This window comes from Callithrix jacchus, chromosome 15 (assembly GCF_049354715.1).
Source record: "Callithrix jacchus isolate 240 chromosome 15, calJac240_pri, whole genome shotgun sequence".
Taxonomy (NCBI): Eukaryota; Metazoa; Chordata; class Mammalia; order Primates; family Cebidae; genus Callithrix; species Callithrix jacchus.
The window spans coordinates 95841640-96995072 of NC_133516.1; the positions used below are offsets into that span (position 1 = coordinate 95841640).

The window sequence follows — 1153433 nt, forward strand, 5'->3', positions numbered from 1 at the left end:
TGTTTTCTATCATCTTTCTGCTTTCGCTTCTACTGTCCTGCTGAGTAATCAAACAAATCTCTACACACTGTGGTCTTGCTTCTCATCTCAGTAAAGGAAAAAAACAAATAACAGCTGCTGAAATTGTGAACCTTCCTTCCTGGCTGTCAAATTTAGTAAAAACAGATGCTTCAAGAAGTCGTTTGTAATTCAAGTGGGCACAGAGGAGAAAAAAGAAACCCCTTATTTGCTGAAACTAGAGAAGTTTTGCTGGGTCAACTTAACTTCCATCTTACACACTGGCTGAAAGAAACATTGCAACCTTATTGTCTTGCAAGTGCCCAGAACCGCCTTTCCAAAATACAGTCATCGCTTACATTACAATGCCAAAAAATGTGTCCATGAAAATCATGTTATAGGAGAAAAATGACTATAACTAAGTGAACTAAATGTTTTAAAATGTTAAATATTCCTCCAGAAAGGTAACGTATTTCTACTTCTACACATCTTGGCAAGAACCAGAATACATAAAGCGTAGGAAAGAATATTAAACCAGCTATTGAGAGATGTCAGGTCTGGCTAAGATTTCACAAGTCATTTTTACCCATGACCCTTATATTTTTTAATGGTGAAATGGGTGGCATTGAATCTGATGACATCTAAACTTTTTTACAATACGAAGTTTCCATAATTCAGTAAATTGAATGCCACTTTTCATACTTTACCAGTAAATGATTGCCAGCATAGCATAGTCATTCTACTGAGGCCAAAATTTGATGTGTGGTAATAGAAAATGTTGAATTTACCAAAATGTTGCCTGTGCCCAGTTTTTTTAGTAACAAATCTTTAGCGTAAAGTCTATTACCACTGTAGCTAATCTTGTAGCTAACCAGCTAATGAGTGTGTCACTCATTAGTACAAGTGGGGGAAAAACCTGAAAACAACAAGAACCTAAGATATCCACTGCCTTGTTGGTCTTGTAGCAAGAAAAATACAAATTCTAAGTGTGTTTGTGGCTTTATACAATTAGAGAATTCCAAATGAACCTTAGCATTCAGGGATGTGGAGGAACAGAAGATGATTATGAGTCTGTTAGGATTTCAGGAGAACCAAAATATAGAAATGTAAAACTGTCTGGACTCTGGGAATAAAACAGATTGCGAGAGAGCATTAAAATGATGAAAAGTCAGGGGATAATGAGTAAGAAAAGAATGAAGCTTCCTCTGAACTGTAGATAATCACTGTTCATAGAGTCTTCTCAATTAATATTTATTTGTTGATCAGAGGAAAGTTAGTCACATCTAGATTTTTCTGTAGTCATCCTCAACTACATCCTCCATTATAAGTTTCAAGAAATAATAAAATTGATATGGATGGTCATAAGCAAGAGGTATTTACTGGGTTCTGTTGCTTTGCATTGAAGCATAAGTGCAATTCAGCTAAAACCTTATGCTTCCATTGAGATGTACTCTGATAGTTTTTCCTGGGATCCAGCTTCTTCAAAATTCTTGACTTTTTGGTCAACATTTTAGAAGTTCTAACTCCTTAGTGGATTGATGCAACTAGATGGAGTCTGAAGTCTCATTTCTTCTAAAAGAAGCTTTCTTCTAACCTTCTTCTCATAATAAACTAATAAAAATTGATATCAATCAAGGAAAGCATCAGGATAAACAACTTACATAGACATCTATGCCCTAGACAGAAACTCAATTTTTCTGTCACTTTCCTTTGCATGTTTTTCTTAGTGTCACTTACTTCTCCACTCTATATTAAGCCAAGTACAAAATAGAAACACTGGGTGCCTTTACTTACATTTTCATAACAATTTATCTAGCACCGGCAAGTTGTTTGCTTATTTCTCTAAGGATCATCTCTAGATCACTAAGCAATTTCACTGGAGATGGAGATAACAAACAAACAAAACCAAAACAAAATCCTTATAGTAATAAATACATTTTATTTTTCCTTATGTATCCCATTTCAAAGTTCCTTCCAGAACCTGCAGTTGTAATAGAGAGCTATTTGAAGGCTGTGTTCAAGGATCCTGAGTGACAGCCCAATGCCATCCCTTCGTAACTAATTTTTTAAAAAGAAAAATAAATAAATAAATAAATATCACTCACTGTAGCCCTACCCTTAATTTATTCAGAATTTATCCGAATCTCAAAAGATAGGAAGGAAGACTCAACTTTAAAAATTGCAGCTCCAGTACAATCCAATTTGACCTCTGTTGAAACTGCGGTTGTGGAGATCAGTGACCATTATTTACTAAATCTGCTAATCTAGTCTCAGTTCTCTTCTTACACATCCTATCAATAATATTTGACACGGTTAATCACTCTCTACTCTTGCAAACTCATTTTTCAATTGGATTCCAAAACGGCATACGAGTTTTGTTTTCCCTTTACCGTTACCTCTTGCCGATACCCTTCCTGTCCTGTTTCTTGGCTCTTACTTTGCTCCCTAATTTCTTACTATTGAAGTCCTCAGAGCTTAGTTACAGCATTTCTTCTCTACTGACACACACTACTTTCTTCACATTATTTAAAGGTTTTGATGCCCAGTTTTATCTCCATCCTAGACCACCACTATTCTCAACTTCTGACTTGTATATTCAACTTCCAATTCAATGTCTCCATTGGGTATTTAAAATAAGTCTCAAATTTTGTCTCAAATTTTCTAACTGAATTCCTGATCTTAATTCCCAACCCCGTTTTACCTGTAGCTTTTCACATCTCACTTAAAATCAATTCTGTCCTTCTAGTTGCTAAGGTTAGAAAGTCAAAGACTCATCATTGATCCATCTCATTCTCTCACACACCACATCCAGTCTGTCAAGAAATTCTGTGGGTTTTATATTCAGTATGTGTTCATATTCTGATTCCGTGTCTGCACCTCACTGCCATCACTGTGGTCAAACCACAGCATCTCTTCTCTGGATTATTGTAATGCCTCTTAAGTGGTCTCCCTGCTTCTATCCTTTCCCCCATCTGGAAACTGTTCTCAACATAGCAGCAAAAGTAATCTTTTTAAAACATTTATCATATTATGCTCTCCTCTGCTCAAGTTCTTCCATGTTTTCTTTTCTCACTCAAAATGAATGACAGAATTCTTACAATAGACTACAAAGACCTACATTATTCAACCCCCTTATATTTTTTTGACCTTATCTCATTCTACTGATTCTCTTAATCTGTTTTCCTGAAATCTTCCTGTATATATCTGCATGACTCACTTCTTCATCTATTTTAAAACTTTACTTACTTTCTCAATGAGGACAACCTTGCCTGATTTACCAATGCAATCGTTTTGGTACACGTTTAGTTTATTCTTCTCCAAACACCTGATTGCCTTCCAACACTATTTAAATACCTATTAGCTTTATTGCCTGACAGCCACTGTAAGAACAGAGATTATTTTCTACTTCATTTAAGTCTACCCTGCCGAACAGAGGTACTTACTCAAACAATAGGTATAGAATTAATGCATAAAGAAAAACAATGAAGAGTTTATAAGGGTCTGACCAAATACCTAATAGAGCAACACGGACGGCAGGAGGAAACACATATACAACTTCAAATGTAGTGGCCCATAAAAATTCTAATTTGCACCATTAAATTCTGCAAGTAGTAGGATTAGCGTAGAAATATTCTTTGCTATTTATGATGTTTCACTGCATGCAGTCTACTTTCCATTATTCACACGAGTTTTATCATTTATTTTCTTTCTTGGTACTAATGTTGCCTAGCATCCATTTCCTCTGTGTTCCAGTTTATCTTTAACTCCTACTTTAATATTTTACTTAGTTCAGTTCCCGAAATGTAAACTTATTTTGTGCAGCCTGCCTCAGTCTCTGCTTGGTGTTTTGTCCCTTACTTACTGTTTACTTCTGATAACTTCTAGGATGAAAAAGCCCTTCCTGCCGGGCACGGTGGCTCACGCCTATAATCCCAGCACTTTGGAAGGCCGAGGCATGTGGATCACGAGGTCAAGAGATCGAGATCATCCTGGTCAACATGGTGAAACCCCGTCTCTACTAAAAATACAAAAATCAGCTGGGCATGGTGGTGTGTGCTTGTAATCCCAGCTACTCAGGAGGCTGAGGCAGGAGAATTGCCTGAACCCAGGAGGTGGAGGTTGCGGCGAGCCGAGATTGCGCCATTGCACTCCAGCCTGGGTAACAAGAGCTAAACTCCATCTCAAAAAAAAAAGAAAGAAAGAAAGAAAGAAAGAAAGAAAGAAAGAAAGAAAGAAAGAAAGAAAGAAAGAAAGAAAGAGGCCTTCCTTAACTTTGTATACCTCTATTTAGTATCTCTACACATTAAAACCTGTGCAATATACTGAAAAAATTGTGGAACTGAGAAAAAGTGCAATAATAAAAATAATAAGGATCCATTTATTTTTTGGGGGGACTGTCTCACTTTGTCACCCATGCTGGAGTGCAATGACCCCATCTTGGCTCACTGCAATATCCACCTCTCAGATTCAAGTGATTCTCCGGCCCCAGCATCCCAAGTAGCTGGGATTACAAGGGCTCAGCACTATGTCCCGCTAATTTTTGTAATTTTGTTAGAGACCAGGTTTCACCATGTTGGTTAGGCTGGTCTCCAACTCCTGAACTCAGGTAACCCACCCACCTTGGCCTCTCAAAGTGCTGGGATTACAGGCATCCATTACTGAAACCACTGCACCCAGCCCAGCACCCATTTAAAAGTTATATGTACCCTATGGGTTGGATAATAATGTCACCATTTTCCAGCTGAATGAAATGAGATACAGTTTTTAATTGACTTTCCTGGCTGCACTTAGCTTGTATATGATGTATCTAGCTTTCAATGTGTGTGTGCCTTCAAAATTGAAGTTCATTGTACAGTGTTACATTGCCTCTTTAATCCATATATCCAAACTCATACTCTAGTGCTTTTTACATGACATATGCATTCTTCCCTCATGTTTTAGGAATATACTATTTGCTGTCTCTTCACCCTCAGGCATTTAATAATCATTTATTCCTCACACTTCACTTCAAAATCTATTTTATATACAATGCATTCATTATGCATGCTAAAATTGCAGCCAAAGTAGGAAAACATCCAAATAGCTGTCAATAAAAATATATGAATATTTGCTAGTGTTAGAAATAGTCACGATTCCAGAGATGACATTTTTTTAAGTAAGGGTTACTAGCCAGTGTGAACATGATCTCACCTGCAGCTTTAATTTTTTTTAAATATTTTTGTAATTGTCTTTTCATGAGTTAAATTAACAATCCAGTTAGCAGTAAATATAATACTGACATTCACATCACTATAATATTTATTTCCTCTAAATTTAGATTATTTCCCAGTAAAGAAACTTGTTTTTTTCTCCCTTTGACCTTCAAAGGAAAAGACAAAGCCTCGAAGCTCAGAATACTCATACTGTTCTTATTGATAGTGTAATAATATCTGAATGTGAGCCAAAGCCACATTTTTCTTTTTATCTAGAATAGGGAAAAGAAGCTTTCTGGATGTCTTCTAATCCTGTCTCTGGGAAGAGAGCAGCTGTTTGTCACTTTTACAATTCTGAATCTGATTCTGTGAGGTGAAATGGAGAAGGGATAAAAACTTGAGGCATTATACATATCCTCCCACTCAACTGCTGCATGATTAATAGAAAACTAAAATGATTTACTCATAATGAAGCTGTTATCTAGGTCCTGCTTCTTGCCATACAGAAAGCAGATCACTGAGACAGGGGTACTGCTAAGGAAGAAGCTTTACGTTGGGTGCTACAGCCGAGGAGATGAGAGATCAGTCTCAAATCTGTCTCTCTGACTAAAATTACAGGTTTATATAGTAAGAAACATCACCATGTGTGGGAAAACAAGAATTAAGGAGAAGTAGGCAACAGAAGTTGGTCAACCGGAAGCAGGTGGTCAGTTAGGCAACCATGACAGGTGAGGGGCCTGATTTCTCATTGTCCAGATCCGGTGATCTGGTCGGTTTCAGCTCCCTGATACTATCTGGGAAGGCTGATGGTTGGTTTCCTGAAAAGGAACCAGGTAAGACTTGAGAAGGTAACTTAACTTCTCAAGTTTTAGAACTAGGAGAATTCATTTCCATGTATATTCAAATAAACTATAAACATCAGCTCTATGGAACAATTGAGTGGGTTTCATAGCTAATCAAATCCAGAACTTACAAGAGTCTTAAAAATTCTATGATTTCCCTAACCGTTTCCTCTAAAGTCCAACCCCAACTGCAATTTTTGATTTTTAAATTAGAAATTATATTTTGATTGTCCACATGGCAGCTCAACTAATTTAGCATGCTGACTTTTAAGAAAACGAATCAATCAATATATGTTGTCTAATCATGTGTTTAGCATTCTACTTGACTCTGGAGAAACCAAAATATATGAAGTCTACTTGCAAAGAAGAGCAATCGATATAGCTTACAGGGACAGAACAGTTAGAAATCATTCTATTAAATAAACAAAAATCATTAGATAATTGGGAAATATATATATTAGGAAGGAAAAAAAGCAAAAGACAACTGGCAGCAAGAATGAGCATAGATAAGTTTCACTGTTTTCATCAAACACGTAATATGAAAGTGGTACTTGAGATAGTTGAAATTAATAATCTGATCCAGAGGGAGAACAAAATTTGCCGAATGGGAAAAATTGCTTCTGAGTAAGAAATTAAAGTTTGGATTTATAGCAGAGAAATGAGATTTTATTTGAAGGAAAAAGACCTATAGAATATGAAAAAGAGCTTGATGAGAAATATGAAAAATAAATATGAGTCAGTGAGAATTTAAGATAAACTTTTACACAAGACAGACCATGGGTCCAAACCTAGGAAAGGAGTTCATGAGTTTGGAATAAGAAAACTACTGGTGTAAGACAGTCAATGGAGCTACAAAGATGATCTAGAAGGTGGCACCCAGAGTCAACACAGAGCACAGAGCAGGATGCACCATAAGACCAGAACATCAGTCAAAAGGGATTCAGGCTTCGGACTGACATCACTTTTTCTGATACTTGAGTATAATTCTTATTTTAAAGCATTCTGTTGTGGCTAAAAATGAACATTTATCCTATGCCTCAATACTTAGAAAATAATAGGGAGAAAAGTAGAACTCAGAAAATAATAAAAAAGGAAAAATTAATAAAATATTAAATAAATATAGTAATTAAAAAATCAAAGTTAGTTTTATATCCGTTTAAGATAAAAAGGAGTAAGTCACTGAAAACAAGAACAAAGAATGTGGAATTTCTATAGATTTTAAAGCACTGCATTGGTAACATAATATTATAAACATCTTGATGATAATAAATTATTTTAAAAATATAGGATAAAAATTTTCTGGAAATAAACACATGCCTGCTAAAATTGAACAAAGAATAGAAAATCTAAATAATTATGTATCTATTATAGAAATTATATTTGTTTAAAAATGCATTGGTTAACTCTGAAAACAGTAAAAGAAATATCAGTAATCTTCTGCAAAATATTCTAGTGATAAAAAAAGAGGAAACAGTTTGCGACCCATTATATGAAACCAGTATATAATTGATGGCAAAACTTTACAAGTTATAAAAAGAGATATATATTATCATGTTCATGAGATTCAAAAAAATTTTAAATAACATGTTAACTAAATTCATCAAATTACCAACAGGATAACGTGTCTCAAATGAGGTGTTTCTCTTTTAGAAATGACAATTTGGTTTAATAGAAAAAAAAATCTATGTAATACTCCACATAAATTTTTTAAAAACCAGAAAACATAATATGATTATCTCATTAGACAAATAATAAGAACTTGAGAAATTTAAGGCAGACTTCTAAAATGATTCTTACTCTTCTATAATCTCTTCCTCTGGAATGTGGACTGAACTTGTGAATATAATGTGATAGCACTACCATGATTTAGTTACTTTACATGGCAAAGGGATTTACAAATATAATTAATATCACAAATTAATTGACACTAAAATACAGAGATTAACTGGGTGGGGGCCTTACCAAATCACATGAACCTTTTAAATCTGGGTTTAGAGGTCAGATACTGGAGAAGTGAGAGATTCAAAATACAAGGATTTGACATGTCAGCTTGAAGACAGAAGAAACGACATGGCAAGGAACACAAGAGCTTCTAGGAGCTAAGACTTGACCCCAGCTGCCAGCTATCAAGAAATGGTATTCTGACAAGGACGAGAATAAGTTTCAAAGCACATATATGTGTGTGTATATGTACATATACACACACACGATATAAAAAAACCACTTTTCTAGTTTTTTCTCTGACAATTTTAAGCCAGCAATGGACCACCCAAGTTTTTAATACAACATTTGAGAAAGAAATACTGAAGTTTTCCTGGGCTAAGATTAAAACTTTGACTGTGATATTTCAAATACTTATCATAAAAACAATCCTTAGTTAAGAAGTCTTTCTAATTATATTTTAACTGTTTTAAATTAATAATTATCAGCTGGGTGTGGTGGCTCAAACACCTGTAATCCCAGCACTTTGGGAGGCCACGGCAGGCAGATCACGAGGTCAGGAGTTCAGGACCAACCTGACCAACATGATGAAACATAATATTTGTTTATTTTATCATTAACCATCAGTTTCTCTGTTGAATTTAGTATTTGAAGTCTCAGTACTAAATAGTGATGTGTCTAATTTTTAAGAGAAGAAAAAAATAAATCTAAAAAGAAAATATGCTCTGACACAGTTATGCTTAGTGAATAAAAGAAGCAACCCAATACAAGCATAGGGACTTAATAAATATCTACTGAATGTGTCATTTTTCCATGTTTTATGAAAAAAAAATTGCTAAATCTAAAAATGTACAAGTAAAGACATACATTTAATAGGTTAGTGATATTTCTTAATATCTCAACATCTATAAAAGAAGAGTTCAGGGTCTGGAGCGGACCTCAACAGTCGTACAGCGAAGGGGCTAGACTGGTAGAAGGAAAACCAAGCAACAGAAATACTTCATCATCAACTTTCTGGGTGTCCACTCAGAGACCCAAACGAAAAGTCAGCAACTACGCAGACGACCAGCGGACAAATCCACAAAGATGGGAAGAAACCAGCGCAAAAAGGAGGAAAACACCCGAAAGCAGAACACATCGCCTCCTAGAAAGGACCAACAAGACTCCTCACCAGCAAGGGAACAAAGCCGGACGGAGAATGACTGTGACGAAATGACGGAATTAGACTTCAGAAGATGGATAATGAGAAACTTTTGTGAGCTAAAAGATCATGTATTAAATCAATGCAAAGAAACTAAGAACCTTGAAAAAAGATTTGAAAAAAGATTCGAGGAAATGATAACAAGAATGGATACCTTAGAGAGGAATATGAATGAATTAAAGGAGCTGAAAAACACAATACGAGAACTTCGCGAAGCAAACGCAAGTTTCAATAGCCGAATTGACCAAGCAGAAGAAAGAATATCTGAAGTCGAAGACCAACTCAATGAAATAAAACGAGAAACCAAGATCAGAGAAAAAAGCGCAAAAAGGAATGAACAAAGTCTCCAAGAAATGTGGGACTATGTGAAAAGACCTAACCTACGTTTGATAGGTGTACCAGAAGGGGACGAAGAGAATGAATCCAAGCTGGAAAATACTCTTCAGGACATCATCCAGGAAAATTTCCCCCACCTAGCAAGACAAGCCAACACTCAATTGCAGGAAATACAGAGAACACCACAAAGATATTCCGCAAGAAGAGCAACCCCAAGGCACATAATCGTCAGATTCAACAGGGTTGAAATAAAGGAGAGAATACTAAGGGCAGCCAGAGAGAAAGGTCGGGTCACCCACAAAGGGAAGCCCATCAGACTCACAGCAGATCTCTCGGCAGAAACACTACAAGCCAGAAGAGAGTGGGGGCCAATATTCAACATTCTTAAAGAAAAGAACTTTCAACCCAGAATTTCATATCCAGCCAAACTGAGCTTCAGAAGTGAAGGAAGAATAAAATCCTTTGCGAACAAGCAAGTACTCAGAGATTTTGTCACCACCAGGCCTGCTTTACAAGAGCTCCTAAAAGAGGCACTACACATAGAAAGGAACAAGCAGTACCAGCCATTCCAAAATCACACAGAATGCTAAAGAGCTTCAACATAATGAAGAATCTACAACAACTAACAGGCAAAACAGCCACTTAGAATCAAAATGGCAGTATCAAATTCACACATAACAATATTAACCCTAAATGTAAATGGACTAAATGCACCAATCAAAAGACACAGACTGGCAAATTGGATAAAAATCCAAAACCCATCAGTGTGCTGTATCCAGGAAACCCATCTCACATGCAAGGATACACAAAGGCTCAAAATAAAGGGATGGAGGAAGATTTACCAAGCTAATGGAAAGCAAAAAAAAGCAGGAGTTGCAATTCTCATCTCTGATAAAATAGACTTTAAAGCAACAAAGATCAAAAGAGACAAAGAAGGCCATTACATAATGGTAAAAGGATCGATACAACAAGAAGAGCTAACGATCCTAAACATATATGGACCCAACACAGGAGCACCCAGATACATAAGGCAAGTTCTTAATGACTTACAGAAGGACTTAGACTCCCACACAATAATAGTGGGAGACTTTAACACTCCACTGTCAATACTAGACAGATCAACCAGACAGAAAATCAACAAGGATACCCAGGGCTTGAACTCAGACCTGGAGCAAGCAAACCTGGTGGACATTTACAGAACTCTCCACCCCAAATCCACAGAATACACATTCTTCTCAGCACCACATCACACCTACTCTAAAATTGACCACATAATTGGAAGTAAAGCACTGCTCAACAAATGCAAAACAACTGAAATCATAACAAACAGCCTCTCAGACCATAGTGCAATCAAGTTAGAACTCAGAATTCAGAAACCGACCCAGAACCGCACAGCTTCATGGAAACTGAACAGCTGGCTCTTGAATGTTGACTGGGTAAACAACGAAATGAAGGCAGAAATAAAGAAGTTCTTCGAAACCAATGAGAACGAAGACACAACGTGCCAGAACCTCTGGGACACATTTAAAGCAGTCTCTAGAGGAAAGTATATAGCAATAAGTGCCCATATGAGGAGAATGGAGAGATCCAAAATTGACACCCTATCGTCAAAATTGAAAGAGCTAGAGGAGCAAGATCAAAAAAACTCAAAACCCAGCAGAAGACAAGAAATTACTAAGATCAGAGCTGAGCTGAAGGAGATTGAGACACGAAAAACCCTTCAAAAAATCAATAAATCCAAGAGCTGGTTTTTTGAAAAGATCAACAAAATAGACAGACCACTAGCCAGATTGATTAAAAATAAAAGAGAGAACAACAAAATAGATGCAATAAAAAATGATAAAGGGGAAATCACCACAGATTCCACAGAAATTCAAACCATCATCAGAGAATATTACAAACAACTCTATGCACATAAACTAGTAAACCTGGAAGAAATGGATAAATTCCTGGACTCCTGTGTCCTCCCAAGCCTAAACCAGGAGGAAGCTGAAACTATGAATAGACCAATAACAAGGTCTGAAGTTGAGGCAGCAATTAAGAGCCTACCTCACAAAAAAAGCCCAGGTCCAGATGGGTTCACAGCCGAATTCTACCAGACACACAAGGAGGAGCTGGTACCATTCCTTCTAAAACTATTTCAAACAATCCAAAAAGAGGGAATCCTTCCCAAATCATTTTATGAGACCAACATCATCCTGATACCAAAACCCGGCAGAGACCCAACGAGAAAAGAAAACTTCAGGCCAATATCCATGATGAACATAGATGCAAAAATCTTCAATAAAATATTGGCAAGCCGATTGCAACAGCAAATCAAAAAACTTATTCATCATGATCAAGTAGGATTCATCCCGGGGATGCAAGGCTGGTTCAACATACGCAAGTCTATCAACGTAATTCACCACATAAACAGAACCAAAAACAAAAACCACATGATTATCTCAATTGACGCAGAGAAGGCATTTGACAAAATTCAACAGCCCTTTATGCTAAAAACCCTCAATAAACTCGGTATCGATGGAACGTATCTCAAAGTAATAAAAGCTATTTATGACAAACCAACAGCCAATATCATACTGAATGGGAAAAAACTGGAAGCATTCCCTTTGAAATCTGGTACTAGACAAGGATGCCCTCTCTCACCACTCCTATTCAATATAGTACTGGAAGTTCTAGCCAGAGCAATCAGGCAAGAAAAAGAAATAAAGGGTATTCAAATAGGAAAGGTGGAAGCCAAATTGTCTCTATTTGCAGACGACATGATAGTATACCTAGAAGACCCCATCGCCTCAGCCCAAAAACTCCTGAAACTGATAAACAACTTCAGCAAAGTCTCAGGATATAAAATCAATGTGCAAAAATCACAAGCATTTGTCTACACCAATAACAGACTTAAAGAAAGCCAAATCAAGAGCGAACTGCCATTCGCAATTGCTACAAAAAGAATAAAATACCTTGGAATACAACTCACAAGGAACGTAAGGGACCTCTTCAAGGAGAACTACAAACCACTGCTCAACGAAATCAGAGAGGACACAAACAGATGGAGAAACATTCCATGTTCATGGTTAGGAAGAATTAATATCGTGAAAATGGCTATACTGCCCAAAGTAATTTACAGAATCAACGCTATCCCCATCAAGCTACCATTGACTTTCTTCACAGAACTGGAAAAAACCACCATGAACTTCATATGGAACCAAAAGAGAGCCCGCATAGCCAAGTCAATTCTAAGCAAAAAGAACACAGCGGGGGGCATCACACTACCGGATTTCAAACTATACTACAAGGCTACAGTAATCAAAACAGCATGGTACTGGTACCAAAACAGAGATATAGACCAATGGAACAAAACAGAGGCACCGGAGGCAACACAACATACATACAACTATACAATCTTTGATAAACCTGACAAAAACAAGCAATGGGGCAAGGATTCCATGTTTGACAAATGGTGTTGGGAAAACTGGCTAGCCATGTGCAGAAAGCAGAAACTGGACCCCTTCCTGACACCTTACACTAAAATTAACTCCAGATGGATTAAAGACTTAAACATAAGACCTGGCACCATAAAAACCCTAGAAGGAAATCTAGGCAAAACTATCCAGGACATAGGAGTAGGCAAGGACTTCATGAACAAAACACCAAGAGCATTGGCAACAAAAGCCAAAATAGACAAATGGGACCTAATGAAACTCCACAGCTTCTGCACAGCAAAAGAAACAGTCACTAGAGTGGATCGGCAACCAACAGAATGGGAAAAAATTTTCGCAGTCTACCCATCTGACAAAGGGCTGATATCCAGAATTTACAAACAACTCAAGCAGATTTACAGGAAAAAAACAAACAAGCCCATTCAAAAGTGGGCAAAGGATATGAACAGACACTTTACGAAAGAAGACATATATGAGGCCAACAATCATATGAAAAAATGCTCATCGTCACTGGTCATCAGAGGGATGCAAATCAAAACCACATTGAGATACCATCTCACGCCAGTTCGAATGGCGATCATTAAAAAATCTGGAGACAACAGATGCTGGAGAGGATGTGGAGAAAAAGGAACACTTTTACACTGTTGGTGGGAGTGTAAATTAGTTCAACCATTGTGGAAGACAGTGTGGCGATTCCTCAAGGCCTTAGAAATAGAAATCCCATTTGACCCAGCAATCCCATTACTGGGTATATATCCAAGAGACTATAAATCATTCTACTCTAAGGACACATGTACACGAATGTTCATTGCAGCACTGTTTACAATAGCAAAGACCTGGAATCAACCCAAATGCCCATTGATAATAGACTGGATTGGAAAAATGTGGCACATATACACCATGGAATATTATGCAGCAATCAGAAATGATGAGTTCGTGTCATTTGTAGGGACATGGATGAATCTGGAAAACATCATCCTCAGCAAACTGACACAAGAACAGAAAATGAAACACCGCATATTCTCACTCATAGGTGGGTGATGAAAAATGAGAACACATGGACACAGAAAGGGGAGTACTAAACACTGGGGTCTATTGGGGGGAAAAGGGGAGGGCCAGTGGGAGGGGGAGGTGGGGAGGGATAGCCTGGGGAGAAATGCCAAATGTGGGTGAAGGGGAGAAGAAAAGCAAAGCACACTGCCATGTGTGTACCTACGCAACTGTCTTGCATGCTCTGCTCATGTACCCCAAAACCTATAATCCAATAAAAAATTTAAAAAATAAAATAAAATTAAAAAAAAAAAAAAAAAAAAAGAAGAGCATCTTCACATGAAGAAAGCAGATTAATTTCTACTTCAAGTCACTTGGACTTCCCTAAAGTTTTTTCAGATTATTAATATAGCCTATAGAAATGTCTGATTAGAGAAATTATTTATGTTATTTTTTCCCTCTTTTTTTAAGAAAAAAACAAATCAAGTAGTTAGTTTTGTGGAAACCTCTGTCTTTAGGGTTTATTTAACAACAAATAATATTTAATAAAAGTCTCTGGGAAACTTGTGCATCCTATAGGAAATGATTACAATTATCTTATTAATGGGGAAAGGTAGTGAAATTGCAATAATGTAAATAAAGCAAGGAGAATGGATAATTTATTATATTTCTTAACCAAATGCATTAAAAACAATGAGGAATATGTATTTTTTAATGCTCAAGATATAGAATTAGGCAAAAAAAAGATAAAGAAAAATCGAGTCAGAACAATGTTCACAATTTGTTATCAATAGATCTAAAATTATTCAATATGTTTGTATATATGCATTCCAAGGCATGGAACAAATCTAGGAAAAAATATTCCAAACACTGAACAAAGTATACTGAAAGAAATAGTATTTGATGGCAGGGATGTGAGAATATTGTTTAAATATGTATTTTCTGGGTTTTTTTGGTAAGTATATGTATATAAGTATTTGCATGTGTGGGGTGTGTGTGTGTGTGTGTGTGTGTGCATGTGTGTGTCTGCATTATAAAACTGCATAGAACTTTCAAGTTATTTAGAGTTACAGAAAATGAGGAGGCAAAGAAAATTGATAATGGGTACACTGAATTATGGAGACTTGCTGACGTCCAGCTTCCTTCTTGCTCTGCAGAGTTGCAAACCTATGTCAAGTAACATTTTTAGACGAAAAATGGTCATTATTACATAGCCACAGTACCAATCACCACACCAACATTGCCTTCTTCCTAACATGTTTGAAAAAGTTCCTATATTATTTCTTGCCAAGAAATGGAATCTCCTACTATATTTAGAATTGTTTTAAAATAAGAATTAAAAAAAGGAACAAGGTGTCAGCTTGGCAGTGTTTCTTCTACAGCTAAGAAAAGAAAAAAGCTCACTACTCTGGAACTAAAGGGAATCCTGCTCTTGCTTCTTTCCCAGGCTCAGCTCCCTCTGGGAAAATGGCCCTTTGGGAGAAACCCTAAGTGGCAGCCACCCAAGCTCACTCTCTGTAGACTAAAGGAATGGGCAAACTGCCCCAGTAGAGAGAGAAAAAAAGTGGGTTATAGAAGAAGTTTTCCCTCCCCCATTCAGCAAAAGCACCAGCCTTCAGGGAAATATTCCTTATGGGCCAAATGCCAGGACAGAACTAGAAAACCCTGCTTAAGATTCAACTAAAAGTAAGGTTCTATTCAAAGACGTTGGAATAAAAAAAAAAAAAAAGAAAAACAGTTTATTGGAATGTGAAGGAAAGGGGGAAACCATTGAGGCAGGCAGATACATAGAAATGACAGACCACATCTGTTAAGATAGAGTTTATAAAAACTTTCTGCAGTAACTGAGGAAGTATTGCATGGAACTACGGCTAATGAGAGAATTGTGATTCTTTACAGAAAGAAAAAGGATTCTTATTTTATGTTGCTGTTGGTATTTCCTAGATGTCTGCAACATTTTTTTCTTCTTTAGAGTTTTCCTTTAAAGTTAGCTATATTTAGAAACAAATTATACTTTGATACCTGATTTACTTATGTGATAGGACCTTGAGACACTCCGTATTTTCACAGATAGATTTGAATCATCTGGAAAAATCTAGAGGGAAATAATTGGAAGAATTAAATAAATGACCTATGTATGTCACTCCTTCCTGCTCCCACAGCATCCCCAGTGGCCAAGTCACAGCCATTTAAAAGAAAAGAGGAATTCTGTTAGAAAAACATAAAATGTGTAGTCGTTTACTGATAGAAAATTTAATTAGGTGAAGTTCTTTAGTAATGAATCTTTGAGAAGGCAAAATGTTTATTGTAGTACCCTTTCAGATCTAATGATGCCCAGTTTGCTTTCAGTGGTTATAGCTCTATTGCAAAGCATCCTTTCAGCAAAGAAAGGCTAGGAAGGGAGACGAAGATGCAGTGAATGTCTAATTGCCAATGGGAACTTATATCATCGAGAAAATCTGCCTGGTTTCTTCACTTGAAAGTGTGTATTGCATTTGAACTCTCCAGTCAGGTACTAGGTTACATCTTCTGACTTCAAAGAATTAGCTCATTCCTTTTATCTGACCACACACAAAGTCTCTGAGCCAGATAAGAAATCTTTCTGGGGAAAAGGGAGTTTCCCAAGGTGTTTACAGCATAAAGCATATAAGAATAAGGTATACAATCATGGGAAAATTAAGAGACTTGGAACTTACTATTTATTATTCTTCTCAGAATCTCAAATAATTTCCCTATCCTTAATAAGAATGTGATGCTAAACCCACTCAAAGAGAACAGAAAAAGAAAAATCGATAGCCTCAGATAAATAACAAATTGATTGCAAAGGCAATATATGATTCAGGAAGTGTTAGGTACCATGTCATTGCACAAATTCAGAACTGACCTTTTATGATTATTCTCTAATGATTTCATACAGAAATGCTTATGGTAGAATGGAAAGTTCTGCTGCAACACTGAAGGCATTATCTATTTGTTTTTAATTACCTTATGCAATATTATAGCAGGTTTGTGCTCTGATGCCTTCCACTCAAATAAGAATTTTTTTTTTTTTTTTTTTTAGCAGATTCCCCTTGGGAATTACAGCAACAGTGAGAAACGGTATGAAGATAACAATACTCAGAGTGATAAGACTTTAAAGTACAGGAATTATAATTAGCAATGAGATAATGACATTTGAAAAAAAAGATTAACAAAATCAAGAGGATCACGTGAGCATGAATTTATCGAGTGTGTTGAGCCCAAATATTCTTCCAATAATCACTATAAAACTATAGCTCTGGAACTCTGCTTCTGAGATTCAAATTATTTACAATTATGCAAAACTAACTCACTGGAAAAACACATGTGCAGGGCAGACAGAAAGAGGTATTTGCAGAAGCATCATGCTAACCAAAAGCTGAAAGGTCCATATAAAGAGTCCTAACGCCCTCAAAACCTTGTGTTACCAGTGGCTATTGTTCATCAACTACTGTAATTTTTATTTCAGCTTTAAAACATAAATACCATGTAAACAGTCATAGTTTCAGAATTTCTTCACAGGAGAGGCTTAAGAGATGCAAATTGCCTGGAAAGAGGATATGCATATGGATGAAAGATTTGGAAGTCCACTGTCTTCTCTTGATTTGTATGATATAAACATACAAATTTAATTTTAGTATAGTGTTAGTAGGAAGCCTAAAAAAGTATTTTAAAATACTATAAAAATATTTTATACTTAATTTATTAACTGTGAAATAAAACAAGGATACAATTAGCAAATTATATTTACTTCAATGTGACAATTAAGATTTCTAGAATCAGAATATAATTTTTCTTTCAAATGCCTAATTATTTTAGTGACAAATTAAATAGTTTCTTCTCTGTCCACTTGAAGTTGTGAAATCAATTAGTCTAAGGACTTTACACCAAAACTTTGCAGTTTTTATGTCAATTATTATGATCAGTATTTATGTTATTTTCCTTTTATTTTATGTGAGCTGCCATACACAAATATACCTCCTAGCTATAAATGATGTTAATATTAATTATCAACAAAATAAATTAGAGCATTCAAGAGGAAATGCACAGAAGTTCCACTTTGGAACTGAGTATACTTATAAAATAGGTTGCTATTCTGGTGGCCTCAGACATGCAAATTATCACCTCAACTGACAGAAATGACTCTCTTTCTGTTGTGCTGGAATCTTTCAAGAAATCCAGTCTTGAAAGGTAGAATCTACAAGTAATCACTAAAAGAAGAGTCAGAAAGGAGACCTTAGATATTGGGGAAAAGTGGTAAGCTCCAATCTTAAGATTAAAGATGATGGCTTCAGTCTACATCATTTGTCAGCTTAGAAGAAGGACAGAAGGAAAGAAAGGAGTCCATTACCATAATAATTTTATAAGTATATGATATTCTAATATCTTATTGTTAACCATTTCTCTGCTGAATTTAGTATTTGAAGTCTCAGTACTAGTGATGTGTCTACTTTTAAGGAAGAAAAAATTAAATATAAGAAGAAAATATGTTCTGACACGGTTATGCTTAGTGAATAAAAGAAGAAACCCAACACAAGCATAGGGAGGAGTAGCCATGAAAAATTAGAAATTAGACCTGGGATCATTCCTTGATGATGTTAAGTATGATTTGAGCATTACTATTGGGGACTATAATTTATTCTACCCAGCCCCTTTTAAATTGGTATACCTTGAAAGAAAATCCAAATAAAAGTTAGCTATTCTTTTTCTCGTCTTCCTTTGGAAGTCTGCTTTTCTTAGATGTCTTGGCACTTAAAATGATGTATTTGTTGAGCTTTAGCCACTGTACATAGCTAGGTGGTGATAATTTCATATTTCAATCTATCTCAGAGAAACATGGAAAAGTCAGAATTGTTGCATTTACAGATTAAAAAAAAATTGGAAAAGTAGAACTGAGATATATCCAAGATTATACAATGTGATGAAACTTGAATTTACTTGTGTGGTTGCTGATTTTTTTTTTAAGATGGAGTCTCACTCTGTCACCCAGGCTGGAGTGCAATGGCACAATCTTGGCTCACTGCAACCTCTGCCTCCAGGGTTCGCGTGATTCTCCGGCCTCAGTCTCCTGAGTAGCTGGGATTATAGGCACACAACACCACACCAGGCTAACTTTTTGAATTTTTAGTAGAGACACAGTTTCATTATGTTGGCCAGACTGAGCCATCACACCCAACCTGTGGTTGCTAGTTTTTTAAGTCCATGGTATCCCATTAGATCATCTTAAATTAAAGGTAAGAGTCTTGGGGAAATTATTAAATTCAAGAAATACAAGAGGTGGCTGGGCATGGTGGCTCACACCTGTAATCCCAGGACTTTGGGAGGCCAAGGTGGGTGGATTACCTGAGGTCAGGAGTACGAGACCAGTCTGGCCATCATAGTCAAACCCCGTCTCTACTAAAAATACAAAAATTGACTGGGCGTGGTGGCGCATGCCCATAGTCCCAGCTGCTACGAAGGCTGAGGCAGGAGAATCGCTTGAACCCAGAAGGCAGAGGTTGCAGTGAGCTGAGATCATAAAACTACACTCCAGCCTGAGTAACAGTGTGAAACTCTGCCTCAGATAAAGGGAAAAAAAGATATGAGATCTGTTTTATTATTTAATTATCTGTTTGCTTATTCAAAGAAATATTCATTGATTAATTTTTTTGTTCATTCATTTCACAATATGTATTGTAGTATACCAGACATATAGTTGACATATAGAAAAATAAAATCTATATGTCTGAGATATAGAAAAATAAATATATGAACAGAAAAAATATTTTAATTATGTGCTTTCTGAAAACATTTTAGTATAGGTTTCCATGCACAGACAGTGAGAGATGAACACTCATTAGAATTATCAGCCTGTCAGAACTCTCAGCAATCAGTATGACCCAGTAAGGGTTGGCAAAGAAAATATTGTTCCAATCTAAAAATTTTGTAGGTTCATGTAAGCACTATCTTAAATAAAGCAAAGAAAAATCATCAAGACATGCACACATTTATACAGACACACATTTTTAACACGTGTATGCCAGAGACATTCTTACTGCATACTGAATCTTCTAAGAATTTCTATTTCTTATCTTACCAACTACAATATACTGTGGCTTTATCAAGACAAGTTATTTAATTTGTGAAATGTTGTACAATGGGAGAAGAAGGAATAAATTTTAAAATCATGAAGATTCTTTAGTCTGTGTCTTCCTTTGAAGGCACATTATTCTTCAACAGGGTAAAAAATATCTCTCAGAGTTTATATTTTTGAAATCTCATGAGCCTACGTTTATGCCAACTCAGAGCCTATAAAAATTCTCTGAGCTAAAACATCTGGAAATTGACGATGTCATTCATATGATGAAATATGGCTTTATTTCTTTTAAAGTTGCTGGAAGACTGTTTTTCATACTTCCACACACTAAAAATACCTGACAAAAGTTTCTGTGGCCTTTGCAATATGTGCAAGTTGATTATAGTACTTTGCTGACAGACTGCTGGTTTCAAAGTCAGAATGACTAGCACATTGATTTTTTTGTGAGTGATTAAGTCACCCCACCTAGCAGCATCTCAGCCAAATGATGCACCTAACAAGGCCTGACACTTGCACTCACCATAGATAAATATTAGAAACTACTTGCAGGAATTTTGGTATTACCATTTCAAAAAAAAATGCCCATGATTACTGTCAGACACCCTGTCATCTCCTAGAGCCGGCTATTTTTTTTTTTTTTTCTGGATTTTGGAGGGCGTTCTACTGCTTGAAATTTGATAGATTCTGTTGCTCAGGATACCACCATAACAAAGTAAAAGTGGTCATTTATAAAATGAGGTAACAAGTTCAACATGATCAAGTGGCTTATGTATAGTCACTACTGATGAAGACTCTCAGGACAGTCAGGTGGGATAGCGTACTCAAGCAATGAATCTGGGATGCTGACCTTCCCGAGGAGCATGTGGAGGCAACCTGATGTACAAGAAAACATCTCAGCAGAATTTCCAGAACTGCAGAGAGGTGCCAAGGGAGGACGAAAAATAAAACCTTTAAGGATGCCAAAAAGATTCTTTTAAAGGAAACTGAGCAAAACTGTGAAGCCTTTTTACCAACAGTTAGAGCTCTTATGGAGAACTTAAGTCCAGAGAACCATGACCAGTTCATAAAAATGGATGATAAATTATGAACCTAATCATTATTCTCTTCCAAAACAAAAGCTGAGTGTATATTAGAGATTTAGAAAACACAGAGGCAAGAGAAATCACAGTACAGGATCAAAGTTGAAATTTGGGTCTTCTTATCTGGCCTCTTTTTTTTTCCACAAATGAGGAAAATAGGGTATAAGACTTAAATAGATAGCAAACTTGATAAAGCAGGTTAATGGTGAAACTTATACTGAAAGCCTGATTCTTCATCCTAATCCAGTGCTCTTCTGACCACAGAGCTCAGCTCTAAATTTCTGCTACGTATAGGAAGGCAGTTACAGCTTCTAGAAATTCCTCCCATATTTTGGTTCTAGAATTTTTTGCATTAGATATACTACAGGGTGGTCTTTTCTTTCTGTCTCTCTCAGGATTGTAGTGCTTTGGACTGGATTTTTTAATGAAAACACAAGAAAGTCTTGCATTGAAGTGCAAAACAGTCATTATTCACACATTTGTGAGACAATATCAGACTTAGATCTCTGTTTTATTTATGGCTTAGATCAAAAGAATAAAGTTCTTACAAAGCCTCTTCAGAAGAGGTAGTACTTGTCAAAAAAATTATCTCTTTTGCTCACTGACTAATCAGGTAGAGCATCTTTGAATATGTGCTTCAAAGAAGGTGCATTTTCATTGTGTCCTGGCAAAAATACAGTGTATGTGCAGCCACATGGAATTTCAGGGATTTTCCCAGTACCAAAATAAATACTAGCTTTCATGGTTTAAAAAAAAAGAGGAATGACAAGTATCTTTGTAATTTTCCCTCTAATTTATTTAATACTTTTCATGAAAAGATCTAAAAGAAAAACTGAGGTTCCACAGAAATTGCTATTGGTAATCGTTTAAGTACGTGTGCTTTGGTAACACAGAAATGCATAAACATTATAGAAACTGTATTTTTAAATGTTTTGTGTTCTTCCAGAGAGAAGAAATTTGGCAATTTAACTTTAATTGATGCCCTGAGAACATAGCTGGAATGTAAAATTAAAGACAAGAACTTCCTTCCAACAAATCAACTCAGAAATGTATCTTATATGAAGACCCCCTTGAAATCAGAACTAAAAAAAAACTAGATACAAAGAGGTAATTGTTTTTTAAGATGGAGTCTTTCTCTGTCACCCAGGCTAGAGTGCAGTGGTGTGATATCTGCTCACTGCCTCCGTATCCCAGGTTCAAGTGATTCTCCTGCCTCAGTCTTCCAAGTAGCTGGAATTACAGTCCCATGTGCCACCATGCCAGGTAATTTTTGTGTTTTTAGTAGAGATGATATTTCACCATGTTGGCCAAGCTGGTCTTGAAATCCTGACCTCAAGTGATCCACCCAACTCAGCCTCCCAAAGTGCTGGGATTACAGGCATGAGGTACCCTGCAACAGGCCTAAAGAGTTATTCTTAACTTAGGGCTTGGTGTTAGCCACTTGGTGGTTGTTAAATGACTATTTGATGATGAAGCAAAAAGAATTCACTACAACATTGAGAATATATGTAGATAGATAAATATGTAAATAGATTCACACATTTGTAACATTTGTTGGGTGGCTATTCGGTGTCAGATTTTGCATGAAATGTTTTAAATGCACTATCCAAAGTTTTCTTAAGTAGCCAGTGTTAAAACTGAAAAGCAAATTCAGGGCTGCTAATTTTGAAGACTAAAAATTAAACAACTAAATTGTAGTGACATCCTTTTATTATCAAATCTACCATAAACAATTTTCAATCAATTCTTTTTCCTTAGAAACATCAAAGGAAATAATTTTTGCTATTTCTATTTTAATAACATATGCAAAAATGTGTCCTTTGCTTTCACAGCTTTTCTTTCAGGGATACCACATTCAAATTCACTAGGGATAAGGGTTGAAAAAATTTGCAAGAGAGAAAGCCTTGCACAGTCAAATCAGTCTACAGTTTCACAAATACATAAAACAGTACAATTCATTATGTCTGACTATTCCATTATTAGACATATTAAAAAGATGGATAGTGTCAGCTCCAGGGTATGTTATCTCTTGTTCAGTCTCAAGCTAGCATGTCTATAGTGCACCAAATGATTCATAATATAGACCTTTAGGGAAGCTGAATGTAACTAAAACATAAAATAGGTTTGGCATATTAAACTAATCTGCTTTGGTAAGTGACCTTTCTGCAGCAGGCAAGCAACCATTCCGTGGGTGGTGTCGTGATGTTTTCAATCTGATAGTCTTCCATCACACAGTTTTATCTCGTTTCCTCAGCCCCCTTCCATTGATCATTTCTCTCTTGGGAGAATGTGCTCAACACTTTGATTTACATAAATCAAAGTGAAATACCCTTAGTTAACTACTTTTTTCTGTTATGTTTCCTGGATTTAAACATCATTGCTCCTTTAGTTCATTATTCCACGTTGATGAAACTTAAAGTGAAAATGTAAAACAAAAAACAGTGTCTAGCATAGATACAAATATTAGTACATAAGAAAATATGTAAGTTTCTTTGGTCTTGAGAAATTTCTGGAAATATCTGTTAAATTCCTGATCAACTTCATCCAGAATTATTGATTTCCAAGTACGTGGAAAGTGCTAAGCTGGACTCTAGAATTGTCTTGTTCTACTACCCCTCTGTGTTTTCTTTTTCCTCTTTTCACTTAGATATCAGAATTAAAGTAAATTCATTATTATAAAGTTGAAAAACATACAAACATCCAGGAAAATAATTTTAAAATCAGGCATTATCTTATAGTTCAATAATAGTAAGTTATCATTTTATTGATGTTCTCCCAGACATTTTTAGTGCATGCGTTTGTGTACATCTGTGTGTTGTTTTTATACCTAAACTGGAATGATAAATTACCTTGTTATTACTTGGAGCACATTTTTCTCACTCATCTATATAGCAGGTTCATTTTGCATGTTTATTAGTTTTCTATGCCTACATATAAAATTTCCCTAGAACATAGCAGCTTAAAGATAACTCATTTTATTGCCTTATGGTTTACTGGGTCAGAAATCTAGGTATGAAAACCTGGATTCTCTAGATCAAGGTGCCACACAAGACTAAGACCATGGTGTCAGTCAGGGCCACAGTCATGTCAAGGTTCAGCTGGAGCATGATTCAATTAATTCTAAGCCTTCTTAGCGGTTCCTTGTGGGTTGCTGGATTGAGGGCTTCAGTTCCTCACTGTCTGTTGGCTGGTAGCTACCAATGAGATAAAAATTAAACCTGAGACCCTATATTTTTTCAAAATATTAAAGTAATTAATATAATAATAATATCCTTAGTGAGGGTTTGAGGCAGTGGGTCTTTCTCTCATGTATTACTAATGGGATTGGATATTCGCAATATAATTCTGCGTTGAGATTGGGAAGAATGTTTGGAAGAATGTAGCTATCTTCAGTTTCTTGAAACATGGGGCTCCTTATCCTCAAACTCAGAACATGGCAACTTGCTTCATCTGAGCCAAATAGTGAGAAGAGCCAGATAAAAAATTTTAGCAAGATGGAAGTCACAATTTTTTCAGAAGTCAAAACAAACCACTACTATCATTGCATTCCATTATTAGAAGCAAGTCCCTATGTCCAGGCACACTTAAGTGGAAGGGATACGTACAGGGCATAACAGAAAGTTGGGTTTATAGGATTCCTGTTAATTGTTGAACATAATCAACTTTCTTTTACATATTTTTAGGCATTCATTATTATTTTCTTAAGATGTTTTCTGACTGGAGAATCATTTGCTGAAGATGAGCACTAATTTTAAGACTTCTGAAATGTTCTTGCAAATCTCAATCCAAAATTATGTTGCTAATATACAATCCCATTAGCAACATATAAGACAAAATTCCACTTTCTTAAACCCTCACTAAAGGTATTATTGTAATTTCAGTCACTTTAATATTATGGTAAAAGAAATAGGGGCTCACATTTAATTTTCGTCTATTTGGTAACTCATGAAGTTGAATGCTTTTGTTTTCCTTGTGCTTATGAGACATTTGGGTATTTTTCATTATAAATTTTTCATATCCTTTTCAGTTTTCTTATTGAGTCATTATGTATTGATTTATCAGTGAACTGTATATTAAGAATATTATGTATTTGTCTACTTTATATAGAGTTAACATTGATTCCAAATTTCTCATCTGCCTTTCCAGCAAATAAGTCTTTATATATTAACATATCGTCTTCATTGAAATCTAATATAACAATTTCCCATTTGTGTTCCAATGATGTTTTTTGCAACAACAGTAACACATAAAAACAAATAAAAAACGTATCTGAAATTGGAAAATGCAGTGATTTGCAAGATCCCACGGAAGCAGGGAGGTTCAGAAACTGAGGTTTTTGAAAGACTACAGAAAAATTACTATGCAGCTAGAAGCTGCCTAACCTAAAAATGAAGAATTTATGGAAGGAGAGAGAAGAGTATTTTATACTACAGGCCAGTTTTGTATGTGGCTTTGGATCAACCCAGTCCTTCCCTGTTTTCTGCTTGTAGTTCTAGGGAATAACTGTAGAATGTGCTGGAAATGCAAAATCCTGAGATAATGAGGGACTGACCAGAACAGCCTGACTGTGTTCCAGTCCCCCACAGAAATAGGATATTCTTCAGTGCCTCAGCCCAGCACTTTATGTAACTCCTGGTGTATAAAACCGAGGGCAGGTTACTTTCTAGGGTTCCTTAGCTGTGGATCAAGTGGAGTAAGTGCAGACAAGACTTCACCTACCCTAGGCAGCTTTCCCAAGTCTTAGGAAACCAGTTTCTGTTGCCCCTCTTGCCTGCCTATAAGTAATAAATCCATTTCATGTAACGTGTATGTTGGTCTTCTGTCTCACTGGACTCAGACAAGTTGGTAATCAGTGCACAAAGAACCTTTTTTATACAAACAACTGCCATGTGATGTTAAGCTTTGAAAGAGAGAGAAAAAAGGAACAGGAGTTTTATTTTATTATCGTCACTGTAAGTAAAACTTATGCCAAAAATGTACATTATTCAGCAAAAATTTTAGTGTAAAATCTGTGTATCTTTATGCAGTGACATTGAATGAAGAATGGCCACAAGTGGTCTAAAGCTTTTGACAGTTAATACTGTGTGTCAACTTGATTGGATTGAAGGATGCAAAGTACTGATCCTGGGTGTGTCTGTTAGGGTGTTGTCAAAGAAGATTAACACTTGAGTCAGTGGGCTGGGAAAGGCAGACACACACTTAATCTGCATGGGCACAATCTAATCAGCTGCCAGTGCAGTTTGAATGTAAGCGGGCAGAAAAAGGTGAAAAGAGAGACAGACTACATCTTTCTCCCACACTTGATACTTCTTGCCCTCGAACAAGGGACTTCAAGGTCTTCAGTTTTGGAACTCGGACTGACTCTCCTTGCTCTTCAGCCTGCAGAAGGCCTATTGTGGGACCTTGTGATTGTGCGAGTCAATATTTAATAAACTCCCCTTTATATCTCTCTCTCTTCCATTAGTACTGTCCCTCTAGAGAACCCTGACTAATAAATACGCCAGTTTGTCTACCATATAAGTTAAACTCAGTGACATAATTATAAGGCAATGTTGGAGAATGCTATCTATTTTTAGAATTAAAGTTCTACTTAGCCCATTTGATTCATGAATTGAATTTTATTAACAGAGTATATTAGTAGTTAACCAATTTGATCAACACCTTTTTCTTTAAGCACTGTAAACATATTAGTAAATATGTGTAATTCTTCTCATTATTTCCCATTTTTAGGGAAAGCTCTGCTCCTTTTGCACAGTAGTCAAGGCATAATTTAACTATCATCATATTGCTACATGATCTCTATTCTTATCTTCCTAGATGACAGTCTCTGAATTAACACATTCTTTTTTTCACCATTTAATTCAGGTTATGTTTCCTGTCATTTTTAATTGTTTTATTGCTGTTTAAAATGATTATTTTTATAAATGAAAATATATTTTCAAACATATTTCATATAACTGAGAGTTACTACAGAGCTGCAACATAAGCCTAACCCAATGTGACACCTTCAGATACAAATGGCATATAGAACACATGTTTTCATCTTTACTTCCTTCCAAAGTGTTTAAGTGAATTGTGATAGAGCCCCAGAATGGAGATCTAAACACTGGTCAAAAAGAAGAAGGCAGCTAGGAGCAGTCACTCACCCCTGTAACCCAGCACTTTGGGAAGCTGAGGCCAGAGGATTGCTTGAGGACATGAGTTTGAGACCCGTCTGGTTAACATAGAGAGACCGAGTCTTTACAAAAAATATATTTTTAAAAAATTAGCCAGATGTGGTGTCATGTACCAGTAGTCTCTGTTATTCCACAGGCTGAAGCAGGAGGATCACTTAAGCCCAGAGTTCAAGGTTACAGTGAGCTATGCTAGAACTACTACACCCCAGTCTAGGTGACAGAGGGAGACCCTGTCTCAAAAAAAAAAAAAAAAGGAGACTATTTTAACATACTGCTATGAGCAATTTTTAGTATATATTTAGTGAAAAAAGTAAGGAAAAAGGTGTGAATAATATATCATATTACTTAAGATAAGAAATGTAAGTACCTACATATTTAATATTTAAAATAAAAAAGTAAAGCAAAACTAACAAGCAGAAATGACTAGCAAAGAGAATGAGAAAACAGAATAAACACAGGATCTAAAATCTTTAATATACCATATTTGGGTATTTGACTTTGGAACCATATTTTAATTTTAAGGTTTTTAAAAATTTAATGATTTTTATGTTTTAATGTTTTACAAAAAACCTTTATTAAAAAAAATAAACTGAATAGCAAATTGGTGGCCTACTAAAATGGAGATTTCAGTTCAGTAACTTTCAAAATGGTAATTTTACGCAATGTATCTTGTAGGATATATTCGAAAATAAAATAAAGTCTTAAAATGCTTTAATATTTATATTGTTATAAGTAATATTGTATTCTAGAACAAACACAAACACACATATGTGACAGAATATGTTTGTATATTCATAAAAATATATACTCTTGAATATATATACATATACACAAACACATCTGTATACATATATAATTGGGTTGTTTCATACATGTACATATGAAACATATACACATATACATATATGAAATAACCCAACTGTCCAATATTAGGAGAACTATTGAAAACAATAACATCAAGAGCAATAACCAAACCATGATATGTCTGCATTCAGGTATACCTATGATTAAAGCAGTTCACAAAACGACTTAAGTTTGTCAATGTGGCAGAGAACAAGAATTTCAGCTCCAGAGAAAAGGTATACAGTGAAAAGCACTGTTAAATAAAAACAACAATTTAAATCTGAATTGGAAATGTTAATAGAAATTCAAGGCGTACCACCTGGTTCCCTATACAGCTAAGAATATTTACATTAGAACTCTCAACAACAACAATACTTAGCTGGCTAACAACTCACAAGCATCTATTTTACCTGTTCAGGTATAAAAAAAAAAAGTTTCAGGATTATTTATAACGGTATTATTTGTACTGAAAAATAAGTTAGGAAACACCACCAATGTCCAGTAATAGGAGAACTGTTGAAAAGAACAGTAACAACAATAACAAAACGTGGCTGGACACTGTGGCTCATACCTGTAATCCCAACACTTTGAGAGGCCAAGGTGGGTGGATCACCTGAGTCCAAGAATTCCAGACCAGCCTGAGCGACATGGAGAAACCCCGTCTCTACAAAACAAATAAATGAAGTTAGCCAGATATGGTGGCGTGGGCCTGTAGTCCCAGTTACACAAGAGGCTGAGGTGGGAGAATCACCTGGGCCCAGGAAATAGAGGCTGCAGTGAGCCAAGATCACCTTCACTCCAGCCTAAGTGATGGGAATGAGACCCTTTCTCAAAAATAAAACAATAAATAATAAATAAATAAATAACAAAACTGTGTCTTATCTATACCAATGGCACTCAATGTGAGATGATTTTGCTCCTTACAAGATGATTGGCAGTATTTGAAGAGATTTTTGATTGTCACAATTTAAGGAAAGCATTCTACTGGCCTCTAGTCAGTACAGGCTGGTAACTTTTCCACAATGTACCTGCAAACTCCTCATGATAAATAATATTTGGTACAAAATATAGTCAGCCTTTCATATCAGCAGTATTCACATTCTCAGATTCAACCAAGTACAAATTGAAATAATTAAAATTAAAAAATAACAATACAGCAATAAAAATAGTACCAATAAAAAAGCCTCATAACAACAATGTATATAGCATTTAATTGTACTAGTTATTACCAGCAATCTAGAGGTGATTGGAAATATGTGGAAGGATTTGCATAGGTTATATTCAAATAATGTGCCATTTTCTGTAAGGGATTTGATCATTCAGGGATTTTGGTATCTGCCGGGGGTCTTGGAACAAATATTGCCTCCCTCTTTTTTAAATACCAAAGAATGACTGTGGCAATACTACTGAGATTGAGAAACCTTGATGTAAACTATGAATTAACTATTCAAAAAACATCAAGGCTCTTAAGAACAGTCCTAGCGACTAAGGCATTGAAGCAGTATCTCCACAGTTCTGAGGTCCAATGGATGTTAGCAGAAGTGGGGTATGCTAATTCTGGATCTGATCTTCAATGATCCCTTGGTTTTCTCCATACTCTTTCTCTTTATTTGGCTGCCAGGCACATGTAGAAAATTTTGTTCAGGAATCTAGATGTCAGCAGATCCTCACAGTGCAGTCAGTCTCAGCTTTTCGAGCTGAGCCCTCACTCTGACCTGAGTTAGACATGAAGTGGGTGTGAAATCATCTTTTATTGATTAAAGCTACGAAAATCATTGAGTAGTTTGTTTCAGCAGTTAGCATACCCTGACTGATACACACAGGATTTTGATAAGACGATCCTACACAGTGGAAAGGTAATGGGAAGTCCAAGATCAAAAGCAGTTAAACAGGACTAAAAGCAACCAACCCAATTGAACAATCCAGGAGAGGAGGTTTCTGGGTGAGAAATGGTTAACTGATCGATTTACATGGAAATTTACTTTGAAGGGCTGTTGGAGAGTATAGGAAGAAAATTCAGAATTATATTTCTTCTAAAGAGGAAATATTAACTCCAGGAAAAAACCAAAGAAAAGAAAAGATAATCATGGTACACTGCTTGGATCAGCAATGAGTGACATGCATGTAGCCAAAATTTGTGATGAAGAAGAGAAAGACTATAGGTGATTTTAAGCTAGATGTATAAAAGTAACACATACATATTAATTGAAAACATGTACGTAAATATCAAAATAGGCAGATAAGATTATTGAAAGTGGCTGACACTCTAGAAAGTGTCAGGCTAGTGTGATGGGGAGAGAAGATGCACCCCACTTCTCTGTTGTTTCTTTTCATAAAATATTGTGTCTCATTTAGCATCCAGCACATTTTTAGGCACAAATTTCATTTTTTAAATTAGAAATCAAATGGACTTAAATGAACTAGAATCAAATATAAATGGCTCTAAGAAATCTGAACAGCTCTTTCTTCCTGTTAGCCTGGGATACATTGGAGAAGCTGATAGAGCTTTTTTCTTATATTTAAAAACCTGTGATACTTTCCTATTTACTGTTTCCAGAGGTCAAAAATTTTAGAAAATTTCAAAGGAAAAGAGTCAAAATGGGTTCTTTAAATGAGGTAACGTTTCAAGGAGAACATATTTTTATCTTTGACAGAAATCTCCAACAAGCAAACAACTACAAACACAATGTTTTCCTACTTTTCATTTATATTTGGATTTTCTACTTCCCAACATGTCAGCTCTCCCCAAGTCACCCTAGATTGTGGTTTCTGTCAACAGTGCAAACTGTACCCAGCTCTTAAGGCCAAACAACATTTTCTCTCATTAAAGTTTATGGTCTTTGGTTTGACTAATTTCAAACAAACTTAGATCTCTAAAATTAGTGCCACAAGACAGGCACTTTACCCATTATCAGTAGGAGAAAAAATAGGCTGTCACCATCAATTTCAGTTTGAAAAAGAAGTTTCGTCCGTATTTAAATACAGATGTTGAGGCCTCCAACACACAAATACTTTCTCTTAGCTAAGGCTTTGTTTTCCTAAGAAGGACAACTGTGTTAGCAGCTTGTTTATATATTTAAAAAATTCAATATAGAAACACACAGCGGCATGTGGCCTGAATGTGACAGCATAAGTGCTACATAAAGGGACAATTAAAAATTTTAATAGATGTTGCCACGTCTTTCATAAGAATGAATTCATTTCCCAGGGTTGTTTCAGTTATAGCAGCCTTAATGCTATCACCACAGGTACGGGGAGATTGTAGGTATCTTATTGTTGCAGTAAACCTACTGGAAAAAGATCAAAGCATGATGTGTTTTGTGTTTTACAGAGTTAGGAAAGTGATTTAGTATGACATTCCTGTCACTCACAAGGAGTGAGCAGAAAAATTTTAAAATGCTTTTATTTAATGATCACAGGCTTAAAAAAAAATAGAAGTATGAGTTTTATGTCTTTACCCTGAGGTTGAACTCAGCCTGGTATGCTAATTGGAAATTATTGCATCATTAAGAACCCAAAATTATAAAATCAAGATGAGGTCAGAATTGGTCACAGGGGTGCAGACGCATCCTCATTGATTACCTGTGATGTATCCTGCTCTATGCTTAGTTCTCTATATAAGTCATGGCTGCCTAGTGATTAATTTACAACCAATTTCAAATGTCAACAAAGCCAAAAACATTGAAAGAAGGAGACCAGTAATCTTTGCTCTGTAACCAGAAGGGAGTATCCTAAAGGAGAGGAATTATGCCACTAAATCTGTAACCATGCAAACAAGAGAGAGAGAGAGTGAGGCCTGTTAAAGGAGAAATTCTAATAAATTACAAGACAAAATGTAGCTGTATGTGGAAATGCAGGGTTATTTCTAATACAAATGTCCTTGAAGTGTCACTAATCACTTTCTTTCCATTTCGGGGATTTGAAGCTTGTTTAGACTATTTTCCCAAGTACAAGTACAGTGCAAGACTTTCCCTATTACTACTTTGCTAGATTTCTAGTTTTGTTGTCTATCTAAGGAGAATTATCCACACAGACAGACATAAAAACACCATTTTTACAAGGGTGTCTGTTATTCCTGCTGTTCAGTGAACAGGAGCAGAAGTAGGGAAGTCTTCCCATACATCCAACTGAGTAACCACTGAGCAAGACATGGTACAGGGATGAGAGGTGCATGCTTGAATGAAGCTGAGTGGTCTGGGATGCTAAATCTCCCTGAGCCTCTAGGACTTTCAAATGAGGTCTCTCATAGGGATCCTTCTCTAGGTCAAAGCACCCAACTGACATAAAATCAAGTTTCCAGCCTCCCAAATGTACTTTGTTTGCTCCTTTTTTCTCTGTTCCTTCCTACAATTTCCCTTATAAAATGTTGTTAGTCCTTCAAAGTTCACTCTTTTCTTTCTTAAATGCCCAACGAATACCCCAAGCCTTATTTTTCTTAAATGTTATTTCTCTTTTTCATTTCAGGATTAAACAAGAGAGCCCATTAAAACATGAGCAGAGAGGAGATTAATCTTCAAATATCCCCAGAAGATAAAATGAAATATTGATGTTTCACAGCATAAAAAAATACAACTAAATGGTTGCTTCCCTATTAAAACAGGTTGTCCTATTTTAATGTGTCATAATAATAGCATGATAATCTCTAGGTTATTGGATTATTATCAGGATTATCTTTTATCCTGAAAATAATGGCGAAACTGCACAGTAGATATTATTAGATACAGCTCAGAGATCAGAAAACTAAGGCTCAATGAAATTACAGGTCCAAGTCTCAGAGAAAATTAAGCAACCAGCTTTACACAATATGTAAGACTCTAAATCTTTTTTCACTAAAATTTAGCCGAATTAGCATAAAGGACAAGAAAGGAATAGGAAGGAAACCAAGCTGAATGGTCTCAAAATGCACAGATTTTTAATGATAGAAATAGAGGCAGTTCTAAAAGCAAGAGTAGAAAGTGGTTCTTTTGAAATAATAGTAGCAAAGTCTTGTATGATTCCGAATACTGAGAAAATGTAATACAGCACAAAATGCCTCCACGAAACCAATGAGAACTGTGAAAACCCAACTCAATTCAAGACTCATTAGAGCTGAAGAGATTCCAATAGCTTCTCACAGTGATTGGTAGTTCATAGAGACACATGTTTACATATGTGAATATAGTTTTATAAAGCTGTGATGATTTACTCACATAGTTGCTTTCAATGTTAAGTCATCTCGAACAGATTTTATACTTTTTCTCAAGTTCCCCCTCACCTCCCACTGGCTCATGGCATCTTATTCTGTTGACCAGGCTAGAGTGCAGTGGCGTGATCTCAGCTCATGGTAGCTTTGGCATCCAGGGGCTCAGGTGATCCTCCTACCTCAGCCTCTTGAGTAGCTGGGACTACAGACTTGTGCCACCATGCCTCGCTAATTTATTTTTTCTTTCTTTCTTTCTTTTTTTTTTTTTTTGTATTTTTTGTAGAGACAGGATTCCACCAAGTTTCCCAGTTTGGTTTCAAACTCCTGGACTCAAGCAATCCACACCCACTTTGGCCTCCCAAAGTGCTGGGATTAGAGACTTAGCCACCGGGCTGAGGCTCAAGTTTTAAATCAAAGATTTTAGTAGATGTTGTAGCTCAAATGTGATGTAACCATAACACTGTTAATCAATTTAGCCTTACACGATCATCATAGTCAAGATACTGTTAACACTATGGTACATAAGTAAAGACCAATGATTATTCAAGGGGCATTAGATTCATTTCTCTAGAAAAAAATCTAGACCAGAATGATAATGCCTGAAACAAGTTGTCCTTAAACAGAGACAGCCCCTGATTTTAGAGAATCAGTAGAATAATAAATATTTAATATTTAAATGGAATACTCAAGTCCACTTCTCACCTCTTTGTTACTCCTTAAAACAAACATTCTGTTGGACACCATTTCCCTGATTTAATTGGTCATTTTCAGAAGAAAGAGAAAAATCTTTATCAAATAAGAATATGATGCCAGATGAGATTATCTCCTCTGTGACCTGAAGATCATTTCCTAAATTAGTGATTAAAATTAACATGTCCATCATTCCAAAAATACAAGATAATTATTGCTTGAAGCAATAACTTCATATGTTAAAGCAGTAATTTGATAAATAATTTGAATACCAACACACTGTTCTCACTGACATTTATTATTTCATTGAAAATGTTGGATAAAAAGCCAAAATAACATTTCTGAGGCGTTCACACATATTCTCAAATTTTCTCAACAGATTTTTGTAAAAGCGGGAGATGGACAAAGATAGAATTATTATTTATTCACATAGCAAACCGTCATCTGAACATCTCCTTATGCTTCTGAAATATGTGAAAATGAAATGACTCAGAATATAGTAGCCACTTACCTATTACCCCTATATTTAGCTAACTTATTTTTCTTTTTTTAACTCAGATGGCTCTCATGCCACTGGTACACTGAAACATATGTCTTCCAGCAAAATACAATTTGGTAGCATTCTAGAATTGTGGGGTTCTATTGATCTAGTAACCAGGAAAAATAACCAGCACCATTAATAATACTGCATACGGAAAGGTGCTAAATAAAAAGAATGCAATAATTACACTTAATTAGGTCTAATTGCTGCATATACATACATATCACATGCATATACACGCACACATGTGGAAAGACAGTACTTATTCTTGGATTTAGAGACCATGATTGTGATCCAGGAGGATTCCATCGACATCCTTAATTTAATTACATTCAAATAGATGCTTTTTCTGATACAGTAACTTTCACTAGTTCCAGCGTTTTGATGTAGATATCTAGGGGACCATATTTCTCCCTATGACTCCAACATACTCATTATCGATCACAGGTGTTTTCCCCTTATTTATATGAAGAAGAAGAGTAATGCACGTTATTTCCAGGACCAAAAGTTCAGTTTACTACCAATATTGTTGCTTGTTATAATTTAGAGCTGAGACATATACAAGAGAGAAAACAAGAGAGAATGAAATATTACAATAAATAAAGCCAAAAGCAGATCTCAAAATTATTGCTCTTAATTAATACCATATTGCTTCTGAGAGTTATTAAACTTAGGGGTGTGTGTGTGTGTGTGTGTGTGTCTGTGTGTATGTGAGTGCATGTATATGTGTATACACAGATTTTTATAAAATTTGAAACAGCATCAGGAGATGTGTTGTTAGCAACATATGAATATATAATATCCACACAATACATATGCCCCTTTATTTGAGGACATATTTGAGGCTCCCAAATACATCTGACATTCTTTCCTTATTGGAGACAGCTCTGGCATATGTGTATGTTTTGTCTTTGTTTCTCCTTAGCTAGGCATTACATATCACTAAGAATTCAGATATACCAAGTCAAAAACTATTTCCGATTTCAGAGCAGAAGTTGAATTTTGTTATATAATTCCTAATTTATTTAAATCAAGTGCACCGACATATTTAGCAGACTTCACTGATAGGCCAGTTCCCTAGGCACTGACCCTGGGTTTGTCTCTCTACTTCTGAGGTTTATAGCAACCTCTCCATGAAAATATGGAAGTTTAGCAGGCTCTATTTTTAAGGTGAAAACAGTTTTAATTTACTATTTTTGTTTATATAAATGGAAGGACAACACTTATGATTAATAATAATTACGTTGGAGTGGTAGGCAGAAATATGGCCTTCTAAATGATTTCTGTACCAAAACCCCACAATTAGTGAAAGTTACCTTATTAGGAAAAAAACATGTATTCAAATGTAACTAAATTAAGGATGTTGATGAGGTCATCCTGGATTACCATGGTGGGCCCTAAATCCAAGAATAAGTGTCTTTATAAAAGACATCCAGGCTGGGCGTGGTGGCTGACGCCTGTAATCCCAGCACTTTGAGAGGCCGAGGTGGGCGGATCACGAGGTCAAGAAATAGAGAACATCCTGGACAACATAGGGAAATCTTATCTCTATAAATAAATAAACAAACAAATTCTTTTTAAAAAAAGACATCCAGGAAAGATTTTACTGGCACAGGAGGCAAAGGCAATTAAGTCATGGAAGCAGAGACTGGTGTGATGAGACCATCAGCAACCAGATGCTGGAAGAAGCAGAAACTGGAATCCCCACTAGAGCCTCTGAGGAAAGCAGCGCTCTGCTGACATGTTGAGTTCAAACCTCTGGCTTCAGAACAGGCAGAGATTACATTTCTGTTGTTTTAAGTCACCCAGTTCATAGTTGTTTGTTACATCATCCTCAGGAAACTAAAACAGGTGGCTACAAGTGACATATTAAATGATGATTAATAAAAGTACTAAGAGTTGTGGGGACAAGAGAACAAGGAAAAATGTAAAATTTAATGTATAATATGTGAGGAAAAAAAGGTATATTCAATTTCTATACTATGCTGTGAAGTAAGGAAATTTATGCAAGATGACTCAGGAGGGGGGTGTGTGTGTGTGTGTGTGTGTTAGAGAGAGAGAGAGAGAGAGAGACAGATAGAGAGAGAGAGGCATTGCATAAAAACACTCTACTTAGGAAAACCACCAAAGCAGTGAAGCAAGCTGTGTGGTGGGGGGAGGTGGGTGCGAGTGGTTTAAGGGATAATGTCACTGTAATTCAGTCAGAAACTGATTGCCATGAAATAATTGAGTATACCAAAAACATTAGATCTATGAACTTCTCTCTGGAGTACAGATACTGGTGTTCGAAAATTGTGAGTTATCATATTAATCTATTCATGAATTTTATCTGTGTATTACTTTTCTAAAATACTCATAGACCACAGACAAATATTTCAATGATATCAGAAGCTTTTCTAACCAAAATAAAATTTTACTTTCTATTGACAAATTAACATTTTCAGTGGTGGCCAGTATATAACATAAACAGGCGAAATCATTCTTCGTTATCCTTTAATGTACGTCTTTCCAATCAATTATAAGGTGGACTATACCCTGTTGTACATAGGTGGAAGTAGGGGGCATAATTTAGTTTGGCCTCTACCATTAGCTTTCAGATTTCAAGACCAAGTAGTAGACTAGAAAATCAGGGCTTTGCCCAATCTATCATTGATGGTCATTTAGGTTAATTCCATGTCTTTGCTATTTTAAACAGTACTGAGATGAACATACATGTCCATTTTAAAAAAGAATGAGACCATGTCCTTTGCAAGAACATAGATGTAGCTGGACGCCATTAGCCTCAGCAAACTAACACAGGAACAGAAACCCAAACACCACATGTTCTCACTTATAAGTGCAAGGTAAATGATGAGAACACATGGACACATAGAGGGGAACAACACACACTGGAGCCTATTAGAGAGTGGAGGGTGGGAGGAGGGAGAGAATCAGAAAAAATAACTAATGGATACTAAGGTGATGAAATAATCTGTACAGCAGACCCCCATGACACAAGTTCACCTAGGTAACAAACCTGCGTATGTACCTCGGAACTTTAAAGTTAAACAAAACACAACAAAACTACCACAACAAAGAAAATCAGGGCTATGGACTGTAGCATAAATGCAACAAGCACCTTTTTCTAAGCATTATTTTCTCACTTGTGAAATAGTGACAGAGAAGTGTCAACATTAAAACAAACAAACTGAAAAAATATCATAGTAGATGATTCTGAATGATCAATCTCAGCACTAGAAATACATACAATATGCTTAAAATGATTCCAAATTTATTTCCACTGTGAAATGAGTAGTGTCTAGGAGTCCCAGATTCAAATAAACTAAGGATTCCTACACAGGCACTCTCTTCTCAGATGCCCAGTTCACACAGGGACAATGCCAGATATTGTCTCTCCTACTAGCCAGGATATAAGAGCAACTTTTGTGTCTGCACTGGTTGAAGGAAGAGGAAACTGAGAGCAAATGCTAAAAGGTTATATGATTAAAGATTGTTTTATGCAAGGTTATGGAGGGAAGATTTGTTCTCGTGACACAGAAGCTGGTTGACATAAAAAATTGACAATAATGCCTTGTTGAATCCCTGCAGATGAATTCAACCCCATGTGACAGCATATATATACTGGAGACCAACTCATGCATATTAATACTTTGTACCCATGACATGGAAAAAGACAAAAGTCACATCACAGGCTTGGGATTGGTATTAGTATTTAATTATGCTGTAGACATTAACACATTAAAAAAAAGCCAACTTTCGAAACAAAAATATACCCCAAAATATTCTCCTCATTTTTATTGGATAGTTTAAGTTTATTTTAATATACTAAATAAAGAGATAGCTTACAATATTTTTAGTTATTTAGGTGTCCAAATACTTTTAATCAGATGAATTATAAGAGATCTATAATTTAAACACATTTCTTTACATTTCATTAGAAATAGAAATGTTCATTTATAATGAAAACCTTCTGGATAAAAAGCTTTTATAACATACAGTGAATTAAAAACTCAAAATGTATTAAATCTTCTTTGGTGGCCAGATAAACAGAGATTTATGTTTTACTTGGGATGTGACACATATTCTAAGGTACATTTGTACAGTGTGATAATTTATTGTGGTAATGTATTATAATGCTGTTCAGCAAATTTAAACACTCCACAGTAAAAAATTGCATGTGAGTGGACAGGGGTATGGAGAAACAGAAATGAAATATACTTCCAGAACTCTGCTGAAAAAACAGAATGGTTTATAAAACATTTTTCATAAACATAAAATATCATTTAGGAATCTTAAGACATGTACTGAGGCATTTTGATATTTCAGATGATTTGCTTTGAAATCAAATTCTTATTTGTTAAAATACTAAAACTCAGCAAACTTGTATATGAATGAGAGTACACTTAGCCTAAAGAATAATTTTAGGACTTCCTGTGAACATTTCAGATACATGTATTAATTTGCCAACTCAGTAAGAATAATCAATCCTCTGACGTTTTTCTGTGTGCTTTCAGCAAAATAAGACTTCAATTACTTGAAAATGTATAGTGACATGTAAGTACATATAATCTACATCTATTAACATCCCCTTAAATCTCGTGAGCAAAATTGAGATTTATTGCTTATCACTACACCAACATATCAGCATATTCCATTGGAATACAGATTGTATGAAAAGAAGGAAGAAAGGAAGGAAGAAAGGAATGAACAAGGGAGAGAGGGAGGGAAAGACACAAAGAAAGAAAAAGAAAAAGAAAGAGAGAAAGAAAGTAAAAGAAAAAGAAAGAAAGAAAAAGAAAAGGAAAGGAGAAAGAAAATGAAGTATACTTGAAAGCAATTTCCTTCTAAGGATTGAAAATTATATCTGACAGGGCAAATTTTTGAAAAGAGGGTGTTGTGAGTCAAAGGTGATCATTGTTTTAGGTTCAGAAACAGATACATTTGATTCCATTCAGACTCAGCGTTTCCGCCAAACCCTTCCCCAATCCACAGATACCCTAAACACTTGGAGAAAAATGGGACATTTGGAGTGCACCAGGAGGAAGTAATGAGGATTGCAATAAAAAACAACAGTGTCTAGGGATGACTGAGGTAACTGATAAGTCAGAGCCACTGTCTGTGTCGCGTTAGGGGGACCTCAAATAGCAGCAATAGCTGTAAGAATTAATACAGCAGCAAACACTGGAGGTACAGATGCTGATGGGTTCAAAAGAAACAGTACCACAGAGAAATGTAGAAGTGTAGACATTTGCTAAAAGATGAGAAGCAAGGGCTAGGATATGTCCCTTTGGCATGTAGGATTTTTAGATGGAGAAACTAATGTCATTTTTCCTGGAACGTAGAACATGGTGAGGTCAAAAGGCATTTATGTTGTGCGCACTCTAAATTTAAGTCATATGTCTCACTGGTTATTATCCCTTTAGCTGCAAATAATCTACCTTATTTCTTGAAATTAGGTTGAAACAAATTCAATGAATACCAAAATGAGAATAATCTGAATGTATAGAGCAAGTAGGCAATTCATTAATCTACTCATAAAATACATATTTCATCAATTATATATAAGGAATAATTCTAGGTGCTATGGGAAATTCAAAGATAGCAAATAAACACGTTGATTAGACATCCGTAATGATTCACTGTTTGCTAGCTTGCTAGGTGCTTCAAGAAGATCATCAGTGTTTTCTTTTTTCTTTTCTTTTTATGTGGTGGAGGTAGGATATATGAGTCAGTGAAGAAATGGACAGATGGAGATGGAGCAAGGTAAATCAAAGAAAGCACTTAAGCTTAGAGTGCAGGTGCCTAATTCTTTACTCTAATAGCACACTAAGCTATCTCAGACCACATGCTGTATACATATCTATGCATATCAAAATATATCATAAAGCTATTTTATAAAGAAAATTGTATTCTAATCTATGAAAATAGGATTAAATACACACTAACTGATTTTCTTAAATTATTTTTCTAATCTTCTATTAAAAACTAAATATATTCATGGTAAGAAAATATGCCACAACTGTAAGGTGGGTGGGAATAGACATATATAAACTCTGTACTTAGATCACAGACAACGAGTTGAAAGAAGGAACTGGGATCTGTTAGACTCAATCATAAATGCAGAACCTCAGTTTATTTAAACAATGCAATTGCCCACTTTTACTATCCTCTTTTTTTATATGTACACATATATACATGTGTGTGTGTGTGTGTGTGTATATACATATATATATATGGTAAAATATGCAATTACTTTTGCACCAACCTTAGATCTATGTGTATATGAAGACATACACACATATATAAACTAATGCATTAAAATTACTCATGATGAAAAATCTTTTAACCATATTTTCATTTTCTATTGCTATGTAGCAAATCAACACAAATTTAGCAGTTTTAAACAACACACATTTGTTATCTCACTGATCTGTAGGTCATTTTAAGTGGGTTCAGCTGAATTCTCTGCTCAAGGCCAAAATCAAAATGTCAGCCATTCAGAGCTCTTATGTAGATGCACCGTAAAAAAATCTGCTTCTAAGTTCACCCAAGTCTTTGACAGAATCATGTTCTTTGAAATGAGAGGATTGAGAGCTGTTTCCTTCCTTGATTTTGGTGGCTACACTCCTTAAGGAGTGGCTACTCTCCTTTTTCCTCACTTGGCTTTCCCCACCTTCTAACAAGGGATGTTGTGTTGGGTCCTTCTCATGCTTCCTCTTTCTCTGACATTTCCTCTGCCACCACCCACAAGAAATCACTATTTTTAAGGGCTTGTGTGATTACACTGAGCCTACACAGATAATCTAGCATAATCTCCCCATTTTAATGTCAACTATGTCATAAAACAATTAGAGCTGCACATTTTTAGAAAGGCATTTAAGAGATTCTGCTTACAACACATATAAAATTGCATTGCAAGAAGTGCAAAGCACTGTGACCACACAATACCGACAGATTCTCTTATCTTATCCTTCCCTACTTATATAAAAAAAAAAAAAAGAACTGCAATCAGCAGTAGAGTACAGGGGCCATCCATCTAGCTGTAGCTTTCTGCAGAAATGAAGAATGAAGACATAATCGCCATTGTCTGGCACTGGAACATCTATGGCTGCCTCTCTGGGAGCATTATCTAGATCAATGACTCTTTCCCTCGTGTCTTCCACATTCAGGTTCATAATCCTTCTAAATTACCAGGATTTCTAATATCTTGCTTTGGTACATGGATTGAAACTTCCATATTTAATGGGCTTAAGAGATCAATATAGGGATGTTTTGTGATCATAAAGGGTTCTTTTTAACCTGTAATTACTGCTCTTTACTGAAACTTAGAGACAGGCAGAAGCCTTTTGAAAGTGAGCTCATAAAACCTCAGCCCAATCCCTTTGCCCATATGTTTTAAAATGTGGTTTTATATCCCTAGCAAAAAACTTTTAAAAGAGGAAGAAATAGGACTTTATGATCTTATGTTTTTAATAGAAAGTTATGCTGGATGGACTCTTCAAAAGCATCTTTTCTATATATTCTTCAAGTGTTTTTATCTACCACTTAGAAAAATGTCTTAGAGGGGAGAGAATCGTAAAACATAAAAGCTGTCTTCTCTTCTATTTTATATGTCATTAACTTAACATTATGCTCAAGGAACACCACAAACTTCTAGTATTCAACATTTTCGATTGTTTAATTAAAACCCAGTGTATTTATCACATAGCACACAGAGACACAAAATTGTCAACAAATATATGCAAATTTGTTTATATTTACATATATATTTATGTGTATATATTCTAATAATCATCACATACACTAACTCACATTTATACATTTGCATAATTATCTGAAAAAGCATCCATTCAAATGTTTAGACAACCAATGATAGGTTCCCAAAAGATATTTAAATTTTCAGACTGTGTATTTTTAAAATTAACTTTGTTTGTAAACACATGCCAGTAGATATGATAAATTACATTTGACTATTTCAAGCAGGTCCTTAATCAAAATGAGATATTACATGTTCTTAATTTAATTATATAACATGAAAAATAATTTTCTAAAAAATAAAATTATTACCTGTAACTTCATTTACTTTTGATCTTTATAATCCATGTTTACTTGCATATATGTTTCCTAGCATATATGTTTTCTATATTTCTTGTTTTTTCAAATATTACTCAAATAACATTTTTCCAGAGACACTGCCTATGTATGTGACACAATTATGTTTGACTTTCATTAGTTCACTACCACACATTTTTCATTAAGCATTTTAAGTGATTTCCAGTTTGGGTGCACTTTTTCACATTTTTCTGGTCCTTCTCAATTACTAAATCATTACAGATTTTAAATAATTTTCTGTGGTAGCTTTGCAAAGTACCTGCTTGAAATTAATACTTTTCTATGTATCTTACGTTTTATCTTTTTGGTTCCTCTTCTGCTTCTCTCTACTGAATTGCTGGCCTAACTGATTCCAGCGAAGATTACCCACTTCCAGAATACAGAAGTACATCCAGGGGTTTTGACAGTGTTTCTCCATGTGCAGTTCATGCACGTTTGGCTCAAAATACTCAGGTGCTCTCTGGAATAAAAGAAACCCTGGCCCCATCCCATTTTTATTTAATCAGAATCCAAAGAGTGAGGGTAGAGGTTATCATTCCTGAAATCTTGAAGAGTTTTATTTGTTTCTTTGTTTTTGAGGTGGAGTCTTGTTCTGTTACCAGGCTGGAGTGCAGTGGCATGATCTGGGCTCATTGCAAACTCCGCCTCCTGAGTTCAAGTGATTCTCATGCCTCAGCCTCCAGAGTAGCTGGGATTACAGGCACGCACCACCACACCCAGCTAAGTTTTGTATTTTTAGTAGAGACGTGGTTTTACTATGTGTACTTATATGGTCTCAATCTCCTGACCTCATGATATGTTCACCTTGGCCTCCCAAAGTTCTGGAATTACAGACGTGAGCCACTGCTCCCAGCCTTAAGATATTTTTTTTAAGATTCCCTCCCTTTAAGTGTTATGAAAGCATTTTTATTTCTTCATTTTGTTTATTCAATCTATTCTAATTTATTGATACAGTTTCTTTTTAGTTTTTAAAAGCAAACTAGTAAAAAATGGTTATCTATTGGTCACTGTGGAGCACATTTTCTAAAATGATCTTTTGCAAAATCAACATCTATATTCAGAGCTATTATTTATAAATGCCTTACAGTAAAGCCAGTCTACATTTTCTTTCTAAAGCTGAGTTTGCTTAATAATTTTCTTTCTTTTTAAGTGCAGAACTGATTCTCAAGGGGACTTTTCTTGGTGTTCTAACATCTGCTGTAGCTGAAACTGATCTAGCACTTATGATTTATTTAATATTTCTTAACTAATGCTGCATTCCACAATAACACCTACAGTCCAGCTTTTTGGGGGTTTATTTCAAAAACTCTTTTTTTCGTATATTTTATTGCACTTTAGGTTCTGGGGTACATGTGCAGAACATGCAATATTGTTGCATAGGTACATATATGGCAATGTGGTTTGCTACCTCCATCCCTGTCACCTATATCTGGCATTTTTTCACGTTATTCCTTCCTAACTCCCTACGCCCCGCTGTCCCTCCCCTTGTCCCACCTGACGGACCCCAGTGTGTGATGCTCCCCTCCTTGTGTCCATGTGTTCTCATTGTTCAACACCCACCTATAAGTGAGAACATCCAGTGTTTGATTTTCTGTTCTTGTGTCAGTGTGCTGAGAATGATGGTTTCCAGATTCATCCATGTCCCTACAAAGGACATGAACTCATCATTTTTTATGGCTGCATATTATTACATGGTGTATATTGCCCACATTTTCCTTGTCCAGTCTATCATCGGTGGACATTTGGGTTGGTTCCAGGTCTTTGCTATTGTAAACAGTGACATAATGAACAAACATGTGCATGTGTCTTTATAATAGAATGAGTTATAATCCTTTGGATATATACCCAGTAATTGGATTGCTGAGTCAAATGGAATTTCCGTTTCTAGGTCCTTGAGGAACCGCCACACTGTCTTCCACAATGGTTAAACTAATTTACATTCCCACCAACAGCGTAAAAGTGTTCATATTTCTCTACATCCTCTCCAGTATCTGTTGTCTCCAGATTTTTTAATGATCACCATTCTAATTGGTGTGAGATGGTATCTCAACATGGTTTTGATTTGCATTTCTCTAATGACCAGTGGTGATGAGCGTTTTTTCGTGTGTTTCTTGGCCTCATATCTGTCTCCTTTTGAAATGTGTCTGTCCATGTCCTTTGCCCACTTTTGAATGAGTTTGTTTGTTTTCTTGTAAATCTGTTTTATTTACTGTATTTTTTTAAAAAAAAATATCTAAAAAGAAGCCATCCAGATTTCCCTCAAGATTAGAACTGCTGGGGCTAAAGTGGTACAGAGTGGTTCAGGAGGCTTCCACAGTCTCACTCAAGAATACAAGTTTACTTCTTAATCTTTCAATCATCACAATTATAACAACACAATTATAACAACTTTAAAGAGAGCCAACACTGATGTTTGCCTATCACTTTTCTACTCATCAAATATTTACTCATAAGTGTCCAAATGACATTGTGATAAATACTATTAACGTCATCATTTCTACTATACAGATGATCATAGTGAAACATAAGTTGAGTTGCCCAAGGTCTCATTATTAAGGATCATAGCCAGGATTTGATCTCTTGAATAAAGTTCTAGTCAATGTCTTAACCATTAAGCCATGCAACACACCCGGAGCCAACGAGTTGTGTTGATGACTACAATCTTTGCTTTAACCAACAATAATTTTTCCTAAATATGATGTAGATTTTTCAAAAATACCATAAATTCTCGATTATTTGCTTCACTTTACTCCAAAAGGAAGTTGAATTCTGAAATTCAAATGAATAGCAAACAATAGTTGTTCAATTTCACTACTTCTGTCACTTGCAGTCAGTACTTAAAAAGAGATATATAATTTATTTTTGTTGATTTGCATTTTGCATGTAATTGTAAGATCCTGGAGAATAAAGACAATATGTGTTATACCATTTTACTCTCTCACACAGTGTGTAGGTCTAGGCTTTGTGCATAGAAAGTGTTAAAAAAATAATGTGACTCGTGATAGTTATTAGTTTTATTGAAATTTAGAAGTTTAGGTAAATTCATGATAAAATGTACAGTTTACATTTTGTGAATCTGGTCAAATTACCTAAAAATCATATTTTTCCTATGAATAATTTTCATTTCACCTAATTATGAAAAAAATAACATATGCATAATTAAACATTTACCAGAAATAAAACATTTGTACTATTGTTATCATAGTTAAAAACTTTCTACATAAATTGAATTATAATTTTGTGGAAAGTATCTTCATTATATAAAAAAGTCTATGTTTATAATAGGAAAATATACAAAACATGAAATATAAACAAATAAAGAAATAATTATCTTAAAAACAGCTATTAAAAATTTAGAAGGATTATCTAAAATAAAAATAATTTAGAATTCTCTAAGAGACAACTATAAATATTCTGATGTATTTAAGACTCATATTCTAGAATCCTACTTTTTTATACTTCTACGGCTAGTCTCAAGTTTAGCTTTATTTTTCTAAAGGAATGAGGCTTGTAAAATATTTCAGAATTCTCAAGGTTTTTATATTTTATCTTTCTTGTCATAGTATATCAATTATTCTTGGGTTTATAGACTACATATGCCCTCTTAAGAGCAACAAAACAAAATATATATGTGCTATTTATTAATTCATGTTGCTTTCTGTAAATTACTTGAAAATGATAAGAAATAAACTATTGTATTTAACAACAACCAAATATAGAGTACTTGTGCCTACATCTAACAAGAATAAATAAAACAAAACATAACATATGTTATAAATATATTTATAGTATATATGTTTGCTATATATAGTTAGCCTATAACTTACTTATAGTAAATATATATAATAGTTAACTATACTTACTTATACTAAATATATATCTACTGAGAGGTTATATCTACTGAGATATTAACCTATAACTTACTTGTAGTAAACATATGTATTTAATATGTTAAACTATAACTTACTTATAGTAAATATGAGCAGACCTATAACTTACTTATAGTAGATATATGTAATATCTACTGAGATAGATTAAATTTTTATTAATTCAGAAGGCTAAATAATTTCATTTGTCTTCAAAGTAATTTATGCTTTATTTTTTTTAATTTTAATTTGACAGTAATTCCAAGGTATGTGGGAATATATAAGGAGGTGATAGTTGCAAAGAAAATTCTGAAAAGAAAAAACATAAGTGTGAGTGGGAAATAAAATTTGTTAAAAGGTATAATAAACTGTGATATTGTAATAATAATAGAAAATATATAAAAGGAACAAAATGTAACTTCAATAGATTCTACTATATATGTGAATTCCATTAGTAAAAATGATACTATTTTATTTTCATGCCACAATTTCTGAAATATATGTGGCAATAATTTTCTATTTTATTTTTTCAACCTCTAATTACGTTATCACACTTTTTTTTTCTAGATCTTATTTGTATTTTCTCTGTGTGTAATATATAATTATTTTTGTATTAGCATCATTGGTCCCAGAACCGGACTATGTTATCTTCAAGGTAGAGCAGCAAAATATAACAATTAAATAAATTCTTTTAGTTATTTAACAACCTTTCTTCTTTCATTATAATTTTGAAATTATAGTTTAGTTCAATACAGATAGTTTTATTATCTATTACAATGAAGATATCTTTATTAAAGTCACACAGGCATACTTGTATATTTTATTCTCACGCTGTTCAGCACAAAGTGATTCACAGCATTTATATCTTTAGTCTGAACTGTGTACTGTAGCAATCTAAATTTCTTAATCCTTCATAGGTTGATTTTAATTTTTCTTGTCTATTCATTTTTCATGGGAACATAGGGCTTATGTGACCTTGTATAATTTTTGGTCACAAGCATTCAGGAGAGTATGTAATAAGACTCCACATATCATTTGACTAAATTCTCTCAATTTTGTACAAAAGTAGCAGATGTGTTCTCTACACCCACATACACATTTAGCTTCTCTCTGTCTCTCATACGGTAGGACAGCCTGACAGAGAGCAAGGAGAGCTTGTCATGTTTTCTTTACTCACCGCAAGTTTATATAGTTTGTCAATGATTTCTGATGGTCATTTTATTTTAGCTCTTCCTGTTTATACATTTTTGCTAGAAACTTGAAGAGTGTTTCTGGCGGGCAGGAAATATGTTTTGAATGTTAACTGAGTAGGAATTTAGTTGTGACTTTTGTTTTCAGTTGAGTTGATGCTGTGTTGGAGTAAAGACATGAATTCTGACCTACTCATAGAGTTCATTTCACCCTGTCTACTGAAGCTATTAATTAAATGTGACATTATAGTGAATATATTTGATCTCTTATTTGCCATGTGGTCCTGTGATGCCTGCTTATTTCTTCCTTGTTGTTTAATTTGTTTATTATGATTCTACCTGGTGTTATACCTTCTCTATAAGTTTCATCTGGGATGTATAGGCAGCCAGCCACTATGGGTTGTTCATTCCATATTACCTCTGAAAAGTATTTAGTTCTAAGTATTCAGAGTTAAAGTAGTCAGAGTTAAAGACATGACTCAAATACAACTAGTTTGGTTAAGCATGTTTTCAGCAACCAAGTTCCATTATGAGACAGTACCTGTCTAAGAAAGCGAACTGGGTGCAGCTACTTCTGCAGAAGACAGAACTTCAAATATAATGTATCAGCTTCTCATCCTTCCCCCACCATCGAACTATTTACTTGAAATATTTTTTTTAAAGAGTGGTGGGCAGATTATTAAATATTCCACTTCAGGCAATGTGTAATTCTAATATTCTTCTACAAGGTAGTAAATGAGCAATGAGAAGTGGGGCAGTTTGGTATTTAGAACATTTAAAAGTCCAATCGTGAAAATGACAGAACAGGTCCCAGATAGCTCATCTTCTTCTACCAATTATTTTGGTCAAACATGGAGACGAATAGCCACGGGGGGATTAATTCCCCAAGGTAAACCAAGAATTAGCAAGAGATTTCTTTAAGAAGCAATTTGTCAAATTCAACAAATTGAAAGTTAACACCTTAAGAGTTGTAGCTACTGACCAGAAATATGGACAGACTTCTGAGACTTGGAGGAGGTATGCCTGGACTGGGCCAGGGGCCACCTACAGAGGCTCCTGCAGTGGACACAGCAGAACAAGTCTATATCTCTTCCCTGGCACTGTTAAAAATGTTAAAACATGGTCGTGCTGGAGTTCCAATGGAAGTTATGGGTTTGATGCTTGGAGAATTTGTTGATGATTATACCGTCAGAGTGATTGATGTGTTTGCTATTCCACAATCAGGAACAGGTGTCAGTGTAGAGGCACTTGATCCAGTGTTCCAAGCCAAAATGTTGGATATGTTGAAGCAGACAGGAAGGCCGGAGATGGTTGTTGGTTGGTATCACAGTCACCCTGGCTTTGGTTGTTGGCTTTCTGGTGTGGATATCAACACTCAGCAGAGCTTTGAAGCTTTGTTGGAGAGAGCTGTGGCAGTGGTTGTGGATCCCATTCAGAGTGTAAAAGGAAAGGTTGTTATTGATGCCTTCAGATTGATCAATGCTAATATGATGGTCTTAGGACATGAACCAAGACAAACAACTTCAAATCTGGGTCACTTAAACAAGCCATCTGCCCAGGCATTAATTCATGGACTAAACAGACATTATTACTCCATTACCATTAACTATCGGGAAAATGAACTGGAACAGAAGATGCTGCTAAATTTGCATAAGAGGAGTTGGATGGAAAGTTTGACACTTCAGGACTACAGTGAACATTGTAAACATAATGAATCAGTGGTAAAAGAGATGTTGGAATTAGCCAAGAATTACAATAAGGCTGTAGAAGAAGATAAGATGACACCTGAACAGCTGGCAATAAAGAATGTTGGCAAGCAGGACCCCAAACGTCATTTGGAGGAACATGTGGATGTACTTATGACTTCAAATATTGTCCAGTGTTTAGCAGCTATGTTGGATACTGTTGTATTTAAATAAAGCAACGAAAAACGCTGTTAGTGATGCTGTCAGTGTATATTCTTCTGTTGTTCCTAATGCTCAAAATCAAGGGACCTCTGAAGGTGTACTTGGTTAAACATAAGACATCTGGCATCATTTGCAGCACTGAGTTGTGCAATTACTTCTGTTTCTTTAGTCAGGGTCTTGGTAGATTCTAAAGTTATACATGAATACATCAAAGTAGACAATTTTTGTTAACGTCTCATTTAATATTTGAAAAAATCAGTAGCACAAATATATTTTGATTGTTGCTTACAAAATAAAATACGTTTACAATCTAAAAAAAAAAAATCCCAATTGCTGTAAGACTATGTTTTTGACTTGATAAATTGCAGCAATGCAAAACTAAAATTGTTTACTATCATGTTAGCCTAAGGGACCTCTAAGAGTTATAGCTTAACTTCTGATTTCAAATTTCAGTGATTCAAATAACTTCTGAAGGCTGAAGTAAAAACTTCAGTGAAAAATTATGGTTAAAGTATTTGCCAAGTTTTATTTTCAATGGTTTAACTTTTTATAAATGTATTGGATCAGTTTATTTGCAATCTACAATATGCAAAATCAATTTATGAAACAGAAATGCACCTATTCTTGATAGGGTAGTTGGCTTTGTATCATCGTCTGCCTTATTGTCAGACATAGCAATCAATACTACATAGTATGATTTGAGCTGAGTAGAGAAAGCTCTCTATGAAAGTACTTTTTTTCTTAACCTGGTGTCAAAGTGACTGAAAGTCTACTACTCAAGACTAATTTTGTTTGACGGTCAGTGCCCACTGTAGTTGAACTGCCTTAAATGAAAATATCCCTCACTGGCAAACACTTCAAGTCACTGACACTGTAGTGTTACATATTTTTCTCTTCTTTTCTCATGTTGGTGGCAGGGAATCAAGCCTCATCAGAATCCTGAGCATGGACTAAAGAAAGGAAAGTCAGAAGACCCTGAGAATTAAGTGATACAAATGCAGTACGAGGAAGTTGCAAGGAAATTCATTCTTTTTAAAAATATATTTAAACATAGATCCTCCAAGTCTGTCAGTGGTATTGATATCACTAAATCTCATTTGCCCAAGAGTGAGTCACAACTCTGACTAGAGTTTCCCATAGCCCAATTCATAGTAAGCTGTAATGTTTTGCCAAAAATTTACTAAAAGCTCTCACTTTATAGAAGAAAGTTAAACATAGAAGCTAACCTAATAAACCCGATGACCAGATATGTCATATTCTCACTAGTCCCTTGGATGCCTTCCATCTTCCTGAATCTTAAAATCTTGAATGTGTTTACATTCCAGAAGTTATAAACGTTCCACCTTCTTTTTCTTCTGTATGTATGTTACTGACTACATGGAAAATGAGCAGAAAAATCTCATCTGTTAAGAAGCAGTTTCAAGTTGGTGCTTTGTATCTAAAATATATACATAGCAAAGTTAAAACAAAAAATTAAAGATACTTAGTTATCACTAACACAAACACAGGAATGTACCTAGAGTAGAGGCAAGTGATACAGAAACAGAAACAGAGATCAGCATAAATAACAGAAATATTCTGGAAAAGTGCATACCTCTTATTATTGAGAGTGTGGTTTTATACCTCATTAATGTGATGATAATTTTTATCCACATAGAACATAGTTCTTTGGAGATCTGGGTACTGAGGAAACTCAGCTATTGTGGTATCAAAAACACACAGGTTCAGGGTGCCTTCTACTTTCCAACTTGGTCTCGACTTTTTTACGTGACAAAATAAAACAAGTGAATCAATATATAATGAAAGTTTCCCTTGCCTTGATTTTGCTTTTATTAAACTTTTGAAGCCATTGCCTTTCTTTGTTTTCCACTTAGCACCTGATGACATTATATTTTAGACATTCCTAATGAGGAGAAAGATGTGTTTTTAAAGAATGAAGCCTTCATTGGGACACTTAAAATACCTTAGGACTTTTCTTTTTTCTTCAGTGCTTGATTAAAGCTATAGGCTAAAGCGAGAAAAAAATGAGTGAGCTCAACTCATTCTTTCTAGATTTAGGTGCTTAACAGTGCCTGCTGCATTCTGCTGGTAAGGATCAGTTTGACCTCATTCACGGATAAAGGGGTTAAGGACTATTGAAGGCATAGAAAAGTCCTTGTTGCTCATTTAGCCAAAGTGATAAACTAGCCACTCTTTTTTTTCTTTGTAAGTTAACTTCTTCTCTCCCTTCTCTCCTTATTACGATACCTAGTGCTGACAAGTAGTCTGATCCTTTGTCTCAGAGCTACATCAAGGCCCCAAAGTAATGCCTGCATATATAGAATCTTTAGTATTGTTTTGCCCCTTCCTTTACTGCAGTAACTGCACATTTGTCCTCACAGTTTACATAGGAAGACAAGTACAACCACATGTACATGGCCTCCATTATCATGAATGCTTCAGTATGAGGCTACCATTGATTATGTATCCCAGGCAAGAGATACTAGCATTAGCCTAAGTACTAGGATTGGGTGAGTAAACTTGCTATACTGGGATCAAACTCTATGCATAGATAATTTATATTTTTCATTTGGGTAACATATTACTATTATTACTATTATTTTGGTCCTCAAAATAATAGGACATCTCCCCTAGTCCTACTGAACTCATTTTGAATAGGATATTAATTATAAAATACTTAGCATTTTTAATGTATAAAATAGATATGCGAGGCACTACAGTTCCTATTTTTACCTTTTTTTTTTTTTTTTTTTTTTTAAGGAAGGGGAAACTAGAAGCCTGGCATGTTGGCAAAAGGGAGAGGATTTCTTACCAGGCAGGCTTCTAGCCTCTCTCTGTGCAGACTGGTTGAATGAATGGCAAAAATCACTGTTTATGTCCTCTATAAATTTTGGATTAAAGCAAACAAATATTCTAAGGCTATTCTTAAGCTGTAGTGAATCTGGTGGCTCTGTGTGTCTTTCTGTATGGTTCTGTCACAAAGAGAATAACCTTAGGCTAGAATATGGGATTCGGACCCCATAAGCCTGATGTTCAAGCTAGCCCAGTAAACTGGTCAGTTACAAACTTTGCTGCAGGTTTCTGTAGGGGGGGAAAAAAAAACAACAAAAACTGGATGAGGTCTTCATATTGTTTTACGTCTTTGGGAGTCTGACCTTTTAGCCACATGGTGATATTTTCTTTTTTTTTCTTCTTTTTTTTTTTGAAAGAAAGAAAGAAAAAAAGGAGTGAAGGAGAGGAAGAAAGAGGGAGAGAAAACAGGAATGTAACTTTATTCTAAAAATGCATATTAATAATGGCTGATCAATATTTTGTGTATTTAACATGAAGAATGTATATTTTGCATATTTAAAATTGAGAGCTCTGTATTTATTGAGTTTACCTGTTCTGGATCTGAGTTCAAGTCCTGGATATCCTTATTAATTTTCTGTCTCATTGAGTCTAAATCTCTTTATGAGTCTTATGTATCTGGGTGTTAGGATCGTTAGCTCTTATTGTGGCATTGATCCTTTTACCACTATATCTTTGTTCCTTTGAAATCTATTTTATCAGATGCGAGAATTGCAACTCCTGCTTTTAATTAATTTATTTATTTTTGCTCTTCATTTGGTTGGTAAATCTTTCTCCATCCCTTTGTTTTAAGTCTTTGTGTATCTTTGGATGTGAAATGGGTCTGGATGTAGCATATCATTAGGTTTTGGCTGTATCTTTTGATTGGGGGATTTAGTCAACTTAAATTTAGGGTTACTGCCATTTGATGTTAACTGGCTATTTTATCCATTTGTTGATGTAAATTCTTCTTTATGTTGATGCTCTTTACTTTTTGGTATATTTTTAGAAAGGCTAATACTGGTTGTTCCTTTCTATGTATAATGCTTCTTTCAGAAGCTCTTGTAAAGCTGGCCTGGTGGTAATAAAATCTCTGAGTACTGGCTTGTTCATAAAAGATTTTATTTTTCCTTCAATTGTGAAGCTTAGTTTGGCAGGATATGAAATTCTGGGCTTAAAAAGTTCTGTTCTTTAAGAATGTTGAATATTGGCCCCCACTCTCTTCTGGCTTGTGGGGTTTCTGCTGAGAGATCTGCTGTAAGTCTAATAGGCTTCCCTTTGTGGGTAACCTGACCTTTCTCTCTGGCTGCCCGTCGTATTTTCTCCTTCATTTCAACCCTGGTGAATCTAATGATTATGTGCCTTGGGGTTGCTCTTCTTGAGGAATATCTTTGTGGTGTTCTCTGTATTGCCTGGGGTTGAATATTGTGCTGCTTTGCTAGATTCAGAAAGTTTTCCTGAATAATAACCTAAAGAGTATTTTCCAGCTTGGATTCATTCTCTTCGTCGTATTCAGGTACACCTATCAAACATAAATTAGGTCTTTTTTACAGGTATACGAAAGTTCCAAATGGAAAATGAGTCACAGAAAGTTTACTAATGCATAATATAAGTATTAGGTATAAGAAATTTTAAAAAAGGGAAGGAAGGAAGGAAAGAAGCCATGTCATATTGTTGACTCCCAGAAAACTTAATTGCAAGACAGAAGCAAATTTTTTTCTAATAAAATGTAATCAAGATTACCTCAGTCTTCGCTAAAAAAGAAAATTTAAATAGAATTTGCTAAAAAAGTTTATTGCAATTCTGGAAGAAACTATTACTTCCTTCAACATTTTTTCTCATGTTTAACTTAGAATTATCAGTAATGATAGCTTTTGCTCCAATGTACAAGTGACCATGTTAAAGTTTGACAAACAGAAGAAGAGACGGGGTGGGGCTGGGGAGAATGGAAATGAAGAATAGGCAATGGAAAGTATCTAGGAGGTCATGAAAATGAGAAAATAATAATTTAGAGGCAAAGTATCAGTATGCAAGTCTCAACAGCCTTTGTTACTGGCTGTGAGGTCATCAAAAAGGTGTTTTTCTTTGATAAAAGCCAAATGTTTTTCTGTAAATTTAGTATAATTATAATAAGACATGTCTATTCTTCCATAAATATTTTTGAACACTTACACTGTGGTAGGCATATGTCTATCTCCTGGGATACAATGATGGGCAAAAATGGTTACTTGCTCAGCACTCAAGTAATTTACAATAAAGGAGAAATCCTATAATTAAATGATCACAGCAATATTCCAGCATTATGACTGAGATATATGCTATTAATGAAGAGTACATGATATTACAATTTTAAATAGGGGCAATCGCTTAGGGAAATAGGGGGTAGTTCTGGAGTTGAGGGAGTTTTGAAAGAAGAGTAGAAACTAACTGGGTTTGTCTGGTTTGAGAAGGCAAGTATTTCCACCAGCAGATATAGTTTAAAGATCCTATTATAAGAAGGAGCATACTTGTTCCAGAAATGGAAAATTATAAGCATGTTGTAAAACGAAGATTGAAAAGAAAGAAAGATGAAAGCCAGATTGTCAACAGCCATTTACTTCATGTGCATCATGGCTCCAGTACCTGAGGAAATCCTTGTTTAGTATTTGGCAAACATACAGTTCTACATAAGCATTTGATCTTTTTGCAATGTTCATCCAGAAACATTAGTTCTATTCCAGCAAGTGTAATAAGACTGAAATGTAGAAACACAGAACTTAATTTTAATTTGAGTAATCTATGAGAATCTAGACTGGAATGTTATATATTGTGACATCTCTCTTCAGTAGATCCAAAAACAAGTTTCACAATCACATTGAAAAAAATTGCCTTTTGACCACCGAGGTACTGCACAGGTGATTCCCAGACCTGACTTGGCACATTATGTTTAATAGGCATGAGAAAAAAAGCCACAAGCTATAAAAAAACAAGTGCAATAATGGTGATGGATACACAATTACACTATCTTTGACTTATAAAGGATACTTACTAATCATTCAGAAAAAAAGTGGACTTTCTAATAAAAAACTGTTAGAAGAATGTGTGCTTGTAATTATTCCAAGAGGAAATCTGAATGGCCATTAAATGCAGATTCTACACAGGAATGTTACATTTGCTTTAACTCATAAATAATGCTCGTTTCAACTTCTTAAAATAAGTCACTGAACACTTTTTTTTTTTTTTGGCTTTTTGGTCAAATTTCCTTATTTGTTTTAATAAATACGTCTAGGGTTATACCATGTGATGGAATGAAACCAGTCAATGCTTTCTGTGCCACAAGTTGTTACCACAAGGCTTAGGATCAAAAGGTCATCTATTCTGAACCATCACTGAAAATTTTCCTGGTCTATTTTTGGTTTGAAGGGCATGTTTATAATTCATTCATCCCTTGCAGTTTCAGAGAGAGCCAAAGCCCTTGGTGGAAAGAGCTTTAAAATCATCAGAGGAATAATAATGAATTTAAAACATTTTCACATTAATATTGTTATAAAAATATTTAACGGATATATTTAGTTTTATTAAAGACAACTGGAAAACAGAATAAAAATAATTAATCGATTTCAAGTGTCAGAATGATCCATGGAAAAAAATTTTAAATAGAGCTATGCCTTTTTTAGAGTTCTTCTGTGAGGACAAAAATCTAATTTAAAGAGAAATCTAGTTTAGTAGCAAAGACTGAGGAAGATATGTAACCAAAGAAAATATTGAATATGGACATTAGAGATAAAGGAAAGTATATAGATATTCTTATAACAGCTGATGAATTAAAAACAGAGAGTTCAAAAATAATGTGGCACTCCTTTTGTAAGGAAGGCATAGGGCTTGGGCACCTTGGTCTTGGCTCTGCCTAACACCTTTCTGCCTGTCATGCAGCCAGATATGAAACACACATCATTCTGGCATCTTAGTCTATCTTTATTTTTCATTTTAGCATTGCAGTCCACTCTCATGCATGACAATGGTAACATTGGTGCAATTGTTCTGGCAGCCCCCAGCCTCAATTTGCAATTGATCCTAGGCATGTCAATATGATCACCTAATCAGAATAAAATTTTTCCCAAGTGGTGTTCTCTGCTCAAAAGCCTTCAATGGCTGACCTTTCCATGCAGGATAAGTTCAAGCTATTTAATAATATCCAAAGTCCTTCTCAGTTGAAATATTGTCTTCCTTTTATATGCCAAAGAGGTAAAATTTACACTAACTTTGAAGAGAAGAGTGAGTTCAAGAAAATATGAAACTATTGGGACATGATTGCCTCATTGCCTTGTGATTAGTATACATTTGATAAACGTTTGCTGATTAAACTTAATTGTTCATTCTTTCTTATTTCTTCCTGCCATAATATTCTTTATCACAAACATTTCAGGGTACTTTTCTTCCCCATAACCTCTGCTGTGAAACAATTGTATTCTGTAAAATGTTACTCTTCCCCAACCCCACCCACTATTCCAACTGTGGAACTCTCTGTGGAAATTTCATCCAGAGTGGCCTCTCTGTATATTTTTCTCAGAAGCCCAGTCACTAATCCTCTACAAACAAAGATGTCAACTCAGCCTAATCTTATAATGATTGAGAAGGGTAGGAGAAACGGAGATACGTGATGCGTGAATTAGTTCACTTAAAGGAGGAAAAAGAAGAAACAGGAGGTACTTTAAGACTAGCTATTCTTCTAGGATCTTAAAAAATGAGTCCAAACACATCTATTACTAAGATGAATTAATTTATTTCTAAACAACCAATTATCTGACTCAATATAAAAATATTTTATTCTCTGATTCATATAACTTTTATTCTAGTTCTTAACAGCTACTGTTGTTACACTAATAAAATATGTGTTCCGGAATAAAATATGTGTTCTAGTTCTTAGTTAATATTCTCTCTGTCTGAACACACACACACACACACACACACACACACACACACAGAGCTACAGAAATTCTGAACTGACTTGATCATGCAAATAGTTATGCCTGTATTGTTCAATAAGAAACTATGGTATGGATGGGAGCTTCAGTTAACCCCACACAAATATGCACAATATTCTATGAGGTAGGAACTAATTTAGTCCATAGTGAGAGAAAAGGACATCAAATAAAGAGCAGAATAACCTTGTTAAAATGCAGACCTCCCACTCACAGAAAAGAGGATACCTCATGTCTACACAGCCCTTGAAAGAAAGCAAGTATTTTGGGTACTGAAGCCTTCCGAATTCCAGTTTTCTTATAGCTCTTATAATCTTATAAATCCATATATACAGATATAGACACATACATATTTTCAATTGATTTTTGTTCCTTGTAGCCATGGACATCTAACAAAGGTTATCCCATCATTATTCCCTAAATATCAAATATTCAATATGCATTTTGTTAAGAGATGGGTCTCACTGTCTTACCCAGGCTGGACTCCAACTCCTGGGTTCAATAGCAGCTAGTAAATATGCACTTCATCTCCATTTATTTGTTAATTTCTTTTTTCTTCCAAAGTTTCTTTTCCCTTCTGTTCAGCTATTACTTCAAAGATGAAATAAAATCTCTTTCTTCCAGGCAGCTTTCCCCAACATCTGCAACTTTAAGTGATCAATTTCCCACTGCACTGTGACACTGTTATATGTACTATTCATTTAGCACTTAATTTTCACTCCTTCATTTGACAGTTTTGTCTGTGAATATCTATCCTCCCACATCTGATTCTAATCCCTCAATGTTAGTTACCAGGTTTTAAGCATGTTTCAATACTGAATGCAAACTACAGTGCTCTGAAACGTCTTGATGCTTCACAAAGCTTAGATGACTATGGAGATGATAAGAGGACTAAGAAAAAGTTGGTAGGAATTTCAAATGACCTGGGGGCAGTGTTTCTCAAAATGTGATTCGGAGAGGGCCTATGCTTCTAATTTGAAAAACTGATTATCTGACATCTGCATTTTTAACAGGTACTTCACTTGATTAATAGGCATCCTCTACTTCATGAACTGTCCAGCTAGCCATGAAATTCTACAACTGGCAAGAGTCATAAAGGTTTATTACTAATTTCTCACTAAAAGCAAGATAAAAATAGTGAATATATATGTATTATATTAGCGAGGTACAGGAACGCTAAGTTTTGGTCATTGGTACTGGAATTCCAGATATCTCATATCACAGTGTATAGTACATTATTCTACCTGTATTACAAAGCTGAATCTGTAGATACAAAAAATTGATGCCACAACCTGTGATGGAAAAAATATTATTTTCAAGCAATTTTCCTGATGGTGTTGCAGAAGTACTTTGAGAAAGAGAAATATATTGATTTCCAATGTGACTGTGCTTTGCTTACAAAGGAGTTTTCAGAATTATTTCAAATATTGGAAACACATAAGTGAATATCATGTTTAGTGGGTAAAAGTCTTTAAAAATACAAAAAGAAATTTATGAATAGGCTCTTTACCAAACAGAGCTGACAAAAGCATGCTTTCACCTGAGACATTCCACCTCAATGATTTTACCTATTGTTACGTCAAATTCTCCATCACCAGCTATAGATGAATCAATTTCTGCAATTGATGGTGCTGTACATCAACTGACAAGGGAAAAAAAGGGTAAAAACAAACCCACTGGCTAGAGACAGTGGCAGGTGATGGGTACACAATGAAGCTGTTATACCTGGCTGTTAATTTGGACACTTAACCTGCACTGCTTACATTTTCCGTTTTCACATGAACCCAAGTAAACATGCACTGATCTCTCTGTCTGAATTGCCAAGGCAGATATTGGTATAAAGCTGGCTTGACAGGTATAAAAATATGCTGAATTATCCATCAACTAATTGCAGCAGTTGGCGGGAGCAGAGGTCAGCTCTGAGTGGCCAGCCAGACAGCCAGACACAGAGTCTATCATTTTAAAGAATACAAAGGATGACGTCGATTGGTTTAAAGGAAAAGTCTACTGTGGTACACATGAAAACTAAATGAATTATAAAACATGGATAATTTGCTACACTGACAGCAGCAAAATTAAGGGATTTAGTTTCCCACACTCATTTAATTCACTAATGTCCCTACTGAAACCATTAGCAGGGTGGCATTTGCTGTCATTGGAATACTTTTCCCCCTACATGTGCTTAATTTGCGGGAAGTTTAGCATCTGTGAAGCTGCTCATCTGATGGCCCCAGAGATTAAAGTCTGTTTATTGGCATAGGGGAGAGGGCGAGGCAGCCTAAAATCTAGGTTAATATTGTCACCTTTGCCATGCATGTTCTTCGTCAATCTGGAGACTGGTGAGATGGGAGAAAGGGGCCTGTGAGACCCATTAGACTGACTAATCTCATCTGCAAACGTGTGCTTTTTGAGCTGGGTCTGATGAGATTAAAGAAATCAATTCCGGGTTTATTCCAAGACAAAACGTTTTCTCCCAGAACATCGTTTAAAAGACATGATAGCTAGAATCCATGAGTTTGACAATTATTGGAAAGTGTTGAATTACAGTTCTGGGCTACTAGAAAAACATTTTATGATTTTCTGTCCAAAGCCTACTTTTGCTAGAGAGACAATGAAATGTGTACTGGGTAAAGCCTGAGCTCTGTCATCAGTTCTCAGGGTGAACCCTGCTTCCAACTTTGAGCATGGTTTTGCCAAATTCTTTCATCTTCTATGACTTTCTTTCTCTTTAAAGTATACAATAATAACTGGTACGTACTTTACAAAATTTCATGAGGATTAAGTGAATTAATACATAGACAGTACTTAACGTTTGACATAAAAAAGACAAAGTACTATTAACTATTATTGCTAGTCTCACGCAACAATATCAATAGCCTCCCTAATACCATGCCTTGGAGTGAGACTTTTCTTTCCTCAATGATATGCATAGGTAATTTCTCCATGCATGTCTTCAAAAAGTACATCCATTCTTGTGCTCTCTCAATCTCTCTCCTTCTGTGTCTCTCCCCTATTCTCCCTCTTGCTTTTTTTTCTGTTTCTCATTTACATCTCAATTAAAAAGTTAACCTGGATTTTTCAAGTTTTGTTCCCTTTTGTTCAATTTCCTTTCTCGCTCTCTCTAGGTGTACATAAAGAAAAAGCAACATGTGTGATGTGTGATACTCCTTATAACACTTTGTGGGACTTGGACACTTCTTATACATCATTTATGGAATGAGGTGATCATATGTGACTAAAGATGGCCCCATGCAGTTATTACAGACTTTTAAAAATTATGTTTCACATCCAAGAGAGCTGTGTAGATCTTTCAGTTCTTGCTGCTGATTATGTCAGTGCCTTGAAAGCATTGATTCTTTAATCTTCTCTTGATTCTTCCCTAAAAAGTGTCTTTGAATAATTAATTTTGTACAGGACCAACTACATAATTAATGGGGCCAGTGAAAAATGAGAATGTGAGCCCCTTGTTAAAAATTACTGAGAATTTCAATACAGTGGCAGTCAAGTGTTAAACCAAGTACTGGTTCTTCTGAGTGCTAGAACTTGTGTGGCTGCCCAGGTCAGGTGGCCATGAAACAGGTCCTAATTTTGAGTGTTTAGCCCTTTGATATGGAATCTAAACTTAATCATAGTCATCTATAACATTTGTATTAGTGATCCTTACCAGCAAAACTTATTTTGTCTGGCATGTGGACATAGGCTCTTATTTATAGGACTTTTTCACAGGCTGAAAATTGCTAAGTAACTACCCATCTTTTTTAAAAGCTGTAAATTTTCCTGACTTTTCAAGAGCTTCCTTGAATATTTTAGAAAAATATAATATAAAAAAGAACACAACTTTCATACTTAAATATAAGCCTTTTATGTCAGCTCTAAAAGAAAACTATCAGTTGACTGGTCAAGGGAAGGAAAATTCAGCATAAAGAAAATGAAGCAGCAGCAGAAGAAATGAGAAAAGAAAAAGTGATATACGTGAGGATCTCCTCTCATTTAGCCTGTGTTTATATCACATTAATATTTTTGTTGATTGATCTATTGCTTTATTACCTAACCTTCTTCATGAATGGAAGCCTTAATGTTTTTCATTCTCATGACTGAAAAAATGAAAATATTTCTAGTAACATTTTCTTAAATGTATCTGCTATTTTTTACAACTTTTATTTTTATTTTGAAAACTCTTCATGAAAATAGAATTTTTAAAATATAATATTATTGACTGTCGTTTCATGTTTCACTGCTCAACGTTCAACATTATTATTATTTCTAGGAAAATCATCTGAGGCCGGGCGCGGTGGCTCAAGCCTGTAATCTCAGCACTTTGGGAGGCTGAGGCTGTTGGATCATGAGGTCAAGAGATCAAGACCATCCTGGTCAACATGGTGAAACCCTGTCTCTACTAAAAATACAAAAAATTAGCTGGACATGGTGGTGCGTGCCTGTAATCCCAGCTACTCGGGAGGCTGAGGCAGGAGAATTGCCTGAACCCAGGAGGTGGAGGCTGCGGTGAGCCAAGATGACGCCATTGCACTCCAGCCTGGGTAACAAGAATGAAACTCAGTCTCAAAAAAAAAAAAAGAAAGAAAAAAAAGAAAATCATCTGAAATGCTATAAAGCAGAATATAATGATGTAAAGTAAGAAAACTGTAGAAAATTCTAGCAATAACCAAAAGTTAACACTAATGGCCTCAGATCTCTACATATCAATACACAGAGCATTAGTAACTAAAGGAGTATAGTGATGGTTCTATCACAGAGATAGAAATGAAATCTCTCCAGTATCACTGCTCTGTGATTCACATTACATGGATGTATTAACTTAAACTTTATCGAAAGACCATGTGCACATTTTAATATACATAGTCAAAAAAGCCCAGTGAGGACATCAATATTACGCCCAATTTTATAGAAAATGAAGCTCAGACAAGTTAAGTGATATTTTCCAAGGTTATACAGCTAACAGCAAAACATCCTTGGAGAACTTGTGGGAAAGGGTGTTAGAATCGAAGAGCAGAAGTGACATCATTGTAGTTGTTTACAATAAGTTATTTGGGGAAACGGAAGGAAGGAATGATTGCTCGTGAAGCATAAAAGAGAACTGCCACAAGTCTATTTACTGATTAATTTATGTTTGCACCCATTTTTACATTTATTCAAATATTCTTTCCTTTAATAAATGCACACTGCTGAAAACTGCAAAGAATGCAGATGGTTGTCTTATTCAACTAAACGTGGTTAGTTGAATACATTCTTGACTTTTTGTGTTGACAGTTTCATCACTGTGAGGCTAGGAAATGAGAAAACTTCTGCCATGCATAGAATTATGCCAAGGAGGAAGAATATTTGCTGAAGTGGAAGTGGTGAGAATCTCATGAAGAAGGCAAACAGGCATACCAGGCATTACAAAAGACAGATCTGAAAATATTTAAAATTATTTTTCTTCAGATTTGGCTGCAAATTAAAATCATCTAGGGAGTTTCTTTTTTTTTTAAAAAAAAAAAAGTAGTCATAGAACCCTTCCCCAGATATATTGATTTAATTAAGTGAAGTCCAGGTGTGTGTGTGTGTGTGTGTGTGTAGATGATGTGTGTAATTTTGGTGTGTGTGTTTGCATGCTCTATTAGGTTTCAGAAAGAACTTCAGGAAGGATAAACCAGAAATGGCAAAATGGTACCTAAATGGGAGAGTGGAAGTAAAGGAAAGAGACTAAACCTCGGAATTAAGCTGCTCTAAGAAAGCATTTTGAGCACTGATTTTAAAACGTATAAATGTTATATAAATTTTGAAAATAAAATTAATTAAAAAGGAAGGAACAAAAGAGTAAATGCTAAAATTAAAAGTAAACATAAACCAGTGAGCAAGAAGTCTAATTGCACACTTAGTAGGCTATAGTGTAAAAACAAAAATGCTACAAATACACTTGTAATTTTCATAATAGATGTACTTAATATGTGTATTTTTTTCATGATCTTGGTATAGTAATTTATAATTTTTTTGTTAATGTAGGATGCAACAAAATAAATACAATTCTATTTCTAATAGCCAGGGTTGCCACCATGGGTGAAAGGATATACAAATATGGAATGAAAGAGAATGCACAGGAACCCAATGGTGTTAGATTTCAACTGAACTTATCAATATGGAATTTTGCTTAGATCTATTCCTCACTGTAGATCTGCTTGCTGAAAAGACATAGCAACAATGAAACCTTAGTAGTCACAAGCACACATAGTAAGTAATACTCGGATTGGGTTTCCAATCACTGCTAAAAGGAACTAGGACTCATTTGAAAGCAAAGTCAGGAATAACTTCTTTAGCCAGAAAGCAAGGAAGATCTCAAAGAAAGATGAGGATGTCTTCATTCAGTTTGGAGGGAATCCCAGTAGCCATATCTGTGACAATCTGAGCATAAAAATAATGACAATGATAGATTATAATAAATTGAATAAAACAAAAGTTCATTAATCTTCTGTAATATTCAAAATAAGGGATAAGAAACAGAGAGGACACTGTCTGTTTTTAAAACAGTGTCTTCTAATAAATGTAGAGGAAAAAATAGAGTTAAAAGGTCGCCATTTCTTTTTAACAACAGTGTAATAATCGGTAAGAGCTGTCATTAATTAATAAAACTATTCAGATATTTTACCGTCACATATCAGGCATCATGGATGACTTGTTTGTTACATAAGGTGAAAGACACCTTTAGAAAGGAGGGCTCTGGTGGAAAATGTTTTGAGTTTAGGATTCAAATTTAACATCACCAGAATTGAGACAGACTACATCATGCATGTATTGATATGATGCAGTGGGAGGAACATACTAAGACTTGTTGAACATAATGTCCTAACTGTTTGACTTGAAGCTAATTGTGAGGAAATAATCCAACATATGATTTACTTTATCAGGCAACTGCCTTAGACTTACAAAATGTCAGTGTTATAGAAAAAAAAAATTCAACAAATCAGAAAAGAAAGAAAAAAAGGAAAGGAGATAAGACCCAGGTACTGTTATAGAATGAAAGCAACTAGAGATATTATAACCCAACATGATATATGTCTTTTGTTTACCTCCCATGTAAATTTAAATAAAATAAAATAAAATAAATTTGGGGGATAGGGGATGCAACTGGAAAATAAACTATATTTTAAATTATATTATCAGTATTAAATTATTGGATATGAGAATGGCCATGTTATGTAAATAAATGTTTTTGTTCTTAAATGTATGTTAAAATTTTGGAGTTAAAAAGTATTGAAAGTTAAAGTGTCTCTGTGCATGTAGAGAGAGATTATGGGGTGGGAGACAAAAAAATGTGGCTTGTTTGGAGGTTCTAGAGAGGGAGCACAGCTACTCTAATACTGTTGAACAAAGAATGCTCTTCCTCCATTGAAGAAAGTCATCCTCCTCCACTGAGCACACAGCTTGGGAGGGACACACATGGAGCAGTAGGGGAGGAAGGTAGCACCTTCCTGCCTAGCCAGTCTCATCAACTGAATCAACCTTGGAAATCAATGGAGTAATAGAGGTCATTATGTTAACTGAAGTAAGCCAAGCACTCAAAGACAAATATTGCATGCTCTCATTTGCATGTAGGAACTAAAAACAGTGAACAAGTATACCCACTATTGCCACTTTTATTCAACATAGTACTAGTAACCCTAACCAGAGCAATTAGGCAAGAAAAAATAAATAAAAGTCATCCAAACATAAAGGGAAAAAGTAATATTGTCTCTGTTTGAAGATGATGTAATTTTATATAGGAAACTGTAGAAGACATCACCAAAAAACTGTTAGAACTGGTAAACAAATCTGTAGACTTGCAGGATACAAAGTCAGCATACAAAAATCAATAGCATTTCTATACATGATCCACAAAACTATCCAAAAATGGAAATAAGAAAATGAAAACAATCAACAGAATGCAGAGACAACCTTTAGAATGGGAAAAAATATTTGCAATCTATAGATCTGATCAGAGGTTAATAGCAAAAATATATAAGGAACTCAAACAACAGAACCCCCAAAACACAAACAGGCCAATTAAAAAAATGATGGAAGTCTGGAATAGACATTTATCAAAAGAAGGCATACAAATGGTCAAAAGTTTTGTTAAAAATGTTCTCCATCACTTATAATCAAGGAAATGCAAATTGAAATTACAATGAGATATCAGATACCCCTAGTTAGAATTGGCCTTTAACAAAAGACAAAATATAACAAGCGTGGGAGAGGATATGGAGCAAAGGGAATCCTTCTCACTGTTGCTGGAAATGTAAATTACTATAGCCATTATGAAAAACAGTGCTAAGGTTTCTCAAAAATTGTATAAAGAGAAATAACTTATGATCCAGCAATCCCACTCCTAGGTGCACATACAAAGGAATTAAAATTAGAATAGTGAAGAGACAGCTTCAGTTCCATGTTTATCAAGGCACTTTTCACAATAGCCACGTTGTAGAATCAATCTAAGTGTCCACCAGTGTATTAATGAATAAAGAAAATGTGGCATAAGGACACAGTGGAATACTATTCAGCCATGAAATGAATGGAATCCTGCCATTTGCAACAACACAAGTGAATCACATAGAAGTGCAGAGTAGCATGGTGGTTACCAGATATTGGAGAGATGGTGGTCAAAGGGTAAAAACATTCACTCAAACAGGAGAAATCATTTTTGAGATCTACTGCTCAGCATGTTGACTATAGTTAATAATAATGTTGTGTATATTTTTAAATTGCTGAAAAAGAATTTAAATGCTTATAATACAAAACAATGGTAAGTATGTGAGGTAATGGGCATGTTAATTATTTTGATTTAATCATGATTCCATAATATATATGTATATCAGCAGATTACATTGTAGTTGATAAATATATACAATTATTGTTAATTAAAACATAATGATCAATACAACAAATAAAAAGGAGTATAATTTATCAATTAATATAAAAAACTTTAACTTCACTGATTTTTTTTTAAAACACAGAAATTAATGCCCTTATAATACTCATTATGAAAGAGGTTCAGTAAAATTAAACTTGTAAAATGTCCCTGGAAAACAGCTTTGCAAATATTTACCTAAAGCCTTAATAATACAATTTTGTTTTTACTTTAACTGAAACCTGGAAATTTTATTTCAAGAATTAGGAAGTTCTAGTCATAGCAATTGGGCAAGAGAAAGAAATAAAAGGACTCTAAATAGGGAAAAGAAAAAAAAAAAGAAAGATGTCAAACTACCTCTCCTTGCCAATATGATTTTATACTTAGAAAACACCAAAGACTGTCAAATGTCTCCTGAAACAAATAAATGACTTTACTGAGGTTTCAGGATGCAAAATTAATTTACAAAAATCAGTAACATTTCTGTCCACCAATGACATTCGAGCTGAGAGCCAAATCCAGAGCACAATCCCATTTAAAAGGCCAAAAAATAAAAACTAAAATACCTAAGAATACATCTAAACAAGAGATAAAAGATTTCTGTGAGGAGAACTTCGAAACGTTGCTGAAATAAATCATAGGTCACACAAATAAAAAAGCATTCCATGCTTATGGATAGGAAGAATCAATGTCATCAAAATGGCCATACAGTTCAAAGCAATCTGTGGATTCAATGCTATTCCTGTAAAACTACCAATGCTATTTTCCATTCTGAAAACACTATTATAAAAATTATGTGAAACCAGAAAAGAGTCCTAATATTCAAAGCATAAGCTAGCCAAATGCAGAAGAATAAAACTGGATTTCTACCTTTCACTACACACAAAAATTAACCGAAGATGGATTAAATATTTAAATATAAGACCTCAAAGTATAAGAATTCTAGAATAAAACCTAGGAAACATCATTCTGGACACCGGCCTTGGAGAAAAATTTATGACTAACTCCTTAAAAGCAATTGGAACAAAAACAAAAATTGACGAGTGGGACCTCATTAAATTAAAGAGCTTTTGCATGGCAAAAGAAACTGTCAACAGAGTAAACAGACAACCTAGAGAATGGGAGAAAATATCCACAAACTATTCATTCAACAAAGTTCGAATTCCAGAATCTATAAGGAAATTAAAAAATTGAACAAGCAAAGAACAAATAATCCTATTTAAATTTGGACAAAAGACATGAACAGACACTTATCAAAACACAAACAAACAAACAAAAAACATAACCTGGGTAAGGTGGCTCATATCTGTAACACCACCATTTTGGGAGGCTGATGTGGGAAAATCACTTGATCCCATGAGTTTAAGAGCAACCTGGGCAACATAGGCAGACCCTGTCTCTAAAAGTTAATGATAATAAAAATAAATAATAAATTAAAAAGCAGACATATAAGTGGCCAAAAACCATGAAAAGTATTCAACATCACTAATCATCAGAGAAATGCAAATCAAAACCACAGTGAGATATCATGTCACACCAGTCAGAATGGTTATTACTAAAAAGTCAAAAACGAAAAAATGCTGGCAAGACTGTGGGAAAATTCTACTGTTGGTGGGAATGTTAACTAGTTTAGTCACCGTGAAAAGCAGTTCAGAGATTTCTCAGAGAACTTAAACCAGAGCTACCATTTGACCCATCAATCCCATACTGGGTATATATCCAAAAGAAAATCAATTGCTCTGCCAAAAAGACGCCTGCCCTGTATGTTAATTTCAGCACCATTCACAATACAATGACATGGACTCAATCTAGGTGACTATCAGCAATGGACTGGAAAAAGAAAATGTGGAACATATACATTGTGAATACTACACAGGCATAAAAAGTAATAAAATCATGCCCTTTGCAGCAACACGAATGCAGCTGGAGGCCATTATTCTAAGCAAATTAATGTAGGAACATAAAACCAAATAACACATGTTCTCACTTATAAGTGGGAGCTAAATATTCACTATCATAGAAATAAATATGGCAATAATATACACTGGGGACAACTAGAGGGAGAAGGAGAGAGGAAGGGAAGCAGGGGTTGAAAACTCTTGTGAACTATGCTCAGTACCTTGTTGACAGGATCAATGATACCCCAAGCCTCAGCATCATGTAATATACCCATGTGACCAACCTGCACATGTGCCCCTCAATCTTAAATAAAACTTGTATATATGTGTATATATGTAAGTATATATATGTATATACGTATATATGTGTATATATATGTGTGTATATATATGTATATATATGTGTGTATATATATGTGTGTATATATATGTATGTATATATGTGTGTGTATATATATGTATGTATATATATATAAAATGCAATTTTATATATATATATACATATATACATACATATATATACATGTGCAGATCATGCGGGATTGTTGCCTAGGTACATACATGGCAATGTGGTTTGCTGCCTCCATCCCCATCACCTATATCTGGCATTTCTCCCCATGTTATCCACCGCATGTTCTCACTCATAGGCAGGTGTTGAATAATGAGAACACATGGACACAATGAGGACACATGGACACAGGAAATTTTTTTAAAAAAAGAATTAATCATTCAGAATTAAGGATGCAGTTAAGATTTAAGTACAAAGATATTCATCATAGCATTGTTTGTAATTGTGACAAATTAGAAATAGCCTAAGTAGTAAAAGACTTGGTTATATAAATTACTGCACATGTATACAATGGAATATCTTGTGGCTATTAAAAATATATATATATATATAACAATTATAATTATTAACGTGAACATGTCAGCATATAGAAAAAGTAATAAAAGGTTATAAACTAGTACAAATCCTTTTTATTTACAAAATACAATAAATTTGTATAGTATATAGAAACAAATAAAAGGAGGTTCAGGCCTGGCGCGATGGCTCATGTCTGTAATCTCAGCACTTTGGGAGGCCAAGGAGGGCAGATCACTTGAGGTCAGGAGTTCGAGAAGAGCCTGGCCAAAATGGTGAAACCTTATCTCTGCTAAAAATACAAAAATTAGCCAACTGTGGTGGTGCACACCTGTAGTCCCAGCTACTCTGGAGTCTGAGGCAGGAGAATCACTTGAACCCAGGAGGTAGAGGTTGCAGTGAGCTGAGATCATATCATTGCACTTCAGCCTGGGCAACAGAGTAAGACTCCATCTCAAAAAAAAAGGGAAGTTCCGTAATGTTTTATGTTTAGACATTTCTGGTGAGATGAAAGGTATTTTTTTCTTATTATGTATTTTTATATTCTAGCATTTAAAAACATTAATGCATATGACTGAAAATATTATCAAAAAAGAATATGCATATAAAAAAGATCATAAGAGCTACTAAGAAAACTCTAAAAATCACTCCGATTTTGAAGACTTTATTTAAATGAAACACAGGAGCATTTCCAACACTATCCTTATGTAGTATGAAGACAGTATCAGGAGAGTTGAGGTTAGAACTTAGAATAATACAAAATAAGATGAAAGGTAATGATTTTTTGCTTTTGTTTTTCAGAGCAGGAAGAGAAAAAAGAGTACGGCTGAAGAAAAGACGAAGAAGAAGGGCAATAATGAAAAAAAAAAAAAGACAGAAAATAAGAGCCCTTTACCACATTTTTCAGCCAAGAAAGTGATGTTCAGATTTTTTTAAGGCAGAACCAAGTTTACTAACAAAGAAAAATGCCCCTAATATGCAAAAAAAGACTGCAAGGAAGCACTTACATATTAGGGGCTCTGATACATGGCAAAGGTAGTGCCGGCAGGAAAAGGGGCAAGGAAACCAGGAAAAGTCACAGTAAATAGTTATGCAAAAATGTAAAAGATGGGATGAGTTGTAGGGAAAGTCTGATATTTGAAAGAAAATGGAAATTCCAGGAGTACAAGACCCTTGAAAACTGACATTAAATACAGCTGCTCTGCAAGAAGGCTGCCTTAAAACTGCTCTGGCAAAAGAGGTGTAGAGCCCTCTCAGCCCAACTAAAGCTTCAAAAATCTCTCTATAATTCATCAAACTCATCATCCAGCCAACTGATTTGTTTGTAATATGACCTGCTTCCTCTCAAATCACTACTGGAGGATTATTTATTAAAATAAAAATAATCTTTGAATAAACCATACCTCTCATTCTTTTTTTTAAAATTTTTTATTGCATTTTAGGTTTTGGGGTACATGTGCAGAACATGCAAGACAGTTGCATAGGTACACACATGGCAGTGTGTTTTGCTTCCTTTCTCCCCTTCACCCACATTTGGCATTTCTCCCCAGGCTATCCCTTCCCACCTCCCCCTCCCTCTGGCCCCCCCTTTTCCCCCCAATAGACCCCAGTGTTTAGTACTCCCCTCCCTGTGTCCATGTGTTCTCATTGTTCATCACCCGCCTATGAGTGAGAATATGCGGTATTTCATTTTCTGTTCTTGTGTCAGTTTGCTGAGAATGATGTTCTCCAGATTCATCCATGTCCCTACAAATGACATAAACTCATCATTTCTGATTGCTGCATAATATTCCATGGTGTATATGTGCTATACCTCTCATTCTTAATGCCATTACAAATATACTATGAATGATAAGATATTATATTAATAGTGTTAATTGATATTAGTTAATAAATAGTGTGTAATATCTTGTGATTATTAATGCTGAGCATTTATCAAATGCTAATTTGATCGCAATCTTGATATATGCTTTTATTTACATTACAACATTAAATGATTACGTCTACACTGTGAAGTAATTTCAGTTATGTTTTCCAGCTTACATATAAGAAAATCATCTGTAAAATGCAAACATTTAAATGACTACTAAAACATTGTACTTTTCACCTTCCTTTCTGGATGTCTTAGCATTCAAGGCTTCTTAGTGCACAATATAAGAGAATTTCATCTGTCCTAGTAGTTGGCAAGTATTTTATTCCTAATTGATTCCTTTTTTTAATTATTCTTTAATTTTTTGTCAGTTACTTATGCTTCATTTTGTAATACAATTCGATGTTCTATGCTATGTCTTTTAGGCTACAAAAAGAAATGTAAGGTGATATTGTGAAATAAAAACATTTTAAGTAAAGATCCCTGGTATGAAAAGCAAGTTGGCGTTAGACCGCGGGGTATCAGTCTATTTGTAGCTCTCTGCAAATGACTTTCTCTAGTACATCTGGTTCAAACTGACAACACTTTTTTGACCCTCTACGTGCATATGGATCTTCTGTAGAAAACATTTCCTATCATTACATAGCACTGCTGCAGGAATCAAATCGATTATAAACTAGTAAACAGGCTGGTAAACAGGCTGGTATGTAGACTACATGATTAATTTTTAACTGTTGTAGTTATTTTCATAAGACAGCCTGTCAGAAGAGTTTAAGTTAATGGAAATAATTAGGTCTCTTATTTCTAATAAAAATATTCCATGTACAATTGCTTTGTCTTGACTATTAAGTGGATAGATGGAAAAGAAAATATGTCTTTCTGCAAGTGTGTTGTGACCTATTAGCATAAAAGCTACACCATCTATTTTCACTGTACATGCTTGTTAATATTAGAAAACAACACATGTGAACATTTTCTACCACGTCTCATCTCAAATGATGTTTTTAATCTCAGCAGCTGACTTGAAGGAAGTGAGTTCTGTTTGAATTGTTTGTTGTTGTTTTTTTGAATACTAGATCTTCTTACCTTTTGTATTAGTGTATGTTTATTAGAAATTAGTGCTTTCTTGTTCTGAGGTAGATAAAAGTGAATATTGTCATGCAACTGTGCTGGGTGTATGTAGAATGAGAGGCATTAGCACATGCCCCAATGTACTACTCCAGCAGAAATGAAAGTGTGGAGAAATATACCCTTCCTCAGACCTTCCTAACATAAAACATTTTGTTGGGAGTTAGTGGGCATCCTTGGTGGACTCTCCAAACTCCAAGGGTACAGCTCTTACTAATGTGGTGTTTCACAAATGGGTTGATTCTAAGGGAAGTTTGCAATAGTATCTGAAAATAATATAAGAGTAATGACTAATTTGGACAAAATAATGCATCTCCAAAAATACTGAATAATGGATGCCGTGAATGACTTCCAGTTTAAGCTACCTCCCACCCATTGTCAGAATGATTCCTTTCCTTGTGGTATCTAAACTGCACATAAGAAACTATCCATTTACTGGTAGTATTACATCCTCTTTCCTACACACTATAAGAGATCCATTTCTCAACTTGCCCACTTTTATCCTACCCACCAACTATGCGATTAGAAATAGTAAAAAATGTGGGGCCAAAATATTGCTGAACTATTCTATCAAACACTATGTCAAGGTCTAGGTCTTTACTGCCTTTTAAGAAAATTTACTACTTTTCTTGTGTGTGCGGATAATCTATGGTTCATACAGATGGCAGTTATACCACTCTCATTGCCCTCCATTCACCACTACCTTACGAGACACACTGATATTTATGAACACATAAAATCACACGTGACCTATTTATCCAACCTATATGTTCCGTTATAACATCAACTCAATTCTCAGCTATGAATCTTTTTCTGAAAAGTTGTCAAAATTTAAGTATTCTTTTACAAATTGCCAGAGGTAGGTAAGAAGTTAAAAATGCCGAAATATACACAGATTTCACATGAAAATAATAATGTATTAAACTGAAAATTAAACTGTGATTAGAATGTTGGAAAAGTGTTCCTTTACTGGGAGGTAATAGAAAATAAAAACTTAAATTAGTTATTTATCATTATTTTATAGTTTTTATATTATATTTTGATTCAGAAAAAATATGATTTATATGCAAGTATGTGTGCATTTACCAATGTGCTTTTTTCCAAAATTTTTGTATGCACAAACTATGCTTATAACTATTCAAAACAGTTTTTTATAGAAATTTTCACTTCAAGAAAATAGACTTTGATATAACAGTAATTGTAATAATAATCATAGCTAACATTATTGAAGGATTATTTAGGAACCAAGTACAGTTCTAAGGGGCTTTCTGTATTAGCTAATTAATTACAACATTCCTATGAGGTAAGTACTCAGGAACCACATTTTACAGATGAATAAGTTGTAATGTTGAAAAGATGTTTTAAACATTAGATAAAAGTAATTCCTCAAATTGAACGATTCCTTATGTTTAAAGCAAACATTTTAGTAACTGCATTATTATGTCCTCCAAAACATTAGGCTACCTTAGTAAGTTACAGCTCAGGGTAGTAAACAGTTCAGATGATTTCAGCTCATAAACAAAGCATAATTCTTGAATATGTCTTAAATAGATCGTCCTAAAACTGAACCCTGACTTGACTTGCAGTTTGGTTCTGAAGTGGTGTAGTGATCAAATGACAGACACATTTGGCAAAAATTAAAATATAAGTTTTTATTGGGCAGTTTTTAATAAATGTATCAGAAGAAATCAAGGGCTATTGACTTAAAAATATTTCTTAAATTTATTAACTGTATTTGGAGAGCTACAGGAATAAAAAGTCCCTCATGTAACAGATAAAATAAACTGTTGGAAAGAAATATTAAGTTTCAAGCAAAAATAGAAAGCTCTAGGGATTACTACACTGTCCCACATGGTAGTTTCTGTCCACATGTAGCTGTCAGGCACTTGAATAAGTGGCTAGACCAAATTTCCATATGGTGTAAGTTCAAGTAAGTACGAGACCCTTAATATCACAGAGTAGTATTGAACAAAGGTAGATTATCTCATTAATAATTATTTATACTGATTACATGTTGAAAATATATTTATGATGTATTGTATTATTGGATTAGATAAACCATGCTATGAATCAATTATGACTTTTGTTTTACTCTTTTAATGTGGCTATCAAAACATTTTAAATTATTTACAAGCCTCTCATGCTCTAAAACATGTGGATGGTACCAGAATTCTCACTCTTGCTTTATGGATACTATAGTATGTTAGTCTATATAGACAAGAGTGTTATAAGAAATTATATTTAAAAGTCTTGAAATAGAAAGCCTTTAGAAAATCATATGCATAATATACTACTACTGTCATGTGCTGATTATTGACAGTTTAGTCAATGACTAACTGCATATATGAGGTTAATCCCATAAGATTACAATGAGACTCACTTCCTGTATTTCTACTGTACCTTTTCTATGTTTAGGTAGGTTTGAGTATACAAATACTTACCATTGCATAAGAGTTGCCTGCGATATTCGGTTCCCGTAACATGCTGTACAGATTGGTGTCTATCAGCAATAGGCTATGCTGTATGACCTGCATTTCTAATAGGCTATGCCATCTAGGTTTGTGTCAATACATTGTATACAACACTGACTAATAACACATTTCTCAGAGTATATCTCTAATGTTAAGTGACACATGACTGTATATTGGTCACTTTAAAAATTGAAATTAAAAGCTAAAAATGTAAACTAATGTGTATTTTTTTTTCAAACATCATTACATGATAGGTTTTTTGTGAAGAAATGAAATGTGTTTACTCAAAGCAAATGCAAAAAAACCCAGAAACTATGACACATGCTCATCAGAACATATACACACACGAAGAGTTGTCATTATATGAGAGAAATATAAGGTGCTTAAGAGGATCCAGTGGCTTAAAAGGCCTTTCATGGAACAAAAAAGGATGCAAATTATAACAACAAATACTAAGGCTGAGCTTAATAGTGGTTAGAGGCATCGTTTCTGCCCCATGCTTGCTTGATTCCAGATCTGCCACAGAAATGGTGTGTCCTTAGACTGGCTGCTTAGTATTATATTCTTGGTTCTAGCTATGTAGAACCTGAAAGAAAGGCTTGTATGCAAGTGCTTTGCTTAATTGTCTGACCCAAGAAAGAAGGCATGCAGCACAACTAGAGTGGAAGAAAAGGAAGGACAGTTCAAGAATGTCTTAGCAAGTTGGATACTAAATTTAGGACCTTCTGAGTAATTTAATCAAATGTCAGAACTGTCTGCATCGGGGAAAGTGGGGAGGGTACATTTCCTATTGTCCCCTGATACCCATGGGTTAAGAATAAAGGAACAGTCCTTCAGACTTTATTGGTTCATGTTCTGGTTATACGGCCCTGAGTTGTGGTTGTACAATTGTAGAGCTGTGGTTGTTTCATATCGTGGTGCAGAAAAGCGCTAAGAGCAAGATGTGAGAGGTATGCTTAGCCAAGGCGTGGTGTGGTTTCACCTTTGTCAAGCCCGTCAACATTTTTTTGAAACTGGTCACTGCAGCAGTGGCTGAAAGAAGAGATAAAGAAATTTTGAAATGATGTACAAGACATGAAAATAGTAAATGCTCCCTCTGCGTGCAGACATCCATGTAAGATGAAACTTGCTCCTCTTTGCCTTTTGCTATGATTGTGAGGCCTCTCCAGCCGTATGGAACTGTAAGTCCAATTACACCTCTTTCTTTTGCAAATTATGCAATCTCAAGTATGTCTTTATCAGCAGCATGAAAACAGTCTAATATAGTAAATTGGTACCAGCAGTGGGGTGTTGCTGAAAAGATACCCAAAAATGTAGACATGACTTTGGAACTAGGTAACAGGCAGAGGTTGGAACAGTTTTGAAGGCCTGAAAGAAAATGTGGGAATGTTTGGAATTCCCTAGAGACTTGTTGAATGGCTTTGCTCAAACTACTGATAGAGATATGAACAATAAGGTTCTGGCTGAAGTGGTCTCAGATGATGATGAGAAACTTGTTGAGCATTGGAGCAAAGTGACCCCATTATGTTTTGGCAGAGAGACTGACAGTGCTGTTCCCCTGCCCTAGAGATTTCTGGAACTTTGAACTTGAGAGATATGATTTAGGGTACCTGGTGGAAGAAATTTCTAAGCAGCAAAACATTCAAGAGGTAACTTATGGTGTCAAAAGCACTCCGTTCTAAAAGAGAAAAAGAGCATAAAAATCTGAAGTTTGCAGCCTGGCAATGTGGAGAAAGAAAGAAAAATGAAGAAGGAAAGAAAGAAAGGAAGGAAGGAAGGAAGGAAGGAAGGAAGGAAGGAAGGAAGGAAGGAAGAGAAGGGAAGGAAGGAAAGAAGGAAGGAAGAGAAAGAAAGAGAGAGGGGGAAAGGAGGGAAGGAAGGAAGGAAGGAAGGAAGGAAGGAAGGAAGGAAGGAAGGAAGGAAGGAAGGACGGAAGGAAGGAAGGAAGACCCATTTTCTGAGGAGAAATTCAAGCTGGCTGCAGAAATTTGCAATAAGGAATGAGGAGGCAAAGGTCAAACCCCAAAACAATGGGGAAAATGTCTCCAGGGCATGTCATGTCTTCACCACAGCCTCCCCATCATAGGCTCAGAGGCCTAGAAGGAAAAAGTGGTTTCCTGGGTTGGGCCCATGGTCCCCAACCTGTGTGCAGCCTAGGAACTTGGTGCCTTGTGTCCCAATCACCCTTCAGCCATGGCTGAAAGGGGTCAACATAGAACTCAGACCATGGTTTGAAATGGTTCAAGCCCCAGGCCTTGGTAGCCCATGTGGTGTTGAGCTTGTGGGTAGAAAAACTCAATAATTGGGGTTTGGGAAGCTATGCATAGATTTCAGAAGATACATGGAAACGCCTGGATGCAGTTTGGTGTAGGGGTGGGGCTCTTATGGAGGACCTCTGCTAGCAGTGCAGAAGGGAAATGTGGGGGTCAGAGCCCTCACACAGGATCCCTACTGGGGCACTGCCTAGTGGAGCTGTGAGAAGAGGGCCAGCGCCTTCCAGAACCCAGAATGGTAGATGCGCCTACAGCTTGCCCTGTGTGCCTAGAAAAGCTGCAGCCACTCAAAGCCAGCCCATAAAAGCAGCTGGGAGGGAGGCTGCACCCTGCAAAGCCACAGGGGCAGAGCTGCCCAAGACCATGGGAACCTGCCCCTTGTATCACTATGACCTGGATGTGAGACACGGAGTCAAAGGAGATCATTTTGGAGCTTTAAGATTTGACATCCCCACCGAATTTCATACTTGCATGGGCCCTGCAGCACTTTCATCTTGGTCAATTTCTCCCTTTTGGAATGGTTATATTTACCCAGTATCTGTACCCCTATTGCATCTAGGAAGTGACTAACTTGCTTTTGATTTTACAGGCTCATAAGCAAAAGGGACTTGCCTTGTCTCTGATGAGATTTGGACCATGGACTTTTGTGTTAATGCCAAAATGAGTTAAGACTTTGGGAGACTGTTGGGAAGGCATGATTGGTTGGGAAACGTGAGGATGTGAAATTTGGCAGGGGCCAAGGGTGAAATGATATGGTTTGACTCTGTGCCCCCAACCAATTATTATCTTGAATTGTACTCCCATAATTCCCACATGTTGTGGGAGGGACCTGGTGGGAGATAACTGAATCATGGGGTGCAGTTTCCTGCATACCATTCTCGTTATAGTTAGTAAGTCTCATGAGATCTGATGGTTTAATTGGGGTTTCTGCTTTTGCGTCTTCCTCATTCTCTCTTTGCCTGCTGCCATCTATGTAAGAAGGGACTTGCTTCTCCTTGCCTTCACCCATGATTGTAGGCCTCATCAACCATGTGGAAGTATGAGTCCAATTAAATCTCTTTGTTTTGTAAATGGCCCAGTCTCTGGTATGTCTTTATCAGCAGCATGTAAAAGACTAATACAAACACCTATAAATCCAACTTTTTGCACTTGGAAAGGGCCTGTGGATATTGTCTTTCATATGCTGTTACTATGAGGATAAATTGAGATACTGACTATAAAGCATTTAACACAATGTCTGGTACAAGCTCCTGCCTGATAAATCTTTTTTTTTTTAATTTTTATTATTAGACACAGTCTCATTCTGTCACCAGGTTGGAGTGCAGTGGTGTGATCATAGCTAACTGTAGCCTTGACCTCTTGGGCTCAAGCAATCCTCCCAACTCAGCCTCCCAAGTACCTGGGAATATAGGCATGCACCACCACACCCAGCTAATTTTTAAGTTTTTGGGAGAGACAAGATCTTACCATGTTGCCCAAGCTGGTCTCAACCTCCCAGCCTCAAGTGATCCACCTGCCTTGGCCTTTTAGCATGCCTGTAATGCCGGGATTATAAGCATGAGCCATCACACCTGGACTAAATCTTAGCTTTTTTTTTTTATTGCTATTCAGATCAGCTATATCTGATCAGGATAACATATGATCCACCAATTAGTGGCTTAAAATAGAAAGTTGTTTCTGTTGTATTGTTTGTCCACTGTGTGTTGGCAGGAGAAATCTCACTACGGTAATCACCCAGGAATCAAGACTGATGAAGGCATCACCATGTGACAATAAGATTGATGAAGAAGAATAAAGATGAAGGAAATAGAAAATAAATTCCAACTTGTATTTGATGATTTTATCTATGCAAGAAGCAGCTCAGAGAAGGAAAGGACATCTGTTCTCCCACTACCTTCTCCATATATGTGTCCGAAGGACTCTGAGTCTGAGTCTCTGTGTGGCCAAGGACACTGAAGATTATATATCCATCATATCATATTAAATATAATTGTGTTTTAACCAAGATTTGCTATACAGAAGGAGAGGAAAAAATTATATATTCCACAAATAGGACTTTGCGGTAATTTATAAACACTACAGGGGTCAAACTGATGAAAGGTCAGAAAAAAAGGGAAGAGGTTGCATGGGAAAGAACAGCAGTGCAGAGTTAGAGGGAGGACACAGCTGGGCCCTTTCTCAGTTATTCAAAAGAGATACTAGCAAGCCCCATGGCTTCTGCTGGCATCTTGTTTTCCAGAGCCCCCACCTGCTGTGCTAATGAGGTGAAAAGTGACCTGCTTGCTCATTTTCTGGCTCTTTACTTAGTAATGGTATGACATGCTGAAAAGCTGAGTGCTTGTGCTTGCATTAGAGATTAGATCATGCAATTCCTAACAGATGCTCTTAAGGTTTTTGAAATAGCAAATCTGAAATTTCAAAACTGCATGTGTTTTTCATCTAAAATGCTGAAGGTATAACAACACTCCCGTTAATTTCACACACTTTCACATATGGTTCTTCAACACAATGTGTCACAAGCTACTGGCCTACAAATTATACCGTTTGCTATTCCAATCAATAATTCTAAGCTATGAAGAGCCCTCAAGTGTCCAATTTCATTTGATGACATATTTTGCACTCTGATCTTTCTGTCATAAGCAAGTGTTTTTCTTTTGATGGCATTAATATCACCTTTTAAGATCAGTCTTGCAAACTCAGCCCTCAAGGGGCTTTTTATATCTTTTGTTCAAGATGAAGGACATCTCCTTGTTTATGACCTTGAGGTGAGTACAGACAGAATACATGCATCTGTATGCACCTGTGTTTGCATGTGAGGAAGTCAAAAAGAGGGGAGATAAGTTTACCTAGAATTGAGAATAACATCATTTTTCATGAATTTTGATTTAAAAAGAATACCATAAAATAGCTAGGGTTAGTATAAAACGAACAAAACTTTAGGCATCAGAAAGGCAAAGGCTTAACTAGACTATTAGAAAAATGTGGCATAAATTCTGGGTGATTTAGTCATAAAAACAAAGGAAATATTATCTTTATTGTAACAGGAGTAGTAACAAGAGAAGGACCAATAAGATTCCTGCTTCAAGTAATAGAACTTTATAAGCAAGACTGAACAGAGCAGAGGCTCAAAAAATTATATACAGCTTACTAGTAGGGGATCAGAGTTGCATGCTAGCTTTTAAATAAAAGAAAATTTTTAAAGAGTGCCCAAATTTAAATTTAGAGAGAAAGAGACCTGGTCTCTGAGAATAGAAGAATGCTTATCTTCAAATTCTTTTGAGTGGTATTTCTTTTCCTTCTCACCATTTTCAATGTTAGAAGTATTTGACGTTTAGCTCTCTTGGTCATCTAGGGAAGAGATATGAAATTTCTAGTGATAAAACTATTGGATTTTTTAGAGGAAAAAGATGTTTACTGTGTCTCTGGTCACACAATCCAAACTTTACCACAAAATAGCAATGGATCTCATGAGGGTCCTTGCTGATGTGCTTTGGAACCAAAAGGGAGCTGAGTCCATGCCCAAAAGCTAGCTAACCTCTTGAGCACCAGCTACTTTTGGAACACAGACTAGCTGCATTTGATCAGCAGCCTGATTCTTTTATTTATTTATGTATTTATTTTTTTATTATATTTTAAGTTATGGGGTACATGTGCAAATCGTGCAGGTTTGCTACATGGGTATACACGTGCCATAGTAGTGGTTTGCTGCATCCATCACCCCATCATCTACGTTAGGTATTTCTTCTAATGCTATCCCTCCCCAATCCCCCCACCCACTGCTATTCCTCCTCTAGCTCCCCACCTCCCAGGCCCTGGTGTGTGATTTCTCTCCCAGTGTCTATGTGTTCTCATTGTTCAACACTCATTTATGAGTGAGAACATGTGGTGATGGTTTTCTGTTCTTGTGTCAGTTTGCTGAGAATGATGGTTTCCAGCTTCATCCATGTCACTGCAAAGGACACAAACTCATCTTTATTTATGTCTGCAAAGTATTCCATGGTATATATGTGCCACAGTTTCTTTAACCAGTCTATCATTGACAGGCATTTGGGTTGGTTCCAAGTCTTTGCTATTGTGAACAGTGCTGCAATAAACATACGTGTGCATGTGTCTTTATAATAGAATGATTTATAATCTTTTGGATATATACCCAATAATGGGATTGCTGGGTCAGATGGTATTTCTATTTCTAGATCCTTGAGGAGATTCCACACTGTCATCCACAATGGTTGAACTAATTTACACTCCCACCAATAGTGTAAAAGTGTTCCTATTTCTTCACATCCTCTCCAGCATCTGTTGTCTCCTGATTTTTTAATGATCACCAATCTAACTGGTGTGAGATGGTATCTCAATGTGGTTTTGATTTGCATTTCTCTAATGACCAGTGATGATGAGCTTTTGTTTACATGTTTTTTGGCTGCATAAATGTCTTTTTTTGAAGTGTCTCTTCATATACTTTGCCCACTTTTTAATGGGGTTGTTTGTTATTTTCTTGTCAATTTGTTTAAGTTCTTCATAGATTCTGGTTGTTAGCCTTTTGTCTGATAAGTAGATTGCAAAAATATTTCCCATTCTGTTGGTTGCTGGTTCACTCTAATAATAGTTTCTGTTGCTGTGCAGAAGCTCTTAAGTTTAATTAGATCTGACTTGTCTATTTTGACTTTTGTTGCCATTGCTTTTGTTGTTTTAGTCATGAGGTCCTTGCCCATGCCTATGTTCTGAATGGTATTGCCCAGGTTTTATTCTAGAGTTTTTATGGTGTTAGGGCTCATGTTTAAGTCTTTAATCTATCTGGAGTTAATTTTTGTATAAGGTATAAGGAAGAGATCCAGTTTCAGATCCAATTTCAGCTTTCTGTATGTGGCTAGCCAGTTTTCCCAATGCCATTTATTAAATAGGTAATCCTTTCCCCATTGCTTGTTTTTATCAGGTTTGTCAAAGATCAGATGATTGTAGTTGTGTGTTATTCCTTCTGAGACCTCTATTCTGTTCCATTGGTCTATAGGTCTGTTTTGGTACCAGGACCATGCTGTTTTGATTACTGTAGCCTTGCAATATAGGTTGAAGTCAGGTGGCGTGATGCCTCCAGCTTTTTTTTTTTTCCTTAGGATTGTCTTAGCTATGTGGGCTCTTTTTTGGCTCCAAATGAAGTTGAACGTGTTTTTTTTCCCAGTTCTGTGAAGAAAGTCATTGGTGGCTTCATGGGGATAGCATTGAATCTATAAATTATTTTGGGCAGTATGGCCATTTTCATGATACTGATTCTTCCTAACTGTGAGCATGCAATGTCTTTCCATTTGTGTCTCCTCTTATTTCCTTGAGCAGTGGTTTGTATTTCTTCTTAAAAATGTCATTCACATCTCTTTTTAATTGTATTCCTAGGTATTTTAATCTCTTTGTAGCAATTGTGAATGGGAGTTCATTAACATGATTTGGCTCTCTATTATTGGTGTATAGGAATTTTTGCAATTTTTCACATTGATTTTTTTATCCTGAGACTTTGCTGAAGTTGCTCATAAGCTTAAAGAGATTATGGCAAGAGCTATTTATGACAAACCCAGAGCCAATATCATACTGAATGGGCAAAAGCTGGAAGCATTCCATTTGAAAACTGGCACAAGACAAGGATGCCCTCTCTCACCACTCCTATTCAACAGAATATTGGGAGTTCTGGCTAGAGCCATCAGACAAGAGAAAGAAATAAAAGGAATAGGAAGAGAGGACGTCAAATTGTCCCTGTTTGCAGATGACATGATTGTATATTTAGAAAACCCAATTGTCTCAGCAGCCTGATTCCTTTAATTCGTTGTCTTGCAAGACACATACCTGAGTGGTTAGCTCTTTTCTGACTTACTCCATTTAGATGTACCCCTTCATGATACTTTCAGGAAACCCATATACCCAAGGGAAAGAGAAAATTCTTCTACCTGTACTTGAGAATGAGGAGGAAACTAATATATCTTAAGGTCCCCAGAGCTGGTAATGTGGTTGGTTAATAAAACTCTTTTTCATAAACATAAAAAAACCTAGTGTTACTAGGAAAATAAAAATTAATTTATTCAGCACATGTGATACTCAAGGAATCTGAGGTAAGTAGGATGTCAAATAAAGGATGGACATTGGCTAGAACATCAAACCTGCAAAGATGAAACCTTCCGGGAAAAATCTGCTTGCTACAGATAGGTAAAGATTAGCAGATAACCAGGCAGTTATACTTAAGAATGCAAATATGATTTGACAAAAGGAAATATAAGTTGCTCATATATTGTTTTATGGAATTTGGGGTGTTTGGGCAGTGAGGACATGTAAACATTTATATAATTTACTGAATGCAGGTGAGGAGTTTTGTATTTATTCAAGCCTGATATTATACAACCCACAAAATGAATTGTGAAACCAATAATGATGACTGGTTGAAAAGAAAAAGAAAATTTTAAAGCAACAATGCTTACACAAAAACCAAGATGGCTTTTTCTGAAAATATAAGAACTAGTATAAATACCTAACGACGGCATTATATAGCCAACTCAATTTGAATTTCTATCCATAAAAATGTTTCAAAAATATTCCACAAAGTAATCTAATGATACTACTATATCACTATACACAGATGATATACACACACCCAGACATACACACCCACATATAGAGTTCCTACTATCAAAAGCTAAAATCTCATCTGTTTCCTGTCTTAGGCTCATTATATACAACTTATCTAATGCAATCTTCTTCAATATCATAAGCCTTTAATCATAAAATTTAAAAAAGAGGAGTATTGGAAAACCAAAGTTCTTGTTATTGCAATTATTGAACTCACCCATACAATATCTTTGAGGAGGGATTTGATCTTGACACAGAAACTTATCAATTGTGTTTCCATAGAAATGATCATTTTAGGACCTTTGATCCTGAGGAATGTCTTCATTTCTGTCTCAGTGATCATGTCCTCATCTCAGGTGCATTAGTCCACCATCAAATTTGGTAAATTGATACATAGGTTTTTTTTATTGTTGTTATAAAGGAAACTTTTCTTTGATAAATATGACTTCCATGGAGAAGATGAGATGAAAGAAATGTATTGGAAAATGGTGCGCAGTAGTCATCACTAGTCTATGTGAAGCTAAAGGCTAAAGTTTCTTACAGATCTAATATTCTGATTTTTAAAAATTTATTTTGTTAACAAGTTAACAACTTATTAAACACATTCTATCTTCTCTTTAAAGTGGGCATTCCCATCCTTTGGGAGAAGATTTTTAACTACAGGTCATGTTCTTCAGTTAACAATATCAAATAGCATGACTTAGTTTTCAACTAGTCTCAAGTTCAGTCCCACCTTACATAAGGCACTGGTGCAATGTATTAATTAAACAATTCGTGAAAGAAATTTGGGAAGATTCACAAAATCTAAAATTGATTGACAACATTTAACAAGTTGAGAGACGGAAGTTAACTATGTACAGAAAGATTTGGTTCAAATCATTCAATGAGACATGATACTTGAAATATTTTTTACTCATTCACACCTAAATTGAACTCACAATGTGTGTTTCCTCAATATATAAATTCCTTTATGTAAATGGATGCTCTATATACAAAATACTGGCAGAAAAATCTATTTAGGCAAAAAAAAAATCCTAATTTTTGTGATTAGGAAGCTGTTGTAAACTTACACATGGAACCTAAAGTTTGAGCACCTGAAAGTGGTTTAAAAATGGGAAAAAGTTCAGCTACTAACTAACTGGTAGGAAAAACGTGCAATGATTTTCTGTTCATATTCTAAGATAGGTTTAGATTGATCTTGTATTGTTTCAAATTATAAAGTAATAACCATAAGTCACTCATGAATTTATTTAATTCCCCACCTAAATAGATTCACATGTATACCTAGCCTGATGCTAGGGAGGAGAGGCTTTCCAGTCTACACTAGTCTGTTTTCATCCTTTTACATAACTACAGATAATATCCCTACTTTTTCCTTTGGCTCATCTGTAAAGCATATGAGGTATTATTGTTTGAAAATTTAAAACCATAATGGAACATACTATTAAGTTTTCCTTATTTTGAGTCATACTCTATTTGATTTTGACCACTGAAGTAATCTTTTCCAATGATTTTCATTATTTATTTTGTTAACTGCCACATCATCAATAATTTCAAGTACAGCAACCTATTGCAGGTACAATATAATCTTTCTTATTCAGAGCTTTTCTTCTTAAAATAACACCCTTTATTCTAATAATAACATTGTATTTTGCAAATGTCTCAAATGTTGGGAAAAAAATTTCCTGAAAGGGAATGAGTTCTGTTTTTCATTGCATTCTTATAAGTGCATGGCCTGCATGCTGCCTGACAAACTTATTAGGTGCTCAATGAATATCTAATATTTTACAGGTTTCACTGGTTTTGTAAAAATCAAATAAAAGATATCCTGCAAAACTTGAGCGAAAATACATAGGTTTTACTGCTTTTGAAGTCACATTCCCTTTCTAAGCTACATTATTATTTGTGCCTTTCACTCAGCTTTAATTAAAGTTAAAACCAAAATACCTTTACACCTATACAAAAGTTATCCTGGACTGTACTGTCAAAAGAAAGAATCAAAAATCAAAGAGAGAAAGTATAAAAATTATAAGAGAAGGAAAATGGAACATAAAAGAGGTTTTATTTTATTTTCATTTTCTATCAAGAATTTCCAGACTTTTCTGTGGTGATAGGATGAGAAAGAGTAAAAGAGATATGCAGCTAATTATGAGGACACAGAATAAATCTGCATATAAAATATGTAGATATAAAACCTTTAACAAGCAATTTTGTAGTAAGATAAAATACTCGTAATGTTTCCTGTAAACACTGTGTAACATTGAAAGCATATTTTATTTGAAGACTATTTCTGAAAGAATCACCAAGAAATATTCTGTTGCTATCAGAAGTAACTTTGACAAAAATTTAAATAAATAATTTAATAAATGACTTATAATTTATTACCCCTGAATGCATATAATTATTATTCTTATATTTAAATTAATATTCTAAAGGAATCTGTAATAATAGTGGTATTTTTGTATAACAACTAATGATTGATGATCAAATGGAAAGCAAACTAGCAATTGATCTCAGCAAATTATACACTATACACACATTTCGAGGCATCACAACTTAGTTGCTGTAACTCAAAGGAATATCTTTTGACAAGCTTTCAGTTGTGTTTCCTTAATTAGAGGATGCCTCACACCACACAGGTTATCACTTCTAGTCTAGATGCTGGTAGATCTATCCTGGGATTTGCCACTGGCAAATGAGACTACACGCTTTCTTCATTAGCATGCAGCCTGGTAGAAGAAACTAAAAAAGCCTGTGCATGAAGAGGTAGAGGGACTCCTAGTACCACATACTGATGGCTAAGTGTGTGGGCCTAAACATTTCCAGGGAGCAGATCAGAAAGACTCGACAATTCTGAAGCACGCTGTTTATCATCGAGTGACATATTTAATTTCCAGTGGAAACACTGACAATTTTTCCAACTTGTGATTTGCTGAATGGTTTACAACAGGTTTTCCCATCTGAAGGAATCCGTAACACAATATTTATTTACTTTTTTGGACTAATTTACTTTTTATTTATTTATTTATTTTTAGAAACAGCACCTTACATTGTTACCCAGGCTGGACAACAGCAGCACCATCATAGCTCACTGCAGCCTCAAACTCATGGGCACAAGCAATTCTCCTGCCTCAGCTTCCTGATTAGCTGGGACTACAGGCACACACCACTCACTACACCTAGCTAATAGTTTTCATTTTTTATAGAGATGGGGTCTTGCTACGTTGCCTAAGCTGGTCTCAAACTCCTAACCTCAAGCGATCCTCCTGCCTTGGCCTCCGTAAGTGCTGTAATTATAAGTGTGAGCCACCTTGCCCAACCAACATAATGTTGATTTATATTAAAGCGTTTCGTGTGATGACAAAGATAATAGATGAGTGGGAGAAGTGAACTTACAGATGTATCTTTAGACACAAAGGGTAACCTAAGAAGCATTTGATTGTACTTGTCCTAAAATACAAACAGCTTTTCAGCTGAGTAAGTACTTTTAAGCTTTCCGCATGTTTCTCTGTACACTTAGTCAACAAACTGACATAATCTTAATCCTTTCCCTCTACGGCTGACTCACTAAGCATCCCCTCTTATAAAAGGCAAATCCAGCTAGAAGCATTTAAATGAAACTGCCTATAGAAGCATCAAATTCTTATTAGACAGAAAAATGAACAACATGAAGAAGTTAGGTTAGAGGTTTTTTTTACAATGAGAAATTTTTTTGAAGATCTTTTTTTAAAAGGCCTTACAAAAGTGCATCCTGTAAGCAGATTTCCAAAACTTTCACTCAAATAGTAGTCACATTTTCCTTACACTGCTCAACTTTGAAGAAATCCAAAAATAGCTCAGCTCTAAACACAGAGGATCTGCCAAATTCCAAATCTGCATCCCCAACAACACTCAAAGATAAGTTATTTTAAATATTTTACACACAACTAGCATGGTTACCCGCTGCTTCTGGAGCAATTTGTAAAGCTTAATAGAAGTTGATCTTGGATGAAGTTTTGCTTTAACAAAGTTGAGCATTTCTGCTTCTTAAGAAAAGTGGTGTTCAGGGAAGGATGACATTATGCGCTGAAATTAAACTTGAGAAGGAATTGGTTTTATTTTTGGTTAATACAATTCACTACATTCTGTGACATTTTCATCCATCAGAGAGTAAGAAAGATAAAGAGTAAATCAACATTTGCTTTACTTTTTATTCGACTTCTAGTTATCCCAAAATGAATACCAGTACCCTGTTCTTCTGGCCTTTAAACAATTTTACTTCTCATTAAAGTGGTGATATTTGGAAGACACACCTCATTTTCATCAACAAATGTCTTCTAAGTGGTCTTTGTGTAACTGCTAAGTAATTCCTACAAAGTCTTGTAGAAATTCCACATTCCATGAAAATAAATAAAATGCTTGGAAATATGCTGAAAACGGAGTTAAGCGGTAGGGAATAGAGTGAAGGTGGAGGTAACCAGAAGCCACTCTTGACGACTAGTGTTCTTTTTTAAAATTATTTTAACTCTTACTTTAGATTCGTGGGTACACATGCAAATTTGTTACATGGATAAATTATCTGATACTTAGGTTTGGAGAAAGACTGATTCTGTCGCCCATGTACATAGGAAAAACTGCTCAACCTCACTAATCATTAGATAAATGCGAATCAAAACCACAATGAGATAGTATCTCAGTCCAGACAGAGTGGCCGTTATTAAAAGATCAAGAAATAACAGACATTGTTAAGATTGCAGAGAAAAGAGAATGCCTAACCTACCAGACATCCATAACTTAGTGTGCTTAGCACACTTACATTAACCTATAATTGGGTAAAATTATCTAACACAAAGCCTATGTTATGACAGAGTGTTGAATATCTCATGTAATTCATTGAGCACTCTACTGAAAGTGAAAAACAAAGTGATTGTATAAATACCTGCAGTACAGTTTCTACCAAATACACATCACTTTCGCACCATTGTAAAGTCAAAAAAATTGTAAAGCAAGTCACCGTTGGTCAGAAACTGTCTTTACTCTGTTAAATTCAAAGACTATCTTCTTCTTCTCCTTCACTTTGTTCTTCTCTTTATTCCTCAAACTTTCCTTCTCTGTGGTACTCAAACTGTCTGGTCTGAGATAGTAACAACCCCCTTCATACCTATTACATATGAGGTTGATCTGCCTTCTCCTTGATGTTTTCTTACCTAAATTTATCATCCTTCCTCTTTCACTAATTGATTTGCTCAAAAAACTCTACTGCAAGTAGGCCAAACTGAGAGGTTTAGGGCGCTGTCCTCTGGATAGATAAGCTTTCCAAAGATTTATGATCCCAGCTGCGAGAACAGGGATTTCCCAAAAGCACTCTCAAGTTTGACAATTCACTAGAGAGACTCACAGAACTCATTGGAAGCGATTAAACTCACAATCATGCTTAATACAGAGAAAGATTACAAATTAGAATCAGCCAAAGGAAGAGACATGAAGGGCAGAGTCTGGGAGGGTTCCGAAGGCAAAGCTTCTATTGTTTGCCAGCATCCATATGCCAACCAGATAACCAGTACTGCCAACCAGAGAACCTCGGCTGGGCTGAGCTGAGCTGTCCAGAGAGTTTGTTGAGGCTTCATATGTAGGCATCGTTAATTAACTGCCTACATATTTGAACTCAATCTCCAGCTTCCACCAACTTTTAGATTAAGATGATATAATATTGTCCATAGCTGCCATTCTAAACTATATAGTTGGTCAGTAAGATGATTCATGGTCACAGTCCTCACCAGGAATCATCTTACTAGCATAAAATGACAGGTATAGTTTCAGGGGTCCACCTTGGATAATTAAGACATTTATATAACTCTGAAAATTCTAAGTGTTTAGAGGTTACAATTTAGCAGCTGAGCACAAATGCCAGACTTCTCTTTGGGTGAGGCCAAATTCTTCACTACACACATTCTCTTGAGGCGCTCTTATCATCATCCATCACTATCTATTTTTATTTCTATTGTGTCAACTGATGCTAATAAATGATTAATAAATGACTAATAAATTATTCTCAAATCTGTATCCCAGAGTCTTCCCCTGTGCTTTATTTTTAAGAATCTGTTGGGTATTTTTACCTATGTGACTCACTGACAACCTTAGATCTGTACTTCTTTCAAAGTCAAACTCATTATCTTTCTACTAAATCTTTTCTCTCATGGGTTTTTCTCTCTCTATTAATGAAAACATCCTCATCAAAGTTGGAACCTGAAGTCATTTTTTTCTCTCCTTTTGGTTTTATTTTTAATCAGTTGCTTACATTCGATACAATCTGTCTCTACCCTGCATGTAGCTGTGTTTTAAATCTCATCTTTCATTTGAACCACTATAATAGACTTGTTTATTCCCCTGTTATCTTCCTCTAACTTTGACCAATAAATGGACAGAGTTACAGGGAGATAACTTGGATTTCTAAAATAAGGTTATGATTATACTCTTTAGCATCTCAAAATTCTTCTGGAGCCCGCTGGTGCATTGAGAATTAAGAATTAATTAATCCTTTACAGTTGCACAAGAATGTTTTGCAATTTACAAATACCTCATAACCATTATCATTGTTTTACCACAGAAATAAACTTTGAAAATATTTGATTTTGCTCTGAATGAGGAAACTGAGATGCACAAAGATGATATTCTGGACTTTTTTGGTAACTGACAGAGATTTATGTCTTATCTATTATATTCAAATCCAGTCTTTTCTGAGACAGAGGAATATTCCTCATGTAGTCATCCAGTGTCTTCTATTGCTTATCCTTGATCTTAATGCCATCACCAACACCTGCTAACTCTACGTTTTAGTTAAATTCTACCAATCAAATATCCTTATCTGTTTTCTTTTCTTTTTTTTTTAATTGTACTATTGGTTCTGGGATGTATGTGCAGATCTTGCAGAATTGTTGCATAAGTACATACATGGCAAGGTGGTTTGTTGCCTCCATTCCCCCATCACCTATATCTGGCATTTCTCCCCCATGTTATCCATCTGCAACCTCCCCACCCCCTGCTGTCCCTCCTTTAGCACCCACAGAACCTAGTGTGTGACGCTCCCCTCTCCATGCTCATGTGTTCTCATTGTTTAACACCTGCCTATAAGTGAGGACATGTGGTATCAAACATCTGTTTTCAATCACTGTAATTTTATTTTTTGTGTGAAATCTATTCTACCTCTCCCTTTGGTTATCCTATACATTCTTCCAATTTTTCATAAAATGTTTATTGATACTGATCTCTTCCTGTGATTTTTAGTATTTTTCTGTGTTATTTTCTTATGTCCACATGCATGAAGGTATATGTATTCCCAAATGATGAGTACACACAAGACCTCTCACAGATATTCCACTCAGGAGCCAAATATTGAACTGACATATTTTATTTCTTTCCATACTATGTTTAAAAGAGTATAAGGGTTCCTATGATGGGTTTGACCTAGCATTCTATATTTGGCAGAATTAAAAAAAAACAGATGTATGTTAAAGAATAAAAAATATTCTGAGGCTTGTTCAAGCGGTAAGAAAAATTTTATTTAGGACTATTGTAGTAGATGTCAAGACTATTGGCCAGGTGTGGTGGCTCACGCCTGTAATCCCAGCACTTTGGGAGGCCAAGGCCGGCAAATCACTTGAGGCTAGAATTTGAGATCAGCCTAACCAATGTGGTGAAACTGCCTCTCTATTAAAAAAAGAGAGAGAGAGAGAAACTAAAAGAAAGAGGAGAGAGAAAGAAAGAGAGGAAGGAAGGAAGGAAGGAAGGAAGGAAGGAAGGAAGGAAGGAAGGAAGGAAGGAAGGAAGGAAGGAAGGAAGGAAAGAAGGAAGGGAGGAAGGAAGCAGTGAAGTGTGGGATCATGTGTCTGCACTTTCAGCTACTCTGGAGGCTGAGGCACGAGATTTGCTTGAACCTGGGAGACAGGGTTGCAGTGAGCCAGGATCAGGCCACTGCACTCCAGCCTAGGCAACAGAGGGAAACTCTGTCTCAAAAAAAAGAAAGAAAAAATGTCAAGACAATTGCAATTGAGTAGAGAGATCAACTCAACTCTAAATACAATAAAAACAACTGGAGATTTATAGCTGTAGGAGAGAAAAGGTTTTTTGTTTTTTATTTAACCTATCATAAGATTTATTGTTGAGGCCCCTATAACAAAGGGCAGATTAACAAGAGAAAAACATACAAATTTATTTAATGTAAGTTTTATATGACAAAATAGCTTTTATAAATAAAAGGGCAAAGAGACAGGTAAACGTGTGTATTTTTATGCTTATGTCCGATGAAAAGTGGATAGTCATAGAGAAATATGATTGGAGGACAAAAGGATATGACCTAATGGTAATAAACTGGGGGAAATTTAGCAAAGCCTGTTTGTTCATATTTTCCTCTGGGTCTTTTTGTATTCACAGAGATTATTTCTTTTCTCCTGGGATAAGGAGGGCAATTCTTCAATGAGAAGTTTATGACCTGCTTTAGGGGAGAAGGGCAAATGGAAAGGTGAGAGGGAATTTCTGCTTCTGCTTTTTTCTTACAATGCCACGTCAATATTTTGGGGTAGCATCCTGAACCCTATCATAGCCAAGAAAAAGTAGGAGGGTGTCAGTGGATGGGAAATTACTAAGAGGTTTGTCAGGGTCGGGTGTTCTGGCTAATCAATTTGACAGAATTCTTGCTGAAGGAGGTGAGGGGCATCAGATATCAAGGGTAGGGTATACTTGTTAACCTGACTTAGCAGAATTCTTGCTATTACTGAACTAAGGAGGGCAACGAGCTCAAGGATAAGGCTTAGTTGCAAAGAAGGTTTAAAGGAGTCTGTCTAAAGTTTGACCAAGTAGATTGTCTTTGTCACATGGTACACAGGACAGGAGAGAATAATGGTTTTCTTACCCTGAACAGCTGTACTTACCTTAGTTTCCCATTTGGATTAATGACTAATGAATTTTGCCTAATTTATTTTAGTCCATTTGTAGTTTTATCTCATTTATCTTCAGGAGATATTATCAGTTTTATGAGAAGCAGCTTAACCTCTCATGGCTATCAAGGGATGCCCGACTGAACACTAAACCAAGCTTGGATATCTGCCCTATGTACAGTGTCCATATGTTTCCTCCTATTAATCACACTTCTTCTCTCTGAGTTTGCTTTTCACAGCCGAAGACGTCTCACACAATCTCTCTCCCTATTCTCTTTTTCTGCGTTGTTTTTACAACCTTCCTTTGGACTTCTTCTAGCTATCTCACACTGTGACAATTAAAGCTGTAAACAGTTTTCCAGATGGCAAAGCACCAAAATAGTTTTAAGGTTTGAGATAATATCTTATATGTTCTTTTTCATATGACACATGCCAGTGATTGATGATTTAGTTGTATTCTCAATCAAGCCAAATTCTAAACTTTTATCTTTTAGACTGAGGTCTTAAGTGATAGCTTGGAGTTAATAATTATATGCAGATTAGCTTTTCATGTTTATTAAATTGTACTTCCCCCATATAAAAATAATCTATTTGTATAACACTCAAAATTTTATGAGGATTATTATCTACTATACTGCACTAAATTAATACAAATTTTATTTACCTATTTACCAGGTCATATTTCCTGATGCTTTAGTTATATGAAAGATTTTCCTTTTTAAAATTTTAAGTTGATATTATTAAAGAATTACCTTCTCTTTGCCATTTACTAACATTTATGGTTTAAATTGATTTATAATTCATAAATTCAAATATATATAAACGTACAGCGAACAATGTTCATGATATTTATCCATCAATAATTTTTTAAAGTTTTGTCGTATTACCATTACTTTTATTGAGAAAGAAGACAGTATGGAATCAGGTTACATCTCTTTGTTTTCCTCCTAAAACCTATCCCCTCATTGCTTTCCCTGATACAATCACTGGTTAAAATTATTTTTCATGGAGTATAAAAAGACAATCTTGTGACGTTAACACTATCCAGTTTTCTGGCCCAATCATCTCTCTAGACAAGCCTGCTGTATTCCTATCCCTACCAAAATTCCCATGGTTTTCCAGAAAGACAAGTGAACCTTTTGAAATTATGGGCATATAATAGTGTTTGATTTTCATGTGTCCCATGATTTCATCCCCTGCTGCAGCTTTCACATTATAATTAACCAGTCATCTCCAGGGAATGCATATTTAAGAAAATGAAATGTCATTCTAGTTCAGCCTGTGTGACAGCAGAAAACTTACCTCTAAATTACAATCAAGAGCAGGTCACATGCTGAGAGAATAACAAGGGGGCAAAGTCTGTGAGCATATCAGATTGTCACAAAGTTTATCTTTTTCAAGCTAAATTAGCTTCAGCAGTAATCATTTAAGATATCAAAAATATCTTTATAAAATGTGTTTTCAATAACTGCTCTGACCCCTGTTAAGAGTTACATGCATAGTAATAATGATTCATGTTAGAAAAATATATTTGAAATTTAAAAAGTTAATCAATGTTGATTACTTATATTTTCTATACATATTTTCCGTAAGAGTAAACACTGAAAATAAGACATGCCACAGGAAGGTGAGAGTCAGCAATTACCTCTATTTAGTCACAAATTTCTGCAATATCAGAGCCTAGCTTATCATCTACTGCAACTATTCAGGGAACCACTATAATGTGGGAAGTAATAAACAGAGGTCAGAAAAACAAATTTGTATATTCTAGGAGTTTACTCATTGTGATCTAATAATAATTGTTAACCATAATATCATTATTACACAGAGGCTTGGAAACATGGGTCCATCAAAGCTCGTCCAGAGTTACCCCACAATTACATCAACAAAAACAAATGAAGAAACAGAAAATGAAATACCACATGTTCTCACTTACAAGTGGGAGCTAATATGATGAGAACACATGGGCACACCGAGGGGAACAACAGACACTGGGACCTACTGGAGGGTGGAGGGTGGGGGAAGGAGAGGATCAGAAAAAATAACTAATGAGCATAAGGCTTAATACCTGGGTGATGAAATAATCTATACAACAAAGCCCCATGACACAAGTTTACCTATGTAACAAGCCTGCACTTGTACAACTGAACTTAAAAGTTTAAAAAATTAAAGGGAAATTAAGGGCAAAAACAAATGCAATGTGTAAAATGAAACGTAAATGCGACACTGACCAACCTATATTGAATTCCGGTTTTTGAAGATCACTTTGTTTTATAAACAAATTTTAATGTCATAAGCCCCCTGGACAGTAAAACCACAGTTTTTAAATTGTCAAGATGACTCCTACACTACATTAACGAATTGACAATTTAAAAAATCATTCCGACTTGTGTGTAAAATCTTCCCTGTACAATCTATCTATTGGCTTTATCTAGGTGATTTGTAGACCCAAAATAGAAGCTACCTCAGTAAACTTTTGGGGTGACAAACCAGAACTTAATCTGAACATTTTTTAACGTACAAACCACTGAGCTATGTGCAAAGGACCCAGGAATGAATAATAGACATGTGGCTTAAAAGTTAAGAGGAAAAAAGGGTATTTAAAAAGATCAATAAAATCCCAATATGACAAAGAGTTTTAGCAGTGGAATATGCTAAGTGGAGTGAAAATGAATCCTGGTGATGTTGTGGAAAATTCTGCCACACTTTCATCTCATTTAACATATGTGTGGACTTTGAGAGTACAAAAAAAGGATTTTCAAATCTAAGCAGTAACAAAGCTGAATAATCTTTATATATTAAACAAATGTCATTCATTTTAAGAGAACTCTGCTTTTGATTACATAATCTGTCTGGAATCTTCTCAATACCTCGATTAAAGAGTGACACATATCAGATCACTTTGTTGCAACCACCCACCTGTACTCTGAAAGCGAATCTTTTATTTAATCTATCCAAGATTCCACAAATCTTTAGTTCTACTTCCTTTATATTTAGTATTAAATTTCAATCTACAAACTATCAGAATAAAGTGAACTAATTTCAAACAGACTGGTAAGTCACTTTTGTACATTTACTTTTCTAAGTGGAGAAAAGCATTTTTAGTTTATTTACTGTTCATAAACTTTCAAAAGTATTTTATATAGAAATCCCTTGGCAACAGTAGATGTTAACATAATATACTTCCCAAGCCGTCAAATGTAGAACTGAGCATGACTGAGTGCTTTTCATAAGTTTTAATGTGAGATCAAGAAAGTAGAGGAATTAAATATAGAGAATGCTTTATTACCTTTAGTATTTGTATCTACAATTCTATGAATGTACATATATTCCATAGACCTAAATATGTGTGTATATGTTTGTGTGTGTTTATATAGACATATATATGTATTCTTTGAATTCACAGGTTACTTTCCATACATCATTGATGCAAGTTTTGTTTTTCAAAGTTGAAATGCAACATTACACGTTTGCATTTGAGCAATATTGGTCTGTTGCTTATTTTAGTTTTCACGTTTGATCTGTTGCTTACATATTCAACAGGAAGTAAGAAACATAAAAGTACTCAATAGAGAAAAAGGAAAACACCAAATTTTTTTAAATTGGAGGAAAAAGAACCAGGAGCAGCATGTAGGTAGAAGGAAGGAGAGATGGGGAAGTATCAGCAAGCAAATAGAACAAAAACCTTATTTATTAAACTAAAGGGAGGATTATAATTGGAAAACTTATGGTCACTTTTTAAAGTCTGTGTGTTAAACTCTGAATCATATTTTTCAGAGGATGTATTCTTTGGATATAATGGGGCAAATGAATAAATATATATGAAAAGGATATTCACAATAAGTTGCTTTTATTACTGAAGTATGCAATCTAAATATTTAAGCGTAGAATGTAATTTTTTTTTTTTTTTTTTTTTAAGATGGAATCTCACTCCATCGCCAGGCTGGAGTGCAGTGGCGCGATCTCAGTTTACTGCAACCTCCACCTCCTGGGTTCAGGTGATTCTTCTGCCTCAGCCTCCCGAGTAGCTGGGACTACAGGCCCATGCCACCATGCCCAGCTAATTTTTGTATTTTTAGTAGAGACGGGGTTTTGCCATGTTGGCCAGGATGTTGCCGATCTCTTGACCTCGTGATCCGCCCGCCTCAGCCTCCCACAGTGCTGGGATTACAGGTGTGAGCCACCACGCTCGGCAGTTTTTAAAATTTTATTTATTTATTTAGAGATGAATTCTCACTCTGTCACCAGGCTGGAGTTCAGTGGTGTGATCTCGGCTCAGTACAACCTCTGCCTCCTGGGTTAAGCAATTCTCCTGCTTCAGCCTCCTGAGTAGCTGGGACTACAGGCGCATGCCACCATACTCAGCTAATTTTTGTATTTTTAGTAGAGATGAGGTTTCGCCATGATGGCCAGGCTGGTCTCAAACTCCTGACCTCGTGATTCACCCACCTTGACCTTCCAAAGTGCTGGGATCACCTGCATAAGCCATCACACCCGGCTGATTTTTTTTTTTTTTTTTTAATTTTGAGATAGGGCCTCACTCTTTCACCTGGGCTGGAGTGCAGCAGCATAATCCGGGCACCTTGCAGTCTCGCCCTCCTGGGCTCAAAGCATCCTCCCATTTTAGCCTCCCAAGTAGCTGCGACTACAGGTGTGTACCATCATGCCGGGCAGATTTTTAAATTTTTTTATAGAGAAAAATTTTTAATTTTTCTCATTATGTTACCCGGGCTCCTGGGCTCAAGTGATCCTCCTCCTGCCTTGGCCTTCCAAAATGTTGAGATTACAGATGTGAGCCACCATGCCCAGCCAGGATGTGATTTTTTTAAAGTATGCTTCAATCATATTGAAGGAATAAAGGCAATGTTGAAAAGGAACTGCAACTTATTAACCTGAAGGAATATTCATCACAAATTCTGCAGGGAGAAAAACAAATTACAAAACAGTAGGTCCTTCATTTCACAAAGATAAGGTATATATATTTGTATTGCATAAGTCTAGAAAAACAAAAATCAAAAATTTAATGATGTTGTCTGGTTATATAACATTTTTCTGTTTCTTTTAAATAAGTTTTTCAATTTAATTTTTATAACAAACGAGTTAATTACTTAAAAATAAAGTTTTAAACATGTTCTTGATAGCACAGCCGCTGGAATAAAAATGCAAATGTGATAACAAATTATCTAAGATTTCAATTCCATTACAGATATAAAAAATGTAATGCATTAACTGAGTGTGTGTCTATTAGATACACATGAAGTAAAGCTTATCTGAACTCTAGAAATCAGATAGAGGCCAATATGGAAAATCTTGATTTCTTTAAATATTGAAATAAAGGAAACAATCCACTGTTTCAAGCTATGAACACTAGGATCCTGCAGATATTGACTATGAGGTAGACTCCATGAAACAGTAGACAGTAATAAGTAGGTGCCAGGAAGGATAAAAACTGAGCGTACAGTAATAAGCAGGTTCTTGCTGTCACTCTTTAACAGCCAAAAGTGACTTTCCAACCTGTACATCTATGATATCTTTTGATATTCAGGGCACATTTTAAAAGAAATGCCACCTAGTTAGGTGAGAAAATATGGATCCCAATTACCTGTTTATTCAGTGGTAGTACCCAACAAGTTTTACTAGGTCTCAGATCATGAAATGTATAAAAGGCAGTGCAGTGCCTTTGCCAGCAGACAGGCATGTCCCCTTGGAAATGTGCCAGTGCTTGTCAGACTTTTGCAGAGGAAAGATCAAAATGCATCATATTTTTTTTGTTCCTTCTCTAAAGGTTCTACTTCACAAATTGTTGCCAGAGAATCTTACCTGCAATCTTAACTACAATCTGTCTCTACTTAGACAGGGATGTAATAAATGACTGTCCTAAGGGACAGAAGGGAAGTATAATCTGATCTATTCTAATGAATTCTGACAACTTTATGTTTAAATTAGATGAAAACAAGCAGCACCTTTTTCATTAACCTAGAGTAGTTTTTCATTTTTAAAACATAAAATTAATAAATAATCAGTGTGTAAAATTATGAAATATACATAAAAAGTAAAAACGTCATTATTCTTAACACTTATACCCAAAGAAGGTGATGATGATGACAAAAACAATAGTGATGGTGATAATAATGACGTAGCAGCTAATTTATATTATGCATTTCCATTTTTCTGGTGCTATGCTCAGACTTTTATAAGCATGTTCTTATTGATAATGTTTAAAAAAATCCTGATACAGCTAAAGCAGTAAGGAAAACGGTATCCCAGACTACTATAAATGGTGGTAAGACTATCACAACAGTGGACAAGCCTAGCCTCAACTCCAAATACGGCAAAGACAGGTAGGGACTTATAGCCAATGAGTAGAATGAGGGATTCAGTGGATGAAAAGTTACTAAGAGAAGACATCAAGGCTAGAGGAATTCTTGCTACAATGACTTAACATGATTTTTCCTGAAGGTAGACCAAAAATTTTACAGCAAAATTGAGGATGAGGCATTTGATCAGATATTGAGGTTGCCAAGGGGAGGAGAATAAGGGCAGAAAGGTGCTCATCATAAAGGTCACACTGACACTTCTGTGACAAAAGACAGGTTCACAAGAAAAAAAAGAAAATATTTGTTTATTTAAAGTTCTATGTGACATAGAGAGCTTCAGAATGAAGACCCAAAGAGGACGGTCCATTTTTTTTGCTTAGACTAGATGAAGAAGATCGGCATGTGTGATTGGACAAAATTGGGAAGATCTAACAGTAATAGACTTAATGTGGAAACCCAGCAGTACCTAACTGTTCAGATTCTTCTTTGCCTCTGTGCTGTAGCATGTATTCCTCTTGGGTATGGCCAGGAACTCTCTGGAATGAGACCTACTCTCAAACAGGAACAGGTCCGATAATTTCTTTATGGCCAGCTCCTAGGCCAAAAAGTGGGTGACAGTTAGGGTAATATTCCTAAACTTATGGCTTGCTTTGGGGAAAAGGGATTCTAGTTTCTATGACATGACTTGGGAATGGCATGTTCTGATTTGTATTACTTACTTCGGGAGAAGATGAGAGTTGAGGGCAGGAGAAGGTCAGAGAGATCTTGTTTCTGAGGATGTTTCTGAGACCTTTCAATGTTCTTCAGTTTGAAATTCAGCATGCCAAAACACCATGCTTTGAGGTAGCATTTTCTGCGCCTCAACAGGAGGTTGATTGCTCGACTGACTTTAAAAGACTCTCACTATAACTAGACTAGGCAGGCCGAAGACAGAACGTAAAAATGAGGCCTAGCGAAAGAGGGCTCAAAAGAACCTGAACAAAGTTTGGTCAAGGAAAGTCTTTGTGAAAATATAGCTATTGCTTTCCCATTTTATAAGCAAGAGGCCTTAAGCCTAGAAAGTTGATTTTTAATCAGAAGAGGGTAGAAGCTTTGAGTAGAGTAATGGATATGTCCTGGTGCAATACTTTCAAAGATGAAAGCACAAAAAAATTTAAGTGCTTTTTTTTTTCTTTGACAGAGTCTCACTCTGTTACCCAGGCTGAAGTGCAGTGTCATGATCACAGCTCACTGCAACCTTGACCACCTGGGCTCAAGCAATTCTCCTGCCTCAGCCTCCCTAGTTCCTGGAACCAAAGGTATGCACACCCATATGGAGCTAATTTTTTAAATTTCCTATAGAGACAGGATTCTACCATGTTGCCCAAGCTAGTCTCAAACTCCTGGACTCAAGTGATCCACCCACTTTGTCCTCCTAAATTGTTGGGATTACAGGCATTAGCCACTGTGCCAAATTTAAAAGTTTGCCGAAGGTTGAGCCAGTAGTTAGTCGTAGAGGTGAAATTACAGTTTTACTTCCTAACACTTAATCATGAGCTTGTAGAATAACAGGGATTCTCTCCTCATCAATTGCAAGATTCATGGTAAAAACATATAACAAAGCACAGATAACAATAGAAAAGCATAAAAATGTATCTAATAAAAGTTTTACATGATACAGAAGGCTTCAGAAATGAATACTCAAAGAAATAAGGAAATCCTTGTTTTTATGCTTAGGTTTGATGGAAAGTGGCAGCGGTGAGGAAGTATTACACAAAAGGGGATATGACCTAATGATAATAAACTTGAGGAAACTTAAGAACTTAGCAAGGCCTATGTGTTCGGATTCTCCTTGGCATCTTGGTTTCTTTGGTTCCTTTCTAAAGGGAGAGACTTTCTGGAATGAGAATCTTATGACCTAGATTAGAAGAAGGTCAGATAATTATATTATAGCCTGCTTCATGGAAGAGTGGTGGGAGAATTTCAGAGAGACCTTTCTGTTATGCTATTCTCCCAAATGCTAAGGTATTGTATTTTGGGGTATCATCCTCTGAACCCCTTCAGCCCCATCAAGAAGGAAAGGGAACCCCTATTTCCACTACCAGTGTGTATTCATACATCTGTTCACACAGGCACACACAGATATATATAATATATATAATGTTTTAAAAGAAGTATGTACTCTCAATTTTACTGCAAACTCCAAATTATTTTATTATTGGTAATTTCAAAATCAGTAAGAATCTACATGAAGCTATTTATAGTTTGCTAAGATATCGAAGTTTATTTTCAAGATTGCTGTCATTCTATTTGGAATCTATTCTCCCCACACATGCCTCCATCCTCCTCAAAAGAAACTTATTTAAAATACATAAATAATAAAATATCTGGGCTTTATAAAATTTAGCCAACTCTTTTTCACAAACTTTTACACAATTTATTCAAGTGATATCACATCATTTGTAATAACATTCAAGAAGATAAAAAGTAATAGATGTTCAAAAAGTGCTGGTTATAATGACCTTGTTCTCAAAATGTTAGAGTTTAAGGTACAGCTCCAGTCATTTCCAGGTTCAAGTTAATAAATTCTTTTGTATTTTTCAATGCATCAGGCCCTGTACTTAGATCATTCCACTGCGCCCTCTTGTCCTGACACCCACACCTATACTGAACCATTTTGTTTAAGTGAATAGAGTATGTTTAACTTTATACTACAAAACACAGATGAATCATTGACACTTCAATCAGCCTTTATTATACTGAAATCACAGTAGGATATCCCTTTAACTCAGAATGTATTGACACTAAAGTAGAATTGATTTCAATCTAAAAATGAAAGGCAAAACACATCAATATGTGCGTGTATCTGCGTTAACAATCCGGTGTAATTTCATTATAACTGTGCTCACGGCATAGAGAACTCCAAGTTAGACCTGTATCTGACTCATCTATTTCTATTTTTTGAAATTAAAAAATTAAAAAGAAGTTGACAACTTTATTTATGGAACAGTTTAGTAATTCATACAGGGAGGTGAATGTCTTAAATTTGTAAAGCACTTTGTTCCCCCTTACCCAGAGAGCTGTTAACTGTTACAAATATTCAAAAGTTTGCTGAAGGTTATTTTGATTGTCAGATAGGGACAGACCCTTTTATCAACAGCACAGTAGGAATAGTTCATCAGATACAGGATTCTCAGGTTCTCTGAGTTAGAAGTTAAAACAAGATTTCAACACTAGATTTCTCCTTTGCCAATAAAATGTGTGTAGATAAAAAATTAGACATATAATTAATATGTAGATCATGGCAATGTGGCCGAATTAAGATTTATGATTCAGTGTGGTTAAACAAAGAAAATTATAAATTAGTTAATGTGGCTGATTAATTTTATTGTCCTTTGTCTGAAGTCCACATCCTATTCTCTAAGGGAAATGGAATGTGAGGAATATGAGAAACTTCCCAACAAGTTTAAGTCCTGCATTTTAGATTACTATCTGAAACAGCAAGATTTGATGTTTCTAAACAACTTCAAAGCTCTGTTTGCTTAAAATGAATGCTGCATAAAATGCCATGCAAGTCTATGAGTTGGTGAGGGACGCATTGGCTTTTGTCCACTAATAAAGTTGAAACAAATCATGTTGTTGCCTCAAATGTTTCCTGGCCATATGAAAACAGGGACTCCTACATAATGCATATGTTCCAATAACTGCAGAAAAAGAAATTAAAAAAATTCTGTAGTTTGAGAGAGCACAGTGCTCATAGCATAAAAATGCCAGCATGAGCAAGAAAAATAAAAAGAGACTTACAAATGAGTACATTTACATGCAGAAAAAGAAGAGAATTTAAATAACCAAAGCAGGTGAGCTGGTTTCACAAAAAGAACAGTGTGTTATTTACCAGAAGGCATTACTAATTCTACAGTTAAATAGGTGGTGCACGGTGAAGGGAGATAAAAGAAGCAACCTGCAATTGTCTGTAACAGAAAGCACTCCCTACACAGTCCTTCAAGGGTCTGAACCCTGCATCCACAACTTAGATGACCACAGGAAGTCTTATTTTGAGGATGTGAATCTTGAAAAATCAAAGAAAAATTCTTCCAATGTTTCTGAAATTAGCTTGAATTTGCTAATTCAAACGCACAAGAGGAGGGAAGACGGTTGGATTGATTCAAAATTATTGCAAAGGCTCCCCTTTATTTATAAAAAAAAAAGCAGAAGATGAACCAGTGGTATCTATGTATGTAACATAATTTAGCGTGTAGTTTTGGCACTTGGCAGTAACTGATCAGATAGTCACATAAAGTCATGTTATTAAACATGATAGAATCTGACTATTGATGATATATAACAAAAATATATTTTCTTCAATAGAATAATTTTGAAATGAATATATATTATTCAAAAACTGTGGGCTTTGGTATGCTAATGGAAAAGCCTTGACTCCCTAGCTATTAACATGGCTTTCAGCTCTCCAAAACCATGACCTAGTCAAATTAATGTTGGCCTCAACTTAAAAGTCATCTGTATAAATAAATAATTTACATAGTCTGCATACTTATTGCTTTAGCAGTTTCAGTGCAGACGTCTGCTGGAATTCTGAGAAGCTTCCAAAGAGATTAAGAACAGAATTAAAATACATTTTAGAAGATAGTCTAGATTAGAGCTCAAAATTTGAAGACTTTTATTAAACACAATTTTCTTTTTTTTTTTTTTTTGAGACGGAATTTCGCTCTTATTACCCAGGCTGGAGTGCAATGGCGCGATCTCGGCTCACCGCAACCTCCGCCTCCTGGGTTCAGGCAATTCTCCTGCCTCAGCCTCCTGAGTAGCTGGGATTACAGGCATGCGCCACCATGCCCAGCTAATTTTTTGTATTTTTAGTAGAGACGGGGTTTCACCATGTTGACCAGGATGGTCTCAATCTCTTGACCTCGTGATCCACCCGCCTTGGCCTCCCAAAGTGCTGGGATTACAGGCGTGAGCCACCACGCCCAGCCCTAAACAGAACTTTCATTTTTATTAGTCTGAAAATAATAACATTTAAACATTTCCAATAATTATAATAGGTAGGAAGTCGCAGGAGATTTGTAGACTTACCTAATTTATGTTAAGAAAATCAAGACTATGAATAAAAATCAACTTCCACAATATTCCAGTAAAATAGTAAAGTAACTCTTTTTTTAAAGGGTAACTGGCAGAATGGGGTAGAAGTTGCTATAGGTTTTCCATATCTCCTAACTTTTACTGAAAATATAGTTAGTCTTTATAGATTTAGGTTATCCCTTTATCCTCTGACTTTAAACTTGTGCCCGTTGATTGACCTGTCTGTGTGCCCAAACAGAATTTGGTAACCTGTGGTGGCTCATTGGGGATTTGATTTGGGCCACTGTGTGCTATGGATGAAGATTGAAATTAATGCTATTAGAAAGGCCGGTTGTTTAATAATTACTAGTTCCTACATCCCCTTGAGTCATATGATCAAATTCAAGATCTGTTAGGTATTGTTTGAAAAAGTGTAGGCTGTGCATCATTGCACAGTTTCTTGAAAAGAAAATTGAAAATGACACTTGGTTTTTCCTTCAAAAATTCACAGGTGGAAAAAGAAGAGAGTCATTATTAATATCTAAAGATACAACTTTAGTATTTTAAAAACTTAAAATGTAGCAGTAAGTAAAATAACGGTATGACGGCTGCTCAACTCAGCCAAATCTTATTCTGGCTATGTCTAAGAGCGTGCTTCTCAATGAGATTAACTTTGGAATCAATAGACTGAATACAATTCCCTTCGCAAATTTGGAAGGGCCTTATCTAATCAACATCTAATCCACTGAAGTCCTGGATGGAATAAAAAGGTGGAGTAAAGGAAACTCTTTCTGCCTGACTGAATAAATTGGAACATTGTTCTTTCCCAAGCTTCAGACTCCGTTAATCTTGTCTCAAGCCTGGTAGGTTTCAGACTGGAATTGTTACCACGCGCTTTCCTCCTTCTCAGGCCTGTGGACTTGGACTAGAACAACACATTGGCTCTCCTAGGTCTCCAGCTTGTAGACTGCAGAAGTTGGCACTTTTCAGTCTCCTCAGCTGCAACAATTCCATATAATCAATCTCTCTCTCTCCTCTCTCTCTCTCTCTCTCTCTCTCTCTCTCTATCTATCTCTCTTTCTCTCGTGTGTGTGTGTATGTGTCAGTGTAAATATATGTAAGAACCCTGACTGATACAGAAGGTTAACAACTAGGGATTGTACAGGAAAATGAAACACTTTTCCTAGAATAACTAAGGTTATTTCAAAATTTATTTTCATGATTTCCCTTCCTTCCACCTTTCTACCTCTTCCCTCTACCCTTTTCAGGATCAGGAAATTATTCATTGCCTGGCAGCTTTATATTATATCTGTTATATTAAAATGTTGCAGCTGGACATGATGGCTCATGACTGTAATCCCAGCACTTTGGGAGACAGAGGCAGGTGAATCACCTGAGGTCAGGAGTTCGAGACCAGCCTGACCAACATGGAGAAACCCTGTCTCTACTAAAAGTATAAAATTAGCTGAGTGTGGTGACGTATATCTGTAATTCCAGCTCCTTGGGAGGCTGAGGCAGGAGAATCCCTTGAATCCAGGAGGCGGAGGTTGCAGTGAGCTGAGATTGCACCATTGCACTACAGCCTGGGCAACAAGAACAAAACTCCATCTCAAACAAACAAACAAACAAAGGTTACTAATTTCTGTTTTGCAGATGAGGAAACAGAGGCACAAACAAACCTCACAGAAATAATTAATTACTGGTAAAGCCAGGATTCAAGCAAAAAGTGAAGAGTAACAAAATTCAGGAAAGAAATCATAGACATTAAAAAGATTTGGATGAGCTATGAGGCTTGAAATAGAAGAGTAATTGTAGAAATGAAAAAAAAAAGGATGAAATGAAAGAATTTTATGGTTAAAATATACAGGACTTGTCAGTAAAATGGGTATAAAAACAACAAACTATGAAGATTCAAAATGTGTCAGGAAAAATTGTTACACCATTAGACAAAGTGGAAAAACCATAAAATAGGAAAGAGAAGGTGGCAAATTTCATTTTGGACATTTGTACTGAAAACAAGACACAATCTTTCTGTATATCAAAAGACAAAATAAAATTTACACTGTGACTGAGATTATTACCGTGAACCAAATATCCCCACGTTTCTCTAAATGGCCCGGTGGCATGCATCCCGGTTGAGTTACATGACTCACTTCCCGAAAGGATGTCAGCAAAATTGAGTTAATAGCAGGTGATTCTTCCCCCTGCTTTCATTCACATAAATGGAAACAAAATAAACCTAGAGGATTAGAAGATGCTGATGCAGGATGGAGGTAGACTGGCTCCCTGATTCAAATTTAGGAACAGAGTCCTGATGAGTGGCACCTTACAATGTTGTCTGATGTGAGTGAGAAATGAAACTTTTATATGTTAAGAGGTGTATTGTGATTCTGAATGTTTATTGTGATTTGGAGATTTTAGATGTTAAAAGGTTTATTGCAGCAAAGCCTAACAACTTGACCAATACAACAAAAATGTGTAGGTTTGGATTTTAACTCTAATATTAATTGCGAGTTTTTTGATATCTTTGAATTTTTTCTTGAAGAAATGGCATAAAATACTACTAATGTTAAAATCTAGTGAGTTAATAAATATGAATGTGCTTTGTAAACCAAAACATCTATTTAGATAAAAATTATTTATATTCTTTTTATTGAATACCAATTAAAGATATTATTGTAAGCAAAAAACATATTATGACTATCAGAATAAAAAGGAATTTATGAAAAGTAAAAACATTCATTACAACCTGTGAAAACTGCCTTGAAAATGAGTAGAATCCTGACTATCTCCAGAGATGCACAGCTAACATGGCAGCCAATAGACACCTGTGGCTATTGAACACTTAATATATGGATAGTTTAATTGAAATATGCTGTAAGTGCAAAATCCACAACAGATTTTGAAGAATTGGTATAAAATTGTAAAATAACTCTGATAACTTTTATATTGATTACCTGTTGCAATGAAGACATTTTATGCATATTGCATTAAATTAGATTATTAAAATTAATGTCACCTGTTTATTTTTACTTTTTAAACTATGACTACTAGGAAATTTAAAATTACGTAAGTAATGCATATTTATGGCTTCCATTACCTTTCCCTTGTAGAGTACTGATCTATGTCTGCATGAGCTGGGGGACATCTCACACCAGAGGAGAAAATAAATGAAGGATTCTATTTGAACATCTTCTAACTGAAAACCATCCATGAGTGGTAAGGAAATATAAAAAAAGAGAGAAAATTGTTATCTCTTTTCTTAAATTTATTAATCACTTTTTTAAAAGGGTAAAATTCTGGCTCACATACAAATATAGAGTGAGCACATGTCAAATATTCTATCTAACTCATCCATTACTGTGAGAATCAGTAAGATTTTACAACCAATTCAAAGGAAAATTTTAAGAATCATACGAAGAGAATAAAGAATTCTGAATTGAATATACAAATAGATGCAAAATGGGTCTATCCACAGGGCAATAATCACTAGCATTACCCTGGAAACAACTAATTTGCATTTGTATATACAAGAATAATTTGCAATATGATCAGTATTCAATAATTTACAGGCTCAAAGTCAATGATAGGCAGAGATACCTGTATAAGTTAACCAGTCAGAATGTCGATAGTTTTTTTCCCCATTTCAAAGTCTTTCAAAGTTTTCTTGGCAGGATGAAAAAATTAAAACACAAAAGAGTTTTAAATTATTTTTCAGTATGATAAGGCCAATTTATAGGAATTCTATATTCAAAATTATTATCTTTATAATTATGCAATCTGTGCCATACAATAGGAAATAACTCAATGTAGATTTGTAGGAAAAACAACAGCAGGGTCCAAGATTGTCCAGGTTACAAACTGGATGCCAGGCAAGTGTGACTTCTGGCATTTTTTAAAAAAATATGAATATACTACAGTCTTAAATTGGCCTAACTGTTGAACACAAGATCTCTGGTAATATGATGCCTAAAGATTGGGTCATCCAAACAGAAATTAGACCTTTTCAGAACCTGCAAGAAATTGAAATGAGATTAGTCTCTAATTCTCTTGTTTTTACATAATCTGTGCCAAAAAATGTGTTGATGGAATGGTCAGTTAGATTCTTTTTATTCAGGTAATACTCATTCTTATTGTTTATACAGCATTTTTAATTTATAATTTTATAACAAAAGATAATCATAAATTTAGTTCTAAATAACCAAATTCACACTGAGAAATAAGCAGTTTTTAATAAACACTGACCACAATCCTAAATATGTACAAAACATTTAAAATATCTGCATCCTGCAGTGTGATTATGCTAGCCACAAATCACTCTTTTCTGGGCTTTCATGGAAACCATTAGTCTTGAATGTCCAAGGAAAATCTGTGTCCTTACCTTCCAAAGAAGTTCTTCCTTTAAGTATTATTCTCTTTCTTCTGCTTTTATACACATTTGGTTCATGCTAAACAACACCATAGTGCTTGCTTCCTTTATTCAAAGCCAGTATACTAATTAAAGAAAATTATCTTTCTCTGTGAAACTGCTTAAAACAGTCTCTGAAACATCATTCCTAGCTGATTAAAAAGATTTCATTAATCGTTTCTCTTCTGGCTATCACTATAACAATTTATATTTCTTACACCTGTGAAATGACAACGATAGAGAAAGAAAATCTGCTAATGTCTTTTTAGAAGCAGTTTTTAATGGAATCTGTCTACAAAGTGCTCTCGAAGATTAATTCAGCTGTGGTAGGAATGGTTTTATTCATATGCATGCTTGGTGGGAAAATGACACCTCAGATATTAAATGCTACTTGTAACCACCACCTGTATTTCTCATCCTTCCTTCCCTTTATGGTTGTTTTTTTTCCTTTAGTTACTAGCAAACCATGCTGGGGCTTTACCTTATCTGCTTACTGTCTTCCAGGAGCTTATTGTTTAATTGTTTAATGCTTACTAGCATGCAGATTACACATTTATCCTTTCTCTCCTAGACAAGCCATAACATAGGCTCCACAATTGGCATCTAATAAAAGCATGAGGTAAAAAATTCAGGGAAGAATATCTTCCAGGGATTTGTAGGAAGTAAAATACCCTTTAAACCTGCCAATCTGGTTCTCTTAGCAATATCTCAGCAATGACTGTAGAAACACTAATTATAGGGTTCTTTTAATGTAAAGGAAAAAAAAAAGATTCTACATCGTGAAGTTCTTCACTTTACTTCCTAAATCTCATGAAGAAGAGATTCTCCTTTGGCTGCCGTCATCTCCTGCGGATTAAGATTTGCCACATTGCAGAAGTACATTGTGGCTCCTTGAAAGGCTGAGCTTTCCCATGCTGTTTTGTGAATCGTTTCTCAACTATCAACCTTGTGTGAGTCTGATGATGTCACACCATGCACTACTGAAAATGTGTTACAATTCACATCCTCAGGGAAACTGTGCAATGTGTTCACAGAAAGCCTTATGGAAGAATACTATCAGCCTTTAAATCAAAGAAAAGAAAGGCTATGGAGATTTTCTTTGATACAATGCTAACTCTGTGTAAAACTAACAGACAACAGTGCTCTATAAAATTTAGGGTACTGTGTTGAAAAGCTTTGCTAGTGCCACTGGAAACTACCACACTTGTGATGGCTTTTTAATAAGAATTTAAAATCATGAAAATCTAGCATTGTCCATCTTATATGTTCTCACAATCTCAATCAACACAACCAGCCACTTATTCCTGATACTTATTCCTATCTAACTGAAATGTATTGAAGCAGGAAAACAGCTGCAAATAAACCTCTTTTTTTTTTTTAAATTTTTTATTGGATTTTAGGTTTTGGGGTACATGAGCAGAGCATGCAAGACAGCTGCGTAGGTACACACATGGCAGTGTGCTTTGCTTTCCTTTTCCCCTTCACCCACATTTGGCATTTCTCCCCAGGCTATCCCTCCCCACCTCCCCTTCCCACTGGCCCTCCCCTTTTCCCCCCAGTAGACCCCAGTGTTTAGTACTCCCCTTTCTGTGTCCATGTGTTCTCATTTTGCAAATAAACCTCTTGAACACCAAATGGGGAAGGAGGTGATTTATTCGGCCAGGAGCAAGAGCAGGTGAAAATAACAGCCGAGCTCCTCGACCAACACAATCCTTGCCCTTTTAAAGGCTTACAATCTTAGAAATTACATGTGAAAAGGTCTCGACCCATGAAGTAGGCATGGGATACATGATTTTGGTGGGGGTCTGACTGTGTTTAAGCAAAAACGATGCCTTCTGGAAAGACTCCTCCTTACCATGCCTGCTATCTATAGGAGTGTGATTAAGGGTGGGGCCAGTCTGCTAGGTTTTACCTTTCCTATTGAAATGCAATGCAGAAGGCTAGGGGGAAATGGTCTTAGATGCTTAAGAGGATTAAGGGTGATTTAGGGTCATCTTCCTCAATATTACGTATATTAATTCACTACAGTTGAAGTATTCCTTGGTAGAGGCATAATATTTGTTCTAGAAGCACTAAATCTACTGGTACCAGAAAAAAGATCTCAATTTTTTTTACTTATAATGAATATGGTAAATAATATGCGGATTAAACCTTATTTAGCAGATCATGTCTCAGTAATCTTTTCAACCCTTTCCATCAACTACATGAAATGCCCATGTCAAATGGAATGTGTTTTCTATAGATCTTTGAAAGAACCGATAGAAGTACAAGATTTAAAAGTATAACTATATAAAAGTGTACGTCAATTTATGCATTCTCTATAAAAGACAGTTTTTTCTGAATGTTACTTTGGAGAGTGGGATAACCGTTTATATAGGCAAACTATCTTTAAAGAAAATGCTGTGAGTCTCAAGTGACAGCCCTTCTCACAACTGGTATCCTGAGAAAAACCACAAAAATAAAGGGTGATAAAAAGAGTAATGTGGGACAGAAGTGGAAGGTAGGCAATCAAATCATGACATAGGCATAAACCATGATAAATACCTAGTAGAAAGAAAGCTTCTGCGAAAACATCAGGAGTATCCAATGATAGACAAGAAATGTGAATCCAAGATTTATCTGCTTAATTAAATGAAGGATGGGGAAAGATCACTAATTATCTATCTTAAAAAAATCAAAATAATGGAGAATGAAAGAAGATAGACAGGCAGACTGCAAAGAAAGTAATATTATAATAAGAAAAAGGGAGATGAAAGAAGACTTCTTATTTGTCAGTATTCCTTCTTATTCACAGAGAATGAGATTTCCAAAGACAACCAGAAGAAAATAAACAATGGAATACTGTATGAGTAGGGGGAAGAGCTGAAAGATTCCCGTACAGAGAGAAGTTATCAGAGTAATTTTTACAGATCTTGGCATGACTTCCCAGAAAGTTATAATATATTGGTGTTAAATATGTGGTCCATTTTGAAGAAACCAAAGTTGCCAATAAAATAATAATGTTCCTCAAAAGTTTAATGAAAGAATCAAATTAAGAAACAAGAATAAAGTCAAACATTTTATCAAAAAAGATTAGTTCAATATTTATGAGACTCAATTTATTAGGTCAAATAAAAATATGTTTCTTTTTTATAATGAGATAGAAGATGCAGGAGAGATTGTGATCTAATTAAGGCAAATTGGGAGAAATTAACAATTATGGTTAAAGTAGCATGTAGTTGAGGACTTGACCTAAGTGAGATTAGAAAATAGAGCTTTGGTAAGTAAAGGGTAAGTTAGTTATCTTATAGCTAACTTTGCACTGAATGAAGGCAGGGGATTATTTCAAATTATATCCAAATATTGTTCAATATGAGAGCTTAATGTGATCTGTAATCAGAGTCTGTGAGACATCACAATTACATATCAAAAATAGTAATTATAATTAGAGCATTTATTTATTGTGTTAATGTGCCAGGAATTTCGTGTTTTAAAAATACCAGGTAATGCCCACATGCATGCACACATTATAAGTTATATGTACTACAAGTTGAGCTTCTTTAATCTGAGATTCTTAGGACCAGAAGCATTTCAGATTTTGGATTTTTTCAGATTTTGGGATATTTGCATATACATATGAAATATCTTGGGTATGAAACTCAAGTATAAACATATAATTGATGCTTCAAATACACTTTAAATACATGGCCTGAAAATGTATACAATATTTAAAATAATTTGGGGCATGAATAAAGATTTTTTTGTTTTGAGATGGGGTCTCACTCTGTCACCCAGGCTGGAGTGCAATGGTGCGATCTCGGCTCACTACAACCTCCGCCTCTCTGGTTCAAGCAATTCTCCTACTTCAGCCTCCTGAGTAGTTGGGATTACAGGCGTGTGTCTGGGTAGTTGGGATTACAGCCTCTCTGGTTCAAGCAATTCTCCTGCTTCAGCCTCCTGAGTAGTTGGGATTACAGGCGTGTGTCAACATGCCCGGCTAGTTTTTGTATTTTTAGTAAAGACTGGGTTTCACCATCTTGGACACGCTGGTCTCGAATCCCTGACCTCATGATCCACCCACCTCAGCCTCTCAAAGTGCTGGGATTAGAGGCATGAGCCACTGCACCCAGCTGAAAAAAGATGTAGGTACATTGAAGCATCAGAAAGCAAAGGGATCATTAGCTCATCCACTCACGTGGACAATCTGCATTTGTTTGCCAGCATCATCATTCCTGACTCCAAATTTATATGCTATCATAAGTAATCATTTTCTTATACTTATTCATTCATAAGTACCAAACAGTAAATAATATGACATACCATAAATGCAGTGAAAAAATAATGAGATCAGAGTAACTATGCAGCACAGCAACATCACCAGAATACTGGTATCAGTTATTAAAAAATAGTGACAACAAACAATGGCAGGATTTTAGCCTTCACCTATGATGCCGAGTTTTGATTTAAAGGTTACTGAAATCAATTGTGGTGGCTCACACCTGTAATCCCAGCTCTTTGAAGGCCAAAGTTGGAGTATCGCTTGAACTCAGGAGATTGGGACCAACCTGGGTAACAGACTGAGATTTCCTCTTTGCAAAAACTAACTTAAAAAGATTGGCTGTGCATATTGTCGTACGCCTGCATTCACAGCTGTTTGGGAAGCAGAGGCAGGAGGATCACTTGAGCCTGGGACATTGAGGCTACAAGTGAGCTGTGATCATGCCACTGCACTTGAGCCTCGGCAACAATGAGACTGTGTCTCAAAAAGCATAAAAAACAAACAAAAGGTTACTGTGTACAATAATTCCCTTGGGAACGCGGAATAAGCTATGTGTTATGCACGTACAGTTTGACTGTAACCCATCACATAAGGTCAGGTGTGGAATTTTCCACTTGTGATATCATGTTGGTGCTAAAAATATTTTAGATTTTGGAGAATTTTGGATTTCAGATTTTTGGATTAGAGACGTCCAACCTGTAGTATTATTATAAATGAAAAAAATGCAAACTGAGAAAGGATAATGAATTTCTCCAAGAATCAAAACCTGTAAGTGGTAGAATTAGGAAATAAATGAGATTTGAGTCCAAAGTCCGTGTTCTTCATACTTATTAAACTACCTCTTAGCTCTTCCTCTAAAATTGGAAATGGGTACAACCATTATGATTGAAAGAATATAGCTGTTCAAACTTCCTCGCATGTCTTCATATAGCTGAGCAGGAAAAGTATAGCCAGTTTTATGAGCTTAAGGAGAAGAGATAAGATACCTTTCTTGGTTCATACCATCTTCAGGGAAGACTTCTGGGGCTCTAAAACACGAGAGAAACAAGAGATGTTTTAAGAATTGATGCAAAAAATATAGAAGATAGATTCTGTGTTGTGATGAGAAAAGATGAGAGACGCCATGGAAAGTAACTGGAGATAAACGAGGTACAGAAAGAAAACAGCAGGAGGAAGACAGCTCTTACAGAGTAAATGACATAGAACATGTTTATTTTGAGCACAGAGATTCGCGTGAAGGCTAAATATGAGAAAAGAAAAGGGGAATGTGGAAGAAACACCTTAATACAAACAAAAGCAGAGTAACTCAAAAGAAAATAAGGTGGAAGTCACCTAGAGATGGAAGCCAAGTTTTTAACAGAAGATAAGAAGCATAACTTAGAAATCAGGTAACAGAAAACAGCCACATTTGGAGAGCTGGAGGTGAAAAACAAAAGTGCAAATAAGATACTGCAGAAAGTAATACTGTTATGGGTCAAGCAGTTCTTGAAGTAGGGGAACATGAAGCCCAAGCAGAATAACCGGAGACAATAGACACAGAAATGTAATTTAAGTTTCTCTAAGGAAAGAAAAAGCAAAATGTCAGTACAAAGAAAATTCATATGAAAAAGAAAACACTCTGAAAGAGCAAACTAGATTTTGAGCTCTCTGCAGTTGTTAAGAAAGAGAAACATAAGCATACTAAAGGAAAAATGGTATTTTCACAATTTCTTCACTTAAGCTGACCCTGCAATGCGAACCTAATAGAATGAGTATGATCCTAACATGCAGTCAGTATACTTCCTCAATCTATATCTTTCCTCCAGTAAATGTTAAAGTGGAAAATGGTAAGAGTAGCTAATTTTTGTGCAACCTTTTAAGTTATATGAGTTGGGAGGCTATTTAAAATCCTAGTTTAAAAAAAAAAACGATGACAGGACTAAAATGGCCTACAGAGAAAAATATTTGAAATCAAATTTAATAAATAAATAGTTTATATGCTTGTCAATTGATTTATTTCAATTTCAGAAGCAATCCTTATTCATTGCTCAAATCTTAGAAAATACTTCCCACAGCAGCAATATAAAACCTGCAGTTATGACATGGTATTCCACAAACCATCATAGTCTATGCAAGTCAGTCTATATATCCCTGCATCATACTACCCCCAGAGTTTGAGAATGCCCTCCCTGGATCATCATTTTGGAGTACTTGTGCCTAGATCAAGTTTCAGAAAAGCCATTCATCAATTGCCATCCATTGTAAGGCCAATTTGATGCATGGCCAATTTGACAAATTAACTCCCCGAAACTATGCATCTACTAACTAGTTATGAAGTTCATAGAAATTCCTATGTTGCTAAGGCCACTTAGTTTTTAGTATCAGTTGAAATATTTCATTTTTTAAAGAAACCTTGAATTTTAGGTATGCAATACTGCATTTGTGTCAATGAATAGTAACACTAAACAGGGTGAGTATCTTACAAAACATTTTGAATTAAGTTTATTGAATTTTATAATTTGGGAATATAGATGCTTTGACTGGGGAATTGTACATCTGCATATTATATTCAGATAGTCATGAGAACTTAAAATCGCTTATATGTTATACAAACAGAATTAAAATCATAGTTTTAATTTACTAGTTCAATTTAATAGTTTACTACCATCAGATGTTCAGACTCTTTGTGACACAGGAAATTAATAATATATATGTACTGTTATTTCTACGAGAACTGTCTGCTTTATGTGCATTTGCCAAAAAAGAGAACAACTGAGCTATATCAACTAGCAGCTATTTTAGTTGACTACAGAGAGGAAAGATAGAACTGTACATTTCAAATTCTTAAGTACTCCTCAAATGCTTAGTATTTTATGTACAGATGGGGTAGATTTTTCCCTTAATTACATTTCAGACTGACATATATGTGTGAAAATAAACACCCAGGTGTACCTTCCACTTGGTGGTCTAAAAAACAAACTGGTCTCTATGCACATCTTTATCAATGTGGACCCAGTCAAGTGTGCCAAAATGAGGAATGGTTTTACTTCATGATTCAGTGGTAAATAACACTTACAAGTTACCATCATAAACTGGATTCATTAGCTTACACAATTAGGCTCTATTTATTAAAAAATATGAACAATTTCTGTAGAAAAATTAAGTGTAAATGCTAAAAACCTTGAAAATGTAAAAATATCTATCAAAATTGTAGAAGCAGAAATGAAAGAAATAATAACATAATTTTTCCACTGTTCATAGCTTTGTTGACTTAGTCAATGCTTTCTATTTTTTTAATCATAAATATAAGTACTCACAAAACCAAAAATTAAAATATAGTAAGTCCAGAATTTGTGGGAGAGTAAATGTGCCCTAAATTAAATTCTCCAAATTCATACTATGAAGTAGAATATGTCTACATGATGTAAGCAGAGAAGCAGAAATTTAAGGTTGTTTTTATGATAATCTATAGATTAAGCTGAGAGATTTATTCTAACTAGAAGGTGTGGAGGGAGTAAAAGAGGAAAAATATAGTGTAAATAAATTAATTGACTCGTTATATATTTTTAGTCAGTGCCTAAAGTTGATAAATCAAACAAAGCAGGTTTAAAATTTTTATAGTTAAAAATTGGTAATTAGGAATTCTAGCTTATTTCTTTATTAAAAGAGAATATTTTTAGGATGTAGCCAACTGGAGAGAGTGCTGCTCCCTTTCCCTTAACTAGAAAAACCATGACAAGTTACAAAAACCATGTATTTTCTTGAATCTGTCAGATAGCTGAGGTCACAGGGCAACCAACTAGGCTGAAATCTAAAGAAAAGCAGAAACTGTCAAGGAGAAATGTGGAAACATGCACTAAGTTACCTGGAACAGAGCAGGAGACAAATACATGACTTTCATAAAAGTGGATTCAATTTCAGCACATTGTATTAACAGATTTCAAGTTTGGTGTCAGGTACCACCAATAGTAAAGAACCTGTCTGGGAGCTGCAGACACTCACATACAGCTCAGATATTGGGACTGTAAGCCAGAGCATAGAAAATTATGGTCATTAATATGTTAAAGGCTCTACTATAGAAGGAAGACAAATGTATGAACCAATGGAGTATTTCAGCAGGAATAACAGTATTTCAGCAGAATATAAATAAATCAAATGGAGGCCAGGAGCGATGGCTCATCCCTGTAATCCCAGCACTTTGGGAAGTCAAGGCTGGCAGACCACAAGGTCAGGAGTTCGAGACCAGCCTGGCTAATATGGTTAAAACCCCTGTCTACTAATAATACAAAAATTAACTGGGCGTGGTGGTACATGCCTGTAGTCCCAGCTACTTGGAAGGCTGAGGCAGAAGAATCGTTTGAACCCGGGAGCAGAGGTTGCAGTAAGCCAAGATCGCACCACTGCTCTCCAGCCTGGAGGACAAAGCAAGATTCTGTCTCAAAAAAAAAAAAAAAAAAAAAAAAAAAATCAAATGGAACTGCAAGAAAGAGATAGAAAAAGACAGAGAGGACTCATTTTAATAGGCTCATTAATAGACTCAATACAGTTAAAAAAAAGAATAAGTGAAGTTTAAGATAGAGTAATAGAAATTACTCAAACTTAAGCACAAAGAAAAAATGAGTTAAAACAAAGAACTGAATATTCAAGATATATGGGACAGTATCAAATGAGCTCCCGTAAGAAGAAAAGAGAGAATGGCGCAGAATAAATATTTATAGAGAAAACAGACAAAAATTTTCCAAAAATAACAAAAAAGTATCAAACTACAAATCTAAGAAGCTGAGAGAAGCTTAAGGTCAATAAATACTTGGCCCCCAAAAAAGGCACCTAAACACGTCCTATGCAAATACTTGGAAACCAAATGTAAAGAAGGATACCATGGAAAAAACGATAAAATGCTGGCTAGAGCAAACAAGAGAAGGAGGAACAACACAAATAACCAACATCAATCATGGAAGAGGGGATACAAACACAAATCTAATTTTTTCTGATAAGGGGATTTTATGAAATTTAAAAAGGAATATTACCAAAAAGTTATGCTTATAAATGTGACAACATAGATGAAATAAATTCTATGTATTGGTATATGTGTATGACCTCAATAACTCTATATATTTAAAGATATCAAATTTATCATTGAAAATTGTCAAGAACAACATCAAAATTCTCAGTCAACTTACGTGGCAAAGTCTGATACACATTTAAAGACAAAGTAAAACGAATTTTATACAAACTCTTTTATAAAATTAAAGAAGGAACACATTCCTACTCCTGTAATGAGGGAAAAATTAACAATGTCAAAACAAAACAGAAAAAAAAGAGGTCACCAGAAAAAAACTTTATAGTCCAAAATATGTATTGAAAAACTTGCAGAAGTCCTCAGTAAAATAATAGCATATCTAATTCAGCAGCGTATTTTAAAACATGAAAAATGTCATGATCAAATGGAGATAATTTCAGAAATGCAACACTGGTGTGACATTGTAAACTCAATGTATTTCCCTCATTTGAAAAGATGAAATCATATATATATTTCAAAAGATGCAGAAAAACATTTAGTCTTCAGTTATGTGTGTTTCATTGTTCAACTTGCCCACATTATAATAAGTTTAAAAAAATGATGTCCAAGAAACACACACGCACACATGCATACTAATAGATTAAATGTGTGTGTATATTTGAATAAACACAGAAAATGTCTTACATAGCAGTGTTCCATCTTGGGGTTAGAATCACATTTGGGAAGCTACAGGAAAAATCAGGAATTGCATACTTTTTAAGAATACCTCTCTGGAGCTTGAGTTGTTTTTTTGTTTGTTTGTTTGTTTACAGCAGACTTATTACCTATACAGTTAGTTTTAATATAAAAACTATAATTGTCATAAACATATACCAATATCAAACAATACCAAAAATGCACTTAAACATATCCTATGCAACCACCTGAAAAACCAAATGTAAAGACGGATACCATGGAAAAACCGATAAAACTCTAGCTAAGACAACCAAGAAAAAAAGATACAACACAAATTACCAACATCAGTCATGAAAGGGGGGACATAAACACAAATCTAATTTAATTAGAATTAGATTTGTTTATAAGCAGTTATAAGTATGACTGCTTTTTAAGTGACATATTCTAAATGAAGCTGTGTATTAATTAGGGAGAAAAAGGGAAAATTTCTAAATAAATATCTTGGAATTAGCCAAAACATGATGCCAACCAATTTTTTTCCCCAACTATTACAGGTGCATTAATTGGGACATGGAATAGATGATTAACTCCCTCTTGTGAATACTTTACCCTGTGAAGAGAGTTATGGCTGAGAATTATAGCACCTTGTGGTATAGGTGAGGATGGAGCTGGCATATTAATCAGTGACTTCATTTTCCAAGGAAAATTCTTCTTTCTTATTTATACACAATTGCATCTCATTTTTCCATAGTAGATGGTTTTTTATAAAACCATATAAATGAGGTATTTGTAAACAGAGTGACACTGTTAATAACCTGGTGTGAGAACTTCACGAAGAACTGAGGGATCTTTAAGGTTGAAAAAGACATTTGAGGGAACAGTTGTTTCAAAAGAGGCCAACAATCCTTTCAGGTACTTCCCAGGTGAGAATCTGGGTGGGAGGTGGTCAAAGGAATGGCCAAGTAGATTCAACTGGGACATCTCATCACCCTCATTTTTAAAATTGCTTTTATTCTTTTATCTTTGGAGTTCTCCGTAAAATCATATTTACTGAAAGTGTTCCACAGCATTAGAATCTTTATAAAAACTTATCTCATCTGGTAGATTCATTTTAAATTAAAAAATCAAGTCCTGGGTGCTGCCTTTATTTCATTACGCTGTCTTTTATTTGTAACCTAACTTGTTTCCAATATTTGCTTTTAGCAGAAATGATTGAAGAGGTTATTAAGTTTATTTATATATCACATTTATATTAAACATAGTTATACAATTACAGTTAATTTTTAAACTCTAAAAAATCACGTTACAGTTTTTAATTCATGTATTTCTAATTTTAAAAGGACTGCATATTCATGTTAATAATGAAAATTCAAAATATAAAAAATAACATGGTATAAAAATGTGATTATCTTTCTCTCCAAAGTTCCTTGACCCGTTTCCAAGATGTGATTACTTTTAACACACTTCTGAAGTTATCTCTAGAAGTTTTATATACAAATGTAAGTTTGTATATATATATAAGTATAGATATTAATTAGTATAAATAGCTTTTTATAAGCTTAAATGTTTGTATTCAACTTTCTTTAACTTGCCTTTTTATTTTATTAAAAAAAAAATAGAGACGGGTTTTGTCATGTTGCCCAGGCTGCTGTGAAACCCTTGAGCTCAAGTAATATTCCTGCTTCAGTCCCCAAAGTGCCTAGATTACAGGCATGCGCCACCGTGCCAGGCTTACCCTTGCCATTTTCCAAATATACACATTAGAAGTTGTTTGATAACTGATAGTTATGGTTAAAATAAAGAGATGTTTAAAACGTGATTTCAGTTCACATTATGTATTGTCTTGCAGTTTGTTTGTCTTTTCCTTTGGCTCACAATGCTTAAATGCGGAGGATAAAGAAAACAAATCTTATAGGGAATATACTCTGCAGACGAAGTACATTAACTATGTAGTGAGTTCCACAATTACTAAAGTCTAGTTGCTCACTTAGGATGGAAGCAGACCTCTGTGGAAAGTATAGTCTAATTAAAGTTTGAGGTGTGCCTTTTACCAGGGGTTCTCAGGAGAGATCATCTGACCCCACACAGCAGAGGTTCCTAGATGCTGGAGGGTGGTTCTGGTGTTCATGGGTGAAGCTTTGAGGTTAGTTCAAAGGCAAATAAGGTTTGGCCCTGAGAGCATGAGCTGTCTGTCTTTGAGAGACCACTAACAGTGCAGCCCTGCTAGGCCCTAAGCTCTCAAACTGTCTGTGAAACTTAAAATTATATGTATTTTGGATTCCAGTAGTTGAGGTCAATAGCTCAGATATGGAGCCTGGTAAGGTGTGGCCTAACATTCTTGAGGGGAGCGGGTTTATTGCAGCAAAACAGGTCACTCATGTAGCAAATCATGTAAGTGCTTGGAATAACATAACAATAACATAACATGAATTTCTTTAAGTGTGTGGAATATATCATTGTTAGATGCACCATAATTTGATCATAATTTAAGCTGATCAAGTAACGTTTTCTTAAATTTAGTTGGTCAAATGAAAGCTATTTCAGAAACAAAGCTAGTGAAGTGGAGGTTATATTGGTTAGATTTAGTAATTTCCTATTACAAAATATATTATCTGCTTAAGATATCAGTTGCTTCAGTAATCCTGCATAACAAACCACCTGAAACTCAAAGGCTTAAAACAACGAACATTTAATATTGCTCATGAAAATACCGTTTAGGTAGGTCATGCTTATGGTCCTGGCTAAACTCATCTGTGTGCAATCAATTGTAAATTGAAGAGGCTCCTTTGTTTATCTTGTCTGAGTTATCTGACATGTTTATGCATGCTTGAGGGTTGAATGGATTTTGTCTAACCTAAAATGATCCTTAACTAAAACAGCTGGGATGACTGAAAACAAGGAAACCTCACTCTCCTCCATATCTCTCACAGCCTTTTATGTATTACCCATGTTTAGTTTCTTTGGAACGTTTCTGAGGATACTAATTAGAATTTGTTTTTATGTTTAGAGCTATATTATCTTTTTCCTTAGAGCCAGTCTCTTTGGTCTTCTTGGAACTTCTCTAATGTGCTAACGATTTTTACTCAAGAGAATTGTGTTCCTGCTTGTCCGGTTGTGTTTATGAATGAAAGATTACATTAGAATTGGTTACTGGCGAAAGATATTAGCACATGTTACAGGAATGCTTTCCAAACAATCTCTCTCTTGAACAGGAGTGTGAATTATCCGTTTATAACTGGAGCTGACATTTCAACAGGTAGGGTGCACTAGAGGAAATCTGGGAACAAAGCAGGCAGTGTGAGTGTGGATTCCAAGTGCCAAATCAATGGAATTTTACTCAAAAAGGTGAAGCAATTTTATTTTATTTCTCTGCCTATTTGTCCCTGTCCCTCCCCAACCATTTCACCATATATATTTTTTTCTCTTTCTCTGTTAAAGAGATTCGGTTGAAACTTCAATCTATTTGCTACTCTATGAGGACAGACACCCTATCTAATGTCTTCTGAATTTATATCTTTCAATTCATTTGAGCAAATTTCTTGAGATTTGCGCTGTGGGCAAGAGTTACCATTCTATTTGTAGAGAGTAAAGTGAAAGTGTCAGAACAGTCCAGTTAGTTATTTTAATACCATTTTTAAATAAATTAATCTGAAGCTTCCTGTCCCAACCACTCTCCATATCCTGTTCTGTTGACACTTTACTTACTTCGTTGAAGTTTCCTTAAGTAGAGCCTTACTTAGGTCTAGTGACTTGAGTCATGACATCCTTTGCTCTGATTTTTACCCCATTCATATTCTATGTTCTGTCAGTATTCCTAAAACTACTCAGTACTTCCGAGGGCAACCTTTCTTGTACACCAACATTACTGTTGTTGAAACAATTTTATAATTATTAAAGAGCAACATTTATATGTAATTTCTGTAATGTCTTAAACAAAGTTAAAGAAAGGTATTCTGGTTTCACCATCAAGAACTAGAAATGTTATTTCAATATGTAATGAAATTATTTTAAACGAAAGGTTACTACTATAAGAAAACTTACTGATTCGCTGAAAAATACCTCAGAATGGGCATTTAACATAGGAAATACTTTGGCCTCAAAACCTATTTAATCAATAATCTGATTCTGAACAATAATTTTGTATTGGTATATTTCCTGATGGTTAATCCACTTTCTATCCTCCCATTTGTCAACAGCAAATGAGATCTGCTATTATCTATAATTTTCCATTAGAGAGCAAATAGATTGTAACTCTGCCAAACAACATTTTTAGGTAGAATTAGAAATGTAAAATCTGATATTAATTATTTCAGATTTCTAAACTTGACAAAAATATGGCCTAATTATAGGACTAGACTTATCAAAGCCATAGTATAGAAATATTTTCTTCTATCTCAATGCTTATATGTAAAAGATATCCCTATATCTAAAAATGCAACTTTCCATAAAATGACTGCAAATCTGGGTCAGCTAAGAGAATCCAGCACTTAACTGTTCATCATTCAGAGCCTGACAAAATTAAGTATTGTTACCAGTATCTTTGGAAATGACCATTAAGATAGATCATGCTTCTCTTTAATAAACTTGTAACAGATAAAATATTGCTTGTGGGAATTCTTCCCAGAATACCATTTCTAAACTGGACAGCTGGTAAGAAAACTGGTCTATGTCATCTCAGAATAGATCATTTATTTTCTAACCTTCTCAAGAGATTACCCCTTTGGCAACCCAACAGTTATTGCCATCTGCAGCAGGTAAACAAAAAATACATATGCTAATTCTGATGAATTTCAGTGGTCAAAATAAATATTTGTAGTTTTCAGTGAAAATTGTACATATCTTTACAAATTGCCCCCCTCCCCATGATCTCTTTCAGCTTGCCATCTCTATTTCAAGTATGTTACCATTTTCCTTCTCAGAGATGTCTAAGATAGTGTCAGGAATTAGCCATTTAATGCAATCATAATCATCCCAAGACATATTAAATAACCGTATTTCAAACTGTGAGCTGTGGTTTAAGTTTCATCATTTTATTATTCCAATTTAGTCAACATCCAAAAGATACAATCATGTATCAAATTTCATGAATTTCCCCTCTGCCTTCTTCTTCTCTTCTTTTGTTCAGCAATAAAGCCCATGTTATCATTGTACACTATACATAGGGGCTAGCAATGACCAAAATTACCATACTTACTTTGGATAATAAGACAGTTTTGGATTTTCTACTTTCTAAGACCATCTATACTTTAATACTTCATTCACTGCTTTTCATGACTATGTAGTAACGATTAGAAAAATGCTTAGAATCTTGAATAACTGCTTACAGCATAGCCTCTTCCTCATTAGTAAATGTGTGTGGAAAGATTCACTTGAGAGAGAAAGAAACGTATTTTGTTAACTCACTGAGATTTCAGAGTTTATCAGTCACAAAAACCAGTGTTATTCTCTCTAAAACAGATAAAGTTATCAGAAGTGGTAGAAGAAACTTAAAATGTATTTTATTGTTTTCCTAATTGAGAAGCGGGTGGTGATGAATTTCCTAATGAAGACTAAAAAGATGGGAAACCATGAAATGTTTGGAAAAACATTTGGAGGTAGGTGACCTATGAATTTGGAAGGCAGACCATGTATTTTCTGAAGCTGATACTCAGAAGTCCCAGTGGTTGCAAAGAGTCAGTATAATGGTATACATTGACTTCTGATTTTGATGAGTCATTACATGGTAGATATGATCTTAAATAAGAATGTTTTTTATTTTGCTGGCCAAAATAAATGGAAATAGATTAAAAAAGAAAAACACCGTGTGACAGAGAAGAATCAAAAATTTTGAATTTCTGTAGACCTTAAACAGTAAGATATAAGACTAAAGGAGACCTTAACAATCAACCTGTAAGATTCAACTCAAAAATAAAAGTCAGATTATTCACTCTCTATTACTGCATAACAAATTACTCTATGTAACAGTCTGAATTATGGTCTCCAAAGACATTAGGTCCTAATCTCTGGATCCTCTTAAGTGTTACCGTATATGGTAAGGTAACGTTTCTCTATATCTGATTAACTTAAGGGTTTTGAAATTAGATTTATCTTGGACTCTCCATGCGATCGTTACATTTTTACCACAAATGTCTTTACAACAGAAAGGCAGAAGCAAATTAGACACAGAGAAGGCAAAGTGAAAATGGAGGCTGCAATTTGAGTACTGAATGCCAGAAGCCACCAGAAACTAAAAGAAGCAAACAACAGATTCTCTCTAAAGTTTCCAGAGGAAGTGTGGCCCCACTAGTACCTTGACTTTGAGCCCCTGGAGAAACTGATTTCAGGTTTCTAGACTCCAAAATAGTGGGAGGATAAATTTCTGTTGTTTTAAACTACTGAGTTGTGGCATCACATAGGAAACAAATGTACCTTAAGATTTGGCAACTAAAAATAATAAATATTTGTTTTTTTACCATTTCTTTGAATCAGGAATTTGACAGTGTCCCAACTAAATTTGGGCTAATGGTCTCTTACGAGTCCATAATTAAGATGTCTGTGTTAAATTCGAGGTTCAACTGGGGAAGGATCTCCTTCCAGGCTCACTGACAAGGCTACTGGCAGGTCTCAGAAAATCAGCACCTAAGGTCACTCATGCAGTGCTTTCCAGAGATGTACGATACATGGCAGCTGTCTTCCTCAGAGTGAGCAATCAGAAAGAACACAAGAGATCACTAAGATGGAAGCCACATTATTTTTCTAACTACATCTCCAAAGTGAAATCTCTGTATACACGCATTAGTTAGAAGTGAATCAATAAGTCCATCTTACATTAAAGGAGAGCAGATTGTACAGGGTGTAAATACCAGGAAGTAGGAATCACAGGGGGCCATGTTTGAGGCTGTCTACCACACAAGCATAGGTTTTATGTGAAAATACTTAGAAACACTGAATAAAATATGTTTCATTTTAGCCCAGGAGTGGGTGAGGATAAGAAGACCGGGTGTTGCTGTAGGGCCAGATAATGGGTTGCATGTTAAAATCCAGGGTACAATTCCAAATATTCCAAAATAGGTAAGGCTATACAAACAAAACATATGATTGAGGCTGGGGATAATAGACAACTGACTATAATGTAGTACTTTTAGGGTAATGAAATATTCTGTATCTTAGTTGTGATTTTAGCTACCACAACTGTATACACTTATCTAAAGAAATCAAATTGTACTCTAAAATGGGTACAATTCAGAGTACATAAATCATAAACAAAAAATATTACCTTATTACTGACCAGATCAATATTCAAAGTAGAAGTTAATTTATATGCAAAATATTCTGGTGAAAGATAAAAATATTCCAAATTATTGTATAATGTTAGAATGACCTGAGCCTCACAGTCAGAAAAAAGATGAAACAAAAAATTGGAAAATTAAATGCTTATCTCTTTGATAACATGGATGCATAAGCTCTAAACAAAATACTAGCAAGACACACACTTTAAAATATAAAAGGGGTAAGATATCACAACAGTTAAATTCATGCCCAGAATGTAAAATTGGTTTCTCACTTAAAAAAAAAATCTATTAAAGTGATTTATCAAGATAATCTAAGTAGATAAAGAAAAGGAATTTGATAAATTTCAATATTTACCTTTTGTTAAAGAAGTACCTCTCAACAAATTAGGAATAGAAAAGAATTTTCTTTCATTGACTTTAAAACATTGTGGTTTCTATTGCCTACCAGAGAGTGTGTTGCAAACGATAGCCATGATGGATTTAAAAAGAAAACAAACAAACAAAAAAACCCAGTTTTTTCCAAGCTCAGATAATAGAGTATTACAATGAATGAATGAATTTCATTTGTCAGATCATTTTGGTTGTGTACCTGTCATCATTTATTTCTTGTTAATAAAGTACAATTTTGTTCAGAGTGGCATTCATGTCTTTCTACAGATCACAAAGCAAAACCAGTTTGAGCTGTCAATACAATCCTGTATTCCTTTGTCAGATGTAGGACTTATCAGCTTCCCTTTGTGACCAGTTATGGCCAAATGACCCTACTATGTCAAATGGAACATAGGGCATGGACACTATTCAACTGAAGTTGCTTCTAGGAAAATTTTCTATTGAAAAGAAGCATACAGATGGCAGCACCTTTTCTAGCTTGAATGTGCATGTAGTGTCCAAAAGTGAGGCAGTCAACCTGCACTCATGATATAGAGAGTAACTAGCTGAGGATGATATATAGAATAATGACAACAGTGTAGTTACTTGAACACATTGTTAAGCCATTATACAGTACTCAGCTATCTGTCTCTAGACTTCTTATCATGAGGCATTAGTAATGCCTTTATTGCTTTAAGCATGTTTAAGTAGAAAATTTTGCATTGCAAGCTGAAAGTGCTCTAACTGATAGGACTACTAATCATACCGAGCTATCTTCTAATTAAACGATCCTTATTTCCAACTAATGAGAATGGAGACAGGGGTAGCTTGGTCCTTTTTCCTTGCAGTAAAAATTATTCAATTCAAAAATTGTATACTTGAAATTAATGTATATTTTCAAAGAAAATATGTTTTAGTCATGGATTCCCATATAATACACTCATCCTAAATTAAGTGGCTTAAACAACAATGATTCATTATTTATCAACATGTCTTATTTTGTGACTTAGCTGACTTATCTAGATACTATTTCTGTGGCACAGGAAGTTGGCTGAGGATATAAGGGTGTATTTATTTAGCTGCTTTCACCTGGGTGGGTGACTGGCACAGCCCATCAGGGTGGCTTCATTCACACTCATGGCACCTCTGCTGTGGTATCTGAATGCCTGTGGGCTGGCTGGGTCTTTTCCTGTCTCATCACTCACTTATCTGGCCAGAGATTCTTTATTTTGTGAATGGTTTTCAAGAGAGTGAAAATGGAAGCTGCCAAGTTTCTTAAGGGCCAAGCCCCGGGACTCACATACCATCACTTCTGCCTCATTCTCTTCATCAAAATAAGTTATAAGGCTAGCAGCAACTCAAGAAAGGGGAAAAAATTTTATATCCTGATGGGAGTGATGAAATTTTTGGTGGCCAACTGCTAACTAGATAATTCATAACAAATGAGTTCCATTAAGTCACGTGTAATAACATTTTTTCCTACCTTCGTAATACTTTCTTTCATAACAATATGTGTAATCTTATTGTAGTGTTTAAAGTCAAAGTGTTTTCCATGAAATGAAGAATTGCTAAAAACAAAGGGGGAAGATATGATATAGATTCAAATATACATTATTTATCCTTGACAAATTCAAGATAAATTTGACTTCATTTCAGAAGAGAGATATACAATATAAAATTATTTACATTGCTATTTTATGATGAAAATTTTTCTTCATTCAGATAGAAAACTTATTTCTGAATTATTCAGAATATGAAGGTAATTGAAGAAAATTTCTCTATTACCCAAAAGAGTACTTGGAGAAGTACTACAAGTAACAAGAGAGTTCAATAATGTCAAGTATGCTTATATATGCATGATTGCATTATTAAATTACAATATATGTCTTTTACTTTGTTTTAAAAAACTGTATGTGTCTTAGAACCCTAAGGGTAACTTACTATTTTCTTTTTTAAAGAAAGTTCCTGGAGGATCAACATGAGAGAATTGTCTAAAGTACCATAACCTATCAATTCAAACATCTTTTTAAGGGCATAATAAGCAGCTTTTCTATTCTATACAATTCATTTTATCCAATCCAGGAAACGTTCATCATTCATTGTGCCAACTTGGTTAAAAGATGAATAACTTTAAAAATCCAAATTACCAAAAATTAATAACATTTAGGTAATACTGTATTACATTTTATTTTTCTGCACTATATTCTATAAACCCCAAGTCTCTTCTACACACAGGCACATGCTAATATACATACATATATGCCATAAATAAATGTGTGTATATATACACAAACACATGCACACACATATGATCCATATAAAGAAAACTGAAAAATAGACCAGACTTGGAGAATTATTGTCACTACATCCATCAGAGAGTACAGCTGAGCTGGTAATTAAACTGTCACACTCCCACAGACAGTCCTGCAGCTATGCAGCACTCATCCCAAGAATATGACTGGATCTAGATTCATATTAAAAACCAGAATTAAATAGGCTTACTTCAGACAGATTCAATCTCTCCTCTCCTCATACAGTGCAAACTATGAAATTTTGGCCAAGAGAAGTAACAAAATATCCAATCACTATCAAACAGCATGTGCAAGCATAAAAGCTAAAAGGATATTGTGTATTTTAAAGCATTCACCCTTCAGATTATGTGTTAAGACTTTATAAAAATTGACTTATAGCATTGGAGTATATAGAAGAAAACTATAATAAGATGTATAATCTCATAATAATAATGTCTACTGGTGCCTATTAATAATGTTCTGGCTTTATTTTTGACCCAAGAAAAGTTAAGTCAGAATCAATCCCCTCAGCCACTCCTAGAAAAATAAAATTGAACTAAAATTCGAAATGACCAACAATATTACATAGCACGTAGGTTGCTATTACCAATAAAAACTTCAGTCCTCATAATCTCACTGAAGTCTATATAGTTCCCCAAAATAGCAATTACATCAGAGCTAATAAAATGTAGATTTGCATAGTTATTATGTGTCCATAGAGCTTACTTCCTTGTACAGATGTTGTTCTATCCTACATCATTCTTTTGTGGCAATAAGAAAAAGTAGCATTCATACTTTGGATGGAAATTTAGGCAAAAGAATAGCATTTTATACATTGCCTAACATAAAAGAAATTAGAGCTGTGAAACATATGTCTCTTTAAACTCCCTGGCCAATGCCTTCCACCTGAAGTACATCATCACCAACCCCCTTTTTATGGAACATTCCCAAAAGTTTTCTGTATGGTTTGCTGCCCCTCTTTGTTTCCCAATAAAATAGGGAGCTACAAACCCACAGACCCAGTGGAAACTTAGTACAGCCAAATAAGATACCAGAAGATGCATTAGTAGAGTATCTCTGTTTTCAGCCAGTTGGCTGCTGACATGGCCTCCAAGCAAGAACTTTGTTCCACTGATTTTAGAATTCCATGGAGAGTTTTTCTTGGGTGTCTGACCTAAGAGGGTAAATAAGGGCCACACTAGACAGAATTAGGGCTGTAACTTATTATTCCCTATTGATCTCACTGCTGTGCATTACATGTTAGGTAATTGCAGATTTTTTTGCCTCCATAATCTTCAATGGAATAATAAATTTATTCTTTTTAAAAATCATTATCCTGATTTTTGTCCACTGCCTTCCTCTGACTTATGACACTATAAATCAGGATTCGTAGCCTATGTGTAGATCCCAGCATCATTTTGACAGTAAGCTGTTGGAAACTCCTCAGGTTTGGCCACAGTTTCGGAATTTCTTGTCTGACTTTTCATTGACCCTTCTGTTTTTAGCCTTCAGCAATCTGTATTTTACCAGTGATCCTTTGACACTACCAAGAACAGTCAGCACCTGGACCCTTCCTTTTTCATCTCCACCGTTTGTGTAACATGTTTACTATAACCTTCTTCATAGTGTAGGTCAAGTCAGTTCAAATGTTCCAATAAGGCACCCTCCTCAAAACATGTTCCTATCCATTGCCTAATAAAGGTAAAATTCTCCATAGAGTGTATTGTCTACAAAACGGACACAAAGCTATATTTAATACTCAGATATATTTTGTTTAGTTAGCACATTGACATTGACAGAAAAATACAATTTGAATGCCTTTTGCCACTACCACTCACTACTGCCGTTTGCTTAGCTCATTCAGAAAACTACATTATTCTTTGAGTTTGCAATCTCTACGTTAATGCTGAGGGTAAGAAAGAATATCATACTTTACATAACTTTCCCCACCTTCTTAAATGCAAGCTTATGTCAACTGTGTCATAGAAATCCAGACCTAGAGTTGAATTGTCTCCCACACCGTGATAATGTTTAATTTTCTCCCAGTGGGTTAGGGTCAAATGACATGTAGCTTATGCATGGGGATTCATCTCACTGCCAAGGAGCCCTCAACTAAATGCTCCCTTTTTATGGCTGTAGGGAGATTGAGAGAGGGATACAGGAAAAGTCTAGGAGTGGAAAAGAACTGATTCAGAGTGAGAAAATGTGCCTCAGCCAAGGTCTCCCAATAAAAGGAGGCCTCCAAATGAAAGTGCCTGGAGTAGGAGTGCAGATAGGCATATGAGTATAGCTGACCCAGGGGAAGAGATGTTGAATTCCTGACTGCAACTCCCTCAGACACCTGCAATTCATTGGATGTGCACCAAGTCTGGTGTGACGAGGGCAGCCACCTTTCCTACTCATCCATAGGCCTGTCAGCCAAAGCCTTGCAATTTTCTATGGCTAGGCTAAGATCGCACTTAGGATTTTGGCCAGGAGCTGCACTTCTCAACAACTTGTAATTTTTTTGTTGAAAGCCAGACCTGCCGTTTTCAGTAACAGACATTGAACTAAACAGGCCTTCATTCAGTGTGAGATTTTTATGTGAATCTGACTAACAGGCTGTGTTTAATGCTTTTTCTACCAGTAGGTACCAAAGTATTCAAATTCCTCTAAGACACTAGTGTTTTTTCTCTCCTTTTTACTTTAGGTTTCCCTAAGTATGTCCCTGGAGGGTTCTCTGTGATATAGTTTGAATATTTGTCCCCACCAAATCTCATGTTGAAATTTGACCCCCCGTGTTGGAAATAAGGCCTGATGAGAGGTGTTTTGGTCAAGGGGGCAGATCCCTCATGAATGGCTTTGTGCTTTCTTTGCGGTAATGAGTGAGTTTTTGCTCCATGAGCTTTTGAAAGAACTGATTCCTAAAGAAAGCCTGGAGTCTCTTCACCTCTCTCTTGTTCCCTTGCTTCATCTCTCATGACCTGCTTCCCCTTCACTTACCAGCAGGAGTGGAAGCAGCCTGAGTTTCCCACCAGAAACAGATGCTGGTGCCATGCTTCTTGTGCAGCCTACAGAACTGTGAGTCAAATAAACCTCTTTTCTTTATAAATTACCCAGCCTCAGATATAAACCTCTTTTCTTTATAAATTACCCAGCCTCAGATATTTCTCTGTAGCAATGCAAAATAGAGTAATACAATCTGCCTTGCAGCTCTTTCAACTGTAAGATACTATTATTATGCTGGAGCTCTTTTAGTCTTTTATTTGGCCTATGTTTCTGGCCTGTGAATATCACATGTATTTTTCCAGTGGACAACTGGAAATCAACCTGATTTATCAAGTTGAGAAATAAACATTCCTGATTTCTCCCTTAGATGAGACAGAAAGTTTAAAGGAGACAAGATTGGGAGCAGTGTCCTTTCCTAGCTGAAATAGGGTCTGGTAAACTCTTTTCCCATAGAGGACAGGCTCTTGTTACTGAGAATACCTGGCATATTTCAGACTGGTTACTCTTTTCTTTCTCCTGTCAAAGACACAAAGGAATCTTTCTTGAATATTCACTGTGTGAACCTGTCTGGTTCCCTGGATGTCAAGCCCTTGAAAGTATGGAAGATTCCCCCAAACTTCCTCACTCTCATGCTAATCCACAGCCTCTAGCAATTCATCAAAATTACCATTTATGTATGTGTATCTGGTCATAGCTTCAGTGTCTTTTGCTCCAGGGAAAAGAAATCTGGGCTGTGGATCTTTTCCCTTGCCTCTCCAGGCACCAGAATGACATTTGCCTTGCAACGTTTGTTCTATGATGTGTCCAAGAAAAGTCATTGATTTTAAGTGTGTTAAAGCTTTTTCTTGTTGTATTATCATGGCTAACACTGGAAGCCTTCAGCATCTTTTTTTCTTCCCTTTCCAATAGCTTGAAATATGAATATGATGCAATTTAGATGAGGAAATGGAAGCTACATTTTGAAACTTGGCAGCACGCTGAGAAAGAAGGAGATTGGGTCTCTGATGACGTACATTATGGAGCAGCCACTCAACCAGCTCTGTACTCATGATAATTCAAAACATTCACACTAAAAAGAAGTTGAATTTTATCTTGTTTAGATCATGGCATTCGAGGATTCCTTTTTGTTTTTATAAAAGAAGCCTAAATAAACCCTGACTAATAAAATGGTATTTACATTATTACTTTGGCTGTACTATTATTAATCTGGTTTTCTTTTCCTTTTTCCTGAATACTATTTTTACAAACAGGAACCATTTATTTTTTCATAACTTTATAGCTTAGAAACATTCACTTTAGTTTTATTGAGAATCCTTAATAACTCTCCTTCAAACATTTCTACTCTGGGATTTTAGTCACGAAATATATTAAATTCTTAAGATTCTATAATTATGTCACAGCAAAGCAAGTACACTGCAGTCTGAAATGCTTTAAAATTTCCTTTCAACAAATATGAGACAAACAAAATTTCCTCTAGAGAAGTATTTTCCATAAACCAGATTTTTCTGTGTGTTCCAAAAAGTTCGAGTTTCCAGAGTTGTTTAGAAGTGTTTCCCAAAAAAGAAAAAAAAACACACACACAAAACAGATATGTTTATGCAAAAAACTACATTTAGGGTTGGGTGTGGTGGCTCACCCATGTAATCCCAGCACTTTAGGAGGCTGAGGCAGGCAGATCACCTGAGGTCAGGAGTTTGAGACCAGCCTGGCTTACATGGTGAAACCCTGTCTCTACTAAAAATAAATATAAAAGTAAAAATTAGCCAGATGGGGTGGCACATGCCCGTAATGTAATGCCAGCTACTCGAGGAGATGAGGCTAGAGAATCTCTTAAACCTAAGAAGAGGAGGTTACAGTGAGCCAAGAATGTGACATTACACTCCAGCTAGGTGGCTGATTGAGACTTTGTCTCAAAAAAAAAAAAAAAAAGGAAACACTTAGGCAGTACTGCAAACTGTATTCTCTTCCTAAGACTTACACTGCTCTTTAGTACATGCTTTAAGATTTGAGTTAGTTTTTACCCAATTTATTGGGGATTTTCTATTTATTGGAGTATAGCCAAGATCTATTCCTAAATTTTCCAATAAGTATCCCCAATACCCTGTGCCAATTCCCCTTTTTAATTGGGTAGAAATTGCACTGCAAAATGTATGATTCAACTTGATAGCTCTATGTTCAGTTTACATAATAAAGAATAATCTTAGTCTAAATAGTCCTGTTCACTTCAAAATTTCAATTTCAAACTCAATTGAAACTTTTCTCTTTCCCTTCTGCAAGCCTAGGCTAAAGTATGGTTCTAGCACTTTGGTTAGAGGAAGGAAACACTTAGTGTAGCCCTTAGATGTCTTTTGCTTTTCCTCTTTTAACTTTGTCAAGCTTCTTCAGTATTGAAATGAAAAGAAGGGAAATGTAACATTGCAAAAAAATATCTTTCTTGATTGGGTGAGCTAATAAACATCTTTCTTTTGAGAGATGACTAATACTGACATAGTGCTATTTAGGTCACAAAATGAATGTCAGTTTTTGGAAGTAGCAGGGAACTTCAGAACATCTACATGAAAGAAAAATGGTCATTTGTGGCAGCCACCCAAATCCTAGCTCTGTGCTTGACCACGTGTGGATTCTTCAGAGAGTATGAAAAGAAGCATTCCTACTCTGCTTTCCTGATGGGAAGAAATTTCACTCCACTATTTTATTTATTTTTGAGACAGAGTCTCACTTTGCTGAACAGGCTGGAGTGCAGTGGCGCCATCTCGGCTCACTGCAACCTTCGCCTCCTAGGTTCAAGTGATTCTCCTGCCTCAGCCTCCCGAGTACCTGGGACTACAGGCAAGGGCCACCACGTCCAGCTATTTTTTTCCGTTTTTAGTAGAGATGGGGTTTCAACCATGTTAGCCAGGATGGTCTTGATCTCCTGATCTTGCGATCTGGCTGCCTCAGCCTCCCAAAGTGCTGGGATTACAGGCCTGTGCCACAGAGCCCAGCCTCCACCCATTTTTTTTTTAACTGAGGTCCCTTTAGTCAGGGAATGTCCTTCTTGGATGGAAAATTGATAAGACAAAGCCTGGCTATCTTCCATGCTGTTTGGTTAATTCAGGAAAACTCACTATCTATCCAGTTGGTGAGCATGAGACATGTAAGCAAGCTCCTTTCCTCCTGACCTCACCGTTGTTTTGCTAGTTATTTTCTTCTGAGTAAGTAACAGAGCAGGTCAGCAAGTTGGCTGCTTGCATGAAGATGTCTCCTCAGCTCTTTTTTGCTCAATCACCCTGAATTCTTCATACCTCAAAGGCTGCAGGCTCTTGGCTTTCCAGTTTGACTTTCATCTTGATGTGGGATTGGGGGTATGTTGAAGGTGTAAGGTCATTTCTAGTATCTCTAAAGATCCAAACGAAATGGATAAGTGTTTGGCTCAAACTGCTAAAAAGACTCGAAACTTAGAGTATTGGAATATTTGGTGCTCAGTGCCTTTGGTGTTCAACTTTGGTACTTATTTTTAATTCATAAAGAAACAAAAATATAGTCTTATTATAATTTTAAAAGAAAAGCATTACTGGTAGTTGTTATTTTCCATTTTTAAAAAATTATGATTCCTTAGAAATACATAAAAAAGGGCTTTCTTTAAAACAAATTTCTGTGCAATAGGATTCCTCTTTGAAACTCAGAGAATCTGTAATTTAATCCGCCCTTTTTCATTGATAACATTTAACTTTTTCTTACTAATATTCAAAATTTGAGCATCCATATATTTTTAAGGATCTGAAAACATTCAGCCTAATTTTAAAGACACATTTTCAAGATTCTCTGAAGTCTCAAAAGCCTTTCAGCAGTAATTATTCACTGGCAGAACAACATTCTGCAATCATCTTATTCAGTGCATGGGATGCAAATCTACACTGGAGTGGATGAAAAAATACTTGGTAATTTATGAACTGTAAAGAAAAAAACCATAGACATTCTGTCCATCAGTGGTCTGGTGAAGAGACTGGCCTAATGAGCCACACACAAGACCCAGAATTTCATCTTCTTTAATCAGTATAATGAAATTGTAATCTTTATGTCCATTTTCTCTATATCCATTATATCAAATAGCCAAATTTTTCTATATTAAAAAAACTACCCAGATAACAATAAAAATCATTTTAGTTAAACAAAATATTAAGAATGTTAAAATTACAACTAAAAATCAGGGTAAAACACACATATATTTTTAAAAACTGTGGAAAGGGCTATAAATCTTACCCTTAAACATTTTGTGTGTTTATCAAAAGTGTAATGCCATTATTTAAATATTAATCATTCAATTATATTTAAAATGACTGTATTTTTCAACAGTGCTTTGTATATAAGGAAGGTTCATTTATATATAATGTCTAAATCATAGAGAAAATTCGATACTTCGAGGATCACTTTACAGAATCTTGGCTTTTTCTTACAGTAAATGAAGTTCCATTTGTCCATTTAAAATGTTGAATTTTTAATATGTCCCTCTGCTCTTTCTCTGTCTCCTCTTCCCTTCAGCTTCGAGAGTCCAGTTCTCACATCTAAAAATCCATTAGCTCCACAGCATGTCACAGAATAATAGTGGTTTAGAGAAAAAAAATTAAAAAGGTGAGCTGTTTGCCCTTCTATCAACCTTTGTGTTGAATGCAAAGATAATCTCTCCTAATCTTATCTTTTCTCATCATGTACATTTTACATGACAGAAGTTCACTAGTATGTTACTTTTACATTTTCAAAATAAAGATTTAAATTTGACATGTACTTTCTGCCATTGAGGCAACCTTTCTTTCAACAACAATTTAGGGCAATTTAGGACAAGTCTCCACCAAGTAAAAGCTGGTGCGATGTTTAATTCAAACATAATAGTGTTTTTAAAAATAAATGTGAAGCAATTTCTTTACAGATTTTTAAAGTTAGTTATATAAAACTATTCAATTTGTAATGTGTACTTTGAAGCCCACATTCTTTCCCATATTAAATCCTACAAAGATTTCTGCAAAAATGCATGTGAACTTTTATTTAAAGAGTAATTTCAAAGAGAGTAATAAAGTAAGAGTAATAATAGCTATTATGTGATTAGTACTTACAACATGACAGCTACTTCTAACACCTTACATATCTTATATGACATGCAAATCTGACAATAACAGAATATGGCAGTTACCACTGTCCCCATTTCTAGATATTAAAATGAAAACTTGAAGAACCTAAGTGACTTGGTAAAAAAATAGCTAAGCCAAGAATCCAACCTAGTTATCCTTAACTCCAGAGTCTGATCTCCTAACCATTCCCCTAATATGCTTGTGAATAAATGTAATTTGCAAACAAATTTCAGGAGAACAAATCTTTCATGAAAAGAGTTTTTGTTAAAATGCTTCTTTTATAGATCTAACACTTAAATTAGGTAATGCAAAATAAAACCATTTTTCTAACAAAATTTTGATTATATACTGTATCATTATTGCAAAATTCATTACTTCCTCTTCAAACAGCAGTCTATAGTATCATTGATAATAGTAAGATAAACAAATTTGAAAAAAAATCTTGAAATCTTTCAACTCCTTGGTCTTTTTTTTTTTTTCATTTTGGCCACATTAATGAGTTTACTGTGTAAGTATATGCAGTCAAAATAGGGCACAATGTAGGTATGCATTAGTGAAGACCTCAAAAATACTCTGGTTTAATTTTCATTTCATTGCAGAATTCTGCACACATCACGGAAGAGAATGATGAACCTCTCTGAATCACTATGTAAAACAACTTAATATTAAGTATGTTTTGTCTTCCCCAATCTCTATAGCAAGAAATAGGTATCCAAAAGACAAACTTTTTCAGATAGTATTATAAGGCTTACAATTGAATGTCTTCTCTCCAATAGATGGGAAACCACTCTTGTTTTCCTTAATTATTGTTTCACAAGAAATGAATTTTTGTTTGTGTATAAGAACATCTTTTTTTAAATAACTGAAATTACTTGGTGATCATCTTAACATGCCCAAGTGTAAGAAATAAGAAAAAAGTCACCTGCCAGATTCCAGGAATAGTCTGGATTTTGTACTAAATGACACATTAATCTGTTTGCATATTCCAAAATTGATAATAATATATAGAATATGTCTGGGAATGAGGACAGAGAATTCCATTTGGGCACTTTGAGTAGGGGCTAGATATATTTTTCCACGGATTTAATTGAAAAAGAACCCTCAATTCTACCCCAAGTAGTACTTCATGACACTATGGGTAAGGAATTAGATAAAAATTTTTCATCAGAAGACTCTCAGAAAGAAGTAACATCAAAGGTAAATAACAGTGTATTGAACATATTTGATTTGTGACATAATACAAACAAATTACTTTTGCTTTTCATTGGTCCTTTAAAATATATTAGTAGAGGTACTCATCCTCTGCTTCTGCATTAAACATAGAAAGTCCTACGATTTTTCTTTATTCTCTTAGAAAATAAAATGTACTCAGTTTAGGCCGGGCATGGTGGCTCACGCCTGTAATCCCAGCACTTTGGGAGGCCGAGGCGAGTGGATCATGAGGTCAAGAGATTGAGACCATCCTGGTCAACATGGTGAAACCCCGTCTCTACTAAAAATACAAAAAGTTAGCTGGGCATGGTGGCGCGTGCCTGTAATCCCAGCTACTCAGGAGGCTGAGGCAGGAGAATTGCCTGAACCCAGGAGGTGGAGGTTGCTATGAGCCAAGATCGCGCCATTGCACTCCAGCCTGGGTAACAAGAGTGAAACTCCGTCTCAAAAAATAAAAAAGTACTCAGTTTATAGGACCTAAGACTTATACAGTTTGTAGTGACATCACCTTTTTTGTTTTTTGGTACTTATATTACTTCATTATCTTATATAGTTAGTGTACAACGTGATATATATATATATATATATATATATATATATATATATATATATATCATTTTGTTGAAGTGAAAACGTTTAAGATCTGATCTCTTAGCAATTTTTAAGTGTAAAATACATTAACTATAGTCACCATGCTATGCAATAGATCTCCAGAACCTAGTCATCCTGTCTAATCGAATGTTTTTACCCTTTGACCAACATCTCAACATGTATCTCCCACCAACACTGCCACGAGCTCCATTCCTGGCAACTACCATTCTACCCTCTACTTCTACAAGTCCAACTTTCTACAATTCCACATAGAAGTGAGATCATGCAGTGTTTGTCTTTCTGTACTTTCACTTAGTAATAATGTCCCCAAGCTTCATCCATGTTGTTGCAAATGTCAGGAGTTCCATCTTCTTTTAAGGTTGACTAGTATTTCATTGCGTATGTGTGTTTGTGTGTACCTATCTACATATACCTATTTACATACATACCTATCCATATTTATTTTATACATGTACATATATATACTTATATATTCATCCTTGATTGACACATATTGAATTTATATCTTGAGTATCATGAATAGTACTGCAATAAACATGGAAATGAATATCTCTTCAATATATTAATTTCTTTTTTTTTTTGTATATATCCAGAGGTAGAATTGTTGGGTCATATGAGAGGGACTTTCTTTACTTCTTTAAGAAAATAAGCACAGAAATACAAATTACATTCAAAATAAATATTTACTTAATCATAACAAAATGCAATTTTTTGAACTTTCAAATACCACAAACCACAAAAAACCCCTCCATATTTGTCTCAACTAGCTGCCTGAAACACCTATGTGATATCTTTTTTCTTACATTTTTTTGACAATATGCTTTTGAATACTTGCACATGCCAAAACTTTGTAACTCTTTTTTTATAGAAATACACATAGTTTTTCCCATGATTTAGCAAAAAAATTTATTTCAGAACGTTTATTGAGTTTCACACCTTTTTAATTTTTAAGATCATTTAAAATTTGGGGAAACTTTTACAAGGTTTTTTTATGTATGAACCATCAGATGTGGAAGAATTTTCCACAGAGAAACTTCTGAGTCTTCATTACAAATGTTACTGCTTCCTTCACTACCCATACTTTTATGCCAACCACAGCACAGAAACACTGAAGTTACATTATGACATGTGACTTTGTACCTTTCTGTGATGGGGCTAGATGAATCTATGCCCTGGATGGCAGGGCTATTGTAAGAAGCCATTTTTTACCCTTGGATAAATAGCAATAGGTTCATCATGCATGGAAGCCAGTGAAAACAGAAATATATTTCACAGAAGCTAAATGAAAGCTTCCCGACCTCAACTTCTCATCTGAATCCTAAAGCCACTTCCAAGGCACCTGACCAGAATGCAAATGTGGTGGTGGGAGGTGAGAGTGGAAAGAAACAACAGTGCTAATTGACTGTGGTTAAAACATAATTTATGAAATGCATGCAAATCAGTGACCATGTGACCCCACTGCTAAAGCCAATTCCAGGTTTGTGGCATTAGGAGCCCTGAAGCTTGACTTCATGTCTCAGTAAATCTGCATCAGTTCCTGGTTTCAACAGTCCTATGGCATGTGCTGGGGCCAGCTCATAGACTGGAAAGACTGGACTGTGCTTATCTTTTTCCAGCTCTGTGTTCAATGACTTGATGTTGGTATTTAGAAACTGGTCATGTTGGGAGAATTTATACCACAGAAGAGGGTAAATGCTATAAATCAAACCTGTTCTTTGGAGGAGCAACAGTCAGTTTTTACCAGACAACACTTGTCTTATTGTCACTTCAACCAATAAACTTAAAAAGTGGAATGACCAGTTCAAGACAATAGTCAATATTCAAAACTGGAATTAACATTAAATATTCTACTCCCCTTAAACTCCAGCCTCTTTTAGACTAGAAATGTATCATGGGAATGGAGTTAGAGCCTGGGTGCCTTTTCTTATTCCCAGTTACTCTTTTTCAGTTACCAACAGCTTCAGACTCTGGGAATAAGGATATGAAAGATAGCAAAACCGTTTCCTGTATTCTGGTAGTTTTTCATCATTTGAGCTTAGAGTTTAAACTGCCTCTTTTTCTTATGAGTATTTTTTGTTTTGTTTCATTTGCTTATTTTTATTGCTGATGATTTATCTTCCGCAGTTTCGATGAGATGGGCTGATAAATGTAGTAGCTATTTCTGGATGGCATTTTCAACTTTTCCCACAACCCCTAGAAATCTCAGACTTCACCTCCAGCTTTCTGCTACCAGGGTCCTTCTACCTTATAGGTGTTCTCTTCAACAGGACCCCAAATAACCTCTGCTTTTTAGCCCTTGTCTAGCCAATCTCTCCTTTTTAGCCTATGCCTACCCAATAGGAAACATGCATACCTCTCTTACCAATATAAACTTTGAAAATTGAGATTGATCTTCATGTAGCCACTTTTGTTTTACTTGTACATGTTACACAGTTTTCAGATAATGAGTCAGGTATGAGCCCTGCATTAGTCTTCCAACTTCAGAGAACACATTTCAAACACTTCAATCAGCTTTCTGGAACTCTCTCTCACTTTTTTGAAGGGAAAGAAGGTTGCATTCTCAAATCTCCTCGACTGGGGATATATTATGGACTGAATTGTGTCACTCCAAAATTCATATGTCGAAACCCTAACCTCCACTACCTCTGAATGTGACCTGTCACCTCTTTCTCACCTCTTTAAAATGTATTCGAAGATACGTTCTTGAAAGAGGTGATTAAGTTAAAATAAGGCCATTAGAGTGGGTCTTACTCCAATATGACGGGTAATCTCATAAGAAGAGGAAATTTTGACACAGAGAGATACCATAGTTCCTCTCATGGGTGCACCATAGGAAATATTTGTGAGAACACAGAAAAAAAGGCAAACATCTGCAAGCCAGGGAGAAGGGCCTCAGGAGGAATCCAACCTGCTGACACCTAAATCTTGAACTTCTAGCTTCCAGAGCAGAAATAAAATGAATTCCTGTTGTTTAAGCCACCCAGAATGTGTATTTCATTATGGCAGCCCTAGCAAAGCAGTATAGGGTGAAAGGAGGAGATCTCAAGTCCCTTTTTTCTCTGAGTTTTTTTTTTTTTTTTTTTTTTTCATATTTCTAGAGTATGACTAAAACTGGTCTTCAAACACTCCCCTAACAATTTCAGGGATCTGGCTTTGGAATGCCAAGTTTCTGTCATCTTGTCACACATGTACCATGAGTTCAGAGCCCATAGCAGGAGGATGGTGGATGGACACTAGGGAGGTAACAAGACCAGTTTTTTCCAGGAGGATGTAGCAATATGGTTACCCACTTCCTTATTCCTAATTCTTGTGCTAAAGGCAACTACTATGGTTTGGAGAAACCAAGCTTTCATTTTTCTTCATTTACTCACCCATCATATCCAGAGTACTGTGTGTATTAAGCAGCAAAAGAATGAATCAGTGGTAGCTTGCTAACATGATATGTCACCTTTTAAAAAAATTTTGAACAATGTAATTTCACATATAATTTGTTTATACTCACACTGGGAAATATATATTACCTTTTTAGAAAATCCATTTCCCATTGATTATCAGTTTGATAAAAAATATGAGTAATATGTCGATAAAGTGGAAATTTTATTCAGCTTGCTAAATTCTAAGAAATCTGGACTTTCAGTTCAGTTTTATTTTTATCTCTGTGACTTTTTAAATTTTTTGAAAAAGTTTTGAGGCACAATCTGCAGGAAGATAATAAAAAGAGCCTCCTTGTTTTCTTAAACTCGGTTTCTGCTGGTTGGCAGAGACTTATACATTGTCAATTTGGGGCTACCCTCTGTCTCCATGAAATTTGACTGTGTCTCAGAGCATGGCCTGTGTCTCTGTCCTTGGATTCCTCTAACCCATGGTATTTTTCCATTTCTCTTCTTCATGTCAGCTAAGAAGTGGGGCAGAAATCGCCCAGGATTTGGGAAGCTTCAATCATTCCCTATCCTTTATCTTTGAATGCTGTTACCTTTCCACCTCTTTGCCCCCTTGTTCTTATGTCACATTTACCTGCAAGCACCTAACCTTAAAATAATGTAAAAAATGTCATTTTTTATAGCAGTGCCTTGAGTAGAAACCCAATAAATGAATTTCTGAAGAAAAAAAATACTTTTATCTAAGGCTGAGAGTAAAATACAGGGTTTCTAAATTTAACTACACTCCCTGATTATTGACATTTTCTTTGCCCCTATCAAGTCCTCTGTCACTCACCACAGCCTCTAACGTAAATTTTCCCAGTGCTTCTAAATCTACATTCATTTTCCTACTTTAGCTTTTATTAAATAGCCTCATGCTTCACTTCATGGAGAAAATTAATGTCTCTCATTCATGTTCTTAAACTTCTCACTCCTGTATCTTCAGGTCCAACTGTTTCTTTCTATCTGCCATCCTTTTCTGTACTTTCAAAGGAAAAACTTCCAGAAACTCCTGTTCAAGGTTCACGTCTGCTCAGGATCCAACTTCACAACATTCCCTTCACTGCTTCTACGTAGTATTCCCCCATTAGGTTTCATGTTCATCCTTTCCCTCTCAACTAGATAATTGTTATTGTATATTATCATCTATGATATACAGGTTATATTGGTGTCTAATGACATACCAAATTACCTCAAACTTAGTGGTTTAAAACAACATAAGTTTATTATGTTATGATTTTGGAGGTGAGAAACCCAAAATGGTCTTATCGTGCTAAACTTCAGCGTTGTATTTCTTCTGACAATGTATTTTTCTTGCCACCTCTATCTTCCAGAAGCCACCTGTATTCTTCAGCTCATGGCCCCCTTCCTCCATCTTCAAAGCCAGCAACATTGCATCTTTGAATGTCTCTCACTCTGATCCTAAACCTCGGGTTTCCTTCTTATAAGAACACTTGTGGCCCCATTGGGTTCACCAAGTAATAATACAGGATGACAGTGACATCCCCAAATTCTTACTTTTGTTTACAAAACCCCTTTTGGTTAACATATTCAGATTCTGGAGATTAGAGCATGAAAATCTTTAGCAGGGAAGAGTTATTATTATTCTACCTACCACATAGTCAATCAATATGCCCAATAATGTCACAGTTAGGAGCTTGGATTTTCTATTCCAAAACTGGCCTTTGTTTTAATTCCAGTTCTGTAAAAAATAAAAATATAAAATCTCCGTAACTTGGGTAGGCTACTTAATTTTTCTGAGTCCAATGCCTACCAGGCAGGTTGATTGTTAGAATAAGAAAATGTCTATAAGATTATTTACACAGTGTCTGGCACGTAATAAATGCTCAAAAATTTTAAGCTATTATAACATTTGTTGCCAATAACTGAAAAACTAGATATACCTCCTATCTTCAGAGATTCTTCAGTCTGAGTTCATATGCTCTTTGATCCTCATTTGTTCCTGAGCACTAGCGTGTTGTACTTCATTGTTTCCTTGAAGCAGTAACATGAGTTTCCAACATCCTTGGAATTTCTGATTAGCCATATCTGATATGCTGTACAGTAGTGTGTATCTTCTAATTTATTTGGATTATAAATATTTCCTCAGAATTCATTATAAAATGTCAACCATAAGAGACAATAACATAAATTTCCCATGCATTTCTCATCTTCTCAGCTAGATAACCTTTCTAAGCAAATATCTTCAAAAACAATTCTGGTTAAGCATTCTTTTAACCTTCTTTAAGATTAAGACAACTTAGTAGACTTTAGTCCATCTGATTTCTAACATCTCATTTATAACCCTCTTCACATTTTTCTTGTTTCTCATTAATGAACTCATTTAAATGCTGCGCTCCCTCAAACATACATGCGCACTGCCGTGGTGCCATTAACCACTCCAGTAAAAGCGGTAACACCTATACTACCCAGGAATACAATGTTGGAAAATAAAATAAAGCAATGAATGTAATGGTGTTTTGAAAACCATTGAGAGTTCTACAAATGTAGGACGTGAGACTGTTTATCACTTATAATTTTTATTAATAGAAGTTTAATATGTTGAAGTGGCTAAGTATTACTTTATCTCACCACATGCATACACACCTATTCCAAAACTTTGCTAGCTATACTTATTAATAATTTTATAACAAAAAGGGGTGTCCTCATATTACCATTTATTTTTTCTTAGAACTATCTTAAGCCTTGTCAGAATACAAAACAGATGTCCATGTTCACATAAAGCATTCATATCAGTATAAAGGTAATAGTTTGAGAAAAGAGCAGGCATGTGGATTTTAGATACACATATATGTATATTCATATATATATATATATATATATATATATATATACATATATAGTGATAAATACGGTAAAGAAGAATGGAGTGGAATAAGAAGCTACAGATCCCAGGGTATATTACAGAAGCCTTCGGAATCATGATGGTATTTAAGGATAGGCTTGAGGGAAGGTTGGAAGGAGCCAGGTGACTAACTGGGGTAGTATATGCTAAAGATAATGCAAGAGGTAAACACCCTCAAGTGGGCAGGTATCCTTGGTTTATATGAGGAATAGCAAAGAGGCAAGTATAAGTAAATAAGGGAGAGAATAGTTGAACATGAACAAGTAGTCAAGGTTCAAATTATTTGCAATCTCAAAGGTTATAATAAGAACTTGGGGTCTATTATGAATGCAGTTAAATTCTGACTACAGCAGAATGACATAATCATACCTCAATTTTTAAAGGATCACTAAAATTGTTTTGTGTAAACAGTGGTTGGCAGCGGGAACAGGAATTGAATTAGGAAACCCAGATAGAATTTTATTGCAGAAATTCGAGTAAGAGATGATGGCAGCTTGATGTGATTTTAGCAAGTGAAGTGATAAGAAGTGGTCAGATCTGAATTTATTTTAAACATAGATCCAGGAGTATCGGCCCTCATATGAGATAAGTGACATAAGTGAATGTAATAAGTCAAGGATAACTCCAAGATTTCTCATCTATATAACTAAAAAGATGAAGTCTTCCTGCACTGTGATAGGAAGTCCATGAAAGAAAACAAATTGTTTTCTTGGTTAAAATAAAGAATTCATGAAAATGGGTAGACGCATTACCTGAGATAGTCTGGGGTTACAATCGGCCAAGATGGGGAAGAATTAAGAGCATTCAGGTAGGTCATCTCTGGATTCGAAAAAGTTGAAATTCTAATAAATGTCTATTTGGAGGTGACAGTATAAGTTAAAAATATATAATTAGATTTTATGAAGAAACTTCTGTATTGGCATTATACATTTGACAACTGTCAATGCAAATAGGATATTTAAAGCTAGCTGAATGGATGAGATCATCTAGAACACAAACGTACACAAAGAAGAGCAAATGTTCAAGAATTGAGCCAATTTATTTTGATGAGTATATTGAAGCCCATACTAATTAAGAGATTTCTACTAGTTCAGCTAATGATCTCTAGGGCCAGGATTAGAAATGCAATCTCCTTAATATCCAGCCAGTATTCTTTCCAGTAAAATTACCGCTGCCTTGAATTAAAATGTAAATATGCTTCCTACATGGACACATATTAACACATAAAAAATAAATCTTGAGATATCCATATATGTTCAAGTAGATAGATTCCCAAAGGTGTCCTTCACCTCTGAGTACTATGCAACCAACAGACATTGTTCAGAGCAGATTAACATAGCCTCAGAAAATATACCTTCATCGTATTGTAACTGCTGCCAAAAAAAAGACATCTACTATAGCTCTTAAATAAAAGCTCTAAACAGAAGTGTACAAGTTTTATTGCATAAAGGAAACAAAATAATCTTACTTGCATTTCTTTTAATGAATTAATCACTTTCCTCTTGTATCACAGTGAAATTAATTTTATGCCTCATTAATATGGTTTGGATGTTTCTTCCTTCCAAATCTCATGTTGAAATGTGATTCCCAATGTTAGAGGTGGGACTTGGTGGGAGGTGATAGGATCATAGGGTTGGATCCCTTGTGAATGACTTAATGCCATTCTCTGGGTGATGAGTGAGTTTATGCAAGATCTGGTTGCTTAAAAGTGTGTGCCACCTCCCTCTTCTCTCTCTCTCACACCCGCTCGTCCTGTGATGCTCCTGCTCCCACTTCACCTTCTCCCATGATTGTAAACTACCTAAGGCCCTTGCCAGAGCCAAGCAGATGCTGGTGCCATGCTCCTACAGCCTGCAGAGCTATGAGCCAATTAAAATGTTGTCTTTGTAAGTTACCAAGGGTCAGGTATTGCTTTATAGCAACAGGAGAACAACCTAACCACACAAATCTAGTAGAGAGCAAATTCTTGAATAACAAAGATCCTTTGTTATGGATCTTTTGTACCCTCCTGATTTTAGAGCTTGCTAACTGTTCGGTTTTCAACAAATAGTTTCTGAGGAGACAGATGAAAGAGTAAAGGAAGAAAAAAAGATTTAAAAATGGTGCTATCAATGTTAGGAAGCCTCATATTTAGTTCGGGCTCTTATACCAGCTAGGTGGCTTCTTATAATAGAAATTTACTTTTCACAGTTCTGAAGGTTGAAAATCCAAGATCAGGGTGTCAACATACTCATGTTCTGGTGAGGCCCATCTTATAGGCAGCAAAATACTGACTTCTCATTGTATCCTCACATGACGGAAACAGGGTGAGGGAATTCTGTGGGACCTCTTTTATAAGGAAATGAATACTCATTATAAAGGCCCTACTTCCATGACCTAATTACTTCCCAAAGCTGCCATTTCCTAACGTCCTCACATTAGGAGTTCAAAATATGGAATTTGGGAGGTACACAAATATTCAGTCCATTGCAAGAAGTTTGGGCATCAAAATATTTTGTTAATTGACTCTCATTAGTTAGTTCTGAGAAAGTAGTTTTAATCAGGCAGGGGAGAAGGAAAAGATGGCCACTCTACGAAACAGAAGAAAAAAAAGAGGTGTACTTAGGAGAAATAAAACAGAATAATTTCAGGATAAAAAGAATTTGGAACCTTGTGAATTAACGTAAAGAATTCAGTCAAGCTGGGAGAGCATGAAGATGTAAACAAGTACCATGGATTTCTTAAGAATGGAAAGAAGTCAAAAAGGAGAGGTTTAAAAGGTTTGGGGCATGAAGTAGTTAGACTTGAAAGAATAGAGAAAAAAATATGAAACAAGAGGAAAGTAAACAAATAAAAAAAATTTTGTGATAGAAAACAATTCAAGGAGAAAGGTGAACCTAATCTTAGTAAAGTGGGAAGTCAAGTCATGCTTTGAGAGTGAAGAAGATGGTGGTGTCATTGGATATGAGAAGTCTCAGAAAGTATTAGAACAACCTCTGTTAGAACTATGGTACGAAGTCCACAGGAAACAGATAAATCGTGGTCTAAGTTGCAGTAAAGGATGAGAGCACTATGAATTGGAAGTGGATATAATATAGTTTCAATCAGGTTTAATGAAAAGGCTTTACCAGCACTAACTATAGAAAAATACTGTACAAGTACAATTAAAAATAGTCTCCAATCTGTGATCAGATAATTTAAAGAGATTTCAGGCCGGGTGCGGTGGCTCACGCCTGTAATCCCAGCACTTTGGGAGGCAGAGGCAGGTGGATCACGAGGTCAAGAGATCGAGACCATCCTGGTCAACATGGTGAAACCCCGTCTCTACTAAAAATACAAAAAATTAGCTGGGCATGGTGGTGCGTGCCTGTAATCCCAGCTACTCAGGAGGCTGAGGCAGGAGAATTGCCTGAGCCCAGGAGGCGGAGATTGCGGTGAGCCGAGATCGTGCCATTGCACTCCAGCCTGGGTAACAAGAGTGAAACTCCGTCTCAAAAAAAAAAAAAAAAAAAGAGATTCAATGCAAATACATCACAGATAGGTCACTTCTTGAGCAGTTTACTGTATAATAGTTCCTAATCTAAACACATCTCATCAATTAACTCACTTAATATCTTTAAGAATTCAATGAGACAGAATCTATTATCATCTCTATTTTAGATATAAGTGACTGATTCATAGAAATGTTAAGCTATTTAATTATGGCAAACTACTAAGCCAAGTTTTGAACTAGAAGTAGAACTGAGTTCAGATGTCATGACATGATACATAGAGTAATGAGTGAGTGACTAAATATAAATATGTATAATGTGTATGTGTGTGTGTGAGACACCATCTTTTTTTCAAGGAAATGATAGCAAGAAACATTAAAAAGATAAATTGAAAGCAGATCAAGGCTGAAAGATGATAAAACAAATGGTACTACATTACAGATCAATATTTTGAGAAGTAAAAAATTCCAAGTAAAAAAATAGCACACATAATGACTTAGGAGATAAAAAACTCATGTATAGGTCATGTCAACATATTTTATCTCAGCAAAGCAACAATACTTTGGCAAAAGGTACTCTTTAATAGTATCAAGTTCTCCTGTCCCAAGAGGAATAATGGCCCCATGTGGAGATGGAACCCTGTAATAATGCATCAATCTGTTTTGACTTTACTGGGACTTACGGATTATATTTATTGTAAAAAGATGCATTTGAAAATAGAACAATATGTGCTTTCATTCATGAACTTGGAAGCAATATTTGCTGTTATAGAGAAAGTTTTCAAGCAGGCAGATACAAAATTATAAAATTAATGCCTAAAATATTTGGTGCTAAAATATTATCTGAGAATGGCTATGCATGCATGGAAGATATTTCACAAGTATGCTGGTAGAAATTGCCATGGTGATTATAAGAGTCATAATTATAGAAGGACTTTTGCCTTCCATATGAGCAGATTCATAGGCCTTTATTTCAGATAATTACTTACTTGAGATGATTGAGTTTTTACATTCTTATATAGGTCAATTTTAATTTAATAACTTAAGAATACCAAATATGATTTTATTATATTAAATGTATTGGCAAAAATACGAACATGTACTTTCTGAAATATCTGGAAATCATCCAAGCTGCCACCTTGGTTCTTATTCATGATTTGAAATGATATAAAGGGATAAATGGAAAGAAAATCGAATTCACATTGAAAAGGAAGATGAGAAACTCAAAGACAACTACAATAGATTTGTCACAAAATATTCAGTAAATGAAGAAATAAAAAATGTATATAAAGAACTAGAATATATGGCAGCTTGCTTAAAATGTTTATATATAGTATTTTTATATTTAATATTTACACATTTATTATTTGATGTTGAAATAACTTAAAAGAATAGGCCAGGTGTGGTGGCTCATGCTGGTAACCTCAGCACTTTGGGAGGTTGAGGTGGGTGGATCACTTGAGGTCAGGAGTTCAAGACCAGCGTGGCGAACATGGTGAAACCCCATCTCTACTAATAATGCAAGAATTAGGCAGCCATGGTGTCAGGCACCTGTAATCCCAGCTACTCGAGAGGCTGAGGCAGGAGAATCACTTGAAGCCAGGAGGCAGAGTTTGCAGTGAGCCAAGATTGCTCCATTGCACTCCAGCCTGGGCAACAGAGCAAGAATTCGTCTCAAAAAAAAAAAAAAAAAAAGAATAGCTTGGAGGAATAAAAAGGTACCAATAAATACAAATAAAGGAAGAGATATAAGACAATGCAAGTGCATAGCAAGTGGCATAGAGTTAACTCTAAAAGCACCAACAAGGTGAATTTCACTCATTTTAAGACTACCATGAAGAACATTAGGACTTTGGCTTTATTCACTCCTACATCAGCTGCCAAAGTATAAAAGATCTGAATTTGTTTCACTTTTTTTTCAAAAGCTTTTTTATCTTCCTGTAATTTACTGTCTTCCTAAATAAGTCTTCTGTATCCTAAAAGCAAGCTACCTTGATTTCAGTTTGCTGTTAATGCATTTCTGTGAAGCTTAGTATATCCTCTAGGAGAGTTGCAACTGGATAAAATCTTATATTACACAAAGTTTTGTCTGTATCCTCTGTTATTAAGACACTACAATAAAAAAGAATTTTGAAAATAAGATCAAGTAGATAATAATCTTCACACAATAGACCAATGGTTGTTTTTGTAATTTGTGGTACCCATTAGTCTTTGACCATAAACATACATAATGTTTATATAATTTTGAACTTTGTTTTCTTTTTCTTGTTTTAGATTAAGTTGTAAGATTTTGACTTATTGAGTTATTTTCCACTATTTTAGTAATTTTTTGAAAACACCAAATCATAGCAAATAAAACACTAGAGGTGAAAGTTTTGTTTTGCTTTTTTATTTTGAACTGATTCGAAACGGGTTTTAGAAATCTACGTGTAGAAACGGTTTTTAAAGTCTTCAGAATTACTGTGACACTGCTTTTCAAAAGCTTTACACCAATTTACAATACTATTAGTTAATGTACAAACACACTAGTTTTACTCAACATCATTAGCACCAAGTATTATGCTTGTTAATTTAATGGGTTTTATACGTACCTTTTTATTGTTTCAATTTACAGGTCTTTTGATTAGTAAAGAGTGTGTTAGCAGATGCATATTTTCCACCTGGATTTGTTTTTTTAATGAATTGTCTACTCTTGTTATAGGTAACTTGCCTGCTGTTATCTTAACACTATAATAACTTTGAATATGTATTTTATATTAAAGACAATATCTATTTTTAATGTTTGATGCATTTTATCTACTTCTCATTTTCTATATCGTTTAAATTTGTTTGTATAAACTAGATAAGATTTTCGGTGGCTTTTTAAAATTTTTTTTTTTTGAGCATGACAGTGCAGGCACTGAGTGATATTTTAAAGGCAGCTGAATCTTCCTGGCACTGTTCAAACGATACCGAACAGGGAGCAACCTGATATGCTTCTTCAGCATCAATAACATCATAGATTTCAGTAATGGGTTCTTCTATGCAGGTTTATGGACACGCTGACTCCTGAAAATAAAATGCATTCAAATAAAAATGCATATTTAAATTAATAAAGGCACTGAGATAATGTATTGAAAACGGCTAATGTAAAAATTGAGAAGGAGGCTGGATGTGGTGGCTCACGCCTGTAATCCCAGCATCTTGGAAGGCCGAGGCAGGCAGATCACGAGGTCAGGAGTTCAAGACAAGACTGGCCAACATGGTAAAACCCTGTCTCTACTAAAAAATACAAAAATTATCTGGGCATCGTGGCTTGTGCCTCTAATCCCAGCTACTTGGAAGACTGAGGTAGGAGAATTGCTTGAACCGGGACCCGGAAGGCAGATGTTGCAGTGAGCCAAGATGGCGCCACTGTACTCCAGCCTGGGCTACAGAGCAAGACTCCATCTCCAAAAAAAAAAAAAGATTGAGAAGGAAAGTCATGGTAACGTTTTAAATTGTGTAGTTTCTCTAACTGGGATAAAATCAGGAAAAAAAACAAGTAATATTTTGATATTTGGAGAATGTGATCAAAATATAAAGGAATATAACTACAAGTAATCAGATGACCTGAAGAAAAATTAAGACAAATATCAAGCATTTTATAACCAGCTCATATTCATTACGTATACAGAGAGCAGCTATTATTGACATTTTGTTTAAGTGATTTTGTAAACTTTTTGAATGGATAGAGAGGAAAGCAGAGATCTAGTAACTCAAAGTTCACAGAGCAAGTTAGTGACAAAGTCAACATTTAGCACATAAATATAGTATTTTTGTTTGCTTTAACTTCAGTTCAAAGTCTTGTCTCAAATTATCCAAAATATTTCAGAAGGCGTAATGGAAGCTAAAGAAAGTATATGGACAGATGCAAAGAACATAGGAGAAATAACAAGCAAATAAAAAGAAACAGTAAACAGTGAGAAACATTCTTGCAGTAGTTTCAAGGTTTGGCTAATTATAGAATTAAATTCAGTGAAACCTGTTTCAGTGCACCTGGTGAATCCCACACACAATCTCAAATCCTACAACCAGAAAAGTCATCTTAATTTTACTTCTTTATTCTCCTTATCTGAAGGTAGGGTTCATCTCGGCTAATACTTTCACTAAGTATTAATTGGTGAAACTGTACTAACTTCATTGGTGTTTTGCGGTTACATGTTTTCATTTTTTCCCTCTGAGATGATTATATATAAAGTTTTATATAATAAATACACTATTTGCAAGTTCTCCTGGAAGACTTAATGGGACATCTGACTAACCTAGAGTTAGTAGAATTCCAGGCTTAAACTGAGTTAATTTCTTACTTACTTGCTAATGACTCTATGATATTAATAAACATTTTTTTTCATCCACTAAATTATTCCTTCTGTTTTTCAGTATTCTTTCACTCTACTTTTTTTCTTCTCAGGAACTCTAAGTTTTCTGGTTGAATTTGTATTTAATCCCTGAAAATATTCCCAGCATTCTGGAAGATACTTTTCCCAAAACAATATTTTTCTGTATTTTATTTCTACTTCAACCACCCTGAAGGTGATTCTACTTTCAGATACCTGGAGTTAGATGGAGCCAAAAGTCAGAGAACTAGGATAGAACCGAAAAGATCGAAAAAGGAAAAAAGTAAAGTGGGTGCAAAAGGGAAACCACCCTGGGTAATCTTTTAAAGTCGGCAGAGAGAGAGAGAGAGAGAGAGAGAGAGAGAGAGAGAGAAACTTTCTAATTGTTAGAACTTGTTTATCCCCAAATGCAAATACCATAAAGATATTTTAGTTCCACCTTTATATTTGCTCCTAATTTTTCAATAAATTCAATAACTTGAAGAGTATTTCTTTAAACCTAAAGTAATTATGTGGCTGTTTTCATGATAAAATCATTACCTATTTCAGCTTGTGAGAAAATTTGGCAACTCCAAAGGTCAGATAATAGATTCAAATTAGATCCTGATGTTGAAAGTCTAGATCTTAGATCCTAGAAAATATGATATCAAGAAATGTTAGGTAACAATTCCAAAATAAATGTGAATACATAAGAAAAAAAGAAACGTATCTGTCACATCAAATAACCCAAAGTAGAAAAACAAAGATAAAAGAGCAGAAATAATACAAAAATCGACAAAGGCACAAAAAGAAGCAATGTAATTTTAAGTAGCTGAACACTACATTCCAAGAAACTTTAAGAGAATATTGGGGTGAAAAGAAATATTTAATATACTAAAGTGTTTGCTGTTTCATGAACTAGAGAAATAAATTAACTACAACTCAGCCCTCATTTGTTCTCTTTCCTTTGAAAGTAACTAACAGCTTTCACTTTTGCCTGGGGCTCTAAAACTCCAGATTGTTCTTAGAGTAGGTATCAGTGACTGTCTTTAGTTGCTTGGTCAGGTCAAAAAGGTGAAAGAGAATAGTTAATGGACAGCTCAGACGTTTGCCAGTTCAGGGCCAAGATTAGCTTTTATTTTAGCATCTCTCAATTAGATGCTGAAAATTTGGTATGAAACAGATTTGATATGTAGAAAGTAATTAGCACTTTCAAGCAAACATGGATTAGGAGGCAACCTTGATGTTGGCATGAGGAAATTGGGCCCTAGTAAAAAGTACATGGAAGGAACTGTACTGACGCAAAGCCCCAGTGTATTTACAACAGTCTTGACATGCTACTGTTTATCATCCAAGCCAGGAGTTATTAAACTCAAACCTACTGGCTACTTTGGATTAAGGCAGGATCTTCCTGGCTGACATGGAAAAATAAAAGAAATAAAAAGAAGAAACAGAACCTAGCACAGTCTTGAAATGAATTTGTAGCAATTAGTCTATTCCATGAGATAAACTAGAGTAATAACAATCCCGCTTCTAAGAAAATTAAATCCTAGTTTTCGTTTTTGTTTTCAACTGCTATCTCAGTCTATAGCACTCTCCGGCATTCAATCAAATCCATAGGAACCTCATTTTTCTCATTTAAAATGGACATGGTGAAGATCAAAATTCCATGGTTTTCAGTGACTCTGAGATTCTCTACCCTTTAATTCTTTCTATAGGGATAACTTACCTCATAAAATTTCTAAACTATGAAAATTTAATACTCAGATCAAATTAAAGGTCATCAGTCTATTCCATGACACTCATGAATAAGAATTATAAATGATAAATCATACTATATACCCATCTAAGCATACAGTTGAATTATTTATTTTCCATTTTCTTCATGTGTAAATAAACTTGCTTAACAACTAACGTGCATAGCCTGTGAAATATTATACAGCCATAAAAAAACAAAATCATGTCCTTTGCAGCTGGAGACTATTATCCTAAGTGAATTTATAGAGGAACAGAAAACCAAATACAGCATGTTCTCATTTATAATTAGGGAGCTAAACTTTGGGTATTCATGTGCATAAAGATGGCAATAATCAACACTGGATATTACAAGAGTTGGGAAATGAGGAGGACAAAGATAAAAAAGTTAACTATTGAGCATTAAGCTTACTACCTGGGTGATGGAATCATCTGTTTCCCAAACCTCGGCTTCAGGCCAATATACCCTTGTAACATACTTTCACATGTACTCCTTGAATATAAAATAAAAGTGGGAATTCTTTAAAAAAAAATGCAAGTAAACAAACAGAAAAACAAGTGTGGTTCATAGAGACTTCTTAAGATTTTTTTAAAATGTAGTAAAACATACCTATAATATGGTATCAGGAAAGCAAATTAAAATCACCTTACTATGTACTTTTCTTAACTGGTTCTTTTATTTTTCAGGTGTGATCATTATTGTAGCATACCAACTGGGCACAACAATAGCCATGCAATGACTTGTTATACTTTTGTATAAACTTATTCATTCATTCATTCATTCCATTTATTTAGTGAGCACTTAATAGGTGCTACTAACTATGCAAGTCATAACTGAGGATGAAAGAGGCTTAACTACAAATAAGGTAATAATTGACTTTAAGGATATTAGTATTTAATTAATTTTTCTATGTAAAATATCACTCTCCCAGATAAAAACTCAATTATTTTAGCTATTTTATTGGGTAATGAATATATTTCTTTATTTAAAAGCAATAGAAGTGATAAGGCTCCTTCTACATAGACAATATTCTTTTATATTACTTTCACCATTCATTTTTCTCAGCAATCTTGCAGACCAATTTTGTCACCAAAACTCATATATCAACAAGCTTAATGTTATTTTGACTAAAGAGAAACCACATGTATATCACCCTTCATCGATCATTTGGTAGGAGGGGAAATGCTTTTAAGATGCACATAATAAAAATAATAAATAACACATTTTAACCCATGAGCCAAAGACATTTAGATGGACATGCAAAATATGTATAAATTAACGAGATGATAGCATGCCTATGAGCAACAGAAAATTAGGGAACAAAATATAAGGGGCAATTGCAAAGCAAGAGAAATACTTAAAAATAATGATAATGTAACACAGGTCTCACTTCTATAGGAAAGACGACAGAAAACTACTCTAGTACCTATCGGTAACAACATATGAAGCAACATTCATCAAGTTCAGCAGAGAAAGCCCTTTTCCAGTCAGCTAATTCACATATTCTGGGTGAGCCCATGTTTCACAGATCACAGTTGGGTTTGATGTTGGAGTCCTCAGGTGAACAAGCATCATCCCTGTGTTAGCAGGTAGACAGGCCAGCCTGAGTCTGCTGAAGTGGACCTGCAGCATGGGTTTATGTGGAGAGGCCTGGTGCTTGTGTCTGCAGTGGTGGGCCTACATTTTAGGTACACAGGGGCTAGCCTCATGCTGGGGTCCACTGGGGAAAGCCTGCGAAATGTGTCTCTGTGGGCAGGTCTGGAACCTATGTTCACCAGGAGGGTACTTGCAGCTGTATCCATAGAGGTCAGCCTGAAGCCTGGGTACACAGAGTCCCACCAGTGCCGGGGTGGCCTTTGAGCCCTAGTCCAAAGGGGTTGGCTTACCGTTCATTCAGACCTGGTAGTTAGGTCTATGAGGATGGGCTTGGTTGTGTGTTTGCAAGAGCTGGTGTGGAGCTTGGATCTGTAGGACTTTTGGGTCAGTACTGGACATTGGGTCCATGGGAGTCAGCCAGGTACTGGAGTCTAAGGAATAACTGAACCCCTAGTTCAGCTATGGCAGGCCTGACCTTGTGTCTGTTAAAGCTTGGAGCCATAGGGGCTGGTCTGGAGCCTGAAGCTGTAGGGGCCAGCCTGGTGCCTGGGCTGTGGGTGCTGGCCTGGCACTGGCGGGTGGGCCTGGAGCCTGAGTCTGTGGGAATTGTCCTAGGGCCTGGGGCCGTAGGAACTGGCCTGGGCATAGGGGCTTACTGGGGTTTGTCCAGTTTACTGGGGCTGGCCTGGTGTTGGGGGCTGCAGGGAAATCAGGGGCTTACTTTACTCACCTTCCTCCACATGAAGGGCATTATCTCCATGCTCTGCTTCCCTGGCCTGGGAGCAGAGTGACATGGGTAACATACCGTTGTTCTTCCTACCCTTTTTAACACGTCTTCACATTTCTGTGCTCTACCAAAGTGCTGTAATCTCTCATCTGAATTCCCTCATTCTTAAGAAGGTATTTTCACATGTGAATGGTTGTTCAACTTGATATTTCTTTGAGGGAGTAAACAATGGACTATCCTATCCCGTCATTGCTGATGTTACTCTCCAGAAAGTTATCATTTTAAATAGTCTTTCACATTTCTATATTAACGTGAACTCAAAATGGTAAATATGGACAATTCTGATTCTGTATTAATCATAGAATGGGAAGAGATCTTAGGCATTATGTATTTCAATTTTCTACTTTCTTCTTTAATATCTCTATAAGATGAACATCAAGCTGATATTAACTTTTAATATGGACAGTATAAAGTAATGGTTATAATGTAGGCTATAGTTTTGTGGTGATTCCTACCTTTGCTAACTTGTTCAACCTTATACAACTTATTAATTAATTAATTTATTTATTTATTTTCAGATGGAGTTTTGTTCTTGTTGCCCAGGCTGGAGTGCAATGGTGTGATCTTGATTCACTGCAACCTCCACCTCCCGGGTTCAAGCAGTTCTCCTGCCTCAGCCTCCCGAGTAGCTGGGATTACAGGCACCCACCACCATGCCCAGCTAATATTTTGTATTTTTAATAGAGATGGGGTTTCATTATGCTGGCCAGGTTAGTCTCGAACGCCTGACCTCGGGCAATCCGCCTGCCTTGGCCTGCCAAAGTGCTGGGATTACAGGTGTGAGTCACTGCACCTGGCCTACTTTTGAAATGTTAGACAAATAACTTATTTAATGTATTTTCACCACCATTTCCTTATTTATAAAATGGAGCTTATAATAGTACCTACCTCATTGGGTCAGCAAGACAGTAAGTAAGTAAAGCACTTAAAACTGTGTCTGACTTATAGTTAATTCTCCAAAATCTTTAGCCATTATTAAAAGTGAACCTTGTAAATTCATAAGATAATCCAGTATTTTCTTGAATATGTTTTCATATGGGAAACTATTCTATATGTTGAATCAAGCCTGCCTGACTAGTACTCTAGACCCATTTATATTTTCAAAGGAAGAAATCTAGTGTGTTTTGCGACCTAATCATTCATAAGTAGAAAGCAGTACTCATGTCCACTCTTTCGTGTGTGTAGGGTGAAACAACTCTAGTTCTTCATGTATTTTCCAAAATTCTTTAGCATTCTGTCTGCCTTCCTCTGTTTAAGTCCAACTCATTAATATTCTTTAAACATAACATTTAGAAAATAATATGGAAATATATACACATTTATTAGCATTTTATATTAGAAACCCTGTCTACCTTGATCTACATCTGCTTAAGATTGCATTGGTGGTTTAAATATACATCATATTTTTAAAATTTTTGTTTACTCATAAAATCATAGAAAAATAGAATATCAGAATTAGAAAAGGCTTTAGACAGCAAATTATTCAAATCCCTTTTTTGAGAAAGCAAATTATTCAAATTGCCCACTCACCTGTTTTTTTTTCTCTTATTCTGTCTCCAGGCTGGAGTGCAGGGGTACAATCTCAGCTCACTGCAACCTCTGCCTTGCAGGTTCAAGCAATTCTCCTGCCTCAGCCTCCAAAGTAGCTTGAGACTACAGGTTTGTGCCCCGATACCCAGCTAATTTTGTATCAAATCCCGTTTTTACCAATGAAGACATAATAACAAGACTAAAGAAGGGAAATCATTTTAGTTCAGTTATTGAGCTAATTTTTCTATTCTTGGTGGAGCCAGGATCAGATCTCCAGGTCCAAAATCTACAGATCAGTATCTTTACTCCATTGCCAAATTCAATCAAGTACTAGTCTTCCTGTTGAGAGGCTTTGAAATTTTACACAGGCTCAACAGGGAAGAGTACTATGATTATCAGAAATGTCTAACATGGGCAAAGCAATGGGAAGTGGTGACTTTCTTACCATGTATGTATTATTTTTAATCTGAATTCTTCTTAATCCAGCTCATTCCAATACTGAAATTAAGCAATTGATCTTTCTGAATCCAATTGAGGAATTTCACATTATATTTACTAAGTTATAAATTACTAACTCTAGTCCATCATTCTAGTCTGTTGATCTTAACTCACATCTCAATTCTGACATCAAATGTATTTGTTATTCTTTATATTTATAGGGCATTCACAAATTTGATAAGCATAAACTCTACATTTTTATCCAAAGCATTCACTGAAATGTAGAATGAAGATATTTTAATGCTTTACTAATATCTATTTAATATTTTTCCTAAACCAGAACTGAGAGCACATATTGCTCCACATACCTAGGTTATATCTAATGGCAATAAAAGAGCAGGCCAAGGCAAGGATATGCTCAGCCACTACAGATTTCTTTTAAATGTGATTTCATAAGAATACAAATATGAAGCTAATATTACATATACTTGCCTTAGAAAAGTATCATTATTTATTTAGTATAAATAGGTAGAAGAAAAGACGTGTAAGCAGTTCCAAGGAGGGAGTATATAGGGAAAAAAAGCTCAAGAAAGATGAAGGCAGTAGGAAAAGAATATAGACTATGTAGACTATTAAAAAACGTAAAAAAATCATCAAAAAATATGAGTTAGACCAAAGAACTAAATGGCAACCCTGAATAGGACTTTACATTTCTCTTCAATATTAGGTAGGACAAAACCCGAAACCCTTCAGGCAGCTTCCTAGCTCCAAAGTGGGGCAGGTCACAGCAAGCCCCCAAGTGCTTACTGGCCAGTGCAAAATATTTCACTCCTGGGACCAATGAAGGAGTAAGCTGTGAATATGGAAGCACTAAACAGCACGACACCTGCTGCCCAGGAAACGTTTGATCTGCTATGCCTAAAAGGCAGCTTGCTTATGGGTCTTTAAAAATCTCTACTGGTTTCTCACTGCTCTTAGAAGGAAACTAATAAGCAAACAAAACTCAATTTTAGATTCTCCAGTTACCACAGAGGCAAATACTGGGACTCTTTCTTAGTTATCTTTTCTATAATTTGGGTCCTGACTTTTCATCAGTGTGCTTGTCCCAAAACTAAAAGAAAAAAAATTTGAAAAAGACAAAAATATATATAAATCCAAAATACACTTCATGCTATGGGAAGAATTATTATGGCAACCAGCACCTGGATGTATATACACCAGAGGACATTGCAGTTGTGCGTATTTCTACTGCTCAGTCAAGGCAAACAGCAACCAGCTGGCTATGACTAGCTCAGACTAATAAGCATAAAATCAACATAGGCTGATCCAGGCTGAATATCAGCATCTGTTATGCCATTGTCTCTGCTAATATGTCTGACTGAGCAGAAGGAAGAGCCAAATAGACAGCCTGCTATGAGGCAGAACACAACATGAGGAGCCTCTAACCAGCTGCCAGGTTTTTGGTGAAGGAGCAATGGTGAGGAGAGCCAGTCAAATCCACAGAGGAGGTGCCTCATATGACCCTATCAACTCTATGCTTTCTTTTCCAGTCAGGTTTTCCCTTACGCATTGCGTTGGGAGACTTTTAAACAAAGGACAATAAAAAAGAGCCATTGATGAGTTAGAAATTAGATTAAAGATCAAGAATCATAGTATCATTTTATGTTTCATTTCACTCACCAGAGAGAGCCAGATGAGCAAATATAGCAGACCATGTGCTACTGCAACAAATGATGAGGCAACCCTCTGACGTGAGCCAGTAATATTAAAAACATCAGTTATGGGAAAAACTTACCTCTCACCAGTTCCTTCCTCAAGCACTCTGGTTCTGCTCCTCAACTTGGCTGTGTCCCTTGGGCATATGCGCCACTTCCTGTCACCTCAGAAGCACTCAGAGCATTAACAGCATGCCCAGGCTCCTCTGATGCTTGATTACTCAAAGATAAACTACTCATCTCTTGAGAGGAGGGCCTCTTGAATCATAATTTGAATGGGCAAGTCTGAGAGCTGGTGAAGAGAAAAACAACTTTTTTTTGCCAGTCTTTCTTCTCTAATATGCCAGATTAGGGTTTTGAAAATGCTATTTTCTCTTATTATTCTTCCAATGAAATAACTGAAAATCACCTGACATATTGTAATAGGATAATACATGCTGCGTTCTACAAAGTATTTTACAAAAAAGGAGTATGAATGTGGAAGTTTAGTGGTTTTTAAAATGGTATTTCAGGCCAAGAGTGTTGGCTCATGTGTGTAATCCCAATACTTTGGGAGGCTGAGGCAGGAGGATTGCTTGAACCCAGGAGTTCGAGAACAGCCTGGGCAACATGGTGAAACCCCATTTCTACAAAAAAAATACAAAAATTAGCCAGGCATGGTGGTAGGCACCTGTCGTGCCAGCTACTTGGGAGGATGAGATGGGAGGATCACCTAAGCCCAGGAGGTCAAGGCTGAAGTGAGCTATGATTGAGTCACTGCATTCTAGCCTAGGTGACACAACAAGAACCTGTCTCGAAAAGGAAAAAAAAATGGTGTTTCAAAAGTGTTACCCAGAGGTGTGTATGTGATTGACATGTGAACATTCAAACATTTCTGTAGTAAAGAAAATAAGCCACGAGGACTTTTTCTTTTTTTAAGAAAAGACAAAAAGTTCAACAGAATAATGAGTAGAAGCAGGGGAGATCAGAAATTTAGAATTTGTACTATTTCATATAAATGGGGAGAAAAAAAGTCATTTTAAACAAAATGTGAGGATTAAAAAACTGAATAACTGAGAAAAAAGACTGATGTTGAAAATTGGCTTAGCAATTTTATGTTTCCTAATTTTTTCAAGGAGCCCACGCAGAGTATATTTATAAAACAGATCAGCACCTTATAATTTAATGCTTTTCAGTTTATTCCGTGCATCAGAATTATCTGGCTAAATTTTTTTTCAAATGTCCAAATTTACGTTACCACCTCCCCCTCATTCTATAGTTTGTTTCACTTACAGGGATGGAACCCAGATAATAGAAACTTTTTAAAGCACTCCAGAGGATTTTATTCCTGCCATTGCTAAGAACCACTACAGCTGCAAAGGGAGAAATCCCCTAAAAAAAACTAGGGGTCTGTGAGGAAAACAGATTTTTGGTATCTCACCATCCCCCCTTTACATGATTTGTAAAAGCATTTGTGTGTGGTTTTAGAAAGTTTCCACTAAATGATGACACTGTTAGGAAAGACCTTCACTCTCTTTAGATATTTGAACTAGATAAACCAAGCTTTCATAAGAGAAAATTGAAAGTAAAGCTAAACCAATTCAGTTGTCATGTTTAAGAATCAAGAGTTTTTCTTTTGGTGTGGGCATTATAAACGGGATTATGTTTTTGATTTGGCTCTCAGCTTGAATCTTGTTATTGGCGAATAGAAATACTGATGTTTACACATTGATTTTTTATTCTGAAACATTATTGAAGTGGTTTATCAGTTCCCAGATCCTTTTGGCAGAGTGTTTAGGGCTTTCTAGATAGAGAATTGTGTCTTCTGCACGGAGAGATAGTTGGACTTCATTTCCTATTTGCATGCCTTCTATTTCTTTCTCTTGCTTGATTACTCTGGCCATAACTTCCACTACCATGTTGAATAGGAGTGGTGAGAATGGGCATCTTTGTTGTATTCTGGTTCTCAAGGGGAATGCTTCCAGTTCTTTCTTATTCAGTATGATGTTGACTATGGGTTTGATGGTTCTTATTATTTTGGGCTAAGTTTTTTCAATGCCTAGTTTCTTGAGGCTTTTATCATGAAGGGATGTTGGATTTTTATCAAAATCTTTTTTCATATATATTGAGATGACCATATAATTTTTTTAAATTTCTGTTTATGTGGTGAATCACATTTACTGATTTGTGCACATTGAACAAAATTTGCATCCAAGGAATGAAGCCTACTTGATCATGGTGAATTCACTTTTTGATGTGCTGTTGAATTCAGTTTGCTAGTATTTTGTTGAGAACTTTTGTGTCTATGTTCATCAGGGATATTGGCCTACTGCTTTATTTTTATTTGTTGTGCCCTTGGCAAATTTGGGTATCAGGGTGATGCTGGCTTCACCTAATTAAACTAAAGAGCTTCTGCACAGCAAAACATGCTATCACACTATCTGCACAGCAAAAGACACAGAGTAAAAAGACAACCAACACAGAATTAGAGAAAATATTCACGAACTATGCATCCAAAAATGTCTAATATCCAGAATCTATAAGAAAATTAAACAACTTAACTAGCAAAAAGCAAATAATCCCATTGAAAAATGGGCTAAAGACATGAACAGACACTTCTCAAGGAAGATATAGAAGCGGCCAACAAACATGAAAAAATGTGAATGTCGCTAATCATCAGAGAAATGCAATGAAAACCACAATGAGACACCATGTCACAGCAGTCAGAATGGCTATAATTAGAAAGTCAAAAAACAACACATATTGGCAAGGCTGTGGAGAAAAGGGAATGCTTACACACTGTTGATGAGAATGTAAATTAGTTCAGCTTCTGTGAAAAGCGGTTTGGAGATTGTTCAAAGAACTTAGAACTACCATTTGACCAATCAATTCCATTACTGGGCATATACTCAAACGAAAACAAATTATTCTACCAAAAGACTCATACACTCACATGTTCATTGCAGCACTACTTACAGTAGCAAAGACATGCCATCAACCTAGATGCTCACCAACAGTGGATTGGTTAAACAACCACATACACTATGGAATTGTTTATGTTGTTATGGCTGGTTATGAGGCCATATAAAAGAATAAAATTATGTCCTTTGCAGCAACACGGATGCAGCTAGAGGTCATTACCTTAAATGAGTTAACACAGGAAAATAAAATACTGCATTTTTCACCTACAATTGGGAGCTAGACATGGGCTATACATGAACATAAAAATGGCAACAATAAACACTGTGGACAATAGATGGGGAAGAAAGGGAGGGGCCCAAGAGTTGAAAAACTAACTCTTGGGTATTATGGTCAGTACCGGTGTGACAGGATCAGTCATAGCGCTCTGGGTACATTGCATCACGTGCGTACATCCCCTGAATTTGCACATATAACCCCTGAATCTAAAATAAAAGTTGAAAGAAAAAGAATCAGGAAAGTTTTGTTTATTTGTTTTGAGATGGAGTTTCACTCTTGTGGCCCAGGGTGGAGTGCAGTGGCACAATCTCTGCTCACTGTAACCTCTGCCTTCCAGGTTCAAGGGAGTCTCCTGCCTCAGCCTCCTGAGCGTCTGGTATTACAGGCATGCACCACCAAGCCAGGCTAAGTTTTTATATTTTTAGTAGAAACAATGTTTCACCATGTTAGCCAGGCTGGTCTTGAACTCCTGACCTCAGAGGATCCGCCCACCTCGGCCTCCAAAAGTGCTGGGATTACAGGCGTGAGACTCTATGCCTGGCCAAGAAAATTATTCTTACAGAGATGCAGTGACCTTACTTATTACATATGATGAATTGTATTTAGGACTGGATGTCTGCTATATTCTCTTCAGGGCATATAGCTCTTTGTCGATGGCTGAAATAAGAAACTGATCAGTTTTAGAAATGTCATTATAAGTCTAAGAACTTATTTTATTAATTTCTTTGTTTGTTTGTTTATTTATTTATTATTTATTTATTTTTGAGACAGAACGTCTCTCCGCTGCGCAGGCTGGAGTGCAGTGGCGCCACCTCCCCTCACTGTAACCTCTGCTTCCCTATCTTGAAGTGTGGGTCTCAGTACCATGTTCCCCTGGTCAATTTGGAGAGGCTGAAAAGTTAGAGGGAAGAAGAAAACATGGGCCACTTAAAAGAAGTTTAATGAATTTAGAGCGGAAGTGTTCATTTAGTTCAGAAAGTTGGGTGAGACAACAATGTCTCTAAATTTAAGAAAAGAAATTAGATCTTTATCTCATTGCAAATACAAAACATGAATTCCATTTGTGGAAAACACCCAAAAGTAAAAAGATAAATTTTGAAATGTTAGAGTAAAATACAGCCCTTATTTTAAGGCTCAGTGCAAAAATATATTGCTTAACATAAATACAAAGGCACAGATCACAAATAAAAGGAAAATTTGACTACAGTACATGTATAATTCTGTACCATAATAAGACATAATTTAAAAAACAAATTTCAAGACACGGGTTGGAAGAAAATACTTCAAAAACATATAACAGGGAAAGAGTTGGTATCCAGAATATATAAAAATACAATAAATTTTAAGAAAATAACTAAATGAAAGAAAACAAAGGCAAATTCACAATTCACAGAAGACAAAAATCTAATGACAAATCAACAGATGAAACCATACCCCGTCTTTAAGCATTGTAGAATCAAATAACCAGAAAATGCTCTTTAGCACTCAGCAAATTAGAAAGATAACTATATGTGATAATTTCAGATACCAACAAAGAATAAAAAGTACAAATTCTCTGCATCCCTAGTTGGAGTAAAAATTGCTCTAACTCCATTATAAAATGATGTAGAAATAACTGACAGGTGTACATGTATAAGACCAGAAATACCACATGTAGGTATATATCCTTGTGAAAATCTCACACAGCATACATGTGCAGATTATTCACTGAAGCATTAATTTCCATTAGAAAAACAAAATGTGAATGACCTAAATATCCAACAGGAGACTCTGAAAGTAAACTATGGTATGCCCTATATTGGAATCCTATAGACCTGGTATATAAATGAACGAAGTTATATGCATCCATAAAAGTTGAATGAAATTAGACAAGGGCAGTAGAAAAGAAGGTGAAAAAATGAAACTTGGTTTCCTTTGGCCAAAAAACTTCCAGAGTTAGTGGAAAAACACTAAAGATGGTACTGTAGTAAACTGGTTTAGTATTCTGGCCTTTGCAGTCAAGTAAAAGTGGGTTCAAAACCTTTATCTGACATTCATTTCCAATGTGACATTAGACAATTCCTCAATTTCTGTAAGCCCATTATGTTCATCTCTAAAACAAAAATAATAAAGTCTAACTTATGGAATTGTTTCAGGCATTAAATTAGACAAGGGAAAATTAAGTTTTTCTGGCATAAGAAAATTGTTCAATTAAAAAGTTGATTACGGTAATCTCTTTTCTCATCTCCTTTTTTTCATCTTTATACATGTTGAGCTAAACGCTATTCATAGTATGTTGCCTAGTAAGAATATGGTCCCTACTCCTGCAGAACCTATGATCCTCTTAGACTTTTGGTGTGTGCGGTGGCTCACGCTTGTAATCCCAGCACTTTGGGAGGCTGAGGCAGGCAGATCACAAGATTAGGGGTTTGAGACCAGCCTGACCAACAGGGTGAAACCTCCTCTCTACTAAAAATACAAAAATTAGCCGGGCTCGGTGGTTCGTGCCTGTAATCCCAGATACTGAGGAGGCTGAGGCAGGAGATTGCTTGAACCCACAAGGCAGAGGTTGCAGTGAGCCAAGATTGCACCACTGCACTCCAGCCTGGGCAACAGAGTGAGACTCTGTCTAAAAATAAAAAGAAAAGAAAAGAAAAAAGAATTAGACCTAAAGACAAGTTTACATCAGCCACCTAAGCATCTCACAGTGTGAAACCTCTGACCTCTATATGCTTTCATTCAACATAGCATGTGCTTGCTCAGGCTATTAACCAGCCTAACAATCAAAGAACCAAAACGATCCCTCGAACCAGAAAATTCATAATCTTCAAGCACATATCATTCTTTTGAAGTAGATGCTGCCATTATGAAAAGGTCAACTTTTTATTCAGGTCTTAGATGGTTGATATTTGAAGAAGGCTGAACATATTAGATTAATAACTGACATTTGATTACCAAACTAGGTACATAGTAAATACTCTATAGATTACCTAAATGAAAGTAATGTGTCCCATTTTTGACTTGTCTAAACTCACTAGTATTTTGCAGACAAACCATTTCAGAACAGTAGGTTCATAAATAAGTGAACAGATTCTCTATTAGCATCAAACTAATGAAGTTGAGATTTGAGTTTCTCACCATGTAATCAATAATATGAAGAAACAATATGGAGGCTGAGCAAAAAGATTAGTGTATATATCACTGTTATCTTCAAGCCCCCCCCCCCTTATTTCAGTCTCTCTCCATCTCTCACTAAAGACTTCATTGACAGCGTTTTACAACAACCAAACAAAAAGAATAAGTTTCAGGACAATATTGTTAAACGGAATAGATTGCTTTACACATAAGGGTCATGGTTAAATTTCAACAGTATCGCATGTTAATTGCAAAATAAAAATAAATGTATCTTTTAAAAGATCGAGAACTATGTTAGCTGTGACTAATGACAACAACAACAGCAAAAAGAAAAACACGCCCTCATCTCTATGCAATAAAGGTTAATAAAGCCTAGTTCTAGAACATGTTAGTTTCAGAAATTATCCGAAGGAGAGCAGATCTCCCTGTAGTAACATAGTTTAAAGTGTTTGATAGACTGTTTGAATTGAGCAAGTCCTTTACTGATACACTTATGCTTAAAAAATAAAAATAGGAAATGCTATGTTAGATTAAGTTGCATTTAAATGAGTAGAGAATATTTACTTCAAGAGAATTTGTTCATATTACTTAGATCAAGTTACATACATGTAACTTGAACATTTCCTTAGAAGTAGTAAAACTGATTTTCAGTGAAACAAAAATATTTGAAGTTCTTAGGATGTATGCATTAAATAAATATTTATAGACCACATTCTTCAGATACCAAGATTAAATAAACCAACAACAGAGCCATAACCCACAAAAAAACCTACACTTTATTATATAAAGGATATTAGTAGACATCTTTGCAGGTGTCTTTTTTAAGCAGAATTTTGAAGTATGACTGTAAGAGGATTAGTTAAAAAGGATAGTAAGTGTGTCTTATCCTAGAAACAGGAAAAAAGCATAATTGTAAAAGGTTGTATATCATTGTGGTATGTCCTTGAGTAAAATTGAGTGGCTGGATGCAAATAAAGTAGTAGTATGTAGTCTCTTAATGTCATTGATACTAGTGTTTCAGCAGCAGTCTGATTTCTCAATCTTACCATCCACTTAGAGTGAAAGGCCATTCTCTTCTCTAACAACATCTCTTATCCTGGATCAATGTACATACACATCGTGAAATATGGCCACTTTGGCTCCATGCTCTGATCTCCCAGAGAAAGGATAATGCTTCAACTTAATGGGTAAAGTGAAGACAACCCAGAAAATTTCAAACCATTTCAAGGAGCCCATGGGAGAAAGGACTCACTTTGTAATTGCATTCTTGCTCTGTCCCTCTGTGTCTTGTCCCACTCATCTACATAATCTCAGCTCCATATGGCCTAACATCAAACCATGCCCTTACACTTCATGTGACCCAATGACAGTGACTTAAACTAGATTTTCTAATTTACATCTCAAGAGCAGTTTACCCATATCATTTTATAGTTTCCCAAATGAACTATTAAAATTATTATAATATCATTAGTGTTGACTTTATATGGTATTCTCACAAACCATGATGAATAGGGAAACATTTCATAACTCCAGAATATTTAACTTTTGTTCCAAATTCTTATCCATGTTTCATAGTTTGAGAAGTCTTGTTATGTGCCCCTCTTCACAGTACTAGATTTCTGAGTATCACAAAGAGAGACTGTCTTCTCTCTGCTTTAGTATCCTAAATCTGTTTAATGGGTGAATGAGGTGAATCTTGCCAATTAGGCAAAACATGAATAGAATATTGTGTTAAGTTTTGGGTTTACTAAGAACTACTAGATTTTCTTAACCTTTACAAGAAAAGCAAGAAGGCAGCACAGTTATACAAGAATAACAGCATGATTTATTTTCCATTAGTTCTGTGAATTTAATGGAGAGCAAGATCATAGGGGATAATTTTAAATCAATGAAGTAAAGTGAAGTAAAGGAAAGAGAGTTGTTAAGTGCATTTAGGAGCCCCATTTTAGGTAGTTTGGAGTAGCAATAAGTTTTCACTTTTCAGTTTTCCCCTGACTCTGAAGTAGAGGTAACTTTCTAGCAAACTTTAGAATGGGAGCCACTCATATACCAGTGAACAATATTTGGGTTATAAAGCAGTAGCAATTATGTTTAGGGAGAAATGCATCTAATCCTTGCTATTTAAGAAAAAAAATTTGGATAGTATATTATTTCTAAACCTATCATTCCACAAGACATTCATGCTTCTGGACTTAAAGTTTTTTTATTTTCAAGATTATTGTGCAAATTTTAGCTAACTGAAACTTTAGGTTCATTAAATCCTTTTCACAATTAATTGGCACCACAGTTTGAGTAAGATTGATGGAAATAAGTCTCATATAGTTTTTGAGTTAGGAAAAGAATAAGAGAGAAAGGAGATTTGAGGTAGTTAATACAGTTTCAACATAGAAGACATCCAGTGTTTAAGCAGGAAAAGCCCAAGACAGTCTGACGTACATTATCTAGGAGAAAATTAGAAAATATCCTTAAATCCATAAATGATTTCAGCCCATTAGACAGCCTTCCTCAATCCAAAATATTACTTCTGATTGACGAAACCAGAAATAGATTTAGCGTACCTGCCCTGACAGAGCAGATCAGATGGCATTTGGTAACCAATCATTTCCATAATGAGTGACAATACTTTGGCATCACTAGTGAGTTAAATTCCTGAGTTTTAAAGTTAGACCATTAATACTCCAATTTTTGCTCTATTGCTCCTAAACGATGTAGCTTTGGCTATATTATATAATCTCTCGTATTGCCAATTTTCTCATATGTAAACTGAGAATTTTGCTTAGAAGTCAGAAAGAAAACCACAGTAATCCACAGCAAATATGATGATTGCTTTGATGAGAGCAAGAATGGTAGCCTAGATGAAGTGACTACTGTGCCTGTGTGAGTTAGAGATGGCTTCCCAAAAGAGGTAAAATAAGTTAAAATCTACATGTGAAGGTTTGCTATGTGTATGAATTTCAGCTGTGGGGCTGGGCGCGGTGGCTCAAGCCTGTAATCCTAGCCCTTTGGGAGGCCGAGGCCGGTGGATCACGAGGTCAAGAGATCGAGACCATCCTGGTCAACATGGTGAAACCCCGTCTCTACTACAAATACAAAAAATTAGCTGGGCATGGTGGCGCGTGCCTGTAATCCCAGCTACTCGGGAGGCTGAGGCAGGAGAATTGTCTGAACCCAGGAGGCGGAGGTTGCAGTGAGCCGAGATCGTGCCATTGCACTTCAGCCTGGGTAACAAGAGCGAAACTCTGTCTCAAAAAAAAATTTTTTTTCAGCTGTTAATTTTATGTGATTAAAACCTCATGCAAAGCCAAGAGGTATGAGAGTGTATGTTAAACTGTCATTTAGGATGTTTGGTGTCTAAAGGGCAAGAAGGACCTAATATAAACAAAGCAATAGGGAACCACGAATTATTTAGAGCAGAGGTAATATATGCATAGCCTTCAAAATCCATGTTGAAGCTTAATCCCCTTTGTGGAGGTATTAGGAAGTGGGGCCCTTTGGTAAGTATAATAATGTTTCAGTAAAACTTGCATGGTTATCATTCTGTAGTATCAGCTAATATATTCCTAACAGAGTATTGTTTTCTTTTTTCCAAAAAAAAGGTACACTGAACTTTTTGAACAAATTGAAGACAATTCAATATGTGTCTGGGAGATAGACACGTTTTTCTTCTCATTTTTTTTTTTTTTTTTTTTGAGATGCAGTTTTGCTCTTGTTGCCTAGGCTGGAGGCAATGGTGTGATCTTGGCTCACTGCAACCTCTGCCTTCCGGGTTCAAGTGATTATCTTGCCTCAGCCTCCCGAGTAGCTGGGATTACAGGAATGTGTCCCCACATCTGGCTAATTTTGTATTTTTTTAGAGATGAGGTTTCTCCATGTTGGTCAGTCTTGTCTCAAACTCCCAACTTCAAGTGATCTGCCCACCTTGGCCTCCGTAAGTGCTGGGATTACAGTTGTGAGCCACTGTGTCCGGCCAACAGACACATTTTTCTAAGCCTAAAACCAGTCCACTATCTTCCCTCAACAATTTTAAAAGCTATTCCCAAACATGGTAATTCCTTGGTAGGCTGAGGTGGAGGTGGAAAGTTGCCAAGGATTACGTTTTTTGGTCCCAATACCTTACCTAGGAATAGTCCTCTTTGAATATAAGACTGTGGTGGTTTTCTACAAATCTTTGGAAATCTCCTGAAAAAAGTCCAGTATTAGTCTAACAGATCATGCAGTGACCAGGATCATTTTAAATCACAGGATGGTCAAATGGAAAGCATGGCTTGATGGAACAAATCACTCTGTTAGCTGCAGGGCTTTAGGATTTCATGTTTAGGATTTAGGAGAGGGCCCTTAACAGCTCTGTGCCTGTATTAGTCCATTCTCATGATGCTATAAGGACATACTCAAGACTGGGTAATTTATTAAAAAAAAAAAAAGAGGTTTAATTGACTCATAGTTCTGCAGTGCTGGGTAAGCCTCATGAAACTTACAATCAGGGCAGTAAAAGGGGAAGCAAACATGTCCTTCACAAGGCAGCAGGAGAGAGAAGAATGAGAATCAAGTGAAGGGGAAAGCCTCTTAAAAAAACCATCAGACCTTCTGGGAACTTACTCACTATTGGAGACTAGCACAGGAGAACTGCCCTCATAATTCAATCACCCAAGTTGTCCCTTCCACAACACATGGGGATTACAATTACAATTACAATTTAAGATGGGATTTGGGTGGGGACACAGAGCCAGATCATAGCAGTGCCTCTATGTCTTCCACTACAATGCTGTATATAACAAATGTCCAACTGCCTTCTGTGAGGAAGTAGAGAGAAATGTGTCACAGAAACAGATGTAGTGTCATTCCTAATCTGGAATTAATGTAGCAGTGATGGTCCAACTGAAGAAGGCCAGTATAATTTACCTTTAACCTGGAAATATGATCATAGGGGACATTCCTATTAGGTCTGATTTTTGAACTATTGTCAAAGGATATTAAACAAAGCTAGTAGTAGGCAAGATAAATTGCTTTTACTTTCTGCTTATCATTTTGCTTTATGTTCTTGTACAAGGAACACATTTAATAGGATACAGACATAAATATGGTGAAATTTAATTTTTCTTATTTCACACAATTTTGAGTCACTATTCGGTCTGATATAGAATGCTTAATTTAGTTGCTTATAGAAAACTTTATCAAGTTGATATTTTATCTCATTCACCTTTAAAACGCAGCCCCTTTCTGAAGTGTTCCCCTTCTTCTCTTTTCTAGGGCTGATTCTGAGCACCCTACATTATCCAGTGGATCACTTGATCTTCAAACCATTAGATCTCTCCCTGTCAATGACTATATTCCATTCTAAGAAGCATGAGAATTTCAAGATGCTTTCTCATACCCCAATAAAGTACTGGAAATGTTAAAGGGTTTGGGAGGATCTTTCATGCTTAGACAAACCCCAGGGGCCCTCTATAAGGCTTGTCATTGACTTGGATGACTTCCAGAAATCAAATATAGCTATTCTAGATGGACAGCACTACAGGCTACCCCTTCTTCTTAAGCCACGGGTGAAATGGCTTAGAGTGAGCTGATAATGATTGAGTATGATCATGTCTTTAATATACAAACACAGCTTTTACTCATTCCTCCCTGTTGTCTCCAGCTCTTTCCATAAATTTCAGGCATTTGGCTTAGTAGGGTTAAAAAAATGAGCACATTCCTAAGTATCTCTACCTTCGAGATTTAAAAACAATAATTGTATATTTTTTGTTTTTTGATTTACTGTACCTGAGCCTAAAGAAAAGACTGAATATAGTAATTTGTGTGAAAGATTCTCAATGGAGGCTTCACGTAGGGTTCATTGAGTGCTTCTGCCAAGGGTATATTCTTACCAAAACAATGGACTTTGCAAACATTTCTAGTGTGCAAATGGGAAGGATAAATGAACAATTATCAGAGAGCTCAATCTCAAATTCATTTTTATTTAGCTGTTATTAAAATTGGCGTTGGAAATAAATAGTTTTCGAACAAGTAAGTTTCAAGATCATGCTATACTACCATTGTTCCAGCCCAGTGCTTTTCAAACCTGTTAGAATCACCTTTTCAAACCTGTTACAAGTTAGAAAGCTTGTAAAACTTACCAATGCTGTGCTTCATTTCATACCAATTATATCAGAATCTCAAAGAGTGGCGCCTAGGCATTAACTTTTATTTTTTTTTGAAATGGGGACTCGCTCTGTCACCCAGGCTGGAGTGCAATGGTGCAATCTCTGCTCACTGCAACCTCCACCTCCCAGGTTCATGCAATTCTCCTGCTTCAGCCTTCGGAGTAGCTGGGACTACATGTGTGTACCACCACACCCGGCTAATTTTTGTATTTTCAGTAGAGACAGGGTTCACCATGTTGGCCAGGATGGTCTCCATCTCTTGACCTTGTGATCCACCCACCTTGGTCTCCCAAAGTGCTGGGATTAAAGGTGAGAGCCACCACTGCCAGCCTAGGCATTAACTTTTTAAAATAAGTTCCTGCTTTGGGAGGCCGAGGCACGTGGATCACGACAAGAGATCGAGACCATCCTGGTCAACATGGTGAAACCCCGTCCTACTAAAAATACAAAACAATTAGCTGGGCATGGTGGCGCATGCCTGTAGTCCCAGCTACTCAGGAGGCTGAGGCAGGAGAATTGCTTGAACCTGGCAGGCAGAGGTTGCGGTGAGCCGAGATCGCGTCATTGCACTCCAGCCTGGGTAACAAGAGCGAAACTCCGTCTCAAAAAAAAAAAAAATAATAATAGTAAGTTCCTGAAGCTTTAATGTTTTGGATGTTTTGATGTTTTAAGACATTTAAATATTTTAATGGCTTTAATGTGCAGCCAGGGTTGAGAATCACTGATCTAAGCTATCAATAATCATTGCTTTTTTTTTTGGTTTATTACTATTGGGCATAAAAACAGTGATAGGAAAAACTGTTTCTAACTTCTTCAACCTTTCCACTGTGTTGCTCAATCACCATTTTATATGATTTGGCTGTGTGTTCCCACCCAAATCTCAGCTAGAATTGTGTTCCCGAAATTCCCACATGTTGTTGTAGGAAACGTGTGGGAGATAATTGAATCATGGGGAGGTTTTCTCATACTGTTCCCACGGTAGTGAATAAGTCTCACAAGAGCTGATGGTTTTATTGGGGTTTCCACTTTTGCATCCTCCTAATTCTCTGCCTGCTGCCATACATGTAAGATGGCACTTGCTCCTCCTTCCCTTCCACCACGATTGTGAGGCTTCCCCAGCCATGTGGAACAGTAAGTCCAATTAAAACTCTTTCTTTTGTAAATTGCCCAGCCTTGAGTATATCTTTATCAGCAGTGTAAAAACAGACTAATACAGCATTATAAAGAGAATAACATGTTAAATATCTATTATTTTGATGTCATTAAAATTTCTATTTTGGTCTCATTGAAACACAGACATGCTCCTCAGGGAGCATATCCTCATATTCCTTTGAGACCAAAGGAATGCTTGCAACCTATTTGGTCTTATTTGTGCTTTAGTTTCCAGAAAGTCTGGGGCTGAAATGATTGCCCTTTTGCCTAATTATTTCATTGTTAAATCACTAATTAATATCACCCCTTTATTTAATATCACCCCCTTACAGTGAATTCAGTATTATTTTTATTCTAAATCATTCTGAAAGTTAATGTCAGAATAGGCATTCAATTTGTTGGTCACCTATTTGAGATCTGGTTGTTAGTATAAAATTTTAGCAACAGTATTATACCTGCTAGTTTAATTCCTGGTTGCCGTACCTGAATACATTTCCTGGTTTTTAGCTTGCATTAATATGAAAGTTTCTATTACTTATCTATATCTATTGGGAAGACAGTCTTGCCATTATACAAATGTGTTTTACTTCATAAAATGATATGTTTCAGAAACTTCAGGTATCAACCAGCCTTTTAAGACTCAATTATATTTTAAATACATGAGTTCTATCTTTTTAATGCATTAAGCAGAAAGTATTTTTTTCTGTATGTGAGTTGAATCATCATTTTGTAAGATACCTTACCTTACTCATTTATAAAGGAATTCAAGAATTTTCAATTATACCTTTACTTTCAATTTATGTAAGGTTATTATTATTACTATCTTTGCTGCATTTCTTTCAAACCTAACATGTTCGTGATCCCAATTGTTTCATTCTAAGAAACTCTAAATAGATGGCCTGTGCCTCATGATTATCTCTAGAAGTTTAGGACAAACCTGAGAAGTTTGAATGAAGGTTGACCTAAAGTATTAGCATCCATTTTTGCTGGAACAAGCAATTTGGGACTTCTTAGGTGATTTTAGAAAAAAATTAGAGAAAAAGAATTTGTTCTTTTTTTGAGAGTGAGAATGTAGTTTTGGAGTTTAAAAAGTGATTGGAAAATTAGGAATGTAAAGATATTGTGCCATAGGCAGTGTAGGTTGGCATCAATCTCCACACCTTAAAAAAAATGGTGACTATTCAGAAAGCACCCTTTTAAATGGCTCCATGAACATATCAGAGTCATAATATTATTGGCTATTAAAGTTGGAAAGGATTTTTGAGAATATTTAATGTAACACTTCAATATTTTAGATTAGGAAATGATATCCAAAGATATAAAATGCTTTCCCAGGGATAAGTGTAACAGGGTTTGAATAAGAACCTCACTTAGCTTATTTGTCTAAACATGAAGAATCTCTCTGTTAAGCTCAAAACAGAATGAATTGCTCCAAATCCTCCTATTTAACACCCACAGTTATATGATATCCTTCTTTGCCTCTTTTAACTATTGTTGCTTTAAAGTTTGTTTTGTTTGCAATAAGAATAACTACCCCTGTTAGAGGCAGTAAATCACCAAGTAGGCAGAATTATTCTGCCCAGTGATATCATGGAGTTTGGGTGATGACCTAATCCATAGTCAACCACATGTGTGGATAACTGATAAAGACAAACTGGCAGAAATGATTATGCATGGGCACAACAGTGTGGGCTCCCCACAACAGTGCCAATCTGGTTATTGCTACTATCAGTTGTCTGGCAAGTCAGCAACAGAAACCAACAATAAGCGTCTGATACGGCACTCATACTAAAGAATACCCAACGGTGAGTTGATGTCAAGTTGATTATATTGGACTCTTTCCATCCTGGAAGGGGCAGCACTTCATCTTGATTGGAATTGTTCTATATTTCAGGTATGCAGGCTTTCCTGCTGACAAAGTCTTAACCAATGTCACTGTGAAGTGTTTCTGAGTGTTGGGATCTACGGACATAAAATCTTACACAACACAGCATCAGATCAGAAACTCCGTTTTAGAGCAAAGAAAGTGCACAGATGACCTACCACATGGGTTCCACTGCTTCTATCACATAGTTCACCACTCAGAATTTACCAGAAAAAATAAAGCAACCCTTTGAGAGAACAACGAGGCACATTCTTATAGATGATACCCTGTAAGAATTGAGCACTATGATTCAGGGAGTAACAGACCCCCTAAATCATATCAGTAACTATTATGTAGTGCAGTGCTGCTTCCAACAGGGAGAATACATGGTTTCAGGAAACAAAAGGTGTTTGTAGAAATAGCTCTGCTTATGACTGGTGATTATATAGCGTATATGTGATTCCTGTCAGCAAAACTCTGGGTTCTGCCAGTTAAGAGAACCGAGTTGGCAAATGTAGTAGCAAAGACGCTTTTGACAGGTCATAAGGCAAGAATTTCATCAAACTTTCAGCTACAGCTGTTTGTTATGACCTGCTCCTTAGGTCATAAGACCAGTAGTCAAGAAAAGAATGGTGTCACAGTCCTTCAACAGTAATTAGTAGGTCTGTGTAGACATGTCCGTGTAATTACTGTTAAATGAAGGGGGCAGAAAGAAAATGTTTGCAACTTTCTGGCCTGGTCAGATCTGTTTTGGTATTTGATTTCCTAATTTTGAAGATAAGCAGAGGAATGAAAAGGGCATGCTGCACCACCCCCAACCCCAGGAAAACAAGCATGGTTATCTAGCATTCAGATCATGCAGGCATAAGGGTCTGGATCAGTGGTATGTACACTATAGCCAAGCCAGATAGGCTTTCAAGCTGAGAACCATTTCTGTGCATCTCTTACAGACTCCCATGCAGTAATACCTCACTGGTAGCTTGAAATTAGTGATGATGGGAGTATTTACTATAGACATTGGCAAGTGCTAGTAATCAGGATACTTCTGTTCATTTATTTATGGAAAATCAGTTTGTCAACACATCATGACTCTGGATCAGCTACCAGATCAGCAGAATTAATCAACCTAGTCTGGGTGGTAGAGAGGGAAAAAGATAAGAATCACTTGCAACCTCTGAACCAGTTGCAGCAATGGGGCTGCAATTCCTACCACTAATTTGTAATTTCTGTTTCTATAAAATACAACCAGAATTCTGGAGAAGTTCTTCCCAAAACTTATAAGAAGCAAATGGATCCAACCAGCACAAGGTGGTGGGTGCTCTAATGTAAATACTCTTATCATAGCCAATTTCAGGCTATCGGTGAAATTCTACTGAATGTGGAGTGGTGACAAGATGTATAAAAATGAGGCTGAACACAGTGGCTCACACCTGTAATCCTAAGAATTTGGGAAGTGGAAGTGGGAGGATCACCTGTGGTCAGGAGTTTGAGACCAGCCTGGCCAACATGGCAAAACCCTGTGTCTACTATAAACACAAAAATTAGTTGGGTATGGTGGTGCATGCCTGTGATCCCAGCTACTAGGGAGGCTGAGGCAGGAGAATCACTTATACCTGGGAGACAGAGGTTGCAGTGAGCCAAGATTACACTACTGCACTCCAGCCTGGGCTACAAAGCAAGACTGTCTCACCAAAAAATAAAAACCCAAAAAACAAAAAACTTGAAGACCAGTTGAGTTTGTAGGCTTCGCTCTTCAGAGCTACAGTGCTCTAGTACTGTAGCAGGCAGTACATTTATTAGGGAGTAATTTTATGATCAGTACTCGTGGAAGGGGAAAGAGCAAGTAGAATTGGGCAAACAAAGAAGTCAAGCTGCTGGGATGCGGCCTGGTCAGTCTGAGTCAGATCCATGGTGAGCTCTAGAGCTGATGTGTCCCATTAGAGTTCTCAGGTGCTGGGCCAAAATGGATATGCCCTTTACTCTACCTCAATCAGTCTTTGGAAGGGCCCCCCACAGACATTGTAAATTTGACCAAGGCAGCTCATTTCAGCTGATAGAATCCCTGAAAATTCTGATAGATACTAGCTGTCTACTAACCAGTAGTGGGACTGCAAGTGCCTTCCTACAAAGGAGCTTGGGCGGTGCATCTCCACATCCGCCACAGTGCACATTCCCTCTTCAGGACTGTGGCACTCATGACTCCATCTTCTAGAATTTTCTCAGCCAAAAAAAAAAAAAAAAACGCTCCTTTGCAAAAATGAGTGGTCACTCTCTAGAAAAAGTCCAGATCCAAAGATTGGTTCTGCTGGTAGGGATGGATATAATATCCCAGTGTTCTTACCTCAAGGACATCTCATGGGAAGCACTATCCCAACAGCAGGACTCTCTTGAGTTCATCTAAGGCCTTTGTGTGACTATGTCATAAATCATGTTTTCCCTCTTCCCATTTCCTCTTCCTTTAGTTTCCCACAGGTGTTGATCTGGAGGGTACATTCCGAGAAACTTCCTCCCAGCAAATCTCTATCTCAGTGTTTGTTTCCTAGGCAACATGATCTAAGACCTGATGAACATCAAACTAGCAACTATATACCTGTGTAATAAAAATATAGCATAAGTAAGCAACGGTGCCACTGAAGCACAGGAGGAGCATTCAACCTAGACTCAATAGGTTGTGAAGATGTAAAGTGGAGGGGTCAGGACAGCCTCAACAGGTAAGATGGTAGCATCTGTCTCCAGATGGCCCAACTAGAATGAAGCTCTTAATGTCTCCAAATTTGAGGACCCAATAGTTAAGCTTTTTATGCAGATATAGGTAACTGAAACTTAAGTATGTTAGCTTTAAAAATGTTTTCTTCTCATATGTCAATAAATTCTTAAATAGATATCCAGAGTTGATATGGTAGGTCCATCATGTCACTAGTGACACAGACTTTTTTCTCTATCTCAGCTCTGCCATTCTTACTTTGTGACTGTTTTCCTGAGGCTCACAGCATAATTGCTGAATGTATAGACAATAGTTTTCTTCCACAGGAAGAATGGGAAAAATCAAAGAGCAAATTGCAACTTGCAGAAGTCAAATGACTTGTCTCATCTCTCCCAAGAAACTTCTGATTCTATCTTATTGGCCAGAGCCAGTTCCTACAGCACATGTGACTCCAGAGAACAGAGGGAGCAGATAGTCACCTTGCTCCCTCAACCAAATTCAGATTCTGTTAGAAAACCAGAAACAAAACAAAAGAAAACAGATATTGGGTAGGCAACTAGTACTATCTACAATAGAAGATATAAAAGCAAAATCTAAATAAACAAAAAAGTTATTTTTAGTATGGATTACATATGGCTTAGTTATTTTGAGACCTTAAAATTCTCACCAGGTTTTTCCTATTCTAGCAAATAAAATGTTATTTTGACTATGTAATACAAAAGCAGCCCTGGTTACCAAATAACATAAAATGTATCTCTTCCAGTTTAAGAGAACTCACTAAAATAGGGTGGGGCATGGTAACATGTTTTATGCAGAATCAATTACATATGCAAAATACAGTAACTTAAGTTGGTCATGTGGAAGCAGTTTTTTCTTTTCTGTATCATATTGGTTTAAACTGCAAAAAGTAAGTATCAGGAAATAATCCATCTCACTGCAAATGCTGTTTAAGCAAACTTTCTATTGAACTCACAGACCAAATTCAAGGACTACATTAGTCACACTATGTCTTACATACACAGAATCCCAAAATGATTTATAAAGTTAAATAATGGCCTGGTGGGGTGGCTCATGCCTGCAATCCCAGCACTTGGGGAGGCTGAGGCAGGCGGATCATGAGGTCAAGAGATCGAGACCATCTTGACCAACATGGTGAAACCTCGTCTCTACTAAAAAATACAAAAAATTAGCCAGGCATGGTGGCTCATGCCTGTAGTCTCAGCTACTCGGGAGGCTGAGGTGGAAGAATCACTTAAACCAGGAGGTGGAGGTTGCAGTGAGCTGAGCTTGCACCACTGCACTCCAGCCTGGTGTCAGAGCGAGACTCCATCTCAAAAAAAAAAAGTTAAATAATACAATTACACAGTTAAATAACCACAAAGGGATAAGAAAATTAAGACAGCTTTAGGCAAGAGAAGAGACTTTCAAGAACTATATGAAAAGAAGAGATAGCATCAATGAGGCAGAGAAATGTAAGAAGTTACAGAAAGGGGAGTACTAAACACTGGGGTCTATTGGGGGGAAAAGGGGAGGGCCAGTGGGAGGGGGAGGTGGGGAGGGATAGCCTGGGGAGAAATGCCAAATGTGGGTGAAGGGGAGAAGGAAAGAAAAGCACACTGCCATGTGTGTTCCTACGCAACTGTCTTGCATGCTCTGCTCATGTACCCCAAAACCTAAAATCCAATAAAAAATTAAAAAATAAATAAATAAATAAAAATTAAAATTAAAATTAAAAAAAAAAAAAGAAGTTTCTTCCAGATGCCAAGAGCCATAAAGAAAAAGGCTTTTGATCCTATCTCACAGAAAAGCACCATGGAAGAAAGAAACAATTAGGGTCAGAGAACTGAAGGAATGAGACAGAATAGAGACAGATATTTCTTGAAATACATTTCCCAGCTACAAGCAGACATAACATTTGAAAGGGAGTTGGGTATAAAAGAATCTCTAGATTTTAAAAAAATGGAATGATAAAATATGAACATTGTTCCAAAATCCCTGTGGAATTATACACAGTCCTTAAAGCAGAAAATCTAAAAACATACCTGTTTCAGATACATAACTGAGCCAGCAGCAATAGGGTTGTAAGTGAGCTCTTTCCCGCCACCTGTCTGTCCTTACATCACAATATTTGATGTATTAGAAACAATAGGTTTTACAAACCATCTTTTTTATGTTAAAGGTAATACACACGTTGGAAACCATCCCTACTCCAGTGAGAAATTCAATATCTGCGGTTTTTACCTTTGGTCCAGCTTTTTATTCAATAGCCCTACCTCCCATATCAATTCTAATCCAGGCATACTTCTTCACTTGGGCAGTTCAGTCAGAGCCTATAATTATGGCTTATATCCCAATTATGCCCCTTTCAGTGAGGTGCTGAGATAGAATAAACACGGCACTAGATTTGGAGACAAAAGGAAGGATTTAGTAACTTTGCTCCATTATTCTAGTGTGTATTCACCAATGTGCCCCTTAACTTTTATAAGCCTCATTGTCCCCATCTATGAAAGAGGATAACAGTTAAAGGGCCACTGGGCCATCAAGTTCATTAGAAACAAATCAAATGAACTGATGACAGAAAGAGAAGAACAAGACATTTTTAAACAGAAGGAAAGACGTAGTCAGCTAAGACAAGAAATAGCAGACACTTATTCCAATAGAATCAACAGAAAATGTAAAACATATACGAGTGCTTTGTGAATTTTAAATACGTGCATCTAAACTAGAAAGCTCAGGAAAGTCAGTTCTAGAGATAGGAGAATAAATTGTGAAGACTATCTTTGTGGTTGGAAAGTCACTGGCTATCTCTTCAACACTGAGTATACAATCCTATTTTGTTCCTAGAATGCTCTTCAATATAGATGCTTTCTGGAAATGTAATATTACATTATCCTGTCGCACGTAAGCAATTATATGTCTTCATAACCCTTCCTCCTTAGTGGCTATGTTGAAGGCGCAATCATCCTTTATTGATCTTTATACTGGGTGATATAGTCTGGCTGTATCCCCACCCAAATCTCATCTTGAATCCCCACATGTTGTGGAAGGAATGAGGTGGGAGGTCATTTAATCATAAGGGGCCTTTTCCATGATGTTCTCGTGATGGTGAGTGAGTCTCAAGAGATCTGATAGTTCTGTGAGGGGCAGTTTCCCTGTGCAGACTCTCTCTTTGCCTGCTGTCATCCACGTAGGATGTGGCTTGCTCCTCATTGTCTTCCACTGTGACTGTGAGGCTTCCCCAGCCATGTGAAGCTGTGAGTCCAATTAAATCTCTTTCTTTTGTAGATTGCCCAGTCTCCAGTATGTCTTTATCAACAGCATGAAGACAGACTAATACACTGGGCTATCTAACTAGTGTAAAACTCTAGAATGAAAGACAAAGTTATATGTATTTGACACTAAAATAATGGTATTTGGATCTTTGAAATGCTGCCCTATGTGCTCCATTTGCAGTGGAAGGTGGACTCCATTAGCAGGTGTTTTGTCCTGTATTGCACTATTTGATGAAAAGAGTCTTATAAAGAGAGAGGCTAAGTTAAATTGCATGGCAAGTATATACAAAAATGGAATAGAACCCACAGCAGAAGCTGGAAGGGGGAAAACACCGGGTAAAGGGGATCCACAGACACTTTAGAAGCAGCTTTAGTGAAGTTTTAGAAAGTCATAGATGGGATCGAAACTAGAACATTTTGCTAGGTGTCATGCAAGGCATTTCCCTAATTCTCCTGTTTTGTGTAAGATATCCCTTTCCTTTTGAGACTTTGTGTTTTCAATGTTTAATTTATGTTTTCTCTTGTACATGACACTCTGCTAAGACTAGCCAAGCAGCAATGCGAGGTAAGCATATATGTATATAAAGAAATTACTATTTATTTTAATATTTATACATATAAATTCATGTACATAGCTTGGCAGTGGTGAAAGGTTATAACTCTGAGGAAAGAAAAACCGACTCGCACTTGAAACAACAACTCTCAGGGTACTACATATGTTAATTCCACTAAGATGTGTCACAATCTCCCATCAGCGTTCAGCACTTACAGTCTGGGGCTGCACACAGTACTATCTTAGTGAAAAGGAATAGTTAAATGGAACAAATAATGCCTAGAGCAAAATAAATATAGCAAATCATTTTTAAAAATAAGCTCCTATGACAATATCATAAAACTTGCCTTTAATCTTATTATTTTTTCTTTCTTCTTTTTTTTGAAAGAGGGGAGTATTCATATGGGAAATTTTCCCTTTTACATCTCTCTGGCTACCAATCTGACTCTTCATGTGAAAACTCCTAAGGTCCCAAATGTATCATTTTCAATAAATTATACTCCAGTGCTCTCATAATTCAAGTCACTTTAGAATTATCTCTTTCACCTGGGTTTGTGGTTTGCCTTGGCTTCCACATGATATTTTTCCAAAGTCATCCTTGAACAATCTGTTTATTAAAAATATTCCAGTGAGAACTAGATAGTGATGGATATAAACAGCCAGAAGGAGTCACTATCACTGAAAATTGCTTTAATCAGTTCGGTTAAGTGAAAACATATGTTGATAAGAGCCATATTTCTCAGCAAAGCATATTCTTGTGCCTTAATTTGTTCTACGAGTCCAACCTCTTTCTCCCATTGTTTCTGTCTAAACACAATATTACTTTCTCTATTTGTCTTAAGAGCAGCCCTGTAAATAAATGCAAAAGCTTAATTGTACTTTTTTGTGAGCTATCTGTTTTAGGGTGGTTCTAAATGATTACCTTTTTTAATTATTTTTGTGAAGCTGCTGCTCATAAAAATAAAAGCCAGTGACTGAAGCAGAGAAGAAGTGAAGGGTACATAAGAAAAACATAGGATTGCACTGTAAGAGAAATGGAAAGAACTTTAGATACCAGCTCATCTTCCCCACCAAATCATCACCCTAATCAAAGGCTGAGAGCTAGGTAACTGACTTGCCAAAACCTTCGTTAATTGGAAGATCTCTGAATATCAGAGTTTTGGATGCTGTGTTATAGTGCCCAAATCTGCCTTCCATGACTGAAATATTCATTCCTCCACTTGCTGGGAGTGTTGATAGAGGAAAGGTCACAACCGAGATCTCTCTAGTCATTGCCCTTAAAGTAAGAGTGTTGACTCGGTTAGAATTGCACTCCTTCTCTGGAGCATTTTGCATCCAATGCCTGAAATATGTGATACTTGAACATCTTATCTCAATTTCAAATGTCTCTAAATGTTCCCTCAAGTTCTAGAACTCCACAAGATATTGGCCTTTTTTTGTAATTACATCACAGTTCGACTTTTGTCTCTACAAAATCCTACTTCTTCTCTCATTCCCCTAGGAAATTGTTTCTAAGAGCACTTTCAAATAAATATTCTGTATACAAATTTCCACTTTAGAGGTTTTTTCCCAGAGAATCAATTCTAAAGCTCACAGTTGGGTCAACCTAAAAGTTGTCTAATTGTCAACTTTAGAAACTTATGGATATTCTAGTGTCCGAATTTTTAATCAAGTTTTAAAGATCAGGAGATTAATATAATGATAATATGAGGAATCTGCATCCTAGACACTTATTTCTCAGTAGTAAATTAAAAATGATAGGGTTTTGATTGTTAAAAGTAAGACAAAGATTAATTACCAAATCTAATCACTTAAGGAAATGTTTTTTGTATCTATATTAAATCCCTCCCCCATTAATGCAAAATGCAAGAATGTCAAGCCAAATATGGCACAGGGTTTGCATTCAACAAACAGTGTTGAATTAACTATTTGCAATAAAGTGTAGAAATAAAGCAATAGAAGTATGTATCAGATTTAGGTGGGGCGGAGTGGCTCACAGCTGTAATCCCAGCGCTTTGGGAGGCTGAGGTGGGTGGATAATGAGGTCAGGAGATAGAGCCCATCCTGATCAACAAGGGAAATCCCGTCTCTACTAAAAATACAAAAAAAAAAAAATTATCTGGGCGTCATGGCGCGTGCCTGTAATCCAGGCCAGTGTGGGGCTGATGTAGGAGAATGGCTTGAACCAGGGAGTTGAAGGTTGCAGTGAGCCAGACACTGCACTCCAGCCTGGCGACAGAGGTAGACACCATCAAAAAAAAAAAAAAAAAAAAATAGTATGTTTCAGATTTAAAAAGTGGGTGGGAGAAAAGCATGATTTCATTTTTAGAATAATCCCAGGAATCCTCATATAGGAGAATATTGCTTTAGATAGGATTGCAAAAATTATAATGAGTTCATGAAGAAGAAAAGGAGAAGGTGGGAAGAGAAATTCAGGTACTATAGTATAATGGGCAAAGTTACAGTTAAAGTAGTCAGGATATTCCAATTGAGGAAACTCAAGTCATTCACAATGGTCAGCATGAAGGACGTGTTGCAAAAGAGTGGCTGGACTCTAAGTATTCTCTGCAATACAAAGAAAGGCATGTAATTTCTGTAATAATACATTATCGGGGTTTCAGAAATGGTAAGGAGGCAGTATTGAAGAGAAGGGAGACTGGAAACAGGATAACAAGTTAGGAGACTCTAGTATAATGTAAATGAAAAATTAGGACACTAGTAACAGTCCTTATAGAGAAGCATGTACAAAAATAAAAGAACAACAGGACACAGTGACCAAGTTCCCTTTAAAGCAAGTCCCTGTTTGTTGGTATGCATAATAAAACCTCCTCAGGCTTCCAGAGCCCAGATGCAGCCAAATATTACCTCTAGGTGTATCCCAAGTTAACATCCTGTGTTAAAACCTATTATTCTACAGTCATGCCTTCAGGGATCTACTAGATTTTCTGATAAATTAATTCCTTATAGAGTTTAATCATTCCACATTTAATATCTCATATAGGTATTTATCCTTTGGTCTTAATGAGTTTATATCCCTGGGGAATAAACCACTTATGATGAAATTGTAGATTGTCATTGAGTCTGCTTAAACCTGATCCCCCTTTCTATATACATGTCTTTTTTTTCAATTAAAGAAAATTGGAGTGTAAGTTAGAGCATGAAAATCCTAATTATAAGCAAACTACATTTTCCAATATGGAAGTTAGTGTTTTTAAATTCCTTTGTTGGAGTAATTATGCTTGTTTTATCAGCACCACATATAGAAGCAATGATAAAGAAATTGAACATCACTATGTTGCAAATCATAGATAAAGGACATGGCTTACAATTGGAAACAAACGAAATTCTAAAATATCCAAATTTATATTTAAATTTTTTAAAATTGATATTCTTATATTCCAACTTTTGAACTATATGGAAAAGTGAACAGATTCTATAAGAGATAAAATAACATCCTCAAAATAAATAATTTGCTCAGGTGAGGGGAAAATCAAAGATAGTATTTTAGGTCACATAGGACATTCAGTATTTCAATTTAGTATTTTTTCCAGTATTAATGCATAAGAAACCTTCTACAATTCTACATTTCAGCAAGTCAGAACACACACTGTTAACTTGATCGGTAACACAATAGACAGTTTTAGTTAGTTTTTTATTCCATTTTAATAGAATTTTAAAGGAATTCTCCACTAACTCATTCAATTCCAGCTTTATAAAATCAAACTATGTATTTCAACTTTTATAGATTTGTCCCTAAATTGTGTCTCTTGTCAAAATCATTCCTTCCGAGTAGCCTGAACAGAGCTCTCAGTAGCTCTTCTCTGACCACAGAGATATTTGGTCCTGAAATTCTGAGAATTAGTTCTTCAGAGAGAAGCCATTTGGAGGGCTGATTTCAAATCCTTTTTGGTAAAAGTAGGGTATAAATAGATCTGATTCAATATTGCTGAGTTTTGTAGGCTTCTTGCTTCTTATCTCCAACAATTCTGGTTACTTAGAGACACTGCGACCAAATGTTCAAAAGCTCTCAAGTTGCAGACTCTCAAAAGCCAAGTGGAGGAGGCAGGTGGATGCAGGCCAGCTGTGAGCTCTGTCCTTAGACCTCACACTGAAAAGGGCAGCCGGAAATGAAAGGAGATGATAATATGTGCTCAAATCCACTCTTCAGAATTCATGTGTTAAAAACTAAATGCTGGCATCATAAATTCACTGTAACAAATATATAAAGTATTGGAGAAATTTGCATAGCAAGAAAAAAATGAGGTATTAGCAATGATGGAGTAGAGTGATACTGAAGAGCTACTAATCCTTCTATTTTAAAGATTCAAGATTGATAATATTTGCCAGAGTTTATTGCAGAACTTAAGTACAAAGAAAACTCTGTAATAGAATTTACAGCAGTATTTCCTGATTGATCAACAATTTTGGAATTGTAATGCTTGACTAACATATAAAATGCATCATTGCCTTAAATAATAGAGTCAGGTTCAGAAATTCATTGAAGGAGAGTTATGAGTTATTCTCTCTTTTATGAATAAAGTGATATATCTATGCTAAGTGAATTACCCCATATCTCAGAGCAAGCAGAAAATCTCAAGGACTCTATTAAAAAATTTTATAACTCATAAAACTGTTACAAATAATTAAATCTGTAAAAATATTAACAGACATTATATATTCAATATTGGACATACTTTAATTATAACATTTAAGCATTTATAATGACAGCTTAAATGTAAAATAATAATTTATGCTGGGCGTGATGGCTCATGTCTGTAATGCCAGCACTTTGAGAGACCGAGGCAGGTGGATCACTTGAGGTCAGGAATTCAACACCAGCCTGGCCAACATGGCAAAGTCTTGTCTCTACTAAAATACAAAAATTAGCTTGCTGTGGTGGTGCACACCTCTAATCCCAGCCACTCGGGAGGCTGAAGCAGGAGAATTGCTTGAAGCTTGGAGGTGGAGGTTGTGGTGAGCTGAGATCACACCACTGAACTCCAGCCTGGGTGACAGAGTGAGACTTTGTCAAAAAAAGAAAGAAGAGAATTTAAGTTTTATGGAGTCCTGATTGAAAACTACTCTTAGTGACTTAATGAGATGTGTGAGGTCAATGTTTTACCTCAAAAGTTAGAATATAAGAATACCAATTTTAAAAAATATGTTTAAATACAGGAAAGTATGTTTACATATCTGATTTGTTTCATTACTACATCAGAATATCTACTAATGATGTTTGTGTTTGCTTATTTTTTTTCTTCTTCATTAAACCACTCTTAAAACATGATTTGAAATAAAAGACTACATTAAACAGGCATGAAAAGCATATTTTTCTTACCAATAAAATTTTCATGAAAATAAGAATATCTTTAAAATATTATTAAAAACATAAATGTGTTATCAAAATCCTAGAAAAGCAAGTCTATGAAGAGACTTGAAAGGAATTTATGTTTGGAGAAGGAGGAAACTATGATCAAACCCAGGAGCATTTTTAGATTATCTATTTTGAAGTAAGTAATTTTTGGTTTTGAATTGGAGGTACACAGTCTCAATAAAGGTTTGCATAGTGGCTTTTGGGGTCTTCAAAGTCAATTAGGAAGTTGATGCTTTCATACTGTTTTCAATAATAATACTATGTTTACTGATGGTGCGAAAACAATGATGGGTAAAAGAGTTGACAGTTTGTCACATACAAGAAAGTGGCAACAGACTGTACCAGCAGTCATTATGTTTTTCATTGCCATGCACTCATGAAAAACAAAAAGTTGATATCATTAATAATGACCTATATAAACTGGGGAAATTATTACTTGTGTTGAATCCAAACCACTGGGTAATGTTTTAACATTCTGTGTGACAAAATGGTTAGTAGACACAAGGCCTATCTGCTGCATTTCTAAGTGGAACATTTGTTTTGAGTCACAAGTTAAACTAGTTGCTTTTTCTCAGGGACTACAATTTTTACCTGAAAGAAGGACTATGAAACGAAACAGTAATTTCACGGACATGACCACAAAAGGAATGAAGTAACTTTACCACGATAGCAAGTATTTGAAGCTAATGATTAAAGTGTAACTTTGAAGATACTATTAGCATTTTGTAGAACTTGTGTTGACCAGACAGATTCTCAAAACTTAAAGAATTTCAGGTAAGATCAGTAGTGACATTAATAAAGATTATTGACATTAAATCATGAAGTGTGTCAACTTTTGTAAGATCTACATGATTCTATGGACTAATATTTCCCAAGTGACTACTTCATGAACCCACAAAACCAAAACCCTGCTTAGGTAAAAGAAATATTCAGAATATGCAGTAGACTTAGGACAAGCTTTATGAGACTCTATTTTGTACAGTGACTGTAATGTTGAATTTTAAAAGTACAATTTTTTAAAGTATAGTAAAATTTTGCAGTGCCCATTATCAACTTATTTTCTCTAAGTTCCAAACTCACCCTTCAATACATGCTCTGTCATCACAGACAGAATTCCTTTAAGCATCTCTTTTCAATTTTGATCATAATATTAAGCTTTCTTAGTGGAGGGGGCTAGGACCACATTGCAGGAAGAAGGGACCCTCCTCCTCTTTCCAGTTGCTGCAGAGCGGGTCAATGGTGGGGGGATGCAAAAACAATGATGGGCCCTGCCCCAGTCAGTCCCCAGAACCCTAAGCAACCTTACGGCAGCTGACCTAGCAATGACATACCTAGGCCTTCCAGACACAGAAACCTCTGGCTAAAGCCATTCTGCCTATATCAGTACTTTGATTATTTTACAGGGCCCCTATTAGCTGACCTTCACAGGGCTGAGATTTCTATCACTGCTCCTTTACTGCCTCTGTAGGCCCTACCACTCACCTTCACCTGAGAACCCCTACCTTCTTTTATTTATACACCATCAGTTGGTGCTTGCCTTGCCCTGTCCTCCAAAAAACTTTGATCTGCTTGCCCAGGTACTATAGACCAGCAGCCTGGAAAAACCCCAAACTCTACTACTCAATGGGTTAAACAGCACTTTTTCCAACTTTGTCTAGAACCCAGCCTTGGGAAGGAGCCCCCTTCTCTGGCTGTCTTCCTTGGGAACTCTTGTACAGCCCCAGGGTATAGAACAGAGCTTTTATTTTCCATCCTGTAGTTACTCTTTTATCATAGCTTAATCATTAATAGTTCTTCTGTTTAAATCTAAATAACCATATGGTTTCTATTCTGATTAGATGCAGATGAATACATATAATTGTGTCTTTGGCATATGGGCATATAAGCACATGTCTGCATGACACTGTAAAAGAAAAGCAGAGTGACCGCAATCATGCAACCTAAATGTCCACAGGTTCTGTCACGTGCTTATAGGGAGAAATTTTAAGTTCTTGTTAATTCTTAGAATATACATAAAGGCAGCAATGGGCCTCATTGAAATTACGGACCACAAAACAAATTCGGAGACTCTAAATAGTGTGATCAGTATGACATAGGAATTGATCTGGCTGTAGGGATGTGCCCCAAAGTGCTTAGAACTGAGCCTGGTACATATGATAAAGGAGGGAAGAAAGGGAGGGAGGGAGGCCATCACATAAATGGAAAAGGGTCTAAAGTGACAGAGTGAGTTTTAATTAAGCAGAGTTCCGAGTTGATCACCAGTTGTTGCTGTCTTCAAAATCCCAGCTCTATTATTTACTGAACGTATGAATGTGGACCTTGTTTTTTAAGTTCAGGGCTACATGTGCAGATTTCTTATATAGGAAAGCTCCTGTCACTGGTGTTTGTTGGACAGATTGTTTAGTCACCCAGATAGTAGGCTTAGTAACCATTAATTATTTTTCCTGATTTTCTCCCTCTTCCCACCCTCCACCCTCCATGAGGCGCCAGTGTGTGTCATTCCCCTCTATGCGTTCATGTGTTCTCATCCTGTAGCTCCCACTTATAAGTGAGAACATGAGGCATTGGTGTACTGTTCCTGCTTTACTTTGATAAAAATAATGGCTTCCAGTTCCATCCATGTTCCCTTAAAAGACATAATCTCATTCTTTTTTATGGCTGCATCGTATTTTATGGTGTATATGTACCACATTTTCTTTATCAAGTCTAGCTTTGATAGGCATTTAGGTTAATTCCATATTATTGCTATAGTGAATAGTACTTCAGTAAACATATGCATGCCTGTGTCTTTATGATAGAATGATTTATGTTCCCTTGAGTATATACACAGTAAGGGGTTTGGTGGCTTGAATAGTATTTCTGTTTTTAGTTCTTTGAGAAGTCACAATACTCTTTCTACAATGCTTGAAATAAGTGTTCACAACCTCTGCAATATATATGTATTCCTTCTCTCTGCAACCTCACCAGCATCTGTTATTTTTTGATTTTTTTTTTTTGAGACGGAGTTTCGCTCTTGTTACCCAGGCTGGAGTGCAGTGGTGTGATCTCGGCTCACCGCAACCTCCGCCTCCTGGGTTCAGGCAATTCTCCTGCCTCAGCCTCCTAAGTAGCTGGGATTACAGGCACGTGCCACCATGCCCAGCTAATTGTTTGTATTTTTAGTAGAGATGGGGTTTCACCAAGTTGACCAGGGTGGTCTCGATCTCCTGACCTCGTGATCCACTCGCCTCGGCCTCCCAAAGTGCTGGGATTACAGGCTTGATATTTTTTTATTTTTAGTAATAGCCATTCTGACTGGTGTGAGATGGTATGTCACTGTGGTTTTGATTTGCATTTCTCTAATGATGAGTAATGTTGAGGATTTTTTTCAAATAATTGTTGGCAGGATGTTTGTCTTCTTTTGAAAAGTATTTGTTCATATCCTATGCCCATTCTTTTTTTGAGATGGAGTCTCACTCTTTACCCAGGTTGGAGTGCAATGGCACAATCTCGGCTCACTGCAACCTCAGCCTCCCGGGCTCAAATGATTCTCCTGCCTCTGCCTCCCAAGTAGCTGGGATTACAAGTACGCACCACCACACCCAGCGAATTTTTATATTTTAGTAGAGACGGGGTTTCACCATGTTGCCCAGGCTGGACTTGAACTCCTAACCTCAGGTGATCCACCTTCCTTGGCCTCCCAAAGTGCTGGGATTACAGGCATGAGTCACCACACCTGGCCCTCTGCCCACTTTTTAGTGGAGTATTTTTTTTTCCTTGTAAATTTGTGAAGATCTTTATAGATGTTGGATAGTAGATCTTTATAGATGCTAGATAGTAGACCTTTGTCAGATGCATAGTTTGCAAACATTTTCTCCCATTCTGTAGGTTATTTACTCTGTTGATAGATTTTTGCTGTAAAAAGCTCTTTAGTTTAATTAAACTCGTCAGTATTTGCTTTTCTTGTAATTGCTTTTGGCATCTTCATCATGAAATCTTTGCCCATTCCTATGTCAGAACAGTATTGCCTAGGTTATCTTCCAGAGTTTTTATAGTTTTGGGTTTTAAGTTTAAGTCTGTAATCCATCTTGAGTTGATTTTTTGTATATAGTGTAAGAAAGGGGTTCAGTTTCAATCTTCCACTTATGACTAGTCAGATATGCCCACACCATTTCTTGAATAGTGAGTCCTTTCCTCATTGTTTGTTTTTATCAGCTTTGTTAAACATGAGATGGCTGTTAGGTGTGCAGCCTAATTTCTGGGCTCTGAATTTTCTGTTTCATTGGTCTACATGTCTGTTTTTAAACGAGTACCATGCTGCTTTGGTTACTGTAGCCATGTAGTATGTTTTGAAATTGGGTAATATTAACACTCCAGCTTTGTTCTTTTGGTTTAAGATTGCTTTGTCTATTCAAACTCTTTTTTGGTTCCATTTGAATTAAAATTTTTTTTTTTTACTAGTTTTATAAAGAATATCATTGGTAGTTTGGTAGGCATTACACTGAATATAAATTGCTTTAGGCAGTATGGCCATTTTAACAATATTAATTCTTTCTATCCATGAGCATGAAATATTTTTCAACTTGTTTTTGTCATCTCTGATTTCTTTGAGCAGTGCTTTGTATTTCTCATTGCAGAGAACTTTCACTTCCCTGGGTAGCTGTATTCCTGCATATTTGTTTCTTGCTGTGGCAATTGTGAATGAGACTGTGTTTCTGATTTGGCTCTCAGCCTTACTGTTGTTGGTTTATAGGAATGCTAGTGGTTTTCATATGTTGAATTTGGATCTTGGGAGTTTGCTAAAGTTGTTTATCAGCTAGAAGAACTTTTGGACAGAGACTATGAGGTTTTCTAGATACAGCATTATATTATCTTCAAGCATGAATAGTTGACTTTGTCTCTTCCTATTTGGATGACTGTTGTTTCTTTCTCTTGCCTGATTTTTTTGACCAGGATTTCCAATACTATGTGGAATAGGAGTGGTGAGAGAGGGCATTCTTGTCTTTCACCTGTCTTCAAGGGAAATGCTTACAGCTTTTGCCCATTCTGTATGATGTTGGCTGTGGGTTTGTTAGAGACAGCTCTTATTCTTTTGAGCCATATTCCTTCAACATCTAGTTTATTGAGAGTTTTTAGCATGAAGTGGTGTGAATTTTCCCAAAGGCCTTTTCTGCATCTATTGAAATAATTAGGTGGGTTTTGTCTTCAGTTCTGTTTATGTAATGAATTACATTTATTGATTTGTGTATGTTTAACCAACCTTGCATCCCAGGGATAAAGCCTACTTGATCAATATGGATATGTTTTTTGATGTGCTGCTGGATTCCATTATAATTCAGGCAAAGGCTACACAAAGTGGAATGGTAAAAATGATATACTCTGTTCTTTTAATGTCCTACTACAAGGTCAAATATCACTTCCCTTGAAAATAAATGCACTGATTTTCACAAGGTTTCCATTTCCCCACACCACTGAAAGAACTGGATGTTACTAGGAAGGTCACATTTATATGTGTGAGAGATGGATGGAGAGACATATAACTTAATGATTATGTCACTGAAAGCTGATTATGCACAAACTACGTGGGCACTTATTAAGATGTCATATAGGTCATATAGAGACCAGATGTGAAGACAGTACAAGGGAAAACAAAAAGGAATCCAAAAGTTTCTTTTAGGTTTGTAAACATTTGTCAGAGGGTTTTAGAAATAAGGTATACCAAATATCAAAGCAAAAAGGGGGTACCTAATTTTTGTAATATAACAAAATCTTTGCATGACAGAATAGGAATAATGATAAACCATCTCAAAGAGAGATAAGGAAAAGGGATCCCATTGCTTCGAATTAGCTTAGGTTCTTTTAATTTGGTTCAGAATCTATGCTTCCAAGGAGCACTACATATCCAGATATATCTATTACTTGAAGGTGGAAATGTCCTCAAGTGTGGTACAATTGAAATAATACATAGAAGCAGTCTTTACATAGTAAGACAGAAAATTACTTAGTATTCAAAATGTGTTCCAATTGAAGTTTAAAAGGAAGTTTCAAGACAGCCCAAGAGAGCAACTAAAGCATCTCATGAAGGAAAGAAAGAAGAATATGAGGAGAAGGAAGAGAAGGAATAAGATGATAGTAAATAAAGTCACTTAAAACAAAATTAGCACCAATCTCTTTTTATATGAATACCTTACAATAAGAGAAACACAGAGACAAAGTGCTTTAATTCTGAGATACTTTCTATTGGCCTTATTAAAGGTAACTTCAAAATTGAATTATGATGCATTATATTTCAGATCATATTAGTAGAGAATGTAATACAGCTATGCTTTCTGAACATTTTTCATAGTGTTCTAAACATTAAAAAAAAATCAAAAGGTGTTCTCTTTTCATTCTGTAATAGTCCTTTTTCACGCTGCTAATAAAGACATACTTGAGACTGGGCAATTTATAAAGGAAAGAGGTTTAATTGAAACACAGTTCAGCATTGCTAGGGAGGCCTCAGGAAACTTACAAGCATGGGAGAAGGGGAAGCAGACACATCCTTCTTCACATGGTGGCAAAAAGAAGTGCCCAGCAAGAGGGGAAAGCCCCTTATAAAAATATTAGCATGGGCTGGGCGCAGTGGCTCATGTCTGTAATCGCAGCACTTTGGAAGGCCTAGGCAGGCGAGGTTAGGAGTTCGAGATCAGCCTGGCCAACATGGTGAAACCCTGTCTCTACTAAAGATTCAAAATATTAGCCAGGCATGGTGGTGGGCACCCGTAATCCCAGCTACTCAGGAGGCTGAGGCAGGAGAATCGGTTGCACCTGGGAGGTGGAGGTTGCAGTGAGCCAAGATTGTGCCCTTGCACTCCAGTCAGGGCGACAGGGCGAGACCCTGTCTCCAAAAAAAACAAAACCATCAGATTTCACAAGAACTCATTCACTCACTCACTCACTCACTCACTATCATGAGAACAGCAGCATGGGGGTAATAGCCCCCATGATTCAATTATCTCCAAGTGGTTTCTCCCATGATACTTGGGGATTGTTGGAGCTACGAGTCAAGATGAAATTTGAGTGGGGACACAGCCAAACCATATCACATTCTGTTCACTTTCTTCCTGCATAACACAAAATTTAAAATGTTTTCCATTTTAAAGTTCCTTAGAAATCCCAGACAGTAAATTCTCTCACACGATTTTTAACAGCTAAAAAAATTCTTGGAAACATATTTAGAATTTCAATAAATTAAAAAGGGAAAATTACCTTGATGTTTATAGCTTTCATAGAGTAACATTGCCCTTTGAACAAATTATGTGTAATTATGCCACAGTGAGCATTCATTAAGTTTAGAGTCATTATTCTGTATACAGAAAATTTCAATTTTATTTTCATTCTTAGTTTTAAAAAGGGGTTCATCGAACACAATAATTTACTTGATTTACTTAGTTAAGTGAGGTAATTTTTAAATTAAAATGATAGCTCTACTTTAGAAAATGAAGAGCCAATTTAGCCATTAGAATTCCAATGAAAATTTGTATTTAAAACATTACCTAGTCCAGGCATAGTGGCTAACACCTGTAATTCCAGCACTTTTGGAGGCCAAGGCAGGCAGATCGCCTGAGGTCAGGAGTTCGACACCAGCCTGGCCAACATGGTGAAACCTCATCTCTATTAAAAACACAAAACACAAACAGGTGTGGTGGCACACACCTGTAATCCCAGCTTCTTGGGAGGCTGAGGCAAAAGAATTGCTTGAACCCAGGAGGCAGAGGTGGCAGTGAGCCACGTTGTCACCAGTGAGCTCCAGCCTGGGTGCAGAGCAAGACTCAGTCTCAATAAATAAATAAATAAATAAAACAATACCAGTAATATTAATTTTTGTACAAGAAGAATGCTGAAATAGAGTTGTGTTGAAATATCAATGTGGTTTTATGCCTAAATAAGAGCCTAAAAGATAAGATAAAGAAGGGGATAAATGAATGGTTGAAATCCTTAAGATATAAAAGGTAAATGTCTATTAAAATTGTTTGGTTAGTGGAAGCTTCTTTTTCTAAGCCTCTCATTATAATAAAATGTTTTTGAAAGTAAAGAAAACACATTTTTTTTAAAAAAACAGTATGTTGTTTACTCTTTATAAGTAGCTCCAGGCTTAATAAATAAAGGGTAATTTAGACTACAAGTGTAATAATAGCCAGAATACTTTAGGAAATTCAAGCAGCAGGTTAGTGGTTGGATGACATTATCTTTGTGATGGATTTTGCTCAGAAAATATGATTTTTTGTTTAGTATTCAAGAAACAAAGTAATGTTCTTTCCCTTTTCCAGCATATGTATATCCTGTTCTCTTTTCTCTAAAGTATCATTATAAAACATGTGATCTTTGACACTACAGCTTAAAATACCTTTTCTTTGTGTTTCTGAAAGATAGTGAAGGAGGTCATTCCAAACCACCACCCACAATGTAGTGTTGAGAGTAGTTCCCTATGTACCAAATAAACCCAGCAGGAAAGAAACAGGATCCTGTACTCAATGTGTATTTTTGAACATTTCTGACAAGTAGAAGGAAACTCAAATACCAGCAGAATATTTCCATAAACTAGCTACATGCAAACATTTCTGCTCAAGAACAAAGCTACAACCCCTTCTAAAGGTATAACTTGTGCCAGTGACTTTGCTCAACCTCAGTTTGTCATAAAGAAAATATTACCCCTGTAATTCTATCTAGTTATTGGATTCCTAAATGCTTTGTCTTCTAGGAGTCAATTGTTAAAATTATCAGTCTTTCCAGAATATTATTTTGTAACCATTTCATGGGATGGAGAACCAAACAAACAAACTACTTATTTTATTTGTACCATTTATTTCTCACTGCCTCTCAGTAGTGGTCACAACAGTGTAGCCTGTTGGTCCCTCCATGCCATCAGTTTAATCATTGAGTCTTACTTGTAGAGTGCAAACATCTATATTTCACATGTCCCTTCTACATAAGTTATAATAATACCCATAGGGGAGCTGCATAGTTTCAATTATTAATAATAATGTTCTGAGGGAGAAGGAATTTATTTTTGAAGTTAGATTATTTATGTTCTCAGTTTGGGAGGTTGGGTTTTGGAGGCATGTTCCCCCTTACCCTTGGAATAAAAACTTTATTTGTGGAAGTAAGATCGTCCAGAACATAGAGCTCAGCAGTTTCAGAAGTCATATTTAACACTCATAATTTAAAGATGAAAAAACATGTATCTCCCCACAAAACAATGCAATCTTCTTACCAACGCATATTTCATCAGATATAAATGTGTTTATGATACAGTAATCCTTATCAAAACCACACTGACTTAATTATCAGTTACTATTCTGTTCACCTCTGCTTTCCTCCTCTCTTATGATTAGCACTTTCTTGAAAGAGTGCATAGGTTATAACTGATGTTCTCCATTTGCTATGCACTTTTAAACTAACAAAACAAACAGTTCCTGGAACAGGTCCTGTCACCACTACTGACCTCAAGCCAAGCCCGGGGAATGTTCCCCTCAGTGAGGAAGCAGCCACTCCTTCCCCTGGAAAACACCAAGTCAAGGGTATGAATAAACTAAGGGAACTGCAGTCGGCTGAGACAACACATACTAGGGAATCATTTATTTGGTGGCTGGTTCTTTCTCACCTCCCACTCTCTCTTCCTCAGAAAATAAAAAAGCCATTGTGGTTTCACAGCTCTAAATCTTCAGTAACAAAGATAGACATTATGACCAAGGATACTTGATCCAAAAGTAGCTATGGAGAGTCAGATGACTTGTCAGGTAGCGCAAGAATGTGGTAGTTGGTGCACGAGATCCATGAGTTGATATCGCTTTTGAACTCTAGACACAAAATACATCCTTCACCAAGATGTTGGAACCTGAAAAAGACTCAAGCCATGTCCGTCCAGCAAGAAATGGTGTTCTTTTAGCATAAACGTCAACTTGGACATGGCTTGCACAGACAAAGGAGAGGTACTGAATTACGTGAGATGAGAGAAAGAAAGGCAAGACAGAGCACAGCATTACCAGAAAAATGTGCAAAAAGTAATAAAGAGAAGGACCAAACACATGAACAGAGAATAGGATCTGTTATGGTCAAATCAATTATTTACAGTATATTACAGAATTCCAATTAATTGGTTAACCCTTTCATATTTTAAAAACAAATATCATGTACACTTTTTACAATAGCTGTAAAGAGAAAGTAAAAATATATCCCTTGACAAAACCTATAAGGTCTTACATTGTCTCCTTTCATTCTATTTTCTTGAAATCTCACTATACCAAGTTATAATTATATTGAATAAATGGTCAATCTCTAAATAAATTATTCATCTCAAAATACGTTTTCTTCTGTCTAGAATGCCTTGGTCACTCACCCTTAACACCTATATTTATTTTAATATATTATTTAAATATATTTAAATAAATATATTTATTTCCATGACTGTACCTGCAGAACAAGGCTACCTCATAGGCAGAGAGTAACAGCTCAGAGAAATTTTGCAGTCGTATTTAAACCCACTTCTAATTACATGTAGTTTTAGGGGCTATTTATGCAGAAATATCTAGAGAAAGGATAGTAGCTTTTGGGTCATTAGGTTGGGTCTTTGCTCTAAAAAGTGGTGGTGACTCCTCGGTGTTGCCAAGGCAATGGTAAACCGACATGGCACACTAGTGGGCATGTCTTATGGAAAGCTGCTTCTGCCCTAGCCCTGTTTTAGCTAGTCCTCAATTTGGTCTGGTGTCCAAGCACCACCTCGGAGTCAAGTCCTGCCTCCTATATCAGATGTGTGACACTATGTTTTAATCAAAACCCACAGAAGTGTAAAGCACACAGTGAAATTTACTGCATGCAAATTATGAAAATTATTTGGAAAATTGAGATACTTCAGAGGATGAAATACACAATGTGACAAAAGAATCAAATTGTACTATACATGTATAAAACAACTTCATAAAAGAGGATGGGGAAAATGCATTGTCCTAAGTAACTTGAGAAATGAGTAGAATCTAAGATTAAATGCAAAAGGAACTATATGTAAGTACTATATTCTATTAGATAAAGTTGTGTCCCTGAGGAGTGCAGTTTGACAATTTGAGACAAGTATATGTGCATACTGGAATTGAAAAATTAAGTAAATAAATGCCCAACGGTAGGAGGTTTTTTACTGTTGGAATACGAGGTTACAAATAAGCAAGAGAAAAGGCTAGAATGACCCATGCGGTAATGAAGAAAGTGGGCCTGGAAGCAGTGGCTTACACCTGTAATCCCAACACTTTGAGAGGCCAAGGTGGGCAGATCACCTGAGGTCAGGAGTTCGAGACCAGCTTGGCCAACATGATTAAACCTCATCTTTACTAAAAACACAAAGATTAACCAGGTGTGGTGGCACACACCTGTAATCACAGCTACTTGGGAGGCTGAGGCAGGAGAATTGCTTGACCCTGGGAGGCAGAAGCTACAGTGAGTCAGGATCACACCATTGCACTTCAGCTGTGGTGACAGCACAAGATTCCATCTCAAAAAAAAATTTAAAAAAGAAATTGGGAAACATCAGTATGAACTCAGATTTCACTAAAAATAGATATAGATTGTTAGTTATATACAGAAATATTTTAAACATACATGCTGTATTTGTAAATATCAAACTAGTAAAATATAATCATTGAAATATGATATTTCAAAAGTATGTAATAAACTTTTCATGCATTGCCATTTTTTAAATGTATTTTCATGATCAAAGTTTCTGAAAATGTGACATCTGTTTCCCTGGGTGAAATAAAATCATTATAGAATTCCAAACATACTTAAGTATTGAAGATCAGTACTGCCTTTTTCTAATTATCCTGGCAAGGTCATCAAACGTACGTAGGTTCTATTGGAGAGGCACTGATAAATTAAACATTCCTGACTATACCTTTTTCCTGTCATGACTTCTTTGAAACCTACAATCATTACTCTTCAGCTACTGAGTATCTTGGGATACTCTTTATTTCTTCTAACTCTTGACAGAACACTTGGTCATAACATCAGATGAAAAAGTTAACTGACGCTCTATTCTTATATTCTTTGAGGAATGTGGCTTTTGAGAAAGAAAGGCTGGGGGAAAAGGAAGATAGTTTTAGTCAAATTATACTTGACATTCAGTGGAAAATAAATCCAGAGGAGATAGATAGGAGGACAGACACGTATTTGGAAGTCACAGGCATAGCGGAGACTGAATGAGAGGTCTTTCTACTTCAGAATATGCAAAGAGACTGTCATTTGGGATAAATAACATGGGGCTGTTTTTCACTATTGGGGATACACACTGTTATGCCTATCATCACACAAAGTATGTGTCCTAATAGAAATTTTTTAATTTCTTCTAGCAGAATCAAAGAACCAGTCTCCTCAGAACTCTTTCAAATGGAAATAAGCCAATGAAAGACAGTTTATTTGTCTAACTTGTACATTGAATTTCAACGTGTAAGATTCAATTAAACCTGGGAAGGTCTTCAGAGGTAAGTCAGTTCTCTTGAAGAGGCACTGATCAACATTCCCACCTGACTATACCTTTCTCATGTCATGACTTCATCGAAACCTAAAATCATTACTCTTGAGAGCCTGAAGGATAGTAACCTCTCACAAATGTTTTTATATATTCTAGTTTTAGAACATATAGTTCCAAATTCCATACTTCACAGCACTCCCATTGCCATGTGTCTAACTTCCTGTAATTGTTTTATTTGAGACATAAATCTTTTTTGGAGGCCGGTAGACATCAAGGAGGTCGATGTTAAATATCTCAAACAAAAACAGGGTAAATTTTTTACTCTGTTTTGATATACTATAATATTTGATATAGAAAAGCAAACAACAGGACCTCCTGTCAAAAGTACCTTTCTTTATGTCTACTTTTCAAACTCCTCCACAAATTCTTTATTTTCTCATTATAAATACAAAAAATAACTGTGAAATTATGCTTAGGCAAATGCTCACTTTAGGGACTGCATCTAATTACTTTCCTTTAAACTTTTGACCTGGTGTAGGAAGTAGGGCCTTTTTCCAAAAGGATAGTTTACTTTTTTGCATTCTTAGATGGGGGAGCTTTGAGAACAGGAATAAAAGCAGGCTTCGTCTCATTTGTCTCTCTCCATGGGCACAAGGCCAGAAAGTCAGCATGCTCCAAGTTAAAAAGAGCTGAGAGTGTTATAAAACATGTTTCCACTTTCTGCCCTTTTTGGGTTGAAAACGGAGAGGATTGTCTGCCTTGGCAACTCTCAAAGTCAGTCACAAAAAGATACAGCAAGGCTCAGAAAAACATTACCATCTAGAAGAGCATTCTTAGGTACAGGAATTTGAAAACTACACTGTAGTTTTTTTTTTTGAAGACAAGTTTTAGTAGCCTAAAACCTCGAAGCTTCATGGAAATATCATTTCTTAGAAATGTAAATGGACCAAATTGTTCTTTGCAGATTTTAAGCATACTAAAGAGTAGACAATAAGCTCTTTACACTCTTCCTCCACAGTGCTGGTTTTCTAAAGTGAACTTTTTCACCATTTTTAATAGCAGATTCAGTGGAGTGTATCACTCAATTAAACAGAATTCCATTTGCCTGGTTTTGTTTCACCAAAAGGCAAATCGACCTCTGCACTTGTAAGAAAACTGCAAGGGCATTTAGTCTACAGGAATTCATCAATACCTAACAGGAAAACCAGATTCCTTGTGTAGCAACTTAATATAAAATGAAACCCATTTTCTGCCTGCAAATTTCATAGTCATTCCAGTCTGTGTAGAATTAATTTTTTTATGTTGCAGTATAATAAAAAAGTGGCATTAAATTATGGCTTCAAATTCGAAAGCAGGAAATAGAGTTAAGATTTCCAAATCAAAATTACTCTCTTAGAGGCCATACTAAGCATATGCCAAAATATACAGGGAACATAAGATAGAGATATGTGTATGATAAAAATGAATTTTAAACCAGAAATAAAGGAGAATAAAATCTCCTAAAATGAGTCAGTGGTTCAAAATGTAATGCACTAAATGTTCTAATCTCATCTCATCTACAAGTGCTATATATTAAAAAATTTAGTGTCATAATCACTGGCTCCTATATATTCTAGTTCTTATTTTGGGCTGTAAATTATTCTTCCAATAACTTAATCTATCCTTCTTTCTCGGATGTGTTAAGCTCTTCAGTGTTCTTTCATGTTGTGTATCTTTCGGACCTCAGTCGTTTTCTAACCTTGTTTAGGCCTGCAAACAGACCTGAAATTAGCTCACCATTGTCTCATCTTAGATTAGGTAAATTGAACTTGGTGGGCAAGGCTCACCAATGGCCCTGAGCATGAGCAAAAACTTCCTTTGGGAAAAATAGCAGAAAATATGCAAGTTAAACTTATCAAATAGTATAATGTGGGATAAAAATGTTTCTTCATTTAAATACAATTTCAGAAATATAATATTCTTTTTTATTAATGGTCAAAGCTTAAAACAGTGGTGTGAAAATAAAAGCTTTCAGAAATTTGCTTATGAAGGGTCTTTGACCAACGTTATCAGTTTCCTGGGATCAGAAAGTTGTTTCAGGAATGCAGGACTTTGCCAGAAAGTTTCGGGCAAATGAGAAGTTGGTTTGTGTTTCTCTGCGTGTGGATGTGTGTGTGCCATTGTGTGTGTGTGTGCGTGTACATGCCCAGTGAGGGGGGACGGCTGAGGTAATTTGGGTGGGCATTGAAGATACATCACTTGAAGTAGCTCATGGAAAGTGAGAAATTTCTTAAAAGAGAAAATATTTTAGGCCCAAGGAAAGCTTTAAAAGCCTTGAAATCTTGCATTCTGTACTATATCTGTAATCATTTTAATATAAAACCATGGATTATCTTTAGTGATGAAATTTCTCCATTTCCCTTTCTAAACTTCAAGTAAAAGTGATGCCTCCCCTTTATCATGCATCTTCAAATACTTTTTTGGCACAATGTCACATGCCTGTAAGAAATAACCACTTGTATTTTCCAACTCTAATAAAATATACACTTCCAAATTGTTGGAATATATATATATATATTTATTTATTTATCTCGCTCCCACTCTCTCTCTATATATATTAATATGTATATTGAATTATATAGTTCATGTATATATATAATGTATTATGTATTACATGTATTAGCTTATTTTATTGTGAAACATAACACATACAAAGAGAGCACAAAATAAACATTCACAGCCCAAGGAATTATCTAAGTTGTATGATTGCTACCCTAGCCAAGAACTGAAACACCAGGTGTACTTAAGAGAGTTTACCTTATGTGCCCTCAGAAACCCTAACCCTTTCCTCCAAAGTAAATCACAATCCTGATTTTAACAATAATCACTTTTGTGTTTTAGACTTGTCTTTAACCACTAGTGATATATTTCTAAACATCCCAAGCCCAACTGCTCCATTTTATGTCTTTTGAGTTTTATATATGGAATAAAACATGTATTTTTGTGTGTATCTGGCATATTTTGTTCAGTTTTATGTTTGTGAGCCAAATCAATGATGCTGTGTGTAGTGGTTCATTCATTTCCACTGCTGCATAGAATTCCATTCCATAATTATAATGGAATTTATGTAACCATTTCAATTATAATTAACATTTGAATTGTTCCAGTTAGCAACTGACCACAAAAACTTCTATTATGAAAATTCTTGCATGTGTCTCTGGTTACCCAATGTTTCCATTGCACTAATTGTATTATTATATATAAGAAAACTGCTGGATTATAAATATGAATAATCTGCACTTCTAAGATATGATACTAAACCATTTCCCAAACCTATTCCAAAAATTTACTTTTCTACCAGCGGTGTATGAGAGTTGCTATAGTTCACCATTGTCCCCCAATCTCGGTATTGTGAATATTCTTGATATTGATTATTGAGTGAGGGACCTACTAGTACCATATTGTGGTTCCAATTTCCACTTGCCTGATTAGTTATCATGTTGGATTCTTTTTCTTATATTCTATTTGAAAATTATCATTTGCAAACTGCCTGTTCGAGTCTCTTGTTTACTTCTTTATTAGGTTGTCTCATAATTTTTCTTATAATTTGTAGAAATTCTTTATATATTATTGATGTGAATCTTTTATTAGCTGTACATGTTTCAAATATCATCTCCCACACCGCAGCATTTTACAAAAATAAGTTTGAACAGAGATAACTTTGTTGATCATTTTCATTACTATTGGTTCTGTTTTGCCACCTTTTGAAGAAATATTACCTTACCCTGAAATCATGAAAACATTCTCCATCACTATCTTATAGAAGTTTTCAAACCTTCAATTTACTTGAAATTTATTTTGGGTATGAGATGGGGTAGATGTTTCATTTCACATTTTAAAATATGAATATCCTAATTTTCCCCAGATTATCTGTTGAAAAGACTATCCTTTCCCTCTCATATATCAAGTGTCTAAATATTTATGGGTCTGTTTATGAAGTCAATATTGTCTTGTATTCCACTATTAGTCTATTCTTGAACCATTCTCAAACCACACTATCTAAATTATTGCATCCTCAAAATAAGTCTTGAAATCTAAAGGAGGAAGTTCTTCTTTTTGGTTGTTTTCCTTTAGGATGTTTTTCTTATTCTTGGAATTTTTACGTAAATTTTGACACTAGCTTATGTAGTTCTACAGACATACACACAAATGAAAGTGCCCATTTTCATACACACCATACATAGGGTTGCTTATCTAGTTAAGAATAATTGGCCTCTTTATAGGATTGATTATTCAACTATGTATAGTATATCTCTCTGTTTCATTAAATTTTCATGTAATTACTCTCTATAGTGTTGTAGCAACATATTAAGTTTTCATATAGAATCTGGAAGATTTTTAGTTAGAATTATACATTTGTCATATTTTAAGCTGTTGAGTAACATCTTTACATTTCATTTTGTTTGCTGCTCTTACAGAAATATACTTGAGTTTTATACATTGCCTTTGTACTCAACAGATTTTTTAAATTGCTATTAATTACAAGAATATTTCCCAACATCTCTTTAATTTCTTACATATACAATCATATAGTCTAAGTATTCACAGTTTTTTTTAACCTTTCTAATACTTAAAATTTTTATCTCACTTATATACTCTGACATGTAATTACTGATATATTTGGGTTAAAATCTATCATATTGCAAATTCATTTCAATTTGTCCAACCCATTCTGTGTTTCTGTTCCTTTGTTTTCTTGCAGTTACAGGTATCTTTTGTTTCCTAGTAAAGAAAACTTTTCCTGACTCAATAGTACAAATATTCTTTCTGTGTTTTCTCTAGGAAGTTTATTTTAAGCCGTCTCTTTGGACTATGACCTAATATTCTTGTATCATGTGAGGTAAAGATTGAAGTTCATTAGTTTGCCTATGAATATAAAATTGTCTAGCACCATTTATCAAGAAGACCACCCTTTCTCTATTAATTTAATATAATACTTTCATCTAAAATCAATGGACCATGTAAGTCATGTTTAATTGGGCTCACTGTTCTGTTTAATTAATCTATATTTCTGTCTAGTCTTGATTAATGATTTATAGTAAATCATAAAATTAGGTAGTGAAATTTCCTCCAAATATGTTTGTCTTTTTCAAAACTTTTATTTTCTACTTTATATATATTTTAATTAGCTTTAATTGTGTCCTATGTGATTTTTTTCTAATTAGTATGCCTTTTATTTCCTTTCTTTACACTGGATAAGAACTCCAGAACAATGTTAAAATGTTAGGAGTAAATATTCTTGTATTCTTCCTTAGATAGAAAGATTTAGTCTTTTGCAATTGAAGTTAACTATAAGTTTTTTTATAGATGCCCCTAACCTTGTGAAAAATTCCATTTTTATTTCTAGAGTTCTGTTTGTTTTATAAAGTGTATTGAATTCTTCATGTATTGCATCTTTTGAAATAATCATGATTTTCTCTTTTATTTCATTAATATAATGAATAATGTTGATTTTCACATACTAAAGCAAATATGGCATTTCTAGAATAAATTCCACTTAGTGATGATTACTTTTCTCTTTTAATATTGTATTCAATTTGTACATATTTTTCTAAGGGATTTTGCATGTATGCTTTGAAAAAACATTGGCTTGTAGTTACTTTTTATTGCATTGTCTTTGTCTAATTTTGTTTTCTTTTTTAAAATTTCTATTATTTTATTTTCCTGGAGGTACACAGTAAGTACATATATATATATATATATATATATATATATATATATATATATATATATACAAAGTACATGAGATGTTGTGATACAGGCATGCAATGCATAATAATCACATTATGTAATGCTCTTATTCATTTTTTCTATTTTTGGTATCCATTAACCACCCCTACTCCCCTCCCTTCATTACTGTTTCCAGTTTTTGGTAACCATCCTTCTACTGTCTATCTCTGTGAGTTCATTTGTTTTGATTTTTAGATTCTAAAAATAAGTGAGAACATGTGATGTTTGTCCTTCTGTGCCTGGCTTATTTCATTTAACATAATGATCTCCAGTTCTATCCATGTTGTTGCAAATGATAGGAACTCATTCTTTTTTATGGCCTAATAGTACTCCATTATGTATAAGTACCACGTTTTCTTTATCCATTCATCTGTTGATAGAGAATGAGTTTGTTTCCTTTGTGAACAGTGCTGCAACAAACATGGAACTGTAGATAAGTGTTCAATATACTGATCTGCTTTCTTTTGGATATGCAGCCAGCAGTAGGATTATTGAATTCTATGGTAGCTCTATTTTTAGTTTTTGGAGGAACCTCCAAATGGTACTCTAGAGTGGTTGCACAAATTTACATTCCAACCAAGAATGTATAAGAGGTCCCTCTTCTCCAGATCCTCATCAGCATTTATTATTGCCTTTCTTTTAGATGTAAGCTATTTTAACTGAAGTGAGATTATACTTAGTTGTAGTTTTGGTTTGCATTTCTTTGATGCTCAATGATGTTGAGGACCTTTATATATGCCTCTTTGACATTTATATGTCTTTTTTTGAGAAATGTATATTTAAGTATTTTGTCCATTTTAAAATGCGATTATTATATTTTCCCTGTAGAGTTGTTTGAGATCCTTATACGTTCTGGTTATTAATACCTTGTGAGGTGGGTAATTTGCAAATATTTTCTCCCATTCTATGGGTTGTCTCTTTACTTTGTTGATTGTTTCTGATGCTGTGCAGAAGCTTTTTAACTTGATGTCAGCCTATTTGCCCATATTGCTTTGCTTGCCTGTTCTTGTGGGGTATTACTCAAGAAAATTTTGCCCAGACCAATGTCCTAGAGAGTTTTCCTGATGTTTTCTTACAGTAGTTTCATATACTGAGGTTTAAATTTAAGTTTTTAATACACTTTAATTTTATGTTCGTATATGGTGAGAGACAGGAGTCTAGTTTCATTATTCTGCATATGGATAGACAGTTTTCCCAGCACCATTTATTGAAGAGGCTGTCTTTTCCCCAGCCTCTTCCTGGGACCTTTGTCAAAAATGAGTCTAGAGTACATGTGTGGATTTGTTTCTTGGTTCTCTACTCTGTTCCATTGGTCTATACATCTGTTTTTATGCCAGTACTATGCTGTTTTGGTTACTATAGCTTTGCAGTATAATTTGAAGTCAAGTAATGTGATTTCTCCGGTTTTGTTCTTTTTGCTTAGGATAGCTTTGGCTATTCTGGGTCTTTTGTGATTCCACATAAATTTTAGAATTGCTTTTTCAATTTCCGTGAAGTATGTCATTGGTATTTTGACAGGGATTGCATTGATTGTATATATTGCTTTGGGTACTATGGACACTATAACACTACTGAGTCTTCCAGTTAATAAACATGGAATATCCTTCCATTTTTGTGATGTTGTCTTCAATTTCTTTCATCAGTGTTGTATACTTATAGAGATTACAGAGATATTTCATTTTTTGTTACTTTCTAGGTATTTAACTTTATTTGTAACTATTGTAAATGGGAGTACTTTCTTGATTTCTTTTTCAGATTGCTCACTGTTGGCATATAAAAATGCTACTAATTTTTGTATGTTGATTTTGTATCCTGCAAATTTACTGAATTTGTTACCAGTTCCAGAAGATTTTTGATGGAGTCTTTAGGATTTTCAAAATATAAGATCATATCATCTGTAAATAAGGATAATTTGACTTCTTCTTTTCCAAATTGGATACTCATTATTTTTTACTAATCTGATTGCTTTAACTAGGACTTTCATTACTATGTTGAATAACAGTAGTAAAATGAACCTCCTTGTGGTTTTCTAGGTCTTAGAGGAAAAGCTTTCAGTTTTTCCCATTCAGTATGGTACTAACTGTGGATGTGTCATATATGACTTTTATTATGTTGAGGTATGTTTCTTCTATACCCATTTTTCAGGGTTTTTGGTCATAAGGGATGCTAATTTTATCAAATGATTTTTCAGCATCAATTTAACAATCATATAGTTTTTGTCCTTCATTGTGCAGTATGATATATCACATTGATTGATTTGCATATGTTGAAACAGCCTTGCATCCTAGGGATAAATCCCACTTGGTCATGATGAATGATCTTTCTAATGTATTATTGAATTCAGTTTGCAAGTATTTTGTTGAGAATTTTTGTATCATATTAACCAGAGATATTGGCCTATAGTTTTCTTTTTCTTTTTTTTTTTTTTTTGATGTGTCTTTTTCTAATTTTGGTTTTGTATAATACTGGCCTTGAAGAAAGAGTTCAGAAGTATTCTCTCCTCTATTTTTCAGACTCATATGAGTAGGATTGGTAATAGTTCTTCTCTAAATGTTTGGTAGAATTCAGCAGTAAGTAAGATCATCATATCCTGGGCTTTCTTTTACTGGGTGACTTTTTACTACAGCTTCAATCTCGTTACTTGTTATAGGTCTGTTCAGGTTACAGGGTTCTTCATGGTTCAAACTTGGTAGATTGTATGCATCTAGGAATTTGTCCATTTCTTCTACATTTCCAATGTATGGGCATATAATTGTTCACCATAGCAACTAATGATCTTTGAATTTCTGTGATATCAGTTGTAATGTCTCCTTCTTCATTTTTGATTTTATTTATTTGAGGCTTTTCTCTTCTATTCTTAGTCTAGCTAAAGGCTGGTCAGTTTTGTTCAACTTTTCAATAAAACCCAACCGTTTTTTTCTTTGATCTTTTATATTTTTTCTTCATTTCAGTTTCATTTATTTCTACTCTAATCTTTAATATTTATTTTTTTACACATTTGGGGTTTGGTTTGTTCTTTCTTTTCCACTTTTTAAGATGCCTTGTTAGGTTATTTAAGTTTTTTTTTTTTTTAATGTAGGCACTTATGGCTATAAACTTCCCCCTAAGTACTGCTTTTGCTGTTTCCCATAGATTATGCTACATTGTGTTTCCATTAGTATTTGTTTCAATACATTTTTCAATTTATTTCTTAATTTCTTCATTGACTCACTAGTCATTCAGGAATATGTTGTTTAATTCCATGAATATGTATAGTTTTCAAAATTCCTCTTATTATTTCTAGCATTATTCCACTGTGGTCAGAGAAGATGCTTTATATTACTTCAATTTTCGGAACTTCTATTTTTTTGTTTGTTTGTTTTTGAGACAGAGTTTCACTCTTTTGCCAGGCTGGAGTGCAGTGGTATGATCTCAGCTCACTGTAACCTCTGCCTCCTGGGTTCAAGCAATTCTCTGCATCAGCCTCTCGAGTAGGTAGGACTACAGGCATGTACCACCACGCCCAGCTAATTTTTTGTATTTTTAGTAGAGATGGGGTTTTGCCATGTTTGCCAGGATGGTCTCAATCTCCTGATCTCATGATCTGCCCACCTCTGCCTCCCAAACAGCTTTGAACGTTTTAAGCCTTGTTTTGTGACCTGATGTATGACCTATCCTTGAGAATGTTCTATGTGCTGAGGAAAAGAATGTGTACTCTGCAGATGTTAGACACAATGTTCTATAAATATCTATTAGATCTATTTGGTCTATAGTGTAGACTAAGTCTGGTGTTTCCTTGTTGATTTTCTGTCTAGAAGATCTGTCCAATGCTGAAAGGGGTGCGTTGAAGTATCCAGCTATTATTGTATTTGATTCCCTCCTTCTCTCTTTAGCTCTAATAAGATTAAAATAAGATGCAAATTAAAGCCACAATAAGACATCACCTCACCATAGTTAAAATGGCTTTTATGGCTGTCAGTGGGAATGTAAATTATTACAGCCACTATGAAAAAGGATGTTTCCTCACAAAAACCAAAAAGAGAACTACAAAATGATCAGCAATTCCAAAAGAATATATCGAAAAGAAAGGAAATCAATACATCAAAAGAAAGACAAAAACTACTTCTCTCTTTTATTCAATCAATTTGGCTACAGCTTTACCAATTTTCTTTTTGTTTTTAAAGAACTATATTTTGTTTATATTGATTTTTCCCTGTTTTCTGTTTTCTATTTCATGGTTTTCTGCTTTTTTCTTTATTTATTTCCATTCATCAGTTTTTTTTGAGTTTCATTTACTCTTTTGTTTTCTGTTTTTTTTTTTTTTTTTTTACACTTTTTGAATTGAGGTAAAGTAAGCATGTAAAAAATTTATGGTCTTTATTAAGTGTAAGATTCACTGGTAATAAATACATTTACATTCATTTTATTCCTTCATCCCTCTCTTTCCCCAGCCTCTAATAACCATCATGCTACTCTCTATCTTCATGAGATCCACTTTTTTAGCTCCCACATATGAGTAAGAACATGTAGTATTTGTCTCTCTGTGCTTGGCTTATTTCCCTTAACATAATGGCCTCCAGTTCCATCCATGTAGCTGCAAATAACGGGATTCAATTTAAGGGTTGAGTAATTTTCTTTAGGTGTATGTATACCACATTTTTTAATCCATTCATTCATTGATGGGCACTTAAATTGATTCCATATTTTAGCTACTGTGAACAGTGTTGCAAAAAACATGGGAGTACTGACAACACTTTGGTGTACTGATTTCCTTTCTTTTGGATATATATTTCCTTTCTTTTGATGTATTGATTTCTTTTGGATATATTCTTTTGGAATTGTTGATCATTTGGTAGTTCTCTTTTTGGTTTTTGTGAGGAAACTTCCTTTTTTGTAGTGGCTGTAATAATTTACATTCCCATTGACAGTGTTCACAAGGATTCTCCTTTCTCCACATCCTTACCAGCATCTGTTATTGCCTGTCCTTTTGATAAAACCCATTTTAACTGGGGTGAGGTGATATCTTATTGTGGTTTTAATTTGCATCTCTCTGATGATCAGTGATGTGAAATAATTTTTCCTACACTTGTTAGCCATTAAATCATTGATTTGAGATTGCTGTTCTTTTTAACTATGGCATTTTAAAACATTAATCTCTGTTAGAGAACTGCTCTATCGGTATCCCACAAATTTTGATACACTGCACTTTAATTATTGTCCATTTTACTACATTCTAATTTCTTGTTTCTAATTCTATTCTTTCTAAATCTAAATTATTTCTACATTAACCCATAATTACTTAGAAGTATATTGCTAGTTTCTGAATTTTAGAAGTATTTGAATTATAATATTATTATTGTTTCTCATTAAATTCCATTGCGCAAACATTCTATGTCTGGTTTCAAGCTTTGAATTTTATTGCAACTAGTTGAGGGATGTTTTTCTCTCCCAGGTAACATATAATGTGCACTTCGGGGAAGGTGAACTCCATGGCTGCAAGGTACACTAATACACTAATACACACATACATATATATGTTTATTGTACATATACATAATAAATCAATGTGGTTGATAGCATTGTTTAGACCTTCTTGTCTTTCCTAATTTTTGTGTAGTTCTTTCAACTGCGACTGTGGAGTTTTTTTCTTTCTTCCTGTATATTCTGTCTAAATTTGTTCTGTGTATTTTGGAGACTTGTACTTCAACACATTTATACTGTTAAATGTAATTTCTTACCGTAATTGGCAATAATATAAACTATCACCTTAATTTTTTGATACGAGACATTGTAAAGACTAATGCGAAATTACTTGAAGCCAGTTTTACAATGTTTCTTCTTCAATTTTTTGTTCCAGTAAAACTGAAATATTTTATATTTAGTTCTATAAGTTCAATCTTTAAAAAGCAAAGACAAATTACTATATATATTCCCTTCACAGAGGTAATTTTCAAAATTACCACTCAATATATTTAATTACCTAAAATTCCTCTGAAATTGTTCTTCAAAAATAAAATGTGTTATTTTAATAGGAAATCATACTTCAAATTTGAGAAAGAAAATTGCATTCAGAAATGTCTATCATTTATATTTGATTTATTTGAGTACTAAACTATTCACCCAAATTATGCATTACATATCATAAAAATTGAGGTATAATCTAATTCTATTCAATTGTTTTGGATGATTATCATGAAAGCCCGTGGTATTTTTTGCAGTCTCAGATAAAAATGCATCATTTTAACGGTGAACAAAGAAACATGGCAAGGCCATTTTGATGCAGATTTATTGATACTTTAAAAAAAATTAACATCAAACAAGTGGGATTTTAAAAAGTTTTTAATTATTAAAATGTATACACATCAAACTTCCATGATCCATATCCCATTAGTGATGACTCCCTAACCTTAACCCTTAAGGTTAAGACTTAAGTATTGACTTAAAGTTGTGTTCAATGTTGAACAGAGGGTCAGGAATGGAATATGGATGTTACTTATTCATATTACTTGCTATTAAGAATGCCAAAAAATCTAGTAGCCCAACCACATCCATTAACTCACCTTGGAGGTTCTACTTTAAAACTTATCTCAGAGAAGACAACTTTTCTTCACCTTTACTCTTCATTCGTGGTCTTTCTTTTCTGAACTACTGTAAAAAAGTCTTAACTTATTGTCTTGCTTCAATCATATCTGCTGCAGCAGGTCAACATAGAGGATTATTTAAACACATAAATTAATTCCAGCACCTTTAATACTCAAAATAGTCCACTGACTTCCCACAAACTTGAAAAGAAATCCAAACTTGAACTTGCTGTCAAGGCCACACGGATGATGAGATACGGTCACTGGCTATACCTCTAACCTCACCATCTATGGCTCTTTTTCTTCTTTATTCTAACTCAGCTTCCTGAGTAGCTAGGACTACAGGTGCACACTACCATGCCTGGCTGATTTCCTAATTTTTTTGTAAATATAAGGCTTCACTATATTGCTCAGGCTAATCTTGAACTCCTAGGCTCGAGTGATCCTCCCACTTTGGCCTCCCAATGTGCTGGGATTACAGGCATCAGCCATCATACCTGGCCCATCCATTTTAGTTGTACATTTGTTTTAGTAAAGTCATACTATTCTCCAATATCAACTCTGTCTAGTCTTAGAACACTTCCTTTATTTCAAAGAGGTTATCTTGTGCTCATTTTCAGTTAATTCTCCTATTGACGTTCCAAGTGACTACTGGTTTGCTTTTAACATCTCTAGTTTTGCATTTTGTGGTAATTGAATATAAGAATCACACAATACAAATAAGCTTTTTGTGTCTGGCTTCTTTCATTTAGCATAAAGTTATAAGGCCTGTCTATGCTTTAGCGTGTATGTCATTCATTCAATTTTATAGGCCTAGTACATTTGTGTGTCCATTCAAAATTTTATTGATCTTTAAATTTTCTCTTGTTATTGGTTATTTTGAACAATGCGCCTATGAACATTAATATCCAAGTCTTAGTATGAACATATATTTACACTATTCCTTGGTAGATTTTATTTCATGTTCAATAAAATTCCTCATTAAATAGTTGTGTGACATGTGTATCTAACTTTTTAAGAAACTGCCAAACTGTTTTTCAAAGCAGCTATACCATTTCACATTCCCACCAGCAATATATGAAGGCCCAGTTTCTCCACATTCATGTATTGTTCAGTTGTTCTTATTATAGTTACTCTAGTGAATGTATATGGTATTTCATTGTAGTTTAGTTTATTAGTACTAATTACTTAGGTTTAAAATATTTTTATGTATTCTGTTACCATTGGCATATCCTCTTTGCTGAAGTGTCTTAAATATTTCACTCGATTTTCGAAAACTCGGTTGTTTGTCCTCTTGTTATTAACACATAAGTCATGTCCTCTTGGTATATTTTGAACACGTTTTTAAGCACATAAAATTTTGCAATTATTTTCTATTCATCTGTAGCATCTCTTCATGTTCTTACATTTTATTAATTGCTTTTTTTTTTTTTTTTTTACTTTGTGGAAGTCTTCACTATTTATTGAACAAACTAAATGCACCTAAACTTCCTTACTCTTCGTTTTGCTGGAAATGCTCTGTCTCTGGCCCTCACTAGCTCATTTTCTTCAAGTCTCAGCTTAAATGTCACTTTCTCAGATAGGTCTTTCTCTGATATGCTTTATTTGGTGGTCATTAGTGCTATCTAACAAACCTATTTAGGTTTCCCCGCTTCCTGGTTACCCTGTGGTTCCATAGAGCCTGTGACTGGTTCTGGGCAATTACTTACAAGTAAAATGAGATGGGGGAGTGTGCCACATTTCCTGATTCTAGTCCTTCCAGAATTTTCTTTTCCCTTAAACACAATGACAACATTCAAGATGGTGACTGTTCCTTCATCCTGGGTCCATGAGTAACTTCAATAAGCAGAGCCTGGTGTTAACATACAATGTACATACGGTATAAACGGAAAAAAAAAAAACACCTTTGTTTATAAAGACACTAAATTTTAGAGGTGTATTTGTTACAACAGCATATTATGATTGATATGCCTGCCTGAAGAACTTTCCTATGGAAACTCTCTATCCACTTACCCTGACTATAGAACTTGACCTATGTCTGCCTTGCCTTCCAGCACAGAAATTCTATTAAGGTAGGGATATCATTTGATTCACGACTAAACCTGTGCACCTAAAACAGCCTTGCACATAATAAATACTTGTGAAATATATGTCAAATAAAAATATGCCCTAACATCAAGAAAGGTGTGTTAAATTGGACATATCAAAACAAAGCATATCCTTTAACACAGCATCCAAGAATGTTGCCAGATTTTATTTTCTTCTGGTTATTTGTTCAAAGCAGCAAAGTGTGAACGTATCTATAATTGGACTTCTAATGCTAAAAGTTTTTTCGTTTGATAAAACTTATACACGAAACACTAAATCAATGGAAAATTATTTAATTCCTCTAAGACTGCTACTCTAGGCATTCTATAATGCTTGCTAAGTCGAGAACTTGGGCCAGTGCTTCCAAATGTAAATATCTATTTGTCTTTCATTATGTTTTAAGCAACTCTCACTAAGGAATTATATTCTTAGCTAGACATGGCAAGGCATTATTTTACCCCGATGTGTCAGCATTTTTATTTATTTTTTCATGGTCTGCTGATCCCCTCTGTGTCTCATATTAATTTATAATAGATTGAACATATCAGTTACTGTTTTTCCTCTTCCATTACAAATGAGTGTCTTGACTAGACCAGAGAAGGAACACAGAAGTTGCTTTTCTATAGAATTAAGACCTCAACCCTATGTCTATACTGACCATAGTCACATAGGACTTTCTCACCTCAGGACTGCACACTTAAGGCACAATCTTCCTGCACTGATTCCCTCCCAGGAACCTTGGCTCACTTCCTCAGTTTCATCACATATTGGCTCAAATTTGTCCATCATCACAGGATAGCCTTACTCACTCAATGTCAAATTTAAAACCATCCTCATTCTTGACACAACTTAATATCACCTCCTTTTTTATTTTTCTTTTTAGCACCCCTTTTAAAATTTTTCTCTTTACTATCTGGCATGTTATTTCTTAAAAATTTATTTATTTCATAATCACTGTGGAGAGAAAGATATCCAAATTTACGAATATTTGTGTCTTTCTCTTTTGAACTTTATGCTATGTCATTGCCTGGTGCACTGTGAAAAATGAATATATATTTGTTTAAAAAATGATCCAACTTACTCTAATAAGGACTAGAAATCTCCCTGAAGGAGTGGACAGAGAAGATAGAGACAAAAGGCTTTTTACAATGGCATCCAGACCTATACAAATATTTATAATAGACGGGTACTGTAACAGAGGAAAAATTGAAGTTTATATTGAGTGAAAACTCAGTATAAGGAAAGATACTATGACAGGGACTAAGAACATGATTCAGTGACAAAGACTGAGGTTAGCCATCAGTGGTCATGCTTGAGCATAAAACCCACCTTTGGGTGACAGTAGTAGCCCACGGATATTCAAATAGTTGCACCACACTTGTATCTGTAACGCTTCGAGCACTTATGAAGCTGAAGCCACCCCCTCACTTCATTAGAGCAACTATGAGCAAGCCAGGCCTCCATATCTGTAAGTGGCATTTAATGTCAGTGAAGGTGACTGATTTTAAGCTCCACCAGCACCAGCTCTGTAGGGATGCAACAGCTCTCTATTCCACCACTACTTGGGTTTTGCTTCATAAAGGAAGAAAAAATGTTATAGCTTGTGTAAAAGTGATATCGCAGAGTGCACACTTGACTGTGAGAGTGACAGAAAAAAATCACCATTGACTATTGGCATTTTGAAGCTCAAGTAGTCTTACTGTGCAAACTCCCACGGAAGAGTAATGAAAAAGGCAAATTCTCTTTACCACTTCTTATCAGTGACGACATAAATATACATGGCTGAAGCACAACAGTTGGTATCTGGTTCCACTGGTACTGGGAATGGTTTCTTTCAAGATGCACCCATATGTACAGATGGAAATATGGGCGGCAACTGGTAGTCTTGATGATGGAAACAACATTCTAGCTGAGGGAGCACTTCTGTGGAATGTTAGAGACTCTTAGTATGATTATCCACACTCAGCATCAATGAACAACAATCAAAACAAAACTGCACCCATTTAGGATTCTTGAAGTTACTGGAGGAAAACAAAACTCTTGACTAAAAATCAGTATCCCTTCAATCACGGAGAAAATGGCAAAAACTTTTTATATTTAGAAGTCAAAAATGTAGCACCAAATGGCAAAATACAATAGAAATCACAAATTCTCAAGGATCTATGCTTGAAATCTCTCTCTGTGTGTGTATCTATATATATACATACATACACACACATACATACATATATTTGTATGTATATGCATACTTTTAGAGATGGGTCTTGCTCTATCACTTAGGCTGGTCTTGAACTCCTGGCCTCAGGTGATCCTCCCACCTTGGCCTCCCAAAAGGGATTATAGTCATGAACCATCACAACTGACCTATAGTTTATATTTTAAGCATAGAGGTTTTGTTAACTAAATTTTTATAACCTGGTTGCTGTCAATGCTAACTGTCCACTGTACACATGCAGGCAATATAAAATTTTAAGAATGCATGCTCTTCAGTCTTGTACTGGAAAATATATTTGTACTTAATATCTGTTTTCTTCAGAAATGCTTGCAAAATCTTGTCAGCTGTGGCATAAGGGGTAGTGGTAGGGGGCTTGAAACATATCCTGAGGTTTTGGATTGAAAAATTAAGACTTCCAGGCAGTACCATTATGTAGTCATCCTCACGGGACAAAAATTATTACTGCAATGGCTTGTATGCCACAGGCTATTAAATAATGTCACTAAGTGTTCCAGTCATCAATTTGTTTTCTGGTTTATCATTTCATTCTATGTTTGTTAATCTGGCATAGAAGAAGAGAAAGTAACATTATTACTTACCTCTTCTCTCAATTTGGATTTATCCCCATGCTGAAATCTACATCACCACGATTAATGATTGTACCTATACAGAGCTAAGTATGGTCAACTCAGAGTTTCCCTTGTATGGGTACACTACCTTGAAGATAATCTAGAGTAAACTTTAACCATTCAACCAACCTGTTTATTTCTAGGGATACAGAGTTCATTTCCTATTTTTCCCTCCCTATTCTTGTATGTGTAAACTCTAGCCCCTTGAAAATGGAATCAGGAGTTAAACTTACCTAACATTGTTAACGGGATTCAAATGTAGACTACAGAACACCTCAAACTCAAACGACTGAGTAAATCCAAAGGGGATGACAAAATCTCTGGAGTCTAAAATGTCAGAGGAACATTTATGCAGCCACCTTATTTGACTCACCTACATAACAGGAAAAAAAGGATTTCATAAAATTTTTCTTGAAATGCAAATAAAGTGTGGACATACTTTTAAAAAAATGTGTTATGAGCTGTCTCTTCAATGTGATTTTATTAAGAGACTGAACTACTGGTGTGTATAGGGATGATAATTATATTAAAAAAATCCAAAAAGAAAGAAATATGATTTTGGAACTTTAAAAAGATCACAGAAAATATTTCAACATTTTGTGTTATATAAGCCTTTTCTACAATGAAGTCAATAATCCATAACTGGTGTTTTAAACCTGTCCTACACTACTATACTTTCACAAAAGAAATGTTTCTATCAGTTTGTGATTAGACAATATAAAATTCCCATTTACAGACTCTGTAATACATTTTAATAGAAAGATATAAATTTAACTAACAAAAAGAAAGCCTATGTTTTTTTTAAAAAAATTATGTTGCTTTTACAAACCTTTCAACAAAAATTATTTGAAATGGAGAAATTTTAAACTATTTAAAATGTGTGGGTGTCCTCAGGTTTCAAAATGCATGTACATAATTTTTTTTCTATTAAGTAACCAATTATTCTGCTTTAAAGGAAGAGTCAGTGAAGAGACTCAAATAATAGCTCAGTTCACTTCACATAATTAAAAATAACCATATTTTAGAACTTATATATACTTAGTTTAAATTTCAAGTATTACCTAAAACCTTATTCCCAGCTCATAGCAAATTGAACTCTGTTTACTCCTACAAATATTCACCTTGTTGATAATGAGAAGAGAAGGAGACATTACAAATGTAAATATTAGGTGCTGCAGTTTACACTACCCTTTAAAATATAAACATGGGGGTGCAGCCAACATTAGAAGTCACCAAATGCCATCACTCATGAGTACTTAAGTAGGCACTTTCATGTGACATTAGCCCTTCTCTATGGTTTAAATTCCGTAGGATGATTACAGGAGAAGGGAGCCTCTCAGCAAGCCAGATTGCTGCTTTCATCCCAGTTAGATTGCTGCTTTTATCCCTCATTTCATAATAATCCACTATAATGAATTCACAGTAAAGATTCATAATAGATGCATAGCAGCTGCCTTTTCAAACTTAAAAGCTCTACTTTTAAAAATTCTGCCCTATTAGAGATGACAGAATTATGTCTTTATAAGATATCACAAAACTGATTGTATAGTTTGTATTAGCAAAATAACCAATTTCTTGTCAAATATTTCTACTCCTAAGATTTCAACTAAAATATGTATTTTTAAAAGGAGGGGAAAAGCCCTGAATCTGTGATTCAGATTCATTAAACATCAACTGATTTAAATGTGAAATTATAAGACACATTTGTTGGTCATGAGATCTTCTGTTGTCTCCATATTTCATATGATCATGATTATTTATTTTTGTCCATACAAAGCTAATTATAATTTCATGCCAACAACCACAGAAAATACTTTTAACATTTAAAAAAGTCTGAATTTTGATAATTTACACTGTGATCAATTTCTACAAGGAAATGTGTTATGTCTGAAGCTTTTGAAACATTATGATTTATAGAAATCATTGTTTTTCTCAGTAATTTTTCTCTGAAAATCATATAGATGATTGAATAGAATCATTGGAGGTAAAAGATAAGTTCCCAATATTAAATCATTGATTGTATTAATATCTTCTTCAAAAAGATTCAAAAATAATATTTCAAATGAACATACTGTGTCACCATTGTCATATTCATAAAGGTGACAACATGGCTTAGTCATATTCTTGGTTGCCATGGTTATGTAGAAAAAACTGTAGATACACACCAACATGTTGATAGAGACTGTTTCTGGATTGTTAATCTTTGCTTTCTATATTGTCTCGTTTGTTTGTTTCTAAACTGAAAAGTGTAACAAAAAATAAATAAATATTTTAAGCTCATCTAGTCATCTACATGTTAAAATAGCCTAAAAATACTAGTTTAGAGATTTTGATATACCCTTTAATGAACACGAAACAAGTAAATATATAGCAAGACCCTTCAGACTTTCTGCTGTGAACTCTTAGCCTGGGAGATGAATCACACATAAAATGTGACTGGGCACTGTGGTTCATGGCTGTAATCCCAGCACTTTGGGAGATCAAGGTGGGCAGATCACCAGGTAAGGAGATCAAGATCATCCTGGTCAACATGGTGAAATTTTGTCTTTACTAAAAATACAAAAATTATCTGGGTGTGGTGGCATGCACCTGTAGTCCCAGCTACTTGGGAGATTGAGACAGGAGAATCACTTGAACCCAGCAGGCTGAGGTTGCGGTGAGCCAAGATCATGCCATTGCACTCCAGCCTGGCGACAGAGCAAGACTCCATCTCAAAACAAAAAGCCTAAAATGCTATGAATTCAATTGAAAATGAAAAACTAAGACACAGAAAATGATTGTATCAAAAAGTGACTCATAAAGGATGAGGAATATGTTTAGTTTTCATACTATCCAAGCTTTCCTGTGCTAGACCTTGCACCTCTGTTTTTTGCACAAAGAATTCAGAATTTTGTGCTGGTAGACAAACATTTCAGGATTTAGATTTTTCTGATTTTTAGATTTAGCTGTAATATTTTTTAAGTAAATTTAAAACATCAAAAGAAAAGAATATGTTGTCCTAGTGATAAAAGGTATGTCACATAAACTTCATATAATTGAGATAATGATTGCAGTCATCAGGTATGTCAAATGTGAAAATCATTAGATGTGAAAAAACTTCAGTTGTAAGACTTAAGCTTGTCAATATGGATTTAAATGTGAATTAAAAGAACAAAATTAAAGCACAGGAATGAAAGCCTGGCTATATCATCAAATATCCTAAGAGGTGAGGTATAATTAAGTAAATTACAATATTTTTAGTCTTCTCAGTAAAGAATGTTCTTTGTATAACATATAAATACATTTTCTGATATATTTAAACTTCCATTACATTTGCAAGTGGGCTCAAGGAAATACTGCTATAATGACTGTGTTGAGAATGAAATTATTCCACTACTGCCTTGCAAGTTATGTATTAGTCAATTTTATAAGAGAAAGAATCTAAGCAGACTTGTTAAGATGCATAGAGATGGCCAGAATTACAGATCAAGTCCTTGTCTTTTTGATTCCAAAAGTCAGGTTGTTCCCATTATACCATTCTTTATTCAAAACAAACAAATAAAAAAATAGTTTAAGATACAAATTTTCAATATCTAGCCGATTTCAGGAAGAACCAGTGAAATTACTGGCACACATGGAATATCAAATCTGAAGGAATCTTGAAAGTTATCTAATCCATATATCCTCATTTAGTGACTAAAGTATTGAAAGAGTTATCTGAAAGATCAAAGGAGATAAAGAAGGAGGTAATATCATTTTACTATCAGTCTGGTCTCTCAGTAGTAACTGCTTGAGTTTTCTCCAACACAAAGGTGTAATTGGAATGCAGTGTACTTTCAAGACTTCACTTCCTTCTCTTTTACTTGTTTCTGTCTTTTGCTTCAAGGGAATGAAGCATCTGTTGCCAATTAGGCTCATCAGCACTCTACCATGGAGTCCCTGCTGATCCACTCACTCTTGTTAGTGGATCAGCAGGGGCATATGGCTGCTTGGGATGGGATTTTAACCTCCACCCTGCCAGGGTCCATGCAGGATCCATTCATCCCACCGCAGTGATCTGTGAGACTAAGTACATATGCATATCAAGGTTCTGATGCCATGGTAACCAGTGGGTAAGGGTCATTAAGAACACAGAGTAGTACTTGGAACTTCTGCACATTTTCATGGCTGCCAGCTGAGAGTGGCAAATACTGTTTTCTAAACACCATCTACAGCTACTAGGAGTCAACAGGATATAGTATTTCATCAGGTTGTAGTATTTCAGATCAAGACAGAAAACAATGTTTAGTTTGCAGTTTTATAAATACTTGAGAAGAAATCCTTTGTTACATGTCCTCTATACAACATTTAAACATTTTCATATATTAATATTTAGGTTTGCATGTTACAGGATAAATCTCTTTCCAACTTGTCAATACTCTGTGGTTCATATATCATATGATAAACAGTATACATTTGGAAATATTTTTTTAAAGTCCACATAACTTTTGTCAATTCAATTCTTGATTATTTAACTGGTTTATGAACATTTGAATATATGGTGGGGTTTCTTTTTGAAATTGACATAAAAGGGAGTATAAAATTGACTAAATCTTAACCAGTCACATTGTGACAACACTATAATTACTATCAGAATTTTCATTGTAATAAATTTTTTAAATTATCTTTTTCTGTATATTTCTCTTTGATATTCAAAGTGAGGTACAACCTTGATCTGGATTATAACATGGTATGTGCTTACAATCATCATGCAAATGAATACTAAGTATCTATCTGTTTGCATAGATACGTGCATTTGTACATGTGCATATATATCATTTAAACTGTTACTTAGGTTGAATACAGTCATATATAAAAACTGATTTAATATAATGTCTTAATTAACAAAATACAAGCATTTTTTGAAATGCAAATATTGAGATATATTTTTTCATGCCAATGGCCTTCTGAAGTCTTCTGTTCTCCCACCACCTTTTAATAGAATATCTGAAGAACCTTCTGTAAACTCTCTCATATCTTTTTGGAATGAGGCAGATAATAAATATGCATATACATATAACAGTTGACATGGTTATTAGATTAATTGGATACATATCTGATTCTGAGAGGAAAAATCAAAGGATTGAATTTTATTTATGCTGAGAAACGTTTATCATTAAAGGCAAATGTAGCCCTGATAAACTAATCACTGTCAGAAAAAAATTGCTAAGAGTATATTACCTTTTAAAATATTTGTCATTGTCCAAATGAGTAAAAAATCACCAGAAGTATACTGACTAGACAACCAATATTTTGTTCTGGGAAAAGTAAATATCTGATAGACTTATAATAATGAATTTGCATTAAGACAGCATAGTGAATTCATAAATTTAGTGAATGTAAATTCTAATATCTGTACTAAGTGTTTAAGTATTTGAAATAAAACATTCATTTTTGAGAAAACTTTGGTTCTGAATTGGGTTCATCTATTACCCACATGTAGGCAGATTTTGGACACTTTATTTGTCATTACAGAAACCACTGTTGTCATGTTAGTATGCAGCTTTTAGAATAAATGAATAAATGGTATGCCTTTAACCAATTTTATTGCAGGCCAGGACAGAAGAATTCAACAGTGCAATGATTGACATTCACCACATGCTCTCTCTGATATTTGAGAGAACCCAACTAAAAGATATGTTAAACTTCCATTTCTCAAAGCCTAAGCTAGATTCCTATATTACTACATCTGGTGTGTATTATCTTGCTTCCCCTAGAGTTATGCTTTTGCAGTTAAGACATAAAGTTATGTCTTCAGCTTTTCTTTCGTTCTTTTTCACTAGAACATCAACTTAAAGAGTTCATTTCTTTTACAATCCTGCTGTCAAAGATATTTGGATATTAAATAATGTTATATGTCAAATAGAAGCAGCCATATGATTGATTTCTCTTTAAATTTAGTACTAGGAAAAAGTCTATCTCTGCAAATAAAATTGTACTTCTTTATTCTATAAGAATTATGCATAGCTTTTTTGTGTGCTTTTTTGTTTTACTTTGACTTCCAGGATTTGGAGAGCTAAATTCAATACTCAGTGAATGTAACTATCTTTTCTGGGTTGCTGGCATAATGATCTTTCTTCTATTTATGAAATAAGGTCCCTAACATTTCTGGGCCTACTACTCCTTTGAGGACACGATCAAAGTTATGAAGCCACTGCCAAGATTAATGACACAGACACAAAACACTGAACATAAACTAACAGGAGTTTCAACGATCCTGACCACATACACTAGGTTAAGTGCTCTTTTAAAAGGATCTCTGATCCACCTTTTTATTTTAGCATCATAGGGCTACTGTTTCATCTCCTAAGGTGATTTTAGAACTCCCTTAGCAAAAAACATGTTCTAAATTATAAATTCAAACAACTGTTATATAAATTAAATGAATAGAAATACTTTAGTAATAATATCAATAATAATAAAATATATCAGTAACTTCTTAAGGAGTCATTAATCTCAAACCAAATTAATAAGTTTACCTCTCATTTATACAATATTTTCTTTTGTTTCTTCTGCTAAAAGTAGATAATGAAAAGGCAAGACTATGAACAAACACCCAAGGTTTATAAAGTATATATCTTCACATCCCCTTCACCACAATCCTATTTCAAGCTACCAAACCCTAGTTATGCCACACAATAGGTCTTAGATTTCTTGATTGTTCACTGAGAACCTTGATATATATATAGAATCCTAGAATCATTCTGAATCTTTACCTGACATCAGGCATCAGGGCTCATTCTGTGCTTTGTTATTCCATACAATACACTGAAATATTGAAAAGTCACAAATACCTATGGGCACCCTATATTTCTCAATTGGAAATGTTGTGGTAAATTGATTTTCTTTGTGTGTGTGTGTGTGTGTGTGTATGTATGACAGAGTCTTGTTCTGTTGCCAGGTGCAAGGCTAGAGTGCAGTGGCTCAATCTTGGCTCACTGCAGCCTCTGCCTCAAGCAATTCTCCTGCCTCAGTCTCCCAAGTAGCTGGGACTACGGGCGTGTGCCACCACACCCAGCTACTTTTTGTATTTTTTAGTAGAGAGCGGGTTTCACCATGTTGGCCAGGATGGCTTCGATGTCTTGACCTCGTGATCCACCTGCCTCGGCCTCCCAAAGTGCTGGGATTAGAGGGGTGAGCCACCGTGCCCTGCTAGTAAATTGATTTTCTAAAGGCAGATCCTTGATATAAAGATTTTTTTTTTACAGAGTACAATTCACATTCTTAGGGATCATTTGAAAAATTATAATCTCTGTGTATAAGTGTGTGTGTGTGTAAGATGTCTGACTAGGGATGTCAGATACCAACTGAAGGAAAGAAGATCAAAGTTACAGGTGAATGGTCATGTTCCAAATGAAGAACTGAGAGAGCCAGGACCTGTCAGAGAGCCCATGGAAAAAAGCTGCGGCGTAGAAAAGCAGCCAGGATCTGGCAGAGATTGACTCCCAAGGAACTCAGAACCCCATGAAAAGGATAATAGCAGGGGCTTCTCTACTCCCCTTACCCCTACAATAATCTGATGACCTCCAAAATGTTGGGGAACGCCTCTACCCTAGTGTCCCCAGGCAATGATGTTGGTGGCTATTTGGGAAGCTCCCAGGGACAGAGATCCAGGTGGCCAGCTCACGTAGGTGCAGCTGCACTCCCCACAGGCCCAAGAGAGATACTCGGTACCATGCTGGATGCACACCCACTGTGGGCCCCTGCCCTGCCTGGGGAGCCTCATCCCTTAAGTTGCCGCATCAACAGATCCCCCACAAAGATAATCCGCTATGACTTTGACAACTAAAGGGGACTGGTGGGTCCCTAGGGGAGCTAGCTGTGTTTCCCTGGAAATCAAATTCTCAGCACTGGCCAACTCTAGAGCACATCCCAGCAAAGCCACCCTTGGGGAAAAGAAAATGTGGGCATACCTCTGACCACCGAAGGGGGCAGCACCAGCAACCACGAACAGATGTGGTGAGGTGGTTAACTCCCATTTCCCCTGCCCACTGTTGCAGTTGTAGCTTAAGCTCTAATCATGGTGGCCCAGCACATGTGCACTTGTAGACAGCTTTTCCAATGCTTTTCACCCTGGCTATACCCCTGTTAAAAGTGAGGTGGTATTTCATGGGCTTCCAGGGAAGGTGGTGCCAGTTGCCCCCTCCTTACACATAGAAGCCATGTCCCAGCAACAGAGGGCAGACAAGCCACAGAGCTGTCTGCTCTGGACTGAGGGAAGAGGTTCTGCTCATCACCAAGCCCATTATTGGTGGCAGCCACCAGAAGAACATGATCCCCAGCTGGGGCCAGGAGCCAAAAGGCATTGTCTATAAGCACTGAAGGTCGTAAGCCTTATGATAGGGACATGATAGGAAATCAGACTGCATTCCTGTTTGCTCAGGATGAGGAGCTGGTGCCGCCCCCTGCCACCCTTGTCCCCAAAACCTGAGTGCACCACAACATAACCTCCCTGGCCTCCTCTGTCAAGACCGGAGCCTTCACTCACTATGAAGCTACCAAAGAGCAAGCCAGTACTTACTCTTAATCTCCACCTACTGGACAGAAGGCTGAACTGCACCACCGAATAAAAAGCTTGCTCTTCAGGAAGGTGGTAGTGTATGAGATAGGTTTCGTGAAATCTCCACACTCTCAGCCCTATAGGAGATAATGTGTTGGCCCATCTGTCCAATACATCACTACAAGTGGTATTTGAGAAAGCCATCACAAAGAAGCTATCCACAACCAAAGAGCCCATAAAGAGTCTTGGTCCCCCAAGGACCGAAAAACAAAGCCAAAAGATGATACACAGCATACACCATAGTCATACCTTCAAGGGAAAAAAGAATTAAAAAAAAAGTCCCATTCAAACGATAGCAAATTAAAATATAAGAAGTGACATATTCTTCAGATGAAAAGAAAGTAGCACGAAAAGTTCAGCAGTACAAGAAGACAGAATGTTTTGACACTAAAATGGACCGGACTAGCTCCCTAGCAATAGATGGTAACCAATATGAAAAATTCTAAAATGATAGGCAAATTCAAAATATGAATTGTAAGGGAATTCAATGAGATCCAAAAGAAAATTGGAAACCAACATAGAGAAACAAGAAAAACAATTCAGTATATGAAAGATAAACTAGTATGTTTTTTAAATAAGAATTTTTGGCCTTGAAAAGCTAACCTAAGAAATTTCAAAATACAACTGAAAGCTTCAACAATAGATTAGACCAAGCAGAAGAAAGAACTTTGGAGACCGAAGATTTGTTTTTCAAATTAACCCAGTTAGACAAAAAATATATTGTTAATGAACAAAGCATTGGAGAAATATGGGATCATATTAAGTAACTAGATGTATGACTTTTAAGCATTCTTGAGGGGGAAGAATAAAATACAAGTAACTTGGAAAACATATTTGAGAGAATAGTTCAGGAAATTTCCCCTAATCTATACCCAGATAAAAGACATTTAGAGAACATCTGCAAGACACCATACAAGATAAACATCACCAAAGCATATAGACTATCCAAGTTCAACACTAAAGGGTCAAATCATCTGTAAAAATAAACCCATCAGACAGACTAACACTTGACTTCTCAGCAGAAAACTTATAAGCCAGAAGAGACTGGGAATGTATTTTTAGCTTTCTTAAAGAAAAAAAAAACTGTCTAAGAATTTTATATCCTACCCAACTAACCTTCATAAACAAAGGAGAAATAAAGTCATTCCCAGACAATAAAATACTAAGAGAATTCATGACCATTTGACTGGTTATACAAGAAATGCTCAAAGTAGTTCTAACATGGAAATGAAATCGATATATATATATACATTTCTTATATATATATATCGATTTCATTTCCATGTTTTTATATATATATAAAATGTATATATATATAATATATATCTTATATATATAATCTTATATATATCTTATATATAAAATGTATATATATCTAATATAGATATCTTATATGTAATCTTATATATATCTTAATATAAGATATATATATCTGATATATATATTATATATAAGATATGTATATATATCTAATATATATATATTTAAAATGTGAAGAGACAGTAAGAGAGCACAAAATAGCTTTCTCTCTTGTTAATCTCTGCACATCCAATAGAGAGAAAGTAAACACTTTTTATGTTTATTTTGTTTCGGCACAATTATTGTATCATCATATTTGATAGAGTCAGTGTTCATATGCTTGAATATTCCCTTAAACATCTGAGGTAAATCCAAAGTAGAGACTGATCATCCAGTGGAGCTGCACTTGGCTCTTACCCACTGGGTTAGTTTCCCATGGCTGCTGTAACAAATGACTGTAGACTCAAAGGTTTAGCACGACAGAAAGTAATTCTCTCACAGTTCTGGAGAATAGAAGTCCAAAATCAAGGAGGAGTCAGCAGGGTTGGTTCTATTGGGAGGCTCTGAGGGAGAATGTGTCCCCAGCCCCTCTCCTACCTTCTGGTGGGTGACAGCAACCCTTCGTATCCCTTGACTTGGGGACGAATAACCAGTCTCTGCCTCTACCTTCACCAGACCTTATCTCTCTGTCTTCATGTGTCTCAAATCTACCCGTCCTTTTTTAATAAAGACACTATTGACTAAATTTAGGGTCCACTCAAAATCAGGATGATCTTATCTTTGAGTCCTCACCTTAATTACATCTATAAACACTCTTCTTTCAAATAAAGGCACATTCTTAGGCTCTGGGTAAACATGGATTTTGGGAAGACACCACTCAGTCTTCCACACTTGCTTCTAAAATAGTTCTGGTACCACCAGTTCTTTTCCTTTGTAATGTTGCTGCTGCTTCCATCAAACACTACTGTAATCATGTCTTTAAAAACAGCCTTTGTGTTTTTACTTTTACATGCTTTAAAATATTATTTTTTAAAGAAAGAAACATTCTTTCTTTTTCTTTTCATCAAAGCAAGCAACAGTCATGGTAGAAACTTGAAAAACATGGAAAACCACAAGAAAGGAAGGAAAAACTACCTGTAATCTCCTGCTCAGAGCTAAAAATTTTTAATATAGTCATGTAAATGTTTTTACGGTTTATTCAAATAGCTATATATATTTTTACAAGTTAAAAATCATACTGGATATATTTCCTGCACATTTTACTCTATCTTAAATATTAAATTCCATTTTATAACAAGAATATGTAGTTTTCTCATGTCAGAATTAGAGACCATAAACTTTAACAGACTAAAAGCAATCTTGCAACAACCCCTCTTCAAGAGGCTGAGTGCTGAGACAGGAGAACCCCAGAAGAAAAAGTTTCTCCAGGGCACATCATCTGAATGCAGAAGCTGAGAGATGTTAGAGGAATCCAGTCACAAAATCTAACACTCATGCTAAAGATTCATTATGAGAGTCATAAATGAGAGGGCTCTCAGAAGAGCCAACAAAAATATCTCAGAAGATATATGCTGTGTGAACAACTGCCACACAAAGCAAACCTACTGAAAACTTCCAATAGCACCAGTATTCCCCTCATGCCTCAATACCCTTTAATCCAAGCCAATCCTGGATGAATTAGAACCAGTCTAGCAAGTGGACAAAAATAGAACAGAAAGAAACCCTTTTACCATACTCAGTAGTAGGAGTGGGAGAAGCGTAGGTTGAATTGATAAGAAAGGTAAAAAGTTTACTTACATAAAACTAAATTTTTTATTACGTATGAATAAGATGGTTGTACCACTGCAATTGTTCACAAAGTGCACGCAAGAAATTAGCCAAAAAATGGAAAAGAAAGGAACAACAGAAGCTAAAATAACCATGAGGAAAGGAGATTTTTTTAACTTTTAGACTTCTCATTTTAGCTTGTTCAAGGACTAGTCAAAAGAAACATTGTTCTCTTGCTTATGCCCTTTCACACTTCCAGATGAATTCTAAAACGAATATGCCTAGTTTCAAAAGTTCTAGTGTGATTTTCAAAATTTTTCTTTACTTTTGGAGATTTTGCTTTAAAACTGCTATATAAAGAATTAAATCATCTAAAGTATGTTAACAGTTACCATAAAATAGTTATGCCTTGTACTTTACCTCCAACTTAACTTTTAAATATTCTATGTGCATCCCAGCTTTAGGACAGTATCATTGCTATAAATATTCCATCACCAAAGTTATATGGTCTATTCTTCCTGGTTGTTGGTTGGTAAAATATTGCTATTTTTAAATAATTTGATGTAATGTATGGAAATATTTTTCCAAATAGAGGGTATGCAGTGTTGCAACTTAAATTTATTTTGTGCTTATTCTGCAAGACTCATTGTGCAATCAGATTTTAATGGTCTTAGATGAATAAAATCCTATCCTTAAAAGGTCATAATCAAACAAGAAAATAAAATACATAGGCAGATACATATAATAGAAAGAGAATAATTGAATGCAATGGACATGAAAACAGGTTCCACGAGGGAGAAGAAAAGAAAGCAAATGATTTTGATGAAGGCAGTCTAGGTGTTTCCAGGAAACAAGACTGGTATGTTCAGAAACCATTTAAATTGATTTTCTGAGGCTAACTAGATAGGCAACCTACAACTTAACAAGTGCAATAATTCTTACATTCTCGCTGCTACTGTGATTAAGAGGCATTCTAAAATTATACTTATTTAATTTTGAATTTATATATAGGCCCTAACATGTGGCATATTTCCTTAAGAAGCATTCCTTTTGCATTATCTGCTCATTCTCTGTTAGGTTAAACCTTCATGTTCCATGATGCACCACTGCTTTTGATATTTAGCTTGAGCCCAGATTAGTAGCTAGAATAAATATTTCCTCCAATATAACTTGGCAAAATAAATAATTTTTACATAGTTTCATCTGGCAAAATAAAGCACAGTGTACATTATTCCCAAAGCAGTGAAAATAAAACCTCTGTGTAACTCTGCGTTCTCAGAGGGTATTAAGGATGCCAAAACTACTTTTAAGGACGTGTATAACTAAAGCCTTTGAATACACACAGCTCAGAAACTCTGAAAATTTTGGTGTACTAAGAAAAACTGTTCTCAGACACAAAAAATGGTAAACTTCCTGAAAGAAGATATTTTTTATTAATGAGGAGTGTTAACATATTAAAAACATCAATTCAATATACTGTCATTGTTCACCTTTGAAATCACCCCACTGTAAAAGGTCAAAATTTTGGGGCATATATAGAATCAGCATTTACAAAACACATAAATTGGGAGGTGATCATTTACACTACAAATGATTCGCCGCAGGTTTCCTTTAAGACTCTACCAGTGATTATAAGTAATTGTTCACAGTTCATTAACTACTTCATAGAAGGATTATAGGGAGCAGACAACCTTAATTCCAAAGATCAACAAGAAATAAACAATAAAATATTTGGGAAATAGACATCTGAAGTCTTAGGTATGAAACATTCTATATTTTTTAAGATAAGGAACCAGGAAAAAAAAATACAAGTGGCCCTATATTATCCAGCTAGTTACCTGCATGAACAAAGCAAAAACTCAGCTTTTTGGAACCCCTGTCTGAAAGTCCATCCATTACACAAAAACCAGCCAAATATGGCTTAGTTTGCAAAAATGTGATCACCAAAAGACTGTTCAGTAAGATATCAATTGCAGAGTGAAGACTAGTGTTTATAACTATAAATAAAAATCATTGATTTTGTCACATGCTTTAGCAGACTGAAAGCTGGGCAGAAAGAATACAGAAATATTGCTTGACAGTTTGGAATTAAAGCACGTCTTCTAAAAAAAAAATTAAAATTATTTGAGAAACTAAAGGATAGCCCAGAAAATGCAATAGACAATTTTCTAAGAGACTCCTTATGTTGCAAGTTGGGTTCACCAGAAAAAAAAAAAAAAAAAAAAAAAACCTCACACTGACTTTACTGTCTAGGATGCTTTAGGGAGTTCCCTTCAGATTAACCTGTAGAAAAATGGAAGTGGAAGTAAGATCAGGTTGAAAAAGAGATGAAGTTACGATACAGGCAAGCCAAGATCCTCAACCAAACTTAGGTGAAACTGTGGAATTAAAACAGCCCATCAGAGTTATCTTGCCTTAGGCTAAAGTGTTGGAAACACCTTTACTCCCATCAGTCATGAGATGTGGGCCAGGCTGGGAAGGGAATGGCCTTGATGAGAGGGGCTCAGAGCCACTGATGAATTCCTGCAGATGCTGTAGTTGGAGGCTGACCATTACCAGCAGCTGGGGCAACATACCTTTCCTCAAAGAGGAATCCATTCAGTGCATCTCCATGTCTACTATATCCTGGAATTCAGGATTACCTGTATAATCTTTGAAGATAGCTAGGTACAATATCAGCTTTCTACATACTAACAATATCAGTTTGGACAATTGATCTAAGAAAATTGGGTCTGAGTTTCCTCATCTTTAAACCAGAGAAAATAATGCTCATCTTAATAGAGTTATCTAAGTTCCGTGCATAGCCCAATCATGGTGGTTAACCCACAGCAGACATTATACTGAATGAACAAAAGCTGGAAGCATTCCCCTAAAAACAGGAATAAGACAAGGAAGCTCACTCTCACCACTCCTTCTAAACATAGTGCTGGAAGTCTTATCCAGAGTAATCATGCAAGAGAAAGAAAGAAAAAGCATCAAATAGGAAATAAGTCAAATTATCTCTCTTCACTGATGATGTGATTCTGTACATAGACAACCCTAAAGACTCCACCAGAAGGCTTCTCCAACTGATAAACAACTTTAGTAAAGCTCCAGGATAAAGAGTCAATGTACAAAAATCAGTCGCATTTCTGTACACCAATAACATCCAAGCTGAGAGCCATATCAAGAATACAATCTCATTTACAACAGCCACAAACAAAATACCTAATAATACATCTGGAAGCAAAGGGTGTCTACAAGGAGAACTAAGAAATACTGATGAAAGAAATCAGACAGCACAAACAATAAAAAAACATTATAGGGCCGGGCGCGGTGGCTCAAGCCTGTAATCCCAGCACTTTGGGAGGCCGAGGCGGGTGGATCACGAGGTCAACAGATCCAGACCATCCTGGTCAACATGGTGAAACCCCGTCTCTACTAAAAATAGAAAAAAAAAAAAAAAAAAAAAGCTGGGCATGGTGGCACGTGCCTGTAATCCCAGCTACTCAGGAGGCTGAGGCAGGAGAATTGCCTGAACCCAGGAGGCAGAGGTTGCGGTGAGCCGAGATCGCGCCATTGCACTCCAGCCTGGGTAACAAGAGTGAAACTCCGTCTCAAAAACAAAAACAAAAACAAAAACACACAAAAAAAACATTATATGCTCAAGGATAGGAAGAATCAATGTTGTGAAAATGGCCATATTGCACAAAGCAATCTATAGATTCAGTGCTCTTCTATTAAACTATCAATGTCATTTTCCACAGAATTAAATGAATCTATTCTGAAATTCAATAGGAGCAGAAAAAAGAGCCCAAATAGTCAAACCAATCCTAAGCAAAAAGAACAAAGCTTGGAGACATTACATTACCCAACTTCAAACTATTTTGTAAGGCTATGGTGCCAAAACAGCATGGTATTTGTATTAAAGTAGATAAATTGATGAATGGAATAGAATAGAGAAGCCAGAAATAAAAGGACACAACTACAGCCATCTGATCCTTGGGAAAGTTGAGAAAAACAAGCAATGAACGAAAGGACTTCCTTTCCAATAAATAGTGCCGGGATAACTGGCTATCCATTTGCAAGGCAATGAAATGGAACCCCTACCTTTCAGCATATACAATAATTAACTCAAGAGGGATTAAAAATGTAAATGTAACAACCCAAAGTATAGGGATCCTAGAAGAAAATCTAGGATATACCATTCTGGACGTTGGCCTTGGGAGATAACTTAGGACCAAGTCCTCAAAAGAAATTGCAACAAAAATAAAACTTTACAAGTGGGACCTAATTGAACTGAAGGGTTTGCACACAGCAAAAGAAACTATCAACAGAATAAATAGATACCCTACAGAATGGAAGAAAATATTCACAAACCATGCATCTGACAAAGGTCTAATATACAAAATACGTAAGAAACTTAAATCAACAAGATAAAAACAAATTGCCCCATTAAAACATGGGACAAAGGACATGAACAAGGCATACAAATAGCCAACAAACATGAAACGATGCTCAATACTCACTAATCATTAGGGAAATACAAATCATGATGTGATACCATTTCATGACAGTCAGTATGGCTAATATTAAACAGTATAAAAATAACAGATGTCGGTGAGGCTGTGGAGAAAAGGGAATGCTTATACACTGTTGGTGGGAATGTAAATAAGTTCGGCCACTGTGGAATGCAGTTTCTAGATTTCACAAAAGACTTAAAAACAGAACTACTATTTGACCCAGCCATTCCATTAGTGGGTATACACTCAAAGGAAGATAAATTGGTCTACCAAAAAGACACATGTACTCATATGTTCACTACAGCATTACTCAGAGTAACAAAGACATAGAATTGTGAAAGGAAAATATGTTGGGGTTCCCAAAATCACTAAGGTAAAGGGAAAATTCAAGCTGAGGACTGCTTAGGGCAAATCTGCCTCCCATTCTATTCAAAGTTATCCCTTCGCTCACAGAAATAAATGCATATCTGATGGCCTCCTTTGGAAAGACTAAGCAGAAACCCAAAAGAATGCAACCATTTGTCTGTTACCTGAAAGCCCCCTCCCCACTTTGAGTTGCCCTGCTTTTGCTTCAAATTGTCCTCCCTTTCTGGACTGAACCAATGTTCATTTTACATATGTTGATTGATGTCTCTTATCTCGCTATAATGTATAAAATAAGCTATGTTCTGACCACTTTGGGCACATGTCATCAGGACCTCCTGAGGCTCTGTCATGGGCATATGTCCTCGACCTTGGCAAAATACACTTTCTAAATTAACTGAGACCCATCTCAAATTTTGGAGGTTCACAGAATCAATCTAGGTGATCATCAGGGATAAACTGGTTAAATAAAATGTGGTATATAAACCCTATGTAATACTATGCAGCCATAAAAAAGAAAGAAATCATATCCTCTGCAGCAACACAGATTCAGCTGGAGGCCATTATCCTAAGTGAATTAATACAAAATCAGAAAACCAAATATTGCATGTTCTTATTTATAAGTAGGAGCAAAACACTGGGACATAAACACATGAATAATAAACGCTGAGGACTGCTGGGGAGAGGGAAGGGTTGAAAACAGGAGAGAGTGTCCTCTGCCCTGTTTCCTTCACCTGAGACAGTGATTCAGAACAGTAGCTGTCGAATAGGCATCCCCAGGATGACAGGACTGAGGCCCCTGGGACTGGAAGGTTGTCCCCCTGGGGCCAGAAGGGTGTCCTCCACCCAGTGCTGGGACTTTCAGACAGAAAACAGATGGTCAAGGAACCTGGATGGAGGCAAACCTCTATCCAACCTTACCGGCTGGGAAGTAATTTGGATGGAGATAACCACAGTTGGAAATGGAAGTCTTGGGTTTCCCTCCTGGGTCTGTAAAGGGGTTTGGGACAGAGAAGCTAGCTGCAGGAGCAGGAAAAGAGAGAGTGAGAGAAAGAGCAGCCAGCACCCACTCCTGTCCCAGGTTTTGGCACCAAAAATGTAAGGTGGACCAAAAGGATGGAGAGGCAGACCCAGGGTCAGGTTTAGCAAGTTTATTTCAATCTGTCAGGCTGGCTGCCTCCCCATTTTTAGTGGAGACAGCTACCTGGCTTATAAACTATGGAGATTATATAGGGGGTTTGCAGGTGGCTGGGTGCTATTCTAAGAAAAACCGCCTCTTGGTTCTTAAGTGCTAACATCCTGCTTAATTGGGTCACCATCCTGGGTTCAAGAGCTGGGTGAAACCACATCCTGGAACCTAGGTGCCTGTTTGCAAGGTGTGAGGCTATTTTTGCTATAAGCTCAGCTTAGCAGGGGAGAACGAGGAGGGGCGTCTATGGGATTGCCTTGCTATGACCGTACCAAAGAATATATATAAACATACAAATATATGTGTATGTATATACATTTTTTTTTTTTGAGACGGAGTCTTACTCTGTCACCAGGCTGGAGTGCAGTGGCGCAGTCTCAGCTCACTGCAACTGTCGCCTGGGTTCAAGCGATTCTTCTCCCTCAGCCTCCCGAGTAGCTGGGACCATAGGCACGCGCCACCATGCCCGGCTAATTTTTGTATTTTTAGTATAGACGGGGTTTCACCATGGCCAGGATGGTCTAGATCTCTTGATCTCGTGATCCGCCCGCCTCGGCCTCCCAAAGTGCTGGGATTACAGGTGTGAGCCACCTCGCCCGGCCGTATATAAATATTTATTTGTATATATTCACAAATATGTACTTTTATATATTATATATATAAATTATATATAAATATATATAATTTATATATAAAAATTTTATTATATATAAAATTACATACAATATATATTATATATATTAATAAATACACAAAGTTCTCATCCTTACTAACTGCATATGGTAATTACCTTTATTTATTTCATAGGTGAGAATACCACAAATTTAGTTACATTAAGTGATTTGCCCATATCAGTTTGAGTCTAAAGTTCCAAATCTAATACAATATACTTCTTTGTCAAGACTGGAGAACTTGGACAATCTCTAAATGTGTATTTAAAAAATTATAGCATTAAACATTTAAAAGCCAATTGCATCATTTAAAGAATATACTCTACTTTTTGTTTTATACCAGTTGGGTTTCTTCTTTTCTAAGTTTAAGGTGTAATTAAGTTGAAAATCACATATAATTAAAATTGTCATAGGAGATAATCAAAATCTCAGCTGTAATGTGCACCTGTCCTAGGACTCCATTCTATTATATTTTTGTTGACTGTGTGTGTGTGTGTGTGTGTATATATTTGTGTTCATATATTGCATTTCTTAACTATACATCTGTATTGATATTCAAAAATTTCACTTCCTAAGAACCAGTTAGACTCTTCCTATAGACATTATATCCATTAGACATAATGCTACGGGCTTTGCCTACTTTCTTTACCACTGTCTTATATGCTTGGGATTGCATTAATCAATATTTGCACACACTTCCATATGCATCCATATCTCCGCAACTAGATTTTCAGTTCCCTAAACGCAATGATCATATTGCTCTGGCACCGAGGATGATGTCTTAAATATAATAAACGTTCAATAATACTTATTTTATGATTGAAAGCTCTAAGGAGCTTGTTATAATACCTTTAAATACCAAGAATATCTATTCAAATACAACCTTTCATAAGAGACCATTATTCATTAAAATTCTAAATGATCTGTAAATATATGTCTCTCTATATGCATCAGGGGAGCTAATCAGAAATATTAGATACAGGTTTTAGTTAGAGTTCCTCAATAATTGATACAAAACAGTATGAAAACACTATATTTCGAAATACTACAATTCACATAAAATAAAAGTACAAAGTTAAATGTAAGTCAATTAAATGTTTAACTTTCCTTATTTTTGAGTTTATTCTGGTTCCAATTTTCAAATATGTATTAGTTTTGTTTTTAGCGTACATATAATTGAATCCTTTCTTTTCTTTATAGTGTCCTTTAGATAGACTTCTTCTTCTTACTGTATTTATTTGGGGAGGCTGAGTTAGCTAATAAAAATATGTATCTTTTATTCTTAAGAAGGTAAATGATATATTATCATACAGAAGTTGAGTGAAGAATAAAAACATAGGAAACTACAGAGAGAAATAGGAGATCTCTACTATTTTTAAATGTAAATGCTGTTTTATAAAAGAAAGTCTTGGTAAAAGAGAATCGAGAAAGTTAATAAATAAGAAGGAGGACCAGGCACAGTGGCTTATGCCGATAATCCCAGCACTATGGCAGACCGAAGCCAGTGGATCACAAGGTCAAGAGATTGAGATAAGCTTGGCCAACACAGTGAAACCTCATCTCTACTAAAACTACAAAAACTAGCTGGGCATGTTGGCATGTGCCTGTAGTTCCAGCTACTAAGGAGGCTGAGGCAGCAGAATCACTTGAATCCAGGAGGTGGAGGTTGCACTCCAGCCTGGTGACAGAGTGAGACTCCATCTCAAAAAAAAAAGAAGCTTCATGATAGCCCTGTTTTTTCCAGAAATGTTACATAGTTTCTGATATAGTGGTAGATAGAGAATGAAATTATAAGGAGTTTAAAAATATAATGTTTCCTCAATAAGTAAATAAAAATATTAGGGCCTGTAACCCATTATAAAATAGGACTTTATACATATGCACCTATTTAGTAATTATTTATTTAAAATAAACTAAACAATTAAGCAAAATAATGAAATAAACCAAATGAAAGAAAATAGGAATTGTAGCCATATTTTAGAGTGATGAGTAATGAGGCAATTTTAATATTTATTATGTTTCAATAAGGTAAACGTTGGCAAACTTAAACTTCAAAAACTGTTGAAAGAAAGAAGTGCTGGCCAGCCATGAGTGAGGCATAGAGGAGCCATCAAAATAGGCATGGAATTAGGAAATGAAAGCAATGCTCAGCAAATATTCCAGAAAGGTGTAAAAGAATTTGTATATAAGAGGCTGGGGACAGTGGCTCATGCCTGTAACCCCAGCACTTTGGGAGGCTGAGGCGGGCAGATCATGAGGTCAGAAGATCGAGACCATCCTCACCAACATGGTGGAACTTGGTCTCTACTAAAATACAAAAAAATTAGCCAGGCATGGTGGTGCGCACCTGTAGTCCCAGCTACTCGGGAAGCTGAGGCAGGAAATCATTAGAACTAGGGAGGCAGAGGTTGCAGTAAGCCAAGATCACCCCACTGCACTCCAGCCTGGCAACAGAGCAAGACTCCATTTCAAAAAAAAAAAAAAAGAATTTGTATATAAGAAATAAAAGAGAAAAAAATAATTGAGGGATATTAAGATCATGATTTTGTTTTGCAATGTTGAATTGCAGCAACACCTAAAAGCTATTCTTGAAAGGAATTTACCACCACATTCTGATACTATATAGAGCAATATTGGGGGAAAATGCATATAGTGTAAGAGTGGAAAATAAGATATCATTTACTGAGTTTTGTCTTATGTCATTGTCACCATAACCCTATGACTACCAATTTATAGATAAAGAACAGGAGTGGCACAGTAATTAACAAAATTCCCATGGTCTGAGAACAGAAGAGTCAGAATTTTTACTAGGTATAACAACAAGACCAACAACTAGAGGACTTCGTATTTCAGACCAAGGAGTTTAAACTTAATTCTTTAAGAATCAAGGAGTCATTGCAGGTTTTTATTCAAGTTCTCCCTAGAACTTGAATAAACAAGTTCTTAACAGTAACTGTGCTTCATTACAATTGGGTAGCTTAATTATTGTATCATCAAAATATCTGCTCACTGCTGTTGAGAGTTTTCACACAAAGAGGGAAGCCCAGGCATCTGGTGGTCTCTCGGAGCTGAAGAGGCAGGTGAGAGTGCTGGTAAGCCAATGAACCATCTGCCTACAAAGGCAAAACCCCACAGAACACCCCCATCAGGGTTGGGCATTGAAGTTTACTGCCTCAGAATCTCCACTGAGGTTACAAATACTATCTCTAGAATTTGTGTCACTTTCAGGAAACAATGTTGCAACTTCCATAGGTGAACAACACCATTATTTTTCCCTTCTTTCCATCAATAGAGGCCAGATAATTGGCCTCTATTGTTTGTTTTGCATCTATATTAAGAGCTCCCCCATATAAGAAGAAAATGTAAGTGCTGGGCAACCTAAATGGCAAGTGTGCCCTACAAGCATGGAATAAATATATCAAGCTCTATTGAAAGCTTCCTCTGTAGAAGAGCTACCAGCTTCCTGTTGACGATTTCATTAAATCCTTACACTAGCACCATGAGATAGGTATGGTTATTATATTAAATTTCACAGAGTAGGAACAAAAGATGTAGAGAAGTCAACTAATTTTTGTCTGTATAATAAGTGACGATGTCAGGATTTGAAAACATGTAATTCCTTAAATTGGACTATTATCCAGCGCATATGCCATCTCTCAAATAAGGCAGCATTTGCTTCATAGTTGACTAAGAGAAGGTGTGTGACTATACCAATTACAATACATCTCCATCTCTAGAAAAAACATTTCAAAAATAAGTGAAAGACAGTTTTTCTACTAATATTTTTTAATTCTTATAGCACTTGACCCAATACTTTACATATATTGCATACTCAGAAATTGTTATGCAAATATTTTTAATTAAGAATGTATGATTATATGAGAAAGAAACAAGACAGAATAATTTCTTATTTTTCAAAGAATCCTCTCTTTCAACTATTATTTAAGGAAGCGTTCTGGTCTTTACACTAAACCCTGATAAAACGTTAGGAACAAGTTTAGATTTATGAAATCACCTACCCTTTCTTCTCAAGACCAATGAAATTTCCACTTAAGTGAAAAGACACAATTCCAAATAACTTTGAAATGTGATTTTCAACACTTAAGCCTCTTAAGTCAATGCCGAATATTACTAGCTCTACAGAGAAAGAAAAATATGCAGCTGGTAGATTCACAATACTAGGACTTGATGATAAAGAAGCTTCCTTGCAGATGAGTAGCAAGGGCCACCTAGTCCCAGTGTGATAATCAATGGACATATTGTGGTGTGGCAGAAGCCCCTGCAGGTTAATAAGAGGGACAGAAAAACCTGAGGGGAAAAGGTGTCAGAACGCACAAAAAGGTTCAATGATAAAATGTAGGGAAATACTGAGAGGGCAGCCTATCTCTCTAGGAGGCCACAAAAAAATGACTAGTAGACACTTGATCAAGGTCTTTAACTCAAGTTAAAAACATAAATGAAGTAAGGGAGTTATTCACAATCTCTGAATATAGTAGGGAAAAGATCAGTGCCCTAGAACTGAAGAAAAGGTACTTTGAACGTATAGTTTAGGGGCCAAAGGTTTTTTAATTCTTTGAACAATTGGACGATAGGCTTAACACCCAAGGGAAGCCCGTGAATGGATCCTAACTACAGACGCTATGAAAGGACAGAGATGAAATCAGCCAGACCCAGGGACTAAGTGGCTGTCACAGTGGCAGGAATTAAGATTGTCCCTTTGCAAATAACAAAGCTTCCATCACTTAAAAAAAAATTCGAAATATTTTGTTTGTTTAATCAAACATAGTAACTCCTTTGGTGCCTTTGGAAGATTACTGTCACAATGCAAGCTCAACTTTAAATGAGTGTGAATAATAAAGGGATTATACATTGGGTACTAAACATATAGCTAGAGGATGTTACATCATGAATCGTGCTTACTGAAGGCTCACTCACTATAGATTCTGGGAGCATGTGGTTTATCATAGCTCCTTTGAGTAGATTCTAATCAGCCACATCAATGTCATAACATGACCAGGTGCTTGCTACTTCTTACTCTTGCTTACTACCCATTATCGACTCTCTCGAAATGTACTTAACTGGGTTAGGAAAAACAAACAAAAGCTCTGCTGAATGCTACTTACTTACTGACACATTCACTGGCACTTTTACTCAAATTCTATACGGGCAGTGGATTGCAAAATATTTTAACTAGAAATACATGACACTGACAGTGTTTTCATCTGGGACTTTCCAGCCTGTGGAACACTGAGAAATAATTTTCTGTTCTTTATAAATGACCGAGTCTCAAGTAGTCTATTACAGCAGCCCAAACAGACTAATAATGTCACTAAGGATGTGAAATAGGAAATTTGGTTTTTTCTATTCTATTAGAGGTAAAACTTTACTTTCTTGCAGTTATGACTTACCTTGTTCTTTTAGAAAGTTTCAGGCTCCGTTTTCACTGCCTCCCTTTTTCTAACTTTGACCTGATTTTTTACGTATGGCCACAAGGTTACATAATAGAATAAAGGTTTGAAGTGTAAAAATTATGATTTTGAATTATAATTCCTCAGTAATTTGTGAAACTGGACAGGTTTCTAAACTGTGTTGAGTAAAAACCTCCTAATATGAAAAAAAATGAAGGCGTAGATTTAGGTGTTATTGTGATATTTGGCCCCAAAGTGGTACAAATAGTAGGCACTCAATAATGTCATAGGTGATAATCTTATTACCAAAAAAATCCTAATTATAACCAGTTATGAGCCATATATAATTTAATAGTAAACTTTATGAAATATACATTAGTACATGATACTACCATGGACCAAGTCAATTCTGGATTTTACTGGGGTTCGATACTAGTCTAGCAACAATAGAAGATATTAAGTCTCTGCTCTCAAGCAGCTCCAAGTGTAGCGGGAAACACAGAAAATGAAGAAAATAATTATACGAGAATGTGCTACAATAATGGTATGAGCAGAGTGTTACGGGAACACAGAGAAAAGAACAATTAACTGCCAGGGTCAGAGTAACCTCAGATAAGATAATTTAGGAACAATTAACAAAAACCCATAATTTTCCAAAGAACAGGTAATTCTGTTGTGAGCTCATTAAACAAAGACAATGCTAAAAGCCCAGAATTTCCCGTACGCTAGAATGTAACTAGCTTTCACTGTAGCATAAAGACACAGAACCATGAAAGCACTTCCTTTAGCATTAATTCAGTGTGAATTTTATGATGTAATACATAGGCAAACAAGTGAACTTAAAAGACGAAACACCAACACTGCTGACTTAAAGAGCATTAAACTCCTTATTGGAAGACAATGACTGACTACACACTCCGACAACAGATTAGTGAGTCTTAATTTTATGAAATGTCTCAAATCTTGGCTTGGTGCCATCACTAATTTTTATATGAAGTCACATGTAAAAAAAAAAAAGGAAAATAAATAAATGTAAATATCATCAAAGAAAGAAAGGCAGGAATATCTCCATGAACAAGAGGCCAAATTTCAAACATCATAGTAGCAGAAACAAGTGGTATGAGAACGTCACTAGAGTTTAGTGTATTTACACAGATTTACCACCACATTTATCGCATATATCTTCTGTGGGTTTAAACAGAATTGCATACAATTAAATCATTGTCTAAAAGGTATTAAGGAAAATTATAATTTTCTTCAAAATTTCAAATTATGGAAAGATAATAGGAAAAAAAATAAGTCTTTGAAACCCACAGAATGTACAGCACCAAGTGGGAACCCTATGTAAACTGTGGACTTCTGTGATGATGAGGTGCCAAAGTAGATGCATCAGTTGTAACCAATATACCACTTTGTTTGGATGTTGAGAATGAAGGGGTTGTGTATGTAAAGGAACAGGGGCATATGGGAAATCTCTGTACCTTCCTCTTAATTTTGAGGTAAGCCTACCACTGCTCTGAAAACATAAAGTCTTAAAAACTAAAATAAAAATATCCTCATAGCCATCATTTTCCATCTCTGTGCCTGTTTTCTTAACTCTGAAATAAGGTGGTTATATCAGCATTCTAATTCTACAATTTATTCCTATTTCTAGAAAACTAAGACTTTCAGCATCACTAGCCACATTGTCTGGTTTTAAAGATCCATAGAAGCATCACCCAAATTACAGATTAAGCGAGCCATGAGAGTGGAATAATTTTTTTAATTGCAGCGATTCAAGCTTTTCCAAAAATTGCAAGATATTTTTATTTCTGTTGAGTTGAGGTAGATAATTTGTTTTAAAATGCAATGATGCAATTGATATATAAGTTGAAAGAGTTACTAAGGCTACTTACAAGCTTGTTATTTTTACAAGTTCTAGTTATTAAATGCCCATTATGTGCTATGCATTGTTATCCTCTTTAGATATTTCGTGTCATTTCATCCCCACAGCCATCTTACTAGGTAGGTATTATAACTGTTTCTATTACAAGATGAAGGTAAGATTCAGGAAGTGGAGGTGACTTGTCAAGAACATAGAACTAATTCATATCCCACGCAGAATTTTGAGCTGAGTGTTTTTGATTTTACACCACCAATCCCTCCTCTTAATCATGACCTTCAGATGTAGCATTAGTAGAAGAGTTTATTTATGATTCTGTATTATCTGGATGTTGCCCTAAGAGCTTATTATGTTCATGGACAGTAAAATAATAGATATTCCTAATTGTAAGCCATTTATATTTGTGATACGATATGTATAATAACTCCATGAAGTCAGACACACAGTCTGGCTCTACTATTGATAGTGTTCACCATCAGTTAAAAATACTTGGCCCACAGGAAGCCTGCAATAGGCATGTAATGTACACATTTGCCAAATCACTGAATTTTGCTAGACTAACAACAACATCAAAAAGGAAAGTTTAATTAACGCAACAAAAATACAATTTACTCATCCTGTATTCAAGGATACTCATGCAAGTCTAAAGACAGGCCTGGATTAATAAGCACAACCCAAATTACCTTAATAACACAGCAATAAATCCAATCACAATTCCCTACAGAGGTTGTGCACTCCAATGACTAGTGACTATAACTGTCCTTGCATTCAAGCACATTCATTGTATACTCGGCACCTAATAGAGACTCAGAAGTCTGTGTTTCCCTAAATGGATGGTATTATTTTAAAAATTAAACAATGAAAAAAGTAATTCTTACGTAGAATAAGTGAGTAACAATGGCAGCAGTAGACTCAACGTGGTCGGTGATTAATATTAACCTAGTACTCCTTCATCCATCATACTCAACTGTGGCTATGTAGAACCTATTGGCAGTCTGAATATAACTTTTCTTTTCTTTCTTTTTTTTTTTTTTTGAACCGGAATCTCCCTCTGTAGCCAGGCTGGAGTTCAGAGGCCCCATCTCGGCTCACTACAACCTGCGACTCCCAGGTTCAAGCGATTCTCCTGCCTCAGCCTCCTGAGAAGCTGGGATCACAGGCTAGCGCCACCCCGCCCAGCTAATTTTTGTATTTTTAGTAGAGACAGAATTTCACCTTGTTGGCCACGTGGTCTTGATGTCCTGACATGGTGATACACGCGCCTCGGTCTCCCAAAGTCCTGGGATTACAGGCGTGAACCACCACTGCCGTCCGAATATAACCTTTAAAAACAATTCCTTTTTTTTTTTTTTTTTTTTTTTTGAGACGGAGTTTCGCTCTTGTTACCCAGGCTGGAGTGCAATGGCGCGATCTCGGCTCACCGCAACCTCCGCCTCCTGGGTTCAGGCAATTCTCCTGCCTCAGCCTCCCGAGTAGCTGGGATTACAGGCACGCGCCACCATGCCCAGCTAATTTTTTGTATCTTTAGTAGAGACGGGGTAAAAACCATTTCTTCTTAAGCAATTAAAATAAAGAGAAGACTTCTCACCACAAAATGCTCATGCATGCGAACCTTATTTGGTTTTCATAACCAATAGAAAATGTTAGTCAAAAAATGTTGGCTTTGATCTCAGATGTCCACAAATCTGTTTACTCCCTCCACCAAAGCCCATATTTCCAAACTGTCTGTGTTACAAATTAGACCTAGACAATGTTCCTTATGAAGTGTTATCTAATAGGAATCCTAGACCTTCAGTTCTGTGAGACACTTCTTTCCTCCCAGTTTTAAGAGAGGGGGTGGCATTTCTATGATGCCTCCAGACTTGCTGGGGGTTGAACTGGCTTATCAAAAATTCCTGGCCGGTGGCTGTGGTCCATGCCTGCAATCTCAGCACTGTGGGAGGCCACGGCGGGCAGATCACGAGGTCAGGAGATCGAGACAATCCTGGCTAACATGGCGAAACCCCATCTCTACTAAAAACACAAAAAATTAGCTGGGCATGGTGGTGCATGCCTGTAGCCCCAGCTACTCAGGAGGCTGTGAAGCAGGAGAATCGATTGAACCAGGGAGGTAGAGGCTGCAGTGAGCTGAGATCCCGCCACTGCACTCCAGCCTAGGCGAGAGAGCAAGACTCCGTCTCAAAAAAGAAAAAGAAAAAAAAAAAAAAATCCTGGCCAGGCATGGTGGCTCACACCTGTAATTCCAGCACTCTGCGAGGCCAAGGTGGGTGGATCACCTGAGGCCAGGAGTTCGAGAGGAGCCTGGCCAACATGGCGAAACCTCAACTCTTCTAAAATACAGAAATTAGCCTGGCATGGTGGCGCGTGCCTGTAATCTCAGCTACTAGAGGGGTCTGAGGGAGGAGGATCACTTGAATTGAGAAGGCGGAGGTTTCAGTGAGCCGAGATAACGCCACTGCACTCCAGCCTGTGCAGCAGAGTGAGACTCCGTCTCAAAAAGAAAAAAAAAAAATTCCTCACTGACTTGTATTAATATAAATTAGTAGGCAGAGAACACAATCCAGCACAAAGTACAAATTTTTATTCAAATACTTCTATTAGCATAATTATCTTTTTTGAGGAAATTAAATGTACATTATTATACTTGATATGCCACAAATTATAAAAGCAAAAAATTTCACTTGTAAGGTTCTGCAGTTCTTCAGTAATTAGCCATATTGCGCTCTGGAAACTAAAATTAAATACATAAATTAAACCAGTGGGGGAGATAATAACATTGTAAAGGGGGTCCAGATTTAGTACAGCATATTGTACCTGAGGCTCAGCCTTAGAAGAGCAACTACAGGCTCGGTCACACAAGAATGAAACCAGGTTTCCCATAGATCTGAGCTAGTGACTGAAATAATCACTTGGCATGGCACCCCACTAAAGGAAAATTCTATCTCTGATCAAATCGTATTTATGCAAATAGGTCTCTTCTGCCTACTTTCTGAACGTTGTTCAGTCCCTTAATCTTGTGATACTCAGGGTATGAATTCAGCAGCAAGGTATTACATAAATTCAGCACTACGGTTAATATCCTTTCCAATTTCAACAAATGAAACTTGCAGCTCTTAGATTTCTAAAGTCACATACATAGAGACATAACAAGGATGTTCACTGGAAGTAGCTTTTTGTTGAATTTATAATATTTTTATTAGCTACATTTAGTGATAATTGCTCCCCAGATGACAAGCCTAGGGACTACTCTGTCTACTAGCTAATGATACTTAGTCGGATGGAAAGATCAGTCTGATACTAAGCTTAAAAGCAAAAAGAATAAAAAGAAACGTGAAGCTCCCATAACATTTTTATTCCCCTCTGCATAGTCATTCTTTCTGATAAGATGGGAGATAAGTAACAAAATAACAGTATTTATTAGACTTTTTTCTTTGTGAGCCCCAAGCACAGAGTGAAACCCAATTTAAACACAAATTCTCTGACTCCAAAAGACAAAATGAGTAGAAGCAGGGCTGTCTCCCTAGTAACACTGGTACTACAACTTCATCCAGTATTCCCCATATATACCTGAACACCCAGTCCATAGATGTTCATTTTAACCACATGTTTTTGCAAATAAATTCCGCATTCCTAGAGTAGGAAAGATTTTATGGCATAAGCTCTTTATCACCAGGAAGATAATTTAAAAAATTGAAAATCAGCACCAAATGTGACAATCTTTTAACCTCATTTCAATGCTCTCCAGAGAAATCGTTCATTAAAGAGGCAGAAACAACTAGTGCTAGCACAGTGGATGCATGGTGGCAGGTATGGGAGCTACAAATGGGTCCAACATCATGGGCATATACTCATCAAGTCAGGAGAGACTGCTATTGTCTAATGCCCAGCCTGCCAGCAACAGAGACCAATGCCGAATCCTTGATAGACACTAATACCTCAAAGTGATCAACCAGCCTATTGATGGTATTTTGAAATCCAGTTCTGGAGGGGTCAGAGATTTATTTTGACTGGATTCAATATATATTCTGCATATGGATTTACTTGCCTTTTCTGCCCACAGAGCCATTATTGAGAGCTTTCAGAGTATTTGATCCAACAACATGGGATCCTAATAACATTATATCAATAAAAGACCCACACGTTACAGCAAAGGTTTGTGGGCTTGTGACCATAACATCCATGTGGTCCTATTACATACTGTACCACTCAAAGCTGTTGGCTTAATAAAGTTAGAGAATAGAATTTGCTGGCACAACTGAGGTACCAGCTTCAAGATGATATTCTGAAAGGGTGAGAAATATCCTCCAAGATATAGTATGTACTCCTATCAGTGAACCTTACATGATAGCGAAGGTTATGATCAGCGAACCTTATATAGTATGATGTCTCCAATAGCTAGAGTGCTGCTATGGTATAAATGTTTGTGTGCCCCCTCCACAAATTTAGGTAATGAAACCTAATCACCAATATGAAGCTGTTGGAGGGGGGCTTTAAGGGAGGCAATTAGATCCTAAAGGCAGAGCTATCAAGTATTGAGTTAGTGCCCTTATAAATGAGTTCCCAGGCTAGGCGCCATGGCTCATTCCTATAATTCCAGCACTTTAGGAGGTCGAGGTGGGTGGATCACTAGGTCAAGAGATCGAGACCATCCTAGTCAACATGGTGGAACCCCGTCTCTACTAAAAATACAAAAAATTAGCTGGGCATGGTGGCGCACACCTGTAGTCCCAGCTACTCGGGAGGCTGAGGCAGAAGAATTGCTTGAACCCAGGAGGCGGAGGTTGCAGTGAGCCAAGATCATGCCATTGCACTCCAGCCTGGGTAACAAGAGCAAAACTCCGTCTCAGAAAATAATAAATTAAAATAAAATAAAAGAGTCCCCCAAAAGCTGCTTTGCCCTTTTATACCATGTGAGGACACAGTGAGAGAATGCCATCTATGAACCAGAAAATGGATCCTTAGTGGACACTGAATCTTCCTGTGCCTTGATCTTGGACAGTCTAGCTTCCAGAACTAGGAGAAATAAATTTCTGTTGTTTGTTCAGACACATAGTCTACAGTATTTTGTTACAGCAGCCTGACTAAGACAAATTTGGTCCACGCTTTGATATTAAGAAGTGGGGGTGCTGGTATATAACAGGGCTAAAAATGTAAAAGCAGCTTTGAAACTGAGTAATGAGTAGAGGCTGGGGAAAAGCTTACATTGTGATGAATGGGCTGTTACAGATGATTCTCATGAGGGCTCAGAAGCAAAGCAGGAGATATGTAGAGAAAGTCTCCATCTTCTTTGAGACTTCATGAGCATGAACAGGATTGTTGGTAGAAATATAAGCAATAAGGTCTATTCTAATGAGGACTTAGACTGAAATGAAGAACATATTAGTGGAAAGTAAAGGAAAAAGCAATCCTTGTTGGTAGTAACAACAAACTTGGCCGAATTGTTTGTATCTTAGGGTTTTGTAGAAGGTAGAAGATGTAAGGTATGAAATAGAATATAAGGCTGAAGAAATGTGTAAGCAAAATGTAGAAGAAGGTGTAGCTCGGCTTCTGTTGGAAACACGGTAAAATGTGAGAAGAGATAAATGATGTAAAGGCACAGGGATTTCATCAAAAAAGAAGGAGAATTTTAAAATGTGAAATACCCATATTGAAAGGAATCAGAAAGTGTGTTTGAAGGAAACCCCAGTGGTGTGTCCAAATGTCATCTAACCAGAAGCCAGAACCTATTGTTTAAGATAATGCAAGAGTAACTCTGAAGGCATTTTTCAGATTCTCAGGGCTGTCCTTCCAATCACAGGACCAAAAGTCCACACCTGGCTATTTTTTTGTATTTCAGTAGAGACGAGGTTTCACCATGTTGGTCAGGCTAGTCTTGAATTCCTGACCTCAGGTGATCTGCCTGCCTTGGGCTCCCAAAGTGATTGGATTACAGGTGTGAGCCACCATACCCGACCCAGAAATGATACTTTACCAGATGTCTGGTCGTACCTTACCAGAGGCAAGTTGAGAGATAAAATTAACTTACAGGTTTTGTTATTATGCAAGACAGCATACAACAGGTATAACTGGTGTACAACTGGCAAACAGATGAATGAGAGAAAATAGAAGTCATGGAAATAGATTCACACAGACACCAGCTAGGAAAATAAAAGGCTTTCTCACCAAAAATAACTTAAGTAACTTTATAAATTATTATATAAAATTAATCTGAACCTCTACCTCATACCATAAACAAAAATTAATTCAACAGCAATCACAGACCCAAACCGATATGAACAAAAACTATTAAGATAATCATCAATTTAGTTTCATCAACATTAAAATCTTTCCTCTTCAAAATTTATCATTTTAAAAAATGAAAATTAAGTCAGAAATTGGGAAAGCTATATGTTCCATACATATACCAAGAATGAAATTGTATCCAAAATGTGTAAAGAACTTTTATAAATCAACAACAATATAAAGATGCAAAAATAATGTGCAAAAGATTTAAACAGAGGCTTCAAAAAAGAAGATTCAGAACTTAATTTTAAAAATTATATTAAAATGTCCCCAATGGTCAGGGAAATAAAAATCGTGTGGGATAAAACAAATGAAAATTAAACACAAAGATTCACTGACTAACACGGAAAAACTTAAGATGGACAAATAGTACTGATACATTGTGGTACCATCATTGTGAAATGTTGTTTGGTATTTTCTTATACTTAAACTCATCATACAGAATTCCACTTACTTACCAAAGAGAAATTTAAAATATGTGTGCAAAAATATTAGTACTGAAATCTTTCTAGCAGCTCTGTTCATAATCTACAATAATCAAGACAGTGTGAAACTGGACAGGTGACAAAGTGTTCAAAGAATGGTTGCTTATCTAAATGAAAGAAAGTCCATGTCATAGGGAAAATATTTTCAACAAATGGTGCTGGAACAATTTTACAAATTTTACATTTGCAAAGATTCTGTGTTTTAAGCAAAAGAAGAAAGTAAAAAAGTTGCTTTATACAGGGGAATTCTACTCACTGTTTAACAAAAGGAATAAATTTTTGTTATATGTGAAAACATGAATGACTCTCAAAAGCAGTACTATAAGTAAAAGAAATCAGGAGCAAAAGAGAATATACTGTATAACATCATTTACATGAAGCACAAAAGTAAAGTCCAATCCATGAATGTCAGAAATTAGCCAAATGTTGGCCTACAAGTGGCTAGGGGTTGAGATTGACAAGAAAGGCTCAGAAGGGAAATTCCTAGGCTCATGGAGTTATCTATATCTCAAGTAGGATGTTGGTTACATGGATACATGTTTGTCAAAACTTTGAATTGTTCAGTTAAGATCTTTGCATCTGCCATATATATTTTTTCTTCCCAATGAAATAAAAGAAAATGTGCAAAAAGTATTCTAACTTTGGAATGTGAACTTAACAATAAAAAATTGTATACTATACCAAAGTAACCATTAAGTGAAAGATGGAAATTTCAAAAAGAAAGAATAAATAGATTTGAGGATTTTTGCAAGTATTCTAAATAATTTAAAAATGCAAACTATTGAACATATTTGAATTTCTTGCTGATTTGACCGGAAAACTTGTATCAATGAAGGTAATATAATATGCCACAATAAGAACACTGATGACACTAAGATCAGAATGGTTTGTGATTTAAGGAGTATTTAAGATTAGCCATTGCACAAAAGAAACTCCTAATTCTCTGTTCATATTTGAAAGATAATTCCAAGAGCTTTTCTTATATTTGACAACAATTCTGAAATATTACCTTACATTATCAGTAATAAATTATGAAGTAGAAATAAACGTCTCTAAACTATCAATAATAAGGAACAATTTCAGATCAACCTTGCTAGAGGAAAGACTTAATTATCTTTCTATTTTCAACAGAAAATGATAGTACAATAATATTTATCATATAAAAAAGCCATCAAAGAGTATGTTGCCAAAAATGCAGGAAAAATTATTATAGAGGTCTGTTAGGTCTTTAATTAATAAATATATTAGGTTTCTGGATTTTGTGATTCAGTGTATTTTAGCATTTTGTGATTTGCAACTTGTTATGATTTCACATTTTAAATAAATATTCACTTTCCTACTCAATTTTGCAATCACAATTTTGTCATATTTTTTCTTAATACGGGCACACAAAATGGCATCATATTTAATCTCCCTGAAGCCTAGATCTGTCCCTGCTACAACTCTGGACTACCACTTCTGTCAAGGGCCAGTCTCACAGGTGATAATAACCATCATAACATTCCCAGGGTGCTGCATCACTGCTTGGTAAGTGTTCTTCCCACTCCTACTCCAACCTCCCACCAGTTACTCCTCTCCATAGCTTCTCTATTGCATTAATAGATTAATTCCACTTGAAACACTTGAACCTAAAGTTCAAGAACAGTGTTAGGATTTTCTTACCAACTCATCTCCCTCTAAACACACAACCCACACTATGCTTCTGAGACAGCAGGTGGGACTTGACTCTGGAGGTGGGGCTTGGAAATCAGACCAAACTGAGTTCTGGCTACAACAGGTCTGGGGCAGGAGCACTTTCTCCATAAGACACACCCACCAGTGTGCCATGTCAGTTTGCCATTGCCATGGCAACATCTAGATGTTACCACCCCTTTCTGTGGCAATGATCTAACATGAAGTTACCACCCTCATTCTAGAAACTTTTGCATAAGCCACCCCTTAATTTGCATATAATTAAAAGTATTACATGCAAATAAATATTAATGCGGAACTGCCTCAGATCTGCTACTCTTGGGCACATTTCCCATAGGGTAGCCCCGGTCCACATGGAGCAGTACCTCTGCTGCTGCTTCTGAGCACTACTGCTTCAGTAAAAAGTCCTGTTGAAGACCTCTGGCTTGCCCTTGAATTCTTTCCTGGGTAAAGCCAAGAAACCTACCAAGCTAAGCCTCAATATGGGGGCTTGCCTGTCCTGTATCACTTTGTTACAATTTCTCAGTCAACTCTGTTGTTGTTTGTAGTGTCTCCAAACCTCTATAAATAGGAGTTCTATTTATAGGGAAAGGGATAAAATTACAATATTTAATCAACATCAACTACTAACCCATAAATTATTTAATAGCCTTATGGCTCTATAAATACTGCAATATAAATAATGACAAGAAGATTTTAAAATACAACACTGAACTTCAAATAGAAAAGGAGGGAAAGTAGAGATATCTTATAAATTTTTTCCCTCCTTTATCTTCTGGATCTCACAACATTTACAATGAACAGCAAATGTTAAGATCTGCAAAATGGTATTTCTGGCCAATGAGTAAATAGAAGATTTAATCATTGTGGCCTTGGCAAGGTTGACAGAAAAGCTTAAAAATGAATAATTAGATTATTATGCAGTTATTTAAATATGTATTTACATAAAAATTATGAGAGAAAAATTTTCAAATCTATTACCTTTAAAGTTTAGTTACAAAATTGTTTGTACAATATGACACCAGTGTTTATTTTTTAAACATTTATACATATAAAGCATAATATAATATATACACAAAAATCTAGAGGGAAACAGATGGAAATGTTAACAGTGAAGGATATCTCTGGATGGTGAGACAGCTGAATTTATTCCATTACACTTGTCCATAATTACCATGCTTCAGCAATTAACATGTCATATCCTGTAGTAAAGAAGTTTTAAAAATAAACTTATAAAGGTTAAATGACATGGGAATTATTCACAATATAATACATAAAAAATTGGACAAAGAAATACACACACTATGATCCCAAGTATGCAAACGTGTGTATGCATGTATAAGTACATGCATATGCAAATGTATTTTATTTAAATATATTCATATATATATATATATATATATATATATATACAAACTGGCCTTCACACACAGAAGATCAGAAGGCAATTTAGCAGAAAGTTAACAGGTTCTTTCTAGGAGTTAAGCATGTGAATGACTTTGATTTTCTCACTTATATTTTGTGTATTTAATTTCTTCTGTAATTATATATTTATTTTTAAATTAAGGAACTAAAACAAACAAAAGAAAGGGGAAACAGTATCTGTTTTATAATACTGCTCTGTAGCAATACTGCCCAAAGCCAGATGTTTACTACTTCAGTGATGGGATTTTTCCAAATTTTAAATAAATCTCTCTTTGTTCAGAAAGTGGGAAAGGACAAACTTCAGGATTTAAGTCCTAATATGGATATAAGCAACTGAAGAAAAATTAGATGAGTATGGAGAAGTGAAAAACAGCAACATGAGAAGAAATAAAATGACAAACTAGACATGCAAAGATACATGTAAAGATTTGCAAATAGGTCAGCAAGCTTAGGACTGACTGCAGTTTGAATTTAGTTGTAGAAGGTATCTGAGGAACCCTAATACATACATATCCTGGACAATGACATTGTTAAAAAAAACATCGACTCAGTCAATAGAATCAACAGACTCACACACACATGCACGTGCGCACACACACACAGACACACACAGCACCACCACCACCATGAATTATGAATATGGACTCTGAACCATAGATAGGCTGGAACACGGATCTGGCAAATGATTAACACCTACTTAAAGGGGTAAAAGGGCAAAGGAAAGGGAGTTATTGGGTGTTTCTGGGAAAATTCAACCCATGCAGAGCACGTTTAGCAATAATGGTGTCCACCTTTAAATGAAAAATGTTGGATTTCATATTAGAAATTTGAAGTTTATTTAACACTGTGTTTACTGAGTGTTTCCCAGTTATCTTTGTTCAAATTTGACAAATCCAAGTAGGTATGGTTTATCAGAGAATTACTTGACCCTGGTAGATTTTGAGAACCATCACTAACACACCAGTGCTCAAGTGAGAATCAATTCTCCCTGATTAAACTGCAACACCTGCCTTGTGGGGAGAGAAATTTGGGTAAGCATGGGTATAGTTTTGCCACGGTAAATTGAAGGCCATAGCATCCTAAAAGCAAAAGTTGAGGTGTGCCTATGTGTCAATCTTCTCAGAATTCTATTTCTTCAGAGGTATTAATTTCTGTGTCCTCTGTGTGTGATTGGCATGAAGTATTTACTTTATCTAACTGAATTGAACTGAGGTCATAAATGATCAAGAGTTCCAGTTTTCATCAGCACTTCACCCCTGAGTTAAGAGGAACTTTTTTTTTTTTTGAGACGGAGTCTTGCTCTGTCACCAAGCTGGAGTGCAATGGTGTGATCTTGGCTCACTGCAATCTCCACTAGCTGAGTGCAAGTGATTCCCCTGCCTCAGCCTCCCAAGTAGCTGTGACTACAGCACTTATTACCACGCCCAGTTAATTTTTTGTATTTTAGTAGAGACGGGAGTTTCACCCTGTTGGCCAGGCTTGTCTCAAACTCTTGACCTCAGGTGATCTGCCCACAACCTCCCAAAGTGCTGGGATTGCAGGTGTGAGCCACTGCACACAGCCAGGAGTAATTTTTATTATGATACCCCAGAAACCGTTTAAGGAATCTTTCAGAGAAGGCTCCCATCAGCAGTGCTAAATTAAGTCTTAATTGTTGAGGCTGGACACTAGCACAGGGGAAACTACAAACTGAACCCAAATCACCACTGAACTTTTAGAGGGTAATAACTTTTGTTTATTTCTAACTTATCCTATGTTTGAACCAGTGATTCACTTGTAAAAAGCAATTTTTAAAAAGCATATTAACCATTTACTCTTTAGGTAACCTAAACCTAATCTCTTTTAAATCTGACGTTTACACTAATATATATGATTCTTTCAAGTAAGTATGGAAGATCTAATTCTAGGGTGGAAAATTATACACACATGGGTAGAGTCCAAAAGCTTTTTGTTTTTTTCAAAACAGATTACCTCATGCAACATAATCTCCAATTGAAAATTGAGGAGATAGCAAAAGTGGGATTAGAAAAAGGCATGTAATAAGCATGTCAGATAATGTTAGTTACTGCAAGTGTTACTGAAACACCAGAGGTTCCATCTAGGTCCTGCTGCTTGCCACACAGAAAGCCAGTGACTGAGAGGACAAGTACTGCAAGGGAAGAAGGCTTTAATGAGGTGCTGGAGCTGAGGAGCTAAGAGCTCAAGTTCATATCCATCTTCTGGACTAACTAAAATTAGGGATTTATATAGCAGGGAAGAAATGTTACTACGAATGGGAAAACAGGAGTTCCATAGGGGCAAAGAAGCAATCAAGTTGAATGAGGGGTCAATCAAGTTGAATGAGGGCCAAGGTGTCTGACTGTCTGGATGTGGTGATGTGGTGAATTTCGGCTCTTTGATACATTTTGAAAGGCTTGGGGATCCTTTCCTGAGGAAGGTAAAGATAAAAAAAAAGATAAAGTTTCAAGCTTTAAAACCAGAAGGATCAATTCGTGTTTATCAAAAGAAAACAAAACCGAACAAAAACAAGTCTCTGGAACTATTGGGTTGGTTTTTCAGGAATACAGTCAAAGGGGTACATGGGTGGTAAAATGAGCCAGTGCGTAGAGTAGCTCCATATTTGAACACTTCTGCAATTTTTACAAGAAGCAATACCATCTTAATTCTATTTTCAATGGAATCAAAATGAAAGTGTGTGTGGTGAGATGTAGACTACCCCTGTAATTAAAAATTCTAATTTCAAGTTTTGAAACATAAGAGTCTGATACAGAAAAAAAGAGATTATCCTCCTGGAAGAAATTTAGATATGCAAATAGTTGGTCATTAATAATTTATAGGAACGATTGTTACTGGTGGTGAATCCATACAGGTCTGCAGCAACCTCATTCCTTGCCTCCCCTGAAGAAAGAATTTGACTGAGTGGCATGAGGCACAAGGAGAGACTAAGACAAGTTTTAGACTGAGAGTGAGAGTTTAATAAAAAGTAGTGGAGCAGGAATGACAGGAAGTAAAGTGCACTGGAATAGGGCAAAGAAGGTGACTTTAGAGTTTCAGGTGAACAGTTTGTCCTTTGATTGAGCTTTTAATACCCTAGCATTCTTCCAGAGTCTTCATCTGTTCTTGCCTGATTCTTCCCTTGAGGTGGGCTGCCCATATGCACAGTGGCCTGTCAACACTAAGGACGGGCCACATGCACACTGTGTTTACTGAGGTTGTACACATGCTCACTTGAGGCGTTTTTCCCTTACCGGTCTAGTGTTTCTCATACACCAGTTAAACATTGCCATTTTGTCTTCTGTGCATGCTTGAGCCCACTTGCCCAACACATAAGATCTTATTGGGAGGCTGCTAATCACCAGTTTCAAGTGTTTCTCTCCATTGGGAGACTGCTCTCCTTAGTGCGAGCTGCACCCAATTATGATTTTAGAGAGACAGCTTAAAAATAGGCTGGGCGCAGTGGCTAATGCATATAACCCCAGCACTTTGGGAGGTCCAGGTGGGTGGATCACCTGAGGTTGGGAGTTCCAGACCACCCTGACCAATATGGTGAAACCCTGTCTCTACTAAAAATACAAAAATTAGCTGGGTGGTGGTGGCGTGTGCCTATAATCCCGGCTACTCAGGAGGCTGAGATGGGAGAATCACTTGAACCTGGGAGGTGGAGGTTGAAGTGAGCAGAGATCATGCCACTGCACTCTAGCCTGAGCGACAGAGGGAGACCCTGTTTCAGAAAAACAAAACAGAAAAACAAAGCTTACCATCACCTGATGGCCACCCGACATTCCTGGTTGAGGGTTAGCGGGGCATCTCCTTCCCTGCTCAGGTCTGCCTGACTACCTCCCCCAACACTACCATTGTTTTTTGGTACGTATTTTCAAGTCCAGGAAAAAGGATAAAAAATAAGTCTTACTATTTAATTTGTTTGTGAAACTTTTGCAACAAAGAGAAAAAGGTAAGGCATAACCTTGCTCTGTCAGCTTCTAAAATATCTGCTACTCCAAAAATCTCCTCCTCTTTACCCTTGCTTTTGGTGTCTGTCATCAATAGACTATTTGGTAGTTTTCTTTATGTAATTGAATGGTCCTCTAGAGACCATTAAAATTTACATAGAGGAAATATTTTAATACAATGGAATCTCCAAAATGTAAAAGAGCAGATGAAAATGTGAGTGCTCTAGTGTTTCTTGCCTCTTCAGAGTTGATATCCACCCCCATTTTACCAGAAGTAGGATACAGCTACATGACACCCTACTTCATAAAGCTGTTCATCTCTGATACAGATATTATACTAATTTTACCCTCTAGATAAGGATGTGTACAGGGTCAAAAATAATAGATGCATAAAGTCAGGATGAATTTTAATCCTGGTCCTCAAGAATTCCATTAAGCTATATGATTTCCCACAACCATGATTCTACCAATCAATTACACTCATAGTCTAAAGGAAACACTCAAACCACAACGTTAAAGGAACAAGTAAGTGTTTCTGTTCAAGGGAATGAAATGAGCAACTTTCAAAACAGAGGCTGTTAGATGTGAATGCATGCGTTTTACAGAGTTTACTGTGGCATTTTCCAAATATGCCAATACTAAAATTTATTCTCAAATTATAACATGTTAGGAATGTAATACGCTTATAATAGGGAAGAAATGGATAAATGGGTAGATGAATAATATATGCATTGATTTAAAATCTATTGATTACTATATTCCAACTGCTTTTAGATAACAGCCAGTGCTCTAAGGTATTTGTCCCCAAGAAAATGAGCTTCGTAGTCTGTGAAAGGAACCAGAAGTTCAGTGTGCCTGGAACATGCTAGGGAAAATAACACAAGGTGAACTTGGAAATGTAGGCAGGTGCCAAGCAACGTGTGATGTCACAAGCCGTGGTACTCATGGTACTTGAACACTAACATAATCTATCTTTTAAAAAGTCATTCAGATCATTACCAACAAAGCTGGTACCCCACAAAGGATGAAGTCTTTCTCTGTTTGATGTCACAAAACCAATATATGAGATCGAAAGTGTCAAGCAGTGGAGGCTTTACTCCATGACCATGGAATTGAGAAGCAAAGCATGGCTCACAAATCAATTTCTTCACCAGTAAGGAGTGAGAGGGTTAAAATACAGGGTTTCTCTAATGAAGGGATTGGACATTAAAAACAAAAGGAGGGATATTTGTGTCTTTTCTGGAAATGGGCAGCAAACCTACCGGAACCAGAGTACTGGCTTCGTTTTTGTCTTCTTCTGACTTCTTTAAGTCATTGTTATGGCAATTGTCAACTGTCATGGTGCTGGTGGGAGTGTCATTTAGCATGAAAATGAGATTAGAATGAAGTCTGAAGTCTTTTTGAAATCACTTGGTCTACTGTCTTGGTTCTAAGCAGTCTCAGCCGGTCTGGTTACAAAGGGAGCTTTTTATCACTGGTATCCTCTTTCTTAATGACAAGCAGAGTTACAGCAAAGTAGAAATTCAGCTATTTACATAGGAATTACACCAAGTTACAAGATCATTGTCAGTTTTGCAGAGGGACAAGTGTGTAAATAGACTAGACAAGAGTCTGTTGCCAACAGGAGGTATTGGTAGCTTAGACTGAGATAGTGTCTGAGAAGACAGAAAAGAGAACAGATTCCACCTAGATCTGTAGGTTTGACAGATAGTACTAACTGATGGCCAGCAAGGGAAAGGTACAGAGAAGATAAAACAAGGGGTTGAAAAATTTATTAGATGACAATATTATTTATTGAACTTGAAAAGACAAAGCACAGGGTACTGAAGGACAATCAAGAGTTACATTGTGATCATCTTAGTACTGAAATGCCAGTTAGACATCTGAGATAATGCAGGTAGATATATACTCAGGATTATATATAGTCTAAGGGTTGAAGTACCCTACGGAAGGCTAAAAAAAATTAGAAAGATAAGTAATAGGTTTAAATCATTCTATTATAAGGACACATGCACACAAATGTTCATTGCAGCACTGTTTACAATAGTAAAGACCTGGCACCAGCCCAAATGCCCATCAATGATAGACTGGACAGGGAAAAATGTGGCACCTATACACCATGGTATACTATGCAGTCATAAGAAACGATAAGTTCGTGTCCTTTGTAGGGACATGGATGAACCTGGAAACCATCATTCTCAGCAAACTGACACAAGAACATAAAATCAAACACCGCATGTTCTCACTCATAGGCGGGTGTTGAACAATGAGAACACATGGACACAGGGAGGGGAGCATCACACACTGGGGTCTGTTGGGGGCAACTAGGGGAGGGGTGGGGAGTTGGGGAGGGATAACATGGGGCAAAATGCCAGATATAGGTGATGGGGAGGAAGGCAGCAAACCACATTGCCATGTATGTGCCTATGCAACAGTATTACATGTTCTTCACATGTACCCCAAAACCTAAAATGCAAAAATATATATATATGTATATATATATATACATATGAAAGAAAGATAAGTACTAGGTTTTGGATCCATTCTAACATTCAAGGTTTTAACAGAGGAGAAGTAGTAAATGAAACTAATAAATAGCCAACAAAGTGGATGAATAGTGAGGAGAGTGAGAAGTCACCACCACCAAGAATTTTAATAAGAAAGGAATTGTCAATTATGTTGAAAGCTGCTGAGAAGTCAAGTGGGATGGGGCACTAAGTGAGCATTGACTTTGGCATTCAAGAGATTGTTTGGTAATTTAATAAGCAATTTCAGTGGAGGTGTATGGGCAATATCTGGAGCGAAGTGGGAAGATGAGTGGATTTGAGGTGAAGATAGAGTGGATAGTGCAGTGTGACTCTTGAGAATTCTTTTTCTGTGAAAGACAATGGGGAAGTGAGAAGGCAGCTACAGCTGGGTTGAAAGATCAAGAGGTTTCCTTGTTGTGTATGATTGTTGTTGTTTGTATAATGTTAAAATTTTAAAAAGCACAATACTGCAGCACATTTGTATATAAATAGGAATCATGTGGAAGAGATGAAAATAAGGAAGCTACGATGATTCAGGATAGTGAGAGAATAATTGCAAGAGAGGTTCCTAATAAGTCCAAGAGTACTGTGTGCAGAATACAAGGTGGGAGGCTGGCACGGGATAAAAGCAGGAACTCTTTTTCCATTGTAAAGAATAGAAAGAACAGAGCATGATTTGGATACAGAATATGGATATTTTCTCTAATAGTTTCCAAATTCAGTGGATTCTGAAGTGAAGGGCATAGGGTGAGGTGAAGCAGAAATATCTGGAGTGAGCAAAGTAGCAGCATAAATTGCAGAGGTCAAGTGCAAAATGGAAAGGCAGGATCCCTTGTTGAAAATGCAGGGGAAAAGTATGTAAAACACTAAGTGTAATATTTTTTCTGTTGTCTCTCAACTAAGTATGTAAAACACTAAGTGTAATATTTTTTCTGATGTCTCTCAACTTTCTATCTTGTGTTTTGTTATTTAATATTGCTCTAAGCAAAGGGAAATTAAAATATTAAATTCTTAGCATAAATTTAAGCACTCATTACAATGCCTTTTAAACTAGGAATATAAAAGCAGTAATTATTTAAAGAAAATCAAAATTACACAATTTGTATTCCACAGTTAGTACTCAGAAGGTGCTTCATACTAGCTAGAAGAATTGATGCTGCCAGGCATGTAGCCAGCAGGAGGAGTGCTCCTTTGGAAACTAGGACACTCACAGGCAAGTCCAGACTCTCATATGTGCCTGGGGTCTACATCCTGTGTCTCACAGCATGCTGGGGTCCCATTCCTGCCAGCTGCTAGACTAACATAGGCCTTTGTGGATGAAGTGGCTCTAGGGAAGTCAAGTCAGTTATCTCTCCTTCCCACAGGCCTGCTGCTCCAGCCATGGTGAATGGGCCATACCCACGGTCCTTAAACTCCAATATGTGCCATGATGTACTCAGTACCTGGATCAGAGGTGGGTTACGGGCTTTCTCCCACCCATATGTGATCTTTTTCTGGCCTATATGCATGTGCAACTGCCACTTCAGAGTAAAACCAGTGCCACCACATCCTACCCAAGAATAGAAGGTCGACCGTGAATGGGGTGCTTCCCCCAACTCACACAGTCCAGTCCCTGCTCCAGAAAAAGAGTGATGGACTTCCTGGGATGGAACACAGAAAGGGAGGCTGGGCAGGGCGAGGTGTCAAGGGTAGCAGGTGGCCTAGAACCCTAGAAGGCAAGGAGGTGTCAAGAGGCAGGACCACACATATTCCAAGACTCCAAGTGCATGAAATGTGAGTTCTAAGATAACATTGAGAATTTGAAGAAAGAAACCACAGATAACCACAGACCATTAAGCTACAATGTGGGGTGGAGGTGAGGAGGTTCTGAGCATAGAACTTTGTATGTTTGCAGAAGACCATAAACATGGTCCTGTGTTTAAGTGTTTGAAAGAGATCATTCAGCTAGTTGTAAGGTATGATGGCTTATCCTTTGTAAAACCACATCATTATTACAGTTTAAGTGGGAGATATTTCTCTATGAATCCCATGTTACTGCATATCTTGTCATCTTGCCAGAGAGGCACTGACTGCCTTTAATTTCAGACTCTTTTCAATGATATTTGTATAGTGAACTGCCATGGAAGCTTGAGATAAGGCCTTTATCCGAAGCAAAGGGGAAGCATGCTTCTTGCCTATTAGAAGAGATTCTGGATTTTTAAGCCCACACCTTCCTTCCTATAAGCAATTCATGATTTGTGCAGGTTTCATTAGCCCTCTTCCCATCCCTCTGTGGGAACTGGGGCTTAGGAAACCGGTCAAAACAGAAATGCTGATACTCTGGCTACCACTTAAACTGACCCGTTTATCTCTGACCTATGGATTTCATAATTTCTATCAGTATCTATTAAGGTGTGGCAGGGTAACTTGCAAGTAAGGTAAAAATCCAAGTTATTCATACTTTTGCTTTAATTTTGTACTCTCTGATCAAGAGTTTCCAAGAATAACTGAATTTTCAAAGTACACTCTAAATAAAGTCATTATCATTCCCCTTGAGCAGATCCAGGAAATGCAGGCACAAGGTCTGGAAAATAAGCATCTAGCTTCTAAAACATTGCTTTGCAAAGTGTTTCACTGGATCATAATTGATGATACATACATCCACAGAAATTGCCCACAGTGATGTAAGTTCAAAGTAATATTGCTTTACTGCAAAAATTTTAAGATCTTTTAATGAAGAATTCTGAAAAGATTTCCTTCATACACTCCATCAATAACAATTTTGAGCACAAATCTTGAATACATAGGCATGCATTTATACATAAATTATTGAAGTATAGTATTAATGTTATACATATATTTTTTAAAATACAAAAATAAAACAATTTAAAAGGTTATGAAAATAAATTTACAAGAAAACTTTCTCATGATTCCTTCCTTCCTTCTACTGAAACATCTGTGTACCCTATGATATGAACACACCCCATTTGGAGAACACTGTTTCAGTGAGTTGATGTACATAACAGATCTGCAAAGGGGAGATACATGTGCAGTTTCTCCAACACAAATGACTACGGAACTTATTTTCCTTTAGGGGGAACTCTCTAAGATGAGTGTTTCTTAGAATGTATCTGCAACAGACCAAATGTTTATGTTCCCTCAAAATTCATATGTTGAAACCTAATTCCCAAGGTGATGGTATATGGAGGTGAGGTCCTTGAGAGGTGATCAGGTTTTGAAGGTGGAGCCCTTATGAATAGGTTAGTACCCTTATTGTAAAGAGACCCCAGAAAGCTGCCCCTTCTGCCATGTAAGGGCATAGCAAGAAGACAGTTGTTTACAAACCATAAAATGACACTGAATCTGCCAGTGACATATCTTGGGCTTCTTATCCTCCATAACTGTGAGAAATAAATTTCTGCTGTTTACAAACCATCTAGTCCATGGTATTCTGTTACAGTAGCCTGAAAAGATGGCTGGGCACAGTGGCTCACATCTGTAATCCCAGAACTTTTAGAGGCCAAGGTGGGTGGATCACGAGGTCGAGAGATGAGACCATCCTGGCCAACATGGTGAAACCCCATTCCTACTAAAACAACAAAAATTAGCCAGGCATGGTGGCGGGCACCTGTAGTCCCAGCTACTCTGGAGGCTGAGTCAGAAGAATAGCTTGAACCTGGGAGGCAGAGGTTGCAGTGAGCCAAGATTGCAACACTGCACTCCAGTCTGGTGATGGAGAGAGACTCCATCTCAAAAAGAAAGAAAAAAAAGACTAAAAAATACTGCTCTAATCTCCAGAGGCTTCAAATTGGTGATCTGGAGCAGTCTCATTTATTATAGCTGAGTTTGCATGACTTTACTCAGCAATGTAGTTAGTCTCTGATTTACCTAATCTTCAGGAATTTCTGAGTTACTAATCTTCTTTATTATTTATTTATCTAGCATATAAAATTATTTTCATGTTTTGTCTTCACTTGGATTGGTTTGAATACCACACAAAGTTTAATGAGAAGGTTCATAGCCTTAGGGGAGGATAATTTCTTCAGAATGGACACAGATATTTTTGCCCAGGGTTAAGTAGGTGATAGCTTGCTTGAATTGGACCTACATCAAATGACATGCAAGGTAAGTTAATCTTTAATGCATAGCCCCACTATTGTTTTAGGATTTTTTGTGCCAAAACACATTATTCCTAGATTACTTATGCTTTTTTGCATTTAAGAGGGTTACAAACCTATGGCCAAGTCTGGAAGAGACAACTTATAGGTTGATGCAATAATAAAAGAGTAAGAGGTATAAATTTGTCATCTCTTTCTATGCCATGCCATTAGCTAGAGATCAACTTTTTCACACAGTTAAAAAAATGTTACATTTACTTTGGAGTTATTCTGCTGGACTGTAAATTAGAAAACAATAATTAAAATGTTTCTGAAATTCTTATCATGAAGGTAAATTAAATATTTCAAAGTACATAACAGAATTACATGAATTCTGCATAATTTGCATTGCTTCTGTGACCCAGTGAAATAAATGGAAGAAGAGAGAAAGAAATATATAAACAGTGAGTGCCTTCTCTTATTTGAAACATTTTCAAATGTTATCCAGGAAGGGGAGGCATTTTGCAAGGTTTTATGCCAACTGGAATTGTACTGCCATTCATTCTACTCCCGTAGGGAGAGAGTGAATGAGACAGTAATTGATTTCTTCCAAGAGGAACCATCACCCGTGACTGTTCTTATACATCATTAGTCAGACAATAGAAAGTTTCCTAATGGGATTTTAGAGTCTCTTGAACCTAAAAAAATGTATTTTTGCATGTTTTAATTATTAAATTTCAATATTGTATGATGCATCATGTTTTTGCTATTCTCCGTTAACCGATAGAGATTACAATGGTGGGACATAATTTTGGAACCAAAATTAAGGGTCTAGTGAATAAGGAACCTAGAATGAGGTTTTTTTCAAAGGTATAACACAGTTGTGGAGTGCTCATGGTAATTTAACTTAATTACCCTGAAGAGGGGAATATATTGGAGACATAAAAACTACAATATTTAAATGTTTGAGCAACAAACGGTAAAATAAACATAAAAATTGTCCACGTTGAGTGTCTTTAGTCCACATCCACCTTTTTATCTCGGCCCCATAAGAGTCAAGACGGCCTGTTTGACACTCCATAATTTATCCTAGAATTTGAACTAGAAAACTGGAATGAACGACTCTAAGGAAACAGAACCAGAAAGGATGAATAACAAGCATTCAGTCTCATGTTCAAATAAATGAATAGATTTGCATTAGGTTTTAAGTGGTTTCTGTCACACCCGGTAGAATGTCAGCAAACAGATTATGGAATCCTACCATCTTGACATTTTCTTCTTCCTCTCTCTTTCTTTCTATATGTATAGAATATATATAGAAATATTATGTATATATAATTCCCTATATAGTAAATTTCTACATATAGAAATACATGTATATATCTACATATATAAATCATATATATATATATATTTTTTTTTTAAATCATTTTTTTTCTTTAAGTCAGAGGAAAGAAGCAAGCTATAAGTTGAGCAGTGGTGCTTTTTCTATCCCTGGGTATTGATAATATAACTAAACCTTAAAGGATTAAAAATCTATTTTTCAAAATATAGAACACAGGGATTGTCTTTCTCCCTGTCTCTCTAATTTTTCTTCATGCTGCTAAAGTGGCAACTAAATTAATAGTTTGTTGGCCACGTATGAAGTTTTTTCGTTTTATTTTTAAGGTTAACTTAATTCATTATTTTATATACTTTAAGTTCTGGGGTACATGTGCAGAATGTGCAGATTTGTTACATACGTATACACATGCCATGGTGGTTTGCTGCATCCATCACCTCCTTATCTACATTCGGTATTTCTCCTAATACTACCCCACCCCTAGCCCCCCAGTCCCTGACAGGCCCCAGTGTGTGATGTTCCCCTCCCTGTGTCCATGTGTTGTCATTGTTCAACTCCCACTCATGAGTGAGAATATGTTGTGTTTGGTTTTCTGTTCTTGCGTTAGTTTGCTGACAATGCTGTTTTCCAGCTTCATCCATGTCCCTGCCAAGGACATGAAGTTTCTTAATAGCATAGGAGAGGCAAATAAACAGAAAGAGATTACAGAAGAGTGTTGATGATAGCACTAAATATTAAGGCTCCCTCCTCTGCACAATTAAGCTCAGTGCTGAACATTTGGAAAGAGAAGAAACTCATAACAAATTGCCTCAGCTTCCCCAAAGTCAGAAGCTTCCAGAGCTATATGAATACTGTGGAAGTGATGAGGGCAGAACTCAGGACAATGGGCTCATGATTAAGCTGACAGGGAGACTCACCCGGTGAAATAATGAAGTTCCCAAAAGCAGCATTAATAGCTCTGACTGGGCATCTAAGAATTTACTCTGCTGATGCAAATAGTAAACAGCCTGATTTCAGTTTCCAACTTTGTTTCTCAGAGAAAAACCAAACCCAATTTTACCATAGTTGATTTCCCTCCTTTCTCTACCCTATAACCACAAAACATAAGTTCCTTCCATAATATCAGAATATATGTTCACAACTATAAATCCTGACATTAGTTGGCAACATTAGTTGTTTCCTTATTTGAAAGAGCATTTGAGGAACCCAAATTCTGATCACTATTAACAATGAGTTGCCATGTTAAACCTAGGCAGTCCCAACTTTATTTCATCTCAGTGTTAACTACCTTTTTGCTGATGAATTAAACAGCAAAATGTTGTTTCAGGTTGGGTTTTAAGGTTGTACCCTAGAGAGAAATTCCAGAATCAGCTTACTCGACAGAGCTGCATTTCCTACCTTACATTTGATTGAATGTGATCTGTCCACAAAGTGCTTTGGAGTGAAGATGGTAGGTGACACATAATAACTAAATGGACAGAATCTTATTATGGCACTTAGGGAGGGAAACATAAGAAACATTACGGCCAGTCACTGACATTGCAATCAAGCTGTTCTAAAGGAACCTCATATGAAATATGTTGTCAATAAGAGCAGTTTCAATTACTTATTCTTATTAATATAAGCAAAAAAGATGTAGTAAGATCATTATAAAATATTTATTTGATCATCAAGTTTTGCATCAGAAGTGCTCTTGTTCATTACCTGTTTGTTAAGTAGCAACATAGATCTTAAAACATCTAACATAGAAAATAATAAAATAAAATAAATATAACTATGATAAAATAAAATAAACATTTTGAAATTTCTGAAATTTGAAAATTTGAAATTTCTGAAATTTTGATACCAAAATTGATTTCAACATTGGTTTCTACATTGATACCAAAGTGTGACCACATATCTGGAAATTCCATTATCTGAAATTTATCTGATGGAAAGACAAATAAAAATATGGACTAATACATACTAATATACAAATATACTGTTGATTGTACATAAACAGTAAAATAAAAAAACCCATTAATAAGAAAATGATTATAGGATTTACAAAAATATTTTATATTAGGCAGAAGCTTAAAATGTGAATTGAATAAGTGCTTGTTAATATGGATTAAATGGGGGAAACAAAGGTATGTTATAAAACAGTATATGGAATAAGGCAAGTACTTGATACTATCTGTAAAATAGGTATATTTGCCTTTTCTCAAACACACATATAAAATTTTAAGAAAGAAACACAAGAAAACATTAAAGCTATGAAAGTAATTATCTTTGGGGAGCGAGACAGGAAAAGAGAAGGAAGAGAGAAATTTTCTAATTATATTATGTATTTCTATTTGTCTTTAATTGTTACATGCATGAGATTTTTATGTATATACATATGTGTGTGTGTGTGTGTGTGTGTGTGTGTATATTATCCATCTTTAAGTATCAATCTTAGCACCTTCCCATGTTTTTAGTCCTTTTCCTCACATTCCCCTGTCATTATTTTAGCAAGGAGGCCAGGGCATCTCCTAATGCCTCTCTTTTAATAAAATTTAATAAACATTTGTCAACTGTCTAATAAAAGAGAGGCATTATAAATGTGTATAGTTTTAAAACTACAATATCACTTCCAGGAATAACGTCTGGGCACTGTTTTAGAAACTATGGTTTTATTAATTTGTGCATAGGGAAATCAATGTATTAGTAAGAAATCAACATTTTATATGAGCTATATTCAATAAACTAGCATTGGGATGAAACAAAAGAAAGCACATAGAAATGGTGAGTGTTGTGCTGGTTAGCTTCTGATGTATATGTGAAAGAGTGTGAAGATATTTTGCCATAGGTTGTAAGCATTGACTGAATAGATTAGATTATCTATGTCCTATTTCTTGTACATATTTCAATGCTATATTACTTAATGCTGAGTAAGCACCTAGAACTCTAACAATGAGAAAAAGCTGAATAGCTTACAAAATCATAATTTCGGGGTCCTTTTAGATAGTAGAAGACACAAAGAAACTGGATAAACTGTATTCTCAAAGGAAACAAGCACATCAGAGAAAAGGTAGAACATAATTTAATTTTGTGCCAAGCAAGACAGCAAGAGAGTAAGAGTCAGCCTCCATAAAAGCAGGTGAGAAGAACACAACTGAATTTTAATGAATTATTTAAGGCTCAAAGTGGGGTACCGTTGACTTTTAGAATACTTGGGAACCCAAGATACAAGGAGATTTTTCGTCTACTCATCAGGCCGTTTTCAGAGATCTTCCTGAGATTCTCGTAGAAAACTGGGGGCAAAGCAGCCGACATGCGAACATTATCTGAGTGTGTGGACTTTGAGAGCTGGCCTATGTCTAGGGGTGGGACAGCAGTCTCTGGAGGCACCATTCATGTTTTTTCATGACCTGCATGAATATAAGCAGGTGATCGATCGGCTGCCACTGCAGGACAGGCCTCAAATCTGCCCACATTGTGGAACCTTTTCTGATAACGTAGCAAAATCCATCTTCTGCTAGAGAAGAAGTGGGAATCCTCTTACTTTCCAGTACTTGCCGTGACTCCAGGCAAGTTCAATTGCCAGTAGATTAGATTTGTATTAACAAGGGCAAAGCCTCTGTCACTAGCAGAGAGGCAGGATGCTGGAACATTCTCACAATTCTGCACTGATACAGGCACAGTTCATTGCCACAGAGGAGCAGAGAAGGGGCTCAGAGAGAATATTTGCTTTAGAGGAATGGGTTGTTTGTTATTATAGAAGGATTAGGAATCCTAAGAAAGTCTCACCATTACTTTAAATGTTATATTAATATTTGAAAGTACACTCGTAATGTTAAGATCTAGATTTTAAAACTAAAAGCAGAATTTCTCAACCTTGGTGCCATGAACATGGTTAGCCAGATACGTATGTCTTGCGGAGGCCACTGTTTGAATTATAAGATACTCCACCTCTACCTTACAGATGCCAGTAACATCACCCAGTTGTAACAACCCAAAAGGTCTCCAGATATAAATATTGCCAGATGTCACCTGGGGGCACAAAATCACCACAGGCTGAGAACCACTGGCCTGATTAATGATAGATAGATAGTTATGTAGATAGATACATAGGTAGATAGGTAGAGAGACAGCTCATAAGCTAATAGATTAAATGATAAAAAGTAATCACATTTTAAAGAGACCAGAAAGAGGAAAAAAGGAACAAGGAATACACCGGTCAAATGGAAAATGAGCCATTCAAGTATCGCAAATAAAAAAGTAAACTAAGGACTGTCTTCCATTTAGTCTGAAAGCATCTCTCAGATTTCGTATTTGGCATTTGGGTATCTCAGACATTAGTGAAAGTGTAGTGATATTTTACCTCCATCCCTAAACTCCCTGTTTTCCCTTTTATAGGTCTTCACCCACAGTAACTACCTGCAGTCATCCTACTTGTTTTTCAGGTAGATTGCAGTATTCTTCACCAAAAATTCAGGGCTTAATCTTATGTTTCAAAAAGAGTCATGTTTCCTGTTTTGCTAATACGTGTTTTATTTGCTCTGAGCTTCTTCATTAAGATGGACTTCGACATTTTGTCACAAGCTTTCCACACAGGCTCCAAATATAAACTTATAGAGCAGGGATCTTCATCTATTTTGTTCAAAAATGATGTTCAAATTGTTAGAACAGTGCCTGGGACAGTATTTGGAACCTAGAACTCTAGGAAAAATATTTCCTGAATGAATTAATGAAAGAACGAGAAAATAATTGAAATGATGCAGTAAGTAAGTGTTTATTTTCGTCTTGAAATTTACCTGCTCCATATTCTTATAAGGAAAAAAAATCATCTCTTAATTTACAGTTTTTACTAACATTTTTATTTTCAATACATATGAAAGAAGGATTAATTAAAATACGTTTTGGAGTCGAAATTAATGCTCAAAGAGAAAATACAATTGTTGAAGAAAGAATATGATTTTAGACAAGATTCCTTCTTTTCAAGAGACTAAGACTTGTTTGTGGAATATAGGAAAGCTGAATGCATCTAGAATACAGATACAAATCAATTCATCAGTCAGTAGAGAACAATCTACTGTAAAAATGAAAGACGTGATATGAGTGGTATAGGGAATGAATCCAGAGAGAATTCCTAGAAAAAGTTATTTTTTGAATAAAATATTGAATAAAGTGTTGGAACACAGATTGTCAGCTCAGACAAGGAAGGACGTTCCCCTAAGATTAAAATGCTGACACTAAACATAAAAAGCTTCAAGTAGGTTTTGTTGGAATGAAGTTAAATATGGGGAATGGAAGAAAAAAGAGAAAATGTGGAAGCCTTATAAACATAATAGAAGCTGAATGCTAATGTGAAAATAAGGGAATTTACCAATAAATGTAAATATGTGGAATTAGAATTTAGAACTGAATTAGCAGTTCTCCTAAACTGTGCTTAGTAAATGTCACTAAAATTCTTTTAAAATATATATAGCTTTAGGATAGAGTAAGTCAGTTCACTGATATACCCTTATACTCCAAGCAAAGAGCAGTGATAAAGTAAAACATAAAAAGCAAAATCCCAAAAGGGAAGCATGGCTCAAAACTATGATAATTGTCTTTTGCAAACAAGAACTATAACAACATGACACACTGCTAAGAGGAGGTAAACTGTACATAGGCATGCTGGGTTCAGTCTCAGACAAGCGGTAGCAGATGGGAAATCCGCACCAGCTAGGTAACAGAAGCTGAAGTCCTGCATACAGGACAGAAAGCCTGTGCCAGGGTTTAACAACTCAGCTCAATAAAACATGCTTGTGTTCAAACCACCGCTCCAGCATTAGCTACCTGTGATGAGCATTTTACCTGTGATTAGCTACCTGAGCTAAGCATTTTACCTGTGGTAAAATGGTGCTAGTAATAACTACCTCATAGGACTGCATGAGGATAAATTGAACTGGAACATGTAGGGCACTCAGAAGAGTGCTAGATGGTCAATAAGTGTATTAGAGTCCATCCCTTTTCATCTATTTAAAGCTTAAGCTACAACGTTGCTTCATTTTCTTTATGTCAAGTTTGTGCCTCCCACTGGATCATTCATAACAGCATACAAACATGTTGACCTCACTGCCCCTGCTGGCTCTTACTCCATTTCTTGCTCTCTTTGGTAGCAAAATACCTTGAAAAAGTTGCAATATTTTCTCCAGTTCACCTCCTGTTATCTTTTAAACGCACTTCACCTATTTTTTTCACCCCCAGGGTTCAATGAAACTGCTCTTGTCAAGGTCACTAATGTCTTTTGTTGCTTCTCAGTCCCAATCTTATCTAACCAATCTGCAGCATTAGACATAGTTGATTTTCCTAATCCTTGATAAAACGTTTTTCCCCCTTGACTTCCAGGACTCTAACCTCTTTTACTTCTCCCCTTCTACTTTGTTGGTTACTCCTTTACTGTATCCTTTCTTGGACCTTCCTCCTCTCTACCAGACTACTCCATGTTTTAGGGATGCAGACCTCCATTTTCGGGATACAGAGCTCCATTCTAGGTCTTTTGTCTTCCCTATCATGCTCACTCATTGGGTTATCTCATCTTATCTGTGGCTGTAAATACCACCTAAATACTGAATTCTCCCTAATGTATGTATCTTGGCCAGATTTCCATCCCCACTCTAATTCTGAAATCCAATTGCCTACTAGACACCTCACTTGAATGTCTAAAAGACATCCCAGACTCGACAGATCAAAAATTGAACTCATACTTTTCCCTCCATCCCACCCTATAAACTTGCTCTATTGCAGCCTTTATCATGATATGAATAGTTGATGTCAAATCCGAAGTTTTAATTTGCTCAAGGAAAAAAGAAAGAGAGAAGGGAGAAGTTGGAAGGAAGGCAGAAAGAAGGCAGAAGAAAGGCAGGAAGGCAGGAACTAAGGGAGGGAGGGAGGGAAGGAAGAAAACATTAGTGTTATTCTTCTCCAACATAACACGTAAAATCTATCAGAAAATTCTGTCAGTTATACCTTCAAAATGGATATTATATCTTAAATATAGTTGAAATTTGTTTACTTCCAACTACAGTCACTGCTACCAATCCCGTATGAGCCATCCTGACAGGATACTGTAATGGTATCCTGTGCTTCTGCTTTTATACGTTTACAGTCTATTTTTTAGCAGCAAGGGTTATCCTTTTAAAACTTAGGGCACATTATCTAGCTTATCACCACACATCCCTCTGCAAGTTCTCCACCTTACTTACAGAAAACCTTATGTTCTTACAGTGGCCTACAATGTCATGATCTACCACACTCATCTTTATGGCCACATCTCTTACTGCCCTTCTCCCAGCCAAATTAGCCATTTTGCTAATTCTCAACGTGTGCCGGGCACACTCCTGCCCTAGAGTCTGTGTTTGAGCAGTTCCCTGAACATGCTTCCCCCAGGAGTTCACTGGACTTATTAGCTCATCTGCTTCAAGTATTTGCTCAAATTTCCAATTCTTAAAGAGGGTTGGCTATTTTACCACTTTATTCAATACCGCAACTTGCTTCCCATACTCTCAGCCTCCCTTTCTCTATAATAATTTATACATTTAAAAATGTATGTATTATCTTCCACCACATCCCATCATGTATTGATTTATTAAATTTGTCATTTATTATCTGGTTTCTCCACTTGAATGTAAACTTCAGAAAGACAGAAATCTCTCTATATTTTGTTCACAATGTACCTAAATACAGACAACATGGCCAGATTCAATTGTTACTGCCCAAAACTTTTGGAAGCCCTTCTTAATTGAAATTAATAAATTGGTCAAGAATGCCCACTGTGAAAGCTTAAGTCAAACTGAAAAAACAATAAGATTGAAAACAAAGTTACATGATATTTTGGGAAAAAGTTCACATATTTGTAATTTATGCAGAAAACCCAACTACAAACTTTGTAACAAGAGAATTTATCAATATTGCTATATGTAAAGTTAACCTGAAAATAGTGTTCTCAGGCACTAGCAAAAAAAAATGTAATAAAAAGACAACCACACTTACAATCACAAAACAAATAAGAAATCTATAAATTACTTCAGGTCAAGAATGGTAGAAGTGCATGAAGAAAATAACCATATCACTGAAAGACCTTTTCAACCATGTACAGTGGCTGATGCCTGTAACATATAGCACTCTGGGAGGCCAACATGGGAGAATTTGCTTGATCTCGGGAGTTCGAAACCAGCCTAGACAACATAATGAAATCCAGTCTCTTAAAAAAAAAAAAAAAGCCAAGTGTTGTGGCATGTGCCTGTAGTCCTAGCCAAGTAGTCCTAAAGCCAAGTAGCCTGTAGTCCTAGCTACTTGGGGGGCTGAGGAAGGAGGACAGCTTAAAATTGGAAGGTTGAGTCTGCAGTGAGCTGAGGTCGCACCACTGCACTCCAGCCTGGGCAACAAAGTAAGAAACTAACTCAAAAAAGAAAAAGAAAAAAAAAATTGAAAGACATTTTAAAATACCAAGTAAAATAAGATTAACATCATGTTCATCAATAGAAAGTTTCAATATTGTATACCTGTTCATTAACCTCTACTGAATATATACACTCACATCCGCAAAAATATTTCAATTTATTATTTGTTTGAAATCAAGTATAAATATGTATGAAAGAAAAAAGTGCTAAATAGCCAAGATTATTAAAATCAGCTTGTCTAACAAGGATTTAAGGCCAAGAATTGACAAACATACCAATGCAAAAGAACAGAGAACAAAGACACAGATCCTAACAACAACCCACACATAAACAGAATTTTTATGGAAATTTTATGGAAAAGCCATTAAAAATCAGTGGTAAAGGCTAAAATACACAATAAATGGTGTCAGGGTGTATGTTAGCTGCATGGAAAACAATAAAAATTAGCTTTCTCATGCCATACCCCAAATAAAGTCTGATTAAATTAAGGAGTTAGAAATGAGAAAAAGTTACTTCGAAGATTTTTTAAAGCGTTTATGGAAATCTGTCTTCAAAAATTCATAATAGGGAAGAATTGATTAGAAACAAAAAGCTAAGAACACCTAGGACAAATAAAGGATATGTTGACAAGTTGCATTCCATTAAAATGAAAATTTCTGGCCAGGAGCGGTGGCTCAAGCCTGTAATCCCAGCGCTTTGGGAGGCCGAGGCGGGTGGATCACGAGGTCAAGAGATAGAGCCCATCCTGGTCAACATGGTGAAACCCCGTCTCTACTAAAAATACAAAAAATTAGCAGGGCACGGTGGCGCATGCCTGTAATCTCAGCTACTCAGGAGGCTGAGGCAGGAGAATTGCCTGAACCAAGGAGGCGGAGGTTGCAGTGAGCCGAGATCGCGCCATTGCACTCCAGCCTGGGTAACAAGAGTGAAACTCCGTCTCAAAAAAAAAAAAAAAAAAAAAAGAAAAAGAAAATTTCTATAAACTAATACTATGATAAAAACTGAAAAAATAATTTAGTATGGAACATTATATTTGCAATACCCCAACACCACCAAACATATAGCAAGAAAACAAAGTATTTTAAATGCCCATAATTAAATAATAAAATGATATACACCCTATTCCAACAAGGAAAAAGACGTTAACATACACAGCAAAGCCAAAATACTATCAATCTCAATAGTACTTGTAGAATTGGAAATCAAAATAAAGCATAATGAGATAATACGAAGACAATGTTCCACACAATAAATTGTTTTTCTTTTGAATGTTATTATTTTCCCTTTTTTTTTTAAGAGATTAGTTCTTGCTCTTTTGCCCAGGCTGGAGTGTAGCAGCATGATCACAGCTCAAGGCAGCCTCAGACTCCTGAGCTTAAGCAGTCCTCCTGCCTCTGCCTCCTGAGTAGTTAGGACTACAGGCATACACCACCATACCAGGCTAGCATTTTTAAAAAATTTTTTGTAGAGACGGGGGTGTCATTATGTGGCCCGGGATTATCTGGAACTCGTGGCCTCAAGTAATCCTTTCACTTTGACCTTTCAAAGCACTGTGATTACAGGCATGAGCCACCACATCTGGCAATGACTTGTTTTTACATATGTAAACTAAACTTTCTACTTGGCAGAAAGTATACTGAGTGTTCAATTCTTACTAACTCTTTTAATCCTCATGACAACTCTTGGAGAAAGGTGTCATTATTATTCTCTTTTGAAGATGATGGGTCTAATGTAAAAAGAATTTGTTGACTGTGGCCACAAAGCTAGTAAGTGACAGAGCTGGATTTGATTGCAATTCCAGCTCCAGGATGCGTCTTTTATTTCTATACTTTGCTACCCCGCTGAAGTACCTGATGATTATAAGTCTTGGTGAGACTGTTGAATAGAAACTCTAATTCACTGCTAGTGGAAGTGTCATTGGTATAAACAAACATTTTAGAGAAGTAATGTGTTTTATCTAACAAAGCTGAAGATTTGCAAATATTCAGAAACACTCTTTCTAGGAATATATCCTAAGAGATATTTCACCCATTAGCACAAAAGGCATATATAGAAGTTTTCATTGAAGTGTCATTTACAAAGGTGAAAAATCATAAACATGGTAGTTATGCATCAACAGAAGAATACATGTTTTTAAATGTAATATTCCAACAATAAAAAACTTCCTGGCAATTAAACTGAATGGAATTGGTAAGTGTTTGTGATGGTGAATTTTATATGTCAACTTTAATAGGCAATGAGGTACTCAGCCATTTTGTCAAACATTATTCTGGGTATGTCTCTAAGAATGTTTCTGGATAAGATTAATGTTCAATCAGTAGACTGAGTTAAGCTAACTGCCCTCCTTAGTGTGGGCAGGCCCCATTCAATCAGCTGAACGCCTGAGTGGAACAAAAAGGCTGACTCTCTTAAAAGGAAGAGTGTTCTCTTTCTGCCTGATGGCTTGAGCAGCAACTTAGGTCTTTTCTTACCTTCAGAATGGAACTGAAACCAGCTCTTCTTAAACCTTCATTCTTCCAGCTTTCAGAAATGCAATTTATGCCACCAGCTTTCTTGGTTCTCAGGCATTTGGATTTGGATTGGAATGACACAATTAGCTCTCCTTGGGTCCAGTTTGCCAATGAAAGATCTTGGAATTTCTCAGTCTCACAATTGCATGAGCCAATTTCTTATTTTTAAAAACTGTTTTTCTTTATATACGAACATGATACTGTGTTTCTCTAGAGAACTCTGATTAATATGGTACTGATATAGATAAACCTCACCAACAAAAATTAGAAGGTTGAAAATCATACAAAGTAGAGGATTCTATTCACATAATTTTGGAACAGGCAATGCTATAGTCTATGTTGTTCAAATTAATCGACATAATAATTAAATATAAAACAGTGTATGATATGATAAGCAAAATAGAGATTAAGAAAAAGAGGAGGACCAGGAGAATTAAATATTGTTGATTAATTATAAAATGTTCTAAAATGATTATAGCAAAGATTAAGATTATTTAGACTAAGTAGCAGACATGTACAACATTATTCGCTATACTTATCTAAAAATGTGAAATAGTTTACAATGAGAAATAGGCATACAATAGTATAATTTGGAATGTGTAAATAAGACCACCTAATATAATGTACATATAAACTGAACCTTATTAAATATTAAAACAATTTTAAATTTCCTAATTTATTTTGTAGTTATACTCACAAATTTCTCATAAAAATGCACATTGATAAAAGTAAATTTGATAGCAAGGACTCTCCAAATTCTTAAACATTCTAAATTAACCAGCTACTGAATATGTCCATTTGTTAACTTTCAGATTTTATGATAGTAATAACTGACATACATGTTGGAATGGCATGATATATGCTTGATATGGTTTGACTGTACGTCCCCACTCAAACCTCATGTCAAATTTTAATTCCCAGTGTTGGAGGAGGGACCTAGTGTAAGCTGATTGGGTCACAGGGGTAGTTTCTAATGGCGTAACACCATCCCCCAGTTCTGCTGCGTGTTTGTGTGTGGCACCTCTGCCTCCCTAGCTTCCACCTCTCCAGTCATGTAGTACATGCCAGCTTTCCCTTCACCTTTCGCCATAACTTTAAGTTTCCTGAGGCCTCCTCAGCCATGTTTCCTGTATAGCCGGCAAAACCATGAGCCAGTTAAACCTTTTTTCTTTATAAATTACTCAGTCTTAGATATGTCTTTATGACCGTATGAGGAGCTAATTGAATGCTCAATATGAGCATGGGCTAATCGAATGCTCAATACAATCTCTGAAAATGTAAATTATACTAATTAAAAATACATAAATATTTTTACACAGATAAAACTTGTTCTTCATATTGATACAACTTAGCCAACTACAATGGCAGATATAATATTTAAAACATCTAGGTAAATGAACATGTTAAATGCCATTCAGTATTCAAATGTGAGTTTTTTATGCAGTTACATATGTATTTTGAGACAAGGTTTTAGGAATATTTTTACATTTCTACATGACAGGCTTTCAGAGAACATTGAATAGGTTAAAGTCATGTCAATCATGCCTTACAAGCTAATGACTGTGTATTGCTCCAGAGATTTAGAGACTTCTCTCTCTAGAGTCTTTGATTACATTCCAGGTTAGGTACCTTTTTCTACATTCCTCAGAGAAAACTTGAATACATTCCAGGGTGTAGGTTCCTCTGTCATTTTCTCTAGAGTAGAAGAAAGATATATATGCCAGTTGACCTATATGAGCTCTAAGTCTCATTAATTGTGTAATTCCTCTCCTGTGGTAACACGCATGGCACACTCAGGTACAGCTGGCTATCACCTTTTCACCGTGGGTATTAAAGCTTAAAGAAAGAGTGTAAGATGCATCTCTGACCACTGTTTAAGCTTTAACTGGTAAAGAACATATTCTTTGATTCAGAAATCTCATGTTTTATGTCACAATATGTATCAATGTAACCTTTCAATATGCAGTATACATTTGATTAGATGTGTGTAATTTCTATACAGTCAAATATATTTTATTTGTTTATATAAATACATAGTCTATAAAATGGGACTAAAAATGAATCTGTAAAATATGAACAAATAGTATCTTATATTAACATATAAGTGGTTTGTTTCATATTTCTATTTGTTTATGACAAATAAATTATAAATAAAATACATTTATTACAGGTCAGTGTATTAAATGAGGCTGATAACCAGCAAGCCAAACCCATTTTCTTTATAATGTGGTGAAAGAGGGGGAAGTAAAGCTTCATAATATATCTTTTTAACTGGGTCACATAGGAATGTATCATAAGTCTAGCAGAAAATAAGCCATTGAAGGTTTATATTCAGATAGTGGTGAAACCAGAAGAATAAATTAGAAAGACTAATCCATTATTACAAAGGATGCATTAAGACAGGGGATGATGAGATATAAGTGAAGTAGATGAATAGTTCTTAGAAAATCATGGTAAGATACTGGATTAGTGTGGAGACAGTGAAGTAGCTGTAACAGCAGAAATATCAGAAACAGATATTTGGAGGAGTAGATATGGCAATTGAATAGATGTTAGGTGGTCAGAGTCTTAAAATACAGAGGGTAAAATTTTGAGTATATATAAAATGGAAATAATCATTAGCTATTTATTCAACCTAGACAGCTAACAATTGATCCAAATTGGGTGATTTTACTACATGTGTATATTTATATGTCAGAATAATTTTGGCAGTGGTCCACGATATTCACTACTTGACATGCTCAAACATTTTATTTCCTCAATCAACTCCAGAGACATTTTTTACATATTCTTCCAAGCTTCTTTTTCCTAGTTTTCTGTGCTAGATTTTCTCTTCCCAGTAATTCAAGTATTAAAGTACCTCAAAGATTTCTCTTAGAAACTATTGTCTAACGACTGTATGCATTCTCCCATAGCAAGCTCATTTAACATGCTAATAATCTGTATCTGAAATCAGTATCTGAAGTCTACTCCAGAACCACATATACAAACTCATATTATCTCCACCTTCACATCTCAAGTGCCATTAAATTCAACATGATTAGAACTAAATTTATCACATCAGAAAGTAAAAAAATAATTTTTTAATCTCACAACTACCCTTTTCCCATACTTGCCATCTAATCAATAACCTATCAATTCCACCTGAGAATTATTTCTCAGAATGTTGCATTTCTCACCTTTCCCATTCCCCTATATTAGTCCAACTCACTTTCATTTCTCCTAATAAGTCTATAATTATTCTCCTATTCTCTCCCAATCTTTTTTATACATTTCAGAAAGATAATTTTGAAACATAAATTAGAAAACATAAGTTACCTTTTAAAAATATTTTAATGGCTTTCTATTAAGTAAATAAAAGAAATATCAAAATCTTATCTAGAAGACTCTGAATTTCTAAATTCTTTTTATCTTGCCAAAATTCCTCTATATTTTTACCAGAGGACCTAAATGAACTCTTGTACTAGATTCACGTTATCCCATCTTATATTTCCATAACATAAAGTATATGTTATATGAAGTATATGTTAACATATATTTCAATTTTTTAGACACTAAACTGTCTTTACTAAACTGTAAGCACAATCATGATTTGTTCATGGTTACACCATCCGGGTTCAACACAGTGCTTGGAAAATAGTAGATCTAAAAACTTATTTAATATTGTGTGCTGTTGTTAAACCTAATAATTAGTTTAGATGCAGTATGTTTCTACAAATCTGGAAATGCTAATGAGTAATAAGAACATGAGCCCTAAAGTTTCTTTGGATTTGTTTTTATTTTGATAAGGTTTTATTAATTGATATAAGAAAAATGGTAAATTTATACCTAATTACTACTTGGTATAGATACAGATGAAATCAGTATTTCAAAGGGGTATCTGTACTCTCATGTTTATTGCAGCACTATATACAATAGCCAAGACATAAAAGAAATGTAAATATCCATTAACACATGAATTGATTTTAAAAACATGTATATATACACATAATGGAATACTATTCAGCCGTAAAAAGGAATGAAATTCTGTTGTTCATGCCAGCATGAATGAGCCTAGAGGACATTATATCAAGTGAAGTAAGACAGGCACAGAAAGACAAACAGCGTAGCATAGCATTTGAAATGAAAGATTAGTGGGGGTGTGGTGAATCATTGAATTGCTCTAGCCCTCTAAATGGCACAAACATATGATAGAATTATTAGTGGTGCCTGAAAAATGTTCATCAGCTTCCCTGTTTAGGAACACTGGGGACTGCAATGACTTGATATGTATTATTCATACCTTTCTTTAATTATCCTAACTCACATCCTATTATCAGTCAGAGACTGACTTATGAAATGTATACTCTAAAAAGCTGATCTCATAGATAAATGGTTACCAAAAAGCGTCAAGTGTAAGTGGGGAGAGGAGATTAGGAAGAAGTTAGTTAATGGATACAAAGTTACAGTTAAATAGGAGGAACAAATTCTAGTGTTCCATTGCATACTATGGTAACTATAGTTAATAATATATGGGATATTTTTAAATAGAAGAGAGGAATTTACATATTTTCACCACAGATAAAATGTTTGAGGTGATGAATATGCTAATTACCTAATTTGAGCATTACCATTCACATACATACATCAGAACATTACACTGTACCCATAAATAGGTACCATTGATATGTGTACACTGTTTCATTACTTCTTACACTAGGATAAATTGGTGTTTATACTACTTTGAGCCAAGGAAAACTGAGTTAAAAGAGGTTGCTTGGCCAGTAAGTTTCCTAGGTCAGACTCTGGCAGGTAATAGGATGTGAGTCAGGATAAGTAAAGAAAGGTTTGAATAATACATATCAAGGCATTGTAGTCCCCATTGTCTCTAAGCAGAGAAGCTGATGAACTTTTTCCAGGCACCGTTAATAATTCTATCATATGCTTGTGCCATTTAGAGGGCTAGAGCAATTCAATGATTCACCACACCCACCACTAATCTTTCATTTCAAATGCTATTTACTCTGAGGAGAATATTAATTAAATCAGCTATATAGAGATACAGTCTCATCAAGTGCAAAAGCAAACACTTGAACTACTCTCATCAAGACTGATATTAATATTAGGTTCATCTACAAAATCCCTTGAGAGCCTGAAAAACACATACTTTAGATTTTGAAAAATATTTGGTTCCAACATTTTAATTTATTCAAGTATTTTGTTTCATTTCCATAATCTGTTTTTGTGCACTGCTTTTTCATTTTAAAAAATGGGAGTGAGTTGAAATTAATTGCTTGGTTGCATGAGCCTTAATAATTACAAAATTCTCACATGGTTTATAAAGCACACTCCATTTTAAGAGATGCTTCTGAGTAAGAAAAACTGACTTAAAATGTGGTTTTATGTATGAATGCCCCTTTGGAGAAAAAAAATAGTCTACTGAACTTTTATATATAATTATAAGAAAGTTTTCTATTTTTCAATTACAATATCCTAGATATTGTTTACTTTCAATTTTCCTTTAATGCTCCAACAATCATAGAGGGCATATTGCATAGTCTCCGGGAGGTATATCCTTCTACACCTTTCTCCATGCCACATAATTTCTAAGAACCTTGAAAAGATGTATCTATGCACCTCAAATCTCTCATTGTCACTTCTACAGCTTGGTCTCTTTTGGTCCCTAAACCTCCAGCTTACCTCTTGCCACTAGTAACAGGTTTCTGGAAATTCCTGTTACTCACACAATATAAGCATTGATAACGTGTCCTGTTTTTCATTCCTCAAAGCTTTTCTTACATTAAGCCATTATATTGTTAGACTATTTTTACTGAGAGGACAGGAAAAATACAGTAGAGAGAATGGCTCACGTCCCTGTCCAGCTGTCAGTGCACTCAAAGGAGGAAAGTCATCTCAGTTTCCACCAATGTTATCTCCCACTTTAGCGTCACACCAGAACTCGAGTTCCACCTTAGAGGGAAATAAGTAAATTCCTTCTGCTCCAACCCAACACTTCACCATTTCTTATTCCATAATATAACTTCTCAGGATACATGCTTTTAAAACACTTTCTGGAAAAATTCCCATCTCTACCTAAAAAAGAGTATCTGGGAATCAAGACAATCAAACTACTTGACACTCTTTTCTGTACTTGACTTTTAAAACATTAAATGGCACTGCACATAGCACACCAATGAAGCAGCACCAGTTGCCGCATGATGGCCTCAATCCAGACTGACAAGCATTCTTCTAAAATAGGATGAAGGCACTATCAGTCTTATACATTCTTCTTGAGTTGAGTTGTTCTTCCAACAAATGAAAGTAAATGTATGAATGTAAAGAACGACATCTCTCAAGACCAAATAATTGTTTTCACTCATGGGATAACATAAACCCAAATTCAAGAAAAAAATTAGTTTTTCTATCTCAGTAGGGATGCATATTTGCATAAGATAAACCTAACTTCTATCATTAAACAGAAGACATCTTGCTTGGAAGCAGCTGCATTTTAATTACCTCTCTTTTTCAGGGTTATTCTATAAAGGGAGGGTAGATATTTGCTTTATACATGCGTGACAGAAAGTGCAAATCAGCAGTCAGCTTCCCAGCCAATGTAAACAAACACCAAGTCCAATTTCTACCCCTAATCACAAGAACTCGAAGCAAACCTCAAAATAGCAGTTTTCAAGATTTTGCCTTTAAAAACTAAATCTTCCTTACACCCCCACCACACACAAACACACACACACACACACACACACACACACACACACACCCCATACTTCCAAAAACCCAATAGTCAGTGACTCCCTTTGCTTATTCCCTGAGGAATGCTGACATACTATAAACTTACTGTAACTTCTATTACTTTCCTTCCTGGCCACCTCTAATTAACCTCCTTCTTCTTAAACCTTATAAATCATTAAGCAATTCATCATGCGCTGCTTTGGAAAATCTTTTCTATTGTTTTTTTCAGTGCTGCTTTTGATCACATATTTTTGTCTTATCTTTCCACCTGAATTTTATGCTTGGAGGGTACAATTGTGGAGAGGAGAGGCAGATTTGTTTGTTTCTCAAATATGTTTTCACTGTTTGCCTGTACCCAAAAGGTGACCATTAAATATATGTTAAACCTATTCTAAGAACATGTCCAGAATAATGTGGTCTCTATTGTCTTTTATTAACCGATCATACCATCTATAAATTAATGTTATTTTGGTACCACTGAAGGTTAAATCTGCCGTTTCAGGCAATACTCTCATCCTACCTCCTAAATTAGAAATGACCCCAAATTTTAATAGTTCCCACTTTATTATTGCTAGGCTAATTATTCAATAGTTCTTCTAAAACTTTATCTGAGGAAAATCTGGGAAACGATACCTCTTTCTTCAATTCCTTCAATTCTCCTTTAGCTTAGAACTCGCCTGGAACATTCTAAGGGTGAATAATTGTCCATCTTCTTTCCAATGAACATGACTGCTAACCCCAGTATTTCTACTATCCTCATAAATATATTGCTGCACAAAAAATTGATTTTGCCACCCTCTTGATTAAAGTATTGTAACATTATTTGTATTATAGCTTAGCTTATCATCAAAGATCTTTTCATCTAATTTCATTTTTCCTCTGCATTCTCATACCCAATAAATTATATTATACACACTATATCCTTGCATACTGAAATTTTTGCTTCCCCTTGGATATACCACTTACCATGTATATGTATACATTTTGACACAAACAAAAACAGGTCAGCACATTCTATTTCTGCAAAGCTCATTTGTCCTTCAAAATACAAGTCAAATATTACCTCTACTACAAATCTGTTCACATCTGTTCCAGGTAAAATTATTAACAGCTCTCTAATTTATATTTTTACAGCACTTTGTTTATATCTGTCATAATATTTTTGGTGTACTGTTTGTGATTTGTTTTTATGTATGGCTTTTTCTCCTTGTTCTTCAATGGAAATAACTACTTATTTATACCCCAAATATAGAATGGCAGAAAATAAAGCACAAACATACAAGTTATAAAGATATAAGTTAAAATTCTAAATGTGTCATCATATTTGATCTGAAAGTTAACATTGATCAGCTGTAGGAAAATAATTGCATCTCTCCTGCAATGCAATCATAACACAGGGCTTATAACATTTATCTAATTAAGTGGTCATTATTATCAATGGATTTTCTATCTGTTTATGGAAGGCTCTCTTTAAATGAAAATTTTTATTATATCATCTTAGAAAATAGTTGAGCAAATGAATTCTATAACTTTAGTATTTTCATAAATTTTCTATGTGATTAAGCTTTGGTCAATGAATCTGCATTCACTAACAACAAGTCAAGAAAAATAAATATAAAACTCGATTTGCTTGGATATGAAAAGCTGTATAGAGTATTGCTCCCATCCCAACAATAAAAACAGAGTAGAAAAAACACAAAAACACAATTTTTTTACTTCTATGAGAGAGCCTATAGGTATAAAAAGAGAACCAAAGTAACTAAGTAAATGCCAAAAAAAAAGACAAACTTCTCCATGGAGAGACAAGATGTACAAACACCTTGAAGATAAGAAAAAATAGCTAAAATTTTATTAAACTTCCAAAGTTCAAGTGTAGACAAGTTTCTTTGAATTAACTGATTGCTAGCTATAAAGGTAGTCTCCACACATTTGCAAAATCTTTCTCATAAGTGTGCTGTTTGATATAGGAAAGATTGGAAGCAGGACATGAGTGTAGAGTCATACATTTGGGAGCTGATATTTGAAATCTGGAAAGAAACAGTAATTAAATGTTACACATGTCTCTGGACCTTTACCTCCTATGAAACGAAAGCCTAAGTCTGCTAATATAACAGCAGCAAAGTCTGTCATACCCAGTACACAGGAGGAGATCCTGTGGTGAAGGAAATAATAGAAGAACAAATTCTGCTTCAAGAAGGGAACCACCTTGGACCTAAGATCCTCTACTGACCTCAAAGGGTAGTCTCTCTTTGATAGCTGAGGGAAAGGAAACTTCCAGTAAAACAAACAATCAAGAGAAGAGGAGCTAGAATGCTGACAAATCCAGAAATTCAACTCAAACTCTGTAAACAACTCAAAAGCAACACAAAGAAACCTGAAGCAAGTGAAAATAGTAATAGTAATAATAAAACCCACATTCAACTCAACTCCCAAACAGATGGACTCAAATCTATAACTAACACTAACAACTTGAAGAAGAGGGACAACTTTTTAAGGCATAAAAAGCATTGACAGCCTTTTAGTATTTTTTTTTTATTTTATTTATTTATTTATTTATTTATTTTTTTGAGATGGAGTTTCGCTCTTGTTACCCAGGCTGGAGTGCAATGGCGCGATCTAGGCTCACCGCAACCCCCGCCTCCTGGGTTCAAGCAGTTCTCCCGCCTCAGCCTCCTGAGTAGCTGGGATTACAGGCACGAGCCACCATGCCCAGCTAATTTTTTTTTTAATTTTTTATTGCATTTTAGGTTTTGGGGTACATGAGCAGAACATGCAAGACAGTTGCGTAGGTACACACATGGCAGTGTGTTTTGCTTCCTTTCTCCCCTTCACCCACATTTGGCATTTCTCCCCAGGCTATCCCTCCCCACCTCCCCCTCCCACTGGCCCTCCCCTTTTCCCCCCAATAGACCCCAGTGTTTAGTACTCCCCTCCCTGTGTCCATGTGTTCTCATTTTTCATCACCCGCCTATGAGTGAGAATATGTGGTGTTTCATTTTCTGTTTTTGTGTCAGTTTGCTGAGGATGATGTTCTCCAGATTCATCCATGTCCCTACAAATGACACGAACTCATCATTTCTGATTGCTGCATAATATTCCATGGTGTATATGTGCCACATTTTCCCAATCCAGTCTATCATCAATGGGCATTTGGGTTGATTCCAGGTCTTTGCTATTGTAAACAGTGCTGCAATGAACATTCGTGTGCATGTGTCCTTATAGTAGAACGATTTATAGTCCTTTGGATATATACCCAGTAATGGGATTGCTGGGTCAAATGGAATTTCTATTTCTAAGACCTTGAGGAATCGCCACACTGTCTTCCACAATGGTTGAACTAATTTCCACTCCCACCAACAGTGTAAAAGTGTTCCTTTTTCTCCACATCCTCTCCAGCATCTGTTGTCTCCAGATTTTTTAATGATCACCATTCTAACTGGCGTGAGATGGTATCTCAATATGGTTTTGATTTGCATCTCTCTGATGACCAGTGATGATGAGCATTTTTTCATATGATTGTTGGCCTCATATATGTCTTCTTTCGTAAAGTGCCCAGCTAATTTTTTGTATTTTTAGTAGAGACGGTGTCTCACCATGTTGACCAGGATGGTCTCGATCTCTTGACCTCGTGATCCACCCGCCTCGGCCTCCCAAAGTGCTGGGATTATAGGCTTGAGCCACCGCGCGTGGCCCGCCTTTTAGTCTTTGACTCTTCTGAAATAATATCTTGGCAGGGTGGAGCAAGACGGCAGAACAGAAGCCTATGCTGCTTGTCTCAAAACCTGGAAAAGCAAATTTTAACAATTTTCACACAGAAAGGCACCATCACAAGAAACAAAAATCAGATGAGCAATCATAGTACCTGGTTTTAACTTCATGTGGCGGAAAGAAGCATTGAGGAGGGCAGGAGAGAATCTTGAATTGCAGAAGTCACCCCCCCCGTCCCCCAGCAGCATCTGTGCAGGGTGCAGAGAAAGAATCTGTGCATTTTGCAGAGGGGGAGAGCACAGCAACTTGACTTTACATGGAACTTAGTACTGCCCTGTCACAGCAGAGAATAAAGCTGTTCTGGGAGAAGACAACACCAATGAACTGAGAGAGTATTTTGAGCAGCCCTAGACAGAGGAAAATTGCCCATCCCAGTAGTTGAAACTTGAATTTCTTTGCAGGCCACAGGCTGAAGTGCTCTGGAGTCCTAGGCGAACCTGAAGGGAGTCTAGGAAAAAGGATTGCAATTCCTAAGCAACTCCTAGTGCTAGGTTGGGCTTACAGTCAGTGAACTAGGATGGCACATGACCTAGGGAGATACCAACTGGCATAGCAAAGGGAGGGCTTATGAGATCCCTAACCCAACCTCAGGCAGTACAGCTCCTGGCTACACAAGTGAGTCCTTCCTTCTGCTCAGAGAGGAGAGCAAAGAGTAAAGAAGATTTTTTTCTTGCATCATGGGTACAGTTCAGCCACAGTAGGATAAGGCACTGGGCAGTTACAAGGCTCCCACTCCACGCAGTAGCTCCTGGCAATATTTCTAGACACATTGTGGGCAGAAAAGGAACCTGCTGCCTTAAGGAGAAAACCTCAGTTCTAGCAGGATTAATCACCTGCTAACTAAAGAGCCCTTTATCCCTAAAAACCACCAGTGATACCCAGGAGGTACTCTGTGGCTGTGGGCTGAGATGTATAGCTTCAGAGTACGCCCAGCACATTCTCAGCTGTGGTGCCTATCGTGATAGACTCCTCATGTTTAAGAGCAGCAGAAGTAAAAGAGAAGGGTAATTTGTCTTGCACCCTATATAACAGATTGGCCACAGGTGGGTAAAGCAACAAGCAGGATTTTGGGGTCCCTATGTCCAGACCTAGGCTCTTGGACAGCATTTCAGGACCTGGTCTGAGCTAGAGGGGAGCCCAGAGCCTTGAAGGGTGAGTCCCAGGCCTGGCAACATTCACCACAAGCTGATAGAGGAGCCCTTGTACTCTAAGTGATCAGTGGCAGTCACCTGTCAGAATCCTGTGGACTGGTGGTGGAGATATCCACAGGGACGAGCTCCTCTGCCTGTGGAAAGAGGAAGGAAGAGTGGAAAGGACTTAGTATTTTGTTTGAATGCCAGCTTAGCCGTGATAGAATAGAACATCAGGTAAAATGCTAAGATTTTTTTACTCCAATTCCTGGTTCCTAGAGATCATCTTTGTATATGTCCAGGTCCTGGGGGAAACTCAGCACCGTGAAGCAAAGAACCTTGGGCAGGGACCAGTGATGCGCTGGCTTCAGATTTGATCCAGCATTGCCCTAGTGGTGGTGGCCACAGGAGTGCTTGCATTACCACCCTCTCAGTTTCAGGTGGCTCGGCACGAAGAGACTCTGTATGATTGGGAGAAAGTCGGGGAGAAGAACAAGAGTCTCTGCCTGGTAATCCAGACAGTTCCTCAAGATCTCATCCAAAACCACCAAGATGGTAGCTCTTAGGTTGCAAAACCACAGCAGTTTGGACTTGGAATCCAAGTCCCTTTAAATACCTGGAAATCCTTCCCAAGAAAGACAAGCACAAACAAGCCCATACCGTGAAAACTGCAATAATCACCTAAATCTTCAATGCCCAGACACTGAAGAACACCTACAACCATTAACAGCATCCCAAAAACATGTCCTCACAAAACAAACTGAGTAAGGCACTAGGGATCAATCCTGGATAAATGAGGATATATGACCTTTCAGACACAAAATTCAAAATAGCTGGTTTGGGGAAACTCAAATAAATTCAAAGATAACACAGAGAAGGAATCCAGAATTATGTCAGACATATTTAACAAAAAAATTGAAATAATTTAGAAGAATCAAGCAACATTATAAAGATAAAAGAAGACGTTACATTAGATACTGCAGGAATCAAAAGAATCATTAGTGGCTACTATGAGAAACTACATGTTAATAAACTGGAAAATCTAGAGGAAATGGATACATTTCTAAACAAACACAATCTACCAAGATTGAACCACAAAGATCTCCAAAATCTGAACAGAACAATAACAAGTAACAAGATCAAATTCATAATAAGGTCTTCTAGTAAAGAAACACCTGAGACCTGACAGCTTCACTGCTGAATTCTGTGAAACATTTGAAGAATTAATACCAATGCTACTCAAACTGTTCTGAAAAGTAGATAAAGGGTGAATATTTCCAAACTTATTCTACAAAGCTAGTATTACCCTCATACCAAAACTAGATAAAGACACAACAAAAAAGAAAACTACAGACCAATATCTCTAATGAGCATTGATGCAAAAATCCTCAACAAAATACTAACAAACCAAATTCAACAATACATTAAAGAAGATCATTCATCATGACCAAGTGGGATTTCTCCCAAGGATGCAAGGATGGTTCAACATATGCAAATCAATCAGTGTGATCCATCATATCAACAGAATGAAAGGCAAAAACCACATGATCATTTTAATTGATGCTGAAAAGGTAATTAATAAAGTTTAACAGCCCTTCATAATAAAAACCTTCAAAAAACTGGGTATAGAAGGAACTTACCTCAACATAATAGAAGCCATATATAACAGACCCACAGCTAGTATCACAGTGAATGGGAGAAAATTAAAACTCTTTCCTTTTAGATCTTGAATGCAACAAGGATACCCACTTTCCCTACTGTTACTCAACATAGTAATGGAAATCTTAGCTAGAACAAAATAGGAGAAAGAAATAAAGGGCATCCAGCTTGGAAAGTAAGAAGTCAAATTATTCTTATTTGCAGAGGACACAATCTTATATTTGGAAGAACCTAAAGACTTTATCAAAACACAATTAGAACTGATAAACAAATTCAGTAAAGTCAAAGGATATAAAATCAACATACAAAAATCAGTAGAAATGAAAATAACCTCTTTAAAGACAAAATGTTATGCCAAGCTGCATCAAGACGTAATAGAAATTGTGGGCCAGGCGCGGTGGCTCAAGCCTGTAATCCCAGCACTTTGGGAGGCCGAGGTGGGTGGATCACGAGGTCAAGAGATCCAGACCATCCTGGTCAACATGGTGAAACTCCATCTCTACTAAAAATACAAAAAAATAGCTGGGCATGGTGGCGCATGCCTGTAATCCCAGCTACTCAGGAGGCTGAGGCAGGAGAATTGCCTGAACCCAGGAGGTGGAGGTTGCTGTGAGCCGAGATAGTGCCATTGCACTCCAGCCTGGATAACAAGAGTGAAACTCCGTCTCAAAAAAAAAAAAAGAAAAAAAGAAATTGCGAATAATCTTATACCAATTAAAACAATTAAATTTGTATTGAAAAGCCTTCCCAGGATTAAAACTCCAGGCCCAAACACTTAAAGTAGAAATACTGTCATGTTTCCCATAGGACTGGGGACACTCGCTATCTCATTGCAAATTCTAGCCAGAACAACAAGGTAAGAAAAATAAATAAAATTCACAGAGATTGCAAAAAAAGCAAAAATAAGCTTGGTGGCTCATACCTATAATCCCAGCACTTTGGGAGGCCGAGGTGGGATCACAGGATCCAGAGATGTCTCTACTAAAAGTACAAAAAATTAGCTGGGTATGGAGGCACACACCTGTAGTCCCAGCTGTTTGGGTGGCTAAGGCAGGAGAATCACTTGCACCCAGGAGGCCAAGGTTGCACTGAGCTGAGATCACACCACTGCACTCCAGCCTGGTGACAGAGCGGGACTCTGTCTTAGAAAAAAAAAAAGAAAAGAAAAATAAGATTGTCTACAAAGAATATTGCAAAGATTCTATGAAGAATATTACTAGAACTAATAAATGAGTGTAGCAAAGTTATAGGATAGAAAACTTCTCAATGAAAGTCAATTGTATTTTTAAACTAGCAATGAACAAATAAAAATTAAACTAATTCTATGAAGTACCATTTAAAATAACACAAGCAAAACTATGAAATGTTTAGAAATAGAGCTACCCAATTATTTGCAAGATTTTTATGCCGAAATATAAAAAAGTTGATGAGATCAATCAAAAACATTTAAATAAATGAAGAGATATACCATGTAAATAGATATAACTCAATATTGTTAACATGCCATTTGTTCCAAAATGGATTTAGAAAGTGAATATAATTCCAGTAGAAACCAAAGCAAGCTTCTTTTACTTTCTTTCATTTAATTAACAAGCAGATTCTCAAATTTATATGGAAATGCAAAGAGTGTACCATAAACAAAACAATTTTGAAAACTTTAACTTAAAGGTCTGTACTTTCTGACTCAAAACACATTGTGAAGTTAAAGTAATCAAGGCCAGAGGCTGATGCAGAGGACCACCTGAGGCCAGGAGTTTGAGATCTACCTAAGCAATATAGCCTGACTTCATCTTTAAACAAAATTTAAAATTTAATTTAAATTTTTGATTTAAATTACATGCCGGTAGTCCTGGCTACTCAGGAAGCTGAGGCTGGAGAATTGCTTGAGCCCAGGAGCTTGAGACTACAATGACTATGATCATACCACCTGCATTCTGGCCTGGAAAATGGGGTGAAATCTTGTGTCAGGAAAAAAAAAAAAAAGTAACCAGAGAAGAAGCCAAGTAACCATTAAGTGTGGTATTGACAAATGGATAGATATGAAGGTCACTGAAACAAAATAGAGATTCAGAAAATACAGCCACATGTACAGGAAAATTTATTTCAATAAAGGGGTAAAGGTAGTTCAATTAAATAAAAGATAATTTGGGCAAAAGTGCCAGAAATTATGGACCTCCACAAGCAAATAAGCTAACCTTTGTTTTCTATCCTGCAACATATATGAAATACACAAGTATATCATTGATCTAAATGTGAAATTCAACATTAATAATTTCTCCAAAAACATAGAATAATAAAGATTTTTAGGTATGGCCCTAAAATAAAATCAACATAAGAAAGATTTGAAACGCTGAACTTCATCAGAATTAAAACCAATGATGTTTAAATTTTTACTTTTATCCTTAATTAATTAATTGGGATTAGGTCTCAATCTGTCACCCAGACTGGAGGGCAGTCTCAGTTTCCCTGGCTTAAGTGATCCTCCCATCTCAGCCAGGCCCAGCTAATTTTGTTTATTTTTTTGTAGGGATGGGGTCCCACTATGTTGCCCCGGCTGATCTCAAAATCTTGGACTCAAGCGATCTTTCCACCTAGACCCCCCTGCCACCTGCAAAGTGGTGGTATTACAGGCATGAGCCACAGTGCTAGCCAAAAAACAGTTGTTTCTTAAAAGACACTATTAGGCATTAAAAAAAACTGAAGCCACAGATCATGAGAAAATATTTGCTAAATGTATATTTGATAAAGTACCAGTGTTTAGGATATAAAAATTGTACAAAAATTTACATATTTGACCAAAGCACATACACAAATTATCACCAAAAGATTTTCAACATAACTACTTATCAGGGAAATTCAAATAAATTGTAACCACCATAAGATATCAGGAATGAATAAAACCTGAAACCTGAGAATATAAAGTATTGATGAAAATATGCAGTAATTTGGACTCTCATACATTGCTGGAATGTAAAATTGTATAATCCCTTTGGAAAACTATTTGGCAATTTCTTATAAAGCTAAACATATATTTACAAGGCAACCCAGCAACTCACTACCAGATGCTTATCCAAAAGAAAATGAAGATGTATATGTACAGAGAAACCTGTACACAAAAATTTATAGCAATTGTATTAGGCAGTTCAGACTGTCATAGAAAATACCATAAGCAATGTAGATTAAACTATGGACATATATTTTCTCACAGTTTTGGAGGCTAGAAATTTAATGTCAATCTTCTGGCACAGTCAGTTTCTGGTAAGGGCTCTTTTCCTGGCTTGCAAAGAGCCACTGTCTGACTATGTCCTTACATGGCCTTTCTTTAGTGTATGCAAATCAAGGTGAGGGAAGTTACCCAATATCTCTTCTCCTAAGGAAACAAATGCTATTGTATCAGGAATACTCTCTGATGATCTTAGTGAACCTTAATTACTACTTCATAGGACTCATCTGCAAAGACAGTCACACTGAGAGTTAGATATTCAACGGATGTTTTGGGATGACATAAACATTCAGTGCATAACATTCTGTCTCTGCTTTTACTCCATTCTGACAGCAACAGGAGTCTTAATTCATTCCAGCATTGGCTCCAAAGTCTCATGTCCAGTCTTATCTAGACATCATTTAAATTAGATATGGGTGAGACTTAAAGACATAACTCATCCAGAGGTAAAATTTCTCCCCAGCTATAAACCTGTGAAACCAGACAAGTATGTGCTTCCAAAATATTATTTAGGCCCTTTTGGTAGTAGTGTTATATCCATAAATCTGCCTGGGGGCTCCAGCCCTTCAGCTCAGAGTGGTAGCCCAGGCCCAGTGTTTCCCTAGACAGCCCCAACCACATGGCCCTCTTTATTGGTTACTCAGCCTGCTGAAAATGAGGAGGACGATCCAGGGAAACAGAGAAGAAAGAAGGCTTATATCCAGAGTTTATAGTGGGAGTGGTACCCCTGATGATCTCTGAATCACTTTCAGGATTATTCATTAATTATTTTGGAAAGATAAAGCATGTGTGCAGTCCATTAACTCTATTTTCTCCCCCTGTAGAATACAAGAAGTAAGATAGGTTTTTTTTTTTCTTATATTCTCTGTGCCCTTTAGTTCAAACTGGTAGTGTTTCTGATTATGTAATCTCATCTCTATTCCTGGCTTTTCCTGAGATGGATGATTAAACTAATAAGTCACTCTCATGATCTCATTATAGAATTACTGCTCAGTCACACTTTTAGTGTTTTCATTGGAATACGCTTCCTCATTTTTTGCAATACAGATAGGCTGAGAATTTTTCCAAATCTTTGAATTCTGTTTCCATTTTGCTTAATGATTTATCTTTTCTCCTTCAATTTACTTTGCTCCTCTTACATTTTACTATCTGAAGTAAGGAGAAACCATGCTGCTCTTTCAACCCTTTGCTTGGAAATCTCTTCAGTTAAAAACTCAGTTACAGTGTTCACGACTTGTACTTTCCAAAACACACTAGAACACAATTCAATCAAGATCTTTGACAGTTTTTTAACAAGAATCGCCTTTCCTCCAGTTGCCAGTAGTATGTTCCTCATTTCCCTCTAAGACCTCACCAAAATGACTTTGATGTCCATATTTTTGTCAATATTTTGTTCATAAAAATCCATGTATTTTCTAAGACAGTAGAGGTTTTCACTATAGATCTCCTGTTTTTTTTCTGAGCCTGTACCAGAATTATCTTTAATATACATACTTTTATTCAAAGTTCCTTCAAGACAAACTAGGCTTTTCTGGCATGCAACTCTGTATTAGTTCATTTTCACCCTGCTATAAAGAACTACCTAAGGCTGAGTAATTTATACAGAAGAGGTTCAATTTACTTACAGTTCTGCATGGCTGTGTAATCCTCAGGAAACATACAATTGAAGGTGAAGGGGAATCAGGGCACATCTTACATGGTGGTAGGAGAGAAAGAGAGCAAAGCAGAAAGTGCTACACAGTTTGAAACAACCAAATTTCATGAGAACTAACTTACTTTCATGAGATAATAACCACCACCATTATTTAATCACCTCCCACCAGGCCTGTTCCTTGACATGTGGGGAGTATAATCCAAGGTGAGATTTGCATGGGGACAAAGAGTAAGACCATACTATTCAAATTCTGGACACTCCCAAATCTCATGTACTACTCACATTTCAAAACCAATAATGCCTTCCTAACAGTCTCATAAAGCTTAACTCATTCCAGCATTAACTCAAAAGTCCAAGTCCAAGTCTCATCTGAGATGGCAAATTCTTTCCACCTATAATGCTGTAAAATTTTTTTAAAATTGCTTACTTCCACCTGTAATCCCTGAACTTTGGGAGGCCAAGGCGGGTGGATCACGAGGTCAAGAGATCAAGACCATCCTGGTCAAAATGGTGAAACCCCGTCTCTACTAAAGATACAAAAGATTAGCTGAGCATGGTGGCACATGCCTGTAATCCCAGCTACTCAGGAGGCTGAGGCAGGAGAATTGCCTGAACCCAGGAGGCGGAGGTTGCAGTGAGCCGAGATCACGCCATTGCACTCCAGCCTGGGTAACAAGATTAAAACTCCGTCTCAAAAAAAAAAAAATAGTTACTTCCAAGATATAATGAGGGTACAGGCATTGGGTAAATGCTCCCATTCCAAAAGAAAGAAATTGGCCAAAATCAAGAGGCTACAGGCCTCCATTCAAGTCCAAAACCTAGCAGGGCAGTCATTAAATCTTAAAGCTCCAAAATACTCTTCTTTGACTCCATGTCTTATATCCAGGGCATGCCATTGCAAGAAGTGGAATCCCAAGGCCTTGGGCAGCTCAGCTCCTGTGGCTCTGCAGGGTACAGCCCCTGCAGCTGCTATCACAGGTTGGTGTTGAATGCCTATGGCTTTTCCAGGTGCACAGTGCAAGCTGTCAGTGCATCTACCATTCTGGAATCTGGAGGATGATGGCCCTCTTCTCACAGCTCCACTAGGCAGTGCGCCAGTGGGGACTCTGTGGGGGGGTTCCAACCCCATATTTCTCCTCCGTACTGCCATAGTAGAGGTTCTCCATGAGGGCTCCACCCCTGAGGCAGAATTCTGCCTGGATGTTCAGGCATTTCCACACATACTTTAAAATCTAGGTGGAAGTTCCCAAACCTCAAGTCTTGTCTTCTGTGCACCCACAGGCCCAACACCACATGGAAGCTGCCAAGGCTTGGTGGGGGCTTGTACCCTTTAAAGCAATGGCGCAAGCTGTACCTTGGTCCCTTTTAGCTGGAGCTAAATGGCTAGAGCTGAAGTGTCTGGGACACAGGGAACCATCACCCAAGGCTGCATAGGGAAGTGGGGCCTTGGGCCTGCCCTATGAAACCATTTTTCCATCCTAGGCTTCCAGACCTGTGATAGTGGGGGAGATGTCAGGACGGTCTCTGATGTGCCCTGGAGACATTTTCCTAATTGTCTTGGCTATTAACATTTGGCTTCTCTTTACTTATGCAACTTTCTGTAGCCGGCTTGAACTTCTCCCCAGAAAATGTATTTTTTTCTTCTACCATATGGTCAGGCTGCAAATTTTCTAAACTTTTATGCTCTGCTTCCCTTTCTAATTTCAGGCCCTCTCTTTGAGAAATGCATATTGCTGTACCCTTTAGGGGTACCCAGGCCACATTTTGAGTGCTTTGCTACTCAGAAGTTTCTTCCTCGGAGTACTGTAAATCATCTCTCTCAAGATCAAAATTATCTTGAAACATCTATTGATAGTGTATTAGTCTGTTCTCACACTGCTAATAAAGACTTACCTGATAGCCAGGTGTGTAATCCACCTGTGATCCCAGCTACTTGGGAGGCTGAGGCAGGAGAATCACTTGAACCTGGGAGGCGTAGATTGCAGTGAACCAAGATCACACCATTGCACTCTTGCCTGGGCTACAGAGCGATATTCCATCTCTAAAAAAAAAAAAAAAGACATACCTGAAACTGGATAATTTATAGAGGAAAGAGGTTCAATTGACTCACAGTTCCACATGGCTGGGGAGGCCTCACAATCATGATGGAAGATGAGGGAAGACCAAAGGAATGACTTACATGATGACAGATAAGAAGACAAGAAAGCTTGTGCAGGGGAACTCCAATTTATAAAACCACCAGACCTTCTAAGACATATTCATTACCACGAGAAGAGTATCATGGAAACTGCCCCTCATGATTCAATGATCTGCACCTGGCCCCGCCCCTGACATGCAGGGATTATTACAATTCAAGGTGAGATTTGGGTGGGAACACAGCCAAATAGTATCAAATAGGAATTACAAGAGAGCCTCACTGCTTAAATTGAACATTAATGGACTCAAGTCTTCTGAAATTTAAAGCTAGAGCAACCCATAGTTTAGATATGGTATAACTGAATTCTTTAAATGCATTAGGATGTACAATATGAAAATTAAAATATTACGTCAAATCCAATATTGAAATCTATGAAATACAGTTAAACACCTGTGTAATACACTGTGGGTTCATCTGCAAATTGCCTACATATTTGCAATAATCTTATTGTACACGAAAAAGTCAAAACCATACAGGTGCTGATCTTAACTACTAAGATTTGGTTATGAAAACATGACAGCAATACGACCATAAAATACATAATATTTAATGAAAATGTAAAACCTTCTCCAAGATAACCTGCATTTCTTTAATGTTACTCTTTCAGCTGATGCCTGTGTAAAATTAGTTCTATCTGCCAAAAAACGGGAATTTTTCTGGGTGTTAAATAGCCCCATGCAGGGGAGGTCACATAACACTTGAAGGGCAATCAATGCCAGTACTGGAATTTTTGACATGATAGAAACCAGATAGAACTGTAGTGAATTATAAGTTAATATATTAATAGTAAGATCTTACCAGTTTAGAACATGGATACAATTCAAATAAAAACTGGGTTTTCTCTGCTTTAAATGAAAAACTGTATCTTCCCTTATAGTTTGTGTCTTTATATCTTACCATCTTTTCTCTTTGGCCATCACTGTTAGAATGTACAGTTTCTGAAATTTCTTTATCTTTTAACTGCACAGAATTTCTCACAGTGCAGTGAGCTAGAATGGAAAGTCATAACTAATTTATTACACTAACATTTATTAACCTCCTGTTAATTGCTGTTCCCTTAAGGAGCTCAGAGTCTAGCACAGAATATAAACAAATAAGTACAAAACAGAGTGGTAACTGCAACAGCAGAAGTCTATTCAGAATACAGATATGGTGTCAGTGCATACCTAATTTTTCTGGACTACAGCAGGCTTGTTGAACACATCCAGATGGATGATTCTTGGGCATTAATTTAAGTTTGCCAGGAGGATATGTGGTGAATAGGGCATTTCTAGCAAAGGGAATAGCATGTGCAAAGACAGAATGCTAACAGCAGCATAGTGCTTCATTATCTGACATGTTAAGTATGAATAGGGGAGTAGCAAGAGATATGAAAGGGGTCAGACCAAAAAGAGACTCATTTTATACCTAGCAGTTTGGATTTCTAAATGTAAGAAATTGGGAAAAAAACGAATTTCTTTAAGTGGAAGAGAATCATGATCATATAAATGTTTTTAAAAGATCACTTTACCAGTAATATTGGGGTTGGCTAGAATACAAGAAATTTAAAAACAAAAATACTGTTTAGGTAGCAATTTAGTAACCTCATCATGAGGTGATGAAGTCCAGACAAGTGATAATAAAAGTGGCAAGGGGTGGAGAGCAAGAAATAGTTTTGAGACTAAATTAGGAAGATTGTTGTTTGATGACTATTTAGAGATAGATACTGAGTTTGGACTTCTGGAATGGCTCCTAGGTTTTAACATAACATGCTAGACGATCTGTGAGTTATCATCCAACACAGGTTATATAGAAGGAACACATCTGGGTGGAAGATAAGTTCAAATCTGGAATTCTGAATTTAGGGTAACCATAGGAAATACAGATAGAAGTGAGAAATGGCAGAGAGCAATTGGGATTCCCTATAATATACGTGAGCCCTACCTAATTAATAATACACTCCGGTAATATTCTCTAGTAGGGCATGCTCTTTATGAGCATCTGCTTAAAATATCACTGGCTAAGAGCACAGACCCTGACTCAAAACTGCCAGAATTCCTATTCTTGCTTAGATATGAAGCAATTACTTAACATTTCTATGCCTCAGTTTCTTTTTTTTTTGGACAAAGTGATCTCAGCTCATGGCAACCTCCACCTTGCAGGTTCAAGCGATTCCCCTGCCTCAGCCTCCCAAGTAGCTGGGACTACATGCTCATGTCACCATGCCGGCTAATTTTTTGTATTTTAGTAGAAATGGGGTTTCAGCATGTTGGCCAGGATAGTCTCGATCTCCTGACTTCATGGTCTGCCTGCCTCAGCCTCCCAAAGTGCTGGGATTACAGGCGTGAGCCATTGCACCCGGCAGCCTCAGTTTCTTAAGCTGTAAAATGTAAATAACAAGGTATCTATTTTATGGTGATATTAGAATTTAATGAGTTAGATTAACAAGGCACTGAGAACAATGCAGAAGACAATGTGTTTACCCAATAAGACAAATAAGGACTGAAAAGAGAAAACATTCATCTCAACATGAGACTTTTTTCTGATAGTATAGAAACATAAAGCAGAGACTACATTTTATTTTGATTGTATACAATGAGGGTAGACAGGGTTTTTTTTTTGTTTTGTTTTATAAAAGTTGATAAACCACTTAGTTGCTTCCAAAAAATCAAAGTAGAAGCCTTTATTTACATTTTTACATTTTTTGTCGTTGATTGCAATGTGTTGAACAAGACATACAATTTTATGGCTGTTCTGATTTGAAATTTAGAAATTAGGTGGTTTATAATTTTTCATAGGAAACCCACAAATGTGAATAATAATTTTTCTTATAATTTAAACTTATTCTCACATTTGACATTATCAAATGGGCCAATAACATTGGGAAGACTACAATAATGGGAATATAATTGATGGAAAGACTATAATTTTTAACTCTGGAATTGTATAAGGAATTTTTCTAGAAAAATGAAGATTTTGTGGCCTTATTCTTTTGTATAACCCAAAAGAATGGTCCATGAACCTTTCTGTCAAGACGCCATTTCCTTATTTTGTTAAAGTTCAGTGATTCCTCTCAGAATCCCACTGAACGCTCATCCTTTTCACTTCTTGGCACCTCATTAATTGTTAACTTCTGCTTCTCGTCCATCAGTCTGTGCTTTCTCCGTTTCACCTTCTAACTCACATCTGCATCGGAAGTTCAACCTCTAACTCTCCTGGACCTATGACCTGAACTTGGAAAACTATGAAAATAAAGTTACTTTTGAATTAACTTCATTGTAATACTGAAATTACAGAGAGCCGTCTGAACATGTGGCCTAATATCAAAACTAAAACTGATTCTATCTGAATTAGTGAAACTTTTTGGAAATAATAATCTTGTAATTGGTAGCCTTTTACCTCAATTCACAGCTAGAATATCACCTGACTTTAGCTAGAAGTGATTAAGTCCAAAGAAACATCCCCTTGGTTCTTGAAGTAAAGAGAAGCAGAGATGAGCAAATAAAGACAAAAATTATTCAGTCTTCTGAATACAGTATCAATTGTTTGGTAGTCTTACCATTACATAAAATTTACTTTCTAAATAAGTTCTTATTTTATTACAGAATAAGATAGTAATTTGGCACCCCATTCCTGACTAATTCTTCATACAATATAAAACAATAGATAAGATAAATATAATGTTATTTTGAAAACCATCCTATCATAGAATTACACCTATGTCAACTTTGCCAAATACTGACTACAAAAATAGCCCCATTGTTAAAGCACAGAGTGATTAAAAGCCTCTACTGTCCCATGTTATAAATTTAAAATAGAATTAATGTTACTTATATTATGGAATAAATTTGCTTCCATTATACAAATTTATCAGGCTTTGGGGGAATAATTTTCTTGGCCCAGGTCTCTTTTTAAAAGCTGTCCAAAGGAGCATGAAATCATACCATCTTTTTATAAATTTCCCTGTAGCAAGCAGAAGCATTCAAAATCACTTCATTTGTTCAAATGGTGAGGACTCTCTAAAGGGACTTAGACCTTTACTGCAATCACCAGCACCTGCAAAATTTATTCTGGAGCTCAGCACACACCTGTGAGCCCTCATCCATCCACATCAGAAAAGCTGTTTAACTCTAGGACAGAAGGATTATAAGCCTCATCATGGGATTTGCTGTCATGTTTCCAAGGCACACATGAGTGAGGTATCCACCCACACATTCAAGGGTTCTGATCATCTAGTTCCAATATATTCTCTGCCTCTTCCTTGATACCTTAAGTTCTGAATTCTGTCCTTAAACACTGTTGCAGCTTAAACTGTCCTACCTGAGACTTCCTGACACGAATCTCGGCTTTCACTCACGACATGATGGATTCTCTCCTTGAATGTTTAGTTTGAAAATATGGCAAGTATGTTTCTTTTAAAAGGAAAAATTATTTGCCTTAGAAGGCATACTTGGTGATAGTAATTTGTAAAGCTTACTTGTATATATTGTTTAATTTGATCATCCTAGCCATCAGTTGAGGTGGGCAGTTAGCCTGTGTTACAGCCCCTGCATTTATCTTCTTCTCCTGACTTCCAGGACTGAATGCATGGGCCACAGTTGAAGACCAAGGCTGAATTGAGTTTCCAAGCCAGTCAACAGTGGTAGGACGCATAAATATTTTGCTATGGGGAATTTAGTCCAGTTGATTAGGTTCAGTGATTCAGTCATGATATCTGGGTTTCCTGGTGTTCCAAGATGCATTTGTACAAAGAGTATTTAGTCTGAGGAAAACCCAAGATAATTTTGTCCCTACAAGGGTGTAGCCAAGAGTTAGTCCCTTTTATAAATGTGTGTGTGTGGTTGGATTCCCTCTATTACTTCTGCCTATTTCTTGGCTCTGTACTTCCTGGCCCCAAAATTAGAGTCCTGCCTTATACTCAAGACACTAATACATCAGCTACCTCCTGTCATACCACCCTTCAAGAGGTGGCTGTTTTTCAATCCGTGTATACTTGATAAGTTTCCCACCTAGACCCTTGCAGAATATAGATTGGTATCTTGAAACCAATGCATCCTCCCTAAATTCCCAATTGCAGCTATAACCAAAATTCCTTGCTAACTTCACCCTAGCTCTGCCAACAGAATGCATCTGGATATATGGTAATAGTAGTAATAAGAAGAACAATAAATTTTTTTTGAAGTGTTTTCTATTTTCCAGGTGCAGTTCTAAGCTGTTTACTTAGAGTAATTGTTTAATTTTCAAAATGATAACTTTATGAGATAAAACACGTTATTTTCTTCATCTTACTTATGAGGCAATTGAAGCATAGAATAACTTAATCAATTAGTCAATTGGTTGGGAAATAGCAAGCTAGATTTTATCTCCAAAGTTGTTTTGCTTCTGGAGTCCATGCTCGTATTCACAAAAATCTCATTAATCCCTGTTTGAAGACAGATTTTGAATACTGCAACGTGAACCACTGGCTTTCATCACAGGATAGGCCCAATCCCAAACTTTGCACCTTTCCTCTTTAGTAAATTGTCTTCCAATATGGCCATCACAACATCTTCCATCTTGCATACCTTCTGCAGAGACATTGCCACTCTTTTCAACAAGTTGTTAGACTGATTTATTCTCCCCTTGAATAACGGCTGGCCTTGTGACTTGTTTTGCCCAGTAAAACATGGCAAAAGAAACACTGCAGGACTTTCAACATTAGGTTTTAAGAACTTGGTAGCTAAAGGCAACATGATTGATCCAGGTTAGACAAGTAGAAAGCTCACTTGTTGACCCACACAGTCAAGAGAAATAAATGTGTGATGTAAGACAAAGGTTGTCATGGTTGCTATGTAGTGAGAAATAGCTGAAACACATTCCCAGTACCAAGGTGCCTGGATTCTGTCATATCTCATACTTTAACTGCCCTAAGTAGCACAGGTATAAATTTTAGAAAATATGAAAAAGAAGCTGAGAGAGCTTTAGTGAATTGTTCTAAGTTATATTAGTGAGATACAGAACGTAGACTCCAACTGTAGACTTCTAAAGTTTAAGTGCCATAGACTCCTTTTTTTTAAGAGAAAGAAGAAAGAAAAAGAGAGACAAAGAAAGAAAAAAAAAAAAGAATAAAAGAGAGAAAGAAAGAGGAGGAGAAAGAGGGAGAGAGAACGGGAATCTTGCTCTATTGCCCAGGCTAGAATGCAGTCTAAAAATGGGTATTAAAAACCTCTTTTATGCCAATAAATGTGCTTAACCATGAAGACAGGAAGGAATAAGGGAGGAAGATAACAAACAAAGAGCCAACCAATATTTCCTTTAAACCTGTGAAATGCTATGCAATTGCTGAGGAGTGATTTACTTCCAATTTTGTGGTCTAAGTGCCATAGACTCTTAAATCCACAGTTATAGTTTAGATGTCCCCTCCAAATTTCCCATTGAAATGTAATCTCCAGTGTTGGAGGCAGGGCCTGATGGGAGGTGTTGGATCATGGGAGCAGATCCCTCATAAATTGCTTGGCACTAGCCCCTAAGTGATGAGTGAGTTCATGGGAGATGGGATTGTTTATAAGTGTGTGGCACTTCTCCCTGCCACTTGCCCATGCTCTTGCCATGTGACATGCCTGCTCCTGTTTCACCTTCTGGCATGAGTAAAAGTTCCCTGAAGCCTCCCCAGAAGCTCAGCAGATGCCAGCACCATGCTAGTACAGCCTGCAAAACCATGAGCCAATTAAAACTCTTTTCTTTATAAATTACCCAGCCTCAGGTATTTCTTTATAGCAAAACAAGAATGACCTAACACATCCCCTGTCTTCCCAAACCAATATGCCATATTATATCATTCAGTATTTTAAAAAAAAGAACAAACAAGAGAACAAAGCAGTCTAGTAGTTATGATCTCCAACCAGCTTATTATTAGACCATATTATTTTACCAGAGATGTTTTCCCAAAACAGCCTCTCCTGGAATTCCTAGTGCAGTGTCTGTCACCATTAATCTTACAATAGTCCTCTAAAAACTAAAGTGAATGCTTTTTGATGAAAAACAGGGGCATACTTTTCCCACTGACAGCCACTTTTAAAATAAGGAATTTATTCAACACTTTTTACTCTCACATTCTCCTAAGTCTTCATTTATTCAAAGGAACAGGTGAGCATATTTAGCACCAGTTCATGAAAATTTAAGGTCAACTAATTGATTATTTTTGTCCCTGCCCCCATCCTATTTTACCACTTGTTCACAACTATTAGCATCCTTTAAATGTCTTTGAAAGACAATGGAGAAGCAACAGTTTAGTCTTTAAAGTAGAATTTTAAAATAAACTTTTGAGGAGAATTGTGTGTTCTGGCCATTCAAGAGTCTTTGGTTTGTAATACCGGAAATCCTGTGAAGGACGAATGCTTATTAAAACAGCATCATCAGATAAATAACATTAGCAAAACTAGGAGACTTACTGTATAATGCTGCAAATGGAAAGGGATAACTAAATTTCCTTGAACGTTAAACAAGTTTGGATTCTGTGCTATAAGATTACATTTTAAAATGTTTTTATTTTCTAAGAAAACAATATAGAAGAAAAAGTCATATTATATTGTTCTCATTATTTTTCTTTATTAACTTCCCCATTCTGTCATAATTCATAAACTTTACTGCAATCAACAACAATAAAAAAACCAGCAGTCATTTATCCTAAATATTCTTGAACAATCCCAATGTAATTTATCTCTGTATAAATGAGATTCATTAAATATGAAGCTAAACATGATATAGCTTTTCTATTTTTGCAACAAGTTCCATATTTTTAAGTAGTAATAATGAATAAGACCTACTATTTGATAGCAAGACAGGGTGACTATAATCAGTAATAACTGCTCATTTAAAATAACTTAAAGTCTAATTAGACTATTTGTAACTCAGAGGATAAATGCTTAAGGGAATGGATAACTCTTTCTCCATGATGTGCTTATTTCACATTGCATGCCTGTATCAAAACATCTCAGGCACCCCATAAATATATAGCTGCTATTTACCCACACAAATTTTATATAAATGAAAAATTAAAAAAAAACAATAAAAATACTGTAGAGCTGATTACATAATAATGTTTTCATTTGAAAATCATTAGTTAGAGTGATGAACATATCATTCTGTCCTCATACTCCAACAAAAAAAAAATAGAAAAACAGATCTACCCCATAATCTGAAGATTTAAGGTAAGATTAAGATTATTTGTCTGTTCAGGAATATACCCTTGGAAGTAACAATTCGACAGAACCATGAAGTGTATACCACCAAAGAGAAATTTTATACATGTTATTTCCTTTTTTGAACAATAAAATTGGCATGCTTTCATTTTTTTTATTGACTTACATTAAATAGAAAAGCCACTCTGACGGATCACATTAAATATTAGAAATTGTAAAAAACCTCATACTCACAAATAGACAAAGTGGCCATAAATGATTCATACATTTTAAGCCATGTAGCCTAATCAAGACAAAATGCACATTTGGCATGGACATCTTTAATGCAACTTTAGACGTGTCTTCTATCTGTTTGTAACCCAGACCCTGAGCCTAGGTACACTGTTTCTTAAAAGTAATACGTGCTCATGTGTACATAAGTGTGTACAACATCAATGATTTTTCTGTAGTCGTTAATGAAAGCAACATGTTATACAGGCTAATAATAAAGACTAAATACAATTTTATTGTGAAAGGGCTACGTACATTGTAGAGAGCTCTCAGAACACTTTACTAATTTGTTTAACTCATTTAGAACCCAATAATAATAGCATCGTTCAGATACCGCTGTTGGTCAGTTCTGTGCAGCTCATCATCCTCTCTGACCGAAGTACCACAGTTAAGAGAGGGGAGTCATCTTAACAAATCACAAAGCAGATTTTTGTTCTTCTGTACTTTCAACTTTCAGCACAGCTCCAGTCGTCATCATTCTGGCACCTATCTCATGTCCCATTTGCATGGATTGAACGCCATTCAGCTGCTCAGATATTGCTAATATTTTTGAAGATAACTTGAAATTTAACAGCTGCACTTTTGAAGTCTTAAAATCATTCACACCAAAGGAGTGAATCTGTAACGGCAAAATGATAAGCTGTTGGGATTTAGTTTAGGACAATGAGTCCCACTTTAGATTCCGTTAACTCCTAAAATGTAGATACTGTCCCATTCTGCTTTCTCTTGCAGTAACCTCTGACAAGACTTCATTCATGTCTCTTCCCACTTTAAGACATTTCACATAAGAAGTGTTTCTCCTTTTTTTGTTAACTAGGAGGAGAGGCAAGTAAGTATTTGTGTAAACTTACACCCAATGTTAAAATTGTACCCATTTTTTAATGTGGTTGTTTGTCTTTTCTTATAAATTTGCTTAAGTTCCTTATAGATGCTGGATGTTAGGCCCTTATCAGATGCATAGTTTTCGAAAATTTTCTCCCATTGTGTAGGTTGTCTGTTTACTCTCTTGATAGTTTCTTTTGCTGTGCAGAAGCTTTTTAGTTTAATGAGATCCCATTTGTCAATTTTTGCTTTTGTTGCAATTGCTTTTGGTATCTTCACCATGAAATCTTTGCCTGTGCTTATGTCCTGAATGGTATTACCTAGGTTGTCTTCCAGGGTTTTTATAGTTTTGGGTTTTACATTCAAGTCTCTAATCCATCTTGAGTTAATTTTTGTATTTGGTGTAAGGAAGGGGTCCAGTTTCAATTTTCTGCATATGGCTAGCTAGTTATCCCAGAACTGTTTATTGAATAGGGAATCCTTTTCCTATAGCTTGCATCAGGTCTGTTGAAGGTCAGATAGTTGTAGGTGTGCAGTCTAATTTCTGGGTTCTCTATTCTGTTCCATTGCTCTATGTGTCTGCTCTTGTCACATTACCATGCTGTTTTGGTTACTGTAGCCTTGGACTATAGTTTGAAGTTGGGTAGCATGATGCCTCTAGCTTTGTTCCTTTGCTTAGGATTGCCTTGGCTATTCAGGCTCTTTTGTTGACTTCATATGAATTTTAAAATAGTTTTTCTAGTTCTGTGAAGAATGTCAGTGGTGGTGTAATGGGAATAACACTGAATCTATAAATTGCTGTGGGCAGTATGGCCATCTTCATGATATTGATTATTCCTATCCATTAGCAAAGCACATGAACAGATGTATCTCAAAAGAAGACACTCATGTGGTCAAAAAGAATATGAAAAATGAAGCTTAACATCACTGATCATTAGAAAAATGCAAACCAAAACCACTATGAGATGTCACAACAGTCAGCATGGCTATTATTAAAAAGTTAAGAAATAACAGATGCTAGTAATATTGTAGAGAAAAATGAACAAATACTGTCGGCAGGAATACAAATTAGTTCAACCATTGTGGGAGACAGTGTGATGACTCCTCAGAGACCTAAAGTCAGAAATACCATTTGACCTAGCAATCCCATTACTGGTTATATACCTAAAGGAATAGATATTGTTCCATTATAAAGACACGGGAACACATATGTTCACTGCAGCACTGTTTACAATGGTAAAGATATGGAATCAACCCAAATGCTCATCAGTGACAGACTGGATAAAGAAAATGTGGCACATATACACCATGGAATACTATGCATCCATTAAAAAAATGAGATTATGTCCTTTCCAAGGACATGGATAGAGCTGGAGGTCATTCTCCTTAACAAACTAACCCAGAAACAGAAAACCAGTACCACATGTTCTCAATAAGCTCAAGTGGGAGCTAAGTGATGAGAACACATAGACACAGAGAGGGGAAGAGCATACACTAGAGCCTATCATAGGGTGGAGAGTTGAAGGAGGGAGAGAATCATAGAAAATAAATGATGGATACTAGGCTTCGTATGTAGGTGATGAAATAATTGGTACGGCAAATCCCCATGACACATGTTTACCTATATAACAAACCATCCTACACGTGTATCCCTGAACTTAAAATAAAAGTTAAAAATAAATAAAGAAAAACAAATTTTAAAAGCATGCTAAGTAATGAAAAGCTGGGAAACTGTCAAAGTCTTATGGCCCTGAAGAAATGTGAACTTAACATGAAGCTTTTTAATCTTAGTATGTGTTTCATACCTACAACATATCAATTACTTCCCTACTAAATAAAACTTGTGTGGGCAGAAGGCAAAATGTGATGACTCTGTGTGAAAGTTAATGATTTGGGACTCAAATAAAGCTTAGCTTTAAAAAGGTCTCTGAGGTTCACATCTGATCGCATCCACTACAAGCAAGAGCAGATGGCATGTCAGTAGTTGACAGGGCATGAGTGCTGTGGGATTAGCCTGGCATCTCTGTAAGTGTTCAGGGACAGGGATTAAAAACTTCCAGGTTGGCAGCTACTTTCCCTACTCCTGCACTTTAAATGTCATATAACTTCATCCAGGCTAAACATGACAGGTGATGTTTCTATTCCCACTGGATTTTCTTTGCAGTATCATTGCAAGAAATGTGGAAACAATCAAGACATCCTACATTTCAACATCAACTTGATACAGGGTAAGAGAAATATAAAAACAACTTGGAGCCAAAATATCGAAAAAGAGAAACTTGACGACCCTCTTTGTGGTTACTCTTTAGAAGCTACTCTTTATATACTCTCTCGATGCATCTCCTAGCCATGAAAATAAACCCTGGGATGCTTGCTTAGAAATGAGAAAGAATCTACAAAGGTCAAATGGAAACCAGACAGAGCAGAATGAAAACCAAGCTATAATGAAACTCTGTCTTTCTGTTCTCTTTTGGCTTCACTTTCATGGTCTCTTTATATGATGTGTATCAGTGCATTTAGGGCTGCCAGAAGTTTGTTGTATTGGTAAATCTGGGGGATAGTAAGAGAGAATAAAAGTGTCCAAGAACCAGGGGAGAATCTGCAATCAATGTTGGACAGTCAAGTGTAAACATTGGTGGTCAAGGTAGAAACTAACCACACACATTGCTTTACAAAATGGTTTCCAAACTTGGCAGAAAGCCCAACGTGACAAGAAATATCTGAGCTACTATTCCACTTCATTTCCCCAAGAATAAAATCATCAATGTTGTGATCAGTGGCATTTCACTTGAAAGAAAAAAACTTCATAGCACTGAGAGGTCTCTCAGAAACACAGAGATATTTAAAAGAAAAGTTGGTACAGTAATTTTCTTTGAAATAAAATATTGCATAATTATCTGATGTTGTCAATAATTTCCAGGCTATGCTCAAAATTTTTATGGCAAAGGAAAAAAAAAGGAGGCATATTAAGGACATGGAACAGGCTGTGAAAGGGGGCTACTTTCAGTAATGAGAACCGAGCACGAAGAGGCCAGTCCCACCACTGTTATTTGAACAGGAAGTCACAATATTAGGTTACACACATTCTTTGTAACCTGTGTTCATAGGTCTCAATGATGATCTTCAGGTGATAAAAGAAGCTCCTGAAATAGAATGGTGAATGCATGTGTAACTTTTGGGGAAAGATGGCCCATTGTCTTTTATCAGAATTCAAAGGGATCTATAATTCCAGTAAAACTAAGAGCTATTAAAAAAGAGAATCTTTGAAGTTTTCTCTAGTTCTGTGCTTCTGAATTTTATACTCTTTATGCCAAGATAAAACTAATGGATCTTTTGTAAAAAGGATGATTCGAGATTATAATAATAGTGATATAAATAGGACATTGTTTTTGAGTATTTACAATATGCCAGGAGTTTTTCTTTATAAACCTTATCTTATTTAGTGCACCAAACAACCTTATAAAGTAGGTATTTTTATCATCGGGTACCTCAGGACTCAGTGAAGATAGATGATTTTTCCAATGAGCAAACAACTGGGAGGTGGCAGAATCTGTAATAAAAGCTACATAGGCTAACTCCAAAGTTGAGGTTTTCATGACTGTACTTTACAAGATTTTTATAATGACATGATTATGTAAGCTTTTCCAAACACAAGAGAAAAATAAATATTTTCTTTGAAGGTTCAGGACCACACATGGGATACAGTATAAGAAAAGGGAAAAAAACGTATTTTGCCTGCCAGCATTTTGAGTGTTTTCACTAAAAAAGTATCAACTTGCAAAATGAAGAAGAAAGCACAGAACAGTGTGCTATACAGACAGCCAAAGCCAACATAAGCGTCTCGGGTATCTCTGGTACAAGCTCGCTCAAAGGCAGTATCAATGTCTCAAGTTCCAAGCTTCCTTGGATCTCATCTTCCATCTAAAGTGCAGTGAAGCTACAAGTCATTCAGTCACTCAGATTTATGTTGCCCTATGGATAACTCCACTACTGATGTTTGGGAGATTTCAAGGGGGAAGAGGGATTATCTATTCAGGGCCAGCTATATGGTGTGCAACTTGTGTGGTCACCCAGGACCCCATACCCCATGCAGAACGGTCCTGCAATTGTTTTACTGCTCTGTTGCTGCCATTTTGAAAATTTTAACACATTTTGGAAAAGGGCCTCCACATATTCAATTTAAACTGTGCCCTGAAAATTAGGTAGCTGGTCCTGGTCTTGATTTGAAGGTTATGATATTACATATTTTCTGTTGTAATTGAATCATCAAGCTTTATTCACATTAAGAGCTACATCTCAGAGATAGGGATGGGATAGACAGTAAGAAGGGTGACTCTTAGCTGTCTGCAAAGTACCATCGACTATCCAGCCATCCATACCGTGTACTTCATCCCATTTCATCCCTTTAATCCATTGTATGCCAAAGGGGGAAAAATGCCTTAATCTTCATCAAACTGATACTTTCATTTTTACAGTTAATCGATTCAGTTCAGTGAGGCTGATTCAAGCAATGAAAAAGGATTCAATTAAGCTGCTTCCCCTCTTGTCCAGAAGATTGCTCATCTGTCATGCACAGAAACACAGTCTGATGAGTCTTCATGCTTGATAGGATATCTTCTGGAGGTGACGGAGGGCTACTAGTGGGTGTCTGAACATGACAAAGCTGCTTAATCCACTACTTGTGTTTCATGTCCATATAGTACTGAAATACGGCACTATATGCCCAATTAAACATCTATTTCCTGGATAGTTTTCATTTAAAGGGTATTGTAAACTTTATTTGGACTCAGTTGTTCTTAAGCTTCCCAATACAAGAAGCACTTCAACAGAACAAAAGATGTGTTCTTTCTTCTTACCAACACTGCCTAACTAGCCACAGGACATTTACTCCCACAGGCATTTGTAATTTAATTTAAACTACAGATTAAAATAATTTATACTATTTTTATAGAAAATATACATCAAATTTTTTAAAATGTATTTGTATTTTATAATTATCCTCTGAAAATCTTAAGCAATTTTAGAAAAATCCACAGAACTCTCTTAAAGAATCACTAATCAAATATCTTTCATGTGTAAAATCAGGATCAAGAGAATGTATGTAAAAGTGACTTCTAAGCTGTAAAAACCAATCAGACATTGATTACTCTCTTAAGAGGGTTAAAGGGTGGGTGCAATAATGAAACAAAGTTTGCGTTAGTTGGATTTAGAGTATGAGGCTCTTTCTAAGAGTTGATATGAAGAAAGAGGGTTCTCAAGCATCTGGAGAATAACAGAAGGCCCCTGAATGCCGGAGAGAGACAGAGAGATATAATACCAAGGTGTGTGTCAAGGCAGGCAGACAGGAGCAGATGAGAAGTCTGTCATTTTCCCTTCTTCATATGTTTTTTTCTGAGCCACTGCAGACTAAAATCTTTAACTGGTCATAAGAAACAAGTTTGACAGCTGTCAAAATAGCATGGTGTACCCTTTGGTTGCTCTGAATCAAATCTCTAAAATGAAGCAAGGTCAAAAGATCAGTTACTGCCTCAGTGAAGCCTTTTTCCACTAAACATGTCAGTAGCATACAGTAATAGATGTACATAACATGCACCTAAAACTTTCTATTATCTAATTTAGTCTGAAAAGTATAGATAGGTATTACCCTCTATTGCAGACACACCCAAAGGTGACCTTCAATGAATCATGCCTTTGCATAAGACCCCTACCTGACTCCAAATGAAATCTTTGACTTGATTCTAACTAATAAAATACATCAAAAGTGATGGATTATTATTACTAACCTCGATTAGGCTACATCAAATGCCACTCCTGTGATTATGATATGTTACACAAAATTTAGGCTTTGCAGAATAAAACTAAAGGCTCTCCTTGTTGACTTTTTCAGAAAAGAAGCAACGTTGAAGAAGTGCATGTGACAAGAACTCATGGGTGACTTTGAGGAACTACAAGACCTGAGGACAGTCAACAGCCAACAACCAGCAAATAACCACGACCCTCAGTCATACAACTTAAGGGTATTAGTTCTGCCAACTCCCTTGGTGAGCTAGGAAGCGTATGTGTTCCATCATGCCTCACATGAGAATGCAGTCCAGCCAACACACAGTTGCTGCCTGCATGACCGTGCCCAGAGGACCTAGTTATAGACTTCCAGCTTCTAGAAACTGCAGAATGATTAATGAATGTTGTAAGCTACTAAGTTGTGATAATTGGTTAGCCATCAATAAAATGATAATATATGGTTTGGTAATATTATCTTGAATTGTGACTCTCACAATTCCCACACATTGTGAAAGGAACCTGTAGGAGTTGATTAAATTACGGGAGCAGGTCTTTCTTGCACCGTTCTCATCATAGTCAATGAGTCGCAAAAGATCTGATGATTTTAAAAATGGGAGTTTCCCTGCACAAACTCTCTCTTTGCTTGCACCATTCACAAAAGATGTAACTTGCTCCTCCCTGACTTCCACTATGATTGTGAGCCTCCCCAGCCATGTGGAACTGTAAGTCCATTAAACCTCTTTCTTTTGTAAATTGCCCAGTCTCGGGCAGCATGGAAACAGACTAATACAATGTACCATTCTGTTTTGTAATGGGATTTAAATGTCAGATAGGTTAAGTATCTTCAGCCATTTGATGTCATAGCAGACATCAAATATGCATCTGTAGAGCCTCCTACTCTGCATTTCTTCAATTTTCATTCACACGATCAGCTAATGAACTCTTGCTCTTTTTACTGAAATTCCAATTTCTGAGTTTCCTACATTTATCTTGCTTTTCTTGTCCAGCTTCTTAAGCTTCAACTGTTCTTTACAAGACATTGTCCTTCATTGCTACCTTCCGTGACTGTCTTTGAACCCACATCTAGAAACCAAGCTGTGGGTGCTGACATACATTCTTTGGTTTGGTTAAAATCTGGAAGTATTCTGCTGTTGTTGTGGTTGTTTCCCCTTAGAGAAACCAGAAAATGAAAATTAGAAAGATTCCAAATTCAAGTTTGCTTTCAAGGTGCCAAAGTTTACCAACACTATTTACGAAGTTTCTCCTCTCCTAAAAAAGAAGGAATTTAAAATGCCAAGATACTTTCCTGTTTTCTTATATGTACTGATATAAATGATGCTTTTTTACTGTTAATAGTCTTACAATTTTATGGAGGGAACGAAATGTATTGTACACCATTATGGACAGAATTTTTGTGTTTTCTCCAAAATTTATATGTGGAAGCCACAACCTCTGGCTGTATTTGGAGATGGGGGTCCCTAGGAATGTAATTAAGATTAAAAGAGGTCATAAGGGTGGTTCCTTGATCCAGGAAGATGAGCATCCTTAGAAGAAAAAACACTAGAGAGTACTCTCCTCACCCTACCCCAGCTCTCTCTCTCCTTTCTCTCTCTCTCAACACACAAAGAACAGGTCATGTCAGCACACAGCCAGAAGGTGACCATCAGCAAACCACGAAGAAAACCCTCATCCCAAATCAAACCCTTCTGGAATCTTGATCTCGGATTTTCCAGCCTCCAGAATTGTGAGAAAATAAATGGCTGTTGCTTTAGTCCACCCAGTCTGTTCTATTTTATTATGGTAGCCCTAACAGACCAGTACATCTACCTTACATTTAAAAAAAGAACCTCTCAGAATTAGTGGACAAAAAAATTATTTCTCCTTTAATATTAAGGCACAAATAGTCAAAACATCACATCAAATTAGTTGAAAATTTTCCATAAAATACAGTTCCCAGAGTATGACTGCATTCAGATTCTGATTTAATTAATCTTGAGAGAGACTCTGGAATCTGTTTATAAGAAGCAGCAAGGTGTGCTGGGTGATTCACTCTGTGGCTGAAATGCTTGGACCACACCTGGAGAAGTACTGCTCTAACTATTCTTATCTATGTGTCCCGACTGGATTGAGGTGATGGGGTAGGGAATGATTCTTAGTAAGTCAAATACGTATGTATTATTCAAGAATAGAGAAGATATTTAGGGCCTAGGACTTTCAGAATGTATATAGGCTTCTATATTCAAATATAATAATTGAGATTCTTTTATAATTAAACAATAAAGAAGATGTCATTTTAATTTTTCTACTTTATTTTCCATGTTCATTTATGCTTCCAAATAAAATGCACATGGGAATACTCCTTTTCATGCTTACTTTACAAAGTTAATATACATTTAGCATTAAGGTAAGGAAACCTGGGTCTAGGAAATTGAATAAGAAACAGATGTTGGGAAATTAGTGCAATCTAAAATGCAGTCTACCTTCATTTCTATTATAAAGAGGCCCACATCAGAACCCCTGTTGTGGTTATATTCTCTCAACAGAAGTTTCATTTAGTTTTTTTTCTTTTGTTTTTTGTTGTTTTTTTAAGTAATGAATCTCAAATCAGGAAGTTTTCAAGCTGCTGATACTCCTACAAAGGCTATGGATTCTTTTAGGCAAGTGTTATTTTGAAAATACCTGCCCCATTCAAAAGACTGCTGCAGGGCACCAAAGCAATAGAAAATTTTCAAGCCCTGCTGCCCATATCTTCCTCCTTCTGATGCCCAGCATGACACCCCACAGCAAATACCTGAGCTACATGCTAAAGAAGAAGTGCTCTTTAAAAGAAATTATTATTTGCTAAAGCCTGTAGTGTCTCAGAACATTCCCTATATGTGCCTTTCAAATCTCCTCTTTGTAGATTCTTAGCTGAGAGAACAACTCCAGAGATGTGAAGGAAGCCTTACTTTACAGTATTGAATTGATCCTTGTTCTGAAAAAGATAACTGCTAAGTCAAGGTTATTATTTTTATGTATTAATTTTTAATTGAGTTTGAGAACTGAAACTATTTTGGTGTCCTGATTTTCCCAAAGAAACTGCTTGCCTAAGTTGATTAATGAGATAACAACTCAGGAGCCCAAACAACCCAGCAAGACTAAGGCATACAGCGGATATATCAAACACTAACGATTAATTTCTCTCAATTCAGAACAAAAATTTAGTTTTTAAAAAAATGTTTTCAAAATACTGGCTTAGACAAATGAAGTTGTGAATTAAAACCATATTCTCTTTGTTTTTTATATTTTTCAAATATAAGCTCCGACATTGTTCAACTTTTTATTTCTTAAACGCTTTTTCCTTTTTCTTTTAACATCATGATACTTTTCCCGGTTGCAGAAAGTTAAGATTTAAGCCCAACCTTGGCTTTGTTTCTTTCCCTTTGTCTCAATTTGAACACCTCCTTTAACCTCTGGTCAAACTTCCTATACACATCCAAAGCTCCCCTACACATTGTTCTACTATTCTACATCGACTCCAATGATGATTTCATAGATCAGTTAACAAAAGGCACCTTCCAGAAAAATAATTTCCTCTCAAATCTGCATGATGATTATTTTGTCCAAAATAATTCACCTTGCATCAATTACATAGTGAAAATATAATTTTTTACCTACCAACTTATAAATTTGCAGACATTACTTCCTACAGAACAAACTAGGCCTAACAAGGAGGCACAGATTCACAGGTCTATGTTTTGGAATGTTGTGGTTAATGTTTCTATGTAGCTGTATGTCTTCTGCCTGGAACTACATCCCCACATCATTTTCCCCAAAGACTTGTCTGACAAAACAGTATTTTCACTATATGTTAATTAGTCTTGAGGAAAGAAATGCTACACAATCAAGTAAATGTGAGAAACACTGTTGCAGTAAAACCAAGTTCATTAGATTGATAAATTTTAAAATTGATCTTGAAATAGGTAAAATATACAAAAAACGAAGTGTTTCAAAATTATGTGTTGTCTTCATATAAGAACTATGGCTCAAGCCTGTAATCCCAGCACTTTGGGAGGCCGAGGCGGGTGGATCACGAGGTAAGAGATCGAGACCATCCTGGTCAACATGGTGAAACCCCGTCTCTACTAAAAATACAAAAAAAATAAGCTGGGCGTGGTGACGCGTGCCTGTAATCCCAGCTACTCAGGAGGCTGAGGCAGGAGAATTGCCTGAACCCAGGAGGCGGAGGTTGTGGTGAGCCGAGATCGCGCCATTGCACTCCAGCCTGGGTAACAAGAGCGAAATTCCGTCTCAAAAAAACAAACAAACAAAAAAAACAAAGAACTATGATATTATTTTGTGTTTCTTTGCAATTTTTGATATCTGTCCTAAGTGAACAAGCGGGACTGATATACTTTTTGTATTGCAAGGCATGTTGGATGATTGAACATACTGATACATTGCATGAATTTTCCATGGGAGGAAAAGAATATAACATTAACCAAACATATTTGACAATAAAGTCCTCCCATTCTCCCACCTGCTACACTCACTGTCTCCCCCTGGAACACGTTCCTGGAATAATACTCTATAGTGCACAATTGAGAAAGTCTGTTCAAGCCTACACCTTTGGAGTATGACACCCCAAAGAAGACAGCCGTAAGAACAGCACAGCACAGCACAGTGGAAAGAGCTTTGGAAGAAAAAACTAAACTGATTTTAAATTCATTTCTTAATTATGCAACTTACTTGCTGAATTACCTGAGTATTTCTTTAAGTCTCTCAGTGATGCAGTTTCCTTATCTATGAGATGGAGAAGACAATAATGTGCCTCTCTTTGAGCTGTGATTCATAATGACATGACTGCATAAAAGTCCCTATGCATAATGATAGTTTGTATTCATGGAGAAACTACTAAATGCTGTACTTAGCTCAGGGTACATTACTAAGTATAACAGTAAGTCAGAAAACATCAGATTACAGGTTGCTTGTTGCAAAATTTTGTTGGGTTTTAGCAAATGCTCTTCTTTTTATAATAAAATTTGTGATGAATTATAATAAAGGTGTTTTTTTTCCTGAGTTTTAAGCTACTTTAAACCAGAGTTTCATGTCTCATTTATCTTTCCATGTATGTACTTGAACATTAATAATTATTATTATTAATAAATTTTGGTAAATTTAGTTGAAAAAAAGACGTGACAATGTTGGTGGACAATATTTTCCAACAATTCATACCTAACACAACAAATTGATCTATTATTAAATTATAAATAATTAAAATTAATGATTTATTGTATTTTGTTCATTCATTTATATATTCAATTACAATTTAAGCTCTAATTGTCATGAAATGCAATACTATTAAATCCTCTTCATCAATTTCTTTAGAGATTTTCATGCAGGTAGAGTCATACAGTGGAAGTAGATTATGTCAAAAGTATAATCCTTTGATATAGGACCATATAACTCCTATAACCAGTTGTGTTTATTGTCAAGTTTTAAATAAGTGATTGTTTAATGGTGTCATCCAGTAGAAATTTAAAAATTAACTCTGAAAAGATACATTCACCAAATTCTCAGACATAAAAAATTGTCACAAACAGCCACTAAACAGCCACTTCTTGAAAATGACATTGCTTATAATCAACAAGCATGACTTTCACATGATTAATGAGGTTTGCACATTCATTTCCTACCAACCACACCCAAGTTAACTTTTGCAAAGAGGGTAAAATGATGCTCATTAGGCAGTGAGAAGGAAAATTACATGCTTTATTGAGAGAAATTTGAAGAATATAGTCAAATATTCCAACTTTAAGTCTGAGGTCTGGAAATTTTCCAAGTCTTTGGATCAATGTTCAAAGATTTCAGTACACTGGGACATACAATTACACAGAGATAACATAAATTTTATATGTAGAGATAGTCAGCAACAAAGCATGTAACTGCATAGTCATAGACCCTTGAGTCTTGCATTTGGTTTACTCTTCTGCTCTTGGTGTCTTGTCATTTGTGACAATTTTAACTTGAAACTTCGTGTTTTGTAAGTGAAGTTGATTGAGACAGTGGAGCATGCATAAGCGGAAGAGACAAGCTAAGTGTACCCAAAGGCTCAGGTGGGCAGCATGCATCCAAGAGGCTGACCTAGCTGCAGAGTGTGCAAGTCAGGGGAAGTCCAAGGCACTGCGAGGTCCCTGAGGTTGTAGCTGGGACTGGAACCTGGACCTAGATTGGTGGCAGTGAGAAAAGAGTGGCTGCAGCAGCAGCAGCAAGAGTAATGGGATGCCAGCTTGCTTGTCACTTCCCAGAGCCTATCTCTACACATCTGTTCTAATATTCACTCTCCTTGTCAGTAAATTACTACAAAATAAAAATATACAGATGAACATTACAATAAAGCATATTAGGGAAGAATTGCAAAGCAAATATCCACAGGAAGAAAAATAAAAATTGAATGTAAAGATTGTTACTTATAGAGGAAAAGAACACTATTTTCATAGGAAGCTTCAAATGAACTAATGATTAATGAAAAATATACTTGAATTTATTTTTTTGTAATTAGAAGACAAGTATAGAGACAATTAAAAGACATTTTTAGTTATTAAAAACCTATGAAGTCTTTTTTTATAACTTCCATGGGTTATAGGTAATGCCACAAGGAAATATTAGAATGCCATTGTACAAAATTTTGATTTAAAATTAAATTTAGACTTAGAACTGATTCATATAAAAAGTTTATTATATTTAACAAAAATTTTCCTCGGAAATTACAGGCTCTATATATACTAAAATGTATATTTCTAAATAATGTATTAGAAAGTTATTCCAGCTCTAGTAATGGTTACAGAAACAGAAAAATCTTTCTCAAAATGAAAAGGTATCAGGAATCATTTAGTTTTTGTAACTAATGTTGCTTTCATTTATGCAGATTAACATAAAGTTGTTAAAAGTATAAATTTGATGACAATAAACAACGTTTTAGAAAGCAGGTCACAAAAAAGATATCACATTAATAAATGATTATGATGATTTTTCATAGATGACAAAGTATATTAAAACATGTCATTATTGGATAAGTTATGAGGTCAAACTATTATTTTTCCTAACACTTTTAAGTTTATGTTTTAACTCATGTCTCACTACTGTCACTACTATGTTTTATAAGCAAAAAGATATTTTTAATAAAACATATTTATGTTTTACTATTTTATTTTTTTTGAGATGGAGTCTCACTCTGTCGGCAGGCTGGAGTGCAGTGGCACAATCTCGGCTCACTCTGCCCCCTGGGTTCAAGTGATTCTCTGGTCTTGTCTTCTGGGGCAGCTGGGACTACAGGTGTGCGCCACCATACCTGGCTAATTTTTGTATTTTTAGTAGAAATGGGGTTTCACCATGTTGGCCAGGATGATCTCTATCTTTTGATCTTGTGATCCACCCACCTCAGCCTCCCAATGTGCTGGGATTACAGGCGTGAGCCATCGTACCTGGCCATGCTTTGGTATTTTTAACGGCACTTCTTCCTTAAAGCTGTCGGAATCAGGAGCTCTAAATTTCATATTGTACTGGATCCCACAAATTGTATACTCAGCCCTGTATGGAGATACCTTATTGCTTTCCACCTATTCTTGCTATATTATTTGTTATTTCACTGACAGTTAATTCTAAATTCTCCTTATCAAAAATTTTTAAGTGTTTAACCTGGTGGGAAAGAAAGTAAATCAGTGGAATGAAACTTGGACTAGATCCTCTGGAATTCAAATTACATCTCTGTCATTAACCATATGTGGAACTTCAGGCAATGTACCTAATATTTTCCGTTTCTTCACATATAAAAGTAGGATACCAGTTGTATATTGTAATGTCTAGTTTTCTACCAAATGCAGGCAGCATGAATGGCAAAATACATTCTATCTCTTGTAAAATACACTAAATGTGTTTTCTTGGCAGTTGTTTTGCATATTAGCCTTTTAAAAGTAGAATTCATATTTAACCCAAGATTCTACACAGGTATCTGTGGAATTTTTTTCACACAATACTATCAATTTTCAATGTATCTGGAATTCTCCTGGACATTCGTTGAAAAACACACAAGCACAATATTCCCTTCAGGTTTTAATTTTAGATTTTTAAAAAGTAAAAATGGCCTTAACATGTAAGCTCCTTTTTTTTGAGACAGAGTCTCACTCTGTCACCCAGGCTGGAGTACAATGGCTGAATTTGGGCTCACTCCAACTGCTGCCTCCCATGTTCAGGCAATTCTCCTGCCTCAGCCTCCTGAGTAGCTGGGACTAGAAGCACATGCCACCATACCTGGCTAATTTTTGTATTTTTAGTAGAGACAGGGTTTCGCCATGTTGGCCAGGCTGATCTCGAACTCCTGACCTCAGGTGACCCTCCTGCCTTGGCCTCCCAAAGTGCTGGGATTACAGGTGTGTGCCACCACACCTGGCCAGAATGTAAGCTAATTTTTATACTGCTCAGGTAGGGTAGGTATTGGATTTTGGTAGCTTCTAATAAACAAAACCTGAAAGATGTTGATGCATATATCAATTTTGAATCACTAAACTATACCAATAGAAGACATTTTCCTTTCATGAGCAGTCCAAGGTATCACAGGGCTCCCAGATGGGTCGCTGGGACTGGGACCTGGACTTCAATTCTCCGGGAAGATACACGGGGTTAATACACTGCCTGCCACTCCTTTGTTTGTTTGTTTGTTTGTTTTTTAAATAGAGCACATACCAAAACACAATCTTTTAACCAAAGGTCAGGATATGCTAATTGTTCACCTGCTAGCAATCTTTTGTTCCATAGATAACTCATGTGATTATATAAATGTGTATTATATACTGTATCTTTTCAAAAGCTTATGAAAAACTTCAAAGATCATAGCATTACACAATTTTTAAAAGACAATCATTAAACTATATTTATTTTTCTTTCGAATAGTATTCCAAAGTTTACCTTTTACCAGTAGTTTTTCTGAGCCAGTGCCTCATTATCAATGTGAAAATGGCAGGGATAATATAACTTAGGAATTAAGAAAACCAGCATTGGAGTCATGTTTGTGGTTTTAATACATCAGGTTCTTGCCAAGTGACATGTTGTAATTTATTTTAAGTTATTTTATTCATATAGAATGTGAAACCTAATACAGTTCCTATCCCCTCAAATTGATTTGAAAATTAAATCAAGTTAAAACATAAAAATATAAAAGAGAACACAACGAAGATAGCAAAATAGAAGGAATTGAAGCAACAAAAACCCCAGAGGAAACCTAATAAAATCAGTATCTTCAAAGAGATAAGAAAATTATGATATCCTTAAAATATGTATGGGATATTGTTTTTAAATATATAATAAACACATTTTAAAATTACAGAAATTTTAAAAATGAAAGCAGTAATTAAGAAAAAATCAGAAGATGAATTATAGTATAATATGATGACACCACTGCCAAAATAGAGGAAAAAAAGAAAAAGCAATACTTTTATTAAGTATTTAAGAATAACTAAAATCAAGGAACAATCTAGGATTCAACATCCAGGTATCTGATGTAATTCAACATAGAGATAATAAGATTTTCTGAAATAATAAACAGAGAAAATGGAGGAAAATAATGACAAACATAATACTAAGAAAATTTTCCAGAATTAAGAAAAGCAGATGTTACGGAATTAAAGTGCCTATGAGAACAATAAATGAGAAGAAACCCACACTGAGGAATGTTATCATGATGCTTCAAAACATGATGGGTTAAGAAAAAGCCTAAACTGTCTAAAAAGGAAAAAGGGTCATTTAAACAGGATATGAGACCAACCACAGCAATACAGCATAAGGGAAGCAAACGATAGTTTCACACTTGCAAGCTTTCACAAATGTACCATACTGCTTGAAACTACCAGATACATCCATCCGAAAGCTACAGGATGCTTCAAGCTAAAGTTAGCTAGAAAATCAAGAATCCACAGAAAGAAAGAGGTACACAGAATCAACAGGAGGATGATGAATGACACTTCTAGGAAAACATTTGATGATCAGGACAAGACAGCAGAGAGTCCAGATCAAAATAAGAAGACAGAAGTCTGCAGGAGAAATGGCATTAACAGAGAATAAATAGGACTGATAGAAATTTGATATATTAGACTAGAAAGGGGAATTTTTCAGTTCTTTTTAATAATTTGGGATAAATTAGTAAAAATAAAAAGAAATAATGAAAAGAACTGAATTATTGTCCCCATGAAAAAGAAGATACACAATGTTATATAGCAATAGGATATTCATAAATAAGAAAGAATACTCATAATTTAAAAATTTTGAATGCTAACTAAAATTATGATACACTGTTTTAAAAGTATTGGATTTGCAGGAGTGCCTCAGAAAAGTGATAATAGAAAGTTATAATATCAGTGTCAATTTTAAGAAGTCAAAAGATAATATTAAGGTTTGAAAAAGCCAGATATGGCTGAAATATATATATATATGTAATATATATAATTTTAAAAAATATATATGTAATATATGTAATTTATATATAATTTATAATTTATATATATAAATAAATATATATAATTTACAAAGAAAATATAATTTAAAGTGATAGCCTCCGAAAAGCAGATATTAGGACCTAGGAAGAATGGGGTAAGGAATCATTTTTTCCTTATACAACTAGTAGCACTATTGGACATTGTTTAAACTGTGGAGGTTTGTGTATGTTTATATATATATATGTATTACATCTAAAATATGTATCATGCATAATGTATTTAGGTTGGTGAAAACATAATTGTGGTTTTTATCATCGAAACGAATGACCAAAACTGCAATTACTTTTGCACCAACATACTATTATCTTGATAAAATTAAAAAATAAATTTGAAAACAAAATACTAATGTCATGCAAAACATTTAAAATAGATATGCCCAACTGAGGTTTGGTTTAAAAAAAATTTCTATGCTAAACATTAGTCTGTGGGAAATTATTAAACACAGGGTATATTTTTAATGCTATTCATAACATTAATGGGACACTTTCCCTTTCATCCACCAGAGTTTTATCAAGGAATATAGATTAATTTAACTCAAACTAAAGAACATTTTTATACATTGCAGAATCAATAAGATGAGTAATATCTTGTCTTTTACATTATCTACATGAGTGCTTCTTAAATTTAATATGCATATAAATCACCTGGGAAACTTGTTAAAATGCAGATTCTGATTCAGGAGGTCTAACAGCCTGAGGTTCTGCATTACAAACTCTCTGGTGCTATTTAATTGTCATGGACCAAGGACTATCCTTGGAAATAGATGTTGTACTGTTGGAAATAGATGCTTGGTGCTGCAAAGAAAAATTAACACTGAGACAAAGTCTCTTTCTTTTATATATATATATACAAACACACATATATATGTATATACACACACACACACATATATTATTGCACTTTGAGGTTCTAGGGTACATGTGTAGAACATGCAGGATCGTTGCATAGTATATACATGGCAATGTGGTTTGCTGCCTCCATCCCCCCGTCACCTATATCTGGCATTTCTTCCCATGTTATCCCTCCCCAACCTCCCTACCCCCCACTATCCCTCCCCTATCCCCCCAAACAGACCCCGGTGTGTGATGCTCCCCTTCCTGTACCCATATGTTCTCATTGTTCAACACCTGCCTATGAGTGAGAACATGCAGTGTTTGATTTTATGTTCTTGTGTCAGTTTGCTGAGAATGATGGTTTTCAGATTCATCCAGGTCCCTACAAAGGACATGAACTCATCTTTTTTTATGGCTGCATAGTATCAGAAACCCAATCTTTACTTCCTGGACTGCAGGAAGGGTACCTTTGCTAGCCATCATGCCATGAGAGTATGATGAACAAAGAAAAACAAAGGTTTCCCTTAAGCATTTGGGGTCATCCTTAGTGCTGTGTCTAATCTCTGTTGGCTGGAGCCAGCCCTCACAATCTAAACTAAAACCTGATTGGCTAACAACTTAAAACTTTTCTAAACAGACGAAAGCAGGTATGGCTATCTTTTTGGGGATGCCTGTGAGCACAACCAGCACAGATATCTTGATTAAAGTACAAGGACATAGAATGTACTATGTGCCTATAAGTATGGCATGTTTTACCACTACATAGGATAGGGCTTAATGAAGTTATTAGCACACTTATTCTTTAACAATAAAGGAAACTTTAAAAAGGAATTTTCTACTTCCCACAAGTACCAATGCAGCTCCACACCATTTTTACCCTGCATCATTGAAAATTAAATATAATGACTCCCTTCCAAAAGGTAGCAGTAATCACATGTATTTTGGAAATTTTAGGTTAAACAACATAAGCTGCAAAACTTAGGGTGTTCAAAATGCTAAAGTAGATTGTCTCCAAGATGGGGATGAAACACAATGCAGTTTCTCAATTTTCTTAGTCATAAAAATATTTTCTCATTTTTTATTTTTGGAAAACAATAATGTGTTAGCACTTGACATCATATCAATGCTTGGCAAATTTAAAGAATGTCAAATATTTTTGTACTTTGCTTGGAGAATATATAAATAAGGGAAACTTTTTCTAATACTTAACAATTAGCAGTTTTTTTTACATAGACACAAAATTATAAAAGATTAACTCTTTCTGCAGTATAAACATTCAATTACCAAATACTAATTGAATAATTCCTACTTTTCTGGTGAGTTTTATCGTAAGGTTACAGAAACAAAGCAGTCCTACAAAGCATAATCTTAAATAGTTTTTGAAAAAACTTGGAATCTGAGCAGGCTCTATTATTCGATTTTAATTTTCACTATAGCAAGAAATTCTAAAAGGATTTCCTGCCTTTGGCAGGCTTTGTCTCAGTTTCAGGGAACTGTTTTCCTAGGTGACTTGTGCCTGCTGCTTCTTTTTTTCATTTACTTGCAAGCTCTTTGACCATAACATACTTATGCATCTGAACCACTGGAAGGAGACTTGATAAAATATATATTTCTGGGCCCCAATTTACTTTAGAATCACTAGAAGCAGGTCCTATTTACATTTTTAGAATGCATTCTATGTAATGCTGAAGTAGCCAGCCTGGGAATGCTACTTCAGCCAGCATCTGGTTATCAGTAATTACACTTCCAGAATATTTAGGGATGTAGCATTACAATGTCTGAAACTGACTCTCAGAAGGTTTAAAAGTGTGTGTGTGCATGCACATGTATGTTGGAGGGAAAAGAGAGAGTGCTAGGTGGAGAGAAATATTTAACAATTGGTGACTCTAAGAAAAGAATACATATACTTTTCATGCAACTATTTTTGTTGGTTTACAGCTTTCAAAATAAAAACTGAAAAAACTTTCGACTGCCTCTTTCCACCATCACTACCACCACCAGCAGCTCAGATATGCTGAATCAGTCTACTTTTCTCTGTTCTAGTTTTTTCCACTGCATTTATCACTTCCTGGTAGGTGATATTACTAAATTATTTATTGCCTATTGTCTGTCTTTCCCAATAGAAGATAGCCTCTATGAAAGCAAATATTTTCTTCTCTTTTGCTTACTTTCCAAAAGTCTAGATTAGAGCTGGGCATATTGAGGTCATTAAGAATCAACTTTTTAATTTCTAAAATAAAAATTCTTATTGTGAAGATGTGTTACTCTGGTCTCATGCTGCTAATAAAGACATAGCAGACACTGGGTAATTTACAAATGAAAGAGGTTTAATTGACTCACAATTCCACATGGATGGAGAGGCCTTACAGTCATAGTTGAAGGTGAATGAAGAGCAGAGTCATGTCTTACATGGCGGCAGGCAAGAAAGCGTTTGTGTAGAGGAATTCCCCTTTATAAAACGATCAGATCTCATGAGACTTATTCATCATCATGAGAACAGCATGGGAAAGACCTGACCAGATGATTCAATTATCTCCCACTGGGTCTCTTCCAGAACACTTGGGTGCTACAATTCAAGATGAGATTTGTGTGGGGACACAGCCAAACCTTATTAGTCTGCCACTGGCCCCTTTCAAATCTCATGTCCTCACATTTCAAAACCAATCATGCCTTCCCAACATTCCCTGAAGTTTCAACTCATTTCAGCATTAACTCAAAAGTCCACAGTCCAAAGTCTTATCTGAGAAAAGGCAAGTCACTTCCATCTATGAGGCTGTAAAATAAAAATAAAGTTAGTTATTTCCAGATACAATGGGGGTACAATTAGTGTACGACAATTTAAAATATATTTGTTATACACGGAGAGATACTTTCCAAAGTGCTATGGAACAGCCAAAATCTCAATAGATTTCACATAGAAAAAATTATGCCACATCTATCCAAAATAATGAAATAATTTAATCAAATAATTAGCTTTCCACTCAGAAATGTAATAATCCTTCTAGATAACTCCGGAGGAAAATGAGTAATTAAAACAAAAATGGAAATTATAAATCATATGTAAATCAAAATTAATAATAGTTTTATATATAAAATCCTGTAGGATAAGACCAACAATTTATTTGTAACCAATAACATAGCTATATGTACTAATTATACACACATTTATATATTAAGGTGAAAAATAAAAAGTTGTATGTACATTAGCTATTCTTTCAAAACTCACTAAACTAGATGAAAAAGAATTTTTTAATTTTCACATTCTTGTACATTCTGAAAAGTTAGCTATAGATATCTTCCACAAACCTCTCTCTTCCACTTTTCAGTCTTTGTCCTTCTGTGTCACAAGCCTATTGTAACATCATTATGCAAAACTCATGAATAGGGTAGCACCTGTGTCACTAATGAATGATCACTGAGATGCAATCCTGAGTGAAGCTCCTAATTACCAAATCAAGGTGAATAAGCCAACTTTGTATGGTTACCTCACCAGTATTTGTTCAATAGACTAAGGATAAAAGTAGTTAATTGAGTACCATTTCTTCTGAAACTACTCCAAACAATTGAAAAGGAAGGACTCCTCTTTAACTCATTTTATAAGGCCAGTATCATCCTGATACTAAAACCTGGCAGAGATACACAAAAAAATGAAAACTTTAGGACAATACTCCTGATGAATATCAATGCAAAAATCCTCAATAAAATACTGAAAACCTGAATCTAGCAGCACATCAAAAGGCGTATTCACCATGAGCAAATTGGCTTCATCCTTGGGATGCAAGACTGGTTCAACATACACAAATCAATAAATGTAATTTATCACATAAATGGAACTAAAGACAAAAACACATGATTATCTCAATAGATGCAGAAAAGGCCTTCAATAAAATTTAACATCCCTTCATGTTTAAAACTCTCAATAAACTAGGTATTGAAGGAATATACTTTACAATAATAATAGCCACCTATGACAAACCCACAGCCAATATCATTCTAAATGGGAAAAAGCTGGAAGCATTCTCCTTGAAAAGTGGCACAAGACAAGGATGCCCTCTCTCACTACTCCTATTCAATATAGTATTGGAAGTTCTGGCCAGGGAAGTCAAGCAAGAGAAATAGAAAAATGGTATTCAAATATGAAGAGAGAAAGTCAAACTATCTTTGTTTGCAGATGACATGATCATATATCTAGAAATCCCCATTGTCTCAGCCCCTTTTTAAGAAAAGCTTCTTAAGCTGATAAGCAACTTTAGCAAAGACTCAAGATACAAAATTAATGTACAAAAATCAGTAGCATTTCTATACATCAACAATAGGCAAGCGGAAAGCCAAACTGTGAATGAACTCCCATTCACAATTGCTACAAGGAGAATAAAATACCTAGAACTACAGCTAACAAGATGTACTAAACAAGGTTCTCTGGAGAGACAGAACTAATAGGATACATGTATATTTGAAGGGGAGTGTATTAAGGAGTATTGACTCACACAATCACAAGCTGAAGTCTCACAGGAGGCTCTCTGCAAGCTGAGGAGCAAGGAAACCAGACTGAGTCCCAAAACCTCAAAAGTAGAGAAGGCAACAGTGCAGCCTTCAGTCTGTGTCCAAAGGCCCGAGAGTCCCTGGAAAACCACTGGTTTAACTCAAAGTGTGTAAAACCTGAAGAACTTAGCGTCTGATGTTCAAGGGCAGGAAGAATCCAACACAAGAGAAAGAGGAAAGCCAGAAGACTCAGCAAGTCAGCTCCTTTAACTTCTTCTGCCTGATGTATTCTAGCCATGCTTGTGGTTGACTGGTTCTCACCCTTGAGGGTGGGTCTGCTTCTCCCAGTTTAATGACTCAAATATTAATCTCCTTTAGCAACACTCTCACAGACACATCTAGGAACAATACTTTGCATCTTCAGTCAAATCAATTTGACCCTTAATATTAACCACCACACAAAGGAAGTGATGGACCTCTTCAATGAGAGCTACAAACCTCTGCTCAGCGAAATAAGAGAAGACACAAACAAATGGAAAAAAAACTAATGCTCATGAATAGGAAGAATCAATATCATAAGAATGGCCATGCTGTTGAAAGTAATTTGTAGATTCAATGCTATTCCCATTAACCTACCTTTGGCATTCTTCACAGAATTAGAAAAATATATTTTAAAATTCATATTGAACCAAAAAAGAGCCCATATGGCCATAGCAAGCCTAAGTAAAAAGAACAAAGCTGAAGGCATCATACTTTCTGACTTCAAACTATTCTACAAGGCTACCATAACCGAAACAGCATGGTACTGGTACAAAAACAGACATATAGACAAAGGAAACAGAATAGAGACCTCAGAAACAAGACCACAAACCTAGAACCAACTGATCCTTGGCATACCTGACAGAAACAAGGAATGGGGAAAGGGGTCCCTATTTAATAAATGGTGCTGGGAGAACTGGCTAGCTATATGCAGAAAATTGAAACTGGACCCCTTTCTTACAGTTTACACAAAAATTAACTCAAGATGGATTAAAACTTAAATGTAAAACCCAAAACTATAAAAACTCTGTAAGAAAATCTAGGTAATACCATTCAGGACATAGACACAGGCAAAAATTTTATGATGAAAACACCAAAAGTAATTGCAACAAAAGCAAATTTTGGCCAGGTGCAGTGGCTAACACCTGTAATCCCAGCACTTTGGGAGGTTGAGGTGGGTGGATCATGAGGTCAGGAGATCAAGACCATCCTGGCTAACACAGTGAAGCCCTGTCCCTACTGAAATACAAAAAAAAAAAAAAAATAGCTGGGCGAGGTGGCACACACCTGTAGTCCCAGCTACTCAGAAGGCTGAGGCAGGGGAATCACTTGAACCCATGAGGCGGAGGTTGCAGTGAGATAAGATTGTACCACTGCACTCCAGCCTGGTGATAGAGCAAGACTCTGTCTCAAAAAAAAAAAAAAAGCAAATTTTGACAAATGAGATCTAACTAAACTAAAGAGCTTCTGCACAGCAAAAGAAACTATCATCAGAGTTAACAGACAACTTACAGAATGGGAGAAAATTGCTGCAATCTATCCATCTGACAAAGATCTAATATCCAGAATCTACAAAGAACTTAAACAAATTTACTAGAAAAAAATAACACAATTAAAAGGTGGGCAAAAGACATGAACAGCCACTTCTCAAAACAAGACATTTGTGTGGCCAAAAAACATAAGAAGAAAAGCTCACAATCACTTATCATTAGAGAAATACAAATCAAAACCACAGTGAGATACCATCTCACACCAGTCAGAATGGCGATTATTAAAAAGTCAAAAAACCAGACGCTGGTGAAGTTGTGTAGAAAAAGGAACATTTTTCACTGCAAGTGGGAATGTAAATTAGTTCAACTATTGTAGAAGACAATGTGGCAATTCCTCAAAGATCAAGAAGCAGAAATACCATTTGGCCCAGAAATCCCATGACTGGGTATCTACCCAGAGGAATATAAATCATTCTATTATAAAGGTACATGCAAACGTATGTTCATTGCAGCACTATTCTCAATAGCAAAGACATGGATTCAACTCAAATGCCCAGCAATGATAGACTAAATAAAGAAAATGTGGTACATATGCACCATGGAAAACCATGCAGTTATAAAACGGAATGAGATTATGTCCTTTGCAGGGACATGAATGTAGGTGGAAGCCATCACCTTCAGCAAAGTAACAGAAACAGAAATCCAAACAACACATGTTCTTACTTATAAGTGGGAGCTGAAAAATGAAACTACATGGACACATGGCAGGGAATCAACACACACTGGGGCCTGTCATGAGGTGGGGTGGGAGGAGGGAGAGCATCAGGGAGAATAGCTAATGGATGCAGGGCTTAATACCTAGGTGATGCGTTGATCTCTGCAGCAAACCACCATGGCACGTATTTACCTGTGTAACAAACTTGTACGTCCTGCACAAGTAGCCCCAGAACTTAAAAGTTCAACAAAAAACAAAAACATAAATAAAAAAAGAATTTCAAGTGAAGATAATTAAATAAACAGTTAATATAGGAACAGCAGTATAAAATATGAAAAAATAGGCAAATATTGATGATTATTCATGGACTTCAGTTGGTAATAGGCATAATATCATGTATTAATTGTGTGAAATATTTGATATGAAAATAAAAGGAAAACACAAACTACTAACTTGCCAGCAACAAAAATGTGTAGTATTAATTGTAAATAATTGCAAAAGCTCACATGTGATAGCTACCCAGCTAACTCCTAACTAAATGGAGTAATATATGTCACACTGCAAGACTGGCCTGGAGACATATGCTTTGAAGATGTTGCCTTCCACATCCTAGAGCTTATTACCATAGAGATCACAGTCTTACTATGTCTCAGGTACTTCTTGCCAATATATTAAACATATTTAGATGTTTTATTAATATTTAGTATATAATAAACCAAAGAAGTAGTTTACTAAGTGTTTCTATAGGTGCAATTAATTTTTCCAACATTTGTTGGTGACTGTCACTAATTAAAGACTCAAAAATAGACTAAACATTTTTCAAAAATTGCTCCTTAACCTTACTGCAAAGTCTTAATATAATGGAAAAGGTATTCCTGAAGGGATAAAAGATCAGTATTCTAAGTAAACTCACCACAAATAAATTTTAATCTGTATTTCATTTAAAAAAAAATCACATTCTTGGTCATTCTGCAAAGTTAACTATTGATACCTTCTTTAAACCTCCCTCTCCTCCACCTTTCAGTCTTTCTCCTTCTGTGCCTCAAACCTCCTGTAATATCATTATTCACAACTCATGAATAGGGTGGCTCCTTGTCCCCAATTAATGATTGCTAAGATACAATTACAATGAGTGAAGCTCCTAATAACCAAATCAACAAGGTGAATAAGCCAAATATGTCTGCTAACTGCACCAGTATTTGCTCAATAGGCTAAGGTTAAAATAGCCCTATTGTCAAGAAAGGCATGTGTATTAACCTAAAATAGAGAATTGCCCTTACTAAGGATGACCAGGCTATAACCACCAAATAGTTTGGCATTAGCAATCAACCTCAACATTCTAATTCAGTGCCAAATGTTAGAGATGGGTAATCAGAGAGAGTTGATTGGACAGGGTGGCATAATGAACATCTTCTCTATGAGCAAGAATGAATTGAACTCCCTGAACCACATAATGTTTTGAAAAGTCATGGCCAAAGAGAATTTTTACAGGAATTCAAGGGTGTTTCATTGTTTATGGATCTATTAATATAATAGCTGCAATATGTAGATCAAAGACAAATTCTTATTTTTGAGTGCATGCCCCAAATTTATCTAATAAATTTGTCAGACTTTCTTATTAAATGTACTAGGTGAAAATGTAATAAGAGAAACCCATCTAATGTAAAATATTATTTCTCCCAAATTTCTCTTATGATTTTTAAAATGAGACAGGAGTCCACAATATCCGAACCCTTACTTAACATAATTCCGTGTTAGCCCATGTCATTTAAAACAATAAAATAAAATGGAATGTATAATTATGTGGATTATTTATAGATAAGAAAGACATACATGAAAAAAAGCAGAAAATTTACTTAAAAATAGAATGAGTAGAGAGATCAGCTTGGAAGCATATGAAAAATTTAACACAGAAAAATGTCCCAGGAACTTAGTTATTTCCAGTTCAAAAATGTGATAAATAAATATATTACATTTAAAACAATAAAAAATAATATTCAAGTTACAATAATATGTCTAAAGCTATATTATTCTGTTTGAAAATATACAAAGATATAAAAATGAAATCCTTCATAAATATATAGATATGACATTGCTGGATGAGAATAAAAAGAAAAATCAGCATAAGATCTGGGGACTAAAACAAAAGGAAAATAAGGATGACAGAGTAATGCACACAATGTATATGCTCCAAAAAATTATAAAAATAACATTACTAACAAGAAACTGGATGAAAAAAAGGAGGAAACAGTGAAAACTAGACTCTGCTTGCTGACTTCCTTCTAAGTATTAACTAAAAAGGAAATCCTTTTTAGTTTTGGCCAGGAGTGGTAGCTCATGCCTGTAATTCCAGCACTTTGGGCAAACAAGGCAGGTGGATCACTTGAAGTCAGGAGTTTGAGACCAGCCTGGGTAACATGGTGAAACCCTATCTCCACTAAAAGTACAAAAACTAGCTGGCTGTGGTGGCACATGCCTGTAGTCCCAACAACTTGGGAGGCTAAGGCAGAAGTTCCAACTATTTGGGAGGCTGAGGCAGAAGAATCACTTGAACTAGGGAGGGGGAGGTTTCAGCGAGCCAATATAGTGCTACTGCACTCCAGCCTTGGTAACAGAGCAAGACCGTCTCAAGAAAAAAAAAAAAAGGAAATCCTTTGAAGTTGATACATCATCTACTGGATACTTAAGTGGAACCACTTTGTAGCAAACCTCGTTCTTGATTCAGTGCAAACTGCACCTCCATTATCCATAAATGAGTTTTGTAAACAGAGTGTCCCATTTTTGATAGTGACCATTCTGGAAACTGCAGTTGTCAACGTGACGGGTGGAGTCTGATAGCTATCAATAGCAATATCTAAAGAAAATTTATCTACAAACTTTATGGCAACACTTGAACCCTCATTATGGATACAGTTTTCAAAATCGTGATTAAAACCAAACTCTTAGTCATAAAGTGTTGTTTATCATTAGCATTACTGATTTCTAATTCTTCCTGACTGGGAATTATTGAAAACCCTCTAGAACATTAACTAAGCTCCCACGTCTGGTCCAGCCTGACTTCCTCTTCTTAGAGACCTTCTCTTCGGCTGTATTTCTCATAAAGTGTTCCATGGTATTCTTTCTGGAATGGTTTCAAGCTTATATCAAAACTTTTATTACCAATCACAGAAAGCTGTAAGTTGCTGTTTAGATCCTTGCTCTTGTCGGTGTTAGAACATTTGCTGTGCTTGAAGGCTCCCCGAAGAAATGACTGCCATGTGTCACGTATGACCTTGAGAATGGTCTCCCACAGAATGGAGCCTGCGTTATCCTTGCGATGGTCTGTGTGCTGTTCTCTCACCACTGTGTCTATGTTCTCCACCAGACTTTAGCAATGAGGGGGATGTCTAAATTCATCACCTTTTGTTAGGAAGAATAACAAGTACTTTCTGGGGAGGAAAATGAGCTCCATGATTTACTGTGATCAACACTTAGCCCTCCCATTTTTAATGTCTCCTGAAGTATAAGAGGCTAAAGATTTTATTTTTAAGCATTCTCATGTCTAGTTTTATGTAAGCTTGAGGATAATTGGTGACATTCACTCAATGTTATATATTTTGATGTAAATACGTAAATTCCTTGTAAGTAAAGGTGTTTTCATTTCCTCCTATTTTAGGATCACAAATCATATGCTGATTTTAATAGAAAAAAACTTTCATCAATTGCATCAATGGAAATTAATTTATACTCACAGGCACATTATTAAAATTAGTGCTTTTCAAACTTTAAAGTGCTTAAGAATCACTTAGGAATCTTGGCAAAATTCAGATTTTGATTCAGTAGGTCTGAGAAGGTGTCAAGTACTCTGCATTTCTAACAATTTTCTTACTGATGCCAATGCTACCTAATTAATGGCCACACTTTTATTTGCAAGTATTTAAGTTCTAGAGAATTATGCAAGCTTAAACAAACACATACAGACACCCACACAAACACATACATATAGTCATCCACCACCTAAAGACATTGCAGTCAATGATTACCACATGGAGGAGAGTGGTCCTATAAGATTATAACAACATTGCAAAATTCCTGTTGCATAGAGACATTGCAGTCGTCATAATGTTGTGGCACAGCACATTACTCAGGTATTCATGATGATGCCAGTATCAACAATCCTACTGTGCTGTCAGCTGTATAAAAGTGTAACACATACAATTATTTATAGTCCCTCATACTTGATAATGAAAATAAATGACTACATTACTTGTTTATGTATTTACTATACTATACATTTTATCATTATTTTGTAGTATACTACTAATTATTATTAAAAAATCATAAAACAGCCTCAGGCAAGTTCTTCAGGAGGTATTTTAGAAGTCATTGTTATAGGAGATGATAACTCCATGTGTGTTAGTTCTCTTGATAACTTTTGTGGGACAGGATGTGGAGGCTGAAGACAATGATATTGATTATCTTGACCCTGAGTAGACCTAGGCTAATGTGTGTATTCGTGTCTTAGTTTTTAGAGAAAAATAGTTTAAAAAGTTAAATAAAATATTTTAAATAATTTAAAAGCATAAAATAGAATAGAATTCTATAATAGAATAAGAATAAATGTTTCGTAGAGCTATACAAGATTTATGTGTCTTAAGCTTTAAGTATTATTTTTAAAAGTCACAGAGTTAAAATATCAGTTTATAAAGTAGAAACATTATAGTAAACTATTGCTAATATATTATTAAATAAAAATATTTTTATACATTTAGTGTAGTCTAAGTGTACAATATTTTTAGAGTCCACAGTACTGTATAACATCTTAGGTCTTCACACACACTCATCAATCACTCTCTGACTCACCCAATTCTGCAAGTTCCATTCATGGTAAATGTCCTATAAAGGTGTTTCATTTTTCATCTTTTATACTACACTTTTACTGTACTCCTTGCATGTTTACATATACAAATATTTATTGTGTTACAATTCCCTAAAGCATTCTGTTAAATAACATGACGTACACGTTTGTAGCCTAGGGGCGATAGGCCATATCATATTTGTAGCCTATAGGATACAGGCTACTAAACTGTAGGATATACCAGATAGTGCAGTAGCTATACCATCTAGGTTTGGGTAGGTGGACTCCATGATGTTCTCATAATGACAAAAATCACTGAACAAGACATTTCTCAGAATATATCCTCATCATTACTTGATTCATAACTGTACGTGCAAACACTCAAAAAAACACTTTTAAAATAAGCTTCTGTATGACAAAGTTATGGTACTTCTTATGAATTACTTTCTGATACTTAAAAGAAGTATTATTTTGCTTTCAGTAGAGAAAAGAAAAATCTTTATAAAACACCATCACACCAGGAGCTGAAGATTCTCTCTTGTAACTCCTAATGGACTTTCTCAGACTTCATAGCAATTCTTGGAAAATCGAAGTCATTTGACACCATAAGTAGAATGAGGTAATGTTCAATTTTAACTGAAAACTACAACAACAATAAGAGTATGCACAGGACACGATTCGCAGGAATTCAAGCCAGGCTCTGTCACAAGAAAGGTTTGGTATACATGCATGAGACAGTTTAATTCAGCCACGGAGAATCTGCCCAAGTGAGAAACATGCTTCCAGAGATCATGTGCTGATTAACTGAAAATATTTTCCACCAGTTCTATAATATTTATGAGAGATATGTATCTTTTAATATAATAGGTGCACTTATAACCATTCCAACCACAGTTTAAATGAAGTGAGGGGTGATTTAATATTTAAACATTTCTTTCATAAATCTTCATTGTTAAACAAAAGTTACTTTAGAATAGTGATATAATAATGATGCCATCATTTATTAAGAACCTAGTAAGTACCGCCACACACTATGCAAAGCACTTCACATGAATTGGCTTATTGAATACTCAAAATCTCCCTTTGAGACAGGTATTATTATTATTAGTCCCACCTCACAGATGAAGATTCAGAGTCTCAAGGAAATTATATAAAATTTCCAAAGTCACACAGATAATTAATAGCATAACTGAGATTCCAGCATAACTCTCTGTGATTCGAAACAATGAGTTCTTTAAATATGTTGCATCATTTCCAAGCATTTTTCTACATCACCGTTTCCCAAAGTTTGTTCGGAAACATTAGCATCACCTGGGAACTTGTTAGAAATGCGAATACTTGGTGCCCATTTCTGACATCTCAAAACAGAAACTCTAGAAGTAGAACCGAGTAATCTGTGCTTCAACAACCCTCCAGGTAATGTTAATGCATATTAAAAAGTAGGAATCAGTGATATGTATTAACATTAATATCACACATTAGAAATTTGATTTTTCTTAGATTAGGTATAATCAGAAATGTGAATTTAGACAAAGCAAAATAATGAACAAATAGAATGCTATTAAAGACGCTAAAAAGGTGTACCTACACAAAAGAATTTCTCCTTCACATGTTGGCGTCTGGTTAAATTTCTTTAACAGGAAACCAATGATTTTTTATGATTAAGGATAAGGGACAAATTGTATGCCCTTAATCACATTACTTAGAATCCACATTTTCACGTTGCTACTTATGATAAATACTTCCATGTTTCTTAGTTTTTAAGACAAGCCCCCTAAAGTTTTATTTGATCGAATAAACTTACTGTAATATGAACTGTCAGTAAAAGTATTCTCTCTGTCAAGAATCAAGTAAAATCAAGAATCTGATTTTACACTACATTCGGGCTAATAAGTGAGCCTGCCACAATGTGGTAAACTGTTAGAAGTCAGAAGACTCCTAGGTCAGAGACAAAGGATTTTATTCATCATGGCAACAGCAGTAACCAGAGCATCAGCTTTTTCTTATACAGATTCTCCAAGCCCCAGTTACTACAGACGGACCTGATGCAAAGAGGGCCAGGTGATACTTGCACGCACAGTGAATTGTATTACCTGAGAGGAACACTGACCCGAGTGAGCGGCACCTTTTTTAATGTACAGTAGCTATGCTTGACCTTTACTCCAGAAGGATCCACTATTATATTTCAAAGCTATAAGCAAACTTGCTTTTGCTCTGAGGGGAGACACGCTCGCTACTTCCAACATTGTTGTTATACAAGCATCCTTGAAAAGATAGCCTAGAGAAAATGCTGTTAGTGCCCCTGTTTGGAAGACATGCAGAAACACAAGAGACCCATGGAGTATTGTTTCCCAACATCTTCATATCCTAAATGTTTGACAAGAGTAGCCCTTTTCTTGAAAATGCCAAATGGATATAGCCAATAGTTGCACAGTTATAACACATTAGATTCATCTGGAATGCAATTGCTTATTAAATTTTTAAAAGATGATATATGCTGTATAGTTTAAGGTCATTTTTAACTTGAAAAAAGCACATTCTGAGCAGGAAACTTTCTAGATTATCTGAAATAAGTTCTACTTCACATAATTCAATATAATATGGACATACATGCCATTTAATATTAAATTACAAATCAAGAATACATTTTGCAATCTGCCACTAAAATTTCAGATTTCAGTTTTTCTCACTGTGTGGTGTTGGTTAGCGATAAGCCTAGCAACACATTACTTCTAAAGAGGAGCCAAAGTATCAAATTGGGGCAGCCCAAAAAGATTCACTTAGAAAAACAATAATTATTCACAATGCAAGATATTGATGCCTGATACAATTAGGAGCATCTCTTATTTCCCACTTTGAAATCAATTCTCTGATTTAAGTGTTTACAACTTCTGCCTGAATCAAGAGAAAAGAAAAGAAGGGTGAGAGTTGCTTTTTGAGGAAGCATGTGTGAATTAATGTGGTTTCATTTATATTTCTTTCTTTGCAAATAATATATCTTTAATTCATTAGTATAACCTACGAACAGCTACTGTGGATGTGTTTTCAATTTTGCTATCACGTGATAATTGTTGTTTCTGGTCCACATTTCTTTTCTAAATTAATTAACTTCACATGATAAGTTGTTTGTTAAGGAGACATTTGTTTTCTAATGGTAAGATTAATTGCAATATCCTACTACTCTTTAAATACCTTTTGGAACAAAGAGTAAATAAACAGAAATGAAAAAAGAAAGTAAAAAAGGAAGGTGGTAGAGAAGGGAGGAGGGAAGGAATCATGAAAATAGAACAGAGTTGAAAATAACTTAAAATATATAATTATTTAATGATTATGGAAAACATTGATGGAGAATTATTAAAAGATAATTTTTTGAGTTAAAAGTAGGCCCTCTTCTCAAAGGACATTTATTTGGATTTTGACAAAAATTTACTCTAGAAACAACAATTCAAACATCAATGAATACATCTAATTCTTCAGCACAATAGTGCTGAAAGCTCAATGACAGAAACGTAATGTTGAAGTTTGTAAGTTCTCATTTTCTTGACACTGTTTATTACACAGAATTGCATTAGGACATTAGGCTTTACTTTATCTGTTCTCATGTCAAAACTGATCTTTCAGAATTCTTCCTCTGATATTCATTTGCCTTATTTCCTCGTGATAGTCCATCTTTGACAAATATGTTCATGTAAATTTGCAGAATAAAACATAAATCATCCCATAGATTCTTAAGAAAGTGCCCTTAATCTGTAGTATTACATTAATATATTAATGTATAAGATCAAAACTCTTCTGGTGATTTTCTTTTGTAATGCCCAAGAAAGTAAGAGGTGTATAATCACACACCATATGCAGAAAGTGTTCAATATCTATTGTTACTTAATGCCTTAGCATGACAGTAATTTAAAATAAAAATCAAGGTAGGATTGTTGCCTAGGGACCACAGAAATGATATTCAACACATTAAATGCTAAGAATGTGTTTCAATCATTATGCTATGTAACAAAGCACCAATTTAGTGGCTTAGAACAATGGACATTTCGTTTCATTACAATTCTGCAATTTGGGTTAGGTGAACATCTGGGCAATTCTTCTGCTGGTCTTTTCTAGAAGCATTCATGTGGGTGAAGTCATATGGTAGCTCAAATGGGGCTAAAAAATGTTAGATGGTCCCAAACACATTTCTGATAGTTGCTGTTCACTGGTGGGTCTTATACACCTCACCTACCACAGACAGCTCTTCTCTGCCTCACATTGCCTTTAATTCTGCACTGGCTACACAGAGCTTCTTCACGGGACGGTAGAAGTGTTCCAAGACAGCAAAGATAGAAACTGCCAAGCCTATTGAGGCCAAGCCTCTTTTGCAATACTCGTGTCACTGTTGCCATATTCATCTGGTGAAAGGAAGTTACAAATGAGCCCAAATTCCAGAGGTGGAGAAACAGACTTTATCTTTTGATTGGAAGGATGGCGAAAGCATTTTGCAAAAGGGCATGAACACAGGGATAAGGAGAATTATTGAGGTCATCATTACAAGTAATATAACACAACATTGAGTCAAAGTTTGTCCTAAGATTTATAAGTAAAGGATGCTTAAAAATCATACTGCCCTGGAATTTCTGCCTTCACTTGTGAAGTTGGATTATTCAAGAGAGTACTGAGATTATAAAATATGCTTGCAAATATTTGTATAATAAAGTCTTGACCAGTTTTCTAACTTACATCTACCACTCAGAGGAACTTTTCACTATTTCCCTTGCCAACTGTCAATAAGTGAAGCCTTCAGTCAAAACCAATACATTGTTTTCAGTGAATTTACAACACAGACTTCTCTCTAAAAAGAGAAACTCTAAAACTCAATTTGGAAAGCATTCTTCTTTCTATGTTATGTTTTATAATTTTTTAAACTTCATAGCCCCTTAAAAGTCTAAAGTTAAAACTTATCCCCTTAAGAATGTTCACTCTGGAGAGCCCTTGACATACACAAGATTATTTAAAATAATTTACTAAAATAAGTCTTCTTTTATTTATCTTCTTTTTTATTTTTATTTTTCTTAGACAGGATCTTCCTCTGTCTCAAAATTCTGGGTTCAGGTGATCCTCCCACCTCAGCCTTTTGGATAACTGCGACTGTAGACTTAAGTAACCAGGCTTGGCTAATTTTTGGTCATTTTTTTTAAGAGATGGGATCTCTCCATGTTGCCCAGGCTGGTTTCAAATACTGGCTTCAAGTGATCTTCCCACCTCAGCCCCTTGAGTATCTAGGTTTATAAGCATGAGCCACTGAGCCCAGCTAGGTCTTCCTTTATTGCTATCTAATGAGGCAGTTTGAGCTTGAACATTGCTTTTCACCCTCATCATCTTAGCATCTCTCTTTTTTGTAAATCCAGAAATAATCATCGTTTTTATGAAATGTAGCCTACTGAAATGGAAAAATCTAAATTCCAAATTTCGTATTAATTTCCTAAAACTCCTTTTTTTCTAGAGAGGAAATATGGAACACAGACCTCACCTAGTCCCAAACATTAGGGTAGAAAAGTGAAATTTTCAGGAATAACCTTAAAAGGAGGGAAAATTAAAGGAAAATAAGTCTTGATATCTCTAGCCACACATAGTGACTCCAGTCCAGTAATATCATCTGTTAAATACTAACATGTTCTTTGATGCCATTTAAGACATGAGAGAAGTCAGTCCTTGACCCAGTGCGTATGTTTGAAAAACTACACGAATGCATCACAGGGCATGAAAATTTGAATGCAAGCTACTCTGTTAGACTATATATTTTCTATTGCTAATATCTTTGGTAAAATAAAACAGTTTTTTGAATCCGCAAGTCAAGAAGTAAGATAAAAATAGGTGTTTTTTAGTTCAAAAATTTATAGGGTTTCTTCATGACTAAAAACATTGACTTGAAAAAAATACAGTTTGACGGTTGGGCTCGGTGGGTCACGCTTGTTATCCCAGCACTTTGGGAGGCCAAGGAGGGTAGATCATGAGATCAAGAGACTGAGACCATCTGGCCAACATGGTGAAATCCTTTTTCTACTAAAAATACAAAAATTAGCTGGGCGTGGTGGTGCATGCCTATAGTCCCAGCTACTCAGGAGACTGAGACAGGAGAATCGCCTGATCCCAATGGAGGAGGTTGCAATGAGCCAAGATAGTGCCACTGCACTACAGCCTGGCCACAGAGTGAGACTCCGTCTCAAAACAAAAACAAAAACAAAAAAAAAAAGAAGAAATAAAGCTTGAAATTTTACATTCAGTAATAAAATATAAGACCCCAAGAAAGTGAGGAAAAATTCAAAAGCTTTAATGAAAGTTCTAAAGTCATCATAAAAAGAATGTTTAAAGAGTTGTGAAATTATCATAAATTCTATCTGTAAGAGTTCCCTTTGTTCTATGGACTTTTCTTGCTTTCCCTTTCATCAAGACTTCAGTCATGCTTCCATTTAGAAGAGAAACCAGAGCAGGTCTCTACATTATGTTCTGCAGGTGAAGTTCTAACATGTTCAAGACACTCTTGCTGCACAGCTCAAGAAGGAGATAGAGTCAGAAGGAACCTTAGAGAACATGAACTTTTTTTTTTTAATAATTTCAACTTTTATTTTAGATTCAGGGATCCATGTGCAGGTTTGTTACATGGGTATATTGCATGATGCTGACGTTTAAGATAAGAATGATTCTGTCACCCAGATAGTGAGAATTCAACAGTTTTTCAACACTTGCTTCCCTACCTCTCTCTCCCTTCTATTAGTCCTCATTGTCTACTGTTGTCATTTTTATGTCTATGAGTACCCAATATTTAGCTCTGACTTGTTAGTGAAAACATGTAATATTTTATGTTCCTTTTTAAATTTACTTAGGATCATGGCCTCCAGCTCCATCCATGTCACTGCAAAGGTCATAATTTCTTTCTTTTCTTTCTTTTTTTTTTTTTTTTTGAGATGGAGTTTCACTCGTTACCCAGGCTGGAGTGTAATGGCGTGATCTCGGCTCACTGCAACCTCCGCCTCCTGGGTTCAGGCAATTCTCCTGCCTCAGCCTCCCAAGTAGCTGGGATTACAGGCATGCACCCCCATGACCAGCTGATTTTTTGTATTTTTAGTAGAGACGGGGTTTCACCATGTTGACCAGGATGGTCTCGATCTCTTGACCTCGTGATCCACCTGCCTTGGCCTCCCAAAGTGTTGGGATTACAGGCCTTTTCTTTCTTTTTAATGGCTGTGTAGTATTTCATACTGTATATGTACCACATTTTTTATCCAATCCACTGCTGATGAGCATCTAGGTTGATTCTATTTCTTTGCTATTGTGAACAGTCTGGCAATTCACAATAACAACATAAAATTCTATGTGTTTTTGGTAGAATGATTTATTTTCTTTTGAATATATACCCAGTAATGACATTGATGGGTTAAATGGTAGTTCTCTTTTAAGTGTGCTTTGAGAAATCTCCAAATTGCTTCCCACAGTGGCTGAGCTAATTTACATTTCCACCAACAATGTATGTGTTCTCTTTTCTCTGCAGCTGGTAAGCATCTTTTTTTTTTTTTTTTTTTTTTGACAGAAAAGGCATTCTGAGTCATGTGAATTAGTATCTCATTATGGTTTTGATTTGCATTTCTCTGATGGTTAGTGATGATGAACATTTTTCATAGTTGTTGGCTGCTGGTATGTCATCTTTTGAGAAATGTACATTCATGTTGTTTTTCACTTTTTATTGGGGTTATTTGTTTCTTTGTGTACTAAATTAAGTTCCTTATAGATTCTGGATACTGGACCTTTGTTGCATGCCTAGATTGCAAATATTTTCTCCTGTTCTCTAGTTTGTCTATTTACTCTGTTCATAGTTTATTTTGCAGTGCAGAAACTCTTTGGTTCAATTAGGTCCCATGTGGCAATACTTTTTTTCTTTGTGATTGCTTTTGAAGACTTAGTCATAAATTATTTTCCAAGGCCAGTGTCCAGAATGGTATTTTCTGGGTTTCTTCTAGGATTCTTATAGTTTGAGGTTTATATTTAACTCTTAATCCATCTTGAGTTAATTTTTGTATATGATGAATGGTGGGAATCAGGTTTCATTATTCCTCATATAGCTAGGCCACTATCCCAACTCCATTTAGTGAATAGGGAGTTCTTTCCCCAGTGGTGAATTTTGTCAACTTTCTCAAAGAACAGATGGGTGACTTTATTTCTGGGTTCTGTATTCTATTCCATTGATTTATGTTTCTGTTTTTGTACCAGTACAGTGGTGTTTTTATTAACGTAGTCTTATAGAATAATTTGCTGTTAGATAATATGATGCCAACAGCTTTGTTCTTTTTTGCTTAGGAATATTCAGGCTCTTATTTGGTTCCATATAAATTTTAGAATAACTTTTTTCTAATTATGTGAAAAATGACATAGTTTAATAGGAATAATGCTCAATATGTAGATTTATTTGAGCAAAATGGCCATTTTTTAAAATGATACTGATTCTTCCAATCCATGAGCATGAATGATTTTTCATTTGTTTGTGTCATCTACGATTTCTTTCATCAATGTTTTGTAGTTCTCCTCGTAGATATATTTTACCCCATTGGTTAGATATATTCCTAGGTATTTTGGGTTTTTTTGTGGCTATTGTAAATAGGATTTCCTTCTTTCTTTCACTTTCAGCTTGAATATTATTGGTGAATAGAATTACTACTGATTTTTTTTACAGTACCTCAAATTAAGAAGCTACTGATTTTTGTACCCTAATTTTGTATCCTGAAATTTTACTGAGGTTGTTTATCAAACCCAGTAACCTTTTGGCAGAGCCCTGGATTTTCTAGGTATAAAATTATATTGTCAGTGAAGAGAAATAGTTTGACTTCTTCTTTTTCTACTTGGATGCCTTTTATTTCTTCCTCTTGCCTAATGGCTCTGGCAAGGACTTCTAGTACTATGTTAAATAAGAGTAGTGAGAGTGAGCACCCTTGTCTTGTTCCTGTTCTCAAGGGGAATACTTTCAGCTTTTGTCTGTTCAATGTGATGTTGGCTTGACATTGTCATAGAAGACTCATTATTTTTAGGTATGCTTTTGCAATGCCCAGTTTTTTGAGGGTTTTTATTATGAAGGCATACTTGATTTTATTGAAGGCTGTATCTTTTGAGATGACCATGTGGTTTTTGTTTTTAATTTTGTTCATGTTGTAAATCACATTTACTGATTTGAATATGTTAAACCAACTTTGTATCCCAGGAATAAAGCCTACTTGATCATGGTGAATTAACTTTTTCATGTGCTACTGGATTCTGTTTGCTAGTATTTCATTGAGAATTTTTGCATTTATATTCATTAGGGATATTGACCTGTAATTTTACTTTTGTAATGGGTCTTTGCAAGGTTTTGGCATCAGGGTGATGCTGGCTTCATAAAGTTAGTTAGGGAGAAGTCCCCCCTCAATTTTTTGAAATAGCTTCAGTAGAATTGGTACCAGCTCTTCTTTGTACAACTGGTAGAATTCAACTGCAAACCCATCTAGTACTGGGCTTTTTTCTTGTTAGTAGGCTTTGTTCTTTACTTATTCAGTTTTGGGACTCAATGTTGTCCTGTTAAGGGTTTCAGTTTCTTCTTGATGCAATATTGGAAGATTGTGTGTTTCTAGGAATTTATTTATTTCCTGTAGATTTTCTAATAATGTCCATATAGGTGTTAATAATAGTCTGATGATCTTTTGTGTTTCTATGGGGTCTGTGGTAATATCACATTTGTAGTTTCTAATTGTGCTTATTTGTATCTTCTCTCTTGTTTCTTTGTTAATCTAGCTAGCAGTTTACTGATCTTGTTTATTCTTTCAAGAACTGGCTTTTGGTGTTCATTGATATTTTGTATATATTTTCAGGTCTTAATTTTGTTCAGTTCCAATCTGATATAGCTATTTTTCCTGCTAGCTTTGGAGTTAACTTGTCCATATTTTTTTAGTTCCGTTAGGAGTAATGTTAAATCATTATTTTGAGATCTTTCTAAATTTTTTAGGGAGGTGTTTGCACTATGAACTTGTTTTATGGCTGAGCCTGTGGCCAATCTTGGAGTATCTTTTGTGTCCAAATGAGAAGAATTATATTCCGTGGCTAATGAATGGTGTGTGCTATACATGTCAATTAGGTTCAACTGGTAAGTGTTAAATTCAAGTCCAGAATTTCTTTGTTAATTTTATGCCTCAGTGATCTATCTAATACTGTCAGTGGGCTGTTGAAGTCCTCCACCACTATTGTGTGATGGTCTAAGTCTCTTTTAGGTCTATAAGTAGTTGTTTTATGAATCTGAGTGCTTCAATGTTGGATGAGTATATACTTATGATAGTTAAGTCTTCTTGTTCAACTGAACCCTTTAACATTATGTAATACCCTCTTTGCTTTTTTTTAACCATTGTTGGTTTAAAATGTTTTCTAATATAACATTATGTAATACCCTGCCCTTTATGTTTTCCCTTTCTGTCCTAGCTCTTTCTCCAACTCTTTCCTTTGAGTACAAGTGTCACTACTTATGAGATGGGTCTCTTAAAGATAGCAGATAGGCAGCAAACCACATTGCCATGTAGGTACCTATGCAACAATCCTGCATGTTCCACACATGTACCCCAGAACCTAAAGTGCAGTAAAATATATATATGCATATATATACCTATATATATGTATATACCTATATATATATGCATATATATACATATATACATCTATATACCTACATATATATGCATATATATATCATATATATATATGATAGCAGATAGATGGGTCTTTTTTAACAATTCAATTTGCAACTCTGGACCTTTTACATTAGGCATTTAAACTATTTACATTCAAAGCTAATATTGATGCGTGAGGTTTTGATCCCACTGTGAAGTCAGTAGCTAATTGCTTTGTTGTCTTTATTATGTGTTTGCTTTACAGGGTCTGTGGAATAGCAAGTATCATTCTTTCATTTCCATGTTTACAAATCCCCTAAAGGTCTCTTAGAAGTCTGGTCTAGTAGTAATAAATTCCCTTAGTGCTTGCTTGTCTGGAAAATATTTTATTTCTTCCTCACTTATGAACCTTAGTTTGGCAAGATTTGAAATTCTTGATTAGAATTTCTTTTCTTTAAGATGGTGAAAATAGGCCCCAATCTCTCCTGGTTTGTAGAGTTTCTGCAGAGAAGCCTGCTTTAGCATGATGGCATTCCCTTTGTAGAATTATTTGTAATAAGCATTCAGATGATGGAAGAGAAGAGGTCATGTGGTAGGAAGTATGAAGACTATAAACTGAGACACTTCTGCCTTTTTATGACCTCAAGATAATTCACTAAAAAAGCCTTACAAATTTTCTAAATAAAGTAAGAAATATTCAAAAGAATTGGAGTTTGGACAACAGTTATTTGAAATAGCATGTGCTATTCTAATATTTCTATATAGAAAATAGTCACCCCTATTTTCCACATCACTTGATTTAAAACTACAATAACACAAATGTTATATATTTTTATAATACGAACATATTTTTAAACCAATTTCTAATGATTTTTCCCATAGACACCTGTAAAGAGTAATCAATAGGCTGATAGTAAAGGTTTGTATTGAGTCCATATTATTTGGAAAGGTAATCAAGGATCAGATTTTTTCAGGCAATAAATTATAAAAAATGCTGGATGGCACAAGGGTGATGAGAAACGTCTGGAGAATCCATTAGATTTAATATCTCTTGCTAGTAATAAGAAGCTCTTTTTTTTTCTTTGTAACATATAAACATGCCAACATAATTTTTTATCATTGGCACAATCTACATGCAATTCATCAATCAACAATTATATCATTAGATACACTGAAACTACATACTATTTGTGAGGTCTTTTTCTTTTAACCATCAAATGCCTACTACACTTTACTAAGTAATTTACACACTTTATCTCAAAAAACCCTCACAACACTGTTAAAAAGTATTGGCTGGGTGAGGTGGCTCACGCTTGTAATTCCATCACTTTGGGAGGCTGAGGCGGGTGGATCATGAGGTCAACAGATCAAGACAATCCTGGCCAACATAGTGAAACCTTGTCTCTACTAAAATACAAAAATTAGCTGGGTGTGGTGATGTGCACCTGTAGTCCCAGAGACTCGGGAGGCTGAGGCAGGAGAATTGCTTGAACCCAGGAGGCAGAGGTTGCAGTAAGCTGAGATTGTGCCACTGCACTCCAGCCTGGTGCCTGGCAACAGAGTAAGACTCTGTCTCAAAAAAAAAAAAAAAAAGTATCATTAACCCCATATCAAAAACAAGGGATCCAAAGTTTATGATGATTAATTTTCTTGACCAAGATATCCCAGGCCATAACTGATGGAACTATTTATTATCAAACTTACGAACATCTAATACCAAAACCTATCACACCAGGCCCTTCCATGCATCCTCACTTTCTCTTCCACTATTCTGTCCTATATTATCTTCTGATTTCTTTCTTAAAGTAGTCCCTGACTAAAGCTTTGGAACCAGAGAACCTTAAAATAATACAGAGCTATATACAGCTTTAGAACTTTAGAACTCTCATTGAAGTTCTAAAGCTCAATTTTATAACAATTTATATTCAGTTTTCTTATGCAAAGTGAGAAAAAATATGGAGAGTCATTATAAAGATTAGAGGGAGATATACAGATACAGAGATATATATAACAATATATCTATTGAATGGGCTTATATTATCTAGCTATCTATTTATCTGTATCAGTCATTATGTCTATATGTGTCTGTATAAAATGCTTAGTATATAACATCACCTGTTTACCTCTAATCTATATTCTTTCAAATCAGCAGGCTCACCTACTTGTCATGCTCTTCACAAATGCAAAGTGGGTCTGCGATTTACTATCAAAAGTCCTTATCTTACTAAATTCCATGATTTTAAGTGAAAAAAATGTATATTTTAGACTGAGTGCTGACTGGAAGACCATTCATTTGTTTAACAAAAATATGGTTAATGAGAGTCTCTAGAAATTAAAGATTACTGCCCAACCCATAGCTGCAGAATATCATATTATTATTAATACTCCTATATTTAGGTAATTGCTGCCCTTTATAAAGCATCTACTACTGACAAACAGAATGTGCTGCACTCAACAAATATTATCTTGCTTAATTTTTTTTTTCTTTTTTGGAGACGGAGTCTCTGCTGTGTCACCCAGGCTGGAGTTCAGTGGTGTGATCTTGGCTCACTGCAACCTCCGCTTCCTGGGTTCAAGCAATTCTCCTGCCTCCACCTCTCAAGTACCTGGGATTCCACATGCATGCTGACACAACCAGCTAATTTTTTTGTATTTTTAGTAGTGATGGGGTTTCACCGTGTTGCCAAGGCTAGTCTCAAACTCCTGAGCTCAGGCAATCCACCCACCTCAGCCTCCCAAAGTGGTAGGATTACAGACATGAGCCACCATGCCCAGCCTATCTTGCTTAATTTATCTAGGCAACTTATTGACTCATGAAGATTTTGCTTCACAATCACTTAATGCCCACTTATGCTTGAGTTATAGTAGGAAATTGAAGAGAAGGGGCATGAAATAGTGAATGCTTTAAATCTTGTTAAAGACTAATGAACGGCTTTAAGGAAAGAACTTCTGCTTCTGCCCTTTGGTGAACAAGAGTCTCCAAGAGACTTTTCAATTTTGAAATACAAAATCTCAGCTACTGTACAATAAACACAATGTGAGTATGATTCCTGAAAAAGCACCCACCTGTGGCTCATGAAACTATGCTCTGACAGCTGCCCTGAGAGCAGTCCACAACTGATGCTCACAATTGTATCCTATACTTGGTACTGGTTTTATTTATTTTATTTTTGGCCCATTAATATTCAAAAGAAGGAACTTGGGTTTGATTTCCTCTTACCACCTTGCCATCATGTCTTTGATCACACTACCCTTCTCTGAAGTGACAATTCTGCTAATGTGTCATCATGAGGCGTTTTGTGCCTTTTTAGAAGCTGTCCATTTTAAAAATTGTTAAAACTTCTATTAAATGCATTTCTCAAATCAGAGTATTCCTTTCCACAAGAGTATGCGATTAACTTAGTATTCTTAATAGATCTATGTTAATTCAAGCTAAACGTTTTTTTCTTACTTGATTTTGAAAAAAATAAACTGTAAATCCTTAAACAGGAAGATTAACACCATAGTCTTCAGTGAAGAGATAGCCCCAGATTTTAAGAGAAAATCATTTCCTAAAAGCGTGACACATTAACTAGTTAGTTTTTCCTACGAGCTTGATTTGCTAATAAGATTAAGCAGGGCTTTGTTGAGGGGCAGGAGAGGAGAATAAGGAAGAGAATGCTACAGAGCATGGTACACTTTCAAGGAAAGACAGAAATGGGAGCTAAAATGTCAAACCCTTGATGTAATAGATTGCCAATGTCAAAATAAAGGAAATCACTAATACCAGATTCACAGTAATCATTTCAAATGTTTTGTATAAGTCTAATTCTGAATATCAAGACAGGTCTCAGGAAGGTTGTCAACAGTGTAGAATGTACACCTAATTTTATCTCATGAAAGTAAGTAAGAAGTAGAGTGCCGAGCTGTATTTGAGGGGTATTTTATTTTTCTGGCATTATTGAAAGTATCAAACAAAGGCAAAGTATTTCTGCCAACTTCTTTCCAAACATGTCTTTGCTTTCTCTTTAGGAGTCTTGGAAATTTCAAGCTTTATCACTGTGATACTCATGCAATTTAAAGCAGAAGAAACCAAAGGGATGAGTAACCTAAAAACTGGAACAATATGCTAGTTCTGGGCAATTATCCTGCAAATTCTGTCAGGTAATGAAAGTGAGTAGGGTGCCCATAACCCAGGGTTTTCTTTGTTTGTGAAATACAACTAAGGAACTTCATAAACCCCCAATGGGAAATTCTATATTTTAGCAAGTAAAATTTTAGGTGTAAATTATCTACTACACCGCACTTGAGGGAATAGCTATACTCATTCTACTATTGGCAATAGGGTTATACACAGCAGCACCTTCTAACTGAAATGTTGAACAGAGAGTTTATGTCTTATATTAATATTTGAACCCTGTAGACTCAATAATGTAAGTCAAATAGTTTCCTCTCGCCTAGAAGCAATCAAACTCCATATGGTGCTGCAAAGTGAACCAAGCATAGACACGCCATTTTTCCAAGGACTCTTAGATCAACCCTAGAAGGAGCCCTACTGCTGTTCCCCATTCAATGCCCCTTTTCAGCAGGAAGTAGCCAGAAAGAATCGTCACCTAAAACCACCTAACAGCAGTTGGGGTGACACCTCCATAGTGCGGAATGTTATAGGAGTTATTAAGAAACTATTTTAGGCAGATAGAGAAGAAAAGGGGTCATTGAGAAGTTTTTGTTTCTTTTAAAGCAGTTCTTAGTGCCCCAGCAAGCTTCTGTATACAAATATAGGCCATTAGAAACTGGGTCCACACAAACATGGCAATCCCTGCCCTCTTCTTCCTTGCCACCACATGTGTCTGGCAGCACTGCCCTCACATATCCCCATGTGTGTAGAACATTATGGCACCCTGCATTTGCATATTAAAAGGCTAGGGTGGGAGGGCCAGTTTTTTTCCAGGCTACATGAATGACATGCCTGGTCAAACCAATCCCCTAACACCCCTATGCAAATCAAACACCACCTCCTCCAGTCTCCTCATATAAGCAGCCACTTTTCTGCCACACACAGGGTTTTCTCTCTGTTCCAATTCCCCCTCCTTCTGTCTCTGTACAGGGGAGCTGTTTTCTTCTTCCTTCCTTCTCTCTTGCCTATTAAACTCTCCACTCCTTAAAACAAATATATATATATATACACATATATATACGTATATTTACCTCTGCTTTATTATATATATATTATATATATATATATATATATAATAAAGCAGAGGTAAATGAACTATGTATGAGTTGTCCAAGGTAGTACATTAATAGAACTAGAAAAAAAAGGAAAAGGAAATAATCCATCTTTCAAAGGTAAAGAGGATGAAATTTTTAAGTTCTATTTTTCACAAGATGACAATGTGTCTTTGGTTATGCAAGCTGTTGTTGCTTTCAAATCCATACATGGAGAGAGTACAGGATGGTACATTTCAAGACCGGAGGAGTGTTAGGCGATCTTTTGCCTCCTCTGGATTTGCACTAACCCCAAATTGGATATCAAAACATTCTGTTACATTAGTTTAAATCTTTGCTTAATTTTACTTTGCTAAGGGGCTACAGGTAAATCAGTGAAAGAAAACAAAAAAGTCAAGCTTACTGATTCCCTGCTGATTTGGACACAAACTCCAAATTATAAAAATTGTCATAAGCCATGATAGAAATCATATCACTTTTACATTTGGTCATGTAAGAAGCTGTTTTTATTTCCTAAACCAAAAGCACTGGTGGAAACTACCTGACTTATAAATTTAAGAATTTTCTTATTCAGCAATTAAATATTGAGTTATTGCCATGTACTGGAACTCTTATAAGTTCTGGGGATACAGAATGAACAAGAAAATGGTTAGGGCTATGTTTCCATGTTTATAGAGGTGATAGAATCTTATGGAATGTAAATAAATAGAAAAGCAGATAGGAAAAGGTCCTAAATTGAGAAAAGTACTGAGGAAAGAATGAATCACTGCTTAAGATGTGATTGACATAGAAATTTTAGTTGATATTTGAGACCAAGTGGCAAAATAAATCAATGATATAAAGATTAAGGGGAGCAGCTGGCACTTAGGCTTCTGTGTGCTAATGAGGGAAGGATGCCCAGTGTGCGTTTATGGAGGTGGGTGAAAGAAAGAGTACTACAAGAAATGCCATGGGTTAGCCAGGGAGTAAATCATATAAGACTTTACAGGCAAAGTAAGGAATCTGGATTCATTCTAAGTGTGATGGGAAGTCATGCAGGGTTTTAAGTAAGGGCTTAATATGGACTGATTTATAATTTTAAAACGCTATCTTGGTTTCTGCACTAATTGTTAGCTAAAGTACCTCAAAAAACGTAAGATAAGAAAAAATGAGTAGTTATTTCTCCAAAGTGTTGATTCTTTTTTGTTTAGTCTGAAATACATGAGTGCCAATTCTGAGATAAGCACTGCCAGTTACAGTGTGAGCTAACTCAAACAGAGGTCCTCACTCCATAGAGGTTACTACTGTCTGGGAAGGGAAACAAATGCTACTTTAATAATCATGCTAAGGATACATAATGACCTTTTCTGCAAAAGTACCCAAAGGAAGAGAGAAAGGTTATATCTGAGCATATAATAATGAATCCAAATCTGACTGGGAAGTCACTGAAGGCTTTACTTGGGCTTCAGTAAAAGAGTGAGTACCAGTGGACTGATGATATTACCTCAAGTGCAATGTAGGTTTTAAACAGGGATGGAGGAGTGAGGGAGTGACATGATTCAACGTGAGTTTTTAAATTTATTTTTTAATTGGCAAATAAAAATTGTACATATTTACGGTGTACACCGTGACTTTTGAAATATGTATATGTTGAGGAATGACTAAATCGAGGAATTAACTAATGAATAATCGAAGAATTAATGCATTACCTCACATATTTATCATTTTTTTGTGATGAGAACACTTAAAATCTACTCTCGGCAATTTTCAAATATACAACACATTGTTGTTAACTCTAGTCACTGTACCGTCCACTGGATCTCTTGAACTTATTCCTCCTAATCGAACAACATGAGTTTTAAAGTGATCATTCATTCTGCCTTCAGTTAAAGAATGGACAGAAGCAAGAGTAGCATGAAAGTAGACGAAATTGCTAGGAGGTCCACTAGAGAGATAAGAGTAGCTAAGGACAGAGTGAAGGTAACAATAAAAATCAAAAGTGATTCCGTGGATATTGAGACGATAAAGGTAATTAATTGGGCTTGGTGATGGATTAGATAGAAAGAGTTAGGAATACAGTAGGAGAGTACCTGAGCAAATGAATACATGATGATTCTGTTTATTATGAGAAGGAATAGTAAGGGAGCACATGAATAGAAGAGGAAGACCACAAATGTGGTCATATATGTCACAAATTAATGATATTTTGAAAATATCCAAGAAATAGGTCAAGTCAGTAGTTGAATCAACTGATATACTGGAGAAGAGCTCTAGCCTAGAGAAATAAATCTGACCACCATCATGGTAACTAAAACTGTGGATGTATTTAAATCTCTCAGTGAGAGACTATAATAGAAAAACTTGTTTTAAAGCTTCAGACATCTACAGGATTTGGTGACCCAGTAGAAAAAGAACTGCTTGCAAAAGAAACCAAAAAGGCATGGTCAGAGAGGTGACAGTTCAAAAATGTCAAATAATATCAAATAATTACCAGGAACTACAAAGGTTCTGTGAATTTTTAACAGTAGTTCAGAGGGCAACATGATGCTTGTGTGTGTTCCCCATGTCCTCCAGGTTCCATGGAATAACACAGAGTGCCCATGATGAATGACTGCACATGCAGTGGATTGCATTACAGAAGAGAAACTCTAAGTTTGGAAGATTCACCACTTATACGGTAAAGAGGAAGCAAGTATGTGGTTCATCTATTGGAAAATGTTACCTTATTTCTCAGGGTTGCTTGCTGGAAGTACAACCCTGAGAAATGGGCCAAGTAAAGAATTGCAAGGGCTTTGCTATCACAACATACCCAGGAAGAACATTCAGGGATGTGTAAGGCCCCTTGAAGATTGCCTCTTTGCACAAGGATCCTGAGGAAACAAGAAAATTGAGGACAGGAAAAATCTTGAACTTAGCAAAATGGAGATCATTGTTAACCTTATTAGGAGCTATTTTATCAGAGTGATGCAATGTAAAAACATATTCTAGTGGGTTGAAAAGTGAAGGTGGGGCTGGGCACAGTGGCTCATGTGTGCAATTCCAGCACTTTGGGAGGCTGAGCTGGGCGGATCACAAGGTCAGGAGATTGAGATTATTCTGGTCAACATGGTGAAACCCCGTCTGTACTAAAAATATAAAAATTAGCTGGGCATGGTGGCATGTGCCGGTAGTCCCAGCTACTCGGGAGGCTGAGACAGGAGAATCCTCTGAACTCAGGAGGCAGAGGTTGAGTGAACTGAGATCATAGCACTGCACTTTAGCCTGGTAACAGAACGAGACTCCCTCTCAGAAAAAAAAAAAAAAAAAAAAGGAAAGAAAGGAAAAGTAAATGTGGAATATGGGAATAGAGACCACAAATATAGAATAGTTTTTTTTTAAGAAGTACAAGTGTAAGGTGCTAAAAATAGAAATGATATCTTAAGGTGGGATATTGAAATGAGAGAAGGCATTTTTATTAGTCATTGGTTATGTTTAAATACTAATGGTAATAATCAAATGAAATGCTCTACAAATATCAGAATATAAATTGCTGTTATATGTTCATTAATCCTGGATAGGACATTGTTATGGATTGATTTGTGTTCTCTTAAAAAAAAATGGTTAAGTCCTAACCCCCAAAGTCCTATGAATGTGACCTTATTTGGAAGTAGGGTCTTTGCAGATAATCAAGTTAAAATAAAGTCGTTAGAGTTGGCCCTCATGTAATGTGATTATATCCTAATAAAATGGGAAACTTTGGACGACAGAGACATACAGAGAAGATGCTGTGAAGACACCAGAAGCTTAAGAACCTCTGAGGCTACCAGAAGCTTGGAGAGAGTAATGAAACTGATTCTTACAGCCCTCTGAAGGAACCAATGTGGTCGACATCTTGATTTTAGACTTTTAGCTTCCAGAAATGTGTGAGGATAAACTTCCGTAGTTTAAGCCACCCAGTGTGTGATACTGCATTATAGCAACCCTAAGAAACCTAAACTACAGGCATCGTTTCCAGAAAGACCAACTACTGATAACAAGAAATAAAGTAGCAAGGCTTAAAATCTTTTGAGTGGGCTTTATTTCCTGCATTTCAGCAGGACAATGGTCATAATTTTTTTTCTTTTTTGAGACAGTCTGGCTCTGTTACCTAGGCTGGAGTGTAGTAGTGCAATCTCGGCTCACTGCAACCTCTGCCTTCCAGGTTCAAAGGATTCTCCTGCCTCAGCCTCCTGAGTAGCTGGGATTACAGATGTACACCACCACTCCTGGCTAATTTTTTGTATTTTTAATATAGATGGGGTTTCACCATGTTGGCCTGGCTGGTTTTGAACTCCTGACCTCCAGTGATCCATCTGCCTTGGCCTCCCAAAGTGCTAGGATTACAGGTGTGAAGCTCCGGGACCGGCTGAAAATGTCTTTTTTTCAGTAATACATTATGTTGAGATCATTACTTAAATGTTAATTCTTAGAAAAACCTGAAAAAGGGAAGTAAAACAAGAGAGAATAAAAAAACTCCTAAGAAAATATTCTCTTGGTAAAATGAGAATTCAATATGTTTGCTTAATTAATAGATATTCCATTATCAAACACTTCGCATTGTTAATACAATACTTCAAAAGAAAATGGGAAACACAATTTCTTTTAAGTATATAGGAAAATGATTAGAATGGTAGTGTGGCTTTGTGAAATGGTCTAAGCTGATATGCAGAACAGGAAGCTTAAGCAATGATTTCTCCAGACTTAAAAAAAAATTGCCTAACCACTATGGTTTTACATCTTCTCATCTGCACAGAAAGAGTTAGATTACTTCCCAGAATGATTATGGGAATTACTTTAAAAACATATGTTTCTAGTGTAAGTTGTCTGTTCTTGTGTAAATTGAATGTAACACCTAACTGAGGTATTCTCGATGTTGAAATTATTTGTTTACTTACTAGTAACGTTTGTTCTTATAATTATATATAATTCATATTCTTTTAACACATATTCCAAACTTTTTCATAATTTTTTAAATTGCAGTTTCCCTGAGAATGTATTTTGGGGTTTACCTTGGATGCCATCTTTAATTGTTTCAGAGGGAATGTTCATGTATACACATGGGTCCCGCTTTATAGCTCACTAAAGGAAGTACACATCTGTACCTACAGCCTAACAAAGACTTTCTAGTGGCCCAACTAGAGTGAATCTTCCAGAAGTTTAATGTAGATCAGGTTTTACAGTCTCTGGCTCCAAAACATTTTCTCTATTTTATAATAATACTAATAAATATTATTATTAGTTTGAGGAAGTGAAATTATCTCATACTTCTGCTGGCTAAAGAGTCTGCGAAATATTTCCACTGAGCTCTCTCAGTTCCTGAAGATATTAATGAGCTTCTACTTGTAACAAAATTGAGACATAAATTAAAGACTGACCACGTGATTAGAGAAATGTTCCAGCAAAATCAAAAGTAAACAGAACACTCACAAACAAGCCAAAGGGACACAAAATTATTTGAGCAAATGGAGGACAATTGGTTCAAGTTGTTGAAGTCATTTCAGATTACTGCCAAGAATTCTCAGAATATCCTCAGAATGTACACTTCTGTGCTGAAAACAAAACCACATGCTCATAGGAAATTTCACAATTAGGAATCTTGTTTACCTAGCTGTTTAAAAAATATGCCAGGGTAGGCAGAGAAGCCTACATCCTCACTGTGCAGGTCAGTGCTTATCAAATCAAAATGGTTCAGTCACCTACAAAACAAATCATACAAAGGATGAAATAGCCGGCATACCAGCCTAGCTTTGGATGCTGGCTATGTACATGCCGTACCTCCAAAAACAGCCCGTGGTCATAATAGTTCTGGAAATATGTTGTGGCTTTTTTGAAGACAAATAAAACATGAAAAGTCAATTTGTTTATAAAAATAAACCCATCTTAACTTTTCATTTATACAAGCATGCTGTTATATGATGGCTTGCCCTTCAAAAAAATTGGAGCTTACCATGAAGATCTCTGTAATATCAAGGTCTTAAGTTCCTAAGAGTAAGTTTTATCTTTGTTATTATTATCATTTAAAAACTATTCAGTGTATTAGCAACTAGAGATGTAATTATATACGTACACACACTTTCAGTCTAAGTTTTATAGTCTCTAGTAAATTGTTTTAATTATATGCATTTGAGTACAAATAAAAACATAGAAACTTATCTAAATATTTTTCTCCTGTAGCAGCAGGTAGGCTTTCAGGTCAGGGAGAGAAAAGAGTAATATTCTATATGAAAAATAATCAAGATATTAAAAACAACTTTTGTCATTTCAGTACCCTAGACTTACGTTTAATGTTGTTTCTTAAATTTAACTCTCCATGAAATTGAGTGATTAAAGTACTATGTCTAGTATCAAGTTGTTTTCTAATAGCCCAGGATATTCTCAAGAGAAAAACATACTATTAAAATTATATAGGACTTTTATAATATTTATTAAGAAATGGTCACTTAATGCTCTTGTAAATGCATGAATTTTAATACTTAAATGTGCTTATTTTTACTATAAATTTACAGTATTAGTTTGTTCTCACACTGTTGATAAAGACATGCATGAGACAGGATAATTTATAAAGCAAAGAGGTTTAATTGACTGACAGTTTAGCATGGCTGAGGAGGCCTCGAAAAATACAATCACGGCAGAAGGGGAAGCAAACATGTCCTTCACATGGTGGCAGCCAGAACTGCCAGGCAAAAGGGGAAAGCTCATCGAATGTGATAAAACATCAGATCTCACAAGAACTCACTATCATGAGAACAGCATGAGGATAACCGCCCCTATGATTCAATCACCTCCCACTGGGTCTCTCCCGTGACACGTGGGGATTATGAGAACAATTCAAGATAAGACTTAGGTGGGGACACAGCCAAACTAAGTTGTATACTCTACTCTGTTTAAAGTATACTAAAATAATGTTTACAATATAATTATAAATATTTTGAAATATAGCTGAGGACTATATTAGAACTCCTTTGATATAATAAAAGCAATATATTGTCCTGGTTATATTTTTCAGGATTGTGATCTGCCTCTCACATTTCCTTTCATTGATAATTACATTAAAGGCAAGTGGAAGGAGCCAGTAAAATCCATTATATATTTTCCTAAGCTTCGCCTATGAAAAGGAATCAGAGATGATTCCCCTCATATGGCATCAAGAAAATTCAGCAATTATTTAAAAAGGAAAAACTCTAATTTGGGGGAGAAAAACACAGCTGGAGTAGATTTGAATGCCATGTAAATAATAGTGAAATTGAAACTGGAAAAGAAAGAAAAATATAATGGCAGACATCAGAATAGAGAAATATTGGGCCCATATCCAAAGCATGGGAAATGTCACCTACTAAGTCAGTTAGATTACATATCAGAAAATGTGTGAAGCTTGGGATATTTCAGTTACATGTCTAGGGATTAGGCTTCCTTGACAAGTTACAGTGCAATGAACCTGGGAGTGAGGATAAGAAAATTGTCATTTTTCCTTTTTACAAAAATACAGACTTGACATCGATTTTAAGTTTTTACCCATAAATGCTACATTGGGATTTTTAAAGCAATGCTTTGTAACTAACTATACATGAACTAAAATTAATACGATGATATGGTTTTTTAACAAATAAGAATTGTGTGTTCCAGCTCTGCAGTGCCCCTTCAACATAACTGTATTGGTAGAAGCCACACACGTTCCAGCCATTGTGCTAGGGTTCAAAGTACTCTGAAAATTTCTTCCAAGCTTGCAACCTTTTCTTTTGAATACCTTGAGTGGTGAAAAACTTCCTTTTGAAGATGTGCTTGATCTTTTAACAACCATATAAACACATTTTATAGCTTTAAACAACTGTATAAAAAATAACTTAAAATATTGAGTTTTCATCATTCCTTCTTCATTCACTTTCTTGTCTTTACCTTCCTCATGCAAATAGCGAACTAAACATTCTCAAACCTGGCTGCACCAGAGTGCTTTTAAAAAATAATCTTGCCTACAGTGTACCTTGGGGGTAGGGCCAACACTCTGATATTTTTCAGAAAAATCTTGAGTCTCTGCCTCTGTGCTTAGAAAGTCTGTATCCTTGAGGGAAAGTTTGATGGTTTAAAGAGGGTTTCCCTGCCTCTGCCCTGGAAAAAGACAGGAGAAAGATGAAGGGATATCAGGAAGAGAGAGCCAGGATGAAGGAACACAAGGGAAATATCTTACAGCCAAAGGAAAATGTAAGGAGTATTGATCCAGCATTATTAGGCAGCTGGATCACTCCCTAATGGTCACTTAACTCAGCCCCAGTAGAGAATCCCAGCTCCACATAAGTGAATTCATTGCCCCACCAGGGATGATGCTAGCTGTTTTGTCTTAGTAGGTCCGTCCATTGGCAGCTCTCCTTTTGTGGCTCACCACACCTCTCCTGGATGCTACTAGCTGGGATGTGGCCAGATCAAAGTTTGGGTCTACCAGTAAACCCAAGAGAATTGAATGTGTTCATCTTTTCCTTCAGAATTACTGAGGTCAAACCTTCAAAAGGAGGCAACAGGAAAAAAAATGCAATCTGGGGGACATATTACGAAGATTTTTCTTTGTTTCTTTAAACTGTATAGCCAATAAAGTGCTTTGTATTTATTCAGTCTTTATATTACAATAGATTACCTAGAATCATCCTTAGTAGCACAACAAAACAAACCCTGAACCAATTTTTTAGCCTATGAAATCTCTCCCATTTGGGAACTGAATTTTATGCCGGTTGGCTCCCAAACCAGAGCTTGCAATGTCAGGCAGTACTTTGGGAAAACTGCTGCATACAGATCACTCTGAAACCCTCATAAAAATATATGGTACCATCACTTTTTTCTTTTTAAAAATGTTTTATGAGATCCCCCATAGTACCTTTTGCTAGTCTTGCTGTAAAAATAATGTTTATGGTGATTGAATATACTTTCAGTAAATAGCTTCTGTGGCTATCAAATGACTGTTTTTCTTTTGCATTTAATCACCTGGGAGGAAAGAAATGATAGCAAACAGATTTCACTGCCTTAAACAATATTTGTTAAGAAAAGACTTTTGCCCTCAAGCATCTTACTCAGAAAGTAATTTCCTGGTCACTGCTTTGGAGCTATTGCCTTATTATTTAAGATTTTCCTTTTTTTTTTTTAGCACGAATCAGCTTTTTTTTTCTTCTTCCTTGTCTGGCCTCTATCTACACAGTCCTGAAATGACATCATACTCTCTTAACATAACAGTGAGTGAACAACATTTTCAATTTCTATTTGAGGCTTACAGCCTCAAATATTCCTGTGCTGGTGCTGTTTTGAATATCTTATTTTATATTAATAAGAGTCCAGAGAATTTTGGGTAAAATGTAGATTCATGTGAGTCTATGTGGATCAACTTCACTATGTGAATTTTTAAATAAAATTTCTCGGCCAAACCAAAATTGAGAGGCTGACCAAAGGGGTCAATTGTTAAATTAAGTTTTGCCCAAAGCAACTTCCTTACATATTTTAAGTTCAATCTGAAGGTTTCTCCACATATAGTGAACTGTAACCTGACTGGAGGTGAAAATGGACTGGAACCTACACTTGTGCCAATCATCCAGTTTTGGCCTATCACAACTGGCCAACTGATCAAATGTGTTCAACACCCAGTTGTAACCAATCAGGCTGTTTCTGTACCTCACTTGTGTTTTCGTATGTCACTTTCATTTTCCTGTCAATAAATCATCTCTGACTATGAAAAAAATAAAATAAAGTAAAATAAAATTTCTCCTGAGCAATCTTAGAAATTTGTTACCCAGAATTAAAATGTGATATATCTGTGAAATTAACTTTTCAGTAAATTGACACTAAAAGTTAAATAATCAATTTTTGTAGCTTTAATATGTAAAGCTGTGATATTTCAATATAATAAGAAATTTGTATTTGGCCTCTGCCTTGACTTCTAACCCAGAGCTGGTAAAACCCTTATAGATAAGGGTGCTAGGAGAATCTTTTGTTCAATATTTGATCTTCCACCCAGTTCTTAATACAGAACTCCCAATAGTTTTGTAGTTTCCTGAGTGATCGAAGTATCTGACACAGAACTCCTAAATCCCTTGGAATTTGCTGCGTGATAAGAACATCTTTGTTCTAATGAGGTAACTCTTGGGGCTGGCTCCTGGAGAGCTTCAGGATGGGAGCTGGTTGCTAGGGAAACCAACCTTGTGATTAGAGGATTGAAACTCTCAGCCCCGTTCCCCCACCACCAGTAGCTGAAGATTGAGTTGATCCTCTATGGCCAGTGATGTAATCAGAAGCTTTATGCCCCTTGCCTTCCAGACCTTGGCCTATATATCTTTTCTTCGGGCTTCTGTGTATATCCTTTCAAATATCCTTTATAATAAATGGGTAAATGTAAGTAAAGTGTTACTCTAAGTTCTGTGAGCTACTCTAGCAAATTAATTGAATCCAAGGAGGGGTTTGTGGGAACCCTGATTTGGAGCCAGTTATTCAGAAATCCAAGTTACAACCTGGGGCTTGCAATTGGCATCTGATGTGATTGCAGTCTTGTGGAACTGAACCCTCATTCTGTGGAATCTGATGCTATCTCCAGGTAGATAGTGTCAGATTCACGTTAAATTATAAGACACTCGATTGGTGTCCACTGAACTGTTTAACATGCATCTGTGGTCAAAAGTGTTACATTTTGAGGAATTTGAGAATAGAAAAAAAATGCCCTGGTTTTTCTTATCTCTTACAAAGGTTTTATTAAGATTTCATATTTTTTTATAAGTTCCAGTAATAAGTTCCAATGACAATAATATAACTGCAACAAGAATTTTTTTATTTTATGCAAAGTAGATTAAATGCTATCATCGAGTGGCAAAAATTGAATTATAAAGAAATATTTCTAAGAGGAAATCAAGCATAGCAAAGTGAAATATAAAAAAATTTATAATTTCCTGAGAACTAATTTGGCATTATAAAGAATGCTGTTAATATATAATAATATTTAAATAAAAAATCAGTAATAAATTTAATATTTGTAATTCTAATCTTTTGAATATTTGGTTGTTTTTACTACTTTTTTTGTTCCAGATGTTTTGCAAATACATTCTCAGGATAAGTTAAAATTCTACCTGGAAAAGAATATCATGAGAAAAATATTTTACTGATTTTTTAGAAATATTTGTGTACACCAGGGTAATTACATAGAATAACTTATTCTGATCCTGGCTCCTCCTCTCTGTTATTCTGCTACAAAAATTAGGTCCTCATTTTATTACTTTTAAGAATACGTGTAACAATACACCAATATACAGTATTACATACAGTCAGAGTTGAATCCAGGGTAATTGTGACCTCTGAAAATGGAATTATCTTACCCAGAACCTCATTCTTTTTGCCATTTCTGCAACATTTAAGTTTTGACATTCTGTCTTAAGGGAACAGCAAAGAGCTGGCACTCTGTAGTAGTGACCCTAGCAGCTCTTACTAGTTGTATGGCTTCTGCAAATGAACAAGGCTGTACTAAATAGAGTCCCTTGTCACATTTCATTGGTGTAGTGTATTTGCTCCTCTAATCTCTAGCTAGCAAGGAAAGGTGTTAAGGCCATCAGTGCACCAGTCTCCAGGGAGTAAGGAAAGCCAAAGATTAGCAACTGCCATTTAAAATATTGATTGGGTCGCAAATGGACCTGGAAAGCAAGGAGTTAGAAGTGACAGGAACCAGAGAGGTTAGAGAAAATAGATCCCTAGTTGAATTACTCTGATAATATAAAGAATAGAACCTGAGAACCAAATTCATTTTTCAGATTCATTATAGCTTTCTTTTTCTTTTTCTACATCATAGTATTTTATAATGACAAGTGTGTTTGTGTGTTTTTATGACAAATAAGTGTGTTTGTGTGTGTGTGTGTTGTGTTTCAAATACAGATGCTTGACTGATTATTATACTGATCAACTATGACCACTTTTTTAAAAACATATTAATCAAGTTACTGACAAACTTCTTTTTTTTTTTTTTTTTTTTTTTGATACAGCCCTGCTCTGTTGCCCAGGCTAGAGTGCAGTATCAAGATCTTGGCTCACTGCTACCTCTGCCTCCTGGGTTCAAGCTGTTCTTCTGCCTCAGCCTCCCGAGTAGCTGGGACTACAGGCACCCATCACCACACCCAGATAATTTTTATATTTTTAGTAGAGATGGGGTTTCACTATCTTGGCCAGGTTGGTCTCAAACTCCTGACCTTGTGATCCACTGACCTCGGTCTCCCAAAATGCTGGCAGTACATGCATGAGCCACTGCCCCCAGCCAGAGACAAATATTTTAATACAAACTGAAACTCAGACTTTAGGAGCATGCTGTGTTTATACAGCACAATTTAATTAGTCCATTTTTATGCTGCTGAAAAACATACCTGAGACTATGCAGAAAAAGGGGCTTAAAAAGAACCTACAGTTCCTCATGGCTGGAAAGGCCTCAGAATCATGGCGGGAGGCAAAAGGCACTTCTTACATGGTGGCAGCATGAGAAAAATAAGGAAGAAGCAAAAGTGGAAATGCCTGATAAACTTTAGGAGCCTTCTGTGTTTATACAATGTAATTGTATTAGTCCATTTGCACACAGCTGATAAAGACATACCTGAGACTGGAAAGAAAAGGAGGTTTAATTGGACTTATAGTTTCACATAGCTGGGAGGCTTCCGAATCACGGCGGGAGGTGAAAGGCACTTTTCACATGGCTGCAGAAAGAGAAAATGAGGAAGAAGCAAAAGCAGAAACCCCTGAAAAACCCATCAGATCTCAGTCTCATGAGAATTGCAAGGAAAAGACCAGCCCCCCATGATTCAATTACCTCCTCCTTGGTCTCTCCTTCCAATAATATGTGGGAATCTGGGAGATACAAGTCAAATTAAGATATGGTGGGGATACAGCCAAACCATATCTTTCCACCCTGACCCCTGCAAATCTCGTGTCCTCAAATTTCAAAGCCAAGCATGTCTTCCTAATAGTCCCCCAAAGTGTTATCTCATTTCAGCATTAACCCAAAAGTTCACAGGACAAAGTCTCGTCTGAGACAAGCCAAGTCCTTTCCACTTACAATCCTTTAAAATCAAAAGCAAGCTAATTACTTCCTAGATACAATGAGGATACATGTATTGGGCAAATACAGTCATTCCAAATAAGAGAAATTGGCCAAAAAGAGGGGTTACAGGGCTCATACAAGTCCAAAATCCAGTGGGGCAGTCAAACCTTAAAGCTCCAAAATGATCTCCTGTGACTCCAGGTCTCACATCCAGGTTATGCTGATGCAAGAGATGGGTTCCATGGTCTTGGGTGCCTCTGACCCTGTGGTTTCTGCAGGGTACAGACTGCTTTCACCAGCTGGAATTGAGTACCTGTAGGGAACTCTGTGCTGGGGCTCTGACCCCACATTTCCCTTCCACACTGCCCTAGCAGAGGTTCTCCATGAAGGCCCCCCCCCGAAGCAAGCTTTTGCCCAAGCATTCAGGCATTTCCATACATCATCTGAAACCTAGACAGAGGTTTCCAAACCTTAATTCTTCACTTCTGTGCACCTGCAGACCCAATACCTTGTAGAAGAAGCCAAGGGTGGGGCTTCTACCCTCTGAAGTCACAGCCCAAGTTATATTTTAGCCCCTTTCAGCCATGGCTGTGATACAAGTCACCATGTTCCTAGGTGCACACAGCATGGGGACTCTGGGCCTGGCCCACTAAATCACCTGGGTCTCTGGGCATGTGGTCAGAAGTGTGTTGTGAAGTTCTCTGACATGGCCTGGAGACATTTTCCTTATGGTCTTGGAGATTAACATTAGATTTCCTGTTACTTATGCAAATTTCTGCAGCTAGCCTGAATTTCTCCCGAGAAAAATGGGACTTTCTTTCCTACTAAAACATCAGGCTGCAAATTTTTCAAACTTTATGCTCTGTTTCCCTTTTAAAACTGAATGCCTTTAATACTACCCAAGTCACATCTTGAATGCTTTGCTGCTTAGAAATTTATTTGGCCAGACCCCCTAAATCATCTCTCTCAACTTCAAGGCTCCACAGATCTCTAGGCCAGGGGCAAAATACCACCAGTCTCTTTGCTAAAACATAACAAAAGTCACCTTTGCTCCAGTTCAACAAGTTCCTCATCTCCATTTGAGACCACCTCAGCCTGGATTTTACTGTCCATATTGCTGTCAGCATTTTGAGCAAAGCCATTCAACCAGTCTCCAGGAAGTTCGAACTTTCCCACATGTTCCTGTCTTCTTCTGAGCCCTTCAGACTGTTCCAATCTCTGCCTGTTACCCAGTTCCAAAGTTAATTCCTCCTTTTCAGGTATCTTTCAGCAATGCCCCACTCTACTGGTACCAATTTACTGCATTAGTAATTATTGCATTTTCATGCAACTGATAAAGACATTAACAGAGACTGGGAAGAAAAAGAGGTTTAATTGGACTTACAGTTTCACATGGCTAGGGAGGCCCTAGAATCATGGTGGGAAGTGAAAGGCACTTCTTACATGGTAGCAGCAACAGAAGATGAGGGAGAAGAAAAGGCAGAAACCCCTGATAAACCCATCAGATCTTATGAGACTTATTCACTATCATGAGACTAGCATGGGAAAGGCCCGTCCCCATGATTCAATTACCTCCCCCTGGGTCCCTCCAACTACAACACGTGGGAATTCTGGGAGATACAACTCAAGTTAAGATTTGGTGGGGATGCAGCTTAACCATCCCCACCAAATCTTAACAATCAACATTGTCGTACTTAGTTACAAAATAATTATTTGTAAAGGCAACACAATGCCAATTATTAACCTGTTTCCAAGTCATTATGTTTCAGTATCCAAAGTATACTTTGGGGAAGAGTGAGTTTTTTCATAGGAATGTGTTTTCAAACTCTACTTCAGAATAATGACTGTGTTATGGTTTTTTACCCTTCAAGATTAAACAATATCTACTAAAAATAGAGGTGTGAATAAATGCTAGTTGTTAAAAGAATATACAGCTCAGGGTTGAAAGCAGTCTGGGGTTGATAAACTGACATTTTAATATCACCAATATGGATAGCAGCAAGTATACTATGAACACACAAATGCGCTATATTTTCCATTTCAACTCTAACATATAACTTCTTATATAAGTTATATCCTCTAAGGCCATTAAAAAATGATACATAGCTGGTAAAGACTTCCCACTAAGATCAGTATTCATAAAATGAAAACATTTTTCTCTAGTTAAAAAAAGGAAACATAGGTATCAAAAGCAAACTCTAGTGTTGTTAACACTAATACTCAGCTAAGCAAAACTGGCTCCTATAAACTTGCATTTTTCTTTAATCCACTATGTTTAGCAAGGATCACAAACAATGATGTTTCAAATTACCATCAATAAGTGTTGCTAGAGAGCCCACTGCTTATGCAACCAACAACACTGGTTGATGATAATTTGGAGATACCATCATTTGTGATCTTTGCAAACACAGAAGATGGTTCTGAGGTGGATAGATTGAGGTTTAAGTTCATATAGCAAATGGCATTTCTTAGTCAGAGATCAGGTAATAAAGGATATTCTAGTCACATTAAGTGTAGCAGATATGTTATAAAAGATTACTTAAATGTGTAAACTTTTATATGTTCCAATGTTATACTTTATCCTCACTAAATACTTAAGGAAATGAAGCACCTAATGCACAGGTGAACAAATGGAAGCTCAGAGGCATTTCATGATTTGCTTAAGGTCCCTAGATTTTTCAGTGTTGTAGTCACAATTTGAACCCAGGTCATAATGCAACAAACTTACACAAATATAACAGGATGACAGTCATTACTCTGTGTGTGTGTGTGTGGGTGTGTGCGCGCGCGCGCGCATGCGTGCATGTGTGTGTGTGTTCTTGAGAATAAGAGAGAATAATAGCAAAAAAAACAAAACAAAAACAAAAACAAAAAAAACAAAAACAAAACTTTGGATATTTTCTCTGAGCCCCTGTTTACCCCTTCTTATAAATAGTGGAAAAAACTAACTTCCTCAGTGAGATTAAGATAAAGGACACTCCTCATGTCTGGCCAAGAATGTTGACTGTTGGTCTCTCCCTGGAATTCACCAGCCTGTAAGGGGCACACACTTCTTCCTATTCTTGTCCTCTCTGCTCAAACGACAATAGAGCATGTTATTTTTCAACTCTTTCTCTCTGTATCCCAACTCAATTAATTTTGAATCATGAGGTTCTCCATGTAACTGGTTAAAGATCTCTTTCGTCCACATCTCTCCATGGGCAAGTCTCTTGCGTTACATTTAAAGGGAGAACTAATAAGAAGTAATATGTTAAATTCAAATAATAACTGTACTCTGCAATCCCATTTTTTGCCAATAAAGGCAACATTTTGATATATATATATTTAGTGTCACAGTCTTTAACATGACTCTGGAAAGCCACTACCTATTAATTAGAATTCTCACTCCAGTTGAAATCTATTTGTCAATTCTTCTCCAGGGCATTCATACTTTTCCTGTGAGGACCATCTTATTTTTACCTGCTTTAATGAGACATTCCACAAAGTACTTCAGTTTATTTTAACTTTTCACTACTAAATTCAGGTGACTTTCATTGGCTCTACCACCTGTTTTGTACTTAGCACATGCTAGCTCATGATGTGAGCTATATTTTCCAATTTATCTTTTCATTTCCTAGATAAATCCTAAGCCTATTCAGGGGAAGTCTAACCCTCTTGCTCTCTATAGCAATTTCTTTATAGCTCCAGAGACTGACATTCAAATCTCAAATACTACTCCCTAATATTAATGAGGGGATTCTTAAAAATCAACATGACATGATGTGAATATGTTAATTATGTGTTGAATCATGCTTTATCCATTTATACACACACACAAACACATTATATTTATATGCTAATCTATACAGTAAGTCACTACATACCTGGGTCAAGTCAGTCTACTTAAAGTTGGTTTTCTTTCCTAACTGTAAGATGAAAATATTAATGACTCACATTTTCCAGATTTCATGAGAATGGTACAGAGATTAGGGATTTTCTGAAATATTTTGTGTTCTGCAAAATGAGGCTGTTTAAATAATCACAAATCTTTGTCATTTATTAAACTATTAGGAGGCTAATGCTACCTATGAAGGACTAATATGTAAGCTAATTCATCAATGAATTTAACATAAGAGCTAATTGGTCAATGAATTTAATATGTTTTAGAAATCTAAAAATTTAGTCAACATAAGGTTTATCATTGCAATAACTCCTTCCTCAGTGGTTGTCTTTGTAAATAGACCTATTACATTTATTTGAACTCTTTTATAGAGTTTCTATGGAATGGAGAATTTATTCTTTAATTTGCATTAGAACAGAATGAAAGGAATTTGTGCCATAAAGGCATAATGGGGTGCATTTTTATGTGTTGACAGAATCAGCTTCGGCATCTAGAATCTAGATAATATTTAATATGCAAAGTTAACAGCAAATAGAAGAAACAAAAATAGTTAATATCACCCTTGTTATATTTAACTTGTATATTTACCCTCCTCCTCGTGACATAAATTCTTCTAGTGCAAACATTGAAGAAATGCTGGCCAAAGTTAACTCTATAGCTGGCAACCCAGCAGAGTAATCTCCCATAATTGTTTTAATCCAAAACTAAGCAAATTTATAATGTAATATCAAAAAGAAAAAAAAAAGAATTTTAAAGCACAGCTGAAAAATTACAGAAGCTTCCCACTAGGTCCATGAAACTTAAATGTTTTTGGAGCATGACCATATGGACACATAGAAAAACACTGGCAAACTCAAGAGAACCTCAATAAACCCTTACAAGTTGGGTTAGAGAAGTTGGGGTAAAGGTAATATCTTTTGTCATATGAAGAAAATTTTTTAGCAAGACCTAAATCACTTACTTATTCATAAATGTATGATCTGCTTATTTCTGGGTCTAATATTCACCTGCCTCTGAGGTGTTACCTTGCGCCTCTTTGCCTTCTTTTTAGCAGCTTTTAAATTATTTTCTCACCTTAATTGTCCAAACCAGCCCTCACCCTTCTGAATATGAAAAAAGTGTGCTAAGTGTAATCAAAGTCATTCTGTTGTTAAAATGTTCTCAGTCTATCCTTCCTCCATTTCTTCCCTCCATTTCAATGCAATTACCTTTTATAGCTACAGTTAGCTTCCATGGAGTACCTACCATGTGGCAAGCATTCTGAGTACTTTACACAGACTCACATCTTCACATGCATATAAGTAAGTATATTACATACACATGCACCTACTCTAATAAACATATGTGTATAATCACATACACAATTATAATCACATACATTGACTCAATCACATACTGATAAACATGGCATGCAAACGTATACATGCTCAAAGAAATATATATGCATTCAGATGGTCACATACACAATAACATGAACAGACACAATCACACACACATATACAATCATACGTACACACAAAATCACACATTTATGTGGAATCATTTACTTATACATGGTCACATACACAATCACATGCAATAAACATTACATCCTCCTATAAATCCTGTAAGTTTGGGTCCCATTATTATCACCTTCATTTTTTCAAATGAGGTACAAAAAGTTGTACAAAATTACACTGTTTGTAAATTATAAAGCCTATATTTGAAATGTGAGGAGTCTGACTCCAGAGTCCATGTTCTTAATGAAAATATTATATCTTTTGGCACCAAAACATTTTCTTTAGTGTTTAATACTAATAACTGATTTCCCTGTCCACTACTCTGTTTTAAGCCTATAATAATTCATAATCTGCATTATCTTTCTAACCATGTTGTTCTGTTCCAAATTATGACTTCAAGAGATGATTCCATGGGTCTAAATATAATTTCCTGTATATATTTCCCTGCATTGGTAAAGAAAGTATATTTTCTCCATTATTACAAATTCATATAAATTAATATGAAGGTTAAATTTTTATTGATTTATTTATTTTGAGACAGAGTTTTCTTCTTGTCAACCAGGCTGGAATGCAATGGCACAATCTCAGCTCACTGCAACCTCCGCCTCCCAGGTTCAAGCAGTTCTCCTGCCTCAGCCTCCCAAGTAACTGGGATTACAGAAGCCCACCACCATGTCCAGCAAATTTTCTGTACTTTTGGTAGAGATGGGGTTTTACCATGTTGGCCAGGCTGGCCTCGAACCCCTGACCTCACATGATCCACCCGCCTCAGCCTCCCAAAGTGTTGGGATTATAGGCGTGAGCCACCATGCCTGGTCCAAATATTTTTAAGTTAATATTTTACAAATTTCTAAATATTAAATGTAATTATGTGTCCCCATGTTATTGCTTCTTTCATTATATTCTAGCTTCATCTTTTTCCTTTTCTCATTTCATTCTATCATTTGTGGTACTCTCCCTCACTTTTTGCATCCCATTTCTCAGAGTCTCTCCTCTTTCTTTTACTCAAGCACAGGAACATAGAACAAATGATATTGTCTCAAAGGGATCATGTCCATCCTGAATGTTTGGATTCTGTATCTGGACTGACTGATCAACAGTGACAAGAAAAACCAGACCAACCAGTCCCTGGAACATGTAGTCTGGTTATTAGACTAAACATTTTTAACACGCACCTTTAACATTTTTTAATTATTTTTCAATTTTATTTTTTGATTGACATATAATGGTACTATTCATGGGATACAGAGTGATGCTTTGATACACATAATATAAAGTGATGTGATTAAGAGTAATTGTATGTTCATCACTGAAACACATCATTTCTTTGTGTTGGGAATTTTTAAAGATCCTGCTTATTCATTAACTTGTTAATTTACTTGTTTGTTTCAATTTTACTTATGTATAAATTTACCAAATGTTAGAATATTGTATAGGCAATGCTTTAGAATATGTTTTCTAGCAATAACAAATTATATAAATTTTTAAAACCCTGTTCATTGAGGAAGGAAAACACGTATTTTGTGAGAGCAAGAAGCTATCATATGACCGATTTGTAAACTTAGAGAAATACGAAAAAGCACAAGTCCATGCTCAGTTTCAGCTGTTTCTCAGAAATGTACAATCCTGTAAAAATAGACAATAAGCTCAAGCAATATTATTCAGTTCATCTTCCAGTCCTCCTCTCAAGATCCCATTTTATAGACTAAGAAATCAACATGCTGATGACCATATACCCCGTTAATTTTTTTTAATTTAAAAAAAATCTCAAATATTCATTTCATTATAGACTAAATTTCTTCCATGAAACTTACAAAGAGAATCCTGCCTTAAAATAATTGCCAAGATCCACTTTCTCTAAGAAAAAAATCTACCTGTATTTAACTGAAAAGAAATATATATTTACATAAAATTAATATTATATTCTAACTATTAAATCTGTAAATATAGATGCCCTGGTACTTACAGAAACATCAACAAAGCCCCACAATAAATCTTAAAATAAATAACTAACTAATATTTACCTGCAACAAATGTACCATACAAAGGACAAATTACACTGAAAAATTTTAACTGCTGCATTTATTGGTATGCTTTTTCTTAGACAATAAATGCATATAACTCCAGAAATATAAGATTTTCTTCTATTCATGTGAAAATGATATTCCCTACTATTGATTACACAGTGGTGTTTTGGGTTCTTTTCCTTGACTCACTTCTCTTGACAATTGGTTAAAAAATATTTTCTTGGCAAGCATCTGCCTACTTTAGGAAATTTCATTTCCTCTGTAGTTGAAGTCATAAATGTAAAGATCTTTCATAAAGGAAAACCCACTCTCCGGGGCATGTATGTATAAACCCAAAAATGTTGGTGCCACTGAGCATCAAAATAGTAGTTAATTCTGTGTTATACTAACTGATGTTTTGATACTATTTCTAAGAACTCTAATGTTGTTTGAAATGTATGTTTATTACCCAGATGCATTTACCAGAGAATTAAAGTCATATATGTATTTTTTTTCCAAGTATAAACCAAAAATAAAATCCTAAGCCCCTCAACTGACTAAACAGACCAACTCTTGGCCAAGGAGACCCTAGAGAAACCTTACAAACTGAATTCCTGGCCATGATGGGAAGAGAGGTCAGCCTGTATCCTTACATCCCATTCCTTTTGGAGTTTGGCCACAACTAATGAGCATTAAGGTTGAAAGAGACATCTTAAGACTGACAAAACAGACTCTTTGTGGCAATAAGATACCAAATTATCAACAAAACCTAAGACCATGCAAGGCAAAGTTTAAGTCACACTCTACAAAGGACAAAATCTTAATTTTTAAAAAAATTAATTCTATATAATGTGGCTTACTTTTTGAACTTGCTGTAGTATAGCATCACATGACACCAGGGCCTGAAGGAAATCAAACCTCTTATCCCTAAATTTATTTATTTGACATATTTTAAAATGGTTCTGCAAAGCCATCTTTTGTGAGGGAAATTTCCATCTGTGCATCTGTGGAGAACCTCCATGAAAGCAGCCATGCCTTCCCTTTCTAGGCCTTTTTTTTGGATTTAGGAGAGATCAGAATTCTCCTCTCGGAATCTCTAGTTGAGATTCTGACACATTTATGGTCTGAAAAGGGACATTCACCATCTATTCTCTCTGAGGGCTGCTACCTATGAGACTTCATCTAGGTAATAAGGTCCTTGTCCACCCCCTACCCCCAGTCCCCTTATTTAACTCAAGCATTCCTTTATATTGACTTCAAGTCTTTATACAATAGCTTACCTCTCTCAACCAATTGTCAACTAAAGAATGCCTTTTAAGGCCATTCTTCCAGATGATCCACATTTTTTTGGCTGAACCAACTTATACTTTCCATGTATTGATTTATGTCCTTGTTTGTATCTCTTGTTGTTATAGGAAAGGGGTCCCTATCCAGACCCCAAGAGAGGGTTCTTGGATCTCGTGCAACAAAGAATTCAGGGCTAGCCATAGAGTAAAGGGAAAGCAAGTCTATTAGGAAAGTAAAGGAATAAAAGAATGGCTACTCCATGGATAAAACAGCCATGAAGGCTGCTGTTTGCCCATTTTTATGGTTATTTCTTGACTGTATGCTAAACAAGGGGTGGATTATTCATGCCTCTTCTTTTATACCATATAAGGTAACTTCCTGATGTTGTCATGGCATTTGTAAACTGTCATGGTGCTGGTGGGAGTGTAGCAGTGAGGACCACCTGAGGTCCCTCTCATGGCCATCTTGGTTTTGGTGGGTTTTGGTGGGTTTCTTTATTGCAACTTGTTTTATCAGCAAGGTCTTTGTGATTTGTATCTTGTGCCAACCTCAAATCTCATCCTGTGACGTAGAATGCCTAACCATCTGGGAATACAGCCCAGTAGGTTTTAGCCTTATTTTACCTAGGTCTTATTCAAGGTGGAGTTGCTCTGGTTTATGTAACTGGACTGTGGGACAGAACAGAGATCAGCTACCTCTCCTGATGGGATGTGCCTGAGGTTCTTGGGCTCTCACTCACCCAAGAATGGGGTAAGGGCCCTGGTGGGGCAGTGAACTCGTTCAAGAAAATATCAGACACAAATAGTTTGCAGAGAGCAACTTATTAGGCAGAGAGAGAAGTAGAGAGCGCTCCCTTGCTGTTGTGGGAGGGGATCCCAAAGAGGGAAATCTGCACAGAGAGAGAGAGAGAGAGAGAGAGAGAGAGAGAGAGAGAGAGAGAGAGAGAGAGAGAGAGAGAGAGAGAGAGAGAGAGAGAGAGAGAGAGAGAGAGAGAGACAGCTGCCACGCTGACATGGGAGGGGATCCAGAGAAGGAGTCTGCACAGGTAAGGTGCAGTGGAGTTTTAACTTTGCAGTTATTCCCGCCCCATTCATGTTCTTGTCTAGTGAGAGGAGTTTTTTAAAACTTCCTCTGGAGTGATTGATCTTTGACTCTGATGCTGGATTGGCTGTCTGGACTACAACAGAGCCCTTCCTTCCAGGGCTTTTGGCTGTCTATTTAAACAACGGAGCATACCTGAAATTTTACCTAGCTCATGTTGGGGAAAGTCAGACAAAGAATCTAGGTTTCCAGATGGGGAGGTGAATGGAGGCATGGTGATGGGAAGTTCTTGCCTTTGAAACCATGCCCCTGTGGACCCAGGAAGAGAAGTTAACATAGTCCCTCAGTTTAGACACCTCTGATACCATCACCATAAAATGTATAAAAACAAAACTATAACCTGATTGACTGGGGACCCCTTATTCAAGGTTTCTTGGGTTTATGTTTTCTCTGGGCTGTGGTAATGAGTACTGGCTCAGAAAAATCTCTTTAAATATTTTACAGAGTTTCTTTCCAATTAGCACAAGACTTATTTTAAATTTTTAAACATTTATTTTCATAAAATTAATACAATTCTCTTTGTTTAAAATTTGAAAGTACTAAAAAACAAAGGTAATATAATAAAATCATCCACTTTCCCATACTAAAGAAGTTAGTGTTATCATTTAAATGGATTTACTTCTGAATATATATTATGACACAATGTATCTCCTAAAAATAGAAAAGGCAACACAAAAGCTAGGGAATTGTCAAAAAGTCCAAAAGCAAATACAAAAAAACTATGCAATAGTTTCCACATATATGTTATTTGTTTCCACATAAGTTTCCACATATATGTTATTTGAGCACTCAGAACATGACCTTGACAAAATATCTCTTTTTAGTCACTAATTTCAACTTTCTTCCTCTTCAAACTTTTGTAAGACTTTCTGAAGAAAAACTAGTAGAAATTAGAAAAAGATTTGTAAGTCAAAAAAAGAAATTGAAGAAATCGGCATGAATGAAGCCAAGAGAGTTCACAGACTAAATAATCTATCTCTAGATTAAAAAACAAAAAATTTGCATCATTTATCCTGAAGTAATTATTCTGAGTTACTTAAGCAGACAACTCCTTACCGTTTACATCTTGCATCCAATTTTCTCTTAATGCTGATAATTTCTTAAAGGTTCATTGCCTAAAAGCTCAAGGTAAAATCTAGACTGAAATTTAATCATATTAATATTTCCAGGTGCTATAATATTCGAGTTGTGTGTGACTATTCAACAAGAGGCTGCCTACTTTATAATCATTTTGAAATCCCTTCAACTATTTTTAACAAGAGAGGCATTTAGCTACTGCTGGCATGGCAGCTTCATGGCTGTATACTAAGCAATGGAGCACCATGGCCCACAGTAGGCAATAGAGCTGACTATGTACAATATGTCAAAGGTATGGCCCACAGTGACCGGCACACAGTAAGTGCTTAGTAAATTCAGTTCCTATTTCCTTCTTTCACAAAATAGATTTGACTTTTATTAGCAAAGCCTGATTTTCCTATCTGATGCTTTATTCTTTTCATCTAGTGCAATGCCTGTCACAAAGTAAGATATCAATATACAAACATAATTGGTCAATAAAAGAACAGAAAATCAAACACTGCATGTTCTCACTTATAGGCGGGTGTCCAACAACGGGAACACATGGTCACACAGAGGGGAGCATCACATACTGGGGTCTCTTGCCGGGGGGCTGGGGAGGTTAGGGAGGCATGGGGAGAAATGCCATGGGGAGAAATGCCAGATATAGGAGGGAGACAACATTGTTGCATAGGTATCAAATTGCCATGTATGTACCTATGCAACAATCCTGCATTATCTGCATATGTACCCCAGAACCTAAAGCACACAAAAAAATAGGCATCTAGGAATTTAACTTTAGAAATCTTTACTTTTTAAAGTCTCTTCCATGTATCTTCAAAAGCATTAGAATTTGCATTTTGCTACTTAATAAAATTATTTGTTATTTTGAACAGAAATGTATTTAAATCTACTGCCATGAAATAAATTGATTGTATAGGAAGATGTACCATGTTTGCACTAAGCGTTCAGGTCCTCTCAGAACTCCATCACATATACCTGTGGCATGTGCCCCTGAGTTGAAGATATCTGACAGATTTTTAATGAAATTAATAAAAATATTACTTGCTAACTTTAAAAAAATCAAAATAATCTCAAATTTTCAAAAAAACTATCTTTGTCAACAGAGCAAGAAATGATTAAAGATTTACCTATTGACCAACCCAAATGAATGCAAGGCCTTTAATGATGAAAATAGATATCTTTTTTTAAAAGCCTATCCTCACTCTGACAGTGGTCTACATCAGAACATTGGACAGGGTGCCCCAAATCCACAGTGGGAATCTAAATTGCACTTTTATAAATTTGAAGGCTTATAGCAATTTGTTCTCAGGCAATCTTTGACACCGCTGCATTCACCTAATAATTTCACAGCAGAAAACACCAGCCTGGTAACAACATATTTCAATGAGTTTTGATTGAATAACTCTCCTTCTTGGAGCAAGCTGTAATAGCTTCTACATTAGGTAGCAAATGGCTTTTGATGCTAAGCCAAAGAAAGTGTTATCAAGGAATAGAGGTAATGCATATTTTGGGAAAATCCATCTACCACATTAGAGTAATCTTCTAAATCTCAGTTCTAGTCATGTCATATTCATGTTTAAAAACTTCAGTGACTCCTCTTCATCTAACAAATAAGTCCAAAAATAAAGTATGTGTTAGGATAGTTCAGGAGCACATAAAACTGATACCTGACTATTAAGGATTAATAAAACAGTGATTTTTTTTCACATATCATGAAGTCAGAAGTTAGTAAAAGAAAGGTAGTTTGGCTCCAAAACATGAAGGAGATTAAAGGTTTTTTCTATTCATTCATATGAAACTTGTTTTCATGTTTGTTTTGCTATGATTGCAAGGTTGCTATTGTCTTCATCACTGCATTTACAATTCATGCAAGAAAAAATGGAAGAGACCTGCATGCTGCCCAGGAATCTTTCCTGCTGCATTCATTTCTCCACCACCCAAGGACTGCTGCATATGGCATGTATTTAAGCCTCCATGCCACAGCTGATGACCTTGCTTCGTATTTCATTGAGACACCCGAAGCAAGTAATAGAAAATGTCAATGAGCTTCCATCATTACATTTATTCCTACCAGCTTCAACACTGTATTTTGCCAAAATGTTTTCTTGTTTACAAGATCTCACTTCATCCCATTCATGAGGATGTTCTCTATCTCTGATTATTTCCAATCAGAAAGCAAACATGCTGTCATTTCTCTACCTTGGTTTTTTTTAAAAAAACAAGCAACAAAAAAAAACTCAAGTCCATAGCTCTTTTTATTTATAGCACATTTCTTCAAAGAATGGCTTGTATATTATAACTGCTTTCAACATTTTGTACTCATTTTCTCTTGACAACAATTAAACCAGGTTTCAAGTTTCACCACACCAACAAAATGCTTCTTGCCAAGCTCATCAGTGATCTCCACATTGCCAAATCCAGTAGACATTTTCAATTGTCTTTTCACTTGTGTTGTAAGTAAACATTTGAAATAGTTATTCTATCTGCATTGAAACTTTCTTCACTTGACATCCAGAATTCCCACTCTCTTCATTCTCCTCTTATGTCTCTTGCAGATCCTTCTAAATCTCCTTTGCTAATAAATACCCTCTCTCCAACTTGAACTCTTGACTTGGGAAAGTTGCAGGACTTAGCTTAATCTCTTGACTCTCTCTCCCTCTCCCTCCCCCTCTCCATCTCCCTCTTCTTTTCCCTCTCCCTCTCCCTCTCCCCTTTTCTCTCTCACTTCCCATCTCCCTTTCCCTCTCCCTCCCACTCCCCTCCCCCTTTCACCTCTCCTCCCCCTCCTCCTTTCCTTTCTCCCCTCTCCCTCTTCTCTCTTCATCTTCACCAAATCCTGTGATTATCTTGTGCAGTTTCAACGCTTTAAATCATCTTGTGTAGTCTCAGTGTCTTTATGCTAACAGTACCAAATACCTATCTCCAATAAAGATTTTTCTCCTGTCTAAACCCAAATGCTACTTTGACACCTCTACATGAATGTCTAATAACTCTCAAATTTTCAAGTCACAAACCAAATTTCTGACTTCTATACCCATTAGGAAAACAACAAAACAGAAAACCCATTTTCTCCCACTTTTTCATCTTGGCTTCTCAATTAATATAGTCATAATATTTTATCATTAGCTTAGGATAAACTCTAGGCATTTTCAAGTCCTAGGTTTTTGTGACATTTTAACAGGTAATCTTCCAGCAAACCTGTCTTCAAAATACAGCATACCCAGACCCTGACCACTTCTCCCACCTTCCTATTACTACCTTGTGTTGAGCCACTATCATGTCTCACCTGAGGACTCTAACACCTTTTAACTTGCTTCCCTGGCATCAACCTTGACCCTTAACAGTCCACTATCAATGCAACAGCTAGAGAAATCCTGTTAAAAGCCATGTCAAAGCTTGTCATTTCTAGGCTTAAAATTTCTAATGGCTTTCACTCTCACAGAGTAAAATGCCTACAAGATTCTAGAACATCTACCTCTTGTTAATTCTTCTCTGCCTTCTTTTCCTACTCTGCTTACAATTCCTTGAATACAGTAAGCATATTCTTGATTCACTTTTAGTACCTCCTCTCCCTCATGCCCTGAATTCCCTCTCCCCAGAAATCAACAGGGTGCACTTTCTTAACTTTAAGTCTTTGATCAAATGTTCTTTCAATGAGGTCCACTCTTACTGTTCATCCTATTTAAAGTAAACATTTTTTCTGTTTGATATTATTTCCAGGTTACTTATATTTATTATATATTTTGTATGGTTCTTTTTCCGATGTATTGAATGTCATCTCTTTACTCCATTAGAAAATTAAGTTTATCCACATCAGAGATTGTGTCTGGTTTTTTTTTTTTTTTTGAGTTGGAGTCTCATTCTGTCACGCAGGCTGGAATGCAGTGGCACGATCTCGGCTCACTGGATCCTCTACCTCCCTGGTTCAAGCAATTCTGCCTCAGCCTCCTAAGTAGCTGGAATCACAGGCATGCACCACCATGCCCAGCTAATCATTTTGTATTTTTAGTAGAGACAGGGTTTCACCATATTGGCCAGGCTGGTCCCAAACTCATGACTTTGTGATCCACCTGCCTCAGCCTCCCAAAGTGCTGGGATTACAGGCTGAGCCACCATGCCAAGCCGTGTCTATTCTTTTCATTTTGTTTTATTACAGCATCTCCAGTGCCTGACTTAAGAAAAATAGTAAGAAATGCTTGTTCAAATACACAAAAAAATGTAAAATATTGTGTAACATCACTACCCCCAGAAGCCTTGAAAAATGTACATTTTTCTTGGGTACATAATTTCAGTGAACAGAAATGGGGTTCCATTTATCAGAAAAACAATTAAAATGGATATTGGGTACATTGCCAATGGAACCTTCCACACACAGTATTCAAACAAATAGCCCAAGCCTATACCTGTTAGCCTCTTTTCCCGTCACTTACACAACAGAACTATTTCACAGCACAATAAATAATTTTTTTATCTTTCTTAGTATTTGCTCAGGTTCTTTTCTGAAATTCATTCTCTGGGCACCTACCTAAAGAAATAGTCTATCTTACATGGCATTCTACATTATTTCTTCCACGGAACTCGTGGACCCATGTCAAGTTTCACCTTTTCCAGAAAGCCTGCCCATTCCCTCCATGGGCTTTTGTTTTTTTTGTTTTTTTTGGTTTTTTTTTGAGACAGAGTCTCACTCTGTCTCCAGGATGGAATACAGTGGCGCCATCTTGGCTCACTGCAATCTCCACCTCTCGGGTTCACAAGATTCTCCTGTCTCAGCCTCCCTCCTCAGTAGCTGAGACTACAGTGGCATGCCACCACACCCAGCTAATTTTTGTATTTTTAGTGGAGACGGAGTTTCACCATATTGGCCAGATGGTCTTGACCTCTGGACCTTGTGATCTGCCATGGGCCTTTAAATGAAATCATTTACCTGTTTCTATTATTGTACCCACAGTTCTATATTTGTTATTTCTGATTATTCAATTGTTAGTTGGAAAGTTCCATACATGCAGAATCTCCTTTTTATTAATTTCTTAATTTTATTTTTTTAAATAATTTTTCTATTTGTGCCTTCATTTTTCTCCGAAATTAATTAATGCACACTGCGAAACAGTACATTTTTCAAAAATATCACTCGGGGTTATTCCTAAGTCTCACAGAGTTTGAATATAAATTTCACCTTTCAGGGTGGTTTAAAGGCTTTAAAGTAACAGAGAAACCATTGTTTTATTTGCCTTAGTCACATCTTAAAACCAGCTCAGAGATTTCACTCTCCCCAAATTCCCATTGCTTTTCCTCATTGATTATTATTGTCGCTTTCACCTCTACTTCTGCACTACTTCATCTTAGGCTCAAAGGCATGGCCTTAAAAAAAATCTGAGTTCACTGGACTAAGCTAGACAGAACTAGATTAGGCCAGGCAAGGTTGAACTAGGTATAATTTTTAAAAGAGCCTTGGGTTAGTTGGGTATGGAGCTAGTTATCCCAATACCATTTAACTAGCTTAGTCCCTAGTACATAATAATATCCAATAATTTTTATTAGATGAGTGACTGAATGAATAATTGAATGAAATTATATAGAACAAGAAACAGAGCCAAGTATACAGGGAAATTTAGGATATGCCAATAGTGACATTTCAAGGCCATAGTCATGAAATTGATGAAATTACAAATAAATATTAAAGCCATTCTTATGTCAAAATTCATTTATAATCATTTAAAATGAATTAAAGGACCGATGTGGTGCCTCACACCCATAATCCTAGTGCTTTGGGAGGTCAAGGCAGGGGGATCACTTGAGGTCCAGAGATTGATGGTGCATGCCTATAGTCCTACATGCTCAGGAGGTAGAGACAGCAGGATTGCTTGGTCCCAGTAGTTTGAAGCTGCAGTGAGCTATGATCCAGTTACTGCATACCAGCCTCCATGAAAATAACACAGAACATCATTCTCAGCAAACTGACACAAGAACAGAAAATGAAACACCACATATTCTCACTCATAGGCGGGTGATGAAAAATGAGAACACATGGACACAGGGAAGGGAGTACTAAACACTGGGGTATATTGGGGGGAAAAGGGGAGGGCTAGCCGGAGGGGGAGGTGGGGAGGGATAGCCTGGGGAGAAATGCCAAATGTGGGTGAGGGGAGAAAGGAAATAAAACACACTGCCATGTGTGTACCTATGCAATTGTCTTGCATGTTCTGCACATGTACCCCGAAACCTAAAATGCAATAAAAAATTAAATAAAAAAAAAAGAAAGTAACACAGTAAGACCCTGTCTCAAAAAAAAAAAATTAAAGAATTAAGGTAAAAAATAAAATTCTAAAATTAGAAGGAAAATATAAATGCATTTATATTACCTTAATACACAACCCAGTATCTGAAAGGAAAAAATTGAAAATTTTAATTATGTAAACATAAAATTTTTGATTAACCAAAATAAACAAAAAAAAACAAAAATACCAAAAATGTTTTCAAAAAATGTGCTTAAAGATTAAAAGACAAATGGAAAATGTTAGGGTGAAGGATGCAATATAGATTATGAAGATTTAATATATTCAGAGATCTTATAAAGATAAACACTAGTTCAAAAATTTTAAAAAGACATGAACAATTAACGAAATAAGAAATACAACTGTGCAATAAGAATGCAAACAACATCAGTTTTACTTGTAATGAAAAAATAGATAAAACAGTATCAGTTTATTAAACATTGACAAGATTGACCCTATCCAATTTGGGTATGTATACATAAATAAAGAGCAAAAAATCTATGTGCTGTTTGTGAGAATATAAATTTTTATGAAGTTTTTGGAAACTAAGCTGACAATAATGATTAAAGGATTTAGAAATGTTTTTCAACTTTAACCCAAATATTTCATTTCTAAGCATACATATGTGAAATATGCATGCGTGTCAATTACATATATGGGATAAATATGTAGTAGAATATTGCATAGCTACTAAAATGATATAGATCTACATTTTTATGTGTAAAAATACTCATAATGTTATGTTAAAAGTTTATAAAACTATACTCAGTAGTCAAATACTTTTTCATTATGTACAGCACTGTGCTAGGTGTCAGAGATACTGCAATAAGCTAACACACAAAAATCCTTGCCCTCATGAAGCTTATAGTCTAAAGGAGAGAAAGAAAAAAAATAAACAAAAGTATGAAGTATTTTATTAGAAAGTGTTAAGTACTACAAATAAAAATAAAAGAGAAAACAGAAATTGAAATTATTAGATTATCCCTAGAAGAACAATAAAATATGTTTAAAATGGCTATATATATGTTAGGGTCCTTTCTCCTTTATAACTTTTATATTATTTAATGTTTATAATTTGTTATATATATAGGAACCTTTCATTTCCTTATTTCATAAGGAGAAATGTGAATATAAAATACAAAAAAGTAAAATTTTCAAATGCGCTGTCACAGTTTTCCACAGAATTCAGGTTATATCAAAAGCAGCTGATTTTCTAAAAATAAGAGAAGTTTCAATAATTTTATGGGACTTAGGAAATAAATCTGGCAAAGAGTGACAGAACAGCAAATATTCCCAAACCATCCATTTTACCATGCTATTTTCTAACTGAAATTACTAATATCAATATTTCTAGTTTCTATTTATTGCAAATATCAACAATTGGTTCTATGGGAGTGGGAGGCTGGGGCAGGGAGAAGAGCCTTAATTTATATTATTTCCTGATTTCCATAGTATAAACAGTCTCATCATCCCCAGTTCCATGAAGATAGGAAGAGCTGTGCACAATAGAGTCCTGTGAACCAATTCAAACCAGCTCCATGATCCTATTGATCCATCCCCTTCATATTCTGTCCACTTCACATGTCTACTACATTTTCACAGTTTTTTTTGCCTACTCTACTCCTGCACTATTCCTATTCTACTTCACATTCTACTATGGCTCACGGGAATGCTCTGCCCAAGCTAGGTCAGAACACTCCTTACGTGCCGACCTTACGCCCTGTGTTCATGCTGTTTTCCTCATTGGGATTACCAGCCAACCTCCTGTCTATTTATATAATACCTACAGTTCCACATATTACTATAGTTCTAAGCTCCATTGAAACTAACCTTACACCACATAATACAGTTTTTTGGGACTCTCCATTTCTCAGTAATGTATCTTTTTTCAGAACTCCTTCAACTTATATTTTGGAAGCATTTATGTCAGGCACTGGGTTCAGAGTCTACATACAACAAACCAAACAACCACAGACCACGCTCTCATAAAACATACTTTTGAGACATTAATTAAGTAATCATGAAAATGTATGAGAAACAGACAAATGTTAAAAAGAATGCTAAGAGAACACAAGAGATGACTTGATTTCTTCTGTGAAACCATATCTTCTGCCACTGTGTGGTCTTTACCTTATTTCTGACAGTGCATTATGTTCCTCAATTTCACAGTACCCATAAGTGACATCTACAATAACTTTGCCTTGACTCAGCATTACCTCTACATTTAGTATGTTCTCAGACACAATGTTGGTGCTTAAAAAGAACATCTTGATTAAATTACACCTGTCAGAGCAACTGACAACACTATTAGGATGACAACAGAGACCAAGGATCTAAGACGATGTCCAGAGAAGAAAGCAGGCAAAAACAGGCTGACCAAGGGTTCTGGCCAGACCACGGACTAGGACTGAAGCAGAGAAGACTGTGTAGAGCTTCCCGTAGAGCCAGCAAGAAGAGGTTAATCAAAGACTGAAGGACACTGAGAGCAGCTGATAGAAGATCAAATTAAAGAAGGTCTCTACTTTCATACAACTTGCTTTCCAAATTCAGGAGCCTAAAGCAATCACTTTGATTTTCTTTCACAAAACAAGCATCCCCTCAAAATGGAATATTAACAAACTCACTTCACTCCATTAATGATAATGAAACAAAGGATTAGGAGCAATAGCAGGGTTTTAAACAATCAATAGGTGACTTCATATGCAGAAGTGTCTTTTCTGGAAATATCTATTGATTGGCCAAAGCAAGCCTTCTGACCTCTCCGACTCTCAGTCTCATCCTTAATGTCTGTTATGGTTTGATTTGGGAGAAATGAATGGTAGAAGTATTTGAAAAAAAAATTGTTAGTAAAACAACAAGAATAAAAAACTCTTGATATCTTAGTTACAAAAGAGAACCCCCAAAATCAGTGTGAAACATTGAGCTTCTCTTCTTACGCCATGTTTTTAGAAATACATAACATTAAAGTTGAGCTCATATGTAATATTTTCTTCCTACCTTGCAAATATCACTAAGACATTTTTATGTTTGGCAGTCCATGGGCGGCTGGAGTCCGGGAGTACAGTGAACGGGCTGTAGTCTAGCATAAAGGCGGAACCCAGAAGAAGGGGCGTGGCGTGGTAGAAGCCTCCCCGCCTGCCCCCGCAATGCGGCACCCACTAGTCCTGCCGCTGCTCCTCTCTGCCCTGGTGACCCCCTCCGCTGCAGCACCTATCCACGATGCTGATGCCCAAGAGAGCTCCTTTGGTCTTACAGGCCTCCGAAGCCTGCTCCAAGTCTTTAGCTGACTTTTCCTGAAACAGCAGGATGATCTGCTTTGGGGCATGGACAGCTTCTTCTCTGCCCTCATGGACTTCTGGGGCCTCCCTAGGAACTACCACCAAGAGGGGAACCAGGAGCACCAGCTGGGAAACAACACCATCTCCAGCCACCTCCAGATCGACAAGGTGACAGACAACAAGACAGGAGAGGTGCTGATCTCTGAGAAGGTGGTGGCATCCATCCAACTAGCAGAGGGGAGCTTCAAGGGTGACAGGAAGGTACCCAGGATGGAGGAGAAGGAGGCCCTGGTGCCAATCTGAAAGGCCATGAACAGCTTCCACACAGAACTCTGTCCCCAGGTGGCCTTCTGGATCATGAAGCTGCCATGGCAGAGGTCCCACCAGGATGTCCCAGAGGGTGGCCACTGGCTCAGCGAGAAGTGACACCGCCTGCAGGCCATCCGAGATGGGCTCCATGAGGGGACCCGTGAGGACGTCTTAGAAGAGAGGACCCAGGGCTTCTCCCACTCCAGGCTGTTCCCCCAAAAGACCCACTTACCCTACATCTTTAGGCCCTCCCAGCAGCTGTAGGGGTGGGGACCAGGGAGCACCTCCCTGTAGCCCCCATTAGATCCCACTGCAAGCACCATATGGAAATAAAAGTTCTTACTTACATCTAAAAAAAAAAAGACATTCCTAAAGAAAAATTATGTTAGTCTTAAGATAATCTAAGGCCACTATTCTTTATGGGTACACCACATTGAGGAACATGAGGTATTTAATGTCAGACTTTCAGATTATTCTGACTAACTCACCACTTTGCCCTTCATCTCTTCAAAACAACTATTTTGAGAACCTCTGATCCACAGCCAACAACATTCAAACGAAACTGTGGCTACATTGTCTAAATATCATCCTTCCACAATGCTCATATCAGCAAGCTACTTTAAACTACCACAACAATACAAATAATTTTGTACATTTTATGGTAAAAGTACAAAAGTTATAGTACCTTTTTTTAGTAACTCATCTTCTCTGGGGGAAGAAAAGCAATTTCTGCTACCAAAGAAAAAATTTGCTACCTGTATAAAGTATATAAAGCATTAATAACTTTGTAATGAAGTAAATATCTTCGATGTCTTTGATCTTTTTAATCTCACAGAAAACGAAACCAAATTTCAAGATCTATCATCATTTTCATACCAAATCAAACTTTTATTTATTAAAAAAATTGCTGAACATGAGTAGTGCCCTCAAGTGATTACAGTATTTTAACATGTGCCCTATACCCTTTCTTATCTTTTATTTATACACAGAAGAAATGTTTGGATTTCTGATACCAACATCTCAGCAGCAAACATCCTTCCCTTAATGAGCTCTTTCTGCTTTTTTTCAATATTTTAATCCTTAGTTATCAAAACTGTCAAATTTCCTGAGTTCTTTTAACACTTTTTGTGATACATTCAAGTTAAGATAAAAACCCACCCGCACTTAACACAAAATCTCTTGTCTCTCTGAATGAACGTCAATACATATATATATCCAATACAGCACAAATTTCATTGCTGAGTCTGAAAGGTTTAACTTCTATGAATCTATCTTAATTTGTTTCTGTTTTAGTTTATAGCAGTGGCTCTCAAATATTAATATATATATAAAATTACCTGTAAACCTTGTTAAAACACAGATAAGTGGGCCTCAACCTTAGAGTTTCTTATTGAGCACACATAGAGTAAAGCCCAAGATTTGCTTTCTAACAAGTTTCCAGATGATGCTGATGTTTCAGCTTGGGGCATCATGTTTTGGATCATAAAACTTACTAAGTCTTACAAACTTAGATAAGTACAGAATTCCATTCTAGGGTTACCTCTAATAGCTGCATTTGGTCAAATGACTCTTAGGATAAGTTCACAATAATAATCAAAATTCCAATCTGAGGATTAATTTTCATCTATTTTTTTCAGTCTTATTTGTACAGCCTGCAGGAATATTAAAAAATATTCAGCCCTATCATAAACACAGACACATCAAAGAACTTAATATTTCAATAAAAGAGGAATCATTGTGTGCACAGTTTGTTGGTCAAAGGTTAACAGCCAGAAGGCAGCATTATCACCTTTTTGCAGTAAAGAAATATAGGTGCTAATAGCTTAAGGGACTTACCTGATGTCATTTAAAAATTTTCAAGTGGTATTTAGAAGAGGATCTGATCAGCATTTTTAGTTCCTTATTTGTGGTAATAATCAAAAGGTAATGCTGTCTGTTTCTGGATGACAGAAGCAAAAATTTTATTTCTTATTTTCATACTTAAAAGGTGCTGTTTTAGAAATACTCTGTAAATTCTGAATGTTGATAATTTTATCTAACCCAGAAAGGGAAAATATTTATGCTTGCCACAGATATCATCCCCAATGGATAACAAAACGCGGTTGTGATAAAGTACTTGCTTGTACGAAACCTACAAATACACAAGGGCTTTCGATACATAAAATAAAGGGAACAAATGAATCTTCAAAGAGTGTTAGCCAAGCACCAACCTGGGGACCTAAATGCCTCATCTCTCACTCCCAACTTTTCTTCTGATGAGCTTTTAAGGAAGTCAGACCATCTCCCTGGACATAAGAACACTCATCTGTAAAAGAAGAAATATTGGAATAGAAGAGCTCTAAATTCACTTAAGCGATAAAGATGATCATATAGCAGTCAAGCAAAAATTTATCTCTTTTGCTTTTTATCAATTTTCTCATTTAGCTGAAGATAGCAATTAATCGCAGCTAAAGAGTAAATTTTTAAACGTATATTAATCTGGCCAGATAAGGATACTTAAAAACAGAGATTCACTTCTGCAGCAAAATGACTGATCCCGAAGTGAATCTTACAGTTAAAAATAAACAAGTAAATAAATGCATGCTGTTGAAATTACTGCACACTATAAGAATGATAGAGAACAAATGTATAATAAATGTTAAAACCCTACATGAGTTGCTATTATCATTGTTTGTTAACATTCATGGGCAAGTTTTTTTTCTCTAATAAACCATTAGGCTCTATTTTTAAATATTGCCTTACCTTTCATAGCTATCTCTCTCTTGCTCTTTCTCCCATACACATGCACAGAGCTTTCTATTTTTTTTTCATTAAGTCAGTTTCAAAATAAATGAAAAAAAGGTTTAAACTAAAATTACAGTCAGGGTCTGATTGCACCCCTGGAAAAAAATCAAAACGGGAAATTTAGGTCTCTGGGTAAACTTCGATAAAAGATACTCAGTAGGAGCCAAATAGCTCAAATATTTCTTAAGAATATAACATTGCCATTATATAAATAGATAATATTATCTCAGAAAAAATGTATTTCAAATAATGTTTCATAAAAACATTACATTGCTCTATCATTTGAATAGATAAATTAACATTCCATTTAATTTTTACTTTCGAAGTAGCATATCTATTTTGAACTCTAAGGCCAGAAATAATCACTAATGTTTCTCATTTTAAAAAGGTTTTTCAAATCTAAATATTAGTCAAAGACCTTGTTATTATGCAGTATGAAAATATGCAAAATAAATGTCTTTAAAATACTCATCAACCTCCACTGATTTCTACCACTCAGATGCCTGTTGGCCAACATCATTATACGAACAGAAGCAGTAAACCTGGATTAGAGAATTCTGCCTACTATTATGACTAGAGAAAAATTCAACTCACCATCCTAGAAAATTCCTCTCTACTTAACATTCTATTTGCTATTGTAAACATTTTTACTCTAAAAAGGAGTTTAGATTTTATGAAAACCTAAAACATTCTTGAGAGCAGTTAACTGTTCATCTTGATTGGACATTTAAAACAAACCAGACATGTTGACAACCTGAAGGTCACTTTTGTGGTTATCACCCATTTTAAAAATTGGGGGGAGGGATAAATAAAGAAGAGCATTGATGAGAAAGGGCCTGATTCTTAGTGCATTAAGATCAAAATACAATACCGATTTCCTTTTATAGGTGAATGACAGATATTCCATAAATTATTTATGTAATCATATATTTTCACCATTCCTTTTATAGATTACATATTTAGCAATTATCATGTTGTGGGGGGCAAAACAAATTTCTGCCTTTTTTTCCCCCATTTTTTCTAAATGAACGAAGCTACTGCCACAGGTTTATCTCTTTCTCGGGCCAATCATTATGCTGAGGAGTGTGCTCTCGCCAGTAGAGGACGTCATTGGTGGCGGCTCTACTTGTTACCTTCCCTAGAGAACACAAAACATGCCCCAGTGTTCCCACAGTTCATTATGGAACTACCTATGTCTTTCATAAACTGTGCAGTCACTTGAGAATCTATTTATGCTGGCAACTAATCACAAGTAAAAGGTGATGAAATATGACACTATTAAAATTCAGCTGTTTGAAGATGATTCACTGATGAAAAAATACCAAAAATTAATATAAAAACTTTATGCTGACTTTTTGTAAAGTATAATCCCAATTATATCCCCAAAATACCTAGAATAGAAGGAAATATATTAAAATGCTGTATGCAGCTTCCTTTATTTATTGATTATTATAGATTTTAAGATTTTTCTTTCACTTTGCTTCTAATACTTTTTAATTAAAAAAAAACACCATATACAGTAAGTGTGTTTTAAACATTATTATTAAAGAAAAAGAGAGAGCTCTGAATGGACCAGAGAAAGCAAAGAACCAAATACAGAATTTGTACCTGGCATGACCTTTTAAAAATCAGCAGAAATTCTGAACACTCAAGGAGTAAGTGTGTTTCAGAGGAAATGAGTTTACAAACTGAGAATCATCAAGAAATGGACACAAGTATAAGGCAGAGGAAGAAGATGAAGCAGACAAGTTGATACTTCCAAAAATATTCACGATGTTTTAGATATTTAAATTTATGCTAACAATTTAAGTATTAATGTGAATTTAAATATAATCATACTAGACACAAAGTGAATAGTTAATATTAAGATTTTATGTTAAGCTACTACTTGAAAGAAGAGACTATCAAAACCGCTATTTAATAATAGTATTTTTAAAAACTTTTCGAGCCTAACAGCTTTTACTTTCCTTTGCTTTTCAATTTCTCCCAAAGTTACAAAATTATATTAAAAGCCTCTTAATTACTGATCTCCTTTAGTCTGCATATCTGCTAATGAATGGTATAGAAGACAAAAAAACCTTTTTATCAGGCAAATAATCATCTGTGTAGAGTATATTTATTCATTGTTAGTAATTCCGGCCTTTTAAAGGTAGAATTCACTAAAGTTTTGTGAAATGTTCTGATATGCAGTTCTCCCTAGTGACTAGAGAAAGATATTTATATGAAATATAAGCTACCACAACCACTTATGAAGATGGCAAACCTATATTCCTAGCTCTATGCAAAGAATTTAAAAGAAAAAATCCATTTGATTAAAATTCATCTTAAGTTTGTCTGAAATTCATGGATTCAAGTATATTCTAACATCTCTTCCAAAGGGGGAGGAATAGTGAACATTAACAAAATAAATGGTGTAGGTTATTACGAACAACAATTTCAAAAAGATATATCCATGAAGATATTCTAAAGACAGATATCTATGAGGTTTTTAAAGAATATTAGAATTCATAAATCAATTCAGCCAAGTTTTATTATTAAAATTTTATAAACTAAATATTCAAAGTACTTCACAATCAGACCTCACTAGTTTATAGCTTTATTTCCTGTCACCTATCATTCTAGAAAGTGGAGTAAGAAAGTTTCTACAAAATTAAAATCTAAAGACTTTAGGATTCTTGCATAATGACCCCATAAATGGAAAAGTAAAACTATGAACAATCATATTCGTGCTTAGGAAACTGAGCTTTTAGAAGTAACAGTAACAACAGTGGTGTTCCGGAAGAAGGCTGTAATGCTATACCAGTGTTACACTTACTTAAGTTTAAACATGTGCCCATGATATTTCTCAAAAAAGCCTTAGACACAAGTGCAAAGACTCCACAAAGAAAACAAAATTTCCAGTTTCAAATCAGAATTCATATAATAATAAGAGCATAGGTGTAACTAAATTTGTAATTCTGATTCCAAATTTGCTACTTGCCTGAAAACTTCTTGAGGGTAAAAACTATATCTGTCTCAATTATCATTCCACTGTAGCTATAAGCACAGCACTCGATAACTATGCCCTAAGTAAATCCATTCAATTTAAGTGAATTCACATTGACAAAATATCTACTCTGTGATAAGCAATGGTGATACAAAAATAAAAAATATGTGTCTGAGCCCACTTGTAGTTGTTTTGGCCTTGGTTTCAACATCTTTAAAAAAAATACTGGACCAAATAATTTCTCAAGTTCTTTCCTACCCAATATTCTAAAATTTTATTACCTTAAATATTAATTATACTTCTTTTAAAAATATTCAGAGCAAGATTATCAGTTCTAAGTTGTCTGTGAAATGGTAAGGCACAGTGGTTGTAAAGGTTAGTGGTCAGAAAGCATGGAAATTGAGGTCAGTCTTTTTTTTTTTTTTTTTGAGATAGTGTCACTCTTGTTGCCCAGGCGGGAGTGCAATGGTGTGATCTCAGCTCACTGCAATCTCCACCTCCTGGGCTCATGCAATTCTCCTGCCTTAGCCTCCTGAGTAGCTAGGATTACAGGCACCTGCCAGCATGCCCGGCTAATTTTTGTATTTTCAGTAGAGACAGGGTTTCACCATGTTGGCCACGCTGGTCTCAAACTCCTGACCTCAGGTTATCTACCTGCCGTGGCCTCCCAAAATGCTGGGATTCAGTCATGGGCCAGCAGGCCTGGCCGGTCAGTGTTGAATCTAATAAATAGAGAGAAACCACAGTAATTTGAACACAGGTAGTTTAGTATAACAAATGTTTGCCTATAGCAAGGGATCAGAATAAGGACAGATTGACTAGTAAGAAGTAAATATAAAAACTATATCAATAGCAAATATAAGAAGCAGTCACTACCTCTAGGGCTTGGATCCAGGCCTTATAGGAGAGGGTGTAGCCATACTTGTTGAATGATGGACAATTTGCTGAGGTGCCTAACTTGCAGAACTTGCAGGGATCTTGCTATAGAGTTCTGTGGAAGCTGTTCACTAAGGGGTGCCTCTCACTACAAAACAACCCTGGTGTAAGTTTCTGGCCACTGGGTGTGGTTGCCTCACATACACTGAAGGTACTAGATGCTGGGGAAGCTGCCCCCCATGCAGGAGCCAAGCAATGAAGAAACTATTCATGCTGTGAGAGAACCTACTGAACAAGCACTGCAAAATCAGAAAGCAAAGTTTTTTCCTCCCACATTGCCTCTCCACCACTCAGTACTGACAAAGTTTAACATTATACCAGTTGGCAAAGGGCCAAGATCTGTTTTCACAGAGCAGGTAAAAAGGATGAATTTGGGACTGAGAAGCAATAAACAGATAAGGAGTACTACCTACTCCTTTGATTCAGTTTCCATATGCTCCCTGCTACTCACACTCTGACTCCCATACAACAACAGAACAACTTTATTTGCTACTAACACTGTACAGTGATCCTTCTTAAAAGAGAAGGTTTTATTCTTCTCTCAACATGAGGAACAGCTCAACATGGTCATTCTATCCATCCCAGGCTGCATTAATTGCTTCTCAAATTCAGTAGCAGTACCACTGATTACTCTGACCTAAAGACTAAATTGTAAATTGTACTACCAATATCATCTATATAATATGCAAAAGTGAGAAATGAAAAGCAATAGTTAAGAAACATGTGTTTAAATGAACAGAGATATCTAACACATATGTACAGATAAATATATATATGTATTCAAATAAAAATATGCAAATCTTCTATAGTTCTCATTTCTGTATTTGGTCATAGGGTTTTAATTAATATATTTGGCCTCTTCTGTCATTAGAGACCAAATACCTTTGGGTATTACCTCTACCATCTGCCAAAACCTTAGCCAGGTGAGGTTTGAGTGACCTAACCCTTCACTGACAAAGAATCGGAGTCCTCAATTGTTCCAGTTTTCACGTTTGGTAAGTTGGTTGAACCCTCTAAATTGTTACAACCTCAGTTATAAAATAGCAAAAAAAGGTAGTTACTTTTTACCTGTACTCTTTGTGATAAATATTAAAGGAGTTAAAGCATGATGAACTCCTAGTACCTAGTAGATATTTTTAAGCTTGTCTGTATGTTATCTACATCAATGCTTCCTCTCCTAATAAAGGTAGCAGAGATAGGTTAGAAGACTTACGTATTAAGTAATATTTTTCTTTTGACTTCCAAAATAATTTTCAAAGTAAGCTGTTCGAGACGCCCATATTATAGTCCCTATGTTTGGATCTTATTTGAAAGACTGGAGAATACATTCTACATGTCTTAAAGTTGGAATCTTTCTTCTTTCTTTGTACATTTCTGTAGTGTTTACTACTATCAGTATGCACGAATTTGCCCTAGTCCCACGTCTGTAAATTTCTAGTTTATTACCTAGAACAAATCACTTTACCTTTCTGTAGCTCTTTTCTCATTTACAAAATAAAGAAATTTTCTTTCAATTATAGTATGATGTTATTCCTCTTTCCAGGTAGACTTTGCATATGGTAAGCAACTACATCTTTTGTTTAGGTAAAGAACGCAATATTCAGACAAAAGCAATAGCAATTCGAAGGCCATCATTTGCCAAATACATTACTTTGTGTGAGTTACTTAACGTTGGGGCGTCAGTTTCCTCATCTGTAAAGTGGAAAAAAATAAGACTTTATGAACATTAATAAGCAACAGGAACTCGACAAATTCTAGCTGTATTATTTCAATCAAATACATGTCTGCATTAATCCTAAGTCATAGCATGACTTTGTTATAATCCAGAAAGAAACAGAGAGAAAGAAAAGGAAGGAAGAGGGAGAGGAAGGAAGGAAGAAGAGTTTTCAATTAAATCATGGTCTGTCATCATTGCAGATGCTTTCCAATTTCAAAGGTGGTGGTATGTAAGAAGAAAAGGTATTTCTAAATCAGTGAAATAAGATATTACCATTATTGTTATTCTATGAATGTATACCACCACTCCAGCTGATAAGACACAGCAACCATTTTTCATCTCAATTCCAGTAAATAAAATATTAAATCTATATTACAAAATGTGGAAATGAAAGAGCAGGGACCATGCGTCCTTTATGGAAGGGCAGGGTCAAGATATTTTTAAATAAATTAATTATAGAGTGCCTACTGTGTGAGAGATAGGATGTTAGACATTGGAGATATAAAAGTGACTAAAAGAACCAAAATCCATATTCATATTAGAGTACACAGCCCAGAAGAGAAGATAAACATTAATATAATTTGGTAAGGATAATAAGTAAAGAGAAGTATTTGACAAATGAACAAACGGGAATATTATATTTTGTTGTTTTCTTAAAATATAACATGGAAAAGAACATTTTAAAGTACCTACGCTACATCATTTTACATGTATGGAATGCAAACAAAGCACTTTAAGAAGAATCAATGTGAAGCAAATGATTCAGTGATCAGAGGCAAGGGGCCTCTAGGATTAGAGTAAGAAACCCAGATCATTTTAAGGAAAGAAAGAGTGAAAATATCCTTCTCCTAAGCCTGGTTAATTTATGAAGCTTCTGTCTTCAAGAATCTAAAGTTTTGATTCCTTAATTAGATTAAAAAATGCATAAAGAAAAAAATAGATTTGCTAGTCCAAAACAAAAAAGAGCAGAAGGTGAAGTTGTGGAACAAGTTGCCAACATGGAAACAAAAATGACACACTTCAAGATTTTACTGTCATCTCACTCAGGAACAAGCAGATATCCTCTAACTTTCGGGGAGAAAAATATCTTTTTCTCACCTGTCCTAGGTTCATGGCTGAGGTTTCTCTAACAAAAAACAAATTAACAGAAGAAAAGCATAAATATGTATTTAATGTGAGTTTTACACGACACAAGAGCCATTATAAAGAAATGAGGACCCAAAGAAATGTGTAAATCTGTGTATTTTTTATGCTAAGTTTGATGAATTACAGAGTCACAGAGAAGGATGACTGGATATAAAAATAGGATCTAATGGTAATAGATTGGAGAAAACATAGCAAGATCTCTTTGTTCAGATTCTCATGTGTCCCTGTGTCATCAGGGATAAGGATGTTCTTTTCCTCCAGGTATAGGGAGGTCACCTCTAGAATGACCTCCTTCAGGGGAAGGTCAGAAAATCTTGCCTAGGTTGTACAACCTGCTTCTGGGGAGAAGGGCAGAGGGAAAGTGAGAATGATGCTCCTGCTTCTGCTGTTTTCTGCAATGCCAAGGTATCATATTTTGGGGTACTGTGTCCTGAACTCCAACACCAGATAACAGTGGTTATGGTAATACTGGCCTAGCAAAAGGGCCAGAGGCAATTAGCAATCAATTATTTACTTAAAACCATACTTTATACATGTTTATGAGGGGAAAATTATGTATATTTTTTCTTCTACCTTTAGAAATTATTTCCCTTTAGTTTCAAATGTATTATAAATAGGCATTTTGCTTGGTGTTTTTAACAAGAAAGCAAGTACTAAAAAAAATTAATGACAAATATACAAAAGAGACTTTTATGCATAATTTTGCCAAATCTTTTTCTCTTCAGAAGCATCATAGGTACTGTATCATAGTGTAAAACTGTACCGACTACTACAAAAATAAATTCTCCTTCCAATGAATCCATCTGATATTTCTACATGTCTCCAAATGCTTTCCATATGTTTCAAATTATATGAATATTAGAAATCAAATACATAATATATTCTGCCTTCTGGACCCATTTACATGAACTTCTTAAAGAGGCACTGAGTTAGCTATGAAGTTCTGGATTTCGCCTCTGACCCTGTGACAACATGTCATCTTACCGTGGAAAGAGAGTTACAAGTAAGGCATGGGAGAAAAGATAATAACAACAAATTTCTAATACTAAGTGAAAAACAAGAAGAAAAGCAAAAAGATACAATTCTAGAATAAGCCAGTCCTAATAAAGGTCAATCTATGAAGAGGAGACATATGAACAAAAGACCTAGGGAGAGTTTACAGAACTCAGAATTTCCATTTCTACTATAGGCTTTAAGATCAAACCTGTCCCCAGAGGATTCTTTAGCACCTTATTTTTACTTATGAAAGATATGGACTTAGAATTCTCTGGTTAAGCATTATGAATTTAACTCATGTATTTATGTTTGCTCCATCCTAAACACCAAAAATTGTGGCAATGAAAATAAAAGACTAGACTCACAAAGTTGAAGAAAGCTAGAGCAATGCAGAGTAGAGACATTAACTACATTTCAGAAACTGGAAGGCAAGCAAGCAGTTATTATTGTTTTAGGAGACCTGTATAGAGAAAGGGTACATGTGAGAAGAAGGAGGGGTTCACAATGAATCCAGCAGAATCACACCACAGGAGCCTGAGGAATTGGAAGGATCAGTTACTTCAATGACGATGCAAGGAAAAGCAGAAAGCAAACTAAGTGGCTGAGAGTCTTTACAAAAGCTACTATATCCTCTTCCCACATCCCAATCAGCCAAGCAACTATCTCTCTTCCTGCTTGTGCTAAAGGCCGAAGACTTCGTCTCTGGAAAGCTTGAACAATAAAGAAACTCATCTAAAACTATAAAGCACAGAGAAGAGTTATGTAAGGTACTAAAAATGGGGTTTAAATAAAAACATTTACTGAATACTGAACCCACCAGCATTTCCCATCTTGGTGCTTAGACTACTAGCATCAAGGTCTGTATTCCCCAAGCAAAGATTGAAGAAAAAATCAGATTTTAAAAAATCCTGGCCAGGCGCAGTGGCTCACACACCTGTAAAATCCCAGCACAGTGGGAGGCTGAAGCAGGAGTTCCATACTAGCCTCAGCAACATAGTGAAACCCTGTCTCTACTAAAAACACAGTAAATTGGCCAAGTGTGGAGCCGCACACCTGTGATCCCAGCTACTCAATAAGCCAAGGTAGGAGGATGGCTTGAGCCTGGAAGTCGAGGATGCAGTGAGCCCTGATTGTGCCACAGCACTCCAGCCTAAATGACAGAGTGAGACCCTGGCTGAAAAAACAGAAACAAACAACAAACAGAAATCCTACTGATACTGACAATAGGGGATCATCTCAAACACAACAAAAAGCTGGAGTTCTCCCATGGGTAAAACTCAGCATGAAACCTGCCCCACCCCAGGACACAACAGCTTCAGTAAGCTCTCTTCAGTGCCTCTCTCTTAATATAAATGGGGGCCAATAATCACTAGAGTGTTGTGGAAAATCTATAATATAAAATGTGCAATTAAAATGGGGGAAAAAGGCAATTTTAAGAGCAAAAAATTTTTTTAAACTTATTTTGTGGTCTTAAAGAAATGAGAGAAACATTCATTATACCTGTGGCTACAAATCAGAATGCTATTTTTTATAAAAGTATTATTTCAAATAACAACAACAACAACACACACACAATCTTAGAAAATTAAAATAAAATAGCAAACACTAAAGCTAATAGACATATTGAAAAATAAAATTCTGGGATATCTTTCAGAAAATAAAACTAAAACAAAACAAAAAAATAGGACAGAAAATATATGAAAGAAAAGAAATGTATTGATTTGGAGAGTTCAACATTTACATAATATGAACTCCAGATATAAAGAAAGCAGAAAAAAAATGGGAAGGGAAGCATTATCAAGAATAAAATATAAGAAATTCCCCAGATTTAACTGAAGGACATGGATTTCCACATTGAATCAGAGTATAAGTCATCCAATAGAAATGAGTGGAGAAACAAAATAAAACAAAACAAAACCCAGACCAACGTTCACCACTGCAAAATTTTATCAACTGAATGATAAAAAATGACCCTGAAAATTTTCAAAGGAAGAGAGAAAAAAAAACTTCATGCAAGAACTTAGGTAGCACTGGCCTTTTCAACAGCAATACAGAGTGCAATGAAACAAATGTAGAAATGTTTTAAGTTTTGAGGCATGATTTGCTACCAACTTTGTGTCTAAACTACTTACCAACATTGAGAGAAGAAATAGAAATTTCTGACATGAATGCTGTCAAATTTTCTCTCTCCATATACTTACAGGAAACTGCTGGGAGTAAGTAAGGAAAGTGAAATACAATCTTTCAGCTCTCTATCAATCAGTTGCCAGTTTCAAGCAACAAAAGGGGATTCATATTATATGATTATCTAAATGGAGTTATCTGGAAGATAATTTATAGAATAGTTGGAAGCGTTAGAAAAGCCATACCACAGCACTGTCACCAAAGAGATGTGATATTTTACACCCCATCCATTTCTACGAAAGGAACCCCACCTTAAAAATACTGCTATTTCTGCTACTACCAAAGAGCATCCCCATCCGTTCCTTTGAGCAGCCTGAGCTGAGTCAAAGTCCACCATGAGCACATTTGACTGAGCCATCCTGGCTGACACATTTGTATTTTGGACGAAAAGAAGCCTGGGAAAATGAACTGTGCTGTGTTGTTCTTTGCCTTCCTGAAGTATCCCTAAAAGTAGAGATTTCCATAATCATAGAAAAGGCTTTCAGATGCTGGGTATACAAACAAATAACAAATATCCTTTTAAAAATCATATCCACGAAGCAGCATATCCAGCCTAGGAGAGAGATGAAGATAAACTCCTGGAGAACAGCAAGAGAATTGTGAAAACGATGCACGTGCAACAAGCTTGTAGAACAACTGGGCAAGACTGAAGCAGGAGATTTAAAAATTGAGTTTCTAGGAAGAATTTTCCAAGGGAAAAAAAATAGCACTCATAGATTCTTGGACAACTTTGATTTAGTGGAAAATGGACTGCCAAGTTTTGGGAAGTGTGAGAATATTAAGCCATAGCTTATAACAAACAACAGCAAAAACAACAATGCTAATGGGCATATATAACTCCACAAAGTATAAACAGGAAAGGAAATTTAATTATAGTGCTCGACTTGGTTCTGAATTAAACAATATACACACAGCCACAATAATTTAAAACTCTGAATAATGGCTCAAGTAAAATGTTAATAAACGAGGGTGGTTTGATGGGAAGAGTAGAAATATATATTGGTGAGAAGGACATGAAAGTGTGATGGAGATTAAGAGAGCTGAATCCTCAGTTTTAATGTAGTAAGTCAATACATAGTGTATAAAAGTTAGGAAGATATTAAAAATAAGTTATTTGGAACCTAGACCTAAACACAATAGAAAATGGCTAAAAGACTTGAAAGTAGATGCATTAGGGGAGTAGAGAACTGTTATAAAGGCAATGGACAGATTGTAGTTTTTTACCTTATATTGTTACCTTTAGTTTTTAAACCATTTCCAAAACGGTTATTAAAAGTGACACACCTCAATCTGCAAAAAATAAAAATCTGGAACTAGGAAGAGTACAGTACTTACTGCTGGTAGAATTACAAGTAACAGCCAAGCATGGTGGCTCACACCTGTAATCCCAGAACTTTGGGAGGCCGAGGTAGGTGAATCTCCTAAGGTCAAGAGTTTGAGACCAATCTGACCAACATGGAGAAATCCCGTCTCTACTAAAAATCAAAATCAAAATAATAATAATAATAAAATTAGCCAGGCGTGGTGACGCATGCCTGTAATCCCAGCTACTCGGGAGACTGAGGCATGAGAATCACTTACATCCTGGAACCAGAGGTTGCAGTGAGCCAAGATCACCCCATTGCACTCCAGCCTGGGCAACAAGAGCAAAACTCTGCCTCAAAAGAAAAAAAGAGAATTACAAATTCTATTACTTGGAAAGGATGTATGTTAAAATAGAGCAAGAACTATAAAGATTTTTACATGTTGAAACTCAGTAACTCCATTGATGACAATTTATCCTAAGTAAACAATTCAATAAAGCAAATGCTGTTAATTATAAAATTATGGTAGCAAGTACCACAAAATAATGTCCAACAAGAAAAGAAAGGACTAATAAATTATGGTAAACTTAAAGACATAATAAGATAAATTTTCCAAAAAGAACATAAAGATCGTGGGTTTAGTGGATATGCTGTGGGTGGGAATGCATACTAGATCAGCCACCGTGGAAAGCAGTTTGGAGACTTCTCAAAGAACTAAAAATAGAACTATTATTTGACCTAGCAACCCCATTACTGGGTATATATCCAAGGGAGAATAAATTATTCTACCAAAAGACACATGCACACTTATGTTCATTGCAGCACTATTTGCAGCAGCAAAAACATGGAATCAACCCAGGTAGGTGCCATTTAGTGGCAGATTGGATTTTTAAAATGTGGTATATATACACCACAGGATACTACACAGCCACAAAAAAGAACAAAATTATGTCTTTTGCAGCAACATGAATGCAGCTGGAGGCCATTATCCAAAGTGAACTAATGCAGAAACAGAAAACCAATTATCATATGTTCTCATTTCTAAGTGGGAGCAAAATCTGGGGTACACTCAGGCATAAAGATGGGAACAATAAACACTAGAATTCCAAAAGGTGGGAGAGTAGGAGAGGGGAAAGGGCTGAAAAACTTCCTATTGGGTACTATGTTCACTATCTGGGTGATGGAATAAATAGAAGCCCAAACCTCAGCATCACACGAGACACCTTTGCAACAATCCTGCACAACTACCCCCGAATCTTCAATAAAAATAAAAATAAATAAATAAAATCATAGTTTCAATGTAATTGCTACCATTTAAGCCATGTTTGCATATGGAAGCAAAAAACAGCAGGAAGAAGTAAAAGCAAAAATAAAAAGCAAATTTAAAATAAAAATAGACAAAGAAAAAAAATCAGCCTGTACAACCATTAATAAAGATAATGTACAAACTGAAGAAAACGATTGCAACCATTAATGACAAAATAACCGATGATGTGTGAACTTTTGCTGCATAACAAAGCACCCTAAAATTTAAAGGTTTAAAACAAAAATAATTTATTTACCTATGGTTCTGGGATTAGAATTTTGGATTGGGTATATGGTTCTTCTGGTTTCTGCCAGGCTCTCTCATGTTGCCCTGTCTAGATTGGCCTTAGTAATGATGGCTCATCTCTGCTCCATGTAAAATCTCATCCTCTAGCAGGCTAGTCAGGGCTAGCTCACATGGTAGCTAGGCAGAGCTCCACGAAACTGAGAGAAGCATGCAAGGTCTCTAGATGCCTAAGCAGGGAACTGGAACAAGGTCATCTCTGCTACATTCTATTGGCCAAAACAAATCCCAAGTTTATCCTTGGTTCAAATTGAGGAAAAACTTGCATAAAAAGAGCTGCAAAGTAACATTGTCAACGGAATGAGTACAGGAAGGAATGAAGGAGTGTGGTCATTTTTGTAACTAGCCATAAGTTCTAATACATAAAAGTTATTTTATGAGAAAAAACAAAATGTCAACAATGATATATAAAAACAGCCTAAAGGTGTGATCATATAACTTACCATGAACAAACACAAAAACCTATTAAACATTTTTTAAAGCACCTCTTAAGATATATGCAAATTCAACTACACTGGTTTCCTTTTTTTTACTTATCAGTACAATACAAATACAAAAGTCTGATAATGCACTCTGTTGGTAGAAGCCATGGGAAAACAAGTCTTTTCATACATTGCAGTGAGAATATAAAATGGTGGTAAAAAGTTTGACAATCTATGGCAAAATAGCATATACATTTATTCTTTGACCCAGAAATTTCACTTCTAAGGATCTGTTCTAAAAAGTACTGTGGCAAAAATACTGGTGAAAATATGCGCAATAATTTATTATGTGTAATGTTCATTAAAGTTACAAGTTGCCTAACTATTATAATTCTAAGGAAACCCATGGTCATCAATAAGAAACCAGCTGAATTAACTATAGTAAACTCAAATAATAGAATATATGCAACCGTTAAAAGGAAGAAGAAATAGCTGCATAAACATCTGTGGTCCCCAAAATTTAATGTTAAGTGAAAAAAAGAAAGTGATGCTACCATTTATCTAACAAGTCGTATGACTATATATATGTATTTTTAGTCTCAAATGAGAATGAGAGGTTAAACCATAAAATTAGTAAAATGCTTGTTTATAAGAATGAGAGGAACAGTATTGAGGGACCAATGGCAGAACTTAGACATCTCTAAATATACTTGCTTTATAGAAATGTTTTGAACCATGTAAATATTTTATAATGATAAGATAAAATTATATCAGAATAAAAAACTGCAAACCTTCAAATTCAGAAACAAAATAACACTTCTCACATACTTAGTTGCTAGTTCAGTCAACAAAGAAAAATAATTTCAAGTGACTAAAAATAGTGATTTTTACTTTTCTATCCTGTATGGAATTTAGCTTAAAGACAAAAAGAGATGAAAAAAATACTATATATAATCAGCTAAAATAGCATTATAAAGTATTAAATATACATAAGAGCAATTAATTATGAAATTATATAGTTAATTAAAACCCACAATAATAAATTAGAATTAGAAATGTTATCTTAAACTTGTGGTTTATTTTATACTAAAATAAGTCCTAGCTCTCAATTTTAATCTCAACATACCATTTCTCTCTAAAAAGAACCAGAAATCACTGAGGCAATGACTAATGCCAGATTTCGAAAAAGAAAGGTTGAAGATGAGCCTGATGGCAAAGTCCATCAAAAACTACTGTGGTCATAGCTAGAGGATGAAAAAGACAACTTGAAAAGTCTCTTCATGTTGAAGATGGACAAATGGACTATTAGTTAAAACAAAAACCGCAATAAATTGATGACAATCAAATATCTAAAATCTCAAAAATGAGATTTGGAAAATATATTAATCACTTTGGATGATGGCATATAAATAATTCATTACTTATGATAAATACAAAGAAAAAAGCAAGCATTGGATATGTTTTTCCCATATAAAACACTCAAGATAACAAAATACTTGACTGTATCCTCAAAAGAGAGAGACAACCTGTTACTATGTCTCTTTGCAGAAAATACAGCACTACATATAAAGTGTTTTTGCCCAGCCTGAATCAGATGAAGACACACAAATAATCTGGTTTTCAACAAATGAATCACAAAAAAATAATAGGAGGGATAATTTACACATTTTAAAATATGCAAAAATAAATACGTGGTTTTGACTTTATTTGGATACTGCTTTAAACAAACCGACTATAAATAAACAGTATGACCATGGACTTGATATTTTACAAAATTAATAAATAATTTCTAATTCTGTTTCAGAAATTGTAATTAAAATAATCCTTTTCTGAGTTGACAGAGTAGGAGGAGATTGAGATGAAACAAGATCACAGTCAAGATCAATATCAAGTGACTATGTTATCTTTAAGATACATGGTTATTACCCACTCTCAAAAGGAACAAATACCAGTCATATTTTGCAAATTTTCTTCTTGAAATATTTTCTATGTTAAAATGATTGAAATCAAATGTAAAATGTGCCTGCTATTTTTTTCCCTTTTTCAATTTTTATTTTAGAATTGGGGGTACACGTGCAGGATTGCTACAGAGTATACTGTATGATGCTGAGGTTTGGAGTATGACTGGTATTGAGCATAATAACTAATAGTTTTTTGGGCCTTGCTCCCCTCCCTCTTTCCCACCTCTGGTATCCCCAGCATCTATTGTTCCCATCTTTATATTTAAGTGTACCTAATACTTAGCTCCCACATAAATGAAAACGTGGTATTTGTTTTTCTGTTTTGCATTAGTTCACTTGGGACAATGACCTCCTGCTGCATCCATGTTGCTGTAAAGCACATTAGTTTGTTCTTTATTATGGCTGCGTAGTATTCCCTTGTGTATATGTACCATGTTTTCTTTATTCAATTCACCATTGATAGGCACCTATGTTGATTCCATATCTTTGCTATTGCAAATATAACTGTGATGAACATATGAATGCATGTGTCCTTTTGGGTAGTCCATACTCAGTAATGAGCTTGTTGGGTCAAATGGTAGTTCAACATTCAGTTCTTTGAGAAATCTCCAAAGTACGTTCCAGAGAGTCTGAACTAATTTATATTCCCACCAATCATATATAAGTGTCCCTTTTTCCCTGCAGCTTCACCAGAATCTGTTATTATCTGACTTAAAAAAAAAAGTTCTGACTGGTGTAAGATGGTATTTCATTATGGATTTGATTTGCATTCCTCTGTGATTACTGATGATGAGCATTTTTTAAAGTTTGTTGGTCATGGGTAACTCTTCTTTTGAGAAGTTTCTTTTCATGTCCTTTGCACTTTTTAATGGAGCTATTTGTTTTTCGTTGTTGATTCATGTAAGTTGTGATTTGTGTAAGTTTCTTATATATTCCAGTTATTAGATATTTGCTAGATGCATAGTTTGCAAAAATTTTCTCTCATTCTGTAGGTTTTCTTTGTCCTTCCTTGATAGTTTTTCTTGCCATGCAGAAGTTCTTCAGTTTAAGTCCCACTTTTCAATTTTTGTTTTTGTTGCAATTGCTTTTGGGGACTCAACTATAAATTCTTTACCATAAATTCTTTGTTATAAAGGCTGATATTGAAAAGGGTATTACGTAAGTTCTCTGCTATGACTTATAAATTGAGATTTTACTTGTAAGTCGTTAATCCATCTTGAGTTAATTTTTGTATGTGGTGGTAGGTAGAAGTCCAGTTTCATTCTTCTGCATATGGATAGCCAGTTATTCTAGCAGCATTTATTGAATAGGGAGTCTTTCTCCCCATTGCTTATCTTTGTCAAGTTTTTCAAAAATCAGATGGTTTAAATGTGGGTTTTATTTCTGGTTTCTCTCTTCTGTTTCTCATTGGTCTATGTGTCTGTTTTTGTACTGGTACCATGTTATTTTGGTTACCTTAGACTTGTAGTATACTCTGAAATCAGGTAATGTGATGTCTTCTGCCTTGTTCTTTTTGCTTAAGATTGTTTTGTTTGTCTGCCATTTCTAAAATTAAAAATCAGTTGTGTAAACCAAAGAGCATTTCATATATTTTATTAAATATCATTCAGTTAGGCTGGTGCAGTGGCTCATGCCTGTAATCCTATCACTTTGGCAGGCTGAGGCAGGTGGATCACAAAGTCAAGAGATCGAGACCATCCTGGCCAACAAGGTGAAACCCGGTCTCTACTAAAAATACAAAAAATTAGCTGGTCATGGTAGTGCATACCTATAACCCCAGCTAGCTGGGAGGCTGAGGCCAGAGAATTGCTTGAACCTGGGAGGCAGAGGTTGCAGTGAGCCGAGTTCACGCCATTGCACTCTAGCCTGGGCAACAAGAGAGAAACTCCATCTCAAAATAAAAAAAACATCATTCAATTAACAATTCAAACTAAGTGATATATCTGTCTCATTCCTCCTTCCTTCTCATTCCTGTCTGTTTTTCACTTATTCTCTATTGATTAAATTTTGTCTTCTTTTTCATATGATTTACTTATTTTTGTCCCACATTTATTTTTTTAGTCAATAAATTCATCTTTAAGGTAACTCTATGTGGAAGTGCATTATGAATGTCCAAAGTAAGTATCCAACTTTGGAAAGTAGAATCTGTCAGTACCAAAGTGAACTGCAACAGTTACTCTGCAGTATAGTTTTGTAACAGTTATCTACTGGTATATGTATAAAGATTCAGTTACAGCAGTTCTCACATGGTCCAACTGTTAACTAACTCAGCATCATAAATTTAGCTGTTTGCATATGAACCACCGATGCACAAAAATAATTTCCTGCTGATCAGTAATAATGACTATATACTCAGTGAGTCACCGTTACTCTTTAAGAAGAAGACTGTGCTAATGCATGAATAATTATTGACCTGATTAAATGTCCAATCTTGCTCTTGGTAAAAAAAAAAAAGTGCACATCATTTAAAAATTTAGCTGTGTATTGTCTGTGTGATAAAAGCAAGAGGTAATTTGGATAACTAATGTATGAGCTAAATTCCGTTAGGCAATTCCCAAAAGTAGATGATTTCCATCTCCCTTAAACATTTCAGGAACCTACATTTTTCTCTGCCTTGGGTCCTTAATGTGATGCCAACTATTTTCTCTTTTTTTCCTCCAGAGGCAAGGGGCAAAAAGAGAATTAGAGAAAATGAAGAAGATGATATGGTTTTATGTGTCTCTCATTTAAGAGGGCTTGCAGTTCAGAGAAAAGCTATCACAAGTTAAAACCACAGAACATTCCTCTACGAGGCCATGTTTCCATGCTATTAAAAAGGTAAGCCTTCTTGGAAACAAAAAGATTCACAGGATTCTATTCCAGATATTTAACAAAGACCAAGTTGGAGTATGATGAAAAGCATGGAGCTATTCTCAGGTTACAGTTGTCTCTGATCAAACTGTTACTTCTCTTTATTTCCCTAAAATTATCTCCCATTAAGTACAAAGAGAAGAGTTTTGCTCTCAATAAATGTCATTACACTGTAAATCAGATCAGAGATATGAAAAAGTCTGTAATCTGGAAAGGACAGCAACATTCCATTTATTAGTAAGTCTGGTGAGATTATGAATGCTATGTTGATAGCTGAATAAATACACTGGGTCACAAATATTTTTTTAAATTTAAAATGTACCCTGAAAAAACCATATAAAGACTGCAGCAAGTCAGTTGGGATAGCATCATAACAAGTCTCACTGAATACCGTAATTCAAAATGTGAAGTTCAATCGGGAGAAGGATAATCAACCCACAATCAGTCAAAGGACATGACAGCAAACAAAGTTTTTCCTTTCAAAGTGGGTGTTTGTTACCCACTATGATACTATATGTTCATCAGTTAAACTATATCAGAGCTAAATCACAATAGAAAGTATCCCTGTAACTGACATTAAACCAAAATAACTTTAATGACTCTGATGGGTGAGGTAAAGGGCTTCTAGAGTAACTGAAATCCTTTACTGTAACTCTGGAAAGGACATAACATTTTCACTGAATGCTGCATTTAGACATAGTCAAAAATGGAAACCAATGGGCAAACAAGAGCCATCTTCCTTGTGGCATGCTGTTCTTATATCAGTTCTGCCCATTTCAACTATTCACTTTAATTTTAAGGAGAAATGTGAAGTTAGTTCAGAGGCATTTTGAAAGAGCAGAGTAATATTGAATTTGGGCCTCATGAGGCAAATATTTCTAAAAGTTGTTTTCACCTCAATATTAACTCTAGGCTTTAAATACTTAACCTTTCAACTTCTCTCTTATTGAATGGCATTCTCTCACATCAATGCCACAAAAATACTGAGTTCCCCATTGTATCACACTAATGATTCTCTAAGAATGTTTTGCTCACTTCAGACTGTAAATAATATCTCTGTGTCATAGCACCAAATAATAATTATCACTTATTTTGATGATTCTTGGTTATTAATAAAATGAGTATATAATATTATTATGCTATGTTGAGAAAGGTAAATCAGTATGTAATACCTTTTAGATGACTTCCATATCGGGGAATCAAAATTTAAAGCTGTGGTGAATAAAGGACAATTTGGTTTATCAAGAAAATTTACTAGCCTGAAATTATTTAATCTCAACTATGTTGTATAAATTAGGCACTTGTACATCAGCATAATAATGCTTATCAAAATGTTTATTCCAATATAGATTATTCTCACCCTAAAGAGACTTAAGATGGCACTTCTTCCTCTGAGATATATTCTTGACTACATTTAGATCAAGCAGAAGGGATTCTGAATGGTGCAAACAACATATTAAATTAAGATAAATGTTTCTGCACACAGAGATGAAATTTACGTTTTTCTTGGACTGATTCAGTACAGCAGGATTTGTGTTGCTCGTGGTTGTCAGGACTTCATTAGTCTGCCCCATCTTAATTCTGAACACCCCTCTTCAGGGCTTGCTTATCAGGAGAACTGAAGTAAATATTCCATCCAACTGCCCAGTTAAGCTTCTGAACTCAGGTAGTTCAGAATTTTGCTCAGGATTGTCTTGACTATATAAGCTCTTTTTTTGGTTGCATACAAAATTTAAAGTAGTTTTGTCTAGTTCTGTGAAGAAAGTCAGTGGTAGCTTGGATTTTTCTGCTTGATCTAAATCTAGTCAAGAGTATATCCCAGAGGAAGAAATGCCATATTGAGTACATTTAGGGTGAGAAAAATCTATATTGGAATAAAAATTTTGATAAGCATTATTATGCTGATGTAGTAGTGCCCAATTTATACAACATAGTTGAGAATAAATGGTTAAAGGCTAGTAAATATTCTTGATTACACCAAAATTCTGAACGACCTGAATTCAAAAGCTTCACTGGGCAGTTGGGTAGAATATTTACTTCAGTTCTCCTGAGAAGCAAGCCCTGAAGAGAGATGTTCAGAAAATGCATATTCTGTATCTTATTGCTGAAATAAAAATATTACCTTACTGGCAATGCACAAACATTCTCAATTCTCCCTTTCAGTTGAAATTACTGACTTGGTGAGAATTGCTTTTGTAGTGCTGCAGGGAAATATGAGGTCACTTCTGGCTTCAGCTTCCTTTCCAGGGGAGTGAACTGGGTGTCTGCCAAAACAGCTGCCCAGTTTTGTGACTGAAACCCAGAGCACTGGTAATGTAGGCACCCGAGAGAATCTCCTTGTCTGTGGGTAGCAAAAACCATGGGAAAATCGTAGTATCTGGACCAAATGGCACAGTTTCTCATGGCAGTCCCTCAAGGCTTTCCTTGGCTATTGGAGGGAGTTCCCCAGCCTGTTGTGCTTCCCTGGTGAGGCAATGCCACACCCTGCTTCTGCTTGCCCCTCCATGGGCTGTACCCACTGTCTAACCAGTCCTAATGAGAAAAACCAGGTATCTCAGTTGGAAATGCAGAAATCACTTGCTTCTGCATTAGTCTCACTGAGAGCTGCTGACCAGAACTGTTCCTATTTTACCATCTTGCCAGATTCTCATCAAGCTACCACTGACTTTCTTCAAAGAACTAGAAAAAAATACTTTCAATGTCATATGGAACCAAAAAGAGCCTGTATAGCCACAATCCTAAGCTAAAAGAACGAAGCTGGAGGCATTATGCTATGTAACTTCAAACCATACTACAAGGCTATAGTAATCAAAACAGCATGGTACTGGTACCAAAACAGATATATAGATCAATGGAACAGAACAGAGGCCTCAGAAATAGCGCCACACATGTACAACCATCTGATCTTTGACAAATTTAACAAAAACAAGAAATGGGAAAAGGATTCCCTATTTAATAAATGGTACTGGAAAACTGGCTAGCCATATGCAGAAAACTGAAACTGGACCCCTTCCTTATGCCTTATACAAAAATTAACTCAAGATAGATTAAAGACTTAAACATAAAACCTAACACCAGAAAAACCCTAGAAGAAAACCCAGGCATTACCATTCAGGACATAGGCATGGGCAAAGACTTAATGACTAAACATCAAAAGCAATGGCAACAAAAGTCAAAATTTACAAATGGGATCTAACTAAACTAAAGAACTTCTGCACAGCAAAAGAAACTATTATCAGAGTGAACAGGCAACCCACAAAATGGGACAAAATTTTTGCAATCTGTCCATCTGGCAAAGTTCTAATATCCAGAATCTTTAAGGAACTTGAACAAATTTACAAGAGAAAAACAAACAATCCCATCAAAAAGTGAGTGAAAGATATGAACAGACATTTCTCAAATGAAGATGCTTATGCAGCCAACAAACATGAAAAAAAGCTCATCATCACTGGTCATTAGAGAAATGTAAATCAAAACCACAGCTCATGCCAGTTAGGATGGTGATCATTAGACAGTAAGGAAACAACAGATGCTGGAGAGGATGTGAAGAAATAGGAACACATTTACACTATTGGCAGGAGTGTAAATTAGTCCAACCATTGTGGAAGACAGTGCAGCTAGATCCCCAATTACATATGGTATTCCTGGTTCTAGATCCTCAAGGATTTAGAACCAGAAATACCATATGACCCAGCAATCCCATTACATGGTATATATCCAAAGGATTATAAATCAGTTCACTATAAAGATACATGCACACATCTGTTTATTGCAGCACTATTCATAATAGTAAAGACTTGGAACCAACCCAGATGCCCATCAATGATAGACTGGATAAAGAAAATGTGGCACATATACACCATGAAATATTACACAGCCATAAAAAGGTTGAGTTTATGTCCTTTGCAGAGACATGGATGAAGCTGAAAACCATCATTCTCAGCAAATTGACACAGGAACGGAAAACCAAACACCGCATGTTCTCACTCCCATAAGTGGGAATTGAACAATGAGAACACATGGACCCAGGAAGTGGAACATCACATACTGGGGCCTGTTGCAGGGTGGGGAGCTAGGGAAGGGATAACATTAGGAGAAATACCTAATGTAGATGACAGGTTGATGGGTACAGCAAATCACCATGGCACGTGTATACCTATGTAACGAACCTGCACATTCAGCACATGTATCCCTGAACTTAAAGTATAATAAAAAACATATATATATATATGATGTCACTTCTTCCCAAGTCTAGAGTAATCAAGAGACCCCACTGCAATGACATATTCTCAAGGTATAGCAAATTTAGTGCATAGTCTAGAGAAGGAGAGAAAGCATGTTGGTGAAAGAAATCCTTCATTATATTTTGAATATCAAGTGGAAAATTTACTTGTGATCATAGGCCAAATTCTTTAAAAATATTACTTTTTGCCATCTTTTCCTAAAACAGTTTTTGAAGATGAAATTTAGAAAAATAGTGTATTCAACAATATGTTTTTTAGAAATAACTCACCAGGAAAAATAAATTGGGTAAATGAGAAGTGAAGAAATAAAAATATTATGGTTAAAAAAAAAATCAGCTCAGGAAAAGCCCTATAGTATTATGAAAACTTTCTGTCTACCAAGAGAAAGAAAGAAAAAGCCAACATTTGCTTTGTTCTCATTATCTACATATAGAAAGCTGATTGTTACAAGAAACAAAGATTTCCTACACACAAGATCTCAAAGGAACCAACAGTGGACAAATTCAATTTCCGGATCAACACATGTTTGTTTGAGAGCCCAGAGCAGTGACAGAAGCTAACACAAGTGGGCAGATTTCTCAAATATACACTATGAACTAGGATAGAGATATCATTAAGTCTTTCTAATCTCTTTGACCCTATTTCTATAATATGAGATATTGCCAAATACCTCTTAGGCTTCTGCTGTGTCTTGTGGATGCTGTGTATATTTCTGAAGAAGAGCAAACTGCACAGAGATTTGCAATGGTTAATATTACCTGTCAACTTGAGTGGGCCATAGAGTGCCCAGAGGAAACATTGTTTCTAAGTATGTCATAAGGGTGTTTCCTGATGAAATTAGCATTTGAATGGGTGTGTTTAGTAAAGTATATTGTCCTCCCCAGTGTGGGTGGGCATCCTCTAATCTGTTGAGAGCCCCAGTAGAACCAAAGGCAAAGAAGAGAGGAATTCTCCTATTTTCCTTTTCCATTGTATGAGCTGGGATAGCTCTCCTTATCTTCTCCAGTCCTCAAACTGGGATTTACTTTATCGGTTTCCCTGGTTCTCAGTCTTTCAAAATCAAAATAAATAATTATGCCACCTGCTTTGCTGGTGAAAAGCTGGGAATGCAGGTTGCAGATAGCAGATCATGACTTTTCAGCCTCCATAACTGAGGGAGCCAATACCTCATAATAAATCTCATATATTTATCTATTCTGTCTGTCGATCTTTTGATCAATTGACCTATTTCCTATTAGCTCTATGTCTCTGCAGATCCCGAGCACAAGATTCAGACTAATGGGAATCATTTCAATTACAAAATATCTAAAATTTTGCTGTCTTCACATCTTAGGCTGTTGTTCTATAATCACTGTTATTGACATCTCCAGTTTTATAGGAAGAAAAAAAGAGACAAAAGTTTAGTTTTATAACTTCTTTGAAGCTCTCTTCAAATACTTGGTGAGCCAAAACATTAGAAACATTAACCCAATGGAACTTTAGAAGACACTATAGACTTCGACTTTCTCTCCATGCCCTCTTGTAATTCACTTTAATTTAGTATTTATTGAACACCCACATGTGAAAGTGCTAGGACACTTCTCAGACAGGGTTCAGACAGTGCTAGGAGCTATAATGATTGAAAAAGAAATAAATTGAATGATTTCTTTCTTAGAGAATCTTTACTCTTATTAGAGAGAAAATACACATAGATTATTTAAAAGTAGAAAACTCTAATGCAGCAAATGATTAAGGACACAGGCAAAAAAAAAAAACAGCAAAATAATACTAGAAAAGAACAACTCACAGAAGATATAGGACTGGGCAAACCTTGAAATAAAATTGATAGTCTAGTCGGGAAAAGTAGCATCAATCAACACATGGAGAAAAGGATAAGTAGTAGACTACTGGAGATTAAGAATTGTATAAACATGGAGAGTAATAATTAATGGTAAATAAAAGAAAAATGATGTACAGTGGTCAGAGAAGAGGTTGCCCTAATCAATATATGTAATTTATATATTAAATGCCATCACGTAAGTTCATATACCATAAACTAAGACAGTATTTTGTTTCCACATGAATGTGAGTCTGTAGAAATTGCAGAGTTAAATTTTATTTCCTTTCTACTCTGACTGGCACAGTGAGTCAGAAATTCTGGCAAGCTCTGAGGGCAAGACATGTTTTACTTTTGCTTAAAAACATTAGCAGCTATTAAAATAATTCTCTTCATTTCATCTGTTATACAATAGGCAGGAAACGCATGGAAGAAAAACACATATACCCAGGATCCATTAGTCCTTTCACAGCTGGGTAGAAATGAAACCCTGCTTTATCAATGTAATTGGGTTATTATGAGACTAACTTCATTCTAGACCCCTTTTCTCTCTGTGGAGAATTCATAAGCGCCCAGCTTTTCATATTTTCACCTCACTACACCCCCTTTTGAGAATATTTACTTTATACCTCAATAGGAAATGCATATATTTTGTTGCTCAAACTACAGTTTATTATTCATTCAATAATTATGTGAGTGCCCACTCTATGTCAGGTACTCTTAAAGTATTAGAAATAGAGTGATAAACACAGACACTAAAGTCCCAGCCATTGTAGAATTACACGCCAGTGAAGAAAACCAGCAACAAACAAGGAAGCAGGAGGTAGATGTTATTACTTCAGCCTGTGTTTTGTGCTATAAAGGAAATAAGCAGGGTGATATGACAGAACGTAATGGGAAGGGGTCAAGATCCTCCTTTGAAAAGAGTGGTGAAGGAAGTGATTCCTGAGACTATACCCTGGAGTTTAGCCCAAACCATGTAACGAAGCAACAGATACAGCTGAAGTCAGACAGAGAACATTCCAGGCAAACAGAACAGCAAATGCATTAGTCTTTAGCTGCAAACAGCCTGGTGTGCTCAATGAAAAGAAAAGGGGGCAATGTGGCTTGGCTACAGGAAGTTAGAAGAAGAGTGAATCACATGAGCTCAGAAGTTGGAAAGGCACTTCATTATGGAGAGTTCTTTAGGATTTGCTTAGAGAAGAAGAATTGGGGAGAAAAGAGTAGATAGGGAAAAAGTTGAAAACTGTAGGAGAAAAAAGAAAAACGATCCTCGTACAAGGTTAAAAGAAATCTTCTAAAACCTCTCTGTCTTGACAAAATTGTCAAAATTGAATTTTGACTCTTCAGTTTGCCAGGTTCTTAAGTAGGGAATTTTATTTTTAATTAACTATTTTATGCTGTGAAAGGTTATAGGACAAAACGAATTAAAATTTCATTTTCTTTTTGTCCTGGACTGCTTCCAAGAATGTATATACAAAGGAATCTAGATGAAAAACTTTCAAATCATTACTTACCTAAATTATACAGATCTTCATTAATCACTTACTGTATACTTTACTATTACAGGCACTAAAAATTTACAAAAGAAGACAGAGGCATGATTCCTATCCTCAGTGAACGTACAATCTATTTGAGAAAACCTCCATATATGCAAAAATCAGAGACCAGTACTGTGACAAACATCTGAATCAGCAGAATGAATCAGAGCAAAAATTGCATGCTTAATATTTTGTAGAATGATTTAAAAATTACTGTGGAGTGAACTTATCTGAAAATACTGTGTGGAATAGCTGAGGCAAAGCCAAGTTGTAAAAAAAAATGTGTAGGGGGGATTCGATTTTTTAAAATTAGATAACATTCACAAAGTTGAAATTTGTATTGGGTTTCTAAGGGAGGATAGGGACTCTGACTGAAGGTTAACCCTAAAGAATTCAGAGCATTGAAAATAATTAATCAAAGAAAGATGAGTTGATTTAATAGAAGGTCTGCACAACTAGACTAAGGAATTTGTATCCAGAAATTGATACAAATCTACCAGACTTTTAAACATTAAACATAAAAGTGCATTTTATTTTCTGATAACAGATTTAAAAAATAGCAAACACATATACTGCTCTCCATACGATAGATACTTTAAATAGTCTTCTTGAAATCCTTATAGTAACTCTCTGAGTTAGATCTGAGGTAGATCATTAACCCAGGTAATAGTAAAGAAGAAAGGGCACCAAGGCTTATATAACTTGCTCACTGTCACTGTATAATCTTTCATAAAACCAGACAAAGTAACCCACAGAGTATCTCTTGCTGATCAGGATTTTGACTTTATCAAATAATAGGCATTGCACCTATTTTATAAGCAAATATGTTAAGGGAAAGGAGTCCAGAGACAAAGACCAGGTCGAAGGGTCTGGTCCCCGTGAGCTGGGGGTCTACACTTCAATGCTAACTGTGTGAATGGGGAGGAAAGTACAAATATAAGGGGTCTTATAAAGAATGATGGTTCAATCTTGGGAAATATGCATACACCAAATGAAAGGGAAGAAAGAATAACAAATATGTTCATTTAGGAAGCCCAGAGGATAATAACGTAGTTGGCACAAATGCAGAAATCATTAACAAGAGTTACTTGTGGTAAAAACAATGAAGCTGTGGACCTAGGGTTTAAGAAAATTTAAGAACTTTCCTAGGAAGCTATTCATAGCTATCTATAAAGCAGGTAAAGAACCAATTTAGAGCTTCATATAAAGTAGACTTAAGTCAAAGTAACTTTTCTAGTATTTTTCTTTAGCTTTAAATCTGCAAATGTTACAATCAAGAACAGATCTTGATTTAGCTTCAGATAAACTACAGGAACTGTGTCTAAGACTAGCCATTCTGGCAGGTGAAGGGGTCAAGCTGTATAGTAAATGTGACATTTTGTTCAAACTGAGCAGCCCATCTGCTCTCCTAGGCTAATAGTGCCGCAGTTCACAAAAAGAGCATATCCTGGTTCACCTATGACTACATTTGGGAAGCAGACAAAAAATGATGGATGGTTTTACCTCTGCAGAATGCAGAGTAGATATGGGGCAGAACAAAAATGAGAGTGAGCAAGTTTACAAAACAGTGGAGAGATCAGCTTTCCATTAATAAATGCTTTGGCTCTTTAATCTTTCATCCCTCTTATCTTGGGAATTAACCCCATTGAAACCCCCTTTCACTTGGCTTTAATGCTGTTATACCATAGTAATGATGCATAAGGTGATCGCATGCTAAAATCTCCTCTTCATCTATCCCAGAAGACCCATAACAATGGATGCTAACTGGTTGGGAGACAGCCTGCCCTAATATCAAAGAGATGATCATTTATTTTTCAAAATGACCAATTTGCTTACTATCCTCTTCTTACCATATGTTCTTTCATTCTCATAGGAAAACAAAACAGCAAAAGAAGGTTATTAAAAAGACTTAATTTAACACTAGTCTTGAGGAAGAATCAGTTTAAATTTCTTTGACCCGGCAAAGATCTCAAAGAAAATATTGGGAGTGAGATAAAGGATCCTTCCCACTCAAGCCACAGCAATGCCATATGTTCCACAGTTCATGAAGAAAACTCAATAGATAAATATTGACCAACCATCCTAGTTTCATTTCAGCAAGTTATCAATCTACAAAGAATCATCTGAATAAAAACTCATGGCACAAACCTAAGGTTTCATTTTATTTATTTAGTAACTGCATTAATGCAGATACTTCGGGGCCAACATCTAATGTCTTACCAGATTTTGTTCAAGATGTATATTTACGTAATAGTAAAAGAAGAATTTTGCCCTACATGTGATATATGTAGCAATTTACTTGATGGCCTAATAATACTATATCACTTTTGTGTATTGCAAATGAAAGCTATAAAAATATGGACTCACAGGTAGTCTTTTAAACCCTTTAGCCAGAAGGAAAATAGCTAACTACTATCTGCAATTCTCATATCACCTCCTTTTTATTTCTTTTATTCTGTCTCTCTCTTTTATCTTTTTTCTCTTTCCTTTTTTGTCATACACTAGGAGAATGTTAGAAACCTTTGATTTCACAAAACATTATTTAATTTTCTACTAGCTCCATAGATAGCCAGTAATCAAAATAAAATTGTACAAAAATAGGCTATTATTTTAAACCTGAAGAGCCTACTAACCATACAGATTTGTGAAAGATATTCAAAAGACAAGCATTTTCTTTTGTACTGACTTGTGATAAATTTGGCATTTCCTTTATGAAACAGCTCTCAGGTTTTTCAAAATGGTTGCAATTTTAAGTCACAAATGGTTTATTTACATCTTTATAAACTGTTTACCAAGACCCAGTCATCAAACTCTGTGCTATTCACAGAGGCAGAACACATTATTTCTAAAATATAATATTCTTTAATCTCTGGTGTCAGCAGTCATTTGTCTGACAAATTCATGCACTTAGTACCTGGCTTAAACAAAATAATACAATAATAACACCACCAGAATCCTCTTCACCTTTAGGACACTAAACGCAACTTCGGGATGCCTGACGGTTTAAAGCCATGCATACGGCATTTGGTATACAGTCATTTTATTATTTGGTCCTGTTGTGTTATCTTCAAAGTCCACGTGAAAGTAACTCACATTCAGGTTAGGTAAGCCTTTTTATACAGAAGACTTACTTTTCTACAGTACAGTATGCGGATGTGGAGGAGATGCTAATGATGGTAGCTGCTGCATAATTTACACCGCTTGATGCTGTTTTTGCTGTCAAATGATGCCAACAGACTCACTCAAACACATTCACTTTCCTAATTGGCTTCCACACTTGGTGGGAACAACATTAGAAAAGCTTACTTTCCATCAAAAGGTTAGCATTTTGTTTTCATGTTAATAAACATAAAAATGGTCAGATGTATTTATTAACTTTTTTTTTTTTTTTTTGAGACGGAGTTTTGCTCTCCTTACCCAGGCTGGAGTGCAATGGCGCAATCTCGGCTCACCGCTACCTCCGCCTCCTGGGGTCAGGCAATTCTCCTGCCTCAGCCTCCCAAGTAGCTGGGATTACAGGCACGCACCACCGTGCCCAGCTAATTTTTTGTATTTTTAGTAGAGACGGGGTTTCACCATGTTGACCAGGATGGTCCCGATCTGCTGACCTCGTGATCCACCCGCCTCGGCCTCCCAAAGTGCTGGGATTACAGGCTTGAGCCTTAACTTATTCTTTTAAAGGAAGTAGCCACTGATCTGCATCGTAGCATGCACTCCTCATACATAAGAAGATAGAAAGTCATATGGTTCTATCCCAGATCATATATTGAGATAAATACCTGCTGGTGATATGTAATGCTGTTTTAAGTATAAAATTTAAGAAGATTTAAATAAATTTAGAAGAGTTGATTAAAATGCTTTATTTCTTTTTTACTCTTTTCTTCAAATTTTAAACTCAGGGGAAAGTGGCCCTGTCTCCAACTGCAGGGTTAAATCTTAAATGGACTAAGACCATTATAAAACCCCCAAGTCACGTTTCAAGTGACTGGTTTAAATAAGGGTATTGGACGCAATTTTGGCCAATAAAGCATGAGAGGAGTTCTACTAGGAACTCCTGAGGGAAGTTCCTTACTGATATAAAGAAAGACATTTATACTGACATTGGCATATGGGCATCTAAGGCCTGGAACCACATCCACTTCACAAAGGGGACCAGGTAAGGAAAACCATGACTAAGTACAGTGGTTCATGCCATGCCTGTAACCCTAGCGCTTTGAGAGGCAAAAGCAGACATATAGCTTGAGCTCAGGAGTTCAAGACCAGCCTGGGCAACATGGCAAACCCTGTCTCTACCAAAAAAAAAAAAAAAGAATAAATTTATGCTTGATTCATAGAATAAGTTTGCTTGATATGTCAATCCCAGCTGAAAACTGATGCAATTGTACTGTAACTGCAATGAAGGGTAACCCTGAAAAACAGGCTGATTTCAACTTGCATAATATTCTAAAATTTCTTCTGACATATACTACAATATGCATAACTTTTAAAGCTAGTTAATATTCCATTGTATAAATTTTCTTCTGACATATACTAATATACACATAACTTTTAAAGCTGATTAATATTCCATTGTATTGATATAACTTTGCTTATCCATTCATCTTTCAGTGGCTCTATAAAACAAATTACTGTCTAGTGTCCTTTAATTTCAACCTGCAGGACACTTTTGAGCATTTCTTATAGCACAGGTCTAAAGGCAACAAATTGTCTCAGCTTTTGTTTATCTAGGAATGACATAATTTTCCCCTCATTTTTGAAGGACAGTTTTGCTAAATATAGGATTCTTGGTTGGCTGGGTTTCTTTTTTGTTTGTTTTTCTGTTCTAGCACTTTGAATATACTAGCCCACTGCCTTCTGGCCTCCAATGTATCTGATAAGAAATATCTATTAATTCTACTGAAGATCACTTAAATGTGAGGTATTTAATCTTTCTTGCTGCTTTCAAGAAAGTTTGATTATAATGTGTTTCAATGTAGGTCCCTTTAAGTTCACCTTATTTAGAGTTTGTCACAATTCTTGGATATATATATTCATGTATTTCTTCAAACGTGGAAAGTCGTAGCCATTACTTCTTCGAATATTCTCTCCTTTTTCTCTTTCTCTTCTCTTTTAAGAACTTCCACAATGAATATATTTGTCCACTTGAGTGTCCAAAAGATTCTTTATGCTCTGTTCACCTTTTTTCAATTAATTATTTTTCTATTTCTCAAGCTCTATTATTTACATTCTTCTAGCTTCAAATTCAGCAGTTCTCTTTTCTGCCTTCTTAAATATGCCTTGGAATACCTGCAGTGAACTTGTCATTTCAGTTATTGTACTTTTCAACTCCAGTATTATTCTTGTTGTTTCCTTTTAGATCTTCTATCTCTTTATTGATATTTTCCTTGGGTTCATCCATCCTTTTATTAACATTCTCTGTATCTTCTTTTACTTCTTTTAACTTCTTTAAGATCGTTGCTCTAATGTCTTTGTGTAATAGATCTGCCATAGATCTTTATCAACATCAGTTTCTGTTGATTTATTTATTTTTTTCTTTGAATGGACCATAATTTTCTGAATTTTTTGTAGGCCTTATTAATTTGTGTTGAAAACTGGACATTTGAAAAACAGAAGTTATGTATAATTATATATTACATAATTTTATAATCTGGAAATCAGATTCCTCCCTTCCCCAGGGTTTGCTGGGTTTTGTTAATATTTGTGTTTATTATTTTTTAAATTGTTGTAAGCTATCTTTGAGTCAAAGATCAGTCTGCAATATAAACTTTGTTCTCCTGTATTTTTTTAGCCTGTCACTTTTGCTAGGTATGTGCAGTAACTTCCTAATTTTCCCTGATGTGTAGTTGCTTTTGAATCCTATCCTTTAATATCTGTGTACCAAAAAGATCAAAAGATAAATATGAAAGTATGGAGTGCCTATAATCCCAGCACTTTGGGAGACCGAGGCAGGTGGATCACGAGGTCAACAGATCGAGACCATCCTGGTCAACATGGTTAAACCCCATCTCTACTAAAAATACAAAAAATTAGCTGGGCATGGTGGCACCTGCCTGTAATCCCAGCTACTCAGGAGGCTGAAGCAGGAGAATTGCCTGAACCCAGGAGGCGGAGGTTGCAGTGAGCTGAGATTTGCACTCCAGCCTGGGTAACAAGAGCGAAACTCCGTCTCAAAAAAAAAAAAAAGGAAGTATGGAGAACACTAGACCTTTAAGTCCTCTGAACATCATTTAAGCTAAAGGGGGAGTGGGATGCACAATGGGGTAAGTTGCAAAAGCAATGTTCCCCTGCTCTTTGTCTGCAACTCTGTGATTAAAAGCAGCAGGCAGTGATCGGTGCAGATCTCCAGCATTTGGAGGACGAAGTCCTTTTTGCACCCAATGGATCCTACTAGCTGTGTGGAAGATGCTCCAGTTGTGTGCACAGCTGCCTGAGATAGAGTATGGGGTGGGGTATGGGTAGCTGCTACTGTGCTAAGAGCTGAAATTAACTTCAATTTACTGTCCAAGGTTTCCCCTAAAAATTGCAAGCCTTCAATAGATTCCTCAGTTCCAAAACAGTTACATTATACAGATTCTGCCTATGCAATTGTTATCTAATTGGAGAACTGGATTCCTGGTGCTTTCTACTGCATCATTTTCCCAGAATCCTCCTCTCAGCTACATTTTGTGAAGAGAAAATTGATCCATGATAAGAACTCATATGAATTTATGGGCAGTGTCTCATTACTTGACTAACTGGCCAGGGACCTGAAGAAGAAAGATTGAATAATTGGAAATAAGCAGTTGAGAAAAATAAGCATTTGGAGGGACTGCATACAAAATACCAAACAATTCATTAGCGGTTGGCCAGAAAGAATAATTAAATTAACCCAGAATTGTGAGACATCATCTTGGAAATTACACCCTGCAATGATAGAGCAATATCCTTCAGAATGCATAACCCAGTGGCCACTGTATGGTACTGTATTTCCATTAGAGAAAATGCATGAGTCCATGAACCAAGCAAAGTGACTCCTCTGCCTCCTCTATTCCAGCAACCCACTTGGAATTTCTGCTTTGTTTCCTATCATATCTGGACTCTTTAAAGCTTTTAGTCTTCAATCTCAGAAGAATGATACTTCCATCAGAGGACACAATAGAGGCAGCCATGACTACTATCAGATTGAGACTCTTATTCCAATACATCATAAGTCAAAGAAAAAAATTATCATACTGGCAGAAGCATTTGACCCTTGCCATAATTTGACCCTTTCTACCTAGTGTAGGCTAGGAAGAATGTTAGACACTCAGGTCATACACTGAGGTAGTTATGTATACTAAGTAGAACAGCTTTGTGAATTAAGAATGAATAAAACTGTGTCAAAGATTGGTCCAGTGAGAGCAGAACTTCTACCACATTAGTATGTGCAGCGAAGATCACAGTGACAATTAAGATGCACATGAAATTAGAAGTATTTTTTCATTTCTTTTTGTTGGACTAGGTAATTCACCCAGAACTCTTGAATGATTCTGGAAAAGAAACAGTAACTACCAATAAGCATGACTGAGATTCTGTTTCCTGGATACTACAAAAAAATATAGGGGTTCAAGCCAGATTCTTACAATTTGGTTATAAATAAAAATAAGTTATTTTTATTCATTCTATTTATTTTCATGTTAATAGAACAAGTTCCTACTCAGTATCTGTCCAAATACTATATATAGTTTTATTTCACTTGGTAATAATGATACTAAACCAGGAGATCTACTACACAAGGATCTGCCTCTAAATTACTAAAATCCATGTAAAATACTAAAATGCTTTTTTTGGATATTTCTTTAAGGATGTATTTCATTTACACAAGAGGTCTTCAAAAAGTTCATGGAAAGTGCACATTAGGAAAAAACTACATATGGATTTCAAAACATGCTTTTCACCACAATAAATGTATACTAACTTGTCATGACATGTCTGAACAGGATTTAGTTTCAAGTACAGAAAAGGATCAGTTTGAAAAGAACACCTCTCAGAGCAACATGAATTCTGCTAAAATAGAAGCATGAACAACATAAAGTTTATGGTGAATGTTGTATAGAAGAATGGCAAAGTTATTAATGCTTTACAAAAAGTATATGTAGACAATGCTTCCAAGAAATAATTAGTTTACAAATGGATAACTCATTTTAGAAAGAATTAGATGATGGTGAAGATGAAGCTGGCTGTGGCAGAGCATCCACATCAATTTGCAAGAAAAAAATTCGTCTTTTTCATGAGTTAGTTGAAAAGAATGAGCAGTTAACACAGAAACATTAACCAACACCACAGACATCTCAAGGGGTTCAACTTACACAATTTTGGCTAAACAATTAAAGTTGAGTACATTTTACACTTGATGGGTGCCAGAAACGTGGCACCCAAATCAGCTGTAGACAAAACTAGAGCTTTTCAATGGAAATTTTAAACAAGCAATATCAAGATCCTGGAGTTCTTTGAAAAATAAGAATAAGAGATGAACTATGGCTTTGCCAGTATGATCCTCAAGACAAAGCACAACTGTGACAATGGCTACCAAGAAGTGAAAGTGGTCCAGCCAAAGCAAAAGAGCAAAGATCATGGCAACAAGTTTTTGGGATGCTGAAGGAATTTTTCTTGCTGACTTTCTGGAGGATTATCAAACAACAATATCTGCTTATTAAGAGAGTGTTTTGAGAAAGTCAGTAATAAGTTTAGCAGAAAAATGCTTAGAAAAGTTTCACCAGAGTCCTCTTCCATCATGACAATGTTCCTGCTTACTCCTTTCTTCACTCAAGAGCGATTTTGTGAGAGTTTCAATGGGAAATAATTAGGAATTCCACCTGATGGTTCTGATTTGCCTCCTTCTGACTTATTTTTGTTTCCTAATATAAAAAATCTTTAAAGGACACCTATTATTCTTTAGTTAATATGTAAATAAGTTTGTATTGGTATGGTTAAACTCCAAGAAACCTCAGTTATTTAGGGATGGACTAAATGGCTGATATTATCACTTACAAAAGTGTCTTGAAATTGATGGAGCTTATGTTGAGAAATAAGGTTTATATTTTTTATTTTTATATTTTAATACATTTTCTCCATGAAGTTTTTGAAGTGCCTTTATGTGTATATATGAGATGTATGTATATGTGTACGTATATGTATAAATAAAAAAAGTATATACATGTTTATATATTTATATATATCTTTTTATAACCAGATACTCAAGATCCAATTATTTGGATTTTTTAGTATTTTCTTTTAATATTTTCTTGAGAGCTTGTTTGGAGGTTCTAGCAGGAAGTGCAGCTACTCGTATACCCTTGAAGACCGGTCCTCCTCTATTGGGGTTGGTCATCCTCTTCAACCTAGCATGCAGCTTCAGAAGGAATGCACATGGAGCAGTGAGAGAGGAAGGCGACACCTCCCTAGCCAGCCAGATCAGCTGAATCAACCCTGGCGATCGATGGGGTGACAGATGTCCCAACCAGATCGCCCTCACATCTTTCTTTTAATATTTTCTAAAATTTTAAAAGTATTTTTCCTTTTTAGTCATGTTTTTATATTTTTTCAATTGCAGAAGATGCTTGGAAAGAGATGGGCCTATGTTTAAAGGCTAGTTTAGCAGTGATTTTTCTAGCTATGTAACCTTGGGCAAGTTATTAAATTCTTTATCACTTAGTTTATCAGTGTTATTAATATTAAAATTATTCTTTATCAATCATAATTCCTATCCTATAGGGTTCTTGTGAGTATTAGATGAAACAATTTATGCAAAATATCTAGCATATAACTGGCACGAGGTGGATTTTATTGTTTCGAAAACGAATAATTACTCTACAAATCCTATAATAGGTGTTTTTTAAAAATTTCAGTATTGGATCCTGGAGTTATGACATATATAGGGCCCACAGAGTTTATAGTGTTTCTTTGTTACTCATTGGTTATAAACATCTATTGTGAGGCTACCCAGGTCAATCCTCATAGATGTACCATGTAGTCCTTTTTTGAAGGCCTAGAAAGAGTGCAGGTTCCTCCTGCTGTTCTCAATTCATACTTCCCATTCGTAGACAATAGCTCTATAGTTTGTGCGAAAAGTTCCTAATCTCCCTGCTTGTTTCCAAGTGCTTTTCCTCACCCATCCCCACCACACCTCTATACCCATGTATTAATTAGGAATAGGCTAAACCGTGAATAACAGGAACCCAAAATGACAGTGGATAAATAAAAGCACAATTCTCTCTTATGCAGATGTCGGCAGTGGTTTTTCCTGAAATGATAGAATGTATCTGTTACAATAAATATACATCTTCCTATTGCATTGTTCTGGTATTCTTGACCACCATTACCAAGGCAAACTCATGACCCAAGATGGCCACACTGACTTCAGTTATTATGCCTACACTCAGGAAGACAGATGAGGCAAAGAAGTAAATAGAGGCAAGTGTAGATGCAAATTGACTTTGAGGAAAAGTATCCAAATCTGAAGCAAAATACATTACCCTAAATGAAATTTATTCACCTGTCCAAACCTAATTTGCAAAGGGTAGGAAATAATGTTATTTTTTTTCTGGGCAGAAATGTCTAGAACTAAAAGTGTGACTATTCCTATTGAAGAAGGGGAAAAGAGATATTGGAGAAAATTAACAGTATCTGGCATGATCCACCACAAACTGCCTGACTTAGCCTGAAAATTATCTAAATCTTCCTCAAGGCTTTGACTTATGGAACATAAAAATCAGTAAGGTGTGTAGACTATTTCCACCGTCTGCCCTTCTTCATATCTCCTCTGAGGCACTAAACAGGAGCAGGCCTCCTTCATAAATAGATAAAGAAAATTCAAGGGGAAATGAAGCTTAAATTCACATCTGAAAAATTATAGAATTATATATGTCAAGTGGCTGACTTAACAAGCACTCAACAAGTACTCAATAAGAAATAGTCGTTATAAATTATCCTGATTAATCCAGGGTATTATACAAAGCACAGGATTTTTTTTTTTTTAATTCATATAGCGGTACACTATTACCCACAGATTCTTCCTGGTATACTGTTACATTTACTTTATATATAACTTTAAAGGGGGAAAAACAAATGAATAAATATATAACCCCTACTTACAACTCATGAAATTTTCCTTTATAGGCACATGTACCATCAGAACACAGCATTTTTGTTTTTGCTTATTTTGTTTAGATGTTGATATAATCTACACACGTATTAGTGATAATGACAATGTATTATAGTGGAAAGAAACCTTGAGCTAGAAATCACAAATAAATTACTGAAAAAATGGTAATATAATTTTTAGTTATTTCTTTGACTTTGGTCAAGTAAATAATATTTAAAGTTTTTAATACAAAATTTTCAGCAATTAATCAACTTATATTCTTGTTTTAGTGTTTGTTTCTATTCCAAGTTACCTTATTTATTCTACAGATGAATCATTAACATCGAATACAACCAAGAGCACCACAACTCATGTGTGAAGAAAGTGTCTCTAACACGTATGTTTTCTCCATAAAGTACATCATACCCTTCTTGTGCTTAGGAACACTGGATGGCACTTCTCACAGTGTTTCAGGAACATTTTAAACAGCAAATCATCAAAAAATATCACAAAAAGTATAAAAAATATGGCATTGATAGACTACAAAAGAACACAATTTACAACATGAGACTTAATACAAGAAGGCAGAACTACTACTAACTCTTTCAGTCTGAGCTAGGAACATGTACATTGGCAATTGAAATATTTTACCACTGCACATGTGCATGTCCACAAATGACTGTGAATGTGCTTAAAGTATTAATCTGTGATTATAAATAAATTTTATCGAGTAGGTGAATCTGCAAATAATGAGAATTAACTCCACACACAAACATCCTCTCCCCAATACAAATATACATACTTCTATAAAAGTAAGTCATATATTTTTGCCCCACCTCCCCTGCCCAAAAGTAAGTCATATTTTAATAACAGTATAATATTCCACAGTATGAGTGTACTACATTTATATAAGCATCATTGAATGCATGCTTAGTCTGTCAATATTCCCTTTTGAATATTTGTGTTGATGCCAATATTTTCTCTCTATCAGGAATGCTGCAGTAAATATCCATGCACATTTACCCTCAAAACATTTATATTTATAGAAATTTATGAAAAATGACATTGCTGCAAAAGACTACTGTTTTGTGTAAAATAAAAGACTATTATTTTTATTTTAATATATTGTTCTTTAAAAATATTTTTTTCAATGTAGCAATTGACACTCTAATTGGAAATATATAGAAGCACCAATTTAAGGGAAAGTTACTTAACCTAGTTTTCCATACTTCATTTGTAAGAGTAACAACACATCAATTTCACATAATTGTAATAAATCTATGAAATAATATATATGGAAATATTTTACATGTTTAAGTGTTACCTATCTACTTACTTGAAGTTGCCCGGTTATGAGTATTCCATTGAAACAATGAATCAATATTTAACCATTTTCCTTATGGGCCTTCTTCAGGATATTTACATTTATTATTATTTTATCCTTCTTTATCTTTTCTCTGAGAGGAGGTAAATAACATTTTCTTTATGTATTTTGTTGAATAATTCTATTTTTTGTTTAAAATTATAAACGAATAAACTTTTCTAGAAACAATTCTAATGGCCAAATAATGATCAAACATGTATATGAATATATCAGTATATTTATATTGCCCTATATAAGACATTCAGATCTTTTCTCAAACATTATATCCAATTAACCTTATTGCTGTATAATATTGTACAATAAACTAAACTCATTTAAATTGTGCAATTCAATGAATTTTGATAGTTACATACATTTTAAAGCCTGCAATCAAGATACAGAAGGTTTTCTCTCCCCAAAAGAATTTTCTCATGCCCTTATATAATCAGTTTCTTCTTCCACCCTATAACCCTCAAATGGAATGATCTACTTTCTGTCACTGTAGATTTGTCTGCATTTTATAGAAGTTCATGTAAATGGAACTATAGTTGTGTGAACTTTTTTCTGTCTGGCATCTTTCAATGAGGATACCATTTTTGATTCTCATACATGTTGTGTGTATGCCTGGTGCATTTTTATTGCCAAGTGGTGTGCCATTTCTTGAGTATACTATCATTTTGATAATCCATTTACACAGTGATAGAAATCTGAGTGTTTTCCACTTTGTACCAATTTAAAATAAAGCTGCTATGAACATTGAGGTATAAATCTTTGAGTGTTCAGATGCTTTTACTGTGAAAATACAAGATACTGTGGTGATTACATATTTAACTTTACAAGGAAACTAACAAATAGTTATCTAAAAGTGCTTGTGTCACTTCCCATTTTTACCAGAAGTATATGAGGAGGGTTCCAGTTTCTCCATATTCTCACCAATGTTACTCTTAAGATTTTTAATTACAGCTATGTTAATGTGTATATAATGATATTTCATTGTGGTTTTAATTTGCATTGTCCCAACGACTAATGATGCTGAATATTTTTCATTTTCTTTCTAGCCATTTATATATCTTTTTTGTGAAATTATCATTTAAATATTTTGTCTACTTTTTATTAGATTGCTATGTTTAAACCTTTAAATATTTTAAGAATTTTAAGAATGCTTTACATATTCTTGAAACATGTTCTTTGACAGATAAATGCGTCATAAATAGTTTCTCTCCTTTCATGGTTTGTCTTTTTACTTTATAATGGTATACTTTAAAAACAAACTTTTTACTTTTATAAAAGTTTAATTTATCATTATGTATGTTCCTTTTCAGTTAATTTTTCTAAATAATATGAGGTAAGGACTGAGTTCATTTTTTAAATATTACTATCTGGATGTTCCAGCACTATTTTTTTAAGAATGCCCTTTCCTCATTGTATTCATTTCTCAAAAATCAATTTACCATATACATGTTTATTTATTTCTAGATTCTATATTTTTAAATGAATCTATATTAATCTTTTCACAAATAACACACATATCTTGTTTATGGTAGCATTAGTAAAAATATTGAAATCCAGTATTATGACTCCTTCAACTTTGTTCATTTTCAATTGGTTTTCTATTTCATTTGCATTCTCATTTAAATTTTAAAATCAACCTGTCAAAACTGGCTTTTTCAATTATATGTCTTTTACTTATTTTTGGCTTACTGAAATTACTAAGACTGCCAACAGATATCTTGACATTTTTGTCTTGGCCCCATTCTTAAAGAAAAAAACTGTTTTTCTCCATTAAGTATATTACCTATAAAATTTCCATTAATTCTTTAATCAGAATAGGGAAATTTCTTCTAATTTACAGTTAGCCAAAAATTTGTAACTTCACTGGATATTGATTTGGTCAAGTGCTTTTCTTTTGATGCATCATCATCTTTATATTCCTGAAGTTAATATGTAAATGTTTTGTTAAAGGTGTTTTATGTATGTTCATGAAAGATACTAATATATATTTTTTCCTTGAAATATCTTTGTCTGGTTTGGGTATCAGAGTATTAGAGGTATCATAAAATAAAATAAGTCTGGATGTATTCACTCCTTATCTGTTTTCTGAAATAATTTTAGTCTTTTCTGAAATAATTTATATAAGATTGGCATCCTTTCTTTCTACAATTTTTTTTTGAGAATTCACCAGTGAAAGTCTCTGAGTCTGAGATTTATTAGCAGGAAAGATTAAATTTTGAATAAAATACATTTTGTTAATTAGAGGTGTTCAGAATTTCTATTGATTATATTGTCAGTTTTGTAATTTGTATTTTCAATAAATTTTTCTAGTTCAAATAAGTTGTCAAACATATTAGTATAAAGTTTTAAATACTATTTACTATTGTTTTAAAGACTATAAAGTCTGTATTAGCATATTCCCTTTCATTCATGATATTTATAATATTGCTTTCTTTTAAAATACTGTAATCAATCTTTCTAACAGGGGATGGTAAACCACAGTTCATGGGCAAATCTATCTTGCTACTTGTTTTAGTATCACCCCAAACTGAGAATGACTCTTATAATTTTAAATATTTGAAAAAATACCAGAAGTAGAAAAGCATTTTGTAATAAACCAAGATTACATAAAATTCAAATTTCAATGTCAATAAACAAAGTTTTATTGGAACACACCTGTGTACATTTATTTACAAATGATCTATGCTTGCTTTTATGCTACATCAAAGGAGTTGAGTATTTGTAACAAAGATCTCATGGCAGTAAGTCTTAAGAAGTATATCATTTATCCCTTTTCTGAAAATGCTTACTAATATGAGTTTAGAATTTTATCAATTTTGTTGATACTTCAAAAAAAAACCCCATCATTTACTTTTATTGATTTTTCTCCATTGGACATCTATTTTCTGTCTTGCCAGTTTCTGCTAGGGCCAGAGTACCATCTTGGAAGTAGAGGTCAGCCCTTCCCAGACAACTAAATAGCTAGCACTTTGGTCTTCAACTTGTCAGCTTTCAGAACTGTGAGAAATACATTTCTTTTTTTATTATTATTATTTTATTTTTAAAAATAAAGATGGGCTTTCACCATGATAACCAGGCTGGTTCTGAACTCCCGACCTCAGGAGAAATACATTCTATCATTTATAAATTACCTAGTCTGAAGTATTTTGTTCTAACAGCACAAACAAACTGAAACAATTAAATTATTAGGTGTTTATTCATTGGTAATTGCTGTATTCCTAATATTTTAATTCTTTTCTTATTAGAATTGTCTTTTCTCTATCAACAAGGCATCAATAAGATGCCTCGTCTTGAACAAATGCTGCCTGAAATTAATATTGCCACTCCAATATTTTCATGCTTAGTATTGGTATGGTGTGTAATTTTCCATCCTTCAACTATCTGTGTCTTTTTATTTAAATGCATCTCTTCAAGATAAAATATTATTGGTTCTTGCCTTTATACTTGGTCAATATCTGAATTTTGACTGAAGCTTTTAATCCATTTGTACATAAATTACAGATATGAGTTTATTTATGTCTCAATTTACTATTCATTTTCTATGAAATAGAAAGACATTTTTCTTTGTTCCTCATCTCCTACCTTCCTTAGTTTTAATATCTACTTAAATTTCTTTATTTTTGCCTATCCGCAACTTTTTGAATTATTTTTAATGATTTAGTTAAGTATTAAAATAATCCCATTTAAATTCCTCATCTATATAGAGTTAGTAGTGAAACACATCAAATAAAATACAGAAAACTTATGACAGTATATAATCATCTTTGCTCCACCAATCCTTAGTAATATTATTGACATATGTAGCTGATCTACCTACCTACCTATCATCTATCTATCTAGATAAAATATAAATTCATAAATGGTGTTATGATTTTTGCTTTAAATTATCATATGTATTTTTAAAAATTATCACATATATAAACACATATACTCTGTTTATGTATACTGTTAATATATGGTGTCATTTATATCCACTACATGTTTAGCATTTCCAGTGCTCTTCACTTCTTTGCATAGGTTCAAGTTGCTATATAATATCATTTCTCTTTCATCTAAAGTCTTGTGTTAAACATTTTACAGAGCAGGCCCATCAGCAACAAATATTCCTGTTATTTTTTGTAGGATAGTTTTACTATAATTCTCAATTGGTATTTTTTTTTTTTTAGCACTTTGACTACATCAATCCAATATCTTCTAGCCACCACAGTCTCAAGTTAGAAGTGAGTCATTAATTATATAATTAATTCCCTTTATGCAAATTTTCACTCCTCTGGATGCTTTCAAGATTTTCTCTTAATATTTGGCTTTCTGAAGTATGGCTATAATATGTCTTGGAGTATGTGTGAATATTTATCTTGTTTGGGGTATATCAAGTTTCTTCATTATGCAAGTAAATGCTTCACATGAGATTTTGGTGGATTTTGGTCATTAATTGTTTTGACATTTCTTCTTCTTCATTGTTTTATCTTAAAAATGTTTTCTTTGTGGCCATTTATATGTCTTTTTGGGAGAAATTTCCACTCAGTTCCTTTGTTTACTTTTTAATCAAGGTTATTTGAGGTTTTCTTGCTGTTGAGTAACGAGTTATAAGGGTTCCTTATATATTTTGGATATTAACGCTATCAGATATATGGTATATAAATATTTTCTCCCATTCTGTTGGTTGCCCTTCAGTTTGGTGATTGTCTTCTTTTTTGTGCAAAAACTTCTAGTTTGATGTAACCCTACTTACCTTTTGTTGCCCATGCTTTTAAATTCATAGGCAAGAAATCATTACTGAAGTCAATGTCTAGAAACTTTTTCCTGGTTTTTTTGTTTGTTTTTTCTTTTCTAGAAGTTTAATGGTTTCTGGTTTATTTAAGTCTTTAACCTATTTTGAGTTGATTGTTGTATATGGTATAAGATCAGGGTCCAGTTTCACTGTTTTCCATGTATAGAAGTTTTCCCAACATCATTTATTAATGAGACTATTTTTTCCTCATTGTCTATTCTTGGTACCCTTGTCAAAAATCAGTTGACCATATATGTATCTGCTCCATTAGTCTATACATCTGTTCCATTTGTCTATACATCTGATTTCATGGCAGTATCAGGCTTCGTTTCTCTTGCTCAAAATTGCTCTGGCTATTTGGGTTCCATATAAATTGTAAGCTTGTTTTTTTTCTACTGGAAAAAGTGCCACTGAGATTTTGTAGGAATTACATTGAATCTATAGACTGCTTTGGGTACTGTGAACATTTTAACAATATGAATTTTTTTTTTTCAGACGGAGTCTTGCTCTGTCGCCAGGCTGGAGTGCAGTGGCTGGAGTGCAGTGGCTGGAGTGAGTGCAGTGGCTGGAGTGAGTGCAGTGGCTGGAGTGAGTGCAGTGGCTGGAGTGTAGTGGCTGGAGTGAGTGCAGTGGCTGGAGTGCAGTGGCTGGAGTGCAGTGGCTGGAGTGAGTGCAGTGGCTGGAGTGCAGTGACTGGAGTGCAGTGGCTGGAGTGCAGAGGCTGGAGTGCAGTGGTTGGAGTGAGTGCAGTGGCTGGAGTGCAGTGGCTGGAGTGAGTGCAGTGGCTGGAGTGCAGTGGCTGGAGTGCAGTGGCTGGAGTGAGTGCAGTGGCTGGAGTGCAGTGGCTGGAGTGAGTGCAGTGGCTGGAGTGCAGTGGCTGGAGTGCAGTGGCTGGAGTGAGTGCAGTGGCTGGAGTGCAGTGGCTGGAGTAGTGCAGTGGCTGGAGTGCAGTGGATGGAGGAGTGCAGTGGCTGGAGTGCAGTGGCTGGAGTGAGTGCAGTGGCTGGAGTGCAGTGGCTGGAGTGCAGTGGCTGGAGTGCAGTGGCGCAATCTTGACTCACTGCAACACCACCCTCCTGGGTTCAAGCAATTCTTCCGCTCAGCCTCCCAAGTAGCGGGGACCACAGGTGCACCAGCTAATTTTTGTATTTTTAGTAGAGACAGGGTTTCACCATAGCAGGATTGTCTCCATCTCTTGACCGCGTGATCTGCCCACGTTGGCCTCCCAAACAACATTAAATTCTTATAATCCATAAGTATGGATGGCTTTTCACTCATTTGTATTTTCTTTTTTAAAAAAATCAGTGTTTTATAGTCTTCAGTGTACAATCTTATACCTCTTTGGTTAAATTCATTCTTAGTTACAAAAAGTAAAAATAGAATTACCATGTGATCAAGTAGCCCCATTTCTGGATGCATATTTTAAGGAATTAAAGTACAGATTTTGAAGAAATATTTATATTTCCATGTTCATTATAGCATTATTCACAATAAGATGGAAACAACTGAAATACCCATAAATGGATTAAAAATGTAATATCTATATATACAATGGAATGTTTGTATTCAGCATTAAAAAGGAGAAGAGAATTGTGCCATTTTCAACAACATGGATGAACTTGGACATTATGTTGAGTAAAATAAGCCAGACACAGAAAGACAAATACTGCACGTTATCACTTATATGATTCATCTAAAATAATCAAATTCACAGAAGCAGAGAGTGGAATGGTAGTTGCCAAAGGAGGAAACAAGGAGATATTAGTCAAAGAGTACAAAAAGTTCCTGTTATATGAGCTTTATAAGTCCCAGAGAACTACTGTACAGCACAGTGCTTACAGCTAACAATATTGTCTCATACACTTAAGAATTTGTTTAGAGTCCATCTTATTTTAAGTGTTTTCATCACAAGAAAGTAACAATGACAATAAATAAGAGGGCAGGAGTGAGATTTTGGAGGCAATAGATAGTCTTACAGCATAGATTGTCGTAATGCTTTCCATAGTGTATACTTACATCCAAACTTTTTAAGTTGCACAGATTAATTATGTATTCCTTCTTCTTTGTCTAAAAAGATGATGATTTTGTAAAAATTTCTAAAGAAACTGTTAGTTAACTCAAGGCAAAATAATATTTGAAAATGTCACCATATGACTAGGTGAAAATTTTTCTGAGAATAAAAGTTGGTCCAATACAAAAAAAAAAAATCTACCAATATAATTCTCCAAATTAACAGAAAAAAAAAACCCAAAACTATTGTAAGGGTTAATTTCATGTCTACTTGACTAGCAAAGGGATTCCCAGATAGCTGTTAAACACTATTTCTGACTGTATCTATAAGGTGTTTCTGTAAGAGGTTAGCATTTAAATAAGTAACCTGAGTAAAAAAAATCCACTGCCACCAGTTTGAGTGGGCACATTTAATGCCTTGAAGGACTGAATAACACAGGAAGGGAGAACTCATTCTCTCTCATCTTGAGCTGGGACATCCACCTTCTCCTAACCTCTAACAGAATAGCTCCTGGTTCTTGGAATTTTGGACTAGGGAACTTACACCAGAACTCACCCTCCACCCCTGTGAAACACACACATTCCATTCCACCTTTACCCCTCCCCAATTTTCTAGGCCTTTTGACTCAAATTGAATTATACCACTGGCTTTTCTAATTCTCCAGCTTATATATGGCATGTTGCAGAACTTTTGGCCTGCATAATAGCATAAGCCAATTCCCATAATATATATCCTGTGTCCTGTATCTATACCTTCATAAGCTACCAGTTCTGTTCCTTCAGAGAATTCTGAGTAATACAATCATTTCAAGAAACAATTATTAATAATTTTAAAAGTCTACACAAATTAAATAGATAAAAACTTCATGACTTGGTAAAAACTGTATATTAAAAATAAACAGTAAATATATAACAATTAATAAAGGCACTTTATTTTTATTAAGGTCAGAGAGAATCCTTACACTATAAATTCTGCTCTTTTTAATTGTATTAGATGTTCTGTCCAATGTTATAATAAAACATACAAACTATCTTTTCATAGATATTCACAAGAATAATTTCTACTCACAAGTCTCTGCAATGTGATCTTATTACTTCCCTATCAAGAGACAGAGTTCATTTTTCCACTTTCTTCAATCGTCAAAGTCTCTGTGATTTCACTGACAAATAGAATATGGTATTCTCTTCCAACTTGACCTACTATAAAATTTATCTTTGAGATACTTACTCTTAGAATGCACCTGCTATGTTGTGAGACATTTAAGCCACCTGAAGAAGCTACATATAGGAGCTATAGCAGACAGACACCAGCTGAAATCCCAACTGGAAGCCAACATCAGCTGTCAGTTATATGAATGAACCACCTTGAATAGCTATCCTGGTGAAGCTTCAGATGCCTACAACTCTGGCCAACATTCTAATTTAAAAAAAAAGGACTAAAATAAAACCACACAAAAGACAAAAGACAAAACCCAACCAAATAAGCCAAGTCAACCCAGAGAAATGTAAGAAATATTTTTTTTTCTTTAAAACTTAAGTTTTGGAGAGTTTGGTACATAGCAATTAGTAGCAAAAACAGGAAGAAAACAGCCAACAGGGTATAAATATTGAAAGGGAAAACAGAATCAACAGGTTGAGAAATAATTCATTATTATCTTAGTCTGACAGCCAACAGACAACCATTATAAGAGAGGTCAGTGAGCTTTCAGGATAAAAAATTAACAACCAAAAGCAATAGCATTTCTAGGTTTAAGTTATTGTTGTTTTAGTTAGAACGGTTTATTTCTACTTCTTTTTCAATAGGTTTTTGGGAAACAGGTGGCGTTTGGTTACATGAATAAGTTCTTTAGTGGTGATTTCTGAGATTTCAGTGCACCCATCATCCGAGCAGTGTACACTGTACCCAATGTGTAATTGTTTATCCCTCGCCCACTCCCACCTTTTCCCGAGTCCCCAAAGTCCATTTTACCACTCCTATGCCTTTGCTTCCTCATAGCTTAGCTCCCACTTATGAGTGAGAACATAACATGTTTGGTTTTCTATTCCTGAGTTACTTCACTTAGAATAATGTTCTGTAATTCAATCTAGGTTGCTGTCAATGCCATTATTTTGTTCCTTTCTATGGTTAAGCAGTATTCCATGGTACAGATGATAGATAGATAGATAGATAGATAGATAGATAGATAGATAGATAGATATGTACACACACACATTTTCTTTCTTTCTTTCTTTTTTTCTTTCTTCCTATCTTTCTCTCTCTCTCTCTCTCTCTCTCTCTCTTTCTTTCTTTCTTTTTTCTCTTTTCTGAGATAGAGTTTTGCTCTTGTTGCCCAGGCTGGAGTGCAATGACATGATCTTAGCTCACTGCAACCTCTGCCTTCCAGGTTCAAGCAATTCTCCTGCCTCAGCCTTCTGAGTAGCTGGGATTACAGACATGTACCACCATGCCAGGCTAATTTAGTATTTCTAATGGAGTTGGGATTTCACCATGTTTGTCAGGTCTGGTGTCAAACTCCTAACATCAGGTGATCCACCCGCCTTGAACTCCCAAAGTGCTGGGATTACAGATGTGAGCCCCGCACCAGTCACATTTTTTTATCCACTCGTTGATTGACGGGCATTTGGGCTGGCTCTATATTTTTGCAATTCTTGTGCTGCTACAAATGTGTGTGCAGATATCTTTTTTGGGTAATGACTTTTTTCCTATGGGTATATACCTAGGAGTGGGATTGCTGGATCAAATGGTAGATCTACATTTAGATCTTTCAGGAATCTCCATATGGTTTTCCATAGTAGTTGTACTTGCATTTCTTTATAACCAACTATAAAATATAACAAAATGTATAAATTTTCTAGGAATGAACTTACTAAAGAATATACAAGGTTTCTTTGAATAAAACTTTAAGATTCCAATAAAGGAAAAGGATCATGATTTGAATAAGTGAAAAGACATTTCATACTCTTGAATGAGATTATAGTGAAATAAAGTTATAAATTCTGCATATTTGTCAATAAACGATGCAAATTCAATCAAATTCTAACTATATTTCAAAAATTCAGTGAACTTACCATAAAAAGTATGAAGAAGAAAATTAACAAATACCAAAGTTGACTTTAAAATAAAAAGGTGAAGCAGGGGGAAACACTCTATTACATATGAGCTACAGCAAGTCTATAGCAATAAATGAGTGGAATTAATGATTCAATGATAAGGTTACATACAATTCAATAGAAAAAAGACCATAAATGTATTACATGGTGTCTTAAGAGATTCCTGCTACATAACAAATTGGCCTAACATTAGCAACTAAAAGCAATAACTACTTATTACTCACAGTTTCTAAGTGTCAAGAGTTCAGTACAGCTTAGGTGAATCCTTTCATCAGGGTTTCTCATAGTGCTGCAAATAAGGTGAAGGTCAGGCCTACAGTCATTTTAATCTACTTTCAAATTCACTTACATGGCTGCTAACAAGCCTCAGCTCCTCAATAGCTGTTGGTTGCATGAGTTTCTTGCCCTGTGGCCCTCTTCACAGGACAGCTTACAACATGGCAGCTTGTTTCCCCAGAAGAAAAAGAGAAAAGAGAGCCAATAAGACAGAAGTCCCAGTCTTTTTAGAACCTAACCTGAGAAGTAACATCACAAAACTTTTACGATATTTTGTTGGTTGGAAGCAAATTACTAGGCACAGTCCATTCTTAGTGGGAGGGGATTAAACAAAGGAGGGAATACCACAAAGAGTGGATTATTGGAGCCTGTTATAGAGGCTGACTACCACAGATGGTTTTGATAGACTAGTTCACCCTACAGAGAGGAGTGAAACTAGACCTCTACCCGATGCCACATAAAAAGATAAAATTCCAGTGAATTAACAATCTACATGTGAAAGATATGTTAATAAATTTAGCATGAAATATAAAATTAGGAATTAAAAAGAATTTTTAAACAAAACTCCCAAAACAAAAACCACAAAGGAAAAAAACATGGATTCTTTGATTCTATCAAAAATAAAGACTTCTGTAAGATAAAAGACATGAAGAAAAGCATTAATTACTAGATGATCAAATGTGGGAAACTATTTTTAAATCCTAAATTTACAAGGGATTTGTATCAAAATAACACTACAAACTTCTCAATTTCAACAAAAAAACTTATCACAGAAGCCCTCCAAAAAAAAAAAAAATAAGCAAAGGTTATGAAGATATAGCTCAAAAGGAAGAAACCCAGAGGCTGACAATGTAGAAAAAGATGTTCAAATTCATTACTAATCCATGGAATACAAAATAAAAGCAAAATGAAATAATATTTCAAGTCTCTTAGACTTGTAAAACCAAAAAAAAAACCCTGAATAATACAAAAAGTAGAAAGGAAGAACGGGTTATAAGAACCTCCTTAGTGATAGGGTGGGCAATCTGCCAGTATTTAGCCATATTGTATATATTTACACCCTATTATTCAGCCATTCAATTTCTAGTTCTTTGCATCCCAAAGAAAGCCTCATAAAATTCTTTAAGGGACATTTGCAAAAGGCCATTTATTGTAGAATTATGTGACTTGGCTGATAGTTGGAGAGATCTAGTCACTCCTTACTGATAGAGAAAATAGGCATAATATGAAATACAGAATCTATTATGCAAGGGTGATATAAAAGAGAGTAGATACTCTACATAGCCACACTGAGGAACCTTAAGAATATAGTACTAACTTAAAAAAAATAGAATGAAATACTGAACATAATACTTTTTAATATATTAAAAAATGATGTACACAAGAAGGCATATCTTTTACAAAAACATGTACAAACACAAATTAAATTAGAATCATTGCCAAAGGGAGGGAGGACAAAAGAAAATGTAAAATGATATATGGTAATGACCCTACAAGCACTAATTGTATATCCAACCTTAAGATCGTAAGTACTGGAGAAAATGGGCAGCCTATATGAGGTTGGTGGTGGTTGCTTCAAAAATAAAAATAACAATTTCATATGAAAAGTATCTGTTGATATAGATAAGCTTATTTATAATACAATGACAAATTAAAAGGGCACCGTGAGGAAGTTTGGGAGGATAGAGAGAGGTGGGAAGTTGGGGTAGGAGAAAGGCATCACTGAACATTTGAAAAATACAGTACATGTGAGAATCAGTTTGATGCATGCAAGAAATCACATTTTTGGTGATGATCAAAGAAAAGAAGATGTTAGGCATGATGAGTTGGATCTTAACAGTTTATTGAAGATAGGAAACAACCCAAATTCGTCAAATTCAGTTCTAGACTAGAATAAAAGATGATTCTAATGTGATGTCAGACATTTCTCTTTGCCTGTAGTGAGAGATTCAGTAAAATCAGAGAAGCTAGAAAACCAAAGCTTTTACTTTTTATTTTTTATTTCTTTACATTTATTTATACTTTAAGTTTTGGAGTGCATGTGCAGATGGTGCAGGATTGTTACATAGGTGTACACATGCCATGGTGGTTTGCTGCATTCATCACTCCTCATCTACTTTAGAAATTTCTCCTAATGCAATCCCTCCACAACACCCCCACACCCTGCTATCCCCTCCATAGCCTCCTACCCCCCAATAGGACCCAGTCTGTGATGTTCCCCTCCCTGTGTCCATGTGTTCTCATTGTTCAACACCCACTTATGAGTGAGAATATGCAGTGTTTGGTTTTCTCTTGTGTCAGTTTGCTGAGAATGATGGTTTCCAGCTTCATTCATGTCCCTGCAAAGAACATAAACTCATCCTTTTTAATGGCTGCATAGTATTTCATGGTGTATTTGTGCCACATTTTATTTATCCAGTCTATCACTGATAGGCATTTGGGTTGGTTCCAAGTCTCTGCCATTGTGAACAATGCTGCAATAAATGTACGTGTGCATGTGCCTTAATAACAGAATAATTTATAATCATTTGGGTATATATCCAGTAATGGGATTGCTGGATCAAATGGTATTTCTATTTCTAGATCCTTCAGGAATTGCCACACTGTCTTCCACAATGATTGAACTAATTTACACTCCCACGAACAGTGTAAAAATGCTTCATGACTAAAACATCAAAAGCAATGGCAACAAAAGCCAAAATAGATAAATGGGATCTAATTAAACTTAAGAGTCTCTGCACAGCAAAGGAAACTATCATTAAAGTGAATTGGCAACCAACAGAATGGGAAAAAACTTTTGCAGTCTACCCATTTGAGAAAGGGCTAATATCTAGAATCTACAAAGAAAAATAAACTTACAAAAAAAAAAAAGAAACATCAAAAAGTGGGCGAGGGATATGAACAGACACTTTACCAAAAAAGACATACATGAGGCCAACAAACATATGAAAAAATGCTCATCATCACTGGTCATTAGAGAAATGCAGATCAAAACCACATTGAGATACTATCTCATGTGAGTTAGAATGGTGATCGTTAAAAAGTGAGGAGACAATAGATGCTGGAGAGGATGTGGAAAGCCTAAGCTCTGTGGTCCACAGGTAGAGCTGGGAGATGGTGGCAGCATTCCCTCTGGAAGGTAGCATACTGCAGCAAAATGGGATGTGGTTCCTGTGTGGGCATGCCTCATCAAGTTGGAGCCAAATAGCACAGGCGAACAACACAACTATCTAAAATATAAACCTTGCAGTGAAAGGCACAACTTCTGCTGTGTTCATTACTCTGTTCAAAAAACCTAGGAGAATTAATAGAATAAGTATTTACTGGATGAATGAATTAGATAATAAAGAAAAACTGGAAACATCTTAACCACAAAAGCAGATTAGTCTAATACATTATGGTACATATTTACCATGGAATTTGATTAAGTAAAGGAAAATTGTAATTTGTAAGTATGAGTAATATTGGTAATATTTATATAATAAAATATCAAGACAGATTATAAACATTATAATTTTATGAGCCTATTTTGGAAAGTAAATAAGTATGCATTAAAAAGTTGGAAAGAATGTACATGAAAATAATAACTATAGTTATTACTGGATGTTAATAGCAATGTTTCCTTTTTGCTAATACATGTTTCTGAATTTTTCAACAGCTAATGTGGATTATGGTGAAATTTTAAAACTACAAAAATTTAAATAGATTTTGAGAATTGATACCTGAAATATGAATAAATCAGTTAAAATTAAGTCTCATCTATACAAAGGATTTATATTTAATTTTTATTTTAATTTTAATTTAACTAGAATCGTTAAATAGGTATAAATATTTTTATAGTCCTCTCCTAATTTGCATGTCTTGACCATGTTTACTTGGTTAACAGCTGCAACCACCTTGAAGGCAATCATAATATTTTTCTAGTATCCTGAGTGGTTAGTTGTTCAATAAATGTCTGTTGAGCCAAGTAACTCTTTTATAACATCCTCTAATTAATTGCTATGTTGTCCAGAATTGTATCAAAATGCCAATCAAACACTTTATATAATACTGATTTAAAATGTTTCCATTTTTTCTGAAAGCTTTCAATTTATTTGCAATTATCTACAGTTTTTAATTTAGGTTGCAATTTTTTTTAATAGAAGCTAAAAACTAGTATAATCTGTGGTTCTTTTTCCATTAGGGTATTTCCTATCACCTCTCTGCTTACAAAGTAACCACTATAAATTTCTAGTCAACAGTCATTTTTTGTTTCTATAAAATAAAACTATATTTAAAAACTCAGTATATCTGACATTTATTTATTTTGTTTTATTTTCATGAAAAGGAAGCTTTGGTTTTATTATCATCATTTTACTCTAGACACAGACATTTAATAATTCTCAATTCTCTATTTCAGAAAACTCTTTGATATTCTGACCTATTTACGCTCCTAGATGCATTCTTAGAATTATCTCTTATAATGTCATGTTTATGCTTTCATTGAGACTGTACCAAAGCTATAATGAAAGTTGAGAACATCTGACATCTTTAGAATATGACAGTCTTTATATTCAGAAATACAGTTTGCCTCTCTGCTTATTTCAATATTCTCCCAATAAACTTTGGCAGTTTTTTACATCATTTGTAGGTTTGTAATTTATTCCTAAATATTTGCTAAACTTTTACTTTACTGTAAATTGGATTCCTTTTGCATTGTTTTTCCCCGTATAGTTTCCATTTTATTCTTTCCTTTGGCATGTTGTTTTGCTATTTTCCTGAATATTTTAGGTAGAGGCTTAGTTCATTCTTTTTATTATTATTCTTTACTTCCATACAAATTGTGGAATCTTGAGTGATAAATTTTTTACTAAGTGCTATTTTGGCAGCATTTCATACTTTTTAAACATATTGTATATATATTTTCATTGCATTTTCTTGTTCTGGATTCCTTCCCTGACCTAGGCACTTTTTAAAAACACTTTTAAAAAAAGATTTTATGCATTTGGTTCATTTTAATTCCATTCTTATTATTTGTTTCTATTTTTAATGTATTGTAGCCTAAAATGTAACCTGTAGGGTATCAGCTTTTAAAAAATTGCTTGAATACATTTTCATTCCAGCATGTGATCCTTTTGAAAAGGGTTCTAGTACACTTGAAAAGCAAGTGCATTTCCATATCCTGCTCCTATGCTCTCTACAGAAAATGGTTAATTCTATTTTACTAGTCATGTTATTCAATTAGAATTCTGAGAAATAATTCTCTGTCTCCTAATTATCAATCTAATTAGGAGAATCTTAGTATGGCAGTTTCACTTATTTTTGGCTCTCTTTGATCCATTATTGAAGAACTGAGAGCCAGTCCTTTACTGTCTAACCAGTACCATATGAAACAGAGGATATGACTTCTCATACAAACTGGGAAAATTTTGGCAATGAAAAGAGAGGCTGCTATTAATTATGCCAGATCAACAGTTGTAAACCAGGACTCTGAGCCAATCTAGGATAACTTCACCGTATTTGAGAGTAATTTGGCATGAGACATCCATTCACTAGGGATGTTCTACACTAGCAAATGGAGTTTGGGTAGTCAATCAGGTCATATCTTGAAGAGTTTAAACATAAACCACTCAGAAAAAAAGATAACAGAAGGATGAAGAAAAAAAGATATACATTTTGAGAAAAGACACTAGTCAGATATCTTGAGGCAAAAGAAGTTACACTCAAAGCAATACCTGTAACACCAGAAGGATGTGAAAATGCTCACAAGAAATTGTGCACTTGCAGCATAAGGACCAGCAATGTCAGAGGAGATGTTACCTAGAATTAATATTAAATAACGAGTTGTCTTTATTTTCTAAACTATGTTCCAGTTTCCAGGGCAAGCTATATAGCTACTGAGACATTTTCTGTTTCCTTATCTTTCTCTGCACATTCAATAGCTCATTGGTTGAATTAGCCTGAGTACATATCTGTGACTGGAAAGTTGAAAACATTTCACAAACTTCTATATCTGTAAAAATGTAACATAAAGAGATGTCCAGTAAATGTCAGTTGCGTGTGTTAATATGTATTTCACAGCTATCAATGGTGACAACACTGTTTGCTCTTGGATGGAAGAGTTGTGGGTGATTTTTGCTTTCTTCTTTTGCTTATCTTTATTTTCTAAATTCATAATAATTACTAATGAAAGAAAAAAAAAGTTATCAAAATCATTAGGGGATTTGGTAAGTTTGGATATTTGGAGAATTTCTCAAATTTAATAGACAAAGGAATTTTAGCAAAAGGAAGGAATCCAGAAAGTCAATTTATCAAAAGGCAAGCCATGAGAACCAGTCTACCATATCATTTACTAGAGGTGCAACCATTAGACCTACCTTCGCTTACTTCCTGCTTTGGTACAATGAAGATGACAGAAATATTTTCCCTATAAAATTGCTATGAGTATTAAATGACATAACGTTAAGTGAAGCACTCAGACCAGTGCCAGGCATGAAATAAATGCTCAAGCTGCTGGCTATAAACTAGGGGCTAAGAGAGCTGTAGAGGAAACAGCAGCATCAACGACAACAACAAAATAAAGAAGTGGTGTAAATATAGAACAGCAATTCTCAAACTGGGATTGCCTTCCTTCTCTCCATTAAATCTTGGTCCGCAGCAGGATTGTGACTGCTCTGAAAACCCACAGGACATGTTTCAGTTCACAGAGAGGCTTTCCTTCTTAAGTGCCTCACCTCCCTCTTCCAGACTGCCCAGACTGCAGAGATCCTGCATTTCCCTGCTCTGCTCATGGTGCCAGCCAGATGCTTGGTTCCTTGAGATTTATCATTTGCCACATACAAAGTAGAAAAGTTTACAGATTTATAACATTTCATCAGAACAACACAGAAAGGCTCCCCATGTTGTATGTATCGTTTTCTTTCTTTTTAGCAACAAAACAAATCAAAAAATATAATAAAAAATGCAAGAAAAGAATTTTTAAAAGAATAAAAGTATCTTGTGTATGTGAATATAGAGTTTGGGAGAAAGGGATGTAGTAATAACAGGGGAAATTAGTTTATTATTAACATCAATCTTTGTTATTTTTATTTATATTTCTTTTACAAGTTTTATGCTGTTAATGCTAGCACTTTAGATGCTATCACTTAAAGCATGACTGTAAATAGATAAAATCTGTTGTCCTTAAATTCCCTAGAGTGAAGACATTTCTTTGGTGACAAAAGAAAAGGTATAATAGGAGAAGAGAAGGCTGTGAAGATGCTCACAAGAAATTGTGGACTTATAGCTTAGGGAGCAGCAATGTCAAAGGTTGAATTAGCCTGAGTGCACATCTGTGACTTGAAAGTTGAAAAAGTTTCACAAAGTTCTATATCTGTAAAAATTTAATATAAAAGAGATGTCCAGTGAAAAAAGATATCCTCAAAGATACAGCCCATACATCTCAATATTTCCTTGCATATAGTGGGTGCTCAATACATGACAGTTAATCAAACATAGGAGAAAATAAACACATACTATAGAATAGAATCTATACCAATCTACAAAATATTATATAAGCTATAAAGGAATCAAAAATCTTTAAGATGCTTCAGGGAACTACAGAGCTGTAATATATCTGAGCCTACAATAAAAGCTGACTGCATAAGGTAAGTATTTAGTAAACTGAGTTTATTGGTGTTGTCAGTGCCTCTAAATTCCTTGCTCTTAAATCTAATATGTCACTCTAAAGCTCCTGACAGGGACCTTTCATTTTCTTACCTGTTTCATTAGTTCCGAATTCCCAAACCAGATGTTGGAGGCAAAACATTAACAACTTCAAAACAAAACAACACAAAAATATCCTCACCTGAAATTTTATTTAGGGTATTAGGCTCAAATTAATTCTGCTATCTCATAAACCTTACATGTATCAGTTCCCATTAATAACTAATTTGAGTCAGTATCTATCATTTAACCAAAATTACAAAGAACTTACTTTATGCCAAGAACCATCTTAGGCATTTTAGATTTAAAGCTAATTCAGCCAGGTTCTTACATTTCTGGTTTTTCTTTGCACTGTTGGAGCTTAACTGCTTGGTTCAGGACTGCTGCTTCAGATAATCTGGCTCTTGTTGTTGGAGTAATGCTAGCTCCTATAATCAAGGAACTACATATTGTTGGTTGCTTAATCCAGTAGAAATTTCTTTCTTTTTCACACGATGTTTTTGATCAGTAGGTGACTCTCTCCTGTCATGTGCCAACGTTCCCTTCATCTCAGGCTCTACTATATTCAACTTGGATATTAAAAAGTTACCCTTGAAGTCATCTCCATTCTTTTCATGCTTTAGTGGAAAACACATGGAGGACTGTGCATGGGAGATTTTGGTGCTTGCCTGAATGTGGTTCACATAACTACTATTTACATTACTCTTGGTAGAAATCAGTCACATGTCCACAATCAGCTTCAAAGAATGATCTAAGCTGTGTGCCCAGGAATAAGAGTCAACGAGTTGGCTATATAGCTATCCATGCTTGGACATATCTCTCAACTCTGTATACTGCAATTAGACAAGAGACACCACATTGCTATGACCCACCCAGACATCCACAATACAACCTGTCACATGGGCTCATGGAGCTTCTACCTCCCCCTGCCTTCATGTATTCCTGGGCCAAGATAACTTTCCTTCAGTATTCTCCAGTATTTCATTATACAAACTATGCTTGAGTGTTAGGCACCCCTTAAGATGGCTCATAGTGATTCCTACCTTTTGCTGTACATTCCCTATGCAATCCTTTCCCCTTGAATATGTGCTAGACTTAGTGATGAACTTCTACCATTAAAAAAAAAGGTAGAGGTGATGTTATGTCACTTTCAGAAATAAGTTATAAAAAGACTGACTTTCTTGATCCCCTCTTCACTCTCATGTTCTGAAGGAAGTCAGCTGCCACAGCATGTGCTGCCACAAGGGTAAATACACATGTCAAGGAACTAAGGAAGTCCCTGGCCAACAGTCAGTGAGAAACTGAGGATCTCAACAGTCAGTGAGGAAATGAATTTTGCCAATAACCACGTGTCCAAACTTGGAAGCAGATCCTTCACCAACTGAGCCATCAGATCAGACCACAGCCCTAACTCTGATACCTATACTGAAACCACACTCATAAGAAACCTTCAACTGGAGCATGAACCCAGATTCCTTATTCACAGAAACTGGGAAATGATTTTTGTTGCTTTAAGCCACTAAGTTTTAGGGTACTTCGTTGCACAATAATTAATAAATGTGTGACTTATTCCCAGTAGGGCTTCCTTCTTTCCTTACCTGTTCTTGCAAAATACCCTTATTCAGATGGCTTCAAGATTGTGTTTCTTTACAGTATCCTGACACATGGTCTTAAAATGCCACATATACATATTTTACACATATATATTCATAGTAAATTATATACAAATACATGTATATAATTTCAAAAAGTCCCATTTTTATGCAACTTTGTTTTCTTTATATTCTTTTTAAGACAGCAAAATTTTTACTGTACAAATTTTCTCTGCCTTTTTAAAACTCAAAATCTTCAGTTACCTTTTGTCTAATATTTGGTTGTTAAAAATATAATCACATTATGACACATTAATCATAGCATATATATGAGAAATATATTGCCTAATTTAGATTTAGATGAAAAGAAGATGTAAACAATACATAGCCAAATTATTGAGAATAATAATCTTAATGTATTAATTATTGTATTGTCTATAACTACTAGCATAGAGTGTAGCACATATTCTTTTTGGAGCAAATAATAAAAGTTTAAGGTGGATTTTCTCACAGATTCTAACAAATTCTTGATGTGAAAAGAACAAAAATTTTAGAGCCATGCTTTTTCATCTGTAAAATATAGAAGTCAGTGTTTATTCTTTTATCACTGAAAAGGTGCTATGAAAAATAATATGATAAAATGTTGAGAACAAAACTTTGTAGCAATATCTTCAGGACTTTTTTTCATTTAAAACTTCTGGAGAGTATGGAAGTAGATATTTCCTAAAAGGCAGCTTTACACAGTTTATAGAACCTGGGCTTTGAAATCAGAATATGCCATTCCCCACTATGGCATTTATCTATGATCTGTAAACAGTAGTTTAACTTCTTTGAACTGGTTTATCCATCTGTAAAACGGAGATTGCAATGTACCAAAATAGCTCATAGTGATGTTGTGAAACTCTAAAATATATATATATATGCAATTTTTTTATAAACTGTAAAACATTATATAAATGTTAGTTATAATTGTTATGATTAAACACAAGCGTTTCTGTATGGGCAGATACATAAGCTCATATTTTCACATTATCTCATTTTTGCAATTAATAATAGTAATGAATATTCGTGCATGATGCACATACCTGTAGTCCTAGCTACTTGGGAATCTGAGGCAGAAGTTCTAGTTCAGCCTGGACAACACAGCAAGATCCTATCTCTAGAAAAGAAATAAATTAATACTAAAATAATAATAATCAACAAGAACATTTTCTAAGGGCTATATGCTATCCTAAAATCTTTATATGTATTAACTTTACAATTTAAAAATCTGAGGAAGAGAGAGGTCAAACAACTTCCCAAAGCTACACAGCTAAAAATTATTGACAGAGCCTGGAACTGAACTCTAGAAATCAGTCTCTAGAGCCTGCCCTTAATGATGGCACAAAATCACATTCCAAATAAATTTTATTACATTTGCAGAGATGTATCCACACATACTTATAAACATATACTTCACAATATTTGTTTAAACTAAAGTCCATACTATATTCAGATGATCTTATATTTTGCTCCTTTTTTTCTCTCTTCTAGGAAACTATATTACACTGAGTAGTCATGTTTCCCTTGGCTCTTTTGCCTGTGACAGTCTCTCAGACTTTCTGTATTTTTCCTGACCATGACAGTTTTGAGGATTACTGGTCAGGTGTCTTGTAGATATCCCTTAATTGGGGTTTGTCCTATTTTTTTTCTCATTATTAGGCAGGGATAATGTGTTTTGGGGAGGAAGACCACAGAGGTAAATAGCTATTCTCATCACATAATATCAAGGGCATATACTATTAATATGACCTACAATTGTTGATGTTAACCTTGATTATCTGGCTTGAGACACAATTTTTCAAGTTTCTCCATAGTAAAGCTGATTTTTTTGTCCAGTCTCAATACTGAATTCTTTGGAAGTAAGCCACTATATTTCTTGGGAAAATAGCCTCCATCTTCTAAAGAGTTGAGTACCTACATGAATTCTTTGGAAATCATAGGAGATTTGCCTAGTCTCCCTAATTTAATTATTTGTCTAGTCATTTATTTAGTCAGCATAAGACTTACAGATCTTTATTTTGTACTTCAGACAATAATTCAATACCACATTAATTTTGTTGCCCAAACTGTTTTAGTGTTGACCATTGGGAGCTCTTTTGGTGGTTTCTGAGTCCCTTTGACATATAGCCATCATTGGGGAGGTTGTTTGATTAACTTGGTTTGAATACATTTTTACTTTCTGGCGCGATATGTTTTAGAATTCTATTAAGATAATAATATCTCCTTAAAGCTTTTATTTTTAATTCTGGCATATGCCAGAAAGGAAGTAAGAAAGCATGAGGCTGACTACTTCAGCTCCCATCCAGCTTTATTTACAAGTTTCCCTCAGGACCTCATAGACTTTCTTATAGTTCCCTTTTTAGGGCAATTGTTTGGCGTCATAAGTTCCTTTGAGAATCTGATTTTTTAAGAATACACACAAAAAAACATTTCTGTGATCCCCAGAAAATGCCTATAAGCACTTCTCCATTAGATTTGCATGAGCACTTTTCTTTTCACAAACCAACTGAGGCTTGTCCATGCACCCTGTATTAGGGCTGGCACCTCTAATCTCAGAGGAAATAAGAAAGCAAGCAACTACTCTGGAGAAACCCTTATCAACCTCAGAAGTAGGAGAAATAATGTTTCCTATATAAACATTTTCCATTTATAATCTTAGAATTTTAGGGCTAAGAACCATGAAGGATCATGGCGGGACATTTCTATAGATAAAAAAGTGAGTCTTGTAAATAAGATGACTTGTGCCTAATACATTCTGTACCCACATGCCCAGACTTGGCCTCTCTTCTGACCCCAAGACCATAGCTAGTTCCATCCACTGTGTTATTGAAGAAGGATTTAACATTTCTTGTGGGAATTTAGGGTAGCATAGCATTTAATCTTTTTGCTTTTTGACAAATTGCTGAATGAAAGATTTCTTCAGATTAATACTATTATTTACCAACATCTTTCTCCCAAATCACTTCAAATGGGAAATTACGGGACAAAAGAAACCACCATCCTTAGAAAGGCAGAAAATGCTCTTCTAAGGATCTGCTGCTCTCCCTGGTATTTGCATTCCCTTGCTTCCCTAGGTTTACTCTCCCCTGTCATTATATAGTTTCCTCTCTCTCAGAAGTTCAAAGAGTTGGAATAGCTCAGAAGGAAATGAGGGTCTGAACATAGGTTCTCTGGGGAAGCACTTAAGAAAATAAGCCTCATATTCCTTTTTAAGTCATCCCCACTTCGTTTCCATGGTGAAGATAAACTCCAGTCTGGGATTTGGAAATTCATATTGTTGTGCCTGGGGCTAGAAGTAGAGAAGCCAGGCTGCTTGCCCTAGAATTGAGGGAGAAAGAGCACCTAATGGATTTATCTTCAACTACTTCCTTGAAGTGTCCTGCCATTTCAAATCTAAAACCTCCTTAGAATAACATAATCAGGGCCGGGCGTGGTGGCTCAAGCCTGTAATCCCAGCACTTTGGGAGGCCGAGGCGGGTGGATCACGAGGTCAACAGATCGAGACCATCCTAGTCAACATGTTGAAACCCCGTCTCTACTCAAAATACAAAAAAAAAAAAAAAAATTAGCTGGGCATGGTGGCGCGTGCCTGTAATCCCAGCTACTCAGGAGGCTGAGGCAGGAGAATTGCCTGAACCCAGGAGGCGGAGGTTGCGGTGAGCCGAGATCGCGCCATTGCACTCCAGCCTGGGTAACAAGAGCGAAACTCCGTCTCAAAAAAAAAAAAAAAAAAGAATAACATAATTAAATAACAAGATTATATTGAAAGAAAAGCTATTCAAAGAGCAGTCCCAACGCCCTCCGACTCCCCCCTCAAAAAAGCATTACAGAGATGTTGCCATATGCACCCCTCAACTAACTGATAAAACAGTAAATGTCCATGTACCTGAATACATAGAGCTATTTTGGCCTATTCTAATATGCTCTTCGGTTAGGTTTACCTGCATATCAGCAATAGAGAAATGGGGATAATAACATGAATATGTTGTGCATTCAGTATCAATAATTTTATCAGAAATAAGAATCTGGAATTCTCCAGCTCCCTGTTACGGAATTCAATTCAGCGTGTCTATGGGCATAAGTCAAGAGAAGCTCTCAGGATTGCTCTCATCTGTTCTTTCCAGTTCAATCAACTAGGGCTTCCAAGGTTCAAAGCTGTCCCCAGTAACTGAAGGAAATATATGATACCTTACCAGCTTACAATGAAACTAGCAAGTAGGGAACCATAGCACGAATGTAGATTTAACACAACTAATCCTCAACTGTCACTTTATTTCAAATTAAAACATTCAAGAAAAACAGCTTGCCTTCATGAAGTAGAAAAATGAAGTTACAGCTAACATTAAAGAAGTCATGTGGAAATTATGTGCCTTTAAGGTAAGAGTAAATAATAGAAAAGACAGGATGGTCCAAAAAGCTTAACACTTTATTCAATAAGGATCACTGCAAAAAATTACTTAAACTCAGAAAAAAAATCACCTAAACCCAGAAAATAAATCATTTATCCCTAAAAAAAACCAGTTCATTTGAGTAAAAATTAGAGAATACGAACATTTTAAGAAGTTTTTTTTAAAAAAGAATACACATTGAGCTGCCTTTCTCGATTATTAACAAATTGAAATTGAACCACAAAGAAAAAGGGAGGCGCTATTCAAGAGTTTTTGGTAACATAATCAACGAACCAAAAAAAAAAAAAACAACTAAAAAATTAAAATTCTAACACCTTCCAGTAAGTGGGTGAAGTTCAAGGTCTTTAACAGAAGCTGGACCACTAACATGTTAAAATCATGTTCCTTTCAGCGTACTCTGAGAGTCTTCATAGACACTTGCATCAGAATGACATGGGGAGTGAGGAATTGATGGGGTGGGGAGGGCTGCATATAATACAGATTCCTGAATCCACCTGCAAATCAATTGAATCTGAATCTCCAGATGATTCTGCTATACCTTAAAGGAGAAAATCTCTGCCTTAGAAACAATGGAATGTAGGAGAAAATGCCTTTTCAACTGGTAGTGTATATTCTTAGACAAAATTGGTTTTGAATTTATAATATGATCTAGTTCAATTTGATCAGCCACTACACATCATAAATTTTTAAAACAAGATGATTTTCCTTAAGACAAGCAAGCTTTGTGATAGTTGAGCAGTTTTATATCTGGAGACTTCAGAATATTCTTATAAAATAGGATGTCAGACTCTTGGCAAAATGTTCAGTTAAGGGTTTTTCTTTTGTTTTTAATTTCATAAGTATACATTTACCTAAAATATAGGAAAGTTTTAGAGTAGGGTACACAACTTATTCCTTAATTCGCTTTCTATTTTCCTTTCCAGAAAATATCCTTAAGTGCATATTGGCTTAGAGTTGAGTTTTATTGATTTCCCAAACTTGAATGTGATTAGAAATTGTTTCACAAGTTGCTGTTTTAAGTTTTCCAATTTCCAAAAGTTGTGATGATTATCAACACATATTGCATGCATCCTAGACATACTGATCTTTTCAAATTTCTCTTTGCCATTTTTGATCCAGGCAATAAGTAAAATCTTTATCAGGCAATGAATGAAAATTTAAAAACCTGTGAAAGCATAAACAAATCTTGTTATAATTATCACTAGGTTCAGAATCATTAAAACATATCTGTTGAACCAAAATATTATGTGTTCCAAATCCCACTGCTCACAGATCAACAGCATGCCTTAGGAACAGTGCCAAGAGCCATGGGCCCAATCTGAGCATGCACTCTGCTTCAAGATGCAGAAACCAAGGTGAGAAACTATATCTGTTCTTTGCATCATAATCAGGCAAAAGAAATATATTTTATGGGCTTTCACACTTTATTTGAAGATTATCATAAACTGAGAATTTCATATTGTAAAGCCTCTAAACAGTAAACCTTTAATATGGCCTGTCATGCATTGCACAGCCTTCCATGAAATGGTGTTGTCTGACTTTCTCCCACAGGGTTCAAAACATTAGACTTAAAGTTAGAATCCCACATTTTGGAATTAAGAATTATTTTGCAGTGAGCAAAGCCCCCGTAGAAAAAAATTTATTTACATTGATCCTGTCAACACATTTTCCTTGTGTTTTTAAAGTATTGATTTTAATAACTATCATTTTAAATACACTATTAGTAAATTTCAAGGTAGATTTGATTTACTGCAGCTTTGGGGCAAACTTTGCTTATCAAGTGTAATAGTGAGTCATCAGTATAACCCAAGACATGCGCTGTTACATGTATTGTGCTAGCATTTCACGGATCTATGGAAACAATACAATGGGTTTGGTGGTAGCCCGAGGGCTTACTAGAGAGACCTTCCAGGGAGGTACCCTACCTAAAAGGGAGTGTCATATGCCTTACATTTATTACCTAGAGTCATTTTTTAGCTGCTGCTTAGGAGACTATACTTCTAATTAGCTTAATTGCTACTGAACAAGACAGCTGAAAAGTGCACAAGGAGGGTTTTAAAAAATTCCTGATAATGCCTGGAGTAAATTAATCCCCTTATGAACAAATAAATCAAAATTTTAAAGATACTGAATGTAGACAAAGCTAATCCAAAGAGAAATTTCTTTGTGAGAAATGTGATGAAGTAAACAAGAACAGTAGTGTTTTCTCCGCACAAAGCAGCTCCACATCGGGTAGATAAAATGATGGGATAACAGGGGTTTGTAGGAGCTCAGCCCTCATGAAGTTATCTAATGGGATAAAACCCTTAACAAAGAATTAAAACAAAGATGGCAGACTTTAATTGAAAACTTGATCAATTAGCACAGAAGCCATAAAGAGGCAGCAGAGCATAAAATTTGATTAAACAGAACCATACATCCTGCTTCATTTCCAGCAATGTGGTGAAACAGATGACCTTGGCAAAAAAAGATATTTGTTGAGGATGAAATAGCCCAGAACACTGGTTAAAACAAAGTGCTTATGAGAAGTTTTATGTATAAGAATGCCTTAAATTAAAATTCACATTTTTATTCAGTGGAGAAAACACAGAGAAGTAAGTTTGGATAATTGACATATAATCCAAATTTATGATACTGTATCAGGACAGATCAGGCAGAAAATAATTTTATTTCATAAAGGTAAAGAACTGAGCATATTATGGTTTGCTGACTATTCAAATTTTCTCACTCATTTTGGCCCTATTTCCACTCATTCTGTAATGACAGAATGAAACAGGTCCAAATTACAGACTTGAGCCCAGTTAGAAGAAAAGCAAGTGATAAACCTCTCCTGAGAAACTACTCTGTCGTGGTGCTCAGCTTATTCTTCCAGAAGAAGGTGATGGGGAAGAAGAACTAGAGGAAAGCTGGAATATTCTTCCATACCTACTACAGTTTAGAATAAATTGTGTTCTATGTTCTGTTCGTTGGCTATCAGGAATAACAGCAAACATAGACATGCAAACTTTTATATTCAGATATAAAATAGTTAATATTGAGATCATGTAACAATTTTTCCATCATTTTTCCTCAGCTAGTTATGGCTGAGGATTCCTTCCCCTTTTCATTACTTATCACTTCTCCTTATTTCATTTCTAATTTCATCTTGCTTTTTTTACTTTCACGTAATGTCCTCCCACCACCTCCCCCAGTGCTTCTATACTTGAAGACCAGAGTTAGGTTTTGCCGCTGGCTCCAAGTAAATGGAGTAGTAAATTACTAGGAAATACGTGACACGATAAGAGACTCCAGGAAAAAAAAAGGAAAGAAAACCGTTAAGTCTACAGAAAAGGACAATATTTGAGGAGAAAGCAGAAACTCTTTACTCAAAAACTGCAAAAAAAAAAAAAGTGCTGCAAAAAAATCTGCTTTTTGCAAAGTGAAAGACGTTCAATGTAAATGGAGAGTAAAAAGACTTGCCATTCTGGTCTACAGAGAAGACAGAGACTAAATGAAAAATCGGTGGCATTCGTTACTCCATAAAAGCACCCCTCTTCACCTCTGCACTCACACTCACAAGAGGCTATGGAAGTGGCAGAGACCCATGGAAGCTGTCACTAAGCGAGACAGCAATTCTGCCAGTCAGTATTAAAATGCACCTGCAGGCTCAGATAAACGTACTCTGCTCTTAAGTCCACTATTGTTTCCAAAAAAAAAAAAAAGAATGCATCTTCTTTCTCCTCTCGTTTCCACTGCCTTCAATTCAGTCTTTTCTTCTGTGATTCCATACATAGCCCATTCTTTCCTCATGACTTTTCCTGTATAAAAATGTTAAAGAGGACAGACAACCTACACCACCCAGCCTATACCCCATCTCTTAATATTACCCTAAGTACTAAATTAGAATATTCAGTGAGCAACCTCAAATTTTAGCAGATCATGCTTCTGTGTAATGAGGATACACACCAAATTCTACAAGTCTCACAAGTGAATTTACTTATACATTGGGATCTCCAAAAAACACCTGCTTAGCCTTTATGCCAGAGATAAATGTGGCCTCTTGAATTGAATAATACATCTGAAGGTGGATTTTGTAGTTTCTTCTGAAGTGATTCTCAAACTTAAGGTGCAGGTGCATCACCTGAGGATGTTGTTAAAAGGCTGAATTTGTGACAGAGCAAGACTCTGCCTCCAAAAAAAAAAAAAAAGGCTGAATTTGAAGCAGCAAGTCAGGAGGAGTCAGGCCTGAGATTCTGCATTTCTATCAAGCTGCCTGCTGTGTACTGAATGTCTGTGTTCTCATATTTATATGTCGAAATTCTAACATCCAACATGATGGTTTTAGAAGGCAGAACTTTTAGGAGGTGATTAACACACGAATGTAGAGCCCTTATAAATGAAACTAGTGTCCTTGTAAAAAAGACCCCAGAGAGTTCTTTGTCACTCTTTCTGCCATGTAAAGACACAATGAGAAGTTGACAATCTATAACCCAGAAGTGGGTCTTCACCAGAACCCCACCATGCTGACAACCTGATCTGGAAATGCCAGCTTCCAGAAGTAAGAATGTGGTTTCTAAGCTACCCAGGCTATGGTACTTTATCATAGCAGCCTGAACTAAGGCACTTCCAGATGAGGCTGATAGTGCTGGTCTGGGCAGCAAGGACCAAGTTAGCACACCTATATTAAGCATAGGATAAAAGCTGGTTACTGATATATTTCTATTGTAAACCTAAATAATAAACAGAGCGAGGCTCTTTAAAAGAAAATGCTATTTATTTGGGAATAGGGCATTGCAATGGAACTACACATGCCATAGTAAACTATGTGCATATTTAGGAGATAAAGGAAGACTAAGGTTTCTAAAGGAAACATGAGAAGGATTACATAATTGCTTTGACATAATTAACCTTGGCTACAAATCAATAACAAGAATGACACCAGTATGAGGTTGGACAGGCAATTAATTGCTGGGCAGACGTCCTTGCAGCAGTATTTTTTTGTGTAAGATTACAATGGTCTTCATGCAAGGTTGCGGTTTTCGCTGTCTTTTGTGGTAATTTTGTTATCAGGAATATAAGCATGAGAACCCTCTCTTCACAGCCTTCTCTGGCTTTATTTGTCAGGATTTTTGTTAGTTTGTTTGTTTTGTTTTTGAACACAAATGACTCCATTTCGATTCTGATATCTTTCACAATATTGATATTTTTACAGCTTCTACTCTAAAGTTTTCTCTAAAACAGCTCATGTGAGCTCCTAGGATCAATTCCTACTACCTATGTCTTGATTCCTAGCATTAATCACATCATTTCTCACTAGAGATTGGCCCAAAGAATGTTAAAAGATTGCCAACCCAATGAACAGGGTTAATTAGAATAAAAGCTGCAAGCCTCACTGGCTACAGGCAGCTCTTTCTTGCATAGTAAAAGCTGCCTTCCTTCTGATGCTGCAAACAGATAGCACATATTCTCAATCCCAAGTGGTATCACTGACAATTTCCATTCAACAACACCTAGCTGGAAGTCCGTTTTTACTTCCTGGAAGTCTTGTACTATTCTGTATCTCCTCCTTACATTTAAAGAGAAAAATTAAAGTAAGAGACAGCTAATGATTTTTTTCACTTTTTTCCTTCAAAATTTTGCTCACCCTTTGATTCTGTGTGGTAAACATCCAGCCTACCTGAGAGCTTCTTTGTTTTCTCTCAGGGATTTGTGGTTGCCGACACCTCTTTTTGTATTAAAATGTCTATCTGCTATGCACTAACATTGCTTGAAATATGTCACACCAAGTGAAGCCTGCAAGTGAGCATTACCTTCCAGGACCGAATGGAAGCCCATTGTTGCAGAAACCCAATAATAAAATAATCCATGTGGTGGGATCAGTTGTACATTATTTTGTGAGCACTATTAGTTTAAATAATCAGTTTAAAATCAGTGTCTTGGAAAAAAATAAAACAAAATAAGCAAAAGATGGTGATAATTTTTATGCATATTAAATTGCAGGGCTCATGAGATGGGAAACTTTCTAATGTGTGTGGGGTTTTTTAGAACCACTTATAAGCTAACCAAATTAAAAGATTCAGTGTGTGAGCAGCGACTTTGTGAAGGGTACCAATCTAATTACAGTACAGCAAGTCCCTAGAGGCTCACTGGGAGCTGCATCATCACTTATGTATGTCACCTTAAACCAGTTAAGTGACGTTCTCCATTATTTTTAAGGGAAAATAATATTGCTTTAAAATTCTTCCTTATTTAGTGATACTTACATTTTATCGTTTATAGGATCACTTTTCTTCCTTCTGTTTTCAAATAAATTGTAACAAAATACAATGGAAAACCTGAAGTTTCTGCAATGTGGAATGTAATTTTCCTTTTTCTCACGGTCCTTACTTCTCCAGCATTCACCTTTATCTTTAACCTAGATATTTTCAAAGTCATTCCCCTCCTCACAATTTTGTTCACTCTTCACAGTTTCTCCCACAATCACTTTCACTTTTATGTACCAATCTCTCACTTGAAAATTCAAAATATTCCCAGTAAAAACTGTCTTTTGTCTTTGGGCTGATCAGATGTGATGCCTTTTGTATCTGTCTGTGGATATGCTGGATTTCCTGCCTTCAATTTGCCTTTGAATTTGAATTTGAATTTCATGCCTGTTGCTTTGGCATTAAGACTCTATCTTGGTACTATGGCATTTTGATAAATTCTCAGAGCAAACCACAGAACAATCATATGCTAGTCCAACAACAAATCTATGTAATCACAGGCATAAACATCTTCAAGTGTATAGAGTGCAATGGAAATACCCAATTAAAAATTCTGTTTGTTCTAAAAGTTGATTTTTAAATCTGTTTTTTCAAAAACATTTTATTTTGTGGGGAATTGGATTTCAACTAGTAACCGTAAGAACAAATATACTCTTTCAAGTCATGGTTCTAAAGGAAGTTGTATTGATATAGATTAGAAACCCAATTTTTCTCAATTTATTACAACACAACAATAATGAAAACAAAAATTTCATGCTAAACAACTCTTCACAAAAGCAATACAAAATTTTCCAGGATACTTCAATAGGCTTCAAAATATTTTCTTATTTTTAGGAGTACCAATTTGGCAGAAAATAATCAGATAAAATAAAACAATGAGCGGCAAAAGGAAAGAAAATCGGGAAAGAATATGTGATCAGAGGATCAAAAGTTGGAGCAAAATGACAGACAAATAGGAGAAAGAAAGGATAAAGATGAGGCAGAATTAAATGCAATGTAATATCCTGGGTTGGGTCTTAGAAGAGAAAAAGGGGGTAGTGGAGAAAACTGGCAGGATTCAAATACAGCCTCTACTTTAGTTACAATAATGTAGCAATGCTAATTTCTTATTAGCATTGATTTAACAAAAATAATAGGATTTGACAAGAGTAACATGCTTTCCTAAGATACTAGCTAAGAGGAAAGTGCATGAAAAGTATAAGAACTCACTATCTTTGCAAGTTTCCTTTGTATCTAAAAGTATCACAAAATTAAAAGCTTATGTTTAAAAATGAAGAAGAATTAGACAAAGAAAATAAAATATAGCCAACTCACTTTTTTGTTTGATTTTTAGGGAAGGCAATAGAATACAGTGATAAGAAGACAGATTTGATTTGGTTCTGGTACCTATAGATCATAGTGACTTGACAAAGATTTGCAAATCTCAGACCTTCCACCTGTAAATTATGAATAAAACATTGATCCTTGAATAACATGGGCTTGAGCTGTGTGGTCCCACTTATATGTGCGTAATTTTCAATAAATATTTTTCAAAATGTTTTGGAGATTTGTCACAATTTGAGAAAGCTTGAAGACTAATTGCATAGCCTAGAAATATCCAAATAATTAAGAAAAAGTTAGGTATGTCATGAATGTATAAAATGTATGTAGACACTAGTCTATTCATGTGTTAATTGGCTTTATGTTACATGTTTTCAATAAGCCTTCCAGTCAACAGTAGGCTATTAGTAGTTAAATTTGAAGGGAGTTAAAAGTTATGCAAGGGTTTTCAACTGTGCAGAGATTGACGGCTCTAACTCTCATATTGTTAGGGGTCAACTATATATGAAATATAAAGTATAAAAGGGCTTAAAGCACTGCCAACTCTCAGTCTTGTATTTATGTATAGTGTTACAATTTGTCTTTGAAATAAAATTGACCTGCCAGTACATTTTCTCTTCAAGTTTAATCTAGTAAGATTTCTTGTTTTATTTTCAACTTTAAGCGCTATCTTAATAGCAATTCTTTTTCCTTTCCTTCCTATCTTAAGATATAAATGAGATAATTTACTTCTATGACTATCCTCTTATAAACAGAAATGATATTTAATATATTTGAAAACAGTTTTAATGAATTACAACAGATGCCACAGCCAATCAGAATAGACACCAGCCACAACCAATAAGTCAAACCAATAAGGTACATACTCATGACAATCAGCTTTAATTGTAAGAGTCGCAGATCACAGCGCCTGCCAGTTCATAACCATCACCTCAAGGAAGAAGACTGTATCATCCACCACCTCTCCATCTTTGTTCTAAGAAGGGTTTTGAATTGGAACACTGCCATTATCTTTGACATAGTGATAGGTCTAAAGGACATCATCTGGTCTGAGTGGAGCCAATAGTTATACCTCATTGCCAGAGCAACAGTGATTACTCAGAGTGGTGGACAGATGACTTAACATGGCACTGAGAAGATTCCACATCCTCACTCATCGTGGGATAAGTCCGAGGTTGTTTGTTCCAGGGAACAGCATATAAATCAAGTTGAGAACTTTTATATATATGCATATATAAAACAGAGAGCTTTTATATATATGCATATATAATTTTCCCAAACATAGCCTTTCTTCTCAGGATGAGACTGCGCAAGGATATGAGTGTAAGAGCAGCTGAAAAATCACAGTTTGTTATACATTTTATAGAGTTAGTTTCCAAAACTAAAATTGACACATAGAAACAAAGATACAAAAATCATGGTTTATTATATTTTTTATAGTGTTAGTTTCAAAAGCTAAAATTGACATATAGAAACAAAAATAAAGAGAGAGAAAGAAGGAGAAGAGCAGTTTGGATCAATAAAGTTTTCCTCTTTTTGGTCATGACTAGTTCAAATCGGGTTTCAGTCACTTGTAACCAGGGTTCTGTCTGATACACTCTCCATATGTGTTCCTAAATCCTATCCACTGCCAGTTCCTTTGGGATCGTCCATATACACTCAATTATCCTTTTTTCTCACCAAAATATTTCATCATTCTTACTTCAGTGACTTCTTTTGTCTGCCTTGAAATATGCACTTGTCTGGATCCCTCATCTTGAAATAAATCCTCATATGACTCATAAGTTCCTCAAGTTACCCTCATATTTCTTACTGGCTGTTTACAACGAAACTTCCTGAATATGGTTTTATATTCTCAACTCTCATTCTTTGACGTCCTATAATGTGAGCTATTTTCAGTACTCATAAGTATACTTCCAAGATTTCAAAGCCTTCAGAATTCTGTTTTTCTTTTTTTCTTATTCATCATTACAAATCTCCATCAGAGTCCATATTCTGTTGGAGTCCATATTCTGTAATTATAATACATTAACTATAGCACTTCTTCTGGATAGTAATTAAAACAACAGGTTTAGTCTTGAACATATTTGTAAGTTCTAGAGTCTCATTAACTACCTACCATATGTTTACATTTAGATACCCCACAATTACTTTAAAGTCATAATGTCTATAAATGAACCTATCTTTATAAACCAAACTTACTTCCCCTGACCTTTTTATGTTAAACCATTATGAAAAGAGTCCAGCGACTTTTTCTGAACAAGGCCTGATAGTAAATACTACAGGATTTGCAGACTATATAAACATGGTCTGTGATCCAACTATTCGACTCTTCTGTTGTAACGTGAAAATGGTCATAGAAAACGGTCATTGGATTCTGATTTGATGCATATATAATGCTATCCATGTGAAAGTTGTTCATGTAAGAAACCTTCTGTGCAGAATTATAGGCTATGATCTCCTTAAAAGAAAGAATTATCATTTATTCCCTTTGTATGTCACAGTACATTATGCCATGACTTGCACAGAATGGAAGGATAATTAGCAAGGATTTCCTAGAGTATTCTGTCACCATGTTCACTCCACAGTTTTGTTTTCATTGATTCCAGGGCTTACACAGAGTGAATATCATACAATTAAAAAATCAGTATAAGATCTAGAAGTTATATGAAAATAGTAACTTCCTAACTGCTATGTTTTGCTTGAAGAGTGGAGAAAACAATCTCTTAACTGCTAATGTTGGCTTGGAGGGAGGAGTCATGTGAAAAGTTCTTGACAAATAAAAATTTAGTTTGTAAAGAAGATATGGGGAACATCAGGAATACAAACTCTTTTCTACAGATTTTAGAATCATCCACAATCTTAATTGCACTGATTCTTCCTGATAATGTTATCTAATTTTTCATATCTAGTTGGTACACCCATTAAGAATATAACCAATAGCCATATGGTGAAGAGTTTAAGTGCTATTTGTCCTTTAATGAGGGGTCATCATGACTTCTTATATCTATCAAAGACTATAAAATAACCCCTCTAATCCTCAAAGTCTTGACTTCTATAATTGCTTACAAATTCATTTCACTCTGGGTAAACCATAGCTACATAAAACAAGAAAGATAAATTGTAATCAATCTAAACAAGAATGTAATGTAGTGGAAATGAAAAGAAACCATTGTATTTTAATGACTTCCTAAATCAAACCAATCTGAATGAACACACTACAAACCACACAGTTTTGTTTCTCAATGAGTATTAGTTTTGGATTTCTTGTACTTTTTGGCAGATATATGTAAAGCTCAGCCATTATTTCTAAGTATGTTATCTATAGCATTTTCCAAGTATAATAGCACAATAAGACATATAAATAACAAACTAAAAGCAAAAAAGAAAGAGCTTAAGCCTCTATATTAGTGGAAATCCTCTGTTTTATACTAATCAGTTATCACTGAATAAGTTTTAAAATGTAATTTACTGTCACCAAATGGCCTACAATTTAATATTTCTCTGAAAACTGGTCAGAGGTTACAACTCTTTAAAATATTAAATCAGCTACAGGGCATCTGCTGACCTTGTTGCACTGACAATAAGATTCTTTAGATCTCTAAGTTGTTCAAAAGCATTTATGTTTTGATAAACTAGAAATGCAATGTCTGGTATTTTCCAGTCAGTTAATTAACCTCTGACTCAAAACATGTCCCCATATTTTTCACTCAATATAATCCACATACCAATCTTTCATATAGATACTAACATTATAATTCTAAAATTTCAAACATTATAAAATATTAATTGATATATTTATGAGATTATATGTACAAACAAAAAGAAATTTATAATGTAGTATTGTGCAAAATATCCTATCTTTTTCCAAACACTCAGGAATGAAGTAAGATTCTACAAAGCCTAAGCTTAATTGAGCAAGATGAAACTGATCAGGACAAGACATCACCTTGTATTATGTTTAGATATGAACAATAGGAAAGATGAGTACAGTCACAACACTGGAAGAGCAATCCAGACTAAGATTATGTCATATGCAACTGGCTCATGACAAAACATTTATAATACAGTGACAAATCAGGAAGAAACATTTCCCTAATTCATCTATGACCAAGAAGCTTCAAAATGGAGTCATAAGTCATACTATTAGGGGAAGTAAAAAATCTTGATTGTGGATTCAATGATGAAGATCTGTTTAAAGCCATTAATAAATACAAGAAAGCAAAAGGGAAAAGTCAAGGTAAAAACATCATTCCTCCAAAATTTGAGATAAGTAAGAGAGAGATATTGAAAACCTTAACAGACTCAAAAATATATTTCCTGGCCTGGAAAGGGAACTCAGGAAAGGTCATTAAAGGAGATTATTTCAGAGAGCTAACAGAACTTTTATAAGTTAAAAAAAAAAAAAATGACCACTGTCCTAAGGTGAGTATAGAGGATCTATTTAAATCGATCTGATCAGGATTACTATGAGGATGAAATTAGGTTAATGGCTTAATATGTTGTTGGAATTCACTGCTGGAGAAAAAGTGAACAAAAGGTTACCATCTCTGTGGAAAATAACTTTGTCACTGCTCACATTAAGTTAAAATATTATTTAAAGAGTATTTCTCTAACACATGGTGCTTCTCAAGTAGGGAATCAGTCGACACACAGACAGCAAATGGGATTCCTAACCTCATATGCTGCCTTATTCCAAATTGATTAAATTATGTGAGAGATATTTATTTATTTATTTATTTTTGAAATGGAGTTTTGCTCTTGTTATCCAGGTTGGAGTGCAATGGCGCGATCTCGGCTCACTGCAACCTCCGCCTCCTGGGTTCAGGCAATTCTCCTGCCCCAGCCTCCTGAGTGGCTGGGATTACAGGCACGCGCCACTATGCCCAGCTAATTTCTTGTATTTTTAGTAGAGACGGAGTTTCACCATGTTGACCAGGATGGTCTCGATCTCTTGACCTTGTGATCCACCCGCCTCGGCCTCCCAAAGTGCTGGGATTACAGACTTGAGCCACAGAGCCTGGCCAGAGAGATGTTTCAAGTGAAGACAGCCAGATAAAAAATATATTTACTTTCTATGTTGTACTGGAAACCATGAGGAGTTTTTTTCAAATCATATGGATGAGAAAGAAGCTGTAATTTAGCAATTTCTAAAGAGCTATAGTTCTGCCTGAGCCTGAGTTTATGCTTTAATAAGTTTCTTTAAAAATGCATTTCCAGCGATACACATTTATAATGAATAATTTATTTTTATATATGTAATTTATGTGAAAGATGAGCACGTGAAAAAACTAGCATCATTCTAATCTCAGAAGCTCTTGTTCCTTTTATCGATAGATTTGTGTGGTCCTCTAAAAATCACTGCAAGTACCACAGCTGTAGACTCATGTCCTTAGGAGTACACGTAATATGCACACTTTGATGCTCTTATTGCTTAAGAAGAATATTTTCCAGCTGTGCTTCTGCATTAAAGAAAATGACTCTGTTAATATAAAGCTCTCTGCCATCAAACCCCTTGAGAATCCTGTGGCATATGGTGCATCTCAGTGGAATGTAGAATGGTGGGTGTGGCCCCATGGTTACTTCTCTGGGGAGCTGCAGCTTCACTTTCACTCCAGGAGCCACAGTAAAAAGTATAAATTTGCATCACACAATAAGAACATAAATGCCTCTGCCAGGCTTTTGGCAATATCTTTACTTCAAGCTGGCAAACAAAATTCAGCAGATGCTTCCCCAGATGATTCCACACTTATGAGCATTATATATGCAATCTATCTCATATGATTGTACAACACAGATCACCATAAACATTCCATGTTTCACAGTCTGCCTGCCAACTGATCTATGATTCTTGAGGCTTCCTGGGCATAAAATCACTGTGCATTTGGTGATCTGCCCACTAATCCGGGCAGGAGAAATAAAATTTGTGACGACAAGCCTTGGCTTCCCTGATTTATTAGTATAGGTGTATGTGAAAAGGATGAGTTTGAGCAAGCTTTCTTATAGTGGATAGCACAGATGCAAGAAATGTCAAGATGAACTCAGATGTCTTGGCCAGAAAATATTTAAAGTTCAGGTAATAGCATCTTCCTTTGCTTTATGGCAATTAACAAAGCCCTGTGCATCCATTTTAGAAATACACTGACCCATTGTTGGATTGGCATTCATCTGTCCTCCAGTCTGCTGTTCCTTCCAATCTAAACAATGCCGCATGATCTCAGAAAAAAGTAGCTTGTTGTTGGAACCCAAGTGGCCTGGTATTCCAATCTCTTATCTGCTATCTATTAGTTATATGACTTTTGATGTACTAATTAACTTGGAACGTATAATAATGATTATTATTTTTTGTGAGGCATATTATAATCTCTATGAAAAAGGCACTATGAAGACCCTGAGTTATCACTTAAACTTTACCATAATATGAAATATGATCTAATATTATTTCTATTTAAAAATGAAACAATAAAACTTAGAGCACTTAAATTACCTAAGTCATACAAATGTAAGACAAATTTGTAAGACACTTATTTGTGTAAATAAGTAAGACCCAAATCTTTCCCACACTTATTTTTTCTTACACATCAAGGCTACAATTGCCTAAAATCAGGCTGCGTATATCTCCTGCCTAAATAACAGCAAGAGTCTCTTGGGGATGAAGAAAACAAAAGAATCAAGAATTAACTTGTGGGTTTCTAGAAAAGTAGATTATTTATAGTACTTTTAAACAAGATATGGTAAATAGAAAGAATAAATATATACATATATATATACACACACACACACATAAAGGTATATATATATATATATATGCTATTCTATATGTGCTTGTGTGTGTATGTGTGTGTGTGTGTGTGTGTGTGTAGACCCATGTCCTTAGGATTACATGAAATATGCACTTTATATGCATATTATATGTAGCAGTGAGATAGACAGATAAATATCTATCTATCTATCTACCTACCTACCTACCTATGTAGCAGTGAGATAGAAGGAGATAATGAGTGTTCAGGTTGGGAAAATTTTAACGTTCTGTGTAATGCACAAGTAGGCAATGCTCATGAGCAAGCAGGTTTAGGGGATATCTGGATTCTGGACAGAGCATGGCAATATACCATGAAAGTACATTGCATTAAAAAGAAAAGGAGGGCTGGGCACGGTGGCTCACGCCTGTAATCTCAGCACTTTGGGAGGCCAAGGCAGGCAGTTCACAAGGTCAGGAGATGGAGACCATCCTGGCCAACATGGTGAAACCCCATCTCTACTAAAAATACAAAAAAAAAATTAGCTGGGCTTGGTGGTGCACACCTGTAGTCCAAGCTACTCAGGAGGCTGAGGCCTAAGAACCACTTGAACTCAGGAGGCGGGGATTGCAGGGAGCTGATATGGCACCACTGCATGACTACAGAGAGTGCCAGACTCCATATCAAAAATAAAAAATAAAAAGGAAAGGAAAAATGTATCAATCAAGATGAACGTAAACTAGAAAAAAGTCAATCTTATGAAAAGAAGAAATTTCCTTATAATTACTCCATGTCATACAAAAACAATAAATCCATTGATTCAGTAAAACAAATACTCAAAGACTGGATAATAAAAGAGTAAGATAAAAAGGACTCACTTAAGACGCAACAAAGGAAGTTGAAGACTAAAATCATCTTCTGTGTCTAAATATTTGTGCCCCCCTGCAAAATTTATATGTTGAAACCTAGTCACCAGTGTGATAGTATCAGTAGGAAGGGCCTTTGGGAAGTGACCAGGTCAAAACAGTGGAGCCCTCAAGAAAGGAATTAGTACCTTTACCAAAACAGGACCCAAAGAGCTGCCTGTCTCCTTATACCATAGGAGGACATGGAAAAAAGATGTATGTCCAGGAACTATTAAGCAGGCCCCCATAAGAATTGACATCTTGATCTTAGACTTCTAAGCCTCCAGAACTGCACATTTTCTGTTGTTTACAAGCTATCCAGTTTATAATCTTTTGTTAAAGTGACTTGAAAGGGTTGATCTGTGCAGCAAATCACCACGGCATACATTTACCTATGTAACAAACCTACACATCCTGCACATGGACCCCAGAACTTATAATAAAAGTTTCAGAAAAAAAAATTAGAATTAAAAAAAAAATGTAAGTGACTTGAAAAGATTGACACCATATCTATGTAACTGACAAGTAAGTTAGATTAGCACAAAGCAAGCAGTAGAATAAAGGCATTTAGAATTTTAAAAATTGAGATAGAAAATATTATCATCAAACTAAATGTAGATTAAAAATAGTTTCAAGAAACTAGACAGAAGCAAATGATATTTAAAAATCAGGCAAAATGTTTCATTATAATGATAATTGCTATCTGTCTTAGTCTGTTTTCTGTTGCTAATAACAGACTATGATACAGCTTGAATATCTGTCTGCCAAATCTCATGTTGAATTGTAATCCCCATACTGAAGGTAGGGCCTGGTAGGAGACACTTGAGTCACAGAGGCGGATCCTTCATAGCCTGGTGCTGTCCTTGGAACAGTGAGTGGTTCTCATGAGATCTAGCCATTTAAAAGTGTGTGGTACCACCCTCCTCTCTCTTTTGCTTCTGCTTTTTCCATGTGATGTGGCTGCTCCTGCTTCACCTTCTGCAGCTGTGAGTAAAAGTTCCCTGAGGCCTCTTCAGAAGATGAGCAGATGCTGGCACCATGCTTCTTGTACAGCCTGCAGAACTGCCAATTAAATCTCTTTTCTTTGTAAATTACCCAGTCTTATAGCAATGCAAGAACAGCCTAATCCAGACTACTTGACATTGGATAATTTATAAAGGAATGCAAATCAAAACCACATTGAGATATCGTCTCACACCAGTTAGAATGGCAATCATTAAACAATCAGGAGACAACATATGCTGGATAGGATGTGGAGAAATAGGAATGCTTTTACACTGTTGGTGGGAGTGTATATTAGTTCAACCATTGTGGAAGACAGTGTGACAATTCTCAAGGATCTAGAAATAGAAATACCATTGGACCCAGCAATCCCATTACTGGGTATATACCCAAAGGATTATAAATTGTTCTATTATAAAGACATATGCACACCTATGTTCATTGTGACACTGTTTACAACAACAAAGACTTGCAATCAACCCAAATGCCATCATTGATAGACTGGATAAAGAAAATGTGGCATATATACACCATGGAATATTATGCAGCCATAAAAAAGGATGAATTCATGTCCTTTGTTGGGGAGGTTGGGGAGGAATTGCAGGAGGTGGGGGGATTGGGGAGGGATAACATTAGGAGAAATACCTAATGTAGGTGACAGGGAGATGGAAACAGCAAACCACCATGACATGTGTACACCTATGTAATGATCCTACACCACCTGCACATGTACCCCAGAACTTAAAGTATAATAATAATTTTAAAAATCTACAACACCTCCCCCACAAAAAAGATATTTATTTAGCTCATGGTTGGCCAGGCTGAAAAGTTCAAGGGCATGGCCCTGGCTTTCAGAGAAGGCTTTCATGCTATGTTACAACATAGCAGAGAAGTTCAAAGGGGAAGCACACATGTGCAAAGAGGGGAAACCTTGAGGAGCTTCAGGCTTTATAACAGTCTACTCTGACATAAAACAATCTATTCCTAGAGAACTAATTCAGTCTCCAGAGATCAAGGATTCACTCACTTTGGTGAAAACACCACCAATCCATCCATAAAAGATCTATAATAACACCACAACCCAAATACCTCCCACTAGTCTCCCCCTCCCAAAATGGCCGCCACATTGGGGATCAAGTTTTGGTAAAGACAAATAAACTATTACTATATCCAACCTATCCATAAAAGAAATAAATAACAGACTTCATTCAATGACGTAGTTCAAACAACATTTCCTTTGAAAAAAAAGAAAACTGCAGATTAAAAGAGATCATACAAGAAAATTTAACATAGAATCTTTATACCAAGACATATTGTATTGAAGAACTGAACTTCGGTGATAAAATAATTATTTAAATATAAAGACAGGCTTCTGTTTTCTGCTAGGAAGAATAAGGGAGGTTAGGGAAAGATAACCCAGAATTGCAAAGAGACAGGAAAATTCAAAATCAATTGTACAAGTGATAAGAACCAGAATATAAGGATAGGAAAGCTGTAAAGATGTGTCAGAAGAGCTTAATTCTCCTCTTTCATGGCATGGCTTCAATTGTTTACAATTATAAACATGTTCTTTCAAAAAATATAACTCAATAATTTTAACTATTTTCATAATTTTTTTCTTAAGAAGAATTTCTTTAAATCTTTTCATGTAAATTGATTTGAGATTCAATGATTCTTTTAATTTCATTTCAGTCTCTTTTTCTTGTTGGTTACAAGTAAAAGTAAAATGAATCTTATTTTAGTTTTCAAAGTTTCTATAGTATCATTCAATAATTCTAAAATTATTTTTCTATTATTCATCTGGATGATGTCTGATATAATGTTTGCCTAGAGAAATGAGGTTTATTTTCAAATAGTGGAATTTGCTTTTTTTTCTTAATTTTCTTTTGTACATTTCTGTACTGTTTAAATTCTCTACAATGAGCATAAATTATTTTTATAAATAGCAATATAACTCTTTTTCTCAAAAGGTAAGTTATTACTGGGTGTTAAGAATAGGAATGTTGGTAATTTTCTTCTTTGTCTTTTTATTTAATATACAAAAATAAAAGGATTTAAATAAAGTAACAGTGTAAAATACTAAGTAACATTAAATGTGACAATATTTTAAAAAATGGAGTAACAGGCAGTCTGGTAGATAAATAAGCTTCTGGAAGACAGAGGCGTACCCACCAGGAACTACTGTGAAGGATCAGTTAAGGGCATTCTCCCCATCCCGTTCCAACACTGAATTAGGTCAGAGTCAGAGATCTTTGAGAAATACTTTTGTTCATTGAGGAATGGTGATGAACAGAAAATCCACGTGAGGAACAAAGGTTGCTGGATCTCTCTGGCTTGCTCCAAGGGGTACATGGTGCAGTATCAGCCACTGTCACCTAAATGGTCTGTATTGCCTCTGTTTTGGTAATAGGATCCTAAATCTGAATTGGTGAACCATACTAATACCCAAGCTGCTTTTCTTTAATCCCTGAAAAGGGAAGCAAACCATTTCCTTTAAAATATTATTTAATATGCCTAATCTATACTGACTAGGAATTTCTGTTCATTTCTTGCTGAGATAAGTTAATGGCTACATGGTACCCTTTCCAGGAAATAGTTAAACGAAAACAGGGAATGAGTCCAGGTTCCCTTTCAGTGTTTTTGTCAACCAATAGCACAAATCCTCTTGAAACCTGCAGCTCATCCCCTCATTATCTGAAGTGGAACAATAACTGCAGTTAAGAGGGTGGAGAGATGAGACACTTTCAAATGTGGAACATTTAGTTCAGGCTGAGGAAGTGTCTGAAGTAAAGTTTCTTAAAAGAATCAAATTAAAAAATAGATTGCATATTTTCATAAAGTAAATTGGCTGGGTAAGATATAAGTTTAAAAGAGAACAGTTCTTGTTACCTTCGCAATGTGCCTGGTGTTCTGAATATACCTGCTGTCATATTCTGTCTATTCATGAATAGCAACTCTTCAAATTCTATGGCCATAAGAAGATTTCTTTTAAAACAATAGAGAAAGTCATCAATTAGCAGCAAAAAAAGAAAGAAAATCGAGAAAGTGATTTCTCATTCAGCAGGGATGCCTTTTAATGCTTTCTTGTCACTATGGCTCCATGCACTCTGTCAGTTACTTTAGGTCTCAGACATGGAACGTTTCTTTCAAAAGGTCATCCCTATATGGCATTTTCCCCCATTTACTTTAAGAAGTTCTAACCCCAGTAAGTTTAACCACCTAGCAGCCTGAGAGCGACAACGTATTTCAGTGCTGCTGAAACTGGAGTTGGATGAAATACAGACCTTCGTGGAAGTTTTCCATGTGACATTTTTGTAGTTGCAAGAGCCAACTAAAAAATCATTGGGTTTCAAGGTGCTGAGATTTGCAAGGCATCAAAAAAACTGAAGAGCACAACATTATTTGATTTTTAAACTATGGTCAAAGTATAACCTATTGTAAACATAATGAATTTTCAACCAGTAAAAGGTCAACAATATCTCTTGAGGCATGAGCACATATATAACCCCAGAGCACTACACGGTATGATCTGGACAACATGCAGAGTAACTGCAGTCTGGGAGAAGCATACCTGCTAGAAAGTCACCTTTCAAGTCACTGTTTGCCTTTTCCTTTATGAGAAGGCGAAATATACTTCAAAGCTTTAAACACATTCTCAGAATGTAGGTACTTGCAACCACTTAGAAACTGTTTGAGGACAATGAAGGTTGAAAGGGTCTTCAGCCTGTAAAGTCCCTCAGGATTTGAGATCAAAGCAGAGGCCAGTTCACAAAATCTGTGGCCAGTGGTAGCTCAATACATAGGAGAAATAATAAGCTAGTCTTTGTTATAATTTGAGGCTGAAAAAAGATTTCCTACCCATGAGTGATTCTATCATTAAGTCTAAATAGGTCCTAACGACACCATTATTAGTGCACCCTTTTAGTATCTTAGCATGCTTGCATGTGCGGTGCAGGCATGTATGTTAAAATTAAGAGGTAAAACTTGGTGATGAGGTGAAAATCAGTACACTAATAACTATATGTAATTAAATTCATTAAGTGTTTCTAAGGTAAAACCTATGCATCCTATGCAGGGGCCCATGTTTCATTGCTTCATACTGGAGGCAGTGAAGTATAGTGATGTTTATGATAGATTTTTAAATATCTTATAATTTAAAGAAATATAAATTGATTTTTTCTTTTAGAAAGAATATAAATTGAGAGCTGAAATTTGTATTCAATAAGCTTAAACAAATACTGTGTTATGTGTTATCTCTATTAGTATGTGAAAGAAAGAAAACTGAAGAAAAATAAGGACAGAAGGATTCAGAAAGAATGAAAAAAGGAAGGAGAACATTGAGAAAAGATACACATGGGGAGAGGTTAACACACAAGAGAACATGTAAGAAGGAAGGAGTACTGTATGAGAAAATCAGAAGAAAAGAGAAATGGAAAAGACAAAAGAGGCAAAAAATTATAAAGGGGAAAAACTCAAAATGATGGGGAAGACAGAGGTAAAATTTTTTTAAGTACTGTAAAAGAGAAGAAAAGTGAGACTGAAATATAGCTACTGACTGAGGTAGAAGGAATACAGAAAAGTATCACAGATTCTGAAGCATTAGGTAGAGATAAACTATTTAAGTCCTATTCTGCAGCTCTCTTCTCTGGTAAATTTAGACAACAGGATTAATCCTCTTTGAAGTCCTGAGTGAGCATTGGTCATAGCCCAGAAGATCCACTCTGATCATACAGCCACATAAGCAAAGTAAAAAGAAACATTTTCTCAGACTTGCCAAGGTATGACTGGTGAGATTATACTCTAGAGAATATTCCACCAAAGGAAAAAAAATTAAAAATCTAGATTTGGCTGAGAGATTTCCAAGTGATAATTCAAGCAAGATTTTCAGAAGACTTCCTGAATATGCAAATCTCCAAATCATATTTCTCAACTGTGGCACTGTTGACATTTCAAACCGGATAATTCTTTCTGTGGCAAAGTTGTCTGTGTATTGTAGGATTTTAGCAGGATCCCTGACCTCCATGTACTAGATGCCAGTAACACCTGCCTGTAGTTGCAATCAAAACCAGACATTGCCAAATGTCCCCTGGGGAGTCTGGGTGGAGTGTAAAATCATGCTGTGGAGCACCACTGCTCTAATGCATTAACATTAATGAGTTTGCACAATTAGATAGTGAAGAGTAGGAAATAGATATTTCCTGGGTAAGGTATGATGCTGCACAGAAATGAAACATACCGAGTCCGAAGTCTTAACCACACCACCCTCACAGTCACAGAAATTAACCATATCTAAATTATAATTGCTCACCCACCTTCACAAACCTACAATGTTAGCTTAGTTCTATACACCCCTTCTAGAGATCTGAGACAACTGGTCTAACTAGAGTTTGGAGAGAGTCCCCAGAGCACCAACTACAGTCAGGACAGTCAGCTGGGTGCTTCCTACTAACTCTGGATTGTGGGCAATGGCCACAGCATCAAATGGGCCAACATGAATACTGAATGACAAATGCTTTAGAGTCAGATTAACTATAGGACAGGAGGGGGGCATGATTTTCTGGCACAGAATCCTCCACTAGAGTGCCATTTTTCTCTCTCAGGCTTTTTATTTGAAAACCCTCAGAGAATATTAAAAACTTCGTGTTTATCAGGTGCCTGGCTTTGCCTGACTTCAATTATGTTGCACAGTTTCTAAATTACCCCCCCTCCGCCAGATATTAGCTATAGGCTATTGAGACACAAGCCAGGCAGGATGGAGGCCAGGTTCTAAGGATTCTAGCCGACTCCAAAGAAGAATTTCAACTCCTAAAATGACACTGGAATTTTGCCATGAGCAGGTCTTTGAGTTCAGCTATTTTATTTAAATAGCACTATGATGAGGCATAGCCATTGGGACATTGCTACCGTATCTTTCATATGTAATTATCTTGCTTATGATGCCAGCTTTCAGTCAACCTCTACTCCGTGAGTTTTGTTTGTTTGGTTTTATTTTTGCTTTTTTGTATACAGATCTGTCTTTTCAACTTTTTTATTATGTAGAAAATAAACTTAAGTACGCAGATAACTCTGTTTATATTTCTTAGCAGAAAACAAAGTCAGAAATAATGCATATTAGATGAGAAGGATAGAAACTATACACAAAAGATAGAAAATGAAAAGTGAAAACTCATCACTCCTGATATTCCCTCATTCTTTTCCTCAAGTGAAATCATTTTCTGCAGTTTCTAGTGACCCTGGGCATGGAGAATCGCCATAGCTGAATGCACACATATATTCAATTATGATTTTACATAGAAAGATTTTATATTAAGCATTCTGTTCTCTATTTTTATGAAAATCTGTTTTACAGATTATCCCGTCTGTTTTTATAGTGACCTAGATCAGTCTTTTGAGGATTGTTCTCCATGAAATTGTGTGGATATATAACTGTAATCTGTATCCAACTGAAAGCAACTGTAGGTTTTTGTTGTTGATGATGATTTTGATACTACACAAAAAGATACAAAGAATACTCTTGTACATAAAGCTTAGTAAACTTTTCCAAATATATCCATAGGAAACATTTTCTAATAATTTTAGAAGTGTATTATCTCTAGACTTGCTTGTGGAATCATTCATTCTGAGAAAAGTTTCAAAATTGTTTCTCATCCAGTCAAAAAGTACATATTTGAATAAGACACAGAATACTACACACATATCACATGTTTCCATTGGTATGAAACATCCAGAATAGGGAAATCTATACAGAAAGAAAGTAGATTAGTGGTTTGCCAAGGCCCCATGAGGAAAGGAAAATGGGGAGAGATTAAAATGGAAATAACCTTCTTTTGCGGGTGATACAAATGTTCTGGTATTAGATAGTAGTGATAATCACACAACTGCAAATGTATTATATTAAGCCACTTCATCATTCACTTTAAAAGGGCAAAATTCATGGTATGCAAATCATGCCTTAATGAAGCTATAATTAAAAAACTATGTATATGTATGTGTAATTTCTACATACACAAGCAACTATTTTTGTATATGAATGTAAATAAGAACTTGGAAATCTCTACCCAATTGGGCCTGAACTGACCCAGAGAAAAAAGTGGTATTAACCTTGGGTACAGAAGAGGCCAGACTACATTCTCGGACCCAGATATTTTTTCGTTATTTGAAGGGTATCTTTAGCTACATATGGATGCTAATTATATTTTCTGAACCAATACTCAGAGATTTTAGGTAACCAGTACAAGTTCACTTGTAATCAGGCTTACAGCCAGATAGAACGCTTGAGAGCATGTCTGTTCTGGGAAGCTGAGAAGTGAAGTTTCAACACATGCATAGAGATATTTCTGAAAGCTAGTATTATCCTGAAAGGTGGAAATAAGAAACAGCAGTTCAAACAAATACTAAATTACTTCCTATTATATATTCATTTGGAAATTATCTATTTCACTTACAAGGGTCAATTGAAATGCAGAAGTGTTAAAATAAAAGCTGCCCAAGTCACAGAAGGCAACTGCAAAGAGGAGGTTAAACATCAGTATATATATATATATATATACATATATATATATACACACACACACACACACACACACACTAGAAAGAATAGTAAAGATTTTTTTTAACTACTACCATGAGAATCTTTGTTCGACAGTCATTTGATTTACATAAAATCAAATCTGGAGCCTGAAAAGAAAGAGATAATTATATGCAAGTTTCCATGGAAGGTGGTTCCTAATACTAAATGGATTTACGTTTCTTTTTTCTTACCCAATTATCACCACCTGAAAAGAAAAAGAAAAGTCCCTTACATTAACATTCTTGTGTAATCACATTTATTTTTTGCGGATAAAGGAAGCATCCTCTTTTAAATTTCACTCTCAGCTAATGATGAGGCTTTGGATAGACAGTACATTGTTAGAAGTAAAAATTAATTCATTTACTCCTCCATGTTTATGTGCTGATTTGGATCAGACTGTGTTCTTTTCAAACCAAATACTTAATTCTAAAAGTTTTGTGCTCTCTGACTACAGAATAGCAGAAGCATCAATGGGTTCTTGCCTTACTCTCCAACAGTCTGACATTTTTTCCAGACCTGAAAAAATTATGTAAATCAGAGAAAAAGAAAAAGTTTACTATGTGCTTTGTGGAAATTTGAAGCACAAAAGAAGCAACAATGAGAATAACCTAAGAAAGGTGAGTTGGCTGTTATTACCACTTTAAAAGGAAAGTTTTAAACACATTAGAATTCAATGTGCATATCTATATACCTAATAATCTGACATAGATCAGTCTATAAATTACATATATATATACATATATGTATAATTTTAGGGGTTTTCTTCTTGCTCATTGGATTTGGATTAAATATAAAATGTAACTATATATTATTAGTTACATACAATCACCTATATATAATGTATAGTTACTATATGTATATAATATAGTTACATAAAATTATATATATGCATATATATTCCTTAAAACACCAGCCTTATAAATAAGGTGTACATATAAGATAAAATAAAGTGTATATATAAGACACACACACACACGTATGTGTGCAGAGACAGAGCATTTGTGTGAGAACAAGAATGCTAAGTTGACTTTATTCACAAGATAGAAAAGATGTGGGGGAAGTGTAGAATTCTAGAATATGTTATTAAAAGGTAACTCACATATTATATACCATAATTTATATAAAAATTAAAATTATACCTGTCACCTACATTTCAATGGTTTAAGAAATCTGCTCTGTACTTTTTGGATAGTTAAACATTATACTTACAAGGAATTACCTGAATTCAAATATCCACTATTACCTGTTAAGTTTTTATTCCTACCAAAATTGTGTTTTTTTAAATATGAAGAGTAAACAGAAAGTCTATAACAAAGGCAAGAGAGTAGCATTAATTTAAAACAACTTAATCTGCTCATAGAAAAATTCATTAATTATGAAACTACCTTTGCAAAGAATATGACAGCAAGAGAAATCTAGCATGGCTGACTCCATCTTGCTTTAGACTCATAGGCTGGCTGTCTTCACTCATTCCTGGGTGTAGACCAAGTTAAACCTGGGAGGAATTTAGTTCATTGCTTAACTTTGAAACAAGGATGATAATAGTCCCTCCCTAAAACTAATCCCCTCCTTGCTCAGGGATGACAAAACTATCTTTATAAAGCAAATGAAAGCCCAGGAGATTAAGATTGTAGGAGGGGGTCTGAATTCTGCTAAAATGTAGGCATAGTTTCTATAGTCCCTTACTGCTCAAGAGTCCTGTGCCCAGAGGTCACAAGATTTGTGATTTTCTCAATTGCTCCTATAGATAACACCACCACTATAGAACCTAAGATTGCTCTTTGAGATGATTTTCAGATTTTTGCACTCTTGCAACAGACTGATTCCACTTGGACCGTGACTCATGACACATCCAGTCCCATGGCCCCCACCCAAAAGTGAACTCAGCACATGAGGACCATCTTCCACACCCCTATGATTTCATCCCCAGCCAAGCAGCAGTGACCGTTTTCTAGCCCCCTGCCCACCAAATTATCCATAAAAACCTTAGCCTGTGAGTTCTCGGGGAGGCTAAGATGAATAATAATCATCTTACACATGGCAAGCTTTGCATTAATTAATTAATTTATTTATTGCAATACTACTGGCTCACTGAATTGCTTTTGTCCATGCAGGGAGCAGAAAAACCCATCAGATGATTATATTTACAATTTTTAAAAAATTGATTGAATAAAATGCAGATTTTCCTATTCATGAAGAAGCAATGAGAAAGATAAGTTTATATATATATTTAAAGCTTTTTCTCATGAGCAGGACCAGAAAAACCAGAGAAATGGTTTTGAACATTGTGCTTTTCTGTGGATGAGCTAATTCTCAAAGACATCCCTTGCCAGATTCAAAACTTCTGAATTTACAGTAAATATAATAGAGTCATCTTGAACTCAGGCAAAAGACGTTTATTTTTCTTCTTATCAGGTAGAAAGTACATTTGTACATTTTAATTTGATATATTTTAATGATGCCACATTTTGCATACACTTGCAAGGAGAGAGAAGATAGAGAATTTGGAGTCATCCAAAAGCTGAGGAAAAGTCTACACTGTAATTTCAATTTATCTATTAAGTTCATTTATTCAGAATCATTAGTTTCATTTTTCTATAGGACCATTTCCCTGAGGTGAAGCCCCAGCGTGTCAGACCCTCTTAACAACAGAAAACAATGAATAATAAATGAGAGTAGTGAAGCACTTTAACTGAGTGCTATGTAAGTAATATTATCTTAAGAGGAAGAAAAATATTCATGTGGGAATTGAATCTGATTTCTTTTCAGCACCATGTGGAGATCCCCATGTTAGTGAAAAGAATGGCTTGATCTTTTTTTTAATGGATTTAGATTTTGGTTGCGGTCAAGACAGGCTCACACTGCAGTGAAAGCTCTAGAATATCACAACACACACAACACGGCAAAATAAAACTAAATTTCTGAAAAATCTACATTCAAATCCACAAGATCAAAAATAAAAACACTGATAACATTAGGATAGAAATGTAGCAAGGCATCAAGAAGCAGCTTCTCTGCTCCTTCTGGAATCTCCGCCTGGTTCAGTCTGCCTGCCTCCACTTCTGCCTTCACCATGTCCATCAGGGTGACCCAGAAGTCCTACGAAGTGTCCACCTCTGGCCTCCGGGCTTTCAGCAGCCGCTCCTACATGACTGGGCCTGGTGCCCGTATCAGCTCCTCGAACTTCTCCTGAGTGGGCTGTAGCAGCTTCCAGGATGGCCTGGGCGTAGGCTACGGTGGGGCCAGCAGCATGGGCATGAGAGGCATCAACACCATCACAGTCAACCAGAGCCTGCTGAGGCCCCTTAACCTGCAGGTGGACCCTGACATCCAGGCTGTGGCATACCCAGGAGAAAGAGCAGATGAAGACCCTCAACAAAAACGTTTGCCTCCTTCGACGACAAGGTGGGGTTCTTGGAGCAGCAGAACAAAATGCTGGAGACCAAGTTGAGCGTCCTACAGCAGCAGAAGACGGCTCGGAGCAATATGGACAATATGTTCCAGAGCTACATCAACAACCTTAGGCGGCAGCTAGAGACTCTGGCCAGGAGAAGCTGAAGCTGAAGGCAGAGCTTGGCAACATGCAGGGGCTGGTGGAGGACTTCAAGAACAAATGTGAGAATGAGATCAATAAGTGTAGAGAGATGGAGAATGAATTTGTCCTCAGGAAGAAGGATGTGGATGAAGCTTACATGAACAAGGTAGAGCTAGAGTCTTGATCAACTTCCTCAGGCAGCTGTATGAAATGGAGACCAGGGAGCTGCAGTCTCCGATCTCGGACACGTCTGTAGTGCTGTCCATGGACAACAGCCGCTCCCTGGACAAAGGCAGCATCATCGCTGAGGTCAAGGCACAGGATGAGGAGATCGCCAACCACAGCCGGGCTAAGGCAGAGAACTTGCACTAGATCATGTAGGAAGAGCTGCAGACGTAGGCTGGAAAGCATGGGGATGACCTGCTGCATATGAAGACTGACATCTCTGAGATGAACCGGAACATCAGCCATCTCCAGGCTGAGATGGAGGGCCTCAACCACCAGAGGGCTTCCCTGGAGGCCGCCAGCACAGATGCCGAGCAGCGTGGGGAGCTGGCCGTTTAAGGATGCCAACGCCAAGCTGTCCGAGTTGGAGGCTGCCCTGGCATGGCTCGGCAGCTGCATGAGTACCAGGAGCTGATGAACGTCCAGCTGGCTCTCGACATTGAGGTCGCCACCTACAGGCAGCTGCCGGAGGGCGAGGAGAGCCGACTGGAGTCTGGGATGCAGAACATGAGTATCCATAGGAAGACGAACAGCGGCTAGGCAGGTGGTCTGAGCTCGGCTTATGGGGGCCTCAAAAGCCCTGGCCTCACCTACGGCCTGGGCGCCAGCTCCTTCAGCCGCATTTGCACCATCAAGGCCACCACCAAGACCGTGGCCGTGAAGAAGATTGAGACCCGCGATGGGAGGCTGGTGTCTGAGCCCTCTGACGTCCTGCCCAAGTGAACAGCTGCGGCAGCCCCTCCCAGTCTGCCCCTCCTGAGGTGGCCCGAGAGCCCAGGAGGGATGCCCCAGTGCAGGGGAGCACGAGGGAACAGGAGACCCACCTGAGGGTCAGCCTTATCCCTCAGCCCACCTGCAGAGGAGTTACTGCCTGGGGACACCCCCTGCCCATGCCTCCAGCGGCAAAACAATTCAATTGCTCTTTTTTTTCCAAAATAAAACTTCAGCTAGCTCTGCCCAAAAAAAAAAAAAAAAAGGTAGCAAGCATATCTTCAAGGTAATGAAATTGCCTTCTTTACGATATAAAAGAGAAACCATCATTCACACGATATATACTGAGAAAATTTTGGCTGGAAAGGAGGAAAGTAATAAGTATTATCAATACATAAAGTCTTAAACCAAAAAAATTAGATTAAGAAGCTGATATCTTAAAATAAACATTTTAAAAAACCAAAAAAAAAAAAAGAAGAAGCTGATATCTTAGTGTGCTTATTTCAAGGCACCTTCTAGTTAACCAATATAGGACTGATTTAAAACATCAAACTTTAGGAATAATCACTTTTTAAGGATACTGTAACCCTTTAGAGGTCAAGGGCCATTTAAGAATTTGTGAATTAATTATTAACATACATAATTTTTGTTAAATTCTGTGCAATATTTCAAGGAATTTATAGCACCTAGTAAAATCTATTGGAGAGCCCTTCGGAAATTGACATATATTTTCTAATGCTTGTATACTATTTTCCAACCTTCCTCCTCAGAAAAAAATAGTGAAGAATGTCTAAAAAAGAGTCTAGAGGATAGAGGCAATGCAAGGGTAGAAAACTAAATAAGGTATACAGTGTTACCAGCAAATGTAAACTTGGAATATTAAATACTTAATAGTAGTGTTCCAAAACGCCATTGCCTGGGAGATGTTTGATGGTGTTACACAAAAAGTACCAAGGTACTGCATAAGTGAAGAACCTGCTTTCATGTGAGACTAATTGCTACTAAAGGACTTTTAACCTTTTTTCTTTAAATACACACAGATACACACCAATCAGTTGCCAGCAGAAACTTTTTTTTTTTATTCTGGAAAGTGAATGAAGATCCACACCACCCCACTACCAAAGCACATAGATGTAGTGGGCTTAGGTTTCAGTAACAGAGCTATACTGTTGCACAGCTATTGCTGAAGTTAGCAATTATACTAAAAAAAAAACTTGTAGCAGTTATAAAGATCCTAAAGCTGGAAAAAGACATATTACCATAGCCAAGGTGTCATGAGAAAAGAATAAGCCATAGGAGAATGGACAAGATCAACACAGTTACTGCTCTGCCAACCACACTACTGAAGAAATACTCCTACTGTACTGTCACTGAGATAATATATTAGAGACTGATACCATAATCTGCTATATAGCCTTCAGAACACATTGAATATTATATTTTATGTTATTTGTTTTAGAGGCTTAGAACATGTTGTATAGTTTTATTTAAAAAGCAGATACAGTAATTTTCAGAAAATTATTTCTTCATCATCATTTACATCCACCTAAAGAATCTCAGATTATTGGTATAGATTTATTTCTTTAAGTGATCCATCTAACCTATATATCCCACATTTTCCTTAATAATTTATTCATTAAAGTACATTTATTTAGGTCATTCTCTATATGTAAGACTTTACTTTTAAATCTTTTACAATATAAGCCTATGATGTCATAGCTTTATAGCACAAATATAGAATATCTAACAATTAACTAGAAAAAAATGAGAAGCAACATAAAAGGATAATTTACAAACCACATATTATTCACCTCTACTTTAAAAAGCCTATTTTACAATTCCTATTGAACGATTCTTTCCAGATGAAATAGCACAAAGAACACTGTTAGAGAAGGGGGAAAAAAAGTGAGAAAAATGGAAATAGGAGATAAATTGAGGAAAATATGGAAAAGTAAAATAGCATAAAGCACCATTCTAGCTAATGCTTTTACTTTACATTTTATCAAATACACTAATCTGTTGTTTCACTATTCATGAATTTTTGTAAAAGTAGCATCATTATTTGAATCTGATCCATTTGAAACATCAAGAGAGTCTATGCACATGTTTTTTTAGAATTGTTGAATTCTTTCTAAATCTTCTACAAGTAAAATAAAGCACTTGTAATTTCTAACAGAATGTAATAGGTCAGGCTAAAAATTTAAAGGTAAGCTACATTCATTGTAATTTAGTGCTAGAATATCATTGTTTTTGTTTTTACTTTTACACAACTATTTTAATGGAGAGTGGTCGTTTTCTTCCAGTCTAACATCACGTTTTACTACTTAAATAATAGGATGTTATTAGATTCTCTCTTAGGGAAATGTATTTTGAAATAAAAAGGTAATCTTCATTCACCTACCCATATCTCACACATGCTAAAGTTGTGAACGTATTTGGCCACCCACAATATTTCATATTCCGTGATAAGTTAGTTCATGGTTTGGTTCATGAACTCAATAAGAGTCACCTCAGGACATTTTGACCAGAGCTTTTAGTGAGATGCTCTTTTGAATAAGCTACTTGGGTTTAGTTTCTATTGCTTACAACCCAAAGGCTTTAATAATACATTAGTGTAATGTTCCCTCTATGTAAAATTAATATTTTTTCAGTGGTAAACAGCAAATTGATGACAAGTTAAGAGACTGTTTTTAATCATGCATAAATTCTAATATAGTGTAATTTTATTTCCCCAAGAGTTGGCATATATTAGCAATACAGATTATTTGGAATTAGAGCATGGTCTATGTTTACAGAATTTGTGTCTTATATCATGAGATTCAGCATTTGAGTCATAACCAAGAAATAAAAAGAATACAAAATCCTTACCTGCATGTGAGTGAAACTGAGACATAAAATGACTGGTGATGGATAGCTGACACTGTGTTTGAAGCTGAGAAGATGAATAATCATAACTACCTGCAAGTTCTATATACAAGTTCTAAGATGATTAATGTAAATCTATAAAATTGATCATGTTTGTTATATTTTTGAATAATAATGAAGGTCTAAAAACTCAAATTAGGTTAAAATACATGTAGAATAATTACAACTCATAACAAAACAATAGAAATGAACAAAATATACTACTCTAAATTCTACAAATTAATAAGGGTAAAGCAATTTGTGAATATACACTATCAAGAATGACCAAAAAAAGAGAAATTTTTCAACTCTCAGGTAATTAACAATATAAACTATACATTGGCTTGGGTTTCTAACCAAAATACAGTTCATACTTTATCGACAGATTCAAAGGAATTTTTCATTTTTTATTTTGTAAGGAGCAGTCAAATGCTGACAGCCTGAGCAACTGAATGAATGAGATTCCTCAGGAAGAAATTATGGAAAACTGCCAAATTTTCAAAATTGATGCTTTAGAAATCAATGAGCATAAGTCAATTTGATGAAAACATTCTTTCTGAACATGAGATCTTCCGCTGTGACTCTATGATATTTTTAAACACATAGTAGACTTTTACAGATTAAAGGAGAAGAAACACTGCTGCAATTTCTAGAACATGGCAATAGATTTTGGAATTTCTCCATTTTACTAAAACCAGATAAATAGTTAATGACAAACATAATAAGGATAGTACTATCAAAAAAAAATACCTTCAAAAAGTATAGTACCGTTAATACTTGTAATCTCATTCAGTCTAATATGCTTGTGAGGAAGCTTCAAAGTAAGTGTGAATGCTATTTTACCCCAATGAAAAAAGAAATCTTACAATGCCTTTTGCATTAACCCCTTTAGAAAATAACAAATTACTCTGATGCTCTGTCCTAGGTGAAGATTGGACAAAAATGACTGCATATAACCAGAAGGAAATTTTCTGCTCAGAACTCAATCAAAATACAACAGTTCCACCTTAAAATTTGGCTTTAAAAAGTATTACCCAAGCACATAAACTAGTAAACCTGGAAGAAATGGATAAATTCCTGGACTCCTGTGTCCTCCCAAGCCTAAACCAGGAGGAAGCTGAAACTATGAATAGACCAATAACAAGGGCAGAAGTCGAGGCAGCAATTAACAGCCTACCACACAAAAAAAGCCCAGGTCCAGACGGGTTCACAGCCAAATTCTACCAGACACACAAAGAGGAGCTGGTACCATTCCTTCTGAAACTATTCCAAATAATCCAAAAAGAAGGAATCCTTCCCAAATCATTCTATGAGACCAATATCATCCTGATACAAAAACCCGGCAGAGACCCAACAAGAAAAGAAAACTTCAGGCCAATATCCATGATGAACATAGATGCAAAATTCTTTAATAAAATATTGGCAAGCCGATTGCAACAGCAAATCAAAAAACTTATCCATCATGATCAAGTAGGATTCATCCCGGGGATGCAAGGCTGGTTCAACATACGCAAGTCTATAAACGTAATTCACCACATAAACAGAACCAAAAACAAAAACCACATGATTATCTCAGTTGACACAGAGAAGGCATTTGACAAAATTCAACAGCCCTTTATGCTAAAAACCCTCAATAAACTCGGGATCGATGGAACGTATCTCAAAGTAATAAAAGCTATTTATGACAAACCAACAGCCAATATCATACTGAATGGGCAAAAACTGGAAGCATTCCCTTTGAAATCTGGCACTAGACAAGGATGCCCTCTTTCACCACTCCTATTCAATATAGTACTGGAAATTCTAGCCACAGCAATCAGGCAAGAAAAAGAAATAAAGGGTATTCAAATAGGAAAGGTGGAAGCCAAATTGTATCTATTTGCAGACGACATGATAGTATACCTAGAAGACCCCATCGCCTCAGCCCCAAAACTCCTGAAACTGATAAGCAACTTCAGCAAAGTCTCAGGATATAAAATCAATGTGCAAAAATCACAAGCCTTCCTATACACCAATAACAGAATAAAAGAAAGCCAAATCAAGAACGAACTGCCATTCACAATTGCTACAAAAAGAATAAAATACCTTGGAATACAACTCACAAGGAACGTAAGGGACCTCTTCAAGGAAAACTACAAAGCACTGCTCAACACGAACAGATGGAGAAACATTCCATGTTCATGGTTATAAAGAATTAATATCGTGAAAATGGCTATACTGCCCAAAGTAATTTACAGAATCAATGCTATACCCATCAAGCTACCATTGGCTTTCTTCACAGAACTGGAAAAAACCACCATGAACTTCATATGGAACCAAAAGAGAGCCTGCATAGCCAAGTCAATTCTAAGCAAAAAGAACACAGCAGGGGGCATCACACTACCGGATTTCAAACTATACTATAAGGCTACAGTAATGAAAACAGCATGGTACTGGTACCAAAACAGAGATATAGACCAATGGAACAGAACAGAGGCATCAGAGGCAACACAACATATCTACAACCATACAATCTTTGATAAACCTGACAAAAACAAGCAATGGGGAAAGGATTCCATGTTTAACAAATGGTGTTGGGAAAACTGGCTAGCCATGTGCAGAAAGCAGAAACTGGACCCCTTCCTGACACCTTACACCAAAATTAACTCCAGATGGATTAAAGACTTAAACATAAGACCTGGCACAATAAAAACCCTAGAGGAAAATCTAGGCAAAACCATCCAAGACATAGAAGTAGGCAAGGACTTCATGAACAAAACACCAAAAGCATTGGCAACAAAGGTCAAAATAGACAAATGGGACCTAATGAAACTCCACAGCTTCTGCATGGCAAAAGAAACAGTCACTAGAGTGAATCGGCAACCAACAGAATGGGAAAAAACGTTTGCAGTTTACCCATCTGACAAAGGGCTGATATCCAGAATTTACAAAGAACTCAAACAGATTTACAGGAAAAAAACAAACAAACCCATTCAAAAGTGGGCAAAGTATATGAACAGACACTTTACGAAAGAAGACATATATGAGGCCAACAATCATATGAAAAAATGCTCATTGTCACAGGTCATCAGAGAGATGCAAATCAAAACCACATTGAGATACCATCTCACGCCAGTTAGAATGGCGATCATTAAAAACTCTGGAGACAACAGATGCTGGAGAGGATGTGGAGAAAAAGGAACAATTTTACACTGTTGGTGGGAGTGTAAATTAGTTCAACCATTGTGGAAGACAGTGTGGCGATTTCTCAAGGCCTTAGAAATAGAAATTCCATTTGACCCAGCAATCCCATTACTGGGTATATATCCAAAGAACTATAAATTGTTCTACTATAAGGACACATGCACACGAATGTTCATTGCAGCACTGTTTACAATAGCAAAGACCTGGAATCAACCCAAATGCCCATCGATGATAGACTGGATTGGGAAAATGTGGCACATATACAGTATGGAATATTATGCAGCAATCAGAAATGATGAGTTTGTGTCGTTTGTGGGGACATGGATGAATCTGGAGAACATCATTCTCAGCAAACTGACACAAGAACAGAAAATGAAACACCGCATATTCTCACTCATAGGCGGGTTATGAAGAATGAGAACACATGGACACAGGGAGGGGAGTATTAAACACTGGGGTCTATTGGGGGGAAAAGGGGAGGGCCAGCGGGAGGGGAGGTGGGGAGGGATAGCCTGGGAAGAAATGCCAAATGTGGGTGAAGGGGAGAAAGGAAGCAAACCACACTGCCATGTGTGTACCTATGCAACTGTCTTGCATGTTCTGCACATGTAGCCCCAAACCTAAAATGCAATAAAAAATTTTAAAAAAAAAGAAGTATTACCCAGAGATGGGTTCAATGGAAGCCCAAACCCCAGCATTATGCAATCTACCCATGTAAAAAACATATGCATGTACCCCCTCAATCTAAAATAGTGTAAACAAATAAATAACAGAAGAAATTAACAGAGAAAAACTGAAGTGTTATCCAGGAAAGACTGGCTTCTAAAACAAAATAAAATAATTTACATAAAGAAATGTAAAGGGAGTAGATACTTTTAAGTCTTTTCTGTTCTGAAAGTATTCAGGCCAGGTGCAGTGGCTCATGTCTGTAATCCCAGCACTTTGGGAGGCTGAGACAAGCAGATTACTTGATGTCAGGAGTTTAGGACCAACCTGGCCAACATGGTGAAACGTCTTCTCTACTAAAAATATAAAAATCAGTCAGGTATGGTGGCATATGCCTGTAGTCCTAGGTACCTGGGAGGCTGAGGCAGAAAAATTGCGCAAAATCAGGAGGCAGAGGTTGCAGTGAGCCAAGATCCTGCCACTACACTCCAGCCTGTGCAGCAGAGTTAAGACTCTGTCTCAAACAAAAAAATAAAATAAATAATATAATATAATTAAACAGGATCATTAAATTTCGGAATCCCAAAGGCCTAAACCAGTTGTTCTCAACCCCAGCTGCATGTTAGAATCACCTAGAGAACTTTTTATAGGATTGTGGATTCCTTAGGCCTACCACCACAGACATCCTGAGATTCTACTACAGTTGGTGTAGTCTGGGATTCAGGCATCTGTAATTTTTTTTAAAGTTCCCAGGTAATTTTAATGTGTAGCCATGACTAAGAAACACTGGTCAAGACAGATATATAGTAACTAGTTATTTGTTGCATAAATGAACAAGTGAATAAATCAATCAAAATAGAGCTGTAATTTACCTTTGCTCAGAACTGTTCTCTTTCTAGCTCCTTTGCTCCTAAAGATATGTCAATGCACACAACTCAACTTAAATTTGAACCTATTGCTTCCTAATAGTCCACGATTATGCAGCATCTTTTAATCTTGCAAGGTAGTATGTTTTTAAATCATTCTTCCACCCATCTGGATTTGGACCATCTTATGTGTGCCAATGTGAGACACTTGAAACACTAATACTATGAATATATCTCTACTTTGCAACAGACAAAGTATTGAAACTCCTATCCTCTACATGCTTGAAAAATAATGACTTTTCTCTAAAGATATTATAATTACGCAACTTCAATTTAAGAAATGTTAAGTCTATTTTGTGGGGAAGAGGTGTTCTAAAAGAAAGAAAATTATCACTGTTTTAAAATCATTAAATCCTTGAATACAGTGACTGCAATTTATATGTACATAGCAGATATTTGACAAATATTTGCTGAAGTTAGGAATAAAGGAACCAAGTCTTTCAAAAGGAAAATTGCCACATTTAATACAGATTTTAAAAAAGTATAGGAATTAAAATATGCAAAAGTTTTTTTACACTCAAAAATATACTATGTATATGCATTAATATACTAATTTACAAATATTTCAGAAGAAAAAATGATGTTAAATAGAACTGAAAAAAGCAAGAAATTCATTATTGTGCTACAATATTGTCTTGGTGCTTTTTTTCTCTCTCTTTCAGATGGATAACAAGTCACCAATATGATCTCATAGTTTATGTTGTCTTGTATATTGCAAGTCACCAAAATATGCCCTGATCAGCTACCTCCATCCATCTTACCTTTGCACTGAAAATGTGGAATAATTTTTTTGTCTTTCCTGTCAACTGAAAGTACAATAGCTGCCCAATGTTATGAAACATGTTCACCCTCTTAGAAACACAGTCATTTCAAAAATGTTAAAAGATCACACAATATATCTGGTTTCAAATCAGAGCCACGTTAATCTATTACTATAGTAACTAAATCCCCAAAATAAATACATGTAAGTGCATAGACTCTGTGTGTGTGTGCGTGCATGTGCACATGTGTGTGTGTGTGCATGCATGCACGTGTCTGAATGTGTATAGAATACTGATATGGTTTGTCTATGTCCCCACCCAAATCTCATCTTCAGTGTAATCCCTATAATCCCCACATATCTCGGGAGAGACATGGTGGGAGGTGATTGGATCATGGGGGCAGTTTCCCCATGCTATCCTTGTGAGAATGAGTGAATTTTCATGAGATCTAATGGTTTTATAAATGCCTCTTATCCTTTCGATACTCACTCTCTCTCTCACGTGCTACCATGTAAGATGTGCCTTTGTCACTCTTTCTCCTTCCACCAGGATTAAAAGTTTCCTGAGGCCTCAACAGCCATTTGGAACTGTGAGTCAATTGAACATCATCTTTTCTTTATAAATTACCAAGGCATGGAAAGTTCTTTTTTTTTTTTTTTTTTGGAGATGGAGTTTCGCTTTTGTTACCCAGGCTGGAGTGCAATGGCATGATCTCGGCTCACTGCAACCTCCGCCTTCTGGGTTCAGGCAGTTCTCCTGCCTCAGCCTCCCGCGTAGCGGGGATTACAGGCACGAGCCACCATGCCCAGCTAATTTTTTGTATCTTTAGTAGAGACAGGGTCTCACCATTTCGACCAGGATGGTCTCGATCTCTTGACCTCGTGATCCACCCGCCTCGGCCTCCCAAAGTGCTGGGGTTACAGGCGAGAGCCACTGCGCCCGGCCGAGAAGTTCTTTTATAGAAGTGGTAAAACTGACTAATATTATACAAATACCTTACATTTTGTTTTAAATTTTTGAGAAACAGAAGAATTATATAAAGTAGAACAATGGTTCTTAGTAATGAAGTGAAATACAGACTATAGATGCAACTATATGATGCACTTGCGGGCTTATTTACTTACCTTCATTTGTAAACCCTCTACATTTATGAAGGAAGTTCTTCAGATATAACAAGGAAAAAAGGAAATATTTAAATTTCAAAAGTAAAACATTAAGTCTCCCTACGAATCTCAAATAATAAACATGTCTTCAATGATACCTCAATGAGCAAATACCTAGAGTACATTCCTTTTTTATAGATATGATGTTAGCTCTATTTAAAAACAAACCATTCATGTTAATAAAAAATCAGGTCTTTTCTATGTTAAATTATTTGAAGATGTATGTGTACATGCATGTGCACATGTGTATATTCAAAGGTTTGTTATCTGTGGCGGTTAATATTAGGTGTCAACTTGATCGTACTGAGGGATGCCTAAATGACTGGAAAAGTTTTGTTTCTGGGTGTATCTGTGAGGGTGTTGGCAGAAGAGAATAACATTTGAGTTGGTGAACAGGGAGAGAAAGATCCATCTTCAATGTGGGTGAGTACTGTCCAATTTGCTACCACTGTGCCTAGGACAAAGCAGGCAAAGAAGGTGGAATAAGTTTGCTTGCTGAGTCTTCTGGCTCCGTTTTCTTCCTCCTGTGCTGGAAGCTTGCTTTTGCTCCTCCTGCCTTTGGACATCAGACTCCAGATTCTCTAACCTTTGGATTCTGGGGTTTGCACCAGCAGCTGCCCAGGGGCTCTTTGCATAGTAGTATCTCACTGTGGTTTTAATTTGCATTTCCCTAATGACTAATGTTCTTGAATATCTTTCATGAACTTATTTGACTCCTCTTTGGTAGAGTCTCTCCAAATCTTTTGCCCATTTTTAGTTTCTTTTTTTTTATTATTTAGTTTTAAAGTGCTTTTTATATATGTATTTAGGTACTAACCCTTTATCAGATACTATGTGATTTGAAAATATGTTCTCCAGTCTTCTTGATCTTCTCAATCTCTTTTTCTTTTGCAGAGAAAAAGTTTTCATTTTGATACAGAGAAATTTATCCACTTTTTTCCTCATAAGTATCTTGCCTTGGGAATATCTAAAAACACATCGACTAATCCAATGTCATAAAAATGTTCTCTTATGTTTTATCTACATGTTTTACAATTTTACATTTAGGCATATCATCCATTTAAACTAATTCTATATAAGGCATGAGATATATGTTGAGATTTATATTTTTGTATATATATTTCTAGATGCACTGGCATCATTTTTTGAAACCATTTTTTTATTGTCTTTCCAGTCAGTATCATTTGTATAGAACTATTTTGGTACTCTATGCTCTTCCATTTATTTATTTGTCCATTCTTCTGCCAATACCACTGTTTTGAGTGCTGTAAATTTAGTGTAAGTCTTAAAATTAGACAGAACAGATTCCCAAACTTCGTGATTTTTCAAAAGAATTTTATCTCAACTAGTTCCTTTCCCTGTCCAAATAAAATGTTTTATCAGCTTTTTAACATCTAATTCTTGCTATCATTTTGATTGGAATTGCTTTCAACATAGATCAACTTGGGAGAACAATACATCTGAACAACACTGAGTCTTTCAGTCCAAAAATAGGATGTACATCTTTATTTGATGGCACATGAGAAGGAATGTGAGTTGGTATTAAGGACCTAATAGAAGCCCCCAGTTGACTACTGGCAAAGAAATGGGAACCTTAGGCCAAAAATCACAAGAAAGTAAATTTGACCAATGACATGAATGAGCTTGAAAGTGGATTCTTTCATACAGTCTGCAGATGAGACTAATCCAGACTACACCTTAATTTTGGCCTCCTAAGACTATCTCAGCAGAGAAACAAGAATGTCAGAATTCTTACCAGTGAAATTGTTATATAATGAATTTGTCTTGTTTTTAGTCACTACGCTTGCTGTTATTTGCTAAACTACAACGAAAAGCTAACACAATACCTTCGTATAATCCCTTCTTCTTTAGTGTAAGTCAGACCTACAGACTTCTTTCTAATGAATACAACACATTGAAAGGGATGGATATCAATTCCATAATTAGGTTATAAATGAGCTTTCACCCTGCTGATAATCTCTCACTATTGCCTGCTCCACTTGTGTGTTGTAATGAAGCAAGCTGCCATGGTAGAGAGGCCAATGTGTGAAGGAACTGAGGACAGCATTTGGTTAAAAGCCTGTAAGTAATCAAGAACCTGACAGTAACACTCCATGAATAACTGAATATAAGAACTATGTGAGCTTCCCCAACTGAGCCTTCCCCAACTCTCCCCAACATGAGACTCCAATCTTGGTGTTATTTCTAATGGTAGAATAACAAACGTGTGTAGTCTTAAGCCACTAAATTTTGAAATAGTTTATTATAAAGCAGTAGATATAGATATTTGATTTTAACTTATCTATAACCATTTTGTGTGTGTGTGTGTGTGAGTGAGTGTGTGTGTTATATAACTTAGTGATTGCTCTAGGAATTATAATATATATGCAAAACTTATTATAGTCTATTAAAATTAATATTTACAATTTCAAGTAAATGGTAAAAACCTTATAACCATACATCCTGTTAACCTCTCTCCCTTTATGTTGTCATTTCCTATGAGGTAGTAGGCAGTATAATGACCCTTCCCTACACACAAAAAGATATTCACACCCTGAATCTTGAAACCTATTAAGTAAACTTACAAGGTAAAAGCGTCTTTGTGAGTGTGATTAAAGTTAAGAACTACTGTGGTTTGAATGCATATGTCACTCCAAAATTTATATGTTAGAACTTCAACCCCAAGAAGATAGTACTAAGAGGCAGGGCTTTTGAGAGGTGACTATGCCCTGAGGGCTCCACCTTCACCAATGGGATTATATATATTTGTTTTTATAAAGGAGACCTTCAAAAGCTACCTTGGACATTTATCTCTTTTTCCATGTAAGGACACATCATTTGTCTTCTCTGGAGGATGTAGCAACAAGGTGCTGTCTTGGAAGCAAAAACAACCCTTCGGCAGACACTAAATCTATTAGTACCTTGATCTTGAATTTCCAAGCCTCCAGAAATGTGAGATATAAACTTATATCATTTATAATTATCCAGTCTGGGGCATTTTGTTATACCAACCCAAAAGGACTAAAACAAGGACCTCGATCTTATCCTAGATTGTTTGGATGGGCTCAGTCTCATCACATGCATCATTAAAAGTTGAGATCCTTTCCTGGTTCAGTCAAAGAGATGTAATGAAAAAAGAAAAAGGAAGATTTGAAGTGTGAGAGGCACCTGACTCACTGTTGCTGACTTTGAATACGACAGAAAGGGACCATGATCCAAAGAATGCAGGCATCCTGTAGAAGCTGGGAACAGCTCTCAGCTGACATCAAAAAGGGAAATAGGGACTTCAGTCTTACCATCATAATAAGCTGAATTCTGTAAACACCCTGAGAGAACAAGAAAATAGTTTTATACAGCCTCCAAGAAAGAATACACCAAAAACCATGGTTTCAGCCTAGTGAGATTCATGTCACACTTCTGATATACAGAACTATAAGATAATAAATCTATATAGCTTAAGTTGCTAAAGTTGTAGGAATTTTATGGCCACAATAGAAAACCAATATAAATGAATCATATATATATGTGTGTGTGTATGTCTCTATGTATGTGTATATATACACACACACAAATGCACAGGCACACACACGAACAAATGCAAACTCCATTATACAATATTATGTTTTTACTCTCAAGCATTATACATAGTTTTAGAAACTAAAGAGAGTAGAAATAGTGATTATAGTTACCGATACATTATTTCTATTGCTCTTCTTTCATTCTTAAATTTTTATGTTTTTATCATTTTTCTTAGACAAAAAGATCTTCATTTTTTTTAGAGAAGATTTGCTGTTGGTGAATTCCCTTGGTTCTCTTTCATTTAATAATGTCTTTATTTCACCTTCATTCTTGGAAGATGTTTTTACTGGTTATAGAAATCTGGGTTGACAATTTATCTGTATTTATCATATTAAAAAATATTGTTTCACTCTCTTGTGGTCTCAGTGACTACTAATTTTTTATTTATCTGTAGTTTGTTTTTATCAGTTGATTTTTTTTTTTTTTTGAGATGGAGTTTCACTCTTGTTACCCAGGCTGGAGTACAATGGCGCGATCTCAGCTCACTGCAACCTCTGCCTCCTGGGTTCAGGCAATTCTCCTGCCTCAGCCTCCCGAGTAGCTGGGATTACAGGCACACGCCACCATGCCCAGCTAATTTTTTGTATTTTTAGTAGAGACGGGGTTTCACCATGTTGACCAAGATGGTCTCGATCTCTCGACCTCATGATCCACCCGCCTCGGCCTCCCAAAGTGCTGGGGTTACAGTCTTGAGCCACTGCGCCCAGCCTCATCAGTTGATTTTTATGTATATAGAATTTTATTTTTTGCTTATAGTGTTGGGGTTCATTGAGCCTCTTGGTTCTGTATATTTTTTATGTTCTTTATTTAACTTGAGGTGTTTTAAACTAGTATGTCTTTTTTTTTGTACCAGTCTCTTTCCTCTCTGCTCAATCTTCAGTGACATCAATTTAAGACCTGTTAATATTGTTCCACAAGTCTCTAAGACTCAGTTTATTCCTATACTGTTTTTTTCTTTCCTATACAATTTGAATAATTGATATTGACCTAAGTTCAAATTCAAAATACACACTTTCTCATATACACTGAGAGCTTCTAACAAACATTTTTTTTGTTTTCACATCTTCTTGTCTAAAATTGTCCTATGATTACTTTTTGTAGCTCTTCTTAAGTCTAAAATTGTCATATGATTACTTTTTGTAGCTCTTATCTCTTTGCTGAGAAAGTTTATCTTTCCATTCATTTCAAGAGTGCTTCCCCTTATTCATGTATTAAAATGTTGACTGATCCTAATTCCAACCTTAAAGCCATCTTGGGGTTGGTATATTATAATTATCTTTTCTCTTAAGAGAATTAAAGCTTTTCTGGTCCTTTGTATGTCAGATAATTCTGGAACGTTTTTCATATAGTGGGACTGTGAGTACTGTAAAAAGAAAACCTCTAGAGAATATTGTTTGTTTTCTGTGTTAGCATGCAATCAAACTAGTTAGGTTCAGATTACAATTTCCAATTCACTGCCTTCTATGAGTTGTGGTTCCAATATAGTTTAGCTTTTGTAAGCTACTTTGCAAGCCTACTTACAATGTATACCACCTAGGGACAAGTCTGGGACCTGGGCAGTAGTGTACACCATGTTTCAGTTATCTAAATATTTCTACGGTGCTTTGTTTCAGTTGCACAGTGTAACCCAGGGATCAGCCTAAGGCTTCATACATAAATTCTAAAAATTCCATTCTCTCTTCTCTATAGTTTTCCTCATACTGTCTGGTTTCTAGGGACTCCTTTCCTAGACCCTGGTTACAAACTCATTATATTGTCTACACTTCCAATGACTAGATCATCCTCTGGACAAAGTAGTAAGTAAAAAGAGAATAAAAATAATGGTACCCCCTCGACATTATTTAGCACATGTATCTTCCTTTTCCAAACTCATCTGGTGAGAGAGAAGGACTTTCTCTCAAAATTTTAAGTACCTCCAGCTGCTTTCACCCTGCCAACACAGGAGTGCACCTTCGTAAATGGGGCTTGCCTCAGATCAGAGCTAGAAGAGTAAAAAAGGAAAGAAGAATTATGGTAATTTTCTCCTACTTGCACATTTTCCATCTCAGAGAAGCCCATTTCCCAGTCCTCTACTATGAAAGAGGATTTTTCTTGGAGCTTTCTTTGTCAATGCACAGAGTGAAAATACATGGTTTGGGACACCTGAAATCTAAACCCAGTGATACAGGAAAGAAAAACAAAACAAACCAGGAAATTTGGTGGTGGCTTATGTCTATAATCCCAGTGCTTTGGGAGGCTGCGTGGGGAGGATTACTTATGTGAGGAGTTCCAAACCAGCCTGAGTAATATAGCAAAACCTTTGCCTCAACAAAACAAAACAAATCCAGGAAACTTACCATTGTATTGTTCAGTTTTCAGATTTTCATTTCTCTAGTAAATCTTTCTGGTATTATTTACTTTTCAGAGTCATGAGATAGTTGCCTTGTGTAATCTGTTCAGGAATTTTAGTTGTTTTCAGTAGAAGAAATAGGGTGGAGTGGGTCTACTCCTTCTTAACTGAAACTAGAGATTGCTATTTTAAGATGGCATTCACATTGCCTACATTCCTTCATCTCTTTCACTTCTCTAAGGTTTCAACTATCAACTTCTTGCTTTGTGGCTTATTTTCTTAGTAATAAATCATATTTTATCATATGACTCCCTAGTACATATCACAGTGTTATTTCCATATTTAATGACTATCTCCTAAAAAGAAGTGATTCATTTTTTCTTTCCAAACCTGTTTAGGAAAAGCTAGGCTACCAAAATTAAACAATTCCTTTACAATAGAACTTCTGAAGATTTTAATATGTTAATGTGGATTCTAAATTTCTAGAAGGGGAATACAGTGAATACAATTTCCAAACATATGTAACCTCTAAATATTTTTCCTATGAAACTAAAGTTCTTTAGAACACAATTCATGCAATAGTCTAACTACTAACTCCACATATCTTACAGAATTTATGTTATTCACCCCAACTTATCTTTCTTCTGATCTTATTAGATGCTATTCTACGACCACCGCAGGATGTGCCTTTTGTAAATTTAAAGAACTATTCTAGATCTTTGCTAAAATAACTCTGCTTTTACCAACATTAAACATATGCTGCCACCTAACATTGCCAAATATTCTGAAGACAATTCCCAGAAAGAATGTAGAGAATGGCTTAACTTTAAACATAGCCTATGAATGTTGTAGCTAATTCAGTTAGAGATAGGCACATTTAGTAGGCTTTATAAAAATAGCCCTAAAATTAAAGGTGCAAAGATTGGAGAATAATAGCATTGTTTTTATCTTTTGAATGAGATAGTAACAAAAAGATTTGGTGGATGATGAATACCAAAGTAATACATAAGAAAATACTTGATCCAAATGAGAAACTCAATAAGAAAGTAATAAAAATCACTATCATGTAAAAGAAACTCCATATGTGAAATATTATGCCACATACTTATGGTATAAATCTATAGTTGCTTCCACAGTATCTATTCTTTTTTTTCTTGAGAATTCCTGATATACGTTTGGGGATTTCCGCAATTCTGAGGATGAGCTTAATATAACAAGATATGACAATAATTACATTCCATAGCCTAGATAGCAAGATTATTTAAGGGGTGGCCATGGGATTCAAGATGAAATTTAATGTCAGGCTCTCTCCTGGGAATGTTTGAACAAAAGTAGCCTCTTTGCTCTAGACCGTGTATTACAGAGATGTGAAACAGTGGAACAAATGTAGCTATTTTCTTCTGTGAGTGAATAAAGCCAATACACAAAGGAAGCCAGAATCTAGAAAAATAATGGCAAAGAAATACAGCCAATCTTTGATGCTACCTTTTGATTTTATTCAGTAAAAGAAATTGTATTCATTATGTGTTGTGGAGTAACGAATTGTCCTAAAATGTATTGGCTTAAAATAATAATAAGCATTTATTATCTCTTATGTTTTCACTAAGTCCAAATTCAGACTGCACACCGTGGGATAACTTATCTGATTCATAATTAAGGGCCTTAGCTGAAACACTCAAAGGCTTGAGGGCTGTGAGCTGGAGTCATTTGAAGTTTATTCACATGTGCATTTGGAAACTGATGATGGCTGACAGTTGGGGAACTAGCTGGGATCATTGGTTGAAAAACCTACACATGGCTTCTCTATGCTGAATAGGCTTTGTCTCAACATGGTATCTAGGTTCCAAAAGAAAGGAAGAGAGAGAGAGGAGGGAGGTGAGGGAGAGAGGGAGGGAAAGAAGGGGGAGAGAAAAGAGAGAGAGAAAGAGAGAGAGAGAGAGCAAGCAAGCTATGGTGCCTATTATGACCTAATCAAAATTCATGCAAGATTTTCTCTGCTTCATTCTGTTGCATCTCTTACTTGAAGACATGTATCTGCTTTTTAGGGAAAGGAAATACGAATTTCCATATTTCCATGGAAGTGGTCAATATCACATTATAAGAAGGGCATTGAGGAGTACGTATTGGCAGAACCATCTTTTAAACCTACAACATAAACCATTAACATACATTTATTGTGGATGCCAATTTGAGTTATTTGCTGTGTACACTAAAATACACAATTTGCATCACACTTACCTGTGTTATTTTATTTGAATGTGCACAACATCTCTAGGAGGAAGGTACTTTTAGTACTTGTATCAGAGTTCTCCAGAGAAACACAACAAATAGGATGATAAGATAGATAACTGATAGCCAGATAGACACATAGCTAGAGAGACAGACAGATATATAGACAGATAGATAGATAGATAGATAGATAGATAGATAGATAGATAGATAGATAGATAGATGTAGATTTTAAGGAACTAGCTCATGTGACTCTGGGAACTAGCAACTTCCAAATCCATAGAGCAAGGCTGTAAACTCAGGCAAGAGTAATGTTGCAGTCTTGAGTTTGAAATCTACAGAGCAGCTGGTGGGCTAGCAACTCACACAGAGCTGATGTTATAGTCATGAGTTCAAAATTTTTAGGGCAGGCCAGCAGGTTGGAGACACAGGCAGGCTTTCTATGTTGTAGTCATGAGTCAGACTTCCTTCTTGGAAGTAAAGTCCTCCTTTGAAACCAGGATTTTTCTTAACACTTTTGATTCATTGGATGATGTTTACCCACATTACCAAAGGTAATCTCCCTACTTAAAGTCACTGATTATTTGTTTATCACATTTAGAAAATACCTTCACAGCCACATCTAAACTAATGTTTGACCAAAAAATTGAGCACCACAGCCTGGCCAAGTTGACACATAAAATTTAACCATCACAGCTTACCCCTTGTCAGCTTGACACCCATACACGTGTACTTAAGCCATACTTAATCGCCAAATAGAGACAACAGCAAAGTCATACTTTCACTTAATATGATAGAACTTGTCCTGTGTAAAAATGAAAACACACTAGGCTGAGCACAGTGCCTCACACCTATAATACCAGTACTTTGGGAGGCTGAGGCTGGTGGATTGCTTGAGCCCAGGAGTTTGAGACACGCTGGGTAACATGGCAAAACCTCATCTCTATAAAAAATACAAAGATATATATATAGAGAGAGAGCTGGGCATGGTAGCACATGCCTGAAGTCCCAGCTACCTGGGGAGGTGTGGGGAGAATCACCTGAGCCCAGGAGGTCAAGGCTACAGTGAACTGTGATTGTGCCACTGCACTCCAGCCTGAACAAAAGAGTGAGACACTGTCTAAAAAAAAAGAAGCTAACAAACTAACCCTCAGAAGAGGATGCAAAGTCCTTCAGTATCTTTCATTCTTTTCTTGATACCCTGTAATTTAAATATTATGATGTAAATTTAAAAATACTTAAGTACTATGATGTAAAGTTAATGCATCTCATGTTGCATGATAAGAGAATAAGAGAAAATAGAAGACTGTTTAGTCTTCACTGTGAAACTAAGTCCTTCAGGATGACAGAGAATCAAGTCTCAGAAATAAGATGTAAAAATCTTGCTAGGTATCCCTAAAGTTGAGTGGTGCCACTGCCATTTTCACCCCTTGATTCCCGGACCCATAAATCCTGGCTGTAGGAAAAACAACCCTATACAGTGAACGCTGATTTTGAGTGTAGAAAGTACCCATTTTGAAAATGTTTTAAGATTGAAAATCAGAATGTTTAATAACTATTCTAGGGTTACTCAACTAATAAATGGGAGAGAAAATATTTGAAGTCAAGCTCTCTGACACGAAGATATCTTCCATAACTCAATGTTGTGTATTGAGTTTGAGAGGTTTTTTTTAATTGAATTTTAGGTTTTGGGGTACATGTGAAGAAAATGTAAGATTGTTGCATAGGTACACACATGGCAGTGTGATTTGCTGCCTTCCTCCCTGTCACCTATATCTGGCATTTCTCCCCATGCTATCGCTCCCCAACTCCCCACCCCCTGCTGTCCCTCCCCTATTCCCCCTGACAGACCCCAGGGAAATGCTCCCTTCCCTGTAAAAAAGGCTTTCAGCATTGTGGCTACATCCAGATTTGACTCTGGTTAGTTTATGAACTGCTTCTAGGTTTTAGAAAGTTTCCTATTTACTTCCTCAGGTTCATTCTTCACCTTCTTTACCTAACTCTGTGTCTATACTCTGGACACTGGTTTTATACACTGCATCAAACAGACTCCTTTGCTTTCTGGTTTCTGATTAAGTATGGCCAGAAGGAGATGCAAAGGTGGAAGAAAAGACAAGTCATGGTATTTAGTCTTCTGCTCTGTCATTGGTGATCTGCAATGTGTGCATGGGTATTTTCTTTGGACAGGTCCATCATCGGTGGACTTAGACAATGTCTTCTCTTTCACCAGCATTCCACACAATGTCACCTCTAGGAAAGTAACTTATGGTAAAAAAAGTTGTGACAATTGGCACACACTCATATTACCATGTGCCTTAGCAATAATAAACAACTGGCTTAAAAGAATGGTGGAATGCTCATTTGAAGGCTCATTAGATATGCATCTGGGAAACCATCCTGGGAGTCTTCTGAGGTTTTTACCCCATTAAGATATCTATATCTACCCAAAAGAAAATAGTTATATCAAAAACATAGCTGCACTCCTATGTTTCCCTCCATCCCTCCCTTCCTTCCTTTCTCCCTCCCTCACCTCCTTCCTTCCTTTCTCCCTCCCTCTCTCCTTCCTTCCCTTTCTTTTTTCTTCTTTCTTTTTCTTTCTTTCTTTCTTTCTTTCTTTCTTTCTTTCTTTCTTTCTTTCTTTCTTTCTTTCCTTCCTTCCTTTCTTCTTTCTCTCTCTCTCTCTTTCTTTCTATCTTTCTTTCTCTTGTCTGACTAGTTCTGCAAAAGATGAAAAGTGGACATAGGTGGTATTATTACTCCATCAGGGTCTAGAGAGTTATCTGCCCCTCTGAAGATATCATGATTCTAAAGACCAGCAAGCACAGTTAAAATATTACAATTTTAAATGAAAAAAGTTAATGCAAATGTTAATCTAAAACAACGAAGTTCTAAAATAGATTAAATTGATAACATGTATAACTGGATAAGTTTTAAAAATTACTAAGAATGTAAAGTAATAAATAAAAAAAATTTCAGAGAAAACTCATTCTAGGACTGTAGCTTAATGTTCTAAGAAAAAGCCATGTAGAACATCCACGCTGTGATGCAATGCACCATGTGGGACCACCCATGCCATCACCTACTCTACAGCTGCTAATAGAATAGTGTCAGCACAGAGGACACAAAGGAAAAGAAATAAAAGGTTCTGTCTGAAATATGCCATCTGAAATAATATATCTTCTTTCTGAACACAGGAATGCCTTTATTGTAGTGAGTCTCCAGCTTTGTATTACCTGCCACCAAAAGCTAAAACAGCAAGAGAAATCTGAGGAGTTGCCCTCACTGCATGGAATCATGAATTTCTGTGCATCCAATGCTACCGAAGAATGAATTCAGCATGGACCCTATGGCAAGCATTTCTGAGATGACTCAAGGAATGTACAGCTACAATAAACACTCCCCTTTCTGATAATGAGACAGAAAATTGAACTTATAATTTATTTAGTTTTAAAAAAATCAAACAGAATCGAGCAGAAGCTGAAACTTTTGAAAGCTTTCATTAATTAAGATACGGTGAATGGGAATCCCTCTATATGAGTCAACACTGTTGACTGAGTGTCAACAGTGGACAATGCATGGAACCAGATATATTCATAAATTTTATTTTAAAGTAATGGTTTTTACAATAATAAGATGTTAGCAGTTAACAGTATAAATCCTACATAAAGAAAATATACCCAGGAGTCATACATTTAACTCCTCAAGTTTATGTCCTGTTGCGTAAGCGTTATAAGTTGTGAGTTACCAAAGTGAATATGTAAAATTTACCACTTGCTAATTTTCACTTCTCTCATTTAGAGCAGACTCAAGCATGCACACTATGGAAGATGATCCATGGAAAAAGTTGTGGTTCTAACTTTTCTTCCTCTCTCTCTAACTTCTCTTGCAATATTTTCTTTCTGGCAAAATGCACCAAAACAGGCCACCAACAGCAGCTTTTAATGAGAGAGAGCCTGACCAAAAAGAAAAGGGTAGGAATTTCAGAATTAAGGTTTGGCAGTCCTTTCTCTTCCTTTGATGATGGAATAAAATTTGGTCTTACTAATACTATGCGTTAATGTAGAAAAATATGGTAAGAGAATCAGATCTAGTCATCTCTTCCTGTTAGATGTGAATTTTTGCTTTTTTCTATTCTGGCTTTTTAATAAAAACAAAAAGCTGATGAATACTTAAGAAAATTTTTTGAAATAAATGCATACTAGTTACAAATGTACATATTCCAGATCTATTGAATGGAAATAAAGTTTCTAGAATTAAGATGCCCTGTTTGGTTTATTTTTATAATTTTTATAGAATGAATTCTTTAATCCACTGTTTTTCTAGTTTCTCTTATATTCTACCATATACTAATGTGATACTCATAAAAAGGACAATTTTTATGTGGTATTCAGATTGATCATGAATATCTTGCAGGCATCTTCCTCAAATATCAGGCAATATCAAGAAGCTTAAAGAGGGTAACTGATTTGCCTAAGATCGCACAGCTAGTAAGACATTACCCCCAGTGTTCTTCACTGTTGTTTCGATATGAGTAGAGTCCAATTGTTTACCAAGATTTGAATATCAGATCAATGTCAGTGAATAGGATACAAATTACTTGAGATAAATCCAAGACCGTTATTTTTGTAAACTCTGAAAAGAACCACAGATAACTACAAATAGAGTGTGTATATTTTATGTGGCCCAGGGTTTAATTTAACAACAACAAAAAAAGACTTTTAAATAGTTTCAAGATGTCGTATCTTAATCAGCTGATGGGATGTGCTTAGACAAATACCAAAGTATAAGGAAAAATCTGGACTATAATTGAAAGGTTTCCTTGTTTTTCCCTCATACTGCTTCACACTGACACTACAATGAAGTAACTTTAACTGAATACTTAAACCCTCAACAAATAAGTTTAATTTTTTGATTAAATTTTAATTTTGCATATCATAGAATTCTATAAATTTTATATAATTTCTCATGTTCCCTATTTATACCTTCTGTGCCAGACATTGTGCTGGAGACTGGCATATTGGACAATATTTAAGCTATGATGGTACTGCTGTATTATTTGACCTGCTCTGGGCCACTTTGAATGAATTTATCAGAATTCTGTGACAAGAAAATGAAAAGAACAAATCATAGTTGACAGTAGTAAAACATGCCTGAGCTTTGATTGATTACACTCACAGTCATATACAAGAGAGGCTTTCCTTCAATCTTCACTATGAGAACATTATTTAAAAATATACATAATGCAGGGATGGTCAGTTCTAGACTGCTGCCAAAATGTAAAGAAACATAGGTAATTATTTTCCAGGTATTGGCCAACCATCATTATTCATCCTTTTCTTCCAGAGAAAGCATTTATGTCCACCTTTTGGTGTTTGGCAATATTCTTTGTAGTTATATGTGTTCTTCAAAAGGTCTGAATTCATGTTTCGTGGAACAAATCTTGCATGAACTACATAGGTCCAGAGATTTAGATTTCTTATTATTCTCTTCCTCCTCAATTATACTCCTTCATTTTCTACCCAATACTCTCTAGTGTAGTGCTTACCAACCTTAGTGTACATGAAAATCCTAAGGAAAGTTTGTTAAAATAAACCTTTTGTAGCATTTCTCAAAAATTTTGAGTCATTAGGTCAGAGACAAGAATCAAGAACCTGCATTTCCTATAAGTAATACTGATGCTGCCAATCTACTAGATGGAGGTTGATTAGCACTAGTCTAGTGGCTTGCTACAGAAGGTGTGTTCTGCAGACCAACAGCAACACCATCACCTCAAAGTTTGTTAGAAATGCAGAATTTTGGCTCAACCATAGATCTACAAAATTCTTTCCTCAGGCAGAGTCATTGGGTGAAATAATACACCCACAGGATATAATGTTATTGCCAGTAGATAGAAAGCATAGACCGTTTAATCCTCTATGACCTGCGCTCAGTTTACTTGCCTATGGGTTAACCTGTGCTTGCTTGTGGCAGTTTGCAAATGTAGCCACAATACTTGTAGCCACTGCCATAAAGGTGGAGTTTATATCCTTATCTTTTGAATCTGGACAGACCATGCCATTTGCTTTGATCCACAGAATGCACTGAAATTGGCACTAAGAAAATATAAAACAGGGCTTTAAAAAACCCATCAGCTTCTTCTCTTGATGTTCTAGGGACTTCTGCCACTAGCACCATATGAAAAAGCTCAGGCTAGCATGCAGGATGATGAGGGACATGTGACTCACCGTTGCCCTAATCAAGAGTCTGACAACCCCAGAAGAAAATCTGCCTGTTTGACTGGCAGCTGACTACAGTTACTTGAGTGAATCTAGTCAAGGTCAGTAGAAGAACTGCACAGCAGAACCCAGACAATAATAGCCATGCCACAAAATTGTGAGCTAAAAATATGGTTGTTGGTTTTAGTCACTAAGATTTGAGGTGGTTTGTATGTAGAAAAAGATACTGATAATTACTTCCCCTTAATAATTTCCTTTGACATCTGAAGACTAATAAAAAGAGAATTATGATATAGCAGGCTCTGAGGCTTCTCCCGTTATTAACTGCTTGGTTCTATTCTTCACTAGGTGAAAAATAATCAGTGAGAATGGATCAAAAACCAAACTGTAATTCTTTTAGCAAATAAAACAAGCAAACAGCAATCCAAAAAATAGAAAAACACCTGTCTTACTTTTATATCACATATAGGGGGCCGGGCGCGGTGGCTCACACCTGTAATCCCTATACTTTGGGAGACAAGGTGGGCAGATCACCTTAGGTCAGGAGTTTGAGACCAGCCTGACCAACATGGAGAAACCCCATCTCAGTTAAAAATACAAAATTAGCCATGCGTGATGGTGCATGCCTGTAATCCCAGCTACTTGGGAGGCTGAAGCAGGAGAATTGCTTGAACTCAGGAGGAGGAGGTCGCCATGAGCCGAGATCATGCCATTGCACTCTAGCCCGGGAACAAGAGTGAAACTCTGTCTCAAGTAAATAAATAAATAAATCACATATAGGAAAAATATTGAATGGTAAATGTGTTCTTGAAGAATATAAAATAATTCATTAGGGAAATCCAAGTCAACCATCAAGAAGGAGCCTCAGGAGTGGCTGTCATAGGCACTCACAACCTCTGTTTCCCTGGCTATTTATGGCACCAAGTGCTTGTATGCCTTTAAGGATATACTCAGATGGATTTGGTGAAGTTTTAGCCTCATGGTCTCAAGATATTTCTCTTATAATACAAAGTATTAAAAGATGACAAATTTTCTCAAATAAATTCCTTGTATTAGCAAAATTGCTACCAAGAGTCTTTTAAAATTGTCTTCAATTAGAAAAGCTAACATTTCAGTGCATTTCATAATACAAGCAGTTGAAAATAACCAGGAAAAAATTGCTAAACAATAATAAAATGGGGATTTTCTTTAAGTAAATTTTGCAAACAATCCAAAGCTACTAAAATTAAATCAGGGTAAAACTTGCACAAAAAGACACAAATCAATGTAGAAAATTAAGGCCTATAAACAGACCCTATTTTATATTAGAATTGAGCATTTGATGAAGGACAAATCAGTAAATTCTAGCACATATTAAATATATTATGAAGCTACATTTATCTAATAATGTAATATTGACGCTTTAGTAGATAGAAGAATGGAAAACAATATAGTGTATTATAAGACACAATTTACTATATGTTAAATGAAGCCGGCATCCCATATAGGTGGAAAACAGATAACTTGATCACTAAGGAGTGCTTGGTTAAATGTGTGAAAAAAAATTAAGTTATACTCTATCATGCCTTATACATAAAATATATTCAGATGATCCAAGTTCACATTTTAATTTAAAAGCTAATTATATATAAGAGAAAAAACTGGAAAAATTCTTCTTTTATTATTGATTGAAAATGACATTCTAATGTATGACAATGAAACCAGAAGCCAGTAAAGAAAAAACTGATATAAAAAGCTACAATAATAAACAAAACATTTGCTTGACAAAACACTGTAAATAAAATTAAAAGAAGGGTAATTCTTGAAAAATTTAAAAACAAAATCCCACAAGAAATAAATATGGTTTTAACTATATGTAAAGATGTTAAAATCTCATTCATAGTAAAATAAATGCAAAATAAAACAAGATATTTATTTGTTTTGACAGATGAAGATCAAAACTTTTGTTACTCAGGGGATAAACGATAACATGGGAAAGTAAACCAGCATTCCCTTACAGGGTGCAATTTGAAAGTATCAATCAAAATTACAATCCATACAACATTTTACTCAGCATTTCAACTTCTTAACAGTATTCCTACAGCTATAATTGCATGTAAGCAAAATGACATGAAGGTTTATAATTAAAGACTTATTGGTAATGATAAAGAAATCTACTTAGAATGTATGTTTGTCAATAAAGGATTGGATATATAAGTTAGGATGTTATGAAGCTACTATTATAAATCAGACAGTTCAGATGAAACTGATATGGAATTAATACCAAGATGTACATTTTTAAGTGGAAAAAAATTCAGATGCATAACAGCTTGTGTAGTACACTATCTACTTAAATGTTCAAATAATAAATATGTACAAGCATAAATTAGCATATAATTCAATGAAACATGCAAATAAAAATAATAAGAATGGTTGTGGTGCAAAAAAAAAGGTAAAAAAATAGAGAACATGAACAGGTGAAAAGACTTAATTTCCAACATTAATTCTTTCTAATTTTTTAAATATAAGTATCTAATTGTAGATGCCATCATTACTAATAATAATTTGAAAGAAATTAATATAAAATTATCTAAATGTGGCCCTAGAGAATGTGTTAGTTACTTGGAAAAATGCATTTTAGAGCTTCAATTCATACCTAATCAAAATAAATGCCAGATGGCTGGTAAATTAATGAAAAAATAAATAAACAAAGTTCAAGTTTTTTAGAAAAAAGTACATATTTATGTAAGCTATGAAAGAGAATAAAACTTTCCAAATTTAAAATAATTTGGAATTACATGAAATTACTGTTAGATTTGACAACAGTGAAAAGTCAATTTACATTTAAAAGTAACAATAGTTAAATAAAGAACAAATATAAAAGTTTGCAGCAGATATATCAACTGTGTTTAATATATGAACTTCTGAAGAAAAAAATAAGGATAGAAATTGATTACTAGAAAATGAACACAAATGTACTAATCATTTTCAATAAAGAAAATCCAATTAGAACATAATATATGAAAAAAAATTGCATGAATTTGTAATAAATGAAAATTAAGACAATAACAATTTATGCTATTAAAAGATTTTTAGAATGTGAATAACCAGTTTAATTGCATTTGAAATCAAATTAACCCTAAAACACTGCTAAAATATATATATATATACACACACACACACACACGCACAAACACACGTAAATGTATATATACATGTAAATATGTATATATATATACATGTAAATGCAGATTTGTTATATAAATAAACATGTGCCATGGTGGTTTGCTGCACCTGTCAACCTATCACCTAGGTATTAAGCCCCGCATGCATTAGCTATCTATCCTGATGCTCTCCCTCCCCTGCACTCCCCATCCCAACAGGCCCCAGTGTGTGTGTTCTTCCTCTCCCTGTGTCCATGTGTTCTCATTGTTCAGCTCCTACTTATAAGTAGGAACATGTGGTGTTTGGTTTTCTGTTACTGTATGTGTTTGCTGAGGATAACCACTTTTCACTCCTTCCATGTCCCTACAAAGGACAATGATCTTCTCCCTCCTTCTCTAAAATGGATAAAGAAAATGTGGTACATACACACCATGGAATACTATGGCTTTATAAATAAATAAAGCCATAGTATAAATAAATATGGCTTTATAAATAAAGCCATAGTATTCCATGGTGTGTATGTACCACATTTTCTTTATCCATTTTATCATTCACAGGCATTTGAGTTGATTCCATGTCTTTGCTTTTATGAAAAGTGCTGCAATGAACATACACATGCACATATCTTTATAACAGAATGATGCATATTCCTTTGGATATATACTCAGTAATGAGATTGCTAGGTCAAATGGTATTCCTGGGCTATTCCCATTAAACTACCATTGATATTCTTCACAGAATTAGAAAAAACAACTTTAAAAATTATATGGAACCAATAAAGAGATTGTATAGCCAAGATAAATCTAAGCAAAAAGAACAAAGCTGTTGGCATCATGCTACCTGACTTCTAACTAGGCTACAAGGCTACAGTAACTAAAGCAGCATGCTAAGGATACCAAAACAGTTGTATACACCAATGGAACAAGATAGAGATCTCAGAAATAAGACCACAATTCTACAACCATCTGCTCTTCAACAAGCCTGACAAAAGCAAGCCATGGGTAAAGAATTCCCTATTTAATAAATTGTGCTGGGAGAACTAGCTAGCCCTATGCAGCAAATTGAAACTGGACTCCTTCCTGATACCTTATACAAAAATTAACTCAAGATTTACTTAAATGTAAAATCCAAAACTATAAAAACCCCAGAAGAAAATCTGGTATATATATTTTAAAGAAAATGATCAGGAAATATATAATAACTTTGACAAAACCATTCTTTTATGAATATCTTCTTGTGAAGTAAACTAATAGCTTAAAAAGGACTTATACACAAATATTCAGAGTAATTTTATTCATATTATGAAACTGGAAACAATGTAATAACTGTTAAATGAATTACTATGTGTTTTCAGGTAAATAGGGAATTGGGATTTGAAGTTGGTTAGGGGAAATTCAAGCCAATGTTTCTCTATCAAATTGCTTTACTGCCAAAAGCAGGGGATACAAAAAATCAGAAAGACAAGTCTATTTGCATGTAACCTTGGATCAGAAAAATAGTAAGTCTCAATTGGCTCAATCTAACCTAAAGCAGTCAAATATTTTTAAAATTATCAAGATCATTTTCTAAGTTTTACAGGTTAACACATGTTCATATCTGTAAGTGATCATTCACACAGAGACACTAAACTTTTCCCAAAACTCTCAAATTCTGGTTTTAACATCTCAGAGGTTAACAACTAATTTTTCAACTTGATTTTTTTCTGATAATGACTATTCATCATTTTCTGACCCAATTAACCATTGTTTTAAGTTAGGAGTCAGCTAAGCTATCCCAATTATGAAGTATATGTGAAATGGAATACTGTACAGACATTACACATTAAGTTTGTCACTGGAGGGAGTTCATAATAATTAAAACTGTGATTAGGTGAAAAGCAACATACACGGCATCAATAAAGACAATTAATTTTTTAAAAGGACACTAAAAATAGCAGTGACTACTTGTGGATGGCAAGGATTATAATTGACCACACAGACAACTTTACAAAATACTCATATAATTTTTAAAATAAAATGTTTAATTTTCATGGTCTGTCATGAGATTTCTTTAGTAACAACACAGAATCAGCCAATTGGGAACATTCTGGCAAAACCATAAAAGAAGTAATGAAGATTTTTGCTACAGTTCTATTTTATAACTCCAGCTCCTCCTCCTGACTTTCCACTATTCTTTCAGGAACTTAAACTCCCTGTTTGATTTAACTCTTTCTTCTGCTGGCCTTCCACATCTTTCCCTCTGCAACTCTCTGCTATTTCCTGTTCCATTGTTGATCAGTTAATTCTGTGGTTTTACTTTTTTTGCTTTTTCCAAGTCACAAGAAGCTGTCAGTTTCCTAATCTGATGTCCAAATTAATCTTGCATTCATTTTTTCTAGGCTACATTTTCAAGAAATATTTTTATGGTTAGAAATTTTAGGATTAATGGAAGACATTCCTTTATTTATAAAAAGTATGCTCACTCTACATTTTCTTTGTTCCCTGATTCTGGAATTCTTACAAGAAAGATGTTGGCCCTCAACATCTCAATAGCATATTACTCTTCTCTCATGTTTTCCAGCTTTTTGGCATTTTCACCTATGTTATGAGAGATTCCCTTAATTTTAACTACCAGATTACCAGTTTGGTCATTAGCCCTAATCAGTCTATTATGGTATCTATTCACTAATTTTATTTTTAATATATTTTCTACTCCATTCTCTTTGCAGTCTTTTCTAGTTTAGTGAAATACATTCTCAAGTCTCCAAGATGAGTTTAAGTTCCCGCCTACTTCTTCCAAGTAGTTACTTGAACATTCTTGTTTATGCTATGACTATTCCCCAAGAGTTTGTTCATATTGATGCTTCAAGGGCTGTTAATGGGAATAGATAGATGGTACAGATTTCATTGAGAGTTGTGTACATCTATTTCCTTAACAGGACTCACTCATAAACGGTAAAGCTGACAGCACTAGGTTTTCCTCTTGGGCAACCTTGGAAATAATAGCTCACACCACTAATGCATGAGCTTATTGTGTTTCCTGAATAGTTTTCCCTACTGGGCCTGTATTCCATATTCTATTTTCCAAGATTTCCACTCTTCTGGCTTCCTTTCTTTTTTTTTTAGTAATTTGGGCTTTATAATTTTTCTTAATTTATATATTTTTCCAATGGGAATTTTCAGGACAATGAGATTAAATGAATGTTCTCCATCTAGCATCCTTATAGTTCTATATAACCTTCTAAAGTTACTAATCATATTCTGCTTTGTATTATGTTTATGTGCAAATGTGTGATGTAGCACAAGTTCCTTGATCCTTCTGAATCATTATGCATTAGTCACAACATTTGACAGAACACTATTTTCTTAGTTTGAATTAAGCAAATACTAATTGCCAGATTTTATCTCTAAAATATTTTTATATTTGTTTCTCCCACTTCATTCTCCTTATGCTAGTCAAACTTTGATGACGTATTTCTTGAGATGTATATACAGCCACCAACTGTTCTCAGCAATTCCAATCTCTCCTCCCTTTGGTCCACATTGCTACCAAGGTTAATCATCCCAAAACTGAACCCTGATTATATTATTTCTGTGCTCCGAAGTCTCCAATAGTCTATGATATTAATTACAGAAATTTAGCCTAACATACGAAATTCTCCATTATATAAGTCCAACAAAGTTTTCCAACTTAGGTTATTAAAATTGCCCTACATCTTGCCTTGCTAACAGGAAAAGTACTTCTGTATTTTTAAACATCTCCCACCTCTGCTGCCTCACCCATTCTTATATGTTCCAAATCCTGTCCAGCTTTCAAGTGGAGCTCAAGTGCCACCACCACTTCCACCAAACTATTTTTTTCTTTCCAGTTATCTTTCCTTTCTCTGAATCTATATAACTACTTAACAATAATACTTTTATACAACTTTCTTTGTAAGATTTTTAATGTATCTATTTTATAGTCAGTCCCAGAATGGAGGCTTTTTGCAAATAAAATCTGAGTCATGATTTGTGTAAACTGTCATAACAGCTAACACAGGAACTTGTGGGGTAAAAAACAAATTTTCATTAAAATAACAATAAGATTAGATAACAAGTACTCATATTAATAAATGAAACAGCTCCGCTAGAAATTATTAAAATCCAAATAGTTCAAACTTTATTAATTATCTGCTTTCGGATTATTCAGTATTTACTCTTAAGAAGCAATACAAAATAAACTGATTTTCTTTTGAATAATAAAAAAAGGATTTCTATAGACATATGACAGGATCCTAGAATGCAGTTTCTCGTTATTCACAGTTAAATGCATCTCTCTGGTCATTCATGTGTTTCTTTTCTCCAAACAAACACAAACAATCAAAATATATAATAGAAAATAAAATTTGATTCAGTGACTGACATTTATTTAAAAAAAAAAACTATAAAAGTTCCTAGCATAATCCCTGGCACATACCACTCAATAACTATTTAATTGACCATCAGTGGGAATTCTTGGGTGAATGTTCTTCACTTTGAAGAAAAACAACATATTTAAAAACACATAAGCACAAATGATAAAGTTTAAAGTTATTTCAAAAAAGTTATCCTATGAATATTATGTATACATATCTTATAATGTTCAAGACAGGATGAAATTTGTCAAATAAGGATATAACTAAAACTTTTATAGAGCACAGCATACAAAATGAGATATAATTTATACTGAAGACTTATTTCAAGAACAGAACATGGTAAATTTCACTATGCCTGGGATATGAAAAGCTACAAAAGAACAATGTTACTACTCTAATAAGAAATAAGAGCAGGACTCTCTATCATCATAACTATTTTTGAGCCCACCAGAGAGCTGAGATTGCGAGACAACTACATGAATCAAATTTCAAGGTTGGAGAGTCCCTGTAAGCTGTGATACAACATAGGAAGTTTTCTTTTCACAGAATGTGGAAAGAAGAGGCAGTAACCATGAAAAATGGGTAAGAAAAAAACTGCTGAAATTATCATGATTATGTAAGAGTGACACGTGGTTATGAAAGTTTACAATGCCTATTAGCCTCAGAAGTTTGCACCTACTCACCAGCTCTTTTCCAGAATCCACAGGCAGTTCATAAGAAAGGTTAGAGACAGAGCCAAACGCCAGAGAAAGTCTTTCTCAGTGGCACACGAACACAAAATCTCACCTGCTTTCCAGCTTCTTCTCTTAAAAAAAGCAAAAGCATAGACTGTTGCTGGAAAGGCAGGAAATCCTTTCAACCCCTTTGAAGAAAGGAAATATTTGCTGCCTTTGAGGGAGCAGTATGAATAAGAGCCAAGTGCAACTGAGGAAAGAGCTGAAAGATCTCCTGCTGCTAGTCCCACCCAAAGGGATGCTGCCTGCGAAGGAAGAATAGAAGGAAAAGTCTCTGCTACTAGGGAGGGATAGGAACCTACTTGGGTCGAGGATTCTGCATAGATACAGAGCAGAGTCAGCTAGGAAAGGGGTAAAAAATTTGTTCCTATGGAAGGTCTTCCATGATGCAAAACAGAGTTCAGCTGCTATAGGGGTTGAAGAGGAGAAGGAATATGCTAAAATGTTAACAAAGTGTTAACCCTTAAGTCCAAGTATACAATGACAGCCTAAGACCAAGACTTGACTGAGAAACTTTTGTGTCACTAACATGGGCCTCAGAACAAGTGATTAAGAAGCAACAACAGTGCTATTCACAATGGTAAAGACATGGAATCAACCTAAATGCCCATCAATAATAGACTGAATAAAGAAAATGTGGCACATATACACCATGGAATATTATGCAGCCATAAGAGGGACAAGATCATGTCCTTTGCTGGGACATGTATGGAGCTGGAGGCCATTATCCTTAGCAAACTAATACAGGAAAAGAAAACCAAATACCACACGTTCTCATTGTTACATGGAAGCTGAACAACAAGAATGTATGGACACATAAAAAGGAATAATGCACACTGGGGCCTACCAGAGGGCCGACGGTAAGAGGAGAAAGAGGCTAAGAAAAAATAACTAATGAATACTAGGCTTAAAATCTCTGTGACAAAATAATCTGTACAACAAACCCCCATGACACATGGTCACCTACGTAACAAACCTGCACATCCTGCACATGGATGCCCCAACCTAAAAGTTGAAAAAAAAGCAACAACAACCTGCTACTTACAAAGATATGCTGATTTCTAGGCAAATGCTATATCCTTTGTTCTATCTTTTCTCTTTCTTTTTTTTTTTTTAACCAAAAAAGTGGCATTCAGTCAATAACTATAAAACACAAACCAAAAAAAAAAAAGAAAGAAGAATAAAAATTACTCATTCATATGAAAAAAAGCAACAGAACCAAATCAAGAAACTACTCAAACATCAGAACTATCAGACAGAAGTATTAAAATAACTGCAAAGGACATGTTTAAGCATCTAGTTGCGGTGGACAACATGTATGAACAGAAAGGTAATTTCAGCAGAGAGATGGAAACTATAAACAAAGCCACATGAAAATTCTAGGTATCATGATATCAGAGATAAAGAATTCCTCCAGTGGAATTGTATCAGCAGATTAGACACAATAATGTATAGTGAACAATAAACTATAGTGATCTTAAAGGTAGATCAGTAGATACATAGTAAGGAAAAAGATTGGGAGGTAAAGAGGAAGATAAAGAGAAAATAACAACCCATAGTTAAGGGAAAATATTACATGGTACAAAAAACCATAAAATTGGGGTCCCAGAGGACAAAAAAGAAAGGAGCAGAGGACATACTTGAAAAGAAAATTGCCAACAAAATTCTGAAATTAAAGAAAAACAATAACCACACAACCAAGATCATAGAATCTCAGCAAAATAAATACAAGAAAAACCTATCTTGGCACATTGTAGTGCAATGGCAGAAAACTAAAGATAATGAGAAGCTCTTGGGGGCAGCTAGTAAAAAGAATTGCAACCGAGAAACCAATACAAGAGTGCCAAAAGGTTAACGCATCAGAAACTATACATGCTGGAAGATAATAAAGGAAAATGTTTACCGAACTAAAAAGAAAAAAATCTATCAACACAGAATTCTGCACCCAGGAAAAAACATCTTTTTAAATAAAGGTACAAGAAACAGCTTTCAAAAAAATGGAAGCTGAGATAGTTCAGTGACAGCAGATCTGCACCATAAGAAAAGAATTAAAAGGTGTTCTTCAGACAGAATAAAATTTCTGACAAATATTTATACTGACATAAATAAATGGAGAACACTGAAAGTAGCAAAAGTATGGGTAAATATAAAAATATATTTTTTGCGATGTTTAATCTCTTTAAAAAATAATTGGCTGTTATTTTAGTCAAGGTTCTCCAAAGAGACAAAACCAAAAAACATGTATAGAGAGACAGACAGAGAAAGAGAGCTATATTGGAAGAAATTTATTAGGGAAATTGACTCACTTGATTATGGTGGCTAAGAAGTTCCACATAGACCATCTTCAAACTGAAGAATAAAGGAATCCAGGAGCGTGTCTTGGTCTGAGTCCGAAGACCTCAGAAGCAACGAAGCCAGTAGTGTGGTATAGTCTAAGTCTGAAGTTCTCAGAAGCAAGGAAGCCCATGGTGTTCTCTCAGTCTGAGACTGAAGGCCTGAGAGCCTTGTGGGGGCCTCAACACAAGTCCCAGAGTTCAAAAGCCAGAGAACTCAGAGTTCTGACAGCCAAGGGCAGAAGAGGCCAGCCTGGCTCTGGAACAGAAAGCAGGAATTCACCCTTGCTCTACCTTTTTGGTCTATCCAAAGCCCTGGCCAATTGGATGGTGCAGACCCACATTAAAAGAAGATCTTCCTCACTCATTCTACCAATTTCCATGTCAATCTCTTCTCACAGATGCACCTGAAACCCAATCATTCTAATCAAAAGCAAAACCACCTGAGTTCCCTTTCAACAGAAGAGGGACAGGCTCAGTGCCTAGTAAAGCACTGAAATTAAATGCTTTATTAGCATTGTGAGTACCCCATTACCTAGTCAAATTGACACCCAAAATCAGCCATCAAGAATTTTTAAAGAAGAAAACAACAAAACTCTGTTGTGGGGCTTATAATTTGCTTATGAGAGAAATGTACGGAAAGTGTAGCACAAAAAGGGAAAAGAATAGGTGAAAGTATATTGTTGTAAAACTCCTATTATATATAAAGTTATATAACATTATTTGATGTCATTTGGTGAAAACTGAAATATATACTATTAGCCACAGTTCTAAAAATTTACAACGGAGTTCTAACTAATAAGCCAGTAGTGAAGAAAAAAATAAAATCATTAAAAAATGCTCACTTTAGGAAAAAGAGCCAAAGAAATGATAGAACAAATGGAAAACAAATGGCACAATCTAATAAAGAAATTGTATCAAAACTCTCAGCAAGATGGTGAAATCTCAGGCTTCTAATTTTCTCTCTTTCAAGTGCACCAAATGGATCAGTTTTCTCTGAGAGAAAGTAAGAACCTAGCTGAATAACTCTTACACACTGGGTAAATGAGAAAATATCCACACTGATATGGGTAGGAAAAACTGAGATGCACTCAGGTATAAATCCTGCCCTGGGCACTGTGTCATATAATTAAGAAAAAATTCCCAACTCTCAATTTCTTCTTCAGAAATAAAGGGTTCAGGCCAAAGATGTTACACCACAGTTTTCCTATATCCTCCCTAAGGATTTTGCTCTTAGATTATCTAGCTCCAAGAGTGGAAGAAATTCTGCATTCATGAGTCTTTCCACAACATAAAACAAAAAAAGTAGTTTTAACCTAGAATGAAAGCACTGCCAGAGACCATAATCCCCAGGACCAGTGCAGAAATAAGTGACCAAAACACTCAGCTCCCAGTTTCTCCCTGGAAGAGGATTGTCTGCAAACGTTCCCAGCTGCTGCTTGAAGGTCAGGCTTTTAACTAGCTTACTTCTTGGAGCCTAAAAAGCAAATAAGCCATAGACCTCTAGGATCCTGAACAGGAAAGGGGTCACTTCCCACACCTTCTTCCCAGGCTTGCTTCAACAATACATCTAGGTCTTCAAATTATCTCTAGGAGGAATTTGTGCACACATTAAATAGTGAAATTTTACAGCTCCTACTTGAGGAACTGTCTCCTTAATCACCTAGCTCTGGTAGTTGCCTGGATTCTGAATTCCTGAGTCTCCCACAGGACAATGACCAAAGGGTGGTTTTTCAACCAGCACACATCCATTTGCTATTCCCCCAGGCTTGGAGTGTGTGGTCTAAATGAAAGTTCAGGTATTTGCCACAGATCTCCTTCTCAGCTTGATGCAGAATGAGTCAGAGATAAACTCCCACTCTCAGCTTTTCCCTGATGATAGAATGTACTAGAACACACATCTGACACCTCAACTTTCCAACTGCATCTTGCCTGTCTTTGGGCATTGATAATACTTGGCACACCCTAGTCTCTTGAGGGGGCACTAAGAATAAAGACAATGGTTTAGACAAGCACAAAGTTTGGAGAGGCATATAGAATCTCTGGCCAGGCAGATTGGCGACATCTATCTTCTACAGGACATGTCTGAAAATCCCGGGGATGTGGTTTTCTTTTTTAATGAGTAGAAGCCAACACAAAGAACTAAGTATAATATAGAAACAAGATTATTTTTTCCAAATAAAAGAGCAATGTAAACCACCACAACCAACTCTCATGAAATGAAGATATCTGACTTACCTGACCAAAAAATTTTTTTTAAATGACCACAGAGATGATCACTGAGGAACAGGAGAGCAATGCTACAACAAAGTGAGAATTTCAAAATATAAAAAATACCAAAGAGAGATTATAGAGCTGAAGAATACAATAACTGAACAGAAAAATTTGATAGAGGGGTTCAACACAGACTAGGTGGAGTAGAATTAAGGAGTAGTGAGCTTAAAGACAGGTCATTTGAAATTACCCAATCTGAGGTACATAAAAAGAATAGAGAGAACATGAGTTGACCTTTTTCTTAAGGGATATATATGACACCATCAAGCTGAGCAATGTATGCAATATTGCAATATGAGGTGAATATGGAGAGAAAGAAAAGACAGTTTATGCAAAGAAATAATGGCTGAAAACTTCCCACACCTAAGGAATAAAATAGAAACCCAGATCCAAGAAGCCCACATCAAATAAAATGAATCCAAAGGAACCCAAGATTTCAAGACACATTAAAATCTAATTGTCAAAAGTTAAAGACAGAGGAGTTTGAAAGTAGCAAGAGAAAAACAACCCATTACCTAAATAAAACCTCTAAAAGACTATTAGTGAATTTTTTCTGCAGAAATCTTGCAGACCAGAAAAGGAGTTAGATAATATATTTAAAGTGCTAATGGAAAAAGACTGGTCAGGTATAGTGGCTAATGCCTGTATTCTCAGCACTTTAGGAGGCTGATGTGAGAGGATCACTTTAGCCCAGAAATTTAAGACCAGCCTGGCAATATAGTGAGACACTGTCTCTACAAAAATAATAATAATAACAATTATTTGGGCATGGCACCTGCCTGTAATCCTAGCTACTCGGGAGGCTGAGGTGGGGGGATCATTTGAATCTGGGAGTTGAAGTTGTAGTAAACTATAATCTCCAGCCTGGGCAACAAAGAGAGACACACCATGTAAAAGAAAAAAAGAAAAGAAAAGACCATTCAATAAAAATGCTATACTCAGCAAATGTATTATTCAAAAATGAAGTGGAGAAAAAATGTTTTCTCAGACAAAAAAAAAAGCTGAAAGAATTTATCATTACTAGATTTGCCATTCAAGAAATGGTAAAGAGAATTCTTCAAGTAGAAATGAAAGGATGCGAAATAACAATACAAAAGTATAGAAAGTATAAAACTCACTGGCAAAGGTAAATGTTAGAAAAAAAAGAATATATTACTGTAACAGTAATGACTAAATCAATTTTAATCCACCTACAAAAGTGAAAAGACAAAAGTATTTAAAACAACTATAACTAAATTATGATAACTAAAACATACACTAGATAGTTGTAAATTGTGACATATAATATACAATGTGGAGGAATATAGGCAAGAGTAAAATGCCTTGCATGAAAGGGAAGTTATCAGCTTAAAATAGATGGTTATAACTGTAAGATATTTTATGTAGACCCCTTAGAAATGAAAATCCCTATACAAGCTATACAAAAGAAAGACAGAAAGAAATTAAAGCCTGCCAATGCAAACAGACAAATAAATAATGAAACACATATCAAAAAAGATAATGAGAGAGAAAAGGTTTTAAAACAAACAAGATAAACAGAACACAGCTAAAAAAAACGGCAACAGTAAATCCTTCCTTATCAATAATTAAATGTAAATGAAATAAAATCCCCAATAGAAAGATACAAAGTAGCTAATGGCTAAAAATAAAAAATTCTACTAAGTGATGTCTACATGAAACTCAATTTAAGATTCAATGACACATATATACTAAAAGTGAACGAATGAAAAAAAATTCCATGCAAATGGTAACTAAAAGAAAGCAGGAGTGTTTATACTTGCAGACAAATCATGTTTTTAAGCCAAAAACTATCTCTAGAGATAAAATCATTGTATAATGATAAAAGGGTAACCCAACAGGAAGATATAACAATTGTAAATACACATGTTTTCAACACCAGAGCACCTAAATATATAAAGCAAATGTTGACAAATCTGAAAAGGGAAATTGACTGCAATACAGTAACAGCAGACTTCAATATCCTATTTTCAATAATAATAATTACTGAAAGAGGAAATCAATAAAGCCATGAAACTCCGGAAAGAAAACACAGGGGTAATGCTCCTTGACATTGGCTTTCACAGTAATTTTTTGAATATAATACTGAAGGTTCAGGTAACAAAAGAAAAGATAAAGAAATAGGACTAGATTACACTAAAATGCTTCTGCACAGCAAAGAAAAAAAAATCAACAAAATGGAAAGCCAGTCAATTGACTGGGAGAAAATATTTGCAATCTGTATTTCCAATGGATTTAGTATCCAAAACATGTAGATAATATCTATAACCCAATAGCGAAATAATAATAATAATAACCTGATTTTAAAATGAACAAAGGACCTGATAAACATTTTTCCAAAGGAGATATAAAAATGGCCAACAGTTCTTTTTCATTTGCTAAGAAGAGTTTTACTTCCAATTATGTGGTCAATTTTAGAATAAGTGTGATGTGGTGCTGAGAAAAATGTATATTCTGCTGATTTGGGGTGAAGAGTTCTGTAGGTGTCTATTAGGTCTTCTTGGTGTCTATTAGGAGTTCAAGTCCTGAATATCCCTGTTAATTTTCTGTCTCATTGCTCTGTCTAATATTGACAATGGACTATTAAAGTCTCCCACCATTATTGTGCGGGACTCTAAGTCTCTTTGTAGGTCTCTAAGAATTTGCTTTATGAATCTGGGTGCTCCTGTATTGGGTGCAAATATATTTAAGATAGTTAGCTCTTCTTGTTGCATTGATGCCTTTACCATTATGTAATGCCCTTCTTTGACTTTTTTTTACCTTTGTTGGTTTAAAGTCAGTTTTATCAGAGACTAGAATGGCAACCCCCACTTTTTTTATTGCTCTCCATTTGCTTGGTAAATCTTCCTCCATCCCTTTATTTTGAGCCTATGTGTGTCTTTGCATGTGAGATGGCTCTCCTGAATACAGCACACCAATGGGTCTTCACTCTACCTAATTTGCCAGTCTGTCTTTTAATTGGAGGATTTTGCTCATTTACATTTCAGGTTAATATTATTATGTGTGAATTTGATCCTCTCATTATGATGCTAGCTGGTTATTTTGCCTATTAGTTGATGTAGTTTCTTCATATTGTCAATGGTCTTTACAATTTGGTATGTTTTTTCAGTGGCTGGTACTGGTTTTTCCTTTCCATATTTAGTGCTTCCTTCAGGAGCTCTGGTAAGGCAGGCCTGGTGGTGATAAAATCTCTCAGCATTTGCTTGTCTGTAAAAGATTTTATTTCTCCTTCACTTATGAAGCTTAGTTTGCCTGATATGAAATTTTGGGTTGAAAATTCTTTTCTTTAAAAAAAGTGAATACTGGCCCCTACTCTCTTCTAGCCTGTAGGGTTTCTATAAAGAGATCAACTGTTAGTCTATGGTTCTCTTTGTGGGTGACCAAACCTTTCTCTCTGGCTGTCTTTAACTTTTTTCCTTCTTTTCAACCTGGTGAGGCTGACTATTATGTGTCTTTGGGTTGCTCTTCTCAAGGAGTATCTTTGTGGTGTTCTCTGTATTTCCTAAATTTGAATGTTGGCCTGTCTTGCTAGGTTAGGGGAGTTTTCCTGGATAATATCCTTAAGAGTGTGTCCAACTTGGTTCCATTCTTCTTGTCAGTTTCAAGTCCACAAATCATACATAGGTTTGGTCTTTTCACATAGTCCCATATTTCTTGGAGGTTTTGTTTGTTCCTTTTCATTATTTTTTCTCTAATCTTGTCTTCATGCTTTATTTCATCAAGATGATCTAACAAATAGTCTCTCGGACCACAGTGCAATCAAATTAGAACTCAGGATTAAGAAACTCACTCAAAACTGCACAACTACAAGGATATTGGATGACCTGCTCCTGAATGACTACTTAGTAAATAACAAAATTAAGGCAGAAATAAATGAGTTCTTTGAAACCAATGAGAAAAAAGACACAACATACTAGAATCTCTGGGAAACAGCTAAAGCAGTGTTTAGAGGGAAATTTATACCACTAAACGCCCACTGGAGAAAGCTCTTTACAGACCCTACCTGTAAACAGTCACATTTTGAGGTACTGGGGGTTAGGCCTCCAACATAAAAATTCTGGCAGACACGATTCACCCCATAACAACTGTGGTGGTAGTAACACAACTATATATATTTGTCTCAAATCATCAACTCGTACTCTTCAAGGGTGATTTCTATTGTATACAAATTGAATATGAATAACTCAGTAAGTATTATTTTTAAAAAAGAATAGAAATTAGTCATTCATTCTATTTCTTTTAGTTTTGTGTTGTTATAAATTTTTTAATTTGCATATTAATGCAAATTTCTAAGGAAGTCATAAAAGTACTATTAATGAATTCGTATTTTTCCATAGAAACTAATTTCAAGGAGTTTGGTAGCTTTGTATAATTAATGGCATTTGCCTAAGATTATTATTTTTGTAAACAGAAAATTTTCATATATATATTTTAATTATATATTTTAATGATAACTTATTTAATGATATTTTAATAATATATTTTAATAACTCAGATTATCATTAAAATATAAAACAGAAAATTTTAATAGTAAGTTGTAACCTGCTGCCATGTGTTTGTTTTTTTAAAAGTATATGGCTATTGAAAATGCAACTAGTGGAAAACGATCCAAGATGGCCGATCGCTAACATCCCGGGATTGCAGCTCTCAGGGAAGGCGCGGAGAACTAGAGGACGCCACACTTTCAGACAAATTCTGGTCACTCACGGAGCAGGAGATCCCCCAGTGGAGGAAACATACGGGTGGCCAGCGCGACTCTTGTGGCCGGTACAGCGGTTCCGCCGGCACCTTGGCGCGGCAGCTCTTGGAGCAAAGTAAACAGGTTCGGAAGACCGACCCGGGTCCCCAGCAGGACACCAGAGCCCGGCAGCGGCTGTGACGGCACCTCGGCGTGGGAGCGCTCCGCGCAGAGTAAACAGGACCGGTTCCCCTTCTGACCGAGGTTTGGAGCCCCGGGAAGGCAGAGTCGCCTACTACTGACACAAGAAGGAAGCCCGACAGAAGAATCCTGGGCAGAACAGCACCATCAGTTTTAAAGCCGCTGCTCTGGCCCTGGGAACTAACAACCTGGACGTCCACTCAAGAGACCTAATCTGAAAGTTGGTAATTTCAAAGACGGCAGGAGGATAAATTTACAATGACAGGAAGAAACCAGCGTAAAAAAGCTGAGAATACTCAAAATCAGAACGCCTCTCCCTCTAAAGATGATCACAGTTCCACATCAACAATGGAACAAGGCTTGATGGAGTAGGAGCGCATCCCAATGACAGAATCACTCTTCAAGGAATGGATAATAAGAAACTTCGGTGAGTTAAAAGACCATGTTGCAGCCCAATGTAAAGAAACTAGGAACTTTGAAAAAAGGTTTGATGAAATCCTATTGAGAATAGACAACTTAGAGCAGAGTATGAGTGAATTAATGGCACTAAAGAATACAATACAGGAACTCCGAGAAGTATGCACAGGTTTAAACACTCGAATTGTTCAAGCAGAAGAAGGGATATTAGAGGTCAAAGTCCAACTTAATGAAATAAAATGTGAAGAAAAGATTAGAGAAAAAAGGATAAAAAGGAATGAGCAAAGTCTCCAAGAAATGTGGGACTATGTGAAAAGACCAAATTTACGTTTGATAGGTGTACCTGAATGCGACGGAGAGAATGAATCCAAGCTGGAAAATACTCTTCAGGATATTATTCAGGAAAATTTTCCTAAACTAGCAAAGCAGGTCAAAATTCAACCCCAGGTAATACAGAGAACACCACAAAGATATTCCTCAAGAAGAGCAACCCCAAGGCACATAATCGTTAGATTCACCAGGGTTGAAACAAAGGAGAAAATACTAAGGGCAGCCAGACAGACAGGTCAGGTTACCCACAAAGGCAAGCTTATCAGACTTACAGCAGATCTCTCAGCAGAAACTCTACAAGCCAGAAGTGAGTGGGGGCCAATATTCAACATTCTCAAAGAACAGAACCTTCAGCCCAGAATTTCATATCCAGCCAAACTAAGCTTCACAACTGAAGGAAAAATAAAATCTTTTATGAACAAGCAAGAACTCAGAGATTTTATTACCACCAGGCCTGCTTTACAAGAGCTTCTGAAAGAAGCATTACACACAGAAAGAAACAACCAATATTAGCCTTTCTAAAAGTACACCAAAAAGTAAAGAGCACCAACATAAAGAAGAATTTACACCAACGAATGGATAAAACAGCCAGTCAACATCAAATGGCAGCAACCCTAAATTTAAATTGACTAAATCCCCCAATCAAAAGACACAGCCAAAACCCAATGGCATTTTACATCCAGACCTGTTTCACATGCAAGGATACACAAAGACTCAAAATAAAGGGATGGAGAAAGATTTACCAACCAAATGGAGAGCAAAAATAAATAATAAATAAATAAAAAGCAGGAGTTGCAATTCTCGTATCGGAGAAAATAGATTTTAAAGCAACAAAGATATAGTGGTAAAAGGATCAATGCAACAACAAGAGCTAACGATCCTAACACCCACATACGAGACTTAGATTCAATGAGACAGAAAATTAATAAGGATATCAAGGACTCGAACTCAGATCCGGAACAAGTAAACTTAATAAATATTCATAGAGCTCTCCACTTCAAATACACAAAATATACATTCTTGTCAATACCACATCACACCTACCCATAAGTTTAAATGAAACATTGATTGGCCATTATTAATACTCAATTTTTTTCAAAATAAAGCAATATTTCCATTTACTCTCCCTCTTTCTCTTCCTCTTTCTTCCTCTCCTTTACTTTTTTTTTCTTTCCTTCTCTGAAAAAAAAAGAAATAAAAAAAGAAAAAAGAAAAAAAAAGAAAATGCAACTAGTGAAAAACTACCAGAATCCTGTATAAACACATTACATATTCCAAGGCTGGCCCATTCATACAGAATGCATACTGTTAAGCGTAAAATATGCCAGTGATCACTAGCTGATACCATGCTGTAATTGTTCAAATGTTTAGCGATTGCATCATCTCAAGTAGAAAAGCAAGCTTCAAAACTTTCTATGCAAGATCTCAAATACTTTTCTTATTCTTCCATTATTATTTAGACAATTTGGGCAAATATCTGCTAGGAACATCTGGGAGGACACAAAAGATGACATGGGTTTCCAGGAATGAGCTAGACCAGTTGTCTTGCCAAATACAGCATATGGGGGTGGGGAAGACTACTGCTTTTATTTATGGAGGTCACACTCTGTGGGATTAACAGTGAATACCTCTGCCATAGAATATCACTGCAAAAGATAAATAATGATAAAAGTAAAAACATCACTATATCTCTTAGGTTAAATTCATCCCCACAATGTAAAACAGTTTAAGAATGTAAATAAGTGATGTAATTTTCCCACATGGAAATTATTGCCGAAAACTCAGATTATCATGAAAATATAAAACAGTAAATGGCAGGCCTAAATATCAATTACAGTGGAGGTACCAGTATGTATTATTTTAGGATCTACAAATAAAGTGATATAGCTGGCAACTTCTTGAAAATGGATAGCACTTTATGAAGATGAAAAAAACTTTTTTTTTTTTCATCTGACAGGTTGTTGGTGATGCTATCATCTGACAAGTACTTTCACCAAGTAAATACATATGTCCAGACTGAACACTGCTGCTGACAGGAGAGATTTCCTGCAGACTTGCATAGTCTCACAGGACACTTCTTGGGAAAATACATTCAGTTCTGATCTGTAAAAGGTACAGAAGAAATCTCTTAGACATCCAGCTGTTCTCCACTTTGTAGTGCATAGCTGGACTCCAGCCTGAACTCAACAAACTCTTCTGTGAGGGAGTTCTGTATAGGCACACAACTTTGTAATGATCTAACAAGAAAATATGTACTCAAAGCACATTGTATGTATACTAGATTTGGGGTTAGCCTCACTAAATATTTTCAAAAATAGAAACGGCAAGTGCAAAAAATATTTTCAGTTGTTGAAAACACACAGAAGTAATTCCCATTCTTTTCAGCTACATTAGTAATAAATGGTTTTTCCCCATCAAGCATGGACACAGAAAGAGAAATGTCATAGCTTCCTTCAGGACCATCTCATGTCCTAGTTGTTCTTAGAAAAGAGAAGTCATATGTCAAGCAAAACATACTGTCACCCTGGTGACTGAAAAATTGTAGAAATGATTTCGAAAACAACTTATGGCATGTGGTCTGGAAAATGTCCACACATTGCACATTATTTCAGAAAATTCCAAGTCTTGCCTTTTTATAAAGTGTTCAAATCCAATAGAAGAAAATGACATGTTTCTAGGCATATTCCTTAAGGAAAGTGCTTCTCAAACTTTACGTGCATATGAAGCACATGGAAATTTTTTTAAAACTGTAGATGCTAATTCAGTACTTCTAGGATGGGATCTGAGACCCTGCATATCTAACAAACTGAGATGATGTTGATGCTGCTAGTCTGCAGATACGATTTGAATAGCAAGGATTTGGAATATTCTACACTGACAGCTGAACGCTGTCAGACCTATAATATATGGGAGCAGTAGAATTCTATTACTGTTGGTGAGGTTTCATTTTAAAGAAAATTGATATTTGAAAATATAGCCTATTCATATGTTCTTGGAGCTGGGAGCTGTGATAGAGAGCATGAGGACTAAGTTGAATTTCAGAGCCCTAGAAGAAATGGCAGTGAAAGCTTGGGCTAAAAGTGCCAATTTGCTGTGGTTGGTATCCTGTCCTTGTTTTCAAAATGATCAAATACACTTTACTCTTGGTCTCATTCTGCATTTCTTTACTGATGCCTTTCATTCCTTTAATAGTTCATATATTAATTTTCTAAGGCTGCTATAGAAAAGTACCAGAGATCAGTGGTTAAACAAAGGAAATTTATTTCAACCAAGATCAAAGTGTCAGCAACATTGGACTGTCTGAGGCCTCTCTTTTTTTTTTGTCTTGTAGATGACCATCTTTTCCTTATTTCTCCATATTGTCTCCCTCTGTATGTGTCTATGTCCCAATCTCTTCTTATAACAAACACTGGTCCTTGAATTAAGGTATACCTTAGTGATCTCATTTTAACTTCATTACCTCTTAAGGACCCTATCTCAAAATAGAATCACATTCTGAAGTACTGAGACTGAGGATTTAGCATATGAATCTTGGGGAGGGAGACATAGTACAGCCTATAACAGTCCATATAAAAGTGTGTGTGTCTCTATGTAATTATATTCCAATTATATTTATATATAATTATATAATATATTTATATAGAGACACACATACTTCTTAAAATACACACACGGAGCTTTCATACTTACCAAGATACTTAACACTAAAACATAATAAGAAAGTGACGGCAGAGTCTTTGTGGTCTTCCTGGTCTTATTGCCTAAAATGAGAGGCTAGAAGTCATGATCTATCCAATATATTAAAAGGTAGGAAATCAGAAGCTTTGGGTAAATCCCCATCCCAAATTTCTGAATCCCAACTCCACATTTAATTGTTTCATAGCAGTTCATAACAATATAAAGACACAGTTTGCTTTTTTAACTGCATTAATATTTGCATTGTTGCTGCAAAAGCAAAACAGATGAAATTGCTGATGCCTAAATGCACACACGAAAAGCAAAAGCACCAAATGGAATTAGTTGTCATTACATTCCTCCCTGCTATACATTTGCAATAAGTATGTCAGTTATGCTTAATAATTCAGCCTCCTTAATAATTCAGTAAAGATTAATTTTATCTCATCCCAACTCTTCAGTACATGACTTTCAATCTAAATCACTTTTGCTATAATGCATATGAGGGCTGTCTTGAGGAAGAGCTCTGGTGCAATTATTTGAGTTGCAAGCTGAACTAGCTGCTTTTTTCATGGCACACTAAGTTTATGTGAAAGAACCATGAACATACAAACTATGGTTATTTAGATTTGGGTGTTTGGTAGACATTGTCTCAAAACTGAACACCGTGAGCCTGACACTTCAAGCAAACAACTCACAGCACTTATTGGCAAGTATAAAATTTGAGCTTTTAAGCGAAACCCAGAATACTGGAAAACTTATATCTGTGACTACAATCTTGACAGCTTCTCAATACAAACTTTCTAATGAGATTAACTAATGCTACTATTTAAAAATGTATAATAAAATGTTTCAGCATTTGGAAGATCAGCATAATGCAGTGGACCAACATTTTTCAAATGAGGAATGCATGATGTTACATAATAAGGCATAGGCGAATATGCAAAAGTAGTCTAATGATCCTAATGTGCCAGAGTAAAAAAATTCATTCATATTATTTCAATGGTCTCATTGCAACAAACTGTTACTTGTTGAGTTTGATGTAGTGTAAAAAAGAATATCCAAAATTGCTGCAAAAAGCTATCAAAATCCAGGTTCTTTATTTGACTATGTACTTGTCTTTGTAATATTAGAATTACTTTGTTTACCTCAATCAAAACACAACACATCACAACAGACTGAATGCAAAGCAGATATTTGAATTCAGTTGTCTTCTATTAAACTAGAAATTAAGGAAATTTGAAAAATTGTAAAATAATTTCACTCTGCTCATTGTGCTTTTGCTTTTCAAAATAGTTATTTCATAAAAATTATTATTTTCACATTAATATACAATGTTCATAATACTAAAACATGGTGCACTAATTATTGCTACTTTTAAGTGAGCTAAGAAATATTTTCTTTCCAAAATTAATTTTAATCCAATAAATATCAATGATTATATCCCATATCAACAAAACTATTTGTCATCTTCAATAATTTTAAGTAAGAGGGTCATGAAACCAAAAAGTCTGAGAACCAATGCTCCAGGAAATGGATACTCTGTTACTGTGGCTGGAGATTCTGCATGAATCCTTATGTTCCTATCTATTCCTAGGATGCAAGGTAGACCAAACACAGACTTCAAAGAGCCCCTTTCATCTTTAGCCTCAAAAAGCAGACTAGAGCTTCATCCTTTCTTTTACCCAAAATTTACCCAGACACACTTGTCTTTGCAGAGGTGGGAAGAGGCTCAAAGAGGAAAGCCAATCAGTTGATTTATTCCTACAATTAGAGGATGAAAACTTCCATTAGTTTTTACACTTCTTTGGGAAGTTACAATTCAGAACTATACCTGAGGAAGTCTTTATTCTCCCTACCTGGGCCTTTTCAGACTCTGAGGACAGGCTTTTTTTCAGCAGGAAGCTAAAGATGCAGCAGTATGATATGAATTTAAAAGGTTGTGAAGCAAGATAGTTGTCCTCATCTAGGTTTACCTTCACTGATCTTATCATCATTGTCACCAGACTTACCATCACCTTCAGTATTCACATATAAATATCCATAGTTACTGAGACTTGAACATAAGTGGTAGGAATTGTCTTAAGTATTTTTTAAGAATTACCTTGGGAAATCTTTACCGCAATCCCAGGAAGCAGGCATTTTGTTATTTCCACTTTACAGATGGGAAACTAAAACTGTCAGATTAAGTAAATTAACACAAGGCACCAGCTACTAAGGAGAGTTATCTGGGGTTTAATTAAACCCGGAGAGTTATTCTCCAGAGTCTTAACACTCAGCAGAAAAGCTCCACCACTTCCCATGAAGTTTATGTAAAGAGGGATTAATGAGCATCATTCTGTGGGGCCTCACTTGCCATTTTGTTTTTATCAGTCTCATTTCCGTAAATGATGGGGTAGGAAAAGGGAGTTGTGTTCAAAACCAATGTTTTGCAACTTTGAGAAGTTATTCTGGGAGACTTCTTGTTAAGTTACAATAAAAAGAGCTTTATTTTGAATAATTTTGTGAAGTTCTGTTTGTTTATTTTATCTTGTTTTTTGCTTGTGTACTATGATTATGAGACCCACTCTCTTGTGTGGATTCCAATTGCTGATAAAATCATATAAGTCTGCCTAACAAAATGAATTTTTTCCCTCAACCCCAAATTTAAGAAGTCTTTATCAAGTGGAATCTTATATAAGAGTTTCTAAGCCACAAAATGGACTTTGTCTTCAACTAGTATTCTCAAGTATAAAAGAGAAATTTTTGAGGTGAACATGTCTTATGTCGACTCTCTATGAAAGCTTACAGCATAACATTAAATCATATATCCATGAAAGTATCTCTGAAAGAAACTAAGCTAATATCACTCAGTTATGTTATTCTGGCTGACCTGACTTGATACAGAGACTCAACTAAGAGAACCTAGAGAAATGAATAGTTAATATATTCTTAGTCTCCATTATTACATACCAACAGAGCTGATGGCAAATGTTGGCTTACAGTCAACTCTTGATTAGACTTCTTAACACAGCCTGAAGAAGCAATATTACATTTTGTTTATTAGAAAGAAATCCTAATGCTTTAGATGCCAAACATTCAGGCAGCTGGCAAATCTGTTTTAAAAGTGTAGAAGCCTGTCATATTCTCAGCAAGAGAGACATTGTAAACGAGATGTAAGTGAGTTCCAGGCAGGCATAGAGTTTAGTCTCATTTTTTAATTCATCATAGGAACAGACAATGATTTATCTAAATTCCCCTTATGGATAAGAAAAAGCCCTGGGACCTATGGCTGAGTTTGGGTGAGACTGGCTCAGGGTTCCAGGCCTACGTAGTTGAAGTAATTAACTGTTAGCTATAACAAGCCTGCTCAGACAACATTCGATCAAGACCTGAAAGAAATATTCCGTTGAGACTATAACCACTACCAATATTACAGAGATTTGGGGGTTTTGTTTTATTTTTCTCTGAGAAATATGTAACAGAAAATTTTGGGGTAAAAGTTCATTGGGATAGGTTAAATTAAGGATTATAAGATTAAAATATCTTTTGTTTGACCTTACTTTAAAGTATGCTTTTATACACTTTTTGTATTATAAACAATTTCTGTATTTATTCATAATGTATTAACAGTTAATAGTGAACTACGTGTATATAGTCATTGTGGAAGATGTAGGTCAAAACTCAGGCGAATTACATGTATATGGTCATTGTGGAAGATATAGGTCCAAACTCAGGCAAAATTCATTGAGAAAGATGTTAGCACTGTATTTTGAGAAAATATTCAGGAGAAATGGCTTTTTAATTCTGAGCAGGTAAAAGAGTTCTCATTAATATATAATATACTAAACTTCAAGTCTATCCTCAGGAAAATATGTCTGGATTTTTTATTATAGTAACATAGATATGGTCCAACTGCTCAGTGTTAAGATTGGGAAATTCTTTTGGAAAAAAAAAAAACACTTTTCTTAGCTCTTTTTTCAGCTTTAAATTTTTAAATCAATGAAGTTACTGGATCTATCTTAAAGAAAATCCTGGAAGTTAGAAATGTAAATGAGTATATCATAAAACTGTACAATCTAAAGAAATAATATGCTTAGTCATCATAAGATGATTTCAATCAATCATTCATATTGCAGAAGTAATCCCATAAGAAACAGTATTTCCTATACTACCTTCATTATTAAATGTGCCTAACTGCTTAGGCCAGGCGTCCTATTGATTTAATTCTTTTTTAAAAATAAATGAGTTATTTCATAAAAGGATTTAAAACTAATACATTTATGTGTGACTTCATATGAATTCCATTTGTGTTGTCACCTTTCTAATTTTGCCAATTATTTTAATTATATTTTATTTTATTTTATTTTTCAACTTCTTGGAAGTCTCAGTAAAGAAACAGTGTTGGAAGATGTGGTTTAAGTGCAGCATAGTTAAAATTTATTTAAGTCTTCTTAACGACAGTCCTTTCTAAAAGACAATTGAGAGGATTTATCACAATTCTTTGGTCTCTGAATGTTACCTGCAAAACTAAAGCAACTGTTTCTGTATTTTAACCTTCTGTTCATTGGTCAGACTCATTGACAGCAGTACGAAGGAGAAGATTAAGAGTGTAAGGACTGTGATCATTCTCAACTCTGATGATAATACCCATTTCTGGAATTGGGACAAACACCTAAAAAAGGAGGATTATTTTTAAGGAATAATGTTGAGTTTTTAGCTGGAGATAATCCTTTACATTTATTCCTTAGACCATGTGTAGGAGAGATACAATTTTCAGCATGTATTAATAATTAATCACTTGACCCCCACTTCTACTCAGCAATGCCACCTTCCTCACCTCACTGCTCCAGTTTCATCTGGGTTCCCACCTTCTTCCTTGCAACCATGTGCTCAAGAAAAATGACTATCTCCAGCCCTAACTCCCACTCTCACCCTCAAAATGAGGAAGTCAAAAAATTTAATGACATGGATCTATTATAATTTATCTTGAGCTTGAAACAACTCAAAATTAAAGTCCATTGTGACAGGTCTGTAAAAGAACACATAAATGAAATCAGTATCATGACCATTGATTCGCCATTCTTTCACTATCACTAACCCTTTAGGCCACCTCTCTCCCTTGATCTATCTATGTAAATCACTGAGGGATAAATTGTCTGCTTAACCTTGTAATAATTCTGGGGACATATAAGAGGTTAAATCACTTAACATATTTCTTGAAAATATTTCATTTAAAATATTTTAAATTAGCTTTAGCTAATTTAAAGAGCTTCTAGCTCTTTCACTTCTAATCAGTATTCTTCAGAGAAACTAACCAAACAACTGCTGAAGCCTTTGGGAACCCTCATTCTTAGGAGGGCAAGGCTTTGTGGTTGCTTCAGCATGATGGCAAAAGAGATTGGTAACACAGTTGACAAACTGCCCTTTATAACACAGCAGAAATTTTTTAAAATCTGCCTAAGTGAAAACATGATGGTAAACGCCTTTTTTTTTTTTTTTGAGAAAACCACTTGATGAGTCACAGTGCGTCTTTCAGATGAGAAATATGAGAGTCCCTAGGCAGCTAGATTTGTAATTTCCTATATAATAAAGGTAGGACAACACAAAAGAGGAAAAATAAGGTGAGGAGAAGTGAGAGAGAGAGAGAAAAAATAAAATAAGATGATCAGCAATCTTCTTACTATTAAATTCTCCCAGAGAAGCAGTAGCTCAGTCCAGGAGAAAACATTCAGAGACATGGAATATATATGGCCTTGTGTGTGCTGTGATTTGAGTAAAAACACAAGAAAAACAAATAGCAACAGCAATAGCACCACAACCTCTATTTTTGAAGCCAAAGTCTAACATTTTAAGGACTGAATTCTAAGCAATTTTAAATAGGAAAAATACAGTGAACATATCAACTTGGATCAAGCTGGTATGGATAACATGAGATACAGCAGTAACAACATTGATTAAAGAAACAGAAGGAAGATGGCCGAAGACTATATAAGACATTCCAAAGCTGGACAGAAGCACTAGTAGATGCACTAAGTAATTGAGAAGTGATTTTGTGAAGAAAGCAGTGTGGTATAGTGAATTGAGCATGAGGTTTGTTACAAATAGATCTTGGTTAAAAATCTGACTCTAGTAAACCAGTGATGTGAGCTTTGGCAAATTTCTTTCCTCCCCTTAAACCTTAGTTTCTCTATATGACCTTTATAAAGGTCCTGGAACATATTAGGAACTTACTTCATCATTAAATACTGGCACTAATATTCAGATATATTCAAATACCCTTTGTTTTTTACAAATCCATAGTAATCATTTGATTCATACTCTTATGCCTGTATTAACTCCTGTTTTATACGATTACAGTATGTATTAGTCAGTTTTTACACTGTTATAAAAAGTTACCTAAGACTGGGAAATTTATAAAGATGAAGAAGTTTAATTGGCATATGTTTCTGCCAGCTGTGCAGGAAGTATGACAGCTTCTGGTGGGGAGCTCAGAAAACTTTCAATAATGGCAGAAGGCGAAGGGGAAGCAGGCACATCTTACAGGTCCTGAGCAGCAGGAAGAGAATGTGATGGAGATGCCACACACTTTTAAACAGCCAGATACCGTAAGAACTCACTATCACAAGAACAGCACCAATGGGAAAAATCTGTCCCCATAATCCAATCACCTCCCACCAGGCCCCACCTCCAACATTGTGAATTATAATTCAACATGAGATTTGGGTGAAGACACAGATCCAAATCATACCACAGTGTATTTATTGACTAATCCTTTGTTGTCATTGTATAATCCTGAGATAGAAAACAACTTCAGAGCCTAGGCACAGTGGCTCACGCTTGTAATCCCAGCACTTTGGGAGGCTGAGGCGGGTGGATCACCTGTGGTCAGGAGTTCAAGACTAGCCTGGCCAACCTGGTGAAACCCCGTCTCTACAAAAAATACAAAAATTAGCTGGGCATGATGGCCAGCGCCTGTAATCCCAGTTACTCAGGAGGCTGAGGCAAGAGAATTGCTTGAACCCAGGAGGCAGAGGTTGTAGAGAGCTGAGATCATCCCATTGCACCATTGCACTCCGGCCTGAGTGACAAGAGCAAAACTCCATCTAAAAAAAAAAAGAAAAAAAAGAAAAGAAAACTTCAGCTCTTGCTAAGGAGAAGAATTCAGTTGTGCTGGATTCAACCAGCATATCTACACCCTGGTGCCCAAATTGGGTAGACACATCCCTTATATTTCATTTCACCACAGTGATAAGAAATGAAAACTTGAAACATTTTGTATGTTTCTGACATACAATAAATCTTAATAAAGTATGTCATCTTCAAGCCACAAAAGCTCCCTGAGAAACATCTGTGTTGAAATAGACCACAATATAATATCAAAATATTTTCTGTTTTCAAATCTGTTCTTATATAGGTTTTCACTGTGTGTCTCTTTAGCACAGCTTTCGCTGGCATCCATTATCTAAAAACAAGCTCTGGCATACTTTTTAGCATGTAGATGTGTGCACTAAAAGCTTAAAACATTACAGAGTTAGAAATGAAATAAGCTGACACTAAGCCAGAATATTTCAAATAAAATGGTTATAGTTGTGTCTGCATATCTCAATATACCCCACCCTCACCCCCTGGTATTCTCCATAAGGTTCCCACGCTGCCTGCCAATATTCAGTTTATTACATTTGACCAAATGAAATACTTTGATTTGCATTAAACAGTTTTTGTTTGTTTTTTTGGCTTGAAATTCTGTGATCACTGAAAAATGCTAATGTCATATACACCAGCCAAACAATTTTGCTCATAAATATTGGATATACTACCATTTTGCATGTTTTATATATCTTTTGAATTTTAACATTTAACTGAGCACAATATTATTTACTTTAATTACTCATTAAACTAGAAATAGAAATGTAAAGGTGATGATATGATGATTGCAAGCTTTCTGATACTAAATATCAATATTAAGTGATAGAAAAAAGGAAAATATATTTATCACCATGTTGGGAGAAGGAAAACTGGTCTTGAAAACAGAACAGGAAAACTGGTCTTAAAAACAGAACAAATTACTTGCTTACATTCAATGTGCCAAAAGTATCCATGAGTTATTTTGGTAAGAATAATATAATTTATTTTCCACTTAATAATTATTGTCTTCAGCTATTTCATTTTATTTTTGGTGTTTAGAAATCCTTACTTTTGTTCAACACCTTGGTCTCACTGCTTACAATTTCTCTGACTCGGTAATAGAATAGCAAGTTGCAAACAAAGGTTTTGTGATACTCTTAAGTTATTATGTGAAGCTCCATATATTTCTTTTTTTTATTTTATTTTGCTAGCTCCATATATTTCAAGTATTTTATCGTATTTTACACTTCCTATCAACTCTACAACCTATGGCTTAAATTTTAAAATGAGAGCCAACTAAAAGGTATGCTCTATTCAAGAAAATAATAAGTTATACAACCATAAGTCATTCGATTGGATTTCCCTTTATTTTGCTGCAAAGGTTTTTTTAATTAAAGATTTCTTGTGTTGAGCAAGTCGATGTGCACCATCTTTTCAACAGCATATGCTTATCTTGTGACTGCCACATTTTGGTAATTCTTAGAATTATTCAAACTTCTTTATTATTATATCTGCCATAGTGATTTGTAATCAGTAATGTTTGATATCATTCTTTTTTTAAAAAATTTTTTATTACATTTTAGGTTTTGGGGTACATGAGCAGAACATGCAAGACAGTTGCATAGGTACACACATGGCAGTGTGGTTTGCTTCCTTTCTCCCCTTCACCCACATTTGGTATTTCTCCCCAGGCTATCCCTCCCCACCTCCCCCTCCCACTGGCCCTCCCCTTTTCCCCCCAATAGACCGCAGTGCTTAGTACTCCCCTCCCTGTGTCCATGTGTTCTCATTCTTCATAACCCACCTATGAGTGAGAATATGCAGTGTTTCATTTTCTGTTCTTGTGTCAGTTTGCTGAGGATGATGTTCTCCAGATTCATCCATGTCCCCACAAACGACACGAACTCATCATTTCTGATTGCTGCATAATATTCCATGGTGTATATGTGCCACATTTTTCCAATACAGTCTATTATCAATGGGCATTTGGGTTGATTCCAGGTCTTTGCTATTGTAAACAGTGCTGCAATGAACATTCGTGTACATGTGTCCTTATAGTAGAACAATTTATAGTCCTTTGGATATATACCCAGTAATGGGATTGCTGGGTCAAATGGAATTTCTATTTCTAAGGCCTTGAGGAATCGCCACACTGTCTTCCACAATCGTTGAACTAATTTACACTCCCACCAACAGTGTAAAAGTGTTCCTTTTTCTCCACATCCTCTCCAGCATCTGTTGTCTCCAGAGTTTTTAATGATCGCCATTCTAACTGGCGTGAGATGGTATCTCAATGTGGTTTTGATTTGCATCTCTCTGATGACCAGTGATGATGAGCATTTTTTCACATGACTGTTGGCCTCATATATGTCTTCTTTCGTAAAGTGTCTGTTCATATCCTTTGCCCACTTTTGAATGGGCTTGTTTGTTTTTTTCCTGTAAATCTGTTTGAGTTCTTTGTAAATTCTGGATATCAGCCCTTTGTCAGATGGGTTAACTGCAAAAATTTTTTCCCATTCTGTTGGTTGCCGATTCACTCTAGTGACTGTTTCTTTTGCTGTGCAGAAGCTGTGGAGTTTCATTAGGTCCCATTTGTCTATTTTGGCTTTTGTTGCCAATGCTCTTGGTGTTTTGTTCATGAAGTCCTTGCCTACTCCTATGTCCTGGATAGTTTTGCCTAGATTTCCTTCTAGGGTTTTTATGGTGCCAGGTCTTATGTTTAAGTCTTTAATCCATCTGGAGTTAATTTTAGTGTAAGGTGTCAGGAAGGGGTCCAGTTTCTGCTTTCTGCACATGGCGAGCCAGTTTTCCCAACACCATTTGTTAAACAGGGAATCCTTTCCCCATTGCTTGTTTTTGTCAGGTTTATCAAAGATTGTATAGTTGTACAAATGTTGTGTTGCCTCCACTGCCTCTGTTTTGTTTCCTTGGTCTATATCTCTGTTTTGGTACCAGTACCATGCTGTTTTGATTACTGTAGCCTTGTAGTATAGTTTGAAATCCGGTAGTGTGATGCCCCCCGCTGTGTTCTTTTTGCTTAGAATTGACTTGGCTATGCAGGCTCTCTTTTGGTTCCATATGAAGTTCATGGTGGTTTTTTCCAGTTCTGTGAAGAAAGTCAATGGTAGCTTGATGGGGATAGCTTTGATTCTGTAAATTACTTTGGGCAGTATAGCCATTTTCATGATATTAATTCTTCCTAACCATGAACATGGAATGTTTCTCCATCTGTCTGTGTCCTCTCTGATTTCGTTGAGCAGTGGTTTGTAGTTCTCCTTGAAGAGGTCCCTTACGTTCCTTGTGAGTTGTATTCCAAGGTATTTTATTCTTTTTGTAGCAATTGTGAATGGCAGTTCGTTCTTGATTTGGCTTTCTTTAAGTCTGTTATTGGTGTAGATGAATGCTTGTGATTTTTGCACATTGATTTTATATGCTGAGACTTTGCTGAAGTTGCTTATCAGTTTCAGGAGTTTTTGGGCTGAGGCGATGGGGTCTTGTAGGTATACTATCATGTTGTCTGCAAATAGAGGCTATTTGGCTTCCACCTTTCCTATTTGAATTCCCTTTATTTCTTTTTCTTGCCTGATTGCTATGGCTAGAACTTCCAGTACTATATTGAATAGGAGTGGTGAGAGAGCGCATCCTTGTCTAGTGCCAGATTTCAAAGGGAATGCTTCCAGTTTTTGCCCATTCAGTATGATATTGGCTGTTGGTTTGTCATAAATAGCTTTTATTACTTTGAGATACGTTCCATTGATACCGAGTTTATTGAGGGTTTTTAGCATAAAGGGCTGTTGAATTTTGTCAAATGCCTTCTCTGCATCAATTGAGATAATCATGTGGTTTTTGTTTTCGTTCTGTTTATGTGGTGAATTACGTTTATAGACTTGCGTATGTTGAACCAGCCTTGCATCCCCGGGATGAATCCTACTTGATCATGATGAATAAGTTTTTTGATTTGCTGTTGCAATCGGCTTGCCAATATTTTATTGAAGATTTTTGCATCTATGTTCATCATGGATATTGGCCTGAAGTTTTCTTTTCTTGTTGGGTCTCTGCCAGGTTTTGGTATCAGGATGATGTTGGTCTCATAAAATGATTTGGGAAGGATTCCCTCTTTTTGGATTGTTTGAAATAGTTTTAGAAGGAATGGTACCAGCTCCTCTTTGTGTGTCTGGTAGAATTCGGCTGTGAACCCGTCTGGACCTGGGCTTTTTTTGTGTGGTAGGCTCTTAATTGCTGCCTCGACTTCTGCCCTTGTTATTGGTCTATTCATAGTTTCAGCTTCCTCCTGGTTTAGGCTTGGGAGGACACAGGAGTCCAGGAATTTATCCATTTCTTCCAGGTTTACTAGTTTATGTGCATAGAGTTGTTTGTAATATTCTCTGATGATGGTTTGAATATCTGTGGAATCTGTGGTGATTTCCCCTTTATCATTTTTTATTGCATCTATTTGGTTGTGCTCTCTTTTCTTTTTAATCAATTTGGCTAGTGGTCTGTCTATTTTGTTGATCTTTTCAAAAAACCAGCTCTTGGATTTATTGATTTTTTGAAGGGTTTTTCGTGTCTCAATCTCCTTCAGTTCAGGTCTGATCTTAGTTATTTCTTGTCTTCTGCTGGGTTTTGAGTTTTTTTGATCTTGCTCCTCTAGCTCTTTCAATTTTGATGATAGGGTGTCAATTTTGGATCTCTCCATTCTCCTCATATGGGCACTTATTGCTATATACTTTCCTCTAGAGACTGCTTTAAATGTGTCCCAGAGGTTCTGGCACGTTGTGTCTTCGTTCTCATTGGTTTCGAAGAACTTCTTTATTTCTGCCTTCATTTCGTTGTTTACCCAGTCAACGTTCAAGAGCCAGTTGTTCAGCTTCCATGAAGCTGTGCGGTTCTGGGTTGGTTTCTGAATTCTGAGTTCTACCTTGATTGCACTATGGTCTGAGAAACTGTTTGTTATGATTTCAGTTGTTTTGCATTTGCTGAGCAGTGCTTTACTTCCAATTATGTGGTCAATTTTAGAGTAGGTGTGATGTGATGCTGAGAAGAATGTATATTCTGTGGATTTGGGGTGGAGAGTTCTGTAAATGTCTATCAGGTTTGCTTGCTCCAGGTCTGAGTTCAAGCCCTGGATATCCTTGTTGATTTTCTGTCTGGTTGATCTGTCTAATATTGACAGTGGAGTGTTAAAGTCTCCCACTATTATTGTGTGGGAGTCTAAGTCCCTTTATAAGTCATTAAGAACTTGCTTTATGTATCTGGGTGCTCCTGCATTGGGCCCATATATGTTTAGGATCGTTAGCTCTTCTTGTTGTATCGATCCTTTTAGCATTATGTAATGGCCTTCTTTGTCTCTTTTGATCTTTGTTGCTTTAAAGTCTATTTTATCAGAGATGAGAATTGCAATTCCTGCTTTTTTTTGCTCTCCATTTGCTTGGTAACTCTTCCTCCATCCCTTTATTTTGAGCCTTTGTGTATCCTTGCGTGTGAGATGGGTTTCCTGGATACAGCACACTGATGGGTTTTGGATTCTTATCCAATTGCCAGTCTGTGTCTTTTGATTGGTGCATTTAGTCCATTTACATTTAGGGTTAATATTGTTATGTGTGAATTTGATACTGCCATTTTGATGCTAAGTGGCTGTTTTGCCCTTTAGTTGTTGTATATTCTTCATTATGTTGATGCTCTTTAGCTTTAGTGTGATTTTGGAATGGCTGGTGCTGCTTGTTCCTTTCTATGTGTAGTGCCTCTTTCAGGAGCTCTTGTAAAGCAGGCCTGGTGGTGACAAAATCTCTGAGTACTTGCTTGTTCGCAAAGAATTTTATTTTTTCCTTCACTTATGAAGCTCAGTTTGGCTGGATATGAAATTCTGGGTTGAAAGTTCTTTTCTTTAAGAATGTTGAATATTGGCCCCCACTCTCTTCTGGCTTGTAGTGTTTCTGCCGAGAGATCTGCTGTGAGTCTGATGGGCTTCCCTTTGTGGGTGACTCAACCTTTCTCTCTGGCTGCCCTTAGTATTTTCTCCTTTATTTCAACCTTGTTGAATCTGACGATTATGTGCTTTGGGGTTGCTCTTCTTGTGGAATATCTTTGTCCTGTTCTCTGTATTTCCTGCATTTGAGTGTTGGCCTGTCTTGCTAGGTGGGGGAAATTTTCCTGGATGATGTCCTGAAGAGTATTTTCCAGCTTGGATTCATTCTCTTCGTCCCCTTCTGGTACACCTATCAAACGTAGGTTAGGTCTTTTCACATAGTCCCACATTTCTTGGAGACTTTGTTCATTTTTTTTTTGCGCTTTTTTCTCTGATCTTGTTTTCTCATTTTATTTCATTGAGTTGATCTTCGACTTCAGATATTCTTTCTTCTGCTTGGTCAATTCAGCTATTGAAACTTGTGCATGCTTCGCGAAGTTCTCGTATTGTGTTTTTCAGCTCCTTTAATTCATTCATATTCTTCTCTAAGTTATCCATTCTTGTTATCATTTCCTCAAATCTTTTTTCATATCTTTTTTCAAGTTTCTTAGTTTCTTTGCATTGATTTAATACATGTTCTTTTAGCTCACAAAAGTTTCTCATTATCCACCTTCTGAAGTCTAATTCCATCATTTCATCACAGTCATTGTCCATCCAGCTTTGTTCCCTTGCTGGTGAGGAGTTTTAGTCCTTTCTAGGAGGCGAGGTGTTCTGGTTTCGGGTGTTTTCCTCCTTTTTGCACTGGTTTCTTCCCATCTTTGTGGATTTATCCACTTGTCGTCTGCATAGTTGCTGACTTTTCAATTGGGTCTCTTAGTGGACACCCAGATTGTTGGTGATGAAGTATTTCTGTTACTTGGTTTTCCTTCTACCAGTCTAGCCCCCTCGCTGTATGACTGCTGAGGTCCACTCCAGGCCCTGCTTGTCTGGGGTGCACCTATAGCAGCTGTGGAAAAGCAAGGGATGCTACCAGTTTCTTTTTCTGCTATCTTTGTCCCAGAATGATGCCTGCCAAATGTCAGTCTTTTGGATATAGAGGGGTCAGGGAGCTGCTTGAGGAGACAGTGTGTACTTTGTAGGAGCTCAATTGCTGAGCTGTGAGCTCTGTTGTTCATTCAGGGCTGATAGGCTGAAAAAAACCCTTTGTTTCTCAGATGCTCTGTCTGTGGGGGGGGGGGTTGAGGCTTTCCTTGTGAGTGTCTGCCTTGCTGTCCTGCCCAGCTAGGAGGCAGTCAAATCACTATTTGCCTGCCGAGGCTCCGCCCTGCTGGTGTGAGGTTCGCCCTGTTGCTGCAGGTTCTGCCCTTCTGCTTCTGTCTCCGCCCTGTTGCCACGGGCTATGCCCTGTAGCGGAGTCTCTTTGTTGTACCAGGTTGCTTCAGCAACAGCAGGCTATGTCAGCAATGGGCGTGTACCTCAGTGGGGGCTGATTGCCTCGGTAATGGCGGACGCCCCTCCCCTGCGGAGCTGCACTTTAAGATAACCTCCTCACAGGGAGGATTTGGAATCGCCGTTTTGTTTGTCGCACTGCGCTAGCCCAAGCGCTTTGTCCCTGGGGTTTCCTTGGCTGGCTCACTGCCCAAGTCCCGTTCAGTCTCAAGTTTAGCCCTCCCAGGTCTCAGTTTGCCAGTTCAACAGGGCACCGATAACAGTGTGCTTTTGTATGGAGTGCTCTGGAGCACCTCTGCGCTCAGGCGCAGGCCAGAGCCACACCGGCTGCTGGCTACTCCAACCAATACCTCTGCCTGGCGTCCCGTGTCTCTTTTATACCTGGAAATTTCCCCGTTCTGTGGGCAACTAAGATCCGTCTGGAAATGCATCCCCAACTCACCCTCTCTGCGCATCCAGCGAGAGCTTCAATCCTGGGTTGTTCTCACAGCGCCATCTTGAGTCCTCGATATCATTCTTTTAATTGTTCTGGGGGCACCATCAACTATACCTATATAAAATGACAAACTTAATCAATAAATGTCATATGTGTTCTGACTGCTTCACCAACTATTCAGCCCCTGTTTCTCTTTCCATCTCAGGGCCTCCCTATTCCAAGATATTTTAAAAAAATACACACACACACACATATATATATATATATAATTGGGTCAATTAATAACCCTAGAAAGGCCTCTAAAGTTTCAAGTTAAAGAAAGAGTTGCAGGCTGGATATGGTAACTCATGCCTACAATCTCAGCACTTTAAGAGGCTGAGAAGGGAGGATCACTTGAGCCCAGGAGTTTGAGACCAGCCTGAGCAATAGAGCGAGACCTCATCTCTATAAATAATCTAAAAAATAAAAATTGGCCGGGTGCAGTGGCTCAAGCCTGTAATCCCAGCACTTTGGGAGGCCAAGGCAGGTGGATCACAAGGTCATGAGATCGAGACCATCCTGGTCAAAATGGTGAAACCCCGTCACTACTAAAAATACAAAAAATTAGCTGGGCATGGTGGTGCGTGCCTGTAATCCCAGCTACTTGGGAGGCTGAGGCAGGAGAATTGCCTGAACCCAGGAGGCGGAGGTTGCAGTGAGCCGAGATTGCGCCATTGCACTCCAGCCTGGGTAACGAAAGCAAAACTCCGTCTCAAAAAATAAAAAATAAAAATAAAAATTAGCCAGGTGTGGTAACATGTGCTTGTGGTCCCAGCTACTTGGGTGGCTGAAGTGGGAGGATTGCTTCAGCCCAGGATGTAGAGGTTGCAGGGAGCAATGATTGTGCTACCATATCCCAGCCTGGGTGACAAAGTGAGAACCCATTTCAAGAAAGAAAGAAGAGAAGAGAGACAGAGAAAGCAAGGAAGGAGGGAAGGAGGGAAGGAGGGAGGGAAGGAGGGAAGGAAGGAAGGAAGGAAGGAAGGTGATGCACATCTCTCACATTAAACCAAAATCTAGAAATTATTAAGTTTGGTGAGGAGGTCATGACAAAAGTTAAGAGGGGCAGAAAGCTAGGCCTGCAATAAACTGCCAAGTAATGAATGCAAAGAAAAAGTTCTTGAAGAAAATTAAAAGTGCTACTTCAATGTACACACAAATGATAAGAAAGCCAAACAGACTTATTGTTGACATGAAGAAAGTCTTAGTGGTTTGGATAGAAGATCAAACCACCCACATTATTTCCATAAGCCAAAGAAGCCTAAATCAGAGCAAGGTCCTAATTCTCTTTAATTCTGTGAAGGCCAAAAGAGGTGAGGAATCTGCAGAAGTTTGAAGCTAACAGAGGACAGTTGATGAGATTAAAGAGGCCATCTCCAGAACACCAAAGTACAAGGTGAAGCAGAAAGTGCTATTTTAGAGGCTACAGCAAGTTATCCAGATCTAGTTAAAATAATTATAAGGGTACTACACTAAACAACAGATTTTCAGTGTAGATGAAACAGTCTTCTATTGGAAGAAGATGCCATCTAGGACTTTCAGGGCTATAGAGGAGAAGTCTCTGGTTTCAAAAATTCAAAGGCCAGGCTGACTCTCTTGCCAGGTGCTAATGCAACTGGTGATCTTAAGGTGAAGTCAGTGTTCATTTACCATTCTGATCGTCCTAAGGGCCTTATGAATTATGCTAAATCAATTCTGCCTGGACTTTATAAATTAAGGCCTGGATTACAACAAAACTTTATACAACATGGTTTACAGAATATTTTAAGCCCATTGTTGAGAACTGCTGCTCAGAAAACAAAGTTCTCTTTCAAAGTATTACTCCCAATTGACAATGCACCTAGTAATCCAAGAGCTCCAATGCAGATATATAAGGAGATGAATGTTGTTATCAAGCCTGTCAACACAACATACATTCTGTAGCCCATGAATCAAGAAGCAATTTCAAGTTTTATTATTTAAGAAGTATTGTCCGGGTGCGGTGGCTAACGTCTATAATCCTAGCACTTTGGGAGGCCAAGGCAGGTGGATTACGATGTCAGGAGTTCAAGAACAGCCTGGCCAATATGGTGAAACTCTGTCTCTACTAAACATGTAAAAAAATTATCCAGGTGTGGTAGTGCACACCTGTAGTCCCAGCTAGTCTGGAAGCTGAGGCAGGAGAATTTCTTGAACCCGGGAGGTAGAGTTTCCAGTGAGTTGAGATCACACCACTGCACTCCAGCCTGGGCAACAGAGTGAGACTTCATCTCAAAAAAAAAGTATAGTTCATATAAACTTATGGATATAGTTTATATCCGTGGATAGTGATTCCTCTAGTGGACTCTGGCAATGTAAATTGAAAACCTTCTAGAGATAATGCGCTATTTATTTTAGAGACCATTCAGAACATTGGTGATTCTTGGGAGGAAATCAAAGAATCAACATTAACAGGAGTTTGTTCATCCCAGCCTTCATGGAAGGCCTGACTGGTTCAAGACTGCAGTGGAAGAAGAAACTGCAGATGTGGTAGAAATAGCAAGAGCTAGAACTAGAAGTGGAACCTGAAGGTGTGACTGAATTGTTGCAATCTCATGATAACACTTGAAACAGAAGAGGATCACTTTTTATGGATGAGCCAAAGAAGTGGTTTCTAGGGATAGAATCTACTCCTGATGCAGATGCTCTGAACATTGTTGAAATGATAACAAAGCCTGTAGAATATTACATAAACTTAGTTGACAAAGCAGCAGTAGAGTTTGTGAAGTTTGATTCCAATTTTGAAAAGAGTTCAATTGTGAGTAAAAGACTATCAACAGCATCACATTCTAAGAGTAATCTTTCATGTGAGAGAGTCAGTCAATGTGGCAAACTTCACTGGTGTCTTATTTTAAGAAATTGCCACAGCGACCCCAGCCTTTATCAACCACCATCCTCATCTGTCGGGAACTACTAACATCTAAGCTAGACCCTGCACCAGCAAAAAAATGTCAACTATCTGAAGGCTCAGATGACTGTTAGGATTTTTCAGCAATAAAGTACTTTTAAATTAGGGTCTGTATATTGTTTTTAGATATGCTATTGCACCCTTAATAAACTACAGTATAGTATAAACGTAACCTTATATGCACTTGAAAACAAAAAACAATTGTGTGACTCACTTTATTGCAATATTTGCTTTATTGCAGTCATCTGGAACCAAATCTGCAATATCTCCAAGTTATACTTCTAATAACTTAATACACAAATATCACAAATGCAGCTCATGTTTACAACTTGACTCTAACAAATGTTGTATAGACACACAAATACATAAAGAGGCAGTCATTTTATCCATTTATCCTATTTTCCCAAAATGTGCATACTCTGATTTAGGATGCACATATTTTCTTGTGATTTCTCACTCATCCTGTAGTCAAAGCACAGCAGAACAATAATGGCTTCAGGCATTCCCAGAGGGAAACCAAGAAAGGTCCAAATGGCCACTCAGACAAACTGACTTGCAAAATGAGACCTTTTAGCACCACATGGACTACACCACCAGAGACAAAATGAATCACTGTAATGTCAGCCACCTCAGGTTACATGGTAAAGGATGTGGTCAAGCTTGTTTTCAGATAACTTTTGGCATTCAGTTCTTTGAAATCCCCAGGAGAGTTCAGGAGGGCACTGTATTTAATCATTGAGTATTTATTGTAAAGCTGCATAGTGAAGTGGACAAGAACAAGAGGTAAGTGTAGCCACAGATAATCTTTGGGTCTAGCACTTACTGTGTGCTCATTGGCAACTTTATATATTTCTTTGAACCTCTGTTTTTTTAAGTGTAAATTGAAAAAATCACTATTTAATGAGAATTTTCTGATGATTAAATAAGAAAATACATGTACAGTATAAACAGTAGTAAAGTTTCAATACATACTAGCAATTATGTTTATAATTATAATGCAATTAAAGATATATACATTAGTATAAGACATGAACATAAATTTTAAGTTGCTCCCGAGAAACTTAAATTATTGGGAGCACTAGACTTAAAATCTTAAAATTCACTCATTCATTGCATTGATGTTTTTGCTACATTCTCTTGTTCAAAGATTATATTAAATGCCTATGTAGCCAGGCGTGATGGCTCATGCTTGTAATCTCAGCACTTTGGGAGGCGAAGGTGGTGAAACACTTGAGGTCAGGAGTTTGAAACCAGCCTAGTCAACAAGGTAAAACCCCATCTCTACTAAAAGTACAAAAATTAGCCAGGAATGGTGGCATGTGCCTGTAATTCCAGCTCCTCAGGAGGCTGAGGCAGGAGAATCACTTGCATCTGGGAGGCACAGGTTACAGCAAGTCAAGATAGCACCACTGTACTCCAGCCTGGGAGGCAGAGTGAGATGCCATCAAAAACAAAAAAACAAACAAAAAAAAGTCTTGTAATAATACAAGGTGAAATACTTCAGTATAATATACTAGAAAATCATACACTTAAGATCAAAGGTTGAATCTTAGATGTGTTGCTTATTGATTTGGTCCAACTGTTAAAACATTCTAAGCTTTAGGTTTTTTAGTTTTTTAGATTTTAGAATGGAGATATTAATGGGGATAGTTTGAGAATTTATATTTATTTAGCATATGGTAAATGCTAAATTAGTATTTTAGAATTGATGATATATGGAATGGGAGTGAGATATTAAATGTGTGACACCAATCTTCAGATTTAAAAGAAATAGGAGACATGATTGCTAGAATTATTAAAGAAAATAAAATTTAGAAAAAATAAAATTAAAATATAATTGTATTATTGAACTTTAAAACAAGAATAGAATTTGGCTGAAGCAAATGCATGGCCAACCTATAGAAATAAATCTCAATCAGAGATCATATGACACACCATCTTAAGTGCCCCACTGAGGAGTTTGAATTCAAAGAGAAATTACTGGAATATATAATGATGGGAATAACATGATTTATTCAGCGTTTTACATGTTAGGGATTACATAAATTATTCATCTGAAGGGATTTTATAATGTATGTAAGGTGGATTGAGAAAGGATGAATCTAATGAATAATTAGGAAATCATAGCTATTGGTACTATCATGAGATTATATGCATCAGACATAGTTGAAAGCAGTGAAATCTGAGATACACTTCAAAGGATCAATCCAATGGTCTTGTTTGATTGCTTGCTTGATTGTTTTGCAAAAGAACTTATACTGATGCTATCAGTTTTGTTCTTTTTGCTCAAGATTGCTTTTGTTATTCAGAGTCCTTGTTGGTTCCTTGGGAATTTTAGGATTAGGTTTTAGAAAACCTAATTCTAAAATAAACACAATGAATGAGTGGGTTAATATTTTAAGATTTTAAGTCTACGAATTTTCTATTAAAAATTTGATTAGTATTTTGATAGAGACTGCATTGAAGTTGTAGATTTGTTTGGGTAGTATGAACATTTTAACAATGTAAATTCTTCTAATCCATGAACATGGGATATCTTCATTTTTGGGGTCTTTTTCAATTTCTTTCATCGTTTTATAATTTTAATCTTAAAGATCTTTCACTTCCTTAATTCAATTTATTTCTTGAACTTCTTACCTCAGGTGATCCACCCATATTGGCCACCCAAAGTGCTAGGATTACAGGCATGAGCCACCATGCCCGGCCTAATTCAATTTATTTCTATGTACCCTTTATAGCTACTGGCAAAGGAACTGCTTTCTTGATTTCTTTTTCAGATAATTCTCTGTTGGTGTATAGAGATGCTAATGATTTTGTATGTTGATTTTGTATCTTGCAACTTTACAATACTTGTTATTCAGTTTTGTTCTCATTATTGGTCTGCTTAGATTTTCTATTTCTTTGTGGTTCAATCTTATAAGTTGTATGTGTCCACCGGAATTTATCTATTTCTTCTAAGTTTTCCAATTTGTTGGTATATCATTGTTCATACTAGTCTCAAATCATCCTTTGTATTTTTGTAGTGTTAGTTGTAATGGCTCCTTTTTGTCTCTGATTTTATTTATTTGAGTCTTACTTATATCTATTTTCCACAGGTTAACTAAAGATTTCACAGTTTTATCTTTTCAATAGAAAATGTTTTGTAATTTTCTAGTTTTCTATTTTGTTTATGCTCTAATGTTTATTATTTGTTTCCTTCTACTTATTTTGTATTCATTTTTTTAACCTTATGAGTTGTATTGTTAAGCTAATTAGAGATCTTTCTAATTTTTCCATGTAGGAATTAATTGCTGTAAACCAGATTCTTAGAACTGCTTTTCCTATGTCTTATGGGTTTTGGTATGTTGTATTCATTATCATTTATCTCAAGAATTTAAAAATTTTCCTTCTTAAGTTCTTCATTGATTCTTCAGAAGAATGTTGCTTAATTTCAATGTATTTGCAAAGTTTCTTAAATTCTTGTCATAATTTCTTGGTTTTATGGTAGTATCATTGAAAAATACTTGATATGATTTTAATTTTAAAATTTTTCTGAGACTTGTTTTGTGACCTACTATGTGATCTATTGTGAAGAATGTTCCATGGGCCATTCAGAAGAACATGTATTCTGTAGTTATTGGGAGGAATGTTCTGAAGATGTCTGTATCTGGTTTTAAAATATACTATAAAATACAGTAACAAAAACAGCACAGTAGTAGCATAAAAACAAAAACAGATAAATAATCAAATGAAACAGAATATAAATCCCAGAAATTACCCATGCATCCACATCCAACTGATTTTTGACAAAGGTGCCAAGAACATACACTGAACACCATTTTCAATAAATGGTGCTGAGAAAAAGGATATCCACATACAGAAGAAAACTGGACCCTTAACCCTTAATAGATACAAAAATCAGCTCAAGATGGATTAAAAATTTTAATGTAAGACACAAAGCTATGAAACTACCAGAAGAAAACATAGAGACAGAGCTTGGTGACATTGGTTTAGGCAAGGATTTTTTGGATAAAAACCTTAAAAGCCTAGACAATAGAACCAAACATAGATAAGTGGGATTACAGCAAATCAACACACTTCTGCACAGCAAAGGAGACAATCAAGAGAGCAAAGAGACAACCTACATAATGGGAGAATATATTTGTAAACTATACATCTGATAAGGGACTAGTATCTAAAATATATAAAGCGCTCAAACAACTCAACAAAAAGGACAAATAACCAGGTTTTTAAATTGGTAAAAGATATGAAGAGACATTTCTCAAAAGAGAACATACAAATGGCCAATAATTATATGCAAGAGTGTTCAGCATTTCTCATCATCACAGAAATGCAAATCAAAACTACAGTGAGGTATCACCTACCTTGAGTCAGAATGGCTACTATCAAATAAATGAGAAGATAAATGTTGTTGAGGATTTGGAAAAAAAGAATTTTTTTTACATTGCTTTAGGGAATGTAAATTAGTACAACCATAATAGAAAATAGGATGAAAGTTTTTCAAAAAACTGAAAATATTGGGAGGCCAAGGCAGGTGGATCACGAGGTCAAGAAATCGAGACCCTCCTGGTCAAACTGATGAAACCCCGTCTCTACTAAAGATACAAAACATTAGCTGGGCATGGTGGTGCTTGCCTGTAATCCCAGCTACTCAGGAGGCTGAGGCAGGAGAACTGCCTGAACCCAGGAGGCAGAGATTGCGGTGAGCCGAGATCGCGCCATTGCACTCCAGCCTGGGTAACAAGAGCAAAACTCCGTCTCAGAAAACAAAACAAAACAAAAAACACAAAAAAACTGAAAATAGAGCTACCATGTGATCCAGTAAATTCAATACATGCTCTCCTATGTTTATTGAGGTACTATTCACAATAGCCACATATGGAATCAAGCCAAATGTCTATCAACAGATAAATCGATAAAGATAATGTGGTATATCTATAAAAGGGCACATTATTCAGCCATTAAAAAGAATGAAATCCTGTAATTTGCTGCAATATGGATGAACTTTGAGGATATTATGTTAAATGAAACAATATAATGTTAATGCACAGAAAGACAAATACTGATGATCTCATTCATGTGAAATCTGAAAAACATCTCTTATGAAAGTAGTTGTAGAGGATGGAGAGAGTAGGTGATGAGAGATTGGTCAACAGGTTTAAAGCTGCAATGAGGAAGAATAAATTCTGGTGGTCTATTGCATAGGAGGATGACTAGAGATAATAACAATGTTTGTGTGTTTTAAAATAGCTAGAAGAGAGGTTTTTTAAATGTTCTTGTCACAAAGAAATGATGTTTAAGGTGATAATTATGCTAATTACTCTGAACTGATCATTACACAATTTGTACATGTATGAAAACATCACATCACATTGTACCTTATAAACATGTACAATTAAGTGTCAATTATAAATATAAATAAATAGGATGTATATTGAAGCAGAATAGAATTTTCAAGAGCTGAGAATCTGATTGTAGGCAGATGACAATGACAAAAATGTAGAGTATCGTGGTGACAATTTTGTTGATAAAGTCAGTTTTAATCTAGCTTATTCGATGCAATGCTATAAGACATTCAAGTGGAACTGGGAATAGGATAAAAATTTAGGGCTAGTATGAATTTAAGATACTACTTAAACATGTGTGAGCTACAGTCAATCCATCAAGGGCAATTGTTTAAAGAAATGTTACCACTAAAAACTGAACTAAGGGCAAAGTTTAGGTTCCTAGGGAGGTTGGAAGAGTGGGAGCTAGAAAAGAAAAAAAAAAGGAAAGAAGGGAGGAAAATGGAAGGGAAGAGAAAGGAAAGGAAGGGAAGAAAAAGGGGAGGGAAAAGGAAAGGGAAGGGGAAAGTGAAAGAAAAGGGAAAAGGAAGGAAGGGAGGAAGGGAGGGAGGAAAGAAGGGAGTGAGGGAAGAAGGGACTTTTTCAAAAATGGGCAGAAAGAAAGTAGAAAGATGTCTACAACTTGAGTCTTTGTTAACACCCCTACCTAAAAAATAAAAAATTAATGGTAAGGGACTGTGAAAGGGCCATGGAATCGGTTCTAGCGAAGATGTAGAAATAGAGCAAGAAAAGATTAATGATATTGAAGTTAAAGAAGCAGTTTCCATGTGAAATTATGATCTAAAGAGATTCACAGAAGTTAAACACAAAGAATACAGAGGAAATGTTTTTCAATTTGGCAAGAAGGAAACCACAACACAGTTTCAGTGCACTGGTAAAGACTAAAGGCAGATTTAAGAAAGTTAAGATAGAAACAGGTAATGAGGAGTATGCTTCTGAGAGAAGTGAACTTCGTAGAGAAGCTTTCCAGCAAATTTTCCATGAAAGCTTAGAACTGAAATTTGGCACACCACTCAGACTATTCCTTATTCATGGATAATTTACATACCACTGTTTTTTCAAAGACTGTATTGTTTTCTTTTCTACATCAATCCTTAAAATCTGTATACAAGTTTCTGAATCCATATACAAGTTTCTGTTACCAAATACAACTTTCACGGGGCTGTGGATAGTGAAGAAGTATATTAACTGAAGTTGATTTGCTCTGGTTTACCATCCGCAGGTTACTAATCAGCCATGACTGCCTTTCAAATATCTTTCTCTGAGCTGTTTTTACCTCCCACTGAATGATGCAGTCTCTAATACCCCAAGGTAAAGAATGTAAGGCAGATGATTACATTTTCTCTTTTGGAGATGTAAAAGCTGTACCATTGTTCAATATGGCAAAATTTAGTAGGGAAGAATATTTGAAAAGACTTATCATAAAGGGGAAATAATTCTATCAATGATTCAATTTTCAAATTTTAGTTGCTTTCAGAGATTTTGTTCATCTTTGGAAAAGACATTTTTTAACTTTTCATTTTTTCTTTATTCCCTTCCTTGGGAGCTAAGTTTTCTCTGTTGCTGTGGTACAAGATTAATTAAGCATTGGTTTCCCTGGCCCCAGAGAAACCAATTAGAGTTCCTCTTCACCATGACACATTGACTGATCCAACATTAAGACTATGACCTCACTCCACCAGATGAATTATTTGGGGAGACAGATAAGCATACTCTGTGTGAGAGAAAGGATGAGGCTTTTTCTTGTTTGAATGAACTGTGGGAACCATGTAAGTCTTTTCACCATGAAAAAGGGGAAATTCTGTCCTATAGTCTGAAAAAAATCTTTTACAAAGTAGGGATGGGTATTATAACAATATCTGAGAGACTTTATTTCAAAAGTCATATTCTGGTCTACCAAGACTACATACATGAAATTGATGATGTGACATACTTTTTCTTTCTTCTGTAATACTTAGGTCAACATGTCTTTTCAGAGGTAGTAGGTCCTTTAGTTTCACCAGTCATGCCAAATCTAATACCTATTGCTTCCGTGAGCTGCATGATCCAGGCTTTCACTTACAAGCCAAATCCAAGCAGAATACAGTGATTTCTTATTTTCAGTGCTTGATTTATTCCAGTTTTTAAGTTTAGAAACTACAAAAAGATTCCAAAATACTGTCCAATATACTATTTGTCAGGATCCTACACCTGAGTAAGTACAAAGCTGCTTCTAAGATTACTCCCTTAGGATAACCCATTAATTTCTTTTTCTATAAATTGCTTAATGATTTAGTGTTAATGGATTCTCAAAAATTGATCTTTTAAAAGGAGCTTTTTGAAGCCATGGTAAAGTAACTAGAATTGAAATGAAAATAATTGCGAAGTTTTTATGCTATCTAAAAGTTTTTTTTAAGAATCCCTGCAATTATTAGACTGATGCCAAAAAGCAAGGATGGCATTTCATATACAAGTTATAACTAATCTTCCAGGTGAATTGTATGTATGCACAAATTCTGTGTACAACAAGGATACAACTTCATTAACGGTATGCTATCTTTAAAGTGTTTTACTGTAAATTATAGTATGAGAACATCTGAAATAAATCATAGCAATAAAAGAAAATATTCTCCCTAAATTATTCTAAAAATGAAGATTATACAAATCATTACAATTAATGTTATTTTCTAAAAACTTTAAATCACTAAAAATTATGACAAACATGTAATAGTCACAATGAAATATATTCTATTTTCCTTAATGTTTGCAATTAATATAATTTTCCTGCTAATGAAGTAATATATATATTCATTATTTATTACATTATGAGTTTCATATATGCTCTTATTTTATATTACACTAGACATAGATGTATTGAAAAATAAGACATTTGATAGAAACATTAATTTTCACCAAGTAATACTACTTGGTGAAATACTATTATTTTTTTAAAATAATAGTATTTATTAAAAATACTATTATTTTTAATAAATGTCTAAGTCTGTATAAACTGAATATATTTCTGTAGAAAAAAAATAAAGATTTAGGCTGGGCGTGGTGGTTCAAGCCTGTAATCCTAGCGCTTTGGGAGGCCGAGGCGGATGGATCACGAGGTCAAGAGATCGAGACCATCCTGGTCAACATGGTGAAACCCCATCTCTACTAAAAATACAAAATATTAGCTGGGCATGGTGGCGCGTGCCTGTAATCCCAGCTATTCGGGAGGTTGAGGCGGGAGAATCACTTGAACCCTGGAGGCAGAGGTTGCAGTGAGCCGAGATCATGCTGTTGCACTTCAGCCTTGGTGACAAGAGCAAAATTCTGTCTCAAAAACTAAAAAAAAGAAGAAAAGAAAATATATAGAAAAAATGTTTCTTTCTGGGTTCTGCTACATAATCTATCACAATTTTGCAAGTTTGTTTACTGGTCTTCAAAAACATATCACTAAGTGGGGTCAATTAGCATAAAGGGAAGCAACTTGCAGTTATAAGTATTTCATTTTATTATATCATGTTATCCTGTTTCCATCTACTTTGTGATAAAAATCCAGTAATCTTTTTAAAGTTTTCTTTCGGGCCGGGCGCGGTGGCTTACGCCTATAATCCCAGCACTTTGGGAGGCCGAGGTGGGTGGATCACGAGGTCAAGAGATCGAGACCATCTTGGTCAACGAGGTGAAACCCGGTCTCTACTAAAAAGACAAAAAAGCTGGGCATGGTGGTGCGCGCCTGTAGTCCCAGCTACTCAGGAGGCTGAGGCAGGAGAATTGCTTGAACCCAGGTGGAGGTCGCGGTGAGCCGAGATCGTGCCATTGCACTCCAGTCTGGGTAACAACAGGGAAACTCCGTCTAAATAAATAAATAAAAGGCTTTTTTCCAATCCACTTAAAATTCCCAATAATATCTAGTTTACCTTTCTGAGTTTCTTTTTAACATATGTTCTCAGTCACTCATTCAAGTCTGCATCTGTTCATTATCTACTATACCGTGTCCTCAATATCAACTTAAAAACAATTAAAGCTTAGATTTAAATAATTATGTGTTACAGTAATTAATCAACTTCTTCAAAATTTTTTTTCCTTAGAATTACAGCAGTATACTTAGTACACTTAGAAGTTGATCTACGGGGAAACTAAAGGAACCATTACCATTCTCTGGACTCTATCATTATTTCTCTTTGAAATATAATTAATAGTGCAAAAACGCATACATTCCCTGCATGTGTGTTATACCTAAGCTCATAAAGAATTCAAGTTCTCTCTCATGTAACATGCACACTTTTTTAAAAAAGTGAAGAATAAAAGAAATATTCAAACTGCTGTAGTCTGAATGTGTCTCCTCCCAAAATTAAGATGTTTAGATTTAATGCCCAGTGACAGTATTAAGAGGAGAAAACTTTAGGAGGTGATTAGGTCATGAGGACTTTACCCTACTAAATGAGATTAATAACATTTTTAAAGAAACTGCACTTAGTGCTCATTCCTTTTTAATACTCACCAAAAAAAGATACAATGTTCAGGGTACCATCTTGAAAGCAATGGCTGGGCCCTCACCAGATCTGACAGTGTCTTAACATTGAATTTCCCCATCTCCATAACTGTGACCAATGAATGTATATTCTTTATAGATTAGCCACTCTAAGGTATTTGATTTTAGCAGCAGGAATTGACTAAGACAAAAACGGAAAGAAATATAAATTTTAATAGAAGTCCTATCATGTATAAAGAAAACTTTTGAAGACTAGTATATAAGATCCTGCAATAGTCTGTAATGTGCAGTTCCTGTCAACCAAAGCATTTTATTGTTTTTAATTGGAAGGTGGTTGAGCTATGGTTTAAAAGTAGGGCACTGTAGACTGTTCTCAACATTCTTCTCTAAGTTGGTAATTTTTTTTTTTTTTTTTTTTTTTTTTTTTTTTTGAGACGGAGTTTCGCACTTGTTACCCAGGCTGGAGTGCAATGGCGCAATCTCGGCTCACCGCAACCTCCGCCCCCTGGGTTCAGGCAATTCTCCTGCCTCAGCCTCCTGAGTAGCTGGGATTACAGGCACGCGCCACCGTGCCCAGCTAACTTTTTGTAATTTTTAGTAGAGACGGGGTTTCACCATGTTGACCAGGATGGTCTCGATCTGTTGACCTCGTGATCCACCTGCCTCGGCCTCCCAAAGTGCTGGGATTACAGGCTTGAGCCACCGCGCCCGGCCCTAAGTTGGTAATTTTTATGTGAAAGTATGTAATTGAGCATGGTGCCTCAGTTCCCTTTTAAAAGTGGTAAGTATGTAATGTAATATATATGACATACTTGCCACTTTTAAAAGGGAAGTGAGGTACCATGTTCTCTCTCTCTCTATATATATATATATGTATATATGCATATATACATATATAAAACATATACATATGTATATGTATATAAAATTAAAGTCAAAGAGCTTATTTATATACCAATACAAATTTCCAGGAAATAATTATTTTAGAACATAATAACAGAAATTATGTATTTAGATATGTTTAGTTTATCATTTTTGCAGCTGTCTGCTGAAGCATTTACTGGCAAACAGTACCTTAACATATTTGTTGAATGTATGAATTTATTTTGGATAAGTAAAAAAATTTTTAAAAATGAATGATTCTTTCTCTGGAGGCTGGTGACTTTGAGGTCCTGCACCCGAAGATATGCAAATTGTTCACTTTAAATTCATGCTGTGTTGAGTAATCACACATGGGAATATAAGCTTTCATTGGAGGGTTGAGACTAGAGTGAGGAAAATGAGATGCTGCTTTAGGTACAAAATTTAAGAAACTGCAATATAATCAGCAATTAGTAAAAAGAATATTTTAAAGCAATATTTTTTAAACTTCAAAGTATATATCCAATCATCAATGTTAATCAAAATATTCATAATGAACAAAATATCAAGCTGGAAATGGTGGTTTTTCTCACTACTTTGGGAATTAGATGAAGTGCTACCCTTCCCTGTAGATTCCAGGGAAAAATCCAGAAGTACAGAGAGGGGTAACATCTCAAGAGACTAACTTTAACCAGTGAAAGACACCATGAGCTACTATATGCAAAAACACATATAAAGTGTCTGGCAAATAACAGGACTTCCATCCCAACTTCCTTCCTTACTCTTGTATATAAGAGTGTCTTATACTTTTTTAAAATCCTGTTTTCAGTGAAACATACTGAGATTGCCATTCTATCCAGTGTTTTCCACCTTTGGACAAATTGTATTGCACGTTGATAATTTGAACCATTTTAATATGCATTTCCATTTAAAATTGACTAGTAAACATCTATTGAACCAACTAGAAAATGGATTTTCAAAAATGAATCACTGACTTAATTTAATAATGTGCAGGGAGTCATATAGCTATCAACTCTCAAGCTTGACATAAATAATTTGTTTGACATTTGGGTTTTTCCACTTTTACTTTTTTATTAAAAGAATCTGCATTTGTATTTTATGGAACATTGAACAAAAATTACCAATGCTGCAATTCTGTGCTGTCTTCTTTTAATAATAATTTTTCTGCAGTTATTTTTACCACACAACTTTTTGTTTTCTTTGTAAGAGGCAAAGTGCCAAAGAACTCTTACTATTTTTTTAACCGATAATTTTTCTGGTTAAAAATATCCTTAATAAATTACTATATGTTTCTATTCTTTTCTACTGACCTACAGTGTGTAATATCAACACAAGTTCTGAAGTGGTTTTATGTTGGCTGAATGACTTCTAAGTTTTTATTATTATTTCATTTAACAAACATTAATTGCAAGCCTCAATAGGAAGTACTTTTTAAAACTAATCATTCAATTTATCAATTAACGTACTGTGATTTGAAGCACGTTTTCCCTGTTTAGGAAATTTAAATAAAAAACAAATGTGACACAAATGAATATTACAAATAATCGTACTTCAAGAGTTTAGAGTAAGACACAACTATAGACTATGAAGGAAATGAAGGAAATGACACCTGAGCTATGGGTAGCATAAGCACAGCTGAGAAGACATTGTAACTGCAAACTGGGAATCCATATAATCTGTCAAATAATTATTGTGTGAAGGCGGAAAGCGTCTTTTAAACAATTAATTAATAGTCATCTGATACTATTTTTATATGTGTTCATAGTTGAATCTCAAACACACTGGGAATACATGCAGATGGATTGCTAATAGCATTAAGCACATTCCTATAAAATAAATATTCAAATAATGTAAAGTTTGCATATATTCCACTACAAAATATCTGAAATTATGGAAACCAACTAGCAGGCACTTAAAGAAATAAAAAACTAAAGTTGGTTGGGAGAGAAATTACTTTTATGGAATATATTTTGTGGTTTTGAATTTATCTTTCTCCTCTTGTTTCCCCACTCCTTCTAAATACTTTTCATTACATTAGTATAAGGAACACAGGAAAAATAAACAATCTATAATAATATTAATACACTGATATTTTAGGCAAATTCTAAGTAATCTGTACTTAGTTTTCCATTTGTAAAAAAACAGGAATAAGTTTACAGATTTTTTTCTAATATCCCTAACTCAACCAGTAATTATAAGAAGTATCTCAAAAACACAGTTGCTACATTTACTCCCATGTTATAATAGCTGGCTCCTATAATCATAGCTTAGAGAGCTAGGAACAAATTCAAATAGGATTTTAATGCCAATGAAAATTAAGTTCTAAATAGTTTACTATTAACCATATTTGAGTGCTCTTTATTTATATATTTAATGTTTTGTTCTGTTTCTTTCTCTTTTTTAAAAACATAAAATCAACTCCATTTGTACATTATCTAGACGTAAGTGTTTTCTCATTGTATAAGGCTCTTAATTACCTCTCTCTTACTGACCACCCATTTATTCAGGAGTTGAAGAGTACAAGGGAAATGTAATTAATGAAATAATATATTGAAGTTCTGAATGAGGTTGGCTTGCTTATATCATTTATTAGCTGTGTAATCTCAAATTCCTTAACCTCTCAAGTCTCACTTGCTTCATCAATAAGATGGAGAAAATTAGATCTACCTCACAGAGTCATTAGGCACTTTCATTGATATTAAACACATGAAAAGCATGGTGTCTAGGACAAAGCACACGCAATACATTTTAAACGTTATCATTATTTTTTCGATTTAATTTATGCCAAGTCTCCTTTTTATTGTAGTGGAAATTGAAAATTCAGTACAACTCAAACAATAGAGAAAGTAAATTGTCCTTTATAAAATGCTGTGAAATGTCATAGCTAAGTAGCATTAATATAAATCATCATTTCTTATTACATTACTAGGAACTAAATACATTTTAAGATTAGTATTGTCATTATTTTAAATGTTCCCCAAACCACAGCTCCCTTTTTGTTAAGGTAGATGGTTAAGAGCTAAGTACAGAAATTACATCAGAAAAACAAATGGCTTATTAGAATTGTTTTGAGAGGTGGACCTGAATATGTTCATGTACATAAAAAAATCTAATTTTAACATATTTACAAATTACTTGCAAGTAAACATAAAGATTTGTCTTTCAAATAATATTACAGGTATTATCAATGCACTATAAAATGTATTTTGTATTTCAAAAACAGTAGTCAACTGAGAATCCTCTCTCTGTACTCTACTGTGCCAGTATATCCAATCAAAAACCAAAACTCCACTTTAAATAAACAACTTTCTCTTCTCTTTATACTAAAACCTGATTCAAATGATTATTTCAGATCCTCATAATAGCAACCGTCACTCAGAGCAATCATACTTACTAAACTGAGATCTGGGCATCATTATAAGAATGCTAGAAGGTATTTTAGGTACTAAATTTCCACAAATTTGAAAGTAAGACAATTTTGCAACAGACTAGAAAAGCAATATATAAAAACCAGAGATTATATACAAAACCACATGAAAATATTTTTAATGCAGCATATACCTTGATAAAGATAGTGTGGTGTTTATGAAAGAATACATTAATCTGACAAGTAATTGATCACTTAAAAAAACAAATTAAAATTCCTGAAACAAGTATTGCCTATACCCATCTTTGTGTAGTCCTTAGAAGGGAAATACCAGAAAGGTAACTTGTGATTGTAGTCTGTTGGAGGTGTAGCTAATGACATTTTGTAGAAGTAGACATATTGAAGTATAAAAGATGGTGTACTATGCATTTAAATCATGTATTTCTCCTGCCTCTGCTTCTTGATTGCTGTGGTAATTATTACTGCTATTTACCAAATATTCTCATCTCTCCTCCTTGGGGACACATGGTAGAATTGTGCTTCCCAATCCACTTTAAATTTGGACTATGTAACTTCCAGATTGAAGCTACAATAGTCAGTATGTGATTCACCATATTTTTCTTCCTTGACATGGCAATGGTTGAAGCATGATGCTGATTTATAGTGAAGCTATTAAAACTTAAGCTATAAATGCAGAAACAGAAAACCAAATACTGCATGTTCTCACTTATACATGAGAGCTAAATATTGTGTACACATGGTCATAAAAATGGAAACATTAGACACTGGGGAATACAAGAGGAAGAAGGAAAGGAGGGAGGTAAGAGTTGATAAAAAAAAAAAAAACTACCTATTTAGTAGGCAATTTAGACACCATGAATGAATAGCTCACTACCTGGGTGACAGATTTATTTGTACTCCAAACCTCAACATCATGCAATATACCTTTGTAAAACACCCGCACATGTATCCCCGATTCTAAAATTTAAAAAAATTATAAAGCAAATAGCTGAGCTTTAGGGATCTTCATTTGCAAAGGCCCATTTCAAGGCTCTATATGTAACTACTTATTTGTAATTTTGTGTTATAGATCTTAAAAAGTACATCTGAAACAATATAAGCCTTAGACCCCACAAATCTGGATCTGTCATAGAGATCATATGACATAGGGTCTATCTACAACAGCATTTTTCCCTGGACTACAATAAGAAGGCTACCCTGATGATAAGGATTGAACATATGTGAGCAAGAAATCATCTTTTTCAGGAAATTTGGGGATTGTCACAGTAGCATCATCTAGATTATACCAACTGACACAACTAACTAATAAATTCCTACAGTGGCGAAATGTACTAGTTAGATCAAAGTAAATACCTAATTGGCCTGATAATTATATTTCATACATAAGTGAATTACCTAGAATTTTGAGGCATCTATCAATTGTTCATACACTTAAATTAAATGAGTGTCTTGGTACCTAAAACCCTAATTAGGCAAAATCAAGTTTCTAGCAAACAAAGCTACTGCTGAGACATTGCAAACTACTCTAGCCCAGTTGTTAACAGCTAGCGTTTTTAGTTTTGAGAGAAATTCAAGCAAGATCTGAGTAGTATCTAAGACATGAGCATAAACTCTCTAACTCCACCTCATTTTCTCTTTATGCTTTATTACTTAAATAGTGGCAGTCGGCCAATCTATTTGTCTTTTATTGCATTGTGTTAAATAGAAATCAATGAGCAGCAGTGAATTGGACGCCTAATTCAATCACTTATTAGTTGTGTAATCTAGTATGTATAAGTTACCTATCACTCTAAGCCTCCATTTGCTCACATGAAAATGAGATCAATAATCTATCTTGCTTACAGTTCTTTGTGGTGGGAATTAAGTGAGGTCACATTAGTGGATACAATATTAATGAAATCTAAAAGAAAGATGGAGAACTGAAGACAAAATATAATCATTGTTCAGCTCTTGAGTGCATGATATTTATGTTGAAGTTTTTCTATTTATCATAGCTGACCTCCAAGCTGATTCCCAAAATCATAATTTTTTTTTTCTTCTTTTGAGACAGAGTCTCACTCTGTTACCCAGACTGGAGTGCAGAGGCATGATTCACAGCTTACTGTAGCCTAGACCTCCTGGGTAGCTGGGACTACATGCATATGTAGTCCCACCTCATCTTCTTGAGTAGCTGGGACTACAGACACATGTCATTTGTAGAGAAAAGGTATTGATCTGTTTCCCAGGCTGTTCTGAAACTCCTGGACATAAGCAATCCTCCTGTCTTGACCTCCCGAAGTCCTGGGATTACAGGCATGAGCCACTGCCCTGGGCTGTAATCTTTTCTTGGTATTCGTGTCCTTACACAGTTCCCTCCCACAATGAGTTATAAGACTGATCTGTTTGGCAATAGAATATTGAAGAAGTAACAGCATGTGACTTCTGAGGCTAAGTTATAAAAAGCATTGCTTCTACTATCTCTCCTCTCTGAGTTTGCTCACTCTGAAAAAAACCAGCAGCCATGTCACAAGAAAAATCAAGCAGCACAAAAGAGAGGCCAACACAGGGAAGAACTGAGGCTCCCTGCCAACAAGCACCACCATCTTGCCAGTCATGTGAGTGAACCATCCTGGAAGCAAATCCTCCAGGCCCAGTCAAGCCTCCATCTGAGGGTATTCCCAGCCAACATGTTGACTCAGCCTCCTGACAATCCCTAGGTCAGAACTGTGCAACTGAGCCATCCTCAAACTATGGCCCCCAAAGAGAAAAATAACAAATGTTTACTTTTGTTTTAAGCCTCACTAGGTATTGGGTAATTTGGTACACAGCAATAAATAACTAATATAATTCTACTTTGATTCTTGTTTCAGTAATGAAACCATTAACTAACTGTTAAAATAAACACTAAGTTTATATCCCCAGAAAAGAAATCATCGAAGTTATATAATGCTTCATAGGACTACCACATGCTGCTGTGTTGAGAATCACATTATTGCCTAGGCTCTATGATTTTGTAACAAAGACTAAGCCAAGCAAAGTATTTGTTTCTTGCCTTTTTAGCAATATACATGAAATAATCTTTCTATTTCCATTAATTTCTCCTTGTTTTATTAGTCTACACCAGCTATTTCAAATACAGCATTGTGGGAAAGAGTATTAGTCTGGACTTTGGCAACTTTGCCACACTGTTTCATTCCTTAGCTTGTAAAGTGGCTCATTTTTTTAAAGTGAAAGAGATCTTAAAGAAAAAAAAGAGCCCCCAAACCTGTACATATTGTTTGCCATATTGTTTGTACATTTTAACTTGCCAGTTCTGGCAAGTTAAAAATTAAGTAGGGGAGGTACAGGGCCCTTACTGCTTTAAACCCTAACCATTGGCATGGCTATCGCAGACCCTGCAGCAAAGAGTTCCAATATTTCATGCAACTGTTGAAACTACTTCAGGAATGTGATTTCTATACCCAGATAGTTAATTCACTGTATAAGGCTGTTCTTGCACTACTATGAAGAAATACCTGAGACTGGGTAATATATAAGAAAAAAGGTTTAATTGGCTCTCAGTTCTCCAGACTATATAGGAAGCATAGCAGCATCTGATTCTAGGGAGGACTCAGGAAGCTTCCAATCATGCTGGAAGGCAAAGGGGGAGCAGGCACATCACATAGCAAGAACAGGAGAAAAGAGAGAAAATGAGGTATTACACACTTTGAAATAACCAGATGTCATGTGAACTGAGTGATATAAACAACTCCCATCAGGCCCACCTCCAACACTGAGGATTATAATTCAACTTGAGATTTGGGTGGGGACAGATATCCAAACTACATCATTCGTTAATCATTGATCGACTGCCTTTATGTGCCAGGCACTGTGTTGGATGCTGGAGACCCTGGCAATCTTAAGATTCTTTTTCTTCACATGTACACCAAAACCTAAAACGCAATAAAAGAAATAAAAAATAAAAATAAAAAAATAAAAGATTCTTTGTTTCTATTTCCCTTTGCTTTTCCCTTTCTTGCAAAATTCAATTCAGGAAAATGCAAGTGGCATTACTTTTAAATGCATATAAAGAAACATGAAAAAAAAGTCATGAACTTTCCATTTATAATATAGTGTTCACTCCATTATATAGCTTCTTTGGGATCATTGTAGGTAACCTGCTGCTGCAACCTGAATATATGATCACATGCTATCAATAGCTAGCAATTTGAATTAATGCTAAGTGAAACTCTAATCGAAAATTGTCAGTAAGGTGGGGGTTTTATGACAAAAATAAAACAATCACCATTTTGTGACCAATAAAAATATCAATAAAGTGAGTACAATGGGGAACAAATGAAAATTGTGAAAGTAAATGGGCCGTAAATCCCAAAATGGATTTTCAAAGATTTTTTTCCAACCACATTTCTGGATTTGATTGATCTGTACTATCTGCCTTATAAGCATCAAGGAATGTATTCTACTTTTTTTTTTATCACACCTAGAAATACCATGGAATTATCATTGGAATTAGAATGCTTTAACAATTATGAAGTTGTTAGAAATGGCTTTAGAAGTATTCAGGTTTATTTTCTGTCTTTCCTGTCAAAAGTGTGAAAGCATTTGTTTGTTGATGTGACATATATGAAGTGTTAATCTGCTGCATGTAGCACTTGATTAAGAGAATTTCTACCATGATCACTTATTTCAGAGAAGAACTACTAATTTTCTGTTCTAGTCATCCCAGAAAGATATTGTTCTACAGTTTTTTAAGCTACCCACACTTAACATCCAAATGAACAAGGCCAGGGCAATAAAATTGCTGGTCAGACAATACAACAGAAAGTAGTGACATTCAAAGTAATTAGCAAACTGAATAGCTCCACATCCCAGTCAGAATCCATACTGCTATAGTGCTATAACAGAGTTAGAGACCCCTTGCCATATCATGGATTAACCTAGTCTAGGAGCTGAAGCAGCTACACAGTCGGGGGAACCGTATTTAGGGAAATTCAAGAAAAAGGTGATTAATAATAAATAGAAAATTATTTCAATACTTTAATAACTAATGCAGCTGTATCACATATGGCTGATGTCAACATGGCCTGACAAGATAAAAAGGAGCCTTTAAAATTACTCCAAAGATACTGTCACTGCCTAAACCATGCGTGGAACATTTTTTTAGAATTGCCTTCAGAGCCAGTTTATAAACCATACAAGAAAAAGTCTCATTATTTTATATTACCTCATTTTTTACCAAAAATGGTATTACACAACATATTCACTCACATTATTCACCATACTTGGCTCTGAGTGGCTTTTAGCTATTTCCAAAAATCAGACTCAAACTCCAAACACAAAAATATATTAAGGATATATTTTACAATGTTTTAGGCAGTATCTAAAGCAACTCCAAATGAGGAAAAAAAATTAGCTGTACTAGGTTCCTATACATAGTTATAGTACTAGAAACTTACAAATAAGTATCCTATTTAATTTTATATAATTTTATTTTATACCATTGATCACTTGAAAGTCTGAACTCCAGACAGCAAAAATTTTAAGACAAAAACTCACAACAATATAGAGCTATTGACTTTCTCTTATGTGATAGTCTATGTCCTAATTATAACTTCTCATTCTAATTACTAGACTCATAGGTAATAACATATTGAAAGAAACAGTACAAAGTTTCTATATACCTTAAACTAAAAGGGAGCTAAGATTTAATGAATTCCCATTACATGCCAGGGCTACCACATGTTGGAACTAGCGTTTGCACAAAATTTAAAAGACTTATATTTGGCCATGCAGTATGTAACATTTCTACATATCTCGGCGTTAACCAGTTGCTAACTGAAAAGAATTTCTATTATTATACTTTTAAACAGCATGTTAAAGCACCTACTATAAAACAGACATGTGTAAGATTATTGTACATTATATTAATATTCCCTACAATACCCCCACATAGTTGGTACTATTTAAATTCTTGTTTTTCAGATGAAAAAATGGAGACTTAGATATATTAAGAAGGTGGTCTATGGTGACAGAGTAGAACCAAGATCTTAACCCAGGCACCCTGATTCAAGAATCATATTCTTATCACTCTGCTGCATTGAAGGAATTGATGAGAACATTGATATATATTTGTGTCACAGTTTGAGATGCTATGACAAAGTACCACAGACTGGGTGGCTTAAAGTCCACAAAAAAAAATGTGTATATTTTTCACAGTTCTACAGACTGGGAGTTTGAGATCAGGGTGCTGGTATGGCGAGTCCTGGTGAGAGCCTATCTTCTAGTATGGACTATTCTTTTCTTATTTCCTCACATAGCAAAGGAAGGCAAGAAAGGACCCTGGGGTCCTTTTTATATGGGCACTAACCTCATTCATGAGGGCTCCATTTCATGACCTAATTACCTCCCAAAAGCCTCACTTCCAAATACAATCCCATTGGGTTTGGAATTAGGATTCCAACATATAAAATTTTGGGGACACAAATATTCAGTCCATTGTAGATTGCTACTTTTTAAAATCAGAAATGTTCTTATATGCTTGAATGAAGTTTGTTCACTGTTGTGTAATTTGCATGCAAGTGGGCACGAAATGAGTTGACTAACTCAGAAAATGGAAGAAAGAAAGAAGGAGCCTGCACCATGTGATGGAAGAAGCACCCACTCTTCAACAATCCCGAAATGTCTGCACTAAAGTCAGGGTGGAGAATGGCTGAAATTCCCACTGCAAATTCATTCTCAGGGAAAAGCAACAATTATGTTGTCTTGACACCTGTGTTGCCAACTACATGTCACAAATAATTACTTATACACTGAAAATATAGAATTTTTAGTTATTCACCTTTTAAATTTATTTTATTAGAAAAAGTTTTGTTGTTCAATATAGATACACACAGAAAATGTAGCAAACATATATGTACACTTTAAAATGTAGGAAAAACTCTGAGGTTATCACCACCAGTTAGGAAATAGGGCAAAGCCAGTATGAGCACCTTTCCCAATCTCATCTCCTTCCTTCCTTACAAAAGACAGTGACTCATTAACCTGACTTCTGTGGTTTCCTTATCTTACTAGTGTTCAGCTTATCATCCATATAGATATCTTTAAATATTATATTTTTATATTTTGCCCCTTTTGATTTAATGCAAATAGTATCATCCTATATATATTTTTTACTTTTCTTTTTTAGCATAGCTATAGCATTAATCTATACTGATGTGTGGCAGTATTTTATTTTCATGACTATATGTAGTATTTATTGTATATCCCAATTCATTTATTCAGTCTATTGTTGATAGGTAATTGAATTATTTCCAGGTTTTTTAGTTATAAAAACAATGCTTCTATAAACATTCTTGAACAACATCTCCTGGTCCACATTTGTAAACAAATCTCTAGGAATAGAATTGCTCAGTACTCTCTGCTGCTCTCTTATTTCATAAAAAAAAAAAAAGCAGGGGGGATGGAAGGATAGAGAAGATATTTACAAGCCTTCTTACAGCCATTTGTGGCCATGTGACTCAGTTCTGGCCAATGGAGTCTAGTCTAGAAAAGGAGGTGAGTACATTGAAGGTATATATCAATTTTTTAAGGCCTAGACATTTTCTGGTCTAGGCCTTAAAAAATTGATATATATTTTCTATATTCTCTCTCCCCTTCCCATACTCTGGGACACAGACATGCCTGCAATTCAGCTGATAGACCATGATAGACAATACCTAAAAAATGACCAAGTAATGTGATAGAAGAATCATTGATCCTTGAATGACAGTGTAGAAGAAGCCACTTGTAAAACTGGACCATTCATTTGGAACTGTTGTTATGTTCAATAAAACCACACCTCTCAGCAGATTATGAGTTCTCATCATTGTAACTATTTCTTCAAATTTGGCATTATTAGTCATTTTTATTTTTATAATTTTAGTGAGTGTCAAATGCTATCTCCTCTAGTGTTGTTACATTTCCATGACTGCTAATCTTTTTCATGTGATTTTTGCTCAATTTGATTTCTTCTATGAAGTACGCTTTTAAGTCTTTGGCCCATTTCTCTATTTGACTGTCCTTTCCTTAGTAATTTAGAAGAATTCTTTATAACGTGGGTGCATATGCTAGTATTTTGTTCATTATAATTTTTGCAAATATCGTTCATTCTCTTTATAATATCTTGGTGATGCTTTTATCTGAATGAAGTCAAATGTATTAGATTCTTCTCTTTTTTTTGCGTGCTTTCTTTCTTTTTTTGACATTGCATAAGAAATTCTTTTCTTACCCAATATAATAAAGATTTTCACCTAAGTTCTCCTAAAAGCTTTAGGCCATTGCTCTTTGCCTTTAGTTCTTTGGTTGACTCACTCAAGTTCTGATATGCTTTTTTTGCTCAGAAGAGTAAAGGGTAGAGTTTCAGTTGGCAGATGGGAATTCCAAATAATCACGGGTGTGCCTATGAACATTTGCAATTTATGTGAATGCCATCATTCATAAGTATGGGAAGGAAAACATAAAGTATGTGAGAAGCAGGTTGAAGGTATTGTCTCCAGAAATTTCCTTAGTGAGATTTAGTTGGAATAAATGCTAAACCCTGGTGTTAGATTCTTACTCATGTCCAGAATAGGCTAATTTATCAGTGATTCATGCGAAAGAGACATGGAGTTCTAACTTGTAGTTGACAAGCTAGACATGCCCCAACTGTGTGACAAGGTTGCTAAGAAATCTAAAGAGATCTGAGCCTCCATTAAGAATACAATGTCCAGGCTGGGCAAAGTGGTTCACGCCTATACTCCCAGCCCTTTGGGAGGCTGAGGTCGGTAGATCACAAGGTCAAGAGATCGAGGCCATCCTGGTCAACATGGTGAAACCCTATCTCTACTGAAAATACAAAAGTTAGCTGGGCATGGTGGTGTACGTCTGTAGTCCCAGCTACTCAGGAGGCTGAGGCAGGAGAATTGCTTTAACACAGGAGGCGGAGGTTGCAGTGAGCCGAGATCGTGCCATTGCACTCCAGCCTGGGTAACAAGAGCAAAATTCCATCCTCCCCCCCAAAAAAAGAATACAACGTCCAGAACTTGAGAGATAATATCTCCCATGTGGCTTGTACTCATTAGATAACAATTAGGCTCTTACATTGAATTTTGGTGCTACTCTTGAAGAGGCATATCACAGCAGTAAACTGGACTTTATCACAAGGGGAGCAGTCAGTTTGGTATCAGGGTGGGAACCCGCTACATATAAACAACAGTTGAAGTGATTGGGAAAAAGAGTAGATGTAAATAGACCATAATAATTGTGTTTAAAACTTTTAAACATTGCCCTATCAAAAAAATGACACATATTTGGTCTATATTTTTCTAAGTAAACACCAAGAACCAATGGATGGAAGTTACAAGGAAGTAGGTTTAGGCTATTACAATGAATCTTAATAGCAGTTGGACAATTTGTCTTAAAATGAACTGATTAACTCAAGAAAGTAGTGGTCTCCTTCCCCAATACTGATGGCACTGAAATGGAATCTGAAAGAAAATTTATCAAGGATGTTACTTGTATTAGCTAATATCTATTAGTGCTTACTACTAACAAGGAATTATTCCATTCACTCTGCCGGCATTTTCACATTTAACCCTCACAGCAGTCCTAGAAGATGAGAACTTTTTTGTCGTTATTCTCTACATGATGAGTCTGACATTTACCAGGGTTAAATAAATTGGCTTTGTAAAAGGCAGAAAGCACATCTGTCTTGTGTCCAGAGAGTGAGTACTCACCCACACTGCTCACTTGTCCTTGCTGTAAAAAAGATTTGCTGCACTGGGAGAGAAGCTGTACTGTGTGTCCATTCAATTCTGGGGCTACTTGATTCCAACAAAATTGAAATGTATTATCTTGGAAGCTATAACAGTAACGAAAGTAGACAGTGGAAGAAATGGGAAAAGGAACAGGTAAAACTTAATGAGGAAGGAAAAAGTCTGGAAAGATTGTATGTGCAAGGCACTGGTCCAGGAAAAATACATTCCTGGCTGGTTGTAGACAAGGGATATTGTCTGAAGTTTTATATACCCATGAGAGCAAAATGATGGGGAGTAGGAGATGGTAAGGACATAGAACTTATAAAAATTTTTCTTGCCTTAGCAAAAGCATTATTTGGCTATGTCACATGAGGTTCCAAACACTGCATTTTGTTAATAATCAGAAAGAACTAAGGAAAACACGGAAAGAATTTCACTTCCCCCATGAAGTATCAAGAGTCTTGCAATGAGCTTACTTCCATTATTTTTCTTGCAAGTAATTAATACCACTCTTTCTTTACAGAAAGCATTGGCAGAAAGATGGTAATTAGATCCAAATGGACAATTTATCAGGAGTCATCCGTGTATGGATTCATTTAACAAATATTTATGGAGTGTCTACTATTTGTGAAGCACTTTTCTAGGCTCTGGAGACACAGTAGAAAAAAAGTACTCTCCTGCCCCTAAAAACAATTACCCCTAAAAATAATTTCCTGTATTTATTGAGTGCATTCTCTGTGGCAGAAAAGCACATACACAAAAAGATGAATATGTAAAATTTGAGATATCTTGATACTTAATAGGAGAAGTAAAATTCTTTCCTTGTTTTCCTTAGTTCTGTTAACAATGTTAAATAGTCATAAGGGCTAATGAGAAAAATAAAGCAAAGAAAGTCGGTATATATGGAGAATTATTGAAATTGTATGAGATTTCAACTAAATATGTAAACTAAAAAAGAGAGAAGGAAATGGTCATGAAAGGGGGATGTGTTGAGGCTCATGTGGATTTAGTTCATGATTATGAATCATAAATATTGTGAAAGGTCTTGTGGCAAAATGAAAAGGACATTAAACACATCACTTCTCTTATCTTCATTTCCTCATCTTTAAAATGGGAATTCTAATATTAGACCTGTTGGCCACAAAAAAAGTGGATGTGTGTCTCTAATGAGTTATTAAATATGAATGCAGTCTTCAAAATGTAAAAGAGTATATACATGTCCCTTCACCTTATTACAAAAAATAATTTAAATTTTTGATCCCCTCCTCTTCTCTGGTCTCTGAATATGTGTGTGTGTGTGTGTGTGTGTGTGTGTGTGTGTACACACACATATGTATACATATATAGTCACACACATATACATATATACATATATATAAAATACAAATTCACAGAAAGAGAAAGAAGGAAGAGGGGAGGGGAGAAATTTTCCATTGAAAATAAGAAAGATACACACATATGTTGGTCCAGTCCATCTTATAACTCATACAACTTATCTAGTACAAACATTCTGACAAGGAATAAGCATGCCTGTGGGGTAAACCCAAAAATAGGGTCCTTTGAATCTCTAAACAGACAAGGGGCAACAAATTTCTTCTGTATTTGGGTCTCTCTGGATTACTGAAGACTTTGCAGAGCTCTTTTAATCACCTCCTGAAATGCTGGTTTCCTTCCTCCATCCAAGAGACTCAACAAAATGGAACTTGTCAACTGTGCTTATGGTAATAAATCTCCTTTCCAGCATTTCTCCTGACATTCTAATGCCTTCCTGAACATAATAAAAAGGTCATTTTCCACCTGAATTCATCTTCTCCAAGCTGCCTTATATTTCTGCAGATCCAAGTTTCAACAGGTTTGATTTCATTCCTTCTACAGTATTTTATTTGCTTTAACCAAGCTAAAAATCCCACTGCCACCCAACGTTCTATTCTAATAGCTTCAATGGGGATTATATTTTACTGGCTGACTGTATAACGTGGATACATTTTGAAAGCTGAACTGCTCCTTTTTCTTGAATGACAGAGAATTAAATGCTACCTTTCAGATATTGCCAAAGGATTTCTTATAATTTTGTTTCCTGCATCAATTCAGTAACTTTCTATGTATCAATTGTGCAGAGATTGGTTTTCTCACCTAAATACAAAACAATCCTCCAGAAAACTTGAACAGGCCATTCACTGTGCAATACATTCAGCTGTAGTCATGCATTTCACAACCCTCTCCACAGTTTCTAGAGGAGCAATTCAATTATTAGTCTTTGCGAAGTTATGTATTCTTGATCGCTGAGGATTTCCTTTTAACTAAAAATAGTTGTATTTAATTTAGGTAGGTTCAGATTGTTGATTTAAGTGCAATCATCATTTCTAAACAATACTATCAAGAATACACTGCCATTTATAGTAAAGGTTCATTGGGGTGAGGGTACCAGGAATATCCTCAGGAAAATATATGGGAAAATCTTCGACCTCCTCTTGCCAGTGATAATGGCGCCGAGAGATCGGCCTGTATTCGCTAATTTTATTTAACATATTTGTGATACTCATCTACCTAAGTTAGTTTGTCCACTTCCCTGAAATGATGAGTCAGCGGCTTGTGATTTATAACAAGGCAGGGCTTTGGCCTTTCACTTAGAGGAACAGAATCCCAGGACGATCTGCGGGGACCAGAGCCTGACCAAGATGTCCTCTACACAAGGTAGGAGCTATAGTTTTCCCGGGGACCGGTGGTTCCCCAGCCTTCTCGGGGAAGGCTCCGGAGACTGCGTGTCCTGGGCTAGAGCGCCGCCCACCCGGAGGTCCTGGGTCAGCTCCGCAGGATGCAGGACAAGGGTCCTCAGCCATCGAAATCACTCTCTGCTCATAAACACACCGTTTTTTGTAGAGGAAAGATTGGGGTATCATTTGGGTACGAGATGTCAACAGCCTTTTCTCCGAACTGCGGGGTTCGGAGGCGCACAGAACAGGTGCCCGCGAAAAAGAGCGGAGGGAAGAAGAGAGAAAACCAGGGAGGGAGAGACTGCGCCAGCATCCCCACCTGTCTGGTCTCCCGACCAAACCCAATGCGGGCTGCTCAGGCCCCCGGAAGGACTCGAGCCGTGGAGAGAAGAGGAAAAAGACCTCCCCCTCGCGGGGCCTGGGACTGAAGGAAGAACTCGGCTGGAGGAAGGGAGGAGGAAAAGGAAACGCTCTTCTTTTCCTGTTTTGTTTTTTGGTTTTGGTTTGGTTTTTCCTTCACTGAGAGCAAAACAGAATCAGCCGCGACTCTGGCCTGGAGCGCATCCACTGTTTAATGAAAAACGAGATCATTTTGTTGTTCTTCTTTGAAATCAGCAGCACTGCCCTCTCCCTCTCCTCCGCTCTTCTCCTCTGCCCAGTTTACTCTCTCCGACACCATTTCTACGTTCCCATGAAATTTTTTTTTTTTTCAGGTTTTACGTCCCACGTATCAGGTTTCCATCTGTTCAAATGCCTTCAGAAGAGACTATTCCGCTAACGTGGACTTGTACTCCCAATGTTCCAGTCCTTCCTGGTCCAAAGATTTCTTTAGTAGCTGAGGTTTGTCCTTCCCTCCCTCGGCCATGTAACAGGAGCACACATTTTCATTCCATGCCACATGCATTCCAACCCCTTGCTGAGTTGCTATTTTGCCTGCAGGCGCTCAGAGCACATCAAAGGAGTTTTGCTTTGACTGCCTTTAGACCCTGGGTTGGTGCCTATGGTGGGGCTGCTCTCTGGATTTGGAATCTGCACATCTTCACTCTTTAAAGCCTGTTTCAGTACCCAGTAATAAAAACAACTAAAATGCTGAGGCAAAGCTATGAAGGAGGATAGTTTGACTTATATTCTGCACCTCCTACCCAGTTCTTGCCATTTTCTCTCCCCCATCTTTTTTCTCATTTAATTTCTCCTCCTTAGAACTTGAGTTTCTGGCATCCCAAAAGTTAATTCAACTTCATTGAATCTGATAGAAGAAAATAGCTGGATTTGACATTTTGGCTGTGTTGTAAAGTTATATCACACAAGCATTCATTCGGCAAACATGCATTGAGCACTTACTACGCGCTAAACATTGGAAAGAGGATGAGATGCTAAAAACATAAATGAGGTTTCTATTGCATCACCTTTTCTCCTCCCCTGCCTTGCTCCCTCTTCCATTATAGCCATCTTTATCATCATCATTTTTCATAGTATTAGCTAAGCCCTTAATATATGCCAGACATTGAGGTAGGAGGTTTACATGCATTTTATCATTTCAATATTATAAGGATTATCTGAGATCAGCAGTATATTAGCTCCATTTTGTAGGTGAGAAAACTGAGGATTAAAGAAGTTCAGAAGCTTCCTCAAACTCACACATCTAACATGTGTTGATGCAGGGGGTTGTACACCAGACAGTCTGACTCCAGACTTGTGGCACATCCCTTCTAAGAAGTCACTGTTTTAGTGGAGGAGTCAGACTTGTAAACAGATAAATTTATCAAAGAGGTTAAGTGCTAAAGCTGTAGAAACACAGAGACAGCAGTGACTAACACTGCCTGGGGGAATCAGCAAAGGTTTAACAGACAATTTGACATGTGAGGTGGGTCTTGAAATATGAGTGGGAATAACCCAGTCAAAGGGATGGGAGTGGGAGGTACATTTCAGGCTGAGGAAACCACATATGTAATTAAACAGTTGAGAAAGGCTGCCTTGGTATGTTTAGAAAACAGTGAGTGAAGCATTGAGTTCATGACAGTGTTGTGATATGTTTTGTGAAACCAAAAAGGAGGAAATATACAACTAGGGGCAAGAATGTCAAGGACTCTATAGATCTTGCTAGTAAGTGTAGCTTTCATTGTGAAAATTAAATGACTCCAGCAGAGATTTTAAGGAAAGGAAGTGACATAATCAAATTTGTCTGTGTCTGTCTGTCTGTTTGTGTTAAGATGAGCAGACAGGTCTGGAGAATAAAGAGAAGGGCCAGATGGCAGGGACACTGGTTTTAAGATTGCTGTATGGAAATGAGAGATGATGAGGGCCTGGGCTGAGAGTAATGAAACTGGAATAAAAAGGATTTTTGCTTTTCAAAGAATATTGGCATTAAGACTTCTGTTTCTAGAATAAAAGGCTTTAGGTACAAAGAATTTCATTCAGAACAAGGAGGCCTCTTAAGAGAGCACCAAACCAGCCCTTTTACTTTTATAGGTATAGTTAAAGTCTATGAAGCTTAGGAAGATTAAACCATGCAATCAACTAGTGGAAGAATAATAGCCACCTTTTATTCAGAGACTACTATTCACACATTTAACATTCTTTAATACATCTGACCCACATAACGACTTTTCAGGGTAAGTACAAAGCTACTCTTAACTGCACTCAAGAGGAAGCTGAAGTCAAAAAGTTGATGAAGGCTACGCAGAAAGAGACAGAACGGGCATTTAATATTATAGTTATCTAATCCCGGAATTTGTGTAGTTTTGATATACTACGGGCTGAAATTGAAATTTAGGCATCCTTACTCCTAATCTCATGTTCTCTTCACTCGTCATTGATGCCTTTAAACTCTGTTAAATGCATTTCAAGCATCACTGGGCACACATCCCTGACTCTCTGTCTACTCTGCCAACATGCCCTAAAGCAGAATTTATTATGGATTCATTGCCTACCAAACACATTATACAAAGCATGATGATGATCTTTTTTAAAACTTGAGGAATTTTAATGATGAAAGAAAGAGCAAATACAAATAACATTAACATTCAACGAGAGACATAGATAATCAAAACTTCATATGGTTTAGACATGAAGGATTAAGGGCTATTGAGAAACAGCTAATGTTAATCAGCACTTTCCTGTGCCAGTGACTTTGACTGTGTTATTTTACTTGAGTAAGCTGACTTGGAGCGGTGGAATAACTTGCTCAGTGTCACATAGCGTCTAAGTGGGTAAGCCAGAACTCAGACTCCAGTTTATCTGACACCAAACTCAGGCTTGCTGCAGTTCGAGTGGCCAGTGAAGACAAAAGTCAGCTCCATGGACAGTAGTGTACTAATAAATGTTTAACAACCAGCACTTTGAGAAAAAGCTTTTATTTGTAGTGTTTGGCAATTTGCAATTTCTGCAGGGCCTAAATAATGCCACAGTGGCAGATTTCAAGCTGTCAACATGACATCACTGGAGGCTGCATTGAGAAGAGATGTGCATGATCAGCTCTGGAGAGCCTCCAGCATACAATTGTACCATGGAGGAAAAAATGCTGGAGCAATATTTTACAGGCAAAGTGGGAGATTGGGTAATTTTGGGAGAAAGCTGGGATAATGAATAAAGGTTAGAGTAGGGATTAGGTTAATTATATTTGAAGAAGGTAGATATATTAAACTAATTGTGGTTAGATCAAATGAAAAGACTGATTTAGGATTGGCTGAGGGAAGCTCTTTTCTTAAAATGACCATTCCTAAGAGTTGCCAATTTTCTTAAAGAAGCAGCCCAAAATATTGATTTATTCCCTCTAAAAATGTTGGCAGGCACTTGTTTTGATGACTGCTGAAACTGAAAACATATCCAAAAGACTGAAATCAGGGATAGTTCAATCAAAAAGATTAACCGGTATGAATTTCTATTAATCTATGTTTTCATTTCTTTATAGCAAGGACAGTAACAGACTAATGAAGTTGGTATATTGATGGGAAATTTTATTAATTTTTTTTTTAGACAGTCTCCCCTGTCACCAGGCTGGAGTGCAGTGGCATGATCTTGGCTCACTGCAACCTCCACCTCCCAGGTTCAAGTGATTCCCCTGCCTCTGCCTCTCAAATAGCTAGGACTACAAGCACACACCACCACACCCAAATAATTTTTGTATTTTTAGTAGAGACAGGGTTTCACCATGTTAGCCAGGATGCTCTTGATCTCTTGACCTTGTGAGCCCCCCTCCTCGGCCTCCCAAAGGACTGGGATTATAGGCGTGAGCCACTGCACCCAGCCTATAATAAAATTTAAAAGAGGAACTCACCTTCAAAACCTGCCTGTATTACCAAGCCATTTGAGGGTACCTTATATTGACCTTGTATCCAGGGGAAATAAATGTATTTGCAAATACCTCAGATATTCTATTTTGTCACTTTACTTCACGCCTTTCAAAGTATAAAACAACACCAGTGCTTCCATTATTCCCCACATAATTAGATAGTGCATAGGACAGTAAGGAGAAAAACATTATCTGGTACCCACAAATAATGCTCTCTTTCTCTCTGGGCTGATAATCTAGCCCTTTAAAATAGGAAAGGATAAAAATAAAATTGGATTATTCATGTTGCAGTATGTTTCTATTTTCCCCCTGCTAATCAAAAGGTCCTGTTGTAAACAATCTCGATGAAAAAGCATATTAGTCCTAAGAATCAATAAAAAATAATATAAGGAAAATGAAGTGGATGTCTGTCATTTTTGAGTGCTCACTGGGGAATGGCTTTCTGTCCCTGGGATCGTGAGGTACTGTCAAACCTGATGCCCTCCTGCTCCCTGGCTACAAGGGTGCACACAGGCTGACTTGATCAGTCATGGTACTGGATCCTCTTGTTCATAGTAAATTGCTTGAAAAATGGGCAGAGCCAATCAAACCTTTTCCAAGAAGGTTTCTCTGTCTTAAGGATTTCAGTTTTTGTGGCTGTAAGCACAGATCCTGAGGTAACCATGTTTTCAGTATAGAGGAAGCCAGGCTTTAGCAGAGAAATTGAAAAAATAAAGATAACCAAAGGCACGTAGAGCTAAAATGTGGAAAGGAGGACCAATAACCTTTAAAACTTTGTTCAAATGTCTAGCTCCTGCTATGCTTAAACAAATACATACTTCTGGAATTTCCAGGGATTTAAGCCAGTAAGTCCCCTCCCTATCTTCTTTTTTGTTTTGTTAGAGGGAGTTTTGTTCTTTTTGCTTAGGCTAGAGTGCAATGGTATGATCTCGCCTCATTGCAACCTCTACCTCCCAGGTTCAAGTGATTCTCCTGCCTCAGCCTCCTGTGTAGCCGCAATTACAGGCATGTACCAACCCACCCAGCTAAATCTGTATTTTTAGTAGAGACTTGACTTCACCATGTTGGCCATGCTGGCCTTGAACTCATAAATACAGGTGATCTGCCCACCTCGGCCTCCCATAATGCTGGGATTATAGGTGAGAGCCATGGTGCCCAGCCCCCATCTTCTTTGTTTCTTTTGCTTTGGCTATATGGAGTTGGGTGTTGTTACTTTCATTATAAAACCCAAGTTAAAAAAAAAAGTTCTTACCTGATGACAGATTCCTGCTGGCTGGCTGGTTGGGAATATATACATAATGTCTCCTTAACTTTTAAGAAAAGGGGGGAGGAGAAGGTAATGGGAAACCACTAAGAGCTAAATTTCTCTTGGTCTATATTCTAAGATACACTAATTTATTCTATTTTTGTTTCTCTTATCTATGACTCATCTCTCTTTGGACATCTTTCTCTCACTGGCACACAAACCACAATATACTCATTGCTCATTCTTTCATTCATACATAACATGGCTTTATTATTTAACTCAACATGGTAAGTCTTAACAAAACAGACCAAAGATAAGGCATTAAGTTGGGAAGAAAAGAAAGGAGAGAAGCAATGTCAATCATTTTCAAACTGGAAGGACAAATCACCCCTAGGAAAAGTCATTTCAACCTAAATTTAACAGTGGGAACTTATGCAGATGGGGTAGAGATACCTCAGGATCAAGTAATTTGGGAGTTTTTCTTAGTCTTTCTGGGAAGATCTCAGGAGCTGGAGGCAGTAGGAGGGAAGACTTGAGAATAGAAGATGATTCAGTTTCTGGTGTGGGACAAAGCTACTGGTGTGAGTAACTAAGGCTCACCTTCTCAGTCAGGCTAAATGATGTGATTCCCACTGTGTGTGTGCATCTCAAGCTTCTCCTTGGTGTTCCTTTAGCTTCAGAGGTTGCATCTGGTGTTTATTTAAACCTGACCTCAATGTTTGGCTCAGTTCTGAAAAATTCAAGGAATAAACTTGGACTCTGCACTTTTTGAAATGTCTTTGATTCTAGAAAAATCGGTTGAGAAGTATACCATTTGCAGATTCTGTGTGTGTGTGTGTGGTGTGTGTGTGTGAGAGAGAGAGAGAGAGAGAGATAGAGAGAGACAGGTACTGGCTCTGTTGCCTAGGCACTATCACAGCTCATGGCTCACTGCAGCCTCCACCTCCTGGGCTCAATTGATCGTGTCACCTCAGCCTCCCACGTAGCTGGGACTACAGGTGCACACCACCACATCCTGCTAATTATTTTGTGTGTGGGGAGGAGCGGGGAACGGGGTTTCCTTATGTTGCCCAGGCTGGTCTCAAACTCCTGGACTCAAGAGAGCCTCCTAAAGTGTTGGTTTTGTAGGTGTGAGCCACTGCAACCAGCTGGAGATTCTTTTCTAATTGGATACATTAACCACTCTTGGACAGGATGTTTCATTATAACTTGGATGCCATTCTCCACAATAAAACAATTTTCCTTATGAGGTATATCAGTTAACTAATTTTAACAGCATTTTAAAACCAGAAGCCAAGGTCTGAAATCATTTCATCTACCTCCTTGCCGTCTAGAACACATCGCAGGATTCTGGTGATTTCAATGGAAGCATATACATGTTTATAAATCTTTTCATGCATTGGCTTATATAGCTGTCTTAATATGTATTGCATTTTCTCACAAGCTTTTCACCTTGAGGTACAATTATTAAGTGAATTTCTTTCCCTTACAAAGAAAAGTAAATACATTAAACACCTCCACGTAATGTTAAAATGCTGGACATTAAATTAAATTAAATATTTGTCCTATAGCACTGTTAGCTGAACAGGTTATGAATCATCTATGTTTGCAGAATACATTGCTTAGAATTATAATTTTGCCAAATTCACCCTGTAAAGAACAAAGTATAAAGAACACTGAGGCTTAAATTCTTTAATACTTAACTAAGTCTGTAGACTTTGCAATATTGGTACTGCATCCATAATCATGCCTTAGTGAAATGTTATACAGAACATCATTCAGAATGTTTGCTTTGAAGAGTTTGGATAAATGTGCCATATTTGAAATTGATTAATGGTGTCTGATATGCATCCAGACTTTTTATTATCCCAAGAACGTGACTTAAAAGTTACAGGGTGTCTTGTATATTTGCCCTACTTGAAAGAGGTAGTTTGCATTTAAACAAGAATGATACCCAAAGCTGTGTTAATTTTGGTTAAGTGTTCTGCATCCTGGGACCTCAGCTACCTACCTCATATATTATATGAAGTAGTTAGATTATTCCAGTGGTTTTTCTAGCTGTTCTGGAAAGCCTTAGAATGTCTACAGGAGGAGGTGAAGCCTCAGGCTGCTTATCAAGATTCAGCCCAAACTGCCCCACCACCTCTGTCAGTTTATTAATTACCTGGCACAATAATTCATGTATTCATGAACTTGGCTTTTTGAATCAAATAGTCTCATATGCCTACTATGTGATTATTTCAAACATATAGAAGAATGTAAAACCGACACAAACTTCTGCCCTCATTGACATTTCATTCTAGTAGACAGACAGACAATAATCAATATACACGAGGTAAATGGATATTATGCTATATGATGGTAAACTCTATGGTGAAAAATGAAGTAGGAAAAGGAATCTGGGGGAGGGACCTAACAGTTTAAATACTTGTTTATGGAAGGCTTCAAAGAGGAGAAAACATTTGACCAAACACCTTAAAAGAGATGATGATAGAGGAGGCTACAGTAATAACTTGGGGAAAAGAGTTCCAAGGAGTAGAAACAGCAAGTGCAAAGGCCCTGAGGTGGAGGATACAAAGTATATTCAGGAACAGTGAGGAGACTACTATGATTTGAATAAATAGAACAAGGGGCAAATATAAAACTGGACTTCGGAGTATGCATATATTAGAAGAAAAGAATTGCTTTTAAAGATTGTAAACAGTTCATTTAAGTTACTTGTAAGTCCCTGGAAAGCATTAAAATTCTAAAGTTCTTGCTTATAATAAATGATCAATGATCCTTGATTCCCTGTTATTAATACTTCTACTTTTTCTTTTTGTTAATTGATAATAAAAAGTTTTTGCTCTTTACAGAGCAAAAACATACATTTGCCCAACAATTGTTTGTTAATACTTTCCTGTTAACTACTTTACTTAAGGAGAATATAGTATGGATAACTGGGGCTTAGTAGTTAATTAGTTAATTTGATTTTCTAGAAATTAATTAGATCCAAGGTGACTTTTTTGTTTTGGAAAATCAAATATATATTATTTGCATATTTTTTACAGCCATTATATATTCACCTCATATTCCTGAATAGAACTATTACAGATCATGGGTTACAAATATATATCAAATAAATTAGAGATAACTCTGGGAAATTTCTTGAAAATACATATTCAAGTTGGAATTTCTTTTAAGCCATCATACATTGAAATAACCATCCTTTGAGTCATTTTCTAATGACTCAAAACTAAAAGACCTGCTTATTTCAGTTGAAAGTGAAAATTCTGAAGAGAAACCCTCAATTATGGGGTAAACCCAGACTGTTACACTTTTTGTATATAAATTTATGCACTTACTAAAATCAGCCATAAATTATGAGTTTTTAATACACTGAGAGTGTTTGACATTCATTTTATATAGTGTAAGTTTCATAGTCAAATAGCGTAGCTAAATTCTTTCTTCATTCCTCATGTCTGAGACAGGAAGGAAAATGACTAAATGGATTTCTAGTTCGACTGAAACAGCTATGCATTTCTTTTTGTGCCCAGATTGAACATTCTGTGAAGTAAGAACATAATGTTTATCATAGACTTTGAAAGTTTTTACCCTTCTGAGCTTCAGTGATACATCTTTATTAGCTAGCATTATTGAGAAGGTGAGTCACAGAATTGTATTAATTCATTGACAGATGACACTGTTAACAACTGAAATTAAACAATAAAATTCAATGGACTTAGGAAGAGAGATACCCAGAGGTCCTCCATGTGTATTTAATACAATAACTTTATAAATCATTTATTTAAAAAAAACCTGGAGTCTAGAAATGAAACAGAATTTTATATTAAACAGATGTAATCTCTGTACCTCTTTAAAATCATGTATCTTCCTAGACTTAATATAAATCCCACTTACGCCTTTATTTCAATCTTTGTTATCAGTACATTAGCCCTAAGCCTTTGCCTGGTCACTTAGAACCTTTACTAATCAGGTTTCCATGCTCAGCATAGGCCTGTTTGTTTTATTCTAATTGATGGCATATAATTTTAGTACAGCCTGTCTCCTGTAGATTGTTTCCTCACTTTATACTTCAAAGTTACCACCTTGTTGACTAGGACTTAACTCATTCCTTTTGTCTTTCCTAAACTAGTCTGCCTAAACCAATCATTGAAGACCCAATGGAAACCCCTTTCATCTTCTCATATCATGAACCCTTTGTAAGTCTGTTTGAAGGTTTACATTCTATTAGGTATTTTTTTCTCCCCATTTATCCTTCATTCACAAAAATTTATCAAGTGCCCAATCTATTTTTAAAGTATGGCTAAACATGTACTCACCATAGGTGAGGGCTGAAGGAGAGAAGAGTGAATCAGATTTGTTGTATGCTCTTGAATCGCATACAACTTTGTTGAAAAAGTAGGAAGGCAAACAAAATACTGTGACATATAACAGTAAAAACAAATGTTTGCGGCTTCCAACACTCTGTTGAAATTTCATCTCCAGTGGAAATTTTGGGGGGCTAATCAGGGGAGAAAAACTACTTGCATTCTTCAAATGCACACACAATTGACTTGGCTATCTTGTCACATACTTATGGGATTAATATTTTAGTACAGGGAAAGGTTCCTAGCCTGAGCCTTGGGAATCCTGAGTTCTGATCTCAACAGACCCTGAGTAAGAAACTTGCCTTGGGTACCATGTCACTGCTTTGAACATATTGTCCTGATTAATGATGAATTCCTTTATACTTAAAATACAAAGGTCTTCTCATGCCCCAAGTAACATGAAATATTTTTCCTCTGGGGTAAATGTTATTCATTTTTCCCTTTCAGCAAGATGTACCCGTATGATGCTCTGATGCATGACTAAACTGTACAATAAATATTATTGGAATAGTATGTATTCTCAATTGTAATACCCCTGGGGTAAATGTTATTCATTTTTCCCTTTCAGCAAGATATACCCGTATGATGCTCTGATGCATGACTAAACTATACAATAAATATTATTGGAATAGTATGTATTCTCATTTGTAATAAAAGCAACTGTGATCTACATTAGCTGGAAATGCTCTTCTTCTCAAGAATTAAGTAAGATGGAGCCAATCCCATATTCACTAGATTTTGAAAGATAAATTCTATTACATTACTCTGTAGAGTTTACATTCTCATGTTTATTTCTAGGTCTGAGCTCTTGCTTATGCTACATCATTTCAGTTTAGCAATAGTCTTATCATCTCATATGCACTGTACCTGACCTATGCAGATAGGATGTGCTGGTTTATCAATAAATTTCCTTAATGAAAATGTGTGATGGTAGCAGACATTATTGAAGTTTTGAAAGGATGAGGAATTTATGTTTAAATCAGTCTCCCCACCAAAAAAGCCATACATTTATTGTTATGCATTCCTGATGAGCAAAGTGGTTAGTGATGAGCAACCCAGATAGGAATTCAGTTCAGGAATCAGAGTGCCTGGGATAGAACCCTAGCTTTACCATTGCTATGAATGATTTTGTGACCTTGGAAAAGTTACTTCAAGTCTCTGTGTTTCAGTTTCTTCATGAGTAAAATGAAGATGAAAATAGCACCTCCTTCAAGAACTTTTATGAGGGGATTACATCTATTAAGTCATATACATTGCATAGAATATTCTAACTTGTAAGTGTTACTATTTAATAGGTCTAAAGACCTTTGACCATTTCTAAACTCATGCTTTGCATGGTTGCCTTTGTCCCCACTCCCATGTCAAATTTCTATTTTCATGATTATTACTTTGTTTAATAAAGGGCAGTTTCACCATGATTTTTTTATGACCAATAGCCTTTGGAGTTACTATTCCAAGTGGCTTACCAAGGCATTTTCCTAAACTAGGACACATTCCTCTTTAAAAACAATTCTGGAAGCAATGGACTGCATATTTAAATATATATTATACATATGTACATATATATGTATGCATATGTGCATGGGTATAATATGTACATACTTACATGGTCAGTTGCTCCCAGAATTACATATGTGTTTGTGCATATTTAATATCCTTAATTTATATAATGCAGTTTGATCCAATTTAGCTGCACATCTTTGTGCATGTTACTTGAGGATGGTACTTGGACGTATCATCATACTTTGATTATGAAAGACTGACTTTTGCTCAAGGTCACCTGCTGAGTGCAGCAAGTACAGAACAGGGTTCTAATAAGGCTCTGTCTACTCCTCAAAGTTCACACTCCTACTATTTCTGGTCAGTTATCTCTGTGATTTCATTTGATCCTCACAGCAATCCCATGAGGCTAGCACTATTGTCACTTTTGACAAGCAAGGAGACTGAAGCTTAGAGAGGTTAAGTGAGTTGATCAAGGTCATACAGTTAGTGCCAGAGCCCAAATCGGTCTTCCTTTTGCAGATCTACTTTTAAACAATTATGCTGTATTAACTCCCACCGCAAAATAGAGGAGATCAGATAGGGTCCGCAGATCTAGGTTAAATATATTGTTAGGATGATTTATTCCAATACACACCACTTACAGCCACAGTGAAAAAATAACAATTTCCTAAAAGAATACTACAGGAGTCCATGGAAATGCTAGCATTTCAGCCCAACTTAGCTGATGGAATAAAGTTAAAAGGCATTTACCTCTTAGCAATAGCCTTCCTGTTGATCCATAAGATGCAAATGAAACGTTAATATTGAAACCAAGTGGGAGAAACTACTTATTTTGAGAGGAAAAAAATATAGTAAAAGAGCTCTACTCTAGAATACTATTAATATAAGGAGAACTGGAAGAACAGGAAAAGCAAGCATTGAGAAAAATCACAGCTGAAGATGGATCTTAATAGTTTAGAGCATGAAAAGACAAATAATTCAAAAAACCAGTGTGTGTGTGTGTGTGTGTGTGTGTGTGTTGCGAATCTCCAATCTCGCTAGTGATAAAAGTATAGTTGTAACGATTATGAGTTGGCATCCTCTGCTGGAGACCAGTCTCACACAAGGGTGACCCCGTGATGCACGAAAGGCTATTTAATGCCCCACCGAAGTGCTTCAGGGACCAAGGTTTTTATTATGCTTCGGGGATGAGAGTTGTGATCCTGCATCCCTGATTTAGAGCCACTTAGAGCTCCGACAGCTCCACCCCGGTGTTCTAGAGGAAAATACTCCTTCATGCTCTCTGCCTGATTTGAAAGCGACCCAGCTTCCCGACGTTCCGCCTGGGAGGTGGTTCAATCTTTAGAAACTGCCTGAGAAGCCTGTCCGTCTCCTGGAGTGCCTGGCTTTCGAAAGCGGACCAGGGCGGACTTGGCTTTTAATGTGAATATTTGAGGATTTTTCTGTCTGTAACTTAAAATCACCGCTTAACTCAAAATAAAAAAAAGTGACACGCGCTCTGGCTTTTGTAGACATTGGGAAAATCCCTATGACGAAGTACGGGGTTTAGAAACTCCGGGTTTAATTTCCCCCGGGAAAAGCAAATACCTTCTGTTTGGTACCGGGTAGTCGACTCAGGACTCACGCGGTCTTCCTTCAAAACAAAGTCTACCCCAGCCAGGGGTGAGGGGAGCGGTGGGGTGAAGGGAGTGGTGAGGGGAGGGGAGCGGTGGGGTGAGGGGAGCGGTGGGGTGAGGGGAGTGGTGAGGGGAGGGGAGCGGTGGGGTGAGAGGAGTGGTGAGGTGAGGGGAGTTGTGGGGTGAGGGGAGCGCTGGGGTGCGGGGAGCAGTGAGGTGAGGGGAGTTGTGGGGTGAGGGGAGTGGTGACGTGGGGGGAGTTGTGGTGTGAGGGAGGTGGTGAGGTGAGGGGAGTTGTGGGGTGGGGGAAGTGGTGGGGTGAGGGGAGTGGTGAGGTGAGGGGAGTTGTGGGGTGAGGGGAGCGCTGGGGTGCGGGGAGCAGTGAGGTGAGGGGAGCAGTGAGGTGAGGGGAGTTGTGGGGTGAGGGGAGTGGTGAGGTGAGGGGAGTTGTGACGGGGGGAGTTGTGGTGTGAGAGAGGTGGTGAGGTGAGGGGAGTTGTGGGGTGGGGGAAGTGGTGGGGTGAGGGAAGTGGTGAGGTGGGGGGAGTTGTGGGGTGAGGGAAGTGGTGGAGTGAGGGGAGTGGTGAGGTGGGGGGAGTTGTGGGGTGAGGGAGGTGGTGGGGTGAGGGGAGTGGTGAGGTGGGGGGAGTTGTGGGGTGAGGGGAGTGGTGAGGGGAGTGGTGAGGTGGGGGGAGTGGTGGGGTGAGGGAGGTGGTGGGGTGAGGGGAGTGGTGAGGTGGGGGGAGTTGTGGGGTGAGGGAGGTGGTGAGGTGAGGGGAGTGGTGAGGTGGGGGGAGTTGTGGGGTGAGGGGAGTGGTGAGGTGGGGGGAGTTGTGGGGTGAGGGGAGTGGTGAGGTGGGGGGAGTTGTGGGGTGAGGGGAGTGGTGAGGTGGGGGGAGTTGTGGGGTGAGGGGAGTGGTGAGGTGGGGGAGTTGTGGGGTGAGGGGAGTGGTGAGGTGAGGGGAGTGGTGAGGTGGGGGGAGTTGTGGGGTGAGGGGAGTGGTGAGGTGGGGGGAGTTGTGGGGTGAGGGGAGTTGTGAGGTGAGGGGAGTGGTGAGGTGGGGGGAGTTGTGGGGTGAGGGAGGTGGTGAGGTGAGGGGAGTGGTGAGGTGGGGGGAGTTGTGGGGTGAGGGGAGTGGTGAGGTGGGGGGAGTTGTGGGGTGAGGGGAGTTGTGAGGTGAGGGGAGTGGTGAGGTGGGGGGAGTTGTGGGGTGAGGGAAGTGGTGAGGTGGGGGGAGTGGTGGGGTGAGGGCAGTGGTGGGGGTGGGCAGGGGGAGGGGAGAGATTCGAAAAGTACTGGAGGAATCAGTCCAGTACGTGGGTTGTGCTTGCCAACCAGTAGCTGTTCCTGTTAACCCCCAAGAGGCAAGCTTCCACCTTCGCCACTTCCTCCCGCCCTTTCCCTTTCCCTTCACTCCCGCTCTTGGACACAAGGTGCGCTCTCCGCCGCCTCCGCCCAGCCTCACTCTTCTCTTTACAGGACAGAAAGCTGCAGCAGCACGACGGAGAAAAGTCCCTGAGGGACGAGACAGTAGGATGGGCGTACGGGTGGAGGAAGAGGGCCGTCTGGATTTTTTACCTCAGCGACGCTGGGTGGGCAGTTGGAAGCCAGAGGCCTCATCACTCGGGCGCGGCAACATCACGTAAAATGTTAGTCCCAGGGCCCTCCCGGGCGCGCGCGGCTCCTGTGCCTGCTCCTTATTGGCGGACCTTGCCGTGGGGGCGGGGCCACGGTGAAGCTCCGCCCAGCCGGGCGCTGAGACCCGGACTCGCGGTTCTCCCCCATCCCGGAGCTGGGCTCACGCTCGGACTCGGTCCTGCAGCGCCTCTAGGCTGCGGATCCGCGCTTCAACCACCTGCTCCGCGCCGCGTCCGGGGAAGCGGGGAGGAGACCGGAGGGAGGGAGGAGGCGGGGGGGAGGAGGAAAGAGGCAGCTTACACACGCCTTCCAGTCCCTCCACTCAGAGCAGCCCGGAGACCGCTGCCGCCGCTGCCACCTGAGGAGACCCGCCGCTCCCCGGGCGCCGTCTCAGGCGAGTCCTTCCTGGCACCTGGCGTTTCACGGACACCGCCACTGCCATTATTATTATCATTCCAAGACGAGGAACATCAGAGCAGATACCGGCCGAAAGAACCGCTTACACCTTTCCGAATAACTCAAGCGTCTCCTGGAACGACGGGGTCGCCGTCCCCGGAGCAGCAGCCGAAGGGCCCGCGGGCTGCTGTTGAGCGGGAGGGAGGAGGAGTTGGGGGCATTGCGTGCGGGAAAGTTGCGTTTGCGGCAGAGACCCGAAGGTGCCACGCCGCAGCCCGGGGGACCGTGTGTCTGGGAGAAGACGCTGCCCCTGCGTCGGGACCCGCCAGCGCGCGGGCACCGCGGGGCCCGGGACGACGCCCCGTCCTGCAGCGCGGACTCCGTCTGTGGCCCACCGGGGAGGAGGAGGAGGAGGAATATGGAATCCAAGAGGGCCAGCTCGTGCCGTCTGCTCTTCGGCCTCCTGATCTCCGCCGCCGTCCTCAGGCCAGGTGAGCAAGGGGCCTGGGAGCGGCGCAGACGTGGGCCTGGAGCAGTTTCCTGGGTCCGCCAGGTCCCCGGTGGCAGTGCGCCCAGGCGCGTGGGGGAGGTGAGGGGACCCGCCGTCCCGGCTCCGAGCTGGCCCCGGGCTCGGTCACCTGTGCTGCGCCTTTGGCTCTGCTGCTTGGCTCAAGTTTGAGCGGCGAGCTGGGGAACCCGGCGCTCCGGGGTTGGCGCTGCAGGGGCCCTTGGGCAGGCTTCGCCCGACGCCCTCCGCTCGGCCCTGCGGCTCCCAGCCGGGCGGACTCTCGCCCTCCGACAGTTCCTCCCCGCCTCCGGGTATCCAAGTTCACGTCACCGCGCCCCAGGCAGTTTTTCTTTCGCTCAGCCCTTGGGTGAAATAACTGCCGGCACTTTTTCGTGATAAATCCCCCTAGTAACTTCCCCTTAGTGAGCCGAGGAAGGGACGGGAGGGGTAGAGAAGGGGAGGACTCTAATCACTCCCCCGGGAGACACCTGCCGAGGCTTAAAGTCGTGCTCTCAGCGCTCCCCGCTTTCGTCCCCGTGCATCGTAGGGGCGGGCGGTGAGTGTAAGGGTGACAGCAGGCGGACGACACAGCCTGAACAGGAATGCGTAGCCAGCTTTGGGAGACCTCAGTGACAGGCTTGTGAATTTCCAGGACGTGCGCAGAGCCTCAGTTCTCAACTCTGTATTGAGCCGTAGGAGAGAGAGCAAGAGAGAGAGAGAGAAAAGGCAAAATTCCCAGTCACTAAAATATCTCGCGGGAAATCCCTTTCCACATCCCCGGGGACGTCCGTTGGCCCTGCTGTCCTCAGGCCCGCCCGGGAGCTGACACAAGTTGTTCCGAACTGGGCACTCTGTGCACTCACAGTGGCCTGACGGAGCAGCAGGTCTCTTTGCTCCCCTACATTGAGAATTTGGGGGATCTTTTTTCTTTGAAGTTTTTATTTCTATCCCTGCGTAGACAGTTGACGGTTAAACTCCCACTTCCTGGTATTTTGGCCTGTTTGTTCTAAGCTTTTTCTTTAGCTTTTATCAAAGAAAACACTCATTTCCCTTTATCCGCGTACATCCCTTCAGCTGTCGGCAAGCTCAGGTCACAGAACAGGTTTCAAAGCCTCTGAGTCTCTCCCAGGAACTCGCGGGGAGGGGACGGTGAGGACCAGAGCTTGAGGAAGAGATTGCAAGTGTTTGTGAGCTGCTGCTGCTGCTGCTGCCACCGCTGTGTGTGTGGGCGGGGGAAATGCCCTCTCCAGATCTCTTTATTAAAGTTACATTTCTGGGTGAGGTAATGAACTCACCTGATGTTTCTGAGGCTGACAGAAGAAAAGGCCTCTGCGTTCTCTGACAAATCTCGGGCTCTGGGGCGTGGACTGTGAAACCGTAGTTCAACCGGATTTAAAGCAGGTGTCCTAGTGTAATAAACAACGCTGGGGAGGTAGGTGGAAAGGCGAGATCCCCTTGAGCCTGGCACAATGTGGATTTCACTTTTTCGAAATTCCACTGTCCGATGAAGGAAAGGACACTTTGGAGCCAGGGGATGAGTCCAGAAGGGAGGACAAGGGTGATGACAGTTTGTAAGATGCAAAAGTCCACACGCCCACAGTTAGTTTTCCGATTAACCCCCTCGAGACTTGGAAAATGTAATCTCACCTACGTCCACACTGCTGACCACATGCACACACCCAGTTTCCTTTTCTGTGCCGTCACGATGAAAGTTATTTTCAGGCGGGCCACGTAGCAGGATAGGTTTTTCGACACATTTAACTGCTAAAAGGGGGAACGTTCCGCTTTCAGACCTCCTTCGCGGTGGATCTTTTGGCGCCACAGACTCATGTGTCCAGCGGGCACCTAGCTGCGTGCTTTCAGCGAGCGGCTATCGCCGGCTCACCGCAACCAACCACCGTGGATCGGAGGATCCGATGCCCTGGACCCTCAGATTCGTGGTTTCTGTGAATTACCGGGCTGGCATTGCCGAAATTCTCAGTGCAATATCAGTGTGTTTTTAAAGGAGGGATTACAGCACTAAAGGCGCCGTGTATACATACACTGAAGAAACAAGTCCTGGACAGTGAGTGCGCCTCCTTTGGAGCCCACAGCATAGCAGAGCCAGGTTGGGGTGCGGAGCCAATGGCTGGCTTCATCCTAGGGGCTCAATGACTTCCCTGCCTGCCACCCTTCATTTCCGGAGCAGTTTTAATAGTGTGTGTCCAGTTGTTGAGGTCAAAAACTCGAGTTTGTGAAACTGCTTCCCTAAGTCTTTTGACCTGTAGTCGCTACACAGTCACTGATATGTTTTAGTCTTGCCACATTACCTGTTTTAAAAGGAGGGGGAAAATATATGAACCACGAAAACTGAGTTCGGAGATAAAGGCAATGAAGTGTGTGTTCAGCATCCGAGGTGGCAATAATCTCATTATTCTTGTAGAAAGAGCGTCAGCCTGTGGTGACATTTTGTATTGCTTAAAAAAAAAAGAAAAGAAAAACAGGCTTTTCTGGATTATTTACAACAAGAAGGTGGGGCGCTGCACTTAACTCTTGCTTCACTTGGGTCATCTGTGTGCACCCCTCTGGGATTTTTCATAACTACTCACTTATATAAGATTCATCCTAAGACATGAGCACACGTACAGCTTTTTTCAGTGGGATATTATGTTTGAAACATATCAATTGATCTCAACAGGACTTAGAAAAAGCAACAACTCATATAATATCCTTTCGAAGACTATTGATATAGGACTATTAAAATTGATTAATTTAAAAACTGAAAACTGTTTAATAACCAATGTATATTATTTTTTTCCTTAAGGATTTATTTAACCCAATAGCAATTTACAATTTAATGGAGTATTATTCGCAGTAAATTGCTTTTCTAGGCTTGCTTCAGGACATCTACCTTCAGGCATTTGAGCAAGTCATTTAACCTGTTTAGGCTTCAGTTTTCTCGTATAAAATAAAAAGACAGACTAAAGGCCTACTCTCTGAAATGTCTCCCAGCTCAAGAACTCTTTGTTTCCAATGTCTTAAGGTAAAAAACCAATTTGGGCAGGTAGAGTCATTTCTCAACATCATTTTTCTAAGAACTCAGTCTAGACAAAATTCATATAAATTGTATTATTAAAAAAGTATCAGTGGACCCCAATGTCTAATTTTCTTTTTTTCTGCTTTTAAAAATTCATAACATCTGTGCTTACTCTTAAAAAAAAAAAAAAAAATGAAGAGAAATTAACCTTCCACTCTCCTGGGAAAAGAGGACCTTTCGAAAAGTAGGAAAGGATTAAGGATTTTAGGTCTCAGAAATATGAGACTGTAACCCATTCCTCCTACAAGCCTGTCCCTATTTAAACTGCATACATAGTACCTAGGATGAGATATAAAAATTCACATGACAAAGCCTCATATGTACATCCTGAAGTTGCTCAACAAAGAAGTTGATTTGCAACATGGTTGTAAATGCAAGACAGAAGGAAATATAAAATACTAGTACTTTTCTATTGTTTTAAAAGTTGTAGAAATCCAAAATATATTGTCTTACCAGATTCCAAACCTTTTCTGACTTTGTAGAGAATTCAAACTAGCTCACCGTTTTAAATAGATGTTCACATGAAAATATATGTCTACCATTGACTTACCAAAAACAAGAAAATTAATAAAAACCTATTTTAATAGTCTTGTGAAATCAGAAAACTTTTATATTGTAGTCAGTATGCATGTGCTCAGTTTTTAGCCATGTAATGTAAGAATGTTGTGACCTTGGGAAAGTTAGTTTTCTACTCTTTTTTATTTCCAATCTGTAAAATTTTTTTCTGTACAATCCATGGTTCTGATTGTGTTGAGATTAGTAATTCCCTTGCTCAGCATTTTGAATTTTTTAAGTAAAACATGCTATATTAATTAAAGCTTTTATTATATTGTTAATAGAAAAACACCCTTTAATTTCTTCCACTTAATTATCACTTTTATTATATTATTAAAATAACGAATATTTTTTTTTCTTCTTTCTTTTTCTTTCTCAAGTTTTCATGCCACTAACCATGGGCCTATGTAAAACTTAGTACCACCTAAGTTGTCAGTATTACTTGGTGTAAGATGGCAGTAGTTTGTAGAAAGTATTTTAAATGCTTTATAATCACCATGTTTTACATTTCCACACACACTTCTTTCTGTTCTGGCCATTTATTTATCATAAAACACCATGAAAATGTTCAAACTCCCTGAAGATACTAACTCAAGTAGACACAGAATATCCACATAGATGAGGCTATGATAAAAGAGTATCTCTCTGTCTCAGCAGTATACATAGAAACCTAACTGTTATTTTGTTACAAGGTGTTAATTTTGTTCTTCATTGTTAAGTTTTCACAAAGACCCATCTCATTTCTTATACATATGTGTGTGACACATTATGTGACATATGAAGAATGAACTTACTGCAATACTAAATAATGTTTTCTTGGGAGTGGTGGGTGATAACGTTTATTTGATTATTACTTTTGGATTTCAACTCAGTTTATTTTCAATAAGAAATGGAAAAACGATCCAGTTATACTTTTTATTACTTTTTAAAATTCGGGTAGTAGAATTTTCCTTTCCTATGGAGAGTAAATTCAAGACTAAAATAGATATTCTATATCCAGGAAGAGGATATTGCAGGCTATTTGGTAAGGTTAAATCCTACAGTTATTATAGTCTACACAAGACATATTATATACTACACAAGACGTTACCATATTTTTGGAGTTACTGATATTTTCATGAAGCTAATTTCTCTGCCTAAATAATAAATTTTACCTTCTGTTTCATTTTTATTATTGAGTGGAATATCTTATATATTTCAGTTAGGCCTAGTTCCAAATATCTTTTGGTAATTGTTTTATGCTAACCTATTATCATAGCCCATTATTGTAGTGTATGTTCCAAGAATGAAATTAGCTTTTAATGCTTCCTCTCTTATTTATGGAGTCAGTTCTCAATTATCCATTCCATTGAAGGAGAAATCAGATTTGTGCACAATCGAAAACAGCTTCTAATCAAAGGATTACTTAATTTGACTTTGAGTTGAGGTACTTCAGTGAACATGTCTATACTTGTCTGGTCTACTGAGAATTCATAGTACTTCAACACAATGAAACCAAACTGTTGGGGAACAGGTTAATCAGAAATTAGACAGCTATGCAGCTTCTCTGATTGACTTCTCTATTACTACTATTATTATTGTTTTAGCTCTCTTCTATATCACTTAAAGAACTGATGCAAAATCTTGACCAAAATAAAACTAAAAACATGCATGAGATGAAACCAAATCTTTGCAATCTTTTCAAATCATATAAATATTATGGACTCTCGATGTTAATTCACAGGAACACATACTATGACCATAGCAATTGCTATAGTCTTCTGGCCTTTGCTCAATGACACTTCCATTACAAATCATTTGTTTAGCTCTGCAAAATCACATTTCAATTTTTAGAAAAATTTTACCCTCACTTGACCATTTTTCTTAAGCAAGTTTTTCTTTAAATTGTATTACATCATATGAGTTTCCATGAATAAAGGAATAATGAACCAATACCCTTTTCATGATATGAGTTGGCTTAGCAGCCAGGTAGATTGACTCCCCAGTAGCATATCCACATGCCTGCTTTTAGAAAAAAAATTGCCACTTATAATGGATTATGATGTTAATGTAAACATAAAAACCAGTAATATCAAATCCATAAATGTTAGGAAGATTGGAAGTAATAAAAAAGACTTTATTTTTGATTAATTTATTTTGATGATTTCACCAGAGAAGTTAACTGAATATGTAGATTAAGATGTCAACCAGCACTCCAACACAACGTTTTCTTGAGGGAGAGAAGTCTCAAAGATACTTTCACCTCATAAATTGATATAAGTAGATTTTTATCCTTTCCATCTGTATAGCTTTAGAGAGTCTAGGTTACCTTATTTGAACTGTGAATGAAAAAAAAATAACTTTCTTGTACTTACTTGCCTTTAGTGCAATATCAGCATTGGAATGTTGATAATGATGAAAGTCAGTCCCTTTCCCTTTTCCCTGTATTTTTCCTTGATATAGCTTTTACCACATTATATTATATTGGTGACTTTTTTTCAGTTGACCACAAATTCTTTGAATACCAAATTTATCTATATCTATGTATCCTCAAGTCTAGTCAAGTACTTGACACTAGAAGCTGCTTCATATTTTTTCTTTGCATTAAATAAAGTAGAACTAATGCATATATGAAGAATGAAACTCCATATGGCAGCACCTGACATTCATAGATTACCAATAAATTTTCTCAAGGAATTTGGGAGTTGGGGATATAATATTCTTCACTGATAATTGAACCAGAAAATAAAACCATCATGAAAAAACAGAGTGGGACAGGCCATCAAGACATGATGGTACTTTGGTAGTGTTAATGAAAAAAAAAAAGAAAATGTATATTAGTAAAGGGCCTGTGATTAAGGATGAAAAAGACTTTGATCAGTGAAGAAACATAGAAAAAGTAGAGTTGGGCCAAATGTGGTTATTGAAGCTATTATACTTAATGAATCCAAATGTTTTCTTTTAGAGTGGAAGTAAGTGACCCCTCTAACTGGCAGACATGACTCGCACAGCCCCCTTAACAGGTGTAGCTTTTTGTTGAGATAGATAAAACTCATTATAAGAACCTAATTCTGGGGCCAGGCTCAGTGGCTCACACCTATAGTCGTTGCTTTGGGTGGCCGAGGCATGAGGGATCACCTGAGGCCAGGAGTTCGAGACCAGCCTGGCCAATATGGTAAAACTCCATCTCTATTTTTTCTGTTTTTTTTTTTTTGTTTTTTTTTTTTAAGAACCTAATACTCTGAATATTCAAGTCATATAGTCAACTTTCCCATGCTGGGATTTTGTGGTTACTAAGAAATCTTCTAATTATAATGTGTGGTTTTTGTTTGTTTGTTTATTTTTTTGAGACAGTGTCTCGTTCTTATTGCCTAGGTTGGAGTGCAATCGTGCAATCTCTACTCACTGCAACCTCTTCCTACTCCAGGTTCAAGCAATTCTTCTGCCTCAGACTTATGAATAGCTGGAATTACAGTCACCTGTCACCATGCCCAGATAATGTTTTGTATTTTTAGTTGAGACTGGGTTTTGCCATGTTGGCCAGGCTGGTCTCGAACTCGTGACCTCATGTGATCCACCTGCTGCAGCTTCCCAAAGTGCTGGGATTATAGCTATGAGCTACCATGCCCAGCCCAATGTGACTTCTTATATAGCCAATTTACAGTCGGAGGATGCATTAAGTGGAAGAGAAGCATTGTATTTCCTTGGCAATAATGCTCTTATGTATACCAATAAGCTGGTTTATGAGTTTGGCTAGTGAGAATTCATCCCTCAATGATGGGAAAACATTTGGTAAGCAGCTAAAAGAAGATTCTAAGCTTTTGAAACCTACACGGTGAACTCTGGCAAATTCAGCTTGTTTGAGTTACAAGTAGCTAACCATTCCCCAGGTGTCAATTGTCAACTTCTGTGTTACCTATTATAGACATTTATTTTCTTTCTTTTATAACTTTTGGTGCTATCTTGCTTACTATGCACATTATTAGTAGGTTGACCATTCATACATCTTGATATATCCAAGATGGTCCTGGTATATGCCTGACGTGCTGGTACAATAATTAATGGCACCCTCTTTCATTCTTGGAAGTGCATTTTGGATAACATATTATGTGGGCTTCTCAATAATTTGTAACTTGCCTGTCTGTATGTCTTAGAGTACTTCACTGTAAGAAATGCACTCCTCATCCTAACCAAGTACATATTTTATCCCATTTAAATTTAATTATCAACTACAGTGAAATATTATTAATGGGTTATGTGCACCTTTCATATCAGTTATAAGAGAGAGAGATGTGAGGTTGTAGCCTCGACAATTCCAGAATGTTGAAGATATGAAACATCAAGGATCCCACGGTTTGGAATGGAAACTAACTTGACCTCAGATGCCAGGGAATAATTCTTTTTGAAATTCACCTGGGAGCTATACTAGCTATGTGGTTATTTAGAGAAGAACTATTTCAGTATGAGCTTCAAATCCTTCTGCAGCAAATTGTACAACTCCCATTCTGTTCTTCTTTGAGATTTCTCAGTAATCACACTACCAATTTGGTTCTTAAAAAAAATCAGGGATGTCTATAATGTTGAAGACATTACATGTCTTTTATACATGTAAACTAAGTTGTATCAGTCGGAAAAGGTGACCTGATGGGGCAACCAACAGTATGGCTAGGACACAGTTGTAGTCAAGGGTGTGACAACAGCAAAAATGCTTATCACAGAATCTTTGACCTCTCATTCACAATTTTCACCTTCTGGATCCTTGGGCAAAACAAATGGCCTTTTGAGAGGCTCAAGCAGTGTTGAAAAAGAATACTGTCACTTACAGCTAAAACCTTAATTTTCCCCAGAGTAAAATCATGGAAAGTTCAGTGTGTGTGTGTGTGTGTGTGAGAGAGAGAGAGAGAGAGAGAGAGAGAAAGAGAATGAATTCTGAAGGATTAGAGACATACAATTTGTTGTCATAAGTTAAAATATGGTAACACAAGGGTTGTTGGAAAAATGAGAATGTTCTTTTGATGTTCTTTTTCTTTAGCCCCCGTTTGAGAACTGAAATAAGTGAAACCACAGGTTAAGAGATTACCTAAAATCCAGTAGCAAATTCACCACAATTCCTAGTGACGTGTTGTCAGTTTCGTTTATGCCTAGACTCATAGATTCAAGGTTTTGACTCATAAAGAAACTAAAAATTATTTAACTATGTTGCCTAAGGTCACATTGTTCACCAATCCGAAATTAAAACTCATGTCAACTGACCATTCAACATATATAACGGCTTTCAACAAATATTAATGTAGTGCTCAACATGTACTATATATTGTGCTTGGGGATTTGGAAATAAGCTAATTATTATAAATTCAAGATCCTATCACTCAAAGATGTTATGTTCTCTATGGGAAACAGATATCAATTAATTAACTATATAACTACTTGCTAGAAATTCTGGTAAATATCATGAGAACAGATAATCAGCATTTTACAGCAAAGTGGCCAGATTTAGTCTTGGGTTTAGGAGAAACTGAGAAAAGGTCTTGCAGGAAGTGATATTTGAGCTACGTGCTGGGGAATAATCTAGCTAAGGATGTGGGCTGAGGAAATAACATGAGTGAGGACACTAAGGTAGTACGAGACATGGTTTCCAACTCCCAGAGGTGAAAATGTGTCAATCTCTTTTCAAGAAAACTAAAGTTCTGAAGGTTGATGCAAAAACCAAGGATTCCTTGAAGATGTTCATATACTCTCCTTTAATCTCCCTAATTGACTTGCCAGTTGTGGGGTCTAGAAGAGGATCTCTTTATCTTATTGAAATATTCATATACTAGTAAATATTTGTATGTATAACTCCTTACTTAAAAAATAAAGTGGAAGCATACGACATACATCATTTTGTACCTTTCCTTTTTCACTTAGCAGTACATTTTGGAGATTAAAGAAACTGTCTCATAGCAACACTTATAGCTCTACCTCACTTTTTAAAAGGGTGCATTGGATTTTATTATACTGCCACAAATAATTTAACCATTTCACAAGTTCCTGGATGTTTAGATTGTTTCCAATCTTTTGTTATTACAAACTAGAGCAGTGAACATATGCAGGTGGTGGCAATTGTTGGTAAAATGTCTTGGAAGTGAAATTGCTGAGTCAAATAATTTAGAAACAAATTATAAAATTACTATTTAAAGAGTATGCATCTATAAAAAACACCTTCACAAAAGCGAGAGAATGCTGCTTTCTTAAACTTTCTTCATAAGTCTGTACTATTAATATCCCTCTTTTTAACCAGTGTAATAAGTTGGCATTTATTTAAAGCTTATTGGAAAAGTTAGAATTATAAGGGTAGTAGGCATACAAACTTCTATACAAGGCAAAAGCTATATTGGTGCCAACTTTTGTCATATATGAGATTGGGCCAGAAATGGGGAAAAGACATGTATTTACCATGAATTTGATTATTGTTCTTTCCACATAAGATTGCTAACTTTTAGAACATAAACTGTGTAATTATAAGCCATCACTTCTTCCATTTTGTGAGATTCATACTCTGTACAATCAGATTGGCTAAGGTGAAAGAATGGATTAAGAGGCAACCACATTTAAGCCATTAGAGTATTTAATTCTTTCATTACAAAGAAATGGTTTCTAAATATTTGTATTACTTCCTTGTAGGTACAGTATGTATTGTATGGGTGGTCTGACTAATGCCACTTTGTAAACCCTGTATAATAGTCATTATTAAACAAATTGTCAGTTATTTTTAAGTAAATCATATTTTGAATTCTTCCAACATGTTTAAGATTTAAGTAAATCATATTTTGAACAATTATTTCAACAAAGCTTCTCAGAATTTTTTGGCTGATAAAAAGTATAATATATTACAAATATTTTTCAAACTCAGCACCATTAAATACTTTTCACTCTGTAATTTTTGAACTCATTAAGGAAAGTAGGAATAAAAACTATTTTAGCCACTTTTACAAAGAAAACCGTAGCAGTTTATATACAGTTTTGAAAAATTACATGCTGAAAGTAATATTTTTAAACAAATGACAAATATTCATAATGGAGGTAACCTTTCCATGTATATACTGTAATTTCATGAATAAAGCAGTTTCTACCTGGGATTTAGTTTTAGATGTTCAAATTTGGGGCATTTGTACTTTATTCTGCAAGCATTTTCCCTACCTGGTGATAGGTATGGCACTTTCTAGAAGAATGGTATGGGTTTTATATTTTTGCAAAGATGGTCATGGATCTACATATGAATAATGCTTTTGATGTCATATCTAAGAGTAAAATGTAATATATATTTGGATTTACCCCTATTCCACCTAGCCTGAGTGGATGCTTGCCTAGTTTTCAAATAGCTTTTTTGAGAAATGCCTATTTAGTGTAAGACTAAATAGCTTCTCTTATCATACTAGAATGGCAAATATGTATCTGCTTATTAAAACAAAACCGTTGTCCACTCAGCTGTTTTCCTCTTTGCTGTTAGAAAATATGTCTCCTTTCTCAAAGAAATTTAGGAGTAGGGTTTCAGGGTATGGTTTGGAGGTTATCATTTTCTAGAATCCATCCAAAATGTTTGGTTAGAAATGATTTGAACTGCTTGAATAGTAATTTGATGGTAGACAGTATGGCCATATCTCCGTGGTGTTAGATGACCTAATCTCTTCTTGATCTTCAAGAACTGTCCATGCTCAGAGATTCCAGACTGTCAATGCCTAGTGTAGATTCTATTACATAAGAGCTCAAGAGCTTGGGCTATGGATCAGAGCATGAGTTTGCTTTCTAGCTTTTGTCTGTTTTTTCATTTGTTAATGGATGATAGCAGTATTACCAAGTTCATTTGGTATGAATATTCAGGAAGGTAATGAGTTTATATTGTGTTTGTCAGTGCTGGGAACATTGTAGACATTCAATCAAATAATAATCATTATGAATCACATTTTTTTCAGTAACCTAATAATGTCAGTTACTTACATCAGAAAAACTTGTTATATACTTCATTTTACTTATTAAGAAATATTTCAGTTCTATCTGAATATATCTGGGGCTTTCATAACAAAATTGGAAACTATATTTTGTTAGAATGCTTCATAACCTCAAAGAACGTCAAGTAACCTTTCAGTTTTAACTCAGGAAAAACAAAAGGACACAATTGAAAATTACAGCTTTAAAATGTAATTTTTCTCCAAAAAAAGAAAAAATGTTAAAATTATAAGGACATATGTAATGCACTATATTCTCAGAAGTTGACATTATTATATGTGTTTCTGTAATTTGAAAATAGTAGACTTTAGAAAGAAAAATTGTTGTAATGCAGTCATTTTGATAATAAAATTAAGATTTTAAATACATTATTTCTCTAGTATAATTCAATAGAGGGAGCTCCACTACTTTCCTTTTATGAGCACTGTAGGATGCTTCCATTTATTATGATTTTCTAGTGACCTCTAATTTAATAGTGAACATTATTAAAAACCTGTAATTTTAATATTAAGGATATTTTGGAAATTGAATAGTATGCTCTTTCTATTCATAGAATTCAAAAAATGCTTCTACAGATAATATGTGTTTTAAAACCCCAGATCTTAGTTCTTTGTACCTTCTGCATAATAAATCACTAGACACAATTAAAGTAGATATACTCTTGAGATGCATACTTTAATATACCAAGGCATCAAAAGAGAACAAAGTTTATTTATAATGACAAAATAATGCATATTTTCATATTAATTTTGTGGTACCTATTAAGTTAAAACTGTTATATATTTGAATAGTAGAGGAAATCTTTTAAAATTACTCTTCCTAGATTTTTAACCAAATGGTTATAGATTTCCACATGGAAATGGTCTACACTCACACATAGAAATGGTCTTTTCTTTTTTGTTTTCTCATATATTCCCTTGATTTTGATAACCCCAAATTGTATTTTCAATCTAAGTTGACATCTATCGTCTTATCTATTATTACTTTACCTTTTAATTTGGTTATGATGAAAGAAGCTGTTGGGTTGTTTTTTGTACAAAAATTTATAATTTCTGCCATAAATCCACTAAAATTATTTAAAAATTTAAATGGTTTTAATTTTATAAGGTATCTCCTAAGATATTTCTGTATAAGAGAGTTCTCTACTCTGTGTGTGACCATGACAATTCAGTTACCTTTTATGAAGTTGATTTTTCTCATGGAAGTACTGTACCATGTGATTTCTTCACAGCTCAAAAATTCTAAGATTCAAAACTATACTTTGATTTAGAAGAGTATGCACACACACTGTATGTTTGAATCAGTGTTGAACAATAATTTTACCTGACGTCTAATTAAGAAAAAATAATTAATGATGAGCCTCATTTTTAAAATTAAAATGGAAATGATTTTATTGCATTCTATAGAAAATTATACAATATCACACATTAGACCTCCTAACTTATATCAGTAAAAGAAATGGTCCAGTTCTATGGCATATTTAAGAATGGCCAACTCAGAAACAGATTTTAAACATCTCATATTGAAATTAGATTATCTGTTATGGTGGCCATGCTAGGAAAGGAGCTTTGAGATAAAGACCTGTGGGTTGTTCTTCACAGTTTTAACAAATCACAATTTAAAATATTCTTTAAAGTAAGTGCCCATTTTATTGTGTTTACTCTCCAATATAGATTAGAGTTTGAAAATATGGTGTCTGTAGCCAAATTGTATAGTTTTGTCAATAGTAAGCTCTTAAGAAGGTAGAGTTTCACTCTACCTTTCTTTCCACTCAAAAAATAGAATATGAAGGAGAGTGATGTCATGTTATTTATTGGGCATAACCTTGAATCTACTTACTCTATAAAACAAATAAGGCATTCACAAACTCCAAGACTTTATCTATTAATTGTTAATGTCCTATTCATTATGTCATAGTTTCCATCTGATAATGAAATATCATTGCATTGCAATCCTGAGGTTGAAATCTAAATTTAAATGTGAATTTGAAGCTAAAAATTAAATACTTTGTCTAATGTCTGTGTCTCCATGTCTCCATTCTGTACTTTCCCAGTTGGGTGGCATTAGGCAAGTTGCTTAAACCCTCTTCTGTATTAATCCATGCAATGGGAATAACAGCACCTATCTTGTAGGGTTACTGGGAAAGTTAATGAATTGGCCCGGCCTGGTGGCTCACGCCTATAATCCCAGCACTTTGGGAGGCCGAGGCAGGTGGATCACGTCAAGAGATCGAGACCATCCTGGTCAGCATGGTGAAACCCCGTCTCTACTAAAAATATAAAAACATAGCTGGGCATGGTGGCATGTGCCTGTAATCCCAGCTACATTCAGGAGGCTGAGGCAGGAGAATTGCCTGAGCCCAGGAGGCGGAGGTTGCGTGAGCTGAGATAGCGCCATTGCACTCCAGCCTGGGTAACAAGAGCGAAACTCCATCTCAAAAAGAAAAAAAAAAGAAAGTTAAATGAATTAATATACATAAAGTTCATCAATTAAGCAGTGTGGTTGTCAATAGTAAGCTCTTAAGAAGTGTTGGTATTATTCAAATAGTTGAATAAATTAAATTTCAGTTAATCTTTCCCACTTCCCATAGAATATGATTATACATCCAACCGATTCACATAGAGATTATACATAAAGAAGAGAGGCCACAGGAAAAAAATTATAAAATTGCCAGCTGTAGCTTTTCTCCACTCTACCTTTCCTTCCATTCAAAAAATGGAATGTGAATGAGAATGATGTCATGTTATTTATTGGGCATAACCTTGAATCTACTCACTCTATAAAACAAATAAGGCATTGGCAAACTCTAAGACTTTATCCATTAATTGTTAGTATCATATTCATTATGTCGTAGTTCCCATATGATAATGAAACATCATTGCATTACAATCCTGAGGTTGAAATCTAAATTTAAATGCGAATTTGAAGCTACAAATTAGATGCTTTGCACCCTATAGTTCACAGTGTCTAAAAGCAATTGTCGTCGGTTATTAATATAGGTAGGCCAGTGTTAATTTAGGAGTATAAAAGTGAGTGTGCTTAAAAGACATTTGTATAGACTCTATAGATGTGTCTACACAAAAGTAAACTAGAGCCCAGTGATCATATTTTAAGGAACCAAAAAAAGTAAACATAATCTAACTTATTTCTCAGAGTTGTTTAGTCCCTTCTAATCTCTTCTCCCCTCTGCCATCAGAGTGACATAAGATCTGAATCGACTCATAACTGCCTACTTCAAATACTTCAGACACTTCCCAATATAGTCAGGGTAAAATAGTAACTTCTTAGTATAGCATTTAGCTTTTCTTACATTTCTCAGAATAATTTTTCTTGGAATTCCATGTGCTAGCCATATTTCTAAATGTGCCATGCCCTTCATGCTTCCTGGGTTGTTATTCACGTTATTCAAGAACACCCTTTCCTTCACACCCTCTCCAATCACCCTCTCCTTGCTTAAATAACTTGTATCCCTATCCTTCAGAACACAGTTTCTATGCTATCTCCTCCAGAAATTCTTCCCCCATCTAAGGGGCCTGTCCTCTGTAGTTCTAGAGTTCATTTCATTTATTGCCTATTACCTATTTATTCTTGTCTCTCTCCCATAATGGATTTTTATGTTCCTGGAGGCAGGAGCTGTGTCTACTTAATCTTTTTTTCTACCCAGCGTCTACTAATGTTTAGTACATTTTCAGTACATACATGATGATTGAATAAATCCATTAGTCAAAATTAGATTTCTTAGTCTATTGATACATGGCACGTTCTTAGTACATACATGATGATTGAATTAAGGCATTAGTCAAAATTACATTTCTCAATTATTAATGAAGCCTATTTTAAACAACAATGTATAATATTGTATGAATAAGAAATATCTATATTGTGAACATTTTTCAATTTCTTTTAAAAATTGAAGGAATGACAACTCTCTTAAAATATGGTCCTAAAAAGAATTTGCTTAATTCTACCCATGCTATGCAAATGTAGTGTTAAAACAAATGGAATAAAGTTAGATTTCTTCTGGATGCCAATCCAAGTTAACATTAAATAAAAACTTTGGTAACCATAACATACTCTTCTTGAGTTTCCATAGATATTGAACATAGTCTCCTCATTAAATGTGAGATCATCCTGAGAATTAAAGAAATTTATTTAAACTAATTTGTTTTAAAAAGTGTAAGTTTGTGAAGATACTAAAACTACATTTCCCACCGCAGGATAATTGTAGACATACATTCAAAATAGAAGTGAATTAATGGTAATATTATTTCTCCTAGTTTTAATTAATAGATTAAATCTTTGGATCAGGGCATTTTTCATAATATGACAGAAATAATATAGGAAAGACTTCATAAGCAGATTGATCAGTCATGTAGGCAGTATTTAATATATTTGTAAACTGAAAGTACATCTGTACCATGGATCATGCCTTGAATGCTGTTAAGAGTAAAATATTAGAGAGAAAATTTGGTGCTATTTTTACAAAAGCATTGACTATTGAAGAATTGTAAAATTCGGTCAGAAACTTAAAATTATATAAATTTGAATGATGTTTCATTTTTACTGAAAAATAAACCTTGTGCTTTGAAACTAACCTATCATTTTAACAAATAGGTCTTCACTGATAAAAACAGTGCAGAATTGGATTTATCACAGATCTCATTATTTAATGGTATTTGATAGCTGAAAACTTAATAGTTTTAAGTCTGGTGTCTCTTTTCTATGGACAACTCAAGTCCTTTTTTCTTTTCTTTTTTTTTTTTCAGCCGAAGTCTCACTCTGTCACTAGGCTGGAGTGGTGCAGTGGCACAATCTCAGCTCACTGCAACCTCTGCCTCCTGGGTTCAAGAGACTCCTGCCTTAGCCTCCTGAGTAGCTGGGACTACAGGCGTGTGCCACCATACCCAGCTAACTTTTGTATTTTTAGTAGATATGGAGTTTCACCATGCTGGGCAGGATGGTGTCGATCTCTTGACCTTGTGATCCTCCCTGGCCTTGGCCTCCCAAAGTGCTGGGATTTTAAGTTTAAAAACTGTGATTCTTATGGAGCCAAAAGAGAGCCCACATAGCCAAGTCAATTCTAAGCAAAAGGAACAAAGCTGGAGGCATCATGCTACCTGACTTCAAACTATACTACAAGGCTACAGTAATCAAAATAGCATGATACTGGTACCAAAACAGATATATAGCCCAATGGAATAGTACAGAGGCCTCGGAGGCACCACCACACATCTACAACCATTTGATCTTTGAAAAACCTGACAAAAGCAACAAGGAAAAGATTCCCTGTTTAATAAATGGTGTTGGGTAAACTGGCTAGCCATGTGCAGAAAGCAGAAACTGGACCCCTTCCTGAGACCTTACACTAAAATTAACTCCAGATGGATTAAAGACTTAAACGTAAGACCTAACACCATAAAAACCCTAGAATAAAACCTAGGCAAAACCATTCAGGACATAGGCATAGGCAAGAACTTAGTGAATAAAACACCAAAAGCATTGGCAACAAAAGCCAAAATAGACAAATGGGATCTAATTAAACTCCAGAGCTTTTTGCATAGCAAAAGAAACAATGATTAGAGTGAACCAGCAGCCAACAGAATGGGAAAAAATTTTTGCAATCTACCCATTTGACAAAGGACTTATATCCAGAATCCACAAAGAACTAAAACAGATTTACAAGGGGGGGAAAAAAAGCCCATTCAAAAGTGGGTGAAGGATATGAACAGACACTCTTCATTCAAAAGAAGTCATATATGAGGCCAACAAACATGCGAAAAAATGCTCATCATCACTGGTCATTAGAGAAATGCAAATCAAAAGTACATTGAGATACCATCTCACACCAGTTAGAATGGCAATCATTAAAAAATGAGGAGACAACAGATGCTGGAGAGGATGTGGAGAAACAGGAACATGTTTACGTTGTTGGTGGGAGTGTAAATTAGTTCAACCATTGTGGAAGACAGTGTGGCAATTCCTCAAGGACCTAGAAATAGAAATTCCATTTGACCCAGCAATCCCATTACTGGGTATATAGCCAAAGGATTATAAATCATTCTATTATAAGAACACATGCACGCATGTGTTCATTGCAGCACTGTTTACAATAGCAAAGACTTGGAACTAACCAAAATGCCCATTGATTATATACTGGACAGGGAAAATGTGGCACATATACACCATGGAATACTATGCAACCATAAAAAATGATGAGTTCGTGTCCTTTGTAGGGACATGACTGAATCTAGAAACCATCATTCTCAGCAAACTGACACAAGAACAGAAAATCAAACACCGCATGTTCTCACGCATAGGCAGATGTTGAACACGTAGAACACAGGGACACAGGGAGGGGAGCATCACACACTGAGGTCTGTTGGGGGACAAGGGGAGGAACAGGGACAGTGCGGGGTAGGGAGTTGGGGAGGGATAACATGGGGAGTAATTCCAGATATAGGTGATAGGGATGGAGGCAGCAAACCACATTGCCATGTATGTACCTATGCAACAATCCTGCATGTTCTTCACATGTACCCCAGAACTTAAAGTGCAATTTTATATGTGTATGTGTGTGTGTGTGTGTGTAATGTGTTTCTTTTTATTTTTTTAAAGTCTAAAATGTAATCTCACTTTCAGCCTTTTAAATACAGGACTTTGAATGCAGTGTGGTTTATATATCAAAAAGTAGCCAGAGCAAAGATATTATCAAATAAAGCCAAGTAAGTATGACTTTCTCTTTGTTGAAATATATACAGCTAGTTGGGCCATATCAGTGATTAGTTATGATTCTGGATTGATCAAATAGGCTACACCACAATTCTTTAAAAAGTCTTTTCTATTACTTGAAAAAAATGTTACCCATTTCCAAGACAAATATTGTCTGGTTCCTGAATTCCTGGCATGTAATCTAGGCTTCACATTCATGGTGTTGTCACCCAACAAAATAATTTTTCCACAAACATATAAAAGTGTATAGAGTTCTCAATTTTCCATGGAAACAGAATCTAGGGTTAATGTGGTGAAATAATTTTCATAACTAACAAGCTTTATTTTAGTATATGTAAATACAATTAGATTGAAAAGCCAAGTTTTATAAAGAAGATGACATCCCAGTGAAATACAGTATTCTGTAGAAGCTGGAGGACAAGTGAAGCTTAATGGAGCAGCAAGTACTGATGAGAAAGTGGAGAGAAATGAGTGGACCTCTCTTCAGAGAGGAAAGAAAGATAAAATGAAAAGCCAGCATGAGAAGGAACTTGCTATTTAAAATCACAACAAACTGTTTACGTGGACCAGTAGCATCATGCTGTAAAATAAATTTTCTTTACTGCTTTGCCATGACACTTAATTTGTAATACATTCTCATAAGCCCCAATTTGAATCTCTTCTCAATAACTAACATTCAGTTAATGTCTTGTTTTGAAGTGGGAAGGGCAATGGCTGGAAAGAAACTTCCTACAGAGAAATTCTCATGCAAAGATGTCTTGAAATCCAGAGCATTTTAATGCTTGTCAAATATTACAACAGCAGATGTGAATTTATGGTTCTTTAATTTTTAGGAATTCTGAATTGTATTTGTCTGCTTAATTCTATAGTGAAACTAAAGCTCAGTTAAATCGTCTAAAGAATATTACTTAATAGGTAAAATTACATGAATATGCCATGCACATGTTGGCTTTCAGCTGAGTGCTTTGAATGTATTCAGATCTGTGGTGAGTGCTGAAGGCTTGTCTATATAGGTTCAGTTCCATACCTGAATGAGTGAGAATCTAGAAAAACAGTGTTTTCAAAACTATTCCTTCATGGCTAAATGGAGCATATACTATTAAATGATCCACTCTAAATATAGGCATTGGTGGGCCTGAAATAAAACTTGGCCATTGAGCTTCTGCTTCTCTTCACCCGAAGAGTTGATCTTCCAAGACTACAGAGGAAGTTAAATTAAGAAATGAGTATAACAGAGACACAAGTAGGTGACTTCTCAAATTCTAAAAAGGGAAGTTTGGTTAAACAAATCTGAAGCAAGAATAAATAGCAGCAAAGCAGAGTTAGGAAGACAGAATTGAATCCGTGAAATGTTCTTTGTTAGAACAGGTGCCTCTACATCTGTTTGGAATGAACTCCAGAATAGAAATACTCAAGGCCAACAGAAACTGATTTGATTGTAGTTACAGATTTCTTTCTTTTCTTTCTTTTTTTTTCAAAACTAGGCTCCAATTAAATCCCTTCTCATTGAATGTAGGCATTACCCTAAATGTCTGGTTTTTGCAAGTGTTTCTCTATACCCTACCTTCCTATCCCCATTCCCCTTGCTTCCTGACAGTCTAGAGTTGGGCTTGTCACTATTACAGATATATATATATTATATATATCTATAATGGTTTCCTTAGTGAGTTGAAGGCTTTTTATTTACAACTAAATTTGTGTAAAAAGTATATTCTTTCCCACCAAGTTAGGCATATTTAAAAGAAGCATGCATGTTTAAATGCAAAGCACTAATTCAGGAATGACCAGATAACTACTATCATTATATTCCATTTCCAGGCATACTCCCCAATGTTTGGAATGCTGTTCTTTCTATCTTAACTCTTTAATATGAAAGCAAACATTAAAGGCAGCTTGAGCACATTACCCAGTAAACATGATTTTTCTAATAGATTCAGTCTTACCCTACTTAAAATTATATTGAATGTTGATGACAATTCAAATTGACAGATTTTCAGTTTGCCTCTACTTTTTACCCCAGGTCATTCTCCAAACAGAAATCTTGAGATTTTTTTTTACACAAGATAAATCTTTAGAGTAACTGAGGACTAATTATCTTTTCCACAGCAATATGTAGTAGTCTCACAGGCTGAGCTTCCAAATGAGGTTGCTGCTACAGGGAAGGCAGGTGGAAATAAAAATAAAATAAAAATTCCTTCCCACCCTCACACACACAATCAAGAAACTATCAAACAAATCTCAGAAACATTTCAAACATAAGATCATCTTTTACTTTACTTTTTGTTGCTTGTTTACTTAGCCTTCTGGAAATATTGCACAATCTATTAGCTTTTTCTCTTTAGACATTTGAAGGATACAGAATGTACTACTAACTTTTATAAAAAAATAACGTTGATTCTCACAACAGAACCTGTGTGTACTTGCTCACTACATACCTACATTGTTAAATATAGTTGCTTAACAAACAATACAATAAGAATTTAAGAAAACAGATTCTATTTAAACAGTCTGCTCTACTAACTCTATTATTTAGTGATTAAACTAAAATAATAATTAGTAATGAGTGTTGGTTTTCGTCATTGTTGAACCAGTAACGGTTACCAGGATCATTGTCAAGTTAATAATTGAGACCAGGAACTTCCTTCTTGCTGAAGCCTTCTAGCAGTGGTCAGTGGCTGAGTGATTTGAAAGGCTGGAGAAGAATACAGGAGACCCAGTTCTGCCTTTACCAGCAGCCCTGAGATTTTGGTTCATCACTTCATATTTCTGTTTTCCTTCTTTGCTTGTACAATGACATTAGGCTACAACTGAGTGGGCTCCCTTCCACATGATTGTGAGACTTTATTCTACTGCCAAATAATGATATTTGCAGTGTTCCTTTTTAAATTATTTGCACTTTTTCTTTCTCATCAGTATCCATAATGAAGTACTAAGCATGTAACATTTTGCAGATTGAGATTTTCCAGTCACCATGTACCATAAATAAAATAATTGAGACATAGGAATAAAAATGTGTTATAGTATAAGCAAGCAATAACAGAGTGTGGAAAATATAAAGGCAAGGAGGTACAACCGCTCCTCTGCTTAAGACTGAACAAACTTTTCAGGGAAGTATAATGTTATATTTATGATGTAGAGAAATTAGATTTGGTTCAGAGGAAAAGAAAGATTAAACCTATAGAATATAGTTGTTGTAAAGAATGGAAAGGACCTGGAGAAGGAAGAATTAACAGGTGAATTAATTGCTGTGATAAGAACACTGATCCGTGATTCCTCGTCACCATAGACAACTGTCCCCCAACTAAAACAAAACAGCATGAAATTGCTAAAAGAAAAAGCTAGTTCCTCGAATTTGAAATACTACTTTTGAGGAAGACTCAGAGCCACTACCTCTTACAGTATTACAAAATGATACACATATACCATACTCCAAGCAGAGATGTTCTGCTGTCTCTTTAAACTTAGTTTAGTATAAAAGGATGATACATTTGGTTATCAATTTAGTAATAAAGGCAACATACCTGTAGAGTGATAGGAATAAACTGTAACTTAAGATTCCTTCCAGTTCAAATTGTTTGCGTTTTGATTTTTTTTTCAATAAAATTTTCTAACATTGTAAGCTCTAGTGAAAGAATGCAATTTTCAATTAATAAAAAACCTGAAACTGCAATAAGTGAACAATTCTTTACAAAAAGACAAATCCACAAAGAGAAACCTACAGAGGGGCAGTGCTGACTGGAACACACTGATTGTGGGGATGTTGGACCTGCAGCTTCCCTAAATATTTGGTCATAGAAATACTTTTCCAGGAAAACTTATTAGGGTTAAGAAAACAGATATTTCTTTCTTTAAAAATATATAAAATGGTGTAATTTGAACTTAATAATTAGATTCCAAATGGTTCTAATCACACCCTATGGCTCTTTAGCTCTTGAGGCTTCAAACCCATGAGATTTTACAGTCACGTTTTAGATAGTAGAGATTGAATGGGTATGTTAAGGATTTTATGAAAGGAAGAAAGAATAATTGAAACAAGTAACTTAAGTGGTGGGTAAGTAAAGCCACCAAGTCACTTTATTTATCTGTAAAATGAACAGAATGGTAGTATTTATAGGAATTCTTTGTTGAATGAACAAAGTGAGGTAATTTTTGGAAAGTGATGAGCAAAGTGAATGGCAAGTAAAACAAACTTCAGAAATGTTAGCTATTTATTATTTATACAAGAAAAGTGGAAGGTACAGTGTACTAAATATGATGAATATGACACATTCAAATAGGAAAAATTTCCACTACAATTTTGTTTATCCTTCCCTCTTAAAAACACAAAGATGAATAGTAAGAAAGGAGTTATGCAAAACTGTGTGTGATATGCTTTTGTTTGCTTAAAACAATGTGTTTTTAAAACACACAAAACGATAAACATACTTGCATGCTCATATATACATGGATACATGATTTTTATCTAAAAACACACAAGAACCTTAATAATGGGCATCTCTATAAGGGAGGCCTGCAAATATGAGATAGAGGGAAGACTTTATTTTTTAAGTATGTACTTTATCCAATTTGATTATTTACAATGTGTATATTGTTTTAAAATAGTGCAAGATTAGTATTATTGTATTTTTTACATTTAATTTTATTTTAAGTTCTGGGAGACATGTGCAGGACATGCAAATTTGTTACATAGGTAAATGTATGCCATGGTGATTTGCTGCACCTATCAAGCCATCACCAAGTTATTAAGCCCTGAATGCATTAGCTATTTATCCTGATGTTCTTTCTCCCTCTGCCTCCTCAACAGACCCCATTGTATGTTGTTCCCCTCCCTGTGTCCATGTGTTCTCATTGTTCAGCTCCAACTTATAAGCAAGAACATGTGATATTTGGTTTTCTGTTCCTGCATTAGTTTCTTAAAGATAATGGCTTCTCATGTCATCATGTCCCTGCAAGACATGATCTCATTCCTTTTTACGGCTGCATAGAATTCCGTTGTGTATATGTGCCTCATTTCCTTTATCCAGCCTATTACTGATGGGCATTTAGGTTGAGTCCATGTCTTTGCTATTGTGAATAATGCTGTGATGAACATACATATGCATGTATCTTTATAAATAGAATGATTTCTGTTCCTGTGGGTGTATACCCCATAATGGGATGGCTGGATCAAATGGCATTTATAGTTCTAGGTCTGTTAGGAATCACCACACTGTCTTCCACAATGGTTGAACTAATTTAATTTACCACCAACAGTGTAAAAGCATTTCTATTTCTCCACAGCCTTGCCAGCATCTGTTGGTTCTTCATTTTTTAATAATGGTTATTCTGATTGGGATGAAATGGAATCTCATTTTGGTTTTAGTTTTCATTTCTCTAATGATCAGTGATGCTGAGCCTTGTTTTTATATATTTGTTGGCTGCCTACATGTCTTCTTTTGAGAAGCATCTCTTCATATTCTTTGCCCACTTTTTACCGGGGTTGTTTGCTTTTTTTTTCTTGTAAATTTGTTTAAGTTCCTTATAGACTCTGGATATTAGACCTTTGTCAGATGCATAGATTGCAAAAATTTTCTCCCATTCTGTAGGCTGTCTGTTCACTATGATAATAGTTTCTTTTGTTGTGTAGAAGCTCTTTAGTTTAATTATATCCCATTTGTCAATTTTTGCTTTTGTTGCAATTGCTTTAGATGTTTTTTAATGAAATCTTTGCCTGTGCCTATATCCTGAATGATAGTGCCTAGAATTTTTTCTAGGGTTTTTATAGTTTTGGGTTTTACGTTTAATACTTTAATTCATTTTGAGTTAATTTTTGTCTAATATGTAAGGAAGGGGTCCAGTTTTAATTTTCTGCATATGGCTAGCCAGTTTCCCCAGCACCATTTATTAAATAGGGAATTCTTTCTTCATTGCTTGTTTTTGTCAGGTTTGTCGAAGATCAGATGGTTATAGATATATGTTGTTATTTCTGCACCCTCTGTTCTATTCCATTGGTCTATATATCCATTTTGGTATCAGTACTGTGCTGTTTTAGTTACCATAGCCTTGTAGTATAGTTTGAAATCAGGCAGTGTGATGCCTCCAGCTTTGTTCTTTTTGCTGAGGATTTTCTTGGCTATACAGGCTCTTTTTTGATTCCATATGAAATTTAAAATAGCTTTTTTCTAATTCTGTGAAGAAAGTAAATGGTAGCTTGATGGAAGTAGCATTGAATGTATAAATTACTTTGGTTAGTATGGCTATTTTCACTATACTGATTCTTCCTATCCATGAGCATGGAATGTTTTTCCATTTGTTTGTGTCCTCCCTTATTTTCTTGAGCAGTGGTTTGTAGTTGTCCATGCGAAGGTCCCTCACTTCCTTTGTTAGTTGTATTCCTAGGTATTTTATTCTCTTTGTAGAAATTCTGAATTGGAGTTCATTCAAAATTTGACTCTCTGCTTGTCTATTGTTGGTGTATAAAAATGCTTGTGATTTTTGCACATTGATTTTGTATCCTGAGACTTTGCTAAAGTTACTTGTCAGCTTTTGGGCTGACATGATGGGGTTTTCTAGATACAGGATCGTGTAGTCTGCAAAGAGAGACACTTTTACTTCCTTTCTTCCTATTTGAATATCTTATATTTCTTTCTCTTGCCTGATTTTCCTGGCCAGAAATTCCAATATTATGTTGAATGGGAGTGGTGAGAGAGGGCATCCTTGTATTGTGCCAGTTTTCAAGGGGAATGCTTCCAGCTTTTGCCCATTCAGTGGGAGATTAGCTATGAGTTTGTCATAAATAGCTCTTATTATTTTGAAGTATATTCCTTTAAAACCTAGTTTATTGAGAGTTTTTAATATAAAGTGATGTTGAATTTTATCAAAGGCCTTTTCTGAATCTATTGAGATAATCATTGTGGTTTTTTCCTTTAGTTCTGTTTATGTGATGAATTGAATTACATATATTAGTTTATGTATGTTGAACCAGCCTTGCATCAAGTTGGATGAAGCCAACTTGATTGTGGTGGATAAGCTTTTAACGTGCAGCTGGATTGGTATGCTAGTATTTTATTGATCATTTTGCATCAATGTTCATCAGGGATATTGGCCTGAAGTTTTCTTTTTTGTTGTTGTATTTCTGCCAGGTTTTGGTATCTTGATGATGCTGGCCTCACAAAATGAGTTAGGAAGAAGTCCCTCTTTCAATTTTTGGAATAGTTTCAGAAGAAATGGTATTGCTCCTTTTTGTAACTTTGATAGAATTCAACTATAAATCCTTCTGGTCCTGTGCTTTTTTTGTTTGGTAGGCTATGTATTGCTTCCTCAATTTCAGAACTTACTATTGGTCTGTTCAGGGATTCAACTTCTTCCCAGTTTAGTCTTGGCAGGGTATATGCATCTAGGAATTTATCCATTTCTTCTAGATTTTCTAGTTTATTTGCCTAGCAGTGTTCATAGTATTCTCTGATGGTTGTTTGTATTTCTGTGGGTTCAGTGGTAATATCCTCTTTATCATTTTTTATTATATCTGTTTGTTCTCTCTTTTTTTCTTTATTAGTCTCACTAGTGGTCTATTTTATTATTTTTTTCAAAAACACAGCTCCTGGATTCATTGATTTTCTTGAAGGGTTTTTTGTGTCTCTATTTCCTTTAATTCTGCTCTGATCTTGGTTATTTTTTTGCCTTCTGCTACCTTCTGGGTATGTGTGCTTTTGCTTCTCCAGTTTTTTAAGTTGTGATGTTAGGTTTATGATTTGAGATCTTTCTTTTTGATATGGGCATTTAGTGCTATGAAGTTACCTATTAACATTGCTTTAGCTGTGTCCCAGAAATTCTGGTATATTGTCTTTTTGTTCTCACTGGTTTCAAAGAATGTATTGATTTCAGCCTTATTTTCATTATTTACCCAGAAGTAATTCAAGAGCAAGTTGTTCAATTTCCATGTAGTTGTGTGATTTTGAGTTTCTTGATCTTAAGTTCTAGTTTAATTGTAGTGCAAAATTATTGTAACAACAGTATTACTACCAAAATTGTAGACAAGATACACCTTCCCACATAGTAATCTATTATTTATCAATTAGGAAACTAGGAATTTTGATTATAGTTCCTATAAAACTTTAGGATAACAGTTGTACTCATTTTTGTGTGTTGCTTGTTTTTTTTTCTCCTTCCTTAGGCATATGAATTTTTTTTATTTGTTACAATAAACCTACAAACATATTGGTATTAAAATGATCCATCATTTTATTGCCATTCTTAATATGAGTCTATGTTTAAGTTAAATCACATTTAAGATGAAGTTTCATATTTTGCTTCTTGATTGATGTTTTGAAGTGATTCGTAAATGTAACAATGTAAGCCTAGAGGATATCTACTAAAAAATCACCCAAACATACAGTTAACAGAAGTGCAAGTGTCCTTCAGTAGAAAAAAATTTAAACACGTGATGGCAAGCAAGTATTTTTAATCAAATGGCCTTCCTGCCAACTTATTAACAAAGGATTTGTGGTATTAAAATATTTTAGCAGTTACTTTGGACTTTTCAAGATCTTTCCATTAAAAATATATGTAGTGACCACAATGGAATATATTTTTACTCTTCAGGTTGAACAGTCTTCAATGGAACTTTTTTGGGATGATGTTTCATACAGTATCACATAATATGAAGCTTCAAGAATTTTTTGCCCTTGGAGAGTACACAGAGATTAAGAAATTCACAGCAACAAATAAGCTCTCATTTCTTATATCCAAAGATGTTTTCTTACTAAATTGTTCTCTATGTACACTCATGTGATACATTTTTTTCTATTTGATGTCAAGTGACTCTATCACCTCAGCTCTCCATTTTAGATCATTACCATGAAAATATGCTTTTCTTTTACTATAAGTTAAAAGCAATTAACTCAATATGACTTATGACACCATGTTATTTAGGATATCTTACTGCAATGACAAGAGTCAACAGGATCTAGCTTAAGCAAACGAGGGGATATATAAGGAGGGTACATGAAATCTCTGTAACAGAGCTATAGTAGGATATGTATCTCTATAATGAGGCTAGGACTTAGATCGCAAGAATGAATTTAAATTAAGGGCATGAAGGCTGTCAGTTCTGTCTGTCTCAATTCCTCAGTTCTTCTTTCTTTTCATTTGCCTTCTGTGTTTCTGAAGACTATCTCATTTTGATTCTAAGGCCAGATGGCAGCCCATGGCTTCTGGATTCAGTTCTCTTCCATTTAATAAACTAATCAGCATAGTTTTCCTAGTTCTGAATTCACAGGGAAAAGATTCTGATTGGTTTAGCTTGGGTCAGGTGTCCATTTAGGACCAGTCAACTATGGTTGGAGGAGGGGAATTCGGCAGGTTTCTGTGCAGTTTCAAGAAGCTGTGGGATGTGCTAATAAAACGATTGGGCAAACAAAACAGTAATTGTCTATTATAGCATTTTTTGCTTAATTTATAACTGTGATGCTGAATAAATGAGTAAAATACTGTGTCTACATTCAAGAATATAAGGACATTGCAGCTGTGCAAATAACTGAAGTACAATGCAGATAGAGAATGGAGCTTAGTGGTGATCATAAAAAGAGAAATAGGAGGTTTAGAAATAGGAGGTATGATCTTTCTTAGAATGTTTTAAATAGACGAGATTTGAGTATTTGGGGGCAAAAGAAAAGAAGGATCAAACTCAAAGAGCAGAACTGAACTTGGAAAAGCATAGGAATTGATTGTGCAATGTCTCAAAGATGGACAAAGAGGCAAAACCGAGAAATGGGACAAGATTACTAAAAACTTATTGGCCTTCTTCCTAAAAGGTAGAAACAAAAGATGAATAAAGGTATTAGTACAAATTGAGTTTTTAAGTAGAATTAATTTCTCGTGGATTTAATGAAGTTTTAGACATTCTTCAGCAGTATCTACTATCTAACAGTAAAAATATGTGGAACCGTAGCTTCCCCACTGCCCAGTCCTCTGTCCTTGATGTTAGTGGTGTCAGCAATGTTTTGACATGGTTAACTCTGCAAGTAGTATTTAGGAAAAAGTGATTGCCCTCTTAAAGGTCACCATACCTTTCCAAAGACCATAGCCTCTGGATTCATTTCTTTTTTTTTTTTTAATTTTTTATTGCATTTTAGGTTTTGGGGTACATGTGCAGAACATGCAAGACAGTTGCATAGGTACACACATGGCAGTGTGTTTTGCTGCCTTTCTCCCCTTCACCCACATTTGGCAGGCTATCCCTCCCCAGCTCCCCCCCCCGCCCCACTGGCCCTCCCCTTTTCCCCCCAATAGACCCCAGTGTTTAGTACTCCCCTCCCTGTGTCCTTGTGTTCTCATTTTTCAGCAGTTTTATGGTTCTTTTGTTTAATGTTAGCATTTGGGATCAAAATTTTTCATAAAAAGCATATGTATACCTTTAGGTGGCATGAAAATATTAACTATCTGTGGACTTTTATCCGATTTCAGCTTATAGTGACAGGTTTCCTATTGTAGATGAATTAATTTTTTGAAATAACTTTTTTTTTGAGGCTATGTCAGTTGGTATGCTAGCTAAAATATATTACTTTGCTCTATTTTCCATTTTCTACTGAAGTTTATAAGTCACACACAAAAAAAAAAACAATAAAGTGTTGTCTCCTGAAATTGTGCTTTGTGAAATGATGAGACCATTACTCTGCCTTTTGAGATTAATAAGTTTTTCTTTTGGCATTTATTCCCTTATGCAACTGGAAATGTAAGTTTAAACTTTACAGATAAGTATTATACTATTGTTTTCAGTTTTGACTTTTGTTTATTCCTTATAAAATATACTTTTGAAAAATAAAGTGCATCTTTTGCAAGTTGTACACATATGTATATATGAAGTAAACCTAGTTAAAGTGCTAGAGTTGCTTTGTAATTCAAAATTATAGAAGTACATTATGATATGTTGAATAACAAAAAATTATAACTGGGAGTTTAAATGGATGACTACTTTTTTTTTTTTTTTTTTTTTTTTTGAGACGGAGTTTTGCTCTTTTTACCCAGGCTGGAGTGCAGCGGCATGATCTCGGCTCACTGCAACCTCCGCCTCCTGGGTTCAGGAAATTCTCCTGCCTTAGCCTCCCGAGTAGCTGGGATTACAGGCACGCACCACCGTGCCCAGCTAATTTTTTGTATTTTTAGTAGAGACGGGGTTTCACCATGTTGATCAGAATGGTCTCAATCTCTTGACCTCGTGATCCACCCACCTCGGCCTCCCAAAGTGCTGGGATTACAGGCTTGAGCCACCACCCCGGCCGGATGAGTACATTTTAAAAATAATTTATACCAGTTATAAAGGTAATAGATTTAAATATATCAATTTAAACTTATAGCTATCCCTTCTTGTTATTTAACATAACATAATATATTCCTGAATTGGTAGTAGAATCCATTTTTCATAATCAATTTTTCCTCAAATAATCCTCCCTACAATTTGCAATAACAACAACAAAAACACAACAATTAACCACTCATCCAGAAATTCTAAACTATTTATGTAAAGACTGTCACATACCTTTTTAAAGAACACTTTGTTTTCCAAATATAATTTCACTCAATTCAAATATGAATTGAACCAATAAAATGAAGCTTTTAAAAAAAGTTGAGCTTCTGTTTGATAAATGGACTTATTTGTTTGATAGCACTAAAAATATGTAAAATAATGGTATAGAATATCATTTAAAGTCTACTTTTCAATGAAAACTTTCTTAACTAATTAATTCAACAAATATTTGTTGAGTGACCCATGGTAGGGTTAGCTACTGTGTTATGTTGGGTGCTAGGGATGCAGTGGTAAACAAAATATGGTCCTATGAAGCTTTTGTTTTGATGAAATGGTGGTTCTTAAACTTGAACCTGCCTTTCAATCACCTGAAGAGCTTGTTAAAACATAGATTGTTGGGCTTGAAACCTAGAGTTTCAGATTCAGTATTTCTGAAGTTGGGCTCCAAATTTGCATTTCTAACAAGGTCCCGTATGTTGCTGATGCTGCTGTCCTGGGACCACACTTTGAGAACAGCTGTCCTAGAGGAGGCAGTGCTGTCTATATACCAGAACTTCAATTAGCCTACGCTGTGCTGACCCATGCCCACTGCAACCCCCTTCTTTTGTTTTGTTTTGTTTTTTCATTAGAAAAAATGCTTTCTATAAATACAATCCAGTATATGGATAGTGTACAAATTCTATAGTTGTTTATTAAATTACTGAGAAATTTACAAGGTCAAGTAAATATAATTTTCAAAGACAGTGCTACCTTATTTATCCCAGTAAAAATGTATCATCAGCATTATAGCCTGATTTTCAATTTAATCATCACTTTATTTTAACATAAAGCTTTACTTTCTGATCTTTTGGTAGTCATCCAGTTTTCCATAGTCTTTTAAATGTGATGGCCAGTGGTTCATTTATTGCAATAATTAAGATGGATAGCAGCATGCCAGCTGGAATGACTACACTTGTGTTTATTGTATAAATTATTTCCCTAGTATAAAAGCCCCTTTTATGGCTTTTGCTTTGGTCATATCTTTTGTACCCAAAACCAGTAACCATAACATGTTTAGGAGAGCCATTTATAAAGAAGCTGGTAATATTTACCAGTTTCTAATCACCATTAATTCATGCCGACATTTTTCTTAGCACGGGAGACTGCTTGTTACTTTGTTCCTTCTGCCAAGAGCAGGGGGGAAAAAGTCTCCTAAGCCTTCTAGGACTCATAAGCCTTTTTTTTTTTTTCCTTTTCTTTTCTTGGACTTTTTTTTTTTTTTTTTACTACATTTACACTTCTTTTATTTTGTTCTCTCATCTCTTTTCCTTGTGAATCTTAAGTGACTTTGGTTAGTTTACTCGAAATACATAGAAATGCAGTCCCTAATGTTAATTATAAGGCATATTGGAAATTCCCTTAAAACACAGATAGCAACTGATTTTTGTCATTTTTTTTAATGCTACTTGAGTTTGGTGGTCTTTTCCATTTCTAAACTAATTGCATTTCAGGTTTAAGGAAATTATTCAGATATTGTTCAGACACTGGTTATTTCTGTACACATCATACTACCCAGCAAATATTTGCTGACCTGACTATTTTTGTTCTTTACAGTTTAGCTTCAAAGGAAATTGCATGGGCTGTTAGCTTTCTAAAAGTTAGCATAGTGATTGTTGGAATGTTTATAATACTCATCTTTCCTTGTAAGTTTGAGAGTATAAATTAAAATGTCATATTATAGCAGAATATAAATTTTATTATTACCTATATATCAAATAACTAGTTAAAGCAATTCAGAGTAGTTAACAGGGAATGTTTAATGACAATAAATGTATATTGTTGCATATAAACACACTTATTAGGCCCAGATTTATTGTCTACAATCTTTTAATTTCTTATCAGATTTCAGTATGAAGAAAAGTGAATGAAATAAGCAAAAGATTATATCCAGTTATTGTCATTAATGCTAATTTCATAATCTCTTCATGCTTTAATATTATATCCTGATGGTGTTATGCTTTTGGACCAATCTTTCAGGCTATCCTTTTCTGACCACTCAAACCATGAAAACCTGCCCTCCCTGGACAATCCAAGAGCCAGTCAGTTCACACAAAGACAACAAGAGCCACTCTGTTCGAATAGCTTTGGCTCTTTTTCAGCAGTCACCATTGGCCTTAGAATACAGAGCATTCTTCCCACTGGCTAAGATTAACTTGGTTAGCAGACAGCCTATGTCCCTTCACATAAAAACTGTTCTTAAAAAGTAGCAAACATTGTCCTAAATTTCCTTACCTCATCCCTGTCATTACCTACTTTCTGTCATTGACTTGTTAATACATTTTTCTTATATATAAATTTTGTATGTTGTCCCTACTTCTGTTTTTTTAGTTGAGGTTATAAGCATAATAGTTGGAAGGGGTAACTACATTGTCCTGTTAAGGCTGATAAAATGGCATAGATGCTTTTAAACATACACAGGAAGAATGAGAAAAGCAGATATCCCTTATTTGGATCATTAAGAAGATGATAAAGCATTTTACTTATAGCATATTTGTGGGTAAAGTATTTGAAATCTTCTAATCTGCCATTGATAAAACAGATACTTTATTATTAGGTTTTGAAAACTCCCTTCCAAAAAAACCTGCTGCAAATGTCATTTAAAATGGCGTTTAACTTATAAATAATAAGCAGAAACATGATATCTTCATTTTTGCAGGTATGAAATATTTTAAAAGAAATTTAAAATAAATTTTAATTTTATTCATTGATAATGTGAAGGGGAACTTTAATAGGCTGAGCATAATGTATCAGTTGCATTTATATAATGATTTTATTACTGTCATTCTATAATATACATTTAGAAAAGTAATACAGTAATAAGAATTTTTAACATTTTTTAATCTCAGGTTCAGGGATGAGTAAAAGATCCTCAGGACATACATAAAATGAAAGAATTCTAGTTTCTAGACAGAAGTTGAGAAATAAGAAACACTCAAGTGTAAGATTCTCTGAAGATGGAATGATGGTAGTTGTGTTGGAGGAGGTGGTGGGATTTGTTGTTTGAGGGAAGAGAAGATAAATTAATCTATTGTTCAGAGACTGGGTTAAGTAGACCAGGGATTAAATTTCTACTCAGTTACCAGCTAGCCATGTGCCTTTGAGACAGTTACTTCAGTCTTTTGATACTTTTAATTCCCATCTGTAAACTGGGGAAGGTAATACCTGTTTTATAAAGTTAGTGTGATAAATTTTTTAAATGTGTATTAAAGCATTTTGTACACAAAGTAGTCACTCAAGAATCAGAACTATTACTAAAGACTCTCACTATTAAAGAAAAGCAAAACTGTTTTATAAAGGAAAAGCAAACAAACTCTGAGCAATCAGAATTATACAAGAGGTGCATTTTCCATGCAAGTTTAACCTAGATTAGTGTATAATAGGGAACTGCTACAAGCATTGATCATTTCTTAGAAATTGGCTACTGATTCCACAAGGAAGACCCACAACTTAGTAGCTGATGATTTCCTTTTGTGTGGAACAGAAATAACTAAAAAAAAACAAATTATGTACTGTCTCTGTAATTTATATCTTGTATTTGAAAGATCACCACTGAATCTTAGGAACTCTGCTGACTCCTATGCACAATCACCTTGGAAGTTCCTTTAGGGGCTGTGACACAGGAGCAACACAATAGAGGAGCAGTACAAAATTTTCAGGAGAAGATAATAGTCAGATAGCTTTGTCCTAAGAAATATGTTGTATTTTCCCGTAAGCTCATGGTTTCTCTCAGTGTAGTTCTTTATTCATTTATTCATCCAGTAAATTTTTATCAAGTGTTTATATGTTATCAATATGGAAACCCTTTCCACCTGAAAATACAGTAGTCACTAAGATAGATATAGTCCTTGCCTTTGTAGAACTTGTATTGTGTCTAAATTTTTTTTTAATCATTCTGACTCTTTTAGAAAAACTTCTTCATACTAAGTGGAAGAAATTGAGTAAAGTTGCCACTCCTGCAGTATAACACTTTTAGTGACCCCTGTCTTTCTCATTATTAAGGAATGTCCACATGACTTAGGTGTTATGAAGCAAAGTAAACTCCTCTAGATCAGTGGTTTTCATCCCTGACTGCACTTAGGATCATCTTGGAAGTTTTGAAAATATGAATAATTGAGTCTAACCACAGACAAGGAAGAATTTCTAGACCTGGGGCTCAGGCATTAGTATTGTTTAAAAGCTTTAGAGTTGATTCTAATGTGTAGCTATGATCGCAAACCACTGCTGAAAAAAAACAGAAAGAAAAATAGCAACTACTATAACTCTGTGATAGTGAATAATGACAAACAGGAAGCAAAGTGAGTAATAGAAATAACAATGCTGAAACTTTACCAAACATCCCTATCATAGATGTCAAGATTATGGCTTATACAGAAAGTAAATAAAACCGCTTACTCTTAGGTAATATAGTGATTTCATTTATACTCAATGGAAATATTGCATCAAGAAATGTACCAAATCTAGATACTTTATTGTATGGTTAGAAATTTCGATATTGCACCTAGAGTTGATAGGAGGCAGGACTAGCTTGCAGCTCCCATTTGGACGGACAGAGCAGTATGAAGATTCATTGTGAATCATTGCTCCAAAAACTACAGAAGGAATGTACCAGGAAAACCAAGAAAATCCACAGACCCTTTGAAGGAACTCTATCACTGCTGTAGGCTCCCTGAAATGCTGAATAACTATGAGGCTGCTTGCTTTCTCAACAGTGAGGCTCATGGTTTGGGGCAAGTTCTCAGCCCTGGTCACCAGCTGCATGGAAATAGACTCAGTGCTGCTAGTAGGGCACAGTGAGAGTGAGACCAGACTTTAGGACTGCAGGCTGCATGGGTGTGGGTGAGGCCCGTGACTGCTGGCTTTCTCCCACTTCCTTGGAGACCTATATGACTCAGCAGAGGCAGCCATAATACCCCTGGGAATATAACTCCATTGCAGTTATATGTACACTCCCATCCCCCATGGCAGCCACAGCAAGCCCTGCCCAAGGAGAGGCTGAATTCAGACATGTCTATCCCTGGCCCCACCTGGTGGTCACTCTCTACCTGACCTGGTAGACAAAGAAAAAGATCATAATCTGGGAGCCCTGTGGCCCTGCCCACCACCTGAGAAACCTGAATACTTAACCAGGTGTCCCTAGGCCAAGTTTGCATCCTCTCTATAGGACTGCAAAACGTCAGCTGATGTGCATTTTTTTTTTTTTTGAGACAGAGTTTCACTCTTGTTGCCCAGGCTGGAGTGCAGTGGCCAATGGCACAATCTCAGCTCACTGCAACCTCCACCTCCCAGGTTCAAGCGATTCTGCTGCCTCAGCCTCAAGAGTAGCTGGGATTACAGGCGCCTACCACCACACTCAGCTAATTTTTGTATTTTCAGTAGAGTTGGGGTTTCCCCATGTTGGTCAGGCTGGTCTCAAACTCCTGACCTCAGGTGATCCACCTGCCCTGGCCTCCCACAGTGCTGGGATTATTGGTGTGGGCCACCACGGCTAGCCCTGATGCGCTCTTGAAAGCATTACATTCTCGGGGAAAGCCAACCAACACAAAACCAGTGCACTAAATAACAACACAACCAAGGATCCTTATAGTGTCCCCTTCACTTGCTTGTTATCTTCACCAGAGCAGGCTGCAAGACCCGAAAATGGATCACATCACAGGACTCATTGTAGACACTCTTCAGTATCAGCCTAAAGTTGGTAGCTCCACTGGGTGGCTAGACCTAGAAGAGCAAAAATAATCACTACGGTTTGGATCTTTGGAAACCCCACTCCTAGGAGAAGGGGAAGAATACCACATCAAGGGAGCACACTGTGGGTAAAAGAATCTGAACAGCAGCCCTTGAATCCCAGATCTGCCCTCTGACATAGTCTACCCAAATGAAAAGGAATCAGAAAAACAATTCTGGTAAAATGACAAAACAAGGTTCTTCAACACCCCCAAAAGATCATATCAGCTCACCACCAATGGATCCAAACCAAGACAAAATCCTCTGAATTACCAGAAAAAGAATTTAAAAGGTTGATTATTAGTTAATCTAGGAGCTACCAGAGAAGATGAAGTCCAACTTAAAGAAATAAAAAACATGATACAGGATATGAAAGGAAAATTCTTCAGTGAAGTAGATAGCTTAAATAAAAAACAATCACAACTTCTTCAAATCAAGGACACACTTAGAGAAATGCAAAATGCACTGGAAACTCTCAGCAATAAAATCAAACAAGCGGAAGAAAGAACTTCAGAGCTGGAAGACAAGGCTTTTGAATTAACTCAATCTGTCAGTAACATAAACAAAAACAACAATGAAAACATGTTTTTAAAAAATGAATAAAGCCTCCAAGAAGTCTGGGACTATGTTAAACATCAAAACCTAAGAATAATTGGTGTTCCTGAGGAAGAAGAGAAATATAAAAGTTTAGAAAATATATTTAAGGGATTAATCAAAGAAAACTTCCCTGGAATTGCTGGAGATCATCCAAAGACAAGAAGTTCAAAGAACACCTGGGAAATTCATTGCAAGAAGATCATTTCCTAGGCATGTAGGCATTTTTATCTAGAGTCAAGACAAAAGAAAGAACCTTAAAAGCTGTGAGGTCAAAGCATTAGGTAACCTCAAAGGAAAACCTATTAGATTAATAGCAGAATTCTCAGCAGAAACCCTACAAGCTAAAAGGGATTGGGGTCCTATTTTTAGGTTCCTTAAACAAAACAATTATCAGCCAAGAATTTTGTATCCAGTGAAACTAAGCTTCATAAATGAAGGAAAGATAGTTGTTTTTTGTTTTTTTTTTTTGAGACAGAGTTTCGCTCTTGTTACCCTGGCTGGAGTGCAATGGTGCGATCTCGGCTCACTGCAGCCTCCGCCCCCTGGGTTCAGGCAATTCTCCTGCCTCAGCCTCCCGAGTAGCTGGGATTACAGGCATGCGCCACCATGCTCAGCTAATTTTTTGTATTTTTAGTAGAGATGGGGTTTCGCCATGTTGACCAGGATGGTCTCGATCTCTTGACCTCATGATCCACCCGCCTCAGCCTCCCAAAGTGCTGGGATTACAGGCTTGAGCCACCGTGCCCGGCCTGGAAAGATAGGTTTTTTCTGTTTTTTTTTTTTTTTTTTTTTTCAGACAAATGCTGAGAGAATTTGCCACTACCAAGCAAGCACTACAAAAACTGCTAAAAGGAGCTCTAAATCCTGAAACAAATTCTCAATATACTCCAAAATAGAATCTCCCTAAAGCATAAATCTCACAGAACCTATATAACAATAACACAATGAAAAACAAAACAAGGCATTTAGGAAAAAAAATAGCACAATGAAGAGAATCGTACCTCATATCTTGATACTAATGTTGAATGCAAATGGCCTAAATTCTCCACTTAAAAGATACAGAATGACAGAATGGATAAGATTTCACCAACTACCTTTATGCTGTCCTCAGGAGACTTAACTAACATTTAAAGACTCACATAAACTTGAGGTAAAGTGATAGAACTAGATATTCCATAAAAATGGGCACCAAAAGCAAGCAGGAGTATCTAGCTATTCTTATGTCAGACAAAACAAACTTTAAAGCACAGCAGTTTAAAAAGTTTTAACAGCTGTTTGACAAAGAGGGACATTATATAATGATAAAAGTCCTAGTCCAATAGGAAAATACCACAATTCTAAATATCTATGCCCCTAACACTAGAGGTCCCAAATTTATAAAACAATTACTACTAGACATAAGAAATGAGATAGATGGTAACACAATAATAGTGGGGAACTTTAATACTCCACTGACAGCAGCCGACAGGTCATCAAGACAGAAAGTCAGCAGAGACACAATGGACTGAAACTATATAACAAATGGACTTAACAGATATTTACAGAACATTCTACCCAACAACTGAAGAATATACATTCTATTCATCAGCATTTGGAACATTCTCCTAGATAAACCATATCATAGGCCACAAAACAAGTCTCAGTGAGTTTAAGACAATCAAAATTGTGTCATGTACTCTTTCAGACCATAGTGGAATAAAATTGGAAATGATTTCCAAAAGGAACTCTCAAAACCATGCAAATACATGGAAATTAAATAACTTGCTCCTGCTTAATCATTGGGTCAACAATGAAACCAAGATGGAAATTAAAATATTCTTTTAACTGAATGATAATAGTGACACTGTTCCCAGACCAAACTGAAGGTTGGGTTACTATGCCTTGTGGCCCAATAATGAGATGCAGGTGAACTGGGGAGGAAGACAGTTTTTTTTTTTTTCTGTAACTGGTTACAGGGAAAAGGCCTGGAAATTATCACCAGACCACATCAAAATTATAAAGTTTTCCAGAGCTTGTATACCTTCTAAGCTATATGTCTACGTGTAAGTGTGCATTCATCTGAAGACATAGTGATCAACTTCTTTTAATCTGTAACTAAGGTCTGAGTCTGAAGATCTTCCTCTGGAGCCTCAGTAAATCTCTTACTTAATCTACATGTGTCCAGTTGCTGGGGTGATTACAGTTATATTGTCTCCTGCTAAATCATGGAGGTTTGAGGAGTTCGTTCAGACCCCCAATGAACTTGTTTGTGGAGGCCTGGGAAGTTTCTTCAGATCTACAATAAAATTTGTTTAATGCTAAATAGATCCTGTTAAGAATTCCTTTGTTATTTTGTCAAGCTTTAAGGCCCAGGGAAGGTCTTAAACTCTTGATGGGCTTTTGTTTCATCCCAGCCTTTGTATAAGGGCATTGGTTTTTAATATTTAACTTAACTACTCAGTCAGTACTGAAACAGCTGTTAGTGAGACCTGACCTGCCACAACACAACCTATTAAAACATCTGGGAAACAGCAAAAGTAGTGCTAAGAGGAACGTTCATAGCATTAAATGCCTACATCAGAAAGTCTGAAAGAGCACAAATAGACAATCTTACGGAACTGGAGAAACAAAACAATCCAAACCCAATATCAGCAGAAGTAAAGAAATAACTAAGATCAGAACAGAACTAAATGAAATGGAAACAACAACAATAAAAAGATAAATGATAAAAGAGGTTCTTTGTAAAGATAAATAAAATTGATAGACTATTAGCAAGATTATCCAAGGAAAGAAGAGAGAAGATCCAAATAAGCTCAGTTACAAATGAAATGGGAGATACTATAACTGACACCACAGAAATACAAAATGAATACCTTTATGTGCATAAACTATATAACTTAGAGGAGATGGATAAACTCCTGGAAACATACAACCCTTCAATATTAAACCAGTAAGATATAGAATCTCTGGGCAGACTAGTAACAAGCGACTAGATTGAAATGGTAATTTTTTAAAAATTGTCAACAAAAAAAAGTCCAGGACCAGTTGAATTCACAGCTGAATTCTATTAGATATTCAAAGAAGAACTGATAACAATCCTAATAACACTATTCCAAAAGATAGAAAAAGAGGGAATCCTCCCTAAATCATTCTGCAAAGCCAATATCACCCTAATACCAAAACCAGGAAAGGATATAACAATAACAACAAAAACTACAGACCAGTATCCCTGATAAACATAGATGAAAAAAATCCTCAACAAAATGCTAGCAAAGCAATTCCAATGGCATATCAAAAAGATAGTCCACCATGATCAAGTGGGTTTCATACCAGGGATGCAGGGATTATTTCATACCAGGGATTCAGGGATGCACGCCATATAAACACATGGCCAAATCATACTGAACGGGAAAAGTTGAAACCATTCCCCCTGATAACTGGTACAAGACAGGGATGCCCACTTTTACCACTTTTCAACACAGTACTAGAAGTCCTATTCAGAGCAATCAGATAAGAGAAAGAAGGAAAGGACATCCAAATTGGTAAAGAAGAAGTCAAATTGTCCCTGTTTGCTGATGATATGATTGTACACCTAGAAAACCCTAAAGATTCAATATCCTAGAACTGGTAAATGAATTCAGCAGAGTTTCAGGATATGAAATTAATGTACACAAATCAGTAGCTCTGCTACATACAAAGACTGACCAAGCTGAGAATCAAATCAAGAACTCAACCTAGTTCACAATAGCTGCAAAAAATAAAATAAAATACTCGAGAATATACCTAACTAATGATGTGAAAGACCTTACAAAGAAAACTACCAAACACTGCTGAAAGAAATTGTAGACGACACAAACAAATGGAAACACACCCCATGCTCATGGTTGGGTAGAATCAATATGGTGAAAATGACCATGCTGCCAAAAGCAATCTACAAATTCAATGCAATTCCCATAAAAAATACCACTATCATTCTTCACAGAACTAGAAAAAACAATCCTAAAATTCATACAAAACAAAAAAAAAGCCCACACAGCCAAAGCAAGATTAAGCAAAAAGAACAAGTCTGGAGGCGTCACATTACCCTACTTCAAACTGCTATAACCCCACAGTCATCAAAGTAGCATAGTACTGGTATGAAAATAGGTACATAGAACAATTGAACAGAATAGAAAACACAGAAGTAAACCCAAATACTTACAGCCAACTGATCTTTAACAAAGCAAACAAAAACATAAGATGGGGAAAGGACATCCTATTCAACAAATGGTGCTGGGATAATTACCAAGCCACATGTAGAAGAATGAAACTGACTTCTTATCTCACCTTATACAGAAATCAACTCAAGGTGGACCAATACAGATTCTAGAAGATTCCATTGGAAAAACCTCTCTAGATATTGACTTACACAAAGACATCATGACCAAGATCCAAAAGCAAATGCAACAAAAACAAAGATAAATAGATGGTACTTAAACTAAAAAGCTTCTGCACAGCAAAAGGAACAGTTAGCAGAGTCAACAGACAACCAACAGAGGAGGAGAAAATCTTCACAACCTATGCTTCTGACAAGACTAATATCCAGAATCTACTACAAAGAATTCAAACAAATCAGCAAGAAAAAAAATCCCATCAAAAGGTGGGCTAAGTGGGTGTTTATACATACACACTTGCACACACACAAACACACACACACACACCATGGAATACTACTCAGCCATAAAAGGGAATGAAATATGGCATTCACAGCAACCTGGATAGAATTGGAGACTATCATTCGAAGTGAAGTAACTCAAGAATGGAAAACCAAGCATCTTATGTTCTCACTCATAAGTAGGAGCTGAGCTATGAGGATGCAAAGGCATGAGAATAAAACATTGGACTTTGGTGACTCAGGAAAAAGGGTGGAGAATGGGAAGGGATAAAGGTACATTATGTGCAGTGTACACTGCTCAGGTGATGGGTGCACCAAAATCTCAGAAATCACCACTGAAGAACTTATTCATGTAACAAAACACCACATGTTCCATAAAACCTATAGAAATAAAAAAATTAATTTAAAAAGAAAAGAAATTTCCTGTTCTAACAATGAATTGATATGTCATACATTGGAGCTAAACAATGAGTTTAGGCCAGATTGATCTGTATTTTCTAATAAACTTTACTTTTTTGAGAACTTTTATGCTCACAGCAAAACTGAACAAAAGGTACAAAGGTTTCCTATATATCCCCTTTCCCAACAAGTGCATAGCCTCCTTCATTATCAACATCCTCCACCAGAGAGCTACCTTATTACAACTGATGAACCAGCATTGACACATTATTATCAACCATGACCCAAAGCTTACATTAGGGTTCACCCTTGCTGTTGTACATTCTGTAAGCTTGGGAAAATGTATCATGACATTTTTCCCTATCTTTAAAAATAGTAGTACCAACATGAACTTGAATTTGGTCCCCATAACATTACAATACTGGTTTTGTTTTACTCTCATAGTCACCTTTTGATGGTATAACAGGACCACCTGACTATCCATATTATTTGCAGGTTGTCCCCAAGATTGCCAGTATGGGTCACCCAGAATTAACACAATGGAAAAGACAGGTTGGATAGGCCATCTTAGAAACCACAAAGAAATAGTGTCTCAAATTAGAGGAAAAAATATAGTGTCTGCCAGGACGTCTACCATAAAATCTATCTGAAAATTAGAATTGGTTGAAAGTGAATTAAGTAATAAGAGTTAATGTCCATTTCGTGTTCGTGTATGCATGTATGTTTGACTATTTTTTTTTTTTTTTTTTTTTGAGATGGAGTTTCGCTCTTGTTACCCCATACTGGAGTGCAATGGCGCGATCTCCGCTCACCGCAACCTCCGCCTCCTGGGTTCAGGCAATTCTCCTGCCTCAGCCTCCTGGTATGTTTGACTATTTATGTAGTACCACTTTGAGTGTTTATATAGTTATGGGGTACTACATAAACACTCGAATATACACACATACATGAACCACCATATTGTTTGTATCTCCAGGGAAATAGGCTTTGCTGATTTGGTTTATGATCCACTCTTGATACATTTGTAAATCTAAATGCTAACTCATTTATTCTGTTTACCTTTCTGAGGCAGGCAGGCTTCAATTGACTTAACAGCATGCTAGCAACTAAGAGACTGTGAAATCTAATCACATTTTGACCCATCCTTAAATTGCTTCATCTGTGAAAAAATGTTTGATAAATGCAGTACTCTCTTCTGGGCTTTGTATGCGGAATAAATATTAAAAATGATTGTGGGGCACTTTGAAAATAAAAATTGTTATAAATGTTAATTATATTCAAAACACTATTTGACATCACCTTACAGAGGAAAAAGTGTAATGTTTCCGATTATAGACTTTTTTAAGGAATTCAGTATTTGGTTTATCCCTAGAATTTTCTGTATTCGTGTGTACCATACTTCTCCTAACCCATTAATGGAATTGGTATACATCATATAATATTGAAAGATATTTCTACTAGATGAGTTTTCAATTATTCATGGTAATGGATGAACATTAATGTAGCTCTTACAAAATGACAGACTGTCAGAAAGATCTCAGAAAGAGTGAAGAGCCAAAAACCTAGAGTCCCTGATCTGTATAAATTTGCTGCAGTATCTATATAAAGTAGATAATAATTGTGTTAGAGGTCATTTGATCAGGGAGAACCCAGTTCAACTGTGCAATTAAGAGGAGCTGGGAGTTAGGAAGAGGTGATCCTCAATACATTAAGGCATTCCAGCTCACTTCTCGATGTGTCCCACTCGGTAGAAGAAAGTACATTTTTCAGTTCATAATAGCAGCAGCCACAGAAGCAGGAGTAGCAGTAGAAATAGCAGTAGCAGTGATAGTAGCAGTAGAAGTAGTAGTAGCAGCAGCGGCGGCAGTTAGGATAGTAGGAATAGTAACAGTGGCAGCAGGAGCATTAGCTAAGGTACTATTGACTGTTATTATGTGGCAAGCACTGTTCTAACCACTTTACATGTTTTAATTCATTTAATTTTCGCAACGTTCTTTATAACATGGGTAATTCCCATCTTAGGGAATACTGTCTCTGAGAATATTATTCATCAAAAATGAGCAAAGGGCCAGAGGGAGAATTGGTATGCAGTGCTCAAAGTTTAGAAATGCTGTGTAGTCATTCAGAGAGAGCTGAACAGAACTTATTCCAGCCTAAAAGACAACAGAAATCCTCAGGTGACTAGGCACCTGCTGGCATAAACAGCTTCTGATGTTGAAGAGATGGACACAGAGAAAGCTCTGCAGTCCTCTGTGTTTAGAGTCTCATAACCTGGAAGAGAAATATAAGCTATAATTAAGGAGGAGCATATTTTTATTATAAAGATGAAAAGAAATGATATAATCACATATGAAAATTTATATTGTAAACAGGAGCAAAGGGGGAAAAACATCATAATGGTAAGGGTATTTTTTATGAACTGAAACAGGTTGCTGAAGGAGGAAATGGAATCTTTTCCCCTGGAGGTATTTAATGCCCGGACTAATGGCCTCAGGATAAAATGATGTAAGTAAAACTCTGAGAAAGAAGGGATAAACCTCTAGAGTCATCTTCAGGACTATGGTTTTATAAAGTAATTATTAAATGTTTAATATATTAGAACAGAAGTTATAATGAGAGGAACAGATCTATGTGTCCAAATAATTAGGACATCAGTTTCCTTCAGGATTCTGTCTTAATAACCTTGACGACTGTGGTGAAACAAAAGAACATCAAGGTCAAAAAGAATTAGAAACAAATGTACTTTATTCTCATTGTGAACTGATAAGATAGATAATACTCAAGTTACATAATTATAATTAGTTCGAAATGTGGTACTTGAAATTTAAGTAGATGTATTCCCCTCACTCTAACACTGTTAGAGATAAAACAAAGTAGAATGATTTTATGCTCAAAACTAGTAAAATTAGCTATCCATATGGACTTGTTTTTATGCTAAGTATTAATCCTGTATTTGTAATTTTGCATTTGGGAAGCAGAAGAATTGTAATTCAGAATCGGAATGTGGAAAATGTCATATTGTTTCTTTTACACATGAGATGATTTACAATTTTAAGTGTTACGCTCTTCAGAAGAAAAATGACTTACATTGAGCCCCAGAAGTTGAAATGAGCATAAAGTAAATCATGTTTTGTTTAGATTAAGAAAAAATTTTCTTAGCCACCTAAATTTGGAACATACTTGGAGAACGTGTGAATAAAATATACAATGTTCATCCAATTGGCTTAATATTTTATATGAGATAAAATAAGAATGTTAATAGGAATATTGATTAGAATTTCTTTCAAGGAAAGATTTTAAAGTAAATGATCATAAATCTTGTGCTTATAGTTCACTCATCATATAATAAACAAAAAATGATTAAGTATTTATCTAAATTTAACAGTTTTACATGCTTATGTTTGGCTTGGATTTTATTAATTTATGCATGTTGTCAAGAAATATATGTTGCCATTCAAGTAGACCCAGTTCTAAATAAATATTCTAGCACCAACTAGCATACTGACATGTGACCTTGGACAGGTTAGTAACATAAGTTCTCCATTTCTTCATTTGTAAAATGTGTATAATGGTATTATTTACCTCAGTGTTCTTGTGAGAATTAAATGAATTAGTGAATTAAGTGCTTTATACAGTGACTGATATTTAATAGGTGTCAGTGGAGATTTTATTTTGTAATTATTATATATGATTTTAAATGCATGACATAACACCATTTAGTTTAGGTTAAGTAGTATAGGTTAGACAGTTACAAAGGAATATATTTGTACAGTATTTCTTCCCGTGTTAAATTTCTGTATACATTTGCTTGTAAATAAGGATACAAAATAGTTTCTCCATCTTCTCTCTACACATTTGCACATCATTCCAATCTTGCAGACTTGGGTGATTGTGCTGGACCCTAGAATATTTTCAGACTCTAGTCAAACATACTTGATTTCGACTTCCTCTTCTGGTGCTTAGTAGATCGATGTTGGGTAAGTCACCTAGCCCATCTCTGACCTTTGGTTGTCATCTGTATAATGAGATCACTGATAGCTAACTAATAGGTTGTTTGGAAGTACAGAAATAACAATGTCAAGAATCTCAATAGTTGACATAGAACAGACTTAATACTGAATGTGTCCACAGCTCCTGTTATTGCAATGTGTTATGGGCCTCCTTTTAATTACACTTTATTTTGATTAAATACTGCAAAATAAGGTAATTAGAAAGTACTATATTTACTGTTTTTGACTGAAGTTTTGTACTCACTGCATGGAAAAATAAATAATTAATTTACTTAGGCCTAAAATTGTCATGTGCCATGATGTTATTTATCAAACATTATTTAGTTCCATTAAGCAAATTTAATGCATACTATATGCAAAACATCATGTTCAATTCTGGCAAAGGGGATGATAAATGTAAATAAATTAGATATAGTTCTGCTACTTAATGACTTAAAATCCAGTGATTGACAGAAACACAGAGTTTAATTTATGATTATCAATAAAAGTATATGAAGAGGTGCATAAATGGTCAGGTGCAGTGGCGCATACCTGTATTCCCAGCACTTTGGGAGGCTGACCTAGGCAGATGTCTTGAGCCCAGGAGTTTGACACCAGCCTGGGCAAACCAGATGAAATCATGAAATTCCATCTCTACCAAAAAAAAAATGCAAAAATTATCCAGGTGTGGTGTTTCATACCTGTGGTCCTAGGTACTCAGGAGGCTGAGGGAGGAGGATTGTATGAGTCCAGAAAATGGAGCTTCAGTGAGCCAAGATCATGCCACTGCACTTCAGCCTGGGTAACAGAGCAAGACCCTGCCTCAAATAAAAACAAAAACAAAAACAAAAACAAAGTACTGTGAGATAGAACAGGAATATCGATTTGTCTTAATGGAGTGAATTGGAAAGCCTCCGTATGCAAGTGACCTAGAAAAGAAGAGGCTGCTATGAAGTTTAAAGGCTCTCTAGAAAACAGCACGAAGAAAGAAAGACTCGGATTGAGAAAGCTCAGAGCATGTTCATGGTACTGAAATGTAGGGTGCTGGTGTGGTTATATGTATGTGCAGTTACGTTATTTGTAAAACAAAAAATGAGTTAAGGGTCAGAGTATAGTGGGAAGTAAATTTGAAAAGCATAAGTTATAATTAAATTGAAGAAGGACTTGAATTCTAGGCTAAGGTGTATGATCTTATTTTGTAAACATTAAGAATACATCAAAGCTTTTGGCCAAGGAAATGGAAAAAAATCATTTTTTATTTGAGAAAAATAACCCTGATGCCATTGTTTAAGATCTGTCTGCAGAGAGTGAGTATAAAGCTGGCAGAGCATTTAGGAAGCTAATGGGAAGATAAGGAGAAAAGGCAAATATTGTCTGACCTAGAGCCTCAGCTGTGAAAGTAGAGCTCACTCAAGAGATCTATGCCAGCATGGATAGTTTGGGCTCCTCCATTAAATAGTGTTTCAAATGACTTGTAAGTCTAGCAGCCGGAACATGTTGCACAGTCCTTTGTAGAGCACATGTTGAAAGAGTTGATAGATGTCCATTTTCCCATACTTATTTACTGAGAGACTCCAGGAAAGGTGCCCAAATTTGCTTTCTCGGTAAACAAGAATTACTTGCTTTCATTACTTTGATCTCAGAGAGTTTTAAGGACTAATTAGTTGAGATGAAGTTCCTCAAAAAAGAACAACTATGGAACATATGTTTTTCCTGATACAAATAAATCTTATAGATGCCTTCATGTTGTCTTTGGAAGTTCAGCAAATAAAAGAAATGCAAAAATTGTGCAAAGTAAAAGATAAGCTGAAACCAACAAATAATAAATACCCCAGCAATAGCTCTGGCATAGAAAATAAACATTTCTGTCCGCTGACAACAGCTTTCTTTTAAAGGAAAACAACCTGATGATCAGCCCCAAGGCCACATTAATTATCAGCCAAAGAAACATTTATTGGTTTTCTTCTGAAAACCATAAGAATGAGCATGTTGCATCAAATTGGTCAAATATAGATTAGTTTTCTTGAATCTATAACCTTTTATTTGTAGCTTATAAAGTGACACATTTTTCCTAAAATAGTTTTTTCTTTCTATACCCTCTTTCTTTTAAAGTTACCTCTACAAATTTATGTCGAAATATGTATGTTTGTTATACTGTAGCCAGTGGCTTGCTTTGATGCAACCATAAAGGAATAGCATTACCCTTTACAACGGTAATTTATTTTCTAGGCTTTGCTGTCATGCTACAGATTGTACAGTTAAAACATAGAGAAACTAAAATATTTTAGGGCCTAAAGAAAATTTATTATTTTGTTTCTGTCATTTTTTAAATTGTCGTTCTCCATTGTATTCTATAATTTAAGACAACCAGGTATGACATGCACAATTTATTTGCTAAGACAAAGCAGATATGTGAGGTAATGTTCTTTGGGGCAGTCTTCCAACTCTCCATCTTGTTCCCAAATTCAGCACATTTGTTAGTTTTCTATCTGGCTCCTGATTCTTTGCTGCATCTTTTATTCTCAACTTAACCTTGTTCTTTCTCTTTTTTTTTTTTTTTTTTGAGACGGAGTTTCGCTCTTGTTACCCAGGCTGGAGTGCCGCGATCTCGGCTCACCGCAACCTCCGCCTCCTGGGTTCAGGCAATTCTCCTGCCTCAGCCTCCTGAGTAGCTAGGATTACAGGCACGCACCACCATGCCCAGCTAATTTTTTGTATTTTTAGTAGAGACGGGGTTTCACCATGTTGACCAGGATGGTCTCGATCTGTTGACCTTGTGATCCACCCGCCTTGGCCTCCCAAAGTGCTGGGATTACAGGCTTGAGCCACCGCGCCCGGTTGACCTTGTTCTTTCTCTTAAGGTTGTGTGTGGACTCCGTTTTATCACTGTTAACACTGAAGAATAAATTCATTAGGATGTCTCTGTAAGATTTTATACCATTAAGAGAAGACTTTAATGTGTTTCAAGCTGTATTTTTCCAAATGTAACATTTTTAATTTCTCCTTAACACTTTTTTCTCATACCCTTTCTAGTTGGCATTGCTACATTCCAACTATGTCATATTGGTCAATTTACTAAACTTTGCAGTTCTTAATTTTTCTACTTATAAAATTGTGGTAATAAGAATAATTGCTTCAGAGCAGTGTTGTGAGAAAATTATATATAAAATCATAAATAATACATATACTTAGCTTCATATATGGATCACAGTAATAGTTCAGCAATTGCATATATTATTATTCATAATAGTAAGAGTTACTATGCAATTGTTCTATACTGCTCCTCGTTCTATGTTCCCAATCTTGATAAATGTTACCAGAATTCAACCAATTTTTAGACCAATATCCTGAATTATCAATGACACATCTTCACTCATCATATTCCATGTACAATCACTCAACACATTCTGTTCATTTTTATGCATTGCCATATTCTTAGTTCAAGCCACCATTATTTCTTCCTTGAACTATAGCAGTAGCTAACTCATCACCCTACATTTCCCTTGCATACTCTGCAATTCATACTTACAATAGAGCTGGAGATAATTTTGGAAAATTTAAGTCTGATCATGTTACTTCTTGCTTAAAATGTTTCAATAGCCTCTCAAAGTCTCTTATATGAAGTCTAAAATTCTTGATATGAGCTACAATAAAAGCCCAGCATGACATGTTCTTTGCCTAATTCCCCTGTGCCATTCATCTCCTGTTTATAACATTTGTACTCAAGGTTTGGCTTTTCTGAACTTCATTATTTTCAAAAATGTTCCCCAGCCCCACATCTACCCAAGGCCTTTATATACCCCATTTCCTCTTCCTGGAAGGCTCTTCTTTCTCCTGGATAACTCATGCTCTTCAGGTCTAGTGCCTTTTCTCCAGAAGATTTCCTGATATCTTCCCATTTCACCCCACTGCTGAATTACTAAATTTTCTAGAATTTTATACTTCTATACTACATTCTCTGCATTCTATTCTCTTATTCAGGGTCTGGTATTTAATTTAGATGTTCCTTGAAAATAGAGACAATTCCATTGTTTTCATCGTTTTGGTCCAAATATATACAACGTAGATGAAAAATAGATATTTTATATTATATATTATGTAAATAATTGTTGAATGAGATGAATAAACTACATTAAGAAGTTGCTAGGCTTTGTTAACCAATCAGACCTAAACTCAAATCCAAGCTTGACCCCTTGCCACCTCTGGTACTTTGAACAAGTTCTTTAACATTGTTTCTTTGTTTTTGTTTTGTTTCAGTCGGGAAATTGTAAGATAATTTAGTCTCCTATTCTCTGATATGATTCATATCAGAGTGAAAAAAGGAAACATGGATAAAGCACTTAACAAAGAGCGTATTTTCTACAAAGTTTACTTCCTCTTTTTTTCATTTATATTTAAAATTGTTCTTCCAAAGTAGTAGTACTAACATTGAACAGCAGATAGCAATCATATCATTTTATTGTGTCTACTCTTAGGACATATAGAAGAGAATTTGGTCTGTCTTGTCAATATTCTTGGAGTGATTGATGACTAACCATTTTAGTGTCCCTAGAAATGGAGGACTTACTGCCCCTTTTTTGCAAGAATGAATATTATTATTGTTTTTTTCTTTTTTTGGATATAAGCTGAGGAGGGATTAAAGTGATCTAAAGGTAAAAGTATCAGAAAAACATTTGTCTTTTTGCTTATTGATTTGAGGGATGTGATTATGCAGTGCATTGATGCTGACTAACCCTGAGGAAAAAATTTGTTACATTCTCATTTCCTCCTACTAATGTATGGCTATGGTCTTTCTTACAAAGGCCTTTAAATTCACCAAGTCATAAGCTCAAATGCAAATCTTGTGTATTTTTAAAATGTCTCTTATTTGATATTTAAAGGCAAAACAGAACAAAGGCATTGAAGAGGTAACTATTTTGGTTTTAGGAATATTAAAATGCAATCTTCATCAGTTGTCCATTTTTAAATTAGATTTCAGTCTTTCACATGGGGCACTGTGTGTCTTGGCTAAGATGGGAGTAAGAATTTACATGCTTAAAAGCTTTGAAGTTAATTCTATATGAAGAAACAGCTGAGAGGTTGAGTATTTCTCCTTGAATCTAAGGTCAAGCAGATGTGCTTCTTTCATTCAGTTTTTACTACCATGAAATTTAAAGCAAAGAATAGTTAATGACAGTTCAAATTCACTTTGTAGAGTAATGTGTTCTAAAACAGAGGATTGTAATAGTTGAAGAATTGGATACGTTTTTCTCCTGACGTGTGTCATTTTGTGTTGTTTTGTTTTGCCACTAAGTTAATTTGATGCATTTCCCTCAGAATTAGCGGGAGTGGAGTGGTTACCATTATAAGACTATGACCAAAGTAAAATGAGAGGTGAAATATTCTTTTAAATATATAGAACAAAAGCAGTGTTTGATACTATAGATATTCAATTTTATCTTCAAGTTCTACAGTTTTTCAGATATTCACTGTAGAAAAATAAAGGCTACTGGTCTCAAATAGAACATTCCCGAGTTCTGTTACTTTCACACCAAACTCCAAAACATTTCACTGAATTTCTTAGCTATCATTATCCATCTACTCGTTCATTTTACCATTTTCTTTCTTTTCTTACACATAAACGTTCCTTATCAAATCCCACTTCTGTGTTTCACTTGAGCAACTGATACATCCTACTTTCTTTGAGTATCATTTTCCTTTGTCTCCAAATACCACTACATCTATGGGGCCTCTGATTTTTATAGCTTGTTAAAAGAAGATGCTATATTATATAGGTAAAAATTATATAATACCTATATGTACAAAATAATATATTTCCCCCATTGTAGTTTAAAGTAGGTGCTATTCATCTACTGCCTGAAACTCTTTCAGTGAGTCTAAAGGAATTGAATTTAAGGAATAATTCTGGAATGTCTATAAGTTAAATAGCTTGATTTCTGAGTCACATGCAGATTGGTGCCACTTCTTTCAATTGAGCATTTGAGAAAATGCAGTGTAGAAACAGTTACATTCTGACTATATAAGAGATAACCAATAAAAGTGAAAACAAAGACCAAAAGTCAGGGGAACACTAATGGTTCTAGAACTCTAATGTGAAAATGAGGTAGTACACCAAGAAAGGACTCAACTGCATTCACCTTGACAGTGGTAAAGGTGATGCACCAAACTGCATTACAGGGAACGTAATAACTGCCTGATGTTTCAAGGGTCATTTTGACAGGCAGAGTCCAGGGGAAAAGAAGGGAAATGGATATAAAGAGCAAAATTTTGTTAAGCCTTGAAATAGATGGTAATAAAATTTCCTATAGGGAATTTTTTTTAAAATACGGAAGACTAGACAGTATTAGTTGTCCCAATGGAGTCTTATTTTTCCAACTGAAATAGCTGTTGCTTATCTGAAACTTAACAGTATGCCATGGTCAAAATAAGCAGGTGGTTATAAGAAATTAAATTTCCCTGGAGAATGAATTAATAATGGTGACATTCAAGTAATTATAACATCACATGGCTCACACTCTGAAGAAGGTCAAATAGTAAACGTAGAATTCAGTTTTATCCGCCAATGTGAACACTTGTTGAATACCTACCATGTGCCTGGCAGAGCTAGCTTCACTGTTCTATGTATCTGGATGTATATATATGTAGAATATGGGTGGATCAGAGAAAGAGATAAAGCCTTTTTATATATACAAGCACAAATGCAAAAACTTTAGGAATTTTTGCAGCATTGTGAATGTTACTTCATATTTTCAAGTCAGAAAAAATAGCACATATTAAAAACTTAAATTTTTTTTCCTAATAGGTAGTATTTCAATTTTACCAGAGAGATGGTTGCCTTATCTAACATCTTGAAAAGAGCCACGATGTTCCTCTTCCTCTCTCTCTTCGTTTCTCTATCTCTTTCTTCTACTCCTTTATTTAAAAAATTGCCTTCTTAGTATTTTTTAATATAGAATTCTGCAAATGAAATAAAGAACATGACTTATTTAGGTACTGAACACTTTTCAAGATTTTTCTTTTTAAAGAAAAGGACAGATTCTACACACTGGTTTCTCCTAAAAATGAACCCAATTTTTCCTCTGAGAATGTTGCTTTGAAGAAATGCTGCATCTAAACATCAGCCAAAATATGCTAACTACAAAACAAAGCTGAATGAATTGCTTTGCTAGATGAGATTATTTGGAATTATATTATTGAATTTCAGAAATTATGTGTCCTATCAAAGAATAACTTTAGTCATAATGTCTTCCTTAGCTCACAGGACGTCTATTGATGCCACTCCAAGAGCGTCAGTTCAGCCACCAGTTAGAGAAAGCCTACATGTTCCAGGCAGCTACCAGCTTCTGAAGATCTAGAGACAATTAAGAACCAACTTCTCTGTGTGATTCACAGAGCAGCAGAGATGACAGGCATATTTACACCTAATTATAATGCACAGAGATTGAGGGTTATAATGGAGATATTGCTATGGGAACATAAGTGACTGAACAATATATCTTGGTGGAGGTACCGAAGGTATATTTACTGAAGAGAGGAAGGTAAAAAAAGGGGAGATTTGTAATCTCTGAGGAAGTATACAGGAAGAGGATCCAAGGGTTTTAGACACAGTTTGGTTGTGTTTTAAGCAAGGAAATCAATGATGGCTTGGTAAAAACTTAACTCCAGGGAATTTTTTTTTTAAGCATTGGTGACCTGTAAAAATGATCTATAGTAAATATTTCTTTTTATTCCTCAGGCAGTACTTAAAGCACTGTTTTTAGAAGTTAGATGCTTTACTTATACTATCTTCTTTAATAGTAGCAATAACCCTCTCAGGTAAGAGTTGTTAATATTATGGTAGAGATGAACAAATAGGTTCAGAGAGAATGAAAAACTGGTTCCACTTACACAGTTAATAATCACCACCAGTTGTCTATCTGATTGAATTAAATATAAGAGGGGAATGTATAGAAATGAGGAGACAAATTACAGCATTGATAGAAAAGGAGAATTGCATTTATGCTATGGTTCTTTTGTGGTCCATAGCAAATTAATTCTTTGTGATAAATATAACACTGAAAATACCAAATCTCAATGACCACATATTCTATATATAATAAACATTTATTATAAAATGCCAATAAAGTAATTTAAATAATTACTTCTCTCCCGATGTTTAAAATAAGAACACAAATAGCTTACTTGTAATAGTCTTTTCCTCAACCTCTTCTATTCTGATAAAGTCTTAAGAATGAAATGGTTCTGATGGAAAAGACCCACCCTGAAATGTGGATTAAGACTTGTCACCCATAGAAATCCTAGGTTCTACAATGGTGACCAATCCATTGCATACAAAGTGGATCTCTCAAAAAGAAGCACTATAGTTAAGAAAATTTCTAAAATATTTTTGTTCATTCTTGAGTCAAAACCTTGATGAGATTAAAGCCTTTTGTTCCACTTCTAGAGCCTCAGTGTTGAACAATTTTAGCCTCTTTAAGATGAAAATACCCTTTTTTTCAGGTTTTTATTTTTATTTTATTTATTTACTTCAATAGCTTTTGTGGTACAAGTGGTTTTTAGTTACATGGGTGAATTACATAGGTGAATTCTGAGATTTTAGTGCATCAGTCAGTCAAGTAGTGTAAATTGTGCCCAATATGTAGTTTTCTGTCACATTCTACTCCCAATTTCCCTATGCGGAGTCTTCAAAGTCCATGATATCAATCACTCTGTATGCTTTTGCGTACTCATAGCTTAGTTCCTACTTATAAGGGAGAACATACAGTATTTGATTTTCCATTCCTGAGTGAATTCACTTAGAATAATGGCCTCCAGCTTCATCCACGTTGCTGGTAAAAACATTTTTACATTCCTTTTTATGGCTGAGTAATATTCCATGGTGTGTATATATATATCACAATTCTTTTATCTTTCATGGGTCGATGGACACTTAGGTTGGTTCCATATCCTTGCAGTTGTGAATTGGGCTGTAATAAACATACGTGTGCATGTGTTTTTTTCACATAATGACTGGATAAAGGTACTTTAAAACAACTAGTGATTCCAGCATTATTTCCAGTGGAACTGGGAATGCATTCAGGCAGAAAATTTTTTTACTCCTGGTTTTTTACTTGAACTAATGCACTTTATGTATGCCAATTAATGTTTCTGAATTTTTGCTCTCCCCTGAGATATTTTATAGCCTTGGGCAAAAAAATGTACTCTTCCAGACCACAAAGATAAATGGAGAAAATAGTTCCTTTCCTCAATTTATGGGGCTGTAGTAATCATTTAATGCGTGCAACATGCTAAATGTTGTCATTACAGTACAGTATTGGATTTCTTTGCTGTATTATAGAGCAGAATATTGAACAATAGTAAGGTAGAACAGCTTTTTTAACAACCTGTGTTCAAGCCACTGATAATTATGAAATTATGCCAGATGAACTTGTCCTCCAACCTCTTCCTGAAGAGCCAGTGGGAAACAAAATGTTTGAGTGAGGAAAAGCATTAATGGACAGAAAGCAAATGTTGTCATTACTCTGGGGAATGACACAGTTGAACAACTGAACATGCTCTTCAGAAATGATTAGATTCAAAACTATCAGTTGTACTAGTTCAGTTTTGAAAATATAGTAGCTATCCCATTTTACAACATAATATATAGTTATGTCACATAATTTTACTAGAATCTTCTAATGTAAGTTTCTACTGTTAACAGTGAAAGAAACAGCTGGTCACCAGTGCATTATTTGAAAGAGCAAGATGAAATAGAAATTTTGTATAAGAGATGCATTTCTATAATATAGATGGTGAATCAAAGTCCCTAGAGTAAAAGATTTATTGCAATAATTTATTATAAACATTATAATGTTTTTAGTTTTCTACTACAATATCCTTGGTTCTTTGAGAAATCCTCTCCCTCCCACTATTCAATAAAAATATCTGACATACTTTTTCAGGGCCTATGAAAGCAATAAATGTTGTGACAAATGACTGTTAGCATGTATATGGTGTCTCATTTGAGTACAGATTCTTTCAGTGGAGAACAAAGAGGGCGAATGATGTAACAAAAACATTTGGCTCAATTAGTTATCCTAGAATTTTAATATTGAATAATTATTTAACTTTGGGTAATAGTTAATCATAGTTAGTAGGCATTTTTTTTTAACATCTGGTCTTTCAGAGATGAACAAGGAGAAAACAACATGTAATCAGGTTTTCCTGAAATTCTGGTAAGTGTGTTTCTGTCCGATTCTCCTCCAGGATTATGTTTGTTTCTTTAATGACTAAAATCTTTATGAGATTAGCATTAAATTCTTTTAGTTGATAACACAACACTTGCAAATATTTCACCAGAAAATTATACACACACATCTGTCATTTTATTCTATAAATTGATGCTTTCTAATCCTTTAACATAAAGAACTCAGTGAAGTTTAAAGCAATCACCACTTGAATAAATTCTGAGCCTGTAGTTGAGAGTTCACAGACATTTTACTGAAGAGAAATACAGCTAGAGAAAAGAGCCTAATCATATAGTCAGTAACTTAGATTCATGATGACTCTTCTCTCTTGAATTAAATAAGCTACCCTTGTTTGAATAGATTGGGGGACATCTAACTAGTATGTTTCTAATTTATATTTTCATGAACATTTCAGATTACTCATTCATTCACTGACATTTTTGGTGCATGTGTCATGTGCACTATTCTAGCTATGTGTGGTTTTTTAGTGGTTAAGAGAGTCAGGTGAGAAGCCAGATATTATTTATTAGGAATTTACTTCAGTTCTCTATTTTGTAACTTCCTTGTATCTAAAAAGTATAGCTACTTTGTAGGGTTTTTCTGGGTATCAAATACATAAATACAGGTACAAAGAATAAAATGAAGCCTGAGCCATGTTATGGTATCAAGAAATCTTAAATATTATTAATTACTGTATTCTCATTTAATCCTCACAGTAAGCCTGTTGGGTAATTATTACCATTCTCATTTTGCAAGGAGCCACACTATCCTAAATTACACATCTAGGAAATGAGCAGAATTCAGATGAACTCTTAGAATGGTCTGAATTTCAAAATCATGTTCTTTCCATTACATTGAAGAGAGGATATTTCAGTCAAAATAAATATTGTGAGCATAAGCATATTGGTGTTGGAATGAGAATGTTTTATAGTGGTCTACTGATAATTTACCTCTCTTGATTTTAGAGTTGTAGCTAGATAATATTGAATACTTGGATGGCCAGTTTAGAGACCGTCTTAAAGACAAGCATTATAATAGGAATTTGCTGATGTTGGCAGTTGAAGACATTGATAATATTTAGATATGTCTTAAGAGGGCAGGAAAAAATTTTGTTTGGAAGGGGAAAAGATTAGCAAGAGAAGTGAGGATGATTTTGGAGGAATCTAAGTGTGAGGTCATGCAGCCAGACTAAAATGCTGTCAGCTAATGAAACTATGTCCAGAAAACCATAGATATTTCTAAGAAACAAATGATATGTTGATAGACTATAATAGGTTAATAAGAGGAAAGAGCAACTTACTTTTTAACTTGGGAAATTGGCTTCCTTCACCTAGTAAATAAATCAAAATGGTATACATGCTATTCGTCTGCCCTTGGGTTTAGCACCATGCAGTAGGTGGTAGAACTAGAATTTGAACTCTGGGGTGTTTTGCATGAAGGCCCTTACTCTCAATTTCACTATATTCCCTCCAACCTGTGAATGCCATTTAGCTATTCTAATTCTCATTCTAGAGATGAGGAGAATAAGGCTCAAAGATGTCTCAGGTTTTCTTAACAATAATCAGTTGTAAATTTCAGGACCTTCGAAATCTTGTTTTGTATTTCATTATTATTAAGTCCTTTTATAGTTCTTTTAGTACCAGTGTGAATCTCTATGAAAAATTACTTTATTTACTTGAGGTTATGCTGTGGCATATGTTTGATGATATATTGGTTCTATTTGCTCTGTGTGTGTGTGTGTGTGTGTGTGTGTGTTATCTACCTAGGCCTGAGCAGGGGAGGGGAGGCAAAATTTCCTCATCTTCCAGAGTGGAACCTCTCAGTCTTTCAGAAGAGACTCCTGCATTGGAGATGTCTTATGCTTTTTGCCTTCGCTAAACACTTCTGGAGAAATGATTTTCACTCTTCAGCAATGATTTAAAAAATAATTTATCATAAAAATTAAATAGATTGCACTGTAAAAATCATATAATTACTCCTGTAAAACTACAGATGAAAGCATGCACAGAAAATTATAGTGGAAAGTTTTTAATTAGCTTCTGATTAACTGTAAGCTTATGTTTTAAATGTACCATGCAGAACCTTGTAACAAGTAGGCATAAATTAAATAGCCACTAATATGTATGTGGTGAAAATATTAATACCACCGCTACTAGGGATTTTCACTGGCATATTTTAAATTTTTTTTTTTTACTTTAAAGTGGGGAAGATTCTGTAGATTTGGGGTATCAATCACATGTTTATCGATAGGGCAAAATATTCTTTCAAAACTTGAACAATAATCTTTACCTAACTGGCTATGTGGTTTGTGATTTGTTCAGCTCTTAAAAAGTGAGGAGGCACTCTTTCAAATGGAGATGCTTACATGATTTCATGTATATTCTTAGTGTTCCTGGGAGACCTATCACTCCAGTGTAAGAAAATGCTAGCTTTACATCACAGCAAAACCTAAGCTTTATTTTTCCCATTTTGTCTAGTCTGTGTTTCACATGCTATAGTTGTGAATTGAATACTTAATTTGGGGATACTTTTCAAACTATATTTAATGACTTTAACTTGTTGAGTGACCTTGGACAAGTCATTTAAGCTCTCTGGGCCTTGGTGCTCTAACTGGTAAAATTAGAAGGTTAAATTAAAGTATCTTTTTACCTAGTGTCAAATCAAAAGAATCATATTTCTATATAATTATGTTTTTAAGATTGTTGATACCTTAGTTCTTTTAATAATATCTTGGAAATAAAATATTCTGATATTCTTTAAAATGTATATATAATTGTACATATTTATGGCATGTACCATATTTATGGCAAAACATGATGTTTTGATACATGTACACATTTGTAATAATCAAATCAGGGTAATTAACATAGCCATGACTTTAGCATTTATAGTTTCTTTATGATTAGAACATCAAATATGTCTCTTCTGGCTATTTTGAAATCCATACTACATTATTGTATTATATATCATAGAATTCATCCCGCTGTGCAATAGACAACCAGAATTTATCCCTCCTATCTTACTGTAGATTTGTGCCCGTTGACAAATATCTCTTCAAGTGTTTTTCACAAAGAAGCTCCTCAGTATTCTGACATGAGGAAAAGCAATGAACTGGCTTTCCGTTTATGCAAATTAGGTTAAATTCCTGTGCAACTAGGATACTTCTGAATTAGACTTTGCATTTCTGAGCAAAATACCATAAAATTCTTAAGCCCATCCAGAAATCAATGAGATTTAAATCTAATCCCTAGCCATTACAACTCGGAGGTGATTATTATTTATAACTTTTTGTTTATTTTAGAATTAACAGAAAATGGAGGAAAGAAACTAACACTTAGAGTTCAAGGATGTATGTCATTGTATGTTTTGACATACAAAATATAACTAACTTGACTATGTTAAAGGAGGTCAGGCCAATGTAAAATAACCACTTCCTTCAAATGTAAAATATAAGTTAGCATATACTTACATTGTTTCTTTGGATGTAAATATGGCTATGATTGCCCCCCATGCCCCAAAAAAACAACAAAAGGAATCATAGGAAATGATTTTTACACTTATTTTTAAATGTTTTATTATTGATTAAATGAAAACACAATGTAACAAAATATAGGCAGTCTGTACTTTATATACAATGATCCTTTGGGGAGACATGGAAATTCATCTGTCTTCCTCAAGCCAAGTGAGTCTGTTCTGTACTAGGAAAAGGGATTTTTAAGGAGTGGGGAAGGAGGGGAAAAGAAATTGTTTCTTATTGTTACCACTGCTTACCCTTTCCAAATAACTCTATTGGGTTCTTAGAAATCCCCCGCCTGGGGGGGAAAATAGAGGAGAAAGAAAACACAGGAAGAAGAGAATAGAGAGAGAGGGAAGCCTGGGAACTAGGAGAACCGAATGAGGGGCAAGGTAATCTCTCTCACCCTTTTAGGAAAGGACTCTCATTGGCTGTGCTCCTTCTTTACCTGACAAGCTGCAGCTGCCCCTACCCCTACTGTGTCTTTTGTTCCTCTGTAATAAAGAGGTAGAGGAGAAGGGAGGAAGAACAGCTGAGAAGCAGAGAAAGGAAAGAAGAGTTGGCAGTGAAACGTAAACTCATAGATTGCCTTAAAACTTCCATGGCTGCTACTTCTGGCCCCCTTTCCTCACTGCTTTATCACTGTGGGCTGAAGCTAGTATTTAAAGGGGGGAGGAAAAGAGAAAAGAACCTGCAGACTGGAAGCTCTAGTCTCTTTCAGTATCCCTTGTGTTCTTCATCTATCCCACCCCCTCCCCCTTGTCTGAAACCTTGCCTAGGACAAGGGCTCTTAACCCCTAAGCTTCCAAGAATCCTTAAATGAGCTGTACAATGTTTTTCACTCTGTGAAGTTGTAGGTAGAGTTTGGATGTCTTTGAGGGTGTTGGGCAGAGAGGGTTCATAGAATTTCTCCGATTTTTAGATATACTCTGGACTTCATTTGGGCTCAGCATAACCTAACTCACCTGTGCTTTTCACCATTCTTCTTTTGCTTCCATAGGCTCTTCTGAAAACCTAACCACCATATGCACAAAGTTCTTACCACTGGAAAATACCTTTAAATGATATACAGAGAAAGTTTCCAGAAAAATCATTTCTAGGTTGAAGACAACATATTATAATTTTTAAAATAAAATAGGAAATAAGAAGCTGGATTGAGGTAATATTTATTTGGCTCCTATTTACACAAATATTTTGAACAAGAAAAAAATATGTTTTATTTATTTTTATCTCCTCATTTGTAATCATGAAATATATGAACTAAATATTTGAATCCCAACAAAGGCTGGGAGTTGCTATGTATTGTTGGGACCACACTACTCACACCCTGTGTAAATACCCCATGACTGAGTAAATATTATCATGTAGCTTTATCATTAGAAGCTTAGATTTTTTGACCTAAAGATTTTCCATGGTTAAAATGTCCTTTTCACAGAACAGTGATCCTCATAAGGTTTAACCAAACTGGAAACAGTAAAGTCTAAGTAGAAAACCATGCACATTAACAATTTTATTTCTATCTTTTAACTTTAAATTTTACCCTTGTGGCCCTAAACCACTAATTTAGAAAAATTTTTCTAAAAGTTCATCTTTTAAAAATATCATGGTATTTCTTTTTTTCTGGTACTGGAAGAGACTGAGTACTCTATAAATATTTTGAAACTACTATATATAATGGATATATTATAGATAAATACTAGAAATGAATATAATATTATTTAATTCTGTGCCAATGTCATGCATGAAGAAACTAGACATTGAGCAAAGTGCAAAGAGTAGAAATTACAGTCCTGACCTCTAGTAACTATTTCAGAATTGCCACTTGCAAAAGGTAATTCAAGAACACTGCATTTACATATCCCTTAATCAGTTGACTATTTTTCTCTCCTATAGAAACATAGTAGTTGTTGTGTGAACCATTATCCAAAGCAAAGTTAGATCAATACTACTGAAGTAAATATATTGAAAACGATATTAAAACTGAAATATGTGCTTGTGAGGGCATGCAAGAAAAACCATGTGGTGCTACTAGCCTGAAATTGATATGCATATGCCCTTTACAAAAGAAGAAATTAATCTTTAATCTTTATGCTTTAGTATCTTACATTTCTCCATGAATCGTTGATATAACCTTCATATTGGGCACAAAAGAAACACACTCAATGAATTTATCTTGATATTATTTACAGGAAAAAAATCAAACTATCTGATTTAATATAATCTATGGTAAAAATCTATAATGTATGCCTTTGTATCATGCCTGTTTAAATAATAATTTTAAACCACCATTTAAAATTTTTAAACTTGAATTCCATCTGCAAAAATTCTTTTTTGCTTTTAAAACTTAATATTACATTTCAACTTTACTTTCTGCCATCCTTCTTTTGGTTGCCACATCAGTAGACTCAGAAAAAAAGCATCTGCCCAAAGCAAATACACTGTAGTTCACTGTCAAACAGAGATTCCCAAGAAACCAAACAGAAAAGGAATAAAAATGAGAAGCATGTTTTATTAAATGTCTTCTACACCTGCTTCCGTTATCTTTTAGGCCTGCTTACCAAAACCCACTGGATATTTTGATTTTCTTAAGCCACAAGGCGTATAAACTAGTTTGAACATTTATAGTATCGAATTATTAAAGGTAATGACCTAGTATTAAAAATGATGTTCCATGTGTGGGGGATCTCCATGAAAGCTTTTCAGCTGAAAAAAAGACTATAATGGCTAAATAAATTGGTTATTTATTAAGCCAGCACTATAAACAAAAAATATTTAAACAGCTGGTATTCATGTGATCCTACCATTAATCTTCTCCAGAGAAAATGTGACAAGAAGTGATATTTAACAATAATTTTAGAAAATGTAATGAATGCCAATTGATTATCCAACTTGCATTTTATTTTCAAAATTATATTAAAATAACATGCAAGTATTCATTTAAATGCATTTTAGAATTAAAATGAATTATTTTCACCTACAAAACTTATGTTTAAAAATGAAATACTATTTGTTTATTGTTGTTCTACATTAAATTAGCAATCTATTAAAATTCATTTCTGTGTAATAATACTTGGAAAACTATAAATTTTTGAATTTTTTAAACTAAGCTTGAAAGGTCAAGAGAGTCTCATTCAGTAATGAAAGTTAAACAAACAAGTGAATAATACATAAATGAAAAGGTTGTTTATAACCAGTCCTGCACAACTCTAAATCTATGCAGTACAGTAATGTATGATAGTTTTATTAAACACACATTGTATCATCTCATTTCCATGGATGCTATATTTTTAAATAGAAATTTAATTTTGGAATACTTTAAAATTTATAGAAAAGTTGTGCAACTAGTACAAAGTTTCTTTATACTTGATACCCACTTCCTTCTATATTAATATCATATTTATAGTACATTTATCAAAATTAATGAGCTAATATTGATATATGATTACAAACTAAAATTCATACCTCATTCAGGCTTTTTTTAGCTTTTTCCTGATGCCCTTTTTCTGTGACATTTTCATACCACTTTATATTTAGTCATCCTGTCTCTAAGTTCTTCTTCGCTGTCACAGTTGTTTAAACTTTGCATTTTTAAAAATAATTTTGACAGTTTTGAGGGGTATTGATTGGATATTTAGTAGAATGTCCTTTTATTTGAAATTGCCATTTTCCTTATGATGATATTGAGATTACAACTATAGGTTTTGGGGAGGAAAACAACAGAGGAAAATTGTCATTCTCATCACATTAAATCAAGGGCACTTACCATTAACATGATTTTCTACTGTTGGTGTTAACCTTGACCCTCTGGCTAAGTTGGTGTTGCCATCTTTCTCCACTATGAAGTTATGATTTTTTCCATTTTTCATTTGGTGGTCTTTAGAAGGAAGTCACTATGCAACGCTCACACCTCATGTTCCAGAAACTGCTCTTTCCAAGGAGTGAATATCCTCCACACCCTTTAGTGTGGAGTATATATTTAAATTATTTGGACTTATGCTCTGCATGGGAGACTTAGCTATTCTCTTCCATTTTAAAATTTATTTAATCATTCTATTGGTATGGACTCATGAATGTGGATATTATTTTATACTATCAATTATAGTCTATTACTATTTATTTTGTTGCTCAAATAGTTTTTAACATTATCTTTTGGGAAGTTCCTAGCAGAATGCTAGAAACATAATAGATATTAATAGTAATTTAATGTGAACCAAAACTTAGAAATATGCTCATTAGCTATTTTTAAATTTAAAAATAGAAAGTATACTCTTAAGATGCACTGGATCCCTAATTGCAAATCCCCACTCATATCCTTCAAAACAAAAAAGAAAAGGAGACATAGTATATAATTTAGATATTGCCACACTAATGTGGCATTATATACAACCACCAAACTTAGCAGCCAACAACAATGAAATGTATTTAGCTCATGAATCTGTGGGGATCCACTGATCTGGGTTACGTCTGGCTGACTTGGGCGGGGCTCACTCATATGTGTATGAGGCAGAGGTGGAGTGGTCAGGGGGAGTCAGCTAGAGCTAGTAATGCCTAGCTTGCATAAGTGGAGCGGCTCAGCCCTGATCCATGATTGCCTCTCTTCATGAGGCAGGACAGCCTGAGCCTGTTCTCATGGTGATGAGCAAAGACAAGTAAGCAAAATGTGTAAGTGCTTTCTACTTATACCCTATTTGCTATCATTTCAGTGGCCAAAGCACAGCATAAAGTGAGTCCTTGTTCAAGAAATGGGGAAATAGACTGTGAGTCCATAGTGCCGGAAACTGCAAAGTCACATGGCAAATATGGTGTCTACAGGAAAGGGTAAAGAATACAGACCATTGAAGCAATCAATCTACCAGGCATAACTATACAAAGGAAAGTGTCTAAGCTCTCATAGGTGTGTGTTTATTATTTTGAAATTAGTTTTCACCCTGTTTTTGTTATGAATTATGACAGTGAGTGGAAGTGCAGCATTATCATTAACTATGTCATATTTCAGAAGCTGTTTTTCGCAAACTGACGACCAAATCATTTAAAGGTGTAAGATAGTAATTTACTTTTCAATTCTGTGCACATCTGAGATTATAATGAAATCTTATTGAACAAATGCTTTTTAACAGAGTACGTTTCCAATATGAATGAAGATTTCATGCAGCAAAACTTGAAGTGTAAAAACGAACAGGTCTGAAAAATGAAAGAATGAGCTAAGCCTGTAAGTCTCTTCCATGTACATTTATGACAGAATTAGATATATGAGTAATCTATTCTTAGAGCATATTCAGTAAAGCATAAACTCTTACTTATAATGAGGTCTCCATGGAAATGCTTTTCCAAATAGTTATTGACAATTGCAAAACATACAACTTGCAAATTTGTTGTTTTAGGGTTTCTTTAAATCTTTAAGAATTCATGCATATCAAATCTTATTTTTTTCTGTAGAAAAATTCAAATAAAATCAACTGAAATAAGCCCCCTTTTTCTGAAAACCTTTTAAAATAATATATGAAATGTAATTAAACATAAACTTCAATGTTCATATCTCAAGTTCTAAATACAAACCTGGAAGAAGCAGTTTTTATTACATTTCCCACAGAAAGCTGCTTATGTTTGAGGTAGCATTTTGTTTTGAAAAATATTTGAGCTTCTGGTCTAGGGAGCTGTAGGTAGATATTCTGATGTTCTGTTTTATAAAATTGATTTAAAAGGTTTTTGTTTTGTTAATCTCTCTGATCCTCAGTTTTCTTATCTGTAAGAAGGGAGTAATCTGTCTGTCTCATATAGGTTTTAATGAGAATTAAATGTTACATAAAATGTCAACCTCAGCACAGTTTTTCACACAGAACAAACTCCTTACTAATACTTTGATACCCCTGCCTTCCAAGAGGTACATGGTTACATTTACGTACTTAGTACTCCACTTTCCAACAATTTTCTTTTGCATAATAGAATACAAAAAGCATACTAGAAAGGAAATTGTCCTGCAGAGTTTGAGCAAAACAAATGACTGGCACAAACCAGTATGTTATTACCAGGGTAATAACACTGGTATATACACACTCTTGTTCTAATCATATTCTCTGAAATTTAACAGAAGCGTATATATTAACCAGCTTGATATAGCCAACTTTCCAAACTAATATCAACAGTAAAAAGATTTTCAGATATATTAAGCTGGAGAACTTTGTTCAGAACACTATAAGAAATGGCCACATAGGAAAGCAATCAGGATTGCAAATATTAAACTTTAGCTTAAATACCACTTGATCCTCCTTTCAGAGACAATGAAAACTCTTGCTTATGGCTATAATAATCGGGCTACAAGGTGAGATAAATTTCTAAGAACTGTTCTTAGTTTAATTATTCTGCTATTGCCAGATGCTTTCACCATTCTAGGTGCCAAACCCCTGAAGCCAAAGTTAACAAAGTAGAAACAGGCCTAATTGATAAATGGATGTTGAATGTGCAGTTTTCCAATCAGAACATGCCCTGGTTTAGTGAAACATTCTGGTAGTTCAGCCAAAAACTTTCTCACCTCAAGATCCTGAACATCATATTGCATGGAATATATGAAACCCAGTTATGTTCAAGCCACTAAATTCTTCCTTTTCTCCTTTCAGATTGGACTAAGGAGAAGGCCTAGCTTCACCTTGCTTCTATCACCTTAAAAACTACATGCACACTCTCAGACAAGCTGATACACTGAACACTGGATTATAGACAGTGCATTTAAATTTTGTAATGGATATCTGATGAGCTAGTCAGAGGGAATGAATCTACCAATTAAAGTCCCACTTAAATAAAATGGGATAAAGTCTCATTATCCCACCGCAAAAGAAGTCCTCCTGGGTCTGTTGCAAGGAAGAAGACTGAGTAATTAAGATCAATGCAGTTATTTTTTTGTGTTCTGATGTCCATCCCCCAAAACACCACTTATTTCATTGTCCCACCAAGGGGGATATATGGAAAGGTCTTAATTCTAAGACTGGTCAGAAAATATAAGACAAAGGTACTCTTGACAGTAAGAATTTCATGATTCACTACAACTTCAAAATATTGTCTGTTCTCCCCATGAAGTGACTTTCTCTCTTAACTTTTTTGGTATTTCTGGAATTAATAATGTGTTGCATTAACACAAAGCTTTTCATCCTAGAACTTGAAAGCACACTTTGTCACATTCTATGGTCATTTAGTTTGACTATAAACTATTTTAGGATTAATATTGGAAATATGAGAAAACATGAAGAAAAACAAAGTTTAATATTGGGGGAAATTTCAAATACCTAAGATTTCATCCTAATTATTTCAGTTTTCTGTAGCCCATAGTAAATTAGGATGAAATATGCTTGCACTTAAAAGTTAGCTTTGCTAACATCTGTTTCTTTTAAATTAGATTTTAATTTAAAATGGCTTGTCCTTATTTCAAAAATATAAGAGAATATTTTTCCTCAGATTTTGATTTTTTTTAACTAAAAATCTTATATATTAATACATGTAAATGTATTCTACATTGGCCTTTTTATCCTCTTGGCAAATTACTAAAGTAATTCATAGACCTGTTCTTACTGGTAAGTAGGGATAAATTAAATTTGTCAGGACACTAAAGTAGCATTAGATAAATTATGTTCCACTGAACTAAAAGACAGTTAATTCTCTAGAAATGAAGCAGTTGATTTTTTAACTCATGGGTAAGTTTATATTGGAATTTTGAAGGTGCTCATGAAATCATTGTTTAATGAGGTCTTATTTAGTTAAGCACCTAATGAAATTTCTTGCCATTCCTCCCAGTGATTATACATGGATATATAAACTGTCAACCAGTTTCTGCATGTGAAAGGCATTCTAAACTTAATATTTTAAAATCCTTATGTATGTGATTTAAGAACAAGTCTCTGGAAAGAAATTATATGAAAATAAGTAATATCATTGTTTGACTCGCTGTAATATAGTCTTTGCCTATGCTACTAATCAATGACATGGCATCAGGCAATTCATTAACTTTCTTCAACTGTAAAACAAAGGCATGCAGGTTAATGACTCTTAAGGTAATTTTAAGCTTCCATATGATTCAATACATGATCACTTTCTAAACTATGTATTGTTTTTTCTCTATTTCTAAACCATATTTATGGTTGTTTATTACTGGCAAAAATATAAGATTAATTATAACTAACTTCATACCTATAGTCAACAGCCCTGAAGCAACCAGTGACGAATCCTACAACAAAAAACATGTCACCCAGAGCTATTAACAGTAAAATAAAACCCACTCTAACTCCTTCTGAGTTTAAATCTGAGTACTTGCCTGAGTAAATGAAAGGAGGACACAACCTCCTGGATGTTTCTGAGAGCACACTATGACTGTCACTGTTTTCTTTCCATTGCTATCATGTGACTCAATGTCAACACAATGCTATTCATTTCTACTCTTTTTAGGGCCATAAGTAATTCATAAAATGGTATTGGAAAAGGCATCTGTTATGACTGTTTCAGTAGCAAGTAATAAGACTCTATCCCAAACTAGATTACATAAAAATGAAATTTATTGGGTCACATAACTTAGAAATAATGGGGTAGGACTGGCCACAGGCCTAGAATCCAGAGCCTATATGATGCCAAAATGCACATCTCACCATTGTTTCACTTGTGTATTAGTCCATTTTTATGCTGCTGCTGCTGATAAAGACATTATCTGAAACTGGGAAGAAAATGAGATTTAATCAACTTACAATTCCATATGGCTGGGGAGGCCTCACAATCATGGTGGAAGGCAAGAAGAAGCAAGCCACATCTTACATGGATGGTGGAAGGCAAAGAGAGAGCTTGTGCAGAGAAACTCCCATTTTTAAAACCATCAGACCTCGTGAGACCCATTCACTGTCACAAGAACAGCACAGGAAAGACCTGTCCCCATGATTCAATCATCTCCCACTGGGTCCCTCCCACAACATGTGGGCATTATGGAAGCTACAAGATAAGATTTGAGTAGGGACACACAGCCAATCTTTATTAGCCTGGTTTTCTTTTGTCTGGCTTGACTTCTTTTGGTCAACTCCTTGCCAGTGTATTTTAGGATGGCAGGGATTAAAATCCATCCATTCAACAACTTCAGTGTAAACAGTTTTTTTAAAAAAAAATTAATAGTTCTAGCAAAAGTTCTTCAACTGAGTCTTCTTGGCCTTATGTAGCTCACATGTTCATCTAAATCAATTTTATGATTCAAGAAGATGGACTCTTTCTACTGGCCAAATTAAGCATGTGTGCATCTCTTGAGCTGGTCAGGGTTGGAGAGGAAAATGAAGTCAAGTTTCCTCAACTGCATAAGATGAGTACTGGGGAGAAGTAATGATGCAATGACAGTCAGGGTGCTATGCCTAGAATAATTTGTTACAAGCAATAGATATCCACTACGAAGAAAAATCAAAGAGGAAGAAAAGGAGAGTCAAAAGGGGAGGACCATTCTTTCAATAACTGTATTGGAAGTGTTACTATGTGTCCTGTACACTGAGAATACAGATGTGAACAAAACAGACAAAAAAACTTTTGTGTCCTCATGTAACTCTTAATCTGGTGGGAGAGACAGAGTATGGGTTGACTTCTGGCAAAAATATTGGTGTAAAATACTTCATTATATGGGAATTACTTGTATTCAAATTTGGCCTAAGATTGGATTTGCTTTGTTAGTTAATTTCTCACTTTCATCCTCTATAATTCTGAGGAGCTCAAAATTGCTAAAGATTGTTTTTATTTTCTTACAACTGATTGTTGCCTATAATAGATCTAAAAATTATTCATTTTTAGAACTATATAATCTATTATAAGTAATTATTTGCTTTGATTATTTTTTATATACCTTTTAGACAAATCTTTAGCTTTTTTAAATAAGCCTTTCCAAATTTCTGAAATACTACGTTTCTTTGATGATAATAGGACTTCATGGAAAAAAATAAGATTAGTTTTGATTTTCTTATTTGTCCTACCCATTCTTTACCTCTACAGAATATATCTTGAGACAAGGAACTTATCAAAAGATTATTCCTTACTATGCTTGATAATACCTAGAAGAATTATTTCTCTTCTTTTCTGAAGGACTAAAAGCAAAATGATATTTAAAAATTCCAAGGTGCTTTGTGAAAGAGATGCTAGCTGGTTATTAAATGTTAAAACATTAGGACACTTCATCCACCATAATTAATAAGGAAGAAAAGTTTAATGCATAAAGATATTTTGATTAATTCAACTATATTACATGAACCGTTTGGTATAAAGAGTGTAGGGAAATCCAATTAGCTATAATATTTAACAGACTGCTGTCCTAATGCATATATCATCTTTCTAGGATGATAGCTTCTTCTTCTGTCTGATTGAACATTTTTTTCCTCCAAAAGAAGAAAAAGAAAGCAAATTAACATGGAAAATATTTTTTTAAAAATCTACCCCAAAATTTGTTACAATGGTGTTGAATTCCTTTTTACATTTTAAATGTATTCAAAATACCATAAACTATTCTACACAAATTAGAAGCAACTTATAGCTATAAATAAGATGAGATTCCTAAACTCTCAAATCTTATAGTAGGAAAATATATTTTTATCAATCTTAAATTTAAGCCGCATTTATATTTTAAAGTAAAAGGTGTAGCCTAAACTCAAAGCTTATTTGTAAATAAAAAAATGTATAAACAATCACTCCTATAATGCAAAATCAATTTTAAAGCAAGAATTTGCCCTCTGCTGCCCACTAACAGACTCTGCTTTCTAAACATTTAGTCGTACCTGTCATGTCGTTTAAAAAGAATATGATCTTTCTTAAAGAATGAGCTTAATAGTCCAATGATTGATCTTCTGCTATTGGGTATGATGGAGAATCATTGTTTGTTTGTCTTTTTCTGAGACGGAGTCTCGCTCTTTCTCCAGGCTGGAGGGCAGTGGTACAGTCTTGGCTCACTACAACCTCTGCCTTTGGGTTCAAGTGATCCTCCCGAGTAGCTGGGACTATAGTCGCATGCCACCACACCTGGCTTATTTTTGTATTTTTAGTAGAGACTGGGTTTCACCATGTTGGCCAGGATGGTCTCGATCTCTTGACCTCGTGATCTACCTTCCCTCGACCTCCCAAAGTGCCGGGATTACAAGTGTGACCCACCACGCCTGGCCGAATATTTAATTTTTTATAGACTACATACTAGTCTATAAAAAATATAGTCTATACTATATGTTTGTACTATACTATACAACTTTATGCTATACTTAACATGTTTTCTTTTTACATAATTCCCCCATCTTGCTAACATGATCTGTTATTTGTAATTCAGATTCCTTGGTGTTATATTTATACATGAGGGACACAAATCATTTTATTTTAAATATGTTAATAAAACTTTTAAAACCTCTCAGAAAAACATGAAAAATCTTGATAATTCAATAATTTATTTAGTATCTGCTAGGAAGGATATAATCTATAAATGATTAAAAAGAAAATGTTTCACCATAGATGTCAAAATCATATGATAATGTTTATTTAATTGTATGCAAACATTTCATTGGGTATGTAGATGTTATTATTATCTTGAAATTCTGAATATTTGAATTTTACAATTGTCACTGGCAATGTTGACTAATGACGAAGCATTCATGTTGCTACAGATACTGTGTAAAGACATAGCCCAGATGTGGTGGCTCAGCCCTGTAATCCCTGCACTTTGGGAAGCTGAGGATCACTTGAGCACAGGAGTTTGAAATTGCAGTGAATTATGATTGTGCACTGCACTCCAGCCTAGGCCACAGAGAAAGATCTTGTTTTTTTTTTTTTAAAAAAAAAAAAAAAAAAAAAAAAGAGAAAAGAAAAGAAAAGGAAGCAAGGAGGAAGGGAAGAAGGAAGGGAGGGAGGAAGGAAGAGAGGGAAGGAAGAAAGAAGGGAGGAAGGAAGAAGCAAAAATAATGTTATAATACTATAGACAAAGGTATATGGAATCAGGATTTTAAATGACAACTGCAAAATAGGTGAAAGTATTTACTCTTCCTGCCAGTGAGATGGTTGGAGAGTCTTAGACAGTGAATAATCAAAATTGGAAGCAGAAACTATGGCTTCTTAGTTGCTAGTAGCTAGGGTAATGCATTAGAGAGTTAGGATTAATGGCAGAGGATTTGTATTTCTCACTAGTCAGGATCCAAAGAACTTTAGAATCATTAACTTAGAATGAGAAGTATAACCAGGTCTCAGAAGAAATTCTGTTGACTTAAGTTATAGACATATACTGAGTGCAAAGTTCCATAGTGGTGATGACACAGAGTGGATTAGAATCCCAGAGCAGTCATTATTTGAATGGCTTGTGCAATTGACATACGTCTCAATTTTGTTTTGTTTTGTATTTTAATCAATAACCATCGCAAAAAAGACTTTCTATGTTGATTTCTTTTTTATGTATAGGAAGTCATATGGAATACTCCTGCTATGTGGTAAGTGCTCCACAAATTACAGTTACTATGATAAGGATAAACACATGGTCTAATTTTGAAATAAGCTTGTGATCTTTTGGAAAGAAAGTGACTTATATTATGAGAATTAGGGATTTGAAAAATTGGGACTCAATATGAAATTTTGAAGTTCTAGCATTCTAAAGTGGAAAATTTAAGCAAGTGTTGATCTGAAATCTAAAGTGTCATGTGCACTGAAATCAGGATACACGTATTCAGAGAGCAGAATAAATTCAATCCCAAGGCAGAGGGAGTAATTTCTGTGGCCTGGCCTATTCATATTTCTGAAGGAGTCTTCCAGGCTGAAGGTCAGGGCAAAATGTATAGTCGTTTCCTGGAGAGCAAAATCCCTGTGATGCAGACACTGCTCTATTTGCCGTTGTCATTGTTGTTACTATTGTTGATATTTGGCTATAATGCAAGAGGTAAAGTGTGCTTATAGAGATATTTTCTGTTCTAATCTGGGAATATCATAAAGATAAGGTTAATAAATGTTATAAATGAATTGTCAGAAAACACTTTATAAAAGGAAAAATATCACTTACATGCCATCCGTTCAACAATATGTAAGCCCACTTAGTATTTACAAGAAACTCTACTAATCAATGAAAATTTAAGTGATGAGGCTTAAACTTTTGAAGGAACAAGGAGAAAACCAAGTCATAACTAGAGAAAGTACCTTGGAGAAGTTTGCCTATGGAAAAATAAAGGAATAACATCTAAGCCAAATGAGGGGCTAGGAAGCCAAGAGAACATGAGACAGGAAGGGAACACTCCTCCTAGGAGGTAGCTCTTGAAGAGAAAACAAAGAAAGCATTGGTTGAACAATTCTAATGTCGATAAGCAAAATATTCATTGATTATTGCCTATTCTAGAGGAGGACAAAGGATCTTTTCAGGATTGTCTTATTTTGCTTAAATTTTGAGGTTGTGATGATGTGGAAGAAGGGAGAATGGATTTGGAGAAAAATCCCCAAGTTACAACTTCTCAAAGGCAGGAATTGGAGAGTATCTCTTTTCTGTCTTTGATTTAGGATTCACCTAAGGCCCAGCAAATGGGAAACTTTCTCTTTAAAAAAAAAGTCAGTGTGGTGCTTAGCGGTCATTAAAGATTTGTGAATTACAGAACTCTTATCTCTCACATGCCCTGGGGAATCTGCTAGCAGTCTACCACCTCTTGTCACTAATCAACATGCCTTTATGTTAATATCTCCCTTTTAAAAGCAATTCAGGCAGGAAATTTAAGTAGATTCATACTTCATCAGAAATTACCTCATGAGATAACCAAACAACTTTCTTTTATGTGTAGACTATCTCTGACCATCTGCCCCAGGATGTTTTTTTTTTTTTTTCAGGCATTGAAGGACTGATGTGAGTTACTCTGGGCGTCCTAGCCCTTAAGGTCCTGGTGAAACTGCTTAGTGAGAGGAATGAGGGCATGGAAACAGGACAGAAAGGTGAAGCTAGAACAGAGAAACAGCTCTAAAAAGAAACTTCAACTGATTTTTAATTTCACCTAGGATATTTCTAGGAGTTAGAACCTCCTTCCAAGAATCCCTAAGCTAATGTAAGGTAAAACCTGACTTTACGTTTTGGTTCTACACATCAATCATAATCACTTGGTTATTAACAGAGCATTTGCCAAAGTCCCATGACACTTTGTGAACAAACAAGAATAAAAGGAAATATGAAAGTTCTTCAAATATAACTTTTCTTGTGGGTTTACTTTTTTTAAATTCTGAATCAGGTAATTGATGCAGTTTTTCATGCTTGCACAGCTTAGTTAACTATAGTAACTAAATGGTCTCAACAGAATAGTTACTACCATGGCTTAAGTTACTGATTCAGTGTCTATGGCAATGCATTAAATCAAATTTCTGTTCCCAGTTTTAGAAAAAGGAAGATTGACTAGATGAGAACATTGCCACCTTATTCATTATGTATAGCTCATTAGTTCCCTTGTCAGCGTTCCTTTGCTTTTAATCAATTGAAAGAAAAAGGCTTCACGGATTTTTAGTTGGAAACATATGGAGCTGTAGCTCATCAGCAATGTGTGAACTTATATTTAAAGGTGCAGCTGACCTTGACTGTGCATCCTTCCCAACTTGCTTCTTTTAAATCCTGTGATCAATAAATGACATAGTATTCCATACCCTTCATAATTCACCTTCAAATGTCTGTTTGTCCACACATCATCTAAGCTTCTACAAAACATTCTTTTCCCTTGTAATGGGCTCCAATCCTCTTCATAAGTTTTACAAAATAAGGGCTTGACATTTCTTCTCAATACTTAGACATGACAATAAAAGAATTAGTTGACAAGATTGGTATTTTAAGAACTTCAGCTCCACTTAAATATCTAAGTGGCTGCTGCATCTTTTCAAGGAGTTACCCTGAGTGGCATTATATTCATTCCAAGAGTGTTGCCTTTGCATGTAGATCATTGCAGCCATCCCTTTCAAATAGCATTTAGAATTTATTTTCAGTTTTAAAAAATAGTCTAACATTAATTTTAAAACAATAACCAAAGGTATTTTATGTACACCACTATATATTTTTTTCTGCATATATTTGTGAATTTATTGGGAAGAGTAAACGATTGGAGATGTGTCAGTGCTGGGTTTGAGGCTGGATGAGAATTTATATTATTAAATAGAGATCCTTATATTAGAATGAGACTAGAACCATTCTATCTTGGGCCTTTATACCTCATTATTCTCCCTCAAGTTTGAGGTATTAAGACACATTTAAGACCCTGTTACCTCTTAGAGATAATATGGGCTTAAGTAAAATAAACTATTATTTTCAAAATATATTAAGGCACTACAGGATGTTAGCCAAGTAAATTTTTGTACATATTTATTTTACTTTAAGTGAATAATTAAAATATATTTTCACTTTGTGTTTCCGACTCTTTATTTTTTAGGATAAAAGAGAAAAATATCAATTATTTGAGAGAAAAAATTGTTTAAAGAGCAACAGTCACTCAAAAAATGAGTAAATTCCTACTTGTTAGATTGGAAGAGACATTTAAATATTAAAATATTATATGAAGTAGAAATTACATTTACTAAAACTGATTCCTTCAACTTTAAAGATTTTTTTTTTAAGACAAAAGTCTCTTTCTGTTGGCCATGGTAAAGTATAGTGGCGTGTATAGTGAGTATAGGTCACTGCAGCCTTGAACTCCTGGGCTTAAGGGATCCTCCCACTTTAGCCTCCTGAGTAGATTCGACTATAGACCACCATGCCTGGCTAATTTAATTTTTTGTGTGTAGAGATAGGGATCTTGCTATATCGTCCAGACTTATCTCAAACTGCTTCCATCAAAGGATCTACAAACCTTGGCCTCCCAAATCCCTGGGATTACAATAATGAGCTACCTCGTCCAGCCAAGGTTTTGTTTATATTTTGGGTGCACCCTTGATATAAAGTATACCTTAACATGTTATATATATTATTTGGAAAATGAAATGGAAGCATTATCCATTCAATCACTAATTCTCACAAGAGGACAAGCCTATAAGCCCAAGGGCTAAATTACGATCCTTAGAGATTTTTTTTTTCTAACTACATTCCTAACTCCCCAGCTTTCTTCAGATCTTGATATGTCTTCTCCCTGTTCTACTCATTTCCATTGTGTTGAAAACCATACTCTGCAAGGTGCAGGTGTCTGTCTGGAGTATATTATGCAAGTGAGCTTTCAAAAAGCTGAAAACACTGAGAACCAATGAATTAAATCACAGGTATCTTAAAGTCATTGAATAATAATAAGAGGTATACAATAGAATTAAAGAATTCATTAATAAAAGTGTAACTGGAGTTCTTTTTTAATGATAGACTTTTTAAACTAGTAAAATATATATCTAATTTAAAATGGTTTCTTTTTAATTATAATAAAACATATACATATAGGTCCATCTTATTAAACAATAGACAAATGTAGAACTAAATTTTATTTCCACTTAAAAAGGCACAGGCAGGTTTCAAATGGCTCTGCATATAAACTTGCTGACATGAATAATTTTAAATCAGGCCAGTCATAGCTTTCATTCTTTGAACTGAATTCAAAACTCTCTTACTTTTACAATATTAAAGAGATGAATCAAATGTTTTCATAATGCCTACTTTCATTCAATCCACACGCAATTTTGGAGGGCTGCTGTCACAATGCCAAAAAACATAGACTGAACTTTTAATAATGTTTCTTATATGATAAAGAAATTCTAGGGTAATTTTATAGCACAGTGTAAGTGCTGAACTTAGGTTATACCTCTCAAGGAAAAGTTAATCACTTTTAATTTCTTTTTCTTTTTTTAATTTTACTTTAAGCTCTGGGGTACATGTATAGATCTTGCAGGATTGTTACATAGGTATACACATGCCATGGTGGTTTGCTGCCTCTATGTCCCCATCACCTACATTAGGTATTTCTCCTAATGTTATCCCTCCCCAATCTCCCCACCCCCTGCTATCCCTCTCGTAGCCCCCAACCCCCCAACAGGCCCTAGTGTATGATGTTCTCCTCCCTGTGTCCATGTGTTCTCATTGTTCAACACCCAGTTATGAGTGAGAACGTGACATGTTTGGTTTTCTGTTCTTGTAGTATGTCCATCATAGAGCAAGGAATGCCACTTTTTATAATGCATTCTAAATGGAGGTGGTTATGTTTCCTTTAACACTAGTATTGCAATTCATTTTCTGTTAATAAGCAAGAATATTGTCCAACTGTATAACACTCCATTCTCACTGCTATAAAGAAATACCTGAGACTGGGTAATTTATCAAGGAAAGAGTTTAATGGACTCACAGTACCACATGGCTAGGGAGGCCTCAGGAAACTTACAATCATGGTGGAAGGGGAAGAGGAACATCTTACGTGGCAGCAGGTGAGAGAGAACAAGCAAGAGCAAGGAAAATTGCCTTATAAAACAATCGGATCTCATGGCAACTCTCTCACTATCACAAGAACAGCATGGGAGAAACTGCCCCCCATGATACAATCACCTCCCATCTGGTCCCTCCCTCCACACAGGGGATTATGGGATTATCATTTGAGATGAGATTTAGTGGGGGACACAGAGCCAAACCATATCACCAACATAATATAAAATCAATTTGAGAAGACCTCAAAATACTTCCTAAAACTTGTTTCAGACATGAAAATCATAACTTAAAATACCATGACTTCTGAATCAGGGTAGTTTGCAAGGTGATTATCTTCACAATTAGAACCCAAATGCTTAATAATCCTATTTTAGTTTATGTAAACCTTTAAAGAATATTTATGTTCTTCACCTCCCTGTTTCTTATGTTTTTTGAAGAAAAGCAATCAGTTAAATAATCACTAATGCAGGTTTATATGATAATAAATAATGACACCAATTTGCATTGTCTTAACAAATCTGAACAGTGACTTTTCTTTTGAGAATTGAAAGCATCCCTAGAAAGAAATTTGCATGTATGTTTAATGGCTCATACATTCCAAGTATATACAGGAGACAATCAACAGTTTATCTGATGTATGATATATAAAGCAAATTACTTAAGTGAACTTCATTTCTCTTAGTCTATGAGATGCAATAATAATGCTGTTTATAATGAGCTCAAAGAGCAACAACAAAAAATTGGAGAAGATAATATTAAAGAAATAAAATTAATCAAGCTGCCCTACTATTCAATTTCTAAATATTCAAATACAGTAAATGTTAGTTAATACATGAACACGTTGTCTCCAGATTTTTTAATGATTGCCATTCTAACTGGCATGAGATGGTATCTCAATGTGGTTTTGATTTGCATTTCTCTAATAATCAATGGTGATGAGCATTTTTTCATATGTTTGTTGGCCTGATATATTTCTTCCTTTGAAAAGTGTCTATTCATGTCCTTCACACACTTTTGAATGTGTTTGTTTTCTTCTTGCATTTCTGTTTTAGTTCTTTGTAGATTCTGGATATTAGCCCTCTGTCAGATGGGTAGATTGCAAAAATTTTTTCCCATTCTATTGGTTGCTGGTTCACTCTAATGATTGTTTCTTTTGCTGTACAGAAGCTCTGGAATTTAATTTAATGTCTATTTTGGCTTTTGTTGCCAATGCTTTTGGTGTTTTTGTCATGAAGTCCTTGCATATGCCTATGTCATGAATGGTTTTGCCTAGGTTTTCTTCTACAGTTTTTATGGTGCTAGGTCTTATGTTTACGTCTTTAATCCATCTGGAGTTAATTTTAGTGTAAGGTGTCAGGATGGGGTCCAGCTTCTGTTTTCTGCACATGGCTAGCCACTTATCCCAACACCATTTATTAAACAGGGAATCCTTTCCCCGTTGCTTGTTTTTGTCAGGTTTGTCAAAGATCAGATATTTGTAGATGTGTGGCATTGCCTCTGAGGCCTTTGTTCTGTTCTATTGGTCTATATCTCTGTTTTCATACCAGTGCCATGCTGTTTTGATTACTGTAGCCTTGTAGTATAGTTTGAAGTCAGGTAGCATGATGCTGGAGAGGATGTGTAGAAATAGGAACACTTACACTGTTGGTGGGAAGCTAAATTAGTTCAACCATTGTGGAAGATAGTGTGGCAACTCCTCAAGGACCTAGAAATAGAAACTCCATTTGACCCAGCAATCCCATTACTGGTTATATATCCAAAGGATTATAAATCATTCTATTATAAAGACACATGCACACGTAAGTTTTTTGTGGCACTGTTTACAATAGCAAATGCCCATTGATGATAAACTGGACAAGGAAAATATGGCATATATACATACCATGTAATACTATGCAGCCATAAAAACGATGAGTTCGTGTCCTTTGTAGGGACATGGATGAACCTGGAAACCATCATTCTAGCAAACTGATGCAAGAACAGAAAATCAAACACCAGATGTGCTCACTCATAGGTAGGTGTTGAACAATGAGAACACATAGACCCAGGGAGGGGAGCATCACACACTGGGGTCTGTTGTGGGGGACTAAGGGAGGGACAGTGGGGGGTAGGGAGTTGGGGAGGGATAATATTGGGAGAAATGCCAGATATAGATGATGAGGGGATGGAGGCAGCAAACCACATTGCCATGCAACAATCCTGCATGATCTGCACATGTACCCCAGAACCTAAAGCACAGTAATATATATATATATATATATATATATATATATATATATATATATATGCATGAACATGTAATGATCAAGAAAATAATCCCATTTACAATAACTACCAAATAAATCTTATTGATAACTTTAATTGAGGAGGTAAAATATTACTATATTTAAAGTTTGGTACACTAAAACACTGAAAGCCATTGATGAAAAAAACTGAAGAAGACACAAATAAATGGAAAGATACTTCATGCTCTTGGATTAAAACACTTAATATTGTTAAAATGTCCATACAACTCAAAGCAATCTACAGATTCAGTGCAATATCTAGCAAAATACCAATGAAATTAGTCACAGAAATAGAAAAAAAATTCTAAAATTCATATGGAACCACAGAACACCCCAAATAGCAGAGCAATCTTACAAATCTGGAGGCATCACACCACCTGATTTCAAAATGTACTAAAAAGCCAATAGTAACCAAAACAGCATGGTACTGGCATTAAACAGACACACAGGCCAACAGAACAGAATAGAGAACACATAAATAAATTCATGCACTTATAGCTAACTTATTTTCAACAAGGGTGCCAAGTACACACATGAAGAAAGGACATTCTTTCAATAATTGGTGCTGGGACAACTGGATATTTACCTGCAGAAGAATGAAGCTAGACCCCTATCTCTTACCATATGCAAAATCAATTCAAAATTGATTAAAGGCTTAAATGTAAGAGCTGTAATGATAAAACTACTGGAAGGATACCTAGGAGAAATGCTTCATAACATTGGTCCGGGCAAGGATTTATTTTTGGATAAGACCACAAAAGCACAAGTAAGAAGAACAAAAATGGCAAAATGGAATTATATGTGGCTTAAATTTCTCCTGTACAGCAAAGGAAACAGTCAACAGAGTGAAAGTAGAACTTACAGAATGGGAGAATATATTTGAAAACTATGCATATGACGAGACTATATACAAAACATATCAGGAACTCAACTCCATAGCAAAAACCCAATTAATCCAATTTAAAAATAAGCGAAACACCTGAATAGCTATTTCTCAAAAGAAGATATACAAATGGCAACAGGTATATTAAAAAATGCTCTTTATCACTAATTACCAGGGAAAAGTAAATCAAAACCACAATAAGATATCACCTCACTTTGATTAGAATGACTGTTATCACAAAGACAAAAAATAACAAATGATGGAAGATGTAGGGAAAGGGAATTCTTATACACTGCTGGTGGAAATGTAAATTAGTATTAGCTATTACAGAAAACAGTATGTAGTTTCCTCAAAAAATTAAAAATGGAATCACCACAAGATCCAGCAGTTGCCCTATGGCATATAAATCTAAAGAAAATTATGTTGGTATGTTGAAGAAATACCTGCACTCTCATGTTTATCGCAGCACTATTCACAATAGCCACGATATGGAATCATAAGTATCTACCAAAGGATGAATGAATAAAGCAAATTTTGTGTACACACACACACACACACACACACACACACACAATGCCCTAAAAAAGAACGGAATCATGTCATTTGTGGCAACATGGATGGTACTTGAGGACATTGTGATATGTGAAATAAGCAAGACAAAGAAAGACAAAGGCTTTCCTTATTATCTCACTCACGTGTAGAACCTATAGGAGTTGATCTCATAGAACTAAAGAGTAGAATAGCGGCTCCCAGAGTTGGAAAGGGTACAAGAGGGAGGACAGGGAGATATATTAGGTCAGCAGGTATAAAGTCACAGATAGAAGGTATAAGTTCTGGTGTTCTATTGCAGAGTAGAATTACTATGGTTAACAATATTGTATTGTATATTTCAAATAACTCGAAGAGAGGATTTTGAATGTTATATTTTTACCACAAAAAGGAAAGATAAATATGTGAAGTTATGGATATGTTAAATGCCCTGATTTGATTTTTACACAATGCATACATGTATCACAACATCACACTGTATACCCCATAAATATATTTATTATTATGTGTCAATTAAAAACAATTTCAAATATGATAATCTTGTTATACTAAAGCTTCTGCAAATGTAAAGGGAAATGTTATATATATATATATACATACATACATACATACATACATACATATCTTACCCCTTTAAACTTAGAGTTAAAAATTAAAACCAATGTATCCTAAACATTATTTTAAAAAATTAGAATGTTTAGCTAAGAAGACAAGATGAAAAGAATAGTACTTTTAGTGCAGGAATGAATTTCAGAATTTTAGAGACTGTATTTTTAAAAGTAAATCACCACCTGTCCTATTAAAAGGAAGCCAAGACGGATATTGTGCCTCTCACCTGTAATCCCAGCACTTTGAGAGGCCAAGGCAAGTGGATGGCTTGAACCCAGGAGCTTGAGATCGGCCTAGGCAACATAGGGACATGCCATCTCTACCAAAAAATAAAAATTAAAAAATTAGCCAGGCATGGTGACATGCACGTGGGGTCCCAGCTATTCCAGAGACTGAGGCACGAGGATCGCTTAATCCAGGGAGATCGAGCTGCAGTGAGCCATAATCATGTCACTGCACTCCCACCTGGGTGACAGAGCAAGAACCTGTCTCAAATCAAAAAGGTGGGGGAAGATAGGTTTGTGTTTATAGCTTTGTAAATACAATACTGAAAGCTGTAGCATATTTTTGACAAGCTCTTTGCCTTTGTTATCAAATAATGCTGGCCGTGGAATGAGGCTCAATCTTCCTTCATGGCATTATTATCAATAAACACATAAAGAAAATAAAAGACTATACCTATTTTTCTTTCTAGTGTTCTCAAGAGTAGGCCAGAAATATAGAAAGGAAGATGTTAAAGGTTTAGTAACTCTGATTACATTGTTTTCATATAGATCTCTAGATTTCTATTGGATGTGTTTAACATGAAACCTTGATATATGGACACTACCAATGACAACAAAAACATAGTTGGAATTATGGATTTCTGATGGTGTGGAAAGCCTGGTTTTTGTTTGTTTATTTTAAATAAGACACATTAGTTACTTCAAGTTAATTGGAACCTGAATTGTAGATATATTAAAGAAGTTCTTAAATCATTTTGGTCCCAATTTAGAAGTCTGCTTTGTCTTTTCAATTTAAAGCAATTTTCATGTATAGATTTTTACCACATTTCTACCTTTATAAAATTCTAAAGAGTATCAGTCACTAACCCTACTTTAGTGACTGATCTGATATTCATTTTAGCTAAAATTTTAAGCTAAAAGAAAAAATTAAATGTGTTTCAGCTAAAAAGTTCCTTGCATTTTTTAGTCTCCATTAAAAAAAAAAAAACACCAAGCAAACAAACATAAAACTCCAGTAATCTTTTGAATCATTTTTCAGCCAACAGCTCTGTAACATCTTGCCTCTATACATGATACTGCCTTTTTAGCCAATTCCAGCATAGAGCAATGAGTAACCATGGCTCCATCCAATTTTCCACATGACATCTGTGGCAGTAGAAGTATTAACAGGACTTCTCTCCTGGAGAGTTTTGCCTTAGGTACAGCTTAAATTTCTGTAAGAAAGTCACTGACACAGGAATTCAGTCAAGTCTCCATTAGGACTAGAAACTGCCAGGGTTCAGATGCTGACAAGGCAATGTTTCTTATCTCTGGGATTTCATGCCCTTCCCCCATGAAGCTATGCTCCTCCAGGCTGGCAGGGAACTCGCCTATGGACAAGAGGGTGACAGACGTCTTTTGATGATGAGCATCCACAGGCACAGGGAACAGACTTTTGCTATTCATTGAGCTGCACAGCTGTGGCAACTGGATTCTGCCTGGGTGTCAACAATGGGGGCAGGGCTTCAGTTTAGGCAAAAGGGAAACAGCTTGAGTATAAATGAACTGCTTTTAGGCTCTTTGAATTTATCTTCCCCAGATGCCCTGAGATTTCAGATCCACTCTTTATTTTACTAAAACTTCATAGTTGTGAAGTGATCATCTTCTCTGTAGGCTCAGGTGAATAAAAAAAAAAGTTTTTATATCTTGACAGATCTTTGGCATTAATGATTCTACAACTATATGTTCTTATTAAACTCTAGGTTCAGCTAAAATAGTTTCTTGCTGATTTATCTTCAGGGCTATCGTATGGTGTGTTTGACTTTAGTTTGTATGAGATGACAATTATTGATTTAGTGAATTTTTTCACCTTTTTGCGAACAAAAAGCTTGCATATTTATCAAATAAGTTGATCAAATCTTGAAGAAGTACAGTTAGGTCCTCCAGGCATTTTTAGAATGAAATGAAAGAAAATCCATAGCGGGCAGCTATTTCCAACCAGGCAAAAGGTGAAAAGCACGTAAAGAGTTAACTCAACTGTATAAATGAATATGCTGATGAATGCATAATTCATCTCTGAAGAAACATATTTATTGTTTCACTATTTGATTAGATGGCTTCAATGTTCAATTAATCAGTTACCTTTCAATATCATTCATGAGAGCTGCTTAATTAATCTGTTGCACTGCAACCCTATTCATTCTATTAGCAATCCCTCGCCCCATTTCAAATGACAAAATCCAGGAACTGTGCCACGTAAAGACTTTATGTCAATGTCAAGTGAAGGTTTATAAGTGGCTGGCTTTTTTTCTTTATTAGGTTAATCAAACCAATCAACTTTATAGGATTTACATTTGTCAGAAAATTTTAATGAGCTGAAACTAATGAGAAATAAAGGGGGGAAACCACCAAGAGAATGGCAGCACAGTTTATACATTTCAACAGCAATATCCTACTTTCATTAAACAGATTGTCTTCTCCTCTTTTTCCAGATAATGGATTTAAAATGTCCTGCTAATTAAACTCAAACTAGTCTATTTTGCTCTATATCACATCTCTTATTAACAAAGGAAGCACAATAGATATACATTCATATGTGTCTTTGAATCAAAAAGTGTGCTATGTGTTTACTACTTTCTGGGCACTATTTCTTCACTAATGTTATTAATAATAGTTCCAATAATAGCTCCATGAAAACTTACCAGTTTGAAGGTGCAACGTAGATAGCATAGAGTAGGCACTCCAAGAAATGCTGGAGATACCCCCAAGAGTTAAGTATCAGGCTCATGAGTTCTTTCTTTATCTGTTTCCTAAGCTTGACATCTCTTTTTTCTACTTCTCTTTTCTTCCTTTTCTCTTACTACTGTCTGATACTGCAGATAATTCCTCAGTGTTACTCCCTTTAGGGAGTAGGGACGTTTTGGTAGAAGTTGCAGCACAAATCTCATACCACCTCTTTTACTTTCTCAATGTCCTAGACCAACTTTCATTTTCACCCACTATCTCACACAGACACACTTATCATTCTAAGAGGGATTTAATATACTTTGAATCAATCATCCGTTACCTCAAATAACTTCCAAAGCAGAATACATATGAAAGCATAAGGAATTTTTTTAATTATATGGGTTCCATAAGTCTCTTTGAGAAATCTAATGATAATAATAGTAATATTGTCATATATTTGAGTAACTTTTAATTTGCCAGGCACAACTTTAAATTCTTTTTTTTTTCTATATGTTTCAGACAGAATAGCTGGAGTGTGCAAGGTTAGATGGTGGATAGGTATTTTGGTAAATTTGTAGAGAAAACTATGAAAACATTTAATTTATCAAATAGCAATAATGTCTAATGTCTAATATCTGATGGGGACAAAGAGCCTAGAATGGACAAAAGTAGCATATGAATTTAGAAGAGTAGGAGATCAGATTTAAGGCATCCTGAAGTCATGGAATATTTGGAGAAAAAATACTATTGAAACTTGGTTCAAAAAGAATGACATAGAGCTTTAATTAATTAATTCCAAACAAATAGGGGGAGAATTAGGATGGGGAAGAGAAAAAATACAGTCAATCCAAAGGAGTAGGAAGGGTGAGTGTAAAACAGAAAAAGGCAGAATGATTAGAAAGGATAAATAGAAATAAGAGAGTATAAATAAATCCAAACAAATCAGTAATTAAAGGAAAAAACTTCTGGACATGGTGGTACACCCCTATAATTCTAGCTACTTGGGAGGCTGAGGTGGAAGAATTGCCATAGCTAAGGAGTTCAAGACCAGCCTGGGCAATGTAGCAAGACCCCATTTTGAAAGAAAAAGAAAACAACAAAGAAAGAAGAAAGGAAGGAACTAAAAAAAGGAAGGAAGGAGGGGAAAAAGGAAAGGAGGGAGGGAGAGAGGTGATGGAGATAAGAAAGAAAGCAAGAAAAAGAAAGAAGGAAAATGGATTAAGCTGTCCAATTAAAGCACAAAGACCCTCAGCCACATAGAAACAAACTCCAGCTGTGTCCTTTCCATAAAAGACTAGCTAAATAAAACACAAGAACACAAAAAGTTTGAAATGTCAAAGCCTAGAAAGAATATGTCAGGAAAATATTAACCAAAAGAAAGCAAGTCAACAAAACAGAAAAAAAAATCTTTAAAGAGATAAAGAGATTTACTACATAATGCTAAGAGGTGCAATTTGTTAGGACCTTAACAATTGAAAACTTATATTTACCAAATGGCATGGCTGCAAAACATATAAACCAAAAAGGTTTGATCCATGAGTTGGCACTTATCAATTCTTCACTATTTAATACAGCTCTTGGATATTGGTAGATCACGTGGAAAAAAATATTGGCAAGGATATTTAAGATTTGAGCAGCATAATTTAAAAGCTTTTAGGAGACTGCCTTGGTTTACTGTCTCTCCCGGGTTCCTGCTTCACCCCACATACACGACCATCACTCTTGTCCTGACTTTTTCATTTGCTCATCTTGGGGTAGTCCTTGATTTGTGTCTTTATCACCAGTTGTATTATCTGCCTCTGGATTGTGGCTTTACTCATATTCTCATTATGCCTTCATATTAAGCAAGATTTCTCTCTTCCATTATCATAGTGAAAGAGATTTTTTTTTCTTCTAAAAAAAAAAAACAGTATACATGTGCAGAACCTGCAGGTTTGCTACATAGGTATACATGTGTCATGTTGGTGTACTGCACCTATTGACCCATCCTCTAAGTTCCCTCCCCTCACTCACCAGCTCTCAACAGGCCCTGGTGTGTGTTGTTTCCCTCTCTGTGTCCATGTGTTCTCATTGTTCAACTCACACTTATGAGTGAGAGTTGAACATGCAATATTTGGTTTTCTGTTCCTATGTTCACTCCTGAGGATGATAGCTTACAGCTTCATCCACGTCCTTCCAAAGGACATAATCTTATTCCTTTTTATGGCTGCATCGTTTTCCATGATGTATATGTACACATTTTCTTTATCCAGTCTATCATTGATGGGCATTTGCTATTGTAAATAGTGTTGCCATAAACATACATGTGCATGTGTCTTTACAATTGAATGATTTATATTCCTCTGTGTATATACCCAGTAATGGGATTGCTGGGTCAAATTGTATTTCTGGTTCTAGATCCTCGAGGAATTACCATACTGTCTTCTACAATGGTTGAATGAATCTACATTCCCACCAGCGATGTAAAAGCATTCCTATGTCCTCACCAGCATGTATTGTTTCTCGACTTTTTAATGATCGCCATTCTAACTTGTGTGAGATGCTATCTCATTGTGATTTTGATTTGCATTTCTCTGATGATCAGTGATGTTGAAGTTTTTTCATATGTTTGTTTGCCACATAAAGGTCTTGAGAAATATCTGTTCATATACTTTGCCCACTTTTTGATGGGGTTGTTTTTTTCTTGTAAATTTGTTTAAGTTCCTGTCAGATTCTGGATATTAGACCTTTGTCAGATGGGTAGATTGCAAAACTTTTCTCCCATTCTGTAGGTTGCCTGTTCACTCTGATGATAGTTTCTTTTGCTGTGCAGACACTCTTTAGTTTAATTAGATCCCATTTGTCAATTTTGGCTTTTGCTACCATTGCTTTTGGCATTTTTCTCATTAAGTCTTTGCCCATTCCTATGTCTTGAATGATATTGCCTAGGGATTTTATGGTTTTGGGTTTTACATTTAAGTCTTTAATTCATCTTGAGTTAATTTCTGTATAAGGTGTAAGGAAAGGGTCCAGTTTCAATTTTCTGCATATGGCTAGCCAGTTTTTCCGGTACCATTTACTAAATAGGAGATCCTTTCCCCATTGCTTGTTCTTTCAGGTTTTTCAAAGATCAGATGGTTGTAGATGTGTGCTGTGATTTCTAAGGTCTCTGTTCTGCTCCATGGTCTACATATCTGTTTTGGTTACTGTAGCCTTGTAGTATAGTTTGAAGACAGGTGGCTTGATGCCTCCAGCTTTCTTCTTTTTGCTTAGGATTGTCTTGGCTATATGAGGTCTTTTTTGATTCTATATGAAATTTAAAATAATTTTTTCTAATTCTGCGAAGAATGTCAATGGTAGTTCGATAGGAATAGCGTTGAATCTACAAATTACTTTGGTCAGTATGGCCATTTTAATGATATTCATTCGTCCTATCCATGAACGTGGAATGATTTTCCACTTGTTTGTGTCCTCTTTTATTTCCTTGAGCAGTGGTTTGTAGTTCTCCTTGAAGAGTTCCTGTACTTCCTTTGTTAGCTGTATTCCCAGGTATTTTATTTTCTTTGTAGAGATTGTGAATGGGAGTTCATTCATGATTTGGCTCTCTCTGCTTGTCTATTGTTAGTGTAAAAGAATGCTTGTAACTTTTGTGCATTGATTTTATATCCTGAGAGATACACTAACTAAAGTCCTGTCCTCAGGATACAACTTTCAATTCTGTATGTTTCTTATTTTATTCAATTTTGTGTTCAAATCATCCTATGTGCTATTATTTTTCCTATTACACAGATGAGAAAATTGAGAAGCTGAAAGATTAAATTACTTTCTCAGGAGAGCACACCTATTCTATTAAAAGGCAGATAAATTACATTTATAATTTTTAAAAATATAATTCTGAAAATTCTGGCAGCTTTTTGACAGGTGTTTTGCTTTTGTTGTCAATTAATGCTATTACCAAATGATACTTAATTTATTCATACCCACAGGTACAAATTGCACAAAATTATTCAAAAGATTATTAGGTAGGTCTCATTTAGTGGCAACCCAGAGTACACAATTTTAAGCAAAAAGAAAATTTTTTGGCATCAAGTACTAGAAAGTACAAATGCGCAGATGTTCTTAGACATGGCTGGATCTGAGTACTGAAATACGTAATCAGAATATTATCTCTCCCCAGCTCCCTGAATGCTTTCCTCTGTATTAACTTCATTTTTAGACAAGGGAGTCTGAGTAAATCAGAGTTTTAGGAAGTTGACTCTGAGTCGGTCTCCCCGTGTTCCAGTCCTGGCTCCTTCATTAATCAACTAATAATTCCCAGTAATATCTAATTCGAAACAGAAGTTACAAATAAGTTCTTCAACATTGTTCACTTCTCAATAACACCTAGAACAGTACTGGCACATACTAGAGGCTCATTAATTTTTTCTTTGTTTTTGAGATGGAGTCTCACTCCAGCTGGAGTGCAGTGGCGCGATCTCGGATCACTGCAACCTCCACCTTCCAATTTCAAGTAAGTGTCATGCCTCAGCTTCCCGAGTAGCTGGGACTACAAGCGCCACACCACAGCACCTAGCTAATTTTGTGTGTGTGTGTGTGTATTTTTAGTAGAGACAGAGTTTTACCATATTGACCAGACCGGTCTCAAACTCCTGACTTCAAGTGACCCACTGGCTTTGCCCTCCCAAAGTGCTGGGATTACAGGTGTGAGCCTCTGCACTGGCCTAGATGCTCATTAAAATTTATCAACTGAATGGCTTATGTAAAGAAACTCTTGTTGAATTACTAGAAGAGGTTAAAGCAAACACCTGTCTTTGATAATACTTATACTAAAATATTATTTATAACCTTGGTTATATGTATAGTGAAACTATATCATTATGATTTGCATAACAAAACATTTATTAGAGATGATATAAGTTCAAAATATAAACAAGCAATGTAGAAATGGTACATACGAATAACAAACATAAAAGTCCAGATGGAAGTGAGGTAGGAGGCAGGAATCAACTCTGGAGGTGGGGCTCAGACACCAGACCAAACTGAGGACTAACTAAGGCAAAGACAGGGTGGAAGTAGCTTTCCTGAAGATGTGCTCAGCAGTATGCCATGTCAGGTTATCATTGCAATGGCAGCACCTGGGAGTGACCACCTCCTTTCCATGGCAATAACCCAAGGACCCAGAAGTTATTACCCTTTTCCAGGAAATTTCTGCATAAACCTCCCTTAATCTGCATTAAAGTAAGTATAGGTCAGGCTTCACACCTGTAATCTTAGCACTTTAGGAGACCAAGGCAGGCAGATCACTTGAGGCCAGAAGTTCAAGAACAGTCTGGCAAATATGGGGAAACTCGTCTCTACTAAAAATACAAAATTAGCCAGCCCAGGCCTGTCATCCCAGCCTACTCAGGAGGCTGAAGCATAAGAATCACTTGAGCCTGGGAGGCGGAGGTTGCAGTGAGCCAAGATTGTGCCACTGGACTCTAGCCTGGGCGACAGAGTGAGACTCCAACTTAAAAAAAAAAAAAAAAGATAGGCATGAATGTGGTTGCAGATGTGCCCTGAACTGCTATCTCAGCACACTGTTTGTGGGGTATCCCTGCTCTCCAGGAGCAATCACAAGAGTTGTAACACTGCCAGAGCTGCCATACTGCCGCTTCAATACAGCTGTTTTCTTCTACCCTACCACCAGCTTGTTGAATTGTCTCCTGGACAAAGCCAAGAATAATTGTGGGCTAAGCTCCCCTGTCCTGCATCAGAGTGGCTTGAAAAGTTACAAATTGTCAATGACAAAATGTAGATTGATGCTAGTAAGCTAATCACTGAATTGAGCCCTTAAAAGTGATTTCAGTGTTATATTAGGTAAAAAGTTTCCCTTTCCTGCTGTTTTTCTATGTATTCACAGAAAAAAACATCATAGTGTGTGTGATAATTGTTTATTCGAGCTTGAATAAAACTTATACACAACTACATAGAGTTTCCTTGGACTCCTTTTAATCATTTAAATGTGGATGGAACAGCCAACCCAAACTCACTCAAGTACAGAAGGACGATTTTTTTTCTTAATATTAGTACACTAGAGTCCATAGATATTTTTTTGCTATATTTTGTAAAGTAGCTGTTTCTAAGCCAAATGCATAAGAACTTCTGCTTATAATGAAGCCATAGTCTTCAAGTAAAAAAGAAAAAAAAAAAACAACCTCTAGTTAGGCAAGTTTTATCTGAAGGTTTGTAAGTACAAAATTAACCATTTAAAAATGATGAGAATATTTTAAGTTAATGTACTTTTTTTATGTAGAACATGCAAAGTTTAAACTTTTTCTTAGTAACTTAGGAATGTGTGATCATCATGAATATTAATTACACACAGATGCCATCTTAGGCTCTTTCGGGCGTTTAGGATTACTTTGCCTATGTTGTAATTAATGGTAGTAATACTGTGAGTCCTCTACCCTCCATTAGAGTTATTTGTTTATGCTCTGCCTCATGCTAAATGACTTAATATTCCTTAAAAATACATCTTAAAAGGGTTTTTTCTGTGTTTGATAAGAATAATCGCCTCTAGCTCCATTCATGTCCCTGCAAAGAACATGATTTCATTCTTTTTTGTGGCTGCATGCTATTCCATGGTGTATATGTACCACATTTTTAAAATCCAGCCTGTCATTGATGGGCATTTAACCAAATACTACATGCTCTCACTTTTAAGTGGGAGCTAAATCATGAAAGTACATGGACATATAGAGGGGAACCTCCTAATAAACTCTAGGACCTATTAGAGGGAGGAGAGTGGGAGGAGGGAGAGAAGGGAAAATAACTAATGGGTACTAGGCTTAATCCCTGAGTGATTAAATAATGTGTATAACACACCTCAGGACACAAATTTACCTATGTAGCAAAACTGCAGGTTACCCCTGAACTTAAAAGTTTTTAAAAAATTTTTTAATATTAAGAAAATGAAGAAATCAGGACACTGATGAATTAAGTAGAAACAGTAAGATGAAGCTGGGAACGATAGAAGGTATATGTTGTGAACTGCCGCCCATATGCTGGAAGAAGGCACACATGACGAGCAACCCCCAAAACTGGGAGGTGTCAAATGTACTGCAGTTGTCTGTGTTCAAATGTGTAGAAGAATCAGAACGATTTCTGGCACTGAACAAAACTTCGCAGGGTCTCCACAGCTTCCCACATATTCTCTGTTTTACCTAGAATGTCCATCACCTGGCTAACTCTTTTTGAAAACACTGATCAAAAATCCCTCATCCATTTCCTGAATATTTAGTTATCTTTCTCTTCCATAGTGTTGAAAGCTCCTTAATGGCAGTGGCCATGAGTTATCTTTCTTTGTGTCTCCAAAACCTAGCACAGTCTGGAAAACTATTGGTAATCGATAACTATGACTTGGATGAATGAAAGGCTATTGGTAATGGGCTGAAAACCTTCTAATAAACATGCTCATTATAAATATAAAAAGCTAATTTCTTAGAGCTATTTTTATAGCTTTTTCTACTGAACACACTTCAGGGGAAAAAAAACAACTTTATCGTTGAACTAATACAGTGCAACCTAACACCTGCAACTAGGAGACTCATTTCATTCAGAGATAAATTTTAGCAGGATAGATATATTGCAAATCATTATACAACTGTAGGAAGTTATTATTTCAATCAAATACCTTTTTTTTGAGACAGATTCTCGCTCTCGTTGTGTAGGCTGGAGTGCAATGGCGTGATCTCGGCTTACTGCAACCTCCTCCTCCTGAGTTCAAGCAATTCTCCTGACTCAGCCTCCTGAGTAGCTGGGACTGCTACAGGCACATTTTTAGTAGAGAAGGGATTTCGCCATGTTGGTCACGGTGGTCTTGAACTCCTGACCTCAGGTGATCCACCTGCCTAGCCCTCCCAAAGTGCTGAGATTACAGGTGTGAGCCACCATGCCTGGCCTTTCAACCAAATACTTGATATGTGTTAAGTGATGATGAATTTGAGGTTACTTTAATGTAGTCTGGGAAGAGTGACTCTATGTTGCTTCTTTAAATATGAAGCAATTTACTTTCCTGTCAATGGAACTGGGTATGACATTGACTTTTGTAAGGTAGCCAGGCATGCACCTTTACCTGGGCCAAGGAATATCCTACTCCAGCATACAGAGAAATGTAAAATGGCCTTAATCATGCCAGAAATAAAGACTGCTCTAATTGGATGTTTTGTCTTTGATTTTGTCTCTTTCCTTGATTAAGCTATTAGCTATCACTTCTTACCACTCTCCAAATACATACTCAAAAATTTCCTTTTGTAGTATAAGTTGGATTAGCAAACTCAATATTTATTTTAAAATAATCTAAACAAAAATATGGTGTACCTCATATAGACCTACCTGAATACATTCTGATGAGTATGACATAGTTACGGTGGTTATTGAACCTGCTTTACCACTTTAAGAGCTCTTCTGCCTCTTCACATCCAGTTACTCCACAAGCTACACCATTTCACTTCTGAAATAGCTCTGCTCCTGTTTTTTAGCTGTCTATTTTTTGGGTGGCTTATCTCACCTTACATGGATTATTGCAGAAATGCCCTGTTTGATCTATCATTAATCTCATCCCCTCTAATTCAACCTTTACATTCAACTTTTTCATAAATGCAAATCCTTGTATAAATACCTAACAACCTTGGAATTAAAAATCAAATTCTTTACTCACTCAATTATTCACACAAATTTTTATTATGTGTCATGCATTGTGTTGGGTGCTTAACAACATATGCAAAATCTTTCCAGGATTGTGTCTTGCTTGCTTCAATGACCAACTTTCCCCCACTCATTGCCTATGAGTATATTCATTATCCGGAAGTATGAATTCTTCCAGAATGCAGAATATTCTCTCATATTTCCAAACTCCTGCATATCCTGGTGCTTCAGCAGGAAATATTTTTCTCTCCATATCCTTCAAGAGTCATTTCCTTCTCTAAAGACTTTCTTGTCACTTCTGCCCATCCTTAGGCAGAGATAGAGATTTTCTTTTCGGTGCTCAAACAGCCATGTTTTCTATACTTAACATGATAAGTTGAATCATGGTGTTTGTAACTGTTTGTGTCCTTGCATTATTTTTTCTAATACATTGGGAAGACAAGGGTATCATCTCATTCATCTTGTGTCCATGATAAATAGTACATGTTCAGTTAATGTCTACTGAAGAAATTACTGAGTTATCACCTGCCTGCTTTAGGTGGGCAATAAATTGATGGCACTACCATGGACCAAGCCCTATTGTATGTCATGTTTATTTGTAAAATTGCCTTTTACCTTCCCATCTGATTAGATTATAAGCCCTTGAATGTCAGGGAGTTATCTCTGATGTGGTATCAGAAAAAGGCTTAGCATGTGGTCGGTACTCAATCCATAATTATTGACTTGAATTTTGAAAGGACTCCAACAAATTTCCCTGTAGTTTGTTTGAACTTCCAAAATGATGACGTCATTGCTATGTGATTAATAAAGACATTTAAATAAGGAATTGCAGAACTTCCTAGGAAGATCATTTCTCCTCTTAGTTCCTGCTCTCTTCTGGTTTCTTACCCAATCTAATAGACTAATTAGGCTTGCACAGAGATTGGACAGCAGGCTGTGAAAGGGAAAGCTGTATAATGCAGAAGTAGCATAAAAATAAAAAATAAATTGGATTTTTTGATAACCAAAAACAGTACAGAAAAAATTTGTTGGAAACATTAATTCAAGAAGCATCTTGGGTGAGGGGAAGCAGAATCAGATCTGTGCTGGGGGAAGGAAGCAGTCAAAGTGAGGCAGTTTTGACAGTGTGCGGTGGATACTCTCTCTGGTATGACTAATTGAGAATTGATTGTGCATGCAGAAAGGTTATGTTTTATTAAGGGAAACCTTTTTTCCCTTTTGTCGTTATGAAATCCGCTCTTCTGCAGATATTATTCCCTTCCCATACTAAACCCTCATTAATTTATAATTCACCGCATTGCTTTAAAGGGCTGCACAGATTTCCTGTTCCTCTCACGTACAGTGCTTCTAATAGAGAAAGTCAACTAGGATATAGGTTGAAATGCTGCTTGTCTTGAGGGCTGCATGCCAGACTTGCTGGTGCCAAAACATTTCACCAATTGTCTCTTAGATCATTATAAATGTTTCAAAGTGCTATTTCATAGGCTTTAAGAGAGTGAATCTACACTCTAAAACAACTCTTTCACTATTGACTGTAAATTGACCTGGTTTTTGGAATCTGGAGTTGAAGTGAAATGGTTTCCTGGTGGGATTCTGTTAATTTCAAGGACAAGGACTTTCACAGAGAGCAGGGTACACTTTCTTCAAATGCAGATTCCGAGGGCAGAAGCAAGAGAAACACACAGAAGGAAATGAATACCCCTTCTCCCATCATAACTCTTCTCTCTGCCAGTAAATTTGACAGAACTTAGGAAATGTTTGGGTACAGAGATGTAGAAAAATAAGTGAAAATAGCTTTTCAATTTCTAATTTCCCAACATGCCGTCAGTGAAGATAGGAATTAAAGAAGTAGTTTTCACATTCCTTTTCACTGATTTCTACTTTACTCTGGTATGTAGGAAATAAAAAGATAATTGACAATTTAGATATATGTTTTCAATGTAAACATTTTGAATATGAAATGCATAAGAGCTATATAAATGGAAGCTTAAGGACTGCTTAGAGACTTCAAGTAAATACAGTGTGTGTGTGTGTGTGTGTGTGTGTGTGTGTGTGTGTGTATGTTTTAGTGAATATATTACTATGAAGTGTAATACAGGGGTTAAAATCTCACATATCTCACTTGTTCCAGACAGAGAACATACATAAAGTGAAACTAGGTGGAGACTAATAGGAATATGTGCCTGGACAAAAGGGGCAGTAAATATTAAGCTCTGGTTGATTACTGCTGAAGAAAAATGCAGGCTGTTGTGACCAAAGTTGGTGTTTTCTCCAAGAGAAACTGGAAAACTATATTTTTTGTTCATTCGATGTCACGTAAATATCTACAGCTAACTCAAAATTGAAATTTTATGATGACCAAATAAAACACACACATATGTAAGATAAATTCAACCCCACAGGATACAAGTTTGAGAACTTTGGATTAAAGTCTTATTGTGAATAAAAGACATGTAACATGTTAAGAAATTTAAGAGTGGTCTAAGCCATTACATAATTGGACATCGAATTAAATAAAATTAAGTGTCAGTGGATAAACTTGTAAGTGTCCTGGAAGCGAAAGAGATCAATGTTGGTTAAGGTTTAACCAGAATTATGTGAAGACGTGGGGCCTTGCCTGAATCTTGAGGGATGAATGGCTGTCACTGGCAATAAACAAGGGAGAAATACAGATGTTACTTAGAAAAAACACTGAGTAGCTTATTCTTGGTAGGAACAAATAAAGGACTAGAACCATCCCTCCTAACTCCTAGTTTATTGTTTTATCTTCCATGTTCTACCCCCTCCTATTTGATCTTGGATAAAATAGGGATACATAGAAATATTAGTTAATTAAGCCAATATTCACTGAGCACCTACTGTGTGCCAAACACGAGTCTAGGTTCTAAGGTACAGTATATGTTAATGCCGTATACATGCTCTCCCACACAGGGAAACAGGTCAGCTCCTGCTTTATTACATAAACATTCACACTAGATACACTTTAATTATTCTAGAAGGCAGGGAAGCTATTTGAGAATTTTCATAATCCTAGGGAAATATGGTAAAAAATAAAATTTTGAATATGGACATACTCTATCAAGAGTAAATTGTTATGCCAAATATTTCTAGAAGCAAATGGGTATTAAACAATATCTTGTTTGTCGAAAGCTAATAGAAGTTTAGAAATGGGTAGCCAAACTAAAATAGGAATTTGATCAGCTAATGAACACATTTCCTCAAACAACCACTGGATAAATACTTATCATAGGGACAAGTATTAAAATCAGTATAAGTAATATTATTATACTTTGGTTCCTTGGCTCTTATGCCCTTTTATAGGGTGGCATGTGGATTTGGAGAGAATAGAAAAAAGAAAAAGAAAAACTATTTTGAGGAGGGTGAAACTGATATGTGCCACCCCAAATCTTTGATTATATATTTTATGTAGTGTTTCATTTTATGAAGAAATAATATACCTGTATAAATATTTTCTAAATTTTGGATTTCTAGTTTCAGTAAATGCTTTTATTCTCTTTTTAAAATATGACAATCTGGTTTATAACTGAAGTATACTATATATCAAAGGACCCAAATTTGACAGTGTACAAAGTAATGTGTTGAAAAATAATTATGCTGTTAACCGATGAATATGAGTTAGTATTAGGAAGAGAAACTTTATTCAAGTGTTCATGGCCCATATCAAAGTAAATTATAGAACATAAAGTTAATAAAACATCTAAGTTGATGTTTCAAACTCAATATTACCTTTAAAACATCATCAAACAGTTGAAAGCCATGCCAAAGAGATTAAAACCTAGGTGACGAAGTACCATATAAATACTTACAAAGCTTTCATTGCATAGTGACATTCTGTTCAAAAAATACTATGTTGCTGGCCTAACCTTTCCGTCTGTTTCTCACAGTCTTCTCATCCAGGCAGTTTTCCAAGACATACAGAATAGTAGCTATGCACTCTCTAAATTTAACTTGAGAGAGATCAAATCTATATTACGAAAAAAATAAAGTGTCAGCATGACCATTTTAAATCTGTATGTTGGTTATTATTTTTAAAAGCTACTCTTTCATAGCTGACATATTACATAACAAATATAATACATTTTAACCTTATTTTGTTGTGCACCTTTCACAAAACCATGCTTCAATCATGAAAAAGGATACAAATCAATATTCACTTAATAATTTTGATTAGAAAATGCATACCCCAAAGGACCATCCCAGTATTGAAATTTCAGTAATATTTCACCTCTCACAGTCCTATTTCTAGTGCATCAGCACAATATTATCTCAGCTAGCAGCCGTAAAGATGGTTTTCTCTTTAATGTTGGTGCTCTTGCCTACATTTTACAGCCTGCTCTGATGGAATTTTTATCTTCATAACTGTATTTCCTAACTTGTCTATTTCTGTGTCCAAGAAACTTTATAGACTAAGAAGTTAAAAGTTATAGCTACCTTTAAGTTACATAACTTTAAAGACAGAATTTTCTACAGTGAAAAATCTAACACATTTTCTTAAGCATTTTGGTGAAAAATAAAAATTTCTTGGTAAATTTTTCTTTTGCAATTTACAAGAATTAGGAATTTGGAGTGTTTTGAGAGAAAGAAGATCATTCAGTGGATACCACTGCATCTTAAGGCTGAACTAATTCTCTCGGAAGGTTAAAACTGACAATCACGTTAAATGATCTTTTGTCAACTTTTGGAGGTAACACATATGTCTACTACATTTTTCACAGTGAATGTGTTAAAAAAAATAACTGTAGGGTAGTGAGGCTATGGATTCAGAGACATAATAAAGCTATTTGAAAATTTGGGAGATTTTGTTTTGTTACAGAAGTATTTTCCCTGAAGTCACTTAGTCAATAGAAGGAATGAAATTTCCTAGGAACTGCAGATTATATGGAAGACTGACAATTTATAAAACTTGCATCTTTCATAAAGAAGGTATTTATATTGCACAATTTGTTCACCACAAGCAAGTCTGAAATAAGCTAAAGAAATGTGCAACTTGTTTTTTCACATTTAGTGACCATGATATGTCTGCTGCTCTCAAAGAACCAATTTGTCAGCCTCCAGAGGGCCAAGTAGTGCGTGGGACAGGGGACAGTTAGGGCTTAGCTAGTTGAATGCATTTTTTTCTTGTCTGACTATATTATTAGACAATATTGGTAAAATTAAGATTTTTTTTATTGAAACTTTTTTATTTTGAGTCGGAGTTTCACTCTTCTTGCCCAGGCTAGAGTGCAATGGCGCAATCTCAGCTTCCTACAACCTTGCAACCACCACCTCCTGAGCTTAAGCAATTCTCCTGCCTCAGTCTCCCAAGTAGCTGGGATTACAGTCATGCACTACCATGCACAGCTAATTTTGTATTTTTAGTAGAGACGCGGTTTCTTCATGTTGATCACGTGGTGTCGAACTCCCGACCTCAGGTGATCCGCCTGCTTTGGCCTCCCAAAGTGCTGGGAGTACAGGGATGAGACACCACGCCCAGCCTAAATTAAAACTTTTACTAGAAGCTTCTATTTCAAGGGACTTTTGACTGAAATGGAATTTAATGGATCAAATTTTTGAAATATTAATATGTTAATATTTTTATATTGCACATAATCCTGGTTCCCAAACAGATAAAATTTCTATATACAAAGAGTTTAATTATGGGGAAGAAGTGAAAACTTTACAAAGAAATGATTTCTATTTGACAAAGATGTACAGGTGACTCAGTTACTCAAGGCAGGACGTTTGCAATCTTCAAAGAAATTATAAGTGTGTTTGAGTGAGGAGCCTAGTTTTTCTTTATATTTTCTCCTTTTAAATTGTAAACACACTAGGACAAATAAGAACTTTTTATTGCATTGTGGGCTCTTGGAATAATGTAATATATTTTCTACTGTATCGAAGAGTATATTTTATCCTAAAAACAGTAAAGTTTTAGCAAGGAGTAATCCTTCCAGAAGAGTACATTTGTTGATTAACAACATTTTAATTTGAGGACTCTGTCTTTGCAAACTTAACTATAAATAATATTATGGTGGAATTAGCTGACAAGAGATGAAAGTATAAGACAATAGCTTGGTAGAGGAAAGATTAGTGTGCACGCTGTCCTTGCAGAATATTTTAAAAATATAATGTGCATAGAGATCTTAGTGGTAGGATTTAACAGATTTTGATAGATGCATTCAACAGTGTAACCAACAAGCTATCAACAGATGATAGAACATCTTCATCACCCAGTCGCTTTCTAGTCGATCTCCCCTGTACCCTGCCTACAGACAACCAGTGCTTCCATTTGTATCATCATAAATTGGCTTTGTCTGAATTCCATATATATGAAATAATATGGTATATACTTAGATTTTGTGAAAATTAAATGAATGAGAAAAAAAACAGTATCACCTGGAAGTTAGAAGAGGCAAAGAAGATATTGTCAAAATAGAAGTCTTGTGTATATTGTTCATGAGCTCAAGGAAAAGGATCTGTGGTAAGAAAGGTAAAAGATTTTGAAAGCAGACATAGCAATAAGGTGATTTTGAAAGAGTAAAAGCATCTTTTCTGAATTGAGGGTAACAAGGTGTGCAAACATAAATTCACAGTGGTGTCAGTCAACACTGTTACATGACTTTTTTTTTGTTTTTTTGAGACAGAGTTTCGCTCTTGTTACCCAGGCTGGAGTGCAATGGCGCGATCTCGGCTCACCGCAACCTCCGCCTCCTGGGTTCAGGCAATTTTCCTGCCTCAGCCTCCTGAATAGCTAGGATTACAGGCATGCACCACCATGCCCGGCTAATTTTTTGTATTTTTAATAGAGACAGGGGTTTTACCATGTTGACCAGGATGGTCTCCATCTCTTGACCTCGTGATCCACCCGCCTCGGCCTCCCAAAGTGCTGGGATTACAGGCTTGAGCCACCATGCCCGGCCAACATGACTTTTTTCAGAAAATTCTGAGCAGCTAAGGAGTAGGTTCAGAAGAATCAAAAAACATGATTTAGTCAATATTAGTCATGGGAAAAATGGGTTCTACAGAAGATCAGCAATGGGATGATAATTAGAGCCACAGTAAAAATATGTAGCGAAGAAGACAGAGTAGTAAGGGTTGAAGGAATGGCATCTACTATGCATAAGGCATTTATGCTCACTGATTATTTGTGGATTGACTAGTTTGCTACCCGTTTTAGCATAAAATCTGAAAGTAGCCATCTCTAGCTCATATTTCAGTTCTTTCCAGCTTTAAAGAAGTAACTTGTTTACTTGAACCTATCATGGTTGATAATCCTCAGCAAGTTTAGGAAATGTTTTACTTCTACACCTACTGTTTTTTTTTTTAAGTTTCTATTCCTACTGTTATTGTAGATAAACATTAGTGTTTGTTAATGAAATCTTTCAAAAAATTTAAAATTTTTACCGTTTTTAATTCTTCACAAAAGTGCCTATATTTCAGGTTCAATCTGAACAGAAATCTAGACCACTGTGTATTAGCAGAGGTACATAGGCTCTGACTTTAAACACCAAGAATGATACAGCAAGAAAAATGCAGTTGTTGCCTTAGAAACAGCTCTACAATGACTTCACTAACAATCAGTGATGCTGGTTTCTAAATTGTCATCTACTCCATAAAAGATTAATTTTGCATTCATCCTTTATTGAAAAGATGAATTCCTTATTCCTTATACACAGTTCCTATTTTTAAATATCTATTTTTTAAAATTTCTTTCACCATTTATTTCTTGGCTGTTAAGTTCTAGCTCAAAGAACATGAAGACTTATTATTCCTTCTTAACTGCTCAACAATTTGGAGGAGCTCCTGTCCTTGTGGGTTTAGATTCCCCTGATTTTCAGTGCTTGCTCCACCTAATAAGTGTCTTTCTGGGCTTCTTGAATGTTCTCCAAGAAAGTGTGGATGAATGGGCCAGTGTCACTAGACACTTAAGTGCAAATAGCAGCCATTTCAGCAATCAGGGACCAGAGGTCAGGCAAAAGCATTCTTTAACATTGTGCCATCTTCACATTTTTATTTAATGGTTACTGATTTATTAAGGCTGTATATGTTCAGAAGAATCTTGTCCTTGTACAAGAAGTGTTTAAGTGCTTTTCTTATACCCATTTGTTCTGTTTTTTTTTTAATATCTTCTCTTCCCAGCTTCATTAGTTATCAAAATCATTCTTTTTCATTTGCCAGGATATGGCCCAAAGGTTAACCTGTCCATCTAACTTAATCAAGAGGTGACTGTACTCTGGTATCCCTGAGACATGCAGAATGAAAAGGTTATAAACCCTGAATGTTTAGAACATTGTTTCAGCACATATTAATTAGTGACAAATGACCTGAATTGATTCTGTCTAGATCCAGGTCAAATGAGCAAGCAGATATTTGACTTTTAGCTTCTAACGTTAGAAGCCTGGCTGTTGGATTCTTTTCCATAAGGAGACTCAGTGTCTAGTCTCACAGCTTGAACAAGTTAGGCTTGTGATTTTATCAGTCCATAGGATGAGCAGGCTCTGCAGAAATGACTTAACATTCAGCAAAGCTGTCAGAAATTGATTTATAGAGCAAAATGGCATTTTATCAATTTGCAGGTAGAAAAGAAAGAGAAGGGATTTTGCAACTATAGAATAGGGTTTAATTCTCAACTTTACCACTTAATAGCTGTGTATCTTTGGAGATGTAATTTAATCTCTCTAAATTTAGTTTTCCCATATGTAAAATTAATATAATACATATTCAGGACTCTGGTGAGAATTACATAGGCAATATATGAAAAGTGCTTAGAAAGCTCTCTGGAATATACTATGTGCTAAGTAAATATTAGTTTCTTTTTCATCATTGCTACTGAGAACCAAAATGTTTACCTAGTAAGAATTTGGTGCACTCGTGGGTGGATTCCTTCAGAATGTCAGCCTACAAATTAAATAGTTATTTCGTGAACTTGGAATTACACAAAGGGTGATATTTTCATCTAGTACAGGATTAATGGATTGATCTTCTTTAACCTAGAAATGTCTCTGTGTGGATTGCTAATATTGAACATAATTGCCTCACTCATGGACGATGTGAGAAGCATACAGGGAAATTTGACTACACAGCTCTCCTTTTTAAATACTCCTAATGAGTTAACTTCTCATGTTGTAATCTTACTTAGAAGATAACATTCTTAGTTTATTTATCTCCTAGTCTTTTGGGACAAGTACTTGATTAGAAAAATATTAAAGGATCTTCAATGAGATTTTGGAGATACCTTAAAATTATCAGAAGTCATTAGGGTATGGTTTCTACATTTTCATGTTGATTCTTACTATCTTTAATATCTGGATTTAATTTCTTACTATCTTTAATATCTATATTTAATTTCAGGATTTTCAAACCCTGAAACTCACTTTGTGTCTGTAGCGTACACAGTTAAAATTACAGTTAAAAACAATTAAAATGAAGTATCTTATTTTGTGATATAGCACTGTGGCTTGGGTAATACTATACAGTTTTACCACTGTTGCCTTCGAACACTTATAAAACTTCTTTCCTCATTTTTCATGTTAAATATTTCAGTTTTGTTGAGATCTGAAAATGGGAATCAAATTTGAGGAATCCCTTCAATGTGGTTGTGTTTTGCCCCATGAAAGAGAAGTGATAATTAATACCAACTGTCAAGAAGTTTGGGTAAAGTGTGGGATAAAGGCAATAAAATAATAATTATAATAAGATGTGCTAATGCGGAAGAAGAACAAATTTGGAGTGTAGGAGTAGGGGAGTGTCTGATTCAGACTAAACATGTACCTGCAAGCTAGTCAAGAAATAATGAGACAACCTGTTGCCAAACTCTTGGCTCTGCTTTTCTCTTTCTCTGGCACTACTACAAACCAGGATAAATAATTATAAAATATGTAATAAAAACACCTTGTTCATTGGCACTTAGTAAAAATAAATTAGTAAAAAGTTTGGTTAATCAGTTGTTGGTTCATTGGTTGGTTCAATAGTAACGCTGATATCTGATGGCATGGCTTGGATGGTCCAAGTGATTAAATAGTAAACTCTTCTTTTAGTTGTCCAATTGTTCTATAATCTTGACTAGCATCTGTTCACTAATATTAATTTATCATAAAAATATAAAATATGCATTATTTTTTTCAGCCTGTAAGCATTGCAGGAAAATCAGCTCAGGCTTTTGTCATGAAGAAGACAGTTGTTTCATGGGTGTGGTGGCTCATGCCTGTAATTTCAGCACTTTGGGAGGCCACGGTGGGTGCATCACCTGCGGTCGGGTGTTCGAGACCAGCCTGATCAACATGGAGAAAACCCGTCTCTACTAAAAATACAAAATTAGCTGGGCGTGGTAATGCATGCCTGCAATCCCAGCTACTCAGGAGGCTGACGCAGGTGAATAGCTTGAACTCGGGAGGTGACGGTGGCAGTGAGCCAAGATCATGCCATTGCACTCCAGCCTGGGCAACAAGAGTGAAACTACCTCTCAAAAAGAAAAAAAAGATGAAGACGGTGGTTTCATGGTTTCTGGTTGGTAGTGCATGTGAAAGGTTGCCGATATAATTTACTTTGCAATTTTTATTTTCTTTCTGAAAAAGAATTCCTTACTACCAAGGCTGTGCAGGTCCATATACAATGACCAAGAATACATAACGATAATACTCAGTTCAGTTCAGTTTTGTGGTGTGTTTGTATTTAAAATGTGAATCAGCGTGTCTATATGCATTCATGTTTATTTGAACAAATGCTCTAAGACCCCTGCAACCTTTTATTTAAGATATTGTATTTTTCAGTACTAGAACTTTGATTTTTTTTTCTGGCTTCATGTGCTCTTTATTTATTAATCTTGACCATGGATGCTTATGTTTTTGAATATAGTTATAATAAATGCTTTAAAATCCATGCATAATAATTCAAGCATCTGGGTCTCAAAAGAACCCATTTCTTTTGGTGGGTAATTACCTGTGAACAGTTTCTTTCAATTGGCCATTATATGTGAGCATTGTCGTGCTTCTTCATATGTGGATCAATTCTGTACCATACACTGGATGTTGTGAGCTACTGTAGAGACTTTGGATTCTGTTATATCCCCCAAAGAGTGTTGTGGGCTTTCGTTGTTGATACTTGTTGGTTTAATAAGGCAATCAATTCGATACTTTGTGACCGCTGTGGTAGGCAGCAGCTGAAATTTCTATTCAGGTTTTTTAACCTTTGTATTATAAGAGTCTGTACTGCCCAGTTCAGAGTTCTGCTAGATATTAGGCAGAGTTTACACACGGCACTTGTCCTTCTCCCTCCAGTTCTCTCTTTTTCAGTGTTTTTCTCCTCACTTTCAGGTGCTATGGTGGCTCCAAACTCTGTTTCTTTTAAGCCAGTAACACCATCAACCTTATTTATACAAATGGAAGGCAACAGAGAGAGACCAAAAGTAAACAGAGAGTTAAAAACAAAATTTAAAGTCAAAACCTAGAAAAAGAATGGCCCTGGGTGAGTTTGGGTGAGTTTCTTGGTTTTACAGGATTTTGTCTGAAGACCAAATAAATAAATAAATGTTTGTATAAAATATACTATATATACATATTCAGCCCACAATTTGTAGTTTATCATTTGTATCTGAGGGGAAGTTGGTCTGTTTGGAACTCTGAACGCAGAACTCCAAACTATTAAGCTGCTGTTATCACCTTCTAGAATATGTCCTTTTAATATCCCTCAAACTTATTTCATATTATCCCAGTTTATCAAACATTTAGGACCCAATTATAGTTCTAAAGGGATCTTTGTCCTACCATTCTAGCTGACAGTGTGATCATCATCTCATATTGGAACGTAAATTCCCTGGCTTACTTTGCCACTTAGAGCCCCAGTTTCAAATCTATAAATACAGAAATAATTCTTACCTCATAGGGGCATTATGAATGTTAATAATATAATATGTATGCATATTCATGGTATATTGTATATCAAGATAGTATATAATATTAACATAATATAACCATACACACACACACACACACACACACACACACACGTGCTCACACACACACATATTAATGTGGCTTGATACCTGATAAATATTCGGCAAATTATGGGTTTAATTTCTGTCTGCAAGTTTTACTTAAGTTGAAAGGCATGCACTTTTAAATTCCTGCCTAAAGTCTCAGAAGGCTACAATCAGGTATGAAGGGCAAGATGAGAAAGAGCTTATGCAATTAATTGGTAATGTCAAAGAACACACATGGTAAATGATTCTTTTGTGCCACAGTAAATACTGAATATATTGGTGTCAACCAATGGCTTAATTAATAGAATAAGCAACCATGTTGATAGAAGGTAGGAAACAAGTGTTTAGGGGTTAAATTATAATTAAAATAGTTGACCTCTTAATAATTGAAAATGGTCTGTACCTAAAAAGTTGGTATAAAGTTATCATAAATGGGATTAATAATAGTTTATTCATTTATTTATAAATGGGATTAATAATAATTCTTATTTCATCAGCATTTTATAACACTGAGATTTAAAAATGAGAGAAAAAGTGAGTGATAAACAGGATTTATTCAGAAGAGAACCTTCTGTGGCATTTTTTGAAGATTAGAAATAATCAGTCCTAACTCCTAAAACAACTTATAGAATTGTTATTTATAATGATGATTCTGAGTTGCAGAATTTAACTCATCGAGTATGTCCATTCTCTTCCATAGATTATACTTAATAAGCCAAGAAGGGAATTAATTCATTTTCGAAAGATTTTTAATAAGGAATGAAGTTTTTAAAATGCTTTCCTCCCTAGTTCATGAGGAAATGTAATGAGTCAGAACATCCCATTTCAGAGCATTGTACTATTTGTTAGCGTATACATTTTTAAACCTCCAAGCTGCTCTGTGAAAGGTTACATTTATTTTTATGCTAATTTCCTGTCCTCACACTCAACTTCAAGTGCCAAAAAATGAGATTGGGGAAAGGAGAAAGAAAACAATAGGAGAGCCATTTATTCTTATACATGTCGGTCGACTTATGGGTTTATCGTCATTTAATTTGAATATCTCTTGGAAGATTTTATAGTGTGGAACAAATCAAAGTTGAAAGTGTGGGGAATAAGATTTTTTATTGTTCAGTAACTAAATAGTTATTTCTTGGAAGCCAGAATTTAGATCCAGTCTGGTCAAATTTTTTTTAAAAAAAGAAGAAGTAAACCTAGGAAAAAAGAAATTTATAGGATGGAAAAATGTCATTTTCTAAGAACTTCTTGGTTGGAAAAAGCCTGGCTCTTATCCCACAAAAAAGGTGTGAAAACGGAGAATGGGTCTAAATAAAAGGGGTCAAGTTTAGCAAGACAAATTTAGCAATGTGGAGACCTTCTACACATATATGAATTAATTTTAGATAACTTATCTTCTGAGATGAAGCCTGTTATGCTGAGATGGTATACAAAACTCTGCTGGAGCTGATCAGCCAAAATGTAATAAGAATTGATTTTGTGTTTTTTAATAATATTATTGGATTAATCATGAAAAACAACTTTTTTGTTTTCTTTTCCAATTTATTTATTTTAAATTGACATAAAATTATATATACTTATCATGTGCATGATGTTTTGAAGTATATATACATTGTGAAATGGTTAAATCTAGCTAATTAACAAATGCATTACCTCACATAGTTATCATTTTTATGGTCCAAATCCATATAAATCCACTCTCTTAGTATTTTTCAAGAATACAATATGTCATTATTAACATTCATCCTCATGCTATAAAATAGATCTCTTAAAGTCATTCTTCGGAACTATAAATATGTATCCTTTGACCAGCATCTCCCCAACCTTCTCTCCCACTGACTACCCCAGGCTTTGGTAACCACCTTTCTACCCTCACTTCTGTGAGATCAACTTTTCTAGATTCCACGAGTGAGCTTGTGTGGTATTTGTTTTTCTTTGCCTGGCTTATTTTACTGCACATAGTGTCTTTCAGGTTCATTTACATGGCTGCAAATAACAGGATTTCCTTCTTTCTTATGGCCCAATAGATTATCACCCTCAAGTAGCCCTAGTTTTATTTTTAGTCAATGTTACTGATGCTCATTCCTTTATGAATTAATTTCTTTACCTTTTCTGATTGGGAAAGGCAATATATATAGGAATCACTAATAACGAACAAGAATTCATTTCCCTAATTGCTTCCCTTTATGGAAGAAGACAGACCAGGAAAGCTTTAAATTCTAAAGTTTAAATCTTTTAGGGCCTAACATGACATCACATACCCCTTTGGAATTAATAGGAAGACAAGTTGCCTTGATAATCCTAAAAGGGGTTATCATTTCTGCAGTGAAGTAGAACACCAGCAGCTAGCCCCCTCTTAATTGTTGTATCCACTTAAGTGTATGCAACTAATTTCCTCATTCAGTCTAGAACAAAGAAAAACCATGTGACAGTATGCCTGTTTCATGGGTCTAGAATTGAGGAGCAAATAGAACTGCAAACATGAAAAGATCATTTTCAGGCTCCTTCTTGTTCCAGACGAGAAACATTCTTGTATGGACTGAGATGACTGAAAATCAAAACAATGAGTAATTTGCCAAAGGTTATATTTCAAGTAGTGAGATCTAGAACACACGTTCTCAAGTATAGTGGTATTTTATTGCCACCAACTATCGACTGATCTTCTCAAGATTCCTCATGTTTCTTATCTGCAAAATGAAAATAAGGATAAAAATGCTTAACTCATAATATAACGAGAGTGATTAAATGGAATAATCTATGAAAATGATTAGTAAAATATAAGGTGCTGTGTAAATGTAAGATAATAATACTAATAAGGGGGACCCCTAGTAAATTTTAAAAATTATTCTGTTTTAATTAAAAAGTACATTGACATAGTAGAACCAAAAGTAGAGTTCAAGCATGTTTAACCAAATAAGAGTTTTAATTTGGGGTTCAATTATGGGTTCAAGCAGCCCATTTTTGACAACAACAACGTGTATGTCTAGCTTACTTTATCTTCCTTCAAAAAGTCTTGACATTACAAGAAAATACCAGCTTTTTAACAGATTCTTGCAAACTTGAATTCTCTTGTGCCTTTTATCTTCCACCTTTCTTACTTAGCAAATCCAAACCTCTATAAATCCAGCTATCTGCTTACCCTAGGCTTAAATACAAACTGGTGAGCATAGCTGGATGAAAATTACACAAGTATTATGACAGGTCTCATACAATGTGCATGACCATAAATCTCAGATTAACACTCACCACAGCTCCGGATCCCTGCAGTCTAGCTCTGGTAAATTTCTTTGTTATATGCTTACAGTTTCTTTCAAAGCACAATATGACTAAGGAGTATGGGTTTAGGGCTCCCATCTACAGGATTTCGTGGCGCATTTCATCTTCTACACCACTCTAACCCACTGAAGTTCTAGAAAGGTATTTAGGTAAATTAAGTCACTAGACAATGTGAGTTGCTGATAATAAGGGGGATCCAGACAGTTTTCCTTTAAAGTTAAGGTGTTTGCCTTCTTGTGTCTGTCCCATCTAATTATCCAAAAGGTACTGCCAAGGTTGACCCATGCTTTTAAGAGTCAACAACTACTTACTTACCAACTCCATCATTATAAGTATGTACCTATGGGTCTATCACTACCACAGTTAGTGGCTAAATTCTGTAGCATTTTGGTTTCATTCTCAGTAATTCAGAAAGTACCCTTTGAAGTTTTAGTAATTACCTAAAGCATATGCTGTTTTTCCAACAACATCAAATCGATTATGTAGACTTTGTTACAAGAATTTTGATGCTGTTCTGTTACTTGCCCTCCCGTAATTTTGAATTAAAGATGTAATCAGGCACTGAATAGAACCGTTGGTATGCACTGTGCATGTCAATCCTCTCTGTGTTATGCGTGAAGCAACATTGTGTGTTTATGTATGTGGTCTGACTTCTTCCATAAAGCAATTCTTAGACTAGATTGAGGTTTTATATGAAAAAAATTTATAAGAATGTATTTTTTCTGGTTGCATGAGAGGATGTTCAGTCTGATTAAATTGTCCCCAGAATATGAGGTTAATACTTAAGAGATTTACAGCAACCTTATGTAACTTCATTCATTTTTGGTCTAATTTGCTAAAGAGCTCTGCCTTTACTGACAAATAAAAATATTGAGACTTAAGGCTTTCTTGCAAAATAAAAAAAGAGAGAGAGAGAGACAGCGAGAAAGAAAGAAGTTTTTTTATTATTATTTTGCATTCAAGGGCAATCTCTTTTTTTTACACCTGGAAGTAAGTGATATCCATCTACTACTTTAAACATAAAGAAAGTTGAGATCATTGACAATGAACGTACTATAATTTTAAATTAAAAATTTCAATAGTTTACTTATTATAATTTATTCATAAGAATTACTGTTTTAAAGCCACTATTGGCTTACTAGTTGTTGTTTTTAATGTCACACATAAAATGCTTTACTCTCAGTTATTATATTTATTCAACTACCAGTTAAAGATCATCCCCCTACAAAAAATAAAATAAAATGAATAAAACAACAACAAAAGGATCATCCCTGTAGCAGCTCAATTAGAGCAAAAAAAAAAAACAACCATTAATTATCTAGCAGCTATGTGGTTGAGATGTGGCGGGTAGGTTCACCTCATCATACAGTTCCGGTAGTCCTGCCATGTTCTTGTAGATAAGAGCCAGTGTCACTCACGTAGTCCCCTACTGTGGCTGAAAACTTGGCAAAGCTTTTTCTAACCTACTTTTCTCCTTGAGGGTATTTGTTCACATTGTCAGTAGGCTAAGGGGGGTTGTTTGGAAGCCTGGATTTTGAATTTAAACTGTCAAGCACAGTCTATTAATGTAGAAGGTTTTAAGTTTATAGTTTCCTCAATGAATGCATTTTAAAATGGTACAGATAACTCTATATAATATCCTTCATGTGAATTTTGTTTATATGCTAGCAAAATTTAAATGAGATTTAAAAAATACTCCGGTTGCTCTGAGGAGAAATCACTCAGTTAAATCTACAAAAATAAAACAGTAAATTGCAATATGTGTTCTGTTCATCTGTTTCAGTTGTGTACTTGCTTAAAACTAATTTTCCGGCAATGTTGCCATTTCCCTTTAAAATGGTCTTTACTGAGTAGACAAATATATCTATAACTTTTCATTCACTGGAGCATAAGTTTTAAATACAGAAGACTTAATCACAAACATGTAATTTGGTAGTAAAGCTTTTTTAGCATCAAATATAACTACTTTATAAATTTCATGTTCAGAAAAACATTTTATTATTTGAATAAGTTTAAGGAAAAGCCCTTTTTTTAATGTTTTTTCTGATTATTGGACTAATTTATCAAACTACTAACTCATATGTATCATTGCTTCTCCCAGTTTCTCAGGAGCTCTACACTCTCTTGTGTACACCCTTTCCCTCTGAACTGGATCTGGGGCTCGCATCATGCTCTGATATCTCCCATTTGAGGGAAAAAAAAGATTTCCATACCTTTACCTTCCCCCACTTTTCTAACTACCATCTTCTTCCTTCCTCTTTTACAGCCAAACTTCTGTACATAGCTATATATAACTGCTGTTCCCACATCCTCATTTTCTATGCATGCCTTTCTCCCGAGGGTCTAATTCTATTTTAAGCTTCAGTCCTCCATGAAAATGATTCCTCCTAAGACCAACAATGGCCTATATTTCTAATCCAATGGGATTTTTGTATTTTAATTTTCATGCTTTCTCTGGTGCATTCCAAGGTAATAATGATCTCTTCTTTGAAACACCATGTTCTTGCCATCCAACACAGGGCACAGTACTGGTTTCTTTCCTCACCTTGGGTTTCCCTTGCTCCTCATTCATCTACCTACCCTTCCAATGCTGGAATTCCTTGAGCTTCAGCTATATGCTTCTGTACCAGCTCTCTTCTTCCTCTAAATGTTTTCATTTATGGCCATGACTACCATCGTCATGTCTGTGTTAATAATGCTCAAATATATACCTCTAAACCAAAACACTTCACTCATGTCCAGACCTAAATTCCTCCTCAGAATGTCTCATAGCTTTTGCCTAAAATTTATTATATCCCAGTATATACTCCATCTTCTTCCACAGATTTCTGCCTTTTCCATCATCACCATCTCAGTAAATGTCATATTCACCTATTTGGTTGCTCAAGACAGAAACCTAGAAATCATTTGTTCACTTTGTTCTTTCTTTTAGTCTCCAAAGACATATACAATTTCTTCCCATTTTAAATATAATGTCTAAAATGTTTCAAATATTGATATGGTTTGGCTGTGTCCCCACCCAAATCTCAACTTCAATCCTATCTCCCAGAGTTCCCACATGTTGGGGTAGGGACTCAGAGGGACATAATCCTATCACGGGAGCCAGCCTTTCCTGTGCTATTCTTGTGAGAGTGTCTAAGTATCACAAGATCTGAAAGGTTTATCCGGGGTTTCCACTTTGCTTCTTCCTCATTTTTTCTCCTGTCACCACCATGTATGAAGTGCCTTTGACCTCCCATCCTGATTCCGAGGCCTCTCCAGCCAGGTGGAACTGTAAGTCCAGTTAAACCTCTTTTTTTCCCCCCCAGTTTCAGATAGGTCTTTATCAGCAGCATGAAAATGAACTAATGCAAATGCATATGTATTTTAGGAAAATTAAAAAGGAAAATTGCCTTTTATATTTACCCACATATTTACCTTTTCTAATGCTCTTCATTTTTCTTTTTCAGAAGTTTTGAGCTCATTTAATATTAACTCCCTTCAGTTCAAAGGACTTTAGTATTTCTAGTAATATAGCTATATCTGTATATGTCTTTATTTTGCTTTCATTCTGTAAAGTACTTTCTGTTGAATACATAATTCTCGCTAAATTGATATTTTTCTTTCAGTACTTTAAAGATGTTGATTTATTGTCTTCTTGCCTCAATTGTTTCCGAGTCTTCTCTTCTATGTAATAGGTCAGTTTTTCTTTTTCCCCTTTTAATATTATCTCTTTGTCTTTCAGAAGTTTGACTATGCTCTGCCTAAGTTTGGCATTGTTCTACTTAAAATGTTTGGGGTTTCCTGAACTTCTTAAATCTGTAAATTTGTGTCTTTCACCACATTGGGGAAAACTTTTGCCATGATTTTTTCTGCCTCATTCTCTCTCTACTCTCATTCTTGGTTTGAAGACATTGTATTACAACTTTTGATATCAATGATCAGCTTCCTGAAGCACTGTCGTTTTATTCAGTCTTTTTTTCTATTTTTTTGACATATGATTTTTATCTCTCTTGAAATTTACAGATTCTTCAGTCATTTTATTCTGATATTAAGTTCAAATATGTAATGTTAGATATTTTAATTTTTACTTTTAGAACTTCCATTTGGTTTTTTTTTTATAATTTCCATTTCTCGGTAATATATCTTCTATGTTTACTCATTACAAGCCATTTTTTTTCCTTTACATTATGAGATGAGTATGGTGAATATTTTAAAATAGTGTGAGTTAATTCCAACATCTTTGTCATCTTTGGCTCATTCTCCCTCGATTTTTTCCCTTGAAAATTAACTTATATTTTTCTGTTTCTTCTACTATCTAGTAATTTTTATAATATCCTTGACATGGTCAATGTTATACTACTTCTTGGGATTCTGTTAAATTCATCTGAAGACTGTTGGATTTTGTGTATTTATTGTAACAGGGAATTAACTTAGATTCAAAGCTGCTGTTCTTGTGCAGCAGCTTAAATTTTTGTTATGTTCTTTTAATCTCATGTACGCTGCTTGGAATCTGTTTATGCATATGTGATTTGGGGTTCAGTCAGAAATTTGGGGAGAGCTTATTTACGGAATTTTGTTCATTGCCTTTATAGTTCTCTCCTCTCCATGATTCCTCCTTATGAAATTTTTAGTAGCTGAGGTAGCTGCTCTTCAAGTCAGAAAGTCAAGATTTTTTAACAGAGTTTTTACTTATTTCCATGACTCACAGTTTAGTCAACACACATACATATACACAAACACACACAGAAATTCACCAGTGCCATTCTCTTCTTCTAAGAATTGACAACCCTATAGTTATCTTCCACTGGTTATATTTCAGTACTTTTGAGCAGTTGTTTCTTAAATTTTCTCCTGTGTTTATAGTTATCTGTGAGAGGTTCAGTACAATAAGAGCTTATCTAGTCATTATAAATGTAAAAACTAAACCCTGCGAATATATTTTGGCCACTTGGTATACATTTATGATACTTAAAGAGACAATAAAAGGAAATGGCTTTTGGGAAGAAATCTTAAGATTGTGATTTTTTTGGAAGTAAATATTTATGGGAGGCATGAATGATTATTTATATTTCTTTGAGCTTCTAATAACCTCATATTTGTTTAAGTTCTATAATTAACATGTATAACTTTCCTAGTGCCACTTATCACCCTTCTATTTTATTAGTGTATCATCAAACCAGTCACTGAACATTTACAGGTTTTAAAACACAATATATTCTTGTGTGTAGTCTATAACATATTAAGGAAACAAGATAATAGAACTTGATAGAAGTGTATCTAAAATAATAAGTATTTTCACAGCAAGATCACAGGAAACTCTTCTTTTAATAAAATTTATATTCTATCTGACTTAAAATTTTCATTATGTTTGATAAAACCAAAACTAAAAAACATTTCTTCTCTTGTAGTTTGTGTGTATGCAATATTTATGACTTATGGTAATTTTCTGTTCTAGTCATTCATGTTATCAATAGAAAAACCTTATGAAAATGAGGCAAATATATACTACAGAATAAGGTCAGAAAGTATAACCATCTAAAACTGATCCTAACAAAAGTCAGCATGGTGAATAGTGATAGTTTATTTTTGAGCTGATAAGTTTAAGAAACCTTCCTAAATATCATTCATATAACTACTAAAATATCCTACATACAATATAATATTTAAATTGCTAATATTTTAATGACATGAAAATGCTTGGAGCACAACAGAAAGAGAATGTAACATAAGAATTTCTGGCTTTTTGTGTTATTTTCTAGAAAGACAATAAGCTTCAGACATGGCTTTTCAACCACTTTACAGAAATCATGTGTATACAAACATTACGATATGAAGCTGTCTTAGCTTGTTAACACCCTTTATAATGACCATCACATTCATTCTGTCTGCATGCCTCCATGCAATCCGCCAGTTCATTCACATCTGCTTGTCAGTTTTATGGAGTTTTTGCAAAATTAGGTTTGAGATTTTGAATTAAATAGCCATTTCCTATGAACTTAGATAGTGTTTATCAGTCCTTTAAAATCCAGTCATACTTAATGTTTGTGTCTGCAGAGCTTTGAACCACGTATTATACTATGGGAATTCTATTCATTTGTGACCAGTCTACCACTCACCACAAGCACAAAGCAAAATAGGTTAGCCTTTATTTATAGAATCTTTATATTCCTTAATTTCCATCCTAACAATCTGGATATACACAATTTGGCATAATCTATTAACAAACAAATTAATGATGCCAAAAACACACCTCTGAAATAAGAATAATTTAAAAGTTTATTCATTAATTGGCCTCAAATTTCTGCAGATCACCTGAGGTCAGGAGTTTGAGGCCATCCTGGCCAACATGATAAAACCCCATCTCTACTAAAAATACAAAAATTAGCTGGGTGTGGTGGCACACACCTGTAATCCCAGCTACTTGAGAGGCTGAGGCAGGAGAATTGCTTGACCCCCAGCGGCAGAGGTTGCAGTAAGGCGAGATTGCACCATTGCATTCCAGAGCCTGGGCGACAGAGTGAAACTTCTGTCTCAAAATATGAATTAATTAATTAATTTCTGCTCTAGCTGATGTTTTTTAAAGCTCTTGTTGCTCGAGTGTTTGCATGTCAAGTGTGTGTTTCTGAGTGGGGTTGTGTTTATTCTGTGAAGTCTGAAATTGTTTCTAAGAAGTGGTTTGAGAATAAAGCAGAATTCCGTACCTTTGACTTAACAGAAAATCATAGTGCTCTAATTCGAGTCCCTCCAAAGCATGGCTTCAGCATGGCAGTCGTCTGGAATTGTTGCAGGGACATGCTAGGCTAAAATGCAGCTAAACCGGTCTTGGGGTGAGAACTTTTCTCTTCCCCATACATAGCAGAAAGCTTACTTTCATTTTTTTAAGCTTTTATTTACTATTACTTTGAATCCTCTGTAATATTTATGAAAAATTTCACATAAGAAGTATTTTCTGAGAACAATTTATCCATGTTGGGAAATGCTTACTAGAGATATAAGCACTATTGTTTGTTTCCCTGGCCTTATAAAGTAATTCAGCAGAATTGCTTTTTGGGGGATTCGTTCCTTTGTTTCCACTCCAGTGGAAAGAAGGCACCAGAGAGTGAAATCCTATTGTCTGATTGATGAGATTTTGTTCAGGCTGTGACAGTGCATAACTCCTCTCATTGCCCTATTTGTTGACCCTCAGAGAGGCTAAAAGTAGCACAACCTTGAGATACAAGAAGTTTTTTGTTTTGTTTTGTTTTTTTAACTAGCACTGTTTACAAAAATAGAAACCGTCAGCAGCCTTAGAGTGAAAAGTGAAATGTATCTTTTAGACAGAAATTTAAAAAAATATTGGTGGGCTCAGATTGTTTAATGAGGCTAATAAAGCAAATGCCATTAGACTTGGCTCCTATATAAGAGGCATAAGACTATTTTGTTTTACAAACCAAAAACTGAGTCCATAACTATAGCCTAAAATCAACTTTTAAATTTTACTCACTGATTGCAAGGAGAACCAGGGAAGACTTCGATTATTCACAGCTTGATGTTCTTCGTCTTCCTATACTGGAAAACAACTGTAATTTCCTTTTTCACTGATGGAATTGATGGCTTAACCTGTTTTGAAGCACAGAACTTATGTGGTGTTGATTACAGGTCACCAAACCAAGTTAAAAATATAATATTAGGTATTAAAAGGACTTAAAAATAAGTGAAATGAAGATTAAAGATGGTATGTAATTTTAAATTAGTTTTTCTTAATCTTTTCTAAGAAGACTAATTCTACAAGAAGTCCATAAATACAGATTTTAAATGGTGTCCTTACAGAAAGGGACCAAATTGAGGAGATTTTGTTGGTTGAATTTCTCTACATATTACATTAAGACAGAGTTTGGAATCAGAGGTTTTCTTTTTTGGAGGAAAAAAATAAGTTGAATTTTTTAAAAAAAGTTTTTTTCTTTATCTGTTAATTAGGTATTTCCCAATTTTTTTCTATAAAGATGTCATTTGAGCTGTTTGATTAATTCATTTAAGATTCTATGTTTAACTTCAAAATAAGAATTAAATCTATTCACTTTTTCACTATTTACTGAATTATATAGGGTAATTTGAGAGTCAACAAAAGTATTCTCTGACAGATTTCATAATCGTAAGACTAACTAACCCTAAAAAGAAAGTTTAATGCAAAACAAATTAGCAAAAGAGCCAAGAAATATTACTTGAAACCTGATCATTTTCCACTAATATTAATTCATATTTTATTTTATTTTATTTTATGTTTTTCAAGACAGAGCCTCACTCTGTTGCCCAGACTAGAGTACAGTGGCGCAATCTTTGGTCACTGCAACATCTTTCTCCTGGTTCAAGCCACCCTCTTACCTCAGCCTCCATAGTAGCTAGGAATACAGGGTGTTTGCCACCATGCCATCTAATTTTTGTATTTTTTGTAGATGTAGGGTTTCACCATTTTCCCAGGCTAGTCTCATATTCCTGGCCTCAAGTGATCTGCACACCTTGGACTCCAAGTGCTGAGATTACAGGTGTGAAACACCATGCCAGTCCCTTAAAAGCAAAATTTCAAAAATCTCAAGAAAGAGCTTTTCTTTTTGTTCCAGAGAATATATCAGGAAAATATGAATTATTATTACTTTTACTATTACTATTTTGGTATAGTAAACAAATTATATAAAAACCACCAGACAGTTCTGTTCATTTTGAATGATACCACATGTCAGAGACCAGGCCAGAATTGGAACATACCGCACAAGAAGGCCAAGCCTGAAGCTTATCCTATAGCTTTTGATATAAAAGTGTATTTGTTCAGCCTATAATTTACATTGAAACACAACATCCATTAGACTTATGTTGTTCTATAAATTTTATATTAAGAAGCAATGGAATTTGTCATTTAATTATTTCATAATTTGTGACTAAAATTTGGAGTCAGGTCTTTCTCTGTGAGTCACTAATTTTACAAGACAGAGATCTGAGGTGCTTTAGAAAAAAAATCATACCTAAGAACATGTAAGTAGTCATGGCTACCTGGGGAGAAGGGAAACCAGACTGGTCTTCATAGAAACAACTCAGGGCAGGCACAGTAGCTCATGCTCTTTGGCAGCATGTAATCCCAGCTCTTTGGGAGGCCATGGCAGGCCGATCACCTGAGGTTGGGAGTTCGAGACCAGCCTGGCCTACTTGGAGAAACCCCGTCTCTACTAAAAATACAAAATTAGCAGGGCACGATAGTGCATGCCTATAACCCAGCTACCTGGCAGGCTGAGGCAGGAGAATTGCTTGAACCTGGGAGACAGAGGTTGTGGTGAGCCAAGATTGCACCATTGCACTTCAGCCTGGACATGAGTGAAAGTCCATCTCGAAAAAAAAAAGAAAAGAAAAACCAACTAAATTTCCCTTTGTCCTCAGCCAATTTTCCCTGATTCTCAATCTAAGGGGATTAGTAGAAAACCAACTAGATTATAAATGAGTAAATAAATTTATATTTTACCTAGGCTTTAATTTTTCCAAAAGATTTCTTTGACTTCCAACTTGGAGAAATTCACCTCTCATATATACCCATTGCTGGAAGATAGCAGGCAACATGGATGTATTTCTTTGTCTCTCTCTTCATTTGTCACAGTAAGCTAAATGAGGAGAAAAACTATATCGTAGTCATCATTTACTGAGTTACTCATTTCTCTCCAATTTACTCAATAAATATTTGCAGACTACTATGTGTAAGGCAGTAAAGTGAACTGTGATCAAAAGGGAAAAGAGTGAGCGGACAGATAACAGATATTAGTAAAAGAAAGATACTAGGAGGAATTTGTGATTTATTGGATGTGGGGAGCTGAAAGCAGCAGTGAAATCTAGGGTGACTACCAAGTACCCAATTTTGTTGCTTGTATAGATGGTTGAATTAGTAACCAAATAAGGAGAAGCTTATTGATGATATGGTGAGAAAAATAAGAAAACAATTAGTTCTGTTTGTGCTGCATTGAGTTTAAAATGTCTGTGAAACATCCAGGTGAAATGGATTGTGAGCAATTGCAAATGTGGGGCTGAATATACAGCCTTTAAAAGATCCCTCTGAAAGATCCCTCTATGACCTAGAAATAGAAATTCCATTTGACCCAGCAATACCATTACTGGGTATATATCCAAACGATTATAAATCTATTATAAAGACACATGCATACATATGTTCATTGTGGCACTGTTTACAATAGCAAAGACCTGGAACCAACCCAAATGCCCATCGATGATAGACTGGAAAAGGAAAATGTGGCACGTATACTATGCAGCCATAAAAAATGATGAGTTTGTGTCATTTGTTAGGGACATGGATGAACCTGGAAACCATCATTCTCAGCAAACTGAAACAAGAACAGAAAATCAAGCACCACATGTTCTCACTCATAGGTGGGTGTTGAACAATGAGAATACATGGACACAGGGAGAGAGCATCACACACTGGGTTAGTTGCAGGGGATGGGGGGGGACAGCAGGGGGTGGGGAGGTTGGGGAGACAGAACATGGGGAAAAATGCCAGATGTAGGTGATGGGGGGATACATGATCTGCACAGGTACCCCTGAACCTAGAGAACAACAATTTTAAAAAAAGATCCCTCTAAAGAAGGATGTGGTTGGTATAATCTAAACAGCTGTGGTCAGAGAAAGAGAAGGATCATGCAGGAGATCAAGATACCATGGAGATCAAACAAGGAATGCATATTATAGAACACGTGTAAACAGAAGTTACATTGGGATAAAAGGGGATGAGATGAACTACATACAATACTGAACAATTTTTATCAGATTTATAGTTTGATATGTACAGAATGCCAGAGCTTAACCTGCCTAAGATTATACAAAAGCCAGTTAAGTGACAAGTACCTTTTAGCAAGCTGTGTGTTCTTAGACAAGCCTCTTATTGTCTCTTTCTCATGTTTTTTCTTTTCTTTTTTGTTTTAGTTTTAGGGTTTTTTTTTTTTTTTTTTTGAGACAGAGTCTCATACTGTCGTCCAGGCTGTAGTGCAGTAACACAATCTCAGCTCACTGCAATCTTCACTTCCTGGATTTAAGCAATTATCCTGCCTCAGCCTCCCGAGTAGCTGGGACTTCAGGCATGCACCACTATGCCCAGCTATTTTTTTTTTTTTTTGTACTTTTAGTAGAGACAGGGTTTCACTATGTTGGCCAGGGTGGTCTAGATCTCCTGACCTCGTGAGCTGCCCGCCTTGGCCTCCCAAAGTACTAGAATTACAGGCATGAGCCACTGCACCTGGCCATGTTTTTTCTTCATTTGTAAAAATGAAGAGATTTGATAAAATGTTCAGAAAGTAGTCTCCTAGCACTAATATATTACACACAGTTTAGAGGTATAAAGGAAAGCATTCTTAGTCATAAGCAATTTCCTAACAAAAGTAAACAAATATAGCTATTATATGTCAAATACAACTTGTATAAGAAAATCACCCATTTGAGGAAATAAAGTAACTACTGCCATTTTTGGTCTACTAAATGAATTAGTTTTGTTATATAAAAATTGGGAAATCAAATCAAGAATATCTATGATCCAGATATCAGTGATACTCTTTCACCAGCTAAATCTAAATGGTATGCTGCCATACCCAGGCTTTTAAAGAAAAAGAAAAAGTTTAAATATCAATGATTTGATTTCAGATGACCAAAAGGTCAGTCAATCAAATTATTACTAGTCGATATTAATACATATGGTCATGGGAGGAAATAGTCTATTTATTGATTTTTATACAGCTAATTGAAAAATATTTATCAAAACTCAAGCTTCCTCAGCCAAAGTCAATGTGGATTACTTTCAGAATGTCTTGGTACCAGGAAGATCCAAAGATATTAATACGAGGGTCAAGCCAATCAAAGGAGAGGACAGAAGAGGAATCATTAACATCCAAAGGCATTTTTACATTGTGGTAATTATCCCCATTTGCTCAGGTTAATATGCTTTCAGTGGAAACGTGGAATAAACAGCTGTCATGGACATGTGCCACCAGAATAAAAGCTTTTCTCAGCCAGAAAAACAATTGAGAAGTTAGTGAACCAGTGCATGCTCATACCTTAGGAAAGCAAACACTTTTCACAAGCCCATAGACAAAATTAAAGTTGGGAATAAGTCTTTTTTTGGTGGAGGGTAGGAAATAATGGAAATCTTGAAAACATTCTAAAATATTCAAATAAGTCACATAAATATTTGTTCAAAAATTAAAATAGAATAACCTTTTATTCACTTCAATTTTTATCAAATCTTGAGTTATGAAAATAAACCATGTTGTGCTTTACATATGAGAATAGAAATAAAAGTAGGCATATTCTGGTAATACCAAGTCTTGCGTCCTTAATGAATCATGAAAAGATGCCTACGGATGTTTTGTCCAAATTTCTGGCATCAACACCCACGTACAAACTGCTCCTGCTCAAAAAAAAATGCCCTTGTTTTGCCTTGAGTACAGCACTGATATATGTTTGGAAGAAATCTTATTATAGTCCTGAAAGGAAGATAGTAGATAATCTAGTTTATTTTTGAGATTCCAGACAGAACTACAGTTTGTGTATGTGTGTGTTAGTGTGTGCACACACACACGTGCACACATGTGTGTGACAGAGGGAGTCGACTGCCTAAACCAAAAAATCTGAATTTGTTTCCTAAAATGCAAAAGAAAAAAAAGTGTATCTAACCAGTGTATTTTAATCCAGACATGTTAAATTTAAGCATTAGGTCTATAATACATGAAAAAGTTTGATCAACTATCATTTATTCATTTATTTAATAAATATACACATAGTAAATATTTATTACTATAATCATCTGTGTTATTATATGAAAATCATGATATTAATGAAATTATATATTTATCTACCTTGGTTTTACGTTAAGCAATATGACATTGCCTGTAAGTGATTATTTTTACCTCAAATATGACTACTTCATATTTCTATGCCTAATACCTATTTGATTTATCACTGAATAATGATATATGTTAATTTAGCAGCTTGTAAAGTCAATTTAATAAAAGCTTATGAATGAAAATAATGGCTTGCAAAATTAAGCTTTGACTCTGTTATAGAAATAGACACAAATTACATCAATTTACCAAAAAGAATAGTTCTTAAAATCAGAGTTAAGCAAGGACTTGCCGCTCTTGGTGGTTTACTGCCTGCCAAAATAACAGCTAGCTCAGATTTCTTCATAGAAAGTTATTGCCATGAAACTTTTTGGATTAAACAATTTGTTTCTGTAACCATTAACTAAATCATTAAAAGGTTTAACCTATTTATAGTAACCTTGAACCTTTTTAAATTTAATGTTTTCAGATGAAAGCATTCATCCTTCCATGCTTCATAAAACGGCATCCCACTGGGCAGTGTCATTAGTGATAGTACTACTGGGAGAGACACCAGTCCAAATTATTGAATGAGGAACATAATATAGTGATAGATACTTCTAAAGTGCAGCTTGATGTTTTAAAAATGCTTTCATGCATAATGGATGCTTAGTGTACTCAGCTATTTGAGGTGCTGTAGCACTTACTGAATTTTCACATAAATTGCTGCTCTCTGAATAAGACTATTGTAGCAGTTTATAAGGCTTGATATATTTTCTACCTTCCAAATGGGCATTCAACAAACTTCAATAGTATAAAAAGGCAAGCTTTCATTTGGCGAAACCAGTTAAGATGCAAGAGTTCAAATTTTGGAGTTGGAGTAACCATTTATAAAAAGACCTAACCATGAAAAAAATTCTGGGGTCTATTGTCATTTTGGGTAACAAGGATCCCTCCCCTTCTATTCTTCCATCCACATCCATCTCCCAGATCCTTATAGAGAGTTATGTCCAAAAGAGATCCAGGTAAATTAATACTTTTTATTCCAAATTATGGTTTAGTCTTAAATCTTTATGTGGTTTCTCCCCTTGGCTAGCTGCACAGAACTTCCAACTAATAGAAGGAGTGTACATCGAACATAAGGCCAAGACTAAAATCAAATTTGTGGAGCCAACTCCATGTTTCCTTTTTCCTAGTTTATGTTACAGGTTTATAAGAAAAAAACGAAGTGTTTCTGCCCCCAAGTTCTATCAGCTACACAGGAGGAACAGAGAAAAATAATTGAAAATGGACAAGTAATCTAAGAGCTGTAGGAGCTCTCAAAATAGGACAAGAAACAGAAAAGTTATCAACTTTTTGTTTCTTTCATCAGAAATTATATTCTCCTAGCAATTACGACTTTGTTATGGCTAACATTAGTACCTCTTAAGAGTAAGTCTGGGGTCAGAGAGGGTAGAAGGTAAAATTGAGTTTTTTATTCTAACCCCAGATATGAGACTACAAAGACTTTCAGCAAAAAAACAAAACCAGTTCAGGAGAACTAATTATATACTAGGGAAAGGTTAAGTTGCTGGTTTAAGAAGAGTTCCCAGATTAAGCCAACAATGACTAAGGGGCTTCCATGAGAGTTCCTAGATTGAGCTAGTGCTACAGTTTGGATCTTTCAGTTCTCCAAATCTCATTTTGAAATATGATCTCCAATGTCGGAGGTGGCACTCAATGGGAGGTGTTTGGGTCATGGGGGAAGATTTTTCATCCATAGATTGATACCCTCCCTGGGGACAGGAGGCTGTGAGGGACTTTTTACTTTTGTTAGATCCTGGGAGAACTGCTTGTTTAAAACAGCATGGCACTTTTCCCAACCCTTGTTTTTCCTGTCTCAGCGTGTGATCTCTGCACATACTGGCTGCCCTTCCCTTGCTGCTATAAATGGAAGCAACTTGAGGCTCTCACTAGATGCAGATGCTGGTGCCATGTTTCTTATACAACCTGTGAACTGTGAGCCAAATAAATCTCTTTTTTTAATAAATTACCCAGCCTCACGAACAGGCTAAGAAAGTCATCAGTGGTGAAAGAGCTTGAATGGAATGCCACCAGCCTGAATATAAAGGCCAATCCAGGCAGAAATGGAGACCAGGAGAGCTCCATTAAAAACAAAGAAAGCTTTAATATAGACACAGGTATAGTAGCAAAGATAGAACTGTGAGGCACAAATAAATGGGGACATTATTGCAAGTTTAGATAAAGACATTTTAGAGGAATCTAAAGAAGAATAAATATATTAAACAGCTTTTACACTAATGTGTGGGAAAAGAGTGAGTGCATGAATTTCAATAGACAAAGTGAAAGAGAGAAGGAGGGGAAGGGAAGAGGAGGGGAGGGAAGGGGAGGGGAGACCTGTGATTAAGATAGAGTACAGGATGTTATTAATGCTTGATTAATGTGGTAAACAAGTCATTTCACCTTGCAAAATGCAAGATTAGATTGAACCTGAATGACTTATAATGTTTTTTAAGGATTTAAAAACCTATGATTCATTATATTAAACCAAGTTGAATAAAGGATCTATTTATCTGCAGCAGACTTGCTTAAAGCATGAGAGTTTATCGCAAAGATAACAAAATTTTTGCTAAGAGTATGTTGTACAACAAAGACATCCATGAAGGTGGACTGAAGAGTACTAAAGTGAAAAGTTGAGATCCAAGAACGTAAAACCCTGGTTTCACAGACGGTGGTATGGAAGGCCACCCCTGGGGAGTTTTCTCTTGCAGAATGTTATGCTCAGAGCAGTGCATCTCAAATATAATGTAGATACAAATCATGTTCAAGTATCAGAAATCTGATTCAGTAGGTCTTTGAGGGTGGAGTGCTGACATTTTTATTTCTAACAAGCTCCCATTTGATATCAATTAAGTACCACTTTGTTTTCATATCCAAGTATATATTATATTCTGATGGCTTAGAGTAAAAAAAGCAAATTCATGTATACCATAATTGTTCAGTCAAAAGTCAGACTTTTGGCCATGTTGGCAATGATAGTTATCTAGAACTAGTTTTGTATGAGCTGATTCATTCTCTTAAACACATGATAATAGTTACATATCATCAAAAGTAGGATAGATAATATTCAATGTATTAGAAAAATTGCCATCCAAAATGTCAAAGCATGTTTTGTGAATATAATTATATGATTAAATGGGTATATTTTAGATATTTTGGAATTTTGTCATCCAGGACTTTACATCATCCAGGGAAAAATACATAGCAGAGGTGCCAGTGTAAATACACATTTTTATGCTTCCTTTAGGCATAATTCAATAGATTTTATTGTACTAAATGTAGGCTACATTCTCTGAATACTCTCCTGACATAAAGAAGAAAAATGTATTACTGTTAAAAATATATAATTGATCTCGAATTCTTTTTTTTATATATTACTTGAACCGGTTCATCTATGTCACTGTTTAATGATTTTCACCTGTGTTATTTTCCACATCCCAGCTGTGCTAATAACACTTTAGAAAGTAGAATTGATGCTGCTGCTATTAGTTCCTACCACTCAGATCTGATTCCAATGTACATTTTAAGATATTTTGTTTACTCAGCAAAGTAACTAAGAAGTTTGGAGTAGTGAGGCTAAAAAATGTAATATGTCTTAGGCTGCAAGTGGCCTCTCTGGTAAAAGGTTTTCTTAGTTGAGAATTTCTAGGTTGCAAGTGTGTTCCTCATTGAGGCATTGTAGACAAGTTTTTATAATCTCACATTTTCTAAATATCAACTGTTTCGAGTATCTTCTGTTCCTACCCTGTCACAAATGTTGAGTTGATGCCTTGTACTAGAAGAGTGATGTCAAGTGACTGTGCTAGATAAAATATCTTTGACTCTTAAGGAAAAAATTGGTATATAAATAAAGATTTCTGTTCAGATTTGCTTTGTACCACTGAATCCTCTTAGCATGTAGTACTTTTGATAACAGAAGTGAAAGTATTGTTCTTTCTTAAGTACACATTTGTGTTCTATGATTCTTTGTTTTCTGTAGATTTTCTGTTCATATTTGAAGTATAGTGTGTGTGTGTATGTGTGTGTGTGTTTGGGAGAAATGGTTGAGAAGAAAGCAGGATATAGATTAGGATTTAGGATATGGTTTCTAAACATTTTCTCTATGTAGAATTAAATTTAAAATGTACTTTTACTGGAATGATTTATTCTTCATCAGTTATAGAACTGGACTGAATAAATCTTGGATGTTCTTGATACTTTCAAGATCCCAGTTGAGTAACCATTGTCTTTGACCTTGTCCTATAAATAAAAAATGACTTCTCAATCTTTATTCTTTACCTAAGAACAATCTGCAACTTAAGTACAAATTAATAGAGAAAAATCTTCTAGTAAAAAAGTACTTATAAGAGAATAATACATACTTTGAGCATCATGAAGGCCTGTGTTCATACATTTGTATATCACAAGCTATAACACTACCATGAGAAGATATAGTTAACATGACTAGGACACTGTAAATATACCTGCCATTTGCCAGTCCATTCTCACACTGTATAAGGACATACTGAGACTGGGTAATTTTTTTTTTTTATTGCATTTTAGGTTTTGGGGTACATGTGCAGAGCATGCAATACAGTTGCATAGGTACACACAGGGCAGTGTGTTTTGTTTGCTTTCTCCCCTTCACCCACATTTGGTATTTCTCCCCTGGTAATCCCTCCCCACCTCCCCCTCCCACTGGCCCTCCCCTTTTCCCCCTATAGACCCCAGTGTTTAGTACTCCCCTCTCTGTGTCCATGTGTTCTCATTTTTCATCACCCGCCTATGAGTGAGAATATGCGGTGTTTCATTTTCTGTTCTTGTGTCAGTTTGCTGAGAATGATGTTCTCCAGATTCATCCATGTCCCTATAAATGACACGAACTCATCATTTCTGATTGCTGCATAATATTCCATGGTGTATATGTGCCACATTTTCCCAATCCAGTCTATCATCGATGGGCTCCTACTGAGACTGGGTAATTTTTTTAAAAAAAGGGAGAGGTTTAATCGACTCACAGTATCACATGGCTAGGGAGACCTCTGGAAACTTACAATCATAGTCGAAAGGGAAGCAAACCTTCTTCACATGGTGGCAGCAAGAAGAATGAGAGCTAAGCCAAGGGGGAAGCCCATTATAAAAGCATCAGATCTCTTGAGAACTCACTATCACAAGAACAGCAGTATGGGAATAACCACCCTCCATGATTCAATTACTAGCCACCAGATCCCACCCGTGACACACAGGGATTATGAAAACTACAATTCAAGATGACAACAGGTTGGGGATACAGCCAAACAATATCATATCTAAATGAGAAATATCATCACTTATGCAAATTTCATATAGCTAAATTCATTGCTGAACAGATTTTTGGTCAGATACTACCAATTCCTTTGTTAACAATGCAACCTCTTCCCCTGGGGTGCCAAATTAAAAAAAAAGAAAAGAAAAAAAGAATGCATAATTGCCCCCCAAAAATATAATGATTAGGAATGATTTCTTTTACAGTTTTGATTTGCAAGATATAATTAATCTGTTCTTATTTCCATCTAGCAGAGTATATGAATAGACATTTTCAAACTATAACCCAACATGTGTCAAATAATTTTGGTGGGTAGCTCATTTGAACTAATATGGAAACTCTTGGAACATAAAAATGTAGTATGTTAGCAATGTTATGCTATCATAAATTAGAAATGAAAAAAGTTGTTCTATTTTTGGGGTATTAATTTTTCCTTCTGAACATGTATATTCATTCAGAACTGAAACAAAAAAATGGAAAGAAAAGAAAAAGATAAGCACAGAAATACATTTGTGCTCTAAAATTTCACTTTTCCCAAACTTAATTCCAATCTGACTTGAATATAGTTCAGCCATTGTAAGTATTCTACCTAATGAATTTTTAAGAGTATTTACACGTAAAGTAGAAAAATTATTGTTTTGACTTTTTTCCTGTTCTTAGATACGCAAATTAAGTACTCTAGCTTGATACTTTTTAGGTTTGATACAAATTAAATTTCAACTTATATGTAAATATGAGCAGAAAAGGCCTTCATATGTGAATGACTGCACAGCATAACAGTACGTAAGTTCACCAATACATTGTAGTTTCCTATAATTAAATATTTTTTTCACGTAGAGAAGTATATCTTAAATTTTTAAATTCTATATATAATTTTATAACCAAATCTTTTACTTCATATGGAACCAAAATGCTTAATATATCTTCATTGTATAATAATATTTTATATTGTTGTCTTAAAGCCATTCAGAATGAAGAGTCATCTCCCCAGAAAAGTTACTCCGTTACAAGAATTTACAGAGAGCTTTACTTCTTATTTTGTAGTGTGCAAAGAAAAGGAGAAAAATGGGATAAGGATGGAGGAAAAGAGGAAGGAAAGTTAATACTTTGAATGCTAACACTAAACAGGCTTTTACAAAAGCTTTCTGTCCTCCTCAGTCACTGAAGAGGAAATGCCTATTTTGTGTCTCCCTCATTGTCTTCCCTTTTGCTGGACTTGTCATACCAGTCACCACGGAAGTCATTCAGCATGCCCCCTGTCATTCACTGGTTCTCTGCAAGGTCTTTTGACATGCTTGGTGTTAGGGACATTAACAGAACAGAGTGACTGAGGTAGATAAGATTATCTTCAAGTAAAGTACAAGATCAATCTTATTAATAGAAGAGTTCTATCCTGAAGAAATTACTTTTCATTCTGTTTGGTGCATTGGTGCAGTTAGATATTCTGGTAGTCTGATTAAGATGTGTGTGTGTGTGTGTGTGTGTGTGTGTGTGTGTGTGTGTTGGAACGTATAGAGAAGACACAAAAAAGAGCGATGAAGAAGTGTAATAAAATTAGTCCTCAAATATGGAAAGACCTAAATGGACCTTTCCATCTCTTCTTTCATCCTATTACCTCACTCTAACTATTCTTAGCAGGCAAAGAAGTCTTAACTCTATTTTTGAATCTAATCAATGCAGAATAGAAAGATTATGGCATCCTTAAGGAAAAGAATTCATATAAAGTGTACTTCCCACCTAAACCCCCAAAACCATAAGAATGTTTTTCTCTTATTTTCTTTAAAAAATTATGAATCATTTTACTAGGAAAATAAGATTATTAAAAGGTCACAGAATATACTTGTTATATTGGGGTTCAGGGTGCCCTTAGCTCCCCCGAGAGGATGTTTCTCCAGGTTCTTGGTCTCCTGCCCTCTCAAGAATGAGAGAGGGGACCGCAGCACAGTGCGCAGTAAATGCTGGACTCAAAAGTGTTTGTGGAAAGTGATTTATTTAGAGAGAGAGAGAAAAACCAGAGGAGGAGAGGGAAATAGCTAACTCTCACACTGAGTGAGAGAATCCAGAAAGATGGAATCCAGCAGAGGAAAGCAGCTTCCACCCTGAGTGGAAGGGAACAGAGAGATATGGAGTTTAGGAGGGGAAGACAGGCTTCCATGAGAGAGTGTGGAAGGGGACTCCAAAGGGGAAATCCAGGAGAGAGAAATAGAGCTTCCATGAAGGGAGTGTTTGTGAAAGGCGACCCAAACATGGAGTCCAAAGGTGTGTGGAAGAAGGGGACTTTTAACCTGGGAGAAACTCCCACCTTCTCTAAGACCCCAGGCCAATGAAAGGAGTTCCTTAAAAGTTCCACTGGAGTGATTGACTCTTGACCCTTTCCCACTCCAGCAAAATTTAAACATAAACCGTTAAATCTCCCAGATGGAGAGAGATGGGAGGTGGGGCTGGGAAGTTCTTGCCCTTAAAACTATTTCCCCTTGTGGACCCGGAAAGAAAACACATTCTCTCATGTTGAAGACAAGAACTAATTTTTCTCTAAATACTATATAGGAGGAGGAAATGGAGAAGAGAGACTTCCTAGCCATTTAGGTTGATAAGGAACTTCAAGTTCGTTTTGCACCTTCATATTTGTATAAATTTTCTAATTGACCAACCCTACAATTTACAAAACCATGAATTGTTTAATGCATGTAATTTCTTCAGAGAAAATGCCTTACTGGATGTGTGTTGTGCTCTAGTCAGCCTCGCTTATTATTTTAAGAGAAAACAGCATGGGTTGTTAGCAAATAAAATATCTTTAAAAATAAATGTGCTTAGATACTCTCCTGATGTCTACATTCCTCAAGGCATAATAAATGCCCATCATAGTTTTGTGGTGACATTCATAGTTTCAAATATTTTGTCCTGCTGTCATCATAAGTGCCTTCATACATGGCATATCTTGTCCTAAGTTTGCATTTGGGAGATATAGTCACTGAAACCATATGTTACCCATCAGAATTTCTTGGCTCTTACTGTTTGAAAGGGGAAATTGGACTATCCTTTGTGAAGCACCCACCATGTTTTCTAGGGTGACTGATATCATACATTCATTATCTACTTAATGGTAAAAGATAGTTACAATTGTCTCCACTTTACAGTTTGTGCAGTAGGGAGGTATAGTCATTAAATATACTCAAGGTTATATGGCTAAGAAGTCTGGTGTCAGGATTTAAAACGAGGACATTTAAGTTCCAAACTGCTGCTTTTTTCACCCCACTCTTTATAGTATTCTGCTTCTGTATTCTGTAGTTTCTAGTCACACAAAACATAATGTGAAATGACAGCATAAGTGGGAAGTTTTCTAAAAAGTAAACATGTAAATAATGTGCTAAGAAATTCAGGACCCAGGTCTCAACACTACATAGAGGAGAATAATGACATTCATCTTGAGTTTGGTATCCTTGACACCAACATGTTTGTCAGCCTGCCGTGTGTGTGTGTGTATGTGTGTGTGTTTTAATTATCTCTTTATTAGTATCATATACATTTACCTGCCTTTATAGCATGTGACCATAAGTTATTAGTTTTGTTCCACTTGTAAAGATTCCAGGAGTGTTCTGCTTTTTATAATACTTCAAAGTTTTGTGCTTAGAGCTCCACTCTCCAAGATAGGCAAATGGCTGTTAAGGAATCTAGTACAAAATTCCAATATAAAAACCTTCAGGGGCACATAACGATCCATTAATAAAACGGAAGTTTAAATGAAAACTTTAGGAACAATTAAGATGACCCTGACTTCTTGCTAAATTCCCATTATATTATGGGATACAAGAATGTAATATGAGATATTGTACAATGCCTTTAGTATTTTTTTCCAATAGATTTAGTTCCATCAGGAACTGCTAAAACAGTGTGAAAAAATTCTTGTAAATTTTATATAAATAAGAATGTCTTTCAGAGTTTTGTTTATTATATTGGTATAGGTTCAAAATGAGGTATTAGTTCAGCAATACAAAGGATATAACTTATCTCACCTTTCTTTAGGCAAAGGAATGACAACAAATTACAATAGTACAGTATCACTAGGTATATTCTGAGTTCAGTCATTACAATGTACCTAAAAAGAGAAATAATGTTTTAATCACTGTAAAAATTCCTACAAAGTAGAATTTTCAAAGCCCTGTAGAGTAGAAGCCCCATATCTTTAGAAAATAATTTTAAATATACATATGTTTTATATTCTTTGAGAGCAAGTGACTTTAGGTGAGAGGAGGCCAAAAATTAAGTGAATTACCAATTAAAGCAAAAGATCAAGCTAGAATGTTAAGTTGTAGCAAAAAAAAAAAAGAAGAAGAAATTATGTGAATCTTTCATACTATAATATTGCCAGTTTAGTAAATAAACCCAGTAATAAAGTATGTTTTACTAATCCTTTCCAAATTCCAGGCCAAAAATCTCATGTAACTTTAACATGGCTTTCATTGCCAGTCATGTACAGAAGAGTCTTTTAATCTTATCTTGCTAGAGAAAAGAAATATTTTTTGCCTTAAAGCTGTATTCTGTAAATCAGTCCACGTCTGTCTTTCTACATACAAATTAATTTCCGTTTGTTGATTAAAATCTGCTGGGGTGGAGAGGTAGTTGTTTGATGTAGTTGGTCTATTGAGTTTAAATGCAAATGATTAAGTAGGGTCAACATTAGCAGAGATGGCAAACAGAACCAAAAGCATTTTCTCATGGTACTCTGGTGGAAAGCTGATGAGTTTTCTAGGCAGAACAGACTGTTTACCCAAAACAATCTCAGTTCAAATATGGCTACCTCTTTCTTCTATATTCTCTCTCACCCTTTCCAATTAACTCTAGGAATCCTCAGGGAGAACTGCATTTCACAATTAGATTTTAAAACTGCCGTACCCTTAATGATTATGGGTCCCTTTAAACTAATGTAATATCTGCTATCTTTTCTTATTTCAATTTCTCTCAGCTAGCAACCACTTTGTTTCCAGAGCCTCTTTGTAGAAGGTCAGTGTGCAGTAGATTGGCTTTTTTCACACAGGATTTTCATTGCAGGTTTTGCTTAGAGCTCATATCAGTTAACATCTCCCAATTTTCTTACGTGTTACACTTGATTTACCACCACAGTTTTCACATTATTTCACAATACAAACACAGAAAAAATTGACATACTTTCTTCATATTAATATACAAAGAATGATGAACTTTTCCTCTAAGCCTGCCTGCCTTCTTCTTCCTTCCTCTTATCTCCTTCCTAGCTTTTTTCACTCACCACCTCTTTTTCTTTTTCCTTTTCTTGTTTTCCTAGGATTCTGTATTTTCAAGATGCAAGTTCTGTTTGTAGTGAGTGTTTAGATGACATTAAAAAATCTCCCTTTAAAACGTTTCCTCTCCAACTACAGCAACTATGGAGAAAATACTGATACAATGTTTAAAGTTTAATAGTAGGAAAGTTAATTTTCTATTACATGCTCCATTGCGGGTCCTAGTACATGCACTTGAAATACATTATCTCCATTTCATATCACTGTGCCAAACTTACAAAAACTCAGTAGCTTCAAAATACCACCACTATTTAGAACAAATATATGGTGGGGTGTTAATAAAAAAGAATGTTGGATTAAGAGTCACAAGAGTTGTTTCCTGAACTCAGTTCTATCCTCAACACTTGAAATTCTCTGGTCCTTAGCTTCTTTAGTTGCAGGATGAGTGACTACAACAGGTTATATCTACAGTCATTTATCATTCAAATATACATCTTGGAATCACTAAACATTTCTTTATAAAAGGGCAATAATGGAAATATTTCCTACAGCTAGAGTCTTCTTATCTGCTAACCTCAACCATTCAGAGTCCAGCCCTGTGGGAAACACCAAGGTTCTGAGCAGCCAAAATAAATGCTGATGTCCATGAACCAAACTTTATTCTCAAGGAACTTCCTTGGGCCCCTTTCACAGAGACTGTTTACTCTTTAAATAGAATCTCTTTTAAAGTTTGATTATGTTGCCACTAAGGCCTGGCACTTTAGTGGCAAATTACAAAGGGACTACTATGAGACAATCACAGAATGGAGCAATGGATGGGAGAGTGCTTTACAGTCTCTGGAGTACTGTGCAAATGCTGGCTGTTATCATTAGCGAGAGTGACTGAAAACTCACAGGAATAGTGAGAGAAAAGGAAAATCATTTTAAACAAAGCACAGGAATTTCGAAACACGGTTTGGGGTGCGGCTGTTTAGTATATTGGCAAGTAGGTTTAAACACTTCAGTAATTCCTGGAATTCTCATTGAATTATAACATAGTATGTGCTTATAGATATAACAGTTATCAAGGAGATGTTATTTACATTCTGAATAATATTTGGTTTAACAGAGAATGTACATGGAAAGTGAAGTCTTAAGCATATATAATGGTGTTTTGACAGGTAATTTGATTTGACATCAGAAGAGTATGCAAGATGCTCCAAATGTTCCCCATCTAAAATAATTCAAAGATGAAAATAAAATGTGTAAGATATAACTAGATTTCAAATGCCTAGAAAGTCATTTCTGAATGATATTGAATACATAAAATATTACCTTAATTTTGAAATGAAGTTAACTTTTCCTATCCATAATGGCAGTGACTAAGATAAATAATATTAATTCATTTTGTTCCCTAAACAAAACAGTACCATGGCCTGGATCAGAATTTCCTTCTTGCAACGTGGCTTCTAAGCTCACTAGCTTATTATGACAGTAGTATTGAAAAGACATAAAGCAAGGTGCATGCCAATACTCAAAACATATTACATGCTGAGGCAATGCAATAAAAATGTTAAATAATTCTTAAGTGACAGTGGCAACCAATCTAAAGCAAACTCAAGTTACAGCTAAAAACACTTATCAGTTGATACAGAGTTAGAAACCAAAATCAAAGTTTGTTCAATGTCAAGTTACTAAAATATTCATTGAAAACTCCAACAGCAAATTAAATTATAAGATGAAAATAAGAAATCTGACATACTCTCTTTTTGCCAGTCCAGGCATAAAAGTAATAGGAGTAGAAATTCCAACTGAGAATTAAATGTATGCTTTTCTCATATTGGGGAATCTGAATCCTAGAATATTTAAGCCTTATCATATTATACATAAATAAATTGAAGCCTAAGAAAGCAAGGTCAAAATAAGGTTAAGAAAAAGCAAGAACCCTGTTTTCTCTAGTCTCTTTATGCTAGTGTTCTTTCAACTATGAGTTAGAAAACAGATATTTTATGTTGAATTTTTTAAAAAGATAGCTTATTGTCTACTACCTACCATTAGTGGCAGACAGCATTATAAGAATGAAGACCTGAGTGGTTATCAGAGTCCATGGTCTTCGGGGCTTGAGGTCATGCTTTTGGAAATCATTTTCTAAAGTCGGGGCATTTGAGGAGAGTACAGAAAAGCAAATGAATGGTGAATAGGAGAAAGGCCATCAGCCAGGCAGCTGCAGGTTAGTCAGATGGATTGACTTCCCGGCAGACCAGAGCACAGTTTGCTCAATTACCCTTTTGTACAGCTGGGAAAGAAGGACAGAAACATCAGAGACTGCTATCTCTCAGTCACCAATAACTTTTGAAAGAGGTATTTGAAAGACATATAAATGATATTTGCCACTGCCTCCCTGTGTAGGGAAAGCATTGTATGTCAAGTCAAAACTGAAATTCACTAGTAACCAGAGTTAGCAGCCATAGCATTTGGTAACTATCCTTGGTCACAGGATCACCTAGGATTGGAATGTGTAAACAATAACACCACAATGGCTTCACAGTTTGTACCAGAGCTTTACATGAGGTCCTTAATCTACTCATCAGTGTTTTCAGAAAGACTTCTGGATTCCTGAATATATTCAGAAACTTCTCTTAAAAAGAAAAATTAGTACTGATTAAAAGGCACAGAATTATAGGACTTGTTATTAATATTTTATATTTGCATTTTTTCTCCAAGCTCAAATTGGTAAGCTTACAAAGCTTAAGAAAAGAAACCATATTTCCTTAGGGCTCATTAAGTTCTAGCTTTTGGTTTTTCTCTTTCTGTAGTTTATAGTGTGTGGCAAAAAGGGCTTGCATGTGTTAAAGCCAAAATGCATTTTGCATTAACAATTTGCGTTTAGAAATCCAAGCACCTAACACCACCAGAGTTAATATTTGCTTTGGACTGTTCTACTTATTTAGTCTCAAGCTTTTCCAAAGAGCTAACACAAAAAGACAGCTTTCCTATTTGACTAGTGAGTGTGTGATTTCACACATAGTGTATGATATGCTTCTACAGAGACCCAGTATTAGCTGTTTTTCATGTGAGCTGTGTACTTAGTTATGTTGGGAAATGTGAACTTTGTAGTTGAAAAATGCAGCAAACTGACTGAGGCTCATATCGATTCTACTTTTTAAATGTCTCCTGTCTCCTTCTCACTGTGCCTCTTTTTCATTCCCACTGCCCTATTTCACTGTAAGTGCATAACCTAAACACTTTAACACAATTACCTTCCCCGAGTCCCTTCTCCAGCTAGTTTACCTCCATATTACTTCCAAAGATAATTTTCTTTAGCAAAAATCTGACCACTTCACTGCCATCCTGAAAATGAACCAAAAATCATTGTATTGACTCCACATTCTTTACAGAATAAAGTCCAAATTCTTTAAGCTAGTATTTAAGGCTTTCAAGGTATCACCCTCATTGCTTCCTTCCCAGCTGCATTTCCTTCCATCACCTCCTACAGCCCCTAAACCTCAGCCACACTGGTTGAACATGAGTATGCCTTTGCTCTAGGCTTTCTCTTGCATGGAGTTCCCTTCATCCTTCTTTCCACTTGAAGAAAATCTTGCCTGTGATGATTCAACATACATGTCCATTCTAGGCAAAGCCTTCTCCAGCCTATTCATCAGTCCCTCCTCTACTCCTGCAATATTTGGCATATAACCTCTATTATTCCAATAAATGAAAGCCAAAGAGACATAATAACTAACATTAAGCACTTTTCATTGTATGAAAAGCACTTTTTAAAGTGACCGATACTTATTAATTTAGTATATTCATGATAACAGTATAAGCATACTATTGAAATTGGAAAACTTGCCTTGTCTCCGTCACAGGGCATGTAACAAGGGGAGTGGCTCACTTCTTCAGTACCCCACTGCTCAAACCTCTAGGGGGGCATACAGATGGGCAGGTTATGGGGCTCCGAGCCCAGGGTAGGGTCTAGGGGTGGATGTTTACAACTCCTGAAGCCCCAGTGGGTGTGTGCTATTGTGTGCTCTTTTCGTTTTGCTGTCTATAGGCGCCTTGTGTTAACCAGCTCAATTAGACCCTCTAGCTTGTCACAAGGACAGAGGGTTTTCTGTCCTTGGTGTACCCAAAGAATCGGATCACATGTAGGCTTGGAGAATGAGTACAAGCTTTTGAGTGGAGGTAAGTCTCAGCAGGTGGGGGAAGCGAGAAGGAGGATGAGGTGGGAAGGTTTTCCCCTGGAGTCTGGCTCTCAGCAGCCTAGGCTCTCCTTAAACTGCAGCAGCCAAACTTGCGTTGTTCTGTTTCTGCCAGTCCCTGGCTTGCCAGCCTGCTGCTGCCCGTCAGTGCGTTTCTCTCAACGTCCAGCTGCCTGCGTGTTTTTCCGCTGATGTGCGCCTCTGGACGTCCAGCCACCTGTGTCTCTGCCTGCTAGGGTCTCAAGGTTTTTATAGGCCCAGGATGGGGACATGGCAGGCCAAGGTGGTCTTGGAAAATGCAACATTTCAGCAGGGAAACAAAAATGCCTGTCTTCACCTAGGTCGGTGGACACAGGCCCAGGGGTGGAGCCCTAGCCAGGAATCATGCCCTCCTCTACCCTTCAGTTCCCTTCCCTCCTCCCATATCACTTAAATGGACCACTCTTCCCTTCCCGGCACTTCCTTTCATATCATTGTCATTGTCCTCAATTTTATAGGTAGAAAACATTAGTGCATATTGGCTAAGTAACTCATTAGAAGTCGCCTAGCTTATTAGTAGCACAGCTTGATTCATCCTTACCAGGCCTGAGGCCAGAGACAATGCCTTAATTGCTACCCTCTGCTGCTAATTGTGTTTCATTTCTATCTTCTAGATTTTTATCTCCCTGGAAGAGACAGCTTATTTATATTTATATGTTGTATTAGATGGTCCTCGCATTGCTATAAAGAACTTCCAGAGACCAAGTAATTTATAAAGAAAAGAGGTCAGTTCCACCAGCAGTACAGGGAGCACGGCTGGGGAGGCCTCAGGAAACTTGCAATCATGGCGGAAGGGGAAGGGAAAGCAGACACATCTCACATGGCCAGAGGAGGAGGAAGAGAGTGAGGGGGAAGCTGCCACACACTTTTAAACCACCAACTCTCATGAGAACGCACCATCATGAGAACAAGGGGGAAATCCACCCTCATAATCCAGTCACCTCTTACCAGGCCCCTCCTCCAGCACTGGGATTACAATTATGTCACATGAGATTTGAGCAGGGGCACAAATCCAAACCACATCATGTGCCCAGCAGGAATATAGTATCTGGCTATTAGAGCCAATCAGTAGCTTTGTGTCCAGTTTATCTGAATTAATATGAATCAGAGCCTTTTAGATTAAGGAAATTTTATTTTCAAAACTTCATAGAAAAATATTCTTAGAAAAAATATTGAGGAGTGTTTGGCACAGGTCAATAATAAATAACTTATTAAATTCTAATGAGATGAATGCTGCAGGTCGTGATGTTTAGCATATATCTTTGACAGTTTCTGGATTATATCAACAATATTAGATAAAGTTTTAACCTATACTATTCTTCAAGTATATTTAATTTTTTCAATTTTCAAAAGATTTTATTGGCTTTCCCATATAAATCATTATAAATATTACCATAGCTACAAAGGCTTTAGAATGAATAGAAAATTTCCATAGCTATTATCTGTCTGAAGTATAATCATATCAAAGTATAATCAGTTATTTTTATTGATCCTATGTGTTTACCTTGGTGACTCTTAAATAAGATTTTGTATTGGAAATTTTCTTTGTAGAACAGCTCCCTGTTTTTAAAATTAGAAACACAAATCTATGGATTTCTACAACAAACTCTCTAAAGCTATGCTCTTTACCTAAGAAGTATTTAATATATGTCTGTTAATTAAACATGTACTAATAATTATATTTTTGTGTTGAGGCTTCTTGCAATTCAAAAAAAACATAAAAGAGAACATTTTTAATTGACTCCAGGCATGGTGTTCTTATCACCTGTTGTAAATACACAGATGGATAGAGGTGTAGCTGAAGAACACACACTTAAAGCATATTTTTGTAGGACTGAAGTGGGAATGAACTTGAAAATTACCATTGGATTTTTAGACAGTAACGCAAAGTATTTCAGTCTTTTCCATTTGGTTTGTTTGTATGGTTTCCAATTAATTACTTCCTGGGGGAAGCATTGGGAGTTCTTTCAGTTATAGATTCATAACAAAATGAAATTCATAAACAAAATGCATGTATAATCTGAAGCCCTGCCAGGACTCTTACAGCTCATCTTTATAACCTAGTATTCCTTTAATGCGTAGGAAGAGTGAACTTTTTTTTCAAACCCAAATGACACTATTGTCTTAAAAGCTGTTAAAAATAGCAAAGCCAAAGACGTAATATTATAATATTCAGTTAGGGGAATTTTGAGTGTCATTATCTCCCTAAGCAGTAACCATGAACAAATTATCAAAGACATTATCTCTTTTAAAATGGAAAGATGAACCAAATATATTAGCACCTCAGTGGGATTGGGAATATGTGAAAAACATAATCATAAAACAGCAATTGCTAAGCTTCAGCAAAGCTACCCAGGTCACTCTTGTTCATCAGAGGTTTTGGTGCTGTTGGAAAGTCAGCACCTGCTGAAAGCTGCCTGGGGATTCAGCTTCCTAGACTGGAATCACCTCTGTTAATGGATGCCAAAGCTTTGCCCTTGACAATGTTTGTGTCCTTCCCTCTCCCTATACCAGTGAAATTTAGATGAGACTGTCTAAATGTAGAATATATGCCATAGGCTGAAGAAATTATGTGTTTCAATTGTTTTTTAATGAAGAGACTATTTTTATCTGTTCTTAGTATTATGGAAAACTTTAGGTGGAAAGTAAAGAGCTCCTATATACACCACACACAATTCCCTGCCTCCCCACACCCCTGCCCCTAGTTTCCCCTGTTATTAACATATTTGCATTAGTGTTGTACATTTGTTGCAGTTGCTGAGCTGATATTGATACATTATTATTAACTAAAGTCCCTAGCTAACATTAGATTTTCCTGTTTGTGTTGTATATTTTATGGGTTTTGAAAAACATTTAATAATGTTTATTCATTATCATATGAGAATAATTCCACTGCCCTAAAAATGTCCTGTCATTCATCTATTGATTCTTTCCTCCTTCCCTTGAGACACTGGCAACCACTGGTCTCCTTTCTATCTCCATAGTTTTGCCTTTTCCAGAAGGGCCTGTAGTTGGAATCATACAGTATGTAGCCTTCTTATGCTGCCTTCTTTTACTTGGCAATATTCATTTCAGGTTCCTTCATGTTTTTTCCTGGCTTGCAAGCTCATTTCTTCTTATTGCTAAATAATATTTCATGTTCTGGATCACCACAGTTTTTTCATTCACTTATTGAAGGACATCTTTTCCAAGTTTTAGCAGTTATGAAGAAAGCTTGTATGAGCATTCTTGTTCAGGTTTTCATGCGGACGTACATTTGCAACTTATTTGAAAAGTCATAATTATGAAAAGTCTTTTGATAGAGAGGAAAGACACAGCTCTTTAAGTTAGAAAGACTTTGATCTCAATCTTGCCATTTTAGTCATCCAGGACATTTTTATTGGTGGTCTACTGTGCCACTCCTGCTGTTCTTGGTGTAAGGAATGCATAAAGGGCTACTCTGCCTGTAGCCTGAGTGCCCCACCTACATTAAAAAGCCTCATTAGACTTCTGGTTCCTGATCTGAAAGATGCCTATCTTCTTGATTATTCATGATTTTCTGTTTTCTTTTGAAAATTAGAACAGCTGCCATGTACAGGACTTGTATTTCCTGGGAGCAAGTGCCAAATTGCTACATAGCATCCCATTGAGAGAGAAGTGATAAAATATGTTAGTTCATTTTCTTTCTAGTCCTTCTAACCTATATGTTTTTTAAAATATTTGCCTAAACATGGAAAGCATTAATACTTCTCAAATAATATTCTTGAATTATCCACAATATAAAATGAAATAAGGACATGGAGTCAGTTTTTGTATATCTAATAGTAATGAGAACTAGACTTGAGCTGAGAATTCATTTTGACCTCTGGCTCCATCACATACTGGCTTCATGGTATTGGCTTATTCTCTTGACTTTACAGGGAGAACAGTTTCTTATTGGTAAAATGAAGGATCGTAATATTTTCTGATCATGCAGGTTTTTTTGTGTGACATACAGGACTTTGTGAAATCCAAAGGCAAAATTGTACAACGTATATAAAAGAATATTGTAAACTATAAAACATTCATTATTACCAATTGCTTTAATGTAAATTCTAGGTCTATTTAATCTTTTATTGTACATATTTAGGCATACAACATGAGGTTTTGATATATATATGCCTTGTGAAATGATTACTACATTAAGCAATTCAACATATCCCTCTCCTCACATAGTTATCATTTTTCTGTGTGTGAGGAGAGTACCTGAAATCCACTCTCTTAGCAAATTTCTAGTATACAGTACAGTATTAACTACCAGCATCATCCTGTAATTTACATTTCTAGACTTGCATGTCCTATACGATTGTAACTTTGCAGCCTTTGACCAACATCTCCCCATTTCCCTCATCTTCTCTGCCCCTCCACCTGTAATCACCATCCACTCTCTATTTCTGTGTATTGGTCTTTTCTAAATGCCATATATAATATGATTATGTAGCATTTGTTTTTCTTTGGCTTATTTCAATTAGCATAATGTTCTCCAGGTACCTCTATGTTGTCACAAATGGCAGGATCTCCTTTTTTGAGGCCGAGTCATATTTTATTGTGTTTGTATGTATATAGACAAATGTCGCAATTTCTGTATCCATTCATCCATAAATGGACACTTTGGTTGTTTCCATATCTTGTGAATAATGCTGCAGTGAACATGGGAGGACAGGTGTCTATTTCAGTATTGATTCCTTTCTTTCAGGCATATATCCAGAAATGGGATTGCTCTATTAAATGGGAGTTCTAGTTTACCTTTTTTTTTTTTTTTTTTTTTTTTGAGACAGAGTTTCACTCTTGTTACCCAAGCTGGAGTGCAATGGCGCGATCTCGGCTCACCGCAACCTCTGCCTTCTGGGTTCAGGCAATTCTTCTGCCTCAGCCTCCTGAGTAGCTGGGATTACAGGCACGCACCACTGTGCCCAGCTAATTCTTTGTATTTTTAGTAGAGACGGGGTTTCACCTTGTTGACCAGGATGGTCTTGATCTCTTGACCTCATGATCCACCCGCCTCGGCCTCCCAAAGTGCTGGGATTACAGGCGTGAGCCACCGCGCCCGGCCTGTTTTACCTTTTTGAAGAATCTTCATACTGTTTTTTTTATCATTGGTGTACCAATTTGCATTCCCACCAAGAGTTCACAAGGATTTCTTTTTCTCCATACCCTCACGGATACTTGGTATCTCTCTTTTTTTAATAAGAGCCATCTTAACAGGCATGAGATGATATGTCATTGTGATTTTGATTTACATTTCCCTGATGATGAGTGATGTTGAGCACCTTTTCATATACCTATTGGCAATTATATGTCTTCTTTGGAAAAATATCTATTCAAATCCTATGCCCATTTTTTATCTGCTTCTCTGTGGGTTTTGTTCTGTTTTATTTGTTACTAAGTTGTATGAATTCCTTACATGTTTTGGATATTAACCCTTTATCAAGTATATGGATTACAAATATTTTCTCCCTATTCGGAGGCTGTCTTTTATTTTGTTGGTTGTTTTCTCTGCTGTGTAGAAGCTTTTTAGTTTGATATAGTCCAACCTGCTTATTTTAATTTTGTTGCCTGTGCTTTTGTTGTCTTTTCCAAAAAAATTATTGCCAAATCGAATATCAAAGAGCATTTCCCCTATGCATACTTCTGAGAGTTTTATGGTTTGAGGTCTTCACATTTAAGTCTTAATCAATGTTAAGCTCAGTTTTTGTATATTTTTTTATTTTTAATTTAACTAACCCCTTACTAAATTAAAGTGGGATTTTTTTTCCACCACATCCGTACTGAAATCTTTATTTTCTGGAATTTTATAGTCTACTGATTTCAGTGGGTCAATATGGTTATGATCTGCCTAATTTCCCCCAGCTGTTAGGATCCTCTGAAAAACAGGTGTCAAAATGTATTTAACATGCAAAGGATGTATTAGGAAAAACACCTATAAGAGAAAATATGGGGACAATAATGGGGGTGGGGAGAATAAGCACATTGCAGAGGAAAGATGGTCCCAAGTGAAAGAGAGAGGATAGGAAGGTTGGTGGAAGCATTCTAGACTGTCGTGCAGTCTCAGAAAGGTTCATCAGAGAATCAGACTATCAGTGAGCTATTGTCAGCCCTCATAGGAGTCTCTTGTCTCCAAGAGACTTGACTGTCTTAGGATAATTGTTGCATTCAGTTATTAGGTGGAAACAGCTGAATAAAAACGTAACCTCAGCATGAACCTGGTAATAGACAGAATGCAGCAGCTGGGTAAGTTATGTTCCCAGCATTTGGGACCTATGAGGAACAGTTTCATGTTCACTACACTTCACAGAGACTTTTTCCCCTAAATAATAAACAAAAAAATGAATCATTTATTTAATAATGTGTAACTAAGGATGTGAAGAGGAGAAGCAGAGACAGGTGAGATAGGATGCAAATATTACCAAGTGTGGGAAACCAGCTGACTGCAGGCACATTCTCGGATGAGGGGTTGATGTAAGGGTCTAGTAACACTCTGCATATGCTCAAGTTCCTGTGTAATCAGTCTATCGGTGCCACTGGCCTGCTGTAAGTACTTGTTTTCCTTATCCAATGTTTTCTTTTTTATGTTTTGCGACCTTGTTCATGATAGCTAGTCTTCCAAAAGTTCTTCTGGGGGGTGGGTGCATTTAACCATTTCCTAAGTTGCAGAATAAATATGTGACATTAAAAAATTCCACTTGGCCTCTGGGGATATGAAATGAAGTTTTCAGAGTTAAAGTTTTTGGGACTACTAGAAAATGTTAAAACTGGAGGCACCTTCAGGTGCAGATTTCACACTCTTAGTAATGATACAACTACCTTTCAATACAGCTTCCTGTATTTCTCATCTCTACTCATTGCCTTCCCAAATTACCTTGCTCTTCTTCCCATCTTTCCTCCCACTCATCAATTAAGAAGAATGGCTGTCAGGAAAAATGGAACACATGAAAAGTTATTGCTAAAATATTAATAGATGTCAGTATGATGCATTCCAGAGTTACCCTCACTGGGCTACCATTGCAGGCAAGCTACAATGGGCGTGACTCTCCATGCTCACTCAGTCCTTGAGGTGACACACCATCTCTTAAGGCAGAACAACGACTTTATCTTCAGATAGCAGATTATGCTGATTTCCCAAGTGTATACAACTATTTGTTTTATTTTTTATTTCCTCTTTCCTGTACTTTTCATCGCTTTCAAAAATTTATCTTGGACTAACATTCCTCTTTCCTTTCTTCTCAAAGCTAGAAAACTAGATCTCATAGTAAGCTGACTTCAGTTCTTAAAGAAAGGAAAAAATACCAGAGAAAGCCATAATTTTCTTCCTATGACCTTAACTTATATTGCAGTCCCTCCAGGGAGCTGTCAATTAAAAGCATGGAATTTACACAAATCTAAGTCTCGGAAATCAGCCAGCAAGCTGCACCAAATATGTGGAAAAATCTATTAAACAGCTTTTTAACCTTTATTACTTACCATGTTTGATTGTACAAATCTATGTCCTCAGGAGACATAGGCAATGCTAATTGCAATTCATGTGAAAAAAAGAGTAAAAAGCTATTTCAACTGATATAAACATTTTTAAGTATGAGGTTAGATCCTTAATATGGAATATACCAGAAGCTAGCATACTGGGCAAGATCACTCAACCAATGCAGAAGCAGAAGCCACTGCTCTGCTCATTTAATAGCCCTCATAATTCTCTTTATATCCCCGGTAATTCACTACCTCAATTATAACACAACATTTTCTAACTCTGATTGTAATATTATTGAATATTACTTGAAAAGCTAAAGCAATACAATTCATGTAAGCTGTTACTAACAGGTGCTTTCTGTGAAAACAATGATGATCTTATTGGCTAAAAGTCTTTGTGATATATTTTTTCTAAAGCATTCTCAGGAATATTAACGTGATTAGAAATTTGTTGTTTGGGGTTTGGGAGTGGTATCAAGGGCAGCTTTGATAGTCTCAAATCAAGAGATCTTTTTGTTGTCATGACATTAAACTATTTGCAGAAAACAAGTTTAATAATGTCACAATAACTGAGAGTTCTTTCTGAAGACAGACTTCATTCTAAACTCCAAAAGTTTCCATTACTTCAGATGATTCAATTAAGATCCTTTGGGAAGCAATTGTGCCTGCCTTTCTGTTGATAATGTTTTTGTGAATGCAGTACACTCTTCTTCTTGCTAAAATAATTGAATTGTATTCACAATTTCAACACAACTTACGTGGTAAAATGCACAGGAAAGTGTAATTTTTCTTCATTTAAATAGAACTGATACTTTGAAATAGGTAAACCTAGACTTTCCTGCTCAGAAAATCTTCAGAGCAGTAGAATCTAGATGTATTCATTTTTTCTTTGCATTACTTAACCTGAATTAATATAACCAATATTTCAAATATTAGTTTCTACAGCTCTAGTTAAGCTAGTTCCCAAATGAGTCAACAGGATCAGAATACAGGCGATGCAAGAACTAAATTGAGAAAATAAATCAGGGGTGAGGGGAGCAGAAGGAAAATCTTACTATTCTGGTTATTTTTATTGTATTGACTAATCATCTGAGGGAAGGACTCTCCTTATATGAGCACCTTAAAGGCTCAGCCTCAAATCCTAATTAGAAGTATGATATTAGGAAATGTCAACTTTATTAATTTCAGCTAACACATATTAATAATTACATAAATGGTTTTGAACAAAATATATAGTATAAAGAAAAACATGCGTAAACATTTCTCTTATTTAGTCCCCTGTACTATGAAATCTATTTTAAATTAGAGACTATTGTTCTTTTGACATACAAAATCTAAATTTTTTGTTTCATTGTATTCTTTCTGCCCATTCCCCCTAAAGCACCCCCTTTCCCACATACACAGAACATGAAATATTTTTAAGTGTTTTTATTTAAGTTCATTGTCACTTAAGGGCCTGTGCCTTAGCATGCTGGCATAGACCCCATGGCCTAGTCAAAAATACTCATCACTTAGGAACGATGACTTGGTAACACAGGGGCTTCATTGTGGGACAAGTATGTGGAATCTCAGTCTCCTGCTCAGAACAAAGAATGTGAGGATCATTGCCAAAGAAACCCTAAAGCCTAGTGCATTTAGTGACATTTCAAATGTAAGTCTAGATCTGTATACTTTTTCTATCTATATTATATTCCATTAAAATGCATTTTAAAGCAAAAAATAGCTTTGGGGGGACAATTTTAAGAGGGGACAATTTGGGGGGAACACTAACTTCAATTCACCACGGTGCTCCCCTCTCACTAGCCTATATCTGTATTCCCTAAAATTTAAAAGAATAGCCTAGTAGATGCCTTAAAGTTCATTCCTGGATCTCAAGTTAAGAAATGCTAATGAATCCGCACATATTCTGATTTAAAACTCATGAGGGAACTCAAAAAATAAAAATAAGGTTTCAGAACTTAAATCAATTCTGTTGCTTTTTGATCATTTCTAAATAAGTTTTTTGCTTATAATTTAAAAATGGCCCCAAAAGGAATCCAAATGCTGGTGTTGATGATGAAAATAAAGAGAAAATAGAGATCTAACATTTTATTGCATTTTTTAAGAGGAGTTTAATGTGCGCTTATGAATTTGGGAAAACTGCCAGTCTTAGGACATGTTCCTCATGAAGATCAAAGATCTGCCCTGTAGAAATTGTTATAATAAAAATTGAGTTTGCCCCAAGAGAGAAAACCAAGTGTCACTCAGTGCCTCTAGTGTACTGTGCTATTGACGTAGTTCCTATCTTCTCATCTACAGAAACCTTAATTCAGTGATGGGTCAAATGAAATTTCCTCCAAGAGGCTTTTACCAGTATCCTCAATCTCATTGCTGGCTTTCCTTTCTATAGAGTCCCACAGCATTTCGTCTACCAAACCAAGAGCCTCATACTGATTCCATCTTGTTTCTTAAGGAAAAGTCCTCGGTATTTTACTTATACATTTTCTTCACAAAGCACAACAAAAACATGCCCTGTGGAAGGTGTCCAAGAAATACCTGATGCATGATTGAGCGACTGGATGATTTTTGAGATAGGCCTTAAAGGAAACGTAGGACTCTAAACAGAGTGGATGGGCCCAAGGAACCATAAAAATTAGGTAGAGATGCGGTAAAGCCCAAACTGATTGGGAGAAACGGTTACTTTGCCAGCGTCACAGATCATTTCATGCTTGTAGGATAATAAACTATCAGGCTAAGGTAAATTAGGAAGATAATTTTCTGCACAGCAATGCAAATATCAATAATGCATTTTTAAAACCTTAGGGAAATTTTTCTATGACATAATATGGATTATTACATTGATCTGTAGTTTAATAAAAAAATAAATGTTGAGAGCATTATATTATATAAATCTTGGAAGTAAAATAAGGATTACCTATCTTAAAATATAATCCTGGTTACTACTAGTAGATTATAATTTAGTAACACAGGCATTTTCTCTCTAAAGATTATTCCACAGTGCCCCAAGTGGTGGGGGGAAGAGGAAGGAAGAATTACTATTTATCTTATTTGTAGGCCTTACTGGATATATGACATTATAATATATAACAACACTTGAGAAAGGCAGTGCAGAAAATGAATTTTTAACAAACGTATCCCTACGTCAGGTGCAGCAGACCCAAATCGGCCTCCAACTACCCACATTTGTTGAAGGAAAATTAACCGAGAAAAAGAAAGGAGAAAAAGCCCTTCTTTCTGTTTCACAAAACGACATCAGATTTCACCAAGTATATCCTGTCACTCAGCATGCCTTCCAAATCACTTGGCAATTACAGCCCCTTATATCTGACACACACACATACGCAAATGTACACACAGAGAATTCGCTTTATGTATCTCATGACCTTGATGATAATCTTAAACTCTTGTTTATAAAATGAAGTATGGGAGAAGTTGAGAGATAATTCAATGTGTGATTGACTCATAAGAGCTCAGGTTGGAAAAAATATCTTCTTCAATCTTTCAGTAGAACTATGATATTTTATCAGCTTAAATACAATATATGTGAAATGTGTGGCTTAGAACGTATAGCATACATACATAGGTAGTATATATAATTTGTCCTTGATTGTGATACAGGAAATAGACTTGCTAAAACAAAATATCTTTGTCATTGTTGTAAAGATGTTGGGAATCCACTCCCTGAAGTCAGAAATTAATCCCTCATTGTGGTTTAATATGTTCCGTGCGGCAAACACATTTGATAATAACCCAGATATTATTACGTACCATTTCTGCCTCTATACCTTCACTTGTATTCAGTGATTATTTAGTTCTATGCTAAGATTCTATTTTAACAACAATTCCTCTATTGGAAACCCAGTTTAATTGCATGTGAGAAACCAGTGGCTGAAGGTTTAAACCAGTGGTTCTCAAGTGCATACAGTTTACTGGGCAATTTTGCCTCCCAAGGGATATCTGTCATGCCTGGAGACTTTGTGGCTGTCATAACTGGGGAAAGAGTGGTACCGTCATCTAATGGGTAAAGGCAAGGATATTGCTAACCATCCTATAACACACACAGCACAGCGCTCTCACAATAAAGACGTATTTGGTCCAGTAGTGACCAGGTTGAGAAACACTGCTATAAACTAGTATTACAAAATATTTACGTTTTCTTTAGTGTTGTAATTCATTAGTGAAACAAATAGGCACATTAGCACGTCTATCCGTCAAAACTAGGCAAAAAATATGAAAGTAGTTTCTAAGGATAAATTTCTCATTTCTATCTACCTCCTCTGCAATGGTTCATTTGTTTAAATAAGTCTCTGTAAAATTTTTATGAAACTGGCATTTAGATCTTCCAAGTTCTGAGTCCATTGTAATTGCAGTTAACCCTTTTATGACACTTCGCAGAGCTAGAGAACTCAAAACTTCTTTTAAGGATGATGATGCCATTAATGCATTAGTGCAATAAATAATAATTAACCATCCTAAATTACAGCATATGAAAATAGACTCTAATTCTCATTCTATTTTCTATATTATTTGATGTTCTTCTGCTTGAAATGTGGTAGCAGATTCTGAATTTTAATCTACCCCAATTCAAATGTCTATATGTTAGGAATGCAAAGACAATGATTCCTCAGAATTTTGCAATTAGTTTTATGGAAAGAAAGTATTTGTCACCAAAATGGCCAAAATTACATTTTTATTATTTCAATTAAAAATAAAATGTTTACCTAACTTCAAAACATAACCAGAGTCTGTTTTCCATACCTCTTTTAAATCATTTTCTATACAAAACATATTACTATAACTAGCTTAATGTTTTATGGTCACTTGCCTGAGATTGCATATGTCAGAATTACTGTATTAAGAATTTTTTCTCTTTCTGTGCTCACTGCATTGTATTTCCATTAAGACTCCTATGTAACCTTTCTAATTCTATTGTTTTTTTTACCTTTGGCTAATAACCTTTTATTTTAAAATACTTTAATAATTACTGCTTCTCAAATATGACACATTTTGTCTTACTTGAGACATAAATATGTGAATATATTTTAATAGCAACAGTAATAAGCCACAAAAATGTCTTAAATTTATAGAACACATTTAATGCACAATGTTCTAGTCCAATTTAAAGTTTCTTTTGACCTGTGCTTATACACATAGCCATAACATGTACTGACACACTTGTGCACTCACACATTGGCTTACATTTTACATTTGGCTTCTTAGAGGAAGAACATCATAGGCATTCCACATTTGCAGTAGAGCCCAGTAATCTCTAGGCTACAAAACCATGAATAATTTAACTAACAAATATTATAGGGAGAAAATTACAAGGGAATTCTAGTAAGCTTAACTCAGTTGTTAGACTTGGCAATTCAAAGATAAAAAGCTGTTTCTCCTATGGAAAGTGTAAACAGAATCACTCGAGTTGACAGATACTTTGGGGCCTTGCTGACACTTCATATCAAAGATTAAGACATCACTAGAAATTAGCATGTAATTTATCACTAAATCACAATAGTGTTTATAGCGACTTTATCCCTAGGGGGCACTAGATGTTAGCTCTCCCATGGATGCAAGACTTCAGTCCTTCTGTCAGATAGATGAACTTGGGAGTCAGTATACTCTTATAAGAAGAGGGAAGTTGATTATTATAACGTACTTGAAAATTGATTGTAAACTAAGCACAATTATGGCTCCTAACCTGCCATCCAGCTTATTACATTCATTCTGCCCTAGGCCTGTGGAAGGTGCATATGTCTGTAATTGTTAGCTTTTTACTTACTGCCCTCTGTCTGGTGCAGTATCTTATTTCCCTTGGGTTTGTTCTGGTCTTCAGAGTTCTTTCCTAGCTGAGGATTTGGATTTGGATTTGGAGCTGTCATTAAAAGACACAATTCATGAATTTTCAATACTTGAATGAACAACTTTTGCTTTCTGATTATCACAAGTGAGGAAAGAGACATTTCATGGTATCATTTGCAAATAATCAATCTTTAATTTCTCTTTAAATGGAAGGGAGAATGTTCTCTCTTGTCATTCCATCCATGAATTCCTATAAAATGTCTTTGCTGTTTGTTTCTCCTCTAGACAGAGATTGCCACCCAAAATCAAAATCCAAGTTCCCTACACATCCAAGATAAGACATGACTGACTTTAGAGTATGTGGCAGAAATGAGAATTCTCAAAATTCCAGTGTTGTCAACTGCTCTCTGATTTTCCAAAATGTTAATTTGATAACCAAAATGGAAAGGACTCCAGAGTCATTTTAGTAGATGCCCGATAAAGTGGACATTGTTTAGTAGGCACTGTTTCTGGAGATACAAAGCTTAAAAATACATGGTCTCTTCCCTGTTCTGATTTTACTTTCATTATACTAATACACTATGTACTTGAAATTCATACAGCTTTAAGACTTGTTATAAAATATGATGAATAAATAGCACATTAAAGTTCTATAGTGACGAGGACAGAAAAATGGTTTGTGAGAAAAGGCAAAGCATTAAATTCTTGGAAAAGGAATTTTCTTATTTCCCTTTACCTGTCACAGGATTCACTTCATTGGTACCTAAGCTCTGTAAAGTGTTTTCACTCCAGGCCCATCATGAAAGCACTGTTAGTTGCCAAAGGAAGGTATGCTTTTACAATAATAGGAGACAGTTACAGGTGCATGGCCTGACATAACTTAAGGTATAGAAATGGATCTTCTCAAAATTATCACATATTCAAGTGCCTTGTTATAGGCTGATGAAAAAACAAAATGTGAAATTACAAAAGGGTTTCCTTGGCTTTGCAGACTTCTACCTGTGTAGTGTATGAACAAGTCTTAATACACACAGCAGAAATTCCACATTTAGGAGCCAAATAACACAGAGAACAAGTCATGTAGTGTGCAGTAAAGCAATTTCCTAAATGTTATTGGTCTGCATGTCTGAAGCCATATGTCTAAACCTCCATTACTTTTATTTTAACAAGGTTGAATGAAAAATTTCTTCATTTATAGTCTTATGCATGGCTTGATGTTAAAATGGATTATAATTAGTGTGGAAAACATAAAACAATTTTTAAATTATTGAGATAAATTTTTATTATGAGACTAAATATATGATAAGCCATTTGAAATAAACCTCATGTCCCAAATAATAAGTGAAAATGCATTCTCACTTTGCATATTTTAACAATGTTAAAAATGCTGAAAACTAGTTGTTAGGTGGCATATTTACATGAAGTGCATGTTCTTTGTTATGTTTTTGTTCACTGGGGCAAATCGTATATGAAATTTTGGGATACATAGTGATTGATAGATAACACCTGAAAGATGGGATCCTCCCAGTCCTGTTTCTTTAGAAAGTCTGAAGATGGTTTTATTTATGTTACAGATTGCCTTCGCTTTGCATTTTAGCACCACCTGGTGGACAAAATATCATTTGTTTATTTTTTTCTCTACTGTTTAGCCCCTTCACAAACTATATTTATTTATGATACACCTTAATAGATATTCCATTGTGAAAGTTCTACATTTTAAAGATTATTGTAAATAAAATAAGGTTAAAAAATTTGAGATGATTCCCAAGTACTATTGCCAATTTAAATGCCTGAGTTTGTTTAACCCTCATAAATATATCCAGATTTGAATGGTACTTTACATTCATATACAAAAATTGCTTCTTTCCACATTTTAATTACTTATATTTATATTTTTTAATGTAGAATTAAATAAGATGAGAAAGCTTTCTGTACTTACAAAAGTGTAGTTTAAATATATTGTCTTCCAAAAATTCAGATAATCACTTTGTAAATAGTGCTTCATGAAGAATGTTCACACTATAAATTCTTACTATACTAATATTTTACACAAAATCGAAATTAGTATTTTAATTTTTTTTTTTTTTTTTTTTTTTTGAGACGGAGTTTTGCTCTTGTGACCAAGGCTGGAGTGCAATGGCGCGATCTCGGCTCACTGCAACCTCTGCCTCCTGGGTTCAGGCAATTCTCCTGCCTCAGCCTCCCGAGTAGCTGGGATTACAGGCACGCGCCACCATGCCCAGCTAATTTTTTGTATTTTTAGTAGAGACAGAGTCTCACCATGTTGACCAAGATGGTCTCGATCTCCTGACCTCATGATCCACCTGCCTCGGCCTCCCAAAGTGCTGGGATTACAGGCTTGAGCCACCGCGCCCGGCCAGTATTTTAATTAATACTACTACAATATAAGCTATTTTTCCCCTTATAAATTCAGTTGTGGGCTTTTGTGTATTTCTCAGTTTTAAATAGTTTTTTGACTCTCACATAAGAAAAATTTGATATTTTCAAATGAAAAACACAAATGTAGTTAAAGCTAGTTTTGAGAATTTTAATCATGATAATCTTTGTATACTCCCACATTTCTATAAAATATAGTAGAAATTACTTTGATGAAATACAGTAAAAAACATAATTCATCTTCAGATTCCACTATCTTCCTTTGGAATATACAACCTATCTGTTCTCTGGTAAAACTGGAGGTCTATAAATTTCGATTGTGTGATATTCAAAGATTCAGTTTCTACATAGAAAGGTGTTTTCAAATGGAAAATATAATCTAGTCTCATACCTTTTATATATCATTTAAAATAAAACTATAGCAGATGACAATCTTCATCAACATGCATCTTGAAGTTATTTGTCTCTTCAAGAAAACATTTAAAATTTTTATCACTCTCTCTTTCTCTCTCTTTTTTCTTTTTTTTCCCCTCCAAAGGCCTTGGATGGTATACTGTAAACTCAGCATATGGAGATACCATTATCATGCCTTGCCGACTTGATGTACCTCAGAATCTCATGTTTGGCAAATGGAAATATGTAAGTGAACTACCTGGGACTTGGTTAATTGCCTTTGTTCTTTTAAATATAATTTTTTCTGTGAATAACTGTGAATTTCAAATTAACCTAAATGCAATATTTAATTGCGGGTACAAATATAGGAAGGTAAAATTAATGTGTGGAATGTGACAAAAGAAAGATTCCTATTTTACACAACAAATGATATTTTAAAATAAAGCAAATAAACACATAATTCTTAGAACATATTAGTCTGAAAGATTCCACCTTAAGTGTTAGAAGCAAAGAAAAAGGCAGACTTCCAGCATAAAATCAGTGGATTATAGGACTGAGCTCAGTGGAGAATGGCAACCTTTCTTCATTGGCTCATGTGCTATTTGATGTGGTTATTGCAAAGGCCAGATATATCAGTAGAGAGAGGCCTTAGACAGTCTTTGGGAATTAGTCATCAGTATTACAAGCTTGATTCTCGCATTTAGTCTTAAAACCGTGTTGATGCTATAGGTTCTTTTTATATTTAACATTGTTGATTTCTTCCCATATTTTCTGCAGATAGTGAAATCAAATTTTCTCAGGCATGGAGGTACAGATGGGTCTGGAAATGGAAGGTAGAGATGCTGGCAGGGAGATGTGGCTAGGTAACTTTGACTAATAAAATGCCTCAATTAAATTAATCAATATTAATGAAAAGTGTTTGTATGGTACAATTTCCCAATGCTGGACCTGTACCACAGAAGACTCATGGCAATCTGCAAGCTTCAAGTAGATATGTTTCCCTGGATACAAGAGCAAAATTTAACTAGCTCCTTGAAGTGTTAAAAAGGTATTTGCAAAGGAAGATAATTTGATGGTCAAATAATTTATAAAAACATTATTGTGCCACTTCTCAGAGCCTTTCATTTGTAAGATCCATTCTGAATTGTCTGAGGGTCATAATTTGATTCAGTTCTTATGTTTATTTGACCATACAATCTTTTCCCTCACATATCTCCAAGAACAAACATTCTGCAGAACATACTCTAAGAAATGTGCTTAAGTTTGCACTCAATGAGTGGTTTAACCCAGCCTTTTAAAATGTAGGTTCTGATGTGCTCACTATAAGATTCTGGGCAGATGAATTAATCCCTCTTTTCTCATCCATAAAATGAGATAAAAATATCTTCCTCATGTGTTGTTGTGTGATTACACAAAGAAATTGATATCAAAATACCTAGTACTTGCCATGGTAATCATTCAACAAAGTGAACTCATGTCTGTGACACTGCAGAATCCTAACCATGCTATGCTCGCATGAGTGGGAAATGAAAGGAAAGGCAGGTGATAAGGCAACTCAGCATTCCTCTGTAGCATCCTTCTATTTAGTATCCATTTCACTCAAGGTATCTTTGAACTATTTGTGATTTCCTATAAATGTGGAAATTTGAAGTTAAGACCTTTGAGGACAGAGTCTATTAGCACCGTCAAATTCCAAGTGCCTGGGAAACTACCATGCAATGCATTTGTTCAATCGAATTTACTGCCAAAATAAATGGATTCAGGTGATGGAAAATTTTCATGATCATAGAAAATTCTAACTATAACCCAGGGAGTAGCATTCACCTAAACTGAACTGGCACAATGGACACTGGAAATCAAACAATAATGGCAATTTTCAAATCTTCAGTTAAGCTAAAGTCTTCACCAATAAACTGAGATACACTGTAGGAACTATAACCTCTAAAGTCAATCTTGATTTGCAGAAATAGCATATATGCTCTAATTTAATGTAACCACCTAAAAGACAAAGGAAACTTTTGGAAAAAATGAAAGGAAGTAAACATAGAGAAGAAATGGTCTGATTTCTCCTAGACCACATTGTAAACTCCCTATGAATGCAGATCTTAGCTTCCCATTCGCTTCTCCCAGACCTACTCCTGACACCTCCTCTCCATTATCTGCCACAGTGCCTGGTAAAGAGGGACGGAAGGCTATCACGAGTGTAACCATAATAAGGGCGAGCTCGAAGCTCAAATTTTTGCTCAGCTAAGATTTACCAGCCAAGACCTTGGGAAGTTATTTAACCAAACTCAACCTCCATGGTCTAGTCTATAGATGAGGTTAATATTTAAATTTAACTTACAAGGTTGTTGTAAGTATTAAACCAATTACTGCATAGAAAGCCCGAAGAAAACACCTGCAATATAGTTAAGTGCTCAAAAATTAGTAACTCTTACCTACTGCATAAGGGAATGAATACAGAAACTTAAGGTAATGGTCTAACATACTTTGCATAGTGAAGGAATGACGTAAGATGAGATAATCTGAAAGAGTTAAAAAGAATATTATTGATGTATTCAGATATTTAAGTAAATAAAACCTTGGACTCCAATATTAACTTACTAATTGATATTATGAACCCTTAATATTTAATCCCCCATAGAATCTTAAAATTTGTCATGGACTTTAACATATATCACATTTTATTTTCTGAAAGGTCTTATAGGGTACATAAAGGAGGAATTGCCCGCCTATTTTAGGTTAAATTGCTTATTACGTGAGACAATTTTTATGGGACCAGAGGAAGAAATGCATTGTTATGTCTCAGTGCTCTTGGCATAATTGTGTATGCAGAGTATATCTTATTTTGGTGATACGTTTTTATATGAAAGCCTTTTGAACTAATTATTAGGACTCAGCAAAACTACGGATTGTGTTAGTTAAGCTGGTTCATTCCTTAATGGATATTAATTATTTTACAAGGGTAAACATGGTTTTTCCGTCAAGACTGGTTAAACTATTCTATGTATAAATGTCAACTACATCAGTTTTTGTTAGAGGTGTGGATATTTAAAATATGTGGATTAAAGTAAAGAATATTCTAAAGATAATTGCTCAAAATATCCAAACCTGTTTGCAGCTCAAGTGTATGCCTGCCGTGATGGTTACTTACCTGAACATCATTTTGTACCTTTATTTGCATTTATCTATGATTTATTTTATATTAAACATATAAAGCCCATGTAAGTTTCAAAACAATTACCAAGTCTATCCTCCCGATGAAGAAAAATCTCAGATTCCTAGAGCTCTATCGTTTGTTTTTCGCATTTAAATTGACACCTGTAAAAGATCTTACAGATTCTCTCTTATGAAAAATTTTCTGTAATCAAATATTTATGTGAGACTTGTATGCAAAATTATTCTTCTTAAGCAAAAAATACAGATATTTGTAGAAGAACATGGCCAAGGAAATGTTGTTATTTTGAATGTAATCCCAAAACATCTGAATAAGCTCGTGTTATAATGTATTATTATTTTAATTTTTAGGAAAAGCCTGATGGCTCCCCAGTATTTATTGCCTTCAGGTCTTCTACAAAGAAAAGTGTGCAGTATGACGACGTACCAGAATACAAAGACAGATTGAGCCTCTCAGAAAACTACACTTTGTCTATCAGTAATGCAAGGATCAGTGATGAAAAGAGATTTGTGTGCATGCTAGTAACTGAGGACAACGTGTTTGAGGCACCTACAATAGTCAAGGTGTTCAGTAAGTAGCCTGGAGCAGTGTCACTGCTAAGTGGGATCGATGGCCGGTACCAGACCATGTTCTTTAGAAAGAAGACTGAACTCTCTGTAGTGTCACTATAGCAGGTATCTATATAAGGGGATTTAAAGAGATCTTCATTCTGCTCATATATACTATCAGCAAGGAAAACAAAGAGGATAAAATTCCAATAGGAGATTGGCAGTAAGGAACTGAAATGATATTCTCTGCTGCTTTGTCATGTAAAAACATCCTGAGATATGAAGTACTACTACTGATAACTAGCACGTGATCTTAACTTATACTGACATGTACAAAGAAGGGTTGTGTGTGAACCATATGAAATTGCAGTTTTGATACCTAACAATAAAATGTAAGTTATTCAAACTATATTTTAACAGAGGTCTAAATTTTCCATGTATATATATCCATATATATAAATATCCTACATATATTCATTTATAAATATTATAAATGTAGATATATTTCCATCCTTACCTTTAGTGGTTATCGATTTAGATTTCAAAAAGTATTCACTTCTTTTAGAAAATTGTTCTAAAATTTAAAAAACTCACCACACCCTGAATGTGTATGTGGGATACACCAAGGGGAGAAAGTAGAGTCAGGGTGGAAGAAGAGAAAATTATAGAAGAAACTTGGAATCATTATTACAGTCACTACGACAAAATTACTTTGCCTAATGATAGCATATAGTTAATGTTATTGTGCAAAGAGCTGTGCAAATGAATGACTTGAGAAGTTATAATTAAGGTATTTCATCTTTTAAAACTCAGATAAAAAGTCCCACTTCCGTTACTTCAAATATTTTAGACACTACAGGGAGAAAAAAATCGGTCTCAAAAGTTTCAGAATGCCAGTATTTCAGTCTTTTTCAATTAGGGAAGAAGGTTTCACTTTACAACATTTTCCCCTCTGCTTTCTGATAACTTGACAGTGCCTAGAAATTATTAAAATAAATAGGGAAGAAAGAAACCCAGAGGGCCTTCCAACCACAGCAAGTAACTATGGATTTTTCCTGTTTCTCTTGTAATAGCCTATGCAACTAAGTAGGTCTGTCCCTCAAGTATTTATATGGACTTCAAAGCTCCTATGGGCTCATGGTGCTGACTCAAAGCATGCTTATATCAAAGGAAACCTTTGTTCCCCAGAAGAACCTTGTAAAAGCATATTACATGTTTCAGTTGATTACCTTTCAGCTTAGAAGGCACCTTCCAGAAACCCTCCTCGCTTCTTGACCGTTTTATGAATCAAACCAAGTACCAAGTGTTTGCAGTCATGCCCATTTCCATAAAACACTACAAACAGTCTGCATCCTGCATTTGCCAGTGGCCCATCTATTTTTTTTCTTTTCTTCTATTTCACTTTTATGTTATTAGAAAGATGAATAGTACAACTGCTCAGGACACTTTTTCTAAATCGAGTAATCAAAAAATTTTTTGGTGATAGGAATAACATCATAAATAGAACCGGACATCAAAAATGACCACCGTAGGCACAGAGGTTAAGTCACAGCACTCTAATGGTTATTTATATTAGTTTGTCATCGTCAGGATTCATTTTTCAGGTGTTAAAATTTTTCTACATTGAAATAGTAGTATACAAAGGAGTTGAGAAAATTCAGATTGTTTCATTTAGAAGAATTATTTGTGACATTTTTCAAAACATTTTTGTATGTGTGAAAAAATGCCATACAGAAATCTGAAAAAAAAATTCAGTTGGTCTAATTCAATAACATTTATAAGCTGACTTGGAATATAGGGAACTTCTATAATTGCGAAAACAAACTCACATCCCACCTACCACCAGCACCCCCATACTCCCTTCTCTTTTTGATGTTGTTGAAAACAAAATGATTCTCAGAAACAGAATTTGCATTCCAGGCTTTGGGCCAGGGAGAATTTACATAGACAAGTTACACAGTCTTGAAAATGGTGTTTTATACTAGAAATCATGAGACCCTCCAAATCCAGGAAAATGAACAGCAAAGCTTATGATAAAGACAATGTTTACAAAAAGCATATAGGGACTTTAGTTTGTTTTCTTTTGTTTTCAATGAATACACTTTGGGTCACTTTCTGTGAAGCAAAAAGCAGCTGTGACAAGGAGACTTTGATTCTCTGCATGTATATATTGCAGTCACTTAAGAGTTACAAAGCCCATCAATCAGTCCTCTGTTTCCCTCTGTTGAATCACCTAGCAACATGCACTGTGCACCATAGAATCAAGTATGGTTAATCCGAGCCAGTCTCAGATCAGGTTCCTGCTAATTGCCATCCTCATGAGCTAAGTCAAATTGTTTTTATTCAAACTAGAGCCCCTGACGAATGACCTTGCTATCTTTAATGTAGGTTTGCTTGTTTAGTTTTAAGCTATTCCTCATATGCAAGAAATCATATCTGTAATTCAGCCCAAATCCAAATAAGTGGCAATCTCAGTCACCACTAATCAGCTTTTTTCTTTTAGTTGAATGGCATCAAAACCAAACCGTGTTTTTATTTAGTGTACATTTGAGGTTAATAAAACCATTCAGAAACAAGTATCAACCTATAAGGTGCCCAAAGATTTATTCTAGTGATTGTGAAAATGTTTAAAAATCAAATGGATACCCAGAGAGCCAGAAGACTATTGATGATGAGATGGAGCAGTCATTGAGTGAGTCACCAGGAGACCTTACTTTTTGAGATCTGCTGCTAATTTCTCACCTTGGGCAAGTCACCTAACCAGTCTGGGGCTAAGATTCACTCCTCATCAATAAAATGAATACTTTGGATGAGATGGGAGGTTTTCCCATTCTGTTGCTGGGATCTTCAGGAGTTAATGAAGACAACTGAGGAAGGTGAGGAGCTATTTCCACTTGATTAGTGAGACTTTGGTCTATTCAGTATTTAAAAGTTTTTCATGATAATTTGTTCATGAAAAAAAGAAGGGAGGAGTGGCTCTAGTTCTAAGCATCTGAAAACCACACCCTGTGCTCATCTGCAAGTCTAGTGTACTCTGGTGGTGCTCTGTGGTATTGCAGGCATGGAGTCCGCTTTCATAGGGACCAGTTCTTACGATTATGATGGGCAGTGTTTAGTGGCTTCACACAGAGGTCTTTCAGAGCTTTTATTTGGATTTCTCCCATTTAAATACCGTTCTCACTGCTTTATCAGAATTAAGTGTCCTCCTCCTAAAAGCCATTCGATCTAAAAGTAAAATTTTGTGGGGTGTTGAGGGGGGAAGAAGCAGAAAATGATCTGTTTAACAAACAAGATCTGCACCATATGTTTCATTTGTATTATTTAACTATAAAAGATACCTTTCACCCACAACAGTTTGCTTAAAGTACTTCATAAATTATGAGGGGTGATTGGTGACAAAGTACTGGAAGAAGCAGTTTTGAGTCAACACAACCACTAGCATCTGCCTTCACTTGGTCTCCTCTCTTATTAAATTGAGCTATCCTCTGTGGCTTTTGATAATAATACTAGAACACTGTAAGTGATACAGAGTAGTTGTGCCTTCTTCATTACATTCTCACCTTGCTCTGAGCTGGCTAGCTGCCAAAAAATATACATCTTTAGTAGGTTTCTGATTTTTAGATTCTCTGAAGGCTAATGTTCATAGCTCTTACTAGCAATAGTCTGGGTATTAGAACAAAAGGAGCTAACTATTCCAGTATATTTCTTCCTGACCACTCCCTAGCCCCTTACCACAATTCCTTTCTTCTCCAGCTATAAAATCTCTTGTATAACTCTGTAGATGATATAAAACAAAAAGAAGAGGGAAAAATAAGGGCATTATTTATGAAATTTTTTAATTGGCACTAGTATTACATGTAGCTTAACTTTTCAGCATGTATGATGAGAACTGAATGGATATTAGTGAACACCCTACAATTTATGGGATTCGAAGCCACTATCCATAGCACGCCAACACAGGAACAGAAAACCAAATACTGCATGTTCTCACTTACAAGTGGGAGCTAAATAATGAGAACACATGGACACATAGAGGAGAACAACACACACCGGGGCCTTCTGGAGGGAGAAGGGTAGGAAGAGGGAGAGGGTCAGAAAAAACAACTAATAGGTACTCGGCTTAATAACAACAAACTCCCATGACACAACTTTACCTATGTAACCAACCCATACTTGTACCCCGGAACTTAAAATAAAAGTATTAAAAAAAGAAATCATTTGAGTCTTAGCATTATATATCATTGCCAAGATATTGGCACATACTACATGTTGCCATGAATATCAGCTGCCCCCATCACCAACATGCACATGCGTGCACATATGCACACACACACGCACACACCTTATAAACTACTATCAGATTTACAATAAACATTGTAGTGTATTTTAATCTCCTTATTCTATAATTTTAAACTACTGTAGTGTGGCCCTGTTATATCTTCTAACTAGTTAAGATAGCCAGAAAAAGAAAATAAACAAAGATATGATTCTTCCATTTGATAAATATTCAGTTGAGTGATTTAGAGAAATTTAGTCAAGAAGATTCAGAAGCAAAAGTTGGCTTAAATCATTGCCCTTGACTAAATTGCTTTAATGAGGCAAGTAAATTTGTAGCATTGCTTTTGCTTTCAATTCTATACTTGGTTATGAATCCTTGAATCATGTTAAGATACAATTCACATGGACTATTTTTTTAACACTTTGGAATCAATATACAATTTTGCTAAAATAGCACATGTCCTCTTTCATGGTCCTCCAACTAATATCCATCAATTGTTATAACCTAATATAAGAGAAAATTACAAACAAGATACATGTTAATATAGAGGGCTTGAAACAAACATTTAGGGAGAAAATGGCTCAAGAAAATGAATTAAGTAATACCATTACATTCACAATACTCAGTGTGAGCCTCTTTTCCAAATAGAAAGATGAATCATAAGGTAAACAGGATTAAACTTTAAACATCCTTTCATCAGGTTTTCCTATGTTTACTACAGTTTCATTTCATTGAAAAAGTAAGGAATTTTATAAAGCATTTATGGCAACAAAATACACATGAGCATGAATAAAGGACCAAAAATTGAAATACAAAAGTGTTTATGATTATGGGTTCTTTGATAAAACATCACAGGGTTTACAAAGCAAAGCAAAGGAATACATTTTCCATTAGAGAAAGAGTATGTGCACAACAGTCTTGATATTTTACTTTGGTGAACTGGAAAGTAGCGAAACTTGGCAAAGCTACCCACCAAATCTGTGTATTTAGAACCTAAACTTATGGAGAGATTTTCCAAATATCGCCACATATTCCAAGCCTAATACTCTTGAAGGAGAAATTAAGAAAAATTTGAACTTCTTTTCTGTTCATTTTGACTCTAGATTGCCCACGTACATTAATTGTATATTTTATATCTCTTGAGTTCTCAGAGGATTCACTAAATAACTGATTTCAGTTTCCAGAAAACTTTGACTTATTTAGACCCCAAGAATTTTTTTTGTTTAAATATTTCAGATGCATTCTTCTCTCAAATATATTAGATATTTGCCTTTTTAAAATGGATTCCAAGTAAGATTCAGTGTTTCATCAATAACTCAGTGTTGCAATTATGAACATTCATAACATTCTATTAAATTAGCAATAATGTCAAGGTTTACTCTTATGTGACAGACCTAACCCCCAAACAGTAGGTTTCCCAGAAACTGGTGTCTATCTTGAGATGCTTTTTTTTCTGGGTCAGCTTTTTATCATTCTATGGCCACCATCCTACCAATCAGGTAGCCAACTGTCACTACTGGCCACCGTCCTACCCATCAGGTAGCCGACTGTCACTACTGGCCACCATCCTACCAATCAGGTAGCCGACTGTCACTACTGGTTTCCTTTAATGTTACTCATCTCTGTTGCCTCTTTCTATTTTTCTGTATTTATTTTTTTCTACTGTTCTATCTTGCTCATGTTTTGTTCCCAATTGGTGTATTTGGAAACTAGAAATCATGATTGTGAAAACTGTATTTGTGGAATTATATTTCTAGAATAGTAAATAGGCCCTTTATAATTAAAGTGCATGTGTTCAACACATGGGAGGATTTATTATTTTTATTCATTATTCTAATATCTAATATAAAACATATTTATGAAGGGGAAATTAACTCTAGATATTAACCTAAAGAATGTTACATTTGTTTCTCATACCGTCTAAATATATCCATGTTGCTGCCCCAGAGACAATTTGTCATTTTCCTTGTTTTCTAAAATGGTCTGGGGAAGTAACATGTCTAATAACTGAATTCCAAATTGAGTAATAATTATACAAAAGACAATTTAGTTTAGTTTGGTAATCAAAAGTATTAGTGGTAAACAATAAGACTATAAAAGAAAAAGTAGCTGATTGTCTTAATATATTTGTTCATAAGAAAATAGAATAATTTTGGTCCATGAGACTCACAAAAATCAATGACAATGAGTCAGTATACTTTTTGTTTAAACTAATTGTTGGAGCTATTTAAAAAGTGCAGAATCCATCATTGATAGAAAATAGCAGCTAAGAATAAAAGAACTTAAAATCAGTTTAAATAATAAATTGTTGCTGCGACTTTTGATCAATTGCTCCTGAAGTCTTTATTAAAATTTATACTTCTTAGAACTTTCTATATTTAAAATGTTTCTGTCCATCATCTCAAGTTCCACATTTGAAACATTTCTCCACATTTATAGTTTCATACTGTGACTTGTCTTAAGAGGTAAAATTAGAGATATTTCAGAAATTTGAGTTTATAAAATTCTTAACTTGCTTTCTATTTCCTATGATTTTAGAGGAGTGTTTCTCAAACTTTATTGTGCCCAAGAATCCCCTAGAAATTTGTTTAAAATGTAGAGTTATGGGATTTTTTTCCAGGAATTCTGATTCAGTAGGCCAAGTAAGGCTCAGAAATCTTCATTTTAAACAAGTACCTTTGTGATTTTTGTTCATGTAAATTAATATCTTTACTTAATGAACTGGAAGTTGTTGATAAGTAGGAAGGGCTTGTGGTAATCAATTAGAGATAATGTATCCTATGTAGGACATTAGCTTCCGTTTCACTATCAAATCCATATTCACTATTTATAAAGCATTCAGAAAGCATTGTCGATCTTTTAATCAAAGGAATTACAAGCACTGAAAATAATATTTAAGATAATAAATATTTGAAGGGCGTAGGCCTACAGATTCCCTAAATCCAGATTCTATAATGAAATCTGTTTTTATTCTGTTGCTTATTCTTCTGTATTGGGTAAATGAATTGTTTTTGCTCTACATCAAATCAGAGAAGTCCCTTTTTTCTTACATATATACTTAAAATCTTTCTCTGCTTAACTTTAGAACAACCATCTAAACCTGAAATTGTAAGCAAAGCACTATTTCTCGAAACAGAGCAGCTAAAAAAGGTAAGAATTGTTTTTGATTAATACCTTTACGTAGCTGAGTGTTTTAAGTGCCTTCTTCTGACCTTAGAGGCCAGGACAAATATGATAGGCTTTGCTCTTGTGGAGATGACAGTGTTGCAGGTACCGATCAGAAATTATGCACAAGGCACAGAGGGTACACTATTCTCACAGTCTCAAGTGACGATGGAGACACCAAGGAAGGTGGGGTCATTTCTGAAAAAAAGGATTCTTGGATTCTTTCTTATTTGAATTAATGGATTGTTTAATAGAAGGATGAAGCCAGTTGGCACAGGTCATGCCTGTAATCCCAGCAGTATGGGAGGCCAAGGTGGGAGGATCACTTGAGCCCAGGAGTTCAAGACAAGCCTGAGCAGTACAGCAAGGCTTTGTTTATTTTATATATATATATATATATATATTAAAGTTAGCTGTGCATAATGGCACATGCCTGTGGTCCCAGTTACTTGGTAGGCTGAGGTGCAAGGATTGCTTAACCCAGGTCAAAGCTGTTGTGAGCCTTGTTTGTGGCATTGCATTCCATTGTAGGTGACAGAGCAAGACTCTGTCTAGAAAAGAAAAAATAGAATGATGGAAGATGAATAGATTTTCTCCAAGCCAAAGGTAGAAAGGGCTTTCCAACAATACTAAGTAATAGAATGTGAAAGAGAATGGTGTGTTTGGGAAACAGGAAGTTTTGGCATTGATCAAACTGGGTACTAAGAGAGAAAGCAAGAAAGGATAGAAAGAGATCAATCTGGAAGGGCAAAGAAAGGCTGGATCATGACAAATCTTAAATACCCTGTAGGGAGTCTGGACTTTATTCTGCTGGCAAATTAAGCTACTGAAAGATTGAAATGAAAAGGTAAGATCAGATATGAACAGCGCATTAGCAGAGATGTGAAGAGAAGCTGTACTAAAGTGGGGGACAAAGTTGGAGTTCTATGTTGAATGACAATCTCACTTTCACTAACTAAAATATCAGCATTTTCCTTTGTTGGGAGGTGGAAACTCAAATCCTAAATTCTTTGAGTCCGAATAAATTTTACTGCTAAAATCATTTGAGGAATACCAAACATGAAAGTTAAAACACATTTAAAGAAAGTGAGGGGAATTATAGAGCACGGTAATATATATCATCTTGAAATATATGTTGTATGAAACTGGAGAGGCAGCCCCATTTTAACACCAAATTATTATTCCATATTAAAATATATGATTCATGGTAATAGTCAACGTTAACAGATGAATGTTATTTGGTTAATGTTAAAAATGAATACTCTCTAAATGAATTTGGCAATGCCTTCAAATGAATGTGATTTTATAATAGTGACAGCATCTATTGCACATTTTAAAATGTGCAAAACTATATTTTCAAATACAGTTGTTAAAAACGTCTTAAAATGACATTGTTTTTATATCAGAGAGCATATATTCAGTCTTTGGTCAGCGTTGGAAAAATAAATGGGTCAAGTATCCTTTGGAATAATGGCATTGCCAGAGTTTCTGGAGTTTCCAAATTGACAGCACCTGATTGAACCAAAGTAATAATAACATTGCCTTTTCATTTTGCAGTTGGGTGACTGCATTTCAGAAGACAGTTATCCAGATGGCAACATCACATGGTACAGGAACGGAAAAGTGCTACATCCCCTTGAGGGAGGTGGGTATGAAGCCGGGAGACAGGAAGTAAATTGAGAGGACCTATTTTGACTTCCTTTTTTTCTAGGTATTCTTTAAACCAGTGGTCTCCAGCCTTTTTGGCACCAGGGACTGGTTTCACGGAAGACAGTTTTTTTGGGGGCTGGGGTTGGGGGATGGTTTCAGGATGATTCAAATGCGTTACATTTATTGTGTACTTCATTTCTATTATTACATTGAAATATATAATGAAGTAATTATACAACTCACCATAATGTAGAATCATTGGGTGACCTGAGCTTGTTTTTCTGGAACCAGACAGTCCTATCTAGGGGCGATGGAAGATAGTGACAGATCATCAGGCATTAGAGTCTCATAATAAGCATGCAACCTACATCCCTCACATGCACACTTCACAGCAGGGCTTGCATGCCTATTGGAATCTCATTCCACAGCTGATCTGACAGGAAGAGGAGCTCATAATGTGAGCCATGGAGAGTGGCTGTAAATACAAAAGAAGCTTCTCGTGGTTGCCCACCACTCACCTCCTGCTGTGTGGACTAGTATCAGTCCTGGGGGCTGGAGACCCATGCTTTAAACTATCCAGGATCTAAATATGTTGCCCTCTTTTGAGCTATGACTCTTATGCTCGGTTACTTTAAGTATGTACTAAATTAATACGTGATTTTTAAAAATCATTTTTCACCCTTGTACAGAAGAATCAAGAGCAGAGAAAATAATTTCTGTATATGGTATGATCTAGAAGTTAATTAAAGTGAGTGGGAAATAGGATTCCAGGATTCTATTTCTGTCTCTCTGATTCATAGTTTCGAAAAGACATCTTACCTCACTACATGTCAATTTTCCCTCCTGTTAAATACAATTAGAAGGAAAGAAACACTTCTCAAAGGTGTTGTGCTATTTAATTAAGGATTGTGATTGTTAGATGAAAGATCCTGCCATCAGTGTTCTTTATTTTCTTCAGCGGTGGTCATAATTTTTAAAAAAGAAATGGACCCAGTTACCCAGCTCTATACCATGACTTCAACCCTGGAGTACAAGACAAGCAAGGCTGATATACAAATGCCATTCACCTGCTCTGTGACATATTATGGACCAACTGGCCAGAAAACAGTTTATTCTGATCAGGCTGTATTCGATATTTACTGTAAGTAATTCAATATATAATTATGTCATTTAATGTATTCAAAATAATATTCAAATGCTATTAATCTTCATAGGCCCAATCCTATTGCTCTTTAAAGTTCTGCTTCCAGTCTGCACCCCAAAAATGATGGCACCCCAAATAATCTCTTCCTCTTTAGGAGATCATAGAATGAATAAACATTTATCCATCCTGCAATATCTTTCAGTCTTTACTTTTTATTTGTGATTATCTCCTCTGAATTTCACTGTGCATTAAGTCCTCTAACTGATCAGTATCTGGATGAATGAAATATAGGCATATGACTGGCTTTCTAGGTAAGATTACTATTTTAATGAAGAGATTTATTTTAATAATGACATCAACTGCATACGTTTGATGGATGTTGTATGACAAGACATTTTACTTAACTAAATCCTGTATTTGAAACAGAGCATTTGACTGCAAAGGAATCTTCATGGCCATCTGTTCTACCTTCATTATTGTAGTTAGTAAAGTGAGGCACAGAGACTTGCCGTAAATTAGCTGTAGGCAATAGAATGGAATCTTTTTCTCCATTGCTGTGCTTTTCTTGTAAGACAGGTGCCAAGATAATTCTAATGATTAGGAGCAAAAATGCTGGCATTCTAGTCCAAACATTATCAATTACAGTTTCTTGAAAAGTAGCTTAATTATTCAACATCTCAGTTTTCTTACTTTGAAATGGGAAAAATATAATATCTAACTGATAGTGTTGTTATAGAGAGTAAGTGAAATCAACAAATCAAAAATGGCATGCTACACCACACATTAAATTGTCATTATTAAGTACTTCATTATTATTACTATATGGTCATTATCACAATATAAAGGTATCAAGAGCAGAGAAAATAATAAACGATCAAGAGCAAAGAAGATATTTTGGGGGAAAACGCAATAAAGGATTTTACTAATATTATTAATTTATCTATAATTTTTGTGATACTTGCATATGGTCTAGAGTAACCTAGCACTTCTAAGTCTATTTTAGAAAAAAAGCCAGAAATACCTGCTGAGCATTCGAGAGTTTCACGTCACCTACTTTTCTTTTTGTGGGCACAATGTCTTATATGAGAATGAAAGTGAAATTCTTCCAAACTTGCCCTAATATTAAAAGGTAGTTTTCCCTTAAACTTGGGAAATAAATTTCAACTAGATTTAAATGCCAGAAATTAGTATTTCATTATCTATAGGTTATCTAAGATCAAACTTTTTTTGGGGGGGTGAAGGCAAAATTCTTTTTTTTTTTTTTTTTTTTGAGACAAAGTCTCACTCTGTTGCCCAGGCTGGAGTGCAGTAGCATGATCTCGGCTTACTACAACCTCCACCTCTCGAGTTCAAGTGATTCTCCTGCCTTAGCCTCCCAAGTAGCTGGGATTACAGGCATGTGCCCCCACATCCTGCTCATTTTTGTATTTTTAGTAGAGGTGGGGTTTCACCATATTGGCCAGTCTGGTCTCAAACTCCTGACCTCAGGTGATCTGCCCACCTTGACCTCCAAAAGTGCTGGGAAAATAGGCGTAAGCCACCACCCCCGGCCCAGAGTTCTTTCTGTTAATAATATCCAATTGGAAATAAGCCATGTCGATGTCAGAAGTCACAGTGTATTCAGTGCTGGGCTTCATGGTGAAAACGCAAAGCACGAAGAAGCAATTTAAGACAGTCCTCATATTCAATGAGTGTACTACTCCAATATTGAAACAAGACACCCGCATCAGAAGGAAATCATCAATGCAAGACTGTAAGTGGGAAAAGCCTCAGGAACTCGGTATTAAGAGTCTTGAAGGCTCAGGTGCCCAATGATAGTGACTCTCAAACTATAGTGTGCATTAGAAGAACATGAAGGACTTGTTAGAGCACAGATTACTGCACCCTGGTCCTGAGCTTCTGATTTAGTAGATGTAGGAAGTTGCTTGAATATGGGTGTTTGTAATAAATTCCCCGATGGTGCTAATGCTGCTGATCTGATGACTCCACGTGAGAACCACTGCCCTAGGAAGACTTCAGAGAAGAGAAGGAAAGCGCTAGATGGAAAGGAGACACACACTTTTTTTTTTTAAGTGACAAATTTATCTTGCAAAAGCTTGAGAAAAATGTACCAGTCCACTCCTTTCTTACCCTATTCAATCAGTAATGAGGTTTTAGGGAAGCAAGCTCTTTGATCTTTGTGTTTATCTGATTTCTGCCTTCTGACACACACTGCCTACGTTTATGCCTCCATTCCTCATTGCCTGTATTTCTACAGGCATTTGAAAGTAGTAGTTTTCCAGTGAATTGCAGAATAGTATTTCTCTTGCCTGCCCACCATTCTCCACTCACCCCCAAATAAACTGCCCTCCAAACTACTGCCAGAAATATTTTTCTAAAACACAAACGTGGTAGAAAATTGCTGTCACATTTATATGTGATAAAAACTTCTCAATGACTCCCTAGAGCTCTCAGATTACCCTTTACCCCCGCCTGCATTGCAATATGCCTTGAGCTCGTTTTAGCCATGGTCCTACAGTATGTGTCAGCCCTCATCACTGCCTATGTCCACTGTGGTCTGTTCCACTTTCCAGATTCCTTCTACAGAGTAACATTTACATGCCTAAGCACATGCTGTCATTTCATACCATTATCATTTAGCAAATGCCCATTTATGTGTCAAAACCCAGCTCCAGGGTGAGTTCCTCCAGGAAGCTTCCCAGTCTCATGTATCAAGATAAGTAATAAGTAATAAAAATGTACCAGTCCACTCCTTTCTTACCCTATTCAATCAGTAATGAGGTTTTAGGAAATCTAGCTCTTTGATCTTTGTGTTTATCTGATTTCTGCCTTCTGACACACACTGCCTACGTTTATGCCTCCATTCCTCATTGCCTGTATTTCTACAGGCATTTGAAAGTTTTCCAGTGAAAACTACTGGATCCCTATGCTTGTGTAATATATAGGTTTCATGTGGTCATACTCTTACTTATTAAGTTTGGTGTCTTTACAAATAGTTCATTGAGGCAGGACTTTCAACTTTATAATTCCAGTGCTTAAGGCTTACACAATATAGATGCCAAACAAATGAATATATGGAGAAGGGATAGATAAATAGATGAAAAGAAGAAAATTTTAATACACACTTCTAGTTATTTCATAGGGGTGTATGTAGTGGCGTAAGAGAGAAGACTCACTTGAGCTGGGTTCAAGCCAAATTGTGGGTATCAGGCCAAGGAATTTTTATTTGTAATCTTTATATATTGGGAATGTGTAATGGATTTTGAGTGTCATTATAATATTCAAGGCGCTACTTGAGAAAACTGATTCAGAGGAAATACTTGTGAAAGAATCAAAAGGAAGGAGACTCAAGTTGAGGAACCAAGTGAGATTTGATGGCATTGCTTCAGGTATAGGTTAATTAGGACATGGACTAGGGAAGTGTTAGTGAGAACAGAAAGGGAGAATCAGACCCTAAATAGAGTGTAAAGTATTAATCATCAAGATATGGTGACTGAATGGATAAAAGAGGGCAAAGGAGAAAGCCAGAGTAATGGGCAAAATGATGATTACTAGTGGGCAGAGTAAAATTCAAAGTCAGGGGCAAAGGGAGAGCAAAGTCTCATTAATTTTGTGGCAGGCATGTTAGTGGACATCCAGAGAGTCTGTCAGAATGCAAATGTGTTACATGAACCCTCTGATGACAGTTTAGTTCCTCAACTCTCTAATACAAAGCAAAGCCTATTGAAAAGGGAACACAGAAAAGGGGAGTTTTAAAATTGAAAAAGAAGTCAGAGATTGCCATCCCTGGCTGTTCTGGTGTGTCAGCCTTGATCAGAGATGTGCCACAGTGACATGCCACAGGCCAAACCTGAGCACTAGTCAGAGAAGGGCCAAGAAAGAAAACAGGAGAGGCCCAGAAAGGGAAGGTCATCAGGGCACCAAAACCAGATTTTTATTTACTTTTCAACCTCACTGGGAGCTGCTGGTTAGGAAACTACTTTAGGCAAACCCAGAAAAACAAATAAGAAGTATATTAAATCGATCACTGCTTAACCTCACAATATGCTCAACAAATATTCAGAGGTACCCAAGCATAGAGAAAAGGCAGAGAAGCAATCTATAACAACCTTCTAAGTTTTTTTCCATTTTATTTATAGAAAGGTAAATAAATGGCTGCGAGAGATAGAACAAAGCCTCCAAAACTATAACTTACTCATCTCCCTTGTTAGGTAATGAAAAAAGCATAGGTTTTCATAGATAGATTATTTTTAGTGTCACCAGATTGGAAATATAGATATATGCTTCAATAATTATTAAGTCTTGTAGAAAACATTCTACAAAACATACCTTTGCACTCTATGATTTCAACATTTATTATTCATTGTATTGTCCAGCTGTATAACGAATGGACACGTTAGTGGATCACCTGTAACTGCTACCACCACCTCCTTTTATTTTCTGTTTGCTAGATATGGTTCACTGTATCCAGCATTCAATTTCATTAGCATTCTACTACTGAGCAGTAGCCTGGGCTGAAGCATACCCTTTAGCTCTATTTTCTCCATAAATATGAACAAAATTGAATGAAGTTACATCTTGGCTCCAATGAACAGAACAAAATTACAATTCGTTTACAGTCCTGTTGATTGTGTCAAGGGTCTCCCAGAGTTCATAGGATTCATCTTTTCTCTTTTTTTAAAGCAGATCTACTCTCCTGCATGCCCAAATCCTTGCTGGAGTTGTTTAGCTCATGTCTCCTCTTTTTATTTCATCTGAAGTATTACTATTCAATAGAGTACAGTAGCATCTAATAGCTTTAGCTACTCGCTAGCTGATTTTTGTCCTTCCAAACTGTAAGATTCATATAATATGTAATTAAATTTTCTTATAATAAAGCCATGCAGTTTGATTGTTCCTATGGTCTTTTATGCATAAAATAATTACAGCCATTCCTACCTCAGTTAAAGACATTTTGCTAAGAAGAAATTGATTTTTATGTAACAGGGTTTCTTTGTAGTTTGCCCTAACTAAGATTAGTACTTGTATAGCAAGTAGCTATTAGCTTCAATCCGTCTATAAAAAGGTATATTTAAGCAATTACCATTACTAGCTTCTTGAGAAAATTATGTATAATTTAGTCATTTACATTGTATGCACAGAGTAATTCGGTACTTGACAAAAATGGTTAACTTGTGTCTGTGACTCTTACAGATCCTACAGAACAGGTGACAATACAAGTGCTGCCACCAAAAAATGCCATCAAAGAAGGGGATAACATCACTCTTAGATGCTTAGGAAATGGCAACCCTCCTCCAGAGGAGTTTTTGTTTTACTTACCAGTAAGTGCTTAAGTATTACTTGAGCTGGATGACGATCATTTTATCCTGTTGTCTGACTTCTGGCTGACATGAAGAATTGCACTTCATGGGTAGATTAAGTGAGGAAAAATGTTATTGCTAGGGACAAGAGACACCACCTATAAAATGTCATGTGGAAGCTTTTTCTGCACCTGCCAGTTTTTGCCTTTTTCCTCAATGTTGAGAGATTTCAAGAACAAACAAGAAAAAATAAGCTGACCACAGGAAACCATAATTGCAAAACCTTAAGGTTTAATAATCCAAATAAGCTGTAAGAATCTACTCTTCAGAAGCAGATAACTACAAAATGAAAACTGATGACAGCTTATGAACGGATGTGGACTCTAAATCTGCCCACATTTCCCTGAACACACCTCTGACCCTCTGAAACAGGGATAGTTCTGTTGCAGGTTATATTTAGAATAATGTAATGGCTGTTTTTTGTCATTATGTATAATCTTGAATGCCATTTCCTCAACTTTTCTCCCTATCATAGCTGAAGGAAATGCTATGATAGAGGATACTTTGAAAATTCCTCTCAGATGTGCTCTGCATGTCACAAGGATCTGGAAGCAAACAAGGAGAGAGCTCTGTCTTGGGATGCTTGTTTGCTCTTCCACATCCTTGTGCTTGACATCACTTTCTCCTTGAGGGAAGCCATGTGTCACTCAATGCTGCATTTTACTGCAGGGATGTGCCTACAAATTTCATCTACCACAGTACTCGGTAGTACTTAAGAATATCATTCACTACATTATTCAGAAGACTGTATAAGTAATTTCTTTATGCTGATAGAAAACTTTGTTTCCCCTAATAAATCGATTGCTGTTTTGGTTTAATTTGCAGAAGGAAGATGTAAAACTAATTAGGTTTCCACTTTGGCTATCAGGGATGACAGAGCCACATTTGCATCTCAGTTTTAGCAACAATATCTGCTGAATATCTTTCTTCGTTAACATCTATCATTCCTACATCAGCTATATTTTTCCTAGTCTTAATTTCTTTTTTATTTGTCATTTTCTTTTTTCTTCTCCTCTCTCTCTTCCTTTCCTCTTTATTTCTTTCTCATTCTTCTTATTCCTTCCTTTTATCCCTTTTGCTTTCCTTCTTTCCTTCTTTCCTTTCTTTCTGTTTTTTTCTTTTGATTTGGATATATGGCATATTTCCTTTTAAGCTGCCTCAAATATTTTTGTCAAATTACGTAAGGCATAAATCATAAAAATAAAAGACTGGACTTTTTATAAAATGCCCTTGAAACATGAGCAAAAGCCATGCTGTCAATAAATGTCACCAACAGAAAATAAATCAGCTCTCAACTTCCATAGATCCAAAATATTAACGATTTGCCCAGGAATCATGTTGGTAACACAAACTATACTCTTTTTGTGCGATCAATGAAACACATTCCCTTTTTTTCTTACCTGATAAAATGCTATCTTCATCAAGAAATACAACTGTTCTTATTGTAGCAACCAAGTGTAATCATCTGACATTTTGCCTCTATCAAAAGGGACAGCCCGAAGGAATAAGAAGCTCAAATACTTACACACTGACAGATGTGAGGCGCAATGCAACAGGAGACTACAAGTGCTCCCTGATAGACAAAAAAAGCATGATTGCTTCAACAACCATCACAGTTCACTGTAAGTCACCTATTTCTTCATCAGCAGCTTCACTTCAAAGGCTTCTAATAGCTTCATGTAGCTATCTTTTCAAATAAATTGCAGGTATATCTGTCTTAAATAATTGGTTGCAATAGATGTGATAGAGAAACAGCATCAGGATAAGCTCAACTTTTGTCCAGATTTGCACTGCAATATTGAAACTTTGCATGGCTCTGCTAATAACAACCTTTGGCAGTGGTAAATCTCCATCTTCTAAGTGTCTTCAATTTGTGGTGTCAATAAACAATATTCATATGGACCTTAAGGAAACTATATATTTTAAGAAAACATTTCCATGTTCTTGAAGTGTCCAGCTTTGCAGTTGGCCCAGAATTATCATTTATGTTACAGAATAATATTAACACCCAAACTCAGGCAATACAAAGTACTATACACTCAGTTTTGGGAACAAGAAGTAGAGACAATTAGAAGTTATTTATTGGTTGATGGTCCTCTATATAGAGGGATAGGAAATTTCTGGAAACAGAACTGTTTGAAAATCACTGTGGACATAACTTTTTAACTTTTAATTTGCTTTTAATCTCCAAATACTCCAAAAGTTATGTTTGCCTCAGAGTAACAGAAAAATACATATATAAATAACAGACACTTAACTTGAGTTCTTTATGTCCTAATTCATGACAGTCCATATTATTGATGTACCTGATGAATCATGGAAACAATAAACTAATTCATACCACACTCTGGTGACACTAGAATTCAGAGTGCTTTGAGCAAATGTCAGTCTTGCTTGGAGGTATAGTACAAACTTTCTAGTAAGTCCTTTGCACTCAACAGTACTATCAATAAGGTTTCCTCTAGACATCATCCACAACAATCCCTCTGAGTATAAAGGGACTTTAGAAATTGTCTTGAGTACATAGTTATAACTCTTTCATTTGACTCATAATACTTGAAAAACATGTGGGATCATATGTCTAAAACTCTGAGAGAGATATAAGGGGACACACTGGGGAATAAAGGAACCAGATGGTTGCTTCTGATTGTCTGATGTTGGGAGCACTCCCTTGGGAGCCCTGTAAATTTCATGGACTATTATGTCCACAGCTGGGCCATTTCTCCATTTACTCTTTGCTTATGTTGCTTGGGTTTGAATGTGTCTACCATCAGGGGCTAGTTACGGAGAAAGCAGTAGCCTCCAGTGTAGCAATATTATCCAGGCCGGTTCCATGAAAATAAAATAAAATAAAAGACAGGGAATAGAGCCAGAGGATAGAACCGCATGTGGAATAGCTCTCCGTTATCACTGTTCGTGATGTCTTTGTGCCAATAGTCAATAATCTAGTGCCTTAGAGATAGTGTGGCGTGGTTGTGTTTAAGAGATGCAAGGTACATAGGTCTCTAAAAGAAGAGGACTCTTATTTGTTTACTTGTAGATAAGGCAGAGAAGGATAGATAGCAGATTGACAAAGCAAAAAACTTGGTTACAGCCATATAGTGCCTACGTGATTAGCTGTGATGGTGGTGGGGGGAAAATTAAACAAAAGTGTGTAAAAGCCTAATTGGATTTTAGTGCATTTAATTAAATTTAAATGCATCTTGGTTTTGACAGGTAGATTGCAACATTGAGTTTTAAGGCTCTATTGCTCCTCAAAAGCTGAAAAAAAGTATTTCAAGTAAATCAACATCTGATTCTAAATTATATGGATACACAAAAATCCTATTTTTACCTACTTATCTTTGATTGCTTGCTTATTTTCCAAAAACAAGATTTGTTTCCTTTTCAAACATGTCTAAAGGAACTGTGGGTAGAGAAGCACCAACCCATTCTTGCACATGTTTGTAGAATAGACAGCTCATCAAGTCTCACAGCCTACAGATTCCTAGTTGCTGATGAACATTACTATTCTCCTGCCAATATATGCACACAGATTCTTCATCAGAGCCTTCACTGTCCGTCATTGTCCCATAAAATTGTTTTAATCTCCTCTCTGGAAAATTAGCTATCCAGCTAACAACAGCTTCTAACTCATCCTGAATAAAATTTTCATCTAAACACAATTCACCCAAATGTCCCAAGGAAACTCCACTTTTCTAAGTGATGGTACATGGTTTAATATTAATAGAAACTGAGAAAGCATGCTTCTTCCCTTCATTCATTCGACAGTAGTGTTTGAAAGTCTACCATGTGTCAGGCACTGTGCATATATCAGTGACAAACCAAGTCACAATCATTACCCTTGTGGTGCTTTCAGTCTAATAGGAGAGATGAACTTTAAAAATGTTGTTGCAGGCCAGGCATGGTGGCTCACGCCTGTAATCCCAGCACTTTGGGAGGCCGAGGCGAGTGGATCATGAGGTCAAGAGATCGAGACCATCCTGGTCAACATGGTGAAACCCCGTCTCTACTAAAAATGCAAAAAATTAGCTGGGCATGGTGGCACGTGCCTGTAATCCCAGCTACTCAGGAGGCTGAGGCAGGAGAATTGCCTGAACCCAGGAGGCGGAGGTTGCGGTGAGCCGAGATCACGCCATTGCACTCCATCCTGGGTAACAAGAGCGAAACTGTCTCAAAAACAAAAAAAATGTTGTTGCAATCAACAAATTGCAATTATAACATGTAAAACAAAGAAGAAACACGGAGTACAATGGCAAGTATTCGTACTACAGAAAAAAGATGCAACTCTCAGTGTGGCAAGCATGGTCACCTTCAGTCTGAATTGTATGAGTTTAACTTCATGAGTTGTCACCACTCATACCCAATTATTCACCATTGCAAAATCTGCCAAGCTCTCCCATCCCTTTGCCTTTGTTTATGTGACAAAAGTCCTTACATCTTCCCCTATCAAAGTTCTTCTCTACCATCAGGGGCCATGCACATATAGTGCTCCCTTTACAAAGCCTTTGTTACTGCTTTGAACTCTGTTCTCTCTACTTCCATAAGTCTTTGTTTGTACCTCTGTTTCTAGCCTGTCTGTCATCCTTCAACAAATATTTATTGAACTCCTAATCAGTACCAGGTTTGCTACTGGGCGCTGATTTCATGGGCTGTGTGTTATAGCTAGTTGAGTGCATAGTACCTCTACCTCATTGACTTGTAAGCTCATTATTTATCTCCACATCTGTCATTGGTGCTTGGGATATAGTAGGTATACAATAAATACTTGTTAAAATGAATTGGAATTTTCTCACACAAAGATTTTTATAAAAATTGCTTTCCATCAACTGGATGAGAAATAGAATAGCACTTTTTAAAAATATCTGCTGCTATAGTCAATTCTCTCCGAAGAAACATACTACTATTTCATGGTTTTTCAATTTATCACCTGCTGTCTAAAGATACTTGATTTTCCAACATATATGCCTTAACATCTCTTTTTATAATATTTACCTATTCAGCACCTTTCTTTATTTTCTTACAGAAGTGACTTAAGACTTCTTTTCTTAAGGTGACAGACCCTAGGGGAATATTTATACCCCCTCAAAATACCAATCATGTTAATACTGGGAATAAATGGATAATCAATTAGATTGACCATTCTCTTGTCTAAACTATTCTAAAGCTGGCTTGAAAAACTAGCCTGATCATGCTATATTCTAGTTACTTCTGTCATATAAATCTCTTATGAATGTTCAAATGCAGTTAGAAGGAATTTATTTTCTTTTCCAAAATAATTTGACTATCATCTTACACTTCAGAGTTAGCATTCTGAACAGATTTTCTGCTTCACAGATTTGGATTTGTCCTTAAACCCAAGTGGGGAAGTGACCAGACAGATTGGTGATGCCCTGCCTGTGTCATGCACAATATCTGCTAGCAGGAATGCAACTGTGGTGTGGATGAAAGTAAGTAGGTTTTTTTGGTACTACCCTGCTGTTTGGATTGATTTCTTTTGTACTTTATCTTGTATTCAAGTAGATATATTCATGGATGCATTTATATACCAGCTCTCTCTCCGTTTCTGGTAAGATCAATAAAATAACAATAAAATTTTAGAGGTGCTCATCAACAGGGTGGCATCCATAATTGCTGTTCTGAAACTTAGCTTGGGGTGTTATGTCAATTATGTGTATATACTAATTATACACACATGCACACCACACACATGCATGCACATACAAACATATTTATATACCACAGGGCTTAACAATTTGCAGTGTTTTTGCCTACATTATCCTTACATGGTATTTACAACAGACCTGTGAAATATGAAGATTATTGTTTTCCCCATTTTTTCATATAAAGAAATTGATGGAAAAGAAACCAGAAAGCTCATAACTGACAGAGATGAGACTCAAGGCTAGGCCTTACAGAGCATAAATACTGTGCCTTGATAAGACACCTTTTTGTCTCTCTTCTGCTGAGATCACTCTTAAGTTCCCGAAACCAGGTTCCACTGGATCAAGAGCTCCTATGAAGGAATTCCTTTTATCCCTGCCTGAGCTGTAGCAGAGCACCTAGAACATAGTAGGAGTTAATTCAGTATTTCCTAAGCAAGTCCTTATACTCTTGTAATTGAAACGTAGGCCATTGGCTATTTTTTTTAGATTAAGGAAGTGTGACTCATAATTGGTGATTTGAGACAAGGTTATCACCAAAGGAGAAGGTTGTGATTGTGATCCCTCCACTTAAGCCCTTGACTAGCATATCCAAACTCCCAGTGCATTTGTTACCAGAACATGACCTGTGACAAGCACCCCCAAACAGTGATGGCTTCAGAAAACAAACATGCTGTTTGAAATAGGAGTTGACAAGAATTATCTTTTTAAGAAATTGTGGAAAAATATTTTTCTAGAGTTTCCTTTTGATGAAAATATGTTGAAATTATGTTGTGTTGCTTTACTGCCTGCCTTCTGATCCCTTTTAACACTGGATCGTGTTATTTGCTGTCTTATTCTGTGAGCTCAGTTTCTTATTCTCCTCTCTTTCAGCCACAGCCTCATCACAACTTGTTCACTAAAATAAAGTGCTGCTTCCTATGCTGTACTTTAGCATGATATGTTTGTAGTAATCAGTGATCACAAGGCTAGGCAAGTTCTAGGCAACTAGACTAATTCATAAGCATTTGAACACTCATAGCATGTTTTTCTGTAGGACTAGAGAAACTAAGTTTACTGTGGCTAAACCTGTTTTTACATCAACTGCGATCACTGTTATGAATTAATTGTCATGAACAGCTCATGTATTCAAAATAGATCAGTACTGCCTGATCCTTGGTTAGTTGATTGGGAGTGGGAAAAAATATCCTCATGTACAAAGACCACATAATCTTAAGACTGTGCCCAGCTGCCTACTTAGGAGCATGTCAATTCCTGGCATAATAGGATTGTTTTCTGTATATCAGGTAATTTTTTTTTAAATTAAATGTTACATTTCCTTTGTTCATAGAAATTGGAATAGAAGCATGGTGGAGAGCATCACATGGAGAGCGGGCAAGAGCGTGCTAGCTCAGGTCTCTCTTCCTCTTCTAATAAAGCCACCAGTCTTATCATAAGAGCCCACCATGATGACCTTATCTAATCATAATTACCTTTTGATGGCCCCACCTCCAAATATTATCAACATGTGATTTTGATGGATTAAGCTTTTTACGCCAAATTTGGGGAACACATTCAAACCTCAATACTCTGTAACAGATCCCCTGTGTTAATAACTGTAACAACTGTTTATGTGTTTGAGAAGTATATTAAATGATTTTCATGCATGTATGCTGATCATTGGTTAGGTACCACAGGTCTCCATGTCTGTCAATCCTACATCACCTACATGTACTATAAAAAGTAGGTACTATCAATTGAAACCTTTCTTTAGAGTAAGCACAGTACATTATTTGTATGATTAAGTCCTCATAACAATTTAATATGGTATATTATTACCCACTTCACAAACAATGAAAATTGATTCTTAAAAGTTTATTAACTCTTTCTAAATTATAAATTAAGTAAACAAAAGAGCCTGAAATAAAAATCTGATATGTCTGACTCTAAAACTACAAAAGAAAAAGAAATCTATTTTTGAAAGGATCTGAAGTTGAGAAAAAGAAGTTTGCATTTTTATTATTCCCAGAAGAATCGTTTTAGGCTTAATTATGATCTAATAAAAAAATAGATTGAGAGTTTTAATTCTGCCAGGTGAGGTAATTTACTTTTTATTTAATCAGGATAACATCAGACTTCGATCTAGCCCAACATTCTCTAGTCTTCATTATCAGGATGCGGGAAACTACGTCTGCGAAACTGCTCTGCAGGAGGTTGAAGGACTCAAGAAAAGAGAGTCATTGACTCTCATTGTAGAAGGTAATAAAATACTTGGGCACCAATTCACATTATTCTTTGAGAATTTTTTAACTGGTTTCTTTTATGATCTCAGTTCAACGTCTTATTTTAATTGTAATGATATTTTAGGCAAACCTCAAATAAAAATGACAAAGAAAACTGACCCCAGTGGACTATCTAAAACAATTATCTGCCACGTGGAAGGTTTTCCAAAGCCAGCCATTCAGTGGACGATTACGGGCAGTGGGAGCGTCATAAACCAAGCAAGTATTTGTCTTCTTGTTATGCTGCACTTTGTCCAATATGTGGTTTTTTTTGTTTTTGTTTTTGTTTTTTTTGGTTAGGAACCTACACTGTAGGTTGGTTTGTTGCCACATAAAATTTGTAGTACATGCTCAGAGGAAGCTTTTGCTAACCTCTTAATTTTCCCAAAGGAAGAACATGGCTCAAAGAGAAATTTAATCCCTGGGCCATGGAGAATGGAAGAACCCTTGTGTCATGGTCAGCATCTGTTTTTAAAAGAATATAAATTGGGTGTTACTCCATGATCATTCCTCCCTGAAATGTGAGTGATTAAAACATTAAGATACACACTTTTCTGCATAATAAGTTCACGCATCTGAGTGTAAGTAGGCTCCAATACTGTCCTTAACTTATGCAGGTTAAGGGCTATTTCTTCTTAAAACCATGTCCTGGTGTAAGGATCATCATGTCTATGCAGTGCTAGAGCCAGAATAAGAAAAGCTACTTATATAGTATCTAGGATGTGCCCTTCTCAACAAAAGGGTCATATACCAGACCTTCATATTTGCACTTTTAAAAATTTTAGTAATAGTAAAGGGTTAAGGATTTACTAACACTACCAGTAATTTTCTCTTATTAAGTCTTTGACCATTCCCTAAAAGAAAGATGAGAATCTGGCCTACCACTAGGGATTCAGAACTGTAATCCCAGTAAATTGCCAATCGGCTTGTGTCACTGACATACTTGTTAATTCCACTGTTCTCTACAATAGTCTTTATGTCTCCCTCTTCTCAGTATAATCAGTAACGGCTCCTCAGGAGCACCCAGAGGTACCACTGGATTATTTCAATCTTCTATACTTCTCAGATTTCGACTCAGTTGAAATTTGAGAAGAGATATATAAAGCAAAGAGCTGCAAATTAGTTTTAGGTTAAAATCTCTACTCCATCTGTCCCGGAAAGTTGGGCCACGGTTCCAGCTTATGCCATGCAGTTTTGCAGCGCAAAGTGGATTTTGGCTCTCTCAACCATAGGGGATGCATATATATCTGCATAACTCTAGGTATGGAAAGCCCCCAGAAGAGTAGGCACACTTGAAGTGAATGACTCCTGGTTTGCTTAAGTGTGATGGGACACACAGTGAGAAAGCATGTAAAGGAGGCAAAGAAGCTCTGGGCTCCTTAAACCTAGGAAAATGCAGTTTTCTTGATTTGGAATAGAGACTTGAACCATCCCAATTGCTGACAATGTACAGATCTATTTTTAGCACCAAAAATGGTTGTTTCTTTTCTACTCTATTGTTTCTGCTTTCTAGTTCAGTTAAGGGATAAGTGCAGCAAAAAAGAACCTTTAGGTACTGGTAATACACACAGACATAGAAAATAGAAACAAAAGCACACAGTAAATATTTGATTAATGAAAAGATATAAAGATTTAAAAGACCATCCTAGAAAGTAGCAAATATATTTTGTAGAGTTTAAAGTTACAAAAACAAAGATTCAGCAAGAAAGTCAGATGAAAAATCCTAGTAGGAAGTGAAAAAACAGCAGGTAAATTTACTATGAGGGTAAAAATAATAATGTCATTCTTCATTGTCAAGGAGAAACATTGATTCCGGCCCACCGGGCAATACGTTATTTTTCTTGTTCTAGGTTTGTGCTGATGCCTCCATCATCTTTTATTTGTTCCCTTCTCAGACACATGGTGAATCTGTTATTTTACAACTACAAGATGTCTCTGCCCCTCCTCCACCTCCAGCAACTGGAAGATACCCAAACCATGAGAATAGCTCTTGTCCTCAAGACACTTACCATGTAGTTGAGGAGAAAGCAAACAATAGAGAAAGAGAAAAATGTAGGGAATGAGTTTATAAGATGACTGAGGAAAGAATGCAAGTACATTATTTGCTCCGACCCTGTTGGGTTAGGAGTCAAATCCTAGGGATGAGATTACAGTAAATTGTATTTTATGTTTGAAGGAATTAAATGCAGCAATTACCCTCATTAACACCTCACGAACATCAGATGGACTTAGAAATCACTGGAAAATCATCTATCCTCTGTATTTTCAATAAAAAAAAATTAGAAAAAAAATTTCACTTACCTATGAGCAAATCATACATACATATGCACTTGGATATGATTTAAGATAAAGATATTAATCCCCACAGTGAAGAACCATGACCAAATTCATAAATAATTGTTCATATGTTGATGGAAAATTGGTGATTAAATAGTCACCAATTAATAATTTTGAAACAAATGTCATCAGGCCAAAATATTGACTAAACCTGAGATTCTATTTAAAAAGAAGAGTTTAATTAATTTAATTATTAGGATTCACAAAAGAAACATAAAGACAAATTTCATTATGGATTTACTAATCTTTGTAGGTACTGATGTACCTGGATCTTGATCTATGATCTTTCATAGCCTTTTGAACACCAGAATGCTCTACAAAGCACTACACATATCCTGTTACAGTCATTATTACTATTTGCTATGCTTTTTAACCCATTTTCATTTCTAAACCCATCTTCTTTCTTCTTTTTCCAGACAGAGGAATCTCCTTATATCAATGGCAGGTATTATAGTAAAATTATCATTTCCCCTGAAGAGAATGTTACATTAACTTGCACAGCAGAAAACCAACTGGAGAGAACAGTAAACTCCTTGAATGTCTCTGCTAGTGAGTATTTTATTTCTGGCATTACAAAGTAAGAAAATTTGAAGTTATTCTTCATTAGTTTAAAATCTTCAATTCCATCTTCCTGTACTGCATTATGGTAAGTTTTATTTCTTTATTTTGCATTTGGTATCATCATCATAAGATTATTTTTTCTTTTTTCCTGGTGTCCATTCTTGTACTATCCTTGTCTTGACAGTTAAATCATTTCATGTTTTATGGGTCAGAGAACTGATCCTGTACAGGGGTAGTTAGTTCCCAAAAGCAATAGAGAACAAAAAATAAGTTTCTCTTATTTAATTAATGTTTTGTGTTCAGAGTAGAGGTAATTCAAAGATTGTCCTAAAACATTTTTGTAACAGTTTTAAATTTTGCAAAATTTTAATTCCCTGTGATCTGTTATTTTGCATTCTAATTCTTTGTGGTATTTATCCTATCCATAGGTTGTACTAGAATGCCACAAGGTTAAAGTCATTTAGCAAACCAGCAAGAGTGATTTTAGAATTCATGAATCTAGTTTACAAAATTGTTCCTTTTGTCATATCATATTTGAACTATAGCCAAAAATCAGATAAGTGAAACTATCTCAGAGAACGTAGAAAAATCCGTCAATGCTGAACTCAGAGTAATACATACATACCAACAGCAGCTTCTTCTGAAAACAACTGTTATTTAATGTGAAATTGTCCGTAATCTTCAATTCTATAGTTGTTCCTATTTCTTTGTCAACCTTAAATCAGTACTGGCCTAGACAGGATGCTAACTGACCTGCCAAATGTTCATTCTCAATTCAGTTGGAAACCTGTATATGACATTAGCAGGCTAGGGATACACTAGCTGGGAATTAGCAAGACCTAGGAGAAAATAATTGTCTAAAAACAATGGTCGCTAAAAGATTATGACTGGAATATAAACGCCTAACGGATTGACAGGAGAAAAGAACCAAACAAATTTAACTCTAAAATAGGAGCATTGACTTCTCAGAATGCAATTCAGTGAGTATTGATTTATCCCACATAGAAAGAGAACCTGTCCTTTCTTCCCGAACACAAGTTTCTCTTTTCATGTTAACCCATTGAATGGTTTGCTTCAGTTTTCTAGGCCTTGCGGTGACTTGATCGACGTTTAATACAGTCATTTTCAAATTCAGTGAGCACTTCCTGAGATGCCAATTTAGTATATATGAGGAAAGGTCTGGGAATCTGCATTTTATCAAATGTCACTGGCAGTTCTGATGGATGTGCCCATGCACATTGAAGATTATTTATAGAGTTTAATATTAGATAATAATTAAACACAGTGGTAATTCTTAAAATGGACCAAGAGCATGGCACTATCAGAGTCATTTGGAGGGCTTTGCAAACATCGTATATGTTGCTTCTTAATCTCAGAGGTATCCTCTGTTTTAACCTCTACTCCTACTACTTTGAGACATCTCTAGTGGTAAGTCCTTGACACTGGAGGAGGACAATGAATTCTCCTATATCAGGGCAGGAAAGTGGAAAAACGTTGATAAACACCACAGTGTAGACTTCCTAGATGCCAACTTGTTTCACTAAAAAAAGAAATGACTATTAAAACGTGGTAGGTAGTGGCAAAATCAATATGGATTTCAGATTAATTCTATAGGTCATCAGTTATGAAATTCTCTATGGTAGATTAATACCTTTGCAGTTGTAGCTCCTCTCCTTCCCTTAAAACAAGATTAATTTCTTTGTAGGAAAGGTCATACTTTATTAAGTGTGATTTTTTTTTTTTACTTTTAGCTATAGAATAGACATTTTATCTTTGAGTATTATTACATCATACTATAATGGTAAAGGTGACTTTCATATATCAACAAATTTTGTTTTTAATTTCATATTAACATTTTTCATTTCAGTAAGTATTCCAGAGCACGATGAGGCAGACGAGATAAGTGGTAGGTACTATGCTGCCGACTCTTCTTCCTCGACTATCAGCTCAAGATTTATGAAGTGTCATGATATAAGTAATTTTCCTAGCTGTCCACGATTTTGACTTGAATTAAAATACCAAATGAGACAAGATAGTAAGAATGCTAAAATTTTACCCTTTAAAGATCACAAGTTTGCATGTTAATTACTGTAGTGAGCTTTAGTCATTTTTAATATGAAGTAATAGCCAAATTGACTTTTTGAAAATCCTTGGCATTGTCTGTAATTGCAGGGACTTTTCTTCTTTGTTGCAGATGAAAACAGGGAAAAGGTGAATGACCAGGCAAAACTAATTGTGGGAATCGTTGTTGGTCTCCTGCTTGCTGCCCTTGTTGCTGGCGTCGTCTACTGGCTGTACATGAAGAAGTCAAAGTGAGTAAAAAGATCTTCATCGTTCATTGACTTTCACTGGGAGACAATACAATGTGCTAATTTTGCTCACTCCAGTTGTGCATATAATTTACACAATAAGGAAGACACATCCCCCAAGTCAGGTTCATTATGTATTTTGTTTCGACTAATTTTGACTACATTGCCACTGTCAGGGACATGGCCTGGGATACTGTTTCACATGTGTCCCTTTATTTGTCTCAATCAATAGTCTGAATTCAATTATGTGATTTTTTTCAGTGCTTGAGTGAATTTTTTAAAGCATATAGTTCCTAAAGATCAACCACCATAGACCTTTTGGTTGAGGTTGGAGAAGATTAATTAAAAGTACCTAGTACATCTTGTAGGGACTGCCAGGTGTCTTTCCAGTGACGCATCTGGCCAGCAATGAGACTGCTAATGAGGTAGGAATATCTTATTTTTATTACTTCTGTGTTCTCCTTAGTTGACTTTGATCCATATAAGAATCTATTTCAGAGAAACATATGTCATTATGTCAACTTGAATTTTTTAGATTAAACGTTATTAGTTATATGATATTACAGACAGTATGAACCTTATAAACTATCTAACAGTGGTTTATAAGGAAAATCTGATGAACCGACGAAGGTTCTTAACATACATGCCTTATACTTCTCATCATCTCACTCCCAACCCTAGATTCAGATGCAATTGATAGGGGTGGGTTCCAGCATTTGTACTTTTAAAAAGTTCTATTGGCGATTCTGTGGCATGCTGCTAGTTTCAAACATGGGTTTTAAACCACTTTATCTATAAATGAGTAAATTAATTTTCGTAATCAGATGTCTATAGCTAATGGAACTTTGGACTTAATTTTATATTTTCCTTATGTCTGATATATCACCTTTAAAAAAACCTCAGCAAGTTGACTTAAAAGAAAATCAAAAGAAAAATCCGATTTAAATCAGGACGCATGATCTCACCTTGTGAAGATGCCAGTTCCAGTGAAGCAATATTTAAATGGAGCTGCCATCCAAGGGAGGCAGAAGCTCAGAAATTCGGAAGTCACATAGCAGCATGAGCATGTATTGAGCTCATGTCCTCACAGCACATCTATAAAGTGCATACATTATTATTCATATTTTACCTTTGAAAACTCTAAGGCAGAGAATGGTTAAATGATTGGCCTAAGGTTAGTTTCTAAGTCAAAGAATTGCTATTTGATTTAAGGCAGTGACGTTTTAGAATCTGTGTGTTTAGTGAGTAGGCCATACTTCCTCTCACTGTGCTTTATTTTTTGCCACATAAGGCAGAAACATTTCTCCTGTTGTTGTGTTGTCCCTGATGCACACGATGCCTACTCACATTGTGGCACAGATGCTCCTGATCTCAGTCTTTCTCTCCTTAGTCTTAAGCTGCCCTCACCAATACTTGGTGTATGAGTCAGGATTTGCCAGAAAATCAAACCAGTAGTGAGTGAGTGTGTGTGTGTGTGTGTGTGTGTGTGTAAAGAAAGATTTATTATAAGAAATTGACTGACATGATTATGGAGGCTGAGAAGTCCCAAGATCTGCAGTCAGCAAGCTGGAGACACAGCAGAGTTAATGTATAGTTCCAGTCTGTGTGCAAAAGTCTGAGAACCAGGAAGGTGTAAATTCCAGTCTGAAACCCAGATGGGCTAAGACCCAGGAAGAGCTAATGTTTCCATCCCAGACTGAAAGCAAGAAAAAAAACAATGTCCCAGCTCAAGTGGTCAGGTGAGGAGAAGTTCCCTCTTACGAAGCCTTTTTGTTCCATTCCTATCTTCATTGATTAAATGAGGCCCACCTACACAGAGGAGGGCAATCTGCTTTACTCAGCCTACCGATTCCATTCAAATGTTCATCTCACCCAGAGACACCCTCACAGACATAGCCAGAATAATGTCTCACCAGATGTCTGTGTACCACATGACCCAGTCAAGTTGACACATAAAATTAACCATCACAACTTGGTAACAAATATGTTCTTTTTCTCAATGAACATTTTACCTATAAACACGTCACATGGGTTTGTGTCTATGCATCTACAGAAAACCTGGAATGCCTGTGCCATGTAAGTGAAAGGAAAAGAAACGGTTGCCTCTCAGAGGCAACATCCGTTTTGTAGAAGTTCTTCTATGTGTACAAGTTTTCTGATATTCGAATCTTATCCTCCCTTTATAATCCGTAATAATTTACTCACAGATCCACAGCTTGGGTTCTAGGGTATTTTCATTGGATTATGATTTCTAATGCACTCCAAAATAATTTTATTACTTAAAATGATGAAAGTAAAATTTCTCTGTATCTTGAAATTGCTGGGGAAAGAAAAACATAATTCTTTACATCAGGGTGAAATAAATATTAAATTCTTGGAGCACCTCCAACATCCAGTATCTCATCAGACACCATTTGTCCATCTATGAATACAATAAATTTGTATGTGTGTGTGCATTCTTTCCTTTGTTCCTTCATGTGGCGACTCAAAATTAAAAGATAAATAAATGCTGGACACTGGCTTCATGATGTCTTTAGGTTAAGGCCTCAAGCATTTCCTTTAAAGTATTTCATTGAATTAAGCTCAACTTCTACCACCTCACCTGAACATTCATCTAAATAACTGTTACCTAGTTGAAAAGTCCACCAACTCTGATAGAGTTCATACCATTGGTAATCAGAGTAACAAATTGCAATTCTCATTCCAAGCATCAAGGCTTGTCATTAAGAATTTGTAGAATACTTCAGATTTGCTAAGTGCTTTGCATTCCTGATTAGTTATTCCTTGCTCGTGCCTTCTGAAATAAGCCAGTCTTTTTGCAATATGAATTCTTATTCTTAACCCTTTAAGCTGCTCGTTCAGAGTAAGTTCAGATTTATAATAAGATCTTTCAAATTAAGAATATTTAAGGCCTAGAAACTAGTTTAAGGCCTTCACAGCTAGCAAAGCAGTGAAATTTTAGCAACATTTAGCTAAGTCCTTTCATTGATAATTTTAAAAGTGATTGGAGAGAGATAAGAGAAACAATCTTTCATTTCTAAGTAAAATTTAAGAGTACATTTGCTGATATAACTAGTGACTAGTCCACCAGCACTCACTCCTTATTCCACTAATAGGAGCTACATATTTTTAATTATGATTTTCAGAAGTGGAAAACTGGAGCAAGAAAGACATAGTAATTGTGTTCTTTTCCCGTTGTGAAATAACACATTCATTTAAGAGTAAGGACTCATGACTCTCTTGCTGCTTTAATCCATACAACTTCCCAGTGGAAGTTTTTTGTTTAAAAAAAAAAACTGAAGATGTTTTGATGATGAGACTAGATGACTCGGATTTTTTCCCATGTATGGAGGGTATTAACTATCAGAGTCAGGAAAAGGCATTAATTTGTCACTCTATGTCTAGTTGTTTAACAAGCAGAAAAGCACTGAAGATCTAGAGATCTTTTCAGTGGTTACTTTCTATTATGTTTTTCATTCTCCACGCTGTCCTCCAAACGTCGTTTTGAGTTCTACAGGAAGTTAAATGTTACTATTTAAGACCCATTCCTTTCTTGCATATCTCATAGTACAAGACTAATGAAAAATTAAGAGAGCTGAAGTTGAAGGAAAAATTGTGAAGGCAGAGTAATGTAGTCACAAACTTCTTCACAAATATATTAAAACCATAATTTCCACGTGGCTGTATTTAAGAGACTCTGACCTCCATACTTCTTACAATTAAACTAGAAGCGAATGTTAACCAAACATCTGTAATCTCAAAATAGTCATTGTGTGAATCGTGGAAACTTACTGAGAGATTTATCTTTTGCAACTATGGAACTCAAGACTATTTTCATGAAAATGAATGTGTAATATATAAATAATCCTGAAATCTAAAAGTCAGAAATACCCCTTGTTTGTTCTGCCTTACATGATGCTTTACTATTCCAGTACTTCTCTTGGAAGGAAACAGAGACAATCCTAAATTGACTGAAAGGCTAAAGAGGACTTATAACACCAATAAGAGGACTTATAACACCTGTAACACCAAAACCTCAATAAACAATGTTGTATTAAGCCTTTCTAGATTCCTTCCTGGAAGTCTTTCAATATATGGAACATGATCTTGCAAGAAAGTTGATTTTAACTGAATTCTGTTTCCCAATGAATGTACAACTAAAAGCAAATATATGTTCTCATAAGGGAAAAGGGACTCCTCACTGAATAAGTAGTAGTTTATTCCAAATTCGATTTAGTACTTTCAAATTGAAAAGCTAGTACTAGAGGACCACTTACAACACATTTTAAGTGACTTTGCTCATTGCTTACTATATGAGAACCTATGATTTTTTTCTCTTTTTTTGATATTTTTTTTACTGAAATCCTCATACAATTAACCCCATTTTGTAGTATCTAAGTCTCAGTGGGATTAGCCTGCCCAAGATACCATAAGTACTATTTTATTCCAAATTCCATATTCTCTAATATATTTTGCTGCCTTACCAGGATTACAGTTTCAGCTCTGACTTCGATTGGCTGATGGCATTTAATTGGTACTATGGAGGAAGGGGTATGGTCTTAAGGGCAGGGCTGACACAGCCTTGCTCTCTCCATTTGTATGAGAAGTCAGACTAATGCAAACGTTGACCTCGCTTTCTTCTCTACCCATGACCTGGCAAGCTGCCAGAAGGAAGAAAAGAAAATGCCTCACTATCTTATCAAACCATAAATAATAGAAGGCACCTGACAGGAAATAAAATAATGTGGAAATCCCAAAGTCTCCACCTAGTCAATCACAGGGTCACCATTCACAGAACAGCACCATCCATGGCCCTCCCCTCTTCTACTGTACTGCATGTGACCTGTAATTTTTCACAAGCAAAACAGGGCTTGCATTAAAATATAATATGTTCATATTTCAGAATTTCCTCTGATATATTCATTTCATTTTAGCTTTTAAAAAAATCACATTTGTTTTAAATGTCATTTCTAAAGGTGAAGGAGTCCAGTTCTCTGCCATGAGCCAGGCTGTGTGTGTCCTATCATCTACACTAAGGAAATATTTTCAGCTGTGATGCTGGGTGCATTCAGCTGGCATCTGTTTTCCTGCATATTCAGTATTGTTGCATTCATTTTGATCCCCCAGCCTTTTACCTAATGGTTGTCATATTCACTGTTGACAAAGATGCTAAGCCATTTTCTGTGTTCACTGAGGATGCATGCATTCCCTATTTCTCTGTAGTGTCTTAGAAAGTCTAAAGATATAAAATTTTAGTGAGGAATTTGTTTGTAGAGCCTTAGAATTTTAAGGTTAATAAATTGAAAGTTGTAGTAATAAGACCAACTATTTATCCTTCTCTATTTCCTTCTTCAATCAAGAAATTGCTAACAACTCTCAATGGGGATTAATGCCCTGCTCTCCTCTAGTTTTTCATTAAACTTGGCCCAAGGGGAGACTCCTTCTACTGAGCTGTGACCAAAGAAGGGGAAAAAATAACCATACACCTGGGCATGACCCTAACTACCGGCACAGGTACCAATGGCCAGTTTGCTAGAAGTGGTAACTCTACACTGCCGAGATGCCAGTCCTAAATACCAACAGCTGTGGTACCTTCTGTGAGGCAGGCATGCTCACAGAAAACACATCTCTAACTAGGAAGAAATAAGGATTCCTCACACCCCCTCTAAGAGAATTTTCAATTTGTTACACAAACTGAAAAGTCTGTTGGAAAATCTAAAATCTCATATACTCTTTTATGTATGAGCTATTTTAAATGAGCATTGCACTGGTTTTCTAAATATAAAATCCTTTTGTAGTATTTTGTTGTACTTTTCCAAATGATACCAACCAGATTGTGATTTGCTGGTTGTACCTACCACTGTCATCCCCTTCACTTTTCCTACCTTCTCCATGCTCTCTAACTGTGCTATTGTTCAATTAAAGGCATACTTAGGAAGCATACCCAAAGCAGCCTCCTGCCTCCTTTTGAGATTTCAAAATAAGTACATAATTTTGGGAAAATCTCACTAAAAAATGTTTTAAATCTTCTGAAAAGCTATTTGCAAGTAACTTTCATCCTTTAAAGGCCCTACTACACTTAAGGGAATTATACAGAATGAGGAGTTGAAACTTAGATTTAAACTCCTTTCCACTACTCAGTAGCTTTATGGCCTTGGCCATTAGCTCCCTGACTTACCTTCAATTTGGTGAGTCCCCGCATGTAACCTGCCAGCTGCTTTCACATATACTATCACATTTATCCTCACACCAGCTCTACAAGGAAATCCTGTTGTTTCCCCTATTTATAGATGAACATAGCATGTTTAGCAGGTCAGACTTAACATATAAGGATAAAACCCCAGGCTTCAGGAGTTTGAGACCAGCCTGGCCAACATGGTGAAACCCTGTCTCTACTAAAAATACAAAAATTAACCAGGCTTCGTGGTGGGCACCTGTAATCCCAGCTGCTCTGGAGGCTGAGGCAGGAGAATCACTTGAAACCAGAAGGCAGAGGTGGCAATGAGCCAAGACCATGCCACTGCACTCCAGCCTGGCTGACAGAGCAAACTCTGTCTCAAAAACAAACAAACAAAACAAAACCCATGCCTGCAGACTCCTAGGCCAAGACTCCTCTCTACCTTATAGCTTAGACAAGAGAGTCACCTTTAGGACTTCTTCCCACGTTAACTTGCTGTGATTCTGTAATTTAAATTTTCTCTCATGTTTAAGGTTGTTAAAAAGAGGCACTGATGTGGAAAATTTTAATAACCATCATAATTTATATTTTATAAATTATAAAATACATATGTACATGTAATATACATATATTTTAAAGCCACCCAGTTTATGGCTACTGTAACAAAATACTATAAACTGGATGGCTTTAAAAAAAAACAAAAACAGAAATTTATTTCTCACAGTTCTGGAGACTGGAAATTTCAAGATAAAGACACCAGCAGATCTAGTGTCTGGTAAGGACCCACGTTCTCACTCATAGAGGCGCTTTCTTGTAACTTCACATGATGGCAGGAGGCAAGAGAGGTCTCCAAAGTCCCTTTTATGAGGGCACTAATCTCATTCATAAGGGCTCCACCTTTACAATCTAATCATGTGATGATCATATCGATTTCAGGGGGGCACAAACATTCAGTATATAGCAGTGTCTACTCCAGTCAAGATAGAGAGCATTACATCACCCTAGAAAGTTCCCTTCGACTTCTTTCCTGTCCAGCCCCATCATCCCTGTCTTCTTAGGAAACCACTGTGCTAATTGTTATGACCAGAGGTTGTTTGCCTAATCTTGAAATTCATACAAATGGAATTGGAGAAAATGTACTCTTTTATATTGTGCTTCTTTCTCTTAACATGTTTTTGAGATTTATTTATATATTAGTGCCTTCTTTTTGTTTATATTGCTGATAGTGTTTAACCATTAGAATATACCACATCTTTAAAATGCATTCACTTTTTGGACATTTGGATAGTTTCCAGTTTGGGCTATTCTGAATACTATGGCTAAAATAAGACATTTTTATAAAAATGTGTTTTGTGGCCATATGTTTCTATTCTCTTGGGTAAAAACCTAAGAGTGGAATTGCTTGATCTTCCAAGAGACATTTGTTTATGAGAAACTGCCATGCAGATTTCCAAAATAGTCATCCTGCTTACAATTCCCACCAGTCGCCCATAAGAGTTTTAGTTCCTTTGCATCCTAGCCTAAATTCAGTGTTATTCTGTTGAATTTTAGCCATTCTAGGAGGTGTGAATTAACAACTAGTTTTGGTTTTAACTTGCATTTCCTTGAGATCTAAAAATTTTAAGATGTATTGGCTATCTTATATCTTCCTTTTGAAGTGACTATTCAAATCTTGTGTCTGTGATTTTATTGGTCTGTGATTTGTCTTTTTGTAATTGATTTGTAAGAGTTTTTAACATATTTTGTATTAAAATCCTTTGACATAGATATGTTGGGAACATTTTTCCTAGTCTGTAGCCAGATTTTCCCTTAATACTGCCTTTTGATAAGCAGAAATGATTCCTTTTGATGAAGAACAGCATATCAATTTTTCCTATTATGTTAGTGCTCACTGTGTCTACTATATGAAATCTTTGCTTATTCCAAAGTGGCAAAGGTATTTTCCTATGATATTTCCTAGAAACTTTTAAACTTTTACATTTAAGGGCATGATCTATCTAAAATTTTGTGTCTAGTATGACATAAAGGTGGGATTTTGTTTGGTTTTTGCCTTTGCTATATCTGTTTATCAGGCCATTCCAGCACTTTGTTAAAAGGCTTTTCTTTGAGCCTTTACACATTTGTTAAAACTTATTTTGCCATAACAGTGTGAGACTTTCAACTGTGATGATCTTCTGGTTGTTTTAGAGATCTTATTTCCTTGCGTTTTCATATAAATCTTAGCAACTTGCTAATTTCTATGCCACAAAAAAATGTTTTGTGGAATTAGCATTGCTTTTAATGTACAAATGAATTTGGGTGGATTTGACAACTTACTAATGTTTGGTTTTCAAATCCATGATCATATGTCTCTTCATTTACTTGGCTCTTTTCAATTTTTTTCTTAGTAATATTTCAAATTTTAAATGTAGACATTTTTATGAACTTTTGTATCTTTAAAAGTTTGCCACTGTATGCTTATGCATTTTGCAGCTAATATAAACACAATTCTGTAATGTTTCAAACTCTTCTTACTAGTATGTGAAAATATGATTAATTTTTTATGTTGAAATATATGCTACCATCTTATTAAATTACCTTGTTTGTTATATTAATTGTTATGTGGATTCCTATGTAAACAATGATTGCATGTGAAAATGGGGATAATTTTACCTCTTCCCTTCTACTCTGTGTACCATTTATTTCTTTTGCCTGATTTTTTGCACTCATAGGCACCTCCAGTACAGTGCTGAATAGAAATATTCAGAAGGGTTACCTTTGCATGTTTCCAACCTTAGAGGGGAAATTGCTCAATAGTTACTGTTATGTATGATGTTAGCTGTATATCCCTACCCAGAGTTAGTCAAACTCAGAGTTAAGGGTATAGTCCTCCAGATTACCTAGTCTGCCCAGGAATTCCAACTGCAAGGAGTTACAGTCTAACCACAGAGTAAGAGGGAAGAGTACCCACAAAGTCGCCTTACTTCTGACACCAAATGCAAGGTTTAGTTTTCCAAAACAGTCTACAGGTTTGATAATTCGCTAGAAAGATTCACAGAACTTACTAAAATCTATTATATTCCTTGTTATATTTATTACAAGAAAATATTATATTAAAAATCAGCCAAAGGAAGAACAAATAGGGCAGAGTCTAAGAAGATTCCAAATGTGAAGTTTCCATAGTCCTCAGGGATACGTTATTCTACCAGCATTGACTGATGTGTGACAAAAGCATGGAGTATGGCCAACCTGAAAGGCTCATCCAAACTTCAGTGTCCAGAGTTTTACTAGGCATTGTTACATAAGCATGATTAATTGGCTGAACTTAACCTCCAGCCTGTCTCCTCCTGAGGTTAAACTGATATCACATAGCTCAAAGTTCCCTCCTTCAACTACGGTTGGTCTTTCTGGTGTCATTATACCTCACCCTAAGACTAATGAGTAGAAGGCCCTGCCCTGAGACATGTCAGTAGCATAAACTATCAGGTGTAATTTAAGGGGTCAACATAGATAAGAAAACCTGTACAACTCAGAAAATTCCAACTGTTTAGATGTTGCCTCCCAGAAACTAAAAACAAAGGTCAGATCTCTCTTTAGATGAAGCCAAATTATTTACTACAAAGTCTCCTTTATCATGTTAAACGACTTCTTTAATAGTCATAGATTACCATTAGTTCTTCACAAATCATTGTTGAATTTTTCTCAAATGTTCTTTTCATATCTATTTAAAAAATCATGTTGTTTACCCTGATAATATGGTAAATTACATTCATTGATTGTTGAATGGTAAGCCAGTCTTGCATTCTTGAAATATATCTTCTGAATCTATTATGATCTATCATAATTTTTACATATTGATGGATACTATTTACTAACATTCTATTAACAATTATTTTGTCTATGTTCACGAGGAATATTAATCTGTAATTTTCTTATCACCATCAAGTTTTGGTACTACAGTAATGTGGATCTTATAAAAAGGATTGATAAAAGAGTCCCATCGTCTTCTTTTTCTGAATTGGTTAATTCAGTAAATCATAGAATTCAATAATGAAAGTAACTGGACCTTTAGTTTTCTTCATGAGAACTTGCTTCAAAACAAAATGTATGATTTCAATTTATAGATACAGAGTTGCTTCTTTCTGAATAAATTTTGACAGGTTGCTCAAGAGTTTATCCACTTCATTTAAATTATTGACATGTTTGAAAAAAAAAAAAAAGTCTGCAGAATTCCTTTATCCTTTTTATCCATATAAGTTCTATAGTGATAACACTTTTTTGTTTTCTAATATTGCTAATTTATTTTTCTGTTTCTCAGTCTTTATAGGGTGTTATCAATTTTCATAATGACCTCGAATAACTTTTTGCTTTGCTTTTTATCTCTAGTGCATATTTTTATTATTTTGCTCTTATCATTACTACTTTTTTGTTATTTAGAATTTCACTTCCTCTCCTTTCTCTCATTTCTTGAAATAAAAATTTTGATTTTTTTCTTCTTCTTTTATAAGACAAGCACTGAAATTATAAATTCTCTCAGCACTCTTACCTGTATTCCACAAACATTGGCATGTTGTGCTTCCTTATTCATTCAGTTTATGTTTCCCTGTGGTTTCTTCCTTGAAGTCAAGTGACCCGAACTGCATTAAAATCCAAATATTTCTCATTTAATTCTTTTTTGTCAATACAACCTACTACATAATCTTTTAGTCTTTGGAAGTACATTGCAATTTATTTTTTGACCTAGTATGCAGTTTTTCCTTGTGAATATACTCCATAGACACTTGAAAAAAAAAAAAAGACTTGTTGGAGGTTTTTGGGTTTAGTGTTCTGTAATTATCAATTAGGTTAAGGCAAATAATAGTTTGTTTAAATCTTCTCACCCCTACTGACTTTTTTCAAATTCTACAAATTCACTTCACATGTGATATTAGAAGGTAATAAGCATACACTTCCATTTTCCCTTCAAGTATTTTTTTACTACTGCTGTTATTTATCTTACTTCTAAGTACTAAGCCTCACAACGCAGCCGTTGGTTTATGCTCTGCGGTCTATTATCTGTTTTAAAAGTTTAAAACTATAGGAAAACTTTCTTTTGTATCTACTTATTTACTCCTTCCAGCACTCTACTTATTTTTAATAAATCTGAGCTTTTGTCTGATATCACTTTGTTTCATTCTGAAAAACCTCCTTTAACATTACTGGGAATGTATGTCTACCACCAATAAATTCTCAGAGATTTTGTTTTTATGATAATGTTCTTATTTCATTTTTAATTTTGTTTGATATTTTCATGGGTGCAGACTTCTACGTTGATACTTCTTACTAGAATATTGAGGACCTTACAGATGTCCCATTGCCTTCTAGCTTGTCTTGTTTTTAATGAGGAGTCATTGGATTTTAGCCAGGTGTGATAATGCACACCTGTAGTCCTAGCAACGCAGGTGGATCAGCCGGGCAGGTGGATCACATTTGTAATCCCACCACTTTGGGAGGCTGAGGCGGGCAGATTGCTTGATGCCAGGAGTTTGAAACAAGCCTGCCCAACATGGCAAAACCCTGTCCCTGCTAAAAATACAAAACGTAGCCAGGCATGGTGCCACACGCCTGTGATCCCAGCTATGCAGGAGGCTGAGACACGGGAATCGCTTGAACCCGGGAGGCAGAGGTTGCAGTGAGCCGAGATTGCATCACTGCACTCCAGCCTGGCCACAGAGCAAGACTCTGTCTAGAAAGAAAAAAAAATTAGCGTCCAGGCGTCCAAGGCTGCAGTGAGCTATAATTGTACCACTGCACTCCAGCCTGGGCAACATAGCAAGACCCCATCTCTGGAGAAAAAAAGAAGTAATTGGATATTATTTTTCACTGCTTTTGAAAATTTGTAAAAAATTTCAGCAGGGGCCCCGACCGCTTCCCCGCAGCCGCAGCCGCAGCCCCGCTGCACCCTCCTCCGCGCCTCAGCCCTCTGTGCTTAGGAGTAAAATGAAAGCACCACACCCAGCACCCAGCACTCCCAGAGCCCCCCCACCCCCAGTGGCTCCACAGTCAGTAAAAGCCCTGCCTGCTCTTCCACGCTCCTCCAGGCCGTCGAAAGGCTCCCTCCGAGTCACTTTCTCCCTGATTTCCAGGCTTGCGGGTCCCGCAGCGATCCAGCACCCCTTCCCCTGCCCAGTACCCCGTTGTTCAGGCCAAAAACCTAAGCGTCATCTGGAAGTCCCATTTGTGCCAGGGGCCAGGCTCGGGTCTGGTCTGGCCTCTCTGCCTCAGGCTGCAGAAGCCTGTGGTTTCCTTGCTTCCCTCCCCACCCACACAGAGCACCACAGTGGGCTTCTCAAGCCACAGCACTGACCTGCCCCGGCTGCCCCCTCCTTCTTCTCCAGGACCCTCCCCAACTTTGCTCTTCAAATCACAGCCTCCCAGGTGTCCACCATCACCAGAATGAGTCTGCAAGTCTTCACAGCAAAAATGTCAGCAGTGAAAAAAGTACAGAAAACTGCGACTTCCTGTTTTCGCCACTGGACGTTACCAGAAGATCGTCTGTTCCTTGTGAGTCACAGAAAGAAAATGTGCCACCCAAGAACCTGGCCAAAGCTATGAAGGTGACTTTTCAGATGCCTGTTCGGGATCCACAGACGCACAGGATTCTAAGTCCTAGCATAGCCAGCAAACTCGAGGCTCCTTTGGCTCAGGATAAGCCAAAACTCTCACCCGGGATGGACACAGAAGGAGAACCAACAGCTCATCAAGGCAGTGGATGCCAAAACTACTCATGGAATTACCCAGAAACCAGTGGAGGGTGACGCCGACCCCCTGGGGGATGCAGGCCCAACCTTTGGGGGTGGTAGCTCCGGCGAGCCTGGCCCGGGCGCCCTAGCTGACCTGGACTGCCCAAGCTCTCCCCAGAGCCCAGGAAGTTCTGAAAACCAAATGGTGTCTCCAGGAAAACTGTCTGGCAGCCCTGGGCAAGCCTTGGGGAAAACGTTAGTTCTTATTCCTTAGACAAGAGAATGACACCCACCTCTGAGCCCCTAGAAGACCCTCCCAGGACGGAGTCCCAGCACAGAGCGGAGCCTCCGCACAGAGCCGAGGAGGAATGCAGGCCTGGTGGGGTCTCTGCGCCCACAGCAGTGGCCACTTGGCCTCCTGGCGTGATCCCTGAGGAAGCACTCAGAGGAGCGCCCCTGGGGGGTCAGCCTGGCGAGGCCCAGGGCTGCCCCATGAGTGTGGGCGCCCCCATGCCAGCATGTGGCACGCAGACCCTTACCTGTGCGCACACCTCTGCTACTGGGAGCACAGCCCCAACCCCGAGTCCTCTGGAGGAAGCGGCTTCTGGTCAGATGGCTAGTTCCTCGAGGACCGGGCCCATAAAACTTGAATTTGATTTCTCCGATGGCGCCACCGGCAAAAGGGCACCTCCACCAAAAAGACGGGGGGAGAGATCTGGCCTCAAGCCTCCCTTGAGGAGAGTGGCGGCAAGGCAGCAGCAGGCCCCGCGAGTGTTGGAAGAGGACGGTGGGAGTGGAGGAGGAGAGGAGCCCCTGGAGCTGGCTTCTCACGGCTCTTTCCACCTCGACTGGGACAAGCTGAAACACCCAAACTTTACCCCGTTCGGAGGTGGCACCAAGTCTGGCTGCAGAGAAGCCCAGCCCCCGGAAAGCCCCAAGTCCAGGCTGGGCCGGCTGGCGGCTGAACCGCGGAGTCCCACGGGGGAGCCGAGCTCCCATCTGAGCCAGCAGCTGCTTTCAGCCTTAGCAGAGGACACACCTTTGGAACAGTTGGCAGCTGAGACCCCAGGAGCAGAGAGCAAGGAGAGAGCCTCGAACTCTGCTGGCACCTCGCTTCCCACAGGCTGTCCGGACAGTGAGCCAGTACCCACCCATCAGCAGGGGCAGCCTGCCTTGGAGCTGAGGGAGGAGAGCTCCAGAGACCCCGCTGAGGTTCCAGGCACAGGGGCGGAGGTGGATTACCGGGAGCAGTTTGGAGCTCCCTCGTTTAAGGAGTCGGCCTTGAGGAAGCAGTCCTTATACCTCAAGTTCCACCTCTCCTGAGGGACAGTCCTCAAAGACCAGGGCCCGTGGCCACGGAGACCAGCAGCACGCACGGTGTGGAGGAGCCTCCCTCAGGAAGTCCGCGGGAAGCCACGCTTGCGGAGTTGGATTTCTTGGGAGCATTGGATGCTCCGGTGCCAGACGCACCCCCAGGTGTCCCCGCGCCTGGGGACCCACCCCTGTCCACTGGGCCTATAGTGGGCCTGCTGCAGTACAGCCAGAAGGACCTGGACGCGGCAGTAAAGGCGACTCAGGAGAACAGGGAGCTGAGGGGCAGGTGTGACGAGCTCCACAGGAAGCACCTGGGGCACCAGGTTCGAGGAGGTCACACACCAGGTCATGGAGGAGGTTCAGAAACAGAAGGAACTTGCCAAAGCTGACATCCAGAAAGTTCTAAAAGAAAAAGACCAGCTGACTGCAGATCTGAGCTCCATGGAGAAGTCCTTCTCTGACCTCTTCAAACGCTTTGAGAAACAGAAGGAGGTGATTGAGGGCTATCGCAAGAACGAAGAGTCACTGAAGAAGTGTGTGGAGGATTACCTGGCGAGATCACCCAGGCAGGCCAGAGGTACCAGGCCCTGAAGGCCCACACTGAGGAGAACCTGCAGCTGGCAAACGAGGAGATCGCCCAGGTCCGGAGCAAGGCCCTCCAGGCCAGCCTTGGAAGGAGCAGATGCAGGTCCAGTCGCTGGAGAGGACCTGGAGAAGACTAAAGAGAACGAGGAGCTGACCAGGGTCTGTGACCACCTCATCTCCAAGATGGCGAAGATCTGACCCAGAGCTGCAGCCCCTCCTCTATGTCTGTCTGTCGCGCCGTATTGTCCAATTCTCTTAGGCGTCATTTTCTTTTTTCTGTCTTAAAACTAGATTGCTTTGAAAAGATGACTAAAGTTTCCTTTCAATGTAAAAAAAATTTTTCAGCAATTTTTGTGTATGTTTATCCTTCTTTCTTCATCAGACTCCCAGTATACATGTATTAGACTGCCGTTATCCCACAGATCACTGTCTCAATTTGTATTGCCTTTGCTTTTTTATTCATACTGCATAATTTCCATGTCTACTATTTAATTGTCACTGATTTTATTTCAGTTGCAATGTCTGATCTTCCAGTAACCCCATACATGGAATTTTCTGATCTGTGTTTCTCAGTTCTAAAGGTTTATTTTCAGTCTTCTCTTTCTATTATTATACTGATTTCCTTAAATTCTTATAAACTTCTGTAATTCCTATTTTACAATCCTTGCCAACTAACTCAATTATTTGTAGGGTTTTATTATTTTTTTTCCTCCTAATTATAGGTCACATTGTTCTATTTCTTTGTATGTTTAATAATTTTTGTTTGGATGTTGGAAATTTGGATGTTATATTGTGTTGAATTTTGTTTCGCAGCTGGCCAAGTTACTTATAGATCAGCTTAATTATTTTGAAACTTGGTTTTAAACTAGATTAGGATGATGTATCCAAATTAGTACTTGGAGAAAGAATCAAAGGAATGCTTATGTAAATTTCTCATGCTCTTTTCTCTGCATAACTCTTCCTCTTTCCTGCAATTTTCATCATCTTCTTCCAGCCAAGTACTTATCTCTGCCTCCTCAACTCAGTGAAAACTCTTGGGTCCTCATTTTTGGCACCACCAGAAAAATGCTGTCATTGAGTTCAGCTTGTGTCTTTTCTCTTAGAAATTATAATACTTTGCTACCTGTCATCCAATGACAGAAAATACTTGTTCTTTTATTTTTTTTCTTAAAAATACATGTTTATGGCAAGAGAGCCAGCCCAGTGAAGCAACTGGAACATCTGTGGATTTTGGTATCCAAGAGAGGTCCTGGAACCAGTCCACTGTGGATACCAAGGGACAACTGTACTATTTACTTCATCATGATCGTACATGTTAAATGTTGGTATAATGGTCTTATCAATTACTGAGAAAGTGATATCAAATTATCCAATATAGATGCATATTTATGTATTTCTCCCTAATCATTAAACTTCAATGGTTAATTTTATAAAGTTCTATTACAACACAGTTCTGCCCATGTCTTCATATGTAGCATGTTTTGTTTTCATGCTATAATGGCAGAATTAAAAACAGTTGCAACAAGAGCCATATGGCCTACAAGCTTTAAGTATTTACAAGTCTTAACCTTTCAAAAACGTTTGTCAACCTCTGATGTAGAGCATTTTATAGAGTCTTGTTTACTTTGTACAGTTTGACAGTCTTTGTCTTTTAATTGGAAGAGTTTACCAAGTTATATTTAATTATTGATTATATGTAAGACCATCATCTCTCTGTTTTCTAGGTATTCTCTGTCCCTCCATCCTGCCTTCTTTTGAATTACTCAATTAGGTTTTATTATTACATTTTAATACCTCTACTGCCCTTTTAACTATACCTCTCTGTGTTCTTTCCCTGTGCTTGCTATAAGGATTACAATAAGAACTCAAAACAATCTACTCATGTAAAAAATCAAAGATTTTTGAAACATAATTCCATTTAACTTCCTCTATCTTTATTGCTTTTATTGTCACATCTATTTCATCTGCATATATTATAAACTATGTTTTACAAATATATGCATATAAAGCATATATATTAAACTGTTAGTTGTATTTTAAAGTTTTTTACATATATACAATCTGTATTTTTTTATTCTTTCTTAAATATCTGAGTTCCCATCTGGTGTTATTTCCCTTCAAAAAATTTCCTTTAGTACTTCCTTTAGAAAAGGTCTGCTGGTAATACTTTTTTCTACATTCTTTTCATTTCATTTAATATGTCTTTCTTTTGCCTTTAAGTGAAGGATCTTTTCACTGATAACAGAATTTTGGGTTGAAACTTTTTTCTTTTGGCATTTTAAAAATGTTTAATTGTCTCTGGTGTGCATTTTTTTCTGATGAGACATTAGCCGTTATTTATATTATTGTTCTCCTGAACAAATTTTCTGTGGCACTTTCAAATATTTCTTTTTGTATTTGCTTTTGGTTAGCATGTCTATGATGTACTCGAATGTGTTTTTCTTTTTGCATTGCCTCCTTCAGGATTTCTGAGCATTTTGGATCTTCAGGTTGATGGACTTCATCAAATCCGGGAAATTTTCTCATTGTTTATTCAAATATATTTTTGCTCCATTCTCTTTCTCTTCTATTTGACTCCAAATACACGTATGTTAGCATATGTTAGCCTGCTCAATATCATCTCACAGGCCACTGAAGATCTACTCACGTTTTTTTTTGTCCACTGCCCTGGACTCCACCATCTCCTCACTTTTTTACTGTTTTCTTTCTCTCTGTTTTCCAAAATCTGTAAGTTATATTTGTGTCCTTAGGTTCACTAACATATTCTTAGGCCACTTCCAATATGATGTTAAGAGCATTTAGTGAATTGTTCAATATAAATATTCTAGTTTTCAGTCACAGAATTATTTTTGTTCAGATTTTTTGGTACTGATATTTCCATCTGCTCTCTCATTGTTCCTGTCCTTTCCTTTAAGCCATTGAGTGGGTAATATAATAATTGATTTAGAATTCTAGCCTACTAATTCCAAAATCTGTAAATCTGTGTCACCTAAAGACCTTCTCTGGATTTTGTGTTACATTTTTCTATTCTGTGTATGTATTATTATATAATGGATTTTATTATATAATGGTTTTTATTATAATGGATTTTGTGGGTGATATGTTTTGATTATAATTTCTGTTATTTTTTCTAAAGGATATTAGTTATTTTCCTAGCAGACAATTAGATTACCAGCTAATTGCTCTACATCACAAATTGCCCTTGTGATGGTTAATTTTCCAGTTTGTATTTCATGTCTGTCTTAATTATTTGAATACTGTAATTATTTGAATTATTTCCATATTAATAGATAAGGCAATGAAAATAACTATAAATAACATATAAGAAAATGTGTGGCCAGGCACGGTGGCTCAAGCCTGTAATCCCAGCACTTTGGGAGGCCTAGGCGGGTGGATCACAAGGTCAACAGATCGAGACCATCCTGGTTAACATGGTGAAACCCCATCTCTACTAAAAATTACAAAAAAATTAGCTGGGCACGGTGGTGCGTGCCTGTAATCCCAGCTACTCAGGAGGCTGAGGCAGGAGAATTGCCTGAACCCAGGGGGCGGAGGTTGCGGTGAGCCGAGATCGTGCCATTGCACTCCAGCCTGGGTAACAAGAGTGAAACTCCGTCTCAAAAAAAAAAAAAAAAAGAAAGAAAGAAAATGTGTAAGAAAAGATGCTCAAAAGAGATAAAAGGAATAGAGGAATAGAGAATTGAAATGCAATAATTGAAAAGAGAAAAAGAATTATATCTTTCAGTTCCAAAATGTCAACTTGATTAAGGATAAAATTGACATTTTGGAACTGAAACACATTATATTAAACACTAAGTTTTCAATGGATGAATCTAACACAGATGGGCCACAGCAGAGCCCAGGAGAAGGAAACTGGAATACACATCAACAGAAAACACCCAGATTGAAGCACTGAGAGGAAAAAGAATAGCCACGACAAACAAGAGCATGTAGACACACACACAATGTCTAAATTATGTATAAAATTGAAATTCCAGAAGGAAGAAAGAACAAGAATAGCAATCACTAGTAAAATATATAAATAAATTTTGGCTTATTCACTCTATGACATCCTATAGACCAATGAGAATGAACAATCTATAATCATAGGCACCATTATATATGAATGTCCCAAACTTAAGGTTGAGTTTAAATAAAAGGCAAACACAAACAAATACAGGTGAGATGATTCCATTTACATACAAATTACCATTGCAGGTAAAGCTATTATGTGAGAATTCAGGTTGGTAGCAGCTTTTGGGCAGGAATTGACTGCAAGGGTATATAATGTCTGCAGTTGTCTCTTATTCTGGATGCTGGGAGGAAAGGAAGGAAGGAAGGAAGGAGGGAAGGAAGGAAGGGAGGGAAGAAGGGAGTGATCCACTCTTGGATATACAGCTACCATTTGTGCTGCTTTCTCCTAGTTACCTACAAAACCTTAATTGTGTAATTAAGAAAACCTGATTTCATTTCTTAAAGAATAGAGTCTAGGCATGTGTAATCAAAGTAGCCATTAAGGCATTGGTTTTAAACTGTGGCAAGCAGTGGGATCACCAGGAGGAGTTGTTTAACAGACATCACAGGTCTCATCCCCACAGTTTCTGTTTCTGTAGTTCTGGTGTCAGCCCCAAGAATCTGCATTTCTCTCAAGTTCACAGGAGATGCTGATACTGCTGGTCTGGGGACCACAATTTGAGAACTAGCCATGTTAGTGTTGCTGTAGCTTCTGTTGTCCATGTTCTATCATAAACTTGATCTCAATAATCTTGTATTTTATGTATTCAGTAAAACAGAATCCATAAAGATAGACATAGGGAGTTGGTTCAACTGGGATACATTATAGGGAATATCAAAAGGGAAAAGTCCTCAGTGAAATGTCCTAAGAATTTTTTTTGGCAGAAAATTGGCTTAGAATGAAAATTTACACTATCAAATCATTAGTTACTTCAAAGAAAGTGGAGAGAAAAATAGCCTAGCTAAAAACATGATGCATCAAGGTGTCGTATAGTCTGTGTTCAAAATAATTGATTTTTTTCTCTTAGCATACATTTGCTGCAACCCATCACCAAGCTGATTTCACTAGAATGTGCTTTGTTATCAGTCAAGGCTCACAGATGTGGAAATTTTTGCCTACCAGTTTGCTGTAAAACATTTGCTTTTCAAAGACTCATTAATTCAAATCTTGATTATAAAAGGTGAACATGTATGTGTCAGTGTAATGAAGTTTATTTAATCTCTTACAGGACTGCATCAAAACATGTAAACAAGGACCTCGGTAATATGGAAGAAAACAAAAAGTTAGAAGAAAACAATCACAAAACTGAAGCCTAAGAGAGAACTGTTCTAGTTGTCCAGGTGAGCAGTCTGTATGGGGTTCATAGAAATAATTCCCTGAAAAGTAGGAAACATCCTTAAAGATGAAAAGTTTTATGTTAAGATGCTCCATAATTACAGCTTTCAAAACAGGAAGATGGTTCTCCTTTTTTTATGTTATTATTATACTTTAAGTTCTGGGATACATGTGCAGAATGTGCAAGTTTGTTACAAAAGTATACATGTACCATGGTGGTTTGCTGCACCCATCAACCTGTCATCTACAATAGACATTTATCCTAATGCTATTCCTCCCCTAGCCCCCCACCCCCCGACAGGCCCCGGTATGTGATGTTCCCCTCCTTGTGTCCATGTGTTCTCATTGTTCACCACCCACCCATGAGTGAGAATATGTGGTGTTTGGTTTTCTATTCTTGTGTTAGTTTGCTGAGAATGATGGTTTCTAGTTTCATTCATGTCCCTGCAAAGGACATGAACTCATCCTTTTTTATGTGTCGTCTTTTCTTTATCCAGTCTGTCATTGATGGGCATTGGCATTGGTTCCAAGCCTTTGCTACTGTGAATGGTGCTGCAATAAACATTTGTGTGCATGGGCCTTTATAGTAGAATGATTTATAATTCCCCGGGTTTATAAATTCACAGCAATATTGGGTTTATGTTATACCCAGTAATGGGATTGCTGGGTCAAATGGTATTTCTGGTTCTATATCCTTGAGGGGTCGCTACACTGTCTTCCACAATGGTTGAACTAATTTACACTCCCACCAATAGCGTAAAAGCATTCCTGTTTCCACATCCTCTCAAAACAGGAAGAGAGCTTTTCAAAAGAAACTTTTGTGACTCAGAAAGTGTTTCTGGAAGAATGGAAACTTACAAGTCTCCCCCACTCCCTCCTCAAAATTGTCATTATCCTCTGAATAATAAAAACCAACTATGAGATGTTAACATTTAATTAGCATTTTATATTTTAATGCAAAAATTTTGAATGCAAAGCAGCTTTATTTTTTGACTTGGTGTTTAGGTTCAATAAGAACAGCTTCTAACACCTTAAATTTATTTTAAAGAAACAATTATGAAAATAATTTTAAAATATAAAAATTTTAGGCCTCGTGTGGTGGCTCACGCCTGTAATCCCAACACTTTGGTAGGCTGAAGCAGGTGGATCACTGAAGGCCAGGAGTTTGAGACCAGTCTGGCCAACGTGGCGAAACCCTGCATCTCTACTAAAAATACAAAATTAGCTGGGCTTAGTGGCAGGCACCTATAATCCTAGCTACTCAGGTGGCTGAGGCAGGAGAATCACTTGAACCCAGCAGGTGGGGATTGCAGTGAGCCAAGATGGCACCACTGCACTCCAATCTTGGTGACAGAATGAGATTCTGTCTCAAAACATAAAAATTAAAAAATTAAAAATTTTAATCTAGGAATTTAATAAAAGTGTGAGTGTATTTATACAATCAATATCCCAAATCATTTTAAGGAAAAGTCTAACAAACTTGTGCATGTGTGTATATGTATATGCATATGCATTTATAGGTAGTATACGTGTGTATATGTATATATGTATCGGTGCATCTATATGCACATATGTAGAGGCATATGTCTGTTACATATGTTATATATATTTATATATAAAATAGCTGTATGTGTGTGATTTTTAAGACAATCTCAAAACGGGGTATGTTTTCATGGCATTGCCACTTGCAATTTGAGGTTTTCCTTTTTATTTGTGTTCATTAAACCAAGCAAATAGAAGAGCCATTTGGACTATTTCATGTGTCTTTTAGAATAACTGTTACTGTAGCTTACCAATATGATCTGAAAAGCCCCAACCACCACAGTAAACCTCGGGTTCATTATAAATAAACCACAAGTAACAATCTGAATGGTTCATCCAAATTAATCCCATACTAAGGATGGGGCATGGGAAAGTATTGTATTTAAAAGGATGCACACAGGACAGAACAATAGAATAACTGAAATAAGGCTTGTTTTTCAAAATCTGAAAGCCAGGATTTTACACTGATGGGGTGAAAGAAATCAGAACTGGATTGCTTCTCTATCTTACATTTCACTGGAGGTCAAGTATGCAGCATTTCCACGTGACTTTTTTTTGTTTCTTTGTTTTTTGTACTTCTCTAGGGTTCTTCTCCCCAGTCCTTTGTAAACATAGATTTTTAAATACTGTTTTCCTCAAAACTGTATAGAGTAACTTCTCAATGAAAAACTGTTCTTGAAGACAAATCCCACAAAATAGTGTTATTTGAAGGAATGCTATATTTTCAACCAAAAGAGAAAGGCAATGAAATATTTTCTTTAAAAAACTTGTGTTATTAGTATTAATTAAGCATTCTTTACAAAATAAAAACTGAATAATTCCAAAAATTATTTGTAGAATGGATGCAGCAGTGTCTGAGATTATAGATGGGCTTGGGGACAATGGAGTTTTATAAAAGGCACTCCTGTAAAGTAATTTACTAAATTACTTTCAGTAAAAATTATCTATTGATTTTTAAAAATTATTGCCATGGCAGCTTATCTAAATTATGCTTTTTTTTCATTTCAGAGATAAAAATCATATAGACCAATTGAAGCATGAACGTGGATTGTATTTAAGACATAAACAAAGGCAGTGACAGCAATTCATGGTTCGAGTATTAAGCAGGTCATTCTACCAAGCTGTCACAGGCTTTTAGAGAATTATCTCAAGTAAAACAATGAAATTTAATTACAAACAGTAAGAACAAGTTTTGGCAGCCATGATAATAGGTCATATGTTGTGTTCGGTTCAATTTTTTTTTTCTGTAAATGTCTGCACTGAGGTTTTCTTTTTGGTTTGCCTTTTATGTAAATTTTTTACGTAGCTATTTTTATACACTGTAAGCTTTGTTCTGGGAGTTGCTGTTAATCTGATGTATAATGTTTTTATTTCAATTGTTTATATGGATAATCTGAGCAGGTACATTTCTGATTCTGATTGCTATCAGTAATCCCCCAAACTTTCTCACAAGCACCTAAAACCCAAAGGTGGCAGCTTGTGAAGACTGGGGACACTCACATTGCCCTAATCGAAAACTACTATTTTTATCACAAGGGAGGGGAGGCTGAGAGTCAGACTGATAGGCACCATAGGAGCCGATTCTTTGATGTGCCACCAGCAGACTCTCAGAAATAAATCACAGATGCATACAGACACACATACATAACAGTACTCCTAAACTGACAATTTTACCTATTCTGAAAAAGACATAAAACAGAATTTGGTAGCACTTTACCTCTATAGACACCTGCTAATAAATTATTTTCTGTCAAAAAGAAAGAACAGAAGAGTGTGTGAGAAACAGTTTGGAAAAATCATGGTCAACATTCCCATTTTCATAGATCACAATGTAAATCACTGTAATTACAAATTGGTGTAAAATCCTTTGGGTTCTCCACTGCCTTAAAATTATACCTATTTCATGATTAAAAAGATATCAATCAGAATTGGAGTTTTTAACAGTGATCATTATCGAAGCTGTGTTATTTTCCACAGAATATAGAATATATATTTTTTTCGTGTGTGTTTTTGTTAACTACCCTACAGATATTGAATGCACCTTGAGATAATTTAGTGTTTTTAACTGATACATAATTTATCAAGCAGTACATGAAAGTGTAATAATAAAATGTCTATGTATCTTTAGTTACATTCAAATTTGTAACTTTATAAACATGTTTTATGCTTGAGGAAATTTTTAGGGTGATAGTATAAATGGAAATTTTTGAAGTAGACTGGATATGGGCCAAGAGCTACTTGTGACTAGACTTTCAAACTTTGCTCTTTCAAGCAGAAGCCTGGTTTCTGGGAGAACAGTGCACAGCCATTTATTTCCCAGGATTTACACAACTTTAACAGGAAGATAAATGAGCATCAGATTTCTAGGTATAGAACTATGTTCTTTGAAAGGAAAAGGAAAACTGGTGTCTGTTTCTTAGACTTGTGAAATAAAAAATTTAAAGGCAATGAAAAATAAATCGAAAATCAAATTCAGATGAGAATAGGAATAATATTTTGCCACTTCTGCGTTATTTAGAAGCATATGTTATTGTACATTTGTAAACCATTTCCTGTCTGGGCAGTAGTGACTCCGTTTAATAAAAGCTTCCCGTAGTGCATTGGTATGGATTAAATGCATAAAATACTCTTAGACTCAATGCTGTGTAAAATATTATGGGAGAAAAAGAAAATATGTTATTTTGCCTCAAACTTTTATTGAAGTTTTATTTGGCAGGAAAAAAAAATTGCATCTTGGTCAATATTTAAACCAAAGTAAAAGGGGAAAAACCAAAGTTATTTGTTCTGCATGGCTAAGCCGTTCTGTTATCTCTGTAAATACTGTGATTTCTTTTTTATTTTCTTTTTAGAATTTTGTTAAAGAAATTCTAAAATTTTTAAACACCTGCTTTCCACAATAAATCACAAACACTAAAATAAAATTACTTCCATATAAATATTATTTTTTTTCTTTTGGTGTGGGAGATCAAAGGTTTAAAGTCTAACTTCTAAGATATATTCACAGAAAGAAGCAACATGACAATAGAAAGAGAGGGTTATGCTACAATTGTTTCTTGGTTTCCACTTGCAATGGTTAATTGAGTCCAAAACAGCTGTCAGAACCTAGAGAGCAGAACATGAGAAAGAGCTCTGGACTGAAAGCAGAAAGTTTGGCGGGAAAAAAAGACAACTTTATTATCATCGCATCAGTGCCTGGATAAAGAGGAAAGCTTACTTGTTTAATGGCAGCCACATGCACAGAGAGGCTGAGAAGAAAAAGAATTCGAAATCCTCAACGATTAAGGATTCGGCTCTCCAACTTAACTCTGTCAACGGGAAACAGGTTTTGCAGGTTCAAGATTCACTCCCTATATGTGATTATAGGAATTGTATGTGGAAATGGCCTAACATACCCGTCTATACCTAAAAGATAATAAAACTGAAATACGTCTTCACAGGTCTCTCACAGCTGTCTGACTATTGTCTAAATTAGAATGTTCATGTGTGGAACGTGATTGTCTTTATCAAAGAGTGGAAAACTCACTGTGACTCTCCATCCTTCAGGAGAAGGAGTACAGAAAAATAAAATTCCCCATGCATTCCTACTATCTCAGGTGGGCTACCTTAGCAAGTCCCTAGATTTCACCAGTGATTGATTCTGGAATGCATCTGTCTTCAATGATAGGATCACACCTACTCTTGGGTTTCCCATGTAACTGTCCTAGGACCTTAAGAAAACATTTTCATAATTGTTCACTTCTGCCAACAGCATTCTATTCAGATTGTCATTTGAATTACCCAGGCCTGAACTTTCAAAGAAATGTATTCCCTCCAAAATAAGGCAAGGCCAGCTGTGTCCATAACAGAAGGAAATTAATGTTTATTGAGCTCATACTATGTGCTAGGGTCATTCATACATTAACAGTTAACAGTTGTAAATAGTACTAAATATCCCCCTCATTTAACAGCTGAAAACCTGAGGTTTAGAGAAATTTATAATTCCCAAATGCACTTAGCTTTAAAGTAGATAAGTTGGGTATCAAACCAGATCTGAATCCTTGCCCCAGCCTATGTTGTTCCCTAAGTTTCTCTAAAGAATACTCCTTTTCATAATACGTAAAATTAGAAAACATTAATTAATACATTAACTGGTTATACCATTGATAAAAGGATTATTCTGAAATATTTAAATCATTCCAAAGGGCAAAATTGCATAATGTTTCAGCAGTATTTGGATTAAACGTATTAGACATGTTATTAGAATGTATAATATATTCCACATCATTTTTTTTTTTTTTTGAGACAGTCTCACTCTGTCACCAGGCGCCAGGCTGGAGTGAAGAGGCATGATCTCAGCTCACTGCAACCTCTGTCTCCTGGGTTCAAGCAATTCTTTTGCCTCAGCCTCCCGAAAACCTGGAACTACAGATGTGCACCACCATGCCCATCTAATTTTTTGTATTTTTTGGAGAGATGGGGTTTCACCATGTTGGCCTGCATGGTATCGATCTCTTGACCTTGTGATCTCTTTACCTTGGGACGCCTGCCTCGGCCTCCCAAAGTGCTGGGATTACAGGCGTTAGCCACCACACTGGGCCTTCACATCATATTTTTAAGCATCACATAGGCTATCAAATACTTAGTGCCTTTGATGAGACAGATATTGTATTGGTGCATGTTTTAAATAATGTTTCATTGAATTTCTCTGATAGGAGAGGTGTGATGCCTATTTTAAAGATGAAGACAATGCAAATAACTTTGTCACAATTCCAGATACAGAGCGGTTGAGCCAGGATTTATGCTCAAGATGCTAAAGTTCAGGCTCAATTCATTATATTGTTTATTATCCCATTATAAGAATATTCATCTCTCTACACTTAGAGAGACTAACAAAAAGATAGATTAGCATTAAATAAACGATGTGTTTTTCTAGTAACTAATGCCACTGATATTCAAGGTAATATGATTATAAATAAGACATATTAAAACTGCTTTGAAAATTAATGACTAAATAAATGTTAACTACATTTTAACCTTATGTCTAAGGAATCAAATGGGACTAACTCTACTATTTGAAAAGTCAGTGCAGTATAAGCATTATACTTTCACAATAGGATACGTCAGTTAAACACTGAACATATATTTCTCATGCAGTCTTTTTCATTAAAACTTTCTTTAAAAGACTCCTTATTTTTGCATGAAGCTGGAAAACTGGGGCTCATTTTTTCTTAGCACCCTACCTTCACCTGTTCATCCTCATTCTAATCCAATTTCTTCTTTTTATCCTAATTCTGCTTCTCACATTTTTTCCTGATAAATGATCTTCACATGCACAAATATTCATTGGAAAATCAATACCCAGACAAATGACTCCAAAAGCAGATCTCGTTCTCAAGTTGTCTTATCCCTTTTTATTGGCTGTCTCTAGGAAAGGTTTTACCCTGTAGTGATCAAGCCCCTAAATGAGAGAAAAGATCTTCAGTTAAGTATATAGATGTGTGCACATTCACACAAATACACAGAGGCAGACAACACATACACGCACACACTATGGGTTATTTACTCTCCCCCATCTTTTTTTTTTTTTTTTTTTGAAGAGAGAACATAGGATTTTCTTATCAGAAAAGAAATTGTTTGAAGGACTACAAAATATTTGACAAATAGAAAGTAGGCATGGAAATATTCATGATGCTTTGATGGGAGGCATTCATAAGTCAAAGGTCCAATAATGAATTAGACTCAATAGATGCAATAAAATTTGTATGAGTAAACCTAATCATATCATCTCTATACTACCAAGAAACAAATGAGAGCCTCAATATCACAGATGCTCTAAATAAGTTTTTTACATACATCAACAGACCATTTATTATCAGAGAGAAAAGGCTATAGTCTCCTTAAAGTACAGTATTTGATTTAAAAAAAGAAAAATGTGAAGTTAGGTATAGTGGCTCACGCCTGTATCCCCAACACTTTGGGAGGCCAAGGTGGGAAGATTGCTTGATCCCAGCCTGGGCAAAATGGCAAAACTCTATCTATCTCAATCTCTACAAAAAACACAAACAATTAGCCAGGTGTGGTAGCACAAGCCTGTATTTCCAGCTACTGGGGAAGCTGAGGTGGGTAGATCACTTGAACTCAGAAGGTGGATGCTGCAGTGATGGCTCCACTACACTCCAGCTTAGGCACTGAGCAAGATCCTGTCTCCGGAAAAAAAAGAAAAAAAAAAAAACAAGTACCTTTGGACACTCTCAGCAATTCAGTTTGGACTATTTGGAGCTAAATAATCAAAATAAAATTTTAAGATTTTCCAAGATTATTTTTCTTTAGATTCTATTTCCCAGGTAGGACATAATAATTTTAGCTTCAATTAGCAGTTTAAATTCACAGCTTGATACATATAACATCTGAGAGTTTGACTTCCACAGAGATAGCGGTTTTGGACAGCTGTGTGTAGTTCTCTGAATTCTCATCAGTAAGGAAACCACATTTTTAGTTAAATCAGATGTGGTTACTGCTTCAAAACTGACTCACTACACTCTCCCTGGAATGACTTATTAAGGAAATGGAATATTTCTTCTACGAAAAGGTTTATATCTAAGCATTAGAGTCATTTCTTGCATGCTAAACCATTTCTAAAAACCAAGTTTGCCCTGAAACTTTGGGCTTATACATTGTTGGTAATAATTAAATTTCTTTTTCTGAGCTTGAAGATAATTGTCTACCAATACCTTTAAAATAGTGTTTAATTGAAAGACAAATAGTTATAACCTATTGTTGAACGTGAGTCCAAGAAGAAGGACTATTTAAAATATTTGTAGTTTTATTTACTACAAATAAAATTTGCTATTTTATTATAGTAAATAAAACTACAAATATTTTAAATAGTCCTAAATGGTTTTTAAATAGTTTAGTTTTATTCACTATAAATATTTTAAATTACTACCAAAAGTAGTAATCTTTTTATATTTTTTAATTTAGAGAGCTTTGTTTTTGATATCTAATAGCTGCCTACAAGCTGCATAAAAGATTATGGGTTTTTGGTCATAAACACCACTTAACAGATCAATCTGTCCTCATGTTCCTAAGTGATGGATCTGTTTACAGAGAAATGTCATTAAAACATTGCCTGTAGAGCCGAGTGCAGTGGCTCACGATTGTAATCTCAACACTTTGGGAGGCTGAGGTGGGCGGATTACCTGAGATCAGGAGTTCGAGACCAGCCTGGCCAACATAGTGAAACCCCCGTCTCTACTAAAAACACAAAAAATTAGCTGGGCCTAGTGGGGGGAGCTTGTAATTCCAGCTACTTGGGAGGCTGAGGCAGAAGAATTGCTTGAACCCAGGAAGCGGAGGTTGCAGTGAACCAAGAACGCACCATTGCACTCCAGCCTAGGCAACAAGAGCGAAACTCCCTCTCAAAAAAAAAAAGAAGAAAACTGCCTGTAGCGGCTTTGTTACTCTTCTATTAGTTTGGGTCTAAGTTTTCTTGAATATAATAAACTCACTAAAATATCAAATATGTACTTCACAGTTATCATCACAGCACTTAACTGTATTTTCTGTTGTCCTGGTAATAATAGTAATTTATGTAATCAGTGTTCATCTCAAAGGTTTACACTGATTGAGAAATATTGTTGACTTCATGAAGCTCCTGCTCATAGATGGAGTGAACTTTACATTGGTCCCCTCAGCATCATAGCCTTGCAGCACCTGGCATTGCACCAAAAAAACCCAGTGCAGGGGAGGGGCACTTTTTTGGTTTGGCCTCCTCATTCCTCACTCTTATCATTGGAGATCACATATGAATGTGTGTATGGATACGAATGGGAAATCTGCTTCTCAATTTCTCCTTTAAAATGATTTTTCCAAGCTTTTGATCCAATGGGGGAAATCCTGTGGTTGGGAGCAAAGTCAAGTGGGCTTTACCAAAATAGTTTGCATTCCATTTTTAAAATTAAAGTCCAGAATGTTGCAGCTGAGGTTTGGAAACTTGGATGAGTATAGGGAGCGGTTCAGTTATGATTTGGGTCTCCAAATCAGCTTGAATTTCCAGATTTAAATCACATCTGTTTATAATAGCAATTAACTGAGCTTCTGCTAAAAGATGCCTTTGTGTGATGAAGCTTGTGACTATTGGTACCAGTCGACACAATTGGTTTTGTCCCTGACTCACATTTTCTTCTTAGAGAAGAAAATTTTCTTTTCTCCCTTTCCCTCTCAGGGCTTCTACAAGAGTGGCGAGTTTGTGTTCAGTTTTAAGGTGAGTCCCAGGTGGGCACGGATGGCTCTCTGAACTGAGGAGGCAGCAGCTTCTTAGAGGAAGCTACCAGTGTAAGTCTTTTCCTGCCATCCCTGTCTGTGCAGGTACCAGAAGATGCCTCCTTAAGTTAAATGCTTTTGCAAAAGGCATCCTGTTGTTTCTTTAATGGTCCATTTGTTGCATTAGTTGCCCTAACTCTTGACCCTTATAGCCATATCCTTTGCCATGTGACTTTGCAGCTCCTCCTCCCACAAAAGTGTCAGAGCATAATTTCCCATCTCTCGACACTGCATTGGGCCAACAAAATCATGTGGAAGTAACAGTCCACTAGTTCTGAGCCTCGGCCTGAAGCTGCCTATTCTGTTTCCTCTTGTCCTTTTGCATTTGTCACTGCCATGAGAAAAACAGAAGTAAATAACCCTTCTAATTCCAAGAGGAGGTTGAGAGACACAAAGAGCAGAGCTGTACCACATAAGTTACCTCATTCAAGGCCAGCCTAGAGCAGAGCTGCTAGCCAACCCACAGCGACATGAGCAAGCCCAGCCAATGTCACTAAAGCCCAGTCTTCATCAGCTGTGGATCTCAGACAATCCACAGACATATGGGCCACAATAATATAAATGATTGTTGTTTTTAAACCAGTGCACTTGTACCTTGTTATTATGCAACAGTAACTAACTAGTTCACCTTTTCACAGGCAACTGAGTTCCTGGTTGACTTACCGGTCATGATAATACCAAGAACAGTCATTCCATTAAAAATCAGAGACATTTTATTCAAGCTCCACTGATAAGTATTTTGTGCTAGTGAAATGCTTTCTCCCTCCTTGACCTTCCTGGGGTGAACATTCACTACCCAGAACCTTCAACCCTATAGCAAATAGAAATATGCTACTGAATATACTTTAGTATCTAAATACGAATCTACTGTAGTAATGCCAGGTAGCAATCTAGAGATCTTTGTTTGGTAGGTAATTCATACACAAGCCTCTTGACAGACCCGGCTGGGTGATGTGTTTTGCCTGGGTTGGGCCACATTTGCCCTTACATTGTTCCAAAAGTTCATTGTTCAAGATAGGTTCATACAATTACTCTTTCTTTGTGTCCACATAATTACATGCCAATACCTTTCCTCAAATTAGAAATTATATTCAGGCTAAATATTCTGCTGACACCACAGTCCTCACCAAATGTCAGAGTCTCCTAAAAAATATTCTCAGCTCAAAAGGCCTAATTAGGTTTTCAGTAATTCATGTCAACGGTCATTAGGACAATCATACAAATCAGCAAGCACTCAGGTGTCCAGACACTAAATGGAGACATGTATCTAAAAGATCACAGACAACAGTACTAAAAGAATTCAAAAAAGTTTTCTCACTGCTTTCATTAACCTTTTCCTTATGTTTTCACATTTCAGACACCAATTCTCTAGATCTATAAAATTGCTCAGCAACAAGGTTCAGGGAAAGAAGATGGAAATAATATGGACAGTCTCTTTAAATTGACACGTACTTGGGAAGTAGTTATGAAACATACTTACAGATGCGTACATCCTCACCCATTTTCCTTCAAGCTTACAGATTCTAACTATCTACCATATCCTGGATGAAGCAACAGTAGCAACAATGTGAGGGAGACAGGCATACTTTGTTCTTGTGTTCCCAAATGGCACAGGGCACTCTTGAGAGACAGATGAACTCAATGATTTAGTAGAAATACCATGACGTTTAGAAATAAGCAGACTTTGATTGGACTTCTAAAGGAATACTATGGATCTATAATTTATTAGAGGTGAGACCTTGAACATAACACCTAAGCCCCTGAGCCTCAATTACATCATCTGTAGGATGACAGTAATACTAATTGTGTCAGAGCTTGTTGCTCTTTAAAGGAGAAAATGCACACATTAAAAAGGAAATGGGGGCTGAGCATGGTGGCTCACACCTGCAATCCCAGTATTTTGGGAGGCCAAGGTGGCAGAATCTCTTGATGCAGAAGTTGAAGACCAACCTGGGAAACACAGCTAGACACTGTATCCGCACACACACACACACACACACACACAAAAAGCCAGGTGTCATGGAGCACATCTGTAATCTCAGCTACTCAGAAGACTGAGGCAGGAGGATCACTTGAGCCTAGGAGTCTGAGGCTAGAGTGAGCTATGATCACACCAAGGCACTCCAGCCTAGACAACAGAGCAAAACCCTATGATATAGTTTGGTTGTGTCACTACCCAAATCTCACCTTGAATTGTAATAATGAATCCCCATGGCCAAGGGTGGGGCAAGTTGGAGATAACTGAATCATGAGGGCAGTCTACCCCACACTGTTCTCATGGTAGTGAATAAGCCTCACACGGTCTGATGCCTTTATAAATGGGAGTTCCCCTGCTGTCTTTCCTGCCCACTGCTGTGTAAGACATGGCTTTGCTTCTCCTTTGCCTTCCACCATGATTGTGAGGCCCCCACAGCCATGTGGAACAGTGAGTCAATTAAACCTGTTTCCTTTATAAATTCCCCAGTCTCTGCTATGTCTTCATTAGCAGCATGAGGACAGACTAATACACTCTGTTTAAAATTATAAAAAGGGGAAAGGACTCTGGGACCCACTATCAAGTGCAGATTAGATTACTGCATAGCAGAGAAACCCAATTCAACAGAGAGGATATGGTCAAAGATAGAGACAGCAAATTAAAAAATTGTCTTCTGCTTGTTTGTTTTTTAGTGACAGTCACAAGTAGTATCTTTTCCCATACAGGGAAAGCAAAGTTTCTGAGAGCTGCTTACTTGCTGGTGGTATTTGGTTTAATAGATTAATCTGTATGCAAATGCTGGCCTAGCTGTTTTGCAGTCATTCCTGGAAATTATGACCACATATCTGAAGTATTTTTCATTTTAGCTAAAGTCAAATTTGTGCTGCTGTCAGCAGGGTAGATGGTAATGTCAAAATTTGTCATAGGCAAAAGGATCACAGTGATCCAGAATGGTTGGACTCCTGGCTAAACACTATCCCTTAATCCTGGAACTGCGGCCCTAAGTGAAAACAGCTGACCTCATTTTTCCACCCAAATGTTGCTTTTTTGGCCTGCTACATTCCTATTCTATGCCCATAAAAAAGAATTCAACTGGCAGAGCAACACAAGTGGCTTACAAGCGAGGATACAAGCACCTGAGGGGTGAGCAAAGAAGCAGCAACTGAGTGTCGGAGACTATGGATACACACGGCTAACTTCAGAGAGTGAGTCAAGGAAAGGCCACCTTCTTCCCACACCATCCCTTTTCCAACTTCCCATTCCACTGAGAGCCACATCCATTGCCCAAGAAAATCCTCTGCATATATTACCCTTCAATCGGTTCACAAGACCCAATTCTTCCTGGATGAACAAGAACTCAGGTACCAAGAGGGTGGGGCTTGGACACTGCTGCAGCACCCCTCCATACACAGAGCCTGCTCCCGCCAGAGAGGAGCAACCAGCTGGTTCCAGCATATATTCCCTCCACTTTCCACACTTGCTTGTGCAATCACATGCTTCCTCTCCTAAGAAGCGGCCAGCAGCATGCTGAGTAAAACAACCCACTCCGGTTTCCACCTCGTTATCCTGGTCTACTGCAGTTAACAACAACGTGGACATAGGTGACCAAATCCAGCTGAGACTGACGGAGCGACATTTAGATGACTTCACCTCTTTCAGTTTAGTTACTTGCTTTCTTTGTATCCTAGTCTACTTTGCATACATAACATGGTATGCTATGTTGGGGGAAAAAAACAATTAAATAATGTAATGAAAGAGCTTTAAAGATCTTCCCAGTCCAGAGACTTTGAGAGCATCATCAGACAAGAATCTTCCTACCTCCCTGCTGTTTTCCCTTCTCCTTCCTCATGGAGAAGAATGGGAGACTCAAAGCTGTGGATGCAAAGGATTGGGCAGCAATGGAGGAAAAGAGCAATCAGACCTCACTTCTGTGTCCAAGTTCCAGTTATAGGAAATAAAAAAGAAAGCCGCACCTTACAAAGAAGATTAAACTGTTGGTTAATATCTCGGACACCCTTACTGAGTTGAGTTCATGTTTTGGGATTTTAAGTGACTATAGAACTGTTTATTATCCATGAGTGAAGCAGAAACTTACGAATCCTGCTCAAGTTCCCATTCAGGGGCAGGGAACTTAAATACGAGGCCCTTTTTGCTTGGGGGTCTGGTTCTTTAGACTGAAAGTCATTGAGTGGACAATACAGCAACACATTTAACAACTGCTCATTTTTGCCACATTATTACTTCTGTGCCTCGGCTTAGCAAAGGAAAAATGATCACCTGCAATAAGGAGCCGTAAGTAACATCAGTGAGAATGCCAAAAGAAATTAGGCAGTTGCAGACAAGAACTGTTACTGGTAATTTCTTTCTTACCTTTCCTCCTGTTTTTCTTCTTTTACAAGTCTTACACACAAACCAAGCAGTGGATGGCACAAATTATCCCACCATTACAACTAATGAGATGAGCTTTCTATTGTATCCAATTACAATTTCAATTTTGTAAACAAATCCATCTTCCATTGTGTCCAATACAAAACTTAGTAAACAGCCTTACAGAGTCCTTGTTATTATTAACAGTGGTAGTGGATTTAAAGGATTTGGGGTCATCTGTCTAAATTAATGCATGGTCTGATTATAAAATACATCACAATGTGATTTGTTTCTTAAAGGATCGTTTCAGAAATTAAAATAACCCATGGTTAGAGTATCAATTCCTTGAACTTCCTCTGCATCCAGGCAGCTTATAATTAACATGCAAAGATAATCATTCCAAATGCAACTTTTAATACCACTGACATGTTCCTCCCTTAGAAGCTAGCAATTTCTAATCCCTTTATTATTAATTATATTAATGCAAACTACTATATGTGGCTGTGAAGGAAAAGAGGCAAATCAAAGTTAGCACACTAATTCATTTAAATTTAAATTGCTGAGAAATGATATGCTCTTTAGCCCATGATATCAAGCAAAAGAAAAAATAACCCTCGTACCAGTAATAGATTTTTTTCATATATGAAGAATCCAAAGAAATACTTCAAGTTCAAAATTACTCTGAATTCTGGGATGATGTACTCACATTCTCTGTGGATTTAAGGAGGAAAAAGAAAATTCAGAACACACCTGAATGACAGTAAAGTGATTTCAAAAGCAACTTGGTTAACCAAGAACTCATGTGCTAAATGAGAGGGTCATCCAGGTTATAAACAACACCTTTGAGAAATATAACCAAGATAATTTTATAAACCTCATTTAAATTGCATTTTCCATGCTAGTGCCCTTTTCGTATTTTACTGATCATCATTTTAGGCAGTTGTTCTTGTTCGCTTTGAAGAATACATGAAATTCTGTATAGAAGGTAGCTTCATCTGCATTTAGTTTATTTTTTTTCTGAGATGGAGTCTCATTCTGTCATCCAGGCTGGAGTGCAGTGGCACCATGTCTGCTCACTGCAACCTCTTCCTCCCGGGTTCAAGCAATTCTTCTGCCTCAGTCTCCCAAGTAGCTTGGGATTACAGACATGCACCAGGACATCCACCTAATTTTTTTTTTTTAAGTAGAGACAGGGTTTCACATGTTGGCTGGGCTGGTCTCAAACTCCTGACCTCAGATAATCCACCTGCCTCAGCCTCCCAAAGTGCTGGGATTACGGGCATGAGCCACCGCGTCTGGCAAACATTTAGATTTGAAAGTATAATGCACACATATAAACACACACACAATCTATTCATGTAAATAAGGAATGTGGAGCTCAGAAAAGCACTTTCTGAAGAGTCCATATTCATAGCATGAAAAAATATTTTTTATTTCAACATTTTGACTATTTGCAATAGCCCATTAACCTAAATGCCTGTTTTTCCCTACAATTATCCAAATGCTTCTCTTTCTCTAAAACTAAAATTCAGCTGAATAACGTTGTGATCTTTATTTTATTTTCTAATGACTTCCATTCACCTATACTTAGAAATATCTGGTTTGTGATAGACCCTCAGTAAATAAGTATAGGAAAAAAAGGAAAGGATAAAGGTGAGAAGGCAGGGGAGGAGAGGAAGAAATATCACAGAACACACGGTAACTGAGGAGAGCGTGTAACTCCAGACAATCTACTGACTACTCTAATGAGTTTTCTCCACGTGCCTATGATGGTTAAGCCAATTGGTTTTTTTTTTTAACTATTATAGTTCAGCAATGCTAAGGTCTGCATTTTTCTTTCTCATATTTTACCTTCTCTATAACTGAGATACAAGTTAAGCTGATGACCCCTTACTTTGCCTGGCGGCAATCATAGTTATCATTTTGTTTAAAAAATAAATTCAAAAGCTCCAGCAATGAAACTTGCAAAATTAAATTTCAGAATGTTGGAGGAAAATTAAGGGCACTCTTTTAATCTACATAAATACAATGTTGTGGGTTGAGTTGAGAAGGGCATGGATCAGACTGGATGAGCACGTTCCAAATGAAATTCTAAGACAGAATCCCTCGAAATCATTGTAAAACTGATTTAAGAGCCCAGCACCCATGGCCTTTAACTGGACAAAGAAAAATGTGTGGAGAAGCATAGATCATAGTGACTGTCAATGGAAAAGCAATATGGAAGAATCAGACTCAGAATTGTAAGAAATTCCAACGTAGTTCACCAATATTGTTGATTATATGTATGGCAAGAGAAATACATGATTAAGAACTAGTGTCTATATAATACTGAAATAGGAGAGTTCCCTGATCCCCCTAATTCCCCTAGCAGGACGTGTGACAGGGGTGTGGCTTGCCTGTTCAGTCAGTCGCCCAGAAGCTCAAACCCCTTGGGGGAGCATGCAGACGGGCAGGTGCAGAGGCCAGCCGAGGCTTTGGGCTCCAGCTCCCTGATAGTGTCTAGTGGTTGTTAGATACAGTGAACCCCAAGTTTCTATTCAAAGAAACAGTATTTCAGTATGTTCAGCTCTCTTATTCTTTAATTCCCCATTTTAAAGTTAACTTCCTTGTAGTCTCAGTAAACAACATGTTCCACCAGTTCTAATCAGTAGTTTACATCCGTCCCCCATCCCCTGCTTCATCCTGACTCATTCCAGTCACCTGCTCCGATCACCTGCTTTGTGACCTGCCCATAACCGTCCTTCCCACCAAACTACCCACCCCACCACTCCCATACCCTTGCACCCTTTAAAGTGGCCAACCGGAATTATACTAGACTGTGTAGTCTAACTCTAGCCAACAGGGGAATGACACCGCAATAGGGGTGACCTCCATCAGGAATAAATACTCCTTCCCCTTCCTTGTCCAGATGTGCATTCACCATTATTTCATCTGTGAGCCGCAACCTTCCATAGAAGTAAATTGCCTTGCTGAAGAAATTTATATTCGAGTGCTACTTCTTTTACGGCACCAGAAATTTTACATATAACAGGGAGGGCGCCTGCAACAAAGCTCTTTCAGCTTTGCTGTCCACAGATGGCTTGAGTGTTAACCTGCTCAATGAACCCTCTGCCTTTTTGCAAGACCAGAGGGCCAGTGTGACAGTTTTCTGTATCTTGCAGTCTTGTCCAGTGCCCTAGAAAAATCAGTTCACACACAGCCTCGATGGATGAATGCAAGGTTTCATTGAGTGGTGGGGGTAGTTTTCAGCAGGATGGATAGGGAGCCAGAAAGGGTGGATGGAGTGGAAAGGTGACCTTCTTCTGGAGTCAGGCTGCCCAGTGGCCGGATTCTGACCACCCCCAGCTGAACTCCTCACAGTGTTCAGATAGTCCTCGTCCTCCTCTTCTCCCCATCTCTGCTGCATCATTCTGCTGTCCAGCTGCTGGTCTGCTGGCTTGCTGATCTACTTCTGGAGCTTAGAGTTCTGGGTTTTATGGGTGCAGGATAGGGGGTATGGTGGACCAAAAGGCAACTTTTTTCACGAAAGCAGGAGTGCTGGTCCTCCTTTAGGGCCATGGGTCTTTAGGCTTGAGGGTGGGCCTTTGCCTTTGACTCTTCTACCCAATATTTCCATCTCCTGTGTGTATCAATACCATCAGAGCTCTTTCAATAGGAAGAAAATACATATTCTAAGTGATAAAACAAGGTGTTATAGCTTAATTAACAGCATTTTTGTTTCTTACTACATAAAATCATTGTGAGTCTTACAACTGGTATTTTGAGTCAATGAAATGTAGTATATAATAAATAAGCCAAGAATATATCACAAAGAATGATTCACATTAGCTAGAAAAGTATAAGCAATACAGTTGACTCATGAACAATGGGCAGATTAAGGGCTCCAATCCCCACCATTGACAGAAAAAGTGAAACTCTGTAAAATATTTAAGAGACTTATTCTGAGCCAAATGTGAAGACGATGACCTGTGACACAGCCCCGGGAGGTTCTGAGAACATGTGAACCAGGGGTTAGGTTACAGCCTGGTTTCATTTTGGTTTTATAGTTTTAGGGAGACATAAGACATCAGTTGACATATGTAAGGTATTCATTGGTTTGGTCCAGAAAGGTGGAACAACTTGAAACAGGGGAGACTTATAGGTCATAAATGGATTCACAGATTTTCTGATTGGCAATTGGTTAAAGAGTTATTATCTAGGCCAGGAGCGGTGGCTCATGCCTGTAATCCCAGCACTTTGTGGAGGCCGAGGTGGGCAGATCACGAGGTCAAGAAATCGAGACCATCCTGGCCAACATGGTGAAACCACATCCCTACTAAAAAAAAAAATTAGCTGGGCCTGGTGGCACACGCCCATAGTCCCAGCTACTTGGGAGGCTGAGGCAGGAGCATTGCTTGAACCCGGGAGGTGGAGGTTGCAGTGAGCCGAGATCACACCACTGCACTCCAGCCTGGCACCTGGCAACAGAGCAAGATTCTGTCTCTCAAAAAAAAAAAAAAAGAGTTATTATTTAAAGATCTGGAATCAATAGAAAGGAGTATCTAGGTTATGATGAGGAGCTACAGAGGCCAAGGTTTTTTTCGTTTTGTTTTGTTTTTTTCCTGAGACAGAGTCTCACTCTGTTGCCCAGGCTGGAGTGCAGTGGCACAATGTTGGCCCACTGCAACCTCCACCTCCCAGGTTCAAGCAATACTTCTGCCTCAGCCTCCCAAGTAGCTGGGACTACAAGTTCCTGACACCAAGCCCAGCTAATTTTTTGTATTTTTAGTAGAGACAAGGTTTCACTATGACCAGCTGGTCTCAAACTCCTGACCTCATGATCCACCCATCTTGTCCTCCCAAAGTGCTGGGATTATAGGCATGAGCCATGGCGCCTGGCCAAGGTTCTTATTATGTAAATGAAGTCTCATAGGTGGCTGCCCTTAGAGGCAATAGATGGCAGATGTTTTCTATTCGTACTTTCAATAGGTACTGGACTCTCAGCTAACCTCTTCAGGTTCAGGAAAAAATCTGAAAGTGGAAGGGGATTCTCATCAGAATGTAAATTTCTCCAGCCAAAGACAGCTTTGCAGGGCCATTTCAAAATATATAAAATAAATATATTTGGGATTAAAATATTTTAATTTCTTTCAAGCCTGCTATCTGTCTGATGCTATATTAGAGTCGGTTTGGAATTCCGTACCTTATTGCTACAGAGTTTGTCAGTCTTAGGATCCGTTTTTATGTTAATGTTGGTCAGCTGTGCCTGAATTCCAAAGGGAGGAGAGTATGAGGCATGTCCAACGCCACCTTCTCATAATGGCCTGAACTAGCTTTTCAGATTTCTTTTGGAATCCCCTTGGCTGAGAAAAGAGGTCCATTCAGTCAGCCAGGGGGGCTTAGAATTTTATCTTTAGTTTACACCATGCAGTCCAAAATCTGCCAATAACTTTTGATTCCCAAACAGTTAAATACTAATGACCTACTGTTGACCGCAAGCCTTACTGGTAACACAGTTAATTCACACAGATTTTGCACACTATGTTACTATAGACAGTATTCTAACAATAAGTAAGATACAGAGAAGAAAGTGTTATGAAAATGATAAGAAAGAGAAAATATACTTACTAGTTATTGAGAAGAAGTGGCTCATCACATCAAGTCTTCATCCTCGTCATCTTTAGGTTGAGTAGGCAGAGGATGATGAGGCTCTTGCTATCTCAGGGGAGGCAGAGGCAGAGAAAGTCAGTGTGTAAGTGGACCTGGGCAGTTCAAACTTGTATCGTTTGAGGGTCAATTGTTCCCTCTACAGTGAATTTGCAATTCTACAGTAGAGAACATGACATTGAACCTCTGAAAAGGCCTCTCTGTGTTTAAGTGTTGGGAGCCCAAGCATAAGCTATTTTACTTTTCAGAGGCCTCAGGTTCGCCATTTGTAAAACAATTAAAATGACGCCTCCCACAAATGATTGTTGTAAGTAATTCGGTACAAGAAACTCAACTCTTTGTTTATAGAAAGCATTTAAAAGTGGTTACTGTCGGTGGGGCGCGGTAGCTCAAGCCTGTAATCCCAGCACTTTGGGAGGCCGAGGCGGGTGGATCACTAGGTCATGAGATCAAGACCATCCTGGTCAAAATGGTGAAACCCTGTCTCTACTAAAGATACAAAAAATTAGCTGGGCATGGTGGCACGTGCCTGTAATCTCGGCTACTTGGGAGGCTGAGGCAGGAGAATTGCCTGAACCCAGGAGGTGGAGGTTGCAGTGAGCTGAGATTGCGCCATTGCACTACAGCCTGGGTAACAAAAGTGAAACTCCGTCTCAAAAAAAAAAAAAAAGTGGTTACTGTTAATTTTATTTATTTATGTTTGTACATTTCTCAGCCAGGCGTTCAAGGACGTCCAGAACGCAGCCTCAATGCCTATTACCTACCACAGAAACTGCTTGCTTCTTCTTTGCCTCTGTGGTTTGGTTCCTACTTCCAATGCCTTTCCCCTCACCCCTCCCTCCTCATGTCAAACTTCAAATCCTGCTTATCATTCCATATTCAACTCATTAGTTACCTTGTATTCCCTGTTACCTTGTAGATTTGGATACCTGAGTTCACTTAGGTTCAATTATTTAGGTAAGCATCCTCGATAGGTGGTAATACCTAGTTTCCTTTGTATCATATCAGAAGGCAAATGATGTTTGATTGTCCCGCTTTTAGTGACAACTGGACTTGGGGTTTGAGAGGCTGTAGGACAGATCATTCCAGATTTCCATGAACCTTCTTCTAACTAATGGTTTAGCCTACACTGATGACTTCCATTGATAATTTAGTGGTTGAACGACGACCACTTTCTAATTCCATCATTCTTTCCGCATGTATTAAAGGAGATGCTACCGTAAAGAATGGCATGCCCAAGTTAATTACTTGATTACCTGAAACACAGCTTGTATAGAAAAAGGAAAATGGCTGTCTGGCTCTTCCTCTGTTAATGTTTAAAGTAAAGAGATTGGATCTAGTGAGCCCCAAATGGAGAACAGAGTATTTTTTATTATGATTGTTACTAAACTAATGGAATCTTCTATATTTTGTGTGTGAAATGATTTGTCGTCTTTACTATTGCTGGTGATCAGTTGTCCTACTGTAGGCCAATGGCAGGGAGCCCTTTCCATTTGGTTTCTGTTTTTTTATTATATGAGACCACTAGTCTAGATAAATTCCATATTTCCTATTACAAGAAGATGTCCCAGGTTTATCTTCCCATTTTCTGCCCTAGGCCTAGTTGAGATCAGCTACTTCACCCAAAGTCCTCGAATATTTTAGTGGAAATTGGGTTTAGAAAATGCAAGAATTCTCATTACCACTGGGCACTTTCTGTTAACAGAGTCAGCAAATAAAATTGTTTTTAAGAGAATAAATGAATTTCTCATTCAAATTTAAGGCTGCAGATTTTTATTTAACCTGGTTTATTTTATATAGGTATCTCTTCAATTTTCTTATGCTGAAAATCTCCTTTTTAAATACATCAATTTAATTACTTATTTGTTTTATCTTAAATATACCTGTAATAGTTTTAAAGTAACAATATATGTACTACTAAAACTTGACACTTGAAATTTTTTTAACCTGATGTAACTTTTTTTCATGTTATTATTCAAACAATGGTTGAGTTAATGTTTCTGTTTGTTTTTAATTTAAATTTTTTCATTCTATTTTTTCTTATATAAAACCTTTATATGGTTCCAATGTCAAAATTATAACACAAGTTGATACTGCAATCTGTCTCCTGCTTCCTTCCCCGATAGGTAACCATTTTATTGCATGTTTTCGTTATTCCTCAATTGTTTCTTTTTGAAAATAGAACAAATAACATGTTTATCTATATAACAAACCTTCACATATACCCTGGAACCTAAAATCAAAGTTTAAAAAGGAGAAAATGTAACAAATACGTGTGGGATGTGTGCGTATACATGCATCTGCATGTGATTATGTATGTATGTATATACATGTATTTAGATATATATGTATATACACACACATGCAGATACATACATACATATACTTGTATTTTTGTATGTTCTTGTTTCCATATTCCCTCCTTTTTTATATAAAGGGTAGCATACTCTAAATATTATTTGCCTCTTGCCTTTTTTCTCCTAATATAGCCCAGCAATCACTTCATAAAAGTATGTATAGATCAGCCTCCTTCATTTTTACAGCTGCATGGTACCCCATTCTGCAATGATTTTACAGTCCAGTGGGTTCTTCTTGCTCACTTCCCAGAAAAGCCAATGCAATGACACTAGCAGGAGTGTTGCAGCAGAGAAAGGGTTCATTTATTGCAGAGCTATCCAAGCAGAAGGATGGAAAATGTTTCTCAGACCTACCTCTCTGGGAATTGAGAGGCTAGGGTTTGGGGACTACTGTGATTGGTTGGGCCAGGGAATAAAATCACAGGGGTCAACATTGTCTTCTTGTCTGAGTCAGTTCCTGGGTGGGGAAAACAGGATGGGTTGAGTCAGTTTCTTAATATGTGTTACTCATCAGGGTGGTGCTAACTGGTCCATCAGAATGCAAGGTCTGAAAAGTGCCTCAAATATGAGTCCTGGATTTTACCATAATGATGTCATCTATAGGAACAATTGGGGAGGTTACAAATCTTGTGACCTCCACCTACACTGATTCCCCAACCCAAACGCTATTACGTAAAGTTAACGATACTTAAATGCTAATATGAAGTCAATAAATCATTTCACATAATAAAGAAAATAAAATGAAGATATTTTCTTAGTATAAGTGTATACATGCACAAACACGTTTTTAACAAAAGAAGGAAGAAATACGGCAGGTACAGTCCTCATTTCTGCAGCTGGTCATGTGGTAGCAGCTGGTATTGATGACCACCTTCTTCTACCACCCATTCTGTATCCCCTTTGCCTCTAGCAAGCACCTCAGCAGGTCATCGTTTTTTTCCTGGTGGAGTGACCCAAACCTTCATTTCTGAAGGGTCTGCACCATTTGTAGTCCTGCCTAGATTGGGCTGTTGTAGTTTCCCATTGACCTTAATCACAGGGCATGGTAATACTAAGAGACGCCCTAATGGATCTCCTGTATTCCATGCACACTCTTCCTTACTCTGCTGTGGAGTAGTAGACTGATTTTATCTTGATAGTCTAGGTAAATCACCAGCAAACAATGTAACTCCCTCTTGGCCTGTTGACTTAAAGGTAGGAGAAGCCCAAAGTGTCCAGGTGGCAACCTTAACTTCCAATTTAATGGAATCATTGCATCTCCTAGTGGCAGCATTCTTCCCTCTGAAACTGAGACCTCTAGGCCAGCAGAAAGTAATACCATGGAAACAAAAAGCAAAAATATTGCAAGTGGATCACTAAGGGTGATGGTGAGTGGGGTCACTCCCACTCCACCCCTTGATTCCTGAACCTGTGAATTCTGGCTATGGGAGAAACAGTACCATGTGTTGGATGCTGATTCAGAGCACACACAGCCTTCTGCAGAACTTTGCCCCAGCCCTGCAAAGTATTGTCACTTAGTTGGCAGCATAATTGGGACTTCAAAAGGTCATTCCATGGTTCTATGAATCCAGCTGCTTCAGGATGATGAGGAACACAGTAAGACCAGTGACTTCCATGAACACGATCCCACTGCCTTACTGCTTTAGCCGTAAAGTGAGTGCCTTGGTTAGAGGCAATGCTGTGTGAAATACCATGATGGTGGATAAGGCATTCCGTGAGCCCACAGATGGTAGTCTTGGCAGAAACATTGCATGCAGGAGAGGCAAACCCATATCCAGAGTAAGTGGCTATTCCAGAAAGGACAAACCTCTGCCCTTTCCATGCTAGAAGAGGTCCACTATAATCAACCTACCGCCAGGTAGCCGGCTGATCACCCCGAGGAATGGTGCCATATCAAGGGCTCAGTGTTGGTCTCTGCTGCTGGCAAATTGGGCACTCAGGTGCACTTCTCCAAGTTCTGCCTGCTGGGAAGATTTCCCATCACCACTCTCCTTCAGAGATGTCCTAGAAAGGGGCTGTAGTGCTGCAGCTGTCCACTCTCAGGCAGTGCCTGCATATCATGCAGAGCCATCTGTGAAAACCAGGCCCTAGTCTTCTCTTCCTCTGTCAACTGATCGTAGAGAATACCCCATGAGGCCATCAGTACAAACTGGGGGAGAAAAGGCAGGGTGGCAGGAGTGGAGACCGTGGGCATTTGAGACACTTCCTCATATAACTCAATTGTGCCTTCAGGACCTGCTCTAGCCCAATCACATACATACCACTTCCATGTGATGATGGAACGCTGCTGTTCACAACCCACTTTACGGTTCAATGGGTGAGAAAGCACCCAGTTCATGATAGGCAGTCCAGGTCACATGGTGACTTGATGACCCATAATCAAACAGGTCAAGAGCTGTCTCTCAAAAGGAAAGTAGTTATTTTCAGAAGATGGCAGGGCCTTGCTCCAAAATCCTAGAGGCCTCCACTGTGATTCATCTATGGGGGCCTGCCAGGGGCTCCACACAGCATCCCTTTCTGTCACTAGTGCCTCAAGCACCATTGGATCTGCTGGGTCATATGGCCCAAGTGGCAGATCAGCTTGCACGGCAGCCTGGACCTGTTGCAGAGCCTTCTCCTGTCTGGACCCCACTCAAAACTGGCAGTCTTAGGGGTCACTTCATAAATGGGCCAGAGTAACACATCCAAATGAGGAATGTGCCTTCAAAATCCAAACAGGCCCACTAGGCGTTGTGCCTGTTTCTTGGTTGTGAGAGGAGCCAAATACAGCAACTCACCCTTCACCTTAGAAGGAATATCTCAATGGGCCCCATAACATTGGGCCTCTAGAAATTTTACTGAGGTAGAAGCTCTTCAGTGTCTCTGTATAATCATTTCAAAATAATCCTTATGCCTAAAAGGCATATTTTGGAGTGATATATTCTGGTCTCCTACACCAGCAATGTATACTCCTGTTCCCCGCAACCAATGAGTATGACAAGCTTTTTTTTTTTTTTTTTGGCCATTCTGATGTGTAAGAAATACATCTTCATTTAGTTTTAATGTGATTCCTCTTATTTTAAGCAAAATTAAATATCTTTTGCATTTATTTTATGTTAAACAATTGAATAACTTTTGCTCATTTCTTCTTGAGTTATTGGCTTTTTTCTTCTTAATTTTAGATACTCTTGATATTTTATTTATTTTGCATTAGGGTTCTCCAGAAAAACAAAAACAGAACCAATAAGACATATGTGTGTGTGTGTGTATATATATATCTCTCTCTCCTATTTGTTCTCTTGTGTGTGTGTGTGTGTGTGTGTGTGTGTGTGTCTGATACAGAACTGCTGGGCTCTCGGCTAACCCAACCCCCTTAAACCTGGAACTACAGCCCTAAGTGAAAACAGTTGACCCCATTTTTCTACCCAAATGTTACCGTTTTGGCTTGCCACACCCCTAGCCTGTACCCATAAAATATTCCTCTTGGCAGAGCAACACAAGCTGCTGAGCAGTGGGATTACAAATTGCTGAATGTCAGGGATACAAGCAGCTGATAGACAAGGCTAACTTCAGATGGTTCGCCTTCATGGAAAATCACCTCCCCTCCCCCGCCCCACCACCCGGCATCATCCCCTTTCCTACTCCCATCTCACTGAGAGCCATCACCCAATAAAATCCTCCGCATACACTGCCCTTCAGTCCGTTCCTGTGACCTGATTCTTCCTGAATGCCCGACAAGAATCTGGATGTTGAGAGAGCAGTGGCTTGGACATTCCCACAGGGCCAGCACAGAACCTGCTCTTGCCAGAGAGGAGCGACCAGCTGGTTCCAGGGTTCATTCGCGCTGGTTCCCGAACTCACCTGCTCACACACTCCTTGTCACGAGGAATGGCCAGTGGCAGGCTGAGTAAAATGAGCCACTCCAGCTGCTGCCCATGAAGGGGGACAAGGTCAAGGGAACAACCCTGTATCATGTCCACCAGAAAAGCGTGTGTGTGTGTGTGTGTGTGTGTGTGTAAGGCATTACATATAATGCCGTGTGTGTGTGTGTATAAGGCATTACATATAACGCCGTGTGTGTGTGTGTGTATAAGGCATTACATATAACGCCGTGTGTGTGTGTGTGTGTGTGTGTATACATATGTCTTGTGTACATGAAAGATACTCAGGGAAAATGAGTAAACATTTACAATTATGGTAGCTTGTAAGTTATAGGTCTAAAATTTGTAGAGCAGGCTAGGATCCCGGAGACTCAGGAAGGAATTGATGTTCCAGTCTCAAGTCCAAAATTCATAGGCTGGAAACAGTGTTTCTCTGCTGCAGTCTTGAGGCAGAATTGCTCCTTGTTCAGAAAACTTCAGTCTTTACTCTTAGGACTTTCAAACAGTCAGATGGGCCCCAGTCACTCTATGGAAGCTAATCAGCTGCTTTAGTCAGTCTATTGATTTTTAAAAAGTTAATCACATTTAAAAAATTCCTTCAAGGAAATGTAGAAACTTGTAGATGGCAAAACATTTGGGCACCACAGCCTAGACAAATTGACACATACAATTAAACATCACAAATAAGGATATATTCAGCAAGCTGGCAACTGTTTTTCTGACAGTGTCTAGCTCAAATTTGTATACGGTGGTCAGGGGCGGTGGCTCACGCTTCTAATCCCAGCACTTTGGGAGGTCTAGGCAGGTGGATTACCTGAGGTCAGGAGTTCTAGACCAGCCTGGCCAACATCGCAAAACCCCCTCTCTACTAAAACTACAAAAATTGTCCAGGTGTGGTGACACGTGTCTGTAATCCTAGCTACTCTCAGGGGTCTGAGACAGGAGAATCACTTGGACCTGGGAGACACAGGTTGCAGTGAGCTGAGAGCATGCCATTGCACTCCAGCCTGGGTGACAGAGCAAGAACTTGTCTACAAAAATAACTGTATACAGTATTTAAATATTTATTACTTTTTAATGTTGACATCTGTTTACATATATATATATACACACATAGATATATACACATACATATATGACATCTTCTTTACAGAGTCTAGGATGCCCATTGAGAGCTATTAATCCTTATGATTAATCCACTTGATCACTTTCAATCCTTATAACCACAATTAAGTCAAGTATATGTCATCCTTGTTTATATTTAAGACTTACTTTATTAGAGTTTTCTATACAATTAAATTGCAATATTATTTGTTAAATATTAGTAATTTGTTTAATGATTATGTGAAGGTTATCAATAAATAACACTTGCATGAATTTTGTAATCATAGGACTGAGGTAAATGAATACTTTTTACATAATCACAGAAACATTGTGTTTCTTTAATTTAACAAATATCTGGTACAATGGAAGAGGAAACATTCTTTAAATTCACAGATCAATAAATATGTGGTCCTTCTATGATAGGTGAAAACATTTGAAAATCAAAGAAAGAATTCCCACAAAATATTTTTTTCACTTTAGGACCAAATCCAGGCACATTTTTCTTTCTGGGAACTTTTTTTTCTTATTTAATTATATCTTGCAACTAGTCACCACTATCATCTTAAATACCCCTCCTCTGTCCACAGTGATTGGTTCTGATCAAGACACAATTGGTGTCCTATCGTGGAACATTTGTTTTTTGAGACAGAGTTTCGCTCTTGTTACCCAGGCTGGAGTGCAATGGCGCGATCTCGGCTCACTGTAACCTCCGCCTCCTGGGTTCAGGCAATTCTCCTGCCTCAGCCTCCTGAGTAGCTGGGATTACAGGCACGCGCCACCATGCCCAGCTAATTTTTTGTATTTTTAGTAGAGATGGGGTTTCACCATGTTGACCAGGATGGTCCCAATCTCTTGACCTCGTGATCCACCCGCCTCGGCCTCCCAAAGTGCTGGGATTACAGGCATGAGCCACTGCGCCCAGCCCTCGTGGAACTTTTAGTCCGTTTCAGTTTCAGTCTCTCACTCCAGTGAGTGACATAATCATCTGAATTTCTGTTTCCTAGTGTATTAGTTGGTGAGCTGTGAATAACGCCCTCTGGAGGAGGGAACCAAGCCCGTAGACTGAAGCGGCAACCTGGCTGTATTCCAGGCCTTGGTTCCCCTGTTTTTGATAATGAGGCTTCCCATTGTACTTTATTTATTTAAGGTCCATTTTGTTTTGTTTTGAGACAGAGTCTTATTCTGTCACCCATGCTAGAGAACAGAGAGGCAATCTCAGCTCACTGCAACCTCCACCTCCCGGGTTCCAGTGATTCTTGTGCCTCAGCCTCCTGAGCAGTAGAGATTACAGATACCCTACACTACATCCAGTTAATTTTTGTACTTTTAGTAGAAACGGGGTTTTACCATGTTGACCAGCTGGTCTCAAACTCCTGACCTCAAGTGATCCACCCACCACCCGCCTCAGACTCCCAGTGTGCTGGGATTACAGGTGTGAACCATTGTGGCTGGCCTAAGCTCTCTTTTGGATAAGCTAGTATGAGTTCAATTTCTGTCACTTGCAATACAGAGTCCACAAACACACGTGCACCATTTTACATATTGTTTTAGGGAACTCATGGACTTCTGAAGAAGTTCCTGTTTGATTTCTTATCCATAGATCTCAGATATGAAACTCTGTTCAAAGCTATGCTGTGAACATTAGTTTCCATATGCTCTTTATCCAGGAAAAAATAATTACTATAAAATCTTTCACTTGGTAGTTTTCATGCCCTTGATCACTTTCAATCCTTATAACCATAGTTAAGTCAAGTATATGTCATCCTTGTTTTATATTTAAAGACACAAGTCTGTGAAAGTTAAATGATATTTTATTAAGAAGCACATCTAAAGTAAACCTGGTATTTTGTATAAAATTTGAAGTTCTTCCTTTTACACTAAATAATCACCCAACTGTATTCCTCTGGCCTGCTGCACAGATAAAGTCAATTCACTAAGACAGCGACGTTGGAGCAGAGAAAGAGTTTAATAACCACAGGACCAGCCAAGCAGTAGGACAGGATACATTTCTCAAATCCACCTCCCTGAAAGCTCAGAGGCTAGGGTTTCTAAAGATAATTTGGTGGGCAGAAGGCTAGGGAATAGGTGCTGTTAAGTGGTTGGGGATGAAATCACAGGAATGTCCAAATTATCTTGGCCTGCTGAGTCCATTTTTAGATATGGTTTACAGGATTGGTTGAGCCAGTTGCTTGGAGTCACTGGTCTGAGTAGAGTCAGTCAGTTGCCAGAATGCAGAAGTCTGAAAAATATCTCAAAAACCAATCTTAGGTTGTGACAATAGTGATGGTACCTTTGGGAGCAATAGGGGAAGTTACAGATCTTATGACCTCTGGTGTAGCAAACAATTATAGAAAGGCAAGCTAGGGAACAATGGCTGGTTACCATTGAACTAGGCATACATCTTAGCAGAATTCAGGCCCTTCCCATAACCCTAACCTCATACCCTTTTATAAGTCTTACAAAGTTGGTTTTTGTCCCTGAGCAAAAAGGGGGTTGGTTTTGGGAAGGGGCTGTTATCCTCTTTGTTTTAATCTAGCAAATGCAGTTAGCTTGTGACGTTAGAAGCAAGAATCTAAATCAATTTAGAATTGCCTCACTGTTATAGTTTTTGCAAAGACAGTTTCAACTAAGGTTGCTTCTAAGCATTACTGAATCTGTTGGTTGTCTTTAATTATTAAGTTACAACTTCTAAATTTTCCTTTGAAAGAATAAATATATTTCAACTGTAAAAGGAAAATATGCACTATTGGCAAATAAAATGTAATAATAGAAACATATAAAATATGATTTTAAAAGAAGTTTCAGCTTGCTTATTTGCATGTCTTCTCACTCCAATTTTTAAATAAATAGGCTGAGATGAATAGCAATAACCTTCTAAAGTACTCTGAAATCAGAAAATTCTTAGGAGAAAAGAGCCATAGTAATAAAAGTCTCATAATAAATAATTAGATATGCTTGTCACACATCCACCTTCAAAGGATTCTATAAAGTGATTGACATGTGAGCCACCTGGATTAATATTCCAGCTTCAGTTTAGTTTCTACAAGAATCCAGTTATCCTGAGGGGAGGTAAATTCAAGAAGAAAATCAGAAGAACAAAGCCCACAACTGGGAGGGCTCAGGTTTTCCTAAACACAAGCACATGAATCAGTCTTTTCAAGTTTGCATTTCAGAAATAATTGAGACAGCAGGGGAAATCATGCTCCACAATATCTCCGAACGGAGCAGCCTGCTCTTCAGACTTCTTCTCTGGCCAGGCGGAGGAATGATTCCAACACAGAGCTACCCAAGAGCATGCTCAGCCTTCACAGGCTGTATGCCCTCCCTGTCCATCCTCGGCCCCATCTCTAGAGAAACAGATTTTCCTTTTGATCAGGCAGTATTCACAAATGACAGTGAAAAATCAGGAAATTTTAAAGGAAGGGTTAAATAAATAAAGACAACAGAGAAACTTTAGCTGTGGCTTTATGGTAACCACTGTCCTAGATTTTTGTCTTCTCTGTGGGCAGATTTCACAGCACCTACCTTCACTTGGCTTACAAGGCTTCTGTGCTCCTTTGTGGCTGGAATACATGCTCTCACTGTTCTCAGCAGAGTTTCCAGGTTGTTGAGTAGCTCTGTGATTTACGAGGCCCCCTGGGTGCCCTGGATCTGGTTAACTCCCAATTCCTTTACTCCAGGAATGAATATTTTCTGTGCTAACAGATAGAACAACTCACCAGTTTAAAATTAGCTCCTCTTGAGTATAATGCATCGTGGTGTGACAACTTCCAGCCAGCCCTGACTCTCCTGCTTCTCTCAGGTTTCTAAGCAGCTGGCTGGCTGAGCAGCCAGGTAAGAGGCCCATCTTCTCCTTCCTTTGTAATCTCTCACTCTGCCTAATCAGGTGCTTTGAGCCCAGTGGGTACCCAGGAAATGTTCTTGTTTGTCGAGCTGCCTGTGGTCTTACAGGAGGTGGGAACATAGTGTAGCCCCTCCTCCCCAGGAAGGCGCCATTCTTCCTGTGTCCCACTACCCCACTACCCCGCAGAGACTTTGAAATTATACAACTGGAGAAGTGTCCACTGTTACTTGCTCACCATTTGCTTTTCTCTATTTATGACAGAGCTAGTTGAAGATAGACTCTAGCAATAAAAAAAAAAAAAAAACACACACACATGTAGCAGAAAGAGAAGGAAATGTGCAAAAAGTTCAGAGTAAGAGTTTTTATGAAGGTTTATCTAGAAGATAGATAAATCAAACCTGTACGTGTAAAAGTATTCTGAGTATTACAAAGTATTGCGCATCAAGCATGTACTAGCCATTCTCCATTAAGCGTTCAATTAAGCTTCAATAATTCTTTTTACCAGTGTGCTTTACTATTTCCATTTCACTGTTGAGACAATTGAGGTTAAACTGATGTAGGTCCCATACAAATAGACAGTAAGGACCATAATATATTGTAAAACCCATGCCCACACATCCAAGATTACTCTGCCTCTTTGAAGGACTAGTAAAGGACTCACCATTAATATTCATTTACAATCTCAGGAAACACCTGGGTGGGAAGGAATTGTGAAAAGAGATTAAAGGACATGCAGTAGTTTAAATCCAGAATGACTGGAAATATCCTGGAAGAAATTCTGCAAAACAAATTTAAGAATGTAATTGGCTTTAAAGATAAACATAAGAAGTAGGGCATTTTGGGAGTGTGGTGATAATGGCTGGGCTTTGCAGGGCTGTGTAAGCATATACAATTGCTGGAAATGGTGTAGTCAGGAATGTGATCACATTTGTATCCATCTAGGACTGTATTCCGAATTGGCTGACAGCATTGGTTCACCCACTTTATTTGGGTTTTCTCATTCCTCCAGAGAAATGGTCAGCTGACTGTGGGCAATAAAGCATCACTATCTGCTAACAGCACATTCCAGGGAACACGTGTGGCAGTCAACAGCAGCTGCTGCCTGGAAAGAGATAATGTGTTTCCATCAATCACTCAGAGTAGGAAATGATTTCTGGGGCAACAGCCCGCTTATTCAAGTGTGGCATCCTCTTGTCTAGAGTGGAGACTCTCATAGTGGAGGTTTAGGAGGAAATGGCAAAAGTATTGACATTCATTAATCACCTATTATTTCCTAGATACTTTGCATTAATTACTTACAGCAATCCTATGAGGTAAATATTACTGTCCCATTTTACAGATAAAGAAATGGATAGTCAAGGAGGTTAAGTACATTAGCCAAACTCTTGTAGTTGTTAGTAAGTGACTTTCAAACCCAGGCTGGTCCAATTCCAAGATCAGATTGTTTTAATATACTATAGCTGATTCATTATGCATAATTGTTAGTACCTAATTATGTACTACTTTGCAGACAGGTACAGCAGCATTAATAGTAACAGGAGAAGGACAAGCAGGAGGAAGAGGATGATAGAGACGAGCATGAGGAGGAGCAGCAGCAGCAGGCTTCTTTTTTTTCTTTTTTTCTTTTTTTGAGATGGAGTTTCGCTCTTGTCACCCAGGCTGGAGTGCAATGGCGTGATCTGGGCTCACTGCAACCTCTGCCTCCTGGGTTCAAACAATTCTCCTGCCTCAGCCTCCCAAGTAGCTGGAACTACAGACGTGTGCTACCACGCCCAGCTAATTTTTGTATTTTTAGTAGAGACGGGGTTTCACCATGTTGGACAGGATGGTCTCGATTTCTTGACCTCATGATCTGCCCACCTCAGCCTCCCAAAGTGCTGGGATTACAGGCGTGAGCCACCGCGCCGGGCCAGCAGCAGGCTTTTTTGTGAGATTTCCATGGCTAGGCACTTTATAAAGATTGGCTCATTTAATAATCAGTACAACCAAATGAGGTAAATATTGTTACTATGATTCAAGATGTGGAAAGCTTTGTCTTCTACTCCTTGGGACTGGAGAGAGATGTTTCAGGTGGGAGGAATACTGATGACTGCTTGGACAGTCGTCTGGTGTTGATAGTGATGAAATACATCTTATGAGCTCCAGTCTCCATCTTTGAAACTAAACAACAGGAGAGCAAGTTTTTAACCAAAATTTGGGGTGACAGTGAAGCCGTGGAGCTTTTTCAACTTGGCATATCTTGCTTGGGCATTTTTCTATTCCATTGGGTAGAGCTGTCATATGGGACATTGATAGCCAGTTGAGTCTACATGTCTCATTATTTTGATCATTTTCTCCTACATAATGAGCTACATCCATTAATCTAAGATTATTTCTTACTACAGATGATTTCTTATTTATTACTATCGATTATTTGTTAGTTATGTTAGTCTTATGCATATACTTTAAAATGCATATATTCCTGAGGGCCATTTTGAAAATGAACAGTACTCACGAAGGACATCCCTACAAGTGTTGGTATGGACGAGTATATATCACAAAGCCCAGGGAAATATGTGAAGCTATTACCTAGTTTTGAAGAGGAAAGAGAGTCCTGCCAATGGAGACTCTCTCTCCTCCGTTCCTATCACAGCTCAGCTCATTCCCCATGGGGGCAGTGTTATATCCTGTATATATTAAACTGTTAGGGTCCTGGCTTTCTTTCTCTTTCAGGTGTGTAACACTGATTAGAAATCACGCTCCTTAGGTCACTGTGTATTTCTCAACAAATTTAGCATTAGATTTGCATTCGGTTATGTCCACTGTTACCAGTTTAAAACTCTACCACAGGTCCTATACTAAATTTACACATATCTGTCACTTTTGCCCTAACTCTGGCAGTTTCCCTGTGCTCAGAGATGGAAACATTCCTAAAGGGAACGAGCCAGTGCCCCTCTGAGACTCATCCAGGAGATTGATTTTTACTTTTAATCTCAACTTGCCCTAAAAACACAGATGCTGTGCTTAAATGACTAATTGATCATTTTATTTCAATTGCACCGAAATGATGTTGAAAAAGTGAGCAGACCTTGGGCTATTAGAGCTCAATATTGGGCAGAAAACCATCTAGTTATCAATTAAAATTAGAAACTGAAATCCCCACTCTTTTCAAATGTCATGGTAATAAAGAAAAATATACCCCCAAGTGGTACTATATTGATCAGTAAATTCATTCTTATGAAACGACGCCTTGTGCAATGTTTATAATATTAGCAATGTCAATTGCAGGGGAAATCTGCTGGTTCTAATAGTTAATAATTTATATATATTTTCCTTTACCGCAAGTCATAAGTGAAATGTGGTAGTCTTTATATGCGATGGATCTGATTCTCCTTTCTACCATACACTTTACATAAAATCATATACTGTTGTTATCATTTGTGTAAGTTAATAACTTCTTCCACAGTGTTCCTTATATTTTACAAATAAAATGTGATTTGGGTCATCGGCAGTGCAGAAAGATTAGAAAATCCAAACTACTTAGACACAAAGGCAAAATTCAAGACTTCCACGGTTGTTACCCCATCCTTTCTAAACTTAATCGCTATTTCCAATCAAGAGTCAGTCAGTTCCAATTATGTGTCTTGCAATGTGCTCAGCATTATAGTTGAATCAAAGAAAATTAAGACAAGGGCCTGGCCCTCAAGGAGAATAGATAGAAACAGATGTGAAAACTGAGTATAATAAAAGGCCAGCCGGGATAAATAATACAGCACTGGTAGGACGTTGTCACAATGCAGAGGAAGAAGGAATTATTTTAGACTACGGGGTGCCGACAGGATTTGGAAAAAGTAATGGAGTCTGGAGAAGAAATGAAAAGAACTTCAATATATACAAAAAAGAAGATGTCAAAGTCTCCCAGCTAAGGGAAGAAAACATCACGGGGCATAGAAAGTCAACCGTATTCAGGGAATGGGCTGGGGTTTCAGGGTCTCTGAACCAAGTGGCAAGGGGAAGTGATTAGGAGATGAATCAGGAGAATTAAGTTTGGTAAATTTTGAAAGATTTTAGATGCTGTGATAGAATGCAAAAGTAGTCAGAAATTATTCTCATCCCTTTATGCACATGACCTCCCCAATCCCCTTTTGAAATAGACTTTATTTTTTTAAAGCATTTTAGATTTATACAAAATTGTCCAGAAAGTGCTGAGGTTTCTCAGGTACTCCCTATCCTCCCCCTACACTCCGACACACGTGGCTTCTCCTATTATGATTTTGTATTAGTGTCATACATTTATCACAACTCATGAACCAATTTGGCACATTATTACTACCTAAAGTCCATAGTTTGCATTAAGGTTCATGCTCTGTCATACATCCTATGGGTGTTGATAAATGTATAATGTCATGTGCCCACCATTAAACTATCATAAGGAAGAGCTTCACTGCCTTAAAATTACCTGCATTTACCTATTCATTCCTCCCTCCTTCCCTCAAACCTCTGGCCTTCATCGATCTTTTACTGTCTTACGGTTTTGTCTTTTCAAGAATGTGATATGATCAGCCAGGCATGATGGCTCACACCTGTAATCCCAGCACTTTGGGAGGCTGAGGCGGGCAGATCACAAAGTTAGGAGATCGAGACCATCCTGGCCAGGCCAACATGGTGAAACCCTGTCTCTACTAAAAATACAAAAAATAGTTGGACGTGGTGGCGTGCACCTGTAGTCCCAAGCTACTTGGGAGGCTGAGGCAGGAGAATCTATTGAACCTGGGAGGCGGAGATTGTAGTGAGCTGAGATCACACCACTGCCCTCCAGCCTGGCAACAGAGTCAGACTCTATCTCCAAAAAAAAAAAGAGTGTGAAATTATCGAAAATCACACAACGTATGAAGCCTTTTAAGATTGGGTCTTTTACTTAGTGAAATGCAGTTAGTCTTCCATGTTGGCTGGGTGAAGTGGCTCATGCCTATAATCCCAGCACTTTGGGAGGCTGAGGCATGAAATCGCTTGAACCTGGGATGAGGAGGTTGCAGTGAGCTGAGGATGCACCACTGCACTCCAGCCTGGGCATAGAGTGAGACTCTGTCTCAATAATAATAATTTTTTTAAAAGTCCTCCATGTCTTTTCATGATGTGATAGCTCATTTCTTTTTATTGTTAAATAACATTCCATTGCCTGGATGTATCACAGTTTGTTTATACAACTATCTTTTGAGGAATATCTTGGTTGCTTCAAATTTTTGGTAATTATAACGAAAAGTGCTATAAGTATTCCACGCACACCTCTTTTTAATGTGACTTTGCAGTTCTGCTCAGCACCATACGATGTCTGTTTCTCTACCCCCTGTAGCCAGCCTTCATCATTTAATTCGTTTGGGCCTATGGCTCACTAGCAAGCACGAAGAATGAACACTGGGACTTTGCCTGCTTGCTGTTCTTGGAACCCTGCCACCACTAAGCAAAGAAGCCTGGGCTAATATGCTGGTTGATGAGACACAAGGCCCAATTATTCCTGGTAGTCCTGGCTGGCAGCCAATGAGACTACCCTAAGTTATTCAGCCACAGACTGATCTGCCAGTCGACTTCAAACACGTGAAAGACTGATAGAAATCAGCAAAGCAGATTTATGATGAGAAGCTAGACACTGGAAACAAGAAATTTAGAAAGCTATTGTCAATCTACAGAATGGATCATGAGGATAAACATTTTTGGATGATTATACATTGGGTTTTACATACACTGTAGCAGAGAAAACTGTGAAAAAGAATATCCATTTCTTCATGGAGTCTAAAATAATATATCATTCTTAAATTTTAAAATCAACAAATATCAATGAACTACATAAATATAAATCTTATTTTGTTCAAGAATAACCATAGACCTATGATAAGAACATTTCCATGGTATCTCTGTAATCATACAGACCAATGTTTTGAAAACTGTTGACTCCCTGCAATAGAGGATTTATGTCTCTGGAAATAAATGCTTCAAGGCAAGCACAAGCTATTATATATGAAAGTGCAGACACAAAAAGCTTGAAATACCTACTATCTTTTATCCTAGATGCCAACCTTGAACTGGAATCAGGAGATCAGAGTTGGAAACGTAGTATAACGAGGCTTATTTTGTAATTTTTATTATTTTTGAGACAGGGTCTCGCTGTGTTGCCCAGGCTGGAATGCAATGGCAACCATCATAGCTCACTGCAGCCTTGAACTCTCAGGCTGAAGTGATCCTTCTGCCTCAGACTCCTGAGTTACTGGGTATACAGGCATGCACCATCATACACAGCTAATTTTTACATCTTTTGTAGAGATGAGGTCTCATTATTTTACTGAGGCTGATTCTGAAACTCTGGCCTCAAGAGATCCTCCTGCCTTGCCCTCCCTAAGTGATGGGACAACAGGTATGGGTCACTGTCCCCACCTGTAAAAAGAGGTTTGTAATTAGAAACTCAGCAAACACTTTGGGCAGGAACAGACCCTTGGGGGCACAATCAGCCACAGGAAGAGGGAGACTAATAACGCAAGTGGAACATGTAACAGGAGAGCATAGTGAAAGACAGCAATTGACAAGTTCATGTTCTAGAAATGTGGCTTTTGAATGCCCAGTAAGAGCAATTGTATTTTGGCAAGTGGACTGAGCCTGTCTACAGATAAACTTGTAGACATTCAAGAGGCAGATAAATAAAACTGTGTTGGTAATAAGGTGAACTAATTAAAGAAATACTCACTCACTGGCCACTGGATCAGATCTTGGATATAAGAGCGTAGCTTAATATTAGTTTCCATGCTATCTGGAATGTCCTTCTTCCATGTAGGTACAGGGGTCGCTCTCAATTAAGTAGCTACTCAAATGTCACCTATCACAAAGACCTTCTTTGACTCCAGATTCTAAAAGGCCCTCCATCTCTCTTTTTTTTTTTTTTTTATTTTTTTATTTTTTCAGTGGGACGGGAGAATCACAAGGAATCGGGTGTTCAGAGGAATGTATTGAGTAGAGGTGAGGAACTAGGATGTTGAAAAGTAAGAAAAGGAGAGAAGGAGAGGAAGAAAGAGGAAGAAAAAGAGGGAGAGAGAACAGGAATATTGCTTCATTCTAAAAATGGGTATTAATAATGGCCGATCAATATTTTGTGTATTTAAAATGGAGAACTCTATAAATATGTATTGAGTTTACTTGTTCTGGATCTGAGTTGAAGTACTGGATATCCTTATTAATTTTCTGTCTCGTTGAGTCTAAATCTCGTTATGGGTCTTATGTATCTGGGTATTAAGATCTCTTATTGTTGCATTGATCCTTTTACCACTGTATCTTTGTTGCTTTGAAATCTATTTTATCAAATGTGAGAATTGCAACTCCTGCTTTTTGTTTATTAATTTATTTTTGCTCTCCATTTGGTTGGTAAATTTTTCTCCAACCCATTGTTTTGAGTCTTTGTGTATCTTTGGATACACTGTTGGTTTTTGGCTGTATCTTTTGATTGGGGGATTTAGTTGATTTAAATTTAGGGTTACTGCCATTTGATGTTAACTGGCTATTTTATCCATTCGTTGATGTAAACTCTTCTTTATGTTGATGCTCTTTACTTTTCGGTATATTTTTAGAAAGGTTCATACTGGTTGTTCCTTTTTTTTTTTTTCCTGGTTGTTCCTTTCTATGTATAATGCTTCTTTCAGAGGTTCTTGTAGAGTAGGCCTGGTGGTAATAAAAACTCTGAGTACTTGCTTGTTCATAAAAGATTTTATTTTTCCTTCAATTGTGAAGCTTAGTTTGGCAGGATATGAGATTCTAGGCTGAAAGTTCTGTTCTTTAAGTATGTTGAATATTGGCCCCCACTCTCTTCTGGCTTGAGGGTTTCCGCTGAGAGATCAGCTGTAAGTCTAATAGGCTTCCCTTTATGGGTAACCCGGCCTTTCTCTCTGGCTGCCCTTAGTATTTTCTCCTTTGTTTCGATCCTGGTGAATCTAACGATTATGTGCCTTGGGGTTGCTCTTCTTGAGGAATATCTTTGTGGTGTTTTCTGTATTACCTGGGGTTGAATAGTGTCCTGCTTTGCTAGATTGGGAAAATTTTCTTGGATAATATCCTGAAAAGTATTTTCCAGCTTGGATTCATTCTCTCCATCACATTCAGGTACACTAATCAAACGTAGATTGGGTCTTTTCACATAGTCCCATATTTCTTGGAGACTTTGCTCATTCCTTTTCATCTTTTTTTCTCTATTCTTGTCTTGTCATTTTATTTCATTAAGTAGGTCTTTAACCTCTGATATCCTTTCTTCTGCTTGATCCATTCTGCTATTTAAACTTGTGCATATTTCACTAAGTTCTCGTGTTGTATTTTTCAACTTTGTTAGTTCATTTATATTCCTCTCTATATTGTCTATTCTTTTCAGCATTTCGTCAAATCTTTTTTCAAAGTTCTTAGTTTCTTTACATTGGGTTAGAACAAGTTCTTTTAATTCCCAGAAGTTTCTTATCATCCACCTTCTGAAGCCTACTTCAGATAATGGAACAAAGTCCTTTTCCATCAGGGCTTGTTCCGTTGCTGATGAGGAACTGCAATCCCCTGTAGAGGGAGAGGGGTTCTGATTTTGGGTATGCTCGGCCTTCCTAGGCTGGTTTTTTCCCTTTATTATAAATTTATCCATCTGTCATCTTTACAATTACTACCTTTCTAATTAGGTTTCTGAGTCGACGTCCAATTTATTGATTCTCAGTGCTGTGATTCAAGCAACCCACTGCACCGGCCAAAACAGCAGCGATAAGACTGATGGTGCTCTTCTGCTCGGGACTCTCTGGTCTGGCTTCCTTCTTGAGTCCGCAACAAGTGGCTCTGCCTTCCCAGAGCTCCAAACACCGGTCAGTAAGGGAACCAGTCCTGTTTACTCTGCATGAAGAGCTGCCATGCCAAGGTGCCGGCAAAACTGCTGCGCTGGCCACAAGAGTCGCGCTGGCGACCCGTGGGGTTCCTCCACTAGAAATCTGCTGGTCCATGAGCGACGAAAATTCGTCTGAAAGTGTGGCATCCTCTCGTTCTCTGAGCTTTCACTGGGAACTACAATCCTGAGCTGTTAGTGATCAGACATCTTGAATCTCTCTGGCCCTACATCTCTCATGGACACACTTCCTGTCTCATAATTTGCTCACTTTTCCTTACACTTATAGCTTATGATATATTTTTATATAATTTGTTTATTTTCTCTGATGCACTTTCCCCACAAGAATGTAAGACCCATGACAACAACAGCCTGATTCCCGGGTACATCTCAGCACCCAGTTTAAAGGCCCTGGCATTCCACCCTTAGTAAATATTTTACAAGTATCAAGCAAACTGAAGCATGTTAAGTCAATGAAGAAATGTCAGAGCAGGTCAAGGTGTGGGACTCTGTCCTACCTTGGTCTGGAGAGGCTCAGACCCTGGAGTTCTTGCAAGGCCACATATAGGCAGCCCCTACAGACTCATAAAAAACTAAGGCACAGAGAATCAGGGCCTGTTATGGCAACTGACAGATGGTGATAATAAAAATTCTATTCACTAATTTTGTTGATTCTATTGATAGTAAGCCATAACATTAAGAGGTGTGTGTGAAGAGATATACCTTAGAACTGATGAAATGTAGTATTGTCAATTCCACAATAATCCTTTTGTTTAATTTTTATTGACCTGAAGTTGAAGATGGAGAAAAATAATTCAGATTGAAGTCGGGTACTCAACTGTGGCTCAGATTGCTGTTTTCCTATGCAATATCCATTTTCTCTTCCTTCTTAATGACATATCCCTGAGTTTTACCGTGAGCACGCATCCTCTCAGAATTAAAGACTATTATTTCCCAGCTCTTCCAGCAGCCCTTATTGTGAGGTGTGGAGGTGTGGTCATGTAACTACATTGTGACCAAATGAGACACAGATGGAAGTGTTGTGGGCATCTTCAGAGAATGTTGCTTACAAAGAGCTGACTCCATTGGGAAGGACTCATTTTTACCAGTGTTCTGCAATTCTTCACAAAACCCTCAACTCAAAGACGATGGTGGGCACCCCCGGAATTGCAACCTCTTGCGACATAAAATGCCATTGAGAATGGTAGCCATGCACTCAGATGGTGAGGTGCACAGGTAGGAGTCCCTGATAGCACCATAGTGCCACCACAGCAGCTCAGTGCTGCCCAGCTCAGAATACCAGCGTAAGTAAAAGTTGATTTCTATGCTGTTGCTGTTACATGAGCTGAACCTAATTCTAACTGATTTCCTGACTTCCAGAATTACAACAGTAGGTTATCAATTTTAAAAACACTGGATTTATGTTTAGAAAAGATGAGTTCCCTTTGCCAATTTCCCTGACAACTGTTGATACAATGGGAAAAGTGATTTTAATCTTTCTGGAAATCTGTTTCCTCCATTTTAAAATGGGAGAAAATAATGTGTACGTGTAATGTTGTTCTGAGAATGAAATGTAAAGCTACATATGAAAAGTATGTTGTACACTTTAAAGTATGAATAATGATAAATTTGGGGGTGTGGGGCCTTTGCACAAAAATAGTTTAATCCTTGTTTCTGCTGGCCTGCTTAGACATTCTGAAAAGGAAATCAACCTGTGTCTCATCATACAATTTGACAGATAATTAGGGACCAGTTTCTATATGCAGATCTGTATTGGGTGCTCTCGTACAAATAAATAAATAAATCATGATGCTAGCTACTAATCACCTCTGAACTAAATAGAAGGAGAAAACATTTTTGTTTTGTAATCAACTATAATCCAGTCATGAATTACTTCTACTCCCCTTGTAAATAAACTACATATTGCAAGTAACAAAAATTAATTTTGGTTTCTCTCCACCACAAATCAATATCTGGCTAGATAGTATCATTTCTTAGAATAATTGAGTGGAAAAGACTGAGAGCCATGCTGATTATTTTCTGACAATTTCTATGCAGAAAAGCTATTAAACCACATTTTAGAATGAATTTGGAAAAGTCTCACGTTTCAACTTTGGACTCCTCTATGGCATAGATAAAATATTAATTTTTAGAAGAAACTGGAGATTCAAGGGAAATAATACAGATGGCAGAGTAAAAAGAGCTGGTTTGTGCAACACATGCTTCCAAAAAAAATAAAATTAGTAAACAAGGGACAAATAGTGCCCAAACCTTAGACCAGCACTTCTGCATTTAGTGGGGAAAAGAGATAAGAAGTAAATTGAAAGGTTATTAACACAGTGTAGTAATTGCTAGTGATGTTTGTAAATGTTTCTGGCTTTCTACCTTCTGGGCATTTTAGGGTCCCTTTATAGATGGGTGATAAGGTATGAACAGAATATATATGTCACTCTTTCTTTTTCCTTTTTTTAATTGAAAAATAAACAGAAGGGTGTCCTTTTATTGCTCACACTGAAGTGCAGTGATGTGATCCTAGCTCACTTCAGCCTGGACCTCCAGGGTTCAAGCCATCCTCCTGCCTCAGCCTCCTGACTAGCTGAGACTACAGGCATGTGCCACCACCCTTGGCTTAAATATGTCATTCTTGAGCCCAAGCATTCAGTTATTACTGCCAGATCCCTAGAGCTTTCTCCTCTGCCATTATGACCAGCACTGTTTGAAATGGTGATTACTTCATCAGAGTGGGCTCTAGAGTGTGGTAAAAAAGCTGACCAATTGTAGACACATAGAAGGAGCAAGAAATACGTTTCGATAATTTTTTGTCACTGATATCTTGGATTTTTTCATTACTGCAACATAAGCTAGCCTTTCCCCACTATTCTGTACAATATTAGAGTTTGCCATATCCTGTCATGGAGAAGCCATTTGTAGAGGTAGGGCTATAAACTATATATGTACAAAAATAACTGGATATCCATGGAGATTTGCTCCCCTAGTTATGTGAAGTTAAGTAAGTTAAAAATGTGAAACAAAAAATACAGTAGGAAAATATAAGAAGTTATTTACTGATTTCTCACAGGAATGGTGTGTACAGAAAATGTATTCTTTGCTGAACATATAGTGAGGCTGGGAATGAGTGCTAAATTGCTCTGGACCTAGGGAGAAGTGGAAAGGGAGAGATATAGCAAAAGCTAATGGTGGAATAATGAAAAACACCAAAGCCAAGAGAGCCGGAAGACGTGGATGCTGGAAGACGGGAAGTGAAATGATGCGACTGTAGGCCAATTAGAACTTTGGGGGTAAAACTGAAATGTCTAATTGGAATTAGACATTTGGGGTAAAATGAACTAATTAGAACTTTGGGGTAAAACTGAAATGTCTATAATTGGAAATTATATATATTTTTTATATATATATGCATATAATTTGGGACCGAGTCTCTGTCTCCCAGGCTGAAATGTAGTAGTGCAATAATCATGGCTCATTGCAGCCTTAACCTCCTGAACTCACATGATCCTCCTGCCTTGGCCTCCCAAAGTGCTGGGATCACAGGCGTGAGCCACCTGTGCCTGGCTATGTGAAGCATTTTTGTGTAGCATACAGATGCAACCTTCTCCTCTTTTTTTCCTCCAAAATCTTCACGGCATCTTTCAAATCAAATCATATTCCCACAAAGCCTTACAAACTACTGTAGGTTTAACGGAAATGCTGAGTCTTGATCCAAGGCAGGTGTTGGATGAAACTATGTGGTTCCCATGGAACCCAAATACAACTGGTAAACAAACTTGGTTTTCGCTATTTCATACAATCATACTACTCTGTGCTTCTGCAATCACAACGAGGTTGCAAAGAAATGAGTGAAGGGACTTATAACTAAGAAAGTAGCGAAGCTATAGGATAGTAATTTATAACTACTATTTTTACAGTTTTCAAATGAATTTTGGGAAAATGTTAGGTTGTCTTTTATTTGAAAACAACATTTAAAAAAAATAGTAGGAATTATCTTGTTCTTAATAAAATCTTGGATAAACACTGATGGTTTTCAAACCAGTAACAGCTTAAGGGTAGGGAGGAGGCCAAGCCAAGAGAGGTCCCAGCTTCCACCATCTCTTCCATTTAATCAGACTGTCTCTGCTTTTATATATTTTAAATACTGGAATTCCAGAAAAGATTTGATTTTTTTTTAAAGAAAATGTTTAAAGATTCTTTGGGCAAAGTTTGAACACTTCTGGATATACTCTCTTTATTAGCGAAAGCATAGTCAATAACATCCAGCCTAATGTGAAATTTCAAATACTAGTCTTCCTGGTCTTTTCTGAAAAAGCCCCCTGAACGTTTTTTTTATACGTTCTTTTTCTTTTTTATCAACACTACCTCACCTGCCACGAAGCTCCCTTTATTGTATTCTCAAGACAGCGGCAAATCTGCCTCTGATCTTATGTGCGTAGAACGTCTGTACCATTTACCTTCACTTATGCATCTCTCTCTATTTTCCACTAATGGTTTTATTTCGCATTTTGTTTGTTTTTAAACTTTTATTCCAAGCTTTTTTCTTCTTTTGAGATGGAGTCTCACTGCTGCTCAGGCGATCTCCACTCACTGCACTCCTCTCCCCTGGGTTCCAGCAATTCTTCTGCCTCAGCCTCCTGAGTAGCTGGGATTATAGGCACCCACCACCACACCCAGCTAATGTTTGTATTTTTAGAAGAGACGGGGTTTCATCATGTTGGCCAGGCTGGCCTGGAACTCCTGACCTCAGGTGATCCACCCACCTCGACCTCCCAAAGTGCTGGGATTACAGGCGTGAGCCACCATGACCAGCCTTATTCCAAGCTCTGTATTCTCCCGTGTGTCTCTGACTCCTTCAGCCTCGTGAGTAATTGGTGAGTTTGTCAATCACCAGGACTTCAGCTACCCATCTTTAATTATAGAAACAAATCAAACTAAAATAATATCTTTAAAGCAGAAATTAATTATGAGATCATTTATAAGTGTGTTTTATGATCCAAAGTAGAGTTACAAGAAAGGATTCTGCCATATTTCAAATATAAACAATTTCTATTTTTAAGACAACTCTTCCAGGAGAAATACTGATTTGTTTCTAGAAAGGGGCAAATCTTCCAAATAGCCTAGGAAGGCATTGGTAAACCAGGCTCCCAAGTTTTAATCTTCAGTCAACTTGTCAGAGGAAACTTTCTTATGAAACCAGAAGTGTAGGATGAGAGCAAGAAGGATAGTGCATCAGTTTTAAGTACGTGTGTCAATCACTTGGTTATGCAAATTTCTTATGCCTTTAGGAGCTGCTCAAGCCTTATCTCCTATATACTACTTCCAATACATAAGGAGCTGCTGCTGCACATGCCCAGATATGGCTTAGTGGAATAAAGAACACTCCATGTAAGACGAGTGTTTTCAGTTCCTGATCACTTATCCTAGGTTGACCGACGTGTTTAGTCTCCACTAGGACCAGCAACAATCCAGAGCTGTATCTCAAATGGAAAGTAATTACTGAAGAGTGCATTTTATTGCTCAAAACTCTGAAATACTCATACGAAGGTTTTTGCAGGCCTCACCCAGCATTCTAATATCTCACACAAAAATCGAAGCACCATTGAATAAGCTGGTGTTAAGGTTCAAGTGTTTGGAATGCAACCTGGGAAAGCTACGGAGCCGTCTCCAGGTCATGTATAAAGTTGTACAGGTTGCATGGTAATTAGTCAGAGTAGCACACAAATATGTTTTACGTTACACCCCAAATCAATGATACTCACAAAATGTTTAATCATTCTCTGTGCTTAGTAGTACAAGGTGCAGGAATTGTCATTCCTTAGAGAGACATGCCTGAGAAAACTGGGCATCCAGAAATTTCAATGAGCTGGCATACTCTGGAACTTTCTTGGGGTTTATCCTTCATTAATATGCAGGCATTTTTCTTCCCCAGGTATTTTGTGTATTATACTCCCCATGTACAGTGAGTTTGATGTTTCTGTGTAACATGCTGTGGAAATACGACATGATCAGCAATCCTGTTGACTAATTCATGACAGAGAATCAGAAAGTTAACATAGAGATGAATAAGATTATGAAAAAATACTGTTGACTCTTTCATGTAAATGAAAATTGACTCTGATAATCCTGGCTTATTGCTACTTAAAAACCATTTTTCATCTTGATAGTTTCATATCAGTTTGCTAAAAAGGTTTGCTGATTTGCTCCAGCCAAGTGCCCATGTTTGGGCAAAGCAGTTCCAATTCAAGCGACTATCTGACCTGTTAAAATATTCCAATATCGTTCTACAAAATCTATTTTTTTCAGTGGTGAAACAGGAAAGTTAAATGAAGATGTGAAAGAATAGCACCTGTCTTAGTTTCCTAGGGCTGCTCTAACAAAATACCCCAAACTTGTTTCAAACTGGAAATTTATGGTCTTAAAGTTTTTGAGGCTAGAATTCCAAAATAAAAGTGTTGGCAGGGCCACCCTTTCTGTGAAGCCTGTAGGAGAGAGGATTTCCTGCCTCTTCCTAGCTTCTGATGGTGCCCTGAGTCCTTGGCTTTCCTAAGCTTGCAGGTGCAGCACTCCATCTCTGCTTAGGACATCACATGGCATTTGTCCTCTGTGCCATTTCTGTGGCTTAATGTAACACTCTTCTCTCTTTTTCTGCCTCTTCTTATGGAGTCACTAGTTGTGTTGAATTAAGAGCTCGCTCTACACTAGCATGACCTCATCTTAGTTTAATTACGTCGGCAATGACCCTATTTCTAAATAAAGTCCCATACTGGGGCTTAGGACATCAGCATATGTCTTTTGGAAGACACAATTTAAACCATAACACCACCCTTGTGTCTTTTCAAAACTTTGACATTGGTACTTATTTCTGCAATTTCTCCAAAGATTCAGCATTGAATCTGAGAAGAACAATTGCGTTAGGGGCTTCAAATTTGTCCTTTTTCTTTTAATAACTTTACTTCGTCAGTCAGGGAGCATTTGTTAGGATTCGGCTAATTATAGTTTATGTATTTACAAACTATGCATTCAGAAACAAGGAAAATAATCTGAGGGTGCATTTCTAAACTCATGAGGCCTGTTCTGATATGGACTCAGGCTGTTCCATTTATCTCCTGACCCCATACCCTAGGCCCCTAGTCTGACTTGTCTAGTGATGGTGTTCTGGTTTCCCAGGCCCGAGTATTGCCCTTTCCTAGTTGACAGTAACTTTGGTAAATTTAGGACAATTTAGGAAAAAACACAAAGAAACTTCACATTTCCATACACGTGGCAATGTCAAGGGGACACATTATCTCTTCATTCAGATGTCTGTAGAAAAAGTGACCTGGAATTGCTACAGTCCGGAAAGTGGGAAGACGTGCTAATCATCACAGTGATAGCAATTCAAGTGAGGTGCACACAGGACAGACCTACAGTTTTTTGTTTTTGTCTCAATTTTATGCAAATCTGTATGTAGGGCAACAATCTTCTGCCCAATTATTTTAATCCATTGCGAATGATTTCTAATTATAAAAGTATTTTGAACATCACTCTGGACTTGATTTCTACTACAGCAGAAAAAGAGGGCAGGAGAGAAAGAGAGAGAGAGATTTCAGCAAGAATTGGCTTATGTGATTGTGAGTGCTGACCATTCTGACATCTGTGGAGCAGGACCGCCGGCTAGAAACTCTCAGGCAGGAGCCAACTTTGCTTTCCACAGGTGGAATTTCTTCTTCCTTGGGGACATCTTCATTATGTTTTCAAGGCCTTGGATGGGGCTTACCCAAAATACCAAGAATAATCTCCTTCATTTAAAGTCAACTAATTGTGGATGTAAACCTAACTACAAAATACCTACACGGCAACACCAAGATCGGTGTTTAATTAAATAACTGGGTACTAAACCCCAGCCAGCTTGACACATGGAACTATCACAGTCCTATTTCTGTGATACATCAACTCAATGAAGTAAGTCAGACCATTTATATGGCAGCGTTTCCTACCTTAATGCTGGCCTACAGGGGACAGTGTCTACAGAGTTTTATGATAATCTAGAGTATCTCTTACTCTGCGTTTCTCAGTGCTTTGGTGAAGAGTGTGTTCTCTGGGTCCCATCACAGACATAATTATAGGCTCAATGGGTAATATGGAAAATAAATCGATTCCATGAATCCTACCCTCCTAAATATTTGTGTTCCTCTTACTACAGTATACTAGAACTTTCCTTGAATACTTACTTCATTCCATGTAAAACAACCTTGAGTCCAAAGCATTCTCAGATGCTTGAGCTCACACATGGATTTACAAATCTCTGGAAATGCATGCACATTATAAATTTCACCTAATTTAATATTTTTGTTCTTTTTTCTTTAATTTTAGAAGCCCAGGAATCCATTCTGACACACATTCTTCATGTAGTTGCAAGGAAATTAGCAAAATCTTGAAAATTTTTGCTGTAGAGCTATCCTATACCATTGAAGACCTTTTCTGCCCCCCACCCCCGCCCCGGGGAGGCTAGGGTCTGATTGTAAGTCAAGAAGCAATAACATTGGGAGTGGGGTCACAAGAAATGTTTTTTTTAAGGAAACTATGCCAAGTGAGGAATTACAGGATCTACAAACAGAGTAGAATCAGCCTCATAAGACAGGGAAGAGGAGTTGCTTCTGCTAATGTGGGAGGACTCATGGATTTGGAGGGCTCAGATTCTTTAGAATTCATCTGTGGATTCCCACCTGTATCTAAAAATGCCCTAAATTACATTTATTACTTTCATTCTGATAATGTTCCTAATTCAGTCTTCACCCAGGAAGTACGAGGTCCGAAGACTGGGAAAAGGACTGCATTGAAGGGCACTAAGTTCATCTTCAGAGGCTGTGTTGGTATATCTAGCACTCAGAATTGGTTGGCCAGGGCAGGCTTCCCTATTCCATAAATAGAAACACTACCTATAGACCTGTTGTATTAATCAATCTGTCTATACCTCATAGGTGATATTCCTTCTTGTAGAACCTTTAGACACTTAAAAGAGTTTGGGAACCTCTGCAGTGTTGGGTGGTAAAACAACTCTCCGGGGGGCGAAACTATTTTTCAATGGTATAACATCAATTACTTCCTTTAATCCAAACGAGGTCAGGCAATCCCAGATGCAGTGTTTATTGTCTGATTTGTAGTGCTTATTGTTTTTGGAGTTTAAATTCTCCCTGTATGTCTGATTGCAGGGTACCAACATGATGCCATTGAACATGGGACGTGATGTGCATCATCAGCTCTTGGGAGCACTCAGGAGTGAGCTCCAGAAAGTCACTGGACCTCTGGGTTCCTAGCAGAGTGGAGGAAGTGTTCACTTAGCCACAACTTTGCCTCACCCTGGAGGCCTCCTGAGGCGTGTTAGTATATCCTCTCTCTGTAGTTCTGAAGTGAGGACACTGGAAAGCTTAACAGTGGTGCTTGATTCAAGGTGCTTGATCCAGTTTCTGTGGCCTTTATCTGAAGAGGGAGGAATAAGAATGTGTCAACCTGGAATTTTCAGAGTAGCTGATAGGGTCACATTTGGAAAACCGCTGTGTGCACATCTGATTATCCTAAACATAGAACTACAATTAATTCTTTCTTTCTCAGAACGTGTATCAGTTTGTTATGTTGATTAGTGTGATCGTCTGAATAGTGTCTTTTCATGTCACATCTATGAAAGTTTGAACCCTACATGCTTTTGCTCAATACTGTATTTCCAATGTCTAGTAATTGTACCCAGACTGACACATAATGGGAATTTTAAAATACATGTTTGTTGAGTTAGTGAATGAACAAAGAAAACTGCATACCAATTCCTTGACTCACCTAAACGCCCATGAGCTGCCCCTAGATCTTCCTGGGTTATATTATAATGAAATAACTAGTTATCCTTTTTTCTTCTTTATCCACAATATTCAAATACAGATGTACTTTTCATATACTTTGCTAAATAGACTTATAGTGCCTTTTAAATCTTCCTTATAAGTCAAGCGCCTTTATTTCAGTCTACTTTAGATATTGTGCAGTCAAATATTAAATACAAAGAAATTCATCCTGGGTCTCAATAAAATGATGTTTCTATCTTTTATTTATGATAAAGGCCTTCATAGTATTCACATCTAATAACACAGTGAAACCCCCAAAGAACAGGACAGATGAATTATGCTGGGTTTATTATTAAAATATATGACACGTTTTTTGGATAATTCTTCAGTTTTGGAAAGAATTGGGGATGCCTTCCAGTCAGTCACGGCACTTGGGAAGATGAAATCTTCTACCTCAATGATTTTCTGCCCCTATTTCTAAATTAACCTGCCAATTTCATGTGTACAACTGAGATCATTCATTCATCCAAAAATGTATTATATAACTATATTCTCCGATGTCCTCTTTGCCCACTTTTACATTGCTGTTATATAGAGAGAGGTTGTTAATCTCTTCAGAGGAGATTGAAAAGAAATCTAATAAATGATATTAATAAAATGACATTAATTTCAAAAATATTTAGTGCAAAGAGCCAAAAGTAATAGAAAACACAGGAATAGCTGGTGACAATACCTTTTCGCTTTTCGATTCCATCAGTTCACTACAATTTAAGAATTCTAGGCAAAATTTATAGCACCTTTTGGAAAAAGAAATTAGCCATAAAAATGAAATCCAAGGAACTCAGTTTGTGGCTCTACAATCTCTCTCTCACACTGATGACCCCAACCAAGGACAATACTGATGGATTGAGAAACTTTCAGATTGAGGAGAACCTATGTCAAAAACAGGAAAAATGTCAGAAAAGCGCTGGCCTAAAATTGAAGGCCCAGTTAAATTAGGCTGGATCTCCGTCGGTCTGTTGGGATTATTGGGGGGAATGTTTAGGCATTAGATGAGGGGTTGGAAGACATATATAGCCCTCTTTAACCCAAAAATCTATGCACACATATGCACACACACACACATTGACTGAGGCTTCAGTCAGTGAACTGTATAATAGTATCCATCTAAGTGCATTGTAACATTACCTGATTGTCTACAAATCTTTATGTCAGTTTACAAGCTTCATAAAGTCATGAAATGTCCAACACTCTCATTGTACACATGAGAAAACTATGCTTGCTCCTGCCTTATATCACCATATTGATGGTGTCTCAGAATGCTGATGTGATTTGCTCAGGACTATAAAACCGTATGCAGTTACAGTAGTAGAGCTACAGACCAGATCTCCTGATCCTAACATGACAGGTGGGATTTTTCTGCTACCCTGCTTTGCATCCTAAATTGCGGTCCCCTACAGGAAAGAGACCAGGTTTCTTTCTTTCCATGCTTTCAGAAAATAAACACATTCACAATATATGTTTGCGACATTCCTCACTGAAGAAAATATTAGTGTGTTTAAATCGTGGAATTAAGAATTTGGAATGAGGCCAAGACAGATTCCCTCTACCTTACACTGAGCAGAAAGGTTGTTTCACAGCATAGCAATTGTGAGGCGAGAAAGACAGCTAAGAAGTATAAAATACCAAGCACGAATAAGGCCAGAGGTAAGAAATAGTTATTTGTGAAATTTTCTGTAGAAGTTACCTTTTGTTTTGGAAACTTCTGAAAGAGCAGTTTAAAAAGTCTTCCCCTGGTAAAAGATGCTTTTAAATATACTTTAAAAACACAGTGCACTGAGAATTAAATCACCAGGCAGCTGTAAACAATAGGGCAAATAAAACTACAAATTACATTTATAGGACACGTTTCATCCAGAGGAATCCCAGAGCACTTTCCAAATGGATTAGAAAGCATATATCTAGGAATCAGCTCACCCACAACTGAAATACTTCTGCCTCTGGGGCCTGTCCTGGCAGCTTGTTAGCAAAGGATAGCCATGCCACAGGGGCAAAGAGAGCCCGGTCCTAACTGAACCACATGTCAGCTCCTGATTCAATGCCACGGAGCTGTGCCTTACAAAGCATGGTCATGACATGAAAATTCTGAAGAAATTTCCTTAGGACCAGTCATCCAGGAAATTATGGTGTTTCTCTTTCGTAGCACAGTGAATAGAACATGGGCTTTGAAATCACACAATCCTGGGAGAAAAATCAATTTGGCCATTTATTAGTTGTGTGATCACTGGCAAGTTGCTTGACTGCTCAAAGTCTTAGTTTCTTTATATGCATTTGTTTCTGTAGTAAATGAGATGATCTAAGACCCTAAGACCTTAGCCCTCTGCTTAAGAAATAGCAAACATTCAATAAATGTTCGCTTTATTCTTTTGCTATGGAGTAATTATCCCTTCTTTACAGACATTACTAAAAACCAATTTAAATTTGCTTTCTTATTCATGTTTGTGTCTTCCTCACCACTATTATTACATAGGCACACACACATATACATATAATATATAATATATGACATAGAGCAATATAACTATTTTACTATATATGAATATATATATATCATATGACATACACAGATATACTTGGTCGGGAGAATCTTTCATTTGCACTCTTTTCCCACCATTGTTAAAAAACGGCCTGGAAAGAGAACAAGATCTAGCACACATATAGAAGGAGTAACTTACACAGGAGCAAGGAGAATTCTTTTGTGGTGTCAGGTGGGGAGGCTGCGCCTATGAGAGCAGATGCTCATACGTGGGTAGATGCGGTAGTGCCAGTCTTATGAAGGTTTTGCTGATTGCTTCAATATTCTCAGATTGTTGGTGCAGTGGAAGTAAAAGAATCAGCTAGAGTGAAGGTGGGGTAGGAGATTAGGGAGATTTAAGACAAGTGAAGGGATAAAATGATCATCTAAGAAGCAGTGAGAATAAATATCCTGGGTAATAGGCAGGATTCCTGGTCAGCATGAAAGGCCTTCTTGAAGTCTGTGAGCATGTTTTTAAAGTGAGACTAGTCAGCATGTTAGAATCTTTCTTTTGCCATGGGTAGCTGCTTGGCTGTAAACTAGGCAGATAATCTGATTTAGCCAGTGTTTAAATTTGATTTTATGAGGACTTCGTTGTGCCAAGAAACGCTGATGGCAAGAGAGGGGCAAGAGAATAGAGAGTGTCTGCTATGAAGGACTATAATGGTTGGCCTAGAATTTAAGCTATGAAAGGAGAGAATGAGAACATCAAGGATGTGAGGGAGAATGACAAGGTGGTAGAATTAATAAACTGGAACTACTGAGACGATTGAGGAATCAGGACCCAGTATATTAGAGGGGGTAAATCAGAAAGATAGGAGCCAGTGGTCAGAGAACTTTGTGCATGAAATTGAGATTAAGAGGGTTGTTGTTATGAGCATTGAAAAGTTCTAGAGTGTGACCCTAGCTGTGAGTGGCCGAGGTAGAATGGAAGACAAGATAATTGGAGTAGAGGGTCAAAGAGCTAGGGGGCCACTGTGTTGGAAGAATCATCTACTTACATACTAAATCACTAATATTTATAACAACAATAGTGTGAGAGAGACCTTTATTCATCCACATTTTAGCATATTAAGAGTGAAGGCAAATGCCCCAGGAGTTGGTTAAGGACTGCAACAATACAAGATAGTGAATCATTCAATCTAATTCCATGTGATTCAGAGCCAGTGGGACCTGAGGGTCTTTGTGATCTGCGTTAATGGAAATAAAGAGATTCAGGGAGACATGAAGAATAAACCATTATCCTACCACTATACCACAATAGTATTTTGGAATGCATTCTTGCAGAGATTTAGATACTTATCTATACTTAATAGAAAGAGTGTAGTCAGTAATAATAGAGATTTGTAAGTCAGCCGCTCTCTTTACCTTCCTGGAGAAATCAAAGCACCTACCAAGGAAAACGGTTTTGGGTGATAAAAGAGAAACTGGGAAGAAAGAATATATTACTTTCTCCCTCAAAGAGTCAGTCAAGCAAGGAACAACCAGAAAAGCTCTGCCACATCCTTACTCCAGGCACAAGAAATATATAATCCAAAGTCATTACAGCCCACGTGTTGTGGGGATTTAGGAGTAGTATCAGTAATTATAATCACGGAAGGAATTTTTCCCTGGCTGTGGTTGTTTATTCTACGTAGTTAGATGTGTGAACTTTATCTGTTGAGGACAAATTCTATTCCTCCTGCCCCAAGATTTCCCTACAGGTACACCCAGGCCAGTGTATCACATTGTGAAAGCAAACTGGCAGAGGAACAAAGTCCCATTCTCCAGTGATCTCAATCAGTAATGAAACAGATCTTCTGATCTCCAGCTCATGAGCCTTATTTCTAACATTGTTCTGAAACTAGAGAGAGAACATATGGGAGTTAAGTATTTGTCCATCCACCCCACCCATACATACTTTATGTTTTCTGCCTTTTTAATGTCCTGTTTCAAAAGGTCTTGGCTAGAACAAGGTAATGTATTTTTTTTCCTATATTGTATTCTAGCACATTAATGGTATCATATTTCATGTTTCAGTTTCTACTCCACCTCAGATTTGTATTGTATGAAATAGTGATTTAATTTTATTTTTTCAAAATATTGTTAGCTGTTCTCAAACCGTGTATTAAATAACCTAGATTTTCCCCACTAATTTGAAATGATAATGTGTATAGTCTAGATATTAGATAACGTAATCTTGTCTTTTGTGTATCAGATGAAATGGTTTCAAACCATACATCTACAATTTCTTATACTCTCGGAATATTCTTGTGGAAGTGTCATCTTGGGTTTAAATTGAATTACCTCAGCTTTGGTTTGTCTGAAAGAATTTGTTTAGACATCTCTCTCTCTCTTTTTTTTTTTTTTTTGAGGTATACATTTTCTAGATTGAAGGTTTGCTTCTTTCATCACTTTAAAAATGTCCTGTATGTGAGGTTTTTTTTTCTTTCTTTCTTTTTTTTTTTTTCTTGAGACAGAGTTTCACTGTTGTTACCCAGGTTGGAGTGCAATGGCGCGATCTCAGCTCACCTCAACCCCCGCCTCCTGGGTTCAGGCAATTCTCCTGCCTCAGCCTCCTGAGTAGCTGGGATTACAGGCATGCGCCACCGTGCCCAGCTAATTTTTTTTTTTTTTGTATTTTTAATAGAGACGGTTTTCACCATGTTGACCAGGATGGTCTCGATCTCTTGACCTTGTGATCCAGCCGCCTCGGCCTCCCAAAGTGCTGGGATTACAGGCGTGAGCCACGGCGCCCGGCGATGTTTCTTTTTCTTAGTGGGGCGGCAGGAAGTTGCCTATAAGATATTCTCTTAATATTTGCTTTTCAGGATTAAAAATTGCGTGCCTTTGTGTGTTTTTTTCTTAGCATTTATCTTACATAAATTTATAAGCCTCTTGGATCAGGGTCAATTGTTTCTAGCAAATTTCAAATTTTTGCAAAGACTATTTCTGCAATTTTTTTTTTTTAAGAGATGCAGTCTCACTCTGTCACCCAGGCTAGAGTGCAGTGGCCTGATCTTGGCTCACTGCAACCTCTGCCTCCCAGGTTCTAGCAATTCTCCTGCCTAAGCCTCCCAAGTAGCTGGGACTACAGGTACACACTACCATGCCTGGCTACTTTTGTTTTTCCTTGTATTTTAGTAGAGATGGGGTTTCACCGTGTTGCCCAGACTGGTCTTGAACTCCTGAGCTGAGGCAATCCATCCACCTCGGCCTCCCAAAATGTTAGGATTACAGGCATAAGCCACCACACTGGGCCTATTTCTGCAATATTTTTTCTCCTCTCTCCTTATGTGTCTAATTATTTGCACATACATATATATATGTATATACATATAGAACTTTATCCTCCGCTTAGTCTCTGTCCTTGTTCTAAGCTACATACATATATAAAATAAATATACATAATCATATAATGTATATTGAATCATATATGATTTATATATAGCTAATTTTATATATATGATTTATATATATGATTTATATGAGGATCATATATCATATATATGATTTATATATAGCTAATTATATATAATTTGTATATAATTAAGCTATTTATATATGTATATATCCTAGGATATATATTATGTATAATATATACATAATCACATAATATATATTACATATGATTCAGTATATATTGCAATGATTCAATATATATTATGTGATTATGTCTATCTATTATACATAATACACATCCTAGTATATATACATATATAATCATCTACACATTAATATATAACAAACCTATGTCAGAACACTCGATATAGACTAAGGTCACTAATACTCCTTTTTCAGTTTATTTCTCTCTGCTTCATTTGGATATATATTATCGATATGTCTTCAAATACTGTGTTTAATTTGCTGTTAAACTAATCCAGTGAAATTTTCACTTTCATTTGATGTTTTAAACAATGTCTAACACTTGTCTAATTTTATTCATAGTTTTCCTTTTCATATAGTTATGACAGCTGTTGTAATATACTTTTATTCTTGTTCCATTATATCTGGCATTTCTGTATCTGTTTCCATTAACTGAATTTTCCCCTGGCTATGAGTTGCAGTTTTTGCTTCTGGCATATCTAGTAATTATGACAGGATGCTGGACGTTATGATGATTACTTGGTTGAAGGTCTGGATTTTATTGTCCAATTTTAAAAAGTGCTGAGCTTTCTTTTATCAGGGAATCAAGCTACTTACAGATCAGTTTGAATCCTGCTTGAACTTTGACCCAGTGGGTCCAGACAGCTCTGGCCTACTGCTGAGGCATGATGCCTCTGGGTTCCCTTGAACGACCTGATGGCCACTGGGGACATTCCACTGTACCCGACTGGAACTCAGTAGCCCTGTACTAATGGTGATCTTGGGAAATTGCTCTTTTTACAATTCCCTGGTTATCCTGCATTCTGCTTCGTGGAGTTTTACTCTATGCACGTGAAGCATAGTTCTTAGCAAACACTCAAGGAGTGCATGCCCTGGAGACATTTTCCCCACTGACTTGGGGATTAACATTCTGCTCCATTACTTGGGTAAATTTCTGCAGCCAGGTTGAATTTCTTCTCAGAAAATGGAATTTTCTGATATTGTCAGGCTGGAAATTTTCTGAACGTTTATGCTCTGCTTCCCTTATAAAACTGAATTCCTCTAGCAGTACCCAAGTCACCTCTTGAATGCTTTGCTGCTTAGACATTTCTTCCACCAGACACCCTAAATCACCTTTCTCAAGTTCAAAGTACCACAAAATCTCTAGGGCAGGTGAAAAATGTCACCAGTCTCTGCTAAAACGCAACAAGAGTCACCTATGCTCCAGCTCCCAATAAGCTTCTCATCTCCATCTGCAGCTATTTCAGCCTAGATTTCATCGTCCACGTCACTATCGGCATTTTTGGCAAAGCCATGCTACAAGTCTCTAGGAAGTTTCAAACTTTCCCACATTTTTCTCTCGTCTTCTGAGCCCTCCAGACTGTTCCAGCCTCTTCTGTTTCCCATTTCCAAAGTCGCTTCACATTTTTGGGTATCTTTTCAGTAGCACCCCACTCCTCGTACCCATTTACTGTATTAGTCCATTTTTACATTGCTGATAAAGACATACCTGAGACTGGATAACTTTCAAAAAAAACCTTATTGGACTTACAGCTCCCATGGCTGAGAAGGCCTCACAATCATGGTGGAAAGCAAGGAGGAGCAAGTTACATCTCACATAGCTAGCAGAAGGCTAAGAGAGAACTTGTGCAGAGGAACACCTCTTTTTAAAACCATCAGATCTCATGAGAATTACTCACTATCATGAGAACAGCATAGGAAATACTTGCCCCATGATTCAGTAATCTCCCACCAGGTCCCTCCCATAATACATGAGAATTCAAGATGAGATTTGGATGGGGACACAGTCAAACCGTATCATATGTTTTGTAGCATTTTTATACAAAGTGGGGCTTTATTTTCTGTACAAAAGGTGGATGATCCAGATTGTGGAATTCAATGTTTCTCTCAGGAATTTTAGGGGTATTACTGGTCATGAACCATTTTTGATGAATTGATTGACTTAAAGGTCCTGGAACTCTGGAGTGTTAAAATTTCAATATCTAAACAGACAACATTTTCATAACTTAGCTCTTCAAGGGATACTTCTTTTCTCTCTAGAGTCTAGGTAGAGACAGGTATGCTTCCCTTTAACTCCCTGTGTTTTCCCTAATCTGCCTTTTTTGAAATTTAAGGCTTTGAGATTCTAGTTTTATGTAGGAATCTCAGTTTCAGCTTTTACTTGGCATGGGCCCATGGCCTACCTGCTGTCTGTGCGTGAGCTTTATGAAACAAGCTCTTCCACAATTCAGAAGAATAATGGACCCTTGGGTGGCCACAAGATGTTCTCATGTTTCTTTTTTTGAGACAGAGTCTTGCTCTATTGCCCAGGCTAGAGTGCAGTGGCATGATCTTGGCTTACTGCAATCTCTGCCTCCCGGGTTCAAGTAATTCTCCTGCTTCAATCTCCCGAGTAGCTAGGACTTTAGTCCCCTGACATGCCACCATGCCTGGCTAGTTTTTTATATTTTTAACAGAGACAGGGTTTCACCATATTAGCCAGCATAGTCTCGATCTCCTGGCCTCATGATCCACCCGCCTCAGCCTCCCAAAGTGCCGGGATTATAGGCATCAGCCACTGCGCCCGGCCGTTCTCATGTTTTTTATTCTATTTGTTTCCTGCATCTTTTTCTTTCTTGCAAAGTTCTGTTATGAATTCAAAATTACTTTTGTTTTATTCTATTCAGCATATCTACTTATTTTTAAGAGGAAATGTTTGTTTCATAGACAATAATCAGACCAGAAACTGTATATCATTTTTAAAAGAACCAAAAATGAAAATTGCTTCTCATATGAATATACTGTAGATACGAGATTCAAAATTTTCAAGGTTTCCTAACCCTTTCCTATCTTTAGAGTTATCTATTTAATTTCATTTTTGGCAGAATATATTCACGATATATTTTGATTAATAAAATATCTTAATGATTATTTCAACCAGGCAGAAGTGTTCTGTATTCAGACTTTCCATGTCACTATGCAAATTAAGGGGTTATCATTTAATTCCTGTATAAAACAGTGGATTGTAAACCTGGTTCTATATCAGAAACATTTTTAGAGCTTGGCAAACATAATTTGAGGTTGTGATTTAGTAAATCTTGGGTGCAGCCATGTATAAATGGAATTAAGCCTTAATCCTACTTCAAATAGCATGTTCTGAAGCCTTCATGCCCTAAAATTCTTGTGCCCCACCAAGTCTAAAATATTGCTAACCAATATCCAGCTAGCCATCGAATCTGAAAATAAAAAGAGGAGAAAAACAGAACTCTCATTTGAACAAGTCACCTTTATTTAGGGTGTGCAAACCAGTGTCTTCTTTCCTGCCACCCCATGTGATAAAGTGCCAGTTTACCCCATTTTGTTTTTTGGAATGTGCAGAAATTGAAAATTTTTATCCTTCTGATAATTAGAATTAAAGACCTTGTTTATCTGTTGTATTAACTTCAATTTGTTTTAAATGTAGATAGGATTAAGCTCAGTATATACTTGCTGAGCTCCACTTTGTATCTCTTTCAGAAATCTTGTTACTGTCACTCTAAACTGCTTTATAGAATAAAGTAAATCTTATTCTCAGTTTTCCATTTAATCTTTTTTCTCAATAACATGATACATTTCTTAGGGTCAACCATCCCCAAATAAATATCCTTACCATTTTTACCACTGTGCCTACTCTAGGCACTCAACACAAGGGTACTCCATAAATGTCTAATTGATCTCATGGCTTTTATTTGACATGCATTTTCCACATAATTACCCACTCTCTACTCTTTCCCAGTTTATTTATTCGCCCTTTTTCTCACTGCAAACTCTTTCAAAACCATAGGTATATGACCATCAAGAGGCTATTTCATTAATGTATCACCTGAATACTAAAATCATGGTCATGTCTATCTATAATATTCATAGAAGCACTAAGAATTTCCCCGAGGACTACCATAATACCAGAAATCTACACTCATGAACACTATTTGACCCAGGCAGTAAAGTCTACCTACCACCTACTATTAAACTTTGAATCTAACTTTGGGGAAAACATATCAATATATTAAAAATATTAACCCAGAGTACTTGCTCTGTTCATGACAGAGCAGGTACTGATATTGGATCAACCCACGGGCCAACAGAAAACAAACAAGAGAAAGGGTGAGGGTGAAGAGAGAGACAGTGTGTGTGAGTAATGATACTGCAGAGCAACTAACCAAGGAGCGACAACAAAATACATCTGCTTAACTGGACTGAGGATGTAGACATCATGACAGCTGTAAGTGTAAAATCCCAGACGGAAAGCAGCCATAAAGAAGGGAGGATAAAATTCCACGTGGAATTTCCCTTCATGGTGTTGACTCTTAAATATCACAAACAGAGACATTTACAAAGTCAGGAAGATAGCAGCAGTTGGAGTTTAAGGAGCTGGGGAGAAGTTTTAGCATTATGCTGGGGACATGTAAACAATGTTCAAGTTCTGTCCAGTCAAAGGGCCCAGTAAACACTAGGCACTCTCTTGAAGCCCTGAAAGACCATATCTTAGGATTAAGGGCAGAACCCAAAAAGGCTGAAGACTAAATCCACCCTTTAAAATTATAAGTGATCCATGGGAACTTAAGACATCCTTAAAAATATTTTAATGGTTTTTGGAGAAAGAAAGTATCATCAGGAGTCTCCACAATTTCTTATCCACAGTATCTGCCATCCAGTCAGAAGTTACAAGCTAAACCAAACCAAACCAAACAAAACAAAACAAAAAAAGATCATGGTAAACAATAGAGTAGAAAGACAGATGGATGATTCATATATTTGTATTTTCAGAAAAGAATTTAAAAATGAATAGAATTAATTTGTTCAAGAAAATATAGAATTGTATTTGTAATTTCAAAAGATACCTGGAATCTATAAAAGCAAGTCAAAGAAAAATTTAATTTTAAAACAGAAAAAGATGTTTTAATTGAAAGTTGTAAAAAATATGTATTGCAATCTCTAACTGATGAAACTATCGAGAGAATTATGAAAGACTGTATCATTAAAAAACTGATAATGGTGCCCAAGCACAGTAGCTCACACCTTTAATTCCAGCACTTTGGGAGGCCAACGAGGGCAGATCACCTGCGGTCAGGAGTTTGAGACCAGCCTGGCTAATATGGTGAAACTCAATCTCTACTAAAAATACAAAAATTAGCTAGGCATGGTAGTGGGCACCTGTAATCCCAGCTACTCAGGAAGCTGAGGCAGGAGAATCACTAGAACCCAGGAAACAGAGGTTGGAGTGGGCCAAGATCACACCCTTGCACTCCAACCTGGGTGACAAGAGTGAAACTCTATCTCAAAAAAAAAAAAAAAACAAAAACAAAAAAACTGAAATGGAGGAAAAAAATGGAATTATAAAAAAACATTCTATACAAAGGATGTCAAGAAAAAAAGAAACGTGAATGAAAACAAATAGAAAGGCAGTAGAATTAAACCCAAGTATGTAATTAATTAACTGGCATTTATCAGAATTAAATATTCTAATTAAAAGGCAAAGACCATCATGCTGGCTGATAAGGTAATTATATATCTATTTATATACATAAAACACTTTAAATATGTGAATAAAATAATTGAAAGTTAAAATATTGAACAGTTGTACATGAATACATTACTAAAAGTAAATATGGTTTTATTAATACAGAAAAAGCAAACCTTGAGAATATATTTCTAGAGATAGTAAATAATATTTCATAATGATTAAAGTCAACTCAATAGGAAATGAAACAGCCCAAATTTGTATATATATTATATCATAAATATATATGTGAGTCAGGTAAAAACAGAAAAGGGACTAGAGAAAAGCATAATTAGCTAGAGATTTTAACAGCCCACCAAAGGGTAAAGAGATATAAGACAAAAAAAAGAGGTCTAGTGCAGTGACTCATGCCTCTACTCCCAGCAATTTGGGAGTCTGAAGCACGAGAATCACTTGAGCTCAGGAGACGAAGGCTGTAGTGAGATATAATTGCACCAATGCATGCCAGTCTGGGAGACAGAGGAAGACCCAGTCTTAAAGGAAAAAAAAAATGAGGAACCAATTTGCCTTAACTGGTACCAATTACATTCATTGAACATAGCTGCAAATAGACAACATATTGTCACAAAGCAGATCTCAAAATATATTAAAGGACTGAAATAATTTAGAGTATATTTTTTGGCTACATTGAAATTAAGGTAGCCAAAATAAGAAAAAAAACCTAGAAAATTGGATTTGTTTGCAAATTAACCAAAATATCTCTAGATGAGCACTAGCATTGAAGAGAAATGGAATCCTATGTTCCATAAAACACACATAGGACAGCATTTGTAGCCGTTAATACTCTTAAAAAGGATATAGCACAAATGCCCTTCATTGGGTGAATGAATTTATGGTATATTCATACATACATAGCAATTTAAAAGAGCAGACTGCTGCTACATGGAACCACATGGATAGATTTTATAGAAATTTTATTGACTAAAAGAATCCAGACACCTAAATATATACATGTAATGATTTCATTATATAAAGTTCAAGAATGGGTAAAATTTCTCTCTCATGACAAAAGTCAAAAACTACTTCGGGAAGGGAAGATGGTATTGATTGGGAAGGTACACGATGGAGTACTCGGGTGTAGGACAAACGGAAATCATCTTCTAGGACATAGGCATGCAAGTATGAGTGTGTTTCTGCGGGTGTGCGCATACCATTCATTGTAAGCATGTTATACGGTTTGTTATGGGCTGAACTATGTTCCTTCAAAATTCATATGCTGAAGACCTAAACCCCAGTACCTCAGAATGTGATGGCATTTGGAAACAGGGCCTTGAAAGAGAAATTGAGGTTAAATGAGGACATATGGGTAGGCCCCATTCCAATCTGAAAAATTAGCTGGGCACAGTGGCACACACCTGGAGTCCCAGCTACTCGGGAGGCTGAGGCAGGAGGATCACTTGAGCCCAGGAGGTCGAAGCTGCGGTGAGCAATGATTGTGCCACTGCATTCCAGGCTGGGAGACAGAGCAAGACTTTCTAACAAGGGAATCTGGACACACAGAGAGACAGGTGCAGGCTTTAACAGGAAGAGGACCTTCTGATGAGGCAGCAAGAAAGCGGCCATTACCAAGCCGAGGAGACAGGCCTCAGGAGAAACGCAGGCTGCCAGTGCCTTGATCTTGGACTTCCATGCTCCGGAACGAGAAGAAAATAAATTTGTGATGTTTAAGCCTCCTACTCTGTGATATTTTCTTAAGGTAGCCCTGGTAAACCAACAGAACTCTCAAAATAGAAAACAGTAGCTAACATTTTAAGTGCTTAATGTACTCATTTAATCCTTTCTACCTCCTTATGTAGTAAATACAATAATTATCCCTGTTCGACAGAGAAGCAACTTGTCAAAGATCATACAGGTGTTCAGATGCAGTCCAGTAATGTCCACTCTACTGTTCAACTCCAAAGTCCGTATGTTCATTCCTAGGTTGCATTCTTCACACCGTTCCTTTTAGCTAGTAGTTAGCTAGCAGAGGTCAGTGGTTCTCCAGGCTTTGCCCGGGAAGTTTTTGGATATGAGCCCTGAGATAAAGAAAACTCCAGAGCATGGCGCTCTGTCAGGAAGAGTAGGACGAAAAGGACCTCTAGCATAAAGGGCGTGGGTGAGGATAGGTACCTGTAGAGCACTCATCCTCCGGGTACCTTCAGCAATAGGGAAAACGTTCGTGCTTCACACTTGACTCCTAACGCTCTAACTAGTTATGAATGTTTCCCACTACATCCCCAGATCCTAAACTCCTGTGGCAAGGCCTATGTCTTCTTTTCATTATCCTGTAAGCCCTGGGAGACTGAAGAGACCATGGATACATGTTGCGTTAAATGGAAAGGACTGACAAATCTTTCAGAATGACCTTGTCCTGCTCTACACGGTTTTCCTTAAAACTAGTACTGCTCTCATCTTACACCTCGAATGGTGGAAAACAAATTGCAGTCTCACATACGAATTCTGAAGCTCTCTGTAAGTTTTACTTATTCATGCTAATCAAATATGCTAAATATGCCAAATGTGCCTGTTGCACATCAAATGTGATCCAGCAGTGGATTTGTGGTGCCATATTTTCTCCGTCCCTTTAATATCTTTATTCTCCAGAGCGCTGTTTTAGCTCCTGTTTCTTGCATTTTCCTGCTCCCTTTTGCTCTGTGCAGTTGTCTCCCTGTCTTTTTCTTCCATTTTCTCTGATTTACTCCCTTTTGAGGGGGTTGTCACTGGTTCAGCATCGCGTGATTGATAATAATGTCTTGTTCTCACACTGTAATTGCTGTGTCAAGACGGCAGGCGCAGCAGGCTGCCACGATTTTACCACTGACTAAAGAGCAGATTTGCTGCATGCTGATTAATGCGAGGGGTGCCTCAAATAAGGAGTAACTATCTCTCCCAAAATGCCTCCTTTCTTCATGTGGAGACAGAATCACTAACCATTCACTTGTGCACTCATCCACAGTGGTCAAAACAATATATTTTTCAATATGTTACTAATTGTTTTTCAGGACTTTTCAAGATAATGCTCATTTAGCTTTTCCCAAGTTCTTTTAAGTAATTGCAAGGCAGTACTTCTATTTTTCCTTACAGATAAGGAAACTAGGTCACAAAGACCTCAATTATCTTTCTTTCCCTCACTGTTAGGAATCATCAGTGATGACAGAACTAGAATTCCAGGGTATTTTTCCTTTAAACCAATTTCAGATAATACAGCCTCACCCCAAACACATGCAAACACACGGTTATTCTAAAAACTAATAAAGAGATAGGAAGAATGTAAAATGATAAGTCTCTAACAACACTGAAGTTTGTCAATAAAGATAACAATAAAGTTTGTTGGACTAATGCATGCATTCCACTCCGTTAGTGAGTCCCTCAGAGAGATGTGTTTGAGTGAAGCAGTTATGTTGGGGCACTCACAGTGGATGCTGCACTTGTAAAAATGAAACATGGGATTGTAACTGGCATCAGGTTTGACTTATGGTTTGAGCTAAAGTTTGAATATTCTCTGATATAATTTGAATTATTGGTAGGCAAACTATATATATATATATATATATCTCACATGTGTGCATGTGTGTGTATGGGGTGTGTGTAAAAAAGAAAGAAAAAGAAAGAAGAAAGAAAGAAAAAGAAAGAAGAAAGAAAAGGAAGGAAGGGAAGGAAGGAAGAAAGAAAAAGAAAAAGAAAGAAAGAAGAAAAAGAAAGCAAGAAGAAAGAAAGAAAGAACAAAAGAAAGAAAGAAAGAGAGGGAGAGAGAACGGGAGTCTTGCTCTATTGCCCAGGCTGGAAGGCAGTGATGTAATCATAGCTCACTACAGCCTCAAACTCCTCACCTCAAGCCACCCTTCCCCCTCAGGCTACCCTACCAAGTATCTGAGATTGCAGGCATGCACCTCTGTGCCAGGCTAATCTAAAATAAAGATTTCATTTTCAAGACCCTGTCTCGCTATGTTCCCCAGGATGGTCTCAAACTCCTGGCCTTCTGTGATCCTCCTGCCTCAGCCTCCCAAGTAGCTGGGATTACAGATGCAACCACTGCACCCAGCCAGATTATTTATTTTAACATAAACTTAATTGTTTCTAACTATACATTAAAAATTTGAACAGGACCAGAATGTTGGATAGTCTTGCTATGTGACAATGAAGTTATTAGTAGAATGAGATCATGGACTAATGACCTCTGAAGTTATAGGTAAACAGTATTGAGGCCAGAAACTACCTGAAGGCTTTTCCCACAGAGACAAGCAAGTTTCTCGAACTTCCCTCTAAGAACCTGGATGAACTGGAATTATATGTAGAAGTAGTATATTACATGATGCTGGGAAACAACCATTGGAAGAGAGTTCTAGCCCCTAATTTTTGTAAAAACCATAATGGATTTAAGAATGCATACTTTAAAATATAGAGAGCATCAGTGAAGCCACTTAAGGTTTTTTAAACTCACCTGTGGATTTTCACAACATGCTGAGGCATATATTAACTTTCTAGGTGAAGAGATTTGAGCATAAAGTAAAATCTGAGGACACTGGAGTTGAACTTAGCTAACAAACACACAATCAACCACAACAGGGCTAGATCTATTCTGTGAATAAGCATTTTCTCTCTAATGTTTTATCAAATAACCTGGCCATTCTCCTGAAAAAAAAAAAGGAAGTTTGAATCTGATTTTAATCAACCGTGAAGGGTTTGAACACTTTTAAATTTTCCAGGTGTAATGAAAGTGTGTGATCTTTAAAGGAAACTAAGGGCTCTGGTTGTCATCTTCAACTTCAAGGGAGTTTAATTTCAGGGGTTAATGTCACAAAGGATTGACAAGTCACACACTGAAGTGGCAATGGTCCTTTGAGAGGAGAACAAGAACACTGGTCTTCTCAAGGTGCTAAAGTGATGATGAGATGCTTAAGCGTCTTTATACGTCATTAATATGAAAAGCAAAAAAGTATATTCAAGTTGAATTTGCAGTGTCCTCACCATGACAAGTTTATAGCCTCTTATAGATTAATAGCCTGGCTGCCAAAATTGCTTTTCTGTACCCGCATACTGAAGGTTTACAAATGAAACAGGTTTTTTTTATTTACTCTGAGAATATTTATTTGTTCTCCTTCCCTATTTATTAGCTTTTTACTCAATTGAGCAATTAGAACACTTTTCTTTTGCTAAAAAATGGCAGACAGTAAGGTAATTTTTTTCCTTTCCTCTTTGTAGTAAACAGTAAATTAATTAAAAATAAGCAGGAACCCTCACACATTTAAAATGGCACTAGAAAGACCCATAGTGCTAAGCCACTTTAGAATGCAGAGTGCTTAACTCATCTATATTTTCAAGTTGCTAATCTCTTTGCAAAATTTGCAGTGCATATGTAGCTCCGCTTCAACTCCATGATTCTGTTTACTTTACAGGATAGTGCTGACCAATTAGCAAATCATTTTTTACAAAACACCCCAACTAGTAAATAAGTAACATGTTTACATGTATTAGTCATGTTTAACATGAATTAGTTATCACATCAGTAAAGACATATCTGAGACTAGGTATTCAAAAGGGAAAGAGTTTTAGTTGACACACAGTTCAGCATGGCTGGGGAGGCCTCAGGAAACTTACAATCATGGTGAAAAGGGAAGCAAACACGTCTTCATACAAATGGCAGTAGCAAAGAGAAGTGCCCAGGAAAAGGGGGAATAAAACCATCAGATCTTGTGAGATTCACTCACTATCATGAGAACAGCATGAAGGTAACCGCTCTTGTGATTCCATTACTCCCACCAGGTCCCTCTGATGACATGTGGGGATTATGGGAACAACATTTCAAAGTGAGATTTGGGTGGGGAACAGCCCAATCATGTCAACATGTAGTTATCTTTCTGGGTAATATCTCCTGCAATATGTGACAACAGTAGGAGGTGAAAGTCACTTACTCATTTTAAATTCTCTTTCTTGCCCACAGAAGGTTTGCTTAGATCTTGCCTGATTGTTTTTAGGTCTATTTTTAATACCTAAGGCATGAAGTGGGACTATTTGATACGATTATAATTCTAGCTCTTGTCAATTGTTGCATGACTCAGGAAAAGTTATGTTCTCTGCTTTAGAAATTCTATGTGCAAAGAGGAGCTATCAAGTGCAATGGACCCACTTTACAAGAATTTTGAGAAATACAGCTTTGAAAATGAAACAGAAAACATTCCCAAACCCCAAATGCTGCATAAATATTTAATTATGCTAGCACTGATTAAAATGCCCAGTAGAGATATATTAGTCTTGTTTTAGACCATCTATCCTCCCTTTTTTTGTAAGAAATTCCAGATAGACATTACGCATCATTCTTGATTAAACATTTATACAAATAAGTGCCTTGGTACTGCTGTTTTTGATTCATGTCTAAATAGCCTAGGGCCTAGGTACTTGTGGTTAAGTTTAATTTTCTGCAAGGATATTTTGCCTTTTACATTGGAATGGTTCTTTAGCTCCTTTTGAGAGTAGTTTTAGGACAGTCCTCGATGTCCTAGGGAAGTTGCTACAATATGTTTTATTTCATGTCCCTGATATTGATTTCATAAACAAGCTAACAAATGAGGTTTGAATAGTTTACTGAGGGAGAAGCAATGCTTGCAGTGAAGGAAGAACTGGGTGAGACTGGGCCCTACACTGCTAAGTGACATAGGAGAGGGTCTCTGCTCAAAAGACTGGAAGGGATTAGGCAGAATTTGCATCTCCATGGGTGGGCCCTCTGAGCTTGCCAGGCAGAAAGTATTTCCAGAGAAATAAAATGGATCTGTACACCCCACACTATCTCCCCAGAGAAGGACCCTCTAATGATGGCCATCTGACTATAAGTGTTTTTGTTGAGCTAAGGAAACCACTAAAGTTCATTTGAAATAAAACGTCTGGATTTTTTTAGTAATTAATTTACTAAACACCTTGAACCTAATGAGATGCCAACATGGTCTGTTGAGATTTGTTTCTGTAATCACTTCTTTTGACTATTTAACTATCTTTTCTTGTATAATCACTTGAATTCTAATTCAGTTTGGACTGTCCACTGCCTCCCAGTGTTGGGCAGCCCATAATTTCAGGGACTAAGAGCAGAGAAGGGGCGAGATGCACTCTTTTCTACCACTCCTCTTCATTCTTACATTTCTGCTTCTTTGGGACTGGGGTCGGGGAGTAAGAGTTAAGGAAAGGAGTAAAACTCTTTTCACAGGTGCTAATATAGGGCCTGTTTGAGTTTGTATTTCACCCGTGCAGAAGTTCTCAAATGTGGACTTTGTTGTCAAGCTCAAGTGGGAGGCTGCTCACTGGGTTAGTGTCTCACACATAAGATACATCAGATAGCCACTGGCTTGACTTCCTCATGCCTGGTCCAGCAGTGTAGACCCCAAAGCCTCTTGCTGCTTGGGTTACTGTGGCTGGCAGATGGCCTTCTTGGGTCCTGCCAAAACAGCTCCAGCTCAGCTGCCTCGACAGGGCTCTGCCTGTCCCAGGGGAGTATGATGTATCCTTGCCCTCCCTATGGTGGGGATGCTTATCAGCTGATTCACTGCTGAGTCTTCTCTAGTTTTGTTCTGCTCTGCTCTTGTAACCACAGATGAGAGATCAGTAAGTCCACTGTGTGGACTCCAATAGAACGAAATGCCAGTTCCCTAATATCTATAATCAGTGCTCTCTGGGAGCCATCATTAGTTGTACTGGGAGAAGTGGACCCAACCCAGAACGCTCTCATTCATCACTCACTTTTCCCAGGTCAACCCTCCAGCCCATCCTCTTCTGTTTATGATGAATCGTAGGATACAGGAGTGGAAGTTCTGCCACCAGCCTCTTAATGAGTCCTACAGAGGTTTCCCATGGGGACTTTTAGGAGAGGAGAACAAGTCTTCTCCAAGCATTGCAGCGATGATGAGAGGCATCTCGCCTTTGCTTAAATATCAGTATTTTATCATGTGTGCTCCTCCTATTTGAAAAGTTTTAACTCTGAATTTCTTTCTTAGTACTAACAAAACCTTGCTTCTTTTAAGCTTACAAAAGACTTCTTTAGTCTTAACGGCTTCTCAAACTTTCTATTAGAAACCTCATTCCCAACTTCCCTTCCACAGTTCTGAAGAGGTAGTGTCGAAAGCATTCAATGCGTCCACACTAAGCTCCTTGCACATACTAAGGACTCAATCATTAGTTCGTAAGCACGTACCATGCAGAAGTAATTCTAGTACAATATGGTATGTTATACACAACATACTTGCTTATGTGTATCTCCCACTTCATGGTACGTGATTCCAGGAAGTAATTGTTATCACTGTGTGTGGAACTTTGCATGTAGCAATTTCAGAATATTCTGCCACAATTCTTACATAATAGCAATTATTAACATTGTTATCTGTGTTGTTCTCTTCCCACTATATACTGACCAGTGAAAAAAATGATTTAAGAAATGAGGAATTTAAAGACCAGATAGTATTGTTGATCAGAAATTATCAATTATATATTACAGTTCATCACCCTGAAGACTTTCAGCATTTCCTGTACTTCTTACTTGGAACTTGATACAACTTTGACTTTCAGATCTATAATCTAGTGGCAATTTTATCTATTATACTATCTTAAAATTATGGTTTTGGTATTTAATAACTACATTACCTAGAATTGCCTTGCACCACTTTGTTCAATTAGACATGAAGAAGAAAAGTTACAACAAAGAAATGCTCTAAAATGTTTGTGTTCATTTGAAAAATAAAGTACCAACTCAGCATTTAGTTAATGTTCATTTTATAAAATATCTTAAAAGAACAGATAAAGTACTTGAGGTTACATAATAACCAGAATTGAAAAGGAATGAATAAAATATAAATTAATTGAACATATGACTATTGTGCCACATTACACAAGTTTTAAAAAGGCATTTTAAAAAACAATAAAATAGCAACTGGGGAAAAAACCCTTCACTCTATTGGTGTCTTTGTCTGGAAAAATTTCCCAGAATCACTAAAATTCCAGGTCAACAGGTAGTACCTGAATTATTCAAATACACTGTAATTTGCTTCCAAATCAGTTAGTTGAAGCGAGAAATTAAAATTTTAACCAAGTTATTTCAGTGCAAATCAAAGCTTCAAGTCGAAAATCTGAGAGGACAAATAATGTTCAAACTGTAGGAAATGCTTCTGGAACCGAAAAATAAAAAATTCACATTATGAAGAAATCTTTGCAAGTGTTCTTGGTGTATGAAATGCTGAGTTAACAAATGGGGACTTTTAAGTTGCAATGAGGGCTCATTATGAAGATGATTTGTGATGTGGGCAAAGGGGAAACGGAGAGGGAAGAGCGGAAGGTCATGTTTATGGAAGGAAATTCAAGTTAAGCATAAACTGCTTTTATTCAATTCTAGAAAAATTTGGTGAGGATACATCATACATTAGGGGAAGAAACAAATTATGGAGAAAAATTTACTGGAATATAATTGAGGATAAGTCCTTCTACCTCCAGAACATGTTTAAGTTGGGGGAGAAGGATGATATTGGCCACATATCTAATTTGTCATAATTTTATGGATTATATGAAATGCTGACTTAAGAAAATATTTGTGTTACCAAATCTTGAGAAATGGAAGGAATGTCTAACTTTTTGGATCACAGTGAAACGAAGTGGATCACTTCCAAACATCAACAAGCAGTGAGTTTTACATCTAAAAAAATATTTTGGTTTCATTATTTTCTCAAAAAAATTTTTTTAGGTTTAATTTCATAGGTGATAGGTAGCAATGGGTCTTTCAGGAATGTTTTCCCCTTTTTGTTCCATTCTGTATGAGTTTTTGATTCACTCTTTTCAAATGACAATACTAACGGTTGCTGATGAGTACAAGACATAGAGATTTTGGTGGAGGCTGGTAAATTTTCTTTGCAAAATAGATTCCCTCCTCCCCGCCCCAAATTTCAGGTCCAGGTTTACTGCATCATCACCAATCTTTCTTTTTTAAATTCTCACTGGAAACTTTCACGTATTATTTATAAACTGAATGAGAATGTGCTACGTTTTCTAACATTCTTATTTTACATCATTCTCTATTAGGAATGCTGCAACAATATTATCACAATGAAGTGGCAACTTTTGGATGTTAGACTGTACCTATCATCAGCAATCATAAGAAGGCCAAAATAAACAGTGCTATTCCAAGGGGACATCTGAAACTCTTAAAACAAGTGAAAAATCATAATGACAAAACATGGGTTCATAGAACAACAGAAAATTTGTCAATGCAATTTAAAGAATGTAAGAAACTTCAGTCATATACCTGCTCATGGGAAGAACATCTAAGACAAATGAAAAATTGCCCTACAGGGATATAACCAGCTCAGAACCATCTGAAAAAGTTCATACAAAAGCAGAATTTATCCAAGGCCTGTGAGTCCTCATCTCATAGCATGAAAGCCAGACTGTCAAAAAAAGGGCACATGTCGCTTTGCAAAGGAATGCATTAACTCCTCTCCAGGGTCAACTTAGTCTACAGGTCTTTTGTATAACATCAATTTCCATCAGATCTGCTAGATGTTCAGTCATGCCCTTTAAAGTCCTGAAGGCAGGCTCACTATCCGATGCATCTTTGTACATCACCGTAGATGTGAAGTGAAAAGAGGCGACACAGAAATATGCACAAACTCACAATTAGTCCACATTTAGAAAACTTTCTGTGGGTTCAAGCATTTACACAGAGATGATTTTCATCTCATTTCTCCATCAATTTCTTATTAGAAATGGAAAACAGCTAATTCTAAATTCTAAAGCTCTGGGGGAAACCTTCTCCAAGCTTTGTCTATCAGACAGACTTTGTCATAAAAAATATAGGAAAACAAAAATAAAACATTATGCTGGAATCAGCTTTTGAGAGTATGTGCTTTAAAAACACAGTGCCTAACAGCACCAAGCACAGCACAGACACTCAATAAATATTTGTAGATTTATTAAGAGTAATAATATGGTGTCTGAAGAACCACCATTTTGTAAAAAAGGTAAAACTATATTAATTTATTTCACCTGATTTGATTGAGCAGTGGGGGGCAATGAATGAGACAATCTGCAAATTAAATATGAACCCTAATTTGATTGGAGAGAGGAAATTACTGAGAACTTTGCAAAAAACATTCCCACAGTAGCCTTGACACTTAACAGTGCATCGAAGATTTAACATTTCCACTGCAATATGAGCTTGTTCCCACAGCTCTTAGGAACTGGAGTGTAATCACTCAAATGGGAAATAAAGTCTAATTCTGAAAATTATTAATCTATTTCAGGGAGATGGCCCTCTCATTCAGCATCCCTCAAAGGCAGGCAGGCATATCAGGGGACCTTGTTATATAAGTTCATTACAGCATTGTCTTATACGAGTGTTATCTCTTCCACATCTGTAGTAATTGCTCTCTAATATTTTAGATTTTTATAGTTGTAACACCCCTGGGATGACAGACTTAGAATATGGAGGATTAAAGGTCACAAAACTTAAACTAGAAAGGGAAGCTCCTCTATGTTATGTGGAAACCCCTTACAAAAGGCAGTTTATTGACAAATAAATGCTTCATACATTCAGCTTTTCCCCATCTCTCAACAGTGATGGTTTCCAAAGAAGAAACTCAGTAGTGAAGAACACATATATCTATATTTTCTGCATTAGTTTGATCAGTTGAAAATCAGAAGCTTTAAAGCATCTGGTGAATGGGAGAAATGGAAGAGGACCTGGGCAGGGATGTGGATGGTAGAGATCAAAATGAATGAATGACTGAGCTGTTGATATGGACAGCAAGAGAGTTGGTGGGAAATGTTACAGCAGACCTGACCATGCTACAAGGGGTCCGTGAAGAACACAGTACAAGTATCAAAACACCAAAACCAAACTAGAGTAAAAACAAAAACAAACTGCAACTTTGCCAAATTGTAAACAAGGAAAAGCATTTCACAGGTTCAAAGTTCAAGGGAAGTAAACGTCTTTAAATTATTTTTGTCAGTTCAACCCTGATTTAAAAATATGGCTAGCAAAAACAAGGAAGTCACAGCTGTCGACATCCTGAGCAAGCATCGGTCTCCTTTGAGAAGCTGCTACACGAGGAGGAGACACTTCTCTCTTAAATTCCATCTCGATTCTTTCATTTCCACACTCTTGGAATATGTCGATTGCTTTCCATGTTGGTGTTTACTGTTCTGGCTGCTATAGATTTAGACGTGGGGAAATAGGTGGAGGGAAGGCAAATTCTCGGAGGATGCTCCGGGCAACTTCAACATTATTCTGGGCTATCTCTAAGGCTCTCTTCACCTCTTCAAAGGCATAACCCTCTCCCATGAGTTTTGCAATTTTTGCATCGACGTTTTCCATTGCCGCCTCAGGCCCATGGGGTTTCCTGTGGTGAATTTCTGGTGCAGTCCTGCGGGGTCGTGGTTTTGGGGGTCTGGCTGGTGCTTGTGAACTGTCTGTGCACATTTTTAAAGAGAAACCATTTAAACAGTGAGATAAAAATGAAGCCATGATCACATAACAGCATTATCTCATTTCCTATGGAAACATTATTTCTTGTTTTCTTTACAAATAAACTCCCTCCCACCCCCCGCCGCCATTTTCCATACTATTGTGGGATAGGTAGTATTACCCTCATTCTGAACAACAGAAAATTAAGGTAGAGTGTGTTGGTAGTTCCACTGAGAAATTTACACATTTCTTTCTCTATTCCACATCTGATTATTCAAGCCATATGTGGTCAGAGACATACAGAAAGAAAAAAAATCAGAATAACTACCTAAAAAGGGAATATTTTCACTTTGTTTAGCAATACAGTTCATGCTCTACTACAGCACAGGCTCTGGCTGATGGTTCTTCAGAGGAACAATCTTGGGAGGTTTCTATGAGAGGAAACTGTGTTCACAAGCTCACAGATACCCACTATAGAACGTCCCCACACGTCCTGAATCCCGTCCATGTCACAGCAGAACTGCTCTAAAAGAGATGCTCTGTAGCATCTTCCTAGCTGATTTTCAAGTTAATCTGTGCCTTACTGATGCTAGGAGAAAAAAGAAAACAGTAGATGCTGTGACTTTACTGTTAGTCAATAGCTTGAATGGAAGTAAACTCAGTGCTTTGCTCAAACACTTTATACAGATTCCAATGTAAAGCAAACCTAGAAGAAATAACAGGAGTAGAGAATTGAGTTCTAGATCAGTCCCTTGGTGATAATAGTCCCTCAAATTTAAACTGATGACATTGGTACCCATGAATGAACAGCAACATCAAGAGAAAAAAGAAATAATTATATGCCACCATCTCACACAGGTCCCAGATCACGGGCTAGCTAAATTGACAGGGCTCTTTCATCATGTATTTCCTGGTTTATGTATAGCACTGAACCTCAAAAGCCTAGACAAATAGGTACACACACACACACACACACTCTCTCTCTCTCTCTCTATATATATATATATATACACACACACACACACACACTCTCTATATATATATACACACACACACACACACACACACATATATATACACATACATGTATACATTTTGGGTTTTTTTTTTTTTTTTTTTTTTTTGAGACGGAGTTTCGCTCTAGGAGTGCAATGGCGCGATCTTGGCTCACCACAACCTCCGCCTCCTGGGTTCAAGCAATTTGCCTGCCTCAGTCTCCTGAGTAGCTGGGACTACAGGCGAATGCCACCTAATTTTTGCATTTTTAGTAGAGACGGGCTTTCACCATGTTGACCAGGATGGTCTCGATCTCTTGACCTCCTCGTGATCCACCTGCCTCAGTGTTTTTTTTTTTTTTTTTTGAGATGGAGTTTTGTTCTTGTTGCCCAGGCTGGAGTGCAATGGCGCAGTCTTGGCTCAATGCAACCTCCACCTCTCAGGTTCAAGCAATTCTCCTGGCTCAGCCTCCCAATTAGCTAGGATTACAGGCATGCGCCACCATGCCTGGTTAATTTTGTATTTTTTTAGTAAAGATGGAATTTCACCATGTTGATCAGGCAGGTCTTGAACTTCTGACCCCAAGTGATCCACCCACCTCAGCCTCCCAAAGTGCTGGGATTACAGGCATGAGCCACTGCACCCGGCCCATATACTCATTTTAAAATGTCAACTTTATGTCATGAAATACGCTTATGGATTTAGGACTATCTAGACAACAATATTTAATACCTTTCTCCTAGACCACCGACAAATGCCAAACAACAAATTCAAGGACACAGTTACGTGAATTGGTGATGTGAGGCTAACACCCAACGTCTCATGCTTAATGTGTTCCTCTTGTCTCCCCACTTCTGCCACCTCAGCAACCTTCCCAATGGCTTCAGGAGATATTGTAGGCTGATATTTTCAATAATAATAAATTTAAATAATAAAAGATGATCCAATTTATTGTTTAATATTTTTCCTTTCTAAATCAAAAGACGCGTGATATTTTTCCATGAGAATCACATCATATATCTTTTGATTTAGAAAGGTAACTTGTAAAAACATCATCCTATACACAATTCTAGCAATATCAATACTTACATAAAACAGAAGCCCCTAGGATAAATGTATTTATTTCCACATTAAATAGGATGTCTTTTTATTTTTATTTTATTTATTTTTTCTTTTCGAGATGGAGTTTCGCTCTTGTCACCCAGGCTGGAGTGCAATGGCGCGATCTTGGCTCACAGCAACCTCCACCTCCTGGGTTCAGGCAATTCTCCTGCCTCAGCCTCCTAACTGGGATTACAGGCATGCACCACCATGCCTGGCTAATTTTTTGTATTTTCAGTAGAGACAGGATTTCACCAGGTTGACCAGGATGGTCTTGATCTCTTGACCTCGTGATCCACCTGCCTCGGTCTCCCAAAGTGCTGGGATTACAGGCGTGAGCCACTGTGCCAGGCGTCTTTTTTTTTTTAAAATGAGATGAATTCTCACCATGTTGACAAGGCTGATCTCGAACTCTTATCTTCAAATAATCCTTCCATCTTGGCCTCCCAAAGTGCTAAAATTACATGTGTGAGCCACTGCGCCTGGCCATGATGACAGACTTATCTTTATTCCTTTTTTGTAGCATAGTGTCCAGTTTTAAAAAAAACACTACAGCTGTAGATATTATATATTAAAGAATGCACATATATAAAAACGCAAAATTTCTGGTTCTTGCTAATATCTACTGTTTCTTGTATCTGAAATTAAACATCTCAAACAATTACCATCTGCTAAATTGCATCTCTTAGTATATTTTGTAGTTCCATGTATTTTCCTATTAAGTATTTTCATTATGTCATACAGGATTGGACAATCAATTACGTTTTGCTCTTAATCATTTTCAAAAACTATTAGAAATACTTGAAAGGTTTCCTTTAATCAATTACCAAAAAAGCTCATACACTTAAATCATATCTGTTCTGAGACACTTTTAGATGAGAAAAGTACCTAGATTTTGATAGAAAAGTACTAGATTTAGAAAACAATTACCTTGTTTTCTACAGGTAATTTTCTAAGAGATTTTTAATATTGTTATGTCTGTCCAGAAGCTAAGATGGGCATGTGAATGCCGGGCATGTTTGAAAAGAACAGCTTTGTATACACGTGGGATGAATACTGTCATAGCCAGGAATACCTCTAATAAATAGGATGATTGACAATTAAATCTTAAATCTCAGTTTGGCTGCTAAGATCTTGGGCTAAGCAATTTGCTTTCACAATTCTCATTCTCCAGATCTATTTTTTATAAAAAATATCTTGTGTTTAGAGGCATTATTTATCCCTTTTCAATCAGGTAGTATGAAAATTAATGTAATATACAGGAGATATGGACTGAGGAGACCATTAACAAGACAATGAATTCATATTTATAATGATAATTGCTATACTCAAATGCTGTAGACCAGCAATTACTATAAATTAACAGGCATTCCAGAGAAGTGTGAGAGAAGAAAGACCAAAAAATTTGTTGTGAGTATCTGATTCTACAGAAAGCCTTCAAACGGAGTATTAAAAAGCAAGATCTGGTGCAGCCCCAACTAGTAGTGGAAACCGTTAAAAAGATGGGAGGAGGTGATCATTTCCGCGTTGACCATTAAAGGAAGTTGCTTAGAACCAATCACTCTTTTTTTCTCTTCCCAAAGCTCAGAAGCAGCCTTCACTTTTTCCGCTTTTCTTTTCACAATATCTAAGAGCGGATTATACCAGGTCCTTATTTACTTTTGCACTTTTGAATGTGTAAGGTAGTGGAAAAAAGCAACGAAATGAAGATGAAACTATCTTCTGGTCCCCTAAAAGTTACTATATTGCAGTTTGGGAGCACACTGAAATAACTATAAATTTTATCAACCCTATGGAGTTTCTGTCCCTGAATACATATCATCCTTAAAAATAGTTATTTTGGAAGAGAGTGTGTTTGTTCTAGTGCTACCATCCATGGTCAAGGTATTTTTGAACTCTTGAGTAATTGCAACAGTATCAAAATAAGTACAAGAATGTGAGCCACAGGTTATAAGTAGTTCATCTTCTGGAGTACCAATTTTATTAAAGGATATAAGGTCATTAATATTTTAAAACACTGACATGAATATAGATACACGAAGGAGTAAAATACAGAGTCTGCATACATTTTTGAGATAAAACAGACTTACAGAGAACGTCTTACACTAAAAAACCGAGTACTGTCCTCTTTTACTTATTGCCCCAGTCCTTGTGTTGCCCACTGTAAACTCCTCTTTGAGACAGAAAGATTGGAGAAGCCCTTGTTTAGGAGTAAATCTTGATTTAGTTTTCCTTTCCTGAGTATATGAAAGAACAGAGTGACATACAGAGAAGTTCTGGATGGCATGGGAATTAGCATGATAACATGGCTGGAATAATACCTAGAATGATCACTCTAGGTCAAACATTCTAGGAGCGGGCAATCACTATTTAGATGCTAAAATAGTTTGTGGCCTTCCAAAGAGCCACAGTACATAGAGATACATCTCTATCTCCATCTCTACTAAGCACATCTGTAATATTAAACTTTCAATATTGCTCAGGACAGAAAGCTTATTAGGATTAAAAAAAAAAGCCCATAAGCATACCATAATTTTTTTTAAGTGAGACACACTGCTGTATAATCTATATAACCGCCATATAAAAGAATTGAGAATACTTCATTTCAGTGGCTGTCAATTATGTTGTCACAAAAAGCCTTTATTAGTCTCCTCATCATCTAAAGATTGGGTTGGTTTTTGTCTGTATTTTGAAAGATACATCTAATAAGCAAATGCTATTGTATTGATGAATACATTTTCCGATTTTCTGTTATACTGAATCATGTTCGACACTAAATATAACACTGAGCTTCTATATTTCTAGAAAATGGCAAAGGCATTTAATGCAAAAGTTTTCTTGCATATAAGGTTAGGGTTTCTATTAGACTGTCAAAATGTTAAAAATAAGGTCTGATAGCACACAAAAAATAAGGGACTATCAAACAATAATTTAAAATGACATTTATTTTTAAAAGCGATGCGGTAAAATACGTATAATACTCGAATGGAATTGAGATAGAACTGACATAAATCTTAAGTGAAAATGTGCATAGACAAAACATTAGAAGGTTGCACTTGAAATGGCAATAATGTTCCTTATTGAGGATAGGGCTATAAGCAATTGCCTTTTCTTATTGTTTATCTGTAACTTCCTTTTATCTTCCAAAGTAAGTGTAATAAGTTCATAATTAGGAAAACCACCACCACCGACAAAATAGTCTCAGCTCTTGTCTGCTATTTTTAAAGGCCTCAGCAGTGCAGGTCTCTAAGCCTGAGAAGCAGAGATCGATTTTGCTCATGTGAAAAATACAGGTAGCACACAGTGAGTGGTTTCCCTAAGGTCATGTGAAAAGTGTTGGAAGCTACATTTCAGAATCTCTAGTGCAGTTTTACTATTTCTAAAACCCCCCATTTCTCTGTCATCACTACTATTCCATCACTATTATGATTTTACCACTGAACATCTCCAAACTCAGTTTACCCATTCTTGTTATATGCATGTGCACATTTTTTTCTAACATAATTTTGTCATGTTGATGGGATAACAACATACTTTATTAACAAACTTCTACAAAACTGGAACTGATTTAAATTTTATCAGGCTGATGCTTGCTGCAGTAGCTTGAGTAAGTTACTATTCATTGCTGTGTCCTGCCTTCTTCTATAAATTGACATTAATAAAATCAATTTCAAGCTGGGAGTAGTGGCTCACACTTATAATCCCAGCACTTTGGGAGGCTGGTGGGTGGATCACCTGAGGTAAGGAGTTCAAGACCAACCTGACCAATACGGTGAAACACAGTCTCTACTAAAAATACAAAAATTATCTGGGTTTGGTGGCATGCACCTGTAGTACCAGTACTTGGGAGGCCGAGAAAGGAGAATTGCTTGAACCTAGGACACAGAGGTTGAGTGAGCTGAGACTGCACCACTGCACTCCAGTCTGGACGACAGGGCAAGACTCAATCTCAAAAATATAAAAATAAAAATAAAATATCTATTTCAGAGTGGTTATGAGAAATAAAATTATATCTATTTCTACATTACACAGTAAGAATACATTGATTTATATTTATATAACCATATATTTGTATAAAAATATTAAATATACAATGTATAATTATAGATAATATAAAACATACATTATTAAATAACATGTATATATTTTAGTGTATAACTATATACATATAATTACATATAATATTAACATATAAAAATATATATCTGTATCTAAAATACTTAAAGCATTAGGACTATAATATATAAATTTTAATTAGATAAAATAATATTGCACATATTATCTGAAGCATACTTTCTAAATTGACTTAGTAAACTAGTGACAATTCTTCGGATAGACATCAAAATCCTTAGACTACTGACCTTCTCAACTATAGCAATAACAGAATTAGAAAATAAATAAATTAATCAACAAACAAATGAAATCTCAAAGACATTATAATAACTTTGTTATTCTACTAGATGTTGGATTAATTCTGGGACTCATTTTTATGCCATAGGCCATAGTTTAATTACTGCCACTATACAAATACTGATGGCCATGTGCAGTGGCTCATGCCTGTAATCCCAGCACTTTGGGAGCTGCGGCCAGCAGATTACAAGGTAAAGAGTTCAGGACCCGTGTGGCCAAACATGGTGAAACCCCGTCTCTACTAAAAATACAAAACTTAGCCAGGCATGACGATGGGTGCCATTAATCCAGCTACTCAGGAAGCTGAGGCACAGGAATCACTTGAACCTGGGAGGTAGAGGTTGCAATGAGTCAAGATTGTGCCACTGCACTCCAGCCTGGGCAACAGGGCGAGACTCTGTCTCAAAAAAAAAAAAAAAAGAAAAAGAAATACTGCCTACTTATAGAAGGACATGATTTAATAAACTAAATTACAAACAAATAAAATCTTCACATATAATGTTTTAAATACATCCAGAAAATGGTTATTTAATATTAGATTTGTAAGGAAAATGACACTAGGTTCTCCGGCTTCTAAATTGATGCTGTATGTAAGCCCCAGTATTTCATGTAGCGGAACTGTGGGAAAACTCAACATTACCATTTCCTTTGCTGAAACATAAAATCTTAAAGATATATAATCTACCTTAAAATTCTAACCCTTGTGTGAAGTGAAGCCATGATTTTCAATTGAGATTTTAACAAGATAAATGATTGACAATATAAAATTTATTCAACATCCCATCAATTCTCCTTTAAGCTAGTAAACTAATAGTAGTATTGAAATTAATTCGTTTTAAAATGAGGTCTCCTCTATTTTATGATGAGAATGGCTTATTTGGCAATAAGGTCTTTTAATGGTTTCGAACACATTTGAGTTGTGCTAAAATCTAGCATTGTTTTCAAGTGTTACCTTGAACTTCCTTCTAAATACTAAGAATATGAAAAATCACCTCAAGAGTGAATGCCATACTTCATTAGCACAAGCCTTTTAGAGTTTTTAAAGAATGGTATACAAACTGTAGCACAATATGTCTTACAACAAGAGAAAAGCAAACTGGGAAATTTGTAGAACCTCACATACAGATAGAAGAGACATGAGCCCCGTGTGAATAATACATCCATGTAAAGAAACAAGCAGATTATTGGCAAAAATATTTGTCTTATATACAGGTATATGTGCATTTAACATGGGCTGGTAAGATCCTCTTATATCTGGACTACTGATTACATGTTCATACATTTAAATTTCAATTATACACTTAAAACTTTAAGAAAACTATAAAATATTTTCTTTGGGGGAATAAACATTTATAAGGCTTTTTAATATATGTAGACATACAGATAACATGCAGACATATTTTTTAGATGAGAAAATGGGAGATATTTTTAAATCAGTGAAACTACATTTTAACATTCTTTAGAAATATACTTTTCATAGAAAGCCTATCCATAAATAAGTCACTATCAATTATTTAGACAGCCACAAGAAATAATAGAAGTTGAATTCATAGGGTATAGCAACCATACGAGAACCCCCATTTGGTCATCTTAAAAAGGCCCTAATAAAAACAGACTAATTGCTGCAAAATAAGAGCTATTAGAATTCTAAAGGCACATATGCATTCAGTCTCAAGTGCTGAATGGAAAGACCCCATCCAGAAGGCAAGTTCAGTCTCTCTGCCACTGTGAAATAAACTAGTGGACAGCTTGGTAAGCCTGTGAGCTGCATGTGAACAAACATCTGTTGGAAAAAAATTTCTTATTTTCTGTGGTTGACTGTGTTTGTAGAGAAAGTTTAGGGAGTAGATTGAAGTATTTGATGTTATAGCTAGCTGGGGCCCTCAGAGTAATAGTTAGACTCTTTTATTACTTAGGTAAAAGCCAGTTCAGGCTTCCGGCAAATAACTGTTCGGGATATTTCAACAAGGTCTGTGATTTGAAGTTCTTCCAGACATTTCTAGTGTAATGCTAATCGGGATTCACACCGCTTGAAATCATACATGTGAATGATGTTGCTCTGGGCTCTACCACACCCACTTACTATGGAGCAAACTGTAAAGAAGCTGTAAAAACACTGTGTTTTGGCCACAACTTTTCCCATAAGTAGAGTATACGTTTCTTTTCATCCAGAGTTGGTGGTACTGAATATGTTATTTTAAATCAGTCATAGCACTTAGCTCAAAGTTTTATTTTAATGCTATTTTCTTTATAAAAAATTGCTTCTCTGGCTGGGGGCAGTGGCTCACACTTGTAATCCCAGCCCTTGGAGAGGCTGAGGTGGGCGGATCACCTGAGGTCAGGAGTTCCAGAACAGCCTGACCAACATGGAGAAATCCCATCTCTACTGAAAGTACAAATTAGCTGGGCGTGGTGGTGCATGCCTGTAATCCCAGCTACTTGGGAGGCTAAGGCAGAAGAATCACTTGAACCCGGGAGGTGGAGGGTGCGGTGAGCTGATATTGTGACATTGCACTCCAGCCTGGGCAACAAGAGTGAGACTGTCTCAAGAAAAAAAAAAATTGTTTCTTTATGTTATACAGAAGCAATCAGACATTGTCTGCCTTTCTTGATTTTCTTGTTTTGTCATCAGATTATTTTGAATGGAATTACAGGCTACTCTTGAATATATATATATAGTCTTAGAATGACTAGAAATAAACTGGTAAGAGAATGCTGGTCAAAATTGGAAAAGGTTAAAAAGATTTTCTATGCTTTCCTGAGTTATATGCAAGTATTGAAACATATAAAACTTCTGTACAGCAAAAGAAACAATCATTAGAGTGAACCAACAACCAACAGAATGGGAAAAAAATTCTGCAATCTATCCTTCTGACAAAGGGCTAATATCCAGAATCTACAAAGAAATAAAACAGATATACAAGAAAAAATCAAACAAACCCATTCAAAAGTGGGCGAAGGATATGAACAGATACTTTTCAAAAGAAGACATATACGAGGCCAACAAACATGAAAAAATATTCATCATCACTCATTAGAGAAATGCAAATCAAAACGACATTGAGATACCATCTCACGCCAGTTAGAATGGTGATCATTAAAAAATCTGGAGATAACAGATGCTGGGGAGGATGTAGAGAAATAAGAACACTCTTACACTGTTGGCAGGAGTGTAAATTAGTTCAACCATTGTGGAAGACAGTGTGGTGATTTCTCAAGGATCTAGAAATAGAAATTCCATTTGACCCAGCAATCCCATTACTGGGTATATAGCCAAAGGACTCTAAATGGTTCTATTATAAAGACACATACACACGTATGTTCACTGCAGCACTGTTTACAGTAGCAAAGAACTGGAACCAACCCAAATGCCCATCAATGATAGACTGGATAAAGAAAATGCAGCACATATACACCATGGAATACTATGCAGCCATAAAAACCGATGAGTTCATGTCTTTGTAGGGACTTGGATGAATCTGTAAACCATCATTCTCAGCAAACTGACACAAGAACAGAAAACCAAACACCACATGTTCTAGCTCCTAGGCGGGTGCTGAACAATAAGAACATGTGGACTCAGGGAGAGGAGCATCACGCACCAGGGGCAGTTGAGGGGGGATTGGGGAGGGACAGCGGTGGGGGGCGGGGAGAGTAGGAAGGAATAACATGGGAAGGAATGCCAGATATAGATGAAGGGGGAATAGAGGCAGTGAACCACCTGGTTATCTATGCACCTATGCAACAACCCTGCATGACCTGCACATGTACCCCAGAACCTAAAGTAAAATTAAAAAAAAAAAAATATATATATATATATATTAAACTACACAGGGATTTCTGCATAGCTCATACATAACATCGAGCACCTAAGAACTACCATACTGACAATTCTTAAAACAGCTCATTAATTATCTTGATTCAGAAGTTTCAGAATGCATTGCTATTACTGTTAGCAAATCTTCTATGAACTGAAGTTTTAGCTTTAAAAAGAAATCTTGAAATAAGACAAAAGTTTGTAGAGGAAAACTTCTAATATTTACAAATATAAGACAAAAATAATGCTTATCAGATACATGCAGTTAGTTTAATATGGACATCAGCCCTATTTCCTTCCTTTTGCCTATATGTCCGCTCAAATCCATCCATCCATTCATCCATCCAACCGTCCATCCGTCCATCTGTCCATCCGTCCGTCCATCCGTCCATCCGTCCATCCACCCACCCACCCCCAACTATCCATCTAAGAAACATATGCTGGGCACTCTGTTGGACACTTGAGGATAAAGCAATGCTATGGACTGAATGTCTGTGCCCTCTTCTCTGCAAATCCATATATTAAAACCTAATCCCTGTCGTAATGGTATTTGGAGGGGAAGCCTTTGTGAGATGACTGTATTATGCCGGTGACGCCCTCATGAAAGGGATTAGTGTCCTTATGAAACAGATCCTAGAGCACTCTCTTGCCCTCGTGAGGACACAGTATGAATGCAATTATTTATGAACCCAGAGGAGGGCCCTCACTAGACAATGAATGTTGGTACTTTGACCTTGGACTTCCCAGCTTCCAGAACTGTGAGACATAAATATTTGCCATTTAGGCAATTCAGTCTACAGTATTCTGTTATAGTAGCCTGAACTGACTAGGACAAGCAGTGAACCAAAGAACACTTTTATCTTCAAAGTGTTAATACTTTAGTAGATGAGACAGATGACCAACAAACAAGCAAATGACTGAATAATAAAATTTTAGGTAGTGACAGGTGCTATGAAGAAAAAGCAAAAAGGGAAAGAAAATGACTGTAGAAGATAGGGGAGCTATTTAGATAAGTTCAGGGAAAGCCTCCTCAAGAAGCAAAGCAGCAGCATTCCATTATTATTGGTTATGAGTATGACTTGTTTTTACAAAAATGGTACATCCTTCTATTTGATGGCTGGCAATGGAGCACTGGTTGGTAGCCCTAAATAAGCTAAGACAAAGAATAGTTTGGTGCTAGTATTAATTCTAAAGAGATTTCTGTCTTAATGGAGAAATAAGACAGCATTTCAATGTACAAAGAGATTTTCCCCATTTCCCAAACCTAAGAAAAAATGAAAGCTAGATAATGAAATCATTTCAAATCAAAGAAGTGGCTCCACTGACTGATTAAAGATAAAACTAAGCTTGCTATTTTTCTCTTCTTTTTTTTTTATTGCATTCTTTTTAAATTGCATTTTAGGTTTTGGGGTACATGTGCGGAACATGCAAGACATTTGCATAGGTACACACATGGCAGTGTGTTTTGCTGCCTTCCTCCCCTTCACCCACATTTGGCCTTTCTCCCCAGGCTATCCCTCCCCAGTTCCCCGCCTCCCGCTGTCCCTCCCCTCTTGCCCCCAGTAGACCCCAGTGTTTGGTACTCCCCTCCCTGTGTCCATGTGTTCTCATTTTTCCACATCCACCTATGAGTGAGAATATGCGGTGTTTCATTTTCTGTTCTTGTGTCAGTTTGCTGAGAATGATGTTCTCCAGATTCATCCATGTCCCTACAAACGACACGAACTGACCGTTTTTTATTGCTGCATAATATTCCATGGTGTATATGTGCCACATTTTCCCAATCCAGTCTATCATTGATGGGCATTTGGGTTGGTTCCAGGTCTTTGCTATTGTAAACAGTGCTGCAACGAACATTGGTGTGCATGTGTCCTTATAGTAGAGCGACTTACAGTCCTTTGGATATATAAGCTTGCTATTTTTCTCTTCTATGAGGCAGTTTTGTAGCCATTCCTCTCACAATGCAAGTTTTATAAGCAAAATGCAAAGATGATAAAAAATACTTCCTTAGGTAGATTCATTAAATTATATAATGAATAAGAAGGTGCTCTGAAAAGCAGAAAGCACCGTAATAACAATAAGGGATTATTATTATTACTGTTTTTAGCCAACTCACCTGAAGATGAAGGAAGCTGATCATAGTCCTGTGATGTTCTGTTAGTTTTGACATTTTCACCTGGTAATCTTCTAGCGGGAGGCAAAGGAACTTGGCCACTTGCATCAAAAAAGGGGTCTTAAAAATAAAAACAAATTTCAAATTAAAAGGATCATCTCTGTTGATTGTCTGAAGAAAAAATTCTAGAATTATTTTGTGAAGATTACAGCTTTCAAAAATAAATTAGAAAATTAAATCCATAACTGATATTAACCATTTTCTACTGCCTGCATATTTTCTAATTTATTCATCACTTGCTTAAATATGCTCTTCACATTTATTTCCAGATAATAAAGACTACTAGTTTTATATTTATATTTTGCAAATATCTTATTTAATTATAAGATTATTGACAACAAAAAAACAGCTTCTAAATTTTACTTTCTGTCCCATCCCAATCCAACCCATACAATGTATAGAAAGTGTTCTAAAGTAAAAGCAAAAAATCCCAACAAAACAAAACAAACAAACAAAAAGAACTATGGATTTGGGTCCTCCCTATGAGTATTATCAAATCACTTAATCCCTCTAACATTGGGCATACAAAATCTGTAAAACAGACCTGAAATTTCAGATTTGTGAGGATTAAATGAATTTGTGTATATAACATCTTCTGCACATACAAGGTGCTTATTGTTATGTTGGGCATCCTAGGCTAAACATCAATGTTGTTAGTTGGCTTACTAAATAGTAAATTCGACTGTTAAAAATTATGCCATTTAGTAATTAACATTTGAATATACAGTAAAATGGGATAATTTACCACCATGGCAGTCAGAGACAGGGCATCTGAAATAGTAAAAAATATGATATTTACTAACTGAGACTAAAGGGAGAAAAAGAGATTTTGTCAATGTTGCTGTATTAGATCATTAATACCATAAACCCAACTGGTTTAAAATTCACAGTATATGGGTTTAAATGCTTAGAGAATTGGTTCCCTTTTTGAGTAGACAAACATTACATCCAAAACCTTGTTCACTAATAATTTGTCTAGCTATCACTCCCACCTCAGGGTCCTCTGCTTTCTTCTCGTAGCACTTTTATGTTGTCTGTATCTCTGAAAATACCTTTAATTCTTCTGAGAAAAAGGATCTTGTCTTACTCCTCATGTTTGAATTATACCCCCAACTCCAACATAGCACCTAGAACACTCTTGGCAAATAGGTTACACTTAATATTTACTTTTAGCTACCAAAAATAAATCCATACAAATTCAGATTGTTCACAGATTCAAAATCAGTGAAACCTGAATTGCTAATGTCAAGCAAAAATTGTAAAGATTAAAGAAGACCCGATTGTATTTCATTGTCTTAACTTCCACTCCCATTAGACATTAATAATATGGAAGAATTTGATTAAATATTGCCTATTTTCATATTGACTTTTGACTGGTTAATGTAAGGCAGGATTTAAAGCCATTAATTATTTATCTTTTCGCCTTTTTCCGAGTATACTAATTATCACCAGCTTTGCTGAGGATTCTTTGACTTAGACAAGGCTCTTTCACTAGTTTTCATTAATTTCAAGATTAAAATAACTCTTACATTTTGAGTTTTCAATAACTGAAGAATTGATAGTCCAGTTCCATTAATTTTGCAGAGAAATTTTTAGGAAGAAATGAAAAGATAAATTGCATGAGATAAATGTTGATCTTTTGGTTTGTTAAATAAACCAAAGGAAACAAATATGGTGAATTCAGCATAAATTTTGAAATTTCCCAAATATTTTGAATTAAACATGTAATAAAATTTACTTTAGATTCTTGTGGACTCTAAATGCCCCGAGATTAAGTCAGATGATGAATTTTCTTTTACAATATATACACTTGCATATATATATATATATATATATATATATATATATATATACTTTTTCTTTTTTTTTGAGACGGAGTTTCGCTCTTGTTACCCAGGCTGGGGTGCAATGGCGCGATCTCCGCTTACCGCAACCTCCGCCTCCTGGGTTCAGGCAGTTCTCCTGCCTCAGCCTCCTGAGTAGCTGGGATTACAGGCACGCACCACCAAGCCCAGCTAATTTTTTGTATCTTTAGTAGAGACGGGGTTTCACCATGTTGACCAGGATGGTCTCGATCTGTTGACCTCGTGATCCACCCGCCTCGGCCTCCCAAAGTGCTGGGATTACAGGCTTGAGCCACCGCGCCCGGCCACACTTGCTTATATATTTACGGGAAATTTATAGGTTTGTCAAATACACTTAAGTGTATTTACTTATTTTAAATAAATAACCTTATTTATTAACCTTATTTAAAATGAGGTTATTTATTTTAACCTTAAATAAATCACCTATTTATTTAAGGTTTATTTTAACCTTAAATATATCACCTATTTATTTAAGGTTAAAAAGCAAACTCTTGATATATTTCAGAGCCATAAATAGATAGACTACAAAATACACCACTCTACTAGATTCTTCCATTAAACAATATTATTTAAAAGGTATTAGATACGCTAAAAATATTATCAATAGCAAGAATACCTTTATATGGTTCCGGTTTGAATCATTATCATGTTCTATCTTGCATCATATCCTAAGTTTGCTCATTGTCAGACACAAGGTAAACTGGGCTCTCTAAAGCAAGTTATAAAGTTGGAAGCCTTCAGGCTTTAAAGGGAAAGACAGTAGATATAACACAACCGCTACAAGAGTACAATAATTACCAACTGTCGTCCCCTGATAAGAAAATTCTGAAAAGCAATCAAGCTTTTCTAACAAATTCTTCAAAAACTAAAGGAAAAATGTTATATCCACAGGATGGAGCACCCAAACTGAAATTATCACAGCCAACGTATCATTTATATAGGAGTCAGTGGCTGCGAAATAAATGGATCCACACAGAGATTCATCTGTTCTAAAAGGCAAAGTACTACTGCTTGTGATTTATAGTATAGTACTGCAAAACTGAAAATTTAATACTTATTTGAGAGATTATAAAAACTAAGGGAAAACTAGGAGGAAACAGTTTACTCCTTAAAAAAGAAATATAGTAAAAATTATATTATGTAGAAATATTTAACTATTATATATAATGCTCATGACGTATTAATTGGAAAAGGTTATAAATAGCATATATTAAGAGAAATAAATTTTACATGTGAACTTACACACTCATAGTTGAGAAAACAAAAAAAAAGGGAAGGGTATCTATCAATGGTTATCTTTAGGAGGCGGATATGGATTTTTTTTTTTTTCTTTTTAAAGACAGTCTCGCTCTGCTGCCCAGGCTGGAGTGGAGTGGCACAATCTTGACTCACTGCAACCTCCACCTCGAAGGCCTAAGCCATTCTCATGCCTCAGTCCCCCAAGTAGCTATGACTACAGGTGTGAGCCAACAACACCTGGCTAATTTTTATATTTTTGTAGAGTCAGAGTTTTGCCATGTTGGCCAGACTGGTCTCAAATTCTTGAGCTCAAGCAATCCGCCTGCCTCAGCCTTGAAAAGTGCTGGGATTATAGGCACAAGCCACAGTACTCAACCTGCGAAGTTTTTCTTAATTCTTTTTTTTCTTCACTATCTGAAACACTTCCAAATTTTTGCCAAGTATAAAAAAAGAGGCAAATAAAAATAAATAATTAAAACAATGGCCAATTTCCCTCTCTGGCTGTCCATAAACCAACTGGAAGATTTATCAATTATCCCCCAAATTTTAATAAGAGTTTATCAAAGCAGAAACTAATTGCTAGAAGGGGTCTGAAGAGCCATTTGGGTGAAATAAAGTTCTCCCCTCTTTGCTGCCCTCTTGCTTTAGCTCATGTTCACATCTCTACTATATAACGATCTACCACTGATTTAAATACCCTAGTGTGAGATAACTCACTACACCCAAGATAGAACAGTTGTTTATGATTTAGGGAACTTCTTTGTAGGATGAATGAAATTTTCATTCTTAACACTTCTCATTGATCTTACTTCTACCTCTGAAGTGACATGGAAAAAATATAATTCTTTCCCAAATACTGTAACGGAAGACAACTCTCATCTACACCCATTGTCTTCTTATTTTGTGCTTATGCAGTTGCATTTCTGGATCCAAAAAGAAAACGTTCGTTTATCTCTAATAAAGTCAATCTGGCTTTCAGAGCTGAACTGTGAATTTAAGATTAGATAAGATCTTCAAACGAGGTTACAGGTTAGAGAAACCGCGAAAGAAAGGTAGCATAAGGACTGACAAAATCATTGCATTTTGTGCACTGCACAAAGACACCTAGCTATGGTTATGAGCAGGACATAAATACAGCCTTTTCTTTATTCCCTGAGCCCAGACCCTGGCACAAAGTCGAGGGCGGGTGCCTACTTGAATCCACCAGCACAAAGGAAGTACTTTTTTTTCATATGGAAAAAAGCACATATACACCAGCGGTAGCCTTGGGATTGGAGACTAAACAGTGTAAAGCTTTTGTTGAGGACTTCAGGTTTTGTTAAGATACCATTGGCCTGTCCAAAACTGATGGCTCATGTACAGCTATAGGCATTACTATTCTGCCAGAAGAAATCTTGCATGAAAGCCTGAAATAGAAAAGAGATAAAAGAAGAATGAGAGCCCCCTCGTTCCTACAAGAGTCCTGAGGCCCTTTTGCAGACACACAGGACGCTGCAGTTTGACAATCACTACTACAGAGAAGTCAATGAGCTCTCAGGCTGAAGATCTGAACCTGGCCCAGCTGTGCAGCGCACTGAATGCTGGAATGAAAATGGAGGCTTGATTTTGTACTTAGCAAAATATCATGAGAAAATTCAACCTCTTCTCCAAAGACACCTATCTTTGTCTTTAATTAGAAACAATTATTTCCTCAGGAAACCAAATCTCAGTAATGTTCAGAAAAGATGTATGATTACACCAGACTAAGGTTTCACAGACTGAACAACGAAAACAACAGTAAAATGCTCACAGAGTTTGTTTAAACTTAGCAGTTCCTTTTATTTACCTCTTATTTGTAGCATACTCTTAAAGTCAATTCTTAGGGAGAAGAACTGCTATCGTGAATCTTTTACATTTCTTTAGATAGTATAATGTGTATTAAATCCTTTGCAAAACAATACTCAAATGCTGGTTTATAAGCCAAAAAAACCTTTATGCTCTATATTATGTAATAGCATTAAAATACTAAAATATTTCTTTTGAAAAGGAGGAAAGCTAATATACATAGTTTTAAATTTGAATCAAAATAATTGTGACAATGAAAGTCATAAAGGGGCTAGATGAGGTGGTTCACACCTGTAATCCTAGCATTTTGGGAGGCTGAGGTGGGCAAATCACATAAGGTCAGGAGTTCAAGACCAGCCTGGCCAACATAGTGAAAACCCGTCTCTACTAAAAATATAATAAAATTAGCTGGGTGTGGTGGTGCACACCTGCAATCCCAGCTACTTAGGGGGCTGAGGCAGGAGAATCACTTGAACCTCAGAGGTAGAGGTTGAAGTGAATCAAGATTGCACCACTGCACTCGAGTCTGGGCAACAGAGCGAGACTCTGTCTCAAAAAAAGAAAAGAAAAAAGTCATAAAGGATCTGGTACCAGACTAGATATCTGTCATGTAAATAATATGAAAGATTGGAAAGGGAAAAAAACCAGTTGCCTTTTTTTAAAGAAATAATTATTATAAGGCATGTCCACATCATTGGGAGCAAATGAGAAAACGTCCATGCATTAACGTAGGTCGAGAGAGTCAACAGGCTTGAAAGACACTGCCCTGACCCCCATGCTAGCCCGATAAGGATAACTGTGTTGAGCTCCCTGGAAGCCAAGCAAACACAAAACAGGCAAATCTATAAAACAAATAAGACAGTTTACACAACTTGCATTTTAGCTAATAGGAGTTATTTTCATTTTAAACTAGTAATTTTTTTAGCAATTAACCTTGAGGGGTTTCTTTATAAAGATTTTATGTAAAAGGCAATGAACAATATAATTAAGATAAAATAAATAATTAAAACCTTTTACAATTAATTCTTAAGACAAAACAGGTAAAGGTGTGTATTTGTGTAAAATGTTCTCTTCTACTAAGCCCTTGGAAAGCTTGACTTTATTTTTCAAAAAAGCCACAACATCGAAGTTTCATCTACTGGAGCTTAAGTCACATATATAAAAGGTGACAGGATAGCCAGAAACTATCCTGAACTTAGCATCAGGAAGTTTAAATAACTGAGATTTAGAATGACTCATTGTTCTAAAAATTATGTTAAAGTCTATACATAGGACAAAGTTTTGAATAAGTGAAAAAATAGCAAAATATGGCCACATTTCCATGTACCTATATGAATAAAACCCCACGCAGTTATGATATGGTTTGGTTCTGTGTCCCCACTCACTCACATTTCATTTTGAGTTGCAATCCCCATGTGTGAGGGAGGGAACTGGTGGGAGGTGACAGGATCATGGTACTGGTTCCCCCATCCTGTTCTCATGGTAGTGAGTGCTCATGAGATCTAGTTTTTGATAAATGTCCGGCATTTCCCCTGCTTGCTCACTCTCTCTTGCACCTGCTGCCATGTAAGACGTGCCCTGCTTCCCCTTTGTCTTCTACCATGATTGTATGTTTACTGAGGCCTCCCCAGCCCTGCGGAATTGTGAGTCAACACAACCTTTTTCTTTATAAATCACTCAGTCTTGGGTAGTATCTCCAGCGCAGTGTGAAAAGGGATGAATACACCATACTTTCTGCTTGGACTGGAGCGGGTTATGATACCAGGGCTTTAATTGGCAGCATACAGTGAACTCATAAGGTTCCAGAGGTCAGAAGGCATCTATCATGGCGGATGAACAATGAATGGGTCAATCAGTATTTACTGATGAAAAATTAAGCAGAAGATTATTCTTGAAAAATAAACCGCTTTAAGAAAGTGAAGCCATATATATCCATAACTGATGTGTCTTATCAAATCTCTTCAAACTTTCTAAATTATCAAGCCAAGTAAAAAATAAACCTAGGAAAAACTAATGGTAGACATGACTAATAAACAACTGAGGGAACTGATAGATTTTCAAGTTTTCGCGGAGGCATATAGGTAGCTAAAAGACAAGCCGAGCACTTTTTTTCTTTTTTTTGAGATGGAGTTTCGCTTTTGTTGTGCAGGTTGGAGTGCAATGGCGTGATCTCAACTCACTGCAACCTCTGCCTCACAGGTTCAAGCAATTCTCCTGCCTTAGCCTCTCGAGTAGCTGGGATTACAGGCATAAGCCACCACACCTCGCTAATTCTGTATTTTTAGTAGAGATGGGGTCTTCTCCATGTTCGTCAGTCTGGTCTTGAACTCCTGACCTCAGGTGATTCGCCTGCCTTGCCCTCCCAAAGTGCTGGGATTACAGGCGTGAGCCACTGTGCTGGGCCAAGCTGAGCACTTTTTAAAGATTTTCATGATTTATCTCATGAAGAAATGTAAAGAACTTGTGAATAAAAGATCATATTTATCCTATATTTTCCCAAATCAAGTCCAGGAGGCAAAGGATTCAGGGCACAGTGTCACTAACAGGGCAGACTGGAACTGTTCATTAACATCAGCAGGTTCCATATCAGTTTATTTTCTTTTTCCTGGTAATTTTAACTAATGCAGTAGATGGTTTATTAAGTCTTCATTTTTATTTCAGATCCTGACTTTTATAAATTTTAAAATATACTAATATAAAAAATTAGTTTACATTAGTTTTCCATTGAATAACAATAATTTGTGAGTAGACAGGCATTAAAAAATCACAACAAAACAAAATGCAGCTATTTCAGAAAAACTTGTCTATTCAAGTTATAACAATTAATTTACAAGAATCTTACATTTTGAACAAAATTATGACACTAGGGCATATCTCATAAAATTTTAAAAACCTAAAAAACATTGAATTGGGAATAGGGAGAGAAAGTCTAAATATTGTTCCCAGTACTATTAGCCCAACACCTTAGCAGTTCTGGTTCTCAGGGTTGCATTTAGTAACATAAGGAGGTTTCTGGACTAGACAATCTCTATAACATCGTTTCTACATTATGTAGTTCCTTATTGCTTTTTCCATCTTTTGGCATTAAACCAATCAACTGATAAACAAATGTACCCACAATTTCTACTCTTACCACCCAGGGATTTCTCTGTTCTGCTAGGGAGGGAGAGACTATTGAATCACTACCATTTACTTGACAGTATGATCTTGGAAATACCTTTGCTTTAAGTGAATAGTTTTCTTTGACTTTTCCCTCCTACCTGAAGGCAGAAGAAAAAGATCCTGTCCTGAGGATGGCCGGCTACTGGAGCCAGGAGGTTTCGAATGTTCAATGAGACTATGCCTTGCAGGAGGCGGGGGAGGTGGGAGTGATGGAGGGAGGGCATCAAAAGCATCTTCACCTGAATTTAAAGAAAGGTCGAGATCAACGGCAGAACTTCATTCATCAAAATACACAGCATCAAACAAAAGTAATAATTGATTTTCTCTTGCCGCTTATAAAGAATTTCACTCACAGGGTTTATCCAGCAGTTCATCAACTTTGATAATAGGATCTAATTATTTTGTGGGAGAGTCTGGAGAGAGACAGAGAGAGAGAGAGAGAGAGAGAGAGAGAGAGAGAGACACCCACACACACACACACACACACACACACACACACACTTTTTCTATCAGGCTTTTTTATTAAAAGCAGCATTGTAAGTTATGAAACAGCTTAGAGTTCACTTGTAACCTTTATAATATTAGGACTCTGAGAGTTTGAACTAAAAATTATCAGTCATACCATCAAAACAGGATTTTCTGTGTAACAAAAAGAGTTCTCAGTCTTTAATTGGAAAATCACATCAGACACATACAATTTACTGTCACAGAGTAGTTTAGATTATCCCATATAGTTTATTCTGGATTTTAATTTATTTAAGCTGTTTTATATATTTGATATACTATCAAAATATACATAATATGTACCTAGAGAAATATGGCATTTTCCAATTTATCAGATTTAGCTACAGAAGGACAGCTAAATATAGAACCTTCTCTGCTCCCAAACACTACTTACATTTGCATATTTCCCAGCTTGAGTAACCAGAATGTTAAGCATGCTTTTATATCTACTTATTTGTCCCCTGCCACACCTTACTATTTACTTATAGTTTTTGTTTCTTTGAGTCTTAAGGAAAAAAAAAAGATATGTAGTTTTGTAAGCTATCTCAAATACTTTATGAATGAAACAGGGTATACACAAACACATATTCTAATAATAAAAATTCACATTTTTAAGTCAAATGATTTAAACATAAAGGCATATTTAAAGAAAACTGATAGTACTATTTACTGAACTTGCTTTAGAAAAATTTGCAGAATAATTTCTTTAATCATCATATTTTTCTTATTAACATATCTGAAGATGCAGAAGAGAGAGTTTTGCTATCATTTTAACCTTTAGCTATCTCCTACATTAACATATTTATTCAAATCTTTTTTCAGCCCTTAAACATCAGGGACTGCACCGTGCCCGGCTCATACATGACATGAAAATCAACATTGTAAGGCTGTGACTCAGGGAGCTCAGATTCCATGAAAGGCACTAAAAACAAACTTATACATAGGTATGATTTACAGGTGCAAGTGTTTGATCCCGTAAGAGAGACATATGCATTGAATGAGGGAAGACAAATGCAGACAAGTGGTATTCAGTGAAGTACTGAAAAGCAGCATGTCCTGGGATATCAGACGGCCCAAGAATTTATTCATCAAGTGCAAGGATGCGATCTTCTAAGGAGAGTGAACAGTATGAAGAAAAAAAGTACATGCACAAGAAGACAGAAAAAAGTCAAGTGAAAAAGACAGGTTGGAAAAATCTATCTACTCTGTCAAATGAAGTAGTCCCCTATCCACATAAAGCTATTTAAATTTAATGAAAGTGAGTTCCATAGTCACACTTAATCCATATGCAAATACACAGATCCTTTACATCACCACAGAAAGCTTTATTGAATAATCTTTATCCAGGTGATGAGGATCTGGGTAATACGTCAAAAACCAGTGTGCTGGAAGAAGCGGAAGGGAGAGAAGGACTGTCGGTAAGAAAGTTAGGAGGCTTTTGTAATTGCTCAATTTGTAACTGAGAATAACGGCCTGAACTACAGAGAACAGGAGAGAAAGATACTGCAGTTGTGTCATTCAAAATACTAGTCAGCTACGTAAGGTATCTGTCCTAATGGTATCCTTCCCCAATCCCCCCACCCCTGCTATCCATCCCTCCCCTAGTTCCCCCACCCCAGAGCAAGCCTCAGTGTGTGATGTTCCCCTCCCTGTGTCCACGGGTTCTCATGGTTCAACACCCACTTATGAGTGAGACCATGGCATGTGTATACCTGTGTAATAATCCTGTACAATCCGCACACGTACCCCAGAACTTAATGTATAATAAAAAAATAAACAAAACAAAACAAAATACTAATCAGTGGTACTCGTGAGAAAATGAAAAGGTTCATTTCGTATATCTGGTGGCCTAATAGCCAATTCAAAAAAGCTTATAAATTGACTTTCGTTATACATTATTTTATGTTACAGTGACTTGTTACTGTGAAGCCTTAAGCAAGGTGTGCTGACATTCTAATTGTCTTCTCCTAAAAAAAAGGGTGAGATGCTTCTGAATTAATGAAATTAACAGTGACACTGGCACCAGCCCACGTCAACACACATACACACCTATGTATACCTTCACCTGTGGGTACACACAAATACACATAGGATGATTCTCCATATCATAATCTGAAACAAGGAAATTGAGTTTTTTTGAATGTGTTAAGAGTTGTAATGATTAGAATAAAACAGAATTTATTATCAGTCCTCTACATACAACTATCTAATTTTGCATAATTTAATTAGCATAAGTGGAACTGGTTCTTTCATGCTGCAAGAAAAGCAAGTTCACATTTATTAAGAATTATTATACTTAAAGAAAATCTCAACACTGCAAGTCATTGCTTCAAAACTACTAGAACACAAAGCGTTCATGTGTTTTAGACTACATTTAGTATGGACGAAACAACTTGCTTGAAACTGACCGGTGCCCAACTATGACACTATTAATCATCTACATGGGGTAATGGTCTCATTAACCTGGGAGTCACCATCACCCGGAGAACTCTTTCCAATTTCAGGTAAGTTCACAACCCGGTGAGTCTGTGTTATACTGAACTCTGACTCTGAAAACTCCAAAATTAAGAGAAGAAAAGGAGGGGTGGTTTGTTTAAAATGTTTTTAAAGGTTTCAACCTAATGGAGGGATGAGAAGATCATAATCAGAGGGCGTCCTGTTGAGTGAAGAACCATGCTTTGGATTGTCCCGAGTTGGAGGCCTGGCAGGTGGTAATGGCACTGGATCAGAGGCTGAATCAAACACATCTCCTAGAGGATGACACAAAACCTTCATGTATTTTCAGTACAAGGGCATGGAATTTTGCCTTTAAATTCTGACCATTAAGATGTATGGCACAAAGGAAATTATATTCTATACGTACCCTTTAAATATATGCCTAAGTCAGGGATGTTCGATTTCTTCTCTGAAGATGGACCATGTGTTCCATTCAGTATACAATGACCATTATCACAAGACCTAAAGCAGAGACCAGAGTAAAATCATATAAGGAGAACACTTGCCAATTAAAAGTAATTCGAGAGGTAGAGGCAACTGGTATTTCTGCTCATTTAACAAAGTTTGAACACAACTTTTCTTTTCTGGAACAATTACCAGTAATAATATCAAGATACCCCTTATTTTAAAATGCAGAAGTAAATATCTCAAGTAAAACAATCTCTCTTTTTCTAAACTATAACCGAGAATTACAGGGGCCACAAAAATTGTTGATATCCTAAGCACATATGTCAAATTAACATATCTCTGTTTAAGAGTTCAATAGAACCTGGTCAAGTTTTTGACGTTAAAAAAAAAGAAGTATGTGCCAAGGAAAAACATATAGCAGTCTCAACGACTTCATTATTTGCTGATAGTATTTAATATTATATTTTTGCTTCTGTAATGTAAAATTTCCTTGTAATAAAAATAAACTACAGCCCATAAAAGAAGAAAAATTATTAAATCTTCAGTAATCCCATTACAATTCTGAGGAATATTCAAAGAACTGGAGCCTATGGTACTATTCCACCATTGCCAAGAACAAAATTCTGGCCCTCTGACACCACAGAAAATGACTTTAACAAAGGCCTTGGGTACATGACAAGTACAGTATTTGATGTGTTTGTAAAGGGTACTATTTAGTAGAAAAGTTTGCTTGAGTTGTTGGGGGTTTCCTTTATTTTTTTATTTGTTTGGTGTGTGTGTTGCAAAGGCTGGAGTGCAGTGACATGATCTTGGCTCACTGTAACCTCCGCCTTCCAGGTTCAAGCAATTCCTGTGCCTTAGCTCCCAAGTAGCTGCGATAACAAGTGTGCACCACCAGGCCCAGCCAATTTTTAAAAAAAATTTTTTAGTAGAGACAGGATTTTGCCAGGTTACCCAAGCTGGTCTCAAACTCTTGGCCGCAAGTGATCTGCCTGCCTCAGCCTCCCAAAGTGCAGTGAGCCACTGCACCCAGCCGAATTGTTGGTATTAATGCTTCGGAATCATACTATGAACACAATGCCTAAAACTGGGCCATGGGAAGATCGCAGCAGGAAGAGAAGAAAGGGAGCATATTTTGCCTTTAGCATATAGCTCTGTAACAATCAACTGACAGAGAGCTATAGAAATCGGAATTTACATTTTACTTTTCTCTGATTTACTCTGAATTTTTAAAACAAATCAAAAGTGCATACCTAATGGTGGAAATGGTGGATACTTGAATAGATATTAGAAGCATGTGTCATCTAAAATTCATTTCCATTCTCTCTGGTGGCCACTTTAAGGGGCCAGATATAGTTCATTTAAAACCAGTTATCATGTATTGAATCTTCCTAATAATGATGGATTTTTACTGAAATTAAACTGAATTATTCATTTACTATGTCACTTTTTCTACATATTGACACTTCCTTCTCCTCATGTTCCAAAGGGGGAAAAACATAAGCGGGGAAAGGAAGTGTTAAGCTTAAAGGGCTCTTCGGAGACAAGATAAGGATACTTCATCCATCAGCTTTCAAGAGCAAATTAGATAAAGAATTCACTCCAATTACATTTAGGGATTATCAACATTTATTACTTTTCTGTAACAATAGAAAAATGGTAATAATGGTTATAATTCAAATTTATTTTCAAGATTTGGGAGTTCTGCCACAAAAAAATCTCATCCAATAAGATGTAACAATTAAAATTCAACATAAATTATGCTCCTCACTTATCTAGCAATGAAAAAAAAAAAAAGACTCCCAAAGAGACCAAAAAGCTCATCCTACTTAGTTTTTAAAAATTACTGCACATTTGTAAGAGCCAAAGAACTGAAAATTGTAACAACTTATATTTGATTTTGTTCTCAAATACATCACTGGCTACTTGGTTCTTCTGATATAGAAAATTACCTCCTCGTTATTTCTTTGTCTTCTCAATGATACAATTTTATCAACAAATGTCTTATTTAAACATTGGCAATAGGAGGGAGTATTTGGATTCTTGCTTTTAAAAAATTAAAGTCCTGTGCTACAGACTGTTAATAATTCTGGGTAATAATTCATCAGAATGTTGATAATTCTAACCAACGTCACTTATTAAGACAGACGTCTGCTGAAAATGAAAACGTGCTTCTCTTTCCAAGTACTGCATTTTCTACCTCAGTGAGATACTTGAAGAAACATTAAAACTTTTTTTTAGCTTTTCATTGGAAAAGAAGGGAACACTGTACTTGTAAAATGCCTTCAGATGATTGATTTGATCTCAAAAGGAAATGGCACACTAAGTAAAGATGGCACAGGTGACTGAAGTCATTGCCAGCTCACCTATCCCTCGGTCAGTCATGAAAAGATGCTGGAATGCAGGGCCACCAGCAGTACCTGAGCCCTATTCTGTGTGCCAAGCATGAACCCAAGTATGATATACTAAGGAAACCAAAGTTCAGAAAATAAGCTTTGAAGCTGAGAGTACTGATTCCTCATATATGTCAGTCAAGTAAAACAAACAAACAAGCAAACCCAGAAATATTAGATTTGTTTATGAATTCAGTAATATAAATGCAAACTCATGCTTTTACTCAAAGACAAACTAGTATTTCAATAAAACAACATATTGTTAATAACTCGTATTTACCTCAGTGGGGTTTCCAACTCAAAAACCAAGGTTACCCCCATTTAAGGGAGAATAAGCAAACCAAAGTCAGGAAAAAAACCCATTATCCCTCACATTCTTATTTGATCCAAGGGAAGGTCAAACAGCACTTGATATGAAATAAAAAGTTAAGGGAAATAACTTGGTATATTCCACCCCCACTTCTTCCAAATCTGAATAAAAGTAGGTAGCAAGCGCATCAAGAAGGAAAATGAATATAAATTATACTAGTCTTTGCGTCATGAAGAAAAATCTAAGGGACGTCGAAATAATACCTTAGTTTCTGAGCACTAATTTTTCTTCATGAGATACATGCTTAGAACTGATAAAATACAATGACTTCCTGAATAATGAGAAATCTGCATCTTTTAGTTTTCTTTAAAAGTAATACAGGAAACGCTCTATAGGAACAAAAGGCTTTGAGCTGGAAATCAAGGATTTTGAACTAGACGTGAAACAATTGTTTAAAAACAACACTACAAATGATAATGCTTATGCAGATGCAAGTGGTAAAAAGCTGCCCATCTTCTTACCGAACAGGAGGTTTTACGTTATGACAATGAGATAGTTGTGAGTTCAGGGAAATGGGATGGGATGAAGGAATCCTGGATTCATCATCGTCTTCCTCTACTGGGTCTCTTGTTTTCTCTGAAAGAGAATTTGCTAACGGAGCAGTACACCTACCGGGAAAAAAATCCAATCTAGTTTAAGCAAAATATTCAAAACAGGGAAGTCTGATGTGACATATGAAAGTCAAAGAAGCTACTTTATCACTTATGTTCATTCTTCAATTACAGGGTAACATCAGAGAAGCTGTTCTTGTATCAAATACAAATGAAAAGGATTTTCAATCTTTTGTTAAGACTCTTGACGGGATAAAATAGTTTTCATCCTTATCATTTTAAATGGCACAATAGGAAAAACTAGTAATCTGTCAAAATAAAAAGATGTTGGATTCGTAAGACAAAATGTAAAAATTTATTAAAACCAAAGCTATTAAAATATTTTGTTCCAATTTAAATTAAATGGGTAAAATATGATGATAAAATAATAGGATGGTAGTTTTATATGTTATTCTGTATAGAATAGTCAAACTTTTAATCTCTTGTGAATATTATCTGTAGTTGGAAAAATATCCAGTTTAATTCCATAAAACTTAACTATCCTGTGAAATTATAGTTGAAGTTGTTAGGTTTTTTTGTCCTACAAACAACTAAGAGCTAAAAATGAATGGAATGATTAGATATAGATAATGAGAGAACATATTTTTAAGTCTTTGAATTGGAGCACATTATTTTTATGGCTTAAATTCCCTGGCTAAATAAAAGAGAATTAAAATGGGTAAAACCATCACCTAATTTCAAAAATTAGCATTTCACTTATCCATAAGAGTAAGTAAACCAAATAAAACAAACCCAAACAAATAGTCAATAGGCAATGTTTTTTCACAGTTGTTGCTACTGGAGTTTCTAACTCTGGCTGAAGACAACGAAAAATGCCAAAGCAGAAATGCACAAACCCAGCCTGATTCACTTTAGGACGACCAACCAGTTTGCAAGGCTAGTTTGGAAATACACACATGAATCTAAATTTTTTTGTTAATCATCATGAATCTCGTAAGAAATCTGTTCAATTAAAAGAAAAAAAGCTAAGTGACTGCAATTTTGAAGCACCTTCTGTAGAGGGAGCAAGAGGCCTTTGGTATATTAAACAAACAAGGCTGAATTAACTTTCATTTTTATTTCTTTTTACTATTTAGAATGGAAACAATTTTAGGAGCTTTTCTTTGTGACCATTGCAAGAAAGAACTTTGAAAAATCAAAAGATTTAAGTTTCAACCATGTTATCTAGGCCTCTAGGACATTCAAAGATAAAAGAAAAACTAAGATTTTTCAAGTGTATCTTTATTAATACCTATCTTTGAAAAAATGTTCAATACTGATCTTTAAAGTCTTGTTTGAGCAACCTTAGAATTCACATGAGAGTTACAGGGAGACAAAAGCACAGTGATGTAATGACAAAAGGTCCAGTGTCACTACCTAGAGCATCAGCTAAGGGCCTTAATAATAATCTACTATTACACCTATTATGATTTAACTTTGATTTACTTTCCAATTAAAGGCAGTTAAGCATATGGGCTGCAAAATGGTGATCTATGGTAATGGAGCAGGGAGGGATTTATGCTATTACTTTTTCCATGAATTCCTGTAAACACAGACATCAATTTAGCTAAGGCAAGAACCAGAATGGGTTCTATTACCAAATAAAAAGAGAAATATACATTGTACATCCTTTCTACGCCTAGGATATTTTTATTTATAATAAATCCCTTTCTTTCTATGTTTTTCAAGCATACACTATGTAAAAAAAGTAAACAGTATTTTTCACCAAACATTTAACAACTATTCAAAAACAGAAATGTTCTAAGATCTGCCTGTTGCAGCTTCCCTCCAAAGATTTAAGTTTCCAAAGAAGCACTTCATTATGAGTCAACAATGGACAATTTTTGAAATCACTTTATGTTGTGGCCAATTTGATATTTTACCTCCATTGATAGAGAATTTCTCTTGTGGAATTTCCCCTACTCTTTTGCTTTGCCACAAATCAGCAGATTATTTCAGAATGAAGTGAAAAGCAAAGCTCATCTAACACCTCAGGGAATAATAAGACTTATTGCTAAAACTTACTAGTATAAATTGTTAGCTTAAATGGATTTTAGAGAATTATATCTAGAAGTAAAGAAATAGTCTTCAAGTGGTGTTTGTTATCTAAATATGAAAAAGAAACCTTAGGTGTTCCATTTATGACCATTTTAATAAAGTTCTAAAGATTCAGATTTTATTTTTCTGCTTATGTTTTTTAGTGGAACTCTAATATCAATATAATAGTTTATTTAGATGAGAAATAAGCCAATTTATAACATTCCCGGGTATTTTATTCAAGATTACATAATTTTTATTAAAAATTAATCTTATCCAGTTCTGAAAAAAAAACCTGGTTTCTATCACAAAAAATAACCGAAGAGAATGGTACAAATAAGATAAAGAAATTGTCCATAAAACAGGAAAATAAAAAAACTAAATTCACATAACTAATTACACCATCTGGAATGACACATGGGGTTTTATTTTCCTCTACAAACTCATTCAAAAAACAGGTTTAATTTTACTTATTACTAAGTAAGTAGTAAAATAATTGGATTTATAATTAGTCATCATCTATTCATATATGTGACTTCTGGTAGAAAAAATTTCTATCTTATGGGACATAGGACAATCTTCAGTTGCTGACTAAACTTATGGGAAATTTTTAGGATACCAGAGGAATAAAGCTGAACAAATTAGATTTGGCTGACTCCACATTAAGGCCTACCATTACACTTATTACTGGATTCCCTTTATATTATCATCCTACATTCACGGAGTGCTCTGCTCTGTTGCTGTTATTACTGAGTGAATACACTGGTAATACACAGGGAAACACACTCTCAAAGATGCACAGTCAACCTCCCCACAACCTGGACATTTTAACAAATTCATTGTTAGTTATTTGAGACTTCAGTGATAAATATATTCATCTTCGACATATGCACACATGAAACAAACCAAGAAACAAGTGAATTTTCAGGCCGGCACGGGGGATAGTTTCCAATGCTATGCTTAATTAGTAAGCTTGTTTTCTACGTATAAGAATCTATCTTCTTTAATAATATCTGAAGGCAAGTAATGAAAAATATCTTCTGTTTAAATAGAAACTTTGAGCTTGCCCTATACATTAGGCCATATTTCTTAAACCGTTTAAGGCAGCTCCAAGGCACACATGTGAGACACAGTACTAATAGGACGTTGTATTTGAGAAAGGATTTGGGATTCTGGTTTAAATTCACTGCAAGGTTTAGTTTAAATGCAACTTACTCCACGAACCTTTCCCTGATGTATGGAGTATGTCCTGCTTTGCCTGGGTGATACCAGTTTGTTTCTCTTATCCTGCCATAATTAGTAACCATACCCCCTTTTACTCTCAGTGGTGTCCCAGGAAAAAATTACATGGCTATCCTATTGATGACCCAATTTGGATGAGGTCTCTTTTGTCTCTAAAATTCCTATAATACTTAATGGCTCAAATGTGACAAATTTATCTTATATAGTAGCCACTTCTAGTTATAATTTATCCTCCCACAACCCACTTTCCAGTCTAGAAAAAAAAAAAAAAGAAAAAGAAATAGCCCAGAGAAGAGATAAAACAAAATATAGCTATATTTGAAATGATTTCTGCACATGTCCCACATAGAAATCATTTCCTCAAAACACTAAATTTTATCATATACATGCTAATTCTGAAGGTTATTTAATGACATCAAAACAGTCTGTGTGGTATATTATCAAGGTTGAAGGTAAGCTTTACACACAAGCATTTTCACTAACTTGTAAAGCAGTGAAACAGATGTGAAGTTGCTTTGTACTTGTGCTCTATCCAGCTTCGGTGCTCTTCACACAGGTAACCTCGTGGTTTGCTCCCTTACTTCCTTCAAGTTTCTATTCAAATATTAGCCTTTCCTAATGACCTCATCGAAAGTATAAACCTCTCTACCATTATTTAGCCTCTTCTCTGCTTATTTTTCCTCCTGGCACTCACCACAAGCTGACAATATACAATATAGTTATTTGTCTACTTTCTCTTCTGCCTAACTAGAGCATAAATTCCAAAGATGATAAAGTTTTTATCTTGTACACACTGCACCTCCAGTCAGTAAAGCAACTGAATGAAAATAGTTAAGTGGGCCGGGCATGGTGGCTCACGCCTGTAATCCCAGCACTTTGGGAGGCCGAGACGGGTGGATCACAAGGTCAAGAGATTGAGACCATCCAGGTCAACATGGTGAAACCCCGTCTCTACTAAAAATGCAAAAAATTAGCTGGGCATGGTGGCGCGTGCCTGTAATCCCAGCTACTCAGGAGGCTGAGGCAGGAGAATTGCCTGAGCCCAGGAGGCGGAGGTTGCGGTGAGCCGAGATTGCGCCATTGCACTCCAGCCTGGGTAACAAGAGCGAAACTCCGTCTCAAAAAAAAAAAAAAGAAAATAGTTAAGTGAAACTGGGATTCTCTGTTTAAGAACCAAAAATATAAGCACTTATCTGTTTAGAAAAATATTTGTTATAACAATATATATTCATAAAAATAGATAACACCACCTCCAACAACAAGAAACCTTTCTTACAAAAATACAAACCAAGTAACATTGGTTCATGGGTATTTGAAAGCCTAAGTTTAATATGTCAGAAGTACAGAAGGGTCCATGTCTGAAAGACAAGGCACACACACACACACACACAATTCTTAACAACAAAGACATTCCTCAACATTCCAGATCATTACCTTATCTGGAAGTAACTACTCCATTATTACTCGTAAATAATGCCTCTGTTCATTTGCCAACCTACTGGGTGTCAAGTAAAATAAATATTTCCTTAACTAATCAGAGTATCATTTAGTTGTAATTTTGAAAAATCAAACTATTTCCAAGTAAACATAATTTAGTAAATAAACAATTTAAACCAGAAAGTAAAAAGAATTCACATAGGATTATTTTGTTCTCCCTCCAAAAAATTATTATCCATATTTCTGGCATTTAGTTAAAATTTTATATTTATAGCTAAGTGTTAAAGATGTTAAGTAGAAACTAGGAAAAGACATTATTTTAGAAAAATTAAGTATATAGATGCAAATAATTTCAAATTTTTACTTTCTTTCTATTTTACATTTACTTTTTTATACTTTTACAACTGTACGTATTTTAGAATAAATTTTATACTCTTCTAAGTCTCAAGACAAACTACACAATAAAAGTTAAATAATTGCAAAGATGCTGTTTAACAAGAAGGGAAACACAGGCAGCCTCTGACATCATATAAATGGGAATCAGAGTAACAATATCAAATATTTAACGATTCTATTTTGGTAAATAGTTATAGTCTAAATTTAAAGGTAAAGGCTAGATTTGACATACATGGATTTAACATTGGAGATTTCAACATTGGTGAGAACTACAGAAGTGTATGTTAGGTAGCAATGTTTTGCTTTGAAACATGCACCAAGAGTCTGACGTGGAAGTGAATACTGGAACATCCAAAATTCCTATTTCCGTGAGTGACATTTTGCTGAGACCTCTGTTCTAAGACCCTCCAGAGCCAGGACTCTACTCACTGCAAGTTGCCAGGTTTGCCGCAAGTATCCTTTAGAAAAACACACTGTATAGAACCTAAAAAGCTGAATCTCAAAAGGACTGTGGAGATAATTTAAGTTAAACTGATCCTTTCTTCTATCAGATGGGGAAGGGCCCAGAGAAGTGACCTTGTTAAAAATAAGACACATACTTAATGGTGGAGTCAGGTCTGGTATCCAGTCTGATTTTATTCTACCGTTCACATCAGCATTCCATGCTGGCTTTATAACAAACACAGTGCATAACTAAACAATTAAGAAAAATGCTTATGATTATGTTAAGAAACAAGGGCATGAAATTATCTCTACGATACAAGCTAAATGAGGTAAATACAAGTTTAAATTACAAACGTGAAAATTAAAACTCTGGGCATTGATATTTAGCATATGCATATGCCTGTATGTATGTAACTCACTTGTTTTTTCTTTTATATACTTTGCATATTTTCTACAATGAACAACTGCTACCTACAGAGTCAGAAACAAAAATAAACTGGAGAGATAAATGTGCCATTAAAAGCTAACATTTGTATTGCTAACTATGGCTGACTTGCAGCATGCAAAATAGAAAACTAATTTGTTGGTAAGCGTGCACTGTTAAAATATTTCTCTAGTTAAATGAAACGACTGCATTATTTCTGGGGGGAAAATCAAGAGTAAAGAGAAAGTATGACTAATTTTAAATGCACTTACCAACTGAAGTATTAGAAAAAGTGTATTTTATGATAAGTTTGTTATTTTTTCTTCATTTACAGGAGAAGCAGGTATTTAACGTTAAATACAAATGAAGCAAACGCAACCTCCAGCTCTCTTCCTACTTGCCAATATGAATTTAATAAACAGAATGTGAAAATTTAATCTCTAATTAGCAAGATTTGATTTTCTAATGTTCTCTGGGTTAGCAGAGGCAATTGAGCTTAGATGTTTTATTACATGCACATATATCCAGAGTTCATTTAGGGCTAGAATATCATCATATGTTGTCAATGATTTAAAGCCTACTACCCAGGATATGTGTAATTGCTTCCAACTCCTATGTCTGTTTAATATCTGGCAGCTCCAAGAGAAGTTCCCACTGGAGAATGATCTAATTCGTTGAGTTTCCCACCGTCCCCTGAACGATGTCAAATTTCAGTCTTGTTTCTTCTTACATCCCACCTTTCCCAATTGTGCCTGTACTGCACACGAATAAGGAAATGCCCATCCCTCCAAGAAACATCCTTGATTCACAAAGTCTATAACCACTCCTCCAAACTCATTTGAAACTACTAAGTTAGCAGTATAAAAGGTAGTGCACACCGTTCTCCAGGGACTTCATATGTGTTAATATTATTTTCTAAAGTTGACTGCAAATTTCTTGGGGGCTGGGATTTACCTTATTTTTCCTTTGCATTAATATGTATAGTGGGAATTCAGTGAACTACAGGTGATGGAATGAAGAAGCTCTAAGACTTTCAATTGGAAACAAGGACATCAGCAGATAAAATTTAAATCAATCAACTAAGCATCCATGTAGCCTCTGTGTACTTACTACATGCAAATAACTTACTTAGTATATATCAAATACAGTAAGATGTTATGGGAGATAGAGAACACAGAAAGTTTCGTCCTCAACATCTTGTAATCTTTTCAATTGGAGAGCCACATTAAAAGTAGAAAACAGTATGGCAAGTACATAATCACGTGAGTGGAAAATAAACTGCAGGAAGAGGAATGTGAATCAGTCTTAATCATTACAACTAAGAAGTCACAGAACATTTCAGGAAGAAATAGAGCCTGAGATATGGACCTTTGGGTTAAAGATTAGGAAAAGGTGAAGCACAGGAGAGAACAATATAAACATCTTACAAAGCCAGAAAAAACAATCCAGATATAATCACAGGGCAAGTATTAGGAATCCCTGAAAAATATTTTAGTTGGGGTAAAATTTTGTAGGATTTCACTGTTAGCAGAAGAGTATAGAGTTACTTTAATAGAAAAAGGGAAACAATGCTGGTTTTGAGGGGGAAAATGACCTAGAGAAGGCAGAATTTAAATTATATGAACTCAGTCGCAGTGAACAAAATATACCGGAGGAAAGGCAGACAACCGGACTTCACATAAAGAGTAGGAATATTAGAATTGTGATATCCAATTTACGCTGGTTAAACTTGGGAAGATATCACTGGTAGATATCTAGTGTGCCTCTGGGACCCCATTTTTCAAATGAGGTACCCAGTTATCTCATTTCACTAGCCTTAAATGCATTGATACTAAATCTTAGATCATATGAGGTGATCAGATACAAGACTCTTTCAGTTGTCCAGCTCTGAGGCAATGCTAGAGCAATGGAGAAGATTAGAGTAATATGAAAAACTCCAAAAGAACAACCAACAGGATTTAGTAGCTAAATGGACGTGAGAAACGAAAAAACTGGTAGAACCAAAGATTATTTTATGATGTCAAACTGGGAAGCTGAGACAAAATGCAATACCTCTGACGAGAAGAAGTAAATCTGAAGGGATACCTCATGTGCTACTCTATCCTCTTTGATGCAAGGAATACTTAGCTTTCTCTCCCTGTTGCTATATGTGTAACCTCAAGAGTTTAGGTTAAGTCTCATAGATGTGGTTACCAGCAAAGAATTGAGAAGCATCTTGATTTATGGTAATTTAGTTTGTAAATACAGCAGGCTGTTTACTATCAATGACTTTCTATTCATCATGTAGTTTCTGTACTGAGAACCTCCAAACCACTCTTTACCATATCTTGATGCATGGACAAGTGATCTCCAAATACAATAAAACTCACTTTATGCTAGGGAGAAGGGTGGTAACTGGAGGAGGAGGAGAAAGCCGGGGAGGAACATCATATTCTTCACTTCCAAGATGACCATTGGAAAAGACCTGAAAGTAAATCAGAAGTTAGCATTCTCTGTAAGGGGTGAAGAAAAAAGCAGCATTGATGTCATTCTTAAGTCCTTCCAAAGTAAAGTGCTCTAAATTGTATTTCACCAGGGTGAACAGAACACTCTTAAACTTTCTGATAAAACAGTACATGAATAAAATGCCTTTGTTCTTTCATGGCTGAAGCTTCTGGGCTAATGATAACTAGAGACCTCTTCTGACTTTCGAAGAGCAGGCGAATTTAAACAAAAATTTCAGTTTGTGAACACACAAAGCACAATTTCTAACTTGCTTATATGGGGCCATCCAAAGCCAGTGTTCAATTACTTGAAGTAGGAAATTCTGATGTCTAGAGTTCTCTGTTACGCCACAGGAAATGTCTGAAAAACTATTCTTTGTTTCTCTTACCATTTGAAATTACAGCAACTTAAAAGGGGGAGGGGTATGAAAGGATAACTTGCAGAAACATATTCACAAGAAAAGACTGAACATATTTTAAGACCTGCAAGCAATCATTAGATTTCTATCATGGAGCTCTTCTATAAACTCTTATGAATTCATACTTAATAGGCAGGCTGATGGTGGGGCTAACTGGATGTAAAGTAACTTGAACAGTGCTAGATAATTCAGTCAAGGACTTACCAATTACTTTCCCCCATCATATCTCTAAAATGATGTTGAAGCTTTAGAATACAAAATTGAAAAGACCATACCCTTACCTATCAACTTAGAAAAGAAACAAGTTTAAAGAACACATTTGAAATGTACCAACATTTTTATTTCAAAGCTACAAAATCAAATTTTGTAGCAGTTAAGTTTCACTCTAGAGACTAGCTCTATGCTTTAGTACCAATTTCTCTTTTTCCATGTTTCCCCCCTCATTAGACTCAATATACTGTAGCCATGACAAAATACTACCTTTAAATGAAATGGTTTTATCTTAGGCCTTTGACTGTGGCCAAATAACAGAAGAAGGCAAAGTGCTTTGGAGTTTACCAGAAAGAAGAAATTTCCTAATAGATATTAATCATTTCAAAGTTTAATAAAATCCTTTAACATAAAAAAGCCCTTTTAACTGATAAATACACATATCAAACCACAAATGTTCACTGTGATATTGAGCATTGGAAGTCATTCTAAACTGGACTTCTTTGCATGCTGCTGGATAGATACGACGTAAGGTATCTGCAATCAAATCTCTTTAATTTCTGTCACAAATACATATAAAACTCATTCTGGAAAATGTAATGTGGATTTTATATGCAATAGTTTGTTATTTTAGGACAAAGCATCCAACATAGATAGATGCTTAATAAACTTTCAGCAATAATAAAATCAAAGAGAGAGATGGAAATAACAATTTGAGTTGTATCAACTCTAATTTAATAATGAACCAACCATAATTTTATAATCAGAATACTGTGAACACATCTTTAAAAAATATCAATAAACTCAAACATTTATTGCTATTGAAACTGCTTTCATCTTACACATTAGGTAAAAGAGAATAAATATACTAATAACAGAGCTTGCACATTTTTATGTACTACTATTAAATTTCATGAAGACAAGTCATACAGGCAATGATGTTTTATCACTAGTAAAAACCACAAAGCACAATTAATGAGGTAACTTACTCTTGGAGGGCAATACCTAAGAAAATTAAGCGACTCGCTCCTAATTTTTTGCAACAATCCATTAATCTGCTTTCAAATGCAAATACAATCTTTTCTAACTGCTTCAGAAATACGGTTTGTTACTGATGCATAGTAACTAAAGGATTTCTCTGGCCAGTGAAATGCTGTAGTGTCTTTTCTAAACCATTCATATGGTGTTTGGCATCTGATGATATTTTGCTTACATTCTGTTGAGGAGAATTTAGGCCACATTGGGCCTCTTTCAGGACAAAAATTCATGATTCCTTTTCCATTTTATAGCATATGCTTTATGGGGCTTTACATACAGCAGGGCTTAAATGAGTATTGACTGCTGATTGGCAGAGATGAAATTATTAATGGATTTATTAACTAGTGAAGTGACTTTCTTTAGGTTTAACTGAAAGAAACTCATTTTTACTGAAATACTCTCGGCAAATATATACATATCTATCTACGTATAAATAATTTGTTTAATGGCTATTCTTCCATTAAACTGTTCATAAATATACACCGAGAGTTGACAATACGCCTAATACAAAACATGAAATTCTGTGTAGTTCTTTCGTAATTAGTAGATTGAAATAGCAAAAGACCCAAATACGCAGGTACTTTACAATGTGGTCATGCTTCTGTTCATCTAAAGTGGCTGTTTATATTTATCGACAGTGGCTAGAGGACAAGATTGAGAGGACATAATTTAACATTATGTCATTCTGAATTTCATGTTCTCACCTATAACCATTTTATTACACCAGAACATCATTTTAGCTGTCACTACATGAGTAAGCACAATAAACCACAACTTTGGAAACTAAAAATAAATACTTTTTGTTTTCTAGATATCTGAAAAATCTAGTTGCAAATGGTAATAAACTACAGTTCCTCAGATGTACAGACTGATAGTATCCACTGAAGCAATTCACACCGAAACCTCGCTGACTCCTCAACTAGGAAACATCTTTTTTGTTCCATGCATTCTTAGTTCACTGTTCCAAATCTATCACAATTGCATTGCAAATGCTACCGATTAAAATCGAAATTCACAATTGTGATCCCAGCATTCCTCTGCCAGAAAAGGAAACTTTAAATGCTCTTTCCTGACTACCAAATGATGATAACTTAGTGTAGAATCCAAGACACTTCATAATTGGTTTCAACTTATGTTGCTATGGTCTTACCTCACCTGCCTACTGTCTCTATGCTATACACCATCCAAAATTGACTACATACATTATACATATTTTCCCACCTCTCCTACCTACAAAAACAACAGCTGCCAGTTTTTTAATGTCTAGCCAGTGACCCTCTTGCATGAAGCTTTCTTTATTCCTTTTTCAGCCATGCATCTTGGAATGTTTCCTCTTGGGGATTCCACGTATTTTCTGGATGCTTCTCATATGCCTCACCTCCTCATCACATGCCTGTCTCACCCTCACTAGCTTTTCCGTGCTTCGTTCCCCTTTGCATTCCGAGAGTATCTTGAACATCCTAGGTACTCATATACCTGAATTAGGTAATGAGGTTGAAGAAATAAGAACACAACAGTGGAAGTTTAGACTTGTGAGAGAAGGATAAACTGGCTTGTAAAATTTATCAGAAATCAAGGTTATCCTAGATTAGCATTTCTGTAAATGCCCCAAGATATCATCTAATCCTAATCTTTAAGTATAAAATGTTTTCTTGTGATTCAGATATTGTCTAAAAACTGAAGATGAAAACATCTGGGATCCTTGAGGTACAGAGAAAACACTTTTGTGAAAATCTTAGCACAATTAAGAAAAGCTTTTAAAAAAATATTACCAAACACAAACCTATTCCCTATCCTACACATGTAAACCCCTACACATGCTACCTCAAAAGCATCCCTATATTTTGTCCTTCAACAACAGACTAGACATGAAACCAGTATACACAGAGGACTGATTTTCTGAAAGACAGCTCTCAAAATGTATAGATGACTTGAAGGTCATTAATATAAACATGTGCCTCTCCACCAAAAGTACAACAAGCCACAGCTGCAAAAAGGGAAATCATTTGATGTATTTATCTTGCAACATCTTCAAAAGATTATAACACATAAGGTCATCTTTAGAACAATGTCACTGTAAGTAACATGACCAGTGAAAGACAGTTTAATCACATAAGAAACAGCAGTATTCTTAGTGTCTCAAGAGGAACAAATAATGACAGTTGGGAACAATGTTAATATCTTGAAATAAGTAGATACCTTTCAAGTTTATAGTCATATTTTAATATATTTTGGTAGAATTACTTTTCTCAGATGATTAAAACAAACCACCACCAACAATAAATATCTAGCCAACAAGATGTTTATTAAGAAACAGCTTTATAAGGTGACTAAAATCTGAGACTTTCAGAGAATGGAAACAATGCTATAGGATAGAACTCTCTTACCAATAAAATCAGATAAATAAACTTAATAATTCTTAGTTTGTAGATCCACATTTAAAGTAAAGTATGACCTTGGCTAGCTTTTGATTATGCTAAGTGGGAAGGGAAGAGTAAAGAGAATTAATGAATGTCACGAAAAAATCTTACACTTCATTTTAACTATGAGCTAGAATAATTTTTTCCTCAGAGTTCTCTACTCTTGGCAAATGGAGTAATTAGAGCTTAATTTATTCCCATTTCTCCTACCATTCATTGTTCTAGTGACGATGCATAGAGAAAAGGCAAATGGTTCTATTGGATGATGGGAACTGACACACGGACAAAGGACGAATAATGCAGGGGAGCAAGTCCTCGCCCATCGACAGGGTACTAACTTTTATAAATTCCCTTCTATTCCACATGTATTGTTACTTTTCATTTACATTTTTAGTACTTACTCACATTTTCTTATCTCTAAAATGGAAACTTGTTATTAAACTTGAAGCTTTGCCTCTAATGAAAACTACTAAACCTAAGTGGCAGTTTTTACTATTTGACCAAAAAAAAAAAAAGTGTATTTGCTTACACTGGGGGGCCTGATAGACTATGTGAATAACAGCCTCCAAATAGCTAAGTCTCCACATCCTTTATTCCTATGATAAAGTAATACAAAACAAAATGGCATATTAAGTATGAAGGGTGAAAATACATTGTTAACACCCACCATTTTTATTAAAAATATTAGTCTTTTAAAAAAATCAAAATATCTCCCCTTTCTCTTCATCCACTCTCACTTTCTTATTGTGTATGACGCACATATTTAAAATGACTACTCTTCTACAGAGGAAAAAAATCCTATTTTAAACAAGAAAATTATGCAAGATACATAAAAACCCCATCCATTTGTAACTCCTTGCATATCATGGCCATCCTCTTCCTTCACCTTTTCTCTCCTAGCCTACAGCTGCCCACACCCAAACCCAAGCACATACACTCCTTTGTCTTTTATCACTGGCTTAAGTATTACATTACTGGCACCAAGTAAGTATTATATTATAAGCACTCAATAATAAGTAATAAGTAACCAAGTTAATAACTTACTGAGTGCTTAAAGAAGTTATTAACTTGGTTATTGAGAGCTTACCAAGCATTCATTTGGAACTATGCTAAGTAAAAAAAGGAGTGGAACAAAGAGAAGATGTTTTGGTTTAAAAAACAAACAACTATTTTGGATAAAAATGCCAATGGTTACAACTTATTTTGACACTCTATGTCCAGCTGTTATTTTTGTTTTATTTAATTCCTGCATAGAAATTTAGATAGTTGGAAGCTAACTATTCTCCTAGATACCAGGTATTATTAACATTCCATTTTATATGAAAGGATAAAATAAAGTTTCACTTTATTTATAAGGAAAATAAGTGAGGTTGGGGACAAAGATGGAGTAAGTTGCTCACATACACAAAGCTGGTACATTCTAGAGCAGAAAGTGAAATCCAGGTCTGATTTTGGAGCCTGGTTACAAACTCTAACCCAGAATCACAGAAACTGAGAATTACAGGATCCTAAGTAATCATGGCAGTTGTTAGTTGAAGCCAATCTCTTAAGTGTCCCAAGAATAAAATGAGAAGAAGAATTAGGCCTTTTATACTTTATGTAAGTTCTGGTATGTCCTATGATCTAATGAAGTGGAACTAGTTTTCCTTTATAAAGGTAATAAAAGAGGAGACATGGTCTGTTTTATAGTTTTGTAGCATTCACGCATCTACTATATATAAATTCTTCTTTACAGCTCACTCCAGAAGTTAAACAGTTAGGTTGAAATTAGAAAAAAGTCTAATTTTGGTTGAAACACCAAATCTAAGAGTAACATGAAATTAACTTGAGGATATCAGTTCTGCAATATGAATACATCCAATACATGAGATTAGACCTTAGGGAATACTAATGAGAATTATTTAGAGAGAACTAAGTAATATTAAAGTTTAACTTTCAATAAGAGATAAATTTTTCACTCAATGGTCTCTGTAATACTAATCTGTATCAGTGATCACAGCATGAAAGTTCATATAGAAATATTTAAAGGAATGTTCATAATTATAAATATAATTATGAAATATCACAATTAATATTTCATACCTGTAGTTAATAAAATAAAAATAGTATCTCATACCAAAAACCTAAGAAACTGTTACCCCAATTTTTGAAACTATAACATCTCATAAAAAAAATTATCAGTGAGTTTTCTAGGGCTTAGGAGGGCAAATTATAATAGCATTAAGACTATAATATGTTATTTAAAAGAATCCTGAAACAAGATATCTTCAATGAAATGGCTGTAACAACTATTATATTTTAAGTATTTTTGAAGTTCATTCAGAAAATATAACATGCTGGTGAGATATAACTAGTTAATTCGAGCTTCTCCTAACACTCTTCCTAACCCAAGACAAATGTGATCACATATGAATAAAAAGTAACAGATTCGAAAGGGGAAAAAAACACTAAAAATTAAAAAAAATTAAAAATAGCATGTCCCTCCAGTCAGCATTCTAGATTGTGGAAAAACTCTTCTGAGGATGACCTCCCCACTGACAGAGATCATTCTAAAACTGGGTTTATTGGTGCGTTCTCTTACATTTACATTATATTTAGGTGACCCTGAAGAAGCCTTTAGAGATCCTCATATTTATAATAGAAGAGACTGAAGGTATCAAGGTGAGTCACTGGCAAAGAGTCACAGCAAACTGCCACCACTCCTTGCCTTTGTTTTGAATACTGCACTACAGAGTTGTGACTTTTCCTTTCATGTTACCCCTTATCACTGAGGTTTAATACTGTCATACAGAGTGTTCATTATCACTGTACCTCCACACACACAGAGGAACTGAGTGCAAGTCACACATCTTCCTTGTATCCTGAATATGTTATTAGACAAACCCACGAACTTCAAACCATTATTTTGAAGGACTAGACTACTTTTGTAAAGTAACAATTTAAAGTCTGCAGAGATGGAATCGCTTTAATATTACAGCCTTCAGAAGAGCCAAGGCCTCTGTCAGTAGAGAGAATATGGCAATGATCTAATCTCAGAGCCAAAAGCATCCTGGAAGCAAATACCAGAAATTATTACAGTACATCTCTGCCAAGGGATTTCTGCGGCTATCTCTTCAGTTCCTTGCGCACATAAACTCCTTCTTAGGCATATACATGATAGTGGTAACATCCTTCGGGTGAGAAATCAGCAAGTGTGAGAATCTCTCAGTTTTGGGGGAAAAGAACTCGATTTTTAAGAGTAAACTTGGTTTGTTGTTTTTAAGTAGATAGAAGTTCATTTTACCTGGCTTCCTAGTGTGTACTGTCCCAGGCAACAATAACTAATTGCAGCAACTGATTTAGAACATGTACAGTAACACGACGTGTAAAAACTGGATGGAACTATAAGAGTTTATTTAAAAAAATACAGTGCTGATTATAGCACCACTAAGTTATTAATAGAAGAAATTTTTGGCAAATGAAATAAGTGAAGGTGAAATAAATCTCAGGCAAATGGTCTAGTATCTTCACATTAAATTTAAATCATTACTTAGAACCTCCTGACTTATTTTAAGTTCAAGTTTTAATGAGCTTCTGATTATTTATAACTTGGAGATAATTAAAGACCTGCAGGGAAGTAGGATACTAGGCAAAAAATCCACTTCCCAGCCTTATGCTACCGACCATCAGAAACATTTATAAGCAGATTCTCTAGCTGATGCTTTGTATATGTCTTACCTTAGCTCCTTCTAAAGGCAAATCATGGCGTCTGTGTTTTCGCATAAGCACTGGGTCAGAGCCCACTCTACTGTGCCTTCCATTTACATTTGAACTCGCTGTTATTCCGGGTTTTGGAGAGCCCTCGCCTAGGAGTCGACATCCCACAAGCTGATTAGTCCCAAACACATCTCGAGGGCACCATGCTTCAAGAGGCATTGGCGGGTCTCTGGAAGGCACACTTTCCACATGATGGATGTGTCTACTCAGTCTGTTGTCTGGTGGGATTGGGGGAGGTCTTTCAGGTGGCGGTGGAGGAGGATCCCTTAAGGGAGGAGGTGGTGCTGGGAGTGGTTTATCTTGTTTTCTCACCATGCAAGGAGAAGACTAAAGAAACAGAAGAGGAAAAAAAAAAAAACCCCTAAAGTTAGTTGTACCATGCATTGAAATGACTTACAAACTAGTGTATTATTGCTTTTATTTTCTAAGACAAACAAGGAGTTTTATTAGATTGCTGTGCCATCTTTTAGTAAGTTTCTTTTATCACCAGTTAACGAAATTTAAATGAGAATAAAAAACTGATAAATACATTTCATTAGGATTTAAAAGAAATAGAAATGAGTACATAAATGCAAATGTTAAGTTATAGAAATGATATGGAAACAAAAGATCAAAATTATATGATGGTTTTGACATTAATGTCAATAATTTATTTGCACATTTCTGTGATTTAGGAGAGAGGAGAAATCTATCAAAGTTGTTGTCACTGTTTTGGTTTTTTTTAAAGAGCAACTTGATTTGTTAATAGTTACAGAATATGAAAAGCTTTATTTTTGTTTTTATCACTGCGATATAGCACACTGATACGGGGCAAACGTGCTCTGCTTCTTTATCAGTTATTACCAGAACAGTGAAAAATCACCAGGAAACAGAGCAGCACTACATATGGAATTACTTCAATTTTATGAACTCTTACAATATTTTCAAAGATCAGACTGATTCCTACATAGAAATACAAAGGTATATATCACTGAAGTGAATGTATATGCTTTTCATCGCTTTTGGCTTTTATTTACATGGTTCATCTCATGATTGATTTGTAGTGTTAATATTAGAACATGGCAGAGAAAAAAGGAATCTATTGTGTTTACATAATGCTAAATGGTATTCTAATTAAGTCTTCATATGATCTTAAAACCAAATTAACTGGTAATACAGGAAAATCAAATACTACTAAAAATGTTGCCCTTCCAACAAATTTTAGGCAATACAGGTTGTTACCAACTAAACTTAATTTTTAAAATCTTATACTTATCAAATTTGAAGAAAAAATCCACACAATAAAATCAACTGTAGGCTTAACTGTAGAGTAAGAGTTATGTCTTTAATATTAAACAGTAATATAATTACTTTGCAAATACTACAATTCATTGCAATTAATTTCCCCAGGTGTAAAAAGTACATATAATTCCCTCTTCTGAGTCACCTTGAAACAAGGGTGATAATTTATCACACCTTAAGCCCTTATGCAAATATACTCCCATTACATTTTTCTTGTCGTGGCACTATAAAAATGAGCATAAAATATCATTTGATAACAGCATGCAAATTATTATAATGCATATAATGACCTTTTAAATCTATCTTAAAAAATAACTATACTTACTCTTCTACTTATTTTGGCAAATCATGGAGTTATAGACATATGCTCTCTCTCTCTGCAAAAATTATATGTAAGTTTTATAGTAATAAAACAGAAAATATGAATGCGGGCTCACCATAAACTAAATGAGAAACCCACCAAACTAATTAATTAATAATTAAAAGCACAAAAAATCTGAGTAATAGAATTTAAAAGAATCTGAGCAATCAATAATTGTCTTATACATTTTTTATCTGTGTTTTTAATAAAATTAATCTACCTTTGGTGAACCAGTTGGGCTGCCACAGGGAGATCTAACTATGCCTTTCTGAATTAGATCCAGGCGAGGAGGCACTGGTGGCAGGCTTAGATGTGGGATCTGGAGTGGGTCAGGCTGTGGCTTTCTTCTCTGGGCAAGGGGAGAGGATCCTGGTGATGTGACTGGTGAGTTCTGCCTGTCAGTGCACTAGAATAGAAAAAAAAGAAAGATGGCACTGTTTATTAGAGTGCAGAGCATTCTAAGTTCTTAAAGAATGCATCTGGTTGGAAGAAGGTTTCTGACACTGTACATTTGTTAAAATGAATTTCCCTAGTTTATCCTGATTAATAGAAGCAAATAGTTCACATTGTCCTCAAGCTAGTATTATGAAAATAACAGATAGATAAGTTTCTCCAATATATTATAGAAAGCGCTTAGGAAAAAAGAACAGCACAAGTATACTATAAAGACAACCAAATGCAGACATTCTTCAAGAAACCAATATATATTTTATGAGGAAGCCAGAAACACATAATGCAGTAATGCACATTGCTCTTGGTTCTCTGTATTATAAATTTTTTTGCTCAAGCTTTGTACATTCTAATACTTAGCTACTGCTTTGTTCCAAATAAAACATGTATCTTGTACATAGTCTATTTTTCTGCAAACCAATTAAATCAGGTGGGATTTTTAAAAAATCATTGTATGTTTAAGATAAACAGGTTTAAGCTCATTGCTTTTTTCCCCTTAATCCTTCACAAGGAAAAGAAATTCTCAAGTTAAACATTTTCCTGGAAAAACAATTACCTATATCTATGAAAGTCTGTTTGTACTTCTGCCAAAAACTGATTAAGTTTCTGTCACTACAAGTTTTTCATATTGTCTAGTAGATAAAGTAGCATCAAAAAGCCAGTAAGCACTTCAATTTGAACATAACACTTGCTATTGCATAAGGGGTGTGTGTGTGTGTGTGTGTGTGTGTGTGTGTGTGTGTGTTTTAACGCAGCATAACCTGATTTCTATTTGTTACAAAAACCATATAATCAAATAGCATTAATAGAATAAACAATATTCTGTTCTAAAATACTGGGCAGTTTCCTTTTCAAGTCTGAGTTACTAGCTCTTTGAAGATTTCGGCTTGATTTCTACAGCACTATTGATCATGCTTTGATATTATTCTGTTTCTGAATGGTAGTATTTATAGAGTTTTAAACTTATGTCTAAGCCATTTTCCCCCTAAACATTACTTACCTTTGCAAGAATAGCTGATGTCATCACTTGACAATTTAATATGAACTCAGCAGCTTTATCATTGAGTCTGTTTTTAACTGAGGTAACAGTTTTGTGTTCACATTCACACTTGGTTATTAACTAAAATTCATACTTTATTCAGATTTCCTTAGTTCGTACCCAATGTCTTTTCTCTTTTCCAGGATCTCATGCAGGACATTATATTAGTTTTCATGGTAACACCTCCCTACTTTCCTTTCGGCTCTTTCTCCGACATCCACTGTTTTCTCCGACATCCATGACTTTGACAGTTTTGTAGAGTACTGGTTAGAGATTACACAGAATGTTCCTTTATTGGGATTTGTCTGATTTTTAAAAATAATTAGTCTGGGGTTGAAAGTTTTGAGGAGTAGAGCCATGGAAGTAAAGTGTCATTCTGACCACATCGTATCAAGAATCCCTGCTATCAACATGATTCCCCATTGCCTCTGTTGACCTAAATTACCTGCCTGTAGTATTGTTTATCATACTTCTTCACGTTAAGTTTCTTTCTTTTCTCTCCTCCTTCCCACAGTACACTCTTTGCAAGGAAGTCACTACACAGCTCACAATTACAGAGTTGGAAATTTATGCATCCCTTCGTAAAGACGTTTTAAAATAAATCTGAGGCCAGCCCTGGTGGCTTGATGCCTGTAATCCCAGCACTTTGAGAAGCCAAGGCAGGAGGACTGCTTGAAGCCAGGAGTTCGAGACTAGTCTGCGCAACATAGCAAGACCTCCTCTTCACTAATTTTTTCTTTCTTTTAATTAGAAGGGTGTGGTAGTGTACTGCTCCAGTCCTACTACTCAAGAGGCTGAGGCAGGAGAATTCCTTGAGCCCAGGAGTTTGAGTTTACAGTAAGCTATGATCATACTACTGAACTCCAGCCTGGGCAACACAGCAAGATCCTGTCTCTAAAAAATAATGAAATAAATAAATCTGAGTGGCTAAAAAGAAGACTATACCTCAGATACGCCTAAACATTGTCATGACCTTACTAAACTGTGAAGTCTTTGTCTCCGTTGGTGCCAAATAACAAAATCATTCAACAAAATTCAACATGATTTTACACCACAACTTTAAGGACCATTTCTTTTTAGAAAGTAATGATTCTTTTCCATATATTTTAGCTTGGTTATGTTAAGTTAAAAAATTCAATTTTTTAACTTGAAGAAGAATTGAATTGAATTGAAGAAGAAAATAAAGAATTTTTATAGTCACAAACTGACTTTGGTACAGCCAGCGATTTTTAACAAAGGAATAGTTCTACACAGAAAGTCACGGGGCCTCATCTGGTAATAAATTTGAATCTTCTGGAGCAAAACTAACCCTAAAGTCATCACAGATCAGAAAAAATTCCTGATGTAAAGCTATTTGCATCACAGAATCTTGACACTGTAGATCAGTAATTGTCACAGGACATCTAACTCTCCACCATTCCTATTAGGATAAATTATATTCTCTGAGAACTAGAAAAGCCATTACCTGATAAAAATGCTTTGTTGATATGGCTTCTATCCTTTACAAAGAAGAATCAAGAAGCAAAGCTATCAATACTGTTTCTAGCCCAAACAATATATTTTTTACTTATAAAAAGAATGCATAGTACTTTAGTTATTTGCAAAGATATTTTTCAGGGCTATCAGATACACACACTGCAAAGATTGCTGAATGAGACCTGTGCTCCTCCAAGCATTTTGCTTCCAGAAATACTTTCCCACTTCTCTCATTACCTAAAACAGGACACAGAATTGTGATAGAGCCAACAGCCCATCACAGTATTAGAACTTGACTTTCACCCTAGATTGGATTAATTATTAATATTATCCAGTTACTAAATTTCTAGCATGTTTAAATAATGGGCTAAACTTGATTTGAAATGGGTTGAAGCACCTGTTAGATACTGCAAGAGTATAATGAAAATCCTCAGAACAGACATCCAAACCAATGTGTGTGGCAAAGTAATAACCTTGAACTTGTAGATACTTTCAGACAAGCAGACTCTCTGCAGTTTTGTGAATGTAACTGGAAGCATACCTTGCTTAGGGAAATTCATATTGTGTTCTGAAGGTGATTATGCACTGTCCTTTTGAAGAATTAATTCATTTTGAAGCACTACAGTATCTGTAAGTTGGCTTAGTTACAAGGATTTTATGGAGAGTATGTGAAGGAGCAAAAAGTCTTTCATCTTTAACAATTATATGTACTAAATTCACCAAACGTCATTTTCCTGAGTTCTCCTAAATTAGAGTAATATTCCCATGTAAGAGCAGAAAATTTAACAATCTCTTCTGATAGTAATGCATTATTCTTTGCTGAAACTTTTACAATTTTTAAAAACAATTATGCAGTTAGGGTACTGAAGCTTTGCATTATCTTTTATCGCTGGTAAAATTCAAACACTATGATGACTTGTAAACATTTTTAATAGGTAATATTCATATTAAAGGTCACTTTTAATTTATTTGAGTCGTCATGAATTGTATTTTTCTTTCCTTCCTATTTGAAAGTCTAAGGAAAAAAAGGAAATCTAGCACAATGTGGCAAAATCCAGTTCATAATTAATTTTTTGGATGAGATATTAAAAATTCAGAACATCAAAGTTTATCACCTCACTTTGAAGAATAAAAAGGCTGCTCCTTATTCTCCTTCTGAAAATAAAGTAAACCAAAGTAGATCAATTCAATGCAGACCGAAATTATTTCTCCTTTAAAAGACAATGCTGTCTTTATATAATACCCACATTTTTAATTTTTATTTCTGCAGTTTAAAAAACTTTCAATTCTAGAGTAACAGGCTTTTCCCCTGTACAGGTAGTCATGAGGCAGTTCAAACAGCTCTATAGCTAGGACCTGAATGTGGCAATTCATCTTTAGTTTACCAGTTTATATTATCCCCTACATTGACTTCTTAATCAGTCATTTCCTCCACGCTTTGCTGGGCCTTCTTCGGCAGTTCTAATCCCCAGCTCAAATTACCCAGGCCATTTATCTTTCTCTACATATGATAGGTGATAAAGGGAACTGCTGGGGTAAAACAGTAACAACAAACAAACACAGAAGCAATCCCCAGGCTCAGGTTTAAATTCTAAGACAATGAACTATGCTAATTTAATTATTACTTACTGATTCATCCAGTTTGTCTTAATCACTACTACTTCTACTTCCATTCTGTATAAAAATGCAGGCCATCCCAGCACTTTGAGAGGCCGAGATGGGTAGATCACGAGGTCAAGAGATCGAGACCATCCTGGTCAACAAGGTGAAACCCCGTCTCTACTAAAAATACAAAAATTAGCTGGGCACGGTGGCGCGTGCCTGTAATCCCAGCTACTCAGGAGGCTGAGACAGGAGAATTGCCTGAACCCAGGAGGCGGAGGTTGCAGTGAGCTGAGATGGCACCATTGCACTCCAGCCTGGGTAACAAGAGTGAAACTCCGTCTCAAAAAAAAAAAAAAAAAAGGGCAGACCAAATATATATAAGTATAAAACATCTTGGGTAGAAGAATAGGAAAGGATTCATTTAAATTCTGAATAATAATAGTATTTTGTTCATAGAAACTCTCTTGATTAGAAAACATAAATTTCAACTATGGCCATCAAACTAAGCTCTAATGCCAACTGGTTATAAAGAACAATATTTGTTTTTTCATTTGATTAATCATATAAATAAATGTATAACCTGATTTCAAACCACAGATATCATATATTTAAATTTCCTATATTCAAATTTCTTACATTTAAATTTCAGTTATAACATAAAGATGCTATGCAGTCTTGAAAATGTCACCACCTATTGATGCAGTTATCTGTAGATTAAAAAACAAAATTAATCCATTTGACAGGAATGTTATGGGTTAATAGAATTAAATAATGCATTATAAAATAAATGTTGATGTAAAACATTTATAACCATTATGTCAAATAAATGCTGATGTAATTTAATTTTTATTTAGATAAAATGATCAGGAAAATGGATTATTTTGATGTAAAAGGCACAGAATGTACTCTATTATCTCCAAATATCTATCAAAGCTTGTTCATCTTTACTGCCAAGAAATAATTCCATTAAAGTTATTTCTATATAAAATGCCCACCCTTGTTATTTCTTATTTTGTCCCAAACAATTCCTTCTACTGTCAGGTATAAACAATGCAATAGTAACAAAATCAAATATCTAACCAAAAAATTAAATTCATTACAAGTGCATTCAAAACACAAATAGATATGCCTCTTGGATTATTTGCTATTATTAGCACTATCCATTAAAAAAATGTAGAATTGAATCTAACATGATTAGGTTCTTTTTTCTTAAACTAGAAAGGGTCTTAAACACAAAAACAAATGAGAAAAGTAGTTTAAGAATTGGATTAGGCTTATAGGTTTAGGGGTATGCATGTTGTCAAAGTGTTTGCTATAAAAAATACACTTTACTGGTTTTGGCACTCCTTGTATCTTTTCCATTTTCTGTTTATTTTACTTTTTCTCTCTTCATTATAAAGAACATAATTTCACTATAGGAAATTTTGGAGTTACAGGGAAACGTCAAGATATTTTAGAGAACACCTACATATAGCTATTGGTGATGGTTCCTAATCACATACACAGTCATGAGTCTACTCAATGTTTCTTAGCATTAAAAAAAAATGTAGCTGACATTAAACATTCTTCATGAACATAATTTTAAAGTGTATATATGGATAGATCAGCATTTACAAAACTATTCCTGTGCAATGAACACTTAGGCATGTTTTCAGGTTTCTTTATTATAAAGTAGTATCATAAAGAAATCTTTAACCATATATATATATGCTGATGTATATATATATATGCTGATGTATATCTATATATATGCTGATGTATATATATATATGCTGATGCATATATATAAAACCAAGGAAAGAATTTTTAAGGAAAGAATCATAGAATTGTTTTGAGCACTAGATACTAGACATGTAATTGTGTCGAATTTATAAACATTCTTAAGACTTTTTTGCTGTCCAGATGGTAAAACCAATTTATTCTCTCACCAGCCATGTATGAGAATTACCATCACACAAAACTCAGAGGCAAAGAATATTTGTGCTTGCTTTGATGCTTGTCATTTCAGTGGCCCATACCAATGTTTAAATTTGTCCTTCAAAATAATTTGAAGAAAAGTTGCAATATTTGTTGGACATGTGGATCTTCTTTGGGTCACCAGCTTTTTATGGTGCTTTGCCCCCATATCCACTCCTCTCCTCTTTGTTGATGTGAAAGTGCTCTTTATATATTAGGATAGTGAACCTCTTTCTATCTGTTATACTTGCTGACACTATTTTTTCTGCAGTTTAATTTTTCTGATTTTTATATGGTACAGATTTCACCTGTGTTCTTCTGGTTTTCATGTGTTAATGAATGACTCAAGTATCATGTTCTTTTTGGCACTGCCTAAATGAGTTCCTTTCTCTGTCACTCCTTCATGTTGACATCACCACTCTTAAAGAAATATAAAAAAGCTAAAAAAATTAGGTCATAAAGCATAGAAAATAGAATGTGAACACAGAATTAACTGTACAGAATTTATTCACAATATCTGAAATATTTATGTAGAGGTTAACTGCAAAAATTGGGAAAGACAGAAACATCCCTTCAAGTTACAAGATATTGATTAGTATCATTTCATTCTTTATCTTGATGTTAGGTGATTCTCACATTTTTCTAGTATTTATACTTATTTCTAAAACTTTAAAATAAATTCTGTTTCAGCCTCTTTCCAAATACAAAGGCTGAGCCAGCCTTGATTTCTTCCTGTATTATCATCACACCAGTGTATATGTCTAACTAACAATTTCTCTTAAAGTCTTTAATCCTGGTAACAGATGAGAACATCTTTTACAAACTAGAATTGTGGTGTTCTAGAAATTTAAAGGCCACACTGGATTCTTTTAAGTCTACATGCTCACCTTTTGCCTCTGGAAATGAATAAACACTATTATTTATTTCTCTGACAAAATGCACAGGATCCTTTATAACTACCTTGAGGAACAGATAAATCCACATTTGCAATCTTAATGGAAAATCCTGACAGAAAAAATTGAAGAAGTAAAGTACTCAAAGCCCATCTCATTATGTTGAGCTATTACCAACAATAATCAGGCACTCATTCTATTTTAGTCACTCTTCATTTTAACCACACCTTTAAAGAGCCATTTTACAAAAACGTTAATAAGATTCATTATTATGGAAATGGAAAAACATTTGGTAAGAAACTTCAAGCACAGTCAGGCTTATTATAAAAACAGGACAAGAGAAAATCTCTCCAATTACTAATAAGATGAGAGTTCTGACAGTCCCAGAGATAATCAAAGTCAATTTTATAATACTTTTAACATGGTTTTTACTTAATGCATTTCCATATCTGAACAAGGTATACACATGAATAATAAGGATAATGAGAAGGACTCTGAGAGTCCATGTTTTTCTATAAATGCGTGAAAATTAATAAATGACATTGCTAAAACTTTTATCACATGATAAAATATTCTAAGTATATTTTACTTGCTACTATTCTTTTGATTCTTTTCTTTTCACCTTACGTTGTGAACAAAACAAAAATCAAAAGTACTTAAAATAGTAGCCTATATAGAATATTATTCAGGGAGGGGACTCAAGATGGCGCTGTGAGAACAACCCAGGATTGGAGCCCGCGTTGAATTCGCAAACGGTGAGTCAGTGCTGCATTTCCAGACTGATCTTTGTTGCCCACAGAACGGGGAAACTCCCAAGTATAAAAAGACACGGGACGCCAGGCAGTAGGTCTGCCTGGCGAAGCCGGCTGCCGGGGCGGCGGCGGCCGGCCCTACCCAGCAATCCCCACAGGGCGCGCTTGTCCGGGTGCCTTGTTGAACCGGCGACCTGAGACTTGAGAGGGCTGGACTTGAGACTGAAGGAGACTTGCACAGTAGCCCCGCCCAGGGGATTGCAGGGACAGATCGCTTGGGATACCCAGTGGGACGAACAAAACCGCGATTTCAAACTATCCCGGGCAGACGGTCCGAGACGCTCTGTGGGGGAGGGGCGTCCACCACTACGGAGGCAACCTGCCCCAACTGATATACACGCCCACTGCTGAGGCAGCCAGCCGTTGCCGAGGCAACCCATCCCAACTGATATACACGCCCACTGCTGAGGCAGCCAGCCGTTGCCGAGGCAACCCATCCCTACTGAGATACACGCCCACTGCTGACGCAGCCTGCCGTTGCTGAGGCAACACGCTACAACGAAGAGACTCCGCCGCAGGGCGTGGCGGAGACCACAGCAGAGCCTGCAGGAACAGCACGAATCACACAACAGCAGGGCGGAGCCTCGGAAGCCAAACAGTGGCTAGTCTGCCTTTGAGCTGGGCAGGACACCTGATCGGACATCCAAAAATAAAGCCCAAACCCCTCAACACAGAGCATTTGAGAAAAAAAAAAGGGTTGTTTAATGAGCTGTGTTGCAGCAGAATCAAACATAGCAGCCTAACAGCCCTGAATGAACAACAGAGTGCACAGCTCAGCAATTAAACCCCTATAAAGTACAAACTGTCTCCTCAAGCAGCTCCCTGACCCCTCTATATCCAAAAGACTGTCATTAGGCAGGCATCATCCTGGGACAAAGAGAGCAGAAAAAGAAACTGGTAGCATCCCTCGCTGTGCCACGGCTACTAGAGGTGCACCCCAGACAAGCAGGGTCTGGAGCAGACCTCAACAGTCGTACAGCGAAGGGGCTAGACTGGTAGAAGGAAAACCAAGCAACAGAAATACTTCATCATCAACATTCTGGGTGTCCACTCAGAGACCCAAACGAAAAGTCAGCAACTACGCAGACGACCAGCGGACAAATCCACAAAGATGGGAAGAAACCAGCGCAAAAAGGAGGAAAACACCCGAAACCAGAACACATCGCCTCCTAGAAAGGACCAAAACTCCTCACCAGCAAGGGAACAAAGCTGGACGGAGAATGACTGTGACGAAATGACGGAATTAGACTTCAGAAGATGGATAATGAGAAACTTTGGTGAGCTAAAAGATCATGTATTAAATCAATGCAAAGAAACGAAGAACCTTGAAAAAAGATTTGAAAAAAGATTCGAGGAAATGATAACAAGAATGGATACCTTAGAGAGGAATATGAATGAATTAAAGGAGCTGAAAAACACAATACGAGAACTTCGCGAAGCAAACGCAAGTTTCAATAGCCGAATTGACCAAGCAGAAGAAAGAATATCTGAAGTCGAAGACCAACTCAATGAAATAAAACGAGAAACCAAGATCAGAGAAAAAAGCGCAAAAAGGAATGAACAAAGTCTCCAAGAAATGTGGGACTATGTGAAAAGACCTAACCTATGTTTGATAGGTGTACCAGAAGGGGACGAAGAGAATGAATCCAAGCTGGAAAATACTCTTCAGGACATCATCCAGGAAAATTTCCCCCACCTAGCAAGACAAGCCAACACTCAATTGCAGGAAATACAGAGAACACCACAAAGATATTCCGCAAAAGAGCAACCCCAAGGCACATAATCGTCAGATTCAACAGGGTTGAAATAAAGGAGAGAATACTAAGGGCAGCCAGAGAGAAAGGTCAGGTCACCCACAAAGGGAAGCCCATCAGACTCACAGCAGATCTCTCGGCAGAAACACTACAAGCCAGAAGAGAGTGGGGGCCAATATTCAACATTCTTAAAGAAAAGAACTTTCAACCCAGAATTTCATATCCAGCCAAACTGAGCTTCAGAAGTGAAGGAAGAATAAAATCCTTTGCGAACAAGCAAGTACTCAGAGATTTTGTCACCACCAGACCTGCTTTACAAGAGCTCCTAAAAGAGGCACTACACATAGAAAGGATCAATCAGTACCAGCCATTCCAAAATCACACTGAATGCTAAAGAGCTTCAACATAATGAAGAATCTACAACAACTAACAGGCAAAACAGCCACTTAGAATCAAAATGGCAGTATCAAATTCACACATAACAATATTAAGCCTAAATGTAAATGGACTAAATGCACCAATCAAAAGACACAGACTGGCAAATTGGATAAAAATCCAAAACCCATCAGTGTGCTGTATCCAGGAAACCCATCTCACATGCAAGGATACACAAAGGCTCAAAATAAAGGGATGGAGGAAGACTTACCAAGCTAATGGAAAGCAAAAAAAAGCAGGAGTTGCAATTCTCATCTCTGATAAAATAGACTTTAAAGCAACAAAGATCAAAAGAGACAAAGAAGGCCATTACATAATGGTAAAAGGATCGATACAACAAGAAGAGCTAACGATCCTAAACATATATGGACCCAACACAGGAGCACCCAGATACATAAGGCAAGTTCTTAATGACTTACAGAAGGACTTAGACTCCCACACAATAATAGTGGGAGACTTTAACACTCCACTGTCAATACTAGACAGATCAACCAGACAGAAAATCAACAAGGATACCCAGGGCTCGAACTCAGACCTGGAGCAAGCAAACCTGGTGGACATTTACAGAACTCTCCACCCCAATTCCACAGAATACACATTCTTCTCAGCACCACATCACACCTACTCTAAAATTGACCACATAATTGGAAGTAAAGCACTGCTCAACAAATGCAAAACAACTGAAATCATAACAAACAGCCTCTCAGACCATAGTGCAATAAAGTTAGAACTCAGAATTCAGAAACCGACCCAGAACCGCACAGCTTCATGGAAACTGAACAACTGGCTCTTGAATGTTGACTGGGTAAACAACGAAATGAAGGCAGAAATAAAGAAGTTCTTCGAAACCAATGAGAATGAAGACACAACGTGCCAGAACCTCTGGGACACATTTAAAGCAGTCTCTAGAGGAAAGTATATAGCAATAAGTGCCCATATGAGGAGAATGGAGAGATCCAAAATTGACACCCTATCGTCAAAATTGAAAGAGCTAGAGGAGCAAGATCAAAAAAACTCAAAACCCAGCAGAAGACAAGAAATTACTAAGATCAGAGCTGAGCTGAAGGAGATTGAGACACGAAAAACCCTTCAAAAAATCAATAAATCCAAGAGCTGGTTTTTTGAAAAGATCAACAAAATAGACAGACCACTAGCCAGATTGATTAAAAATAAAAGAGAGAACAATCAAATAGATGCAATAAAAAATGATAAAGGGGAAATCACCACAGATTCCACAGAAATTCAAACCATCATCAGAGAATATTACAAACAACTCTATGCACATAAACTAGTAAACCTGGAAGAAATGGATAAATTCCTGGACTCCTGTGTCCTCCCAAGCCTAAACCAGGAGGAAGCTGAAACTATGAATAGACCAATAACAAGGTCTGAAGTTGAGGCAGCAATTAAGAGCCTACCTCACAAAAAAAGCCCAGGTCCAGATGGGTTCACAGCCGAATTCTACCAGACACACAAGGAGGAGCTGGTACCATTCCTTCTCAAACTATTTCAAACAATCCAAAAAGAGGGAATCCTTCCCAAATCATTTTATGAGACCAACATCATCCTGATACCAAAACCCGGCAGAGACCCAACGAGAAAAGAAAACTTCAGGCCAATATCCATGATGAACATAGATGCAAAAATCTTCAATAAAATATTGGCAAGCCGATTGCAACAGCAAATCAAAAAACTTATTCATCATGATCAAGTAGGATTCATCCCAGGGATGCAAGGCTGGTTCAACATACGCAAGTCTATCAACGTAATTCACCACATAAACAGAACCAAAAACAAAAACCACATGATTATCTCAATTGACGCAGAGAAGGCATTTGACAAAATTCAACAGCCCTTTATGCTAAAAACCCTCAATAAACTCGGTATCGATGGAACGTATCTCAAAGTAATAAAAGCTATTTATGACAAACCAACAGCCAATATCATACTGAATGGGCAAAAACTGGAAGCAATCCCTTTGAAATCTGGTACTAGACAAGGATGCCCTCTCTCACCACTCCTATTCAATATAGTACTGGAAGTTCTAGCCAGAGCAATCAGGCAAGAAAAAGAAATAAAGGGTATTCAAATAGGAAAGGTGGAAGCCAAATTGTCTCTATTTGCAGACGACATGATAGTATACCTAGAAGACCCCATCGCCTCAGCCCAAAAACTCCTGAAACTGATAAGCAACTTCAGCAAAGTCTCAGGATATAAAATCAATGTGCAAAAATCACAAGCATTCGTCTACACCAATAACAGACTTAAAGAAAGCCAAATCAAGAGCGAACTGCCATTCGCAATTGCTACAAAAAGAATAAAATACCTTGGAATACAACTCACAAGGAACGTAAGGGACCTCTTCAAGGAGAACTACAAACCACTGCTCAACGAAATCAGAGAGGACACAAACAGATGGAGAAACATTCCATGTTCATGGTTAGGAAGAATTAATATCGTGAAAATGGCTATACTGCCCAAAGTAATTTACAGAATCAACGCTATCCCCATCAAGCTACCATTGACTTTCTTCACAGAACTGGAAAAAACCACCATGAACTTCATATGGAACCAAAAGAGAGCCCGCATAGCCAAGTCAATTCTAAGCAAAAAGAACACAGCGGGGGGTATCACACTACCGGATTTCAAACTATACTACAAGGCTACAGTAATCAAAACAGCATGGTACTGGTACCAAAACAGAGATATAGACCAATGGAACAAAACAGAGGCACCGGAGGCAACACAACATACATACAACTATACAATCTTTGATAAACCTGACAAAAACAAGCAATGGGGCAAGGATTCCATGTTTAACAAATGGTGTTGGGAAAACTGGCTAGCCATGTGCAGAAAGCAGAAACTGGACCCCTTCCTGACACCTTACACTAAAATTAACTCCAGATGGATTCAAGACTTAAACATAAGACCTGGCACCATAAAAACCCTAGAAGGAAATCTAGGCAAAACTATCCAGGACATAGGAGTAGGCAAGGACTTCATGAACAAAACACCAAAAGCATTGGCAACAAAAGCCAAAATAGACAAATGGGACCTAATGAAACTCCACAGCTTCTGCACGGCAAAAGAAACAGTCACTAGAGTGGATCGGCAACCAACAGAATGGGAAAAAATTTTCGCAGTCTACCCATCTGACAAAGGGCTGATATCCAGAATTTACAAACAACTCAAGCAGATTTACAGGAAAAAACAAACAAGCCCATTCAAAAGTGGGCAAAGGATATGAACAGACACTTTACGAAAGAAGACATATATGAGGCCAACAATCATATGAAAAAATGCTCATCGTCACTGGTCATCAGAGAGATGCAAATCAAAACCACATTGAGATACCATCTCACGCCAGTTAGAATGGCGATCATTAAAAAATCTGGAGACAACAGATGCTGGAGAGGATGTGGAGAAAAGGGAACACTTTTACACTGTTGGTGGGAGTGTAAATTAGTTCAACCATTGTGGAAGACAGTGTGGCGATTCCTCAAGGCCTTAGAAATAGAAATTCCATTTGACCCAGCAATCCCATTACTGGGTATATATCCAAAAGACTATAAATCGTTCTACTATAAGGACACATGTACACGAATGTTCATTGCAGCACTGTTTACAATAGCAAAGACCTGGAATCAACCCAAATGCCCATTGATAATAGACTGGATTGGAAAAATGTGGCACATATACACCATGGAATATTATGCAGCAATCAGAAATGATGAGTTCGTGTCGTTTGTAGGGACATGGATGAATCTGGAAAACATCATCCTCAGCAAACTGACACAAGAACAGAAAATGAAACACCGCATATTCTCACTCATAGGTGGGTGATGAAAAATGAGAACACATGGACACAGGGAGGGGAGTACTAAACACTGGGGTCTATTGGGGGGAAAAGGGGAGGGCCAGTGGGAGGGGGAGGTGGGGAGGGATAGCCTGGGGAGAAATGCCAAATGTGGGTGAAGGGGAGAAGAAAAGCAAAGCACACTGCCATGTGTGTACCTACGCAACTGTCTTGCATGCTCTGCTCATGTACCCCAAAACCTATAATCCAATAAAAAATTAAAAAAAAAAAAAAAGAATATTATTCAGAAAGTGTATATACTACAGAGAAATGCTTACACACACACTCACATATTCATATGACATTAACGCTTAAGTATAACTTCTGTTGTCTATTTTGGAGTCCCTCCACAGACAATAAACAAAAGCTTATATGAAGAATGTTGTGTAAGAGCAGTACGATTATTTCGTGCTTATCTGTGATCATACTTCCAGAAGTCTTAACCTATAAGAACTCAGGAAGAAACCCAGAATGATACAGGAAAGTCCTTTAAAGTAGGAGAAACATTTCTTCCCCCCTTCTTCCTACAGAAACAGAATGTAGGTACCCTGCTACCTACCTAAGAACACGGACATTTGATTAGTGTGTAAAATAAAGTTCACTGATTAAAAGGTTAAATTCCTGTCTATGTTCCATTAGTAACCTCTGGAAATTTTCAGATAATATCAATTAGAAGCAATAAAAAAGTGGAGGAAAACAGAAACCTTTATACTAAGAAACAAGGATTGGAATAAGATCGGATTTCTCTTGAGGTCTGGCAGGGAGGTGGTCAACCAGGTACTCCTTTAGAGTGGTACAGTCTCACACTCAGGATAACCCCAAGGGCACTGCTCTACTGAAGTACTAAACACTGTTAACGCAAGCGATGATACTGCTTCTCCTTGAAGTACCCTCTTAGGAGAGGGACTTGACCTGCTGGCCTATGATCAGCCTCCATAATCTTGAAATTTCTTTGAAGTTTCCTATTTTATTTTAAACATTTATATAAATTTTATATCCTGATCCAAATATATGTGTGACTTTAATTTAAATTTATGGTTCTCTTCTCTTTATGTGACCTACCCTTAAATCTCGTAGCAAAATGTAAGCTTCTAGAAATGTGTCATGTTGACTGTAGTGGCTTCTTATGCCCTTTGGTTCACTCAGCTGCATAACCAATTTTGAGAAGGCAGGGAAGGGTGACATACAATTCAGAAATATTTCCATAAAAATGGCTAAGAAACAAGAACATTCTGAGAATTAAAGGAATAAATTTCAGTCACTGAAAAAATGCTTTCATGTGAAACCCTTATTGCTCCCTGAATGCCAGCTAAAGCTGGTTTGAACAAGCAATTGCTTTGGTTACTGTAGTTCTTCACCCTGTTTTAGATAACACTTAATCATTTCACTTTACTTATACAGAAAATAAGAACACTGAAACTCTATCCAAATTATTTAATCCTTAAAATAGTGTTTCAGCTGACGTGCTGACACGTTTGCATTTTCTATGAGTTTCAAACTTGAAATGTATTTTAACAGTAAATTACTTTAAGGCGGTCATGCAATGAAGTAGCTACATAGATGTTATTCCGTTAGAGAAATACAACCAATTGCTTGGTAGCCAACAGAACTGCGGCATCTCATTCTTCCTAACAGAACGACAGATAGCAATATCTAAAGGAAAAACATCCATAGACATCTCAAAAATACTGATACTTAATTCTTCAAAGTACAGCAATATTTCAGGAGTCTTAACACTAGTATAAAAAAAAATGTGGCCAGGTGTGGTGGCTCACACCTGTAATCCTGGCACTTTGGGAGGCCAAGGTAGAAAGACCACTTGAGGTCAGGAGTTCAAGACCATGCTGGGCATTACAGTGAGAACCCCATCTCTATTAATTTATTTAAAAAATAATATTAGTAACAACTAATACTTAGTATTTACCATACTGTTCTTATGGCTTTATATATATATGAACTCACTTAATCTTAAAGAGGCAGAGTTTTATGGACTAAGTACTTGAGAGAAGGGGAGTGGGTGGGAATATTAAATAAAGCAAGACACATAGAAACTATGCAGAAAAACCAGAAGATGAGCGCCCAGGCAGTTTGACTCCAAGAGGGTTGCTTTACTTAAGAGTATAACAATTAAGAACAGTGTCACCACTGATCATTTAAATAAAAAAATTTAAAAAATAAAACCACCTTCTCAGGGGCCTACTGTGTGTCAAGCACTATGCAAAGCTCTAACAATTCAAATAAATAAATAAATAAAGCATAGCCTGTGCCCTCAAGATGCTGACAATCCAGCAGAGGCAGTGGACTGAAAACTGGGTACAAGAGTTCAAATGTAGCGTCTTCTAATATACTATGTACTCAAGTTATTTTCGAGACATACGTAACAACATCTTTAATACTAATATCATACAGCATTTGGATGAGGCAGTTGTTTCTTTTGTTAATCACACACTAATAAAGAAAATACCACTATTTTCCATGAAGAACTTTTAGAAAATCAGTAAACAGAAAGCAAGTAAAAGACAACAAACCTTGCCTTTGGATTCCTTACTGTCACTCATGACTCTACTTAAATATCATGGGAAGGGAATGGTGAGGACTAGACGGATTAGTACTACGGTCAGAATAATCCTTCTTGGGTAGGACCGCCCATGAGTTGCAAGATGTTTAGTATCTCTGTCCCTTCCCACTCAATGCCTGCAGTATTTACCATCCTTTAGTCATTGTGAAAACAAAAATGTCCCTATACCTTACTGAATATCCTCAAGAGGTAAAATTGCCTATAGTTGAGAACCATATTCTACATTTCAAATGTCTATTTTCGTTTTTGTATTTCGCTTCTGTTATAATTTTTGTCCTTACTGCTCCAACATGGACTCTAATCCTGTGATTCAGATTTAAACAGAAAACATAAATAAGCAACACCCTCCTAAAAATAGCTGCAAAAACACTGATATGTACACACAAGCCTCTCCTTAGAATGAGGAATACTATGGAGCAGCAGTCCCTAACCTTTTGGTACCAGGTACTGGTTTCGTAGAAGATAATTTTTACAAGAACGGTGGCAGGGAGGGGAAGGGAACGGTTTTGGGATGATTCAATCTTGTTACATTTATTGTGCACATTATTTCTGTTATTGCTACATTGTAATATATAATGGAATAATTATATGCTTCATCATAATTTAGAATCAGTGGGAGCCCTGAGCTTATTTTCCTTCAACTGGACAGTCCCATCGAGGGGTGATGGGTGACAGTGACAGATCATCAGGCGTTATATTTTCCTACGGAGCGCACAGCCTGGATCCCTCTCATGTGCAGTTCAAAACAGGGTTCACACTCCTAGGAAAAGCTATTGCCACTGCTGATGTGAGAGGAGGCAGAGTCAGGCGGTAATGCGAGCTATGGGGAGTGGCTATAAATACAGATGAAGCTTTGCTTACTAGCCTGTTGCTCACCTCCTGCTATGCAGCCCGGTTTCTAACAGGCCGCAGACTGGTACTGGTCCAGGGCCTGCGATTTGGGAACCCCTGCTATAGAGGCTTTCTTCATACTTACCAGAAAAAGCAATACTTAGATGACATGCTAAATTTTTAATTAGCAATATCTATTTTAACTAAAGAAGGCTACAAAGAAGAATGCATGACAAAGATAGAAGAATAACTCCCTTGACTTCTGGTCATACCCATTTTTGTTCTAATATGGCCCTTCATTAAGATTTTAAATATTATTTTAAGGAAATATAATGTTTAAGACCATAAGAACTAATCTCGGCTCATTTACTAGTTCAGTCTGTCAACATTTTAATTTTATATGCAAGTATTTATTTATTTCAAATGTAAATGTCATATATTTGGTGATTAATACTGTTAAAAACTGTTAAGATTCCTCTTAATTCTCTGGCAAAATGAAGCAAATCTCTGGATAGCAACAGATACTCTTTTTTAGCTCTGATCTGACTGAGGTCAGAGAGAAGGTTGTGATCTTACTGATCACATCCTGGACTTTCTCCGAGGGCTCACATCAAATCTAATCATCCTAGGATTCTGACAGCTTCAAAACTCAAGCAATGATACAGATTCAGGAAAATCTAGACTATACTGTGGTTAGAATCATAAAATACTTTCTATCAAAGAGGGAATCAAAAAGTATGTATTAGACTTTTAGGTTCTATTTGCTTCTATAATGATTAGTATTATTAAACACATTTAACTATAAAAGAAATAATACAAATACACTATAAGTTAAGTATGCTACTATTTATAAACTCCAGCTGTGGATATCACCATGGTAACAGGAATATAAAATCAAAGCAGTTTTCCATGTTATGATGGAAGCATTACTCATTTAAATAATCTAATAGGCTTAAGACGAGCAGAAACAATTTCATAATATTATCATCAGCCCGCTCCTAAAAGAAAAAGATCAGATGAGTATTCAAAATGGCAGATAGAAACAATGAAATCATTCTGTTGGACAATCACTGGCAGTCACTCTTTTAATTGAGAGAATAAAATGTTTTAAAAATAAATGAGTAAGAGCAGTCATGGTGGCTCATGCCTATAGTCCTAGCACTTGGGGAGGTAGTGGCAGCTGGATTACTTAAGGTCAGGAGTTTGAGACCAGCCTGGTCAACATGGTGAAACACTGTCTCTACTAAAAATACAAAAAGTAGCCAGGCATGGTGGCAGACACCTGTATTTCTAGCTACTCAGGAGGCTGAGGCAAAAGAATCACTTGACTCCAGGAGGAAGAGGTTGCAGTGAACCAAGATGGTGCCACAGCACTCTAGCCTGGGCAACAGAGCAAGGCTCCAGCTCTATACTGATTAATTAATTAGTTAATTAAAAAATGAATGAGTGAATGAATGAAAATGCATGAATCAATGACAAAGAATGATTTAAAAAATAGAGGAAGAACATTCAGGTAGAAGAACTACTATGTCAAAATGACCATGTGATATTTGTTTATAACCACTCCTGTAAGAAAAAACCGGATGAAGTCTGTTAGTTTGATGTTTTGTATATATATATATTTAGTATTCAGGTTGGAACAAAGTAAAAAATATGCATAAGATTAGATCATTGACCTAAAGGAATATATGTGCAGGCGCATGCATTTATTAGTTCACTTAGTAAGTATTTACTGACTGTATTTAGGTGCCTGGGAACACAAACATAAGGCATTGTCCTTGGCCTTAAGAGTTAATAGTCTAGTAGAAAAGATAGGCATTTAACTAAAATATAACTTTAGTGTAACTCTTGATATAGAGAAGTATATACAAAGTACTACAAGAACATAATGTCATACCAATATTTTCCCGAATTATTCAAAAAGAATAATGCTTGTATCTACATAAAAATTTAGGTTTTATTGAAAATTAAGTGGTACACATTTACGAATATGATAAAAGTCCCTATCAGCTTCATTGCCTAGAGGCAGATGAGTAGACACAAAGACATTTAATTGAAATGTAACTCAACTTAAAAACAAATAACTACAAGTGTATTAAATGTCTAAAATATCTAATTGCCATAGGAAAGTATAACAAGGCTGTTGTGAAGTAAACACTGCTGACTTGCCTAATAAGCTACTGAAGTGTGACGTATAGGACAATAATGCTTGAGGACCAATGTGAAAACCTCTCAGCTCCCTTGGCAGAAAGCTCCTCAGTATGCCAGAGAGAACGAAATATGAATGGTCTTGAGAGCCTGTGAAAAGATCAGGGAGAAACACTGGAGTCACCCTGGAACATTCTGCTTCTCATGTTATGTTCCCAGCATTTCCTTTGGATTGTTAGTGCCACTACAGAAAAGAAGCTCAAGCTTCAACTTAATTCAATGGAAAGCAGGTTGAAACTGTGACTTTTCCCAAATTCACAAAGGGCAAATACTGTTTTCCCCCAAGTGGTAAGGTATACAAAATTCTTGAAAGAATTTTTCTTAAAGCCCAGACCCACCCTCTGACATGAATCACTGAAGATGAAACCCCATTTAGTAAAAAAAATTGAAATGTCTTCGCAGCTGAAAAACATTGCCACACTGAGCATCTGAACTATTTGAGCTGTTGTATCTCTGATACTTTTCTGTCATTCTCTATTATCCATCCATTCAATAAACATTCTTTAAATGCTTACTATGTCCTAGACCTGGGGCTGCAAACTTTTTCTTAAAGGGCCATGTAGTAAATATTTTAGGACAAGATGTAAAATTAAGGACATTTTGTAGGTACTTATAAGGTAATTTTAATATATACCACTTAAAATGTAAAAATCATTTTTAGTTTGCAGTAAGAAGGGTCACAAATCAATAAAACCAGCATTAATAATGTGTGTTATTCTCTCAACAATTTAGGGAGGTATTATTATTCTCATCTTTCAGAAAAGGAAATCAGACTCATACTAGTCATGTGATTTTTTTTGTATTTGTACATTGTAGAGCCAGTATTCAAACTTATGTCTTCCAGGGAACAGTACATCAATATTACCAACTCCCCATATGTAGCTCTCTCACATGCATAGTGATGGAATGATTTTTGTTTTTTTTTTTTTTGAGACAGAGTCCCACTCTGTTGCCCAGGCTGGAGTGCAGTGGTGTGATCTTGGCTCACTGCAACCTCTGCCTCCCGGGTTCAAGCAATTCTCCTACCTCAGTTTCCTGAGAAGCTGGGATTACAGGCACGTACCATCATGCCTGGCTAATTTCTGTATTTTTAGTAGACACAGGGTTTTACCATGTTGGTCAGGCTGGTCTCGAACTCCTGACGTCATGATCCACCCACCTTGGCCTCCCAAAGTGCTGGGATTACAGGCGTGAGTCACTGCGCCCGACCAGATGAAATGATTTCTACTAACTCAGATTATGGAGTATATCCTAGAACATGTATTACATAGCATTATTAATTTTAACTAACATTGGTAATAATATAGTGAACATTTATTACCTTGACGACCTGACATTCTTCAAGATTCTTAAGTCTTTGATCCCATTTGATCATCACAACACCCAGTGGAGAAGCTACTATTATTTTTCTGTTTTACAAAGAAGGAAGCTGAGGAAGAAAGAGGGTGTATAACTTGTCTAGCATCCCATTACTGCTCTGTAGCAAAACTGGTGCTTTATTCCAGGTCTTCCTCAAGTTCACTCTATCTGTTTTGAGACTCAAGTCTCAAGTCTGTTTCTATTTGAGATTATTTTTTCTTGTTCATCCTTTAGGATTGCAGAGGAATAACTACTTTCTTTCTTCTGTTTCTTATATCAAAAAAATCGCATAATTCAAACTATTAATAAAAACTGTATCTGTTGGGATTAAAGAGTGAAGTTATGTGTAGTTTTCTAGGTATTAAATTATAAAATGTATTAAAAAACCACTAAGATAAATAATAAAAATCATTTCAGAAAAAAGCAAAATTTGAGAGTAGCCATGTTGGTCATGTTAACATATCTTCATATGTAAAATTTTGTAGGTAAAATATCCTAAAGGAATGTATTTGTTCACCAGGGAACATTGGAAGGGAGAAAATGCAGGATTTTCTCAAGATGAAAACTCAGACACAGCTCTAAAAATAAAGTAACTCAAAGAAATGCCTCGTCGAAATTCCAGTACCAAGCATTTCATTACTACAGAGATTGATGAAGATAGTGAATATAATCCGACGCCATTACACATTATCATCATTCCACCAAGTGACAACGGCAAATAGGTTTCATGCTACCTGCCAAATCAATCGTGATGAATTACAGTGGAAGATCTTCAGGGCTGTACTGAAAAGGCTCTGTAGGCCAAGTCTGAATTCAGTGGGGATAAGTATCATGACTGATTAGCCAGGTCTGCCCAAGTCAGGAGGGGGGGAGGGGCACCATATATGCAGACCTTTCACACCACTCAATTCTCTGATTCTGAGAGCAAAAAAATTGTGAAACTAATTGGGATTTCATATATCTTTCTGTCCAGGGAATAGCCTGATATCCAATAGTCTACCTCTCTTGACCACTATATTTCCGGTCTGCAAATTAATCAGTTGACATTCTGGTTCATTGATTAGTCTGTTGTGTACTTGGTTATATAAACTTTACTGGGCAGCAACGTCCATTCTCAGTGAGCTGACAAGGTCAATTTTTCTGAGTCAACAACTTTGATAAGCAAACTCAGACTCTGGTAAATTCACAAAGGTACATCTTATATGACCTCCCAGAAGCCAAACAAAGAGACAGCCTTCCCATGAAGAAAAAAAACTCTAATAGAGACTTCTCGACTTGAACAAAGAATATTTTTAATCAAGTTCAGTTTCACCATTTCCAACTTTAATAGTTTCCTTTCTTAAACATTTCCTTCACAGATCTGCTATTGCCAGTTTTAGATGATGTTTAATTCCATACAAACACTCTCATCACCTCTCATTATGATGTTTAAAACCAGTGAGAGTACCTTGAGTAGAATCTAGTTCTCTCTCAATCTCTGATTATATCAGCCTGTCCACATTATCCTCCTGCCCTGCACAATGACATTTCAATGATGGTCTACATATATCATGGTGGTCCTATAAGATTATAATGAAGTTGACAAATTCCTATTGTCAGGTGACACCATAGCCATCTTAATGTCATAGCACAAAATATTACTCACGTGTTTGTGTGACACTGGTGTAAACAAACCTACTGTGCAGTCAGCTGCACAAAAGTATATCACATATAATTATGTACAGTACATAATATGTGATAATAGTAAATAATTATGTTACTGGTTGATGTGTTTACTGTATTATACTTTTTATCATTATTTTAGGGTATACTCCTACTTATGAAAAAAAGTTAACTGTAACATAGTTTCAGACAGGTTCTTCAGGAGTACTTTAGAAGAAGACACTGTTATCACAGGAGATGACAGCTCCACGTGTGTTACTGCCCCTGGAGACCTTCCAGTGGGACAAAATGTGGAGGTGAAAGACAGTGATATTGATGATCCTGACCCTGTGTAGGCCTAGGCTAGAGAGAGAGAGAGACAGAGAGAGAGAGAGAAAGAGAGAGAGAGTGTGTGTGCGTGTATGTGCACACGCGTGCCTCTTTTCTAAACTCAAATACACTCAGTCATGCTCCATTTATGATGGCATCATTTGTTTTTCACATGGTCACACACTGTAACTAAACCCACGTTTTCTAGTTCTACCTTTCGGACGTTCGCCAACCGATTCATCATCAAGGACTCCTCTCGATCATCATCGTCGTCCAAGTCGAGCATCGGCATGCCAAAGGGGTCAATGATGCTGCAACACCTGGAGCCTTCATCTCTTGGATCAAAGGGGTCCACGATTATGGGCTCAGTTCCTTTTATTTCACAACGACAGAAAGGGCAGCCCTGACCATCCGACTCCTAAACAAATAGAAAAGCCATTGATTGGTTTAGAAATGCTAATGTTCTACAACTATAAAAAAGTTGCCCTTCCCCAGAAAAGTTTTTGGGTGGGAGGTGGGGGAAGATTTGTCTTGAAGCGGTAGGTAGTGGGTGTAAAAGAGAGAGCCAGCAAAATATATAATAGTATCTTCTGTTTCCTAAGAAAAAGAAGTATTTTTAAAAGTTTGACTTTCCCAGGAAAAGAAGCCTCTTTATTTTCCTGCATGTTCACTTATAATTCTAATGTATCAATGCATTAGAGTCCTGAAGAAAACTGGAAATTAGATCATCTCTGTCTTTATGAAAAGACAGCAGTACTAATTAAACATTCCATAAAAAGTGCATTTTGGTAAAAATTTATAATAAAGCAGTAGTACTGTTGAGAAAAATACAATTCAAAATCTAGTTTAGAAAAGTTCCTGTGCATCTAACTATGGCTAAATATTTGCTTTAACTGCCCATGTATTTAATAATCTTTATCCACAATTAGGAAAATTTAAAATGTGTACATTTATATTCAAAAACCAACATCTGTCCTGAAAGCCTGTCATCCTGACACACAGCTGATTTGGAATATAAGCTACTCTGTGAGATACTAAGTTTTGCCCTTTATCTTGCTTTTAAACAATATGATGCAAAAAGATTTGTGCAAATACTTTTGGGGTGGAAATGTATTTATTAGTCAATATTGGATGTTTTGCTCAAAGTCTCCTATGTTTATTTCTTAAAACTACATTAAAAATTCACAATTTGCAGGGAAGTTAAAAAAAAGAAAACTGTTTTCTTGCCCTACAGACAACATTACTTTCTAGAGAAAAGATGGTATATGATATTGTCCACCCTATTTTTGTTTTTGCATTATACCATGACTTTAGCAATGTGTTATTTAAAAGTAGCAAATATCATAATATTACTTTAAGAAAGAAATGGAATGAAACAGCACCATTTTAGTGGCAAGACAAGTGATGCAGAGAGTTGACACCTTTAAAGAAACTGTTCCATAAGTAATTCAGGACTATCCTATCCACTTGGTTTAATATGCAATTAGTGATCTACCTGCCCAACAGTGATGCTTGGCCCCGGATGGAATACCTCTCTCTCCCTCTCTTCTCATTGAACAACTACGGAGCATCAACTTAGTGGCAGATCTTGTGATAGTTTATTCTTTCTAAGCTTCATTCAACTTAACAAATTGAACACCTCCTTTGCCAAACAAATTGTCAAAAAAGGAAAAGCCTTGGCTTGATTAAGAAAAAAATTTGCAACATTCCCTTATTCATCTGCTTGTACATAATCTGGAAGAGAAACTTGGAATGGTAAAATAGTTGAACTAGGGTGATACAGAGAAATACAGACATATAAATATAGAATCCCAAGGTTTACCACCCCACATATTCAGGTCCGGTGGGCTTCAAAACACACTAAATATTATTTGCTCCATCATTTTACAGATAATAAAATCAAGATTTAAGTGTTCTATTTTTTATAATCTCCTCACAATATTTTCTAAAACAGGAGTAAATATTTAAGAAAAGCTAAATCTTTCTCATATATCTACAGAAAGAATATTAAACTTAAAGTCATATTCAATATATGTTATCATCCAGGCAAAACTCCCCTTGTTATAAAAGTCAAAAGGGATCCATATTAGGTGCCTATGGAGTATTTTTACAGATCTACATGAAACAATTTCAAAAAGATAGTTTTATGTAACAGGAAGCTGTGCCAGCCCGTGCAGCATAGCCAGACCTTGTTTCTACAAAAAGATAATGTTTAAAACATTTGCCAGGTGTGGTGGTGCACAACTGAACTCCCAGTTGGTTGTGAAGCTGAGGTGGGAGTTTTGTTTAAAACCAGGAGTTTGAGGGTTCAGTGAGCTACGATAGCATGACTGCCCTCACCCTGGGTCAGGGTAAGACTCTGTGTCAAAAAAAAATAATGGTCCCTGTGTCTTTAACACATGAAGAATGAAAGTAGTACTTTGAGACCTACATGGGCACTTAATTTACTCATACATTTAAAAAAATTATAGAAAATCTCAAATATACATAAAATTGGAAGGAAACCTGTAATGAATTTCTATGTATCTATCACCTGACTTCAAACATTATCAATTCATCTCCAATCCAGTTTCACGTATATGCTCTTATTCCTTCCACTCTTAGATTGTTTTGAAGTCACTCCTACAAATGTATACATCATATAAATTCACTGGTAAATATTTTAGCATCATAACTAAAAACTAAGAACCTGTTAAAGACCGAATTCCAGTAGAGTATTGTAACTAAAAATTATTCCACTCAATCTAAATCATGAAAGTCACACTATTTTTTAGTACAATGCATAGAATGTGCAAGACACACTATTAGGCTATAGAAGTTTCTCTTTGAACCTCCAGGGTCAACTCACATATTGCTCTGGTTAAACATAAACATCCAGTTTATGTGATCTATTTCCTCATAAGAGGTAACTGAAAAGATTGAGTTTTGAAGGAGTAGGAGGTGAAAGGCAACAACTGTGTCTTTACAGAACAAGAAAAAACCGAGAACTGTTCATCTAAAATTGAATTTAGATTTTTCTCTATGCTACTTGAGAGTTTAATGATATACAAATTAATGATGTGTGTTAAGAGTACCTATTATAAGAGTAGATGCCACAAAATACATCTTCTCTTCAGTTGTTGTTGAGAGTTTATATTACTCATCAGATCAACAAACAGCTGCAATGAACATCAATTTTGATTTGCAAACACAGATCACACTGAATGCGTCTCTAATGGTACTTACTCTAATATGATTTCGTCTATCACACTTTATAAATGGACTACTGTCACATGCAAATTACGTCTAACCATAAAGTCTCAAATGCTACTTCGGTTACTCTGCCCTAGTTTTTGTCAAGTGGTTGATTAAATACACATGAAGAATACCTTCAATCCAATAATTAAAATAATCTTCCTATCAGTGAACACTTAAGGCAAGATCAAATAATATGTGTTAATGAAGAAGGAAGACCAGTAAATAACTCACTTTCTATTCCCCACCATTCTGTGAATGTTAAGAGGAAGTACTGAGGACTCCATCTACTCTAAATGACTCAGTAGGTTTCATTTCCTCAAATAAGAAAAACCTCTAAATCAAAGGGTACAGAAGTTATTAGTGAATACGATACACAGCTGAAACAAAACTCTGTCATTTCTCCTAATATCGTTAAATAATTCAGACTCACATCTCAACCATTAATACTGTAAGTTAGTGACATGACTTAAAAATATAACTTTAGGTAAACTCAGAATAAAAAAAATTGACAAATAGAAAAAAAATTTAAACTTTCATAATACTCCATTCTTCACAAATACTCTGCAAAAATCCCAATGAATGTTGTTAGTATCATCTCATGATCATCATCATGTATCAACTGTCTTGCACATTTTGTTTAAATATTGCTAAGACAGACAGACTATATCTTACTTTCTTTCAAATGTTCTGCAAGATAGGATTATATATAGTATGACTCATTTGCTTTCAGAATGATTATTAGAGGCACACTTTGACAAGGTCAGTCACTTTATGCCTTCCCACATATATAATACACATCAAGGGCTGTAAGGTATACATAGGACCTCCAAAGTCTCATTTTGGAGTGAGTATATTTTATATTTTTACTGTATCTGTATGCATATGTATGTGTGTATTTTTTTCTTCATCAATAACTTCTAATTTATATTACCTTGCTGTATTTCATGTAGCTATGAGGTTGTCACAAATCTTTTTTTAAACATAGCAATTATAACTGGAAAAATTATATGTAAATAAATGCACTGAGAATAGGTTGGATCCATACCAAGAATTTTCAAAGCACAGTATCTCCTACAGAAACTCAGTAACTTCTGGCTGAAAGAATGAATGAAAGAATAAAGAAGGAGAGTTAATAGTTATCTTAGACAAAATGCCAGAGAGCGGGACAGATCTTTGGTTCTGGTTTATTTCATGATGGACAAAGGACAAAGACATTGGTGAATCTAGACACCTCTAGTTTTGATTTGGGAGGCCCATAAAGGCTTCCACAGAGAAGCAGGAAAGGAGCACAGACTCTCTGAATTAGGATACTTGGAGTGGACGTCCACTTCTCCCAATTACAGCTGTGAGAAACTGGACAATTCATTGCATCTCATTTATAATAAGATAATGCACATTTAGAGACGCCATAAAGACAAAGTGAGATAAATTAGTTTAAAACTTTATAACATGCTGTAAAAACATACAAATTTAGAAATTCCAGTTGCCATAATTAATACAAAATAGTTTCAAGAATAAATATAATAAGAAAACTGAGGAAACATAACTTAACATTTGAAAAAACTCACGTCTTTATACAAATTCCATTTTGTAATGAAATGAATGCAATTTAAAACTACAGAATTATCAGTGTGCATAGATTAACCACAATTGGAAATATGAGCTATCTCCTAAGTACTTTATTAGAAACAATAATAACTAAAATTTTAAGCACTGTTGTAAGCACTCTCTAAATATGAATTCATTTAATCCTATAAGGTGGGTCCGATTATTGTTCCCCATTTTACCAACAGGAGAAAACGGTTTACTGGTTTGATGAAGGCCACACAGCAAGCCAAGCTTAAGGAGGAAATCACAACGAGGGCGTCTATTTCAAGCGTCTAATCATTTCAACATCCACCACAGGATCCATATTTAGTGGTTTTTCAATCTCAGATTCACTGCCCAAGTTAAAATACAGGTGAAAAACAGCCACTTGCTACTATTGATCATTCATAAATATAAAAACTTTAAAACTATTTTGCTCAAATTACAAATTTCAAAATTAAAAAAACTACTACAATCAAGGAATATTCTGTTCACTCTAATTGAAAACGTTCAGCTCTTTAACAGGAAGACATAAAATTTAACTGAATAATTACACCATTTCTGGGGATATGCTTTTACATAGTAAAAGCTTTTTGTTTCAAACATTGTTGCTTGAATTCAATTTAAAATTTTAATGCATAAAGCTGGTCTAGAATGAGTGGGTAATTTAGAATGAGTCTATGTTCTCAAGACATTTAAAAAATGGTGTCAACTTTAAAAACACCTATGAAAGATCCATGTAGGAGTCAACTGAAAATGTTTCCAAAGTGCCAGTTCTATTACTGTCCAGACACTTTACAATACAATGAGCATCCATCTAATTTAGTCATTTGACTTAAGAGCCAAGCACTTACTCTACTGGACTTTCTTTTCTCATATCCATATTTCCTTTCCTTTTCTAGTGCATTACTCTAGTTCATAATATTATTATAACATTTTGGAGCAACTCTAGCAGCTTCTATATTACTCCTAACATGAAAGAGAAGCTCCAACATTTAATCACATTTATGCAAAAGACACAACAGGTGGTTAAAGACAAAAGTACCAATTTAAAACGTTCATAAAGGCAAGTATTATTTTCTATTTGTAGTATAAATTACTTTGGGCAGTAGGGCCATTTTCACCATATTGATTCTTCCTATTCATGAGCATGGAATGTTTTTCCATTTGTTGGTGTCCTCTCTGTTTACAGATGACATGATTATATATTTAAAATACCCCATCATCTCAGCCCAAGATTTCCTTAAGCTGATAAGCAACTTCGGCAAAGTCTCAGGATACAAAAATCAATGTGCGAAAATCACAAGCATTCCTATACACCAATAATAGCAAAATCATGAGTGAACTCCCATTTACAACTGCTACAAAGAGAATAAACACCTAGAAATACAACTTACAAGGGATGTGAAGGACCTCTACAAGGAGAGCTACATATCAAAGCCATTTTCTAGATCCCTAAAATAAGCACAGAATGAAAACAATTCCTTAACTTTTAATCTTAGGATAATGCTGCAGATTCACTGTTGCATAATATACTACCTCACAAAGGAAGATGTGCAGAAGTTCAGGCTTGAGAAGATAAACATTTTGTTAATATGTCCCATTAACATGTAGACATGGGGACAACTTCCCAAGTTTTATAACCAAGGGCAGCACAGAAACGTTGCACATAGAGTAATATTACTTCAAAAAATGTCCCTAGAAAGGTGATTATTCAGCTTATTTAGTATTCTGTGCAAACTCTGCTTGCTTATTCAATTTATTAAATAACACAGATGTTTCAGAAAGGGTAAAAGCATCTGACACCTCTTCAGAGGCATGACTAATGGGCTATTATGACAGCGATTAAAGAGTAACCACTTGCAGCCTGTAACAACTAACTGACACAGCTACTATGCATTTCTTAAGTTTTCTGTTAACTACATAAAATTTAAGTCTCTAATGAATTTCAATTAGACCAAAGTAGGGCATCAGACAGAAAGAAAAGTTGGTGGAGAATGATTTGCTAAAAACACAAACTGCTAAGCATAGCATGATTTATGGTCAGGGTTTAATATTTCCTATTGGATTCTAACTGATTTATCATAGCTTCTTGGCAGACACACAGCCTTTAAAATCATTTTCATATCAGCATGCCCAACCAAAGCAGTAGAAAGTAACAAAAAATGTCTAGTAGCCATAATTAAGTTAGAGGGATAACAGGATACTTACTTCGAGTAATTATTAATACCATGCTCCTCAATAGGACTTTCAGATTTAATTTGAACTTCTTGAGGCTATGGATTGTGTCTCAGAGTTCTTAGTTCAGAGAATAGTATATAACGTGGGACATTGTAGCTGCTCAAAGAATGTTTCCTAAATAAATAAATGAAAATGACAGTGGAAACCATCTAGGTTTGCTTCTACCAAACCAGTAAGGGGAAGAAGCAAAATAACAAATTCTCCTCATGCACAGTTAAGTTTGCAAATTTAATCATATAAAATAAAAACAATGTCTTTAAAGTAGAATTGTCTTTAAGAAAATGTCTTTAAACCATTTTTGAATGAGGAAAAAATTGAAAAAGAGAGACATAAGTTATTTTAACCTAAGTCCAGAGACCTAATACCTTTGAAACATTTCTCTTTATGTATCTCTTTATGTAAGTTTAGATACAATTTCTGGCAATATTTTGTGGAACTATGAAGTGTGCTATAATTTTGTTCTTCTCACTGACATATTTACCATCAGTTAGGTTAAGTGAGTAGCTAGATGAGATTATAGATACGAGATCTTCAGCATATCTAATGTTTTACAACTGTGCTTTAACTAGATTAACTTTGTAAGACTCTTATTTTTATTAAATACCAGAGGCATTTTGCAATAAAATGTTTAAATGATCAACAAACATTGCTGTTCATGCAATAATACAAAAGCTGCCAAAACAGATACGTTAGTTGGCAGGAAGCACCACTACGTGAAGACTGTATCTCAATGTAAAACTATTTAGATTATCCAAAAGTAGAAATGTTCAAAAGTTGAAACTTCCTTTGACCAGTAAGATCCCACTGAGATACAGAGACTGTGAAATATCAATTTAGATTTATTGACCTAAGAACAATTTTCTTTAGGGTCTTTAGGGGTAGAGAAAACATAAACCGGGGACCACTGTGCATGTTTTTTTGGTACAAAAGAGTGATAAAAACACAGTCTTACTGCTTCTGGGTTAGTGCTGGCAGTACTGCAAACAACAAAAGTAAAATAACATGGTTCAAAAATGGGTGGAAAAGATAAAAATGTAAAAAGTTAAGGAAATTACACAATAGCTAGTGAATGAAACAGATGGAACTAAACCTTAGAATTTCTAGGATTCATTCTCAGATAATGAATATGATAAAAGTCTTTGAAAAGATCATAAATACTTCTCAGAAAATTATTGTAAGAGCTTTTCACAATCAATCTGCAATACTGTCTTTTCATTTAATGTACTTTTAGACTTCCTCTTTTTCCTTTACATTACCTAATATATGTAAGTATTTACTGAAGAACGACTGATGCGCAGATAACATGCAGAGAGAGACTCTAAAATAGGTAAAGTAATCTAGATTCTAAAAGGAAATATATAAATATGGAAATGTTTACAATATGAATATAATGAGGTATGAGCTTACAGAGTAATATGCAAAATGTATCAGGAGAATACTTATTAATGATGAGCTGCTTTGTTTGAGGAGAATCCAACGACAATACTGAAACTAAAGATTTGCATAATTTTCATTAGTTTAGGTACAAAATTCTATAATCATATTAATAACATTACTCTCTAGTAACATAAGTGTAATTTATTATTTCAACCTTCTGAATAGTTTGGAATTCATCATTTTTTGTTAATACTTTACTTAGTAAACTACTTTGTTACTGCTCTCTCACATAACTTAAAATTTTAGCTAAACACAGTTTTCAGAGTTCGACATTTATGTACTTCCTCAATTTCTAAAAGTAAAACTGAGAAGCAGTTCAGGGTGAAAAAGAGAAATAGTAAATGTTAAGAATTTATCAACAGTACTGGACATACCTTCATATAAGGTCATTGGGTCAATGTTAAAAAATCATGAAATAATTCAAGGAATTGATAACAAGCAAGAGGAACTTCACCAACGTGGAGAATGCACTGTAACCCACAGAAGCGCTGTGGTGATGTAAAGGACACAGCATTAGGGATACAGAATGACAACTGGGAAATGTTCCCATGCCTTTTGCACATAATGAACCTATTACAAATAGTTCACAAACTTAACAAATAAATACAGTAAGTCCTCAATTAACATCTTTAATCAAATCTTGGAAATTGAGAGTTTAAATGCAACAACTTACAGTATAATGAAATCCAATTTACCATAGGCTAAACGATAGAAACAAGAGTTAAGGTTCCTACGCATACAGTATTTCACTTGCTCAAAGTTGCAGTTTTCAAGAATCTACTGACAATGTTAAGTTAGGACTTACTGAAAGCAGTATTGATTTACTAAGAATAAATAAACTTTCTTTCAAGAAGTATACAGAAAGTAAAATAAAATATCTGTTGCTTTATATTCAGCCATATTTTTCTACTCACAGTAGGCTGCAAGGTAAACAACTATTTTTTAAAGTTTTATTTATTGTTTTATAGAGACAGGGTCTCCCTATGTTGTCCAGGCTCGTCTTGAACTCCTGGGCTCAATGGATCTTCCCACCTTGGCCTCCCAATTTAGAGGTGTGAGCCATCATGTCCAGCCAGTAAGCACCTGATGCTTTAAACAGTATATTTTACTAAACAAATGTTTCTGTCAAACTAACAGCAGCTTCTGACTTTTAACTAACTTAACCTCCAAATACTAAGCATAATATTGAGTTACAGACGTTAAGTCCTGCAACATGTAGGCATGTGTGTGCTCTAAGACTGCAGTCCCAAGAAAAATGGCTAAAATACACAAGCCCTGCATGGAGGCAGAGTGTTAGGAATTTGTATCAGCCTATTATTCTGATTTTCTTAATGGAGAAATGCAAGGCTTTTCGTTTCTTTCCACCTATAAAAACCCTACTACCACACTGAAGGCAAAGAGGGATGACGAACACAATTTGTTTTCATTGTTAGTTTAATATGTATCCTGAAACACGGAATGATTATCAGGTACACCAGTCCTATGTAGTCCAATTAGAGACGATCCATCACTGAATCAGTATCTCTAAATATCTCCTACTGACACATTTGAAATACATTTGCCAACAATTCTACCAACATATCCACATGTATTGAATGCAGTTTTTAAAAGGCACTGCTAAGTTTGCAGAACTATTACTGTTAATTTAAATAGAAATCAAATATCTATGTTGAGAATGATCTCCTCCAACGTCTCCCTATAATATGCAAAATTCACCAACATCACGAAGGGACAAAAGGAAATAAGGGAGAGGGTATAAAGAAAAACCTAAAATAAAATATAAACCAAATGCATATCAAAAGAGAGAAGTATACGGATTTTGAACAATGTTGCTCAGGTAGCAAAGAGCTCTGGACATTCAGAAAGGATTTTGAAAATATAAATCACTGTAATTCACTACTTAATTCTTCCTCTGTTCCTCATCTATTAAAAAAAATTCAGAAAAGAAGCAGGCCCTTTCATGACTCTGAAAATGGGAAAATCATTATATTTTATTACCAAGCAAGGAGCTCGGCAGGTATCAGTGCCCCTCTGAGTCTGTCAGCCCCATTCCGTTAACCTCAATGCCCATCCTTCCTCAAGTAATGCAGAGGTGCAGGGCTGGACAAAGAAAGTCAAGGACTGAGATGGCTCAGAAATACGGTAGGGATGTCACCCATATGCTTCACTGTCAATTTTTCTAAAAGGCTAGAACACTTAATTACTTGCTTTCTAAACCGTATCAATATACTTCTAGCTTCAATATAACTATGTCAAACAGCAGTTTCAAAATGCCTGATCAAAGTATTCCATGACTCCTCCAAATACTCAAAACTGGAAATCTGTCCAAAGATCCACTTTTAAATCCCCAATCTTCATTACAGATGAAGGAATATAAGAAAGCCATTGGGAAAACCAGTTATTCTCCAGACCTTTCTATAAAATATCAAATCAATTTATATTTATTGAATGCCTGCTACAGATGGGAAAGCAATTTGTCTGAGATTATGCTTCAGTAAATAGGAAACTTTAATGTCTGTTTCTGTGGGATCTATAAGTATTTGGGAGAGAGACTTCCTGTCTGATTCTCCAATTTCAGCACTGCAGAGCATATGTGAGACACGAACCATGCCTCCTCTGGAGAAAAGAGGTTTACTTGAAAATATCAAAATAAGATTTATCTATGAAGGTTTACTTGGCTTCAGAAACTGACCTACTACAAACAGATTCTGACCTACAATAAATGGCATAAATATGTTTAGCTGGTAATATCTATAAGTGAGCATCCTGAAATCAAATCCATGGTAGTATAAAAGTAAAACTACTGATGACTAATAAAATGAAGTTATACATTTAAAAGACACAAAATATAAGATAAATAAAAATCAATTATATAAAGCAACTCAATCGTATAAATTTTTTAAACAATCATTTCAAATAAAACACTTATCAGCATTACTCCCTAAACCATTAAGAAGAAAACTGAAAGGAGAAATACTAGTAGGATATATAAGAAAGACATTCATGATGCTAATGATTTTACCTGCCATGCTGTTAGGCAAGAGGTGCACATCAAATGCCCACAAGGCTCAATCTTGACGTCTTTGTCGTTCTCTGCACAAATCTTACAGAGCTGAAAAGTGGAGCCCATTTCACAATATAATTCATATTGTTCCTGGAATGTGGGGGGGGGAAAGTAATGTTAACTGAATTGTTAGTATTAAATTTTCCCAAATAAAATGGCACACAGTAAATATCTCACAATTGATTTTGTCAGAATTTTGTTACCATTTGAGATATGTTTTGAATTGATAATCACAATTTGGTCTACAAAATCCATTTTAAAAAGGTTTGAACTTTTATCATCTATCTTATATGCTTCTTAATGATTCAGATTATTTAATGTTCCTTTACTGTTCCTTTAGAAAGGGACTTGTTTCAACAGTCACAGTGACTCAAAAGACAAAATCTATGGTTTTAAAATAGGAATATGAAGGGACATTATGTTTTTTATAAATGCCACATGCTCCTCTAACTTAACTGTCAAATTGAAAAAAAAATATGATACTTGGATAAACATTAAATTTTATTGCTTCAATATCTTTATAAATCCCAGAATGGAAGAAAAGCAGCAAACATTTACCAAGTTCTTCCCGCATGCCAGGCACTGTGGTCCACACTTACGTTCCACATAATCTCCAAAGCATAAGAAGATACATTGAACTCAACAAAAGTTAAACCTGGGGCTTAATAAGTTTAAAATGTTTGGTTCAAATTCCAAATTAAGTCTCTGACTAAAAGTGCACACTCTTTCCCTAACAATGTCAAGAAAAGAAATCACTTTAGTAACCAAAAACCTTTTTATGAAAACTACAATGTTCTTGATTAGATTTTTAGCTTAAAACATTTGACACAGTAAAATTTTCAAAATTCAAATACTGAAAAGACCTTTGTGACAAAGAAGATCCAAGCAAATTGGTAAATTTTGGTACTTTTTTTCATGGTAAAGATTTATGAAAAAAAGATGTTAGGAATACTAAGAAAAGGAATTATGAAACCAAAATTTGGGTAAATAGAGTAACTTTTAGTTCAGTGAGTGACTACAATGTGCCTGGCACCGAATAGGATAAATAAATAACAATATTTATGCCACAGCCTACTAAAATATATTATAATCCTGGTGAGGAAAAATGTGTATACATATACATACAGGATACATATGCATGTAGATGCAGGTACACACGTATACACATAAACTGTATCTACTAAAACATATTATAATCCTGGTGAGGAAAAATATGTACATATACATACAGGATACATATGCATGTAGATGCAGGTACACATGTATACACATAAACTGTATCTACTAAAACATATTATAATCCTGGTGAGGAAAAATATGTACATATACATACAGGATACATATGCATGTAGATGCAGGTACACATGTATACACATAAACTGTATCTACTAAAACATATTATAATCCTGGTGAGGAAAAATATGTACATATACATACAGGATACATATGCATGTAGATGCAGGTACACACGTATACACATAAACTGTATCTACTAAAACATATTATAATCCTGGTGAGGAAAAATATGTATACATATACATACATGGATACATATGCATGTAGATGCAGGTACACACGTATATACATAAACTGTATCTACTAAAACATATTATAATCCTGGTGAGGAAAAATATGTACATATACATACAGGATACATATGCATGTAGATGCAGGTACACATGTATACAGATAAACTGTATCTACTACAACATATTATAATCCTGGTGAGGAAAAATGTGTATACATATACATACAGGATACATATGCATGTAGATGCAGGTACACATATATACAGATAAACTGTATCTACTAAAACATATTATAATCCTGGTGAGGAAAAATATGTACATATACATACAGGATACATACGCATGTAGATGCAGGTACACACGTATACACATAAACTGTATCTACTAAAACATATTATAATCCTGGTGAGGAAAAATATGTACATATACATACATGGATACATACGCATGTAGATGCAGGTACACACGTATACACATAAACTGTATCTACTAAAACATATTATAATCCTGGTGAGGAAAAATATGTATACATATACATACAGGATACATATGCATGTAGATGCAGGTACACACGTATACACATAAACTGTATCTACTAAAACATATTATAATCCTGGTGAGGAAAAATACGTATACATATACATACATGGATACATACGCATGTAGATGCAGGTACACACGTATACACATAAACTGTATCTACTAAAACATATTATAATCCTGGTGAGGAAAAATATGTATACGTATACATATATGGATACATACGCATGTAGATGCAGGTACATATATATACACATAAACTGTATCTACTATGCTGTGTGAATATACAAAAATTTGGTGGGGAACATAAGGAAAGAAACAAGAGAGAATGCATAAGAATGGAAAAGAAATAAATCTAAAGTAATCCAAAGTAAGTTATAAATTGTTGATGTCCCTGAAATAATAGATAAGTACTGACATTGGTTATGACTATCCAAAAAATGAATTTGCAATTACAAAAACATTACATTAAGCTAAAATCACAGATGCAGACTTCATCTGGAAATGTAACCTAAACAGTAAGAATATTTATGAGTAATTTAAATGAATGTTATTACTTCCAAAGAATTATTTTTTTAATGGCTTTATAAAGAGAAACTGTCTTTCATGAGTACCCTTTCACACATATTAGAAAATACAGGATTGCTATATAACTTTTAAAATGGCAATCATATATTAAATATAAAATGGTAGTTATTAAATTTGTAAGTACAGCATGTACATATAAATGTCAATGTGTATGTCTCACAACATCATGTAAAGACTACAGGAACTGAAACCGGAGAATCATAAGGCAAATCATTATCTACTGTCTTAAAAAAAAACCCATAATTATTCTTGTTTGTTTTTTCCCTTATATTTTTATTATTTATTACACAAGGCATGAACATATCTCAAATATAAGATATTTTAAAACTAGACTGTATATAAAATAAAATATTCAAGTTCTCCCTCCATCCTCTCCCTGATTGTGCAATCCCTTTCACCTCCTCAGTTAAATCCTCTTACCAGTTTGGTGTTTCTTTGATCTTTTAAAAAGTAAACTCATATGTTCATATACAGCAATGATTATTTATTTACAGAAGTTGAAGGTACACAATTTAACTTTGCCAAACAAAATGTTATCTGTTTTTACTTTATACAAATGAAATTATTTTATAGTACAAGATGCAGAAGTTCCCATGTGAGTATGTAGAACTACCTCCCTCCTGCTGATGACCTCATGCAGTACGGTATGAGTATATTACTCTATTCTATTCAATCTGTTATTACATGTCTTTGAATTTGTAATTTTTCACTTTTACAAAAATATTACAGTGAATACCTGTTGTACAGAGTTTTGTGTACATGTGTAAGTGATCTATTACATAATAGATTCTAATGTGAAGAGATATTTTCACTTAGATTTTTATAACTGAATATCACTCTCAAGAAAGGTTTTAACAACTTACATTCCCATCCAAATCTGAGGTTACCAAAAATGGATTTAGAAAAACACTATTGTTATTGTCAACAGGCTTCAATTACCCATTTGACTCTAAAAGCTAAGGCATATAATTATTCTTTTTTTTTTTTTTTTTTGGCAGAGTTTCACTCTTGTTACCCAGGCTGGAGTGCAATGGCGCGATCTCGGCTCACCGCAACCTCCGCCTCCTGGGTTCAGGCATTTCTGCCTCAGCCTCCTGAGTAGCTGGGATTACAGGCACGCGCCACCACGCCCAGCTAATTTTTTGTATTTTTAGTAGAGACGGGGTTTCACCATGTTGACCAGGATGGTCTCGATCTCTTGACCTCGTGATCCACCCGCCTCGGCCTCCCAAAGTGCTGGGATTATAGGCGTGAACCACCGCGTCTGACCCGGCATATAATTATTCTAATCTTTTTTTGGTAGTTTTCTAAAGTATGACTCTCTCCTTATACCAACCTGCCTATCTACCTACTTATGGAGTTATTTTATTCCACCCATATAAATGCCAATACTATATGGCAAGCAAGAATTTTAATAACATACATTTATATCAAAAAAATGTAACAAAGGAATATAATTTCTCTTTAAAACTCTTAGAATTCCTTAAGTATCTTTTGTATTAAATACCTGTGCCTGATTTTAACTACAGTATAGAGAGTCTTATTTATTTCAAAGGCATGGCATATACTTATTTAATTATACTTTTCCAGAAATTATCCTTACCTGTGTCACTTTTATATGATCATGAGGTGTAGGTTCACATAATCCAGTTAAATCAGGATTATAACTCCTCCCATCAGGATACAGGTAACTGAATTTAAACAGAAACTTTATTACCTTAAACACACTAGTTTCAGTTGCATGTGAGGATATTTAATCAAATGTTTCTATATTCAAACACACATTTGGATGTTTCCTTTTTATGTAACATATCAGTAACATTATGTCACTATTTCCATAATACGTTGTTTTTAGGACACTTAAAATGTAGAAATTATTTTCATATAGGAAATAAATAATGGATACAGCCTACGCCACTTTTTATTGAGAAAGCAACCATTTTCAATAAAATAGCTAGTCTCTTATATAAGTTAAGAATTTATTTTACTGGTCAATCATGTTCTATTCCAAAACAGTTTTCATATACACCTGTTTGCAACTATTACATCTTTCATCTGAAGCACAGGTAATGTTAACAATATCATTCTACACCATGCTTAATATCATATGGAAAGAAAAATATAATTAAAGGCCACAGATTTTTTGTAAGTTATTCAAACACTTCTGTGGTGTTCCTGTTCCTATAGTTTCCATGTCTGTTCTCTCATCTTCCACTTACCCTAACACAAACACAGGTGCACATATGTAAACACACAACACACATGCACATACACATTTTAAAAAATTAGATAATATTACATTTCCATGTTCCATTGACTTAACACTACAAACACAAAATGGTCTACAGATACAAGGTTCTATTATCAGGGAAAACTGAAATCTGAACTAAAAGTTGTAGTAATAATGCCTTCTTGCTGTGTTAGATCAGAAGTTTCCCTTGTTATTCAAAACTTCATCAAATAAAATTTGCTGTGTTGGAAAATACCTGTTTTTTATTTTAAAAAGTGCTAATGTCACTGCTGTATTTCATCAGTTTATTAAATTATGGTTATTTCTGTTTAGTATCTTTCTATACTAGATTTCTTAAATAAACCCATAAGAATATAGTACTGGTCAGTCCTGATGGCTCTCGTCTGTATTCCCAGCACTTTGGGAGGCCGAGGTGGATGAATCACTTGAGGTCAGGAGTTCGAAACCAGCCTGAACAACATGGTGAAACACCGTCTCTACTAAAAATCCAAAACTTAGCTGGCTGTGGTGGCACGTGCCTGTAATCCCAGCTACCAGGAAGGCTGAGGCAGGAGAACTGCTTGAACCTGGGAGGTGGAGCTTGCCATGATCCGAAATCACGCCACTGCACTCCAGAGCCTGGGAATCAGAGCAAGACTCCATCTCAAAAAAAAAAAAAAAAAGACTATAGTTTTACAATACTTATATTTTAAAGGGTAAAACTATAACAAAACTATTCTTTAAAGTAACAAACAGTGTTTATCTTTGAATGAGGAGTCTACAAACATGTGAAGTATTAGAACTTACCCAGGAAAAACAGAAAAATGAACTTAAAGGACAAACAATTCTTACATATTAAGGGACAAATAAGTGAGATTTTTTTCTTATGATTTAGCAAAAGGACTTTACTACATCTGAATATGATACAAATTTAGAATGGCCTTATGGGTGTGTTACAAAATTCAACAAGTATTAAATGAGGAGATAATTCAAAGAAGATAAGTAACTTTTTGGTATCCTAAAATTGGCCATTAAAAAAATTATATAAGATTTATGTATCACATTTCAATAATATGAGGAAATTCAAGGAAGAAATCAGGAGTGAAAGATTACAAAAATGATGATGAGGGTACAATAGGAAAGGTTAAAGGTTCTTTTTAACCTATCAGGAGCAACGATGATTTCTGTCGTTAGTATACCCAGGATATACTGCTGATGAGCCTTTTTCAATGGGGATATGTCAACAACATTGGATTAGCTATTAATATAAGGAAATACAATGGACCTGGATGGTAGCTGGACGAGATGATAATCATGTACTTTTACTGATCTTACGAGAAACTTTATCTAATTAATTTATAAATCCTATTTTATCCTAATATATCATTAATGTTCAAAATCAACTAGCTAAATCCCTCTGGAGATGTGTGTGTGTGTGTGTGTGTGTGTGTGTGTGTGTGTGAAATTGTTAAGAGTTATTTTACTCAGGAGTTTAAAAGCTTTCGTCAATTGATTATAATACTAAAATTTGTTACTTTTTGAATGACTTTTGAAAAATAGACTGAAGGTGTAATTCAAACAAGGTATATGAAAATTTTTCTGTCTACAGATTTGCTCATTAACCCTCTACTTATAAATTCTAACTTTAAAGTATATTTTCTTAAAAACGATCTACATACAACATGATCTAATCTATATACAAATCTATAAACAAATCAAAATCTATACACAAATCTTTGATGTATTAGTAGAAAGATATAAATAACTGAGACAAGCAAATTTATGAAAATGAGAAGGAAAAAGAAAGAGAAATATACATTCGGTACCATAACTTGCCACACAATTGTTTCGTAACTAATTTACTGAAAGGTTTTGTGTGTGTATGTGTGTCTTTTTTTTCCCCCCATACAGGGTCTTACTCTGATGCCCAGGCTGGAGTGCAGTGGCACAATCACATCACTGTAACCTCAACTTTCCCAGGCTCAGGTGATTATCTCACATTAGCCTCCATAGTAGCTGGGACTATGGTCACGAGCCACCATGCCCATCTAATTTTTTTGCATTTTTTGAAGAGATAGGGTTTTGCCATGTTGCCCAGACTAGTCTCGAACTTCTAGGCTCAAGTAATCCTCTAGCCTTAGCCTCCCAAAATGCTGGGATTACAGATGTAAGCCACCACTTCCACCCAAAAGCTCATAGGTTTTTAAAAATGCCTGCTTTTTCTTTGTATAAATCTCATGACTTTTTTTCTTTTCTTTCTTTTTTGCAATTTCTTTGAAAAAGGTAAAACTCAAATCATTTGCTCTTTGTTAACTCAGGTGGACTTTCTCCAGCTAGGTTTCTATCACAATTCATACTGCAATGAGTTTGATCACAAGCATCTCTAAATTACCCAGGCCGACAGAGGGGAAGAAAAAGCAGCATGACAAAGTGACACTGAGAAGAAGAACACAAGGAGAGGATGAAGGAAATGGCATGATCAATAAAACAAATAAGAAGAACCAGATACATTTTCTATGAAGGGACCCAACAGATTGTCAAAACTTTGTGTGTGGAATGGGTGGGGTAGAATTCATTATTAATCTAAAAAACAAAGAAGTTATTTATTTTTAAATTTTAAAAAAGAATAGCTTGAGATAAACTAAACTTAGCTATGAACATATAGTCCTGGAATATGGAGTCATTATTTGTGTGTCACAGGCTGTGTCACAGGCCATGGTCACTCGTATTTGGCTCAGAATTAATTTCTTCAAATATTTTAGAGTTTGACTCTTTTTGCGGACAATAATCTGGCACCAAACGTGGGGCCCCAGAAAAAAACTCAGAACCCTGAAAGACTTGCCCAAAACTGGAGCTAAGTTATCCACAGGGGCCCAACAAAGATCTACAGAGAGAAAAAAAATGAAAAGAAAGGGGTGGAGGGAGAAATGAATAAGAAAGAGAAAAGAAACTCTGGCACTAACAATCAAAATAAAAAGGTGAAATTAAGTAATCTAAGGGTTATATGAGGAAACAAGTAAATTATTCTAGGTAATTTATTCTACATCATTTTCTCCTAATATATAAACAGTTTTACATCTATTTTAAAACTATCTTTAAGTCCCAACTTCTTATTGTATGAAAGGTAAAAATTCATGTTGTAATCTGAAGTTGAAATGTATTTGCTATAATGTAGTTAGTTACCTTAAAATGACTATTTAAAGAGATTAACAAAAAAACTAAGGGGCATCCATTATTCTGGATTTTATTTTATCTTAAACAGTCTTAAGGTAAAAAGCATCCTCACTATCCATTCTCTCCATCACAAAGCAATTTTTATTTTTCAAATTCGGGAATCATAAGCCCTCTAATTCCCAATTCTTATACTTACAATCCTTCCCTGCTGCCATCAATCAGGGCTTGAAATAAGGGCTTGTTATGAGGTATGGTCTGTAAGATATTGCCATCCCCGGTCACATAGCCAATGGCCCACTGTCCCAATCGAGTGCAACTTAACCGAAAAATGTAGCTGCAAAACATGAGAAAACTACATTTAATTACATTCAGAATATAAGTCAGTACTAAACAACTTGTTAGGTTTCTTTCAAGCAAAAGAATAAACAGAATAATTCGGAATGCCTGATACCTGAATACTCCTCATATTTTATCTTTTAACTTATTCTTAACAACATTGTACTTCTCCATTTATCAATTTGAAGAGAAACACTAATCATTTCTTTTTATTTAAATACTTCCAGATATATATGAGAAAATAAACAAGATAGTAAACTCTCTAGGGATTTGCTACCATCGTCACCAGGGTGCTGTGTATAGAAGTGCTGATGGCGTGGAACTGCTACAAAATCAATCACTGTTGGAATGTAAAAATAAAATAAGTCAGTCAAAATGTAAATTTAATGTGCTTGCCTCAGATAAAAACTGAGCCAGTGTCTACTATAGAAGTTGACAAGTTGACATATTCCTTTCTAATTTAGACATTAAAATTAGTTATTAAATAACTTTTCAAAACTTTTAGGTATTCCAGCCATTCATAACTAAAGCTCAAAAGTGCAAACTAGGTAAGTTCATGGCTGCCGTCCAAGCATTATGTGATACTATCTAACTAAATTTAGTATCTTAAAATGGGAAGTTAAGATAATTCAAAAATATAAATCAAATCAAGTCCTTGAAACTAGTCTCCAACAAAAGAAGATAGCAACTTGGCTTTAAATCCATTATTATCCTTTACTTATTCATTCGTTACCTATATACTTATTTCATATTACATCTTTTCTCTTCAGCCCTCGACACACACACACACACACACACACACACACACACACACACAAATAGATAATTTCTCTTTATTTAAGTGTACTGGATTCAGTCTATCAGGATATTCTTCTAGATTTCACTACCCATTAAGTAGATCAAAAATAAGCCAACTTAAATCTTTTGGCTATATCTTAACACTCTAGTTGCTGTATGTATGTGGCAGATATAAGCATTTCGTAATAGATGTTAGTTATTCATGGACCAAGTAATATAAATGTAACTTTAAAGATACATTTTAACATACATAATGGCTGCAGTCATTGGATTTAATTAACTTGTACATTTAGTAGTGGAGTGTGATTTAACCTTTTGACAAACTAGGATTTTAAAAAAAAAGAAAGAAGTGATTTTTTAAATATTAAAAACTTTATACTGGTGATACAATCTTTGAAAAGAACTTTTCAAAAAAGTCTAAAAACATAAATCCCTAGAGAGGCTGAAAATAGGATACAACCTGTCAATTACTAGCATTCTTAATCAAAATCAGATAAAATAATGCCACAGAGACTATGGCTGTGATGTTATGAGACGTGCCAAAAATGATAGAAAGTCACTATAAATTAAAATTCAGAAGCACATTATTAAACTGTTACATAAAAAGATTAATACGATAAAATTCCTTCAAATTAAAAGTCAAAAGTTAAATAGAAATCTTAAAAATCTGCATACTATGAATCTCAATAAAATTTATAGAGTATATTAACATAAAGAAAATAATTACAAATCTGCATTGATAGTAATTTTAAATATAATGCCAAATTTGTTCTTATACCAAAAATCTAGTATACACTGAAATATATACTTGTGAAATTGCTCATGTTTTTAATCATATCCTTTTCTGTTGCTCTAAACATTGTTTTAGGATGGTGTTTCTAAAACACATTACCACAGAGAAGGTTCAAGTAACTCATGTAGCTAAGAGATAGAAATACCGGCAATCTGGTAAGAAGCAAGGGCTTTTTAGAACAATTTCTTCCTCTCATGTGCTTTTTTCCTATTCCATTTAATTTGCTGCTGACCCTTTGGCTAGTGACTACCCTTTTCCAAGCTCAAGTGAATTTTTGCCTTATTTTTTAGCTCTCTGCTCTCTTAAACAGCATGCTTAATTTAATCAAATTTGGTCTGGGTGTGGTGGCTCACACCTGTAATACCAGCACTTTGGGAGGCTGAGCCAGGTGGATCATTTGAGGCCAGGAGTTCGAGACCAGTGTGGCCAACATGGTGAAATATCATCTCTACTAAAAATAGAAAAAATTAGCCAGGCATGGTGGTGCATGCCCAGCTACTTGAGAGGCTGAGGCATGAGAATCATTTGAACCCAGGAGGTGGAGCTTGCAGTAAGCCAAGATAGTGCCACTTCACTCCTGCCTGGGAGAACATAGTGAGACACTATCTCAAAAAAATACATACATACACACACACAAATACACACACACACACATATATACACAAACACACATATATACACACACACACACACAAACACACATATATATACACACACACACACACATATATATGTATACACACACACATATAAAAATCAGGTATCTTTCATGTTGATGTGGTGGTCTGGGATTCAAGGCCACTCTTGTCACCTAAAAAGTCACCTAATGAATATTTCACTTAGATTCCCAAATATTATTACCTTCACCAGGTAACTCATAGTTTTTCAGATGAATCCCCAATAATAAAGCACAACTTAGGAGTCAAAATGTCCTTGAAGTAAATCCAATTGTTTTCTATACCATGAAGTCAAAGACATGAAATACTTTCCAAGATTAAAAAAAAAATGTTAAACACAGATATTCTCCAAAGCAAATATTTGTTACACTTTTATTCATTAAGAATGTTTTCCTAAATACATCTTAAGTATACACATCATATTTTACACATTATAATTTGTTATATTCATTTTATCATTAGCTACCTAAATTATGATTTAGAAGAAATCATTACATGGAAAGTTACAAAGAAAAGAAATATTTTCTTTTGCCCCAGAGGACAGTGTTGTAGTTTTCTAAGGTATGACTGATACACAAAAAAGCTGTATAAAATGTATATATTGTACGCATTTGAAGATCCGTTTTCTGGTGGGTCTTATAAATATTCTTATCAGAGGGCACTAAGTTTTTACTAAGTGAACTTTTCCAAATAGTAGTGAGACCTGGCTTTTGTTCTCAACATTGTAATTCAGGTTCTCCACGAGATTGAACAAGAAACCAAAACAAAAAATAAAGGCCTTGGTTTCCTCATTATTTTTATAAGTGGACAAGATAATTTATCAAATAACTTACATGCCAAATTTATATAATCACATAATTCCAACCACAACACAGTTTTCAAATCATACTCCAGGAGCAAGAAAGATACTTTATATAATGTCAATCAAGAGAGTCAAAACTGGAAATAACTGGCCATGAGAGATTTCTGGATGAACAAAGTCATTCAGCTAAACCGCTGTCAACGTGCCAGCTAACTGATCTGCTCTCATGGTCACTAGGAGAAGTGACTCTCCTCATTTAAACAGAATATTTCAGTGGAAGCCAAACTGTTTTTTAATACTCACTAGCTCCTTTTTCAAATCTACTATATAAATTCTTACAAAGACAAAAACATGGACATTTTTATTATGCAGAGAAAACAAATCAGCAGAATTGGCTGGTACTTAAATTATTTTAAAGTATATTATACACACTGTAAATTATAGAGAACATTATATACACTATAAATCAAATAAAAATGATACTATAAAAAAGGTAGACTAAAAAACACCACCAAATTTATCTCTAAAATGAAATGGTCTCTGTATGAAAATCAGTGCACTAATGCACACTGGAATAGCATCTCCTACTGAAGTGTGAGGGCTCTGACAAGCAGTTCTCTAATGTCCCTACTGCTGTACTCAGCACACTGCCTGCCGCAGCACAGACGCCTACTATGTGCCTAACACATTGTTAGATGAAATATACAGGAAAATGTATTGAACCGTGGAAGAGATAGATTTTCTGGACCCAGATTTGCCATTAATAAAGTGTAATTTCTTGGCCGAGGCCGCTGGGGCTGACCAACCTCTTCAAGTCTCATTAGTCTCATCATTTGGAAAATACAATATAAATTCTGAGGCTACAATAAAATATGAGGCATTATGAAAAAAGTTTTCAATGACATGAAATTGGTTTTGATTGTAACAATAGATTTATAATGCTTATGTAATAGATGTATTTGTTCATAAACTTACATATATATTTATGTGTTCATGTGCATGTATATGTACTTACATGTTTATCATAGAGCCTAAATGAATGTCTTAAAAATATCCTAAAGTAATGAACGTAAGACTGTTGCACTTATTTTTCCTTTAGCACATCATTCAAGAATTCAAACATATACATACAATTTTGCACAAAAACCCAGATATCATGAAAACAGAAAGGGGACCATCTCCCCTTCTGCTTTGTAAACACTAAGTTTCAGAGCAAACATAATGTATCAGTTTAAAGGATTAGATGAAGAAGTGCCATTTTGGTCTTTTAGCTTTCTACCCACTTCCCAGGCATGCCGTCAGAAGGTGTTACTGACTTACTGAGGAACAAACCATGGAGAATTTTTCATCTTTGGATGAACACATAATATGACTGCTAAAAAGTCTTACCTTCCAGGTTTGGTGCTATATTTCTGCAGTCGTGCTTTAACTTCATCATACGTGAGAAATGCCATGTACCCTGGATGTGTCACAGCTAAGAAATTCCAATTCCGCAAAATAGAGCCCCAAGGCTAAAAAATAAATAAATCAAAAGAGATTATCTAGAGAATATCAAGTATTGATTACACACTGACCCATCATTTAATATACTTAACATTATCTTGGATATTTTAAAAGTTAATCTGACCTATGTGGTTTAGGTCAACCTTTGTCACCTAACAGCAGACATGCAAGTCTACTCTTAGAGAAATATAATTAGGTAGAAAACAGATTTTTCAGGAACAGAATACAGAGAACAAAACAGAAAACCACATAATCTCTTCTCTACACAGCCTATTCTCACGACAGCACTTGGTACCATTTTAAAACAAAAATGAAATAATTGTTTTGTTCAAAGCCTTCTAACTTTGAATAAAAGCCAAGGTCCTCATATATGACCTAAAAGGGTTTGATCTCCAGCAGTTCCCTTTTGTCTCCATCTACCTTAACCCTTCCACTTTCTGCCTTTTCTCCAGCCACGTGAGCCTTTCCACTACTGTTTGGAACACAAAAGCCCTCTTCCCCTCAGAGCCTTTGTATTTGCTGCTGCCTTCACTTGAATTTTCTTCCCCCAAATATCCATTTCATTCCTGTCTCTAAATGTCACTTCCTCAGTGAATCCTTTTTTGACCAGCATATTTAAAACTGTTACCTCTTGCCATATTCCTCACCTCCCTGCCTGTTTTGTTCAGAACTGCCTCATTTTACAGAATAAGAAACCATATCATAGAATCTGTGTGACTTGGCAAAGGTTATACATTAACCATAAGCTACACAAGGGCAAGGAACATGCCTGTCTTGCTCACGCATGAGATGCCAGGACCACTGCAGTGTCAGGTAACAGTGATCAGCCAGGGATAACTGTCATTGAACAGATCCGCTAAACACTGACTTGTGTAAAAGGCTGGTGTTAACAGCACTGCAGTCACATCTGGCTTGACTTTTCGTAATTATACAATTAGGAAAAGTTTGGGTTTAAAAGTGAGTGACATAAAAATCCTTTCACAAAAATATTTGGTTTGTATCACTCTGTGATTCTCTCTTTAATCTGATTAGTTGTCTGTCCAGTTACCAGGGCAAGAGAAAAAAGGCAGCCAGTGAGAGACAACTTTACTCAAGGGTATGGATTAATCATCTCTGCAATTTTTTTTTAAAGCTGAAGCTACATTTATTCCAAGGAACTGGCAGCAGACTCTATCTGATGTGCCAGATTATTAAACCTTCTACATAAAAGAAAAAAAAAGTGTTTTCATGTTGCCAAGTTAAAGCTGTTAAAACAGTCATCTTAGACATGATTACTGGTAAAAACGTCCTGCATTTGTTTGTTTTGAGACTTGTTCCTCATTATTGTTAAGCAAGTTACAAATTTACAAGGCAGAATTCTTCAAGGATTATATCCCTTGAGATGAGGATAACAAAGAATGATTTAGTAATAACAAAGTTTTTAAGCCTTTTTCAAAATAACAAGAAAAATCTTCGGGGTATTTCTCCGTCACACTAAAATACCTAATTGGGCAAGAAAGGCGCTCTAGAGACTAACAATATGAAAGGTTCTCTCTACGATATTTGAAAAAAAAAAGTGCATGTTTTTAATTTTCTTCCTAAGGCATGACTAAAAACTGCATTAAACATTAGTTGGGAAATGTCAGCATTTGTTTTAAAAACCTGAGCAATAACTGATATTCTAGACACCAGTTTTTGTTTTGTTCTACCCATCTACAAAGGGCAAGGATGGAAGAAATATCAAGCAAATATGTGGGTCACTTCCATTAAAGTCTGCACAAACCAGTGGAAGAGTGGATGAAAAACAATGCTGAACTTTATACAACACCAATGCACAGATCAAAATACAAGTAAAAAAAGTTAAACTGGAGTTTTGGGCCAACTGCTACAGTATTTAGCAACCATTTCTCAGTACATAATCCAGAGGGCCAGCTTCTAATTGCTAAAAATATTCTATTTATGTAATAGAATGAGTCTGTGTATTGTTTTTCTTGCATGCAGCCCACTCAAAACAGAAACACGTAGCACTTACGTGCTTTTTCTTTCTAAAATATTTTGATGACTACTGGCTTAAAAAAGGTAAAACAAAGTGCTTTGGATGATAATTTTTTTTTCATTTTGTTTTCCGGATTAAAAATTTTTTTTCATATACAAGAACATAAAATTATCTAGATACTTTTAAATGACTATAGAAATTAATGAAGTGAATAAAGGAGACAAGTCCCTCCATTCTCCCAAATGCTACTCTTTTCAAGAAGAGCTAGTTTCTCACTTACAGCTTAAGTTGGAAGATGGTCCTTGGCTGGTCTGCCTAGACACTATCTATGATTCTTTGCTACAACTGAGGACTTTCCTCTTCTTTCACTATTCCATTGATGCTATATATTCCATAGTCACTAGAACATTCTACTAAAACACTCCTTCGTATCCTGCTACCCCCAAATTTAGTGCCCCATTTCTTCGTGACCCCATTTTTTTCTAATAGTGGGGATATCGAGGAAAAAGGAAACAGTAGTCCCAGGGGGGAAGGAAGAGAGAAGCAAAATCCCCATAATTCCTTTCCAGGACATTAGCATGTGATGATTCCAGCATCCCTAAGTGACTTTAAGAGAAAACAGAAGGATAAAGGAAAGGAAAGAAGGAAGAAGAGGAAATGAGGATGGTGACCACACTAAGATGTCTCCAGTGACACCCAAGCATTTTGTTCAGGTTCTGCCTGCATATGCGAATGGAAGCCAAGAAGAAGAAAACATTTTTACTTCTTTCATTCCCTTTGCAATTCTCAACTTCATCTCCTGGCCCCTGCTGACTCCTTCTTCAAACCCTTCTGCTAGTTCCTCTACTTCAGACCCTAAACTTTAAAAGTGTGTACGTTGCTCACTTTCAACATTCTGCTAAACACCCCACTTCCAATAATTTAAGGTCAGAAGAAGTCATTGCTAATTAATTACTAATATCATGGCTATAGCAGAATGTATGTTCCTGAAGTCATAGAGTATTAACAAAACATATTTTCATATAGAATATATAAATGTAAGGATTTAACAGATATAATACATTTAAGAAAATAATCACTCAAATTTTAAAGTTGTGTAAAAGTAAAAGATCAGTAAAAGTTACACCATCTACTTCTCTATACACAGAACCAATTTTATACTTTAAGGCACATGTATGATTATATTCAAAGCATTTGATTGATGCGTATAGAAATAAAAGGAATGGTAGCTCTCAGAAATACACAGGGGCTAACAAGAGTTCTTCAGCTGCTTCTGTAATCAAGTTTTTAAAAAGATTAGGCATTCCCTGGCCCAGGTAAGAGTTTCATTTTACTATCTAGAACTTTTCACAGTAGTTTGACTTAAAAATAGCCCTTTCCTTTCCCATCCCAGTGAAAGTACATAAGATATATATTCCTTAGAATATTAAGGTTGACTTGAGCTCTTTTAAAGTAAAATAGCTTATAAGAAAATATGTCCACATATTAAATAGCAGTTTAGGTAAGTGTTTAACCAACATTAAGTCACCCTCACACTTTAAATATATAACTCCAAGGAATTCTAGCATTTAATACCCACACTAAAAAATCATCCATGCTCACCACAAAAATATACTCACTTCCTAGAATGAGCAGTTAGGTTTAATGTAGGCAGATTACTTTTACTCTCTTACCTTCTCCTTGACAAGGTGAAGAAGTAAAGCTCTTCCTATTTAGAATGTCTTTGTATCATGTTAAATAAATAAGATATACTGTAAAGTTATCAAAACCTTTAAAGGAGAGGCTCCACTAAAAAATTACCATATAACAACTTTTTTTCTAAAATATATCTTAAAATCTTTGAAAAATAAAAAATATCAAACTATTTACATGTATGTATGTATGTGTGTGCATACACACACATACACACCCAGGGATAATCATGAAACTTGCAAATTTAAAATAAGCAAAAGCCCACTTTCATCAGTGATTTATCCAGTTGCTTACCCTATATGCAAGGTAGCATTATGATTTGGAAATTGTAATAAAGTGAAATATATCCTATATGTATTGTTGACAGGAGTTAATCTCTCTTCTATTAATGGGATTCTTCATAAATTAAAAGGTAATCCTGTGCAATGTGGTTTTAATTACATAAACCAGTCATCCAATCCTTGCTAGCTAGTGCCAAACAGAATTATAAATCAGAGAAGTAAATTTCACGTAACATGAAAAACATGAAACCAACAGTATTGTACTCTAATATTTGTTGAAAGCACATTTAAAAGAGAATAAATGTTACTTCAGATTATAATAAAACATTGTATCAGAATATAAGCCTAGTCTGATCAATTTACCTCACTTATCATATAATTTATGTTACTAAATCATAAAAATGTTAAGCAGAAATTTTTTATTTTGTGACTACCTGAACTGAATCCCATAGATGATACACACTTTAGTGGCAGAGTCAACCTCAAAACACAAATTTCAAGCCTTCATTTTTAAGGTAATTCCATTAAGACACACAAAGAAGAAAATGATAGCATCCATATAATGCTACCTTCTTCTGATTTGCTATGTTAAAACACTTATGGAAGATTAATGTAAAAAAAAAAACAATAAACAGAACAAAAATGTTCATCTTAAAGTTGTTTCGAGAAAATGCGGGAAAAAATCTAAATTTTTCAAAAGACAGCTTCATTAATACTGACATACTAGTTTGAATGAATATAACATAGGAACTGATGAAGAATAGTTATTGACATTGAAAACTGTTCATTACACATGGTTGAATGAGGAAAGCAATTTATAAAATAGGTATAGGATACAGTTCTGTCCTATACAGAATAGTCTGATATTTCAAAGTTTACTATTTCCCTTTTCATCTAATAAATGCAGGGAAAGATTTTAGATCTTGCTGGCAAATGCCAACCTGCAGTTGTTGCATTATATCAGTCGTTGTGCTAAAAGATCAACAAAATAAAGTGAGAAACTAAGTAGAGAGTTTAAAATAACAATCTTTTGGATGGATCCTCTCAAAGCTGACAAGCAGCCACCAGGCTTACAGCATCTGATACTCCAAACTTAAGCCAACGGCTCACTGTAAACTTATAGCAATGACCAAACATACCAATAAAACTACAGACTAATAGGAATGACACTATTTTCCATATGCTTGTTTATATACGTGTGTGAGAGAGAGACACAGAAAGAGAGAGTCAGAGAGAAAAGACAGGGAGAGAGAGGGAGTGGGGGAAACAAATGAACAGAATGGATAGACTAAGCAAGTACAAACTTACCTGAAACAGCCTGGTAAAAATATCAAATTCAAAAACTGAAATGTAATCATTGCAAGTTAAATCAATTGTTGATTTGAGAGCCATTGCTTCCAAGCCAGAGCTAATTTGGTGGACTTCATGAAGGCACTGTCTGAATACTTTCCATGGTACAATAGTTCTGTGCATGGTGGAAAAAAAGGAAAATAATTGAATCAAGTGTCATTTAAGAAATACCTCCCTTTGAAGCAGCACAATTCAATAACAGATTTAATATAATTGTATTTGCACTAACAGACAAATATTTGAGAATATTGTTCCTATTTCAGAACAAATGTAGTGGGTTCTGTTTAACTCAATTAATTTGCATTTGCTAAGACTATGACAAACTTTTAAATTAATTTTCTTTTGAACAGTCCTTGGCTATCAAGATAGCTATAGAAAGATATTTGAAAATAAAAAGTATTAGGTCAAAGTCTTATGTGTCATGACCTCTTCATGTGTGTATACAAGGTTTTTAAATAATGAATCAAGATTTAATTCTCATTATCTATTTTCTTAAAACAATCGTAAGATAATGGATCCATATAACAGAAATCCTTTATTCACTGCACACATGAGTAATATGTATCAACCATTTCAAGAGGTTAAGGTAGAAAGCCATCAAGACATTTCTGCCACAATCCTGACGCTTTCTGCAGGGATGAAAAGCATATGTTATCTAACTCTTCATATTAATACAAAAGAAAAACAATTTTTAAACCAACCACAATGGTTATATCATGGGAGTTTAGTCAACATTTATTCATTCATTTTGACTAAATATCATTCAACAAAATTTTAACATGTAATGCAGTTACATGATTCAAAAAACAAGCACAGAATGGTATCTAGGAAAATGTCTCTCAACCTATCCCCTAGCTGATCAGTTTCCAACTCACGTACCCTCTTTCCCACCATGAAAATTAGTGACACCAGGATGCATTTCTTAGTTAACCTTCCCGCTTCAGAATAATTTCTATTTCTTATTTGGCATAAGAAAGAAATCATTCAGTTTAAAAAATTTTAACTACAATTTTCACAACAGAATAGCGTAAAAGCCATCCCTCTTATAAGATAGCATCCTCTTATAAGATAGCAAATATTTAAATCTTAGGTTTCTCTCTACCAGTATCTCCAAAATACAAGTCTCGGGTAGAATAAACTCAAGTCTGCCTGGCCCCATTCTGTACCAATCCTCTCAATAAGATATCACCATAAAGATACACCTTTGATATTCATTCAATAACTTTCTAGAGCAGTGGTTGTCAAACTTCAGCATGCATCCAAATTATCTGAAGGGCTTGTTAACACAGCCTGATCTTCAACCCAAGATATTATGATTCAGTAGCACTGGGGTGGGGCCTGGGAATTGACAGCTATAAAATATTCCTTGCTGCTGTCGCTGCTGCTCTCGAGACAACACTTTCAGAGCCTGCTACTGTATCTACTAATTGCTAAAACAAGGCATTGTTGGGGAAATAAAGCTATAGAAATAAAGATACCATCTCTTTCTTTGAAAAACCACTTTAGGGATAGAAGTAAAAGCTGTAATGCTAAAGAATCTAGAGTAGGGTAGATAAGGACATGCCAGTTGGCTGATGGATACACAGCAAGAGCTGGAGGAATTCAAGAGAATTCCTCTGTGGAAAGTGGCATAAACCAATGGTGAGACAGGTTGACAACACTATGCTGTATTTACAAGAGAGTTTAGGTTTGAGGTCATTAAAATAAGGAAAATATGAGGCTTAATACCTCAAAAAGTTTTTCTCTATGTATGAAAAAAACAGGAAACCACAGAGAACTGAGGAGAGATACCACATCAGATGCCATTTAGAAGAAACACGTCAGGCTCTGATTAAGGTTCACAAAATGCTGCTGTTTTATAAGAATGAGGAACACTTTAAAGAGTATTAGGAAGCTTTTCATTTACAATGAAGTATAAATACGCAATTATGTACAGCTTCATTATAATTACCATAAAACTAATGTCTCAGAATAAGTTTTTCTTTTCCAAATTAGTTTCAAATACTCAACACACAAAAAGGACACTGATCAAGATACTCAGAGTAAAAAAAATATGATCAGAGAACCACTGACTTAAGAACAGTATCGATTTTATTTTTTGTATGAAGAAGTTAAAGCATTTCGTTTTGTATATAAAGTATACAACATAAAGCGGCCAAACTGTCAATATTTGTGTATAACATATAAAATGATTTTTAAAAAGGCCAAATAGACACCTTCCATATCTGTTACTATAAAAATTATTCTAATCTAGCATTCACACTGAATTCAATTCATAGCTGTCTTGAGTACCCAGTGATTTCCCAGAGCAATTTCTACAAGATGAACTTAAAAAAATTTTAATTTAGCGTACCCCTTCGTAATAATTTACAAAAGGACAAGCTACATTTCCACAGTACTTGTGTAAATGAGTCTTTGTCAGATTACTTGTGATAAACTACGAATCCCAACAAGCATTCACTGGAATTTTGATGAGTAGTAGTAACAGGGATGAGGAAGCCAGGGCATTATTTAGTTACCTTTTCATATACAAACATTTGTACGACAGATACCCGTTCTTTAATTTCCTCAGCAAAACACCCATTATGTGTAAGAGGTGGGGAGGGGAGCAGAGGTAAGGAGAAAGGGATTTCATGAATGAAGAACAGAAAAAAAGTGCAACGACAAAGTCTTTAAAAACAAACAAACAGATGAGATTGTTCTAAACTGTTGCAGTAAGGCTCTAAACCTTCTTAAGACTAAGTGGCTACCACATTCTTTTCTGAGGTGTATGGGAGGAAGGGAACCCAGAGAGCATGAATTTTCACACTTTTATTTAAATTTCCACAACGACAGTGGTGGTTTCTACTACCTTTTCCTTTAAAGATGAAGCAAGTGAGAGAAAATATTAATAGCAAACTGTTTTACAAATGTAGAAATTTCAGTATGCTGGCAGAGACCTGGGAAAAAGAAAAGGGAAGACAGAGAGAGAGAGACAGAGAGAGAGGGAGGTATAAAAGGACCAACTAAACTCCAACCCTTTGATTAATCCAAAAATATTTCAATATGTTCTATTTGTCCCTTACAATTACAAACCACTTAAGTTGCAAGCTGAATTGCTTTTAAAATACAGTGAACAAGTATAATCAACTGTCAATCTACAAAGAATAGACTACAAGACCAATGGGTAGCCATGCACCTATAATAATAATATAATTTCAGGATCTTTTTATTTCAAATAAGAATAAGAACTGCTATTTATTGATGGTTTATTACCACTTATCTACCATACAGAAATCTGTTGATGACTCTTTGCTAAAGTGAAGTATAGCAAAGTATAGTTCTGTTCATATAATGTCATAAGAGATAAGACTATGATAAATAAGACTATATTACTGTGATTAGATAATGAGTTCTAGTCTGTCTACCAAAAAGCAATAGTAATCCTCTTTAACAGTCTTGAAAAACAGTATCCTTTCAAAGAAAATGGGATTAATGAGATGCAGAGAAATAAATCTGGAAAGGTGTCAGCTGGTGAGTAACTGACAAATCACTTCATCTTCCAGGCTTGTTTTCTCCTGTGTAAATGTAGAGACGCGTATTAGATATTCTAATTTGAAAACCCTGTGATTTTAAGAAAAAAGAGGAATGGAAAATGGAAGACAGAAAGTGTGAGGATATTGATTTTTTTTTTAAAAAGGTAAAACATTTTCATGAAACCACTAGTTCATAAAAGGCTAAAGGGTTTTAGTTTCAACTGACAAGAAAAAAACAAAAAACATTCCATACAACAAAGTGTGAATGTTAATAGAGTCCAGAGTGTTTGCAAACAGGACTTCTGTATACTACTGGTGTGAATGAGAATTTACACTGCACTTCTAGAAGGTAATTTGGAAACAAATTTCAAAAGCCTATACATTATGACTAAGAACGTCTACTTCTAGGGATTTCACCTAAGGAAATTATGTCCAAAAAATATAGGCAAAGGCTCATCCACAAGTCTTTTATATGCAGTGTTGTTTATAAGAGCAAAAAAAAAAAAAAAAAAGAAAGAAAGAAAGAAAGAAAACAAATATGTTCACTAGTAACAATTTTGTGCAAAAAAAAAAAATATGTATTGTCATGGAAAAGTGTCCATGGGACATTACTAAATGGAAATAGTATTTTTAAAATTTTGTCCTTTAGGATCCAACGTTAAACTATAATGTCTGGAGGTATCAGAAATGTAACTGGATTGTGGAAGGGATTATAAGTGATTTTAAAAATATATTTTCTGAATTTGTTCATGGTTTTTAACTCTTTTTATAAGCCTAATATGCTCTAGTGTACTAAAAAAAGATACTAAAACTTTAAAATATATATAATCACAGAAGAATCAATGAAAAACACAAAGAAGTACCTGCTTATAACATAGCTTTCTATGTAGAAAACAAAAAAGTTTACAGATTAAACTATAGGAAATAAAAAAATTAAACACAGTTGCTGAACACAAAATTGATATAAAATATCAGTTGCATTTCTTATATTGGCTATCCATAATTAGAAAATGAAAATTTAAACATTTGATTTTTATAATGCTATCTAAAAATCCCAAATAAATAGAAATAAAGCTAACGATTAATGAGCAACGCAACAATATAAACACACACACACGAAAGAAAGAAAGAAAGAAAGAAAGAAAGAAAGAAAGAAAGAAAGAAAGAAAGAAAGAAAGAAAGGTATATAACACTTTAATGGTAGATTCATATTACAAAGATGTCTTCCCAAATTGGTCTAAAAGTTTAACAAATAAACAATTCCAGGAGGTGTTTTTATGTAGCAGATAGGAAAACTAGTTCTGAACTTTATGGGGAAATGCAAGAGTCAAGAACAAAAAAGGAAATCTTCACTAAGAACATTAACAAGTATATACTCTTTATCTTAATTAAGACAATGTGCCATTGGTACAAGGATCGACAAATAGATGGAACAAAACTAAAATTTTGAAAACAAATGTACCCATATATAAACTCTGGATCATATAGTTTGGATATTTGTTCCCCGCAAATCTCATGTTGAAATGTAATCCTCAATTTTGAAGGTGGAGCCTGGTGGGAGGTGATTGGATCATGGGGGCTATTTCTCATGAATGGTTTAGTACCATCTCCTGGGTGCTGTCCTCATGATAGTGAATGAGTTCTTACAAGATCTGGTTGTTTAAAAGTGCATGGTACCTCCTCCTGCTCTCTCTTGCTCCTGTTCTTGCCACATGTGACATGCAGGCTCTGATACACCCTCTGCCATAGGCAAAACTCCCTGAGGCCTGCCTGGAAGCCAAGCAGATGCCAGCACCATGTCTATACAGCCTGCATAACCACGAGCCCAATACACCTCTTTTCTCTATAAATTATAATTGATGTTATACAGCCAGTTTCTGTGTTAGGCTGTTCTAGCAGTGCTATAAAGAAATACCGGAGATGGGGTAATTTATAAAAAAATAATGGAATGAACAGGTAAACTTTGGTACAGCCATACAATGAAGCAAGGAGAATGACAAAAGTACTGCTACATGCAAGCACAGAGCTGAATTTCCATGAAAGAGAGGAAGAAGCCAGCTTTTCCAAAAGAGTATAATTTGTATGATTTCAACTATGTATGATTTTACAATGCTATGAAGGCAGGCGGTGACTATGTGGGACTTTCTGATGGGCTGAGAGAGGGTATCTTCCAAGACGCAGGTAGTAAATTACTACTACCTTATTTGGGTAGCATTTACATGGATATGTTTACTTCATAAAAATTTTTCACTCTACATGTATAATTTGTGTACTTTTCCTCATATATCTTAAACTTAATTTATATATTTAAATTTTTAAAAATATCACACTAAAAAGTCTAAGGCTAAAAAACAGGTATGTGGGAATAAACAAAAGAACTACCATAATACAAACAAGGAAATCGACATGTTTGTTTATTGTTAGTTTGTTTTGTGCTGTGGTGATAATGGTGGTAGTTGTTTAAAATCCATTGTAGCTCAGACATGTATACTGTCATCCTCATATTAAACAAAAAGAAAATATGTTTTATATATAGTAGCGCAACTCTATTTTCAATTTTATGTAAATTTTTCAGAAAATTCACCTTCATCAACTAAGATCTGTTCAATATCCGTATCTTTATATAGAGGGCAAGCTTCGTTCAGAAGATAATAGAATGTTTGTAATATATTTGATATGTTTTGATTTTATTACGGACAGAAAATATTAGTACTGTGATTCCTAAGTCTGTTGACATTTTGTATACAGTTATTCCTTAAGTCCAATCTTCTTTTATAATGACTCCATTTTTTAAGAATATGAAGATCGATTCTTATCAGGCCATTGTTACTCTTGCTGTTCTATCAGTAAAGGAAAAGCAATTCTTTTCCAGCAACCCACAGAAACAGCATATCAAAACTACTCTGGTCAGATAGTCACCATACAGCAAGTCCCCTCTGATAGGATGGTAACCATAGTTACCAAGGATATTCATAGTTAGATCAAATGACTCTTCTTCATACATGAACATTCCTGGTACTGATAAAGACATAGACACTGGGTATTTATGATAGACAATTTTTGTTTGTCAAAAAGTTCATAACACTTTGTCTATAGTGTAGATAAGCAATACTGTCACTCATTGTTTGTGTGTCGCTTTTCCAGCCGGAAACCTCTGTGATCGGTGGCACCTTTACTCAAGTTTTGCTCCGGCCTGCTGGGCTCATTCGACCAACTCAGCCTGGCAGGCTGCACTCACCTTGCACTAGCAGCACAGATCCCACACCTGCCAACAGTGAGTCAGATGTGGAGCAGCAGGTGGTGCATGAGCAAGTGAGTACAGAGTCCAACCACTGTGTACAGCCAAGCACAGTGGCTGCTGTAGCAGGGTGGGCAGCTCCAGGCACCAGCACAGGCTCCAGCTCTGGGCAAGCCAATGGCTGGATCTGATGTATAGCAAGTAGCTTCCACTGTGGGCACCTATGTCTGGAAGACGGAAATGTGGTGGCACTCAGAAGCTTGGAGACTCCAGAAACTGCAGAGCCATAAACGGAGTGTCACAGCTCCAGCTCAATGGAAAACCAAATATCGAATGTTCTCACTTAAAAGTGGGAGCCAAGCTATGACCACACAAAGGCATAAGAATGATATAATGCACTTCAGGGTCATGGTGGGGAAGAGTAAGAGAAGGGTAAGGGATAAAAGACTACGTATCAGGTACAGTGCACACTGCTCAGGGGACTGGTGCACTAAAATCTTAGAAGTCACCACTTTAATCAATCCATCACTTTTCTATATGTCAAAAAGTACTTAAATAAGTACCTCATGAGCTGCTACCTGACCTGCTGAGAAAAGTAACTGCCACCCAGAGTCTAATCACATTAATGTTCTTCTTTTTTTAGCAGCTAGTAATATACTTTTTGAGCTTCATGCTGAAAGTTTCTAGATTATAAGCGATTATTCCAGAGTATGAGGATTCGGTTTATATCGTCTCATTTTGCTGAATATACTTAGATACAGTTATTCAATAATGTCACTTTTGTTTTCCTACAGATTTCTATCTCCTGGTCAACAAGGTATGAAAGCAGAAGCATGATTGCACTGTTCAAATAGTATATTCGTTTGCATACAAATTGACCTTAAACAGAATATTCCAACAAGTTTGCCATGATACACGTGTTATTGTCCTCTTGGGCCACAAGGCAGGCATTGCCTTCCGGAGCAGAGAGGGTAGCACCACCACGTCTTCAAAAACAAAACCAAACAAAACAAAAAACAGTGCTGAAGTTTGAATGCCCCTTCCAAAACTCATGTCAAAATTAATTGTCATTGTGACTGTATTAAGAAGTGGAATATTTAAGAGGTGGTTAGATTATGAGGGCTTTGCCCTCATGAATGGATTCATGGTTCTAATGCTGTTTTCAAGTTTAAAGGCACTGGTTAGGCTAAATGAAAGCATTCTCACATGGCCTCAATGAACAGTGAGAAAAATGACAGGCATACTCCCACAGGAGAACTATGTTTTGGGAAAATACAAACAGTATTAGAGGATAATGGAAAAAAAAAAAAGAATTCAACTTTTTGAAAGGATACATTCATGCATATGTGCATTCATTCAATAAAATATTATGGAACCACAAGTTGAAACCTAGGAAGAATAAAAAGATACTTTCTCCAATTATCTAATAAAAGAATCATTAATTTGGATGACTATGGTAATACATATAAGTTCCAAAAGGAGCAGGAAATTTGGCACTCATCCAAAAAAAAAAAAAGAGAAATTAAGCAGCTTTCTTAATTCAGTAAAAAGAGACAAAGGTGAAAAGAATTGGGAGGTAGGGAAAGTATGTAATCACTATTTCAACAAACCCTCATTTGATGTAGTAGTAATTTCACTCATGTAGCAGTTGAAAAGAAATTTCAGCCCCTTGATGTCTGTGGTTATAAATAAAGGGAAATAAAGATGTCTCAAATGCATAATTTTCTGTGGCTTGAGGTGCCAGCAATGTAAACTCCTCTCTTAAAAAAACATGTGAGCAATCTTTCCATTTTTATTGACTTTATGACAAGTAAACAATTTTATAGCTCACCAGAATTTTCAGTTTTCAAAAAGAAATACCACAATGAATTTGTCCTATATATTCTCTTAAAACTTTTAGAGAAAGTTCGTTTTGAAGGTTACCGACCGTTTGCCAAGCTTACAATGTTAATACATGAACTGCAACTGCAGGAAACCCTCTCAGTTCCTACACCCTGAACTTGGCAGGACCATTCTGCTTCTTACAATTAATAAATATTTAATTAGTATACTCTTAGCTGTGTTATTCTAATTCAGATAAGGATAAACTTTTTTTCTAAAATTCTTCATTTCTCAATGAATATAGGAACATCTTAAATAACTAGATTGCTACAACACAGAATTTCCATGTTAATGGCAAAATGGCATTTTCTCCTTTAGTGCCTAAAAATAATTCACAATACATTTTATTATAATGTGAGAAATAGGCTTTAATGTTTTGGAAGCCAAAAAAATTATGTGCCTAATGAAATGTACATTACTCTACGTAGGCACATTCCAATCTTGGTGGTGGCTATAGTAAACACAGCACTTTGTAAAGAAAAACAGCAACAGCCACAACAAAGGAAAACCAATACCGCGGTTGACTGTATCAACGTACTAACAAAAGCACATACTAACAATGCTTGTGTCTAATTTCATCAGTTAAAGGACAAATACAGACCTCTGACACAAGATTAAAACAGTAATCTATGTAAGCAATCCCACGTCCTCCTTACTACCCAGCCAGAACTTTGCCTAAGCTCTAGGACATTCTGAGTCTGAGGACTCTCATTAAAGGTGATCCTTAAAAGGCTACTGAAGAAACCACTTGCCTCCGGATGCTTACTCTTGATCATTATACTAAGAAATTTATGACAAAGTTTCCAACTTTTATATAAATTATGCTGACTTTAGACATTCCATTCCATTTCAAGCCCACCAGAATCTGTGTCTCTGTAGGATACACCAAAGAAAACTTTAGCTACTTTGCAACATGCTACACCTTTGTGATAACGTTATCCTCGTATCTTGTTCACACATATATATATATAATCTGTGTAGTAAAACAGACACAGGCTGGATCAGGTGCCAGTGCATTCTCTCACCTTGATTTCAGATCTTAACCAAGCTTAACATACCGCCTCCTCCAGGAAGGAGTCCCTGGTTGCTGTGATCCTGAAGCAACTATTCCCCTCTAAATTGTCAGAGAAATTTACTTATGCCATTTTTTAATGTCTCTATTCCCGTCTACCTTTTATTTTGTATGTTAATTATATATTAAATTATAAGAAGTTACCAGCTTCTCATGTATAAAGACTGTTACATGCTTTTGCTTCTCAGAACAAACTCAATTGAATGCTCATGAAATAAATAACATTGTATAATATTTACTTAATGGTTTAAACACCATCGCATTATTGAGGCATACCTTTGGTGGCTACCACAGAAAAATGACCAATCAATCAAAATGCTTATCAATAATAATGAAATACATTCACAAAATACTCAAGTGAAATATGTATCATATGCAACTGAAGGGAGGATGCAGTGACCCTTGAAAGATAGATCTGCAACTATAAAAATGATTTTTACTTACTTGTCTCCAAAAAACTTTCTCCAGAATTCAGCAGCATCTGCTTTTGTGATACGAAAGTTATCTCCCTGGAATTGACCATTGGGAAAGATTGCTTTAATTTCTGCCAGCATGTGACTGAAGATAAGGGACAGTTTCGTGAGATTTCGTCTGTAGGTACAAGGGAAAAAAAATGAAGAAAAGAAATAAATACCTATATGCATAAAATTTTTAGAATATATGTTAAGATAAATAATGTTATGTAGGTATCAACATATGTCTTGGTGTTTGATCATGAATCTCAACTGAATGTGGCCCTTAAAAGCGATGTTTATGAAAACACTCTACATTTAAATTCCTAACAAAGCGGCCAATTTATTAGTCATTCGTGTATTCATTTAACATAAACACAAGTAAGATAAATTACATGATTTCACTGAGCTCACAGATTAATGGAAGAGATGAACACTTAAAAATCATAATCAAATATAAATGGTAAACACGAACGACAGAGTGTCTGTTTCTACCTGGGGAAGTAAGGGAAGGTTTGCCACTAAAGGAGAATCTAAGAAGAAAACTCATTGCTTGACAGATAAAAGAAATGGAGTGGAGAGAAAGGGAGGATGGAGAGGGAAGGAAAAGGTGTTTCAGGCGGTAGAAACAGCATGTACGAAAGTATTAATAGATGCATAAAATGAAAAAGTATTTGTATTATATCATTTTTGGCATGGTTAAAGCAGAATAGAGGGTAACCAGAGAAAATAATACAAGACAGAGTAAGAAAGTTTGGCTGGGACACGACATAAAGAAGCATCTAAATCAATGTAGAGTTTTTGTTAAACATACTTGCCACTCTTACCTAAATATCAGATTCTCTGAGGATGGGTTCCAGATATGTGCATATATTAGAACCCCCCTGGGCAATTCTAATGTGCTCTCCCGATTAAGAGGTACTGTTATAAGAAATGGAGAGTCAGGCCAGGCGCAGTGGCTCATCCCTGTAATCCTAACACTTTGGGAGGCTGACGCAGCCAGATGGCTTGAGCCCAGAGTTCGAGACCAGCTTGGGCAACATGGCAAGACCTAATCTCTACAAAAATACCAAAAATCAGCAGGGCATGGGGTGCATGCCTATAGCCCCAGTTACTCAAGTAGCTGATGTGATCCTCTGAGCCGGAAGGCAGAGGTTGCAGTGAGCCATGATCATGCCACTGCACTCCAGCATGAGTAAGAAAGTGAGACAATGTCTCAAAAACAAAAAGCAAAACAAAAAAAAAAGAAATAAAGAGAAAGTCAAATGGATTAATGGATTCTGAATTCTGAAGATTTCATGAAGTCTGTTTTAGAAGGAAAACTTGTGGTAGTATGACAAAGTGCTTTAAAATAGAGATGCACATGTCACCTCTATTTTAATTTCCGTGTTAAGATCTGGGGATTCTGACAAGATTTAAAACATGCTTCATACTACAGAATAATACTATCAATCACCTGTAATGCTTGCTAACATTTCTTAAATTTACAACATTACATTAATCAGCAGAAAACTACTAGTGCTAGATAGCAAAGAAGCAATTAAAATACAAAATACTAAATAACTTTCCAGTTTTTAACAAACCTTATTTCTTTATATTCCCTTTAGCTCAGCATGACCAAAAATCAATAGGTACATACTGCGTATGTTTTCATTTTGAACCTTCAGCTACTATGCATGTGTGTGTGCACCTGTGTGTGTGTGTGCGTGTGTGTGTGTGCATGTGTGTGTTGGGAGGTGGGTGGAGGCAAGTGCTTTCGGACTCAATAAAAATATAGAGGAAAATTAACATAGAGAAAGTCATCAAATTTGCAACATATAAAACCATGTAATGTATCAACAGACCTTTCTTATTGAAAGTTTTGTTTCTCTGCTCCATATTTACTCATGTATCTGTGTTTAATAACTGTCATATAATAAAGAGTCATGTTTGTTACCAAAGAGATCACGTAATATGCACCTAACAATAAAATCACTGGGTATCATTCTTCCTAAAACATTTACAAAGTAAACACATAACTTCCTGCATGAGATGAATATGGAATGAAGATACTTATGATAAAAAGTGGGAAAAGTAGTAATAAGAAGAATACAATAAGGTATTCTATAAAATCAATAAATTCATCTTCCTTAAAAAAGTGGAAAAAAAAATCACCTAGTTCTATAACTTAACTACGAAAAGCTTTGTGATGAAAAAGGGTGAATCATAACATAGTCCTCATTTTTTTTTTTTGAGATGGAGTTTCACTCTTGTTACCCAGGCTGGAGTGCAATGGCGGGATCTCGGCTCACCGCAACCTCCGCCTCCTGGGTTCAGGCAATTCTCCTGCCTCAGCCTCCTGAGTAGCTGGGATTACAGGCACGCGCCACCATGCCCAGCTAATTTTTTGTATTTTTAGTAGAGACAGGGTTTCACTACGTTGACCAGGATGGTCTCGATCTCTTGACCTCGTGATCCACCCACCTCGGCCTCCCAAAGTGCTGGGATTACAGGCTTGAGCCACCGCGCCCGGCCCCATAGTCCTCATTTTAATGCTTGACCTGTTCCCATAAACAAGCTGCAAAACTCATTATAATATACATAAATGTTATATCATTTTCTTAGGTTCTGCCACTTTTGCACAACTCAACCTAATCCAAGTGTAAAACTTCTGTTACTCAGTTGAATCTTTGATATCGATATGATTTTTTCATTTATGTTAACATATCCTCAATTTAGATGACGGTAGACATGAGATACTCATTTTAAAAAAATTTAAAAAAAAAACTGTTTTCCTATACCAAAGAAAAGACTTGTGACCAATACAAACTACAATTAAAATACTTTTATTCTAAAATTATTTATTATAAACAAAATCCATGCAAAGCAAATGAATAAATGTGATGGTTCATGGAATATATGTGGAAATAAGTAGCTTCTCATATAAGTGAAAGAACTGGTGTTGAAAATTCCATGTAAAATTAGTTAAAAGTAAAATTACATTTATAAGATTATTGAGTCTTTTTTTTCTGGACAGTGTTTTATTTAGTTGTTTGGGGGTTGTTTGGATTTTAGTGTCAGGAATAGATTCTCACTAAGTATCAGATTCTTTATTAAGCAGTCATCATTTTAAGTCTTATGATGATGGGAAATCAGATGGGCTTAGGGAAAATTGGCTAAGTATGGAAAAATTATATAATGAAAAATTCCATCTACAAAGACGTATGATTGTTACTTTTCTTCTCCCTATGTCTAGATGGTTAGAGATGATTGTATTCTTGGATTGTTTTATTTTCAAAATTGAAAGTTATTTTTTAAAAAGTGGGTATCAGGTTGGGCACAGTGGCTCACACCTGGAATCCCAGCACTTTAGAAGGCTGAGACAGGTAGATCACCTGAGGTCAGGCTGGAGTTTGAGACCAGCCTGATTATCATGGTGAAATCCTGTCTCTAGTAAAAATCCCAAATTAGCCGGGCGTGGTGGTGCATGCTTGTAATCCCAGCTACTTGGGAGGCTGAGGCGGGAGGATCGCTGGAACTCAGAAGGCAGAGGTTGCAGTGAGCCGAGGCCATGCCATTGCACTCCAGCCTGGGCAACAAGAGTGAAACTCCATCTTGGGGGCAGGGAGAAGGGGGTATCAAAGGATGCAAAACGGGATGGGGAATGAAGAAAGCACATACTGCATAGCAAAACACAGTGAACACAAAGAAGTCACAGTGCCATATAAAAAAGAAAATGTATTGCTGTGATAACAAAGTTAAATGGCATTAGATACCAGAATTCGTTTTTGGTTCTTTTTTGTTTTTCCTTTTAAGCTCCAACAGAATGAGTTTGTCAGTTCTTTTCATACCTTGGTATAGATTGCAACCTCTATAAATATGTTAAGTAATGGATTTCTCAGATGATTATTTACAAAAGATGGGTGTGTGAATGTATAAATCTAAAGTAAATACATATATTCTGAAATGTGTATTATATATGCATATATATATTCAACTATTTCCAACAATATGAGCTTGAGTTTCTTTCAAGACTAAAGGCAAAATGTATTTTTTCATTGCAAAACGTTTGTGCAAAACGTCCAATAAAATAGTGGTGATCCATTTGCAAAAGCAAGAAAATGGAACTATACACACATTTTATGATCAATCAATGAGTATTTGTAGAGGTACTGGTGATTATTAGAGCTTCTAGACTATAAAAAATGTTACTATGTTTCTCTTAAAGTTTAGTGTCTACATAGCCAGTGGGTCAGATACACAGAATGGGTAATGTGTTTCAGCCTTCAGATCCAACAAATAAAAAAAAATTGGATATGATTAAAGAACAAAGCAATGAGGGGATGGAGTACAGCCAATCCAAATAAAGAACAGTCGGTTTGCCCTAAGTATAGCCATCTTGATTTTTCTTTTTTGTTTTGTATTTATTAATTGGAAGTTTGGTAAAAATTAAATCTTTTGCCCAATTATAGAAATAAATTCATTGCAGATTTCCTAAGGTGACTTCATGCTTTCCTTAAACTCAAATCTCTAACCATCAAGACATAGGGAGAAGAAAAGTAACAATCATACGTCTTTGTAGATGGAATTTTTCATTATGTAATTTTTCCATACTTAGCCAATTTTCCCTAAGCCCATCTGATTCCCCATCATCATAAGACTTAAAATGATGACTGCTTAATAAAGAATCTGATACTTAGTGAGAATCTATTCCTGACACTAAAATCCAAACAATCCCCAAACAACTAAATAAAACACTGTCCAGAAAAAAAACTCAATAATCTTATAAATGTAATTTTAATTTTAACTAATTTTACATGGAATTTTCAACACCAGTTCTTTCACTTATATGAGAAGCTACTTATTTCCACATATATTCCATGAACCATCACATTTATTCATTTGCTTTGCATGGATTTTGTTTATAATAAATAATTTTAGAATAAAAGTATTTTAAAATGCCAGATAATCAAAAGTAGTTGTCAACATTGGCCAAACTGCCAAAGATGTTAACATTAGAGGAATCTTGAAGAAGAAAAAAAAGGGAGGGAGGAGTATAAACTAAGGAGGGAGAAGAGCTATATTAAAAAAAGAGAGAGAGAAAGAAATGTGAAATGTATCTACAATGTCATCACCTAGGCAACAAGGTACCTCTTTCATCCTTGATTCTGTCACCTATATCATATTTCTTTAAAATGGTATGAATCAATTTCTCTAAATGTCAAGTTACACCGTGGGGATTCAACTAGAATGTGGTTTTGAACTAGAGTGAATTAACATGCTGAATCTGTTGGAATGATGGAGCTTCACTGTTCATAAACAGGCCTTAATAGTTTAAGGTTGCTACACCATCATAAGCACAAAGAAGTATATAAGGCTTGATGAAGGATGGCACAATGCTACCCTTAATGAATTTCGCATATAGTATGAAACAAAAGGACATGAAGAGATCATCCTACTATAACATAGTAGGGGTGATCTGCTCTACTTATAACCATCTCGACTTGATGAATTAAATTCATAAAACAAATAGAAAATATTCAAGATTTGATTTGTAGCCTCCAGTAAATTCAGGAGTCATACAAAGAATGTAATCTAATTAGATTGAATGCAGTCCTTGAGTTTTTTCTATTCAAGAAACAGGTGTGTTATAAATCAAGGAGGAAATAAAAAGCTTTAAATGCCGAACTAGTGAAAACTTTAAATGACTATTTTCAGTGAGGTGGAAAGTCTGTAAGAATGTGCTGCTTTTGGTAGAAAAAATGGGAGGTGATATTTTTACCCAAAAATTATTAATAATTCAATTCTCACATTTAAAAGCAAGGACATGCTCTTCTTAGTTTTTACAAGGTGAAACAAACTCAACATAAAAAGAAAGGCAGGACATAAAGAATATAAACAGTGGTGATTAAAATGAGACTCACATCCAGCTAAAGAGCAATTTCCACTGTATTTCTGATATACTGCCCTCCAAAATGGGTTTAGAGACTTACTTCACACTGTTTCTGACCTTGGGAATGTTGTGATTTCTAAGTGAGGAGACTAGGCTGATGTAAGCCTTGCCTTTCATTTCTCCCTCATGAGAATAGATACCATTATTAAGATGGGTTCTGAGAGTCTTAAATACAACTGGATCCGTACCCATTCCCCCTGCCCAAATGCTTTAAAGTTTTAAATATATCTAAGGGTAGTACACAACAGACATTAAAAGTTCAAATACCAATAAAGACTGAGTCTACCCAAAGTCATAAAGTTAGCAGTGCGCCTAGAAACAATCTAAACTGAAACACAGGCAGAAGGACAATTTTCCAACTTGCTCCATTTTACTTCTTGGATACTAAACTGCTCACTTTACAAGAAATTTAGTAAACTCCTTCCAAAAAACTACACTGAACTGGCAACCAAAGGAAGGTCTGGCATTTCCTTTGTTAAACACCTCATTCACCACTAGCATGGCTAGGGAGGCCACGTCCAAAATTCTGGCTGGGAAAGACGAACTTTGGGCATTCTTTGATCTCTCTGTAGTATTCTTTTCTTTTCATTTGAGACAGAATCTCACTTTGTTGGCCAGGCTGGCATGCAGTGACACAGTCTAGGCTCAATGCAACCTCTGCCTCCCTGGTTCAAGCTATTCCCGTGTCTCAGCCTCCTGAGTAGCTGGGATTAGAAGCATGTGCCACCAAACCCAGCTAATTTTTGTACTGCAGTAGAGATGGGGTTTCTCCATGTTGGCCAGGCTGGTTTAGAACTCCTGACCTCAAGTGATCCGCCTACACACTCTCCCAAAGTGCTAGGATTACAGACATGAACCATTGTGCCCAGCCTGTAGTATTCTTTTCAACATGTTATCTGCAAAGTTTAGTAACAGCAATAAAGCCATCCCTCAAAATAAGGATGCTCTTCACAGGGTAAATTTATTTGCTTTCCAAAGTAAATAGATTTAAATGGACAATTTATGAATGTTTTACTTAAACAAAACTCAAACATGAAATAACATGCCAGCCTATCCTGCTCAATGTAATATCCTTTGAGAAGCTTCCAAAAGATATTTAAAATATATCCTGCTTACTTTTTCTAGTAACCTATATATTGACGAGTTTGCTCCTTAGTTTATATCCTTAGCCTGCTTAAAGATCAGAACAGGTTCCTTAACCTGTTTCCTCATTTTTTAAAATTTTGAATAAAAATACATAGGACATATAGGTAAGATCCTGATGCATGTAGTTTTTTGAAGACCTTCAATAAGTAAGTTATTTATTATTAACTCTACTTACCACTTCTGTTTAAAAGTATAAATATTTATCATAGTAGTGTTTCTTCTTTTCCATATAACTATTATCCAATAACCTGACGGCTATTTTACTAAGGTAGGAGAATCATATTCTCACATTATTACGATCGTCCATTATCATGAAGGCCTCTTACAATTCAGAAACAGCAAACAATGGGCAAGTATTTGATATAATCATTTAGTCATTAATTCTTCAAATCTTTGAGTGCCTATTACATAGCAGGCTTGGTCTAGGCACTGATATTACAAAGATGAAGATGACAGAATCCTATTCCCAATGAATTTAAGGGGCTTAGAAATCTTCACAAAGAACAATGCAGTGGTAATAAAGCGGAGATGGAACCAGTAAAAGATAGCAATCAGAAGAGAGAGAGTGGGTTTAAAATTTCCAGGGTGATGCAGTTCTGTCCAAAATGCAGCTGGTCCTGTAACTGGTAGCTACAGCACAGTGAAGGTGAATTAGGCCAGGAATGAGACAGCTTGAGGGTTGAATGGGGTCATTCACGTGGATTTTGAAACCTCCTAGAATTATAACAGCAGTATGCATGAAAAGAAGGACTACAATAAACCTTATCTCAGTATATTCAATAAAGCTTCCCAGATCATTTTTTATTGTCAGTTATTTTAACTTTGCTAAAGTAGGATTAACATCTCTTTGATGATTTCAACAAATGGTTTTATCTGGAAAATTTATTACAAAAACCGACTACAGTATAATATGATCACTCATACTTTCATTTGGTTTAAAAGCTTAACAATATCTACATCAACAAAGAAAACTCCTTTGTCTTCAGTACTGAACTTCTTTTGATAAAACCTAATCAGTAACAAGTATCCTTTTGTAAAAATAAACATTTAAAATGTGTACCCTCTATCATTTGGGCAAAAAAAAAAAAATAATCCATTCTTTCACTCCTTTATGGTAAAATACAATGAAAGTTCTGTAAGCTAAATGGAAAGCCATGATTGCTATGAGATTCATATAGAAGCAACCAGAACATAGCAGAACTTTTTCTCTGATTATTTTTCGAAAGAAAAAGAAACATTAAAAACATTGGAAATTCAAACTATACTTTTATGACCTAGAGTTATGTGATTAAAAAAAAAAAAAAAAAAAACAGTTTAGGCCGGGCGTGGTGGCTCACGCCTGTAATCCCAGCACTTTGGGAGGCCAAGGCGGGTGGATCACGAGGTCAAGAGATTGAGACCATCCTGGTCAACATAGTGAAACCCCGTCTCTACTAAAAATACAAAAAATTAGCTGGGCACGGTGGCGTGTGCCTGTAATCCCAGCTACTCGGGAGGCTGAGGCAGGAGAATTGCCTGAACCCAGGAGGCGGAGGTTGTGGTGAGCTGAGATTGCGCCATTGCACTCCAGCCTGGGTAACAAGAGCGAAACTCCGTCTCAAAAATAAAAATAAAAATAAAAAAATTAACCAGTTTTATCAACAAGCAAAACAAACTAGACCTTGAAACAATAGTAGTTAACATTTTTAAAACAAATCTAGATGAACTTTATATTTCTTGCTATTTCCAGTAAATCTATCATAAACAAGAAAGTAACAATCTGAATAGAGTCAATTAACCCATATTCATTGTTCCTGGTCCTCCACCTTAATTTTAAATACACGAATCAAAAAGATATAATTGGTCAGTTTTCCAACTTCCACCCCAAACTTAGGAGGAAAATTCCTCCTTCTACTTGTTATGTCATTTTTATCAATGTTGACAAATCAAGGATGGCTTTTGTTTTTACTTAACAGAATACAGTTAGAAATTCTGGAAAACAGTATCTTCTTCAAGTACTTCTGCTGTCCTTTCCATCACTTCTCACACTGCTTCTGTTTTCTCCCCAAGCTATCCAAATGGTCTGCTCTCCTTGAGTTAAGCCATTCCTACACCCCACTCTGATGCAATGTTTCTACGCCTTAGCCTGTTGAATTCTCAAATGCACCAGCTTTATGTCAAAATAATTCCATGGAATCTTTTCCCTACCGCTTCCCATATGTGACATGCCAGGACACTTTATCTGCCAGGGCACAGAGGTTTCCCTGAAGGACACCATGGTTATTTTACACAGATACTGTGTTTCAGCTCTATCAGACTAGTCTTTGTTAGAGAAGAAAAAGTCTTAAACCTGTAACAATGTCTTAAAATAGATATCCAATAAAAGCTTGTTAATTTCAAAGATTATGAAAAATATATTTTAAAACTATAAATAAGAATTTCCTGACCCCAAAACAGTGCGAATGAACAGAGAGATAGGAGTAGCATATACAATTAGTTTGTAGAAAAGAATTTTTAACCCAAACCTACTTTAATAGAGAATTAAAACTCTGGAGTTTGACTTTGGATTAGAAAAATATCTTTACTCTGTGAGTTCTGAGACCTTTTATTTTCTCTCATTTTTTTTCTTTCATGAATAAAATGGAACACCAACAAGACAAAGGCAACAATGCTATATCCCTCAGGTGCAGTTTCCAGAAACTGAAGTAAATATTACATATTTGTCCTACTTTCTGAGGAAGCACAACATAGTTTCCCATCGCACTGATTGCTCCCTGACAGTTCCTTCCTTCTTCTGGCTCTGGAAACTTTCCTTATTGATAACTTTGTCTCACCTCAGTACTGCCCTTTTGGAATAGGACAAGTAAAATACAAATGAACCACAGGAGAAAAAAAGGTCATCGCTCTGGTGCTGACATCATGCAGAACTAACAGAATAAAATTAAAATTATGAGATTTTTTTCTACCTCTTCCCCAGGATTAAAGTTGTCTTTATTCAATAGGTGTAAACATAAAAATAAATTAAAACACAAATTTGCCAAGAAATTCCCACTCCTTTTAGGCATGATCTGATATAGATATCTTATAGAAAATTGGGAACCAGGGCTCATGCAAGCGGTTGGGGTGAGTGGCCCAGAGATATCTTCTCCGTTTGAAAGCAGACACAGCCTGGTTGCCAATGGGGCCATTCAGAGGATGGGAGACATTGCAGTGAGTCTGGAAATGTATTCTCACACATAACACTGTGAGAGGATGGGGGATGTGGAGGGGAGAGTGGTTAAAATGAAAGTGTAGAGTAAAAAAAGCAGGATAATCAATAGCATGCCCAGTACAATCTTAGTTCTATTAAAAGGCTAAATAGTACTTTATAGATGATGTGTAAACAGGAAAACAAATAGAGAACATTCACAAAAAGGCATTATCAACAGTAACCTCTGGTTAGTAGAATTATTATACTTTCTCTTTCTTTTCTTCTTCAAATTGTCCAATTTCAGTAAGAAACAAAAATGTCATTAAAAAGCCATTATATCGATGTTCTCTGGTAACCCTGAGATGTGCCTACTAGAAAGAAAATAAATACATTTCCAGACTCAGTGCAATGTCTCCCATCCTCTGAAGGGCCCAAATGGCAACCCCGCTGTGTCGGCTTTCAAACAGAAAAGGCATCTCCAGGGCACTCACCCCAAACCACATGCATGACAATGATTCCCTATTTTCTACAAAGTGTTAGTCCATCTCCGATAGTACATTCACAAACAGCCCACCAATATTTTTTCCACATCCTTCCCCAAAAGAAAAGCCTCTTAAATCTAATTTCATATATTTAAAATAAAAACCAGACAACACAGAGCTCAAACACTTAACTCCACAGTCTAAAACTGGTTTCAACAGAAGGAGAGGTCTGGATCCCTAAATCTAGTTGGTGACTTTATCTCCTTCCTTTGTAATAGTCTCCTTAAAAATGCAACTAAAATTAAATTATTCTTAGGAGCAAGAAACCTCAGAATAGTTATATAGATAAATTAGCACATCACATATATTCTTTGTCATATAACATCATGAAAGAAATGTGTATAGCCACACACAACTAGATGACTCAGTTAACTACATTTTTTCTTCCATTTACTGGATATATGATATGCCTTAATATGCATAAGTCCAACAGAAGAACGCTAATTTAAATGTCAATGGCCTCACAGAAAAATGCTGTCTTTTTAAAGCATTGAGACTCTGCCAGGTAGTTTTTTTCTTTCAAAATGAAAAATAAGAAGGTAAAGTAATCATAGAAAAACATGGCTGTAATAATGTACTAGCTCTCAGCAGTACAATTTCCCTAGACCACTATAAAAATCTTAAACTTTCTGAATACAATGACAATATACATATTTGCATATATATGCATTTTTATAAAAATCTAAGATTTTCATAAATGTAAAAGTTAAGCTGGATTTAATGTGTTCTACAACTTAGTGGTGTTGATAGGGCCTTCTTGGACACTTGGTTTACATTTCTCCTGCCTCAGCCTCCCGAGTAGCTGAGACTCCAGGCATATGCCACCATGCCCAGCTAATTTTTGTATTTTTTAGTAGACACGGGGTTTCACCCTGTTGGCCAGCATGGTCTCGATCTCTTGACCTTGTGATCAACCCACCTTGGCCTCCCAAAGTGCTGAGATTACAGGTGGGAGCTACTGCACCCATCCTGGTTTACATTTCTAATAACGCGGCTTATTAAGGAAATACTAGCATACAGTGAAGGAAAACATAGTGCTGACAGACCAGGTTTCTAGACACAACTCTGCCCTTCACACTATTCCATGACATGAACAACAGTGAAAGCTTCTCTTATCCAAAGCTGCTTCTATAAAACCAGGGGTTGTGATACATAAGTTCTTTGGTCCCATAACATTCTGTGGGGCTATCTACCACTTTTATTCTGATCAGCAGGAGACTTGACAACTCTGGCACTAAAATGTCTATATGCATTAAGCAAAAAATGGGAATCCATTTCACAACTTACAGCTAACATGAAAGTACAACAGGCAATATAAGGTTTTCAACTTACAGACCTTCCTCAATATGCCTCTAAGACTGAAGAAACTTCCTGGAAGCAGTATGCCAAGAATCTAACACAGAAAACTGAAATTACAGTAAGTATAAAAACTTTCAATTTTTTGAAAGCCTTGACTTTTATTTTGTTCTGTACCATCACAAGCATGAGTGACATTTTTTTTTCTTGTTTTCAAGAATAAAAACTCCATGAATAACACTGGCCCTCAAAACAAAGAAAACCACAAAGCAGCAAACATAATTTTTAAAAGGACAACTTAAAATCTGTGTTTGATGTTAATGAATAGTAAACACTAGAATACTGAAACCATATGAAAAATATAAACTGTAGAATGGAATATGCCCACTGGGAAACTTATGGTTTAAGAAGCTGACTTATTTATTTGCTCTTGGAGAGGCAATGTGCTAACATTTGTTATAGACACAGGATAACATTAGATGTAAAAATTTTACCTTTCATCTCACCCAACAACTCAGAAATGTCCTAATTTGAAGAGACTGCTACTTTTACCACAGAATGGCTCCTCAATAGTGTGATCCAAATACCTTTATAATCTCAGTCTAACTGCAAATACAATAATCCCCCCCCCCCGCCACATAAATAAAACTATCCTCAGATACTGGCTTTGGAGTAGAAGGACAAATTTATCTGCCTTTACCATTAAAGGTAATATATTACAATGGTAAAAAGCTCCAGCTCTAAAGTAAAAAAAAAAAAAAAAAAAAAGGTAGGAGTGTCCAATCTTTTGGCTTCCCTTGGCCACAATGGAAGAAGAACTGTCTTGAGCCACACATAAAATACACTAACAATAGCTGATGAGCTCTAACAGAAAGTCACAAAAAAATCTCATAATGTTTTAAGGAAGTTTACAAATTTTTGCTGGGCCACATTCAAAGCTGTATGGGGCCGCATGCGGCCCATGGGCCACGGTTGGATCAGCTTGCTCGGAAGCTTTAACCACTTAGTAACTACATGACCTTGGACACTGATTTAACATCTTTAAGTCTTAGTTTACTGATGTCTAAAACATACACTGTAAAAGTACTTAGCTAATTGTGTAAAGGATTGAGTACTTAGCTCAATTTGTAAAGAATGAAAAATGGCCAAAATATCTTTGCCACTCGTTCCAACATAGAAGTGTCTATTTCCCTCCCCATTTACTGACGTAGCCTGTGACTTGCTATACTCAATAGAATGTGGTAGAAATGATGCTACATAAATTCTGAGCCAAGCCTTACAAGATCGACAGTTTCTGCCTCTGCCTCTTTAAAAATGCTCTTGCATTTAGCTGCCATGTTGTGAGGAAGCCCAAGCAATTACGTAGTAAGACCCAAGCCTGCTCCCAGCTGCAAGTACCAAATGCTAGGCATGTAAGTAAAGCCACTGGACCTTCTAGCTGAACCAGCATCCCAACCAACATTATATGAAGCAGAATAAACATTCGGTAAACCCGCAAAACCATGACAAATAATAACTGCTGTTAAATTATGCCACGAAATTTAGGGGTCGTTTTCTATACAGCAGTAGCACTATTAGAGCTCCTAATCTACTATTATCACCATACTCAATACTGGAACTTGAAAGGATATGGCTTTCCTCTTTGAGAACAGAAACATCTTATTTAACAATTTTATTCCTAGTAAACAAAGTAATGTTTACATTTGAAATTAAAAATTTTACATGTTCTATATTTTCTTTGATACATAAACAAACCAACCAAGGGAGGTTTTTGGAAAAAATCTGTACTATCCTATTTGGAAAGCAGCCTACCTAGATTTGAATCAGAAGAATTTACTGCAATTAATTCCCCTAACATATTTACTTAGATAACCACACAATGAACTGAACTGTGAAAATACCATTAAGCTAATACACCGATTTCTGACAAAATGATAGACTCAATTTCTACAAGTTTTAAGTTCCCAAAGGTAGAGAAACCTGACATATGTAGTAAAATGTAAGCAAAGACATAGAATGTTTATAGACTTAACAGCAGTGTCTTTTAATTAGGCTGCCATTTAAATTATGTGTCTTCTGAAGATAATTTAACATAACTATATTTAATATATGTCTAGATAAGAAATCATCCTGGATGTTAGCTTGTCTGGTTCTACTCAATGGGGTGTCTGTTTAAAAGTCAAGCACTATTAATAATCCCTGACTTATCCACACTAAAGATACTTTAGCATAATTCTTTTGGCTTCCAGCTATATCTAAACTATCATTACAAAATTTTAAATAAGACATTTAAAAATGTGGCTTAACAGATCACTGTACCTGTCTACCCATGTAAATGCTATTAGTAAAATGGTTATTCAATAGATGCACTGCTACACTGAAGACTTGTAGGACTTAATTTACATGGTAAGCACCAGAATCAACTGTTACTCCTCTCCTGAAGATACTGGTCATTTCGACATAATACAAATAAGAAAATAATTTAAAAACCAAACTTTAACATTTCTGTTAAACAATGCAATGAAGGGAAGATTGTGTATTAATGGTTTTAAAAAACTGATTCCTTGATTAATTATTTCTTAAGGAATTAAATATTAAAATAGAGGAAAGGGTGCTACAAATAATTCACAAAGATCAGTTTGTAAACCAGCACTAGAAAATCTTTTCATTTTTTCACACATTTTACTCATATCACAGCTTGCTGCTGCTATGTCTAAAAGTATCGCCAACTTACACAAATATCAGTTCTCCCTGCTTTCAGATTGATTTTATATGTGTGAAAATTATAATCATCATATGTGGAGTTCCATCAACTTTAATAAAATTTATTCGCTCAATGAATCTTTTCTGAGTACCTGCTAAAATCTGCCACTACATTAGGTAATAGAAATATAAGATAAAGACCAGTTTAGTCCTTGCTGTCTGGCAGTCGGCGGTCTAGTGGTTACTTAGATATAAAAACACACAATTACACACACTAACTGTACAACTAAGGTCATTCAAGGTGCTTCCAAAACACAGGAACTAAAGAGAGGTGTTCAACTCTGTTAAGAGAAGTAGAGCAAATGCAGATCACGCCAGGCAACAAGCCTGGCAGACCAAGGCATACACATGTAGATCAGTCTGGCAATATGACAGACTGCAGGGTCAGAAGTGCTGTGTATTCAGGAAAGAGGTTGATACAGTAGCAATAACACATCACAGATATGACAGTGCCTCCTCATCCTCATCCTCCTCACAGACCTTGTTGCCCATTTCATTAGCACAGGACCGCTTCTACCCATGCTGCTCAGGAATTTAGAGGTCCGCATGTGCAACTATGCTTCCACCAGGGAGAACCGCGTGGGTAGGGAATTCAAAACAGAAAACCACTTTTAATAATATGTATCAGCAGGCATACTTTAATAATGAGGAATTCTTAGATTTTATCCAAATTTGAAAGCTCTGTTGAAGATTTCTCTGTTGTAAGATACTAAGTGAGTTTTGAGCATTTCTTCCTTGTGTCCTTGATGAAATACAATCTAGATTTAACAAACTGAGAAAACAAGCAAAAGAAAACAATAGTGCACAGAGAAGAATGCACCAGAAGCCTGTCTTAGAAGCAGATGTTCTACTTTGGCAGACTCTCAGCCCCTCGTGTATTAAGCATTTGAAACACACTTAGAAATCACATTGCTGATGTACTACTGAAAAGATACGTTTCCCTTTCAAAATACCACAGTAATTCCCTCACTTCCAGAAATGATTCATCAGACAAATATTTAGTGCAGTAAAGAAATACATCCTTTATTCATGATCTAAAATAGAATACTAAGCTGAATATGGCAAACTCAAAACACGTATTCTCAATTACCAATCAAATACTATGCCGGCCACTGACATTCTCTTAGGTCAGTCTCTTGATAGACTCCTTGAAGCTCTCAAGAATAAACCCCTCATGATGTTATGGACTACACTGAAATCTGTTTTTTAAAAACGGACTGAAGTTAAGCATTACATTTTCCATTAAGTTTTATGGAGCTGGATATATTTCCTATGTCAAAATCTGTCACAAAAATCTGTTTTCCAGACATCTAGTGTCACACACACATGAACCCGGTACCACACGGGGATGCCTTTAAATAGCAATGTGTGGCCTAGCATTTGGTTTCTGATCAGAATGTATTTCCAGTATGTTAGCTGGTGAGTTTAATTTAGATTTTATTAATATCTATTTTTATCACTGTTCATTCCATAAGAGTTAATTTACATATGCCACAAGGAATAATACAGCATCTTCTTCATTGTTTATACATTTTCATATTTATGTGTAAAGAAGGAAAAACTAAATACATGGAGCAGTGAATCTTCTTTAAATAAGTGTCTAACAAAAACACTCAAAATTTGGACCTTAGACTAGCACCATAGGAAGTACCACAGAGCTTGTTAAAAATGCAGAATCTCAGGTCCCACTAGAACTGCTGACTCAGAATATGCACACTAATAAGGTCCCCAGGTGATTATTATGTATGTATAATGTCTGAAAGCACTCATTTAGCAGGAACCTCAAAGATCCTTTATTTTTCATTGGTCTGCCTCTAGGTAAAACTACATCTAAAGCACCTTCAAGATTTAAGTACTTATTTAAAGATTTGTGAAAGATTCCTCTCTGTTGTCCCAAACCACATATCTATCAGCCAGTCCCTACCAAGTGGAGAGGCTGCTAACGTCACTACTGGGCTGGAGCATCATTGTTTCAGAGTGAGTTAGCTTCTCTTTCAGGTCAGACCTCAAGGGCAACTACTTATGGGACTTTCATTTGTCATCCCTCTTGCTCAATAACTCTAAAGTACTCATCCCCTTGTCTTTGACAGCCCAGTCCTGGGACAGCGTGTACTTTTCACATTTGTAAATATCAACATCAGCATCAGATTGATAATTCCCTCATCACCACACCCCATATCACTTCCACATTTCTATCCTGGGAGAAAAATTAAATTCTTCTGATGAGTCAACAGACTGCCAAAGGTCAGAAAGAGGGCTACTTTTTCCTTGCTCCCTCCCACTGCAAGAAATGGAAGAGGACCACGCACATCACAAGTTCAGTCTAAGTGTGGCTTACCTATGCCTAGTTTGAGACAGGAGCAAATTAGTTCTTCCCTCAATAATCACCATCAATCACCATTAATCCTTGCAATTCCTAAATACAAACAATCCACCTGCCATGTCTTATTCTATCCTTAAGATCAGGAAAGGAGGGAAAAAAATTAAAAAGGTAAGACCAATCAGTAAAGAATTAAAAAAGTATTTTCTCCAAATGCACCACTAAGATGCTTTCCCCCCTGGAACTAATTTTTCCTACTGTTATATATCTCCTTGTAACTCAACAATTAAAGAGCAATCAGGGCCTCCATGATTGCTTCCACCAGCATAAATATCCTTAGAAAATGTCAGTCAAGCACTGCTAACTTATTTTGTCATGAGAACCTCTAATCAAAGAAGAAAGATCTTGGCACAGCCTGTGGTGGGGTGTTGAATGCAACATCACAGAACAAGGCCAGAGCATGGTTTGAAAGGAGCAGCTGCAGAATCCTAAGGGAAATGCCACTACATTCTGGTACCTAAGAGAAGAAAAGTGAAAGGAGCACACAAGCATGCCCAGCACTCTCTGGGAAGCTGGCCGTAGAGTGATAAGCCAAGGGTAAAATAAACTAAGGGGCTCTGAAACACTGTGATGCAGAGAAGCAAGTCTTTTCATAAACAACTGATGGAGGAAGGTGTTCCATGAACTGCTGGTTTCCAGAGGCTTTTATTTAAAAGATACTGAAATGTTTAACAAAAAAAAAAGGAAAGGGGAAGAAAGTGACATAGGACTCCTATTTATTTCACCCAATAACACTATTAACACAAAAATCTATTATTTACTTGTCATTAAATAATATTTTCACATAAGAACAAGGAAAAAATATCTATTTAAATTGAATAAACTGAGTATCATGAAAGATTCATTAAAATGCTTATTATAACTTCCAGTCCCAGGTCACAGATGCTACAGAACTAACTCATCAGGAGCAACTCTCAGGAAAATCCAAGGTGTAGCTGTTCTACCTTGCACTACCTCCACATGCCTCTAATCATAGGTGAAGAACTCAACATAATATTTAGTACAAACTTTGAAAAAGAAATGCAACAAAAAATGACAAAGAAGCTTCTTGCAAAAAAAAAAAAATTAAATATGGCCTGTTAATAATTATTCATCTACGAATATGAAGTATGAACATATTAGCTCATTGTTTTCCAACTCTGAAAATAACTTGCAAACATAGTTTAAATATGGGAAAAGGCCATGAGAAAAAGAATGAATTATTGAAATATACCCAGGCAACATTAAAATAAGACTGATGGTGCCAGTTTGACTCAATGAACTCAACTGAAAATGTAACACAAAATACAAAGATTTCCTTGGGCATAAAATTCTAGGTCATCAAATTACTTAACTGCAAAATTATAGTGCTTTAATTATGAATATTTTCTGTTAAATTTCTTGACAACTGTTACCATGTAAGGAAAAAAATCGTTATTTTAATATTTGTCTTATGTAAACTAGCCTATTAGTAAAAGTCAGGCTTGCTTCTGAAAAATCCAAATAGATTTTTGCATAACCTAATACTACTTAATTACTGTAAAAATGATATAATCTAACATTAATCTTACAGGGTAGTCTGTTTCCCCAAAGTCAGCAGCATATTTTTCAAAAGCTACTTCTGTAACACTCTTTTGGGATATTTTAAAATAAACAGAATTGTAGAGAGAGAAGTCACCTCAGAGATCATTTATTAATTTCTATCTCATTTATAAAAGTGTAACTGCAAACCTAAAGGCTGTGACAGACCCAATTTCACAAACCAACTAGGGGCTACAATTGAGTCTTTGAACTACAAGTTCCACGGAAACTATGCATACCTTATCATATTACCCCCAATACAAGTAGGCAAGACTTTCTTGTGAGCTAATCAATTAACAAGCCATAACTCATTATTGAATGACTAAAAATGTTAATGGAAGATACCACATAAATATGTAAAACTACATTTAAAAATATATACATATATGCTACCAAAACAGAGTACACACATACCCACAAACCCAGCAATCTTACTCCATATATCCTTAAGAAATGCATGCATATGTGCACCAAAAGACATGCACAGAACCTTGTTTTGAATAATGCTGCCATTATTCAATGTCCATCAACAGCAGATCAATTAGTAACCAGTCACAACTAGAATACTAAACAGCAGAGAAAATTAACAAAGTGTAACAATATTTAACAATATGGATGGATCTCACAATCATAATACTGATCAAAAGAAACCAAACACACAAGTGTACTTCATATAATTTCATTTATCTAAGAAACAGATATTTAGTTAGACATGTGGATATATTACATATTAATGTATATAAATATGTGGATAGGTATATGTTGAGTGTGTGTGTATAAAATGCATTTAAAGAAGAAAGAGACTTCTGCACCCTTCTTAACACTGACTCCTTGAAACACAAGCTCATGACCTCAGGAGAGGAACATTTACTTTGTCAAAACTTGCTGCCAAAAGCTCAATGTGAAATAGCCAAAGTCCATTGAATGAGGATAATATTAGAAAGAAAGTTGGCTTATTTTTTTTCAAGTTGTATGGTGAATACCATAACACTGTGATTTTTTAAAATGTCTTCCTTCCATAACATTATTCTTCAGAGATTTAGAAAAAAATATTTTAAAATTCATATGGAACCAAAAAAGAGCCCAAGCAGTCATAGTAATCCTAAGTAAATAGAGCAAAGCTAGTGACATCACAATATCCAACTTCAAACTGTAATACGAAGCTACAGTAACCAAACAGCATAGTACTGGTACAATGGCCAATGGAACAGAATAGAGAGCCCAGAAAAAGCACCTCACACCTACAATCATCTGATCTTTGACAAAGTTGACAAAAACGAGCAATAGAGAAAGAACTTCTCATTCAATAAATGGGTGCTGGGCAAACTGGTTAGTATAGAGAAGATTGAAACTGGACCTTTCTCTTACACCATACATAAAAAGCAACTCGTGAGGATTAAAAGACTTAAATGTAAAACCCAAAACCATAAAAGTGTGGATGATAAGCTAGGAAATACCATTCTGGACGTAGGATCTAGCAAAGATTTAGTAAAGAATATGCCAAAAGCAATTGCAACAAAAATAAAAATTGACACATGGGACCTAATTAAAGAGGTTCTGCACAGCAAAAGAAACTGCCAACAGATTAAATAGACAACTTACAGAATGGGAGAAAATATTTTCAAACTACGTATCTGGCAAAAGTCTAATATCCAGAATATAAAAGAAACTTAAATTTACAAACAAAAAACAACCCCATTAAAAATTGGGGAAAGGACATGAACAAACACTTTTCAAAAGAAGACATACGTGCGGCCAACAAGCATATGAAAAAATGTTCATCACTAATCATTAGAGAAATTCAAATCAAAACCAAACTGAGAACCATCTCACACCACTCTGATGGCTATTATTAAAAAGTCAAAAATAACAGGTGCTGGCAAGGCTGCAAAGAAAAGGGAACACTTTTACACTGCTGGTAAAGTGTAAATTAGTTCAGCCATTGTGAAAGCAGTACTGATTCCTCAAATAAATTAAAACAGAATTACCATTCCACCCAGCAATTCTATTATTGTGTATATACAGAAAGGAATATAAATCATCCTACAATAAAGATACATGAACGCATACATTTACCACAGCATTATTCACAATAGCAAAGACACGGGAACATGGAATCACCCTAAATGCCCATCAGTGGTAGACTGGATGAAGAAAATGTGGTACATATACACCATGGAATACTACACAGCCATAAAAAAGAATGAGGTCATATTCTTTGCAGCAACATGGATGCAGCTGGAGGCCATTATCTGAAGCAAACTAACGTAGGAGCAGAAAACCAAATACCACATAACCTCTTGTCGTTTAGCTCTCATGATGTTCACGTGTGTTAGTGAGAGCTGAACAACAAGAATACATGGACAGAAAGAGGGAAACAGGAGACACCAGGGGCTACTTGAGGGTAAAGGGTAAAAGGAGGGAAGAGGATCAAAAAACTACCTATAGGGAACTATGCTTATTAGCTGGGTGATGAAATAATCTGTACGCCAAATCCCCATGACATGCAATTTACCTGTATAACAAACCTACATGTTTACTCCTGAACCTAAAATTAAAGTTAAAAGGGAGAGAGAGAGAGAGAAAGAAAAATCTAACTATCAAGATTATATAATACATTTATATAAAATACCAAGTTTATACAATAAATATTCAGTTTTCCAATAAAATGCTTTTGAATTTCTGACGGCATGTACAACAATGTAAGTAAAATTAGACTTGATTTCAGTTTGTAATTTAATTCAAATTTGTCATTTTATTCAGACATCAGGGAAATTTGCTTTTCATGGATATAAATTTGTTTTCCATGGGCATCCTCTTACTCTGTCAAACAAAGTAGAAAGGAGAATAATGGAAAGTGGAAGCTCTATCCTTTGGATTAACCTATTCAAGCTAAGAGCAAGGCAGCTTCCCCTGGTTTTACCCATTACAATGGTAGAAGCACTGCAAGGGTCAGTCACTGAGCCACGCTTGGAGCCATATGAGGAACAGATCCAGAGCAATTTATCTTGGCCATTCCAATTTTTAAATTGACACACATTATCAGAAGTAGGAACACATTTAGTTTTTGTAAGAGACAAACTGACATACGGAATATTCTCAGCAAATGGCAAAACATATCTACTTTTCAACAAGTCTTCTTTAAAATTATATTGAACAGAGATGTAATGTCCTAATTATTTTTCTAAAGTGGAGTTTTAAAAAAAACACAGGTATCTCAGGACTGCTTTAATTCTGCCTATTAGAATTTATTACTTATTCAAATGTTGAAATAAATTAAAATTTGAAAATAAATTAAATACCATTAGTAGATTAATTAAAGGTTTCTGCTTTTTGTTTTCTCTCTGAAATAAGACAGAAACACATGAGGTTCAGCCATAACTTATTTCCTTCAAAGTTTCATTAAATAATGATTAAATCTAACCCTATCAAGAGATTTGAAATGTTGGCATGTTACATTATAACCACTTAGAGAAATACAAGGCATTATCTTCCCTTACAAATCATTAACAAAAACATCTGACCATATAGACCACAATAAAAATAGAAATGTTATCAAACTGTTTGGTGGTGAGACAGGATGAATGGAGATTTAAGTCTGTTTTTCCTCCCCATCTGTAGTCAGAACCAGATGTTAAAGATTGAGATTAGGAGTGAGGGAAGTAAACTTCCCCTTTTAAAACCCAAAAGCTACTCTTCTTTTTCCCCTTTTGCTGCTTATTTTGAGTGACATGCATTTATGCAAACACAAGATTTTCTGCAAGAGTTTCAATGAAAAGCTGCAGCCTAGATGTCAAAATCTCCTGCCTGCCTGCCTTACACTTGTGTGAGACAGGAGGGTCGGGCATTATGTTGTGTGGGATGCAGGGGCATCATAGAGAAACACAAAGGCTGACAGATTAAGTTGGACTCCAGAACAGCAAAGGGTCTTGTTTCTTTTAAAAGAAGTATCAACACTGATAAAAGTTAAGACGAGATCTCAAGGATGATAATTAGCTGCGAATCCATCAAGATCTAACAAAGTATGTAGATGGAAATATTAAATGTTTAAAAATGACCAGAATAATAAACATGGAAATGGGAAAACAATGAATACTAGTGAGAGAAAGAAACACATGATAAATGACAAAGAGTCAAAAAAGAAAGAAATCCCTGAAGTTAAGAAAATGGAGAAAAAAGTAAAAACATTGAGAGAGTATTATCAAAATAAAATAGCAAATTAGCAAAACAAAGGGCAGGAAAAAACAAACAAGGATATTTTGGGTAGACGTTATGTAAGAGAACATCGGAACCTGGAAAAGCTACCTTTCCGCTATCTTTACATTTTTATTAGCTACATAAATGGGCATAATTAGTACCGTTTCTTAAATAGATGAAGCAACAGTTGCATCATGAAGTGTGTTTCAGTGCCTTTCATATAAAGACTATTCTATGCACAACTGAAAAACACCCTCATAACAAACATTAAAAAGACATTTCAACATTTGATTCAAAACATGGCATTTGTGCTATGTTATCCCTGGATGATAAGATGACATACACGTGATTTTTTTTGTTTATACTCATATATTTCCAAAATTTCTATAATGAAATATTTACCTTATGTCCCAGAAAAGAATTAAAAAAAAATTCTTTTTTTGAGATGGAGTTTCATTCTTGTTACTCAGGCTGGAGTGCAATGGCACGATCTCGGCTCACCGCAGCCTCCGCCTCCTGGGTTCAAGCACTTCTCCTGCTTCACCCTCCCAAGTAGCTGGGACTCCAGGTGTGTACCACCATGCCCAGCTAATTTTTTCTACTTTTAGTAGAGACGGGATTTCACCATGTTGACCAGCATAGTCTCGATCTCTTGACCTCATGATCCACTCGCCTCAGCCTCCCAAAGTGCTGGGATTATAGGCGTGAGCCACCGTACCCAGCCCATACAAATGTTTTTAAACATTCCCCAAGAGAATGACCCATGTTATAAACACAGGCATTTATATAATTCCTGCTACAGGAATAGTGACATTGAGTTAAACTAACCTAAGAAAATTTCAGTTGGGTTATTTATTTTTCTGAATTGCTTCCAGAAAAATGTGGACAAGTTATAGGATACATGAATGTTTCTAATTCTCAGCTCCACATGTTTCTTATGTCGTAACGAAGGTAATGGCTGGCTCTTAGCCATGTCCTTTCATATTTGCCGTATTAAAATTTGTTATTTTTTTAGACTAAGCAGCCAGAGACATCATCTTAAAAGTGTGATCTGAAATCCCAAAACCCACATACTCTAAAAAATACGTGATGTCCTGGTAAAAACATTTGATAGCAAGTCTGAAGATCTGAATTCAGGTTCTGGTTCTGTGGGTCTTGGACAAGTCACTTAATCCCTTTGGTTTGGGCCTCAAAGTCCTCATCTGAAAAACAGAAGTGGTGGTCAGTGGTTTTCAAACTCACCTGCATGTTACAATCACCTGGCTATTTTATTAAATCCCCATGTGCAAACCATTATCCCAGAGAATTAATAAAACCTCTGGGGGGGGACATGGCTGTTAGAGAGTTGAGTTCAACAGATGATTCCAATGTGAGCCAAGGCTGAAAACACTGAGTAGGAGGACACTTTCTAGTTCCCTCTAACACACGATGAATCCCAAGGTGGGTTGCATATCAGAATCATCTGAGGAACTTGCAGAGCCTACCATTAACAAGGCCCACCCCGACTCAATTCAATCGCAGCCTTAGAGGTTAAAGCACTGGTGTTGCTTTAAGAGCTCGCCAGATGATTCTTATGTATCACCATGACTGAGACTCATGTGTTTGACAGAACAACTAGCTTAGAATTATTTAAATGGAAGTTTTTGTCTGGTTACAAGCAGGTTGACAATAATCTAGAATTAAATAAAAATTTCTGGGAAAACAAAATAGACATAGTACCTCGCCTCCCACCTCCTTCCCGAGAGCCAAGCAATATTCCAAGGACACCTACTGATAATTATGGAATGAAGTCCCTAATATGATCTGACTTACAGGGAAAATACAATTACAGTAAATTACCACAGGAAGAAAGAAGAAACAAAGTGCAAGGACATATATATACTTTGGGTTTTGCCAAACTGCTACACAAATCGAGTTTAGTTAATAAACATGAAAACTAATTATGACAGTACGATGCACACTTTGTCAAAAAAAATTGATTGATTTGGCTTATATATCATGTGAAAGTAAGAGGGAGAGAGAGAGAAAAGGCTATCTCAGCATGCTTTAAAAAAAAATCTCAGGAAGAGATTTAAAACATATTTCTTAAATATTTGACTAATAAACTCTCACAACTGTTTTCTTCTTAATCACTTGTGAGTTGAGCAGGCTGAAAGCCATTTTTTTTAGAGAGGATTTACCCTTATTTGAAGCTGAAATATTGGCTCATTAATATAACTAACCTTTAAAACACTCAGAAAAATAGCATAAAAAGAAGTAGCAGCCATTATTAACAGATACATGGTCTATAACTTGAACAGCTTATAAAACCTAGGTATAGGAAACTAAAATGATACTTAATCACTGTATTAAATATCCTACTCATAAAAGTGGTAAAAGATAGCATTTTTAATGGGAAAGCATATCATAGTTTTAATATTTTAATGTATTACAGATTAAAATGTGTTTAGCTACTTAAAGTATAATGAACTCAAAGGTTAAAATGAGTAATCCTCTAACAAATGGCTAATCAAATTAGTCATTTAGACTTTTAAGTAAGCATTAAGCATTAAGACGGTTCTGAACAATTTTAATTTTCATTTTACAAAGACCTTTGATGTGCTCACCCACATCACTGCATTCATTTACATGAAATGGTCTTCTTCACTTTCTTCACTGTGGTACACAGAGAACAGCTAGGGGACTTCCTAAAACAGTCTGGGCCGTGCCCCACTGCTCATTTTGAAGATTCCTTTGCAATCTATTGTTGTTGCTTTGGGATGGACAAGCTACAATTCTAAGCTATCCTACTGCTAACAACAACGATGACAAAAAGTGTGTTAAAACTCCTTGGAGTAGAATTAAGGATACTAGAATTTACTCAAAAACACTTCAGAAATGATGACAAGCTCCACCCTGTCAACATGACACTCTAAGCTATAACCTTGGAAAAATTCTGAAAAATCCACAGGATGGTGGGGAAAGGAAGTTCCTTGGATTCTAAAAGGGACTGAGAACAGCATTGTTCACACACATGAATATAAATATATATATTTAAACCAGAAATGACAACAATTTTTCTTGAATAACAATTTTTCTTGCATAACCTTCAAGAAAAATCTCATAAGCAAGGAACTAGTATGAAATAAATCTGAAATACCCCAGGAAGTAACACACGCTCACTGACATCTGCAGCATCTTGGAGGTCAGATTCTTGTTCTTCATTACTTGGCCCCTGCCTCTAGCCTCATTCCTTACTGCAGTTTTCACACACAAGATGTGCAGTTACCTAAACAGGCAGGCACCACTGTCCTTTCCTATATTCAGTCCTCTCCAGCTGGAACAGTTCCCAGGTTGCCTCTTCCTCTCACTAATTCCTCATTGGCCTTATGCAAAATCGCTCACCTGCTAATATATACCTCTCTGGTAAAAAGAATCCCTAGTTCACCATTAGACTCTTACAGGTATATGTGAGCCAAAAGAGCTTAGGAACCAGTATTCTCCAGAGCTGGTTCCTAAGAGAAAGTTGCATGGGTGCCGAAGATCAGACTGGAAGTCCCATACACCAATGAAGGTCCCACAGGATTCCTAAGGGACCTGTAGCTAACACCAATGTATGACAAAAATATTCAAATCCTAAAAGCATCTACCTATAAAAATCATTTGCTTGCCCCTATGTTTTGGGGGAGAAACTTAGAAGAGGAAGATGTCTTCATCTGAGACACACCCTCAACCTGTACTTCAGGATACAACAATTACTGAAGCAGCTCAGACGTTTTATAACCATCAGTGGATTCTACTACTAAATCGGAACTCCATAAAACATTTAGAAGACACTTAATTTTCATTTATTAATGGAAAACATTGTAATGAAGTTAGCAAAGTGACTAACATATGAATTAAGTGGTATCTCCTTAGAATGTATACACATATATATTTTGATATAGTGTCCCATTATACCAGTATAATTTAACTGCTTTATTCTAAGAATAAAACTCCTTTGCTTAGATACTGAAACAGGTACTATTTAAATCTGCAGTGTTGGTGAAAATTAAATTAGAGAAATCAGAGAAGTCTTTACACAGCCAATACTAACAAGTGCTTCATTATAAATAGCGCTCACGCATAGTCATTTTATGTACAAATTTTGGTTACTGACAGATATTCACTGAGCAAGCACTTGCAGGTAATTTGCTGGTTGTGATTATTGTAATATGTCATTTTTAGTAGTGATAATTACCCAAGAGATTCAGAATACACAATTTGTAGAATAATTATGGAACCTCTATTTATTTCTTTAGGCTTAGTATTTGAGAAGAGAGGCTGTGCATTTATGAGGCCTGCAATTTATTTTTCAAGCCCCTGTTGATTTATCTTTGTATGGCGGTTTGTATGTCTCAAGATTTATAGCTGCTATGTGCTATTAAATACAGCTCTTTTCAAAGTGTCGAGAGTAGCATAAAGACATTCAGAGTTCATTTTCCTGGAGTGGAACACCTCCTTATGATTCAAAGATCAGTAAAAAGAAGCCTGTCTCAAAGCAGTGCTTGTAACCTCCACCATTCTCAAGTGGAAAGTCACGTAAGGCACTGGGAGTTGTGGCTCACTTGTGCCCCACTCTGCATCCTTGAAATCTATGAAGCCATAGTTTTAATTATTTGTTCCAATATTCTAACTGGGGGTTGGGGTAAGGAGGCAATCCCTTCTTAGCAGAAAAATAAAAGAATCTGAAAGTTGATTAATATAACAAAGTTAATAAAGCTGGGTATATATTCTTAAAAGATAATAGAATGAACTTAAATTTGTTATATGCCTTGAAGGGGGGGTCACTTATCTTTTCACTATAATTTTTAAGTTACATTTTCCCTCAAAAATAAATTGCTGGCTTAATAATATTGCAAACTAGAAACAGTTCATGGAAATAGCAGGACATTCAACTAGAGGAGTGATTTTTAGTATAACGTTGAGAGTAAGTGTCTTCTATTCAGCCAGGAGACAGTGTGCTTTTCCCTTAGGCTACAACTTTATGAAGTTAGTTCTTACATGGCACTCTGACTGCATACTTACACTGCCTAGCTTCGACATTTTTAATACATACACAGAAATCATAGAGGACTTTCAAAAACTGACTTCTTACATCTCAAATGGTCACTCAGCATATGAAATAGGCTATAAATACAGATACACACTGAATTTCAGATAGTATAAAAAAGCACATATTTCATGAAGGATTTGTTATAATGAATACATCCTGAAATATCTTAAATATTTTAGGTCATATAAAATATATTGTTAAAATTCAATATATTTGCTTATTTTGACTTCAAGATTAATATAGCTACTAGATAATGTAAAATTACCTGTACTTACATGACACTTCTGCCGGGCAGTGTTGTCCCTTGAGCTCATCAGCTCCCAACATCTGTTATATCCATTCTTTGTTTCTATTTCTCTTTAGTTTTTACCTCCTCTTTAAGGATTCTTGAATCCATTTAGATACTCCCCTATAGTAGAACAGCCTTTTTTTATCCTCCCTCCACAGTGGGAGAGTACCCCATCTCTAATACCCTCCATACCAACCATCTAAAAAAATAAGCAACATTGGATTTATCAGTTCCTCTTCTTCACCGCATGTAGCTTCCACACCCACCACTGCAGTAGTTGCTGTTTGAGAGGGCAGGCCCTTACCATCACTCATCCAAACAGAAGCCCATGGCCACTTACTGGATGCACTGCTTCCAATCTATCACCTTTGACAAATTTTCCATACTCTGACACTATCTTCTTTCTAAAGTACAGGTCGGATCACTCCATTTACCACCTGAATAAATGCCAATGGTACCCTAATTTTTATAAAGTTTGCATTTCTGAGCATGGCATTTATTCTCTCTAGCCCAAACTAGAAAATCCCAGCCAAATTCTTATTGTATTATTACATCTCTCCTCAAAACATATGGCCCCACTTGTTTTCTGAGATGGAGTATCACTCTGTCACCCAGGCTGGAGTGCACTGGCACAATCTCAGCTCACTGTAACTTCTGCCTCCTAGGTCCAAGTGATTCTTGTGCCTCAGCTTCCCAAGTAGCTGGGATTACAGGCACGTGCCATCACACTCAGCTAATTTTCTGTATGTTTAGTAGAGACAAGGTTTTGCCATGTTGCCCAGGCTGGTCTTGAACTGCTAGCCTCAAGCATTCTGCCTGCCTTTGCTTCCCAATGTGCTCGGATTTCAGGCGTGAGGCACCCCACCCCGATGACCCAAATTCTTATACTACTATATTTTATTCCCTCAACTGCCAGGTTCATTAAAAACCAGATACATTAAAAACACTTTACATGTGCTATGGCTTCAGACTGCAAGACCCTTCCCTCACATGGGTGTTTATCAAAATCCATTCATCTCCCAGTGAAACAATCTCCAGTCCCTGAAACTGGAATTAATCACTCTATTCTCTGAAGCCCCATATCATTTTGCCAGCATCAGTAACAGGGCATTAATTTTTTTCTTCCCTTCAATTATACTGACATACCTGCCTTCACTGCATGATACTTAAGAATAAAGAATGAAAGAATGAAACAAAGAGAGGGAAAAAAACAAACAAACAAATATTCTTAATGATAGGAAGCCATCACACAAACCACTATGTTCCCACAGATCCTATTCCCATGGTCTGCATATGGCAGGAACTCTACAGGATAGAAGTTTGCTAAAGAAAGAACAAGGTGAATGAAGTTGATCCTGGGTTTAAAAACGCAAAAATTCAGAAATATTTTTAAATTCTCACTTTAAAATTGCATTTTGCTAAAGAAAGAACAAAGTGAATGAAATTGATTGAGTTTAAAAACTCAGAAATTCAGAGATTTTTAATTTTCACTTTAAGATGACATTACATATCATTTGTGTTGAATTAATGCAGAAAAGAACACAATTCTGTATACACTCACTTAAATACCTTGTGTCCAGAACATCCACAACCAACCTAACCATATTTACCACTGAACTGAAATCTCTGGACAAGGAACACGGTCCTCAATTAGAAGCTGTCTATGGTCTCAAATATTCACAAAACTCCATTTCAAAGCAAAAACAGAAGTCGTAACTATTTATATGGTTTAATGACCTGATATTAAAACTTCTCAAAAAAAGACAGAAATTTTAAGTAGGAGATCCCTATCTGTTACAGCTAGTGGATATTCTTTTTAAAGGTCACAAAGATATTCTGAGTCATAACCCCTCAGTAAGCTTTGCCAAACAGCTGGCTGGAAACCAACTCAAAGAACACAGACAAGGCATGGGAAGCAGGCATGTCATACCACGTTACTTTTAATTAATTTTTTCAATGAAATACTGTCCTGCAACAGGTTACTTTTAATTTTCAGTGGCAAATTGATGAATAGAAATGCGCAAAAAAAGAGATATGGCCAGGCTGGGCGTGGTGGCTCAAGCCTGTAATCCCAGCACTTTGGGAGGCCGAGGCGGGTGGATCACGAGGTCAAGAGATCGAGACCATCCTGGTCAACATGGTGAAACCCCGTCTCTACTAAAAATACAAAAAAATTAGCTAGCTGGGCATGGTGGCGCGTGCCTGTAATCCCAGCTACTCAGGAGGCTGAGGCAGGAGAATTGCCTGAACCCAGGGGGCGGAGGTTGCGGTGAGCCCGAGATCGCGCCATTGCACTCCAGCCTGAGTAACAAGAGCAAAACTCCATCTCAAAAAAAAAAAAAAAAGAGATGGCCAAAAAATATCTGAAAGTTGTTAAAATATGGGTCAAAAATATGGAATACTTGGAAAACTAAATCTTAATTTACCAGAATTAAAGAAATTTAAATGAGGTCGATTTTTGCAAAACATTTGTTGTTGCTTCCAAAACTTAAAAAAAAATTTTTTTTAAGCAACTCATTTTCATTACAAAAGTATAAATGGAATCATATGAATTGCTAGACTACTGCTACTGAGCTGCTCAAGGACACGAAGAAGAGTCTTTTAGGCCCACTCATGGCTATCTAACTATAGCAATGAGTTAGTTTTTAGTAACGCCAAGCTAAATATTTTAGACAATTAGTACTTGGAACAGTACATCATACATACATCCAATAGAATACCATTACACAAAAGGAAACTTGAACTCTTCAAGTGAATTTCTGCCAATCCTTTCAACTGTCACCGAAATACATTTTACTAGATTAAATCTTGGAAAAAATTAGTCACTTTTTTTTAAAAGATTCTACTTTTCCTCAAAAAATTGTGATATGGCCCGACATAGAGGCTCACTCCTGTAATCCCAGCATTTATGCAGACCAACATGGGAGGATCACCTGAGTCCAGGAGTTAGTGAACAGGTTGGGCCACATGTTGAGACCTCATAGGTAAAGACATTCTCCACTAACAGTGATTCAATTATTGCACTAACTAGCAGTATAATCTTGAAAAGAATCCTGAGAATCTGGTATGTGTCCAGTAAGCCCTTTCAACAGTTCAGTGCACAGTTTTGTGATGTAAAATCCTATGTTCAGAGAAACACATATAATTATATATTTTTATATATTTTATAATTATATGTATAATTATATATATGGCACAAAACATGAGAATTGATTTTTGAAAGCCCTGTTTGCTTTAAAGAAAGAAAATAAAACAGAACTGAGATCCTTCTCAAGATTATACTGTGAGTTTGTGCAATGATTATTCAGAATAACTTCTTTTTAAGTAGAATCTAATACATCAACATAGAGTTGGAAAGGACCATAGAGAAGATGTGGTGTCTCCATGAATAATTAGACAAGTAAAGGAACTTGAAGGACTTCTCTGACACTAGTTGGAAGGAAAATGAATCAAGACTAGAATCTCTTGAAGCTTCAATCAGTGTTCAATCATTATACTACCAATGGGTAGGTAACAAATATGTAACTGCTGTATGTAATAAAATTAGAAAACAAGCCACCAACAAGGATCCTATGTTTACAGAACTTTTCCTAAAAAATAATGTTCATCCTTGGCTGTTTGGCCGGCTTGACTGCGTAAGCTTCAGTACTAACACCTGTCCTCAACTGAGTCTTATAATACCAAGATGAAAAGTATCTTCCATACAAATTTTAAAAGAAAATAATTAACTTTCAAACCTTCTACGAAGCCATTTGAGTTTTCATACAAAATGTTTTTGTTAAAATACCTACAAACGTTAAATTTATAAATTTATTTTAAAAAATCCTTAGCTTAATATTAAAACTTATAAAAGAACTTTAAACTATTCCTGTCCCACATCTTTAGTAAGACCTGTTTCTCTAAGGATCTGTCTGTGTATTTGTTTTGCAGTCTTTACAGTTAAGTTGTCCAAGTGTACTCATTCACCTGAAATTCCATTAGGACAAGCTCTGTGTTTTCATAATACAAACTTCATGCCAGTTTCATGCCGTGTAATAGGCTGTCTTATGTCATTACACTATATTTATCCAACTATATTCTTAGATTTCTTGAAGGCAGGAGTCATATTTTATATTTCTTTGGTTTTGCACCACTATGCTTTGTAAATAGTAAATAAACAGTAACTGTTCCTTGAAGATAACAAAATCTATGACTTAAATCTCACTCCTTGAGCTACCAACAGTAATAAACATTCAGGTTAAAATACACTGAAGAAGAGAACAGCATTAATAGGTATTATTCACTGCAAATACTTCAAAAAAAGTATTCATTGTTTGTTTATTTGGTTGACTTATAGAAACCAGTTACAGATACTGATACAAATGCTTTCCTGTTACAATTTTTAAAAACCACTTTAAAATAAATGTTCAAAATCTAGGAGCACTGAAAATAAGAAAAATTCCTAATACTATGTATTATTTAACTTAATTGTAGCTTTCAGACTGTAAGATCAGAATCACTGTCAACTGCTTAAATGACAAAATAACCCACCATTTAGTATCATTCACTCATTCATTCATTCATTCATTCATTCACGTAGCTTACATTTATTGAGTTCAGCTATCTGCCATGCACATATTTGGGCAATAGAAACACAGCAGTGAATGTACAGAAAGGTCCCTGGATAAAGCAATGAAATGGAGAAATGGATGAAAACAGACAGAAACACATATAAAACAAATTTTAAAAAGTAACTTTGGTTTTATTACGCTCAACCTTGTTATAATAACATCAGAAGTAGTTTAAGAAGTATTAAGTATATAAACATATATTCCATCTATGAGGAGCTCAGGAAACAAATATACCCAACATTTGAGTTTCACCATAGGAGATTATTAACATAGTTAGACTGAATGACAAGAATGGAACTTCATTTCTTAAAAAATGCATCAATAGTCATTTATCTCCTTGAGCAGCCTAGAGGCTGGCAGGGGATTAGCAGGAGGTCATACTACCAGCTCAGTAGATGCTCCTGTCACAGAGCCACTCATGAGTCTATAAATAGCACCTTGAAACATTTTTTAAACATACATACAGTCTACCAAGAATCAAGAGCAAAAGCATAACCTCAACACAATCTTGGATTTGTTTCTAATCCCAGAATATCTACTAAAAGATCTGCTTTATGCTCACTCGGTTTTTATGATTGGTGTAGTCATAAATTCAAAGATTGAGAGAAAGGAATGTGTATAAACCCCAAGCTGGCCCAGCAAACTGCCAAACACTGTTCTTATTGTTTTCCTTTACAAATCCTGGGTGGTAGATGAAGCAAAGGTCATGTACATTGTTTAATAATATGTAGAAAAACAAAAAAGCCATGGTAAACTACACATGTGGTTCCCATTACCATGTTTCTGAAGTGAAGAAATTCAGTGAGAAAAGAAGATGGGACACTTAGAATCAGGGAAAGAGCACTCCCTAATAACAAAACACAAACTAGCATACCAAAATCAGCAAGCCTAAAAATCCTAAAGAAACATATTTGTAAACATTAGCAGAAAAAAAGAAACTATAAATCTCTACTGACTTCAAGATGAAATATAAGCTAACACTTCCACCAAAGACAGAACACATACACCCTGAGACCTGCTTGTTAGGAGCTCTATAAATTAAGTTAAACTGGTTCTGCTATGAATTTATGCCTGTTTAAAATCAATTGGCCCGGAAACAGCGCCAATTCAAAGAGATTTTCTACTGGGAAATATTTTGCTCTCATTTTATTCAGTAAAAGTAATTACATCTCCAATTGCTTTCACTATAGCATGCTGTTACTAAAAGTTTCTTGGCCCAAAATCTTTAAAAAAAAATTTACTTGTAAAAATTAAAATACTTGGAATTATTTTTTGTGAATCAGATTTACTTAAGCAGTTTAATATTTATTTTTATTTTAAATACCTAAGAATCACATACTTAAAAAGACACACTTCACAGTCACCAACTAGCCTATCTTAGTGAAATTACAAAAACAAATCAGGTTTGGCACAGGTATAACTTGAAGCATTTAGGGAAGAAACAGCTAATCCTCATTAAGACTATTTCTAAACCTCAAAACAGAAAATCAAAGGAAGCCTGTACACTCTTCTGTTTATGTCAAATGATAAATAACTTACTAATTCAATCAATAATATTCCATAGATTCAGAAAATAATTTATAGTTAGGTCATTTTTCTATAATTATAAAAAGTAGGAAATATTACATATAATTATTTGCAACACAGAAATTAGTTTGATTTTTCAAAATCTGACTCCAACACCAAATCAGAGTATATTAATTTCCTTGTACTTCTTGTTAGGAGTAAAAGCCCGCTACTTCCAGGAAATACTAAATAAGTTGCCTCCTGATCAATTTTAGACCGTAAGTACTTCACAGGTATAAGTTTAAGATACTACTTAATGCACTAAGTATACATATTTTATAATATGTATAGTGTAGAGATATGTTTAAAATCCATTAGGTCTCCAGTTTTATTACTGCTTTTATCAAAGCCATTAGATACTAGAAGAAAAGCATTAGCAGATCTGTATGTGATTAAAAACATTTCTTTTTAATTTTAATCCAAGTGATTAAAGAGTATTTTTCAGGATCCCTTAATTAGGCCTTTCCCTGAATAGCAGAGAACTCCTGCTGGGAAAAAACAAAAGCAGGATTTTAATTCTAATTTTTGACATAGCTTCAGGTTCATAGAATTACTATATTTTTTGAGTCATTACAAACACAGTTGGCTAAAAGGCATAGTTAATATCTTTCAATATTGGAAGATTAGTCTAAATCTGGCAGTAATGCTGATGAACAAGCCCTCATATCTGTAGAATTTTATGATAGAATTCATGGCTGGCAGGCGGATAGCAATACAGAGTTTAAAAACCAATTATTTTACCTTATGGCCTGGTGACTTTGAGTAAGTCACTGAAACAAGTCTATAAACTTCTATTATCTTAAAGATGATTGGCCTCACCACAGACATACACTTTCAAATCAAAGCGCTCTGTGGAAGACACCAATGTCAATTTCCTACTATTGACACTATGCTACAGATGTTAACACTAAGGCAGACTGGGTAAAGTTTCAAAATAAAAAGTTTTAAAAGAGAGACAGAGAGATTTCCCTAGATAAATACCAGTATTCCATCAAGCTCTGTAATTCTACAATGGTATGAAAATGACTCCCTCCGCCCCGCTTTTTTTTTTTTGTAGATGGAGTTTCACTCTTGTTGCCCAAGCTGGAATGCATGAACCTGGCTCACTGCAACCTCTGCCTCCTCGGTTCAAGTAATTCTTCTGCCTCAGCCTCCCAAGTAGGTGGGATTACAGTCACCTGCCATTGGCTAATTTTTGTATTTTTAGTAGAGACGAGGTTTCATCATGCTGACCAAGCTGGTCTTGAACCCCTGACCTAAGGTGATCCACTGCCTTGGCCTCCAGAAGTGCTGGGATTACAGGCGTGAGCCACTGCACCTGGCCCCATTTCCTTTTTTAAAAAATACTTGGTCTCCCTTCCCTTCTTGTTTGTTTGCTATTTTAAATTACCTGTCAATCACTTAACCTTGCCAGTATTATCCATATCCTGCTTTGCTGCTAGTGGCATACACAGTGAAAGAGAACAAATAAGTATATGCAGAAGTTGGCATTTATGACTGCCTAGCTATAAATGTTAAAAGACTCTGCTGCAAATGTTCAGAAAGATAGTTTCTTAAACCATCCACTCATCCAACAAATATTTACTGAGCACCTGTTACGTCTCAATGGCTATGCTATTAGTCACCTAGGGCAAAAGGATGAATAAAACAGACCCAGTCACATCCCACTGATTTGTAAACTCATATCTGCCTTTGAGTTTCATCCAATATTGAAAGGTATGTTTTAAATAAAACATACCTGAGTTTACAGATCAGTGGGAGAAAGGCAAGAATAAAACTCATGCAGACAAACGTGACACCACGACTTTGCCAATAGATACCTGAAGGAGTTTGACTTAGTGAACTCTGGAACACCTTTCCCGAGAAAGATAAGATCGAAATAGCAAAATGGAGTTTTTGATGCTAAAGGAAGAAATGACAGCTCCAAGTAGCAATGAGCAAGGAAAAAAGTTCTGTTTTAAAAGGAGGCAGACCAATCGCAAAGGGCCTGGCAAAAAGGGTCAGCGTGGATCCAGCAAAGAACCAAGGGAAACCCTGTGAGATGAAGGTACAACGGCTAGACTCAGGAGGATCTTACAGGGGATGTTCAGATGTGGAATCTATCAGAATCTAAAAAATGCTTCTTCTTTGTGATTCCTATTTCTATATTAATTTTATGTATAATAACTACTAACCTTCTTGTTGAAAGTTGTTTTAAATAAAATCAATGTCTTAATATCAGAGTCCTAATTTCTTATTTCAACTTAGACATCCTAGGCAGTTAGTTAAACTGATAGCCTATCAATTTTCTTATCTTGAAAATGTAAATAAAATCATCACTAGTTCTATTTATGTCTTAGTGCTACTGAAAGACTTAAATGGTAAAGTACATTTTAATGGATGAGGTAAAAAATAACATAGTATATTAATTCATAAGCAGTATTTCAAATACTATTAAAGCTAACCCACCTAAACTATGACTTAGATAAAATTCAGAAAACTTAGCAAACACAAGAAGGAAACAATAGCACGCCATTTCCCTACAAGAAAGAAGAGTAATACAATGATTAAGAAACAACTCCAGAGAATATCTCACCTTATAATAACACAACCTAAGTGACAATGCAAACAGAAGGAACCCAAATTAGATCAAACAAAACCTCCAATGTGGGTATCATGGGGCTTATCCCTATTGGCTTGTTTCCAGGAGAAAAATATTTTAAGGATTGAGAATGACAGACTTGGGGGTAAAAGGAAATTCACTTTACAGACAATAGTTAAGTTATTAGTCAATACAAAGTGGGTGCCCCTTAATCACTTTATGTACAATGTAATTTTTATGCAACGGTATTTTGAGTAAAGTTATTAATAAGCCATCATTTCTCCTCCCAAATACTAACATTTGCTGATTATGAAAATGAGTCCTAATTTCAATTACAAATTAGTCTTTTGATTGTCAATTACACTTCAAAAAAGTTGGAAAGAAAATGAAAATAAAAATTAAAAGTCTTTAAAGGTTTGAAAGGTTATTCCTCCAATGACCAAAACCAATACTGTATAATTTATCGCAGAAATATTAGATATATTTTTGGTGGAGAAAGAATTACATATGAGAAACAAGTAAGCAGCTATACATATGGAACCAATATTACAAGATTATTATTGTTAGACCTACACCAAAAAATTTCAATAACAGGAAGTCAAGTGTGGTATTACACAACTAATCTTAAAAAACTGTGACTGTTTCCTTGTCTTTCCAATTTGTAGAAAATCAGCTTTTTTCCTCCTTCTCTTCACTGGCAGCATTTTAATGAAAATCTGTCTCATACATTGCTTACAAAGCCTATCAGACTCGCTGAATGAGAAAGCTCGTAGGACAGAAAAAGTTGATTGATGGAATTATAACTACCTCTATAATTTGGTTTCAAATGTAGTTCAATTAAGCAATTCTGATTGTTTGCTTGTTTTTAAAAAAGATCATCAGGTTTTTATGCCCAAACACTCATGACACAGAACTTGAGAAATCAAACAGTGAGACTCAAAATCTGAATGGAATTTTGGACAGAATTAAATATTCCCAACTAAATTTTGTGTGCTTTATGTTTACATGTGCATCAAAGATAATAAGAAAAATAAAATGTGATGGATAATAAAACTAACAACATAGAACCCAGATAAGAGGATTTATCAACAGACCTAAGTCAATTAATCAGTATTACTGAGTCTGTTGATTTCCTTTTTCGTATGCAAATGGTATATTTAACTCTTTTAAATTCTGTGACAAATCTGAACTCAGTTATTTGTCACAAGAGTAAACCAACTTGGATGTCACAAAACTAAAATTGTTTAATCAATTATCTTCCACCACCATATAGACTGAAATAGAATAGTGTAAGCGTATAATATGTACTTAAAGAATGAAAGAAAGGTTCATGGAAATATACATGAATATGGCAGCAAGTTTTGCTGCATCTTTTGAAATCACTCTTGTGTCCAATCCTTCTTTTGCATTCCTACTGCCATTATCTTCAGTTTAGGCTTCAATTATTTCTTACTTATTCTACTACAACAACTTGTTTGGGACTGTCCTCATTACCAATTTCATGATGCTCCAACTTATGCTCAACAGTGTCGACGAATTTTCATAAACACACCTCTAATCATGTAAATTCTCTTTCATAAACACACCTCTAATCATGTAGATTCTCTTCAATTATTCCTCATGTCCAAGGAACATGAGGAAAAAATCCACAGTTTAAGACTCAGATACCCCCCAAATATGGTCCCACTTATCTCCAGGGCCAAATTTTCTACCATCCCTCACCTTCGACTTCCACACACCCTGTATCTCCTGCCCTAAGTCTTGCATAGTACAGTCTCTCCACTTCCATACTTAGCCACTAATATCCAAAGATGAATTGAAATGCTACCTCCTTCACAATATTCTCTGTAAACAGCCTTATCAGGCGTAAGAAATTCTCTCTCTTCAGAATTTGTTGATACGTCTATGAATGTATTTCCCAGGGTACTATCATGCAAAATCATACTGTCTTTTGTAAACCCTCATTATTACCTTAATTTAAGAACTGCCTCAGCGAAGAATGAGGTTTAAATCTAGAAAAAATGCTTTATACACCTGTAGGTACCTACTCTTTATTGAATGAATGATAAAAATATCTTTGTTCCTTTAGAATGCAGTAGTGAAAAAAGAGTTAAAGGAACCATTCTGTTGAAAGAATGATTAGCAAAAAACATAGAAAGAAAGGCTGTTAATGGCTTTGTATTACAATGGAATATCAATGACAATTTCTATCAGTTCCAATGAAACTTAAAGAAATTGCATGATGTATCACTGGTCATTAGAGAAATGCAAATCAAAACCACAATGAGATACCATCTCACTCCAGTTAGGATGGCGATCATTAAAAAGTTAGGAAACAATAGACGCTGGAGAGGATATGGACAAACAGGAATGCTTCTCCACTGCTGGTGGGAACATAAATTAGTTCAACCATTGTGGAAGACGGTGTGCCAATTCCTCAAGGATCTAGAACCAGAAATACTATTTGACCCAGCAATCCCATTACTGGGTATATACCCAAAGGACTATAACTCATTCTACTATAAAAACACATGTTCATATATATTTATTGCAGCACTATTCACAATAGCAAAGACTTGGAACCAATACAAATGTCCATCAGTGTTATACTGGATAAAGAAAATGTGGCACATAGAATACCATGCAGCCATAAAAAAGAGTAAGTTTATGTCCTTTGCAGGGACATGGATGAAGCTGGAAACCATCATTCTCAGCAAACTAATAGAGGAACAGAAAATCAAACACTGCATGTTCTCACTAATAAGTGGGAATTTAACAATGAGAACATATGGGCACAGGGAGGGGAACATCACACACTGAGGCCTGTACAGGGGTGGGGAGTAAGGGGAGGGGTAACATTAGGAGAAATACCTAATACAGATGACAGGTTGATGGGTGCAGCAAACCACAATGGCACACGTATACCTATGTAACAAACCTGCATTTTCGGCACATGTATCCCAGAACTTAAAGTATAATAAATAAAATAAATAATAAAAAAGAAATGGCATGATGTCATCTGATTTAATCTTGTTTTTCTCTTTGCAAAACCATGAAACTAATAAAAATTAGTAAATTGACTGCCCTTATTAATTTTAAAAAAATCAATAATTGGCTACTGCAAAATCACTTGAAACAAAGCTGTCAACGAATTTTTTCTAAACCATTTAGAAAACTACTAAGCAGGTTTGTCTACTTTCACACTTAGCACTTAAGCTACTGTTTCTTCAAAAGCTTTATTTTGCAATGTTAAGCTCCTAGGTATACCTAGGGTTATAGGTATTAACAGAACTCTCACAGATACTTTGTCCATTAATCCCTATGCTAAAAAATACATTTTCAAATAATAAAAGCACTCCAGAAAGTAGTTTACAAAAAAAAAAAGAAGGAAATGCAGTATTATTTTTAGAAGTAACTACAGGAGTAAATAGTGCACAAAGTGAATTCTACTTTACATGTTCATGTACACGGCTGTTCAACTAATATAAAGCTAAGCACTTTTTAAAAACAAAGTCTCCAAAGTATAACCTATTGAAGTGTCGTCTATTTAATCAATTAAAATGAATCATCAAGTTTACTGATCAACTTGAAATATCACCTATTTAATGAATTAAATCAATCAAGTTTACTGAGCACCAAAACATGGGCCCAGCACTACCGCAGTAGATACCAAAAAGTGTACGGTCTGTATCAATGTAACCTACTTTTTATCTTAGTGACAAGTGTACCACAACCCTAAGTTTTTTGTGTTTTTTAAAAAAAGTATACTTCAATATGTATCAATACCCATGCTCTTAAAAGTGAAAACAGGTTCAGCAAAAGGAGAAATCAGCAAGGCTTGAAGCCTCATGGAAGAGCTGGTACAGAAACTGGGTTTGTACGATGAGCAAATTCCAGATAGTGGAAGGAAGAAAATCATGACCAAAAGCAGAGACAAGAATTAGCGTGACATGTTTTTAGGATTATGAAGGCATGAAAATGAGATGAAGACAAGTCTGGAATACTGAGAAATAAGATGGCATATGTACAGCTAGATTGAAAAGAAGATAATTAATCTTTTGTAAGAAAAGCAAATGCCCGGAAGGGAATGAAAGTGTTAAAAACTTCTCTAGTTTAGCACAATGGGGAGCAGGATATTAGAGGGCCAGTCATTTCTTAACAGTAATCTTGTCATGAGTAAGGGAAGGATGAAATACCACAGTTGCAAGAACGGGGGACAAGAAGGAGCAGCAAGGATTATTTTTAGGGAGAGAAGATTCTAGGACTCAGGACTAACTGAAGATGGTAAACAGAAGGAAAGGATGGGTAGCCCTGGGTGACTTGAAGCTAGAGGACATTAACAGAAGAAAGCCTTGGAGAATACTGGCGTTAGGAGGATGAGAACCCTACAAGAGGAATGTAGATGAAGTAGTTTAGAAGAACCAAGATGGACAATGTCACTGAAAACTAGAGCACTGAATATTCCAAAAACCTACTGGAATATTGCAACAGACCCCAAGCCACTGAATTGAACAATAAGGCCGAATGAAGCCTTACTGGAGCAACTTCTGAAACTGTTACATACCAAAGCTCGTATCTAAGAAATAACTGAAGGCATCAGTTGTGAGAAAAGACAGTCGTGTATGTCGCGTTTGGCAATAAAGGTCAAGTTAATGTGAGAAAGATGCTGGCACTGAGTCTATTTTGGGTAGCTGAGGCATTATATACACATAAAGCAAAGTACATTGTCACAACCAACAAAAACGAATTTGCATTATTAAGTTCCATGTCTTTCAATTTATCATTTTGAATCCTGATAAGGAAACTTGTTTCCTGGAATAAAACCTACTAGGGAAAATATACAATTTTTTTCCCAAAAGATGTAATTATATTATCTTGCTTAAAATTCTGGTTTCCAGAAATCCATGTGCTTTCCTTTAAATATGTCACAATAATACTAACATGGCTTTTTCAAAAAACACCACAAATTTCATTGAAATTAGTGAAAACTTATCCCAAAGAAACTTCTCAGAACGATTACTCCAAAATGGACACTAATAAATTTGTAAAAATAAAATGCATTTATAGGCCGAATCATGTAAAATCTAATCCTAGACTTAAAAACAAAAGCATCAAATTTAGCAAATAAGCTATTAATTTCAGTGGTTCATTATCATTAACAATTGACCATTTGTGGAGAGTATACATCTACACTGATAAAAGAAGCCTTGAGACATAAAATCTCTGGGTACTTACAATGCAGTTAGGGCAACCAGAAAGACATTTAAAATGTAATGAAATGGGGTTCATGTTAATAGTATTCCCTACTGAAAGTACCACAGCAATTTAAAAATAAGGGACACCACCGGGCGCAGTGGCTCACACCTGTAATCCCAGCACTTTGGGAGGCCGAGGCAGGTGGATCACAAGGTCAAGAGATCGAGACCATCCTGGTCAACATGGTGAAAGCCCATCTCTACTAAAAATACAAAAAATTAGCTGGGCATGGTGGCGCGTGCCTGTAATCTCAGCTACTCAGGAGGCTGAGGCAGGAGAATTGCCTGAACCCAGGAGGCAGAGGTTGCGGTGAGCTGAGATCGCGCCATTGCACTCCAGCCTGGGTAACAAGAGCGAAACTCCGTCTCAAAAAATAATAATAATAATAATAATAAATAAAAATAAGGGACAATGACTACTTAGCTTCTTCACCTCAATAAAAATGCTGAGAAATTACACTGAAATTTATGAAATTAAGGCAACTTAATTTAAGTTAAAAACTCAAACTTACCAGCAAAAAAACATGAAAAATTTTTACCACATTTTATTGTAAATATATTATAATGCAACTGTACATTACCACTGAATTTAATGCAAATGCAGTTTACCTAACTCTAAACACAAGTAAAACTGAAAGAATTCTTCAAACAATAAATTAAATATGAAAAGCTTACAGATGTTCAGAAAAACAGATGACTGTGAAGATTAGTCTCATGCAAATTTTAGGAAGAGTATGCAGATATTTTAACCTAGCACTATTACTTATAGTATAAGTGTGTAGATATTTATACCTATTCTATTACTTGCAAACCTTTAGTTGTTTATGAATATAGCATATAGAAAAATCAAAGTCTGGGGATTAAGATTAATTTGTAAAAATAATAAAAACTGGCTACATCAGTGAGCAAAACTATAGTGAAAAAAGTCTGTTTCAGCTCAACTGCGTCTGACTTAACTTCATAACTGCACCTGTGAATCTGCAAAACATAACTTCTACTTAGGTGTAGTTATACAATAACTCCATTCTGCTTCAAGCATACTTTGCAAAATGCTAGATATAACTTAAATTTACCTTCATATATCAGTTAAATATAGTCAATGATTGTGAAAACACCTAAAGAGAAAAGTAAATATGATTATTCAAGTTGGAGCATAAAGTCACTCTGAAAGTCAATTTAACAGATTCATCAAAACACATAATGAGGCTGGGGCGGTGGCTCCTGCCTATAATCCCAGCATTTGGGGAGGCTGTGGCAGGTGAGTCACCTGAGGCCAGGAGTTCAAGACCAGCGTGACAAACATGGTGAGACCCTGTCTCTACTAAAAATGCAAAAATTAGCCGGGCGCGGTGGCACATGCCTGAAGTCCCAGCTACTCAGGAGGCTGAGGGAGGAGAATCACTTGAACCCAGGAGGTGAAGTTGCAGAGAGCTGAGATCGTGCCACTGCACCCCAGCCTGGGCAACAGAGCGAAACTCTGCCTCTCAAAAAACAGTATCAGTAATAATCAGGGAAAGTAGAATGTATAGAAACAATTCAATTTCTCCTCAAAAGTGACAAATAGTATCTTGTTGTTTTGTTTCACTTGTTTGTATATTTGCTCTCATTTCTAGTAATGTAGTATCGTCAGAATTTTATGGGAATTGATATAAAGCAAAATTCATTAAAGGGACACCATGCTTCCTTTCAGTTGGACACAGAATATCAAACCATTCCAAAACTTCATTGACACACAATTTTCCTCTTATTACATGGAAAAATATATTCCTAAAATGAAAATGTTGTCTTTATACCTGTATGTGAAATCCCATTTATCCTACATGTGTTAGGGCAGCAGTCCCCAACTATTTTGGGACCAGAGACCGGTTTCATGGAAGACAATTTTTCCATGGACTGGTGGCATGGGAGATGATTCAGGATGATCCAAGCACATTACATTTATTGTGCACTTTATTTCTATTATTACATTTTAATATATAATGAAATAATTATACAATTCACCATAATGTAGAATCAGTGGGAACCCTGAACTTGTTTTCCTGAAACTAGATGATCCCATCTGGGGGTGATGGGAGGCAGCAACACATGATCAGACACTAGATTCTCTTAAGGAGAGCACAACCTACATCCTTCACATGTATAATTCACAATAGTGTTCACACTCCTATGAGAATCTAATGCCACCACTGATCTAACAGGAGGCGGAGCTCAGGTGGTAATGTGAGTGGTGGGGGGCAGCTGTCAATACAGATGAAGCTGCCCTCATTCGCCCTCCACTTACTTCATGCTGTACATTCAGTTCCGGACACCTGATCAGTCTGTGGCCCAGGGGTTGAGGACCCCTGTGTTAGAGTTCAGAAAGAAGCAGCTAGCAGAAAGAATTTAAAGTAGAGAAGCAAGGGTGGGGGGCAGGGGGTAACATTTACTTAGAATCTAAGAAAATATTTGCAATGTGTAAATGAACAGTACAGCCAAGATATCAAAGCTCATGCTCATCAATAAGCGGTTCTACTCTGCCACCCACTTCCCTCTTTTTTACTATAGTGACTAAGGAGAATAACCTGTCCCAGCTTAGAAACAAAGTATCAAGTCATTTGTTTAAACCCCTCCCCATAATTAAGTTGAATGAATTTTACACACACACCAGATAACCGTGTAAAACCTCAAAGAGCACAGAAAGAAATTCTTCGGAATTATTTTTTAAATTTTATACCATAAAATCAAGAAAATATATTAGAAAAACTAGACTGTGTGCCACCTCTAGGAAATAAATAGAACTATCAACTCTTTACTCAAAATTTTAGTTTTATAAAAACTAAAAGTTCAACATTTATAATGGAAATTTGTAAGATCTGGTTTAAAAAATATATCTTTTACCTGTATCCTTGAAGGTAGGATACAAAGTGATGGTTGTGAGATCCCATAAGAGACAATAATTCCCCAACACTTACATTTTTATACAAATACCAAATAAGAAGTAAACATTGTATTTTTTCTTTTTTACTAAGTTTACAGATGAAGAAAATTGATCCATGTACTTGTTCTTTCCCTTACATCCAAAAAAAAAATCCAAACACAAAATAATGTAGATACCTAGCTAACATTATTCTACAATCCTAGACCTTCAAATATCAGACATCTATCTCTATCACCTACAATTCCAATGGTGATGCACCTGCCTAAGAGATCCATAAATCGTTCAATGCCGAACAGTTCAAAGGCTTACACATTTCACCTTCCTACAAGTCAAGTGCCAGAGCAAATGATCTAATCGGTCCTTTCTAGTCCTAAAACAGGTAGTAGCCCATCACACAAACCAGTCTATAGAGTAAGTTAAAATTTCACAATAAGGGCACAGGTTCACATAAACCCTACTGCCAAAACAAAACACAACAAAAAGAAATATTTGCAGGGAAGTAGAAAAAGAACCTCATTACAAAGGTCAGGGCTTTTGAGATGTGCAAGTGCCAAGTGTGCATTTGGACTCTCCTCTTTGAACACACAAGAAAGTACTGTAATCATCAAACCTATGACCCTGGCTTTCTCAAGATGGCCAGAGATTGAAATGTTTATAAAAACAAAAAACAGTATTTGTGCTCACTGATTCCTCCTTTCTTCTTCAACTAATGTGTCATCGTTTCATATCTTTACCCAACTACTTCGTCCCTCCTATCTCAGAGGAAGAAAGAGCTTCTTATCTTCAAGGTCATGATTTTATCCCTTCTCAGGTCTTCTCCTAGTTCAAATATAAATGAACATAGATGAGAAGCCTGTGCCTGTGTATATCTCTGTTTACCTCAATGTCGTAATACTAAATACATCTGCCCGCATCTTAACCTTTTTTTGCCTGTTCCATACCAGCACATATATATTTGGCTCATTATATTTAAAAATGAAAATGTTTCATTACATGGATGTATAATTTATTTAATCAGTTGTCTGTCACGTATAAAATTATAACATATTATTGTTTATAATTATCTGTTATTCATCTGCAAATATAACATGAGCATATATGGTATGGTGCACACCCATGCTCACAGCAGCAGCGTTGAACCCATTTATCAACAAATTACACTTTTGAATGGGATAACATGTTGAAATATTTATAAATGTAAGAGGCACAGAAAAGCTGCTCAAGGAAAGCTGGCTGAATGTGAAAGAAATAAAATGACTTAATGGTTCTAAGGCCTTCTAGCCATGAGACGCCTCTAGCAGCTCAGGTCCCATTAGGAGGATGAGCATTCTAACAGGCAAAGACTCTGTCCTTCCATGGCTGGTCAGTTCTGGAACTAACCGGTACTCTCTATTTTGGGTATTATGAACCGGATCTCCTCCCTTTGAAAGTGAACTAAAATAATGCTCTCACTCAGTTACATTTGCTGGGAGGTTACTATCTGTTCTAGCACACTGACGGCCAAACTAAACAAACAAATCTAAAATAGAGTGAAGGGATAACCCTAGGACTTTTTAGACATGCATGGGAAAATCCGCCTCCCATTAAAATGGTCTTCAGTCTACTCTACTACTCTTAGTACCCAAACCATTCTATCCACTTTGTTTCACTTTTCCATCTCGTGTTTTCCTTTAAAAGCAATATTTCGTTAATTAATATATATGACTAATATTCACATCTCACCCAGTCTACACTGCCTACAGAAGCGAATAATGGCCTTTAGGTACATCAGCATTTTCTGCTATTTATAATTTCACTGCTTCTCAAATCAAACAAGCAAACAAACAAACAAACAAAGTTGCTTCCCCAGAATGGAGCGGAGAATGCTCTCAGGTCTTGCCCTTCTCACAATACACCCTACCTTGTTAACATGCTATCTTCTGCTGCTTTTGTTCCTGTTTATGGCTCAAAAAAGTACTTGTTTATAGAATCTGTTCAATGCCCTATTCATCCCCAGAAGTTAAGTGTGTTGAAATTAAAAGGCTCTGCTTGAATTTGATAAGTGAAATGACAGAGGACAGAAGGTTTAAACAGTTTTATCTTAGGCTCCTATAAAAGTCCCTAAAACGCAAACATCGTCTCTGACATTCTTCCTGCTTCTACTGAAAATAGATGGCAAGTTTGAACTTCACTGAAACAGCTGTTTCTGGCTAGGATCAGTGTCACTGACAAACTAAATCACACCGAATGGGGCGGCCCTGAAACAGAAGGCTCCCTGGCCTAATCTCATAGATGCTTCTCTTGGAGACCTTCCACCCACACAATGCCAGGGAAGGGCAAGAAGGGTTAGCTTCCTCTCCAGACTGAACCATTAGGATTTATATTTCTCTTGCTATGCCTGTCTCCCTTAGTGGTCACAGCAGTTCAGCATATACATTTTCATATCACAAACTATTTTCACAACACTAGAAGAGAATCGTGAGTTCAAAACAATCCATTTAAGAAACACATAGGAGATTCACGTTATTTGGTTAGCTTAACCTACTTCCAGGTCAATCATTCTATTTCAAACCCTTCCCTGACTCAGTCACCAGCACCCTTTGATAAACAGCTTATTGCTTTGCTGCTGGTTATACTTCCTACTGCTAAGCAAGGCCTGAGTCATGCACCTCAGCAATCTTGACCTTTGAAAAAGAGGAGGCTTTTCTGTCTGGGCCACAATTACCATCTTTATTTCAAGTTGCAACTAATCGCTTGTGCTTAGTCTAACTTGCCAGGGTCCATGAACTCTGCACCCAGAAATTCTCCTTACTGGAGTACAAAGCACCTACATGGCTCTCTCGGCCTTCCATCTTGTAATTTTCCATCACTCTCTTCCTTCTTATGCCCTCAAACTCAATCCTACTAAGCTGACTCTGAATCTCCCCATTGTGTTCTAGTTTCTTCTTTAAAAGAATCTAAATAAACTCTGGCATTTCTCCCTCATTCTCACCTTTCCTACTCTTCCATCTTCTGAACTCATAGGTTCCCCAAAACTCCTCTGCTTGCCTAACTTCTGTCCCTATCATCAGTCCTCCTGAGAAGCAGGCAGTGAAGTAGGAATCCTAAACTTAAGCTTGCTGGTGTTTTCTTCCTGTGGCCTCAGCATTCCTCAAACTTCAGATTTATAGGTTGTCAAATCCACCAGAGCACCTTCTGCAGTCCTGCTCACTCTTCAAGGATCTATGTAGGGTAGGGTCCTGATAAGAAAAACAGGTTGCTACAGTCTATCTTAAGAGTCTACAGTCTATCTTAGGCCTACAATTGTAGGCCTAAGAGGCTCTGTAACGTGTACTATCGGTGAAGACTGTTACCATGGATGTAAAGTCAAATCTCAAACACCTTCACTGCTGATGCTTGTAAAATGGACTACAGACTCGTTTTTTGCCATCCAAGCAAGATGACTTTAGTTAACAAATACGCACCTGGAACCTCAACCAAGTACCACATATTCCTGTCACATAAGAGGACTGAATATCATAAACACAGCCTTAGGTCAGGAGGACCAAGAAGTAGAGTCAGCCTGACTTTAGGGAATTGCTGTCTCCATACTCTGGGCTCCTTTCTTCCTTGTGCCCTTCCCTGATGCCCATCATATAGCCCATTCCTATTCACAACTAAATTATAGTAATAACATCTTAAAATATGATTTTGATACCAACTGTGGGGTTTGAGGTGTCAGAAATGATAACTTGGAGAGAGAAGGTAAGAGCTCAGCCTCATCTGGTGACCCTGATGAGACAGCAAGGACATTCAGGGAAGGGAGTGTCTCTTCTGCCCTTCCGCTTCACTGCAGCCACTGAGAGGAAGATCTCACCATCCCACCTTCTCCAGCTTAGATTTAGACCTACTAAAACAAACATATCCCCGTTCTTTGCCAAAGTGTTAGGACATGAGAGAGCCCTATACACAGTCCTAGAGTGTAATCAGAAAAGTACCTAGGGTGTTACTATAGAAGTGTCTTCTTTTTCTCTCCTCCTACCCTAGGTCGTTCCTCTTTATAGGACTTATCACTAACTGAAATTATAGCATGTTTGTATATGCTGATTTCCTTGTTCCATCAGAGTATCTATTCTGTGAGGAATGGGGTTGCATCTAGGTTATTCACCACTAAATCCTTGGTGCCTCAAACTACGTTGACACACTGACAGCCTGTAATGTATACTACTGGGATGAAAAAAAAAAAATCAATCTAGTCATGGTTATCTCTTCAAGTCACAGTTCTGCAGCTAATGCCATATCAGATATTGTGCAAAAATTCAGAACCAGGGTAGGAAAACTGTCTCCTTAAACCTATCTTCAACTCCAAATTCCCATCTCTGTATTTTCTTTCACTCTCAGAGAGTGGGAGAAAGGAGGACATGTGATGGAAAGAGAAAGAGGAGAAGAGGGAAAAGGAAGGGGAGAGGAAAGTAAAAAACATTCAAAGTAAAATGTGAAAAGTGTTTAATTTTCCTGATATTTTATGTTCACTGTCTGATCCATATAGGAGAGGAGTCAGGCTGAGTAACTCATAATTGTCCTGTGTGACTACAGCAATGCCGGGACAGAGAAGGTGCTCAACAAATAATCGCTGAGGGACTAAGTAAATAAATAAAAACTGGAGACCACAGTAAATTAACAATAGTAGATTTTGCTGCCATGTATCCCCTGCCTCAGCTTTTAGAGTAAAAACAATTCCTCATTAAATTGTTTTAAAGGTACAAAGTGCTTTGCCATTAGTTGAATTTTTCTTTTCTTTTGACTGACTCTTCCTGATGAAAACATAGAAAGGCTTGAAAATAAAATAGCACAATACCATTATCATAGGCTAACATTAAGCATTCACTTTCCAGTAAAATAAACAATATGAAATATAATATTTTATATCATGTGATATCATTTATGCTAAATAGCATGCCATTTTATATTTTACCACATGACAAGATATAGATCCCAATTTTTACACTCATATTTCATTTCAAATCAGAACAGTATTTTTGAGAGTATTTTAATGACATATAAATCTCTAAAAATTAAGCAAAATCAATTAGTGAGATTTAAATTCTTGAGAAGATTGCTTCAATTAAGCCCCCAAACAACATTTTCCTTGACTTTTGAAATTTAAAGTCAAATATACTGGAGACTGAAATGGCTCCAGGATGACACATGACAGCACGACACGGATCCAGCGCGTCCCCAGTTTTGTTTACGAAGACTCAAGTTAATCGTACAACTCATGCAGCGTTACAAAATAGCAGACACTTCAAAATAATCCATTAGCTCCTGTATCAGAGAAATGAGCATACGCACATTTACTACATATGCCAAATGCTTTATTAAGTCATTCATAGAGTAGTAGACCATATGACAAGGCAGTATAAAACATGATCTCCATTTCTCAAAAAAAGATAAAATATTAAACATCACATGCTATCCTAGAAATGCTTTAGTGTTTCAGCATAAAATCCAACAGATTTCTCACTCCACTCTCCAGTCTTTCCCATCACCACACAAACAATATTGGACTCATCACGTGGATTTTAAATGGTCCCACTAAGCACGCTGTGCTCAAAAATGCACAATGATTTCTCACAGTTTTTGTAAGATCAAATCCATCTTCCTTATCCCTCCATTATTTTGCCCCCAACTTCATGCACCCTTTCATCCTCTTGTATCATTCTCTCAAATAGCCTTCATAATATAGAGTTCAAATCTACAAGAAAAAAACAATCCCATCAAAAAGTGGGTAAAGGATATGAACAGACACTTCTCAAAAGAAGACATTTATGCAGCCAAAAAAATATATGAAAAAAAAGCTCATCATCACTGGTCATCAGAGAAATGCAAATCAAAACCACATTGAGGTACCATCTCACACCAGTTAGAATGGCAATCGTTAAAAAAATCAGACGACAACCCTGTAATTCCAGCACTTTGGGAGGCTGAGGCAGGTGGATCACGAGGTCAAGAGATCGAGACCATCCTGGTCAACATGGTGAAACCCCGTCTCTACTAAAAATACAAAAAAATTAACTGGGCATGGTGGCGCCTGCCTGTAATCCCAGCTACTCGGGAGGCTGAGGCAGGAGAATTGCCTGAACCCAGGAGGCAGAGGTTGCGGTGAGCCAAGATCACGCCATTGCACTCCAGCCTGGGTAACAAGAGCAAAACTCCGTCTCAAAAAAAAAATCAGATGACAACAGATGCTGGAGAGGATGTGAAGAAATAGAAACACTTTTACACTGTTGGTAGGAGTCTAAATTAGTTCAACCACTATGAAGACAGTGTGGTGATTCCTCAAGGATCTAGAATCAGAAATACCATTTGACCCAGCAATCCCATTACTGAATATATACTGAAAGGATTATAAATCATTCTGTTATAAAGACACATGCACACGTACATTTATTGTGGCACTGTTCACAATAGCAAAGACTTGAAACCAACACAAATGCCCATCAAGGATAGACTGGATAAAGAAAATGTGGCACATAAACACCCTGGAATACTGTGTAGCCATGAAAAAGGATGAGTTCATGTCCTTTGCAGGGATATGTATGAAACTGGAAACCATCATTCTCAGCAAACTAACAGAGGAACAGAAAACCAAACATCGCATATTCTCACTCATAAGTGGTTGTTGAACAATGAGAACATGTGGACACAGGGAGGGGAACATCACACACTGGCGTCTGTCAGAGGGTAGGGCACTAGGGGAGGGATAGCAGAGGGTCGGGGGCTAGGGGAGGGATAGCATTAGGAGAAATAGCTAATGTAGATGATGGAGTGATGGATGCAACAAACCACCATGGTATGTATATACCTATGTAACAAACCTGCACATTCTGCACATGTACCCCAGAACCTAAAGTATAATAAAAAATAAAAATAAATAAATACAAATTTTTAAATAAATATATATAAAGACTTATATTGACATCTACAAGGATATGCCCCCTACCGGGGTCAGAAGATTCTGGAAGCTTTGGCAGAAAAGGCTTCTGAAAATAAACAGAAGAGCAATGATACACATGATGCCAATGCACCCAGAGAATCCCATTCCTGCTCCCAGGACCAGGAGATGGGGTCTGCAGTATTAGAGGATTCTCTGTATTGGTATGAAAGGAAATGTTCCCTAATTTCTCCATTCATATATAAATGAATTTTAAAACATAAATGAATCCCAGGCAAGAAAGACTATGTTGTTCACTCCCTGGTTTTCTTCAAAATGCAAGATCCGTGCTATTAATATACACTTATAGCCATGCATACAGAATGCAACGAGTTTGGCACAGCCACAAATAGAGAACTTTGAAAGGACACCAAGAGTAGGACATGCATTGTTCCTAGCATGTAATACAGCCCTTCTTTCAACTTTTCCCCACCTACAGCTTCACACATAGTTTACAATGATTCTGGCAAGGGCAGAGTATTTTAATGAGTATTTCCACATAATGAAACATAACCAAATAACTTGGGACCAAACGCTGTCATTCAGGGAAGCTATATTCCATCCCCAGAGTAATGATGTAAGAAGCCTTCTGGACTGAAAATGACACACCAAACAATGCTTTCTGAAAATTTCTCATTCATCATTATGAAACTTTTTTCCCCTAGTACTCATCTCCCACACAGAAGTTGGTTCCCATAACATTCACAATTTCTTGTAAGTGCTATTACTTAGTCTAAAAGATTACAAAGCACAGAGCATTTTTCCATCCATTACAGTATACTCCCCAAGCAAGTAACTGAATTTCACCAGTGTGTGAGTGTTGAGAAGTAATGCCAGGCACCTGGTCTCTGTTAGGGTCTCTGAACTCCCATGAACTGGCCAGGCATTAGTTTACCAGCCCTGGCCCAGACACTTGCCAAAGGCAGAAAGGGGAGGGAAGGACATGAGGGAGGAAGACAAAGAAAGGGAGGCAAAGCAGACACAAGGTTTAAGACAGGAAATCTAGATTACCAAGAGAAAGCACCCAGTTTACGCCTCAATGCGTCATACAATCTAACAGTTACAGACAGTTACAAAATGGTTTAACATTGAATAACTGTGTAAGATAAAAGCAGGATGAGCATGAATCCAGTGGTTGCTCTGAAACAAGATATAGTTAATAAAGTTTTATTTCACATGAAAATGCCTTCACATATTATGCAAATTTAAAACTTAAACCTCAGAAACAGAGCAGAAACGGTGAATTCTGTCAGCACGATGTGTATTTTATACATGGTTTTGGCTAAGGGTGACACAGAATAATACTATGTGATGCTGATGTTTATTTCCTTCTCGCCTACGCGAAGCCGCTGTAGTCTATGGAGAAGTCAAGGACTTAGGCTCCTTCTCCTTTGAAGTTCTGCCATCCCGGTTCCATCACCCTCCTTCACGTGCCTAAGATGACTCATAACTCTCTTTACATTCTAGCCAGCAAGGAGCAGGGAAAAGGGGAAGGAGAGGGCGTGTGGCTGCCCTGTGAAGGAATGATCTAGAAGCGGCACAGCTCACTTCTACTCACATCCAATTCATCAAAACTTGCTCACAGGGTCACACCAGCAATGTGTGAAGCCAGGAAACGCTATCTTTACTATGGGCAAATAACAATGGGGAAACATATAATGATAGAAAAAGGACAAAATGGATTTTGGAGGCAATTAGCAATCTTTAATACAGATGTCAAAGGAAACTACAAAATATTTTCATTAAATATTAAATAATGTTTCACTGAGTGGATTAAGCTAAGTCAATATAAGATTTTTAATTTCTGTCTTTTCTTAAAGGAGAAAATATTAAAATAGATGCCAAAATACTTGAAAGGTAAGATTATATGAAATACTAAACATTTTCTAAACTAAAAAAGTAAGTATCTTTTACAAAATTAGTTCCACACATTTTTTTAGCATAAAATAGAAAATAAATACACACTAATAAGTTTAAATAATTTCACTCTTGACCCTAGGGCAAAATCTATCCTTCCTTGAGTCATAAATTTGTAAGAGAGAGATGATTATACATAAAATAAAAACTGAAATAATTTTACAAGTAAACTTTATTTTTCGCACAATCTACTTGATTTTGAAAAGAAACTGTAGGTCTAAGGTAGCTCAGCCCTGAGTCCAGAAAGGTCAGGGGAAGTTTTACACAATGTTCTCTAGGCACATTTCATGACATCGCCTACAAAGACAGTTTAAGAAGGTGAGAAAACATTTCAACCACAATGGAACAGAAGCTTCTAGGGAACCTTTATACCACATTTCTAGAACAGAAAATTTAATGTATATAATTAGTCACAATTCTTTTTAAGGTACAGCTTTCCTTCTTCCTAAATACAAAAACAATTTCAGTAACAATCAATATTGTTTGATCCCTATCTTCCCATGTAATAACTGCTGGTGAGATTCTGAAATATCATCCAAAGTAATGGGGAAAAAAATGTTAAACGTCAGTTCATGTAGCTCCCAAAATATGCCAGCTTTTAGAAAATACAAGTTACTTTTCTAATCTGGCTTTGCAGCTTAAGAAAAAAATAAACATGCTTGAATATACAGGTAAAATAAATGTAATGAATACTTTTTGTCCTTCCATAAAGATGTTTTGTCACAGTAAAGGCAGGAAGATCAACTCTCACACACAAAACTGCAGCTATCAGCTGGGTGTGGTGACTCTGCCTGTGATCTTGACTCTCTGGGAGGCCAAGGCAGGAGAAAAGCCTGAACCCAAGAGTTCAAGACCGGTCTAGACAACATGGTGAGACTCTGTCTCTCCAAAAAATCAAAACAAATTAGCAGGGTATACTGGCATGCATATGTATTCCCACCTACTTGGAGACTTGAGGCGGGAAGAGAGCTTGAGCCCAGTAAGTATAGCCTGTCGAGAGCTATGTTCATGTCGCTGCACTATACCCCAGACAACAGAGCAAGACCCTGTCTGTCTCCAAAAACAAAAAGCAGCAGCTATCTTTATAATATGAAGGAAGATCTCTAAAATCAAATTCTTCTATTTTTTCTCCCATATTATTATAATTTTGAAACATTTCTTTATATTTCTAGTTAATTATCCCACTGAAAGGGAAATTCCTGCTACTGAAAGTTATGATAAAAAGTGCAAATTATCTATTATATATATTTGAAGTTCTACCTTCAAATAGTTTTAAGGCGATATCTCATTTTACATGTAGTTAGCCAGCACATATATAAACCCAAGGATCCCAACTGTCAGATGTATTTTACTTACTTCCTTTTCACTAGAATTCTTACTCTGGGAATTCCAATACCTTAGGTGTTAAGAAACAAATGAGAACAAAGAAGAAAGGGTAATGTACGGTTCTTATCACACGTTCTACCCACTCCCCTGCCCCTGCCCCTTCCCCTGCCCCTGTCGCTTCCCCTGCCCCGGTAATGCATTGCTGCCAACATCAAAACATTTTGGAAGGCTGTGCATGGTATCATTACCTTATAAATCCCCATGAACCATGATGAGAAAAGCCTACTGTTAATAGAAAAAGCCATGGAATAGGCATCTAAAAATTGCCTAATAAGGTTGCCCATTGTTTACATGACAGACATTTAGATCATTGTACCCTGTACTTAATTTCCTAGCAGAAGCAATATTTCCTATGAAAGACTTTTCCTGTGTTGTATGTAATAATTTCCCCTGACTCAGCACTGTAAGGATCTGAATGTTTTTCTTCTGTTACAGGAAGTGTTGGTAACCCTGATATAGAATCAGTTTTATAAAGCATCATATAACAAGAAAGATCAGTCAGACTTAGTTATGAATGACAGGAGTCCGATTAAAAACTAGGTATTTTTGTTGTTGCCTCAAAAGACCAATTTCTGTATCTTAAAGTTTGTCTCCAATAAACAAACAACTTACAGTATAAGTTGTAAAGTTACAAAACAGTAAAACTGTTTATATAATTTTAGAAAAAGAGTTACTAGCGAGTATAAAGATCTACCCCCATGTAATGGAAAGCTTATCTAAAGAGTAGCACAAAGCGAAGTACAATGTCTATTTTTTCAGTTAAAGCACAATGAACAAAAACCACCAAATTTATGTCAAACTCTGTTCTCCAAAGTTGGTCAATTCATCATTCAGATATTAATTGATTGCACATTGTACTATATAGCATGTAGTCTAGCATAAATGTAAAGCTTGGGAACCACCAAAATGATAAGTCAGTAACACCAAACTTCTAAGTGAAGAACTTAACCGATGAGACACAGCTAACATGAAATATCCAAAATGCAAAACCTTGTCATTTAAATACGAAATTGCAGTGGTACACAGAGTACCTTCCTTTCTTGTTTTTTTTTTTTCTGGTACATACTTCCCCCAAACCAGATCATAAACCTAACCATGCTTATGGTTGAAAAATCAGAAGAGCAGAAGAGAAAGCATACAAAAAGGAAATCACAGTCCTCCAATTCCTATCCCGCTGAGATATCCAGCACTAAAGAACCACAATACAATATGCTTTCACATACTTCTAAGCTAGGCACATACTCCCATTCCTTTAAAATATCTTCCATGACATCCTGCCTAGATCTCCCACCTTAGCATTAGCTCAGGCAATAGTTCAAATACATTCACCCACTGAAAGCATTCTCAGATCCCCAGATGGGCTCAAATGCCATCCTCCCTGAGTCCTGAAAATTCTAAGCTTCCCTCAAGTAGAAATGGACACCTGAAGCATCAAGATATGACTGTCGCTACACCACCAACTACGATGTTCTGACAAACAGTCAAAGCTAAAACATCCTTAAGTTCTAGCACTTGATTATTCAGCAAATGCTTCAGGAATGAGAACGTCAATTATACTCGGAAAGACAGTTAAAATTAGTGGAGGGAGAAAAGAAATCATCTGAAAGCATTCACAGTACTAACTGTGACAACCCATTTGATAGGATGGTCAAAGAAGACCCATCTGAGGAGGTGATATTTATGCTTAGATCCTTATCCCTCCCCTAAATATATGTAGAGTCAAAAGAAAAACTTTACAGGAAGGGAAAGCAATTTGGGGAGGCAACAAGGTATAACATACCCTAGAACTGAAATCAGACAGGTGAGGCTGAAGTTTAAATGTTATTCAAGAGTAAGCAGGAAAGTAACACACTATGACTTTTTTTTTTTTCGAAACCCAGTCTCCCTCTGTCACCCAGACCTGACTGAGTGCTGTGCTGCAATCTCAGCTCACTGTAACCTCTGCCTCCTAGTTCAAGAGATTCTCCTGCCTCAACCCCCTGAGTAGCTGGGATTACAGGTGCCTGCCGCCAAGCCCAGCTAATTTTTGCATTTTTAGTAGAGACAGGGTTTCAACATGTTGGTCAGATTGGTCTCAATCTCCTGACCTCATGATCCACCCGCCTTGGTCTCCCAAAGTGAGGGGACTACAGACATGAGCCACTGCCCCTAGCCCACATTACGTTTTTTAAATTATTTCAAATTAAGGTAACAAAATAAAGCTATACAGAGAGATACTGAACAGTTAAGAAAAGAAGGTTGTGGCCAAAAAGCTAGTCAAAGTCGTTTCAGGTTGATACAACAGACAATAAAAAAACTTTAAATTATTATAAAAATATAGCTGGTATAATATAATTATTAAACCAATGGATGAAAATTTTTTCAAGAAAGTAAGGTAATGCCTGAATACTTACTATTCACCTGTTTCATGAAAAGAGATGTGTACCATAAAAATATTCACATATATAACATACAACCCATATACAACCAAGAAACTACCCCAATAGCACCTTTGCTACAGGAATTTTGAAATTTTAATTTGCATTAAGAAGAAAATATAACATGAGTTAGGATACACAACAAACATGAGGCTCCAATTACGTGCTTCTCAGTAAAACTTTTACATCTGAGAATCTTTAGCAGTTAATGTAACAAATAACTATGTGGAAAGTGGTTTTACTTGTAATTCTGATACTTTAGTTCTATGCAAAAACAGATTCTAGACACTGGTTCTAATTATGGATCAGCAGGTAAGAGAATGATGCACGTGGCTGTAAGACCCTTTTCATCCTTTCTAAAATGTCACATGAAAATATAATCCACAGCTGATTAAAATAAACACCTCTGGACCATACCGGATTGACAGGTCCAGCTTAAGTTTTTCTGGCTTTATCAGTATTAAAATTCTCCTTCCATCTCCAGGAAGAACACAAAACTGAACAAGGCAATAACGAACTATCAACATCTCTTACCCATGTATAGGTCTAACAATGCCTGCCAGGTTTTACAGTGCTCACTAAAGGGGAGGTATCTCAAGACGAGTGCGTATCGACCCTTCATTCCTTCAGTGTGTATTAAGTACCTACTCCACGTTGGAAATGAAGTAGGCACTGTGGTGAGGGTGGTGAGGAAAATGAAGAAATAGAAAGTGTGGCAGGTACTGGAGAGAACAGAGCGGAGTACCATGAGACAAAACAATGTGTGGACACATTTAAGGATAGGTCAGGGACGGCCTCTCTGAGGAAATGGCATTTAAGTTACGATACGAAGGGTGTGTTAGGTAGCTGGAAAAAATTCAGACACATGAAGCTCAGATCCGGAGGTTTTAGAGCCCTGAAAAACTGAAAAATAATGTGAGTGGATGAAGAAGGAAGACCCGAGGGAGAGTGTCGTGAGATGAAGCTAGCGAGGTAGATGATGAAGAAAGATGAATGATAAACTCTTCAGATGGGTAAATCACGATTTTTTGTATTAGTACTTTTCTTTTCTTTTTTTTTTGAGACGGAGTTTTGCTCTTCTTACCCAGGCTGGAGTGCAATGGCACGATCTTGGCTCACCGCAACCTCCGCCTCCTGGGTTCAGGCAATTCTCCTGCCTCAGCCTCCTGAGTAGCTGGGATTACAGGCACGCGCCACCATGCCCAGCTAATTTTTTGTATTTTTAGTAGAGACGGGGTTTCACCATGTTGACCAGGATGGTCTCGATCTCTTGACCTCGTGATCCACCCGCCTCGGCCTCCCAAAGTGCTGGGATTACAGGCGTGAGCCACGGCGCCCGGCCTTGTGTCTAGGTTATAACCTTGTTTCTAGGTTATAACCATCACAGTTTCCATGATCATATGATCTTGAATAACGAGAATGAATTTGAAGACCAGCAAATAATGCAATTCATTCAACAGCAAATAATGATAACTCATTCTGCATGATTCTGAAGAACATTTGAGAATCCTGCTTCAGGGAGAATAAGCTGAAGGCAGAACAAATCTCTCTCTCTGAGACAGACAGGATTATCAATTTCAGTAATCAGTTAAAACTCAGATAAAATTAAAGACTTTATTATAAGAATAAAAACCAGGAACTTTCACTTTTTTTTACAACTCATTTGGCTTCTCTGAAGATATTTTCTCTTACTGCTTCCAACCAGCTTTGTTTTCTGAATAACAAATGCTGTTAAAATTTATTTCCAGTCCTTAGAGGCATTATAAGTACAAATGAGTTTAAGTCTTGTTTGAAAAGAACCCATATTCTTAGGTATCCTCCTTATAATTTCTTTTATATCACTTAACATCGATAATAATTTAGATTATATCTGTTCTGAAATCTTGGAATATAAATTTTAAAATGAAAATTCCAAACTTCATATAACAGTTTCTTCAGAGACACTTAAACAATCACTGAAGATCAGTATCCCAAGGGAATTAGAACCTGATAATTTAAGTAAACCCTTTCATTTAAAAAAAATTTGAGAGTAACTGTTTTTCCAAATCTTAAGGTTGTCAAGTCCAGAATTAATCTGCCCTCTGAAAACTAACCTCTATCTAGCCTGTTTTACTATTAACATATTTTTAACTGCAAAGAGATCACTAATTCAACATCCTTAAAAAAATATATCAATCACAATTTCCTGGGGTGGGGGTGGGCAGTTGAGGCAGTGGATGAGAAGCTATTGGTCAAAGGTTACAAACTTTCAGTTAGACAGGAGACGTGAACTCAAGAGGTTAATAACCCCTGTAATCCCAGCACTTTGGGAGGCCGAGGTGGGTGGATCACGAGGTCGAGAGATAGAGACCATCCTGGTCAACATGGTGAAACCCCGTCTCTACTAAAAATACAAAAATTAGCTGGGCATGGTGGCGCGTGCCTGTAATCCCAGCTACTCGGGAGGCTGAGGCAGGAGAATTGCCTGAACCCAGGAGGTGGAGGTTGCTGTGAGCCGAGATTGCGCCATTGCACTCCAGCCTGGGTAACAAGAGCGAAACTCCGTCTCAAAAAAAAAAAAAGAGGTTAATAACCGTGTACTGTATACTGAAAATTGCTAAGAGGACATATTTTAAGTGTTCTCACCAGTTTTTTAAAAAAAAGTATGGGAAGTAATGGCTATGCTAATCATCTTGATTTAGCCATCCCACAATGTATACATATACAGAAGCATCATGTTGTACAACCATAAATGTTACATGTCAATTTTAAATAAAGAAATAAAGCATGACAGAAGTCAAAAATCAAAAACAAAATCTTGCCCTCTGTACATAAAAATGAACTCAAGTATTCAAAAACAAAACATGAAGGACTAGGTTCAACTCTGACAATGAAAACACAGAGTACATAGGGAAGACCTGCACTGCTTTTACCTGGCTGACTTCTAGAAAAACTGTTCTCAAAACTCCTAACATATAGGGCTTTCACTGAGAACCCAACAAATTCCTTCTCTAGTTGTACACAGGAGGTGGCATTGTTCCAATTAAACAATTGTTAACTGCTACTTAAACCAACACAAGAGCTAAAAGAAGCACAAATATACTTGTTATTTTTTCTAAGTGTATACCAACCAAAGAAAGTTGGTTTTCAATTGTAACTTTACTGCTGCCATATCACAAGATACTCTATATTCTTCAGAAATGCTGTAATCTCAAAGGAAAAGATTATCCATGGGACCTTTTATTGGAGGCTTTTCTTGTTTACCAGTTAAACTATGACTTCATGTTATCCCAAGGCTAACAAGGTATACAAACTATGTATGTAACATTTCAACTACAGGACAGTCTGCCTTTCACATATCACTTATTAACCTCCACGAACTATTAGCATCAGCCATTTTTCAAGGCTCTTTCATTTTAACTGTAAAAAGGAACTGCTTTTTCCAGGTTCTTCAGGATTCTTTCCACTGATGAAAAGCAGCATGCAATTTTACAAAGAATAACCCAAAAAAGTTTCCAGTTATGAATGTATTTTCCTATACCATGAATAGTCCTAAAAACCAGCTTCAATTTGAAAAGAGTAACTCTGAAGTCAGATTTCACAGAAATCCTTTCGTGAAAACTGAAGAACTGGATGTTGAATGATGTGTAAAACTACTATCTCAGAGTGAGGAAATGTCCAGGGAAGCTGTGGGAAATTAGAAATTATCACCATCAAGAAAAATGAACACCAGCTTAGTAGGAAGCACAGGGGAGGACATCAGGAGAAATTTTAAAATCTTTAACTCAACCAACTTGAATCTGAAACCCAACTTAGAAATGTAAAATAGTATGATTTAAAATTAAACAGAAAAATTATTTTACTCTAAGTCACACTGAAACCCAGTAAAATGTTTACACTCTTAAAAATAAAACCTACTAGCTCCAGATTAACTAAGTGCAGTGGATTGCTAACATATTAAAATACTTGGTGTACATTCTGCTTCTTTCTAAGCTTCAATGACTTGCAGTGAATTGCAAGCTTCCTAAAATAACATCTAATTAAAATTCTTTACAGCAGTTTGAGATTGCAGTACAGCAAATAAAGTCCTACTCTCACCTTGTTTACTTGCCATCTGTCTCTCTCTTAAATGTCAAGTACAAAGCATGCTAAAAGAATTCCAGTTATTTAGGCTTTCCCGTTATTTTAATCCCACATAAATGACAGTCTACAATAAATGCATACAAAGGAGAATTAAACTTGCTGCTGGTAAAGATGCCACATATACAGTAGAGGAAGTAAATAAAGAATAGTTACATAATGGCATGTTATCTGGGACACAAGACAGCCACACTAATCTTCAATATAAAGGTTACCTTGAGTGATTAGTGGTAAACATTGTTTGCCTTTTGTGTCTCACCTATAAAGCTTTACTTCACAACCTTAAGACATTAAGGTTGTGTCTCACCTATAAAGCTTTACTTCACAACCTTAAGACATTAAGTTGTCTTGATAAAGATGCAGGAAGACTACCATGTTACACAACTCTCAGGGGTACCACTTCTCTTGGACAGCAAAAAGGTCAAGACGGATCTGTCTAGTACACCTTTGCTTCACGAATGGTTTCTGAAATCAAATGACCCTCTCAATGAAGTCCAGCAGCCCCATCCTGTCCTTCCAACACACCTAGATAAAAATAATTTAGCATAGTTATCTGTGTCTAATATGATCTCCCAGGAAATGAAGTGTGGATTTGGGAGTGTCCCTAATCTTGCTATAATAAATAAAAATTAATTGTGTAAGATGATCCAGATAAATTTCAAAAAGTAATTCAAGGAGGTTCCCAAATTAGTTTGGGGACATACCATGAGAACCCTGTAGAGGCAATTATGAAATAAGAGTATATCTTAGGGGCAGGGTTACAAGTAAAAAAAGCTATTTCACAAATACTTAAGGGCAAGTTTCAGTACCACAGTATGGCCTGAGAAATAGGGCAAATGTGATGGTCTCTTACGTGAAGGGATAATGGCCAACTAAAATGGTAAAGTTGAGATTACTGACATCCCACACTAGTTAACTTACAAAAACACACAAAGCCTCCCCCACCTTGGTCTAGTGAGTCAAAACAAACTGCTGACAAACCCCAAGAGCAAGTGAGGGGGCGCAACAATAATACACAGCGAGAACACACATGCCTCTGTTTTCCTGTCAAGGCTAAGTCTGATTAGTTGATGTAAGAAAACAGCAATTCCTTTCTTTAAAAGCCCTGCCTACATATTCAAAATATCTCAGATGTCCCTCAGAGCTGCTATGTCCACATCAAAATAAAACAAGACCAAAAAAAAAAGAAAAAGAAAAATCATTTACACCAGATCCAACCCTCCAGCCTTTATTTTAAAAGGAAAGAAAAAGGGATAGCAGTTACGCGACATGTAAATACAAAATAGGCTTAGCTAAAATTTAAAGACTACTTTTCAAGTTTGGAAATCTTTATCTGTATCAAGGAACTCCATCAACAAGGACACAAGACAATTCTCACAATAAGACTTAAAAAAAAAAAACTGTGCACGTGTATTTATGTACTCCCTCAACAGTCCTGCATAGTGTAACAACCATCTGCTGCACAGCAAGCTCTCCAGAGGATGAAACACTTCTGTCAATAACACGTACCAAATGAAACTGGACTATTCATGTCGAAAGCATAGATTTTTGGAGGATTCCCCAGTTGCTAAAAAGTCTTGTGTATTCACAGTCGTAAGTACAACACAGCACAGAAACAAAAACAGTCTTTGAAGAAATGTTAATATAAGAATAAGAGGAAGTGAAAACATTCATTGGAGCTCAGATATAGAACTAATAAGTCAATAAGAAAGCTGTAACATATGCTCGTTGCTTTGAGTAGTGTGTGAGAGCAGGCAGAATGACGAAGCTGTGAATGTTTCAGGGATTTATTTACAGGTTCTAAGTATGGCTACAAGGACACTCCATTAAAGAAGTACTTGTAAACTAGTAACTCCATGAACTCTGTCCAAGAATGCTACTATTGTAAAGCTATTTTGAGAATATATAGTTGCTTTAAAATACAATATTTATAATTAAAATATAAATAATAATGCTATTACTGTCCTCATAAGCATTTTCTTTTCTTCTAAAATCACTCATTGCCAAATTTGAAGAAGCTGACATTCAGAGGGTACCTACAAGCCTAAAAACAAGCCTTCAGACATTTCAACACTCTCCAGTAAAACATCTCCCTTTTGTCTCCCTCCAGGCCCCAGTAGTTTGTAACCTAGGAATCAATCAGGATTTTCAAATCATCCAATAGAAATCTAAAGAAATAATCAATATCATTATGAGTGTTTGCCACGTATAAAGCACTGTTTTGGATACCATGGGAGATACAGAAGAGAAGTGAGTTTTGTTTTTAAAAAAATTACAATGAGACATTTAAAAGGACATGGCTTATCATGATTTTTTTTTCTATCGCTTAGGGTGGGGTTCAGTGGCATGACCTTAGCTCAACGTAGCCTCAACTTCCTTGGCTCAAGCAATCCTCCCATGTCAGCCTCCAGAGTAGCTGGGACCACAGGCATGCGCCAACACAGCTGGCTAATTTGTTTTATTTTTTGTAAAGATGGGGTCTCTCTATGTACCCAGGCGTCCATCACCATTTTAAAAAGATAATACTTGACAATGTATCATTAACTGCCACATGAAAGGCCTTGATAAATGCTATGGTTGGAAGAAAAAGACACATTTTGCCTAGAATGATCAGATAATCAAGAGCCAAGATGGGCACAGGGATGGAGTGGGAGCATTTTAGCAATGCCAGTAAATAAGAAAGAACATCTGCATAAAAAGGAAACAGGAAAGTGAGAAGAAAGGGGTAGGATAAAAGGCTGGCAAGCAAAGGTAAATTGTAAGGATAGTGATTAGGTTAATCTCAAAAAAAACATAAAAACAGAATTGCAACCCATCTTCCACAACAAAACTCCTTTAAACACCTTACAGAAATGTAACCTTCTTGGTGATTCTTTAAGTGACTTATGACTGGGAGTGGATTCCTCCGGTAATGTAAAGGAAGCTTAGTAAAATAAAAAGATGTTTGAACACATCCAGGATTCTGTCCCCGCCTGTGCCACCTCAATGGTCCTTGATAATCTACCACATAAAAGGACGGAATTTGACTCATGCGGACTCTGAAAGCAGACAGAATGTCAGAAACTGCTAGAGCACTATTTACCAATATGTATGTGCAGATCCCAACTGGTAAATTCAGGAGGCATTACATAAAATCTGGGAATCTGTAATTAATGACCATTTCAGAGGATTAGAACGCATCTGACCCATAGAACATGCAGGAAAGCCACTAGATTAAATGCTTGTCAGACATTAGTGGCATATCTTGTGTTAAAAACAAAAACCAAAAAGGCCTAAATCTGTTTTAAAACGATTGTATACATCAGAATACTGAGACAGGAAACATTAGTTTCATAGAGCTTCAGCTATCCGTCATTGACTCCCTACCATTTTATCACCTTTAGCTGATCACAGTGGTGACTCACAGAGCACTGCTGGCAGAGACAGGATAGAGGCGAAAACAGCAAAAATAAAAAAGTATTTAAATTTTTTAAATGCCAAGTTTTTAAGACAGTTATGAAAATGATATCAATAGTGCAGGAGTCAGCAAACATTTTTCAATATAGGCCCAGAAAAAAAGTGTTCAGCTCTGTGGGCCTACTCACCTCTGCCACTGTATCCCATAGACAGTGAGTAAATAAATGAGCATGGTTCTGCCACCGAAAATTTACTTTCAGAAGGAAATACAACCTGGGTTAGGCTCACAGTCTGTAGTTTACCAAGTGTTGATATAATAGGGAAAAAAGTGTTGTGATAAATTATCAACTTTAAAGTTTCAGTTGCTTTATGGAAACGTATTTTTTACATACACCACTGCAATGAGAACAAACTAAAATTTGTATTAAAAAGGAAAAAATTCGCACAAAATTTGGTAAGGAGAATTTTCTTTAGGACTTGTATCCATTCAAACCTAATTTAATCAGATAAATGAAATCCAGCTGACCAGTATGAAAATCTTTAGTCGAATTAAAACTTTCTGAAATCTCTGAAAAAAAGAATAAAATGGACAGCTTTACACATTGTTACAATCATAGAAAATCAATACGCCCTACATAAACCTTCAGAACCAAACCTGAAGTGTTTTCAGCCTCTGTAAAATGAGCTGAGATGCTTTATTATTATTACTAACATAGTTCAGAAAAAAATCTAGGTAATCTTTATTTCCTTTTTAAAAATCCGTGCTTATCAAGACAAACTAAATGCTTCAAAATGCACAAGCAATATTTCACACACATATATATTCAAACAGAAAGTGAGAAAGGAAGAGATATTTACCGAAAAAGGTATGCTTGAAAAATAAACCTTTAAAAAGTCTTTCTGAATTTAACTAATGAATACAAGCATCTTGTTAGGGAAAAGAAAAAAGTTGCATCGAATGACCAGATGACATACAACATTAATACTGGTTTAATGAGAAAAAAACAGTTCATTTTCACAACCATAAAAATGTGCTAATTGTTCCAGTGAGTCCTCCCGAAACAAAGTTGAAAAAGGCATTACAATTCTGATACCCTTCATGGCAACAGCTGCAGGCTCAGACATGCCAACTGGTAATGAGACTTCATTTACAAATATATCGCACATGAATATTATATGTATACTCCACCGTCAAGTCATGGAACCTCCAATCTATTTAGCTTCTCCACATTAGGAAAATGGAATTGGACTACCTGGTGCTCATCTCTGAGGTTTAGACACTGATAATGAAGATGTATTTATCATTCTTTCAACACATAATTTCAACCTTCCTTACTTACTGAACCAATTATTTCGGTCTAAACCTAAGGTTACAGTAGTCAAAGTTAAAAAACGAATGAAGTATTACTTAAGAAGAAAATAGAATCGTCTTTCTTCTCTTCAAAGGATAATGAGCTTGAAATAAACCACTTTATAGAATCATTCCTTCTTTAATTACTAAACGTTTTTTTTTTCCTAGAATGCAAACGATAATAAAAAATGTGGGCCAAGTGTGGTGGCCCATGACTGCAAGTACAGCACTTTGGGAGACTGAGACGGGCAGATCACCTGAGGTGAGGAGTTCGAGACCAGCCTGGCCAACATGGTAAAACCTCGTCTCTACTAAAAATAGAAAAAAATTAGCTGAGCATGGTGGCATGCACCTGTAGTCCCAGCTATTTGGGAGACTGAGGCAGGAGAATCACTTGAACCTGGGAAATGGAGGTTGCAGTGAGCCAAGATCATACCACTGCACTCCAGCCTGGGCAACAAAGCAAGACTTCATCTCAAAAAAAAGAAGGAATAAAACATGTTTACAATACAAACTTTCCACAGTTGTTCTGGAGATCACATTATTTCATATATATGTGAGATTTCTAATATACACGTTAGATATATCATATACATAGTTTATCATATACATTAAAATGGCAGAACCCAAGATTTTAAGCTTACTAATAATCCAAAATAGTATAATACTATCAATAACCTTACTCTTAAGTGGCATTCAAAACTAGAACATGAGACACAATTGTGGTTTTTAAGAAAGAACAGAACATAAATATTTTGGGGAAACGTCTCTGTAGGTCTCTCGTATTTTTGCACGTCTTGCAACCAGACACCGATAGCCTTTCAGATTATCTTTCAGGAACATTTGTTTAGCAAACAGCCTTAGATAATACAGATAATGTTTTCCTCTGGAAAACAAACAAAAACAAGTTTATAGTCCAGTTCAATAAAGATAATGTCTCCTTCCAGGGCAAGGGTCAGGTAGGTTTACTGTCCATTATAAAAGATTCAGGGTCCTTAGGCTTGGGGTTCATCTGTAATGTCAGCCACTGCACATGCAGGTGTCTCCTGCCCTTTATACTGCCCTGTAGAAAATGAGGGTTGGCAACCTGGTACAAAGGATGACACCTTGCCTAATGCTGTCCCTGTGACTAACAGTTCATTTTTCCTGACTAAATATTCTCTTGTCTTCCACCAGCACTGAAAGTATGGCAAATGAGCTTCAGGTTCTTCATTGTTCTTGACAATACATTTTTAAAGAAATATGCCCTCATGCCAAGTTATACCATGTTTAAATAAATAGTGTCTGTGGATATCTGGCTATCTCTTTCAACAATTTAGACTGACTAAATAAATATGCTTTTTCCCTTGCCTTCCTTTACTATGGAGGCTGAAATTTCAAAGTTTCAATATACCACTACCTTTGTAACCAGTCGTGACCCAGTGGCCTAAATAATACCAAAGAGTATATACTAGAGGAAGCAAGTGGGTGGAAAGGTACTGAGACAGCTTTTCAATGCAAGATAAGAAGAAGACAGACATGTGTGGAGCTGCCCTTCCCCTTTCCTGTCTTGTAGCCATAACAAAATATGAAGCTGTAGCAGGAATTCTACAATTCTGAAGGGAACAGAATGACGATAAATCCCAACGTGATAAGGAAAGGGATCACAAGCCAGAAAGAGCCTGGGTCTCTGACAGCATTGTATTGTTAGATGGGTATTGTTACTTTTAGCCAACTTATATACTCAGTCTGTGTTGATGAAACTTATATGTGATACAACTTATATGCCGGATCTGTGTTAATAAAATAGTTTTAAATTTTTACTGTCCAAAAATTAATTGGTACTTTAAGCCAAGGGCTAGCAAAGGACCACCCAAATTTTTGTAAATAAAGTTTTATCAAAATACAGTCATGCCAATTAATTTACAGACTGTCTATGTCTGCTTTCTTAGTACAGAGGCAAAGCTGACTAATTGCCCAAGACCATCTGGCAAAATCTAAAATATTTACTATCTGGCTCTGTACAGTTTTCTGATCCATGTTTTAAACCATTCAACACACCACTTTTGGAAAATCATTTACTCCTGTTTAAACTACAATTCTCAAATTGATTTCCTAAAATTTGAATCGAAATCATGTTTAATACTTAATATTTTAATACTAAAGACACAATGAATGTAGTGTGGCCTTCTCTATACCACCAACATGGAAAACACTTCCCAATTATTTCTTCTTTATGTGCAATACAGTAAACTTTATAAACAGATTTAATAAGTTATAATTAACTATTCTAATTAATCCTCCAGAGATTATCATAAAATTAAAGAAAACAGGGATTGTTCAGAAATAGCCAGGGCTATTAATATTATAAATGTAAATTAGATCTACATATTTGTTATTAATAATTTCTAAAGAGAGATGGCATCTTACACATTAAAATCAGTAATATTATAAAAAGTTACTTATAAATTCAATTAGATCAATAAATATAAAAATGTATTATTGGTAAATGTAGAATTCATCATGTTTTCCAATATATTTATAAAAAGTAATCCATAAATAAATTAACCATTCATTACACACCTGAAAAAAACTCATTTGACCTACAGACCTTTACAAAAAATAATTTTAAGAAATTTTGTTTGGTATTATATTCTACTAATCCAAGTTTTTCAGACTTCCATGACATGTTCTAATGAGTTTCAACTTTCTTCCCTCTTTAATGTAAATGTACACTGCCATATTTGGTCACTGTAAGGGACTGAACGGTGTCCCCTACAAAGATAGTTTTAAATTCGAACCTCAATCCTACCTGTCAATATGACCCTGTTTCAAAATAGTGTCTTTGCAGCTGTAACGAAGTCAAGATGGGGTCATAAGGGCAGGCCCCGATTCAGAATTACTGGTGTCTTTATAAGACGGAAATTTGAACACGGACACACATACACAGAGAACACTGCGATGACAGAGCTGAGAAGGGACTTTCACTGCCACAGGCTAAGGAATGCCTGGAGCTACCAGAAACTGAAACAGACATAGAAGTTACTTATTCTGGAGGGTTCTGAGGGGCATGGCCCTGCTAGCAGACACCTTGATTTTGGATTTCTTATATCCTGAAATGTGAGAGAATAAATTCCTCTCATTTAAGTCACCCAGTATGTGGCACTTTGTTACGGCAGCCCAAAGATACTAATACAGTCACATATTTGTGATTACATGTGACAGTAGTATATCATAGTCACATGATCAGATGCTTAAACTAATCCATTCCAATAGGACATCTAAATTATCTGTCAGTTTAATTCGTTCTTCAATGTTTCCATGAACAACAGAGCCTCAATCTCTCTTTATTATTAATCTATAAAGGCTCTTTTTGTAATGATTTTATGCATGCTGTTTACAGAACATCTATGAACATGTGATGTATACATGTATACCAAACAAAAACGCATGCTCAAACAATAAATTGGAAGAGACGAAAGATTAATATTAAACTGAATGGTTACGAAGAACTTCACATCAAAACAGTCAGATATGAATACTATTTTACACCCTACCCAATTAGCACTGAATCTGTTTGGATTCTTGGAAATTCCACTTGTTAAATCACTTTGGAAAAACACAATGTTTTGGGGCTAGATTTCCATGCACTCTTTAGGGTATAAGGTTATCATTGTAGCTTGTCTGTTTTATAAACAAACTTTAATTTAGCTTTGTAAGAAACTGCCAAAGGAGCTTTCTCTAACTAAATAACAACTCTGCCACTTGAAAGACATCATTCATCAACCTTCTTTGTGGGAGTATTGTTATTATGAAACTAAAAGCAGGCATTCTTTCTTGAGTGCTTCTGGATTTTAATTATCAAATTTTAATGTCACCAGATATTTACTGAAAGGAAAACATCAATTTTAATAAGCTACCTAAGACTGAAAAACATAAAAGGGATTCCACCGCAAAATCAAGTTCACTTGAGTCTTGTGAGTTTGCTTACTGTATATAATACAATCAATATCATTCTCAGGAATGGATAAGCATTTAGCAAACTCTCATCTGTGGGGGAAAAAATCTCCAATTTTACTATCCAACTATCATGTGTATAACGTATAATCTGATTTCGAAGAAATTAAAATACTTGCGATAAGTTTTAGTCACTAAGAAACCAGGAGATGGGGCTGAATGGTATTAACATGGGGCCCCCCAAAAAAAAGAGTAAATAAATGAAATAAACAGCAAATAAATGTACTGCAAGTAAGCATTTTATTAAAATTTAAAAAGCTAATGGTGGAATTCATTTTAATTACATCTAAATAATTGTTTTCTTTTGTATTTTGTAAATTATACCCTAGTGCGGAAACTGCTATTAAAAAAACAAACAAACAAAAAACCTTTCACTTTTCACTGAAAAATCAACAAGAAAATTACATTGTACTAGTTAGCTAAGCAGCAGGAGTGTAGTTAGCCAAATACATAGGGCCATAAAGTCCTTAACAGTCAAAGACTCTGCAAGCTCTCACCTGCCTTCCCTAACAGACTCCCTTTGTTTAACTTTGAAAACATTTGTCTAAATACCTTTCTTGTGTCCTCTACTTTCACAGTGTGTTAAAGAAATGAGCCCCTTCATTTCCAAACTTCAGAAAAGTCTATTCACTTCACTCAGATGCTTGAAATATGCATGAAAACATTCTCATCAAGACTAAATAAGCTTTTTATTCATTTACAATAAATCAATCTCAGAAGATTTTTCAAACTTTCCAAAGCAAATTCTACTTCCTATCTGGCAGACATACTCCTATATAAGAGATTGATGACTATTTGTCTTCTGAATCCAAGTTAAAAATTATTATTTGGAAGTATCAGAAATTCCTGTTTTCATTCCTCTGGTTTTCCATTTAAATGGAAAAAATGCCTTGAATACAAATATAGAAAAAATTAATGAGTAAATATGTTTATATCAAAATACTTGTGTTCAAAAGAAATCAGTTGCCTATTCTGATTTATTTAGAAATATTTTCTACTTGCGACTTGTCCTTTCTCCTTATTAAGTTCAAACTATTGCAATTTTTGCCATTAGTTAAACAAAAAAGGAGAAGCAGAAAAACTAGGTTAATTTTTTTAATTTAAAATAATTTTAACAATGAATATAAGCCATTCTCTTTCATGTATCATTAAATATACATTTCATGGAAAGATATCCAATATAGTACAATTTATTGATGAGACAAACCTTTTTAAGATTAATTCTCTTACAAATATTATAACAAAAACAATATTTTTACCAGAAACTACTACTGCAGTTGAAAAATTAACAGACTGAGGTCACAACAGTAACATTTAGTCTGAAACAACTTAATTTTCATTTTGTAATGTTGAAATGCCTAATGTGAAAATGTTATAAATACCGAGAAAATAATTTAATAACAAAAATGTAGATTGGAGTCAGGAAGCCAACCAAACTTACAAAGAACACTGAGAGCAGAAACGGCATAAGAGCATGAGATTTCCTGGCTCCACAACCCTGTGCTTAGTTAAACAGCACTTTTTTCATTTTCTTCTCACAATATACAGAGCTATGAGAAAATATGGAACTTGATGAAACACTATAAAAAGCCCATTAACCTGTGAGGTCCAGTAATTATTAAAACTACCACTTAAAGCACAAATTGTACATACAGATCAGTCTCTGAAAACTCATGAGAACTTGCAAAACTATTTCAATGCCCATGCTATCAACATCTGTATACATATAAATTTAAGCATTTAAATTAATACTACTTTATTCTTTACTCAACACAATGATGTCATACAGTAATACAAGGAAAGAAAGTAGGTTTGTTTGCTGTTTTTTTGTTTCTTTGTTGCTCTTGTTATTGTTGTGGCTGTTGCTGTTTCAGACTCAACTTTTAACCATGTATTCTTAATATATCAGTTGCAAAATGTTTTTTGGTACACTATCTTGTCAATTACCAAGACAATTGTAAACAGAAAGCATAGGGAACTGCAGTCTTTTAAGTGGAAAGGTTCTTAATTAATGTAGCAGATTACAAATTATTCTTTGTTTAGCCAAATAGTCAATGGAGAAAAGTATTTCTGCCTGATGCTCCCGAAGCCTTTTACATACAGGCTAGCTTCTTCTAGCGCTAACTTTTCTATGTCAAAATACTTTCTTTTTATTAAACCTTAATCATATGAATATTATTCTACAAAACATGTAACACTCCACCACACACACACACAAACACACACACATATACACCACACACACACACAAACACACACACACACACAAACACACACACACACACACTCCATTTTGTCATTTATTTTTTATACAACACTGGTATATAAGGCATGATTCAAGGGTTCTGAAATGACATTAATGTTAAGGCAACATCTATTTCCCTCTCTGGCCAGAGCTTTCATTAATCTTTATTTTCTTCACAGTTTATCAAAGGTACAGCCCTTTTTTTCCACCTCAGTTGACTTTTTTTTTTTTTTCCAGTGGTTTTCTAGCAGCTTGTGGGAGGAGAAAATGAGTTGTAGCACCCTGGCTCACTCAAGCAGTTCAAAACTAGGGAAAATCTGAGTACCCTTCGGCTATCATCTCTGAGTGTTTTAAAAAACACAGTGGCCAACACAACACCAGACCTTGCAGAGCAGCTGATTAATACATACTTTTCAGATGAAATATATTTTACTATTAAAATAGTTAACGAGGAAACCGTCAAATTATAGAATAAAAGTGCCAATTATACATTTGTGAGCACTGACAACCTTCAAATCCCATATTTGCTTATGCCACTGAAAGTTTAAGCAATATAAGATAAAGTTTATCCTTTCCTCTGTGCTTCAAACTGTAGACTTCTCTATGTTCCCTACCCTCTGTCCACACGTATAAACACACACGCAAACTTTATGCTTGCCAGAAACCATTGAATTACTCTTCCCAGAAATGCCAGCTCAGAATGGTTTAGACACCCAGCTGGAGGAGCACCAACTCAGTGTGACATTCAACTCTTTGCAGAAAAAGAGAAAGAGAGAAAAAGAATAAAGAAAACAAAACAAAAAATACCACCAACAACAACAATTTCAGAAACATGATACAAAAGATGGAAGTTTACTGTGTCAGTCAGAGGAGGCAGGCAGCGGGCTCATGCCTTTTCCCTACTAGAAATCATTATCTACTCTCAAGGAAAAAGACTTTCATTGTGCCCTAAATATCTATTTCAGTAGCATATACAACTATCTAAGTATAATTTCTACCTCTCTCCTTCTACATAGAACCTAAGTAACTCGAAAATGTATTGAATGTCATTTACTATTTATTTTTCTATTTATTGTATTTACATAAAATTGCTTTAGAATTTATCCTACTCATTCATCATTAACAATCAATTAAAAATTTTAAAAAGCAGTCAGTTCAGAATTGAGACCTAAATTTTTTCTCATTTACCCTTACATTTAGAACAATTCCACATTTATTGTTGACATGACAGAGATGAAGGAACATTAAAATACATGTTTTGATTGATGTGCATTTTAATGTGTACTCATCCTTAGACAATTTCTTCAATAAAGTGGGCAGGATCACATGAGATAATACTGATTAAGTCAACTGACACCAAATTACTGTTTCTACTATTACCATCCTTCATTTTTAGCTCAATTATAGTAATGTCCCTAGTGAGTTACTTACAGAATCAAAGAAAATATTCTTCAGTGAATTTATAATATTCCCAGTAACCAGTGTTGTCATACATATTAGGTGGAGTCAGTCTACTAATCCATATACTTTGCGGCCTAACTACTTTTGATAGTTTTGCTTATATAGAAACATTTCATGACAGGCTTTTAAGTTTTGACAGGTAATATATAGATTTTCATAGATTATGATAGATCTCATATTGCTGACTATTCACAAGGAGGCCACTCTGTAAATGAAAACATGCTAAGGAAGACTCTTCCATGTTCTGTAGAGCAAAACGCCCCAGAGCTCTGTGTGCAATGCTACACTTTAGATTCTGTTTGCCTTTGGAATCGTAAGGGAACCTAGAAGTGAATGTGGCCAAATACATTACTAGAAAAAGAAACACAAATCAAAAGTTTATGTGCCTGTTACAGTGTACCAAGAATGGCACATTATTATGAAACATTTATCAAATGTAAATTCTGCATAAACACAGCTGGCCGCAAAACACTGTCAGCAAATAGAACAAGGATGACAGTAATATCCAATTAAGGATATGCTAGATCAGCATAGAAACTAATAAATTTTGTCTCAGGGTAACGTTTAGGACAGTGAACAAAATTCACTTGGACACTTAAAATGCAGACAAGAATACAAAGAATGAGTGACCTCATCGTGAATAGTCAGCATTATGACAGCTATCATAATCTAATGAAATTTATACATTATCAATCAAAACTTAAAAGTCTCCCATGAAATGCTTCCACATAAGCAAAACTATCAAAATGATCAACTGGAAATTACAAAACATCTACTGAGTTAGAAAATGTTTCAGGTTTCCACAGAAGATGTAAAAGTGGGATGCAAGTTTACCACATCATGTATTATTTCATCCAATTAAAACACTATATCCACTCAAATTCATAGTGAAAGAAGTTATATACCTTGTCAAATGTCCTGATTCCCTAAAGAGTGAAATTTAATGGACGACTTGGCTGAATCAAGAAGAAACCACTACTGACTCCTAAATTTGACTGAGAATTATAAAGGCATTTGTTAAGAACTCAGTTTTATTAGTTCAATGGGAAAAATAAAATTTTAACATAGCTATTTTGCTTCCCAAGATGTTACCAGTTCTTGAAAAGACTACAAGAATAAAGAATCGTTATAATATTTCTCTACCTTACTTCTGTTGCACCGTGGCAACTCAAATTCTCCTTGTCACTCCTGGAGAATCGCAGAGCACTAATTAATATTAAAAGGCAACTGGAAGTTTTGCCACCCTCAAGATGATAAACTGTGACCCAAGAATATTAGGTGATAAGCCTGAAGTTACATAATTGGTTAGACTTCTATGAGTTGGTTTGGGTTCATCTCTAATTTAGAGAGAAAATTATAAATACATAATTATTTAGGCCATTTTACATCTGGAAAAGGGTTTTTCTATGTTTGAATTTGATGGTTTTACTTGTTATGGGTATTGGGCTAGTATTCATAAAAAATTTAAATCCACATACTTTGATAAGCGAATTTTCTATTTTACAACCCTATGCTGTTATTAGACTGAATGAGGCTAGTTTTTCTGACCTGAAAGAAATATCGAAGGTTTCCTTCCTTCCTTCCTTCCTCCCTCCCTCCCTCCCTTCCCTTTCTCTTCCCTCCTTCCCCTCCCTCCCTTCTTTCCTTTTTTCCCTCCCTTCCTTCCCTTCCTTTGCTTCCTCCCTCTCTACTTCCTTCCTCCTTTTCTTCCTTTCTTCCTTCCTTCCTTCCCTCTCTCTTTCTCTCTCTCTCTTTCCTTTTTCTTGCTGATTTTATGCAAAGGACTGGCTCTCTGATTGTTCTATTTTCAGGTTTAATCCCTTATTTTAATAAAGTTTTCAAGCAAAAAAAAAAGAATATTGGAGGTTTTTTAAAGGTTTTCCAATGTCAGAAAACTAAAATACAGAGAGGTTAAGTGTCTTACGTGAAAATTTAATTTAAAATATGTTAAAACATAATATATTTTTCATTAATATTGGTTCTCCAATTTGAAAATCTAAACTATCACTACTGTGAATATTCCATATATATTTTTAAAAGCCCAGAAATGGAAAACTCTTATCATTTGCTTTATTTTAAGATAGATCATGGAATTTAACATTGAAATGGCCAAACAACAAACTTGAATGAGGATCTCTAAGTGAGAAATCCTGGCTATAAAATTAGAATTTGGTTGATGTCAATTCAATCTTTGCCAGCCCAGTTCAGTTTCTCACTTAAGTCCAAATATACAGATTGAAGTTACCTCTCCCACCCACATCTACCACATCGGCAGATTCAATCAAACCATGTCTTTAAGACACTTGTCTCCAACACCAAATTCTGGTGTGGAAACAGAACACTGAGAACCGTCATTCATTGCTGGTGGGAATGAAAAATGGCAGAGCCACTTTGGAACCAGTCGAGGAGTTTCTTACAAAGTTTCTTATGTTCTTTCTAAACTTACACATATCCTGAAAATCCAGCAACCTTGCCAGGTATTTTACCCAAATGAGTTGAAAGCCTAAATTCACATGAATACCTGTGTACAAATATTTACTGCAACTGTATACGTTATTACCCAAAAAATGGAAGCAACCAAGATGTTCTTCAGTGTGGGAGTGGACAACCGAACTGTGGTACAACCACACAATAGAGTGGCATAAAGAAAGGAGCTGCCAAGTTATGAAAAGACGCGGAGGAACCGAAAATGCATATTGTTAGGTAAAAGAAGTCAATGTGAAAGGTTACATATTTTTTGAGTCCTACTGGTAACACTGTGGAGAAGGCAAAACTGCACAGCCAGTAAAAAGGTCAGTGGTTGCCGTAGGTTCAGGAGGGGAAGTGAGACAATTAATAAGTGGATCACAGGGCTTTTTTAGGGCAGTGAAACTATTCTGTATAACACTGTAATGGTAGATACAGGGCATTATGCATTTATGGAGCATAGAAAGTGGAATGTTACTGTAAACTCTAGGCTTTAGATAATAATAATACATCAACAATAGTTTATCAACTATAACATATCACACCAATACAAGATGTGAATAGGAGAAATTGCTTGTGCAGAAGAGATTTATGGGAACTGCAATTTCTGAATAATTTTCCTGCAAACCTAAAACGGCTTTAAAAACAAAGTCTATTAAAACATTGAGAAGACTGTCTCATGAACTAGCTACTATCATAAGTAAATGTATGTAAAGCTATTAATGTTAAAAGCAAATATAGTCATGAACCCTGTAATGACATTTTGGTCAAGGACGTTTCAGTTAATGACAAACCGCATTTACGTTAGTGGTTTCATAAGATTATAATGGAACTGAAAAATTCCTATCACCTAGTGATGTCACAGTCATCACAAGTTCATTGTGCAACGTATCACATGTTTGTGGTGATGCTGGGGTAAACGTATCTACTGTGCTGCCAGTCACATAAAAGCACTGCACATATAATTATGCATAATATGTAACAGCTGATAATATTAAAATAAGTGACTGTATTACTGATTGATGTATTTACTACACTATATACTTTTTAACATTATTTTACAGGGTATTCCTTCTACTTACTAAAAAAAAAAAGGTAACAGTAAAATGGCCTGAGGCAGGCCTTCAGGAGATATTCCATAAATGAGAGAGATATCATAAATGAGAGCTCCATGCATGTTATTGCTCCTGGAGACCTTCCAGTAGGATGAGATGTGAAGGTGGAAGACAGTGACATTGACGATCCTGACCGTGTCCACGCCTAGGCTAATCTGTGCGCTCATGTCTTAGTTTTTAACAAAAAGGTTTATAAAATTTAAAAAAAAAGACTTCATTTTTAAAATATTTTTAAAGCTTATAGAATAATATTGAAAGAAAATATTTTTATTAAGCTAATTGTTAATACAAGAGTCAAAATGTGAAAAAAGATTTACAAGTTTATAAAGCTTAAAAGTGACAGCTGTTCATTATTGGAGAAAGAATTTTTTTTAATATTTAGCATAGCCTAAGTGTGCAATGTTTCAAAAGTCTGCAGCCGTGTGCAGTAATAGTCTGAGGCCTTCACATTCATTCCCTGCTCACTCACCGACTCTTTCAGAGCAACTTCCAGTCCTGCAAGTTCCATGCATGGTATACAGATTATCCATTTCTATCTTTTATATGATAGTTGTTTTTATTGAGACAAAGTTTCGCTCATGTTGCCCAGGCTGGAGTGCAATGGCGTGATCTCGGCTCCCTTCAACCTCCACCTCCTGGGTTCAAGCGATTCTCCTGCCTCAGCCTCCCAAGTAGCTGGGATTACAAATACACGCCACCATACCCGGAAAATGTTTGTATTTTTAGTAGAGACAGGGTTTCTCCATGTTGGTCAGGCTGGTCTTGAACTCCCAACTTCAAGTGATCTGGCTGCCTCAGCCTCCCAAACTGCAGAGATTACGAGGTGGGAGCCACCGTACTCGGCCTTTTATACAGTATTTTTACCGTCCCTTTTCTATGTTTAGGTATATTTAGATACACAAATACTTACCACTGTGTTACAATTACCCACAGTATTCAGCACAGTAACATGCTGTATAGATTTGTAGCCTAGGAGCAACAGGCTGTATCAACAGCCTAGGTGTGTGGTAGGTAATACCATGGAGCCCTGTGTAAGTACACTCTATGATGTCCACACAACAATGAAATGGCCTAAATGTTTATTTCTCGTAAAGCATCCCCATCGGTAAGCACCACGTGACCATATACAAAGTGACTGACGTTTACCACAACACAATTACATGGTGACATTTAGGTTAACTACTAAGTAAAAAAACAACATGAATGACCGTTACACCGAAACATCTGAAATATTCCTCTTACCTGTCCTGTGACTGTTCTTCATACATTCTCTCCTTGCCTTCTTTAAAGAGTCTGATTGCCCGTTTTGACTTTTTCATAAGGCTATCAATGTAGATTTTAAAGTACTCATTCTCACTGAGTTGGGCAAGTTTCTGGTTGTCATCATATTTACTCAGTATAAGTCGTAAATGCTGATATGTATCAGGCAAAATATCAAGTATATATGGTGGGCTATTTTTCAACTGAAGTTTGGGATTTTGGCACAGTCTTACCTAAAAACAAAGATAAAAATAAAATAAATCATAATATTTTGTTTCACAGAAAAATGAAAAAGTTATAGAACCATGTCCTTTTTTTTTCATTTTATATAATATAAATTATGATCTTAACTATCTCCAATTTATTAATAACTGACAAATATTCATGTTCATCATAACATAAATAAATCCTACTCTGTTCTCCTACCATTCAATCTTTTCTGTATCATACCCTTACTCTGAACCTCTGAAGTTTTAATTATAAGATACTTCATTGCACATAGCTTAACAGAACTCCAGTATGCTAATCACTGTATATCACTGATAGTTTTTTTTAAATAAAAATGAGGAAATGGGCCTTTTCTGTTGACAAAAAATGGTCTCACATGTATATGTTATTTTACTACCTTGAGCTTCCAGCTGCTGCTGTCTCATAGACTGTTAATTAATGTTTTGGTGTACTGTTCCTGAACCCCGAGGAGAATAAGACAAAGAGGTGCTATTTGAATAATTGAGTTATTAAGTAGTAAATGTGTGTCAGGTCAGAACTAGTCTTTTCCACCTCCACCACGCCTATAAACATATGGCATATAACGGTTCAGTCATCCCATCACAGGTGTGCCCAACCACTGGGGCGTTCAAGGGCTGCCTGCAGAACTGAAAGTATCTTCTGCCAGCCAGAGAAGGTAGAATCCGACTAATGTATTCACTTCTACATGTTCATATGATTTAGCCCAGAGTAAATTAGTCCACCACATTCTTATCCCTCCAGAGAGGGCACTATAAACTCTTCCCATAAATAACTTTCAAATGAAATCATTGAGAATTGCACAAGAGCATTATGTAGTGTAATAGGACAGCAGTCTTACAAAAGGTTAAATGTTCAAATAAAGATACATGGCCCTTGTCATTTTTTTTTTTTTTTTTTTTCATAAAATTGTGAAGAGTACAATATCTTAAACATAATTGGCTAAAGCCTCCTGCTGGGTGGCACTGAAGTGGCTGAGAGTATTTCTGGAATCTGGCTAATGGAAATTTGAGTTGGAGATCCATTTACTTTGGGTTTAGTGGAAGGTATATGTGTGGCATAATTATATAGGTATATAATTAAAGTGGTTTAATTACTGTCAGCAGTCCCAATGAAAGTGAAATAAGTCAGGCACCAAAAGGAATACACTATTGATATATGATCTCACTTTTATATGCAGAATCTTAAAAGAAGGAATTAAACCAATAAAATCATAGAGTAGAAGAGTGGGTGGGCCCCAGGGATGGGGAGGGGAAGAAATGGAAAGAAGTAGGTCACAGGGTACGAATTTGCAATTATGTAGGATGATTCAGACTGGTGATCTAATGTATAGCATGAGACCTATAGCTAAAAACACTGTATTCTGAAAATTTGCTAAGAGAACAGAGTTTAAGTGGTCTTATCTCAAAAAGGTAATTAGGGAAGGTGAAGGATGTGTTCATTTATTTGATGTAGTAACCATTTCACTAGGTGTATATATCAAAGCATCATGTTATACACCTTAAACAAACACAATATTTTTTACATCTGTAATAATGTATTTATAAATGATAGTTTCAGAAATACTTTAAGTGCCCACAATGCTGACCATCCTACCATGGGAACAGTGAAATCCAATTTGAATCTGGCAATCTGAATGTGTCTCATGACACCCAAAACTGGAAGTATACATGGTAATGGAAGATAATCAAGGTATAAAATGTAGAGAGTCAAAAACTAGTCTAGATTTTTTCTCTAATCATTTATAGATATACTAGCTTTTAAAAAACTATAGTGTTGTGTGGATTTTTTTTATTCTAAAGAAAATTCACTTTCATACAAAATTTGATGTTTGTACTTTTATATTCTCTGTATTGAGAAAGATTTCTTCAAATTACGTAAGTTTCAGGTAGCATAAAACATCAATCTGCCCTGGGAACCTATAGAAGTCCCTGGGACAAATAAACAATTGAGCTATAATAATTTCAAGCATAAAAAACACAATGAATCAAGGAACCAACAAATTAAAAATGTACTCGGGCCGGGCGCGGTAGCTCACACCTGTAATCCCAGCACTTTGGGAGGCAGAGGCGGGTGGATCACGAGGTCAAGAGACCGAGACCATCCTGGTCAACATGGTGAAACCCCGTCTCTACTAAAAATACAAAAAAATAGCTAGGCACGGTGACGCATGCCTGTAATCCCAGCTACTGGGGAGGCTGAGGCAGGAGAATTGCCTGAACCCAGGAGGCGGAGGTTGAGGTGAGCCGAGATCGCGCCATTGCACTCCAGCCTGGGTAACAAGAGCGAAACTCCGTCTCAAAAAAAAAAAAAAAAGTACTCATATTCCCTATCATACTTACTTTCTTAAATAAATCGTTGGGTTTTTTTTTTTTGAGGGAGATAGTGTGGGGGGAGGGGAATATGGCTCAAATTTCCAAGCATCAGCCTCTAAGAGAAAGTTTTTCATATTAACTCAGGGCATTATTATATATTCTTCCTCTTTGTAAACTATGCCTTACAGCAGAATTGTTGTATAACCAATAAATTAATGGATTGATTGATTGCTATATTTTTTACACAAAGTTTGATTGCATTATTTCCTTTATTTTTACAACTGAACTCCAAAATATCAAGTATTCAAATTAATAACCCAAAGATATAGGCTTACTTAAAATGTAATAATATTCTTTTTATCGCCAAGAAAGTCCTTGAAAAGGTAGGATGGCATCCCATTTACTAATTAATAGCAAATCTTTACAAAAGTATAGTGAAAGGGGCTGACAGAGCTTTGTTACCCCCTTTTTAATATGCGATACAGTAGAACAATCAGAGTTCATTCTGCCCTAAAGATTAAGTCCCAAATATGTCAATTATTTAACAAACCCTGGTGGAAACAGAATATGGTTTTTAAATTATTTAAACCAAAAATACCATCACAAGCATACATAAATGCCAAGAATATTGCGACCAACATTCTACAGCAGGCACAGTTTAATCTCAGCAGCATAAAACTTGGTATAACATGTCGCAGACTGATACATTATTTTCTTGTAGTTTGGGGACCAGACAGCTTCAAATTCATTTCGTCTACTAGAGAACTTGTTAACTGGTAAATACAAAATTTCTGTCAGGTTTTTTTTTTTTTTTCAGACATTCCACACAGATATTCTTTGACAGATACTTTTACATTTTATAAATATTTAATTCACTATTCTTTATCTGAACTTTTTCACATTTGCTTTATTTAAAACTGTAATTCCATGTGGGAATTTATTGCTTTGGTCAGGTGAAAAATGTTGGACCTACTAGATACCAAGTACTGAGCTTAATGCTAGGAAATTACAGATGACTAAAGCATACTTCTCGAGTCAAAGAGTCTGGCAGAAGAGACTTATTTCTCTGTAACTGAAGAGCAGTGTGATTCTTGCTCTAAGGGATCTTAGTGAAGATTCCACCCAATCCATTCAATTCTAGATCAAAAAAAATAATAAGAACTACAAAGATTAAGGGACCATTAAAATATCATCAATCCAATAATAAGAGCTTGCATCTTCCGAATCTCAGGCTGATCTTTCTAACTACATCACAATTTAATTAAAATTAGGCATATAATTAATGATCCCTGCTAAACTCATTTACATTTTTATTTACTCTATTTGCAAATTTACACAAACTTCAGGACCCATTTGTTAATTCAACAGACGTTTATGTGGCAGGCGTTGTTTCCGGCTCTAGGGAACACAGAAAGGAATAAATCCCACACCTGCCCTCAAGCAGTTGTCCAGTGGGAAGGGCTGGTGGCTCAGGAAAGAACTACAGGAGAATTTAGCGCTATGATGGAGGCAAGTACAAACTGCTACAGGAGAAAAGCAGCAGCTCACTCATTTCCAGATAAGAGTGTCAGGAAATACATACTTAAATTTGCCAAAAGGAGTATTCTAGCCAAAGAGTGTGCAAAGGCTTAAGAGGCACCAGAGAGCAAGCATGTTAAGAGAGGACTAAATGCAGTTATTCTAAAAGTTCGGTGCATAGGAAGGAAGGCTGTGCATGAGTAGTACGAGATCTAAAACAGGCCAGAGTCAGTTCATCAAGGCCTGTAGGCTAAACTGTTTCCTAAATTTGCACTTGGGAGGATGCAGCATACAGTTGTATGCCACTGAGTATGCAGTTCATCAGTTGGATTACTATTAAACTCTGTGATTTACCACAGCTTCTGCCAAAAATGAATGACCCTACATCAGGACTATGACTGCTGTGCAGGTCAAATTCAATTCCATTCAATAAATATTTATTGAGTACCTGCTATGTGCAAGGAGCTGCAAAGCCAGGAAAGAAAAATTGCTTTCCTGAAAGTGGTATATTAAGGAGAAAAATCAAGCTCACCACAAGGGTCAAGTTCAGATTCAAATGATTACACCTCTTCTGAAAACACCTAAATTCCTTCCTAGAATGAAAGTTGGTACTAACACAGAAGAACTTTGACACAGAACAAATCTGTAGTCACTTTATAAAGTGATGAACTTTTTAGGGCACTGACTGGTGCATAATTTCTCTTTCTTTCTAACTAAAAGGCAAAATATTTATTATTGGAATTACGCTGAAAATTCCACTATAGCCATTAACTCAAAAAACCTGGAAATCTTCAGGACAATTGCTTTTGATGTCAATACTGAAATAGAGAACTAGAACCTAACTAAGGTTACAGCTCAGAACCCTGATGGCTGGACTTTAGATTCAGGAACTGTCTCCACACTAATATACAACTGATTTTTGTATTTGCTTAAATGTATTAGAAATTGTTTAAGGAGACTCTCTCTATAATGTAATCTGCATTGTTTCAAATAAATAAAAATATATTATTAATATATCAGCTATGCATTCCAATAAATACATATGTATTTATATACATATATTCAACCATATCAAAGCACAAATACAAGAGCACAAAGCACAAATACAAAAACAGGATTTACTAATGCTATAAGAATTTTCAAAGTCATTGCTTATTCTTGGAATAATCTTGCATTTAAAGAATTTTCTGACTGTGCCTTAAATAAAATTTCCAGCTAAAAGGTAAAAAAATGTATTAGAACAGATAATATATTCCTTGCAAACAAGTTTCAAACCAGCCTGGGAAACACAGAAAAGAACTTTTACCAAATAAAATGAAAATTTCAACAGTAAGCAATTGTGCCTATACTGTAAGACTCATTACAAAGCACACCTCACTTCATGGAGCATTCAGTTATACTGAATCAAGTCATATACTCTCAAGTGAACTACCCCATTTTTAAAGACAGTATGGGAAGCCCTGATCTCCACCTGTAAGTGTTAGAAAAGGTTTCTTATTACAGATACCTAAAAGTGTGTGTGTGGGGGGGGGGTGTACACATATAACAATAATAAAAGGTACCAAAGAGTTCTTTTGGGTTCTTTCCATCTTAATGCAGCAAATAATTACTAAATATGTAAAATATAAAAATGTATGTTACTAAGTATAAAAATACATAACATACAAAGTGTAAAAAGTATAAATATACACTTTTTTTCATAGAATATTAATTGTGCAAAACAAAGTTGGCATATAAAATTGATCATGAGTCCAGTACAGCTGAATTTAGAGAAAATACCAAGTCCTTTATGGTTTTCCATGAAGATGTCTTCAGAAGACTGACATAAGAAGCACCACTAAAGAACAAACTAGTTGTAATTAAAATATCAGTTGTGTATTCTATTCACTCTCTTTCTTCCAAATGCGAATGGAACTTCCTTAAAGGTGAAGAACAGTCTGTCATTGGTCTATCTCTATCATCTAATATCAAACATTGCATATAAGTAGATGTGTAATAAATATTTGATGGCAGAGATGAGGAAGGAAATAAGGTAAGGAAGAACATTTCAGGAAAAATATATTACAAATAGGTTATCCATAACTATATTCAATAAATCTGCCTAAAAATGAGTACAAAATTTGGAGAATTTGGTCACATTAACTATGGGAGTGGAGTTGGGGAAATGCCCTTTTGATTTACTTCCTTTGGGAAGGGGGAGAACACCATGGAGCAGTGTGCTTGACTCTTCATACGATGACACAGGTATTATAATCAGCAAACCTAGGATTTGGCCCTGACACGAGCTTTACAACCTTGGGCAGGGTTCTTCTTCTGGAAACTTCTGAGGGTATTAAAATCCTAGAAGGAAATGTAAAGTGCTCTGCACAGTGTCCAGAACATAGCTGGCCCAATCTCCTTCTTAGTATTTCTTCTCCCTTCCACATTTTACATTCCATCACAAGGCCAAATCCCTGCAGATTTTACAAAGGTGTGAAAATTAGACCAAGGGCACTGAGCAGTTTGTGGGGGGGATCATGATTTTTAAAAGTTCTTTTAGCTCATAAAGTTATTCATGCTGCCTAAAACCCTTAAAAAGTCTGGAATGTTCTGTGCAGAAGAGCAGGAAATAAGGCTAAGCCCTGGTCAGTACTCCTGTCAGCTGACATGGGATCCTCTGGTTTCTTCACACCCAAGAGGCTCTCAGGAAAAAATACAGGGCTTTTAATATTTTTTTAATCTTTTAACAGGCAGAATATTATAACTATGAATACTATAAGATAAAATAAGCTCAACAAGTATCTAAATGTTAATATGTTAAAGCTACAAAATCTGTTGGATACTTTCAAAAATGTCTCTCATTACTATAAAAAATTAGCAACCTACAAATACTTAAACAAAAAACCTTAGTTAAAATGTAATAATATTATTAATATATGCCCAAGCAGAGTAGATAAAAATAGCACTGTGGCATCCTTTAAGTCACAGCGTGTGTATAATAAGATGAAATATAAAGATGAGAATGATTTCCTTTTAAATTTTTTTACTTATTTACCCATTTATTTGCTAGAAGACTAGTTAATATATGTATACTGCTTCTTTCATAATATGGAAATTCAAAACATGGTTTAAGCATTATAAATATTATACCTTAAATCACTTCCTGACAACCCAATATAAAATTTACAAATGCCCTGAAAACTTCTTTGTATATTCCCTTGCTTTCCTCCTGTGTAAGTGGAAGTCACATTTATCCGCCAAGATTACCCCTTCTCCTTGTTCCTAGTCTGTCCCTCCCACGCTTTAATCTAGAATGCTACTGCTTCAAGTATTTCTTTTTCCCTTGCATCTTAGGCCATTACCTACCTACTTCCTTTCCTCTCAATCTTTTTTATTCCCATCAATCTTTGAATCTCTCCTATCGTGTGCACATATAGACATATACACATACACACAGACACATACACACCCAGAGTTATTTCAATGCTGTTCAAATCCCCAGGCTAACAGAACTTCCTTCCTTTTCATTAGTCAGTTCTAGAACAATTTTTAAATAATCCACATATTCATTTTAATCTAGCCCCATCACAAAAGAGAAACTGCTCTATAAAGGTCAATAATGGCCTCTAAGCATACGACTCAATGACTTCTTAAATTTTCACCCTGTTTGGTTTTCTCCACTTGAATTTGAACTTGGTTTTATCAGAACTTCAGATTTTATCTTCTTCTTAAAGCTGCTTCTACTTAGTAAATGACTTTGCTTTGATTCTACCTTTCTCATCACTACATAGACTAGTGATGAGAAAGGTAGAATTAAAGCATAATGATTTCCTTCTCTGCCATTTAATTACACCCCTCGTACTCCCCGAAATTCGATTATCTGACTTTTTCTCTGAATCGCTCCTTCTACTCTGCCTCAGAAATCTCTGGCAGTTCTATAGCTTTCAGCTACCCCTACAAGAATATCTACCAAATACGTGTCTCTTGTTTCTACTTCTCTCTTGAACTGTACAATTAATTTTCTCACTTTAAATGAAATTCACTCTGGCATGATGAACTTAGGATGGCCAAAAACTAACCCCCGCACTTCCTCTCTTCCTTCTTCTGTTCCTTATCTCATTAAGTGCATCGCTGCCTTCAGAGTCAACTAGGCTGAAAACCTCAAGAGTCACTTTCACTTCACGTTGTCTTTCATCCTCTAACTCTAAGGGGTCACCAAGTCCTGTAGATTTTACCTCCAAAATGCCTCCCACATCTGAACCAACACTCGCTACACCTACTTTCAGTTATTTAGGCCAGCATTTCATTATTTCTTGCCCAGACTGTTTTAATTCCTCTTGATCATTATTCTTGCTTTCAGTTTTTTCTCTTAATCCAAGCTTTGCAGAGTCAAGAAAGTATTCTATCAAAGAGCAGAGCCCTGATGTTTCCTCTCCCTGATTAAGAGCCTTCAATGGTTTTCTACCAAATAAGTCAAAATTCTTTGATAAAGCAATCAAAACCTCTATCATCTTCCCCTATCTTCCCTTCTGTTACTCAACAATCTATCATTCCTTCAACCTAACATGTCCTCCATCTCACCGGAATCCAACCCATGATCTGGACAGTACCTACCCCATGCTTCACTCTATACCAACTTTTCAGCCTCGGCAAGCAACTGTCACCTCCACCACACACTGTATCTCAGCACTTTATTTACACCACCTTAAAGCACAAATCACATTTTACCCTATGTCATAGCTATTTGGAAATATCTGTCTTGCCACTGCTGGGATTTGATAAATGAATAATAAAATCAACAGACAGCACATAAAGCACCTTTTGAAAGGAAGAAAGAAATAGATTCAAAATCCGAATGCTAAGAATTTTGTAACAGTTAAAAGATTACTAATTAAGGCCTGTATTATATGTATGCCTTATAGTCACAAGAATAATCCAAGGTAACTCTTAATAGGATTCCTTTAAATCTTTTACTTTATTAATAGTTTTTCCTAGAAGTCATGTAGCAAACTTTGGGATCACTTCATTTATCACAACACAAATTCAAAACTGAACTCAGTATTAAACAAAACTGTCCAGACAATTTGTTATTATCCCCTAACCAAGTCTACTAGGACCCATGATTCTGCTAAGGTAGAACAACTTCAGTGAGGAAAAGGAAATATGTAAAGAAGTATAATTCAAATGAATGATATCAGCTGTTTTAAGCTCTAGAAAGGTAAGAGTCTCCAAATCAGTAAACACAAATATAGGCATCTAAAACCTAAGTTTTGGCTGGGTGCAGTGGCTCATGCCTGTAATCCCAGCACTTTGGGAGGCTGAGGTGGGTGGATCACGAGGTCAAGAGATCGAGACCATCCTAGTCAACATGGTGAAACCCCGTCTCTATTAAAAATACAGAAAATTAGCTGGGCACGGTGGTGCGTGCCTGTAATCCCAGCTACTCAGGAGGTTGAGGCAGGAGAATGGCCTGAACCCAGGAGGCAGAGGTTGTGGTGAGCCAAGATTGTGCCATTGCACTCCAGCCTGGGTAACAAGAGCAAAACTCCATTTCAAAAAAAAAAAAATAACCTAAGTTTTACTCCACATGGACTATCTTTCAGAGGTATGAGGAACTCAGCTTAGAAAAGTAAGTTTACTTCTATTCTTTAAAATATCTGTATATAATCTAAGCATCCTTGATTGACAAACTTTAAAATATATTATGATCATAATTAAATTAAAAAGAAAATGAATTCTATTTCAAGCTTGAAAAATGTACTAAATTTACTGAGGGCAAAAGCAGGAAAAGCCTAGTGGGCATCATCACTTCCTAAATGCTTTTTAAATTCTTTCAATAATGTAATTTAAAACAAATGACAAGGACAGTAAGACAAAAATTTGAGGCAGGTACTCAGCGTGCTTTGCTCCTTAGCATCAAATAATTATTTTCTAATTTCCTGAGCATCCATGTATGCCCAGTACATTTAGTATCTATTAGATGGAAATTGTGTCTTCTATTTTCTACCACCTGGCTAAGATTCTTGTGAAACCACGCTCAGAAACTTCACATTAATAAATTATCATTCCAACCATACTGATTAGCAATCATTTCCTTACTCTCACCTCAGCATTTCCAACAAGAGCACAATAATGCTGTTCCTAAAAGGCAATGGCCAGCAGAATCCAAATAGAAAAACTCTCTGAACACTGGCCAGAAAAATAAGGAAGATGTTCTCTACTCTGCTCCAACTGTACTTTGGGTTTGTAATAGGGCCCTTTCCATACTACATGGCAATTAGCCATTTATATGTCTGACTCTGATGCTGCTCTCTGAGTTCCTTGACAGGTCAAAGGTAGGATTATGTCTTGTCTAGCTTCATATCTCCAGTAAATGGCACTTAGTGGAAACACAGTAGGCCCTCAAAAAAATGTTTATTAAATGTTTAAGAAACCTTTCTCTTGCGTAGCTTCAGAACAGACTCCACATTTCATCTGGGCTGCACCTGAACCTAGGTATGTATTCATGAGTAATACTTCCATCACTGTATCAAATAGGCATCCACTGATATGAGGGCTTTTAGGTCAGCTACCAAATTATACTGACACATAGAGCTAAGGCCAGAAAATCTGTCTAAATGGGATGCTTTGGCATATGCTACTATCTGCTATTCTTTTCCTCAAAACATGGACTATGCTAACTCTGTACTACTGTTGTTCTGTACACTCTACCTCTTATAAAGAACACAACTAAGCAATTACTCTCTCCTACTCTTAGTGACCTTGGATAAAAAGCATGCCCTCTGAAAACAGAACGATTAATTGGAAGAAATTTCGGTTGACCATTTTAAATTCTAGAGGCCAAGAAATGGAAAAGCTACATACTTACTAGATATTTCCCGTACACCAAAGACTGCTTCCCTGTAAAAATAGTTATTTTACTTTATTGGTAGCTGAAACACACTGAAATTGAAGCTTGTGTTTATACTTATACTTCCAAGATCTACCCTTGCGAAGAGGCTTCATAAGAAAAAAATACTAGTTGTACACTTAACTCTGCCTTTTACATAACTACCAATTAAACTTCAAAGTTGGTTTTCTGTTATTCACACACTAAATTCATGCTATTGCAGTTTTTTTTTGAAAGGTAACGTGTCAAGTGATTAACTTCAGAACTAATAATAAAGTTCCTGATGTAATCATCAGGACAATGTTGATACTGTGAGCCACTTCCTTCACCACTAACAAATAAGAACTGATAAACAAAAGAGGAGGATGTTACTGCACTACGCACTTAAATAAAATATACTGCCAATTAGTAATTATCAATGTCTTTCTATTTCCTGTATCTTAGAGTAAAAATAAACACACTGAATTCTTTCATAATAACTTATGTGATTTCTCTCCACAAAGCCCCTGGGTACATTCACAAATGAACACAACCATTTTCATCTTTGACAAATAATGAAGATAAACAGGGAAAGCCATAGCAATGTACATCTGCCAACATCCGCACCCACATCCCACTAAGTAGAGACTTTGGATAATAGATTTCCTTGTTAAGTCAAGTTTCTCAATTGGAGCGATTAAACCTAAACCCACAAAAGGGTTAATAAAATAAACAATAGCAGATGTTGAACCATCAAATAACCATCTATCTTACCATAACTCATGGTGAAAAAATTAAAAGTGAATAAAACTTATTATGTTAACAACCAGTTATAGACCAAAGTTGTGTACATCATTTTTTAATGTTTCAAAAAAAATGTTCTTACAGTAACTACAGCTCACCACTTCCTTACATAAATTTTTCTGATTTAATGTACTAACACTCACAAATGTACAGATTCTGACCACTTAAAGATGGAGAGTGGGGGAAAAAGAGCAGCCCCTTTATAAAATCTGAACCATTTGCTGTCCACCTATGTAACAGACAAGTTACCAAAAAAACCTTGAATTCCTTCTCTTACCCCAACTAATAATTTAGGTAGTGAGAGTGACCTTCAAATGCACACTCTTTAGCAAAGCAAAGATATGTAGTATTGTGCTTGCCAAATATATGTTATTTTTCCAATTGTATACCTCAGTATTCTTAAGTATCCAACGCTAAAATCAAAACTTAACCCCAAGCAGCAAGTTGCAATATTCTGATACTATGACATCATTCTGTCTGGAGTACTTTAATATAAGAATTTGAATAAATTGGCAGAAGCTTAAATAGGTCACACTGAAGCCCAAAACTAAGGGTATTTATCTGGCAATAACATTCTGGCTCTGCATTTAGCACCACCGCCTGCAGAATGACAGGTCAGTCATTCATCTATGTGTCGTTTCCATCAGAAGAAATGAAAATAAAGTAACTCTTGTCACATTCGTATATTGCTATAACTACTGATAGTCGTTTTCTGTAGCTAATATTTGCAGAGAGCAACAAACCAAAGCAAAGATCAACATTACCATATGATTTCCTGGATGCTTTGGCACATCCCTACAAAGGAATTATTTTTTAAACCTCCATTTCTTCAGTTATAAAAATCTTGAGTCTTGGCCTCAACTAAACTTACAATTAGCTCCAGATATCTACAAAATAAAGTCATAAAGTGTTACAAATATTTACTAATAAATGCAGGACAGTGCTCCTACTTCAAAAAAAAAGATACTTTTGCAAAGCAGCAAGCTACATCTTAATGATTTTATAATCATACTTAGTAAGGTGGATACTGACAGCTAGTTTCTGAGTAGATCTCTGCAAGGTACTCAGGTTGTCTTTTTAACCGGACCTCTCTGGATACTGACACCCATCTTGATTTTTTCCTGTGAAATTATAGTTTGTCTGAAAGCAACATGCAGAAACCACAGAGGTTTCTGATACTCTCAGCCTCACCACCCCCAACATAAATTTTCCTTTCACAATAAACAATGTGCCATCAAAAGGTTTCCTGTTTCAAAATGGAATAGTAGATGAAAGAAACTGTTAACTCTCCCATTAACAACAAAAAAGTTTCTTAATGAAGATGAATTCTCAAAGATGAAAATGGAAACTCCCTGAAACACTGCTGCTTTACTTAAGAACTAATCTGCTTCTTTCCCCAGTAAACACTTTCAGTATCATACCAGATGATTGTCATGAGTGGTCCATCAAAGACAAATAACATGCTTGTACTCTTTTGTTATCTAAGAGCGACACAACCTCACATAAGGCAGAACAAACACTTCCCAACAGTCTATGGCCATACACCAACAAAAAGCTGCCAATGGTACAACTTTGCATATTGAGTCATATAGAGGAACTCTGAACCTTAAAGAGTAGAAAGGACAAAAGGTTAAAAAAAAAAAAGTCTGTGAATCCAAATTTTCAAAAAACACAGAATTGAAGCAAAAAAAAAAAAATGATGAATAGAAATCCAAAGATTGTTACCATAATAATGGTTTTTAATAATTAACAGTATAAATAAATCTAGAGAAACCACAGACAAAGTGAATAGTGTTTGGCACAGGCAACGTCAGATAGAACTTACCACTTTGTCCATGAGTTTCCAAGTCTTCTCCACGGTCCTGCGATCTGCCGCAGCTTGCTTAGGGGGTCCAACTGCATCCTGAATAGCATCAATAATACCCAAAATTCGACCTTTTCGGGGGTTTCCTCCTCGACCACCAGGGTTTCTGCCATTCATTGAGTTTGCCATCTGGAATTTTAGTTCTTTGAAAGGCAGATTTAAAGAAAGAATAGTTAGTTGGTTTTGAAAATATTTACCCACCAGAAAACTAAAGAGACTAACTTGTACCCACTGCATCTTCCTCCATCAATGAGAGCAAAACCAAAAGTTCCAGATTCAACTTTATCAATAAGCTTGTGAATTTACACTCTAAATCTTTACACACAGCAGTTTTAGGAGCAATGATCCTAGATTTGCTTTTACAATACTAAAAGTTAAAGATGCATCCTACTCACGTTTCAAGTAGCTAAGGCTGAACTAATACCCAACTCACAAACACCAAACAAAACTTAAACAGGTTTCCTCCACCTAGATAAGAACAGAATGTTCTTCCCCTCCAGCCTCAATTCCAGTTCAAACTACTAGAACAACTGAAGTTCCTATCATACATTTTGGGAGCCTCACGCAGAAACTTCACTTTCACGCTGTTCGATTTCTCCAAGTTATATAAATATAAAAATTATTCTACACAAAAGTAAGGGACAACTCTGTTGTGAACAGAGGCGCAGGACTCGGATTTCCCACGCTAAAAATCACCCAGGACGGACACACGAACACATTTCTTTAAATCAACGCGGTGAGTCGTTATTCCCAAGAACCAAATGAAAGAACACACAAATAGCCCATTTAAAAGAGACACAGAGAAACCGACAAGAGCGGCCACGGAAAGGAGGAGTTCACTTCTGCCGCTCCTCGCCTCCGCTCTCACCCAGAGCTTTGTCTCAGGACGTCCGTGTCCCTTCCCTGCTCAGGCCCCTTCACGGCCCCTGGGCTCTGAGCTGCGGGAGGAAGGTGGACGGGGAGGGGACACAGCGTCCCTCCCGCGCCCGCAGCCCCGTCCGTCTCGGGCGCTGAGTGCTCGGCGCCGGGGTGGACGCGCCTCCCGGCCGCCCGCCTGCTGCAATCCGCGCCGCCGCCTCCCTCCTCCCCGGCCTGCGGGGTCTGATCTTTAAATGCCCCACTGCAAACTGGACGGCGGCGCCCCGGCAGCTGAGAGCCTGAGCTGCCCCCTCTTCACCGTGGCTCGCGCTCAGCTGCCCTCCGGCCCCCGAGCCGGCAAGAAGTGTGGCGCCTCCCCGGCGACCCTTTCCCTCCTTGCCTGTCGGCGCCGTAGCTGTCCAGAGACACGCGTGTGCGCGGGTCCCACTCCACACGCACGCAGCCCAGGGTGCGTGGGAGCCCCGGCGGGCAGTGGGATCGCTGAAACAGCTCGCGCCCGAAGAAGGAGAGATCCAGTGCGCAGGCCACCGAGACGTGGAAACACAATTACCGTCAAGACAAACCCACACCCGCTCTCCCCTCCCGCCCGACTCGGGGAGGCCGCGGGACGCCCGCAGCAGCACTAGCAGGAGGAGGAGACCGCTCGCTGGACACCCCACCCCTGTGGCACACACAAGACCCAGGCTGGGGGCGGGGCGGGGGCGGGGCCGTGCGCCGCTGGGCCAATGCGGCGCACCCGCGCGCTGCCCGACAGCGCGTGCAGCCAATGTGCAGGAGGCGCCCGCCCTCCTCGCGCTGCCGCCCGGTCCACGTCCTCCACAGTACACAATGGCCCCGGAGGAAGGCCCGTGCGCAGCACGTCAGAAAGGAATTGGACTCGGAGAGAAGTGAGGGGCCTGGACTCGCCCGGGAACGAAAGTGGAAACGGGAAAGAAAATGGAACAAGGGATGCAAGGCACGAGGGAGCTAACCAATAAGGGGGTGGCAGGTGGGCGTGAGCGTCGGGAGCGGGAGCCAAAGCCGTCTGGGGCTGAAAGGCGGGACTTCCTGCTTCGCTTACCTTCCTAGTCTTTTGTTTCATAGCAACAGAGTAGTGGCTGGAAGGGTGTTGCTTCTCTACTCTGGGCGGGTCCAAAGCTGGAGAAATTCATCTCCCTAGGGCTGCCAAACCCTTCTACCCAGGACAGCAGCCAAACAGGTCTATGACGTTGCTTTTTGTTGGCTATCAAAAAAGAGCGACAGCCACCGAGCTTCTAAAATGCAAAATAAACCTCACAGACAGGAGGCTAGGGGTGACACCTCACTGCCAACTAGAACTGCCTAAGTTTCTGAGTGTTTCTCCTTTGCTGTTAGTTTTAGAGGGATTGCAGACCAAACATCAGGCTGACGACAAAGCAAATAGTTGACAACGCTGGCCAAATAGTCTCTGCTAATCATGCCAGAGCAATAAAAGTACCAGGTAATGGGAATTACTGCTAAATACCTTGCATCTTTTTACTTAGTTAGTGTTTCTGCCTAAATGGTTGAGGAGGAAACAGCTTTTGTGTTTTGTCGAGTCACCTTTACGTAGATTTCTATCCATTTAAAAACAACCTTACTGTATCTGCCATTCTCTGCCAACATTGTTAATCTCTTTCCGTGGCTCCATTCTTTGTGATCTTAAAAAGGCCCACATCTGGCTAGTCTTTAAAGGAAAAAGCTACTGTGCTGGGACTCGTCTTTCAACAAGATCGTATATTAAACAAATGCCTTCCATTTCTTTCTGTGTACTGCAGTCCCACCACTCATGCTACCAGCAGTCGCTCTGGACTTCATACCTTGTAACTTTCTTTCCTCTACAGTTGATAGCTTGTGTTACACTTTACAGCTTGGGTATCTCAGATGTTCTGAGATTTTGCATTTTTTCTAGCAAATAAGCATTTTAATACTGTAATTATTACTATGAAGGATCCTGAGTTGTCCTTTACAGCCTTGAATTTACATGGTTAAGATTTTAATTTGACGAAAAAAGAAAAAAACTGTGCTCTTTGCAACCAGTCAGGTGATAAAGTGTGATTCAGGAAGTAATTTTGTTTCCTTGTCATTATTTCTGTACCAGTAATTAAAGAGTACTTCTTTGTTTTCACATTGCGTTTATCTACAAAAGTACTGGCGTCTCCATATCTCTTCCACCCATCCATATCTCTTTCACTCATAGTCATAGTAGCTACATTTACTATGGGGAGACTTTAAAGAAAAAAAAACTTGTTAAAGAGTCAATGTGTAGAAGCATGTAACAAAACGTGGGTAAGGGAACATTATAACCAAGTACATTACTTATATTCATATCTGGATAAATGTAAAATACCCAAAATACATGTTTTAGCATGTGTGATTCCTTTTAAATGGTGTTTTACAACGGAAAGAGATGACAATGAGAAAATGGCATTGCCTATGGCATCAAGCATATCATGTTGATACAAATTATAAGTTTTGAGGTGTGTGGTTTTGCATATTTTGAACTATATGTATGTGAGATATGGTAGCCCCTCCCCCCCGCCACCACCACTTATTTTCAATCTCACTTTCCTTGATTCTAGTTACCTGTGGCTAACCAGGGTTTGAAAATAGGTGAGTCTAGTACAATAAGATATCTTGAGAGAGAGAAAAAATACCACATTTATGTAACTTTTGTTACGGTATATTGTTATTAGTTTATTAATAATTATTATTAATGTCTTACCGTGACTAATTCATAAATTAAACTTACCATAGGTACGTATGTATTAGAAAACTCATAGTATATATAGCGTTCAGTATTTTCTGAGATTTCAGGCATGCACTGTGGGTTTGGGCATAACCTATGGGTGAGGGGACTGCTGTGTGTACATATGTATGAATATGGGTGCGTGCGTGTGTGTGTTTGTTGTCAGGAAACTATAGCTTCATTCTCAGCTAGCTATTTTATCAAGCAATCTGGAATCCAAGTTAAGTTCTGGTGTAGGACGGGTCCCAGTGTAGTTCAAACTGGGATTTAAAGTTTGGTTTTGTCTGACAAACTGATGGAGCAGTAGAAGTCCTTTCTGACAATTATTAGAAAAAGTAAAACTGCACGGCACAATAAATAACTACTGGGATAAAACATCCTGCCCTGGGTGCCTCCAATAGAGACACAAGAGATAAAGCGCAGTGAAAGATGCTTGCTGCAGGACTGTAAATAAGAACACAAAGAAATGTTTCCATAAGAGACTTTATGATACTCAGGACATAAGCAGTAATACTTCAAGCTGATAGAGTTGGCTAGAGAAATAGTCACCTCATTTCGTTAGAACAAGTCAGTCCCCAGTAGGGTGCAGTTTAAAGTGAATGCAGCATCATTTAGTAGTGTGGGAAATTGTAACCTGGAAAGAACATGTACAGCCTCGTTATGGGACAGCAGAGTTCTACTAGAAGATCCTGACATGAGACAGAATGGTGGCGCTCCTGCATGAAGAATCTTGTAAGCACGAGAGCGGCTAGTAAGTGAATAATGTGAGCTAACTGGACACAAGGACATATGAGACCCTTCCCCCAGGTCTCCCAGAAAAGAGAGGAGACTTTGTGGCAAGAACACTTAAGAAATTTTGTAGAGACAGCTGTGAACCCTTGTAATTTGAGCATTTGTCTTTGACATTAATATATGTACCAATAGGCTGGTACCATCTAGAAAAATGCAGCTTAAATTCCAGTCTTTAAACACAAGAAATTTTTTAGAAAGACAATTATTTGAGGAAAATATTTAGACTTTCATCATTTGCTTCTATTTTTCTTTTCTTCTGTTCTCTCTAAATTCACAAGTGGCCCCTGTGATATTGGACATGAGTTGACTAATTAACAAAGCACACCCATAACTTATGTAACCCATAATAGCTCAAATATATTAATAGAATAAATGAATTGACTGTTTAAGAATATTACGTATAAAATATAATGCTGTTCTTATTTCTGCACAATGGAGAATTCACTTACTTCACAATTCCAAGCAAGATTTTGTTTTTACTATTAGGTAGATTTACAGAGACCATCCTAACACGAAAACCGAATACCATAACATAGGTTTCTAATTTCCCATAGAGAACATCGGCCCAAATCTCAGGTTAGAGAGAAATAAGAGCAATATGACCTCATTATATTTGGGCATAACGAGTTGTTCTTTGTTATGTGAAATACATTTCCATTCATCATTAGCCTATTACATTTAATAGTTGGCATTGGGGGATGCTGATCCAGGGGCTCATCCAATATAACCAGACTGAGTCCTAGCTTGGGCTCGACTAGAATGCTCACTTAACAACAGTATTAGCAACAAAAATAGCAATGACTTAAATAAGATAGATCTCTCACACATAGAAAAAAGTCTGAAAGTAAGTCTGAATTACAGGCACATGTGGTGACTCTACAATTTTCTCAAGGACCCAAGTTCCTATGTTTATTCTGTACCATTCCAGCCTTGCTTCCCACCTCCAGAATCATGTCGTGTTCCAAGATGACTGTTGGCTGCCCAGCCATCACCACTGATTTTCAGGCTAACAGCTAAGAGGAAAGGCAGGAGAGCAAATGGACAATCCATATGAGTTAGTTTCCTTTGACCAATCTTAAAAGAACTCTCACAAGTATCTCTCTTAAACAGCTCAAGGCCAAAAGTTAGTCCCATAGCCAAATTTAGCTGCAAAATCTGGAAGGCAATATGTTTTTTATTATGGGAAGCAATATAAAAATTCCAGTTTGTTTCTAAAGGGAAAAGGATGAATAGATGTTGTATCAAGAAACTGGAGAGTCCTACCACAATAATATTCTAAGAGTTAAATTCACTTCTTGAAGGAAAAACTGAATATCTCAATGCAAGTGGTATAAGAATGATAATTCTCTATATTCAGTTGAAATCCAGAACAAGTATGGGTATGGGCATACACACACACACACCACACACACACACCACACACACACCACACACACAACCACCCACACACACCACACACACACACCACCCACACACACACCACACACACCACCCACACACACACCACACACACCACACCACACACACAACCACCCACACACACCACACACACACCACCCACACACACACACCACACACCACACACACACACACACACACACACACACACACACGTAATCTTAACATCATTCCCTTACCCATATTTATTAAAAGTTGTAACCATTTCTTTAGTGGGCAGAAATATGCATCTGCTATTACTAGACACATATATCCTTTAATGTCTGTCATATGTAAGTATGCATAGTAAATTATATACAATTCTCATTACAGCATGTATGCGCAGTCATCCTGAACAATCAGTATCAGAGTGTAGAATAGCAAAATTAAGCAAGCAACTTTCCTAATAGATTTCCATCCTAAAGTTTATTTCAGACTAAGCAGTTACATATCTGAAGAACAAATGTCTCAACAATCACTTCTTTGTGGTTTTCTTTCCCAGATAATTGATTCCCAGATCAATTCTTTTCCACACAATGATTTATTTGATAGTTGTTCTTTGTAATAAAGATTTATACCAAAGCATTAAATATAGCAATTTGCAAAGTTGGAGTAAACCTACTATTTTGTCTCAGTTCTATGTTTTTTCATGCCTCTGTCACATTTTCTGTGTTTCCCTAAGAAGCTATGATTCAAAAAAAATATGGACAATTTTCTTTTCCCTCTAGATTTTTGTGAAGAATGTAGTTAGAATTTGTTATAACAGTGTCTCTACAGTCCCCATGCATTTTGAGTAATACCAAATTAATACAACTTTGAATTTTTATTTTTATTTTTCAATTAAAAATATAAATTCAGAAATTTTAAGGCTGAAGGGGATCTTGGTAGTGATCACAACGCTCAGTTTGCCAGTTCTGGAAATTGGCCAGTTTTTTCAGTGTGATCGAACCCTACAAGCTATAGATAATAAAACCAAATTCATCGATTATTTTGTGGTGTAAAAACCATGTAATTACATGAAAAGTAACTGCTAATCAGAATAAAAACATACACCAGTTATATGTTCATTTTTCCACAGAAGAAACCAAAGTAAGAGCATGAAGATCCAAAATGAATATAGAAATCAGGAGAAAATGACCTACAGAAGTAACTCTAGTAATGCCAATAGAGATCTAATATATTGCAGATCCACAGAAAATCTTCCCTATTGGTTTTCAAGTTCCTATTCTCAATTGAACTTGCAAGATAGAAAAAGAAAAGGGTATTTTTCTATCTTAAATATCTTGATTGTTTTAGGGGACAAAACTTATTAGGCACCTGTCTTTATGTTATCAGCTATAATTTCTGATAAAATCTCGGATTTCTTGCTCATCTATTTAATAAGCTTTTTTAAAACATCTAATATATTCCAAGCATTATGCTGGACATCAGGATATACAAAGATGATTATGAACCAGTCATCCTTTCCAAAGAGAAGGGGGGAGCATAAAGAGATTATTATAAACTCAAGTGGTAAAAGCAGTAATTTCTATAGGCAGAGGTCATTACGTGAACTAAGGAAAGGCACCCAACCCAGCTGGAAGAAAGTAATTACTAAACCAAGACATATACGATAAATAGGATTAATAGTTAATCACAGAAGGATCATTCTAGTCAGAGGAGAGTTCATGAACAAGGGCATAAAAGAAAGAAAGCTGTGTATGAAGAGAGAATAAGAGACCAGGCGAGGTGGCTCATGCCTGTAATCCCAGCACTTTGAGAAGCTGAGGCTGGTGGATCACCTGAGGTCAGGAGTTCAAGACCATCCTGGCCAACATGGAGAAACCCCATCACTACCAAAAATACAAAAATTAGCCGGGGGTGGTGGCAGGCACCTGTCCCAGCTGCTTGGGAGGATGAGGCAGGAGAATCGCTTGAACTTGGGAGGCGGAGGTTGCAATGAGCCGAGATCGTGCCATTGCACTCCAGCCTGGATGACAAGAGTGAAACTCCATCTCAAAAAAAAAAAAAAAAAAAGAAGAGGTAATAGGAAAAAAATCCATTTTTGGGGAAGCAGAAAACAGTAAACAAAAGCAAAAAGTGGCAAGTGATGCATAAGTTAAAATATGACTTCCTATTAAAGAGCTAGGATTTGATTATTTTTTTCCAAGGGAAGCTATTGAAGGATTTTAAGCCAGGGAGAGTATATAAAATAGAAACAGAAGAGGCAAGGGAGATGATATTGTAACATTTCTATTTGAGAATGTTTACCCTAATGGCCAGGTTGATAATGGATCGGAGCCGGTAAGACTGAAGGCAGAGTGGCCCCATAGGAGATACCCATTAAGTAATGACGAAGACCTGAAATGGGGCAGAGGTAAAAAAACAAGTGATGTTTGAGAAAAGTGGCTTCCAATCCTCTCTGCACATTAGAATAACAAATTCTAGGCCTTACTCACAGAGATTCTGTTTTAATTGATCTAGCATATTTTTAAAGATCTCAAAGTGATTCTAGTCAGCAATGGAGGCTGAGAACCATTGATTAATTTAGTGGTCATTGATAATTACAGAAGCATGAGCTGTGCAAAAGATGGAGGAGTCAAGAATAGCTGCCAGTGTGCTAGCTTTAAATACTGGGCAAAGGCCTCAACCACTGGCATAGAGAATGTCACAGAACAGTCTATTTCAGGGAAAGAAAGAACTTAATTTTGAAAAGGGAAAATTTAAGCTATCTATGGAATAAGCCGATGTTTATTGGATGATTGAATATAAATGATCACAGGTTTGGCAATACTGGCGATTGACTAATACCAGAGAGTTATTAAACCGTAAAGGGAGATTATATAATGAGAATTGAACCCTGAGGAGCAACATTCAGAGAAAAACAGAAGTAAAACATTACAAACAAAGGACAAAACGGAGAATGACAAAAAAAACCCGCTTGAGTTTTCCACATTTCCAAGTTTCTATGGAATGAGCAACAGTTTCAATACAGGAAAGAATTCCAATTTATTTTAAAAATTGCAGACTAGGCATAGTGCCTTATGACTATAGTCCCAGCACTCTGGGAGGCTGAGGCAAGAGGATCCCTTGAAGCTAGAAGTTTGAGACCAGTGTGGGCAACATAGCAAGACTTTGCCTTTATAAAAAAAATACAAAAATATCTGGGTATGATGATGCTCATCTGTAGACCCAGCTACTTGGGGAGCTGAGACTGAAGGATCACTTGAGCGTAGGAGTTTGAGGCTGCAGTGAGCTAGGATGATGCCAGTGGACTCTAGCCCGGAGTGAAACTCTGACTCAAAAAAAAAATTTCTTTTTGCAAAACAATTGTAGGCTATAACAACTGGAGATGAGAAGAGAAACTTGAGAAACAAGGAGAAGATAATTTAAATAGTAGCTATACATAAACGCAGGTCATGTGAGGATGGAAGAGAGCACAATCTTGGAATGAGAAATTTAAACAAGAGTGTATATGTTGAGAGAGAATTTTAAAAGGAAGAGATAAAAGGGCATGTCACCCTATGAGAATGGAAAAAAGGAGACCTCTGCTATAAAAAGAGCAATACATATATATACAGTCATGTACCCCCTAACAATATTTCAGTCAATGACATACTACATACATGACTGTGGTCCCATGAAATTATCATACAATATTTTTACTGTAACATGACTGTGGTCCCATCAAATTATCATACTGTATTTTTACTGTACCTTTTCTGTGTTGAGATACACAAATCTGACCAAGCCCATATGACCAGGCCAGCTTTACTTAACCAACTTCAGTCCCTACCACTTTATGCTGTTCAATGTCAGAGCTCACCCACACTGTACACATTGTACTCAGATTGTGTTACTTTTTTTTTTCCAGGCGAGTTCCTGTTCTCTCTCTCAGTCTCCTTTCCTCCAACTGACTGCTAAAAAATTATGACAAATTTTCTCACACTGACAGTTATATGAGCTTAACATGTTATCTTTTCCCCAATAGTTACCTTTTCTGCAGGAATAACAGGATCTCTTCATTTGGTAGTGTTTTATGCCAGTGTCACGCTTGGGTACAATTGATGATTTTGATTATGTGCACTCCCACCCAGTCAAACACCTCCCCAATAGGAAGTCATTTAGTCACTTATATACTGTTTATTTCCTGTCATGCCTTGTTTTTGTTTTGCTTGCTGATTAAAAGAAAACCTCTATTTCCAACATGAAAAGAGAAAATCAAGGAGGTTTCATGTTGCTATTTAATCTTCGGTATTCAGGAAGAAACAGATGTACATTTTAAATATAATTTCATGACCAGCGGGCAAGGGCAAGAGGCAGGGTGAGGTCAGGAGGTACATGTAGCTTATACCCTCTATATAATATAAAGGAGTGTTCATAAGAGGAATACTGATAAAATATGGATCAAAGGCTTTCGTACCAGCTAAGGTGATCTGAATATGAAGAAAAATGACTTTGAAAATGAAAGGCAGCATTGTAGAAGGCAGTTTTCAGAAGGGGACTCGGGTGATGAAACAGTTGATTTCCTGCACTTCTCCATTCCCTATGCCTGCTCTCTAAATGACCTATTTTTAAAGTTTCATCTTATTCTCACAAGTCGCAAGAATGTTGTGGAGAAGACAATCAAAATTACAAACACTGATTTTTAAAATATGTATATGGATAAATGAGTGAGGGGATCGTTTGAGTTGAATGTCAACAGCAGAGAAAGAAAGACCTAACTACCACCTGCCGTGAGTCAGTTTCCTAAAGGAACCTGACTTAGAAAAAGAGGTTTATAAAAATTTGGGGGAGAATAGCCACTTCAGTTCTTCCCAATTACCAAATGTCTTGACAGTCTTTTCTTTTTCAGTTACCAATAAGTCTGCCAAAAAGAAAAGCAAAAACTGTTGAGTACCCTACAATTCTCTTTTCTTTTCCTCAAGTTCTTCTTTACTTGGTTTTTAAATTGTGAAACAATTCTCCTGTTGCATCAGCATATACAAAGAATAGTCAGGAAGTCTTTGCTCTGGGTCAGATGTGAGATAATTCTTGCATGAAATTAGCTATTTCTTGGCAGAGCTAAAAATAACAAACTGTTTGAGATACTGCCATGGCTCATCCAGCTTCCAAACAAGCTTCTCTTCCAAATTCCTGTGGATAGCTTGTCCTCTGCCTCTTCAACCTTAAAGTACCCGATGGAAGCATTTTCTTTCATAGGTAAATGCTTCCTTTCCAAATTGACAGAGAATTGCCACATGTTTTCTCAGGATCTAATGTTGTAGGAAGCATTATTGTAGAATTGTGATTACATATGCACAATTAAACCATATTATTGGTTAAAAAAATTAACAGATACATTATAAATCTGGAGCTTCTCTCAAACGCATTATAAAGTGAGTGCTACCAGCTTATTCAACACATAGGTAAATAAATATGTAACTGCAGTGCTTACTCTAAAGAAAAGAAATGGATGTTTAACTTGGGCAAGAGAGGTAAGGAAATACACCTTGGAGAAAGTTAGCTAGACCTTCCATGATATTGAGTGAAGGAAATAGAAGTTCAGAGATGGGGGTTAAAGATTTGGAGATGAAGTCACACTATCAAGTCTTGATGTCCCCAGGAAAGAATGGTATTAGCCCCCATACCAGAACACATTAAGAATGACAAAATTCAATAAATAGTAGAAGTTAAGTTATGAGAATTTTTGAATTTTATATTTGGGAGTTTGTACCAATTCTGTAGTCAAAGGGAATTTTAAAAAGGGAAAGAAGTAAAATGTAAAATAAAATTATTATTTGAGGGATGTATTATTTGTACAGTTGAGTAAGAAAATACAGAAATGAAGGTACTAGTAGCAAGGGCTCTTGTTAATAGGCTGTCCACCTGGTTTGTGTTTGAGCAGATTAGGATCAGGGAAAATGTGGCAGCTCCAGCAATGAAAATAAGTTAAGAATAATGAATATTAGACATACTTTTTTAAAGAAAAAGGATCATGACTTTGATTTTAATTGAATGGGGTTTGGAAAAGAAGTAAAAAAGAACAGTTATTTATAAATATATGTAGATATCGATATATACTTTTATCAAAGATGCATCTGGATATGGATCTTTGTTAAAAATAGAGGAGTCAAGAGGGGAATAGGATTGGGTTATATCATAAACCTAACTATATCCGGTTAAACAGTCATGGTTTGATAGATGGGGAAATAGCCTACGATAGAGTGAAATATCTGGGTTAGTAAGATTCAATGCTTCAATTCCAAATACAGCCCCGTTTGTGATATAACAACCTTCGCTTAAATACAAAGAGACTATTCCATTCCCACTTAGATACTTCTCTTTATGGGAAGAAAGCTGTTCCTTACAAGCAGCCAAAATCTGTGTATTTAGACATGCTTCAGTAACCTCAATTCTGCCACTTGGGGCCGTAAAGAAAAATGCATTCTTCTTTTGGTAGAAAACTCTTTCCAGTGTATTAATATGACAAATGAAGTTTCCTCTACCTTCTATCATTTGAGATAAATTATCTTAGTTTTTTTTTAAATGGTCATCAATTTACTTCTTTCTGTTTCTTACTTTCTGGTATTTCTCTCTTAAAGCTTCATGTTCATGTATGAATACTCTTGCAGATACTGTTTCATTACCAGGCATATTTAGACTTGTTCATTTTACATACTAAATTTATTAAGGCAGCCTTCTCTACCACCAATGCGGTCTGTCAGGTCATTGTTTTGTTTGAGCTCAAATCTATTTCATACAACATACTACTTAGTTAATTTTTTTTACCCATCTTTTTGATTGCCTAAATAAAGTTATTAATTGTAACTTTCTCATCACACATCAGTTAAAACATACATATACATATACACACACACATCCAAACTCTCATGATTACAAGGACCATTTACCATAATAGCAGACCCAAATCTAAGAAAGTTCGTCAAGTCTACCTTAAAGGATCTCTTCACTAGAATCAAAGGAAGAGTCTTCAATTCCACTTCAGTTAATTTCTCCACTGATTAAATTCAACATTTATGTAACACAAGCCACCAGATGACATTTAGCTAATCCCTGAAATGGATGAGCTTATTAAGAATGGCTCAGTATTTTTGGGGGTGTCATCAAAGGTTAAGCCTCAATAAGAAATAGAAATTCAAAAGAAGTCATTTTATAATAACCTCATATACATATAATTGAAGAGATATGCTGAATCAGTAATTGATGAAAATATGCTTGTCTAATTTAGATGTGTGTTCTTTCATACATAGCAGATTCTAATATGTAATTCTTAACTAGATAAAGAAGCTTATCACTGTGGAAATGAAAATGTTTACTTGAAGTCTGAAGTGGACCGAATTGGGTGGAATTTATCTGAGAGGCCTCAGTGATGCTTGTATCATCAAATCGACATGAAAAATAGAAAAAAGAATTAAGTGTAGTCATCAAAGCACAATGTATGAAAATAAGTACTCAGTAAATGCTACCTCGATCCAAATAGTGAAAAATTGCAGGGGTGGGAAGAGGTGCTGAGAGGAAAGGAAACTATTACATCAGTATAAATTTGATTAATAACCTGACACATTAAAAAAAAACAGCTGGTTCAGACTAAACCAGAAAAGGCACAAATAGAATTTGAAATCATAACTTTTGATAAAGCAGAAAACACACAGCCATAGTAAAAATGAATTATTCAGTGACTAAAGTTAACTGTAGAGGTTGGTGGTCATGTATTTCATGGAGCCCACGCTGTTCATAGCTGCAAACCAGATTTGTTACAGTTTCTGATGTAAAGACTTTATGGGTGTGGAGACTGTGGTAGGTAGAATCAGAATATTTATAGGCCCTAGAAGTGGACACTTAAAAGTAAAAATTCCAGAGGGTGGTAAAATTTCACTACTTTTTTCTTTAAGGTAGTTCCAGAAAATAGTGGATTACTTTCCCTCTGGTAATAAATATGGTAGCAGCATCAGTAATTTCAGAAAGGAAAAATTAGCACCAAGATTATGGCCACTACATTTACAGTTAGATAGAGAAGTCAGATTTTTCATTCTGATTCCAATAAAATGAGAGATATCAGAAAATTCTGTTTCCTCCACTATACAATGGAAGACTAATATTTCTAATTATCTTCACTCACAATTTTCAAAAGGAAAAAAATTATATTGTTATAGTAATGTGGCAACACTGGTTATATCAGTAGTCATAATAACTTACTTTTCATAAGCTTAAAGGTGTATTTGCAACTTAGAGACATAAAAGGAATTTTATAAGTTGGTTTGAGACCAACTTATCAAGTTAGAACCCAAAAGGAAACAAACATGGGAAAGAAGGCATTGGGACAATAGACTCTAAAGACTAGATAGAGAAAGGAAACCGAGTTAGAACCCAAAAGGAAACAAACGTGGGGAAGAAGGCATTGGGACAATAGACCCTAAAGACTAGAGACAGAAAAGCAACCGAGTTAGAACCCAAAAGGAAACAACATGGGGAAGTAGGCATTGGGATAATAGACTCTAAAGACTAGAGACGGAAAGGCAACCGAGTTAGAACCCAAAAGGAAACAAACGTGGGGAAGAAGGCATTGGGACAATAGACTCCAAAGACTAGAGACAGAAAGGCAACCAAAACCAGTAGACGAATGTTGCCTAAAATTCTTATTTGTCCACTCACCAAACTATGAAAATACAGGGGAGAGAAAAAAGAAGAGAGTGATTTTAAATTAAAAAAGAAATGGTTAAATTATTTAATTGTCAGTGTTGTCATTTTGAAAAGACCAACAATTTTGGTTGAAACTATTTTTTTCTCAGAAAACTGAGTGCCTTTGTCTAGTAATGGAAGGAAAAGCCTTTAAAATCATTTTAATGTTAAATGGCTAAACTGATGACTTAATTTTAAATCAGGGTATGTTATTATTAAATATTCACTTTCCATTTTATTTAATAAATATTTATTAAGCATCTTTTATGTACAGATGGAAATATGCTGGTGTACATAGATAAACAAGGCAAAGTGTTGTACTAGAAATTCTAAAAGTTCAAATGGTAAAAACTCAATTTAAACCAATTTAAGTAAAACAATGAGGGGGAAGTTGTGCTTTTATCCTCGGGCCCAGCCGAGTTTTCAGATGCTCACTCAACTATCATGTTGCCTCGGCATTGGTCCTATTTTTAAGCAGTATCCTCTTCCACTTGGTAGCAAGTTAGCCACTGGAAGTTCTAGGCTTTCATCATTCTCACCTCTTATTATCCCTATTTGGGAGGCCGAGGCGGGTGGATCACGAGGTCAAGAGATCCAGACCATCCTGGTCAATATGGTGAAACCCAGTCTCTACTAAAAGTACAGGAAATTAGCTGGACATGGTGGCGCGTGCCTGTAATCCCAGCTACTTGGGAGGCTGAGGCAGGAGAATTGCCTGAACCCAGGAGGCGGAGGTTGCGGTGAGCAGAGATGGCGCCATTGCACTCCAGCCTGGGTAACTAGCGAAAAGTCTGTCTCAAAAAAAAAAAAAAGAAAATAGCCCCCTACTCCACAGTTTAAAGAAATTCTTAAGAAAGATTGATTAGCCTGACTTGCTTGTATCATGAGTTCATACCCCAAACACTTACTGGAGCCATAAGATGGAAGGTCTGATTAGGGGGCTTCATTCCACCCACATGGAATGAGGATGAATGAGGAGATGGTTCCTCAAAGAGATGCCAACTAGACAACAAGCAAGCATCCACCTCAGGTATTTCACAGTCACAAGAGCTCTGTAAGTAAGATAACTAAGATCTGAGTTTAGTCCTCACTGACCAGCCACCCAATCTCATTAACTCTCAGTTTCCTGTAAAGTAGGAACATAAAGAGTCGGTCTCGAAAGACAGTGGAGCATTCTATTCATCAAATGACAATTCCAGGGCAACACACTTTCCTAGTTTTACTTCTTTCTCACCAGACACCGCTTCTTGTTGTCTTCTGCTGCATCCTCCTCTCGCAGTTAATCTCTAAACGTGGAGCTGAGGAGTCCTCTGGTCCGCTGTTCTTCATCTGCAACATCTCTTTAAATTACCTCATCCTCTCTCATGGCCCTAAATATCATCCAAATACTTAATATCAACTTTGACTTCTCCCTGCCTCTCCAGAATCTTGTATCTATATATTTACTTGATATTTCTACGTGAATATTTAATAAACCCAAAACAGAAGTTCTGGTATCATAAACTCTCAAGCGCATTTCCTCCTGCACATATTTTATTCAAAAATCAAAGGATTAGTCTTGATTCTGTTTCTTTATCTTTCATTTCTACCTTACTGACAAGTCATGTAAATTCTACTTCCAAAACTTAACCCAAACTCATTCCCTCTTTTCATCTTCACCTATTAATAGTCCAGCTCAAGAAATTATTGTCTGTTGGCTTGACTATTCATTTCCTAAATGATCTCTCTTGCCTTCCTATATTCTCAGCAGAACAACCAGAATATTCCAGTTAAACTGTAGCTTAGGTCACAAGACACAAAACTTTCAAATCCCACTCAGCTTCCTAACTCACTTGGAGTAAATCTCTTCATCTCTAGCATTACCTACAAAGCCTTGCACGGTCTGTCTCACATTATCTTTCATATCTCATCTCTGACCGTTCCTATTTCTCAACCACGCTAGCTCATTCTTGCCTTATGGGTTTCTTTCCACCCTCTCCTTTGCCTGCTATTCCCTTTCTCATCTGCTCATGCCCGATTCTAGTAGCTCTCAGTTTAAATGTCTAGTAGCTATCCTCTTCGCAAAATGTTGTTCTCCAATTAATCAAAACTGGCCACCCAACCTCACTCTATTAGAGGAGCCTGGAAACTTTTCCTGTAGGTACCAGATAGCAAATATTTTTAGGCTTTGCAGGCCATAATGTTTTCTATCCCCGCTGATGGACCTGGTGTTGCAGCAGGAAAGCAGTCATACCCAACATGTAAGTAACTGTGTTGCTGTGTCCTGATAAAACTTTATTTCCAAAAACAAGCCAGCCTAGTTTGCCAATCCTTGCTCAATCGTAGCAAACTGTACCGATCTTCTGCTTAGCTGAATCTTATTTGTGCACTGTGATTTTGTTTATTAGAATTTAAACTCCGCTGGAGCAGCAGCAACTTTGCTTATCTCACGAATTATTTTGTTTCCAACACCTATTGCCTGGAGCATAAAGGGAAATGCTTCTTGAATGAATGAGTGAATGAATGAATGAACAAAAACTATAATGTAAAATCCAAAACAGAAAAATGCAAACACTGTCTCAAAGAGCTTACCTATTTTTTCATTAGGATAAGAAAGATTAGAAAATTGTTGCTATGAGTAGGTGATTTTACCATTTAAAGGCTTGCATTTAATCTTTAGGTACAATTATACTGTATAATGATAGCAAAAAAGGAAAATTAAATTATAATTATACCATATATATTTTACAAATTCTACTCATTTTTGCTTTCCATTAAGATACCTCTCTTAGGCCAGGGGTTCTCCACCTGCAGTGATTTTGCCCCAAAAGGAACATTTGGCAATGTCTGAAGAAATTTTTGATTATCGCTTCTTGTCAGAGTTAGGGGTACTGTTAGAGTCTAGAAGATAGGGGCCAGGGATGTGGTTAAATGTCCTAATATGCACAGGACAAACCCCCACAGCAAGGAACAGCCCTGTCTAAAATGTCGGTAGTGCTGAGGTTAAGAAACTCTGTTTTATGCATGTTTCTCCTGAGAGTAGATTTTTGTTGTTTCTATGGAAATTCTCATGGAATTTCTGGATGCTACCTTAGTCTGTAGACTAATTTGGAAAATTTCTGAGAAAGCAAATGTATTTCTTCAAGTCCATAACTTTTATATGACATATAACGCCATTCTGAAGGGTTCGTTTCACTCGGGGGAAACAGACAAGCCTTGTTATTACATTCATATTCCAAGAACATTCAGCCAATCTAATAACCTCTTTAAAAGAGTCAGACTTCAGACTGTGTGTTCGTGGACTCATATAAGGTTAAGTGCCTACCACATTTCATAATATTCATTGGCCAAATGACAATAATGACAGCAAATCTGAGCTGACATCCTCTTGCAGCAACAAAACAGGAAGGGAAGGAAGGAGCATTCCAAGGGCAAGAACAATACAGCAAATATCCTTTTAGAGTTTTCATGTAAGTCTGGTGACTTTGTTGTTACGTTGCTGGTACTGTCTATTGTTGAGTTAACTTGGCCCCATGCCACAATCTCTCTATAAGTTAAATGCAGACAAATATTGGCTGTAGTTTCTTGACACTTAATGCTGGAGATAATTTTTCTCTTTCTATTTTTCATAGAACTTCATAGAATATAGCAAGAATTGTTTGTCTAAATACAGACCTATTGTTGAGGACAATAAAGAGTAACTTTCATAACCAGTTACCTCATATTTACCTAACACAGGAGGGGAACAGGTGTGTGTGTGTGTGTGTGTGCGCGCGCGCGCGTGTGTGTGTGTGTGTTGAAGTTGTGGAGGGAAGGAGTCTAGACAACCAAAGTTAATGTTTGCACATCTTAATGCCATTCATATAATTAAATACATAAGAGGGACTATACATGAACAATATGGGTAATTAGGTCTTCATGAACCTCCATAGAGTTTTATTATTCCAATTAGTCTACTCCCAATCTCTCTGATTGTTTCTTCCCTGCCAACCTTTAGGAATGTCTTCCTTCTATTTTCTTAGGCAGATATTTCTTAAAGTTCTGTCTTTTGTCTCCCTCATCTCATTCTGCTTTAGGATTTCATTTGCTCTAATGGCTTCAACTACCACTTCTGTGCCAATGACTTTCAGGTCTTTATCTCTAGACCTTTTCCCCAACCCCAGCAATATCTATTCTTCATTTTTAATGGCTATGGGTATATCTACTTGGAAATTGGAAATTATCTTATTGGCTTAAATTGCGTACGTCCAAATCTCAGCTGATAGTTTCCTCTTCTTATGTGAACCTTTTCCACTGATGCTCATCTCGTTTATCCCACTGGTTAATACAAAAACATAGAAATTACCCTGGCTTTTCCTTCTCTCTAATGCATATCATATCATAAAAATGTATTCTTTTTCCTCTGAAATATTCTTAAACAGGTTCACTTCTCCTGTTTCTCACGACCACACACATCTCACGACTACATGATCACTTTGCCCTCTGATTATGACACTTTCATGCTTAAACATTTTCAGTGTCATCCTGTTGCTCCTAGCTTAACACAAACTCTCAGGATGTACGTGATGTCACGCTTTCTTTCCCCTCTTTTCTGAGATTGCACCTCCTCTCCTTTTGCCTCTGCTCCAGCAACATGACCATCTTTCCACGTCTTATACAACCATCTTCCTTCTGGTCTGTCAGATTCTGTAGAGGTTTTTGTTGTTGTTTGTTTGTTTGTTTGTTTTTGAGACAGAGTCTGGCTCTGTCACCCAGGCTGGAGTGCAGTGGCACAATCTCAGCTCACCACAACCTCCGCCTCTCAGGTTCAAACTATTCTTGTGCCTCAGCCTCCTGAGTAACTGGAATTACAGGTGTGCACCACCATGCCCAGCTAACATTTTGTGTTTCAGTAGAGATGGAGTTTCACAATGTTTGCCAGGTCGGTCTCGAACCTCTGGCCTCAAGTGATCTGCCTGCTTTGGCCTCCCAAAGTGCTAGGATTACAGGCCTGAGCCCCCGCACCTGGCCGTGTAAGTGGTTGTAGCGGCATACACACGACCTCTGTTTTAGAAGGCCTTCTGCTGCCATCTTCGTCTGTTTGATCCCTCTACTTATTCTTCAGATTTCAGTTTAAGAGCTCTTTTAATGGGTGAAATAATCTCCCTAGAAGCACTTCTTCTCTGGTCTCAAGTGCTTGTCACATTTATTACTTTCAAGTTTATATTTCTTTATATTACCAAGCGTCAAAGCTGTGTTCCTCAATGAACTGTCATCTGTTTGCACTGAGCATTTCATCCCCGGCATTTAACTCCATAGCCTCCGGCACAGAATAGAATATCAACAAACATTTATTAAAAGAATCGGTAAAAATTAATCATCTTTTTGATGTATCTGTCCACCCCCAAAATTCTTACATTTCTAATTTCTACAGTTCTGATAGCATTAGCATCATCTCCTAAACACAAGTCCCAGATTTTCAGATTTACTTCACTTCTCTCTGTCCCTTATTATCTACCCCTGATTGTTTGCCGGGTGCCGTGGATTCCTCCCTCTGGAGCATGGCATCCTATAAACTTTCTCAGTACCATTACTGCTCTTCCCTGGTACGGGAAGGTGCTCCCCATCCTGTCCCTGAGCTGTTACAAAACCACCCACCTGGATTCCACATGTAATCTCTTCTCATATCAATCTTTCTTTTTGTCCTCCAAAAATAATGTTCTTGTTGCTGCTATCGTCATTTTAGGGTACCAGCTGTCTGTCTATTCAATCAGTATCCAGCATTTGGGTTTTCTATGATCTTGATTCGATGAACATTTACCCAGTTATTTCTAAACATCCTTTATTAACAGATTGTATTCCAATCGCACCGAAATATTCTGTGTACTCAGTACATGCCTTACATTTACCACTTCTGGTAATTCCTCTGGATTCCTGTCCTTCAAGCACAAATTCTGCTTCCTGCATGGTCTTTTCTGATTCTTCCAGCCAGACATAGCTCCCTCAAATGAAACACTACAAAACTTTTCACCACGTAGTAGCTTAAATTCATGCCTTATTCATGACTTATTTCCTTCTCTGGACTATTTTCTTTTGAATCCAGGACTCTTTCTTATTTATCATTGTGTGGACTACAGTGTTTAACACCAGGGATTTGGACACAAAATGATGTTCAAGAGATAGTTACATTTAGTAAATTCCTTCATTTATTTCTTTATTTTTCCTATGTACATGTAGTCTATGAATGATCAATACTTTCTTATATATTTTATATTCTTTCAGTTTTTCCATGTACTTTTTGAAAAGGCAGCCAAGAAGTAACATTTTATGAAGCATGTCTCCTTTGCCTTTTACATCTTTTAGGCTGGGTTCCGAGGCTCATGCCTATAAATCTTAGCTCTTTAGAGGCTGAGAGAAGAGGTTTGCTTGAGGCCAGGAGTTCCAGACCAGCCTGGCCAACAGAGTGAGACCCCGTCTATACGAAAAGATTTTAAAAAAGAAGAATACTTCATTTTACCCCAAAATCAACAAAGTCATGAGAGTAGGATTTTAAAATTATTATTTGGGAACAGTGGGCATAAACACTTGTTAAAAATTGTACTTTTTCATACTCAAAGATGACATGGAATTCATAAACTGGTCAAACACTGGCAAAGAATGAAATGTACCTAATGAATAGCACATACGATGACATGAACATAATAGCCCCGGACAAGCTTAAATGGCTTTTCCTGCACCAGTTCTCTTTCTACTGTTTCTTAAGGGCATTACCCATCACTGTTTTTGACATTTTAAGCCAGAAAAACTCAATATAGTATTCAGTTCCATGGTAGTCAATCTAGAAACTGTTTGAATTGCTAACAATACAGATGTTTTACTCTTTTCTGAAAAGCATACCAACCTTAAATGAAAAAATAATATTTTTAACAATTATATATATGCTCTACCAAGTACCTTGTGCAAACTTTTTGGTGAGACTCTTCCGTATTTTAAGGTAGCTTTTATTTTCCATTTTAAATATTCTTTCTCAACAAACCATACAAGCCTTACATATTTTTTTACTACACAAATACTTATTTTTTTAACCTTAAATGTCTTTTAAATACTTCATTGCTCCAAGCCATATGCACACACCTATTTTTCAATGTGCACACACCTATATTTCAATGTGTAAAAGATTTATAGATTAAAATGAGAATGTGAAAGTATAAAGTTTAAATATCATCTCTAAAAAACCTACACATATAAAAATCATGGTGGTAAAACCACAAACCAACCAATGCATTGAAATCTTCCCTTTTCGAATTTCAAGGCTTTTCCAAACCGCGATTAAAAACACTTAAGGGCTTCCTGTGAAGTAGATTTAATGTGCATATGTGCATACGTGGAAGTGCTTAAAAATAAAATAATCCCATCTGTGGTCCATTTTAAAATTTAACTCTTGTGTCCACAGGACCTAGAGTGAATGTCAGCTTTCAAAATTGAGGTGTGGTAAGGAGACAACCTATTATCTCTTAAGATACCTTAGTATGTGGCAAAAGGACAGTTATTCACTTAAAATGAAATTACAATAAAGGAATCCATTGTACTGAGTTTATGTTAACATACATTAAATATATATTTGTTAATTTATTTTTTCTTAAGTGAAGGAATCAAGATAATGATGAGATAAAAAGCATTATTTAAAACACTGGCAATCAGTAAAATGTTGACGAAAAAACCCTATTTTAATAATGACTGAATTGAGTTACTGGAATATCTTATTCTTTAATAATAGCAGCAGAGACAATTATTACTATTATTGTGATTTCTCTATTTGGCGGCATTTTATACTTTCTATGTTTTAGTTTATGAAATTTATGGAAGTTATTTTGTGGTATACAAATTTGTCTTAAATATAACAGGTAATTCACATTTTGAACACTTACTAGCCTGTGGCTATTGAATAGGTGCCATGCATTATGTAAAGTATTTTACTTGTATTTTCTCAGATAATTCTTTAATTCTTACAATGCCTGTTATATCGTAGTTATTGTTATCTCAGTCTAAAGAATTGGTTGTTTAGAAAATCGAGTAGTTTGCCCAAATCACATAGCTGCTTAGGAGCAGACTTAGCTTCAAACACAGGCCTTTCTGACTTCAGAGTTTATGCTTTTAATTCTCACAATGCAAACTTCCTAAACTGGGACATTCTGAACTGAGACTGTCACAACATTGAATCCTAACAACAATGACACGGTACAGAAAATGTTGCCTGTGAATTGAACATTAAAATTGTGACACAGATAAATTAACTTGTAAGTGGCATTAACTTCAGCTGATGATTTTAAATTGAGGTCTATCTAAATTTAGAGCCCATGCTGTTTCACTGTTCTGGTCTAGGTGGACTTTCCGCAAGCATGGAAGTGATCTTTCTCCTTGGCTCTCCAATAAGATTGTCACTAGCCACATGTGAGTATTGAACACTTGAAAGATGGCTAATGCTACTGAAGAACTGCATCCTAAATTGTATTTAATTAAAATACAAGTTTAAATGATCCATGTGGCTAATGGCTGCCACACTGGATTGCACAGTTGTTACTGAACTTTCTTGTTCTGACCTTATAAGCAACATGTAAAGAGAACCTTATGAAAAATTGTTAAATAAGCTCAATAATTAAATTAACTCAATTTTACATAAAAGCAACTATTCCTCATTAATCATTTAATTCAGTATAAACCGAATTTCCAAGTAAAGTAACACAGTGATTTATAATGTGGAACTCAAACATTTTTTATTTGAAATTCTTGCTATAAGGTGAATTTTTTTCTAGTTGCTTTACTTCTCTTTAACTTCCTGTCAAAAGACCTAAAAATGAAAATTAAAAAGATCAAACATTTAAAATCACGTTAGGAAAATATTTCCGCAAACATCCTTGAGAATCTCCCCGTTCACTTTCTATATCTAGAAAATGTGAACGAACTGTCTAATCCTTCTCTTTAAATCTGTTTTATTTTACTGGTTATGTTATGACATTCACAGATCAGTAAATCCCAATTTGGAGGAATAGGAGTCAAAAATGAAGCAGTTAAGTCAAAATGGGATTGAGCTTAATGTCACAGTTTCTAGTCTGGGCAAACAACCCCAAGGCATAAACCTTTTACTTTCTTACTTTCAGTAACATGAGAAAACAACCCCAAATCTTACAAAATTAAATGTTTCCCCAGGCTAAGGTCTGCAACAAAAGTTATTGGCAGGCAAGCTGTCTCAGTACAACTTAAACTGCTTCTTAAGATGGAAGACTCTGAGGCAAACTCTTATTCATTACCTTCTCCCAGCACCCCTCCAACCCCCGCCCACACTCCCACCACACACACACACACATTATAGGACCTCAGGTTACTTCTAAATGTTATTTACATTTTAGGATTAGTCTTAGAATTTTCTAGGATAATATCTGGTCTTCTGGGAATCGTCAAATAAAACAACTTCTCTTTAGCTTGCAGACTTCATACAGATCCTGCTTATACTACTCTGTCTCTTCTTGCCCTGTTCTGCCTTCAGAATCTAGACAGTATGCTCAAAGTCACCTGATTAAGAAAAGTTATTGATCTATACTAATATGTACTCATACCTGCTGAACAGTTTTTATCATGCACATTTCCCTGATTTTTCTTAGAATCCAGCAATGTCAACGTAAAGTTTGATTCAAATCTAAAGTCACTGGAAGTAGTATTAACTGGTTTATACTATACTATTCCTAACACAATCATTTCCTTTACGTTGATTTTTGTTGTTGTTGTTTTTTCTTTCCCTGTCTCCATTTTAAGATTAAGCAAAACTTTCGCATTTTAGCTCGTATATCAGCAGGAGGGAAATGATTTAGAAATCATTGGCCACATTTCTCATCACATACCCGTCCTGACTTCATGTGAATTTTATTATTAAATTAGATTTATTAGATGTAAACTTCATTGGTTTTCTGTTAGTTCTTAAATTTTAACTATGCCTTTGGTATGCTGTGTCCTTGACCAAGTTGTTTTAATTCTCTTATCATTGATTTTTAATCTGGAAAATGGTAATAGCTGGGACTACTGTGAAGATTACATGAGATAACCATGTACTTAACATAGGGCTTGACATGTTAGAAACAATAAACAGGGTTAGTATCTTTCTGTTGTTGTCCATATGAATAGATGTGGGAGAATTAACTAAATTTACAATTTGTTCTATATGTCGAGCCATGTACAGTAATGGATGTTGAGTCTAAACCAGGGAGAATTTAAATTGACTAAAATGATCAAGTCTGAAATGTTCTCTTAGTTCTATAAGATTCTAATCCAAGGCAATAAAGAATATTAAATATTAGTTATATGTGAAAATGGTTGAGAGCATCTACAAAGAATTGAATCTGAAGACAGGATGCTAATGCCTGAAAACATGGTTTTTTTTTCCAATTTTTAAAGAATATTCAAGCATAAATCAGAAATTATAACAATGATTAATTTCCTGAGGTTTTACCTAGAATTAGTTAATACCAATTTGCATATTTTTAAGCAAGATAATTCTCAATGTATAGACTAAACAAGGGAGTGCTACTTTTATTGATCAAATAAATCCTGCTTTCTTATTTTCCACATTTTGTATTTGTTCAAGGAAAGCTACTTAAAGACTAAATAACAGAGTTGAGACAGGTGAAGTACCAACTTCTTGACTACATGTAAGGAGTTCTCAGACGGGCCTTGTTGTGTGTATAGTTAGGTCTCAATTTACCACCATAGTAAGGTCTGCCTTGGCATATACTCTAAACCCGGAGATGATCTCAAAACTGTATCTTGTTTATATGCTTCAGCTACATCTTCAGCCAGCATTGTTTTCTAGCTTTTCATAGTTAGAGGTATGATTTCATCTTTTGAACATACAGCCATGAGTCTATAAAATTTAAGACTGACTTGTTTGTTCTCATTTCCTGAAATAAAGCAGAAAGAAAGCAGTTTTAAAAAGATATAAAAGTAAAAATGTAATTATAAAAGAATAATATTATTTCTACTTTAATACTGATTTACTATGTTGTGAGCATTTGGACAAATAGTTTATGTCAGTAATCACAACAAGTTCCTCAAAACATATAGTCTTAAATAAATAACACAGCAAAACATTTGGATAAGACTTGAAAATATAATTGAAAGTGATAAAACACATTTCAAGACTAACATAGTAAGTTATTCAAAAAATCAAAATAAAATTTTCACTGGGCCAGAACTTTTAATGAATCAAAGTCCTATCTGAGTTAAATTATCTTTTTCAGAAAAGTTTTAAAATGGCAATAAACCTATTTTTACAAAGCATATAATGTATTAAGTGGCAACTTTCACAGTGTGTTTGAAAATATCTGAAAGATGTCAAAAGAATAAATTATTATCACTCAGGAAAGTTTGGCTGCATGCTTTTGTCTTAACTTTAAAGTAAAATTGAAAAGTCAAAATGTTAGATGTGGTTCTCAAGAATTGAAATAGGCCACTACTAGTTTAATGTTTTGGTCCTTGGGGAACTCTGATTTTCATTTAAGGCAATAAGGTATCTAGCTAAAAACAGACTCTCTTGTAGCTGCAAGTGGCTATGTGACCCAGTACTAGACAGTGGGATGCAGGAGGAAGGCCCAGGGACGGTGTTCCTTCGTAACTAAAAATGTAAAACTTGCTAAGACAAAGCGTTTTTGCCATTTGCATTTCCTACTGCTTTCGGTCTAGAACACAGATGTGATGGCTGGCAGCGTAGGATCAAGCTTGCAACCATGATGAAAGACTGCATGTTTAAGATGGTGGGAGCAGAAAAACAGCAGCCTGGGGATCTGACATCACGAATATGCTGCACCATTCTGGACCACTACCCTCAGCTAACTTATGATATGAGAAAAGTGGGTAACCTACATGATTAAGCACCTATAGGTTGTGTTCTCTGTTGAATGTAATAAAATACAAACCTAATTCAAAACTCTGTACAACTACAAGCATTATGAGCCTTGATCTTTAATTATTTGGCTGGTAAGAGCAATAATACAATGTAAGATAACAATATGTAAAAATGGAAAAGGAAAATAATATGTGTGTGTTAAATATCTTCTAGTATAAGTTATAACTTCAGCAATTTTGAAAATTTATAGTCATTCTAAAATAATGTGTCTTTAATGACCACAGGCAGGCCGCTAATTCGTCAGGTAAATAGTTAACTTGTTCCTAATTTGCTTGTCAAATCCAAAGCAGACTGACAGAAATCATTAAAGTCCCTGGGCTAAATTATTCAAATTAGAAGTGTTGGTGTATAAAGAAAATTGACATTTTACTCGGTTTGGTAATTATCCCTTCACATGATAGAAACATACAACAATTGAATTTTTAGTGTGTGTTACAAACAGCATTTGAAAACATTTACTAATCAACAAATTTATATATGAAAAAAGTGGGATTGACTATAAAAAGGAAAATTAATTATTGTTTCATGATACATTCAACATTACCTTTTAAAATAAAATATTTATTTTGTGATCTACTACCTTTTGATATTGTATGTAAGTAAAAATTATCATTTCTAATGAAAATTAGAATAAGATTCAATTTCTACCATAAGAAAGTCCTTTTATAAAAAATATTCTGGAACAGCTCCTGTGCCTATTTCCTCATGTATAATATACTTACAAGAATATTTCTTAGCCCATAGGGTTGTCGAATTATATATATTAAGCATATCAAAGAATATATTATCTGTCTCAAAGTAACCAAATATTAATAAAATATTGTTATTATCATTGCTGGGAAGGTAGATATGATGATATATCCGTGAAAATTCTTATTTTCCTTCTGTAGTATTGAGTTTTTGCTGGGAAGTGGCTGCCTAGCTAGCAACTGTATACTACTCTTGCAACACCATGGGTTGTGTGAGCAGTTGTTGCTTGTGGAATGTGAGTGGCAGTGGTATACACTGCATCACTACTGGGCCAGTGTATTTACAAAATGTGTAGATGTGCCGCCCCTATGCTCTTTTCTCCCACTTTGTCAAATATATGTGGAGGAGCTCCGAGACTTCATGAGGTGAAGCAACAAAGGGGAATAACCGTAAGTCCTTGAATCACCACACATTGGAAAACCACTTACATAGGGATGATTAACACAGGAATCAGAGTGTGACACATGTAAGAAACGAACTTCTATGATGTGAAAAGACTAACATGTAAACGTTAACTTATTATTTGTTAGTCAACTGTTTAAATGTTTTATAAGTGATTTAATAAAATTCATATCATGTTGACCACCTACATGAAGAGCAAAATTCTGATTTTTCTATGGGTTTCCTATGATATTCTGATATGTATGTATTTTTTAATTAAGGCTTAGAGTCAATTTTAACCTCATTACATTCTTTCATCCATATTTGAAAACTTTACATTCTATGAAGTTCTCTTATTAAACCCAATTAATTTCTGTGGGTTTGAAACTTAATTATTGAAGCCAGAAAATGCATTGCAGAAGCTATTATAATTCAAGATATATTTTTTTGTACATGATGGTCATAATGAATATTTACAATTTAAAAACAAATTAAAAGGAAGGATGCTCTAGTAATTGATCTTCTACTACTTTTTCTGGTGGCCAGTATTCTGTTAATGTAAGTTGAACCTCTTTCAATTGACATTTCCCCGAAGTCATATTATCTGTGATTTTAGTTGTGACATTATGATCAGAAACAATAGCTATTTTATTTATACAAATGCTTATAATTTGATTTTAAAACTTCTGTAACCCTATTATTAAAAGTAAGATGGATACAATTTAAACTGCAAAAGTTGCACTAGTACCATGTATCTCAGTTTCCCTAATATTTGAAAAATAAAAGTAGAGAAATAATCTGATCTACTTTATTATATACTTAGATCCTTGAATGCAAGGGTACATATATGTATACACTTCACACATATATACACATAAATATGTCCACAGATGTATTTTTAATCTTCTATTTGACTTATAGAGATTGTAAATAGTTTATTTGCCCAATTAGACCCCATTTATATACTTTTTCCGTTTTCAAAGCTAGTTGTGGACTCATATATGACCCTTGACATATGTGTGTCTGTGTTGTGTGTTTATGTGTCTGCATACATGGTTGTTCATTTGTAGATAGAAAAGGATAGATAAGGCCCCTTTCTCAACATGTCTGAGTGCTCATACTTCCTGAAGACACTTGTTATAGAGTAGAGAAAAACACCAATCTCTGTCTTAAAATATCTTAAAGTATTGAAATATTTTTCTTTGAAAATAATTAGTGCTCATCTTAAAGGCATGGTGATATTGGTTTTTGCACTAAAAACTATTTCAGGATGAGTTTATTGCCATATTGTTTTGAAAAAGTTAATGGTTAATGTTATATTTACCCAAGGAAACAGATTTGCAACCTGTCCAGTTGCTATGGGAACTACATAGTTTTTATGTTAAATAAATTAATGTATGTAAAAAAAAGATAGAAACTGTAAATAATTACAGAAATATATATTTATTAAGATTTTGAAAAATACTAAAAAGTAGAAAACGTCACCTATAATTTTTTCTTTTCTGTTGCTATTTTGAGAATTTTCCCTTCTTTTTAACCCCACACATTTTTTTTTTTTTTTTGCAGTTGTGGTGTTGTTTGTATCATGTAGGCAATTTTACATCATTAGTTTCCAGCTAACATTATATCATAGTTTTTTTCATTAAAGCCATCCCTTAAAAAGAAACACACATAGCACAGCACATAGGATTATCTATTCTTTTAATATCATTTTGCCATCATGCATGTTAGTGCCTCTGAAACAATCTGTGATAACGTGCATTTATATTCCTTCACCAACTGTTCTTTATAACACATTTTTTCTCTCAAAAATTGCCCTGTTCTTTATTTCAGAATCTATTTCACTCATTGCCACTTAGTGTATTGCCATACATGGGAAAGTTTATACAAGGTTTCCTCATGGCTATCTGCCAGACTAATTTCTAACTCAAAAACCTTTTGGAGAAATTATCTGTGGTGATTATGTTGCATCTGTATTGCTCTCTGCTTCCTCACATTTCACTCTCTATGATTTTCTTTCTCCTTAAGCTCCAACTTTCATTCATTTACTTATTTGGCAAATATTTACAGAGCACTTTTACAAGCCAGGCAATGTGCTAGACACTGGACTATGATAATAGTGAACAGGACACAATTTTTGACCGTCAATTGCAGTATAATACAAAAAGTGCTTATTGGTGTAAATAGAAGGTATTATGACAAAAAGAGTACAGGCAATCAGTCCCGTCTTGGAGGAATCAATATCTTCCTTGAGAACACAGCTTTATCAAGTGCAATACTGCCAGCCCAAGATATGAGTACCTGGCCAGAAAAGGGAGACTTAGTTGCTATGAAGAATTTCCTCAAATATTATTCTGGTAACTCTGGTGGATTCAGGAATGAAGTATGCTACAGCTGGAACAATGCAAGCTGTTAAGAAACGGGTAACCAAGTTCCAGCCAAAGACTAATCTTTAAAGTGGGAAAGGACCTAGGGAAACTCCTTTTGCCGCAGATGCTGCCTCAGATGACTGTCCCAGTGGGTGGCACGATGCATAGTACCTAACGGGCATAGCAAGCTCCCATGAATGTAATACGTGGATTGATATCAGGAGGGTTAGCCCAGTGGGCGAAGCAGAACGCAGATAATTCAGAAGTGCAGGACATTAGGAGAACTCTCCATATGCACCCGATCTGTGGACAGAAAGTCCTGGGGGCAGGATCTAGATTTGGGAAAGGGTCCTGACCTTTGACTTTGAATTCAGTGGGCCTTACTGTAAGACAGAGAAGCATTAGGGCATGCAGTGGCAACTAATGAGGGAGAAACCCAGGCTGAAACCTTTATGATATCCAGTGTCAACATCAAGAATAAGGAAGGCTGTATTATTGAGAAGGTGACACACTTCAGACATTTAGCTACACTGAATGTGATTAGGTAGTTTTTTTTCCTACCAAAACAAAGTATACTTACAGACACACTAAATTATTTTCCTCCATTTGTAACCCTTCAGAATATAGTTCTACACTATCAAGTTCTAGTAGCATTTTCAGTAAAATGCTGTTAAATGATAAAGTGCATGAGTAAAGAGGAAAACAAATAGAAAAGCATGGTCTGAGAAACACGAAGTCCCACGAAGAATCTAAATTTGGGGATAGTGAAGACGTCAACAACTTTTAAAAACAAAACATTTAAACAATTAAACAAAAAATTTAAATTTTATTAAGTTAAAGGAGTGGACTATGTCTTAAACCAAGATGTCTTGGAGCAGCCTGAATCTTTGGGTGGCAGCTTGTGGAGCTTCTGGGAGTTAAGTGGCTCAGAAGAGTGGGGACTCTACACTCTGTTATTTACATTGCTTTGTGAGCTCTGGTAGTAGGTGATGACTTTGTGGGTTATGATATGACAAGTTTGGAACTAAATAAACTTTTGAGATCGGTCCTCTCCCTAAGTTCCATTGTGGGAAATAATTCCCACTGATGGTCTTAAAATAAAAACCTGAGAAGGACACAAGAAATTCCAATAGACTAGCTCAGGAATGTACTTGCTGACTCAAGAATCCCATTTTATCAAGCAACGGGCAGAGGCCTACAGACGATATCTATGACTCGTGCAAGTGAGTGGTCAAATACAGGAACTTCCTCTAATCAAGAATTTTCCCTGTCCTGACTGTCTTCTTAAAGTTGCTTATTATGAAGTTTATAAAGACCAAGTATTGAATTAATGCATGTTCAACATAAAACTTTTTGAAAGTACTGATTAAGTGTTAAGGTGGAAGAAATATCCATCAATAATTTTACCGACTTTCATTTTACATGTCAAGGATCTAAGTATTTTGAGAGTTTGTTTTCTCAAGATTTTAAAGCTCCCTGAGGCAGAGCAGAGGAACTGAGACCTCTACATTTTGGGGGGAGCTCTTTCTTTGTTTATGAAATTCTTCCGAGAAATACAATGGAATTGAGATCGAGTTGACAGCAGGTGGAATTTTTTATTTTGAGCCTTTAAAAGCCAGTGTAGTTTCTAACCAAACATGTATATTATTTAGGAAACAGCCATTTCTAAAATTATGGCTCATTTTTATCTTAGGTAAAATAACTCAGAAACAGAAAGTCAAATACTCTATATTATCACTGATAAGTGGGAGCTAAATAATGTGTATAAATGGACACAGATAGTGTAAAAATAGACACTGGACACTCAGAAACATGGGAAGATGTGGGAGTAATGAGGGATGAGAAGTTACCTAGTGGGTACAGCATACACTATTTGAGTGATGGTTGCACTAAAAGCCCAGATTTCACCAGTGTGGAATATATCCATGTATGAAAACTGCACTTGTACCCTTTAGATCTATATAAGTAAAATAAAATTACGGCTCATTCACATGGTGGAGGAGCACCAAGCTTGCAATATAAAAAGCAAAAAAAGTAGTTCTTTATTCATTAATATGAAATGATACCAAAGAGATATTAAGTGCAAACGAAATTAGACTATAGAACAGGATATTTGTGTTAAAAGAAGATAGATAGGTAGATCATGTATAAACCTGTAAAATCTAGAGGATTTTTAAATAGAATATACAACACAGTTGTAACTGGTAACAGTGGTTTCTTCTTGGTGGGTTGGGGAAAAGAAAGATGGGGAGACTATAAAAGATGAGGACTGGGTGGCAGGGTGGAAGGAAGACAATTCTTATTTTTCTTATTTAATCTCCTTTCTTCCATTTGATTTTCTTTAGGTATTACTACATATTGTTATTTTTATTAAAACCTAGTTAAATGAACTTATCACTCCATATGCCTAATAAAATAGTATACATTTTAATACAAAATTAACTTCTTTAGCAAATGATTGTTTTGAGACATCCAAATCATTACTTTATATTGAACCTATTTAATAGTCAGTTGTTTGCTCATTTTCAACACACAACATATTTCTGACAATTGGGTCTCTGCCAGGAACAGTGGCTCACACCTGTAATCCTAGCACTTTGGGAAGCAGATGCTGGCAGACTGCTTGAGTCCAGGAGTTTGAGACCAGCCTGGGCAGAATGGTAAAAACCCCATAGCTAACAACAACAACAAAAATAGCTAGGCATAGTGGCATGCACCTGCAGTCCCAGCTACTTGGGAGGCTGAGGGGGGAGAATCACCTGAGCCCTGGAGGTCGAGGCTGAAGTGAACCTTGATTGTGCCACTGTGCTCTGGCCTGGGTAATGGGAGTGAGATCCCATCTAGAAAGAAAGAAAGAAAAAGAAAGAAAGAAAGAAAGAAAGAAAGAAAGAAAGAAAGAAAGAAAGAAAGAAAGAGAGAAAGAGAGAAAGAGAGAAAGGAAAGAAAGGAAAGAAAAGAAAGAAAAGAAAGGAAGGAAGGAAGGAAGGAAGGAAGGAAGGAAGGAAGGAAGGAAGGAAGAAAAAAGGCCTATAAGAGACTACAAATCTGGGAATGATAGTCTATCCTTTCAGGGCAAAAGTTTCTTCAGGAAACTTTAAAGTTCTTATTTAGGAATCTATAGTTTTGATAGAATTCTACATTGTAATAAAAATAGCCTTTATCTATTTATTTTCCATTTCTTAGACTATTGGGCATTTAAATAAACTTTAATTCATCCTTCTCTTGCACTATCAAAAGAGAGATCTCCTGGGAGTATCATCTGAAAAATAAAATCTGCCCAATCTGGAAGAAAAAGCTGTGACATACAATTTTATCACTTTTGGAAATGCAATATTTACTGTATGTGAATAGCTTCCCTATAGCAATTGAGGATGTTGCCTACATGAATCAAGAGAGATGCAGAGAACATACAATCTTTAATGCTTATTTTTAATGCCTTGAAGAAAAATATAGCATTTTAAGACTTTGTGTTTAGTCATGTAGATAATTGCAATTTAATTTTGAGTGATTCTTAGATAATTCTTGATAATAGTCCATGAAAGTAGACTATTCATAAAATCTTAAGAGATTGGCCATCTTTTGGATTTATATATTTAAGAATACATTTATCTTCTATTATTTAAATCCTTCTTATTTTAGAGTCTGCAAAAAAGAGATAGATCTGAACTATGAAAATTTCATCTTATTGTAGAATATATGTTGAAGTGTCAGAAACCAATGTTTCACTTGAAACATTACACAAGACTTGACAGAATAAAAATATGTCCTGGCACTGAGTAAGCAAATGACAGGGAAGTAAAGGAAATTTGACTGAAATGGTCTTTCTGCTAAGAATTTTTTGTTTTATATTCTGTCTCTAGCCTTTTAAAATCCTACTTTTGAATTTAAATCCTGAAACAGTATCGCTTTTCCACAACTTAAGGCATGTTGCTCTCTCTGCATCGAACCCTTTCCCCTCTCTTTGCCCACCCCTTGATTGGCTATTCATCTTTCAAGATTTTTTGTCGTGGAGTCGGGATGGAGTTTCCTTTTGGGGGCCCAGGCTAGAGTGCAATGGCGCCATCTCAGCTCACTGCAACCTCTGCCTCCTGAGTTCAAGGGACACTTGTGCCTCAGCCTCCCAAGTAGCTGGGATTACAGGCACACACCACCACGTCTGGCTGATTTCTGTATTTTTAGTAGAGATGAAGTTTTCATATTGTTGGCTAGGCTGCTCTCAAGCTCCCGACCTCAGGTTATCTGCCAGTCTCAGCCTCCCAAATTGCTGGGATTACAGAGGTGAGCCATCGTGCCCAGTCTCAAGTTTTTTTTCAAGTATCACCACTTCTCCTCGGTTGCAACACTGTCCACAGTATACAGAAGCTCTTTGCCCACTTATTTCTTTCCTGAAATACCTTGTTTTCTAAAAAGATACTACCATATCCCTAGTATCTGTTAATAAATAAAAGAAGGAATATACCACAAAGTCTGAGGAAAGAAACAAAGAGTCATGCTATTAAAATTTTTAGGTAGGATCCAGATTTTATAGCCACTAATTCTTAAAAATTAATATTCAGTTCATGGTATAAATTCAGGTTAATCTGCTGAAAGTTATTAACCTTCTTACCATTGTAAGGGAGACCATCCTTTCCCCCTGTCCATCTTCTCCTTAGTTCATAAAACAAGAACTTACACTCAAATGATAGTTTTGCAAAGAGACCTTACCCTTTTTCTGGCTTCTCACTTACTGTTTCCCTTAGTAGGAAGAGTGATTTACGTGATTGGTGTGGTCGTGGGAGACTGACTTACATTGATTTACGCTGTTTTTCCTAATGGCCACCATGAATATGCTCATGCTTGTTGACCATGAGTGGCCCTTCCTCTTGAGCTCTCTGTGTAGCTGGAGCTGGAGGTAGGCAGTTAATGAGGAATTTGCCTGCTTTGCAAACCTAACTATCTACTTATAAGTTCCAGCGCCTGCACATGTGAAGAAACCCATTGTGGTCTCAGGTACAAGAGAAATTTTCTAGTTTAACTGTGTCAGACAGAAATCAATATTACAATTTTATGTATATTTCTATTTCTTTTCTTTTCTTTTGAGACAGGGTTTCACTCTGTTGCTCAGGCTGGAATGTAGCAGCAGTCAATCTCCCAGCTCACTGTAACCTCTACCTTTAGGGTTCAAGCAATTCTCCCACCTCAACCTCCCAAATAGTAGAAGTACAGGTGCGCTTCCATGCCTGGCTGATTTTTGTGTTTTTAATAGGCACAGGGTTTCATCATGTTGGCCAGCCTGGTCTCCAACTGCCGGCCTCAAGTGATCCACCCGCCTCGGCCTCCCAAAGTGCTGAAATTATAGGCATGAGCAACCGCACCTGGCCCCTTCTATTTATTTCTAAATTGGTGCAGAATTTGTGTGTGTTTGGAGTGAATAGTAACCTCAAACCCAAACAACACTTAAAGAACCTCATAAATGAACATGTTTATACATGGTGATATGGTTAGGCTTTATTTCCTCAGCCAAATCTCATTTTGAATTGTCATCCCCGTAATCCCAGGCATCAAAGGAGAGACCAGGTGGAGGTAATTGACTCATGGGAGTGGTTTCCCCCATGCTGTTCCAGTGCTAGTTAATGAGCTCTCACGAGATCTGATGGCTTTATAAGAGGCTTCTTTCTCCTTTGCTTGGCATTTCTTCTGTCTGCCATCTTGTGAAGAAGTGTCTTGCTTCCTGTTCACCTCTGCCATGATTGTAAGTTTACTGAGGCCTCCAAGGCTGAGCTGAATATGTGAGTCTGTTAAAGCTCTTTCTTTTATAAATAGCCCAGTCTCAGGCAGTTCTTTACGGCAGTGTGAAAATGGACTAATACATATGGCAAAGCATTATTTTGGCTACCTAGATGCCACATGTATTAAATGTTAGAACCGAAATGTAACTAAAGGTTACTTCAGTGATTTGGTAGAAGATAGTTCATGGAAATGGGATAATTAGATTCTACCCCCAAGAAACATATTCAAAACACAAATCAGGGCTGGCAAAATTTAGGCATAGCTTGTCTCCCTCACTTCCAGACCACGGGAAACCGTAGACATTCCAGCAAAGTTACTCTCTCTGGTTGACGCTGCAGTCGAGACTTGGCTCTGCTTATATGATGGTTTAGTTGACTCCTGCATTTTATTTCTAAAGCTGGATTTTACTGAGTTCCTTCTTTGAACTGCTTTCATGTAGCATCCCCTTCTTCCACATAGGACAGAAACCTCCAAATGATCAGGGTAGTGGGAAAAAACAGGATAGTATCTCTTCAGTTGAATGTTGCAGTAGGTAGTCGGACATGAGCAGGGCAGGAGAGCCACTCCCTCCAACACCAACCAGGAATGTCAGGCAACCATCAGGTGATGGTGGGGTCGTTGTTAATTGTCTCTCTAAAATAATAATTGGTCACAGCCAGTGCAGGCAAAAGACAGTCTCCCAATATAGAGAAACACCTGATACTGGTGATCAGCAGCTTCCTGATAAGATCTCAAGAGTTAGGGAAAATGAGCTCAAGCGTGCGCACTAAGAGGCAAAATCGTGGCATTTAACCACTATATGACCATGTAGGAACAGCTGACTGGTGAGGGAAGAATGCCTCAAGTGAGCATGCGTACAACACCGGTAAACACAATGCACCTGCAGCCCCTCCTGAGTGTTGGCAGGCCAGTACGATGTGGAATGCCAACATATAAGACACCAAGTCAAAGGTCAAACGAGACACTTGATCTCTCAAGTGACTCCATTAGCTTTTTTCCAAGTATACTTTATTTCCTTTCCTTCCTATTAGAAAGCTTTTAAATAAACATTAACAACTGCTCCAAAACTTGCCTCAGTCTTTCTGGCTCTTATGCCCCTTGGTTGAGTTCTTTCTTCTGAGGATGCAAGAATTGAGGCTGCTGTAGACTCACACTAATTCTCCACTGCTGACATACTTTGGTGCTGTGTGACTTGGATTGTTTGCTAGTGGTAACAGAACATGATCTTCACTTTTCTGATTTAGGCCGAAGATAAAGACATTAACTTGGAGATGAGGTTATTTCTTTTTCCTCTCCATTCTAAGAAAGGGTCACTCCAGAAGTTTCTTAATATTTATTCATTATATGAATAAAAATTTTCCTCTTCAACAATCCAGAAAGTAAGACTTATATTTGGGTAAAAGCACTGTGGAAGGAGAATATAATCAAGAAATAGGTAGGGTTAAAGTTTCCTGAAAAAAAAAAAATTGGTGAAGATTAGCCAAGAAAAGCTTTAGAACAGGAAGCACTTAGAAGAGACTGTCATTGATTTAATTATGGGGAGTTGGGAGGAAGATATGGTTAGAAAGTATCTGGGGAGATGCCAGGGATTGGACTCCTTGTAAATAACTTAATTCTTGGGCTGGGTGCGGTGGCTCCCACCTGTAATCCCAGCACTTTGGGAGACGAAGGTGGGTGGATCACCTAAGGTCAGGAATTCAAGACCAGCCTGACCAACATTGTGAAACTCTGTCTATACTAAAAAATATAAAAATTAGCCGGGCATGGTGGTGGGCACCTGTAATACCAGCTACTTGGGAGGCTGAGGCAGGAGAATTGCTTGACCCAGGAGGCAGAGGTTACAGTGAGCCAAGATTGCACCATTGTATTCCAGCCTGGGTGACAGAGCAAGACTCTGTCTCAAAAAAAAAAACCCCAAAAACTCATTGTGATTTCCTTTTAGAAACTGTAAATATACTACTTAACATAAAGCCTTAATTCCCCTTTTTTGTTTGGTTATCATCTTAAATTACACCATTGCTTCAGTAAAGAAAAGCACCCTAGATATACCTGCAAATATGGAGAGATGGTTTGGGGAAGGCTAAAGAAATGAGGTGGTACACATCTGGGATAATTTGACTTTGCCCCTCATAAAGAGACACTCATAAAAAGTGTAACCTCAGCCCCCTCCATTTTGACCCTTAAGCTAGATGTTGCTTCTCTCCAAAGGATGGGGCATGACACCTCATATGTCTCCCAGATAAAAATAAATGCAATCCAGAAAGTCTGGTGATCACTTTCAGAAAACAAAATTGTAGTTAATTTTCAACTGAAATATTGGCATGAATGAACATAAAAATCTGCTTTTATCTAGAACACAAGCAAAATGCAGTCCTCCTTCACAACTGAGGGAGAGCAAAAGATAATAAAAATGAAATTAGAATCTAGAGCCAGAAAAAAAACAGATGAATTATTTAGTTCTCACTCCTGGATTTGAAACAGGTTTAAAGAGGTTAAAATGAAGACCACACACATAGTGGATGTGTGACAAGGGGTAGGGATGTGGAGACCCAGGCTTTCGTGTACAGTCTGTGTTTCTTACACTCCAACCGGTGCCCATTCTCAGACAGCCCCTATTATGGTGAGGAAAACTTCTCCATGCCCCAAATCAGCAATCAGAATCCAAGACTGATAAATTTTCTAGTCAGTTGTGCTGGATGAGCTCTATGACCTGGATTTCTCCTGCAATGTCTTAGCTTTCCCTTGCTCAGTTACTTTTAGGACCTTTTAATAAGGCAAAATTATGTACTAAATTTAAAAAGAGTATAACTTGTAACACTACGGATAATGTCATTGGTAAGGAATCCTGAGTATTAAGTTTTTAATTTCTCAGATATCCATGACTTCTGCTTCGGGGAGCTGGTTTGAACTAGATACAAAGAAATTAGGCAAATAACAATTTATTTCTTTGGCGACCCCGTTTTCCTAGTACTTTAAAAAGACTCCTGCTTCAGAAATGAACACATATTCAAAGCCAGTGTACACACTTAATGGTCATCACAGTAATATTGCAAAATATCATTTGACCTGCCCAAATACATATTTTTAGACAGTTCTATAAATGGCTCCTTCCCATGGGATACATATTTGTATTCCATTTTTTGTGAATGAATATTCCCTGCTCCCACACCAGTCTTTACAGGAAGAGGAAGAAACACTGAAATTACTAAATGGAGCATGACTCTTTCTCCAGACAACAAGCCCAACCATGAGAATGAGAACGTCACTCAGCAGCTGGGCCCCTTTTCTGCCCTCAGAGACGTGCTTACCTCCACGTCCTTCCTGAAGCCTTTAAAGGTCAGGAGTACTTGTTGAGGCACATTTTATTTTCTGCTGTCCAGTCTAAAGGTATCACAGTGTTTTTCAGAGAGATTTCGATTGTACAAAATGATTTAGTAAAAGACTGGTTGTAAAATTTGTAATGTTTAAAAACTACTAAAATCAGTTCATGGTACAATAATTTGCTCCAGCCTATGATAATTATCATGAAAGGATGACTCCTGCATTTGTGTTTCTTAATGTCATGTTTTAACAATTATTTAACATTGTTTCATCCTGGTCATATTAAGATTAAACAAAGGCATGGTTGTTAATTGGCAAAAATGCAGGAAAAAGGGTATAAACTTTTAAACAAAATCAATATTCAGAGTAAACTTTTAGAAAATGTTAAATTTGTCTGTGGAGTAAACTGTTTCTTGCTTATAATCCTTTAGAACTCCACCAGGAAACTCTGTCCATTACTCTGATTAGATTGTATAAGGACCTCTCCTGGTAAATCTGTCTCCCTTGTTTTACCTATTAAAAGTCCATATTCATTAATAACACTTTATCAGAGAAAACAGTCATTGTGGATCAAAAAGGTTAAATAGATATCCTTAAGTTACGGGATGCACTTGGAAGGAAAAATACAGAAAGCAAGTTTGTGGTTGGTAAATATTGGGAGACTTTGAACAACTAAGGTCTCATGTACTTCAACACTAAAAAGCAGAAGCAAGCTGCTGGAAAGCTGGCCGCTGCAAAAGTTTTTGAGTCCTTATCACATGACGTTCTGAAAGCCTTTGGAAACATTAACACATGAAAGTCACCACGCCACTTCCTTCGGAGAGTTTCTAAATGCCACTGAAAGTTCAAGGTACTAAAATGCCCTGATGCCTTATGGCTCTTCACTCTATCACACAGGATGTTTTAAAAGTTACCTGAGTACGTTGGCAACAATTATTCTGAGTCTTAAAATACTCTTTACATCAGACTCATTTCTTAGATTCTAACACATTCAAAAAAACAATGTCATAAAATGCACAGAAACTGATGGGATCCTGACAAATAGTTACAGGTGGGTTTTTTTGATTAAAGCTCTGATAATATTTAATTCACCTTTTCAATGTCATAACTTTTGACACCTATGGATTCATTTTCCATTTTAAAGCAATAAATAAAATGGAATCTAAGAGCTCATTTTTAAGAGATGTGTTATACAAAAGGTAATTTCTATTTTTATGCAACACAGCATTTTAATGGTTTAAAATAGTATAAGTCTGCTGGTAACAAATGGTGCTGCTACCCTTGATACAGTCTTACAATGTGTGAAACTGGAATTGAAAGTTTTTTTTTTGTTGTTGTTTTGTTTTGTTTTTGAGACGGAGTTTCGCTCTTGTCATCCAGGCTGGAGTGCAATGGCGCGATCTCGGCTCACCACAACCTCCGCCTTCTGGGTTCAAGCAATTCTCCTGCCTCAGCCTCCTGAGTAGCTGGGATTACAGGCACCTGCCACCATGCCCAGCTAATTTTTTGTATTTTTAGTAGAGACGGGGTTTCACCATGTTGACCAGGATGGTCTTGGTCTCTTGACCTCGTGATCCACCCGCCTCGGTCTCCCAAAGTGCTTGGATTACAGGCTTGAGCCACTGTGCCCGGCCCTGGAATTTTCTTAAGGAGCAGATACAGGTTGGTAGGCATTTGAGACCAGAAATAAAGGTTGAGGGATTTAAAGATAGAGGAGCTTAAAACACATGATATGTTGGGCATTTTATAATATTGCAAAGCATAAAGTAGAGGATCAAAAATGGTAGTGAGTTACTAGATGGATGGGGAGAAGCTAACTGTAGAGAACCAGAGATGTCATGTTTGGGATGTTGGTCTTTTTCTTATAAACAAAGGGAAGACATAGAAGTATCATAGGCAGCTATAGACTTATGGAGAATGAATTGAGGGGGTTAGCTTGAAATCAATTAGAATGCTGTTGTAACAGTTCATTTTAAAGATACTATCTATCAGAATTTGGGAAGTTCTAGGAAAGAAAAAGACTAGATAGATCTGATAAATGTGTTTTGGTAAGCAACTCAGCAGGATATTTATTGAATTGGAAAACTTAAAATTCAGGTAGTAAGTTAAAATAAATATAGTGGTATAGGTAAGAAAGTAGATGGGAGAGCCCTAACTTCTAGAAAAGATTCCAGAAAAGCATGTTTAGAGAGGAAGAGGACAGGCTGAAGTTAAGACATTTTAATTTTAAAGAAGTCTTTATTTAGGTTATCCAAATGAAGTCATCTGGCAGCCACTGGTATATACAAGGTCAAAACTCAAAGGAGGTTTCTAACCAGAAATATCAATTCAGAAATTGTTTATATATAGTCAGTATTTAAAATAATGAGTGAGCTGAGACCTCCCAGTAAAAGTGAATGGAATGATATCTGTATCCCAGCAACATGGTCTTTGGAAATAGTTTTAGGTGGTCAGAGGGGAAAAGCCCAGTAAGAAGACAGAATGGGATTGGTTAGAAAGTGTAAGAAAATTTAAGCTGGAAAATGAAGTGTCAATGAAGCCTACTAGGTATTAAAGTTTTATGTGTTTCTGTTTCTAGAAAGATGGAACAATTATCAATTTTAATTGCAACAGAAAAGTCCAGAAAGAGAAAGAATAATATCTGCTTATTGATTCGTGATAAGGAGGTCACTGGTACCTTAGTAAGTGATTTTTCCAAAGTTGTAATGGGGAGGAATCCTTATGCCTATATGTGATAAATGATTACATGGATGAAAAAACAGAAATAGAAATATCAACTAATCTTTTGAGAAGTTTGTTGAGAAAGGAAGGAGAAAGATGAGATGGTTCTTAGAAGGAGATATTGAATTAAAGGGAAGTTTGTTTATAATGGGGAAGAATTGAGCATATTAATGTGCTCAGTTTAGAGCAAACAGAGAAGTTGAAAATAGAGGTAACAGGTAGGGTAAGGTAAGACATTTGAGAGCAAGAAATTTTGAAATCAGGAGGAATCAGGAAAGCAAAGTTTTGGGGATTGTTTGAAGCAGGAGGGATTGAGTTCTTAGCTACTAGAGAGAAGTAAGAAAGCTTGGGTTTATACATAGACAAATTTGTATATTTGGAGCCAGGAAGTTGAGATGGATCATATCTGAAGCCTCCAATAGTATCAATGCAATGGGAATCGAGGTTTTCTGCTGAGAAAGAAGATTGATCAGAGAACTTAAGAAGAGTGATTGGGATCTGGAATAATCACTGATAGGAATGGAAGAGGTAATTGACCAAGGACAAATTAGAAAATTAACTATTGGTACAGAAGACCCATCTGAGATTTGAAACTATACTAAAAATTATCATAGTTTGCTTTGTTTGGTGGTTTTCTGTACTTGTGCTCACAGTCCAAGGTATATGAATATAGAAGGCATATTTTAGCATTAATGCATCGGGCAGAAGAGGAAGACGAATGTAAGGAAATTGAGGTTGATCTGAAAGTCATTTAGATAATCAGATACAGATTTACAGATAGATAAAGACAGCAAAGACTGTAGGAGAGGCTGGATAGTCTGAGAGAATATGGAGGGAAAACAAAACTGGAGAATCAAAGTAGTCAAGGACCGATGAAAATAAATATGCAAGGGGCTTAAAAAGAATGCTTGAGTCAGGGATTGAAACTACAGAAAAAGCATTGAACACAACATGGCTAAGGAGTAATCTGAACAAAAGCTTAATATTATCTAGCATTTATAGTAATCTTTGTGTGTCTAAGGCGATCTTCTCTCAGTCACTTTTTGCTTAATTTCTGTTCTAGTGAAAATAAACAAGTTACTACGTTTAGACAGGTGTGTGTTCTTAAGAGAGTTACCAAAGATTATGGACAGTTTGTGAAGAAGAAAAAATCTAAGTTACTGTGCTTGTTGAGAAATTACGTTGAAGGGGCCACTCAAAAACTTGAATAAAGTTTCACTACGTGTTTCTTATTTGTTTAAGAAGTACATTGTTAGGTAAGAAGTGCATTGCTGTAGAACTAACTCCATGCTTAACCACAGAAATTAGGTGTGGGGAAAAAAAGAAACGTAACAGAAATGGAGATGAAGATAGCCACGTTCTGCTTGATGAAACCTTCAGAAGGTATACCAGCACTAGTTCATTGTGTGTGTATGTGTGTGTGTATGTGTGTGTGTGTGTGTGTGTGTATGCAATAGTGCAAGTTAAATGTCTAATGAAGTCTGTCAAAATTTAACAAAATGGAGAGGTGAGGTGAGCTACAGGATTCCTTATATCCTGTAAGATATCGCAGACTGAAAGATTCTAGAATCTCTGCTCTTTCAGACATCCTTCTGTGTCTCTGTCCCAAATCCACATTCCAATGGCTACTTACCTTTCTCTTCCTTCCCAACTAACCTTTCATTCTTTTCTCTATGGACAACTCTCAGCCTTCCCCTTCATTAACATTAATAATATTGGATGGTAGAGAAGTGAGGGGGAAAATAGGAGGGCTCACAATCTAACAAATTAGTATTCATCTTTTCTGTTAGCCAAACTGATGCTAAGATATGACTAGGAATGGCACCATGATACCCAAATGCTGTTATCCTGTTTGTAGATTAGTCTATGGAATAAAATAGAAGAGAAGTGTTATTAGCCTTTAAAAAAAAATTAAGCAAAATACTTTATTTTTGGAGAAGAACAGCCTTTTCCAAGTTAATAATTTCAGTCCGGTCTGATATCATGTAGTGGTCAAAGTGAGACAACCAAATATAAATGGGACCCAGGAGAACCTCTGACCAGCATGTGCACCGGCAGGAGGGCACAATGGCGGGGTGGAGCCTCGGGAACTTAGCCCTGTTTGTAGGGGATGGAGCCTGCCCCTTCTTCCTCCGTGGTACCTGGGATTCAATCTGCGAGGCAGGAAGCATATAGTAGCAAGAATCTTGCTCTGCTGAGAGTCCCTGTTTCCCCCTTTCTTCCTTTTTGCCCAATAAATTTCACGTTTTCTCACTCGGCAGAGAGTGTGTGAGCCTAATATTTCAGGGTCATGTGACAACGACCACCCCCCCCCCTTTTTTTTAGCTGAACTAAGAAGAAAATCCTACAACAAAACCTTGGGCTCTGGAGTTAGGCTGCCTAGGTTATAAATCCTGGATCTTTACCTTATGAGCGGTATGCCCCTAAGCAGGATATTTAGTCTCTCGATATTAGCATTTCCTTTTCTGTGACATGGGAGGCATGATAGCAGCACCAAACTCAGTGTTATTATGAGGACTAAATAGAATAATATTGATGATCTATAGTAAGTCTCCAATAAATGTTAACCATTATTATTTTGCCTACTAAGAGAGAAAAGAAAAAGGGAAGTCAAAGAGAAAAGAATTTAAATGTGTTACTTTATTTCTGAAACAGTCTGCAAAATAGTTATCAGAATTTCTACTTCTGAGTACACCGAAGTACTCAAAGCTAGCAAATCAGAAAACCTTTAAGGGTTTTTGACTGTGGGTTTGCTGGAAATGACATGGTCATTTAGTGTTTATAGTTGAATTCAGGGTGAAACAAATTAGAAAGACAAAGATAATTCCTAACTAGTAGATGGCTCTCAATAGTTATAGGTAGTATGACAGAAACTGATACTGATAGAAACTAATATTGTTTCTTGAAGCAATAAGAAGAGGTTATTGAGAAAGATATTAACAGGAACCTTAACCAATCATTACATGATCAGTGTTGTTTTATAGAAAATAACTGATTCCATGAAATGTTAATATGTTTAGTTTGATAGGGTTAGTTTTCACATTTAAAAATGGTGGTGAAAAATATGTGCTACTTTAGTGAATGTCCCGTCTAGTCCATGCTTTACATTTCAGATCAGGTGACTGGTATTCCTGCTGTCACCTGTTGATAGTCTAGCAATTCCATATTTCAAAGCAGTAAATAAAATTCTTGAAATTTGAACCTGTAGCTTAAAGCTATGAAATAGCATTCTACAACAAGCGAACAATTAGTAATCTCTGCTTTTCTGAATTAATCCATTGAGATTCCAGAAAATTTACTACCTGCCACATATTGCCTTGTATAATTAATTAAACTTCTCTGCTTTATGGGTTCATTTCTCAAGTCATAAGTTCCTTGAAAGCAACATCATTTGACACTTAGATGTGACCTAACATGCCTGATATGGTTTGGCTCTGTGTCCACACCCCAAATCTCACCTTGAATTGTAATAATCCCCATGTGTCAAGGGTGGGACCAGCTGGAGATAATTGAATTATGGGGGCATTTTTATCCCTGTGCTGGTCTCAGGGTAATGAGTGAGTTCTCACAAGATCTGCTGGTTTTATGAGGGTCTACCCCCTTCACCCAGCATTTCTCTCTCTTGCCACCAGGTGAAGAAGGGCTTGTTTGCTTCCCCTTCCACCATGATTGTAGGTTTCCTGAGGACTCCCCAGTTATGCCAAAGTGTGAGTCAATTAAATCTCTATATAAATTACTGTCTCAAGTAGTTCCTTGTAGTAGCATTAGAATGGACTAATACAATACCATTTTACACAACAGTCAGTGTTGAATCATAAAAAAAGCAGATGATCAAAAAACATTTTACATACAACTTGTATGTGTATGCTTGTATGCTGTCTGTGGAAGTGGACGTCCAATTTTTTAATTGAAGTTTTTTTTTTCTTCCTATTGACTTGCTTGTCCTTATATGTTCTGGATATTAACACCTTATTGAATGTATGGCTAGCAAGTACCTTTTCTCAATCCATAAGGTATCTTTGCACACTGTTAACTGTTTCCTTTGCTGTACAGATGCTTTTTAGTTTGATGTAATCCCATTTGTATAATTCTGCTTTTGTTACCTGTGCTTTTGGGGCCAAATAAAAAAAATCATTGCCCAGACCTAAGTCATGTAGTTTTCCCCTGTTTTCTTCTAGTAGTTTTATAGTTTGTGGTCTTACATTTGAGTGTTCAATCCATTTTGAGTTATTTTTCTTTATGGTATAACAGTACAGTTTCATTCTTCTGCATGCAGAAATTTATTTTTCCAAACACTATTGAAGGGACTTTCATTTTTCCATTGCATATACTTGGCACTTTTGTTATAAATCACTTGACACCGTATGTATGCGTTCATTGCTGTTCCATTCTTTATTCTGTTCCATTGGTCAATGTGTCTATTTTTTGCCAATATCATGCTGTTTTAATTACAATAATTTTGTAGTATAGTTTAGAATTAGGTAGGATAATACTTCCAACTTTGTGGTTTTACATATGACTGCCTTAGCTATTTGGGGATTTTTTTGGGAGCTACATGAATTTTAGGATTGTTTTTTCTATTTCTATGATAAATGATGCTGGAATTTTGATAGATATTGCATTCAATCTGTTGATCATGTTGGGTAGTATGCACTTTTTTAACAATATTATTTTTTCAATCCATGAACGCAGACTATATTATTTATTTATTTATATCTTCTCCAATTTATTTTATCAATGTTTTATAATTTTTGGTGTATAGGTCTTTTACCCTCTTGTTAAATTTCTTTCTTTTTTTTTTTTTGAGATGGAGTTTCGCTCTTGTTACCCAGGCTGGAGTGCAATGCGCGATCTTGGCTCACCGCAACCTCTGCCTCCTGGGTTCAGGCAATTCTCCTTCCTCAGCCTCCTGAGTAGCTGGGATTACAGGCACGTGCCACCATGCCCAGCTATCTTTTTGTATTTTTAGTAGAGATGGGGTTTCACCATGTTGACCAGGATGGTCTTGATCTCTTGACTTCATGATCCACCCGCCTCGGCCTCCCAAAGTGCTGGGATTACAGGCTTGAGCCACCGCGCCCGGCCTAAATTTATTTCTTAATATTTTATTTTTGTAGCTATTGTGAATGGGATTGGTCCCTTTATTTTTTAAATCATTTGTTATTAGTACATACAAATGCTACTGATATTTGTGTGTTGATTTTGTATCCTGCAACCTCAGTCTATTTGTTTTTCGGTTTTAACAGTTTTCCAATGGAATCTGTGGGATTTTCTCATATAAGATCAGGTCATCAGCAAACAGGGACAATTTCACTTCTTCCTTTCTTATTTGAATCTCTTTTATTTCTTTGTCTTGAGTAATTGTTCTAGCAAGAATTTCTAATAGCCTATTAAGGTGTTGAGAGTGGGCATTCTTTAGGTCAGACCTCAGAGGAAAGGCTTTCAAGTTTTCACAGGTAAGCATAATGGGGATTTCATAATTGGCCTTTATTGTACTGAGGTGTGTTTCTTGTATATCTAATTTGGAGAGAGTTTTTTGTTTGTTTGTTTGTTTGTTTGTTTGTTTTTGAGATGGAGTCTTGCTCTTGTCACTCAGGCTGGAGTACAATGGTTTGATCTTGGCTCACTGCAACTTTCACTTCCTGGGTTCAAGCAATTCTCCTGCCTCAGCCTCTTGAGTAGTTAGGATTACAGATGTGTGCCACCATGCCAGGCTAATTTTTGTATTTTTAGTAGAGACAGGTTTTCAAAATGTTGGCCAGGCTGATCTCAAACTCCTGACCCTGTGATCCACCCTCCTCACTCTCCCAAATTGCTAGGATTACAGGTGTGAGCCATCGTGACTGCAAGTTGTTTTCTTTTTATTACTATGAAAGGATATTGAATTTTGTAAAATGCTTTTTGGCACCTAATGAGAAGATTGTATGGTGGTTGTCTTTCATTCTGTTAATATGATGTTATCACATATATTGATTTGTATATGTTGACCCATCATTGCATGCCAGGCATAAATTCTATTTGATCATGGTAGATGATTGTTTTAATTTATAGTTGAATTAGGTTTGCTAGTATTTTGTTGAGGATTTTTGCATTTGTGTTCTTCAAAGATACTGGCCTGTAATTTTCTTTTCCTTTAATGTTTTCATCTGGTTTTAATATCAGTGTAATACTGGCTTTGTAAAAAGAATTTAGGAGTATTCCCTCCTCTTCAACTTTTTGGAAGAGTTTGAGTAGGATTGGTGTCAATTACTTTAAAAATGTTTGATAGAATTTGGCCACAAAGCCATCAGGTCCTGGAATTTTCTTTCATTAGAGATTTTTTAATCACTGATTTAATCTTCCTACTCATTTCTGGTTTATTCAGATAGACTGTTTTTAGGAGCATGCTGTTTATTTTCATGCTTTTGTAAATTTTCTGAAATTCTTCCTAATACTGATTTCTAGCTTCATACCATTGTGGCTGGAAAAAAGCTTGACATAATTTCAGTCTTAAAATCGCTGAAGCTTGCTTTGTGGCCTAACCTGTGATGCATCCTGGAGAATGTTCTGTGTGTACTTGAGAAACAAGGTATTCGTTGTTCTTGGATGGGCTGTTTCTATATATGCCTTTTAGGTCAATTTGATCTAATGCATTATTAAAATCCAAGTTTCCTTACTAATTTTGTCTGGATGATCTGTCTATTGTTGAAATTATGTTATTGAAGTCCCCACTATTGTGTTTCACTCTATCACTTTCTTTAGAAAGATTCTTTAATGTTCGTTATCTATAGTTAGGTATTCCAATGTTGTGTGCATACATGTTTACAATTTTTAAATTCTTTTGATGAATTAACCCCTTTATCATCGTATAATATTCTTTTTTTGACTCTTAAAAATTTTTTTTACTTAAAGTCAATTTTGCCTCATGAAAGTATAGCTGCTTTTGTTCTCTTTTGGTTCACCTTAGTGTAGAATTTATTTTTCCACTCCTTCACTTTCAGACCATGTGTGCCTTTATAGGTGTCTCTTCTAGGCACCATATATTTGGGTTGAGCTTTGTTTTGTTTTTGTTCATTTAGTCATTCCGTGTGTTTTTATTGGGAAATGTAATCCATTTACATTCAAGGTAATTATTGATAGGTAAGGACTTAGGGCTGCCATGCTGTTAGTTGTTTTCCAGTTGTTTTATAGATACTTTGCTTTCCTGTCTCTTGCTGTCTTCCTTTGTGGTTTGCTGGGGTGTTCTGGCTTGTTATATGCTTTGAATACTTTCTATTTCATTTAGTGCTTTTACTAAATACTTTTGCTTTGTGGTTACCATGAGGGTTACATAGAATAACATATAAATATAATGGTCTATTTGGATTGTGTCTAACAAATCTACAAACTTTTACCACTCTCCACTCTTATGTTTTTACATGGGAATTTTTATTATTTTGCAATTTATATCCCTTGAAAATTTATTTTAGCTATCATTGTCACTAACAGTTTTGTATTTTAACCATTCTACTGGGAATAAAATTGCCTTAGACACCACTATAACAGTCCTAGAGTATTCTGAATGCGGGTCTATTTATACCATTGAGTTTTAGGCTTTCATATGTTTCATGTTATTACTTAGCAGCTTTTTGTTTTGGTTTAAAGAACCCTCCCTTAGCAATTACTGTAAGGCAGGTATAGTGATGATAAATTTCCTTAGCTTTTGTTTATCTGGAGAAGTTTTTATTTCTCCCTCATTTCTGAAAACGACTTGACTGGATAGAGTATTTTTAGTTGGCAGACTTTTCTTCTTCAGCACTTAGAAGGTATCACTTCACTCTCTCCTGGTCTGCAGGGTTTCTGCTGAGAAATCTGCTGATAGTGTATTGGCAGTCTTTTATATGTGATGTGTATCTTATCTTTTTCTTTGATTTTTGTTAGTTGGATTATTATGTACCTTGGTATACTCCTTTTGGGGTTGAATTTAGTTGGGGACCTCTTCACTTCCTTTATCTGGGTGCTTACATCTACTTCTGTATTAGGGAAGTTTTCAGTTAAATACTCTTTTAATATGCTTTCTGGCCATTTTTCCCTTTGTGCTTCTTCTGCAACTTCTATTATGTGAAGGTTTGTTCTCTTGGCACTGTCCCATATAATTTTGGTAGGATTTCTTAATTCTTTCTCATTCTTTTGTCTTTTTGTTCTCCTGACTGTTCTCTCTCAGCTCACTAATTTATTCTTCTTGAGTCTGCTGTTGAAACTTTCTATTGAAGTCTTCAGTTTAGTTAGTATAGTCTTCATCTGAAGGATTTCTATCTTTATATTTTTATCATGAAATTAACCCCCAAAAGACATTCTTATAAATTTTAAGTTCTGGGGTACATGTCTAGGATGTGCAGGTTTGATACATATGTGTACATGTGCCATGATGGTTTGCTGCACCTATCAACCCATCACCTAGGTATTAAGACCAGCATGCATTGGCTATTTTTTTTCAAACGATCTTTCACCCCATAGCCTTCCCCAAAATCCCCAAAAGGCCCCAATGTGTGTTGTTTCCCTCCCTGTGTTCATGTGCTCTCACCATTCAGCTCCTACTTATAAGCAAGGACGTGGTATTTGGTTTTCTGTTCCTGTGTTAGTTTGCAGAGGACAATGGCTTCCAGCTCTATCCATGTCCAGATTATTTTTTTGTTGGCCCCAATGTGTGTTGTTCCCCTCCCTGTGTTCATGTGCTCTCACCATTCAGCTCCTAGTTGTAAGCAAGGACATGTGATATTTGGTTTTCTGTTCCTGCCTTAGTTTGCAGAGGACAATGGCTTCCAGCTCTATCCATGTCCAGATTATTTTTATTGTTTCTATTTCTTTGTCAAACTTCTCACTGTTTTGTGTATTGTTTTCTGAATTTTACTAAATTTTCTATTCATATGTTACTGTAGGTCTCGGAAATTATTAGTGTTAAGCTGAATTTTTTGTCAGTAATGTCACAGATGACCTTTCCTTTGAGGTCTATTTTCAGAACTTGATAGTTTCTTTTGGAGGTGTCAGATTTCCTGATTACTCATAATTCTTGTGTCCTCGCATCGTTGTCTACACATTGGAGGAAACAGCCTCTCTTCTAGGCTTTATAGTTGTTCTTGTCAGTGATAAACCTTCACTGTTTAGCCTGTGACCCTGGAAGGGCCTGCTGCTATGACCCTGGACAGGCAGAGCTGTTGAATTCTCTAGTTGGCTGAGTCCCTGCTTCTGCTCTGATGTTTGTTGGCGCTGCTGGCTGGGTTCCGCTGTCCAGTGAGACCACTGGATAAACTCTGCTATCAAGAAAAGGTACTAGCTGGGCTCATAGTGTAGGTGTAGTCACTGCTTGGGACAGGCAGGGCCAGAGGCTCTAATCCTTAAAAATGCATAACTGAGGATTGAAATCTGTGAAGGCAAAGTCTCCGGGTTTTGGTACAGTTGTGGATGGCCTTTTTGACTGAGTGGAGCCACTTCTTGACTTCCTGGGTCAACCCAAACTAGTCTCTTTGCCTTTCTGAAATCCATGGGGGTGGGAGTCTCCCTGCCCAGGTGGGATCATTTGGCAGACATTTTGGCTGATTGAAGATGCAGTCTGACTTTTTGGTTCAAGCTGTTCTAGCCTGTATGCTGCTCTGATATGTATGAAGATGGAAGTCTTTCTAGCTGGGTGAGGTCATTGGAGCGCCTATTGGTTGAATGGAGCCTCTGCTTGCCTTTCTAGGTCAAGCCTGACTAGCACCTTTTCTTCTCCTAAATAGGGCATGTAGAAGTCCTGGGAAGAGCTTGCAGGCAGTGTGGGTACATTAGCTAAGGATTCGAGCCTGAAATAATTATGAACTGTGTATTCTGCAGTGTGATGCTCTTGGCTAGTTTCTCTGGTGTGTGCCTCCCTTGTCTGGAATGCGGAGTAGCCACCAAGTTCTGCCCACTGTGAGCTCTACCTGTATTCTTTGTTTCTAGCTGATCTCAGGTGGTCTGACTCTGCTTGTGTTCCCAGCCTTTCTTGTGGGATGAAAGAGTGGGTCTTAGAATGGTGGATAAGCTGAAGGTCCATCTCTACCTTACTTTTCCCTACTGTGAAAACCATGTTCCAGAGAAACTCTTCATGTGTGGTGCTGGGTTGGCTTTGGGGAGAGCTGGTGCACTCAGAGAGAACCATCCTTTTTACCATTTGATTACAGTTTTCCTTGGTTCTGCAGTCCAGTAGGGGTGTTTTAGTTTCACTCCCATGTTATGGGATACTCAGGATGTTATTCTTGTCTGTGAATAGTTGCTGGTTAGATTTTGTGGTTGTGTGTGGGGGATAGAATGAAGCCAAAGGACTCCTATTCCACCATCTTACTAACATTGCTCCACTCCTGACGTACTTTTAATACTGACGTACTTTTAATTATGATTTGATACTACCCTCCCAGAAATAATTCGAGAATAAGCCTTTATTTTTATTTTCAAATATCCTATAAGATTCATAACACATGAAAACAGAATTCCCTCTTTCTGAAGGTCTTTTTCATAATGACCACAGTCTCTCATTTCAGAAGTCTGAAATTACAGGTTTGAATCTTCTCATATTACAATCAATTATAAAGTTACATTTCACAAAATACTACCACAGAAATGTGTGCAAAAAATTTACATAAGTGCTCACAGTACTTCATTCCATTCATTAAGTTTAAAAAGGTATGAATCCAAAGGCAGTTAGATTGCACGATAGCAAATGACCTGCATGGATCCTTGCCTCTCAAGCCAGTCTTCCCCCACTATTACACACACTCAACTTAACGCTTGTTAGTGAGTTTGTCCCAAGCTTTAGTATATATTTAGGAGGTAATTTTGGTTCAGAATTTCAGCAAGCTAGTGTACTGACCCTTCCTTCCAGTCACAGAGGCCCACAGGCCCTGTTGTGCATTTCTCTGTGTCTGAGTTCCTGCTTTGATAACCAGCCCCAGCTTCTCTAACTCAGGGGTCTTGCCTTGTTCTCATTAGTCCTTGAAGCCAGAACACTTCCAGCTTATGTCCTGCTAGATCTTAGGATCTGGGGAGGAAGCATGTAATTGGGAAGAAGCACATAAAGTGAGACATTCTATTTCCCTCTTCTCACAAGTCACATTACAAATAACGTCTCTAGTGTGTCATACCCCAGTCCAGGAACTAAAACTTGGGTTTTAGTTCCTGGACTGGGGTATGACATAACGCAGGAATGCATTCTCTGCATAGAAAAATGCAAGTGAATGAGCTGCCCTAATTGTGCAAGAAGACAGCAGAATTGTCTTCCGGCCTGAAGCCCTTTGCCCTAAAGCATGGAAAGAGTCATTCCAGAGAAATTGTGACTCAGAACCTATGTTGCATACTGGTGAAAAGCCTAACATAGTTTATCATCTTGTTTGGTACTGGTAATCTCTGTTAACTCCTGACAGGAAACTTTGAAGTAATCCCATAGGGTAGCCGTTAAGACCCATGCTCAAGTATCTGGTAAAAAAAAAATAAGTCTGTGAACATGGAAAGTATATATGATGATTAGAAGACATATGAGACCAGCCACGGTGGCTCATGCCTGTAATCCCAATACTTTGGGAACTGAAGTGGGAGGATCACTTGAGGCCAGGAGTTCAAGACTAGCCTGAGCAAACTAGTGAAACCCCATCTCTACAAAAAAAAAATTAGGGAAATAGTTGAGTGCAAGAGAGGCATGTGCCTATAGTCCCAGCTACCCAGGAGACTGAGGAAGGAAATTCACTTGAGCCCAGAAGCTTGAGGCTGTAGTAAGGCATGTTCATGCCACTGCACTGCAGCCTGGGTGACAGTGTAGGTTTCTGCCCCGAAAGGAAGGAAGGGAGGGAGGGAAGGAGGAAAGACAGCAAAGAAAAAAAAATATAATTCTATGAGTCCATATATGAGACAGAGAAAAATCTGGAAGGAATTTTAAAATAAGTATGCTTAAATTCTTCAAAGATACATAGGAAGAAATAGAACCCACAAAATAAGAATGGAAATGAAAAATATCCTGGAAAACTTAGAAATAAAATATCTATTGAAGGCTGTGTATGGTGGCTCACATCTACAATCCCAGCACTTTTGGAAGCCGAGGTGGGTGGATTACTTGTGATCAGGAGTTTGAGACCAGCCTGGACAACATGGTGAAACCCCATCTCTACTAAAATACAAAAAATTAGCTGGGTGTGTTGATGCACTTACAATCCCAGCTACTTGGGAGGCTGAGGCAGGAGAATTGCTTGAACCTAGGACACAGAGGTTGCAGTGAGTTGAGATCACACCACTGCACTACAGCCTGGGTGACAGAATGAGACTCCATTTCAAAAAAAAAAAAAATTGAAATTAGTATCATTGGCTGGGCACAGTGGCTCACGCCTGAAATCCCAGCACTTTGGGAGGCCAAGGTGGGTGGATCATGAGGTCAAGAGATCAAGACCATCCTGGCCAACATGGTGAAACCCCGTCTCTAGTAAAAAATATAAAAATTAGCTGGGCATGGTGGCACACACCTATAGTCCCAGTTATGCAGGAGGCTGAGGCAGGAGAACTGCTTGAACCCAGAAGGTGGAGGTTGCAGTGAATCGAGATTGCGCCACTGCACTCCAGCCTGGTACCTGGCAACAAAGCAAGACTCTGTCTTAAAAAAAAAAAAAAAAAAAGAAATTAGTATTATTAGAATTATTATTATTTAACTGATTAAGGAATAGGCTAGAACAGTGAACAGAGAGTTACTGAACTAGAATGTACAATTGATAATTCGGATCAAATTGCAAAGATGTAAGAAAATGAGAAATATTGAAAAGGAAGAAGATAGAACGAGATGCTTCAGTACATGTCTGATACGCATTCCAGAAGAAGAGAACCAGAAAGAGGCAATATTTAAAAATGCATACTGAATGTAAAAGGCAAACCTAGATACATCATAATAGAATTAATATTATAGTCACAGAGAAGGTCATAAAATCCACCAAGGAAACTGCCACCTGTTTCCTTTGGAAGAAGTTGCCCAAGAGGAAGCGCAATTCAAAGATCCTAACTACTCCTCTGTCCTAGGTTGGAACAGCCTAAGGGTAACTTCCAGTTTCAGTTTCTGTGGTCCCAGTTCATGAAGCACCATGCTTATCTCATTTTAGGGAGAAGAAAGGCCTTTTATTTCTATACTCTTCCTACTGCTTAGTACTTTCCATCCTTTAACTTCTGTTGGGAGGGGGTTTCATGGTGAAGACCACTTGCAGAGATTTCATAGGGAATACCTTCATATGTAAGTTGCTCAGGACTAGGGGAGAGTGTGCACAGAGACACATAGGAGGGTCATCGTGGCTGCGCATATTCCCCACTCTGGACTGATGGAGAGGATGCACACACACACAGACACACATAGTCGCATATTTGGCTGCGAACTTTCATCACAAAAGATGCGTAGTTTTATGCTTATCAACCACTTGGATTTGCTTTTCTGTGAATTGGCTGTTCATATCCTTTTCCTTTGTATCTTTTAGGTTGTTAAGCTTTTAAAAATCATTTGCAACATTTATTTATGCATTACAGATGTTTTTTATCTGTCATCTATATTTCAGTGTTTTCAAAGCTTATGTTTGCCTCTCAACCTTCATATATTTCTGCATACAAAAACATTTTTTATAACATGTTTCTTTTTCTTGGTTTGGAAAGACCTCTTCAGTCTCTAGGTTGTAACTATGGTGATTTTTCTTGGTGCTTGGATCTGGGCCACGGTAAATAGTCATTATTATGTTTTCTATAATGCACATTATCGAAAGTAGTATTTCTTGATATTCTCTTCTAATGTTGGCCATCAGAAGCATTTATGAAATATGTGCATATTTCTGTGGAAGGGAGCATTGGTCATCAAAGAGAGACATTTCATTTTATTTGAGGACATAGTATACTATAGCATTCATAATATAACAGATTTAATGGCAGTTGTAATGATCATACCTCTCCATTGGAAGGTTGTTAGCCATAAATTTAAATGATGAGATAAATGATTAATACTTGTTAGCAGATGATGACCATAATGGCAAATGCATGTAATAAATATCTTTGAAATACTTGTAAGAAGTGTAATGTACCCTTTTAAATGATACTTTGATTTTTAGATGTGGCCAATAATTGTAGCTGACATTTGTTTATGGCAGTGTTCTAAGATCTATACATAGAGTAGTTAATTCATCCTCACAATAACCTGGAGAGGTAGGCCATACATTTCTCATCCTTTTATAAGAAACTGAGGCAGTGTTAAGTAAAAGTCACATAAATAGTAAGTGGTGCAGTGAAACCCAATCAGCTCTATTTTATCTCTCAAAACTCCTAAACACAGTCTGTTATGTAGATTTTTTAATCATATGTTAATTAGGTCTATTTTAACAAGGTGTAGAATAAACATTTAATAGTTCAACTCAAAAACTTAGAAAAACATTATAGTTGGTGTTCTGTGTACTTCATATCATTATATTCGCAATACAGGATTTCATCATTTACATTTATCATTCAATAAAAGCTAATTTTCAGAAGCACTTCTAGAGAGAATGCTCACTAACAGATAACTTTGCAAAAAGTAAAGTGTAATTTAGAAAAATGTATTGTTCTAAACAGTACTAGCCTTAGGCAGTAATCACGCTATAGTCAAATTAATAAGTTAATGTAGATTTTAAGGGAAAAATTAAATGACCATTTTCATGATTATTAATTTAATTAAAAGTTTTGAGATATTGGGTTCATCTGGATCCTGCGAACAATTCCATTTATAGAAATATATTAGCTTCATTTAATACATAAAAAATAAAACTGTGTCTAGTATTTTTTTTGCCACAATATTTTAGAGGGTTTAAATTTACAGAAGAGAACTGATGAATAGTGTGTTGAATTTATAAAGCAGGGCTTGGAAAATTATACTGCATGGACAAATTCTTCCATATGAAATAGGATCTGTGAATGCATATTATTGATAATATTTTCATATATATACACAGAAGCATGCTTATATTCATCTTTAGACCTCCAAGCTTGCAAATGATAAAGAGACTGCTTGCCTCGAAATAATTCTGAAGGTAGAGAATAAAAAAGAGAAGGAATTTTACAAGTATTAGATTTTAATGAAGAAATGTTTCCTTAGTATCTACAGGATAAACCCCTAACTTCTTAGTATGCATGAAGCCTCTGGGACATGGGCCTTACCTATATACCTGACTTGTCTTATCCAGAGCCATTTCCCCATTGCAGGAATAATAAACTCCAGCAAGTAGTTCCTGGTGTGTACAATGTGTTTCAGGGAAAGCCCATGCTTTTCACAAACCCCTGGTAAAGTTCTGGTTCTAGACTTAGTTTTGTAAAAGAAGAGGCTCCTTCTTTTATAACATTTTTTTAGTCTATTAAACAGAATGGGTCTTTATATTTTTTGGACCAACAATCAATGCCATTATTATTTATTTATATTATTATATTAAAGCAGACACCATTACTGAATGTGTTATTTTAGTGATATTTAGATCTTATGTGCAGAAAGTTGGGTCATCACATTTCTAGTCCATACCATGTTACTATTTGTCCCTGGAGGGACTCTTCTTAATTAAAAAAAAATTCTCTTTATTTCTCATAGTCAGTTGTGTCTCCTATAACCAGGGCAGGACTTTAATGTGTTTGAAGTATGCCATTCAGTGTATATGGAATCTCATAGAATATTTGGATTGTTTTTATGTGAATGTGTTTTAAATTTATATAAATGATATTATATGACAAATCTCATCTATTTCTTTTTTCTCTGTATGTTTTATAAATCCATGTTGCTATGCACCATAAACAATTTTTATAAAAGTGGAATCAGTTTCCAAAACTTACAAGTAAAAATATTTTTCAACAAACCTAAATTGTTGGCTTCTCTTTGAGTCTGCACTCCTGTATGGCAAACAATTATAGAAGTTCTATTGACTACTACCTTAAGGGAGTATGCATTCTGTTTTGTCATTAGGCCCTAGTCACTCATTAACTGTCTCCTGTAAGCATTTTAATTTGCAGCCCCAAGAAGCTATGAAACATGAATGTGGCTCGTGGGACATTGTGGCCTGTTAAACTTTTACACTTTCCTTCCCGTACCCTCTTTTTTTATCCCTATCTCTAAGTCTTCAAGTTAACTTACAGCTACCAATCTTTTTCTCGGTTATTAACAAGTTTTTCTCCAATGACAGAGTCTACCGTTCCTTTCCATATTCACATTTATATAAGTTCAGTCCTTCATTTCCATTACGCCCTTCCAATGTGCCCGATTTGAACACCTTTTCATTTATCTTTACTTTAACTCAAATGTATTCCACAGTTGCTCTCTCTTACCTGCAGTTTTGTTTTGCATGGTTTCAGATGTCTGTAATCAATGGTAATTTGAAAATATTAAATGAAAACTTGCAGAAATGAAGAATGCATATCTTCAGTTGCATGCCATTCTGAGTAGCATGATGAAATCTTAGGTGGTTGTATTCGATCCTGTCCAAGGTTGATCATCCCTTTGTCTAGCATCTCCACACTGTCTGTGCTATGGACCTCTTAGTCTCTTAGAAGGCATCTCAGTTACTAGGTCTACTGCCACATTATTACAGTGTTTGTGTTCCACTAACCCTTATTTTACTTAATGATGGCCCCAAAGCACAGGAGTGGTGATGCTGGTAATTTGGATATGCCAAAGTGGAGCTTTAAAGTGCTTCCTTTGAGAGAAAAGGTGACAGTTTTCAACTCGAGGAAAGAAAAAAGGTCATATGCTGAGATTGTTGAAATCTATGGTAAGAACAGATCTGTTCATGAAGTTGTGAAGAAGGGAAAAAAATGTGTTCATTTTTGCCGTGGCACCTAAAACTGCAAGTTACTGCTACAGTGCATGATAAGTGCTTAGTTTAGACTGAAAAAGCATTATGTTCGTGAGTAGAAGACATGAACAGAAACATGTTTTAATTGACGGCAACGGGGTTTGGTACTATCTGTGGTTTCAGGCATCTGCTGGGGGATATCCAAACTTATTCCCTGCAGATAAGAAGGCAGTATTGTATGCAATTTGTCCTCATTTGTGAGATGAGACTTCCTTCTCCAGATAGAATTTCCCGTATTTCCATTAGAGCCCTGCATTTTCTCACTTCTCTGTACCTTCATATAGTAATCCCTATTCTATCACTGCTTCTAAACGCAGAATTCCCTGCACCCTCACATACCTCGTTCTGAAGTACTATGTAGATTCTGTTTTTACTACTCATTCCTTCCTTCAATCAGTTAGTCAACAAATATTAATTGAGCTCCTATTAGGTGCTAGAAACACTGTTCTAGATTCTGAGAATAAAGAAACAAACAAAAACCCAAATGAAATAAAAATCTTCTGTCATCATGATCTATCGCACTCTTCCATACATTTATATGATTTTAACAACTGATATTTAAAAAGCTTAAATGCATTTATTGATCTTCATAATTTTAAGGGTTAAATGTAGCTTGAAAATACACTGAAGTCTCAACATGTATTAGAATCCATAATTAGTTTCAAGAATCACAGTTTGATGGCTTAAATTTATTTCCAGATTAATTTCTCTCTAGCTTATTGCTATGTCAGCAAAAAGAGGTGGAAAAAACATATTCAGGGTACGGATAAGTATAAAAATTTCTATCGTATGCCTATTTCCTCGTGGAGCCAGATCTTAAGTTTGTAGGTTATTACAGCTGTTAAGAATCTAGGAATCCATGAGGTCAAAGAATTCAAGACCCTGGTTCTGCTATACTTCAAAACATCAGGATAGAGCAGGAAATTCCTTGCTGTGGCACAGTTACCTATCTCTGTGTCCTATGTCCAGTATGCCACTGGACTCGTAGCAGGCCTGGCTGTGGTAACTGACCAGTCTGCAAGACATCTCTAACCAACAGAGCCTTCAGTTTTTTCCCGTTTGAGTTGAAAATAGAAGGTCAGTGGTGAGAGGTGGTAGAGGAGCACATTATATTTTGGATCTCTTCCTCAAGTGAGTATGAGAAATGCGGGCATGACGATTTGTTTTGTGCATCTGGAAAAGCCATTTCCAACGTTAGTCATGGGTCACAGGAAGCAGAGTAGTTCCCTTTTATAGATGTTTGTCATGAAATAATGTATTTTTCTCATCTGTCTGAAGATCTAGTATATAAAAGTCCAAGACAACATTCAAGATGAAAATTTACATAGACCAACAGAACAATTTCATACAGAAAATTTTTATAAACCAATATTGGGCCGAATTTTGCTGATCTATTTTGTTACCACTACAGTTTTAGTGACTTTTTTTGGTAACATACATATATGCATTTCTGATATTTTAAAGTTAACTTCTTCTTGTTAGTATAGTTTAGTGTAAAAAAGGCAATAAATCAATTTAACAATAGCACATTTTTACCAACTTGTTTTCAGTTTATAATAGAATTATGTTTATGTATGTTATTTATAAATATAAAATTTGGTTTATGCTGGTTTCAAAGAGACAAGGTACATAAATGAAGTTGTTTTTCATTCAATATCTATTGACTACCTACTTTGTGTCAGGCAGTGTACATGTTGCTATATATATTTAAACATTCAAATTAAGGTTGGTGTTATCTTTTATATTTTAGAGAATAACGAGTCTCACAGACAATAAGTAACCTGAAGAAGATTATATCGATAGTAGGTGGCAGAACTATAATTAAATAATGGTATTATATAAAGCCTGCACACACATCCACACATTTTGAAGACTAAGCCAACTGTTTAGAACTTGGCAACGAACCTATCTGATTCTAGATCTTACAGTTTCCCCACTTTAATGATTGTGTTACAAGAAAGAGACAACTTGCTTTGATTTTCTTCTCCAGGGTTGGACTGCTAGATGGTTTACCCAGTTTGATTTGAGGGCACTAGGAAGGAAGGCTTATTCAGACCCAGACTAACTCCAGTTTAAACCCACATTTGAAAGGCCACAATGTAAGCCATATTTCTTAGGTTTTTTTTCTTTTGGTTACATCCAGTTCTATACAAATCCCTTAGTAAAATATTAATATTGTCAGAGTATGATGCTTTGAGTCAATATCAGTAACACTTTAGGAAATGTGTTGATCCAAATCATTTCCAATGGTGACAGATCACTGAGAGCACAATTCCAAAGGAGTGAGACAAAGGATGCAGTGGAGGTTTTCCCTTGGGAAGGCAGGCAGTGGGTAGTGCTGAGACAGCCAAACAAGCTATATGAAGCAGAAAATAAATTGCATTTATTTACATTTTTATCAGATTTTATCTGCATAGTGCATAGACAGGCATCAATTGTGACCTTTGGAAAAAAATGTTAGTTTATAATATGAGACGGTGAATTTGCCATAGATATTACTTAGAAAAGTAAACAGTACCTATAAAGTCTTAAGCTTTTTTTTTTTGCAAAACAACAACAAAAAAGCAAAACCTAGTTCAGATGTGTCAGATGTGTTCTCTTCCGGTAACGTGTGTTATCTCAAGGTCAATGAATCCCAGCAGGGAGACCACAAACACACAGCATTATAAACGACCCCTGGAAAAGAGAAACATGAATATTCATCATTTGTAATCATTCCAAGACAGCAGGAGACTTATTTTCATGAGGTCGTATGACACTTTTAATGATATGACTATTTGACAGCTCTTTCATTTCAGGAAAAAAATGTTCAACAAAGAGTTGGGGAGCCATAAGTCAAATCAAAATTTCAAAGGAGAAATCAAACCCCAGAAGTACTTTTTAAAGAGAGGGACAGAGTATCCAATGTAAAGGCATGTTACAGTGTCTCATGTTTGATTCTAAAGTGTTATACAACCGGTAATTGAGCAACAATAATTTCAATTGAAGGAGAACTGGAAAGATTTCAAAAAAAGAATGACAAAACTCTAAAAACTTTGCTCAACACATCTAGTTAATCAGAGACAGAATAATAATTAAGTTTTGATTTTTATTTCCTCATCACCAGACAATACAATGATTGGTATTCTTTGCTGATAGCAAAATCCAATAATATCCATTCATCTACTTATTCCTTTGACAAGCATAAAAATATTTGTTCTGCTATATGCTGAGGACTATCAAAATCACTAGAGTTGGGGTCAGGTGCGGTGGTTTATGCCTGCAATCCCAGCACTTTGGAAGGCCAACATGATGAAACCCAGTCTCTACTAAAGATACGAAAATTAGCCAGGCGTGGTGGTGGTCACCTGTAATCCTAGCTACTTGGGAGTCTGAGACAGGAGAATGGCTTGAACCTGGTACGTTGCAGTGGTGTGATCTCGGAAAGTGAGCTGAGATCACACCACTGTACTCCAGCCTGAGCAAGAGAGTGAGAATTCATCTCAAAAAAAAAAAAAAAAATCACTAGGGTTGTAAGAATGCCAGAAGATGGGAGAAATGAGATTGAAAGCAAGATAAGAAACACAACGTTTTGTTACTGGAGAAAGAGCCGATGTTTAGATACAGTGAAGGAAGTAATTGAGCAAAGGGGGTAAAAAAGTTGGAAGCCAAGCAATCCACAGGTGAAATGGCCACTAGTTTCCTGCATGAAAACTCAGTATCTGTCTGGTTGGCTGCTGCGGTTGCCGGATGTCCATACTTGTGGAAGCTATACAATATCCTGCGTGAAAAGGGTCTAAGCTAGAGTTTCTATGATTCTAGCTGCTATACCTTAATGTGTAAACCCAAACAATTATCAAGTGCTGATCAGAAATGCTGAGCAGTTTAACATTGTAAATTGGATTATGTTAACATTCCTGTTAAAAAATGCTTCAAAAACTTTCCATTGCACTTAGAATAAAATTCAAACTCAGTATAATCTATAAAGACGCCTGTGATCCAGTCCCTGCTACCTCTTCAATATTATCTCATCGCTCTGCCCCTGACTCTCCATCCTCTACTTTACCCTCCCTTCAGTGCCTCCAACATGCGAAGACCTCTGTATGTGCTTTCCCTTTGCCACGAATTCCATTCCCATGTCAATCATTCTCCATCTGACTAGCCCCTATTCATCTTTGTAATTTAAGTTCAAATGTCCCTTGCTAAGGAAGCCTTTTCTGTCAAGTCTAAAATGAATTACTAGTTTCTCATTACGTTATTTCCCACTGTTCTTTTTCTTCATGGCACTTATTATACATGGAAATAATATGATACTATATGATGCAATTATCTTCCATTATATCTAGAGTGTTTCAAGCTCCATGAGGACAGGAATCATGTTGCTTTTATTTACAATATAATGCTTGATTTATAAGTACTACGCAAATGTTTGTTAAAAGGGTGAAGGACAATTATGTATAACCTTGAATATGAGAAATTAATTACCATATAATGTGTATAGGATGTTGCAGTCAAGAGATTATTTTTGACTTGGGTTCTAAAGTTTCGAACAGCAGATTCAGCCCTTGGTGACAAACACAGGGCTAGATGACGGTATCTGTTCCTGGCGTGTTTGGCATCCAAACGTGTCCAATCCGGGTTCTCCGCTCCTGTCACTTCATTTCCTTGAGACTTCGTTTCCCAAAGCATTAAAAAAATGGTTGAGTTGGATAGTCTTTGTGATTTCTATATTACAATTTTTGTAAAATTATATTTCATGTAGAAATCTTAGGAAAAAGTTATTTCCATGAAGCATTAGGAATTTTAATTCTTAGCAACCTTTGCTTATCAAGCTGCCGGTATACTGGTGGAAGGTTGAGGACGTGGGTCTGTTTACTTACTTTTCACTCATTCCCTTCATCTGAAAACATGTCTGATTTTCCATGCAGAGATTAGAAATATGCATGGGCATGTAGCAAAAATGACAAGCATTTAACTTTCCAAATACTCTTATCACTTCAGCATCTAGGTTTGGTGCGGAAATACAGAACTCCTCACAACAGCTGCCTTCTCTGTCATGTGTGCATACCAAATAAGGCATTTCTACACGACGCTGTTTCAGAAAGTCAAACACACAGTTGCTCTCTCCTCATATGTCACTGTCTTAAGAAAGCAAATATTCTGTAAATTCATTTTAAAGAATGTGTTGGACTTTTTTAAAACAAAAGTTTTCATCTGTACTCACATACCGTAAGTTACCAAAGGACACGTTGGGAATGTGGGTAAAATCTCAAATATATGTCACCATACTTCCAAATGTGCTTGTTACTGCTACAGTAAGTCTTTTGACTTTAAAAATATTATTCTGCCTATGGACGGTGCCACTGCTTCTCAGAGGATCAGTGTTGTAGAGTATCTGCTATGTCGTTTGCCGTGATTATACAACTACCCTTGATAAAGTTCAATTCATAGCCAGGAAATAATCGCCATCAACTGAGATGCACAAAGTCAAATGTGAGTAAATCTGTTACCACCCCCACCTATAATTTAGTGTAAAGAAATTTTCTAAGTTGTAACATGACTTGAACTGAGAATCACAAGATGTCACAGACTCATTGTATCATCTAGGAGAAGGAAATTTGATTTCTAATTACTCTTTTATTCTGAAAGAAAGACAATAATACCAGATACATGTCTCAGTCTCAGAAACATTCAGAATATTTGTGAATTGATGTTATAGGCCCTGATCTGACAGATACTTTATGAATATAGACCTGAGTAACTATTATGGATATGCAAACAGCTGTCTAATAATTATTTTTGGTGAAGATAGTTTTATAAATTACTATATTAGTTAAGAGCTGAAATCAAATGATAAAGAATTGGAAGAACAGTTGGAGCCCAGTGAGGCCCAAGACTCTGGTTTACACTGTTTCTTCTTTAGTCTGGGATACTCTATGCTCTTTCTTTACTCAACATGAACATCAAACATTAACTTCTCTATTGAGTCTCTTTTTAATTTGCCTCCCCCGAGCAAATTGATTACTCACTCCCACACTTTTTTTGTATATTTCTGTGGTATTCTGCACAGATGTCTATTATAAACTGTCACTACTTCGTTGAGTTGACTTCTTTTTGGTAGTAAGCTTCTTGAAGGAAGTCACCATCTTATTCATCTTTTCTTTATCTTCAACTTTATCTTAGTATTATGTGCCAGGGCTAAAAATTATAAAGTCTAGGCTCTGCTTGCTGGGACTTCTCATTGTGATCAGATTTTTAATAAATGTGGTTACTTGACACGTGCTATTAATAGCTTGTCAAACATTAAAGATTATGATCAGCAGAAAACTGGCCTTGGGCTCTCAGAGAAAAAAAAAAAGTAAAATATGATTTGTTTCCTTTCTTTTTCCCAGTCTATGCCTATCTTCCAACCCTCAGGTTCTCAGACTCTTCTGACTGTCTTGTAGAGATTCAAAATCTTCACATGATTCATGTAGACCAGAAAAGTCTCACGTCTCTTCATTTCTTAAATCTCATTTTTTTTCTTGCGCTAACCCGTCCCCAGTGAAGACTCCCTTTTGTGAATGTTTGTGCTTGGTATTGATCTGATTATATGAAGAAAGTAATTGATATTACACACTAATCTGTATTATAAGAAATTATTGATACCTTATGGAGTATTAATAAGACTTTCTAATTAAGAGAAAGTGTGAGCTTTTAGGGAGACTCTTGCTCAGTTTGATCCTGAACTACAAAGCATAAACCCATCAACTTAACTACTCTGGGTGTCAGGGCAGGGCAGTGAATTCCTTGGATGAGACTCTTACCTCAGTTAGGTCTACCTTTCTAAAGAGGAAGAAAATACTCTCTGGAATTTGATGGAATGAGGTAGCCAGAGATGACTAATTAAAAATGGATGATAAGTCTATCTTTGGTACTATGTATATTCTCTCTTACAGTTTTTATATTTTTGTATATCCTAATAAGTTTAAATTTTTCTAATAAGTATGTTAAATAGAAAAATAAAATATATGAGAGTAGAATTTTGTTCTCATGCTGCTAATAAAGACATACTGGAGACTGGGTAATTTATAGAGGAAAAAGGTTTAAAGGACTCACAGTTCCACATGGCTGAGGAGGCCTCACAATCATAGCGGTAGACGTAGGAGGGGAAAAGTCACGTTTTACATGGTCTCAAGCAAGAGTGCAGGGGAGCTCCCCTTTATAAAATCATCAGATCTTGTGAGACTTATTCAGCATCACAAGAACAGCACAGGAAAGACCCACCCCCATGATTCAATTATCTCCTACCGGGCCCCTCCCATGACACATGGGAATTGTAGGAGCTACAATTCAAGATGAGATTTGGGTGGGGACACCGCCAAACCATATCAGGTTATAAAGTGTTTTCTGGGTTAAATTGATAATTTTAAAGACTAATTTATCCAAAATCTCTTTAGACTACTTATTTTGATGAAGTGAAATATACTTTCCACAAGGCATGTAGGAAAAAAAGACTAATTTATTAAAACAATGTAGACAAACAAGTAAAAATATTTATATAAGCCTACATGATCCATATTCAAATCTTGGTCTTGGGTTCCAATGCAGGGATACACCCATGGACTGGTTTTCTACACTGTATAGTCAGCGATGGGCACTGGGTCCATTATCCTTTTAGATTGTAATGCTTTACTTCAGCTGGATCCCCAGTTACTTGATTTAGTCCATGAACTCGTGAAGATTTGCTTGACTGAAATACTATTTGACGAAAGCAGTAGTGACTCAAAGCCCCCTTCACTAGTCAGCATGATGTTCTCTGTGCTCCAGTCATTCATATAAACTCTTAAATGTAGATTTTTCCCTTAATTCACTCCCCAGGAGGCGGCGGTTGCAGTGAGCCAAGATCCCGCCACTGCACTCCAGCCTGGTGCCTGGCAACAGAGCGAGACTCTGTCTCCCCCGCCCGCCCCGAAAAAAAAAGAAAAGAGAAAAAATCCATCCCTGATGCAACAGTGTTGGAAGATGAGGTCTAATGGCTGATGTTTAGAACAGGAGTGCTCTGCTCTCATGAATGGAGTAATACCACTATAAAGGGCTTGACGGGGGCATTTTGCTCTCTCTCTCTTTTCTCTCTTTCTCTCTTGCTTTGTGTTCGTCCACTTTCTGCCATGTGAGGACATGGTTTTCCTCCCCTCTTCAGCACCCAAGAAGAAGGCTCTCATCAGTTGCCATTACCTCAATCTTGGACTTCGCAATATCTGAACTGTGAGAAAATGAATTTCTGTTCTTTATACATTATCCAGTCCCAAGTATTCTGTTATAGCAGCACAAAATAGAGAAAGACACCCATTTTATTTACTATTCCTATAAAGTAACTCCCTTGACCGCCTAAAAATAGTGAACAGAGTAAAATAACGTGCTTTATTTTCCCAGTCTCATAGTGTTGAATATTTAGCTTCTTTCTGAATGTTTTCTATTACAACTAATATTCAGCAAAAGTTTAAATATTAAAATCCACTATCACCTGACTTTTGTTCCACATTCGTTTTATTGATGACTTAAGTGTCCTTTACTCACGAGGCACTAATTGGAACACTAATAAAGAATGACCTTGGTTAGGAGCTGGGGATACCCCTGTTGTTTAATTATGAATTTGCCCCCAGTATGGCAACTGAAAGAACGGCCAGAAGCCAAAAGAAAATTGCCTTGATTTACCTTGTTTTTCCGAGATGTTTTGCCATCATTCCTATTGTCCTAATAGTGTTCTTTCAAAGCTTTCCTTAGCTGACCGAAGTGGTGAGGAATCTACCAGCAGAACTCTCAGTTACATCATCTGTGACTCTGAGAGATTAATTAATTTTTTAAAAAGGAGAAATCACTTCTTAATTACAAATAGGGAAAAATTGATAGCTACAAATAATGAAAAAAGAGAACCATTTTGTCTGGGCATATCCATTTTTTGCCATTGTAGTTATTTACAGAGGACTTTTATTTTCTCCCCTTGAAAAGGACCATATGCTTTAACATACAAACTTCCAGAAGGTCAGAAAACACACTTCCGTGGAATACTGCTTCGCATAGGGCTACTTGTGTCCAAGCCAGGAAGCTTGCTTTTAAGGACCCAAGGGGACTATGAGCCTTTTCTGCTGGATCCAGCTCCTGGTATTACTTTCACTATGTTTCTGGCCTTAGCAAAATCTGGAACAGACTGCAGGCTGGAGTGTGTTGGCACATGTATGCAGTTCTACCATCTGTTTTCCTTCTTCAATTCATCAATTTCCTCTACTTATGAGATCTCCCACCACTTAGTAAAGTTATGAAAAATATGTGCTTGTCTTTAATTACTTTTACAGATCTTTTCAGAGGAAATTGTGCTGTAGTATGCGAGTATGATAAAGTAAAATGTTACTGCAATAAAAGCAGTAAATCATTAAAATTAAATATTTAAGCCTCAACTAATTAACAAGTCAATGAAAGTTGTGATCTTGGCTGCCTAATGAACAGTTAAGGAAAGGAAGCTATGTAGCCCTGTCCTTGACAAAGGCAGGGTCTGCTACTGCTACTTTGCAAGCTTATGTTTTGTTAAGTACTGCAGATTTATGTTTGAAACTCCTAAAGCTGTTTATACATATTATTTGAAATATTTAAGCCCTGAGATAGACTGTATCTATCTTTTACAGAAGGTGGGAAATGGTAACTCCCTCGAGAGGAGAACCACTGTCATTTGTAATACCTAAAATAATTGGTAAAGCCTGAACACATTTTGACATTTTAGAAGGAATATATTTATGTTAACATAGTAATTATTATATTTTTGTCCTAGATGACACAAACTAAGTAGCACTATGCCAGGGAATTTTTCCCAACCTCTTCCATTCTTTGCACACAATAGCCATCTGGGTAGCATCTGGGACAAAGAGTCAGCTAGAAGAATCAGAAAAGGTGAAAGAGAGAAACTATAAAGATAAAATGCAGGGCACATAAACATATTCTGGGTCCTGTAAGTGTCCACAGAAGTTCTCCTGTCATAGTAGAAATGTATTTTAAAAGAGTATTAGTACGCCACCCCACAAACCTGCCTGACAAACTGTAACTTGCCCAGCATAATGGAATCTGATGACCCTGTGGCAGAATTAGAAATACAACCTAAAATTCCTGACAAAATCATCAATTACCAGAAACTGTTCTCCTTCACATCATTTTCGTTTATTGCAAAGAATGCCTTGTGGCCACAAAAACTCAAATTAAATTATAAGGTGACTCTGAAGGCAGTTAAATTTGTATTTTTCCATTCCTCATGGACCTACGAAAGGAAATGAGAAAAATTGCTTTTAAATTCCTTAACTATTCTGACCATTCACCAGTAATTTTTAAGAGTTGACAATTCATGCTTTAAACCTGAAGGCAACTACTTGATGTAAATGCAAATTTTTGCAGAGCCCTTTAGATAAACAATAAGCAGTTTCTTTACCTGCTAACATTCATGGCTACAACTTAGATAGGATTGTTCTTTTGTCTAATGACATAGTCCATTAGATTCAAAACAAATGTATTCTACTTTTCTCCTGTCTATGATTTGTTTTATTTTATTTATTTTTCTTTATTTTGCATCAGTCTACAGAAGGTGAAAGAGTTAGAGGATTGTACATGGAATGTTTTTAAGGAGTTAGGACCTGGGTCAACAGACAGCTGAAATAAGGAACAGACCATAGTCTGCAGTGAAGAGGTGAAGAACACAGTTTCAGGCCCCACGTTATGAAATGATTGTGTTTTACTTAGGTATTTCTAATTCAGTGGCCCAAGTCTAAGGCAATTTCTTGGGGACAGATATTTAAGAAGTCTGGAATCATCACTGAAGGAGGATTACTGGAATTGTGATTCCGCCTGTCTTTGACTGGTTTTAGACAGGTATGTGTGCAGACACTGCCACTGTTCTCTGCATCGACATTAGATGTTTACGTTATCTCTCTCCTCCACTGGACTGAAACTGTCCCGAGAACCAGAAGTATATCTCATTAATCTTTGCTCTCTTAGGGGTCTGGCATCTTGAGAAATGAAACAGCAGGGCTTTGTAAACTAAATTGAACCTCTTCTGCAGGTATGTCTTAAACATGTCATGTAGCCTCTGGCAGAAATAAAACAGGTTCTTGTTCATACAATTTCCTTATTTTTACAAAATATGACAGAATTTTCATCTTGAAGAATTGTTCATAGGATTATTTGCAGAATTTGGATCCTTGATATTAAAGAACTTTCAGATTTTATTATGTTATTACATGTACAGGGAGAATACGGTATTACTATCCTGCTCTGTTAAGTAACTTAAATATCCCAAGTAAACACAATTAAACACACAAATGAAATTCTAGAAATGGGTGAGGGGAAGAAAATAGAATTTCCAAATGGAAGAAAAATAACCAAGAGAGGAGGTCTCAGGATCTAGAATAACAGCAAAGAGATGTAAAATATTAAAAGTGACATAGAACTGGCCTTGCATTCTACATCTTAATATCTTATACATTTAATTTTGAGATTAAATGGAAAGTCTCATTCTGATTTTATCATAGAAGAGATTATATGGAAATCCCCCTTTATAACCAATGTTATTGCAATCTCTAGCCTGGCAGGAACTGGCAATCCTGTGTAAAATCCTGCTGTGGTATCCTGATTTTAGAGGTGAATACATAGGGGATATTGACAAAGCACTTTTAGTGTACATCTCGTATTGGTCATATAAACGGTCTTCCTGTGTCCCATTTTTAGATGGAATCACTTTGTGGTGGTGTAGTCTACACTCAATCTGGAATTACGCTTCTTTTTCAGTGTGAATCACTTTCCATTGAGTCCCAGAAAGTCTCTTACACATCTTTTAATTTTTAGATTAAGGGATTCACCCGCTCCAAAGCATCTCAGTTGATTTACATCTAGCTAATTCTTTGTTCACTTTCTTTTCTTAGTCCTTAAAAATACAATTGTGGCCAGGCACAGTGGCTCACGCCTATAATCCCAGTACTTTGGGAGGCCAAGGAGGTGGATCACCTGAGGTCAGGAGTTTGAGACCAGCCTGGCCAACATGGTGAAACCTTGTTTCTACTAATAATACAAAGAGTAGCTGGGCATGGTGATGCACACCTGTACTCCCAACTACTTAGAAGGCTGAGGCAGGAGAAGTGCTTGAACCTAGGAGGCAGAGGTTGTGGTGAGCCAAGATCATACCATTGCACTCCAGCCTGGGCAACAAGAGTGAAACTCCATCTCAAAAAAAAAAAAAAAGTACAATTGTGAGGTCTTCTTCCTAGGGCACTAAAAAATGATCAGAAATCCTTAAAGATCCCAGCATTATTTTGCCTCTTCTTTCCAGCATTGACTTCCTATCTGGACTCTCCTCTTAAATCAATACAGTCTGGATAATCTGAAAATACATTTGAAAAATTGTCCTAAAATTGTTGATAGCTTTTGAAGGTTTCTGGATAACTGTGATCACTTGGTACCGAAGCAAAATGGCATTCTCAACAAACTCTTCCCTTTCTTCCTTCCCTCCATTCTTCTTTTTATTCTTTCCTTCGTTTTTCTTATTTATCTTTCTATTATTTGGATCAATTTTTATCAAAACTTATTTATTCACTTAAATGTATATTAGATGGTTTAAATACATTTAAAAATATATAAAGGAATGCAATTATTAATAAAAGCCTGCCTTACACTACTGTTTCCCTATCCACTTTTTCTCAGCCTCTGCTGTCCTGCAGCCCTTTTTATTATCTCTCTTTTATTTCTTAATACTAACCTGACCCGTAGACTTTACTACGAGAGTTGACTTTTTTGTCCTTCAATTTTACATTTAGTAAAGTGGTACTAAGATGTACTTAGATATATGTAATATTTTAATAAAGAAAAGGAAATTGAAGAAATTCATTGTGTGACAGCAGATATATTAGTAATAAATCCAGAATGTAGTGAATCCTTGACATGAACTTTATAAAGTTAATGTAAGTTTTTTAAACATTGAGTCATCATGTAGGGGACTTATAAATGTAAAAACAGAGTTGCTGTCAACCTGGAGCTGATATCCAATCCATTATTTTCCTGGAAACAGATCCATAATCAGAACATATATATAAATCAGATGCTGGAAAGAGATCATTATTGTGATATTTGAATACTTTCTGGGTACAAGGAAAAGCATAAACATCCTCAGTGAGCAGTTAACTATGGGAGGGACAGAGTTTTGCTTTTAAAGATCTTATGGGTTTAAGAAATAAGTATTACCGGCTGGACACAGTGGCTCATCCCTGTAATCCCAGCACTTTGGGAGGCCGAAGTGGGTGGATCACCTGATGTTAAGAGTTCAAAACCAGCCTGGCCAACATGGGGAAACACTGTCTCGACTAAAACTACAAAAACTAGCCAAAAATTAGCCCAGGGGTGGGGGGGAAGGGGGGAACATGACAGGTACCTGTAATCCCAGCTACTCAGGAGGCTGAGATGGGACAACCACTTGAACCTGGGAGGTGTAGGTTGCAGGAAGCCAAGATCCCGCCACTGCACTCCAGCCTAGGCACCAAGAGTGAAACTCCATCCCAAAAAAAAGAAAAGGAAAAGGAAAAAAAAAGTATTACCCCTTATTTATAATTTATACTAGGTATAAATTTAGTATTGCTACCAAAAAAAAAAAAAAAAAAAAAGACCCTGTAAACTCAGTAGAATTTAGAAGAAAGGAGAAGGAAGAGGGAGAATAAGAATTCCTGTCACTACACTCTTTGGGAATCAGGTACGCGTGAGGTGGAAAACCCAAATGCACATTTTCCAATCAGTTAAGTGTAAACTTGGATCTCAGCAGCCTCATCTATTAACTGTTAAAATAGTTATTTTGTTGTAATTATTTTGCAACTGGAATTCTGTTCCTTCTAACTTCTTTTAGTAAGCTATTAACCTCAAACGTTGAAATCTAGCATTGGAATTATTGTCAGGCTAACTAGCACATCTGACATCTTTGTGCATATACCAGAAAGGGGCCCCTCTCAGTAGATCTTAATACTTGGGAGGTTGGCAAATATAGAGCATCTTTGTCTGATCTAGGTCCTCGTGACCAGAGAGCCTGGAATTATTTTGCAGGTTGACAATGGTTGAAATTTCAGGATCCATTCACTTCATTGGCTATGCTTTTGTGCAGGACAAAATCTGAATTGTGGCCTGGGCTTTGCTTGGAAGGCTTTTTTGGAGGGCATACAGTGGAGGGTTATTTTTTCCCCCTACAGAGAACATGTGTAAAATGAGGGACTCATTTATTATGCAGAAAATGTTGTTATTGGCTTGCTGTATATTCAGCTTTAATTTCCAAACATTAGTCTTACATCCTCTCCTCTCAAGTCACAGGTTATATTTCTATACGGCAACTCCTAAATTGAAATCTACAATCAGGTTTTCACTAGGAGTCCTTTGATGGACTTGATTGGTATCCCCCATCCCCCTGCTTTTTTTAAAATTTCTAACAGAAATCTCAATTTTGCTTAAATATGCATATTCTCTTATATGGTTATACCTCAAAGGAACATCACCCCTCATGTATATAAAGTTATTCTTAACTGAGTATCATTTCTGTGGTGTTCTGGCTAGTGTAGGGCTTTCCCCATCCCTTGTAAGTGATAAAGCAAGGAAAGGTGTTGAGACACAATTCTGACCAATGCAGTCACAATAGAAATATTTTGGAAAAAGTTTAATCTCTGTCATTAAAAAGCCATGGGAAGAGGTATCACTATTGGATGTCTTCTCTGGGTTTAATTCTTTTATCCATCATTATTATCTGAAGGCTACTTTAATTCAGAAATACCTATTTAAAAAAATATATAATTTCTTATAGGTCACATCAATCCGAGATGGAGTTTCTGTTACTTGTACCCAAGAACTTTGTAACTGATGAGGATACACTTGTGTCAAGGCAAAGTAGCCTCAGTGTTTTTCCTTTTCAGGTTTCCTCAAGTGCTTTTCTTACTGACCTAGCTTGTCCCAGTCAATCTCCTCTGTGCTTGTTAACATGTTGAAGGCCAGGGTTGAAAGCAGCACTTCCTATGGCATGTACAGTGCAGAGCATTCTACAGACTCATGTTGAATTCACGGTGACACAAATCGCATGACATTTTTGTGCACTCCCCAGAGATACTGCATCTCCTTCATTCTGTAATAGTGGAGTCAGTTATTGGTTGGTTTAGCTAAAGTGCGTATTTTAAAAATTCTCCTTATATTTTATCCTGTAAGATTTAGTCCATCATTTATCCAGTTGAAATAATATGGAAATTCTTCTTGGAAAATTATGCATTTGTTTTCTGTTTCTTTTTAATCACCCTTAATTATGCTAAATAGGTCTTTTATATCTTTGTAGATAAAAATTTGGATCCAGAAAGGACTGAAATGAAATCTCTGAATCAAGTCATTAAAAACTCTTCTGATTGAGATTGATCAACCAGTAAACTCTTTTCATCAACGTGCACAACCACTTAAAAATGACCTGAAGTGTACGATTTGACCCATGCTCTATCCTTTTTTGTTTGTTTGAGACAGAATTTCGCTCTTGTTGCCCAGGCTGAAGTGAAATGGCACCATCTTGGCTCACTGCAATCTCTGCCTCCCGGGTTCAAGCAATTCTCCTGCCTCAGCCTCCCGAGTAGAAGGGGTTACAGGCATGTGCCACCACACCTGGCTTATTTTGTATTTTTAGTAGAGACAGGGTTTCTCCATGTTGGTCAGGCTGGTCTTGAACACCTGACCTCAGGTGATCTTCCTGCCTTGGCCTCCCAAAGTGCTGGGATTACAGGCGTGGGCCACTGCACCTGGCCTGGTCTGTCCTACCTTCTACAAATACTGGGATTGTTTTCCTTTGATCAAAAAGAGGTCTTTGTTTTGTTTTGTTTTTGCATTATAGTTTATTTTTACTATCTTTTTAGTTTTAAAATATAAATGTTTTCATTTGCCATTTCTCAGTATTAATGAACATGTTTTGATCTTTATTGACAACTACTTTCTCAACCTTTTTTGATAGACCATCTATAATTTTGCCTAGAATGGATGTAACATAAATAGCCTATTGTTAATGCAAAGTCAAATTTTCACTTATTCTGGAAACATATTGAGAAACCATTTATCTGACTCTAGCCTTTAGATACCAGATGGCTGTTCCATATTTTTCATAGATCATTGCAAGAGGTCTAGTGATCTCATTGGTATGTGGTTTTAGTTTCCTGAAAGATAATTAATTTTGGCCAAGGAGGTAAAACTCTAAATTTAGAGTGTCTATATGCTTTGCAGGTATCTTGGACTTTAATACTCTTATTCTCATGTGTGTTCTATCATTTTCGCTCTGAAAAATGATTCCTTTTGATGGAACAGATAGTAAATTACTGTACAGTGATTTAAAATACTGGTTCTATAGTCAGGGTACTTGAGTTCAAACCCTGGCTCTGACACTTTCTGTTTGACGGTGGACACGATATGCAACCTCCTTTAATTTCAATATCCCCATTTGTGAGAAAAGGAATAACCATATCCATATCATGGTGATTTTTTTTGAGATTAAATGAGATAATCTGCCTAAAAGTACTTAGTCTGTTATGTGACGCATGAAGATCAACTCAGTTAAATGCAGTTTATTCAGCGAAGATAAAGGAAGAAATAAAGGGTTTTACATTCTAGTTGTCGTAGCTAACATTGTGCTTTCAGTGACAGATCTGTGTTTTCTTACTCTTCTTACACCAAACAAGTATTTGAGAAAAGTCGTTTTGTCATCCTTAATATTTCTCACCAGTTGCAGCTTATTTTTGGCACTTACACATTTTTCTTAGAGGCTTCGTCCTGCTCATTCTGGTGCGTCCTGGGCCCATCTTGTGTGTGTGTCCAGATGTTACAGTTCATCAGGCTGTCTTTTTTATCTTTCTCTCCTTTCTTCACTCATAAAGAGATGTTTGCAGTTAATAGTCATAATTTTATTGGTCAGCATTCACTTTTCTCCTTGCATCAGACATGGGCGTCAGCCCCTAACTTTTGGATATGTGCTTCCTAAAGTAGGCACCCATTCTATGCCCAGTGTTCCTCTTATTTTTGAGTGCATAACTTTGCATTTGCCTGTGGTTTCTATTTCTGTCGGACATGGAACAGTTCCTCATGATTGGTCTGAATTAGACCTAGAGTTCCTTTTGTCACTCAAAACATCTATCTTGTGAAGAACAAAATTGCCCACAAGGTGCTTTGAGAATTTATCAGATGTGAATTTTAGCCAAATTGTAACTGTGTTTTCCCAGAAGGCAAGATCCCTTCCCTTGGTCAGCAGCAACTGTGTTCCTTTTTAACAAAGAACACTTTGATCACTGCTCTAGGAATGAGTGTTATGTCAAGTTCTAGGGAGTTTAGCGTTTGGATACATTGTGTCTCAGAATTAGAATCTGGATTTCTATATGCTTATTATTTCCTTTTTTTTTTTTTTTTTTTTTTGCTTCAACGTTCAGGTTTCGAGGACCATGAAGTTTCTTTGTAATTTTCTTTTCTCTCTTTCTGTTTCCTCTTATAAAATGGTTTATTTTTATCTTTTTGTCTTAAGTCCTCCAGAGTAATAGTTTCTATTGTATGAGTTTAGCATTTATCTTACTCTTTCACCTTTTTTGGTGTAAGGAGACTGATATTTAAAGTAAAAATAGTAAGTAATTTGATGCAAGTCATTCCCCCAAAATATATTGTCTCCATTCTCCATCCAGAATTGCTCCAGGGCTATGTTAGGCTAATGTTGTAGGGAAAGATAGTGAAACAGCCATAATATTCTGTATTTCTTTTCAACAGAGAGCTCTTGGCTCTCTGCCTGACTTTGCATGAAGGCTTGGCATTAAATCTTGAGCACTTCCTTTAAAATAAAATTGCTTCAGAGCTTCCATTTCAGTTAATACTTTTAAAAGATAGACACTTTTCATATGTCAATTTGTGTTCGTTTAAACATGCTTGTGGAGTTAGTTAATTAAAGGGAATTTTTGATTCTGTTAAGACTTTAGTAATGACAATCCTATTTCTGGGAAAAAAACATTTTCAGTAAACTACATGAACATTTCTGTTTTTAAAAAAGCATCAAGTTGTCTTCAGATGTCAAAATCATCAAACAATTTATGTAAACAAGCAATAAACAAGACCCCAAATATTAACATATTGAGGTGTGCTCTTGATCAGGATGAATTTTTCCAAAGACGTCTGCATGGAACCAATCTGCTAACATTATTTCTTTACCATGACACATTATTAATCTTTATTATAAATGTCAATTTCCATTTCAACTCATTATTAAAATTAGTATCAAATAATTAGGTGACTTTAACAGCTTTTATTGAAGTGTTTAAATAATAAGCTTTTCATATTTAAAGTATAGAATTGGGTAACGTTCGACCTATGCATACACTTGTGAAACCAGCACAACTGTGGCAACAATCGTATCCATCACCCCAAAGGTTTCCTCAAGTCGCTTCATAATCCCTCACTTTCACTGCTCTGCCCCTGTCCTCAGGCAATCTTAGGTGTGCTTTCTGACACTACATTTGATTTGTATTTCCTAAAATTCTTAGTAAATGGAATCATGCTGCATGATTCTCTTTGTGTGGTTTTTCAGTCAGCAGAATTATTTTAAGATTTACACATGCTGCCTGAAGCAATAGTTCATTCACTCCTTTTATCCCTGAGAGGTATTTCATTGGATGTATATAAGTATACCATGATTTGTTTATCCATTTGCTTGCCGAAGAGCACCTGCATTGTCCCCACTTTGTAGCTATTACAAACAGACCTGGAATGACATTTGCATACACCTCTTTGTGTAGACACATGTTTCATTTCCTTTTGGAAACTAACTGAGAGTGGAATGCCTGGATCATGTAGTTGGTACATGCTTCACATTCTCTTAGATAAACATTTTGTTTTAGAAGAGTTTTAAATTTACAGAAAAATAACAAAGATATTACAGAAAACTCATATATAGTCCACATCTGGCTTTCCTTATAATTAACATCTTACATTAATAGAATACACGACTCATGAACCAACATTTATATAATATTATTAAGTAAGCTGTCTTCAGATTTTCTTAATTTTTACTTATGGCATTTTTTTCTCTCCCAGGACCCCATCCATGATTATATTTAGTCATCATATCTCCTTAGGCTCCTCTTGCCTATGACAGTTTCTCACACTTTCATTGTTTTTCATGACCCTGATAGTTTTGAGGTATAATGATCTGATATTTTGTAGACTGTCCATTAATTGGATTTGTCAGTTTTTGCCTCATGTAATTGACACCTTGATCATCATGCAATGCCCTTCTTTATTCCTGAAAAATATCCTTCTAACGTTGGCTTTGTCTCAAATTAATATAGCTACTTTAGCTTGCTTTTAACTATTGTATAAACATGGTATTTTTGTCACCACTTCTTAACTTTTAAACTATCTGAATCTATATATTTAAAATTGATTTCCAGTATACATATAGTTTGGCCTTGACTTTTTATCCACATTGACCATTTCTTTTGATTTATATAGATCACTCACATTTAAAGTGATTATTGATATGATTGGATTAACTGTTTTTTTTTTTGTTTGTTTGTTTTTCATTTTTCCTTGTATCTTTCCCCTAGTCTCTTTTCTGTCTTTCCTGGTTTTAAATTAACATTTTTTTTTTCTTTCTTGAGACAGAGTCTCACTCTGTCACCCAGGCTGGAGTACAGTGACATGATCTCGGCTCACTGCAACCTCCACCTCCCAGGTTCAAGCAATTCTCCTGCTTCAGCCTCCCAAGTAGCTGGGACTACAGGTGCCCACCACCACGCCCAGCTAATTTTTGTATTTTTAATAGAGATGGGGTTTCACCATGTTGGCCAGGCTGGTCTCGATCTCCTGACCTCGTGATTCTGCTCGCCTCAGCTTCCCAAAGTGTTATGATTACAGGCATGAGCCACTGTGCCTGGCCAAATTAACATTTTATGTGATTCCTTTATATCTCATCTCAACATATTATTTATATTTTATTGAAAAAATTTTTTGTAACTGTCCTAGAGTTTACAATATACATTTCTAGAAAATTTAAGTCCATCTTCAAATATCACTCTATTTTTCTGCATATAATGCAGGTACCTTATACCAGGGTATTTTCAATTCTTCCCTTGATATTGTGATAATCCTGTGATATTGCTGCCATGTATTTCTCTTATCCATGTTGTAATTACCCAATACATTGTTCCTCTTATAGCTTTAACAAAGTTATTTTTGATCATTTAAGAAGAAAAATAAAATGTTTTATTTTACCTTTCTCTTTCTCCAAGACTTTTCTTTATGTAGATCCAAGTTTCAGAACTACATTCTTCATCTTTCTAAAGAACTTCTTTTAATATTTCTTATGGGGAAGTTCAGCTGAGAATAAATTCCCTCAGATTTTATTTATCTGAGAAGGTTTTTATTTCTCCTTTACATTTGAAAGATAATTTTTTGAATATCACATTCTAAGAATTTTTTTTCAACACTTCTAAATAGTTCACTCTTCTTGTTTTGTGGATTCTGATGAGAACTTAGCTATAATTATTTTATTTTTTATTTTTTGTAAAGTTAAGGTGACTTGTTTTCTCTGCCATACTTCAAGATTTCCTATTTGTCTTTAGTTTCCTGTAGTTTGAATATGAAATACTTGGATGGTTTTGTTGTTTTCTTGTGTTCTCTGAGATTCTTGGGTTTGTGGTTTATTGACTTTCATTAATTTTGGAAAATATTTGGCCATTATTAATTTAAATATTCTACACTCTTCTGTTTTTCAGGTATTCTAATTATGCATGTGTTACATTAATTGATATTGTCCCGCTGATCTTTGATGGTCTATCCTTTTTAATTACTTTTTCTTTATCCTTTTCTCATTTCGCATTCCATTCTGTGAAATTTCAGCTCACCTATCTTTGAGTTCACTGATTCTTTCCTTGCCCATGTTGAGATGACTGATGAACCCATCAAAGATATTTTTAAATTTCCTTTTACTGTTTTGGAATTCTAGCATTTTCTTTGGCTCTTTTCTTATCATGTTCACCTCTCTCTTAGCATTACCCATCTGTTCTTGCATGTTGACTACTTTCCCCAAGAGTCACTAACATATTTATTATGTTACGTTAAATTGCCTATCTGATAATTCCAACATCTGTATCATATCTAAATCTGGTTATGTCGATTGCCTTTGTTTCTTCAGACTATGCTTCTTAATGCTTTTGTCTCTTGACATGACTTCTAATTTTTTATTGAAAGCTAGACTTGCATCAGGTTATAGGAAGTGAGGTAAATAGGCCTTTTCAGTGAGGATTTATGTTAATCTGGTTAGGAGTTGAGCTGTATTTAATGCTTATTGTGGCTAGCTCGTAGAGACTTCAGCTTTTTCTAGGGCTCTCATTTTGAGCTCCCCTTTTGGATTTGGGCCTTGTTTTTGTACTACTCCTCAGAGAAAGTTTGTTTCTTTTAACTTTGAGGCTGTACGTCACTGGCATATCACACAGACTATGAATGTCGGGGAGAGAGAACATTCTATAATTTTCTTATTATGTCTCAGTCTTTTATTGGGCTTGAGTCTTAGGAATGTGGCCTTCACGAGTATTTTTCTCCCTACTCCAACAGTATAGTTTTGTTTCCCCTGTCCCTACTAACTTCCCTGGCTGCAGTATTCCCAATCTACTTTGAAGTCCTGTCTCACAAAGCTGATATGGGCTGAAGTTTATAGGAATTCTTTTCCCCTAGCCAGACAAACATGCCGAGTTGTCCTGTGGTGAAGCAGCATGATTTCCCTTGGAGAACAGGCCTTTATTACAGAGAAGGCTCTGGATGCACTTCACCTGGCTGTTCTTCCCTTCCCATGAATGGGGCCAAGAAGTGATCTTTCTCCTATCCTCACTATGAAAATCTAGTGCGTTCCCTGGAAGAAAAAAATCCATAAAAGTGTGGGGGCTTCTTTAAGACTGTTTCCTATTTGTCTTTTGTTTTCTGTAACAAAAAATTCTAACCACCAGAATGTTCTCCCTCTTTGTAGATGACATTCAGCCTCCAGCGAGTCCTCAAACCTACAAGTTATATGTCCCTACCAGTCTGTGGCTTTAGCGGCTCCTCCTGCAGGTAAGCAGATCTCAGCTGTGACTCCAACTACTCGTCTGCCTTCTTAGATTTTAAGGTAGCAGCATAACTTTTGTTGTAAAGATGACATCGATGATTTCTAAGCTCAATACATATTGGAGCTGAAACTGAACATCTGTTTAACTTTCGAAAAAGTGCCAAAATAGTTACAAAATAGTTGTTCCATTTTACATTCCAACTGGTAATGCATATAATTCCATTTGGTCTACTTCCTAACACTTGAAATAGACAATCTTTTAAATGATAGCGTAATAAGTGCTGCCTTATTTTGGATTTAATTCTTATTTCCATAGTGTCTAATTATGTTGAACATCTTTTCATGTGATTATTTGCCATCATGTATATTGTTTGGTAAAGGTTCTATTCAAATAGTTCCCTAATTTTGGGGGGGAGGAGGGGTGGAGACAGTGTTTGTTGTTTTTATTGTTAAGTTCTGTGTACAAGTCCTTTATCAGATATGTTAGTTACCAATATTTTCTCCTACTCTGTGGCTTGGCTTTTGTTCTCTGCAGTATATTTATAAAGGAGTTCTAATTGTTGAAGTCTAACGATTTTTTGTTATGAACTAGGCTTTTGGTGACATATCTAATAAACCTTTGTTTTGTTTTGGATACTTGGGGAGTTAAGGATTGATGATCATTTTTTGGTATGTAGATATCAAGTTGGTCCTGATGAAAAGACCAGCCATTCTTCACAGAATTGCCCTTGTACCTTTTCCAAAAATCAGTAGTCTATGTATGTTTGGATATTGTATTACATCCTTCCACAGTGCAATGAAGACATACCTGAGAATAGGTAGTTTATAAAGGAAAGAGGTTTAATTGACTCACAGTTCCACATGGCTAGGGAGGCCTCAGAAAACTTACAATTATGGCAGAAGGCAAAGGGGAAGTGAAGACCTTCTTCACATGGAGGCAGTAAAGAGAGTGTGTGAAGGAGGAATGGTCAAACACTTATAAAACCATTAGATCTCATGAGAACTCACTATCAGGAGAACAGCTTGGGGGAACCACCCCTGTGATTCAGTCACCTCCTACCACGTCTCTCCCTCAACAAGTGGGGATTATGGACATTACAATTCAAAATGAGATTTGAGTGGGGACACAGAGCTAGACCATCTCAGAATATATCAGAAATACTTCTGGAATCTTTATTCTCTTGCATGAATCTGTCTATGTATCTTTGAGCCAGTGCCAGCATGTCTTGATTATTGTAGCTTTTTGGTAAGTATTAAAGTCTTTGAAGTAATTATTGTAATTCCTTTCATGTCGTTTCTTTCTTTTCTTTTCTTGCTTTTTCTTTTTTTCTTTTTTTTGGAGATAGTCTCACTCTGCCACCCCGGTTGGAATGCAATGGCACAATCTTGGCTCACTGCAACCTCTGCCTCTCAGGTTCAAGTGATTCTTGTGCTTCAGCCTCCTGAGTAGCTAGGACTGCAGGTGTATGCCACCATGCCTGGTTAATATTTATATTTTTACTAGAGATGGGTTTTTGCCATGTTGACCAGGCTGGTCTTGAACTGCTGACCTCAAGTGATCCACCTGTCTCAGCCTCCCAAAGTGCTGAGATTACAGACATGAGTCACTGTGCTCAGCCTCATGTTGCTTTCCTATTTCAAAGTTGTTCTGGCTAGTCTAGGTTCTTTACAGTTCCATTGTGGATATCAAAATTTGCTGCCCATTTCTATATTAAAAAAAGCATGTTGTAGTTTGGATTGAGATTTTGTTATAATTATAGATCAGTTGGAGGAGAACTAGTATCTTAACAATATTAAGTCTTCTGATCATGGACTGAATGCGTCTCACCATTTGTTTAGATCTTTTAAAATATCTTTCAGCAATGTTTTGTTGATTGTAATGTACATGGCTTGCATATTTTTTCCAACTATTTCATGTTTTTAAATGCTTCTGTAAAAGGTAGTTAAAAAATATTCCTAATTGTTCTTTGCTATTGTACAAACATATGATTGACTTTTGGATATTGCTTTTGTATCCCGCAATTGCTAAACTTACTTATAAATTATAGGAACTTTTAAAAATATGGTCAGTATTAAATTCTACACAAACAAGCTTTTGTGCAACAGTTTTATTTCCTCCTCTCCAATCTAAATACCATCCCCCACGCTTTCTTTTTTAAGATATTGAAACAACTAATTCCTTCAGTACAATGTTCACTGTAAGTGCTGAGAGTGGTCATTATTATCTTACTCCTGACCATAGGGGAGTAATGATTCAATCTTTCACCAGTAATTTGATATTGATGTTAACTAGAAGTTTTTTGTAGCTGCCCTTTATGAAATCAAGAAAATTTACTTCTCTATCTAGTTTGTTGAGAATTTTTTTTTGATAATTGAAAGAACATAGCATTCTGACAAATGCTTTTTCTACATGTGTTAAGGTCACCGTATTTTTTTCTCTCTTTTTTTTTTGTTTGCTTATATTGAGATATATGTTATTTGATTTTTGAGAGTTAAGCTAACCTTGAATGCCTGGGATAAAACTCGCTATGATTGTCCGGGAGCAATGGCTCATACCTGTAATTCCAGCACTTTGGGAGACAGAGGCAGGCAGATCATGAGGTCAGGAGTTCGAGTCCAGCCTGGCCAACATGGTGAAACCCCATCTCTACTGAAAATAGCAAAATTAGCTGGGGGTGGTGGCATGTGCCTGTAGTCCCAGCTACTTGGGAGGCTGAGGCAGGAGAATCTCTTGAACCTGGGAGGCTGAGGTTGCAGTGACCCGAGGTCGCATCATTGTATTCCAGACTGGGTGACAGAGCAAGACTCTTTCTCAAAAACAAACAAACAAAAACTGGCCATTATTTATTATCCTTTTCATATGTTGTTTAATTAGATCGGTTAACATTTTGTTAAAAAATCTTACATCTATGTTTATTAGGAATATTGATTTTCAGTTTTCTTTTTGTTTAAACATCTTGGTTTGGATTTGTTTTTGGAATAATCATGAAACCAATGCATAACTTGGTAAGTATTAGAGTATTACTGCATCTTCAAGTATCTGGAAACACTCGTATAGGATTGGTATTGTTTCTTTCTTAAGTACTTGATAGAATTTATCAGTGAAGCAATCTGGTATGTCTCCTTGTGAGAATGTTTGGCACTACAAATGAAATGTTTTAAATAGATATAGGGCCATTTAGTTTTTCTCTCTCTCTTCTTCTTTGAGCTTTGGTAGTCTGTAGCTTTCCAGTAATTTGTCCATTTAATCCAATTTTAAAATTTATTGCCCTGATGTAGCTTGTAAAATTTCTTTATTCTTTCTTCTAAAGTGAAATTCTAATATCTGTAAAATCTGTAGTGCTACCACTGCTTTTATTTCTGATATTGGTAATTTATTTTCTCTTTATTGAACAGTCTGGCTAGAGATTTATAAATTTTATTGATCTCATTTTCTTATTGGTCTATTTTATTGAACTCCAATTTTATCTTGATAATTTCCTTTTTTTCTGCTTACCTTGGGTTTCATTTGCTTTTCTTCTTCTAGTTTTTTAAGATTGAAGCTAAGGCCATTGATTTATGACCTTTCTGATTTCTAACATGAGGAGTTTGACATATAAATTTTTCTCTAATCATTTTTTTTGGCTATCTCACAGTTTTCACATGTCAGGTTTACATTTTTATTTAGTTAACACATGCTTTCTAATTTCCCTTTAAGTTTATTCTTTGCCCACTGGTTGTTTAGACATGTGTTATTTCATTTTTAAATATTTGGAGGAGCTTCCAGATATCTTTGTTGTCAGTTTCTAATTTAATTCCATTGTGTTTAGAAAATATGTTTTGCATGTCTTGAGTCCTTTTAATTGAATTGAAATTTGTTTTATAGCCCAACCTGTGGTCATTTTGGTAAATCAGTTTTGAAAGTACTGTATTATGAATTATTGCAAGCAGTGTTTTCTTCCTGTTTTCCTCATCCTCTGTTCCCACCATTAAGAAAAAAAAAAAAAAAAAGGGAAACGCTTAGAAGATTTAGACAAATCTTTGCATTTATTTAATTTATATATTAAGAAAGTATTTTTTGTGACACAATTTTTCCTTCTTTCTAAAAGCTTACTTTGAACAGGATCTGGAGAATTATTAATAAGAAATAAAAAGCTTACCTTAGATCATATTATCCTTAAGATATCTGCTAATATTTTTGAGTTAACATATCTTATCTCCTTTGAAATGTGGCTGTTTGTTTTCTTTTTTTTGGAGGCTGATGCCACATGTGGTTTTTCTATCATTTTATGTTGGCATCTACTGCAGTACTACATGATCTTTCCAGAAATATAATTTAAGTGTGGCATTTGTTTAGATAATAATCCCTTCAGCTCTATAGAAAACAACTTTCTTTGGAAATTTTAACCTAACCTTACTTCCCAATCATGAGTTTTAAAATTTTCATGTCATGTATTCATTGCTTTGCTGATCTATAACCTTTCAAAGGTTGATATTTTATTTCTTCAAGGGAAATATCATTCAAGGGGAATTTTAGGTGTGTTGTGTTTTCTTGTTTCATAGTAGGACTATCGCAAGCAAGATATTTTTATAGTTGGTATTTTTTTTTTTAAAATCTGAATTCTTTATTAATACTAATAGCATAACTTACTGAGAAGTTGTTAAAACAAGAATATCGCTGTCGTTCAAGACTTTTTTTTTTCTTGTGAAATTATATGCCTAGAGATTTGAGAGAAAAGCCTGCAAATATTGTGTGGAATTCAAAATAAAGCCTTTATATAGATCTAAGATAAACCTGTTATATGACTTTCATATAAAAGAGACGCCTGTCTTTTATACATGCTAGCCATGCATCTTATCTTCTGCATTAGTGTTAATAAAGCCACGGCGAACAAGGTGTGCATTAATACAAGTATTATTGATGCGTGTGAATATATCTCACCTATAAACACAAAGACAGGAGTCAAAGTTTACTTCAAAGCGAGCTGCATTCTCTTTGCTGGTAAGAGTGAGTCAGGCTTTTGATCTTATCTCTAGGATCCAGAGAACTGCTGCAGGCAATACTACATGAGAAAAGAAAAGCTTCGGAAAAGATTTATAGACTGTATTCCTGTTTTTCTTTTTTCATGGTGTTATTTTATTCGCCAGCCCACATTCTGTAGAATTTCTAAACTAATACCACTAAAACATTTGAACATATAGCACTATTTTATTGTCTTTTATCCTCAAATTAAATGAAAGTGTAGAATCAGTTTCTTTAGGTTGTTTCTTTAGTCTCATAAATCAGAAAGGTTTCCTTGCAATAGAGATGTTATCTTGAATCCCATAAAATTCAAATGACCAGACAATATTTTTAATGTATCTACAACATTTAAAAATTATTTGTGATGCATTTTTATTAGAAATAAGCAAAGTACAACAAATAAATGTTTCCCATGTCATGTCATTAGGGATGACCACTGTTCACGTTTTGGTTTGTAAACTGTTACGGACAGATAGATGCTTCTAGTCATTTATTAAAGTAGCTAATAAATAGGCTTACTAAATTCACCAAATTCCTCCTATTGATCTGGCATAACACATCCACTATTTAGCAAATATTGTTGTTTCTACCTTTTAAATGCAGTAGTCGGCTCTTGTCCATAGTTTTGCTTTCCATGACTTCAGTTACCTGTGGTTGACCCAGTTTGAAAATATTGCATCCAGTAAGCTATTGAGAGAGAGAGAGAGAGAGAGAGAAAGTGTGAGAGTGATCAAATTCACATAAATTTCATTATATTATCCTGTTATAATTGTTCTATTTCATCATTACTCATTGTTACTATCTTACCGTGCCTAGTATGTAGGTATATATGTATAGGAAAAACCATAGTGTAGGGTCAGGTACTCTTTGTGGTTTCAGGCATCCACTTGGGATTTTCGAATGTATCCCCTGAACATAAAGGAACTGCCGTATATCTAGTACCTAACCGGTTCCCTACACCAATCCATCATCCTAGTCTAAATCATTGCCATCTATCAGTAATGCAGTAGCCTTCTACCTGGACTCACTGCTTCCATTCTTGACTGCTACAGACCATTCTTCACATAATCATCCAGTGAGTATTTTAAAACATAAGTAGTTACTTGGCTCTTCTGCTCTCTTCCCTCCAATAACGTTTCATGTGACTCATTACAATGGCCTAGAAGAATTACATGATTAATTCTTAGCCATTTCATAACCTCACATCTATTGTGGAAACAACGGAGTAATGGCAATGAAATTAGAAAGCAGAACAAAAAACTCCTGTGTATGGTACATGCTGTGGCTGAAAGAAAATGTATAATACCTCTGAGCACCTCCCTATCCCCAGCCCCAAGTTCCTTAGGGATTTTCAACAGAATCCCTCAGCTTTTCTGGGACCTGAACTCCCTTGAAACTTGAGAATGAAGTAGCTGTTAAGGTTTTGTGCCTAGAAGGACGGTTTCTTACCTGAGGAATACCTAAATAAGCTTTGAAGAAAGGCGTATTAATCTACCTGGGCTGCCATAACAAAATACCACAGACTGAGTGGCGTAAATAACAAGAATTTATCTTCTCAGAGTGCTGGAAGCTGGAAGTCCAAGATCAGGGTGCCAGCAGGGCTGGTTTCGTGGGGCCTTCTCTTGGATTGCAGAAGCCACCATCTTGCTGTGCGTCCTCACAGCACTTTGGGAGGCAGAGGCAGGTGGATCACAAGGTCAGGAGTTTGAGACCAGCCTTTCTAATAAGGTGAAACCCTATTCCTACTAAAAATACAAAAATTATCTCTACTTATAAAGGTATCTATCAGTCCTATGGGATTAACTCCCCACTTTTATGAACTCACTTAACCTTTATTTCTCCTTGACTGTATCTCAAGTACAGTCACATTGGAGATTAAGGCTTCAACATATGAGTTTTGAGGGAACACAGTTCAGTCCATATAACAAAAGGCTTTTGCATAAGGTGGTGAGGATGGGCACCTTTGTGCTAGGAAACTCAGGAGAGGTTGGTAAATCTCCTCCCATTTGTGCTTATTTCCCCAGACTTTCAGATCTAAGCAGCTGCTGTTTATCATTTCTCCCTCTTGCCATCCGGCAAAAAACTTGACAAAAGGCACAGGCTGTTTACCCTGACAGCATTCTTTAAGGACAATCTCAAGGTGTAGCTTCCCCTAGATAGCAACACAGAAATACCTGGGGGAAATGTTTTAAATGTAGACCTTGGAAACGTATTTCAGACCTACTGAATCAGAATCTCTATGGTTGGGGCCCTAAAATTAGAAGCCAAATCAAGTATCTCAGTTGTTATTACACACAGAAAAGTTCCAGAACCACTGAAGAGTTTTAGACACATAAATATCTTGCTATGTTGCATGGTTTTAATTACAGCTGTCTTCCTGCCACCCTGCCTGCCATGCTTTCTTCCTTCTCTTTTTCCTTCCTTCCTTTCTTCTCTTTGTTCTTTCATTATTTCCCCATTTGAAGTCCTAAGTAAGGTCTTTAAAATAATATGTGTATTTTTTAGAAACATCATTAGTATTCTATTTATTAATGTATCTACAGTAGCTATCAGAGTATAAGGAAGTGAATCCACTGTAACAGCCTGGAGTGATGTGAAAAGCATAAGTCAGAGAACGGTTACAGATCAGAGCATTTCTGAAATAAAAAACAAAACAAAACAAAACATGATTAGAGTGAGGCAGCATTCTGGTCCGAAGATGCTGGTCTCACCATCAGTTAACACTATGCAGTTCTGGCCAGGCTCAGTGGCTTATGCCTGTCATCCCAGCACTTTGGGAGGCTGAGGCGAGGGGATCACAAGGTCAGGAATTTGAGACCAGCCGGGCCAATATGGCAAAACCCCATCTCTACTAAAAATACAATAATTAGCCGGGTGTTGTGGCATGTGCCTGTAGTCCCAGCTACTTGGGAGGCTGAAGCAGGAGAATAAATCGCTTGAACCCAGGAGGTGGAGGTTGCAGTGAGCTGAGATAGTGCTATTGCACTCCAGAGTGGGTGACAGAGTCAGACTCTGTCTCAAAAGAAAAGAAGAAAAAAAGTCGATGCAGTGTCTTTATTGAAAAGAGGATGAGAAGCTTGGAAAGGAAAAATGAAACAAAAATGTACAATGTAGGTTCCATCTCTCTCTCTCTCTTTATATTTCCAGTTCCTTTTTGTGTTTAGAAGCCCCGAGGCAGAAGAGTTCTTGAGTGGAGGAGGCAGCCTCCAGCTTGTGCCTTTGCAAGACTTCAGCTTGTTGATAGGGGCACCTTATCCTCAGGAGGGTCAGATGAGTTGCTTAGAAGGAACAGTTTTTTCCCCTTTCCCCTAGGGCTGGTAGTATGAAGCATCATAGATAAATAACTAATACTTTTCTGCCAGTAAGATAAGTTTCAGTTTAGAAAAGTAGTCTAATCAGTTCAAACTGAGTCCCTCTGATTACTAGAATTACTAGATATCATGTGTGATTTAAAAATAGCTTTCCAGCTTGACACGTCCTTCCAATCTTATGTTACTGTAAATTGCATTTTGCACAAAGGCTTTCTGATGTATGAATTTATCCAAGCCCCTTAAGCATAATTTGAAAATGGGATGAAACAGGAGCAGAGGCAGTATCTTCTGCTTTTTTGTTGACCCAGAAAGAAATACAATTTCAAGTGATTTGGCCATCTGAGGGAGCTTCTCTTTGCCCTGTCACCTAGCTCTCCTGACCTCAATCCCACTCATTAAGTGCAGCCCAGGCAGCCTGTCTGAAGGCTGTCAGCTTAGGGTTTATCCCAGGAGATTCATTACAAAGAATCAAAGATCATGCATAACTAGCTAAGACTAAACTCTAGGCAAACCATAATTACACAGCTGGGGTCAAGAGAGAATTATGTACATGGGCACGTTGACCCAGGTCTTCCAAACTTCCAAAATTGTCACTGCAGGGGATTGAAGTGGTTCTGTCATTCAGCACATGACCTTCATTCTGTTTGTTTCTCTGCACTAATTTTCTCCCTAAGACGATGTGTCCAATAAGTTGGCATTTGAGTAATCTTCTTAAGTAATTCTTTTGATTAATGGCCTTCTTCTTGCCTAGAAATGGAACTCCTAACATCACTCTGGGCATCTCTGACTCTAAAGATGTACTTCACAGACCAGTGGTATCAGCGGCACTTGGGAAACTGTTAGAAATGCACATTCTTATACCTCATTCCAGGCCCACCAAATAAAAATGTCCGGGAGTGGAGGCCATTGATCTGTGTTTTAACACGTCTTCAGGTGACTCATACATGCTAAAGTTTCAGAAGCACTGCTCTAAACCCTAACAACCCACATTTCTGAACTTACCGTATTCCATTTCTACTCTGCTTATAAACTTGACCATAGTTACCTAAATTATTTCCATATTTTGTTATTCTTTCGTCTGTTCATGGCATTTCTATTGAGGACTGAATTTGGATTTATGTTTTAATCTTGCCCAAATTCCTATCTAAGAGGTTTGTGGAGTCCCGACCTACAAACGATAAATTATCATCAGATGGGTTGTATGTAACCCCATGTAGCGTGACTCACTTTCCAACCTGAGTCTGGCATGACATACGAGGGATTAGCTAGAAGACTAGCACCTTTTAAAGATCGGAATAGGAAACGTTTGTCATCTGTTGTCTCTGAGGGCAGCCACTATAAGACTTGAAAAGAACCTTGGTCTCCACAGTCTTTTATCTTAACTTGAATATTTCTCACTGCTTCTGTCATTCCAGGTCTTTAGATAAACTCAACCAACTGTCAACCAGAAATGTTTACATTTACCCATGGCCTGTAAGCCCCACCTGCCATCTGGACCAAACCAATGAATTTCTTACATGTATTTGATTGATGTCTCATGCCTCCCTAAAATGTATAAAACCAAGTTGTGCCCCGACCACCTTGGGCACATATTCTCAGGACCTCCTGAGGGCTGTTTGGCTCAGAATAAATCTTTTCAAACATTTTACAAAGTTTGATTCTTTTCGTTGACACTTTTGCCTGGAATATTCTTTTTATTTTTTATTTATTTATTTTTTTTGAGACGGAGTTTCGCTCTTGTTACCCAGGCTGGAGTGCAATGGCGCGATCTCAGCTCACTGCAACCTCCGCCTCCTGTGTTCAGGCAATTCTCCTGCCTCAGCCTCCCGAGTAGCTGGGATTACAGGCACATGCCACCGTGCCCAGCTAATTTTTTTGTATTTTTAGTAGAGACGGGGTTTCACCATGTTGACCAGGATGGTCTCGATCTCTTGACCTCGTGATCCACCCACCTCGGCCTCCCAAAGTGCTGGGATTACAGGCTTGAGCCACCGCGCCCGACCAGCAACTGGTTTTAACCTCTGACTTGACTCTGTTTCTGCCAACTCCTCTAAGACCCTTCCGCTTCTCTTTTTCTTTCCTCTTTCACAGCCTCCTCAAAATTATAGCTGTTTGAGAAGACTTAAAATACTCAGCAAAAAGGACGCCACCACCTCAATTCTTTGCAATTATTACTTTTATTCAGTTTAGGAACCAAAACTGACACCAAAATGTAACTTTGAATTTTAATGAAAACAACAGATAAAATATTCAATTTTCAAAAAAAGACAATTTATATACGTTTTTCAACCTACTTGATGCTATTCAAGGAAGATTTGTATATTTCTCCACAAATTCGACATTCTTAAGTTTAATGCATGTGAGAAGCACATTTCAGTGTGTTAGCCAGAGTGATTACTTGTAGGAAAAGAGGAAGAAGATTCCTGAAAACTCTGGGCTCCTAATGTGAGCATGGTACCAGGCCAAAGAATGAATAACACTTCCAAGAAAAACAATTAGCAGCAGGCAAAGCCAGAAAAGCATTAGCAGTGGAAAAATCACAAACACAAAGACACGGACAGTAGATTGAGAAATTTTCAGGACAGTTTATGCCTATATGAGAATATATTTAGATATAATGAGGACTCCAAAGCAAAATAATTAATTCACTGGGCTTAAGAGGAGATGGTTGGCACTCATAGGAGAGAGACAATGTTGGTTTATAAGAACAATAGAAACAGTCTGTGTATTAGTTTGTTAGGGCTTCTGTAACAAGGTGCAACAGACTGGTGACTTAACCCATAGAAGTTGATTTTTTCCATGGTTTGCGGGGCTAGAAGTCTCAGGGAAAGGTGATGGCAGGGTTGTGTGTGTGTGTGTGTGTGTGTTCCTCTGTGGCCTCTCCTCTCGGCTTGCAGACAGCTGTCTTCTGTGTGTTCACAGTGTCTGTCCTCCGTACTTGTCTGTGTTCAATTTTCCTCTTTTTCTAAGGATACAAGTCATAGTGGATTACGGTTCACCCTAATGGTCTCATTTTAATTTAATTACTCCTTTAAAGACCCTATT

The 1153433-nt window shown here is 36.1% G+C and overlaps 2 protein-coding genes, 2 long non-coding RNA genes and 3 pseudogenes across 23 annotated transcripts; 5 read left to right on the forward strand and 2 right to left on the reverse strand.

Annotated features, from left to right (window-relative positions):
- The first annotated feature begins 48609 nt into the window (after positions 1-48609).
- LOC100404346 (26S proteasome non-ATPase regulatory subunit 14 pseudogene) lies at positions 48610-49940 on the forward strand (annotated as a pseudogene). Its single transcript, XR_013526990.1, has one exon. The product of XR_013526990.1 is annotated as a 26S proteasome non-ATPase regulatory subunit 14 pseudogene (transcript).
- Positions 49941-283665: 233725 nt separating this feature from the next.
- Positions 283666-584492, reverse strand: LOC108588360 (uncharacterized). Of its 7 annotated transcripts, none has more exons than XR_013527706.1 (12): positions 581403-581503; positions 537293-537400; positions 444643-444716; positions 434356-434450; positions 391314-391540; positions 385885-386021; positions 385353-385447; positions 295277-295424; positions 293355-293420; positions 289528-289644; positions 286947-287002; positions 283666-285731 (listed from the first exon to the last, which is right to left on the reverse strand). It is a non-coding gene; the product is annotated as an uncharacterized LOC108588360 (long non-coding RNA). The 7 variants fall into 7 exon arrangements; XR_013527705.1 differs by having other exon boundaries at positions 289528-289648; XR_013527708.1 differs by lacking the exon at positions 385885-386021 and having other exon boundaries at positions 289528-289648.
- LOC100401822 (dickkopf-like protein 1 pseudogene) lies at positions 382828-383406 on the forward strand (annotated as a pseudogene).
- Positions 581608-791111, forward strand: ALCAM (activated leukocyte cell adhesion molecule). Of its 2 annotated transcripts, XM_054246126.2 has the most exons (16): positions 581608-582349; positions 733698-733798; positions 737081-737300; positions 744643-744707; positions 746280-746367; positions 747331-747513; positions 752710-752837; positions 754366-754498; positions 758214-758326; positions 760642-760777; positions 760886-761023; positions 763558-763686; positions 765566-765604; positions 765893-766010; positions 786029-786140; positions 788686-791111. In XM_054246126.2, exons 1-15 carry the CDS (start codon positions 582277-582279, stop codon positions 786114-786116), a joined length of 1752 nt encoding a protein of 583 aa, XP_054102101.1. In that variant the 5' UTR covers positions 581608-582276; the 3' UTR covers positions 786117-786140; positions 788686-791111. The 2 variants fall into 2 exon arrangements, with proteins under 2 accessions (XP_054102101.1, XP_054102102.1); XM_054246127.2 differs by lacking the exon at positions 765566-765604.
- Positions 778708-786082, forward strand: LOC103788410 (transforming acidic coiled-coil-containing protein 3 pseudogene; annotated as a pseudogene). Its single transcript, XR_013527704.1, has one exon. The product of XR_013527704.1 is annotated as a transforming acidic coiled-coil-containing protein 3 pseudogene (transcript).
- A 65116-nt stretch (positions 791112-856227) lies between the features above and the next one.
- CBLB (Cbl proto-oncogene B) lies at positions 856228-1063425 on the reverse strand. Of its 10 annotated transcripts, none has more exons than XM_078352260.1 (20): positions 1062648-1062916; positions 1061351-1061532; positions 1047778-1048028; positions 968430-968576; positions 958238-958394; positions 952868-952989; positions 948269-948406; positions 944272-944359; positions 939970-940101; positions 928660-928863; positions 905440-905625; positions 903539-903904; positions 895621-895715; positions 887143-887289; positions 883878-883972; positions 883633-883764; positions 880609-880749; positions 873166-873191; positions 872364-872480; positions 856228-859928 (listed from the first exon to the last, which is right to left on the reverse strand). In XM_078352260.1, the coding sequence occupies exons 2-20, from the start codon at positions 1061516-1061518 to the stop codon at positions 859770-859772; spliced, it is 2871 nt and encodes a 956-aa protein (XP_078208386.1). In that variant the 5' UTR covers positions 1061519-1061532; positions 1062648-1062916; the 3' UTR covers positions 856228-859769. The 10 variants fall into 10 exon arrangements, with proteins under 10 accessions (XP_078208386.1, XP_078208385.1, XP_078208391.1 ...); XM_078352262.1 differs by lacking the exon at positions 856228-859928 and adding an exon at positions 861435-866827; XM_078352259.1 differs by lacking the exons at positions 873166-873191; positions 1062648-1062916 and adding an exon at positions 1063329-1063425.
- Positions 1063087-1142196, forward strand: LOC108588540 (uncharacterized). Of its 2 annotated transcripts, XR_013527712.1 has the most exons (4): positions 1063087-1063727; positions 1084245-1084313; positions 1087593-1087759; positions 1141998-1142196. It is a non-coding gene; the product is annotated as an uncharacterized LOC108588540 (long non-coding RNA). The 2 variants fall into 2 exon arrangements; XR_001907472.4 differs by lacking the exon at positions 1141998-1142196 and having other exon boundaries at positions 1087593-1090219.
- The last annotated feature ends 11237 nt before the right edge of the window (positions 1142197-1153433 follow it).

What these genes read in the sequence shown, in the direction of transcription:
- CBLB (XM_078352259.1), bottom strand. Translation starts at nt 1,061,518, where the DNA reads ATGGCAAACTCAATGAATGGCAGAAACCCTGGTGGTCGAGGAGGAAAC. An exon ending in TTTTTACCAGGCTGTTTCAG is followed by an intron (nt 952,990 to 958,237) that starts GTAAGTTTGTAC and finishes TTTATTTTTTAG; the next exon opens with CCTTGGGGCTCTATTTTGCG. An exon ending in GGTTGGCGAACGTCCGAAAG is followed by an intron (nt 905,626 to 928,659) that starts GTAGAACTAGAA and finishes TTTCTATTCTAG; the next exon opens with TGCACTGACAGGCAGAACTC.
- ALCAM (XM_054246126.2), top strand. Translation starts at nt 582,277, where the DNA reads ATGGAATCCAAGAGGGCCAGCTCGTGCCGTCTGCTCTTCGGCCTCCTG. An exon ending in AGTTTTTGTTTTACTTACCA is followed by an intron (nt 752,838 to 754,365) that starts GTAAGTGCTTAA and finishes CTCTATCAAAAG; the next exon opens with GGACAGCCCGAAGGAATAAG. An exon ending in CTCCTTGAATGTCTCTGCTA is followed by an intron (nt 763,687 to 765,565) that starts GTGAGTATTTTA and finishes TTTTCATTTCAG; the next exon opens with TAAGTATTCCAGAGCACGAT.